The sequence below is a fragment of the Lissotriton helveticus genome, chromosome 3_1, assembly GCF_964261635.1.
Source record: "Lissotriton helveticus chromosome 3_1, aLisHel1.1, whole genome shotgun sequence".
NCBI classification, from domain to species: Eukaryota; Metazoa; Chordata; class Amphibia; order Caudata; family Salamandridae; genus Lissotriton; species Lissotriton helveticus.
In genome coordinates this window covers 334,047,802-334,999,669 of record NC_136061.1, presented here as the reverse complement: position 1 = coordinate 334,999,669, position 951,868 = coordinate 334,047,802, and the positions used below count along the sequence as shown (strand labels likewise).

The following is a 951,868-nucleotide window of genomic DNA, read 5'->3' as shown; positions in this document are numbered from 1 at the left end:
CCGATGTGCCTATACACTATGTAAATGATTAGCTAGTGTCTCTGAGATCATCTGTTGCGTGTAGGCCATTTTCCCCTTGTTATTACGGATCTGTAGTATGGGGGATACAGGGGTTTCCTGCTTAACTAGCAATGCCAATAAGGTACCCATTCTATCCCCCTTTCTATACAATCTCTGATGAGACTGTGTGGACGTGTTTTTCCAGACTGTGAAGGTCCGACAACAGGGCCTCCTTGGCTGCACACAACTCCACCAGTTTATGGGGAGCCGTGGGGAACTCAGCTTCCAGTCCACCCAAAATTTCCTCCTTTGCGGACACATACCTCTCCAATTTTGGACGGACCTCATAGGATGTTTTGATGCATAGTCCTCTAATGACCACCTTCATGGCCTCTCATTTGCTCGCACGGCATGAGGCAGACTACCAGTTGTCTTCAAAATAACGGCTCAGCTCCTCAGAGAGCGTGGCCACAAATGGGGGATCCGATAAAGCTACGGTGTCTAATTGCCAGAGGGGTGTTTTGGACCGGGCCCGCATACAGCAAGCTCCTGTCGGACAAGAGAGTGATCTGAGAGATATCTGGGTAAATAGGTTATCCCACTCACACTCCATCCAAAGTCCGTTGAGAGAAACCAATATTCGAGTCTGCTAAAAGTTCCTCCAGCAGGGGTGTGGCAGGAAAACTGTCTATTGTTTGGATGGCGTTGTCGCCACATATCCCTCAGATGCATGCCCTCAAGTATATCCCATAATATGCCAGTCATGCGAGGCTTAGTGTGAGGTTGCGGCGGTTCACAATCGAGGGAGTCAACAAGGACACAGTTTACATCTCCGGCTAAAACCATTGGCACCCCCAGGTATGGTGGGGAAAAAAGGAACAGTCATTGGGGGCATAAACGTTAATAATACACACTTCCCTACCAACAAATCTCCCATATAATATAACATACCTTCCTTCTGGGTCTGCAACGTGATGCAAGTGTTGAAAGGGCGTCCAGGAGCCACCCAAATAAGAACAACCCTAGCAAAACAAGAGTATGAAGTAGCATACAATTGCCCTCGCCAGCGTTTTCGTAGGCATGGTATAGTATCCCCCCTGATGTGCATCTCCTGCAGGCATGCCATAGTTTCTTATACCTTTTCAGGTACGCAAATACCTGCCTTCATTTATCAAAGGCAGCTATGCCTCAAACGTTCCATGTAAGCAACTTAGTCATTGTGGCAGCCATGAAGCCGACAGATCATTCATTCTGCCGCTACGCTGCCATTTTGCTTCAGCCCAGCTATGTGATCCTAGACCTGTATCCAACTCTGCAAATTCCGTCATCTGATACAGAGGTAGGAAAAACAATTTAACCCGTTCCCCAATCCCTTCAATCTCCCCCCACACCCCCATGGGCAATATCACCCCCCTCCCATGACCCACAAGGAAAGTCCCACAACTTAGAATACCCAAAAAAGGAAAATAAATGGGGGGAAAAACCAGTAGATTTAGAATTAGGATACCTTTTCCCACCCACTCTAACATTAGTGGCTGGCCAGCTGGCGAGGTGGGAGGTCAATCCTTCAGCTCCCCAGCCTGATGCCCGACTCTGGTGGGAGTGGGCCCGCGTCAACTGGTCTTGTTTTGCAGGTAATGTTCATCCGTTCTGTATGTCTCCCCTACCTCCATAGTTATCACCCCGCTGTTTACCCGCGTGGAGTGTTTTCAGCCTAATGTTAATCTATGCTTAGCATATTTATTTTTTAGGAGTTTTACATAGCGCGAACTAGACCCAAGACAACGGGAATCAGAGCGCTTTACATGAGCACCAGTTTCTGTACAGATGGACACATTCTTTTTTGTTAGGCATGGGGAGATTAAGTGATTTACCCATAATCACAGGATGTTGAGCATCATTGCAGAGACTCAAACCTGCTTCCCGGGCTTCAGAGTCAACCGCTCTAGCTGTTAGGCTACATCCTCTCCCCCATGAGGCTACATCCTCTATGGCTGTATCTCCTCCTACTCAGCCGCCAGCCCTCCTTAAATGTTCATTTGGGTTACTGGCAGTGTGTGTAGCTGGTGATGTGAGAAGTTTTGCTTTTGTCAGGTCCGGGGCGGCCTGTCCAACCGGCCACCCGAGGTGACTCCGTCGAGGGTATCAGACAGGTTCCTGGGCAACCCAGCGAGTCCAGCAAATCACCCACCTCTGCCGCAGAGAAAAAGAATAGTGCCTTCCCCTCACTTTCATCCCTCAGTTTGGCTGGGAAGAGGAGGCTATATTTGAGATTTAGGTCTCTTAGGCTTCGCTTTACTGCTAGGAAAATTCTTCGTCGGTCTTGTACTTGCTGCGTATAGTCTGGACAGATTGACATGGGGTGGCCCTCGAAGAGCAGCGGACCTCGGGTTCTGGTAAGATGCAGGATAGCGCATCCCGATCTCGAAAATTGAGAATCCTGCCTATGATGGATCTGGGTGGCGCACCCGTCCTGGGCAGAGGAACCTGCACCCTGTGTGCCTGTTCCACAGTAAAGAACTTTGAAAGTTTCCTCGGAGCCAGAGTGGCAGTCAGACATTCTTTCAAAAACTGCTCAGCGGACGGTCCCTCTGCTTTTTGGGGGAATGTCACGAAGCGGACGTTCATAATACGTGACCTCCCCTCAGCGTCCTCCGCACAATCGTCTAGGCGCACCAGAGAATGAAGCTCCAACTGTAGGGTATCCACTGTTTGTTCAGTGGTGGTCACCCTGTTTGTTTTGTGTATCATTTCATCCCGACTGGAATGGATGGCTGTCAGCAAATCAGCAATAGGGGGGGCCTGTTCCTCAGCCTACTGTGCTCCATCACCATGTGGAGCCGAAACCGTTGTGTGTGCTCCCTGATCGAGGGGGATAGGGTGTGCATAATTTGAAATTTTGTTGGCCTGGCCGCTTTGTGTTCTTTCTCCTTCACCATTTTATCTGTTCAGGAGACCTTTGCGTGCCAACTGCAGGTCCCCAGCAAGTGCCCGTCATGATACCAGGCAGCGTGTCTATGTCTGTACTGTGAGTACTTACCTTGATCTCCCGCACTGCACAGACCCGTGTCAGTCTGCAGCTTCAGAAAGTAGGCTGAGCCAACACCCCCCAGACCTGTGCGTTCCTCTTAGCAGACAGAGTGTCCCCTGCACCCTGGGCAGCTCGGTATATGGGTGGGCAGAATACCAGCCTTTCCCTCTTATATCCTGTGCTGTTGGCTTACAAAGTCTTGTTACAGAGGTGTACGTTTTATTTGATTAATAGCTGCATGGGCCTCATATGATAGTCCTTGCTGCTCCCCAATGCTGGTCGTCTGCAGAGCTGCCAGTTTCTTGCTTTCCTCACTCTGGAGATACGAGCCAATGGCGCCAGAGCCAGCACCTCTCACTGCTGCCTGTAGGTAAGGCCTATATTTAGGGTTCACAAATCACCTCTGAGTCCTCCATTGGGTTCTAGTTCAAATATTCCACCTAAAGAGCACTACAGATCAACCATCTGCCCCTGAGGAAGCACTAGGCAATTTATCCCCAGTGTGCTATTATCGGAGCGTGGCAGCTTTCAGTGAGGGAACCAATCTTGCACCCCGCTGGCCGCCCAGGCACATCTGTTGCCAGGTCAGGCTCGTCACAGTCTACTGCGATCTTCAATAGGGCGACTTCGGCGGCGGGGTTGCCCCCACAATCGATCCCAATCCCGGAGGGGTCTCACTCGCCCCCGCTGCCCTTCTGGTGCATGTCCACAATTCCGACCGTGCTGCACCACAGCAGCCTCGAGGCCCGTCGCCCCGGGATCTCCGGCCCTGGCTCGCTGCCCCGAACCTCTTCACCTTTCGTCTAAGGGGATAGGGCTATCATGGTTGGGGTGCCATATCGATGGCCAGTCAGGAGTACTTCCCCATACAGGATAGAAGGCACCAGCTCTTGTGCTCTATAATTTTCTTCCTCCGGCTGCCTCGTCAATGAGTGCGCCGTCCCAGGTTCCAGCAGTGAATGCAAGATGGCCACCAGCAGAGCTCCCAGTCATCCAAGCTCATCCGGGAGTATCAACAATTCACGGCTGACTAAGGATCGCAGTTAGCGGCCAGGTAGGGGAGACAGACTTCTCAAGCAAATATTGATTAATTTTACAGATTATATATTAACACAGGATGTTGATGGATCACTGGTGTTGACAGGAGCCCCAGCAAAAGCGTCTACGCTGCCATGTTGCTAGGCCACGCCCCCTAGCAGGTGTGTTAATGTGTGAGTAGTTGTGTGAGTGGCTGTGTGGGTGTGTGAGTGGTATTGCAGGTCTGCATGGGTATGTGTGTGGCTGTATGGGTCTGAGTGGGTATGCAAGTGGGTGCGTGAGTGACTGGGTCTGTGAGTGGGTGTGGTAGTGGTTTTGTGGGTGTGTGAATGGGTGTGTGAGTGGTTTTGTGGGTGTGTAAGTGGGTGTGTGAGTGTGTGGGTAGGTGTGTGAGTGCCTGTGTGGGTCTGTGAGTGGGTGTATGACTGGTTCTCTGGGTCGCTGAGTAGATGTGTTTATGACTGTATGTGTGTGTGTTAGTGGGTATATGAGTGGATGTTTGGATGCATGACTGGTGTGTGAGTGGCTGTATGGATGTGTGTTTGGGTGTGTGAGTATCTGTGAGTGGATGTATGTGTTTTTTTATGGGGTCTGGATCCACTGAACTGCCACAAATTCTCACAGAGGGGAGCCATGCTGAGCATCACGGTGGATCCCCTGATCCTCGTTCACCAAAAATAAAATGTTTTTGGACAATTTCTTGGCCATGAGGGCCCCTCACAAACCCTTCCATCAGTCCTGTGGGGTCAGGATACCTCTATCATGCCCCCTTTTTCTTAAACATAAATTTCTTTATTAGGTTTTCTCTAAATCGGCAGCTCACATCGAAAACAACATGTATACATTTCGTCCACCTCAGCTGAGGTGAGGAACATCATAGTAAGAATATATGTCAACGATAATACCTGAATTCGCAATCGTGGAGAGTCCACTACCTTCAACATTGTCTTTGGTTTGTCTTTTTATGTGCATAATTAAACCCAACTGTATTAAACTCCCCCCGCCTCCCATCCCCTCCCCCTATCCCAACACCCCCCCTCTGCCGGGTCTATGTAACTCAAGGTCCGCGTATCGAAGTAATCATGTGGGGTCACCCTGTGTCACCCTCCCCTGTCCCTGGCCCCCCTCCTCTGCGGAGGACGTATAAACTGCGCTGTCTATGGTGACTTGGGAGGCCTGACCTGCTATTTCCTGCATCATCGCTCCTCATTACATTAACACCTCGGGCAGTTTGGGATCCCTCCTGGTGCTCCGTATGTGCCCCTCCTCTGCTAGGGCCCACTCCCGTAGATCCTTCCTCTATTTTGCCAGTAGCGGTCCTTGCTGAGTTAACCAGTGAATTGCAAAACGCCTCTTGGCTATAACTAGACCCAGGACCAGGAACCGCCTGCTTATCTTACGTTTCGGGTCCCGAGGAATCAAGCCCAGTAGACAAGCTTGTGGATTCAATGCTATAGTCCATCCAATTATCCGGGTCAGGTCCTCAAGAACCGCCCCCCCAATACGTCTGGATCGTTGGGCACATCCATACCATATGCAGACAATCTGCCGGGTCATAGCGACATCTGCGGCAGTCAGGGTCTCTGGAGCCATCAATGGCATACAGCCTCCTGGGTGAGAGGTACGTCATATGTATTATGTTGTACTGAATTTGCTTAAAGCGATTGCTCACAGACACCTTCCGCACACTCTCTTGTATCTTTTCCCAATCTCGCGTCGTGACCTCCTGTGGACACACCTGCTGCCATTTTCTTCTATTTTTAGGGGCCATTCTTATTATCGTCCCTCAACGCCCCATAGAGGTGAGTAACACACTTTCGCCCTCCCGCCATTGCAATCATAGTGACCAGGGTTTGGGTGTGCCCCGGGGCTTCCGGAAATGTGGGCCATAATTGCCGTGCCGTTGCCGCTATTTTGCAAAAACTGCCCTGCCCTTAACTCAAAGGCGGTCACTGCCTCCTGATAAGTGATACATTTACTGTCCGGGTAGAGGTCAGACAACATTAGGCATCCCCCCGCTTTCCAGGCCTCTACTGACATCACCTAGTCAATCTGAGCAAAGGGCGGCATCAGCCAGAAGTCCGCCTCCGGGGCGAAAGGTCGTTCCCGAATTATTCTACGGACCACTCAATTCCAAATTGCAGCCCCAAGCCACACCAAAGGATGACCATGCACCGTGAGCCCCCCGGTCCGCCATAACAACGCCCGAGCTGTCAGTCCTCATAGGTACCTGCCAGCAGGGACCTCTGCCAGGAGGGATCCACGTCCAACCAGGCTTATTTTGCATGTTGCAATTGCGATGCAAAATAATAAAGTTCCAAGTCTGGTATCTCCAAACCCGCTTTACCCCAACTACGTTTCATGACTTCTAAACTAACCCTGCATCGTTTTCCGTTCCATAATAGTTGGACCAGCAGTGTATTGAGGTCCCTGAATACCCAGTGCGGAATTTCAAAGAAGCAGCCTTGCATGGTATAGAGACATCGGGGCAGGACTACCATCTTTATTAGTGCAATCTTCCCATCAGGGAGAGGCTACGTGTGTTCCATATGGTAATACTACCCTGCAGCCCCCAGATTATTCTCCCCATGTTGTGCTGATAAAGCCCTGCCTCGGTCCTACCAACCCATTTCCCTAGGTATTGGACCGTGTGCTCTGCCCATGGAAGCTCCAGCACCGGGCGTTGGTCCCCCCCAGTCGCTCTCTGTGCCAATCGCGTAGAGCTGTGACTTTGTTCTGTTAATGTGAAGCCCGGAGGCATCAGCGAAGAGGGCCAACGCTGTTATCAATGTCGGCAATGACTGGGTTGGTCGATTCAGGTATATTGACGCGTCATCGGCGTCCCTTGACACCACCTGATCCGAACCCCCCACACGTATGCCCTGTCCTACCAGTATCTTGCGCAGATGACACGCCAACGGCTCCATTGCCAGGGCAAATAGCAAGGGGGAGAGCGGGCAACCCTGCCGCGTCCCCCTTGCTATAGGAGATGTGTCTGACACGTAACGTCCCGTACAGACCCTCGCCATTGGACGAGCATATAGTCATTTCATCCAGTTTACAAACCCCTCCCCCAGGCCTATTTTAAGCAGTACCTGCCATAGGTAATCCCATCTGAAAATCAAACGCCTGTTCGAATCCAGGAACACCAAGGTGCTCTGTTGGGCCCGTCCCTCCAAAGATTGCATAATGTGTGCCAGGCGGCGGATATTCCGCAGCGTATTTCTGCGCTGTATAAACCCAGACTGGTCGTCATGGACCAGCCGCCAAAGATAGGGGAGGAGCATAGACGCCATCACCTGGCTGATAATTTTAAGATCAACATTCAGCATAGAGATGGGCCTATGTGAGCCGGGGAGGAGGGGGTCTTTTCCAGGTTTGGGGATCATCACGATCAGTGCTTCCCGCATGGAGTCTGGGACCATACCACGTTCCTCGGCCTCCACTGTGATCCCTATTAGTTTGGGGATCAGCACTCCGCCGTAGAGTTTGGCTGCTATACCATCCATTCCCGGGGACTTTGCCGTCTTTAGGTGAGCGATTGCCGCCCTTATTTCTTCCCCACTAAAGGGCCCCCCCAGGGCTCCTTGACTGTCCGCGTCTATATTAGGCAATTCCACCCCTGCCAAATAGGCCTCCACAGCCTCAAGGGTCGTGGGTGACTGGGCCTCGGAGTATATTTTACCTAAGTGGGCCGGGAATACGTTATTTATTTCATGTTGAGCATACACCAGCTGTCCAAGGTCGTTCTTAAGTGCCAGGATTGGGTGAGGCTGAATCTCCGCCCTAATCAGGTTCGCCAGCAGCCGCTCTGCCTTATCTCCTTCTGTATACCAGCGACGCCTACTCGCCGTTCTAGCATATTTGGCTAGTGAGTCCCATATATACCCTATCTGCCGCTGCATGTCATCCCATTCCGCCGACCTCTCTCTATTCGTGGAAAGTTCCTTTTCCAAAGCCGCTAATCGTTCCTCTTGCCGCCGCAGATCACGCTCCAACACTTTTTTAACCCTCACCGCCGTGGACTTACATATCCCCCGAACCACCACCTTCATTGCATCCCACTCGGTCGCCCTAGTGCTAGCGGAGCCCCAGTTGACCTCCATATAATCGTCCAGCCCCTTCGATATGGCATCTTTATAGATCGGGTCACCAAAGGCTTCAATATTGAGCCTCCAGAGCGGTGCCTTCGATTTCGGTCGGGCCAGCGAGTAAGCAATTAGAAGCGGGGAATGATCAGACAAATAGCGGGCTAGGTATTGCGTCTCTGCTACCTGATATATCGCCGTCTTTTGAATGAAGAAGTAGTCCAATCTAGTATAGGTATTGGCAGCAGGAGTGTGACACGAGTACACTCTACGACCAGGGTTATGGTGTCGCCACACATCCAGTAATCCATAATTGTGAAGCATTTGGCCCATCGCTTCTCTGACTCTAGGTTTGGCATCCAGTTTTGGGGGGAATCGGTCGAGCTCCCCATCCAGGGCACAATTAAAGTCACCTGCCACTATCAAGTCTGTTGGAAGAGGAAACAAGGGAACCCTACTCACTCGGAGCCTGGGTATGAAGGTTTAGGAAGAAAAACAACGGCTCCCGTGGGATAATACAAAAAAACTTTTGATAAACAAGACGCACAATGGCAATATGGGGGGTGGTTTGGATGTCACAAAAAGAAGCTGTCAACACATTTGAACAGTTTGGTATTTCCTTGCATAATTTATATAAACATAGAGAGAATTTTATAAAATATACACAATATATACGTACACAATTTTAACAGGTGTTTGTGTGTCCCAGTGAAAATATCATAGAACCTAAACTACACAAGTGACATTTACAGTGACATATACGAAAAGGAAGGTTTCTATTTTTAAATTGTTTCATCAAGTAGAGGCGACCATGTGATATATACAATTGATCAACAACAATTTGGAAAGTAGGCAATTGTTGTTTGCGGTATGCCTCTTTGAACTGTCGACGGCGTTTCAACCCGTATGGGATGTAGGGTCTCTTCAGGACTGAACAATGTGGAGACCCCTAGTGATGTAATAGTGGGGCAATGTTAGCTGGAGGGGCATCTTTTAGTGAAAGATCATGATTTATGTGACGCTATAGAGGCATTACGTGAGCGAATACCTGAAGGGGACGTGCGCTGCAAGTGTGTAAAAGTGGTGACACCATGATAATATAGTGAAGAAACACTCACAGGGATCCCATCCAGGAGCTGTGGAAATTATGACAGAATTTTAGTGGTGTATGGAGCTCACAATACAATATAAACAGTAATACAAGCATGTAGCCCTGGTGAGGGTGAAGTAAATAGACCAGATTGTTGATGGAGTCGGCCCCTTGGCTCAGGAGTATCAAATACTCTGGTGTTGCAGGAGAGCGGGGGACTGAAAGGAAAATATTGTGTAAGGAGGGTTTGGGCTAAGAAACTAGGCATACCCGATGTGTAAAGAATTATAACCAAAATGCAATGTAGTTCTTACCAGAAGTCGCACGGTGGCGCTCTGTGAACATGAGAGCCTATTTGAATGACTCAGGGATTCCTTCGTATTTGGAAGACTTTCTCAGATAATTATAGCGCTGTGAAGAGGAGTATAACAAGCGCGTTTTTGTATCTAAACGTGGAATGTTGGGGGTTAAACTAACGCGCGATTTGATAATCAGCTTGGAAATCAATTGCGTACCTTTGATAAGCGCAGTAACCGTTTCGTGCTCTCTCCATTGTGGTCCGTAGTATGTCCTCTCCTGCCGGTGCGATGACAATGTGTGTCCTGCACCGTGCAGTTTTTAGGTCTCGGCTAGAAGCACGCGAAGGGTGTTCTCGCCGAGAACTATAGTCGTCGGCTCAGCTTCCAACGAGCAAAAGTGGAGACAAGAGATGGGCACACGCATCAGGATTTCGTCGCGTGCTTGAACACGCGCTTGCTGTGCCCATCTCCCGTTTTCACTTTCGCTCGTTGGAAGCCTCCAGTTGCTCGCGCCACTAAGACCGCCTCCCCAGCCTCCCCCTGCTTTCTCACACGCACGCGCACACATAGAGACACACATATGCACACACACGAGCGCACCTACACGCACGCACATGAGCGTACACATACAGACACACACCACACCTCCCCCCGCCCCCCTCCCCTGCCGCCGCCCCCGTCGCTCGTTTCATAATTGTGATGGGAGCGCCTGTGTTCGCTGTCAGCATGCCTGTGTCCCGGTTGCCCCTCTTGATGATCTGCGCTCTCTGCCTCCAGGCCGGCCTCGCCGCGCCTCCGGAGCTGGTGGAAGAAAGTCGACAGGAGGAGGCGCCACCGTTACCTCTCGTTGTTGCTTTTGGCTTTAGGGTAAATTAAGTCTTTCTTTCTCGGCTGGACCTCATGATCACTTGTGATGGTGACAGTTGTACAGGATGTAGGGTGCCAGCAAACCACAGGACGCGGGTCACAATACACAGGTCGCAAACGTACCGACAAAGGTAGTGGCAGCGGCGTAATTGCCGTGTTTACTCCTTAGCCACGATGGTAAAGTTTACGGACTGCTCTACCTGCTCTGAGTACAGGCTCAATAGGACATACCGTGTGTACTAGGAGGAGATAACTTGTACTTGTTATATATTTGATAAGTCAGGAGCTCTGCCTGCGTCTGCCTGGATCGTCTTTCTTGTCTGCACCTGTAATGGACATGCATATGTATGAGGTGATCCAGTCTGCGGGGGAGGGGAGAGGAGGGATGCTGGTGTCAGCAGACATAATGAAACATATGTGTCTTGTAACCCGGGAGGATTTTTTTCCTGTGCAGGGGGCGCTCTATGTGTGACAAGCAGTCTCAGCTGTTGCCCGTGTGATGGGAGAGTTCTGTCGCAGCCGGCCTCTTCCCGTCCATCCTCAATCGGAAGAAACACACAATACATTTACCAGAACATACTATTGTATTTAATGGTGAACTAAGACTTAACATCTGGCCCGGGGGTTCAAAGCGGCAGCCATGTTTTAATATGTCTCTATTGTTGAAATCTAGTTATGTGACACTGAAACGCATGTTAGATTATTAAGTATACCTTGCCGTCGGAAGGAATGGCGCCTAAACCCGCCCATGTTTACTCTGAAGAGAGGGAGTGAAGGGACGTTTGGATAGGAATGCTATTTTTAAATGCTGCGCCGCAAATCAAATTTGTGTGGTCACTTATTTCCGAGAGGCTTCTAGGTCCAGGCATCTGTTTTGAAGGTGACTTTCGCCACTGCTGCTCTGTGGGTGCCCGCTGGGGCCACCGGGTGATAACTTGCACCATCACTAGGTCCCGAGTAACTCCTCAAGCAAGCCTCGCACAGTTTACAGCTGCACAGCAAACACACACTGCTTAATAAATAACCCATAGATATTTAGTATCATCAAAATACATACACCTTATAGAAAGAAGGAAGGCAGCTACCTGGCAGTTTTTCTTTAATATTTCTTTATTGATTTTAATAAGGATTGTATTCGCAAACGTATCTATTATGACAGAAATTATTCAGAGTTGTACAGAATAAAACAGTAGCTTTTACACAGTAACATATAAAAGGAAGCATGAAACGCACACTCGTCCTACCCTCGTCCCATTCCTCCCACTCCTGAACGAACAGTGAGCCTGCAATTACAAGGGCGGACATGATTTGTATTTGATCGACATCATGTTTTGCTGCCATGACCCCTCTCCTCCATGTTTTCACTCATGCTGTTTGTTCGTTATACAGGTAGAAAATCCAGGCAAATTTGAGTCTGCCAACGCGCATATTTCCTAAAACATGGAACAGATAATCCCATCCCGAAGCTGAAATCCCAGAAAGCTCGACACCCGCAGGTGCTGTATGAAAGCAAACGGTGGGGTTCGTATCCCTTGTATCCGGTAGGAGCTCCCCCCAGTGCCTACATCTTTGTACGGCCTTGGCGTCCTTGTGTATTCCGCTCTGTGTATTAAACCGAAAACTGGCACGAAAAACTATTTATACTTAACATATAATCTGAATCGACCCAGTCCTTTGCGTTTTAATTAACGCACACGGCTACCATCTGGATTCCTGAGGTGTGTCCAAAAACACAGAACTTTTGATGGGGGTGCTTTTCCTTATATGCAAACCCTTTTAACCCACAGTATCTACTTCACAGAAAAGAACCCACGACTGAAGTAGAAAATGTAGAATCGTTTCATTCTCCATTGTACCAGTCTGAGAATGGTGGGTGTCTTTTCTACAGGGTCTGGTGGTGTCCGAGCATGCAAGAGTTTCACCCTCCATGCAGTGCTTCAAATAAAATTGCAAAATCTCAAGTCCCAATTACGATACAAATTAAATTAGCAAGGAGCATTTCAGCAGGGCCTCAGGGACTGCGAAGTATTGTATAAAACCTAGTCTGCATGGTATAAATATCTACGTAAGCTGTGTCAGACCTGACTTTGAAGCAGTGCATTAAGATTCCGTGTAAGCGCCTCTTGCCGTTTCCCGCCCCTCCCCCTGTCGTTCTCTTTCAATTTAGCACCTAATGGCACCTGTCCTGACGTCAGACCCTATTGTTGTCACACGATCTAGCATTGGTTTCATCTAAACTTTTCTCTTCCTCTGAGGATTGAGCACACCTGCGGACTGTGTACTGACTGAATGCATTTACCACCTACGATATGATGGATTTTGCATTTGGACTACTAACGTGTAGAAACATTTTTTACTTTCCCTCTAAATTTGACCATATGGCTTCTTAAGGCAGACTTAATTCGGTAAATGTACAGTGCGATGCAGAAACAGTAACAAATCTGCTTCTGCTTGACACCCCTCCCTTCCAAGGAGTTGGGCAGCTCTCAGAGGCAACATGCTGATTATTGCTGATAAAATGGGTAAGCAACAGCTAACCATTCACAAACAATGTTTATATATCAATTGCAAATAAAAAAAAATTAATGCACAGCATTGTCATTTACAATGCCAGTAACTCAAACTTTAATGCTGCGAGACCTATTGCATTGTAAATGCTTGTTATAATGGTTCAGCTGTCTACGTGGCCATTTTAGACTAAGCGGTAGAGGGAAGAGCTAGGATGCGCCCCGTGAATCTGTACTCTACATTGTATCGGTAATGGACATGGACGATAGACTGTGCACGTCGTGGTGTATAACGATGTGATTATATATGGTGATCTGAATAGTATCAATGAACCTGGGATCAGCTTGGTGTGCATTGAAAAGGTAAAATAGTAGACGCATTTAGCTAAAGATCGTGTATTGTACAACCCTGAGCAGGAATGTGGACACCAATGGAATGGAGACCGAAGGCTTTAGTAAGGACTGGTGATAGTGTTGCTAGTACTGCACTGTAGGAATATTTCTATCGCGGGTGCTACATCCTACGAGTGATTGGGGAAGTTATGCTAATAGCACGGCCAGCTTCTGAAAATGCAGTGAGCTGTTTAGCTTTTTTATGTATATATCATTATGGAATTTACATTACATTATAGACAGTGGAGGCAAGTACCTTCGGGTGTTTTGGGCATGTTTATGCATAATAAACAGTTAGTTTCTAATAGGGCAGTAGTGTTATAGCATTTGTCATCGTGGACTCTACATCACATTTGAACAGTGCAGTCAAAGTTCCTACGGCCGTGTTGGGCACGTTGCGCATAATAGACGGAAAGCTTCTGGTAATGCAGTAGTATTATGGCATATGTCAATGTGGAGAGTACATCACATTTTAAACAGTGCATCCAAGTTCCAACAGGCGTATTGGGTACGCTATGTATATTACACAGTTAGCTTCTGATAATGCAGTAGTGTAATGGCATTTGTACAAACAAAATTGTCGAGTTTTACATCACTGTTTGAGCAGTGCAGCCCAGTAACATAGTATACAAGTGATGAATAAATCATTGCACATATTAATCTGTGTAACTTATTACATTGTCAATTAGGTAAGGAGACATAATACGAGTCTACGTAAAAGATGCAATCATCTTTCTAGTGAAGCAACTAAACCTGGTAAGCCATTCGCATGGAATGACCTGTGTGAGCATGGTGTGGGCTGGAAGGCAGGAAGGAAATGTAAAAAGTCAGCCCAATAGTCTGAAGGTAAGAAGGCTATAGCTTAAGCTGGTTTAGTCTCTATTGTACTATACAGCACCTAGTACATATTGACGTGTGCTTACATTGATAGAGTCTGTATGATCCTCTCATACCGGACTATGTGTGTTTTAACTGAAGCATGATTAGAGGTGGCCGGTGATCTGAGTCTGGTTGTTGAGACTCTTAACGCGGTAACGCATCCACACCATTCCACTGCGGAATTGAGTCCCTCTGTGATTGAGTTGGTTTGTTCAATCCAGCGACTATCGAGCCGTTGTAGAATTTGTGAAAGATCTACCCCCCCCCCAGTGGGACCAGGACTTTGTCGATGACCTGCCATCTGATCTCATCTGCTGTGTGATGCTTCTCTGAGTAGTGGTTAACCAGTGGGGCATTGGGAACAGAGTTTCTAATTCTGCTGTGGTGCTCTCCTATGCGTGCTTTAATAGTCAGTTGGGTTTGGCCTATGTATGGTAATCCCCATGGACAGGTGATGCAGTATACCACATTTTTTGTGTTATAATTGGCAAAAAATTCCAGGTTCTGTTTGACATTCCCAAGCTCAAATGTCTTTGCGTTGGACGTGAATGCGCACGCTACACAATTGCCACACTTGTAATGTCCCTTGACCTGTGAAAGACCCCATGTGGCCTGTAGTGATCTGGGGGTTTGTACGGGTCCTTCTAAGGAGGATCGAATGAGGTGATCTTTAACATTCCTGCGCCTTTTGAAAGAGAAAATTTCGGTCGCTATCTTCCAGTGATTTGTCCCCCCTCCTGGGGTCTGAACTCTGTGTCTGTCTCGGGACGGGACTCCCCGGGGTCGTGGGCCTCCACCACTGCCCGCCAATTTTCCCCGCTCAGAGTCTGATGACGGCCACCATTACGGGGATCAGGATTCCTCCGGGTTCGCCGTGTCCCGTATCGCCGGTCCGCCACTGCAGGCTGCTACCACCATGAACCGCTGAGTCAAGGGAGGTTTCCACTGCTGGTATGCACTATGAGGGGTACCTTAACACCAGGATTTTGCAGGAGTAATGCTATTCGGGCAGGAGCACCACAGAGACAAGTCTAGCCGGCCATGTTACCAGGCCACGCCCCTCCTCTATCATGGCCCCTTATACCTATTTCCACTTTATTTACTGTGTCCCGATTCACAAAATGAAGGCCCCAACTTTTCTCTCAGCTTGCTGTTAGCCAATCACAGCATTGCTGTTGGTGAGTGGAGCCACGTCTCTAGATATACATACATCTTTTTCTTTAATACCTCCAAAACTACTGAACAGATTTTCACCAAATTACAAAAAGCACTCTTTCTGGACCAAGATTTAGCTTTCTGTCAATTTTGGTGTAATTGCCTTCAGCGGTTCGCGCTATCATCATGCCTAAATCCCAAATAAAAATTGCGTGGGGAAAATGCATTTTGAGACCTCCCTTTTTCTTCCCCTTCGTTTGACGAGTCACCCTGATACTTTCCATACAGCAGCTAAAGTGACTTGCACTAGTTTTGAAAGTTTCTGGAATATTAGTCAAACTGTGACAAAGTTATTAGAAAAACAAAAAATGCTTTTCCAATGGAAACTATGTCTTAAACATAACTACTTACTAGCGACTGCTAGTAGGTAAGTTGGTAATTAATATATATATATATATATATTACCTACTGGCGGTCGCCAGTAGGTAGTTATAGTTAGGACCTAGTTTCCATAGGAAATCCGCAACATTCTATTGGGAATAACTTTGGCGCCGGTGGACGAATTTTCGCGAATTTCTCAAATTAGATGGCCCGCTCCACTCTGCTCCTTCTCTGAAAGTTTGGGGGGGATTCGTCAAGCAGGGGCCGGGATAAAAGGGGGGTCCCAAAACGTGTTTTCCCCATGTTAATTTCCATAGGGCGGTTGGACTCACCTTTAGCCCGAACGGCTGAATGGATTCCCACCAAACTTGGCAAAATTGTAGGGACTGGTAGCCCGATGTGCCTTTGCTATGTCTCAAGATATGTGCTCCAGAGGATTTTGAGTAATTTAGGTTAAAAAAAATATATATCTATAAGCGCGCCCCGGTACGCGCACCGGGGAGCGCACCCGGCGCGTAACGCGAGTTCGCGAGCGGAAAGCTGATTGGCTCTCGGGTGTCTGTCAACATTCCAAACAGTCCGGAGCGGCCGCCATCTTGTGTCTCGGTATGATCGAGACACAAGAGGTGGCAAAAACAAAGGGGGAAATGACCATAAGGGGGCAGGGTAGACCCCCCTGACCCCCTAGGTTTGATGTGTGGGCAAAAAAATAAAACGATTTTCGCTTGGGGATGGAGCGCCCGGTACGCGCACCGGGGAGCGGGACCGGGGAGCATACCAAGGGAAAATCCCAGTGAAACAGTAAAATAATAATTTACAGTGCTTAGAGGTAGGGTGGCTTTGAATAGAGTTGTTGTGTTGTGTGGGTGATTTAAGTACCAGCATGTAGGTACCAATACAGAGTCTTAAATTCAATGTACACCGTCTCCGCTGTAGATAATTTATTGTGGTATATGGAATCTATACCATAGTCTGTCAGGAAAGCAGAAACAACATGGAGGCAGGAGATGAAAAAGAGATGTGAAATACTCATTGGAGATAATATAGTGGGAGAAAGGAAGTAACTATGAGCAAACTTACTATGTAACACAAAATAGTTGCACAGTATACTATAAGTCTTACTTTATATTATAATCATTTTGGTACTATTTCATGAATTACATATAAAAATGAATAATGTCTCGAACAATTTTTAATTATTAAATATAAATTTATTGTTGTGATTTTTCAAAATTTAAAAGAACTTCCAAGATTACATCATCTGGAATCTCCTCATTTTGATTCCATGATTCTATTTCTTCAAGACAATTAAGTAACTCTTGGTCCAGAGACTGATCCATGAAGTCAAAGTCATCAATATTTTCCTCAGGATTGTTCTCCACAACAATTTCGAAAGAAATATTAATTTTGTTTTGTTCTCCTTCCATTTTCTTGCTGTAAATTGCATAAAAAATAAATATATCAGTAGAGTTAGGGCACTGTTGGGTTTAAGTTCAGACAGGTACTTCTGAGTTTTTAACAGTGAAGTTATCTTTGGGCAGTGTATGGTATCAGGCAGGAAGTAGAAATATAAAAAAGTGTATGTGAAGAAGCCTAAGTAAATTCATAATTATACCAGAGAAGCCTAACTCAATCTATAACTATAACAGAGAAGCCTATCTCAATCTATAACTATAACAGAGGGACAGTAAATAACTATCAGAAAACGTTTTTACAAATTAACTTAAAGTACCCCTTACAAATTAACAACTTACCTTATAGAAAGGTGATGAAGATAAATGAGAAAATCCTTTAAAGATGTACCTCAGGTAGTTGTAGTCAAAATGGCCGTGTTTCTCATTTTTCTTTTATATTCATGTACATAACCAATCAAATGTCAGGAAATAAAAGTAAAAATGAAAGTAACATTTTAATTGGTTGTAAATTCTAACACTTCATATGTGTTTTTGTCATGTAAATTACCTCAGGATATTTAGACAGGGCTACAGCCCAAATGGCTCAATGGAATCCAGCAAATTTGGGAAAATGGTAGGGACTGGTATGTAGTAGGGCCTATTCTATATTTGGTCAAAGTCTCTCCAGTGGTTTTTATGTAAATGAACGTAAACATTTTTTGGGGGAGCGCTTACCGGTGCGCCCTCCGGTACGCGTACCGGCAGCGCTACAGGAGTCCTCCATCTTGTGTTTCGGTAGATTTGAGACACAAGATGGAGGACAAACAACGTTGGGAATGGGTAAAAGGGGGCATGGTAGACACCCCCTGAACCCCTAGGTTTTCTGAGGGGGGCTTAGGAGGCCCATATAGGCGGAAAAAACAATTCAAAAAAACTTTTTTTCACGGGGGGAGCGCCCGGTACGCGTACCGGGGAGCGTACCGGGGAGCCTACTTTGGTGAAAAACAGTGAAAAAAGTTAAAGTAAAATAAGCATTTTGAGTGATCAGAGGTAGGGTACTCTGCTACCCTCACTTATTCTTATCCTCCATGTTTACTCCTCTTTCCCTTACTCTCCTACCACATTCAACTTCTTTTAGTCCCCCTTGCTTTACTTCCCTTATGTTCTGTTCCCTTCCTTCGCTCTCTCACTCATTCCCTTACTCATTTACTTCACTCCTCTCATTCCTTCTCTCAGTCCGTCTGTCCTCACAGTTCCTCACTTACGTTCCCTCACTCTGTCTCTCTTACCGTCGCTGTCTCTGTCCCCTCACTGTCACTACTCTTTCGTCATGCTCACTCCCTACAACTCACCCACACTCCCTCACTTACCTTTCTTTGCTGTTTCACTCAGACCCTTTCAGTCACTCCTTCTTTTACTCTCTCTGTCCTTTCTCTCTGTCACTCCCTATGTCTTACCCTTATTCAATTTTATCCACCCTCTTTCACCCCTCTTTATTTACACTCACTGCTCTTTTCTCACCCTCCCTCACCGTTGTTCCTTTACTCTGGTTCCGTCACTACCCCTCATTCCCCATCCTTTACTGTCCTTCCTTTTACTTTCAACACCCACTCACATTCTCCCAGTACCTCTGCTTTAGTTTTCTTCCTCTCTCTTCCCTTCTTTCGCTCCCTTATTCATTTTCCTTTTCTCACTTACACCCTATTACACCTTCTCTCTCTCTTACTATCTAATAAACAGTCCCTCTGTGTTGCTCCCTCTACCTCTCTTTTTTTTAACATCACTCTCTCTATGTCCTTCCCTCATGCTTACTCCTTTATTATTATTTTTTTTTTTTTTTGGTACGCGCCCCAGTACGCTTACCGGTGCGTGTACCGGTACGCGTACCCTGGAGAAAAAAGAATGACAGAGGTTTTTAAAAATGTAGCATTTTTTTTATAAATTAGAGGTAGTTCTAAAAAGAACTGTTTTTTTTAATTCTTTTTGTTGTTTTATATTTTTTTATTGTTTTTTTGAACATTTTTTACTTTTTGTGGCTTTTATGAAGAATTTTATATTTTTTTGTATTTTTTATGGGGACAAACAAAAAACAGGGAATTGTAAACGGCTCAACTGGAGCAAAAAAAAACAGGAAAAAATTAAGGCTTCTTTGAACACTTGTGGTTGTCACCAGCAACGTTGATGAGATTAATACTTTGCTCACCATAAGTAATCATTTTTCCACAAAGTATACAAACAATTTTGTATCTACCAAACTTGGTTTGTATGTTTGGGACCATCTCCCTTGCCTCTGGACCCGATGAAGTGGGTTCTTGGCTTGTTGAGGGTCTGGAAGACGATTGTGGAAGGTTTCTGCACAGTTCTCTCACCTCTGCTGCAGAATAGTTATTGGGGTGAAATCGTTGCATGTGGCGAATCATTGTGTGATTGCCAAATGAATATTTTTTGGCAGGGTTCCCCCTGGATAGTACAGCGCCACAGATGAGACAGGTCACCTTTGCAGCGTTTACCTTCTTTGCACCCCTTGGGAATTTAAAAAACTCCCATATAAAGTGCTCCTTTGGTTTATATGGTGGATTGTCTTCAGGCAGGAACTGCCTTCTCTCATCCTCTTCCTCCTCCTCCTCCTCTTCTTGTTCACCACCAATGTGATGTTGTGGTGGTCCTTGTGGTGGTGGTGGTGCTGGTGCCGATGCTCCAGCTGCTGCTGCTACTGTAGCCATTTCTCTATCAATAGAAGCAGCTCTTCCTCACTCAAAGAACAAAGTGAGAATGAGGAAAAAAGGTGGGGGGTTTCATCATTTGGAAAACAAAACTGTTCTGAACCAATGAAAAGTGTTATTTTCAGGTCACATGACCTGGGCTTTCATCATTTGGAAACCAAAACTGTTCTGAACCAATGAAAAGTGTTATTTTCAGGTCACATGACCCGACGCGCTTACGCTACGCACCCCGGTGCGTGCCCCGGTGCGTCCCCGGCGGCGCTTACGTTGCGCGATCGTATGCTCTCGGGCGCTTCCGGGTGCGCTTACGCCGTGCGTCATAAGACGCATCATGCGACTACGCGATACGTCACGATGATGTTTTCGTTCGCGGCAATGGCGCTAATGGGCCGCTCACTGGCACGCACACCGGGGCACGCCATAACACTGCGCTTACCGGTGCGTTCACCGATACGCGCACCGGGAGCGCACCAAGGCAAAAAAAAATAAAAAGGGAAAATATACAAAAAAAAATAGTATTACATAAATATACAATATAGGATTTATTATAAAAAATATTATATTTCATTGCTATAGAAATTAGCTATTAAAAAACCTATGAAATTCACTGAAAAAAACATAGGTTTGAGGCCCTATATATAGTTAGGAATTAGCATTTACAAAACCTATGAAATTCACTGAAAAAACCATAGGTTTCACACCAGTTATAGTTAGGAATTAGCATTTAAAAAACCTATGAAATTCACTGAAAAAAACATAGGTTTCACACCAGTTATAGTTAGGAATCAGCATTTAAAAAACCTATTAAATTCACTGAAAAAAACATAGGTTTCACACCAGTTATAGTTAGCTGGAAGTTTTACTCGCATAAAACCATTGAAATTCCCACGTTATAGTTAGTTGGACTCACTGTAACTTGCGCGTGCAATGCACTGCTGATGAGGTCACATATTACATCACTCATGACATGGTCAGTGACATCACTCATGACATCACTGATGACACCATCCTTGTGACAGAGTGACAGACCTCCTTTCACTGTAATGTAACCCTTGAAACACATATTCAATAATAGAAAGTACAATTTTCAAAAAAATGGAGATACCCATACCAGTTACAAAAACCAATTCAAAAATGCCACCATCTATATACACATTCACTCATTCAACAACAGTTCTATATAGTCACTCATACATATACTCACTCATCATATGTAGTGATACACCTATACATCCTGTTACACACCGACAGTCATCCAAAAGATACTCTCACACATACTCACACATGCAAATAAACTATTGAACATCCATTTATTTGCATATACAGCTATACACACACTACCACCTTACTTCTAAGGAAACTTACACATACTTAGGGCCAGATGTAGGTAAATTTTATTTTACCACCTCTTAAATACCGCATCATACCGACTCGGTATTTAAGAAGTGGTAAAATAAAAGTACCGAGATGTAGGTAAATACAGATGTGCATTTACCGATTCGGAAACAATCGGTATTTACCGATGCGGTAAATACCGACCGGTAAATGCCCATGCATTCCTATGGGCTTTGAAGCCCATAGGAATGATTGGGCATTTACCGGTCGGTATTTACCGCATCGGTAAATACCGATTGACACAAGGGTGCAGGGGGTGTCACTTTGACACCCTCTGGCACCCCCAAAAGAGGCTCGGGTGCCATGTGGCAGGCATACCTGCCCTAAGGGCAGGTCTGCCTGTCATATGGCATAGGTGTGCATGCACACATGTGCAAGCACACCAGAATCGGTATTTTACCATCAAATAGTATTTGATGGTAAAATACCGATTTTTTAATGCTTGTGGGACTCAGAAGAGTCCCACCTACATATCAATTTTCCCTATTCCGTAAAAATACAGACTCGGTATTTTACATATTCGGTAAATTTACCTATCTGTAAATTTACCGAGTCTGTAAAATACAGGGCCCTACATCTCAAATTGCATTTACTGGTCGGTAATGGCCGAATTCGGCCGTTACCGACCGGTAAATGCCTACCTACATCTGGCCCTTACTCTCTTAAACAATCACTTATAGAAACACATACTTATTTAAACAGGAACTCTTACAATCACTCACTCTCGCATATACTCACTTATATACATCAATATTCACATATACTACATTAAAACATATGTAGTTAATGATAAAGACACTAGTAAGACGGTCATTCACTCACTAACACACACATATACACACTCATCCACCCATACAGTCCTGCACATATGCTGTCTTCAAAACACATACAAAGAGAGAGTCAGTCATTCATGCATCTATGTGCTAAGTAATACCCCCACTAAACCATACAAACACTCATACTGATACTAAGAAAAACATCTAATAACCCATATACATACATATGTAGCTACTCACCAACCCATGCAGCCACTTATACACAAAGTGAAACACTAATACATATATTTAAATATTTAAACATTACTCTCTAATTTATGTATTCACTAAGATACACTTAATAAACCAGTTAACCAATCAATTTTTTTTTTAAATCTATGTAAACACTTATTTAAACATTTATTCTTCCATCAACTTTTACATATACATATATAACACATATTTATTTTTCAGAAAGACACACATTCACTGGATGGTGTCATCAGTGATGTCATGAGTCACTGACCATGTCATGAGTGATGTAATATGTGACGTCATCAGCAGTGCATTGCACGCGCAAGTTATAGTGAGTCCAACTAACTATAACATGGGAATTTCAATGGTTTTATGCGAGTAAAACTTCCAGCTAACTATGACTGGTGTGAAACCTATGGTTTTTTCAGTGAATATATATATATTTATATATATATATATATATATATATATATATATATATATATATATATATATATATATATATATATATATATACTTTGCCATCGACTGCGTTATGCCACTCAAAAGAGGAGGTGACAGGGATGCTAAACTCCGCCTATTAGAAACTAGGTACATTATAGAATTAGACTGCAAGACACCACAAGGTCTTAACGCGAGTGAGGACCTTAATACTTGTTTATAAACTAGCATTGGTAGTTATCTAACATGCCTAAATCTTCTATATGTTTCTCTAGTTTTCTAGTTAACTGCTTGCACTTTGCACTGTATTATATGAATTACATATTTTTGTATGAACTGTCTTTTATAAAATTTGGGGTAAGGGTGAGGAGGAAATGATCAAGTATTAGGTTTCCACCCTCCAAATTCTCACTTGCATTGAAAATAATTGTTTTTAAAAAATTGATTTTTTCACAATTTTGCACTATTTTAGTTTTTTCATTGCCAGGATTTTCTATAAGGATGTGTACTTAACTGTAGTCAGGACCTCTGATGGATACAATATGGTACTTTGGCCACTTTAAGGTTAAATTGGTGTTGATAGATTGGTCTTGTTGTTGTATCTGTTATAGATCAAAGGGATTTCAATGATATTATTTATTGAGGTTTTTTTGGTACTGATAAATAGGGAGCAGATATGAAAGGGTCACATTTTGTAAATATTTCCGATGATTTATGTTGGTATTATTCTCTTTTTAGGGTCCAACCATAACATTACAAACCATGACACTATGTCATTTACTATCTGTATTTATGTAACCAGAAAATATTTACATGGGATGTATCGATGGAATTGTATATTCTAGGCTTGCATTTACAGCTTTTTAGATTTAATTCTTCTTTTTTACATCATTACCCAATTTGCATGCCATGTCTTCTTGCTGTGTATTATGCATTTATATACATTCTTTGACCAATGGTTTGTTTTCCACAAATACAACACCGGGCACTTGCTCTGTATACAAATATAGGTAGCTTAAGACACCAGCCATCAAAGGGTCAATGGAGGTGTGGCCAGAACCACCTAGTGCCGCCTCTAAACAATTTGACTCTATAAGTACCCTCGTTACTTTTTATGCAACGTATCATGTGATCAAGCCTCTGGCTAGAGGCGAAACGCGTCATGCGGACTTGCTGGGTGCTATTCTGATGAAATAAACCACTGAGTTCTGCACACAACTTGGGTCTGTCTTTTCCGTTTTTCCAGTTAGAATGAGGTGACTGAGGCGCGGCTGCGTCGAACAGAGTTCAAGTAAATATATATATATATGTACATGTGCTTCTTCTGCTTTTGAAGATGTGCTATCTGTAAAGTTTTCACCACACTATGAAGGCTCCAGGTAGCATGATCTTTAGCATCGTCAGACTGGTTATTTTAAGTGTATGGTGTCTTTTTTGCCAAGTGCTGCATAGAGTGTACATTGTTTTTAGTAGATACTTTTTAATACTATAATGTATTTGTCATGAGAGTTTCACTGTCTCCAAAACTATGGTATAGAGTAAACTCTTTCCATAGAGTGAACACTGTCTACAGCATCCACTTTTCTACTCATATCAACCTCATTTCTCAATGTAGGTTCTGTGACTGCTGGGGGTTGGTAAAAGATAAAAGCTGTCTGTAGTAGGGCATTAATTTTGGAAGAGACGTTGAGTATTTTGAGGAACTTGGCTTTTTCTAAACGGTTGTATACATATTGAACACCGTGTACGACGATGTTTTTCCATATATCTGGTTGATTGTTAATGTGAACTAGGCTGTCCATGCAGTGCATGGTATAGGGTCAAAGTTGCACATAACACCTTCATGCTACACCTAAGGGAGTTATATCTGTGATGGCATTAGTGAGGCTTTATATTATTCAGAGCTATTTTGCAGTTTTCATAGCTCTGATGCCATACCTGTATATACCTGTTTCAAGAATAATGTGAAGCCGGACTGGAGGATACATATGTATATATATATATATATATATATATATATATATATATATGAAACCAACAGTCCTGTTCCGACACTGAAAGTCGGAGTTCCTTGAGGTGCGGACCTCGCGCAAACCTCTGTATTACGATACAGCCATTTTAAAGAAAGTTCAAATCCTCAAAAGCGTAGAAGATTATAATGATTTATTTTTCAAGAAAATAAGGGACAAATGCCCATCCGACGACGCGTTTCACTCCTCAAGGGAGCTTGTATATATATATATGTATCCTCCAGTCCGGCTTCACATTATTCTTGAAACATTATTCTTGGCTCTGCAGAGCCAAAAAACCTGTGTGGAACATGCTGAACACAAGTCGTCAACTATCACCTGCACACAGGGTTAATCTTGAATGCAAAGATTTATAACATGTTCAATACCTCAACCCTGCTATGATGTATGAGGAGCACATGAGTTTTGTAAATGCTCACAGCCATGAGCTGGACACAGGCTGTACAAAATTAGGTTGAAAAGTACTATGGTAGTTACTAGCCACTAGGTATACTGTAAAACAAACTAGCACACTCATTGGATGATGTCATCAGTGATGCCATCAATGATGTAATTTGAGATGTCATCAGTGATGTCATAAATGATGTCATAGAACATCTCATGAGCGCTGTAATATGCGAGGTCATAAGCAGTGCACGGTGGGGGAGCAACTTATAGTTAGCCCTGTTAACTATAACTAATGAATTTCTGTGTCTTTCTTTTATTCAAAACGTTATTCTTATTACTAACATATTCACCTAACTATAAGATTACTTTGACCTTTGTTTGAGTCAGTGAATTTCAAAGTTTATTTATTTATAAAACTGATCTATTTATCAGATTTAACTATAAAATTACTTTACCCTTTTTTATTTATGAATTTCCAGTTTAAAAAAAAAAGTAAAATAATATTTTATTGCCATACATAAAGTCAACCCCCTGTAGCGCATGGCCTTTGGCCCAGCATAGCAAGGGATTGGCTGCAGGGCCTGGCCTATGTCCAGGCCCTGATGCAACCCCACCCTGAGGCAGTCAAACCACCCCAGGCAGCCAACCCTATGCTGCACACAGTGTTTTACTACACGCAGCATTGGTTTGGCCTTAGGGTCTGTATTGCATCTAACTTCCCATAGGCAGCCAACCCCACGCTGTACACATACTTTGGCAGTGCGCAGAGGGGTGTTGCCCACAGTGGTTAACCTGTGGCCAGACCCCTAGCAGGCTCCTAACCCCACACTGCACACAGCCTTTGGCAAGCGCAGCAAAGTGGTGCCCCTAGGGCACTCATCCCCTGGGACAAAACATAGATATTATGGGAATAGGAGTCATTGAGCCCCTCCTCAACCACTAATTGGCCACAGGGACCTCATCCCAGGGACCAGTTCTAATAAAAAGGGAAGCAGCACCCTGTGACCTCCCTCCTCAAGCCTTAAACAACCCGGGGACTCTATTGGCAGGTGCTAAATACAATTAAACAGGGGAGGAGGGTGTGCAGTCTCCCTCACTAAGCCTTATTATGCCCAGCGACCCCATCCCCCGGAGCCATTCATCTTTTTAAAAGGGGAGGGGGGGTCACAAGCCCCCATCCCTAAGCCTCTTTTACCCCAGGGAACACATTCCCCGGGCCGTCGATTTTTTAAAAGGGGGAGGAGCTCTGCATGGCCCCCTCCCCAATCCTTAGGCCCTGGTGACCCCATCCCCTGGGTCCACGTTACATTGTAAAGGGGGTGAACAGCCTAGAACCCCTCACTGAGCCTTATTAGGCTCCAGGGATCCCATTCCCCAGTGCCATATTAAAAAGGGAAGAGGCCACCTGGCCCCCCCTCCCTGAACCTAGTTAGGCCCCAGGGACCCCATCCCCCAAGGCCACAATCTAATGAAAAGGCTGGGGAGCTGTGTGCCCCCCACTCCCTGAGCCAGAGCCAGAGTTGACATAGGGCAGGGTGCATCATATTTAAAAGTTGGACATGCACATTTCAGTATTTTAATGTCCTGATTTTTCACTACTATGATGCCTAGCTCTTCAATAGGATAACATTGGGTTAACTTCTTACATAAATGAGAACTTTTGTTTAGGATCAGGGAGGAGTGTCATGTTTGGTCTCTGAAGAATTGTAATTTAAATCCTTGTTGATAGTAATAGCTATATCTTAAGTCACAATTCTGAAAATACCACTTTTAGAAAGTTGTCATTTTCTGGTTCTAACTATTTGGTATCATCAATATCAACAAAACCCTGTCCCTTGGATGTTTAGTGTCGGTGTACGTATATACGCGGCAGAGAGACTCACTGTCAATTACTGCTGCTACAAAATGTGAGAAGAACAAGATGACCCCTCACGGGCGCACCACCCTTGGGGCCACTGGCAGGTACTCACCAGGTAAGGCCCCTTTTAAAATAAACAGTGTCCAAAACCAAAAGAAAAAGTGTGAAGTGCAATGGAGTATTTACTCCTTTTGTGACTAACAATGTTTAAAATCAACTGGCACACCTTTCGCACAACTTTATTCTGAATTATAAGGTGTAATCCGTTGAATTAAAAAGGCTGGTAGCTAGCTCTGCATAACTTTACCTATAGCCAACATGTTTCTCTGCCTGTAGAATTTGTGGGAGATTCGTCAGGGCTCGACACCTTGTCCCGCACCAATGTTGGGCGACTTGTTCTCTGCGACCTCAGCCGGCACTCTCCTTCAGTACCAGCTGGAGAGGTAAATCTACGAGCTCCTCCTGTGAGCCTTTATATCAGTAGATACTGCCCTTGCGATTGTCTCATCAATCATACAGAGCTACACGGGGCTTTCAGTCACATCCAACTATTTGGTGCCTGAAGCCTGTATCCTGGGTCACATGACTGGTAACAGTTGACCTTTGTGTTCCTCACTTAAAGATTGATGATGGAAACACAATTTTTACCTTCTATGACAATCCCATTCATTTGGAAACTATTCCCTACCTATTTTCATTGCATGCTTCATCATAGGGTATGCTTCTACACACCCTGTTCCATTGTGTACAGGGGTGAAGTTTGTTTATTCTTTAAAGCTCTGAACCAGAAATAGGGATCTTTTCAAGATTTGTAAAAACTATCTCCAAGGATGTCTAATAAATAGATTTTTTTAAAGGGTCCCCTGGACAGGGTTAAAAATGACAATTGTAGATGGTCTCAGGCATAATCACCCGCCCATTCCTATATTCATAGTCAAAACATTTCAGCCATTATCCACGCCACTGAGGGCTGATGGCCTTCATCAGGACCAAGATCTATCTGCTTTATCTAATGAGTCAGTCTTGTCTGCCATCTCATACAAGTGTTACAAATACCCTCCACAAATACCTCCTGTTTGGTAACAATAGTTGAAGCTGGAGCTTTTCTCTAGTCAACTGGTAAGTAATTCTTAACCCAAGGTTAGAAAGGGGATGTTGCCCTGTAGTTCTCTGCTCCACTTACATTTGAAAGTAGGTGCCTCATTGAACACTCACAAAGAACTACACACTAGTCTTTTATCACCCAAGACCCCATAGAACCTAGGCAGGAGGAAGGAAATTCCGGAGCCAGCTGTGGGGAGAAAATTCCAAAAGCTTCTGCCAAGTCAGAACTGGCACCATGCACAAACACAGGCCCAACAGTACCAGTCTTCAGTTCACTCTTGGATCGGCAGCGGACACTCAGAGGGTCTGCTCTGAAGTTCAGAAGACTACCCTGCTGCTTGAGACCTGCTTTCTACTTCAGAGGACTGCCCTAGTACTATAAGCCTGCCATGAACAGTCAAAGGACTGCCCTGCTGCTGAAGGACTGTGTTGCTGCTGAAGGACTGTGTTGCTGCTGAACACAAGACGACCCAAGTGACTCTAAGGGCTAGTTGGTGGACCTCCTGTTCTGACCTACAGGGACACAGAAACCTCCAACAACTTGAACCCTGCACATGGACCCTGCCTGAAGTGACTCCTAACCTCCAAGTGGTTCCCACCTAGTGCTGGGCTCGTGGAAGTGGTGCTAAAGGTGACCAAACAGCCTAAGTCCAAAATTTAGCACAGAGAAATTTTCAGTTAAAAAGTGCCTTGAGAACCGGTGGAGACCAGGACTTACCTGGTGGCTGATCCACCCAAGGTGCATCTCTGGTCAACCTGACTTCGCAGTAGCTCCTGCTACGTTCTCCGCAGCAGCAAATCCTGTTCAGTGGCCCCTCGCAGGAGTATCCTGACTAGTGGAGTTCTCAATGGCTACAGCCCGCAGCTTTCTCCTACTGGAGATTTTCGCATTCCAAATAAGAGACTAAGTCCGAACATAGAAATCTTCATCATGACCTTGTGTCCAGCAGCTCCCTGACAACCACACTTCCTGCTTGGACACTGCTGGATGCCTTTCCCCGCTGTACTTTACCTTTTCAGACATTTTTCTTCAAAAATTCTTCTAAGTCAGAAGGTAAGCGGAGACTAGGCCCAATTCACCTTGTGTATCTGACCGGCGCTCTATCACAGCCAACATAACTTTGTACTTTGCCCCGGTCATGCGCAACTAGATGTCCGCGGTTGGAGATATGATCTTTTAGGTGCTCATTTTTACTAAAGACTTTAGAAAATCATAAATCTTGTTCTACTGATTGAATTTGTCAGTTTGGTGTTAAATAATTTATTACATTTTACTCTATTTTTCTAATTTGTAGTGGGATATTTCTTGTGTGGTGTTTTTCACTTAATTACTGTTTTAGTGCTGCATAAACACTTTACACCTTACCTCTATGTTAAACCTGACTGCTTTTGTGCCAAGCTACCTAAGGGTTAATCACTGGTTAATTTAGTAACTTTTGTGGTACACCCTGACAAGGATTGTGGTTGGTTGTTTCTTGAAAAGGAATTTTGACCCCCGTCAATGAAAAACTCACTCAGTTGTGATGTAAAGGGCAGACCAGCTTTATTAGCGGTTTGTGCCGATATAACTTTTCCGTACAGCATCTTTTTTGTGACTTGAGTCAACTTGAGCATTGTGCTAACATCATGAAGCTGAGGCTGCCCTATAATTTACACAGAGCGGGTGAGAATACCCATAGGTTTTCCTACAAAGCCCGTTCAACTAAAGCAGTGTGACCTGGATCTGCGTGAAATACTAATGCCAAAGGAAACCAAGTGCAAACAAGGGTAAGTAAAGTATTGCGTGACATTCCTTTGTGTAAAATATGTAGAGCAAACCTATATATTTTTATACAGTTTGGGCAGTTATAGTTACAGTCAAGTTTATTCTCAAGGGTTCACCCCGAATATACATCTCATTCAAGGCATCACCGGTTAACCTTTGCACAATAGTACGACCGATGGCATAATCCCTATGTGAGTCTTGCTGTGCAATTGGTCCTCTTTTGCGCAACGCAGCAATTGATTTTTCATGAAGCGCCGCGTTGCATGAACAATGGTAAGCCTAGGCCTGAGTCGTTAGGCCTAAACTATATCAAACGTGCACAGAAAGTGCCCTAGTCAGCTGTTGCTGTTGATAAATTCGGATTCCGTTTCTGGTTCCCAATGAAATAAGTAGGGTTTTGCATCGTTGGCGGTGTAATATGGTTTGCTTTAAATGAACTACAAAAAAAATATGTATCTGCGCGCAATGCTCCTCAACTGCCTCGTGGTGGCAGTGCAGCACCGTCTACAGAAACGTCTACAGAATCTATTCTAGGCATCAGCCATAGAACTCTAAAATGTGTTTTCTTTGACTATGAAGTTGTTTGTGTTGACAAGCAAGACGGGGGCTTTTGATGCAGGGATTGCAGTACCGCAGCTCCACTCGTCATCCCGTTACGGAGGGACGGGACGATGATACCGGAATTTACAGGCAAATACTTGTAAGGCGGTAATCACGTGCAACGCATCCCACAACGCTTCCTTGAGATTTGCCCCTCGTGACCCTTTCAAAGAACAGAGAGATCATTGTGAGGTGGCACATGTTTGAACTCTTTCTCAGTCAGTGGACAGTGATATCTGGCGTCCTTTTGTCTTTGTCACATTCAACATTTCCAATACCCTGTGGCCAAAATAGAAAGCATAGCTGCCAAGGTTTCAGATTGCAAAGTATGACATTTTCATAATTTCAATGTAATTATGAGTGACATTTCAACGACTATGAGTGACACTTTCTCGTGAGCAAAGTCAAGCAATGAAGACACAGGAAACATTTAAATATCAGAAATGACACCCATTAAGCAATGAGATGGTCTCTAGAATCATGTGTTCAAACACATGTATGTAGTTAAGCCAAACGGGCGTGCAGCATAGCAAATATAAGCCCATGTCCATCTTGTGTGGGGAAAAGTGATGAGGCGGACGGGATATCACAAGGACCATGGCACAGTGAAAATCTCAATGTAGAAATTAATGTGGGTGGGCAGGATTTCTTTACATAGGAAGAAGGGCTCCTACGACAGAACATGTAAGTAAACATAATGGTGAATGGGTAGTAAGCAACATCATAAATATGCTTTTACGCTATAGATACATGACTGTAAGAACAGTTTTATGAGTCATTGAGCATAGTACTCTCCTGTAATGGTATGCATAATTCATGCCATCTAATTAAACAGCCAACAAAAAGTAAAGTTATCTCCATACGCCAGTATGATAATGTATCCCTCTTATTTGTTACCTCTTTAACTGCAAGTATAAGAAGAAAACTTTACAAAAATGTGTTCGAGCTGCATTAATGATCATTAACTGATAAAGTAAATTAAGATGATTCATACAGACCCGATTCAGGTGGGAAACTCCTGATTATTAAAGCCCAAAAAATGTCTCCCGCCTGAAATGTGGAAACCGTAGTCTCTGCCTCAAATTACAACACACCAGATATTGATGATACTATGATAAGCATACTGACATGGAACCCAATTCATCCCGTACATGAAAATCCCTCTCATTACGTGTATATTTTGCCACAGAAACGAACACCAATTGAGGAAGTACTGATATACACACTGGGCCCGATTCACAGAACTAACTTAAGACAAAATCCTAAACTTACTACTTTTGGTATTCACAGAAGTTAGGATTTTGTCTTAAACAAACTTAAGACAGACTTCAGACAGACTTAAGACAAAATCCTAACTTAAGTCTGTCTTAAGTCTGTCTTAAGTTTGTCTTAAGACAAACTTAAGACAAAATCCTAACTTCTGTGAATACCAAAAGTAGTAAGTTTAGGATTTTGTCTTAAGTTAGTTCTGTGAATCGGGCCCACTGTCACTTACAAGTGTCAATTCCAGGATGTAAATCAATCAGTCGGCCTGGAACCGGACCTTCATTTTCAAAGGGGTCGAAACCCGAGAAGGGGGGCGGCAAATGTGCGTGACTCCCGGGTCAGGGAGGAGCTGCTAGGCAGGCGCTTCAGAAGCACCCAGGTCGGGGACTCACACTGCAACACGGCTGGTAGGTGCTAATCATGTCACGAGTGAGCCACCCCCACGCGTGATACTTGGCAGGACTGAGAAAGGTTTTTTGAAGTTTTAACAATGGTCATTAGGATACTGATGATATAATTTGAAATGACCTTTGTACATTCCAAGCGCGTAACCATGACGACACAACACACACATCTCTTCAATCAGCCTTAACCGTAAGGCCATATAAGCATCTAGATTTAGACAAAAAATAGCATGAGTGAGATAGCTCAGTGGGTTAAAGTAACAATTGCAAAACATCAAAAGTGAGTCAGACCAATTAGTTCAATTGAACTGAGGCAATAACTCACAGAATGCAATTTCTGGTAAACTGCAAACTAGGTGGTGTCCGTACCTTTTACTTCTCCCGGCAGCCCTGCCAATTCAATCAATCAAACATTGGTAGAGCGCACTACTCACCCGTGAAGGTCTCAAGGTGCTAAGGAGGGGGGGTGCTACTACTCCTGCTACTGCTCGAACAGCCAGGTCTTGAGAAGTCTCCTGAAGGTCAGCAGGTCCTGGGTCTGTCGCAGGTGGATGGGGAGGGTGTTCCATGTCTTAGGGGCGAGGTGGGAGAATGATCTGCCGCTGGTGATCGTTCGGTGGATGCGCGAACGGTGGTGAGGGCGAGGGCAGCGGAGCGAAGCTGGCGGTTCGGAGTGTAGAAGGTAAGTCGTTTGTTGAGGTATGTTTGTTCGGCATTGTGGAGTGCTTTGTGAACTTGGGTGAGGAGCTTGAAGGTGTTCCTCTTGTTGATGGGGAGCCAGTGCAGGTGTCTCAGGTGGTCAGTGATGTGGCTGTGGCGGGGGATGTTGAGGATGAGTCTTTTCTGGAGTTTGGCCGTAGTTCCCGCATAGAGGGCATTGCGTAAGTTCAGCCTGCTACGGACGAGGGCTTGGGTGACCGTCCTGGTTCCGGTGGGGATCCATCTGTAGATCTTGCAAAGCATGCAGAGGGTGTTGAAGCAGGAGGAGGAGAAGGCGTTGGCTTGCTGGGTCATTGATAGTGATGAGTCCAGGATGAACCCCAGGTTGCTGCGTGGTCGTTGGGTGTCGGTGCAGCTCCCAGCATGTCCGACCACCAGGAGTCGTCCCAGGCGGAGGGGGTGGAGCAGAGGGTGAGGACCTCTGTCTTGTCCGAGTTCGGTTTCAGGCTGTTCTTCATCCATTCCGCGACGGCCTTCATTCCTTCGTGGAGGTTGGTTTTGGCACTGGCGGGGTCCTGGGTGAGGGAAAGGATTAGCTGGGTGTCCTCAGTGTATGAGACGATGTTGAGGTCGTGCGATCGGACAATGTTGGCAATCGGTGCCATGTAGACGTTGAAAACCGTCGGGCTGAGGGATGATCCTTGGGGTACGCTGCAGGTGATCTTGGTGTCTTCGAATCGGAATGGAGGGAGGCGGACTCTCTGGGTTCTGCCGGTGAGGAAGGAGGTGATCCAGTCCAGGGCTTTGTCGCAGAACCCTGCATTGTGGAGGCGTGTGCGTAGGATTTGGTGGCAGACGGTGTCAAAGGTGGCCGAGAGGTCCAGGAGGATGAAGGCCGTGGTTTCGTTGTTGTCCAGCAGGGTCCTGATGTCTTCGGTTGCGGCGATGAGTGTGGTTTCGGTACTCTGGTTGCTGCGGAATCCGGATTGGGATGAGTCCAGGGTGTTGTTCTCCTTGAGAAAGCGGGTCAGTTGCCTGTTGACAATCTTCTCGATGACTTTCGCCGGGAATGGGAGCAGGGAGATGGGTCGGAAGTTCTTGATGCCCTTTGGGTCTGTCTTGGGTTTCTTGAGTAGGGCCTTGATCTCGGCATGTTTCCAGCTCTCCAGGAAGGTGGCAGTCTTGAAGGAGCTGTTGAGGATCTTCCGGAGTTGGGGTGCAATGATGAAGCTGGCTTTGTTGAAGATGTGGTGAGGGCAGGGGTTGCCTGGTGAGCTGGAGTGGATGGTGTTCATGATTTTGATGGTGTCGTTGTTGTTGACGTGGTTCCAAGAGAGCAGGCAGTTGTTGTGGCTGGTGGGCAGTGAGTCTGAAGCATCAGTGGCTGTCGGTGGGGAGGGGTGGTCTGGGTGTTGAAGCTGTAGTGAATGTCTGCGATCTTGCGGTGGAAGCAGGTGGCTAGAGAATCGCAGAGGTCTTGTGACTGTGGGATTTCGTTAGAGCTGGAGCTGGGGTTGGCCAGTTCCTTCACGATGTTGAAGAGCTCTTTGCTGTTGTGCACATTGTTGTTGATGCTTTCCTTGAAGGAGCTCCTTTTGGCGGTTCAAATGAGTTGGTGGTGCCTGCGGCTGGCATTCTTGAGGGCTGCGTGGTTGTCTGATGTCTGTTCGTGACGCCACTTCTTCTCGAGCCATTGGCAAGTATGCTTGAATGCCTGGAGGTCTGTGGTGAACCAGATGGCCCATCTGTTGGTGAGTCTGTTTGAGAGTTTCTTTATCGGGCGATAGTGTTGGCACAGTTATCGATCCATTGCCTGAGGTTGTGGGCGGCTGTGTCGGTGGGGTCGGGTGGTGGGTCTCGGGCGAGGGTGGTGATAAGCTGGTCTTCGGAGACCTTGTTCCAACTGCGGTGGGGGATTCGTTGTGGGTGGTTGTGTGTGGTGTGTTTCTTGAAGGAGAAGTGGATGCAGCAGTGGTCGGTTCGGCGGAGTTCAGTGATGTGGCTGAAGGTGATGTGGTTGCTGGTGGAAAATATGGGGTCAAGCGAGTGTCCGGCGGAGCGGGTGGGTGTCATGACTAGCTGTTTGAGTCCGAGGTTGTCGAGGTTGTCGAGCAGGGTGGTGGAGTTGCTGTCATTGGTGTTCTCGAGGTGGAAGTTCAGGTCTCCGAGGAGGATGTAGTCGGTGGATGCGAGGGTATGCGTGCTGATGACGTTGGTGATGGAGTCGCTGAATTGTGGCCGGGGTCCGGGAGGTCTGTAGACGAGGGTTCCTCTGAGGGTGGTGTTGGGATTGGTGTGGATCTGGAAGTGTAGGTGTTCGGAAGCGCTGAGGGTGTCTTCGGCGCTGGTCGAAATTCTGAGGGTATTCCTGTGGACCATGGCGATTTCTCCTCCTTGTCTTTTGGTGAGGTCCCTTTGGGTGATCTTGTAGCCGTCCGGGATGGCTATGGCAATGTCAGGCGCCGAGGATGGGTTCATTCAGGTCTCCGTCAGGAAGGTGACGCCCGGAGAGGATGAGTCGAGTAGGTACCAGAGTTCATTGGCATGCTTGTGGATGGAGAGGGTGGTTAGTAGTATGCATCTGAGAAGGTTGCTGTAGCTTCGTCAGGAGAAGGGTCCGTGGGTGCTCTTCGGGGTGCCCTGGGAGCAGGTGGATGATCAGCCAGTGTTGAGTTCATGGAGGGTGTTGGCGTCGTTGCGGTGTCGGGCGTCGTGGAGCTCGCGGAGGCCAGGGGGTCTGGCACTGGGCACGGTCCAGGCGCTGCTTGCCTTAGGCGTGCCTTGGGCGCACCAGTGGTGCGGCTGCGTAGCGGTCGCCATTAAGAAGAGAGGTGGGAGGGAGGGAGGAGCAGCTGGGAGGCGGGTGCGGGAGCAAATGGGCAAGCGAGGGGGGCAGGCCGCAGGTGACGCAGCGGTGGGAAGGTGAAGTGGCAGAAGGCCAAAAGCAAAAAGAGAGAACTACAGAGACAAAAAGAGCAGAAATAGGCAGAAAGAGTAGAAAAACAGCAGATAGCAGAAACAGGCAATGAGGAAAAAACATAGAGAGCAAAACTGATGGCTCGAACTCACTGCAGCAGCGAGAGCAGGAACACGGCCACAATCGGGTGGAGCTGTGCTGCGTGGGGAGCGACCTGCCTGGAAACAGGTAAATTGCCACGCATCAGGTGTTAAACTAACGCATTTCAGTGTGGTGGTCCTCATCACCGCACTGAAATGCGAAGTCACGCATATTAGTGCCTGTGTCTGACTGTCAAGCGCTACGGCTCGAGTGCTGGCTTATTATAGGTCAGTGGCACAGACAGGCTGCGCGCTGTGCACCACGCTGCTCGGCAGACTTCTTGAGGGCTGGGCCAGCTGAGCTCGCGATGCAACAACGTAGCATTGTGACTGGATGATTCAATCACTGCTCAGCAGGCAGCGTGGAATAAGCACTGAAGTAAGTCAGTGCCTGCCAATGGGTACCTCTCAGACATGACGAGTGACGTCAGTGAGTTCTGAGAATCACAGTTATAGAGCAAGTGGCTGGTGGTACATAGGCTGCCGCCGCCCGCCCATGGCGCAAATGGATGGCATTTTAAATTCAATGAGAATAGTGTGGCCAGGTCACTGTGATGAGCTTGCAGCGCCGCGCTAAATCACGTGGCTAGCTCGTGTTATGACCGACACCAACCCAGCTGGGCTCACCGCAGATGAGCGCAATATGGACTGACTCACACTGCGACGGTTCATTCACAGCCCCAGGGAGCACTGGGACCAACCTCTAACTGGCTGAGCCGACCCGAGCGAGCCTGATGCGGGTGGACGGGCACAGAGAGAGTGAGGCAAGCAAGGTGGCGGGCGTGTAACGTGAAAATGCAGCTCTCGCCTGCCACCGCCACCCTTCGCTGCAAATTAATCTTCAAGCAAGCAAGTTAGTGTATGCCTAGCCCCCTCTAGTCAGAGGCATAAATTAAAATCATTCAGTTGAAAGTTGCAGGTATTAAAGTTCCAAATGCATGCTTCAACTTGCCTTGCCTTCCTCCTTCCATACATGACACACCCGCACTTACAGCCACACACTTCACTTCAGACACCATAGTACAACACCTGTCCCCAGCTGAGAATTGATTGAATGATGTAATATTTGACTGTGCTGACCTAAATGCACTGGCACGTACTCCACTAATGCTACTTATCTTCCACATTATGAATTGCACAACATGCATCATCCACATTAAAATTCACGGTCCGGAGAGCCGTGTACCTGCAGTCTTACTCTACTATGGGTCTACACGGCAGACAAGACTTTTACCCTGCTCCCACAACCGCCCCCCGCTCACACACACGTCTAGGATAGGCTGGGTTATGGATGCATTTGGTTGGTAAGATAGTAAACAACAACGCTGTTGTCCATGTACAGCGCACAAATACTAGTGCTCACTGCTGCAGTTGACAGCAGTACAGGCGAACTCTAAGCCTATGTGCGAATTTTGCGAATCAGCGGTTCGCAAATTCGCGTGAAATCGCAAAAAAATCCACGAATTCGCAGATTTTTTTGCGATTTGCACCATAATTAACTGGAGTACTTTCTACTGGCGAATCAGTAAGTGTTACCTCGTTGGGTAAATGTATCGTGCTTTTCTTGCACTACAGCTCTGTAAAGGCCCAGAAGAGTTCTCTCCAGTGACCCCGTGTGTCTGTAACTTTGCCACCGTGCCCATAGGCGCCAAGGTCCCTCGAGTGAGCTGTCCATCACAGTGGGGGAAAGAGCGGGAAGAGGTTGCATAGCCTAGTGTGTGTGGGCTGGGGCCGGGCTTCTGTGTGAGTTCACATGCCTCTTGTTTATAAAGGTCAGAGGCCGATCAGCGCAGGAGAAGAGGAGAAAGCAGCCTCCTGGTCACTGGAAGTACAGGGGGATTGCGCTCGAGAAACTCGTGGATACCTAGACCCCCATCACGGATTAAAGCTAATTGTAGACGGTAGATCTGGGGAGAAAGCACACCTGCTTAGCATTGACCGTGCTCACTAGATTCTTGGGCTGATTATAATGCGTTACTGAATTTGAGCTTCAACTCGGGCACCTGTTATCTGTAAGTGCTTCCTGCTGAGGTTTAATTTTAGTGACAGGAGCCTCGTTGCCTAATTGTAACTATTCTCTGACCCTGCTTCGAGGGTCAGAGCAGAGTCAGAGAATAGTTGCAAGGAGGCAACGAGGCGCCGCTCAGGAACCCTTACAGGGTTACAGCAGGTGCCCAAGTTGAAGTTAATTTCTTTGTAACCATTTTACAAAGAAATTAGCTTCAATTTGAGCACCTGCTTTAACCCTGTAAGTGCTTCCTGAGCAAAATTCGTCCCGCTCACGGATTTTGCCGCGATTTCGCGTGTTTCGCGGATCGCAAAATTGCGGAAAATCCGCAAAATCCGCGAGCGGAACGAATTTTACACCCATGTTGTGCATGAATGAGGAGTGGTGGTAGGAGGGAGCAGACTGTAACATTTCTAGAAAGTTGAACGAATTATAACCAGTTCCTGAAGCTTATTACAAAAAATAACACACAAAAGATTATGACCGGTTTGTCATTCATGCCTGCCTTTTAGTCACATATTTTGGTGTGCACCTTTTCTGGGCTTACCTCATTGCATGCTGGGACATTGAGTCCAAGCTTTCCTAGTGATACCTTTGGCTTGCATGAAGGACCAGATGAAAATGAAATTGGAAGAGCTGCAGGCCCCAGAAAGTCCTTCACCTGTGAATCATAACTCTTTCCTGTATAGAGGAATACACTATCAGACCCTCGAAATATGTTCAGTGTGATCAACTGATTCTAAGTGAGCAGAGCCGAGAGCGATGGCAGGAGCCGGGGGATGGGCGCAGAGGCGCAACGCCTCAAGCTAGCCCAGCACCTGCTGGTCAGGAGAATTCCTGGGAGGGAGAGGAGCTCAGGTAGTGAAGCCCAGGCAGTAGAAGGCAGTCCTTAGGGTGAACAATAGACAGCTCCCTGGGACTCCAGTATACAGTGTCAATCTATAACCTCTATCCATTATGTGTACACTTGCACTGGCTGTGGGTGTCCGTGGATCTGCTTTGTGCACCAAACAGCCCCAGGCCTCCCCGATACTTCCTACACATCCCAGAGGAGGGCCATGAGCACCATGTAAACACCTTCACTTTCAATACTTATTACGCTTTCCCTTACATTTCCCTAAGGGAGCTTTTGCTGTGGCCGTAAACCGGCAATAGCACAAGCTCCCATGGAGAAATGGGAGAATCTGTTCATCCCTGCACCGTGTGCCTCACTCGACCCCAACCGGAGACCGTACTTTCCGACAGGCTTTCTATGTCTGAAAGCTCGATATGGAAATCATGTCGAAACGCGACATTATAATCCCAACGGCGAAAACGCCGTCCATTGTGATTATGATCAGGCCTCTTACTGGCCGACGGGCTCCTTGAGCTCGTCGGAATCCTGCCGTAATGACCTGCTGGTTTCACTTTCACCACATGCATTGCAATGCGACAATCAAAAGTGAAACCCACGGTGTGACTCAGAAAAGGTCGGAGGCTTTCCAAGTTTCATTGTAATGAGGCCCTTAGTTTATTGACAGCCTGTATAACCTTTTTAAATGTCAGGGTGTAACTCCGTTCCTATTTGCTCACTTGGCTCTCCTATATAAACCCCAAACCATCGATAATCTCCTTTGTACACTGAGGCTGCAAACCCCAAGCCTCCTGTAGTGTACACAGTTACACTGTGACTGGCCTCCTCAGTAAGCAGTTGCTGGATCTAGGGAGGCGTGGCCTGGCGCCGATTGAGTGAGCAGCACTGCTCGGGAGCTCCCGTCGTCCGGCCGCCATCCGCAGCCATCCTGACGCCCTGCAAGGGGCCTGAATCCCCACAAGGCATCCCCACAACAGCCAGCACAGAGGGGATTGAAAGGAGGTGAAGCGAGCCTCTCCAACAGCCCAGATTGGGTGAAAAAGGTGAGCGTGCCTGGGTGCACAGCCAAGAATGCGGTGCCCAGCGAGCGCTGACGAGCCCAGGCATCGCACAAAACACTAGCACAAGTGGCTCAGGCGAAGGAGTGCTGGGCCCACTCTTAAGCCCGGCGCCGGCACAAAGCTATCAGCGGGTGGGATTTCCCCCCCAGGAGCTGGCTGAGGGAAAGGACACGCATTGTTCGCGGCGCCCAGGAACGGGCAAAATGGTGGCACGCCGGGACGGCGGTGATTGCAGGGGCACCGGAGCACGGCCAAAGACCTATGGCGCTTCCCTCCAGCCTTCATGCAGGATCCAACACAGGACCTAGAAAGCCCGGGAAGTACAGCTGACGGAGGACGGCCACTATGGAGCAAACGGGCGAGCGCGCCACTGAGCGCGGCCTGGACAGTGGCGCCAAGCGGACGCTGAAGGTCACAGAAGCAGGACAAAGGGCCAGCGAGAAGGATTGACGTGTTATCCCCTCTGGCCTCGAAATCACTGGGCGCTAGTACAGAAAGAGCGTGTGCCCTCTTGCCAGTCTCGGACACACCGGCAGCGTGCAACGGCGGAGGCGCCTGGGGAGCTGCTGTGGCGAGACCTGAGGCCTGTGGGGCTCCCCTCCTGACCACCTGGGCGCAAGTCACCACGAGGAGTTGCAGCCAATACGGAGGTACTAGCAGAGAAGCACAGGAAGACCAACAGGGAGGGGAGATGGCGAAGGCACCAGAGGGCCTCCCTGAGACTTCACAAAGTGCGACAACCACCGCGCGGCCTGGGCTGCCGGCGCTTGGACGAGCACAGGGAAAAAGCGCCCTGTAGGTGAGGAGGCGGGACCCTCTGCAATAGACTGACTCAATCACCCACACAGTCCAGGGGGTGCACGCACATAGAGCAGAGGGGATGGGTGACCTCAGGGGGCATTAACCTGAACCCCAAAGAGAGTGGGAAAGGTGACAATGGGAGTAGACCCGGAAAGCCCTGAGAGCAGCCCCCAAGAAAGGAAGGGGCAAAGGAGCAACAGGGCTGGACTGCACTAGGCGCTGACATGCCCAACACGGCTCGCTCTGGGCGACGGTGACGCCAGGAGGCCCCCGAGGACTTGGACGGCTGGCACGCTATGGGGGTTGCCTGTAGACAGAGCCCAGTTTGTGCCCGCGACGGAGGCTCATGCATGCGTAATGCCCGGAACATCGTGGGGCGGGAGGACACCATGGGGAAGACACTGAAACGGAAGGAGAAGGAGGATCTCGTGGCGGGCGGACCCCCAGAAGAGGCCGAGAAGTCTGCAACGAGGATGGACCATGCAACAGATCCCATGCTACAGGACATACTGCAAGCTATCACCACCGCCAGCGAACACTGGAAGGGAAAATTGATTCTCTCAGCCTGGACATGGGATTGCTCCGGGAGGACCATAAGAAACTAGGGGACCAGGTCACGACAAACAAAAGAACATTGGCTGAGACTGTCCCGGCGGTCACAGATATGCAAAACCGAATGACCGGGCTGGAAACCAAAGTGTGAACGCTGCAAGAAAGGGCAGAGGACGCTGAAAACCGATCACGCAGAAGCAACCTGCGAATAGTGGGCCTACCAGAGAAAATTGAAGGGCGCAACATGGCGGACTATCTTGAAAAATGGCTCAGGGACGAAGTGGCGCCGACCGGCCTATCGAATTTCTTCACCCTGGAGAGGGCACATTGCGTCCCGGGTAAGCCGCCCACACCAGGTGCCCCACCACGAGTGGTTATAGTGAAACTCCTCCACTACAAGGACCGAGATCATATCCTAATTCAGGCGCAGCTCAAGGGCGACATCCAAGTGCACAACTCCATAGTGCGCATATTCCCAGACTTCTCCCATGAGATGCAGCGCAGAAGGGGATCGTACGGAGATGTGAAACAGAGACTACGTCAGCTGGACTACAAATACATGACACAGTATCCGTCCACGCTGAGGGTGACCACAACGGAGGGCACCAAATTCTTCAGGACTCCCCAGGAGACATCTGACTGGATAGACTGATGCAGCGGAGCAGCGCAAGAGCGGAATCCAACGGGGGGACGGCGGCGAGGACTTCGCTCGAGACACTGGAAGAATGGGACCGAGATCCTGGAGCCTCCACAGGAGGAAGCACATCCAGAACGACAGAGCGCAATACAGGAGGTGGCGATGATCCGCGGGTGAACTGAGAACCCAGGTCCTCCTGGAAGCGTCGAGGAACAGGCAAACACGGGCTTGGAAACTGGATCCAGCGAGTCTGAAGAGCAGAGCCTCACTCTGCCAGATGTTACGCCGCAGACGGCGGATGGCATCATCTAATGGCAGGGAGCGAGAGCTGGTGAGAAATGCTACCAGATTGCCGCAAGACACTGCAACATTTATATTAAGGTACAGGGGCACACGGGGGGAACTGTTGCTGAGGGGCGATTCACCGAAGACTTTGTGGGGGATGGCAGCTGCAGAGACTGGGAGAACGCCGACGAGGGGCCACCCCTAGAGACTGACTGATTGAACTGCAAGCAGTCACTTGTAGGCCTTTTCTATTGGTTTGGATGGGAGGGGGTCTTCTTACTTATGCCGGGGAGTGGGAGTTGGGGAACATGTTTACTATTGACAAGGGGGGGTAACTTTGAGTTGCGCTATATAAGGAACACTATAGCAAGGAGGGCGAGGGGAGGGCGTTGCTTAGCCTGGGTAGTGGCCGACTTACTAAATCCAATGTCAATGGCTGATAAACAACACTATAAATGTATGAATTGGAACATTAGGGGGATGCACACTATGTCAAAGCGCCAAAAGGTACTCTCTTACATCAGAAGAAGGGGAACCCAGATAGCCCTCCTGCAAGAAACACACCTAACACAGAAGGAAGGGCAAGCACTACACAAAAGATGGAGGAGGCAACTCTACTACACCACCTATTCGGCCTATGCGAGAGGGGCGTTAATATGGATCCAAGCTGGGGTGCCGTTCCAATTGCTATCCTCAGTGGTGGACCCGGAAGGGCACTACATAGCAGTAAAGGGGAGACTAGAGGGCCGGGAAATCAGCTTAGTTTTTTTGTTTTAAAAAAAAATATGTTTATTGAACATTTTGCAGCATAAAACATACATAAGGCACCGTATTATACAGATCTCAGCACGGGCATACACACAATGTCCCCATAAAGTAACTCCACATTAGTACATTGCAATGGAACCATGTCTCGGTGAGAATGTTATAATAACCGGCAACACCTGAACTCAAGCCCCGCCCCGAAAACACTTCGTCTGTCCGTGCGTCAGTTCCACGTAATCTCAAGGCCTGAAGGGGTGAGGGTGTGACAGCGGTCTGGAGGAAAAGAAGGGGTCCGCTACGTGTCTGGGCCTCCATTAGTGGGTGCAGTATCTGTTTGGGAATCGGAGTCAGAACTATCAGAGGCGTCTTGAGTGTGCCTATTGGTAAAATACAAGGACCAGACGTTTTTGGGTCTGTTGCGCAGGGGGAGCAACGCACTATAATTTTCTGTTTGTGTGCAGCAGTACAGCATGTCTCTAGACCATTGTGCCAGTGTGGGGGTTGGGCCATGCAGCCAGCAAATGGCAACACATCGTTTAGCCAGGAGAAAGGCCATATCTACCAGACGCCTACGTGACCTAGGAAGAGGTTTAGAGTAACCCAATATGGCCAGCAGTGGGTCCGGGGTAAGTTCCAGCTCTGATACACGATTTACCTCACGAAAAACTTAATCCCAAAATCGAGCGATTCCGGGACAGGACCACGCAACATGGAGGAAATCGGCAATCGGGGTGCCACAGCGCTTGCACTGCGAGTTCTCGCGAAGGCAATAGCAATGTAGACGTTCGAGTGTGTAGTACACCCTATTTAAAAATTTAAAGTGAACCAGCCTATGACGGCCGTTAAGAGATATTCTCTTAGTGCTCAGACAGCAGTATCGCCATTTATCGTCCAACAGTTCTGTCTGTAGGTCCTGTTGCCATGCTAGACGTGGTTTAGTGTATGCAACCTCTCTAGCAGCCACGGTTGTATGATAGAGTCTAGATACTAGTTTGGTTGGGGATTGCGCATGTCGTCCCCGAGGAGTGCCCTAAGGGCATGTCTCGTTCTGTGCAGCTGGAACTACGCCAAAGTCGAGGGTGATTCCACCTCCGTCACAATGTCCCCCACGGATTGGGCGACACCGTCCACGAAAAGATCACCTATGGTATGCACGTTCAGTGATCAAAGCGCCGCAATGACACCTTTGTCTCTGCATGGGACCAACCAGTAGCACCAATCGAGACGAGCCAAAGGGGAATACAGTAAGTTACCAGCGAGCGTATTGAGTATACTGTGCCAGGCGTGGGTAACTGAAGTTAGCGAGTCCAATATGCCTGTGCGCCTGTCTTGTGGTGAAAATAGAAGAGATGGAAGCGCTTTGGGATCCGCCACAATGGTTTCTATCAGAATATGTGGAGTATCAGTGGGGCTGTGTATCCAGTGATAAGCATGGTGGGCCTGTGCGACCCTGTAATATAGTTCGAGGTCTGTAGCGTTCAAACCACCCATCGGCAGGGTCAGTATCCTCCAGGCCACCCTAGGTTGCTTGCCCGCCCATGCCAAACGGACCATTAGCGACTGCAAATGTTGAAAACATTTTTGGGATAGGACCACAGGGATGTTGTGAAAGAGGAAGAGAAAACGAGGCAGCACGACCATCTTCATCAGAGACACTCTACCCATCAATGACAGCGGGAGACGGATCCAACCATCAACGTCATCCTCCAGTTTGGAGAAGGCAACCCCATAATTTTATCTCAGTACTATTTCCGAATCAGTATGAAGACGGATGCCCAAATACCGTACTGGAGCCATGGTCCATTGTAACGGATACCCTGGCTCAAAGAGTACCGTGGCCGGCGTCAGGGGGAACATGCTAGATTTGTCCCATTTAACCTTGACGCCAGAAAGTGCACCAAATAGGACTACCTCGCGCAGTACAGGTGGGAGGTTGGCTTCTGGGTCTCTAACTAATAGAAGGGTGTCGTCAGCATACGTGGACACGATAAGTCAGTAATTATGAAATCTGATGCCCATCTGACCATGATATTCCCGCAGGGCACAAGCCAATGGCTCAGCCGTTAGTGCATAAATGATTGGGGATAGGGGACATCCTTGTCGTGTGCCCCTGAGCATACATATAGGATCGGTAACCAGGGAGCCAATCTGAATGCGGGCTGTAGGCTCGCGGTATAACATTGCCAATAATTGGAGGAAAACGGACCCGACACCCATGCGACTCAGGACATGCCTCCTAAAAGGCCACTGGACAGAGTCGAAGGCCTTTTCCATATCTAAAAAGACCGCGATGGCAGAGACCTCCGGGCACGTATACTGCATGGCTGCAAATATCGTTCTTAAGTTATATGTAAGGTTACGAATAGGCCAGTAGGGTAGTAACCAAAGGGCTCAGGCGATTAGCTAGTATCTTTGCAAAGATCTTCGCATCAACGTTCATGAGGGATAAAGGTCTGTAAGATTCAACGTCATCTGCAGGCTTCTCCGGCTTTAGCATAGCTACCAGAATTGCTTCCTGCATAGTCTGCGGCATTGTTCCAGAGGTACATGTAATTACGAACAATGTGAGGAGGTGTGGCAGTAAAAGGTCCTGGAATGCCTTACAGATGGCAACCGTAAGGCCATCACTGCCAGGGGCACTCCCCGCCTTCATCTCTGAGAGTGCAAGAATAATCTCGCCGCGCTCGATCGGGCGCATTAGAAACTCACGATGAGGATTAGTCAGCCATGGCAGCTCTATATGAGACAGATAGTCTAGTATACGCTCCTCTGGGGCCGGACCCACAAAGAATAGAGATCCGCGTAGTATTCCCTGAATTTCTCCACCACATGAGTCTCCGTTAGGAGGGAGTCACCGTGTTCTGAATACATAGTTGGGATAGCCGTAATTTCCCTACGTTGTTTGATAATTCGAGCAAGGACCCTACCCGGTCTCTCCCCCCACCGTATGTTCTGGCAGTGGCATATTTCCCAAGATGCCATGGTAGTCACAAAGCGTCTGGGTTATCTTGCTGTCAAGAGCCGTATTCCGATCCATTCCACGGGCAGATTCTAGTTCTTTTAGCTTACGTTTCAGTGCCGTCAGCCGAACACGTATTGACTTGAGCACACCGAGTGCTTAAAAATAGCCACCCCCCTGATATATGCTTTAAAGGCCTCCCAGACGGTTTGGAAGAAGTCCACCGATCCCACATTAGCATCAAAGAACGTTTCTATGGACTGGGCCAATTCTTCCAAAAATGCACTGTCGAGAAGCGAATATGGCGGAAAGCGCCAGGAGAACAGGGCAAGTCTCATTTTGGGGGAAGCTAGAGAGATCAACAATGGGGAATGGTCAGAGTAGGTACATGACAAAATTGTGCAGGCACGGAGCTGCCGCAGAAGGTGCCGGGAGGCAAACCAAAAGTCAATCCTAGTATGTATATTGTATTGTGCGGAGTAGTGCGTGAAGCTCCTCTGGTGTGGATGTTGGTGTCGCCAGATATCCTCCAAATCATATCTCAAGAGTGTGGACTCAACCGCCCTGGCTGAGGCAGAGGGTCGTCTGTCCAGGCTGTCCGTCCTGTCAATGATAGGTTGTCTGGTGAAATTGAAGTCTCTGCCCCATAGTACACTGTCTTGAGCATATCTGCAAGTTTGTTGTAAAAATCTGGATTATCATAATTAGTACCATAAACATTAAGGTTAATTAGGTCTAGCCCCTTCCCGTGACATCTGGTGAGTGTATTTCTGCCCTCCCGGTCTGTTGCTAAGGGTGTCATGGTCACCAGTGACCTCGGATTCACCCGAGTCAGAACACCTCTAGCGTGTGAGGTAAAGCCAGCAGATTGAATGTTGCCCACCAGACCCTTTGAGTGCAACATGGGGCTGTCTGTGTGTAGGTGTATCTCTTGTAACAGAGCGACATCCACCCTGTGTCCGTATAGATAACTAAGGATTTTGCGGACCTTACGATGGTCATTGAGACCCCGTACATTCCAGGTGAGCAAAACTAAGGAGTCAGGGGTGCCGTTAGAGCATGGGCGTCCGCAGAAATGTATCCAGGGGAGGCAAAATTTTAACTTCAAAATCAAAGAAGGACTAGCTAGGTTTAGAGGAGAAAAAGGGGACTCAATGAAGTACGTATGTCGGCAAACCAGTTGGTTTGTTCAAGAAGCCCTCACCCACCAACCTAGTTGGTGGCATGCTTCATCATCGGGCCCACCACAGTGACACCGAATGTGTCCCGGGTGTGCTTCAACGCCAGTTTACTGCGGAGCTGGTATATTCGCTGAGTGTGCAGTGTAGTGAGTGAGACGGTGAAAATTAAAAAGCCATACAGTGGGTCCCAGTACCCGAGGGTAATGAAATACTTTAATTTACTGGGCCCCTGTTGGTTATTTAAAAGGCAGACGGATGTGTTGGAGTATGGATTACGACCTCCAGCGTCCTGTGTGGTCTACATGTTTCAGCCTGGCCTTTTTTAATTTGAAACAGGCTTTCCTCAGGACCAAGTGAGTATGTGAATAAAGTGCAATTTAAATAAATAAACTAAATTATAGTGGTTGTGTTGTTTTTGGCTAAGTGTAGCACTCTCTAAGATGCTATATGGGTAAGAGGGGGATTCCCTCTCGCTTTGCTACACATAACATATAGGGGACATAGACAGACGTACAAAGTAGAGCCATGTTAGCATTGTATGGCAAGTTACGCATCATTCAGCCGACTTGTAAGGTGAGTGATCGAACTATATTTTGGCAAGGGTGTGGTCGTGTCAGTGACAATACCTGCGTGGGTTTTATCTAGAAACCGATTGCAGTGGTGAGCTAGGACAGCGGATTTTGCATGGTGAGGAGCAGGTAAGTAGATAAAAGAATATTATCCTCACACAGGCTATTTGCTGTACAAAGCTTCCTTGGGTCACCTGGCAGAGAAAGAGACCCTGAAAGAAGGTAGTGACAGTGATGAATTGTATCCGACCTGTAGGGAAAAAGATATCAACAGCTTACCCCAGTAGTTGCTGTAGTGTGTGATCGATTTACTCACGGGATTGCCGGTCTGGTTCCTCCTTGGACCTATCGTCCTTCTGCGGTGCCCGAAATGCGAAAGGAGAACCTTGCAGATCATGTTTAAATAGCCCCGTTTATCTTTTTCACCATTCGGGGAATGAGGCAATCACTCGTGGCACTGTTTCACACAGGGTGCCACAATTTGTTAATGCCCCAACCTCCCGCGCATAGACACGCGCTATCTAGTGAGGTTTTTCCAACATCACAACCCCCGTTCCTCCTTTGCGCATGCGCACGCCTGCAGGCGTGTCCTGCACTGCAATGCGCAGGCGCGAGAACCACTATACCATTGGGCATGCGCCCCGCGGCAATGACACAGCGTTTTTGCGCGGCTGCAACCCTCCTTCTATTTCCACACTTACACAGGTGAAAAAGATAAACGGGGCTATTTAAACATGATCTGCAAGTTTCTCCTTTCGCATTTCGGGCACCGCAGAAGGACGATAGGTCCAAGGAGGAACCAGACCGGCAATCCCGTGAGTAAATCGACCACGCACTAACAAGTATCATTAACATCCCTACTGATCACCCAGCATACATGCAAAATACTCAGCAATTAGTGTTCTCATTTCGTGGTTAGTCCTGTTTATCTAATGCTCCTCCAGCCACTTCATCCAGAAGAGCCCTCTCAGGAGAGGGCCGCCGCTCTTTCCGCCATTCCTTAAGGGCTTTCTGTAAAGCTTTAGTGTCTGTGAAAATGAAGGAACGCCACTGACGATTGACCCGCAGCTTTGCAGGATACAGCATCGCGTAATCAGCCCCCATTTCTCGGAGTTGCCGTTTCATTGGAACAAACTGTTGCCTCACTTCCTGTACCTTGGTGGTGAAATCCGGGAATAGAGAGATCATAGACCCCACAAATTGTAATGGCTGTTTCTCTCTGGCACGACTGAGGGCAGTGTCCCGGTCCCTGTAGTTTAACAATTTCGCAATTATAGGTCGGGGAGGAGCACCCGGTTTCGGTCTCGGACCCAAAGAGCGATGAGCCCTCTCAACCACAAACATTGCGGAGAAGGCAGCATCCCCTAACAGTGTCTTCAACAATTTTTTGATGAACAGCTCCATATTCCCTGTTTGAGTGGTTTCCGGCAGTCCGGTAATGCGAAGGTTACAGAGCCGACAACGGGCCTCCAAATCCTCTGTCTTTTCCTGAATGACCTGGAGGAACCTCCCCAACTGTTTGTGCTCTACGTCAAGAGTAGTGTGAGCCTCCTCCACCTCCGTCAGCCTCCGCTCCGACATATCAAGGCGCTCAGCGTGTTTATCCAGCCTCTCGGCCATGCGGTCCATTCGATAAGTGAACGCATCCATCTTGGTACCCAGGGAGGTAATCCCACCCTGTAGGTTTTTCTCCATAGCTATTAGCAGGCCTCGAATGTCTTGCTGATGATCCCCTCCAGTTAGATCCTGAACACCAACCCCCTCCTCCAGAGCAGTCTCATTGGCCTTAGACTTCTTCGGGTCGAATGATAATTTCGTTTGAGATCTGTCTACTCGCCGCATTACAGCACACCCCTCCCACCCCCCCCCCTCCCTCCCTCCCAGGGGTGGACTGCACAGACCAGGAAACATCAGGGTATACAGGCACCTCAACATGGGATCATCGGGTACCGGGCAGAGAGCCACCAAAGGCCGTGCCTGTCAGGGTTTCTCTGCACCCCAGCTGCGGGGCACCATCCTCACCTCAAATCTCTACCTCTGGTATTCAAGATGTCTATTCTGCAGGTGTAGCACACCGTATGGTATCTTCCGTAGGGATCCAGCCAAGCACCGCTAGGTAGGCCTATCAACCCAGCAACTCCAGTCCCGGGTGGGTCACCGGTCTTGGGCACACCTGCGGTTGTATTTCGCGGCCCGATCTTGCGTCTCAGGCCACCCACCCGAAGTTCCAAGCATAGTTGCAGCCGATCCACTCCTCTCTCCACAGGCTCTCCAGTTAGGGGGGAGGAGCTCAGTAGGCCGTAGGTCAAAGGGAAATCCCTGGGGAACACTCGTTATGCTTTCATACCAATTCGGCCACACACAACTCTAGTCTCATTGGCCTAGTGGCCGTGTTCTAAAAAATATAGCAATTTCCACAAACAAATTGAGTCGTTTACAATCTATTTTAATAAAAACCTTGTACATGAAAAATATATAGGTGCTAAAGTGCCATATTTAAAACATTTCTTTTATGGAAACAATCAATAAAAACACAATAAATCACAGTAATTGCGTCACAATGTACAACTCCACGTTAGAATTTAAAATCAAAATTAGACAGTAATATAAAACAAGACACATAAAAGCATTTCGACATTTCAGCAACTCATACATACAAATAATGAAAAATGAACCTAATACTCTAAACCCCCTTAGTTTTAGTGTGGTCACTTGATCTATTTGCCACTATTTTTCACTGGATCCAAAAAGGCTTACAAAATGTATACATCAAATCAAACAACAGTAACAGTATTTCATGTACATCCGTTGTTTACTAGGCCCTGGTTGGATTCTCCGTATTTACAAAAAATGCGTCGACGCGTTTCGGTGCAGGACAACTGGTAAGTTAGCACCTTCTTCAGGACTTCTTTGATCGGGGTTTCTCACTTGAAAATATAGTGACTCGCACCCTCTCTGCAAGGATATGAGGAGAAAGACAGGCTGTCACTAGCTTGTAGTGTATATCAACAACTTTTCATAAATCAGGGTTTGTTACAATGTCACGCCTTGAGAGTGATATCTCTCCCGTCTATTATCTAGGTCATATGGTTATTAAGTTACATCTGTGTTAACCACTAGGCAAACACATCTTGTCTACTAAGATACATCTGTGTTAACCACTAGATAAACACACCTTGTGCACAATACATCATATATTTCGTTAATTCTAAATTTCCGCTTGGTTTCGGCCAAGACCCATATGGTCGTCAGTTGAACCTCCGAGCACAATATGATGTGGAAATTAAATAGGGGTAGGGTCTGAGGCTCATGCATGCCACTTTCACTCAATTCTCTGCGACTGCGCACCACTCTTACCCCATCTGTGTTGAGGGTGATGAGAATGAAACTATCCCAGAAGCTTTAATTGACTTCCTCCCTGTCGCATCTCAGGGGTCCCATGTGGTATCTCTGGGGACATATATAGTTATTAGACAATGTGGTCTCTTATATTTTGTTTCTACACAAGATTATATTCTGCTGAAGTATTTACCTCTATTTTCTGGGCAGGAATCCTTGTATTAGGTTAGCTTTTCCTGTTATTTCACTTTATTGGAAGATTAGGTTCAGTATCTGTATGGGTGAAATACCACATTTTATTTTATTTTAGCAAAAGGCCCTATTTTGTGGAGGGAGCTCTGCTCTGTTGTTTAGCAGATTCTCATTACAATATCTTACCTTAAGAACTTTTAAAACCCTCCAAGAACGGGCATAGCGTTTACGTGATCCTCCTGAGAACTGGATGTGTTCTGTTAGGGCAAATAAATACAGGTTCCTGTTATTAGTAGTATGAACCTGCCGTCTCCATGTCATGTTGTCCGTATTTTTTAAACAAAGTTGCCCCGTTCTTTTATTTCTATCTTTCTCAGGGTTTGTGGGTCTAACATGTTCAGCGTATTATTCCTGTTTTTATTTTCTGTAAGATGCCCCCTTATATATCCCTTGGGCTGGGCCTGCCCTGATGGGCCCTACGTTGTTGTGCCTAAGAAATTTTACATGCTATCCTGACGTTTTAGCGCATTAGAGGCTTTGTATGCTGTTATAACACCATGCACTACTTGTTGAAAACGTGCAGGGGGGCTCTGGGCTATTTATTAAAAACCCTTAGGGTGTGCCTCCTTCCCTCAGGCTCTCTATCTATTACGTGGCTTTCCTCCTACCGCTTATTCTTTGGTTAACCCCCGTTACTAGCTACCTTGCCTAAACATACAAGCTCGTGATGTACCGCTTACCTCTTCTCTGGTAGGGCCGCGTCTCTGCCTCGTTCGAAACACTCTCTGAAGTGTTGCTTACGGCTGCCTCTCTTTTATGTGGCCGCTAGTCCAGGGTCGATTGATTGCACCTGGGGCGCCATGTCTGGAGACTCACGCCGTATTCGCAGTAAGGTGTGGCGCCATCTCGGAGCGGAGTGAAAATAATGCTTTTCTAATCGTTAAACGTATCCACCACCTTTGATTTGGCAGTGACAGTGTCAGTATATTATCAAAATAGCTCCTATCCCTAATGCAACTATTTTCATGCGATTGCCATGTCTTTTTGTGTGTTAATTATATATCTCAAAATCGGCTTAATAATATGTGCTATTCTTACTGCGCCCTTAATAGGTACAAGGCGACTTTTTTGCAGGTACGTCCTCTCCTAAAAAACCTTTTGTTTTAACCCTCGTTGTGGGTATATTTATGCACTACATTTAATATGTACTATTCGTCCTGCGCCCTCAATAAATATAAGGCGACTTTTTAGCAAGTGCGTCCTCTTCCGGAAAACATTGTTATTTTAACACTCGCTGTGGGTATATTTATACATTACGTTTATATTTTAGTTACCAGACGTGGTGGATATCTCTTCCCTCAGTGTTGCTCAAATTGTGGGGTATGTTTGTGTCTGCTCGAATCCCTGTTTCGGACTTATATCATTATACGTCTTTATTTTTCCCTGTTTATCTATAACACAATTCAAGTACCTCTCTTGTCTGATACAGGTAGTGTATATAGGGTCGCGGGGAGCAGAATCATTATCTGTTCGTCTACTGTTTCTTCCTTTTTCTGAAATATCTAATATATCTCCCCTGTTGTTCCTAATCTATCTGCTTCCCCATGGCCGGATCAGATCAATGCTTCCCATTCCTCTCTGGAGTTTAAACCCTGTCTGATTGTATTAAACTTAACCATATACCACTGCTCTTGCTGTTTTCTCCTGGTTGTACTGTTACCCTGTCTAGTCAGTTCCTTTATTCTCTCCAGGATCACCCATCTCAGATCCTTTTCGTTGTGCCCATGTCCTTTCCAGTGGTTTACTAACGGTGCATTTTCTTTGCTGTTTTTTATAGCAGACTTGTGTTCTCCTATCCTTAATCTGATTTCTCTGCCTGTTTCTCCTATATATGCCTGGTCACAAGGACACAGGATCATATAAACTACATTTTTAGTTCTACAGTTATTCAGGGTGGTGATTTCGTGTGTGGCACCATTGTGTTCCACCTTCTTGGTGACCATACATAGGTCACATATGCAGCAGTTCCCACATTTGTGGTTACCTACTGCTCTGGTACCACCTAGGGTAGTTTGATTTTCTGATATGTCATCCCTATAGGTGTGTACCAGGGTCGACCTCAGGTTCTTGTTCTTTCTGTACGCGTATAACGGGCGTTCAAGAGTGGTAATGTCCGGTCCGTTGTTTAGAATTTTCCAGTTGCGATTTATAATATTCTTCACCTGATTCGCTATAACCGAATACTGGCTGACCATTACTATTTTGTCCTGGGGTTTCTTTCTCTCTTTTTTTGATAGTAAACAGTCCCTGTCATAGTATCGGGCTCTTTTTAAGGAATGTTCAATTAGTTTCTTTGGGTAGCCCCTTTCTCTGAATTTGGTTTTCATCTCTTCTGCGTGCCTGTAGAAATCATCCAGCTCCGTACAATTCCTTCTCAGCCGTAGAAATTCCCCAAAGGGGATTGAGTCTTTTTGGCTCTTGGGATGATAACTGTTGTAGTGCAAGATGGTATTGCGGTCCGATTCCTTTTTGTACAGTTCTACTTTCAGATGTTTCTCTTGGCTCTTGATACAGATGTCCAGGAAATTTACCTTGGATCTACTGTACGCAGCTGTAAATTTGAGATTTGGGTCTCCTAGATTGAGCCAAGACAAGAAGTCGAGCAGGGATTCAGTGGTGCCCTGCCAGATAAAAAATATATCGTCTATGAAGCGTGCCCAATTCCGGATATTTTCATAGTATGGGCTCACTTCATTGTATATATGTATGTTTTCAAACAGACTTACATATATACACGCTAGGCTCGGCGCACATGTTGCGCCCATGCTGGTCCCCTTCTTCTGAATGTAAAGGTCCTTCTTAAAGAGGAAGATGTTATTAAGAAGTACCAAAGAGACGCATTGGACAATGAACTCTTTGTTTCCCCCTACTATGTTAGTTTCTTCTAAAAGATTCTCGACTGCTCTGATGGTGTCATTTTGTGGTATATTGGTGTAGAGTGACTCTACATCGAGAGTCACCATGAGTTCATTTTCACCATCAAAATGTGTTCCTTCCACTTTTGCTATCATATCCGCAGTATCGCGGATATATGACTTTTGTTGTTCCACCAGGGGTTTGAGGAACCTGTCTGCGTATTGACTCAATGGTTCTAGCAGCGAGTCGATTGATGCTACTATCGGTCTCAAAGGAGGATTGACCAGGCTTTTATGGACTTTTGGTAGTCCGTAAAATGCCGGAGTTTTGGGGTTTGTGTTGTTAAGGAACTTCCACTCATCTTCCGTTATGTCTCCTTTCTCTAAAGTCTTCTGCAACAGTGTTTCTACATCCTTTCTTAGTTTATTTAGCCTAGTCTGGGATATCCTCGAGTAGTGTGATTCATTGGATAACAGGCTCATCACTCTTCGTTCATAGTCATCTGTATCGAGTACAACTACTCCCCCCCCTTTTGTCCGCAGGTTTTATTGTTATACTTATATCCTGGGAGAGGGAGTTAATCGCATCTCTTTGTTCTCTGGTGATGTTATGCTCTTGGAAGTGTCTTTTTTCCACTAGCTCACCTATCTCTAGCTTGACGACGGACTCAAAGATTTCTAGATTTTTGTCTACCATCCCCAGGCTTGGGGTGAATGTGGACTTAGTTCTTAAGCCCGAGTCCTGGGGTGGTTCCCTTGCGGGTCTATTCTCGAAGAAACATCGCAAGCGAATTTTACGAAAGAAGGCTCTAAGGTCTTTTTCTAACTGGAACTTGTTAATGCCCGCAGTGGGTACAAAATTAAATCCCATCCCCAGAACTTGTTGTTCCATGGTTGTTAATGTTCTATGGGATAGGTTTATAATTGGTGTTTTCTCTAGCGCCAGTATACTTTGTTTCTGGTACGTTTGTACTCCTGAGGGGCCGGGGACTGTTGGTAATCCTGATCTTGTTCTCTCGGAGCTGGTCTCCTCGAGTATTGGCCTCTCCCTCTGCCCCGGTGGTTCCCTCGGCTTTTCTGTGGGCGCTGGTCTAAAAAAGGTGTTTCATAGTCTCTGTTGGAACCTGCATATTCTTCTTCTTCTCTACAGTGTTCCACTTCATCCCCACTGCTTTCCGATGTGCCTGAGAAGTTAATATGTCTCGGCCTTCTCGGCTGGAACCTGGTCTGAAATCTTGGTTTGGGGCCTTCATTTTTATTTCCCTCTGGTTTCTCATTGTAGTAGTCTTTCCTGAGGTATGGGTATACTACCTCCTGGCTGAATTTTTCAATATCCTTTCTGAGTTTTTGGGTTTTACGGTTGGTTAAATATTCACAGTACCCATTCATATCTCGATTAATTTCTTCCAGCCTTTTTTTGGCGTCCTCCACTATATTACTCTCAAGTAGTATTTTTTCAAGGTCTTCCATCTCTTTTATTTCTATGAGGACCGTAGCCTGGGCGGTTTCAATAATGAGTAACATGAGATCTCTACTGCATCTATTGCATATAAAGGTCCATGTTTCTAGAAACTTTTCATTATCTACAAATAGACCTGGTTCGTTACGTATTTGTAGACCAATTGGTATTTTACCTGCCCTCACATACTGTATCATAAATTCAGCATGTAGTTCCGTTCTGATAATTTTCTTTTTTAGGTTAATTAATTGGGTCCATTTTTCTCCTCCATTAGGGATCACTGTGATGTTATTGCCCCCTCTATTGGAGCTGAGTATCTTATTAAGCTGCTCTTCACTAAAGCCGAAGGTCTTTAGTGAGTCCATCTTATAATTGGAGACAAGACTGCTGGGTTTTTATTTGGATAGGCAAAAACTGTAACAGTCAACTCAAAAAACCTAAACTCTCCAGCCGTAGGCTGTACTTAACGCGTATCTCGAGAGAGGGTACCCCACTATCGCCAGGGAACAGGGTACAGAAGACCGTAGGTCAAAGGGAAATCCCTGGGGAACACTCGTTATGCTTTCATACCAATTCGGCCACACACAACTCTAGTCTCATTGGCCTAGTGGCCGTGTTCTAAAAAAGTATAGCAATTTCCACAAACAAATTGAGTCGTTTACAATCTATTTTAATAAAAACCTTGTACATGAAAAATATATAGGTGCTAAAGTGCCATATTTAAAACATTTCTTTTATGGAAACAATCAATAAAAACACAATAAATCACAGTAATTGCGTCACAATGTACAACTCCACGTTAGAATTTAAAATCAAAATTAGACAGTAATATAAAACAAGACACATAAAAACATTTCGACATTTCAGCAACTCATACATACAAATAATGAAAAATGAACCTAATACTCTAAACCCCCTTAGTTTTAGTGTGGTCACTTGATCTATTTGCCACTATTTTTCACTGGATCCAAAAAGGCTTACAAAATTTATACATCAAATCAAACAACAGTAACAGTATTTCATGTACATCCGTTGTTTACTAGGCCCTGGTTGGATTCTCCGTATTTACAAAAAATGCGTCGACGCATTTCGGTGCAGGACAACTGGTAAGTTAGCACCTTCTTCAGGACTTCTTTGATCGGGGTTTCTCACTTGAAAATATAGTGACTCGCACCCTCTCTGCAAGGATATGAGGAGAAAGACAGGCTGTCACTAGCTTGTAGTGTACATCAACAACTTTTCATAAATCAGGGTTTGTTACAATGTCACGCCTTGAGAGTGATATCTCTCCCGTCTATTATCTAGGTCATATGGTTATTAAGTTACATCTGTGTTAACCACTAGGCAAACACATCTTGTCTACTAAGATACATCTGTGTTAACCACTAGATAAACACACCTTGTGCACAATACATCATATATTTCGTTAATTCTAAATTTCCGCTTGGTTTCGGCCAAGACCCATATGGTCGTCAGTTGAACCTCCGAGCACAATATGATGTGGAAATTAAATAGGGGTAGGGTCTGAGGCTCATGCATGCCACTTTCACTCAATTCTCTGCGACTGCGCACCACTCTTACCCCATCTGTGTTGAGGGTGATGAGAATGAAACTATCCCAGAAGCTTTAATTGACTTCCTCCCTGTCGCATCTCAGGGGTCCCATGTGGTATCTCTGGGGACATATATAGTTATTAGACAATGTGGTCTCTTATATTTTGTTTCTACACAAGATTATATTCTATTTACCTCTATTTTCTGGGCAGGAATCCTTGTATTAGGTTAGCTTTTCCTGTTATTTCACTTTATTGGAAGATTAGGTTCAGTATCTGTATGGGTGAAATACCACATTTTATTTTATTTTAGCAAAAGGCCCTATTTTGTGGAGGGAGCTCTGCTCTGTTGTTTAGCAGATTCTCATTACAATATCTTACCTTAAGAACTTTTAAAACCCTCCAAGAACGGGCATAGCGTTTACGTGATCCTCCTGAGAACTGGATGTGTTCTGTTAGGGCAAATAAATACAGGTTCCTGTTATTAGTAGTATGAACCTGCCGTCTCCATGTCATGTTGTCCGTATTTTTTAAACAAAGTTGCCCCGTTCTTTTATTTCTATCTTTCTCAGGGTTTGTGGGTCTAACATGTTCAGCGTATTATTCCTGTTTTTATTTTCTGTAAGATGCCCCCTTATATATCCCTTGGGCTGGGCCTGCCCTGATGGGCCCTACGTTGTTGTGCCTAAGAAATTTTACATGCTATCCTGACGTTTTAGCGCATTAGAGGCTTTGTATGCTGTTATAACACCATGCACTACTTGTTGAAAACGTGCAGGGGGGCTCTGGGCTATTTATTAAAAACCCTTAGGGTGTGCCTCCTTCCCTCAGGCTCTCTATCTATTACGTGGCTTTCCTCCTACCGCTTATTCTTTGGTTAACCCCCGTTACTAGCTACCTTGCCTAAACATACAAGCTCGTGATGTACCGCTTACCTCTTCTCTGGTAGGGCCGCGTCTCTGCCTCGTTCGAAACACTCTCTGAAGTGTTGCTTACGGCTGCCTCTCTTTTATGTGGCCGCTAGTCCAGGGTCGATTGATTGCACCTGGGGCGCCATGTCTGGAGACTCACGCCGTATTCGCAGTAAGGTGTGGCGCCATCTCGGAGCGGAGTGAAAATAATGCTTTTCTAATCGTTAAACGTATCCACCACCTTTGATTTGGCAGTGACAGTGTCAGTATATTATCAAAATAGCTCCTAAAGTGAACGCATCCATCTTGGTACCCAGGGAGGTAATCCCACCCTGTAGGTTTTTCTCCATAGCTATTAGCAGGCCTCGAATGTCTTGCTGATGATCCCCTCCAGTTAGATCCTGAACACCAACCCCCTCCTCCAGAGCAGTCTCATTGGCCTTAGACTTCTTCAGGTCGAATGATAATTTCGTTTGAGATCTGTCTACTCGCCCCATTACAGCACACCCCTCCCACCCCTCCCCCTCCCTCCTTCCCAGGGGTGGACTGCACAGACCAGGAAACATCAGGGTATACAGGCACCTCAACATGGGATCATCGGGTACCGGGCAGAGAGCCACCAAAGGCCGTGCCTGTCAGGGTTTCTCTGCACCCCAGCTGCGGGGCACCATCCTCACCTCAAATCTCTACCTCTGGTATTCAAGATGTCTATTCTGCAGGTGTAGCACACCGTATGGTATCTTCCGTAGGGATCCAGCCAAGCACCGCTAGGTAGGCCTATCAACCCAGCAACTCCAGTCCCGGGTGGGTCACCGGTCTTGGGCACACCTGCGGTTGTATTTCGCGGCCCGATCTTGCGTCTCAGGCCACCCACCCGAAGTTCCAAGCATAGTTGCAGCCGATCCACTCGTCTCTCCACAGGCTCTTCAGTTAGGGGAGAGGAGCTCAGTAGGTACACAACGCGCCGGAGGAGGGGACACGCAACTCCTGCATCCCCCAGCGCATCAGGGTCCGCACTCAACAGGTATCTCTATAGGGCAGCAATTCCCCGGGACTCCAAAATGGCGGCTAATCCTCCACCAGCACCTTCTCAAGGCCTCAGATCCCACCGCTGCCCCAGAGTCAGTGTGCACAGAGGGCTTGCAGTAAGGGCACCCCTCCCCTGGCCAGCTCACCTCTGGTGCTTCACTGTGGCCCAGTGCTTCCCGGAGTATTGCCGGCTGATACTGGGGGAGAGGGGTGGGCAGCCTCGCGAAGGCCAAACGCGACTGGGTCCGCAGCCGAGGCTCCTTCAATGCGCAGTGGAAGTAGAGCGTTGATAATAGTACCGGGGAGCCGCAACCGCAGCGGACGTCCCGGCGCCCTCCAAGCGCTGCTGCCAATAGCCCTCGGAGCCCGGGAAGTGGGCAGGGAGCTGGTAGGACGCTCGCTCCTTCGGCGTCTTGATCCGCAGTGACTGCGCAGGCCTTCGATGGGCACAGGGCCGGTTTCAAGCGCGCAGCCTACAGGATAAATTACGGATTGCAGCGTGAAGAGGGGGAACACTCGGCTCAAGCGGCCATCTTGGTCGCGAGCTAGCTCCGCCCCCTGGGAAATCAGCTTAGTTAGCGTTTACGCCCCCAGCGTGGATCAACCTACCTTCTTTACGACACTGAACCACAGACTAGTGCAATACCTTGCGACTACGGTCATAACCGGGGGCGACTTCAATACTGTGGACAAGGTGCTGCTAGGCAGGTCCCTTTCCCCATTGCACAACTCCCAGGCGGCCCGCGCTTCCCAGGCCTTCACAGCATGGAGACAGAACTGGGGATTGATAGACGCGTGGCATACCTTAAGCCCACAAGGGAGGGATTACTCCTACTTCTCAGCGGTCCATGAAGTACACGCATGCCTAGACGCCTTCCTCTGCTCGATAGATGTCCAACGCCATGTCACAAGCACGGAGTACCTTGCGCGCACCATATCGGACCACAACACACTGCTCATGTCACTGCAATGGGCACACCCGCCAGCAGCAATCCCCACATGGTGGCTCCGCATAGACATACTGGAAGACCAGGTCTTCAGAGAGGAGATCAGAGGCAAAATAACGCACTACTTTCAAAATAACACGGGCACAGCTGGGTCACAGAACGTAGAGTGGGACGCGTTCAAGGTGGTCTTGAGGGGCCAATGTATAACACAGGCCACAGGGGTTAGGCGCGTCCTCACACGTGAAGTAGGAGGCAGAATCGGCATTGAGAGAGATGGAACGCAGGAGGCCGGGACATCCAGAACTCCATACGGCGCTCTTAGACGCCAAGGAGGAAGTGGCGTAGCAAAAAGAGAGGCTTCGAAGCTTCAATTATGAGAAATATTCAGAATGCACGAATGCTGAAAGGGACAGGTCCGGCTCACTCCTGGCGTGGTTGACGAACCCGACAACTAGGGACGCTCCTCTAGTGGAAATAGAAGACGAAGGGGGACCGGACACTATGCGCCAGACAGGATCAATGAGATCTTTGCACGATTCTATGCCAACCTTTACACGAAAACGTGCATAAGCGAACCTGTAGACATTAGAGAATATCTGATGACCTGCCGCTAATGGTTCTGAACCCTGATGTGGCAGACTTACTCAGGGCAGATATTACCCAGCTGGAGATTTGGGTCGCTATCAAAGGCATGGCCCGAAACAAGACCCCGGGCACAGATGGCGGTCAGGCCGAATTTTATGCAACATATACAGAGGAGCTGGCCTCCCAACTGGCTGCGATGTACCAGGTGGCCTGAGAGTTGGGAGAGCTGCCTGAGAGTGCCAGAGAAGCCCTCATTATCCCCATACTCAAACCCGGGAAGGAACCCCATGAGTATAGGGCCTACAGTCCACTATCCATGTTAAACATGGATTATAAGATCCTCAGTAAAATCCTGGCGACGCGTCTGCTGCCACACATGCCCCTACTGGTGCACGCAGACCAGGCAGGATTCATCCCGGGGCGGAACACAGCCATAAACATCCGGCAGCTCCTGGCAATAATGGACTCACAGGGGTATGATAGGCAAGCGGCGGCAGTGTTCACAGTAGATATCGAAAAGGCGTTCAACAGCTTGGTGTGGCAATATTTATATATAATAATATTCAACCAAGATGGGGCTGAGGGAGGGATTCCTGACATGGGTACGGCTACTTTATACATCCCCTACGGCACGTGCAGGATTATTTGGCCCAGGCAGAGAGAGGCATGAGGCAGGGATGCTCCCTCTCCCCGCTCCTGTTTGCCCAGGCCATGGAACCACTGGCAAGCAGGGCCAGGAGCGCCTAGGACTACCGAGGCCTGGAAACAGCGACAGGGCAACATTACATCGCACTTTATGCGGACGACCTACTAATATTTTTTCGCAACACGGAGGGGGAGCTGAGGGGCGCGTACAGCATGCTAGATCGTTTTGGCACCATGTCAGGCCTCAAGGTTACCTGGGAAAAATCCAGACTATACCCACTGGCACCTGATACCCCCCACTGCTTACGCTAGAACATCTACGCTGGGAGCCTTGTGGTAAATAAATAAATAATACCTCTATTTTTGAATGCTTAAATGAATAACAGATAGCTCAATAAATAAGAGTCAAGATTCGAGGTAGTAGGAATTTTGCAGGTTTAATACAGCATAAGGACAGGAACAGGACAACCTGCACAGGAATAGGATGGCAGGGCCCGGCAGCTGCCGGGGCAGGATCTGGGATGAGCGCGCTGACTTTTAATAACAATACACGATCATATATACTAAAACAGTTGCATTACAGTACATAGGATAGGCGGAGCAGTGGGTGTGGTCAATAGCAGTCGCGAAAGATAAGGGTGAAAGTAGGTGTAACAGAGGCGTATACATAGACATGTGATGCAAACGTAACAGAATATGTCATGAATGGGGCGGAAACATGGAGGGGGCTACCTAAGGAGCCGGGACCTCTGACCTAATGGTGCGCGCAAGCTGGCAATGACGTGTTACTAGGAGAAGCTGGGGGCTATGAACTCTGTGCTAGGAGCAGAGACTGAAGTCTGGAGAGTCAGGGCGACATGTACCTAAGCAGTATCTAGTATCTGATGTTTAGAGAACATGTTGATAGAATCCAAAAGTTATCGGGGTAAAGGCGAACAGACTCTAAGACTCTAAGACTGGAGCATGCATTATTCTACATGTAGTGCGTGATGAAGAATATTAAATGACCATTAAATGCAGTATTTCTCCTACGTGGAGACGTAAAGGCTAGACAATGACGGAAACTATTGATGTGATTCAGTAGCTTTAGGAATGCAGAGAAGGAGGACTGAACTGATAACTGGAATCATAACATACTCTTGGCAGACTCAGAGGCAGAGCCAGGCTGAGCCGGGCACTGCGAGGCAGGAAGTAAGTGAAGGGTCGAGGATACAGGTGGGGGCTGTATCGCTCCTCAGCGAGGCTTCAGGAGACAGGAGCTAAATCTGGTATCCAGGCCCTTTTGAGGCCTAGAAACGGGGACTTTACAATGGAATAACGTGCACACTGAGAAACGTGGCAACGTAACTTTACATAGGCCTGATATTCGTAGTATTCACGAGAACTGGAAACTGACATACTAGAGGTGGACACAACTGTAATTGCGTCATTAATCGAACATAGGGAATACATATGCATATTAATCATGCACAGATAACATATGATGGAGGACTCGTAGGGACACAGAACATGGCAAAATTTACTTTTCCACAGCCTAATTGCCTGCAGTACCTGGGAGTCAAAATATACCATGGTGCGGCAGACTTACTAGATGGTAACATGGGAAGAGCTATGAGGGCGCCAAAAGAAGCAATGGACTTCTGGGGAACGCTTCCGCTATCCGTGGCTGAACGGGTGGCGGTCTTGAAAATGGTGACATTACCGCGCTTACTATACTACTTCGGAACATTGCCGGTATGGATCCCACGAGCAATGTTCAAGGAGCTGGACTTGACAATTACATCATTTATCTGGGGTACCGGCAGACGGAGGGTGGCACTGGCAATGCTGAGATGCCCCACGGCCGAGGGCAGATTGGCCCTGCTAGTACAGTGGTTAGCAGCTGAGCGGAACCCGGGCCGGGAGCGGTGCCCAACAGTACCAGACACGGCCGCGCTGGCGAGTGTCCTCCTCCGGGTGCGTCGTACTTCGGCTGAGGACACGACAGAGACCAAGGTGATAGTGCGCTGCTGGGCCAGATACCCGAGGTAAGTGGGTGCTGAAACTCCCTACTCCCCTGACATACCACTAACGATGCAGCGCTACCTTCCAAAGGGAGAACACTGGGCAGGGCTAGAGGACTGGGTGGAGGCAGGACTCCAGGGGATAGGTGACTTATACTGTGACGCTGCGCTCCTTCCCTTTGCAGACTTGCAAACCGCATCTGACCTGCCGGAGGGTATTTTCCTAAAACACAGGGCCCTAACAGGTAAAATTAGAGCACACTAGAAGACCGGGGACGCTGAGCCGAGTGCGCTGACGGGATGCAGATATGTTGCACTATCAGCAGGACGGATCAAGGCGGTGTACTGTCTGTATAAAGCAATACGGCAGGACATGCAACAGCCGCTAGAGCGCTTGCAAACACAGTGGGAGGAGGGCATTGGCAAACCAATACCTAAGAAGGACTGGGACAAAATCCTAGAATGCACCCAGAAAGTGCATTAGAACACCCGCTTCAAGCTAATTAACTACTATGTGCTGCATAGGGCATACTTGATGCCATTTCGCATTCGAAGATATTTTGGTGCGGACTCTGCAGCTTGTACCAGGTGAGGGGAAAGGGAGGCGCACATACTCCATATGTTCTGGAGCTGTCCCACACTGCTACCATTATGGGGGGAAATCAGTCAGAAAATAAGTGACCTGATCAATAAAGAACTCCCACAGACCCCAGAACATTTCCTCTTAGGGTGGTTCCCTCACTTGGCCAGAAATAGAGTGACAGGGAAGTTTCAGGACCTTGCTTATATATTAGCTAAACGAAAGATAGCCAGGAACTGGAAAGCCCCGGGCGGACCAAGATTCACCACTTGGAGGAGAGAGCTAGAACGATGGGCGGGGGCGGAAGGGCAACTGCTACTCCGAGAGGCCAGCAGGGGAACAGGCAAAATGGAAAGGGCCAGAGCCTGTGTGGAGGATCTTGTGGGGGAACTAGTGGCAGCTGACGCAGACGCTAGCAGCAAAGGAAACGCTTCGAGGGTGGCAACACAGTTCCCAGAAGATGGGCAAATAGAGCAACCTGCCCCACACACCTGAAGGACACAGTGCGGCAACAACCACTTTCTAGGGCCCTTACTTCTGCTTACCTCCTTGTACATGTTATCCGGATCCCACCTATTAGCAAGCAACTCAAGGGGGGATAGGTTGTTACGAAATAGTTCTGGGGAAAATATACCATGATTGAACCAGCACAAATGTACATGCACATGATTTGATTTGATTTGAAAACAATTTATAATGCGCAAAACAATAACCCGCAGGTATCAAGGCGCCTAACAATACCATCAATAAATTGCGACATACATCCCTACACATAGGCTTGCAGAAAGAGGCGAGTTTTAAGGGCACTTCGGAATTTCTGTAGGGAAGGTAGAGACCTAAGGTCCAGAGGGAGATCATTCCACCATTTGGGAGCTAGGGTAGAGAAGGCCCTGCCACCCCACTTGGCTTTTCGTATGCGGGGGACTGTCAAGAGTGATTTCCCGGAGGAGCGCAAATTCCTTCCGGGAATGTAATGGGAGATGATGGAGCCAACTCCTTTAACGCTGTTTTTTGCAATGGCTCTATAGGTCATGCATAGGACTTTGACCCGTACTCGGTGTTCTACCGGAAGCCAGTGCAGCGTTTTCCTGGCCAACGTTGCCGAGGAGCGTCTGGGAGCATCCAGAACAAATCTGGCTGTGGCATTCTGAACTACCTGTAAGCGCTGTAGGAGGCTCCTATTTAGCCCCACATACAGCGCATTACAGTAGTCCAGACGAGAGCCAACAAGTGCGACAGCTATTTGCTTTCTGAACTGTAAAGAGAGGTATTTCCTGATCCTTCGCAGGGTGTGGATTAAGCCCCAGCAGGTGGAGATGGTTCTACTCACCTGCCTGCCCATATCCAGGGCAGGGTCTATCATCACCCCAAGATTCTTAGCAGATGTTGTGGGGGAAGGGCACTCTCCTAGCGAGTCAGGCCACCAGCTGGCTGACCAGATGTTCTCTCTCCCTCCAAAAACCATCACCTCAGTCTTCTCCCCATTCAGTTTGAGAGAGTTCTGGATCATCCAATGACCAACCGCCTCCATACAAGATCTAAACTTGGAGGCAGTTTGTGCATCTGATTGGGGAAGAGAGACGAGTATTTGGGTGTCATCTGCGTAAGAAACTACCTCCATCCCGAAAGTTCTTATAAGTCTGGCTAGTGGGGTCACGTAGATGTTGAATAGGGTCGGACTAAGGGCCGACCCTTGTGGGACCCCACACAGCACTGGTCGGGATGGAGATAGGAACTCCCCCAGCTTGACTCTTTGTTCCCGCCCTTCAAGGAAGGAAGTCAATAGATCTAGAGCTGCGTCCTTCACCCCCACATCTCTCAGGCGCGATGTAAGTACTGAGGGGGAGAGGGTATCGAAGGCCGCAGTTAGATCTAGTAGGACCAGGAGGGTGGTCTGGCCCCCATCCACTGTCGTGCGGATCTTATCAAGCACGATGGTGAGGGCCGACGCGGTGCTATGTTCCCTCCTGAATCCGTGCTGGGAGGAGTCCAGGCAGCCCGAGCTTTCCACAAAGGCAGCGAGATGCTTGTTTAGGTGTGACTCTAGCATCTTCGCTGGAGCTGGGAGCAGCGAGATTGGACAGAAGTTTTTTAGGACTTCCGGATCAAGGGAGGCCTTCTTTAGCAGAGGTTTCACGACTGCGCTCTTCCACTCTGAGGGGAAGATACCATCTCTCATAGCTAGATTCATTATTTCTAGCAGGGGAGGTAGGAAGGTCTCCCTACACTGCTTGATGATTTTCAGTGGGCAGGTATCTAGGGGGGAACCAGATTTGGTCTTATTATTGCTATAGCACAAATGCCAATAAAATATGGTTAAAAAAAAGCAGTTGCTGGATCTACAGGGTCCCACGATGCCCTTCCATTCTGGTGCTTTGCAGCAGTTTTAAGATCTTCTTATAGTTTCTCATTGTCCAAATGGGTGTAATTTCTGATATTTATATGTTGCCCTCCTTTTCATTGCTTGATTTTGGTCCAGAGAGATTGTCACTTAGAATTGTTGAATGTCACTCATAACTCATAAGCAGACATAGCAAACTGGGGGGCATATTACCAAGCAATAGCGATAATTATCGCTATTGCTTGGTTAGAGACAAAATTTTACCGCTGAGCTGGGGCGATTTTTATTGCAGATAAACCTTGGTATTACCAAGGTTTATCGCAAATGCGATAAAAAACGGCCGCAATGCATGAATATCGCTGAAAAGTCAGCGATATTTATGCATTACCGAGCTAATGCTCTTAGCCATGTTATCCACCTCCCATTGGATAACATGGCTAAGAACTGCTCAGGGCAGGTGTTAGCTTTTGGAGATATTCGTGCTTAGCGCGAATATCTCCAAAAGTTGGTAATAGGAGATAGCGATGTTAGCGACTGTTTCCAGTCGCTAACATCTTGGCACGCCCACTTTGCATGTCATTAGTGATAAATATCACTGACATGCAAAGTGGGGCCCAAGATGGTAGCTATCTCCTACTAACTGTCGCTAACTGGTGTTAGCGACAGCTAGGTAAAAGGGAGATAATTTTATCTCCGCTTTCTTGGCTTTTAAAGCCAAAAAAGCGGAGATAAACCCCCTTGATAATATGCCCCTGAAACCTTAGCAGCTATGAACTGCTCATCTCTGCGTCTCCTTTCACTGCGATCATGCACCGTCCCTTAACACAGCAGCCTCCAACTGCAGGTTAGAGTGCTGCAGACAAGGATAACGCTTCACTGCTGCATGATAGGATGAGGTGAGTGGTATTCAAGATAGCAGACATCTGGCAGCAAACTGTGAGATGTAAACTTTTTAAAGTGGATTGGGAATTTGGGTTTGAGCCCTAATAACTTGACTCTATGGAAAATTATTGTTTTTTTCCTGTGGTGTCACATTGTTTGCACCCCAAAATATAATGTTTAACTATGGTTTCTGTAAATTTTTGACTCCTCAGGATCACACTGTTATAAAGAAATATAACCATTACATCTATCTACATTATTATAAGGTCGGCGGGAACACATCAGAAAAAGCAAATTTTAAAATATTTTTTTTTACCATTGTTCTGTAGAAACTATAATAATTCCCAGACCGCCTCTGCTAGTCTGTGCTACAGCTTGTTTTTACACTTCTCACTCCACATAGGATCATTCCTGTGTGACATCCAACTGGCCCATAAGAGTGGTAGCCTGGTAGGATGTTAGCGTAAAATGCATAGGTGGTAGTGCTGCTGTAAAATTGGTAGCCCACCTCTTAAATCAATAGGGTTGGCAAGTAATTATATAGCCAAGCTGCTGAAAACACACACTCAATTGCAGCTCTCCAGGTTTGCTCTCGGGCGCGGTGATAGAGAGACAAAGTTCAAATCTAGTTACCTTCTTCCTTATTTTAGTAGTCAGCTTCAGATGGCCAGTTGGTTTTGACTTTTTTTCCTCCCTTTCCTTTACAATGAGCTGATGTGCTTGGTTGTAAGTTGATGGCTCAGATCCCTTCTCCAATTTGCGTTGCAGACAAAGGTGCAGTTAATGAGAAGCTATGCATAATCCTTAAGGAACTTGGGGCCAAATTTAATAACATTTCATGCAACGCAACATAGTGTGGCAACCTCCTGCGATGCATTGCGTGAAATAGCGACATTAGAAATGCACCATATTAAAAAATATATGCTGTAGCTGTCTCTTAGCACTGGCACACTGTATGCTGCAAAGTTCAAAGCAAGCACCCGTGCACCATGGTTCAAGGCTGCCTTTATTACAGGCATAATTGTTTTTGTGGGGGAACATCCTTTACAACGCAACTTTTACTACGCACTATCATTACGACGCAACTTTTACAACGCAAGTTATTACAACGCATTGCGCTGGGGGGGCGCTCTAGGATAGGGAATAGTTTAATTACTATCCAACACCTTCCCTACTATCCACGGGGACTGGAGTTGGAATAGTAAATTAAACTATTCACTATCCAGTGCCCCCCAACGCAAGTCGTTGTAACAACTTGTGTTGTAAAACCTGCGTCGTAATGGCATGCGTTGTAAAAGCATGCGTTGAAACGTCATACATCCGTTTTTGTGACAGCTTCCTATGCAAAAATAATCCTTAAAGGCATTTCCATTTTTCTGTGTGTGATGCAGAACGCAACACATATAGAAAAAGGAAACAGCGAGGAAATATAAAGATATTTCTCCTCGTTTCATCTGGGTCTGGGAGGCATACCATTTTGATGCCTTCTCAGGTTTTCAACTCTTTGTAAATCTAGGAATGTACCAGAATCCATTGGCAGATGCATGGGAATACCCATACCCCACCCATGACAAGCCTCCTTATTGCAAAGTAGCGCAGGTACATTTTGAAAATAAATGTATCTATTACCTTGCCAACCCCTTTTTACCTCACATCTTGGAATAGCTTAAATACACTGATGGTGTCCTTATGGTATGGCATCTTAACACTGTCTCACTAATATAATTTTATGGCTGACTGAATTCCTTGAATCATCACCTCAAATTCTCCCTTGAATTAAGTTCCACCCAGATCAATTTTCTTGATCTCACCATTAAGTTTGACAATAACACTGTACACAAAACCTACAGCAAGAAACACTCAGATATGATAGTCATCATCTCCAAGGGCTTAAGGACAATTTTCAATTTTGACAATTTCTTCACCTCAGGCATATTTGTACCAAGAAAAATATTATTTCATTGAGGCTAAAAAACGTTCTAATAAACTTGAAGCTCACGGTTATCCATATGAATTCCTAAAAAAATCATTAAAAAGGGCCTGGTACTATCATAGGGAATCCCTACTTCAGTTTAAAAATACACCCAAAGCGATTAGACCAGTGTGTTCTCTACTTTTAGAACTCTTTCTAATAAAATCAAGAAAATGTTACTAACCTCTAGAAACTACTCAATAATGACTTGAGAAACCCATGTTCACTTTTAAAAGCAGTATTAATCTTAAAGATCGACTATTGAAAGCTTACAATGAATCTAGGAAAATCTGCTTAAAGCTTTAGCAATGTTTACAAGCTCTCATTGGGCATTTCCATGTGGAAAATGCATGGCATGCAATAGTTTTCGCGTTATGAAATCTTTTACTATTAATGGTGCTAACTTCACCATTAGGCATTTCTATAATTGCAACACCAAAAATACCATTTACTGTATTCAATGCCCATGTGATTTGCATTGTATTGGTAAAACTACGCAACAAATACATCAACATATTCTTCAACACGAAACCTGCATTAGATGTAAAAATGAGCACTGTCCTTTAGTGGGTCATTACCTTATAAAAATGTAACCACCCTGCGAGAGAAATGAAATGGTAGGCTATTGAAGTTGTTAGACCTAGTTTCAGAATTAATAAGATTGATCACCTATTGTCGGAAAACAGCCATTACATTCCATGTGTTACAACGCATGCGATTACAACGCGGTTGTTACAATGACTGGGTTGTTACATCGCAGTACATTACAATGCAAGTCATTACATTGACTTGCTGTAGGGGGGCACGCTAACCTAAAGAATAGTATAATTTACTATTCCAACACCTTCCCTACTGTTGCGCATACTGGAATTGGAATAGTAAATTATAATATTCATCAGTCCAGCGCGCCCCCTACAGCAAGGCGATGTAACAACGCAGTTTTTGTAACAACCACGTTGTAATTGCATGCGTTGTAAAGGCATGCGATGTAAGGTGCTATATTCTCTATGGTCAATTCATTAATATACATGGATCTGGAAAACTAAATGTGTATCCAAAGTGTTGATCATTGCTTTTGAATGGACTGCATTACACATGTTGTAATTAAATGAATATCATTTGGTATTATTATTATATTCATTTTACCTCTTTAGTCACCTTTTAGTTACACCAATCATTAGTGTTTAGTGTTACACAGGCGTGATTTCTCACTCTTGTTGTGTTAAAGGCGCTTTACTGCTTGTTAGGGGTGTGCTTTTAACTCAAGGATATATTGTTTATTCGTATTTGTTATTTTTTTCTTATCTTTGATAGCTAAATACAACTAGGGTCATCAAATTATCTCTTTAGCCAAAACTGTCCTGAGGATGGCCTATTGTATATAGGAGATCAGAGATCAAAATGTCGACGGAGCTTCCACTTCTTTTTGTATACCATCTTAAATCATTGTTTGTACCTCAAGGATAGATACTTTTGATAAGCATGGGCTTATCAAACATTGCTACATGATCTACACATTTTTCATGTGATGGATTGATAATTTTCCTGTTCTTTGTGATACCTTGGTTCAGTTATATGTACTGCATGATTTAATCTATATGTCACTCATTTGTCACTCAGAGGGGCATTTAAATGATATAAGTAATTTATAGGAGTAGTGAAAGATCCCCTTGTTGGCCATTTACCCTAACTGTGCAAGGCAATGAAAGGCAGATATATGCGCTACCTTGTGTTTCTTTGGATTTAATAAACGACACACAGCCCTGCAAGGTGCCTTTGCTTGGCTTGATCTCACTAGAAGACTTGTGTTGCCCAAGGGCAATGCACACCCTTAGTAAATTGGCCCTTTGATATTAAACTGTGAGTGCAGAAAAAAGCTTTGAAACACTGCTCAGTTGACTCCGTTTTTGGCCAGGACCACTGGAATTATCCAGCTTGGAGTATCAAATTATGCAACTGGGTTGATGAAACTAATAGAGCAAAAAAAGGAAAATTATGTAGCATAATATAGCACACTCTTTTGCAGTATTACTGTGCTATTTTGTGATTTTAGCCAATGTTATTGTTGCATGGGCAGAGGTTTCCCTTCATTAGTACAAGTGTAAGACATAAATACCGCAATCAACAAACAAAAGGTGCTATTTGCAAAAGGTGTACCACCGCGTGGCAATATGTGTGACTCTTTTTATTGTAACTTTTTATATGTTTGACCTAGACTCCTTTTTTCTGGAACTCTTCAAAGTTACGCAGCATATGGTGGATCAAGTGGCAACTGTGGTAAGTTTATAATTATGTGGAAAATGCTGCATTTTTGCTGAATTCTAGTGGCCTTGGTTACAGCCCTCACACATCTTGAACTGACTGGGAAGCAATCAATTTCCATTCAGACCTCTCTGCTTCCTATTGAAGATTCGGTTACTGCTAAAACGTCTGATACAGGATGTTAAACCTAGCATATCTTGGCGTGATTACCCCTGACTTTTTGCCTCTGCCTCCTTTGCTTGTAGAGGCTTTGGGTACTTTGCCACTGCTGATCAGTGTTAAGGTACAAGTGTTCCCTATGTTAAATGTAATGGTGATTGGTTGGCCATGATTGATATGTTTGCCTTACTAGTAAAGTCCCTAGTGATGGGCACTGTGTGTGCCCGGGCTAGTAATGCAAAGGCGAGCAGAGAAGGTAACTGAGGCCTTCAGTGTAGGGCCTGCATGCAGAATGCTAAGTTAGCATGTAGTCCCGACAAGTGCAACCACTTGTCAGGCCTGACTTTCCCTTTTATATACATGTTGGGCACCCCTGAGGTAGGTCCGAGGTAACCCCTGGGCAGGGTGCTGTGTAGGTAAAAGGCAGAACATATATTGTGGTGTGTGCTATGTTCTGACAGTGCAACACTCTCCATTTAGTTTTTCACTGCTGAAAGGCCATCCTGCCCATTGGACAGAATAGGGGAGACTGGGTGTTGTGTTTGTTAGCCTAGTTTCCTGTCAGTTTATAATGGAGAGGTGAAGTTTAGTATGTATGAACTCACAGTGTTATAACAAATCTTTCTGTGAAGGTGGTTTTGTCATTGTAGGTTCATAAAACACTCTTTTAGAAAGTGGCTGAGTTTTGTGCTCTGAGCATATATGTGTGTCTCTGAAATGTGGATTGTCTGTCTGGAACTGATAGGTGAGAGGAGCTTGACCCAGGAAGGGGTTGAGATGGCACAAGGCTGCCCTGCATCTGGAGAGTAGGGGGGAGGAGAAGCCCGGGAGGTGAAACGGCCTGGCCTGGTGCTATAAACCAATTGACCCATCTCCTGCTGAGTGGTTAGGGATCCAGACCCCAGTATCAAAGGGAGAGAGGTGACACTGGGAGGGAAACACCCAGAACTAATTTAGGAAGGGGTCAGGGACCCCTGAGCACATACGAATTTCAAAGACATTAAGGGGTATACATACGAGAGTTGAAACCCCTGAAAGGGGGAATGAAACAGATATGGATTGAGACTGTAAAGTCTTGGTCCCACTCTGTGGTCAAGAGGAGCCTCAGTCAAAAACACAAGAGGGTCCCTGAATAAGAATGCTAGGGGAGGGAGGCAGGGAAAAACTTTGAAATCAAGAACAGGAGAACCCCCCCTAGATCCGGGTATAAAGAAAGGCAAACGCTCTAATCTGTAATTCAAAACATCATCATTGTCCCACACAAGACTATTTTATTTGAAAATCATATGTATATTTATTTTCTAGAAAAAATTCTTTTCATTTATAAATCCAATCCAATAACAATGAAGACATAAATGTATATACAACCTCTATTTACATTTAGAACACAAAATTGCAGCCTACCCACTCGCCACTTCAATATAATCATCAATCACACTCACTCAAACCATCATCAATCATACCACTCAACAATATTTACAGAATCATACACACATCACAAAAAGAAAAACATTCCTATATATACATCATTTAAAAATGGCATACAAAAAGAAGAAAACAGCAAAACAACAAGCGCCGACGCGCGTTTCGGAACAGGACCGATATTATCCCATCCTTCGTCAGGGCGCAAATAGGTACATAGAGGTTCTTCAATAATTTTTCAAACCAAAAAAAACATATAATTATTTTCAATGCTTTTTGTAAAAGTTATCGTTGAAAGATGAAATCCAGGCTGCAGGTTCACATCACATTATTCAGTCAAATCTGTGGGAACAATGAAGATGACCCATAAATGACCTATATACATATAAAAAAAATGCTGCTGGACTACTGAACCCAAGAATGAAAGGCGAGGAAGAAACCGGAAGAAAGATGGAAACTATACACAAAGTAAGGCAGTAGCGAGTGAAGAAATATAACAAAGTACCCAAGTATCTCCATGTGGCCAGAAAAATTAAACATAAAAGTGCGTGAGAGAAGAACACCATCACCGTAACTCAAATAGCAGGAAGCATTCAACCCGTGTATCAAACATCCATGCCTATGGTGGAGAGAACGATTTACATAAGGAACACATACCCCTATCCTCAAAAGGGAAAAGCACGGGCGATGCACGGAGGCAAGAGGATGCTTCACAGGGGGGCACAGTTTCAGCTCTAAAAAATAAAAAAGTGGTTTGGAAAAACAATCCCTACCTGTACCGTCTCACGAGGCGATCTCCCTATTGTCACAGGTGCGGAGGATATAACAATAGAAACCTATGGTAACAATCACCAAATAGCTCAACATAGACTGTAGACTAAAAGCGGATTCATAGTAGTTTGTCCCCCTCTATCTCATTATTCCGCTCTCGATGGTAACGCTAGTTCCCTCTCTCGGAAGAGGTAATACGATTTCCAATAAGGTGGCCCACTCAAACAACCTACCCAAGGGATGGTGGAACTAGGTCCAGGATGAAATTCCCCACGTTAGTTCAGTCTGTAGTATAAAGGTTCCGGCTCCCCACAAATACTCTCCAATGAAAACGGGCCTCAGAATCGGTAGGGACGGAGATGGTAATAAACCGTAAAAATGTAACACCTAAAGGGATCGAGAGAAGCTATAAAACGGTACAAGAAAATATATAGCTACCTGCCCGGGGAAGGCCAATGGCCTACACAAAGTTTACAATTCCAATCCGTATTCTAGTAGTTTTTTCGAGTACCCCGGGGGGGAAAAAGATCTTCCCGGAACTGTAAATAAAAAATAGAACACAGGACCCCAAGTCAGGCATCAACCAATAACCGGGGCACCAGTATGAGGAAAGCTAACAGTATCCTGGAGTAGTGAACTTACCGCAACGAATTAGCGCATCTCTTCAAAAAGCGTCGTGGCGAGGCTCCGATCAAACTGCCGAGAAGGTCAAAGAACCGATCCTCGGAGAGTTCTCTTTATACAGAGAGCACTGGTCCGCCCGAGTTAACAAGGGGCACCTGGACGCCAGTGGGGAGGCCCACTGGCGCGCGAACCCAACCGCGTGAGCATGCGCGGTAACTAAGATAGAAAGGGGACTGACCGCGGCGCTGACCGATCCGAGGATCAACCCGGAACTGGAATAGTATTACCACAAAGGGGTTGTAATTATAGAGAGATGTCACAAATGGGACATGGCGAAACATAAAAAATTAATAACACAAAGCAATATATTAAAAAATAAGAGCTGAACTTGAAAAACGAAAGTATCTCGGGATCCCGCAATTTAAGGAAAAGTTGTTAAAGCACACAGCGAGATGAAAAAAACCCCACTCTGATCCAAGTTAGAAATAGATTAATTATGAGAGGGCATTATGGAACGGCATTATGCCAAGGGATGGATTCCTTCAACCCAACCTCTGCTGTGCCCAGAGAGTAAATCCAAAACACCTCTCTCTTAGCTCTGTAGCCATTGATGTTGTTATCGATAGGTTTATGGACTTTTTCTAGAATTCTCCATTTCAGGTCGCTGAGGCAATGTTGCTTATCCTGCCAGTGGGCTACCAATGGTGCCCCACTTTTATTGTTTTTGATGGCTGACTTGTGCTCACTGAATCGGAATCTAAATTCTCGGCTGGTTTCGCCCACATACCCAAGGGGGCAAGGGAACAAGATGAGATAGATCACATTAGATGATCTACAGTTAGTCATTTCTTTGGCAATAAATTTATTTTTGCCCCATGTCAATTCCGAAGAAACAATAGCTGAGTCACAAGCGTGGCAATGGCCACATTTATGGGTGCCAAGCACAGGGTCGGATCCAGTGATGGATTTCTGGAGTTCTTGAGGTCCTGATGTGAATTTAGAGTGGACCAAGTACTTCCTAAGATTTTTATTTCTGCGGCATGCAAAAATCGGTTTGGGAATAGCTCTTCCTGCTGATCCAGAGTTAAGTATGTGCCACTGGGAACAGACAATTTGTCGTATCTGGTTGTTAAAGTTAGAGTGATGTGTCACACAGACTAGTTTCGACTCAGTCGTCTTGTTCTCATGGTTCAAAAGCGCATCTCTGTTATAATATTTGGCCCTTTTATTTGAGTCCTTAAGTAGCCTAGGTGGATATCCTCGTTTAAGAAGTTTTGTTCTTAGTTCTTCAGCATGCAGTTCAAAGTTGCGCATAGACGTACAATTACGTCTCAGCCTCAAGAATTGGCTGAATGGTATTCCATCCTTTTGGCAACGAGGGTGGAAACTCTCATATCTAAGGAGAGTATTACGGGCCGTAGGCTTCACGTACAATGACACTTCGATCTTACCCTCCGATGCCAAAATCCAGATGTCTAGAAACTCAATCTTGATCTTACTTTTGTTGGTACTAAATTTAAGATAAGGATTGCAAAGATTTAGCCACTGAGAAAATTCCTCCAGTTGTTCTTCTGGTCCGCTCCAAATAAAAAAGAGGTCATCGATATACCGATGCCAATGAAGAATATTTTCGAAAAAGGGGGCAATTTCGTTATAGATGAAACAATTCTCAAACTCACCCATATATATATTGGCCACATTCGGGGCGCATGCCGTGCCCATAGATACTCCTTGTACCTGTTTTTATATGGATCTATTGAATTCGAAATAATTCTCTTGGAGCACTGTGCTCAAACATTCCAGAACGAATAAGTTGTCTAGGTGGCTGTTTGATCTCTCTAGCGCCATCTTTACTGCTTCGAGTGCACCCCTTTGAGGAATTGAGGTATAAAGTGCCTCGATGTGCATAGTGATGAGTATATCTGCCTGATGGTTAAGTGTCAAGCCTTCTATGACACTGATGAAATGGCCAGTGTCTCTAATATAGGCCGGCAAATTCAGGACAAGGGGTTTCAAAAATTTGTCGACATATTTCGACAAAGGCTCAGTAATTGAACCAATTGTCGAAACAATGGGCCTATACGGAGGTGACAGAATGCTCTTGTGAGTTTTAGGCAACCCATATAGCACAGAAATACTGGTATACGGGGGATTCAGATACTCGAACTCCTGTTTACATATAGTACCTCTATTGAGGGCACTCTGAATAAAAAGTGCGATATCATTTCTGATTCTCCTTTCGGGATAACTTGCTACACGTTGGTAATGTTCCGGGATACTCAACATGATCTCAATTTGAGAAACATAATCCTGTGTGTTGAGAGCCACAATCCCTCCTCCCTTGTCACAAGGTTTAAAGGTAATCTCTTTATTTTGTGACAGGGATTTGAGGGCCAAATATTCACCATATTCAAGATTGTAAGTAATCTTGGGAACAAAGTTGACCATGTTACGAATTTTCGAACACACCACCTTCTCAAACACCCTCACCTCAGGGCCAATTTCATCTAGGGAAGGTGTGAAAAGGGAGTCTGGTCTAAGACCTGATAGGTTCAGAACCGTGGGTGGATCATGGTTCTCAAAAAACTTTTTGAGTCTTATCTTTCGGAAAAATTATTGCAAATCACGATTAAGTTCAAATCTGTCCATTCCAGTAATGGGGACAAAGGAAAGCCCTTTGGAGAGAAGACTTATGGTTGAATTGTCAAACGGGACTTTGGAGAGGTTAAATATCGGAATCACATCAGATTGTACTGATTCCCCCATACTGTCAGCACCTTGATCTACTATATTGTTCTCTTTCAATATCTCCAATGTTGATTCCCCCTCCTAGTTTGATATTGAGGGTAGTTCTCAGGGTGGTAATATTCTTCCGTCGGTTGGTATTGACCCCTCCCTTGGGACCTGAATCTGGTCCTCGGTTTAAACTGTCAATAGCATAAAAAACGTCCACCTCTTTGTTGTTGATTGGCGTACGGTCTCCCATAGTTGTTGCCCCTATATGTATTGGGTCCCGTGTCTCCCTCAGAGTCAGAAGAATCTGAGAAGGTCAAGATTTTTCTATTGGACCAGTGGGCAGTATCTCCTTGATATCCCTGATCCCTAGACGTATTGGAATAATATTGGGCCCCCAGGTATGGATAGACTCTCTCCTCAGAAAAATACCGAATATCTTTCTTCAGTTTCTCAGTTTTTTTCTTAATGAGATAATCATTAAATGAAGCTAGCTCAGAATTAACTTTTTCTAATTTCTTCTTCGCTTCGTCTACTGGGTCACTCCTGCTAAGAGTTTCCTCTATTTCTGCTATTTCCCTCAAGATGGTATCCACAACCTCTTGTGCTGTTTCAATAATCAAGATCCTCAGATCTCTTGAACAACGATTAGCGATTAAAGACCATTTTTCAAGAAATTTGCGAATTTCTACAAAGAGACCTGGAATATTGCGAACACGAAGTCCATTCGGAATCACACCTGCCTTTAAATAGGCTAGCATGAATTCCGCATGCGACTCTGTTCTCTTGGCCTTCTTTTTCAAATTCAGAAGTTTAAGCCATTGATCATTTTCTGCTTTATTCAAGCTGGCCGGGCGTTCACAAGAGGTACTCGCCCCAATAAGATTGAAATATCCAAACGTTTTAATCTTCTCCATAGATCTCAAAACACGCACTCAACAAAAAGAAGATACACAGGTATCTAACACTCACACCAAAAAAGGATACAGTGAAGACAAAGAAATATGTAGCAACAGTATCAAAAAGAATCAAGTCAGAAAACGGGAAGGTCCAGCAACAAGAATAAAGGAATAAGAGAACAACCCTCACAGCAACGTGCTGGGGAAACAGTCAAAAACACAAGAGGGTCCCTGAATAAGAATGCTAGGGGAGGGAGGCAGGGAAAAACTCTGAAATCAAGAACAGGAGAACCCCCCCTAGATCCGGGTATAAAGAAAGGCAAACGGTCTAATCTGTAATTCAAAACATCATCATTGTCCCACACAAGACTATTTTATTTGAAAATCATATGTATATTTATTTTCTAGAAAAAATTATTTTCATTTATAAATCTAATCCAATAACAATGAAGACATAAATGTATATACAAACTCTATTTACATTTAGAACACAAAATTGCAGCCTACCCACTCGCCACTTCAATATAATCATCAATCACACTCACTCAAACCATCATCAATCATACCACTCAACAATATTTACAGAATCATGCACACATCACAGTAGGAGCCTCTGCTAAAGAAGGAGCAACTGAAGAGAGTGCGGTGGAAAGACCAATCCGTGCTTCGTGATCTGGGGCTGGTCTGCAGTTTGCTGTTCTAACTGCGAGAGAGGCGCTGGGTCCCCCTGCTTGAAGTAAACTGTGCTTTGTGCTGTGTCTTGTAACCCCCAAGGGTCCGAGGTGAGCTGGCTCCCTTTTTGAAATACAGGAACATAAAAGTTTCCCGAGAAGTCCCAAGCATCACGGCGTTCACATGCTTTTGCAGATTGAGACCCTCAGAAGTTGTGCTGTCTGATCGTGGGCATGTAGGAATAAGCTAAGTCTCGGACGCGCTGGGTGCGTGTCGAAGTGCAGGCCAAGGCATCGGTGAGGAGTGCCTGGTCGTGGTGTGCACAGGGAGATGAGGTGAGACTCGGACATGCAGAGTGCGTGTCATGGTGCTGCCTGGGTGTTGGTGAGGAGTGCCTGGGCCTCATGTGCACCAAAGGAAGAAGCGAGACTCAGACACGCTGGGTGAGTGTCTGGCTGCAGCCAGGGCACTGGTGAAGGGCATCGGGGCATTGTGTGCACCAACGGAAGAAGTGAGTCTCGGACGCGCTGGGTGTGTGTCGAGGTGCAGCCCCAGTATTTCTGAAGAGCACCTGGACCTTGTAGGCACCAACAGTAGAAGTTAGTCTTTGACGGGCTGGGTGCGTGTCGGGTGTAGCCAGGGCGCCTGGACATCGAGTGCACCGGGAGAAGAGGTGAGACTCGAACGTGCAGAGTGCATGTCATGGTGCAGCCAGGGCGTTGGTGAAGAGCGCCTGGACATCGTGTGTACCGGGAGAAAAGGAGAGACTCGAACAAGCAGCGTGCGTGCTGAGGTGCAAGCGGAGTGTTGGTGAAGAGCACCGGATCACCGTGAGCACCAGAGAAGCGAGTCTCAGACTTGTGGTGTGCATGTCGAAGTGCAACCTGAGGCACTGGTGAGGAGTGCACCAAATTGGAAGTAAAGTCTCCACAGTGCTGAGGGCAGATCTCGGTTTGGACTGAGACCGCCGGAAGGTGGGCCAAGCCACTGTAGAGCTGAGCCGCCGGCCTGAGTCCACCGCACCCTGTGACTGAGATCTGGAACAAGGCCGAAGTCGCTGATGTTGGGGAGAAGAGTGGGGTCACGCCCCCCACCCATGTAACATGGATCAACACCTGGGGTGGAGTGCAGGCCTGGAGGGGCACTCTATCGGCCTCTTGTTTCAGTCAGCTGCGCGAGCCGTTGCTTCGGCTCGGATCCCGGGCCATGCTGACCGAAGGAGGGGCAGTGCTGGGACCGGAGTGGGAAGCAGTACTTTTGTCTCATCATTTCATCCATATGGGGGCACTGTTAACGGAGCACGTAAAACTGCCGTAATACACTTTGCATTATTGCTTCTTACGAGCTATCGAACTGTCGTATGACGCCTGACCTCATTGGGCCTGACGAACTGCATGCTTGGTGCGCTACGCACTGCGTTATTTTTCCCTTGCATATTACCTGATTGTAATGTGGCGCATTGCATTATTTCTTCAATGCACAGTATCTGAGTATAACGTGGCGCAGTGTATTATTTTTTCATTACACTGTACAGGATTGTAGCGTGACACATTGCTTTGTTTCTTCCTGGTACAGGGCATGCTGGCGGTGATACGCATTGCACTATTTCTTCAATTGCAAAGTACATGACTGTGGTGTTACGTATGGCATTGTTTCTCTGTTGCACAGTATAAGAGAATATCGTTACGCATTGCAGTATTTGTTTCCTTTTGCAACGTGTGTGATTCTAGCAATACGACTGGCCTAACCTTTTGGAAATGGTTAAGGAGTGGTGGTTGGGATTAGAACCTACCAACCCACCGTAAAGAATACTACCCATTCTTTTATGCTGATTTTGTATTGTGTGGGCGTATCGTATATTTGCTAATATAAATATTATACTAATTTTATCAAAACTTGTGTGGAGTCTATTTGTGGTGACATCATGAGATTACTGTGAGCGTGGTTTTACATATTGAAACCTCGTACCTTGGAGATAAGCCTGGCTGCTTGTGTCAAGCTACTAAGGGGGTGAGCAGGGCTATCTCAGACGGTGTCCTTACTTAGCCTAATGTTGAAGCGAGGGGTCGGGGACTCCCGCATCCAGCATTTGGTGGTGGCAGTAAGCAATATGCACCTCCACTTCCAACACAGGAACTCTATTGCAGTACCGCTCAGCCTTACCTAAGGGAACCTCAGGGTTTCACACCTTCTACACAAGAGAGGGTTAGGAATATGACAGATACAAACATCTCAAGTGATGGGAACTCTTCCTTATAGACTGGGATGCAGGCTACACAATGTACTCAAGTAAAGCACTTTACCTTCCTGGGTTTCACCAGTAGCGATTTACTGCTGCTCCAATTAATTATTTTTTCTTTGTAGGGGATGGTAGCAGGTGTACATGATCCAGTGTAGGTGCTAATCAAGGGTTGCCGGTGCAGTATGGACGGGTGGGGGATAGTTTTTTTAGCGAGGAAGGGGGGTTCGCTTAATAGTTCTGGAGGTAAGAAGTATGACACGATGAGCAGTATTGCAGAGGGGAAAAAATGGTAGGAATGAGAGCAGCACTCAGTTGAAAGCAGACAAGAAGGCACTTAACAGGCAAAGGCTATTGCAAGTTTTTGAAACTCTGAAATGAAGAACGGTGCTGGAATAACTATTAAATCTTGGAATGTTACCAGCTTCCTACATTCCTATAGGAAAACACTAATCGAGAATTATTTTCTATCAAATAGATGTAGGATGCATATAAGAGACCCATTTAGTGCATCAGGCAAATAAAATGTTAGAGCAGCCAGGATAAAATAGATATTTTGTTACAATCATGAGTTTGTACCTATAAGGGATAGCGATAATAGTTGGTAGGACAAATATTGAGGTTTTACAGTTTTTTTTGTGGTTTTTGTTTATTTTGTCCTCATTGCGCAAGTATACAGGAGATTCAACTCTTAGGTCCCATCTGAAATGAATGGAAACCACCCAGTCATCTTAACTACCGGGACGGATCACTCTACACCTCGCCATCCTTACTCACCCATTGGTAGCTATTCCGTCACGACCCTTGTGTGCCACCGTCAGAGTACTTTGGCTAGACGGCATAGAGGCCTAATCATCAGACTTTTATATAAGTGATTCTACCCAGTTCTCATATGAATTCCAGAAATTATTTCGCTTACTTTTACAAACTCTGTCTAATGCATTTGTATATTGTATTGAGGCCAGCCATTCTATTTTATTCGGAGGAGTCGCTTTCACCCAATTCTTACATATTTCCCTACGGGCAAGTAACATAAGGAGGTAAATCCATTTGTTTGCATTTTTTGTCAATGATTCATAATTAACGGGAATCCCAAAAAAGACCAAAGATTTGCGTACCTGGAGCGTTTCGTCAAGTATTACAGAGATTGTATTACTCACTTCCAGCCAAAAGCCTTGAATCAACGGGCATTCTAAAAACATATGGATATCATCGCCTCTCACTTGACCACATTTAGGACATTTTGGCACCGCTCCATTTCCCAATTTGAATAGTTTATATGGCGTCCAATAGACCCTGTGGAGACAAAAGAGGTGGTTCCGCTTTAAATTTGCGGGCCGTACTGTGGAATATAAAGTGTTACAAAATACTCACAGCAAAGGCGGAGCAGGGACAGGGGCAGAGACGCAGGAACGTGAGACTGCGAACGTGAAACTGACAACTCGCTTGCAGCGCCCCAGCCAATCTCAGCACACACCGTAAGGGCCAGTCCCGAGGAGACAAGTCAACGCGGATTAGGTTTGAGGTAAGAGCTTTCAATTTAACTCCAAAACATACTCTCCGATTTTTAGCGGTCAAAACCCTTACATTCTACCGCCATTAGGCATCCAGTTTCATATCTGCCGTCGTTTTCACATCCCCTTCACCGGGAGCCTCCGCTACCGTGCCCTAAGTGGCCGCCATGTTTCCCCAAGCCCAATAGCGAGGTTTTACAGGTTGTTGCAGATCCAGAGGGTCACAGCTGAAGGCACGAGACAGAATTTTCTGGTTCACATTTGCCTCAGTTTATACTCCCTAACACGACAGTGAACGTTTTCGGGCCTAAACACTAGAACATGGCAGCTATTATGATCCATGCATTGTTTGTAGTGACTAAAATTGCCCATCAGTTTTCAGCTGGCTTGGTCTCAGTTGCGCATATTACATGTCAAGTCTCAAACTCTAACATCAATTGAAGATCTGATAAATTAGAACTTACAAATATTTGGAGGAAGCAATATGATATATAAAGGACCTACATTTTTTCTGGTTGTCCACATTATCTATTCTATTACTTACTAAACAACTGGCATGTAGGGCAGCAATGAAGGACCTCCACTTCTGTCTGTCTCTGACAAGTTTCTGTATGGTGGCCCAGGTGTAGTTTAGGATTTTCATTTCTGTTACCACGGTTCGCCTCCAGATGTTCTTTCGTCTGCCCCTCTTCTGTTTGCCTCCTGGGGTCCATGAAGAGCTGTTCTTGCGAGTCTTGTTCTCTTCTGATGGTGTGTTCTATCCATCTTAATCTTTTTCTCACAATGATAGTGTGCATGCTCTCTTGCTTTCATCTGGTGAGCAGTTCCTGGTTGGAGATGGTCATGGCCAGAAAATGTGCATGATATTTCTCCATTTACTGGTGTGCATGGTTGACATTTGGTGATGTTGCTTTTTTTGTCACCTGTCAGCATTCCGAGTCATACTAGAGTGTGGACAGAGCACAGGTCTGGTAAAGTCACAGCTTGGTGTTGGTGCTGTACTGAGATGACCTCCACACATACTCCTATAGCTTATGTTTTAATGTCCTCAAATCTTATATCTTCTGTTCAAGCTGTATTTAATCACATTACTGTTGTTGATCTCACACTTTTTTTTTTTTTTTTTGGGTTCAAACACAGCTTTATTATATAATAAGTAGCACAAGACACAGCTTTTCGCGCCTACAACCCGAGGGCCGGCAGCATAGGAAGGTAAGCAGAACACAGCCTCGTAGCCGGCATCCCTGAGGCCCGGCGGCATAATGTATCCAAACTTGAGGACTGAGGGCGCTGCCGGTGGAGTAGGGCAATAAAGGATAAACAGCAGCAGAACAGGTGTTTTTGTTGCTTTCGCTCCTTTGCAAAAGTCAGCCATACCCGTAACAGTAAAGCAGAAAACCCCCAACTATAAGAAAACTAAGAGGCAATTCACTTCAGGTCAGAAAGAAAAAGGTAATGTGTTGGTGTAGCAACCCAGGCAGGCATAGGTGGGCATGGTACCACAGTCACGTCACGTCTAGCCTGACGACTAGACATCAGTTCTAAAAGGAGTACTGTATGTGGTGTTATGAATTGTCAAGTAATAGTAGGGACAACGGTGGGTGTAGAGCATGGCGTATGGAGCCCCGGAGTGGCAAGGAGGAGGGGCGGGGGGGTGGAAGGGGAGAGACCCACGACGGCGGAGGCCGTGCAAGGCCTGGGAAGCAGGGCTCGGCGGCACGTTGTATGGGCAGGAGGCCCCGGCGTGGGTCATCTAGTAGAAACTGCTAGTATGTGAATGGGATCAGTGGTCAAGGCCGACGCACAGCTCGGGATATTAAGTAGAAGCAAGGGGGTCGTCAGGCGGCTCTGTATCGTCCGAACATGCAAGCAAATAGCACACCAATAGGCCCCAGACGTCTCTAGGCCCACTCGAGATGGGCAGTAGCTCAGCAAATGTATTATGTTGATCCTGACAGTAGGTCAGGTCCGCTAGCCATTCCTTGAATTTAGGTGCTCTGCCACGACCCCAGCGGCACGCCACGCGCCTCCTGGCCAAAAGTAGAGCAATATCAACAAATTTTCGGCAAGATTTAGGGACCTGCGAGGTGTACCCAAGGAGTGTCACCAGTGGATCCACGGGCACAGCTTCCCCCATCATCTTAGTCAGGGCCCCAGTCACCTGTTACCGCTCTAAGTGTACTGGGGATGCTCAGACGTGAGTCCCAGGCACTCCACACCACTGGAATCAAGCTAGCCGGGCTGAAGAGAGGTGTTACCTCGAAACCGGGCCGGTCCTCGGATACTTGTTTCCGTTCTGGGAAGGACATGGCTTTTGTAGTTCGGACTGGACTGTTCCCATGGGGCACAGGGTCAGCGCTGATTTGCATATCGCCATTGTCTAACCCAGGGTGGTGTGGAGTGGAAAAACGATGGATTTGGGCCCAGATCTTTGGACTGGGGTGAATGTGTGACATTGATCCACATTCTGTCCATCATTGTTGTGTTTGCAGTTACCGCTCTATGTGTACTGGGGATGCTCAGACGTGAGTCCCAGGCACTCCACACCACTGGAATCAAGCTAGCCGGGCTGAAGAGAGGTGTTACCTCGAAACCGGGCCGGTCCTCGGATGCTTGTTTCCGTTCTGGGAAGGACATGGCTTTTGTAGTTCGGACTGGACTGTTCCCATGGGGCACAGGGTCAGCGCTGATTTGCATATCGCCATTGTCTAACCCAGGGTGGTGTGGAGTGGAAAAACGATGGATTTGGGCCCAGATCTTTGGACTGGGGTGAATGTGTGACATTGATCCACATTCTGTCCATCATCATTGTTGTGTTTGCAGTTACCGCTCTAAGTGTACTGGGGATGCTCAGACGTGAGTCCCAGGCACTCCACACCACTGGAATCAAGCTAGCCGGGCTGAAGAGAGGTGTTACCTCGAAACCGGGCCGGTCCTCGGATGCTTGTTTCCGTTCTGGGAAGGACATGGCTTTTGTAGTTCGGACTGGACTGTTCCCATGGGGCACAGGGTCAGCGCTGATTTGCATATCGCCATTGTCTAACCCAGGGTGGTGTGGAGTGGAAAAACGATGGATTTGGGCCCAGATCTTTGGACTGGGGTGAATGTGTGACATTGATCCACATTCTGTCCATCATTGTTGTGTTTGCAGTTACCGCTCTAAGTGTACTGGGGATGCTCAGACGTGAGTCCCAGGCACTCCACACCACTGGAATCAAGCTAGCCGGGCTGAAGAGAGGTGTTACCTCGAAACCGGGCCGGTCCTCGGATGCTTGTTTCCGTTCTGGGAAGGACATGGCTTTTGTAGTTCGGACTGGACTGTTCCCATGGGGCACAGGGTCAGCGCTGATTTGCATATCGCCATTGTCTAACCCAGGGTGGTGTGGAGTGGAAAAACGATGGATTTGGGCCCAGATCTTTGGACTGGGGTGAATGTGTGACATTGATCCACATTCTGTCCATCATTGTTGTGTTTGCAGTTACCGCTCTAAGTGTACTGGGGATGCTCAGACGTGAGTCCCAGGCACTCCACACCACTGGAATCAAGCTAGCCGGGCTGAAGAGAGGTGTTACCTCGAAACCGGGCCGGTCCTCGGATGCTTGTTTCCGTTCTGGGAAGGACATGGCTTTTGTAGTTCGGACTGGACTGTTCCCATGGGGCACAGGGTCAGCGCTGATTTGCATATCGCCATTGTCTAACCCAGGGTGGTGTGGAGTGGAAAAACGATGGATTTGGGCCCAGATCTTTGGACTGGGGTGAATGTGTGACATTGATCCACATTCTGTCCATCATTGTTGTGTTTGCAGTTACCGCTCTAAGTGTACTGGGGATGCTCAGACGTGAGTCCCAGGCACTCCACACCACTGGAATCAAGCTAGCCGGGCTGAAGAGAGGTGTTACCTCGAAACCGGGCCGGTCCTCGGATGCTTGTTTCCGTTCTGGGAAGGACATGGCTTTTGTAGTTCGGACTGGACTGTTCCCATGGGGCACAGGGTCAGCGCTGATTTGCATATCGCCATTGTCTAACCCAGGGTGGTGTGGAGTGGAAAAACGATGGATTTGGGCCCAGATCTTTGGACTGGGGTGAATGTGTGACATTGATCCACATTCTGTCCATCATTGTTGTGTTTGCAGTTACCGCTCTAAGTGTACTGGGGATGCTCAGACGTGAGTCCCAGGCACTCCACACCACTGGAATCAAGCTAGCCGGGCTGAAGAGAGGTGTTACCTCGAAACCGGTCCGGTCCTCGGATGCTTGTTTCCGTTCTGGGAAGGACATGGCTTTTGTAGTTCGGACTGGACTGTTCCCATGGGGCACAGGGTCAGCGCTGATTTGCATATCGCCATTGTCTAACCCAGGGTGGTGTGGAGTGGAAAAACGATGGATTTGGGCCCAGATCTTTGGACTGGGGTGAATGTGTGACATTGATCCACATTCTGTCCATCATTGTTGTGTTTGCAGTTACCGCTCTAAGTGTACTGGGGATGCTCAGACGTGAGTCCCAGGCACTCCACACCACTGGAATCAAGCTAGCCGGGCTGAAGAGAGGTGTTACCTCGAAACCGGGCCGGTCCTCGGATGCTTGTTTCCGTTCTGGGAAGGACATGGCTTTTGTAGTTCGGACTGGACTGTTCCCATGGGGCACAGGGTCAGCGCTGATTTGCATATCGCCATTGTCTAACCCAGGGTGGTGTGGAGTGGAAAAACGATGGATTTGGGCCCAGATCTTTGGACTGGGGTGAATGTGTGACATTGATCCACATTCTGTCCATCATTGTTGTGTTTGCAGTTACCGCTCTAAGTGTACTGGGGATGCTCAGACGTGAGTCCCAGGCACTCCACACCACTGGAATCAAGCTAGCCGGGCTGAAGAGAGGTGTTACCTCGAAACCGGGCCGGTCCTCGGATGCTTGTTTCCGTTCTGGGAAGGACATGGCTTTTGTAGTTCGGACTGGACTGTTCCCATGGGGCACAGGGTCAGCGCTGATTTGCATATCGCCATTGTCTAACCCAGGGTGGTGTGGAGTGGAAAAACGATGGATTTGGGCCCAGATCTTTGGACTGGGGTGAATGTGTGACATTGATCCACATTCTGTCCATCATTGTTGTGTTTGCAGTTACCGCTCTAAGTGTACTGGGGATGCTCAGACGTGAGTCCCAGGCACTCCACACCACTGGAATCAAGCTAGCCGGGCTGAAGAGAGGTGTTACCTCGAAACCGGGCCGGTCCTCGGATGCTTGTTTCCGTTCTGGGAAGGACATGGCTTTTGTAGTTCGGACTGGACTGTTCCCATGGGGCACAGGGTCAGCGCTGATTTGCATATCGCCATTGTCTAACCCAGGGTGGTGTGGAGTGGAAAAACGATGGATTTGGGCCCAGATCTTTGGACTGGGGTGAATGTGTGACATTGATCCACATTCTGTCCATCATTGTTGTGTTTGCAGTTACCGCTCTAAGTGTACTGGGGATGCTCAGACGTGAGTCCCAGGCACTCCACACCACTGGAATCAAGCTAGCCGGGCTGAAGAGAGGTGTTACCTCGAAACCGGGCCGGTCCTCGGATGCTTGTTTCCGTTCTGGGAAGGACATGGCTTTTGTAGTTCGGACTGGACTGTTCCCATGGGGCACAGGGTCAGCGCTGATTTGCATATCGCCATTGTCTAACCCAGGGTGGTGTGGAGTGGAAAAACGATGGATTTGGGCCCAGATCTTTGGACTGGGGTGAATGTGTGACATTGATCCACATTCTGTCCATCATTGTTGTGTTTGCAGTTACCGCTCTAAGTGTACTGGGGATGCTCAGACGTGAGTCCCAGGCACTCCACACCACTGGAATCAAGCTAGCCAGGCTGAAGAGAGGTGTTACCTCGAAACCGGGCCGGTCCTCGGATGCTTGTTTCCGTTCTGGGAAGGACATGGCTTTTGTAGTTCGGACTGGACTGTTCCCATGGGGCACAGGGTCAGCGCTGATTTGCATATCGCCATTGTCTAACCCAGGGTGGTGTGGAGTGGAAAAACGATGGATTTGGGCCCAGATCTTTGGACTGGGGTGAATGTGTGACATTGATCCACATTCTGTCCATCATTGTTGTGTTTGCAGTTACCGCTCTAAGTGTACTGGGGATGCTCAGACGTGAGTCCCAGGCACTCCACACCACTGGAATCAAGCTAGCCGGGCTGAAGAGAGGTGTTACCTCGAAACCGGGCCGGTCCTCGGATGCTTGTTTCCGTTCTGGGAAGGACATGGCTTTTGTAGTTCGGACTGGACTGTTCCCATGGGGCACAGGGTCAGCGCTGATTTGCATATCGCCATTGTCTAACCCAGGGTGGTGTGGAGTGGAAAAACGATGGATTTGGGCCCAGATCTTTGGACTGGGGTGAATGTGTGACATTGATCCACATTCTGTCCATCATTGTTGTGTTTGCAGTTACCGCTCTAAGTGTACTGGGGATGCTCAGACGTGAGTCCCAGGCACTCCACACCACTGGAATCAAGCTAGCCGGGCTGAAGAGAGGTGTTACCTCGAAACCGGGCCGGTCCTCGGATGCTTGTTTCCGTTCTGGGAAGGACATGGCTTTTGTAGTTCGGACTGGACTGTTCCCATGGGGCACAGGGTCAGCGCTGATTTGCATATCGCCATTGTCTAACCCAGGGTGGTGTGGAGTGGAAAAACGATGGATTTGGGCCCAGATCTTTGGACTGGGGTGAATGTGTGACATTGATCCACATTCTGTCCATCATTGTTGTGTTTGCAGTTACCGCTCTAAGTGTACTGGGGATGCTCAGACGTGAGTCCCAGGCACTCCACACCACTGGAATCAAGCTAGCCGGGCTGAAGAGAGGTGTTACCTCGAAACCGGGCCGGTCCTCGGATGCTTGTTTCCGTTCTGGGAAGGACATGGCTTTTGTAGTTCGGACTGGACTGTTCCCATGGGGCACAGGGTCAGCGCTGATTTGCATATCGGCATATCGCAATTGTCTAACCCAGGGTGGTGTGGAGTGGAAAAACGATGGATTTGGGCCCAGATCTTTGGACTGGGGTGAATGTGTGACATTGATCCACATTCTGTCCATCATTGTTGTGTTTGCAGTTACCGCTCTAAGTGTACTGGGGATGCTCAGACGTGAGTCCCAGGCACTCCACACCACTGGAATCAAGCTAGCCGGGCTGAAGAGAGGTGTTACCTCGAAACCGGGCCGGTCCTCGGATGCTTGTTTCCGTTCTGGGAAGGACATGGCTTTTGTAGTTCGGACTGGACTGTTCCCATGGGGCACAGGGTCAGCGCTGATTTGCATATCGCCATTGTCTAACCCAGGGTGGTGTGGAGTGGAAAAACGATGGATTTGGGCCCAGATCTTTGGACTGGGGTGAATGTGTGACATTGATCCACATTCTGTCCATCATTGTTGTGTTTGCAGTTACCGCTCTAAGTGTACTGGGGATGCTCAGACGTGAGTCCCAGGCACTCCACACCACTGGAATCAAGCTAGCCGGGCTGAAGAGAGGTGTTACCTCGAAACCGGGCCGGTCCTCGGATGCTTGTTTCCGTTCTGGGAAGGACATGGCTTTTGTAGTTCGGACTGGACTGTTCCCATGGGGCACAGGGTCAGCGCTGATTTGCATATCGCCATTGTCTAACCCAGGGTGGTGTGGAGTGGAAAAACGATGGATTTGGGCCCAGATCTTTGGACTGGGGTGAATGTGTGACATTGATCCACATTCTGTCCATCATTGTTGTGTTTGCAGTTACCGCCCCAGTCACCTGTCGCCAGAAGCACTCGACTTGGGGGCACTCCCATGCCAGATGCAGAAAATCTGCATGTTCAGCGCGACAGCGCTCGCAACGATCATCCTCCGCAAGGCCGAACCTGCGCTTCCGCGCCGGCGTGTAATACACCCTCTGCAGAAACTTATAGTGTATAATTTTCAGTCGACTACTGGCAGAGATGCGGGCGGTGAGCGCACAGCAATAGTGCCACTGCTCGTCAGTAATGTCAGTGGCCAATTCCGTAGTCCAGTGCGTTCGAGCAGTAGAAACCGGCATCGGAGCAGCGCCCCTGAGCTGACGGTAAAGCCCGGAGACCAGATGAGCCCCATCTTGCGAGCAGAGCATGAAATGAAGTGGAGATAGGACCTCAGGTTCATCGGGAAAGTCAGGCAAGATGTCCCTCATCCCTGCCCGCAGGCGTATATAATAAAAGAGCTCTAGTGGGGTATGGCTATGCGCCGCAAAAAAAAGTTCCGCCGATTTAAAGTGACCGTCAAAAAACAAGTCGCCCCAGCACGTAATGCGAATCCTCGCGCAGAGGTTGCGAAACCCCTGCTCCATCAGTAGGGTAAGCTTAGGATGATAGACGAGCGGCAGTTTGGGCGAGTAAAGCAGGGGGCATGACAAGCTCTTGGTTATACTGTGCCACGCGTCTAAAGTGCAAGAGACCGAAGTATTAGGCGTAGTTATGGACGTTTCAGGGCAGTGCATCAGCCCATTGAGTGGGAGAGGATGCACTATCCAGTCCTCCACCGCGATCTGCGGCATGAAAGGTGTAGGAGCCATCCAGTGATAGGCAAAATGTGCCTGCGCGCACTGATAATATGCCTCGAAATCGGGGACATCAAAGCCTCCCCTATCATAGGGGAGGGTGAGCGTGGACCATTTGAGCCGGGGGCTCCTGCCACCCCAGAACAACCTACGCAACTCCGTCTTCAGGGTCTTGAAGAAGTATGCGCCGGTGAAGTAAGGAATGTTGAGGAAGAGATAAAGAAATCGGGGGAGGACAACCATCTTAATGAGGGATGCCCGCCCCGCCATGGAGAGCGGCAGGGTGATCCAGCGATCCACAGTAGCAGTCAGCCTGGTTATCGCCACGCCATATTTGGACCGTAATGTCTCGTCCTTGTCTCGGGAAATGCGAATCCCCAAGTACCGGAGCTCAGTCCGACACCACTCTAGGGGATAATCGAGAGGAAAATCAGGCACCGCATCAGTCAAGGGGAAAAACAGCGACTTGGACCAATTGATATGGACTCCTGACATCCCACCAAAAGCTACAAATTCCCTGAGTAGGGGGTTGAGGTGTATCTCGGGGTGTTTCACGTACAGCGTAATGTCATCCGCATATAGAGATACGTCAATTTGACGTTGCAAGCCCTGTACCGCCCCATCTCGGTGCAGTTGTCGCAAGCGGCATGCAAGAGGTTCAACTGCTATGGCAAAAAGGAGGGGAGAGAGCGGGCAGCCTTGACGCGTGCCCCTGGTGATTGCAATGGGCTGTGACAGGTGACCGTTGATTAACACCCTCGCCGTGGGGCTTTTATATAGGAGGCGAACCCAGGATATAAACTGCAGAGGGAACCCCATGCTAGTCAACACAGAGAACAGGTATGGCCACTCGACAGAGTCGAAAGCCTTAGAAGCATCGAGGAAGACAGCTGCAACAGGCATGTCGGGATGAACTGTACGAAGCAGAGAGAATAGGGTACGGAGGTTGTGAGAGGTGGAACGGCCAGCCACGAAGCCCGACTGATCGGGCAACACAATCCTGGACATCAGCAGCGACAAGCGGGTGGCCAGAATTTTGGCGAGTATTTTAACATCGCAGTTTAGGAGGGAGAGTGGACGATAGGAATTGCAGGAGCTGGGATCTTTGTCGGGCTTCAGGAGGGAGGTGATCACCACCTCGCGCATAGAGCTAGGAAGTATACCGTCACAGAGTGATTCCGAGTAGACCTCACGGAGAACCGGCGCCATGATATCGATGTAGGCCTTATAAAATTCGGCGGGGAGGCCGTCAAGGCCCGGGGCTTTGCCGTTCTTGAGGGACATTATGGCTTCCCGGACCTCGTCTTACTCGAAAGGCGCCGCTAGAAACGCCCTGTCCCCCTCGCTGAGCCAACAGAGCGCCACATCGTTCAAGTAGTCAGCGTAAGACGTGTCGGGCCCCGTGGTAGAAGTGTAGAGCGAGTGATAATGTGTCGTGAATATTCTGAGTATTTCTTCGGTGTCCCTGACTGTGGAACCATGACCATCTGCGATTTCAAGTAAAGCAGTGTGTGCGCGTGAAGGTTGTGTGAGTGTAGCAAGTACTTTCCCAGGCCTGTCTCCCTCACAATATTTACGGGCTTGCCAATGTTTGCCCCGGAACTTGGCTTCCCTGATGGCCTCCTCCTCATACTTCGTCAGTGTCTCTCTGAAAGCAGCATGCAGTTCGGGCCCGGCCTCGACGACCATGCGAAGTTCTAGTGCACGCAGTTCTGTCTCTAGCGTGTGTATTGTATTAAGGATGTCTCGCAAAACCCCGTGGCTCTTAGAGATACAGCATCCCCTAATGGTAACCTTGAATGCCTCCCATATGTGTTCTACCGAGTCAACCGACCCCTTGTTCCTGGGAAAAAAGGCTTCTATTTCTTCCCCAAGTTCAGTGCGAAATAAATTGTCCAATAAAATGTCAGGGCGGAGCCGCCAGTGAGGTCGTGGGTTATCCCACCCTGGTGGACGGAAGTGGAACAAAACAGGGCTATGATCAGAGTAAGTTCTCGGCAGGTGAACTGCCCCCACCAACTCCGCAGCCACGTTGCTGGTGATCAAGAAGTAGTCCAGGCGCGCCCAAGTTCCCGTGTGTGAGGTGAAATGAGTGCCCTCCCTCCCATATGGGTGCAAGTGTCTTCAGGCGTCTAGCAGCCCCCCCTCCATGATAACTCCCTCAAGTGCCTCCCGCGCCCTGGGTTTATAGGAACAGACTCCGTCCGCTCTGTCAAGCCGAGGAACCAACGCCAGATTGAAGTCCCCGCCCCAGATGACGTGTCGTGAGCCGGCAGCCATGATCTTGCCCCACAGAGTGGTAAAGAAGTCAGGAGTATCTACGTTTGGTGCATATGTGACAACGAAGGTGTAAGTGTCGCGTCCCAGTCTGCCCCATAACAGCGCGTAGCGCCCCTCCCTATCAGTCAATTCTCCGAGTTTCTGAAATGGTACACTGCGGGCTATAAGGATAGCAACCCCCCTTGCGTATGTGGAATATGAGGAGAAGATGCGAGTCCCAGCCTATCTGCTCGCATAAGTGGTCCTGCCCTGAGGCGACAGATGTGTTTCCTGCAGCATGGCAACCTGTACGCGATGCCTATCAAGATAAGCGAGGACATTGCGACATTTCTTTGCATCATTCAAACCCCGTATATTCCAGGAAATGCAGGTTAAGTGTGCATGAGCATTTAGAGTAGCCATAAATAGTCCAACATCAAGCACCACAATCCCGACCAGGGCGAGGGTATACGACCCATTCTGCCCTGCCAATCGTGGCGCACACACCAAAACAGGATCAAGACAAGCAGTCCGTTTGATGAAAGCCTCTTAGCAGAACAACCCACCCGCCCCAGCATCCCAATCATGCCAGCAGCCTGTGAGCCCCTCCCGGCATCCCTCCCCCTAACCCCCCACCCCCAACAACAACAGCAAAAACATGAGCAAGCTTAAGGGGAATACCCAATAGGGGAATAGCATAGAGCACGCACATCCACTTCCCAGTCCACAGCCCCTGAACTGTACCGCCCTAGGTGGAGGCTAGGTCCGGGAGAGTGGTCCTTGGTGTACATTACCACAGGTGAACGAAGTCCGTGCAGAGCCAACATGCGTAGTCTCCACTCTGTAGCAGTAGAGGAAGTTCAAACAGCACATATAACGTAGCCAGTGTATGAGGAACAGGCAGTCATCACTCCTGAAGCGCGGGAGGAGGGTCTCCGTCCCACCGGTCCTCCGCAGCATCGCGATTGTCCCTGCGGGCCTTCCGGAGCGTTTTTAGATAATCCTCCACTTTCTGCGGGTCCGTGAAAAACCGTTGCTTCCCCTGGTGTGTTACCCGCAGTTTCGCCGGGTATAACAGCGCATAATCCACTTGGGCTTCCCGCAGCTTCTTCTTTACTGGGAGGAATTTGTGCCGCTCCTCCTGAACCATTGGTGTGAAGTCTGGGTAGATGGAGATGGATATGCCATTAAACTGCAATGATTGTAGAGACAGGGCTGCCCGCAAGGCTGTATCGCGGTCCCGATAGTTCAGCAGCCTAGCAATTATTGGCCGCGGCGGGAGGCCGGGCTGCGGCACAGGCGCCAGGGATCTGTGCGCTCTCTCCACGATGAATTGAGGCGAGAACGCGTCCTCGCCGATCGAGCCTTTGAGCAATTTTTCAATAAAGAGTTCCATCCTGCCCGTGTTTGTAGATTCCGGCACATTGGTGACGCGTATGTTGTTCCGGCGGCTTCGGGCTTCCAAATCTTTGTTTTTGGCCGCTATTACCCTGAGCAGATTGTCCATTCTGGCCAATTGCGTCGTGTGAGTCGAGGTGGCATCTGAGTTGTCGGAAATGCGTTGCTCCGCAGCCGTGAGCCTCTCCTCGTGGCGATCCACCTTATGCACCAGGGCATCCAGCCTGGCAGTGACCCCATCGACCTTCTCGACAACGGTAGCGAATCCCTGTCTCATCTCTTGAAACAGGCTGTGCAAGTCTATGTCTGTGGTGGGGGATGAGTTGGCCTTCGAAGCAGCCGCACTAGGCCCAGGGTCCGTCGGCACCGATTTTGCGCCTTTTTTTGCTCCATCGAAGCTTAGCTTAGACTGGCGATTGTCAGGCCGCATGACGGCGCAGTAGGTCGCAGCGTTGGGGTACCGCGACGCAGCAGCGCTGGAAGGACAGGGATGGTGCAGCGGTAGGGCGCCACACAGCAATCACCGGAAAAGCACCTTGGGTGGGCTCAGGCCCTCCTGCGCATCCCAGGTGGTCCGTGGGGGGGACCCAGAAGTATACAGGCGTCAGTGGCTCTCAAGTGGTCCCACGCAGGGCTGGCAGACTATGGTCACTGGCACATTGCAGAAAGAGAGCAGGGTCCGATAAGGGCAGGATGCCGCCAGGGTTCTCACCAAGAACGGGATCCGCCCAGCGCCCAGACCCGCAACTCTGCAACAGGTGGAGGAATAAGTCCCAAGTGAAATCAGCACCCTATAGGCATATAGCGTAGCAGCACTGCGGGCTATCCCAGGGAGAGACAAGTCTATAGGCACCGCAGGGAGCCGGTATCACAGCAAGCACCTAGTAGGATAAAGCACCAAAAGGGCAGCAGGAGCCCCACCACGGGGGGCAGAGGTCCCGGCAGATCCGCGCGCCCCTCAGGCGTGACACTGGGGAGAGGGCAGCAATGTCCAGGTTGGAGCGGCACCAGGGCCTCCCCACTCGATGTCAACAGGCCACAGGTGCAGTCGCGCTATTTAGCGGTGATGGAGAAGGGTCCAGATGAGAGGATGCAAGGGGGGCAGATCTCCGCTCGACAGGGGGGCCGCGGGGGGTCCCGCAACGCGGAAGCACAGTCCGGGGTCCCTACACACAGCACAGGCACAGAGAAGAGGACCAGGCAAGATGGGGGGGGGGGACACGGCCCTTCCGATTGTGTAGCCTGGTAGCGCAATGGCGAGCAAGGGCTCCCTCAGCCCCAAGTACGGTGCAGGAACGGTACAGCAAGGAAACGGCAGTTATGGCAGCTCCGCTAGCCGCGTGTGTCCAGGCGCTACCACCGATGTGTCCCTGGGCAGCCCGCAGGATCGAGCTGCCCCGCCAAGAGCACAAGGTGTACAAGGGGGTCCTCCGCCCGCCCAGGGGCCGACCCACCTCGCGGCGTCCGCAGTTGCCCAGCAGGAAGCCCGCCGAAATCCTAACGGCGAGGGCTAGTAGCAGCAGGGGGGAGGGGGGCGCACGAGCGATATCAGCAGCCGCCTACCTCTGCTCCGGGCCCCCACTCGGTGGCAGCTTGGGCTCCTGACGGCCGCGGTGCGCAGCGGCCTATGCCCTCGTGGTCATCCCCGGAGTCCCGCAGATTGCTGCAGCTGGCCGCTCTCACACACCAGCTCCAGAGCGATCGCCGGTCGGTTGTCAAGTGCTCGTATCTCCGGTCCTGAGACTCGCAGCTCCACCAGATTTGGATCGAGTGTAGGCGATAGTGTTCTGCGGCAGATCAGAGCAGAATTAAGTACTTTAGTACCCTGTGGCTAAGGATATTATGAAGGATAAACTACCAAGGAGCGGGAGCTACACGCCTAGGCAGCCATTCCGCTTGTGCGCCCTCTAGCGTCCCTTGTTGATCTCACACTTTAAATCTGCATTTACTGCAAAGCAATAACAGAGTGGATTTTTAAAAGAATCATATTACAGTGCTATCAGTTTGTACCATTCGTGCAGAAGGTATTTGAGGAATTTATCCAAATAAATCGAGCGCCTGTTCCTATTTCAGTTGAGTGGGACACAATAAAAGCAGAAAATGTTAACTCCCAAATCTCAAAAGAGGTATAAGAAAAAACCCTGTGTCGAGAAGGCTGAGAATGTGAAGCTACAAATTACTCATATGAAATCTGTTTATAATAACGTGGGTGAATCTGATAAAAATTCTTGATTAGTTGGCTACTGCAAGAGTTAACAAGTTCTTTGAGGCAGCATAAATGTCATTGTGCTAAGTATAGTGAAGGCAAAAAGTGCTCCAGCAAAGTGTTTTATATGATTTTGAGACAAGATGAGGCTAAAAGATACATTGCTTCCACCTACAATCAGTATAAAACGCTAGTCAGGGATGAGGAAGCACCATAGGTGCTTTTGCTCATTGGTATTATATCAGGATGATCCTTGTAAAAAGCATATGCCTTTCAAACATTCATCCTACAACTCTTGCAGATGTGGAGATCATGGACGTGGCTCAAAGAGTAACAGTGGATGAGCTCTCAAAGGCAATGTTTTAGTTACTGGTTAATAGAGCTGTGGGCCCTGACTGTATTAAACCTGGAGATTTGGAGATGGTTCTTTAAAACACCGCAAAATCTTTTTACGTCATTGTGTCTGCAGCGGGAGAAGGGGGGAGGGGTTATACACATGGCAAAGAAACAGGCCAGTATACTTGTATTCCTTTAACAAGTGAAAGACCAGAACAGGTTTTTATCATATAGGCCTATCTCTCATTTGAAAGATTATGACAACATTTTCACCAAATTAGTTGAAGCATTCCTGATAAAGATAATTGAGGACACAGGAAGGCTGGTTAAATGCAGTTTAATCCAGGAGAAAGATCCCATCCATCACAAGTCAGCATCAGTTGCAACTGACCACTTCACATTCTCAAAGCATAGAAACATGTGACAACATAGAACTATCTTACATAGATAACATTCCAAACATGTTAACAATGGGATGACATCAAGAGTATTAACTCATAAATTATGCAATACCACACATCCCCCTCCTTTACTACATAAAAGAAAACACGGTAATACAAAATATAAACATGAAAGCGTATTAAAGAAGTTGAAGATTAATTCAAAATGTAAATAGAAATTTACTAAAAGAAATTGTATGATTATACAAAATCATCATAACGCGAAGGTAGTTTAATAATCCTTGTTAGATGACGTGTATTAGGCATAGCATTGTCATCTTTGTCATTTAGACAACGTGCATTGGGCATAACATTGTCATTTTTGTTGAATAACTCATCCTGAATTTTACCTTCAATATTACCTTTGACAGCCACTGCTCTATTTAAGTTCCAAATACGATGATCTTGGGTCTGTATAGCATTATTAAACATTTTGATGACTTTTTTTTTTTTTTTTTTACATGTAAATAGGCAGATTTATTTTTCACATGATTTTCTTTTTTTTTAAACGATTTGTAGTTTTATCGATACAATACATAGTGCAGGTAAGGCATTACACAGTCATTAGAATAGTTAAGAAAAAAGAATGAGTGCAGTACATGTGTTTTGGATCAACAGGTCAGAATCACAGCATCTCTTATAACACGGCAATTGCAGTAGTAGACTTGATTATCTCCGTGACAGTAGCTAACACCACTCAGCAAAGTTATCGAGCAATCATTACTATCTAGATTCACAGTACAAATTGACATATTAAGCGTGTATCATATTTCTCCTATACTTCTGTGCACTATCTATTATCAGCTACCCCAGCAATCATTCAATGGTATTCACACCATAGTATGTCCATCTCAGCGCTACGCATCATGAATTCAAGGGGGAGACCCATCCTTAACCCGTGCATTGTTCTCGGCGTCACTCGATGCCTCCGTGCTGCTTAACAAATATGCATTAAGAGGTTCGCAGATATCCCTAGGCCTGCATTTCATTGGTAGTGTATCAGCATGGACAGCCTGTTGTTCCTGACAGTATGTGAGATCTGCTAACCACTCCTTAAATTTCGGCACTCGACCTCGGCCCCATCTACAGGCTACTCTGCGTTTGGCAAGCAACAATGCTACATCAAACATTTTCCGGTGTTGTTTAGGAATCTGCTTGGTATAACCCAACAACATAATCAGTGGGTCTCTGTCATACGGGTGACCCGTAATGGCCTGGAGAGCCTCATGCACTTCCGTCCAGTAGGACCATACACCCGGGCACTCCCACGCCAAATGCATGAAACCTGCTCCTTCCGCCCTGCATCGCAGGCATCTATCATCGTCTTCCAACAACAAGGGGGGACTGATTAAGGACAATATTTATCGGGGTCCAGAGTACGTGTCCTACTAAACTAGATACCAATAGAATGTACAAAGTTCCCCAGAAGAAGGGTAATAGAATAGGGGAGTAACTCTCTCACTGAAGGTTGTGTAGAAGCGTAGGCAGGGAATAAAGATAATCCCTTATCGGAACTAAGGATGCCTCACACAATTAAAAGGCTGGACGACTGTTGCCATCCTACCTGACGATTGTATTGTATCATCATTGGCCTCCTGCTCCAGCGACAGGCTGGCGGTGCAATGCCTGACGGGTAGCACAACGTGCTACTCTTTAGTGGAGTTCTTTTGTTTCTGGCCAATAGATGCGTGCGTGTGAGGGGCCTAAAGAGGTGAAGTAGTGAGCGTGAAGGGAAAGTTAAAAGAGGTCAGTAGAGTCCACTTCAGATTGCTTTATTCATGTGGCTCACTGCTTAATTAAAATTGGTGAAGGCAGGGGTACCGAAGCACAAAGGTAAGGCTGTCCTGCGATCTCGCTGCCGTGGTAGGGGTAGGTGCTTACCAGCCTAGTGCCTCGAGCCAACCAGGTAATTACCTAACAGCTCAGGCCCCACAAGGACAGTCTGTGGGGTTCGTCTACCAGGGATTAGGGGGCGGGAACTCACGCAGGACTCCTTCCTGCCTTGGTACATCCACCACGCAGGTCGTATGCGAAATTTCTTTCAAATTGTTAGATTTTTCTTACTAGTTGATGAGCATATTTAGGTCCTGAAGTATTGCCGCAGAGACATGAAACATGTTGACCACACCATAGGCGAGGGTTGAACGAAGCCAAATCACCTTACCTTTGTGCTTCGGTACCCCTCCCTTCACCAATTTTAATTAGGCAGTGAGCAACATTAATAAAGCAATCTGAAGTGGACTCTACTGACCTCTTTTAACTTTCCCTTCACGCTCACTACTTCACCTCTTTAGGCCCCTCACACGCACGCATCTATTGGCCAGGAACAAAAGAACTCTACTAAAGAGTAGCACGTTGTGCTACCCGTCAGGCATTGCACCGCCAGCCTGTCGCTGGAGCAGGAGGCCAATGATGATACAATACAATCATCAGGTAGGATGGCAACAGTCGTCCAGCCTTTTAATTGTGTGAGGCATCCTTAGTTCCGATAAGGGATTACCTTTATTCCCTGCCTACGCTTCTACACAACCTTCAGTGAGAGAGTTACTCCCCAATTCTATTACCCTTCTTCTGGGGAACTTTGTACATTCTATTGGTATCTATCATCATCTGCCAGGCGGTATCGGAGCTTCAGTACCGGCGTATAGTAGAGCCGTTGAAGGAACTTTTAGTGTATCACTTTTAGCCAGCAGCTAGTTGATATGTGAGCAGTCATGGCGCAGCAGTAGTTCCATTGATCATCCGTAATATCTTTTCCAATATCCACCCCCCACACTTCACACGAGCCGGGCTATCCATCTCTGGGCTATGTGCCCGTATGTCCCTATAAATTTTCGACACCAAGTGTCCATCAGCTCCCGAGCGCAGCATTCTGTCCAATGGGGCTGTTGGGACTGGTTCAGCCGGATAGTCCGGCAGCACTGTTCTCAGACCTTGGGACAAGCGTATATAGTAAAACACTTCAAGTGGGTTAGGCTGGGAGTCCCGGAACAATTGTTCCTTATTTCGAAGTTTCCCATTCAGAAACAGATCACCCCACCTCGTTATCCGGAGATTCCTGCACATCACCTGAAACCCCTTTTCCTGAAGCCAAGGCATAAGTGGATGGTATGTAAGTGGCATCAGCGGAGAATATAGCAAGGTCACTTGCAATTTGTTCGCTACTCGTCACCAGGCATCTACTGTGCAAGCCACAGTGGTGGGCTTAGTGTCTATCGCTGCGACCGGTCCATATATGAGGCCGGATAGTGGAAGCGGATGCGGCACCCAATCCTCCGCCGCTAGCTGCGGCATGTAAGGCGTTGGAGCCATCCAGTGGTAGGCATAATGTGCCTGCGCGCTTATGTAGTACACCTCAAAATCAGGGACGTCAAATCCACCCTTATCATACGGGAGTATGACCGTAGCCCACTTGAGGCGTGGCTGTTTACCTCCCCAAAATAGGCGCAACAACTCCGACCGTAGAGTTGCGAAGAAGAAGGCGCCTGGATAGTAGGGTATGTTCAGGAATAGGTAGAGGAAGCGAGGCAATATTACCATTTTTATGAGTGAGGCTCTACCCGCCAAGCACAGTGGCAAGGAAATCCAGCGCGTTACATTGCCTGTTAGGTTAGTGATCGCAGTCCCATAATTTAATCGTAGTGTCTCGTCTTCATCAGTTGACACCTGTATACCCAAGTATCTAAGGTCCGAGCTACACCATTGCAGCGGGTAGTCTAGTTGAAACTCTTTAACGGCCGCTGTAAGGGGAAAAAATTGCGATTTACTCCAATTTATCTGAATGCCTGACATTCTACCAAACACCAAGAATTCTCTTAACAGGGGATTAAGATTCGTTTGGGGATCTTTAACATATAGTGTCAAGTTGTCTGCATATAGCGATATTCCCAACTGCCGCTGGAAACAATTGAAAGCACTCGTCTTGTGTAGTTGCCGTCTGCGGCAGGCCAATGGCTCGATCACCACAGCGAAGAGTAAGGGGGAAATGGGGCATCCCTGCCGGGTGCCTCTCGTGATCGGGAGATGTGTGGATAGCCTGCCATTTATCAGAACTCTGGCGGCAGGTTGCGTATACAACAATTGGATCCATGAGATAAATAGTTTAGGAAAACCCATTCTATTTAGTATGATGAATAAGAAATGCAATTCGACCGAATCGAATGCCTTCGTGGCATCCAGGAACACCGCAGCCACCGGTACTTCCGGTGCTATAGTTTGGATCAGTGAGAACAGGGTGCGTAGATTGTGGCTTGTGAAGCGTCCTGGTACAAAACCCGCTTGGTCCGGGAGCACTATTGTAGTCATGAGCAAGGAGAGACGCTTGGCCAACACCTTAGCCAATATTTTAGCGTCGCAATTCATAAGGGACAGTCGGCGATAAGAATCACAGCTCCCTGGCTCTTTCCCTGGTTTCAAGAGGGAGGTAATAACCACCTCTCGCATCGAGCCTGGTAAGATTCCAATCTCCAAGGATTATTCATACACTTCCTTAAGGACAGGCGCCATTATAATAATATATTGCTTGTAGAATTCTGCAGGCAACCCGTCACTGCCCGGCGCCTTGCCATTTTGAAACAACATAATCGCCTCTCTAATCTCATTTATCTCCAGGGGGGCTGCTAAGAATTGCCTGTGAACATCGCTGAGCCAACACAGTGCTATGCCATCCAAATACTTATCAGAACCTACAGCTGTGTGCCCTTGGGTTTTGTACAGTATACTGTAGTGAGCCTGAAACGCCTGTAGGATACCCTCTGTGTTCCGGCATTGTACACCCTCCAACGTAGTGATCTCTTGCACTGTGTTACCGAATTTAGGATGTTTAATGAGTCCCGCTAGAGCACGTCCGGGTCGTTCGCCCTCACAGAACCTGCGGGCCACCCAATGCTTCCCCCTGAACTTCATCTCTCTGTGTGCTTCCTCTTCAAATTCAGACAGCTTTTGTCTGAAAACCTTATGCAGTCTCATATCTCCATTACCTGCCATACGTTCTTCCAGCGCTCTCAGTTCCTTCTCTAGTTTGCTTATAGTACCCCTAATATCTCGAAGTATCCCATAGCTTTTAGATATACAGAACCCCCTCACAGTAACCTTAAATGCTTCCCATATTGTCTCTACACTTTCCACCGATCCTTTATTACGAGGGAAAAAATTTGTAATCTCCTCTCCCAGTTCAGCACTAAAGGCAGCGTCCAACTGCGCTGTGGGTTGCAATCTCCATGTGGGTCTAACTCCATCAAACCCCGGAGGTTTCAGTTGTACTAAGACCGGGCAATGATCCGAGTAAGTCCTAGCTAAGTGTAAGGCCCTGCCCATATCAACAGTCAGACCTCTAGAGAGGAAGCAATAATCCAGCCGGGCCCATGTGTTGGTGTGAGAAGTGAAGTGTGTGCCCTCTTTCTTCCCTGGGTGAAGGAGACGCCAGCTGTCAATCAGACACCCTCTTCTACAATACCACATACAACATCTTTGGACTTCGTATTATACTGCACATTTCCATCCGCTCTGTCCAGGGAAGGTACCAATGCCAAGTTGAAATCCCCCCCCAAAGTACATGAGTAGAGCCAATGTAAACAATTCTGCCCCACAATATCGTAAAAAACTCTGGCGTATCCACATTAGGGGCATAGCAAGTCACTATAGTGATTGTATCAGTACCAAGCCTGCCCCACAGTATAGCATATCTTCCCCCTGGATCACTGAACTCTCCAAATTGCGTAAAGTGAGTGGCTTTCTTGACCAAAATAACAGTGCCCTTGGAATAGGAAGAATATGAAGAGAACACCCTAAACGCTGCCCATCGACCCGCAAACGAGTGAGTCGTACGAGGTGGAAGATGAGTTTCTTGTAGTAATGCTATGTTCACCTGATGGCGGTCTAGATAAGCTAGGACCTTTCTACACTTTCTGGCATCATTAAGTCCTCGAACATTCCAGGAGAGTACTGTCATATAAGGTATTCTATTATTGCCAGCCATTACAGAGAAGTGTCATAATTCTCGTGCCTGTGAATGTTATGCCCTGTGCCACACCTATATGATCCTCCGTGTACCTGCAACCATGAGTCTGTGCCGTGCCTTGTTCTGCATAGAAAACCAACTCACCCGCCCCGCCCCCAATGTCTGATCTACCCCAACAGTGTCAGGTGTTTCTTCCCCATCCTTTCCAACTCTAGCCAGATGGGCTTGTAATGACCATTCCCCGGATGGTCTGTGTAGATGGTATTTCGCCCCTTCCCCCCCACCCACTGGAGCATCCCCAACGTGCCAGAAAAATCGTCCCACCCTCCACCCTCCAGCCCTACAAGAACTTTTAACAGGTCCCAAAACAACATTGTTCACATGTGGGGTACACCCTCTAGGGGAAACACATCGAGAGCGCTCAACCACTACCCCCGCCTCCAGCCGCGATTTCTGTACCGCCCTCAGGTTCGGCTGGAGAGAGGCAGTGGCCCCTGGAATACGTTACCACTGGCTCCAGTCCGGTATGTCAATGTCGTATGGAGCAGCTCATGTGCAGTAGCAGTCCCAAACAGTCTCAAGTGCAGACGGTAGTAGAGTAAGCAATAATCCGGTAATGCTCAGAACAATGTTACCACATAGCGAGTCAGGCCTCCTTCAGCATCAGACTGATCATCCCCGTGCACAGCTGCTCCACCCTTGGCTCCCCTTTGAGCTTTTCTGACATTTTTTAGGTATTCCTCCGCTTTCTGGGGATTTGTAAAAAAATACTGCTTCGCCTGAAGTGTCACACGGAGCTTCGCCGGATATAACAGCGCATAATCTATCTGCGCAGCACGTAGTTTTTTCTTGACGTTGAGGAACTTGCGTCTCTGTTCCTGCACAAGCGGGGTAAAGTCTGGATAAATGGAGAAGTTTATGCCGTTATACGTCAGTTGTTGTGTAGTACGGGCTGCTCTCAAGGCGGCGTCCCGATCGCGGTAATTCAGCAACCGCGCAATTATGGGCCTTGGCGGAGTACCTGGTTTCGGGATAGGCCCCAATGTTCTATGCGCTCGTTCCACTATGAATTGGGCCGAGAATGCGTCTTCACCCACAGATGCTCTCAGTAGTTTCTCCACATATAACTCCATTCTACCAGTGTCTGTGGATTCCGGAATGCCCGTGACGCGTATGTTGTTGCGTCTACTACGGGCCTCCAAATCCTCGTTCTTGGCCGCTATTACTCGGAGAATATTGTCCATCCGGGCCAATTCCCATCATGCACTGGGACAGGAACAGACTAATTTGCATATAGCCAAGTTCTGAGCTGGGATGGTGCAGTGAGCTAAAAAACGGTGATGGATCAAGCCCTGATCTTTGGACTGGGTAAGAGTGGTCTGCTTAATTCAGGCACTCTGTTCAGCACCACCCCCTTTTCTGAATCATCCGGGCCAATTGGGTCGTGTGTGTGGCCGTGGTGTCTTCAGCGTCTGATATGCGCTGTTCGGCAGCTGTTAAGCGCTCTTCATGCTGATTCACCTTGTGGACTAGGGCATCCATTCTCGAGGATATCTTGTCTACCTTGTCCACTACCGTGGTGAACCCCTGACGCATCTCCTGCAGGACTCGTTGGATGTCCGATCCGCCTGGGGACACTTCGGTGCCTTGCTCTGCCATTCCTGCGCCACGTGTAGCTGGGTCCGCCTGCGACACTTTTGCCCCCTTCTTAGCAGCTACGAATGTCAGTTTAGGTTGGCGATTGTCTTGTCTGACCATGATGTCTCCGGCCGGTCAGCTCCTCAATGAGCGGTCAATTTATGCACAATGGCTATGTCTCTGAGTCCGGAGAAACCCTATCTCCGCCAGACCCCAACAGCGCCGATCCGCACTCTGCGCTGACGCAGATATTCCTTACTTGGGATGCGTGTAACTTGCACTGTGATGTTGGTGCCTTGTCCAAGCGCAGTTACACTGCTGCAGCTCCACGAACCGCTTCACAACCCAGCAGATATTACAACACCATTCACAGCGCCCAGGTCAGCCGTGCCGAATGCCCACCTCTCTGCCAATATTTATGAGCGCTGCTCTGCACGCCAAGCTGCTGCCAGTAGCCCTTACTTGTGGTGCGTGAGTCCCAGAGCACTATGTTGGCGCCTTTTCCAACTGCGTAGACGCTGCAATGGCGCCTCGCACAGCCTCCCAGTCCCGTGAGGGTATCGACACCGATCTCGCCACAGGATGTCAATTGGCGACAGTGGGGCACATCTCCCAGCAATTAGTAGTAATCGCACCCAAGTCCAGTGCGCTGCAGCAGGCCAGTCAGTTGTTCGACTCACCTACTAGGCCCCCGATACCACTCGCCCCTCAAGGGTAGAGGCGGGAAGGACGTCCCGCCGCACACGCAATGCCGTCCGCAAGGCCTGTAGTGCCGCCCGTCGCTCAGTGCCAGCCCCTCAGAGGGGCTCTCGTTGTGGGGGCTTGCAGCGCTGCCTCCAGGCAAGGGATGCGGTCGCCACCGCTCGATCGTAAGGCCAGGATCCCAGAGGCATCAGGCCTACCGCCGCGGGACAGTCCTTGGACTTTCCCAGCTGCCGGGTCCGCCTCTCGCAGTGCTGGGTCTCCTGCGCCGTCCCCGGGGACAGTTGTCGACTCAGATTTCTCGAGGTCCGCTGAAGGGATCTACACCAAAGTCAGACCGAGTCTGCCCAAGCACATACGCTGCCTTTAGAGACACTTTTTAGTGCCAATATCCGCCAGTTGGTGAGGATAGTTGCAGGATATTCGTTCCAGGGTGCAGGAGCCTAACAGTTAGGTGGCCATTCTGTGTGAGCGCCCTCTAGCGCCCCTACACATTTTGATGACTTTTATAGGTTTCATGAATTTAGATGATGAACCACAAAACATCCCAGGATGCTTTATCATCACCCAATCGCCAACCTTTACAATAGTTTTCTTAACAGCCTTTTCTGAATCAAAATATTTCTTCCTGAGCTTGGCTTTTTCCTCATCTTTCCTTTGTATCACACGACCATCACATAAACTTTCCTTTCCTTTGGACAATTCATACCTATTGACCCACGAAGGTTCTACCACCGTATTGGGCACTCTTCCTCTAAACAGAAGAAAAGGAGTTTTACCAGTGGTTGAATGTGGAGACAACCTATACTCTTCCACCTTTTTCAGAACCTCTTTTTTTCCAGTCTAAAGATTGAGATTTAGCCACATAATAGTTTCTTTAACAACCCTATTAAACCTCTCAATTATGCCGTTGGCTTCAGAATGATATAAAGAACAGGTTTTATGTACAACACCCTTAGAAGAAAGAAAATCTTCAATTTCCTTAGAAATTAATTGAACACCATTGCCGTTCAACAAAGTTTCAGGAAAACCTTCTTCTGCAAATACCTTTTCTAGACACTGAATAATGTTATTAGTGTCAATTCCAGATAAAAAAAATATTGGCCACCTTGAATACATATCAATTAATGTTAATGCATATGATGATGACCCCTTACCATAGATAGGACCAACAAGATCCAATGCAATGTCTTGCCAAGGTTTGTTAAGACACTTCCTTAACATCATAGGTTGCCCCACGCATTTTGAGAACGCGAACAAGCAAAAAATTTCGCGAAGTCGCAGAACGCAGAATTTTGGGCAATTTCGCGTTCTCCGCGGAATGCGAAATTACCCAAATTCGGCGAGCGGAATGGAATTTACCGCCCAGGCCTAATGTGTATATTTATTTTTGTCACTTAACAAACACGGAACACAATCTCTGATAATCCGTTCAACTATCTTGTCCATACCTGGCCACCAATACGACATGCATAATCATTCTTTGCACTTTGAGATACCAGAATGAGATGTATGCACTAAATCAATCAGTTCTTTTCTAAGACTGCAAGTAGGAACCAGTTTTGAGCCACGAAATAGAAATCCCTTGTTTGCAGACAACTCATTCCGCAATAACCAAATAGGTTTAGTGTCATCAGAGCCATCCTTACTACTATTCCACCTCTTTTGAACTAGAGACATTACCTCACCTAAAACTGGGTCACGAGCCACTTCTTCACTCCAGCTTTCCTCAGAGATACTATCCTGATCCACTACACAAAACCATTCATCATTATCATCCAATCTCTCTTCATTATATGTATCTGAAGAAACAAGACGGGATAACACATCAGCAACCCCATTGTTAATGCCTGGTATATACTTAAGGACAAAATTATATTCTTGCAAGCCTATAATCTACTTGGAAATTCTGCTTGAAATGGAATCCAAGCCCTTTTTATTGAATATCTCACCCAATGGCTTATGATCCGAATGCACCTCAAACTCAACTCCCTAAAGAAACGTTTTTCACTTGCATCAGTGATCAAGATAGGTTTGACAGAGAGATCAAAGCTTCTAAAAGATGGAGCTTCATTGAGTTTTCCTTTTATGTTGTTAAATTACTCTTCACACAGAGATGACCAATCAAAATCTACACCTTTGCGAAGCAAGCCTCTCATATTAACAGTTGAAGCAGCAAATCCTTTCACAAATTTTGCATAATATTCGATCATGCCTAAGAATTTCATGAGCTCAGTCTTATTTGACAGGGGACACATGTTATTTATAGTGTTGATCAAATCTGCCTTGGGTTTAATACCCTCACAAGTTATGTTATGTCCAAGATAACTGATTGAATTTGATCTGAATTTACACTTCTCAGCTTTGATGGTAAGATTATGATCGCTCAAATTCTTTAAAACCGCTTTAAGTCTTGCATCATGCTCACTTACATCCGTTGCAAATATTAAAATATCGTCCTGATATACACACACACACTAGGTAGACCCTTGAGAACCTTTTCCATAACCCGCTGAAAAACTGAAGAAGCCGATACTAGCCCAAAAGGTATGCGCCTAAACCTAAATGTACCAAAAGGCGTTATAAAGGAAGTGTAATCTCTTGAAGACTCATGCAGCTCAATCTGGTGATAGGCGGAGGTTAAGTCTATTGTGCTGAATATCTTTGCACCACCAAGGAGAACCAGAAGTTCAGTAATATTAGGCAAAGGATACCTATCAACCACAACATTTTTATTAGGATGTCTCAAATCAATGCAGAGACGAAGGTCCCCTTTGGCCTTACGTGCTGCCACAACCGGAGTCAACCATTCGGTTCCCTCAACTACCTCAATGATCCTCCCTTCTTTTAATTTTAAAATGTCTTTTTTCATATCATCTCTGACTGATATAGGAACATTTCTCACCTTACAGCATACAGGAGTGGAATTTTATTTTAACTTGATCTTATGACAGTACCCTGTTAGACATCCTAAGTCCTCCTTAAAAACATTGGGAAATTCTGTTTTTAATTTGTGTACAAATTCATCATCACCATCATTTTTTGACACAGAGCAAATATCTTCTCTAAGTTGAATAGGAGGATCAGCATTGGGATCAAGGTAAACACCTAAGTCACCTTGGTGTAACCAGCTAATTAAGCTATCCCTGCTCTTAGATACATACATTTTCCCAGAAACCAGCCTGTTTTTATACTCTATGAGGCCTACAAAATACCCATGTAGTTTGATGGGCTCACCACCATAAGCAATAGGAATTATGTCTGGTTTCAACAATACAATCTTCTCTTTCAATTTCTTGACATAGAATTAATTTGAGATTAAAGTAATCTTCGCATCAGGGTCAAAAAGAACTCTTGTTGACTCACCTTCAATCAAGATTTCATCAAAAGGACTTGATTTGCGTTGTTGATTACTTTCAACTTGTACCACTTTCTGACCACATTCAATATCATCAGAACTAGATCCAACCTCATCATCATTATAAATTTAAACTTTCTTAACTTTGCTCTTTAGTTTGGTTTTGCAAAACAAGGTGAAATTATCCTTTTTTTTTTACATTTACTACAGGTTTGATTTAGAGCAGGACACTTCTTATCATTGGCAAGATGATCAGACTTGCCACACCTAAAACATTTCCTTTTATTACCAGATTTTATATCATCGCTCTTGTTTTTAGACATAGCTTTTTCATATTTACTTCTTAAAAATGTGAACTTTTAATTTCTTATTGGTATCTTTTTTTATCACTGCTACATATTTTAGAGAATGCTCTATCCTTTTCGCCACTGTTAATACTTCTTCCAATGTGGGTTCGTCACGCAACCAGAGTTCCTCCCTGACCTTTTCTATGTTGCATCCAAACATAAATTGGTCACGTATTCACTCATCCGTTAGATTATCAAATTTACAAGAAGAAGCAAGCTTCCTTAATTGAGTGACATATCCTTCAATTGTTTCTTCTTCTGCTTGCATACACTTTGCGAACTGAAACCTTTTCAGTATAGTACTAACCTTAGGAAGGTAATGATTATCAAGTTTTTTTATACAGATTTCATAATCATTTAAGCCTCTGGCATCAGTGGAAGAAAGTTGAGGCAGATGGTCAAAGACGTCCTCACCCTCCGACCCTAAACAGTGAAGAAGCAATGCAGATTTTCACTCCGCACTGAGAGAAGGACCACATACTCTTGCATACCTCTCAAAGACAACTTTCCATTTTTTCCATTTTATAGGAGGAGAACCTGGACTAGATAAAAATAAATGGAGCTGCGGTGACATTTTGCATTGTGGCACAACAAAATCAATTTAAATATCTATTATGTTAAGTATTATATTAAAACTATAAAGCAATTAATTCTTGAAAAGACATTCAAATTCAAAAGTGAGTACCACTGCAGCTAAATTAAGTCTCATATAAAAATGTGAGTGTCACATTTAATGCAGAAGCTGTTGATGTTGATAGTGAGTTGTCTTATTTAATTTTGATTTAAATTTTTTATCCAGTATCATGCTTGAGTGTGCGTGTCACTGCTGAAATGTTGACACGCAATGTTATGAGTGCGCAGCTTAAGTGTGTGTGTCACTGCTGAAATGTTGACACACAATTTTATGTGAGCGCAGCTTAAGTGTGCAATGCATGTCACTGCTGAAATGTTGACACGCAATTTTAGATGAGTGCATCACCGAAGACCATTTCATAAATTTTAATACCGCTTTAAGCTTCAAGTTTAAGTGTGCGTGTCACTGCTGAAATGTTGACATGCAATTTCAGGTGAGTGCATCACCGAAGACCATCTTTATTAGACTTCATAAAACTTTGAGACAAATGCAACGTTGCTGGGCAACTAATGAAGACGTGAAACGTTTTGACGCGCTTGAAACGCAGCGCTGAACAGAGGCATTGTGACACACAGGAAGGTAGTGCTAGAAACGCAGCGCTGAACAGAGGCGTTGTGACACGCTGGGAACGCCTTGAAAAAAAGAACATCCTGCTGTGAAACAATGAAGAGATGTTCTGAACTCCAATGAAGTAAGCCTTTAGTTTAAACCATTACGCTGGAGAATTATTTTTAAATGTCAGCTCGTTATAGTCTGTACGTTTACTTTTCAAAAGATGCGGAGGCCGTAAGAGAAAGTTAGAGGGTAATTTCTCTGCGAACACCTCTGAAATTAAGCTTTAACTGCTGACAGACATGAAATGAAATCCATTCCACGCATGGTACATTATTAAATTCATCTTGAATAATAATCGCAATACATAACTTAAAGATGACAAGCGATAATGACTTTAACTTTAATATAGAAGTAAAGGTTCAATCTCTTTTTAAAGATCACTCAAATCTTGAAGTCACATACAACAGCTTATGACTTTATAGCTAGATCCAGCTCCAGAATTAAATACTGATTACAGTCATGAAATGAAGAATTAACTAAATGAATAAAATTAATTCTTATGGTCTCAATAAGATTAATTCTCCCAAAAGTTCTTTTAGTTTAAAGCAACATCTTCTTAGTTGATGAGGTAAATAAGTCTCTTGATAAAATTGGTATAATTCGAAAGTGATTTTAAAGTTTATCTCCCACCAATCCTTTGAGTTAGGATCTCTCTCCTCATCTTTATTTAGCTGCTGACTACGCCAGTGAAGCATTCTTGATAAAGATAGTTGAGGACACAGGAAGGCTGATTCAATGCAGTTTAATCCAGGAGAAAGATCCCATCCATCACAAGTCAGCATCAGTTGCAACTGACCACCTCACATTCTCAAAGCATAGAACCATGTTACAACATAGAACTATCTTACGTCTGACATCCTGTCGTATTATCAAGCCTCACACCTCCGGGTCCTGAACGAATGGTGGTATGGAGACAGGGGGGACCCTGCGTATGCTCTGGAGCGATATCTTATGGGGTCCAACACTCTATATACAATCCTATACTCTGCGCAATTGCGGAAGAGGTTGCCACAGGCCACCCAGGTAGTGTTTCAGATTTGGAGGCAGGCCTTATGTCGCATGGGATGGTGGGGCACATTAACTGAGGAGACTCCCCTGTGGCATAATGGACGTCTGCCTGCACTGGCGTCCCTTCAGGGCTTCCGAGCCTGGGACAATATAGGAACTTCAAAGCTGGGGGATGTAATGTCAGGGACGGCCCTTAAATACTTTCAAGTTATGAGCGAGGAATATGGCATGCCCCGGTCCGAATTCTTTAAGTATCTACAGTTCCGCCACGCCATTACGCCGAGCCTGGAGGGCCTTGACTCCCGAATTTAGCCCGCTAGAGGCAAAGGTATTTATGGGAGATCTGGGGGACAAGAAGATATCTTGCATATATCAGACACTAGTTACACACTGCTCCACATCACTGCAAAAACTGCGGGAATCCTGGGAAGGGGATGTTGGGACACTGGAGGAAGAAGATTGGCGGGAGGCACTTGACGCCCCCAGGGGTGCGGCCATTGGGATGCGCTTGAGGCTCATCCAGTTCAAATACCTCCATAGAGTCTACTTCACAAGGGAGAGACTGTGGCGGGCGGGCCTGATTGCGTCCCCAGACTGTCTCCGATGTGGCCGGGAGGTGGGGACATTGATCCACACGGTATGGAGTTGTAGTTCCTTGTTCAGGTTCTGGAGAGGGGTGTGGGACTGTATGTCTGAGGTCCTGGGATGGGAGCTTCCTCGTTAGGCCTACTACATGTGCTAGAGGGGGTGGGGAGTAACGTGTATAAAAGGCACCTATTGTTGCTAGGCCTCACCATTGCCAAGAGAGATGTGGCTAAGGCATAGAAAGATCCCCGGGCTCCCTCAGTGCAGGTGTGGAAGAAGGGACTGGACTTCTGTATGGGGTTGGAGTGTCCAATTTTTGAGGCCCGGGGTTGCCCAAGGAAACACTACAAAATATGGAAGCATTGGGCGGATTATCGGGGCTTGTGGATAGAGCCACCAGTTGAACAAAAAGATTAGCCGGGGACGATATGACAGGGCCAAGATGGAAGGTGTATGTACACTATCAATTAGGAGAATGTTCCATAAAAAGTGTGAGACGATATCGTGCGGCGGGAAAGGGAGGGATCCGGGAGGGGGAGTTGGAGGTAGGGGTGGGATAAGGGGCGGGGGGTATAGAATTGGTTGGTTTTGCTGTTATTATTTGATTCAAATGATAGATAGATTGCCAATCATCTGATGCTATATATACTTGATTTGCAGTTCTCTCCGGATTGCGGAGTGCTGCGCCATATGTGCAATCTGTCAATAAAATCTGTTTTGAAAAAAAAAATAGGTCTATCTTACATAGATAACATTCCAAACATGTTAACAATGGGATGTCATCAAGAGTATTAACTCATAAATTATGCAATACCACAGTATTGTTGCCCGATTGACCCAATTTCATAGTAAACTGGTCTTTCCAGAGCAGCATCTTTTCATCCACGGTTGAAATGTAGCTCTGGCTCTGTTTCAACCACACCTTTAGGGCAGCAGTGCCTTTGGAAGCCTTCTCTTCAGATACAGAAAAAGATTTTGTTAGGAAATGATCGGGCAATCTTAGATCAGTGCTTGTTGGAATTATATGGCTTTTCACCTTCTTTTATTACCATGGTTTGGAGTCTGTACAAGTCTTCATCTGTTGCTGTTTTGGCCCACTGGTCCCTATCTTCCGCATTCAACAGGGGTGTCCCTTTTGTCTGTCTTTAGTTGCACCCTGTCTTAAGCCACTGCTTCAAAGTTTGCTTGCAAGAGTCAATCTACATCGAACCAGCTTGGGTATGCTATATATACTTCATTGTTTTTGCTGATGATGTAGCAGTTTTCTTTACCAATATAAAAGAAGCACACAAGTTCAAATATTCGAGATTCAGGCAGGAGTAATTCAGGACTAATTCAGGCCATAAACTGAAAATTGGGAACATAAAAAGATCAGTACTTCACTTGAAAAGGCATCAGGATTTCAGTTGCAGAAATTCAGCTATATGTTCAAAAATATGTGTCAATCATCACGATACCTATCACAAGACTTTGAAAGTTTTTTGTTAGGGTCTGCCAAAATTCTCAAGAATTTGGGTAAATCATATTTTTTCTTTCGTAGGAAGGTCAGTGCAGGTTAAATGGCCATTCTCCTAAGATCCATTTAGGTGGGTTAAGTACCAGAATATTGTAGGCAGAATAACATGTGTCTTAAATATTTTGTCCCAAATTTCTTTCACCAGAGTATCACCCCATTCAATGTACTAATAGAACCTCTACACCCAATGAGTTGATACTTTTGTAAATGAGATTAGGACAACATATTTACTGCATATTTTTGCATGCAGTGCTTTGAAATATAAACCTTTATGTAAGTAGAAATCTGATGTGCTGTATCCCACCAAACTACTTCAAGCTTTGACAGGTGATGGTTATTCACTTTATTTGGGCTTTAAGGCGAAAAAGGTGAGTAGGTAAGAGGCTTATCAGAAGGTGATCTTAGAGTGCATGGCTTTAAAGCATGCTCCTTAGCTACTATGGGGGGAGAGGTTAAAGCAGTACTCCGATAAGCCACAGTCTCTACAGATTGCTATAGTTTTTGTTAATAGAGAAGCAGCGAGACTACATCATTTCTAAAATTGTAATCAACGACCTATTGAACACAAAGCTGAAGCTAGTCAAATCTTTAGTCCGCAACTGGAATGACATGTTGACATTTCTTGCATTTTCTGTTATTATATCCTGCTCATCTTTAGGGCACAACCGTTTCCATTCAGTCACCTGGTATGGCATTGTTATATCCGTTTTTTTATTTTTGAGAATTTTATAAAGTGCAAACATGACCCAAAGGTATCATAGCACTGTACAAAGCAAAGGCAGTTGGGGTTACATACGTCTTACAAAAACAACAGGAGTATCTTATTGATATGAAAGATAACTTTGTCACCCACACCTCATGGAGAGTACATTGCATCAACACAACCAGGGCCATTGTCCTCATGGTCTGATCATGGTTCACCTGCGAGGATGTTGCAGGCTTATGGTGTAGAAACCCAAGTGTTGTAATGTGTTTACATTGCTAACTCAAGTTCAAATCAGCCTGGGAAGAATCTGTAAATTCATTAGACCTCCTGTTTGAAAACACTGGGCAGTGGGTTCAGCCAAGTCACCAGTGGTAGAGAATTCCATATTTTGGGAGCCAAACCAGAGAAAGCACAAGCTTGCGTCAGTGATTAACTAAATCTCATCAGTTCTAGTAGGGAGTCCCTCTCATTCTAGGAGAGTGACTACCTCGTGATAATGCCAGATTTTGGGCTAGGTACTCAGGTGTTCCATAGTGCAGGGCTTTGTGCGTCAGGCATACTATCTTGAGGATTATCCTAGCTTCTACTTGAAGCCATTACAGGGACTTTAGTGATGGTACTATATAGTCAAAGTGCCTCAATATTGTTAACTGCGTGAGGGTTGCCTTTAGCAGTGCGAGTCGTGATTTGGGAATTCCCAGCAATGTTGCATTTCTATAGTCAGCCCAGATAAAATCAAGGATTGTTTTGCTATTTTGAGGTCAGAAGCCGGTATGAATTTCTTCAGGAGTCTGTGATATAGGAGTGCACTCCGTATGGATGTGCTAAAGTGAGCTTGCATGTTGAGATTTGAATAGAGTGTTATGCCAAGGGATTTTGTGGATTTGACGAGTGTGAGATTGCAGCCCAGCACATTCAGGTGAATGAGCCATTCTTGTAGGGGAGGGGAGCTGTGAGGAGGAGAGATGAACAGGAATTTGGTCTTTAGAGAAATTATTTTGAGGTGGTTAGCACTAACCATGTTTGGGTTAGCTGCAATGTATCATTGAGATGTATAATCTCTTCTTGAGAGGATATCTTTAGTTAAATCTGAGTATCATCAGCGTACATGTGGTAGGAGTGGTGTGCTTGATTCAGCATCTCTTTTAGCGATTCCATTTACAGATTGAAGAGTGGTGGGAAAATAGTGGAGCCTTGTGGGACTCCAAGTCGGACCGGAGACAGGTTGGAGAATGAGCTTCCCAATTTGATATGCTGTGAACTGTTTTGTAGATAGGATGTAAACCATTGGAGGACATTTCTGGATAGCCCCATTTAACATTCAAGCAGTTCAAGGAGGTTTTTGTGGTTGACCATGTCGAATGCAGAGGAAAGATCAAGAAGGATGAGCAGACAGAAGTTATTTTGGACCAGGATATTGAGTGCTTCATCCATAATATGTGCAATGGCTGTTTCTGTACTGTGGCCTGGTCTAAAACCTGATTGCAACTTGTGGAGTAGGTTGAAGATATTAATGTGTTGGCATAGTTCGTTGTGTACATATTTCTCAGTAATTTCACAAGAAATGGGATGTTTGTGACTAGTCAGAGATTATTCTGATCAGTCAGATCAGTGCCTTGTGTTTTTCAGTAGGGGTGTCACTTTGCTGATTTTCAGGCAGTCTGGGAAGGTTCCTTGAGTTAGCGATGAGTTTACAACCCTTGCCCAAAGAGGGGCAAAAAGATGGCTGAGATCCTTTGGAGGGAAAATTGGCAAATCAGGGCTATAATTTGTAGCACCTCAAACTCAATATAGGTTATGATCACACACCAGGTGACTTCATTGTTGGACCTCTTAGGTTGGGGTACATTTGGGAAATAGGTCTGAACCTTTTTCTATAATCATCGTTGAGTTAACAATGATTGATTTCTCAATTGTTCTTATTTTCTCTTCAATGAAGGTGGAGAATGCCTTGCAGTCCTCAACCAAGGAGTTGCTTAAGGTTGTGGAGTTCTCGATGCTGGACTGTAATTTCACTATTTCATAGAGTATCCCTGGCTGTTTTTTATCGCTATTTAGTTGCGACCTAAAGTGTGATGCCTTGGCATTCCATATTTTCTTCTAGTATTTGTTTCTACTCTAACGTAGCTCCCGTAGATGTATTTTATTAAGGGTTCTTGTCTCTATCATCTTTCTGCTAATGACAATTTCCTCCAATCTTCATTTAGGTCCTGAGTGTACCATGGGGAGGGGGGCAATTTGCTTCTGACTCTTTTCAGGCGGCGTGGTGCTACAGCATCCATTATGTTTAACATTGTCTGGTTGTAGTGAGACGTAAGTTCATTTGCATCCTGTACTTCCTGTGAAGGGATAAGGGTTCTCTGGCATAATGCTAGATCGTTTTTTCGACCCAGTGTTTGCTTTTGAAGTGTTGACCTTTTAGTTTTAGTGTTGTGAGGTTGAATACAATCTGGTAGTGGTCCGACCATTCTATCGGGATGCTGGATTCAATATTTATCATCCTTTCTTTGGATATTATGAGATCCAGTGTGGCCCTTTAGGTGTGTGTCGGTTTTAGGCAGGTTTATGCTAGATTTTGATGAGTGAGAAGGTTTTTAGGGTGGAGACTTACAGGTTGTAGCTGTTGTTTCATTGCCGGTTAAGATCCTAAGAAAGATGGAAATTGGGTGTTGAATGGAGTGAACAGTAATTGTGCCAAAGATTTGTTCAAGAAAGGCTTTGTTAACCCCAGGTGAGTGGTATATGAGGTGTAATTTTGCTAGTGACCTATTTGACGCAAAATGCTTGATTCCCAAGCATTCGCAGGATGTTAAGTTAGATACCGGGAAGAAATGAATCTGCAGGGAGTTGTGATAAATCACAGCTACACCTCCGCCATGTATTTTGGGCTGATCAAGTCTTTTTATGTTGAAGTTCGGGGTACTAGGGTATCCAAGAGGGGAGAGGAAGAGTCATTTAACCAAGTCTCAGTCAGGAAAGCTATATCTAGTTCAAGTGATGTGATTGCTTCAGCTAAGTCCGTGGCATGTTCGTCCGCTGATGTGAAGTTGAGTAGCATGCATTTTAGGTCCAATGCTGGGGTGTGGGTGAATGGAACTGATATCAAGTTATTTAGGTTCATCTCGTGTGCTTCTGTAGCATTCTTCTTGTGATAGTGCTTTTAATAGTTTGTATGTAGTAAGGTGGCCATGTCTGAGTGAGTATAGCCTCCTTATAAGATTCAAGTAGGGCTTCTGTCTAAATCCTGGTCATCTGGTTGTGACATCTGTTGGGTCACCAGACATTGGTTGGTGCTAGGGTTGATGTTCAAGGCATATTATTGGTGTCTTTATCTAGTAAGGGTGTGGTCAGCTCTTGAATAATATTCTGTGTCTCATGTATTGCTAGTGTGACCAATTGAAGTTTGGTTAGGATGGTTTTCAGATCTGCGCTCAGAGAGTCTACTTTGTGTTCCAGTAGGTCAGTGGGTTTGTAGTAGAGTAGCGTGGTGGAATGAGTGTTTCAGGTCGGTCTCAGAGGGTTTTCATCTGGGCGTTCCATTAGATGGTCTGATTGTTTGGTGGTGAGATACAGTTTCCTGGTGTCTGACTTTGGTGATCTATGTGGGCGGCTAGTCCGACTAACAATCTAATGTGTGACTACAGTTTGCTCTGGGAGGTAGCTAGGGCAATGAGTCGGCCTGGTTAGTGAGATAGAGTCCATTGTCCAATTTGCAAGGTGCTGGTTGGGGGGCTGCCATTCTACTCCGATTCATAGAGAGATGTGTATTGTATTGTATTGTATATTGCACTTATATCGCGCATAGCTACCCGGAGGCCTCGCAGCGCTTTGACTGAAAACAAGGGCGAGCTCATGGAGGATTAGCACAACTTTGCAAACAGGTAAGTTTTTAAGGCCTTTCTAAAGGGCAGAAGGTTGTTAATTTCTCGGAGGGCCAAGGGGAGGGAGTTCCAAAGCCTGGCTGCAGTAAAAGAGAAAGATCGGCCACCCCAGCGAGCTTTGTTAATTTTTGTGGTGGTTACCAATTGCAGGGAGCTGGAGCGTAGGGCTCTGGATGGTAGATAGGGTGTGGCTATAGAATGTAGAATTGCTGGGCCCGTGCGGTGAAAGGCTTTGTGCACAATGCACATAGCCTTGAACTATATTCTTCCCGCAACTGGGAGCCAATGAATCTCTTTAATAGCCTTCTTGGCTGACTGCCAGCGAGGAATGTTGTACAGTAGGCGGGCAGCACAGTTTTGAGTAACCTGAAACCTATGTGTAACTGCTGCTGAGGCTCCCATGTAAAGGGCATTCCCGTAATCCAGGCGAGAGAGGACCAGGGCTTGAACCATAGTCCTCCTAGCCTGGAAAGGGAGAAGGGGAAGCACCCTACGAAGCATTTTCAACAACTCAATACACGTGGAGGCAGTTTTTGTAGATTGGGCTGAAAAATCAAGCGCCTTGTCCAGCCAGACTCCCAGGCTCTTAATCTGGGGTTTGGGGGGGGAGGCGGACCAAGGGATGGAGGCCAGATGGAAGTTAGGGCAGATGGAGGGGAGTTGCCCAACAGCATGATGTCTGTTTTCTCTCCATTTAGTTTGAGATGAGAGGAATGCATCCATCTGGCGACAGCCTCTAGACAGGGGCCTAAGGTGGAGGATGATCCCGCGGAGTGGTCAAGAGAGACCACCAGTTGGGTATCATCTGCGTAGGTGACAATACGCACCCCAAAGGGAAGAACAATCCTCTCTAAAGGCTCCATGTAGGCGTTAAAAAGGGTAGGGCTCAGGGAAGAGCCCTGGGGCACTCCACAGCTAAGAGGGTGTTTAGGGGAAACTGACTCACCCTCAAACACCTGGAAGAATCTGTTATCCAGGAAGGAGGTAAGCCATTCCAGGGCCGCGCCCGACACGCCCAAACCACTCAGTCGATGTAATAGAGTGGAGTGGTTGACCGTGTCGAACGCGGCGCTGAGATCGAGTAGAATGATGGCAGCCTTACCTCCCTGGTCCAACACGGCTCTAGCTTCCTCTGTTACCGCCAGGAGGGCAGTTTCGGTTCCTGCAGAGGACGGAACCCTGTCTGGGAGGCACGAAGAAGGCCATTCGATTCGAAATAGTCCACCAAGGTGTTATTGACGTGCCTCTCCAGTAACTTGCTCAACCATGGAAGCAATGAGATGGGTCGGAAATTGGCTGGGTTGTTCTGGTCTAAGGACGGCTTTTTCAGCAAAGCTTTGACCATCGCACACTTCCAGGAGGGCGGAACAGTATTAGAGGTGATGGACGCATTAAGGACGTCCAAGATGACCGGACGGATAACGTCCATGACCTTAATGAGGGCCTGGGGGGGTGCGTGGTCCTTAGGGGATCCCGAGGTAATCTTAGGGATCAGTCTTTTTAGTGAGGTAGGGTCCAGAAGTGGAAATTTTTCAAGTATACAGGGGGAAGGGAGGTCGGGGACCAGTGGAGAGATGGGATCAGTATTACCATCTCCGGGAGTGAATGAAGAATAGATAATCTGAATTTTCTGGGAGAAGAAAGTTGCAAGGTTGTTACACCGGATTTGCGCGCCATCGGATGAAGGACGCTCTAGAGGGGGGGAGATTAAGGACTTGACAATTTTAAAAATTTCCCTAGGAGCATTGGCAGCCATATTGATTTTTCTCTCATAGAAGCGAGATTGTGTAATATTGATTTCCTTTTTATAAAGTCTTATGGCGGCTCTGTATTCGGCCCTCTTTTGTTGAGAATGGTCCCGCCTCCAGGCTCGCTCACATTTGCGACAGGTTTGCTTCATGGTTCTGAGAGAAGGTGTGTACCAGAGAGCGAACTTGGCTCTTATTGTCGATTTTAGGGGAATGAGGGGAAGGACTTGTTCAAGGGTGCTGGAAATCCAGTTATTGAAATTGGTCGTGGCTACCGTGGGGTTAGGGGATCGCTGGGGGGGGTTATAAATGAGAGCAAGTTCCCATTCAGGAAATGGAAGCGAGGACCATTTCCTTCCCATATACTTTTTGGGAGTGTGAGAAGTGGGGGAGGGACTTATGGACCGAGTGAAAGGTATTAGGAAGTGGTCTGTCCACGGGAGTGGAATGGGGGTTTCAGCTTTTAGGTTATCTATATTGCTGAAGATATGATCCAGAAGGTGACCCCTATTGTGTGTGGCAAGGAAAACCTTTTGGCAAAGATCCAAGGCGAGAAGATTGGCCCTAAGGTTGGTGGCTGAGATGTCGCATGGATCATCAAGATGGAGATTGAGATCACCCAGCAGTGTGAAGTTTGCTGAGGAGAACAGGGCGCCAGCAACAGTATCCGTCAGGTCAGAAATAAAGTTGCTAAGTGCACCAGGAGGGCGATAGGCCAGCATGCCAGAGAATGAGATAGTAGGTGTAAATTCTAAGGAAAACAGGAAGCTCTCATGCGTCAGAACGGAGGAGGAGATGCGGCATCTATAGATGTCTCTATAAATGATGGCAAGTCCGCCGCCTCTGCCAATCTGACGGTCCAGGCGTTTCAAGGTGTAGCCTTGGGGAATAGCCCTCGCTATAGCAGGATCATTTTCCAACTGCAGCCATGTTTCTGTCAAAAATAGGGCGTCGGGATTAAGTTCCTCAATCAACATGGAGAGTTCTAAGTGGTGCTTAGGTAACGACCGACAGTTCAAGAGAAACATTCTCCATTTGTGTATGGGTTGTGTTTTATCTAAGAGTGGGAGAGGTAGGCTCCAGTCACATGAAGTACAATGTGACCCGAGCTTGGACGGGAGGATAGAATGGAGACACAACGAGTTGACGGAGGGACGTAACAAGTGCAGAGTCTGAGAACTATAGGAGAGGCAGTGTCCTACCATGATAATGGGCCCAGTGTGGTATGGGAAGCAGGAAGCGTCTGGACGCGGACTGGCGCAGACTGGCTTCTCTTTGGCGCCTCTTCGGCGCTTCTGTGGCGCTGCCGCTGCGCGTCACCGCTGCGCTACCGGCCACAGGATTAGTAGATTGGGAGGGTTGGAACACTAGACCGACACCCTGGGGAAATGGCCGCCCGTCATGGCCCGACCAGGAAGTGCCAGCGCTGTTTTCTCCCTCCACATCAATCAGCAATAAGCTGCGGTGGACCGGGGAGTCAGCGTGTCTGCTAGATAAGTGCCAAGCTAACCGTTATTAGATCAACGTGCTTCAAAAAGTGCAAATGCCAGCAGTAATAAAAACTACGTGTTAGACAAATACGAGTGCACAACAACAGATTTTTTAAAAGAACAGCGTTACTGTTTAGACAATTTTAAAATATCAGAGCAAAGATGCACGCAACACGCTCACGCCGCAATATTATAAGTCAATATGAGGGGCGCGTGAAGGTTAGGCTCTTTAATAGTCAAGGAGTGCTGGAACACTAGACCGACACCCTGGGGAAATGGCCGCCCGTCGTGGCCCGACCAGGAAGTGCCAGCGCTGTTTTCTCCCTCCACATCAATCAGTAATAAGCTGCGGTGGACCGGGGAGTCAGCGCGTCTGCTAGATATGTGCCAAGCTAACCGTTATTAGATCAACGTGCTTCAAAAAGTGCAAATGCCAGCAGTAATAAAAACTACGTGTTAGACAAATACGAGTGCACAACAACAGATTTTTTAAAAGAACAGCGTTACTGTTTAGACAATTTTAAAATATCAGAGCAAAGATGCACGCAACACGCTCACGCCGTAATATTATAAGTCAATATGAGGGGCGCGTGAAGGTTAGGCTCTTTAATAGTCAAGGAGTGCTGGAACACTAGACCGACACCCTGGGGAAATGGCCGCCCGTCGTGGCCCGACCAGGAAGTGCCAGCGCTGGTTTCTCCCTCCACATCAATCAGCAGTAAGCTGCGGTGGACCGGGGAGTCAGCGCGTCTGCTAGATAAGTGCCAAGCTAACCGTTATTAGATCAACGTGCTTCAAAAAGTGCAAATGCCAGCAGTAATAAAAACTACGTGTTAGACAAATACGAGTGCACAACAACAGATTTTTTAAAAGAACAGCGTTACTGTTTAGACAATTTTAAAATATCAGAGCAAAGATGCACGCAACACGCTCACACCGCAATATTATAAGTCAATATAATATAAATATAAAGATGTGAGGGGCTGTTTGGGGATATGATAAGGTTGAATGCTCCCTAGAAAAGGAGCTACAGGATTGTTAGGTACTACATGTAGGTATGGTTGGGAATTTATGGCCTGGAAGGTGTCAGTAATGGGAGTACGTAGGGAGTTGTGAGTTGTTAGAGAGTGGAAGGTGAAGTACCTTGCCAGCATAAATGATTTGTTTCACAGCCATTGGCTTCTCCCTTTTGATAAGATGAAAGCAAATTATGAATCGGTAATGCTGAATTTCTAACTATTTTAAAATGTTCTACCATGGATCATAATGCACAATGCTTAGCAATAGATTGTTACATATATGAAAAATGGGGTGTTATAAATGCATCAACAGTGGACGAAAGGGGGGCCTGGATAGTTTTGCATTCAAATGGAGCAGCAGGCCTAAACACATCACAATCCTACGAAAGACTGTCTTCCATTCTCTGGTGCATTTAAGGCTGCACATTTTTTTTGTTTTGCAGTTTTATATAGAGTGTACTCGATCCCATGGTACTGAAGCGATTTACAATGAGTACAGGTTATGTTACACCAGGTCACATTCATTTTTTTATAGTAACAGCAAAATTATGTGACTTTTCACAGAATATTGAGCTGATGCTGAGATTGAAGCCTGGTTACCCAATTTCAAAGTTGGCAGCTCTGGTGGTGCAGCCACATATTCATCCTAACATTATACAATTTGCTTCCAGCACAATAAAAACTCTAAACTTTAAAGAGGCAATTCAGAAAGGTATATACATGTGCATATCCAGTCATGTGTAGATCTACTCCTGCACCTTGGTGTAACTCTCCACGTTTTAGTATTCACCATTTGGCAGTGGAGAGTTACCCCTAGGTGTAGACTTGTGTGTTTCCACACCCTCAAATGAGAGGGAAGGAGCCTCCTACAACAGGATTTATGAGTTTAAAGCTACTACTAGTAATTTTTCACCTGTTAGTGGAGATTTCCACCACCGGGGTGGATATTTCCCTTTGTGAAAATTAGGAAAATTTAATAAAGCTTGTTAGTTTTAAAATATACATTTAAAAATATTTGAATCCATAGTAATATGTAAAAAATGTAACATGAAGAATATTAACCTGGAACTACTAAAATATAATGTTACAGCACAATTAAATCCTCAAACTAAATTAATAATACAATTATTTATTTGAATCACTTTAATGTCTAAATATTATTTTTTAATCAGTAATTAATATATACCTACCCTCAATAACATCTTTATTTTTATTTAATTTGCAGTACACTTGGTTAAACATTTTATATTTAATTAATATATACATATATTTTTAAAATAATTAAAACAGTTTAATTTATTTTTAACATGGAGGGTATTATTTAATTAAGAATAATAATAAAAAGATTCATATATAGTACTATGATGTATATATGCCAATAATATACACATTAAATATATATTTAAAGTATCTATCTATCTGTCTATCTATCTATCTATCTATCTATCTATCTATCTACCTACCTATCTATCTATCTATCTATCTATCTATCTATCTATCTATCTATCTATCTATCTATCTATCTACCTACCTACCTATCTATCTATCTATCTATCTATCTATCTATCTATCTATCTATCTATCTATCTATCTATCTATCTATCTATCTATCTATCTATCTATCTATCTATCTATCTATCTGTCTGTCTGTCTGTCTGTCTGTCTGTCTGTCTATCTACCTACCTACCTATCTATCTATCTATCTATCTATCTATCTATCTATCTATCTATCTATCTATCTATCTATCTATCTATCTATCTACCTACCTATCTTATCAATTGAACATGTGTTTTGTTCTTACCAGAGATCGGCAGAGAAGCCTGGCTTGTCAAGACACAAAGGAGCACCCAGAATAAGTCAAAACAATGGCCTTTCAGGAATAGACTGCTCTGAAAAAAATATGCAAAAAGAATCAGGGAACACTGGGTAGTTCCCAAGTTTTAGGTAGGGAGCATATTCATTGTAACGAGCCAGTGCCTAATTTGAGTCAGTGGTTCCAGGTGGAGACAACAAGCACTTATTTTCGTGGGACTAGGACATATTTTTCATCATAAGTATTTGAATCACAACAGGAGAAAGAAAGACAGGAAAAGGGGGAAAGGAGAAAGAGAAAGTGTGGAAAAGAGTAGCCAAGAGACACCTGCCAGATATTAAAAACACCCCAGAATTTCTTTTTTTTACATTTGCTTCTAAGGTCCAAGGGGTCAGGGTACCCCTACCCTGCCCCTTTATGCCATATTTTGTGTTCATTCTCAGGATACTGGTACTACGTCCTCCATGTCCTGAAATGGCAACCACAATATTTCTCCTCATGTTGTGGGTAGCCAATCCCAGTGCTTGCTGCAGGAACCTCTCGCTCCTGCATGAGCAAGAAGGCCAACTGGTATACAATCCTCCAACGGCCAATCACATCACTCTATTATTTGAGGTTGTGTGATCACAGGACTCTCGCAAGCTTCCGGTAAACCCAACCGTACGGATATACAAATATTTAGAACCTTCATTTTCAAACACTATTTATCAGATTTACCCCAAATGACAAAACGCATTGGCGAAACCAATAAGTCTCACCTATGGGAGCTATTGGCTTTGGCAATGTTCTGTAGTCATGCTACATCAGCATTGATGCGTTGCAGTGTGGCTAAAACTAAATTAAAAAAAGTGCTATGATACAGCCGTGGCTAATGCATGTTTTGTTTTTAAAAAAGGTACATTAACGCTGGATGCATCATAGTCCTTGTTTTTATTATTGCTTTTGGCCATTCTGCACAGCAGCTATGCTGCTATACAGCATAACTACAAATCACTGCCAAAATCAGCAACGCCAATAATGTACAGCATAGACAAAAGGTAATGGCTGAGCCAATAGTCTCAAAGGGAAGACCTATTGGCGTTGTCATTGCTTGCCAGGTCTTGGAACATCACCTCTCTGATTCTGAGAAAATCGGTCAATCTGCCCATGCATGAAAAAGAAAGAAAATATGACATTTGGAAAAAAAAAACTATCATATAAAAAAAGCAATTCCCCCCAGGGCCATGTCTTAATAAAAATACATGTGGAAGCAGATAACATTTGTAGTCACAATAAACATCCGTTTCAAAGGAGAAAAGGGCTTCTTTGAAAAGTGTGAAGCATAGTAAAACATAGCAACAAATGGAATGAAATTCAACCAGGACGATAGGGAAGAAGATAAAATAAAAGTAGTACCTTAAACTCAATCATAGCACGATCAGCGGATAGATAGCACTCAAGCTGAAGCAATCAATACTTAGTCCACACTCCTGCCGAAAGAAGAGAAAGTTAAGCCAGCACACCCTGGAAAATTGAAAGGCAGCAAATAAGAGTGACTATGAAGCCAACGAATGTCAAGCAATGGGCGGGTTTCAATCACCTTGTTGTATACAATTTCTCTTTCAAGTGAGAGCGCATGCAATGAGACCTAAAAAGCATGACTTCTGGACCAAAACGTAGCTTTCTGTCAAATTTGGTGTAATTCTGTCTATCGCTTTTCAATTTTTCTATAGAAAATTGCTTGGGTAAATTGCTTTTTGGGGGCCTCGTTTTTCTCGACAGACTAATATTAGCGGGAAACGGCCTTTACAACGAAGCCGTTTCCACAAAATCTTTAACCACGCATGCAGTACAACGCATGCGTGGTTACCACTAAAGCCTTTACCACGCATACCTTTACTACGAGGTTTGTAGTAAAGGCATATGTGGTAAAGGTAAAAAGTAAAATGGGGGGGCTTGGGGGGGGTCTCCCCCCCAAATAAAAAAACTCACCAGAAGTCACGTCGGGATCTGCACATAATCAGCGTCGTTTAAGAGAAATCGGGAAAAAAAATCTGTTTCCTCTTAACGACGTATGACGTCACCACGCAAGTAGTCGAGGTAAAGGTTATGCGTGGTAAACGAATTCCGTTGTAACGCATGCGTGGTAAAGGCATGCGTTGCAACGGAATTCGTTGTAACGTCATACATTCTTATTAGCTTGACTCTGGACTGGAATAGTACCACCTGTCAGGTGGGCTAACAATGGCGCCCTGGGCTCTGCTTCAAGCAAGGTAAATGGGCCCACTTTTGAATGGGTGTACAGCAAAATCCAGCCATATTTTGGGTATAGTTGACCTCTAATACCCTTAAACCCTGGTGTCAGAGCTCCTGCTGCACCACTGATGGCTAGCGCCAGTGCCTGGCCAAGATCCAAATGAACAATGGAATGCAGTGCTTGATCACGAGACTTTGGAAAAGTCATCTTTACATTAATCTTTGAAACAAGTAGGAAACGTATAACAGAAGAAAGTAAATGTTTAAATTAAGATTGGTTCAGATTATATCTGCAGTTGCTACTGGCAGCACTGCCCTAGTAAGGCACAAGGGCTTTGATGCATCAACCTGTCAGCTTCCGCCAAAAATGACACAAAAATGATTATGAGCCATTTGTTAATTTTTTCGAATCAACAATTATTAAACCTTTAGATGAGGACATTAAGAAAAACCGTTAAATTACATTCCTAGTATGACAGATAATTTTACATTGTAACTTGTCTCCATAACTTTGAAAGTAAACAATGCTGTGGCGGCTGGTGACTTTTGAAAGTGGTGAGCCGTTAAATTTCTTTCCAACTTTGACAGCGTGAACAAAGCAGCCACTCAGTCACAAGGTTTGAACAGCATAATGATTCCAGATAAAGAGATGCAGACAGGCCCACACTGGTGTCCTTCGTGTAAAACTGAACTTCCACTGATTCTTTGTGATAAAACTAGGGCCTTTACCCCCACCCCCATCATCAAGGAAAGGCAGGGGGGATCAAATAACGAACTGCCTACTGATTAATGCCAGATCACTGGTAAAGCACAGTATTGAGTGCGCAGAGCTGATTCAGGATAGAAATGTTCAAATCGCGTTCATCTCTGAGACCTGGCCCGATGCGGCATCTGGTCCCGATCTGGTAAAAGCTACTCCTCCTAACAATCTCAACTTTGTCCTGGATAGACCTGGGAAAAGGGGAGGAGGCTTGGCCATTATCTATCAAGCCTCCATCCAAGGAGTATTTTCGCCTGTGACCTCAGGGGCATGCGAGGCCCTGGGGTTCAAGCTGATGCTCTCTAATCATCAATCCTTTAAGGGCTGCCTCCTGTATAGACCTCCAGGGACGAAGTCCCTCTTTCTTCAAACAGTGGGCAGCATTTTGGAGGAAGCCCTTTGTGTTAATTCCTTTACGGTCCTGGGGGATTTCAACTTCTATTTAGAAGGTGTCACTGACGTGGACACTATGGCCCTAGCTGAGGCGATGCTTGCGGCAGGCCTGACTCTGGTGGTCACGGAGGCAACGCACCGTGCCGGGCACACTCTGGATGGGATATTTTCAAACAATCCTGATCTTTCATTCACTAAAGCAGAACCTGTGCCCTGGACGGATCATGGGGCGGTGCTGTTTACTATTCTCAGCCCCCATGTACAGAAGACGCTGTGTGATGGGAAATACATTAGGATGTGTAGGGCATGGAAAAATCTCTACGGTAGGGCCTTGGAGGATCTGTTAACGGCTTCTAGGACTGTCTTACCTGCAGATGTGAATGAAGCAACCACCGAATATACGAATTGGATCGATCGGGCCTGTCACAAGCTAACTCCTCCTAAGCTATGCCGGCCCACTAGGTCGGTTCCATCTGCTCCGTGGTTTTCGGACGAGCTCTGAGGAGCCAAAGCAGTATGCAAGAAGTTAGAGCGATCTTGGCGAGTGAATTACAACAAGCCGGACAAAGAGAGACTGAAAGTCACCCAAAGGGCATACAAAGATAGTATTAGGAAGGCCAAGAGTGCTTACTACACGGACCGCATTGAGAAGGCCAAGAACTCAGCAAGGGAACGCTTCGACACTGTAGTCAGCCTAACCACCCCTAAACTGCTGACTGCACCTCCCAATATTGAACTCTGGGAATCCCTGGCAAATTTCTTCCTGAACAATGTTCAAGCCTTTTTTACGACACTTGAACCGCAGGTGGCTCAGAGTCTCTTGGAGGGGTCTCATAGGGCTCCACCTGCCGTTTCCTCAGGGAGTAAATTCTTGGCTTTTGAGCCACTACGCTCGGAGGATGTTCTAAAACTACTGATGGCAACCAAGTCGGGTTCTCCCCATGATCCCTGCCCCACGTCAATTGCAAAGCTGGCAGCATTTCCAATAGCGAATACCCTAGCTAATCTCTTCAATTTGATGTTCGAGCAGGGTGACTTCCCCAATGTCTGGAAGCGGGCATCCATTTCCCCACTACTTAAAAAACCCTCGCTGGATATTACGGACCCTAATAGTTATAGGCCCATAGCTAGATTGCCGATGCCGGCAAAACTTATTGAGAAAGCCATGAATCTCCAGCTCTGCTCATTCCTGCGTACCTCGAAGGGCCTGTACCCAGCACAACATGGGTTCAGGGAAGGACACAGTACTGAGACCGCTCTGATTAGGTCCACAGAGGAGGTCCGGAAGGTGCTGGACGATGGGGGCCAGGCAATGTTGATACTACTGGACCTGTCTGCGGCCTTCGATACTGTCCACCCTGCTATTTTGGTGGACCGTTTAGAGGACTACGGGGTCCAAGGTCAAGCTCTGAGTATTCTGAAAGCCTTCCTTAAAGACAGGGTACAAGTGGTGGCAATGGGTGATTTCGAATCAAAACCTTTCAAACTCCCTGGGGGAGTCCCTCAGGGATCCTCCCTAAGCCCCACTTTATTCAACATCTACGTATCCTCTCTTGCCCCGGTGATTCGAACCTTTGGGTTTGAGTTAACATCTTATGCAGATGATACCCAGATTGTGGTGTCTGTGCTTCCGGGGAAAGAGCTGGGTGTGGCAGCCAGGTTTCAGGACTGCATGCTAGCAGTCAGCGCATGGATGGCAAAGAGTTGCTTAAAACTGAACTCCTCTAAGACCGAGGTGTTTATATTCGGATCGAATACGAACCTTTGGAGCTCTAAGTGGTGGCCGACAGATATGGGAGCCCGCCATCTCCGGCTCCAAAGGTGAAGAATTTAGGAGTTATCATTGATAACCAGCTCTGTTTCAAACCTCAAGTCAAGGCAATTACCTGTTCCATACACTGGACTCTGAAAATCATCAGGAAGGTTCTCCCCTTCCTACCGGGGGGGAGCAGAAAGACGGTGGTGACAGCACTTGTGCTGTCACGCCTCGATTACTGTAATGGTCTTCTTCTGGAGGCCCAACAGGGGTTGCTCAACAAACTCCAGGTTCTACAAAACGCGGCCTCACGCCTTATAGGGGGCCTTCCCAAGTTCTCTTCGGTCACCAGAGAACTGGAGAAGCTGCACTGGCTCCCAGTGCGGAAGCGGATTCTGTTTAAAGCCCTGTGCATTGTCTTCAAGGCACTACATGGTCAGGGCCCGGAGTTCCTCCAGAAGCTCTTCCAATGGTATAGACCTGGCAGACAACTAAGGTCGGCCAGTATGGGGCTGATTAAAACAGCTTACATCAGGAAGGAGCGCTGGGGGGGGCAGAAGTTTTGTCAGGGGAGCAGCAAAGGCGTGGAATGTCCTTCCTCTAGCCCTCAAACAACACAGGAACCTGTTGGCTTTCAGAAAAAAATTGAAAACATGGCTATTCACCCTCTAGTTCGGAAGGCTAAATCTCAGGGAGGTACCACTTCAGCGCCAGGACACCGGTTGGTATTAGCACGCTTTACAAGTGTTATAAATAAATAAATAAATAAATAAATAATATGAAAGCTGATATCCTCTGATCAATTTCGGCTTCCCCACTTGACCAAACTATGTGATCCTAGTCAAATATTTTATTTTACCAAGCTTCACTTTTCTTTATTATCGTATGAGTGCACCTTAAAATATACATGTACAGGATATGCTTTGTAAATGACATGTTATGTTTGATTTAGTAGAATATAATGCTGCTTAAGGTATCATAAGAAACTCGGCCACATATATGGTGTACAACAACTAACTAATAGCATTGTCGTTAGGGTGAGGACAACTGGCAAAAGTAGTGGTTTTGCACTGTTGGCCTGTGCTCTGATGGCACGCTGCTCGACTGAAACATTTCAGAAGAACTGACAATCTCTTTGGGCTGACTGCAGCAAACCCCAATTCTATTTGTGGCTTCACTGTGGATTCCGAGTAAATATTGGACTGTGATTTAACGCTTGTCCACTCAAGTGCTTTATTGTGTCCAGGGGAGCCCTTCACCTATCCTGCTGCAAACTCTGCCCATTTGCCCATGTAACTTACCTGCTGCCTGTCACCGGAGGAGAGCCTGGAGAACCGAGGGGGCCGCCGCGCTCAAGCCAAACCGCGAGCGCCGCCGAGAGCCGCCATTGTTGTTGCTGGCGAGTGGGGACTACACTTCCCAGTGTCCCGCGCGCTAGCTCCACACGGGGTCGCGTGCACCAGGAAGTGCTTAAAGACGCGAGGGGGCTATCGCACCGTGGTAGCCCTTCACCTATCCTGCTGCAAACTCTGCCCATTTGCGCCATAAATCTTACCTGCTGCCTGTCACCAGAGGAGAGCCTGGAGACCTGAGGGGGCCGTTGCGCTGGAGCCAAACCGCGAGCGCCGCTGAGAGCCGCCATTGTTGTTGCTGGCGCGTGGGGACTACACTTCCCAGTGTCCCGCGCGCTAGCTCCACACGGGGTCAGGTGCACCAGGAGGTGCTTAAAGACGCCAGAGGGCTACCCCAGCGCGGGAGCCCTTCACCTATCCTGCTGCAAACTCTGCCCATTTGCGCCATAAATCTTACCTGCTGCCTGTCACCGGAGGAGAGCCTGGAGACCTGAGGGGGCCGCCGTGCTCGAGCCAAACCGCGAGCGCTGCCGAGAGCCGCCATTGTTGTTGCTTGCGCCTGGGGACTACACTTCCCAGTGTCTCGCGCACTAGCTCCACACGGGGTCACGTGCACCAGGAGGTGCTTAAAGACATGAGGGGGCTACCGCAGCGCGGGACGCGCGTGGGAGTGCCCGCGCTCTGCCCGGGCCAAGCCCGGGCCAAGGGCAGGCTCGTCCGCGCCCGTCATAGCCTGACATAGACTGGACTGGGCTACCCCTCTGACATTTGGCTACTGATACGGCTGGACATTTGGATATTTGGTAAGATCTAACCCCTAGGCTTAGCTGTAACCTCTTTTATCATTGTACTTTTGTTATATATTTTTGGGTCATAATTCTTCTGGCATTCTAATTGTGTGTTTCATACATAATTAGCAATCTAGGGAAGAATAATGAGCAAGCGTAAGGGACCTGTGGGCACCTTAGATGCCTTCTTCCTTAGGGCAGAATCTCTTATAAATCATGAGATCGAAATTGCCGAAAGAAGACTGTCCTTAGACCCTGTTTATACACAGAATAACTCGACACGGCTCTCAGCAACTCCGCTGATTTCACCACAGACAGCCCCAGACGCAGAGAAAGAGGATGATCCTTCCCGGGATTGTACTGATTTATCAATCTCCATTGAACCAAATGATAGAATAAGCTCACCAATGGAGACTAGATTATGAAATAAAAACCAGGCACTGGGAAAAAACCGGATACAAAAAATACAAAAAAGAAAATACCAGTCCCCAGGAAACCGAGGACTAGGGGTGCGGGGGCTGTAGTGCTAAGAGGGAAAGTAGCAAATAGATTAGAAATAAACCGAGCTCCTGGGAAAAATATGTCTACTCAGACTAAGACCTTTAATAATTAATGTTATTCTGCTTCTATTGATTATAAAAGGGACTTGGAGTCTATTCTAAAGAGATCCTTTGAATCTGCCAGAGAGGGCATTTTAATTGATCTAGTATCACATATTGGTGAGGCCCAAGACCACTGGAAGAGAAGCTGGCCCTTTTTCAAAACACCATAGGGCAGTGGAGTACAAGCAGTATTGCTGAGGGGGATAGACTGAGGGAGCAAGGAATTCCTCAAACAATTAGCACACGCCTAGAACACAGGCCTATTCCTCTTGAACCAGAGATAATTATCCATAGAGATCAGTTTGGGAGCAGCCCTAGTTCTAAAAATAAGCCCTTGCCCGCAAATAGAGTAGCATCAACTGCGACTAAACCTGGGGACAATATAGTACCCTGTCAGGCATCATAAGGTAGCGCACGCACCAATGCAGTAAGTGGTAGGGGGAAGAATGATGAATTACCTCTATACAGTCCAAAAAACACAGATTTAATCCCGAATGAAGAAGTTCTCAGCCTCCCGCCAGCATCATGCCCATATACGCTAATTTTAGCAGGGGTACCGGTGCTTAGGAGAGACCAGAAGGAGAATTGGTCAAGCCTGAAAAATAAAGTGACTAACTGGCTAGCAAAATTCAAGGAATTTAATCCGATGAGAGAAGCCGATATTTTGATGGTACGCAGGGTAGGCTGGGTGGGCGAATCCAGGAAGAACATCAGAGTGGACTGTGTAGTGGTAAACTTTAAGTGGCCATACATAACCAGAGCACTTCTAGAAACTAAAGATATGACTAATCGGGGATAGACAAGTATCAGTGCATTATCACTGGGATATTTTTATAGACCTAGGGAGAGTGGCTACGCAACTAGTTTTAACCCCATGGTAAAGCTGAATAACTGTTATGAGGTTCTATCCACTCTTGAGGAGCAGGATTGACATTTAATGCCAACACACCCTAAGCCAGTGCTGCTAACAAGTAGTGGAGGGGATAAGTGTAGATATGGGGGCTCCACACTGAGACAAAAGATGGGGATGTCTGGTCAATTAAGTGAGCAAATAGATCTTATGGCTGAGGAGGCTCCCATGATAATAGTGGAAAATCCTGATCATTATCGGGGGGGCTTACATTCAATCTCTAACAATTCTGCGAAGGGTTATCAATGTTCAGAATGAATGGCGCGCAACATGTAGTGGTGGAGTAATAGTGAAAGGGGTACAGTAATATGGTGCAGCTTGTTCAGAGAAAACCCTATAACTCTGAAACCCAAGGGTGAGAAAACTACCCTTATGTACAGTAAATGTCAAGACAAGCGCACACAACAAATTCAATGATATGAGTAATCAAATTAAATGTTCTGAATGGATAAGATCATGCAATAGTGTCCAATTTTCATTCTTGTTTTTTAATTGGTGTATAGCTGTTACTCCTATTCAGAGGAGATCCAACAAAAACAGAAACCAGCCGACACGTGTTTCGTCAGTAAGGGTGTTAACCCAATGACTCTTCAGGGCTGCACTATTGTATGTAAATATGTTGTCGGGGGAACGGTGATAATTCCAGACCGCTCCTGTTCCGGGTGTAAGTTCTCGCAGTTGAAAAAATCTGCACTAGGATACGGTGAGTAGACCGAAGGCGCTTGTCTTGACATTTACATTCAATCTCTCCCTCCCACCAACAACTATCCTTGACTTTAATCTAAGCACTAGAATGTCGGGAAACGAACCACTTAGTCTTAAAGATCATAGCAATACATTAGACTTGCATATTGTCTCTTGGAACATCGCAGGGTTAAATAGGAATTTGCTGGACCCTATTTGGCACAAATTTATAGAGACTTATGATGTTATACTCTTACAAGAGACCTGGCTTTTAGATAGTCCCCATAGGGTTGGCTATTTAAAACATACTGGGCGGGGGCGACTCCCTCAGTAAAGGGTAGACCTTCTGGAGGACTGGTGATTTGGATTCGAGTTTCTATGGAAATCCTTACTGTTCCTCTAGACGCCATTTCTAAAGACATACTGGGTCTAAAACTAATAGCAAAGGATGGTAGAACCACATATCTTTTTAATATATATATAATAGAACTTGCCCGGCACACTGCGAGTCACCGGTGATTAGTCAGTTGGATCTTGTCCTTGATTCACTAGGGCATGTCCCAAACGTAATAATAGGTGGTGACTTCAATTGTAATTTTGAGCCTGTACTGAGATTTGGTGAACTGATGGAGACCCAAGATCAAGCATATAATATTCCAGTATTGGCTAGCGAAAAGGAGGTTAAGTGCACAGTAGCTATGACCCAACTCTTAGGACTAACATTGGCACATAACCTTAGAGCATGCAATGGGCGACTTCCATCTGATAGACCTAAAGCCCATACATTTTATAGAGGTAACTCACAAAGCTATATAGATTATATTCTGGTGACATTAGGTTGCTGGTGCCACTTGAGTGACCTCAAAATAGAAGCCAGAACAGAGAGTGATCACTTACCTTTAAGTTTGAGGGTCTCATCAGAACTTTTTTCCATAGTACTCTCTGGTAACGCTGATACTGGTAGTCTAGATGATGGAATCACGTTGAAGAGGAATATTCGCGCTGTAAAGTGGCCAAATATCCTAGGGGACAAAAAAGCGATGTCTAGTATTTACTCAATCTTCGCAGACACTCTATCTCCTTATATAGAGAGTTACACAGATCCAATAAAGATAACTGACCTCCATGGTAAACTGGTAGATGCTTTAGGCCCCGTACTAAGCAAACTACCTAAAGAAAGGAAGCCAGGAACATCTGAAAGGGCTAACCACGGTAAACCATGGTATAGTAAGGACTGTCGAACTGCAAAGTATGAGTTAATCAAAGCCACCCAGGGAAATGATATAGCAAACACGAGTGAAAAAAGGCGCACCTACAACCAGACACTAGAAGCCGCAAAGAGAGCTTGGGATGAGGAGATATGGGCAGACCTAATACGTGCTGCTAAGGCTAAGGACCAGGCTGGATTCTGGAACTTGATATCCAAAGATAACAGGTCAGGTAGAGCCCAGAGAGTTCTCTTATTAGACGAGGATACCTGGGTAAATAATTTCTCACACTTTACACTGAATCCAATGGAGACAGATTTGTAATGATGGAGGATATGATTGAAACAGCAAAGGCAGCCAATTTACATTTCAAATTAAAGGAAACAAATCAAATTTTAGAAACAGTAAAATCTGGTAAAGCACCAGGACCGGACAAAATTCCCGGTGATCTTCTAAAACATGACTTGACCATCTGGGCTCCTTATATAAATTTACTTTGTAATGCGATTGCAAACTTTGACTCAATATGAAATACATGGAAGGGGGCAGAGATAGTTACAGTTTTTAAAAAGGGAAACAGACTTGATCCGGCGAACTATCGCCCAATCAGTCTGAAAGACATTCCACAGAAAGTATTTGCCAGGCACATATTGTCTCGTTTGTTGTCCTGGATTGAACAGGTTGATCTGCTAACAATTCCAAGCAGGGTTTAGAAAGAAGATCAGCACCGTCGACCAAGTCTTCAGATTTTTATGCCTCTGCTGGAAATATATAACATTAAGACAAGGTACATTATATGTAGCATTTGTGAACTTAAGAGCTGCGTTCGATTTGGTCCCCAGGACCAGCCTTTGGGGCCATTTGAGGAATTTAGGCATACCAATCGAACTGTTAGTCCAGATAATTAGATTGCATGAAGGTAATTATGCAAAAGTGAGGTGGGGACCCAGGGGAGAACTTACAAGAGAAATTCCTGTGAAGCGTGGAGTGCGACAAGGTTGCGTGTTGCCACCAACCTTGTTTGCTTTATATGTAAATGATATTCCCTCTATCCTCGAGGGATCTAATAATGATTCACCCAAGTTAGGTGGGAAGTGATACCTGCACTACTCTTCGCAGACGATACCATTCTAATTTCACAAACCCCCAGCGGCCTCCAAAATTTGCTAAATTCCTTCCATCTCTACTGTACCAATAAGGGACTTGAGATCAACCCTACTAAGACAAAATATATGTCCATCAATTCAAGTAAAGCTTTTAAAAAGAAACTAGAGTTACAAGGTGAAAGACCAGAGCATGTGAGCTGCTTCAACTATTTAGGAATTACACTGGACTCCAAATTGTCCTGGAAACCACAATTGGAAAACAACAGATTAGTTCTGCTCCAAAACTGTTCTCCCATCATAAAGAAACACAGTGGGAGTACATCCAGGGCGGTTTCTCCCGCCATTGAGGTTTTACAATTCAATGCTCAGTCAGCAGCCCTGTATGGTGCAGAACTTTGGGGTCCGCATTGTAAGTCTAGCTTCGAAGTTGGAGAAAATAAATTTGTGCGTAAGCTACTGTCATTACCAAATAGAACTCCAATGCTTTCGTTTTTTTTTACATTAACTTAAAGCACACTGATAACCTTGCTTGCTTGCTCTTATTCTGGGTAAGAATTTGGACTACGGATGAGCTTGCCCACTATAAAAAGGGGCTACAGGAGATAATGCCCTTCGGACTTCTAAAAGGTATCCCATGGTTTAAACATATCGCTACCTGGTTAAAAAAAATAGGATTATCAAACTATTGGGACAACCCCTTGGAATTGACTATGGCATGTAGAAAGACAGTAAAATCCTCATTCTGGAATTACTTAAGCATTACTCTGCTACAGGATACTAGTTTAGGACCTTTAACTACATCTTGTCTCCTGTTTAAAGATATCCCCCACTTTGAATTATTGTTGGATGAGGTAAACCCACCGGTAGCGAAATCACTATATCTGAAATTTAGATACAGGGTTCTGCAAACTAATGATAAAAAATCCAAATGGGGCAGTAATGCAAATGATAAAGACTTTGATAAGCGTACTTTTAGTAAAAATGTGTCTCAAGTCAAGGAAAATGATATGCACATTTTATTTTTCTGCCCTGCATATGAATATCCAAGGAAAAGATGGATTAAACCTTTAGGTAACATCCTAAAATGAAGATATTGTAGGCAGGCAGAGCGGATCCTACGATCTGATACCACACGATTGGTGGTTTTTGTGTATTAAGATTTCTCTGCAATGCAATGTATTTTAGAGCTAAAAATGGTTTGAAATTGTAAAAGCGGTAGCACATGACTCTAGCAATTAACGGGTACAACTAGCCTATCTAATTCAAATTTAAATGATGATTTGTTTTTAACTTTGGTAAATCTGTGGACAATTAATTGTTAGTGTTAAGACCTAACAGTAATATTGTGATCTGTGGTGGAATGTCTGATTTTTAGGTCTCGCCCTGCGATTGCAGGCCAAAGGCCTGCTGTCGCAGAGCGAGACTATTGTTATCATTCCGGCTTTCAAGGACTCAAAGGGAGCCGGAGAGGACAACAGACTGTCACGCGCACGCAGCAGCAGCAGCAGCAGCCTGCCGGGATCAGGTCGCGCGCATCAACAGGCTCTTCACAACACATGCACAACACACATACAGCCCCCCCACGCATACACACACACATACATACATACATACATACAGAACCCCCCCGCATACACACACGCACGCACACACATACACAGAGAACCCCCGGCGCTTACACACACATCCCTTACCTCGTCTCGGCGTCTTCGCGCTCCCTTGCCCCCGCTCCTCTGGTGCGCGCGCACCACTAGTTTCGATTCCCGCGTCGGCTCCTCAGCCAATCAGGATGCAGTACTCCTTTTAGACATGCTCCCTCTCTGGTCCGCTATCATTTCTAACTGCAGGGTGCGTCGTGGCCCCAGCAAAAACGGCAGCATGGGCCAATCACCTTTGTTTTTGTAGTAGTAGCAGTTTAAAGAATCATCGATGTCTGTAGGTGTGTGGCTCTGTGTGCCTCTTGTATGTGTGGCTTCGTACTTGTATGTTCTGAATGCAATATACAAAAGGCAAACATTACAGGTGCCCGTTTCTACGACGCTTTGTACTATTCCTGTTTCTATTGTGCGCACACTGATCACACCGAGAAGAAACACGACGCTCAGTAGAATAAAGCGTGGTCAAACTGGAGTGCCAGGTTTAGAACGTTAGCAATTTAGACACATCCTCTCCCTTCTGCCCCAATAGTAAGGACTGTCCCTATAAAAACATCACATGGGACAACCAGTGCTGGGACAGACTGTGAACCAGCACGATTCTAGTTCAGGAACAGCGATGGACCAGAATTCAGGTTGGTTGCACTAGATCTTTCCCGAATATGCCCCAGCGCCTGACACCACCACACATTCGAGGGTTCATGCACATTCAGTTCACTTTGATGTTCAATAGTGCATCCTGAAGGCAGGCACTGTCCATCGCCCGACAATAATTAACTTTTTCTGTTCGAGTTGTCTGCCCGCTGGGAGCAGCTGGGTGTCAAACAGAGCAGCGGAGGTGGAACCTTCCTCTCAGATTCAGCAACAGACAAAGGTACACTTGAATGTCACTTCACAAGTTTCCAAGATATATACACACCATAATATGTACTACCATCATTAACATCCAAGCCCAGTTTAGCAATTCAAAAATCAAACTTGCATTACAAAAATTAAGTTAAAAATCCACAAGGTCATGTTGACTGGAAATTTTCACATTGTAAAAGATCAATAAAATATTTTACAAAAACCACAAGGATTAAAAATTATACCATACAGGATACATGCAGATTTTTGCAGTAGGCACATCAACCCTCTGAGCTATTTAATGATTCAAAGCTATAACCAAATATTGCATACAGATCTAAGCAGTTGTTCTAACCACAGAGTTACCAGTATCAAACGAGTAACCTCACCTCCCTAAACTATCTTAACATTAAGTTTGTTGCTAGAGTAAATTCTTCCACCATTGGTGAGTGACATCCCTACCAGGGCAGGTATTCAACAGCCCTGGTGGCAGACACACTGTCCATCTCGATTTGGTGTTTCCGCTGTGCTGCGTGAATGCCACACTCGCCGAGTATGCCTGTGTGTATGACCAGTGTCACAGACGCAGGTGCCAAGTGAGCAATCTGGAAAGTTTCCCTTTTTCTGGCCTTTGTACGTATACATTTATAGTGGGAAAGTACACACAGAAATACCACAATGCAAAGGGATGAACGTACGAACCGCACCAGGCACACAGCTACTCACTGAGATCTTTCATTTGCACTTATTTTCTGGCGCTTTTTTGCAGCGTGCCTTTCAAGATCATCCTGCACGTGTCGCTAAATCCGAAATAACTTAAACTATCCATACCAGATGCCTGCTGTTGCCAGCCCCAAACTGCTTCACGGGGTAAGAGCGGTCACTGCGAAATCCGCGCCGGTGTTGGTTCCCTGCAGCCAGTTAAAGAAACCATGCTCAGAGCCCTCTGCTGTTCCACTCAGTGTCAGACGCGTTCTTTCTACCGGCTTGTTTCCTGTTCTATGGGAAGACCCACAATGCCTTTCTCATCCATGTCACTTCCTGCTCTGGTTGGCAAATTTCAACCTTGACTTCACATTTGCCATCCCATTGTGTGGTTCTAGTGTCTCCCTCCGGCTCTTAATCTCAGAACGAAAAAGCTCGTTTAAATCAAAATCTAAATATCGAATTGTTTCACCTGTCGTTTTATCAATGGAGGAAATATTGTGTTCGTTACGAACACTGTATTTTTACGTGTTTCTTTGAATGTTAAAATCGAATAGGTTACATTTGGCATGAAATCTTGCGAGCAAAAATGCATTTGCTTCATAGTACAGCAGCATGAGCGGGAATTGCGTGACTAGTAAGGGTTGCCAATTTTGTTAGAAAAAATAATAGCCATTCGTTTACGTTTTTGCTATTCTGGAACTGTGGAGGTGGCAGATAAAAAATAAATTGTGAAACATTATCAGGATTTCTCTGGTTGCTCAATAATCATTCTGATACGATTTAGACGGCTAGACATTACTTTTTTTTAAAACGGATTTCTTAATGTGTTTTCCGTTTTAGGTGTAGCTTTCAGAAGGGGGAAGTACAGGGTTTTATTGTTTTTCTAATATTTTTACCAGCCTGGACTTAAAATACAGGTCGGATGCCAAGCGTAGCTCTACACAGGTTGTTTTTTCTTTCTTTGAATTCTGGGTCTAAAAGTCTTTATTTATTACATTATAAAACCAATACTACAAACCACAGAACTCAAAGAACAAGCATTGGCATAGCCAATAGGTCTAGCTTTTGGGACCTTATAAGCATTTAGTTATGCAGCACAATATCCTTGGTGCAACAACATCAACTGTTGCATGGCTAAACACTTAAAAGGTCCCAAAGGCGAGACCTATTGGCTATGCCAATGCTTGTTTTAAGAGTAACCCCTTTTTTACTTTTTTTTAACGTTTTTAAACTTATATTTATTGGTTTTGTAATTAATTGCTATTACCTGCAAATTGATGATGAATTGGTGGAAACTCTGACCCCCGCTTACTTTATTTGGTTTATTACTGTAAAACTTGTAAAATTGCTGTGATATTGATATCAATGTAATATAACTTTTATTTTATGTACTTTTATGGTCTAAATTGACCGAAATAAAGTATTGAATTATTGTGTCCAGACTGAGCAAGGTGCTTCATTTTAACTGCCTCGCGCTAATGAAATAAAAGTATCCAAAATTATAAAGAGGCCCAGGGGCCTCCTACCTGTTGGGGGGGGGGGGGGTGAGGGGGGGAGAGAGGGTAGTCTAGGTACAAAGGGAGCACTGTCTCTGTCCGATTGACAGGACGCCTTTGGTCTGTGATCTGAGAGCACGCTGAGGAAACACAAAGGTCCAATAAAATGCCAGGGTCACGATTGTAAGTTACGAGGAACATTTTACACTATGAAACCCCGACACATTTCTGAGCCTTACGCATTGGGCAGTATGGGCAACAGGCAAAATGTAACATTTTTGGCGATAAATAAAGCACATTTTGCAGATTAATTGAATCGCCATATGTTGACCACAGCAGCCGCTTTTCACGTATTTCCAGTTATACCCTGGACAGTGCACTTCTACCCCCTACACCACCTCGCTGCTTTATAAAGTGTCTGATGATTAAATGAACGAAAGAAAGACTGGCAGATTGGATTCATCCCTCTTGTGCAATTCGTGGTAAATCTGAGCCTAGTTAACCAGCGAGTAGTGATAATTTGAAATAACAAAGTATACTCATTTTCAAACATGTAATCACCTGCTAACGCTGTTGAAAGCTAGAGCAGCAGTATTTTACGCATGCATATTAATAATTTTAAACTGGTTCAGAAATAAAGCTACAGAATACCATTTCATCTACAGTAATTTATTTAAATGTAAAATACAAATGTGTACTCACCCTTTCTAACATTTCTGCACATTCTGACATTCTCAGGAGTTAGGAAATATTCTGCACCTCTTTTAATTCCTTAATGAATCGAAATGTCAGCAGCTCACCTAGGCATTCCCAGAACTCGCCTTGTTATATTTCAGTACATCAATAACACTGTGAGCCCAGGCCTGCCCCCGTCTGCTGAGTGGCGCGCGCGGCTCTCTGTCTATCATGGATGTCATGGATGGGCCAAAGGCCCCGAGTACCGATGGAGCAGAGAGGACCGCCATGCTCCGCTCGCTGACGCTGGATCGGTGCCAGAAGCTGGCACTGAACCCGGCGGGCTGACCTCTCCTACCTTCCATGCTTCCCAGCCCTCCTAGATCTCGTTATTGCTGGCCATGGTTCTATGACAGGAGAGACAGTACACTTGGCATTGTTTATTTTTGCAGAGACAGTCCCAGCTTTGATGCCAGAGAGTATAATTATGGATTACAATAAACACAACAGACTATGTTACATTCGCAGGCTCCCCCAGAGGCACATGGTGTAGCTGTGATGGTATCCAGCCTCCCGCAGTCCGTCTAAAGATGTGCAGATTGTTTTATCAGTCTTCCTACAAATGTAATTATGTATCCGCGTTTTTTGTACATTGACTCCACCTTTAATCAATTTACTCAGTAGCATACTTTCAGAATGTTCTGCTTGCGAGGCTGCATTTTAGAAGGAAGGAGCTGCGAATTTGTGTACGTTCCCGGGGGTAATCTAACTGTACTGCGCAGGAGCTACAGAGAATCATTGCTCTTATCACGTGCATGCATAGCAATGCTTTCTATTTCTCCCACTCCATTTTGCTGAGCTGTGTCCTTTGCCCTGGCATGTGTTTCCCTCGCGCTCAGAGTGGGTGGGTAGAGTTCTCAAGGAGGGTGCCCCCGCTAATAGTTATTCATGGCCGTACTGCGAAGGCACCCTTCCTCCTGGCAGTGCCAGTGCTGGCCATCTTTAAAGACACCATGGCTAGTCCACCAGAGGCTAGTGCAGACACATAGAGGGGCCATCTTGTGTGAGGTAGACGCTCACAGTGCGCACGAATGGCCTCTAGACAGGAAATCCTGCAGGACTCACGGCAGCTGAACCGTGGGCATCATTTAGTGGCCACCAGCTGTCGCAGCTGCAACCCCTGTCTTACCCCTCGCACCCCTGGTCTTGCCCTTGGGACCCCTCTCCGAAATGCTGTGAAATATGTGGACATTTGTTTTTCCCAGTTAGTTTCAAAAAGAGCACCCTGAGCCCAGGCTTTCTGCAGGAAGTGCACAGTTCCCAGCCTGAAACTGTTGCCACTGTAGCCGGAACAGCCTGGATGTTACTTTGCAGGGACTTGCCCAAGGCCTTCCTGATCCCAACACTGTGGCTTTATGTGCAAGCTCTGGAACGGGAGTCACGCAGCATCAGGAATTCTTGGACGTAGCATAGGATGCATCCACGTTTTAACTGTCCATTCGTTGCTGCACCAGTTTGCTAATCTCCCAAGAATGTCCCACTTAAAAAAAAAATGTAAATTACATCTTTTAATTATAGGGATATTTAGCTCTTACCGAGTTTTCGTTTTTATGTCATTGCTACATTTAAATAGTTTGTAATTTATTCTCAAGATTTGGGTCATTATTTATTTGCTTTTTTACTTTTCAAATTGTATTTATTTTTAGTTTTACCTGCCCATCCTGTTTGAAAATAAGCTTTGGCCTCAGCATGCTACCAAGGACTCAGTTTTGGTGTAGTGCTCCTCTAAGCATTTGCCTGCTCCCTACTGAGGGGATCCGTGCAGAGAGCTAAAACACCAATGCACTTACATCTATAAACACACTGGCCTTACAATACGCATCCATGCAAAAACACAGCCACCTACAACGTCCCTACTCACAGACTGACCTACAACGTTCAGTGGCACAGCAAGAACATGTGTACACAAAAACACAAGATAACACGTAAGACTTTAAGGGGCATATGTACAAGCCCCTATCGCCACGGGAATGTCACTTTTTAAGACGTTCCCGTGGCGATAGGGGCCTTGCCTTATGTACAAGGCAGAGTTAAGTCACTTAACGTGGCTTAACACTGCCTTGTGCATAAGGCACCCTTTCACGCTATGTATAGAGTGAAAGGGGCGTGCAGTGGGTGTTGTGGTGGGCATTCCACAGCAACACCCATTTTATTTGATGCTGCCCCCTATGTTCAAGGGTGGCGTACATAGGAGGCAGAGCCAAAATTAAAAACCAAGGAAATCTTGGTCTTAAGTTGGCAAAACGAGAAGAAATGCATTATTCCCCCTTGTTTTTGCTTTTTCCATGTGTGCTGCCTTGTGCAGCACACATGGAAAAAGCAAAATGCCATGGTTTGTTCATGCACAGGAAGGTGCCCCTTCCTGTACATAAACAAAACTTTTAAAAAAATGCCATTTTGTAACTTTCATGTGTGCTGCATAAAACAGCACACATGAAAGATACAAAATGGCATTTTAGGATTGTTTATGTGCAGGAAGGGACACCTTCCTACACATAACCAATCCTCCCCTGCACACAGACACCCTTGCACTCTGGTGCAAGGGTGCCTGCGTTGGCGCTAAGTTGTTAAACTTAGCGCCATTGCAGGGGTAAATGCAAGACTGCACCACATTCTTGTAAATATGGTGCAGTCTTGCGTTTCCGAAGTGGCGGAGCGTGTCGTTAAGCCCAGGAGGCTAACGACACGCTCCGCCACTTAATTATACATATACCCCTAAGAATGTGAAAAGGGCGGGGGAGGGCCCTATAAACAAGCAACTACTTATTCTTCCCTTTGAGCATTTGAGCCAGTACAGTTAGGTCTTCTTTTGTGGGTATCTCTAAAAGAAGGTTTTGGAAAGAAACTTCAGATCATGAACTACTACCTGGAACAGGTGTCCGAAAGGACATTTGCGCGATGGCTGCATGGTTATACACTCTCATCAGATAGGTTTTAAAAAAAAACATTATCTGATGTATTTTAGCTTCATATCATTTTGTTCTGAACACAACTTGAACCATGTGTTCCCTACATTAGTTTAATAAGTGAGGTCTGCCTACCTCCTAGGCCCCTCCCATAAAAGCAGATGATCCCAACAAAGGGAGGTGAGTCCCTCTCCCCCACCCCCCTTCCTCCCACGGCAGACAAGTCAGACCACTCAACGTGTTTGGATCAGGGGTCGTAGACCCCCGGCCGTATTTTATTACAAACTTAAACATTGAGAATATTGAGAATACATTCTATACAATGCGCAGAAATTCCAAATACAGATAGGCTCAGTAGTTCAAAGGCTAAGGTCAATGACTGGCAGCCTATATCCCTATCCTCTTGTCTCCCAAAAAATGGGGGCCCTTAAACAGTATGCACCCTTACGCCCTTGCGCGCATGCATGGAGGCCCATGGCCTACTGTAAGCATGGCTCCCAGTGCAGTGACCCCGCACCCCTTCAGCGTACGCGTGCGGTCCTGGGCTAGACCACACAACGTGTTTGGATCAGGGGTCGTAGACCCCCAGCCGTATTTTATTACAAACGTAAACATTGAGAATATTGAGTATACATTCTATACAATGCGCAGAAAGTCCAAATACAGATAGGCACAGTTGTTCAAAGGCTAACCTTAACATTACTCTAATACATCTGGATTCCTATCGTATTCTAAATGAATATGAATTCCTTTCTGCGCAACCCTTTAGAACCTGCGGCAAGATCAATGACTGGAAGCCCATATCCCTATCCTCTTGTCTCCAAAAAAACGGGGGCCCTTAAACAGTATGCGCCCTTATGCCCTTGAGCGCATGTGTGTGCGTGGTGGTCCATGGCCTATTGGAAGCGTGGCTCCCAGTGCAGTGCCCCCCGCACCCCTTCAACGTACCGGCAGTGCGCCCTTGGGCGCATGCGCGTGCGGGATGGTCCATGGCCTACTAGAAGCGTGGCTCCCAGAACCCCCCGCACCTCTTCCACCTCCTGACTGAAACTGCCCCTTGGAGTCCTTGAGAGATCCTTTGGCTCCCCCTCGGGCGTCCCCTTTCATCAAGGTGATGCCCTCAAAGGACCACAAACTATGCTCACCAACCATGACCTTACCGCCACAGGGCAGCATAGTTGACCGACTATCTGGCCTCACCCTCGGCTCCCCTATAGGTCATGCCTTGCTCCTTGCCCTCCAGCCAAACTAGAATATCTTCCATGAAAGCCTGACTCCCTTTGGCTGAGAGGTGCACTTTTACAAAAAAATGATCGCACTGGATATAGCCATGCGCTATGGATGCAAGCTTCGGTGTCCTGAACAGCCTCTCCATCTTGTTGTTGAGCCTCGTTACCGAGTGATTCAACGCCTTTACTGACCTCCCTCCCATCCATTGGACTCTTGGGAGCATGTGAGACCAAACAATTATTGTTTCCGGACACTTCTTTGCTAGCCATCCCACTACAGTAATCAAGTCTTCCACCAGCGCCCTTAGGCTCATGTGCACCAAATCGTTGCCCCCAAAATGCAAGCTTGAGCTAGCCGGACTGAGGCAACAAGGCCATTGACGACATTTTGGTGTCACCAGTAGTTGTAGCTGCAACCCCTGGCTTGTGCTCGCTACCCCTGGCACTGCTCTTGCTATTAAAGGTCTGCTATGCAGTGAAACTGGGGGAAATAATCCTAGTTCCAACTGGCTTGCCCCTCTGTACTAGCCATGCCACCTGACCCGGAAGCGCAACCAAGTGTCTCCGGTTCAGGGGGCTCGCCCAGGCTAAGCCTGACCCCTTGGGAAGGCGAGGGGGCCGCGTTACTTCCGCACGCGGCACCCCCGCCCCCTTTACTAACGGGGCCGGCTCGACCGCCATACTGGCGGCTGGCCCCATACTGGGCCCGCCTTCCAGTTCTGAGAGGTTCAGGCTTGAGCTAGCCGGACTAGGGCAACAAGGCCATTGACGACATTTTGGCATCACCAGTAGTTGTAGCTGCAACCCCTGGCTTGTGCTCGCTACCCCTGTCACTGCTCTTTCTATTAAAGGTCTGCAATGCAGTGAAACTGGGGGAAATTATCCTTTTTTCACATTTTCCACACATTAGTTTAAAAAACAACAGCTGACTGAAGCTGAGCTTACTGCCTAGAGTAACTAACTTGAAACAATTGTGACTTTAGTTTGTGTAGTCAATGTGTTACATAGCAAAGTTTCTTCGAAGGCATTCATGAGCTCAAACATCACAGCTTTATTTGGAGGCTCATGGAAGTGGTGTCACACAGTACCAAACATTCAGAGGCCTCTGAAAGAATACATGCTTTTCTCATTCACTTTTAAGGTGGCTGGGAAGGACTATTCAGCTGTAAAAAAAAAAAGCACAGATTTGATTTGGAAGTACTTCAGGGTCCAATATCCACCCAATCAATAGACACAGTCCATTTGTTGAGCACAGCATATAGGAGTGGATAGCATGGGCCGCTGGACTCCCATGAGCTGAGGAGACTGACTTGCTATCTATCGGTAGATTGTGAAAAGCTGAGCAGGAGATAGAGGAGGCATGGAGTGGACGGAGAGCAGCAGGCAGTAGTGGCATACTTTATATTGGCATGTTGCCCCACTAGAGCATTACATGTCTATGCATTTAATCATACCCGTATAGGACACAAGAGGCTCCATGTTCTGTGTCCGATGTTCAGCCAATTCTAGCTTTTTAGCCAATTACACTTTTCATGTTCCAGTTTGTGAATTTAGGCTTACACTGCTAACAGCAAAACTCCAAGTCTACCTATGCACATGCTACATTGTCAACATTGTCTGAAGTTGCCACATCATACAAAAATCTGTTCATCTGTCAAGGAAGTGCAAGTGCGCTTGCTAAATTGTTCCCTTTTTGTTCATGAAGAAACACATTTCCCTGTGGAAAAAACCCTTGAGTAGGCTTCAAGAATTTTGAGGTTCTCGAATCCACTGCCCACCATGTAAAGGAATGTACTCTTGATCTTGACCGCACTACATTTCTTAATTTATTTTATTTATTTATTTTAGGAGTTTTATATAGCGCTAGCTGGACCCGAGGGTATCAGAGCGCCTTACAGCATGTACAATTATGTGCAAATATACAATACAAATATTATGATACAACATGAGGATTCGAGCCGGGTATAGATCAGACAAAGGAGCGAACGAGCAAAGGAGCAAGTAGGGTGTCGATCAATCAAGACGAGCATCCAAGAGGTTTCTTTGTTCAAACAGGATGGGTGGCCAAGAAGTTTTCTAGATCAGAGTCATTGTCAACAGTCATAAATAACAGTAAGATGGAGAGCCGTCTAAGGTGCTTCCTTGGCTCTTATCGTTTCGCTCGAGAACGGTCTAGGTAGAGGACTTTGAGCAGGTTCTTGAATTTAGGGAATGAGGGGATCATTCTGATGTGGGGGTGGGGGATGGAGTTCCAGATTTTTGGGGTGTTTCCAGCAAAAGATTTAGCTGCGGTTTCTTGCTTACGAGTTTTCAGTGGGATGAGTAGTAGAGTGTTGGAGCTCCTGAGGTTCCTGGACTGGCCGGCCCTTTTGAGTTTGGCGGCCAAGTATTCCGGTCTGCCTGTGTGAAGGGCTTTGTGCATGAGGCAGGCTGTTCTAAAGCTGGCTCGCAATTCAATTGGGAGCCAATTAAGTTCCCTGAGTGCAGGAGAGATGTGATCGAATTTCTTAGTTCCTGTGACCATTCTTGCTGCAGCATTGAAGGCTGCTTTCAAGGGGGCTAGGCGCTATTTTGCTGTCCCGGTCAGGGCTGTGATCCCATAGTCAATTTTGGAGATCACCAGTGCTTGAGTGGCTTGTTGAAGATCCTTAGGAGGAAGGAAGGGTTTTATTGTGTACTGTAGTTTCAGGTTGAGAAAAGCACTTTTAGCGGATCTAGTAATGTGTTTTTTCATGTCCAGTTTCGGGTCTAGGGTGATACCTAGAGATTTTACTGAGTCCACCAGGGTGAGGGTACCATTGAGGGCGTCAATAGCATTGAGCCATGCTTCAATTTGTTTTTTTTGTCTTTGTTGAAGATGAGGAGTCCTTCCGTTTTCTCTTGATTGAGTTTTAGGTGGTTGATTATGAGCCAGTGTTGAACCTCATTGAGCGTGATATTTAGTCTCTGGATGTCATCAATGGAGGTGGTTTCCAGATATAGCTGCGTATCATTCGCATATAAGTGGAAAGGGATATTAGAATTCCTGAGTAGTGTGGTAAGAGGTTCCATGTAAATGTTGAAAAGCTGAGGGGAGAGCACTGACCCTTGTGGGACACCTCTATTGACAGGGTGAAGGTCGGACTCAAAGTTTTTAATTTGTATTCTTTGTGAGCGGTTTTGGAGAAAGGAAGAGAAGCAGTGGAGGACTGTCTCTTCAAGACCAGCCCTTTCTTGTAGGACCTTGACGAGCAGAGTGTGATCGACTATATCGAATGCGGCCGATAAGTCTAGGAGGATGATAAGGCAGCATTGGTCCGAGTCAAGTGACTTGTGTAGATCGTCTATGACAGTGTTTCCCAAACTGTGGTCCGTGGACCCCCAGGGGTCCTTGACACATTCGCAGGGGGTCCGCAGGCAGCAGTTTTGAAAGCACTGGAAAGTTTCTTGTATAATTAGCCATTTTAGAGCAACAATAAAAGTGTCAAGATAACACCAGTGATTAATGTACAAGCTGGAGAGAGATGAGAGTTTTCTCCAGTGGCAACTTTAACTTATCTAATGTAGCACAGAGGGTTAATATGCCTACTGCAAAGAACGTGTACCATGCATTAAAAAAAATAATTTTATGTGCATAGGTCAGTGGGTTACTGCTTTTGTCAGAAACTTATTTTTCTTCCCAGATTGTCGTACCCTGGTGCATAGTAAGGTCTTCATATACTACTCTTTTAAAGCTAATAAAATTCAATATGTAATTATAAATGTGTTGTAGCCTGCACCATTGTTTCCCAAAAACGTTTAGTGGAGAGCCTTCCAAAGTCCCCTCTGTAGTGGCCAGAGTCACTCACTGCACTTGGTATGCACCATATGGGAACTGGTCTGAAAACATTTTCTAGGGCTACTTTTGGTTTCCAGTCTGGCCCTGGCAAGAGCAAGAGCCTCGTACTGTAAAATAAAACCAGCTATTTAAAAGTGAGTCACTGGGATGCAGCACCAATCTTCCTATCAAATTATTTTGTTTTTTGCAATATAAAATATTAAGAGGGATATTTACAACAGAAGTGGAGGAGCGTGTTGTTAGCCTCCTTGGCTTAGGGACACGCTCCGCCACTTCTGAAACGCAGGGCGGCACCATATTTACAAGAATATAATGCAGCCCTGCGTTTCCCCCTGCACTGGCGCTACCCTAAGCAGGGTAGCGCCAAGACAGGCAGCATTGCACCATAGTGCAAGTGTGTCTACGTGTGGGGAAAGATTGTTTATGTACAGGAAGGTCCTCCTTCCTGCACATTAACAACTTTGAAATGCTGTTTTGTCACTTATATGTGTTCTGCTTAATGCAGCACACATGGAAGTTACAAAACATTTTCAAGATTGTTTACGTGCAAGAAGGGTCACCTTCCTGAACATAAACAATCCAAGGCGTTTTGCTTTTTCCATGTGTACTGCATAAGGCAGCACACATGGAAAAAGCAAAATGTAGGAGCAATAAAGCATTTCTCTTTGTTTCGCCAAGTTAAGACCAGGTGTTTCCTGTTTTTTATTTTGGCGCAGCCTCCTATTTACACTGCCCTTGTAAATAGGAAGCAGCGTCACAATCAATGGGTGTTGCAGTGGAATGCCAACTGGAACACCCAGTGCCCACCTATTTCATGCTAAGTATTGCATGAAAGGGTGCCTTATTTGCATGGCAGCGTTAAGCCATGGTAGGTGGCTCAACGCTGCCTTGTAAATAAGGCGAAGCCCCTATCGCCACGGGAACAGCGCAAAAAGTGACATTTCCATGGGGATAAGGGCTTGTAAATATGCCCCTAAAATCCTTAGTAATTCAAGTTTTTCTTTTGTGTGCACATGTGTGTTTATTGTGCTCGAATTACTGTTTTAATGTTTGAAATTTAAATCCTACAAATTACTTGGGGGTCCCCGGCTTCCAGTGGTGACTCAATGGGGGTCCACAGGAGTCAAAAGTTTGGGAACCACTGGTCTATGACATTGAGGATTGCGGTTTCGGTGCTGCAGCCTTTTCTGAAGCCGATTGATGGGGATCTAGTAGATTTATGTTATCCAGGTGTTGGGTCAGCTGAGGGAGTACACATCTTTCCAGGATTTTGGACAGCAGTGGTAAGTTCAAAACAGGTCTAAAGTTGTTCATATCCTCAGTGTCTAGCCTTGTTTTTTTCAGCAGTGGCATGACTTGGCCTACTTTGAGGCAGTCTGATACGATTCCAGAGCTCAGTGAGCTGTTAATGATCTTGCACCAGGCACGGGGGAAGCTGGTCTTGGGCGTGGGATGAGGGTTTAGCATTGGAGATTAGATTGACTATCTCTGCTTCTTGAATGGGAATAAAGGAGGACCAGTGTTTTGGGGGGTTCACGGAAGCGCTATCCTTAGTTTCAGACGCCTTGTTCTAGAGATTTGGGCCAAGAGAGAGATCGATCTTGGCGATTTTGTCGTTGAAAAGACGGGGAAGTTGTCACATTGTTCTTTGGATGCCAATATTGAGGATGTCGTAGGCTTGTATGTTTGATTCCTGATGATATTGAAGAGTTCTTTGGGTCGTTTTTTGCAGTGTCTAGAGCAGAACAGAAGAAAGCTGTCTTTTTGTTCTTAATATGCTTTTTGTAATTCATGCGGGCTGCATTGAGTTGATCACGATGGAGGGTGGAAGGATTGTTCCTCCTGATTCTTTCTGAGCCTCTAAGATGTCTTCTTTCTTCATTAATGTCAGTGGTGAACCATGATCTGGAAGGGATGAGCTTGGGTTTTTTTAGTTTCAGGGAGGCAAGATGGTCCAGGGTGAGCGTCAAATTGTAGTTGTAGAGAGAGGTGAGTTCAGTAGTTGAGAGGTAGTGCTAGGGAGGAGCGAGCTTATTCTTTCTTCTAGGTCAGCCCGAGGGATCTGAGCTGTGTTCCTGTGTTCTTGTGTTCTACCATTTTCTTTGAAGGGAATGTGTTGGAGAGGAGTTTGGGCAAGAAAATATTGGAAGGATATCAGCAAGCAATACTCAGCCATACTTTTTAAAAGTTTTGATAGTAATTTTCTTAAAAATCTACAATTTCACCCACCTGCTTTGCAACGCTTAGAATAAAAAGGGCAGCAGGTAACTGTGTTCACTTCTGCTAGTGGGATCTGGTACAGTGCCTCCTTTGGAGTCCCTTCACCTGGCATAGCTCTTTGGCCACAGCTCAAGCTCCACAACTCACATCATTGCACACTGCTTGAGCAACCCTCTCTCTCCGTGGCAAAGTCCCATTGTTCTACACCTGCCCCACCTGCATTACCCATAGATCTCACCTGTTCTTTCCAGACCTTCCCCTGCTGTACCCTGTATTGTCATGTAACATCCCTTTGTGGGGTGACATTGAAGTCTAAAGATGAGCAATGTCATAAGATGTCTCTCTGTTTTATCATTGGGGGCCAAAGGGCTTGAAATGTCACCTTCCAATAAATGAAATCATAATAACACAATTTATTTACAATGCTTAGATGCACTGGTATAAAACACTAAATAAAACAAACTTTGACAAAGCCAGTAGTTACATTTTTTTTATATATAATTGAAGTGATTCTTCTTGGTGTGCCCCTATTTGAACAAGAATTGGTAATACCTATAGGTCTGGCATATGAATGAAAGTGTCTTTTGTGTCACTGATGGGTGTAAGTCATCTTACAACACTCTGTCACTCATCCTTGCACTCATGTATCTATTCATCAACTAACTGACTCATTCCATTCACCCGATGACACCCAAAACAAAACACACACAAATTCAGCAACATATGCAACATAAATTAAAAGAATAAAATTAAAAAAAGAAAACATGCTACAGACAGAGGGCATATCCTTTCAGTAACATACTTAAACAAAGCTGCTGGTGTCTGCTTTCCAAAGGTATTGTAAATAGTATCTTCTGGTTTTAAAGTTCAATCATGACCACCACATTTAGAAGCAATGTGTTGGCCATTTTGGAATGGTAAAACAATGGTACACTATTATGGACAACAGAATTCCATAATGATCTCCTGGTTTAGAGGAAATGGACGCATGTAATGCGGCGCACTGCCGATGAAATTTTTGGATTTTTATTTACAACTTTTTGTCCAAAACTGGAGGACTTACTTGAAGGATAGAACACATTTTTTACAAAAACTGTCCACGCTAGATATTGACCCTCAGACTTCAATTTTACTATGCACTATAGATGTGACAGCCCTCTATACCTCGATTCCCCACCAAGCAGGTCTGGAGGCGGTTGAATGGGCACTATTGCAGACTGACAGTATTGACATGAACAAAATATTCATTCTTCAACTTCTGAAATTTTGTTTACATAACAGCTACTTCCAATGGCAGCAACAGTTCTACATTCAACTGACAGGGACCTCAATGGGCTTTTCTGGGGCCCCGGTGTATGCCAATATCTATATGTCACAATCAATGTTCCCTCTAATTTTTTTCCTCTGTGTGCGGCAGTGTAGGGTCTCTGTGCGCTGCAGCCATGGCAATGTGCGCCAGGAACCAGACCGTGCGTGTGTGCAGCGCCAAATATCCCTCCAAACTTTTGTTTAAAAATCTGAAAAGATGGTGCATTTCCACACATACAGTGTCACGTTAAACTATACTGTGTTGTGTGGTTAGGTTTGCCGTAATTTTTAGCTGACAAAATAGCAAATACAAGTTAAAAGCACTTAAAAAGTATTTTAAAGTTGTGTAAACTAATTACATCGGTGGTACTCATAGTACGGCCCGCGGGCCGCCAGCGGCCTAGCAGGCCTTCATTGGCGGCGCACGCACCTTGCCTTGTCGTTTCTCGGCAAAGTGGAGATGCATGGGCTGTAAGAAGGTGTGAAAAAAACAACAAAGCCTCATTAACAAGTAAATGGAAGCCCTGTGAAGTACTCAGGTACAGCTGTGTGCGCGCCCAGGAAGCTGTCTCAGCCCGGGCTGACACAAACGAATGGGTAAGTGGGGGAGGCTGGGGCTTAAGCCCTTTGAGCCCAATGGGCATTGCACGCCTGGATGTAAGCACATTCAGAATTTGGACAGATAGGGACAGAGACAGACAGATAGATAGAGACAGAGGTAGAGAGAGAGAGGAAGGTAGAGGGAGGGAGGGAAGTGGAGGGAGGGAGGGAGAAGGGGGTAGAAGGTGGGAGAGGGAGGTAAGGGAGTGGGGGTAGATGGAGAGGGAGATAGAGGTAGAGGGAGGTAGAGAGAGAGGGAGAGGGAGGGGCAGAGGGAGGTAGCGGTTGAGGGAGTTAGAGAGGGAGGGACAGTGGGACGGAGAGGGAGGGACAGAGAAGGAGAGGGCGGAACAGAGAGGGAAAGGGAGGGACAGAGGTAGATGGAGAGGGAGGGACAGCGAGGTAGAGGGAGGTAGAGAGAGGGAGGTGCGGAGGGAGAAGGAGGTAGAGGGAGGTAGAGAGGGAGAGGGAGGGACAGAGAGGGAGAGGGATGGACAGAGAGGTAGAGGGAGATGGAGGTAGAGGGAGGGACAGAGGTAGATGGAGAGGGAGGGACAGCAAGGTAGAGGGAGGGAAAGGGTGGGAGAGGGAGGTAGAGGGAGAGGGAGCTAGAGGAAGAGGGAGCTAGAGGGAGGGACAGAGAGGTAGGGGAAGGAAGAAGGAGAGGGAGGTAGAGGAGGGAAAGGGAGAGGGAGGGAAAGAGAGGTAGAGGGAGGGAGGTAAAGGGAGAGGGAGGGAGAGAGAGGGAGGGACAGAGAGGTAGAGGGAGAGAAAGGGAGAGGGAGGGACAGAGAGGGAGAGGGAGAGGGGGGACAGGGGTAGCGGGAGGTAGAGGGAGGGACAGAGTTGGAGAGGTAGGTAGAGACAGAGAGGGAGGTAAAGGAGGGAAAGGGACAGAGCAGGTGAGGTAGGTAGAGACAGAGAGGGAGGGAGGGAAAGGGAGAGGGAGCTAGAGGGAGAGGGAGGGACAGAGGGTAGATGGAGGGACGGAAGTAGAGGGAGGGAAAGGGAGAGGGAGGTGGAGGGAGGGACAGAGAGGTAGAGGGAGAGGGAGGAAGAGGGAGGGACTGAGGTAGAGGGAGGTAGAGAGGGAGGGAGGGACAGAGCGGGAGAGGTATGTAGAGACAGAGAGGGAATTAGAAGGAGGGAGAGGGAGGGGCAGAGAGGGAGAGGTAGGTAGAGACAGAGAGGGAATTAGAAGGAGGGAAAGGGAGAGGGAGGGATAGAGAGGGAGAGGTAGGTAGAGACAGAGAGGGAGGGAAAGGGAGAGGGAGGGAGAGGTAGGGACAGAGCGGGAGAGGTATGTAGAGATAGAGAGGGGATTAGAAGGAGGGAAAGGGGGAGGGAGGGACAGAGAGGGAGAGGTTGGTAGAGACAGAGAGAGAGGGAGAGGGAGGGAGAGGGAGGGACAGAGCGGGAGGTATGTAGAGACAGAGAGGGAGGTAGAGGGAGGGGGAGAGGGAGGGACAGAGAGGGAGAGGTAGGTTGAGGTAGGTAGAGACAGAGAGGGAGGTACAGGGAGAGGGAGGGAAAGGGAGAGCTAGGGAGAGGGAGCTAGAGGTAGAGGGAGGGACAGAGAGGTAGAGGGAGAGGGAGGGATAGAGCGGGAGGGGTAGGCAGAGACAGAGAGGGAGGTAGAGGGAAAGGGAGGGAAAGGGAGAGGGAGGTCGAGGGAGGGACAGAGCGGTAAAGGGAGGGAGATAGAGGGAGGGAGAAGGAGATGGAGGGAGGGTGTGGTAGAGTATTTGCTACTTCTGTGGACATTGTGGACAATGTGCAGCCTTTAATTTTAAACTTTTGTGCATTCTAGGAGCAAATTTGAATGTTTTCAGATATGTTTTTGTCCTACCCTAACAAGGGTGTAAATGTTGATTTAGGTATTTCACTGTCATGTCTTAATTTTGAAGGTCGGTTGTGGGGTAGAACATTAGCATCAAACAGCCCGAGCATTGTTCATAATTAAATCAGTGTTGAGGCAATGCTATTGTTTTTAAGAGAACAATGAGACTGTTTTTATTAACCATATTTTGCTTAGTAGTATAGAGTGTAGCCCTCATATGCTAGAGTCTGCATCAGGGCCATTGGATACTTTTTAGGTCAACACTATACTTCCTAGATTACATTCACATCACTATAAACCACTTCATAACACACCATAACACTCAACTCCACGCCACTCCATAACAATGCACTCTACTCCACGTTAGAAGGCTTCACTCCACGCCACTTTGCACCAGTAATTTGTTGCCATACTAGGTAGCAGCCACACTGCTGTAAACATGGCTAAGACATATTGACCCTCACCACTGCCTTCCTGTTCTAGAAAAATTGTGTTTTGATAGGGGGAGAGCTGGGGTTAACTCACTGCCTCCAAGGCACCTTATTCTCGACAAACACTGTGGGTGTTTCAGTAATGTATAATGGGTGATACCAAGAACTGATTGAGCTAATTAGGTCTAGAAATGCAGAAATTATTAAATATAGAGAGTGAGGTGGAAGGCTGCAGGTTAAAGTTAGGATGTTTCAGTGCCCTTTACACTTGTGACAAAGCCTCCTTTTAATGATGGTTTAGGGTCTTCAGAGCATGTAGCAAAACCCCTCTGGCTGCTCGTGATAAATAGAAATTCCCATTAATTAAATTGATGGTTTTGACCTGCTTTTTCCTCCACCGAGTAATAGTCTCCTGAAAGAGAAACCATGACTCATGATTCAGCACTTGGCACAATGCGATTAATCAATATTCTCATTTGAGCTGTCGAGGGGGGTGATGATAAAAAGGGGGGAGAAGGACGGCATCCAAATAAAACTGATAAACCTTTAAGTTACAGACTGCAAAACGACAAACCTTAACTCATGGCAGCCGAGAACTGCAGAGGTCAGGGCAGGGCAGAGGCCCGGCTGGGGCCGCTCGTGCACACTGCACTACTTAAATGTAATGAGAGCGAGGCTCGGCTGTGTGTGTCAGGAAAAGGCAGGCTGAATGTGATTGGTTGCGGATTTCAATTATGCAGATTTTTAAAGCAGTGAGTTACCCAGGATCTACTGAGAATGCTTTATTTCAAAGAATGCGTCTGCCTGTACATCTTTAAATAGTTATTTTGTGGTGTTATACATCCCAATGTTTTTGTTAGAGTTGGCGATGTTGAAACTTTTCTTACTGTATGTAAGAATGGTTTTGACTTTTTCTGTCCGTGTGAGCTGCAGTCGTCTGTTACTTCACCAGACTATCAGAGATTGTTTCCATAGTGCTAATCTAAGGAAATGAGTCTCTATAGTTCGTGGCTTTCGCAAACTGCGAGGAAGAGTTTTAACTACCGAGCGTGAAACGATCGACTGCCGCGTGTATGCACTCTGCATTACAATTCTAACAGTGCCCAGCTGCTGGTGTGCATTGCAAATAGCACTAGTACATATCCCTCAGCTGTGCACTCGAGAACTGTCAGGAATTGTCAGTCTCCCGCTGAGAAAGGGCATTTTTTTGCGCGTGGCGCAAACGGTGTTGCAGGGAGTGCGCGGTAAGGGTGACCTCTGTGCGCGCGCGCTCACCCGCGCAGCTTATTGGGAACAGTGGTCACAATATGAGTTTGATAATATCATTTCTAACCAAACATGGTGGGACAGAATTCCCCTTTACTGCAGATACATTGATGACATTTTTTTGTTATGGCAGGATTCTGAGCAAGCATTGATTGACATGATTAATACCTTGAATTATCTGAATCCGCACATACGTTTGACCTTTACCATACATACTGAGTCCAACCATTATTTGGACGTCCAAGTCCAAAAGACACACCAGAATAAATTTCATACTACTGTATTTTCTAAACCTACAGACCGCAACAGCACTTTGTTATACTTGAGTTTCCACCCGAGGGGTCTAATTAAGAATCTACCATATTCTCAATTCATTAGAATCCGTAGAATTTGCTCTGACCCCCTGGTCTGTCAAACTAAAATGGTGGAATACTCTCAGAAATTTCTAACTCGGGGTTACCCTGAACATACGGTACAAGAGTGTTTACGTAAATCACTATCGAAATCCCGTGTGGACTTATTACAGCCGTCCCTGAGAGAGTCAAAAAATCGTATGGTGTATGCCTCTAAATACTCCACTTTTTCGCAGGCTGTCCAAAAGATCATTGTAAAACGTTTGGGTCTATTGCAGACTGCATTAAGTGCCCTTGTGGCAAAGCTTATATTGGAAAGACATCACGTAAGCTTAAGGTCCGCATTGAGTTTGAGTTTGAGTTTGAGTAGGGATTTGTAGAGCGCATAGCTACCCTCGGGCATCCCAGCGCTAACAAGACCAAGTGTTCCAAAGGGGAGGGGGGTGAGGAAAAGGATTTAAGGGAAGAGCCAGGTTTTTAATTGTTTCCGAAAGGAGAGGAGGTTGTGTTCTCTCCTCATGGCTACTGGGAGGGTGTTCCATAGTTTTGGTGCGTTGTAGGCAAACAAGCGGCCGCCGGATCTTGACTTTTTTATTCTAGGGATACTGGCAAGGGCGAGAGAGTCAGATCTCAGGTTTTTGATGGACTGGTGGGGTTTCATCAGGGGTCTGAGGATTGGGGGGCCTTTGTCGTGCATTATCTTGTGGGAGATGCACAGAGTTTTAAAGGTGATTCGCTCCTTCACTGGAAGCCAGTGAAGGCTTTTGAGAGCTGGTTTCGCCGAGCATCTTGCTTTGGTTCCCGTTAGGATTCTAGCTGCCGCGTTCTGAGCCACCTGCAGTCTCTGAACGACTGATGCCGGGGCTCCCAGGTACAAGACGTTACCATAGTCTAGCCTGGAGTTAACCAAGCCCTGCATCAGTAGCTTCCTGGACTGGAAGGGGATCAGGTGGAGGATCTTTCGGGACATGCGGATAAGGCCAAAGCAGGTCCCTGAAGTTTTTCTGGCCTGGGTTTTAAAATTAAGGTCCTGGTCGAGCCAAATGCCTAGACTTTTGACCTCGGTTTTTGGGGTTGGGTGAGTTCCCATGCAGGGTGGCCAAGAGAGGTTAGTTGGGAGTTTGCTAGGATTACCCAGGAGAAGGATCTCCGATTTGTCTCCATTCAATTTAAGTCGGGAGTCACACATCCATTGGGAGACTCTTTCTAGACACCTGGAGAGATTTTCTAGGCTGGTGTTTGATTGGTTGATGGAGACCACCAGCTGTGTGTCGTCAGCGTACATTACTGTTTTGACGCCGAAGGGAGTGTTAATGTCCTCAAGGGGGGACATATAAACGTTAAAAAGTGTGGGGCTCAGGGAGGAGCCCTGAGGAACCCCACACTGCATAGGTAGAGCCTTGGACGTGGCGGTGCCGTCTGACACCCGAAAGGTTCTATCCTCCAGGAAGGATTTAATCCAGGCAAGGGCAGAGTCGGTGATTCCAACTAGACTTAACCGGTGGACCAGGATAGCGTGGTCCACCGTGTCAAAGGCGGCGCTCAGGTCGAGGAGGATCACTGCCACTGATCCTCCTGCGTCTATGATACTTCTCGCCTCTTCGACCACTGCCAGTAGGGCAGTGTCGGTGCCTTGCCCCGGTCTGAAACCGGTCTGAGAGTCACGTAGTAGATGATTCGTCTCTAGAAAATTGGAAAGTTGCTGGTTTGCTATCCGTTCGGCCACTTTGCTGATCCCGGGGTGGAGCGAAATGGGTCTGAAGTTGGAGGGGTCCGTGGGGTCTAGGTGGGGTTTTTTCAGGAGAGCTTTGACGGTAGCTTTCTTCCAGTTAGCTGGAACGGAGCCCTCTTTAAAGGAGGCATTGATGAGGTTGGTGATAGTTGGGGCTACCGTTGGGGCTACCAGTTTTAACTTACTGATGGGAGCTGGGTCCGATGGAGAGCCACTTTTCACAGTTTGCAGGGTGGCTAGGAAAGTCTCCGTAGTGATCAGAGTAAAGGCTCGTAGGTGTGGAGCTTCTGGATGGAGGGGTGGTGAGATGTCAGGGTGAGGGGAGGTGGGGATCGGGAGTGAGGTCAGGATTTTCTCGATTTTCGCAGAGAAAAAGTCGGCCATCTGATTACATCTGATGCCCTCTTGATCCGGAGGGGGTAGGGGGTCTTGGATTTTTGTGAGGAGACGTACAATGCGATAGGTTTCCTTCGCAGAATTTGCTGCTGCTGCTATCTTTCCTTCAAAGAAGGTAGCCTGTGTTATTTTTATGGCATTTTTATAGAGTTTGATGGCTGCTCTGTACTCATTTTAGGATTCCGGCGACCAAGTTTTTCTCCATAAGTGTTCAAGTTTTTTGCATGTCTTTTTTTGGTTTCGTAATTCTTGAGTGAACCATGTTGATTTAGACGTTTTCTTGGTGCTGGGGAGGTGTTTGAGTGGCAAGGTAGTTTCTAGGGATTTGTTGATCCACTCCTGTAATTGAGCATCTGCTTTGGAGGGGTCTTGGTCAAGTACGGGTATAGAGGAGGATAGGGCTTGGGCCCAGGAATTTATGTCCAGTTTATTCCATGGGCGAGAGGGGGGATAAAAGTCGCATACGTACTAAAAGTACCACATCGAGTTTGGCGACACACTGGGACACTGCCCAGCTTCCATATCACAATTGCGAGTACATATTGTTGAACAAATAACATCTAGACCAGGCCTAGATATGAGTAGATTGTTACTCCAGAGAGAGGTCTTTTGGATTTAGACTTTGGGAACAATGCACCCGATAGGTCTCAATGATCGTCTTGATATGATATGTTTCCTGTAAGACTTGTTATATAAGAGAACAACAGTTATTGTTTTGTGATCTGTGTAGCTTTTTATTGTCCATACAATGTTACACTTTATGTTTATAATGTCTGCTTGTTCTATAGGAATACCTGTATATATTATGCTTCGACACTTGTACATACCGGGATGAAATGAGGGGCAAGCAACTCATTAGCTGTACCGCTGTAGTATCCTTTTATGAAACATTAAAATAAAAAGAGGAGCAGTAAATAAATGAAAGGGGAACTATTAAAGGAGAAAATTCAAAACTAAAGTAGTGGCCAACCAGCCCTGATTCTGAAAGACACTCATTCTCAGGGCGATGTACACATTTGATCAGAAAAGGCCATCAAAGGTCATCAACAGGGCGAAAGAGCCAGTCACCGATGCAGACCGAACCATGACCCCATGCTGTTCTCTGTCATGGATGGAAGAAGAATGTAAATGACACTAAGACAGACCAATTGCAGAACAAATTGGGCCCAAAGACCCTCTTTCTATCTGTAGGAATATATATTTGAATATATGGATGTATTAATGATTTATTTAATTGAAAGATCCTGGCAGAAATCTAATAAGAGATTTTAGCATGAAGTATTACAGTGAAAATATTCTCCCTCTAGGGTGTGTCAGAGGCAGTAACCAACATCAAAATTATGCCCAACAGTGGTGCTGAAACACTTTTTTGGATTGTGGGTGCTACCATCAATATTACCTCACTGAAGTCATAGGGATTGTGAAAAAGCCAAGTCACACAAAGAACAAGTCTAGCAAATGAGCCATTCGCATTCAGCAGGAGAGCGGGAAACATGTAGTATGTAGTAGTTTGTGCATTTTGGAGCATACTGCTGCAAATATATTACTAAAGTATGGTGTGGTAGTGCACTGCCATGTACAACAGCACATTTCCCATTGAAATGGCCCCTAAATTCACAACTACTGATAAAGCTATATAATATACAAAGGATAATGTGTGGAAATAGGATTTCAGCAAATATTTATCACCACCAAGCAAAGTGTTGTAATTTATTTTGATTCGATTAAAATGTTTGTTTCCATCACACTTTGAAATTACAAGGAAACCTGTTTCATTTGTGCCTTCCTAACTGCTGATATATTTTGCACTATTTGTAAAGTTTATTTACAGGAATGGAAATGTTGTTGTGTGTTAGAAAAAAGCGACATCCTACAGCCTTTCCTTTTACACTTCCTGTACCCAAGCAAGATTTTCACATAGTTCAGTTTTCAGAATCCTCTAGCTCTGTAGTCAGAGAAAGGTTTTCACAAATCTCCATGTTAAGAATAAGCAGCAATTTGTCAGAATACATTTGAAATCTGTGTATGCATGCACAGTGACAGCACACAACAAGATAAAAACAACATTTCAAGACATCTTTATTGCTCATTCACCTTGTGAATACCCCTACTTCCAGCGCACAAATCCTTACAGAGGTAATCTGACATTTTATGCATCAAAATATCTATCTATGGTTTTTAATACAGAGAAATACAAATCCATCGGAAAATAACTGTTGCTTTAACATACACAATCAATATGTCTAGCCTAATGTGTTTATCATAACTTTTCATAATAAACAGATCCAGTCTTGTAGTGTAGTTCCTATATTCCCAATAGGCTCTGCCTATAATATATCCTATAGATTTGACTTAGAACTTAGGTCGACTAGGTCTCTATCGAATATATTAGACTTAACAAGAATAGTATTCCTGCTACGAGTCCCAAAATGAGAGGCAGGCCGCCGAACACAGAGTCCACAAAGTTTGGAAATATGCCGAGGACTGCTTGAAAGCGTGCTAACAGTCCTGAAAAAACTGTCTTAAATACATGTACAATACCACTGGTATCAGACATGTTTAAGATATGACCTAACATTTCTACGAAATGTATGAGGTAGTTTGTGGATAAAAGGGCATGTTTCTCTGCAGAGGACCTTGCAACTTGTAGTTCATACGTCTCTTTGGATGAGGTCAGTGGCACAGTTTTTTGTAAAAGAATGGCTTTCATTCTGCTTAAAGTATCAATTCGAATAGAAGAGATGTTCAGTGAAGGCCATAACGGCGACTCCCCGTCTGTCTTAGTTTTAGGAAACAATACTTGCATACAACAAGTGACCCTGGCTGACACAGTTACGAGATAGGCCCTTCCTGGCAACATGCCACAGCAGCTGTGATCATTCAACATAATATAGCTTCCGTTAGAAAGCTGCCTAAAAATAGGGTCTATCACTGCAGCTAGAGAACCTTGCAGGTGGCAGGATAAGTTGGTCGAAGAACCGTGACAGGCTCCATGTAAATTAATACCCTGACATAAAGGTGTACCGCTTAGTGCGCTTTTACATTGTGTACCACTAAGAAATACTTATTTTCCCCCACTCCAACATCTGTCTGTGTATGGTAATTCCCAGGTTGACTTTATGTATCCCTTACCCAACCTTTCACACACGCAACTGGTATATGTTTCAAACAATATTGAAAATTTAAAATTGTGGCAGGCAGAGTGATTATTTCACATAAGAACGGGTTGCACACCGTTTTTCAACCATATTTCGTCCTTTTAAACCACAATTTTTTCCAAGTGGCATGCTCACTGTTTTACGTGCCAAGCCCACACTGCACGTGTTGAACATAAACACCAAAAACGTGGGGCATTCCTTTAACCCCACTCCAGTCGCCACTGGAGTGGGGTTAAAGGAATGCCCCACGTTTTTGGTGTTTAGGCAGAGTGATTATCCCATGTATTAGCCATTCTGTTGCAGGTTTTTCCGAAACAGTTAATGGTAATCTCTCCAGTTTTTCAATGTTTACCACCGTATAGTCTGCTCCTCTTTGTGCCAGAGTGATTTGTTTATCTGTAAGGTTAAATACAGAAAACAATTACGTGGTGTTGATTAGACGCCATGGCACATATGCAGAACGTAGATTTTATAACGTCCAGCCTAAAAGAATTATAGAACGCAATTGTGACTGTCCATGCTGTAGCATGAGCAAGTCCTGTTCCATTATGTCTATGGCAGAGGATACTATGCTGTCCAAAGAATAAATTCTAGATGACAGAGTCGTTAACCCATTGTCAACCCCAGAGAGTGCTTTCTCTAAATGAATACGATCAATTTCTCGTATTCTTTCTGCAGTCTCTGCCTGTGTCTCTTTCCAAGCTTCATTATAAATGGCGTATATGCCTGCGTATATGAAACGTTTATGACGTTGATTTTCAGGACCTTGTAAGAAATCCCTCAAATCAACGCCATCTTGAAGTAAAGATAAGTGTTGTTTAACCTCTGTAAGTGTAGATTTTTGTAGCCACTCAAGGCACAGTTTTCCCACACTGTATGTTGTTACTATCCCTGGATGTTGTCTCTGGACATATCTTGGATCTGGCCTAGTTACTGTAAACCCTTGTGTCTTGTTCAGGAATCTATCTTGACAGTTATTCGTGTCGGTGGGCCAGATTAATCATTTTTTCCAATCAGGATCAGTTCTGTTTTTTAGTAAAATTGTTTTTACGTCGACCCCTCCCTCTGAAGTGTTTTTACTATCAGGTGTAGGTGTAGGTATGGACGGGTTGTTAAATCTTTTATCTTGGCCAGGCCAAGGCAGAATGTCTGTTGAACAGTGTCGTTTAAAAACATTAGTTGTTCAGGGATAATGCAGGCTAGAAATAAAGCTTCTATTCCCTGAACCTGCCAGTCTTTTGAGCCCCAGACAGTTTTTGTTTCAATGTTGTCCAAAAAGTTCTGTTACTTGTTCTTTAAATATTTTATTTGCTGGCGTCGTTTCAGGCTCATGGGGATCCTCGGAAAACATATCAAAGTTAATGAAATAGCCAGAGGCGGTTTTGTCAATTGTAGGTCTTGCATCAGGATTACTCGAAATCGCTGGAGCTTCAGGATACTTTGTCATATTAGTATAGTCAGATGCTACATCATTGTAGATAGGAGTTTCTTGACTAACTGTTATTTGGGTCTCAAGAGGCACAAGTTCCATGGCTTCATTGCTTAATCCTTCTTTTCGCACAGCAGATTCCTCAAAGGTGATGAGTCTCTCAGCTTGAACCTCTTGGATAGTAGCAAGATTTGGTCGTCTGCTACATCTTTGGAGTCCACTGGGCCTACTACTTATTATTGGCCACATGATGTGGTTTGACCAGGTCGATAGATACGAACATGTTCTCCTTCCTTCTAGCAAGGGGCGGCAGTAACACTGTTCTTGATCCGTGTATTGCTAGCACAGGTACTGGTTTTCTGTAAGAAGGCCCAAATTCCTTCTTATCCGCTATCTTTTCTCTGACTAGATCCCCAATCTTTGGAATCCAGACAGGCCTTGCTGGGACGAGTGTTTCTCCTTCAGTGGTCGTTGGCTTCTGTATTGTGTTGCTTTGACTTCTCCTTTTCTCATTTAAGTCCTGCAAAACAGCCAAGCGGTCTTTGATATCATGGGGTTTTTGTTCCACCACTGAAGTGTGACGATCAAGGTGCTGGTCAAGCATTCTAGTACCAAAAAGTATTTCATATGGAGTGATTCCACCCAGAGAATTTCTTGGCAGATTATTTAAACTACGTTGGACACTTATTAAATGTTTGACCCACCCGTCACCCGAGCCTAATACCCTAGCTGTTATAGATTGGTTTATGTCCTGGTTTTTTCTTTCCACTACAGAATTTCCCTCAGGATGGAATGGACTCGAATACTGCAATGCAACGCCCAGATTGGCCATGGCCTCCTTGTAAGCTTTGGAGCTAAACGCAGGACCCTGGTCAGAATATAGGGTGCCGACTGCGTATGTGCAGATAAAGACTCGCAAATCTTTTATAACAGTTCGGGCGTCAGCCGTGCGCTGAGGCCACATCCAAATGAATCTGTCCTAATAGTTTTGGGACCACATTTGTCCATAGGGACGTCTGCGCGTAGATAATCTAATGCTGTCTAACAATGGGGTCTGTACTGGGCTGACTACACTCTAGTCAGGTATCTGGCGGCGTTCTCTGCTGCGATCTCTGTTGCAGTAATGGCAATTAATTGCAAATTCGTGAATGTGGGCATTCATCCCTGGCCACCAGTACGTCTCTTTTAATTCTAGTATAGATTTAGAAATCCCTTGATGTATCAGACCCTCTCCCAAATGTGCTTTGTGTATGAAAGCTACTCTACGTCTCCTGTTTGGAATTACTCTATCTCCCACTCCAGGGATTTGTTTTCTCAGCAGCCGATATCAAGCTACCTCGGGGCAGGAAGGTAGTGAGTATTCCTGATGCCCCGGGGGATCGGCAGTGCTCCGCGCTTGCTTCAAGATGGTTCTGCAGCATTCGGGGGGAAGGGGTGAATCACCTGGCAGAGCATGGCGCATGATTTAGTCAGTAGCGCTTGAGGTTGTTGTGTTGATATACCCAGTAATGCATGGACTATTTACATCAGTATGGTTACAATGGCATGGTAACCTGGGGGGATCACTGACAGAATATAGAATACAAGAATATCGATTTACCAGAATATCGAGGTAAAAATATAGAATGATAGAATATCAACTCCCTATCTACAAACAGGTAAGTGCAAAAATATTGAATACAAAATATCCATGTTAAAAATATAGAATGCCAAAATATCGAATTTTCTAAATGTCTTAAAAGTAATATAACATTAATTAAATAATAAATATAATAAAGTAAAACATACTCAAAGTTACTTTAAAAAGGTCACAATAATAAATAAAACATGCAATCTAAAAAAATAAACACATTTTAATGTTTATAATATATATATATTAATTTAATGATATTAAAAAGTAATTAATATTGATAATTTGAAAATGTGAAAAACATATTTTAAAATATAATTACATATATATAAATAAACCTATAATGCAAATATAAAAATAAATTATATATAATGAGTTAAAACATTACAAATATAATTTTTAATTAATATTTTACAGTACATTAAATATAACAATAGTGAAAACATTGCATAACGGCGGGATATAATTACTATTCCCACTCCTGTGAGTGCAACAGTAGGGAAAGCGTTGGATAGCTTAGGGGTAAAAATTACTATTCCCACTCCAGTGAGTGCAACAGTAGGGAAAGCGTTGGATAGCGTAGGGGTAAAAATTACTATTCCCACTCCAGTGAGTGCAACAGTAAGGAAAGCGTTGGATAGCGTAGGGGTAAAAATTACTATTCCCACTCCATAGAGTGCAACAGTAGGGAAAGCGTTGGATAGCGTAGACATAAAATTTACTATTCCCTCTCCAATGAGTGCAACAGTAGGGAAAGCATTGGAAAGTGGGAGGGTTAAAAATTACTACTCCCACTCCAAAGAGTGCAACAGTAGGGAAAGCGTTGGATAGTATAGAGGTAAAAATTACTATTCCCACTCCAGTGAGTGCAACAGTAGGAAAAGCGTTGGATAGCGGGAGGGTAAAAATTACTATTCCCACTCCATTGAGTGCAACAGTAGGGAAAGCGTTGGATAGCTTAGGGGTAAAAATTACTATTCCCACTCCAGTGAGTGCAACAGTAGGGAAAGCGTTGGATAGCGTAGGGGCAAAAATTACTATTCCCACTCCAGTGAGTGCAACAGTAGGGAAAGCATTGGATAGCGTAGGGGTAAAAATTACTATCCCCACTCCAGTGAGTGCAACAGTAGGAAAAGCGTTGGATAGCTTAGGGGTAAAAATTACTATTCCCACTCCAGTGAGTGCAACAGTAGGGAAAGCGTTGGATAGCTTAGGGGTAAAAATTACTATTCCCACTCCGGTGAGTGCAACAGTAGAAAAAGCGTTGTATAGCGGGAGGGTAAAAATTACTATTCCCACTCCAGTGAGTGCAACAGTAGGGAAAGCGTTGGATAGCTTAGGGGTAAAAATTACTATTCCCACTCCAGTGAGTGCAACAGTAGGGAAAGCGTTGGATAGCGTAGGGGTAAAAATTACTATTCCCACTCCAGAGAGTGCAACAGTAGGGAAAGTGTTGGATAGCTTAGGGGTAAAAATTACTATTCCCACTCCAGTGAGTGCAACAGTAGGAAAAGCGTTGGATAGCAGGAGGGTAAAAATTACTATTCCCACTCCAGTGAGTGCAACAGTAGGGAAAGCGTTGGATAGCTTAGGGGTAAAAATTACTATTCCAACTCCAGTGAGTGCAACAGTAGGGAAAGCGTTGGATAGCGTAGGGGTAAAAATTACTATTCCCACTCCAGTGAGTGCAACAGTAGGGAAAGCATTGGATAGCCGGAGAGTAAAAATTACTATTCCCACTCCAGAGAGTGCAACAGTAGGGAAAGCGTTGGATAATGTAGAGGTAAAAATTACTATTCCCACTCCAGTGAGTGCAACAGTAGGGAAAGCGTAGGATAGCGGGAGGGTAACAATTACTATTCCCACTCCAAAGAGTGCAACAGTAGGGAAAGCGTTGGATAGCGTAGGGGTAAAAATTACTATTCCCGCTCCAGTCAGTGCAACAGTAGGGAAAGCGTTGGATAGCGTAGGGGTAAAATTTACTATTCCCAATCCAGTGAGTGCAATAGTAGGGAAAGCGTTGGATAGCGTAGGGGTAAAAATTACTATTCCCACTCCAGAGAGTGCAACAGTAGGGAAAGCGTTGGATAGCGTAGACATAAAATGTACTATTCCCACTCCAGTGAGCGCACAGTAGGGAAAGCATTGGATAGCGGGAGAGTAAAAATTACTATTCCCACTCCAGAGAGTGCAACAGTAGGGAAAGCGTTGGATAATGTAGAGGTAACAATTACTATTCCCACTCCAGTGAGTGCAACAGTAGGGAAAGCGTCGGATAGCGGGAGGGTAAAAATTACTATTCCCACTCCAGTGAGTGCAACAGTAGGGAAAGCGTTGGATAGCGTAGATATAAAATTGACTATTCCCACTCCAATGAGTGCACCAGTAGGGAAAACGTTGGATAGCATAGGGGTATAAATTACTATTCCCACTCCAGTGAGTGCAGCAGTAGGGAAAGCGTTGGATAGCGTCGGGGGAAAAAAATACTATTCCCACTCCAGAGAGTGCAACAGTAGGGAAAGTAAATACTTCATATATAAATAAAAACAAATTACATATTAATACCAATTACAAATTAATTAAAAAGTAATTAACAATTTTATATAATATAGTAATTAATTAATTAAAAATACAAATAAAAATTAATTATTAAAAAAAATATTACCTATACAAATAATTTACCAATTAACAATAACAAATTAATTAAAAATTACAACAAAAAACCAATAAATAAATTAAAATATTTAATTAATTACAATGAAATTACTTCCCACCCTAATCCCCTATAAACACACAACCCGCAACAGAAAATAAATTAATAAATGTTAAATGTTAAATGTCGTATACTTGTAAAGCGCACAGCTGCCCCAGCAAAGGGGCGTCCCGGCGCTGTATACCGCTGGGGAACCCGTCCTGGCTTTCCTTGTGGGATGGTCCCTACTGGGAATCCCCAAGGTGGAGCCAGGCATCCCCGGCGTTGATGGGGCCGTTGTGGAGATTAGGCAAGCTAATGCCCAGAGTTGCCGAGTGGGACCCCAGGTTAGAGTAGGCACCGAGGCGAGAATTGTCGAGTCCGCTGACCCTGGTCCACAACCCTGCCGCGTCGGGAATTGAACCCTGGTCCCGGGCCGACTTCTGCTCCCGGGTCTGCCGCCTCTAACCAGTGAGCCACACCACTCCAATTAACAATTAACATAATTATCAATTAATCAATTAATTAAAATAAATTACAAATTATATTTGAATTAATTACCAATTAAAAATTTAAATAACAATTAATTCAAAATAAATACCAATCAATAAATTAAAAAATGTAATTATTTATAATTAAATTACTTCCCACCCTCTTCCCCTATAAACCCACAACCCGCTACAGAAAATAAATTAATAAAACTAACATAATTATCAATTAATCAATTAATTAAAATTAATTACCAAGTATATTTTAATTAATTACTAATTAACAATTAATTCAAAATATTTATCAAAAAATAAATTAACATATTTAATTAATTATAATTAAATTACTTCCCACCCTATTCCCCTATAAACCCACAACCCGCTACAGAATTATATTACGCAAAAATTAAATACCATAAAATTAATTAATTGATATTAAATATAAAATAAATATACACTTTTCACACATATACTAACATAAAAAATCACTTAAAAAAATTGGATATTATTAAAAAACTTATATTAACTTACTTACCTCAAATTCGATATTTTTGTTGTCTATATTCTGTCCATTCGATATTTTGTCCATTCTATATTTTGAATTCGATATTACTGCTATTTTATTCAATATTTTTGTAGTCTATATTCTGTCCATTTGATATTGTGTCAATTCTATATTTTTAATTCGATATTAATGCAAATCGATATTAAAAACTCGATATTTTATTTTACAAAAAAAAAAAAAAAAAAAAACCTCGATATTTTGAGTGTATACCAACCTGGGGCACTCGGCTCGTGAGTTTGCTGAGGGCCCCGGGGAGAAGTGATGCATGGTTTTGTGGGAGCTAGATGATGCCCGGGGCACTAGGGTGGTGAGTATTTTTGGTAATTACTGGCAAAAGCCTAATGCCCGATGGGAATATGAGCGGTAATGAGGCATTGCCAAGCAATTAATTCTCTTTTGCTTTCTCTAGTGCATTGGTGCAGAAGGGGGCTTTTCAGGCGTTTAATAACCAGGATGCCACCAAAATGTGCATGAGACAGCAATGATGTCCCAGCTACCCCAGAGGAATTTCGGTCGCTTTCAGCACTGTGGGAGGTTGCAAAGACGGGCGGCATCGAGTGGGCCATTCGGAAATTGGCTCAAGGGGCTGGAGCAAACCTACAGCAGGAGGCTCCATTACCCAAACGTACGAGACGAATGAGTGTTGCAGCTCAGAAGAATGCACTCCCTACAATACAAGTAGCAGCAAGTGCACCTCAAGCCCCGGCAGCGGAGGGGGGTAGCCAAGGCAACTCCGTCCATGGCGTAATCTCCCGCATCATTGGTAGCTCATCAAGGCAGCAGGGTATCATAAGTGTGGGTGCAATTGGGTGGGGTTTCACAATCCCCTCTAGTGGTAGCTGCTACTGCGCTGGAGCCAACCAATAATCCAGGTGTTGCAGGGCCTGGGATACTGCCATCAGTGTCCCCAGGGGTCCCAGTGGCTGTGGTATCAGTACAGGCTTTATGGTTCTGCTACGCCTGCATTAGCTCCATCAGGTATTACATGGCACGTACCTGCAGAAACCAGGGAGAAGATTTTCAGAGGGGAATATATTGATGTTTTTGACCTTATTAATGCGAGAATGGTCCCAAGTAAAATCAGGGCAGGCAAGGAAGGAGAGTTCAAGCAGAAGAAGGTTTGGCTTACTGGTTTCGCTATTTATACAGCAATCGTGGTAGAGAAGTTCCCAGCAGTAGCAGCCTAGATGATTAGCTACATGTCAATGATTCACAGGGCAGCATTAGAATTCTTAGGCATGGCCTGGCTGCGGTATGACAGCAAATTTAGGCAAATGAAGGAAGTAAGGCCGGAGATGGCATGGGATCAGCGAGAAATTAACATAAGGCATGCTGAATTCTACTTGGCGCCGCCAGTTCACAAGGCCATTCTCTCCTTTCAGGGGGACAAAGGGGCAGGGGACAAGAAGCAGGCTTGCTGGCAGTTTAATAAAAGCGAATGCAGCAGAGGGTCTTCCTGTAAATTCAAGCATTTCTGTTCCTTCTGTGGAGCCCAAGGTCACCCAGAAAGCAAGTGCTTCAAGAAAGTGAACAGCATATCCCCTCCCATACACAGAACAGAGGCTGCAACCCCCAGTCATCATAAGAAACAACCCACCCCCATAGGTCTGCATGTCTTGGCCCACCTACTCAATAGATTCGATCGTAGGCAAGAAGCTCATCTTTTATATCATGGGTTCAGATATGGCTTTCATATTCCGTCTAACGCTCCACCTTCCACAGTTCCCCCGTGCAATCAGCTGTCAGTCTAGCGCAACCCGGAGGTTACTAGGGAAAAAATCATGAAGGAGGTAGCACTGGGGAGGATGGTTTGTCCTTTTCAACAAACGCCAAGACAAGACCTGGTGTGTTCGCCTTTGGGTTCGGTGCCAAAAAAGGAGGCTGGGAAATATTGCCTAATTCATAATCTATCATGTTCGCCGGGGTCTAAGGTCAATGACAGGTTGGATACAGAGCAGTGCACGGTGCGTTACTCCTCTTTCGATACAGCAATTCATAAACTACAGAGAATGGGCGAGGGTGCTCTAATGGCCAAATCTGATATTGAAATTGCCTTTCGCCTCTTACTGGTGCACCCGGATGAGACTAAGAGGCTCATTAGGATCGCCCACGGACTTGAGTCTGTCCGCGACCCCAGAGTAGGAGGGAACGTCCGCATGGGCAGCGGCGTTCCCTCCGTGAAGATTAGGATGTGACCGCCAGGGTGGCGGTCACATCCTCTATCTTTAACATTGCGGTGAGTGCAGCTTCAAGCTGCACCCGCCGCAATGTTAAAAATGCATACATTGCATTTGTATGCAGAAAGCGGCAGGCGCCGTGCCTTCCGATTTCTGCATACTAATGCAGGGGGGTACCATGGGTACCCCCCATGTGCACCCCACCCCCCTTCACCCAGGAGGCCCGCAACGGGCCCCCAAGTCAAAATCCGTATGCTTTTCCACGGCGGAAAAGCCGCCGTGGAAAAGCATCTCTTTTTCACTATCGTAATATGGCTGGCGGTGTCTGATAGACACCGCCAGCCATGTTACAGCTTTTCCGCCGCGGTTGTAAGTCAACCGCGGCGGAAAAGCGGCGGACTGAAACCAGGACCCACCAGCCATCCTAATGTGGCGGTGGGTCTTTGGTGGGTCCGCAGAGGATTTTCCGCATCCTCCGGGCCAGCGGTGGCTTCCGCCGGCCCGGAGGATGCGGAAAATCCTCCATCCTAATGAGCCCCTAAGTTGTTAGGTTTTACATTTGAAGGGAGTTTCTTTATGGACCCATGTATGCCAATGGGGTGTTCTATCGCCTGTGCTGTGTTTGAAACATTCGGTACAAAAGGGGATGATAGACGGAGTGTTTGAGCAAATCAAACACTCACCCCCAGTCAACAGATCTGGGTTTAATCCATCACCATTCTTTAGCTCACTCCGCCACCCCAGTTCAGACATGGCCATATGCAAATCAGTCTGACCCTGTGCCTCATGGGAACAGTCCAGCCCGAACTGCCAAGCCATATCTTCCCTGGACCGGAAACAAGCATCCTGGGACCGGTTTTGGATTCATAATCCTCATCAGCCAGGCTATCTTGAATCCAGTGGCAAAATGAGCAAGGGACTCACGTCTGAGCATACCCTGCCACACTTAGGGCGAACAAAGCGATACAAAAGGGGGTACAAAAATGTGGAAAAGTAAATTTTGCCATGTTCTGTGTCCCTACGCCTCATCCATCATATGTTATGTGTGCATGACCAATATGCATATGTTATTCCCCATGTCCGATTAATGACGCAATTACAGTTGTGTCCACCTCTAGTATGTCAGTTTCCAGTCCTCGTGAATAATACGATTATCAGGCCTATGTAAAGCTACGTTGCCACGTTTCCCAGTGTGCACGTTATTCCATTGTAAAGTCCCCGTTTCTAGGCCTCAAAAGGGCCTGGACATCAGATTCAGCTCCTGTCTCCTGAAGTCTCGCTAAGGAGCGATACAGCCCCCACCTGTATCCTCGACCTTTCACTTACTTCCTGCCTCGCAGTGCCCGGTGCAGCCTGGCTCTGCCTCTGAGTCTGCCAAAAGTATGTTATAGTTCCAGTTATCAGTTCAGTCCTCCTTCTCTGCATTCCTAAGCTACTGAACTGCATCAATAGTTTCCGTCATTGTCTAGCCTATACGGCTCCACGTTAGAGAAATACTGTATTTAATGGTCATTTAATATTCTTCATCACGCACTACATGTAGAATAATGCATGGTCCAGTCTTAGAATCAAGTTAGCTTTTCCCCTCATGACTTCTAGTTTATATCAACATGTTCCCTAAAACATCAGATACTAGATAGGGTTTAGGTACATGTCGCTCCGACCCTCCAGACTTTAGTCTCTGCTCCTAGCACAGAGTTCATAGCCCCCAGCTTCTCCTAGTGATACGTCATTGCCAGTTTACGCGCACCACCAGGTTAGAGGTCCCGGCTCCTTAGGTAGCCCCCTCCAATGATTCCGCCCATTCATGACATATTCTGTTACGTTTGCACCACATGTCTATGTATACGCCCAGTTACACCCACTTTTACTGTTATCTTTCGCGACTGCTACGCGTCACGCCTTCTGTTCCACCCACTGCTACGCCTACTGCAATGTAATGCTATGTGTTCGCGCTATGTATATATGCCTGTGTATTGTTATGAAAAGTTAGCGCGCTCATCCCAGACCCAGCCCCGGCAGCTGCCGGGCCACTCTAGCCCTGCCATTCTGTTCCTATGCAGGTTGTCCTGATCCTGTCCTTATGCTGTAATAAACCTGCAGAAACTCCTACTACCTCGAATCTTGACTCTTATTTATTGAGCTATCTGTTATGCTATATGCCTAGTCAAAAATAGGGTATTATTTATTTATTTACCACATAATGGCGCCCGAATAGGGACTTGCCCTTTCCCCACGCGTCGGTGAAGCCACGCCGACCCCCTGACCCTCTGCAGTCGTGACGGAACCATACCGTGCACTGGCAGATATTTCTGCTCCAAGTATCCCTCAGGCCCACGGAGGAGACGGAGGAGGCGGTCCAGCATCCGAGCGAGACGGTGGAGGAACGCGGCGAGTCCCGACCAGAGCCCAAGCCGAGAGTTCAAGGTCCGAGGTATCCGGAGGCCCACCCGTAACTGAAGTCCGAAGTCCGAAGTTCGTCGTCGTAGCAGTCCAGTCCCGTCCGAGGCTTTCCGTTCCGTGCTGCCCGGTGAGTACCATTGCTGGGGTAGTATCTAGACAGGACCAATCTAAATTGACTCCTGGTCCGTGGGTTGGTGGTGCCCAGACTCACAAACGAAGTGTTCACCTAGGTGGATACGGGTCTTGATGCGTTCCTTTATGGGACCGGTATGTTCCGTACTGTTACAGCAGTGCATCCAGTAATTCTAGTCTGTTCCGTTCTCGAGAAAATTCTTGTATTTCTGTTCTCAGTATTCCAGGTAATATTCTGTTCGAACTGTATTTATAATGTTCTTCATGTATTTTAATGTTGTGGTATGAGTGTGATGTGATTTCGTGTTTATTGTGTATTGTATTGTGTCCAGATTACAGTTCAGTCATGCCTATATTTTCCAAGTTACGTCAGTTAAAAACTAGAAAGGGTCTGCTGGAAGCAGCAGTTCCTGTTCCGCCTAGGGACAGTCCAGGTCATTTTATGTATCAGAAACATGGCATAAGCGCCATATTGTATCTAGATTTATGGGTAGAGTATACCAAACAGTTAGAAGAAAAGTATAGATGGCCCGTATCGGGTACGTGGGATGCCGAATGTATCATGCGAGTAGAAGAAGCATTATGGAAAAAGAAAGCCAGACGGTCACAGAAAGATGCCATCGAGTTATGGCGTAAAGAAGCGCATAGAAGAACCGAAAAGGAAGTCAGAAAGTCAGAGTTAAGTAGAGAATCCCAAGAACGAGCCCAAGAAAAAGAATTAATCGAGATAGGTGAACAAGTCAAAGCCGAACAGTCAGACAGACAGAGGCATGCCCTCATTAAGGGTATGTATCCTCTTCTTGCCGAGGGCTTGCCAAAAGCGACCCCAGAGGCATCCAGTAATTTCCCGCCACCATTAGTTCCGACCAAGCTACGTCACAAACCGACCGCAGCTGATATTTTTATTTCATCCTATCTGGACGACACAGTCCCAGAATATACAAATCCTGTTCGCACTCCGCCAGTCCCTGTAAATCAGGCACTTCCCGCTCTTCCAGACACCGGAGTACCTGCTACGGTACCCCCGGTCCAGCCAGCATTTCAACTTCCCGCTCCGCCACGAAGAATGTCCGTCGATGATTCCAGTCTAGGGGCCGCAGGAGGAGGTCCTCCTCAAACCCCGCCGCCACACAAGCGCTTAACGTTAGCCGAATTACATGCACAAGCATTACAGCGTACGCCTAGGTATCAGTCTGTTGCAGAAATAAGAAAATCCCTTGCCGAATGTTGCTATGATCCAGTCCCAGGCGAGGATAATATGGTTTTATATTCATTTCGCGTAAGAAAGGTGGCCGAGTATCTAGTCACCCTACCAAATATGAAAGAAGATCTAGACAGAATATATCGTTTCATCCGTACAGGGGATGATCCAGAAAGTATTGGCGAGGCCATGTCTCAAAGGAAAGCCGAGATCCAGCTCATGATATTAAAGTTCCTGATCAATTGTCTAATAAGAGAACAAGATTACCCGTCTAAAGATTCCGCCGAAATGAGAATCCTGACAAGGTGGAGTGATAATATAGCCGAGGGTAAACACAAGACCGTCGGTGCCATGGAAAGTATGTACAAGAAAATCCGTAAAGAAATAATAAAGATACACGAACAACGTAAAGCAGCCCAAGTAAGCGAGAAAGACAGTATCTCTGATCCTGAAGAGGAAGACGAGAATCCCGCCAGAATAGCGTATGTAGGAAAATCTAGATTTCCAGATCGCCATTTACGTCTAGAACACAAGTCTATTTTCCGTCATCCAGCACCAGAACAAGGTTCCCTAGAACAAGTGTTTCAAGCTACCGATCACATTCTGAAATCACGAATCGGTTATAGTGAGTTAAGTACTATGCATGAACAAGAACTAGCCCGATCAGCAGTCCGATGGATTACTGATTCTACCACTTTTCCAGACGAAATAGTGGCACAAATGTTTCTGAAACTGCCCCCAGCCGAGCAGCGACTGGTGGGTATGTATATGATTCAGCACCTCATTACTCTGTATGAGGGTCAACACTCTGATCCAGGTCCGTTACATGATGTTCTGAACGAGTTACTCCAGTACAAATGGAGAGGTCTAGGTACCGATTTAATTAGTGCCATTCTAGAACAGCGCCACAAATATAGAACGTTTCTGAACCCGCATTTTGTTCATGTCTCACCCCCAGAAAGTAAACCGTTTTACATAGACAGACAGAATCCGTTACGAGAAGTCCACCCAGTCAGAGGGACGGGTGGCGAAATGCAACGAGTGTTTGTATACACTCCAATATCAAAGATGGAACTTCTTGAAATGAAGAAATTAATTCCCTGTCATGACAAAGATCCAGCAGGGTTCCATAGAGAATTAAAAGACATGCTCCGTATGGGAGAATACACTTACCCAGATATCATTAAAATGTTAAAGGTTCTGCTGCCCGCAGGGGTATATGAAAAGCTAAAGGAAAAAGAATGGGAGGTGGGAGAGAAAAAGATCGATTGGACAGTTCTAGAAGCAGAAGACAAGGCACGAGTACCAGGTACCGGTCTTGGAGATAAATGTAAAGAGTTACCAGAATTATTGATTCAAGTTTTACCCAGATTATTGACAACGAGAAAAGAAGACTGGGATGCAATCTCAGCCTGTAAACAGAAACAAGATGAAGATATTAGTGATTTTTATTCTAGGTTTGAAAAATGTTTTAGTATCAACAGTGGTCTCAAGACAAGTAGTGAGTCATACCCTCACCTTTTCGTTACTAAATTAGTCGAGAATTCAAGTCCACAAATTAAAAATCGAGTTTTGAAAGTCGAAAGCACCTGGCAAGCAAATACTCCGTCCCAGATGCTCCAGATGCTCCAGTACCACCAGAATAGAATCAGGGAAGAGCAAGAACACGAAAGAAAACATATGAAAGACACGAAAATGAAAGTACTAGTTGCACAATCTGTTCCTCAAGACAGTCAGAAGAGGGGTCCGAATCAAACCAGTCATCCTGCAGCTCCCGTTAAAGGGAACTGCAATTATTGTAAACAGCCAGGTCATTTTATAAACGAGTGTGCAGTTCTGAAACATAACATAGCTACTGGTAAGACTAAAGAAAGACCACGTCCGCCTAGACAAGAACAAGTTTCACAGATTCCTCAGTCACAGAATGCACAACAGACAGTTACAGCACCGCAGCCTATTGCTGCAACACAGCACGTTACATCGCAGATGTACCAGTATGCACAGTCTGAGTATCCAGAGTACCAGCCATATTCATGAAACAGCCTAGAGAGGGAGTTAGGCTTGCCTCTCATCGAGATACCTGTAGATCAAGAAGGTCCCTATGTTCACAGTCAAGTATTAGGGAAAGACAGAAAGTTTTTGATCGATACAGGGGCAAGTAGGACCACAATTAGTCACGCCGAAGTTCCAGGGGCTCCGCTCTCAGGCTCAAGAAATGTTTCCCTTGGATTTGCAGGAAAACCAATAGTTAACGAGATTTCAAAGCCAGTTACTCTAGAAGTAGGTCCATTGTCCCGTACTACTGATCTGTTACTTACTAAGTCATGTCCAGAAAATCTATTAGGCATTAAGACACTGAAAGAATTAGGTGCAGTTATTTGCTGTTCCCCAGAGGGAATACGATTGTTCCTACGTGACTTTAAGGGTCACTATGTGTTACGAGATTTTGATTCAAGACTGTCTAAAGTTCCGCAGCATCTATGGGCGCAAGGTCCAACTGATGTAGGTTACATGCAAATCACACCCCATCGTGTGACTCTCAAACCAGGTGTAGTGTTACCCCGAATCAGACAGTACAGATTGCCCCCTGAGGCTGTAGCAGCCTTATCCAAGATTATTGACGAGCTCATGGCTCAAGGAGTAGTTGTAGAAACTGACTCCAATATATGTAATTCTCCGATCATTCCAGTCATGAAACGTACTGATCCAAATGCACCCCCAGTATATCGATTAGTGATTGATTTACGAGAGCTTAACAAATGTATTATTCCTCAGTACCCAGTTGTCCCAGATATCTCTTCCCTGTTAACTGCTATTGATTCCGAAGCCATGTTCTTCACTGTCATAGACCTCAAGAATGCATTTTTTAGTGTTCCAATTCATCCAGACAGCCAGTTTCTTTTCGGATTTTGTTTAAATGGAAGGAGCTATATGTTCACACGCGCTCCTCAAGGTTTCACAGAAAGCCCTAGTATTTACAGTCAAGCACTCAAGAGACAACTAGACAACATTCATATGCCAACTGACACTGCCCTGCTCCAGTACGTCGATGATCTACTGATCACAGCCCGTTCTGAACGTGCATGCGAGCGAGCATCCCTTACAGTTCTGTATTTCCTAGCCGAGATGGGGCACAAGGTGTCACCTTCGAAGCTTCAATTCTGTGTCCAGCAAGTGGTATACTTAGGACACTTGCTGTCCAAGAGGGGTAGGCAGTTGACACCAGACCGTATCCAGTTAATAGCGAGTCTTCCCCAGCCCAGAACCCAGAAGGAGGTACGTGCCTTTATCGGCCTTACTTCTTATTGTAGACAATGGATTCCCCAGTATGCATTTCTAGCCAAGCCACTGATACAGTTAACGACACAGGAGGCAGCCGTATCGACTGTCCTCCCTTGGACATCTGAACATACACTTAGTTTCAACGAGTTAAAGAAAGCTTTATGCCAAGCTCCAGTTCTAGCTACACCGAACTACAGTAAGCCTTTTACACTTTTCGTTACAGAACGTGAAGGTACAGCATTATCTGTTCTCACACAAGATCAAGCAGGTCAATACAAGCCCTGTGCTTATTTTTCGAGCACACTAGATCCAGTCGCCCAGGCGTTGCCTGCATGCCTCAAGTCAGTTGCAGCCACCGCACTAGCTATCAGACAAAGTGATTCCATAGTTTTAGGACATTCCCTGACAGTACAAGTCCCACATTCCGTGGAAGTTCTTTTAAACCGAACACAAACTCAGCACTTGACAATTGCACGTTTAACAGGTTATGAATTGACACTGTTCCAGCCACACATAGAAATTAGACGCTGCAACGTTCTGAATCCTGCTACACTGTTACCATCAGTCAGTTTGAACCCTGACCTACATGACTGTGTGGAAGTAGTTAACATTACGACAAAGCCAAGACAAGACCTGACAGACATTCCGTTACCAGATCCTGACCTGACACTTTATGTGGATGGTTCATGTATGAGAACTAGTACAGGAGAACTAGTCGCCGCGTATGCAGTGACTACTGACACCGAAGTTATTGAAACACACCGTATTGATACCCTGTCTGCTCAAGCAGCAGAGCTAGTTGCTCTGACACAAGCCTGTATACACGCCAAGAACCTGAAAGTTAATGTTTACACAGATTCACGTTACGCATTCGGAGTTGTACACGACTTCGGAGTGCTCTGGCAGGAGAGAGGTTTCATGACTTCTCATGGAACCAAGATTCAGAATGGTCTCCTTATTCAAGCTCTGTTAGATGCCATACATTTACCGACATCTATTGCTATCATGAAATGCAAAGCACATACGAAAGTTACTGACATTATTTCCCAAGGTAATGATCTAGCAGACCGCACAGCCAAACTTACAGCACAGACTCCAGACATCCCAGTTAATCAGACACATACTCCAGATCCGACTACATGCATGACAGTTAAGGACCCTACTCAAGATGTCATAGATATCCAGTTACATGCTACTCCCGAAGAAATCAAGAAATGGTCTGAACAAGGAGGGGTCCAGACAGATCAAGGATGGTTAACGAAGGGTAGAGCCACATGGTTTCTCCCCGACTCTATGGTTCAAGTCATTATTAATACCGCACATAGTCCAGCACATTTAGGAGAAAAAGCTATGTTAGACAGTATCCAGAACATTTGGTTCAACAAGCTTTTACGAGCTGCAGCCAAGCAGAAAGTCCGTACCTGTATGATATGTTGTCAGTTTAATCCAGGTAAAAGTGTCCCGGTGGAACAAGGTGGTTTCCAGCCCCCTGACCACCCTTTTGAGGTCCTCCAGATGGATTATATTCAGATGGAGCGATGTCGAGGTTTCAAGTATGTCCTTGTAGTTGTATGCGCTTTGTCCAGATGGACAGAAGCATATCCAGTTCCAGATTACACAGCCGCGACCACTGCCAAGCAGTTGGTTCGTGAATTTTTCCCTAGATATGGACTCCCTAGAGTCGTATATTCTGATAACGGTCAGCCATTCTCATCTGAACTCATGAAACACGTTTCCCTGTTGTTAGGGTACCAGTGGAAGTTCCATTGTGTACGCCATCCTGAAGCAGCCGGTCTAGTCGAGAGACATAATCAGACTCTGAAAATCCGCATTGCCAAAGTATGCAAAGACAAAGGTGTGGACTGGCTAGTAGCTCTGCCAGTTGCTTTGTTTTATATGCGTATGGTCGCACATTCTAGATCAGGTCTGTCCCCGTATGAGGTCGTATTCGGCCGTCCCCCTAATATGTGGGGTACTCCTAGACCCCGAAGTATTACCGATGTTTCATGTAATATGCTGACAGATTACCTAGCTTCCTTGATGTCTGCCCTCAACTCATGTCGTTCACAGGTTGCCGCCGCATTTCCAGACAATACCGAGGTGGCACCGCATGAAATCGTTCCAGGTTCCCTTGTGATGGTCCGGAATTTTGACAGATCAAGTCCGCTGGAGCCTCGTTGGAAGGAGCCACGTCAGGTCCTCTTGACCACCCGTACTGCCGTCAAGCTGGAAGGCAGGAAGGGGTGGGTCCACCTTTCTCATGTAAAACTTTTCAATGGATTGAAACCCGTTTCTAAAAACATTTCCAAGGATTCCCAGGATTTTGAAGACTGCCAAACTATTGCTCTTAAGGACTGTCCCGCAAAAGACATTGTTACAACCCCTTCCCTGATAGAGAAAACTCCGCAGCAGGAGTATAAGCAAAAATTAAGGTCTAGTAAATTAAGTCAGTCAGTTTGATTGTATAAGTCCTCCCCTAGGTGAAACGGTTAGACTGTTTCTGACATGTATAAAATAGACCCCCATAGTGAGAGAGTCAGTAAAAACTCAATTCAATGTATCGTTTTTCTAAGTTTCATATTGTTTCTCAGCATAATGATTTCCTGCACCAGTTACGCATTATTCCTGTATTTTTCAGTTTCTCATGTAAATAAGTCTGCTAATGTTACAGTAGAGCACACGTTTAGTGATCTGCCTCCTCACGAATATTCATACCGCCTCGCTATGCGTAACAACACATTTATCCGTATGTTACATTACTCACACCAGACCAGCAATGCCACTAATTGTTGGGTGTGTGGTCGACTCCCCCCTTTCCAGACACCGAAGGGAGTTCTGCCACTCTTTCCTTATCCATTTTCACATAATGGTTCGTGTGGAGCATGGTCCACGTTAACGTCATCCTCAACAGATATGTCTTTTCTTAACAGTACATGTTTCCCAGACAAGCAAGGTCTCCCTCACCGAACAGGTTTAGATCTAGAAAATGAAGTTTATAATTTAGGTAATTATTCGTCGAATTTCATGGTCCTGAATGTTCAGTCTGATACTACTCCAGACTCACCTGCTATTTCAGTACTACCAGTCAAAGGCGAATTATGTGTCCGTAGTCATGGTTCTGTACACGTAGGACATAGTGAATGTACTACTGTTGTCAAGTACAGTGACAGTGGGAAATCTATTTTCAAAGCTTCACGTCATTCATATTTTGTTTGTGGTCAAACCGCATATGTTCGTCTGCCCCTTGATTGGGAGGGAACCTGTTACATTGCCTTCCTACTGCCACCTGTTTTTCTAGCCCCACCTGACTATCATAGAAACACACATCTAGTACATACTAGACACAAGAGAAATCTCCCGATTGTCGATTATACTGAAACCGCTGCAGAGCAATTCATTGATATTGATAAAGGTGTTTTCCCTTATTTAGGTACAATTGTAAATAGTAAGCTAATTCGTAGGTTAACAAGAACCCTTGAAGCAGTAGTAGATGAGACTGCCTCCGCTCTAGGTAACCTAACTGAAGAGCAATCCTTTATGAGAATTGTCGTTTTACAGAATCGTCTCGTCCTTGACGTCATACTGGCCGATAGGGGCGGGGCCTGTAGAGTCCTCGGATCTAGTTGCTGTATTTTCATTCCAAATAACGCGCCGTCTGTTTATTCAGCTATAACCAGACTTCATAAAATCGCCCATCTGTTACACCAAGATCCAGGCACCTGGACATGGTCTGGTTGGTTCTGGAATATAATTTCCGCATGGGGATGGAAAGTCCTGTCCTTTCTAGGTATTGCAGTAGCAATCATATTTAGCTGCTGCCTCTGTATACAATGTGGCCCTGCGATTTGCGGCATTTGTGCTACCTCTTGTATTCCTAGTCCCAAGCCCCGTTCTAAATCCCGTTCCAAGACAATTCGAGATGAACAAATGGTACTGTATGAAATGATAGATGGTATCATGAATATTGATGTTTCCTGATGGAAACGTAGTGACAAGGAGGGAATGTGGAAAAGTAAATTTTGCCATGTTCTGTGTCCCTACGCCTCATCCATCATATGTTATGTGTGCATGACCAATATGCATATGTTATTCCCCATGTCCGATTAATGACGCAATTACAGTTGTGTCCACCTCTAGTATGTCAGTTTCCAGTCCTCGTGAATAATACGATTATCAGGCCTATGTAAAGCTACGTTGCCACGTTTCCCAGTGTGCACGTTATTCCATTGTAAAGTCCCCGTTTCTAGGCCTCAAAAGGGCCTGGACATCAGATTCAGCTCCTGTCTCCTGAAGTCTCGCTAAGGAGCGATACAGCCCCCACCTGTATCCTCGACCTTTCACTTACTTCCTGCCTCGCAGTGCCCGGTGCAGCCTGGCTCTGCCTCTGAGTCTGCCAAAAGTATGTTATAGTTCCAGTTATCAGTTCAGTCCTCCTTCTCTGCATTCCTAAGCTACTGAACTGCATCAATAGTTTCCGTCATTGTCTAGCCTATACGGCTCCACGTTAGAGAAATACTGTATTTAATGGTCATTTAATATTCTTCATCACGCACTACATGTAGAATAATGCATGGTCCAGTCTTAGAATCAAGTTAGCTTTTCCCCTCATGACTTCTAGTTTATATCAACATGTTCCCTAAAACATCAGATACTAGATAGGGTTTAGGTACATGTCGCTCCGACCCTCCAGACTTTAGTCTCTGCTCCTAGCACAGAGTTCATAGCCCCCAGCTTCTCCTAGTGATACGTCATTGCCAGTTTACGCGCACCACCAGGTTAGAGGTCCCGGCTCCTTAGGTAGCCCCCTCCAATGATTCCGCCCATTCATGACATATTCTGTTACGTTTGCACCACATGTCTATGTATACGCCCAGTTACACCCACTTTTACTGTTATCTTTCGCGACTGCTACGCGTCACGCCTTCTGTTCCACCCACTGCTACGCCTACTGCAATGTAATGCTATGTGTTCGCGCTATGTATATATGCCTGTGTATTGTTATGAAAAGTTAGCGCGCTCATCCCAGACCCAGCCCCGGCAGCTGCCGGGCCACTCTAGCCCTGCCATTCTGTTCCTATGCAGGTTGTCCTGATCCTGTCCTTATGCTGTAATAAACCTGCAGAAACTCCTACTACCTCGAATCTTGACTCTTATTTATTGAGCTATCTGTTATGCTATATGCCTAGTCAAAAATAGGGTATTATTTATTTATTTACCACAAAAGGGGATGATGGATGGAGCGTTTGAGCAAATCAAACACTCACCCCCAGTCAACAGATCTGGGTTTAATCCATCACCATTCTTTAGCTCACTCCGCCACCCCAGTTCAGACATGGCCATATGCAAATCAGTCTGACCCTGTGCCTCATGGGAACAGTCTAGCCCGAACTGCCAAGCCATATCTTCCCTGGACCGGAAACAAGCATCCTGGGACCGGTTTCGGATTCATAATCCTCATCAGCCAGGCTATCTTGAATCCAGTGGCAAAGTGAGCAAGGGACTCACGTCTGAGCATACCCTGCCACACTTAGGGCAAACAAAGCGATACAAAAGGGGATGATGGACGGAGCGTTTGAGCAAATCAAACACTCACCCCCAGTCAACAGATCTGGGTTTAATCCATCACCATTCTTTAGCTCACTCCGCCACCCCAGTTCAGACATGGCCATATGCAAATCAGTCTGACCCTATGCCTCATGGGAACAGTCCAGCCTGAACTGCCAAGCCATATCTTCCCTGGACCGGAAACAAGCATCCTGGGACCGGTTTCGGATTCATAATCCTCATCAGCCAGGCTATCGTGAATCCAGTGGCAAAGTGAGCAAGGGACTCATGTCTGAGCATACCCTGCCTCATCAGCCAGGCTATCTTGAATCCAGTGGCAAAGTGAGCAAGGGACTCACCTCTGAGCATACCCTGCCTCATCAGCCAGGCTATCTTGAATCCAGTGGCAAAGTGAGCAAGGGACTCACGTCTGAGCATACCCTGCCTCATCAGCCAGGCTATCTTGCTATGGTGATGGATTAAACCCAGATCAGTTGACTGGGTGTGAGTGTTTGATTTGCTCAAACGCTCCGTCCATCATCCCCTTTTGTATCGCTTTGTTCACCCTAATTGTGGCAGGGTATGCTCAGACGTGAGTCCCTTGCTCACTTGGCCACTGGATTCAAGATAGCCTGGCTGATGAGGATTATGAATCCGAAACCGGTTCCAGGATGCTTGTTTCCGGTCCATTATTATTATTATTATTACATTTCTTAAGCGCTCACCTACCCGTAGGTTTCCCGGCGCTGGGAGTATAAAACAGTATACCAGATGAGGAGGGAGTCAAATCAGCGAACTTACATATTAAAAAGCCAGGTCTTGATTCCCTTACGGAAAGTAAGGAAGCACATTTCATGGAAGACATGGCTTGGCAGTTCGGGCTGGACTGTTCCCATGAGGCTCAGGGTCAGACTGATTTGCATATAGCCATGTCTGAAATGGGGTGGCTGAGTGGGCTAAAGAATGGTGATGGATTAAACCCAGATCAGTTGACTGGGTGTGAGTGTTTGATTTGCTCAAACGCTCCGTCCATTATCCCCTTTTGTATCGCTGTGTTTGAAACATTGAGCCATTTTTTGGAATGGGCGGTACAAGATCTGTTGTCATCACGAGACTCGTGCACTATCTAGATGACTTCCTATTTTTAGGTCCTCCGAGCTTGTTGGCTTGTGGGGAGGCCCCGCTGGACTTCCAACGGTTAGCTGAAGCATTGGGAGTACCCCTGCCGGTAGAGAAAACTGAGGGTCCTTTGACTTGCATAACTTTCTTGGGCATTGAAATAGACACCATAGCAGGGTATGCAGGCTCCCACAGGAGAGAGTGAGAGCATTCGAATCCTTCATAGATGACTGTTTAGCGGCAGGCAAGGTTACCTTATACCAGTTGCGGGTTCTGGGGGCGCAATTGAATTTTGCTCTCAAAGTGATACCCATGGGTAGGGCATTTTCAACGAACATTGCCAGGGCAATGTCTGGCTTACGAGCAAAATATCAGCCCACCAGGCTTTCCTGATGGGTGAAAGACAACTTGGGTACTTGGAAGGAGTTTTTGGTGGGGTTCAATGGCTCTGTGCTTTGGCAGCAACCAGTGCAATTGAATGCAGAATTGGAAGTTTTCACAGATGCAGCGGGCAGCGTAGGGTTCGGTGCGGTACTAGGCCCAAATTGGTGCATGAAGCACTGGCCGGCTGAGTGGTTCAAGACTGGGTTAACTCGCAATGTAACAGTTTTAGAGCTGCTTCCGATCATTGAAGCATTGAATATTTGGGGCGCCTTCCTGGAGAATAAGCGCATTGTGTTCTGGTCTGACAGTATGTCCGCAGTGATGGCGGTAAACATTTAGCTGCAAAATGCCCATGGGCAGCCACAACTGAAGCCTCTTTAGGCCTGCCATTTGAGACCATCAAAAGAGTAGGCAAATGGAAGTCATCCTGTTATGAGCCATATGTGAGACCACAGCTAGCTTAGACAGCATCTAGGTCACAGCGGCGCGAGGGGTCTCCTGCTTAATTCTGTTTTTTCTCTCTATTCTTTAACTTCCATACAGTCGTCAAGAGGCAGCGGACACAGGTATGGTGATGTGCCCATTCTTTTATACGCAGAGCAGGGCAGTTTTTTGGCACATCGGGGGCGGACAGATGACGGAGGGCAAAGGGAATCGACCACCACTGTATAGGGATTGGAGGGCAGTGGTTGAATGAGCTGACTTACCATTTACAGAGTGCATTGAACAAGGATGACATGCCCATCATGGATGTGCTGGTGATTCACCATCGGGGAGCAATGACATGATCCCTGCGGGCTGGAGGGGGGTTAAGGAAGCACTCTTCTCTATGCTTTCATGGGTGAGGAAGGCCCTGCCGGACACAGCTATATTCTGGTCAGAGGTGATTCCACACCAGGTTTGGGCTAATAATGCTCCATCAGCAGCGGAGAACAGATCGGTGAAGAATCTAAATCAGCCAGTTGCTAAAATATTGGCTGGCATCTAATACAGAGTTATATATGGCGGATAGAGTACATTTGTCCAACACAGGGCTGGAATTGTTCATACAGAACATTTCAGGGGCCATTTCAAGGAAAAAAGGGGGGCGAGGCTGGAAAATTTGGCTGGGGCGACTCGCACATGGTAGCACACTATGAAATGCCTTATGATGTTCTGCGGAGCCTTATTTTTATGGAAAGAGGTCCCAGAAAGCGGTGCAGCATAATTTCCCTTTGCCTATCACATAATTGCCAACCCTGATGCATAATGTGGTCCTCCGCCCCTCCTTATTCCAGTGTTCCTGTCTGTATATAATGTCAAAATAGCGGTGGATATGGTAAATAAACCCAGGTTCGGTACGCTCCAAGCAGACCCTGGAGCACATTGAGAGAATAAAAGCAACACTGGTGGATTAAGTATGCACTCAGGATGTTGTCAATGAAAAATGAGCATTTCCTCCACGTCGCTCTCTCCTCAAGAGGTCGACTCGTGAGAACACAGATCTGTATCAGCCCTTCCCAGTTTAGGCCTCTGAGCGCTTATGTATTTTGTGCTCCCAGAGGAGCGCCTAGAGGCAGCAAGATTGTGTGTGCTATGAGCTTTCTATCAGCGGGGGGACAGGTTGGTAGGAAAAGGATGTGAATGTGGAAAACTAAGTAATAACAGTGCTTCAGGTCAGATGTATCAAAACTATTTTGCAATTGAATCCTCTCCAATATGTAAAATCACCAGGTTTACGACTAGAAGATGATTCTACTGTGTCCTAAACACGTTTTGCAATTTATAAACGTTTTTTCCCGAATCGCAGAAAGGATTTTGCAACTCACTCCAAAGCACAATTAAACGTGAAAGGTGAATATGCCCCTGTGGGACAGCTTCTCTTTTAGGAACAGTGTTTAAGTGCCTGGCTGCCGAACTGCCTTAGGGTGGTAGGCAATGGACGAGGGGACCAACACCTGTTCTTCCCAATCTGTTTCCAAAAGGGAAACATTATTTGTATGCAGCAACGGCTACTTGAATGAACATGGACTGCTTTAAAAATATTTCTTGTTTGGGAATGTGAAAGCACCACCATCCTGTGTTCATAGTCAATCACAAGGGGAAACACTTAGGGGCCCATTATGATGTCGGGCGGATTGCCCCCGCCAGTCTGGCGGTAGCCACCGCCCGACATCCACACACGTTTGCCCCCCCCGCCATATTAGTATGGCGGGGGGGACCTCGGCGGACGGAAAGACCGTCCGCCGCTTTTCCGCCCTGGTCGCCTTGCGGCCGGGGCGGAAAAGGAATAATATGATGGCGGTATCTATCAGACACCGCCAGCCATATTATGATGGTTGTGTTTAGGTGCCTTACGGAAAGGCATGCGGTCTTCACTCTGGGGGCCCCCTGTGGGGCCCCCAGAGTGAAGTATAGGTGGGGGGTGCACACGGGGGGGTACCTGTGGTACCCCTTCAATTGCATTAACAAAGCGGCAGGCACCGCGTGGTGCCTGCCGCTTTGTTAATGCAAAAGCTGAAATGCATTTTTAGCATTGTGGCGGGCGGTGCTCTCTGCACCACCCGCCACAATGCTAAAAATGCAGGATGTGCCCGCCACTGTGGCGGGCACATCCTAATACCCCCCCACGGGACCCCCGCCCTTATGGTGGGCGGTCCCGAATTCCGACAAGATGACCCCCTTAGTGACAATCCTAAATAATATTCATTTGGCAGCGTTCTGTGGCTGCCTCCCTTTTTAGGTCTCGCATATGCAGTGCATGCGCTGCCTCTACGAGGCATCAAGTAATCAGTATTACTAGTCAAACTCCACCCTTGGAGTTTCTCTTTGTTTTGTTATTATTGGCTGGTTGGGCGATGCGTCACTTCAGTTTTCTTCTGTTTCTGGAGGAAGCAGCATCAACCAACTACAGTTAACCTATGCTGCAGAGCGGTATCTTTTAATGTGGGGACTACTTTTTTTTTACACGGCGTCTTGTTTGGGCATACGTTTAATATGCACGCGCCACTTTTCGCAGTATGGCATCCCCCATCACCACCCGCCCCTTGCTCATTGTTTGTCATGCCAAGCATTGGTCAGGAACCGGGATTCCCTTCAGCCGTGTCACCGCTGGAGAGAGGGGCCGCCCAGCAGGATGTCAGCGTCGAGCCGAGAGATGCGCTCGAAACCGAAATAGCTGCCCCACTCCTTTTCCGTGCAGCTTCACCAGGAGCCTAGTGTCCCGAAGACGGGAGGAGCCCCAGGCCGGTGCCAGCCTCGCCTCTTCAACTCCAAGTAACGCTCGCAGCTGTGTACGCGCTGGTGTACTGCTTTCCTGTTCACGGACCGGCTTTGTTACTCCGGCGTGGAAACCTTTCACGGGGCATAAAAGGACACAACAAGAGGCACAGAATGCTTTACAGCTATTTCTCGTTTTTGCAGCACTGCGCTATTTTGTGGCACTCATGGAATGCTGAGCCGGGGCCAGTATGTGAACCTGGTTGCCTGTGTTAAACGGTTGGCAGCAGTACGGACAAGGCCATAGCGCCTCCTGTGAAAGCTCGGCTCATGTTGGGGTGGTGGTTCCAAGAGCATCTCGAGCTGAGCCAGGATTACTTCACAGCCGGGGCTCCCCAGTATCTAGGGGTGTGATGTCACTCCCAGTACATACCGGTACCGCTGGTGCAGGATTCACTTCGGGGGTATCGCCTTTCCCTGCCCCGGGCAGACTGCAGGCTGTGTGTGCTGAAACCACCATTTGGCTCTCAGATTGACACATGCCACCCCTAAACCAGTAGTTGTGCGTGGCCCCACCTTCCCAGTGACCCCCCTGACACACACACTGCTCCACACCACAGTACGCAGTCACACCTACACACTTCCACAGAATGCTGTCAGACTTGGCCAAGTGTGCTTATATCTGGAAGGGGCTCTCCCCACCCGGCTTCTCTCTTTCTCTTTCCCCCTGCTTCTTCTCTCTTTACCCCATGATCTTTCTCTCTCTGCTCTCTTGCTCGCTCTCTGCGCTCTTGGTCTCTTTACTGTCTCTCACTCGCTCCCTCTGCACTCTCTTGCTCTCTGCTTTTTCTCTCTCCACACTGTCCGCTCTTTCTCTCTGCTGTCGCGTCCTATCGCACTCCTTCTCTCCCCCTCTCCCTCCTCTCCGCCTCTCTCGCCTCTCTCTCTTCCCCAAAGTACACTTTGAGTTGACACTTGTTCCTCTATATAGCTTAGATACAGGCCTTCAAAAATGTATCAGGATTGAAAAGAACAACTGGAGGAGGTGGAAGTGAACATCATGGTCGTCAGCTTCTTAACTGTAGTAGAAGTTAAAACTGCTACGCCTTGCTGTTCTTAATGACAATAATTTAGAGTAATTCTAAGAAAGGAAGGCAGCGGAAATGTAGTATGTAGTGAGGGGCATTAATGTAATAAGGGTTAATTGAGGGGACGATGTGAGTGAATATTAGGCTGCTGCTTGGCATTAGTCTGGTTTAAACCAAACCATCTCATACTTCTTGTGTACTTACCGGTCTATAAGCATGCTGTTTGCTATTTGACAATGCTAGGATGAAGATGGGAGTGTCCAACAATGTTAATGAATTTGAGCCATATTTGCTGCATACTTTTCCAATTCCACATAGATATGTTAATGAATCCATCCATGTTTGTCTCCCAATACAACTGTTTACCTCTGGTGTTCAATCTCTGATGTTGGACAGACACAAACACCTGACCTTCAGAGAACCGGTCTTCGCCTGTAACAAGCATCTAAAGTTCAGACACAGGAAAATGCTTTTTGAGAGACGAAGCCTCAGTGGGTTTCGATACCCCTCCATTCCTCAACAGTGGCACTAAGTACCACATTATATTGCATCCTTCTGCATATATTGTTTATGCCATAGCATTTTTCATGTTTGTTTTAAAACCAGGATGCAAGGGATTGTAATTGTTCAGAAAAATTACACTGAAGAGGCCTAATAGAAGAATTGTTTCCATGTGTGAAGTAACTGTAGTATGCAGTCTGTGAGTCAGTAACAGTGTTTTTCTCTTACCAGTTTTGCTCTACTGTGGCAATAAATTGGACCTTTTTACTACTAATAAATGTGTGAACGTGTTAGTGAAGTTGCCCTATATAACATATTATTGGACATTTATTTTTATTTTCCTAGTATAAATATGTGTGTGGGGGATGATGTGTGTGTGCTTAATTCTTTCTATTATTTGTTCTTTCTTTTCCATTAAATCACATATGCAACGATACGGACTTTCATAGGCCCACCTTTAGTCAACAACCGTTGGAAATGCAAAAGGTCTCGCATTTGTTTAAGTTAGAGCTATAGGCATTATAAATGGCAATTTCTTTTCCTTATGTGTTTTGAAAACTAACACATAAATAAAAGACATTGTCATTTACAATGCCAATAGCTCAAACTCTCGCAAATGCGAGACCTATTGCATTGCAAATGCTTGTTTGTGATGTTACCTATTAGTACATAGGGCGCATTGCAAAATTACTGCTAGTTGGTGCACAATTTGCACCCGCCGTTTGCAACCCGCCTCTTAGCACACCTGGCTCTTTGTTTTTTATAAAATATTTTGGAGTGGAATGGGGGAAATGGTGGCTGGATTCGTTTTATGATGTGTTTTAAGCAAGATACTGAAGAAAACTGAAACAGTTTGGAGCAAATGATGGCTGCAACAAAAAATCAAATCTGTCATTAGGGTTTTTTTTCCCTAAAAGCAACAACTGTTATGATTTGTAATTTTAAAATGAAAAGTAGTTAGTTCCTTCTCTGGGGCACTGAACGCGATAGTTCTACAATTGTGTAGGTGGCGAGGGTGCTGGCGACAGACGATAAAGAGCGGGTCAATAGATGACAAAGAAGCATTAAAAAAAAGAAAACTTACCTCGCACTTGCCACTGTCCCCAAATTCAGTCCAGGGCAGACCGCCCCCCACATATCCACGCTACTGCTTCATATTTTCTGACAGTCACGCTGGTTAAAATACATTATAAGAGTAGCAGGACAGGAGTGAGTCTTAAGGAGCATTAGTAAGGGAGAGGAGTGCGGATTGTGAGGGGTACACTAAACTCAATATTTTGTAAAATAACCATTTTAAGACCATTAAAACAGACAAGAGTGTGTGTGTGTTTTTGTTTGCATGTGTAGGTAAAAATCCCAAGCGAAATCCTACAAACAACTCAACATACCCAACTTAAAGCACCAGTACTCAACTATTTGCAAACGAATACATTTATTATGGGGGTGTACTACCCCAAACACCTCCCCTGAAACTACGCCCCTGGGGCCCTGCATATTGCTGTGTGGTGAACCATGTTTCTGCTGCATGCAGGAAAGAAGAACAATTATGAACAGCCAACTCTGCACTAGACGAAAAAAAATTGGGAAAGCAAATTGAGTGACTCCTTTTAACTTTATTAATGGTTGTTTTGCTGGAAGGCTATCACAGATATGAGCGCATCCATGGCAGTCAACTTTAAATGTATTTCGATTGCTTTAGAAAAACACATTTAAAGATGGCTGCCATATTTATTATTATTTTTGTTTTATTTTGGGAGTTTTCTATAGCGCTGGCCAGACCCGAGGGCATTGGAGCGCTTCACAACCAGATATGTGTAGGTCAAAATAGCGAATACAATACACAGAAAGGTTAAGCGAACAACAAGTCTAAAACATGTATAAGTCATATACACATTTGCAGAGGACATTCCTGAATATATTTTCTTATGCTATGAGAAAATTCATTCAACGGACAGGCAGACACACAATACCCCCAAAAGAGGGGCCCAAATAGCTTGCTGCCGGAAGCGTAGGACTGAGAACATTGTAAAACACCTTGATGAGACATATAGGACTGACTGCGCCGGATCACAACTAGTTAGTCCACAAGATTACCATCGTTTTTAGTTTGCCGTTGAAGGCTCTGTTGTTGGTTGGAATTAAAATTGCACAGGACTTTATGGCTGTCATAAGATGAGATCCCGATGAGGTTGGATGAAGGAGAACACCAGGATAGAAGGCATGTTCAAGAACTGTACGGGAACCTAATGCAACATGACGTGTTACATGCTTGATTATCTTCTAATATACTGCAACACAATAAAGAACTTGCGCGAAAAAAGATACAATTCATACATAGGTGGCCACCACGAGATGCATGCATCTGCAGTGGCCACCTTTGAATATTTTCTGATTATTAGAAGATGCTCTCCGTGCACATGCACGCACTGGCACCCATCTCGGAATTTGTTGAGAAACCACTGTAAACCGGGGGCAGTGCTCACAGCACAAGAAGATGGGGCAAGCCGGGGCATGAGGGGGGAAGTGGATGCTGGGCGAGTGGAATTGTACACGAAGAAAGGTGATAGGAGGAGTGGAGTGGGAGTAGAGATGTTGAGGGGGAATAAAAAGTCCCTTAGATGCACTGCAATGCAATGACTGACACCATAAGGAGAAGGCTATATGTCATAACAAATACACAGAATGAAATGGTCCTGGGCAGGACAAACACAAGAAAATGGAAGAAAGCTATCAAGACATGTGCTGAGAAGTGAGATAGACAAAAAAGCCATCCTATCCTGAGCAAGGGACTTACTCAAGGCCCACTCTATGCTTGTATTGTTCAGAATGGGACTTTGTCAACAAAAAGCTCAACTATGTGCATGTGAGACAAAAACATGTTGACAATATTTTTAACCTAATTGTTGGGATGAGAATGTCCTATACCTGGTGTATTGGTGTGCACCTATGCCCTGTGTGCTCGACTGTATCAAACTTGTATCTCAGCTTTTATTTTGGCACTTGCATCACGCTAATGTAGAGGGCACACAGAGACATAGGCCTTTTTCTGGTACGGTGAGGTCCAGGACCTGTTTTGTGATCTGAGGTGCCCACAAGATGTATCCTCTTTTAAGAAACAAAGGACTACTCACTGTCCATGCCTGCGTTCCCTGAGTAAATCACGTAAAGTGATGGAGGCAGCATACTGAGTTTTTGTGAATCACTAGTGTGGCCAGAGCTTTTTCAATGTCTCATGAAGTGGAGACTCTACTGACCCTCTCATGTAAAGTTATGCCGTACGCAACTAATTCTTTCCCACTGTGATTGGCCCCAGAAGTATTGGGTCTGCCCACTCCAGACCCGATAATGTCATGTCTGCAGACATTGGGCCCTGACTTCCCCCTGAAACTGCAGGGGCTGTGGACAGCTGCTGCACCTGGCCTCACCCACCCACCTCCATCTTTCAGCTGAGTGGGGAAGAAGAAGCTTCCCCTAGTTGAAGTAAAAAGAAGCCTGACCTCCTCCAGCTCCCCTCATCCTTTCTACCCTACCAGGGTGAAAAGAAAAAGGCACTGCAACATTAACCACCTACTAAATATTTTATATTTGGACTCGTTATTTCCTCAGGAAGTGAAAAAACTTCCAGTTATTAAATAACTTGTAATTTCCATTATCTCACAGGTAGTAATTACCCAATTTCGTTAATTCTATCCCCAGTATCTCACCAGGCAGATAGTGGAGAACTTTGAATGGAGCTCTGTGTGTGGTATGAGTGTGAGTGTTGAGAACTGTAGGCTCCATTTTAGATGGCCCCCAGTATACCTTGGCACCATATAGTGGGTAATACAGCTTCCTCAGGCTCTGGAAGTATATTGATTAAATTCTTTTGACTGCAGCCTTGGCTCCGGGATTACAGAGTCCTTTACCACCTGACACTGTTCTCATGACCTTAGCCCAGTATGCTGCCACCTAGGGGCACTGCCATATGGTGTGAAAGAATGGTCCCTCCTCCCCGCAACCTCTCAGACAAAGGTGGTGTGTGGCCCTCCCTATAGTGTGCAGGGTGACCCTAGTGTAATATACTCGATGGAGTATCTTCAACTGTACCAGACGGAGCCTGGAGGGTATGGCCACTTACCTCGGGGAAGATAGTGCTGTTTGCCAGTCCGCCTCATCCAACTCCCCCAAATCAGCAGACCAACTGCTCTTTAGTTTCAGTGTTGGGTCCGGTAAGTTAATAACTAGTTTGCAATATGTGAAGGAGGTAGCTTTTTTGGGCATGTGTTCAGTAAGTAGTCTGTCTTCCAACGGGGTGGATTCAGGTACATCCGTACCTGGTGGGATGACCGACCCTAGGAATTTCTCGGTGGGTGCTAAATCATACTGGATTTAAAGCTGGTCGAATGATATTACAGCACCTCCTTTCCATAGGTCCCCCACTGTGGAGATACCTATCAGGTCCCATGCTCTGAAACCCTTGCTATTGCGAAGTCTACCCAGTCGTCGTGAAGACCAAAGTGGAGTCATTTGAGTAATAGTGTCCTTGCATTTAAGACGGGCTTGCGCTTCATAGCAAAGACCCACTGTGTGTGCTGTCGGGCCAAGGAGGGATGAGGAGCCCCTTTTTCATACAGAGCGGAAAAAACTCCTGCCTCTCTCAACTCATACCGGTCTGCCTGGAACGCTAGATCTGTTTGGGGTGCGTGTAACCATTGATTTATTACTTTTAATTAGGCAGCCCAATAATATAACTGGATGTCCGGAAGGGTGACACCCCCGTCATACCAGCCCCTAATTAACTTGCTACGCGATATGCGCGCTGGCTTATTACCCCAGAGCAGGCCTGAAACTAACGCATCTATCATTTTGAAGTACTTTAGAGGGACAGGAAATGGAGTATTCTCCAATATGTACAACAGTCGGGGGAGTGTCATCATTTTATAAAGGGCCGCTTTGCCCAAAGGGGTCAGGGGCAGATTATGCCAGTGTTTCACATCATTCCGGAATCACTCAAGGGGGGCTACGAATTTCGAAGGAGGAAAGCACTCGGATCAGGGTTACCCACACACCCAGATATTTAACGGACTCTTCTGTAACCCTTTTGGGGCAATCTGCCTGAAGCAGCGGGGGCGGGCCCCTAAGAACGAATAAGACAGATTTGGACCAATTGATGTTATAGCCGGATGCCTGTCCAAAATTTCGCAAATATTCAAGAGCAGTATGAGAGACCGTTCTGGGGGAAGTCAAGTATAAAAGTATAATATCCACATATAGAGAAATGCGGTCTTCCCATCATTCAGTCCAGTTTAGCCCCTTAATCATGGGGTCCCAGCAAATCCAGGCCAACAGTGGCTCCAGTGCCAACGCAAAGGGCAAAGGAGACAGCGGGCACCCCTGGCGTGTACCACGACCCAACGAGAAGTCCCTAGAAATATGGCCGTTGGCCACTACCTGAGCCAGAGGATGTGAGTATAGCAATTTCACCCACGTACAAAATTTGGGTCCAAAGCCTAGATGCCTGAGGACCGCGAACAGATAAGGCCAGTCCACCATATCAAATGCCATTCGGGCATCCAAAGAAAGGATGACTGGGGGTTCTTGGAAACATTGCATTCGTGCCATTACTGCATGTACCCTCCGCAGGTTAAGTGCGTTGTTCCTATTGGGGATAAACCCAGACTGATCGGGATGGATCAGAGTCTCGAGGTGTGGGGTTAGTCGGACGGCAATCATTTTAGCCAGAATCTTAGCTTCTGCGTTGAGCAAGGATATTGGACAGTATGACAAACACTCATCTGGGGGTTTGCCAGGTTTCGGCACTGCAATTATAGTAGCCATTTGCTGGTCACGGGGCAATTCCCCTGCCTCCAAGCTGTTTAGAAACATTGTCAGGAGATGTGGTGCCATTAGGTCAAATGTGCGTTTATAAAGTTCAATGGAGATCCCATTAGGCCCCACAGCTTTTCCAGACTGCAGAGAGTGAATGGCAGAAAGGATTTCATCTGTCGTAAAGTCAGCCTCCAGGGATAGGGCCGCGTCTTCCGATAGAGCCGGCATTCGGATTTCCTTAATGTATGTTTGCGCCTCCTCTGTTGTCATACGAGAGTTAGAAGTCTAAACTTGTTCAAAATATTCAGCCAAATTGCCTACTATGGGATAATAACGATTGAGGTGCGGAGTTGAGCTATCATTCTCTGCGCTCTTTCCCTCCTGTCTAACCATGCCAAGAGCTTGCCCGCCTTATCTCCTACCTCATAGACAGTGTGCCGTGTAGTTTGGAGCCGCAAATTAACCTGTTCACCTTGGTATTCTCTAAGCGTGCACTGTTTAAGACGTAGGCTTTGCGCCGTTTCTGGAGAGGGTTTCTGCTCATGCTGTGCCTGAAGCACGGCCAGTTCAGCCTCAAGTACATCTAACTTGAATCTTGCCGCACGTCTATGGCCCGTTATAGAGGCGATAGCCTGTCTTCTCACCACATGCTTGTATGCTTCCCACAAGACACCAGGGGACTGCACTGAGTTCACATTATCTTGAAAATAGTGCTTTGTAGCCTATCCCTTTTATCCCAACATTGTCAGTGACCCAGTGCCCCTGTCGAATGTCACAGGAGAGAATTTTTGAGGAACAGTCTTTTAAATGTCTTTAAACAGCAGCTAGGCCGGAACATCCCCACAAAACATAGCAAAAAATACCTTAGAGTGGCTTTGTAGCGTGACTTTATTTATACATCTACATATCCTCTCATACAGCGTTACAAAAGAAGGTCCAGATCCGAGGAAACAGAGCACAGTTCCCTCACGCAGCCACATTATTTGCTTCACATTCTAAGCATGTCGGAGTTTAGGGACATGCATTCATTCTCGTCCACGTTGTCCTGTCGTTCGTTGCGTTGCGGCGCTTGATGACCATTGCGGCTCTGCCTCGATACTTTACACCAACCCTCCAGCCAGTCTTGTGCCTCCTCGGCGTAAGGAAGAACCACACTTTTCCCTTATCTTCAACTCTCAATCTGGCTGGAAATAGCATGGAGTATTTTATCTCACGGTCCAGAAGGGCCTTTTTCACATCAAGGAATCCCCTGCGCTGCTTCGTGACTGCCGCAGTGTAGTCCGGGAAGATCGTGATATCGGCGTTGTCAATGCAGATCGGTGGAGCCTTTCGGGCCGCTTGTAAGATTGCATCCCGATCCCGAAAATTGAATATAAGTGCCAGGATAGGGCACAGGGGCACTCCAGGTTTCGGCCTGTCACCCGGGACCCAACGTGCCCGTTCCACAGAGAAGAAGTTGGATAATCCCCGTGGTTGGAGGTGAGTTGTTTCCAGATCCTCCACAAGGAGGTCGAGGGCAGGCCCCCTTGCCCTTCCGGCACCCCAATTAGGCGAATGTTATTCCGCCTCGAGCGCCCCTCCTGATCCTTAAGTTGGGCCTTTAGAAACGTATTGTCCTCCTCCAATTGATGCACTTGCTTCTTAAGGGTGGAAGTGTCTGAGGAGAGGGCTTCCGTCGTGGTCTCGATGTCTGAAATTTTGGCCGACAGTCTGTTGAAATCAGCACAGATTAATGCCAGGTCGATCGCGAGAGTCCCAATTCTGGAATCTACCTTATTTAACGTTGCCATAATATCCTGCAGAGTGACCTCCTGCATGGTTCCCCCTGCAGCCCCAGCAGATGAAGGGACTTCTTTATCTTGCGCTTCCCCCTGTGACTTGGTGAACGCAAATGTGTCCAGTTTCAACTGATTGGCCCCTTTCGTGTTCCTGCTGCTCATGGTAGCGGTGGAAGGGAGGTGTGCACGTGGAACAGGACACCTAACAATCGGTGCCCACAGGATAATTCACTGTATTCCTTCAAAGCAGGGAATATAAGTATGTCCCGTTCCTAGGGGAGGGGAGATTGCAAATGCTTCAGTGAGTCAGGTGATCAACAAAGGTGCGACTCCGCAGCGGGTCAGGTGGGTGTGCGGCCATGAGGGCAGACCATTGAAGGCAGTATGTGACTCTGGGCCATGTAAGTACGTTAAGTGATCCTGCAGATCGGACCAGTGCCCCAGGGGAGCCAGATGGCTGCTCAGCGGAGATTCCTCACTACGCTGGTGGTTCGTGCCGCAGGAGCGTGTGGAAGGTTGTAATCGCTTTACCTAACCTTCCTTGGGCACCTCCTTCTAGGTATGTTCACTGTTCAGTCCCGCAGGGGGTACTCACAGGCACTAAATGGCGGCCAGGGGGTCCATCAGGTCGCCGCTTCGACCAATTGGGGCTCTTGCTACAGCCACGCCGTCAAATTGTCTCCGGTGCTTATCTTTCTCTGCCAGGCCGCTCCACGATAGTTAGCCTCCCACTGCTAACTGTAGGATAGAGAGGGAGGGGAGAGAGGAGTGCTCTGCCCCTTGGTACTGCCGTTTCCTCCTGGGCTGCTCTTCTGCGTTTCTCCCGCCACCGCCAAGCCAGCTGTGATTTCGCAGTTGTAAGTGCGTATCCTACCGCGCACTTGATCTCGTAATGGCGGCGGGGGGTCCTTCTTTATCACTGCCCCGGCTACTGAGCAGATCTCTTGCAACCCCCACCAGGGGGACTTCACCGGTCTTCGCACGGGGATCCTGGGCCAGTGTGTGTTGCCCTCACTCACCACCTCCACGAGGATAGATAGGGGGAGGGGGGAGCTCCCGGACCATCGGCACTGCTGCCCTCTTCTGATCCGACGCGCAGGCACACGTTACTGGGCACCTTTACCACTGTGGGTCCCGGCTGATGCGCATCGCTAGGCCTCAGCTCACCGGTGTTCGCCACTGCCGCTGGAAAGTGCGCGGGTCACCACAATCAACATCGGACGGCGCCGTACACCTTCCACCGTGGTCCCGTGAGTTTTGGGGCTAATGAGGTCGCGGATTAGTAATCTGATTGTCTGGGCTCTGTAGTGGAAGCCCGGAGCCTCTCTAGGCTGCGGCCATACTTCTCAGCTGCTAGCCACGCCCCACAGGCTCCTCCAACTTTTGATTAGCTTTTGTCAGTAAACTTTAAAAAACGATGCTTCTAATTGGATAATGGTTCCTGCTTGTCCCACCTTTTTCTCAATTGTTAACTCCCAGGGGTATTACTGGAGGACTTGTACACTTCCACTTGTGCCATTGAATGTTGTGTCTTCAGAACTTTATTTTTAATTTACAACACAAGCACTTCTTATAAGCAGAATTCTATATTGCCGCATTTTAAACCCACAGCAAACTCGGTCCCCCAAATGCCCCGCCGCTTCTTCATCTTGCTCCCCGACACTTTCATCTTGCTTTACCACCCTTTCGTCTCGCTCACCCCTCCACCTCCACCAAGCAGTCCGTGTCGGACGTTACTATAGCGGTACAAAAGGGGGTGGTGATGGACGGAGCATCTGAACCAATCAAACACTCACACCCAGTCAAAAGATCTGGGTTTGATCCATCACCGTTCTTTAGCCCACTCTGCCACCCCAGTTCAGACATGGCTATATGCAAATCAGTCTGACCCCGTGCCTCATGGGAACAGTCCAGCCCAAACTGCCAAGCCATGCCTTCCCTGGACCGGAAACAAGCTTCCGAGGACCGGTTTCTGGCATGACAGCGGTCTTCAGCCCGTCTTGCTTGAATCCAGTGGGCAAGTGAGCAAGGGACTCACGTCTGAGCATACCCTGCCACACTTATGGCGGCCAAAGCGGTACAAAAGGGGGTGGTGATGGACGGAGCATCTGAAACAATCAAACACTCACACCCAGTCAAAAGATCTGGGTTTGATCCATCACCGTTCTTTATCCCACTCTGCCACCCCAGTTCAGACATGGCTATATGCAAATCAGTCTGACCCCGTGCCTCATAAGAACAGTCCAGCCCGAACTGCCAAGCCATGCCTTCCCTGGACCGGAAACAAGCTTCCGAGGGCCGGTTTCTGGCATTACAGCCGTCTTCAGCCCGGCTTGCTTGAATCCAGTGGGAAAGTGAGCAAGGGACTCACGTCTGAGCATACCCTGCCACACTTATGGCGGCCAAAGCGGTACAAAAGGGGGTGGTGATGGACCATCACCACCCCCTTTTGTACCGCTTTTGGCCGCCATTGCCACTGGATTCAAGCAAGCCGGGCTGAAGACGGCTGGAATGCCAGAAACCGGTCCTCGGAAGCTTGTTTCCGGTCCAGGGAAGACATGGCTTGGCAGTTCGGGCTGGACTGTTCCCATGAGGCACAGGGTCAGACTGATTTGCATATAGCCATGTCTGAACAGGGGTGGCAGAGTGGGCTATAGAACGGTGATGGATTAAACCCAGATCTTTTGACTGGGTGTGAGTGTTTGATTGATTCAGATGCTCCGTCCATCACCACCCCCTTTTGTATCGCTTTTGGCCGCCATAAGTGTGGCAGGGTATGCTCAGACATGAGTCCCTTGCTCACTTTGCCACTGGATTCAAGCAAGCCGGGCTGAAGACGGCTGGAATGCCAGAAACCGGTCCTCAGAAGCTTGTTTCGGTCCAGGGAAGACCTAGCTTGGCAGTTCGGGCTGGACTGTTCCCATGAGGCACAGGGTCAGACTGATTTGCATATAGCCATGTCTGAACTGAGGTGGCAGAGTGGGCTAAAGAACGGTGATGGATTAAACCCAGATCTTTTGACTGGGTGTGAGTGTTTGATTGATTCAGATGGTCCGTCCATCACCACCCCCTTTTGGACGTTACTATAGATCATGTGACTGTGCAGTGAAAACCTTATCTCACTTGTGGTGCCGGCATTCAGTTTTTGGCAAATACAGGATGCATGCGATTATTTACTGTGTACATGAAGTAAGACTGCATAGCCTAGATTAATAATACCTGGACTCACATTTGGGTAAGTATGCTAATGTAAAGTATTTTATGAAACACTAAAATCACACAGTCCAATTTTTTCTAATTACATGCCTAGTATGCACTGAAGCTACATTGAAATGTATACTGTCAAAACATCCAACCTGGTTATATTAGCGCCGTCCTCTGTGTTCATAACCCATTTCAGGGAAGCCTCTGTTTCTTACTTGTGATGCGTCTGCGCCTCGGCCCGCAAAATATGTAAGCACCGCTTGCCCACCCTTTCTCTTTCTTGTCATTCCGGAACATACAGCTGTTGGTACCTCGTGCCCTCTGATTTCCGCCCAACAAGGAGAGCCCTCCATAACCGCCGTCACCATGCCTGTGTACTTCCAGCTCCTTCAGCGGGCTAACAGCTGCATATAGAGGCTGTGTGAGTCCTGGTACAGTGGACCTGAGTCCTTCACCATATTAAGGACACTAAAAGCCGTTCTAGGAGATCTACAGACTTTATGGTGCAAACAAACTCCCAAAGACCTACGAGTGGGCTAGTATGTTGCATGTGCCACCCTTTGTACGGATTCTACCAAGTATACATTGCCCACACCACAGTACTGTTCGTTCAGACTGGAGAAGTGATGTAGTAGTTGATTCTCTCTCAAACGGTGTGTTAGACCTGCTCAGTGCCCACTGTTGGTCGGCCTTATAGATATCCGTGCAGGTCAGGTCAACAGGCACACTATTTCACCCAACGTGCTTTAACCATCTATGGTTTGTATCGTTGTTCATACCTTAGACCAGGCGTCTGCAGCGAGGAGCTCGTGAGCTACCAGTAGCTCTCCAGCTACCTGTGAGTAGCTCGCCTGTGTGTATCTCAGACTACTAACATGAAAGCTGTTGAATGGTTATATTATTATTTGTATGCCAATTAAAAAGCATGTATCTGAGATGAAAATGTGTGTGTTTTCAGCACTCATAAGCTGGCGTTTGGAGAAAAATGGTTACATTTTCAAAAATAAATTTAAAGCTATCATTTGAGATAGGGACATTTATTACTCATATCATTTCCTAGGTGCCGAGGAAATAGCAGCTATGGCTGTTATATATTACCAATGAAGATGCATTCCAAATTGATTTTTGTTTCCTTTACTGCTGGCAACCCTGCCTAAAACACTGATGTGATCACTGTTGACAGTCTTGAATGAACTATCACATCACCTACAGTAGCTCAGGATCTCAAATCTTAAATATTTTAATACATAACATAAAAAAATGTAAATTAAATGAGTTTAGGTAACATTTAAAGCAATAAATAAATATATACCTATATAAACATACACACATAAATATATGTGTGTACGTTTTTATATACATTCATATATATGTGAACAAGGCTCTGTGCCAAAACGTTATGGCGACAGCTGAATAAATTTAACCAGCATCTGAAACTCTGGTCCGTGTCTGTGCCCGCAGCGTGATTGTGGGGAGAGCGATTGCAAGAGGAGACGGAGGTTGTGTTATATATATATATATATATATATATATATCCAACTCCTGTGTTGGCGCGAAGCATAAGTGGCCGCTTGCAGCGGCGGGCCAGGACGGGAGCGCTACTCCCTACGTTTTCACAGCACACGTTCTCCAATCTCTCAAGAACGACGTCCAGGCCAGCTTAGTTTAAAAAAAACGGTGTTTATTTCACAGCCCACCTCGCGGCTCTCCTCTCCTTCCCTTCCATAGGGCGGTTGGACTCACTTTTAGCCCGAACGGCTGAATAGTTTTCCACCAAACTTGGCAAAATTGTAGGGACTGGTACCCCGATGTGCCTTTGCTATGTCTCAAGATATGTGCTCCAGTGGTTTTTATGAAAATTAACTTTGAAAATATATATATTGTGCTACATTGGGCTATATATATGTTAGAGCCCAAATGTAGCCCAATGTAGCCCAATGTAGCCCAAAGATGGCCACCAGAGACAAAGAAAACCAAATGTAGCCCAAATATCAGCCAGATGTAGCCCAACTATAGCCCAATGACAGAATGTCCCAGAGTGTTCTAAAGAACAACTAGAGCGCTAACAGTCTTACTTATGACAAAAGTATGGCACACCTGAAGTCATCTTGATTGGAATAAAGTGTTAACACTTAAAACATTTAATTTGCAAAGGAACAAAATGAGGGGGTTCATTTTGCCATAGAAATTATGATTAGTGCTGAAGAAAGAAAAATTAGGGCTCATTTTGAGTGACTTCTCAAATCCTCTTATATTTCATTAAAAAAATTCTGATATGCAGTCTCCCAAGATAGCCACCAGAGACAAAAGAGCCCAAATGTAGCCCAAATATCAGCCAGATGTAGCCCAACTATAGCCCAATGACAGAATGTCCCAGAGTGTTCTAAAGAACAACTAGAACGCTAACAGTCTTACTTATGACAAAAGTATGGCACACCTGAAGTCATCTTGATTGGAATAAAGTGGTAACACTTAATACATTTAATTTGAAAAGGAACAAAATAAGGGGTTTCATTTTGCCATAGAAATGTTATTACTTACTGGCGAAAGCCAGTAGGTATATATAGTTAGGATTGTTTTCCATAGGGAAATTGCAACATTCTATTGGGAATAACTTTGGCGCCGGATGAGGAATCTTCCTGAAATTTTCCTTAACTTTGCCTCAGGACGCTCCGCTCCTTCCCTGAAAGTTTGGGGGGGATTCGTCAAGCGGGGGCCGAGATAAAAGGGGGGTCCCAAAACGTGTTTTCCCCATGTTAATTTCCATAGGGCGGTTGGACTCACTTTTAGCCCGAACAGCTGAATGGTTTTCCACCAAACTTGGCAAAATTGTAGGGACTGGTAGCCCGATGTGCCTTTGCTATGTCTCAAGATATGTGCTCCAGTGGTTTTTACGAAAATTAACTTTGAAAAAATATATATTGGGCTACATTGGGCTATATATATGTTAGAGCCCAAATGTAGCCCAATGTAGCCCAATGTAGCCCAATGTAGCTCAAAGATGGCCACCAGAGACAAAAAAAAACAAATGTAGCCCAAATATCAGCCAGATGTAGCCCAACTATAGCCCATTGACAGAATGTCCCAGAGTGTTCTAAAGAAAAACTAGAGCCCTAACAGTCTTACTTATGACAAAAGTATGGCACACCTGAAGTCATCTTGATTGGAATAAAGTGTTAACACTTAAAACCTTTAATTTGCAAAGGAACAAAATGAGGGGGTTCATTTTGCCATAGAAATGTTATATATATATATATTCACTGAAAAACCATAGGTTACACACCAGTTATAGTTAGGAATTAGCATTTAAAAAACCTTTGACATTTACCGAAAAAACCATAGGTTTCAGGCCTTATATAGTTAGGAATTAGCATTTAAAAAAACCTTTGAAATTCACTGAAAAAACCATAGGTTTCAGGAGTTATATAGTTAGGAATTAGTTTTTAAAAAACCTTTGAAATTCACTTAAAAAAATAATAAATTAGCTGGACTTTTTACGCATACAAAACCAATGAAATTGCTCCTATATAGTTAGTTGTACTATATAGTTGTAAATATTTATTTATATATATCCACTCATTCTTCAATGTAAATTGCTATATATATAATGCATATTTAAATACCGAAGCAAACCGCATTCACTGGATGATGTCATCAGTGATGTCATTTGAGATGTCATTTGAGATGTCATCAGTGATGTCACTGACCATGTCATGAATGATCTAATATGTGACATCATCAGCAGTGGATTGCGGGTGCGCGAAATATAGTTAGTACAACTAACTATATAGGAGCAATTTCATTGGTTTTGTATGAGTAAAATGTCCAGCTAACTATAACACCACTAAAACTTATAGTTTTTTGAGTGAATATATATATATATACACACACTTATGTATGTATATATGAGATGTTCCAACCGAAATCGAAGTCCTCCGATATTCACAAACGGTGGACACAGACCCAAGGTAAGTGCTTCAAATTTCTTTATTTCTGTGTGTCAATATTCATGTGGATGAATTACTAAGCACATGATTACCTTAGAGTGGCACCTTGAAAGTATTTCATCAGAAAGAGATATCTCTTGAAGGATAACAGAACTGTGTTAAAATGGCCGACGCTTTTCACGCTTTTCTCTGTCATTGCACGGGAATCAGGGATTGAGTCTGTTGTCACTTTCTGTATTAATTTAAAGTGGAAACTTATGTTGTATAACGTATGACCGGGAGCAAGGCGTAATGCCAAAACGCTTTTCTTTTTGTCATTAAATTGATGATTCAGCAAGCAGGAGAGTCTGAGTATTTCTTACTCGTTTGTAGAATAATTTTATTATATATATATATATATATAGATATATATATACATGGGGTGGTAGGAAAAGACAGTGGCCAGGGATGTGGAGAACCAAGAAGATCTGGACAGGATTATACTTTGAGTTCGTTATATAGACGACTTGTTTTTAATATGGAATGGAACTGAAAAAGAATTCCAAGATTATTACAACAAATTGAACATCAACCAAGTCGGTCTATCTTTCACGTACAGCATGAGTAGAACTGCAATCCCTTTTCTTGACACTCTGGTATTCATCAAAGATGATCAAATACATTCCACGCTCTACAGGAAGGAGACAGCCACTAATAGCATTTTGCATGAAACCAGCTTCCATCCCAATCCTCTAACAAACAGTATTCCGTATGGGGAATTCATGCGGGTGAAACATAATTGTTCACAAACAGAAGACACGGAAGAAAGAATCCAAGAAACCATGGAGAGACTAAAACAGAGAGGTTACAGAGAAACCATCTTGAAGAAAAATAAGAGAAGGATTGACCACATATCAAGAGCAGAAACCTTGACACCGAAAGTAAGACAGTATCACACTGAAGGGCAGCCTTTGAGCCCCCACCCATTCATTTTAGAAGCCCCGGGGGTGGCGGTCCCCGGGGCTGGGGGCCTGTGAGTCCCCCGCACATATATTCAGAAAGCCCCAGGGGTGGCGGTCCCCGGGGCTTGGGGGGGACTTCGAGCCTCCCACCCATTATTTTAGAAGCCCCGGGGAGTGGCGATCCCCAGGGCTGGGGGAGCTGTGAGCCCCCGCACATATTTTGTAAAAACCCCAGGGGTGGCGGTCCCTGGGGCTGCGGACCCCTCTTGGCCCCCATTACATTAAAATTATTGTCCACGGGACTTGGCCCACCTGGGGGATAAATAGTAACCAAGCGTCCTTGTAGGATCCCCTGAGCAGGCCTAGTGGGGTTAGGGGGTTTCTACCCAGCCCCCTTTTCGTGTTTTGCACGTTTTCTTTCTGTTTTCTTGTGCCTCGGTTCTACTGAGGCACAAGATGGTTGCCAACACTTTCTGGTTTGGAGTGTTGACAGCCAATTAGCATACAGCTCATGATCAGGAGGGTGCACGGATCCTCCGCGGCCATAGATATATAAAGATTTACATCATTTAACAAAAAGGGTTCTTTCTGAACCAAGAGCTACCTTTTTGCCAAATTTGGTGTAACTCTGTTCAGCAGTTCGGGCTGTAGCCCTGTCTAAAGTTTCCTATGGGAAATTGCATGGGGAAAACACGTTTTTTCTTGGCCCCCGCTTGATGAATCCCCCGAAACTTTCATGATAGTAGCGGCCCAGAGTGGGCCATAAGTTTTGTCAATTTCGCGAAGATTCGTGAATCGGCGCCAAAGTTACTGGGAATAGAATGTTGCGATTTTCCTATGGCAAATAGGTCCTAACTATAACTACCTACTGGCGACCACCAGTAGGTAATATACATATATATATATATATATATATATATATATAGTTTCCACTCTCTGCGCAGTGATCGCCGCGCTAAAAGAAGACAAGAGAGACGGACTCTTGATTACTGCAGCAGCCGCTGGTAATTTTATTTTTTCATATTTTTTATAGTGCTATACTGTGTCCACTACCAAACGCGTTTCGGCGATCCCGGTCGCCTTGCTCGCTGGTAACGCTGTGCCCACACCCCCCTGGTTTTGAATTGTATTACAACCAATTGCTGGCCATTACCATTGCATGAATATAGTAAACAGACTTTACGTATACATATGTATAAAGTGGAAATGCATTATTATACAAAAACAAACTCTATCTCCGAGAATTGTCTAAAAACCACTATACAATACATTTTGGTTTCTAACTAAAACACGTCATTAAAATATGTACATTATTTTTAAAAAAACGTATCAAATACATAAATTTCCGTGTTTTAAAATAACGAAACCGATTGTCTCAAATACGTTTTACATGATGTAAACAAATGCGACGGTTTACGATTAAACATGCCGCATTTGTCTATTACATCTCTATGTTTATTAGGATGGCCGGCATAATTTATGTGCAAAAAACAAAACATCTAGGGCCAGATGTAGGTAATTCCGATTTACCTACTCTTAAATACCGAATCATACCATATTTAAGAGTAGGTAAATTGGAAGTAGGCAGATGTAGGTAATTTTTATTTTACAATTACCGATTCTGTAAGTTTCAGTATTTACCGATTCGGTAAATACCGAATCAGTATTTCCCATTGATTCCTATGGGCCTTGAAGCCCATAGGAATCAATGTGAAATAACGATTCGGTATTTACCGAATCGGTAAATACCGAATCCAGGCAGAGGGAACGGGGTGTCACTTTGACACCCTGTAGCACCCCAATTGCAGGCTTGTGTGCCATGTGGCACACAGACATGCCCTAAGGGCATGTCTGTGTGTCACATGGCATAGGTGTACATGCACAGATGTGCATGTACACTGGAATTCGGTATTTTACCACCCAATAGGATTGGGTGGTAAAATAAGAAATCCTAAGGGCCTGTGGCACTGCAAACTATGCCACCTACATATAGATTAACAGAATCGGTATATTTACCGATTCGGAAAAATACCGAAGTGGTAAATTTACCGAATCGGTAAATATACCGATTCTGTAAATTCCGAGCCACCTACATGTCAAAAGCCAAATACCGGTCGGTAACGGCCGAAATCTGCCGTTACCGACCGGTATTTGGCTACCTACATCTGGCCCCTAGTGCATATATAAAGTGCTTTACGTGCTTGTGTGACTCCCGGCCGGGAGTAAAAGTGATTCTCTGAATAGTTTGTTCATAAAACTGGGTAGGGTCATCGTTAACTGGGCAGATTTGTTTATCAGTAGATCTGTTTTTTAGTTGTCGGTATGAATACCTTATGTAGACTCTACTTACATTCTACAATTATATATATATATATATATATATTATAAACAATATTTTTTTAAAGTATAAAAGATTGGGAATAATAGATATACTGTTACCACTCCAGTCTGTGCAATAGTAGGGAAAGCGTTGTATTCGATGTAATGTAAAATTTACTATTCCCTCTCCAGTCTATGCAACTGTAGGGAAAATGTTGGACTCTGGAGGGGTAACATTTACCATTCCCACTCCAGTCTGTGAAATAGTAAATGTAAATGTAAATGTATACTTGTAAAGCGCACTGTTACTCCATCTCGGAGTGTCCTGGCGCTGTATACCGCTGGGGAACCCGTCCTGGCTTTCCCTGTGAGATGGTCCCTCCTGGGCACCCCCAAGGTGCAGCCAGGCATCCCCGGCGCTTATAGGGCCGTTGTGGAGATTAAGCAGGCTATTGCCCAGAGTTGCAGAGTGGGACCCATGATTAGCTTAGGCACCTAGGCGAGAATTATCGAGTCCGCGGACATTGACCCAAGACCCTGCCGCGACGGGAATTGAACCCTGGTCCCGGGCCAACATCTGTTTCAGGGTCTGCCGCTTCTAACCAGTGAGCCACACTTCTCCCTAAAAGCATAGGACTTTAGTGAGGCAACATTTACTATTCCCACTCCCGTCTGTGCATAAATAGGGAAAGCTTTGGATGGCGGTGGGGTAACAATAACTACTCTCACTTCAGTCTGTGTAACAGTAGGGAAAGTTCTTCACTTCAAACACACATAACATCTGTGAAACATAACCCTATTAATTTATAGCAAATATAATACTATTAATATGTAATTTAACTTTATTACTTAACTATATATATATATATATATATATATATATATTACCTACTGGCGGTCGCCAGTAGGTAGTTATAGTTAGGATTGATTTCCATAGGGAAATCGCAACATTCTATTGGGAATAACTTTGGCGCCGGTTGAGGAATCTGCCTGAATTTTTCCTCAACTTTGCCTCGCGGCTCTCCTCTCCTTCCCTGAAAGTTTGGGGGGATTCGTCAATCGGGGGCCGAGATAAAAGGGGGGTCCCAAAACGTGTTTTCCCCATGTTAATTTCCATAGGGCGGTCGAACTCACTTTTAGCTCGAACGGCTGAATGGATTTCCACCAAACTTGGCAAAATTGTAGGGACTGGTAGCCCGATGTGCCTTTGCTATGTCTCAAGATATGTGCTCCAGTGGATTTTGAGTAATTTAGGTTAAAAAAAATATATATATCTATAGGCGCGCCACGGTACGCGTACCGGGCGCGTACCAGCGCGCTACGCGAGTTCGCGAGCGGAAAGCTGATTGGCTCTCGGGTGTCTGTAAACATTCCAAACAGTCTGGAGCAGCCGCCATCTTGTGTCTCGGTAGGATCGAGACACAAGAGGTGGCAAAAAACAAAGGGGCAAATGACCAAAAGGGGGCAGGGTAGACCCCCCTGATCCCCTAGGTTTGATGTGGGGGCCATAAAAGGCTCGCGGGGCAAAAAAAATAAAAAAATAAAAATTTGATTTTCGCGGGGAGAGCGCCTGGTACGCGCACCGGGGAGCGTAGCATGGGGAAAACCCAGTTCATTCACTGCGTCACCTCTACGACCCTTTCTTGCGTCAGTACACTCCTTTTGCATACATTACACCTGACGTAGGTATAATGTGGCGCAGGGGTTTACAAAGTCACTTTGTAAATATGACTCAATAAGGTGCATTTTTAACAGCATTGGTGCGTCACAAAAAGTGACGCACCGGTGGTGTAAAAGTGACGATGGCCTCATAAATGAGGCCTTCAGTCTTCTACTCATGCGTCATATTAAATATATGACGTATTATGTCGCAAGTACTTTTAGATACGTCAGTATTTCAGACGTATCTGTAAGCGCAAAAGTGATGCATTGCTGGAGAGTGTCACAAAAATGATGCAACTCCAGCAATGCATCCTTTCACATGGGGCCAGGCCCCATGTGAAAGGGCCTGCATCAGTCTTACGCCTGCTGTGAAACAGGCGCAAGATTTGGACGCAACAGCGTCATAAAAGTGACGTAGTGATATCTCATAGATTTTACTGCGTCACCTGTACGACCCTTTCTTGCGTCAATACGTCCCTTTTGCATACATTACACCTGACGTAGGTATAATGTGGCGCAGGGGTTTACAAAGTGACACATCTACCTAGATGCGTCAATACACTCCTTTTGCATACATTACACCTGACGTAGGTATAATGTGGCGCAGGGGTTTACAAAGTGACGCATCTACCTAGATGCGTCACTTTGTAAATATGACTCAATAAGGTGCATTTTTAACAGCACTGGTGCGTCACAAAAAGTGACGCACCGGTGGCGTAAAAGTGACGCATGGCCTCATAAATGAGGCCTTCAGTCTTCTACTCATGCATCATATTAAATATATGACGTATTATGTCGCAAGTACTTTTAGATATGTCAGTATTTCAGACGTATCTGTAAGCGCAAAAGTGATGCATTGCTGGAGAGTGTCACAAAAATGATGCAACTCCAGCAATGCATCCTTTCACAAGGGGCGAGGCCCCATGTGAAAGGGCCTGCATCAGTGTTACGCCTGCTGTGAAACAGGCGCAAGATTTGGACGCAACAGCGTCATAAAAGTGACGTAGTGATATCTCATAGATTTTACTGCGTCACCTGTACGACCCTTTCTTGCGTCAATACGTCCCTTTTGCATACATTACACCTGACGTAGGTATAATGTGGCGCAGGGGTTTTCAAAGTGACGCATCTACCTAGATGCGTCAATACACTCCTTTTGCATACATTACACCTGACGTAGGTATAATGTGGCGCAGGGGTTTACAAAGTGACGCATCTACCTAGATGCGTCACTTTGTAAATATGACTCAATAAGGTGCATTTTTAACAGCACTGGTGCGTCACAAAAAGTGACGCACCGGTGGCGTAAAAGTGACGCATGGCCTCATAAATGAGGCCTTCAGTCTTCTACTCATGCGTCATATTAAATATATGACGTATTATGTCGCAAGTACTTTTAGATACGTCAGTATTTCAGACGTATCTGTAAGCGCAAAAGTGATGCATTGCTGGAGAGTGTCACAAAAATGATGCAACTCCAGCAATGCATCCTTTCACATGGAGCCAGGCCCCATGTGAAAGGGCCTGCATCAGTCTTACGCCTGCTGTGAAACAGGCGCAAGATTTGGACGCAACAGCGTCATAATAGTGACGTAGTGATATCTCATAGATTTTACTGCGTCACCTGTACGACCCTTTCTTGCGTCAATATGTCCCTTTTGCATACATTACACCTGACGTAGGTATAATGTGGCGCAGGGGTTTACAAAGTGATGCATCTACCTAGATGCGTCACTTTGTAAATATGACTGAATAAGGTGCATTTTTAACAGCACTGGTGCGTCACAAAAAGTGACGCACCGGTGGCGTAAAAGTGACGCATGGCCTCATAAATGAGGCCTTCAGTCTTCTACTCATGCGCCATATTAAATATATGACGTATTATGTCGCAAGTACTTTTAGATACGTCAGTATTTCAGACGTATCTGTAAGCGCAAAAGTGATGCATTGCTGGAGAGTGTCACAAAAATGATGCAACTCCAGCAATGCATCTTTTCTTACCCTTCCACACCCCCATTCCTTTTCTACATTTTGTTTGAATAATCACATTCCCCATGTTCACTCTCCTTCTCCTTACTTTCGTTCCCAACACTCACTTTCTTTCAGTCCCCCTACTTCACTTCCTTTCTCCTCTCATACTTTTATGTTCTTTCTTACTCATTTTCCTTTCATTTATCAATGCACTCCACTTCACTTACTCTTTTTCATTTTTTTAAGAATATAGCTCTTTGATGAGAATTGGAGGTAGTTCTGAAAAGAACTTTTTTTTTCTTCTTTTTTCTTTTTTTAGAACTACAACAAAAACAGGGAATGGAAACTGCTCAACAGGAGCAAAAAAAAATAAAAATTAGGGCTGTTAACGGCAGTGATGGTTCTCCAATGCTCGAACCATGAGCAGAACACAGGAAAGTAGCTGATCACAGTATCTGCATTTAAGGGCGCCTTTGTTAAATGCAGGCTGAATGTTCGGAACCTGCTCTTGTGATTCCCCCCTCACCGATGGTGTTCGTCCTCCGGTTGATGTAGAGGCCCCATCACTGGGAACCTCTTGTGCCAGAGCCCTGACACTTTCCCGGGCAAAATTCTGGGGGTGCCTTCTCTCCACATGGCGAATCATTGTGGAGTTCCCAAAAGAATATTTTTTAGTGGGGTCACCCCGTGACAGGACTGTGTGACAGATCCTGCACTCCACTTTTGGAGCATTTACCTTCTTCTGGTGATCAGGTATGGAAACAAATTTACAGATGAAATGTTCTTTGTATTTTGGCTGATGAGGCTCTTCATCGATGAATTCATTGGAGTCATCTTCACTGCTGGATGGTCTGGCAGCCATGATAATCCAAGATATCCAACAAAGAACCGACAGCAAAACAGGCAGGTCTTTCAGTCACAAAAGTGAAAGAAGAAGTGAAGGAAATGGGTGGGGATTTCATTCTTTATAAAAAAATGTTAGCAACCAATGAAAAGTGTTATTTTCAGGTCACATGACCCGACGCGCTTACGCTGCGCGCCCCGGGGCGCGCCCCGGGGCGCTTACGTAGCGCGTTCGTATGCGCATGGGTGCTTCCGGGTGCGCTTACGCCGTGCGTATCATGCAGACGCGGCTACGCGATACGTTACGATGTTGTTTTCGTTCGCGGCTATAGCGCTAACGAGACGCTCAGCTGTACGCGCCCCGGGGCGCGCCGTAACACTGCGCTTACCGGTAAGCGCACCGGTACGCGCCCGGGAGCACTCCGAGCAAAAAAATTTAAAAAAAACTATTACATAATTATACAACATAAAATTCAATATCACATTTCATACCTATGGAGATTTGCTATTTAAAAACCTATGAAATTCACTGAAAAAACCATAGGTTTCACACCAGTTATAGTTAGGAATTAGCATTTAAAAAACCTATTAAATTCACTGAAAAAACCATAGGTTTCACACCAGTTATAGTTAGCTGGAAGTTTTACTCGCATAAAACCATTGAAATTCCCACGTTATAGTTAGTTGGACTCACTATAACTTGCGCGTGCAATGCACTGCTGATGACGTCACATATTACATCACTCATGACATGGTCAGTGACATCACTCATGACATCACTCATGACACCATCCTTGTGACAGAGTGACAGACCTCCTTTCACTATAATGTAACCCTTGAAACACATATTCAAAAATAGAAACTAACATTTTCCAAAAAATGGAGATACCCATATCAGTTACAACAACCAATTCAGTAATTCCACCATCTATATACACATCCACTCATTGACATTCAGTTCTATATAGTCACTCATACATATTTATTTATTTATTTATTTATGTGCTTTTATAGCGCCTGAATAGACCCCCGAAGGGGTATCTCTGCGCTTTTGCCAGTGAATGAGACTGTCCTGTGCACGATCGTTTACAGTAACTGAGACAAGTGAAAAGACTAGCTACTACTAAAAAGAAAAGTCTTGAGGGTTTTACGAAAAAGAAGGTGATTAGTGATGATTTTTAATGTAGGGGGAAGGGAATTCCAAAGCACTGGTCCAGTGTGTGCCAAGGCCCGGCCTCCCTGGCGAGATTTTCTTATTTTAGGGACCTGTAGTAGGTGAAGGCTGCTAGATCGTAAGGAGCGGCCAGGGATTTAGGGTTGAAAAACTTTAGCAAGATATTTGGGGCCCTTACCTATCAAGCATTTGTGAATCGTGCACAGTATTTTAAATTTAGTGCGTTGCCGCACAGGCAACCAGTGAAGTCTATCCAGTAGAGGTTGGGAGGGGGTCCTGGGTGGAACATTAAGGACTAACCTCGCCGCCGTGTTTTGGACTACTTGCATTTTGTTCATTTGGCCTTCATTAGTTGAAAAAAGAAGGCCATTGCAGTAGTCCAATCTACTGGTCACTAGTGCCTGGACTAGAGTCTTCCTGTGATTATCCTGTAAGTAAGGGACCACCCTTTTCAATAGACCAATGATCCTGAAACATGTACCAGCGACTTGATCGACCTGATGTTTGAAAGTCAGGTCTTGATCAAACAGTACTCCTAGATTTTTAACAGTCTGCTTTGGGGTAGGTACTGGTCCTAGTTCTGCGGGCCACCATTCATCAGACCACAATGTCACCGCCTCCCCAAACAGTAGGACTTCTGTTTTGCCCACATTGCACTGTAAGCAATTCTCCGCCATCCATTTTGATACTGCCCTCATTCCTTCTGAGAAAGACTTTTGTAGTGCAGGGGTAAAGGTTTTAAAAGGGAACAGAAGTTGGGTGTCATCAGCGTAGGACACCGGGGTAAACCCAAAAGACCTCACCAAGTCGGCCAGGGGGGCCACATACACATTAAATAATGTGGGGCTTAGGCATGAGCCCTGTGGCACCCCCCTGGTGAGCTCCCTGGAGATGGATGTATGGGAGCCCAACCTGACTTCTTGGGAACGGCCGGAAAGAAAGCTCTCCATCCAGGACAGCGCCACTCCTCCCAACCCCACATCCCTCAGACCGCCGAGAAGCACTTCATGAGACACCGTGTCGAAGGCAGCGGATAAATCCAACAACACCAGAATCATAGACCCCCCATCATCCAGTGTCATCCTGATGTTATTAGACACTGCAAGTAGGGCCGATTCGGTGCTGTGATTTGGCCTGAACCCAGATTGTGATGGGTCCAGGCCATCCGCTGCCTCAATATAGTTAGACAGGTGGGTGTTTACGTGCTTCTCTGTCATCTTACCAATATATGGTAGGAGGGAGATGGGGCGGAGGTTGGAGAGATCCGTCCAGGGGGAGGCAGCTTTCTTCCTGATGGGGTTTACCACCGCAATCTTCCACTCCCTAGGGACTTGTCCCTTTGCCAGTGAAGTATTCATTACAGACTGAATAGAGGGTCCCAGGATGGAAATCAAAAGGGGCACCATTTTTGCAGGGAGGAGATCATTAGGAGAGCCGGTTTTCATGTGGTTAATGAGGAGTGGGAGGTCAGAATCACTAACTGGTGGAATTGTTTGAAAAGAGTTTTTATTTAATATTAATGGATCATGCAAAGGGGGGGATGATATTCCTCCTAGATTTTGCGAAGCCACAATTTTGTTATAGATGAGATTAATTTTGTCTTCGAAAAACCTGGAAATCTCATCACAAAGAGTTTGTGAGGCATCATCCGGGCTTTCACAAGCTATGGGTTTCACAAAACTTTGCAAAATTTTAAATAATTCCCTTGGATTGTTACCAGCCTCGGTAAGTTGAAGGGAAAGATAGTTTTTTCTTGCCAGTTTTATATGTTTATAATAGTTTGACTGAGCTTCTAGAAAAATTTCCCTTTCCTTTCCAATTTTGGATTTCCTCCATGCTTTTTCTAGTCGCCTACATTTCTGTTTTTCTTTCCTAAGATGAGTGGTATACCATTTTTCTTGTTTGGTCGGGGGATACTGTTTGCGAAGTTTTAGGGGTGCAAGAGTATCAATGGCTGATTTAAGAGATTTATTAAATTTTTCCAGTGCTGAATCAGCCGAATCTTCGTCTGATAATAGTGGGTGTTGCCAATATTCACGAAGGTTAGTTACAGATATTTTGTGCCATTGGCGACGGAGAATAGACGGGGGAGAAGTCTTATACTTCCGTTTGGTTGGTCCCATCAAATAAAACTCAATTAAAAAGTGGTCTGTCCAATGGACTTCCTTAGCAAGCAGGCATCTAATCCTAGTGCCATTGGAGAAAATGGAATCCAAAGTATGGCCACCTACATGCGTGGGACCACTATTTATAGCTATTAATTCAAGATTGGACAGATCCCCAGTTAGCCGAATTGTTTCAGGATTTTTGGGATTATCCATGTGGATGTTAAAATCTCCAAGAAGGAGAAAATCCTCTTTTGCCTTAATATGAGGAACCAGTAGTTCCAAGAGAGACAGAGCAAAAGCTGGGTTGGAAGTTGGTGGACGGTATACTAATGCACCTTTCCATGTAATGTTACTGGCTAAGCTAATTTTAAAAAATATAATTTCCAGCAGGGAGGTGATCTTCTGTTCTAAAATTACAACTTTAAAGATATCTTTAAATATAATGGCTAAACCACCTCCAGCCTTAATGGGATGGGACATATACTCACTCATCATATGTAGTGATACACCTATACATCCTGCTACACACCGACAGTTATCCATACGTTACTCACACACATACTCACACATGCAAATAAACTATTGAACATCCATTTATTTGTATATACAGCTATACACACACTACCACTTTACTTCTAAGGAAACTTACACATACTTACTCTTTTAAACAATCACTTATAGAAACACATACTAATTTAAACAAGAACTCTTACCATCCCTCACTCACATATACTCACTTGTATACATCAATATTCACATATACTAGATTAAAACATATGTAGTTACTGATAAAAACACTAGTGAGACAGTCATTCACTCACTAACACACACATATACACACTCATCCACCCATACAGTCCTGCACATATGCTGTCTTCAAAACACATACAAAGAGAGAGTCAGTCATTCATGCATCTATGTGCTAAGTAATACCCCCACCAAACCATAGAAACACTCATACTGATACTAAGAAAAACATCTAATAACCCATATTCATACACATGTAGCTACTCACCAACCCATGCAGCCACTTATACACAAAGTGAAACACTAATACATATATTTAAATATTTAAACATTACTCACTAATATTTATTTTTCAGAAAGACACACATTCACTGGATGGTGTCATCAGTGATGTCATGAGTGATGTCACTGACCATGTCATGAGTGATGTAATATGTGACGTCATCAGCAGTGCATTGCACGCGCAAGCTATAGTGAGTCCAACTAACTATAACGTGGGAAGTTCAATGGTTTTATGCGAGTAAAACTTCCAGCTAACTATAACTGGTGGGAAACCTATGGTTTTTTCAGTGAATATATATATATATATATGAACGGACGAATTTACACATTCGCACGTAGATATGACACCCTAAGAAGTCATGTTGCTATGGACAAAAACATGGATAGAACCAATGAGCCGACGGAGGAGGAGGTCGACAGCTCAGAAGTGAGCTCCATTGAAGGAGAATCCATCACCACACCGCTGGATTTTCGGGGGGAGATAAAGCTAGCACATATGGTCACGCGACAAAGAGGAAGAGGCAGATCCAATGCTTGGGGAAGGGAACAACGTCCACCGAAGAAATCCCCAACAAACCAAAAACCAGAAGGGGTGGAAAAAGAAGTAAAAGCAAAGCGAGGCAAAGGAAAGCAAAAGTAGCTATGAAAAAGAAAATGTCAATATCCAATAACATAGTGATAAACTTATCCAACAAACAACTATCGGATATACAATTGAAGCTATTAAATAGAGGTCTTTCTTATTGCCCAACAAAATCTATAAATGTACCCAACGCACGCATTGATCTCTACAAATTCTGCCGAAAAGTAAAATTGAAAAAATATTTTGCAGAAAAAGATCGTAACAACAAAAAATCAAATGTTCCCAAAATAAGTGAAACAACATCTAATGTCGCACAGAAGGATTTAGCAGTAATGATAACACTTGCGTCCATTAAAGAAGTCCCCTCAACCAGCCAAGAAGACAACATAATATCTCCAGGAATGGAAATCGACTTCTGTAAGACTCTTGGAATAGCGACAAACCGAGGAGGCAATAGCGGGTTGAAAAGAAATTCATAATTTTGCCCGCAACTACCACCAGGTAATAAAGTGGATTTATTTCAAGAACTGATGGTCGAGGAAATAACTAAAATTGCCGATAAATCAGTAAAAAATGGGCGTATGAAAAAACAAAATCTCTCTCCAAAAGAGTATAAAGCCATGACCGAATTGAAAAATGACACATCGATAATTATTAAATCATCAGATAAAGGGGGCAACCTCGTAATACAAAATGTCTCAAGTTATATTGAGGAAGCAAATAGACAATTAAAAGTTCAAGAACATTATGAAAAATTGACAAAAAATCCTATGGAAGAATGGACATGTGAGTATCACTCCATGTTATTGAACTGGAAAGACAGGGGTCTATTGGATTTTGACGAGTACAGCTACCTGAAAACAGACAACCCAATCATGGCAACCATATACTTTTTACCTAAAGTTCATAAGTCACTTGAATGTCCACCAGGGAGACCGATTGTGAGCTTGATAGGATCACTTTTGGAAGCAACATCAAGGTTTATAGACATTTTTCCTATGAACTATGTAACAAACTTACCTTCTTTTCTAAGGGACACAATGGACTTTTTACAAAATATTTCCACATGTGAATGGAGACCAACTTATCTAATGGCAATCATTGATGTTGCATCGCTCTACACCTCAATCCGCCATGAAGACGGTATTGGGGTGGTAAGGAAAGCACTGGAAGCGCGCTCTGTGAATTTACTTGAACATACAACTATGTTACTTGACATGCTCCGCTATTGTTTGACCCATAATGTTTTTCTGTTTTTGGGGGGTACATACCTCCAGAAACAGGGGACTGCTATGGGGACATCATTTGCACCCACTTATGCAAATCTTTTGATGGGGGCTTGGGAAAGTGAAGTGATAACAAGAGATCAAGAGAATCCAGAGGGGCCAAAAATTAGGCTTTGGTGTCGTTTCATAGACAACTTGTTTGTCATATGGGACGGAAACGAAAACTCGCTGGAGACTTTTGTCGGATCTCTAGACAATAACAAATACAACTTGAGATTCACTTCAACCATCAGTCCTCATTCCTTGATCTTCCTAGATGTGGAAATTTCTGTGAAAAATAATAAACTTTGCTCCAAAATCCACAGAAAACCGACTGCATGTAATAGCATTCTACATGCAAATAGTGGACACCCCATGAGACTAAAATGGAGTATTCCATATGGCCAAATGTTGAGAGCGAAGAGAAATTGTTCCGAACAGGAAGATTTAACAGAAGAAATTGACAAAATGAGCGCAAGATTTCTTGAAAGGGGTTACCCTGAGGAAGTAATTTCTACTGCACGGAATAGGATGCATCTTAAAAACAGGACTGATTTATTAACCCCAAAAAACAAGAGGCTTAAGATCAATCAGGAGCATGAGATAAGTGAAGGGATGGAGGTAACCAGACTTTAATGATTAGAGTACCATCATGAAAAAAGCCCTTCAGAAACATTGGCAAGTCCTACTTTTGGACGATACATTAAAAGAGACCTTGACAAAACATCCAAGTATCACATATCGGAAGACTTCTTCCCTAAGGGACATCTTAACACAAAGTCATTTGGAACTACGGGAAGAGAGGAAACAGGCGTGGTTGACAACACCAGGTTTTTGGAGATGTCACAAATGCAAGGCTTGTGAACATGGAACAAATATCAAAAATTACAAATTACAAAACGGCAAAACGGAAATAATTCAGGACCACATTACATGTGACTCAAAGTGTGTGGTCTACAGACTACAGTGCCCTTGTAGCAAGTTTTATATCGGGAGCACTGTAAACAAACTAAAATTAAGAATACTTCAACATCTAAGGGCCATTAAGAACAAGGACCCATGCTACCCGATGGCCACACATTTTGCTAAATATCATCAGAGCAACCCCGCCCTGTTGAAATACTCAGGGATCAAGCTGAGCAAAATCTCTGAGAGGGGCGGTGACCAAACTGTACAATTAAGACGACTGGAATCAAGGATGATATTGAGTATGGGAACTGAGATGCCGTTTGGGCATAATTTGGATGCTGAGTTGCATGTACATCTGTAGAATTATATAGATACAAATTGATGGAAGTACGGGACTGGAATCCTTCACTATAGAACTGTGTGGATTAATGTATATAATGTATATAATGATGTGTCTGATGTTGGATATAGCACATATTAGAAGCCAGTATAAGTTTAAGGAATCTCAAAAAATTCTTCTTCTTTTTCGAGGTATAGGATACAATTGGGGAAGGCAAAAAGTAATAATTAACTGAAACAAGGGATATAGAACGGTTTGATATAGTACTTTACAGATATTATGTTTTCATATATCCTAAAAATCAAGCGAGATTGGCTAAGGGTTGAGAATTACTTAAAAATGTATATAACCAGAAGACTTGATATTGATTATAATTTGGAATGTTATATACACATTTAGGAAACCTTTTCTAATTTCTGATTTTATTATTTTTATTTTGGTTAAATAATTGGGAAATCTACAATGACAATGAATTTGGAATTTACCATCCCTGTTATATAATCTAGAAATGAGTACTTTACTGAAATGAATTAGTTTGCTATACACAGAGAAGAATTAGAACAAGCAGATAATTGTGAGATTGTAAATACTTTATTTTTAATTATGGTAAAGGTTTAAACTCGTACTTCACGATAATTGTAAATACTCAGAAAATGGCCATAAGTATGTGCTAGCCGAGAATAGACTGTGCAGGGTTGAAGGTCTAGATGACCATGGAAATGGTAGAGGGTACTTATACACAGCACTGTATTTAAATCAGGTCTAGACCAAGGGACTCTATGGTCCAGTTGAAGGCAGGAAACTGAAATGCGTAGACCGTCCATTTGATGCACTTTGCTTTGCACATGGTGTGTGAATAAAAATAGTGGAGAAGCTATCTGTTGCTGTGCCGTGTCTTTATCTACGAGAAATCGTGGGAAGAAGAAGCTGATGAAAAAAAAAAAAAATATATATATATATATATATATATATAAAAACATATATACACACAATTAAATAATGAACATGATTATTAAAAAAGTAATAATTCTGTGGTTGTGGATTGCTTTGTCCCAATGAGGCTCTGCTCACCGCTAATTTGGAGAGAACTGGACACACTGTGAAATGGTGGGTTGGCGACGGTGCGGGTTGGGGGGGCTGAAGGCATGGGGGAGGATTAGTTTGGGTAATCAAGGGGGGGGTTCCTATTGTATTTGGGGTGTTCTCCGGGGAATGATTGTTCTGGGTAGGCAGCAATTGGTGATGATGAGGGGGATAACTCTTCTTGATTGTCTCTACATGTATCTGCCACTAAACTTCCGATACTGACCGATGTGCACTGTTACGGAGCTGAGTTATTGCAATAAAAAGATTTTTTTTTTAAAGATAATTAATAATTATCAACCTTATAAAATATATTTAATTATTTTTTAAATTAACTTACCACTATATACACCCACAAACCTACCAGCCCACACTTAAAGAAAAAAACACTTTAGCACAATCAATTCATAATTAATAATCAATCAAGTGCTAATTATTATTTTAACAATTTATAATGGATTGTTTGAGAATTAATTTCCCACCCTATAATCCTACAAACCTAGCAGCCCGCACCTAATGTATAACTTAAAAAATATAATTATTACACAATTTACATACGTAGGAATACATTAGGTAATTACTATTAAATTATTATTTAATTGCCAAATAATAATTATTTAATTAACTTCCCATCCTGAACCCCCTCAAACCCAACATCCTACACCTAATATATTAGAAAATATAATTATTACACAATTTACATATCTATTATTCAATTAAAGAATTAGTAATAAAGTAATAATTAATTGTTAATTAAACATTACTTAATTAACTTACCACCCTATACCCCTCCAAACCCAACAACCTGCACCTAATATAGAACTAAAAAATATAATTATTACATAATATACATATTTGTTAATCAATTAAACAATTATAATATATTTTTAATTAATTGTTAGTTAATCATTGCTTAATTAACTCCCCACAATATCCCCCTACAAACCCAGCATTCCACACCCATTATATAACTTACAAAATATAACTATTACACAATTTACATGTTTATTAATCGATCAAATACATGATAATGCATTACTATTTAGTTATTAATTAATTATAATGTATTACATTACAATCCTACATCCCTGCAAACTTAGCAATCCACTACGACAATATAAATTACAATTAGAAGTAAAATTAACTAACACTTTTTCTGTACCATCCTTTTTTAGATGCTTTTTTCAGAAGTGCATCTAGCAAGCATTGACAATGACAACACGTCTTTTACTCTAAATGGCCAACCTATTTGCATTGCCAGTTTTTTTGGGCGCTAGCACTAACTAATGTCAAACTACCTGCCAATGCATCACAACACATGCCAATGCACACATCATGACACATGAGGACTTCATCTTGGAATTGGTTTCTTATTAAAGAAAATTAATTCCAAGATGGCTGCTGGTGAGTACACATTGTGCTTTGTGCCTCATGGGGGCGCATGATTGCTTGTGAATGAAGTCATCATTTTGGCATTTTTAATTTACCATTCCACCTTATCCAACCACCATTTTAGGATAAAGATTAAAAGAGAGAAAAAAAGAAAGTGTGCTGCTGTGCTGAAAAAGAGCCCCTGTAAAACTAAATAAATAAACACAAAATGAAAACAGTGAGGTTGACTGAAGGGGGTGGGAATAAATGGTGCACATGAACTGGGGTGCTGAGAGGAAACATTTCTTTCAAATTTAAAATGGGGAGTGGGACAAGGAGCATTGGAGAATGGGGGTGGGAGAGGGGAGTAAACAGTATATGAGGGGCGTGATTCTTTGATGTTAGGAGCAAGAAGAAGGGGAGAAACCAAGGAAAAACATGCAATCCCTTGGATAACTGAAAGGCAGAGAAAAAGAGCTCCTTCAATTTAGCAGTAGAAGGATACAACTCAACCATTGACAACAATGTGAGGATCAAATGCTGCTTGATGGAACAAACACAAGAATAGGAGCATCACAGACCCATCACATCAAGAGCAAAGGGCAGACCCGAAGCCCATCTTAGTATTCGTTATATACTTTCACTATGGCCACAGCCAAATAAAAGAATGTAGTCCTGGCCCCTTGAGATACCTCCATAAAAGAATTGTTGTTCAGAGATTTTCATTTTGGATTTGTGTTTTTGTATCATTAGAGAAGTAATTTAGCTTGGGTAAACATTGTTAATCTGGGTCGAATCTTTCTGGACAACATTTTTTAAAATGACAGATGTGTTGCAGTGATGATGTAATATTTCAGGAACATTAAGACGGAGATACTTCAGTTTGGTATAAAAACATAGGTGTTGGGGGTCAAGCAGTCTTACAAAGACAGAAAATAACTCCTCAAAGCAATCCCGTCTGCCATTGTCCAAAATGGGAGCTATAATACAGGAAAAAGAGACATATATAGAAATGAAACAAATAATAATGGGGTTTAATCCTTTTATGTATACACCAAACAATGTTTATGATCTGAATATGAACAAAAAGTAATGTTTACCACTCTTGTTTTAGACATAATTTTCATAGGTAACTTTATTTGTTTTGGCAATTGCTCATGGTATATTTGCAAATTGTTGAACATTTGAGAATAGCATATCAACAGGGACATCTTTTTGAGGCACAGGATTTGCAAGTACATGTACGCTTCAGTTCTGTGGGTAGAGGCTTTAGAAATTTCGGAGGTTTTAGCACCCCATCAATATCTTTCCAACCACATTCACACAGATCTTTCTCTACATATGCATGATCCAAAATGTTTTCACATCTTGTGATCAAGTAGAACGCTCTTTTAATGTGTCCACGCACAAAATATGACGTCGGTGGAAGTTCACTTAGCAGGACTGATCTCTTAAACTCACTATACCGAAGATTATCAAATGTGTGATAGTCAGAACTTGTTGTCCCCACATGCATTGGTATTTTTCTACATCATTAAAATCAAATTCTTCTTCTATTTCAGCAAATCTTTTTTAGAAACTTCGGAGGTTCAGCAGTTAAAGCTCCAGGCTTTGTTCCAGTTTTGCTCTTAGTGTCATTACCCTTAAGAATATGTGCGGGATTAAGTGTCTTTTCTCTCCTGTTCCATGACATATCCATAACTCTGACAATCCTTGACTTATGAACAACTAAGCAAATCTAAGTAGCACAATCTTAACATCTGTGTCATTTGACAATACAATGACTCTATTGGAACCATTTCGAACAACCCACTCAACATGTGGCAGAACACGAAGGCCAGCTTCCTCCAATTTGCTGTTAAGTTCTTGAACAATATGGGCCATACCTTTTGAATATATCTCTGCAGGAACCAGTTCCTCCTTGACAATCATTACACTTGCAATACTTGTATATTCCAGGGTCACTGAAGCATCAGCAGTGTTTTGGCAAGTTAACATCTCCAAGTTCATCTTGTTCTATGTTGAAGAATATAGTTGTCAAAGTTTTAATGCAGGCAAGGCCAATTGTTCCACTTGTAGACCGTTGTCTGATCTCTCTACCATTCTTTGACAGAGAGTTCAAGATAACTGTCAAAGACAATGTGCACTTCTTGCAAGCTGCATGTCTGACTTTGATATCTGAAGAACAGCCTGAAGGACCTCAATGAAGTTTTGCATGGATAAAATCTTGACCATTTGCAATTGTGACAAATAGTCCACAATAACAGTAGTTGTCAATGAGGACACCTTTTCAATTGAATTTTCAGGTGAACTTTTTTTTTAGCTCTTGTATGAGTTTGTGATTCATTGGTTTGATTGTAGTAGCTCCATCAAATAATGCATTTATTGGATTTTAAATTACAATTACTTAGACACCAAACATGATATTTCGACCTGTTCCCAACCAAAAGTTAACACTTTTTGAATTTAATAAGGTAACCCAACATTATCCTATGGGAGAGGTCCAACTTTTAAAGTAGAATGCGCCCTATGGGCTGTTTAGCGCCTACACTAGGGGATATTTATATGTATTAAAAAGGGATTTTTAGGCTTAGCAAACAGGTTATTTTGGCAAGTCAAATTGGGAGTTTAAAACTGCCTACAGGCTGCAAATGGCAGGCCTGACACATGTAAGAAAGTCTACTTAAGTGGGTGGTACAAAAAGTGCTGCAGGCTCCCTAGTAGCATTTAATCTACCGGCCCTGGGTATTGAGTATTCCACTTCACTAAGAACTTATAAGTAAATGAAATAAGCCAATCAGGTGTAAGCCAACCTTTTTATGTTTAAAGATGAGGGCAAAAGCACTTTAGCACTGGTTAGCAGTGATAAAGTGCACAGAGTCCTAAAACACATTCAGAAGACAGGATGGGTGAGGGCAAAATGTTTGGGGGTGACCCTGCAGAAAGAGCCATGTCCAACATGGAGGTATTCCTTTGTGTCACTACAAAGATCCATGAAGTAATTTTAATGGTAAATCCCAAATATCACTAGGTTGAACACCAAATGTGTTCTTATTTAAAGAGCGTGCTGACACAGGCAATAGCCTGAACAACTGAAAGAGCTTGTTTCCACAAAATGGCCTTGCTTACTCTTGTTTTTAGTTCAGTAACTGACAAAAGATAACGGGGGAGTGACCCTCTGTCTTTGGTGTATTAACATTGCGTGCTTACACACAATTGAAAGAGAGCACTCCACTCCAGCATCCCTCCTCTGAGAACTACTACTAGCCGTTCTTGAATTTAATAAAACCTTCTCACAGTCTGCAGTAGCCAGAGATGATCACCCAGGGATTTGTTAATCTACATAGAGGAAATTGAAAATTTACTGCACAAGTGATTTTAAAGTCATTTGGTGACCTCATTTTAGATTTCTGTCTTTCAATCACTGTTTCTCATTTCAGCCATGGAGGGCCAGTCACCATGCAACTGGGGCAACCCTGCGTGCCCTTCAACGGCTAGCCTGCTGAATTGGGGATTCTATTTATGACTGCAGAATTTTGGGGCAAAAATGCTCTTAACGATGCATCTAAAATGCAATACTAGCCAGAATGCCTTGACTGTTAGGTCTTGTCTACACACTTCTTTAGTTATTTGTTAGCAACAGACAAATTGTATCCAATATGCTTAGAATAGGCTTTGGGTCTGTACTATGCTAATGATCCCATGGCTTTCCTGTGTACATCTTTTCTGTGCTCCTATTAGTCTTCTTCACATGCTTTTTACTATGTATTTAGAAATTATTCTAAGATGGCCATTCCAGTGTACACCAGTGTGTGAATGCAAGTGCATATACATGGCCATCTTTGAATGTTTTTTTGAAGCATTATGAAAAATTATTCTAGGATGTCTGTCCATGTGTGCACATGCATGTGCAAGCACAACCAGACATCCTACAGTGATGTTGTTTCCATAATCAGTGGCAAAAACAAACAAACATTGACAAAAGACTAGGTATGCACCATGGTGTCACAGGCAAAACCGAATGTCTTTTTCAGTTCATGTTTTTTGTTTTGAGGATGTACACCATAAAGTGAGATGTCTGTCTGAAAAACAACAAATAAATGTTTTTGATGTGCTGGGTCTTTTTTCCCAGGGTGTGTGAGACATTTTTGAAAGATAAGAGATGGAAGGTGAGGAACATTTAGCAAGTGGTCCTTTGTTAGGTGGGCCGCTGCCAAAAGAATATTTATCCTGTTGTGAGAAACCAAGCAGTTCACATGCTTCTGTATGAAATGGTGGAACCGTGAGGTGGGCAGACAGAAAATGTAATGATTTTTTCAATTCAATTCATAATCTTCATTTCGGCACAATTTGAGCCATAAAAGATACATAAAGCAACAATACATGATAACATTTGTGAATACATTTCATATTGCATTTTCTATATAGAGGAACAAATTATTTTACAGATGACATTGTTGTGAGTGGGAGATCGTTAAATAAAAAGGTTAATAATTTAGTTAAAAAGGCATATGGTGTTTAAAATATATTTTCACAATTCTTAAAAATACTTTCCATTTTAAAAAGGAATTGTAGATATGTACAACCATTACATAGGTACAGCATAGTAGATTGTACAGTTCTAGTCCCTTCTTGTTACGTACAAAACTTATTGAAAGTAAAAATCTACTAACACCAAATACGATCACTCTTCTAGTATCTGACTTAACGATCCTCAAAGCTTCTTTACATGATCATACTCCTAAAATATTACACATATGCTGATCATCCTCCTTAATACTATTTTGACACAAAGTACATAGCCCACTTGGCCTTTGTTCACTTGGCCTGGATTCGCTCGCCTTGGACCACCTTGCCAGGGTAGACTTGCCATACCTAAATTTCATGTATAGACTTTTGGCCAAAGGTGGTTGGACCTCGTCTAGGAAGTCCTCAAAACAAGGAGTATCCTTAAAAACTAAAATGTTGCTAGTCAATGCACCACCAGTGTTCTCATTGGGCAGAGTATGTATAACTTAGCCCCAAAAGGCTGTTTTCACCAGTTTTTTTGAAGTTTGTGTCAGGTTTGCCGGTTCTTCCCAGAACTGAGATAGCCCAATTTTGATAAGCCAAGTGCGCATATGTTTAAGCCAGACATTGGTATTTAGCAAGTCCAGACTCATTATTTCTTTTAGTCCATTTCTATAGTCCATTAGCTCCGGCATACTCCAGAGCCTCACCTAAAAAAATAGTGGCCGTAAGATGGTATAATGATCTGTGCGTTTCATGTTTAAATCTATCATGAGGGCTATCAAAGGGGTACCCTTTGGCAGTTTCAGAAGGCTTCTGAAAAATTCATTTTCATTGATTGTAAAGGCATTCTTAGACATGGGCCCCATATTTCAGCCCCATACAACGCAGCGGACTGAGCCTTGAACTTAAAAACTTCTAATGCCGGAGTGACAGCTTTGCTGATACTTGTCCCATGCTTTTTTAAGATCGGTAGGTGTTCTGTGTAAATATTATTTTGCTCTTCTCCACTTGGGTTTTCCACGTAAATTTAGAATCGAGGGAAATCGAGGGAAATTCCCAAGTAAGAGAAGTTATGGACTAGTTCTAGTTTTGGGCCGTTTAAAAACGAGTTCCCCCTGAATGTTTTGTGGAGGTTTAAGGCCATACATTTTTTTTTTGCATTGATCTCCAAGCCCTTGTTGTTACAATATAAGTGGAATGAATGTAAAAGTGATTGCAGACCTCTCGGGGTTTGGGATATTAATATTGTATCATCCGCGAATAAAAGGGTGGATACCCTATCTCCATTCAGCTTAGGGGAATCGTTGTTACAGCCTGCTAAGTGAGACGGGATATCATTTACAAGCAATGAAGATAGCGTGAGGGCCAGCACGCAGCCCTGGCGTACTCCACGCTCAATGGGTATTGCTTGGGTTAATTCGCCATTTGGTCCCCATTGCACTTTAGCAAAATTATTTGCATGTAACCTTATAATTTGTTGGAGCAAGCAGGCTGGCAGCCCTTGTAAATATAAGGATTCCCATAAAAGATCGGGTGATACTAAATCGAACGCGGCCCTGAGGTCTACAAAAGCAACATAAAGATGCCCTTTCCTTATGTGCATGTGCTTCCAATAAAGGCAGCAGAGTCTGAAAACTTGGTCTACAGTGCTTACTCTCTTCCTAAAACCCGTTTGGAATTTGGTAAGAATCGAGTTGTCTTCTATCCACAGATTCACACGTGCTAAAATATGCCTTGAGTAAATTTTCTGTAAAATATCCATTAAACTAATTGGGCGGTAGTTAGAAGGATCGAACCTATCACCCCTTTTAAAAATTAAAACTATCTCCGCACCCCTCCAACTCTCTGGAAAATCTGCACCAGATGCCAATGTATTGCACAAAATATTAATATAAGGTGCCCAGACACTAAGCTCGTGTTTATAAAGGTCACCTGGGACTTTGTCTAAGCCGGGTGCTTTGCCTTTTTTAACTGCATTAATGGCTAATTCAGTTTCCTCTATATCGAACTCTAAATTATTTTCACAGGAAATATACCACGGGGCATCCTCTCCACGGGTGTTTGTGTACTCTGTTTTTTTTAAAAGGGCTGTAAAGTGGTTAACTCAAGTTAATTCATCGAGGTACACATCCTTAGCTACTCTTCCTATGTGGTTCCCATTTGCCACCAGTCTCCAAAACCCAACGTGGGCCTTACTCTTAGCTGCTATTAGCAAGTCTGACCACATTTCCTCATCCCAATCTCTTCTCGCGGACTCTTGAATTTGTTTATATTCTTTTCTTGCCATTTTAATTTCAGCTGGGGATTTAGTTTTTATTGCCACTAGAAGTCTAGCTTTGCCAGAACGGCAATCCTTACCGTACCATGGTTTACTGAACGCTAGATTATCAGTCTTTTGATGGGTTTTTATCGGCATTTTCGTTACCAATGTTTTAAAAATTTTGAAAAACCCATTGTGTAAGTTAATAAAGTTGTCGACCTCCAGTAGTGCATTTACATAGCTTGAAAAGGTGTCAGCTAGGAATAAATAAATACTTTCAAGCACTTTGCAACGCTCCAGTATATGTGACCATTTTAGCGATTGACGATTATTGCTGACCAATAGCACATCATTATTGCTATTTTGGGGGTCTATCCTATTATCAGCACTCGTTCTGTGGAGTAAACTGGAATCAAATACCAATTCCAGTGGGCGATGATCGCTTTCAAATCTGGCTTTAACTTCTAGATTAATTAAGTACTGCCAGATATCCACGGATACAATGATATAATCAAGTTTACTTTGTGAATTGTTCCTTACAAAGGTCGGAGTTTTAGATAAATCTTCCGGAAGACGGCCGTTACATGCCCTTAGGCCATACTCCGCAGTCAACTTCATAATTTGAACAGCCAGTACTGAACAATGCACAGGTTCAATATTATCTAACAGGGGTATATTATTCACTCTATCCTCCTCATCAAAAACATCAACCAGACCAATGATTGGTTCGTAGTCACAATTCAAGTCTCCGCCTATTATTATGGTCAGTTTCTCTTCTTTACTGTTTAAATTTTTTCCAACTTCCCCAGTGTCACTGACTCTTTAGATGAGGGAGAGGGTCTATTGTATACATTAAATAAGTATAGGACCTTTCCTTCATTCGTGGTAACTTTCAGGCCAAGTATGTCTAGGCAATCAATATCAACTAATTCAACACAAACCTTAAGGGCTATATTTACCCAAATTGTGAGTCCGCCCGAGGGCCTGCCTCTTACAGAGGGGACTGCATTAATATTGAAAGTCTTAAATCCTACTCTGTGTGGCGTGCTGAGTGCCCAGTTTCCTGCAGGAGGCAGATTGCACTTGATTCAATGTAGTTACACCAATCTGGATCACTTACATTTTTTAATAACCCAGCTATATTCCAGGAAATTAGTTTTAAATTTGGCACGGGGATACCACAATTGTGTGTTTGCTGTTGGACTGTGGTTAGGTCGTTTAAGCACATATATCTTTTATATTGTGCGCCCTCAGTGGCCATGTCTGATAATATATTTAGACATTCTACGGTCATCACTCCCCTTTCTTCTATTTCATGTTCATGGACATAAATTTGAGGTGATAGTACTGGTGGAGGATTGTTCTCCTTTACCCCTGTTTCAGCTAGGACAGGCTCAAAACCACTGCCTACGATTTTTGTTGTTAATGGTCAGTCAACCATTTCCAAATTTGATAAATTTTGGAATCAGTTAGAGGTATAAAGGGGGGAGAGTATTTCAACATTCTTACGCATTCTCTCACATAAGGGTTTGTTGAAATATCCCAGTGGAGAGCATGGATATTGGTATTGTCTTTCTGAGTCACTTCACATGCTCTCAGTAGATGGCGGACTGTATTAGGATATTTAAAATTAACCACTATATAGTCCCCATCAATGTCTTGTATCTGCTCACCTACCCAGCCCACCCTACGAACCATAATGATCTCGTTTATTTATTGTGAGCTAAATCTTTTATGTTTTTGGAGCCAACCCGTGACTTTATTCCTCAGATTATGCCATGTCTCTGCTTGGTCTCTCCTTAATGCAGGTACACCAGTTAGTACTAATACGTATGGACTTGAAGCTGGGGGTAATCTTAGATTGTCGCTATTAGGCGTTAACAAGAGTGTGTCAGGTTCGGGTAGGGAGGCTTCTGGGTTCTCAATACTTGGGTCTCCTCGTCTCCTATTAATCTGGCTAATCCCTGCTTCGCTGGGGCCTTGAATATTACCATTCTGTATTCTTCCTTTTGGTTTTTGGGCTCTCCCTTCTACATCATCTGTTTCGGGTGTGGCTTGTATTCCTATCCGAGGCAGATTCTCTTTTAAAGGGACTTCTTCCTTTTTACCATAGCTTGTTATTTAGTGTTTTAGTGCAGTTCATTAAGTTCTCTTTCCCCTCTTTTATCATAGTGTCCAGGTTAACAATTGCCTGGTTTATGTCTTTGGTTTTATTATCCAGGTCCTTTAATCGGGTCATCATAAGGTTATTTATTTGGACCTGTACAGATTCTAGGGTAGATTTAAAAATATCAGCAACAATGAATTCAAGCAATTCCGCAATGCTGTCTGCCCCACTAGTAGGAGGGGAGTAAACTGTCTCAGTTTGAGTTTTAATAGATCTACTAGCTATTTTATCGTTTGACCCTGCGTTGTTTGAAGTGCGAGCCTTAGACCCACCCGCCCCTCACTTTCTGTTATGGGGTTTGTTCCCTTGTGATAGAGACTTAGGTTTACTTTTCTCCTGCATTCCTTGTCTTGCCCTGCATTGCCTGGTTGCCCTTGAAGGAGCTGGCGACACGTTTAAAGTGTCAACCACCCCCGACTGGTTTATATCAATAGGTGGGGCATTACCTGCCCCAGTATTTTCAGGTGTATGAACAGGGGATATAGTATGCAAGCTTGATGATTTGTGTAATACATCTACAACAGCTAGTGTACCTGGGTCACTATGTGATTGTAACTTTACTGGGTCCAGGGATAACCTTCTCTCAGCCAGAGCAATTTCTTTGCTTATTAAGGATTCTGCTATTAGAAAAAAACCATCTAACGTTCCAGACAATTTTTTCTGCTTACTCATGTTTTTCTGGATATGGACAATTTCACGTCAATAAATACGTTCAAGAGAGCAACACAGAGAGTAGGAATTTCAGGGTTTTTGCACTTGGGAATAATCTACTATTGTTGGTAGTACAAAGCAGTATGTCCTCTTTTCACCATACACAACCACACATAGAATGATAACGAGTGGCCAGTAATCGTTCCTTAATGGTATTCAACAATAGCATACCTAATCGTGTGGTCATGTATCAGTCAATTGGAAGATAAAGGAACTGGCCCAGCCCGGACTCATCCGGCCCCGGATGGCCACAGACGGCCAGCCCTTTGCCCAGGCTTAGCCCGGCTACGCCCGTGCGCGTCCCGCGATGCGGGAACTCTCTCCTCCTTTAATGCGCCGCCTGGCGCAAACTCAGCGTGTGGGCGGCGTCAGCCGCGGTGGGCACTGGGGGATATGGTCTCCCCCCTGGGCGGCCGCGCACAGGTGTGAGAGTGCAGCGGCAGTGGGGGAGACCGTTGGAAAACAGCCACACGCGTCCACACAGTTGGGAGAAGGTCCTGGGCAAAAGCAAAGCGTCCCGGTCAGGCAGAGTCCGTTTTGAGGGATAGAAAAGCGCCCAACAAAATGCAGCACTGATTTTTTGCAATTGCCCTGTTTCTGCCCATCTCTAATAGAGCCCTTATGTCCCTCTGGTGCCACTGGTAGGTTATAGCTGTGTTACATTGCCACGCTTGCCCACAGTGGCTCTGCAAGATCCAAATACTGTACTAAACAAAATACTCCTGATCTCTGGATGGTGAAGCCAAGCTGTCCAGTATTTGTCATTAAACATTTTTTTTGTAAGTAGTGTACCTTACATCAGTCAAGATGCGACTCTTGGAGAGCAAATGCATGGATGAGGAGCCCTCCTGATGGCAACACAGGACATATGGGTCCTACAATAGTGGAAGAAAATGAGTAAAATATTATGACCCATGTGGGCTGTGGTTTCAGTGACTGAATTATTTCAATGTTGGGGTATTTTCAATCTATGCAACAATATCCATTTGTTGATCCTGTTCAGCTCACCTTCTCAGCAGGTTAATGCCATCTTGGTTTTCACACTGTAGTGGAAGGTAGGTGCAGAAATGGCCATTCATCGCCTGGATGACTTTGCATTTGCAAGCTCACCTGGATAGGGTTCTGTATATAAAATCCAGCTGCAAGTGTTTAAAGAGATAGATACAAAATTCGAGGTGTCTCTAGCTGTAGAAAAGAAGCAATGTGTGTCATTGCCAGAGGTTACTACTCCATCATACTACGTCGTATGATTAGCCCTACACTCTATACCTAGGAGATTCGGGAGGGCATGCAGAAAATGTACACGTTGATTGACATTATTTGAATGAGGTGATACTGGGAAGTGATACGGCTTAACGCAGAACATAAAGGACTACTCCTCATGAAGGACTGCCGAGACAGCCAATGCAGCAGGTTTAGCTATCTTCTAGGTCAAACAGCCTCCAGGAAGGCCAGTAATGCAGACAAAGTTAGACTGCTCTACTTGCATCAATGCGAGTAGCATTCTGAAATGGATTTTCGCCCAGCCCGACCTCAAGTGACCTAGTGGTTTAGACCATTAGACCCCACAGAATTGGGATTTGTGTTCGGTTTTATGCGTGGTAAAACTGGGTTCATGCTGTTATTCCTCATTTTGTGCGCTTTAACTTGTATTGCCCAGTACTGGTAAATAGGGTGTGAGGAGGTTGCACCCCGCCATTACCCTGCAACTCATAATGGATGCTTAAATGAAGAATACAAATTATATCAGCTTTACATTCTGATAACGTATCCACTGGTAGTATTAGTTTCACCATGGGGAGCTAGGCAGGCACAATACCCTGGCAATTTGATCACAAAAAAAAATTACAATTATTGAGATGGTCATCAGTCTCATAAGAAGAGGCACTGTGAGGTGTTAATCTTTTTAGATTTCTGTTTTACAATTATTGATATTTGACATTGTGGTTTACTGAACGGTACTGTGCACTTGCATAATAAGATCACTATTACCTTGTACTTGCAGAGGTGAAGGTTCCAATCTAGGTATCAATGTCAAATGAACTTTAGCACATAAGGGCAAGAGTTACCTGGAGTACGAGGGTCAACAAGCTGGTTGAGAGAATTGTAGGCAGTTAGACATTGAACTGGATTTTAGAAACGGAAACAGAGAAGGTGCAATAAATATTGCAGCTACTGCACAGAGGATTGGAACTAGTGACAATGCATGCAATTGACAACCGTTATGGCCTTTTGTGGAACTTTGGACTGGAGGTGAGTAACAACCAAATCTTAGCGATTTACCCCTTTAACGATTGATAAAGGTTGGGCAAGAAGGTCATTAGCAGAAAGTCACTTGATATTTTCTTTTATGAGCATTTCTATATGTCTGACACTTTAATGGTGATACCAAGGAGCCGGGAGGTCTCTCTAGATATTCCGTAAAAGTGGGACTTGTGCAGTTTTATGAAGGCTGGAAGGTTGAATTGTAGCCGAGACCTTCTGCTTGCCTGCGGAAGTGTAGAATGAGGTGCAGGAAAGACTATGCAGCTTTGAAGAATCTGGAGATGGGGGCATCACAGGACAGGTGCTGGAAAGAAGCTTGTATTTTTAACTGTGACAAACAATTCTTCCCTCGATATACTGTGGAGCTTCTCCGTGGATGCACGGCATACGCCTGTGAGATTTAGGGACATTGCAGGCTTGGAATGGTAGCCAGAGCAAATTCCTTAAGATGTGGGTGATGTGGGCATTGTTTTAAGTAGGGGTGGGACAATAGCTGCACTGTTTTTATTTTAGTTTTGTATTTGCCCGAAAAGTTTATGGTGATTTATTTCTACAAAATAGAAAAGCTAATGTTCCCTTCTGGGGTGGAAGACAATTACGTGTCAGAAGATTACTCAAAATAGGGTGAGATTCCCGATTTGTAGGATGCGGCTCTCAGCAGTTTCCCCATCGCTAAATGAGATAGGACACCTGCATACATGCCTAAAGACCCGAATCAGACAGGAGACTCCCGATTTTTTAAGCCAACAATGGCTTTAATTTAGTCTTCCCCTTCTGAAAATTGGTCCCATTTAAGATATGATAATATTTATGTTTTCTAATTCCTCCCTCGTTCTACTTTCCAAATAGTGGCATGCATGGCACTGCAAATGGGGCGAACCAGGGCATCTTGCTGACGTCTCGCTTTACTACACCCTAAATGCGCCCGTAATATCTCTAAATGCCACCTTTAAGGTCAGAACGAGAGCATCTGGTAAGCCTACAAAATAAAATCTTGTTTGAAGACAGAAATGTTCATCTTATTTGAATGTATGGAAATGTTTTGCTTAGCAGGTCAAACCCAGAGACAGCTGCAACAAGGGATGTTTACTTTGCTAGTCCAACCGTGAGCAGGCAGGTGGTGCCTCCTGAATAAAGGTTTGTTTTAACGCACGCAAATACAATACTAATATCTTAAAAAAACATACAGCTGGTAGCCTGCACAAAGCATGCGTGATGCCCTAAACCCGAAACTGAATACAACGACAAATAGGATATGGAACATTCTAGATTATGAAAAATAACACGTCAGAGCAGCAAACGATATTACTGTACTCGAACATTCTAGACCTAGGACCGGCCGGTTTCTTCAATTGTGAAACTCGGACACATTTTAAGCCTTGACAAATGACGTTTGTCAGCTATGGGAGGAACACGAATTAGGCTAACATTCACAACTCTTTTTTATACTATTAAGAATTATGTTGAGTTTATGGACTTTGGACAGATGCGTCATCTTTCCCGGGATTCACATTTATAACCTTGGGCCCGATTAGGACTTTAGCGCAATTGGTCTGGCTCTCCGCCAGCGCGGCTGCGCCAAAGCCACGTGAGGAGCGCCCGCCCGCTACTGACTTTTTAAGCCATTGACGGGAATTTCCTTTGCCGTTCCCATGGCACCACAATGGAAATGACAAAGAAAGTTCCAGCATGGGATGGACTAAAAAGTCCATGTCGTGCTGGAACTTCTGTGCATTCACACTGGGGGTCACATGAGGTGCCACCTCTGTGCCTCCGCAAGGCGTGAGGCACAGGGGGTCTCCTCCAGGGCCCCCTAGCTTTCCTCACCGCCTATATTTACATGGAGGAAAGACCTCCATGAAATCAGTGGTGGTGAGGGAAGTTGATATATGCTTAGCAGGATTGTTGCGGTCCCGCCAAACATGAGCCGCGGCCGGTAGTGGGAGTACCGGCCGGGCGGTTATGTAGGAAGGGGGAGGGCACAGTGGGGGGTAGTAATGTCTGGATTACGGACTTTAACAGGTAAGTAAACATAAAAATAAATAAAACGAATTGTGTTGCACACACTGCATCGCATTTGGTGATGCAGCGTATGCAACAAAATTTGTTTTATTTATTTTTATGTTTACTTACCTGTTAAAGTCCATAATCCATACATTACTACCCCCCATCCTGCCCCTCCCCCTCCCCACGTCACCGCCCGGCCGGTACTCCCACTACCGGCCGCGGCTGCCAAACATATAAATACCTCTGGACGGCCGCGCCAACGCCAGGGAATGGCTGTACTGGTGGAGTCGGCAGTCCCAGGGCGGCGCGACCTCAAGGGTCGTAATGTGGCAGTCAAAAGACTGCCACTGCCGCCGCACCACGAGTCTGGCGCCCTCGGACCGCCAGACTCATGATTAGACCCCTAGTGATCACTGAAAAGTGTAAATGTCAGTGGTGAGGGTAAAAACACTGATGACTCTTCAGCCACGTTGTGATCTATAAACAGCACAAGTGTCACTAGTGTAGCACTGAAGCGCTTATATTGTCGAGAGTGATTACCAACACAGGACTCTGCAGCCCTTGAGTAGCAGAGCAGCCTCACCCTTTAGGGGGCCGCCCATTCATCCTCATGACTATAAATATCGGTGACATATGCAAGTCTCAGCGGCCCCAGAACACATTCTGCTCGGGCTCATCATTTTCCGTTACACCACTGGTGACTACAGGAAAATCTGTCTCTTTAGTATAATGAGGGTGTGGCTGTATTGCTATGGCCTATGTTGACAGAGTTGGGTATGATATGTGAGTCCTGACACATGAGGACAGATTACGAGTTAGAAGGTACTGGTGAGGTGCGAACTGCAAACGTCGTGGCCATAAACACAGGTACAGTGAGGACCCATCCCACCAGTACACTGCTGTTACAAATTAATCCCTGCAGAATAGGGAATGAACACATGTACTCCATTTTTCTTGGACACAGTTTCCGATTCCCTGTGGATTAATGTTGCCATGAGCAGGTGGTAAATGGGAGCCAGGGGGCTTGTGTAGATGGAAGATCAATGGGGTCTTGAAGCTGTCAGGGGACACAGCAGGCTGTGGAATGGCAGGAGTGAGCATTGCTTGTTTCCTCGTGTTTCTTCATACTGTAGGAGGGAGTTAGACAGAGTTGCAAAGTTGTGGTTCTAATTTCATACGCACTGTAAGAGATGCAAAAAGTAGTTGAAATATATACATGTATATGTATGTGGGTATATATATATATATATATATATATATATATATATATATATATATATATATACTCCCTATGGCTTCCATTATTCTGTAACAAACATTAGGAAATCAAAGGATATGGCTGTTCTGCTAGACAGAGTTAGTATGATTGGAATACATGTGGGTGCCCAATATTTAGGGACCGATTTCAATTATCAGTTGAATTGGTCATCATTACAGATAAGCGTATGTGAATGACACAAACCTATAGTACAACAAGCATGTGCAATTCAATCTGTTTCGCATTTATGAAAGTTAGAGCTCTTGGCATTGAAAATGACACTGTTTTTTACTTTTGTTTTTTTATTTGCAATGGAGTGATCATATTTGAATAGCGCTATTGCCATTTGTATGACCTGGACATAAAATAACATAACATGTGTATTTGTAAAGGGCACCTATCACCCAAGCTAGGGTCTCAAGGTGCTTAATAACAGATGTTTATTGTTACCCAACTCTATGGTACTCATTTTATTGACCTCACATGGATGAATGGCTGAGTGGAACCGCTGGGATTTGAACCTGTGACCATGAGGTCGAACACAGTCCCCTGCAGTGGATGCATTTGTCCACTAAGCCACCAGACCTGGAGGTGCTGGAGAACCAGAAAATGGGAAATAGGTTGTGAGGGAGAAGAGACAGCAGTAATATGCTGCCTGAAAAAAAAGTAATAACATCCTGGAAAAAGAAAACACTTATAGGGAATGAAAGATTAGGTAAAGCATGTAAAATATAAGCAATTAAATAAATCAAGTGGGGAATCAGAGGAGTAGGTTGCAAGAGGCAAGCAGGCACAGAAAATGAAAGACCGTCAGACCCAGAAGCAAAGCTCCCTACCAAAACATCTGGATCACAGCCTGAATGTCACCATAACGGACACAGAGATGCTGAGAGGAATCTGGGTTAGAGAAGACAAGGGCCAGCCCAACCAGAGTGAACGCCAGAGTGAAAGTCACATTCTATGACGTTAATATCATGAAAATGGCACTGAAAACAGAGCAGGGGGACTTCTGAGCTCACAATTAACAATGGTGGCATCTCAACCAAGTCTGGCTCAGCGGATAACCTTGAGTCAGGGAATCAAGGTTGCCTGACTGAAGGCCAATGCATCAATCAGGAGTGACACCACGAAGCCGAAGAGTTAATTTGCTGTACTTCTTGTGTTTCTTCATGAACTAATTTCTGGAAGCAGGCTCAATTGAGGATCAATTGGTCAAAGATGAGCAGGAGTCAGTAGAAGATATGAATTTGGATCAGCGATGGCCACCCTCCACTTAAAGCTTTGACTTCCACCCCCTGCTCCCAGATCGCCTAAGGAAGCATGAGACACACTTTTCACATGAACAGGTATTGTAATTAGGATGGCTTGCAGGTTTGGGTGATCCATCTGCTTATGGAAATATCAATATGGTTAAGGTCGACAAGGCTTGGAGAATAAAATTAATAATCTGGCATTACTGCTTCTGGGGATGCCTTGTACAGCTCTGTGATGATATGCACAGGGCGGACCCCCAAGTTGAGGTGCCAACGAGGGGCAGAGGACTGCCATTTCAACTTTTCAAATTCAGCTTGTCATCTGCCCAGAAATTAAGGAGGAGGAATCTGTCAGTAAAAGTATCAGTCAGAATATCAGACTACTCACTGCTGTCAAAAGTTGACCCCTATGGATACAATTATTTTCTAAATCAAGGGCAGCACAGTAGACAATAGCATGTTAAAGATGAAGCGCAGTGTGCCGCGTTCTTGAAATAAAACATAGAATGTTTGAATGCAGGCACTGTTACGAAGCATCACATGCCAAGCACCAAAATGAAATTTAAACAAGCAACTCAGATTACAAAAACAACGTGTTGGGGAAGTGTGGTCAGGGAAGTGCATAGCTGTCGTGCCCACAAAAACTACGATGAAGAAGTCATTAACAAAGAGTGCTCAGAAACTGTAAATAAAACTACAGAGTAAGGTCATATGTAACAAGAGTGGTCCTCATGGGAGGTTGCAACAGTAGAAAAGGAGGGACTAAGAAGGGAATACTAAAGAAATTAACCTATGAAAAAGAAGCATTTCCAAATGGCAGTCAAAGGAGCCCATTAAAAAATGGGAAGAAGATGGGCAGAGTTTAAAGCCCATATTCTGAATACAGCTTGAAGAGACAGCACTAGTGCTGCCTAGGCAAGTCTTAAAAATGAATTCTCCACGGAATTGTGGCAGAGGATGTGGCATAATGAACAGAGTCACTGACTTTTGGAACTGGTGAACCAAGTTTGGAGTCTTGGTGTCAGCTCAATATTCTGTGATTCTGGGCAAATCACATAATCTCCCCATGTGTACCAAAAATGAATGTGTCCTTGGGTAATGGATACTGGTGCTCATGTAAAGAGCTCCAATACCTTCAGGTTTAAGTTGTACTTTTTACGAGAAAAAGAACCTGCAAAAACAAATCTGCAAAAGGGTGGGCATAAACATGTGGGCACCATGCATAGAGGTTTTTAAATTACAACCGCTCCCTCATGGTGTGGGGCTTACTTTCATGTAAGACCAGGATCAGTACAAGCAGGATCTAAACATTTCTTCATGGTATCTGTCTCACCGTTGGACCACTGGCATACAGTGGAACACTGTGTTCTGGGATTATCTCCCAGGCCCAAGGGCTCCAGAGTGATGGTGGGCTTTCCAGATTTAGCTAGCACTTTCATTGGCAAAACTTCTTCGAATGCTGGAAGTGCCCTCTGGCACCCCTTTTCTCACAGTGCCGGGAGGAGGTGTTGCGCGCGGGGGGGGGGGAGGTGAATGGGGCTGAAAGCGGCACCTTGTGTAGGGGTAAGTACCGGGGCATGAGGAAGCAGACCATAGCTATGGATTGAGACACACTGCTTTAATCCTTCATTGCTCAGGAGGCAACTAATGACCAAGCCTACTAGGCATGGGCTTTATCTGTTGTGTGCTCTGTCCTCCATGGTCTAGTGTAACTGCTCTATTTTAGAATGTAGTGCCCCTATGCTAACCTGTTAAGTTTCTGTAATAAGCACTATGTATTGTCATGTTGCTCATGGCACTCTCTGTTACCAACACCAGTACGCGGTTGGCTCATTGTTCCCACTAGTTCTGTCCCCACATGGATGTCTTCATCCAGTTGCACGATGTAGGTGTTTATAGGAATACCGTAACAATGTCAAGTTTGGTGAAGCGGAGGATTGGGGTTGATTGATATTATTTGGAAATTGTTCAGATCACATTCCAATGACAACGTGTATGACGAATTTGATTTCCTTAATATTTTGCCTATCTGTACTGTAATTTCCAACAATTCCTGCTTTCACTTTCATTGTTCAAAGTTTGATAATTGTGCTTTTCTTTATATCGCTATACAGTGGTGCATGTTTGTATGTGAAAATGCAATAACAAGTGTGTTAAAACAAATGGTGACTGTGTTCTCATGAGCCCACTGACTCCAATGAGGTTGTGTCCACATTAACCCAGTTCCTTTTGAATGGGAGAGATAATGTGCTGACCCACACCTGCTCACCCACTGTTCCTCAATGCAATTATTACACCATTCATGTTAACCTTGAGGATTTAACCGGGCCCTTCTCTGATCAAGAGATGTTATGCCCTGCTGAGGTGAAGTGGATGGCCAAAATGATACTTACAACATTTTCAACAAGAGAGCTTAGGTATGACTGCCCACACGCTGGCAGATATATTATGTTGCCCCAGACAGGGAAGGGGAGTACAAATGATGTATTACACAAGGACTTAGCATACCAATATGGCCCGTACTCAAATAGTCTTCTAGGCTACGCAAATATATCAGGCACACACGAGCCAGGAAAGACAAATTGCAAATAAATTACCAACAAGTACATAATTTGATGTCAAGGTGATCACAAAACACACAAAAAAGAATTGGGAAAATTGGAAAAAATCTGTATATTTCCCCTTGAAATATAAAATGAATACAGCAAATGCAAGATGCAATTACTTCCAGCGTATGAAACAGGGGCAGATTACCATATTCAAAAGGGTATAAACGATTTTACAAATGATATTCAAGTCGGCGGGAGTCCGTCTGACATCTAAGGCTGTGGTCCGACTGCTGCATAAGGATGAGGTCGGTAAGAGCTCAACTGGCGGAGGAATCGACCGATGTCTGTGACAGGCACAAGAAGCCCGTCAGGTCATTGGTTGCAGCGTAATCCCCACAATTGGGGTGGTGCCTGAGGAGGCACCGCCGTAGGGATTACGATGACCCTACTCCCTCTGCCTTTACATGGCGGTCCAACTGCCAAAGGGAGATGGAACGGAGCTTTGGGGGCCCCCAGAGAGGGCCCAGCACCTGTGGGCCTCTGCTATGGGCCCAGGGCGGCCTATTGTGTTGATAAAGGTGCAAGTCTTGATGGGTCACATCATTTTTACTTTTAAAGTACTGTGGCAAAACAAGCTTTCTGCGTAAGTTGGATTTCTCAAAGTCATGAGAAGTTTTACCTCATCATAGTGAATGTTTGAGTGCTGGCTTCAAAGGGGAGTTAATACTTTAGATTAAATTTTTGAAATATGTCAACAGCGTCAACACTGTTATGTTATTAGGTAATCAGCTGATTAGGCAAGTACATACTTTTTCTGGCATTACAAGTGTGGGTAGTTTTGGCCTGTTCTGGGATGGTAGCTCATGTGCAGAGAGCTAGTTGGAACAGTGAGTGTGGCAATAAGAAGCATTGCTTTTCTTGAGTTCTTTCCCTTGGTGATTTAAATATAACTATGGGGAAAGAGTTTAGCGTATAAGAAGGCGATATTTAAAGTATATAACCAAACAGTGTTGGCATTTGTGAAGGGCAAGATGGTGTGAAATGAGAGAGTTCTGCAGGTTTTGCAAGTCTCTATCTTAGCAGTGGCGGCTGGAAAGTTCTCCGATTAGAGGGGTGCGAAAAAGGTTTAACACGTTCTGAAAAAGGCACATAAATACAATTACATACACAAAAGAAAAAAAGGTACTCACCACGTTTTCTGGAGACATGTCCTCCTCGCTCTTCTAGTCTTCTTTCCCTCACATCACTTTACGTCCAGCTGCATGTGAGCAGTGCCCTGATTGGTGGCAGCGGCCTCTCTTGCCGCTCCCAAAGATACCAGAGGCTTTTGTAGGCTCTCAACTCGGCTGTCTAAGGCAGCTGGGTTGAAAGGTTTATAATGCGCAAGTCAGGCTGGCCATCGCAAAATGGCCAGCCAAAGGGACATGCGCACTATAAACTAGTGCACAGTCAGGAAGCCCACCACTGCTGCTACTCAACAGGCCATTCCCCGTCCTGACACTTGGTTTAAAATGGTAATGAATTAACTTCATTGCCATTTTATTTTTCATTTTCTGGGGAAATTAAATGGGGCAACGCTACTCCGCTCAACCGGAGGAGCCACCCCAGCATCTTTGGATACTTGAACTTCAACATTTTGTCCAGACTCCAGGTATAGATAATAACATAGTGGATTCTGTGTCTTAATTTCAGTGGGAAAGATTCTGCAGGCTGTCACTGGGAGCAGTTGCTGTGAAGACCAAGATGACAGAAGAGATTTCTCTTCAGAAGAATTTTGCATTTAGGAAAGCGGTCCATGACTCTGTCCACGAGAAGATCTTGTCAGAAGGCGTTGGTGGGAATTCCTAGCTAGTGGGAGAAATAAGAGTGACAGTAAATGGGTAGAAGAGAAGAGATGAAGTGTGTTTCATCATACTAATGATTGACAGAAATGAATGAGCTGTTATGATAGCGGTTTAGTTTTGATTTGTAAAGTGCACGGCTACATGGTTGCTCCCCAGCACTAAAATACAACAGCCAAGTCAGAAAGGAAACATTATAGCTTGGGCTGTTAAAGCCAATTTTTTAAATGCCTTCATAAATGTTGCAAATGCTCTATTACTTACCGGTAATCTTCATTACTCTGGTTCCCGTTGTCCTCGTCCCATTCATTACAAAGTGTATGAATGGGACGAGGACATAAGGGACCTGGGGGTCATGCTCTATTACTTACCGGTAATTTTCATTACTCCGGGTCCCGTTGTCATCGTCCCATTCATACACTTTGTAATGAATGGGACAAGGACATAAGGGACCTGGGGGTAATGGTGCATTTCTCTCATACTAGGAGGTATGGTGTTCCACATTTTGCTGATCATGAAATAAAAGGTTCTGCTATTAAAGCATGAACTAAAGATTTTGCGAATATGCTGCAGAAGCAGCTAAGATTATCAGAGGTTTCCAGATAGAACGTATTTAATAGGTTTATTGGCCAGGTAGAAGAGTTTATTATTGTTGATTGATTTATGGACAATACCAAGTGCTTTGAAGAGGATTCTTTTGATCAATCTGGAGCCGGTGTAGGGTGTCAAAATGTTTTTTGATAGTAGCTTTTGTGATAATCACAATAAATCTGCTTTATGCATGCTGTACTGTATGAAGGCAATGTAGGATATATTTAGACATGCCCTGGTACAAAGAATTTCAATAGTTGATTCTCTAAATAATCAGTGCCTGGACCATTATTGTACGGGAGGACGTTGGGATCAGCAGAAGAATGTTTCTAAGTGCTTTCAGATTAGGGAAACAAGTGTCCGTCACTTTGTTGACCTGTTTAGAAAAGGAAAGTCCTCTCTCTAGGATGGCTCCTAGGTGTTTAGCGTGGGTCAGAGGAAGCAGTGAGGTGTCGACCGAATCCGGCTGCCAATCAGGAGACCTTGTCCAGGAACGGTTACCAAAGAGTAAACGCTCAGTTTTATTTTCATTTAATTTTAGCTAGCTTGTATTCATCCACTAAGTTACCTTGGTCATACAGTGCTGAAGTGCTTTTGTGTTTTCTTTAAAATATTGTGATATGGAAACAATAGGTTGTTTATCATCTGCATAGAAATCTAAATCATTTTACCAGTGAGGCCAATGGAGACGTGTAAATATTAAACAGTGTGGGACTTAGGCAGGGACCTTGAGGGATGCCACAGTTTGGAGTAAAGTTGTCTGACTTGACCGTTTCCATGGCCACTAAATGGACCCCATTTGCGAGAAATGATTGTAACCTGCTCAGATTCTTTTTACAAATGCCAAGAGCTGTAAGCCAGGACATCAGTAGCAGGTGAAATACGGTGTGAAGGCTACAGAGGGGTCCAAGAGGATTAGGGCGGTTAGGGTATTCTTGGTCCAATAACATCTGAATCTCATCAGCCATTGCATGTAATTGGTCTCTTTTTTTAAAAATTATTTTATTGAGAGTTCATACCAGTAAATACATATTCATAAATGCGTACATAAATACAAAAATACAAAAATAAATTCGAAGAATTATGCAATCAAGTAAGTAGAAGGACTGAAAGAATAAAAAAAAAAATAATGAACAGTGAATGGTAAACAGTAAACAATAAGCCATGGACAGATTAGATAGCTACAGTGCCAGTACATCATTCATTTGCAGTTTGTTTTGCTGTCCTCCAAGTAGCTACTGGGGCCCAAAGTCGCTTACCCATATCCCTTATCTTAGCTCCCTTTAAATCATATAGTGCTTCCTCGATGTTATGTATACCCAGCATTCTGCACATCCACATTTGGAATGTAGGAGCTTCTGTATCCTTCCAGGCTGCACTAATTAAGATCCTAAGGACTGCTACAGAAATGAAAACTAGAGCTTCAGCCTCAGTACACATATTTAATTTCACATCACATCCAATTATTATCAGGGTAGGGGATAGATTGATTTTTACGTCAAGTAACACCTCTAAAAACCGCACTATTTCATTTTTAATACTTTTTAGTTTTTCACACCCATGGAACATATGTATAAAATCGGCTGGACCGTTTCCACACCTGGGGCAGTTGCTATCTGCCGCTTTCCCCCAAGAGAATAGTTTTTCAGGAGTATAATATAGATTGAATAGCGTTTTATAGTGTTGGGCCCTGAGGTTCGTAGAGCGCAGAAACCTCTTATCCATAGCTAATGCCTTGTCAAGGTCTACCTCGGGATCCCCCAATTTTTTGGACCAGGCGGTTTCCATTTTTCCCATATCATCCATCGATACATCATTAAATATTTTATATATGTCCTTAATTCTATGGCCCCCCGACTTCAGGTACTCAATTAGTTCAAACCTCCCAAGCATAGTGATACATGGCCTAATTGATTTAATCCTATTAACAATCTGTAAATATTTAAGCTCTTGATAACCTTGTAGGGAATAGTGTTGTGTAAGTTCTTTGAGTGTTCTACAATGATCTCTAATCATTATTTGTCCCAGCTCCACAATGCCCTGACCCTCCCAATGGCGCCATGCTCCATCCCTGCTAAGGTTTGGAAAGAGTGTTGAGTTCCAAAGCGGTGTTCTCTGATGGATAGTGGGTATATCTAGGATTTTTTTAACATTTTTCCATATATACCATACGTCTTCAAGCGTTTTAAATCCAATTTCCTTGTAGTAACTCCTCTGAGTTCTCCTTAATAGGAGCCCTACAGCTTCACTTCCCACCAAAAGCTGAAAAATTGATGGTATCACCGCCTGCCTGTGGGTTGGACCCCCCGATTGAAGTAGAATACCCATATCTATGAGGTGACATGCAAAATGATAGTTCTTGATGTCTGGCAATCCCAACCCTCCTCTATCTTGTGGTAGTGACATATATCTATTTGATCGCCTTATTTTACCATATTGCCACACAAATTTCATGAATGTGGCCTCAATCTTTTTTATAATCTTTTCGTCGATTTTAAATGGGATTGACCTTAATTTATAGAGCACCTTGGGAAACATTGTCATTTTTATAACGTTGGCCCTTCCAATCAATGATAGCTGTAGTGAATCCATTCTTTTTAATTCTGTTTCCATCGAATGGATAAGCGGTGTATAGTTTTCTTCTATTATTCTTCCTGGTTCCGCATTTATTGTTATTCCCAAGTAGACTACAGATTCTAAGTATCTACCATCCAACTTGGCTATTTTTTTAGAGCATAATATTTGTGTTTTATCCACATTTAATCGGTAACCCGACACTTCTCCAAACTGCCCGGTTATTTTAACTACCTCCTGCATAGCTAGCCCTGGGTCTTTTGTGATGACTGCTAAGTCATCGGCATATGCGAGAAGTTTTGTCTGAAAACCGTTTGATATTACTGGTTTGATAACCGCACTGTTCATTAATTGTGTGATTAAAGGGTCTATGTAGAGCGCGAACAGGATTGGAGAGCAAGGGCAGCCCTGTCTCGTACCCCTTGTTATGTTGATCCTATCTGATCTTTCCCCCATTGATTGGATTCTTGCCGTAGGTGATGAATACATAGCCTGTATGGCTTGACAAAATCTAGGACCAAATCCCCTTGCCTCCATAACCTTCCATAGAAAACTCCATCTGGCGCGATCAAATGCCTTCTCCGCGTCGAGGAGGATCATTGCAACCCCCTCCCCCCTAGCAGCACCGATGTCAAATATGGTGATAGCTCTCCTAATATGGTCTGTGGTGCCCCTTCCTGGGATAAAGCCATGCTGCCAGGGGGAAACCAGGGACGCAATAATCCTCCCCATGCGAGTGGCCATAATTTTTGCATATAACTTGTTATCACTGTTGATCAATGATATTGGTCTGTATGAGCCCGGGTTGGTCTTTGGTTTTCCTTTTTTATGAAAGATCACTATATTAGTTTCTTGCCAAGACTGCGGTATTATTCCGGTATTCATAACGCCATTAAATAGATCTAAAAGCATTGGCGTTATTTCTTCCGTTAGACTTTTGTATAGCTCTACCGGTATAGCATCTGGGCCCGCAGCCTTACCGCTTGCCAGGTCTTGCAGAGCTTCCAATACCTCCGACAGTGTGATATCTTGTTCCAGGGATTCGATCTGAACCGGTTTTAATTTGCTACCCATGTCTAGCCAACTTATATTTTGGGCCTCTACACCTGCTTCCTCCTGATATAAATCTTGATAGAATTTCCTAAACACCTCCAGAATTTCACCTGACTTATCATATATTTGGCCCTGAAATTCAATTTGTGTCACTATGTTTTTACTTGCCATCTGTCTAATACGTAGGGCCAGGGCTCTACCTGCTTGCTCGCCAGTTTCATAAAGGCGTGATCTCTGTGCCTGATAATTTGCTGCCGCCTTTCTTGCTAGTTGTTTCTGAATTTCTGCTTTTAGGGAGTTTACTCTATGTAGACTCTCGACAGATTGAGCACCTACAGTTATATCTTGTCTGTGTTGTGTCTCTGCCTCGCTCAACTTACCCATCAATGCTTCCCTTTCCATGTTAGTCTTTTTCCATATGTTTGTAGTATAGCTTATGGTCTCCCCTCTTAATCCAGCCTTGAAGCTTTCCCATACCACTCCCCTTGATGCACTATACCTATTAGCATCAAAAAAGGCATGGGACCATGTTTTCATATGAGCGATGTAGTCCATATCAGCTAATAGTTTTTTATTAAATGTCCACGGCCTAGGAGCCTTATGTGGTTTATTGATGACCATATTTAGGACCAGGGGATTGTGATCTGACATGATTTTGGGAAGCTTATTTATTTGGACACTCTTCAGCAGGGTGGTCGAGATCATGAAATAATCCAATATTTATTAAAGGGATGTGAAAAATAAGTAAACCCCGGATCTCCAATCAATCGATTTCCCCAGACATCTTCTAAGCCATGTGACTGCATCATTGAGGTTATTGCTCTAAACACCCTTGGCTTCCTACCTATATATGGGCTACCATCCGTGAAATTAGCTGAAATGTTAAGATCCCCACATAATACTATAGGGGTATGCCAGTCGGTTAGTTCATTTTCAATGTGACTAAAGACTTCTGACTCGTCTGTGTTAGATCCATATACCGAACAGATAGTGATACCTAAATTCATTTCACACATTGCCCATCTTCCTAGTGAGTCCGACTTACACATTTTAGCCCCCCCTAACCCCACTTTCCCAATTAAGGCCACACCTTTTATCGTAGAAGTCTGGGATGTACATGACAGCACTTCATAGCCTTTAAAGTTCAACCAATGTTTTTTCCTCCAGGGTAGGTGAGTCTCTTGTATACATATTAAATCTAAGTTTAAAATATTTAGATATTGTTCAAACTTCCCCCTCTTTTTCCAATCATTTAATCCTCCTATATTAAGAGATCCAATCCTTAACTTAGGCATATCTGGTTTTTATATGTTGCCAGAACATCAATCTGTCCATATAACTAATGCATACACAATATACATAATAGGAACGTATCCTTAGTTTCAGATTTACTTTTTCATTCGAAATCACTTTACCATTACCAGTTCCAATACCAGTACGAACTCTCTTCAATTTTTTAGTTTCTCCCTCCACACCCTCCGACCAACCCCCCTTCCCACCCTCCCTACGCCACCCTCTTGCCCCCCCCCTCCAGCCACCCTTAGAGGCAACCTGGGTTTAGACTCACCCAGCTGTTGGTGGCCGTGTGATCTCAGCGCCTGGGCTTGCCCCCTGACCTGATACTATTTAAACCTAAAGAGTGCCCTCTTCTGATATGTTGCCACTATTTTTGTTTCGTTCTTGCTTTGATCTCCTTAAGATAGGCCTCTGCCATGATTTCACTTGTGAAGCTCCTCGTTGAGCCTTTGTAGGTTATTTTTAAGCGAGCCGGATTTTGCAGATAGACCGTTGCTCCTAGCTTTTCAAAAGGGTCAAAAAGTTGTCGCATTCGCCAACGTCTTTCTACAGTTGCATGTGCGAAGTCTGGTCTTACAAAGAACTTAAAGCCCCTATATTCTCTTTGGGCCGTTGGCCTGGCCAAATCATATATAGTGTCGCGTACCAGAAAGTTTCCAAAGTTGACTAACAGTGCTCTGGGATATTGTGGAGATTTCTCCGATCGTTTTGGTAGTATTAGTGGAAAGCGGTGTGCTCGGCATACTTCTCTATCTATTTCCCAGGAGTTGAGTTCCGGAAAAGAAGATTTCAGTAGATTAATCATGAAACTTCTTGGATCACTCCCTTCCGAACCTTCTGGAATCCCTAGAAATCGAAGATTATTCCTCCTTGCTCTGTTTTCTTGGTCTTCCACCTTTATCATTAGGTCCTTAATTATTCCCTCGTGTTCCTTTGCTTGTAGTTGTAGTTTGCCGACATCTGATTCCAAGTTTTCTGCACAAAATTCTACAGAGCACATTCTATCAGAAATTTCCTGGCATGTATTGCCTACTTTATTAATAGCGCCTTCCAGTTTTTGAATAGCAACATGATTTCTTTGGCTATCCTTCTTTACGTCATGATGAAAAGTCTTTATTGTATCGAGGACTTCACTAAGTGTGGGCTCTCTATGCTTCCTCTGCTCCTCGTCATCCGGGATGTCGGAGATATTCTGATTTCTTTCAGTTTCAGCGTTTAATTTGCGATGAGGACTTTTACGTGAGAAATTGGTTCTCACTATTTTATGCTCTGGGTTGCTCCCTGGATCTGTTGTCTCATCGTGAATTATTTTTGAGTGCTTTTTATGTTTACTTCTTTTTTTCCCCATTTTTTTTGTTGGTGTATTCTCGTGTATAAGAACATTTTTAGATCCAATATCTGTTGGTGAGGGTACTTTTTTGTCTTGTTCCTCCTGTCTGAGATCCTTGCCAGGATCGCTCTCTTCGCTGGATTTGCTGGATTCGCTGGAGATTGATATTCCTGTCTCATAGATCTCTGACTCAGAATCATCGGAGACTTCTGTTGGAGCGCGCCCTTCCATCGCTGGGTCTATATTCGAAGCTTCAATTGAAGTGCTCCCTTTCACCAATGAGTTTTGATATGTAACTGCGTCTATGTTAAAGCCTAATCTGCTTTCGTCGCTCAATTTTTCATATTCCAGACGCTCTGCTGGGGTTGCATATTCAGCTGCCGCAGTGAAGGCCTTTTTTTGCAATCCTTGTTGATCCATTGTAATTAATGCAGTTTCATCTAGGATGCTACTCACTTGTCTTTCTTTGATAGCTGGGCTAAATATATTTGAAATTCTAGGTTGAAAACCTGTTGAGGGACCAGTTATATTAGCTGCTGCTTTCAAGTTTTTAATCGCTTGTAGTCTTTTGGCCTTTTTCACCAGGAGATCAATATTCTCTCTGATTGCCAATTCCTTTTCCATGTAATTGGTCTCGATGTAGGAGGGGTAATGAATGTTGGCCAGAATCCAAGGGTCAGCATAATCCTTTAGAAGTAGAGTAACTTGTGTGCTTTTTGTGCATTACTCGACTGTAATGAGAGGTTGCACAATTGCATTATGTATGGGACTGAGAGTATAGGCTGCCAGATGAATGATTTTAGGTGGCGGCGTGTCAAACAAGGAGCCAGGTTTGGTTTATGCAAGTGTAGCCTTGGGCTCTTTATCCGAAGGGGGACAGATTCATTCAATGAAGCATCCTTGAGGGGTTAGTTTTGGAGGACTGCTTTATAGGGTGTCACTGAATCCTACCAATTGGGTAAACTGGAAATCTCTCTGACTGGTCATGGATATGTTCACACGACGTACCCTAAATAAGTGTTGTGATGTGGATACACTTTCGACAAGTAGAGTGCAGCAAGGTGGAGGCCTCTCTAGCAACAGCAAGTCTAGGTGTAAGTTACAATAGGAATCATTGGTGGTCTATTTGCAACACTCGATGGAAGAGGAAGATGTTACAGTCAAGGCCCACATCAGGAGGACAAGTCACATTACTTGTCCACAGGATGAATGTGACGGGGCTCTAAACTTACCAAATCGCATCTGGCAAAGCTGAAATAAATCGTATGACTGTGTCATTTAAACATTTGGCAGGGTTGTAGCAGCATTCTTAGGAGGGGAGTATCTACAAGCTGCAGGCCTCAGGATTATGAAGCAATTTCACAGTTTTGAATAATTGCGAGAAGGGTTTATGGCCCGAGTTGGGCTTTGCTGTTTTTCTATATTGTTTATATTTAGGTACTTCACAGCGAAACTAGAGTTTAAGATTAGGACATTAATTTTTCTTCCAAATTCTTTTTAACATTTTGCAACTTTTCCATACAACCGTAAAACCTTCATTAAACCAAGGTGCAGATTTGGTACAGCAGTGGGTTTTAATTATATGAATAAAAGCAATGTAATATAAGTCCGAGATCCACTAAGTGTGAAAGTTATGTATTGAGGAGTTAATGTCTTCGGAAAGGATGGATGGAATATCCTTCCATGTCATACTGAAATTGTGTCAAGTTGCGATGTTTGATCTCGAAGGGTTTGCCAGGTGGAATAGGATGTCCTGTGCAAAAATGATAACTGAAATGGAAGAGCTGAGTGATTGGACCAGGGAATCATAAGTGGTGGATCTATACTTAGTGGCATTCTATTGCTAAAGAGGACATTTCGGTTGTGGCCTACTCTAGGGGTCAGTAGTGTAATGTTTTGCTGTGGTCCTAGCGTTGCTGCAGTCTCTAGATGATCAGTGTTATCTTTATTGTTAGTGTCCTGTAAGTGGAAATTGAGGTCCCCCAAGACCATACAGTTAGTCTTCGCTGGACATAGGGTGCAAAAATAAGAACCTATGTTGACAAAAATCTCACTTAAGATCAAGGGAGTGAGATATATAAGAGTTACTAAAAGAGAAGCAAGTGGAACAGAGTTGGGAGTAGAATCACAGGTGGTAGTTTAAGTGTAAGGTCCTGATTTAGATCTTGGCGGCCTTTCCGCCACCCCGCGACGGCGGCGGGCCCAAGTGCTCCATCGAGCTGACGGTTCTCTACCCTCCGTATTTTGATGCATACGCGACACGCAGGACGGCAGTCTTCTGTGCTGGCGAACCGCCCGCCACCACTGCTTTTAACAGCGTGTCCCCTGAGCAGATTTGGATGTTCCTGTTGGGATGATGGTGTCCTGTCAGCCAGGTACTGACAGGGGGCGACTGTGGTAGTAGGAAAATAGGTAAGTGGGATTTTCTTTTTACATAACACACAAATATGTTGTGTATGCACACATATGTGTATGTAGGTTATATGTAGTGGGCATATTTTGTAAATTCTGCATTGCACCCTATTAACATACACACACCATGCATTGTATACCCACACACACTACGAATGCCTACCCTTGATTCTTTCAAAACGGTATACCAGTCTGTCAGGGTTAAGACAGGCAGGGTCTGCACAATGGCAAAGAGCACAAATTCGCAGCTGTTACCCTGAAAAAGGTGAGTTTTCACCCATTTCCTCTCATTCCACACCACTGACTCGAAGTAGGAGGGATTGCCGACGGAATTCCCTTCGAAACAGGCCTCATCCAAATCTGGAGGGCGGTAATCCTGGCTGGAGTCCTGCCGCCACCTGCTGAAGTCCAACCCACAGTCGGGGAGGGGAGCAAAGTCCTGTCAGAGTTGGCGGGAGCACAGTGGTATTTTCTCACATTGCCAGCCAACATTTAAATAGGGCCACTCCGTAGTGGTCCCGCCAACATCTAAAACAGGCCATAGGTGTTTTTAAACACTGTAGCTCTCCCTCTGCATATTTTAAGATCACAGTCTTTCCTGATCAAATTATCATTCTTGGGATGGCCAGATTAGTACTGGAAACAGACAACTTGACAAGCCATTTCTGTCAGAAAAACAAGCCAGGTTTATATTGCACAATAAACTCATCAATGTCAGTGCTATGTTTTAACAATGATCTTACATTCAAAAGTTAGAATGAGAGGGTCCCGGCGTTACCCTTATGCTGGATTCTCCTGAGTCGCCAGCGCAGGTGCACTAGTGGTACAGGAATATGTACATGTGTAAAGTAGGGGATGGGGGGCAATAAATGTCAACTCTTTGACAGCACAGGCCTTTGGACCCCCGAGCCTTTATTTGAGCAGGGGTTTAGCTGTAAGTATCCAGTTTAGCAGAGTCCCTGACATTAGGCACGATCCGGGTGTGGGCAGGAGCAGATTGGCTTGCCAGCTGCACTCCCACTGAGTGCTGTAGTGACCCTGAAATAACCCCACCAAGTAAGGGGGTGTTACTACAGTGTGACGCACTGGCATCTAATACAAGCTCGGTGGAGAATATACAACCAAACTGGAGTGGAGCTACTTCTTACCTCTAAAGAAGATTCATGTTTGTGAAGTAAATACTGACCAACTAAACACTAAATAAAATCCATAAAATTGATAAAAGAACGCAGGAATGCCTTTTTAAGATGGTGGCTGCTTGACCAGGAGCCTGACGGCTTCTGTATAAAATGCAAGTAACCGAGCTTGCTTATGTTGAGTTGAAAGTAATTCACCAACGAGTAATAAAAGATAATGGGCCAGATGTAGGTCGGCAAATACCGTCGGTAACTGCCGATTTCGGCCGTTACCGACCGGTATTTACAAATGGAGATGTAGGGGCCTTAAAATGTACAGAATCGGTATATTTACCGAATCGGTAAAGTTACCGATTCTGTAAAATACCGATTCTGTAAATTTACCGAATCGGTAAATCAATATGTAGGTGGCACAGAAAACAGTGCCACAGGCCCTTACCCATTCGTTATTTACCATGTAATTCTATTGCATGGTAAATAACGAATACCTGTGTACGTGCACATCTGTGCATGTACACCTGTGCCATGTGGCATACAGACATGCCCTAAGGGCATGTATGTGTGTCACATGGCACACAAGTCAAAATCAGGGGTGCAACAGGGTGTCAAAGTGACACCCTGTCACGTTGCAAAATCGGTAATTTTACCGAATCGGTATTTACAGGCCTACAGGCCCATAGGAATCAATGGCAATTACCGAATCGGTAAATACCGATTCGGTAATTACCGAATCATTCAGATTCGGTAAAAATTACCGAATGTTTACCTACATCTGCTTTACCGAATCTAGAATACTGAATCGGTAAAATTCGGTATTCTAGAGTCAGTAAATCAGATTTACCTACATCTGGGCCTAGAAGTCTTTATTGTAGCTTAACCCAACAGCAGGGAATTGCAGGTGCAACCGCAGGATCAATCTCTGTTTCAATAATGCTCACAGTTAAAACAGTATTACAGAACACGAGTAGTATTCAAATCATGACAGAGTATACACATGCGGTGATGGTGTCTCGAGGAGACAAGAGACTTAATGTACAAGTGCTCGAGCACATGCTCGAATCAACAGAATGTACAAGTACTCGAGCACATGCTTGAGCCTACTTCGAGACATAACACTTCCCCTTCTCTTCTAATAAACTAAACACAAAAAAATTAAAGAAAAAGAAATAAAATAAATAGATAAAATATTCACTTCAGTTATAAGTATAATACATATTATTAGTTAATGATAAGCGTGACATAATCCTCCAGTTTCTTTGGTTTACCACATACACGTTTGGAGCGTGAAAAATTAGGAACATCATTATTCACTTGACTACCTTGTACAATGATAGGGCTAGATTTACTGCTAGTTACATTGTAACTGTCCGTGTTTTGGCAATGAACACTAGAACATCCTTGCGTTCCACTACTCTCGCTCACTAGTAGATCATCATCAATGTCAGTGTCATCAATCCAATCAAATTTTTTTCCATTACCTTTAATTTGCTGATTTTCGCAACCCTTGAATAAAGCAATTCTATTTGCATTCCACACTTTACCGTCACTTAAAAGTGCGGAATTACAAAAGATTTTTACAACTTTGAAAGGAGCGGAATACTTACTTCCCCCTTTACAAACAATTCTTCCCTTCTTAACTTTAACAACATCTCCCACTTGTAAATTTACACCTTTCTTTTTAATAGGCTGCGCTCCGATAAGGTGATTTTGCTTGGACTCAAGAGTGTGTTCAACATCTTTGACAGAGAAAGAAACAGTTTTTGTATTGGTAAGTCAACCCATGTTGTCCTTAGTGCGCGGAGAACGTCCTCTCATGGGTTCAAAAGGGGAATACCCTGAAGATTGACATTTTGTGATTCTATAAGCATAAATCATTTTTCTTAATTCATACAACCAATCTTTATCATTACTGTGAGAGAGCTCAATAATCCCTTTTATCACCCTGTTGAAGCGTTCCACGCTTCTGTTCCCTTCTGGATGATAAACTGATGTAGTCCTATGAGTGATTCCTGTGTCTTTTATACCACCAGTAAAATGTCTGAAATTAAATCTTTAGGAAGACCTTCTCTTAAAACATCTCCCAAAAAATACAGAACACTATCAGTATCCGCTTTCTCAACCACTTTAAATTCTGCCCACTTTGAAAAATGATCAATTATGATCAAAATATATTTTTGTAAACCATCAACAGTTTTTACTGGACCGAAAATATAAATTCCAACACTTTCCCACGGCATATTGGGAATTACAATGGGATGAAGGAATGTTTTAGAAGTCGACAAACTTTTATCAGAATTACTACATTCAAAACACTCCTGTACTACCTATTCAATGTCCCTATCAATTCCCGGCCACCAGTAAGATTGCTTGGTTCTGCACTTTGTCTTAACAATCCCTAGATGACCTTCATGACATAACTTAATAAATTTGGCATGAAAAACTTTTGGGGGAACAAGTTTACCATCTCTAAGTAATAATTCATTTTCAAATGAAAGTTTGTGCCTAACTTCCCAAAATGGGAGCAGAAGTTTATCAAGACTAGATTTCTCAGGCCATCCTCTGTTAGTGAATTCACTTACTTCCTGTAGGATACTATCACTGGACACCTTTCCTATCCACTCATCATGAGAAATGCAACTTAGTTAATTGCAGAAAATACTAGCCACAACCATTGTCCCAATCTTTCTCAATGACATCCTTCCGGGAAACAGGACATCTGCTCAAGAAATCAGCAACCCTATTGCGAATGCCAGGGACATATACAACATCGTATACAAAATCTAAGAGCTGAGCTGAAAAGCGTGTAATTCTGTGTGAGACGTTACTTAGACCGTGAGAAGTGAGAACTTTTGTGAGTGGCTTGTGGTCGGTGTGCAGTGTAACACATGTTCCCCATATGAATTGCCTAAAATGTTTGAGTCCCCACAAACACCCTAAAGCCTCACGTTCTATTACTGAATACTTTTCTTCATTAACTGTGAGAGTCCTGGACGCAAATGCCACGACACATTCAGAACCATCACTTTGTTGTTGTGACAAAACTGCACCCAGCCCTTTGCCACTTGCGTCAGTTGTGATAAAACTTTTAAGTTTTGGATCAAACCCTTTTAATACTGGGGCCGTGCATATTTCTTTTTTTATGTTTTCCCACGTTGTATGACACTCATTAGACCAATGAAATGCATTTCCATTTTTTAACAGTTGTCTGATGCAATACATTTTATCAGCAAAATTGCTAACAAATTTAGAATAATATTCCGCAAGTCCTAAGACAGATCTAACTTCTTCTTTGTACTGCGGAACAGGTGCATCCAGTATAGCGTCAACTAATTCTTTTTTTGGACAAATTCCATTAGCATCAATCTCATGACCTAAATAGGTTACACTTTTCTTGTCAAGTTTACATTTAGATAACTCGGCTGTCAAACCTTTGTTTTCTAATACCCATAAAACTTTTGATAGAGATTGGTCATGATCATTTTTTGTTTTTCCCATGATAAGGATGTCATCCTGAAAAAACAATACATTTTTTATGTCTTTAAAACTTTCATACATAACACGTTGAAACATGGCAGCACCTGATGCAAGACCAAAAGGGACTCTCTTAAATTGAAATAAACCCATAGGTGTGATGAAGGCTGTAAGGTGTCTACTTTCAGTGTGAAGTGATACCTGATGATATGCGGATGTCAAATCAATTGACGAGAACCATTCCATGTCCTTAGTGGCTGAGAGTAATTCATAAATTCTAGGGAGTGGAAATACATCAATAAAATATTCTTATTTAGTTCTCTTAGGTCAACACATAAACTGATTCTGCCGTTGGCTTTTCGTGCGACCACCAAGGGGGCGACCCAATCTGATGATTCTATTCTCTCAATAATGTCTTTATCAACAAGTTTCTGTAGCTCATTCTCAACTTCATTTTTGACTCCCAGTGGAATGTTCCTAACTCTATGGATGCATGGTTTGGCGTTTTCTTTGGGAATTATCTTGTGGGAGAATCCTTTATGTTCACCTATCTTGCCTGAAAAGACTTTGGGGTACTTTAGGATGTATTTGTTATCCTGTACAACATTTGGGGAATCAATACATAACACAGGATCACAGCTATTAGGATTTAGGCATATCCCAAGTTCGCCTTGATCCCACCAACCTAAAACACACAGTCCAGATTTGGAAACATACAATTTACATTTACATACTCAAACTCAAGTTTACGAAAACCTACTAGGTCTATAGGTTCCCCTGTATAACTAACAGGATGGATGTCAGGAATATCAAGAGTTGAACCTAATTTGGGTTCAAACAATTCTTCCCATTTAGATTTGTTTACAATAGTATAAGGAGAACCAGAGTCAGCTGTTAATTTCACTACTATACCTCCAGCACTAATATCACATACAGGATTTTTCCTTTTCTTACCTTGCACACAATACTCATCATCGCTTATACAACACACCCTGTTGCCAAAATAATCAGCATCATCATTATCATCATCTTCTTGCTTGCATTCATCCACAATACATTTTATGGATTTTGAGTTGCGGGAAGCATGAGCAAAATGACCAGTCATCTTGCAATATGCGCATTTTTGACCCAAAGCTGGACATTTCTTGTCACGAGCTAGGTGTGATGTGCTGCCACAACGGAAACAGGCTCCATTTATATCTGAAAATTTGTTTGGCTGTTCTTTATTTTTATAACCCCCTTTAAAACTTTGTTTCTATGGTTTTATTTTCCCTTTATCTTGTTTGTTGTGGCTAGGTACTCTTACAATTTTGATGATTTCATCACCACTTTCAGATTTAGATTTATTTATAACAGTCTTCGCACATCTAGACGTTAATTCTGCTTTACTAATAATGGCAGAGATCTCACGTAAGATGGCATCACCATTTATCCAAAGCTTATCTTGTAAGTTTTGGTTATTACAATGCATAACCAATTGATCACGAATTAACTCCTCTTCAAATATGCCAAACTTACAAGATAATGCTAATGTTCTTAGAGATGCTGTACAATCCTCTACTTTTTCATTTGTCTCTTGCTTCTTATAACTAGTAAACCTGTGAACTGCTTTACATACAGTAGATGCAAAGTATGCATTTAAATCATTGATAGCTTGTCTAAAAACATTTACTTCGCTACCTGTAATGTTGTTTTTTTTCCAATCTGTTGTAAACTCTTAACCCACCAGGACCTAGACAATGTAATAACATTTTCTTTTTCCTTTCTGGAGGTAACTCTTTACTCTCAAAAGTCTCCAGGTAATTAATCAGATAATCTCTCCATTCTTCCCACCTTTGATTAGATACTTCACAATCCTTCACCATGAATTTTTCAGGTGCGGGAAGATTCATAGTTGCCATAGCCATAACTAAAGTGAATATTTAGTTATGGCAGTTTGATATTACTCTCAAACACAATAATACTTGTAAAATAAAAAGAAATTACCTTGTTAAATAATAGAGTGTTCTTTCAGTAAATCTAGATTTGTTAATATGCATGGACTTACTTAAACAGTAATATCTATATTATTGCTGAAATTGTCATAGAGACTGTGTTCTCTTCATGAATCTAAATACTAGTTAAAATACATAGACACACTCTTTGCGTGTCGATTATAATTGCTAAACATTTAAAAAGTTAAAATACATGGACTATACTGCAAAATAACGGTTGCACTTATTCTGCAGAATTCAATTCTTCGTTCTTCGTTTTCGTTCTCCACAACGTGCATGAAAATCACAGATATTCCATAAGTATCTTCTTACGAATAAATCCACTCAAATTAATTTAAAGAAGATATTCATTACAAACTGTCCGTATTTGCAAATAAATCCATAATAAGTATGTTTCGTGACTAACTTCAGATTAAAGTTCTTTCCTTTAAGCGCTGTCATTCCTACTGAAAGCACAAATTCTTCTCTTTTAAAAAAAAAAATATATTGTAGTACGCGTGGATTCTTGAAAGGGTTAAGCCACAGCCATCGTCGCCATTGTTGAGTTGAAAGTAATTCACCAACGAGTGATAAAATGTTAGAAGTCTTTATTGTAGCTTAACCCAACAGCAGGGAACTGCAGGTGCAACCACAGGATCAATCTCTGTTTCAATAATGCTCACAGTTAAAACAGTATTACAGAACACGAGTAGTATTCAAATCATGACAGAGTATACACACGCCGTGAAGGTGTCTTGAGGAGACAAGAGACATAATGTACAAGTGCTCGAGCACATGCTCGAGTCAACAGAATGTACAAGTACTCGAGCACATGCTTGAGCCTACTTCGAAACATAACAGCTTACAAGAAAAATAAAGTACGCAGCAAGTGAAATCCGGGGGGGGATACAAAGTATCAAGGAGCGTCTTCCTTGTTCAGACGCTGTAGTCTCACCTATTTTACAGATAATGTTTTTGGTGGCATGATCTGTAAAATGAAAATAATTGTCTATAGACAAGAGGTCTGGTGAGTGTATTTTGGTTAGGAATGTGCGCAGAAAAGATACTATAAATGTCCCAGTTGTTCATTAGGCTCATTCCCAGAAAGTGAGGGTTTCTTTAGATCCTGTGCTTGACACTGCATGACAGAGGCAGTACCTTAACTACTCAGTACCTTAACTACTCAAAAGATCTAAGACAAGGCCACTCTGAATTGTCTGATCCCAGACTTGGGTGCGCATACTCCCTCCACTCCCAAGGCTGAAGATACAAGGGCACTCTCTGTGGATGAGGCACAAGGCACTTTGCACTCTCAGGGGCTGAGCCAATGTTCGCTGACCCTGACTGAGATACAGAAGCATACTGTACACTCTGGGGCTGAGGACAAGTACAGCAGAGAAGCAGCAGCACCAACTTTCTCCATCACAGTACAGGTACAAACTGGGCAGCAGCAAAAAGGATTTGCTTCTTCACAGAACCGGTACAAAATGGCAGTAACAAAGCAAGCTTCCCCCTCTAAGAGAAGGTAACAAGTGCTGTCTTCCAATCCCTCCAGAACAGGTCCACCAGGGTGGGCTAGTACAAGCCTTCATCCCTCACAGAACATGTACAGTTAGGGCATGCCTGATATGAGGGTCACAGAGAGATCTCTGGAGTGCATGGCATAGCTCACTGACAGGAATTTATTGGAGGATGAGTGAGTGAATTGTGAAATCTGACACAACCTCTCACTTATGTGTTATTTCACATCAGCACCTGATGGTTCTGCTGCTGTCACTAAAAGACTTGTGGCATGTTTTGATTCTTTGGTTTCCACCTATAGAGAAGTAGTCATTACTAAGTAGGGCATTGTTATTTGAAGCAGCCCAGCCACAGCCTAAACAATTATGCTCTAGACAGGCATATGGATGTCAGCCTATTCGAAAAGGTTTTGAATGTGCATATCAAAAGCTGAGCAATCCCATCATTGGTGCTACAGTTTTTCGAAATATTGAGGGATGCCACAGGGTCATATTTGACAATGTGCGTGCCCCTAACTTGGGGAACGTCCCCTGGTCGCTGCGATGTCCCCAATGGGGTTGTAAATTTTTCAAAAAATGTTGAAGCAAGAACTCATTTAAATTCACTTTTAATCGGTATTTATTCATTTTTCATATGATAGAGTTGTAATTCACTCTTTGATCAAAATATTCCAATCCAAAATACATGTATTAGTTCATCCAATGAATTTCGGCTAAATGATAGCCTTCGTCAGGGCAACATGATTATGTAAACAAATATATATGTTCAATGCACGAGGACGTAATTAGTCAACTTTTAAACACAAGTGCTCACAAAACAACATGCTGTGGTAGAAAAAAAACATAACAGGTCCAATCGTGTGTGTGGATAATACAATATAATCAACCAGCCTACCAACAAATCCTAAAAACCGTGACTATGTCTGTGTCGGAAAAATTGTGCTCAACGCACAAAAAGTTGTGTTCTTCCAATGGCTTCTGTACAAATTTATAACGATGAGAATAATCTGGGTAGTGCTCAAGTATATAAGTATATAGGTGCATTGCTTTAATATCAACACCAGATAACGCAGCTTAAAGGTGGACGTGGGTGAAAGTTTACTACCAACATATGTGAATACTCAACATCGGGTTTATGAAGTGTTTTCAAATTAGACCGCATGTTGCGCTCAATGTGCATTTATTCTAAGGATTTTGGTCAAAAGTGAAACGTGCACTAAAGTTGTGCCTCGTACACCATAGCGAAGTTCACCGCCACTTACTTGGAATAGTTTAAACAATCGGGCTCAATCTCCTTCGCTGTTCCTCAGAACGAATAAACATAGTCAATGGACTGTGATGCGGAAGTCAGACAAAAAATGGGGGCCATCTTGTAGTGTTAAATAAAACATAGTCAAAGGACTATGCCAGACAAACAAAGTGATGGGGTGAGCATAAAAAAAGGACTCAGGAAGCTAAAAGGTGATATCAAGTGAATTAAAAAAATATCAATCAATCAATCAATCAATCAAAGAAGTCAATAGGAGTGCTAGTGTATATCTAACACAGGGACACATTTGCCACTATTTAATGCAGTGCATCAAGCCACCCTGCTGTTCTACGCTCCGTGAAAGGGCAGGAATGCACCGTATTTAACATGATACAGCACATTCCTGACCGTTTCTTTGTGCTAGCGCACAATGTGCTGCAATACCAAAGGAGATGATGGACGGAGTGTTTGAGCAAATCAAACACCGACCCCCAGTCAACTGATCTGGGTTTAATCCATCACCATTCTTCAGCTCACTCCACCACCCCAGTTCAGACATGGCTATATGCAAATCAGTCTGACCCTGGGCCTCATGGGAACAGTCCAGCCCGAACTGCCAAGCCATGTCTTCCCTGGACCGGAAACAAGCATCCTGGGACTGGTTTCGGATTCATAATCCTCATCAGCCAGGCTATGTTGAATCCAGTGGTAGAGTGAGCAAGGGACCCACGTCTGGGCATACCCTGCCAACTTAGGGGGAACAAAGCGATACCAAAGGAGATGATGGACGGAGCGTTTGAGCAAATCAAACACTAACCCACAGTCAACTGATCTGGGTTTAATCCTTTGCTATTCTTTAGCTCACTCCACCACCCCAGTTCAGACATGGCCATATGCAAATCAGTCTAACCCTGTGCCTCATGGGAACAGTCCAGCCTGAACTGCCAAGCCATGTCTTCCCTGGACCGGAAACAAGCATCCGGGGACCGGTTTCGGATTCATAATCCTCATCAGCCAGGCTATATTGAATCCAGTGGTAGAGTGAGCAAGGGACACACGTCTGGGCATACCGTGCCAACTTAGAGCGAACAAAGCGATGCCAAAGGAGATGATGGACGGAGCGTTTGAGCAAATCAAGCACTCATCCCCAGTCAACTGATCTGGGTTTAATCCATCACCATTCTTTAGCTCACTCCACCACACCAGTTCAGACATGGCCATATGCAAATCAGTCTGACCCTGTGCCTCATGGGAACAGTCCAGCCCGAACTGCCAAGCCATGTCTTCGCTGGACGAAAACCAAGCATCCTGGGACCGGTTTTGGATTCATAATCCTCATCAGCCAGGCTATGTTGAATCCAGGGACCCACGTCTGGGCATACCCTGCCAACTTATCGCGAACAAAGCGATACCAAAGGACATGATGGACGAAGCGTTTGAGCAAATCAAGCACTCATCCCCAGTCAACTGATCTGGATATAATCCATCACCATTCTTTAGCTCACTCCACCACCCCAGTTCAGACATGGCCATATGCAAATCAGTCTGACCCTGTGCCTCATGGGAACAGTCCAGCCCGAACTGCCAAGCCATGTCTTCCCTGGACCGGACACGCCATGGTGCAAGGGTGTCTGCATTGCAGACGGGTTTGTTTTTGTGCAGGAAGGCGCACCTACCTACCTGTACAAAAAGTATCCTCAAGGACATTTCCCTTATTTTATGTGTTCTGTAGAATGCAGCATACATAGAAAGAGGGAAACATTTGGAGAAAAAAATATTTCTTCTTGTTTACCATTTTGACGTATTCCCAGGTCTACCAGTAAAGCTCAATCTGGGAATGCGCCACAATTCATGGGTCGATGTGTGGGATCACCCGCGCTCCACCTATGGAACACCTCCCTTGGACATAATAAAGCAATGCAGTGATTTGTGCTAGGTTGCATTACTCTAGATTTATCAAGCCACCCAGAGCCACACGAGGCGACCTTGAGTGGCTTGATAAATCTAACTTAGTAGTTGTGTCGCACTTACACCCCCTTCCGTGATGCAACTCTTTGATAAAATGTCCCTTGATTCTAAGGGACAACAATTCTGTCTAGCCATCATCATGATTCATTAAGGAACCCTGTCTTATGGTCTGATTTGTAAGTCTCCTTTAACTGCGATGGGGTCACTAAAGGCAGTTATCCACGCATTTCATATTACTAATACAGAAGCAAAAACCCAATGATTAGGTTTTCCACTTTTTTCCCCGGAAATATCTGGTGAAACGTGGGGGAAAAGTTGAGTAATGAGGGACAACATGCCGAATGAATGCACAAAAACTCATTCCCACAGTTATTCCTCATTTCTGAGTGGAAGCTACAGAGTTATGCATTAATAGTGCACCCTTGAAATACCATGTCTCTCACTCATAAAGAGGCCTCAGTATTTCAACACAGCACAGGATCTGAACAAACCCATTGGTGTAGAAAATTCCATACTATCAGGGGCTGATCAGATACAACGGTTGAGATGACTCCGCAGTCTCAGTGGCTGATGAGACATAGAGACTCAGAAACTCTACACCCTCACGGATTGACGAGATTCAGGGAATCAGCAAACCCCACACCCTCACAGACTGACGAGATTCAGGGAATCAGCAAACCCCACACCCTCACGGACTGAAGAGACTCAGGGAATCAGTAAACTCCACACCCACACAGACTGACGAGATTCAGGGAATCAGTAAACTCCACACCCCGACGGACTGGTGAGACACAGAGGATCAGCAAACTCCACACCCTCACGGACTGACATAATTCAGGGAATCAGCAAACCCCACACCCTCACAGACTGACGAGACTCAGGGAACCAGCAAACTCCACATCCTCACGAACTGACGAGACACAGGGAATCAGCAAACTTCACATCCTCATGGACTGACCAGACACAGGAAATCAGCAAAGTCCACACCCTCACAGACTGACGAGATTCAGGGTATTAGCAAACCCCACACCCTCACGGACTGACGAGACTCATGGTACCAGCAAACTCGACATCCTCACGAACTGACGAGACACAGGGAATCAGCAAACTTCACACCTTCAAGGACTGACTAGACACAGGGAATCAGCAAACTCCACACCCTCGTGGACTGACGAGACACAGGGAATCAGCAAACTCCACACCCTGACGGACTGACCAGGCATAGGGAATCAGCAAACTCCACACCCTCACAGACTGATCAGACACAGGGAATCAGCAAACTCCACACCCTCACGGACTGATGAGACACAGGAAATCAGCAAACGACACACCCTCACTGACTGACCAGACACATGGAATCAGCAAACTCCACACCCTCACGGACTGATGAGACACAGGGAATCAGCAAACTCCACACCCTCACGTACTGACAAGACACAGAGAATCAGCAAACACCACACCCTCACGGACTTACCAGACACAGGGAATCAGCTAACTCCACTGCCTCACGGACAGACCAGACACAAGGAATCAGCAAACTCCACACTCTAACGGACTGACCAGAAACAGGGAATCAGCAAACTCCACACTGTCAGGGACTGACCAGACACAGGGAATCAGCAAACTCCAAACCCTTACGGACTAATGAGGCACAGGGAATCAGCAAACTCCACTCCCTCACAGACTGACAAGACACAAAGGCTCAGCAAACTCCTCATCCTCACAAACTGACGAGACTCAGGGAATCAGCAAACTCCACACCCTCACGGACTGATGAGACACAGGGAATCAGCAAACTCCACTCCCTCACGGACTGACGAGGAACAGAGGCTAAGCAAACTCCACACCTTCAAGGACTGACTAGACATATGGAATCAGCAAACTCCACACCCTCGTGGACTGATGAGACACAGAGAATCAGCAAACTCCACACCCTCATGGACTGACCAGACACAGGGAATCAGCAAACTCCACACCTTCACAAACTGACCAGACACAGAGAATCAGCTAACTCCACTCCCTCATGGACTGACAAGGAACAGAGGCAAAGCAAACTCCACACCTTCAAGGACTGACCAGAGACAGGGAATCAGCAAACTTCACACCCTCATGGACTGACCAGACACAGAGAATCAGCAACCTCCACACCCTCATGGACTGATGAGACACAGGGAATCAGCATACTCCACACCCTCATGAACTGACCAGAACCAGAGAATCAGCAAACTCCACACCCTTATTGACTGACCAGACACAAGGAATCAGCAAACTCCACACCCTCACAGACTGACCAGACACAGGGAATCAGCAAACTCCACACCCTCACGGACTGGCGGGACACAGAGGTTCAGCAAAGGCCACACCCTCATGGACTGACAAGAAAGAGGGAATAACCAAACTCCACCCTCACAAACTGACGAGACACAGAGGTTCAGCAAATGCCACACCCTCACAGACTGACGAGAAACAGGGAATAAGCAAACTCCACACCCTCATGGACTGACCAGACAGAGGGACTCAGCAAACTCCACACTCTCACAGACTGATGAGACATAGGGAATCAGCAAACTACACACCCTCACTGACTGATTCGACACATGGAATCAGCAAACTCCACACCCTCACGGACTGATGAGACACATGGAATCAGCAAAATTCCACACCCTCACGGACTGACGAGACAGAGAGGCTCAGCAAACTCCACACCTTCACGGACTGATGAGACACAGGAAATCAGCAAACACCACACCGTCATGGACTGACCAGACACAGGGAATCAGCTAACTCCACAGCCTCATGGAGAGACCAGACACAAGGAATCAGCAAAATCCACACCCTAACGGAATAACCAGACACAGGGAATCAGCAAACTCCACATCCTCACGGAATAACCAGACATAGGGAATCAGCAAACTCCACAGCCTCATGGACTGACAAGCCACAGGCATTCAGCAAATGCCACAGCGTCACGGACTGATGAGAAACAGGGAAGAAACAAACTCCACACCCTCATGGACTGACCAGACACAAGGAATCAGCAAACTCCACACCCTCATGGACTGATGAGACGCAGAGAATCAGCAAACACCACACCCTCACGGACTGACCAGACACAGGGAATCAGCAAACTCCACAGCCCCACGGACAAACCAGGCACAAGGAATCAGCAAACTCCACACCCTCACAAACTGACCAGACACAGAGAATCAGCTAACTCCACTCCCTCACGGACTGACAAGGAACAGAGGCAAAGCAAACTCCACACCTTCAAGGACTGACCAGAGACAGGGAATCAGCAAACTTCACACCCTCATGGACTGACCAGACACAGAGAATCAGCAACCTCCACACCCTCATGGACTGACGAGACACAGGGAATCCGCATACTCCACACCCTCATGAACTGACCAGAACCAGAGAATCAGCAAACTCCACACCCTTATTGACTGACCAGACACAAGGAATCAGCAAACTCCACACCCTCACAGACTGACCAGACACAGGGAATCAGCAAACTCCACACCCTCACGGACTGGCGGGACACAGAGGTTCAGCAAAGGCCACACCCTCATGGACTGACAAGAAACAGGGAATAACCAAACTCCACACCCTCACAAACTGACGAGACACAGAGGTTCAGCAAATGCCACACCCTCACAGACTGACGAGAAACAGGGAATAAGCAAACTCCACACCCTCATGGACTGACCAGACAGAGGGACTCAGTGAACTCCACACTCTCACAGACTGATGAGACATAGGGAATCAGCAAACTACACACCCTCACTGACTGATCCGACACATGGAATCAGCAAACTCCACACCCTCACGGACTGATGAGACACATGGAATCAGCAAAATTCCACACCCTCACGGACTGACGAGACAGAGAGGCTCAGCAAACTCCACACCTTCAAGGACTGACGAGACACAGGAAATCAGCAAACACCACACCGTCATGGACTGACCAGACACAGGGAATCAACTAACTCCACAGCCTCATGGAGAGACCAGACACAAGGAATCAGCAAAATCCACACCCTAACGGAATAACCAGACACAGGGAATCAGCAAACTCCACATCCTCACGGAATAACCAGACATAGGGAATCCGCAAACTCCACAGCCTCATGGACTGACAAGCCACAGGCATTCAGCAAATGCCACAGCGTCACGGACTGATGAGAAACAGGGAATAAACAAACTCCACACCCTCATGGACTGACTAGACACAAGGAATCAGCAAACTCCACACCCTCATGGACTGATGAGACGCAGAGAATCAGCAAACACCACACCCTCACGGACTGACCAGACACAGGGAATCAGCAAACTCCACAGCCCCACGGACAAACCAGGCACAAGAAATCAGCAAACTCCACACCCTCACAGACTGATGAGACACAGGGAATCAGCAAACTCCACATTGTCAGGGACTGACCAAACACAGGGAATCAGCAAACTCCAAACCCTTACGGACTGACGAGGCACAGAGAATCAGCAAACTCCACTCCCTCACAGACTGACAAGACACAAAGGCTCAGCAAACTCCACACCTTCACAGACTGATGAGACTCAAGGAAGCAGCAAACTCCACATCCTCACAAACTGACGAGACTCAGGGAATCAGCAAAATCCACACCATCACAAACTGATGAGACACAGGGAATCAGCAAACTCCACTCCCTCACGGACTGACGAGCAACAGAGGCTAAGCAAACTCCATACCTTCAAGGACTGACTAGACACATAGAATCAGCAAACTCCACACCCTCGTGGACTGAAGAGACACAGAGAGTCAGCAAACTCCACACCCTCATGGACTGACCAGACGCAGGGAATCAGCAAACTCCACACCCTCACGAACTGACCAGACACAGAGAATCAGCAAACTCCACTCCCTCACGGACTGACAAGGAACCGAGGCTAAGCAAACTCCACACCTTCAAGTGTCGTGTTTTGGCAGCTCCTGAGTTAGCGTTTAGCACAGCTACACGGTCTTTTCTGTTAACTTGACCAAAACGAACGGGGGCCATTTTGAATCCCTCTGACTTCCGTTTTCTATGAACACGCTGCCTCGTGGTCAGTGTGACCTTTTGTCCTTTCTCGATACCCATGGTCCCTATTCTGCTCGGCAACAGGCTATTTTTAGTACTGGTCAAGCGCACATGCGCACTATGCATCAACTGGTCACTCTTTAGGAATATTAGCACTAACTGACCAGTGCTGTTGAACTCCTCCCACATGCTGGCTGTGTTCCAAAAATGACCTTATATGTACCTAAAATGTGTAACTTGTAACCGCCTATCTTTTTATTGCTATTAAACTGTATAAAAGAGGTCGCGCACCAATGTTCGGTGTGCTACTTCTTACATTGCCGAAGGGTGCTGTAGGAATGTATCACCACCCCATGGGGTCTTAATAAACTTGTCTTTTACCTTTTCCAGTGTCCGTGCCAACTTCTATACTAAGGTGTTAGAGAGTTTAGCAGAGTATGTAAGCCTGATTTGAACCCAACACCACAATTGGCGACCACGAAGGGACTCATCGGCGACTCGGATGCCCGAAGGAGAGGTCGTGACGAAGGTCAGGAAACTCGCCATGGACGCGTACGCTGCCACTGAGTGACCCGAGTCTCGGCACCCACGGTGTGTTTTCCCTTCCTTCCGATCTGACCTTCCAGGTGGCGCCGGTCTTCGACTGAGATTCTGATCTTGGATTGTCGTGATGTGCCGTTTTGGCTGATTTGACCACAGAACTTGGCAGTTGGACTTTGGACGTTTGAAAATATTTGGTAAGCTTTTGATTGGTGAGGTAGTCTACTGACACTTACTGTGGCTTTTAGAATTTTGAATTTGAATTTGAATTTGTTAGCTAACGTTTGAATCTGTGAATTTGAATTTGAATATGTGAAGTGCACCTCACATAGGCAGGCATGTAGGGATATTTCTCTGATTTATTTGATTTGAACGGTACACCGCTTTAGGTGTCATTTTTGTAGTATCGCGTTTTCGTGGTACTTTTTGAAACATGCCTGTTTTTAGCACACTCCGTAGGATGTGCTGTTCTGAAAATGGTACCAATTATCGATTAAGTAAAAAACAGCCGGCTCCCCCAGAGGGGACTCCAAATCGTGAAATGTATGTCAAATTCGGTATTCCACCAATAATGTATAGTACATTATGGCATAAGTATACTAAGACTGATCGTGAATTACAGTGGCCACTATATGGGTCGTTTGACCTTCGAAAGGTACAATATGTAGAGCAGTGTTTGTTTCAGCGAAGGTCTAGACAAGATATGTTTGATTGTGTGCGTATGTGGGAGAAAGAGGTGCGTGAACGAGCGAAGCGTGAGGAAGCCTTGGCGGAGAAAGTGCAGCGGAAGGCTGCACATGATAAAGCTTTACAGCTACAGGAGAAGGAATTACAGGAAAAGGAAGAGAGGGAGAGACGAGAACGCAATTTACAGGTTAATGGTCAATTCCCTATCAGGCGTCCTCTTTATCCAGTCCTTACTAATGAAACAGATGATTTTTCATTACTAGATCGTTGTCCGCCTCCGTACGTCGCACCTACGGCTCCGAACGAGGAATCAGACGAGGATAGTGATCGAACACAGCGTACCAGGTTACATGCAGAACGAACTGCGGAATTACGTTCGTTTGCACGAAAGCTAAATATTAATACTGTTACTGTTTCTGACATTACTGCAAAAATGGAACAGTGGTCTGATCAGGAGCGACTGTATTTTTTAGATCATTTTGGAGATGAAGTTGTTGAGCGGTACAGAAAATATTCTCTCGAGTTAGAACCAAAGGAGATATCCGAGGGTCGTGAGAATTTTCGTAAAGGTCTTTTTGTTCTTTCAGATGCGGACGACTTCTTCAAGCGTTTGATTCAACTGCGAAATGAGGCGACACGACTACGGGAGTTGGCAAAGTCGAAGAATTCGTCTGCGTCCGGAGCGACGGGGATATCCAAAGAATGCCCTATCTTTGAAACAGATAAGATCGCTGCGATTAATGTTAGACCTATGCGAGAAGCTGCGCCTTTATATGTCCCTCATAAAGGGGATGGCACAGATGATGATAAAAGATCCAAAGATGCGAAAGGGTATTTTGTATATAATTGGGTTTATACGCCTTGGAATAGAGCAGATGTTATGGCACTTAAGAATGCTTTACCTGATCCCCGTAAAAATCCTGCAGCTTTTTATGAAAATGTTGAAAGCGCAATTTCTTCGTGTATCATGACGTTAGTTGATATTGATCTATTTTTCGGGTTGATATTGCCCCCTGATATGTGGAGAGCGATTCGTAAGTTTGATGACCACACGACTCTCGGGGCCACTTGGAAAGATCTTGTTCAGGCTGACTTGGATAGAGAACCAGCATGTAAGCCGTGTCAATTAATATTAGACCTTCCAGGGGCCATACTAACAAAATTAAAGACTCTTGCTCCCGCTAAAAAGATTGATTGGACTATATTAGCCTCTTGTAAGCAGAAGGCGGATGAATCGGTTTCCGATTTTTTCTCTCGCTTCGAGGAAGCGTTCCATGATTACAGTGGTCAATCATTGACAGAAGATACTGGCAGGCATTTATTCGTTGATAAGTATGTGGCTAATCTCCTACCGGAGATTGCGAAACGATTAAAAACGAGTGAAAGTTCATGGACCACAGCAACCCCTGCTTCTTTATTGACTATGGCTCAATATTATGAAAGACAGGAATTGGAGGCAAAAGAAAGTAGTGAAAAGAAAGCAAAGGATTTGAAGACGAAGGTAATGTTAGCCCAGGTTCAGGCTACGAGAGGAAACAATAGAGGAGGGCGAGGATCATACAGTAATGCTCCTCCCCCTCGTTCTGACATTTCTGTGAATCAATGTGCATACTGCAAACAGTTTGGACATTGGATTGCAGACTGTCCGGTGTTTCGAGAGCAGCGTAATTTGAGGGGACGAGGAAGTGAGAGGTCTAGAAATAATTATGGGGGGTCAAGAGGAGGTTATGGCACGAATGATCGCGGAGGATATGGAGCAAGGGGTCGTGGTCAGGCAGATTATAATACGTTTGATAATCGCAATCAATATCAGATAAATGAGGGTGGTTCTGTTGAACCACGGGATGAGCATTATGCATAGGACTGCGTAGGATGGGGTGTGGAATCGGTTGAGGTACCAGTTGATCAAAGGGGCCCATATATAGAAGCACATGTTCTGGGTTCTACTGATCAATTTCTGGTCGATACAGGAGCTACTCGTAGCGCTTTGTCCAAATACTTGGTTCCAAGGGCTCCCCTGTCTGGCGAGGTAATTACAGCAATAGGGTTCGATGGAACACCTACTTCTAGCCCACTGTCTCAACCAGTTGCATTTCATGTTGATAACTTTGCTGCCCTTTGTCCCTTTTTATTGTCTCCAAATACACCAGATAATATTATGGGACTCGATATGTTAAAGCACTTTCGGGCTACTATTCGCTGTGCCCCAGAAGGAGTGCGAGTTGTGTTGAATGAGAATTACCCAGAATTTGAGCGAGTGTGTTTTCTCCATGAATCTGAAGTATTGGCCTCCTTACCAAACACGTTGTGGGCCACTTCAGACACGGATGTAGGGCAGATGATAATTCCTCCAGTACGTATTACTGTGAAGGAGGGAGTATCTCTACCACGTGTCCCACAATATAAGATTTCCAGAGAAGGCGAACTTGCTTTGATACACATTGTGAACGATTTGATTTTGGCAGGAGTAGTTGAGGAAGTCCCCTACAATGTTTGCAATAGCCCAATTTTACCGATCCTTAAAAGAGATACAGATGCTAAGGTTTACCGTTTCATTATTGATTTGAGGGAAATAAACAAGATGGTAGTGCCTCAGTACCCGGTGGTGTCTGACATCACCACGTTGCTTACGTTGGTTCCATCGACGGCAACTACTTTTACAGTCATCGATTTGAAGAATGCCTTCTTTTCGATCCCTGTACATCCTGACAGTCAATATCTATTCGGCTTTACATTAAATAATAAATCGTACAGATTTTGTCGAGTTCCTCAAGGCTATACTGAAAGTCCTAGCATTTATAGTCAGGCATTAAAAAGACAGCTTGATTCCTTTGAATTACAAGATGGAGTGGTTCTCATTCAATATGTAGATGATATCTTACTTGCTGCAGATACGCCAGAACAATGTGAGAAGAGTACCTTTTCCTTGCTTTCCTTCCTGGCCAAACATAATCATAAAGTTTCGAAGAAAAAGCTGCAATATTGTAGACCAAAGGTGACCTACCTCGGTCATCTTTTGTCTAAGGAGGGCCGTGCATTGACACCAGATCGAATTCAAGCAATCCTAGACACTCCAGTCCCTCGCACTCAGAAGGATGTTCGTGCCTTTATAGGTTTGACGTCTTTTTGTAGGCAATGGATATTGGGCTTTTCACATATCGTTAAACCATTGTTGGCATTATTGTCTAAAGATACACCGATCCCCATTGAATGGACGGATGAATGTCAGAATGCTTTTGAACAATTGAGACAAGCTCTTTGTTCTGCACCAGTGTTGGGTACACCTGATTACACGAAGATCTTTACATTATATGTACACGAGAAGGATGGGTGCGCATTGTCAGTGTTAGTGCAGACACACGGAGACAAACAGAGGCCTTGTGCATACTTCTCGGCGGTACTCGACCCAGTGGCTCGAGGATTGCCTGGATGTTTTCGAGCAGTTGCAGCAGCAGCAGTTGCGATACGACAAAGTGAGGGAATAGTTTTGTCACACAAATTGTTGGTGCTAGTTCCCCATGCGGTAGATGCGTTACTGAATCAAACGAAAACACAGCATCTAACCAGTGCCCGTCTGACAGGATATGAGCTAACGTTGTTGGCGCCGCACATCACACTAAAACGATGTGCGACACTGAATCCTGCTACTTTACTGCCGGATCCTGTTGCTGAGACCCAGAAGGAAGAACAGCATGATTGTGTTTTTCTGACTGAGGAACAGACAAAGGGTCGTATCGATTTACAGGATACACCGTTTCCAGATGTAGATGAGGAACTCTGGGTTGATGGATCGTGCGTGAGGTTACCAGATGGTACGACGTCTGCAGCTTATGCGATCACGACACTTAAGACAGTGGTAGAAGCAGCACGAATACCTCAGAAATCGGCTCAAGCAGCTGAATTGATAGCCTTAACGAAAGCATGTGAGTTAAGTGCTGGACTATGTGTGAACATTTACACGGATAGTCGTTACGCTTTTGGAGTAGTGCATGATTTTGGCCTACTCTGGAAGGAACGAGGATTTTTGACTTCACACGGAGTACATATCATGCATGGAGAATTGGTACGCGATCTCCTGAATGCACTGTTATGCCCAAAGAAAGTTGCAATAGTCAAGTGCAGTGCACATAAAAAGGTGACGGACAAAATAGGGCAAGGCAATGCTTTCGCAGATCGCATTGCGAGAGAGACCGCTATGCTACAAAATAATTTCCCCATGTATGTGGTGAAGTCACAAGCCGAGCGGTGGCATGATTCTAGAGAAGAAATACTAGATATACAGAAGTCAGCATCTGAGGCAGAACTTATGAAATGGGCCACTGAAGGAGTATTGGATGATGAGGGTTGCTGGCGTAGTAAAGATATGGAGAGATGGAAACTACCCATGGCCTATTTACAAACAATGGTGCAAATGACACACGGGCTGGCACACATTGGAGCTCTCGCAATTACTAAATTGCTTACACGAGTTTGGGAAAATGCTGACATTGCTAGCACGGCTAAGAGAGTAGTGCAGACCTGTCTGATATGTTTACAGCACAATCCTGGACAAGGGACTCATACTCCTAAAGGAGGGTTTGTTCCACCTACTGCACCATTCGAAGTACTACAAATGGATTACATCCAGCTGGAGCGCTGTAATAATCTCAAGTATGTCCTAGTAGTGGTGTGTGCCTTCAGCAAATGGATTGAGGCTTACCCTACGAAAGACAATACAGCATTGACAACAGCCAAGGTGTTACTCAAGGAGTACTTCCCGCGCTATGGTGTTTGTAAACTTATGTGGAGTGATAATGGCCCTCATTTCATTGGGAAAGTAGTGGAGTACGTCCTGAAAGGATTGGGAATCAAGCAACGATTCCACGCTGTCTTTCATCCGCAATCAGCAGGGTTGGTAGAAAGATACAATGCAACTCTGAAGCTGAAGCTAGCAAAGATAGTGGCATCCACATCTCTGAAATGGCCGGATGCTTTGCCTCTGGCATTGCTGTCCATTCGATCAGTGCCACATTCTCGATCTGGCCTCACACCCTATGAAGTGGTGTTTGGAAGGCCGATGAATATTTGGGGAGTTCCAAAACCTCGTTTGATACATGATATGCCTTGTATAATGATGAACGATTATTTGGCACGATTAACAAATGATTTGCTTTCTATTCATCAACAGGTTCGAGAGGCGCTCCCTGATAACTCCACTGGTGAGGCTCACGATCTCCGCCCTGGGGACCACGTGATGGTCAAAGTATTTGAGCGATCCAGCAGCTTGGAACCGAGATGGCATGGCCCTGAGCAAGTGCTGCTGGCGACGCGGACTGCTGTGAGAGTCACCAATAAGAAGTGGTGGATACATTCAACGCACTGCCGACGTGTCTCTCCGGATCTGGTGAGCCCTGTGGTGCTATCCGACTACAGAAAGATTTTGGATACAGAAAAGAGCCCAGCTGTCACGTCTGATGAATTGGAGGGAGCCTTCCCGGACCACGGTGTTTCTGATAAAGTGAAGTACAATCTACGTCCCAGGAAATAAGATTCCTTTTGTGTTTTTGAAACTGGTTGGTAACCGCTCTGAGGTTTGTGAAACGGAAGCCGGGAATATCAAGGGGGGGGGATCAGTTCTGCCCAGTGTAGCGACACCCGTCTTGAATCCCGGAGAACAAATCAACGGCAGCCTCGGTTCAGAACCATCGTTTTTATTTTTCCCGCTTAGTGTTGCTTTTGAAGAGTATTGTTTTGTGAACTATGGCATCTCTTTCGACACGAAAAGGGAGAATTCTTGGTGCTGTTTTGTTTGTCTTGACCGTAGTGGTGATCGCAGTATTAGCTTGGACTATAGAACTATTGTTTCCCGTACGAGAACATTTGCTGTCCACCACTCCAAGTCCATCTGAACATTTTCATTTTACTTTGCCTTTTCACGAAGAAAGACATAGGCAGACTTATTTGAATAACAGCTTTATTCAGATTTTGCATCATACTCATAACATGACCAATACGTCCAATTGTTGGGTATGTGGAATGTTGCCCGGACATCAGAAGAAGGGAGGAACACCACTCATTCCTCTCCCGTTTTCTCATAATGGTTCTTGTCATGCTTGGTACACTCTTCTTTTTACTATGCGATGGCCAACGAAAGGTGGACTACTTTTTCGGTTGAATAAAATATGCTATAACGACAAAGATGGCTATCCGCACGCTGAAGGAACTAAATTTGAATGGGAAGAGTATCGTCCGGACAATGTTTCTACACCTCGTGTATATACGAATCAAAGACTTATAAATGTGACGAGCTTGCATATGATAACAGTCATTGATACAAAAGCAGATTTGTGTATTAGAAATAAAGGTACAATCCCTGTAGGCCGCAGTGAATGTAATATTACACTTACCTTTGATACACCAACTGGAATTGCATTTGTAGCTTCACGTAACACATATTTCATTTGTGGAAATAATGGATACCATCGTCTACCATTGGGATGGTTAGGAACGTGTTATATAGCTTTTGTATTACCACCTGTATTTATTGCTCCTCCCATGTACCACAATGATTACGTTCTGTACCATGATTTCATACTGAACAGAGTTAAACGAACACTAGATTTTGATGAAATAGACCAGACTGATACCACTTTACAACAATATGTAGATTTCAACTTGGGGTTATTTTCATTCGTAGGAGCTGCACTGAATAGCAGGAAGATAAGGCGGCTTACACGTGTGGTGGAAGCTGTCGCTAAAGAAACTGCCTCTGCTTTAGGGAATATTACTGAGGAATTGCAAATTACCAGAATTGTGGCGCTCCAAAATCGAATGGTTCTAGATGTGATACTAGCTGATAGGGGCGGAGCATGCCGCGTCATCGGAAGTAGTTGTTGCGTGTACGTACCAGATAACTCACCTTCCGTATATGATTCGATTACGAAATTACATAAGATAGCTGCTGAGATCCACCCAGAAAATGGAACATGGACCTTTTCTGGTTGGTTCTGGACCCTGCTTAGTACTTGGGGTTGGAAATTATTAACGATTCTCTGTGTTTTCATTGGAGTACTATTTTCCCTTTGTCTATGTATTCAATGTGGCCCTACATTATGTTCTGTATGTATCACAGCCTCTATTCCGTCTAAACGAGCTATTGTTAAGCAAGAGAAACTGATCAATGATGAAGTATTGAAAATAATGGCTATTAACATTGATGATGAACATTCTGACTACGTTCACTATGAGGTAGCTTTTGCTAAACGCTAAAAGGGCCGTCTGTCGTGTTTTGGCAGCTCCTGAGTTAGCGTTTAGCACAGCTACACGGTCTTTTCTGTTAACTTGACCAAAACGAACGGGGGCCATTTTGAATCCCTCTGACTTCCGTTTTCTATGAACACGCTGCCTCGTGGTCAGTGTGCCCTTTTGTCCTTTCTCGATACCCATGGTCCCTATTCTGCTCGGCAACAGGCTATTTTTAGTACTGGTCAAGCGCACATGCGCACTATGCATCAACTGGTCACTCTTTAGGAACATTAGCACTAACTGACCAGTGCTGTTGAACTCCTCCCACATGCTGGCTGTGTTCCAAAAATGACCTTATATGTACCTAAAATGTGTAACTTGTAACCGCCTATCTTTTTATTGCTATTAAACTGTATAAAAGAGGTCGCGCACCAATGTTCGGTGTGCTACTTCTTACATTGCCGAAGGGTGCTGTAGGAATGTATCACCACCCCATGGGGTCTTAATAAACTTGTCTTTTACCTTTTCCAGTGTCCGTGCCAACTTCTATACTAAGGTGTTAGAGAGTTTAGCAGAGTATGTAAGCCTGATTTGAACCCAACACCACACAAGGACTGACCAGACACAGGGAATCAGCAAACTCCACACCCTCATGGACTGACCAGACACAGAGAATCAGCAACCTCCACACCCTCATGGACTGACCAGAAACAGGGAATCAGCATACTCCACACCCTCATGAACTGACCAGAACCAGAGAATCAGCAAACTCCACAGCCTCATGGACTGACCAGAAACAGGGAATCAGCAAACTCCACATCCACATGGTCTGACCAGACCCAGGGAATCAGCAAACTCCACACTCTGATGGACTGACCAGGCATAGGGAATCAGCAAACTCCACACCCTCACAGACTGACCTGAAACAGGGAATCAGCAAATTCCTCACCCTCACGGACTGGTGAGACACAGAGGTTCAGCAAATGCCACACCCTCACGGACTGACGAGAAACAGGGAATTAGCAAACTCCCCACCCTCAAGGACTGACCAGACAGAGGGACTCAGCGAACTCCACACTCTCACAGACTGATGAGTCATAGGGAATCAGCAAGCTGCACACCCTCACTGACTGAACAGACACATGGAATCAGCAAACTCCACACCCTCACGGACTGATGAGACACAGGGAATCAGCAAACTCCACACCCTCACGGACTGATGAGACAGAGAGGCTCAGCAAGCTCCACACCCTCACGGACTGACGAAACACAGGAAATCAGCAAACACCACACCCTCACAGACTGACCAGACACAGGGAATCAGCTAACTCCACTGCCTCATGGACAGACCAGACACAAGGAATCAGCAAACTCCACACCCTAACAGACTGACCAGACACAGGGAATCAGCAAATTCCACACCCTCGTGGACAAAGCAGACACAGGGAATCAGCAAACTCCACACCCTCATGGAATAACCAGACACAGGGAATCAGCAAACTCCACACCCTCATTGACTGACAAGCCACATTGATTCAGCAAATGCCACACCCTCACGGACTGACGCGAAACAGGGAATAAGCAAACTCCACACCCTCATGGACTGACCAGACAGAGGGACTCCGCAAACTCCACACTCTCACAGACTGATGAGACGCAGGGAATCAGCAAACTCCCCACCCTCATGGACTGACGAGACACAAGGAATCAGCAAACTCCACATCCTCAAGGACTAACCAGACACAGGGAATCAGCAAACTCCACACCCTCAAGGACTGACCAGATACAAGGAATCAGCTAACTCCACAGCCTCACGGACAGACCAGACACAAGGAATCAGCAAACTCCACACCCTCACAGACTGACAGGACACAGAGGCTCAGCAAACTCCACACCTTCACAGACTGACGAGACTAAAGGAACCAGCAACCTCTGCATCCTCACGAACTGACGAGACACAGGGAATCAGCAAACTCCACTCCCTCACGGACTGACGAGGAACAGAGGCTTAGCAAACTCCACACCTTCTAGGACTGACCAGACACAGGGAATCAACAAACTCCACATCCTCGTGGACTGACGTGGCACAGAGAATCAGCAAACTCCACACCCTCATGAACTGACCAGACACAGGGAATCAGCAAACTTCACACCCTCACGAACTGACCAGACACAGAGAATCAGCAAACTCCACTCCCTCACGGACTGACGAGGAACAGAGGCTAAGCAAACTCCATACCTTCAAGGACTGACCAGACACAGGGAATCAGCAAACTCCACACCCTCATGGACTGACGAGACACAGAGAATCAGCAAACTCCGAACCCTCATAAACTGACCAGACACAGGGAATCAGCAAACTCCACACCCTCATGGACTGACCAGACCCAGGGAATCAGCAAACTCCACACCCTAACGGACAGACTAGGCATAGGGAATCAGCAAACTCCACACCCTCACAGACTGACTAGACACAGGGAATCAGCAAATTCCACACCCTCACGGACTGACGAGACACAGGGAATCAGCAAACTCCATACACTCACTGACTGATCAGACACATGGAATCAGCAAACTCCACACCCTCACGGACTGATGCGACACAGGGAATCAGCAAATTCCACACCCTAACGGACTGACCAGACACAGGGAATTAGCAAATTCCACACCCTCGTGGACAGAGCAGACACAGGGAATCAGCAAACTCCACACCCTTTATGGAATAACCAGACACAGGGAATCAGCAAAGTCCACACCCTCATTGACTGACAAGCCACAGGGATTCAGCAAATGCCACACCCTCACGGACTGACGAGAAACAGGGAATAAGCAAACTGCACACAATCATGGACTGACCAGACAGAGGGACTCAGCAAACTCCACACTCCCACAGACTGATGAGACACAGGGAATCAGCAAACTCCACACCCTCATGGACTGACCAGACACAGGGAATGAGATAACTCGACAGCCTCACGGACAGACCAGACACAAGGAATCAGCAAACTCCACACCCTAACGGACTGACCAGACACAGGGAATCAGCAAATTCCACACCCTCGTGGACAAAGCAGATACGGGGAATCAGCAAACTCCACACCCTCATGGAATAACTAGACACAGGAAACTAGCAAACTCCACACCATCACGGAGTGACGAGACACAGAGGTTCAGCAAATGCCACACCCTCACGGACTGACGAGAAACAGGGAATAAGAAAACTCCACACCCTCATGCACTGACCATACAGAGGGACTCAGCAAACTTCACACTCTCACAGACTGATGAGACACAGGGAATCAGCAAACTACACACCCTCACTGACTGATAAGATACATGGAATCAGCAAACTCTACGCCCTCACGGACTGACGAGACACAGAGGCTCAGCAAACTTCACACCCTCACGGACTGACGAGACACAGGGAATCAGCAAACACCACACCCTCACGGACTGGCCAGACACAGGGACTCAGCTAACTCCACAGCCTCTCGGACAGACCAGACACAAGGAATCAGCAAACTCCATACCCTAACAGACTGACCAGACACAGGAAATCAGCAAAGTCCACACCCTCGCGGACAAAGCAGACACAGGGAATCAGCAAACTCCAAATCCTCACGGAATGACCAGACACAGGGAATCAGCAAACTCCACACCCTCATGGACTGACAAGCCACAGGGATTCAGCAAATGCCATACCCTCACGGACTGACGAGAAACAGGGAAAAAGCAAACTCCACACCCTCATGGACTGACCATACAGAGGGACTCAGCAAACTCCACACTCTCACTGACTGATGAGACACAGGGAATCAGCAAACTACACACCCTCACGAACTGACCAGACCCAGGGAATCAGCTAGCTCCACAGCCTCATGGACAGACGAAACACAAGTAATCAGCAAACTCCACACCCTAACAGACTGACCAGACACAGGGAATCAGCAAATTCCACACCCTCGTGGACAAAGCAGACACAGGGAATCAGCAAACTCCACACCCTCATGGAATAACCAGACACAGGGAATCAGCAAACTCCACACCCTCATTGACTGACAAGCCACAGGGATTCAGCAAATGCCACACCCTCACGGACTGAGGAGAAATAGGGAATAAGCAAACTCCACACCCTCATGGACTGACCAGACAGAGGGACTCAGCAAACTCCACACTCTCACAGACTGATGAGACACAAGGAATCAGCAAACTCCCCACCCTCATGGACTGACAAGACACAAGGAATCAGCAAACTCCACACCCTCAAGGACTGACTAGACACTGGGCATCAGCAAACCTCCACACCCTCAAGGACTGACCAGACACGGGGAAACAGCTAACTCCACAGCCTCACGGGCGACCAGACACAAGGAATCAGCAAAGTCCACACCCTCACAGACTGACAGGACACAGAGGCTCAGCAAACTCCACACCTTCACAGACTGACGAGACTCAAGGAACCAGAAAACTCTGCATCCTCACAAACTGACGAGACACAGGGAATCAGCAAACTCCACACTTTCACGAACTGATGACACACAGGGAATCAGCAAACTCCACTCCCTCATGGACTGACGAGGAACAGAGGCTAAGCAAACTCCATACCTTCAAGGACTGACCAGACACAGGGAATCAGCAAACTCCACACCCTCATGGACTGACGAGACACAGAGAATCAGCAAACTCCGAACCCTCATAGACTGACCAGACACAGGGAATCAGCAAACTCCACACCCTCATGGACTGACCAGACCCAGGGAATCAGCAAACTCCACACCCTAACGGACAGACCAGGCATAGGGAATCAGTAAACTCCACACGCTCACAGACTGACTAGACACAGGGAATCAGCAAATTCCACACCCTCACGGACTGACGAGACACAGGGAATCAGCAAACTCCACACACTCACTGACTGATCAGACACATGGAATCAGCAAACTCCACACCCTCACGGACTGATGCGACACAGGGAATCAGCAAATTCCACACCCTAACGGACTGACCAGACACAGGGAATTAGCAAATTCCACACCCTCGTGGACAAAGCAGACACGGGGAATCAGCAAACTCCACACCCTTTATGGAATAACCAGACACAGGGAATCAGCAAAGTCCACACCCTCATTGACTGACAAGCCACAGGGATTCAGCAAATGCCACACCCTCACGGACTGACGAGAAACAGGGAATAAGCAAACTGCACACAATCATGGACTGACCAGACAGAGGGACTCAGCAAACTCCACACTCCCACAGACTGATGAGACACAGGGAATCAGCAAACTCCACACCCTCATGGACTGACCAGACACAGAGAATGAGATAACTCGACAGCCTCACGGACAGACCAGACACAAGGAATCAGCAAACTCCACACCCTAACGGACTGACCAGACACAGGGAATCAGCAAATTCCACACCCTCGTGGACAAAGCAGATACGGGGAATCAGCAAACTCCACACCCTCATGGAATAACTAGACACAGGAAACCAGCAAACTCCACACCCTCACGGAGTGACGAGACACAGAGGTTCAGCAAATGCCACACCCTCACGGACTGACGAGAAACAGGGAATAAGAAAACTCCACACCCTCATGCACTGACCATACAGAGGGACTCAGTAAACTCCACACTCTCACAGACTGATGAGACACAGGGAATCAGCAAACTACACACCCTCACTGACTGATAAGATACATGGAATCAGCAAACTCTACGCCCTCACGGACTGACGAGACACAGAGGCTCAGCAAACTCCACACCCTCACGGACTGACGAGACACAGGGAATCAGCAAACACCACACCCTCACGGACTGGCCAGACACAGGGACTCAGCTAACTCCACAGCCTCATGGACAGACCAGACACAAGGAATCAGCAAACTCCATACCCTAACAGACTGACCAGACACAGGAAATCAGCAAAGTCCACACCCTCGCGGACAAAGCAGACACAGGGAATCAGCAAACTCCAAATCCTCACGGAATGACCAGACACAGGGAATCAGCAAACTCCACACCCTCATGCACTGACAAGCCACAGAGATTCAGCAAATGCCATACCCTCACGGACTGACGAGAAACAGGGAATAAGCAAACTCCTCACCCTCATGGACTGACCATACAGAGGGACTCAGCACACTCCACACTCTCACTGACTGATGAGACACAGGGAATCAGCAAACTACACACCCTCACGAACTGACCAGACCCAGGGAATCAGCTAGCTCCACAGCCTCATGGACAGACGAGACACAAGGAATCAGCAAACTCCACACCCTAACAGACTGACCAGACACAGGGAATCAGCAAATTCCACACCCTCGTGGACAAAGCAGACACAGGGAATCAGCAAACTCCACACCCTCATGGAATAACCAGACACAGGGAATCAGCAAACTCCACACCCTCATTGACTGACAAGCCACAGGGATTCAGCAAATGCCACACCCTCACAGACTGAGGAGAAATAGGGAATAAGCAAACTCCACACCCTCATGGACTGACCAGACAGAGGGACTCAGCACACTCCACACTCTCACAGACTGATGAGACACAAGGAATCAGCAAACTCCCCACCCTCATGGACTGACAAGACACAAGGAATCAGCAAACTCCACACCCTCAAGGACTGACTAGACACTGGGCATCAGCAAACTCCACACCCTCAAGGACTGTCCAGACACGGGGAAACAGCTAACTCCACAGCCTCACGGGCGACCAGACACAAGGAATCAGCAAAGTCCACACCCTCACAGACTGACAGGACACAGAGGCTCAGCAAACTCCACACCTTCACAGACTGACGAGACTCAAGGAACCAGAAAACTCTGCATCCTCACAAACTGACGAGACACAGGGAATCAGCAAACTCCACACTTTCACGAACTGATGACACACAGGGAATCAGCAAACTCCACTCCCTCACGGACTGACGAGGAACAGAGGCTAAGCAAACTCCACACCTTCAAGGACTGACCAGACACAGGGAATCAACAAATTCCACACCCTCATAGACTGATGAGACACAGAGAATCATCAAACTCAACACCCTCATGGACTGACCAGACAGAGGGACTCAGCAAACTCCACACTCTCACAGACTGATGAGACACAGGGAATCAGCAAACACCACACCCTCATGGACTGACCAGACACAGGGAATCTGATAACTCCACAGCCTCACGGACAGACCAGACACAAGGAATGAGCAAATTCCACACCCTCGTGGACAAAGCAGACACGGGGAATCAGCAAACTCCACACCCTTTATGGAATAACCAGACACAGGGAATCAGCAAAGTCCACACCCTTATTGACTGATAAGCCACAGGTATTCAGCAAATGCCACACCCTCATGGACTGATGAGAAACAGGGAATAAGCAAACTCCACACCCTCATGGACTGACCAGACAGAGGGACTCAGCAAACTCCATACTCTCACATACTGATGAGACACAGGGAATCTGCAAACTCCCCACCCTCATGGACTGACGAGCCACAGGGAATCAGCAAACTCCACAGCCTCACGGACAGCCCAGACACAAAGAATCAGCAAACTCCACACCCTAACGGACTGACCAGACACAGGGAATCAGCAAATTTCACACCCTCGTGTACAAAGCAGACACGGGGAATCAGCAAACTCCACACCGTCATGGAATAACTAGACACAGGGAATCAGCAAACTCCCCACCCTCACGGAGTGACGAGACACAGAGGTTCAGCAAATGCCACACCCTCACGGACTGACGAGAAACAGAGAATAAGCAAACTCCACACCCTCATGCACTGACCATACAGAGGGACTCAGCAAACTCCACACTCTCACAGACTAATGAGACACAGGGAATCAGCAAATTACACACCCTCACTGACTGATCAGATACATGGAATCAGCAAACTCCACGCCCTCAAGGACTGACGAGACACAGAGGCTCAGCAAACTCCTCACCCTCACAGACTGACGAGACACAGGGAATCAGCAAACACCACACCCTCACGGACTGACCAGACACAGGGAATCGGCTAACTCCACAGCCTCACGGACAGACCAGACACAAGGAATCAGCAAACTCCATACCCTAACGGACTGACCAGACACAGGGAATCAGCAAAGTCCACACCCTCGCGGACAAAGCAGATACAGGGAATCAGCAAACTCCAAATCCTCACGGAATGACCAGGCACAGGGAATCAGCAAACTCCACACCCTCATGGACTGACAAGCCACAGGGATTCAGCAAATGCCACACCCTCACGGACTGACGAGAAACAGGGAATAAGCAACCTCCACACCCTCATGGACTGGCCATACAGAGGGACTCAGCAAACTCCACACTCTCACAGACAGATGAGACACAGGGAATCAGCAAACTACACACCCTCACGGACTGACCAGACACAGGGAATCAGCTACCTCCACAGCCTCATGGACAGACGAGACACAAAGAATCAGTAAACTCCACACCCTAACGGACTGACCAGACACAGGGAATCAGCAAATTCCACACCCTCGTGGACAAAGCAGACACAGGGAATCAGCAAACTCCACATCCTCACGGAATAACCAGACACAGAGAATCAGCAAACTCCACACCCTCATGGACTGACAAGCCACAGGCATTCAGCAAATGCCACAGCGTCACGGACTGATGAGAAACAGGGAATAAACAAACTCAACACCCTCATAGACTGACCAGACACAAGGAATCAGCAAACTCCACACCCTCACGGACTGACGAGATGCAGAGAATCAGCAAACACCACACCCTCACGGACTGACAAGCCACAGGCATTCAGCAAATGCCACAGCGTCACGGACTGATGAGAAACAGGGAATAAACAAACTACACACCCTCACTGACTGAACAGACACATGGAATCAGCAAACTCCACACCCTCACGGACTAATGAGACACAGGGAATCAGCAAACTCCACACCCTCACGGACTGACGAGACAGAGAGGCTCAGCAAGCTCCACACCCTCACGGACTGACGAGACACAGGGAATCATCTAACTCCACTGCCTCATGGACAGACCCGATACAAGGAATCAGCAAACTCCACACCCTAGCAGACTGACCAGACACAGGGAATCAGCAAATTCCACACCCTCGTGGACAAAGCAGACACAGGGATTCAGCAAACTCCACACCCTCATGGAATACCCAGACACAGGGAATCAGCAAACTCCACATCCTCATTGACTGACAAGCCACAGGGATTCAGCAAATGCCACACCCTCACGGACTGATGAGAATCAGGGAATAAGCAAACTCCACACCCTCATGGACTGACCAGACAGAGGGACTCAGCAAACTCCACACGCTCACAGACTGATGAGACACAGGGAATCAGCAAACTCCCCACCCTCATGGACTGACGAGACACAGGGAATCAGCAAACTCCACACCCTCAAGGACTGACCAGACACAGGGAATCAGCTAACTCCACAGCCTCACGGACAGACCAGACACAAGGAATCAGCAAACTCCACACCCTCACAGACTGACAGGACACAGAGGCTCAGCAAACTCCACACCTTCACAGACTGACGAGACTATAGGAACCAGCAACCTCTGCATCCTCACGAACTGACGAGACACAGGGAATCAGCAAACTCCACACTGTCACGGACTGATGAGACACAGGGAATCAGCAAACTCCACTCCCTCACGGACTGACGAGTAACAGAGGCTTAGCAAACTCCACACCTTCAAGGACTGACCAGACACAGGGAATCAACAAACTCCACATCCTCATGGACTGACGAGGCACAGAGAATCAGCAAACTCCACACCCTCATGGACTGACCAGACACAGGGAATCAGCAAACTTCACACCCTCACGAACTGACCAGACACAGAGAATTAGCAAACTCCACTCCCTCACGGACTGACGAGGAACAGAGGCTAAGCAAACTCCATACCTTCAAGGACTGACCAGACACAGGGAATCAGCAAACTCCACACCCTCATGGACTGACGAGACACAGAGAATCAGCAAACTCCGAACCCTCATGGACTGACCAGACACAGGGAATCAGCAAACTCCACACCCTCATGGACTGACCAGACCCAGGGAATCAGCAAACTCCACACCCTAACGGACTCACCAGACACAGGGAATCAGCAAATTCCACACCCTCGTGGACAAAGCAGACACGGGGAATCAGCAAACTCCACACCCTCATGGAATAACTAGACACAGGAAACCAGCAAACTCCACACCCTCACGGAGTGACGAGACACAGAGGTTCAGCAAATGCCACACCCTCACGGACTGACGAGAAACAGGGAATAAGAAAACTCCACACCCTCATGCACTGACCATACAGAGGGACTCAGCAAACTCCACACTCTCACAGACTGATGAGACACAGGGAATCAGCAAACTACACACCCTCACTGACTGATAAGATACATGGAATCAGCAAACTCTACGCCCTCACGGACTGACGAGACACAGAGGCTCAGCAAACTCCACACCCTCACGGACTGCCGAGACACAGGGAATCAGCAAACACCACACCCTCACGGACTGGCCAGACACAGGGACTCAGCTAACTCCACAGCCTCACGGACAGACCAGACACAAGGAATCAGCAAACTCCATACCGTAACAGACTGACCAGACACAGGAAATCAGCAAAGTCCACACCCTCGCGGACAAAGCAGACACAGGAAATCAGCAAACTCCAAATCCTCACGGAATGACCAGACACAGGGAATCAGCAAACTCCACACCCTCATGGACTGACAAGCCACAGGGATTCAGCAAATGCCACACCCTCACGGACTGACAAGAAACAGGGAATAAGCAAACTCCACACCCTCATGGACTGACCATACAGAGGGACTCAGCAAACTCCACACTCTCACAGACTGATGAGACACAGGGAATCAGCAAACTACACACCCTCACGGACTGACCAGACCCAGGGAATCAGCTACCTCCACAGCCTCATGGACAGACGAGACACAAGGAATCAGCAAACTCCACACCCTAACGGACTGACCAGACACAGGGAATCAGCAAATTCCACACCCTCCTGGACAAAGCAGACACAGGGAATCAGCAAACTCCACACCCTCATGTAATAACCAGACACAGGGAATCAGCAAACTCCACACCCTCATTGACTGACAAGCCACAGGGATTCAGCAAATGCCACACCCTCACGGACTGAGGAGAAATAGGGAATAAGCAAACTCCACACCCTCATGGACTGACCAGACAGAGGGACTCAGCAAACTCCACACTCTCACAGACTGATGAGACACAAGGAATCAGCAAACTCCCCACCCTCATGGACTGACAAGACACAAGGAATCAGCAAACTCCACACCCTCAAGGACTGACCAGACACGGGGAATCAGCTAACTCCACAGCCCCACGGGCGACCAGACACAAGGAATCAGCAAAGTCCACACCCTCACAGACTGACAGGACACAGAGGCTCAGCAAACTCCACACCTTCACAGACTGACGAGACACAGGGAATCAGCAAACTCCACACTTTCACGAACTGATGACACACAGGGAAGCAGCAAACTCCACTCCCTCACGGACTGACGAGGAACAGAGGCTAAGCAAACTCCACACCTTCAAGGACTGACCAGACACAGGGAATCAACAAACTCCACACCCTCATAGACTGATGAGACACAGAGAATCAGCAAACTCAACACCCTCATGCACTGACCAGACAGAGGGACTCAGCAAACTCCACACTCTCACAGACTGATGAGACACAGCGAATCAGCAAACACCAGACCCTCATGGACTGACCAGACACAGGGAATCTGATAACTCCACAGCCTCACGGACAGACCAGACACAAGGAATGAGCAAATTCCACACCCTCGTGGACAAAGCAGACACGGGGAATCAGCAAACTCCACACCCTTTATGGAATAACCAGACACAGGGAATCAGCAAAGTCCACACCCTTATTGACTGATAAGCCACAGGGATTCAGCAAATGCCACACCCTCACGGACTGACGAGAAACAGGGAATAAGCAAACTGCACACCCTCATGGACTGACCAGACAGAGGGATTCAGCAAACTCCACACTCTCACAGACTGATGAGACACAGGGAATCAGCAAACACCACACCCTCATGGACTGACCAGACACAGGGAATCAGATAACTCGACAGCCTCACGGACAGCCCAGACACAAGGAATCAGCAAACTCCACACCCTAACGGACTGACCAGACACAGGGAATCAGCAAATTTCACACCCTCGTGTACAAAGCAGAAACGGGGAATCAGCAAACTCCACCCTCATGGAATAACTAGACACAGGGAATCAGCAAACTCCACACCCTCACGGAGTGACGAGACACAGAGGTTCAGCAAATGCCACACCCTCACGGACTGACGAGAAACAGTGAATAAGCAAACTCCACACCCTCATGCACTTGTGGAAAAGTAAATTTTGCCATGTCATATGTGCCTACGTGTTCCCCATCTTATGTTATATGTGCATGATCGATATGCATGTATTCCCCTCTGATCGATTAAAGACGCAATTACAGTTGTGTCCATCTCTAGTATGCCAGTTTCCAGTTTTCGTAAATATAACGAATATCAGGCCTATGTAAAGCTACGTTGCCACGTTTTACAGTGTGCACGTTAATTCATTGAATTGTCCCCGTTTCTAGGCCTCAAAAGGGCCCGGACTCAGATTCAGCTCCTGTTTCCTGAACTCTCCGAGGAGCGATACAGCCCCCACCTGTATCCCTGACCCTTCACTTACTTTCATGCCTCGCAGTGCCGGGCTAGGCCTGGCTCTGCCTCCCAGTCTGCCAAGAGTATGTTATGTTTCTAGTTATCAGTCCAGCCCTCCTTCTCTGCATTCCTAAGCTACTGAATCGCATCAATAGTTTCCGTCATGGTCTAGCCTTTATGTCTCCATGTAAGAGAAATACTGTATTCATATTCATAGAATATTCCTCGCACATGCAATACATTTAGAATAATGCATGCACCAGTCTTAGTGTCTGTTAGCCTTTACCCTGATAACTTTTGGATTCTATCAACATGTACTATAAACACCAGATACTAGATATGCCTAGGTACATGTCGCTCTGACCCTCCAGACTTTCGTCTCCTCTTCTAGTGCAGAAGTCATAGCCCCCAGTTCTCCCTGGTAACACGTCATTGCCAGTTTACGCGCACCACTAGGTTAGAGGTCCCAGCTGCTCAGGTAGCCCCCTCCATGTTTCCGCCCCGTTTATGACATATTCTGTTACGTTTGCATCACATGTCTATGTATACGCCCTGTACACACCTCTTGTTACACCCACTTTATGCCTTATCTTTCGCGACTGCTACAAACTCCGCCTACTGCTACACCTACTGTATTGAATGCAATGTAATTGTTTTAGTATATATATGTTGTGCACTGTTATTAAAGCTATCCCTTTTCCAGACCCTGCCCCCGGCAGCTGCCATCCTATTCCCGTGCAGGTGGTCCTGTTCCTGTCCCTTATGCTTTATTAAACCTGCAAAACTCAAGATACCTCGAATCCTGACTCTTATTTATTGAGCTACCTGTTTATTGATTATTCCGAAAAATAGAACCGGTATTTAATTATTTATTTACCACATAATGGCGCCCGAATAGGGACTTGCCCTTTCCCCACGCGCCGGCGAAGCCACGCAAGCCCCCTGACCCTCTGCAGCCGTGACGGAACCATCCTGCGCAGCGGCAGATATTTCTACTTCAAGTATCCCTCAGGTCCACGGAGGAGACGGAGGTTGCGGTCCAGCATCCAGACGAGGCGGTGGAGGAACGCGGCGAGTCCCGACCAGAGCCCAAGCCAAGAGTTCAAGGTCCGAGGTATCCGGAGGCCCACCTGTAACTAAAGTCCGAAGTTCGTCGTCCGTCGTCGTAGCAGTTCAGTCCAGTCCGAGGCCTTCCGTTCTTGCTGCCCGGTGAGTACCGTTGCTGGGGTAGTATCTAGACAGGGTCAATTAATTTGTCTCTGGTCCGTGGGTTTGGGTACGCAAATCCAACACGAAGTGTCCACCTAGGTGGATGCGGGTCCTGACGTGTCTCTTTATGAGACCGGTATGTTTCGTACTGTTTCAGCAGTGCATCTAAGTAATTCTAGTAAGTTCTGTTCTCGAGAAAGTCATGTGTTTCTGTTCTCAGTATTCCAGGTAATATTCTGTCCGAACTGTTATTTTAAATGTTATTTCAATGTGTATTCAATGTCGTGGTATGAGTGATTTGTTTCTTCAAGTTATTATTGTGTTTATCGTGTATTGTATTGTGTTCAGATTCAGCCTAAAGTATGCCTCTGTTCTCTAAGTTACGTCAGTTAAAAACTAGAAAAGGGCTGCTCGAGGAAGCAGTCCCTGTCCCGCCTAGGGACAGTCCAGGACATTTTATGTATCATAAGCATGGCTTGAGTGCCATAATATATCTAGATTTATGGTCTGATTATACCAGACATCTCGAAGAGAAATATAGATGGCCTGTATCAGGCACATGGGATGCCGAGTGCATCATGCGAGTAGAAGAAGTATTATGGAAAAAGAAAGCCAGACAGTCACAGAAAGATGCCATCGAGTTATGGCGCAAGGAATCTCATAAAAGAACCGAAAAAGAAATCAGAAAAGCAGAATTAAGTAGAGAATCCTCAGAAAGAGCCCAAGAAAGGGAATTAATCGAAGTAGGTGAACGAGTTAAAGCCGAACAGTCAGACAGACAGAGGAATGCCCTTATTAAGGGTATGTACCCTCTTCTTGCCGAGGGCTTGCCAAAAGCAACCCCGGAAGCACCATGTAATTTTCCGCCGACATTGGTTCCGATTAAGCTACGTCACAAACCGACCGCAGCTGATATTTTTCTCTCGTCCTATTTGGACGACACAGTCCCAGAATATGCAAATCCTGTTCCGCCAGCTCCTGTAAATAATGTAATTCCTGTTCCTCCAGCCACCGGGGCACCTGTTACAGCACCTGTTACGGTACCCCCGGTCCAGCCTACAGTACAAGTACCCGCTACATCAGTCACTCTCCCAGCCCGTACAGTACACACCGACGATTCCAGTCTAGGAGCCGCGGGGGGAGGTTCTCCTCGTACCCCGCCTCAACACAAACGTCTAACGTTACTCGAGTTACATGAACGAGCGTTACAGCGCTCGCCCAAATTTCAGTCAGTTGCAGATATCAAGCGAGCCCTTACAGAATGCCGTTATGATCCAGTCCCAGGCGATGATGATATGGTCTTGTATTCATTGCGTGTAAGAAGGGTGACCGAGTATTTGGACACCCTGCCGAATATGAAAAGTTATCTAGACAGAATATATCATTTCATCCGTACAGGAAGAGATCCAGAAAGTATTGGCGACACCATGGTCCAAAGAAAAGTCGAAATTCAGCTCATGATTTTAAAGTTTCTAATTAACTGTTTAATAAGAGAACAAGATTATCCAGGAAAAGATCCAGAAGAAATGAAAGTCCTGACCAGGTGGAGTGACCATATAGCCGAGGGAAGACACAAGACACAGAACAGTATAGAGAGTATGTACAAGAAAATCCGTAAAGAAATAATAAAGTTACACGAGAAACGAGAAGCAACACAAGCAACCGAGAAAGAAAATGACTCTTCTACTGAAGAGGTAGACGACGAGAATCCTTCCAGAATAGCGTATGTAGGTAGAACTAGACTTTCCGACCGACATTCACGTCTAGACTACAAGAAAACTGTTCCTTCTCCAGTACCAGAACAGTGTTCCCTCGAACAAGTATTCCAAGCTACCGATAAAATCCTGAAATCACGAATAGGTTATAGTGAACTTAGTACTATGCATGAACAAGAACTAGCCCGATCAGCAGTCCGATGGACTACTGATTCTACCACTTTTCCAGACGAAATAGTGGCACAAATGTTTCTGAAACTATCCCCAGCCGAGCAGCGACTGGTGGGTATGTATATGATCCAGCACCTCATCACTCTGTATGAGGGTCAACATTCCGATCCAGGTCCGTTACATGATGTATTAAACGAGTTACTACAGTATAGATGGAAAGGTCTAGGTACCGATCTAATTAGTGTCATTCTAGAACAGCGCCACAAATACCGAACGTTTCTGAATCCGCATTTTGTTCATGTCTCACCTCCAGACAGTAAACCATTCTATATAGACAGACAGCATCCGTTACGAGAAGTCCACCCAGTTAGAGGAACGGGTGGCGATCTAGAACGAGTATTTGTTTACACCCCGATTACCAAGATGGAACTCTTAGAGATGAAGAAGTTAATTCCCTGTCACGACAAAGATCCAGCAGGGTTCCACCGTGAATTAAAAGACATGCTCCGTATGGGAGAATACACGTATCCAGATATCATTAAAATGTTAAAGGTCCTGTTGCCTGCGGGAATATATGAAAAACTCAAGGAAAAAGAATGGGAGGTGGGAGAGAAAAAGATAAATTGGACAGCTCTAGAAGCTGAAGATAATGCACGTGTACCAGGTACCGGTCTTGGAGATAAATGTAAAGAATTACCTGAGTTATTGATACAAGTTTTGCCAAGATTACTAGCCATGAAAAAGGAAGACTGGGATGCCATCTCAGCCTGTAAACAGAAACCAGACGAAGATACTAGTGATTTTTATTCTAGATTCGAGAAATGTTTTATTATTAATAGTGGTCTGAAGACAAGTAGCGAGTCATACCCTCATCTTTTTGTTACTAAACTAGTCGAGAATTCAAGCCCACAAGTCAAAAATCGAGTTTTGAAAGTCGAAAGTACCTGGCAAGCTAATACTCCGTCACAAATGCTTCAAATGCTCCAGTATCACCAGAATAGAATCAGAGAAGAGCAAGAACACGAAAGGAAACGTATGAAAGATACGAAAATGAAAGTATTAGTTGCACAATCTGTTCCCCAAGACAGTCAGAAGAGGGGTCCGAATCAAGCCAGTCATACTGCAGTTCCCGTTAAAGGGACCTGCAATTATTGTAAACAGCCAGGTCATTTTATAAACGAGTGTGCAGTTCTGAAACACAACATAGCTACTGGTAAGACTAAAGAAAGACCACGTCCGCCTAGACAAGAACAAGTTACACAGACTTCTCAGTCACCACAGAATGCACAACAGACAGTTACAGTACCACAGCCTATAGCTGCAACACAGCATGTTACACAACAGATGTACCAGTACGCACAGTCCGAGTATCCAGAGTACCAGCAGTATTCATGAAACAGCCTAGAGAGGGAGGTAGGCTTGCCTCTCATCGAGATACCTGTAGATCAAGAGGGTCCCTATGTTCACAGTCAAGTATTAGGGAAAGACAGAAAGTTTCTGATTGATACAGGGGCAAGTAGGACTACTATCAGTCATGACGAGGTTCCAGGGGCTCCGCTCTCAGGCTCAAGAAATGTTTCCCTTGGATTTTCAGGAAAGCCAATTGTTAACGAGATTTCGAAACCAGTTTCTCTAGAAGTAGGTCCATTGTCCCGAACTACTGATTTGTTACTTACAAAGTCATGTCCAGAAAATGTGTTAGGCATCAAGACATTAAAAGAATTAGGTGCAGTAATTTGTTGCTCCCCAGAGGGAGTTCGTTTGTTTTTAAGGGACTATAAAGGTCATTATGTATTACGTGATTTTGATCCAAGATTACTGAATGTCCCCCAGCATCTATGGGCACAAGGTCCAACTGATGTTGGTTGTATGCAAATCACACCCCATCGTGTGACTCTGAAACAAGGTGTTGTCCTGCCACGAATCAGACAGTACAAATTGCCACCTGAGGCTGTAGCAGCCTTATCCAAAATTATTGACGAGCTCATTGTTCAAGGAGTGGTTGTAGAAACTGACTCCAATGTATGTAATTCTCCTATCATTCCAGTCATGAAACGTACTGATCCAAATGCACCTCCAGTATATCGATTAGTGATTGACCTTCGAGAACTTAATAAATGTATCATTCCCCAGTACCCAGTAGTTCCAGATATTTCTTCCCTATTGACAGCCATTGATTCTGAAGCTACGTTCTTCACAGTTATAGACCTCAAGAACGCATTTTTCAGTGTCCCCATTCATCCAGACAGCCAGTACCTTTTCGGATTCTGTTTAAATGGAAGGAGCTATAAATTCACACGAGCTCCTCAAGGTTTCACAGAAAGTCCTAGTATTTACAGTCAAGCACTTAAGAGACAACTAGACAATATTCACATGCCAACTGACACTGCCCTGCTCCAGTATGTCGATGATCTACTGATCACAGCCCGTTCTGAACGTGACTGCGAGCGAGCGTCACTTACAGTTCTGTATTTCCTAGCCGAGATGGGGCACAAGGTGTCCCCTTCGAAGCTCCAGTTCTGTGTCCAGCAAGTGGTCTACTTAGGACACTTACTGTCCAAGAGGGGTAGGCAGTTGACACCTGACCGTATCCAGTTAATAGCGAGTCTTCCTCAGCCCAAGACCCAGAAGGAGGTACGAGCTTTTATCGGCCTCACTTCCTATTGCAGACAATGGATTCCTCAGTATGCATATCTAGCCAAGCCACTGATACAGTTAACGACACAGGAGGCAGCCGTATCGACTGTCCTCTCTTGGACATCCGAACATACACTTGCTTTTAATGAATTAAAGAAAGCTTTATGCCAAGCTCCTGTTCTAGCTACACCGAACTACAGTAAGCCTTTTACACTTTTTGTCACAGAACGTGAAGGTACAGCATTATCTGTTCTCACACAAGATCAAGCAGGACAATACAAGCCTTGTGCTTATTTTTCGAGCACATTAGATCCAGTAGCCCAGGCTCTGCCTGCGTGCCTCAAGTCAGTTGCAGCCACAGCTCTAGCTATCAGACAAAGTGATTCCATAGTGTTAGGACACTCCCTGACAGTACAAGTTCCACACTCCGTGGAAGTTCTTTTAAACCGAACACAGACCCAGCACTTGACTATTGCACGTTTAACAGGTTATGAACTGACACTGTTCCAGCCACACATAGAAATCAGACGCTGCAACGTTCTGAATCCCGCTACACTGTTACCGTCAGTTACTTCCAATCCTGCCACACATGACTGTGTGGAAGTTGTTAACACCATGACAAAGCCAAGACAAGATTTGACAGATATTGCATTACCAGATCCCGACCTGACACTTTATGTGGATGGTTCATGTATGAGAACAAGTACAGGAGAACTAGTAGCCGCGTATGCAGTGACTACTGAAACTGAAGTTATAGAGACACACCGTATTGACATCCTGTCTGCTCAAGCAGCAGAGCTAGTTGCTCTGACCCAAGCCTGCATACGTGCCAAGAACCTGAAAGTAAACATATATACAGATTCACGTTACGCATTCGGAGTTGTACACGACTTCGGAGTACTCTGGCAGGAGAGAGGTTTCATGACTTCTCATGGAACCAAGATTCAGCATGGTCTCCTCATTCAAGCTCTGTTAGATGCAATACATTTACAGACAGCTATCGCTATCATGAAGTGCAAGGCACATACGAAAGTTACTGACATCATTTCCCAAGGTAACGATCTAGCAGATCGAACAGCCAAGCTCACAGCTCAGACTCCAGACATTCCAGTTAACACGACACTGACACACACTCCAGAACAGACAACTTGTATGACAGTTAAGGACCCTACACAAGATGTCATAGATATCCAGTCACATGCTACTCCCGATGAAATCAAGAAATGGTCCGAACAAGGAGGGGTCCAGACAGATCAAGGATGGTTGACGAAGGGAAAAGCCACATGGTTTCTCCCCGACTCAATGGTTCAAGTCATTATTAATACCGCACATAGTCCTGCACATTTAGGAGAAAAAGCTATGTTAGACAGTATCAGAACATTTGGTTCAACAGGCATTTACGAGCTGCAGCCAAGCAGAAAGTCCGTACCTGTATGATATGTTGCCAGTTCAATCCAGGTAAAAGTGTCCCGGTGGAACAAGGGGGATTCCAACCTCCTGACCACCCTTTTGAGGTCCTCCAGATGGATTATATTCAGATGGAGCGATGTCGAGGTTTCAAGTATGTCCTCGTAGTTGTATGCGCTTTGTCCAGGTGGACAGAGGCATATCCAGTCCCAGATTACACAGCCGCGACCACTGCCAAGCAGTTGGTTCGTGAATTCTTTCCCCGTTATGGACTCCCTAGGGTTGTGTATTCTGATAACGGCCAGCCATTCTCATCCGAGGTAATGAAACATGTTTCCCTTCTGTTAGGGTACCAGTGGAAGTTCCATTGTGTGCGCCATCCTGAAGCAGCCGGTCTCGTAGAGAGACATAATCAAACCCTGAAAATCCGTATTGCTAAGACATGTAAAGAGAAAGGTGTAGACTGGCTAGTTGCCCTGCCAGTTGCTTTATTCTACATGAGAATGGTCGCACATTCCAGATCAGGTCTGTCCCCTTATGAGGTCGTATTCGGCCGCCCCCCAAACATGTGGGGTACACCTAGACCCCGCAGTATTACAGATGTTTCCAGCAATATGTTGACAGATTACCTAGCTTCCTTGATGTCTGCCCTACACTCTTGTCGTTCACAGGTTGCCGCTGCATTTCCAGACAATACTGAAGTGAAACCGCATGAGGTCATTCCAGGCGACCTCGTATTGGTCAGGAACTTTGATCGTTCAAGTCCGCTGGAGCCCCGCTGGAGGGAGCCACGCCTAGTCTTACTTACCACAAGGACCGCGGCCAAGTTGGAGGGCCGCAAAGGCTGGGTACATATGTCCCATATCAAGAAATTCCATGGATTGCGTATAAAAACATTTGCCAAGAACATTTCAAAGGACTACCTTTTTCCGAAAGACTGCCTAAAAATTGACACTGAACTCAAGCCTCCCCTGTTAGAGGAAACTCCGCAGCAGGAGTATAAAAAGAAACTCAGGTCTAGTAAAATAAGTCAGCCAGTTTAATTGTCTAAGTCCCCCTCGGGTGAAACGGTTAGACAGGTTTCTGACATGTATGAGATAGACCCCCATAGTGAGAGAGTTAGTCAAAACTCTATCAAATGTATCATTGTTCTAAGTTTTCTTCTATTTTTGAGTTTAATGGTTACCTGCACAAGTTATGCATTACATTTATGTTTTCCAATTTCTCATGTAAATATGTTTTCTAATGCTACAGTAGAGCACACATTTAGTGATCTGCCTCCTCACGAGCTATCCTATCGTCTTGCTATGCGAAATAATACATTTATCAGAATGTTACACTATTCACACCAGACCAGCAATGCCACTAATTGTTGGGTGTGTGGTCGACTCCCCCCTTTCCAGACACCGAAGGGAGTTCTGCCACTCTTTCCTTATCCGTTTTCACATAATGGTTCATGTGGAGCATGGTCCACGTTAACGTCATCCTCAACTGATATGTCCCTTCTGAATAGTACATGTTTCCCAGACAAGCAAGGTCTCACCCATAGAACAGGGTTAGATCTAGAAAATGAAGTATAAGATTTAGGTAATTATTCCTAGAATTTTATGGTCCTGAATGTTCAATCCGATACTACTCCAGACTTACCTGCTATTTCAGTACTACCAGTCAAAGGCGAATTATGTGTCAGAAAGAATGGTTCCGCACATGTAGGACATAGTGATTGTACTACTACTGTCAAGTATAGTGACAGTGGGAAATCTATTTTCAAAGCATCACGTCATTCTTATTTTGTTTGTGGTCAGACCGCATATGTTCGTCTCCCCCTCGATTGGGATGGAACATGTTACATTGCCTTCCTACTGCCACCAGTTTTTCTAGCCCCATCTGATTATCATAGAAACACACATCTAGTACACATCAGACATAGAAGGGAGATTGAGTCCCCAATTGTAGATCAAACTGAAACTACTCTAGAACAGTATCAAGATTTTAATAAAGGTTTCTTCTTTTTTATAGGCCCTGTCCAGAATAGTAAGTTAATACGTAGGTTAACCAGAACCCTTGAAGCAGTAGTGAATGAGACTACTTCTGCTCTAGGTAATTTAACCGAAGAGCAATCTGCTATGAGATTTGTCGTGCTCCAAAATCGTCTCGTTCTTGACGTCATACTGGCCGATAGAGGAGGAGCATGTAGAGTCATCGGATCTAGTTGCTGCATTTTCATTCCTAATAACGCGCCGTCTGTTTATTCAGCTATAACCAGACTTCATAAAATTGCCCATCAGTTACACCAGAATCCAGGCACCTGGACATGGTCCGGTTGGCTCTGGAGTATCATATCTGCCTGGGGATGGAAAGTATTGTCATTTCTAGGTATTGCAGTAATGATCCTATTCAGTTGCTGCCTCTGTATACAATGTGGCCCTGCGATTTGCGGCATTTGTGCTACCTCTTGTATTCCTAGTCCTAAGCCCCGTTCCAAGACAATTCGAGACGAACAAATGATACTGTATGAAATGATAGATGGTATCATGAATATTGATGTTTCCTGATGGAAACGTAGGGCACAAGGAGGGAATGTGGAAAAGTAAATTTTGCCATGTCATATGTGCCTACGTGTTCCCCATCTTATGTTATATGTGCATGATCGATATGCATGTATTCCCCTCTGATCGATTAAAGACGCAATTACAGTTGTGTCCATCTCTAGTATGCCAGTTTCCAGTTTTCGTAAATATAACGAATATCAGGCCTATGTAAAGCTACGTTGCCACGTTTTACAGTGTGCACGTTAATTCATTGAATTGTCCCCGTTTCTAGGCCTCAAAAGGGCCCGGACTCAGATTCAGCTCCTGTTTCCTGAACTCTCCGAGGAGCGATACAGCCCCCACCTGTATCCCTGACCCTTCACTTACTTTCATGCCTCGCAGTGCCCGGCTAGGCCTGGCTCTGCCTCCCAGTCTGCCAAGAGTATGTTATGTTTCTAGTTATCAGTCCAGCCCTCCTTCTCTGCATTCCTAAGCTACTGAATCGCATCAATAGTTTCCGTCATGGTCTAGCCTTTATGTCTCCATGTAAGAGAAATACTGTATTCATATTCATAGAATATTCCTCGCACATGCAATACATTTAGAATAATGCATGCACCAGTCTTAGTGTCTGTTAGCCTTTACCCTGATAACTTTTGGATTCTATCAACATGTACTATAAACACCAGATACTAGATATGCCTAGGTACATGTCGCTCTGACCCTCCAGACTTTCGTCTCCTCTTCTAGTGCAGAAGTCATAGCCCCCAGTTCTCCCTGGTAACACGTCATTGCCAGTTTACGCGCACCACTAGGTTAGAGGTCCCAGCTGCTCAGGTAGCCCCCTCCATGTTTCCGCCCCGTTTATGACATATTCTGTTACGTTTGCATCACATGTCTATGTATACGCCCTGTACACACCTCTTGTTACACCCACTTTATGCCTTATCTTTCGCGACTGCTACAAACTCCGCCTACTGCTACACCTACTGTATTGAATGCAATGTAATTGTTTTAGTATATATATGTTGTGCACTGTTATTAAAGCTATCCCTTTTCCAGACCCTGCCCCCGGCAGCTGCCATCCTATTCCCGTGCAGGTGGTCCTGTTCCTGTCCCTTATGCTTTATTAAACCTGCAAAACTCAAGATACCTCGAATCCTGACTCTTATTTATTGAGCTACCTAATTATTGATTATTCCGAAAAATAGAACCGGTATTTAATTATTTATTTACCACACACTGACCATACGGAGGGACTCAGCAAACTCCACACTCTCACAGACTAATGAGACACAGGGAATCAGCAAACTACACACCCTCACTGACTGATCAGATACATGGAATCAGCAAACTCCACGCCCTCAAGGACTGACGAGACACAGAGGCTCAGCAAACTCCACACCCTCACAGAATGATGAGACACAGGGAATCAGCAAACACCACACCCTCCCGGACTGACCAGACACAGAGAATCGGCTAACTCCACAGCCTCAAGGACAGACCAGACACAAGGAATCAGCAAACTCCATACCCTAACGGACTGACCAGACACAGGGAATCAGCAAAGTCCACACCCTCGCGGACAAAGCAGACACAGGGAATCAGCAAACTCCAAATCCTCACGGAATGACCAGACACAGGGAATCAGCAAACTCCACACCCTCATGGACTGACAAGCCACAGGGATTCAGCAAATGCCACACCCTCACGGACTGACGAGAAACAGGGAATAAGCAACCTCCACACCGTCATGGACTGGCCATACAGAGGGACTCAGCAAACTCCACACTCTCACAGACAGATGAGACACAGGGAATCAGCAAACTACACACCCTCACGGACTGACCAGACACAGGGAAACAGCTACCTCCACAGTCTCATGGACAGACCCGACACAAAGAATCAGCAAACTCCACACCCTAACGGACTGACCAGACATAGGGAATCAGCAAACTTCACACCCTCGTGGACAAAGCAGACACAGGGAATCAGCAAACTCCACATCCTCACGGAATAACCAGACACAGAGAATCAGCAAACTCCACACCCTCATGGACTGACAAGCCACAGGCATTCAGCAAATTCCACAGCGTCACGGACTGATGAGAAACAGGGAATAAACAAACTCCACACCCTCATGGACTGACCAGACACAAGGAATCAGCAAACTCCACAGCCTCACGGACTGACGAGATGCAGAGAATCAGCAAACACCACACCCTCACGGACTGACAAGCCACAGGCATTCAGCAAATGCCACAGCGTCACGGACTGACGAGAAACAGGGAATAAGCAAACTGCACACCCTCATGGACTGACCAGACAGAGGGATTCAGCAAACTCCACACTCTCACAGACTGATGAGACACAGGGAATCAGCAAACACCACACCCTCATGGACTGACCAGACACAGGGAATCAGATAACTCGACAGCCTCACGGACAGCCCAGACACAAGGAATCAGCAAACTCCACACCCTAACGTACTGACCAGACACAGGGAATCAGCAAATTTCACACCCTCGTGTACAAAGCAGACACGGGGAATCAGCAAACTCCACCCTCATGGAATAACTAGACACAGGGAATCAGCAAACTCCACACCCTCACGGAGTGACGAGATACAGAGGTTCAGCAAATGCCACACCCTCACGGACTGACGAGAAACAGTGAATAAGCAAACTCCATACCCTCATGCACTGACCATACGGAGGGACTCAGCAAACTCCACACTCTCACAGACTAATGAGACACAGGGAATCAGCAAACTACACACCCTCACTGACTGATCAGATACATGGAATCAGCAAACTCCACGCCCTCAAGTACTGACGAGACACAGAGGCTCAGCAAACTCCACACCCTCACAGACTGACGAGACACAGGGAATCAGCAAACACCACACCCTCCCGGACTGACCAGACACAGAGAATCGGCTAACTCCACAGCCTCACGGACAGACCAGACACAAGGAATCAGCAAACTCCATACCCTAACGGACTGACCAGACACAGGGAATCAGCAAAGTCCACACCCTCGTGGACAAAGCAGACACAGGGAATCAGCAAACTCCAAATCCTCACGGAATGACCAGACACAGGGAATCAGCAAACTCCACACCCTCATGGACTGACAAGCCACAGGGATTCAGCAAATGCCACACCCTCACGGACTGACGAGAAACAGGGAATAAGCAACCTCCACACCGTCATGGACTGGCCATACAGAGGGACTCAGCAAACTCCACACTCTCACAGACAGATGAGACACAGGGAATCAGCAAACTACACACCCTCACGGACTGACCAGACACAGGGAAACAGCTACCTCCACAGTCTCATGGACAGACCCGACACAAAGAATCAGCAAACTCCACACCCTAACGGACTGACCAGACATAGGGAATCAGCAAACTTCACACCCTCGTGGACAAAGCAGACACAGGGAATCAGCAAACTCCACATCCTCACGGAATAACCAGACACAGAGAATCAGCAAACTCCACACCCTCATGGACTGACAAGCCACAGGCATTCAGCAAATTCCACAGCGTCACGGACTGATGAGAAACAGGGAATAAACAAACTCCACACCCTCATGGACTGACCAGACACAAGGAATCAGCAAACTCCACAGCCTCACGGACTGACGAGATGCAGAGAATCAGCAAACACCACACCCTCACGGACTGAAAAGCCACAGGCATTCAGCAAATGCCACAGCGTCACGGACTGATGAGAAACAGGGAATAAACAAACTACACACCCTCACTGACTGAACAGACACATGGAATCAGCAAACTCCACACCCTCAAGGACTAATGAGACACAGGGAATCAGCAAACTCCACACCCTCACGGACTGACGAGACAGAGAGGCTCAGCAAGCTCCACACCCTCACGGACTGACGAGACACAGGGAATCAGCTAACTCCACTGCCTCATGGACAGACCCGACACAAGGAATCAGCAAACTCCACACCCCAGCAGACTGACCAGACACAGGGAATCAGCAAATTCCACACCCTCGTGGACAAAGCAGACAAAGGGATTCAGCAAACTCCACACCCTCATGGAATAACCAGACACAGGGAATCAGCAAACTCCACATCCTCATTGACTGACAAGCCACAGGGATTCAGCAAATGCCACACCCTCACGGACTGACGAGAAACAGGGAATAAGCAAACTCCACACCCTCATGGACTGACCAGACAGAGGGACTCAGCAAACTCCACACTCTCACAGACTGATGAGACACAGGGAATCAGCAAACTTCCCACCCTCATGGACTGACGAGACACAGGGAATCAGCAAACTCCACACCCTCAAGGACTAATGAGACACAGGGAATCAGCAAACTCCACACCCTCACGGACTGACGAGACAGAGAGACTCAGCAAGCTCCACACCCTCACGGACTGACGAGACACAGGGAATCAGCTAACTCCACTGCCTCATGGACAGACCCGACACAAGGAATCAGCAAACTCCACACCCCAGCAGACTGACCAGACACAGGGAATCAGCAAATTCCACACTTTCACGAACTGGTGACACACAGGGAAGCAGCAAACTCCACTCCCTCACGGACTGACGAGGAACAGAGGCTAAGCAAACTCCACACCTTCAAGGACTGACCAGACACAGGGAATCAACAAACTCCACACCCTCATAGACTGATGAGACACAGAGAATCAGCAAACTCAACACCCTCATGCACTGACCAGACAGAGGGACTCAGCAAACTCCACACTCTCACAGACTGATGAGACACAGCGAATCAGCAAACACCAGACCCTCATGGACTGACCAGACACAGGGAATCTGATAACTCCACAGCCTCACGGACAGACCAGACACAAGGAATGAGCAAATTCCACACCCTCGTGGACAAAGCAGACACGAGGAATCAGCAAACTCCACACCCTTTATGGAATAACCAGACACAGGGAATCAGCAAAGTCCACACCCTTATTGACTGATAAGCCACAGGGATTCAGCAAATGCCACACCCTCACGGACTGACGAGAAACAGGGAATAAGCAAACTGCACACCCTCATGGACTGACCAGACAGAGGGATTCAGCAAACTCCACACTCTCACAGACTGATGAGACACAGGGAATCAGCAAACACCACACCCTCATGGACTGACCAGACACAGGGAATCAGATAACTCGACAGCCTCACGGACAGCCCAGACACAAGGAATCAGCAAACTCCACACCCTAACGGACTGACCAGACACAGGGAATCAGCAAATTTCACACCCTCGTGTACAAAGCAGACACGGGGAATCAGCAAACTCCACCCTCATGGAATAACTAGACACAGGGAATCAGCAAACTCCACACCCTCACGGAGTGACGAGACACAGAGGTTCAGCAAATGCCACACCCTCACGGACTGACGAGAAACAGTGAATAAGCAAACTCCACACCCTCATGCACTGACCATACGGAGGGACTCAGCAAACTCCACACTCTCACAGACTAATGAGACACAGGGAATCAGCAAACTACACACCCTCACTGACTGATCAGATACATGGAATCAGCAAACTCCACGCCCTCAAGGACTGACGAGACACAGAGGCTCAGCAAACTCCACACCCTCACAGACTGACGAGACACAGGGAATCAGCAAACACCACACCATCCCGGACTGACCAGACACAGAGAATCGGCTAACTCCACAGCCTCACGGACAGACAAGACACAAGGAATCAGCAAACTCCATACCCTAACGGACTGACCAGACACAGGGAATCAGCAAAGTCCACACCCTCGCGGACAAAGCAGACACAGGGAATCAGCAAACTCCAAATCCTCACGGAATGACCAGACACAGGGAATCAGCAAACTCCACACCCTCATGGACTGACAAGCCACAGTGATTCAGCAAATGCCACACCCTCACGGACTGACGAGAAACAGGGAATAAGCAACCTCCACACCCTCATGGACTGGCCATACAGAGGGACTCAGCAAACTCCACACTCTCACAGACAGATGAGACACAGGGAATCAGCAAACTACACACCCTCACGGACTGACCAGACACAGGGAAACAGCTACCTCCTCAGTCGCATGGACAGACCCGACACAAAGAATCAGCAAACTCCACACCCTAACGGACTGACCAGACATAGGGAATCAGCAAACTTCACACCCTCGTGGACAAAGCAGACACAGGGAATCAGCAAACTCCACATCCTCACGGAATAACCAGACACAGAGAATCAGCAAACTCCACACCCTCATGGACTGACAAGCCACAGGCATTCAGCAAATTCCACAGCGTCACGGACTGATGAGAAACAGGGAATAAACAAACTCCACACCCTCATGGACTGACCAGACACAAGGAATCAGCAAACTCCACAGCCTCACGGACTGACGAGATGCAGAGAATCAGCAAACACCACACCCTCACGGACTGACAAGCCACAGGCATTCAGCAAATGCCACAGCGTCACGGACTGATGAGAAACAGGGAATAAACAAACTACACACCCTCACTGACTGAACAGACACATGGAATCAGCAAACTCCACACCCTCAAGGACTAATGAGACACAGGGAATCAGCAAGCTCCACACCCTCACGGACTGACGAGACACAGGGAATCAGCTAACTCCACTGCCTCATGGACAGACCCGACACAAGGAATCAGCAAACTCCACACCCCAGCAGACTGACCAGACACAGGGAATCAGCAAATTCCACACCCTCGTGGACAAAGCAGACACAGGGATTCAGCAAACTCCACACCCTCATGGAATAACCAGACACAGGGAATCAGCAAACTCCACATCCTCATTGACTGACAAGCCACAGGGATTCAGCAAATGCCACACCCTCACGGACTGACGAGAAACAGGGAATAAGCAAACTCCACACCCTCATGGACTGACCAGACAGAGGGACTCAGCAAACTCCACACTCTCACAGACTGATGAGACACAGGGAATCAGCAAACTCCCCACCCTCATGGACTGACGAGACACAGGGAATCAGCAAACTCCACACCCTCAAGGACTGACCAGACACAGGGAATCAGCTAACTCCACAGACTCACGGACAGACCAGACACAAGGAATCAGCAAACTCCACACCCTCACAGACTGACAGGACACAGAGGCTCAGCAAACTCCACACCTTCACAGACTGACGAGACTAAAGGAACCAGCAACCTCTGCATCCTCACGAACTGACGAGACACAGGGAATCAGCAAACTCCACACTCTCACGGACTGATGAGACACAGGGAATCAGCAAACTCCACTCCCTCACTGACTGACGAGGAACAGAGGCTTACCAAACTCCACACCTTCAAGGACTGACCAGACACAGGGAATCAACAAACTCCACATCCTCATGGACTGACGAGGCACAGAGAATCAGCAAACTCCACTCTCTCACGGACTGACGAGGAACAGAGGCTAAGCAAACTCCATACCTTCAAGGACTGACCAGACACAGGGAATCAGCAAACTCCACACCCTCATGGACTGACGAGACACAGAGAATCAGCAAACTCCGAACCCTCATGGACTGACCAGACCCAGGGAATCAGCAAACTCCACACCCTAACGGACTGACCAGGCATAGGGAATCAGCAAACTCCACACCCTCACAGACTGACTAGACACAGGGAATCAGCAAATTCCACACCCTCACGGACTGACGAGACACAGGGAATCAGCAAACTCCACACACTCACTGACTGATCAGACACATGGAATCAGCAAACTCCACACCCTTTATGGAATAACCAGACACAGGGAATCAGCAAAATCCACACCCTCATTGACTGACAAGCCACAGGGATTCAGCAAATGCCACACCCTCACGAACTGACAAGAAACAGGGAATAAGCAAACTGCACACCCTCATGGACTGACCAGACAGAGGGACTCAGCAAACTCCACACTCTCACAGACTGATGAGACACAGGGAAACAGCAAACTCCACACCCTCATGGACTGACCAGACACAGGGAATGAGATAACTCGACAGCCTCACGGACAGACCAGACACAAGGAATCAGCAAACTCCACACCCTAACGGAATGACCAGACACAGGGAATCAGCAAATTCCACACCCTCGTGGACAAAGCAGACACGGGGAATCAGCAAACTCCACACCCTCATGGAATAACTAGACACAGGGAACCAGCAAACTCCACAACCTCACGGAGTGACGAGACACAGAGGTTCAGCAAATGCCACACCCTCACGGACTGACGAGAAACAGGGAATAAGAAAACTCCACACCCTCATGCACTGACCATACAGAGGGACTCAGCAAACTCCACACTCTCACAGACTGATGAGACACATGGAATCAGCAATCTACACATCCTCACTGACTGATAAGATACATGGAATCAGCAAACTCTACGCCCTCACGGACTGACGAGACACAGAGGCTCAGCAAACTTCACACCCTCACGGACTGACGAGACACAGGGAATCAGCAAACACCACACCCTCACGGACTGGCCAGACACAGGGACTCAGCTAACTCCACAGCCTTACGGACAGACCAGACACAAGGAATCAGCAAACTCCATACCCTAACAGACTGACCAGACACAGGAAATCAGCGAAGTCCACACCCTCGCGGAGAAAGCAGACACAGGGAATCAGCAAACTCCAAATCCTCACGGAATGACCAGACACAGGGAATCAGCAAACTCCACACCCTCATGGACTGACAAGCCACAGGGATTCAGCAAATGCCACACCCTCACGGACTGACAAGAAACAGGGAATAAGCAAACTCCACACCCTCATGGACTGACCATACAGAGGGACTCAGCAAACTCCACACTCTCACAGACTGATGAGACACAGGGAATCAGCAAACTACACACCCTCACGGACTGACCAGACCCAGGGAATCAGCTACCTCCACAGCCTCATGGACAGACGAGACACAAGGAATCAGCAAACTCCACACCCTAACGGACTGACCAGACACAGGGAATCAGCAAATTCCACACCCTCCTGGACAAAGCAGACACAGGGAATCAGCAAACTCCACACCCTCATGTAATAACCAGACACAGGGAATCAGCAAACTCCACACCCTCATTGACTGACAAGCCACAGGGATTCAGCAAATGCCACACCCTCACGGACTGAGGAGAAATAGGGAATAAGCAAACTCCACACCCTCATGGACTGACCAGACAGAGGGACTCAGCAAACTCCACACTCTCACAGACTGATGAGACACAAGGAATTAGCAAACTCCCCACCCTCATGGACTGACAAGACACAAGGAATCAGCAAACTCCACACCCTCAAGGACTGACCAGACACGGGGAATCAGCTAACTCCACAGCCTCACGGGCGACCAGACACAAGGAATCAGCAAAGTCCACACCCTCACAGACTGACAGGACACAGAGGCTCAGCAAACTCCACACCTTCACAGACTGACGAGACACAGGGAATCAGCAAACTCCACACTTTCACGAACTGATGACACACAGGGAAGCAGCAAACTCCACTCCCTCACGGACTGACGAGGAACAGAGGCTAAGCAAACTCCACACCTTCAAGGACTGACCAGACACAGGGAATCAACAAACTCCACACCCTCATAGACTGATGAGACACAGAGAATCAGCAAACTCAACACCCTCATGCACTGACCAGACAGAGGGACTCAGTAAACTCCACACTCTCACAGACTGATGAGACACAGCGAATCAGCAAACACCAGACCCTCATGGACTGACCAGACACAGGGAATCTGATAACTCCACAGCCTCACGGACAGACCAGACACAAGGAATGAGCAAATTCCACACCCTCGTGGACAAAGCAGACACGGGGAATCAGCAAACTCCACACCCTTTATGGAATAACCAGACACAGGGAATCAGCAAAGTCCACACCCTTATTGACTGATAAGCCACAGGGATTCAGCAAATGCCACACCCTCACGGACTGACGAGAAACAGGGAATAAGCAAACTGCACACCCTCATGGACTGACCAGACAGAGGGATTCAGCAAACTCCACACTCTCACAGACTGATGAGACACAGGGAATCAGCAAACACCACACCCTCATGGACTGACCAGACACAGGGAATCAGATAACTCGACAGCCTCACGGACAGCCCAGACACAAGGAATCAGCAAACTCCACACCCTAACGGACTGACCAGACACAGGGAATCAGCAAATTTCACACCCTCGTGTACAAAGCAGACACGGGGAATCAGCAAACTCCACCCTCATGGAATAACTAGACACAGGGAATCAGCAAACTCCACACCCTCACGGAGTGACGAGACACAGAGGTTCAGCAAATGCCACACCCTCACGGACTGACGAGAAACAGTGAATAAGCAAACTCCACACCCTCATGCACTGACCATACGGAGGGACTCAGCAAACTCCACACTCTCACAGACTAATGAGACACAGGGAATCAGCAAACTACACACCCTCACTGACTGATCAGATACATGGAATCAGCAAACTCCACACCCTCAAGGACTGACGAGACACAGAGGCTCAGCAAACTCCACACCCTCACAGACTGACGAGACACAGGGAATCAGCAAACACCACACCCTCCCGGACTGACCAGACACAGAGAATCGGCTAACTCCACAGCCTCACGGACAGACCAGACACAAGGAATCAGCAAACTCCATACCCTAACGGACTGACCAGACACAGGGAATCAGCAAAGTCCACACCCTCGCGGACAAAGCAGACACAGGGAATCAGCAAACTCCAAATCCTCACGGAATGACCAGACACAGGGAATCAGCAAACTCCACACCCTCATGGACTGACAAGCCACAGGGATTCAGCAAATGCCACACCCTCACGGACTGACGAGAAACAGGGAATAAGCAACCTCCACACCGTCATGGACTGGCCATACAGAGGGACTCAGCAAACTCCACACTCTCACAGACAGATGAGACACAGGGAATCAGCAAACTACACACCCTCACGGGCTGACCAGACACAGGGAAACAGCTACCTCCACAGTCTCATGGACAGACCCGATACAAAGAATCAGCAAACTCCACACCCTAACGGACTGACCAGACATAGGGAATCAGCAAACTTCACACCCTCGTGGACAAAGCAGACACAGGGAATCAGCAAACTCCACATCCTCACGGAATAACCAGACACAGAGAATCAGCAAACTCCACACCCTCATGGACTGACAAGCCACAGGCATTCAGCAAATTCCACAGCGTCACGGACTGATGAGAAACAGGGAATAAACAAACTCCACACCCTCATGGACTGACCAGACACAAGGAATCAGCAAACTCCACAGCCTCACGGACTGACGAGATGCAGAGAATCAGCAAACACCACACCCTCACGGACTGACAAGCCACAGGCATTCAGCAAATGCCACAGCGTCACGGACTGATGAGAAACAGGGAATAAACAAACTACACACCCTCACTGACTGAACAGACACATGGAATCAGCAAACTCCACACCCTCAAGGACTAATGAGACACAGGGAATCAGCAAACTCCACACCCTCACGGACTGACGAGACAGAGAGGCTCAGCAAGCTCCACACCCTCACGGACTGACGAGACACAGGGAATCAGCTAACTCCACTGCCTCATGGACAGACCCGACACAAGGAATCAGCAAACTCCACACCCCAGCAGACTGACCAGACACAGGGAATCAGCAAATTCCACACTTTCACGAACTGGTGACACACAGGGAAGCAGCAAACTCCACTCCCTCACGGACTGACGAGGAACAGAGGCTAAGCAAACTCCACACCTTCAAAGACTGACCAGACACAGGGAATCAACAAACTCCACACCCTCATAGACTGATGAGACACAGAGAATCAGCAAACTCAACACCCTCATGCACTGACCAGACAGAGGGACTCAGCAAACTCCACACTCTCACAGACTGATGAGACACAGCGAATCAGCAAACACCAGACCCTCATGGACTGACCAGACACAGGGAATCTGATAACTCCACAGCCTCACGGACAGACCAGACACAAGGAATGAGCAAATTCCACACCCTCGTGGACAAAGCAGACACGGGGAATCAGCAAACTCCACACCCTTTATGGAATAACCAGACACAGGGAATCAGCAAAGTCCACACCCTTATTGACTGATAAGCCACAGGGATTCAGCAAATGCCACACCCTCACGGACTGACGAGAAACAGGGAATAAGCAAACTGCACACCCTCATGGACTGACCAGACAGAGGGATTCAGCAAACTCCACACTCTCACAGACTGATGAGACACAGGGAATCAGCAAACACCACACCCTCATGGACTGACCAGACACAGGGAATCAGATAACTCGACAGCCTCACGGACAGCCCAGACACAAGGAATCAGCAAACTCCACACCCTAACGGACTGACCAGACACAGGGAATCAGCAAATTTCACACCCTCGTGTACAAAGCAGACACGGGGAATCAGCAAACTCCACCCTCATGGAATAACTAGACACAGGGAATCAGCAAACTCCACACCCTCACGGAGTGACGAGATACAGAGGTTCAGCAAATGCCACACCCTCACGGACTGACGAGAAACAGTGAATAAGCAAACTCCACACCCTCATGCACTGACCATACGGAGGGACTCAGCAAACTCCACACTCTCACAGACTAATGAGACACAGGGAATCAGCAAACTACACACCCTCACTGACTGATCAGATACATGGAATCAGCAAACTCCACGCCCTCAAGGACTGACGAGACACAGAGGCTCAGCAAACTCCACACCCTCACAGACTGACGAGACACAGGGAATCAGCAAACACCACACCCTCCCGGACTGACCAGACACAGAGAATCGGCTAACTCCACAGCCTCACGGACAGACCAGACACAAGGAATCAGCAAACTCCATACCCTAACGGACTGACCAGACACAGGGAATCAGCAAAGTCCACACCCTCGCGGACAAAGCAGACACAGGGAATCAGCAAACTCCAAATCCTCACAGAATGACCAGACACAGGGAATCAGCAAACTCCACACCCTCATGGACTGACAAGCCACAGGGATTCAGCAAATGCCACACCCTCACGGACTGACGAGAAACAGGGAATAAGCAACCTCCACACCGTCATGGACTGGCCATACAGAGGGACTCAGCAAACTCCACACTCTCACAGACAGATGAGACACAGGGAATCAGCAAACTACACACCCTCACGGACTGACCAGACACAGGGAAACAGCTACCTCCACAGTCTCATGGACAGACCCGACACAAAGAATCAGCAAACTCCACACCCTAACGGACTGACCAGACATAGGGAATCAGCAAACTTCACACCCTCGTGGACAAAGCAGACACAGGGAATCAGCAAACTCCACATCCTCACGGAATAACCAGACACAGAGAATCAGCAAACTCCACACCCTCATGGACTGACAAGCCACAGGCATTCAGCAAATTCCACAGCGTCACGGACTGATGAGAAACAGGGAATAAACAAACTCCACACCCTCATGGACTGACCAGACACAAGGAATCAGCAAACTCCACAGCCTCACGGACTGACGAGATGCAGAGAATCAGCAAACACCACACCCTCACGGACTGACAAGCCACAGGCATTCAGCAAATGCCACAGCGTCACGGACTGATGAGAAACAGGGAATAAACAAACTACACACCCTCACTGACTGAACAGACACATGGAATCAGCAAACTCCACACCCTCAAGGACTAATGAGACACAGGGAATCAGCAAACTCCACACCCTCACGGACTGACGAGACAGAGAGGCTCAGCAAGCTCCACACCCTCACGGACTGACGAGACACAGGGAATCAGCTAACTCCACTGCCTCATGGACAGACCCGACACAAGGAATGAGCAAACTCCACACCCCAGCAGACTGACCAGACACAGGGAATCAGCAAATTCCACACCCTCGTGGACAAAGCAGACAAAGGGATTCAGCAAACTCCACACCCTCATGGAATAACCAGACACAGGGAATCAGCAAACTCCACATCCTCATTGACTGACAAGCCACAGGGATTCAGCAAATGCCACACCCTCACGGACTGACGAGAAACAGGGAATAAGCAAACTCCACACCCTCATGGACTGACCAGACAGAGGGACTCAGCAAACTCCACACTCTCACAGACTGATGAGACACAGGGAATCAGCAAACTCCCCACCCTCATGGACTGACGAGACACAGGGAATCAGCAAACTCCACACCCTCAAGGACTAATGAGACACAGGGAATCAGCAAACTCCACACCCTCACGGACTGACGAGACAGAGAGGCTCAGCAAGCTCCACACCCTCACGGACTGACGAGACACAGGGAATCAGCTAACTCCACTGCCTCATGGACAGACCCGACACAAGGAATCAGCAAACTCCACACCCCAGCAGACTGACCAGACACAGGGAATCAGCAAATTCCACACTTTCACGAACTGGTGACACACAGGGAAGCAGCAAACTCCACTCCCTCACGGACTGACGAGGAACAGAGGCTAAGCAAACTCCACACCTTCAAGGACTGACCAGACACAGGGAATCAACAAACTCCACACCCTCATAGACTGATGAGACACAGAGAATCAGCAAACTCAACACCCTCATGCACTGACCAGACAGAGGGACTCAGCAAACTCCACACTCTCACAGACTGATGAGACACAGCGAATCAGCAAACACCAGACCCTCATGGACTGACCAGACACAGGGAATCTGATAACTCCACAGCCTCACGGACAGACCAGACACAAGGAATGAGCAAATTCCACACCCTCGTGGACAAAGCAGACACGAGGAATCAGCAAACTCCACACCCTTTATGGAATAACCAGACACAGGGAATCAGCAAAGTCCACACCCTTATTGACTGATAAGCCACAGGGATTTAGCAAATGCCACACCCTCACGGACTGATGAGAAACAGGGAATAAGCAAACTGCACACCCTCATGGACTGACCAGACAGAGGGATTCAGCAAACTCCACACTCTCACAGACTGATGAGACACAGGGAATCAGCAAACACCACACCCTCATGGACTGACCAGACACAGGGAATCAGATAACTCGACAGCCTCACGGACAGCCCAGACACAAGGAATCAGCAAACTCCACACCCTAACGGACTGACCAGACACAGGGAATCAGCAAATTTCACACCCTCGTGTACAAAGCAGACACGGGGAATCAGCAAACTCCACCCTCATGGAATAACTAGACACAGGGAATCAGCAAACTCCACACCCTCACGGAGTGACGAGACACAGAGGTTCAGCAAATGCCACACCCTCACGGACTGACGAGAAACAGTGAATAAGCAAACTCCACACCCTCATGCACTGACCATACGGAGGGACTCAGCAAACTCCACACTCTCACAGACTAATGAGACACTGGGAATCAGCAAACTACACACCCTCACTGACTGATCAGATACATGGAATCAGCAAACTCCACGCCCTCAAGGACTGACGAGACACAGAGGCTCAGCAAACTCCACACCCTCACAGACTGACGAGACACAGGGAATCAGCCAACACCACACCCTCCCGGACTGACCAGACACAGAGAATCGGCTAACTCCACAGCCTCACAGACAGACCAGACACAAGGAATCAGCAAACTCCATACCCTAACGGACTGACCAGACACAGGGAATCAGCAAAGTCCACACCCTCGCGGACAAAGCAGACACAGGGAATCAGCAAACTCCAAATCCTCACGGAATGACCAGACACAGGGAATCAGCAAACTCCACACCCTCATGGACTGACAAGCCACAGGGATTCAGCAAATGCCACACCCTCACGGACTGACGAGAAACAGGGAATAAGCAACCTCCACACCCTCATGGACTGGCCATACAGAGGGACTCAGCAAACTCCACACTCTCACAGACAGATGAGACACAGGGAATCAGCAAACTACACACCCTCACGGACTGACCAGACACAGGGAAACAGCTACCTCCTCAGTCTCATGGACAGACCCGACACAAAGAATCAGCAAACTCCACGCCCTAACGGACTGACCAGACATAGGGAATTAGCAAACTTCACACCCTCGTGGACAAAGCAGACACAGGGAATCAGCAAACTCCACATCCTCACGGAATAACCAGACACAGAGAATCAGCAAACTCCACACCCTCATGGACTAACAAGCCACAGGCATTCAGCAAATTCCACAGCGTCACGGACTGATGAGAAACAGGGAATAAACAAACTCCACACCCTCATGGACTGACCAGACACAAGGAATCAGCAAACTCCACAGCCTCACGGACTGACGAGATGCAGAGAATCAGCAAACACCACACCCTCACGGACTGACAAGCCACAGGCATTCAGCAAATGCCACAGCGTCACAGACTGATGAGAAACAGGGAATAAACAAACTACACACCCTCACTGACTGAACAGACACATGGAATCAGCAAACTCCACACCCTCAAGGACTAATGAGACACAGGGAATCAGCAAACTCCACACCCTCACGGACTGACGAGACAGAGAGGCTCAGCAAGCTCCAAACCCTCACGGACTGACGAGACACAGGGAATCAGCTAACTCCACTGCCTCATGGACAGACCCGACACAAGGAATCAGCAAACTCCACACCCCAGCAGACTGACCAGACACAGGGAATCAGCAAATTCCACACCCTCGTGGACAAAGCAGACACAGGGATTCAGCAAACTCCACACCCTCATGGAATAACCAGACACAGGGAATCAGCAAACTCCACATCCTCATTGACTGACAAGCCACAGGGATTCAGCAAATGCCACACCCTCACGGACTGACGAGAAACAGGGAATAAGCAAACTCCACACCCTCATGAACTGACCAGACAGAGGGACTCAGCAAACTCCACACTCTCACAGACTGATGAGACACAGGGAATCAGCAAACTCCCCACCCTCATGGACTGACGAGACACAGGGAATCAGCAAACTCCACACCCTCAAGGACTGACCAGACACAGGGAATCAGCTAACTCCACAGCCTCACGGACAGACCAGACACAAGGAATCAGCAAACTCCACACCCTCACAGACTGACAGGACACAGAGGCTCAGCAAACTCCACACCTTCACAGACTGACGAGACTAAAGGAACCAGCAACCTCTGCATCCTCACGAACTGACGAGACACAGGGAATCAGCAAACTCCACACTCTCACGGACTGATGAGACACAGGGAATCAGCAAACTCCACTCCCTCACTGACTGACGAGGAACAGAGGCTTACCAAACTCCACACCTTCAAGGACTGACCAGACACAGGGAATCAACAAACTCCACATCCTCATGGACTGACGAGGCACAGAGAATCAGCAAACTCCACTCTCTCACGGACTGACGAGGAACAGAGGCTAAGCAAACTCCATACCTTCAAGGACTGACCAGACACAGGGAATCAGCAAACTCCACACCCTCATGGACTGACGAGACACAGAGAATCAGCAAACTCCGAACCCTCATGGACTGACCAGACCCAGGGAATCAGCAAACTCCACACCCTAACGGACTGACCAGGCATAGGGAATCAGCAAACTCCACACCCTCACAGACTGACTAGACACAGGGAATCAGCAAATTCCACACCCTCACGGACTGACGAGACACAGGGAATCAGCAAACTCCACACACTCACTGACTGATCAGACACATGGAATCAGCAAACTCCACACCCTTTATGGAATAACCAGACACAGGGAATCAGCAAAATCCACACCCTCATTGACTGACAAGCCACAGGGATTCAGCAAATGCCACACCCTCACGAACTGACGAGAAACAGGGAATAAGCAAACTGCACACCCTCATGGACTGACCAGACAGAGGGACTCAGCAAACTCCACACTCTCACAGACTGATGAGACACAGGGAAACAGCAAACTCCACACCCTCATGGACTGACCAGACACAGGGAATGAGATAACTCGACAGCCTCACGGACAGACCAGACACAAGGAATCAGCAAATTCCACACCCTAACGGACTGACCAGACACAGGGAATCAGCAAATTCCACACCCTCGTGGACAAAGCAGACACGGGGAATCAGCAAACTCCACACCCTCATGGAATAACTAGACACAGGGAACCAGCAAACTCCACAACCTCACGGAGTGACGAGACACAGAGGTTCAGCAAATGCCACACCCTCACGGACTGACGAGAAACAGGGAATAAGAAAACTCCACACCCTCATGCACTGACCATACAGAGGGACTCAGCAAACTCCACACTCTCACAGACTGATGAGACACATGGAATCAGCAAACTACACATCCTCACTGACTGATAAGATACATGGAATCAGCAAACTCTACGCCCTCACGGACTGACGAGACACAGAGGCTCAGCAAACTTCACACCCTCACGGACTGACGAGACACAGGGAATCAGCAAACACCACACCCTCACGGACTGGCCAGACACAGGGACTCAGCTAACTCCACAGCCTCACGGACAGACCAGACACAAGGAATCAGCAAACTCCATACCCTAACAGACTGACCAGACACAGGAAATCAGCGAAGTCCACACCCTCGCGGAGAAAGCAGACACAGGGAATCAGCAAACTCCAAATCCTCACGGAATGACCAGACACAGGGAATCAGCAAACTCCACACCCTCATGGACTGACAAGCCACAGGGATTCAGCAAATGCCACACCCTCACGGACTGACGAGAAACAGGGAATAAGCAAACCCCACACCCTCATGGACTGACCATACAGAGGGACTCAGCAAACTCCACACTCTCACAGACTGATGAGACACAGGGAATCAGCAAACTACACACCCTCACGGACTGACCAGACCCAGGGAATCAGCTACCTCCACAGCCTCATGGACAGACGAGACACAAGGAATCAGCAAACTCCACACCCTAACGGACCTACCAGACACAGGGAATCAGCAAATTCCACACCCTCCTGGACAAAGCAGACACAGGGAATCAGCAAACTCCACACCCTCATGTAATAACCAGACACAGGGAATCAGCAAACTCCACACCCTCATTGACTGACAAGCCACAGGGATTCAGCAAATGCCACACCCTCACGGACTGAGGAGAAATAGGGAATAAGCAAACTCCACACCCTCATGGACTGACCAGACAGAGGGACTCAGCAAACTCCACACTCTCACAGACTGATGAGACACAAGGAAACAGCAAACTCCCCACCCTCATGGACTGACAAGACACAAGGAATCAGCAAACTCCACACCCTCAAGGACTGACTAGACACAGGGAATCAGCATACTCCACACCCTCAAGGACTGACCAGACACGGGGAATCAGCTAACTCCACAGCCTCACGGGCGACCAGACACAAGGAATCAGCAAAGTCCACACCCTCACAGACTGACAGGACACAGAGGCTCAGCAAACTCCACACCTTCACAGACTGACGAGACACAGGGAATCAGCAAACTCCACACTTTCACGAACTGATGACACACAGGGAAGCAGCAAACTCCACTCCCTCACGGACTGACGAGGAACAGAGGCTAAGCAAACTCCACACCTTCAAGGACTGACCAGACACAGGGAATCAACAAACTCCACACCCTCATAGACTGATGAGACACAGAGAATCCGCAAACTCAACACCCTCATGGACTGACCAGACAGAGGGACTCAGCAAACTCCACACTCTCACAGACTGATGAGACACAGCGAATCAGCAAACACCAGACCCTTATGGACTGACCAGACACAGGGAATCTGATAACTCCACAGCCTCACGGACAGACCAAACACAAGGAATGAGCAAATTCCACACCCTCGTGGACAAAGCAGACACGGGGAATCAGCAAACTCCACACCCTTTATGGAATAACCAGACACAGGGAATCAGCAAAGTCCACACCCTTATTGACTGATAAGCCACAGGGATTCAGCAAATGCCACACCCTCACGGACTGACGAGAAACAGGGAATAAGCAAACTGCACACCCTCATGGACTGACCAGACAGAGGGATTCAGCAAACTCCACACTCTCACAGACTGATGAGACACAGGGAATCAGCAAACACCACACCCTCATGGACTGACCAGACACAGGGAATCAGATAACTCGACAGCCTCACGGACAGCCCAGACACAAGGAATCAGCAAACTCCACACCCTAACGGACTGACAAGACACAGGGAATCAGCAAATTTCACACCCTCGTGTACAAAGCAAACACGGGGAATCAGCAAACTCCACCCTCATGGAATAACTAGACACAGGGAATCAGCAAACTCCACACCCTCACGGAGTGACGAGACACAGAGGTTCAGCAAATGCCACACCCTCACGGACTGACGAGAAACAGAGAATAAGCAAACTCCACACCCTCATGCACTGACCATACGGAGGGACTCAGCAGACTCCACACTCTCACAGACTAATGAGACACAGGGAATCAGCAAACTACACACCCTCACTGACTGATCAGATACATGGAATCAGCAAACTCCACGCCCTCAAGGACTGACGAGACACAGAGGCTCAGCAAACTCCACACCCTCACAGACTGACGAGACACAGGGAATCAGCAAACACCACACCGTCCCGGACTAACCAGACACAGAGAACCGGCTAACTCCACAGCCTCACGGACAGACCAGACACAAGGAATCAGCAACCTCCATACCCTAACGGACTGACCAGACACAGGGAATCAGCAAAGTCCACACCCTCGCGGACAAAGCAGACACAGGGAATCAGCAAACTCCAAATCCTCACGGAATGACCAGACACAGGGAATCAGCAAACTCCACACCCTCATGGACTGACAAGCCACAGGGATTCAGCAAATGCCATACCCTCACGGACTGACGAGAAACAGGGAATAAGCAACCTCCACACCCTCATGGACTGGCCATACAGAGGGACTCAGCAAACTCCACACTCTCACAGACAGATGAGACACAGGGAATCAGCAAACTACACACCCTCACGGACTGACCAGACACAGGGAATCAGCTACCTCCACAGCCTCATGGACAGACCCGACACAAAGAATCAGCAAACTCCACACCCTAACGGACTGACCAGACATAGGGAATCAGCAAATTTCACACCCTCGTGGACAAAGCAGACACAGGGAATCAGCAAACTCCACATCCTCACGGAATAACCAGACACAGAGAATCAGCAAACTCCACACCCTCATGGACTGACAAGCCACAGGCATTCAGCAAATTCCACAGCGTCACGGACTGATGAGAAACAGGGAATAAACAAACTCCACACCCTCATGGACTGACCAGACACAAGGAATCAGCAAACTCCACACCCTCACGGACTGACGAGATGCAGAGAATCAGCAAACACCACACCCTCACGGACTGACAAGCCACAGGCATTCAGCAAATGCCACAGCGTCACGGACTGATGAGAAACAGGGAATAAACAAACTACACACCCTCACTGACTGAACAGACACATGGAATCAGCAAACTCCACACCCTCAAGGACTAATGAGACACAGGGAATCAGCAAACTCCACACCCTCACGGACTGACGAGACAGAGAGGCTCAGCAAGCTCCACACCCTCACGGACTGACGAGACACAGGGAATCAGCTAACTCCACTGCCTCATGGACAGACCCGACACAAGGAATCAGCAGACTCCACACCCTAGCAGACTGACCAGACACAGGGAATCAGCAAATTCCACACCCTCGTGGACAAAGCAGACACAAGGATTCAGCAAACTCCACACCCTCATGGAATAACCAGACACAGGGAATCAGCAAACTCCACATCCTCATTGACTGACAAGCCACAGGGATTCAGCAAATGCCACACCCTCACGGACTGACGAGAAGCAGGGAATAAGCAAACTCCACACCCTCATGGACTGACCAGACAGAGGGACTCAGCAAACTCCACACTCTCACAGACTGATGAGACACAGGGAATCAGCAAACTCCCCACCCTCATGGACTGACGAGACACAGGGAATCAGCAAACTCCACACCCTCAAGGACTGACCAGACACAGGGAATCAGCTAACTCCACAGCCTCACGGACAGACCAGACACAAGGAATCAGCAAACTCCACACCCTCACAGACTGACAGGACACAGAGGCCCAGCAAACTCCACACCTTCACAGACTGATGAGACTAAAGGAACCAGCAACCTCTGCATCCTCACGAACTGACAAGACACAGGGAATCAGCAAACTCCACACTCTCATGGACTGATGAGACACAGGGAATCAGCAAACTCCACTCCCTCACGGACTGACGAGGAACAGAGGCTTACCAAACTCCACACCTTCAAGGACTGACCAGACACAGGGAATCAACAAACTCCACATCCTCATGGACTGACGAGGCACAGAGAATCAGCAAACTCCACTCCCTCACGGACTGACGAGGAACAGAGGCTAAGCAAACTCCATACCTTCAAGGACTGACCAGACACAGGGAATCAGCAAACTCCACACCCTCATGGACTGACGAGACACAGAGAATCAGCAAACTCCGAACCCTCATGGACTGACCAGACACAGGGAATCAGCAAACACCACACCCTCATGGACTGACCAGACCCAGGGAATCAGCAAACTTCACACCCTAACGGACTGACCAGGCATAGGGAATCAGCAAACTCCACACCCTCACAGACTGACTAGACACAGGGAATCAGCAAAATCCACACCCTCACGGACTGACGAGACAGAGGGAATCAGCAAACTCCACACACTCACTGACTGATCAGACACATGGAATCAGCAAACTCCACACCCTTTATGGAATAACCAGACACAGGGAATCAGCAAAGTCCACACCCTCATTGGCTGACAGGCCACAGGGATTCAGCAAATGCCACACCCTCACGGACTGACGAGAAACAGGGAATAAGCAAACTGCACACCCTCATGGTCTGACCAGACAGAGGGACTCAGCAAACTCCACACTCTCACAGACTGATGAGACACAGGGAAACAGCAAACTCCACACCCTCATGGACTGACCAGGCACAGGGAATGAGATAACTCGACAGCCTCATGGACAGACCAGACACAAGGAATCAGCAAACTCCACACCCTAACGGACTGACCAGACACAGGGAATCAGCAAATTCCACACCCGCGTGGACAAAGCAGACACGGGGAATCAGCAAACTCCACACCCTCATGGAATAACTAGACACAGGGAACCAGCAAACTCCACAACCTCACGGAGTGACGAGACACAGAGGTTCAGCAAATGCCACACCCTCACGGACTGATGAGAAACAGGGAATAAGAAAACTCCACACCCTCATGCACTGACCATACAGAGGGACTCAGCAAACTCCACACTCTCACAGACTGATGAGACACATGGAATCAGCAAACTACACACCCTCACTGACTGATAAGATACATGGAATCAGCAAACTCTACGCCCTCACGGACTGACGAGACACAGAGGCTCAGCAAACTTCACACCCTCACGGACTGACGAGACATAGGGAATCAGCAAACACCACACCCTCACGGACTGGCCAGACACAGGGACTCAGCTAACTCCACAGCCTCACGGACAGACCAGACACAAGGAATCAGCAAACTCCATACCCTAACAGACTGACCAGACACAAGAAATCAGCGAAGTCCACACCCTCGCGGAGAAAGCAGACACAGGGAATCAGCAAACTCCAAATCCTCACGGAATGACCAGACACAGGGAATCAGCAAACTCCACACCCTCATGGACTGACAAGCCACAGGGATTCAGCAAATGCCACACCCTCACGGACTGACGAGAAACAGGGAATAAGCAAACTCCACACCCTCATGGACTGACCATACAGAGGGACTCAGCAAACTCCACACTCTCACAGACTGATGAGACACAGGGAATCAGCAAACTACACACCCTCACGGACTGACCGGACCCAGGGAATCAGCTCCCTCCACAGCCTCATGGACAGACGAGACACAAGGAATCAGCAAACTCCACACCCTAACAGACTGACCAGACACAGGGAATCAGCAAATTCAACACCATCGTGGACAAAGCAGACACAGGGAATCAGCAAACTCCACACCCTCATGGAATAACCAGACACAGGGAATCAGCAAACTCCACACCCTCATTGACTGACAAGCCACAGGGATTCAGCAAATGCCACACCCTCACGGACTAGGGAGAAATAGGGAATAAGCACACTCCACACCCTCATGGACTGACCAGACAGAGGGACTCAGCAAACTCCACACTCTCACAGACTGATGAGACACAGGGAATCAGCAAACACCCCACCCTCATGGACTAACGAGACACAAGGAATCAGCAAACTCCACACCCTCAAGGACTGACTAGACACAGGGAGTCAGCAAACTCCACACCCTCAAGGACTGACCAGACCCGGGGAATCAGCTAACTCCACAGCCTCATGGACAGACCAGACACAAGGAATCAGCAAACTCCACACCCTAACGGACTGACCAGACACAGGGAATCAGCAAATTCCACACCCTCGTGGACAAAGCAGACACGGGGAATCAGCAAACTCCACACCCTCATGGAATAACTAGACACAGGGAACCAGCAAACTCCACAACCTCACGGAGTGACGAGACACAGAGGTTCAGCAAATGCCACACCCTCACGGACTGATGAGAAACAGGGAATAAGAAAACTCCACACCCTCATGCACTGACCATACAGAGGGACTCAGCAAACTCCACACTCTCACAGACTGATGAGACACATGGAATCAGCAAACTACACACCCTCACTGACTGATAAGATACATGGAATCAGCAAACTCGACGCCCTCACGGACTGACGAGACACAGAGGCTCAGCAAACTTCACACCCTCACGGACTGACGAGACATAGGGAATCAGCAAACACCACACCCTCACGGACTGGCCAGACACAGGGACTCAGCTAACTCCACAGCCTCACGGACAGACCAGACACAAGGAATCAGCAAACTCCATACCCTAACAGACTGACCAGACACAAGAAATCAGCGAAGTCCACACCCTCGCGGAGAAAGCAGACACAGGGAATCAGCAAACTCCAAATCCTCACGGAATGACCAGACACAGGGAATCAGCAAACTCCACACCCTCATGGACTGACAAGCCACAGGGATTCAGCAAATGCCACACCCTCACGGACTGACGAGAAACAGGGAATAAGCAAACTCCACACCCTCATGGACTGACCATACAGAGGGACTCAGCAAACTCCACACTCTCACAGACTGATGAGACACAGGGAATCAGCAAACTACACACCCTCACGGACTGACCGGACCCAGGGAATCAGCTCCCTCCACAGCCTCATGGACAGACGAGACACAAGGAATCAGCAAACTCCACACCCTAACAGACTGACCAGACACAGGGAATCAGCAAATTCAACACCATCGTGGACAAAGCAGACACAGGGAATCAGCAAACTCCACACCCTCATGGAATAACCAGACACAGGGAATCAGCAAACTCCACACCCTCATTGACTGACAAGCCACAGGGATTCAGCAAATGCCACACCCTCACGGACTAGGGAGAAATAGGGAATAAGCACACTCCACACCCTCATGGACTGACCAGACAGAGGGACTCAGTAAACTCCACACTCTCACAGACTGATGAGACACAGGGAATCAGCAAACACCCCACCCTCATGGACTAACGAGACACAAGGAATCAGCAAACTCCACACCCTCAAGGACTGACTAGACACAGGGAGTCAGCAAACTCCACACCCTCAAGGACTGACCAAACCCGGGGAATCAGCTAACTCCACAGCCTCACGGGTGACCAGACACAAGGAATCAGCAAAGTCCACACCCTCACAGACTGACAGGACACAGAGGCTCAGCAAACTCCACACCTTCACAGACAGACGAGACTCAAGGAACCAGAAAACTCTGCATCCTCACAAACTGACCAGACACAGGGAATCAGCAAACTCCACACTTTCACGAACTGATGACACACAAGGAATCAGCAAACTCCACTCCCTCACGGACTGACGAGGAACAGAGGCTAAGCAAACTCCACACCTTCAAGGACTGACCAGACACAGGGAATCAACAAACTCCACACCCTCATAGACTGATGAGACACAGAGAATCAGCAAACTCAACACCCTCATGGACTGACCAGACAGACGGACACAGCAAACTCCACACTCTCACAGCCTGATGAGACACAGGGAATCAACAAACACCACACCCTCATGGACTGACCAGACACAGGGAATCTGATAACTCCACAGCCTCATGGACAGACCAGACACAAGGAATGAGCAAATTCCACACCCTCGTGGACAAAGCAGACACGGGGAATCAGCAAACTCCACACCCTTTATGGAATAACCAGACACAAGGAATCAGAAAGTCCACACCCTCATTGACTGATAAGCCACAGGGATTCAGCAAATGCCACACCCTCACGGACTGACGAGAAACAGGGAATAAGCAAACTGCACACCCTCATGGACTGACCAGACAGAGGGACTCAGCAAACTCCACACTCTCACAGACTGATGAGACACAGGGAATCAGCAAACACCACACTCTCATGGACTGACCAGACACAGGTAATCAGATAACTCCACAGCCTCACGGACAGCCCAGACACAAGGAATCAGCAAACTCCACACCCTAACGGACTGACCAGACACAGGGAATCAGCAAATTCCACACCCTAGTGTACAAAGCAGACACGGGGAATCAGCAAACTCCACACCCTCATGGAATAACTAGACACAGGGAATCAGCAAACTCCACACCCTCACGGAGTGACGAGACACAGAGGTTCAGCAAATGCCACACCCTCACGAACTGACGAGAAACAGAGAATAAGCAAACTCCACACCCTCATGCACTGACCATACAGAGGGACTCAGCAAACTCCACACTCTCACAGACTAAAGAGACACAGGGAATCAGCAAACTACACACCCTCACTGACTGATCAGATACATGGAATCAGCAAACTCCACGCCCTCAAGGACAGACGAGACACAGAGGCTCAGCAAACTCCACACCCTCACAGACTGACGAGACACAGGGAATCAGCAAACACCACACCCTCACGGACTGACCAGACACAGGGAATCGGCTAACTCCACAGCCTCACGGACAGACCAGACACAAGGAATCAGCAAACTCCATACCCTAACGGACTGACCAGACACAGGGAATCAGCAAAGTCCACACCCTCGCGGACAAAGCAGACACAGGCACTCAGCAAACTCCACACTCTCACAGACTGATGAGACACAGGGAATCAGCAAACTACACACCCTCACGGACTGACCAGACCCAGGGAATCAGCTCCCTCCACAGCCTCATGGACAGACGAGACACAAGGAATCAGCAAACTCCACACCCTAACAGACTGACCAGACACAGGGAATCAGCAAATTCAACACCATCGTGGACAAAGCAGACACAGGGAATCAGCAAACTCCACACCCTCATGGAATAACCAGACACAGGGAATCAGCAAACTCCACACCCTCATTGACTGACAAGCCACAGGGATTCAGCAAATGCCACACCCTCACAGACTAGGGAGAAATAGGGAATAAGCACACTCCACACCCTCATGGACTGACCAGACAGAGGGACTCAGCAAACTCCACACTCTCACAGACTGATGAGACACAGGGAATCAGCAAACACCCCACCCTCATGGAGTAACGAGACACAAGGAATCAGCAAACTCCACACCCTCAAGGACTGACTAGACACAGGGAGTCAGCAAACTCCACACCCTCAAGGACTGACGAAACCCGGGGAATCAGCTAACTCCACAGCCTCACGGGTGACCAGACACAAGGAATCAGCAAAGTCCACACCCTCACAGACTGACAGGACACAGAGGCTCAGCAAACTCCACACCTTCACAGACAGACGAGACTCAAGGAACCAGAAAACTCTGCATCCTCACAAACTGACCAGACACAGGGAATCAGCAAACTCCACACTTTCACGAACTGATGACACACAAGGAATCAGCAAACTCCACTCCCTCACGGACTGACGAGGAACAGAGGCTAAGCAAACTCCACACCTTCAAGGACTGACCAGACACAGGGAATCAACAAACTCCACACCCTCATAGACTGATGAGACACAGAGAATCAGCAAACTCAACACCCTCATGGACTGACCAGACAGACGGACACAGCAAACTCCACACTCTCACAGCCTGATGAGACACAGGGAATCAACAAACACCACACCCTCATGGACTGACCAGACACAGGGAATCTGATAACTCCACAGCCTCATGGACAGACCAGACACAAGGAATGAGCAAATTCCACACCCTCGTGGACAAAGCAGACACGGGGAATCAGCAAACTCCACACCCTTTATGGAATAACCAGACACAGGGAATCAGCAAAGTCCACACCCTCATTGACTGATAAGCCACAGGGATTCAGCAAATGCCACACCCTCACGGACTGACGAGAAACAGGGAATAAGCAAACTGCACACCCTCATGGACTGACCAGACAGAGGGACTCAGCAAACTCCACACTCTCACAGACTGATGAGACACAGGGAATCAGCAAACACCACACTCTCATGGACTGACCAGACACAGGGAATCAGATAACTCCACAGCCTCACGGACAGCCCAGACACAAGGAATCAGCAAACTCCACACCCTAACGGACTGACCAGACACAGGGAATCAGCAAATTCCACACCCTAGTGTACAAAGCAGACACGGGGAATCAGCAAACTCCACACCCTCATGGAATAACTAGACACAGGGAATCAGCAAACTCCACACCCTCACGGAGTGACGAGACACAGAGGTTCAGCAAATGCCACACCCTCACGAACTGACGAGAAACAGAGAATAAGCAAACTCCACACCCTCATGCACTGACCATACAGAGGGACTCAGCAAACTCCACACTCTCACAGACTAAAGAGACACAGGGAATCAGCAAACTACACACCCTCACTGACTGATCAGATACATGGAATCAGCAAACTCCACGCCCTCAAGGACAGACGAGACACAGAGGCTCAGCAAACTCCACACCCTCACAGACTGACGAGACACAGGGAATCAGCAAACACCACACCCTCACGGACTGACCAGACACAGGGAATCGGCTAACTCCACAGCCTCACGGACAGACCAGACACAAGGAATCAGCAAACTCCATACCCTAACGGACTGACCAGACACAGGGAATCAGCAAAGTCCACACCCTCGCGGACAAAGCAGACACAGGGACTCAGCAAACTCCACACTCTCACAGACTGATGAGACACAGGGAATCAGCAAACTACACACCCTCACGGACTGACCAGACCCAGGGAATCAGCTCCCTCCACAGCCTCATGGACAGACGAGACACAAGGAATCAGCAAACTCCACACCCTAACAGACTGACCAGACACAGGGAATCAGCAAATTCAACACCATCGTGGACAAAGCAGACACAGGGAATCAGCAAACTCCACACCCTCATGGAATAACCAGACACAGGGAATCAGCAAACTCCAAACCCTCATTGACTGACAAGCCACAGGGATTCAGCAAATGCCACACCCTCACGGACTAGGGAGAAATAGGGAATAAGCACACTCCACACCCTCATGGACTGACCAGACAGAGGGACTCAGCAAACTCCACACTCTCACAGACTGATGAGACACAGGGAATCAGCAAACACCCCACCCTCATGGACTAACGAGACACAAGGAATCAGCAAACTCTACACCCTCAAGGACTGACTAGACACAGGGAGTCAGCAAACTCCACACCCTCAAGGACTGACCAAACCCGGGGAATCAGCTAACTCCACAGCCTCACGGGTGACCAGACACAAGGAATCAGCAAAGTCCACACCCTCACAGACTGACAGGACACAGAGGCTCAGCAAACTCCACACCTTCACAGACAGACGAGACTCAAGGAACCAGAAAACTCTGCATCCTCACAAACTGACCAGACACAGGGAATCAGCAAACTCCACACTTTCACGAACTGATGACACACAAGGAATCAGCAAACTCCACTCCCTCACGGACTGACGAGGAACAGAGGCTAAGCAAACTCCACACCTTCAAGGACTGACCAGACACAGGGAATCAACAAACTCCACACCCTCATAGACTGATGAGACACAGAGAATCAGCAAACTCAACACCCTCATGGACTGACCAGACAGACGGACACAGCAAACTCCACACTCTCACAGCCTGATGAGACACAGGGAATCAACAAACACCACACCCTCATGGACTGACCAGACACAGGGAATCTGATAACTCCACAGCCTCATGGACAGACCAGACACAAGGAATGAGCAAATTCCACACCCTCGTGGACAAAGCAGACACGGGGAATCAGCAAACTCCACACCCTTTATGGAATAACCAGACACAGGGAATCAGCAAAGTCCACACCCTCATTGACTGATAAGCCACAGGGATTCAGCAAATGCCACACCCTCATGGACTGACGAGAAACAGGGAATAAGCAAACTGCACACCCTCATGGACTGACCAGACAGAGGGACTCAGCAAACTCCACACTCTCACAAACTGATGAGACACAGGGAATCAGCAAACACCACACTCTCATGGACTGACCAGACACAGGGAATCAGATAACTCCACAGCCTCACGGACAGCCCAGACACAAGGAATCAGCAAACTCCACACCCTAACGGACTGACCAGACACAGGGAATCAGCAAATTCCACACCCTAGTGTACAAAGCAGACACGGGGAATCAGCAAACTCCACACCCTCATGGAATAACTAGACACAGGGAATCAGCAAACTCCACACCCTCACGGAGTGACGAGACACAGAGGTTCAGCAAATGCCACACCCTCACGAACTGACGAGAAACAGAGAATAAGCAAACTCCACACCCTCATGCACTGACCATACAGAGGGACTCAGCAAACTCCACACTCTCACAGACTAAAGAGACACAGGGAATCAGCAAACTACACACCCTCACTGACTGATCAGATACATGGAATCAGCAAACTCCACGCCCTCAAGGACAGACGAGACACAGAGGCTCAGCAAACTCCACACCCTCACAGACTGACGAGACACAGGGAATCAGCAAACACCACACCCTCACGGACTGACCAGACACAGGGAATCGGCTAACTCCACAGCCTCACGGACAGACCAGACACAAGGAATCAGCAAACTCCATACCCTAACGGACTGACCAGACACAGGGAATCAGCAAAGTCCACACCCTCGCGGACAAAGCAGACACAGGGAATCAGCAAACTCCAAATCCTCAGGGAATGACCAGACACAGGAAATCAGCAAACTCCACACCCTCATGGACTGACAAGCCACAGGGATTCAGCAAATGCCACACCCTCACGGACTGACGAGAAACAGGGAATAAGCAAACTCCACACCCTCATGGACTGGCCATACAGAGGGACTCAGCAAACTCCACACTCTCACAGACAGATGAGACACAGGGAATCAGCAAACTACACACCCTCACGGACTGACCAGACACAGGGAATCAGCTACCTCCACAGCCTCATGGACAGACGAGACACAAAGAATCAGCAAACTCCACACCCTAACGGACTGACCAGACACAGGGAATCAGCAAATTCCACACCCTCGTGGACAAAGCAGACACAGGGAATCAGCAAACTCCACATCCTCACGGAATAACCAGACACAGGGAATCAGAAAACTCCACACCCTCATGGACTGACAAGCCACAGGCATTCAGCAAATGCCACAGCGTCACGGACTGATGAGAAACAGGGAATAAACAAACTACACACCCTCACTGACTGAACAGACACATGGAATCAGCACACTCCACACCCTCACGGACTGATGAGACACAGGGAATCAGCAAACTCCACACCCTCACGGACTGACAAGACAGAGAGGCTCAGCAAGCTCCACACCCTCACAGACTGACGAGAAACAGGAAATCAGCAAACATCACACCCTCACAGACTGACCAGGCACAGGGAATCAGCAAATTCCACACCCTCGTGGACAAAGCAGACACAGGGAATTAGCAAACTCCACACCCTCATGAAATAACCAGATACAGGGAATCAGCAAACTCCACACCCTCATTGACTGACAAGCCACAGGGATTCAGCAAATGCCACACCCTCACGGACTGACGAGAAACAGGGAATAAGCAAACTCCACACCCTCATGGACTGACCAGACAGAGGGACTCAGCAAACTCCACACTCTCACAGACTGATGAGACACAGGGAATCAGCAAACTCCCCACCCTCATGGACTGACAAGACACAGGGAATCAGCAAACTCCACACCCTCAAGGACCTACCAGACACAGGGAATCAGCTAACTCCACAGCCTCACGGACAGACCAGACACAAGGAATCAGCAAACTCCACACCCTCACAGACTGACAGGACACAGAGGCTCAGCAAACTCCACACCTTCACTAACTGACGAGACTAAAGGAACCAGCAACCTCTGCATCCTCACGAACTGACGAGACACAGGGAATCAGCAAACTCTACACTCTCACGGACTGATGAGACACAGGGAATCAGCAAACTCCACTCCCTCACGGACTGACGAGGAACAGAGGCTTAGCAAACTCCACACCTTCAAGGACTGACCAGACACAGGGAATCAACAAACTCCACATCCTCATGGACTGACGATGCACAGAGAATCAGCAAACTCCACACCCTCATGGACTGACCAGACACAGGGAATCAGCAAACTTCACACCCTCACGAACTGACCAGACACAGAGAATCAGCAAACTCCACTCCCTCACGGACTGACGAGGAACAGAGGCTAAGCAAACTCCATTCCTTCAAGGACTGACCAGACACAGGGAATCAGCAAACTCCACACCCTCATGGACTGACGAGACACAGAGAATCAGCAAACTCCGAACCCTCATGGACTGACCAGACTCAGGGAATCAGCAAACTCCACACCCTCATGGACTGACCAGACCCAGGGAATCAGCAAACTCCACACCCTAACGGACTGACCAGGCATAGGGAATCAGCAAACTCCACACCCTCACAGACTGACTAGACACAGGGAATCAGCAAATTCCACACCCTCACGGACTGACGAGACATAGGGAATCAGCAAACTCCACACACTCACTGACTGATCAGACACATGGAATCAGCAAACTCCACACCCTCACGGACTGATGCGACACAGGGAATCAGCAAATTCCACACCCTAACGGACTGACCAGACACAGGGAATGAGCAAATTCCACACCCTCGTGGACAAAGCAGACACGGGGAATCAGCAACCTCCACACCCTTTATGGAATAACCAGACACAGGGAATCAGCAAAGTCCACACCCTCATTGACTGACAAGCCACAGGGATTCAGAAAATGCCACACCCTCACGGACTGACGAGAAACAGGGAATAAGCAAACTGCACACCCTCATGGACTGACCAGACAGAGGGACTCAGCAAACTCCACACTCCCACAGACTGATGAGACACAGGGAATCAGCAAACTCCACACCCTCATGGACTGACCAGACACAGGGAATGAGATAACTCGACAGCCTCACGCACAGACCAGACACAAAGAATCAGCAAACTCCATACCCTAACGGACTGACCAGACACAGAGAATCAGCAAATTCCACACCCTCGTGGACAAAGCAGACACGGGGAATCAGCAAACTCCACACCCTCATGGAATAACTAAACACAGGAAACCAGCAAACTCCACACCCTCACGGAGTGACGAGACACAGAGGTTCAGCAAATGCCACACCCTCACGGACTGACGAGAAACAGGGAATAAGCAAACTCCACACCCTCATGCACTGACCATACAGAGGGACTCAGAAAACTCCACACTCTCACAGACTGATGAGACACAGGGAATCAGCAAACTACACACCCTCACTGACTGATAAGATACATGGAATCAGCAAACTCTACGCCCTCACGGACTGACGAGACACAGAGGCTCAGCAAACTCCACACCCTCACGGACTGACGAGACACAGGGAATCAGCAAACACCACACCCTCACGGACTGGCCAGACAAAGGGAATCAGCTAACTCCACAGCCTCATGGACAGACCAGACACAAGGAATCAGCAAACTCCATACCCTAACGGACTGACCAGACACAGGAAATCAGCAAAGTCCACACCCTCCCGGACAAAGCAGACACAGGGAATCAGCAAACTCCAAATCCTCACGGAATGACCAGACACAGGGAATCAGCAAACTCCACACCCTCATGGACTGACAAGCCACAGGGATTCAGCAAATGCCACACCCTCACGGACTGACGAGAAACAGGGAATAAGCAAACTCCACACCCTCATGGACTGACCATACAGAGGGACTCAGCAAACTCCACACTCTCACAGACTGATGAGACACAGGGAATCAGCAAACTACACACCCTCACGGACTGACCATTCCCAGGGAATCAGCTACCTCCACAGCCTCATGGACAGACGAGACACAAGGAATCAGCAAACTCCACACCCTAACGGACTGACCAGACACAGGGAATCAGCAAATTCCACACCCTCGTGGACAAAGTAGACACAGGGAATCAGCAAACTCCACACCCTCATGGAATAACCAGACACAGGGAATCAGCAAACTTCACACCCTCATTGACTGACAAGCCACAGGGATTCAGCAAATGCCACACCCTCATGGACTGAGGAGAAATAGGGAATAAGCAAACTCCACACCCTCATGGACTGACCAGACAGAGGGACTCAGCAAACTCCACACTCTCACAGACTGATGAGACACAGGGAATCAGCAAACTCCCCACCCTCATGGACTGACAAGACACAAGGAATCAGCAAACTCCACACCCTCAAGGACTGACCAGACACGGGGAATCAGCTAACTCCACAGCCTCACGGGCGACCAGACACAAGGAATCAGCAAAGTCCACACCCTCACAGACTGACAGGACACAGAGGCTCAGCAAACTCCACACCTTCACAGACTGACGAGACACAGGGAATCAGCAAACTCCACACTTTCACGAACTGATGACACACAGGGAAGCAGCAAACTCCACTCCCTCACGGACTGACGAGGAACAGAGGCTAAGCAAACTCCACACCTTCAAGGACTGACCAGACACAGGGAATCAACAAACTCCACACCCTCATAGACTGATGAGACACAGAGAATCAGCAAACTCAACACCCTCATGGACTGACCAGACAGAGGGACTCAGCAAACTCCACACTCTCACAGACTGATGAGACACAGCGAATCAGCAAACACCAGACCCTTATGGACTGACCAGACACAGGGAATCTAATAACTCCACAGCCTCACGGACAGACCAGACACAAGGAATGAGCAAATTTCACACCCTCGTGGACAAAGCAGACACGGGGAATCAGCAAACTCCACACCCTTTATGGAATAACCAGACACAGGGAATCAGCAAAGTCCACACCCTTATTGACTGATAAGCCACAGGGATTCAGCAAATGCCACACCCTCACGGACTGACGAGAAACAGGGAATAAGCAAACTGCACACCCTCATGGACTGACCAGACAGAGGGATTCAGCAAACTCCACACTCTCACAGACTGATGAGACACAGGGAATCAGCAAACACCACACCCTCATGGACTGACCAGACACAGGGAATCAGATAACTCGACAGCCTCACGGACAGCCCAGACACAAGGAATCAGCAAACTCCACACCCTAACGGACTGACAAGACACAGGGAATCAGCAAATTTCACACCCTCGTGTACAAAGCAGACACGGGGAATCAGCAAACTCCACCCTCATGGAATAACTAGACACAGGGAATCAGCAAACTCCACACCCTCACGGAGTGACGAGACACAGAGGTTCAGCAAATGCCACACCCTCACGGACTGACGAGAAACAGAGAATAAGCAAACTCCACACCCTCATGCACTGACCATACGGAGGGACTCAGCAAACTCCACACTCTCACAGACTAATGAGACACAGGGAATCAGCAAACTACACACCCTCACTGACTGATCAGATACATGGAATCAGCAAACTCCACGCCCTCAAGGACTGACGAGACACAGAGGCTCAGCAAACTCCACACCCTCACAGACTGACGAGACACAGGGAATCAGCAAACACCACACCCTCCCGGACTGACCAGACACAGAGAATCGGCTAACTCCACAGCCTCACGGACAGACCAGACACAAGGAATCAGCAAACTCCATACCCTAACGGACTGACCAGACACAGGGAATCAGCAAAGTCCACACCCTCGCGGACAAAGCAGACACAGGGAATCAGCAAACTCCAAATCCTCACGGAATGACCAGACACAGGGAATCAGCAAACTCCACACCCTCATGGACTGACAAGCCACAGGGATTCAGCAAATGCCATACCCTCACGGACTGACGAGAAACAGGGAATAAGCAACCTCCACACCCTCATGGACTGGCCATACAGAGGGACTCAGCAAACTCCACACTCTCACAGACAGATGAGACACAGGGAATCAGCAAACTACACACCCTCACGGACTGACCAGACACAGGGAATCAGCTACCTCCACAGCCTCATGGACAGACCCGACACAAAGAATCAGCAAACTCCACACCCTAACGGACTGACCAGACATAGGGAATCAGCAAATTTCACACCGTCGTGGACAAAGCAGACACAGGGAATCAGCAAACTCCACATCCTCACGGAATAACCAGACACAGAGAATCAGCAAACTCCACACCCTCATGGACTGACAAGCCACAGGCATTCAGCAAATTCCACAGCGTCACGGACTGATGAGAAACAGGGAATAAACAAACTCCACACCCTCATGGACTGACCAGACACAAGGAATCAGCAAACTCCACACCCTCACGGACTGACGAGATGCAGAGAATCAGCAAACACCACACCCTCACGGACTGACAAGCCACAGGCATTCAGCAAATGCCACAGCGTCACGGACTGATGAGAAACAGGGAATAAACAAACTACACACCCTCACTGACTGAACAGACACATGGAATCAGCAAACTCCACACCCTCAAGGACTAATGAGACACAGGGAATCAGCAAACTCCACACCCTCACGGACTGACGAGACAGAGAGGCTCAGCAAGCTCCACACCCTCACGGACTGACGAGACACAGGGAATCAGCTAACTCCACTGCCTCATGGACAGACCCGACACAAGGAATCAGCAAACTCCACACCCTAGCAGACTGACCAGACACAGGGAATCAGCAAATTCCACACCCTCGTGGACAAAGCAGACACAAGGATTCAGCAAACTCCACACCCTCATGGAATAACCAGACACAGGGAATCAGCAAACTCCACATCCTCATTGACTGACAAGCCACAGGGATTCAGCAAATGCCACACCCTCACGGACTGACGAGAAGCAGGGAATAAGCAAACTCCACACCCTCATGGACTGACCAGACAGAGGGACTCAGCAAACTCCACACTCTCACAGACTGATGAGACACAGGGAATCAGCAAACTCCCCACCCTCATGGACTGACGAGACACAGGGAATCAGCAAACTCCACACCCTCAAGGACTGACCAGACACAGGGAATCAGCTAACTCCACAGCCTCACGGACAGACCAGACACAAGGAATCAGCAAACTCCACACCCTCACAGACTGACAGGACACAGAGGCCCAGCAAACTCCACACCTTCACAGACTGATGAGACTAAAGGAACCAGCAACCTCTGCATCCTCACGAACTGACAAGACACAGGGAATCAGCAAACTCCACACTCTCATGGACTGATGAGACACAGGGAATGAGCAAACTCCACTCCCTCACGGACTGACGAGGAACAGAGGCTTACCAAATTCCACACCTACAAGGACTGACCAGACACAGGGAATCAACAAACTCCACATCCTCATGGACTGACGAGGCACAGAGAATCAGCAAACTCCACTCCCTCACGGACTGACGAGGAACAGAGGCTAAGCAAACTCCATACCTTCAAGGACTGACCAGACACAGGGAATCAGCAAACTCCACACCCTCATGGACTGACGAGACACAGAGAATCAGCAAACTCCGAACCCTCATGGACTGACCAGACACAGGGAATCAGCAAACACCACACCCTCATGGACTGACCAGACCCAGGGAATCAGCAAACTTCACACCCTAACAGACTGACCAGGCATAGGAAATCAGCAAACTCCACACCCTCACAGACTGACTAGACACAGGGAATCAGCAAAATCCACACCCTCACGGACTGACGAGACACAGGGAATCAGCAAACTCCACACACTCACTGACTGATCAGACACATGGAATCAGCAAACTCCACACCCTTTATGGAATAACCAGACACAGGGAATCAGCAAAATCCACACCCTCATTGGCTGACAGGCCACAGGGATTCAGCAAATGCCACACCCTCACGGACTGACGAGAAACAGGGAATAAGCAAACTGCACACCCTCATGGACTGACCAGACAGAAGGACTCAGCAAACTCCACACTCTCACAGACTGATGAGACACAGGGAATCAGCAAACACCACACCCTCACGGACTGGCCAGACACAGGGACTCAGCTAACTCCACAGCCTCACGGACAGACCAGACACAAGGAATCAGCAAACTCCATACCCTAACAGACTGACCAGACACAAGAAATCAGCGAAGTCCACACCCTCGCGGAGAAAGCAGACACAGGGAATCAGCAAACTCCAAATCCTCACGGAATGACCAGACACAGGGAATCAGCAAACTCCACACCCTCATGGACTGACAAGCCACAGGGATTCAGCAAATGCCACACCCTCACGGACTGACGAGAAACAGGGAATAAGCAAACTCCACACCCTCATGGACTGACCATACAGAGGGACTCAGCAAACTCCACACTCTCACAGACTGATGAGACACAGGGAATCAGCAAACTACACACCCTCACGGACTGACCGGACCCAGGGAATCAGCTCCCTCCACAGCCTCATGGACAGAGGAGACACAAGGAATCAGCAAACTCCACACCCTAACAGACTGACCAGACACAGGGAATCAGCAAATTCAACACCATCGTGGACAAAGCAGACACAGGGAATCAGCAAACTCCACACCCTCATGGAATAACCAGACACAGGGAATCAGCAAACTCCACACCCTCATTGACTGACAAGCCACAGGGATTCAGCAAATGCCACACCCTCACGGACTAGGGAGAAATAGGGAATAAGCACACTCCACACCCTCATGGACTGACCAGACAGAGGGACTCAGCAAACTCCACACTCTCACAGACTGATGAGACACAGGGAATCAGCAAACACCCCACCCTCATGGACTAACGAGCACAAGGAATCAGCAAACTCTACACCCTCAAGGACTGACTAGACACAGGGAGTCAGCAAACTCCACACCCTCAAGGACTGACCAGACCCGGGGAATCAGCTAACTCCACAGCCTCATGGACAGACCAGACACAAGGAATCAGCAAACTCCACACCCTAACGGACTGACCAGACACAGGGAATCAGCAAATTCCACACCCTCGTGGACAAAGCAGACACGGGGAATCAGCAAACTCCACACCCTCATGGAATAACTAGACACAGGGAACCAGCAAACTCCACAACCTCACGGAGTGACGAGACACAGAGGTTCAGCAAATGCCACACCCTCACGGACTGATGAGAAACAGGGAATAAGAAAACTCCACACCCTCATGCACTGACCATACAGAGGGACTCAGCAAACTCCACACTCTCACAGACTGATGAGACACATGGAATCAGCAAACTACACACCCTCACTGACTGATAAGATACATGGAATCAGCAAACTCTACGCCCTCACGGACTGACGAGACACAGAGGCTCAGCAAACTTCACACCCTCACGGACTGACGAGACATAGGGAATCAGCAAACACCACACCCTCACGGACTGGCCAGACACAGGGACTCAGCTAACTCCACAGCCTCACGGACAGACCAGACACAAGGAATCAGCAAACTCCATACCCTAACAGACTGACCAGACACAAGAAATCAGCGAAGTCCACACCCTCGCGGAGAAAGCAGACACAGGGAATCAGCAAACTCCAAATCCTCACGGAATGACCAGACACAGGGAATCAGCAAACTCCACACCCTCATGGACTGACAAGCCACAGGGATTCAGCAAATGCCACACCATCACGGACTGACGAGAAACAGGGAATAAGCAAACTCCACACCCTCATGGACTGACCATACAGAGGGACTCAGCAAACTCCACACTCTCACAGACTGATGAGACACAGGGAATCAGCAAACTACACACCCTCACGGACTGACCGGACCCAGGGAATCAGCTCCCTCCACAGCCTCATGGACAGACGAGACACAAGGAATCAGCAAACTCCACACCCTAACAGACTGACCAGACACGGGGAATCAGCAAATTCAACACCATCGTGGACAAAGCAGACACAGGGAATCAGCAAACTCCACACCCTCATGGAATAACCAGACACAGGGAATCAGCAAACTCCACACCCTCATTGACTGACAAGCCACAGGGATTCAGCAAATGCCACACCCTCACGGACTAGGGAGAAATAGGGAATAAGCACACTCCACACCCTCATGGACTGACCAGACAGAGGGACTCAGCAAACTCCACACTCTCACAGACTGATGAGACACAGGGAATCAGCAAACACCCCACCCTCATGGACTAACGAGACACAAGGAATCAGCAAACTCCACACCCTCAAGGACTGACTAGACACAGGGAGTCAGCAAACTCCACACCCTCAAGGACTGACCAAACCCGGGGAATCAGCTAACTCCACAGCCTCACGGGTGACCAGACACAAGGAATCAGCAAAGTCCACACCCTCACAGACTGACAGGACACAGAGGCTCAGCAAACTCCACACCTTCACAGACAGACGAGACTCAAGGAACCAGAAAACTCTGCATCCTCACAAACTGACCAGACACAGGGAATCAGCAAACTCCACACTTTCACAAACTGATGACACACAAGGAATCAGCAAACTCCACTCCCTCACGGACTGACGAGGAACAGAGGCTAAGCAAACTCCACACCTTCAAGGACTGACCAGACACAGGGAATCAACAAACTCCACACCCTCATAGACTGATGAGACACAGAGAATCAGCAAACTCAACACCCTCATGGACTGACCAGACAGACGGACTCAGCAAACTCCACACTCTCACAGCCTGATGAGACACAGGGAATCAACAAACACCACACCCTCATGGACTGACCAGACACAGGGAATCTGATAACTCCACAGCCTCATGGACAGACCAGACACAAGGAATGAGCAAATTCCACACCCTCGTGGACAAAGCAGACACGGGGAATCAGCAAACTCCACACCCTTTATGGAATAACCAGACACAGGGAATCAGCAAAGTCCACACCCTCATTGACTGATAAGCCACAGGGATTCAGCAAATGCCACTCCCTCACGGACTGACGAGAAACAGGGAATAAGCAAACTGCACACCCTCATGGACTGACCAGACAGAGGGACTCAGCAAACTCCACACTCTCACAGACTGATGAGACACAGGGAATCAGCAAACATCACACTCTCATGGACTGACCAGACACAGGGAATCAGATAACTCCACAGCCTCACGGACAGCCCAGACACAAGGAATCAGCAAACTCCACACCCTAACGGACTGACCAGACACAGGGAATCAGCAAATTCCACACCCTAGTGTACAAAGCAGACACGGGGAATCAGCAAACTCCACACCCTCATGGAATAAATAGACACAGGGAATCAGCAAACTCCACACCCTCACGGAGTGACGAGACACAGAGGTTCAGCAAATGCCACACCCTCACGAACTGACGAGAAACAGAGAATAAGCAAACTCCACACCCTCATGCACTGACCATACAGAGGGACTCAGCAAACTCCACACTCTCACAGACTAAAGAGACACAGGGAATCAGCAAACTACACACCCTCACTGACTGATCAGATACATGGAATCAGCAAACTCCACGCCCTCAAGGACAGACGAGACACAGAGGCTCAGCAAACTCCACACCCTCACAGACTGACGAGACACAGGGAATCAGCAAACACCACACCCTCACAGACTGACCAGACACAGGGAATCGGCTAACTCCACAGCCTCACGGACAGACCAGACACAAGGAATCAGCAAACTCCATACCCTAACGGACTGACCAGACACAGGGAATCAGCAAAGTCCACACCCTCGCGGACAAAGCAGACACAGGGAATCAGCAAACTCCAAATCCTCAGGCAATGACCAGACACAGGAAATCAGCAAACTCCACACCCTCATGGACTGACAAGCCACAGGGATTCAGCAAATGCCACACCCTCACGGACTGACGAGAAACAGGGAATAAGCAAACTCCACACCCTCATGGACTGGCCATACAGAGGGACTCAGCAAACTCCACACTCTCACAGACAGATGAGACACAGGGAATCAGCAAACTACACACCCTCACGGACTGACCAGACACAGGGAATCAGCTACCTCCACAGCCTCATGGACAGACGAGACACAAAGAATCAGCAAACTCCACACCCTAACGGACTGACCAGACACAGGGAATCAGCAAATTCCACACCCTCGTGGACAAAGCAGACACAGGGAATCAGCAAACTCCACATCCTCACGGAATAACCACACACAGGGAATCAGAAAACTCCACACCCTCATGGACTGACAAGCCACAGGCATTCAGCAAATGCCACAGCGTCACGGACTGATGAGAAACAGGGAATAAACAAACTACACACCCTCACTGACTGAACAGACACATGGAATCAGCACACTCCACACCCTCACGGACTGATGAGACACAGGGAATCAGCAAACTCCACACCCTCACGGACTGACAAGACAGAGAGGCTCAGCAAGCTCCACACCCTCACAGACTGACGAGAAACAGGAAATCAGCAAACATCACACCCTCACAGACTGACCAGGCACAGGGAATCAGCAAATTCCACACCCTCGTGGACAAAGCAGACACAGGGAATTAGCAAACTCCACACCCTCATGAAATAACCAGACACAAGGAATCAGCAAACTCCACACCCTAACGGACTGACCAGACACAGGGAATCAGCAAATTCCACACCCTCGTGGACAAAGCAGACACGGGGAATCAGCAAACTCCACACCCTCATGGAATAACTAGACACAGGGAACCAGCAAACTCCACAACCTCACGGAGTGACGAGACACAGAGGTTCAGCAAATGCCACACCCTCACGGACTGATGAGAAACAGGGAATAAGAAAACTCCACACCCTCATGCACTGACCATACAGAGGGACTCAGCAAACTCCACACTCTCACAGACTGATGAGACACATGGAATCAGCAAACTACACACCCTCACTGACTGATAAGATACATGGAATCAGCAAACTCTACGCCCTCACGGACTGACGAGACACAGAGGCTCAGCAAACTTCACACCCTCACGGACTGACGAGACATAGGGAATCAGCAAACACCACACCCTCACGGACTGGCCAGACACAGGGACTCAGCTAACTCCACAGCCTCACGGACAGACCAGAAACAAGGAATCAGCAAACTCCATACCCTAACAGACTGACCAGACACAAGAAATCAGCGAAGTCCACACCCTCGCGGAGAAAGCAGACACAGGGAATCAGCAAACTCCAAATCCTCACGGAATGACCAGACACAGGGAATCAGCAAACTCCACACCCTCATGGACTGACAAGCCACAGGGATTCAGCAAATGCCACACCCTCACGGACTGACGAGAAACAGGGAATAAGCAAACTCCACACCCTCATGGACTGACTATACAGAGGGACTCAGCAAACTCCACACTCTCACAGACTGATGAGACACAGGAAATCAGCAAACTACACACCCTCACGGACTGACCGGACCCAGGGAATCAGCTCCCTCCACAGCCTCATGGACAGACGAGACACAAGGAATCAGCAAACTCCACACCCTAACAGACTGACCAGACACAGGGAATCAGCAAATTCAACACCATCGTGGACAAAGCAGACACAGGGAATCAGCAAACTCCACACCCTCATGGAATAACCAGACACAGGGAATCAGCAAACTCCACACCCTCATTGACTGACAAGCCACAGGGATTCAGCAAATGCCACACCCTCATGGACTAGGGAGAAATAGGGAATAAGCACACTCCACACCCTCATGGACTGACCAGACAGAGGGACTCAGCAAACTCCACACTCTCACAGACTGATGAGACACAGGGAATCAGCAAACACCCCACCCTCATGGACTAACGAGACACAAGGAATCAGCAAACTCTACACCCTCAAGGACTGACTAGACACAGGGAGTCAGCAAACTCCACACCCTCAATGACTGACCAGACCCGGGGAATCAGCTAACTCCACAGCCTCATGGACAGACCAGACACAAGGAATCAGCAAACTCCACACCCTAACGGACTGACCAGACACAGGGAATCAGCAAATTCCACACCCTCGTGGACAAAGCAGACACGGGGAATCAGCAAACTCCACACCCTCATGGAATAACTAGACACAGGGAACCAGCAAACTCCACAACCTCACGGAGTGACGAGACACAGAGGTTCAGCAAATGCCACACCCTCACGGACTGATGAGAAACAGGGAATAAGAAAACTCCACACCCTCATGCACTGACCATACAGAGGGACTCAGCAAACTCCACACTCTCACAGACTGATGAGACACATGGAATCAGCAAACTACACACCCTCACTGTCTGATAAGATACATGGAATCAGCAAACTCTACGCCCTCACGGACTGACGAGACACAGAGGCTCAGCAAACTTCACACCCTCACGGACTGACGAGACATAGGGAATCAGCAAACACCACACCCTCACGGACTGGCCAGACACAGGGACTCAGCTAACTCCACAGCCTCACGGACAGACCAGACACAAGGAATCAGCAAACTCCATACCCTAACAGACTGACCAGACACAAGAAATCAGCGAAGTCCACACCCTCGCGGAGAAAGCAGACACAGGGAATCAGCAAACTCCAAATCCTCACGGAATGACCAGACACAGGGAATCAGCAAACTCCACACCCTCATGGACTGACAAGCCACAGGGATTCAGCAAATGCCACACCCTCACGGACTGACGAGAAACAGGGAATAAGCAAACTCCACACCCTCATGGACTGACCATACAGAGGGACTCAGCAAACTCCACACTCTCACAGACTGATGAGACACAGGGAATCAGCAAACTACACACCCTCACGGACTGACCGGACCCAGGGAATCAGCTCCCTCCACAGCCTCATGGACAGACGAGACACAAGGAATCAGCAAACTCCACACCCTAACAGACTGACCAGACACAGGGAATCAGCAAATTCAACACCATCGTGGACAAAGCAGACACAGGGAATCAGCAAACTCCACACCCTCATGGAATAACCAGACACAGGGAATCAGCAAACTCCACACCCTCATTGACTGACAAGCCACAGGGATTCAGCAAATGCCACACCCTCACGGACTAGGGAGAAATAGGGAATAAGCACACTCCACACCCTCATGGACTGACCAGACAGAGGGACTCAGCAAACTCCACACTCTCACAGACTGATGAGACACAGGGAATCAGCAAACACCCCACCCTCATGGACTAACGAGACACAAGGAATCAGCAAACTCCACACCCTCAAGGACTGACTAGACACAGAGAGTCAGCAAACTCCACACCCTCAAGGACTGACCAAACCCGGGGAATCAGCTAACTCCACAGCCTCACGGGTGACCAGACACAAGGAATCAGCAAAGTCCACACCCTCACAGACTGACAGGACACAGAGGCTCAGCAAACTCCACACCTTCACAGACAGACGAGACTCAAGGAACCAGAAAACTCTGCATCCTCACAAACTGACCAGACACAGGGAATCAGCAAACTCCACACTTTCACGAACTGATGACACACAAGGAATCAGCAAACTCCACTCCCTCACGGACTGACGAGGAACAGAGGCTAAGCAAACTCCACACCTTCAAGGACTGACCAGACACAGGGAATCAACAAACTCCACACCCTCATAGACTGATGAGACACAGAGAATCAGCAAACTCAACACCCTCATGGACTGACCAGACAGACGGACTCAGCAAACTCCACACTCTCACAGCCTGATGAGACACAGGGAATCAACAAACACCACACCCTCATGGACTGACCAGACACAGGGAATCTGATAACTCCACAGCCTCATGGACAGACCAGACACAAGGAATGAGCAAATTCCACACCCTCGTGGACAAAGCAGACACGGGGAATCAGCAAACTCCACACCCTTTATGGAATAACCAGACACAGGGAATCAGCAAAGTCCACACCCTCATTGACTGATAAGCCACAGGGATTCAGCAAATGCCACACCCTCACGGACTGACGAGAAACAGGGAATAAGCAAACTGCACACCCTCATGGACTGACCAGACAGAGGGACTCAGCAAACTCCACACTCTCACAGACTGATGAGACACAGGGAATCAGCAAACACCACACTCTCATGGACTGACCAGACACAGGGAATCAGATAACTCCACAGCATCACGGACAGCCCAGACACAAGGAATCAGCAAACTCCACACCCTAACGGACTGACCAGACACAGGGAATCAGCAAATTCCAAACCCTAGTGTACAAAGCAGACACGGGGAATCAGCAAACTCCACACCCTCATGGAATAACTAGACACAGGGAATCAGCAAACTCCACACCCTCACGGAGTGACGAGACACAGAGGTTCAGCAAATGCCACACCCTCACGAACTGACGAGAAACAGAGAATAAGCAAACTCCACACCCTCATGCACTGACCATACAGAGGGACTCAGCAAACTCCACACTCTCACAGACTAAAGAGACACAGGGAATCAGCAAACTACACACCCTCACTGACTGATCAGATACATGGAATCAGCAAACTCCACGCCCTCAAGGACAGACGAGACACAGAGGCTCAGCAAACTCCACACCCTCACAGACTGACGAGACACAGGGAATCAGCAAACACCACACCCTCACGGACTGACCAGACACAGGGAATCGGCTAACTCCACAGCCTCACGGACAGACCAGACACAAGGAATCAGCAAACTCCATACCCTAACGGACTGACCAGACACAGGGAATCAGCAAAGTCCACACCCTCGCGGACAAAGCAGACACAGGGAATCAGCAAACTCCAAATCCTCAGGCAATGAACAGACACAGGAAATCAGCAAACTCCACACCCTCATGGACTGACAAGCCACAGGGATTCAGCAAATGCCACACCCTCACGGACTGACGAGAAACAGGGAATAAGCAAACTCCACACCCTCATGGACTGGCCATACAGAGGGACTCAGCAAACTCCACACTCTCACAGACAGATGAGACACAGGGAATCAGCAAACTACACACCCTCACGGACTGACCAGACACAGGGAATCAGCTACCTCCACAGCCTCATGGACAGACGAGTCACAAAGAATCAGCAAACTCCACACCCTAATGGACTGACCAGACACAGGGAATCAGCAAATTCCACACCCTCGTGGACAAAGCAGACACAGGGAATCAGCAAACTCCACATCCTCACGGAATAACCAGACACAGGGAATCAGAAAACTCCACACCCTCATGGACTGACAAGCCACAGGCATTCAGCAAATGCCACAGCGTCACGGACTGATGAGAAACAGGGAATAAACAAACTACACACCCTCACTGACTGAACAGACACATGGAATCAGCACACTCCACACCCTCACGGACTGATGAGACACAGGGAATCAGCAAACTCCACACCCTCACGGACTGACAAGACAGAGAGGCTCAGCAAGCTCCACACCCTCACAGACTGACGAGAAACAGGAAATCAGCAAACATCACACCCTCACAGACTGACCAGGCACAGGGAATCAGCAAATTCCACACCCTCGTGGACAAAGCAGACACAGGGAATTAGCAAACTCCACACCCTCATGAAATAACCAGACACAGGGAATCAGCAAACTCCACACCCTCATTGACTGACAAGCCACAGGGATTCAGCAAATGCCACACCCTCACGGACTGACGAGAAACAGGGAATAAGCAAACTCCACACCCTCATGGACTGACCAGACAGAGGGACTCAGCAAACTCCACACTCTCACAGACTGATGAGACACAGGAGATCAGCAAACTCCCCACCCTCATGGACTGACAAGACACAGGGAATCAGCAAACTCCACACCCTCAAGGACTGACCAGACACAGGGAATCAGCTAACTCCACAGCCTCACGGACAGACCAGACACAAGGAATCAGCAAACTCCACACCCTCACAGACTGACAGGACACAGAGGCTCAGCAAACTCCACACCTTCACAGACTGACGAGACTAAAGGAACCAGCAACCTCTGCATCCTCACGAACTGACGAGACACAGGGAATCAGCAAACTCCACACTCTCACGGACTGATGAGACACAGGGAATCAGCAAACTCCACTCCCTCACGGACTGACGAGGAACAGAGGCTTAGCAAACTCCACACCTTCAAGGACTGACCAGACACAGGGAATCAACAAACTCCACATCCTCATGGACTGACGATGCACAGAGAATCAGCAAACTCCACACCCTCATGGACTGACCAGACACAGGGAATCAGCAAACTTCACACCCTCACAAACTGACCAGACACAGAGAATCAGTAAACTCCACTCCCTCACGGACTGACGAGGAACAGAGGCTAAGCAAACTCCATTCCTTCAAGGACTGACCAGACACAGGGAATCAGCAAACTCCACACCCTCATGGACTGACGAGACACAGAGAATCAGCAAACTCCGAACCCTCATTGACTGACCAGACACAGGGAATCAGCAAACTCCACACCCTCATGGACTGACCAGACCCAGGGAATCAGCAAACTCCACACCCTAACGGACTGACCAGGCATAGGGAATCAGCAAACTCCACACCCTCACAGACTGACTAGACACAGGGAATCAGCAAATTCCACACCCTCACGGACTGACGAGACATAGGGAATCAGCAAACTCCACACACTCACTGACTGATCAGACACATAAAATCAGCAAACTCCACACCCTCACGGACTGATGCGACACAGGGAATCAGCAAATTCCACACCCTAACGGACTGACCAGACACAGGGAATGAGCAAATTCCACACCCTCGTGGACAAAGCAGACACGGGGAATCAGCAACCTCCACACCCTTTATGGAATAACCAGACACAGGGAATCAGCAAAGTCCACACCCTCATTGACTGACAAGCCACAGGGATTCAGAAAATGCCACACCCTCACGGACTGACGAGAAACAGGGAATAAGCAAACTGCACACCCTCATGGACTGACCAGACAGAGGGACTCAGCAAACTCCACACTCCCACAGACTGATGAGACACAGGGAATCAGCAAACTGCACACCCTCATGGACTGACCAGACACAGGGAACGAGATAACTCGACAGCCTCACGCACAGACCAGACACAAGGAATCAGCAAACTCCATACCCTAAGGGACTGACCAGACACAGAGAATCAGCAAATTCCACACCCTCGTGGACAAAGCAGACATGGGGAATCAGCAAACTCCACACCCTCATGGAATAACTAAACACAGGAAACCAGCAAACTCCACACCCTCACGGAGTGACGAGACACAGAGGTTCAGCAAATGCCACACCCTCACGGACTGACGAGAAACAGGGAATAAGAAAACTCCACACCCTCATGCACTGACCATACAGAGGGACTCAGAAAACTCCACACTCTCACAGACTGATGAGACACAGGGAATCAGCAAACTACACACCCTCACTGACTGATAAGATACATGGAATCAGCAAACTCTACGCCCTCACGGACTAACGAGACACAGAGGCTCAGCAAACTCCACACCCTCACGGACTGACGAGACACAGGGAATCAGCAAACACCACACCCTCACGGACTGGCCAGACACAGGGAATCAGGTAACTCCACAGCCTCATGGACAGACCAGACACAAGGAATCAGCAAACTCCATACCCTAACGGACTGACCAGACACAGGAAATCAGCAAAGTCCACACCCTCGCGGACAAAGCAGACACAGGGAATCAGCAAACTCCAAATCCTCACGGAATGACCAGACACAGGGAATCAGCAAACTCCACACCCTCTTGGACTGACAAGCCACAGGGATTCAGCAAATGCCACACCCTCACGGACTGACGAGAAACAGGGAATAAGCAAACTCCACACCCTCATGGACTGACTATACAGAGGGACTCAGCAAACTCCACACTCTCACAGACTGATGAGACACAGGGAATCAGCAAACTACACACCCTCACGGACTGACCATTCCCAGGGAATCAGCTACCTCCACAGCCTCATGGACAGACGAGACACAAGGAATCAGCAAACTCCACACCCTAACGGACTGACCAGACACAGGGAATCAGCAAATTCCACACCCTCGTGGACAAAGTAGACACAGGGAATCAGCAAACTCCACACCCTCATGGAATAACCAGACACAGGGAATCAGCAAACTTCACACCCTCATTGACTGACAAGCCACAGGGATTCAGCAAATGCCACACCCTCATGGACTGAGGAGAAATAGGGAATAAGCAAACTCCACACCCTCATGGACTGACCAGACAGAGGGACTCAGCAAACTCCACACTCTCACAGACTGATGAGACACAGGGAATCAGCAAACTCCCCACCCTCATGGACTGACAAGACACAAGGAATCAGCAAACTCCACACCCTCAAGGACTGACTAGACACAGGGAATCAGCAAACTCCACACCCTCAAGGACTGACCAGACACGGGGAATCAGCTAACTCCACAGCCTCACGGGCAACCAGACACAAGGAATCAGCAAAGTCCACACCCTCACAGACTGACAGGACACAGAGGCTCAGCAAACTCCACGCCTTCACAGACTGACGAGACTCAAGGAACCAGAAAACTCTGCATCCTCACAAACTGACGAGACACAGGGAATCAGCAAACTCCACACTTTCACGAACTGATGACACACAGGGAATCAGCAAACTCTACTCCCTCACGGATGGACGAGGAACAGAGGCTAAGCAAACTCCACACCTTCAAGGACTGACTTGACACAGGGAATCAACAAACTCCACACCCTCATAGACTGATGAGACACAGAGAATCAGCAAACTCAACACCCTCATGGACTGACCAGACAGAGGGACTCAGCAAAGTCCACACTCTCACAGACTGATGAGACACAGGGAATCAGCAAACACCACACCCTCATGGACTGACCAGACACAAGGAATCTGATAACTCCACAGCCTCACGGACAGACCAGACACAAGGAATGAGCAAATTCCACACCCTCGTGGACAAAGCAGACTCGGGGAATCAGCAAACTCCACACCATTTATGGAATAACCAGACACAGGGAATCAGCAAAGTCCACACCCTAATTGACTGATAAGCCACAGGGATTCAGCAAATGCCACACCCTCACGGACTGACGAGAAACAGGGAATAAGCAAACTGCACACCCTCATGGACTGACCAGACAGAGGGATTCAGCAAACTCCACACTCTCACAGACTGATGAGACACAGGGAATCAGCAAACACCACACCCTCATGGACTGACCAGACACAGGGAATCAGATAACTCGACAGCCTCACGGACAGCCCAGACACAAGGAATCAGCAAACTCCACACCCTAACGGACTGACCAGACACAGGGAATCAGCAAATTCCACACCCTCGTGTACAAAGCAGACAAGGGGAATCAGCAAACTCCACACCCTCATGGAATAACTAGACACAGGGAATCAGCAAACTCCACACCCTCACGGAGTGACGAGACACGTTCAGCAAATGCCACACCCTCACGGACTGACGAGAAACAGAGAATAAGCAAACTCCACACCCTCATGCACTGACCATACAGAGGGACTCAGCAAACTCCACACTCTCACAGACTAATGAGACACAGGGAATCAGCAAACTACACACCCTCACTGACTGATCAGATACATGGAATCAGCAAACTCCACGCCCTCAAGGACTGACAAGACACAGAGGCTCAGCAAACTCCACACCCTCACAGACTGACGAGACACAGGGAATCAGCAAACACCACACCCTCACGGACTGACCAGACACAGGGAATCGGCTAACTCCACAGCCTCACGGACAGACCAGACACAAGGAATCAGCAAACTCCATACCCTAACGGACTGACCAGACACAGGGAATCAGCAAAGTCCACACCCGTCCGGACAAAGCAGACACAGGGAATCAGCAAACTCCAAATCCTCACGGAATGACCAGACACAGGAAATCAGCAAACTCCACACCCTCATGGACTGACAAGCCACAGGGATTCAGCAAATGCCACACCCTCACGGACTGACGAGAAACAGGGAATAAGCAAACTCCACACCCTCATGGACTGGCCATACAGAGGGACTTAGCAAACTCCACACTCTCACAGACAGATGAGACACAGGGAATCAGCAAACTACACACCCTCACGGACTGACCAGACACAGGGAATCAGCTACCTCCACAGCCTCATGGACAGACAAGACACAAAGAATCAGCAAGCTCCACACCCTAACGGACTGACCAGACACAGGGAATCAGCAAATTCCACACCCTCGTGGGCAAAGCAGACACAGGGAATCAGCAAACTCCACATCCTCATGGAATAACCAGACACAGAGAATCAGCAAACTCCACACCCTCATGGACTGACAAGCCACAGGCATTCAGCAAATGCCACAGCGTCACAGACTGATGAGAAACATGGAATAAACAAACTCCACACCCTCATGGACTGACCAGACACAAGGAATCAGCAAACTCCACACCCTCACGGACTGACGAGATGCAGAGAATCAGCAAACACCACACCCTCATGGACTGACAAGCCACAGGCATTCAGCAAATGCCACAGCGTCACGGACTGATGAGAAACAGGGAATAAACAAACTACACACCCTCACTGACTGAACAGACACATGGAATCAGCAAACTCCACACCCTCACGGACTAATGAGACACAGGGAATCAGCAAACTCCACACCCTCACGGACTGACGAGACAGAGAGGCTCAGCAAGCTCCACACCCTCACGTACTGACGAGACACTGGGAATCAGCTAACTTCACTGCCTCATGGACAGACCCGACACAAGGAATCAGCAAACTCCACACCCTAGCAGACTGACCAGACACAGGGAATCAGCAAATTCCACACCCTCGTGGACAAAGCAGACACAGAGATTCAGCAAACTCCACACCCTCATGGAATAACCAGACACAGGGAATCAGCAAACTCCACATCCTCATTGACTGACAAGCCACAGGGATTCAGCAAATGCCACTCCCTCACGGACTGACGAGAAACAGGGAATAAGCAAACTCCACACCCTCATGGACTGACCAGACAGAGGGACTCAGCAAACTCCACACTCTCACAGACTGATGAGACACAGGGAATCAGCAAACTCCCCACCCTCATGGACTGACGAGACACAGGGAATCAGCAAACTCCACACCCTCAAGGACTGACCAGACACAGGGAATCAGCTAACTCCACAGCCTCACGGACAGACCAGACACAAGGAATCAGCAAACTCCACACCCTCACAGACTGACAGGACACAGAGGCTCAGCAAACTCCACACCTTCACAGACTGACGAGACTCAAGGAACCAGCAATCTCTGCATCCTCACGAACTGACGAGACACAGGAAATCAGCAAACTCCACACTCTCACGGACTGATGAGACACAGGGAATCAGCCAACTCCACTCCCTCACGGACTGACGAGGAACAGAGGCTTAGCAAACTCCACACCTTCAAGGACTGACCAGACACAGGGAATCAACAAACTCCACATCCTCATGGACTGATGAGGCACAGAGAATCAGCAAACTCCACACCCTCATGGACTGACCAGACACAGGGAATCAGCAAACTTCACACCCTCACGAACTGACCAGACACAGAGAATCAGCAAACTCCACTCCCTCACGGACTGACGAGGAACAGAGGCTAAGCAAACTCCATACCTTCAAGGACTGACCAGACACAGGGAATCAGCAAACTCCACACCCTCATGGACTGACGAGACACAGAGAATCAGCAAACTCCGAACCCTCATGGACTGACCAGACACAGGGAATCAGCAAACTCCACACCCTCATGGACTGACCAGACCCAGGGAATCAGCAAACTCCACACCCTAACGGACTGACCAGGCATAGGGAATCAGCAAACTCCACAACCTCACAGACTGACTAGACACAGGGAATCAGAAAATTCCACACCCTCACGGACTGACGAGACACAGGGAATCAGCAAACTCCACACACTCACTGACTGATCAGACACATGGAATCAGCAAACTCCACACCCTCACGGACTGATGCGACACAGGGAATCAGCAAATTCCACACCCTAACGGACTGACCAGACACAGGGAATGAGCAAATTCCACACCCTCATGGACAAAGCAGACACGGGGAATCAGCAAACTCCACACCCTTTATGGAATAACCAGACACAGGGAATCAGCAAAGTCCACACCCTCATTGACTGACAAGCCACAGGGATTCAGCAAATGCCACACCCTCACGGACTGACGAGAAACAAGGAAAAAGCAAACTGCACACCCTCATGGACTGACCAGACAGAGGGACTCAGCAAACTCCACACTCTCACAGACTGATGAGACACAGGGAATCAGCAAACTCCACACCCTCATGGACTGACCAGACACAGGGAATGAGATAACTCGACAGCCTCACGGACAGACCAGACACAAGGAATCAGCAAACTCCACACCCTAACGGACTGACCAGACACAGGGAATCAGCAAATTCCACACCCTCGTGGACAAAGCAGACACGGGGAATCAGCAAACTCCACACCCTCATGGAATAACTAGACAGAGGGAACCAGCAAACTCCACAACCTCACGGAGTGACGAGACACAGAGGTTCAGCAAATGCCACACCCTCACGGACTGACGAGAAACAGGGAATAAGAAAACTCCACACCCTCATGCACTGACCATACAGAGGGACTCAGCAAACTCCACACTCTCACAGACTGATGAGACACAGGGAATCAGCAAACTACACACCCTCACTGACTGATAAGATACATGGAATCAGCAAACTCTACGCCCTCACGGACTGACGAGACACAGAGGCTCAGCAAACTCTACACCCTCACGGACTGACGAGACACAGGGAATCAGCAAACACCACACCCTCACGGACTGGCCAGACACAGGGACTCAGCTAACTCCACAGCCTCACGGACAGACCAGACACAAGGAATCAGCAAACTCCATACCCTAACAGACTGACCAGACACAGGAAATCAGCAAAGTCCACACCCTCTCGGACAAAGCAGACACAGGGAATCAGCAAACTCCAAATCCTCACGGAATGACCAGACACAGGGAATCAGCAAACTCCACACCCTCATGGACTGACAAGCCACAGGGATTCAGCAAATGCCACACCCTCACGGACTGACGAGAAACAGGGAATAAGCAAACTCCACACCCTCATGGACTGACCAGACAGAGGGATTCAGCAAACTCCACACTCTCACAGACTGATGAGACACAGGGAATCAGCAAACTACACACCCTCACGGACTGACCGGACCCAGGGAATCAGCTCCCTCCACAGCCTCATGGACAGACGAGACACAAGGAATCAGCAAACTCCACACCCTAACGGACTGCCCAGACACAGGGAATCAGCAAATTCCACACCCTCGTGGACAAAGCAGACACAGGGAATCAGCAAACTCCACACCCTCATGGAATACCCAGACACAGGGAATCAGCAAACTCCACACCCTCATTGACTGACAAGCCACAGGGATTCAGCAAATGCCACACCCTCACGGACTGAGGAGAAATAGGGAATAAGCAAACTCCACACCCTCATGGTCTGACCAGACAGAGGGACTAAGCAAACTCCACACTCTCACAGACTGATGAAACACAGGGAATCAGCAAACTCCCCACCCTCATGGACTGAAGAGACACAAGGAATCAGCAAACTCCACACCCTCAAGGACTGACTAGACACAGGGAATCAGCAAACTCCACACCCTCAAGGACTGACCAGACACGGGGAATCAGCTAACTCCACAGCCTCACGGGTGACCAGACACAAGGAATCAGCAAAGTCCACACCCTCACAGACTTGCAGGACACAGAGGCTCAGCAAACTCCACACCTTCACAGACTGACGAGACTCAAGGAACCAGAAAACTCTGCATCCTCACAAACTGACGAGACACAGGGAATCAGCAAACTCCACACTTTCACGAACTGATGACACACAGGGAATCAGCAAACTCCACTCCCTCACGGACTGAAGAGGAACAGAGGCTAAGCAAACTCCACACCTTCAAGGACTGACCAGACACAGGGAATCAACAAACTCCACACCCTCATAGACTGATGAGACACAGAGAATCAGCAAACTCAACACCCTCATGGACTGACCAGACACAGGGAATCTGATAACTCCACAGCCTCATGGACAGACCAGACACAAGGAATGAGCAAATTCCACACCCTCGTGGACAAAGCAGACACGGGGAATCAGCAAACTCCACACCCTTTATGGAATAACCAGACACAGGGAATCAGCAAAGACCAAACCCTCATTGACTGATAAGCCACAGGGATTCAGCAAATGCCACACCCTCACGGACTGACGAGAAACAGGGAATAAGCAAACTGCACACCCTCATGGACTGACCAGACAGAGGGACTCAGCAAACTCCACACTCTCACAGACTGATGAGACACAGGGAATCAGCAAACACCACACCCTCATGGACTGACCAGACACAGGGAATCAGATAACTCCACAGCCTCACGGACAGCCCAGACACAAGGAATCAGCAAACTCCACACCCTAATGGACTGACCAGACACAGGGAATCAGCAAATTCCACACCCTAGTGTACAAAGCAGACACGGGGAATCTGCAAACTCCACACCCTCATGGAGTAACTAGACACAGGGAATCAGCAAACTCCACACCCTCACGGAGTGACGAGATACAGAGGTTCAGCAAATGCCACACCCTCACGGACTGACGAGAAACAGAGAATAAGCAAACTCCACACCCTCATGCACTGACCATACAGAGGGCCTCAGCAAACTCCACACTCTCACAGACTAATGAGACACAGGGAATCAGCAAACTACACACCCTCACTGACTGATCAGATACATGGAATCAGCAAACTCCACGCCCTCAAGGACTGACGAGACACAGAGGCTCAGCAAACTCCACACCCTCACAGACTGACGAGACACAGGGAATCAGCAAACACCACACCCTCACGTACTGAACTGACACAGGGAATCGGCTAACTCCACAGCCTCACGGACAGACCAGACACAAGGAATCAGCAAACTCCATACCCTAACGGACTGACCAGACACAGGGAATCAGCAAAGTCCACACCCTCGCGGACAAAGCAGACACAGGGAATCAGCAAACTCCAAATCCTCACGGAATGACCAGACACAGGGAATCAGCAAACTCCACACCCTCATGGACTGACAAGCCACAGGGATTCAGCAAATGCCACACCCTCACGGACTGACGAGAAACAGGGAATAAGCAATCTCCACAACCTCATGGACTGGCCATACAGAGGGACTCAGCAAACTCCACACTCTCACAGACAGATGAGACACAGGGAATCATCAAACTACACACCCTCACGGACTGACCAGACACAGGGAATCAGCTACCTCCACAGCCTCATGGACAGACGAGACACAAAGAATCAGCAAACTCCACACCCTAACGGACTGACCAGACACAGGGAATCAGCAAATTCCACACCCTCGTGGACAAAGCAGACACAGGGAATCAGCAAACTCCACATCCTCACGGAATAACCAGACACAGGGAATCAGAAAACTCCACACCCTCATGGACTGACAAGCCACAGGCATTCAGCAAATGCCACAGCGTCACGGACTGATGAGAAACAGGGAATAAACAAACTACACACCCTCACTGACTGAACAGACACATGGAATCAGCAAACTCCACACCCTCACGGACTGATGAGACACAGGGAATCAGCAAACTCCACACCCTCACGGACTGACGAGACAGAGAGGCTCAGCAAGCTCCACACCCTCACGGACTGACGAGACACAGGAAATCAGCAAACACCACACCCTCACAGACTGACCAGACACAGGGAATCAGCTAACTCCACTGCCTCATGGACAGACCCGACACAAGGAATCAGCAAACTCCACACCCTAACAGACAGACCAGACACAGGGAATCAGCAAATTCCACACCCTCGTGGACAAAGCAGACACAGGGAATCAGCAAACTCCACACCCTCATGGAATAACCAGACACAGGGAATCAGCAAACTCCACACCGTCATTGACTGACAAGCCACAGGGATTCAGCAAATGCCACACCCTCACGGACTGACGAGAAACAGGGAATAAGCAAACTCCACACCCTCATGGACTGACCAGACAGAGGGACTCAGCAAACTCCACACTCTCACAGACTGATGAGACACAGGGAATCAGCAAACTCCACACCCTCAAGGACTGACCAGACACAGGGAATCAGCTAACTCCACAGCCTCACGGACAGACCAGACACAAGGAATCAGCAAACTCCACACCCTCACAGACTGACAGGACACAGAGGCTCAGCAAACTCCACACCTTCACAGACTGACGAGACTAAAGGAACCAGCAACCTCTGCATCCTCACGAACTGATGAGACACAGGGAATCAGCAAACTCCACACTCTCACGGACTGATGAGACACAGGGAATCAGCAAACTCCACTCCCTCACGGACTGACGAGGAACAGAGGTTTAGCAAACTCCACACCTTCAAGGACTGACCAGACACAGGGAATCAACAAACTCCACATCCTCATGGACTGACGATGCACAGAGAATCAGCAAACTCCACACCCTCATGGACTGACCAGACACAGGGAATCAGCAAACTTCACACCCTCACAAACTGACCAGACACAGAGAATCAGCAAACTCCACTCCCTCACGGACTGACGAGGAACAGAGGCTAAGCAAACTCCATACCTTCAGGGACTGACCAGACACAGGGAATCAGCAAACTCCACACCCTCATGGACTGACGAGACACAGAGAATCAGCAAACTCCGAACCCTCATGGACTGACCAGACACAGGGAATCAGCAAACTCCACACCCTCATGGACTGACCAGACCCAGGGAATCAGCAAACTCCACACCCTAACGGACTAACCAGGCATAGGGAATCAGCAAACTCCACACCCTCACAGACTGACTAGACCCAGGGAATCAGCAAATTCCACACCCTAACGGACTGACGAGACACAGGGAATCAGCAAACTCCACACACTCACTGACTGATCAGACACATGGAATCAGCAAACTCCACACCCTCACGGACTGATGCGACACAGGGAATCAGCAAATTCCACACCCTAACGGACTGACCAGACACAGGGAATGAGCAAATTCCAAACCCTCGTGGACAAAGCAGACACGGGGAATCAGCAAACTCCACACCCTTTATGGAATAACCAGACACAGGGAATCAGCAAAGTCCACACCCTCATTGACTGACAAGCCACAGGGATTCAGCAAATGCCACACCCTCACGGACTGACGAGAAACAGGGAATAAGCAAACTACACACCCTCATGGACTGACCAGACAGAGGGACTCAGCAAACTCCACACTCTCACAGACTGATGAGACACAGGGAATCAGCAAACTCCAGACCCTCATGGACTGACCAGACACAGGGAATGAGATAACTCGACAGCCTCACGGACAGACCAGACACAAGGAATCAGCAAACTCCACACCCTAACAGACTGACCAGACACAGGGAATCAGCAAATTCCACACCCTCGTGGACAAAGCAGACACGAGGAATCAGCAAACTCCACACCCTCATGGAATAACTAGACACAGGGAACCAGCAAACTCCACAACCTCACGGAGTGACGAGACACAGAGGTTCAGCAAATGCCACACCCTCACGGACTGACGAGAAACAGGGAATAAGAAAACTCCACACCCTCATGCACTGACCATACAGAGGGACTCAGCAAACTCCACACTCTCACAGACTGATGAGACACAGGGAATCAGCAAACTACACACCCTCACTGACTGATAGGATACATGGAATCAGCAAACTCTACGCCCTCACGGACTGACGAGACACAGAGGCTCAGCAAACTCCACACCCTCACGGACTGACGAGACACAGGGAATCAGCAAACACCACACCCTCACGGACTGGCCAGACACAGGGACTCAGCTAACTCCACAGCCTCACGGACAGACCAGACACAAGGAATCAGCAAACTCCATACCCTAACAGACTGACCAGACACAGGAAATCAGCAAAGTCCACACCCTCACGGACAAAGCAGACACAGGGAATCAGCAAACTCCAAATCCTCACGGAATGACCAGACACAGGGAATCAGCAAACTCCACACCCTCATGGACTGACAAGCCACAGGGATTCAGCAAATGCCACACCCTCACGGACTGACGAGAAACGGGGAATAAGCAAACTCCACACCCTCATGGACTGACCATACAGAGGGACTCAGCAAACTCCACACTCTCACAGACTGATGAGACACAGGGAATCAGCAAACTACACACCCTCACGGACTGACCAGACCCAGGGAATCAGCTACCTCCACAGCCTCATGGACAGACGAGACACAAGGAATCAGCAAACTCCACACCCTAACGGACTGACCAGACACAGGGAATCAGCAAATTCCACACCCTCGTGGACAAAGCAGACACAGGGAATCAGCAAACTCCACACCCTCATGGAATAACCAGACACAGGGAATCAGCAAAACTCCACACCCTCATTGACTGACAAGCCACGGTGATTCAGCAAATGCCACACCCTCACGGACTGAGGAGAAATAGGGAATAAGCAAACTCCACACCCTCATGGACTGACCAGACAGAGGGACTCAGCAAACTCCACACTCTCACAGACTGATGAGACACAGGGAATCAGCAAACTCCCCACCCTCATGGACTGACGAGACAGAAGGAATCAGCAAACTCCACACCCTCAAGGACTGACTAGACACAGGGAATCAGCAAACTCCACACCCTCAAGGACTGACCAGACACGGGGAATCAGCTAACTCCACAGCCTCACGGGTGACCAGACACAAGGAATCAGCAAAGTCCACACCCTCACAGACTGACAGGACACAGAGGCTCAGCAAACTCCACACCTTCACAGACTGACGAGACTCAAGGAACCAGCAAGCTCTGCATCCTCACAAACTGACGAGACACAGGGAATCAGCAAACTCCACACTTTCACTAACTGATGACACACAGGGAATCAGCAAACTCCACTCCCTCACGGACTAACGAGGATCAGAGGCTAAGCAAACTCCACACCTTCAAGGACTGACCAGACACAGGGAATCAACAAACTCCACACCCTCATAGACTGATGAGACACAGAGAATCAGCAAACTCAACACCCTCATGGACTGACCAGACAGAGGGAATCTGATATTTCCACAGCCTCATGGACAGACCAGACACAAGGAATAAGCAAATTCCACACCCTCGTGGACAAAGCAGACACGGGGAATCAGCAAACTCCACACCCTTTATGGAATAACCAGACACAGGGAATCAGCAAAGTCCACACCCTCATTGACTGATAAGCCACAGGGATTCAGCAAATGCCACACCCTCACGGACTGACGAGAAACAGGGAATAAGCAAACTGCACACCCTCATGGACTGACCAGACAGAGGGACTCAGCAAACTCCACACTCTCACAGACTGATGAGACACAGGGAATCAGCAAACACCACACCCTCATGGACTGACCAGACAAAGGAATCAGATAACTCCACAGCCTCACGGACAGCCCAGACACAAGGAATCAGCAAACTCCACACCCTCATGGAATAACTAGACACAGGGAATCAGCAAACTCCACACCCTCACGGAGTGACGAGACACAGAGGTTCAGCAAATGCCACACCCTCACGGACTGACGAGAAACAGAGAATAAGCGAACTCCACACCCTCATGCACTGACCCCACAGAGGGACACAGCAAACTCCACACTCTCACTGACTGATGAGACACAGGGAATCAGCAAACTACACACCCTCACTGACTGATCAGATACATGGAATCAGCAAACTCCACGCCCTCACGGACTGACGAGACACAGAGGCTCAGCAAACTCCACACCCTCACAGACTGACGAGACACAGGGAATCAGCAAACACCACACCCTCATGGACTGACCAGACACAGGGAATCGGCTAACTCCACAGCCTCACGGACAGACCAGACACAAGGAATCAGCAAACTCCATACCCTAACGGACTGACCAGACACAGGGAATCAGCAAAGTCCACACCCTCGCGGACAAAGCAGACACAGGGAATCAGCAAACTCCAAATCCTCACGGAATGACCAGACACAGGGAATCAGCAAACTCCACACCCTCATGGACTGACAAGCCACAGGGATTCAGCAAATGCCACACCCTCACGGACTGACGAGAAACAGGGAATAAGCAAACTCCACACCCTCATGGACTGACCATACAGAGGGACTCAGCAAACTCCACACTCTCACAGACAGATGAGACACAGGGAATCAGCAAACTACACACCCTCACGGACTGACCAGACACAGGGAATCAGCTACCTCCACAGCCTCATGGACAGACGAGACACAAAGAATCAGCAAACTCCACACCCTAACGGACTGATCAGACACAGGGAATCAGCAAATTCCACACCCTCATGGAATAACCAGACACAGTGAATCAGCAAACTCCACACTCTCACAGACTGATGAGACACAGGGAATCAGCAAACTCCACACTCTCACAGACTGATGAGACACAGGGAATCAGCAAACTCCCCACCCTCATGGACTGACGAGACACAGGGATTCAGCAAATGCCACACCCTCACGGACTGACGAGAAATAGGGAACAAGCAAACTCCACACCCTCATAGACTGACCAGACAGAGGACGCGAAACAATATTGCCCAGGACCCCCGACCTACCCTTGAAGGAGTTACCTAGCCCCCAGCATCTGCCGTGGACCCAGGACCCCGGTGCCTGCTTGCCTGCCTGTGCCCCCCTCCCGCCGCCGCAATTGATATCGAATAGCGGCCGCCGAGCGGAGGGGGACACTGAACTACATCTCCCGCTAGGCTTTGCGCCGGGAGACGCCAAGAACATCGCGCCAGGCGGCGCATAAAGACAGCGTCACCCCAGTGGAGCGGGTGACGCGAAACAATATTGCCCAGGACCCCCGACCTACCCTTGAAGGAGTTACCTAGCCCCCAGCATCTGCCGTGGACCCAGGACCCCGGTGCCTGCTTGCCTGCCTGTGCCCCCCTCCCGCCACCGCAATTGACATCGAATAGCGGCCGCCGAGCGGAGGGGGACACTGAACTACATCTCCCGCCAGGCTTTGCGCCGGGAGACGCCAAGAACATCGCGCCAGGCGGCGCATAAAGACAGCGTCACCCCGGTGGAGCGGGTGACGCGAAACAATATTGCCCAGGACCCCCGACCTACCCTTGAAGGAGTTACCTAGCCCCCAGCATCTGCCGTGGACCCAAGACCCCGGTGCCTGCTTGCCTGCCTGTGCCCCCCTCCCGCCGCCGCAATTGACATCCAATAGCGGCCGCCGAGCGGAGGGGGACACTGAACTACATCTCCCGCCAGGCTTTGCGCCGGGAGACGCCAAGAACATCGCGCCAGGCGGCGCATAAAGACAGCGTCACCCCCGCGTCGCGGGAGCGCACGGGAGCACCCGGGGCCAAGCCCGGGCAAAGGGCGGGCCCTCTGTGGCCCTCTGAGGCCTGAGGAGACTGGACTGGGCCGGAATCCTTGCCTATTCGACTTTCAAACAGAACATCTGAGTAAGTCCTTTATAGCACAAGCTGTTTAATAGCATAATGTCTACAATGGCCCTGAGTCCCGATATTGTTATTGTAGAAAAACCTGGGAGTGCGACAAACGGAACTCTGGACAATCATTTCTTTAGAACTGGTCCTGAAACCCCCAAAGAAAAAGAACCAACTCTAGCTGAGCGGCGGATACAGCGTCGCCGCTCGATTGAAAGCATTAAGAGTAGGACTTTGCCCGAGCCTACCTTAATGGTTAATATTACCACTGAGGCGAGCCAGAATGGCAACGACGATATTGTATCCCTGGATAGTGTGCCTCTTTTATTTCGTGATAGTATGTTAACACCGAATACCTGTCACACACAACCTGTTAGCCGCACCCTATCTCCCAATTCTAATCCTAATAGCTTAACTAACATAACTGAGGTGCAGACTACATCGAACCCCATACCATGCAAAACTGCACGAAACCTGACTAAGAAAACAACGCAGCACAAAATCTATGGCCCACCCCCAACTAAAAAAAGACGCAAAAGGGTTGAACCAAACAAACCTAAGCTGAGCCATTCCGATTTTGGGAAAAAAACCAAGCCTATCATTATCAATGAACATTGTACTATATCCATTAATGATAATGAGGGACTAGGTATGGCATCTTCACCGGTGCACAGACATAATATCGACTCCAAAATATCATTTGGACAGAATATCGAGTTTTAAATATCGTTTGGACAAAATATCGACAAGACAGAATATCGACAGCCAAAATTTTGTTTTTAAGGTAAGTGAAGTAATATCGACTGTAAATAATATAGAAAGTGAAAATATCCAAGTATATAATCTAGATAGTAAAAAATATCGTTTTTTAAATAATATTTAATTATTTATAGTGTTGTTATGTTATAATATGTGTGAAAAGTGTCATTTTATGTTATAATTATTTTTAATTAATGATTTTTTTTAATTATTGTGTAATTTTATTCTGTAGCGGGTTGTGGGTTTATAGGGGAATAGGGTGGGTAGTAATTTAATTATAATTAATTAAATATGTAAATTTATTAATTGGTAGTAATAATTAATTAATTGGTAATTAAATAATATTTGTTAATTATTTAAAATTTAATTGGTAATTAATTTAATTTAATTGATTAATTGCTAATTATGTAAATTCAAATAATTTATTTCCTGTAGCGGGTTGTGGGTTTATAGGGGAATAGGGTGGGAAGTAATTTAATTATAATTAATTAAATATGTAAATTTTATAATTGGTAGTAATATTTAATTAATTGTTAATTAAAAAATATTTGTTAATTAATTAAAATGTAATTGGTAATTAATTTAATTTAATTGATTAATTGCTAATTATGTTAAATTAAAGGGGTATTTTTAGGGTTCAGGGTCAGTTTTTGTTTTTTGGGTAAAGGGGTATTTTTAGGGTTCAGGGTCAGTTTTTAGTTTTTGGGTAAAGGGGTATTTTTAGGGTTCAGGGTCAGTTTTTAGTTTTTGGGTAAAGGGGTATTTTTTGGGTTCAGGGTCAGTTTTTAGTTTTTGGGTAAAAGGGTATTTTTAGGGTTCAGGGTCAGTTTTTAGTTTTTGGGTAAAGGGGTAATTTTAGGGTTCAGGGTCAGTTTTTAGTTTTTGGGTAAAGGGGTATTTTTAGGGTTCAGGGTCAGTTTTTAGTTTTTGGGTAAAGAGGTATTTTTAGGGTTCAGGGTCAGTTTTGGGTTTTTGGGTAAAGGGGTATTTTTAGAGTTCAGGGTCAGTTTTTAGTTTTTGGGTAAAGGGGTATTTTTAGGGTTCAGGGTCAGTTTTTGGTGTTTGGGTAAAGGGGTATTTTTAGGGTTCAGGGTCAGTTTTTAGTTTTTGGGTAAAGGGGTATTTTTTGGGTTCAGGGTCAGTTTTTAGTTTTTGGGTAAAGGGGTATTTTTAGGGTTCAGGGTCAGTTTTTAGTTTTTGGGTAAAGGGGTATTTTTAGGGTTCAGGGTCAGTTTTTAGTTTTTGGGTAAAGGGGTATTTTTAGGGTTCAGGGTCAGTTTTTAGTTTTTGGGTAAAGGGGTATTTTTAGGGTTCAGGGTCAGTTTTGGGTTTTTGGGTAAAGGGGTATTTTTAGAGTTCAGGGTCAGTTTTTAGTTTTTGGGTAAAGGGGTATTTTTAGGGTTCAGGGTCAGTTTTGGGTTTTTGGGTAAAGGGTTTTTTTTAGGGTTCAGGGTCAGTTTTGGGTTTTTGGGGTACAGGGGTACAGTGTAAAAATAAAGTAAAATTAAATTTACATTAATTTAATTTAATGAAATTAAATTAAATTAAATTATATTAAATTAATTGTAAATAACTTAAATTATAAAAATTATTATATACTTACCAATACTTACGTTGTAATGGTAGTGCGTTGTAAAAGTTGCGTTGTAACGTCATATATCCACTGTTGCACTCTTTGGAGTGGGAATAGTAATTTTAACCCCTACGCTATCCAACGCTTTCCCTACTGTTGCACCCACTGGAGTGGGAATAGTAATTTTTACTGTTTTGTATTTGTACGTTAATAATATTGGCTAATATTTAATTACATTTTGTTACTATATATATATATATGTTTTAAGAAATATGATTAAAAAAATATTATTTTTTTACTTTCATTAATTATTTAATTATTAAAAGTTATTTTAAGTATTGTTAAGTATATTTTAGTAATTAATTTTTTATATTAATGTAATTAAACATTGTCTTTATTAAAGTCGATATTTTTTACAACTATATTTTTGTAAACGATACTTTTTACTCAATATTTTTGTACTTACCTGTTTGTAGATAGAAACTCGATATTTTGTCTCTCGATATTTTGTCAACGATATTTTTGTTGGTCGATATTCTGTCCCTCGATATTATTTCAGTGATCCATCTTCACCATCTCAAGCAATTATATATAAAGACAGGGAGAATAGAATTGACATAACATCAGCTGATACTGCGCCACAATCAGCGCATACTAACGTTACATTAGACAGCATTGAGTATATAATAAGAAGCTATACTTTAGCAATTGTCGAGTGATTAAAGAGGGTGGAGGAAAGACTTGGGAAAATAGAGCTGGAATTGGGAAGCAAGGAGATCCATAATAGGGCAATAACTAGTAACGCTGTACAAGCGATTCCATTGCCTATTGAAACCAACACATGTGCCCACATTCCTCCATCTAATCCAACAATAACAGTTCCAAAGCCCTCTCAAGATATAAATACCAAACAACCCAAACCATCTTCTACGAACTTGACAAGCAAGACTAATCCTACACCTGCCATTCCAGTTAGTAAACCATCAAAGGGTTTGGGAATTCCATCCTTTGAGACAGCTAGAATAGAAGGGGGAAGCACTAGGCACACACGGGGGATACAAAAGAAGAGCCCACCAACAGAATTGCCACCGGAAGCAGTGCCTTTCGTGGTGGTTCTTACTGGTGTGCCAGAACTGGAAGCGAATAAGCGGGAGGGATATGCCCAGCTTAGGAACAAAATCATACACTGGCTGAGCACATACAGGCCAATTGCTAGTAACATCAACGGCGAAATAGTACATGTCCGCCGTCTTCCGTGGTTGGGTGGAAGACCTAAGGATATTGAGGGAGACGTGGTGGTAGTCAATTTTAGAGACCAGAATGCTGTCCACTACATACTAAATTGGCCTACTGGTAATGCCAACAACTGCATTACCCCCCGTCCCCTAACGTATTTCTACCCACGATCTATAGTGTTCCCGCCTCAGCACCCACATAGACAATCTCATTTCTACGATTACTTTCCCATCACACAGAATATTAGGAATCCTGTATTTGAGCATTACCCAGTTCCTGCCTCTGATCCATATGGGTGGAATATTGTACCCCCTAGATACAACACAACTGCCCACAGGAGAATGGACCATCTAAAGCCCTTCACGCCACTGGAGGCAATAAACAGGTTCAGTCTATTAACTGGATTGGACGACTGTGATTGAAGTCCACAGAGCAGATGGGAGGGGGGCAGTGGAATACTTGTATCTAATATGGAGAGCACCAATGAGGAAGACGAGGCAGAGGGAAACTACAAGGCTAATAGTATAAGTTGTGTAACAGGTATATCTATTGGGGGGACTAAAACAGCCGCTCATCTCCTGTCTGCACGAGGCACTTTAGGATTACAACACAAAGATGCAAAGTTATGTCAAGCTAACCTCAAAAATACTGAGATAGTTACGATCTCAGGGGCTAATTTGTGTGATACTAAAGTAATGTCTGACCCAAACACCGATCTAACAAGAAAGGGAGAAAATGATACTGTCTTACCCAAACACAGTGTAGGCAATACTAACCAAAACAATTGTTTCATGGGACAAACAGAAGTAGTTGCCAGGGGCTCACATGTCAATCCTCAAGGAACCACGGGATCAATTACTCTTTCTGGGGAACCACGCCCTGAGTGTAATCAGGCCCAAAAAGAAACAACTAACGTCCCGGGTGGGCAGTTCCTGGTATCATGGAATGTGGCAGGTCTTAGGAATAAGATGGCTTCACGGGACTGGATTGACTTCATTGATAACTATATGATAGTCATCATGCAGGAAACTTGGGCTATTGAACCCCAATACAGACAAGGCTATTTACAATTTGCGATAGCCGCAACCAATACCAAAAAGGGCAGGCCTATGGGGGGTCTGACAACCTGGGTTAAACAGGACGACAGATATACAAAACTCAGCTAGTAACCAATTCCAAAGATATATTGGCGATAAAGTTAAAGTCTCCTGAGTTTGGTGAATTATTAATTTTTAATGTATATGCTAGGGGAAAACCGGGAGGGAAATCGTCAGAGACAGTCGAGGCATTGGGCTATTATGTGAGAACATTGAGGGGAAATGCAAACGTCTTAATATGTGGTGATTTTAATTGCACTTTTGAGCCCCTGGATCAAAGCGATTTAAAACTCACCGAGGCAGAAGATATCTCCTGGCAAATCCCCTCACTTAATATACCCCCAATAAAGAGGTGGACCCAAGCAGCCCTCCAACTCAAGACTTTAAGTCTTGAGTGCGGGTTTAGAGCTGCAAATGGGAGAACACAAGGGGATAGGCAGGGCAATCCCACATTCAACAATAGTCTGAGCACAAGCAGAATAGATTACATCCTAGTGAATCTAGAATTTTGGTGGTCCATATGTGATATGACCATAATCCAAAGAATAGAGAGTGATCATAACCCACTCAGCCTAGATATACAGCTCCTTAAGGGCCCGGGAAAAGATGAAATTGAAACACCGGGCGATATTGTTCAGGCAAATGACTCAAGGCGGCTGAGATGGGCCGAGTGTCTGGGTAATCCCGACTCTATTGTAGAAATGGACACCTTGGTAAAGGCTGCTACTGCTGACATACAGGGCTATTCATCCCAGGACGATTATGAGACTAGGGTAACTGATATCCACACAACCCTTTTTTTAAAACTCAGCACATTTTTTATTAAGTCAAGTAAAAAACGTATGCGTAAAACTAGTCGGAAACATGATTCTTGGTACGATAAAAATTGTAGGGTAGCATACAAGTCTTTAGCAATAGCGGTGCGAACCAATGACAGAGAGAAGATTCAGGGCGCTAGACGACACTATAAACAAATACAGCAAGGGGCAAAAAAAGCTTGGGATAACAATTATTGGGAAGAATTATACGAGGCCAGTAAGTCCAGAGACATGATTGGTTTCTGGAACTTAGTGAGATGGGGTAAGGGGAATCAAAAATCGCAGCCGGCTAATTCTGTCCCTCCGGAATGCTGGATATTGTATTTCAAGGCCCAGTTTGCCAACACAAATAGTGTACTTACAGATGCCCCGGAATCTATCAGTAATTGTCTACCCACAACTGTACTAGTGTTTAGTCAGAGAGATGTTGAATGTGCTCTCAATTCAATACCAAGAGGAAGAGCACCCGGCCCGGACAAAATCCCAGCAGATCTTTTTCTACACAGTAAAGAGGTCTGGGTCCCATATATTGAACTGTTGGCAAACGCTATTGCCAGGGGCTCAACCTTGCCGGGACTATGGAGGGGAGCCGAAATTATACCTATTTTTAAAAAAGGCGATCGGGCAGATCCTGCTAACTACAGGCCGATCAGTTTAATAGCCTGTATTCAAAAGGTAATGGCCATAATGGTTCTTTTTAGAATTCAGAACTGGATTGAGGATTCGGGGGTTATGTCTACGTTTCAGGCTGGATTCCCCCCCTATACCAGTACAGTGGACCAAGTTTTCAGGTTCTCGACTATATACTGAAAATGGGTGATTCTAGGGGTGGCACATTATATGCAGCCTTCGTCGACTTAAAAGCGGCATTTGACCTTGTGCCACGAGACAGGCTATGGCGAGCGCTTCACGAACAAGGCATGCCGCCTGAACTTCTGACAGTCGTTATTAAACTTCATGAAAACAACAACGCGCAGGTCAGATGGGGAACTCAGAGCCAAGTCACAGATAGATTCCCAACAGAAAGGGGTGTCAGACAAGGGTGCGTATTGGCCCCAACACTATTTACGCTATACATAAACCGGGTTACAGATTATTATAGGGATGCAAACACAGATGCACCGAAACAAAATGGCATTCCAGTTCCCCTGCTAATGTTTGCAGATGACACCCTTTTAATTTCCAAAACACAGGAAGGGCTACAGAAAGCAATAGGGTGCTTTGAAAAATTTTGCAACGACTATGGCCTAGTAATAAACGTGTCCAAGACAAAATTTATGGTGATGCACAGGCACAGGAGGATCAAGGGCAGAGTTTCCATGAATGGTGAAATGCTAGAACAGACAGGCAGCTTTAGTTATCTGGGCATTACACTGGGATCACGGCTAGAGTGGAAGCCCCACATGTCTTACTTAACAACCAAGCATGCACAATTGGCAGGTGTATTACTGAGAGAGTTTAAGTCATCAGTCACAAAACCAATAGCCCCTGTACTCAAAATATATGACACAAAAGTGAGATCTTCTATGTTATATGGGGCGGAATTGTGGGGGGTTTCCGACGTTACGGCCTTAAAAAATGCACAAAATAAATTTTTAAGATGCATAACAGGGCTCCCACAATCAACACCAACTATACCTTTGTATATGGACCTGGGCTGCTATAAAATAGAGGACATATGCAGTTTCAGACCAATTGCTTATTGGAGGAGACTTTGGGTTACACCCGAACTGTCCCACTATGCTCTAGCACTTCTAGAAATAAGAAATATGGACTCTGGAGGGAAAATACTGTGGTTCAGGAAGGTTAAATCCTTATTTATGGAATTAGGTATGGGGCATTTATGGGAAAAACCTGAGGAGAACATCTTCCCATCCAAAAAAACTCTGAAAGAGGCTTACTGGGTACATGTAACCCAAGAGGAGTTTCAGAAACATACAGCTCCATCGCTCACAGGAGTCTTTTTGGAGCAAAAACACATTCCTATGTATGAGAGCTATTGGGACTTCATCACAATACCACATGATAGAAAACTGTTCCATCAGTTCAGGGTAGGAAACCTTCCTATTAAAACATTCACTAGCAAATGGTCTAGTAATACAAACGATCAAATGTGTCCCTTCTCTTCAGTACATCTAGAAAACATAGCCCATCTGTTGTTTGTGTGCCCACTATACAAAGCTCCCCGCCATAAATGGATTAGGCCGATTTGCATACAAAAGGGAATCCAGTGTGGGACAGAAGCACTTAGAATTCTCAAAACTGACTGCTCAGAAAGTGTGGTGGTTGCGCTTGCAAAATTTTTAAAGTGGACATGGCTAATAAGACGGGATCAGCTCAAAGAATTGTAGCCCCCATATATATAGTCTGACATCTACGCAGGAAATTACTTGGTTTTAAATTTAATGATTTTATCAAGCACATTACTTATTTTTTTTTTTTAACACGTTGTGTCGAAGTACCTAATGTCTGGATAACAATAATTGGATGATCAAGTGATGAATTCCCTTGTAAACATTTTATGGATGTAATAATGATGAATTGTTGTTTTAATATGTTTATGTATGTCTTTTATGACTAAAAGTCGAAATAAAGACTAATTTGAATTGAATTGACCAGACAGAGGGAATCAGCAAACTCCACACTCTCACAGACTGATGAGACACAGGGAATCAGCAAACTCCCCACCCTCATGGACTGACGAGACACAGGGAATCAGCAAACTCCACACCCTCAAGGACTGACTAGACACAGGGAATCAGGAAACTCCACACCCTCAAGGACTAGCCAGACACAGGGAATCAGCTAACTCCACAGCCTCACGGATGACCAGACACAAGGAATCAGCAAAGTCCTCACCCTCACAGACTGACAGGACACAGAGGCTCAGCAAACTCCACACCTTCACAGACTGACGAGACTCAAGGAACCAGCAAACTCTGCATCCTCACAAACTGACGAGACACAGGGAATCAGCAAACTCCACACTTTCACGAAGTGATGACACACAGGGAATCAGCAAACTTCACTCCCTCACGGACTGACGAGGAACAGAGGCTAAGCAAGCTCCACACCTTCAAGGACTGACCAGACACAGGGAATCAACAAACTCCACACCCTCATGGACTGACGAGGCACAGAGAATCAGCAAACTCAACACCCTCATGGACTGACCAGACACAGGGAATCAGCAACTCCACACCCTCACGAACTGACGAGACACAGAGAATCAGCAAACTCCACTCCCTCACGGACTGACGAGGAACAGAGGCTAAGCAAACTCCATACATTCAAGGACTGACCAGACACAGGGAATCAGCAAACTCCACAACCTCATGGACTGACGAGACACAGAGAATCAGTAAACTCTGAACCCTCGTGGACTGACCAGACACAGGAAATCAGCAAACTCCACACCCTCATGGACTCACCAGACCCAGGGAATCAGCAAACTCCACACCCTAATGGACTGACCAGGCATAGGGAATCACCAAACTCCACACCCTCACAGACTGACTAGACACAGGGAATCACCAAACTCCACACCCTCACGGACTGGCGAGACACAGGGAATCAGCAAACTCCACACAGTCACTGACTGATCAGACACATAGAATCAGCAAATTCCACACCCTCACGGACTGACGCGACACAGGGAATCAGCAAATTCCACACCCTAACGGACTGACCAGACACAGGGAATGAGCAAATTCCACACCCTCGTGGACAAAGCAGACACGGGGAATCAGCAAACTCCACACCCTTTATGGAATAACCAGACACAGGGAATCAGCAAAGTCCACACCCTCATTGACTGACAAGCCACAGGTATTCAGCAAATGCCACAACCTCATGGACTGACGAGAAACAGGGACTAAGCAAACTGCACACCCTCATGGACTGACCAGACAGAGGGACTCAGCAAACTCCACACTCTCAAAGACTGATGAGACACAGGGAATCAGCAAACACCACACCCTCATGGACTGACCAGACACAGGGAATCAGATAACTCCACAGCCTCAGGGGCAGACCAGACACAAGGAATCAGCAAACTCCACACCCTAACGGACTCACCAGACACAGGGAATCAGCAAATTCCACACCCTCGTGAACAAAGCAGACACGGGGAATCAGCAAACTCCACACCCTCATGGAATAACTAGACACAGGGAATCAGCAAATTTCACACCCTCACGGAGTGACGGGACACAGAGGTTCAGCAAATGCCACACCCTCAAGGACTGAGTAGAAACAGGGAATAAGCAAACTCCACACCCTCATGCACTGACCATACAGAGGGACTCAGCAAACTCCACACTCTCACAGACTGATGAGACACAGGAAATCAGCAAACTACACACCCTCACTGACTGATCAGATACATGGAATCAGCAAACTCCACGCACTCACGGACTGACGAGACACAGAGGCTCCGCAAACTCCACACCCTCATGGACTGACGAGACACAGGGAATCAGCAAACACCACACCCTCACGGACTGACCAGACACAGGGAATCAGCTAACTCCACACCCTCACGGACTGACCAGACACAGGGAATCAGCTACCTCCACAGCCTCATGGACAGACAAGACACAAGGAATCAGCAAACTCCACACCCTAACGGACTGACCAGACACAGGGAATCAGCAGATTCCACACCCTCGTGGACAAAGCAGACACAGGGAATCAGCAAACTCCACACCCTCATGGAATAACCAGACACAGGGAATCAGCAAACTCCACACCCTCATTGACTGACGAGACTCAAGGAATCAGCAAACTCCACACCCTCAAGGACTGACTAGACACAGGGAATCAGCAAACTCCACAGCCTCACGGATGACCAGACACAAGGAATCAGCAAAGTCCACACCCTCACAGACTGACAGGACACAGAGGCTCAGCAAACTCCACACCTTCACAGACTGACGAGACTCAAGGAACCAGCAAACTCTGCATCCTCACAAACTGACGAGACACAGGGAATCAGCAAACTCCACACTTTCACGAACTGATGACACACAGGGAATCAGCAAACTCCACTCCCTCACGGACTGACGAGGAACCGAGGCTAAGCAAACTCCACACCTTCAAGGACTGACCAGACACAGGGAATCAACAAACTCCACACCCTCATGGACTGACGAGGCACAGAGAATCAGCAAACTCAACACCCTCATGGACTGACCAGACACAGGGAATCAGCAAACTCCACACCCTCACGAACTGACAAGACACAGAGAATCAGCAAACTCCACTCCCTCACGGACTGACGAGGAACAGAGGCTAAGCAAACGCCATACCTTCAAGAACTGACCAGACACAGGGAATCAGCAAACTCCACAACCTCATGGACTGACGAGACACAGAGAATCAGTAAACTCCGAACCCTCATGGACTGACCAGACACAGGGAATCAGCAAACTCCACACCCTCATGGACTCACCAGACCCAGGGAATCAGCAAACTCCACACCCTAACGGACTGACCAGGCATAGGGAATCACTAAACTCCACACCCTCACAGACTGACTAGACACAGGGAATCACCAAACTTCACACCCTCACGGACTGGCGAGACACAGGGAATCAGCAAACTCCACACAGTCACTGACTGATCAGACACATGGAATCAGCAAATTCCACACCCTCACGGACTGATGAGACACAGGGAATCAGCAACTCCACACCCTCACGGACTGACGAGACACAGAGGCTCAGCAAACTTCACACCCTCACAGACTGACGAGACACAGGGAATCAGCAAACACCACACCCTCACGGACTGACCAGACACAGGGAATCAGCTTTCTCCAAAGCCTCACGGACAGACCAGACACAAGGAATTAGCAAACTCCACACCCTAACGGACTGACAAGACACAGGGAATCAGCAGATTCCACACCCTCCCAGACAAAGCAGACACGGGGAATCAGCAAACTCCACACCCTCACGGAATAACCAGACACAGGGAATCAGCAAACTCCACACCCTCATGGACTGACAAGCCACAGGGATTCAGCAAATGCCACACCCTCACGGACTGACGAGAAACAGGGAATAAGCAAACTCCACACCCTCATGGACTGACCGGACAGAGGGACTCAGCAAACTCCATACTCTCACAGACTAATGAGACACAGGAAATCAGAAAACTCCACACCCTCACGGACTGACGAGACACAGGGAATCAGCAAACACCACACCCTCACGGACTGACCAGACACAGGGAATCAGCTAACTCCACAGCCTCACGGGCAGACCAGACACAAGGAATCAGCAAACTCCACACCCTAACGGACTGACCAGACACAGGGAATAAGCAAACTCCACACCCTCACGGAATAACCAGACACAGGGAATCAGCAAACTCCACACCCTCATGGACTGACAAGCCTCAGGGATTCAGCAAATGCCACACCCTCACGGACTGACGAGAAACAGGGAATAAGCAAACTCAACACCCTCATGGACTGACCAGACACAGGGAATCAGCAAACTCCACACCCTCATGGACTGACGAGACACAAGCAATCAGCAAACTCCACACTCTCACGGACTGACCAGACACATAGAATCAGTGAATCTTGCTTTCTCAGCAGATGACAAAACACAGGGGAGCACGAACTTTACAACATCGGAGTCTGACCACATCCAGGGGCTCCGAAAACGCCACACCCTTAGGGGCTTACCAGATCCATTGCCTCTCCCAGTCTCAGTGTTGGAGAAGAACATGTGCTGGGCATTTTCCACATTCTGATAGGGTGGCCAGAAATAGTAGCTGAGAAGGCTCCCCGGTCTCAGGGACGGGCTTGATCCGGACAGATTTCACGGTCTCAAGGGCTGACCAGACACATGACATCCAGTTTCAGGTGCTACACTCAGGGGCTCAGCAGAATCCACAGGCTCTGGAGCTGACCAGATGCATGGGCTCAGCAGACTGCGCAGTCTCAGGGTCTCAACAGACACATAGACTCAGCAGACTCCACAGTCTGAAGGGCTCAACAGAAACATGGACTCAGCAGACTTCACAGTCTGAAGAGCTCAACAGAAACATGGGCTCAGCAGACTCTGCAGTGTATGGGTCTTAACAACCGCTTGGGATCAGCAGATTCCGTAGTCTCAGGCTTTCATCAGACACTTTGGCTCAGCAGACTCCACAGTCAGTCCATGAGGCGTATTAAACACATGGATTCAGAAGACTCCACAATCTCAGGGACTTGATAAACACATGGGATCAGCAGATTTTGCAGTATACGGGTCTCAACAGAAACATGGGCTCAGCAGACTCCACAGTCTCAGGGTCTCAACAGACACATGGGCTCAGCAGACTCCGCAGTCTCAGGGTCTCAACAGATACATGAGCTCAGCAGACTCCATAGGCTCAGGGTTTCAACAGACACATGGACTCAGCAGACTCCCAGGCGCAGGGTCTCAACAGACACATGGGCTCAGCAGACTCCACAGTCTCAGGGTCTCAACAGATACATGAGCTCAGCAGACTCCGTAGTCTCAAGGTCTCAACAGACACATGGGCTCAGCAGACTCCTTAGTCGCAGGGTCTCAACAGACACATGTGCTCAGCAGACTCTGCAGTCTCAGGGTCTCAACAATCACATGGGCTCAGCAGACTCTACAGTCTTGGGGTCTCACCAGACACATGGACTCAGAAGACTCCACAATCTCAGGGGCTTGATAGACACATGGGCTCAGCAGATTCTGTAGTCTCGGGGTCTCAACACGCATATGGGCTCAGCAGACTCCACAGTCTCAGGGGCTGATGAGATGCATGGGCTCAGCAGACTCTGCAGTGTCAGGGTTTCAACAGACACATGGGCTCAGCAGACTCCACAGTCTCAGGGTCTCAACAGACACATGGGATCAGAAGACTCCGCAGTCTCAGGGTTTCAACAGACACATGGGCTTAGCAGACTCCACAGTCTCAGGGGCTGATGAGATGCATGGGCTCAGCAGACTCTGCAGTGTCAGAGTTTCAACAGACACATGGGCTCAGCAGACTCCGCAGTCAAAGGGTCTCAACAGACACATGGGCTCAGCAGACTCCGCTGTCTCAGGGGCTCAATAGACACACGGACAAAGAAAGCGCAATACCCTGAGACCTCTGGACTGGCACAGGAGCTCTTCAAGCGCCACGGTCCGAGGCTGACCGGTCCGGGCTCAGTTTACATCGGAGCTTCGCCGAGGTGCACCCTCGGCCAGGGACTTGCAGAGGCGTTTCCTGCTCGCCCTGCCTGAGCCCGGACACGGAGCCATCATCACACCACGCCCTGTGACTGAGGCGGCAGCTTCTCTAACTCAAGCTGCGTACCCCCATCCCTTTCAGCAAACTTCAACACCCCCCCCCCCCACACACACACACACACACACACGTCACTCCCCGCCAGGACATCACCCCGCGGGAGGGAGGAGGCACACTACATACATCACCACTCTGCACCTTCTCCCGAACGCTCTGCGAACGTCACCTCTCCAAGGACAAAACCCAGGAGCCTCGACCACAACCCCCTGCATTACCTCTCCATTAGTCTCCTGCCCACCTACTCATTAGTTTCCTTTCTCCCTTCTCTGGCACCCCGTTCTACCTGCACCCCGAAAGCGAGGTCACCTTGGAATCCTTCGTTCACGACCACAAGGTCCCAGGTAAGTGGGCGCCTCCCTGAAAAATACAACTCCCCCCGTTATGCATTTATTTATGTAGCTGGTTCGGCGGCTCTCGCCACGTCCCGTGCACCACTTTGTATTTGGAGGTTCACAGGTGTTTGGCGAGCGTGTTCATCGGGGGGCGGATGTGGGATGGGGGTGTTGAACGCTCCACGCCCCGTCCGGGTACCAGGGGTGGCGCGAGGCAGCCAGGCTAAGAGAGAGTTCCGTGGACCGTCAACTGCAAGGGAGAGAGAGGGAAATTGAGAACATTTGCCTCGCACGTGCTGCTGACCTATTAAATGTTTGGTCTCAAGCGCCTACATCCATTCCAAGGTAGGGCGTGCTGTCCGGTGCTCCCGATGTCACAGACTGTGAGAGAATGAATGAAGGAATTAGATCATTTATAGATATAGCTAGCGCTGTGAAGTGCTTGAACCATAGTAGTGTGTTGAGTGTGAGGAGGGGAGAGTGGTTAAGTGGAGGGAAGCGGAGAGGTAAATGGGGGTTAGGCCCCTAGGGCGGGAGCTGTGTAAAGGGAGTGGTGGGGCGACCCTGGTGGTCATACGAGAACCACTAAGCACTTCCAGCCCACTTACTTCCCAAATTGTCCCTGGCAGTGGCAGAATTTGTGATGAAAATACAAATTTTAAATTAACAATATTAACAAGGGATGAAATGCAGCACCATCGAGAGGTTCAAGAAGACCCGCTGTGCGCTCAGGGGTGTGTCCAGCCTGCGGGGTGGCACCCCTTAGTACTATTGCTATTTCTCTCCCAGTTAGATTATACTTTCTAATACAATAACATCACACGTTTATAATTTCCAGAACGTATAGCGTGCTTCCAAACCTCAACATGTGCCATTTCTCCACGGTATTTTAGAGAGTAAATCTACCACCGTGTCTGTTGTCCTACTTACTTGGTTCTGGTTTGTTTGTTGGTGAACACGTCAATTTCTGCTGCGGATGAACCCGTTCAGAATCTGTTTGGGCGTTTCTAATGTGTTCCTGAGAGATAGATTTATGCACAACGAGAAAAGGGAGATACGCAGTTTGAGTCTACAGCTTGAGCACAACCCTCTGGGCTGCCTTTTCTATAGGATCACCCTTTGTGTGTGAGTTTGAAGATACATGTTTTATGAAAGTGTATTGTTTACTGTTTTGTAAAATTGTGTGCATGGAAAAAATGCTAATGTGGTGTAGTAATCGCGTTCAATGCCCGTGTTGTAAATTCCCAACTTCAACATACTGTTTGATCGTGGGCAAATTAATTTGCCCGCATGTGCCTAAGTACGCGCCTCAGCTCCTATATAAGAAAACATCTGAAATAGTTAGAAAGATGTTATTTGAAATGCCATTTATGTAACCTAACATTTACAGAGCTTGTTGGCAGTCTCACAGGGCCAACATCACATCTCCACCCCTCACTCTCTCCTTAGTATCCTTAACAGGGGTAAAGCACTCCTGTGACTATTTGCTGGGCTGGGGAAGGTAAATCCCTACTCCGGTCCGCCTAGTATTTGACCTACTTTTCTTCTATGCTAATGCCTTTTCCAGAAGCTCTAACTGTGAAGAACAAAGCCTGGTGGGTTACTGTGCCTGCTGTAGAGATCCGTGCCTGTGACTGAATCTCAACTGAGCCGAGGTCGCCCTCCAATTCTTCTAAGGGCCACTATGCATGGTACTATAATGTTAAAACATTTTTATTATCCTGATAACTGGTTCGAGGGTCAACAATAGTAAATATCAGCTTCTAAGGCCGACTTTCGTGAATGCTGCCATATTTACCAGGAGAAATTGAGATAAAAACAAACCTAATATCGATTTTAAACTATTCTCTTAAGAAATACCCACCCTCCACCGACCAATTATTTTTGATTTTTATATTTTGTGGTCCGAAAATATAAACTATCAAACCACCTCAACTATGCTTTTAAAATGCATGTTTTGACTCCCGTTAAAATCCAGGGGCCATATTTATGAAAGCCTTGCGCCACCGGTGCGTCACTTTTTCCCATGTTAAAAGTGACGCACCGGCAGCGCAAGGCCTTCATAAATAAGGCAGCTTTTTATGTTTGTAAACTATAACACGGGCCTCATATCTGAGTGTTACAGCAAGTGGAAAACCAGGCTTAGCTTTTATTTGCACCCGCTTAACACTTAGCGCACATGATGGGTTCTGAGTAAACTACACTCCTGGGATTTTGTAGATACAGTTTCTCAGTATTATCTGATGGAACTGTTACGGATAAAACAGTGCAATACGGGAAACATTGTGCCCCCATCAAATTAAAAAACAGTAACAAAGACCATTTCTTATCTTATTCCGTGTAGAACACAGCAGAACTCGGAATGGAGCATATAAAGCAAACCAGTGTGATGCAGAAACAGTACTCACTGTCGCTTTTTACACGATTCAACTACGGCATTCAGAAAGTTTTATATGTGTGCACATTCATTTTTCTGATTCATTTTTCTGATATGATGTCTTTGTCTTTGATTTTGTGGATTTCTAATGATTGTTGAATATTGATACGCACCTCTTGGTTAGACAGAAGCAGCTTGTAGTTGTTAATACCTTGTGTCCCCTTCCCGAGGGTCAATAGAATGTTTCTGAGTGGTGACGGACTCTGGACTAGAACTGTGCCTGCTAGCCAAGGGCAAGCACAAAAGCTGCTGTGTGGCTGTTAATAATGAATGAATACAGTTCACAACAGGATCCTCTTTGGGACAACAGTAGGCCTTTTCAGTAAAGCTGAAATACATTTAAAGGGACAGTACCAACACTTCTCAGCCACAACACTGTAGCCAAGGTGGTCGCTGAGTATCTTTTGGTGAGTTTGGGGAGGCCAGTTGGAGCCGTGTGTGGTTCGCTGTGTCTGGTGGGTGACTACCACCACAGCCTTTTGTTTGCCGCTGCCCACGCGTTGGGGAGACCAAACAGACACACATCTGCGGGGGTTTCTCCCGATTTCCCCCTACCCAGATAGTATAATCAACATTACTCCCCTCCTTTCCTTCAATTGAAACACAAACATTCTTGGACATTAACCAATTAACTCAATAACTTGGACAAATCAAACTGGGAGTTCTACCAGTTGTAGCTGGTTCACAACATACAGACTTGAGTCAGACCGACAGTGCTGGATTATTTTGCAGGGGGTACTTCGTGCAGTTAACACTGTTGCTGGGGTCTCAACGACTAGTGACAGGAGTGTGCGCGTTGGCAGTGGTCACTTTTGGCCTTGTGAGAGAACCAAGTGGTTGACCACTAATTGGGTCAATAGGGCCAGGATCAACACTATCTTCTGGGGGTCCAATCGTTGTCGTTGGCAGGGTCTCTTCAGTATGATGGTGTGTTCGTTCGCCGACTTTGGGGGTATCTAGGCTTATCTCATTGTCCGCCCTGGCAGGCTTAAAGAGTGAGGTGTTTCGAGTGATTTCTTGATCACCATCTCGCTGGGCGGTGATCATCATGCCCTGGTGTCAAGTTATGACTAATGGGTGGTTTTCAAAGGGTACTCTGAATTTGCTACCTGGGTGCCTGTCTTTCACAAACACCATGTCACCGGGGTGGAGTTTCGACAGCCGACCTCCATGTTGGACACTCGCCTTGTGGTTGGTGTTTCTTCTTTTCTGAAGTATTAGAGCATCATCGATAAGTGGCAGCGTTCAATTCTGGTAGTGTGGAATGGTGTCAGCTATTACCCGCCCCATGTTAGCTTGCTCCAGGGTTGCCCTGTGGTTGAATGTGGGGTTTGGCGATATTCTCGCAGGAATACATAGACCGCACATTCCAGTTGTTCCTGTTTGGCATGTGCGATGCAAATAACTTTGTTAAGTGAGAGCATAAAGCTCTCAGCCTCTCTATTAGCTTGAGGCTACCGAGGAGTTACTTGCTAGTTCCTGATAACCCAGGATTGTAGGTCTGTCAGTTCGGAGCTCTCGCAGGAACTCGTGCATGGCCATAATTTTCTTGAGCTTGGGGATGACTTTGGTTGCCGCTAATGATGTTACCAGCTCCACCTCTGGATATTTCGTGTAGCCATTGATTAAGACTAAGATATATTGCCTGTCAGGAAGGCACCCAAAGTCCAGGCTAGAGCACACCTATGGTTGCTGGGGGCCTCGCTTCATGATTGCTGGGAGAGGTGCATCAGGCAGGACTGTGACTTGGCACCTTCGACAGGATCGCACAGTGGCTTCATCCATGAGTGGGAACCATACTTTAGTCCTCAGGCTGTTCTTGGTTTTCACCATGCCTTAGTGACCATTGTGGGCGAGTTGCACTGCTTGTGGGGTGAGACACCCGATAATCGCTAAATGGGGCCTTCACAGTAGACATTCGCTTGCATTGGTAACAAGCTTGTGGCATACATGGTAGAGCAACTGTAAGGTTATCTTTGCCTCAAGTGTTTGGTGGGCTCTATGTTTCTTAAGGGAACTCCACCTCCCTGACTGGACTGCAGGCAGAGCTAGTTGTAGACACTTGTCCTGCTCAGCTGCACTGTGGATCATGTCCAATGACAGAGGCCTGGATCTTTCTATTACATACTTCACATACTCCTCTGTGTCTTCTGTGTCCTCGGTTTTCTTTTGAGTGACCTCACACTGATGGCAGGACAGGTAGTCGGCTGGGTTGTTGGCACTAGACTGTCACCCGGCAGTCATAATCTTACAACGGAAGCACCCACTTGTCAATGAGAGGCAGTGGTTTGGATGCAGTACCCTGAAACAACAGGATAAACAGCTTGCGATCTGTTATCCCCACAGAGTGGTGCCCATTGATGTACAGTTAAAAATGTCTGCATTCCCACTGAATTAATCTGCCTCATTGGTTTACCATGCCTAACAAGCTCCACACCTTGGCTATGCTGGTCTATATGGGTGCTTCCCTGGCATCCCTCACCTTTTCAGGGTGTGGGGCTTGTAATTCGCCGAGAATGTGTACCTGAAGAAACTGAACTGTTGTTTCATGAATTCGCACTTCTCCGGGTGGAGAATGGGCCCAAAGTCCTGGATCTGTTGCAGTACTCCCTGAAAATTCTCATGAGGCCCCCTCACTGATTTTGCAAATATGAATATGTCATCAGTGACGTTAATGAATCCGTGTAGCCTTGAAAGTATGTCCTGGATATTATTCTGGAATATCCCCAAATGAAGATGGCGGTAATGCCAGAGCCCCACGTGTGTTCGGAATGTAATAACATACCTCGAGACCAGGTGTAAGGGCAGTCGGTGGTACCCTGACTGCAGGTCCAACTTAGAGAACCATTGGGGTCTATTGTGCTTGCTGATGAGGTCATCGATGGTGGGGTGCGGTCAGGTGGAGTTCTTGTCTAGCTGCAATGTTAGGGAGCTGCAAGTCAAAACAGATGCCGACATCTCTGGGTTCTTTTAGCTTTTTCACTACCACAATGGGTGACACTCACTGTGTGGGGCCAGTGACATTCTCAATGATGCCAGCAGATTTTAACATGCCAAGTTTCTTCTCAACTATGGGTCTCAGAAGAAACGCTAAGCGACGATGTCGCAGGGCTACCGACTATATTGATTTGTCAATGTGCAGCTGCACAACTTTGTACATCAAATAGCTGATGCCATTGACCAGGTCTACAAATTTAGCAAGGATGTGCAAGAGTTCCTCGGCTTGCAACCGAAGGCAAACTTGAACTGACCCAGGGTTTCGGTAATGTTGCAACTGACAAGCATGCTTTGGTCCCCTCTTGACACATATATGGTGGTATTGACACACATGTCCCCATGTGAGACTTTGGAACTAAAACTCCCAAGCATGGGCAGTGGTTGTTTATGGCCACACGCAAAGACTCTGACCTTAGCTTTGGCTAATGTTGAGGGTCTCGGCATGGCCTGATATGTGTCTGCCAACATAGAGTCCTATTACATATACAGTGCACTTTCCCTGTTTACACCTTAGAGCACCTTTAAATAGGTGTGCTGTGTGCAAACAGAGAGAGTGCACCATATCACCATGAATGCACTGCCCCCAGGGCAGCCGCAAACTAGTGTTGTCCTGGGGGCAGTACATTCAAGTAAACTACGGAGCTGCTGCTTCAAAGTCACTCCGTGTTTCACTGGGCAGGCGGTACCCACCTGCTCTTTCAAGAGAGGGGACAGATCCCATTGCAGGTGACTGCACCTGCCTGCAAGGGATGTGTGGAGGGACCATGGGAACCCCTTTCTCCCCATCAGAGGGCTGCCTGTAGGAGGCACTCTGAAAGTGTGCCACCTTTTTGTGCACCTCCTAAAGGCATGTTTGCTTCTACGCCGGCATCCATAATAGGGAGTAGGCACAGAGGCAAAGTGATTCCTTAATTTGCATGGGGCCACCTCCCCATGAAAATGAGGGAATGCCCTCTAACAATAGCGTTGCACTACATGTGCACTAGAGCTATCTGTATTACAGAAGGGACAGTAGTAGCATCTGCAGCCCCTTCTGTAATACTAAGGTGCCCCGGGGATACACAAGGTGGGTGCACATGCCCCTTGTGTCCCGGGGCACTCTGTGTAATATGGCCCATAGTATCTATGGGTGTTCCCATGTCAATAGTTGCAGTGATCATGTGTTGGCCAGCACAGAGTTGACACTGGAGAGGTGGCCTGCGGGTGGCAGTGTTGTTGCCGACAGTAAATATTGTGTGCATTGTATATTCTGCGACATTGTCACTGTCCATGTCTTCCATTCCTCCTTCTGTTTCGGGAATGGTGTGGATGGTTTCTTTTGTGGTCTTGTGTTTTGACGACCTGCACACCTTTACAAAGTGATTATATTTGCTGCATACATTGCAATTCCATCCTTTAGCTGTGGAGTATGCTGACCTGTGTAACTCGCCTCTGCAATACCCACACATTCTCTTGGCATAAGGCGGTCTCTTTGAGGGTTTGATGTTACGCTGTAGTTGGACGGCATTGAATGGTTACACCCTGATTGCCCTGTGGAGCGCAGTTTCCATATGCGATGCCCAAGCTTTCAACACCTCCTTTGATCTGCCAAGTTTGAGTATGTCTCTAAGGGATTTTACAGACTTCTGCAGTATGGCTACTCGCAGCTTGGAGGAGGTGCAGCCCTGAATGATTTGGCCTCTGATCTCTGGATGTACGTTGTTACAACACATGCTTTTAGCACGCATGCTGTAACAACGCGGTTTTTATAACACATTCTTTTACAACGCATAACAGAAAGGGGTGTTGGATAGTGAATATTTTAATTTACTATTCCAACACCAGTCCCCGTTGACACTAGGGAAGGTGTTGGATAGTAAATTAAAAGTATTCCCTATCCTTGAGCGCCCCCCAGAGTCATGCGTTGTAATAGAATGCGATTTAAAAACCGCGTTGTAATAGCATTGCGTGCTAAAAGTTGCGTCGTAAATGACGTTCCCCCTGATCTCTACTTGTTCATCACTAAATCTGCAGGTACTAGTAAGTAGTTAATACGGCTCACTCTCCCCTGCCTCAGAGGATTGTTTATTGAAAGCTGAAGTTATCTCCACAACCCATGGGGATCACAATCCGATCAAAACAGTGCTGAGACTATCTCCCAGGCCAACATTTAACTCAGAATGTGGTGCCAGGAACTTACTAACCTCCACTGGCAACTTAAGACTGGTCTGGCGGGGTGTCAACAACACTGAATTGTTCTGTATGATGGCAAAGGACAACCTGAACCTTATCAATTCTTGTTGTTAGCACAGGATCCCCACCCTGAGGCAATTAGCGCTTTTATTAAGCTTTGTGAGGTTATTAAATCCTTACTATTGAAGCCTACCACCGCTGCGCAACACGGACCTAGATGGTTTAATCGTGAGTGTTCGGAGGCCAATAGGCAGCTATGCAAGGCCCTGTTGACCAGTCTGAGGTGTAATCCACTTGTCAAATTGTTAAGGCAGAAGTATAAGCTAGTGACTTCTAAAAAGAAGGAATAAATATTAAAAGATCGCTGGGATGCACTTACCAATGCCACTAGCCTAAAAAATGGGAACATATTTTGGGCTGCTGTTAAAGTTTTGAAGGCAAAGGGACAGCTACTAACCCCAATAAGCTGCAACACAACAAGTGAAACATGGCAAAATCAATTTTCTATGATTTACACAACCCCTGCACAAGAAGCAGACTGCTTTAACCTCTTCCGTGCGGCCGCGATTCCCCCCGTGTGCGGCAACCGCACGAACAGGGCGGGGCCGTGACGAACCCCAGCCGTCATCAGCACACGAGCACCGTGGAGCGTGACGGCTGGGGTTCGTCACCAGCATGGAAGGGGTTAAGCATAGGGCCCCAACCAGGATTTTAATATTGGTTTCTGAGGTCGAGAAAGCCATCCACCAAAGAGTGGGAAACAAAGCCCCAGGTCCGGATGGGCTACCGATTGACCTCATCAAACATAAACCTAATTTTTTGGTACATATTTTGTTAAACGTTTTAAATAATTTAAGTAATGCCGCGCTACCAAGCTTGTGGTATACAAGCATTATTGTTCTGATTTTTTAGAAAGGGTGATCAGTCTCAACCCTGTTGCTACAGACCGATTTTCTTGATAGACAATACCTTGAAAATTTTAGGCAGAGTTTTATATAATAAGATCCTAAATTATACAGAGGAAAATCGGATTTTAGAATCGTGTCAACTGAGTTTTAGGAGCAAAGTAGGCACAAATGAACAATGCCTAAATCTCAATGTATTCATTGGAAAATACACCATTGTACAAAGATTGCCAATATACTTCCAGTGTTAATATATGCCGATGACGCGGTTTTAATGGAACGCACACCCAATGCCTTTATAATGTCTTCGGGGCTGAGAAAACATTAATTAAATTCTATATCTGTGGGCAACCAAAAATTAAAATGCACCAGCACTTTACCATATCCTGGGTTGGTCTTTGCTGTGAACGGCACTGGGTCTAGACATGTGGTGTTCTGTAAGTATAAGTTCTCAAAGGCCACCAACTCTATTCTTAGCCTCCCTTGGCCAAAGAGAACAGGGCTATTTTAGCGATTTACATTTTTTTAAAAACCCAGTGCATACCCACAGCTACCTATGGCGCAGAGGTTTGGGGCATCCTTAAAAGCCATACAAACTCCCTGTAAGCAGGGAGTTGCGAGATGTAAGGCGCATGGTGCAACCCTTCATGTTCGGGACGTCTCACCAGCCGACTGTGCTTTTAATTTGGAACATTTGGGAGCACAAATTCACTGGAATGAACACTGCCCGGCGCTTGATAAACCACCAAGACCAGAGGCAACTTGTTCGTCCCGCCCACAGGGGCGAGCTTCACAGGTGATTTTAGCACTGGGTGCTTGCATGGCGACGCCTTTCCAGAGTCTGCCCATGAAGAAGTGCGCGAGGCGCAAGAAACCCGTCTGCATTAAAGACTTGATTATTGAGGAGATTCATTTTGACTGAGAGGCTGCAGCTTACATCAATACATGCCAAGAACTTACCTTCCTGCTGTGGGCTCTTTTCTAGGGGACAACCTTGTGTTTGGATATATATATAAATCCGGGCACGTCATGTGACCAAGCTCCGCCTGAGGAGCAAAACGCTTCGAGGAGAGCACTTGCTTCACGATTTGCAAAATAAAATACCACTGCTTACACGATTTTGGTGTGGTGTGATGGCGATTTACTGAAATCTTGAATTTGTTACTTGGGGAGAGAGGTCAGCGCCTGCGAAGTTCGCGTGAATAGCGGACAGGACTGCTTTCGATACATATATATGTATATATATATATATATATATAAATATCTATATATATATATATTACCTATTGGCGATAGCCAGTAGGTAGGTATAGTGAGGATCAAAGTTTCAGTAGGAAAATAATTTTTTTGCTTTGCCAATAACTTTGGTGCCGCTTAATGAATCTTCGTAACATTAAAACCAAAAAAAAAATCCCTTTTTTGGTTCAGCTGCTGTGTTGGAAGTTTCGGGGTGATCCGTTAAGCGGAGGCCAAGAAAAAAGGTGGGTCCCAAAATGTGTTTTCCCCATGTTATGTCTATAGGGATTTTTGGTGCTTTTTAACACCTTCGCTGCAGTGGCAATTCCGCCGCAGCGCTAGGGGGAGGCACGTTTGCAGAGTGGTAGAAAAGAGGGGTGTGGCCTCCAAAGACCTCTCAGCAATCGCGCTGTGTGGGACCTATTGGAGGTAATAGGAGGAGTGGTTGTCCTCCAAGGACGTCCCTGGAGGCCAACTACCCCTCCTGTTACCTTCATTACAATTATATGTATGTGTATATACATATATATATATATATATATATATTTATATATATATATATATATATATATATATATTCACTGAAAAAACCATAGGTTATAGACCATATATAGTTAGGAATTAGCATTTACAAAACCTTGAAAATTCACTGAAAAAACCATAGGTTATAGACCATATATAGTTAGGAATTAGCATTTACAAAACCTTATTTTACTCACACAAAACCATTGAAATTCCATATATAGTTAGTTGCACTAACTATATATCGCGCACCCGCAATCCACTGCTGATGATGTCACATATTACATCATTCATGACATGGTCAGTGACATCACTGATGACATCACTGATGACATCTCAAATGACATCACTGATGACATCACTGATGACATCATCCAGCGACTGTGTGTTTCTGTAAACTTTAAATATGTTTTACATATTGAAGAATGAGTAGATGTAGAAGTGTCTGGATGAAGTATTTAGTAGGTGCGTGACTGACTGTATGAGTGAGTGATTAAATGTGTCTCACTGAATGCATGGGTTAGTGACTAAACTGTCTTAATTTGTGCATCATTATGTCTGTTATTCTGTAAACTGCTGCATGTGTTGATCAGTAGCTATATGAGTAACTATATGGGTTATTGATTGATTGTCCAAGTATTTGTATGGGAGACTGAGTGTGTGTGTGGCTGGCTGGGAGATGTGTGACTCTGTGCAGATCAATGTGTTCTTGTATCAATGATTGTATAAGAGAGTAAGTATGTGTTAAAATATGTTTCAAAATGTAAGGTACTCTATGTTTAACTGTGTAGATTAGAAAATGGAAGTGTGATTGATTCTTTACAGGACTGACTAGGTGTGTGAGTAACTCCAAGGATGAGTGGCAGAGTGTGAGTGTCTGTATAGATGTATGAGTGCATATGATAGTGTTGTAAAGATGAGTGATTGTATGTATGAATGATTGTATGGGTGAATGAGTGAATGTGTGTGTAGACGTAGGAATCAGTGAGTGCGTATGTAGTAACTAGTATTGGTGTGTCAATGGTTTAAAAAATTATATTCTGTATTTAACACTGGGTGTAACAGAGGTTATATTAAAGTGTGAGGAGATGCATTGTATTGTCACATGAATGATATCATCAGTGATGTGACCATTGATGTCAAATGAGATGTCATCAGTGATGTCATTTGAGATGTCATCAGTGATGTCATTTGAGATGTCATCAGTGATGTCATTTGAGATGTTATCAGTGATGTCATCAGTGATGTCATTTGAGATGTCATCAGTGATGTCATCAGTGATGTCATTTGAGATGTCATCAGTGATGTCACTGACCATGTCATGAATGATGTAATATGTGACATCATCAGCAGTGGATTGCGGGTGCGCGATATATAGTTAGTGCAACTAACTATATATGGAATTTCAATGGTTTTGTGTGAGTAAAATAAGGTTTTGTAAATGCTAATTCCTAACTATATATGGTCTATAACCTATGGTTTTTTCAGTGAATTTTCAAGGTTTTGTAAATGCTAATTCCTAACTATATATGGTCTATAACCTATGGTTTTTTCAGTGAATTTCATTGGTTTTTTAAAAGCTAATATCTATAGCTGTAAAATGTATTCTTCTTTAAATCAAAAAATATATTTTATATGTTTATTAATAATTTTTTTTATTATTTTTTTTTGTTTCGCTCCCGGTCCGCGAACCGGGTCGCTTCCCGTTAGCTCAAAATGGTGCCGCGACCCGGTCCGCGAACCTGTAAACGTTCCGTTTGCGCAACTGCCGCGTTAGAAAACAACATCGTGACGCGTCGCGTCAGCGTGACGTATCGCGTTGTCGCGTGAAACGTCATATGACGCGCCGCGTTAGCGTACCCGGAAGTGAACCGGTACGCGAACGAGGCGCGAAGCGCAGCTTCCCGGAAAGCGCGTAACGTAAACACAATAGGTCATGTGACTTGTTAATAACACTTTTCATTGGTTCATTTCACTTTTGGTTTCCTAATGATGTAAGACTAGGTCATGTGACCTAAAAGTAACACTTTTCATTGGTTTAGAAGTATTGTTTTTCCCAAATGATGAAAACCCCTCCTTCTTTCCTCACTCTGACTTTCATCTTTGTGAGAGGAAGACCCTTTGTGATCACGGAGCAATGGCTTCATTAGTAGCTTCAGCTGGTGCACCCCCACCACCTCCACCACCTTCAAGGAAGAGAGGACCACCTGCTGAAGTTATCATTCAGCAAGAGGAGGAAGAAGAAGAAGAAGAGGAACAGCAGGAAGAGAGGCATTTTTTGCCTGAGGAGCCCAGGAGGTCTCATCTGAAAGAAAACTTTATTTGGCAATTTTTTAAATATCCTCGGGGCCAAAAAAAAGTCAATGCACGGTACGTAACTTGCCTGATCTGTAAGAAGGATTTGTCCAGAGGGACAGATAAGAAATACAGTTACGGGAATTATACTATGCATCGCCATATGGAGAGGTGGCATCCTAACAACTACAGTGCTGCACAGTTACGTGACCAGCAAGATAATCCCCCTTCTATGGCCAGAAGATCAGTTGTACAGGAAGTGACGGGACCAGAGGCGAGGGAGACAATCCCAAATATACAGATGAGGTTTGGGGAAGTGAAACAAGTGTGCGTGCGTTGTAACCAATTACTTTGCTACAGAGAAAGTAGCATCACTCTGATCAACAGAGCTATCGACAATCATGATTGTCCAAAACGCCCCAGAGAATAAATTCTATTTTTTTTGTTGCTCCTGTTGAGCCCTTTACAATGAATCGTTTTCGTTTCCCCCCCCAAAAAAACCAAAAAAAATATAAAACTGTTCAAAAAATACAAAAAAAGTAAAAAAAGTTCAGAAAAATAATAAAAAAAATATAAAACAACAAAAACAATAAAAAAAAAGTTCTTATCAGAACTACCTCCCCTTTATAAAAAAATTGGTAGAATATTTAGCAATCTGCCAACATCTATTTCTTTTGGTTCGCTTCCCGGTTCGCTCCCCGGTACGCAAACCGGGAGCGAACCAAAAAAAATTTTTTTTTTAAAAAAAGAAGAGTAAGTATAAGGGAAGTAAACAGAGAGTAATGTTAAAAGAAAGACAGCTATAGGGACTAAACCAGAGATACTGTTTAATAGATTTATTTACCGAAGAAAAGATGGAAGAGAATATAATTGTGAAAAACAAAATAGATAAGGAAGTGAAAGAAAAAAAGGAGAGTAGAAGAATAACAAAGAAGAGTTTCTTAGAGAATGTGAGTGAATATTCAAAATAAGATTAAAACATGTGGAATAACAGAGAGAAAAAACAGAAAGCAGAAAAGAAGAAGTAACAGAAAAAGAATAATTGAAACAGCAAAGAAATCTAAATAACATAGGGGCATATTATCAACATAGGCAATAAAAGTTTTGAAGCTTTTATCGGCAGAAATGTGTCGCTAAAGCCGCTTTTGCAGCAGAAAACTGCAGCTAAAACCGCTTTTGCAGCAGTTTTCTGCCGATAAAAACAGCAATAATTTTATTGGCTGTGTTCATAATATGCCCCTTATTGTTCTTCAACTACACAGAGAAAGCATAATGAACAAGTAGTGAAAGAGTGATCAGTCAGAGACACTAAGAGTAATAGAGACGGAGTGAGTGAACAAGAGTGAGGAACTATGAGAAGAGAGGGACTGAGAAAAGGAGTGGAAGTAGTAGAGTAAGTAAGTAATAGAGAAAGGAATGAGGGAAGTAGCAAAGGCAGGAAAGTGATGGTTAAAGAAATGAAGCAGTGGAACTAATAGTAGTTAAATGTGATAGAAATGTAACGAAAAGAGTACAAAACATTTACCTTATAATTGTCGTTAACTTAGTCACTTGTTATTTTTATACTTCCAATCTGTGAAAGAGAGAACAAACATTTGAAAAATATTAAAACATGTATTTAAAAATTAGAAAAGACAAGGGAAAAGATTCAAGGACAAACAATTTTTCAACAACTTTGACACTTACAGAAGCTTCTGCTTCTCCAGGCCCCCTACACAGTCCTAAAGATATACATTTTAAACTAACAGTATCTTGATGCAGATGAAGTGAGGCCTATCTTGGAACATGGTGCATCTTTTGCACTGCTGTTGTCTCACAAAAGTGACGCAATGGCAGCGCAAAAGAGGTGCACAATCATCATAAAACTGTTCCTAACATTTTAAATGATTGTTTCAGGATGCCAATAAGGTGTGTCCTATCCAGACGTTGGTTTCAGGTGAGGCCTACTCAGGGTTGCAGATGAAATTTAGGCTTGTTGAAGAGTATAGAGGAGATAATACATGTGCAGGCCTAATAACGAAGTGAGTCATGTCCACTGCACTCTTGAACAAATGTCAGACCTCCTCTGTCTCCTGGAACAGGCCTAAACCTCATCTACACAATGTGATGTGTAATGTTAGGAAACACAGGTAATATAATTGAAAAACGTGCAATTTTTTTTGCTCATTCCACAATCACATCACCTGTGTTTCCTTAGCTTAGGTATCTCATTGTGGAAATGTAGTCTATCATATGAAAGACTATGTAGAATGTGAGCACTGTATGCAACAACTTTGACACTTACAGAAGCCTGAGCTTCTCCATGTCTACTACACATTTCTAAATGTAGATCATAAGTACAAAAAGTACAGAATTAATTATACATGTTAAATGGTTTATTTTTGCTGTTCTCAGAATTTATCAAATTTCACTAAAAACAGTGACTTGAAGGTATTCATCATATAACAGCGGGGAAAAAAAAACACAATCAAAATGATTGTGTTTAAAAAACCCATATAACATAACCAATCAGAAATCAGAACTCCTCAAAAGTAACTTACTTTCCATGACGTCGAAGGATGTCCTATGAACAGCTTACACTTGGTTGTGCTGTTTTTATTTTCAGCCCGCCACTTTCTGAAAGAAAAGCTCCATCGTTTTGAAAAATATGTTACATACAATAAATGACTTCTCGCTCTCTACCACACGTTTCCACAAGGCCAAATCGTGTAAGAGCCATTTATAACTCTTGGAATTCTTCTAAGCAAATCCCGTCATTTTGTATTTCCGCAACTTTCAGAAAGAAAACGTTCAAGATCACTTTCACAATCCTGGACTAGTAATATCTTACCCTTCTTGCTCACTCATGTTCTACATTTCCTATGACACTGATACTGCTTACTATGAAGCAGACTTACACTACCTCTATGAGTACTACAATTATTTAATTCTCTACATCACTTTTAATCACAAAGCAATATAAAACAGTAGATAAAATTATATCAACCCCTAGAATCATTATACGCCAGTTACCTACCCTAAATTCTCTTTTCTGAAAACAGAAAGTAAGAATATTTTTAAATAAAAAGGCAACATTGTATCGTAGTCAAATGGCAATAACTTCCGAAACAGCAAATTTTTTTACATTTTCAATAAGCTGTGTAATAAGCGGATCTGTCAAATGACCATCATGCCATATAATAGCTGCAGTTACAAATGTTCTTCCTAAAATCAACGACTGTGTAGCCACAACATTTGTAATTAAAGTTGAAGACTTACTTTCATCAGGTTTATATAGTTGGATTTTCAAAATGACATTATAATCAAAAATTTGGACCAATAATCTAGACAGCATTGCAGACTTACATTCCCTCTACTCCATGTTTTGATTGGCTGCTTGAATTAGCTTATAAAAAGAAACAGTTTTTCTGAACTCATTCAAAGTGCAGTTATTTTTCCATGACGTCAAGTGTTATGGTAAGAAGACCGTTTGCTTTGGGAAATACTCTGTTGTCCTTCAACTAATCTGTGCCCACCACTTTCTGTAAGAAAATCTTCTTTTTTTCCAGGAACTATTGTCTCTGTACTACACATATCCTCAAGGCCAAATCGTGTAGGAGCCATTAGAACCTCTTGAAATTCCTCAGAGCACATCCTGAGATTCTTTCCCTAAAATTTTGGTTTTAAAAACACCAGGTAAGAATTTTTAAGGTCATACGGCAATTTTTTTTTGAAAGTTAAAACAGAATCGTTGCAGAATGACCAGCCGTTTCTAGACTTTAAATAAGCTGTGTAATGTCCTGATGTTATTGAAGGACCATCATGATATATAATTGCTGCAGTCACAAAAGTCCTTCCTGATATTGACAACTGCGAAGATACAAAAATTTTTAATTAAAGTTGTCAATTTTGTTCCATCAGGCCTACATCGTTGGAACATTAAAATGACATACTGGCCATATGTTCGTATAAATAATGTTGACATCATTTCAGATTTACATTGGCTACACTCCATGTTGTGATCAGCTGCTTTTACTAGCTTATTAAAGGACACTGATTTACTGTCTGGCAAAGTTAAATATATAAATCTTTCTGAGTCTACACTGGTAGTACTTGATACCCTACAGTTGTCGCAGTCATGCTGCCATTGATAAGAAAGCCCAAACAGGTGATCTACATCTACACCTTCAGCATGCAATACATCAAGCATATACATTAAAAACTCCTGACAATCTTGCTGAATATTTTGAGAGAATTGTGTTTGACCTGAACATCTGTCTAACAGATTTCGAATTTCAGACACACTTTCTATTTTTGTTCTATCAGTGCTACATTTCTCTAACACAGAATTTAACAAACTGCAAAATCTGTGATCCGAATTGACCACAATCTCTTCTTTTACATTTTCTAGAGAAAACAAAACATTAACCACTACATTAGCATAGCAGTTGACACCAGAACTGTTTTCAAATTGAAAACCAACAACATCTTCAACAGAATCCTTTTTCTTTCTGCTTATAACATCAGGTTCATCGACTTTTCGTCTTTTTGCTACAACCTCCCTAGTATTGGTCACATTTCTTCGTTTCCGGCCTACCACACGTTTCTCAAACAAAGGATATTGAGGCAAATGTGGCACATACTCTCTTCTTAACCTATTGTATTCCTTAACACAATCTAGATCCGCACAAATGTTTGTGACATCACACTCAATCAAGTACAATCCCGATAAAGTTCTAACTCATGACAATGCCACATATGCCATACCCTCCTTGAACACAGAACTGCCAATATTCACCAATGCACTGTCTACACTTAAACCTTGTGATTTATGGATTGTCACCGCATATGCCAAGCAAACAGGAAACTGCTTACGGCGAACATATAAGTCTTTTACAAGCAAAAATCTAGCAGAACAACGACCAATTAGCTGTACTTCCTCAATGCCATGAAATTTAATTTTTAAAAATTCAATTCCATCTCTATTTCTGTATTTCACAAAATCAACAACATTACCCATTGATCCATTTACCAGACCTCTTTCAACATGTAAATTCCTTCTTAAAATTATACGGCAATTTAAGCACACATTCAGAGTCTTTTCAAAACCTGCAGTTTTAGATATAGTCTTCTCTAATGAATCCAATTTTGTTTTCAAATTCTCAGACACAATAATGTTGATCCCATATGCTCTACTCTGTCAATAGCTTCCAGTTTCACAATCTCTTGGTTTTCTAAATGCAACATTTTGTTGTTGAAGATGGCACATTCTGCAAGAGTTGGCATCAAACATATTCCAGATTTCTTCTCAGTAATTTTCTGAAAAATATTCTCAGGCACAACGTCTTGTTCTGGATATAAATTTGACAGTAATCGTGCATGTAAAGCTTGTTTCCCATGCTCGGTCACTTTTCCAATTCTAACATCTTGTAGAATATTCTTGTAAACTTCATCCTTCGCCTGACGCATATTTTCATGCAGTTCAGCATAATTGAAGTTTAACCATATATTGACGTTGCCAATGCTCCCTAGGCACTTCCTGGTATCTTCATGCGTGAGCATTTTGAACACAGGTTGTCCTTTCACTGGTGTCAGCTGCAGAAGATCTCCGAAAACAATGATGTGTTTGCCACCAAATAACACATCATACTCTGTTTTAAGAACTTCTTGCATTCTCAAATGCACAAAGGCAAGCATGACATTGGAAACCATGCTTACTTCGTCAATGATAAGAAGTTTCATTTTCCTCAAGACTCTTGAAACTTCACAACAAGCATCTCCAGATAACTTGTAGTATTGTAATTTGTTATCATGCTCCACTGGCAGCATCAGTAGACGATGCAAAGTAATACCTTTAATGTTATGTGCTGCCAGTCCAGTTGGAGCGGTGACAACACAAGACAGCGATGACTCAGTCCTTTCCTTCAAATAACATGAAATTGCTTTAATGAGGATACTCTTTCCAGTTCCCGCTTCTCCACTCATGTACAGTCGGACAGGCTTCAACGACGTACATGAGCACTCTTTCTTCTCATGACTTAATCCATGATCAATTTGCTTGGTAACTTCGTCATATATTTTCCTCTGCTCAACGTTGAGTTGTCTTTCCAAGCCTTCTAAGTTAACCGCATCCTCCTGAGCATGTGCCATGGCTCTTTCCACTTCATTCATGGCAGTGGCAGCTTCATTCTCGATAACAGGTCCTCTTAGTGGATCCTGACTCAATGAAACAGAACTCTGACTGTCCTGAGAACTGTCTCTGGCAATCTCGGCTGCAATCGTTGCTTCCTGCTCGATTTCCGCATTCAACATTTCTACATATTTGGAAAAAGCAGGACATTCTATGGTCTCCTTGGCGGCAGTGAAAGAGTCTTCGTAACAGAGGAAATCTCCAAGCAGTTCCTCTTCTGCACGCCAAGGCTTGAAAAGTTGCAAAAGTGCTAAATAGAAAAACTCCTTTTTTTCAGGAGATTCGCCACTCAATTTTCGATGGTTTACCAAGTGGCATTTTCTTTGCTTGACCAGACATCCCTCACTTCCAATTACAGCATACACTCCTTTATCAATATCTTCTTTGATGTTCCTCTTGAATATGTAATTTTGTAGAACCTCATACAGACAAACATTCTCGAGGTGAGTGCTTCGATTTGGATAATATGTATCCAACATGTTGGTCTTCAAAATGTCGGTACTGTTTGGCTCCTTTTCCGCCAAATACTCAATTTCCCGCACAGGTTTCAGAACTCGATTACGCGTTGCAGCAAGACCAAGACTCGCCCAAACGATACTCCTAGATTTGGCATAGAGACTTGCTGAAGACAACCGGTCAGAACATTCGTAAGCTCCGATTTCTCGATGCGACAACATCTTCAGACTGAAACTGTACAACTTCTTACTGAGGCTCTTTTCATGGGAAATGTCCTCCCACATATCCTTCAATTCTGTCTTTTCTTTTTTGGTGATGTAAGAGGTCACATACCGAGCCACAGCCATACAGTTATCAGCCACAAACTGTATATCCATGTTAGCATTCCACATGGACAAAATCACTGGGTTGTAGTCATTGATGTACTTGGACTCTTCGTTCCTCTTCAAATTGTATGTGTTTTTAGGTGATTTCTTCATCACATTATGACATCAAACTGTTCACTCTTCCTTTAGAAATCACCGGTCGTGGAAAGGCGAAACAACATTTGGTGTAGAACTTGTCCTTGTTTCTGAATTTACGACGACAGTACTTTCCGCAACGATGGCTTTGGAAGCGTGGAACTTGTTCTCTTAGGCTTTTGTCCTCCTTTGCGTTTGGAACAGCACATGTAGAATACTGTTCTATGAAACTCATCACTAAGTCTTCTGGATCTGTTCCAAATTTAGGTGCATCCTTGATCCACAGCAGCATATGTATATGAGGAGCACCTCTTGCTTGGTACTCCTTTCTCCAGAAGAAATCCAACACCTCTCCAAGAGGTGGATTCTTCTTATTCATGATGAAAGACATCATAGCTTCAAATCTATGATTGAAGTACCTGCATACATTCACTGGATCCAAAGAGCACAGTTCTCCGGGTGTCTTGAATTCGATGTTTTCGATGTTTCCATTTGCCTCTCGTAGAAATTCAAGTAAGTCTTCCCAGCCATACTCGGCACAGCTCAGAGTGAGGAACCATGTGGGAGTTCCTAAGTTCCTCAGCATACATATTAAATCACCATGACGACGGTACCAGTACTCATTAGTACCACGCTGACACGCCATGAGATTAATCAGGTGACAATCCAAAATACTGTCTTGGACATTGACTTTATCCATAAAGTCACTTGCCGAGATGTTTTGCATCTGTACACCACTTTTCAAGATGTGGTTCACTGCATATGACAGTCCAGACAGATCGCTTTCAAACAGGAGATGAAACAAATAGGGAATGCATTGTCAAAACCTAGCATCTTCTGCATACAATCGTAAAGTCCGGTATTCAGAAGCAGGAATTTGATGAGGTCGCTCATCATATCTTCCTCCTTGACCTGTTGGAAATAGCTGTGGGAAACACCGAGCTTCCAAACTTTCCTCCCAGACACTAATGGGACTCCCTTTGGCTTGTTTCATTTGAAACAACTCAATAGCATTCCCCATGACTTCCTTGGAATGCAAAGGATGAACACTATAATGTTCATATATTTCTTCACTTTTAGAGGGTTCTACTTTCTCAATTTGACCAGCACACAAATCGCTATCCTCTTCCTCACTTACTTCCTCTTCTGCAACATATACATTCTTATAGTACTTATTATTTTTTTTCAAATACAATGTTGCCTTTTTGACTTTCCTAACATCCACTAAATCTTGCCATATTTTTTTATTCTTTGTCGGAACCCCATTAACTAAGATAACCAGAGGTTCCTCTTCCACTTTTTCTACTCCAATTGTGTTAATGTTTTTCTTCAAATCTAGAGGCAAATAAACAACTCTTCCCTTTAATCCTCTCTGTAAATCTGATGGAGGCAATTTCCCTGTCTTTGGCTCCATTCTTACAATAGCCTGAAAGGGATGGATACTTTGAATCAAAATAGATTCATAAGTATTTAAATCCTTCAATTCAGAAGGAATCTCAACCAATTCCAGATTATTATGAACCGCTCTAGCAGGCATCTGGTTTTGATTTAATTTATTACAACAATAAGTACACACACGTTGATCCGATCCCAAATCAAAACAATTTTCTACCATCAAGTATATAGCGAAATCCTTCCATTCACTATTATTTTCCCTTTCACTTTTTGCATATAAATCCACTAACTTAGTCTGATTCTTATAATAAGTGCGTCGACAACACACACAAGTGAAATTAGGCCTCTCACTTGATTTCACCTGAAACGTGGCAATTTCCTTCTGAAAATTATCTGTACTGGAAACCTGTACACTATCTTCCACATTACCCTCTTCTTCTGGGTCAATTTCAACATTCTCCTCTTTACTTCCAAAGTAACAAAACTCAATTTCTTCACACATATTCTTCACATCTATTTCAGAACCATGCAAAAGAGCAGTGCATAATTGTTTAAGCATAACTGCTGGACTCTTAGCATAATACAACATTCTAACTAATTTCCTCACTTTATTATGATGCACTGCTAGCATCCTGAAATGATGAAAAACACTCTGGCATACTCTCCTGGAAAGACAAGCCAGTGAATGACCATGCAAACCTGTCACTTCTCTCACTCTGCAAGGATCTAATTCTTGCAACAACTTCATTTTCTGCTTCAAACTTTTCTTATTAAATGTCCGTACAAAATCACAAAGCAAATTGATGGAATCCTGTCGCACACTGCAAATACTACTACACTTCCAGGTGTACACAGGTCCCTTAGGACGTCTTCCTAAAACCTCATTACCTAACATCTCTTCTGCCTCTGTTGTCACAAGTTTTTCTTTTTCAACTGGACAACCATCTTTCACCTCATAAGCTCGACCGCTGGTGTCAACTGCTTGCACCAAATCATTATCCTGGAAATAACTCTCCTCATTGAAAAATGCCTCACAACTTGAACTATGCATCCATTCTCCGGAAAAAACTTCACAAAAATTACTACGATTAACTATTCTCTTCCATCTACTATTTCTTTTGAAATCATAAATTGCCTTGTTTAGCTTCCTAATTCTATTGATTATCAAAATAAATAACTTTCGTTTAATTTCAAATGACTGATCAATAACTTTCTCAACTTTTTTTTTTCTCTTATAAAAAACCACTTTCTGTTGACCTTTCTTAATATTTTTTAACAAATTGCCAATTATCCTGTTGCGGAACATTCGTTTACGAATGTCCCTAAACTGTTGTTTCCTTCTACTATCATGCACAGACTTATCTCTTGCTCTAGCAGTAACATTTTTGATTGGCCTTTCCTTTCCGTTTAAATTGCTTCTCTTTTTCTGGACAAAAACATTTTCTGTAGTACTACTTTTTTTTCTAGAAATGTTTCTTATGAATGTTTTCGTGGTCTTACCCGGTGCTTTCTTGGTGACTTGACGATTTTTTATTGTAGAGGACTGCTGCAGTAAATGATGGACCTGCTGTCTTTGACGTTTTGTAGCCTTTCTCATTCTATCCTTAGTTGGCATTCTCAAAATTTGAAATGATCTGCAGTTGAATCTGTGGTAAAATATAATAAAAAATGTTATTAACCACTATTACCAAACAGTAAATCAATAACAGTCATCAAAAACTTAACACACTACTTGACATTTTTACATATAATATTTTTTAGTGCTTTGGCAAATTTAGAATACAGAAATAGCAGAAAAGAAATGGAATTCTTCTTCATTTTACCTGTCCTGTTTTATATGTGAATCTGATCTAATTTTATGAGCATATTTTAATATTTTATTGAAGACACTACACATAACCTGTTTTTGAAGGTGTGTTTAATTTAAAATTAAACAGTTTACATTTTTACTTTTCATTTATTCTAAATTTTAAAAATAAATGTTTATAGTTCCATAGGCTCAAGCAGGTCAGCTTCCCACCCTATGTCATACAATTCTGACAAATCGGCATCCTCATCATGTTCTTCATCATACTCAGGATTTAAATCATCCAAGGGATCTACTTCCACTGACGTTTCAATTACAAGTTCAATGATGAGGTCGAGATCAACTGATTGCTGATTGTCACTCATGTTGATGTTGTCGTTATCTTTAAAGAAAGAGAACAACAATGAGATGTTGCAGAGTAAGAGACAAATCTCAGAGATTATAATACTAAATTTGTTTAACAAGAGTAACATTTTGCAGCTATTATTTAGCCATGTCCAGCGATGCTAAGGAGGTGAGGCCTATGTCCAAGTTTTCAGTGAACAAGACTCATCTCTTCTTAACCTTGGATAAGCCTCACCGACTCTGTGTCCCCTGCTCATACTTAATTGTACAGGGGCAGATTTATGCTAAGTGGCGCATCCCCACGGATGCACCAGTTAATGTGCACCGCTGCTCTGCCACCCATAGTGTGCCGCATTTACAATGTGGAGCACCATTGAGCAAAAACAGCACAGATGCGTCACGCATCTGTGCCGCAAAAGCAGCACATTGCAGGAATCACGTCATAAGCGCGACATGTCTACTGCAATGCACAGGAGGAAGCCTCACATTGCATGGTGCATCACTTCTTATGCCTGTTTCAAACAGGCGTAAGGATTTGATTCAGCAATGCTATAAAGCTGACGCAGTGAAATCTTCTAAATTTCACTCTGTTAGTTTTACAGGGCTTTCATGCAAATTAATGCATACCTTGCAACAAAACACCTATATGAAAACTGACGCAGGTTTCATGTGGCACAGGACTTTACAGCATGACACATCTGCCTAGATGCATCAAGTTGTAAGTATGTCACCACATATCAAATCTTTTGCACCGCCGCTGCGTCACAAAAGTGACGCACAGTGACGCAAAAGAGACATACACCTATCATAAATCTGTCCCTAACATTTTAAATGATTGATTCAAGATTACGATAAAGTGTGGCCTATCCAGAGGTTTGTTTGAGGTGAGGCCTATTCAGAGTTGCAGATGAAATTTACGCTTGTTGAAGAGTACAGAGGAGATAATACATGTGAAGGCCTACCAATGAAGTAAGTCATATCCACTTCACTCTTGAACAAAGGCCAGACCTTTTCTGTGTCCATGGACAGACCTAAACTTCATCTGCACAATATCATTCGTAAACTTAGGAAACACAGGTGATGTAATTGAAAAATGTGGAGTTTCTTTTCCTCATTTCACAATCACATCACCTGTGTTTCCTTTGCTTAGGTATCTCATAGTGCAGATGGACTCTAGCATATCAAAGAGTACACATAAGTTGAGCAGTGTATACAACAAATTTGACATTTACAGAAGATTCAGCTTCTTATCTTGTTGGAGATGAAATGAGGCCTGTCTTGCAACATGGTGCATCTTTTGCATCACTGCTGCATCGGTTTCATGTGGCACGGGACTTTACAGCATGACACATCTGCCTAGATGCATCAAGTTGTAAATATGTCACCACATAGAAAATCTTTTGCACTGCCGCTGCGTCACAAAAGTGACGCACAGTAACGCAAAAGAGGCATACACCTATCATAAATCTGTCCCTAACATTTTAAATGATTGATTCAGGATGAAGATAAGGTGTGGCCTATCCAGAGGTTTGTTTAAGGTGAGGCCTACTCAGGGTTGCAGATGAAATTTACACTTGTTGAAGAGTACAGAGGAGATAATACATGTGAAAGCCTATCAATGAAGTAAGTCATGTCCACTTCACTCTTGAACAAAGGCCAGACCTCTTCTGTGTCCGTGGACAGGCCTAAACCTCATCTGCACAACGCCATTCGTAAACTTAGGAAACACAGGTGATGTAATTGAAAAATGTGGAGTTACTTTTCCTCATTTCACAATCAGATCACCTGTGTTTCCTTTGCTTAGGTATCTCATAGTGCAGATGGACTCTAGCATATGAAAGAGTACACATAAGCTGAGCAGTGTATACAACAATTTTGACATTTACAGAAGATTCAGCTTCTTATCTTGTTGGAGATGAAATGAGGCCTGTCTTGCAACATGGTGCATGTTTTACATCACTGCTGCATCGGTTTCATGTGGCACGGGACTTTACAGCATGACACATCTGCCTAGATGCATCAAGTTGTAAATATGTCGCCACATAGCACATCTTTTGCACCGCCGCTGCGTCACAAAAGTGACGCACAGTGACGCAAAAGAGACATACACCTATCATAAATCTGACCCTAACATTTTAAATGATTGATTCAAGATTACGATAAAGTGTGGCCTATCCAGAGGTTTGTTTGAGGTGAGGCCTACTCAGGGTTGCAGATGAGATTTACGCTTGTTGAAGAGTACAGAGGAGATAATATATGTGAAGGCCTACCAATAAAGTAAGTCATGTCCACTTCACTCTTGAACAAAGGCCAGACCTCTTCTGTGTCCGTGGACAGACCTAAACCTCATCTGCACAATGTCATTCGTAAACTTAGGAAACACAGGTGATGTAATTGAAAAATGGGGAGTTTCTTTTCCTCATTTCACAATCACATCACCTGTGTTTCCTTTGCTTGGGTATCTCATAGTGCAGATGGACTCTAGCATACCAAAGAGTACACATAAGCTGAGCAGTGTATACAAAATTTTGACATTTACATAACATTCAGCTTCTTATCTTGTTGGAGATGAAATGAGGCCTGTCTTGCAACATGGTGCATCTTTTCCATCACTGCTGCATCGGTTTCATGTGGCACGGGACTTTACAGCATGACACATCTGCCTAGATGCATCAATTTTTAAATATGTCGCCACATAGCAAATCTTTTGCACCGCCGCTGCGTCACAAAAGTGACGCACAGTGACGCAAAAGAGTCATACACCTATCATAAATCTGTCCCTAACAGGTTAAATGATTGATTCAGGATGACATTAAGGTGTGGCCTATCCAGAGGTTTGTTTAAGGTAAGGCCTACTCAGAGTTGCAGATTAAATTTACGCTTGTTGAAGAGTATAGAGGAGATAATACATGTGAAGACCTACCAATGAAGTAAGTCATGTCCACTTCACTCTTGAACAAAGGCCAGACCTCTTCTGTGTCCGTGGACAGACCTAAACCTCATCTGCACAATGTCATTCGTAAACTTAGGAAACACAGGTGATGTAATTGAAAAATGTGGTGTTTCTTTTCCTCATTTCACAATCACATCACCTGTGTTTCCTTTGCTTAGGTATCTCATAGTGCAGATGGACTCTAGCACATGAAAGAGTACACATAAGTTGAGCAGTGTATACAACAATTTTGACATTTACAGAAGATTCAGCTTCTTATCTTGTGGGAGATGAAATGAGGCCTGTCTTGCAACATGGTGCATGTTTTACATCACTGCTGCATCGGTTTCATGTGGCACGGGACTTTACAGCATGACACATCTGCCTAGATGCATCAAGTTGTAAATATGTCGCCACATAGCAAATCTTTTGCACCGCCGCTGCGTCACAAAAGTGACGCACAGCGGCGCAAAAGAGACACACACCTATCATAAATCTGTCCCTAACATTTTAAATGATTGATTCAGGATGACGATAAGGTGTGGCCTATCCAGAGGTTTGTTTGAGGTGAGGCCTACTCAGGGTTGCAGATGAGATTTACACTTGTTGAAGAGTACAGAGGAGATAATATATGTAAAGGCCTACCAATGAAGTAAGTCATGTCCACTTCACTCTTGAACAAAGGCCAGACCTCTTCTGTGTCCGTGGACAGACCTAAACCTCATCTGCACAATGTCATTCGTAAACTTAGGAAATACAGGTGATGTAATTGAAAAATGTGGAGTTTCTTTTCCTCATTTCACAATCACATCACCTGTGTTTCCTTTGCTTAAGTATCTCATACTGCAGATGGACTCTAGCATATCAAAGAGTACACATAAGCTGAGCAGTGTATACAACAATTTTGACATTTACATAAGATTCAGCTTCTTATCTTGTTGGAGATGAAATGAGGCCTCTCTTGCAACATGGTGCATCTTTTCCATCACTGCTGCATCGGTTTCATGTGGCATGGGACTTTACAACATGACACATCTGCCTAGATGCATCAATTTTTAAATATGTCGCCACATAGCAAATCTTTTGCACCGCCGCTGCGTCACAAAAGTGATGCACAGTGACGCAAAAGAGTCATACACCTATCATAAATCTGTCCCTAACATGTTAAATGATTGATTCAGGATGACATTAAGGTGTGGCCTATCCAGAGGTTTGTTTAAGGTAAGGCCTACTCAGGGTTGCAGATTAAATTTACGCTTGTTGAAGAGTATAGAGGATATAATACATGTGAAGACCTACCAATGAAGTAAGTCATGTCCACTTCACTCTTGAACAAAGGCCAGACCTCTTCTGTGTCCGTGGACAGACCTAAACCTCATCTGCACAATGTCATTCGTAAACTTAGGAAACACAGGTGATGTAATTGAAAAATGTGGAGTTTCTTTTCCTCATTTCACAATCACATCACCTGTGTTTCCTTTGCTTGGGTATCTCATAGTGCAGATGGACTCTAGCATACCAAAGAGTACACATAAGCTGAGCAGTGTATACAACAATTTTGACATTTACATAACATTCAGCTTCTTATCTTGTTGGAGATGAAATGAGGCCTGTCTTGCAACATGGTGCATCTTTTCCATCACTGCTGCATCAGTTTCATGTGGCACGGGACTTTACAGCATGACACATCTGCCTAGATGCATCAATTTTTAAATATGTCGCCACATAGCAAATCTTTTGCACCGCCGCTGCGTCACAAAAGTGACGCACAGTGACGCAAAAGAGTCATACACCTATCATAAATCTGTCCCTAACATGTTAAATGATTGATTCAGGATGACATTAAGGTGTGGCCTATCCAGAGGTTTGTTTAAGGTAAGGCCTACTCAGAGTTGCAGATTAAATTTACGCTTGTTGAAGAGTATAGAGGAGATAATACATGTGAAGACCTACCAATGAAGTAAGTCATGTCCACTTCACTCTTGAACAAAGGCCAGACCTCTTCTGTGTCCGTGGACAGACCTAAACCTCATCTGCACAATGTCATTCGTAAACTTAGGAAACACAGGTGATGTAATTGAAAAATGTGGTGTTTCTTTTCCTCATTTCACAATCACATCACCTGTGTTTCCTTTGCTTAGGTATCTCATAGTGCAGATGGACTCTAGCACATGAAAGAGTACACATAAGTTGAGCAGTGTATACAACAATTTTGACATTTACAGAAGATTCAGCTTCTTATCTTGTTGGAGATGAAATGAGGCCTGTCTTGCAACATGGTGCATGTTTTACATCACTGCTGCATCGGTTTCATGTGGCACGGGACTTTACAGCATGACACATCTGCCTAGATGCATCAAGTTGTAAATATGTCGCCACATAGCAAATCTTTTGCACCGCCGCTGAGTCACAAAAGTGACGCACAGCGGCGCAAAAGAGACACACACCTATCATAAATCTGTCCCTAACATTTTAAATGATTGATTCAGGATGACGATAAGGTGTGGCCTATCCAGAGGTTTGTTTGAGGTGAGGCCTACTCAGGGTTGCAGATGAGATTTACACTTGTTGAAGAGTACAGAGGAGATAATATATGTAAAGGCCTACCAATGAAGTAAGTCATGTCCACTTCACTCTTGAACAAAGGCCAGACCTCTTCTGTGTCCGTGGACAGACCTAAACCTCATCTGCACAATGTCATTCGTAAACTTAGGAAATACAGGTGATGTAATTGAAAAATGTGGAGTTTCTTTTCCTCATTTCACAATCACATCACCTGTGTTTCCTTTGCTTAAGTATCTCATACTGCAGATGGACTCTAGCATATCAAAGAGTACACATAAGCTGAGCAGTGTATACAACAATTTTGACATTTACATAAGATTCAGCTTCTTATCTTGTTGGAGATGAAATGAGGCCTCTCTTGCAACATGGTGCATCTTTTCCATCACTGCTGCATCGGTTTCATGTGGCACGGGACTTTACAACATGACACATCTGCCTAGATGCATCAATTTTTAAATATGTCGCCACATAGCAAATCTTTTGCACCGCCGCTGCGTCACAAAAGTGATGCACAGTGACGCAAAAGAGTCATACACCTATCATAAATCTGTCCCTAACATGTTAAATGATTGATTCAGGATGACATTAAGGTGTGGCCTATCCAGAGGTTTGTTTAAGGTGAGGCCTACTCAGGGTTGCAGATTAAATTTACGCTTGTTGAAGAGTATAGAGGATATAATACATGTGAAGACCTACCAATGAAGTAAGTCATGTCCACTTCACTCTTGAACAAAGGCCAGACCTCTTCTGTGTCCGTGGACAGACCTAAACCTCATCTGCACAATGTCATTCATAAACTTAGGAAACACAGGTGATGTAATTGAAAAATGTGGAGTTTCTTTTCCTCATTTCACAATCACATCACCTGTGTTTCCTTTGCTTAGGTATCTCATAGTGCAGATGGACTCTAGCATATCAAAGAGTACACATAAGTTGAGCAGTGAATACAACAATTTTGACATTTAGAGAAGATTCAGCTTCTTATCTTGTTGGAGATGAAATGAGGCCTGTCTTGCAACATGGTGCATCTTTTGCATCACTACTGCATCGGTTTCATGTGGCACGGGACTTTACAGCATGACACATCTGCCTAGATGCATCAAGTTGTAAATATGTCACCACATAGCAAATCTTTTGCACCGCCGCTGCGTCACAAAAGTGACGCACAGTGACGCAAAAGAGGCATACACCTATCATAAATCTGTCCCTAATATTTTAAATGATTGATTCAGGATGACGATAAGGTGTGCCCTATCCAGAGGTTTGTTTGAGGTGAGGCCTACTCAGGGTTGCAGATGAAATTTACGCTTTTTGAAGAGTACAGAGGAGATAATACATGTGAAGGCCTACCAATGAAGTAAGTCATGTCCACTTCACTCTTGAACAAAGGCCAGACCTTTTCTGTGTCCGTGGACAGACCTAAACCTCATCTGCACAATGTCATACGTAAACTTAGGAAACACATGTGATGTAATTGAAAAATGTGGAGTTTCTTTTCCTCATTTCACAATCACATCACCTGTGTTTCCTTTGCTTAGGTATCTCATAGTGCAGATGGAGTCTAGCATATCAAAGACTACGCAGAAGGTTACAACTGTATGGAACATGGCTATGTAAGTCAAAAAATCAAAATCTAAATTTGCCAAGCACACATGGGGGCGTATTTACAAGGACCTTGCACCACAGGGAAAGGTCTTAAATTAAAATGGGAAAAATAACATCAGAGAGACTCAAAGGCCTTATAAATATGCCCCAAGCAACCTATGAAGCTCTAGCATTACATATCAAGAAACCTAATTGATTTCAAAAATCGTTTTTAAACACATCATCTAAATAAATTATATACCTACATTCATCAGGAAGTGACTTAAAATGCCCTAAGTCACATGAAAGCGTTTTTTTAAGCCCTTGCTCCATTTTTAGATCACCTTTAACATGGCTATGTAAGTCAAATAATCAAGATCTAAATTTGCCAAGCACAGATGGGGGCGTATTTACAAGGACCTTGCACCACAGGGAAAGGTCTTAAATTAAAATGGGAAAAATAACATCAGAGAGACTCAAAGGCCTTATAAATATGCCCCAAGCAACCTATGAACCTCTAGCATTACATATCAAGAAACCTAATTGATTTCAAAAAACGTTTTTAAACACAACTTGTAAATCAATTATATTCATACATTCATGGGGAAGTTACTTAAAATACCCTAAGACACATGAAAGCGTTTTTTTAAGCCCTTGCTCCATTTTTAGATCACTTTTAACATGGCTATGTAAGTCAAATAATCAAGATCTAAATTTGCCAAGCACACATGGGGGCGTATTTACAAGGACCTTGCACCACAGGGAAAGGTCTTAAATTAAAATGGGAAAAATAACATCAGAGAGACACAAAGGCCTTATAAATATGCCCCAAGCAACCTATGAAGCTCTAGCAGTACATATCAAGAAACCTAATTGATTTCAAAAATCGTTTTTAAACACATCAACTAAATCAATTAGATACCTACATTCAAGGGGAAATGACTTAAAATGGCCTAAGACACATGAAAGCGGTTTTTTTAAGGCCCTTGCAACATTTTTGGGTCACTTTTAACATGGCTATGTTAGTCAAAGAATTAAAATCTAAATTTGCCAAGCACAGATGGGGGCATATTTACAAGGACCTTGCACCACAGGGAAAGGTCTTAAATTAAAATGGGAAAAATTACATCAAAGGAAGTCAAAAGCCTTGAAAATATGCCCCAAGCAACCTATGAAACTCTAGCAGTACATATCAAGAAACCTAATTGATTTTTAAAAATGTTTTTAAACACATCTTGTAAAACAATTATATTCATACATTCATGGGGAAGTGAGTTAAAATACCCTAAGACACATGAAATCATTTTTGTAAGACCCTTGCACTTTTTTTGCATCACTTTTAACATGGCTATGTAACACAAAGAAACAAAATCTATTTGTAAAACACTTGACACAAAGCAACATTTTAAATACACAACTTTCTTCATAATTGTCTCCCTAAACCATACTATTCTCTACCTAAATTAAATTAATCTTTTCTCACCTTGGCAAATACTTTATGAGTTTCAAAACAGTCTCAGAAACACACCAAATTGTCTTTAGCAGAGCAAAAGGCATGCACTCCAGAGTCTGCAGCTATGAAAAGCACAGAAATGCTGTAACTCATCACACATATCTCTCATGTCACCCAATCAAAACTCTTCCCTCACTTTTTTCAAATCAACACCCTTCCCCCTCTGGCCTTTCTGCCTTTTTTGCATAGCAACCACCTCCTGAAAGACCTCTCATGTTTGCAAGTTCACACAACAATGTTTCAATTGAACTCTGAACTCTCAGTGCACCTGCGTATCCAGTGCAATCTTTCATTAAATGATTTTTTCTTGACCATTCAAATTACACCTTTCAAACAACACATCCATGCACCCTAACTTTCTGTTTTCAGCAATCAAAATCCACCAATCACTGCTACTGCTTCCTTAACACAGAAACTCCACAGTTTTTTTCATTTTAAACTCTTATTTTTTCAACTCCCATTTCATTGCCACACTTCATCTGACTGCAGCAGAACCTCCTCTCACCATGTTTTCTGTCTGGATTGTTGGACATAGTTACATCTACTGGGCTCAAAGGTATGCTGAGAATAGAAATTTACCTAACCTCAATTTACAAGATGTGGAAATTAAGTGGTTTGGCCACAGAGGATTAAAATGTCACCAATTGATACCATTGGTGAAAACCTTTATGCATTTGCCTAAACCTGACCTGTTAATTGTGCACTGTGGAGGAAATGACTTGGGCACTTTGACTGGTGTAGGTCTGGAAATGCTTTTAAAGGACACCTTTGAGCAATTGATGGCACTTTTTCCTCAAACTGCCTTGGTATATTCAAATATATGCCAGAGACAGAAATGGAGGTGGTCGAACCAATTTTGTCCACAAATTGAGAAGTCGAGGAAGCATGTAAACAAATCTGTTTCAGCTTACATGAGAGACCATGGAATGGGCTCCATGTACAACAATAACTTGCGTTACTACATGCAAGATATCTACAGAGGAGATGGAGTTCACTTCTCAGATGAGGGCAACAGAGTTTTCATTTTGAATTTAAGACTGTGCATTGGTACCTACTTATAAGTACCTAAATGTACCATAAACCCAAAAGCTCTTCTCAGAGCTACCCTACATCTGATCACTCACAATTATTATTTTACTCTAACTTTTTTCACAAATTTTCAACAAAGTACGATCCCCGGAGCGCTACCCGGTACGCAAACCGGAAGATAACCGCGCGAAATTTTTACAATATTTTTTTTTTCTCGCACATATGGGCCTCCTCAGCCACCCTCAGAAAACCTAGGGGGTCAAGATACGTCTACCGTGCCCCCTTCTACCCATTCTGAACATTATTTGCCCTCCATCTTGTATCTTAATTCGACCGAAACACAAAATGGTGGACTCCCGTAACGCTGCCGGTTCGCGTACCGGGGCGCTCACCGGGAAGCGCTCCATCAAAAAAGGTGGGAAAGTAATTTACAGAAGAAACCCTGGAGACACTTTCACCAAATATAGATTAGCTCATACTACATACCAATCCCTACCATTTTCACAAATTTGGTTGGAATTCCATTTAGCCATTTAGCCTGTAGACCTCTCTAAATACCCTGAGGTAAATTACTTCACAAAACACATCTGAAGTGTTGGAATTGACAACCAATTAAAATGTTACTTTCATTTTCTATTTTTTGTTTACCTGACATTTGATTGGTTATGTACCTGAATATATATAAAGGAAGAGAAGGAAACACAGCCATTTTGACTACTACTTCCTGGTGTACATTTCAATAGGATTTTCACTAATAACTTGAACTTCTTTTTAAAGGTAAGTTGTTATTTTAAAAACTGAAGTATATTGTGCACTTTAAGTTAATATGGTAAACTTTTTCTGATAGTTATATACTATCCCTCTGTAGTAGTTATAGATTTAGATAGACTTCTCTGTTATAGTTATGGATGGACTTAGGCTTCTCTTGTATAATTATGAATTTACTTACGTTAAATCACATACACTTTTTTATATTCCTACTTCCACTCTGATACTATACACTGCCCAAAGATAAATTCACTGTTAAAAACTGCCTATCTAGAATTAATCCCAACAGTGCCCTATCTCTACTAATATATATTTTTTTAATGCAAATTTCAGACAAAATGGAAGGCGAACAGAAAGTTTCATTTGAAATTGTCCTTGCAGAGACCAACCAAGAAATCATTGATCCAAATGACATTGAATTTATGGATGAAACTTGGGACCAAGAACTACTGCAATGTGTGCAATCAGTAAATGTCCTCCTTGAAAATGAGGACATTTTACACACTCAAAAATTACAAGCTATGTTCAATGAAAATAACGACATTTCAGACAGTGAAATGTTAGACATTTTATTAAATTTTGAAACACAATGACAATAATAAATAATTGCTTAAAAAATAAAGAAATAAAAAAAAATCAACAAAACAAACAATCAATTAACATACAATATTTGAAAAGTCTATCATTCTTTTTTCCTTATAGTACGCTCCCCAGAGCGCTTCCCGGTGCGCGTACCGGGCTCTCCCCACGCAAAAAAAATAAATAATTGCTTAAAAAATAAAGAAATAAAAAAAAATCAACAAAACAAACAATCAATTAACATACAATATTTGAAAAGTCTATTATTCTTTTTTCCTTATAGTACGCTCCCCAGAGCGCTTCCCGGTGCGCGTACCGGGCGCTCCCCACGCAAAAAAAAACAAAAAATGTTTTATTTTTTTTGCCCCGTGGGGCCCTTTTAAAGCCTCAACATCAAACCTAGGGGGTCAGGGAGGATCTACTATGCCCCCTTATGGTCATTTCCCCCTTTGTTTTTGCCTCCTCTTGTCTCTCGATCCTACCGAGAGACAAGATGGCGGCCGTTCCGGACTGTTTAGAATGTTGACAGACACCGGAGAGCCAATCAGCTTCGCTACGCGAAGTTCCGTTACGCATCAAGTACGCGAACCGGAGCGCTACCCGGAACGCGCTTACAGATATATATCTTTTTTTGAACGTTAATTTCTCAAAATCCACTGGAGCACATATCTTGAGACCTAGCAAAGGCACATCGGGCTACCGGTCCCTACAATTTTGCCAAGTTTCGTGCAAATCCATTCAGCCGTTCGGGCTAAAAGTGAGGCCAGCCGCCCTATGGAAATTAACATGGGAAAACACGTTTTGGGACCCCCCTTTTTTCTCAGCCCCCCCTTGACAAACCCACCCCAAATTTTCAGTGGCTGCTCAGAAACAAAATGTTCCATTTTCCTGAGAATTTCAGCCAATTCCGTCCACAAACGCCAAAGGTATTAGACATAGAATTTTCAAAAATCCCATAGAGAAAAAATCCTAACTATATATACCTACTGGCGACCGCCAGTAGGTAATATATATATATATATATATATATATATATTTTTTTTTTTTTTTTTTCGGCTGAGGAGTATGTGGCCGCTCTAAACAGTAACGATTTAAATTTGAGATTTACCAGCACCATCAGTAATAGCTCAGTGTATTATCTGGACCTGGAGGTCTATGTAGTAGGAAATACACTACACACAAAACTCTACAGAAAGCCCACTGCGGGCAACACAGTGTTGCACGCGGCAAGCCATCATCCCAAGAGCATGATCCGCAATATTCCATTCGAAGAATTGCTCCGTCTGAAACGAAACTGCTCAGACATGGAAGATTTTGCACAGGGATGCTGCTGTAACAAGATTTCAAGAAAGAGGCTATTCAAGAACTTTGCTAGCAAATACAGCAAGTAGAGTAGACCTAATTGACAGGAAGGACCTTCTGAACGAGAAAAAGAAAATTGATTAAGAGGGGGTAACACGGATGATTACCAGTTACAATATGAGATCCAGTGAACTGGTCCAGATATTTAACAACAATTGGCACATTTTAAAAACTGATGATATTTTGAAAGATATCATACCTCTACATCCGTCCATAACCTATAGACGCTGTCAGTCATTGAATGACCATTTGATGCAAAGCCACTTCAAGGACCCACCCAAATCCACCAGGATAACACCCACCAAAGGCTTCTTTCCCTGCATGCATTGCAAAGCATGCAAGTATAGCAGGAAAAGAACAAAGTATGAACGGAGACCTAATGACCCACGCCCCACTAGAGAAATTTTGAAATTTCTAAATTGCAACTCTGATTTTGCCATCTACTGTTTAGAATGCCCATGCTCTAAAAGGTATATTGGCAGCACCATTAACCCGGTAAAAAACGTATATTGGAGCATATGCGTGCGATAACAAACCATGATAAAAGCTATCCAGTGGCACGTCACTTTGAGACCCACCACAACAGCAATCGAGACTTACTCACATTCTTCTGCCTGGATCAGGTGGATAGAAGGGAGAGAGGTGGAGACCGGGTTAAAGCTCTAAGGGTGCTGGAATCGAAATATATAATTGACTTGCAGAGCAAACAACCGACAGGGCTAAATAACGATGAGGAATTGTGGGTTCATTTAGAATAGATACAAGAGACAGGCACCATCGGTACTGGGTCAAAATTTAATGATATGAAAGAGAAACATGATTGGATAACTGGTCTTACAATTAGACCATTGTACTAACCAGCTCTGAGTGATACATAATAACATCTATTATCCATCAGTTTCTAGAATAATGCTAGTACTTCTATAAAATACAGCTTCGAAGTGGTCATCTGGCCGGTCCCACTCTCCAACATCCATGAGTTCAAATAGGACAGATCAGATAGGCCCATACAGGGCACAACCAGCAACATAAAAAACAGAAGGAGTCGAACATGCCCATTCAGGGCTATATATGTAGACACGTACCAAAAACACAAAGAGGTTGAACACAGAAACAAACAGGCGACTACAATGACAGTGTAACATGCTATGACTATTATTAAGGGGAATTGTGCAATATAAATATTTATATATATGTTTTGAAAAAAGAGGATTCCCTATATGAAGTTTTGGGAATGTGCGGGGCGTGGCTAGGCACGCAATGAAGACAGCAGCACCCGGGTAGAGCTCCGAGCTGAGCTTCCCCTTCCCCGGACCAATTCTCCGGTATTTATCCTCGGGGCAGCCTGAAACTGCGGGCGGACTTCCAGCCAATCGTTCTCGGCATTCTGGCCGACTTTTACTTTTGAGGACCGTCGCAGCAACACCGGACTTTCCTGGGGTTCCCTGGCGGGGCTTGTTGTCACACGGCCGGCGAGGTGAACTACGAGAAGCCGTGGTCTGGGCCGTGCATCTAGGCCTCACCGCGCGGCCTGCGAACCGGAATCGCCCGCACCCGCACACGTCGAGACACAGACATCGGAGCCCCCCGGACAATCTGCTCCCTGCACTCCCCCCCTCCGCAGGAGAGGAGTTGCGCGCGGCTGCCTGGCGAGACGCGGAGCCATTGCGGGTGAGCTGAGAGGCCTAAAAAGACAGTGGCCCGGGCCGGGGACGTGGATGCCAAGCTGTCTGCTCGTGCACTGGACGGCGGAGCGGCCCGGGAGGAGCCTGTGACCACCTGGTCAGCGGAAGCGGCTGCACGGACCCGGGGCAGGGGCCTACTACCTGGGCCCTGCGACGAGACCCGAGATAACTGCCGTGCACCGGGCCCTGGGCCCGAGGGCTGACTGGATTTGCTGGCCGCTGTCTCTCCTCCCCCGCAGCGAAAGGGTCGCGGGAGGCCTGGACCGACAGCACCCGGCGGACCGCTGACAAGTAGCGGACGGCGCCCGGACTAGTGTTGAAGTCACCGGGCCATCTGCTCGAGCACCTGTGGAGGCACGGCCAACGCCCACGGAGGAGACCGGGGGTAGAGGTGAGAGGGCCCCATTTGCCGGCTATAGAGGGACGATTACGTCCTCCCCCACCACCGGAACTCCCACCACTGACAAATACGGCGAACCTGAGAAGGGCGGATATTCACGAAAGACAGCTCACGCCTCCTGGGCTCACGTGCTAACAGTGCCGAGAACCCACCGGACCCGGTGCCACTTTGAGAGACGAACTGCGTGGGGGGGGCGTGCTTCTGGATTCGGGCCCCTCGCTTCCCTCCTGGGCCCCCGTGGGACAAGCTGACCCGAGGGACACAGCGGCGGCTGGCTACCGGGGCTCAGGGCACAGCCCCAACCCTGAGGGAACGACAGACTACACGGGGCAGACGTTGTGGGCCCGAGGTGGTGGCAGAACTGAACACTCCCTTGGGGACGCTGAGACACAGCTGCACTACTCTGCACAGTCAGTTGGAAGTGAACGTTAGCCGCAGTTTGATAACCCCAAGCTCTCCGGCAACCGTGAGCCGAAGGCTGACCCTCCTCACTAGCCTAGAGGAAGTCTGAGGCCCTTGCACCTGTGAGATCAAACCCGGATGAGGGCTCGACTGGCTGCTGGGATCGCAAACCATCTGAGGTTGGGGTCGACGGCTTGCCACGGCACGCCACTACATAGTCCCACCAACCGCGCTGGAGGCACACGGGGGGCCAGCTGCTCTGCCCCGTGACAACGGACACCGGAGGCACCTCCCTGCGACCTACCAACACTGCCAGACCCGGAGACGACGATCGCCTCGTCCCCTGGCTCAGCGGGCCTTCACCGTTGGCTGAGTCGCCTCGCACATGTCCGGAGGGGTGAGAACCCGCACTGGAACCGGAGGAGCCCCGCCGAAGGGAAAATCTGACAAGTCACTGCACAAGATGGCGGCTGACCAAGTAACCTCACGGTTGGATAGCATGCTCGCTGCCATGGAGCGCTTGGAACAGTCGCTCCAGCAGACCAGAACGTCTCTGGAATCCAAGATAGACAGTGTCGCCATAGACCTCACCCACCTACGGGACGACCACAAGAAGCTGGCCGATCGGACAAAGACGCTGGAGGGAACAGTGAACGACCTTGGCCCCGCAGTCTCACAAACTGATAAACAAGTACAAGATCTCCTGAGCAGGGTGGAGTTCCTAGAGGACCGCGCTGAGGATGCGGAAGGGAGAGCGAGACGCAACAACATCAGGCTCGTCGGGGTCCCGGAAAAATGGGAAGGTGCCCGACCGACTCAGCGTGTGGAAGACTGGCTACGAGATCTCTTGCCGGAGGACACACTCTCGCCACAGTTCGTGGTGGAACGGGCACATCGTTTACCCACGAGACCTCATACTACTGGCTCCAACCCGAGGCCGCTGCTTTTCAGGGTCCTGAACTACCGTGACAGAGACACTATCCTGAGGGAAACCAGGCGACTCGGGGAAGTCCGAATCGACAACACTACGGTGATGTTCTTCCCAGACTACACCATACAGGTGCAACGTCAACGCCATGATTTCCTGGAAGTGAAACGCCGACTACGTGAGGCAGGCCTCAAGTACTCCCTACTCTTCCCCGCAAAACTGAGAGTGGTGGCGCGAGACAAAACCTACTTCTTTAATAACCCTGTGGAGGTGAGCGACTGGCTAGATAGCGGAACGGACACAGCGCCCAGAAACGCACAGAATCCTGAGACACGACCCCGAGGCCGCGGACCGCGGCGCCGACGTAGAAACAGAGACCACAAAACCGGCCGCCCGGACAACGCGGCTCACCACTCCCCGCCGCTGGACCAAATGCTCCAAGAGCAACGAGACGCACTCCGGAGGGTCTCCCAACTAAGCGCTTCACCGACCTCAGACAATGTTCAAGCCATGAGCCCGCAGATGGCTCAAAGCGATGATGAGGCTATCTACGGGATACCAGACTCTCAACTATCGGTGGAACTCCCAGATGTCACGCCACAAACGGCTGACATGCCCCATTGACGCATACCGCATGCAACCATCGGATGTTACCAGGGCAGTGGGGATAGGACTAGTAGACAGATAATAACTGCGACGCCTCAGCCAGGGCTGCGGCCGATGATGTCCCTCGCCGCCTTGGGAACAGACGGAGAGGCCCTAGGGCAGTGAGTACTCGCCCAGAGGTATGGACGCTGTGAGAGCGATACGAGGGTGGGATTGTCTACGGAGTTTTCCCTTAATTTATGTCATCCGCCCATATCGCATGGAAGCGTTCCTCCTCCGTGCAATTGGGAAGTACAGTTTGCCTCTCTCACTTGTGTGTACATAGCTAACCCGGCGGCCACACAACTGGCGATGACACTGCCTGTTTGAACGCCACATTTGAACACATGGTGGGAATGGCTAGTAGTCCGGGGAAGGGCCACAGATCAACCTCACTAGATTGGACATTGGAGAACTGCATAATTGATACCTAGCTCAAGCTGCCCCCTAGACTTGAACGCTGGTATTCCGCCCTCTTGGCGCGTTTGGACGGCGACATGTTCCGTTGCCCACCTTTTGGTATTTACTGCTACTTAGCACTGTTAGTAAACCCTGTTACATTTCCCATTTCCCACCTCAGAGAATTGCCTATGCCTTTGCTAGAAATGTCGAAGTCTGTGTCTGCGGGGGGTGGGGGAGGGGGATGGGGAGCCTTGTGGGGGAGATCGCCTGGGGGGTGGGCGACAGGGGAGGCGGATGCCTCTTACTACTGAGATTAGGATTTGCACGTGGAATGTGAGGGGAATGCACACACCATCGAGACGTTACCAAATATACTCATATCTACGTCGCCATAAGTTCCATGTAGTTTTGTTACAGGAAACGCATCTAGACAAGGCTGAGGTACACGCGCTGCGCAGACGGTGGCGCGGACAGATCTATGCCACGGAGTACTCCTTCTATGCTCGTGGGGAACTCATATGGATAAGGCCGGGCACTCCTTGGGCGGTCATGGATACACAGATAGACGCGGGGGGTCGGTATGTCATAGCGAGAGGCAGACTTGATGGGCACCCAGTAGTACTTGCCTCCTTATACTCCCCTAACGCTGATCAGGGAGGTTTCCTTGAGTACCTCTTCACGGCGCTGGCACCCTGGCATGGGCTCCCGTGGATCCTTGGAGGCGACTACAATTGTGTCCTAGACGTACACTTAGACAGGTCTACTGCACCCCCACCTAATGCTCAGGCACACGTCACAACGAAGGCTCTCCTCAACTGGGCCCAGCACTGGCACCTACACGACGCATGGAGGACTCGCAACCCCGCGACGCGCACGTATTCCTATTGGTCAGGCGCGCATGCACTACATGTCCGCTTGGACAGGTACATGGTTTCCCCTGATCTCCTTCCATTAGTCCTAGACACCGAATACATGGGCCGTACCCACTCGGATCATAATCCTCATACACTGGTCATCGCCTGGGACGTCCCACATCCTCCCATTCCTACCTGGCGCCTCCAACCAGACCTCTTACTTGACGCGACCTTCCACGATTCCATGCTTACACAATCGGCCCAGTACTTCGATCTCAATGCTGGCACGGCGTCCTCTCCCCAAACCGAATGGGATGCTTTCAAAGTGATGACCCGGGGGTTCTGCCTGGGAACACAGGGGCACATGAGACGCCAAATTGAGCAGGACCTGACACGGCTGGAATCGGAACTACTAGACCTTGAATGCCCTGTGGGGGGAGACGCGAGCGCCCGACTGACGGAAGCTAAGGCGAAACACGACCGCCTGCTAGACCGTCTGCGAAGTGTTAACTTTGCGGCACACTCCGCCCGGGTCCACAGACAAGGCGACAGACCAGGCAAACTGTTGACCTGGCTGATCGAACGGGAGGATAGATCTGCCCCAATATCGGCCATACAGGCCGGAGACGGCGGATTACTATACTCCCAGCGCCAAATACACGAGGCATTCACGGATCATTACACAGGCCTATATCACTCCAGATTGCGCCTCCCACTGACTGCCATCGCAGAATATCTCTCTAACATACATTTACCTACCCTAACGACGGCACAGCAGGATGACCTCGGAGCACCACTGGACCCTGAGGAACTCCGCAACACCATCTTTAACCTATCGAATGGCAAGACTCCGGGGCCGGATGGCTTGCCGGCCGAGTTCTATAAGGCCGCCTCGGACATCCTGATTCCACACCTGGTGAAGATGTATTCCGCGGCTGTAGATGACTTCGCCTTACCCCCGAATCTTAATGAGGCGACCCTTGTCTCCTTACTTAAGCCTGGCAGAGATAGCACACAGATGGGCTCTTACCGCCCTCTCACACTCCTGAATACAGATTACAAACTTCTTGCCTCCGCACTTGCTCGCAGGCTGGCCCCTATGGTTCCTGCGCTGGTGCATCAAGACCAAAATGGGTTCGTACCGACTAGACACACATCCCACAACATCCGCCGACTGTTCTGCTTGCAGGAGTACGCCACAAGACAGTGGCCACGAGCAGGGTGCCTCGTACTCGACCTGGAGAAGGCGTTTGACTCGGTGGAGTGGCCCTACCTGCGAGCGGTCATGGAGAAGTTTCAGCTGGGAGATGACTATTTGACCATGGTCGGTCTCTTATACCGCAAGCCCACGGTCCGAGTCCGTACTGGAGCGTTACTCTCTGACCCCATTCGTGTAAGGAGAGGCACCAGACAGGGCTGCCCACTGTCACCCCTACTGTTCTCCCTAGCAGTAGAACCCCTGGTTACGATACTCCAGTCACAAGGAAATGACTGGGGCGTACCGTTGGCGGACGGACTGCATGTAGTGTCATTGTATGCTCATGACCTTCTCTTATACGTCAGGGACCTAAGCAATGTCCCGGAGTCCCTCACTACCATTTTCGGCACCTTTGAGGAAATGTCGGGATTGCGAGTAAACTGGGCCAAATCGGGGGCCTACTCCTTCAGCCCGAACGTTCCCGAATGTGACATACACATCGGGGGTGAGCGGTTGCAGTGGTACCCCAACACGTTCAGATACCTTGGGATACACATCTATCGAGACCCCATAGATATTTTGGAAGGAAACCTGATGAGGGCGATCGCCTCTACCCGAGCACAGGTGGGGTTCTGGAACACACTACCGCTGAATGTCCCAAGTCGCATAGCCTTAGCAAAAATGATAGTCCTACCACGGCTGTTATACTACTTATTGAATATACCGACCTATGTACCTACCCGGGTGTTCCGAGATCTCGAGACTCTGCTGCGAGACCTGATTTGGAACAGGGGTCGGCCTCGGGTTGCATTGACGAAACTCTACATGCCCACTGCAGAGGGCGGACTAGCAGTTCCCAACATGGAGCTATACTATCTAGCAGCACAAATGCAGTGGGTGTCAGGCTGGCTAGGTGGTAAGAACCTGGGCGACACGGCCACGGATACCACTGTCTGGTCCCTGTTCCAAATCCACGTACTGTTTCATCCGCTGACTCGGACTCCCCGGCCGTCGCAACTACTGCTCGCAGTGGCACGCAGATGCTTCCTCCGCTGCTTGCGTCTAACACGAGCGACGACACCATATGCGCCGATATTGCCACTGTTAGGCACTCCGACAACGGTGGGGACCCTGACCACTGTAAGGTTAGATAGCTGGATCACCGCAGAGGTGGAAACGTTGGGCGACCTTTACTCTGACAACGCCCTCCTGCCCTTTGCAGCCCTCGTAAGAGATACATCCCTCCCGGCTGGACAGTTCCTAACTCACGCGTCCCTCGTTCACGCGTTGACTACCGCTTGGGGAGACATGTCTAGTGAGCCACCGACACATCACTTCATACAATACCTTCATGTCATGAGCAGCGGCACTCACATCATTCATTGGTTAACGCAAGCACTCCTCCTACACACACACCCGGCAACTGTACACCTGAGGGAAAAATGGGCGATAGACAGGGGGAGGGACTGGACGGACAAAGAGTGGGCTATGATCCTAGCTGGCCCAGTGAACATCCCCCGCAGCCCTCGCTTCAAGACCATACAATTTTACATATTGCACCGTGCATACCTCACCCCGGACAAGATAAATGAGTATTTTTCAGTCACAGACACTGCCTGTGGCCGCTGCTCCCTTCTAGGTGCGGATCTCCTCCACATGCTCTGGCTCTGTCCCGCCCTCCAGCAGTACTGGGCCGGAGTGACCATGATGCTCCGACATTGCACCAAGGAGCAAGTACCACACACGTTGGAAGCCTGTATATTGGGCTTGTACAAGCGTACGAGCCAAAATAGGGTCCAGACTAGGTACTGGGATCTTGGACTTATCACAGCCAAACGACTACTCACCAAGCGGTGGAAAGCAGCCACACCCCGCACCTCAGACACTGGTGTCTGTCGCTGACAAACTGGGCACGGGCTGAGAGCTCTGTCCTGAAGCGGGAAGAGACAGCAGGGCTCAGAAAGTTCCCCATCGCACAACAATGGGAAGACATACTACATTCTTTCCTGCAGAAATGTGTGGAACAGGGAATTACGTAAAGAATTATGTGCCACCTCCTCCGCTCCCTGATACAACTTCCTGCGAACCGCGCACGATGCAACATACGCCACCCACCTGACCAATATGATCTGCCCGCCGTTTGAAACGTGCTGAACTGTTTCACACTGACGACTGCTTGCCCCACTCCCGGACGCGCGCCGCCACATGCGGCGCTGCAACAGGAGCCCGGGCGCTACACCGGAATACCACACCCAACGAACACTTGGGGACCCTCCCCCCTCCAACAGTTCCGCCACACAGACGGCCTACACTTTTCCACGCCCCCCCCCGATCTCCCGCCTACCCACCCCGTGAGACACGGCTGACACGCTGATTCCGACCCCCCCCTCTCCACAATATGGCAAACTCTGCCCACACTCACCCCTACCTACCTCCTATATACCTCATGTTCCGGTTTTATAGTTCATTACTGATTTGGTTTCATCTCCTCTTAGACCATGTCCGTACACATACAACTCCACGTTTCATATCATTTTGCACCTCATGGCGCCCTCGGACGTGACAGCTAGGGCTTAGGCACCTCACATGGGCGCTAAGATACGGAGCAGCTATTTCCAACGAAATGGGCGAACAAGGCGGTTATGTGCCCCAAACACGCTTAAACACTGAACACCCTCATCACTCATTCATATGACACCATACCCGTCTGAATGTTGGCCCACAATGAGACACTTACCAATGACGCACGAAAGATATAGTGGGCTCGACTGACGCCACTGCTGTTGATGAGGGTTGGTTCGGCGCAGCTACTCTGGTCCACTGACTATATAAGGAAAATCCTTAGACCGCACACTTACATGACACGAAATGATTGCATGCTTACAGTGTTATGTGACGTGTTGATATACGCTGCCGGACCCCAGGGTTGTCGGCCTTGAAGCTGTGTTCACTTATCCCACCTAACATAATGTTCATTATCTGCAGCTAGCCCGGCTGGGTTGTAAGCTACAATGCTGTGTATACTGTATGTTGGACAATAAAGGTCTTTAAAATTTATTTTTTTTAAAAATGAAGTTTTGGGAATGTGCGCCGTTAGGAATTCATCTTAGCCATGAGCATTGAAATGCGAATATTTCTCTGTGTTTCACAACCTAATCGATTTTTCCTGAAATAACATGTGTGGTATGTGCAAGATTACTAGCTGGAATATGAATTGTGTAACAGAATCTGTTTTTTATATTGCACTTACACTTTAGAAACCATTATTTTTAACAAAAATGTAATTTAAAACCTATCCCACCAGTCCACTGTAAGATGGCCACCGCAAAACACAGGTTGAGACAGTCCACTTTCACTTTCTAAAAACGCTCTGGACGATTGGACGATATAAGGGTTTCCTTTCAACACACTCGCTGACACTGACGAAGCCGAAAGGTGAAACGCGTCTGTCGGAGGGGGCAGGGGGTCTGCCAATAAATCTTTTTTGAACACGACCTTGGAGTGCTGTCTAATATATATATATATATATATATATATATATATATATATATATATATATATATATATATATATATATATATATATATATATATATATGTGTGACTTGGCCACAACAGAAACCTGGTTTAAAAAATTTGCTAAATGTAAGGCATGCCAACATGGCAAGAACCATACTGATTTTAGAACATTTTTTAACAAAACTGTAACCATCAGAAGTTTTCTGACTTGTAAAAGTAGTTTTGAGTTTTGTTGTATATCTGTTACAGTGCTCCTGTCCAAAAATATGTATAGGAAGCACTACTTTGCCTGTTCACCAACGAATCCTTCAACAGGCAAGCAATTGTTAATCAAGACAGAACATATCCCATTGCCAGGCATTTTGAGTCCCATCACCAAAGTAACCGTGTGAGCCTGCAGTATACAAGTATAGCAGAGGTCCCCAAGAAAAAGAAAGGGGGGGGACAGGGAAAGAGAACTCCGGAAATTAGAAACATACTTCATTCTGGAATTTAACTGCAAGGAACCATATGGGCTCAATGTAGTTGAGGACCTTTTTACCTGTCTGTCTTGATCATTATGATGAAGATTTAGAATAGGAGAATCTGCACGTAAGACCATGGATAGATTGTTTTAAAAAAAATAATCTATTTTTACAGTGGTAGTATTTTGATATATGAAAAGATAGGACTTGTGTCATTAAGTTGGGATGGATAGTTCATTCAATTTAGGAACTATTATGCATTTGCACTTTATGACATTATTGCACTGCACATAAATGGATTTTAGAAATTGAGAAGAGTGAAATGTTTGCATAGAGAAATTCTATCTAGTTTACATATGCACTTGCACTTTTTTCTATATCATGGTACTGTATTGAAGTTTGTTTACATTGAGGAGAGTGATATGTTTACATTGAGAAGTTTTCACTGTTTACATAAGCACAAGCACTTTAAAGGTGCTAGATAATATTGCAATTCAAGAGCCAAACTTTAAAATGACTCTAGATTTTTGTAAAACTTACTTCTAGATGGATATGAATAATGACCTGTTTTTTAATTGTATATAGGTTATGAGGAACTATATCTATTTGTGGTTCACTTCATAGTGAATCAACTTGAAGTTCAATTAATAATGATTGTATAATGCATATTTGTACTATTGCACTGGCACTTTAAATTTGTTAGAACCAGCACCCAACAGAAACAGGCACTTGCCGCCGCACTTTGAAAAAGCTGAAATTTACAATTTCTCAATGCACTTGCACTTTTGAACTTTTATAATGTACAATTTAAAATTTTGAAATAATTTGTGTTTCAATATAAATGTACAAAATTGAGGAATTGATATTCCCAATTAATAGTTGTTAATCATGGTTATAAAATTCCATATATTCTAACTAAAACTTGATAATTAAGAACAAGTGGAAAGTAAGCTTGATTGATATATATTTGTGAATACTAATAGTAACACATTTAAATATGGCCGCCACATTCTGCTAGGCAGAGTCCTACTGGTAGAACATTGTGTCCTTTGTTGATTTTTACTACCACTGTGTTTTGTATTTTAACCTGAAAAAATGGTGGCTCGGCATCGTGAACAAGCTTCAGAAACGCGTTGATGTAACTCGTCTAGACATAATAAACTGAGTGTCTTTTAAAACCCTACCTTGGAGTGCCAGATGGTTGTCTACTGTGTCTCTGGATGATCTTATATCCGATATATATATATCTATATATCCTTAGCAGTTGTGTCCTTTGTGGTACAGGCGCTCTCGTTGTCGCGTGGTGCTTCGTGAGAGGCGAAACGCGTTGGGGCTAAGGTTGCATTAAAACCGCTATGATTTGAATCTAAAACGAGTGAGTGCGTTTTACTTTTCCTTCTGGAAACCAGGATTAATATATATATATATATACACATATATATATATATATATATATATATTTAATTTTTTTATTTTTTATTCACCTAACTATGAGGTTACTTTAACTTTTAGTTTTTTTCAGTGAATTTCTAAGTAAAAAAAATTAAAACAGATCCTTTTATCACACCTAAAGTTACTTTAACTTTCGTTTTATATATATATATATATATATATATATACATATATATATATATACACACCAATTTCTCTCCCAAGCCTTGGAAAAGAATGTGACCATGCTCCGGGGGACTAGAAAAGCCGCTTTATTTGAATAAAAATGCGCAAGCATTGAAAGGAAATTGCTGAAACGCTTGGCAGACGCGTTTCGTCCTTAGAATGGACTCTTCAGTGCCTGTTTCAGTTTGTTCTCCTTTGAGGGGCCCTTTGCTGTAAAGTTTTATCTTGCTGTGACCACTCCCAGTCACGTGGTTACGTCCCTTCTGTGCCTCACAGGTGTGTGAATCTCCTTGCGCTGTGCCTGCTCCTCTGTTGCATGCTGGATACTGTAGTTCGCCGCAGGGACCCATGTAGTGCAGGGACCCACCAAACACCAAGTGATGCCTCCAACGAGCCGTCGGTCAGCGCTCCACAGCCCGCAGCAGTCGAAGAGCAGGTAACAAAGAAATTCCTCAGTCCCCCTTCTCAGGCAGAAAGTTCTGCCTCCTCTCTCCCCATGCACTGAAGTCAGCACCTGGGGGGGCGACGCGTTTTGCTGTTTTGCAACAGTTTACCAAGTTTTTGCAGGAGAACCGCGTAGCACCAGAACGAGAGGGCGGTCACCAAAGCCAGCTCCTGCTAGCCAGCTTACACATACACACCAATTTCTCTCCCAAGCCTTGGAAAAGAATGTGACCATGCTCCGGGGGACTAGAAAAGCCGCTTTATTTGAATAAAAATGCGCAAGCATTGAAAGGAAATTGCTGAAACGCTTGGCAGACGCGTTTCGTCCTTAGAATGGACTCTTCAGTGCCTGTTTCAGTTTGTTCTCCTTTGAGGGGCCCTTTGCTGTAAAGTTTTATCTTGCTGTGACCACTCCCAGTCACGTGGTTACGCCCCTTCTGTGCCTCACAGGTGTGTGAATCTCCTTGCGCTGTGCCTGCTCCTCTGTTGCATGCTGGATACTGTAGTTCGCCGCAGGGACCCATGTAGTGCAGGGACCCACCAAACACCAAGTGATGCCTCCAACGAGCCGTCGGTCAGCGCTCCACAGCCCGCAGCAGTCGAAGAGCAGGTAACAAAGAAATTCCTCAGTCCCCCTTCTCAGGCAGAAAGTTCTGCCTCCTCTCTCCCCATGCACTGAAGTCAGCACCTGGGGGGGCGACGCGTTTTGCTGTTTTGCAACAGTTTACCAAGTTTTTGCAGGAGAACCGCGTAGCACCAGAACGAGAGGGCGGTCACCAAAGCCAGCTCCTGCTAGCCAGCTTACACATACACACCAATTTCTCTCCCAAGCCTTGGAAAAGAATGTGACCATGCTCCGGGGGACTAGAAAAGCCGCTTTATTTGAATAAAAATGCGCAAGCATTGAAAGGAAATTGCTGAAACGCTTGGCAGACGCGTTTCGTCCTTAGAATGGACTCTTCAGTGCCTGTTTCAGTTTGTTCTCCTTTGAGGGGCCCTTTGCTGTAAAGTTTTATCTTGCTGTGACCACTCCCAGTCACGTGGTTACGCCCCTTCTGTGCCTCACAGGTGTGTGAATCTCCTTGCGCTGTGCCTGCTCCTCTGTTGCATGCTGGATACTGTAGTTCGCCGCAGGGACCCATGTAGTGCAGGGACCCACCAAACACCAAGTGATGCCTCCAACGAGCCGTCGGTCAGCGCTCCACAGCCCGCAGCAGTCGAAGAGCAGGTAACAAAGAAATTCCTCAGTCCCCCTTCTCAGGCAGAAAGTTCTGCCTCCTCTCTCCCCATGCACTGAAGTCAGCACCTGGGGGGGCGACGCGTTTTGCTGTTTTGCAACAGTTTACCAAGTTTTTGCAGGAGAACCGCGTAGCACCAGAACGAGAGGGCGGTCACCAAAGCCAGCTCCTGCTAGCCAGCTTACACATACACACCAATTTCTCTCCCAAGCCTTGGAAAAGAATGTGACCATGCTCCGGGGGACTAGAAAAGCCGCTTTATTTGAATAAAAATGCGCAAGCATTGAAAGGAAATTGCTGAAGCGCTTGGCAGACGCGTTTCGTCCTTAGAATGGACTCTTCAGTGCCTGTTTCAGTTTGTTCTCCTTTGAGGGGCCCTTTGCTGTAAAGTTTTATCTTGCTGTGACCACTCCCAGTCACGTGGTTACGCCCCTTCTGTGCCTCACAGGTGTGTGAATCTCCTTGCGCTGTGCCTGCTCCTCTGTTGCATGCTGGATACTGTAGTTCGCCGCAGGGACCCATGTAGTGCAGGGACCCACCAAACACCAAGTGATGCCTCCAACGAGCCGTCGGTCAGCGCTCCACAGCCCGCAGCAGTCGAAGAGCAGGTAACAAAGAAATTCCTCAGTCCCCCTTCTCAGGCAGAAAGTTCTGCCTCCTCTCTCCCCATGCACTGAAGTCAGCACCTGGGGGGGCGACGCGTTTTGCTGTTTTGCAACAGTTTACCAAGTTTTTGCAGGAGAACCGCGTAGCACCAGAACGAGAGGGCGGTCACCAAAGCCAGCTCCTGCTAGCCAGCTTACACATACACACCAATTTCTCTCCCAAGCCTTGGAAAAGAATGTGACCATGCTCCGGGGGACTAGAAAAGCCGCTTTATTTGAATAAAAATGCGCAAGCATTGAAAGGAAATTGCTGAAACGCTTGGCAGACGCATTTCGTCCTTAGAATGGACTCTTCAGTGCCTGTTTCAGTTTGTTCTCCTTTGAGGGGCCCTTTGCTGTAAAGTTTTATCTTGCTGTGACCACTCCCAGTCACGTGGTTACGCCCCTTCTGTGCCTCACAGGTGTGTGAATCTCCTTGCGCTGTGCCTGCTCCTCTGTTGCATGCTGGATACTGTAGTTCGCCGCAGGGACCCATGTAGTGCAGGGACCCACCAAACACCAAGTGATGCCTCCAACGAGCCGTCGGTCAGCGCTCCACAGCCCGCAGCAGTCGAAGAGCAGGTAACAAAGAAATTCCTCAGTCCCCCTTCTCAGGCAGAAAGTTCTGCCTCCTCTCTCCCCATGCACTGAAGTCAGCACCTGGGGGGGCGACGCGTTTTGCTGTTTTGCAACAGTTTACCAAGTTTTTGCAGGAGAACCGCGTAGCACCAGAACGAGAGGGCGGTCACCAAAGCCAGCTCCTGCTAGCCAGCTTACACATACACACCAATTTCTCTCCCAAGCCTTGGAAAAGAATGTGACCATGCTCCGGGGGACTAGAAAAGCCGCTTTATTTGAATAAAAATGCGCAAGCATTGAAAGGAAATTGCTGAAACGCTTGGCAGACGCGTTTCGTCCTTAGAATGGACTCTTCAGTGCCTGTTTCAGTTTGTTCTCCTTTGAGGGGCCCTTTGCTGTAAAGTTTTATCTTGCTGTGACCACTCCCAGTCACGTGGTTACGCCCCTTCTGTGCCTCACAGGTGTGTGAATCTCCTTGCGCTGTGCCTGCTCCTCTGTTGCATGCTGGATACTGTAGTTCGCCGCAGGGACCCATGTAGTGCAGGGACCCACCAAACACCAAGTGATGCCTCCAACGAGCCGTCGGTCAGCGCTCCACAGCCCGCAGCAGTCGAAGAGCAGGTAACAAAGAAATTCCTCAGTCCCCCTTCTCAGGCAGAAAGTTCTGCCTCCTCTCTCCCCATGCACTGAAGTCAGCACCTGGGGGGGCGACACGTTTTGCTGTTTTGCAACAGTTTACCAAGTTTTTGCAGGAGAACCGCGTAGCACCAGAACGAGAGGGCGGTCACCAAAGCCAGCTCCTGCTAGCCAGCTTACACATACACACCAATTTCTCTCCCAAGCCTTGGAAAAGAATGTGACCATGCTCCGGGGGACTAGAAAAGCCGCTTTATTTGAATAAAAATGCGCAAGCATTGAAAGGAAATTGCTGAAACGCTTGGCAGACGCGTTTCGTCCTTAGAATGGACTCTTCAGTGCCTGTTTCAGTTTGTTCTCCTATATATATATATTTTTTTTTATTCACCTAACTATGAGGTTACTTTAACCTTTAGTTTTTTTCAGTGAATTTCTAAGTAAAAAAAATTAAAACAGATCCTTTTATCACACCTAAAGTTACTTTAACTTTCGTTTTATATATATATATATATATATATATACATTCACTGAAAAAACCATAGGTTATAGACCATATATAGTTAGGAATTAGCATTTAAAAAACCTTATTTTACTCACACAAAACCATTGAAATTCCATATATAGTTAGTTGCACTAACTATATATCGCGCACCTGCAATCCACTGCTGATGATGTCACATATTACATCATTCATGACATGGTCAGTGACATCACTGATGACATCACTGATGACATCTCAAATGACATCACTGATGACATCACTGATGACATCTCATTTGACATCAATGACCACATCACTGATGATATCATTCATGTGACAATACAATGCATCTCCTCACATTTTAATATAACCTCTGTTTCACCCAGTGTTAAATACAGAATATAATTTTTGAAACCATTGACACACCAATACTAGTTACTACATACGCACTCACTGATTCCTACGTCTACACACACCTTCACTCATTCACCCATACTATCATTCATACATACAATCACTCATCTTTACAACACTATCATATGCACTCATACACCTATACAGACACTCACAGTCTGCCACTCATCCATGGAGTTACTCACACACCTAGTCAGTCCTGTAAAGAATCAATGACACTTCCATTTTCTTGTCTATACAGTTAAACATAGAGCACCTTACATTTTCAAACATATACTAACACATACTTACCTTGTTATACAATCATTGATACAAGTACACATTGATCTGCACAGAGTCACACACCTCCCAGCCAGCCACACACACACTCAGTCTCCCATACAAATACTTGGACAATCAATCAGTAACCCATATAGTTAATTATATAGCTACTGATCAAAACATGCAGCAGTTTACAGAACAACAGACATAATGATGCACAAATTAAGACACTTTAGTCACTAACCCATGCACTCAGTGAGACACATTTAATCACTCACTCATGCATTCAGTCATGCACCTACTAAATCCTTTGTCCAGACACTTATACTTCCACTCATTCTTCAATATGTAAGACACATTTTAACTTTACAGAAACATACAGTCACTGGATGTTGTCATCAGTGATGTCATCAGTGATGTCATTTGAGATGTCATCAGTGATGTCATCAGTGATGTCACTGACCATGTCATGAATGATGTAATATGTGACATCATCAGCAGTGGATTGCAGGTGCGCGATATATAGTTAGTGCAACTAACTATATATGGAATTTCAATGGTTTTGTGTGAGTAAAATAAGGTTTTTTAAATGCTAATTCCTAACTATATATGGTCTATAACCTATGGTTTTTTCAGTGAATTTTCAAGGTTTTGTAAATGCTAATTCCTAACTATATATGGTCTATAACCTATGGTTTTTTCAGTGAATTTCAATGGTTTTTTAATAGCAAATATCATAAGCTGTCGAATGTCAAGTACGTGGTAAGTGAAAACATTTTCGTGTTTATGCACACTGATCTGCTTTGAATGGTGCCCCCCCCCCCTCATTTCTATTAGGAGTACTCTCTCTTTGCAGATAGTGAAAGGTAGTTAACGCAGGTCTTTGCCCCCATTGTAATCCGTCGTGCCTGCTTCTCTCTCCATTTGATTCATTGTTATCCAAGTATTTACTGTTTTAGAATTAGTTCTCTTTGGTTCATTCTCTATTTACAAACAAACACAGAGTCGCAATACTCTGTTTAGTCTTTGCAGATAACGAAAAATCGTGTAAAAAAAAAGAAAAGGAATCGAGCAAAATCAGTAGGCCACTAATAGGATCTCTTTTTGACCTCGCTAAAATAGAAACATTAGGAACAACCCCTCATGACAAATACAAAACTAGTGAGATGAACTGAACTCCACACAATGATGGCTGCAAAACAGCTCGGCTCCGCCACCCACCCCGCCCAAAATAACGATAAAGAACGGCTGCCATGATTGGTTGCGGAATGACCACGACGGAGCTACGAAATGGTGCTGCTCTCATGCTAACCCCAGCTTCAGTCTGAAACATCCAGAAACACTGTAGACTACCAATTCGATCAGTTCCGGTAGCGCCCCAATGTAACCCGGTAGAGAAGAACTAGCCCTCCCCTCTTTGACTGATGGTTCTTGTTGCCTGTCCCTTCTGTTGTCATTTAACAGAACTATTTAGCCTGCTGAAAGGGGTTGTGTTCCGACCGCTGGTTGGTGGAGACATTTTGACTATATTCTGTACCTGCGTTGTCGCGTAATGCGTCATATGACGCGCCGCGTTAGCGCATCCGGAAGTCATCCGGGGCGCGCAGCGCGTAACGTAAGCATAACAAGTCATGTGACTTGTTAATAAAACTTTTCATTGGTTCATTTTACTTTTCTTATTGTAATGATGAAAGGCTTGGTCATATGACCTAAAAATTACGCTTTTCATTACTTCCGAACATTATTTTTTCTTAAATATATGTTATAATGTTCCAGGCTAATGTACTTTCCCGGAAATTTTACAACTGTCCTGCAAGTAAAATATATTCTTTTTTCGAGAAAAAGAGCGTTTCTTCGTCCCATGACGGAGCCGTTGAGCAAAAGAGGGTCGACCTGCTGTCTTAGTCGCCGATACGCCTGAATATGAGATTCTTATCGATCACTTTATGTTGCAGGAGTAGAAAACACAACAGCCCTTGACCATTTATCTTTACTGCGTTCCTTCGTATTATACCTTTTACCCTTCATGTAATTGGTCTGCTTTATTTCACTTGCCTTTTAATGATTCTAAAACAGTGACTATTATTAAAAACTTTACCAATGTATATACTACTACCATGTTTTCTTTTAAAAACCTTTATTGTGAAAATTTCATTATACAAATACGAGCCTATAACCACGTGGGCCGGCCACGGAGCAAACTGTAATCGTATATGATGAATAGACATTTACACTGTAGAGGAACGTAACGGGCGGGCCATTAGGTTGCAAGAACTAAGGTGTCTAACAGTTACGGAATCGGTGGACGTACATTTTATAATTAAAATACGACAGGGCCAGTTACAATAAAATTATCTAGATATACATTTGCGGGCAAGTACCATGGGTGACGTTAATTCGAACTTTCAACAGTACAGTAATCAATAACACATCAGAACTTAATATCAATAGGGATGTCGAAATATTCAATCAATTCTCGTCCCCGCCCGCCATGTGCTTCAAAACTGCATACGTATCTCGTGATTTCAAGGTTCTGCAACCAGTACACAACAAGGAGTTACGAGTCCCATTTATTCTGGCGCCATTTTGGGCGAGGACGGGCAGGTCCAGGATATAGTCAAAATGTCTCTACCAACCATCGACTATGATGATGTTCATATGCTGTATTTATTAGAGTAACACTCATCTGTCCACATGAAATTAATTTGCCACAATCTAAACATGTCATTTTAATCTTTCCAAAGTTCTTCTAAATATTTGGGACCGTTTCCCTTGCCTCTGAAGCTCTCAGTGCCACTTCTTTGATGAATGTACTAGCAGGTCACGGGTTCTCCTCCAAATCTCTCTTTTATGCAGCACTATAATTAATTGGTGCCACCTCTCCATATGACGATGCATGGTATAGTTACCACAACTATATTTTTTTTCGGTTCCTCTGGAGAGTTCATCGTGGCAGATGAAGCGTGTAACGTACCGGGCATTTACCTTTTTTTGCATGTACAGGAAAGGAAAAAAAAATCGAGCGTCCGAGTTCTAAGGTGTCCCAGGGCCATTTTAGTGGACCAGGCCCAAATCCAAAGAACAGGCCGCCATTTTGAGAGTCCTGTTGCAGCCGCCTGTCGCTGTAGCATCAAGAGCAGCCGAAACTCAGCTGAATGGCAACTGAAACGGTAAAGGGGCGCCCCACTACAGCAGACGAGCCAGGCCCAAATCCAAAGAACAGCTATCTCACAGGCTAATGGGGCGACCCACGCCGAGTTTCAGCATTGTAGGATGACCACACAAGTACAGCAACTTGCTAGACATCACCTCGGTGCCATCCGGATCTCGGCGCCCCACTGCAGATGAAGTGCCTCTCAACTATGAAACCACCACGGTGACATCCGGATCTTGGCGCGTTGTGCTGCCTTCGGCCTATTCGCACATCGGTCCGCTACTGACGCCATCTCACAGGCTAATGGGGCGACCCACGCCGAGTTTCAGCATTGTAGGATGACCACACCAGTACAGCAACTTGCTAGACATCACCTCGGTGCCATCCGGATCTCGGCGCCCCACTGCAGATGAAGTGCCTCTCAACTATGAAACCACCACGGTGACATCCGGATCTTGGCGCGTTGTGCTGCCTTCGGCCTATTCGCACATCGGTCCGCTACTGACGCCATCTCACAGGCTAATGGGGCGACCCACGCCGAGTTTCAGCATTGTAGGATGACCACACCAGTACAGCAACTTGCTAGACATCACCTCGGTGCCATCCGGATCTCGGCGCCCCACTGCAGATGAAGTGCCTCTCAACTATGAAACCACCACGGTGACATCCGGATCTTGGCGCGTTGTGCTGCCTTCGGCCTATTCGCACATCGGTCCGCTACTGACGCCATCTCACAGGCTAATGGGGTGACCCACGCCGAGTTTCAGCATTGTAGGATGACCACACCAACTTGCTAGACATCACCTCAGTGCCATCCGAATCTTGGCATCTCAACGCCTAGTGGTATCTTCCATACAAAAAATATTGTTACGCTGCCTTTGGCCCCATTCGCACATCAGTCCGCAACTTAGACATCACCTCGGTGCCATCCGGATCTTGGCATCTCAGCGCCTTGTGGTGTCAGTCAGAAAATATTGTTGTGCTGCCTTCGGCCTATTCGCACATCGGTCCGCTACTGACGCCATCTCACAGGCCAACGGGGCGCCCCACGCCAACTTTCAGCATTGTAGGATGGCCACACCAGTGCGGCAACTTGCTACACACCACCTCGGTGCCATCCGGATCTTGGCATCTCAGCGCCTTGTGGTGTCTTCTACACCGGAAATATAGTAGAAAATATTGTTGCGCTGCCTTTGGCCCCATTCACACATCAGTCCGCTACTGACACCATCTCACAGGCCAACGGGGCGCCCCACGCCGACTTTCAACATTGTAGGATGGCCACAGAAGTGCGACAACTTACTAGACACCACCTCGGTGCCATCCGGATCTTGGCGCGTTGTGCTGCCTTCGGCCTATTCGCACATCGGTCCGCTACTGACGCAAACTCACAGGCCAACGGGGCGCCCCACGCCGACTTTCAGCATTGTAGGATGGCCACACCAGTGCGGCAACTTCCTACACACCACCTCGGTGCCATCCGGATCTTGGCGCGTAGTGAAGCTGCAGCAGCTGCAAATAAGCTTCAGACAGTGTTACAACCGCTGCTCAGAACTCTCAACTATGACACCACCTCGGTGCCATCCGGATCTTGGCGCGTTGTATTGCCTTCGGCCTATTCGCACATCGGTCCGCTACTGACGCCGCCTCACGTGCCAACGTATTTTCTCCGCATTTTATACCCTATGCCGCATAACAGGTCATGTGACTTGTTTATAAAACTTTTCATTGGTTCATTTTACTTTTGGTTTCCTAATGATGGAAGGCTTGATCATATGACCTAAAAACAACACTTTTCATTGGATGAAAACTTTTTTTTTCCCCCAAACGATGAAAGCCCCACCTTGTTTCTGGATGTTTCAGACTGAAGCTGGCGTCAGCATGAAAGCACCACCATCTCGTAGCTCAGTCGTGGTCATTCCGCGAGCAATCATGGCAGCCGCTCCCCACCAGAAGCCTGCAGGAGTCGGAGCCCCCAAAACTTTTGATGAATTCTCAAGGCGGAGGGGACGCTTTCGAGAATGGGGTCCAAGACCTAGCAGACAAGCGTCCGATTTCCAAGGTGTCCCAGGGCCATTTCAGTGGACCAGGCCCAAAAAGGAAACAGCCTGCCGCCATTTTGAGAGTCCTGTGACAGCCGCCTATCGCTGCACCGCAAGAGTGGGCGCAACTCAGCTGAATGGCGGATTTTGACACAGTGGACCAAAAGCGGACGGAATGGCAACTGAAACGGTAAAGGGGCGCCCCACTAAAACAGATGAGACTCCACCTGGAGAGGCCCGTTCACGCCGCCTCCCCCGGGGCGCTCCACGCCGTTATTCGGAGCAGCATTGTAGGATACCAAAACCAGTGCGGCAACTTACTGGACATCACCTTGGTGCCATCGTTCTGCTGCCTTGGAACTATTCGCACAACAGTTTGCTACTGATGACCCACCCCCCGCGACGCCCCACGCCGTTATTTGCTGGGTGGCAACTTACTAGACATCACTTTCGTGTCATCTAGATTTCGGCGCGTTCTGCTGCCTTGGAACTATTCGCACAACAGTTTGCTACTGATCACCCACCCCCCGCGACGCCCCACGCCGGAAATCTGGACGTTGTGCTGCGTTGGGACTATTCGCACAGCCGACCGCTACTTCGTTGTTTTTCTCTAAAAATGTTTATATGTTATTACTATTTTTGTTTTCTTGTATATATTTATAAATTATTAAAGTTTTATAATCTTACTACTTTGTCGGAGTGCTATATATTTTTAATGTGACACATAATTGTAAAAACTTTGATGTACAAAGAGTCATCCCTGGAATCTTCCGCTTCACGCTCGGTCCCCTCCCCAATCACAATACAGGATGGTTTTCAGATAATAGCAACGCTTCTGCTGTGACGGATCTCATCGAGTGTGGGCCTTGATCTACTATAACTCCTTTGAAGACGGGTGATTCTTTACAGCTGTGGCCATAAACTACATCTGCAGGGCTAGCTGATAGCCTAGGACCGGCCTGGACAATCGGACACAGAGGAAAAGGAGTGTCAGAGGGTGCGGTAGTGAATAGGGCGAAAGGGAGGTGTCGGGCGGGCACAGGGTGTGATTCTCAGGGAAGAACAGCGCAGATGGGGGGAGGTTTATTACCCATGCATAAAACAGAGAGCGGGGGTGACCACTGCCTGGGGGAGATGCTTGCGAGGGTGGGGAGCCATGCTAAGGATCGACAGCGTGCACAGAGTGGATCTGGTCAAGGCATCTAAAATGGCTGCCGTGCACGACAAAAGTGTGGCATTTGAAAAAAGACAAGATGGCGCACACAATGTTTTTCAACAATTCCTGATTTCCTTCGAATCGAACGTTAACAGACGTTGGGGCATATTACCAAAGTTAAGCGATATTTATCCCTAACGATGCATTGCAAAGATTTTTTTACCGTCAGAAATTATCGCAGATAAACCTTGCTATTATCAAGGTTTATCGCAAATACGATAAAAAACGAGCGCAATGCATTAATATCGCTGAAAACTCCGCGATATTCATGCATTACCGAGCTAATGCTCTTAGCCATGTTATCCACCTCCCATTGGATAACATGGCTAAGAACTGCTCAGGGCAGCTGTTACTTTTTGGAGATATTCGCGCTTATCTCGAATATTTCCAAAAGTTGATAATAGGAGATAGCGATGTTAGCGACTGTTTCCAGTCGCTAACATCTTGGCATGCCCACTTTGCATGTCATTAGTGATAAATATCACTCACATGCAAAGTGGGACCCAAGATGGTCGCTATCTCCTACTAGCCGTCGCTAACTGGTGTTAGCAACAGCTAGGTAATACACATATAATTTTATCTCCGCGAAGCGGAGCGCTGTTACAGATATATATCTTGTTTTTGAACGTTAATTTCTCAAAATGCACTGAAGCACATATATTGAGACATAGCAAAGGCACATCGGGCTACCAGTCCCTAATATTTTACCAAGTTTCGTGCAAATCCATTCAGCCGTTCGATTATTATTATTATTTATTTTTTTTGCCCCGCGGGGCCCTTTTAAAACCTCCACATCAAACCTAGGGGGTCAGCGAGGATCTACTATGCCCCCTTATGGTCATCAGCCGTTCGATTATTATTATTATTTTTTTTTTTGCCCCGCGGGGCCCTTTTAAAACCTCCACATCAAACCTAGGGGGTCAGCGAGGATCTACTATGCCCCCTTATGGTCATTTGCCCCTTCGCTTTGGCCTCCTCTTGTCTCTCGATCCTACCGAGAGACAAGATGGCGGCCGCTACGTACTGTTTGGAATGTTTACAGACACCGGAGAGCCAATCAGCTTCGCTTCGCAAAGCTCCGTAACGCGAAAAGTACGCGAAGCGGTGCGCTGTTACAGATATATATCTTTTTTTGAACGTTAATTTCTCAAAATCCACTGAAGCACATATATTGAGACCTAGCAAAGGCACATCGGGCTACCAGTCCCTACAATTTTGCCAAGTTTCGTGCAAATCCATTCAGCCGTTCGATTATTATTATTATTATTTTTTTTTGCCCCGCGGGGCCCTTTTAAAACCTCCACATCAAACCTAGGGGGTCAGCGAGGATCTACTATGCCCCCTTATAGTTATTTCCCCCTTTGTTTTGACCTCCTCTTGTCTCTCGATCCTACCGAGAGACAAGATGGCGGCCGCTACGGACTGTTTGGAATGTTGACAGACGCCGGAGAACCAATCAGCTTCGCTTCACAAAGCTCCGTTGCGCGAAAAGTCCGCGAACCAGAGCGCTAACCGGTCCGCTGTTACAGATATATATCTTTTTTTAAACGTTAATTTCTCAAAATCCACTGGAGCACATATATTGAGACCTACAAAAGGCACATCGGGCTACCAGTCCCTACAATTTTGCCAAGTTTCGTGCAAATCCATTCAGCCGTTCGGGCTAAAAGTGAGGCCAACCGCCCTATGGAAAACTCAATGTTAAAAACACGTTTTGGGACCCCCCTTTTTTCTCGGCCCCCACTGGACGAACCCCCCCCAAATTTTCAAGGGCTGCTCAGAAACAAAATGTGCCATTTTCCTGAAAATTTCAGCCGATTCCGTCCACAAACGCCAAAGTTATTAGACATAGAATTTTCAAAAAACCCATAGAGAAAAAATCCTAACTATATATACCTACTGGCGACCGCCAGTAGGTAATATATACATATATGTATATATATATATATATATATATATATATATATATATATATATATATATATATATATATATATATAGTCGTGATCAAGGAGGGCTACCTCCGAAAACGCGTAGAGTGGAGAAGCTGTGAATAAAGACACGCTTAAATGGATTTGTGGCTCAGACTTTGTTGTTTTTCAAATATCGACCGACGATTCTGTGGAGATTTAGGGGTTTGTGACCCCGTCTGAGCCCGCCACTCTTAAGCCTTAAGTGGCTGGGGTATCTTTGGGAATAACTTTGTGGATATATATATATATGTATATATGTAGTTACAGTTAGGACCTATTTTCCATAGGAAATCCGCAACATTCTATTTGGAATAACTTTTGCGTCGGTTGACAAATCTTCGCAGAACTTTTTTTTTGTTTTTTTGTTTTATATTTTTCGGGTCGTTTTTTGAACAATTTTCTGATATTTTGTTGTTTTTTCAAAAGAAAAAAGGATGATAAATACAGTGAACTTCAGGAACTAACAGCCCAGAAAAAGAAAATAAGTCTAACAGCGGTGGTTTTGTTGTGCTGTACAGACTAAGTACACAGACTGCTCTCTGTAGCACAGAAGTTGGTTGCACTTGATGCAGTGTATTTTTATGTGTGCAAATTCGGAACGTATATCCGGACGTGCTGGTGAAGAGGAACTAGCAGAAGTACTTGGCACTGCAGTTGGAGGGTTATCTCGAAGTCTACTGCACTCCTCCCGAGACAGATTAACAGGGTGCAGACTCTTAAAATGTTTGTACATACTTGCAGTGCCGCACGAGTACTTTTTATCGGCACTGCCTCTTGAAAGAATGCTTCCACAAATTTTACAGGTGACTTTTGTGGCATTCACCTTCTTTTGTCCTTCAGGGTAGGTAAAAAACTTCCACACCACTGAAGAAGGTCTTTTTGGAGGTGGAGGTTCCACAACAAATTCTTCGTCTGAAGAATGGTCCGATTCTTGTGGTGGCTGTTGTCCTGAAGCCATTTTGTCCTCAAATTGGAAAATATCAGAAAAGAAATAATCCAAAAGAAGTTCTTCTCAGCTAAGAGATCTGTCTCCAAAGAAGCTCTAAGAAGAATGATGGATGGGTGGGGTCCTTCAATAGTTACAATGGAAAAAGTTATGAACCAATCAAATCTTTTTTTTTCAGATCACATGGGGTCTGCGCACCCTGCGCACAGGCAGCACGCACCCAACGTGACTTAGCAAAATTGCATTTAAAAGTAATATGTTTATTAAAAGTAAAAATATATTATTGTTATGATTAGGTTAGATAATGCCTTGCCCTAATATGTATATTAAATACATATATATATCATTTTAGACATTTACAAATTTTGCGGGAGTCGCGCACCTACTGTGTCAAACACATATATGACATCACGCGTAAGCAAGCGAGCATCGCGTAAAGTAATGCGCATGTGTCGCGTATGCGCCTGAGTCGCGTACCAGTCGCATAGCGATCGCGCATGAAAATATGCACTCGTCGCACACCCTACACGGATCCTACACAATTCTAAAATGGTGGCTAGGTTCCACGTAGTGATCGAGTAAGGTGCACTTTGGTTGCGCGACTCCCCAAAAACAATTGGAAAAAAACTAATAAAGAAAATATTATAAATACATTAAAAAAAATATAAAATTAAAAACATTTAAAAAATCTTTTTTTAAATTAAAAAATAGATTAAAAATGTGTAATGTGATGTAACAAATAAAATATCTAAAAATAAATAGATTAAAAAAAAGTAGTAAAACAATATGAAAAAATAAATATAACAATTAATACATTTAAAAATTACCGTTGAAAAAACCTTTGAAATTCACTGAAAAAACCATAGGTTTCAGGCCTGTTATAGTTAGGAATTATCATGTAAAAAACCTTCGAAATTCACTGAAAAAACCATAGGTTTCAGACATGTTGTAGTTAGAATTTAGCATTTAAAAACCTTAGAAATTCACTTATAAAACCATAGGTTTTAGGGTGTTATAGTAAGGTGGACATTTCACTCGTACAAAACCATTGAAATTCCTCTGTTATAGTTAGTTGTACTCACTATAACTCACGCGCCCGCAATCCACTGCTGCTGATGTCACATATTACATCATTCATGACATAGTCAGTGACATCACTGATGACATCACTGATGACATCTCAAATGACATCACTGATTACATCACTGATGACATCATCCACGTGACAATGTGATACATCTCATCATACACTAGTATAACCTTTCAACACTCATTATAAAATATGGACTACCATATTTGAAACAATTCACAAACCATTGCAAGTTTCTAAAAACCCACTCAGTGATCCCTACATCTACACACACATCTAAACACTTACCTATAGATTCAGTCATACATGCTAACAAAGATCAATAGAATACTTTTAAATATACTTATACACCTACATCGACATTACACACCAGTACGCATCCTATTCAGTTATGCAGTCATCCTTCTCGTTTATGCAAACAATTGATCATACGTATATTTACTAAGCTACACACTTACACAAACACCACTTTATTCATATAGATAGTAACTCATACTTAGTGTGTGATAAAATCACTATTATAGGTATACAGTTTTCAATACAGTCAAACATGTAGTTACTGAGTCTTATGTATACTTATTTATATACAACAACTGTCACATACATTGCCTTTTATATTTCTACTTTGTTGGACGTGTATCATTGAGAAATATATGTACTCATCACCACACCTTTAAAGAGATTCACTCACCCAAACAACTGTTTCCACATACAGTCTTAACCTCATATACCTACTAAATCAACTATTTACACATCTTTGGACAGTCACACACCTCCCACCCAACCACACACACATTCACTATCCTATATAAATACTCACTTAACTAATTAATACCTAACATAGACTTTCACATATCTAGTAATCAACTTATGTAATAATTTATACAACAAGAGATAGAGTGATACCGGTATTTTAATCACTATCCCATATATTTAGTGAGACACTTTAAACTAGTCACTTAGACAGTCAATCACAGTGCTACTAAATCCTCCATCCAGACACTTATACATCCACTCATTCTTCAATGCAGATTGCTATATATATAATACTTATTTAAATAGCTAACCAAACCACATTCACTGGATGATATCATCATCATGTGAGCTGTTATCAGTGATGTCATCAGTGATGTCACTGACCATGTCGTGAATGATGTAATATGTGACATCATCAGCAGTGGATTGCGAGCGCGTGAGTTATAGTGAGTACAAGTAAATATAATGGAGGAATTTCAATGGTTTTGTACGAGTGAAATGTCCAACTAACTATAACACCCCTAAAACCTATGTTTTTTTTCAGTGAAGTTCTAAGGTTTTTTAAATGCTAATCCCAAACTATAACATGTCTGAAACCTATGGTTTTTTCAGTGAATATATATATATATATATATATATATATATATATATATATATATATATATATATATATATATATATATATATATATATATATATATATATATATATATATATATATATATATATATATATATATATATATATATGGAAACCAAAAGCCCACTTTAATAAAATGAGCCCGACATATGCTGACTTCCCACCAGGATTTATTCTGCAAAAAACAAAAAGTAAAGCACCGTTCAGGAAACGCCAGGCAGACGCGTCTCTAGCGAGTATGTTAGCTTTCTTCAGTGCCGGTTCCTGTTTCCTCTCAGAGCCTCGCACCTGGGGATACTTGCAGTGTCCTGAGCAGTCTCTGGCCACGCTTTTTCAAAACTGGTGATTACTCCCCGCCTCCGCTCACAGCTGCAGTGCCTCCTGTGAAGGTGTTGAGACCAGGAGCACGCTGGTACTTCGAGTCCATGTGACAGCCAATACAGTGAGAGGCTGGCAAGCGCCCAGTGGCTTGTCTCGATGTCACCGCATCCTTCCGATTCATCCACAGGGTTGTATTTCACAGTACCTGGCGGGGGCCCCTGCAGACACGCTGCAGCCTCCTTCCCCGAAATAGTGAGTCACAGCTTCATACCGTGAACCCACTCGGGGGGGTGAAGCGCTGTAGTTTGATACGGAGTCCAAAGGTTGCTGCCTTTGCGCTTCACACCAGATCAGGAGGGCATGCCGGTTGACCAGTAAACAGCAAACTGGTCTTTGATATGGAAACCAAAAGCCCACTTTAATAAAATGAGCCCGACATATGCTGACTTCCCACCAGGATTTATTCTGCAAAAAACAAAAAGTAAAGCACCGTTCAGGAAACGCCAGGCAGACGCGTTTCTAGCGAGTATGTTAGCTTTCTTCAGTGCCGGTTCCTGTTTCCTCTCAGAGCCTCGCACCTGGGGATACTTGCAGTGTCCTGAGCAGTCTCTGGCCACGCTTTTTCAAAACTGGTGATTACTCCCCGCCTCCGCTCACAGCTGCAGTGCCTCCTGTGAAGGTGTTGAGACCAGGAGCACGCTGGTACTTTGAGTCCATGTGACAGCCAATACAGTGAGAGGCTGGCAAGCGCCCAGTGGCTTATCTCGATGTCACCGCATCCTTCCGATTCATCCACAGGGTTGTATTTCACAGTACCTGGCGGGGGCCCCTGCAGACACGCTGCAGCCTCCTTCCCCGAAATAGTGAGTCACAGCTTCATACCGTGAACCCACTCGGGGGGGTGAAGCGCTGTAGTTTGATACGGAGTCCAAAGGTTGCTGCCTTTGCGCTTCACACCAGATCAGGAGGGCATGCCGGTTGACCAGTAAACAGCAAACTGGTCTTTGATATGGAAACCAAAAGCCCACTTTAATAAAATGAGCCCGACATATGCTGACTTCCCACCAGGATTTATTCTGCAAAAAACAAAAAGTAAAGCACCGTTCAGGAAACGCCAGGCAGACGCGTTTCTAGCGAGTATGTTAGCTTTCTTCAGTGCCGGTTCCTGTTTCCTCTCAGAGCCTCGCACCTGGGGATACTTGCAGTGTCCTGAGCAGTCTCTGGCCACGCTTTTTCAAAACTGGTGATTACTCCCCGCCTCCGCTCACAGCTGCAGTGCCTCCTGTGAAGGTGTTGAGACCAGGAGCACGCTGGTACTTCGAGTCCATGTGACAGCCAATACAGTGAGAGGCTGGCAAGCGCCCAGTGGCTTGTCTCGATGTCACCGCATCCTTCCGATTCATCCACAGGGTTGTATTTCACAGTACCTGGCGGGGGCCCCTGCAGACACGCTGCAGCCTCCTTCCCCGAAATAGTGAGTCACAGCTTCATACCGTGAACCCACTCGGGGGGGTGAAGCGCTGTAGTTTGATACGGAGTCCAAAGGTTGCTGCCTTTGCGCTTCACACCAGATCAGGAGGGCATGCCGGTTGACCAGTAAACAGCAAACTGGTCTTTGATATGGAAACCAAAAGCCCACTTTAATAAAATGAGCCTGACATATGCTGACTTCCCACCAGGATTTATTCTGCAAAAAACAAAAAGTAAAGCACCGTTCAGGAAACGCCAGGCAGACGCGTTTCTAGCGAGTATGTTAGCTTTCTTCAGTGCCGGTTCCTGTTTCCTCTCAGAGCCTCGCACCTGGGGATACTTGCAGTGTCCTGAGCAGTCTCTGGCCACGCTTTTTCAAAACTGGTGATTACTCCCCGCCTCCGCTCACAGCTGCAGTGCCTCCTGTGAAGGTGTTGAGACCAGGAGCACGCTGGTACTTCGAGTCCATGTGACAGCCAATACAGTAAGAGGCTGGCAAGCGCCCAGTGGCTTGTCTCGATGTCACCGCATCCTTCCGATTCATCCACAGGGTTGTATTTCACAGTACCTGGCGGGGGCCCCTGCAGACACGCTGCAGCCTCCTTCCCCGAAATAGTGAGTCACAGCTTCATACCGTGAACCCACTCGGGGGGGTGAAGCGCTGTAGTTTGATACGGAGTCCAAAGGTTGCTGCCTTTGCGCTTCACACCAGATCAGGAGGGCATGCCGGTTGACCAGTAAACAGCAAACTGGTCTTTGATATGGAAACCAAAAGCCCACTTTAATAAAATGAGCCTGACATATGCTGACTTCCCACCAGGATTTATTCTGCAAAAAACAAAAAGTAAAGCACCGTTCAGGAAACGCCAGGCAGACGCGTTTCTAGCGAGTATGTTAGCTTTCTTCAGTGCCGGTTCCTGTTTCCTCTCAGAGCCTCGCACCTGGGGATACTTGCAGTGTCCTGAGCAGTCTCTGGCCACGCTTTTTCAAAACTGGTGATTACTCCCCGCCTCCGCTCACAGCTGCAGTGCCTCCTGTGAAGGTGTTGAGACCAGGAGCACGCTGGTACTTCGAGTCCATGTGACAGCCAATACAGTAAGAGGCTGGCAAGCGCCCAGTGGCTTGTCTCGATGTCACCGCATCCTTCCGATTCATCCACAGGGTTGTATTTCACAGTACCTGGCGGGGGCCCCTGCAGACACGCTGCAGCCTCCTTCCCCGAAATAGTGAGTCACAGCTTCATACCGTGAACCCACTCGGGGGGGTGAAGCGCTGTAGTTTGATACGGAGTCCAAAGGTTGCTGCCTTTGCGCTTCACACCAGATCAGGAGGGCATGCCGGTTGACCAGTAAACAGCAAACTGGTCTTTGATATGGAAACCAAAAGCCCACTTTAATAAAATGAGCCTGACATATGCTGACTTCCCACCAGGATTTATTCTGCAAAAAACAAAAAGTAAAGCACCGTTCAGGAAACGCCAGGCAGACGCGTTTCTAGCGAGTATGTTAGCTTTCTTCAGTGCCGGTTCCTGTTTCCTCTCAGAGCCTCGCACCTGGGGATACTTGCAGTGTCCTGAGCAGTCTCTGGCCACGCTTTTTCAAAACTGGTGATTACTCCCCGCCTCCGCTCACAGCTGCAGTGCCTCCTGTGAAGGTGTTGAGACCAGGAGCACGCTGGTACTTCGAGTCCATGTGACAGCCAATACAGTGAGAGGCTGGCAAGCGCCCAGTGGCTTGTCTCGATGTCACCGCATCCTTCCGATTCATCCACAGGGTTGTATTTCACAGTACCTGGCGGGGGCCCCTGCAGACACGCTGCAGCCTCCTTCCCCGAAATAGTGAGTCACAGCTTCATACCGTGAACCCACTCGGGGGGGTGAAGCGCTGTAGTTTGATACGGAGTCCAAAGGTTGCTGCCTTTGCGCTTCACACCAGATCAGGAGGGCATGCCGGTTGACCAGTAAACAGCAAACTGGTCTTTGATATGGAAACCAAAAGCCCACTTTAATAAAATGAGCCCGACATATGCTGACTTCCCACCAGGATTTATTCTGCAAAAAACAAAAAGTAAAGCACCGTTCAGGAAACGCCAGGCAGACGCGTTTCTAGCGAGTATGTTAGCTTTCTTCAGTGCCGGTTCCTGTTTCCTCTCAGAGCCTCGCACCTGGGGATACTTGCAGTGTCCTGAGCAGTCTCTGGCCACGCTTTTTCAAAACTGGTGATTACTCCCCGCCTCCGCTCACAGCTGCAGTGCCTCCTGTGAAGGTGTTGAGACCAGGAGCACGCTGGTACTTCGAGTCCATGTGACAGCCAATACAGTGAGAGGCTGGCAAGCGCCCAGTGGCTTGTCTCGATGTCACCGTATCCTTCCGATTCATCCACAGGGTTGTATTTCACAGTACCTGGCGGGGGCCCCTGCAGACACGCTGCAGCCTCCTTCCCCGAAATAGTGAGTCACAGCTTCATACCGTGAACCCACTCGGGGGGTGAAGCGCTGTAGTTTGATACGGAGTCCAAAGGTTGCTGCCTTTGCGCTTCACACCAGATCAGGAGGGCATGCCGGTTGACCAGTAAACAGCAAACTGGTCTTTGATATGGAAACCAAAAGCCCACTTTAATAAAATGAGCCCGACATATGCTGACTTCCCACCAGGATTTATTCTGCCAAAAACAAAAAGTAAAGCACCGTTCAGGAAACGCCAGGCAGACGCGTTTCTAGCGAGTATGTTAGCTTTCTTCAGTGCCGGTTCCTGTTTCCTCTCAGAGCCTCGCACCTGGGGATACTTGCAGTGTCCTGAGCAGTCTCTGGCCACGCTTTTTCAAAACTGGTGATTACTCCCCGCCTCCGCTCACAGCTGCAGTGCCTCCTGTGAAGGTGTTGAGACCAGGAGCACGCTGGTACTTCGAGTCCATGTGACAGCCAATACAGTGAGAGGCTGGCAAGCGCCCAGTGGCTTGTCTCGATGTCACCACATCCTTCCGATTCATCCACAGGGTTGTATATATATACACAAACACACATAAATAAGCGTAGATTTAACTATACTAAACTATGTTTTTTTCAGTGAATATATATATATATATATATATATATATATATATATATATATACACACACACACACATAAATAAGCGTAGATTTAACTATACTAAACTGCACAACTTTACCTTGACGTTGATGTTATATATAACATAAATGTGCTTACCGCCTCAATAGTTTGCCCTCAATATTCTGGTAAATCAACACCCGCTTTTCTGGACTACAATCAATGTGATATAATAATATATCTAAAAATAAATGGATAAATAAATATTCCTGTAACAAACCCCATACTCTCTTGCCCATCATCCTTCGTCGCCTACCATAGCCCATTATTACTGCTCCTCATCAATTTTCGCTTTTCCTCACTGTTAAAAAAAATGCGGATATAAAAAAAGCTCAACCTTTGTTTCACTAAAGCATATTTTATTCGGATGGACAGCACACCAGTGATAACCTGCACCTTTTAAAGAGCGAGCAGTCACGTGTGATCTCATGAGAGCAGTGTGGGTGAGAGAGTGGTCTTCTTCTGAAACAGAGCTTTGAGTAAACATCACGAGCTGAACAGCCCTGAATTCAAACAAGAGAAGACAAACAGATATTAAAGCTTTTTCCACAGAAGGGTGACAGCTACCTTTCTGCAATCAGGAGCTACAACCCGGAACTAACCAGGAAGTGCCTTCCGTCCTCATATTTGTTGAAGGTTCGAACTGGAGGAGAATAGCACGTGTGTCTTAGTAATTTATGTGGAAAATCAGCCTTTCTAGCAGAGAGGTCTGTACATAGTATAAAACCGTGCTTAAAAACGATGCAGTGGGCCTGACTACATGAAGACAGATTGATGATACAAGATGATTTCAGCATCACAGCGTGGACACAGAGGGTGCAGTTACAGATCCATACCATGTCAGTGTCCATGAAGTACTCATGTACATTGCAAGTTCTAGTTTAAGTAATGGTTTAACACTAGTTCTACTAAAAACTTGGATTGTCGTGATCAAGGATTCTGATTCTGAGGTCTTGCACGGACGAACTCAAAGTGAGATGGAGTTAATCTGAGTTGAAATGGGCTCCAACAGCGGAAGTCTGAGGAATTCGTTTTTTTGAGTGTTGTTAAGAGGTAGAGGTTATTTTGAGTGTTGTTAGGAGGTAGAGGTTAGCTGAACGATTCTGGGTGGGCCACTAAACTGCCACATTTGTGTTGCATGAAGTTCTTAATTTGAGCCTGTGGTTGCCAGAGCAGGGCACTGCACTTATTTCGGGGACCAGCATTTATTTTCCTTCATCAGCTTCTCAAAGAGCGTAAAAGAAGGAAAACCACTCAGATCTGAAAGGCGGAGAAAAAAAGATGACAAAACTGTCAGTAACAGAAAGCAGGAACCTGCAAGAGAGAGAAAAGAGTGAAAGGACTGTTTTGTAGTGGACTACCAGCCTTGGTATTGGGCGTGCCGACATTTATTGTACCAGCTGCTGGCTTTTGGGCAGAGCTTTGGGAGCTGGCACTCTTTCTTTTTCAATTTAAGTGCTGGCTGTCTGTTTTGTACCATGGGTATCTGTGGTTTTCCTTGTGCTGCGTCGGAACCACGTCTGTCTAAACCCCATAAACCCATTAGTATGATGTATTTGGTTTTCTTTGTGTATCTGTGGTTTTCCTTGGTTTGTGACTTCACTGCTTCTCAGTGGTTCTCATAGACGCAAAATTATGGTGCCAGAGGTTTTCAATGGGTTGCTCTTTCACTGTTCTGGGTGGGCCCCATAGACCCATGGAGCAATGGGTCAGCCCATTTCAGCCATTGTTTCCCTTGCACCGAGTGGATACATTTTCTCTGACCACATATACACCTACAAAAATCACACTTAAATGCCTGGGCTGGTAGGCCAATATTTTACTCAAACAATGCTTCTTCTTTCAATTCTTTTTTTTGTCATCTTTTGTGCGTTTAAACTCTCTTCACTGTACACTAATTCAAAGCCAATAGTAGCTATCCTATGCACCAGCAAGAATCATGTTTTCCTGTGATGTGTATTCAAGAAAAATCTTTTCCAAACCCTTCTAAAGTGCGCTGGCATGCTAAGAAGAGCCAGTACCTTGGGGGAGACCTCAGATGCCCATTACCGTGGTGCTTGTTCCTTTGGTGTCTGTGGTTCTCCTTGGGTTGCACCTATACCTATTCTGAGTGGACCCCTCAGATCCGAGGAGCAGGTAGTTCATTTGAGCTTTTCTCGCACTGTCTGTGACAGCATTTTCCTAGAGCTGTTGTGCATATCCACCAAAATAGCGCACATCTTTGCCAGGGCTGGTGTGCTAATATTTTCCTTTGCCAAATGCCTTTTCTTTCCTTTATTTATCGCTTTTACCTCTGGTTTTTGACAATACAACTTTCACACAGAACGACTGCGCTTTCAATATACATCGTTGGCTTTGATTCTGCCCATTTCAGGTACTGGCTTTTTTCAGAAAGCTCCTTTTAGCCATTGGCTTGAGACATTGTCAGACACATCATGGCTCAGCCTAGTGGTACTTTACTCTCTCAACTAGTGATATTGGCTGCTTGGGTGTTTTCTTCTACCTCAATTCGAGTGTTTGGTGGGAACTGCATGACAAATGATTTTAAAATTAACACCTTTTTTTTTCATATAAAAAAGCAGGACTGAATCAAAAGCAAGGAGTCTTAAAAAAAGTCCACATGTTCTTTTTGTCTGACTGTAATGTTCTTACATTACATGCATTAGCACATTTATCAAAGACCTATTGATTGTGCCAATGTTTGTTTCTTTGTTTCAGTGTTTAAACTATGTCTTCAGATTAAAATATTTCAAAGCCAATAGTACATTTTCTTTCCGCCAATAGGAATCATACTTTCCGATGATGCGCATTAAACCAAAAAGCCACTCCGTACCTGTTCTAATTACTCCTGGCCTGATTAACAAATGTCAATCTATTTTTAAATGTAAAATGTTCATTGCAAGAATTTGACTGCCACATGAGGGCAGCAGCATGTGTTTTCTACCTCTTTTTTTGTGGTATAAGCCTGCAATAAAAAAATGAAATGAATAGGTAAATAACTATCTCACTAGTTTAACAAGGCGCTATCTACTGGCTTGTCGATGCTTTTTAGGTTTCACCTGAGACAGTGAATGCGTTGTCAGTTGCAAGACAATTTGTTAATTGAAAACGTAAAGCGGTGTTCGAGCCTGCTCATTGCTTCATTGCTTACCATTCATTGGCTTCAATGACACTCTTATTTGCTGGCTTCTGATTGGTCAGAGCATACCGGTTGTATTTTCTCTTAGTTTGTTTCTCTCTTTGGTGGAGCATGGGCCAAGTACTGATAGATTAAAAAAAAAATAGATGTCCTTCCATTGTTGCGCTGCCATTAAGGTACTTTTTATTCTTCTTTCCCTATTGTTGTTGCTGTTGCTTATCTCCCATCCACCCTCTAGCTGCTTGCCCATTGTTCTTTGCATCACTCCCTCCCCCGCGTCGTTGCTTGTCCGTTGTTACTTGCTCCATAGTTGTTGTTTTGTGGGTTTTCCCTCCCCCTTGTCATTGCTTGCCTGTTGTTTCTGCTTGCCACATGCCCAGCCCCTCTTGTGCTATTGCTTGCCCCTTCATTGCTTCCCCATTGTGGCTTGCCTCGTTCTTGTTTCTTCACCTCCTCATTGTTGCTTGAACCATGACACCCATCACCACCCCCTCAAACCACCTCCTACCTATTGTTGCTTGTCTCACCCAACCTGCCCTCTCCTACTTCCTTTTCGTTGTTACTGCCCCCTCTCACTGACTCCCCCTCCTGCTATAAAATAAATTGAAAAAGCAAAGTAGCACTCGCATATTGATGAGCTATTTGATGTTTTTTAATCTATGTTATACAGCAGCGTGCCTGCTGCATAATGTGGTTAAAACACATTGGTAAATTGTTTTGCAACTAGTGAGCCTTGCTTCTGTCAGAGCTATATGTCAGGATTTTTTTTGCTTATTTACTTGTTTCCTATCAATTGTTCAATCTATATCTGAAAATTAGAGATTCAGGTGAGTCTAGAGTGGAGTGGCTTATATGTATCCCACTACTTTTTCTTATCCAGAGGCCTTCTGACCACCAAACTTTGCCTAACATCACAGATGTTCCTCACATTTTTGTGAGAGACAATTCCAGAATCTACAGGTATCTATAAAATTTCTACCAACCAGAATGTCCACACTTCTCCTATTGAAAATGGTGCTTCAGTTGCGTGGGAGAGCTTGTTATTGCAGCTGGAAATGCCACAGAATGCATTAGGGAAACATCAAGATTTTTCGTTTGACTTTCAATTGTTCTAGTAATGTGGATAGCTACAGTATTTGGGCCCAGGGCTGCCCAGCTCACAGGGAAGTTTGCCAACTCCCGGTAAGTCCAAAGTGGTGTGGGTAGAGTGAAGTGGTATACCTTAGATCAAAATGATTCTGTAAGTATCCCCAAACACAACTGGATACAATTACAATGTAATGCACAGAGTGCTACCCTACTAAGGTAACCAGACCATCCCTGTAAGTTTGCCTCCAAAGTTGTATACTATTATGCCCATTTCAGGAATGTGTGTACTGTATTGTACTAAACTATGGAGTGTTGCTCATAGAACCGACAGAAGGTGCCTTTACAATGGCAAATGTATGCCTGTCAACCTCTATACTTATAATTGTGGGTCATGTGTAGTCTTTAAGAGGTCCCATTAAGGTGAATAGAAAGATGTCCACAGGTGTGTCATGTTGAATTATTGCAAGTCTACAAACCCACACAAGTTCAAGTTCATTTTTTATTGTTTGATTAATTAAAATCATTACAATACCCCCCAGAACCAAATAATAAAAGAAATAGGATTTCGTGGACAATAACATTACCATTCAGTATAAAAATACCCATAATTATTATATATATTGTTTTTAAAAAAGCTTATCGTTATCGTTGTAAATAAAAGTTCTTTCTTTAACAGCTTTTTAAAGCTCAGAGCTACAGGTTAATAGAGAGCGAATCCCTTCGGGAGTATGATATAGTCATCGGAACCCCCGTGCTCGGCTGCGATTTCCTGGGTTGTAATTTTATTTCGTTTCTCCGTCTGCTTGCTGCAAAAGTCTACTAACGATCTTCATAAATTTAACTCCCCGGCATGCCAGGATGGTTGACAAGCCCTCTAACCAGTGTATCGCTGCTTGCCTGCTGGAGCGAATGTTCAACTCGTTAAAAATTTGTTTCAGGTGCGGTCTCCTTTGCTCTAGAACGGCTGGGCAAACGCATAGAAAGTGGATTAGAGTTTCTTGTTTATAGCCACATAGACGACAGGACTCTGACTTGAAAACCTTTTTCCACGATGGGTGCAGGTCCTTTGAGTCGTGAACGCCCATTCGAAACTTAATAAAACTCATTTTTACCTGAGAGCTAAAATGGGCGGATAGGTATGCCTGTGGCCTTGAAGATCTGTAAGTGTTTATAACTGTCCACCCATGCCGGCGCTTGGCGAGGGCCTTTTTATCAGCCCACAAAGATTTCTTTTTGGCTGCAATGTTTACCTTTTTGCCGAAGCTTTCTCTGTCTTCCCTGGATTCCCATACTGTTTGTAAATTTAGCTCGGCCAGAGAATCTCTCAAAAAGCTTCCCCAGGAGTTCGGTGTTTCGAGGTCCACCTGGTGCTTGATTTCATCCCAGCATATTCTATTCGGGGTGTTCGGGTCCGCTGAACGAAAGGTATGACAGAGTTTAATAAAGCAGCTCATTCCCCGGAATTTCTGGTGCGGGAGGCTGAATTCCAATCTGACCTGGGAAGGAGAGGCAAATTTTGGCAGGTCAAAGACAGCTTTATAGATCTTAGACTGCAACTCGTTCAGTAAATGCACTTCTTTGCCGCACCAGGGGGCCAGGCCGTAGGACAGGCTGGGCTGACTTTGGGCGGCCATTACTTTTAGCAGGTGGGGGTTAATTTGGACAGTCCACTTTTTTGCGTAGCAGTCGGTATGCATAGATTAATGATTGTGCATTTGCTTTTAGTATCATTTTGTGTTCTTTGTGAGTTGCGCCCTGCCCGATTATGACGCCCAGGTATCTATATGAGCTATATTCTTCCACGATTGCCCCTTTAGCCCTCCATTGGAACTTAGTTTTTTTGCAGTCCACTAAACGGACGATTTTTGTTTTTTCTTTGTTGTTCCTTATCCAACTAGGCTACGAGATTATTTATTGATCTCTGTAAACCAATCAGGGTTTGGCTCAGCAAAACAATGTCGTCCGCATATTGTAAGATGGCAACTGGCTCATTGGCCAATATCGGAGGATGAGAGTCAGGTTTTTCGATGTGTGGTGCAATATCCGATAGGAACAGGTTGAATAAGCTAGGGGCTAGAACGCAGCCTTGTTTCAAGCTTTTTTGCGTGTAAACACGTTCCGTTGTACGGGACCCAGCGCCCATCTTAACTCTTGCCCAGGTGTCCGTGTACAGAGAAATTATGGCGTTGAGCATTGAGCTAGGCAAGCCCCATGCGTAAAGTTTCTTCCAGAGATGATTTCTGCTTACTCTGTCAAAAGCAGATTTGATATCCACGAAGCAGGCAAACAGCCGAGATTTTCCTTTTTTGTGCTGTTTCGGTGAGTAGTGCTAGGGTAGCGAGGTTCGTTGTAGTGCCCATGCCTTGCCTCAATCCTGTCTGGAACTTTAGGATTATATTTTTTTCTTCCATCCAGCCTTACAGCTGGATTAACAGGCACGAGGCGTACAGTTTGGCTTCTACATCAATCAGTGAGATTAGTCTATAATTTCCCGGCTTACAGCGATCTCCCTTTTTAAATATGGGGTGGATGATATTCCCCTTCCAGGAAGCCGGGATGTTGGTTTGCTTATAGATCTCATTGAAGAGAGGGGTGAAATAGTAGGACCAAAACTCTGGATCGTTTTTAAACATGGCGTTGGGAATGCCATTTGGACCGGCCGCTCCCTCAGTCTTAAGTTTTAATATTAGGCCTCTTAGCTCCTTCGCGTTAGTTAGGGTGTTTGGCTCGTTGCTGAGTAGCTCTAATCGGGATGAACTACCTTCTGCATGATCCTGGGGGGGAAGTGATTGTGTTTCTTCCTGGTCGAGATCCAGCCCCAGGGGCCGTCCTGCAAAACCTGTCCCTACGTTGTCATACAGTGAATGTACATGGGCAATCCATGTGTCTTCTCCGATTCCTGCTTCTTGTTGCGATTTAGGACCAATTGCCAGTTTGTTAATTATGCCCCAGAAATCGCTGCTGTTGGGATTTTTGCTAGCGGGCAATAATTGCAGCCAGATTGACCCTTTGTGTGCTGTTTTAGCTCTCCCCAGGTTGCTCCTGTAATTACGCCTTAATTCGTGCAGCTTCGATTAGTCTATGCAATGACCCAGTTTTCCCACTAGTAGCTGGAGTCGCACTTCTCTTGCGATCTTTCTTTTTTGTGTTCTGAGATCTTGATTGAACCACGGATCGCTTCTGGTCATCATTCTTGGAGTGCCTTTCAAGGAGACTGGGAATTTTAGGACTAGAAACTGGGCCAGCTGCTCCCAGGTGTTAACGCAATCATTCTCTGTGTTGGGGCCCAGCTTGACCAAGAAAGCCTTGGTAGCCTCCTGGAAGGATTGGGGTGCCACTCCCCACCATTTTAACTTTCAGAGATTGAATATTTCAGGCGGTTGTGTAATGGACCTGATTTGTTGTGCCAACTTTTCTTCAATACTCATTTTTAAAATGAGAGGAAGATGATCGCTTTCGCCTCGTGGAGTGATATTGAACTTGTCGATTTGAGGGAGCAGGTTATTACTGATAATAATAAAGTCTATCGATCAGGAGATTTTTCCGCTCAGGTATGTTGCGGCAGCTGGAATATCCCCCGGGGTATTACCGTTCAGAATTGTCAGGTCGAGAGCTTCTAATTTGCTCCGTAGGGTTCTTGTTCCCTGAGTATCTTTTCTTTTGCATCCAGGCGAAGTACTAGCTGGGAGATTGCAATTGAAGTCGCCTGAGATAACAAAGTGACAGTTCTCATGGCTTCTCTGCATTGGTTTTATTAAATTGGTTAGGATTATATATTTTCCCTTCTGCATTTTTTTTTCTGGGTGGATGTAGACATTAATTAATAGAAGTTGCCTCATTAGTTCGTCGGACATGTGTTTGCTGCTACCTTTGGTCGCTCGGATCCAATTGGTCCCCGTATCCAGTTTTTCCGATGTCCAATTCAGTTTTTGAGTGATGAAAGTTGATAGGCCCTCTCTTGGATGTCCAAAGCTTGAGAGTCTTTCTGCCATGCAGTGGTGTTCTATGAATCCTGGAATTGGGTTAGCAACCAGATTCCAGGTTTCCTGGAGCAGGATTAGGTCTTGTTGGATGAAGAATGATAAAGTTTTGTGATCCTGCCCCATATCTTTAAATCCGTGGACGTTCCACGAGCAAAGCGTGATGTTGGCTGTGCAAGAGTCTTCCGTAATGGGGGATGTCCTCCTTTCTGTAATAGTGCATTTCTTGGCTTGATTAGGGATACTTATTGTTTAGAGTTCTGGCCACCCAAGACCAGCCCCTGGCTTCCTGTGAGCGATCCTCATTCTTTCCGGAACTTTCTCTTGCGTTATAGCTGTTCTTACTGGAGGATGTTGCTGGCGAGGTAGAACGCGCGCCGCGCACACATGTAGTATAGGGTTTCCCCAAAGTATCCTACTCTATTAGATTTTTGAGGAGTAGATGCGGGTACCTTGGGAGCTGGATGAATCTTCAACAAAATTCCCCAGGCTCCGAACCAAGCACTCATTGCCACTATTTTGTCCACCAAGTCTTTACGTGACCAGGTTGTCAGCGTCTCTTCGACTCCCCTCTTGGTTGTTTGTTTGAATTCAATCGATATTAGGTCACAAGAGCGGGTTCCTTTTAGCTCTGGAATTTCGTTGAAGAGCCTCATAAGGTTTCCTCTATTTAGTGTGTCCTGACTTCCTTTTGTCGAGTATTCAGGGATGAATGACTATTTCCGTTCAAAATCCTCAGGTTGAACTTGATCGATTTGGAGGAACGGTGCATTTTCCTTTCTTCCGACTTCGGAGGTTGTAATTAATAAGGAGTCCTTTTCACATTTGGGTTCGTGCTCCCTGAGGGCAATACTTGTCATCTCCTGTGTCAGTTTCGTTGTTTCAGGGGTTATTAATGGTCTTTTCCCTGATTGTACAGGCACGTGGTCCATGCTAACGAGCTTACAGTGTCGGCTTTTCCCGTTATTGTAACCGCAATTGGTTTGGCTGGGCTTTGAGCCTTAGGTGGAGTTAGTACCTGGAGCGTCTTCGCTACGGGGGCTTTCTGCTTTGCTTTTTCTGACCCCTTGTTTGTTTCTTCATGTTGAGAATCCAACGAGTTTGATTTCGGATCTTTACAGCTCCCTGGGACACTATGGCACAACATGGGCGAGGATTTTTCTTGCCTCTCACCCATGTTGGATACTGCGTTTCTTCCTTGTTGCTGCATTTCCAAGATGGCTTTTTGGGCTGCTTTAGCCTCAAGAGGTACACTTCCGGCCCTTAGTAAAACTTGAGATGCGTTTAGTAGTGTGGGAGTTTTACTTATGCACTGATGCTTTAGGTTGGGAGACTGGGCAGCTTGGAGTTGGTCTCTTGCCGGGACTGCCGGCCTGCACGGGCGGGAAGTGTTGTTTTTTCCTTTTGCTGATTTTACTGAAAATAGAGGGGAAAAGATTTCCGCGGCTAGGCTAGGCTGTTTGTTGGTTTTAAGCCGAGCCTTTCTTGCGCGTTTTCTTTCCTGTTTAGTCGGTTTGGCTACCACCCCTGCTGGTTTGAGAAGGTCCTCTGGAGCATCTTGTTGGGGATCAATTGTATCCGATTGTACCTCGGTCTCCTTATTCACTGATTCTTCGTTAGGGTCACTTTTTCTTTTTGTTTTTCCATTAAAGCTTTTTGCTTTTTCCTCCGGATCCGCACTTTTATTTGAGTTGTTATGCTGTTTGCTGTTGCAAGATTGTTTTACTGCACCTAGGATGTCCATTAAAATTTCGGGGAGGGTTGCCAGTTTCTCGATTATGGGACTGCAACAGCATGAGGATGCTTGATTGTTAGTATCTCTTTGTCGGTCAGCGATTTCCCTTTTTGTTAGTAGGGATGTTATTAGATCTATTTTGGAGTTTACACCTGAGATGTGAATGGCGATCAGATTTACAAGGTCAATTTGAACGTCCATTCTATCCGACTGGAAGTTTAAAACCCTTATGGCTTGTTCGAGGGTGTGGATCAGAGTTTGAGCCCATTGCATATTGGAATAATCCTCAATGTGCTGCACCGGGGCCTCTGGCCCGAGATCTGACCCACTTTCTGAAGAGATTGTTATAGAAGAGGAAAGTTTCAGTTGCCTAAATCTTATGGGACTATGACAGGCCTCCTCTAAGTCTGAGTGCGTGAAGTCTTGTTTGCCTTGTGGGCTTAAGGGTGTTGATGAAACCAATTTGGATCTGCTTTGTGATGTTCTTTTTCTTGAACCTGAACTTTGGCGTTCATTGTCCTGGCTGTTGGATTCTAGTAATTTGAGGATTTCTACCAAGTTTGAATCGTTTATATTGGAAAATGATTTACTACGTAGTGCTTTCTTAGGAGCTGCGTTTGCTGCAGATTTTATTAGGGTTATTTTTTCTGCCTTGGTCCATTTTGAATTTGATCGACCCACCTCATTGAAACCAGCTAATTGTTTTACATCCTCATATATATATATCTATATATATATATATATATATATATATATATATATGTATATATATATATATATATAGATATATATATAAATATCTGTATAACTTTGTTTTTTTCAAGGCCTGGGTGGTGAACTTGGCTCAATTTTCAGAGTTAGCAGAGTTTTTGGCACTCTGCACTCTGTGGAGCTTGTGGAGCTTGCGGAGCTTGCGGAGGTCCAAAAAACTCATAGAGCAGAGTTTTTTCCTTGCTCGCCGTCGGTAAGTGGTGAGCACGAGTGAGTAAAATCCACATAGACTACTTCTCAGCAAGATTTCACAACACGGGCGGTAGAAGATGGTCGCTACGGCTCATGTTGAGAAAGCTTCCGTTCGCATTGAGGAGGCTGCCACTCGAGAAGAATTTCTATTTGAGCGGTAGAAAGAAGCACGCCCTTTTGCCCTGCATGTGATGCCATACATGCTGATTTTACAGTGCGAGATAAACACCTGCCGCTAAAAATCAGTGCAAACGGTGCGAGGCAACACACTCTGCCACTCGTGGAATAGTTAGGAAATTTCTTTCTTAAACATTCTAAAACTATAGTAACAGCTTTCATTTACAATTTATCCACCACCTTCAAATTATTATACATTGCTACCGTTGTTATACAGTCTTTTTAGTGAGCTTTGTATATTATTTATGATATAATTTTCCCAATTTGTTTATTGGAATGTTGCCTCTGATGTGGCAAACTTGGTTAACAGGTGATATTCATGATGGCACTACGTCATTTATCACCCTTAAGGTAGCAATATAAATATAAACCCATGATGCAGTATGAAGTGTGTGGGTTTTAAGGCATTAAACACTACCGTCATGTTAGCATTTACACAATTGAATGATAGAGGTGGCATACTGATGCAAACTGATAATTTTGTTCCCTTTGATTGAATGAGAAAGTGGCAAGGGTTGGTAATACTGACAATATATGTTAGAAATTGGTATCGGGGTGGCTAGGGTATACACCTAAGCCAGGCAGAACCCACCACTCTAGTCATGTTAAGAGAGACACACCAGGGTTAACTCCTGATCCCCCCTTTGGTAGTTTTGCGAAGCCGACAGGCTTATCCCAGAGGCAATGTATAAAGAGTTTGCACAACACACTCACACCAGTGACACACTTCGCACACCACAAAAGAGACTCCACACCAGGTTAAATAAAAATATATTATTTATTGTATATAAACACATAGACCACAATTACATAAATCACAATTACTTTACCAACTAGGCAATGGTTATCATCATCACAGTTAGAATATTACAGTAAACAGTAGTACTTTTATGTTGCAGATGTCATAAAACTGCTCACCGCACATAGTAGACAGACCCTGTAAAAATTACACTTATTATCCTGTCTTCTAAAGGAGTAAAATGAGACATTTATTCCAATCATCAAGCAATGAAGTGTAGGCGAGGAAAACACCAGGATTACCACATGTGCATGCCCTTTCTCTTAAAAATAACCAGAGCACAGCATTCCTGCTCTTTGACTATTCTGCAGGTTATTGGGCCATTTGACCGTCTACCACAGCAAGTGCGGCTGTGGTGGGAGGGAAAGATACAGAATGGGACCTCTGTCGAGGAATCCTTCCTGCCCAGCACACTGAGACAAAAAAGGCAAATGCCCCCACCGGTAAGATGATAAGGAGTGAAGGTAGAACACACATGACCCCAGTTTGGTCCCCGGCGGAACCAACAACTGGCTCCTGGGGTGCCCTTCTCTTGCTCCACAAGGTGGGAGGCCTTCTCTTTCGTCAGTGCGCTGAGGCATGTTAGGCCAGGCGCTGGCGGTTTGGGCACCCAAGCCTCCGGCTTCCACTGGGATGTGGTGCGACAATAGTGTTGGCCGGTGCCGTGGCTGGTGATATTTCCCCTTCTAGGTGCTGGTGAGACCTCAGCGGCTTCTGTACATGTTGCTGGGCAATGTAGGAGGCTCTGGCCGCAGTGTCGGTTGCCAGGCAACGCTGGGTGACTCTTTTGTGCTCGCTCAGCTGGTGAGCCTCGGGTTTTGCACACAGCGGTTGGGAGAATCAGCACAGAAATATGGCCAAGAAGGTTTCTAATAAGTAAAGCACACAAGGAAGACTTTGATGTCCCTGAGTCTTCTCACAAACCCTTAGAGATTCTTCAGAAGCAGGATACCATGGCAGGGCAAGAAGAGTCAGCCCTTTTCCTCTGCCGCAGACAGAAGCAGCAACAGCAGGCTAACCCACCTCTTACACAAAAAGGGTAGCGCTCCTCACACAGCTCTTCAGCTCTTCTTCTTGGCAAGCTCCCTTGTTTCCAGAAGTGATCTAAAGTCCTGGGGGTTTGGGTCCAATACATTCATCCCATTTTCCTATTGTTCTCTTTGTGGCAACGGTCTCTGAGCCCAGTCCAAATCAGTCCTGGTCTCGTTCGTCCAGCTTGGCCGCAGGAGGTGGAGACAGCATTGTGCAAAGGGGTTAAAGCCTATGCAGGTGCTAGTGAACCCCTCCCACCACTCTAAATGCAGGGAAGGTCTATTCAGCCTGGCTTTGAGTCACCCAGGCAAGGTAGGCCACACCTGAACCCCCCTCGGGAATGTCTAGAGTGAATGCACATCCCCATCCCCTGTCAATCCAAAATCAGACAGTGAACAGGCAGAGACACACAGGATGGTTAAACAAGAAAATCCCCACTTTCACACTCAATTCAAAAACCACTTTTACTGAAAGGTGTTATATTAAATTCTGAGTGCAGAGAGCCTAAACTCCATTTCTATAACTTGTCCCAATGGCAAGTTTCACTTATAAGATGTTACAAGGCAGCTCCCATGTTAACATATGGGAAGACAGCCTTTCAATATTAAAAATGAAATACACACTATTTCACTATCAGGACGTGGAAAACACACCAGCATATGTCTTGTCTTTCACACACACTGCACCCTGCACATGGGGGTATCTTGGGCATACCTGAGCGTTGCCTTACATGTAAGAAAAGGGAAGGTTAGGGCCTGGCAAGTGGGTGCACTTGCCAGGTCAACATGGCAGGTTAAAATTGTGCTTGCACGCACTGCTCTGGCAGGTCTGAGACACATTTACAGGGCTACGCATGTGGGTGACACAACCAGTGCTGCAGGCCCACTAGTAGCATTTGATTTACAGGAACGAGGCACACACTGAGCACTTTACTAGGGACTTACCAGTAAATCAAACATGCCAATCACGGATAACAAATCTTATTAATAATTTACACATGGAGCACTTGCACTTTGACACTGACCAGCAGTGGTAAAGTGCTGAAAGAATCTAAACCAGCAAGAACAATATCGAGTGCACAGTCTTAAAATGCAGGAGGCAGAGCCAAAAAGTCTCGGAAAACCACACCAAGGATGCCAAGTCTAACAATTTATAAATAGTAAATGTATAATTTAAAATGTGCGATTGAACCACTGAAAGTATAGCTTGGTATTTGTGGCTGGATACATTTACAAATTTTGGAATTTATGTATTTATACACTTGCACAATGTACTCACACTTTTGAAAATATTGGTTAAAGTCTTTCTTCACTCCTATAATGATGTAATTAGTAGGTTTGAAAAGAAAACATGAGAAGCCAGGACAGATAAAAATATTTTTTAATTATAATGATTACATTAATTAATCATTGACACCGTTTGAATATTTTGAGATCTTTCTTTTATTGAATCCCTCAGGTATTCATATTTCATCCAGAATAAAATAGAGTTATTGTGATACGTAAAACATAGAACATACAATTTTAATATATACAAAGATTCAATAAAGTAGGACAAGAAATTACAAAACTCAAAATAGAATCAAATTTCATCCTTATAGAGAAAACTCCTGACTTCCACGTATCTATTTGTGGGAAGTTGTGCATAAACTTCATGTACATCACTCTGAATTCAATCACTGTACAGGAGTTTTCTCTAAAAGATCTCGAAATATTCGAGTTGTGTCAATAATGAATGAATGTTGTCCCTTGTTCAAGGAATCTAGTGAACAAGGTCAGAGTAACCTGACTGAAACGCATGGGGCATGGCAAATAACTACTAAATAAATCTGCTTAAATAACTCAGAAGACGAGTGAGTGCTTTCTTCAACTTTGCCGGAAGGCAAACAACTGGTATATTTATATATATATATATATTTCTCACACAATTCCTCCGACAGGGGAAACAATTGGGTCGCACTCCACAGGTCGTTTTGCAATTTTTCTTTTTATTTTCTTTTACATTCCATGCAAGTTCAAAGGCAGCTGCTTACGATCTACGCGTTTCGGTATTACACAATACCTTGCTCACGATACATATATATATATTTATTTATTTTTCCACTGAAAATAGAAAAGGTTACACGGACATTATAGTTAAGTTCAGATTGTACACACACAAAACAATAGAAATTCAGCAGTAATATATCTCATGTAACCATAACGTGCTCCCTAAAGACACTATATCTCGCACCCTGCCATGCAAAGTTTTCTCTTCATTAATATCACTGCAAATGTCATAGAAGAAGTCATGAATGATGCAATATGTGGGGTAATTAGCAGTGCATGGCAAGGGTGCAAGGTATACTTATGTTAGGGCATGAGTTATGGTTGGTTACTTGAGATAACTATCACTACAACTGCTGAATGTATGTGTTTTTGTGTGAGTAAAATCTGAACCTATCTATAAGGTCCCTGTAACCTTTGATTTTTAAGTGAATCTCTAAAGTTTTTTCATTCTACTTCCTAACTATAACATCCCTATAACCTTTGCGTTTTCCAATGAATTTCTACAGTTTTTAATGATATTTCCTAACTATACCCTACATGTGGCTTTCTAGTGAATTTAATAAAAAAAAAAATTAAATTGTATGATTTGAGCCATAAGTTAGATTTTTTAATATACATTTTCACTAGTTAATAAATACATTTTATTCACACATTCATTCTTATATATTTTAAAATGAAAAATAAGAAAGTTCAGGTAAGGTAAAGTATGTAGTCTTTCTAAAAATGCAAATCACCAACTTTTTCTTTAAACAAATTAATGTTATGGATCCACAGACCAGTTGCGAATCCTCAGACAAATATGGGGTCTGCCAATTATATTGCATACCTTCAATACTAAAATTACAACACATTTAATACAACCATATGCTATTACAATTTCTATAAGTGTATCACCGGTATGTGTGTGACTGTGTGAGTGATTGTGTGGGTGTGTTAGTGGCTATACGGAGGTGTGGGTGAACGAGTGAGCGGATGTGTGGGTGTGTAATTGGTTTTGCAAATGGTTGCGTGGGTGTATGAGTTGGTGTATGAGTGGTTTTGTGGGTCTGTGTGCCAGTGGCTATATGGATGTGTGAGCAGTTGTGTGGGTGTGTTAGTATGTGATTGGGTGTGTGAGTGGTTGTGTGGGTCTTTGAGTAGGCGATGGAGTTGTTTAGTGATTGAATGTGTGAGTGGTTGTGTGGGTGTGTAAGTGGATGTGCGAGTGGGTGTGTGAGTAGCTGTGTGAGTCTATGAGTGGGTGTCAGAGAGGTTTTGTGGGTCTATACATAGGTGTGTGTGTTTGTGTGATGTGTAAAAGGGTCTGTGAGTATGTTTGTGAGTAGGTGTGTGGGTATGAGAGGCTGAATGGGAGTGTGAGTGAGTGGGTGAGTGGGTGTATGAGTGGTGGTGAGGGTGGCTTTGTGGGTCTGTGAGAGGTTTTGTGGGTCTGAGTGGGCGTGAGAGTAGCTATATGGACGTGTGAGTGGGTGTGTAAGTGGGTGTGTGAGTGAGTGTATGTGTTTTTTTATTGGGGTCTGATCTGCAGATCCACCGGAATCTGCCCAAATCTGGGCAGGTATTGGTGTGTGTGTGTGTGGGTGTATGAGTGGTGTTGTGGGTGTGTAAGTGGTTGTGTGAGTGGTTTTGTGGGTCTGTGAGTGGATGTGTGAGTGGCTGTATTGGTGTGTGAGTGAGATAGTGAGTGGTCATGTGTGCATGTAAGTTAGTGTGTGAGTGAGTGTGTGAGTAGGTATGTCAGTCTGTGAGTGGGTGTATGTGTTTCTTTTAAATTGGGGTTTGGATCCACATATCCGCCTGAATCATGGGGATCCTCTGTGTGAAAAAAAGGTTTTAGAACATGTTCTTGCTAATGAGAGATCTGACACAGACCCCTCTATCAGTTCAATAGGGTCAGGGTATCTTTACCCTGACCTTATCTCACTTTTACGTTTTATTTACATGGCAGCCACAACTCTCATCTCAGGTTGTGGCCAGTCAATCTTGGTACTGCTGCTGGCGCGTGGATCCGCATATCCGCCTGGATCCATGGAGGATCTGCAGTGGATCTGCATCCTCAGATATATGTAAATCTTTTTTAAAAAGTGAATGACTGGCCCCGGGGCATGAGGTCCCCGGGGCTGAGATTGGCCTGAGGAGAGGTTGGGACACGCGACACCCCTCTTTTAAAAACAAAATATAAATAAAGGCCTGGGTCCGGGGGATGGGGTCCCCAGGGCTGAAATAGGCCTGAGGAGGGGTGCCATGCATACCGTTGATGGGTTTTGTATAGGATTAGTATTGTAGAGTGGCATAGAGTGCTGTAGAGTGGAGTTGCATACAATGGAGTAGAGTGTGGTATAGAGGAGCATTATTGAGTGCAGTATCATACAGTGGTGTATAGTTAGGCAAAGTATCATAAAGGGGAGTAGAGTGAAGTGGAGTTGAATGGATTGGTGTAGTGTAGAGTGGTCTAATGTGTCATAGAATGGAGTTCTGTGTCATACAGTAGAGTGGCATTGGGTATAGAAGAGTGGAGTAGCACAGCATACAGTAGAGTAAAGTGCCATACATTGGATTGGTGTGTCGTACAGTACAGTGGATTGGCATGTCGCATATTGTTGGAAAGTGTTGTACAGTAGAGTAAAGTGGATTGGCATAAAGTGGAGTAGAGTGTTGTAGAGTACAGTGGCGTACAGTAGAGTAGAGTGGTACAGAGTGAGAAAGAGTGGCATAGACTCTCATTGAGTAGAATGACATACAGTGTCATACAGTGGAGTGGTGTAAACTGGGGTAGTGGACGAGAGTGGAGTACTGTGTCCTCGAGTAGAATGGGATAAAGTGGGATGGAGTGGCATTCAGAGAGATGTGTAGATTGTCATTGGGTGTAGTAGAGTGTCATAGAATGGCATAGAGTGGAGTAGAGTGTTAGATAGTTGGATTGAATGGAGTAGAGTTTCATAGAGTGGAGATGCATTGAGTGGAGTGTCATACATGTTCGTAGACTGGAGTACAGTATCTCACAGAGGCATAGAATAGAGTGGTGTACAGTGTTCTCACATACAGTATTAAAGCATACAGTGGAGAGGCGTAGAGTAGAGTGGCATTGAGTAGAATGGGATCATGGCATACAGTGTCATAGCAGATAGCAGAGAGGCATAGAGCCAAGAGGCAGCAAGTGGAGTGGCGTAGAGTGGAGTGGTGTTGCATGAAGTGGCTTTGAGGGAGTTTTCATGGAGTTTTGTACAGTGCAGAATAGTTTAATACAGTGGCATAGAGTGGAGAGTTGTATAGTGGAGTACAGTAGAGTAGCATTTAAAATAAAGTGTAGTGACATAGAGTGAAGTGCCGTTTTGTACAGTAGATTGGAGTGGTAGCTTATAGGGTGGAGTTTTATACCGTGGGTTTGAGTGGAGGGGCATGCAGTGGAATGACATACAGTGTAGTGGCATGTCATACTGTGGAGTGTTATGCCATGTTGATTTGTATAGCACACTATTCACCCGAGATTGTATCCTGCCTGGCAAGTGGAGTGGCATAGAGGAATGGCGTGGAGTGGATTGTCAGTAAGTGTTGTTTTGTACAGTGTTGCGGCGTACAGTGTTGTGACGTGGACTATTGTTGTGTACAGTGTTGTGGTATACAGTGGCATAGCGTACAGTCAAGTGGCATAGCTTGGAGACAGGTACAGCAGAGTGCCGTACAGTGGGGTGGCGTGCCATGGAGTAGAGTGAATTTGCATGCCATGGAGTGTCATGTCATAGGGTGTTGTGTCATACAGAGAGTTGTGTAGAGTGTCGTAGACCGGCACAGAGTATCATAGTGTTGCTTAGAGTCCAGTGGCATGTTGAGTAGTGGAAACAGCATATAGTGTCATATAGCGGAGTGTACTCTCGGAGATTGAAGTGATGTGTTGTACAGTGGAGTGGTATAGACTTTAATGGCATCTCGTACAGCAGAGTGGAGAGGCATGGTGTGTCATAGAGAGGCGTCTGGTACAGTGTCTTAGAGTGAAAGGGCAGAGAGTGGAGGGGTGCGGAGTGAACTGAGATGTATTTGACTTGAGTGTTGCACAGTGGAGTTGCATGTCGTACAATGGAGTGCCATGTGGTAGTGTGGAGTGGCATGTTGCACAGTGGACTGGCATATGATTGAGTGGAGCGGCATGAAGTGGCATATCATCGATTTACATATCGTTGAGTGGAGTGGCATGGGGTAGAGTGGATTGGTATGTTGCAGAGTGGAGTGGCGTGCCGTAGAGTTGAGTGGTGTGGAGTGACATAGAGTGTATTGTTGAATAATGGAGTGGGTTGTCATAGAGTGGAGTGACGCGTCATAGAGTGGAGTGGTGTGTCGTGTTGTAGAGTATTGCTTAAAGAGATGTAGTGTGAAAGTGGCGGAACGGATTTAGATGGCATGTGTCAGAAATATAGATTATGTGCTGTTGAGGGTCCTTTTTGGTATTTTATATAAATTGTCTCAGTATTTTGAAAGTTAAAGGGCCTGATTCACAGAGGTAAAGTTGCACTTTTGTGGAGGTTTACGATTGTTTGCAGTTCAGAAAGGTATTTCACAAGTAGTATCTTTACGACTGCAGAGTCTCCACTCTCCACACCTAAAAAGACAGTACACTCCTATCTTTCTATGTGTGTAGACTGGGCATTGTAAAGACACTACCTATGAAATGCTTTTCTGAAGACTCAGGCTGAAGACTCCAGGCCCTATGGAATCAGGTCCATGAGGCATAAAAACTTAGTGATATGTTGGCAGCATATTGCAGTACATGTGGATTACAAAACAGTTTCTTATTGGCTAGTAAATGTCCTTTAAAAAGTAAAAGGCAGCCAGACTTCTTAGACCACATTTCAACTGTGTTCTGGTATTTAAGTCTAAATGTAGTGTTCTACTGTTTTGTAAGAGTTAAAGAAGGGACAAGTCAGTCTATATAAGTTTGTATAGGTAAGTACAATTGTTTTTGTTACCTTATATATTTTTACCAAAGTTTGCAGAGCACCACAGTAGACAGCACTTAGGGCCCGATTACGACTTTGGTGGTGCGGTGCCGGGTCCGCCCTGCCACTGCACCGCCAAAGACGTAGTCAGACAACCCACAAGATTAGAAGTTTCCTCCTGTCTGGCGGGCTTTGTATTTGATGTCCCCACGTTAGTACCCTTAAAATAGGCACCGCAATAGGATTGAGAAAACCAGTTCATGCACGGCATTGACTGAGAAATCCATGTCATACAGGAACTGGGGCACATGGACACAGGGGGGCACATGTTATGCTCCCCTGTTTTGCTTCCCCATGCTGAGTAGGCACAGGGGCCCTCCAGGACACCCTTTATTTCCTCTCTGCCATGGTGTTTATTGAGGAGGAACCTCCATGATACCATCGGCGGAGAGGAAACTTGTAATATGCTTGGGCGGACTGCAGTGGTCCCGCCAAGCATATTGCTGCCTTCTGACTGCCGCAACACCACCAGCGTTGCGGCACAATCTCAGGTGGCTGTGGCGAGGCTGTGGTGGTCCCACCTACCAACTCTTAATAGTATGGTCGGGAGATGCCACGCCCCCTAGAGTCCAAAGGTCCGTGGACTGCCAGACTCATAAACGGGGTCTTGGTGTGCGTTCTGTGTTTTAATTTTAAATATATTGTAGTGGAGTTTTTTTTAAATGTTTCCTATTATATTTCTGTTAAAAAAGTACTGTACTAGCCAATATTTCCCCTTAAAGCCTGATTATGAGTTCCCGGGTCTCTCCGCCGAAAGCCCGTGACCACGAGATGAGTGCAGTGCTTCCGATTACCAAAGAACAAGTTGACAGCTCATGGTGTGCCTGCAGCAGCTTTGCAGTGGTGGGCAATTTATTTCCATATGTATGAATGCATGTGTGTACATTTCAACTGCATATGTGTCGAATGCACACAAGTACATAATATACATGGAAATATACTACCTACCCATTGCCAGAGTCTGACCAACATGTGGGCAGTCCAAGCAATGGTATATAATACAAAGAGCACTTACATGTGCACTGCAGCAGACGGGGTCGAATTCCTCAGGTTGAAGATACTGCTGTGTAGGGGCGACCTGGAGAAAGGGATCCCGGTTGAAATCTGCTGGGAAGAACAGGAATTGACCTTTAGACAGCGGACAGACGTCTACGGTCAGCTCTTGGATAAGCCAACACATAATACGGATGGCAGTGTTGCTCCTCTGTACCACCCTATGGAAGGTGCCTTCCCCGATTGCAGTGGATGGCAGTATGTTCGCTGTGCCAGCGGTCCAACCGTTTTCTTTGCAAAGGCAATACTCCCAACTCATAATACAGCAGGTGGGCTGCAGAGCTCACAGCATTCAGACTGCGACTGTTAGTATAGCGGTCCATGAACTGCTGAACTCATAATAAGCCCCTAGGGGCCAGATGTAGGAAGGCCTTTACCGGTCGGTAACGGCCGATTTCGGCCGTTACCGACCGGTATTTGGGTTTTGAAATGTAGGGGGCCTTAGATTTACAAAATCTGTAAATTTACCGATTCGGTAAATTTACAGAGTCGGTAAAATACCGAATCGGTAAATTTACCGATTCTGTAAATCTATATGTAATCAGTGCCACAGGCCCTTACCGAATCGTTATTTACCATAGAATACTATGGTAAATAACGAATTCCTGTGTACATGCACATTTGTGCATGTACACCTGTGCCATGTGGCAGACAGACATGCCCTAAGGGCATGTCTGTGTGTCACATGGCACACAACCCAGGAACAGGGGTGCAACAGGGTGTCAAAGTGACACCCTGTCCCCCTTGGCAATTCGGTATTTTTACCGAATCGGTAATTACCGATTCGGTATTTGCCATTGAATCCTATGGGCTTCAAGGCCCATAGGAATCAATGACAAATACCGATTCTGTAATGACAGAATCGGTAAATACAGATTCCTACCGATTCGGTAAAAATTACCGAATATTTACCTACATCTCATTTACCGATTCATGAATACCAAATCGGTAAAATTCGGTATTTATGAATCGGTAAATGAGATTTACCTACATCTAGGCATAAGTGTGGTGTAAACAATATTTTTCTCTTCCAAAATGAAAAGTGCAAAATATAGTTATAAGTTTTACGGGAAACTATAGTGTAGTAGATTATTTATGACATTTTAATCTATTTTTTCAATGTATTTAACGACACAGAAGTATTTTCCCTTAATATGAAGTTATATTTCTTTAGAAAAGCTGTATTTTCTAGGTATTACCAAGGTACTCCATAACATTTATTTGTATAAATTAGATATGTAAAACCATTTTAGAATGCTGTAGTAGACTATATTTGTGAAATATGGTGTAGTACAGTGTATTTTTTATTTATTTGCTACTTAACTTTTTTGAAATTTTTGTAAGCAGCACAGTCCTTTGTAGGTCTATCATCAGTGATGTTATATGAGATGTCATCAACAATGTCATAATTGATGTCAGAGAATGTGTTATGAATGATGTAATGTGAGAGGTCATAAGCATTGCATGGTGGGGGCACAAGTTAGAGTTAGCTTTGCTAACTGCAACTGGGAATTTTTATTGTTTTTTTTAGTTCAAAACATTAAAGTTGTCACTGACATATTCACCTAACTATAATGTTACTTTGAATTTCTATGTTTTAAAAAAGAATTAAAAAAGACCTTTTTATCACACTTAATGCTAGAATTTTTGTAAAGTAAAATAATATTTTATTAACATATGGAAAGCCATCCCCCTACAGCACATGACCTTCAGCCATGTGTGGTGGGGGTGTCAACAGGGCCTGGCCTGTGAACAGGCCATCCTGCAAACTGCCTACAGGTAGCCAACCCAATGCAGCGCACAGCGCACAACCTTTTGTTGTGCATGGCGTAGGGTTGGCTGCACGGCCTGGCTAACTCCCCGCAGGTAGCAACCCAGAGGTAGCCAAGCACACACCATGTATGGCCTTCAGTCATGCAGGGCATGGGGTTACACTCAGGGCCTGTCTTGCAGCTCAGCCCTGCTTCCAACTCACCGCAGGAAGCCACCCCTCGCTGCGCAAACCTTTGGCCGTGTGCAGCAGGGGGGGGGGCTCAGTGGTTGGCATTCTGCCAGGCCCTCTGGCCAAACACTCAGCAGGCTGCCAACCCTACACTGCCCACAGCCTAGGGCATGTGAACTGTATGGTTCGCGTTTAGTCCATGCGGACCCCATCCCCTGTGGCCAAAATATATATAGTATGGGGATGTGAGTGTACATCCTCTTTTAACCCTAAATTGTCCCCAGGGTCCGCATCTCCTGGGGCCAGTTCAAATAAAAAAGGGAAGTGCCATGTGGCCACCCTACTTAAGCCTGAAGAGGTCCCGGGGACCACATCACCAGTGCCAAATACAATAAAAAAGGGAAGGAGGTGTGTGGCCCCCCTTTCTAAGCCTACGTGGGCCTTGGGGACCCCATCCCTCCGGGCCAAAATCGAAGTGGAGGGGGGCATGTATCTCCCCCCTCAGTGCCTCATTAGGCACTTAGGGGCCCTGGGGATTCCATCCCCAGGGCCAAACCAATAAAAAAGAGGCGAAGGGCAGTATGGTCCCCCTCCTGTAGCCTACATAGGCCTGAGGACACCAACCCCAGCTTTCCGCTGCCATCACCCTTTGTGACAAGTTGTTGGGCTGGCTACGGGGGGGAGCCATGACAGAGCGGTTCCTTCATGAGCACACGGCCACCGTGGCTCATGACGGAACCGCTCCGTTATGAGCACTTAAGAAGTTAATCCTCTTCCTGAATTTATTTTCTCGGCAATTTTAAACTTGATTAAGTCACAGTCTCCCCTACATCCTCTTCCAACTGAAATCTTGAAAAGGAATAGCTCCAGTCAAGCTCCTTTTCTTTTGAAAATACGAAATGCTTCTTTGTGTGAAGGTCACCGTGGCCTGGAAACAGTCCTTGGTGGTTCCTTTACTCAAGAAAACTGCCTTAAATAGATCTGTGCCTTCGAATTTTCATTCCATTTTACTTCTACCATTGTGTTGGTCGGTCCTAGAAAAACATATCAATTGTCAATTATTGGAATATCCAGAGTCAGATGACATCCTTCTTCTATTTCAAATGGGCTTTTGCCCTGCTCACAGAACCAAATCTGTGCTCTTAGGTGTAACTTAGAATCTGAGAATAATTCTGGATGATGGTGGAACTGCAGCCTTAATTAGTTTGGACTTAAGCGCAGCTTTTGATACTGTGGTGCATCCGATGGCAGACTGTAGCATTCAGGGCACAGCTTTGATATGGTTATGCTCTTTCTTAGACAAACCCTATTTTCAAGCTATGTCTAAACCTTTTGTGTCCTTAGTTAAGCCACTATCATATGGGGTTTATCAGAGTTCCTCTCTGAGCCCCACATTGTTTAATGTCTATATCCGTCCTTTGGCGGACATAGTAAATGTCTATGGCCTTAAGATATTTTCTTCTGCGACATTGCTCTCAAATTGTATGTGTTTGATGGAGGCTGCACGCTGATAGGAAGATGGAAGTGCTGGTTAAAGGGGATCAGGCCAACCTATTGGTCCTGCAATGTTGACCAACAGCATTTGGGGCTCTCCCATCTTCATCTCGAGAAGTTAAAGATCTAGGCTTCTGGCTCAACACAAACTGATCATGGAATATCAAATTAACAACGTAGACCCTGGTTGATTTGGTCTACGAAGGTGTCTAAGGAAGATGCCCTGCCTAGTGCCAAATGCTTCTCAGAGAGCATTGTTCAGGCCTTAATTATTTTACTCCTTGACTATGGCAATGTATTATATTTAGGAGTTACCATGTTTGCTGTGAAAAGACTCCAGATTGAACAGAATGCGGCAACTCGCCTGCCAAATTTTAATCAGACTCCCTGAATCTCCGGAAGCTTAAGGCTGTTTGCCACATGTATAGAGACATGATAGTCTGGACGTCTACTTCTTAGCGCGCATGTCAGCCCTATTGTCCAGAACGATCCTTGCACTCAAGGAGCCCTAACCAGCCAAGATCCCTCAGTACAAATGGACAAGGCAAGGGAGTCGTTCTTTTGCCTTTCTAGAACCCAAAAACTGGAATGCCTTTCCATTTAAACTTTTTGGGTTTCGCCTGCCGAAGGCTGCTGCGCAGCCTTTCAGCGCAGGTGAAATCCTATGTCAACAAGTAAGCACTTCGGGAACGTCCCCCGGCTCTCATTGGCTAGCTCCATAAATGGAGGCTAGCCATTGAGTGCCGGATCTGTCCGTCAAGGCCGGACCAGATTCGGGGGCGTTCCCGAGATTTTTTCCCAGGGCGGAGTTACGTTTTTTCCTGTTCCCTCCCCTTTCCCGCCGTCCGTGTCCTCTCCCGCCCCCCTCCCGTCGTCCGTGTCCTCTCCCGCCGTCCGTGTCCTCTCCCGCCCCCCTCCCGCCGTCCGTGTCCTCTCCCGCCCCCCTCCCGTCGTCCGTGTTCTCTCCCGCCCCCCTCCCGTTCGTGCAACTCGAGTCAGCTGTGCCCATCAGCGAAAACAGGCAAGAGAGACTCTTAAGGGTACACGCCCTCACTGCTCTCCCCTCTGCTCAGAATGGAAGTGAGATTTCACATTTCCTTTTATACAGCTTGGGGCTGCCAGACACTGGCTCGGATTTCGCCACTCTCACCCTGATATTTCAAACTGGACGAACAATGCTCTTGCTGGTTTCGAGCAGAGCTCAGCACAAGATGGTGCGTCGAATTCACCCTCCCCCGTACAGAGAGCGTTGGAGCTGCGATGGATGGAGATATCAGCAGTTTCTCTGCGTCCCCTTTGTCCGATAAAATGTTGTTTGCCAACTTCCTACGCGGCCTTTTTGTTTCAATTCCTCACCGACTGCTAGATGGCTTGATAAAACGGCGTGACAATGCCCTTTTTTGCTTGCACGTGTGCCTCAGCTGTTTCAGGGTCGCATGTAAACGCGAGCCGCGTCTCTTGGGGTTCTGGAAGTTTTGTGTGCTTTGGTAGTGATACTTGGTTTCCACGTCCATTACTGACATTCCATTCCGTCTATTTGAGCATTCCACACTAATAGCGCTGAAACTTAGACCCTGTTTACACTAGTTCAAGGCCGTGCACGTCGGCACGGCTCGCTGTATTCATCGGGAAGTAGACCTTCCAAAAATCCGACAACTGCACATGGTTTATTTTGCGGACCCTGTCCCAGGAGGGGACAGCAGATGCGGCGCGGTCGGACCCAAGTCGGCAGTCAGGTAAGTTTTCTTTTTTTTTTTTACTTTTCTTTTTAATGCCCCCGGCCTCTCATTCCAGCGCTTCCCCACCACTAGGTTGTATTAATCTCACAATCTGTAAGTCTGGGGCAGATACAAATCTGCTGATCCCCGTCCAACACACTGAAAACGTGTTGTACTGTAGCAATGATGCAAGTCGTTCTTCCTACTGCCCTTTTATGATGTTACGCCTTTTTGTAGATCGCTGTTTTTGCCAAGTTTGTTTAATGTGTGTATTAAACTAATTGCCCTTTGGTCCCTTAAACATAGTTGGACTCCGCTTTCCATAATATTGATTGTTGCTCTCATAGAGGTTCTCTGTTCTCAATGGCTGTTGCCACATTACCGGAATGGAAGCAGTAAAATGATGGTTAAAGATTAACTAGTCATTCGAGGGCAGGCTGCCATGATGGACTGGGTGCCCTATTGAGACTTAAACTGAATAAAACCTCTTGCAGTACATATGTTGTTAAATTCAAATTTGCAGTGTCTTCCCGCACACCATGCCTCCACCCCTGAGTTGGTTTAAGGATTCATCTGCTGGTTAGTATGACAGACCCTGCCTATTCACGTTCTCAGGGTCACATTGCCGCTTCAGAGGCCCGAATCAAAAGTTAAGCGCCCCTTTAAATCGTGGCATTGTGGAACAGTCCGTTCTGTGTATGCTTCTTACTGTCATTTGATCTACTCTGTAGGGGACATGCGCTTTTACAAAACTGCACATATTATGTAACACATTTTTGCTTATTTAATCTTCCTCTTTCCATGCCTATATTTTATTAATCCAGTATGCACACGCTCAGAGAGTAGCCTCAGAATGGAAGTGAGATTTCACATTTCCTTTTATACAGCTTGGGGCTGCCAGACACTGGCTCGGATTTCGCCACTCTCACCCTGATATTTCAAACTGAACGAACAATGCTCTTGCTGGTTTCGAGCAGTGCTCAGCACAAGATGGTGCGTCGGATTCACCCTCCCCCGTACAGAGAGCGTTGGAGCTGCGATGGATGGAGATATCAGCAGTTTCTCTGCGTCCCCTTTGTCCGATAAAATGTTGTTTGCCAACTTCCTACGCGGCCTTTTTGTTTCAATTCCTCACCGACTGCTAGATGGCTTGATAAAACGGCGTGACAATGCCCTTTTTTGCTTGCACGTGTGCCTCAGCTGTTTCAGGGTCGCATGTAAACGCAAGCCGCGTCTCTTGGGGTTCTGGAAGTTTTGTGTGCTTTGGTAGTGATACTTGGTTTCCACGTCCATTACTGACATTCCATTCCGTCTATTTGAGCATTCCACACTAATAGCGCTGAAACTTAGACCCTGTTTACACTAGTTCAAGGCCGTGCACGTCGGCACGGCTCGCTGTATTCATCGGGAAGTAGACCTTCCAAAAATCCGACAACTGCACATGGTTTATTTTTCTTGGCATGTGAAGTTTTTGTAGCCAGTAAGCGTGCAATACATTCAGTTGTCTTTTTGGGTTTCGCCTGCCGAAGGCTGCTGCGCAGCCTTTCAGCGCAGGTGAAATCCTATGTCGACAATAAGCACTTCGGGAACGTCCCCCGGCTCTCATTGGCTAGCTCCATAAATGGAGGCTAGCCATTGAGTGCCGGATCTGTCCGTCAAGGCCGGACCAGATTCGGGGGCGTTCCCGATATTTTTTCCCAGGGAGGAGTTACGTTTTTTCCTGTTCCCTCCCCTTTCCCGCCGTCCGTGTCCTCTCCCGCCCCCCTCCCGTCGTCCGTGTCCTCTCCCGCCGTCCGTGTCCTCTCCCGCCCCCCTCCCGCCGTCCGTGTCCTCTCCCGCCCCCCTCCCGTCGTCCGTGTCCCCTCCCGTCGTCCGTGTTCTCTCCCGCCCCCCTCCCGTCGTCCGTGTTCTCTCCCGCCCCCCTCCCGTTCGTGCAACTCGAGTCAGCTGTGCCCATCAGCGAAAACAGGCAAGAGAGAGACTCTGAAGGGTACACGCCCTCACTGCTCTCCCCTCTGCTCAGGAGAAGGCGCCGCTTCTGGATTGGCGAAGAGGGGTTGCTGTTGTCACCAGCCACTAAACGGAAGGCGCCAACGCGGACCCTGTCCCAGGAGGGGACAGCAGATGCGGCGCGGTCGGACCCAAGTCGGCAGTCAGGTAAGTTTTCTTTTTTTTTTAAACTTTTCTTTTTAATGCCCCCGGCCTCTCATTCCAGCGCTTCCCCACCAAATCCCCCCCAACCCCTCCCCCGCGAGTATTGCAAGCTGTGACTGTTTATGTCGTCTGCCTTTCTCAGCTCCTGTATTTCTTATCCGAGGCAGCACATTTCGCGTCCCGATTTCCCTTTCCTAACAGTGCTTCAGTTTATTGGCATTTTCAACAGTGTGTGCGTGTGACTGCTCCAGTGTGTGCGTGTGACTGCTCCAGTGTGTGTACAATTATTCTACAAAGCGCTACAAATATCCAAAGCACAATTCAGTAAAGCGCTAGAAGTATTCAGAGCACAAACGTATGGCTAAGAGCAACACAGCGAGCGCAGAGAATATGAATATTAAATCAATTTGGCAGGGCTTATCGCAAAATAGCGCGATTGTACATCAGCCCAACAATACTTATCTGATGAGGGCAATGCACGCAGCCTAACGATATCAGGAGTGAATCAGGGAGCCAAACGATGCCAGGATTAGAGCAGGGAGGTTGGGGAGCGACCGCTACTGAGAGCGTCAGTGTGTGTGTGACTGCTCCAGAGTGTGTGTGTGACTGCTCCAGAGTGTGTGTCTGACTGCTCCAGAGTGTGTGTGTGACTGCTCCAGAGTGTGTGTGTGACTGCTCCAGAGTGTGTGTGTGACTGCTCCAGAGTGTGTGTGTGACTGCTCCAGAGTGTATGTGTGACTGCTCCAGAGTGTGTGTGTGACTGCTCCAGAGTGTGTGTGTGACTGCTCCAGAGTGTGTGTGTGACTGCTCCAGTGGGTGTGTGTGACTGCTCCAGTGGGTGTGTGTGACTGCTCCAGTGGGTGTGTGTGACTGCTCCAGTGGGTGTGTGTGTGTGTGTGTGTGGGGCTCTGGATGTGTGTGTGTGTGTGTGGCTCTGGGGGTGTGTGTGTGTGTGTGGGGCTCTGGGTGTGTGTGTGTGTGTGTGGGGCTCTGGGTGTGTGTGTGGGGCTCTGGGTGTGTGTGTGGGGGGGGGGCTCTGGGTGTGTGTGTGGCTGGCTCTGGGTGTGTGTGGCTGGCTCTGGGTGTGTGTGGCTGGCTCTGGGTGTGTGTATGTGGTAGTAATTGCTGTCTGCTGAGCTCGTCCGTAGGGTACAATAGGTCTCACATTTACGAGAGATTAAGCTATTGGCAATTTAAATGACAATGCCATTTATTTATCTGTTTTCAAAACCAACACATAAAAACAAATTTTGTCATTTACAATGCCAATAGCTCTAACTTTTCCAAAGGCGAAACCGTTGCATTGTAAATGCTTGTTTTAAATTGTCCTTCATATGAGAAGCTTAAGAAACTGTTGAAACATGGTTCTTTTAACTACTGTTGCCTTAGCTCGTCTTTTGCTGTAGCAGTGCTGGGCAGCTCCATTGGAGCTTCCGTGCGCTTTATAAATTAATCAAATTGAAATCAAATTACCTCCACTTTCCTCGACACCAAAACATTATCCTTTACTCATTTTATCTCTATCAACCTCTAAACCCTAAAACTGCACTTACCTCCTTCAACCTCCACACGCCCTTAAACTCTAAAACTACCCTTGTAAATGTAGAGTGAATGGAATTCAGACACAGTATGACACATTAATTACACTTGATTAACACAGCGTATGATCAAGGGCCTCCCTTTTAAAGAGCTTAGGGGACATGATTTAAGAAAAAGTGCTATGGAATAAAACCCCAAACAATCACTCTGTGAGTTACAGTTCCAACTCCCTCTCGAATAAAGATAATTTAACGGTCCTGAATATGGAAAATGTCACACAAAATGAAAATGGAAGGTCGGGGCCACGACTCAGCAGCAGCAAAGCGAGAAGGATAACATCAAGATTTGCAAGTTTTATACTTTGAGTTCTGATGACAATCTGACTCATGCCTCACAGTGTGTCCTTTCCATACAAAAAAGAACTCCCAAGACAGGGCCAAACACTGGCGAGTGGGGGCATGGATGAGAGAGGGAGACACAGACAGGTGCACGCCTCTCTTTATTTCTAGGCTCTCTTTGGTGCTGTCTCCAGTCACAGTATGGGTAGCCACGGAGGCTGTCGGGGTGTAAAGTGAGCAACTAATCAGAACAGGTACATGCATTGCATATTAATCAGAGAGACACGATTTTCAGAATAAACGTACGAAGAGTAACCATCTATATTCAACAGCTTCAGAAAGGCGGGCCCTGGTGAACCACAAGTGCAAGTAAAGCTGGTAAGCCCCAAATTCAGGACAAGGATCGGGAGACATCTGAGCAGGGAAAGACAACAGAGATAACACTGTAAGGAAATGAAACCAAAACAGAGCAGGGGCAGCGCCTCCTCAGGAGCGGAGGAGTGCTGCCCCGCATGCGGCAGTGCAGCAGGTATTACACAAATCAATAAAATTGCATGGCTATGCCATTTTATTGATAAGTCATTTTATTTTCTACCAGCTCGCGCCAATGTGAGGGCAGGGGTCGGGGCTGAATCCTGTATTGTAGGATAACAGCTTCCTCTGCAGTGCGCATGTCTGGTTGGTTGGTTCGCTTGCTAAGGCCAGCCCGACATGCGCACTGTAGACCCAGCAATCCCCTGGCTATGAAACACCAAGGGAATTGCTGGCACAGTCCCCCAGCCTCAAAATGAGCGCTGGGTTAGCATGCTCCCTCATCATGAGAGCAGTCCACAAGGCAAGGTCCGAATAACAGGAAAGGAGGCCAGAGAGCAGTAAAGGGAAATCCACAGTAATATGCCAACGCCTAAACAGAGTCCGGAGAACAAGGTCAGAGCAAACTGGCATGGAAGTTACAGAGGCGTTAATGGAAATCCCCAGTTGTATGCCAAAAGCAATACAGGATCCGAAGAACAAGGGAAGGCAGCATGGAAAACAAAGCAAGGCAACCCAATCAAACCAGAGTCCACAGAGCAAGGTCAGCATAACAGGAAAGGAGGCCAGAAAGCAGAAAAAGGAAATCTACAGTATTATGCCAAACCCTAATCAGATTCAGAAGAACAAGGTCAGAGCAAACAGGCAAGGAGGTCACAGAGACATAATGGGAAATCCGCAGTAGTATCTGTAGAGTAAAGTCAGAGTAACAGGCAAGAAGTTCAGAGTGCTGCGGAACATAAGGGAAAAATAACAAAGATTAGACAGAATGGATGATGAACTAGTGACATCGGAGAGGAAATGCAACAAGCTGCCAGACAGCTTTCTATTGTCTCCATGAAGTTTAAATACTACCTCCACCTGTGCCAGTGCTCTCATACCCTTTGTAAAACCTTGGACTGTCTGCACTTCCTTATAGATGAGGAGTGACCGAGAACTCGGATCCCATAACTAAGCGAAAAAAAAAAATCTATTAATTGTATAGCATCTCAAAGTCACTTACCCTAGAATAATGATGGACTGAAATTACAAAGTAATGTCACCCTAGTACTGACCTGCGAGCATCCTTCTCCTGCATTTACGAATGCCCATGTGTTTCTTTCTTGCATATATTAATGATATATACTAAGCTATTATCAACTAGTGTTGTCACTGGGTGGAGCTTGGAGTGGTTGAAGCTTCATTTTGTTAAGAAAATAAGTGCAGTGTCCAATTGATTTTTCTCAGGAGCGTGCCGCCATCGAGGCCAAGTATTGAGGTTGACAAATATCATAGTTGCCTAGTCTTTATTTCACTATATGCCACATTTTTTCACCACCTTACATTTCTTGTCTCTTTATTTCACTCTTGCTGATTCTTTTTTTATCCCTGCTTTCTTCATGTGACAATTTTCTTATCTTTATCTTGCTCTTTCTTTCTCCCTTTTCTACTTTTCTCTCTCCTGCTCGTGGTTAAAGTCTGATGATGAAAATAAGTCCTGGCCTCCAAACATGATTCTTGTGCCCAATACTTTTACACACCTGTACAAATTAAGCACCGGCGCTATTCATTATAAGATACAGACTTCTACAATAAGGCCCTCGTTGCAGTTACCACCCACACATATCGCAGTTATGAGTTTTGTGATAAATATCAGGAGGTCAACCTCCCAATGTTTACTGGGAGAAAAATACCTGGTGTTTATTGGAAGAAGCGGATTTTAGTGTGGTAGACAGCAAAATCTGCATCTTATTAACCAAAAACACAAATTAGGGAGGTATTTATTGCATTAAATTAAAGCAAGAGGAAATGGGCCCACTCGAACACCAACTCTGCCAAGAACTTGAGCAGAGGAAAAATAATGGTCAATATTTATTGAGTCCATCCTAAGCAACCTACAGAGGTCTCCACCTTGAGGTTGCAATGTATGCTACAGAGCATTCAAGCAGATACTCAAGAGGGAGGTCAATTAAAAATGTAGAGACTCTCGAATTGAAATCTCTCAAAATGAGACAACACAGCTCACTAGTATTAAAAACGTGTGGAACTTTGGCACAGCAATCCTACCTGGACCTTGCGCTATCGCGGGAAACAAAAAATCAGTTTTTAAGACTATGCGTCGGACTCTTCAATGAGGTAGAGGAAGCACAAAGCTGGAAATTTAAGAGGACAGCACAGCATGTTACTTTTGCCTCAACTATAGAGACACAATTGCTCATGTCCTTTGTGTTTACCTAACCTTTATATCAGAGAGAAGTAGCTTCTACACCCTGAATTCCGTGAAGCAAATATAAGGAACAGTTTATCAGCCATCTTACAGTGCTTCAGCAGTAATGACAGTACTCTCATCAATGGATTTGTAAAATTGATGAACATGGTTTTAAAACGTTCAGTCCAATTATCCTATATTAAGGGAAGGGTATTTTATACTGAAAGATTGAAAATAAATGGATTTAGTGGTAGCTAGAACGGATTAACTAGATTACTTTGATCTGCCCAGAGGTTGTATAATCTTTGACCTACGTTTTCATTGTACACTGAATGATTATGTTGTCCTTTAAATGGTTATTTTGTATTTAATCATGATGAAAAAAATTGAATTGTTATAATTAACAAGCAGTAAACGTGTGTTGCACCCTATAAATTCGTACCTGGTGAGTCACATTTCATCAGGTGTGATGAATAGGGTGGAGGATGTATCAAACAGTCCTGGCTGCTGAGATCATCATCTTCAGAAGGACATTATTTGTAATGCATGTACTTTATGAGTGACCACTGTGCCATTTTGCAAACTGTCCAACAGCAGACCCTAATACATAGGATCCATTATCTTGGCACACGAGACAATGCTATAAAACGGGTTACCATCTATCTCAGAGACAAGGAAAGCATGATATTCCTATCACCTTTCACATCTGCCCCACACTCCCAACACTGTGAGGTTCTTCAGGCATTCATCGCCTCCCCTTTCCTTTTCAACATCTACCTTTCTTACTAGACTTGATCAGATCATTCAACATCACATGCTTCAATGATACAGAAGATACACAAATCAACTTTAGAATGGACAGTCCAGAAGACCTACACAAATTAAGACTCAATGACTGCCTCTGCGCCACTAATCCCAGATGATAAATAGCCATCTGAAGCCTAACACAACAAGGACAGAGATTATTACTTGAGAATGACCAAAACACCACCCTACAAATATATGGGCGAAGGAACATGATGCCCCAACAGCTACATCAAGAGGAGTGAGAAACCTAGTAGGGATCCTGGACTCTGAGCTATCTCTGATACCCCGTGTCAATGAGTTGGCTCAGATCATTGTGTACACAATAAAAACTCTGATTCACATTTACCCATGTCTTGGAAACCAAAAAAAGCTACAGGCTATGATCATGCAAATAATATCCAACCTCGACTATGTGAATGGCCTAAACCATGACATCCACTGGTTCATCTTATGCAAGCTACAATGGACCAAAAGTGCAGCGGTAAGTCTCTTCTTCTGCCTTCACCCCAGAGGACACATGACACCAATTCTACAAGTACTCCACTGACTACCCCTAGCAAGACGTTCAACGTTCAAGGCACTATGCACTGTCAACAGAGCCGCCATAGGAAAGGGATCACTGTACCCACAAATAAAAAGCAAGCAAAACACAGACAAAACAAACATCTACTCTACAACAACTCACATTCTCAACAAAAAGACGATAACATATCCTTGCCAAAATCCACTATAGTGGTCCATGCAGCAAAGCTCTGCCAGCAAAGAGTTGATGCATTTAACAGTATTTAAAGTTCACATGAGAGGTGAAAACCTGCTTGTTGCCAAAATGACTAATTCACCCGTCAAACCTAGAATAAGCAAGCTGAAGCAACAATACAGGTGACTGCACTAGTCTATTTCCTAGAAAGCATGAGCTCTTTTTTTGGGCAAGCATTCTCAATCTGCCCGCACAAGATGTCTGTCTCCTTCTGCTATAATTATCAAGTCTACTGACCCAGAATATGGGTCCCGGATCAAAATCGAGAAGTCCGGCCTCAATCCATGATGTTTGGGTATACAAAAATTCTGATTTGAATCTTCAGAGCTAGATTTTTTTAGCAAACTGTTTGTGAACTTGGAAGGGGATTCAAACTGGGTTTACAAGAAACCACTTGGAGTTCCAGACCTGTTTCCTTCAAGCTATAAAGGCTGCCCAAAAGTCCTCTCTTGAAATTTGTGGACCTGGATCCGGGGTCCTTGAACAGGACATGGGGACTAAACCAGGTACACAAGTCCTCAGGTGTGGTTTTATCGACTTAGGAGCCTGGTTTATGAACCATGAAAATGTATGCCAGGTCAGCAAATCAGGCTGCTGGATTCATGAAATTAGCACTACAAATGGCAGTCTTTTTACTTTAACCTTTTGGGGATTCCATTAGGGCCCCCCTCCGCATGGGCCTGGTGGTTATGGTCTTTTATCCCTGGTCCCTAATTTGGGCGTACTATTTTTTACCAGATGCATCCTATGATATCAGCTGCAACAGAAATATTCTTGTTGCCAGCCATCCCAAGAGCATTGAAGTCCAGCTCCGCAAACCCAAAATGGATGAGTGGAGAAAACAACCTCTCATCCAAAGACATTTGTTTCGTTTAAAAAAAAAAAGAATTTTTATGAATTTGAATCTGCAAACTGATCAATGACAAAGATATTTCTTTCTTTCTCTCTCTATCTCTCTCTCTAGAGCGAGTGGTGTCTATTCACACTAGTTGTCACCACTATGCAGTTCTGGTTTAGCTGAACTTTTCATTGAAAAGTAATTTTTTGTTTTTCCTATTACTTTTGTCACATGGACCGATGTGCACCAAATGTAGGGGCCCATTACAATGGCGGTGAGACCTCCAACGAAAGCCTGTCGGTGGCCGTCTTCCTGCCATTGTAACCAACTTTACTGCCTGCCATATTATGATGGCGGGTAGATGTGTGGCAGTCATAAAGACTCCTTGAGCCCGCCCATGCGGTGGAGGGGCTTGCAATCTCTACAATGGTGGTGGTACCTAACAGGAACTGCCATATGGATTACGAAGTCCCTTTCTGCCTGTTCAAGCAGGCAGGCGGAAAGGGACTTTGGGGGCCCATAGCAGACCCCCCTTGCCCCTTGGCCACCAGACACTGGAACTGAGGGGCACCTATTGTGTCCCCCTATATATCCCTGCACCATGGCCTGCCATGTATTGCAGGAATATGTAAATGGTCCCTTTTTTGCATTGCGATGGGTGCTGCAGCCAGCAGCACCGGCCACAATACAAAACATAGGATTGCGACCGCCTCAGTGGGGGTTGCATCATAATTCGTACTGTGGGACTGCTGCCTTGTAGTCGGGCGGTCCCAAAAACGAAACGATGGCGGTCGGACTGAAGTCCATCCGTCATCGTATTCAGGCCCTCAGTAATTGTTTAGCATACATCATTAGCCTCTGACATGCCAATTTTCGTTTAGTTCCATGCAGGAGAAAAAAAAGTTACGCAGGGTTAAAAAAAAGATGTGCTTTCCCATTTTAGCTCCCATTGGAAAATTTGCTCTCAGTGACACAAAAATAGATTCAGGCCAAATATTGCATGCACATAGTTTTTGAGATATTAGTGTTTGAAAAAACAAACACTTTTGCATACCAGGGCCTTTAAATTCAGGATTTCCAAAATCGTGATATCTGTCAATCTTATTTGATTTTTTTGACAAATTTGGTTGGCTAATAAAGGAGGTTATTTTTTTTATTATCTTGAAGATCACAATGTTCCACAAATTCATGATTTGTGTGATTTTAAAAAAAACGGCATCAAAGTGGGGTTGCTATGAGAGGTGCCTAGCCCTCGTGGAATGCTAAGGAGTACTTGGTGGAATTGAAAATTGGGACATAAATCAGAAAAACGATATTGCTTTGATAAAATCATGATTTTCATTAAGATCAACATCATATGGCCGTTTGTATCAATAAAGCACAAGCAGGTGTTGAAGGTCTGGCTGAAGGTCAGGTCCTGTGTCCAACTACTGCTGAGCACGGCCAAAGGCCAAGAGATGCAGGGGTTGGTCACTTGAGGCAGGTTGGCAGCAGGGACGGGCCTCAACCAGCTCCTGTGCATGGGCGAAGAGTGCTGAGCAGGGTTTGCCCCTTCAATCCCCAGCAGCGGGGTGGGCACAAGACCTCAACTTGTCCAGCTTTTGCGTCAACCTTTTCTAAGCAAAGGGTACAAGGCAGTATAGGAAAAATTTAAATGTTGCGCTTGCTACGATTAATTCCCAAAACATTCATGTCACGTCACATAATTGCACACTGTTCATGGCAAAATTTTACAGTGAGCACATGGGAATAAGATAAATGGTCAGACCATGAGCAGCTGTTAATTGTGCTACTTATTTGTTATAGTGTTAAAAAGTGACATAAGGACGCTTTTCACACTAAAATATAGTGCAAAATGATGAATTTCCATTTAATGTAATTATGTGTAATTTGGCTTAATTTCCCCCAAAATTTGCATAATTATGTGAACGCAAATAATGAAAATTTTACAAAGTTGGACATGGTAGGTGAATGAAGTGTCTCATAAAAACACATAAAAAATACAATTTCACTGAAAAAAGCACAATTAAAGGTCAGTTATGGGGCAGCAAATGCAAATCAGGGACACCCAAGATATCTTAGTCAAATCTCATTTTCAGAAGACAAATCCATTTTATTGTGTACACACATTACTCAATACCAACTTGGATCCCGAACTACGACTATTTCTCATGGAACTTCTACATGCTACCCAATACCAAAGTTATTTCAAATGGAACAATCAATGGTTTCTTCCATTGACAGGGACATCTATGGGCAATTGTGCCGCACCAGCCTATGCAAATCTCTTTATGAATAATTTGAGGAAGACAACATCTTATCCACCCTCACATGGAAGCCACATGCAAAATTGTTCTTAAGATATATAGATGATTTCTTTACATTGTGGAATGGATCACACACAGAACTTTCCAAAGCACTCTCTGCACTGAATGAAATCAATGAGAGGATTCAATTCACTTATGATATTCAAGAACAAAGTATATAACTTACCTGGATGAAGTAATCAGAAAAACCCAGAACACACTAGAAATTGATATTTTCAGGAAACAAACTGACCGAAACAACACACTCCATTACAACAGTTAAAATCAACGATCTTTGAAAAACCATTCACCATACTCCCAACTGCTCAGAGTATAAAGAATTGTCTCTAACTCTACAGCATCAACTGAACGCATGGAAAATATGTTAACAAGATTTTCAGAACAAGGGTACCTGAAACACGTTTTGGAATCAGTTAAAGTCCGCAGTTTGACAAAAACCCAAAATGAACTTCTTACTAACTAGATCAAGACCACACAGAATGGTATGGTGGTTGTGTCCAAATTTTCAACCATGAGTGGTCCCTTTAAAAAATCTATCAAACAGCTTTGGCCTAATTTAACATTGGAACCAGATTTCAAACACATATTTGGAGAACAACTGATTTTTGCCTATCAGAGGGGATAATACATACGTGAGATTGTGACATCCAAAAAAGAGTCAACTCAAAAACCCAAACAAAAAGGCACAACTCCTTGTCACAACTGCAATAATTGCCATAACATTATTCGAGGATCTACATTGACACATCCCAGAAAGGGCACCAAAATTAGTTTTACTTGTTTGGCTACATGTGACACCATGAATGTGTTTTAACTGCTAAAATGCCCTTGCGGAAATGCATATGTTGGTAAAATGGAGAGAAAAATCACAGTAAGGATAAATGAACATAAAAGCAATATTAGAACAAAGAACTTGAAATCTGTTGTAGCCAGCCATTTTCTTGAACAGAACAATAAAATCAGCCAATTGAAATCCCTAGTGTTGGAAGTGGTAGAAAAAAGAGAAGGCAGAGACAATACCAATTACTTACTACGAAGGGACATTTTTTGGATCAAATACCTTGATGTATTGAGACCCCACCGAATGAATGATAGAATGGAATTCCAATCTTTCCTGTGCTATTTTACCACCCTTGTGATTATACAACAGACAATTCTATTTGCCCATATGTATCATGATCTACTAACTTCATCGTTACTATTTCGCCCACAATCTTTATAGACAATTTTGGTGTATTCGTTTACATTATGTGTTTAGTAGGTGAATGTGTTCTGCCTTATTTAACTTAAATCTGAAGAATGCCTTCATGTGCAGTCATTATGAAACTTCAAAATAGCCGCCATGGATTTCACACATTAAGGGGCCCATGACGATTGCGGGCGGATTGCCACACATGTTCACCCCCGTGATATTAGTATGTCAGGGGGACACTGCAGCAGATGGAAAGACCGACCGCCGCTTTTCTGCAGGTCAACTTGTCGACTGGGCGGAAAAGGCCCTCAATAGGGTGAGGCACCGCCATCCATATTAGGATGTGCCATTTTCAAAGCCTTTCCATGGCGGAGTCTCCGCCATGGAAAGGCACGTGGTTTTTGCTTCGGGGGCCCGTTGCGGGCCCCCAGGGGGGTGGGGCTTTGGGGGGTTACACATTGGCTTGAACAAAGTGGCAGGCTTTGCGCGTTGTCTGTCATGTTGTGCATGCCAATGCACAACATGCTTTATTGACATTGCGGCGGGTGCTGCTTACAGCACCTCCTGCCACAATGTTAATAATGCGGGATGCGACTGCCAGGGTGGCAGTCGCATCCTGATCGCCAAGACGGGACCGCCACACCTCTTGCAGGTGGTCCAGTTTGCCATTGCATTGCAGGTGGACAAAGTCCGCATTTCATCATAATGGACCCCTAAGAGTCCCGACAATAGTAATTTTTTGCTGTTTACTTCTCATTCACTGTGGTTTCAGTTGTCCGTCTTCTCGGGTGAATTTTCCTGGTTTAAATTTTTCTACACTTGATTGATTCTTGCATAGATGAAGGTTCTGCATGCACATGTTTACGTGTAAGTACCCAGTTTGTTAACTACTTGAAGTTACACTTGCCACGAAGTTGGGTTCATGGAATGGCTCTTTTAACGCATATTTGATCCGCAAGGTTTTCATGGTTTATTTATTTTGCGTCCCCATTTTTTTGTCATCAGTATAGCTGGCACTCACACACTGATGGCTTACGACTTTTGTTGTTCACATTACGAGCATTATGTTTGATTCTCCTCACGTCATACCACATGTAAGTGAATTTGCTTCACCACTTTAATTCATTATTTTACATGAACACCTGAGATAGTCGAGCTTCCGTCTGCCGCATATTCTCCCACCACAGTATGTCTTACTTTCTAGATTTTGGACAGCGGGCTTTTTCACCCACTTTAATGTGATGAATGTTGTCATCATTCACCTTAAGATACCTCCTTGTGGTGTTTTTTACGCATAGGATGATTTCCTCATCATTGTGCATTGTTTCCTTTGCATTATAGAATTGACCCTGACGAACGGCTGAGTGCCTGAAATGCATCGGGATGGGTTTGAATCAATACAAGGACTATTATGATTTTGACATACTATTGTTGGTTTGGATTCGTCGTTATTGATTCAACCTACTTCATATGATATATATTTTTTTCAAATGATTCTTTGATAAGCCCATTAAACAACTATAAGTACAAATTATTGATGACGTTTTGTTCAGACATTAATGAGTTAAACTACCGTTGGAAGGTTTTGACATTGTGCCTAGGGAGACGTACCCTATTCTGGGGAAGCTACTTTTTAATTGAAACATTTTACAGTGAGCATATGGGAATGAGATTTATTTATTTATTTTATTTATTTATTGCCATTTATAAAGCGCAGCGTATACCCGAAGGCGTCTTGGCGCTGGTTAATTTGCAGACTTCAGATGGTTATTAATGCTCCAGCAGGTTACCCACTTGTTTTAGAGATTATTGGGTGAACAACCACGTCTTAAGTCTCTTACGAAACTGGAGGAGTGTGGAACAAGCTCTGATATCCTGGGGCAGAGTGTTCCCAGAGTTTGGGGGCTGCAACCATGAAGCGGCGATCATCCCATGATACTGTTTTAGTGCGAGGGACCACTAAGTGGTTGCAGTTGGAGGAACGAAGCTGACGGGAAGGTTGATATGGGCGCAATTGCTCTGTTAAAAAATGCGGGCCTTGCCTGTTTAGTGCTTTGTAAACTATACATAGCGACTTAAATTTGATTCTATTCTGGATCGTCAACCAGTGGAGTCCTGTAATAGCGTCCGATATGGGCGCAAACTTTGGGATTCCAAAAAGTAGGCGTGCTGCCGCATTTTGTATCGACTGCATTTTTCTCATGACTCTAATTTGGGTGTTTAGGAAAAGCCCATTGCAATAATCCAATGATGTTAAAACCAATGAACTAACCAATGTTTTAATGGCGGTCACTGGAAGATAGGGACTTATTTTCCGGATCATGCGAAGTTCATGGTGGGCTGTAGAGGCCACTTTATTGGCATGATCCATGAAATTTAGGCCATCATCAAAGGTGACTCCCAGATTTCTTACTTTGGTCACTGGCTTAGGGGGGGCACCGAATGTAGAAGGCCACCAGAAGGCAGACCAGTCCGGTGAAAGAGGTCCAAAAATCACAACCTCAGTTTTTTCTGAGTTGAGTTTCAGGCAATTTATAGCCATCCACTCTCCTATCTCTGTTAATCCATTTTGGAAGCGTTGGGCGACTTCCCCTCCGTCACCCCTAATGGCCATAACCAATTGCGTGTCGTCTGCATATGAGGTTAGGCTCATCCCGTGTGCTTTGATGACATTAGCAAGGTCCGACACATAGATATTGAATAGTGTCGGACTCAGGGATGAGCCTTGAGGTACCCCACATGGCAGCGTCAACTTAGCAGATTGGTAAGGTCCAAGAGTGACGGCCTGGGTTCTATCGGAGAGAAACGAGGCGAGGAGGTCTCTTGCCGTGAGGCAAATGCCCATCTTTTTGACACGATCGACCAGGATCTTATGGTCGACCGTGTCGAACGCGGCTGAGAGATCCAGCAGTACCAAGACTGCTGTCCCACCCTGATCTCTTATTTGTCGCACATCATCGGAGGCTTTAATTAAAGCGGTTTCGGTACCATGATATTTCCGAAATCCGAACTGAGTTTCGTCCAGCAGTCTATGTGTCTCAATGTACTGGGATATTTGCATATTCATGGCCTTTTCCACCACTTTGGCCATGAAAGGCAAACTGGCAATTGGCCGGTAGTTTTTTAACTCGGTCTTGTCCAGCCCAGGTTTCTTTAGAAGTGGTTTAAGCAGTGTAGATTTTAAGGACTGAGGATATGTCCCCGAACAGAGGATTGAATTACATACTTGCGTCAGTACAGGGATGATTGCCTCCATCACCGGTGGGAGAGCCGAGAATGGACAAGGATCCAACATGGATCCAGTTTTAATTGTGGAGACGATATTTAATATATGGTCTTCAGTCAGTGGTTTGAAACAGGTGAACAGTGCAGCTAAAGGTGTGTTTGGGACAACAGGAGTTGTTGTAACGGGCTTGATAAGGGCCACAGATAGATGGTTGGGCCACGAGCAGCTGTTAATTGTGCTACTTGTGTTTTTTTGCATTATTTTTTGATCACAAAAGTGTTATTGTGTTAAAAATTGACATAAGTAGGCTTTTCACACTAAAATATAGTGCAAAATGATGAATTTGCATTTAATGTAATTATGTGTAGTTTGGCTTAATTTCCCCAAAACTTTGCATGATTATGTGAAAGCAAATTTTGCAAATTTTACATAGCCGGACCTGGTAGGTGAATGAAATGACTCATAAAAAAACATAAAAAAGGCAAATTCACTGAACAAAACACAATTAAAGGTCAGTGATGGAGCAGCAAATGCATATCAGGAAAACCTAAGAAATCTTCTATTTATGAACTGCCCTGCACACCATAACTCAAGAAACTTGCCATGCTTAATATGCCACTTTGCCCGATTCTTGAGGATTCTTATAGAAAGGTGAGAGACCCGATGCACATGGTTAGGGGCGCCTGATATTAGATGTATCTTGGAAAAAAGTGGTTAAAATGTTAGAGATAGTGCAGTGGGCAAACACCCCATTTTTGACTGTTCCTAATTTCAGTGTTTTGGAATCGAGTTTAGTGGATATTCTACAAGTATATTAACTACAGCGTGGTTCTTAAACTTTTGACTTCTGTGGATCCCCCATTTGATCTTTATTGGAAACCAGGGAGCCCCCTACATCATTATTAGTATCCGGAGAATCCCACTGAGTCATTACTGAAAGCTAGGGACGCTGGCCTAAACATTTTTGATGATTTAGTCCGCAAAAGAATACACAAAAAATACAGAAACAAGTATCAATCAAATACACAATCTATGAAATATTCCATTTAATTCACAAATCTAGAACCACTGGACTACAAAATATAGTGGGTCCAAAATATTGAGCCAAAAAAATAAGTAACCAGAAATTTGTAGATATCTAAGATCAGGTGACTTCTATGCTCACTGTGAACTAACCTATTCTTAGACAGGGTAAGGTCTTTTATCCCTCTATCCTTGATTGTAGAGTCCCTCAGCGATGAATTTGGCAGTACCAACATTTTTCTGACTACCGCAAGTTGAGTTTGGGTTTCAATTGCACAAAGGATTTGACTACTTCTGCATGTAAAGCCCTCAATGGTTATGCATTATTTGCACCATGTAAACCCTTTGTCTTGAAGAATATTTGTTCCTGAGGGAGGAGTGATGATGGTGTGGTTATCAGTCCCCTCATGATTCATACTGCATGGGTGGTCCTTGTGACGTTGAGTTATATATTCCTTTGGGGCTTAATTTGTTTTTCAGCTAAACGATCATCCAGTGTAGAAGGTATGTGATTGTATTGTCAATACAGCACCACTGTTTCCATCTCCCAATAGTACAATTTTAGTAAAGCACAATTCTATGGCCTGGAAGTATGTCTGAATGTGTAGAACAGCCAGGCCTCATGCCCCAGAGAAAGAGAAATTTACCGGCAGATCACCCTCTGTGCTTTATAGCGCAAGGTAATTTTATTAGATATAAAGTACACATATATCACTCTATGGGACATGGTTATCTGAACACCAGCTATGTGTTCCTCTGCCAGGATTGGTGTTAATGTTGGACCTCCTGTTGAGAGTCCTGCTCTTATTGCTAAATGTAAAATTTCAGACCCTTGGAAGCTGACTTTAATCGTTTGGACTTGTAATACTGAGCTTCTCCAGGTGGTGGAGTAGTGACTGCAGTGGTCTGTAAACACAACTAAAATGCCATTGAAGGAAATGTTCACATTACAAATGTTCTGACCTATCTTAATCCCACTCGTTATGGAACATGTGATTTGCTAAAGGATGTATTGTTAAGACAAAGAACAGGGGTGACAGAGACAACACTATCGAGTTCCACTCCATGTGGAAAATAGTTGGGAGTTTTTGCCATTGACCCAGACTCTTGAATATCGTGGCTGCTAGCTGGTTATGACCCAGATCTAAAAGCAGAGCCGAGGCCTACATCCGGTATTTGGAAAAAATATCGGGTTGTAAATATCAGAATGCAGAAATATCGGAAAAAACTGTATTGTAATGCAAACAAATTGTGATGCAGAAATATTGTTGTCAAGAATATCGACTTTTTCAGGTAAATAATATAATTGTTGAGAATATTGCTGTTGTTTATATCGGTTTAAATTATATAGTTGTAAAAATGTTGTTTAATTATCTTAATGTATTTTAGTTCATATATTAATTTTATGTGCTTCTGTTTGTATAATTATTAAAAATATGTTTAAATGTAGTTTGCAATTTTAAGTGATTTATACTTTTGAATGTAATTGCTTATAGTAATTTATAGTGTTGTAGAGAGTTGCTTGGTTAGTAGGAGTAAAAGGTGGGAAGATACTTCAGCAATAAATAGTTAACCCTCAATTCTTAATTTATGATTCATGGTTTAATTGCTTATTACTTATGTAAATTATGTAATAAGTATACTTTTTTGTTATATTTTAGGTGTGTGATGATGGCTATGTAGGATATAGATTTACTACGGCTACTCCAGTCTGTGCAACTGTAGGGAAAGATTTTGACTTTGTAGGGATTACATTTGGTATTCCCGGTGCAGTGCATTGTGAACATTGGAGTCTGTAGTAATGGATGTACATAAAACAGCACCTTGATGGAATACAATAATGAAAATAAGCAAACATAAATGTGAATACTTGTGATTAATATATAAAGTCTTTAAAACCATCAGAAGGTTGATTTAACTGCCAATGGAACGGAAGTCTCTCTACAGTGTTGAGACATGGAGAGCTTTAAAGTACGAACCCCTGAGTGCTTGACTTTGTGCATATTATTAAGACCCAGGGAAGGTCGAAATGCGTAATGCCATATATCCCTGCAAATAAAAGATGTTATTTGTTATTGACCGGTTTGGTGGGCTTGTGTTTTGGGACAGTAGCAGCAACCACTTGGTGTAACGTGAGGGAACAACAAGTACCATCATGCAAGTGTGCATACGCCCACTGGAGCTGGACTTTGTGAAATATCAGGAGTTCCTTTTGCATTCTAGCCACTGCCCCAGCACTTTTTTCTGCCCGTGAACAAGAACACCCTGTGGTCGAAACACTTAGGGCTGTGGAGATTTGAACTTTGGTGTGGATAAGGAGACTGCACCATTGAGGTCTTGGATTAAAGGTTTTTAAATACTCACCATGAAGGCATTTCCATTTCTGGGCAACTTTGGTTGGATATATATATATATATATATATATATGTGATCAAGCTTCGCAACGCATTATGGCGGACATGCTGGGCACAATAAAGGCACTTTAATTCTGCACCAGAAATCTTGGGTCAGCTCTTCGTCTTTTTGCTACGCAGGAAAGCAGTTGGTGGTGGCAATTTTTCATATATATATATATATATATATATATATATATATATATATATATATATATATATATATATATATATATATATATATATATATAAATAAATATATATATATATAAATAAATATATATATATATCCATATTTTTGTATGTTTGTTAATGATATTAGTGTCAGACAATATTTTTTGCGATATTTTTGTACTTACTATTATAAGTATAGGCCCAGGGACACAATATTTTTGTAATCTATATTTTTATATTTTTGACACAATATTTTTACATCACGATGTTGTTTTCGATATTGTGTCAGTGATCTCTAATTGCTCCACTCATCAGCCTCGCAATGTCCAGCTGACCTATTTGGACGCCTTCTGGTATCTAGAGCCACAAAAATGGCATTCTTACTTAGTTGCGGCATAATATCAATTAGACAGAAGACTTTTTTTTGCATTATCTTCTTCTTGTCTTCACAAGATAGAAGCTGTCTAGTCACAATCTGCTAGTTCGGGAATGAGCTGATTAAAGCTGGTAACTGCGATACCCATAACATCTTTACACCCAAATTGAGCAGACAAATTAGCCGGTAATAACTGAAGAGTATGAGGTCTTTGCCAACAACTTTTATGGGTGGTTGCAGGAAATCAATTAAAGAGGGAGTTAACCTTGTCATATCTGGAGTAGAGAGTAAGAAATTGTCTCCTTGTCTACCTTCTCACTTTCATTTAAATGCTGGTAGAAGTATTGAGATGTCTGACATTTGCCCTCCTCAGAATAGATCTCTCTGGCGTCCTGGCCTTTCAGCCTATTAAATGTAAATTGGATTACCATAACTATCAGTTTAGCAGCCAGCTAAAATTGCACATTGTCGCCCATCCATAGTATTTGTGTTTAACCCGGAGAAGTGTAAATTCAGCTTTATCCATGTGTAGTTCCTTTGCCTGCACTGTGCACGCCCGGATATATCCCCAGATCTTCAGAAAGAGAGAGCATTTACATCTTTTCTCCAGGACCGACTGTTTATTTATCAGCTGAATTTATGTATGAGTTCTTCAAATTGCTCTTTCCCTGTTTAGTGGTGCAGGCACTACAATAAGTTGGCCCCGAAGCACCCCTTTTAAAGTATGCCACAAGATGCTCTTGCCCTGTCTTTCAGCACTCTTCTGTTGTAAAAAGAATGCACCTTGTTGGCTGAAATACTTCTTCAGTAAAGTATTGTCAGCTAATTTTATTTAATTCATATTAATTTCCTCTGCTGGTGACCTGTGTTGCCCAGGCTCAGATCTAGGTCAATATGGCAGTGATCTGAGATGTCTATTTGATTGATAGACGATGCCAGAACCCTGTCCACCAGAGTTTTTCCTATTAAAAATGGTTGTGTGAATGTTTCTGGGCTGATGCATAGTACCTTATCCCCAGTGACGTCGATTGAGTTCTATATCTATCACCCTCCAATGATTAGGTTTAGGCCCCCCCAAAATATTACTCATTTTGCCATCTGTGTGACACTTTATTTTACAAAGACATTCTGGCTGGTATTAAGACTATGGAGCATTCCAATTCTGAACTCCACGTCTCCAGCGAGGGTAAGGGTTGCTATGGAATCCCTGAGTATATTTTGAGCACATTGCTTTTGAAACCTGTCGTGGCTTGCATTATCACCCCTCTCTTTTCACATTGCAGAAGAAGTATTGGCCAAGGAGCCCCCTGGAGCCCAGATGCAGCCAATTGGTTGACCAGCAGCGTGTTTTTTTAAACGATGCATTTGAACCCCGTGGACTGTAAGGTCTGCGACATAAAAACTGACTATTTTGATCTTCTATACGAGCTCTGGTTTTGCATTGAACTCCTAGGCGCTGTAAAACCTTGTATTACCATCTCTGAGTATTGCCAGCCTAATATCCAGAATCTGCCCAACCCCTCCCCACCATTCAAACCACAAGCCTCTAATTATAAAACCATTCCCCTAACCCACCCGCCACTCTTCCCTGGGAATGCTAATATGGCCACTCCCCACCCCGCGTGAGAAACCATCTCTTCATCAAAGTAATATCAACTTAGGAAAACCTCTCCCTCGCACTGTTGCCTGGCCACAGCAGCCACATGACCTAACCATGAGAAAGAGTTACTTTGTAGACGCTTTCCAGCAGAGGCCTGCTCCTTTGCCTTTGGAATCAGTTCTCTTTGTTCGCTTTGACACTTCTCAGATGCTGTAGACTATTGACTCCTGCTGCACCATGTCCTTACTAGAAAGCAGGCGTGCACTTGACTGTTTGCGACTCCAGTCAGAGCTCACCATTGGTGCTGGCAAGGCCTTCTTATGTTCCTCGGCCACCTTTATATTGAGACAGAGTATCTCTTCCGCTTCCTATAGGGACTGACAGCCATATGCATCAAGTGATTTAGGAATCGCAAACGGGGCGAATCGCAAAATTCGGCTGTTTGCGATTCCTAAATCACTATGTGCGATGCATTAACAAAAAATACAAGAAATCGCTATTTTTTGCGATTTCTAAAAATGCGATTGCATTTAAGGAATCACAATTTTGCGATTCCTTAAAGGCAATGCATGACACTTAAAAAAAATGCGAATTCGCAATTAGGAGGAAATAATTACCATGAGGTTGGACCTCATGGTAATTTGCGAAAAATTGGAAAAATGCAATTTTGTGCATTTTTCAAACTGTCATGTTGTGCACACACATGCCCTCAGGGCATGTGTGTGCACAACATATGTGCATAGATTGATTTCAGGGGTGCAACAGGGTGTCCTTTGATGATCATAACCCCAATGGGTGTCAGTATCTCATACATCATACCAAGTATATTTTTAACATCATTTGCACTTCCACTGAGCTGATTGCATGTTTGTTCTTTTCTTTTATATCTTCACAGGTCATTGGACCTTTTTGATGGATTAGGACTATAGGTCCTATCCCCAGAGTGGGTTTACTTGTACAGCCTGGTAAGATTGGAGCCCCTTTTGGTCCTGACGAAAGCCATGTACCTTTGGGACACTATGGCTGAAACATGTTGACCTTTATATAAAAACTCACACAGCGGTGATTGGATAATTGTTTACTTATTCACCGCACTCTTTGTTTTTAAACCCCACATGGTTCCCCTACTAAATAAAGTTACATCGGGGAATTCTTTTTTTTTTTTTTAAACAATTTTTTATTGCAGGGTTATGTATAACATACAGTGCCACAGTGAGTATCATATAGTACAAAGTTACAGTATATCGAATGCTCCCCAGTTGTGTTGGACACAGCCATTTAGCCCTCATCCCGGAGGCAGGGCGGCGTCAATTCGCTATATAGTACACACTACAGGCCGAGCCCGTCATCACTGTCAACATGAAAGGATCTCTGCCCTCTGCTTTTAATCATTTAATGTGTTGTGTCGCACTGGTGGTCCAATAAAGACTTACGTGGTCTACTGTGGGAACCCTCAACAGTGAACCCCCCTCCCTTCCCACCCCTCCTGATGTCTGCGTCTGTGCTCGGTGCAATCATGTATGCTTAATTCGTGGGATCACGGAGCTAATGCGTTTTACTGTGTGTGTGCGTCCTGTGAAAGCGCTGCGGACGTGACCACCACTGTTCGGGTTGTCGCGACTTGGGTCTCCTCCCCTCCTTCCTCTTCTACTGCACTATCCCTCAGAGCCTGCACTAGCATTTCCCACATCATTGCTACTTCTTGCGCCTTGTCATCTGAATTACGGCGAGCCATTTGGTAACGTATCGTGCTCTCCGCAGTTGCCCACTTCAGGAATTCATTCAGCCACCTCCCATGTATCGGTGCCATCTTCGATTTCCACCCCTTGGTCAACTCTCTCTTTGCTATGAGTAAGCCCATGTCTATAAATTTACTCGACAGTTTGTTCTTCTTCGTGTGAGGGAACCAATGTAAAATGGAGACTGCACTATCATAACGCAATTCCCTTTCTGTGACTGCGTTCAGGGTCTCTTCGATTTCCGTCCAATACTCTTGCAAACAGGGACAACCCCTTAACATATGGACTAGGTCAGCTCCTACTAGATTGCATCTAGGGCACGCCGCGTCTGCTACGTGAAAGTACGCCGCGATTTTACTCAGGGTGAGGTAAGCTCGGTGGAGAATATAGAGGTGTATCAATTGGAAGCGCGCGTTCCTAGTACTCTTTCTGGCTCTCCGCACTAGCTGTCACCATGTAGTGTCTGGGATGTCTAAATGCAGGTCCGCCTCCCATTTATTCTTAAGTGACGTAAGCGGCAGTAGGGTTTCCGCGTGCATTCTGCGATAGAGGCACGTAACGGCTTTGAATGTTCCCGCCGCCATCATGGTATATTGGCACGCTAGCGATGTTACGGGTTCTATCAGGCCCCCCCCCCAGTGCACCTGTATGGCTCTCACCACCGCCGCGTGCAGTAGGTAGTCCCTCCTCGGAAGATCGTACCGCTCTTGTAAGGCCTGGTACGGGGACAACACCCCATCCTCATATAGGTCACCTATCATCTGCAGCCCCGCCTCTTCCCAGAGATGCAGTCCCGACCAGTCACCGCCATGTGGGAGTGCCGTCACCATGCCCAGCGGGATTTCGGGAGCATATGGGTGACCGGGTCCGGTTCGCTTTTGCAAGCGGTTCCAGCACAAACGAAGGGTCCGTTCCTCCTGGGTAAGCTCCCGTAGAAGCAGTTTTTGTTGCAGAGTAATATATGCCAGGACATGGCGGGGCGTGCCAATCTCCCTCCCCTGCTCCGGGCCTCGATACACTCTCGCTACTTCCTGCGTGAAGAATTGTAACTGTGCTGCTAAGTAGTAGAGCTCAAAGTCCGGGACAGCCAGTCCCCCCTCGTCCTTAGGGCGGGTTAGCGTCGCCAGTGCTATTCTGCGTCTGCCCGCTCCCCATAAAAAGGACACCAGCATCGACCTCAATTGTTTGAAGATCGCCCCGGGTATCCACACGGGGAGGGTTCGGAAGAAGTATAGTAGTCGCGGCAGAGCCACCATTTTCAGAAGTGCAACTCGGCCCGCCGTCGAAAGGGGCAAAGTGGCCCAGAAGGACATACAACTCCGCAAGGAACGGATGCAGCGGCCTATGTTACCGTCGAGGAGGTCCGCCGGGTCATGGTAGACGTGCACCCCGAGGTAGCTCAGGCAATGGGGTTCCCAGCGAAGGTTCTGGCGGAGTGAACGGCATTCCTCCCCCCTCCGTAACGGGAAGAGACAGGTTTTTGACAAATTTACCCGCAGCCCCGATATATTGCCAAAGCGCTCCAGTAGCCTCTCGGCACCCTCCACAGCCTCTTCTGCATTGTCCAAAAAGAGGAGGAGGTCATCCGCATATAAGGAGATGTAATGAAGTTCTCCTCCAAGGACCACCCGGTGTAGTATTCCCCCTTTCTAGCCTTAGCCGCAAGAGGTTCCACCGCAAGCGCAAATAGCAGGGGGGAAAGTGCACACCCTTGTCTGGTACCCCGAGTTACCTCGTATTGGTCCGACACCAACGATCCGACCCTTACCCTTGCTCTCGCTGAGGAGTAGAGCACTTTCGTCCACTGTATGTATCCCTCTCCTAGGCCAAATCCCTGCATCATTTTATATAGGTAGTTCCATTCCAGGCTATCAAAGGCCTTCTCTATGTCGACCGCCAACACTAGGGGGGATCTCGCCTCAGGGGGCGGAGTGTCCACCAGCCTGAGTAGCCTACGAATGTTGTGTGTAGTGTTTCTTGTGGGAATAAAACCTGATTGGTCTTTATGGACCAAATCCTGCATATGGGTTAGCAGCCTGGGGGCCAGCACCGTACTCAGTATTTTGTAGTCGGTCGTTAGCATAGATAATGGCCTGTAGGGTGCAGGGTCAGTACTCTCTCTACGTGGTTTCAATAGAGGGATCATTATGGCCTCGCTCATCGATCGGGGGAGTCTGCCTACCTCTTTGGCCTCGTTATAGATCATTTGGAGTCTCGGGGCTAGTTGGTCTAAGTATCTCCCGTAGAACTCAATGGGCAACCCATCCATCCCCAGAGTTTTATTACGCGCCATTCGCTTCACTGCTCCCCTTATTTCGGTCAAGTCAATTGGGCTTCCCAGAGCGTCAGCTTGGTCTTGCTCTAGGTGCGGTAGCTGCAGGTCGCTCAGAAAAGCGTCCAGCGCTTCAGTGTGGTCACTCAGCTCCGTTCTATACAATCTCTCGTAGTATGACCTGAAACAGTCTAGTATTGCAGATTGTGCAGTATGGGTGTGACCCCCACTTCCCCGTAAGGCCAAGATCGGTTGACTATTCCTATTGGGGTTAGCTAGACAGGCCAAGAGTGTGCCCGTTCTGTCTCCTTCAGCTAGAGTCTTCGTTAAGTATGTCTTATAATCGAAGCTACGAAGGCGCTCCACCTCCACTGCTACCGCTTCCCGCGCCCCACTCACTTTCTCCTGTAGTTCAGGGCGGTTAGGTCGGTCCCGTTCCACTTCACGAAGTGTGCGCTCGGCCTTTTCCAGGTCGTCTATCAACTTTTTGCGTACTCCCGCGTATTTCCTGATGCTGTGTCCTCTCACCACTATTTTAAACGCATCCCACTCTGCAGCTCTGGACGAGGCAGTGCCCTCGTTCTCCACAAAATACTGGGTGACCCGCTCCCCCAGCTCGGCACGGAAGGGCGGGTCATCCAGCGTGTCCGGCCGCAGTCGCCATGTTGGGATTTTAGGAGGTTCAGTCATCCAGTCCAGCGTCAGGAGGAGCGGATTGTGGTCAGACAACGTACGTGCTAAGTATTCGGTCCGGGCCACCGCAGTAAGTACCGCAGGGGAGCATAGAAAGGAATCTAGGCGTACATGTAAGTCGTGTAAACTAGAGTAGAATGAGTAATCCCTCTCAGTGGGGTGCTGTGCACGCCAGCTGTCGGTTAGGTCCCATGTACTCTGCCATTCAGATCTACATTTCGCCAACCGGTGCACAGAGGAGGTGCAAAGTGGTGGGTGCGACCTGTCCAAGGTAACATCATCTATGGTGTTGAAGTCCCCTCCCATCAGCACTGGACCTGTGAAGTAGCTGGCAAGCCTCCCGGAGAGACCTGCAAAGTATGTTGCTTGATCCACATTCGGTGCGTAAATGCTACAGAGCACTATGTGTCGGCCTCTAAGTAGTCCCTCGACTGCCACATACCTCCCGTCCGGGTCCTCTGTGTGCCTAGTCACCTGAAGGGGGAGTCCCGCTCTAACCCAAATTAGCACTCCCCTAGCAAATGCAGAGTAAGCAGTGTAGAATAAGTGGCCCCTCCACCTACGCTGGAGCGCAATACCCTCTTTCTTGGTTAAATGGGTCTCTTGTAGGAATGCAATATGCACCCCTCTACGAACCAGGTACGAGTGGATTTTGTGTCTTCTCGTCATTGTATTTAAGCCCCGCACGTTCCAGGACACACATTTCAACTGACCAACATTAGCCATTGTCCCATTGGAGGTAAAATGGATCTCTGGTATCTTGCATCCTGGCCACAGACTTGACCCGACCCCTCCCTTCCCCAACCGTCCCCTGACCCCCCCTCCCCAAGCTTCTCCTAGAGTCTCCCCAACCTCTCCAGGCCCTCCCACCCCCAGAATAGGACTTAACTGCAAAAGAGTCGCACCCATCCAAACAGTATAGCAACGGGCTCTCCAATTCACTAACACGTAGGCAATGCTACGTCGGCCGTATGGGCCTCGGGGTGCGCACGCTAGACTCTGGACCTTCCAGGTGCTGTCACCTAACCCCCCGCCCTACTATACACAACAAGTCCCATACCATTTCAGTCTTACAGCAGTCTGCACCAAAGTTCAGAGAAATTGCAGCAAGCCCCCGCAACTCAACCAGGTACCTTGTCGAGGGTTCAGCTCTCGATGATTTCTCCCGATGTCTGCGGCGTGACCTTCGGACCTCTGGCTCCTCCCAGCTCTGACAGTTCAGTGTCCGAGCCCGTACCCTGGTCCTCCGAGCCCGAGCCCCTCTCCGATTGGGGTGGAGCTGACCCTGATACCTCTTTCACCGCCTGCAGTGCTCCTCTACGTTCATCTGCTGTTTGAAAGTTCGTCGGCCCTTTGGGACCCTGCCCTCGCCCTCGGTGTCGTCTCGATCGCCTTAGTGAATGTTCCTGGCGCTCCTCCTCAGCCCGAAACCGAGCCCCATCCGTGCCAGCTTTGTAGGTGTCCCACCAAGCCCATGCCTCCGCCGACGTCGGGAAGAACAGGGTGGTCTCGTCCACTACCACTCGGAGCCTGGCCGGGAACAGCAGCGAGTATTGTATGCCTTCCGCCCTGAGCTCTTTTTTGATAGAGAGGAAGGAGGCACGCAGTTTTTGGGTTTCGAACATGTAGTCCGGGAACAGTGTCACTTTACTGTTGTCGACCTGGAACGGACCCGCTTCCCTGGCTCGCTGCAACAGCCAGTCCCTGTCCTTGTAGTGTAGCAGTTTTATGATCACTGGGCGAGGCGGGAGCCCCGGCTTCGGGGGTCTCGACGGCACTCGGTGGGCCCGCTCCAGAGTGAAGAAGGGGGACAGGCCCTCCGGGGCCACCACTGACTGCAGCCATTCGTGCAAGTAGCTCACCATGTCCGTTCCCTCTTTTTTTTCCGGAAGGCCCACGAGGCGCACGTTGTTCCGCCGACTGCGATTTTCAGCGTCTTCGGCTCTCCTCTCCAGGGTATGAATCCGGCCCAGCGCCTCCGTGAGCTTCCCATCCATCGACTTCTGTGCCGGTACCAAGTCCTTTAGGGTGGCCTCCGCTTCCTTGACTCTGTCCGTTAGTTTCGCGTGGTCAGCGCGCAGGAGCCCCAGCCCAGCCGACACCTGCGCAATGTCGTGGTGCAAGGCATCCTTCGTAGCGGCTATGGCCTCCAGGATCCTGTCCTGCATTTGTTGTAGGTCCGTTGCAGGCTGCGAGGGATCTTCGGGCGTCTCTGAGGCAGGACTCCCGTCCCCTTTGGGGCCTCTGGGCTTACCCATGTCTCGCCCGCGACGTCGAACTGAGTCCCAGGGATATGCAGCGGAGGTGAACTCCTCCCGCTCTGGATTGACCTCCGTGTACCAGCCAGGGGTCGTAAAAGACTTCCCCCTGGGCCCCAACTGCAATTCCAGGTCCGCTGCAGTGGGGGTAGCCGTGCTTGTCGCGCAAAGCTGGGGCCTGGTGGACAGTAGTGGCACGCCCACAAGAGGATCTCTCCCTCCTCCCGGGGCGCTCGCACCAAGCAGGACAGCAGGCTAATTGGGTCCCCGGGCACTCCCGCGAAGGTCGCCGTATGTCCCCGAGCAAAGCTGTGTCCTGGTTTCCACCTCAGGCGCAGCCCAGGCCCAGCTGCACGCGGCGGCAGCCGACGAGCCCCCAGCGTCCGGTGTAACTCGCAGAGAACTGCGCCTCTCAGCCAGGGTCTGTTGCAGGGGAAAACCACCGTTCAAAGTGGCAGTCGGGGTCCCAGCCGCCTCTCGATTCATGCAGGGGAGCACGGCTTCAGGCGTTCGGTGGGGCTGGTCCCCCAGAGGGTCACCGCCATCCAGGGCGCCGCGACAGGCCCGGTGGACCAGCAGAGCGCCGGTTGGACCCTCCCCGTAGGCCGGGCCCCGTCAATGCAGCCCAAGGAAGCAGTCAGCAGTGGGGATGGGGCCGCAGGCGTCAGCAAGGCAGGCCCCCGAGTCGGGGCCCCGAACACCGTTCCCCGCTGTGGCGGAGCTCCGCCGTCCTCACTTGGTCGCAGCAGTCGGGCCGGCAGGTTTCCTGTGTTCAGCCGCCTCTCGTCGTCACGGCCTCCTCAGAGTCCCACTCTGGGTCCGGTTGGGCCATCCCCGCCGGGACCGCAGGCCCCAAAGCCGGGACGTGGATTTTGGTTCTCGGGAGGGGGCGAGTCTCGCCGGGTCTTACCGCAGGCAGTCCTTTTCCTCTGGCCACGCCGCAGGCGGGGGTCGGCAGCGCCTCGGAAGGTGCCGGTCCGTGCAGTAGGGGCCCGCTGGCCGCACTCGGCGCAGTCAGGTGCCGGGGAAGGAGCCTCCGGGATCTCTCAGCGCTTGGCTAATGGGTAGCCGCCATCTTGATTGTCGGTGGCCCGGGCTCTCCGCAGCGCGCGGCGGCCGCCGCAGTAGTTCCACCAGCTCGAGCTTCGCACCCGAGCAGGTCCGGGTGTAGCACTCGGGATCCACCCGATTTGCGCGGGGATCCCGGGTTTTGGGAAGGATTAATTGAGGATCGCCGGGCGGAGGGTCGGGAGCCTCGTTAGGCTGCGACCTTCCCCATCTGCTGCTAGCCACGCCCCTAGCATTGGGGAATTCTTGATGGCTTTTTAATTCACAATTCCCTTAGGGCCCCCACTCACTTTAGTAAAGTGCATCCCTGTCGTCAGGTGCATGCCCGTCCTCCACCAAACAGGGTTTCTGGAGGGCAAGGACTGGCAGATGATGAAGCATGACACCTGGTGGTGTGTGATGCCAGTCCATCACTTTTTGTGAGATGCCCACAGTACTGCTCGGCTATCCACATTTCACTTGGTTAATTTCTAGAAGTGGTCTTTTTGTGTGACATATGTCCTTTGGACACCCCTGCACCCTTGAAATCGCATTCTCAATTTGCGATTAGCTAATTGCGAATCACAAATTGAGATTGTCTTCCCATTCATCCATGGGAATCAATGGGAAGGGATTCCTTAATTGCAATTCGCAAATTGTGAATCGCAATTAAGGAAAATTAAGAAATTGCAAATAAAATTGCGATTTCTTAATGCATACCAATTTGCGATTTCTTAATTGCGATGCCTTAAAAATCACAATTAAGAAATCGCAAATGACTACAATGATGCATGTACCTGTGAGTCCCCACTCTCTTGTTCTCTCTGGTGAGTATAAGGTGAAAGAGAGATGATCTGATTACTATGGTATCTTTTGTTCGTGAGAAACTCCTTTATTGGACAAAATATTCAACGCTTTTGGGAGAGCTGCTGTTGAGAGATCCTGAAAAAGAATACCACTGGAATACCTATTCTAAATATTGTTTTTTCGAAATATTGTGGCCTAAATATCAACAACAAACATATTGTGAACTTAAATATATATAGGTAAGTATTGATTTACTATTCTTAGATCACATATATGTACCTTGATAATATATGTATCTTAAAGGCACAAATGTGTGGAGTTGGAAATACTTAAAGGCTTAAATGTGTGGTGTTAAAAATAGTAAATCCATGATACTTACCTCTGTGCTCTTACCACCACAACCTTTTGGTTGTCCAAATATAGGTTAGAGTATTTTGGGACCACAATATTTTTGCACAGGTTATTTTGACCTATAACCCCTGAAAGAGCTGGAATTTGAGCCCCTGGCATATAGCCACCTCTGCAGAGCCCACTACTTTCAAGGTGTCTTCCTTTTCTTCAATGAAGTGGACTGTTGTAAGGAAGTCAGCTAGGAGGCCTTGCAGCAGCGAACAATGATATTGTTCGTGTGCTGTATACTCTGCACAAAGACACATAAGTGCTCACTCTATGCTCCACGCAGAAGACCCTGGATTCTGATATTATGTCTCAAGCGATTTTCTGAAGCCGTGAGCCTGGTGTTATGTTATGTTCTTTTGGCATTTGTATACTTGCCCACATTTGTAATTGTACCTCCATTGTTCATCTAAAGTCATCTACTCTGTTGCCCAGTTCCACACCATATACTTTGTTGCCCAGCTTCAGAACATCTACTCTGTTGCCCAGCTTCACAAAATCTTTTAAGTTGCCCAGCTCCACAACATCTATTCTGTTGCCCAGCTTCACAACATCTACTCTGTTGACAAGCTTCACAACATCTACTCTGTTGCCCAGTTCCACACCATATACTCTGTTGCCCAGCTTCAGAACATCTACTCTGTTGCCCAGCTTCACAACATCTATTCTGTTGCCCAGCTTCACAACATCTACTCTGTTGACTAGCTTCACAACATCTACTCCGTTGACAAGCTTCACAACATCCACTCTGTTGAGAAAGCTTCTGCATCTCCTTCAAGCAGATTTTGATTGTCAGACAGATTTCCCTACGAATATGCAGCCTGATTCATGAAAAACGGGATTTGCGAGTCTCAAATAGCGAAAAATTGCGAATCGCTATAGAGAACTCGCAAATCGGAATTCATGAAGATTACCGATAATAAAAAGCGATTCGCACGCGGGCGCAAATTCCGTTAGCAATTAACGATAATCGCAGAAAAATCGGTATTTCCGGCTACTCGCGTCGGGATTGCGAGTTCGCTAATACATATGATCGGGAAAACGGGAAGTCGCTTTTCGAGCACAGTGATGACATCACAACCAGGAAGCAGCCAGTTCCCACCCCCATTCACCACAGTGAGGCAGACCTCGAGTCAGCAACTGTGAGAGCTCCTGCTATCCCATTTTTGATTCCTACTCTGCAACAACAGTGCTGCCATGTCTGAGGAAGCTGTTCCTGGCCCCTGCAACACCACAGGGCGGAAGAGGAAGCTGAAATTCTCAGAACAGGAGCTGGAGCATCTGATAGAAGGGGTGGTAGCCAACCACTCCAAACTCTTTGGCAAGGACTCCAGGAGGGTGCCGGAGCAGGAAAAAAGGAGGATCTGGCAGGGAATAGCGTCCACCGTCAACTCCGTGGGTGTGGCCGATAGGTCACTGGACGAACTTAAAAAAAGATGGTACGACCTCCGAGGTCGTGCCAAAGAGAAGGTGGCGGAGCGCCTTGGAGAGGCATCGGGCACTGGAGGGGGAGGACCTACAGTCCCTCCAAACACAGCCTTGGAGGACCAAGTGGAAGACACGCTTGAGAGGGAGGCGTGCATTGGATTCACGCGTCTGGACTCATCCCGCCCCACCCAAGACACCCAAGGTAAGTGGCATGCGACTGTGACCCTGTCCCCTATGAATGTCCATGACCATATAGGCTCCCATAATCTTCCATAGTCATGCCATTGTTGCACATCAGGTAATGCCCTGAAGCATTGTGGGACATGTAGTGTGGCCACAATGTAGTAGTACGACAATGCAGCCAGGCAGGTTCCAAAGTACGCAAAGCCATAGCCAGTCAGGGAATGTCACCCAGCATGCATGTAGCAACTGCACGTCTGACAGATACATGCAACTAATGAACGTCCACTTACCCTCACAGGTGGAGCTGAAAGCAGCGACAGCGAAAGGCTGCTAATTGATGAGGAGGCCCATGATGATGAGGAGGTGCCGCCACAAACACAGGCACCAGCCCCTGCCGCAGCAACAACACCAGCAGCCAGGTCCACGACTAGTGTGTCCCCAGCCTCAGCCGCACCAACTGCAGCCGCAGCCAGGCCCACGACTAGTGTGTCCCCAGCCTCAGCCGCACCAACTGCAGCCGCAGCCAGGCCCACGACTAGTGTGCCCCCAGCCTCAGCCGCACCAACTGCAGCCGCAGCCAGGCCCAAGACTAGTGTGCCCCCAGCCTCAGCCGCACCAACTGCAGCCGCAGCCAGGCCCACGACTAGTGTGCCCCCAGCCTCAGCCGCACCAACTGCAGCCGCAGCCAGGCCCACGACTAGTGTGCCTCCAGTCCCTGCCGCACCAGCAACGCCTGCTGTGACACCACCAGCAGCTGCTGCGACTACATCAGGGCCCGCGACAGCGGCAACACAGCGGCAGGTCTCGGCAGCACACCAATGCAGCAATCAGCAGGAGGGGCAATGGACAGCGGCTGGCGTGAATGAGCGTCGAAAGACGCATGCTGCATATTCATCAGCGGCAGGCACGGCAGCAAGGTGCCATACAGCTACAGTTGTACAACATTGGGCGCAATGTGGCCGGAGTGGGGGACCGCATGGACCGCATGACGGCGGCCATGGCAGATGTGGGGGAGGGAATGGCCCGCATGACTGCAGCCATGGAGGCCAACACTGCAGCGATGACAACTCAGCGCAAAGCAGCACGCCGGCGCCACCATCAGATTTTGAGCCGGCTGGCGGCCTACACCAGGTCCAATTATGTTGCAGCCAATGCCACATCACAGTTGTCGTGGCGGTCCCTTGCACAGCAGCACCAACTCATCCAGTGCTGTGAGGATATGACCAGGGTCCTGGAGCACCTGACCACGGCGGTGATAGCACTACACCCTCCTGCTCTACCTACCACTGTTGGGGGTGATGATGTCGTGAGGGGACATCGAGCATGAGCAGCCACTCAGCCACACAATTAGGGTCACTCAGGCGCAGCACCAGGCCAACGGCAGGAACACGTGCCTTGGAAGAGGATGAGCCTCATAGGCGCTTGGGTGGTACGCGCAGGAGGCGCAATTGACAACATATGACTATTACAGGCACAGGCTGAGTATAAGCCTGCCCTGTCCTTTCACACAGCAGTATGCAGTAATACTGTTCGCAATGACGTTATTCAAAGTGGTACCATTATTATGAAAGAAACAATAATATATGTTTTTGCAGCACACATTGGCGTTGTGTCTTTATTACATTTTGCATGCATTTGTGATTTGTGGGGTGAGGGAAGAGGGTTCACTAGAAACTGTTCACTGTGATGTGGTTGCGACGTCTGTGGCCTTCAGCTGGGTTCTCCCCGCGTGCATGGTGCGCATGTGCAGGTGGCCGGTCGTCCCCTTCAGATTCACTGCCAGAGATGTCGACAGGTATCCGGCGCTTGGTTGCAATGTTATGTAGTATTGCGCAGACAGCCACAATGCGGCAGCACACTGCAGGACTGTAATACATGGCCCCACCTGTCTTGTGCAGTATGCGGAACCTGCTCTTGAGCAGCCCAAATATCCTTTCTATGCAATTCCTTGTCCGTATGTGCGCAACATTGTAGCGCCGTTGCTGGGGTGTAGCAGGGTTGAGGTATGGGGTGAGGAGGTATTCACGTAGGGCGTAGCCACTGTCACCTGAATGAGAGGAGCAGAGGGTGAGTGCCTGTGCTGCGCTGCTACTTCATAGCAATGTGACATTGTCGACAAAGTGTACTTACCAAGTAGGTGTCCTTCCCCAAAGTCTCCCCTGGCCAGTCGAGTGTGGATGCCGCTGTGCCGGAATATGAAGGAGTCATGGGTACTCCCTGGGTACTGGGCAACAATGTCAGTGATGTATGTCTTAGCATTGCAGACCATCTGTATGTTGAGGGAGTGGTAGGACTTCCGATTGCGGAACATATACTCCGTGGCAGCTGGAGGGCAGATGGCGATGTGGGTACAGTCTATGCATCCGAGGACATGTGGAAAATGGGCTACGTTGTAGAATTGTAGCTTGGTCAAGTCCAATTCCTGTTGGCTGGTGGGAAATTTGATGTGTCGGTGTAGCTGGGTAAGCATGGCGTCAACAAAACTCTTGAGGCAGCGTGACATGGTGGGCTGGGAGATCCCCCCAGCAACCGCTACTATCCCCTGGAAGCTCCCGGAGGCCAGGAGGTGCAGGCTACACAATACCTGCACATGTGTAGGCACCGCATTGGTACGCCTTGTTGGGTGCTGCATCAGGGGGTCAAGGTCCTGTATTAGCTGGATTATCATTTCCCCATTCAGCCTGTATTTTGCATATATCTGCTCTCTGGTTTGGCCCAGCAAGGTGACCCGCTGGCGGAATATCCTGTCCTGGATCCTGCGTCTCCTCCGTGCTGCTCGCTGTAGCCTTCGCCGCCTGACCACCATGTACATTCCTGGCATTGTGGAACTCCTAATGCTGCTGCTGAATGTCCTTATGTGTGATTGGTCAGGCCTGAGCCTGTTACTGATTGGCCAACGGTTTTTTTAAAACAATTTTGTAATGGCTTTTATGGTTACCACCTGCTTTGAGTTGTCCTTAATTTGCACCGCGCAAACTGCGATTTTTGGGTTTTTCGCTATTTTCGATTTTTCATGATTACCGATTGCGATTGTTTAACGAATTCACAATTTTTTCCGCAGAATCCGTGGATTGTCGCATTTTTCGATTCGCTAATGCTCTCCTCCCGGGATTCTGCGAATATTATTGCGATTTCGCTATTATGTGTTTGTGATTTCGCTATTTTGGTGTTGAATGCCGATTACGGACATTGCGCCCTCAATTGCATTTTCACAGCGATTGCGGGCGCAATTTTGCTTCATGAATCAGGCGGTTAATCTCTTGCAAAAATGGTTCCATGCCATCTTATAGCATTTGCTCAAATCACATTCTTGCTTTTTATTTATATGAACATCAGCAAATAGGCCTGGCTTGATTTTTCACACACGAGAAAAGTGTCTTGACAGGGCATGGTTGAAGTCCTCTCTTCTGAGAGGCTGAGAGTAAGGCGTGTGGCTTCAAGAAGCCCTAGATTTACACTGATCCCTTGGGGCGTGTACAGGTGGTCCAGGGTACCGATGTTCTTCCCCTTACCTTGTAACATCGGTAACAGCTTAATTTAGTCGGATTCTCTTGCTTGTCTGAAAGCAGTTGAGCCCACACCTGATCATTGTGCTTGCCCTTCAGTGTAGCCAGATAAGATTATTACATACAGAGCTGGACTAGCTATGTAATCGGTTTTGCATGGTGTTGGATTTGGCCCTTTTTGCTGGGTCATCCCTGAACTTTTTGCCTTCCTCCTGTATTTTGTCTGACCTGTTTTTGTTGGTTTTATGTCTCTGGGCACTTTACCACTGCTGATCAGTGCTAAAGTGCATATGCTCTCCCTATTATAAATTGATGTATGGATTAGTGATTCCATGATTGGCTGATTTGGTTTACTTGTCAGACCCTAGTACAGTGCACTGAGTGTGCCCAGGGCTTGTAAACCAAATGCTTCTAGTGGGCTTGCAGCGCTGGTTGTGCCACCCACAGAAGCAGCCTGTAAAAGTGTGTTTAAGGCCTGCCATTGCAGAGCCTGTGTTCTCCATAGGCCGGAATGGGCAGTTAGATTATTACGTTTTATAATCCTAACTGACTCAGGGAACTTGGTAGAAATTAGAGTTTAGTATGCCTGAACTCAGAATGATAAAATACATCTTTTAGTGAAGTTGGTTTTAACATTCTGTGTTTGAAAATACCACTTTTAGAAAGTAGGTATTTTCGGGTCTAACCTTCCAAGCCTGCCTCTGCTAGGTTGTGTATTCCTTGTCTGGAGTTTGATTGACAAGGCTGGGGATTCCAGGAGACAGGATGAGTCCACCCAGTGGTGAATAGAGAGATCTGCATCGAGATGGGAGGGAAGAGTTGCAAATGGGACCTGAATAGGACTGTGCCTGCCCCCCACAGTGCTGGCTCCACCCCTTGTGGTGTGTCTGATGTCTCTGCCCTGCACTGTGAAAGGAGAGAAGAAATCATGTCAACAAAGTGCTCCAGGGCTGTGCTTTCCCTCCACAATGCTGGCTCCACCTCCTGTGGGGCATCTGATGCCTCTGCCCTGCACACTTAAAGAAGAGAAGGAGTCCTGTCAACAAGGTGCTCCAGGGCTGTACTTGCCTTCCCCAATGCTGGCTCCACCTCCTTTGGGGCTTCTGTTGTTTCTGCTCTGCACTGTGAAAGGAAAGGAGAAGTCGGGTAAACAGAGTGCTTCAGAACTGGTCTGGACTGGGCAAAGGCCCTCTCCCCTCAGAGAACAAAGGATTTTTGGGCTATAAATATTGGGACCCTGATCCCAAGAAATTATATCACTTTGGGACTACAAGAAGAAACCTCTGCTGAGGAGGGGAACCTGAAGAAACTGAGGAGAGACTATTCCTAAGATGAAGTGCTGCTTAGGGGTTTGGCCTGCAGTGGTTGCCTTACTGCCAAAGAGAGGAGAAAGGAACTTTGTGTACTTTGCTGTCAACTTGTGAAGGATCTCCAAGGGCTTGGAAAAGAGCTTGCCTCCTGCTGAAGTCTCAGGGACAACAGACTTCAACCCCCAGCTCCCCAGAGTTATTTTGGAAGTGCCGGCTGCTGTTTTGGGCCTTCTGAGGAACTGCGTGTCGCAAGGAGCTGGAAGCGCGACGCAACAAAGGGGAAGTGTGTCGCTGTCGCTGCTGATGCCGTCGCACTTCTGAACAAGGGTGTCGCCGCTGGAGTTGTCGCACTGCTCCGCATCGAGAGAAGTGTCTCGCAACGAAGAGGAAGCGTGTCGCCGTCCTTGCTGCCTGCCGTCGCACTTCTGAACAAGGGTGCCGCCGCTGGAGTTGTCGCACTACACCACATCATGAGAAGAGTCTCGCAACGAGGTAGAAGCGTGTCGCCGTCACTGTTGCTGTCGTCGCACTTATGAACAAGAGTGTCGCCGCTGGAACTGTCGCATTGCACCGCATCGAGGAAAGCGTCTCGCATCCCCCGAGAAGCGTGCCGCCGTCTGAGCTGCTGCCGTTGCATTTCTGAACAAGGATGTTGCAGCTGTATTTGTCGCATTGTTAGCAGCTTCACGCAAACGTAGGAAAAGAGGGTCACAGCTGAAGCTGTTGCCGTCGTACTTATGAACAAGGGTGTTGCCGCTGCAGTCCATGCATCGAACCAAGAACTTCTCGCATCCCCGGAGAAGCGTGCCGCATCTGGAAGATCTTCACGTCTTTATTTCTTTGCACCGGAACTTTGCCGCATTGCCTTTGCTGCAATATTGCTTGTCATGGAAGCACAACGCATAGTAAGGTACATTGACGCAAAGTGTTGCATCTTAAGAACTGAACTGAACTAAGCTAAAACTACCATCTTAAGTAATAGTATTGTGTATTTTTGTCGTTTATGGTCTTGTGGTAAATCTATATAAAGTATACTTATTTTTTATATAAACCTTGTGTGGTATCCATCTGTAGTGTTGTCACTGGGTTACTGTATGTGGTCACAAATGCTTTACACACTGCCTCTGAGATAAGCCTGTCTGCTCGTGCCAAGCTACCAAGTAGGTGAGCAGGGGTTATTTAGGAGTGTAATCCCCTTATCCTGACTAGAGGCAAGGGTCCCTATTTGTCACAAGTACCTACCTGTGCCAACTAGAGACCCCCAAATCTAACACATGGATAACAAGTTTCAATTGTGATGGTACCCCTAATTTAATCTATATTAAGAATTGCAGACTGTTGCCCACATGAGATCAAATCTTGTGATTGCAGTCTCTTGTTGGCAGGTAGAGGCTATATTAGCATATACAAGTGTTTGCCAATCTCTGCCTTAAACAGACACACAAATCTCCCCCTAGTACACAAAAATACGTGCTATAGGTGTGATCCCCATGTGGGGTAAGTACAGGGCTTTATGGATTGACGTGATGGCTGATGTCCACGCTGCCACCATCCCACCTCACTGACACCGTGCTGTATCACCTCAATATACGGAGTCCCATGCTCTAAGGTACAAGTGGGTGGGAACTGTCGGTAATGGTGCAAGCTTCTGCAAGCTCAAAGTATAGATGATGACTTCCTGTCTGAGTGCCTGAGCAGAAGGGAATTGATCCGCTGCCGCCAGGTAAGCACAACAAACAGACAATACCTCAAATCGTTGGAAAAAAATGTTTAGATACATTTGATTACACATCACATCACGAGGAAGGAAACAAGTACACAAAATACCAAACATTATTATTCAAAGATGGAAGTACAGCTGAAGGTGAGATAAGTGCACCATTTGATTCCTGCTCCTTCAACATCAGTTTGCCTGCTTTAGAGAAAAATTTAAATGTGTTCAATAGTTTGATATTTTCATTTGCAAACTAGGCTGCTTAGGAGACATTTTGTGGCTGCAATTAATGCAGTCTCCACTCTTATGTGAGCATTAGCACTAAAGCGTTAGCTCTTTATAAAAATAAACGTAGGCTCTTAAACTTTACCAAACAATCTCACATCCTCTTTGGTTTAAACAGCACTTTTAATCATTTATAAGTTCAATTATCCCGTTAAGTGAGGAAATGGTGCGTGTGACATGCTAGATGTAATTGCTTTCAGATGTTCTTTTGACGTTTCTATGTGTGATTATAAATGGTTTATTTAATTATGCATAGGCCTCATGCAGTCAGGAGGCAACTTCAGAGCAGCAGTTGCAAAAAATGATGTGATCACAATTTTCTGAGATCCCTCAATAAGAAGTGACAGTGTTGTAGGGGTACACTACCAAAAAATCAAATCTTAACCATCTTACTACCCATATCCTGAAGGTAGGTATATACGTGAAAGCATTGCTATACTGTACTTAACTCCACATTTATGCGCCTTGATGATACAAATCGTCAAGGTACGTAGATGTGGGATGAAGAATAATACATCTGTATTTACCTGTTTGTAATTACCTTCACAATATTTTGGCAGTCTGTATTTGCATACAATATTTTAGCACAATATTCTTGTGTTGGATGTTATGACATATAAATGACATATAAAGTATTGTTAAGATCTGTTCCCTGCTTTCCGCATTCAAGAGGTGGCATCTTGAGTGACAAGCACTGGCTGGTTGGTGCTGTGTAATGGTTTATATATGATCTGGGTTGTGAGGCCTAGAGTGAGGTGCATGCTGTCATTGCAGATCTTTTCCATTTGGCTTTAGGTACATAAGTCAGAAAGTCAGAAATGGATCAACCGGGGTGGGGGGGGGGGGCTTGGCCTAGCTAATGGCTGTGTAAGACGTGCCGACTGAGAGCTCCCGCCAGAGCCCTATATTTGTGCCTGATCCTGTGGTATCCCGTACCTGATTTTGCCTGAAACTGAACCTCCCGAACAGAGGGTCCCCCTTCGTGTACCGTGGGGACCTTGGGGAGCACCTTCAAGGGCCGAAAGTGCAGCGTTCTTTCCAGTGGCGGTCGAGAGGAAAGATAGCGGCTGCTGGCATCAAGGCTGCATCATGAGCCCCGCACCGATGCCGGGGGCAACGGTAGGCGAATGTCAAATCTCGCCCGGTGACTGGCCCTCGGAGCGGGCGGAATACACCTCCCCTACACCTCCCCCCGCTTTTTCCCCTGACTGATGTGGCACCAGGGTGCAGCTGTCCGGGTCATGCCCAGCGAGACATAGTGGCTTCCTGACACACGCAGGAGACCCCCGGCTGTGCGGCCTGTGATCGGGGGCTCCCGATTGCCAGGGGACCACTGGGAAGTGTCGTGGACCCTGGATTGCCCCGCACCCTTATCCTTACGTGAGGTGAGGGGAAGATGTTACCCAGTGGCCTTGCCGTCCAATAGATGTGTTGAGAACAAAAGGGGATAGGTCCATAAATAAGTGGTGAGGGCTAGACCCTTTAATAAATTGCAAAAACACATTGCAAAAACACACAGTGCCCGCACCACAATTACTCAATCAATGTTTTAAGAGGATAAGAAACCCATTTATTGTGGCTACCCTCGACACAATTATTTTGTGTCCATCATTTTGTACCTTTCATGTTTTAACAAAGCTTATAGCAGAAGAAAGGACAGTACATTTAAATATTTACAAAACTATATATACTCTGTGCATACATAAAAGACACAATGTTTACACAATAAAAAACGTTTCTGCATCAAACATTACAAAAAATTATGAGTACATCACAAACAACATTATCTTTGTGGTGACTTCGCATAAGTGAATACGCCGTTTTGCGGCAGTTGGCAAAAAGCAAGACATCAAAATAATTGTGTCGAGGGTGGCCACAATAAATTGGTTTCTTATCCTCTTAAAACATTGATTGAGTAATTGCGGTACGGGCACTGTGTGTTTTTGCAAAAGTCCAATAGATGTGGGCAGTGGCTGGGATGGTCTAAGACCCCCGCTGGAAGAGGACTGGCTGCAACTGGTCTTTAGTGGGGAGCCCGTGGGGCAAGGTGAGGAGCCTCACCTTCCCAGCACGGGATGGAAGATATAGGGCCAGATGTAGGTAGGCTATTACCAGTCGGTAACGGCCGAATTCGGCCATTACCTTCCGGTAATAGACTTTTCCTATGTAGGAGGCTTTTTTACCGGTTCGGTAAATAACGAATCGGTATTTACCGATTCGGTATTTACCGAATCATCATTTACCGATTCGGTATTTACCGAATCGGTAAATGAGATGTAGGAAGCACTGTAAACAGTGCTTCTGGGCTTTAAGGATTCGTTATTTACCACCAAGTATTAGATGGTGGTATTTACACCTGTGCCATGTGACACACATACATGCCCTTGCCACATGTGCACACAAGAATTAATCAGGGGTGCAGCAGGGTGTCAAAGTGACACCTGCCACACTTGACTTTTTCCCAACTTTACCGAATCGGTATTTACCAATTCGGTAATTGACATTCATTCCTATGGGCCTCCAGGCCCATAGGAATGAATGGCAAATACCGAATCGGTAAATGCAATTAAGGTAATCAATTCGAAAATACTGAATCTGTAAAATTCTGTATTTTCGAATCGGTAAATTAAAATTACCTACATCTAGCCCTAAGTCCCCAGAGTCAGAAGATAGCCTCTGCCACGCTCGGGAGAGTGCCTGGGAAAGCGCCCTGGGAAACTCTGGGATTCTAGAAGACTTGAGGTAACCGCACATCAATATCTGCCCCGGCAAGCAGGCCGACTTTTCACCCTGGAGGGCCACTGACTCCACGATGGGGATCCCCTCGAGATGCCGTGGAGACAGGACTGTCCCCAGGGTGGGCTGATAACGCCAGCTACGTATGGGTACTGGATGGACGATCTGTGTGTACCCCTGCCCACAGAGAGGCGAGTGAGAAAGCGGATTCCACGGCAGTGGATCTGGGGGATGATTCCCCCATTTTTTCCCTTCAGTGGGAACCTGTGGTGCTGAGAGGTTGAACCACCACTGGCTTGAGTGCGAGAGATAGGAGGTGTCCAACCCAAAGGCTAGAGGTGGCGCAGGAGTGACTACCCAGTGACATGCGGCCCGCTACAACAGGTACACAGGAAGACATACCTGACATGTGGGTCTTCCAATGAAGGACATGACTCGGAATCAACAGTGCTAAACTGAGGGCCGGGTGTCGTGGCCTAAGACACCGGCGTAGCCACCACGGGCTGCCCTCGCTGACTCGCCTTCCCCTCTCCCCTGACCTCAGACGTTGACACGGAGGACCGTACCCTCTTTCTCGCATTCACAGGAGCCAGTGTGACTTGGGAACGTGGGGAAAGGACTGGCCGCCCTTAACCGAATAGAAAGCTCGGACTGGAGACACCCCCCGTCCCCCTTGTAAGCCAGGCACATGTCCGTGAGCTGGCTGAAGGCTAAGATCCAAAGCCTCTGAGACATGGGAAAATGGATAAATACACCAAGGTGCTCTGCACACAGGCAGCGGCAGTGGGGATCGCGCATTCATTATCTGACATGACCCTGCTCCTACAGGCTATACAAAGTTCCAGAGAGGCCCTCGAGGGGGGGATTGGGGCTGTCTGCACCGAGGTGTTGCTGCTTCGCCACGACCTTCGCTTTTCACAGTTGGGGTTCAAATGTTTTTATGTTCTTTGTTTGAGTGCACGGACTGTCATAGCGGGATATTTTGGCAGATAAAGACGCAATGTGGAGCTGTCCCTCCATCTACCTCTAGTTTTTTGAGCCACAATCTTGGCGCCATTCGATGCAACATGTCACACAAATCTCATCTGAAGGTTCTGACCTGAAACCTTAATGGGCTTGGGAACAAGATCAAAAGAGTACTGGTGTCTCAACACATTAAACGACTTCACCCAGATATTGTAATGCTCCAGGAAACCCACCTTAAAGGCACACAGTGTAGTTTTATAGGCCGTAGGGCATAGAAGGTCCTAGCCCACACAGGGTTCACATCAGGGGCGAGGGGTGTGGCTATCCTGATTAAAAAGGGGATTTACTTTCTAACCTCCCATCTCTGGCACAATCCCTTGGGCAGATATGTAGGTGTGGCAGGACTATGGGACAGGACCGAGACCACACTCATCTGCGTATACGCACCTCCCAGACTACAAGCACCCACCATGACCATGGCTTGAAACACCTTCCACCCTGCATATTGTGGGTGGCGACTTTAACGATGTCATTGACCCAGCACTGGACCTTATGGAGGAGGGGAACACTACACCACTGAGGTGATTCTCTACACCGATGGGCCTAATAGACGCCTGGAGAGAGGCACACACACTAGATAGCCAATTCTCATACTCGGGGGCTCACAACACCCTCTCTAGGCCAGACTATAAATGTATCCCCCAGGTGGAAGTACGGGACCTGGGGCGCCCAGAATACACGGCTTGGGGTCTATCGGACCATTCCTCGCTCCAGGTAGAGATGGGACTGAGATACCGTAAGAAGGCTCGTACTTGGAGATTGAGCCCCCGGGACCTGTAAAATCCTAAAATAGCAAAGGGCATTAGGGCAGATACCCAAGTCTACTAATTAGAAACAAAGACTGCGTCTCATCTGGTGTGATGGTCTGGGAGGCGTACAAGATGGTACTGTGGGACAGAGCGCAGAGCCGTATAGCCTGGGAAAAGAAAGAGAGAGACAAAAACCTGGTTGAACTAGAACAGAAAATATGTGAACTAGACTTGCAGGCTGCGCAGTGTGGCGACCCTGAGTTGACGCATAGACTAGCAACCGTGCAATTGAAATACAAAGAGCTAGCCATGGATAACGCCAAAACAATGCACCTGGCGACTTTGCACTGACTCTATGAAGTTGGGGACAAGGTTGGGAACTCCTCGCCTGGATTAGCAGGTGGGAAATTCAAGACAGATGGGTAAGGGAAGTGAAGGATCTTGGGGGTGTCATGCAGTTTACGAATGAAGGGGTCGCAAATGCTTTTGCTGAATATTATAGGGACCTGTATCAGACACGCACACCTAAATCTCAGGCAGAGATACACCATCTCCACACCAGTGCTAGGAGAGGAGGAAGCTAATTGTCTAGGGAATATCTTGTCCTTGGAAGAAGTCCAGGCGGCAGTTGCGAAGATTCGCCCAGGGTAGACCCATGGTACCAGTGGGCTACCTGCAGAATTCTATTGGAACTACACCACTATCCTGAGCCCCATCTCCTCCGTCTTTTTACAGATTCTTATAAGGAAGGTGTTCTCCCACCGGACCTACGAATGGTCACTATAGCGGGATAGCCCTGTGACCAATATGGCTCCTACAGACCCATTTTGTTGTTGAACTCGGAAGTTAAGATCCTGCCCATCATTTTGGCGACACGCCTGTTGGGAGTAATCATTAATCTGATCCATGAAGATCAGTCTGAATTCATGGCAGGCAGCTCTACCCATCTAAATCTCAGGCGCACTCACAACTGGCTCATGAAAGTGAGGCAAAGGGAGAACCCATAGGTGTTCTCATCACTGGATGGTAAGAAAGCGTTGAACGCAATGGACTGGTCATTCCTGGGTGCCACTCTGACCAAGTTCGGGTTTGGGCCGAAATTTCGTGGCTGAGTGACACTCCTATACAACCAACCAATGGCCACTGTGCTTGTCAACGGTCACCACTCGACGTCCTTCCCTATTGAGAGGGGGACACGACAAGGTTATCCCCTTTTGCCTCTTCTTTTTGCACTCACCCTTGAATCCTTGGCCTGTACTATCAGAATGCAACCTTCCATCCGAGGATTCTGTACTGCACTTAAAGATTCAGGAGAAGAGAAAATTTCTCTCTATGCCAATGATATTCTGATTTATATCACCGAACCTTAAAGATCCATACTGGCTCTCTTTGCATTGATCACTGACTATAGGAGCCACTAAGACTACAAAGTCAACTGGAAAAAGTCCACAATCTATTGCCCAACCACTACACAAGTGGATTTCCCCCTACCTGGGGAGCTAAGAGTGGTACTGCAGGGATTCACATACTTGGGTATATTTGTTACTCCGTACCCGGAGCTGTGTAGGAAGGGAAACCTTAGAACAGTCCTACATAACTTCAAGTCAGATGTGGAGAAGCGATGGAAGGATCTCCTCTCACCTTGCAATCTATTAAATGAGCACCCTGCCCCAACTTCTATCTGCACTGCAAAACTTGTATTAACCTTTACCCACAACTATCTTTGCGGTGATAGCAAGCAAAATTCGACTCTTGCTGTGGCATGGGGGTCACCCGAGAATATAGCTTTGGACGCTTCAACACAATCCGTACAATGAGGGGATCGTGCTTCCTTATATTGAGGCCTACTACTGGGCATCCCAACTGGTATCTATAAACGAATAGATACATAAACATAGAGAACACCCCACATATCGCCTTGAAAGAGAGGAAATGCTGCCACACACACATGTACATTAGCTCTATGGGGGAGGGGTAGTTCCCTCCTATTGCCCGCGACACAAGTGACCCTGACAGCTTGGGAGAGGGCTGGACAGGGAAGATCACGAAGAGCACACCGCTCTGGGAGGGAGCCCAGTTTCTGGAGTTACGTGGGCTTAAGAGATTTGGGGCATGGGACAACCTGGGGATTTCTACTTTGGGCGACATCCTTGAAAAAGGGAAACTCAAAACATGGGGAAAGCTCAAACAGGAATATGGCATGCACAACTCCCAATTTCTCAAATATGAGCAACCGCGCCATGCCTGGCAGGCAGAAGATCTCCCTAGCGAACGACTTCCAGAATACGCACCCTTGGAAGGCAGGCTTTTGCAAGAAGAGCTGACACACAAAGCGATTTTCTTGTGGAGAAGCGTGGCTCAGTGGTTAGAGGCGGCAGACCTGGAAGCTGAGATCAGCTGTGGACCAGGGTTCGATTCCCCGCCTCGGCGGGTCTCGGGCTCAAAAATTCCACGGACTCGGTAATTCTCGTTCCGGTGCCTACTCAACTCACGGGGTCACACTCTGCAACTCTGGGCAATAGCTTGCTTAATCTCCACTACGGCCCATCGCGGCGGGATGCCTGGCTTTCACCTTGTGGACACCCTGCCGGGGTATCTCACAGGGGAATACCAGGACGGGTTCCCTAAGCAAGCGCCGAGATGCCTACGGGTAGTCGTGCGCTATACAAGAGCGTAATCATTTCATTTCATCATTTCATTTCATTTCATTTCACATACAAGACTATTAACAACAACATCCCTAAGGGACTGGTGGTACTCCAGGCACGGTGGGAGAGGGATGTAGGGCCTATGGAAGACATAGATTGGGAGGCAGAGCTAATGCACCCCAGAGAAGTCGCCATAAAAGCAAGGATTCACCTCATCCAACTCAAGCTATTACACCAAATTTACTACTATTGGGACGGGCTACATAAAATGGGTAGGGCAGATTCCCCATCCTGTCTGATATGTACAATGACCAGAGGTGATTTTTTTCCATGCGATATGGCTATGTCCCGTGATACAGTCATACTGGAAGCAGGTAGTTGAATTTTTAGGAGCGTTCTTGGGGGTGGAAATGCCAATGGACCGGAGATTTGTGATACTCGGGATACCAAACGATGTGGACATCACCAGAATGCAGTTAACTTTTGTCTCTCTAGGGCTTGTGGTCGCCAAAAGTGATATGGCTAGGAAATGGGGGGTTGCAGACGAGCTGACTATTCAGGAATGGATGAGGGGGATAGATATTTACATGACGGCTGAGAAAACCACATACCGCAGTAGAGGGTGCCCAAAGAAATTTCACAAGATCTGGGGCCTGTGGAGAAGATACTCTGGACTCGATAGAGACGATGACACGCAACAATCCATTTTACAGGCCACACAAGAGACCTTGACATGACGCCTGAGCACACACCGTCCTGGCGACCTACATTGTGACCCACTCATTTTTCATTCCGGTCTCAAATTGACGATACAGGTTCCGAACGATAAGACTCCGGTGGCGATTTTTAATCTGGGTGAATTGAGAGGAGGTGGGAGACATGACACCGGTGGTGAATACAGTGTTTGTAATGGTTGGGTATTGATTCCTGCGACTATAATATGTGATAACTGTATTGTGCGGCTATTTCAGTTGAAAACTATATAACTAAAGAAATGGATCAACCTGGAAAAGGAGGACAAAAAAGGAAATAGCAGGGGAAAACACGAAGCAAATCAAAATGCAGAAAAACACAGACTGGGAGATGAAAGGGGCTAAAGATTGAAGAATCAATGGAAAGACAACTTGAACATTAAATAATAGAGTGAGTGCAAAACGATAAAAAGAGACTCATTAGCAAAAAAAGGAAAGAGATGAAAGGGGAGTCAGGGAAAAGAAGGAAAATGGAAAGAAAACTAAAGAAAAAAGAACAATCACTGATATATTTTGGTCCCATATGTAAACCGCAGTTAAATGATTTCACTAATTGTAAGATGGTTTACTGGGTTTGTGGAGTATGCAGAGACCGTGTCTAACCTGCAAGTCACCGATTCTAATCCAAGTCAGAAACCTCAGTGGGCAAACCCACCTTCTGCAGTGATATGTGTGTCTATCATGCAGGGTGACATTGTAAACCCAGAGAGGAAGCCCAGTGAGATAATGTACCTGCTGCAGGGATGTATTTGTTAAAATGTGGCCATATGTTCCAATCTCAGCGAGATCTGTCTGTAACCCACAAGTCACACGTTCAAAGGTTATTTAAAAAAAACCCTGGTCAGTTCATTGACAGTGTGGAACACTCTATAATGGGTGAAAATTCAAATGTTGTAGATGTATACATGTCAACAAGCTTAAGAAATCCAATAAGCAGAAATTTAACAGCGAGTTAAGCATGCCGTTGGACCATCTATCTCAAATCCAGTTACCTGCAGTTAAAAGGACAACACTATAATTAAAGGATATGCTGCCCTTTTTAGCCATGGCACTGCTCCTCACGGTCTACAACCTTTACACCGCGGTCAAAACACCGCAGTGCCATTATGACATGTCTTTTACAACGCAAGTCGTTACCACAACGACTTGCGCTGGAGGGCGCTCTAGACTAAGGAATGGTAGATTTACTATTCCAACACCTTCCCTACTGTACGTAGGCTGGAGTTGGAATAGTAAATCTTACTATTCCTAAGTCCAGCACCCTACAGCGCAAGTCGTGGTAACGACTTGCGTTGTAAAAGATGCGTTGTGATGTACCGCGATCATTTTGATCGCGTTGTAACATCGTACATCCCTCCTCACACACACCCACTCACCGCAGCCCCCAGTGCCTCTGCATTTCTCTCAAGACCACATTTACTGTATTTTGATGCAGTTCGTTCCCTGCCCACGCTTCTCCTTACCCTGAAATAGTGGGAGCATCTAAGGTGTCAGCAAGGGAGTAAACGTGATACTCTGCATCTTATATATTTACTCACTCTCTGCACTAAGCTCCCGCATGATCGAGCAGGTCAGTGGCTCTGTGGTGCGAATGTTTCTGTGGCACGCCCTTATTTTGCCCCCCATGGCGTTGTGCACTAAGCGTTCAGCAGTGCAGGATTACATCTGGGATGACCTTGATTGTGATCTTGATACATTTAGCTATGGGGTGTTCGGTGACGTAATTCTTGACCACAATACGTCCATGAGAGAGATGGCAGGAGCACACTGTGACATCTCATATCGCTGTAGACTCTGGCAACGAAGTAGCCCTGCTTTAATCCTTCCATTCCGTGGACTGATTCACACAGCGGGCCGTCCAAGCCCTCGGCCCTCGATTTCAAAGGGACATCAGTGTTGCTTCTGAACTCCATGGAACTCCTTGTCAAATCCTTCGCTCACAGAAAAACTGTTATATTGTAATATTTGTTTATTCAACCATCTATCTATCTATCTATCTATCTATCTATCTATCTATCTATCTATCTATCTATCTATCTAGGCATGGTCAGTTTTTCTGTTACTGGTATTTTTTTTTATTGCACGCACTTTCTGCACAAAAAGGTATTATCATGCCTTTTTTGTTTTTTGTCTCAGTGAATTATCAATTTATTCCTAGGCGAAATTGTTATTTCTTGTGGAAGATAGTGAGTAATTTTGGGATCGTTCAGGTACATTTTTCTCTCAGCTCTTTCGCATTTGTGTCCTTGAGACATTGCTTCTAGCAGAAAATGTCTTGCATGAACTGTCAAACTGATTAATGCCGCAGCTGACATTTCCTCCTTGAACAGTGTTTCAGCAGTATCTTGCATGACGTTTGTGCATACAATATGCCCTTGTATTTGGATGGGAATGTCTCGAGAATGGTAAACAGGCATGTTTCCCTGCCCTGAGTGCCTGACTGCATATGAAATTGATATCCTGAATTCTATATTAGCCCTGGCATCACACTAATCTAGCATGCGCGCTGAGGCCTGGTTTGACCATTGATAATGGAGGGTCAAGAACCCGTTCTGTGACCTACATTTGAATGTGTTTTGCGAATCAATAGTATGAGTAAACGCTTTCCCTGTTTCAGAGAGAGATTACCTACCACCTCCTCTCATGTAAAGTTCTGCTGTTATGTGGAGCCCAAAAACCCTCTGCTGATATCCTGTGTGCATGTTGAGTGCCTGTATGTGCATTGGGTGTAAAGAACATGGGGCCGATTTATGAAGGCCTTGCGCCGCCGGTGCGTCACTTTTTCCCATGTTAAAAATGACGCACCGGCGGCGCAAGGCCTTCATAAATCTGCCCCCATGTGTGATAGTATGACTCTGTGTGTTGGGTGATCTTGAGTACTGGAGCCAATGGGAGCCATCTGAATGCCCTGGGTTTAGCCTGGCACAAGATGGAAACGAGGATAACTTTCCCAGACAGTGGAAGTGTGTTGCCTTCATTCCTGTGGCTGAAGCCTGGAAACACAGACACTAATGGGAGAGAGGAGGGAGACGTGCTCTTGTTTAGAAATTCAAAGAGGGTCTTGTTAGCAAAGGACTGCTGATTAATTCATCCTGAATTATTAGGTAGGTGGTAGGGGTGAGGAGTGGGGCTACAGTTTTTCTTGTTCAAGGTAAGGACATTTCTTGTGCGATAAAGCAGAGGGCTGCATTTAGGCAAGTATTTGTTCTGGTAAATTCTTTATTTCTGGCTGGTGGAGGTCAGACTGGACGTGTCCTGCTTGCAAAGCATCCCTCAGACACAAGCTGCAGTTTAGGCTCTCAGAGGGGGTAAGGGAGTACAAGGCCTATTGTTTCATTATGGCAATGCATCTGCTTCAATCAAAGGAACTGCTCTGGCATGCTTTCCCCATCACCAGTAGGGATGGGCGTAACGCGTATAATTGCCTGTGGAATCAGCTACGAATTCTGCAAGTTTAAACTTTAATTACGTAAGAAGAGCAATTTGCATTTTGTACTATTTCTTAGCACAAAAATGTCCCAATGCATTCACAATGTATGTGGGGATGCAATTTGCTCTAGGAAATTGCGCTAAATGCAACCGAACACTAACATCGAGTGCAAGCAGTCTCTTGCATTCGCTAAATGTGCTGTTGGGATAGGATGTTTCTTCCAGATTATTATTAATTATGCTAGGAAGAGTAATTGCTTAAAAATCAGTAATTCTGTGCCAAAGAACAATGTGAAATTACCAAAATTACTCTGAAAACTTCAAAGTAATCTAAATTTAGCCCAGGCCTAATCACTAGGGATTTGACAAATGTAAAAAAACATGGCCTTGGGAATCACTTTACTCAAATACACCTTTAGCTGATGTTTCGATCCATGGAATGACATGTTGAGATGAGAACACAATTCTTTATGGCTGGGTATTCGGTGTCCTGCTCCAAGGGTGCAGAAGCAGCCATGGTTGTAACCTGGCCCCATTTGTGAGTTTGTGATCTCTCAGTCAACAATGCTTCACTTGCTGGAACTTGAAGCTATCTTTCACAAATAACAAAACCCTACTATCCATTCACCATGTCAATAAAACATTGGATTGTAGGAAAATCCATAACACCTGCCAAGTTTCCTTTCCTTCACCCCACGCGCTTTAGGAAATGCCCTGTTGCCATTCGAGCTGCTGGTGTGTACATTTCTTTACCCCCTGAGGTGCACTGTTCACACCACAAGCAAAAGAAGACTGGTCTAAGAAAAGACTTATCCAACCAGGACATGCACGAAGAGGCGAGCAGATGCCCTGGAACTAGGTACTTGGAGCTCTGTATGAAAGAGTTGGGTTTGGGGCTCAAGTTGTACTATGCGTATGTCCATATGGGTTGTGATGGCTGGATGGGCATACGTGACATATATCCATTAAGAGAAGGAATCATACTACATTTTGCACATCATCAGTGGAGACATGACTCATGGAGAAAGCAGCATTTAACCAGTGACACTCAGGTAAACATAAAAGCAATTTTTGATTATTTTCTGTACACTATTTACTCACTTTCGCAAACCTGGCCAGCGTGCCCATCAAAATGTTTGTATTGTGTTGTGTTGTGTTGCATTGCAAAGCCAGTCTCTCTTAATTTGGTGCTAGTTGCATGTTCCCCATCAGGCCCTGATCTTTCAAATCTGTCTTCCTGCTATTGCTCCATAAACTATGTAGTGTAACTGGGTAGGGCGCGGCTATCATTAGTGCAGTAGGTGCAGTGGCACCAGCTCCCATGCATGAGGGGCCTTTGCTCTTCAATTATGGCTGCCTTTTATTACCCAACTGTGGTAGAGGACCCATGTTTCTAGATTGGATTCCAGCCCACCAGTGGGAACTTCCAATCCTGCTCCCCTAATGCAGGCTCCTCGCTCAACCCACATTTTGAAAAGTATTATACTGTCCACCAGAATCACACTGCCCAGCAAAGCCATCTTCTCACACAGCTCACCAGTTCACATTAAAAAGTGGCTTGTGGCCAGACTTACAGCCCATTCAATCATTGAAGCATCAATATTTTATGTGACGATGAGCTACAGTAGAGGGGCCGTATGCCGCTATCCCAGGGTACATATAGCCAGTGGGTACTTGCAGCAGGTGTGCAGGTTTCAGAATCCATATATAGAATACAATGCATTCTATATTCAGTACTTAGGTAAAGAGTGGTTGTGTTTGCACTGAGCAAGATGAAGAGGCTTTGCACTGTACCACACACTATTCAAACACTTGTTCACAGACACCTCAGAGGCTCCTGCATGACAAGGTAATAATTGTTGACATAATTGTTGTGTGAATATTTGGTAATCGTTTGTAAAAATACAGTGCACTTTCAAGTGGGTGAGCTTGTTAACAACACATGTGAGGAACAAAACAACAGTCAGACACTACTGGTGCTGTTCTACTTTACTCCAGATCAAGTACTGACAAAGATTAACATCCACTCTGGGTGCAGCCATAGTTATGATGAGAGATCCTATGGACAGCCTCGATTCTGCATCATGAAAAATGACTGCTTCTTATGAACTTTTCATTGTTCTTTACTATGTTCCTCATTCAATTCCTCCCCTTATCTCTCTGAAGCTGACTTACCATAGAATGCGTTTGTTATAAACAAGGGAACCCGCAAGGTAGGAAGGACCCTGAGTATCAAATAGTTATGAAAAACAATTGGTCCTTCAAACAATTATAAGTCAGACAACAATAAATATAGACCAGAATCAGTGCTATATTGAGTTATGATGTCCAGTCGGACATTTGAATTTATTGATTTCAAAAGCGATTGTTTGTGATCAATCAGAACGTGATTGAGTGGGACACAGTCCTGTATCCTTCAAAAACAAAACATAAAGACGAAGCCTGAAAATGTTTGTATGTTTGTGATTGTCTTTATGTTTTGTTTTTGAAGGATACAGGACTGTGTCCCACTCAATCACGTTCTGATTGATCACAAACAAACGCTTATAAAATCATTAAATTCAAATGTCCGGCTGGACATCATAACTCAATATAGCACTGATTCTGGTCTATATTTATTGTTGTCTGACTTATAATTGTTTGAAGGACCAATTGTTTTTCATAATTACCATAGAATGCAGCACTCTACAAAAGCCCAAAATAAATGGAACCCACCTACTTGCACATTTATGTATGCTCTCTAGCGGCTGTTTGTCTAAGAGAACGGTTGCGCCACCGCTAAGCAGATTCGGAGTTTCCCAACTGCCAGCCTTTTCATGGCGGGAGCCTGTCTTGAAAAACTGGTGATGGAGAAATAAAGGGGGCTCTATAGGGCACCTTCCTGCCTCTGTGCACTGAGATGCATGCATGGATCACATGGTGTGCCCCTCTCTGTGCATGCGTACCCAGTTCCTGCGTAGCATGGACTAAACAGTCCGTGCCTTGCAGGAATTTGCTTTGCTTGCTTTGCTTTACTTTTCAAAGGCACAGTCGTAGGAACGCTAAAGGAACACCCACCATACCAGGAGAAAACTCCTTATTTGGTGGGCGGTCCGCAGTTGAGTTTTTGCGGTGCAGGAGTGGGGCGGTAGTGTGCCAACCTGCTCTTGCACTGCCAAACTCGTAATCAGACCCTTCTGAATAAATTAAAGAAAGTGAGAAGAGAAGCACATAGAAATCAACCTTTTAATTTATGTAAATTTGTGAAACTAAAACATTACTTTGATAGTAAATAAAATAAAAATCTTGTCCTATGTCTCATGGATGTCCTATGCACAAGAGTTGGTAAATGTGAGCATGAGTCAACTCAAGACACTTCCTTAGAAATGGAGAAAGATAATACTACCATCCCACACCAATACCACGTGTGCCACCAAGACGCAGAGTAGCAGTCACTCCACTGCTTGATTATCCTGAGGAGTAAGGTAGCCACGCAACAGGCATGCCCAAAACCTATTCTGCTACAAGAGGCAGGCAAATGAGTCAGACCCTTCCTCAATGCTGACTCAGTGCAACCAGTAGGCGAGATTCAGGCCTTTTTAGGTCCAAAGATGAAGGCGGCCTACAATATGAGAACATTAAATCAGTGAAGGCACAGTTAAAGCCCATGAATAAAAACATTGAACATATTAAAGATGGCTTAGACAAGCTAAAAACTAAAAGCACAGTTGAGGAGGTGCAAAAAGTTGTTGCAGATAGTTTTTACTGAGTCTGTTATTAACTTATGCACAGTAATTGACGAGAATGACATCTATCATAGATGCTGCCATCATCAACTTATGTGTAAAGCTCCTTAATCCATAGATTACTACCCCCACCCTCCCCTTCCCCCTCCCCACGTCACCGACAGGCAGGTACACCCACTACCGACTGCGGCTGTTCACAAGGTCTGATCTCTGGCTCACATATTCAACAGAACCATTATAAAAGTGCACTGTAAACATGCATGTGGAGATGGGTCAGTTCCATGTTAAAATATCAATAGTAAAAATATTGTTGAAAAAATATCGATGTGAAAATATCGATAACAAAATATCGACTTCCTATACATAAACAGGTAAGTACAATAATATAGACACAAAAATATCAATGTAACAAATATAGAAGTAAAAAATATCGACTTAAAGAATTACATAACTTAAATAAAATAAATGTTATTTTATATATATTTTAACTAATTATAACTAATAAACTTAATTTAATAAATATTAACACAAACAAATGTGCACATATACATATATTTACTTAAATACATTTTATTAACTATTATCTTTATTTAATTTACAAACTTTAAATGATATACAAATAAAATATAATAATTTTAAATAAAATCAAATATTCTATATTTAAATAACATTAAACTACTAAAAAAGAATAAAACATACATTTAATAACAAAATAAACACAATAGTAGTGAAAACATTGGAAAGCGAGGGGGCAAAAATTACTATTCCCACTCCAGTGAGTGCAACAGTAGGGAAAGCGGTGGATAGGGGAGGGATACAAATTACTTTTCCCACTCCATTGAGTGCAATAGTAGAGAAAGAGTTGGATAGCGGAGGGGTATAAGTTACTATTCTAACTCCAGTGAGTGCAACAGTAGTGAAAGCGCTGGATACTGTAGGGGTAAGAATTACTATTCCCACTCTAGTGAGTGCAACAGTAGGGAAAGAGTTGGATAGCGGAGGGGTATAAGTTACTCTTCCAACTCCAGTGAGTGCAACAGTAGGGAAAGCGCTGGATAGTGTAGGGGTAAAAATTACTATTCCCAGTCCAGTGAGTGCAACAGTAGGGAAAGCGCTGAATACCGTAGGGGTAAAAATTACTATTCCCACTCCAGTGAGTGCAACAGTCGGTAAAGTGCTGGATAGCGTAGAGGTAAAAATTACTATTCCCACTCCAGTGAGTGCAACAGTAGGGAAAGTGCTGGATCCCACAACAATAAAAAACAAAAACATCAACATTTGTATTACACGTATTTTTCCAATATTAACATAATTAATATATAAATTTAAATATATTATTATTAACACAGATAATTAAAAAATCATTAATTACACATTAATTAACACAATAATATCCACAACACACATCTAAAATTAATTACACAATTACAATTAATAATCACTAATTAATTAATGGAAATTATTTTAAAAATATGTATTAATTAATCAATAAAAAAATTAATCACTTAACACCTTTCACACCATTTCCAAATATAAACACCACAACACACACCTAAAATTAATTACACAATTAAAATTACTAATTACTAATTAATTAATGGAAATTAATTTTAAAATATTTAACAATTAATCAATAAACAATTAATTACGTACCACCCTTCACACCGTTTACACATATAAACACCACAACACACACCTAAAATTAATTAAACAATTAACATAAATAATTATTCATAGATTAATTTAAACTAATTACCAACTAATAATCAAACTATTATAAATTAATCAATTCACACATTAATTATTCAATAAATGTTATATAATTAAATTACTTCCCTCCCTATTCTCCTATAAACCCACAACCCACTACGGAACTAAAAACACAAAATTAAACTTAAAATAAATTATTAACTAGTACAATTTTAAAACATATAATAAAATGACAAACAATTCTCATTACAAACACTAAAATACATAACATTATTAACAAATCTATATTTTTGTCAACTATATTTTTGTAAACGATATTTAAGAAGTCAATGTTTTTGAAATCGATATTACTTACCGGCCAGCCAATATTTTTGTCCACAATATTTTTGTTTTCGATATTTCTTCCCCACAATATTTTTGCAGGGATATTTATGTCCTTCAATATTTATATGTTGATATTCCTGCTCTGCACCGATGGGTCACTACAGTGGGGATGTAGCACGTGGTCTAGTAAAAGTCACTAGTGCATTTCAAAATATTCAAACTTCCCACATCTCTGCAACAGCGGAATTAGGTGGAGTGGAAAGTGAGGAGGTGTCAAGCCTCAGTAGCATTTCAGCACCAGAGGTGATGTCTGCTTCGCATTCACAGACAAAGTGCATCTACTGATGTTTCCTGAAATCACAATGTTGAGCAAAAATAAAGGGCAAGTGTAGTGAGAGGCAGAAAGAAGCAGCAGCAACTTGTAAATCCAAATATTGTTTTCAATATTTAAAGTTAAAAACAATTTGCGTTGTCAAAATACACATATTTTATTTTGAAAATTATGCGCATTTGTTCTTGTTTCATTTAAAAAATCAAAAATATACCTAACACCTGAAGCAAAGCTAGTACAAGATTATTGTTAAAAAAGCATTGCTATGTGTAATTTCCACATAACTTTTCATGTGATATTTAATTTAAAAGTAATTCTAGAGATCTTAGCATGTCATTCTCTGCCTTCTTCCACCCATGATCCACCCTGAGAATGTTATATTGTTAGATCATCTTCATCTGACTTTGAATCGGGCAAGGTGACGGTTATTCCCTTCAGTGTTGCAATGTTGTGCAACATTGCACTTGTTGCTACTGTCTTGCAGCTGGCGTTTGGTCTATGTTCGAGTGCCCCAACACTTTTATGAACACAGCAAAAACTACTTTTGAGCAGCATTGCAGTCTCGAGCACTTGATGATGCTGGGTTCGGACATGGTAGTGAAATCCAGAAGCACAAAGCACAGTGGCGTAGCTAGAGCTTCTTGCGCCCGGGGCTATCCCTCAGATTGCCGCCCATGGCAGGTAGCGGGGGAATGGGGGTGCTGGGGAAAAGGACAGTGAGCACTTGAAAAAGGCGATGCAAAAATATATATATCCTATTTTTTATAATATCCGCTGAAATAAAATCCTAGTTTGCGTTGGATCAGTACAAAAAAAGAACAACCTAACTCCTGATTTCTATTTTTTTAAACACATTTACAACATGAACAGAACTTGAATTTAATGTAAGGACCATCCTGTCCTCAAAACAATCACTGAAAGTAGAATTCCATACTTATTCAATGACTGATAAAAAAGGAAATCTGGAGGTTCAACAACCTCCTGCTGTGCTCCCGTGCTCAGCATTTAGTGCCAGGAATGCTGTATGAGGAGGTGATGGGCTCTGATTGGCCAATCTTGAGCTGCAGTCGCAGGCTGCTCTCCAAAGAGGGGTCCTTCGGGTATGCCCAACAAAACATTCTGGGCCTCATTTATGAAAAGTGACGCATCGCTTCGTGAAAACAGCGATGCGTCACTTTTCACTGCGTCCTCCTTGCGACACCAATGATGCGTCATATTTACAGTATGACGCATCATGTCGCAAGGAGTTACAGATACGTCAGTATTTCTGACGTATCTGTAAGCGCAAAAGTCAGGCATTGCTGGGGGGTGTCATAAAAGTGACGCAACTCCAGCAATGCGTCCTTTCACATGGGGAAAGCCCCATGTGAAAGGGCTTGCGTCAGTCTTACGCCTGTTGTGAGGCAGGCGCAAGATTTTGACGCAACAGCGTCCTAAAAGTGACGCAGTGAAATCTCATAGATTTCACTGCGTCACTATTACAAGGCTTTTTGCGGGGGAACGCCCCCTCTGCATACATTATACCTGACACAGGTATAATGTAGCGCAGGGGTTTACAAAGTGACGCATCTGCTTAGATGCATCACTTTGTAAATGTGGTGCAACAAGGCACATTTTTACTCCACTGGTGCGTCACTAAAAGTGACGCACCAGCGGCGTAAAAATGAAGCAAGGGCTCATAAATGAGGCCCTCTGTTTATGGCCTCCGACGGTTTTGGCTGTCACGATTGGCTGTTGAGTGGCTAATTCGGTTGGTCTTTTCTGTCCGTGTAAACTGGAATTTAAACATCTTTGGACGTGACCTGATGCCTCCCGATGATAATTGCATAGCTGGGTGTGCTGATATTGTCTGCATTGAAGCTGGTAAATAAATGCTGTCTGATCAAGGTGTTGCTCTGGAAGAATCATTGAAAATGTTCTCCTTAACATGAATGCTATTTGCTGCCTGGGGAAAATGTGGTGGTACAAAAGGGGGTTGTGATGGGCGGAGCATCTGAACCAATCAAACACTCACAACCAGTCAACAGATCTGAGTTCAATCCATCACCGTTCTTTAGCCCACTTTGCCACCCCAGTTCAGACATGGCCATGTGCAAATCAGTCTGACCCTGTGCCTCATGGGAACAGTCCAGCCCGAACTGCCAAGCCATGCCTTCCCTGGACCGGACTCAAGCCTCCTTGGACCGGTTTCTGGCATTACAGCCGTCTTCAGCCAGGCTTGCTTGAATCCAGTGGCAAAGTGAGCAAGGGACTCACGTCTGAGCAAACCCTGCCAACTTATGGCGGCCAAAGCGGTACAAAAAGGGGTGGTGATGGACGGAGCATCTGAACCAATCAAACACTCACACCCAGTCAACAGATCTGATTTCAATCCATCACCGTTCTTTAGCCCACTTTGCCACCCCAGTTCAGACATGGCCATGATCAAATCAGTCTGACCCTGTGCCTCATGGGAACAGTCCAGCCCGAACTGCCAAGCCATGCCTTCCCAGGACCGGATTCAAGCCTCCTAGGACTGGTTTCTGGCATTACAGCCGTCTTCAGCCAGGCTTGCTTGAATCCAGTGGCAAAGTGAGCAAGGGACTCACGTCTGAGCAAACCCTGCCAACTTATGGCGGCCAAAGCGGTACAAAAGGGGGTGGTGATGGACGGAGCATCTGAACCAATCAAACTCTCACACCCAGTCAACAGATCTGAGTTCAATCCATCACCGTTCTTAAGCCCACTTTGCCACCCCAGAACAGACATGGCCATGTGCAAATCAGTCTGACCCTGTGCCTCATGGGAACAGTCCAGCCCGAACTGCCAAGCCATGCTTTCCCTGGACCGGACTCAAGCCTCCTAGGACCGGTTTCTGGCATTACAGCCGTCTTCAGCCAGGCTTGCTTGAATCCAGTGGCAAAGTGAGCAAGGGACTCACGTCTGAGCAAACCCTGCCAACTTATGGCGGCCAAAGCGGTACAAAAGGGGGTGGTGATGGACGGAGCATCTGAACCAATCAAACACTCACACCCAGTCAACAGATCTGAGTTCAATCCATCACCGTTCTTTAGCCCACTTTGCCACCCCAGTTCAGACATGGCCATGTGCAAATCAGTCTGACCCTGTGCCTCATGGGAACAGTCCAGCCCGAACTGCCAAGCCATGCCTTCCTCGGACCGGACCAAACCTCATAGGACCAGTTTCTGGCATTAACCGGTGTCACAGAGTTTGTTTCTTTTAGCACACAGTGTAAGAGTACCATAAGATATCTAATTGTTTAATCCGCTTGTTACGTATTGTAGATGGGCCTATGTAGTTGCAATCTTTAGCTTCGACCCTTACTTGGTAAATGTAGCCTGTGTGTAATTTTTTTAGGTAGACTGTTCCTCCTACTGCGGGTCCGGGAAGAGAACCCCCGTGAAAGCTGTGCCAAAGCACCTGATGCGTCACTGCTGCGTTTTCAGAGCGGGGGCCGGCCAAAAACTATGCCCAGGGACGTCATTGGTAGCACTTTCGCGCTACAAGATTGACGGCCCTGGGACCCACAACAAACGCGGTACGTCGCGTACTTCAGTTCACACGTAACTGCACGTCATGTGTGCACTTGCTCCGGGCTCGTGTGCATGTGGGGGGTGGTGGGTGTACTGTGTACCTCACATCACGCACTGTAGGGGCGGTGGCCGTGCGGCACTCGTGGCCCGTGGCGGCGGCCGGCTTTATAATTTATTTGGGGACAGTGAGTGTCCCCAAATAAATTATAAAGGCCGCCGCCACGGGCCACCAGTGTCACGCAGCTGCCGCCCTCAAACTAGTGCCGCCTGGGGCGGACCGCCCCCACCGCTCCCCCCTCGCTACGCCAGTGACAAATCAAAAGCACTGTCTCCTAAAATGTTAAAATAAAAATGATTGCTATGACCAAATGGATGTACATCTTCAGCATATACTTATGCAAATATCTAAGTAATTACAAGCAAATATCCTGCACCTCAATCTCGTATAAGAACGTGGGCATAAATCCCACTATGCCTAAAAATTAAGGAATTGTGAGCTTCCTAAGAATCTGGCTACTATATCAGAAATTATGTGTGAGACATTGCAAGCAACTTGAATGCTAAAAGGATGAGTATTAGTATGATTTCTAAATATAAACTCATACTCATATGGAGGGCATATTTCAACATGAGCCCCACCAACACGGCCAATGATATGAGGAAATTGAGCTATCTGATAAAAATGTAATTTGGTTACCAGCAATTCCTGTGCTATTGTAGGAATTTTAATATAATCATTGATTTTAGATAGCATTGCATCCAGAAATTCTCTGAAAAAGCTTGAGAGTATACTTTCCAAAACCCCACCTGCTGCAGCTATCACACCCTGGTAGCTCCCAGAGGCTAAGAGGTGCAGTGAGTATAATACCCACACATGGGTGGAGATTGAATTGCTTCTAAGAGTGTTTCGCTCTAGCTGAGGTTTCATTTCAGCTATTAAATCGAATATAAATGCACTACTTAGCCAGTTCATTTCAAAGATATTCTCCTCTGTCTAGTCAAAACTATTAACTCTATCGCTAAATGTGCGCTCCTATTTCCTCTTCTGGTTCTACAAACCAGCCACTATCAATATCCTCCTCACCATCAAGTATATAGCAGCTATTGTGAAAAATGCAGATCCTTCCTGGGGCTGTTTATATAGGTTGTACCTAGTTATCACCTTTTTCGAGTTTGTGGCAAATTGCATACGCAAAACAAGCATTCTGTGACTAGTCGCAGTTTTCAAATCGTTCACACATTGAAAGAGTGAATCGTTAATAGGAAATCACAAAATGCGATTCCTAAGTTAAAGTCACAGTTTTACCGATTTGGTAATCATTTGATTTACAAACATTTCAAAGCAAATGCCTTTTATAAATACCAAATGACCTTTTTGCATTCGCAAATGGCCCAGTTTAGAGAATCAAAGGCTATATGTATCATTATTACATGTAGCAATTACCTAATTGTGATTCTCTGTGAATTGCAATTAGGCAATGTACAAAACTTCAAGAGTTTCATTTAGCGTTTCCTAATGGGTTGCAAATTGACCTACCTCATTAATATTCATGAGGTAGGTTACAAATTGCGGCCCATTAGGAAACACAAAAATCACAGCAGACCACCATGCCTTTGATCACTTTTAAATAAAGTCTTTTTTTTTTAATGCAGCCCGTTTTCCTTCAAGAAAAGCTCTAATTACAACAACTGGCTCAAATTAAGCACTGAATACTGATTGAGAAATAATAGTGCAGATCAGAGCTCTATTATGTGTCATAAAAAGAGTTTGGCTAACTGGCTCACTCTATTAAAAGTTTGCTTCAGTGGAGCACCCAGTCCCGGGTTCCCACATCCAGCGTGTGTCAAGTGCATGCGTACAGTGTGTATGTGTGGAACATACATGTCACTGAGACTGTGTATGATGTGAATATTTTTGCAATGACCACTGGGATTCATTTTGTACTTGAACAAGAAAAAATAAATTTGGAATGTCTACCCTAAATAGAGCCATCTGTCTGACATCCTTTGACCAATGACCCACTGTTGTAAATGCTGTCAGTTATGGGTTTCCGCCAGTAGAGCAAGCCTAGGGTCCCCCTTTGAAAAGATGGTAGTCCTTCTCTAAACAGAAAGGAAGAACTGCGAGTTTGGTGGACAGAGTACCAAATTATTTGGTAGAGTAACTTGTCTGACAACTCTAAAGAAGCATTTGCAATGCAATAGGTCTCGCAATTTGCGAGAGTTTGAGATATTGGTATTGTAAATGACAATGCCTTTTGTTTATGTGTTTTGTAAACTCCAAGCGGTGCAATCTTTTAGGTTTTTAAAACACAAATAAACGGCTTTGTTATTTACAATGCCAATAGCTGTCTAAAAACTAAAATAACTTACATGCGCACAGTCTCGAAACAACCAACCTTCTCAGGATTTGGTGCATTACGATTCATACACAGCCACTTTAATAATGAAAGAAGTCCAGATGCCTGCTGGATACTGGCAATTAACATGCATTTGCTTAGCTGACAAGATCGCTTCAAAATGTGACTGATCTTGTAACCAGCAATCACTAGAAAAACTAAATTATACTAGGCATCCTACAGTATGTACCCACCCAGGGGTCTGCCCAGATAAATCAGTCTCAAAGAGTTAGCAAGGGGAGGCTCTGAAGCATGGTAATCTACAACTGTATCATGTACTGGGTATGAAAAAAAAAGAACTGAAATGAAAACATTCAACATTCATATCAAAAGACATAGGGGCAGATTTATGTTAACTGGCGCATCCCCAGGGATGCGCCAGTTAATGTGCGTCACAGCTACGCCACCCATGGTGCGCCGCATTTACAATGCGGCGCACCATGGGGCAAAAACGGCACAGATGCGTGACGCATCTGTGCCGTAAAGGTGGCGCATTGCTGGAGTTGCGTCGCAAGCGCGACGCAGCTCCAGCAAGGCTCGGGGGTGCCCCATCTTCACAATGCTGCGTCAAGACCTACGCCTGCTTCAACCAGGCGCAGGGCTGGCCTGAAAGTGACTGAGTGAAATCTTATAGGAACGCCCCCCCTGCGTAGGAACGCCTCCTTATGGCGCAGGGCTTTACAACGTGGCGCATCTCCTAGATGCGTCACGTTGTAAATAGGGCGCATTGCTTGCGCCGCCGTTGCGTCAAATAAAGTGACGCAATTGCGGCGCAATGAGGCGCAAGGGCCTCATAAATCTGCCCCGTAATATGCACAGATAAAAAGACTGCTAACAATTTCAAGTACAGTATACACGGGTGGTCTTTGTTCAGTTAATTATTTCATTTCTTTAATCATTTTTAAAGTGCCTAAACTGAAACTAGACTTTGAGATGTTTTAAGTAAGAAATATACACTAGAAATAATTAAAAATCTGATTATCTTTGTTATGCTGCTAATACTTAACCTAATAAAGCAGCTTTCAGATACAATGTTAAATGTGTTCTGCTATTTTGTGAACAATTACGATCTTTCAGCATATTTTTTTCATTTTTATAAAGGCCTTCAAAAGAGAAATACCACAATCTGCTGCTTAATGAGCTTTCGTTCAAGAACAATTGCATAAAAGTCAGCAACAAGCCAGATGGTGGGTTAATATTTCGTAATTACTAATTACCAAATCAGAGAGCAATAGGTTTGACAATACCTATTCCGCAGTGATCGGGCCTGCATTAAATGAAGTAGTGGTCGGCCCAAATGCATTTACCTATCATGTGATAAAATAAATGATAACGGCAACTGACAGAACAGACAATGAGAACTTGACTGTTTGAAGAAACTGTTCTGGCTCTCAGCAGGTGCAGAAAATTGAATGCCACTAGTTTTCAGTGAACAAATATTCAGTATGACAAGGTCAGTGGCAGGCCCCTCGTACGATATAATACCGAAATAACCAGATCAACTTACCTGAAATGACTGCAACGTTGCGCGCAATAAGCAAATGCCAATATCTAGAATGTAAATATGGATTGTTTTTTAAAGGGCTGGTAGGGGTGGGATTAAACCACGTATTTGTTTGCCTTTGCTAAAGAAAATATGGGCAGGGACACCGACCATCCCCCCTCCCGCCTTGGACATCACCACAAGTTAAACAATTAACGCAAATTTAGACATGAGAGGAGTTTCTTTGGAAGGCGGGGGGTCGTATTTATTAAAACATGAAAACAAATTAAAAGTTGAAATAAACAATATCTACACAAGCATTTATGCAGAAAATTTCTTGACATTAGATTACAATGAATGTAGACAGGTATAAAAGGGCTAACCTTAACAAATGTCTAATACAGCGTGTTTCCTAACCGAATCTAACATCCTTACTTATGACTTTTTCTGCATATCCTAGTTATGGGCCAACGGCAAGGTCGCTAATCGAACCCCCGTATGCTCCGTGAACTCCATTAACCAAAAGGGGGGCCCTTGCACTCTGCGCCGTTTAATGACGTCATAGTGCACGTGCAGGGTGGCTAACCAGCCCAAAGAAAGCGCGACTCCCCCCTCCCCTGCACCCATTCAACCAAGTGGATGTATCGCCCCTGGAGTTCTAGGAGAGACCAGTTGCCCCTCCCCCTGGGCTACCCCATTCAAGAATGGTGACGCCCCCTAAGGACCTTAAATTGACTGCTCGCCGATCATGACCTTAACGCCTGACCAAAGACTATCAATAAATACGACATTTATGTAACCTGCAAACGGGAAAAAAGGAGTTTACACAAAACAAGTACCGTACAACAACGAGCATAACTTGCTTACTACCGCCCGTAAACGGGAAAAAAGGGCTACGGAAAAAACTCACTTCAACATAATTACTGTAAAAAAACGACACTAAAATTGGTCCACAGCATCTAACACACAATCACAAGAGACTGCTTCAGGGGCTGGTGGGTGGGAAAATTATCCTGCGCCTCGATGAGGCAATGGGTGAGCCTGGGGAGCACGGGAACAAGAGGATGCCCCCGCGCTCCACCGGCCTTTTTATTTATTTATTTGTATAGCGCTGAATCACCCATGAGGGTATCTCGGCGCTGGGGACGGAGAAACATCAGAACTAGGGAGGAAAATTAGAAGAGGTGGGTTTTTAGCATCTTTCTAAATTGAGCTAGGTTATGTCCTGAGCGTAACTGAGGAGGCAGGCTGTTGCAGAATCGGGGGGCAAGATAAGAAAATGCCTTGCCACCACTACGAGCCTTTTTGATTCTGGGAATGGTGAGCAAATGTTTGGTGCTGGACCTGAGAGTTCGTGACGGGGTATAGGAGGAGAGCTTGTTGGTAAGATACATGGGGCCCTTGCCATTATGGGCTTTGTGAATAACACAGCCTATTTTGAACTTAACCCTTTTCTTTATGGAGAGCCAATGGAGTTGAGGAGGGGTCCAGAGGGTGTTCTAGATGGGGCATTGTTGGTGAGTCGGGCAGCAGTATTCTGCACCACCTGGAGTTTATTAATGGCGCTTTCGTTGGCCGAAAACAGCAGGGCATTGCAGTAGTCAAGCCTACTCAATATTAGGGCCTGCATGAGAGTTTTTTTAGTGGAGGAGGGTAAGAGTGGAAAAATCCTACGCAGGAGGCCAAGAATATAGTAGCAGGACCCTGCAATAGTGTTGGCATGTGTGTTATGTGTGAGTCTGCAATCAATCCTGACACTTAAGTTCTTAACCACTTCATTGGGAGTGGGGGCAGTTCCCAGCTCTTCCGGCCACCAAGTAGGTGACCAGTGAGTGGTGGCTCCTCCACATGATCTCCGATTTGCCCCCGTTAAGTTGTAAATAGTTGTTACGCATCCAGGCAGCGATAGATTTCATGCCTTCGGAGAACAACACATCAATGTTGGGTGTGTTTTTGTCAAATGTTAGAAGGAGCTGGGTGTCGACAGCGTATGAGATTGGAGTGAATCCCAAGGATCTCATGAGTCTGGCCAGGGGGGTGACATATATATTGAAAAGGGTTGGGCTCAAGCAGGATCCCTGCGGGACCCCCTTGCTCATTTTGGTAGTGACAGATGTAAAAGACCCCATGGTGACTGTTTGAGTTCTATCTGTAAGAAAGTTGGTGATCCACCTCAGTGCTTGCCCCTGAATGCCTAGGCCTTGGAGCCTTTCCAGAAGGATGTGATGTAAGATGGTGTCAAATGCTGCTGACTGGTCAAGCAGCACCAAAAGTGCTGCTTGACCATTGTCAGCAGCCATGCGTATATTGTCGGTGACCTCAATAAGGGCAGACTCTGTACTATGTTTAGCCCGAAACCCTGATTGAGAAATATCCAGTAGTTGGTGGGTTTCCGAATAATTAGACAAGTGTCTATTAATGTGTTTCTCGATACGTTTAGACTGTAAGGGTAAAAGGGATATGAGTCGATAGTTATTGATTTCGGTGGTCGGGACCTTGGAGTCTTTACGTATGGGTTTGATTTGCGCATCTTTCCAGGCCGAAGGAAGGCGGCCCTCCCTAAGGGAGCAATTCAGAATAGAGCAGATCGGGAGAGCTAGTTGTTCCGCAAATTAGGCAGAAATCCTGGCCGGGATGGTGTCCAGGGGTGAGCCAGATTTCATAGATTCTGTAAGGTATATAACTTCCTTCGTATGAAGCTGGGGAAAGGTGTGAAGTTGGACAGATGTGGTGTAAGTGTCGGGAGGGCAAACCGTGGGGGGAAGGGAAGAGGTGTTAGCAGCAATAATTTTCTGGTAGATGGAATCAATTTTAAGAAAAAGATGTGTCGAGACATCATTGTATATGGACTGTGAAGGGGATTCCACAGTATCACATGCCGATGGGCTAGAGTAGGCCTTTACTATTTTAAATAGTTCCCTGGAGTTGGATCCAGCCTTCTCCAATTGTTGAGTAATGTGCATTTTGCGCGCTATTTTAATGTTATTATGGTAAACTGCTAAGGCGCATTTGTATTTAGTTCTGTCATGTTCTAAATGAACTGGGGGCAGACCAGTTACAATTGGTCCACCCCCTCTGGCTCACCCCCTTTGTCACGGAAGCAATTAGATTGCTTCCGGGTCAACGCGGGAGCCAGCCTCAATCGGTGATGGAGCGCGCCCGCCGCATCATCAAGACGCGGCGGAGGGGCACGCCCCACCACCGACAGGTCAGGGGAAGGAGGGGGCCAGTGCCCTGCCATACGTGCTGGGGGCCCAGCGGCTCCCCCTTTCCTTATGGTCAGGGACACCGACCGTCCCCCCTCCCGCCTTGGACATCACCACAAGTTAAACAATTAACGCAAATTTAGACATGAGAGGCGTTTCTTTGGAAGGCGGGGGGTCTCGTGATCCCCCGGCCATATTTATTAAAACATGAAAACAAATTAAAAATTGAAATAAACAATATTTACACAGGCATTTATGCAGAAAAATTCTTGACATTAGATTACAATGAATGTAGACAGGTATCAAAGGGCTAACCTTAACACATGTCTAATACAGCTTGTTTCCTAACCAAATCTAACATCCTTACTTATGGCTTTTTCTGCATATCCTAGTTATGGACCTACGGCAAGGTCGCTAACCGGTGTCAAATCCTTATTATCCAGCTACGCCCTCACATATGAGTGCGCATGCACAGAGGGCCTGTTTACCGAGAGGGTACTTCCCTCCCTCCTGGTTTCCCCCGTACGCTCCATGAACTCCATTAACCAAAAGGGGGCCCTTGCACTCTGCGCTGTTTAATGATGTCATAGTGCACGTGCAGGGTGGCTAAAAAGCCCAAAGAAAGCGTGACTCCCCCCTCCACCGCACCCATCCAACCACGTGGATGTACCGCCCCTGGAGTTCTAGGAGAGACCAGTTGCCCCTCCTCCTGGGCGATCCCATTCAAGAATGGTGACGCCCCCTAAGGACCTTAAATTGACTGTTCACCGATCATGACCTTACCGCCACAGGCCAGCGTAGTTGACCGACTATCTGGCCCCCCCCCCTTAACCTCCTCCCTGAAAGGTCATGCCTACCTAGAACCCTCCTAGCCATGCCAAAATGTTATCCATAAAAAGTTTGTTACCTGCCCTAGTCAGGTGTACCACATCTCGCAAGAAGGAAAGCTTTCCCCAGATGTACCCATGTGGTATATTCTGTAGGTGAGTTGACCAAAATAATGTCTCTGTCTTGTTGTTGATCCTCTTTACCGAGTGATTCAACGCCTTAACAGAGTCCCCCCCTTCCAACTCAGCCTAGGATTCATTTGAGAACATACTATGGTGCAGCCTGGGCGTGTTTTTGCTAACCAATTCACTACTGAGATTATCTCTTCCATTATCTCTTCCATCAGGACCCTCATGCCCAACTCTACCCGATCGTTGCCACCCACATGTAAGATAACCACTGTGGGCGGCGGGCTGCACCTGTCAAGCAATTCCATAAAGAACTCTCTCATTTGGTTTAGGCAAAGACCCCCTACCATGAAAGGAAACCTTGAAACCTCCCTGTTCCGCCCTCTGTCAATAGCTGCCTGAAAAGAAAACAGATTTAACGCGCTTCACAAATGAGTGATCAACCACCCATACCAATTGTGTCTCCCTTCTATGTTCTTGAGTCCGCTGTTGTGATGACACTTGCAGTTGGTGATGATCCGGTAACAGTTTCTGCCCTGCGTCACAGGCTCGAGAAACTGAAATAGAAGCAGACAACGCAGGCGTCAGGGTACGTACTTGCACCATCACAACATGTGCAGCCGCACATAACGCTTGTAACAGTTGGAAGACCATCTCCCAATCCTTTTTACACTGTTCGCATGAAACCCTCTAGCAGTTGCTTTGGTGGCCGCCTCTATCCTGAAGGAGTGCGTCCCAAAATCCTTTGTATTGAAACCCGCCCTGTCTATTGTCATTGCCATTACCATTTCTCCACCCAATTCCCTCCCAAAAGGAGCAATAAGACAATAACGCCCCTTCAAAAGCTGTTCTTGTCCTGGGCGCTAAGCTAGCTGCCACGAGGTTCTGTAGCTGGGGCCACCTATTTGCCAGAGTGTTGCTGGGAAGTGTGCTGGCATCGCCTCTGCTGATGGTAGATGTTCCCTGAATACCTGCATCTTAAAGCGAGAGAGTGTGTCAGCTGCATTATTTAACACCCCAGGGACATGTTTGGCCTGAAACTGTACATTGAGTTTCATGCAAATCAGAACAATTTCCTTCAGTAGGCGGAATACAAACTTACACCGTGCCGCCTGTTTGTTGATACACTCGACTGATCAGGCCAAACTGTTAATGCAACCCATATTGGAAATAGCTCCAAGAAACCGATGTTAGCTGTCAAGCCGCTCTCCTCCCACCACACCGGCCACAGTAGGGCCACCCACTTGTTTCCAAGTATGGTGCCAAACCCCACACTGCCCGCAGCATCGGTCCATAGACCTAACTCTGCAGACGTCATGGGGGGACCGCACCACACTACTCTGCCGTTGAAGCCCTCCAGAAATGCGATCCAAATACGCATGTCCTGGCGGACCTCGGCTGGTAATCTCGTGCGATGGTGTTTCTCCCGCAGCCCCGTCATGGCCTGCGAGATTGATTGGGAGAAGGGGCACGCCATGGGTATAACTCTTAGTGTGAAATTCAATTGGCCCACAGTCTGCTGCAACTGATGTAGTGCCACCTTGTCCTTGGCCAGACATTGCTGGAGGACTCCTCTAAACCTTGTGATTTTGTCTTTTTGTAACCTGAAACAACCCTCCACTGAATCCAATTCTATGCCTAAACATTCCAATGTGGTTGCTGGACCCACCGTCTTCCCCGGTGCCAGCGAGACCCCAAAAGCCCGCATGAGCACGTAAAATTCCTGCAATGCCCATGCACACTCCTGTGAGCCCGCCGACCCAAGGAAGAGAAAGTCATCTAGGTAATGCATGACATTCCAAAAAGGAACTACATTTCTCAAAATAGGCGCATGAAACAGAGCAACTCATGGGCATACACATGTCCATATAGAATTTACCTTGAAAAGAGAAGCCTATCAGATGCTGATCTGGTGGATGAACTGACAGTAGCCGGAAAGCAGATTCGATGTCTGACTTGGCTTGCAAGGCCCCCGGCCCGAGAGCCCTCAACATAACCACTGCCTGGTCAAAAGACGCATATTTAACACTACAAATCTCTTCATTTATCGCGTCATTTAACGATGCGCCTCTAGGTGCCGACAGGTTATGAATGAGCCTGTACTCACCCTCCTCCTTCTTTGGTACTACCCCAAGGGGCGAGCAAACAAAATTAGGCACAGGGATGTCACTGAAAGGACCCGCTATCCTGCCCAGGCGCAACTCTTTTGAAATTTTTGTCGCCACCACCTCTGGGTTGTGTCTAACTGACAATTGATTCCTGCATTCTTGTGTTCCGGTATATCCCACCGCTGGGATCCTAAAGCCCTGCACAGAACCTTCTTGCAACATCATCACAGAGGCATGGTCAGGGTACCTGTTCAGCCAAGGAGTCATAGCCAGAACGTCGATGGGTGAATGAGCTACCAGCCGACCGCCCTCCCTAATCCTGTTTTTTTCTTCCCCTGTTTCCAGGGGCGTTACCTTTTGAGCGGCAGGTTGTTTCAGGGTGCAAAGGGAGGTTACAAATGGCGCATGCGTGCCTGAACTTACAAGTGCCTTGTGCCCTTGTGCGTGAACGCTTGTTAAAATACCAACACACCCCTTTTCGCCCACCATTGTTCCCTGACTTAGTGGCTGTGCCACCCCCCTGTGCAGGCCGAAAGGGCTGCTGGGGTTTGACGGAGTGATTTTTGTTTCAACTTGGCCCAGCGTTTCCTGGTTGCCCTACTGCTCTGCTAAACTGGCCATACAAAGAAATAGAATCCACACGATCCCATGACAGTGAGGGGTGAAATTCTTTGGCCTTCCTGAAATTAATGGTATAAAGAAAGGTGGTCCTTGACATTAATTCAAACAAAAACTAAATGAGTATCACTTATGTCTTGGAGATGCGATTAAATCTACATAAATTGATTCAAGCAACGGGGGGAGATATATTGAAATTGGTATTGTTAGTACATTGAATGCAATGAGAAAACAATACCCAAAAATTAGCAATTTGACCTGAAACAAAAATGATTGATTATAGCCACACTCAGGGTTCTTGTTATACCAAGATTTACATAATTATTTACATCTTCATAAAACAATTATGATTGTGAACGGCGCAAAAGACTATCAAAGTGTAGTCAGTAGAAAGGAAAGGGGTGCTCTCGTGATTTAAAGAAGGAAGGAAAGATAGCAATTATTATATACAATTATAATATTTACACAACAAAAGCGGGAAAAACTTCCGCTATCATATAAGCCTGTCCACATTAATTAAAAAGGGGGAATGAAATCAGACTGAGGAAGGTACAGGCAAAGAAATGGAAAACCGTCGACGTTTCGACCCTGATGCTCCTGGGGTATTTTGAACCTCGGCTGCGGGTCTTCTTCAGGACAAAGAAGGTGGGGTTGGAGGGGAAGGGGGAAAAAACTTGGCCGTGATCCAGCAAGTAGTCTGGATCAAACACCTAAAGTACAAGGATGAGGTAGGTATTAGATGCTACTTAGGATGATTTCACAAAAGTGTGGTTCATTGTAAATTATCGGGTACATTACCAATGATGCCGATCAGGGTTGACCTCCGTCCGGGCTTCTAAGAGGTAGGTCACCTAACTGATAGAGAAAGATACTGGGTCAGAGCCCATCTCCCAAGTGCAACCAACTCCAGATATCCAATCTACTCATAATCATTACTGAAAATAGACTCACCTATTATATGGGTGGTGGTCTAAGGTCTGGCTGCTCAGTTCTACTTCCAGTTTTGTACTCGGCCTCTTCGATTCGATAAGGCCTGTGAGTGATGGAAAAGACTAATCAAAATACCCATCTGTATGTGTAGCCCACTAGACCTATTATATAGGTGCATGGAGGGACTTATTGCTAGTGTAGACAGATGGAGAATCCAACCGGTGCCCCCACGGGCTATCCGGTGGTAGTAGCCCTTTAAAACGCCTGTGGAAAGTGGTGATGTCTGATACCGATGTTGCCTGGTGTGGGAAAAAGGGACAATAATGTGTCTCTCTGCACATATTCAGTTATATGCCCTCTTAGGGGAGTGGTATAGACTAATGTATAAAGCTTACCTCCGGGGTATTTTTTTAGAGGTCTGTAAGCGAGCCAATAATGACTGTGCTCTCACTTCCAATTTCCGTATGTGAGCGTGGTATAAGGTACCAAGGTTACCTAAAGTGGGGAAGACGACAGGGTGGTATTATAAGACAGTCCATCAGTCCGATTGGGAGGTTGTCAAGAGTCCACTCAACCAAGGGGGTATGAATATTGCCATATTCTTACCTCGAAAATGTAGATTCGGAGGGCTAGATACCGCTGAGGGTTTCGAACGGCATGTAGTCAGTTCGGGACCGCGCACGGACTGAACAATTACTTCCGTGATTTAGGGTAACATCACGTGTTCCCGCGCTAGCCAATGAAAGGGGGCTCTGTCCGGTGGTGAACATCGAAGACGGACTTACGTTTAGAGTACGTCATAGGAATCAACGAGGGACTATGGTTGTGGAACTGAACAATTTCCCGTCCACAGGTAGTTGTTAGGGTTGTGTGATTCATACACCGTTGGAAAAATAAAAAGGGCATGAAACATGTCCTTTATTTAAAAGGTTCGAGGATCAATAATATATAGATATATCATAATTCAATGCATTTGATCATATTTTAGTGTAATCGACTTAGGGTAAATCGATCCTTTCTTGATCATAAATTAATCGATCAGTGGAACATCATTCTGAGAACATTGAATGTGCATAAACACAATTACAAATACAAATACAAGAAACTATACAGATGATTACACATCAAACATTGGACATAATTATGTACAATATTACTACATTTAACACTCTAATTGTATAGGGTGGAGATCATGATATTTGCATCACATTTACCCTAATATAACTCCCTGAAGAATAAGGCAAAAATGACTAGTGTATAGGCTAAAAAATTCTATGTGTGGCAGAAAAAAGTATCAACCAGGTCTGGTGAGTTGATCATCAACCATTCCGGATTGCCACCATTTGTCTAAGGACCTCTTCGCGATCATTCAGACCGCGATTGACTGTGTCAAAACAATGCATCCAGCGGCATTCTCGGGTACTTAGTAGTTTGGCATAGTTGCCTCCCCGCGGGTTTTTCGTGACCTTCTCTATTATCCACCATGTGAAGCTTTCTGGTTGGTGGTTGAATTTTAAGAAATGTTCAACTAGTGGGGCCCCTTGTACCTTGCAGCGTATTTTGCTGCAATGCTGCAGGATGCGGGTCTTGGTCTTTTGAATGGTTTGGCCAATATACATAAAACCACATGGGCACATTATGGCATAAATGGCCCCCATCGTATTGCAATTAGTGTGTTGTTGCATCGTATGGGTGTAGTCATTGTAGGTGCATGATTTCAATTCTGATACCATTGCACAGGCCTTGCAGCTGCCGCATTTGAAATGGCCCAGCAAAGGGGGAATATTCCATAGTAATGTTTGACTTTCAATCTTCTGTTGGTTTAACATAGAGTGCACTACGAAGTCTTTCACACTCCTACCTTTGCGAAAGGCGTGCATCGGGGGATCAGTTACACCTATCTCTTCTGCTATTAGGTGCCAGTGTGTATTGATGGTTTGTTTGATCTCTGTACTCCGTGTATTGAAAGTGGTGACACAAATGAGTCTACTTTCCGTGGAGTCTGATTTTTGTCTGGGTTCTAATAAGGACTCTCTATTGCTGAACCATGCTCTTTTACGTGCTTTTCTAACCAAGCTTCTGGGATATCCTCGATCCATAGGTCTTTTAACTAGAACATCGGATTCCTTAAAATAGTCCATTTTCTTGGTACAGTTTCGTCGCAACCTCAGGAACTGACCATAGGGCAGGTTATCCCTGAGGTTGCGAGGATGGTGGCTGGAATATCTAAGGAGTGTGTTTTTTTCGGTTGGTTTTCTGAAAAGTGTGGTGTATAAACCACCACTTTCTTCTTTTATGGTCAGGTCTAGAAAGTTTATAGAATTATTACTACTCTCGAGTAAGGGCCTGGCCACACCACCTGGTAGGCCGATTATCTCCGGATGTGGTTCTATTTTGGAACCGTTATGCAGGTTTATTGACCTTTTTATCAAGCCCATTGCGGAGACCACAACCTGCTATTTACGAGACACCATGCAGGTAATCCAACTCATAGATGGAAGAAGATTTGACCCCACACAGGAATTGCTGGTGACTATGGACATTTCGTCCCTATACACCAGCATTCCTCAACAAGCAGCAATGGATGCGATTGAAACGGCCTTAGATAGCAGAACACGCTCACATAAGGTCCCAACTGACTTCATTTTGTCACTCTTGGAAGTAGCAATCAAAAGAAACTACTTCATTTTTGATGGGGACTTCTATGAACAAACGAGTGGTGTTGCGATGGGAGCGAGCTTTGCTCCGAACCTTGCCATTATTTATATGGACGGTTTCGAGCATAAGTGGATTTTACATGATATCAACCCCCACAGGACTAAAATCCTAGAATGGCGCCGATATATCGACGATGTGCTTCTCATTTGGAGGGGCACACAGGAGGAGCTAATGGCCTTCCATGTTTGGTTAAATGAGAGGGATAACAACATTCAGTTCTCAATCGAGAGTAGTAATAATTCTATAAACTTTCTAGACCTGACCATAAAAGAAGAAAGTGGTGGTTTATACACCACACTTTTCAGAAAACCAACCGAAAAAAACACACTCCTTAGATATTCCAGCCACCATCCTCGCAACCTCAGGGATAACCTGCCCTATGCTCAGTTCCTGAGGTTGCGACGAAACTGTACCAAGAAAATTGACTATTTTAAGGAATACGATGTTCTAGTTAAAAGACTTATGGATCGAGGATATCCCAGAAGCTTGGTTAGAAAAGCACGTAAAAGAGCATGGTTCAGCAATAGAGAGTCCTTATTAGAACCCAGACAAAAATCAGACTCCACGGAAAGTAGACTCATATGTGTCACCACTTTCAATACACGGAGTACAGAGATCAAACAAACCATCAATACACACTGGCACCTAATAGCAGAAGAGATAGGTGTAACTGATCCCCCGATGCACGCCTTTTGCAAAGGTAGGAGTGTGAAAGACTTCGTAGTGCACTCTATGTTAAACCAACAGAAGATTGAAAGTCAAACATCACTATGGAATATTCCCCCTTTGCTGGGCCATTTCAAATGCGGCAGCTGCAAGGCCTGTGCAATGGTATCAGAATTGAAATCATGCACCTACAATGACTACACCCATACGATGCAACAACACACTAATTGCAATACGATGGGGGCCATTTATGCCATAATGTGCCCATGTGGTTTTATGTATATTGGCCAAACCATTCAAAAGACCAAGACCCGCTTCCTGCAGCATTGCAGCAAAATACGCTGCAAGGTACAAGGGGCCCCACTAGTTGAACATTTCTTAAAATTCAACCACTAACCAGAAAGCTTCACATGGTGGATAATAGAGAAGGTCACGAAAAACCCGCGGGGAGGCAACTATGCCAAACTACTAAGCACCCGAGAATGCCGCTGGATGCATAGTTTTGACACAGTCAATCGCGGCCTGAATGATCGCGAAGAGGTCCTTAGACAAATGGTGGCAATCCGGAATGGTTGATGATCAACTCACCAGACCTGGTTGATACTTTTTTCTGCCACACGTAGAATTTTTTAGCCTATACACTAGTAATTTTTGCCTTATTCTTCAGGGAGTTATAATAAGGTAAATGTGATGCAAATATCATGATCTCCACCCTATACAATTAGAGTGTTAAATGTAGTAATATTGTACATAATTATGTCCAATGTTTGATGTGTAATCATCTGTATAGTTTGTTGTATTTGTATTTGTAATTGTGTTTATGCACATTCAATGTTCTCAGAATGATGTTCCACTGATCGATTAATTTATGATCAAGAAAGGATCGATTTACCCTAAGTCGATTACACTAAAATATGATCACATGCATTGAATTATGATATATCTATATATTATTGATCCTCGAAACTTTTTAAATAAACAACATGTTTCATGCCCTTTTTATTTTTCCAACGGTGTATGAATCACACAACCCTAACAACTACCTGTGGACGGGAAATTGTTCAGTTCCACAACCATAGTCCCTCGTTGATTCCTATGACGTACTCTAAACGTAAGTCCGTCTTCGATGTTCACCACCGGACATAGCCCCCTTTCATTGGCTAGCGCGGGAACATGTGATATTACCCTTAATCACGGAAGTAATTGTTCAGTCCGTGGGCGGTCCCGAACTGACTACATGCCGTTCGAAACCCTCAGCGGTATCTAGCCCTCCGAATCTACATTTTCGAGGTAAGAATATGGCAATATTCATACCCCCTTGGTTGAGTGGACTCTTGACAACCTCCCAATCGGACTGATGGACTGTCTTATAATACCACCCTGTCGTCTTCCCCACTTTAGGTAACCTTGGTACCTTATACCACGCTCACATACGGAAATTGGAAGTGAGAACACAGTCATTATTGGCTCGCTTACAGACCTCTAAACACATACCCCGGAGGTAAGCTTTATACTTCAGTCTATACCACTCCCCTAAGAGGGCATATAACTGAATATGTGCAGAGAGACACATTATTGTCCCTTTTTCCCACACCAGGCAACATCGGTATCAGACATCACCACTTTCCACAGGCGTTTTAAAGGGCTACTACCACCGGATAGCCCGTGGGGGCACCGGTTGGATTCTCCATCTGTCTGCACTAGCGGTAAGTCCCTCCATGCACCTATATAATAGGTCTAGTGGGCTACACATACAGATGGGTATTTTGATTAGTCTTTTCCATCACTCACAGGCCTTATCGAATCGAAGAGGCCGAGTACAAAACTGGACGTAGAACTGAGCAGCCAGACCTTAGACCACCACCCATATAATAGGTGAGTCTATTTTCAGTAATGATTATGAGTAGATTGGATATCTGGAGTTGGTTGCCCTTGGGAGATGGGCTCTGACCCAGTATCTTTCTCTATCAGTTAGGTGACCTACCTCTTAGAAGCCCGGACGGAGGTCAACCCTGATCGGCATCATTGGTAATGTACCCGATAATTTACAATGAACCACACTTTTGTGAAATCATCCTAAGTAGCATCTAATACCTACCTCATCCTTGTACTGTAGGTGTTTGATCCAGACTACTTGCTGGATCACGGCTAAGTTTTTTCCCCCTTCCCCTCCAACCCCACCTTCTTTGTCCTGAAGAAGACCCGCAGCCGAGGTTCAAAATACCCCAGGAGCATCAGGGTCGAAACGTCGACGGTTTTCCATTTGTTTGCCTGTACCTTCCTCAGGCTAATTTCATTCCCCCTTTTTAATTAATTTGGACAGGCTTATATGATAGCGGAAGTTTTTCCCGCTTTTGTTGTGTAAATATTATAATTGTATATAATAATTGCTATCTTTCCTTCCTTCTTCTTTAAATCACAAGAGCACCCCTTTCCTTTCTACTGACTACACTCTGATAGTCTTTTGCGCCGTTCACAATCATAATTGTTTTATGAAGGTGTAAATAAATATGTAAATCTTGGTATAATAAGAACCCTGAGAGTGGCTATAATCAATCATTTTTGTTTCAGGTCAAATTGCTAATTTTTGGGTACTGTTTTCTCATTGCATTCAATGTACTAACAATACCAATTTCAATATATCTCCCCCCGTTGCTTGAATCAATTTATGTAGATTTAATCGCATCTCCAAGACATAAGTGATACTCATTTAGGTTTTGTTTGAATTAATGTCAAGGACCACCTTTCTTTATACCATTTATACCCAGGTCCTTTGATTCTGTGGGTGATACCCCATTGATTTAATGGTTCCTGAAATTAATGTCATACTCCTTCCACCCGTCCCCCCCATAATTATCACTAAAAGTCGTGATCCTACTCTGGTAACATGCCATCTCTGCCTGTAAGTTAGGGGAACGCTCCGCTGTAATTGCCATGAACACTGAGAAGGCCCTGTTCCAATTGATCAATGTCTCCTCCACCATGAACCTTGCCATTTCTCCCCACCATTCGCTAGGCAGCATCCAGTCTTTCTGTTTCCTAGCATACTCCATTTCCCTATTGTCCACCAGCAAAGAAAAGATATTGACATATTTGCCCGCCCAGATCAAGTCCTTCAGTTCCTGTGTGATATGTTGTGCCAGACTTTCCCTCCTGGATGGTATTGTACCTTCCCCTAGTACTGGCAATGCCACCTCCTTACCACTTTCAGCGACTTGCATTGGTTCAACGATCTTGTCTTCCCCAGTGCCGCTGCCCGAACCTGTTGCTTGCGGAGAAATAGGCGCGCTTGACCCCCCCCCATCGCCCCGAGCAATCATGATCTTTGCTACCATTTTTTGGGCCTCCACGGAGGGATCCTCCCCTGCTTCTTTGGCGCCCAACGAAGAAGGTAACATCCCACCAATCCCTAGCCAGGGGAGTACGGCCGCTAGCTGTGCTGCCAGTTCTGGGGGTACCTGCCCAACCCCCGGGGGTGCTGGAACCGGGATGGGGGATCCCGTGCCGGGTACCGGGATAGGTGCAGGGTTAAACACTGGTACCATAGGACTACCTCTGGGACCGCCTGAGGTACTATGCTTGGTGTTGGCGCCGGTGTGGCTGTAGCCGCTGTCACCGGTAAACTTGTCGGGATTAGGGGAGTAGGTATAGGTGCCACTGGTGGTGTAAGCCCTCTTTCAGGGACCCCCCCAGGCAGCCCCCCTTCCCCTTGCTGCTTGGGGTCCCGACCACTACCCCTCTTGGCCCTGACTCACTTGGGCAAGGCATCCAATTCCCCCTTGGGCTGCGGGGGCACTATTACTCGCTTAGGTCTCCGTGATGGCCCCGCCTGGTCATCCAACTTATGTCTGAGCTCCGCCACGCTCCTACCTAACTGGTCCACTTTCCCCAATCTCCTGTCCATTGCTGTCATCTTGCCCTGCAGCATATGCTCCATGCGGGAACGCTTAGCGCCACGCCCACTAGCCATCCTGTTTTGTGCCTTGTAACAGGTAAAACCACCTACATGTATGCCCGATTTCTGAGCACGATGTGTCCCCGCACCCACCAGGGCCTGCCTGGCATTTACCTGTCTCAAGTTGGAGGTACACAGACTGGCCGTAAGCACCATGCAACTGCGACACACCAGCTAGCCTGGTGTGTTGGGCGAGCACACTCTAACACGCTCTAGCCCGGCGGCCCAACAGGAGCAGTGAAATGCAGGCCTGCCTATGTCCTCAGGTACCGTTCTCCACCACGACACTCTCCGTTGGCTCCGACCGCAATGATACCTCAATGACAGCCTATGAATGAGAAGAGAATTAGCAGGCCGCAGTATCACATATAAAAAACCTCAGTGCCCCTCATAACTGCGCCTCCTTTTATGACGATGTCCCTTTAAAATTGGGCGCCCCCCCTCTAGATATTCACCTGTGCTGTTGTTGTCAAACAGTAGCCCCCTAAAGAATTTAAGAAGTCTGACGCACTGATTGTAATCGAACTCAGGATCTCCAGGTAACTATACGTGCGCTTTGTCCACAGCACCGCTTGGGGTATCCTTTATGTGGGCACTCCCTGCCTGAAAAGTTCTGCGAGAAAAACACTTCCCCCCCTGTTCTGGTGCTCTAAAATAACTTCAACTTTAAATGGGCACCGTATTCACGTTCCACATACACGGCATGGGGAGATTTAAAACATTTGCACCAATATCACAGACCTCTTCCAACATAACTTGAGCCTTGGAGCGCTTTTAATTGAGAACTGTATTCCCTTTTTACATTAAGGCATGGAGAAGATTAAGAGATTTGCCCCAAATCACAGGAAGTATTAAGTATTTAACCATCCGTTTTATTCTTTAAGTATTTTGCCCTCACACGGCCTCTCCTCCCCTTATTACCCAGTCCCAAGCTAGTTTCGCTCAAGCGCCTCTGTCTACAGACACCTGAGGCACCAGGATCTCCTATTCCCTCGACCGATGTCTTCAGCTCAAAAAAAAAAAAACCAGCGCCCGGCCAAAAACAATGCACCGCTCTGTCCGGGCCCCACTGCGTGCAGCCCCTGCCTTACTTCAATCCGCAAGCTCTTCTGGGCCCCAATCGTAAACACGCTCAATCCAGCGTGGTACTGCTGCGCACTTCCGCGATCTGTCCTGCTTACGCTTCTCCCCGGGCTCGAAAACCAGCACGGCTGCCGACAGTCATGGAGCGTGATACACCTTTACTCCTCGACGCGATCTGAACCTGCAACAATAAAAAGAAAATTATTCTGCGCCTCGTTGAGGCGATGGTTAAGCCTGGGGGGCGCGGGAATAAGAGGATGCCCCCGCGCTCCCCGGCCTTTTAACCCTTCTGGGGGCAGACCAGTTACAACTGGTCCACCCCCTCTGGCTCCTCCCCTTTGACCCGGAAGCAATTAGATTGCTTCCGGGTCAACGCGGGAGCCAGCCCCAATCGGTGATGGGGCGAGCCCGCCGCCTCATCAAGACGCGGCGGAGGGGCACGCCCCACCACCGAGAGGGCAGGGGAAGGAGGGGGCCGGTGCCCTACCATACATGCGGGGGGGGCCGAGCGGCCCCCCTTTCCTTTCGGCCCAAAGTCTCTTTAGTGAAACCGCAGGGAGAGACAAAAATAAAGAATTGCAGTGATTACCAAGCAAAAACAATAAATAAATTTTAAAAAAACAGCGTGGGGTTGATCCAATACTTACTGCACAGTGTTCCTGTTTGCAACAACTCTTTCTGGTGCAGATGCAGGGGAGGAGTAGAGGGGGCAGGTCTCAGGCAGTTCAGCCGCTAATCACCATGGCTCTTGCAGCTGAAGAGGTGATCCCGGGAAAGGCTGAGCCTGGCTGATGATGAAGGGGCAGTCTCATTAACCTGGCAGCAGGGGATGGGGGAGGGACGAGGGAGGTGCAACGTGGTGGGTGGAACGCGAGGGGGGTAGGGCAACCTGCTGAGAGATCCAGCGTCCAAGCTGCAAACAAAAACGTAACACTGATGGATTCCTTTACCTGGCAGCGGAGGTGGGAGGGGAGTTCAATAGGTAGCTTGTTTTTGGTGCTGAGGGCACCCTACGGACTAATGGAGCTTTAAAGTTGAAAGCACAGCGCTCGTGAAATAGGCGCTGCACTAAATAGTGTAAAGTTAATAACAAAAAATGGAGGTGCAATACAAAATAAAGTGCAGCTGAAGGATTCTCCCTTTCTTTCACGCCCCACAGGGAGCTTTTGCACTGAAGCATGCAATGTGCTATTAATACAGAGGCAGATGCTGTGCTGAACCAAAGCCTTTTGTTCTGTCCCACTAATACTGATTACTTGATGCCTCCTATGCGAGACTTAAAGAGTAAGTCCCCGCCCCCAAAGATAAGCGCTGGTTCCCACCTCCTCCAACCACTTTCACAGTAAGCACTGCAAACAGGCCTTTGCTTTTAAGAAGCTCCTCTATACACTCTTCTCTTCTCCCGATAATAAAGATGTCTCCCCCAAATTTGACAAGGGACTGCCGGAGGACCCCCACCCTTCCGTTAACCAACATTATTAACCAGGACATGAGAGGGATTTGATTTCTTTGGAGGCGGGGGGTCATACAACCCCCCGGCCGTATTTATTAAAAACATACAAATAAATCAAAAATTGAAATAAACAATATTTACACAATTAAGCAGAAAACGTTCCATGACATTCAATTACAATTGATATATACAGATATCAGATGGCTAACATTAACTAGTTCTAGTACAAGTGATTTCCTATCTGAATCTAACCTAGCAGTCACATTATACAATATTTGTTTTCTGCTTCCCCTATTTGGGCCTACGCTAAGGCCACTTGGTGTCAGATCCTTATCACTAAAACCACGCCCTACTGTCGGAGTGCGCATGCGCAGAGGGCCGGTTTACCGTGGGGGCACACCCCTCCCCGGTTACCCCAGTACGCCCTATTAACCGCACCCTCCTGTCGGAGTGCGCATGCGCAGAGGGCCCGTTTACCATGGGGGTACACCCCCTCCCCAGTTTCCCCATACGCCCTATTAACCACGCCCTTCCGTCTAAGTGTGCATGCGTAGGAGGGCCCGCTTACCGTGAGGGTACTTTGGCCCCCCCGGTTGCCCTTGTACGCTCTATTAACTCCATTAAAGGGGGCCCTTGCATCTCTGCGCCGTTTACTGGCGTCATTGTGCATGTGCAGGGTGGCCAACCAGCCTAGAGTAAGCGTGACTCTCCCCACCCCCGCACCCATGTAGCCAACATGCTGTAACTGCCCCTGGAGTTCTAGGCGAGACCACTTGTCCCTCCCTTTGGGCAACCCCATTTGAGAATGGCGCCGCCCCCTAAGGACCTTAAATTAACTGCTCACCATCATGACCTTACCACCTGACCAGGAAATAGCAATAAATACGACGATTGATGACCTGTAAACGGGAGAAAGTTCTTAGGAACAAAACGTATTAGTCAGACACTATTCTCATCCATAAAAATTTGTAACCAAAATGTGAAAACCTTCTTAACAAACAATAACAATCATCTGCTTCCGGGGATGGTGGGTGGGAAAAAAAGAATTGCAGCCTCCTAGAGGCTGGAAGGGCAGGCCGTGGTGCGCAGGAGTCAAAGAGGCAGACTCTCGCGCTCCACGGACTTTTAACCCTTCGTCGGCAAGGCCGGATTTAACCGGCCTGGCCTTTGTTCCCTAGTGACCCGGAAGTGACTCAATCACTTCTGGGTCACCAGGGGACCCGGGGTAGCGGGTGGGGTCCGGTGCGCTCTGCCATAACTGCGTCGGGCCGATGTCGGCCCCGCCTTCCCTATATCATCAGTTTTGACGGCGATGCATTTCTGGTATGTTGGCAGTGTCTGGCATCTTCAAGTTTTATGGCTCTGTATGTCTGTATTCGTGCTACTGTCTGCACAGGCACGTTTTACAGGCACTGCAAGCATGACCTTTTGAGTTGACAAACCCTGTTGCACTATGTTGTCAGTATTTAGGCGCTGACTTTTGACGGCAATTTACTTTAGACCTGTTGCCCGTGCACTGCTTTAGTTGGATTTAGTTGTTCCTTGAGGATTAATTCTTTAACTCTGTGTATTCATTCCTTGAAGCAGCCAGCACTTGCAGTAGTGTAAAATTCCCGTCAGCATCTTCTCCTGTGCTTGGTGTTTGTTCATGAGACGCAACAGAGCCATGATACCGACCGTTTCAGGGTTACAGTGGAAGGAAAGAAATAGTTTTGGGAAGGTGCCAATTGAAGTCTCCACCCGCCTCAGCTGCAGCCAGTGAGCGGGCGTTGGTGCTGGTGGGACGGGTGCTTGGCTGTAAAGGCATCTTGACTCTGCCCAAGAGGGCTGCTCCTTTCCATGGGTGGCACGGCAGCCTTTTGGTGGCACTGCCTGCGATAGGTCGGAGGTGTGCGGGGAGAAAAACATCCAAGGAACAATGGACGCCCCAGAGAGAGAGTGCAATGACGAGGAGGCGTTGATGGACGGTAAGCCGGGAGTAGCATTACTTTTTATAAACTTGCGCCAAGCGGCTGCTATGCTTGGCTGCAGGAATGCCGCCATTCTATCGCGAACATATTCGTACAAAGCAAGGAAATAGTCCTTAACTGAAAAGGTAACAGCCTAGCAGCTGAACTATACTGTAGTTGGTCGGTGCTGCTTCCTGCAAAATGGAAGCAAAACGGAAATGAGGTATGGGACCACCAGCCAATCAATGAGAGAGATAAGAAGACCAATGCCAGATTTAACCAATAACAAGCCACAAAACAAATAGAACGGCAATGTGTTAGATCTGGGGGTCTCTAGTTGGCAGAGGTAGGTACCAATATCCAAATAGGGACCCTTGATTCTAGTTAGGGTAAGGGGGATACACTCTTTAGATAACCCCTGCTCACCCACTTGGTAGCTTGGCTTGAGCAGACAGGCTTATCAAAGGCAATGTGTAAAGTATTTCTACCAACACTCACAGTAACACAGTAAAAACACCACAAATGGACTCCACACCAGTTTAGAAAAATAAAGTATCTTTATCTAAACTACACAAGACCAAAACGGCAAAAATCCAACATACACAGTTCAAGAATGAGTCTTTAAAAAGAGTTCAAGGGTTTGCATCAAAATAACCCACAGTTGCGTCACTCTAAGCCCAAAGTACCTGTAGATGCGACAAAAGTTCCAAATGGAAGCTACAGCATTGGAAAACAAGTGATGCGTCACTCCTGAGACCTTGGGGAGGCGATGCGACAGCCCCCTGCATGCAGCGGACGTGTTGCGATGAATCCTGTCTGTATGGGGAGGGATGCGATACTTTGTATGGATTCCGGTGCGCAGGTTCGGTAGGAAGCATCTCACACAGGCACGATGAGACGATCTTCGGGACGGCAATGATCTTCGGTGCGGTGACGATGCACGCCGCAGCATCGATCTTCTACTCTCGTGGCCCCTCAATGCATTGGCTCTGCAACGATGTTTGCAGCGACGGGATGCGAACCGCAAGCAAGCGGTGCAACGGTTTCTCACAGCGACGACAGGCTCTGCGACGATACTCGCAGCAACAGGAATCTTCCCGCACTGGGGAGATGCGCTCTGCAAGAGAACTATGCGTCGGTTCTTGCAGCAGCAACAGGCGCTGCGACGATCTTCGTGGCAACAGGAGTTTGCTTGCACTGTCGACGATGCGCTCCGCAAGCGAGCGATGCGTGCAAATTGTAGATCTTCTTCTTTTCTTCTTATCCAGCTCCACAAACAGCAGGCAACAACTTCCAGAGGCCCCACAAATGGATCAAGCACTCTAGGAAGGGCAGGACTCACTCAGCAGAGTTCAGGGGGGGGAGCTGGGGGTGAAGTCCTTTTGTTCCTGGGACTTCTTAACAGGAGGCCAGCTCTCCTCAGGCCCTTGGAGATCTCTTCAAGCAAGGGGACACAGCAACAGCAAAGTCCTTCCCCTCTCCTTCGCAGAAAAGCAACTGCATGTCAGCCTAAAAACACACAGCAGGACAGCCTTTTCTCTTTAGTCTTCCAGCTTTCTCCTTGGTAGAGGTTCCTTCTTGATTCCAGGATGATCTAATTTTCTGAAGTCTGGGTAGCCCTTTTTATACCAATATTCGCTTTGTTCTCTGAGGGCAGAGAGGCCTTGGCCTAGTCAGAACCAGTTCTGGTCAGTCCTGGAGCACTTTGTTTACTTGACTTCTTCATTCCTTTGAGAGAGAGGTGCAGGGTTGTCAGCTGCCCAGCAGGAGTTGGAGCCAGCATTGTGAAAGGCAGGCACAGTCCCATTGAGGCCCAGGTGCTATCCCCTCCCACCACTCAAGATGCAGATGGAGCTATTCAGACTAGGGATGACTCACTCAGCCTCTGGGAGCCACCGCAGCCCCTATCACTCACAAACCAGACAGTCAATCCACAAACAGGCCAAGGCACACAGAAGGGTCAGACAAGAAAACAGCCACTTTCTAAAAGTGCTGTTTTCAAACACAGGATTTAAAAACCATCCTTCCTAAAAGATGTGTTATTACATTCGGAGTTCAGGGATACCAGACTTTAATTTTCTATCTTGCTCCTATGGGAAGATATGCAGGTAAACATTATACACAGCATTCACCATTATAGCCTATGGGCAAGATAGCCTTTCAATAGTGAAAAACTAAAATGGCTGTAATTCACTACTCAAGCATGTCACCCACACTAGTACATGCTCTACCTTTCACATACACTGCACCCTGCCCAGGGGGGTACCTAGGGTCTTCCATAGGGGTGTCCAATGTTTACAGAAAGGGAAGGGGTAGGCCTGGCCAGTGTGGACACTGGTCAGGTCAGCATGGAAGTTAGCAACTGCACACAGGCACTGCGGTGGCAGGCCTGAGACACCATTTTAGGGCTACTCCTGTGGGTGGCACAATCAGTGCTGCAGGCCCCCTAGTAGCATTTGAATCACCAGCTCTGGCACACTCAGTGCACTTTACTAGGGACCTACTGGTAAAACAAATATGCCAATCATGGATAACCAATCACAATAACAATTTACCTAGGGTGCACTTGCACTTTGACACTGATCAGCAGTGGCAAAGTGCCCAAAGCATCTAAACCAGCAAAAACGAAATCCAACACAGCGTCAAAAATACAGGAGGTAGAGGCAAAAACACAATAGGTGGAGATTCACCACTAATTCTGATTACTTGATGCCTCGAGGCAGTGCATGTGTTGCCTAATGTGAGACCTAAAAAGGCTCTGTGTTCATATCACTGCCCACTGGGTCACTTTCAAGTGACTTGACTCGAGGGAAAACACCCCATATACTTACATGGAAGGTGTGTGTTAGAGTGGAGCAATTACAATTTCAACAACAGAAAAACCACACTTAGCTGCTAACATCCTTGAACAATTTAATGCCATAGTATTTAAATGCCTTGAACCTAGTAACTTTATGGTAGGATGTTTTACCATTGACAATGTCAGTAATATTGGCAGTTGTTAATATTGTCAAAGCCTTCAGCAAACTAATAAAGTCCCTGGAAATTCCACTTTAGAGTCAATTTTGACCTGTTAGAACTTGACTTATTAAATGCTTTAAATCCTGTTGAGCAATCAACAGTTTTAGTTGCTTAAACCAGGTGTTGCAAAGTCACCTGTGCCCTGGACCCCCCCCCCCGCCCCCACTCATATTGTTGAATTTCTCCTAAAGTGTATATACAAGAAGTTATAAGACTTTCTTGTTTGTAAGTCCAAATTCAGCCTTCCAGTGGTCTGCCCTGATTGGTCAGAGTTAAGTGGATTAGCAAGGCTGCCTTGTAAAGGTGATACAGAGCCCCTGGGGTTAACCAACTCTGCTGGCAGGGCAGTGTGCTGTTCCATAGGAATGCCAGGCCAGGGGGAGGAGTCATAAACTATGTTCTTCAAAGAAGAGAGCAGAGAACAGTGTTATTTACAACTCTGAACTTCCCACATTAGGCAGATGGTAGAATTAAGGAAGGTATGAGCAGATCCAGCTCTTACCTTCTTGCTGGAAAATCAGCCATTATGAATTTGGATGATTTGATGCACTCTGGGACAAAATAATGCCACACTCTACAGGATGTGGTCATATCTTTGAGGAGTTACCCTGCTCACATTGGTCAGAAGTGACCCCCTGCCTGACCCAGAGAATTTGGAATAAGTATCTGAGATGGACAGAGCCCTCCAGATCTGCTGCTTGAAACTTACTGAAGTAAAACATTGCCAAGCTGAGACATTTTGCTGTGCTGACCTCTGCAAACTGCACCATCTGGAACTACAGCCCTGTGGATTATTTTGCTGAGAAAGAACTAAACAGTGGACTCCATGAAAGCTACAGGTTAAAAGAGCTAATCTGGAACATCACAAACTAAATCTACACCTTGGAGAACTATCTGTGGATTTGTAAGGGTTTTATACCAGTGGATTGTGGGAACTGAAGTCCTCAACTTTCCAGGACCATCTTGGGGCTTTTAGACCCTTGGAGTGAGTTTGAGACACGTTGGGACCCTTTGAGGAACTTCAGTGAGAAGTTCAAGAAGTTTGGAGAACTTTGGACCAACTTTGGACATAAGCTCCAGAAAGGGACCGACTGAACCTGGCCAGCCAGGCCGCCTGCCTCTAACAGCGTGCCGGCCAAGTCAACCAGGTTCGTCCAGATAAAAGCTCCATCGGTTCAACTGCCAGAGTTTGACGGTACTAGAAGAAATCTGAAACCGGTGAACCTTTACCGGATCTGGCTACATAAGGAGCATCGAGAGACCCCGTGAGAAAAAGCTCCAGAAAAGTTTCTAAGTCCGCTTCTAGAAAAGGTGACCGGGAGCAACCACGAACGCCAAGCCGCCTGCCTTCCAACACGTGTCAGCCTCGATTCCTGGGTTGTCCCGCTGAAGCAATCTTGAAAAATGTCCGCTCCAGGGAAGTTGCCTGGGACCTCGTCACAAGTCAATCCGGCGAACCCTCACTGAATCCGGACTCGCTGGGAGCTTCGAGGAGAAAAGCTCCAGAAAAGTTTCTAAGTGTGAAGGTAGAAACTGAGACTGGGACCTACCGCAAGCTGTAGCCAGCCAGGGCTCCATCGTGGTCGGCCTGAAACATTGACTTTGCCCCAGTCTATCGTGAGCAGGTATCACAATATGGAGCTATAATCATCTAAGTGCTATATTATATTAAATCTTAGAAAATTCATATCTCCGGTTCCCCACATTCGATTTTGTAGTTTTGGTGTCATTTTAAAGATAAAAATATGTCCTATTTTTATAAATTGGTGTTGGATTCTTATTATGTGTTGTGCCTTAATTATTTACTGAACTGGTGTTTTTAAATGCTTTACATACCTGTCTTGGAGGTTAAGAGTGTCTGCTCGCAGCCACGTTCCCAAGGGTTGAGCAAAGGAATCATTTTCTAAGACATATACTGAGCCTTTACTGTGTAAGTTGCCTTATTGCCAGTGGCAGATCTACTTTTGCCCCTACCAATAACCCACTGTCCAAGACCAGGTGATGCAGCTGTTAAAGCAATGTTGTTTATAGTTTGGCAATCAAAGCTAATAGACAGCGTCATCTGGTTGAGCCCTTTGAAATTGTGACTCAGGCAGTCAAAAGGTATGATGGTACCATGAGCCAAGTCATACCATTGCTCCAATTGCTAAAGTCCAAGTTGCATGTGCAGCAACAAACCCTTCAAACTAACCTGAATGAAGCTGCTGCTTTTATTGACAGCGTTGCTGATAATCTGGTGACAAATTAAAGTGTGTAAAGTACTATAATATATTTTGAAGGCTGCATCTGCTCCAATGTTCTTGGAACAGGGCACATGCTTGCAAACGTTTATTCTAAGGGGGGAGGTCCTTCCACTCTCCCTAGGAGCGATATCCTGCCATGGAACTTAAGAATTCGAGACATTCAGATTAGGTTTTCTACTACTGTTCTTGATCTCTGATTTTAATGTTATCCCATGTTTCTTGTCACCACGTATTGTATTCTGCAACCTTATTATTATCCCTTGCGCAATTCTTATTATCTGTTTTAATTTGTCATTACTCTCCCTATGTATTATGCAATTCTGAATACTGGAAGGCGCTCTGATATTCGCAAGGATCTTGTTCGCGCTCTACAAAACCTCAAAATAAATAAATAAATACGTGTAGCTATGCAAAGTGCACTTCGCACTACGTGAGCCACGTGTAGCACTACGCGAACTGCGTAGTAGCATGTTTGCACTGTGCAAGATGCCATTTTCAATGATTGCACAGTGCGGACAAGAATCCGGCACTGTGCAATCATTGAAAACGGCATCTTGCACATTGCGAGCTGTACTTTTCTGCCGCTCGAGTAGATTTTTACTCGAGCTGCAGCTTTCTCAACGGGGATTGGTAGTTTCTCATCGCGAGCGGTCGCGAGCATGTTCGACCACTCGCAAAGAGAAACCTGACCTCCCCTCATTGAGAACCTCGCCGGTAGGTTTATTTTCCACGCTCGCGATCACCAACTTGATGTTGCTGATCGCGAACGAGGAAAAAGTCTTGTGAGGATGTCATTTGACTTGCTCGCGGTCTCCAACTTGACGTTGAGGACCATGAGCAAGCAAAAAATGGCCGCTGCACTACGCTATGCATGTTTGCGCTGTGCTACGTGCAGTTTGCGTAGTGCGAAGTTGTGCAAACTTCACAAACTAAGCGAGCGTAGCCAGGGTTAGTTTATTCCCTCAACAGAGCATGACTGTGAATAGAGCATGTGCCCATGAGTGAAAGACTGCAGCAAAGTGCAGGAGAAATTACAGCGAAATTGCCATCTTCATCAAACACTGGAAAGCATAGTGGTGACTCCAGCAAAATCACACAGACACCACAGAAGAAACCATCTACTAGCAGACCAGTTCCAACACCATCGATGCTAGCATCCTTCTCTGCAGCACAGTGCTCAGTCGTTGTGACACAGTTTGCAGATGTTTGTGGACTTAGATAAGCCAAGAATTAGAGAACCCTCTCATATATTCCAAAAATAACAACAGAGGAAATGTTACTACATAATTTCCATTACCTCAAAAGCCATTGATGTGTTGGCATGGAAAAATGGAAAAATGACAGAATGGGTGTAAATAAAATATCTAGTGTTCCCTGAAGGTGGTGGGTCCGCTGAATATGATTTCATGGTAGCTGGCACAATGATCACTGTCAGATGAAGCAGTCTTTCTTAATAAAATGTGTAGAGACTAATATGGTTAAAATGAACAAGAATTTCATTACTCCAAATTATGAACCTCCAGATGAAGTTGAGAGGAGTTATCATCTTCAGGCTTAATTTCCTTTCATGAAGATGTAGCCTTTGATAATGAGGATAGTGACACGGTGTACTGATTGAAAAGAACTGTTGCGTCAGTTTCTAATTGATAAGTATACAGTGATTGAGACCAGCTTTTTTATTACGGAAGAGAACCAAGCCCATGCTGTAGTTGAGAGAGTTTCACTTTACTTAAGAGAGCTCCTTAAGGAGAATGCACCAAGGCAGTAAGGGGCACATGCATCAACGAAAATACCAATCGCAAATGGGCAGATTCGCAGAATCTGCCCCTTTGTGACTGGTATTTTTGCATTTGGGATGCATCAACCCAAATACAAAATTCAATTGAAGTAATCGCAAAATTTGAGATTACTTAAATTGTGAATGCATTTAGAGAATCGCAAATTGTGTTTCCCTAAATGCAATGCATGATGCAATTTCAAATTCGAATTCGCAATTAGGGATCGCAAATTACCTTCAATTTGAACTTGATGGTAATTTGCAAAACTTTTAAAAATGCACTAAAGTGCATTTTCAAAGTTTCATGTTACACACACACATGCCCTTGGGGCATGTATGTGCGCAACATGTGGTAACTTGGCAATTGCAGGGGTGCAACAGGGTGTCCTTTTGGCACCCTTGAAATTGCATGCAATTACCATTCATTCCTATGGGCCTCCAGGCCCATAAGGATGAATAGGTAGCTATTCCTTGATTGCAATTTGCAATTTCCAGTCGTAATTAAGGAGTATGTAGGAATCACAATTTTTTGGCAATTCCTTCATGCATAGGGATTTGCGAGTCCTAAATAGCGATTTCTTAAAATTCGCTATTTAGGCATCGCAAATCCTGACTTTGATGCCTATAGCCCTAAATGTTTATAATATTCTGAGATGTGTCCTCCCTATTTCATTTTTTTGCATATATAACTCAGTTTCTTGAAAGAATTAACACACTCGCAGTTTCACCGTCAGCCTTTCATGGTAGATGTGCCGGGGCGATCGGCCCAATGTAGGTGACTGATATCCCTGCCTCTTTCAACATTTTTCTTAAAGTCCCCGTCTCATTAAAAATGTTATCGATGATTTTCTTTTTACTATAACCCTGTTTCACCAATTTCTATCCTGAAATCAATTACCGCCATCAACAGATCTTCCAGTTGGTGAGACAGATGTGGTTTAAGGAATGACAAACCTGTCGAGGAGAAGGGCATATTGCAAAGTCACTGAACTGTTCCCTGTAGCCCAACCTGACACCTCTTAACTGCTGATCATAGGAGGCCTGAACACTCCTACAACAACCTCCTGCTTCCTATCAGGTGTTCTACCCATTGAACACCCTAAAGACGGGGATCATCACCGGTAGGCTAGGCAGTCTGTCCATTTAAATATGTTTCATTTTCATAGTTGGATTCGCGAATATGCGGATGACTTCATGAGTGCTGCAAATTATAAACTTCACCAGACTTGCACCTGGATATAACAAATATTGTGCCCATGAAAGGAGCAGCACAAAACGCGCTCCTATTTCCACGGAGCAAGGCTGCAGGTCAATTGTGTATTTGACTATCCCACTCTTACTCTTTTTCTCTTACCCCGTCTCTTACTATTTTTGGTCTTTCTCTCACTGTCTTTCTGTACCTCTGTCTTACCATGTATTTCTTTGTCTTCCTCTCTGTTCCTGTCTTTCTCTGCCTCTCTCTTTTCATGTCTCCTAATCTTTCTCTTATTCCCTGTCTTTCATTGTATCTAAGTGCCATAGTCTGTCCTGGCATTTGCTGGTACAGAAGTACATTGTGGCCAGAATCTACTACAGCCTCTGTGGAGACAATAACCTCGGCCTTTGAAAAAGCAGCAAATCACATCCTGCCGCCTACTAATGGACAGCTTTGGAATCCACCATAATTCTCTACCCCCTCTTCCAACTTACTCTGCCCAAGATTAACTCTCACTAATTACTAGGTTTGATTAAATAAAATTTGCTCTGTAATTCCACATGTATATGATAGTACTGCTAAAATTATGCTCAATAACTATCCTGACCACAACACAGGCACCCATGCGGCATGACGAAAGGGTGTCTGCGTTGGTGCTAGGCTGCCACAAGTGTGCAAGTAGAGGGCAAAAATTGTCACATCTTAGTAAATAGGGCGCATGCTCTCTCCTTTTCACGCAATGCAGTGCAGCAAGACCTCATGACTGCTGTGTGAAGGTTTAGTAAATCTGGGCCTTAGTTCCAGTTTGAAGACTCGATCAAGTGTTGTATTATTTGCAGTCTGATTGTTGACGCTGAACTTTGTTTTGAATTTGCCACTGACTTTGGGGCGAATTGCGAGTTTGGTGGTTAGATGGTCTGACCGCCGTATTACGAGTTTGGCAGTTGGACCACCATAGGACCGTTGCGGCACCACCAAGTATATTACAAGTTCCCTCACTGCTACAGTTTTCATGGCGGTGAGCCTGCCATTAAAAGTGTGGTGGTCAGGAAACTAAGGAGGCCCTCACAGCCTCCTGTTGCCTCTGATCCAGAGGAAGCATGCAGGGAGTACATGTTGTGCCCCCCTGTCTGTATGCATCCACTGTTCCACCACGGCATGGACTTCCCAGTCCATGCTATGCTGGAATGCCCTATGGCAGTCCCACAGCACTGCCTTTCAAAGGCTCACATTCAGGCCTCTGAAAGGCACCACCATGGGCAGGCTGCCGCAGGACCACCCAACCTGTATTAGAATCGGAATACCAAGGGCAGCCAGACTTCGGGTTTGGCGGTCTTGGAGTGGTGGGCTGGAAAGACCGCCAAACTCATAATCAGGTCCTTTGTTTTTTACATTCATGAAGTGCAAACTCATTTTGTTGATTCACATGTTGATAGGATTCTCATGAAAGACTAAGAGCCTTATTATCAGTTTGGCGAACCCATGGTGGAGGTCCGCGGACAGCCAGACTGGCAATTTGCCTGCTGCATTAGAACTGTGGTGGTTGGACTGCTGTTGCTGTTGCTGCCAGGGTTCCATGATCCCTGATGGTGGCACAGCGGTCTGAGGCCCCTAATATAATGACGGTGCCACATTAGGAGTTTCCTCAGTGCTGCACTTTTCCTGGTGGTGCGCCCTCTTCCCCTTGTGCCTCTGCACCATAGGGGGGAATGCAGGGGGGCACATGGTGTGCCCCTATGTCTACATGCACCCCCATGTTCCTGCACGGAACAAAATGCACAGCATGCATTTCGGTCTGTGCACGAACATGGGACGGCTGTGGGAACACCAAAGAACTGCCTGCCAGTGACTTAAAAGGTCATAATCTAGTGGGCGGTGTGTTTTGGATTTGGCAGTGTGGGAGAGGGGTGGCAGCATGGCAGCCCCACTCCCACACCGTCAAAGTCATAATAAGGCCCTATAACTTTCAATAATCTGCATTTGCTTAACAGGAGTGGACAAATTTAGTTCCACTGTAACCGTAGTAAACTCACTTATGCTGTGATTCAAAACTTGTGCATGAGGGCAAAAGCCTCTTCCCTCCTGTACAGATTCTGAACAGCTCCTCATTCATTCTTTAAATTTGGAATCTGAGCTGACTGCACCTGCAGTCACGGGCCAGTTTCTAAGCCTAGCCTATTTTAATCTTTCTTCTCAGAGCCCGTGTTAAGCAGCAGATCTTCCTTGTGCTGTGCAATGTCACGTGACCTCACATCATCTTTTGCTGTCTGATCTATCTGACTACCTCTCTCAGGGCATCCAGTCCAGGATTCCAGATAAAGGACATAAGGCCTGATTACCAGTTCGGCGATCAGACCATGAGTGGCCCACTGCATCTGCCAAGAATGCACGATGACTGTCACAGCAGTCTTGAGGCAGCAATATGCTTGGCGTTGCCGCCAAGCAGATTACAATTTTCTCACTGCGACACTAACCCTGGCAGTGAGGCATAATTTGTTAGGGTGTCAGTGAGGAAACTGAGGTGGCCCTACAGGCCCCCCTAGTGCCTCATGGCCCATGAGGTGCATGCAAGGGGGCATATGGAGTGTCCCCCAGGTGTGCATGCATGTCCATTTCCTGCACAGCATGGACTTAACAGCTCATGCCGTGCAGGAACTTGCTTTTGCAATCCCATTGCTGTGCGTCTTTAAAAGGCACCGCTGAATGCCAATGGACCTCCCACCAGACTACAAGGAAACATGTAATCTGGCCGGTGCCTGGCGATCGAGTTTGGCAGTGCAGGAGCGGGGCAGAGCCATGCCACCCTGCTTCCGCACTGCCAAACTTGAAATCAGGTCCATAGACATTAAGGAAACATTCCTGAGCTGTCCTTCCTGTCTGGGTCTGTTGGAACCAGGTAAAACCATTGGTCATAACAATCCATGCCAAGAATTCCATCCTAGTCTAGTCAACACTCCCTTTACATCTTATACCACTTAAGATTGTCCACCTAATGGAACCAATAACCCCAATTAACCCCATTAGAATTATGAGACACAAAATAACCAATCCCCACTGCATATTTTCAATTCTCAATACAGGTCATATTTTTCCAACCCTTGTCCCCATGGTATTGGTAGCTTTGGAAGTTGGGAAAAGCTGGCTCATTTGAAGGGCCACTCATAATGATACCTAGTGGTGTGTAACAGGGTTTTTGTTCACTGAATGGCATTAAACCCTGGACTGGAGGAAATCAGCTACTTACAATTAGCGATGTGCAAAACTTGTGTTATTTGCTTTTGTGCAATTATGTGAAATTTAAGCAAAATGATGCAAAATTATGTGTGATTACTTGAAATGCAAATCTTCCATTTTTTGCTATATTTTTGTCTGAAATAAATCCTCATGTAAATTTTTGGCGCAAAAACACATTCAAACATAGGCACCACAAAAACAGCAGCACCAGGCCTTCTGTTGTTCATATGCCTTTGCAGTAAATGTTTACAGTAAATTGCTTAATTCGCTGTAAATTTCACAGTGAATGGCATGTAATTGCACAAAGTGGCGTACTGATATAAGTTCAGGAATTTCGCATAAAAAGTGTTTTGCAAAATACCAGAAATTAAGTGAATTACGCCAGTGTAATTTAAATAAAATTAACCTCCCTCTTGGTTGCACTTTAGTGTTACTTGGGTAGATCCAAAGCACTCCTAACCACTAACTGTGTGGATGATGAGTTCAAACTCCCCAGTCATCAGACTGTGATTAGTTCGCCCCCTCCTGTACCGAGGTTTACATTGGGTGGGCCACAAACCCACACCTTCTTTATCAAGCACAATCGTAAGGATAGTTTCTTTCTAACCCGTCATCGCAAGATGGCAACTATGGTAAGGTAACTGTTGTAAATATGTCCATATCTGTCTCTAGCGCTCCTGGATCCAGACTTATGCACTGTCGTTGGTTCCCCACAAGATACATTACTTGTGCACGGACGTATGACATTACAACGCATGCTTTTACCACGCATGCCTTTACAACGCGGTTTTTACAACGCAAACCTTTATAACGCATAGCGCTTTGGGGTGCTGGATAGTGAATAGTTTACTATTCCAACTCCAGTCCCCGTGGACACTAGGGAAGGTGTTGGATAGTAAATTAAACGTATTCCCTATCCTAGAGCGCCCCCCAGCGCAATGCGTTGTAATGGTTTGCGTTGTAAAAGTTGCGTCGTAAAGGCACTGCGTGGTAAAAGTTGCATTGTAAAGGATGTTTCCCCTTGTGCACACATGGCTGCATGACACCAAACATAATTAGATTGCATTACAAACTAACACACTACAAACTGTTCACACAAATTAGCTGTTGTTTGATCAGGGCCGTAACAACGGGCCTTGTAGGCCCCATGGTGTTGAGGGCCCCCCAAGCACGGCAGGGCCCCTTCAATCACCTAGTGGTTACTGTTTGACCACAGGTTTCGTAGGTCATACTGCATCCAAACAGCAGTAAACTGCTAACTGAGACAGCGGGATATCGCTTATGCAGTTGGATCTTTGTAGGATGATCCAAGCAGTCATCACAATCTCTGAACTGGCCCAGTAGGATTGCAAGTGATTTCCCGGGGAGGCTTTCTGGCTTCCATCATGTAGCCCTGAAGCCGACCATATCTTTGCAGGAGCAGTCACTTCTTATTTTTTATTTACTTATATTTGACTGTAGCACTACTTTAGCCTATGCTTTTTTGAAGACACAGGAAGATAATGTGGTTTACCCTGAATCTTAGATTTTGAGCCAAAGCCTTGAATGGACCCTAGTTCCAAAGTCGGCATCTCTCGTGGTTAGGTCATATTCCTTTCATGGATACCTGGCCTATACATATTTGTACATGTCAGTTTCACTGACAGTAGCGGTCTCCAACAGATAACATCATTGACAGGAATATCAAAGGTAATAGTATAATTTCAAGAGTTGTTTCTAATATTGTTATGGAAAATATCGATTTAGAAAATATCGTTGTACCTAAATTTGTTTGTAAGTGTTTTTGTATGTATTTTATTGTAGTGTGTTTAATTTGATATGTTTAATACCTTGTATTTGTGTGTTTAGTAAGGTTATTTATTAATTACGTAATTATGTATATATAATTTTTTTAGTAGCTAGATGTTGGGTTTGTAGTGGATTTGGGTGGAGACATTTTTGAAAAGTTTATATTTTTATTTAAATGTAATGGTAATTATTTTAATGGTATACACATTAATATTGTAAAATGTATATATATATTTTGTTACATCAACAATTTTTCTAAATAACAGTTTGCAGTTATTTTGAATACATATATAAATTATACTAAGAGTGAAAATATATTTTACTGTAAATATTAAAAGAATTTGGTATTCTTGGTAAAATATAAAGTATATAAAAAAGAAATATAATAATGTGAATGAAATTCATATTGTAATATTTGTAATTAATTTTTTTAAATTGTTAAATATTTTTAAGGATTTTTAAAATGTGTAAAGTTATAATTATAATGTAATTGTACATAAATTGTACGAAAATGTTTTTATTTTTAAATTTACATTTATTTAAAAGAGAAATGTCTAATTTAAAGCTTAATTTTTAGATTTTTGTAAATTCCCAACGAAAGACAGAGAAAAAAAAATCATAGAGGAAATCATTGATGAGATTATGAATATTACAATAAAAGGATAATCATGTTATGTTATGTTATATTCTATTTATACAGCGCACAGCTACTCAAAGTATCCCGGCGCTAACTCCAGAAAAATCAGAAAAATCCAGAGTGAGTCTAGTATCCTTGCTTCGAAGTGAGCAAGTCCATAATTTTCAGTAAAAGCCCCCCACTCCGTGCCGTAGTACAGCCACAAATAGATCAGTCTGTCTGGTCCTCGAGTACAATGATCTACCCGGGGCCAATGTCCAAGCTGAGATCGGTGATATACCCTTGGCCATGGGGGAGGCGTAATAGACGTGCTAAGGTTCTACCAGGGCATTCACCCTCGCGGTATCTATGAGCTGCAGTGTGTTTACTGAGCGTTGTGACTTCTCTCTCAGCAAGATCATGAAATTCCTCCATTAAGACTGTGCGTCTATTTAGGGAGGAAGTAGACGGGAGGGAGGTATTCTAACTGTCGATAGCCATGAGTTCAGCCTCCATATGCGCTAAGCTATCGTGGAGAGCATGCATTACTCCTGTCCTTTGATATACCGATCATGCAGATGTATGCCTTGAAGGCATCCCACAGTACAGAATATTCTAGTATGGATTTCGAAATACTCAGTTGTGACGCCCCAAAGCTTAGTCCACAAAGCCTCATTTAACAAGGAGGAGGTGAGGAAGGATCAGCAGTGTTCCTATCTCTGCCATATAGAAGGGTGAGAAGCAGTCTTGATGGTGCATGATCGAAAAGGGTGTGTGTGAGGACTTGTATGTCTTGTTCACACTGTGCAGGTATAGCCAGGGATTATAGGGTGTTGATGGTGCCAACATATATGAGGATAAGTGTATGTATGATACCTCGAAGCCTGTGCAAGGAGGGTGGCTTACCTTCCGGGCTAGTGCTTGAGGAGTCTAATGCCGGGTCTTGCAGTAAATTCAGATCTCCCCTGCGAAATAACATAGGTGTTGAACCTGTCCAACATGCTATATATGTTCTGGAAAAAAGTCGGTTGTCAATATTTGGAGCATAGATATTCAAGAAAAGGATTCCCCTCCCTAATATAGTCCTGGTAACTAACAGGCAGTGGCCCTGTTTTTCTTGAATGGTAGAGTGGTGATGAAATGATATGCTTTTGTGTATGAGTATACAGACACCCCAGGAGTAGGAGCTATATTTGGCAGAGAGACGGTGGGGTGCCCATTGTAATGCAAACACCAGGGATGTCTGTGGAGGGAGGGGATTTCTTATAGGAAAGTGTCTTTATACTGTACCATTGAAGTTACAATAGCACCAATTTGCCTTTGTTTGGATTGTTCAGTCTGCGGACATTCCAGGTGAAGAATGCCAGGTCTACTGATTTTCTAGGGTATCCCATCAATGAGATGTGGATGATGGGCATGTTTATCAGGATATAAACAGTGTTATACTGTCTCTTCTTGTCTGCTAAAAAGAGAGGGAAAACAGAATTACAAAGACAGAGAATTATAACAATGACAAATTCCCAGGTCCCCCTACCAACCCACACCAGGCAAAGAGAACCCAGTGAATCCCAAAAAAGCCAATCCAATAGAAATCCCAACTTGTCAAGACATGGAATCATCCTGGGGAGCAGGTAATGTGGAGGTGCTCGATGCCCAGTATTGAAGAGGATAATAAACAAAACTGCAAATGAGAGGAAGGGAAGGTTTTCCATGGGAGGGAAGGTAGGTGAGGATATACAAGAATGAAAATCATACCGTCCATTTATCAGGTCAGAGAAAAATAGACAGGTAACAACAGGTTTACAGGGTGGAAAAGGTTCAGCACTGGCTGGCTAGTTATGATCCAGAGCGCTCCGCTCTTGGATATTAGGGGCTGGGGAAGGTCTGCTGGTGCTCAGCTGCTTGCAGAAGGTTTAGACCCCAGCATGAGTATATAAAAACAAGGTTTGCCATCCACCAGTACTCGGAGCCTTGCTGGGTACAACATGCCATACCTTAGACCATGTTTTCTAATAATGCCATTGCATCTGTGAATGTTTATCGGGCCTCCTGCAGCACTAATGTAAAGCCTGGGTAAATTGAAAAGGTAGTGCCCTGATATTGCAGAGAGGATTTTCCCTGGGCTAGCTGAATGATGGGAAGGTGTTGGATAGTAAATTAAACTTATTCCCTATCCTAGAGCGCCCCCCAGCGCAATGCGCTGTAACGGTTTGCGTTGTAAAAGTTGCGTCGTAAAGGCAGTGCGTGGTAAAAGTTGCGTTGTAAAGGATGTTTCCCCTTGTGCACACATGGCTGCATGACACCAAACATAATTAGATTGCATTACAAACTAACACACTACAAACTGTTCACACAAATTAGCTGTTGATTGATCAGGGCCGTAACAACGGGCCTTGTAGGCCCCATGGTGTTGAGGGCCCCCCAAGCACGGCAGGGCCCCTTCAATCACCTAGTGGTTACTGTTTGACCACAGGTTTCGTAGGTCATACTGCATCCAAACAGCAGTAAACTGCTAACTGAGACAGCGGGAGATCTCTTATGCAGCTGGATCTTTGTAGGATGATCCAAGCAGTCATCACAATCTCTGGACTGGCCCAGTAGGATTGCAAGTGATTTCCCGGGGAGGCTTTCTGGCTTCCATCATGTAGCCCTGAAGCCGACCATATCTTTGCAGGAGCAGTCACTTCTTATTTTTTATTTACTTATATTTGACTGTAGCACTACTTTAGCCTATGCTTTTTTGAAGACTCAGGAAGATAATGTGGTTTACCCTGAATCTTAGATTTTGAGCCAAAGCCTTGAATGGACCCTAGTTCCAAAGTCGGCATCTCTCGTGGTTAGGTCATATTCCTTTCATGGATACCTGGCCTATACATATTTGTACATGTCAGTTTCACTGACAGTAGCGGTCTCCAACAGATAACATCATTGACAGGAATATCAAAGGTAATAGTATCATTTCAAGAGTTGTTTCTAATATTGTTATGGAAAATATCGATTTAGAAAATATCGTTGTACCTAAATTTGTTTGTAAGTGTTTTTGTATGTATTTTTTTGTAGTGTGTTTAATCTGATATGTTTAATACCTTGTATTTGTGTGTTTAGTAAGGTTATTTATTAATTACGTAATTATGTATATATAATTTTTTTTAGTAGCTAGATGTTGGGTTTGTAGTGGATAAGGGTGGAGACATTTTTGAAAAGTTTATATTTTTATTTAAATGTAATGGTAATTATTTTAATGGTATACACATTAATATTGTAAAATGTATATATATATTTTGTTACATCAACAATTTTTCTAAATAACAGTTTGCAGTTATTTTGAATACATATATAAATTATACTAAGAGTGAAAATATATTTTACTGTAAATATTAAAAGAATTTGGTATTCTTGGTAAAATATAAAGTATATAAAAAAGAAATGTAATAATGTGAATGAAATTCATATTGTAATATTTGTAATTAATTTTTTTAAATTGTTAAATATTTTTAAGGATTTTTAAAATGTGTAAAGTTATAATTATAATGTAATTGTACATAAATTGTACGAAAATGTTTTTATTTTTAAATTTACATTTATTTAAAAGAGAAATGTCTAATTTAAAGCTTAATTTTTAGATTTTTGTAAATTCCAAACGAAAGACAGAGAAAAAAAAATCATCGAGGAAATCATTGATGAGATTATGAATATTACAATAAAAGGATAATCATGTTATGTTATGTAATATTCTATTTATACAGCGCACAGCTACTCAAAGTATCCCGGCGCTAACTCCAGAAAAATGAGAAAAATCCAGAGTGAGTCTAGTATCCTTGCTTCGAAGTGAGCAAATCCATAATTTTCAGTAAAAGCCCCCCACTCCGTGCCGTAGTACAGCCACAAATATATCAGTCTGTCTGGTCCTCGAGTACAATGATCTACCCGGGGCCAATGTCCAAGCTGAGATCGGTGATATACCCTTGGCCATGGGGGAGGCGTAATAGACGTGCTAAGGTTCTACCAGGGCATTCACCCTCGCGGTATCTATGAGCTGCAGTGTGTTTACTGAGCGTTGTGACTTCTCTCTCAGCAAGATCATGAAATTCCTCCATTAAGACTGTGCGTCTATTTAGGGAGGAAGTAGACGGGAGGGAGGTATTCTAACTGTCGATAGCCATGAGTTCAGCCTCCATATGCGCTAAGCTATCGTGGAGAGCATGCATTACTCCTGTCCTTTGATATACCGATCATGCAGATGTATGCCTTGAAGGCATCCCACAGTACAGAATATTCTGGTATGGATTTCGAAATACTCAGTTGTGACGCCCCAAAGCTTAGTCCAAAAAGCCTCATTTAACAAGGAGGAGGTGAGGAAGGATCAGCAGTGTTCCTATCTCTGCCATATAGAAGGGTGAGAAGCAGTCTTGATGGTGCATGATCGAAAAGGGTGTGTGTGAGGACTTGTATGTCTTGTTCACACTGTGCAGGTATAGCCAGGGATTATAGGGTGTTGATGGTGCCAACATATATGAGGATAAGTGTATGTATGATACCTCGAAGCCTGTGCAAGGTTGGTGGCTTACCTTCCGGGCTAGTGCTTGAGGAGTCTAATGCCGGGTCTTGCAGTAAATTCAGATCTCCCCTGCGAAATAACATAGGTGTTGAACCTGTCCAACATGCTATATATGTTCTGGAAAAAAGTCGGTTGTCAATATTTGGAGCATAGATATTCAAGAAAAGGATTCCCCTCCCTAATATAGTCCTGGTAACTAACAGGCAGTGGCCCTGTTTGTCTTGAATGGTAGAGTGGTGATGAAATGATATGCTTTTGTGTATGAGTATACAGACACCCCAGGAGTAGGAGCTATATTTGGCAGAGAGACGGTGGGGTGCCCATTGTAATGCAAACACCAGGGATGTCTGTGGAGGGAGGGGATTTCTTATAGGAAAGTGTCTTTATACTGTATCATTGAAGTAACAATAGCACCAATTTGCCTTTGTTTGGATTGTTCAGTCTGCGGACATTCCAGGTGAAGAATGCCAGGTCTACTGATTTTCTAGGGTATCCCATCAATGAGATGTGGATGATGGGCATGTTTATCAGGATATAAACAGTGTTATACTGTCTCTTCTTGTCTGCTAAAAAGAGAGGGAAAACAGAAATACAAAGACAGAGAATTATAACAATGACAAATTCCCAGGTCCCCCTACCAACCAACACCAGGCAAAGAGAACCCAGTGAATCCCAAAAAAGCCAATCCAATAGAAATCCCAACTTGTCAAGACATGGAATCATCCTGGGGAGCAGGTAATGTGGAGGTGCTCGATGCCCAGTATTGAAGAGGATAATAAACAAAACTGCAAATGAGAGGAAGGGAAGGTTTTCCATGGGAGGGAAGGTAGGTGAGGATATACAAGAATGAAAATCATACCGTCCATTTATCAGGTCAGAGAAAAATAGACAGGTAACAACAGGTTTACAGGGTGGAAAAGGTTCAGCACTGGCTGGCTAGTTATGATCCAGAGCGCTCCGCTCTTGGATATTAGGGGCTGGGGAAGGTCTGCTGGTGCTCAGCTGCTTGCAGAAGGTTTAGACCCCAGCATGAGTATATAAAAACAAGGTTTGCCATCCACCAGTACTCGGAGCCTTGCTGGGTACAACATGCCATACCTTAGACCATGTTTTCTAATAATCCCATTGCATCTGTGAATGTTTATCGGGCCTCCTGCAGCACTAATGTAAAGCCTGGGTAAATTGAAAAGGTAGTGCCCTGATATTGCAGAGAGGATTTTCCCTGGGCTAGCTGAATGATGGGAAGGTGTTGGATAGTAAATTAAACTTATTCCCTATCCTAGAGCGCCCCCCAGCGCAATGCGTTGTAATGGTTTGCGTTGTAAAAGTTGCGTCGTAAAGGCAGTGCGTGGTAAAAGTTGCGTTGTAAAGGATGTTTCCCCTTGTGCACACATGGCTGCATGACACCAAACATAATTAGATTGCATTACAAACTAACACACTACAAACTGTCCACACAAATTAGCTGTTGATTGATCAGGGCCGTAACAACGGGCCTTGTAGGCCCCATGGTGTTGAGGGCCCCCCAAGCACGGCAGGGCCCCTTCAATCACCTAGTGGTTACTGTTTGACCACAGGTTTCGTAGGTCATACTGCATCCAAACAGCAGTAAACTGCTAACTGAGACAGCGGGAGATCTCTTATGCAGCTGGATCTTTGTAGGATGATCCAAGCAGTCATCACAATCTCTGGACTGGCCCAGTAGGATTGCAAGTGATTTCCCGGGGAGGCTTTCTGGCTTCCATCATGTAGCCCTGAAGCCGACCATATCTTTGCAGGAGCAGTCACTTCTTATTTTTTATTTACTTATATTTGACTGTAGCACTACTTTAGCCTATGCTTTTTTGAAGACACAGGAAGATAATGTGGTTTACTCTGAATCTTAGATTTTGAGCCAAAGCCTTGAATGGACCCTAGTTCCAAAGTCGGCATCTCTCGTGGTTAGGTCATATTCCTTTCATGGATACCTGGCCTATACATATTTGTACATGTCAGTTTCACTGACAGTAGCAGTCTCCAACAGATAACATCATTGACAGGAATATCAAAGGTAGTAGTATCATTTCAAGAGTTGTTTCTAATATTGTTATGGAAAATATCGATTTAGAAAATATCGTTGTACCTAAATTTGTTTGTAAGTGTTTTTGTATGTATTTTTTTGTAGTGTGTTTAATCTGATATGTTTAATACCTTGTATTTGTGTGTTTAGTAAGGTTATTTATTAATTACGTAATTATGTATATATCATTTTTTTTAGTAGCTAGATGTTGGGTTTGTAGTGGATTTGGGTGGAGACATTTTTGAAAAGTTTATATTTTTATTTAAATGTAATGGTAATTATTTTAATGGTATACACATTAATATTGTAAAATGTATATATATATTTTGTTACATCAACAATTTTTCTAAATAACAGTTTGCAGTTATTTTGAATACATATATAAATTATACTAAGAGTGAAAATATATTTTACTGTAAATATTAAAAGAATTTGGTATTCTTGGTAAAATTTAAAGTATATAAAAAAGAAATGTAATAATGTGAATGAAATTCATATTGTAATATTTGTAATTAATTTTTTTAAATTGTTAAATATTTTTAAGGATTTTTAAAATGTGTAAAGTTATAATTATAATGTAATTGTACATAAATTGTACGAAAATGTTTTTATTTTTAAATTTACATTTATTTAAAAGAGAAATGTCTAATTTAAAGCTTAATTTTTAGATTTTTGTAAATTCCCAACGAAAGACAGAGAAAAAAAAATCATCGAGGAAATCATTGATGAGATTATGAATATTACAATAAAAGGATAATCATGTTATGTTATGTAATATTCTATTTATACAGCGCACAGCTACTCAAAGTATCCCGGCGCTAACTCCAGAAAAATCAGAAAAATCCAGAGTGAGTCTAGTATCCTTGCTTCGAAGTGAGCAAATCCATAATTTTCAGTAAAAGCCCCCCACTCCGTGCCGTAGTACAGCCACAAATAGATCAGTCTGTCTGGTCCTCGAGTACAATGATCTACCCGGGGCCAATGTCCAAGCTGAGATCGGTGATATACCCTTGGCCATGGGGGAGGCGTAATAGACGTGCTAAGGTTCTACCAGGGCATTCACCCTCGCGGTATCTATGAGCTGCAGTGTGTTTACTGAGCGTTGTGACTTCTCTCTCAGCAAGATCATGAAATTCCTCCATTAAGACTGTGCGTCTATTTAGGGAGGAAGTAGACGGGAGGGAGGTATTCTAACTGTCGATAGCCATGAGTTCAGCCTCCATATGCGCTAAGCTATCGTGGAGAGCATGCATTACTCCTGTCCTTTGATATACCGATCATGCAGATGTATGCCTTGAAGGCATCCCACAGTACAGAATATTCTGGTATGGATTTCGAAATACTCAGTTGTGACGCCCCAAAGCTTAGTCCAAAAAGCCTCATTTAACAAGGAGGAGGTGAGGAAGGATCAGCAGTGTTCCTATCTCTGCCATATAGAAGGGTGAGAAGCAGTCTTGATGGTGCATGATCGAAAAGGGTGTGTGTGAGGACTTGTATGTCTTGTTCACACTGTGCAGGTATAGCCAGGGATTATAGGGTGTTGATGGTGCCAACATATATGAGGATAAGTGTATGTATGATACCTCGAAGCCTGTGCAAGGAGGGTGGCTTACCTTCCGGGCTAGTGCTTGAGGAGTCTAATGCCGGGTCTTGCAGTAAATTCAGATCTCCCCTGCGAAATAACATAGGTGTTGAACCTGTCCAACATGGTATATATGTTCTGGAAAAAAGTCGGTTGTCAATATTTGGAGCATAGATATTCAAGAAAAGGATTCCCCTCCCTAATATAGTCCTGGTAACTAACAGGCAGTGGCCCTGTTTGTCTTGAATGGTAGAGTGGTGATGAAATGATATGCTTTTGTGTATGAGTATACAGACACCCCAGGAGTAGGAGCTATATTTGGCAGAGAGACGGTGGGGTGCCCATTGTAATGCAAACACCAGGGATGTCTGTGGAGGGAGGGGATTTCTTATAGGAAAGTGTCTTTATACTGTACCATTGAAGTAACAATAGCACCAATTTGCCTTTGTTTGGATTGTTCAGTCTGCGGACATTCCAGGTGAAGAATGCCAGGTCTACTGATTTTCTAGGGTATCCCATCAATGAGATGTGGATGATGGGCATGTTTATCAGGATATAAACAGTGTTATACTGTCTCTTCTTGTCTGCTAAAAAGAGAGGGAAAACAGAAATACAAAGACAGAGAATTATAACAATGACAAATTCCCAGGTCCCCCTACCAACCCACACCAGGCAAAGAGAGCCCAGTGAATCCCAAAAAAGCCAATCCAATAGAAATCCCAACTTGTCAAGACATGGAATCATCCTAGGGAGCAGGTAATGTGGAGGTGCTCGATGCCCAGTATTGAAGAGGATAGTAAACAAAACTGCAAATGAGAGGAAGGGAAGGTTTTCCATGGGAGGGAAGGTAGGTGAGGATATACAAGAATGAAAATCATACCGTCCATTTATCAGGTCAGAGAAAAATAGACAGGTAACAACAGGTTTACAGGGTGGAAAAGGTTCAGCACTGGCTGGCTAGTTATGATCCAGAGCACTCCGCTCTTGGATATTAGGGGCTGGGGAAGGTCTGCTGGTGCTCAGCTGCTTGCAGAAGGTTTAGACCCCAGCATGAGTATATAAAAACAAGGTTTGCCATCCACCAGTACTCGGAGCCTTGCTGGGTACAACATGCCATACCTTAGACCATGTTTTCTAAGTAATGCCAATGCATCTGTGAATGTTTATCGGGCCTCCTGCAGCACTAATGTAAAGCCAGGGTAAAATGAAAAGGTAGTGCCCTGATATTGCAGAGAGGATTTTCCCTGGGCTAGCTGAATGATGGCGTCCCGGTCCCTATAGTTTAAAAGATGAGCTACGATGGGGCACGGCGGGCCACCAGAGGCGGGCGGGCCTAGTGTTCTGTGTGCCCTCTCTACCACAAAGGTGGACGAGGAGTGTTGGGCACCAAACAGGTCTGCCCAGGGTGTTTCTACGAAATGTTCAGGGCACCTCATGTTGGTCGATTCTGGCAGGCCAATAATGTGTATATTATTCTGACGGGATCACGCTCCTAATCCTCATTTTTAATAGCGACTGCTTTCAAGAGGCATTTTGTCTTTCCAATCCAGAGAGTCAAAGAAGGTAGTAGTATCTTCCTTACCAGAGATGCACTCCTCCTATATATTGTCCAGACGGGTGCCCTGCAATTCCAGTCATTCCCCCAGGCGGTCGATCCTGGACGCAAGGGTGTCGAAACGCACATCTATGGCCTGGAAGCCAGCCTACAGCTCTGCAATGATCTAGGCCATAACCTCTGGGTGATCGGGGTGCTCAGGAGTTACAAGGTCATTCTCGACATCTGACTGCGGGTCGGAGTATCCGGTGGACTTTGGGCGCTCAAAAGTGTGCTTTCCTTGTTTTGGGCCTCCTTGTCACATTATGGTGCTGAGGTGGGGAGTACTGAGGAGTGCCGAGGAACGTTGGCAACAAAGAAGAAGTGGCGCTCCATGGGCAGGATGGGTGCTGGAGCGTTGGGAGTATGGTGAGGTCCGACAAGGAGAAAGAGGGTGCAACTACGTGGGTGAGGCACCAATGGCAGCCGCGTGAACAATGTCAATGCTACAGGGGCCAGTTAGTATGCAGAGAAGAGAAATAGTAATATTTTCAGCTGTTTGCTTTAGGAAGCAGATAGGGGGCACCCAGGCTTGTCTGGGATAGTGCAGAAGGTTAAATAATGGTACACACTGCTTACCCGGAACCCGTGGTATCCGCTAGCTGGTTGGCGGGGGTCACAGTACCTGGATCAGATGGGGGCAATGAATGAGCATAACAGTCTTCACTGAGGAGGGCAGTGGGATGAGGCCAGCTGACAGTCACCAGGCAAGCATCCAAACGTTGATGTCGAACAGTGGATTGGTCAGCAGCAAGATGAAGGGCCTGCTGCAGGAACAGCAGAAGCGGGTCCAGTGCCCCGGCAATAGAATGATTTTGGACTGTGCTCAGTTGGGTGCTGTGGTCCCAGTCCAAGGGCTAGCTGCATCACTGATCATCACAGGATCACTGTGGCAGGCTGCAACAGCATTCTCAGACCTGGAGTCTGGATCCAGTCTGCACAGAATGTCATAGGTGCCAAGAGTGCAGGTCGAGGCTAACGGGGCACCGCAGCCCTGGCCTCAGGCTTAGCTGCGGCCCCTGTCACTGTGGGGCTAAACTAGCGGGACAGGCCGCAACCCCCTCCACCAGTGTTGGATGCTCAGTGACGGCACCACAGGACCATAGAGGCCCATCGTGATTCAGGGTGTGTGGCATGGATGACGTCTCCCCATTGCAAGTGAAGTGAAGTATGGATGGATGTGGAAACCCTAATTTTAAGGGCTGTTGATTAAGGAGCTTTATTGCTGCATGGCCATCCTAGTTGGCGGCTTGGCCACGCCCTCTCAAATGCTGTCTAATTAATTTATTAAAATAGAATTAATATGTATTTTCTGTGATGTATACATTTATATTTTGTTGTATAGTTATAGGTAATTGGTTCATTTATATAAACTTATTAAACACAATTATAATAATGACATTTTTAATATGCTTATTACTGGAATACGTTTTGTTGCTGGGAGTATATATTAGGTATTCATTTTAATGTACACACATTTTTTAAGTTAATTTTAAAACTCATTCCATATGTATTTTTTTAACTTGCATGATTTCCATTTTTGAATGTGATTTATGTTATTTTGAAAGTTTAGGAATATTAGTAAATATTAATAAAATATATTAATTGGTTCAGTGACTAAATATCGAGGGACATATTATAGAATGCCCAAAATATCGACTCCAAAATATCAAAGTACAGAATATAGAATCCCTATACAAAGAGGTAAGTACTAAAATATTGAATCCAAAATATAGAATGCTAAAATATAGTTAACTAAAATATTGAATTTTTTAAATGTATTAAAAATACTATCAAAGTAATTAAAAATAAAAACAATTAAATAAAACATACTTAAAATAATGTAAAAAAGCTTCAAATGTAAAAATAATAAATGTAATTTAAAAAAAAGTAGAGATCTTGTTGGATAGTGAGAGTGTAAAAATTACTATTCCCACTCCAGTGAGTGCAACAGTAGGGAAAACGTTGGATAGCGTAGGGGTAAAAATTACTATTCCCACTCCAGTGAGTGCAACAGTAGGGAAAGCGTTGGATAGCGTAGGGGTACAAATTACTATTCCCACTCCAGTGAGTGCAACAGTAGGGAAAGTGCTAGATAGCATAGGGGTAAAAATAACTATTCCCACTCCAGTGTGTGCAACAGTAGGGAAAGTGTTGGATAGGGTAAGGGTAAAAATTACTATTCCCAATCCAGTGAGTGCAACAGTAGAGAAAAAGTTGGATAGCGTAGGGGTAAAAATTAGTATTCCCACTCCAAAGAGTGCAACAGTAGAGAAAGCGTTAGATAGCGGGAGGGTTAAAATGACTATTCCCACTCCAGTGAGTGCAACAGTAGGGAAAGCGTTGAATAGCGTAGGGGTAAAAATTAGTATTTCCACTCCAGTGAGCGAAACAGTAGGGAAAACGTTGGATAGCATAGGGGTAAAAACTACTATTCCCACTCCAAAGAGTGCAACAGTAGGGAAAGCTTTGGATAGCGGGAGGGTAAAAATGACTATTCCCACTCCAGAGAGTGCAACAGTAGGGAAAGCGTTGGACAGCGGGAGAGTAAAAATTACTATTCCCACTCCAGTGAGTGCAACAGTAGGGAAAGCGTTGGATAGTGGGAGGGTAAAAATTAGTATTCCGACTCCAGTGAGTGCAACAGTAGGGAAAGCGTTGGATAGCGGGAGAGTAAATATTACTATTCCCACTCCAGTGAGTGCAACAGTAGGAAAAACATTGGATAGCGTAGGGGTAAAAATTACTATTCCCACTCCTGAGAGTGCAACAGTAGGGAAAGTAATGATTTAATATTAAAAGAAGATTACATTAATCATCAATACCAATAAAAAACTTAATAAAAAATAATTACCAATAAATGAAAATGAATTACCAATTAAAAAAATTAATTACCAATTAATAAAAATTAATTACCAATTAATAATTAATTAACAATTGATTATCAATACATATAAATAAAAATAAATATTTACTTTATTACAATTAAATTACTTCCAACCCTATTCCCCTATAAACCCACAACCGGCTCCAAATAATAAATAATAAAATTAACATAATTATCAGTTAATCAATTAATAAAAATTAATTACCAATTAATAAAAATGAATTCCCAATTAATAAAATCTAATTATCAAGCAATTCATTATCAATACATATAAATAAAAATAAATATTAACTTTATTACAATTAAATTACTTTCCACACTTTTCCCCTATAAACCCACAACTTGCTCCAAATAAATAATACAATGAACATAATTATCAATTAATCAATTAATAAAAATGAATTACCAATTAATAAAAATTAATTACCAATTCATAATTATCAATCCCACCCTATTCCCCTATAATCCCACAACCTACTACTGAATTAAATTACGCATTACATAACATTCATTACTTTATAAAAATTAAACATGCATTACAAAATTAATACATAATTTTAACACATATACTACCATACATAACACTTTAAAAAAATTGATATTATGGAAATCAATATTTTATATTCGATATTATGAAAATCGATATTTCCTACCCCAAATTCGATAGTGTGACTAACTATATTTTGGTAATTTGATATTCTGTCCTATCTATATTTTGGAATTGATATTCTGACCTGTCTATATTTTGGATTCTATATTTTGGTCGTTTACCATATTAATTATTATTATTGGTGATAAACATACTACTTTATATGTTACTGTTTAATTAGAAATTTATAGGTTTTCAGTTTGTGTTATTGTGTATTTGAAATAATTTGCATTTTATTTTATAGATCAAAAATAATGTGTGAGCATGGAGTATTGATAGGGTTTTGAATATATTTCAGTGTCCAGCACCTTGCATGTAATATTTTAGATTCTTGTGTAAAAAGTTAAAAACATTTCGTACTAACATCTTAAACACATACCTTCTGATAGATACAGTTCATCTCATATATTTTTTTAATATCACTGCGATAATCTTTTCTATCAAACTCCCTTAGATAACTTCATTTCTAATGTCATGTTTTTTAAATCACTAAAAAGTTATGTACATATCAGTGAATTGAGATTGTAGAGTATATTATTGTTTTAGCTCTTTTTAAATAGTTTTGGCACAGTTAGGATTTGTAAAAACTAAGCACAGGAATGGTACACCACTCTCATACCAAGCAACCATAAAATGGCAACCTCTTCAACTTTCCCCTCTATGATCATGAGAAAGTCAGCACATGAAATCATATTTAACATTTTAGACTATTCTATCTTCACTTGTGAATGGTTAGAATCTGCTAACCCTTTCCCTCTCTTTCAAAACGGGGTTTCTGTCTCCGCTTGTTTCGATGTTTTCATGACCATCACGGAGTAATCGCAGAAAAAAATTTGAGTCCAGACCTATATTTACCTTTAGTTTTTTATCTTTATATACTACAGAACAGTGTACTACAAAGTCCTAAATCAGAAATTGAAATGAATAATTAGTTAAATGTTGTCATAACTTCTGTACCTTTAAAAAAATTGTCTACTTCTTTAACACCCCCACCCAATACACTCTTAGCTGACTGTGTTCAGCAACCTACTGGAATCAGTAGGTCACAAGTTCCGAGCACATTCTAGAAGGACCATGCTTCTTCCAAATGAGGTGCAGCAGGTTTGGTCTCATTCACAGATTCAGAAGCATATCTATGTATGCATTATATTCCTTTTTTTAAACAACAGCCAATAAAAGGACTTCTTACTATTGCAACCAACGTACCACCTAATTTTATCCACTTACTTACTCACAGCAACCAATGAAAGATGTCTTTAAAAAACAAACCTCCATTTTAATTACTTTTTGTTTGAAAAACTACCTTATTCAGCTCCAGCCTTCTCCTAACTGCTATTGCTCCTTCACTTGAAAATGCTTAGAGTGTGGAATGTTGACCACAGCTATGTCTATTGGGCTAAAGAGGCAGCAAAAAAGAGACGTATTGTAAGGGACATGGGTATGCCAAATGTGGAGATTAGGTGGTTTGGCAAGAGAGGATTGAAGTTTCATAAGTTGCTGCCTTTGGTTAAAACCATTGTGGATTGCCAAGCTCCTCAGCTCATTATCATGCACTGTGGTGGCAATGACCTAGGCACATTGACTGGGGTAGAGCTTGAATTCCTAATGAAAGATACCTTTACACAACTGATGTTGCTTTTCCCTCACCCTGTCGTTGTGTACTCTAATAAATGCCAAAGACAGAAGTTGAAGCGATCAAATGAATTTTGTCCACAGATTGACAAACCCAGGAAACATGTTAATCAAACTGTTTCTGCATTCCTAAGAGACCATTGCATGGGCTGTGTCTATATCAACAATCAGCGTTTTGCTATGCATGGAATTTATAGAAATTATAGACTGAACATTACAGATGAATGCAACAGGGTGTTTTTAAGTAACTGGAAACTCTGCATCCAGTCTTATGTGTAGCTGTGATATACACACAATCAACACTAAGGCTCTTGTCAGAGCCACCCTAGTACCCAAAATATTGTTAATTTTCTTTAAAAAGATCCTTTTTTTAGTTTTTGGGAATATTCGCAACAATGTCATGATCGTCGAGCATACTTTGCGAAATAGCAAAACAAAAGCAGTTATTCAACGGCTACTAGCGCATCCAAAATATTAATAAAGTCCATTGTAAACATTGCGCTACACATATTACCATATTCATGCTACTTTAAAAACATGTTTAAACTCATGTTTTTGTACTAAGTTTCTTTAAAATCCATATTTAAGACCTATTTTCCGTTTTGCAGTTAATCTGGAAGTTGCACCATTACCTGTAACAATTACGCCTCTTCCATATAGTGAAAAACTCATATATCCACACATTTTACTATATCTTACAGATGAGGGGTTTATTACAGTACACATCAAACTCATGTTTTTCTAGTGTTTTTCTAGAACAACCATCTTTAAAACCTATTTTCTGTTTTCGCAGTGAGGCTGGAGATCGCGATGACGTCGGTCATCGCGATCCTTGCAGATACGTTGTGAAAGTGAAAAGCAAAAGCAGGAATTCAATAGCCACCACCACATAAAAAAATTATAACTATATAATTGACTCTAACTATCACACTAGATAACTCACTATGTAAATAACTCTATAAAAACATTTACCAGAATCTCAATATCTCTATAACAATGTGTATTAATGATTCACTTATATATTTTTTATATTTCCACCAACATTTGCGGTGTTGGCACGCGACGCAACATCCCCACAACAGTACATGGGGGACCGTACTGACAGATCCTATTGTGGGTAACTGCGAGAGCAAAATGGCGTGTCTTGTTACTGTGATTCCTGACAGATCTGGGAGCGTTGTGTTCTGGGGTATCTAATCATTTGTATCTCTGTGAGTGAGTAGGAGAGCAAGTGAGACACAATAGCTAGTCGGGCCTGGGCTCGTGGGCACTAAGGTGGCAGGATGACTCGGTCCCTATACACCAAGGTCCCATAATCCTGCTCAAAGTTCTGTGTTTGTGCAGAATTCCTGCAACATGGCCCCTAACGTGGAAGCCAATTAAGATGCTTTAAGTCCGGAGCAATGTAATTTATTCTCTTGGAACCTGGCTGCTGAGTTCAATGTGGCCTTTAACCGGGACAACCTAGCTTTGGCTTGGCCAGCAAGAGCAGCACTCCTGTAATCTAATCGGGAGATGACCAGAGATTGAAATACTAGTTGAAAATCCATATAGTGGCGAAAGGGTTTGATTTTTCTTAGAATGTTAATTTGGTGGTTGTCTCCTCTGATGGTTACACTGATATGATCTTATATATTAAGATGTTTGTCCAGAATGATACCTAGCGATCAAGTAGAGTCAATAATTAGGGGGGCCAGTTGAGAGCTGTGAGTTGTTCGATCCAATCTTCTTTGAGGGCTGAGAGATTTTGAGAGCCGATTAAAAGAATTCAGTTTTCAGATTGTTGAGCATGAGGTGATTATGGGTCAGTCATTGTTGTGTTTTTGACAGAATGCAGAACAGCATTTGAATATCTTCAGGTAAAGAGATTTTCAGATACAGTTGTATATCATCAGCATAAATAAGTCCTTCAAAATGTCTGTAAAAGGTTGTATGAACAGGTTGAATAGCCAGTCAAGTCAAGTCAAAATTTGTATAGGGCGCTACTCACCTAGAGGGTCTCAAGGCGCTTAAGGGAGAGGAGTTCGCTACTGATCGAACAGCCAGGTTTTGAGTTGCTTTCTGAAGGAGAGGTGGTTCTGTGTAAGACGGAGGTGGGTGGGGAGGGAGTTCCAGGTCCTAGCCGCCAAGTAGGAGAAGGATCTTCCTACCATGGTGGCTCTTCGGATGCGAGGAATCGCGGCGAGGACTTGGTTGGACGATCGTAATTGGTGAGTGGGGGTGTAAAAGGTCAGGCGAGTGTTGAGGTATCTGGGTCCTAGTTCGTGGAGTGCCTTGTGTGCGTGGGTGAGGAGACGAAACGTGATTCTCTTGTTGACGGGGAGCCAGTGCAGGTCTCTCAGGTGACCGGATATGTGGTTGTGGCGAGGTAAGTCTAGGATGAGTCGAGCGGAGGCGTTCTGAATGCGTTGAAGTCTTTTCTGCAATTTGGCTGTGGTTCCGGCGTAGAGGGTGTTTCCGTATTCCAGTCGGCTGGTGACAAGTGCTTGGGTGACCGTCTTCCTTGTTTCGGTGGGGATCCATCGGAAGATCTTTCGGAGCATGCGTAGGATGTTGAAACATGAGGATGAGACGGCGTTGACTTGTCTGGTCATCGAGAGGGAGGAGTCTAGGCTGAATCCCAAGTTGCGAGCATGGTCCGTTGGTTTGGGTGCACTGCCTAGGGCCGGGGGCCACCATGAGTTGTCCCAGGCAGAGGGGGATGATCCTAGGATGAGGACTTCTGTCTTGTCTGAGTTCAGTTTAAGGCGGCTGTTCTTCATCCACTCGGCTACGTCTTTCATCCCTTCGTGTAGGTTGGTTTTGGCGATGGTTGGGTCTTTGGTGAGGGAGAGGATCAGCTGGGTGTCGTCTGCGTAGGAGATGATGTTGAGGTTGTGTTGGCGTGCGATGGATGCGAGGGGGCTCATGTAGACGTTGAAGAGGGTGGGGCTGAGCGATGATCCTTGTGGAACGCCGCATATGACTTCGGTGGCCTCTGATCTGAAAGGGGGGAGGTGGACTCTCTGGGTTCTTCCGGCGAGGAACGAGATGATCCAATCCAATGCCTTATCTTGCATCCCGACGTCCCTGAGGCGTTGTACAAGGGTGCGGTGGCAGACCGTGTCGAACGCTGCGGAGAGGTCCAGAAGGATGAGGGCCGCAGTTTCCCCGTTGTCGAGCAGAGTCCGTATGTCGTCTGTGGCTGCGATGAGGGCGGTCTCGGTGCTGTGGTTGGCTCGGAAGCCGGACTGTGAGGGGTCGAGGGAATCGTTAGACTCGAGGAAGGCGGCGAGCTGATTGTTGACGGTCTTCTCTATGACTTTGGCGGAGAACGGGAGGAGCGAGATGGGGCGGTAGTTCTTAAGTTCGGTGGGGTCTGCTGTAGGTTTCTTCAGGAGGGCGCTTAGTTCGGCATGTTTCCAGCTTTCCGGGAAGGTAGCGGTGTTGAAGGAGCAGTTGATGATGTCCCGGAGATAGGGTGCGATGACGGAGTCGGCCTTGTTGAAGATGTGATGGGGGCATGGGTCGGTTGGCGATCCGGAGTGGATGGAGCTCATCAAGCGGATGGTGTCTTCAGTGCTGATCGGGGTCCAGGCGTGAAGAGTGGTGGTGAGGGGTTTCGGTTCAGTGGTGAGGGGAGTGGACTGGTCGCCGAAGCTGTTATGAATGTCTGCGATCTTGCTGTGGAAGAACGAGGCTAGAGAGTCGCAGAGGTCTTGAGAGGGAGTGATGTTGTTGTTGCCGGCGCTGGGATTGGTGAGCTCTTTGACAATGCTGAAGAGTTCCTTGTTGTTGTGGGCATTGTTGTCTAGTTGATCCTTGAATGCTGATTTCTTGGTGGTGCGGATTAGCTGGTAGTGTTTGCGGGTGGCGTTCTTGAGGGCGGTCATGTTGTCTGTGGTTGGGTTTCTTCGCCAGGCTTTCTCGAGGGTGCGGCAGTTCTTTTTGGAGTTCTTGAGGTCGTCGGTGAACCAGGAGGTTTTTGTGCTTCCTGGCTTGTTGGGATGGTTTTTCAAGGGTGCTAGTTCATTAGCGCAGTGGGTGATCCACTGTGCGAGATTGATGGCTGCTTGATTTGGGTCCGTTGATATGGCAAGAGGGTTTTGGTTCAGAGATGTGGTGATTTTGTTCCAGTTTCTGCGGGGAATTTGTTACGGGTGGTGGTGGGTCGTGGTCTTTCTGAAGCTAAAGTGGACGCAGCTGTGGTCTGTCCAGTGGAGTCCCGTGGTGTGATTGAAGGAGATGTGCTTGCTGGAGGAGAAGATTGGGTCGAGCGTGTGTCCGGCGTAGTGGGTGGGGGTGTTCACCAGTTGTTTGAGTCCAAGATTGGCGAGGTTATCCAGCAGGGTGGTGGTGTTGTTGTCGTTGTTGTTTTCCAGGTGGAAGTTGAGGTCCCCTAGGAGAATGTAGTCATCGGAGGGGAGGGCGTGTGGGCTGACAAAGTCAGCGATGTCTTCGCTGAATTGTGTGCGGGGTCCTGGGGGTCTGTAAATGAGGGTGCCTCTGAGTGTGGTCTTGGGATCGGTGTGTATCTGGAAGTGGAGGTGTTCGGTGGCTATGGGGGTGTCGTCGGAGTTGGTTGAGATGCGGATGGTGTTCTTGTGGACGATGGCGATACCTCCTCCTGTTTGGTTGATGCGGTCCCTTCGGATGATCTTGTATCCGTCCGGGATGGCTATGGCGATGACGGGTGCTGATGAGGCGTTCATCCAGGTTTCCGTGAGAAAGGCGACGTCCGGCGATGTGGTGTCGAGTAGGTTCCATAGTTCAATGGCGTGTCTGTGGACCGAGCGTGTGTTGAGAAGGATGCACTTCAGGTGGTTGTTGTTGGAGCTCTGTTTGGCGTTTGTGGTTGTAATGTGGGTCCTGATGCAGCAGAACTTGCAGGATTGGCAGGTGAAGGGTCCATGGGTGCTTCCTGGGGCGGCTCGATGGCAGTCGCGGAGGCGGCCGGTGTTGAGTGCGGTAATGGTTGCGGCGTGGTAAGTTCGGCGGGCGGGATGGCCTTTGCGGGGTCCAGGGGGTCTGGCGCTGGGTGCGGTCCAGGCGCGGACGGGCGTAGACGGGCTTACCTTTGGAGCGCCCACTGCGCGTGAGTGCTGCGCGTATGCGACTCTGCCATAAGTGGAGAGTGGGGGGGGCGGAGCGAGGGAGGAGCAGCTGGGAGGCGGGAGCGGGGTGGCGAGGTCCGGGGATGCTCAAGGGAACGGGGATGGGGCCGCTGGGGAGCAGCGGCAGGGAACGGGGAGGGTTAAGAGCACAAAAACAATGCAGGCGAGACGGGGCCACAAGTAAGGCAATACAGTAAGGCAATATGATACCAGGCTCTAATGGGGCAGAATCAGGAATACAGTAAGGCAATACGATACCAGGCTCTATTGGGGCACAATCAGGAATACAGTAAGGCAATACGATACCAGGCTGGCGATTGCAGGCGAGATCGGCACAAGGAAAGGCCAAGGAGGCACAAGGAAGGCCAAGGAGCGGGTGGAGCGACCGTTTCTGACTAGGTCAGGACGGTCACAGCTCTTCACGTCGCGGGACTTCCTTTTTGTTTATCAGTGGGAGGGAGGAGCAGCTGGGAGGCGGGTGCGGGGTGGGGAGGTGCGGGGATGCTCGAGGGGACGGGGTGGGGCCGCAGGGGAGCAGCGGCAGGGAGCGGGGAGGGTTAAGAGCACAAAAACAATGCAGGCGAGATCGGGGCCCCAAGTAAGGCAATACAGTAAGGCAATACGATACCAGGTTCCAATGGGGCACAATCAGGAATACAGTTAGGCAATACGATACCAGGCTCTATTAGGGCACAATCAGGAATACAGTAAGGCAATACAATACCAGGCTGGCGATTGCAGGGGAGATCGGCACAAGGAAAGGCCAAGGAGGCACAAGGAAGGCCAAGGAGCGGGTGGAGCGACCGTTTCTGACTAGGTCAGGACGGTCAAAGCTCTTCACGTCGCGGGACTTCCTTTTTGTTTATCAGTGGGAGGGAGGAGCAGCTGGGAGGCGGGAGCGGGGTGGCGAGGTCCGGGATGCTCGAGGGAACGGGGGTGGGGCCGCGGGGGAGCAGCGGCAGGGAGCGGGGAGGGTTAAGAGCACAAAAACAATGCAGGCGAGATCGGGGCCACAAGTAAGGCAATACAGTAAGGCAATACGATACCAGGCTCTAATGGGGCACAATCAGGAATACAGTAAGGCAATACGATACCCGGCTCTATTGGGGCACAATTAAGGAATACAGTAAGGCAATACAATACCAGGCTGGCGATTGCAGGGGAGATCGGCACAAGGAAAGGCCAAGGAGGCACAAGGAAGGCCAAGGAGCAGGTGGAGCGACCGTTTCTGACTAGGTCAGGACGGTCACAGCTTTTCACGTCGCGGGACTTCCTTTTTGTTTATCAGTGGGAGGGAGGAGCAGCTGGGAGGCGGGAGCGGGGTGGCGAGGTCCGGGGATGCTCGAGGGAACGGGGTGGGGCCGTGGGGGAGCAGCGGCAGGGAGCGGGGAGGGTTAAGAGCACAAAAACAATGCAGGCGAGATCGGGGCCACAAGTAAGGCAATACAGTAAGGCAATACGATACCAGGCTCTAATGGGGCACAATCAGGAATACAGTAAGGCAATACGATACCAGGCTCTATTGGGGCACAATCAGGAATACAGTAAGGCAATACGATACCAGGCTGGCGATTGCAGGCGAGATTGGCACAAGGAAAGGCCAAGGAGGCACAAGGAAGGCCAAGGAGCGGGTGGAGCGACTGTTTCTGACTAGGTCAGGACGGTCACTCCACATAGCTTGAGTGCGAGTGTGGAACCTTGGGGAAAAAGAGTATGAGGACATGAGAGACAATATAGAGAGAGAAGTAACAGTGTGAGAGATCTTGGAGAGAGATGGAGATAGGTGTTATGAAGATAGAAAGATTAGCATGAAACAGCGCAGACACATAGGATGAACTGGAAATGGAATAGATAAAAGATGACTACAGATAGGTGACAGACAGGGGAGAGGCCAGGAGAGCATGAGGGAGAAGAGAGGAAGAGAGACATGACAATGACTTTAGGGTCATGACCTTGCTATTGAGGATAGCACCATCCATCAGATATTTATGCATTAAATAGACAGGTGTACATACAGCACTGGAAGAAGAGTCACACCATTTAAGATGAGAGATGACAAAAACAATCGAGGGTGATTCAGCAGCTGTCCATAAAGGCTGAATCTGAGTTCTGAGTCTGTAACTTGTAACTTACCGAAGTGTAGCTCATACGGTATGCTCTAAATCTAAACCCTATTATTCTGTGTAACTGGTGAAGCAGCCCGGATCTGGGAGGCCTTGTGAAGCTGAGGAGTTGGAAACAAGTCAAGATGAGCTGTGCTAGGGGCTCCTCATTGTAACATAGAGGGGGTACCCTAACATTTTGTTATGCCATTATGAACGATTCTCAGTGAAAGTCCCGTGGGTCAGATGAGAGGTAGGAGAGATCTTTCCAAATGCAGTACAATAAATGAAATATATAGTTTTGATACAAAGAAAACAATATATAGCATGATTCTGTTTCAAAAACAAGCTATACTTATTTAGCAATATTGCACAAACGCCAGCCTTCCCATGCAGAACAACACACCTAATCCTCTCTTGGGAAGAAGATGGTTGATTGAGTGATGCATATGTACACGTCCTTTGGTCTCAGACAGATCTTTTCCATTTCACAAATTCTCTCCCTAGATTGAGGGAGATTCCTGACAAATGGTACATTCAGATAAAGCAGATAGTGACTATTTTGAAGGTCTTGAAGGTAGGGTGGAATTGGCAGAATTTGTTTCCGCTGAATTCTGTTGAATTACATTAAAATTCCACAAGATTCTGCGAATTCCTCGATGTGGGGGAATGGGCATTTAATTTTTCTTTCTTTTTTTTTGAAAAATGCACCTTTGCATCCAATAATGGATGTGAGGCTGCATTTTGTGATTTTGTGCTAAGAAATAGTGCTGCCAAATACCAAATGAGCTGTCATCAATGAAGAGTATGTAATGGTCCGAGGGTATGCACTGTAGTGGGAGGGTGTGACATCCAAGGCTTCACTGGAGGGTTTGATGAATTACTGAATGATTCTGAAGAGTTTGTTTGCATTGCTGGAGTTGGCAAGGATTTTGTTCTGGATGGATCTGGTGGATCTGTTATTCTGTCATGGCGTTCTAGTAGGTGGTCCGATCTTCCGAGGTTTTGCTATTTCTCCATAATTTCGCGAGACGTCTGCAAGTGCGTCTGGACATACTGGATTTTTGGAGGTCAGTGATGAACCAAGTGGCTTTCATGAGGCGCTGTCTGTCGCAGTTGTGGAGGGGGGGGAGGGGCGAGCTTGCCCGCGCAGTTGGTGATCCTTCTGTGTAGTGCGTTGGCTGCAGAGTTGACGTTGGTCGTGGTGGGAGGGGGATCGTGGTTGAGGGTAGAGTTGAGATGCTCCTCGGTGACCTTGCTCCAGTTCCTTTACAGAGGGCCTGATGTAGGTTTGTGAGTGGTGGCTTGATCAAAGGAGAAGTGTACGTTGTGGTGGTCCATCCAGGGGGGTTGCGTGGTATGGCTGAAGTGGATGTTGTTCCCTCCTGCACAGATGGGGTTGAGGGTGTGTCCTGCCTTATGGGTAGTGGTGATGAGCTACTTTAGTACAATGTTGGTGAGGTTGTCCAGGAGGGCAGTGGAGTTAGGATCGCTGAGGTTGTTGAGGTGGAAGTTAAGGTCTCTGAGCGTATGTAGTCCATGGAGTCGATGGCGTGGGGTGCAATGAGATTGGTAATGGTTGTGGTGAATGCGGATTCTGGTCCGGCAGAGCTGTAGGCGAGGGATGCTGCATAGGGTCATTCAGGGGCTGGTCTGGATCTAGAAATGGAGATGTTCTGTGGGGGACAAGGAGCTGTTCGTACTGGAGGTGGTGAGTAGGAGGGAGTTCTTGTGCGGCATGATGAGTCCTCCTGCTGGGTCGTTGGGGTGGTCCTTCCTCTGAATCTTGTATCTGTTGGGAATGGCGATGTCAGGATGGAGGTGGAGTTGGTCCAGGTTTCTGTGAAGAAGGCGACGTGGTGGAGGAGGTCCCAGATCTCTACTGCATGTCTGTGCAGGGAGCATACGTTGAGGTGGATTCACCTCAGGGGTTCGGGTGTGCTGGCAACCAGCGAGAGGGCGGTGGCCTTCGGGGCGCCGAGGTTGGTGAAGGTTTGTCTGCATTGTCGGCAGGGGAACTGCCCGTGGGTGGTATTCTGCGTAGACAGCTAGAAGTTGTTCCTTCTGGGGTTGAGTACATGAGTCCTAGTGGTGGGTGGTGGGAGAACCAGGGTTCCTGGCACTGGTCGCAGTCAGGTCACAGATGGGTGCAGACGGGCTTGCCTTGGGTGCACCATCTGCATGGCTGCGTAGTGGCTGCCATTAAGAGGGAGCAGGGAGAGAAATGCAGCTGGGAGGTGGGAGCGGGAACTGGCAGGAGAGGGGCCACGGGGGCAGCAGCGGTGGGTAGAAACAGCATGGAGGACACAAGGGAAAAAAGGAGACAACAAGGCACAGAAATAGAATATATGGAGGAAAAGAATAAAAAGAAAATGAAAGGAAAATAAAAACAAATAAGAAAACAATAGATAACGGGCGCAGTTAACACAAAACCAGACAGATAAACAAAGGCAGAATACAGAGAAAGGCTGGCCGAGTGTACCAGCAGAAGAGCAAGGCTCTCCCACTGGACCACCAGGGATGAGGCGCAAGCAGGAGCCTGCAGGTGGAGGAGGGCCTCGAACAGTTACCTAGACAGAGAGGTGCTGAGGGCAGTGGTGCAACGACAGAGCTGCACAAGAGGAGAGAGCAGAGTTCCCTGACCAGGTGGTCAGAGGCCTTGCTCAACTGCTCGTGCAGCGGCCACCTTTAATTAGGGAACGGGGAGGGAAACGCAGCTAGGAGGTGGGTACGGGAACCGGCGGGGGGAGGGGCCGCTGGGGCGGCAGCGGCTGGAATAAGCAGCACAGAGGACACAAGGGCAAAAAAAGGACACAACAAGGCACAGAAATAGAAAGAATATAGGGAGGAAAAGAATAAAAGGAAAATAAAAGAAAAATAAAAATGAATAAGAAAAACAACAGCTGACGAGCACAGTTAACACAAAACCAGACAGACAAACAAAGGCAGAAGACAGATAAAGGCTGGCTGAGTGGACCACCAGAAGAGCAAGGATCTCCCACTGGACCACTAGGGATGCGTGGAGGAGGGCCTCAAACACCTACCTGGACAGAGAGGCGCTGGCGGCAGCAGCACAAAGGCAGACCTGCTTGAGGGGAGAGCAGAGTTTCCTGACCAGGGGTCTTTCTTCCAGAGTGGCCCATATGTTGATGGAGAGATCAATAGACATCTTGTGTGTTTCCTGCTAGATACAGGAGCCATTTGTTTGACAGTTAGAATGGTTGAGGTCCTGAACCTACTCCTCTCAGGGAAAAAAGCCCAAAAGTTTGGGCCATCAAAGTGCACCACCAGGTTGTTATATGCAATTTGAGTCCTGAAAATTTGTTGAGGAAGAATCTACTCAGTAAGCTTAATTGTGCTATATATTGTACACCAGATTGAGTATGGGTGGAACCCAAAGCAGTCGAGTCTGAGTTCAAATTGCAGGTATCTGACTTTTTAGTCAGTTTATACCTGGTCCTTACCAAGGAAACATTCAGATATAAAATAATCGGTCAGGGAAGATGAAAGGGATTTGACAGGGAAGGAAATTGGGTTAATTATGGGTGCTAAACCCCTAAAGATAACCCTTCAGTCCGAGGCAGAACCTCAAACCCACTCTTACAAATTCATACCAGAAGCTATTGCCGGAATAACACCCGTCATCTAAAGCATGATAGGACATGGCATGCAGAAGGAGGCCATTAGGAGTCCATGCAATTTTACATCTATTGTTTTGCAAAATGCGAATAAGAAATGGAGGATAGTACAGGATTTAAGAAAAATAACCCAGATAGTTGTTCCATGCTATCCTGGTGACATCGAACCCTGACGTAATCTTATTCCAAGTTCCCCAAGAAGCAGAATGGTTCATGTTCATTGGGCTATGTCAGGCATTCGTCCTTATTCCCCTCTACAAAGAGAACCAGCTTCTCTTTGCTTTTTGATTCCAAGAGAAATCCCTTGTGAGGTGTCACGTTCCTCAGGGGTATAGAGAGAGCCCATCATATTTCAATCAGATACTCAAAAACAATTTAGAGACCTTATAGTTACCATGCAAGTCAATCCTAGTTTAGTACATCAACGATCTTGTCGCGTCAATAGCAAAAGAGGCTTGTAGACAAGACACAATGGCCTACTCAACGATCTGCTGAGAATGGGCAGAAGCTTTTCCCCTCAAAATGTCAGCATTGTTGAAAAGAAGTTAAATATTTGGGATATCAAATTGAGTAGGGAGTCAAAAGAGTGTCTCATGAGTGTCTTGAAATGGTTCTAAAGATTACATTTCTGACCACAGTGAGAGAAGTGAGAATGTTCTTGGGCATGGTTGGCTATTGTTGACAATTGATCCCAGAATTTTCAGTTGTGGCAAAGCCCATACTGAGGCAGATGCACTCTGATGTCAATAACCCGGTACCAAGCATGGAAGCATTCCAGGAACTTAAGCACCTGTTCTTGAAATGCCAGATACACCAATGATTTCATGCTCTTTTGTCATTATGTACTTTATCTGTGTTGACACCGACCCACTGAGAGGCCAAATACTCAGTTGCCTACTTTTTGGCAACTCTTGATCCTGTAGCTGTAGCATTGCCTGGTTTTCTCAAAGCTGTTGCACAGGTTAGTCTAAGCTGTGGAAATGTGCTGGGCAGAGAGGGGTGACGGCATGGAGCGCGGAAAAACAACAAGTTGGGAAGGGTCAAGGGGATTAATATTTATGGACCCTCCAAATTCAAACACCCCTATTAAGACTATGAAATAACACGAAAAAATTGGAGGGTCTACGAGACCAGAGGCTGAGTCAGTAAGGATCTTACAGACTCAGCCTCTGGTCTCGTAGACCCTCCAATTTTTTCGTGTTATTTCATAGGCATGGAGCGCGGGCCTATGGACCTGCTGGGCAACAGCATCCAAGGGCCTGGTGCCACCCACCCCTTTTGCGCGGGTCAGACTACTGGGGGACACGAGCTGCCAGGGCCGTTCGGCCTTCGCTCTGCTTGGTAGGGTGACGGGCCTCCTACAATGCAGCAGGCTCTCGAGTTGGACGGTCCATGCAGGGTGGAAGCTCTTTGCTTGAAACAACAGCCACGGCTGGTCAAGCAGTCCATCCCTAAACAAACTGAAAGTGCCCAATCGATTGGAGTAGAAAAAATGAGAGTGTTCAAAGCAGGCCTGTCACCTGAATACTTCAGCTAATAATAATGGAATAGGACTCTATTTTTTGTTGTTGGTTAGTCTAAGCATTTGGCAGATGGAAGGAATTGAGATGGGTCATTCACTTATTGTTATTATTGCCTCATGCCATTGAAATCCTCATGACTCGTATTCACAACCAGCATTTGAATATAGCTGCTTAACCCACTATGAGAGTACTATTTTGGCTGCAGGTAATGTTTACTTAAGGAGTAGTAACACTGTAAATCTTGCTTCTTTAGTGACCACCCCAGACAAATGTGAGGAAAGTTTGTTCAATCATGACTGCATAATGGTCACTGAGTGATGAACAGAGCCAACACCAGATATACTGAATGTCCCCCTTCTCGAATCGGACCATACTATGTTTGTTGATGTCTATTGTTTGCGAGACAGACACAGCATTTTGAGAGCTGCATATGCTGTTTGTTCCCTGAGTCGGCATGTGGAAGCGTCGTACCTGTGCCATGTCTCCTCTGTACATGTAGTGGGACTGATTGCCCTAACCAGACCTGTTGCACTTTAGAAGGCTCATGAGTTACCATTTCCACTGATAGCCAGTACGGATTCAGTGTTGTGAGCCAGTACGGATTCAGACTTTGGTCAAATGTGGTCGCTGAGAAAATTTATGAACTTTGCTGGGTCTCCCATAAAAAATAGGTTATATGTTTTGAATCTATTGGAAGTCCTTCAGTTGAAGAAAAACATTATTGTGGCAAAGTGTGCTGCACACAAGAGTGGTGATGACTTTGTCACTAGAGTCAACCGCTATGCAGATGATATCGCCCGATATTGCACTTTTGAGTCCAGCGCCTTCCACATGAATAAGCTATGCAATGCTGAGGGAGAACCAGTTTCAAACATGTTATTACGCATTGTACATAATTTCAATGAACTGAGGGAACTGAAGTATACAGCTCTAGAGATCAAAAGGCTAGATGGGAAAGGATGGATGTGTGAGGAATGCTAGTGACATCTAGGGACATTGTTGGAAAGTCTGTACTACTGGACTCAGTGTTGCCAGCCTTGGTGAGACACAGGCATGAGCTGACACATGTGGATCATGATGGAATGGTGATGACATTTAAGCAGCACTGGCATAATCAACACTTTTGAACAATGGCAGAAAACCTGTGCCAGTACTGTGTGATTTGCATAAAGTAAAATATGAGTAAGAAAGTTGCAGTGATAATGAGCCACATATGGAAGTTTTATGGTCCTTTCAACCATCCCAAATAGACTTCTTGGAGATGCCCCAATGTAATCGGCTGAGGTATCTCTTAGTAATTGTATACCTGTTCTCTCACTGAGTGGAACCATATCCCAGCAGCAGATGTGAAAGTCTGACAGTTGCCAGACTACTACTGCAGGGGCTGATCCAGTGTTTTGGGATGCCATTTCATCTTGAAACTGATCAAGGAAGCCACTTCAAAAACGAGGTGATGCAGTCGCTATGCACAACGTTAGGGAAGGAACAAAAATACCATTGTAGCTATAGACCAGAAGCTGGACAAGAAACTTGTTGTTATCACCTGAGCCCTGGAGATTGGGTTCAAATAAGGAAGCACGTTCGCTAGTCGTTGGAAAGGCCCTGTGGTTATTAACACAGCTGTGAAGTATGACGGACTATCTAACTGAATACATATCTTCCATACTAAGAGGGTGAGACAAGCAGAGGTGGAAGTGGAGCCAACAGACACTTATTCTTCGAGTCTACCTAGGTTTGAGGTATCCAAAGCATCTGAAGGGGAAGAGGAAGGCCAGTTTGACAATTCTCAGCTGTTCAGAGAAGAACGCCAACAACGGCAAGAGCTGAACAACTGTACCACTGTTCCAGTTGTAGCCGACACTGCAGATTCAAGATTGAAAGTACGTATTTGCAGAGACAGTGGCAAATTATGGAGAGCAGAATCAAATCTGTCTGAAACAAATGCACCAGAATCGGACAGTGGTGTGGACAAAAAAGTTCTGCCTCTGAAAGTGAATCAGCTTCGTCTGAGCCAGAATTCACAAGTACCTCAGGCGTCAGAAGATGAAGGATAGCCAAACACTAGGACCAGACAAAAGAGACTGTTGACCACTGTTCTAAATAAAAGATCTTCTGTATCCAAGTGGTATATAAGTATGTTGTAGATTTATTGATTAGATAACAGCTTCAGATAAGTTACTGGAAGATGTAAAGTCCAGGTGATGCCCCACCAGGAGCAACCTCCCTGCTGTCAGTCTGCTCACACCAACTGACACTCCCAACCTCACCAGGCACCCATGCATTCCACGACCTCATCAATCATCCTACATTCCAGACATCACCAAGCACACCAACATTCATTATGGCTGAGCAGTAGGGAATAGATACATAGGCAAAGGGGAAAGGCAACAGTAGATCATAACACATCCCCCTTCCTAAGGAAACCAAAACACAATAAAAGCAAATGTACATTAGGCAATCACATTAGAAAATACATTAGATTATAAAAGATGCATGAAAAGACATTCAGCAAATGAATCGAGGAACATATCAAATAAATGAAATGCATGACAATTCATTAAGCCAACAAATTCACACATCAAGAATCAAAATGAAAGAGTTTCATGAAAAGCATCAGGCTTAGACAATGTTAAAATATTTAAGTCAAACATTTCAAAAGTAAAACCAGAGAAGCTTCGTAAGACTCATATTAAGGTAAAACCAGAGTAGCCTTGTAAAACTCATATCAAGGTAAACGCAGAGAAACTTCATAAGAAGATGTGTTCTCCATCTCTTAACACAGTCGAAACAGGGAAAACCTTTCACCCACACAGTCCAAACAGTGAGGGAAACCGATAAACTCATGTCAACCAATAACCTGGTAACACAGAGAAGCTTCTTAAGAAGGAGTCTTCTCTGAATACAGCCTCAACTGACTGAAACGTGGTTGGCAAAAATGCACACAAAAAAACACGGATGGCAGTATGAGACAAATCATGTTCGAGACAGCTACAACCCAAAATCGCGTCACGTTTCCCACCCAGCACCGAGTGGCTCAAGGCACGCCCATGGTGCACAATGTACTCCAGCAGCTCCAAGCTGACGTGGAGAAGGCTAAACTCGACGACATCGCCGAACTGAAAGATCAGGTAGGACTGCACACATTCACTGTGCGTGCTCTGTGTGCAGCTCGTGCTTTTTTTACAACAGGCAAAGAGCGGTTGAACTGCCAAAATGTTCAGGGGGCAGCCAAAGACCATTAAAACAAAATGGACTTACCCCCAAGAGTCCACACAAGTACGTGAAATATAGCAGCCATTCAAATGTTGGGCATTTCAGCGAGGAAAGTCTCCCATCATTTCCCGAAGCTGTCAATTGAACCAACACCGGGACTTCTCAACCATAACTTACGCTGAGCCAAACTGGGAAAGACTAGTGCAGACACACTTCCAAAGGATATAATTATCTCTTCTGCAGTACAAAGATATTTACCAGTGGCATTTCAACTCAGGAGCTATGCTGGTCACCGGTACGGTAAAACAGGGGTTGCCTTTGCAAATACGCAGGTGACAACACACTAATTCTCACAGGCAATGAATGGTGGTTCCTATGAAGTACGGCCATTGCCTCTGCTCGGAGCACCCACAAGGAATGTAGAGAAAGCGTGCTGTCAGTGTCCACACACAGCAGAGGAACACAGCTCTGTGAAGGTTGTGGCTGGGAGATACCCACTAACCAAACTGACAATACACAGCAGGATGTGGTTAAACCCAGTCCCGGGACAGTTCTCACTGTATGACAATCATAAACAGCGCCAATTATCAAATTCCAGCAGGTTGCACACAGGCAGAGCAGACCCCTTTGTTCACAGGTCATAGGAAAGTCAAACGAAATACAAACGCACTGGTCGGCAGGCTGTCCTGTTGACATAAGACAATGGTGGGGCTTACCAGAGCGTAATTCTTCTAATCCTTTTTCTTGGGAATTCTTTTCCTTGGGATTCCAGTTCATGGGTGCCTGTGGTTAGTCAAATCCTTAGTTCCAGAGGCAGGGTATTCTTTCAGCAACACACAGGTTATTTTAAATCGTCGCCAGTGTTGTAAATAAAAGATCTTCTGTAGCCAAGTGGTACATAAGTATGCTGTAGATTTATTGATGAGATAACAGCTTCAGATAAGTTACTGGAAGATGTAAAGTCCAGGTGATGCCCCACCAGGATCAGCCTCTCTGCTGTCAGCCTGCTCACACCAACTGACACTCCCAACCTCACCAAGCACCCATGCATTCGACGACCTCATCAATCATCCAACATTCCAGACATCTCCAAGCACACCAACACTCATTCTGGCTGAGCAGTAGGGAAGAGATACATAAGCAAAGGGGAAAGGCAACAGTAGAACATAACAACCACCACTGGAAGACCAGACATGATAAGAGAAATTAGTGTGTTAGAGGAACCGGAACAATCAGAACAACAAGATACTGGCGACAAGTGTCTCGTCTTAACAGTTCCTAAAAGGTCTAGAAGGAAGAGAAAGACCAATCGCAAATATTCAGGTTCAGATTGGTCATACTACACACGGATTGACATTGAATCTGACAAACATCTGACTGACATAAATTTTTTTAATTAAATCTGTTTTATTGGTTTTTAGTAAATATTTACACAAGATGTTATTACATCATTTCTGTATCTTGTAGTAACAGTAGATATTATATGTCACTAGACATCGGCACATGTGAATATGACAAAGGTGTTTCAGAGTTGTTTTTCTTGTTTTGTTTTGTTTCCCCGTAGTGTTTGAACACATGGTTGTTTACAATCCCGAACTGTCCTTAAGGTTTGAGTACATGTATAATTATATTTGTGCCTTCGAAGCTGCCCCTTAGCAGTACCATTGTCATAATGTTATGAAGCGCAGGTGCATTGGAAAGGTAACGTTTAGTTGCTGGCACATGATTGGTTGGGAATGTGTGGTCTATGGGTGCGGGTCGCGTGTGCGGTGTTGGTTGTGTAGGCCAGATGCCTGCAGGGTCTGGGTTGGGAGGTCTGTGGATTGTTGCAGTGTTGCCAGGATCGCATCCCAATTTTCAGCAATAGGTGTTTTCCTGAGGCGCACAAGTTCTTCTCGCCTGATTGCTATGCCCTCTGCTCTGGCCCATGCTATGGTGGAACACCTCCAAGCCTGTACATGTGGGGGATCTGACGCCTTCCATCTTTTCGTGATGAGCCGCTTGGCAGTGACTATGCCCAGGTGTAGGAACCGGGAGGTGACCTTAGTGTTGCTTGTCCTGCGGAAGACGTGTAGTAGATATGTTTGCCACTGGAATGGTAACTCTCTCTCCTTACAGTCATGTAGTGCATCTGCCACTCCCCTCCAGTAGGTGCTAATATTGGGCCAATCCCAGAGCATGGGCACTTGGTCTGCATCAAGGGCTGCGCATCGGGGGCAGGCACAGTCAGCTCGATGGAAGTATCTGTTAATATTAGCTGGTGTTAAGTACGCCCGTTGTGTAATAAAGTATTGTATTTGTCAGAGTCTCATATTTTGTGGAATATGGATCGGGCTGGCCAGTATCTGTGACCAAGTTTTATCTGAGACTTGGTGTCCTAAGTCGTGCTCCCACTTGCGTCTGAGGGGGTCTAGACCTCCAAGCCTGTACCTGTGGGGGATCTGACGCTTTCCGTCTTTTCGTGATGAGCCGCTTGGCAGTGACTATGCCCAGGTCTACAAACCAGGAGGTGACCTTAGTGTTGCGTGTCCTACGGAAGAAACTCACTGGTCGAATGATGTCTGGTGGGGGTACTGGTGGCACGTATGTAGTGTGTGCCGGACTTCCCCTTAGTGTCAGGGTGTAACCTGATATCCCCCATGTTGATCCATGATGATAAGAGTAATGTGAGCGGCACTCGCATTGTTTCGCCCGAGCTGCAGTGGGAGCTGCTCGCTTTAATGTGTATGGCATGTGTGACAGCCGTTGACACCTGCAGGGAATAGGTGACTGACTAGGCTGTCAAACATAGTACAATACAGTGTTGGTGCTGTAAATACTTGCGGTTGATGTGTCCAAGTTACAGGTGCTAGTTAAGAGTCTTATAATTCCATCCGCTGTTTGTGGGGTGACTTCTGGCTATATTATAATATTGGATATTCTTCAGAATCCGTTAGTCTGGATGACGAGTCTCGATGGACTATGAAGACGATCAGGATTGGAAGTTAGTGGTCCCAACGAAGACGCTATGTGGATTGCCTCTTGGCTCTCAGCCTGTCTCTGCTCCAGGTTAGGAGAGGTGGAGGTTGCCCTCTGTCGCGCCCGCCGCGTCGACGTCGTCTCCTGACTGACATCTGTAGTTCGTCTAACCCAGGAGGCCTCGGTCCAGACAGTAGGCCTGATTCTTCCAACCAGTCCCAGGTATCAGTGGGGGAGTCAAAAAAGCACGTTGCTCCGCTGGCGACCTCTTGCAGCTTGGCCGGAAAGAGGAGTGAGTAGTTGAGGCCCAGTTCACGCAGTTGTTTGTTCACCGCCGCGTACACACTTCTGCGGCGCTGCACTTGTGTTGTGTAGTCAGGGAAGAACATGACGTGGCTATTATCTACTGTTATGTCTGCCAGCTTGCATGTTTCTCTGAGGATCGAGACTCTATCCCTGTAGTTAAGGACTTTGAATAGGAAAGGGTGTGGGCGGGCGCCCGGTGGTGGTTTCTGTGCAGGGACTCGGTGAGTTCTTTCGACTACAAAGTGAGCAGACAATGCGCCATCTGGGAGTAGTTCTCTGATCCCACTTTCGGTATATTCTTCCGTGCGCCGCCCATATTTGCCCTCCGACAGACCGACCACGCGGATGTTATTGCGGCGGAAGTGCCCTTCTGCATTCTCCACCTTGTCTTCCAGGTCGTGCACACGGTCTATAAGGTCCTGCAAGGCGGCCGTGTGACTTTGAGTGATTGGCCTCAGTTCCGCAATCGACTGTTCCTGTGAACACACTCTATCTCCGAGTTTCTGGTGATCAGCGCGCAGCAGGTTAAAGTCTGATGTGACTTTACCAATTTTGGACTCAAGTGAGTTACGAGTCTGGTCCCTGTCTTTTCTACTGCGGCCAGCACTGAGTCTTGTTTGGTGGCCAATGCAGCATGTGGTGTTTCAGTGATTGTTTCTCCTTGCGCCGTTGATTAATCTGCACTGCTGCTGCGTACATTAAGGTGCTGATTGGTGGTGCGTAGGTGACCCATCACCAGTTGTTGCGCCGTTGGCATCCAGCACTCAGTTATGGGGGCAAATCTAGATGTCGGGTCTGCTCACGTGTGCGCCGTTTTTTTGGTGATGTCTCTACTGCTGTGGGTCTCAACTGTTGAATTGGGTGCTCAGTCCTGTTCGCGCTAGTTATCTGTCTCCTGAGTGCCTCTGCTACAATGGGGAAGCAAGCGGTGTTTGTTAGTCCGCACAAATGTATTGATCGGGTGAAGCGCGATGGATCTCAGTGCGCCACCTCTTAGGGTTTGTGAGGAGCTGCCTCCAACCGCGGCCTAGGCCCGATCCGGCCTCTGAGCCCAGTCTATGGCGAGGCAATGTCGTATCACCATGGTGACCGATTGGGTCAGGTCCGGTGCAACATGCTGCTCCCTCTCAGGGCCAGGCGACGAGAGCGGGCCGCTGCTATCCAGTGTGAGTAACACCAGTCCGGGGGCGGGGAGGGCATTTTCGCAGGTATGGCTGCCTCACAAAACAGCCCACTCGCTCAGGCTCACCATATCGCCGAGCTAAAGGCCTTTCGCTCACCTGAGAATGATGGCTGTGGACTCCTCTCCGGTAGTAGATCCTAGGTTGGGACCTCAGCAGCAGCCAAGGTGTCGCTCAGGCAGGCTTGGAGGCGCAGGAGCACTCAGCGCGTCAGCAGGCCTCAGGGACGTCTCATGAGGCCATGTGGAAGTCAGGCCGGATTCAGGAGGGCGTCGCAATCCCCAGACCGTGCCTGATGATCCTCCCCCTCACTCTTGCAGCTACCATCGCCGTGTCACCGGCACCAGGGAGTAGTGGTCCTTCACAGAGCGCGGTGTGCGTGATCCGGTAGGGCATAGGTCCCAGGTCAGCAGTCTGGTATATGTGCCAGAGGGCCCCCAGTACTGCAACGCTTGCACTGACAGCAGGATTCAGCAGGTCTCGGGGTGGGGGGAGTCAGCAGCCCCAGCGTGAAAAAAAACCCCAAAAAAACAGCGGTCTATTTTAGCTGCTGATAGTGCCCGTCTCCGGTGCTGAACCGATGGGGCTGGATTACCCGGTCGGGGGCCTCCACACCTGTTTCCCGCCTGGGGACTCTGCCACCTGCCGTTACTCAGAGCACGGCGGGACGGGGGAGTGCTGCTCTTCCGGCCGCCGTCAGGTGCTCTCCGCGCTCATTAGTGATGGCGGCACCGTCTTGACGGCCAGGAGACCTCAAGATGTTGCTATCGCCTCCTCAGTTTTTGGTGAGGCCGGCGACCGGCCAGTAATGGGAATGTCGCGCTCGCGGCAATGGGGCCGCTCAGGGGGATGTCTCATTGGCGGGGCCTCCGGGGTCTGCAGTCTCTGCTCTCGCCGGTTCTCCCACTACGTCCCGGTATTAGAACGTAGGCACAGATCCGCCGCGGGATTGAGCTCCGATGTCGGGGATTTAGATGATAAACAGGATAACTAGGGGCAGAGCACTAGCGATTTGCGTCCGCCATGCTTCGCTGGCTTGCCACGCCCCTTGGGGCCCATCGGGAGACGGGGAGGGGAAGAACCGACCGGACACAGGTATATAGTGTGTTAAAGGCCGCTTTTATTGGAAACAGGTGCATCCTGAAAATACCCCAACCTTGGCCTTTGCCGCACAAAACTAGGCCTAACTAAATATGCACATAACTGTCAATCCCCCCACCCCCACCCCTAAACAGTTCCCCAACAACCTCATAAAACTCCTTGCCATTTACACAAACTCCTGGCTCAATGTTTTTATCTCTGCCCTCTGTACCCTCCTTCCCTTCCAACCAGTAAATCTCCTTCCTCCTATCCTACCCCCCCCCTTATACTAGGGAAAAGCGCCAACCCAAAGAAAACCACCCCCGCACCTGCTCCTAGCGACACACTCGACAACCCTATCACAGAAAGCACCTGAAACCAACAAAAACCCTTACTGTATCCCCCCCCAAACCTAGCTATTATAAAACAGGGAGGGAGGGTGGGACAAAAAAAACCTTCACCGCCCCGGCTGCTGGGTCACTGTCCCATCAAAATGGTGACCAGTGACCCAAAATGGCCGGTTTTATCCCCACCCAGCCCAAAAGCAGCCCAAACCCGCCGACCAGCCCAACTAGCCATTCCCTTCCTGTGTCCTCTTGAAATGCTTCCCCTCCCCTTCCTCCCGGAGCCCCAAATTCCCCGGGGGGGCGAGCCTCCCTCCGGTCGGCCACCCCCCGCAAAGCCCCATTGGGGCCCATCGGGAGACGGGGAGGGGAAGAACCGACCGGACACAGGTATATAGTGTGTTAAAGGCCGCTTTTATTGGAAACAGGTGCATCCTGAAAATACCCCAACCTTGGCCTTTGCCGCACAAAACTAGGCCTAACTAAATATGCACATAACTGTCAATCCCCCCACCCCCACCCCTAAACAGTTCCCCAACAACCTCATAAAACTCCTTGCCATTTACACAAACTCCTGGCTCAATGTTTTTATCTCTGCCCTCTGTACCCTCCTTCCCTTCCAACCAGTAAATCTCCTTCCTCCTATCCTACCCCCCCCTTATACTAGGGAAAAGCGCCACTCGAAAGCCTTTACCGCTTTCGACCCCCCCCCCCTAGGACCTCTGCACCTTCGGATACCGCTTCACCCCTATCGCCCTGTCCAACGCCTCCTTCAACTGCACCACATACAATTCCATCCCGTATCTAGACAAATGGACACCATCTTCCAAGAAAAAATATATAGCTCCATACGTCAGCTCCGGGTGTTCCATCCTGCCCACCCCTTCCTTCTCACAAAAGGCCCTCATTTCCCTGTTGATCTTCCTCCTGGTTCTGTCAATCGCCCCCGGCCTCACCGCCCCCCTCCAGCATCTCCTCGGAACGAACTCAGACCAGATAATGTAACACCCTGCCCACTGCCTCTTAATTTCCAATATATCCCTCCGCATTTGCTTCACCAGGGCCAAACCCTTACATTGCACCAGGTCGTTTTCACCCAGATGAACTACCAAAACATCCGGGCACACCCCTCCCCGCACACCATTATTTAAAACCGGCACCAACTCGTGCCAACGCATTCCCCCCTTTCCTCTCCAATGGCATTTAAACAACTGTTCATCTAATTCCAGGTTAAGGCTCCTGCATTTTTCCCATTCGGCCTTTTCTGCTCTTTTAAAAAAAGAATGTCCCACCACATAAATGGACACCGCCGCCGCCGTAGGCCCTGCCACTGCACCTGAAAAGAGACACATGTAAGCAACAAGTCCACACCTTCTCATTCCACCACTACCTCTCGCAACCTGACGTATGTCTTAAAACAATCCGACTTCCAGCGCCCCAACCGCTTTATGTCCTCCTTCCCCCAACCCCGGCGCGCCGCCTCCGTCGCCGCCCCTATGCGGAAAGAATGCGTCCCGAAGTCTTTTGGATCCTCACCCATAGACCGCAGGGCGTGCCGCAGGACCCACAACAACTGCGCGGCCGTCACACGTCCCGCCTCTCCCCTGTCAAAAACCTCCGCACCCGCCAGCGCTCCATCGGCCGCCAACCGCCTCCCCCACTCCACCGGACACACCGCCTCCTTGGCCCCCGGACCCAGTACCACCCACGTGCCCCTCTCCCGCTGGTCGGTCTTGGAACGTCGGAGCCGCACCGCGACCTCCCTTCCCCGAAACTCCACGTCCCCCCACAGCAAAACCCGCCTGTCCTTTCAAACCCACCAACTCTGACACCCGAAAGGCCCCGAAATACAACCACGACATCAAAGCAGAGAACCGCACCGCCTCCTCCTGATCTCTACACACCCCCGGCAACCGGCTCAACAACCCCTCCAACATTGCCTCCGTAATGGGCCGCCTCTGCCGTATCCGGGCCCCCTTTTCTCTCTCCCAACCCTCCAGGAGACGCCCTCCCAATTCCCCCGCCGAGGGAGCATAGCCCCACCAAAGCTTGCCCATAAACGCCACATCCGCCAGCTTACCCGCAATAGTCACCCTCGCCAGACCTCTGTCCATCAACCCCAACATGAATTGCACCACCTGTTCCTCCCGTCGCCACCTGTCCCGCTGCCTTACCGCTCCAAAACGCAGAAACTCCAGCCAAGCCTGTTCGTAACTCTTCCATGTGGACACCGCCACGGACGACCTCACCAATCGAACGACCCGCGCTCTCCCACCAACCACATCTCCGCCGGCACCTCCGTCTTGACCGCCTCCGCCTCCGTGGCTAGCCCATGGAATCTCCGCCACTGTTGACGAGACAAAGCATCCGCAATGTCATTGTCCACTCCCGGCACATGTTGTGCCCGAAACAAGATATTGTTGTCCAGGCACCTCAACACAAACACGCGCATCAGCTTCAGCACCTGAGGTTCCCGCGCAGACTGCCGATTCACCACCTGTACCACCGACATATTGTCCACCCTGAACAACACGCGCCTGTGCGCCAACTCACGCGCCCACACAGTCACAGCCACCACCAGCGGGAACAACTCCAAAAAAGCAATGCTTCTCCCCCCCGCCTGCCACTGCTCCGGCCACTGTTCCGCGCACCACCGGCCCGCCCAGTAGAGTCCAAAACCGCCGACTCCCGCCGCATCCGAGGACATGGTCACGTCCCACTCCCACTCCTCCGGCGGCGCCATGGGAACACCGTTGAATCTCTCCAAGAAAGCCAACCACATGCACAGATCTTCTCTCGCGCCCGCCGGCAACCGAACGTGGTGATGAGGCATTGACAGCCCAGACAAAGCCAATCCCAACCGTCGACAAAAAGTCCGACCCGCCCGCACCACTCGGCATGCGAAATTCAAGTGCCCCAGCAACACCTGTACCTCTCGCACCAACACCTTCCTTTTTGCCAACATGTCCCTCACCAAAACCACCATCGCCGACCTCTTGTCCTCCGGCAGGCGTGCTTCCATGGCCGCTGAATCGAGCTCTATCCCGAGGAACGACAGCACCGTGCTGGGCCCTTGTGTCTTCTCTGGCGCCAAAGGCACCCCCAGGTAATTCATCAGGTCCATAAAACTACTCAGCTGTTGCTGGCAGTCCGTTGAACCGGGGCTACCTACCAGGAAGAAGTCGTCCAGATAATGCGTAATCGCCTCAGAGCCTGTGCGCCAGGAAAAGGCCCACTGCAAGAAAGAACTGAATCGCTCAAACAAGGCACAAGACACAGAGCACCCCATCGGAAGCGCTCTGTCAACAAAAATCAACCCGTCCAGCTGTATTCCCAGCAACTGATGATCCTCTGGATGAACCGGTAGTAACCTAAATGCCGATTTCACATCGCATTTTGCCATGAGCGCCCCTCGCCCCGCCGTCGTCACCAAGTTTCTCGCAACGTCCACGGACGAGTAGGACACCGACGCCAAGTCTGCCGATATAAAATCGTTCACCGACGCGCCCTCCGGCCACGAAAGATGTTGAATCAAGCGAAATTGACCCTGCTCTTTCTTCGGGACCACACCAATGGGTGAAATGATCAGATCCTCCAAAGGTGCCACCGCAAAAGGTCCCACCATCCTCCCCTCCCTTACTTCCTTGAAAAGCTTCTCCCGGACGATGCCCTTGTGCGCGTTCACAGACTTCAGGTTCTCCGCCCAACGAGCAATCCGCGGACCCTCGTACCCCAACCGAAAAACCTCCCTGAAACCCCGACGCAGCACCGACGCATCATCCGCCCGCGGATATACCTCCAAGAGAGGTTCCAACCGATCCAGCCTAACCGGAGTACGAGCCTTTTCCCAAGGTACTCGCACCCCCCCCCTTCCCCCCCCTCTACCCCTACCGGGCCCGGGAGCCGGGAATTGACCCTGTGAGGGGCCTCCCCAAAGCCCCCAGCAACGCGATTCTGGATGTCGTTTCCCACAAGAGGAGCACTCGTGCCTAAATTTGCACGTCTGCCGGAGACAGGAACCCCTGTTAAAATCCCAGCAGGCCCCCCCACTCTGGACGCTCCCGGCACCCCCCGGACCCACCCCCCCACGGGTGGGGCGAGCCGAAAAGGGTGTGGAAGCCAGTGGCAAACCACTGGCCGTGTAAATAGTGCGGCCAAATTTCGCCCCACTCATCGTTTGTTGATAAAGGTCCGCGTCCAACTCCCCCCACTTAGCCTCCGGATCCGACGCCATACGCGCCCTAAACTCCTCGTCGTAATGTGACCACGCATTACCACCGTACGTCACTTGCGCCCTCCGCACTACATCCATGTACTTGAACAGCGCGACTGCCCTGTCCGGGTACTTCTCGCAGTATACGCTCGCATAGATTAAGAACGCCGCCGACCAGTTCTCAATAGTAACTGGCACCCTCGGTCGCCGTGCCAATTCCTGTTCCTCCTCCTTAGACCCTTCCTTGGCCATCAACTCCCGGTGAAGCAACCTAAAGATCTCGACATACTCCCCTTTCCATATTTTCTCCCTGGTCGCCAATGACAAATGAGCCCCCAATGGCTTCGCTACACCCATGTACGGCAGTTTTTTAACCGGAACGTCGCAGCTCTCTTTCGCCCCGGAACTCGACGCCGCCGCACCACCTAACGCCCCGTCCGTCCCAGCGGTCCCCACTGCCGCGCTCGCAGCCAGACCCTCGCCGCTCCCTTTCGCTCCGACACTCGCCGCCACTAACTCACCAGCGGACCCGCTCGACCTCGCACTCCCCGCCGACCCGCAAATCGCCTCAGTACACACACCGGCATCCATCACATACCTACCTTTCACCAGTCTCACTGTATCCCCACCCTCCGCATCCGTCCCAACCGACACATGGTGTCCTCCAACACCACCACCTCCCGCCTTGCCTCCTCGAGGCGTGCCCAAGCCACTCCCCGACCCCGTACTGGTCTTACCTGGCGTCAAGGCTGGCGTCCTCACCGGATCCCGCCGCCTAACCAGATCCTCAGGGGGGGCCGTCACTCGCGGCACCACTTGCCGGGGGCAATCCTGCAAAACATTGGCAACAACATTACAAACCTCCACTGCCTCCCGCACCTCCCCCTCTTCCTCCGACTCCAGCTCTGCACTCCCTGCCCCTGCCACCACAATCTGACTCGTAGATACCCTACTCAACCCTGCTCTGGCCCTACACTCTGTCATCAAGGCTCCTAGGTCCACACTCACTCTCCGTCTACCCTCATGTTGGTAAGAAGAAACCGCTGCCTCGTTGCTCCATCCCCGTCCCCCGGCGGCCGGATCGACCCATCGGGAGGGGGGCGCTGGAGAGCTACTGTCCATCCATCTTCTTTCGGACCACCCCAGGTCCCTCGTTGGAGCGCGACCGCCCGTACTAGGCAGAGCCGGCCTATCCACTCGGCGGGGTGGAGCCGCATGCTGCTCACCCGAGCCCCTCCCCCACTGCTCCTGCCAAGAGAAAAACGGGGAAGTCCAGCAAGCCGGGGCAAAACCATCTCCACTACCCCCCCAACCGCCTCTCCCCCCGCCGCAGAATGTCCCCCCCGCCACGCCGGTCGACCCCCCCACCCCCCCTCTCCCCACCCCCAGCCTCCAACCCCGCCCGAACCGCCCCACGCGCCCCCCCCATACCCCCCCACCCACCCCAACCACGCAACTCCCCCCCCCTGCTCCCCCCCGCACCCTCAAAACTACCCTCCTCTCCGCTGGGTCCCTCCAGGAACCTCCCCCCACCTCCGTCCACCCCCGCCCCCCGTCGCATCCCCCAACCCCCAACCTGCACCCTCCTGCCCCCCTGTGCACTCCCTCCCCCCATCACCCCCCTCCCCCCACCCCGCGGTGAACACCTACCTCCTACCGGGTCATACTGCTCCTCCTCCGATTCCTCTACTTCCTGCCCGCTCCCCCCCCAACCCCCCCCTCCTCCTCCTCCTCCCCCTCAGTATCCTCAATCAACAAGGGTGACACCCCCCATCCCCTTCCACACCCCCCTGCACTGCCCCCCTTGGTCTCCCTTGCGCCCCCTCCAGAAGCCCCTCGCCCCCCTCCCCCTCCAACCCCCCCCCTGCCTGCACCACCGTCTGTCCCAACCCCCCGGCCCCTCCCCCCACGTGCCCCCCCCACCCCCACATTCACCTCCTCCGTGTGTACACCCGATCCTCCTGGGCCCTCCCCCCCCGCCCCCCCACCATGCCCAGCCTCCCCCAGCCCCACGACATCCCCCACAAACACCAGGGGCGCCTTCTTGCCCGATCCGCGCCTCTTCGCCGGAGCTTTCTTGCGCTTCGGCGCACCAGCCGCCTGAGGGCCGCCACCGCGCGCCGCCCTCTTCCCCGCTCCCGCCCCCTCCCCCTTGCGCGCACGTGACCTCGGCGGGTCACACGCCACCACAGCCGCCGCGGCGCCATCAGCAGCGCGCCGCGGTGGCCTTACCCGAACTCCGCTGCACAGCAGGTCGGTCCTGCCCGCCTCATCAAGTAGGCGCAGCGCCTCCCGCACCCTGGGATCACCGAACGCGTCCGCCGCCATCACAGGTATTCCTCTTCACCGCCGCCGCCTCACGCAACAGCCCGTCACAGCGCCTGAAACTGACAGGAAAACGCCCGCACCACTCCACACACCGCCGCTGTCCTGAACAAGCCTTATAAAGACGCGATCGCCTTCCAAATACGCCAATACTAAGAGTTCGACAAAAAACCCCTTCACCGCCCCGGCTGCTGGGTCACTGTCCCATCAAAATGGTGACCAGTGACCCAAAATGGCCGGTTTTATCCCCACCCAGCCCAAAAGCAGCCCAAACCCGCCGACCAGCCCAACTAGCCATTCCCTTCCTGTGTCCTCTTGAAATGCTTCCCCTCCCCTTCCTCCCGGAGCCCCAAATTCCCCGGGGGGGCGAGCCTCCCTCCGGTCGGCCACCCCCCGCAAAGCCCCAATCTGACTGACATTAATGAACCTCCATGAGCCAATAATAGTTAAAGGTTTGATCTTCGCAAAATGTTGACAAAGTCAAAAGGGATGGGAAGATAGTTATGCTAATAGTAAAAGGACTACAGAGCGTTAATCTTCCAATCGGCGCAGAATTAAGATTACTATAGATTTCGTGATAGGGTCATTACTTCAGAGTAGTTGTAGAAAGACCAATCTCCTCAAATCAAGATATCGATTATTCACTTGATATGATTTTAATCTAACATGGTTAAGCAATGCTGCACAATTGTGTTCATAGTTTTCGTAGTTGCCATTTCTTTTTCTGTAGTTGGGTGGATGTTAGATGTCCATCTGCTGAAGGGAAAAATGTCCCCTGTGTTAATGAATCAAACTAATGAGCCTGTTACTCACAAGGAAATGCATTATGGTAGAATTTTGCATGTTCCTAACTGTGAAAGAATTTATAGTGATAATGTCCATTTTCAAATGTTAGCCGAGTATATCAGAATCTTGGAGATCGAGGACTGCTTCACCTGCTCCTATCTTACAGCCACTACAACCAAGAGATCTGCGTACTTCTATTTACCCTTATACTATCCCTTTTCTACAAGTATGTTTCTAAATCTGTTCTGTCATCAACATTCCATTAAATTAATTTATACTGATTATGAAAAGTCTTTAGAAAAAGTGCAGCTTGTGAAGGGATCGAATATGTTTTTGTGGTCTACTAAACATGCATATTGTTTTTACAAAGCTTTTAAACAAAGGGATCGGCATATGATGAAATTCTTTTCCCCTGTGCCTAATGTAAGTTTCACTACCCAAAGCATGCATAAATTCACTTGCAAAAGTAGCACGGATAAGAAAATGTTCGCAGATGAATTAAAGAAGAAAATATGACAAGATCAGTAGAAGGGAAGAAAGATCGTTGACCTGAAACAATTTAGTGGAAAGGGTAAGCGGAATTTAGAGGATCAGCGACCCAAGATTGAGCGTTGATATCACCAATAAGGGAATTTTGTGCATGATAGGAAGGCAAGAAGGTAGAGACTGTTGCGGCAGTGAGATGGAGAGAATATGAGCATAGTTTTCTAGTTAGGGGAAGAGTTTTTGCTGAATTAGAGATAAGTATTAAAGGTATATATTGTCTCCAGCTGCCATGCAATTGGGTAGGTAGTTGTTATGCAGTTTTAGTTTTTGCCAAATTAATGATGCAGAGTTGCAACTCGATCACTAGGTAAAATAAAGCAGGCACAGCTTTAAGCAACTACTCAGTGATATTTTGGGAGCAACAATACCCTCAGTAGTAGCAGCGCTGAACGATGTCAAGATTAGGAAATTGTTAGTGAAAAGGCTTGCTACAAAAATGGCAAGTGCCCTAACAGTTATTATAAAAGAATTGCATGCCATGAGAGCTGTTGGACTTGGCCCTTTTTGCAGGGTCATCCCGGGACTTTTTGCCTTCCTCCTATATTTTTCCGACCATTTTGTTGGTGGTTTTATGACTCTGGGCACTTTACCACTGCTGATCAGTGCTAAAGTGCATATGCTCTCTTTTATAAATTGTGTTATGGATTAGTGTTTCCATAATTGGCTATTTGATTTATTTGTCAGACCCTAGTACAGTGCACTATGTGTGCCCCGGGCCTGTAAATCAAATGCTGCTGGTGGGCTTTTAGCACTAATTGTGCCACCCACAGAAGCAGCTTGTAACACAGGCCCGCCATTGCAGAGCCTGTGTGCAGCCTGGGACTGCCATGTCGACTTGGCAAGTGCACATACTTGCCAGTCCCTAAACCTTCCCTTTTCTACAATATTAGTCGCTACTAAGGTAGGCCCAAGGGTGATTTTTACATTCTGAGTTTGAAAATACCATGGTTAGAGAGTGGGTATTTTCTTGCCTAACCATCCAGTGTTCCTCTGCTAGGTTTGTGTATTGAATTTCTGGCATTTGGATGACAGGGGTTGGAGAAAGGCAGTAGCTCCAGAAGTCTGATGAGTCAGGGCTGGGTTTAATAGACCTGAGTTGCATTTGGAGTAGGGGGAGGAGATTTCCTTTCATCTGAAGGGGCCTGGTCTGCCTTCAACACTGCTGTCTCCACCTCCTGCCAGGAAGCTGCACCAGTGAAGACAACATTGGTTTTGGCTGGGTACAGACACTCTCTGCCTTCAGAGAACAAAGGATGTTGGTGTATACAAAGAGGGGCCCAGACCCCAGACTTTTAGATCAATTCTGGGAATCAAGAGAAACCTTTGCCAAGCACACTGAGGAGGAATACTGCCCCTGTGCTATTTACTGTCTGGTGTTGGCCTGCAGTGGCTGCTTGCCGCCAAGGAAAGGAGAAAAGGACTTTGCTGTTTGCTTTGTCATCTTGAGGAAGGTCTCCAAGGGCTTGAAACTGAGTTTGCCCTCTGTTCTGAAGTCTCAGGAACACAACAACGTCATCCCTTCTGTCTCTCTGCATCTGGAACTGCTGTTTCAGCTGCTACAGAAGGAAATTGCAAGACAGATGCTGGCAAACAACGTCGTAACCTGCACCAAAGCCGTGGGCACCACTCGTAAAGAGGATGCCGCACCGTCCCGACTTGTACCGTAGGACTGACGCCATGCTGCATCGACTCCTGAGCCTTCATTGAGGCTGCTGCCTGCACCGGAGGCGAGGACACCGCTTGTGACGATGCACGATCCCGACTCGCACCGTAGCCCCAACTTCAGAAATACTGGTGCGAGGCTGGTGCCTCATCAATGTGGAGCTGATCCTCGATGGGGGTGACTCCCGAATCCATCGACATCCTACCGTCGTAAGGAACCGACGCCTCACCGAAATTCGTGATTTCACCGCCCTGACACAGTAAGGAACCGACGTCTCACCTTACCTGCGCTGCAGTAAGGAACAGAGGCATCACCTCCCCATGGGTTGTAAGAAACTGATCCCGCAGGTGCCAACGAAGCACCACCTCCCCTACGCCGTGCACCGTCTTTGCTTTCAGCCATTCCAAGGTGCTGTTCTTTGTGGGTCTGCTTGACTCCGGGCCTGACGCCGTGCACCTCGCTGTCAGCGCCGTACTTTGGGATTTTCATCTGTTACAACGTCATTATAACTTCAGCTGGAGCTATTTGTTGCTACAAGCTTTATTTGAGTGAATAACCTATTTTGGAGGATATCTTGATAACTGTATTGTGGATTTTTTATTGTTTGGTCTTGTTTTGGTTTAAATAAAGATTACTTATTTTTTAAACTGGTGTGGTGTCCATTTGTAGTGTTTTCACTGTATTAGTGTATGTGTTCACAAATGCTTTACACACTGCCTCTGAGATAAACCTGTCTGCTCGTGCCGAGCTACCAAGGGGGTGAGCAGGGGTTATATTAGGAGTGTATCCCCCTTAGCCTGACTAGAAGCAAGGGCCCCTATTTGGACAAAGGTACCTACCTCTGCCAACTAGAGACCCCCATTTCTAATAAGAGTTGTGATCATTCAAAATCAGCTCTCTTTAGACATGTGTTTTGCTAAGTAAGGTAGAGTCTACAAGGTAATAAATGCTGGAGAAGGCTTCACTTACATTGCTAAAATATGTAACTAGCTTGATGGATTTGTCTTCAACAGCACATCACAAGTATTACTTATGAACTAACTGAATTGGAAGACACAGGTGACCGGGAAGGAATAGGTTCCTGATTCATGTCTAATGAAAAGGGATTTGCAAAGATAGGTCGAGTGGTTAGAAGGACAACTAAAATGGCTTTTGACCCCCCTTTTGGTAATACTAATTGGCATTGCATGTGTGTTTTTCTTCCTAAACCTTTCAAAGCAATTACACCAAATGGGTTAAAGTGTGGGATGAAGAAGCTGTCAGCAAGGAGTGATAGAACGAGAAAAAGAGTTTATGTAAACATTGAAGAGACACAGCTTCATGATTCTATGAAAGGATTGGAAGGATCGAAGCAGAAGAATCGTAAACTGATGACAACTGTGTTGTAATATACATATGTGAATGTGATGATTTAGAAATCATCAGATGGAGGATTGGGGAATCAGTTTTTTTTAAATTGTAGTGTTTAACACAAAGGAAACAAATCTCATTCCAACTTAAGTCAACTTTGTGCTTTCTTCCATTTTGAATCTGACATTGTAATATAACACGCTATCACAGTTGCTGTTGTTTTTGTCGCTGCAATAAACAATTGTGGCCTTACATTGAAAGGACCAACACTTTCCCCAGTCACATTTTTCTCTTTTTTATCCTCATTTGTCTTTTTGCAGCCCAATACTCAACAAAACCACCCTGGGCTTTTAACCTCATTTACTGGTTATGGGGGGGGGGGGGTGGGGGGGGGAGATTAACGCTCTTTAGAATAGAGGCTCCCCACCGGGGAACACTCTCGATGGAAAAGGACGGGGAGCCTTCTTCCAAAGCGCATCAGCCCTTACCCCAAATCTTCCCAGAAACCAGAAAGATTTCCACCAGCCGAGGCAGGCTAAGGCTTAATCATTGGACTTGTATTTTCTTAACACCGTCTCACCCAACCCTCACCCAAAACGTGACAAAAAAGGAGACCAAAATGTATATGTTTTCCTGGTCTGATCCGAAACGTCCAATTTTGCAATAAATCCCATAGAATGTAACCAATCAACCTCTGTTAGCGAGACCGGCGAGACCCATAGTTTACATATCTCTCTTCGCACCAGAAGTACAGCATAAAAAATAAGCTTTGCATTGTCATCTGTACCCTTACCTTGCAGATCGAGCTTTCCAGATATAACCAACTCAGGGCTTACCTTGATCTGCACCCCTAGGGCGCTCGACAAACAGGTACTCACTGCCTCCCAAAAAGCAAAGATCTTCGGGCAGCATAGAAACACGCACAGGTCGTCTTCATTAGGGCTTTTGCACTTGGGGCACACCACTACTCCGCCTAAGCCAAATTTGGAGCACCTTCGTGGGGACCAATATGCCCTGTGCATCGTGAAAAAATGATTTCTCTTTAAATTTGCAGGTTTTACTATTTTATAAAGCATAGACATTGTTACTTACCATTGGTCTTCCATAGCGATCTCTGGCAAGCAGTCTCCCCACAGGGTCTCCGGTAACTTGAAAGGGCCATCCTCCATTTCTAACATTGACCAGTACAATAGTGCTGTTTCTTTCTTGAATACGCCGTTAGAAAAAAACTTCTCCTCCAACTCATAATACGATCCAATTTGATCACCCGAAACCGCCGACCAGCTTTGAATCTGTAGATATTTAAATCTAGAAAAACTGTGACCCCATTCCTCCTCACAAAGCCCCCAAGAGATTAATTTTCCATCCGGAAATAACTGATTCCATCTCTGGAGCCCCCTCTCCTTTAGTGGTTGAGCCAGCAAATCCCTATACCAGAGTGGAGATCCCGGCGAGTCCAAAATTGAAGCCATCTGGCTGTAATAGGTAATTTTTAAAGCCCTCCTGATTCTGAACCAAGTCTCTGCCGAATCTCTTAAAAACTTTAACTTAACCTTTTTGAAAAATTTCGGATCAGCGAATTTATACATAAAACCCTTGTCGTCATAGTCTTCCTTCTTCAACTTTGCTCCAAACATTTTTCCGGTTAACGTATTTCTCTGTCTGTTCAGCAACATTCTATTATCTTTCAACTAAAAGGCCCATGAATACAGTTGCAGGTCCGAAACTGCTAAACCTCCCTTCACCAACCTTCTCCTATGCTTCTTCCACGATAGGCGCGGACCTTTGATGCACACAGAAAAGTGCTAATCTCACTCAAAATTCTTAAAAACCAATCCATCTTAAACGTCAGAGGGACCTTTTCAAATAAAAAGACTAACTTTGGCAAAATCATAATTTTCACCAGATTTGCCTGGCCAAACAATGACAGTGGTAAATGTGACCACCCTCGTAAGCTAGCACTTATTTCCTTTTTGAGCCTAGCAAAATTAACTGTAGTAAGATCTGCTATGGTATGAGTTATCCTAACTCCAAGATACCTCGTCTCATTTTTGCATGTAATTCCCTCAGTATTTATATTCCAGGCCATAACTTCTGTGTTTTCTTTGTTAATGTTATAGGCTGATACAGACCCAAACTCTTTAGTTACATCTAGAAGACTGCTCATAGTTTGCAGTAAGTTGGGGGTATAAATAAATATATCATCTGCATAAAGCCCTATCTTCCTGGACCAACCTCCAACTTTGAAGGGTACTATGTTCTTAGCGCTCCTTATTTTACATGCAAGGGGCTCTATATATATGTTGAATAAAAGTGGTGACAATGGGCACCCTTGCCTGGTGCCACGTCTGATGGATACTGGCGGGATCAACATGCCATTCACTAACACTCTTGCTGTGGGGGCCTGATATATAGCCGACAGAGTTTTTGAGAAATTTGATCCGATATTAAGATGTTTAACTAAGGTGTGCAAATAAAGCCAATTAACTCAATCAAACGCCTTGGCGGCATCTAAAGCGATAACTGCCAAGGGGAGATCATAGGCCGAAGCCATATCTATGGAACCAATAAGGGAGAAAGTCAGCTCTTTCAATTGTCTGCCTCTAATGAAGCCCTTTTGGTCCTCGTGAACTATCTGTGAAATTACGCCATTCAGTCTCCCAGCAATAATTTTAGCAAACAACTTGTAGTCAGTGTTCAGTAGGGAAATAGTCCTTAACAAAAGAGGGAGAGGGAGAGGAAGGTGTGGATTCTGTCTCCCCTAGTAATTATCATAAACAAAAGGAATCCACAAGGTGGAAGGTGGTTGCTACCACAATGGTGGGGAGCAACCTGGGTTGTTAAAATACCCCTCACACACCAACAGGCCCCTTGGTGTCATGCTTCATCATCGGGGTCTTCGCAAAACCTCTACGGAATGCGGCGTGCTACGACTTCACGGCTATGCAGGAGCACTTTTAGGTGAACTATGTGTTTGGTGTGTGTGGGTAAACAATGTGAGTGGTGAGGTGAAGGTGAAAAAATTAAAAAATACCTGGCACGTGAGTACAGAAAAATTTATTAAGTCTCCGGCTGGTATTATTAAAAGAGTGCTGTGATGGTTGTGGTCTACTGATTAGGGTAACCCAACCATGTCAGTGCGTCGACATGTTTCGGAGTTTGAAGAACTCCTTCTTCAGGACGAGGATATGCACTACTTATCCCCACCTTACTCACATGTGTGTAGATATAAAAGTGTGCTCTACAAAAAAGATATGGTGAAAATGTACCTATCTATGTTTAAAATAAGGTCCGTTGCGCCCAATTGGCGATTCAAGACACTTATGGAAAGAGGTTTACATGGCCTCATGAGCCACAGCGTGTAGGGGGGGTCCGTTCTGCCAGGTAAGGCAACGGTTACTTTCAGGGCTTCCTGACTTCCTCCCTCTTCACGCGGCTCCGACGAGTGTAGGGAAATAGGCCTGTAAGATTCAACATTCTTTGGTGATTTCCCTGGCTTGGGTATTAACGTTATATTCACCTCATTGCATGAGGGGGGCAGAGAAATAACCCCCAAGAAAATCTTACACATAATCGGTATTAAAATTCCAGCCAATGATTTATAAACTTCAGCGGGAAGGCCATCTGGCCAATGTGCCTTACCTCTTCCCCCCCTAATAGCCTCCACAACATCACCCTCCGTAATATCTTGATTTAAAACACATCCGATAAGGGATCCAATAATTCCGCCCATCTCTGGGCCGCCAGGTCTTTAACCAGTAAATCCTCCTGATAAACCTTCCCAAAATACGCATGAAACGCTGCAGCTATTCCTTTACTGTCCGTAATCATTAAACCCGTCTCCTCAGACTTTACTTCTTTGATCAGGTTACGAACTTGATCATTCTTTGTCTTCCAAGCTAAGAGCTTGCTGCACCCCTCCCCATATTCAAAATGCGCAAGCTGGCTGGCCTCCCACTTCTCCTTAACTCTCTCACTCAAAATTACGGCTAAATCTGTTTTTAGATCCGTAAGCTCTTTTAAAACCTCTTCACTAGGCCCCCTATTACCAGGAATAACTAAACCCGCCTGCATCTTGTGAACTGTCTCCTCCAAGTCCGTGACCCGCTGTAATAAACAATTGTGGCCTTGCATTGAAAGGACTGACACTTTCCCCAGTCACATTGAATGAGATGCACTTAATCAAGGACAAGCTAACTGTCTCAGACCGATTTACATACTACGTAGAAGTCATATCATCTGAATGGACTCTGGAAAGTGCTGTGGCTGTCCCTCCCGCTCATCAGCACAGCAATAACTGCTATTAATTTTGGGCCCTCTGTATATATTTAGCATACAGCAGCATCAACATGAAGAAGTGCTAGAGAGTTCATCTGGTTGCACTATTGAGATGGCATGACAGAAATATAAGCAGCCTAGGGAAATGCAATAATACAAGTTCCCATATTGCATCAAGCGAGTGTCTCCTCAAAATAATTTTTAATAAATGGGGACAAATGATTCATTGCACTGCATTATTTTCCAAATGAATTGGCTAAAGTGTGATAGGAAATACAGGAATTGTTATAGGACATGCTGGCAATATTCCAATACATCAAGTCTGACAGAGTAATCAGAAGCACTGTTTGGCCACAGCTGTAACTCACGTATTTGCCTATAAGTTACTTTCAGAGTTAGATGGGCTCAGGCTGAAAGCAGGACTCTCTCAAAATGTTTTGCTTCCAGGAAACAGTTCCCAAAATAGTTTTTTTTCTTCTGGAAAACAAAAACCAATAGGCCTCATACTGAGGTAGATTTCACCCCGCACGGGAGGTCATTGTCCATTATCCATAACTGGGACTGCCATGCTTTATAGTTTTTGATTCCCTGGGATACTACATAAACCTGCTTCCTTGGCTCTACCGCAGCTCCATAGACCAAGTAGAAGCCTATACATACATATCTCAATCATCTGGATCCATCAAGCAAAGGGTAAGCCACAACTGACCAATTGTGTGACCCATTCCAATCTCAGCAGCTTTTGACTTTTTTTTTACTAACCTCGTGGCTGTTTAGTTTAGCCCTAATCTAATTGGCCACGGACTTTAGATATTTTTAATACCTCCATATAACCCTTTATTTTTAGGGTGAGTGGATAGTTTAACTTTAGTTTTACTGTTCTGTATGTTATCACTGTGCGATTACTATGTGACAATGGATCAAATGTGTTTCATTGAAAAGATGTTAGCAATGGTTATGAATGAATGAATGAATGAATACGCATTTCTATAGCACAGGGCTACCCTAGGGCATCCCAGCGCATTTAGGAGCTAGAGAACATTGCCACTACTCAAGGAAAGAGAGAGGTCTTCAGCAGTTTCCTAAAAAGGAGATGGTTAGGTTCCAGGCGGATGGAATTGGGGAGTCGATTCCACAAGTTTGCAGCATGAAGGGCAAAGCGTCGGCCACCCATGAGTGACCGACGAATCCTGGGAACCGTCAGAAGATTTTTGTTATTTGATCTCAGTATCCTTGGAGCTTGATAGGGTTTCAGCATAGGCACGATCACCGGGGGGCCATTACCGGTGATCGACTTATGCACAGTGCACATAGCCTTAAACCAGAGTCTTCGTTGCACTGGAAGCCAGTGCAATTATGGCAATTTTCTCAGATTTTTGATGCGTTACCTGGGCTTTACTTGAACAATACGGTACAAACAAGATAATTGGGCATGCATTTGGTTGTGTTACCTGTAAACAGAGTATCTCAAACTGTATATATAGAGTCCTAATGTCAACAGAAACAAGATCAACAAAAATGGATGAGTAAGGCAAAAGGTTTTGGGGTAAAACTACCCTAATGCTGACAGATACATTAAGGTCCTTTAACCTATTGCCTCACACCTCATTTTGCAGAACCATTGTTACCTGTAACCATGCGTGTTAGATGAGTGAGATATGGTCATAAGATCCAGAATCGAATGTGACTGCAATGACGATGCGCGAGTTGTCATACTGCTCTGCTAAGGCTGTGGTTCAGGAAGTTCCTAAATATACAGGAAATAATATAGGATGAGTCAATGTTTCTGCAAAGCACATGAGCTGACCAGAGGGTGGCCACAGAAAAGGTAACCCATGATGTGGAATAAGGCAATAAGCCTTGGGGAAAGAGGGTGGAAGGAGCAGAATATCCTGACACCAGGGTTTCAAGTTTTAAAAGAAATAACTACAGTGCATAGTCACATATTTGTACTGAAAAGTTTAAATTGGCAAAACATTTGCAGAGGCTAATCAGGATCCTGGTCAACCGTTATGAGCCCTCCTCCTCACATCTAAATATCCTTGCCTTTCTCATTACATTTGCTGCGTGCAGGCACTTCTTTCCGAACAAACACTCCACCTTCACTGGTGTAAAACACATTGCTGAACGTGTTCTTCCTAGAGGTACCAGATGGCTCCATGCCAGCAGAGAGGGTCCATCTTCTCAGTCCTGGCTTCCATTTTACAAACCACGGTGTGGTACAATTGAAATGAATGCAGAATACAACTCCCAGGATGCATTAGTTTTCTAAACATAAGCCCAAGGCTGGAACATGATGCCCATGATGACACAGAGCAAGGAGCAACCCTACTTCTGCTTCACAGGGGTTTATGTACATGTGGTAATAATCACAGTAGAAGTACGAGTTTTTGATGAGTTTATTCATGTAAAAGGGCTAAACGGTAGACAGCACTCCTCAACCAGCTTTCCATTTAACCTCCAACCGCCCTACTGTAAATTCAAACAATACAATCCTACTACAAAGCTGAATGCCACTAAGCAACTATAGAATTAGTGAGAGCTGACAGAGGAGAAGAGAACCCTCATCTCTTAGCTTAACCCCACGCTATACTAGAATACTACAGTACACAGACTGTGAACTGCTGAATGTGCGTGCTTTTGCCTTTGTTGCAGTGAAATCCAATCCGGCTTTGACTCTGTAAGACCTCTACGTTCTCGGTTTGCTTGCTTTAGTTGAGATAATTTTACTCACTGTCTAGAGCAGCCAACAATGCATGTTTTTGGAGAGGGCGTGGTAAGATGTAAATGTGTAATATAGGATATTAAATAATAGGATAATATAGGATATAAAATGAAATTTAGCTTCCACCCCCATTTATTTCTTGGTGTTCTACAGGTGTCAAAGCGCAGAGATACTCCATTGAGAGTTGATTCCAGCGCTATACAAACCAATAAATAAATAAATAAATAAATAAATAAATGGATGCCACATACTCGTGCACCCGCTAACATGTTTGCAGTCTACTTTAATTTCAAAGTAGCTCTTTGTCTGGTGTCAATATTTACCACCTAATCCCTTTGCGCTAACCTGATACTTCATTAGCGACCAATAATGAGCTTCTAACAGAAGGTTTAGTGGGCCCATGACTCTGGGCTGGGCCTGAAGTTCAGCCATGATTGAAACTTCTGGCCCTCATGTACAAGGATGGAAAGTGTAAACACTCCAGTTAAATGTGCTACAAATTGATTACCTCTCGTTTAACATAATCTTGATATTCCACTTCGTAAATGCAATAATACCACTATCGTAATTGGGAAAGCAGTGCCCTTTTTGTGCTAAGCGGTGCCAGCAAATCTCTGGTCCTAAGTTTGTGGCTTTAACTGCAGAAGAGCATGCATCCAGCAATGCTCAGGGTTCCCCCTTTAGAGCTAAATATACATGAAAAAACACGACAGTCGTTTGCAGTAACAAAATTACTGAATCATGCCATTACAGCAAGTTTTCCAGTCTTCACCAAATGAGGGCCACTGCATGAACTTGTGTTCAATCGTCTTTAGCATCAGTGATTCAGCTTTTATAAGACTGATTAAAAAGCTGAAGAATCTATGGGTGGGCTATATCTATGCCAAGGACTACCAGCCAATCAAATTAAACGACTCCAGAAGGTGCAGACTGTGACTGGGAGTCTGAGTGTTGGGCTCAAATACTAGGACACATGCTCAAATTAAATAACAGAATCACTTTCAAGACCCTATGCCTTATACGTAAACACGTCTAAGATACAGCATTCAAAATCTCGAAGGAACATGTTGTACCATACACTCCTTTACGCACTTTACAGTCAGCTGAACTGCTGAGCGAAATGCCCCACCCAACAACCAAATTGAAACTAGGGGTGGGCGTAACTGGCATAATTCAGTGTAGTGTAATCACATGGAATTACCTGAGAATTCTGCGCGATTATGCAGAATCAGGCCTGGTTCCACCCAAGCAGGATCCTTGGCCCTCGCAGTGAGGGCTTGAAGGCAGGCGGGCAACGCCACTGGGGTCAAAGTGCTTCAACCCTCCCCCATGATTTGTGACAGCCCAGGCCGACACAGCTACCCGGGCGCACACCGACAGACAGTTTTAGAGATGATGGCAGCCGCACCCGAGTACTTTACAGGTCTTCACAAGACCATTTACATATTAACAAGGCTTTGTTTATTTTTTCACCCCTTCATCTCTGCATGGCGAAAGGTGACAAATCCTTTCTTTGACAATGGTAACCTTTGGTAATCTTTGCCTACTGTCCTGCTCGTGGATATTTCTTTTTCTATGTAGCACAGGAGAAAAGAAGTTTGTTTATTTCTATTCACCTTTCCTGACCGCAGCCGTGGCTTATCACATCAGGCTGTGACACAAAGTTTGACTAATGGAGGAGGTAAGAGAATGTGTTACTAAATTTTTTTCTTTTTAAAATCTGCACAGGCCCAGCAGGACACATACTTTTTGTGTGCTTCATTTAAACAGTTTTTATCATTATCATAGCTGATGCAGGACAACAATAACAATACAAAATGCCCAGATAACGCTGGTGATTAATGATCCTGCCGGAGAGCAATCATTTGTCTGTTAGTAGTTTTTCAATGCTGATGAACTGTATTTTATGTGGATAGATCCAAGGCTTTAAGTTGGATGAAAAAACGGGGGATCTCTCAAAGGGGCGTGGCCAATGTAATTGAGGACCTGTCTTAAAAACAGTACATTAAAAATCTGTGTTTAGCAGCGTGCGGCCCGACTTGTTTTTTGCTGTTTCTGTTATTGCATCCAGGTATATGATACAACAAGTAACATCATACCTACAAGGCAGGACTATTGTCTTTGTCAATGGTTCTTAGTTGCATAAGATAAATAACAGAAACTATGGCTTGTATATAAGATTGCAAAAGCTTCCACTTAAAGCACTGGTGACATCACAACAATGTTGCGGCTCCTGAGTTTCAAAAAGAGAAGGGAAATCCAGACAGAAAATTACTCTCTTTAACCCCTTGCGTGCGGAGGACGGCCGATGGCCGGCCGACGTCACGGTGGGCGTGTGCGGAGGACGGCCAGTGGCCATCTGAACCATGTCCACGCCATAAATCACCCGCACCGCGGCAGAATTTCTGCCGCGGTTAAAGGGTTAAAGGATTTCCCTTACCCCTACATTGCTCACCTGGCATGACGTCATGCCGTAACTTTTCACTTGTGAGTAGTGTGAGCAGGGTACACCGATGTGCCTGCTATCTCGAAACGGGTCTCTATCGGGCTCTGTTTTGTGCCCTGGTACTTTTTTCCGGACTGCAGTGACAGCAGACTGCTGTCACTGCAGTTCGGAAAAAAACTGCTTACCTGTGACCAGAGCACAAAACAGAGCCCGATAGAGACCCGTTTCGAGGCCCCCTTAAAAAAACTGACGTCCTCAGACGCGGCCCACTTAAAGCCCTGGATAGCTCAGTGGGTTACTGCCTTTGTCACAGAGATCCTTGTGTTACTTTCAGTTTAGAAGTTACAATCCTTACATAGGACAGTAACCAATGAACTATCATCAAAGACCTGCATACAAACCTGAATGGTATAGTTAGAAATTTGCTTTTTTGTTTTGTGATATAGTTAGAACTTCCCCAGTCTTTCATTATTCGAATGTTGCTAAAATGAATATGTTTGGGCAGATATACATTTTTATCAGGAAAGCTGACCCTCATGGAATACTCTTTAAATCCTAAGGTTGTGTTTCCCACAGACCAAACCCTCTTAAAATATCCTGCCCACCAGTATGGGTGACATGTGATTCATACACCTTGTAATCCTCAGTGACTTATATGACATTCCCTATGGACTGATTTACACACTTGAATGGTTCCTTGTCTCTGTATAATGCGTGCGTTGTGTGAAGTACTGACACACACTACACTGATTTGAGTAGCGCTATACAACAAATGAAATGCATATGAGAGAGGGGCTACGTAAAGATAAGGGGCACTGTTGGAGGGTGGCAGTGAGGGATTCCGAGGAGGCGGTAGTGGTAGGGGCTATGGCGCGATGAGGGGCACTGGTGGAGGGGTGGTAGTGAGGGAATCCGAGTAAGAGGTCATGGGTGGAGGGGAGTTAGGGAGAGAGGAGGGGCACTGGTGGAGGGTGGCAGTGAGGGAATCCGAGGAGGAGGTCAATAGGGGAAGCAGCTATGGGTAGATGAGGGGCTCTTGTGGCGTGTGGCTGTGAGGGAATCCGAGGAGGAGGTCAATAGAGGGGGCAATTGGGAGATGAGGGGCACTGTTGGAAGGGGGGAGTAAAGGTATTTACGGAGAAAGAGGTTATTGGTGCAGCACCAAAAAAGACTTTCGCATCAGCGCTGAATCCGGCCTTTTTGTTTTTGTTTATTTAATTAGCAGTTGGGTCATAAGGGCTACTGTGGAACATACTTTAAAGTGCATGCTAATTATATTTACTACTATATTCAATGTTTTAACTTTGAAGGTGATTTTACTAATGTTTTTTACCAGGAAAAATAAAAGTGGAGCCCGAAGGTGCCTGATATAGGGCTGGGGCCCAAGGTCATCTGTGAGATAAGGTGCACTGGAGAGGAGTAGTGGATAATCAAGCCTGTGTGGAAGTGCGCTGCAGAGTCCGTGGTCAGGTGGAGGTAGTAATGAAAAGGGATTCTCCCTGAAGGCTCGCACCGAGGGAGCCCGAGAAGTGTCACTTGCCTGATACTCCCACCTCAGAAACCCATCTTCCCATCAAAGAAACATTACATGGAAAAAAATCTTTTTGAGAGTGATTACATGTAGAAAGAGATTTGGGAAAGAGTGAGTTTTACTGCGCCTTGTAAGACTAAGACGAGATAAAGGAGAGCCCTGAAGCAGGCCTGCCTAGACATATATGCGACAAATCAAGCCCGCAGTGGCCCACCCGAATGCACCCTTGGCCCACCCAAATAAAAATTCCTGGAACCGGGCCTGTGCAGAATTACCCAAGAAGAAGAATTCTACATTTACCGCTACTTCCTAGTATAAAATGCCTCTGTGCATCTAAAATCGTCAGGAAAAGCATTTTGGGATAAGCAATAGCACCAAATGCAACAGAACATATAAAGTAAACAACCGCTCACACTCGCTAAATAAGTTCTTGAGTTGGAATTTTACCCCAATTTATTTCCAGCATTTCATGCTATTTTCATGCAAGTGGTCGATTCTTATCGTACAACAGACATTTCTGCTTTCTTTTTGTTTTACCTTTCCAATAAGGTCACTATGTTAGAATGTATATAAAGAAAATCATGTGCCCATGAGTGCCAAAAAAGAGAAGGAGTGGCCCTGCAGCACTGGACAGCTGCCAGACCTTCCAATAAATAAATAATTAAATAAATATTTGCAAAGCCAATAGGTCTTACATTTGTGACATATTGGCATTGACAATGCCTTTGAGCCATGGTGTTTAGCAGCCCTGATACTGTGTAGCCGTGCTATAAAGAGAAAAACGCCTATTGTGTCATATTGTAGGCACATGCCTACTTATTGACACTGCCACTTTTTTTTATTCAATGATCCAATTCAGATCGGCAAATACAAAGGGACAAAATGAGGCTAGCCTAGTATATGGTGCACACTTATTTAAGTGAAGCACCTTGCACTAATCCAGGCAACCCTCATTGTGATTTTAGTGGTCTTGAGAATCTATTGAAAGCTCTCAATGTGGTAGCTGTGGAGAGCAGCCTTCAGGCTTATCTTAATGAAGAGTTGAGCAGCTTGTTTTACTAGTTTAATCATGTAGTGTAGGTAAAACGAAAAAGAACCACACACTGTATATATAAAAATATGTCTATCTGTTACACAATACTCGCCAACACATTGTTATATCTCCTAGCCAGAGATATAAACATAAATACACAAGAAAACTTCAATTGCAATAAGGCAAGTAGCACAAAATACAGTGTCTCCAGGGGTAGACCAAACCATATACTTAAAAAATGGAATACAGACTGTGATCTAAGACGGGACTTGGATCAGGAGACACAGAGGAGCTGGGGACACAAAGATCCACCCAGGAACCCCACGGAGGCTGTGTGCAGAGTGGGAACACAGCTGCATGTCCAATAGAAGTCAACTGGGAAGTCACAGTTGCAGTTTGGAAGAAGAATGACCCTTCCCAGTGGACTCTGAAGAAAAAAAAAACATGGAAGACAGAAGGTTTAGTACTTAATTTGTAAAAGAATAAGTGCCTGGACCCAAAGTTTATATCAGAGCTAGTGCTATGGATTGTTGTGGGTGCTGAATAACAAGGCTGCAGAGTCTTGAATCTACCAGGGTGCTTTCATTCACCACCAGACACATCCTACCTCATAATCTCAATCTCAAAAGGTCCTTTTTTCTTCCATGCTTTTTCACTTACTCACCATTTTTCCGTCCTCCTTCTTTTGTGTTTTTCTCTCTCTTGGTCTGCGTAAAAAGCCTGATGAGTGCTGGTCCCTAAAAAGGAGTGCTAGTGGGGCTCACCTGCAACCACCTGCTCAAATTAACTGCACCAGGGCCTGATTTAGAGTTCAGCGGACACAGTACTCTGTCACAAATGTGCATTATATCCAATGGCACTTTCAATATGATGGATGGGATGGATATCTGTCATGTTTGTGACAGAGTAACCCATCCGCCAAACTCTAAATCATGCAGTGAGACTCCAAAAATCTGCTGGTGAATACCAGGTGTTTTCTCCCTGAAGAATATCAGCAGATTTAACCCGCCAATATTTATCACAAAACCGCTAAGTGAGCCATGCAGTTACCACACAAATTGCAATTAACTGATCTACTCGTAATTAGGGCCATAGAGTGGACATTGTCTCTGTTCAGAGGAGTCATTTTCTCTCACCTCCTGCTCGATTTTGGAATGCGTGAAGGACTATTTTACATCTCAAAGGTACACAGAAACATCACACACTACATTCTTTGCATCATCAACATATTCTATATAGAAAGCAATGAGTTTTGTTTTGGTTTTCACTTATAAGCAGGTGTCAAAATACAAGCCAGATCTAATGGCTCTACTAATGCATGTTAAAATACTTCATGTCCACGAAATACAATGGAATGCTACAAGCTCTCTGAAGACACCTAAACCAGTGCTTAAAGCCAGGTGAACCACAGTAGCCAGTGGCTGAAACTGGCTATTCTAAACCTTTCTATATCTGTTTACTCTTTGCGAGCAAGTTGTGTATTATTTGTGTATTGTGTGTTACAACATAAGCTAACGCTGTCTTAGGCGACTCCTAAAAATAGACATGGGCAAAGACGGCCGTGCAGTAACGAAAGGAAAGCAAGGGTAATAACAAAGAGCATGCCGGGAGCGTTCGTGGATGCTTTTGGTAGCCCTTGTAATCAGGCCCGGTTCTAGAGGGTGGGCCAGGTGGCCCAGGCCCACCCAAACATGAGCTTGGCCCACCCAAACATGAGCCTTGGCCCTCGCAGTTAATCTGCCACCGATGAACAACAACAATAAAAACTGTTCAGATAACTGGTGATTTACGATCCTGATGCAAAGCAACCATTTGTCTGTTGGTAGTTTTTTTTAAGTTCAAGAAAAGGTTTATTGAAAAAAATTAATATGGTCATAAAAACAATACTTCGTAAATGCAGTTATTTGTTGATACAAAGTTGCATAAGGGTGTACTAAAGAATACTAATGATGTATAATATCCATTACAATGGTAAAAGGATAATATATAAGCGGATAAGAATACAGTCAAAGGTTCACAGGTAGCAAAATATGACAGAAATACACAATTTTAAATAAAATGAATAAATGATATATATGTATATATATATATATATATATATCGCTGACCTTCTACAATTTGTCTATAATTATGTTTGATTTATCATCTTTCATAATATATGTATATATATATATATATAAACACAGACTTTTAGCTGGACCTTTGCCTCTGTGTCGGCGGGCTCACGGCAGGGGTAGCCACCCCCAAACATTCAACACACTTTACCAGCGTCGTCTTTCTCGTAGTCTCAGAAAGAATAACACAGGAGCCGTGGCCTCAATAAATGGTGCAGTTTAATGCAGATGCAACGTCCTACGTGTTTCGGAGTAAGCCTACTCCTTCATCACGGGCAAACTTTGTGCATAATAGTGTTTGTAATAAAGTAAAAAAATATGTCACGTGATAAAAAACATAAACAAAATACTTTGTCATTTACATACTTTTCGATAGTGTTAACATTATAAGTGACCTTATATCTGTGTTTGTTATGGTGAAAGCAAAACATCACTGCTCATATTTCACACCGATTATAATTGTAAATGAGTGTTCGTGACCTGCGCTTTACGCACTGCATATATCCTTAACATCAGGAAATTACATATTACTTGCATTACTGGGTTCAATGATGAGACATTTGAGTAGTAAAGTAATAATGTGCACCACTCACGTAAATCATAATTCAAAACATAACATTTGAAAAAATATATAACAAGGTTAAAGCGACCTAGCTGATAGAGGAAGCGAACCCTTAACCTCAAAAGAGTATTATTCGTGGTGAACCAGCCCGCTACGCTATATGTTCACCCTGCTAACAATAGCTGAAAGTTACCCGTCATAAAGCCAACAGTCATGCGCCTTAAGATAGCTGACGGGGAAAACAACACAGTATTGCCCAAGTGGGCTGCCTCAATTGCGATGCATACATAAATGGAAAAATTAATACCCCAGTGGGTCGGAATGGTACATTCGTAATTTAGTGCTAACGAAAAAATTCATTGCGCAAGTAGGTCAAGGACTGAGCCGCAAGCCGCTTGTTTCATCTCAATAAAGGCAATTTTAACGAAGTTTCCTGGTGTGGCCAAAGGTTTTTTTCCCCGTGGAAACTAACACTGTGGAGAATATATATCGGCTTGGTTCAGCCGAAGGCTTAACACCACCACAAGAGCGCCGGCAATCTCCCGCATTGAACCAGCGTGTGTAAAGTCGGTAAAACCGAAGAAGGGAGATTGGTGCCGCCGGGGACCTTACCTCGGTTTTGGTTCTGGTGTCAATCTCAAAGGCAGACTGACCCGGGGAAGCTCCGTGCCTAATTGATGCAACTGAAGCACTGCACAACAGCTGCGCAACGCTCTACCCACTGGAGGGTTATAAATAATTGAAACGGACTCCTTGACTCACGAGTACGACGGGGTTATGAAAAATATCAACCTAATTGGAACAACAACACCGAGGGAGACCCCCAAAGACAACAGAAATAACTAGAAAACTCGGACTGTGAATCAAGGGGTCACGGAGTAAGACACGACCACAAGTCCCAAAATGCATTTCAAACAGGAAGTGATTCCACAAATAAATGCCATTGGAGGCAAATGAATTGCACAAAAAACATCGGACTGGGGAGTGACACAGAGCGAGGCTTACCTTTTGAAAAAGTTCCAGGCGGAATGAAACATGTCAAGGACTGAGCCGCAAGCCGCTTGTTTCATCTCAATAAAGGCAATTTTAACGAAGTTTCCTGGTGTGGCCAAAGGTTTTTTTCCCCGTGGAAACTAACACTGTGGAGAATATATATCGGCTTGGTTCAGCCGAAGGCTTAACACCGCCACAAGAGCGCCGGCAATCTCCCGCATTGAACCAGCGTGTGTAAAGTCGGTAAAACCGAAGAAGGGAGATTGGTGCCGCCGGGGACCTTACCTCGGTTTTGGTTCTGGTGTCAATCTCAAAGGCAGACTGACCCGGGGAAGCTCCGTGCCTAATTGATGCAACTGAAGCACTGCACAACAGCTGCGCAACGCTCTACCCACTGGAGGGTTATAAATAATTGAAACGGACTCCTTGACTCACGAGTACGACGGGGTTATGAAAATTATCAACCTAATTGGAACAACAACACCGAGGGAGACCCCCAAAGACAACAGAAATAACTAGAAAACTCGGACTGTGAATCAAGGGGTCACGGAGTAAGACACGACCACAAGTCCCAAAATGCATTTCAAACAGGAAGTGATTCCACAAATAAATGCCATTGGAGGCAAATGAATTGCACAAAAAACATCGGACTGGGGAGTGACACAGAGCGAGGCTTACCTTTTGAAAAAGTTCCAGGCGGAATGAAACATGTCAAGGACTGAGCCGCAAGCCGCTTGTTTCATCTCAATAAAGGCAATTTTAACGAAGTTTCCTGGTGTGGCCAAAGGTTTTTTTCCCCGTGGAAACTAACACTGTGGAGAATATATATCGGCTTGGTTCAGCCGAAGGCTTAACACACCCACAAGAGCGCCGGCAATCTCCCGCATTGAACCAGCGTGTGTAAAGTCGGTAAAACCGAAGAAGGGAGATTGGTGCCGCCGGGGACCTTACCTCGGTTTTGGTTCTGGTGTCAATCTCAAAGGCAGACTGACCCGGGGAAGCTCCGTGCCTAATTGATGCAACTGAAGCACTGCACAACAGCTGCGCAACGCTCTACCCACTGGAGGGTTATAAATAATTGAAACGGACTACTTGACTCACGAGTACGACGGGGTTATGAAAAATATCAACCTAATTGGAACAACAACACCGAGGGAGACCCCCAAAGACAACAGAAATAACTAGAAAACTCGGACTGTGAATCAAGGGGTCACGGAGTAAGACACGACCACAAGTCCCAAAATGCATTTCAAACAGGAAGTGATTCCACAAATAAATGCCATTGGAGGCAAATGAATTGCACAAAAAACATCGGACTGGGGAGTGACACAGAGCGAGGCTTACCTTTTGAAAAAGTTCCAGGCGGAATGAAACATGTCAAGGACTGAGCCGCAAGCCGCTTGTTTCATCTCAATAAAGGCAATTTTAACGAAGTTTCCTGGTGTGGCCAAAGGTTTTTTTCCCCGTGGAAACTAACACTGTGGAGAATATATATCGGCTTGGTTCAGCCGAAGGCTTAACACCACCACAAGAGCGCCGGCAATCTCCCGCATTGAACCAGCGTGTGTAAAGTCGGTAAAACCGAAGAAGGGAGATTGGTGCCGCCGGGGACCTTACCTCGGTTTTGGTTCTGGTGTCAATCTCAAAGGCAGACTGACCCGGGGAAGCTCCGTGCCTAATTGATGCAACTGAAGCACTGCACAACAGCTGCGCAACGCTCTACCCACTGGAGGGTTATAAATAATTGAAACGGACTCCTTGACTCACGAGTACGACGGGGTTATGAAAAATATCAACCTAATTGGAACAACAACACCGAGGGAGACCCCCAAAGACAACAGAAATAACTAGAAAACTCGGACTGTGAATCAAGGGGTCACGGAGTAAGACACGACCACAAGTCCCAAAATGCATTTCAAACAGGAAGTGATTCCACAAATAAATGCCATTGGAGGCAAATGAATTGCACAAAAAACATCGGACTGGGGAGTGACACAGAGCGAGGCTTACCTTTTGAAAAAGTTCCAGGCGGAATGAAACATGTCAAGGACTGAGCCGCAAGCCGCTTGTTTCATCTCAATAAAGGCAATTTTAACGAAGTTTCCTGGTGTGGCCAAAGGTTTTTTTCCCCGTGGAAACTAACACTGTGGAGAATATATATCGGCTTGGTTCAGCCGAAGGCTTAACACCACCACAAGAGCGCCGGCAATCTCCCGCATTGAACCAGCGTTTGTAAAGTCGGTAAAACCGAAGAAGGGAGATTGGTGCCGCCGGGGACCTTACCTCGGTTTTGGTTCTGGTGTCAATCTCAAAGGCAGACTGACCCGGGGAAGCTCCGTGCCTAATTGATGCAACTGAAGCACTGCACAACAGCTGCGCAACGCTCTACCCACTGGAGGGTTATAAATAATTGAAACGGACTCCTTGACTCACGAGTACGACGGGGTTATGAAAAATATCAACCTAATTGGAACAACAACACCGAGGGAGACCCCCAAAGACAACAGAAATAACTAGAAAACTCGGACTGTGAATCAAGGGGTCACGGAGTAAGACACGACCACAAGTCCCAAAATGCATTTCAAACAGGAAGTGATTCCACAAATAAATGCCATTGGAGGCAAATGAATTGCACAAAAAACATCGGACTGGGGAGTGACACAGAGCGAGGCTTACCTTTTGAAAAAGTTCCAGGCGGAATGAAACATGTCAAGGACTGAGCCGCAAGCCGCTTGTTTCATCTCAATAAAGGCAATTTTAACGAAGTTTCCTGGTGTGGCCAAAGGTTTTTTTCCCCGTGGAAACTAACACTGTGGAGAATATGTATATATATATATACATATATTATGAAAGATGATAAATCAAACATAAATATAGACAAATTGTAGAAGGTCAGCGATGCTTGATAACTTCTTGCTGTGAGGGAGCAGGTAAAGAAGTTATTTTAACTGTGTCATCTAGAAATTGTGTGAGTGGGCCCCAAAGATGAGAACGTTTAGTGGCAAGAGAGAGAGGATGAACGAGTGCTGTATCGAGGCAATGGTTGTGACATACGGCATACCATCAAGCTAAATAGGACAATTTAGAGGAATCCTTTTAAATTTTGTGATATTTGCTGAAAAGATACAGCTATTAACAAATTCACGAGTGGTAGCTGAGATTGACTCGTTTTTCAGTCCAAAATTAAGCTACCTAGAAAAATGTTTGTGGGGGAGAGGGGAAGTGTGGTATGAAATATATTGTTGATTTGGTATCAGATCTGTTTCCAAAATATAAGAACATGCGGACATGTGAACAACATATGATGGAGATCAGCATCAGCCTGGGAACATGTCCAGCAATTGTTGAGATTTGTATTGTGTATTTTATGTAACTATGCAGGGGTAAGGAACAATCTATTTTAAATAAAGAAGAGTGTTTGTATTGTGCTGTCTGCTCTGGATGATTTCCTAAATTTCGTCCAAATTCTGTTTCAAAAAGAAATAGGCCAAGTCATTTCCAGTTCGGATTCCCACAAGAGTTCTACTTTGGTTTTATCTTGGACCACAGGAGGTATCATTAACCAGGAATAAATGGTGGACGCTTTGGGGTTTATGTACAGAAGGTGATGCCACAGGAAAAGAGGGTGCAAAGGTGAGGAAGGTAAAGATTTAAGTTTGGCATAATTATCAAGTATTGCGGTCTGCAGGGACAAAAATTTAGGTTTAAAGGAAGAAGGTAGATGATAAAGAGTTTGCAATTGCGAAAATAGAGTGGATTTGCCCTGATCGTAAAATTGATGCACCCAGATTAGGCCCTTGTTTCTCCACACCTTCCAATATATAGCTTTCCTATTGAGAAGAATTTCTTTATTGTTCCAAATAGTAGAGTTAAGAAAAGTGTCTAAATTATGTACTGCTAAGTGGGGTGCAGTGAACAGTAGTTTACAGGATTGCTTGATTATGCGAGTAGACAGCTTTGGTGGTTTGCGAGTAAAGGAGAGATATTCCTGAAATGAAAAGGGAGCTAAAATGAGGTCTCAAGATCCACCCAGAGAGGTTTATCCTCGGATTGATTAGTGATCCGATTCGATAGTTGTCGTAGTTGGAAGGGTTTATGATAATTGGAAAAATGAGGGAAGTTAACACCGCCTTCAAATTTTGGTCTTGTTAATTTCTGTAACACCACTCTTGATTTTTTAGCGTTCCATAGAAAAGAGGTCAAAATAGAATTAATCTTTTGGTAGAATTTAGATGGAATGGAAAGTGGAATGTTAGAAAGGGTATTCAAAACTATTGGAGTCAACATCATTTTAATGGTGTCTAAACGACCCCACCAGGAAAGATAAAGGGGATGCCATCTTGTGACCAATGATTTAAGGTTTGCAGAACATTTGGCCATGTTTAAAGAGATAGATGTCTGTATAGAGGAAGAGAACCAAATGCCAAGATATTTTATATGTTTAGGGTTCCAAGTAAAGTTGGAGATCTTAAAATCGTCTTTAAAGGTGTATTTGATTAAGGGTAATATCTCACATTTCCCTCTGTTCAGTTTATAGCCAGATACCAATCCATAGGCTTCCACCTCTCCCATGAAATCAGTAAGTGAAGATTGTGGTTGGGAGAGAAAAACTAAAATATCGTCAGCGTATGCAGCCAACTTAATTTGCTGGGGGTTCGAAACAAAACCTGTGATTGAGTTATTCCGGCGTATTCTAGAGAGAAAGGGTTCTAAGGCCAAATTGAAAAGAAAAGGAGACAAGGGACAACCTTGGCGTACACCTCGTTTAAGATTAAAATAGGGGGAGATGAGGCCATTAGTAGATATGGCGGCTTTGGGCTCGGAGTAAAGTAGGGATATTACAGAAATAATTTTCGGTCCAAACCACTTGAGAGCATGGAAGATAAAAGGCCAATAAACCCTATCAAAGGCCTTTTCTGCATCTAATGCAATTGCTGGCAAGGAGTCTGGATAATGTGATGATTTAGATAGAATGTCAAAGAATAAGCGCGTGTTGTCAGTGATGTTACGGCGTTTGACAAAACCTGATTGTTCTTTTCCAAGCAGCATGGGAAGATGTGGTTCTAATCTTAGGGCTAGGGCTTTTGAGAACATTTTATAATCTACGTTAACTAAGGCTATAGGTCTATAGTTCTTACAGTAACGTACATCCTTATCAGTCTTTGGTATTAAACAGATCAAGGCTTCAGAAAAAGAGCCAGTAGAATTACAAGAAGCAATAAAGGAAGAAAGAAGAGTGTGCAAGAGTGGGAGCAATAGATGAGCAAAATGTAAATAAAACTCTACTGTAAAACCGTCTGGGCCTGGGGCCTTGTCTTTTTTAAGAGTTTTTAAAGCATTTAGCATTTTTTTTTGTGTAAGTTCAGCTTCCAAAGAAGATAAATCTAAGTGGGGATTAATATGTTTTTGAATCGCGGAGAAATATTGGGATATGTCTGTATCAGAGGGTGTGTTCTCCAGTGTGTAAATGGATTGATAAAAATTAGGAAATTCTTGGAGTATTTCAGTGTCTTTGAATTTCGATACTTGGCTATCATCAATAATGGAATCAATATGGAGTTTCTGTTGTTTAATCTTTAGATAATTGGCTAAAAGTTTGCCAGATTTGTTTTGGCCACCATAATACTTCGCTGAGGATTTCAGTAAGAATAGGAAGGCCTGTTCGGTAGTGGATTCGTGAAAAGTGATTTTTGCATTGATGAGATTTTTAAGGGACTCCTTCGACTTGGAAGTGTGGAATGAATGCTCAAGATTTTTCATCTTAGCAAGAAGTGTATAATGTAGTACGCGGGAAATTTTAAGCTTATTTGACACAAATCTAATGATAAAATCCCGAGTGGTGGGCGTCCCAAACTGTATGAGAAGAGACATCACTCGTTAAATTAATATGAAAAAACTCTTGAGCGAAAGAGGTAAAAGATGAATTGAACTTAGGGTCAAGGAGTAGGGAATTATTGAAATGCCATTTTTTTGGTAATGTGGATTGATTTAGAATGTCTAGTTGAATTGAAACAGGTGCATGATCCGAAATGAGGATAGGGCCTATGTCAGCAGAACATAAGGACTGGGAGATTTTGCGTGAAATACAAATATGATCTATTCGAGATTGTGTTTGATGTGGGGAGATAAAACAGAGAGGCCATGAGTCTAATAAGTTTCTTTGTTGAATAGTACGTGTGAAAACTTTGTGTGGCGTGTTTGGGATAAACTGTTGGTAGTTTTTAAATGCAGATAAACTGAATTTTATAGGAGCGTGTTTGGGATAAACTGTTGGTAGTTTTTAAATGCAGATAAACTGAATTTTATAGGAATAGCTCAGTGGGTAACTACCTCAGTCACAGATATCCTTATGGTACTTGCAGTTCACAAGTTACTATCCTGACATAGGACAGTGACCTATGAACTGCCATCAAAGAGCTGCATACAAACATCGCTTTTTTTGTATTGTGATACAGTTAGAACTTCTCCATTCTTTCAACATTCTAATGTTACTAAAAATAGTTCGTTTGGGCAGTTATACCTTTTTATCCAGCCCCAACCACTGGAGTACTCTTTAAATCCTGAGTTTGTGCTTCTCCAGACCAAACCCTCATAAAATATACTGCCCACCAGTGTGGATGACGTGATTTCTACACCTTGTAATACTCATTGGCTTATGTGGCAAGCCAAGGAGGAGGTCACTGGGTGGGGGAGAACTATAGAGAGTTGAGGGGCACTGGTGGCGGGTGGCAGTGAGGGAGTCAGAGGAGGAGGTCACGGGTTGGGGTGAACTACAGAGAGATGAGGGGCGCAGGTGGAGGGTGGCAGTGAGTGAATCTGAGGAGGAGGTAATGGGGTGGTGGGAACTACAGAGAGATGAGGGGCACTGGTGGAGGGTGGCAGTGAGGAAATCTGAGAAGGATGTCATGGGGTGGGGGGCTATGGAGAAATGAGGGGCACTAGTGGAGGTGGCAGTGAGGGAAGCCGAGGAGGAGGTCATGGGGTGGGGGAACTACAGTGAGATGAGGGTCACTGGTGTAGGGTGGCAGTGGGGAAATCCTAGGAGGAGGTAATGGGGTGGAGGGAACTACAGAGAGTTGAGGGGCACTGGTAGAGGGATCAGTGAGGGACTCTGAGGAGGAGGTCATGGGGTGGGGGGGCTACAGAGAAATGAGGGGCACTGGTGGAGAGTGGCAGTTAGGGAATCCGATGAGGGGGTCATGGGGTGGGGGGGAACTACAGAGAGATGAGTGGCACTGGTGGAGGGTGGCAGTGAGCAAATCTGAGGAGGAGGTCATGGGGTGGGGGGGCTGTGGAGAAATTAGGGACACTAGTGGAGGGTGGCAGTGAGGGAAGCCGAGGAGGAGGTTATGGGGTGGGAGGGAACTACAGAGAGATGATGTGCACTAGTGTGGGGTGGCAGTGAGGGAGTCCGAGGAGGAGGTCAAGGGTTGGGGGGAACTATGGAGAGATTAGGGGCACTGGTGGAGGGTGGCAGTGAGGGAGTCAGAGGAGGAGGTCACAGGTTGGGGGAACTACAGAGAGATTAGGGGAGCTGGTGGAGGGTAGTAGTGAGGGATTTTGAGGAGGAGGTCATGGGGTGGGGAAACTACAGAGAGATGAGGGGCACTGGTGGAGGGCGGTAGTGAGTGACTGTTGCTGCTGTGTTCCTGGTCTGCGAGGAGCAGGCTGCCACTTGTCTTAGTTTCCACTGACCCCTCTGGACACCGAACTGCTCGCCGGACCCGCTTCGCGGGTCCCGCATCGCAGTTAAGGGGAGAGCTGTCAATCATTTGGGCTTTAGCGTGAAGGGCATTGAAGGATTTCAGCAGGGCTGCGAGCAGAGCAGGAGGGACTCCGTTTCCCAGGAGCCCCTGCTCAGACCATTGCCTACACCTGGTCCGCTCTCCCTGCTGGCCACGCCCCCCGCCCCTGTGTGGTGAAAACCTCCGTTTTTTTTTAACTTCGTGGGACCTTTCGTGACTGTTGCTGCTGTGTTCCTGGTCTGCGAGGAGCAGGCTGCCACTTGTCTTTGTTTCCACTGACCCCTCTGGACACCGAACTGCTCGCCGGACCCGCTCCGCGGGTCCCGCATCGCAATTAAGGGGAGAGCTGTCACTCATTTGGGCTTTAGCGTGAAAGGCATTGAAGGATTTCAGCAGGGCTGCGAGCAGAGCAGGAGGGACTCCGTTTCCCAGGAGCCCCTGCTCAGACCATTGCCTACACCTGGTCCGCTCTCCCTGCTGGCCACGCCCCCCGCCCCTGTGTGGTGAAAACCTGACTGTTGCTGCTGTGTTCCTGGTCTGCGAGGAGCAGGCTGCCACTTGTCTTTGTTTCCACTGACCCCTCTGGACACCGAACTGCTCGCCGGACCCGCTTTGCGGGTCCTGCATCGCAGTGAAGGGGAGAGCTGTCAATCATTTGGGCTTTAGTGTGAAGGGCATTGAAGGATTTCAGCAGGGCTGCGAGCAGAGCAGGAGGGACTCCGTTTCCCAGGAGCCCCTGCTCAGACCATTGCCTACACCTGGTCCGCTCTCCCTGCTGGCCACGCCCCCCAGCCCCTTATAGCTTTATCAGATAACCGCTGCGCGGGAACGCGCGGGAGCGTCCCGGGAGAAGCCCGGGACAAGGGCGGGACCGTCTGTGGCCGTCCGTGGTTGATCGAGGTTGGGCTGGGCCCGGTCTCTGAGGACCGCTTTGTTGTGCACAGGTTAGTGAGTGCAAGGTTTTTTTTTTTTTTTATATGTTTGGTGCCAACGTAGTTATGCCTAGTTCACTGTCCTCCTGTGTCGGAGTTTCGATCCTTGGCCCGCTCGATAAATATTTCGAGAAAGCTCACAAGGAAATTGATAAAGAACTCCTTCTGGCGGAGCGACGTGCCGAGCGCCGTCGCTCAATAGAACATCTTAAACAGAATAAACTTTTGTCTACTCCACCAGATTTAAGTAATTCACAGTTTTTGGGCAGTGTAGGTAGGCTGGATGGAGATATCGATCCACTTAGTACTGATCAAATTCCCAGTATTTTTCATGTGCAAAATACAACGCTTGCTCACTCAGCCTCAAATAGTGAAGGTATTTTAATTAGCCCTCCAATTGTTGTTTCTAACAGCCTTATTGATTTAAATACCCCTGCCACTCTGACTATAGCTTCACAACTTCATTCTACTCTTACCAATCATTCAGTTGACAGTGTAGCTCCCGTGGAGGAGATCCCGTTAAATACTGGGTCTAATTCAAGTAATACTCAAAGGGTTGTTTGCTCCCCCCCTAGGAAAAAAAGGAAAAAGGGTGGTGTTAAAAGAAAAGGCCCAAACTATCAGGGCTCTTCTCCTCCTCCACCCCCTGCAAAGTTTAATACCAATAAAACTGATCTTCCAGTGGGGGAGATAACACTGGGTATTCACCCATCATCAACTCTCCCTGATGAATTACAGTATATATCTAAACAAGAGCATATTGATCTTTTCGATAAACTTCTAAAAGCGTATATGCTTCCCTTAATGGAGAGAGTAAGGATCATGGGGAAAAAAATAGATAGCTTATTGGGCTTAGCACATTCCCCTTCAACCAAACCCAAGGTCCAGTCCCAACCAAAGGGTCAGCCCAGTACTTTGACTTCCACCCCAACCCCAAGTAAAGTTGTAAAAAAGATTGATAATAAAATTCTTAACAATCGAAATGCCCCCCTTAAATTTCCTAATCCAATGTTAGCACCAAAGCCAGTTAAAGATAAGCCTGTTATGGCTGTTAAGATTCCTAATCCATCCGCAAATAAGGTTACCATGTTTCCTGGGGTAGATAAAAGTAAAACCTCAAACCAAAGAGCATCTTTTAATCGTAGAAATACAGTGGATCTACCCCCTGATTCGGCCAAATTTGTGATTGTCTTAACTGGTGTTCCTCCAATCTCAAATGGTGGCCTGGAGCAAAATGAAAATTTAAAAAAACAAGGTCATCCATTGGCTGAGAGCAAATAGACCCATCCCTGCTCACTTAAATGGAGTGATTATTTCAGTAAGAAGATGTCACTGGGTAGGTCTACGTCCAAAAGATATAGATGGAGACATCGTGATTATCAACTTTAAAGATCATAGAGTTGTTACACATATTAGTGACTGGTACTCAGGGAATAAGGAAGGTGGCATTACTACACGGAACTTAAGCTACTTCTATCCAGAGGCCTTGGTTGGTCGCCCTGTTTACACTAGATCAAGTAGGTATGTCCACCCCCAAAATTTGGTTGACCATACATCCCGTTTTGCCTATCCGGTTAATAATCCTACAACTCCTTTTCCACCTAGCTCCAGTTATCAACCCCCATGTCATTTTTCCTTACCATACAATCGTACTAATCATTCCATCTATAATGAGTACTGGAATATCCCGCTTCATAATTTGTTTGAATCTCTATCAGGGTTGGATTACAATGACTGACTTGATATTCCACAAATAGTTCCAGTGGGTAACTTAGATTGTACGGGTATTCTTTTTACCCTAGGTACTGTTACTCCCTGTGATAAAGCGTTAAAGGTCAAGCCTCTATACTGTGGTAATGGGAAGCTTGACCCTTTGGTTGAGGCGTGGGGTACGGAATTGGGAACTAATGTGGAGGTTCAGAATGTAGCGACTCTTGAGGCTGCAGACAAGACGACTGGTCCCAATGAGGAGTCCCTTGTTGGTAGTCGGGAACCAGTGTTGATAGACTATGTTGAGGATGGTCTGGTTACAATGGACATAAGGAGTGATGTTATACCCCTACAGGTTACACCTAGCTATAGGGGGTTGTTTGATGACAATGTACTTTTTTCACCCTGTGATGTCATATCTCCACATTCTAAGGCCATAACTATTGATCAGGTGGCCGTAAGTGGCACAAAGGTAGGCAGTTGGAAAATAGCTGGGCTTGAGTCCCGTATGTGTATTCCGGATTGGGTGAAATTTATACAACAAGGTGATGTATGGTCATTCCAAGAAACATGGGCTCTTTTACCAGTGTTCTTTGTTGGCTTCTTAAATTTTAGTAAGCCGGCAATCAAAGGACATAGAGGTCGTGCAATGGGAGGTTTGACTATTTGGGTGCGTCAGTTTGAGGGTGTCATTGTGGAGGAAGTCTCGATCGACAGCCCTGATATTTTAATAGTTAGCGTAAAATCTACCCAAGGCCTTAACTTCCTCTTAATTAACACCTACGTTAGGGGCATCCAGGGTGGAAGGGTTTCTCCTACCCTTCGTCTTCTTGATGATTTTCTGTCTGGTGTACGGGCAGAGGGGCCTAGGGTTGTGATGGGGGATTTTAATTCCTGCTTCGAACCCCTGAGTGCAGATGATGCCTCACTTACTGAGGCTGAAGATATGATATGGGGGATTCCTCAGCTAGAGCTATTGCCGATTGGCAAATGGACACAAGCTGCTACGTTCATAAAAGGGTTGTGTCTGGACCAGGGCTTGCGTGCATTAAATGGTAGAATGCAATCAGATAGGACGGGCAGACACACCTTTAATAACGGCAGACACAGTAGTCGCATTGACTATATTTTAGTAGATGTTACGCTGTGGGCTGCAGTTAAGGATATGGAGGTGATGCCTCGCCCGGAAAGTGATCATGACCCGTTGGTTGTGGAATTTAGGGATCAGATCTTTAATGGGTCAAAAAGTCCTATTATAAATGCTGTTCAGGATGAAGTCATACTTGGCAACGACCTGAGAAGGGTACGCTGGCCACGAATTTCTGTTAATGATGAGGCTCGTAAAGTGATTAGAACTCTGGTAGCTAACTCCCTGGAGGATATCCTTAAATGCGAGTCACAGGTTGATATCAATGTTTCTATTTCCAACATTCACACCAGCTTATTTGTGGAACTAAAAAAGCTGTTTGAATGTGAAGTCAATTTCTAAACAAGGTAGGAGGGGGAAATTGAAAACAAAAACAGGTTTTAATGAGGAGTGTCGCCAGACCCACGTTGACTTGTTTACAGCAATTAAGCAAAAAAACCCTAGTCTAATTAGGTCCTGTAGAAAGGCATATAAAGATGCCAAATTTAAAGCCAAGAAAAATTGGGACGAGGAACGGTGGCTATCATTATCTGAAGCTTGTGGCTCGCGGGACATGCGACAGTTTTGGCATCTATTGAAATGGGGTTTATCCCAGGAAAACCGTCCTAGCCCCGCTTCAGTAGGCCAACATCAATGGGTATGTTACTTTGAGGAACAATTTAGGAATCATAGTACTGCCCTGGTAGATATTCCATGCCCCTTGATGGCTGCTCCTCTTACGTTCACGAGCAGTGAGGTAAACTTGTCTTGCAATCTATACCAAGGGGTAAGGCCCCTGGCCCGGATTGTATACCAGCCGATATATTTCAGAATGACCAGGATCTTTGGGTCCCTTATATTGTCCAACTGGCAAATGCCCTAGCCTCTGGTGCTAAGGTCCCTGAGTCCTGGTATGGGGCAGAAATCCTGCCAATCTACAAAAAAGGCGATTGGTCGATTCCTTCCAACTATCGGCCGATCAGCCTTATAGATGCTGTCCAAAAAATCATAGCCCGCCTTGTACTTGGCAGGATTCGGACTGGATCTCTGAATACAATATTCTTACTCCACTTCAGGCAGGGTTTCGGGCCCACGTGAGTACCCTAGATCAGGTCCTACGGTTCATCCTTCTTTATTGGAAGACAGTTATCCTAGGTAAAGGCATACTTTACGCAGCCTTTGTGGACTTAAGGTCTGCTTTTGATCTTGTCCCAAGGGCAAGTTTGTGGAACTGTCTAGCAAAGCTGGGTATGCCAGTCCCCCTTGTTCGCCTTTTGATGAATTTACATGCTTATACTTATGCTCAAGTACGCTGGGGTAAACCAGGGGAGGTAACGGATAAATTCCCAGTTCTGAAAGGTGTAAGGCAAGGGTGTGTTTTAGCCCCTACCCTTTTTTCATTATATATCAATGGGGTTATAAATTATTTTATTAACTATCCCACTGATGCCCTGTCCCTGGTTGGTATGAAAATCCCTCTGCTCATGTTCGCTGACGACACTCTTCTAATCTCTAAGACCAGACAGGGTCTCCAACTGGCCCTGTCAAGATTTGAATTGTTTTGCAGCGAGCATGAGCTAGAGGTGAACGTGTCAAAACAAAATGTATGATACTTAGAGGTCATACTCCTATTTCAACTAGGGTCACCATGGGGGGCACACCACTTGAACAGACTAAACATTTTACCTACCTCGGAGTTACGCTAAGTGAGACCCTTAGTTGGTCTCAACAGGTTGATATACTGGCATTAAAGCACGCACAGATAGGTGGTGCCCTGATTAAAGAACATAAAATTTCCTTTACCCGGCCCATGTCCCCTCTTATGAAGATATAGGGAGTGAAAGTTTTACCATCTGTCCTGTATGGGGCAGAGCTCTGGGGTTATAGCAACCTTGACCCTTTAAAAGTTGCACAAAATAAATTCCTCAGGGTGGCCTCTGGCCTCCCACAGTCTACACCGCGGATCCCACTTCTGTATGATCTTGGGTGCCAGCCTGTGGAGGACATAGCCAGATTGCGTCCGTTAGCACTCTGGCGCCGTCTTTGGACAACGCCCGAACTTCATCTCTATGCGCAGGCTTGCATTGAGGTTAGAGAGCTTACAGGTGCACATAATTTGGGCTGGTTCAAGGACTTAAGAATTACGCTTGGTGCCCTGGGGCTTGAAGAACTATGGTTAAACCCCGCTACTGCAACCTTCCCCTCCAAGAAAGATTTGAAAACTCAATATTGGGACTGGGTTATACAAAAAAAGACATTCGGGGCTGTCTGCTAGCAATCTTACTGGCTCTTTTATTGTCATAAAGGATGTCCCTTGCCTTGAAAAATATTGGGATGTCATAACCAAGCCTTTGGACCGCAAATTATTCCATCAATTTAGATGCGGTTCTTTGCCCTTAAAGGAGTTTACCAAATCGTGGGGTTTGGGTGGGTTAGGATACTGCCCTAGGTGTCCAGGTCAGGTTGAAAGTATAAATCACTTTCTTTTTGTCTGCCCATTGTACGTTGCCCCGAGATCCAAGTGGTTAAGTCCTGTGTGTAGGACTCTGGGCACGCGCTCTGCTGAACACGCTAGTAGGATATTAAGGACAGATCTGTCACCCGTGATAGTTACTGGTATAGCTAAATATTTAGGCTGGGCCTGGATACTAAGAACAAGGTTCATTAATTCGATCTAGATCTCCCATTCTAAATGCTAAGACACATAGTTTATGTGTTACTGTCTAAACAATTTTCTGAGTATATGCTATTATGGTTACTCACTATGGACTGAAATTTTTAATATTTTTCCAATGAAGTCTTGCATAATTGATTTATACGTTTTTTGACTGTTTAATAATGTTTTATCTTTTTAAAGGGATTTTATGTATTATGTATTATGTTGTTGTATACTTGTATGCTGTCTTTTATGATGTATAATCGAATAAAGACTTTTTGAAATTGAGTGAATTTGAGGAGGTCACGGGGTGGGGGCTATGGAGAAATTTGGGGCACTAGTGGAGGATGGCAGTGAGTGAATTTGAGGAGGAGGTCATGGGGTGAGGGGGCTATGGAGAAAGGAGGGGCACTAGTGGTGGTGGCAGTGAGGGAAGCCGAGGAGGAGGCCATGGGGTGGGGGAACTACAGAGAGATGAGGGGCACTGGTGGAGGGTGGCAGTGATGAAATCCGAGGAGGAGGTCACGGGGTGGGGGAACTACAGAGAGTTGAGGGGCACTGGTAGAGGGAGAAGTGAGGGACTCTGAGGAGGAGGTCGTGGGGTGGGGGGCTACACAGAAATGAGGGGTACAAGTGGAGGGTGGCAGTTAGGGAATCCGATGATGGGGTCATGGGGTGGGGGGGAACTACAGAGAGATGAGGGGCACTGGTGGAGGGTGGCAGTGATGGAATCTGAGGAGGAGGTCACTGGGTGTGGGGGCGCTACGGAGAGATGAGGGGCACTGGTGAAGGGTGATAGGGAGTCTGAGAAGGAGGCAATGAGGGGGAGTGGTTACGGAGAAATGAAGGGCACTGTTGGAGGGTGGTAGTTGAGTTATCTACTGAGAAAGAGGTAAAAAAGAGGTCAGAAAGACTTTTGCACCAGCACTAAAGCGGGCCGATTAGGACCACTGTGGAGCATACTTTAACATGCATGCTAAATAAATTTACTTCTATATACAATGTTTCAAGTTTGAAGGTGATTTTACTATTGTTTTTACTGGGAATAATGAAAGTGGAACTGAATGGTGGCTGATATGGGGCTAGGGCCCAAGGTCAGCTGTGAGATAAGGTGTAATGGAGAGGGGTGGTAGAAAAGTGGATAATCAAGCCTTTTGGGGAGTGCGCTGCAGAGTCAGGGGTCAGGGGGAGGTAGTAATGAAGAGGGTTTTCTCCCTGAAGGCTCGCACAGAGGGAGCCCGAGTAGTGTCACTTGCATGATACTCCCACCTTAGAAACCTCCTCTTCCCATCAAAGGGACATTACATAGAAGAAAAGCCCTTTTTGAGAGTGATAACATTTAGAACGTGACTTGGAAAAGAGTGTGTTTTACTGTGCCTTGTAAGACTATGGAGAGAAAGGAGGGCCCAGAAGCAGGCCTGGCTAGATATATAACAGCAGTGGCCCACCCGAATGTACCTTTGGCCCACCCAAATAAATATTCCTGGAGCCGGGCCTGCTTGTAATGTAGTTAGTTGTAAAGTGCTTAGAAGCCGTGACACAGAACCACTGTAGTAACCTTAAGCGGAAGTGGAAGATGAGGGCGGCAGCTTGTCATGTGGTCTAACCAGGCTTTGGGCTGTCTCGGTTCCTTATCACAGGCTCTCTTCTGCAGCTGCGTCTGCAGGCAGGAAGGAGTCCACCCTCCGCTTCCTGAGTGCCGGCACCCTAGACTCCAGTGACTCAAGTGTCTCTTTCTCTGCCTCCCTGCAGGTTACGCCACACGTGGAGGGTCTGACTCTGAAGCCCCCTCGACTCTCCTTCTTCCAAGGCCTGAGGGAAGCTGTCAGCCAAGATGAGCAACGCGCGGGACTCCGACTCCGACTCCGACTCGGATAGTCCATCAACACCCCTGAAGGACAAGGGCCGGCCTCTTCGGCTAGAAGTTCACGACGAGGACAGTTTTCGCAGCCTCCAGGAGAACAGGAAGGGAAAAGACGCCGACAAAAACGGGGCCCCCATGGACTCCAACTTGCAAGAGGAAGGCAAACCTAAAAAGCTGCCCATTGGAATCAACTTGAACTTTCTGTATGATGCCAACCCGGACCTGTAAGTAGAACCCGGCGGATTCCGGGCAATATTCCAGTCCGCATTATTGTATGTATGTACTCATGCGGTAGATGCTTGTGTCAGAGTTCGTGTACTGCGCGCTTGCGTGGACCGTGATTGCCAACATGCCAGGGTGTCGAACGTGAGATCACTCATGATCCTTTGACCTCTGGTGACATTACAGGGTCTCGCGCTTCTCCTTAAACCAGAGGCCTCCTGATTGTTGAATAGAGGCGTGGTATAGGGCAAGAACTGGAAGCTACCTAAAGTAAAGAAGGCTGTTTACTTCTCTTCCTGCTCCTGTGTTTATGACATGACTCCGGAGTTTATTGGTAGAAAGAGGGGTGTTCAAAGCAGCGCTTTAAATGGATAGATGCCGTGTAATGTCGAATAATGTGAATATCCAAGGGTTAAAAGACATGCTCCGTATGTAGTGTCTCCTCGGTGTCATAGCTCAAATACATTATTTACGTTATTTACGTGATACACTCCCAAGGTGAAACATCAAGCGCTGTTTCTAGGGCGAGAGTTCATATACTGTGTGTGTATGTATCTATGTGTCCCCCTCTCTGTACGTTTGTGTCCGAGCCGCAGGTGAGAGGTCTCATATTGTATTTGTAAGCCCACTTCTCACAGTCGTAGTTCACACAATATATGTGAGTGTTACAGACTCAAGATCACCCTTCGCTTCGTGATATGTATATATTCCGGTTCCGTGGCCAGAGTTCACAATTTGTATGTAAGTGTCACCGTCTCAGGGCCACTGTTTATATACTGGCTGCATGTGTGTGTATATCCAACCAGAGTTTGTTTACTATATGTAATCATGCGTCCCAAGGTCAGAGTTCATGTATGATGTATACATGTGTTCAATGATATATACATGTGTTTACCTCTTAGTCACTTTTTTCACTCATTTACCACGCTTCAGCCTCTAGGCCTTCGGGTCATCCCACAAATACTGCAGGATACATCCGCCTATATATGAGCATAGTGGCTGTGGGGGCACAATTTCAGCTTAGCCTGAAAGGAAAATTAGAATGTCATGTCTCTTAGAAGCGGTGGCGGACCCCTAAATTGGGCTGACAGTGTATGAGTAAAGTGAGCCGAAAGGGGCCTGAAGAGCACAGGATGGTGATGTTACTTGTTTTAGGAAAGTTTTTAATTCTAGACAGGTCATCCTAGAAGTTTCAGGATGTTTGCATTGCCAAACCAGGACAGGCAAGGTGATGAGGAGTTAGAAGTCAGGAAGTTTACAACTAACAAGGAGAGACAAGAGTTCAGCAAGTAGTATAGTAAAAGGGAGTGAACATTTATAGTGTAAAAGCGTATGTCTGTAAATTATAGAAGCAAATTTGGTTTGTTTGCAGCAGAACGCCCAGGAATGGTCGTTTATTGCTGAGTGTAGTTCTTAGTTCCATTGTTCACAAGCTTGATGCAACCTAATGGTTCTTCAGGGAAAGGGATGATTGCGGATGTAGCTGTCGCACAAAGTCTTCTATAGTACAGGACAGAAGAGGACTGGGAGAGGGTATCCCTGCCTGTAAATTGCTCAAGTAAAATAAAGAGATTGCAGATCAGCAACTTTGTATCGACTGGTATCTCTTTTAAGACCATCTCCTGAGTCACAGAAAATAAAGAGTTAACTACTAATTGCACATTTGTAGCTGAGCTATTTATTTGCCCTGCTGTTGGGCTAGTCTCCCATATGGTCCAGGGAATGGTTTTCACCGAGTGAATCTGTCGAGTGGGTCTGGGAAGTGGGTGGAAAGTATAGATTGCAAGTGCTCCATTCTTATGTGTGGATCTGTTTCTGTTTTTTCAGGTCAACTAACCTGATCTGACTGGCCCTCTTCTCCTTCAGCCAGTCCCCTCCCTTGTTTTGTTTCTTGGAACCTCTCATGACTCATGCTTTGTCATTTTGGGGACAATGGTGACAATGATGATGTGTTTATTTTTCACCATATCAGCTGCCCTCCTATCCTTTGCAAACAACATCTCCTCTTTGAGTGTCAGGATCTTTTCTGCAGGTGTGGAGTATTTTTAAAGAAAGACTAATCCATGACGCTCTGATGAACAACACTTACTGCTGGTGGCCTGACTTTGAACGACTTCTTTTGTAGGGCCACTGTGCCGGATTTTAATGAGCTAATTTGCCCTTTTTTAAAAACAGATTTTATTAGCATTTTCATTTCGGTCTAGGCATTCACAATACATATCTTATTCTCATGGCATTGGTAATAACAAATAAAGGTAATAAATAATAAAGGCCACGTAGCTAGGTTACATCTATTCTATCTACTTATTGTATACCTTATATTCTTCAAGCATATCTTAGGACTTCAGTTTTATGTGTATATTGGTCCTCGTATGTTGCTTCAATATCCCTGCCCTCACTTCCCCAACAGCTCCCACTCCCACCCTGCGCTGCTGTCAACTAGGAAACCTATTGTCTCTCGCTGTGTTTATGGACTGGGTCACTATCTATATTTGCCAAATGCGGTGGTTCTTGCCCGTCTCCTCCGGTCTTAAAGCTCTGCGTGTCAGTGTTCCCCGCATTACTCGAGCTGTCTCCTCCCGTGGTCCTGGTTGCCAGTGCTTTCAGGTCGGGATGGGCTCTGGGGGGGCTAGGTGTGGATTCCTGCTCCACTTTCCTCATGTCATCAACCAGTGCTCCCCAAGTCTGCACCCTCTCCAGCCTGCCTAAATCACAGTCCAGCACAGTAGCACATATCATACAGAAAAAGCATAACATTCCAAAAAAAGGAAGGAACTGAAAAATTTGACCTAGCCAATCCACCTAAGTGTACAGGATCTTATCACAGATAGGTGGATAAACCCTCACCCACAAAAAGTTGCGTGCTTCATCATATAGGCAGGAAACCACATGGTGCACTGAATATTCGAGGTTGTGGACATGGGTAGGTGCACCATATGGTTTCCAGAGATGGCAAATGCCTAATAAGGGACCTGTTATTTAACTATACCCTAAGGGTCCCATTTTCAGTGGGCTATGGTATTCCAAATATTGAGGAAACAAAGATCTCATGCAAGTACTACGATGACTTTCTTATGTAGGAAAACACTTTTTTTATATAGAACTTTTCGGGTGAGCACTACCAGGACACAATCGGGGTCTCACTAACTAGATTAGAAATACCATCGTTACGGGCCTGATGAATGGGCGTTGATCCCAGGTGGCGATACCCAGGCAAGAAACATGTCTACCTCTAAATGAACTCGAGTAACATTATTTCTGGTTGAGTTCAATATCCTGTTTTTAACCTTAACAAGGATATCTAGGAATATTAAAACTTATTTTAAGATACCCTTAGTTAAGTTTAACCTGCCAATTCTTTTCCTCCGGTCTACTTTTAGATGTGCGCAGGGTACTCTAGAGGGCATAAGTCTGATGATTGAATATTTTCAATCGCACAAATGGACCAAAAAAGATCTCCGGCAAAGAGCCCCCTCCAGGTTCCCATTGTTCATTGCAGCGCCTGCCCAATGAGGAGCACGGCCTGATGATGAAGCATGCAACTTTGATGGGTGAGGACCTATGCATGCTAAGAGGGATACTCTATGATTTGTGATAAGATCTTGTAACCTTAGCTGGATTGGCTTGGTCAATCACGCCTCTCCTTTTTTTGGAACGGAACACTTATTTTGTATGATAAGTCTTGGCCCAAATACCATTGTCTACATTCACTGTGCTCCTGTATAAGTGAGCAAGTGTGTTAAACACTAAACCTCGCTTAGTGCCTAAAATAGAAATGGAGATAAAACCTCACAGATCTGTGATCCACCGTGATTGCTTGAATGAACCCCTCCAGAGAGGAAGGATTTCCATCAACATGTTGTGTAGATCAAATTGTTATCATTTGGTCATCCAGAGCTGGCTGGTATGTCTTTTGATCAATAAGACCGTCCCAGACCACAGACTCGTCGGGGTCAAACCCTCAAGCACTGTGACGACCACAGAGCTCTGACCTAGATGGAAAGAGTGCAGTGCGAAAGAAAAAGAAGTGGTGTGAATTAAAACAGGATAGAGAAACAATGAAAGGAAACTTTAATCAGCATTGTGCTCTTCCTTATTAAAACCAAGCAAGTGAAGCAGTTTGGAACAAATGACTGCTTCTCAAAAGGCCAACATGTTTCAGCCCAAACGGACTAGTACCAAGGGCTTTCGTCAGGGCCACAGTTCTTAATCACTCGCTACTGTCTTACTAAAGTGCAAAAAAAGGATATCGATGTGTCAGTGTATAATAAATGCTCCTCTGTAACAACTCGGCGTGTCGTACATCTGTGTGGAACAAACAACATAGATTTGGATCACAAAGGAGGAAAAAACCATAACTAAGATCCATATAGTGATTAAAAAACATTCCATTGTACTCACCCATATTGTACAGGGAGTGTGCCTCACCTCTCCTGGAACCTAGCTCAGGACAAGAAGGAGGTCCCGCTCTACAAGAGGTAAGGAAGGGGTCTATTTGCCTGTTTCACCAATGGCTTAACCTACAGAACAGGTATCTACGTTTTACAATGGAATCAAACAAGGAAAGAATCTCCTTCTTGGATTTGTCCATTTATGCCACCAGCGCCGGGCTCGAGAGCAAACTTTTTCGCAAGCCGATGGCTAGGAACTCCCTTTTATTGTATGGGAGTCAACATCCGAAAGCCCTTAGAGACAACTTGCCATATGGGCAATTTCTCAGAGTGAGACGTAACTGTTCGGCAAAAGAAACTTTTTCAAAACATGCAGAATTATTAAGCCAGCAGTTGATCCAGAGACAATATCCGAAACAGTTAGTTAAACGCTCCTTGAAACGAGCAACTAACAATAATCACCAAGCACTACTTGATCCACCTGTAGTTAAACCACCTCTGGATCGTATCACCTTTGTGAGTACTTTCAATACAAGATCTAATCAAATACAACGCATTGTTAAACGCCACTGGAAAGTTCTAAATGCGAGCAATGATAAAATTGATTTCCCTTTGTTTGCATTTAAGAGGGCTACAAGCCTGAGAGACAGGTTGATTCACACCCGTCCTAAAGATATACCCAAAAGATCTGTGGGTACCTTGTGGGATCTTCCAGCTGTGACAGGGCATCATCCCTGTGGGTCTTGTTCGGTCTGCCCCCAGACATCACGCACAGAACAACTAGACATAGGAACAGATCGTCCTTGGGTGCTCAAACAATTGACAAACTGCAACAGCACAAATTTGATTTATCAAATAACTTGCCCATGTAATAAGAAGTACGTCGGAATGACGACCCGAAAGGTGCGAACCAGAATGCAGGAACATAAGAGCTTGTTTTGTTGCAAAAAAACAGTGTCCAAGTTGACTAAACATTTCTTGGAACTTAACCATTCTGAGTCAGATTTCACTTGGACGGTTTTGGACAAACCCCATATCCCATCTCACACAAGTGATATATCCCAATTTTTGTTCTTAAAAGAACAAAGATGGATATACAAATTGTCTACAGATACCTTGGGTTTGAACGATGAAATTCCTTGGGTAGCTCTAAACTAACATACTTCAGCCCTTGGTTTTGTCTAGTCTGAAATTCAAACGATGAAGTCTAAATAATTGATTTACTCTGGCCATAGTCTGTTGCTTGCATATTCTTTAAAGACAATGAACAAGGTTTTGCGTCCAGTTACCGGGTTAGTAAGCCCACTGGGGAGAATGTATCATAACACCGTGACTACCAGCTGTCATACGATATGTAATCTATCTAGTCAGCAAGTGATTTGAGGGGACAGCAACAATTGAAGATCTTATGGAAATGCCCTGGTTTATATAGGACACAAATCTTCTTGGAACACTTTCTTTCCAAATAACATTACTACCCAAACTACAAGAAAATATTCTTTGGTACATGTTTCTGTACATATACAGAATGACGTTTGGTGTCTAGTTACCAAGAAAGGCAACCCCTTTGGGTACAGGAAGTTTTTAAACTTTTTTAAGTTCACACTGGTTCCTTATGCACATGACTCAAAGTTTATAGGGAACCATAAAGAGGAACTGTTGAATTCTATATGACAAACAAACTGATATTGGAGTGCCTTGCTAGGGATCAGGACGTGAGGGATTCACTGACCAGAGGCCGAGTTTCGATGTGTACAGAGACGACCCTCTGGATGAATAAACTACATACACCAGATGAATGATGTCATCTTGTAGTTCGTAAGCGAAACCTCGCGTGATCTCGCCAAGAAATGAAAAAGTTATATTAATTAAATCAGTTGGTAGGCATCATGTTTGTGTGATCACACTATGCTGACATTCTTTTCTTTATTTGTTGCTATGCGCTCTGGGGGCCAGTTTGCTACACATCGAGCCACGTTTTCCTCTATACCAGCTAGGGAACTACACTTATTGAACGGGTGACGTCATCTGGTAGTCCCGCTTTCACTTCTCACGAGACTACGCGAGTAGACGTTTCTGTGTGAGTTTGGTCACTAATCTCGGCAGAAACTAACTGGATTTAGCTGCAAATCGGATATGGGGCTTATTAGTCTAATATTCTAATGAGAGCGGTGCATTTGTGGGCGATTCGACTTACCAGCAAGACGATATCGACAATGGAAGCCCCGCCTACTTCCGTTTTTCGGGAGTACTTGAAACTTCCCCAATGACCGGTCTTCGCCTCCCACTGAGCTCAGATGAGCGCATAGAGGTCGCGACGGACAGGTCAGTTTATATTTATAAAGTCATGTTTATATCTGTAAAGCTATCTACATATTGATTGCATAGGGTAGTAAGAAACCTTCTGATCATATAAACAATATTGTAGATGAGAGTGGGAGTCCCTCCTTTTTAAGGGTAGAGACCTCACAAACTTTGGCAGTCATTTTGGGAGAGGCACTGGGGCGACCTGAGGGTGCAGTAACTGGATTAGTCCCTGTTATTTCTTTATCTTTTGAACAGTACTCCAAGAGGTTGGGACTAAGTGAGTTTGTCCAATGTTGTGGAGTTTAGGAGAGCATCAGTTAGTTTTCCTTTCTCTTCTTCACTCACACACCCCTTCCTTACCTCTTGTAGAGCGGGACCTCCTTCTTGTCCTGAGCTAGGTTCCAGGAGAGGTGAGGCACACTCCCTGTACAATATGGGTGAGTACAATGGAATGTTTTTTAATCACTTTATGGATCTTAGTTATGTTTTTTTCCTCCTTTGTGATCCAAATCTATGTTGTTTGTTCCACACAGATGTATGACACGCCAAGTTGTTACAGAGGAGCATTTATTATACACTGACACATCGATATCCTTTTTTTGCACTTTAGTAAGACAGTAGCGAGTGATTAAGAACTGTGGCCCTGACGAAAGCCCTTGGTACTAGTCCGTTTGGGCTGAAACATGTTGGCCTTTTGAGAAGCAGTCATTTGTTCCAAACTGCTTCACTTGCTTGGTTTTAATAAGGAAGAGCACAATGCTGATTAAAGTTTCCTTTCATTGTTTCTCTATCCTGTTTTAATTCACACCACTTCTTTTTCTTTCGCACTGCACTCTTTCCATCTAGGTCAGAGCTCTGTGGTCGTCACAGTGATTGAGGGTTTGACCCTGACGAGTCTGTGGTCTGGGACGGTCTTATTGATCAAAAGACATACCAGCCAGCTCTGGATGACCAAATGATAACAATTTGATCTACACAACATGTTGATGGAAATCCTTCCTCTCTGGAGGGGTTCATTCAAGCAATCACGGTGGATCACAGATCTGTGAGGTTTTATCTCCATTTCTATTTTAGGCACTAAGCGAGGTTTAGTGTTTAACACACTGCTCACTTATACAGGAGCACAGTGAATGTAGGGATCACCATATAGATTCCCCTTTTAGACCCCCGGGTTGTCTTTTGTGTTTAAACAGTCAATTAGGGGATTTCATCCTGTGAGGTGGTCTTTAAATATTTCCCTGTGACCCCCTTTTCACCATTTGTTATTGACCAAATACCATTGTGACAGCGTTGCTGAGTTTCTTGGGTCCATATTAGATTGACAGTAGCATGTTGCTTTGTGTTAACAGCAGTAAGCGGTGGTAGCTTCCGATGCTGAGTACTGCTAGTTACCATCAGCATGTGATGGAGGAGTTCATGGCATATAGGTAACACATGTAGGCAAGCTTTGGAGTTGTTAAAACAGATGTCTCCACATGACTGCTCGTATACCAGTGCATACTACCTAGTAGCATGCATTCTTACCTTCTCCAACCTCTGGCTGAACTCCTCTCATGGTCAGAGCCTACACAGTTTAAATATTTTATTGGATTGTAGCATGTACGTAGTATGTACTTCATATCTCATTGTGAGGCACTAAAGCACATTTTCTATTGGTAGCATATACCATGTTGAGGTACATAGTTAGCAGAATGTTATACATGTTTTAATCTTGTATGGGGGTTGTTATATATATCAAACATGAAATATTGTGATTTAAGAATCTTGTGGACTAAATCTTGAGAACTAAATTATCAAAAGCTAAGTGCATATGAAGGAAGTATAGACTTAGTATTCATAACTCCACATCTATCCATCTTGAAGGTATATATATATATAAATATATAGCCATATTGCATGTATGTGGGTGTAGGTAGAGAAAATCTATAGCTACTTACCGATATTTGGTTTCAATAATTTGTCCTCAATATTTTCATACCACAACATTCTGTCTTTGCTATTCCGGGGGCACACCTGTGTGAGGAAGATTCTTGGTGTTGTGTGTGAGTGACTAGAAATTGATGTTTATATTTTCTTTGGGCCCAGCAGAATGATAGGGGGGAGACTCAGTCTCTGTTTCCAGTCACTGGACCCTATATGACCTATGGCTAAAGGTGGAAGGGATGGGTGGATCTGGGAAGCTCAGTGATTGCGTTTCTAATTGTAAAGCTGAAGGTAATGTGTCTAATGTCTAGCAAGACCTAAACTATAATCACAAAATGTGTAAAGGAATTACATTTATCATTAGATGAAGAAAGTTTTTTTAATTAAGATTCTTTTAGTTTGAATGTTAAAGTGTTCAAATACACAGACAAGAGAATAGGTAATCACAGTACACAGGTGTCAGCATGCAATGAAGGTTTTCTTTGCCTCAGTGATGACAAACTGGAATTTTACTATAGGGAATAACAAAAAGATCCCCTTATTTAAAACAAGAATTTGTGGAACCTTAGAGTAATCTTCGATTCAGAGCCATTTCTGAACCCCTAATATACACGTAGTAAAGAAATCAACGTTGAAGCATCACGACTTTGTAGAGTACTACATTTCCTTCAGAACAGATCATTTTCCATGTCCGAAATGAACTACTGCAATGTGGTCTACAACGACCCAACCAAAAACCTCATTGCCATATCACTAAGTATAAAGTTTTAGGCCGCAAGACTGGCTCTAAATTGGAAGGAACAGGACCACATCAAACCACATTATAAACACTACTCCGGCTTCAAGTGAAAAGCAGGACCAAATGTAACGCTTCAAAGCAGAAGCAGGCCAAACACTATGCTTCAACTAGGAGAACTTATTAAGCCTACAGGGAGAGCACCTGAATACTTGAATTCAGGTCACTATAATATAAATGTTCAGCAAACGGCCCAATCACACACTAATTTCTACACAATACAATTAGAGTTCACCTAGCATTTTTCAAAACCTCACTTCATTATCATCTGTAGGTAACCTTACATTACATCTGTGCTTTCCCTGCACTGACTGTAGGGAGCAAAAGAATACACTATGGTACCATTTCACAATGTCCTAAAATAAAATAGTAGTTTCTTATTCTGGAGTCTTTAGGACACAGGGATAATTGTATAGTACTGCCATATACATTGGTTTCCCCAATTCTTCTAAGACCTAAAGTGCTTACTGGGTGGATATATAAGTAACTGTTCCATGTGAGTAACATTGACTTGGGTAAAAATAAATATCTTAATTTTCTGGTTTTCAGTGTTATGTTGTGTTTATGTTATGTCATGGCATTTACTGTTATGTTATTTTATGATATGTTATAAGTATGGTTGAAGGACTGTGAATTGTGTTGTTACCTAAGGAAGAGATTGCCTTCGCCTCATGCATAATGACTATGAGATCACTCCATTTGTGTTTCAGTGGCGGTAGCTCAGTATTGCTTGAATAATGGCAGAAACATTTTAAGACATGGACAAAGTGGACTCTGGCCCATGCCCCAGTCTTTCAGGGGCCCCATGACAGAGCCAGCTCTGTTCTGCAGATAGTCTTACCCTGATGACCTTGAATAATTCTTAATCCGATCATTTTAAATACCCTTTTCCTTTTGTGTTAACCCACAAAGTATATATTACTCAAACCCCAGAGTGGGCTTGAACATCTTTATCCATCTCATGTAGCGCTGCTGCCTTTCTCCTTCAGTAGATCTGCATATATTCCAAAAAACCCTTTCATTCCATCACAGAATCCTTCCTGTAACCTCTATTACATCCTTTCTGTTCCAATCTTACATCACGTTACTACATTTCGCCCCACATTTTTTTTAAAGAAAATACAAAAGTAAAAGGTAAACATAGAGACAGAGAAACAAAAAGACATATATCTAATGACTTAACAATGTTCAATCAATCCATCTGGTCTTCTTACAATCCTTACAGCCTTCCTAAGGGCATTTAACTAGAATGATACTGGATGAGCAGCATTAAGGAGGTCTCTATGAACACATTGTTGGGACTGACAGCACTGTAGTGTAGTTCCTATATTCCCAGTAGGCTCTGCGCATTGGAATAATATATCCTATAGATGTGACGTAGGACTTAAGTCGACTAGGTCTCTATTGAATATATTAGACTAATTGTGAGTGCCAGCTAGCTCAGAAATCACTAGAAACTTTCTTGAATACACAAGAAGGGATTCGTTTCTGACAACTGCATGAACATGACAACTTTGTTTCCCCAAGAATAAAACTGATCTTCAGAGTTGTGGAAACAATAGATAGATATTTCACTCAGTCAATCGTGCATGCTTCGTTTCACCAGAGGTGCAGAGAAATAGAGAGACGGGCGTTTTCAATAACAGTACTTATTGAACAGTCTTCTTTCTCATGCAGAAGAAATGAACTGCTACAATCGTAATACTGCTGTAAAGTATAATGCGTACAGCAAGAAGAGTATTATGAAATTATTGTGTAAAAGCATGTTATAGTTTCTAAGCCATAAAATATATACATTAATAACAAAGACTAAAAAGCTCTCAACTGGTGCTTCTAAAATATGCCTACCCCAATGTACCTAACCTAAGTCTAGTACGAGGGAAGAAGTAAGGGAGGTGCAGCATAGGTTTAGTTTCTTTGCCAAGAATCTATCCAAGATTTCTCTTAGGGTCTAATCAGCTCCGTACCTTGGTTTAGAATGAAGGAGGTCTGGTATCTCTGTCTCCGGACTCGATTTCCCAACACCCCACAAGGGGAGCTTGGAAACACTGGAGCTGGTTTCTCAGCGAGAGTAATGCAGCCTCTCTGTCAGTGCGTCAGCTGGAGGGTCGGCTTACTTCGGCACTTGCTGTAGCAAGATGCGTCAAGCAAGTAGACAGTCGAACTGCTCCATACCACCGTGTGTTTGCTTTTTAAAAAATATTTGTTTATTGTTCCACAATTGCAATATGAGAGAGAGCACAAAATACATCAGATATCATTTCTCCATATGATCATAAAGGACCCCCCAAATGAGCATACCTATCTTGCGCTTTCTTGCTCCCTTTACAGAATAGAGACTCCATTCCAGATTAAACAAATTATACAATTTGGCCCGCCAAAATTCAAATGCTGGAGGCTCTGGTTGCAGCCAATCTGATGCAATACACAACCGTGCCGCAGTCATTGCAACAAATAAAAAATACTTATGTTTATATAGGGGAGTCCCTTTTTCAACAGCTTGACCAATCCCCAATAGCATAAGAGCAGGGGAAATCCTAAACGTAATCTGTAACATTCTTGCTAAAAAAATTTCAATGCCATGCAAAAAATGAGACAGTTTAACACAATTATAAAATATATGAAGGCTATCTGCCTTATCACTCCCACATCAAAAACATTTACCATCATATCGGCCTCCCCACTTTAATAAACGCTTAGGGGTATAATACAAACTAAATACTATTTAAAAAAAACTGTGCTTTTAAGTTAGCTGAGAGAAGAGCTTCACCAGAAATAATAATGGCATTATCTATTAAAAGATCTTGTTCCCCCCAACGTTGCCTGTCAATATATATTATGTTTTTCAATATCATCTGGTCTAGTTGATAATAATATTTTATATAATCCCCCAATTTTCTCTTGCCGTCGAACCGCCTCTACCAAATCATTAGGTTTAAGGGCCAAATGCTTTCGCCTAAGGAAATCGCGAATTTGGAGATATTTAAAAAATTGGGAGTTAGGTAAATCATATTTACTCACAAGATGTTCATAAAGCGGAATCAATCCCCCAGCCTCATAAAAATGTCCAATTTGCACAATGCCCCTATGCTGCCAATCCCTAGCTACCCTATCCCAAAATATAGAAGGGAGCAATTTAATAGCGTTCATAGGAGTATAATAGGTTAATCCCTCCAGGGCCAATGTTTTTCGTAACCTCCTCCACTCTTTGAATGCAGTTTCCAAAACTTTAAACCGGGTCCTTTTGTAGTAGTTGCCTTCAAGCTCTTTAAATAGACATCTGTTGGCCTCCGTCCCTAAAATTAGCTGGAATATAGACGGTACTTCCGCTATATTGCCAATTTGCTTCCCAGCCAATATTATACGCATTCTCTGTAAAAAACAAACATAGTAATACAAAATGAAATCTGGTATGGCTCGAGCCCCTCTTTCGATTGGAAGTGTCATCCATCTCATAGCCTGTCGTGGTTTACCAGGAGCCCAGAGAAATTTAGAGGATAAAGACTACAACTGTTGCAAATGACTTAGGGGTTTCTCCAAGGGAATAGATCTAAATAAGTATAGTACTTTAGATAGAATACTAATTTTTATAATATTCCCTCTACCGATTATAGTAAAATGAAGACGTCCCCATCTGTCAAAAGATTGTCTTATATTCTGTAATAGAGACAACCAATGTGCTTCTACTAGATCTTTCATTGACGTTTTGATGTTAATGCCTAAATATGTAACTTCAGAGACTACTCTAGGGTCTTGTATTAAAATATTATCAGTACATACTACTTGTGTCATTAAGACATTGAGTTAATATCCAGAAACCTGGCCAAACTCAAATGCCAATCGCTCAATCTCTAAGAGGGCCATAGCCGGGTCAACGGATGTCACAGCTATGTCATCCGCATACGCGAAAACTGAATATGGAATATCCTGACAATAAAAGGTCTTATTAGCCGACTATTGGATAACCTTTCAATAAAAGGGTTTATATACAGCGCAAAAAGTAAAGGGGAGCAGGGACATCCTTGCCTTGTGCCTCTTGTTATTTTAACCATCTCAGATCTCATACCCATGGCAGCGTTTCTAGCGACTGGAGAAGCATATAGCACCAGTATTGCCGTCATAAAACCTTTCCCAAAACCTGCCCGGTTCATCACTTTCCACAGATAATGCCACTCCACGCGATCAAACGCTTTCTCAGCGTCTAATAAGATTAACCCAAGTTTTCGCCTCTCGGCTTGAGCAATATCAAAAAGAGTGATGACTTTATTAATATGTGTGACGGTACCTCTATCAGGAATAAATCCATGTTGGTTTAGTGAAACTAATGAGGTTATAACTTTTGCAATGCGGTTGGCCAGAATTTTTGAGTACATTTTACTGTCACAATTAAGTAAGGAAATCGGGCGGTATGAAGCGGGCAGTTCTGTATGCTTGCCCTTCTTGTTAAAAACCACTATGGTGGCTTCATCCCATGATTTAGGTGCCACCCCTGTTTGCGCTGCCTTAAATGTTTCAAGCATTGTATACTTCAGCTGACCAAAAAATAGCTTATAAATCTCACCTGGGAGATTGTCAGGACCAGCCGCCTTCCCTGATGCTAAACTTTTCACTGCGATTTCTAGTTCTTCCATCATAAGAGGACTATTCAGAAAATCTCCCTCAGTAGGGTCTAGTTGATTAAAAATCCCCTCGGGTATTACTAAGTCAGTTCCTTCATCCCACTTTTGCTGTGTATAAAGCTCTGTGTAGTACTGTTGAAGAATAGCTAGAATCTTCTTCAAATCGTGACACAATTCTCCTGTAGAATCTATTAGGCCCGCAATACGTCGCGAGGTTTCCTGCATACGCAGCCTCAACGGAAGGCACCTCCCTGTTGCTTCCCCATACTCATGACATTGCTTTTTATATGCCAAGTATTTCCGCGCAGTCTCAGTGTTCCGGACCCAAATGATTTTCGCACGACACCTAGCGACTGCATCCTCAAGATCCGAAATATCCAAAATATTTCCCCGATCTATTATCCCTTGAATCAACTTCTCCTCCGCTACTCTAAGGGCGGAATATAGATCTCGCATTTCTGATTTCATTTTCCTTTGATAAGAAATGCCATAGCTCAAGACTTCACCCCTAAAACAAGCCTTAAACGAATCCCATACGATGTCTATACGGGCAGAATATGCATTAAGATCTAGGAATTCTACAATCCATTTTGCCATATGTCCCTTAATTTGATCATCTGCACATAACTTCCGATCAAAGGTGAAGCCCCTACTTATGTGATCTATCCGTAAAACTGGTATTTCTAAAACAACAGGAGCATGATCGGAGGATATCCTAGGAAATATTTGCATAATCGCTCCAGTTAGCAAATTTGCAGGCATAAAAAAGTAATCCAATCGTGCCATTTTTTTATGGGGGAAAAAATAGAAGGTGAAACCAAAATTTGTGGGAAACAAGCTACTCCAAACATCCACTAAATCATGATCTTCTAGAAAGTTATAAAGAGCCTTAAAGACCCGTGGTTTACGTCCTATAGTTTTGGGGTCCCATGGTAATTTCTTGAGGAGTTAAATTGATATTAATATCTCCACATAAAAACAAGGGCGTTGCCCATGACGCCTATTCTAAATTCAGACCCTCCAAAATCGATGCCTCATCTAAATTGGATCCATAGATAGAACATAATGTGAATTGGCAACCACCCAACCTTAGTTCTACTGTGGCCTAGCGACCCAATTTATCTCTCAGACATCGTCCTATTGAGCAGATATTTGGTTTGATTAATATCATAACTCCTCAAATCATTGATGACTGTTGTGAAGCAGCAATCAGAGAATACCCCAAATCAGCTACTAAATGCCGACTACTCCAGGATAGATGTGTCTCCTGGAGACATACTACCTCGGGATGTATGTACCGAAGTTCTGCAGCTACCCTCTTTCTTTTATTAACATTATTAAGACCCGAGACATTTAAGGAGCAGATTTTAATCCCCCTGAACATCAAAGCAAGAAAATAATAGCATACGCAACTGAATACTAATTAACATTTTACCATAAACTTTTTGATTGTTTGGAAGCATTTTATCCATTTTATCGCTCAGCTCTCTTACTCCAACTGTGGTTTCTACCCCATTTTTCTCCCACCTCTGTGCCCCAACCCCACAAACCCCCCCACTCGTACTCCACCCTTGCCACCCCCCTCCCGCTCCCTTTACAGAGGCATTAGGACTTATGGTCCTGTAGATGTAAAGCTTCCCGTACTTCCCCTGCCTTTTCCCAAAAGAATATACAAAACAAAATAATGCCTCTAGCAGCTCCAGCATGACAGAATAAACCTAAATGGAATTCAAAAATTCCTTTGCAGGCCCTTCATTTGTGAAAAACCGGGTACATTCCTGAAAAATAACTTTTAGCTTGGCAGGGTTCATTAAATAAGCTTGAGCCTCCTTAGCCTGATATTGAGCCATCAGCTGGCGAAGCTGCCAGCGACTCTCCATTGTATAGCGACAAAAATCAGGCATAACAAAAAAACTCAAACCCCACCGTAACCCTTTTCTTATCAGGTCGTGCCAGCAAAAAAACCTCCTCTCTAGCTAAAAACTATTGAAAGAGATCAAAAAGGATCTAGGCTTAGCCGCAGCCTGACCAGGCAGGGGGAAGGATATTAAAAGGGAATCTATGTGCTCTTTAAATTTCCCGGTCCCAGTCCCATTTAGTGAGTTCGGGAAAGGCATTTTTGAAAAGTTCAACTATAAACTTGCGATGGTCCTGTACCTCTTTCCCTTCTGGAATCTGCATCAGTCTCAAATTATTTCGTCAAGCCCTATTTTCGAAGTAAGCTATTTTCCATTGTGTATCTTCTTTAATGTTACGTAGCGATTCTGTCATTGCTGTCTGCTGTGCCAATTTGTCTTCCAGATTTGAAATTCTCGTCTCTGCCTCGGTGAACCTTGAAGCAACATCTGCTTGAGATTTGACCAGCCGCCGTATCGAATTCTGCAGCTTACGACATGAGTTTTGCACCCTTTGGCTCTCCTCTCGTGTTTCATCTCGATGGGACATAATGGACTGATATATCATTGATAGAGTAATATCCTCATCAGTATACTCTTTTAGCCCTTGTAATTGGTCAATTTCTGCATCCCCTTTATCCAAAATAGGGTCACCTTTATCCGCACTGTGTGGGGGCTACCATCTATAAAATCACCTGAGTCCTCCAAACAGATGCTGCTATGGGCACTGTCATCAGCCATATTCATCTGCCTAGAATACTGTATCGCCAGATCTTCACAAGAGAAAGTAGAGTGCTCTGAGAGAGAATAAAAGTCCCCAGATTCGCCATTCAGTGTCTGTATCTGTGCCTGTGTTTGCACTTCCCCCTGTTGTGTCTGTTCAGTTTGGAGGTCAGCACCTAGTTCTACACCCTTTAAAGTAATGTCTTTAACACTGATGACAGTCACAGTCGGAGAAGTACTCTGATTGTTCAAAGCCTCACTAACCCCTAAATCGGGGATGACTATTGGCAGAGTTATATCAGTGGTGACAGTAGTATTATGCCCCAATAACTCGATATTTTCAGCGTTATCCCCCGCCTCTGTAATTGACTCTGTAATTTCTGAAGGGCAAGCATTCAATATCTCTTGTTTCCCTTCCAGAGCGGCAAGTATCTTTTCCCCCTTCGTTTCTCCTTAGAGGCAGAAAAAATTGCATGAAAAGTTCTGTTATTCCCCGTGTTTGTTTTACCTTTACTCATTTCAGTATGTGAGCTTTTAATGGCGCTGCTGGAATTCTTGTCATCTTTCTCAGTCACTTGCTGTAGCGAGATGCGTCGAGCAAGTAGATAGTTGAACTGCTTCAAACCACCGTGTGTTTGGAAGGGAAAGTGTAGGCATATTTATACCTTGAAGGTTCCTGGATTGACGTAAGGTCGGGCATAATAACGTCACCAAAAACGGTAGTTCTTTGAAAATGCCATGATTTCTAGGATAAATCAATATTCAAGAAAGGGGATGTCCCTGACTGCTAAAGCCGAGTTTTCCAAGAAATAATTGTGGCTTTTTGGAACTAGTGGAAGTATCCATGCCTGTATTAGGACCGTATGGGCTATGCCTAAACATGGGTATGATTTCTATGCCTTTATAAGGGTAATGTGAATAATACCTATATAAGGGCATGAATTGGGAAAATTACACTAGGGTCCTAAAACGCTATACAACAGCACAAGATCAATTGGAACAGGATAAGAAACATTTATGTAAATTGTTCTTTACCTGATATACACAACTGAGGAATTAACTGAGTCTTCTGACTAAATCGTGATATTGAGCCTGTTGGACTTGGCACTTTTTGCAGGGTCATCCCTAAACTTTTTGTCTTTCGACTAGCCTTTTTTCTGACATGGTGTTGGTGGTTTAAGGACTCTGGGCACTTTAGCACTGCTGTCCAGTGTAAAGTGTGTGTGCTCTCTGTGTTACTTATGGCAAGATTGGTCTACACCTGTTTTGCCTGTTTACTTTACCTAACAGTCCCTTGTAAAGTGGTGCCTCATATACCAAGGGCTGGTAAATTAAACGCTACTGGCGGGCTTGCAGCGCTGATTGCGCCACCCACCAAAGTAGCCTTTCAAACCTATATAAGGCCTCTGCCATTGCACAGCCTGTGCGCCCAGTGTTACTGCCACTGTGACGTGGCTCCTAAAGTATGCACCATGTCTGTGACCCCACTTTTACTGCATGTCAGTCACCCTTAAGGTAGGCCCTAGCTAGCGCTATGGGCAGGGTGCATTGCAGGTACACAATAGGACATGTACCTTAAGTGCGTGACATGTCCTGGAAGTGACAAACATCCATTTTGGTTTCTCGCTACTGTCGGGCTGCCCTCTCATAGGAATGCATTGGGGATTCCCTGATAAGTGTTTCAGTGGTAATTCCTGATATGAGATGAGTAGCTTGGTCAAGTTTAGTATATTTGGAATGGTAATAATAAATGCTGCGCAATGGTGTGTGCAGATTTATTATAACTATTTTAGAAAAGCTACTTTTAGAAGTTGGCAATTCTGTGTGCTATGTGTCTGCCTGCCTGATGTTAATTGCATGTCCGGCTTTTGAGTGACAGGGGCTGGTGAGGTGTGTCTGGCTCCAGGAGGGGCAGGGTGAGTCAGCACTAGGCTGAATGGGACATCTACATTTGGAGTAGTGGGAGGAGTAGTCCCCTGAATAGGATTATGCCTGCCCTGTACAATGCTGGCACCACCCCTTGTGGTGTGTCTGATCACTGAGCCCCTGACAAAGGGGAAGAGGAGCCTGGTAAACAGAGTGCACCATTTCCCCCGTGAGCCTGTGTTTGCTGGTTCCCCCTAGCCCTGTACTGCAGACAAAGGAATGTGTAGTATAAATATAGGGGCTGTGACCCCAGGAGTTGTGCTGTTCCTCGACTTGCTGGAGGCTTGCTGCTCCGGGGGGACGCCCTGGCGGAACCGCCACAAGGGCTTGCCTCCCTGCTGGAGGGCCCTGTATGCTGGCCTTCCTGGGCCCAGCTGTGCCCCTAGAAACTTTGCTTTGGGACCTGAAGAGCGATTTGCTGTGTGTAGCTGGAAGGAACTAGCATCAGCAGCGCTTGGCTGCATCGCGAGGGGATTCCCCATCATTTCGTGATTAAGTCGGAGCCTACCCCGCATTCACCTTTTAATTTGGCAGGTGCCCATCCCGCATTGATGGTTGATTAATGAGTGGGTGCCCACCCCGCATTGCGGCTCCTTTTGTGGGTGCCCACCCCGCAATGGTCATTATTTAAAGCGGGAGCCCACCCCGCATTATTTGCGGAGTCCACCCCGTCTTTTGCTGCTGAGAATCACCGCAGCGGCCCGATCAAGACCCGGAAGTCAGGCGCATCCGCCTGACTGAGGGCGGGGCCTGCCCCCCATGGCCAGAAGTGAGACAGAGGTGTGCCAGCCCGAGCGGGGCTCCCATGAGCTGGTGGGAGCCCCGGTGTACAAGGTAGAGGCTGAAGCCAGGCAGGAGCCCACCCCGCCTTTGTTGGTGCTGCGGAGTGGCCAGAACAGGCAGCGCCTGTGCAGGATTCCAGGCGGGGCTCTCATGAGCAGAGAGAGCCCAGCATGTTGCTGCACCAGCCAAAGGAGCCAGGAGGAGCGAAGAGAGGTGAGCTTCCCCAGCGAGCCCGGTGAGTGGGGGCTGGGTGTTGCTCCTTGTTGGTGCATGAGCGGTCCCAGAGGGTAGCGGGTCACTCCTACGATTGGGGACCATGAGGTCATTATTGTGCCCTGGCCTTGTTTGAGATATTGTCACAGCTGCCCCGCCTGACAGTGGGCAGCTGCAACATTGGGCCCAGTTGTGCCAGGAGTCCCCAAGTTGGGGTCCGACGGCCCAGTTAGTGCCTACAATATTTACTCAGTTGCGCCGCCGTAGTGGGCAACTGCCACGTTTTGGCCATATTTGTTTAGAGAGTCCCAGTGGGGACCCAGAGGGGCCCAGAGGGCACAGTGAGTGCCAGTGCCCACATTTTGCTTCACAGCTGCACAGCAATTAGTGGCAGCTGCAACGTTTAGGCCAGCGCAATTGCGCACTTTTGGATTCTGCTGCAGTGGACATAGGGCATTTTGAGCTCTCTGAGAAGGCCAGTTGGCAAGGGGGTCAGCAGGTTGGAAGGACAAGAGGCCCTAATATGATTTATGTGGCGCCTATGCTAAATGTGATTTATGCACCACGATTTATGACTCTAATGTTTTTGTTTATGGGGTTATTCCCTAATCTGAGGTTATTGCATAATGTGCTTTATGCTTGTGAGTTTATTCTCTACTGTGATTTATGCCTCTAAAGTGATTTCTGCTTATGAGGTTATTGCATAATGTGTTTATGCTGGTGAGGATATTATTACCTAATATGTTTAGACTTATGAGGTTGGTGCATAATGTGCTTTACGCCTGATGTGATTCTGTGATGATACTAATTGCATAATATGTTTTCTGTTGCTGGATATAATGCTGAATACAGTGTTTTGCCAGTAGTTACTGGTTGTGTTCTACATATACTATTTGTGCTTTGGATGGTTCTGAAAGTGGCCCAATTGGCACTGTCATGTGTTTATAATCCCCTGTAAATACAACCACAAGAGAGTTAACCCCTCTTTGTCAACCCAGTCCACTAAAGACTTCACCTTCCTCAGTCTTAACTGCCGCTCATTACTCAAGCACAAAAGGGAAATCTATGACCTTCTTTCAGACGAACAACCCAACGCCTTATTCCTCACAGAGACCTGGCTCCATGAAAGTACTGGTTCTGACGTCGCTGCAGCTCTACCTCCCAATTACGCTATTGTCAGGAAGGACAGAGTCAATAAAACAGGGGGTGGTATAGCTATTATTTTTAAAACCCATCTCCAATGTAAATTTGATCCGCAAGACTTCCCAAACTGCGAGGCTGCTCTTTTTAAACTATCCCTAAACCCGAATTTTACAATCTCTGGTCTCTTAGTCTACCGTCCGCCAGGACCCCCCAACCCATGGGCCTCATCCTTTGCAAACCTAACAACCCCTTTTCTTATGCACTCCAAAAATTTCTCAATCCTAGGTGATCTAAATCTCCACCTAGATGATCCCCATAACTCGACGTGCAGCAATTTCATATCCCATCTAGCTGCCATGAACATCACTCTCTTAAACTCGGGCCCTACTCACATAGCCGACCATCTTCTCGACCCTATCTTTTCTAACCTTCCACATATCCACTGCACCCCTGCAGTGCCTTTAGACTGGTCCGATCACTTCTTATCTAAATTCAGTTTTGCCCTCCTTCTACTCCCACCCCTTCCAGCTCGTCCCTTAAAATTTCTAAAAGAGACTGGAAAAAATTGGATATAAAGCGCCCTAAATCAGCTCCTATGTTCCAATCCACCCTCAACTGATTCCAGCGTTGAAGTACTGTCAGGGAATGTACAAGATTGACTCTCAGGCGCCATAACACTTGTCTTCCCCTTACTCACGTAAAACCTATGAACCATCGTAATCCGGCTCCTTGGTTCAGCGAATCCTTAAAAGCCGAGAAATCTAAATGTAAGTGCCTAGAACGGAGATGGAGGAAAGACTACTCACCCACCTCCAAAGATGCCTATCAGAAGGCAAAAAAACTCTACCACAATCTATGCACCACAGCTAGGGCCAGCTTTGTCTCCAAAACTATTTCTGAGGCTACTAATTGTACTAGAACGCTCCTTGGGCTGGTCAAAGAGCTGGCTGGCTCTAAGACCACTGTAAAACTGCTGCCCCTAACCAAAAGCAAGTGCGCAGAGCTTGCACAATTCTTCATGCACAACATTGAAACAATCTATTCAGCTATAGCTAACTCACACCCCAACAGGACCCTGCAACCACACTCAACTACCACATCTCGAACCACATCCTGTCCTTCCCTAACCGATCCTCCTCACATTAATTCACACTTGGATTCCTGGTCACTTCTCAACATGGATTCCCTGAAAAATACTTTAGGGAAATTAAAATCTGCCTCGCCAAAGGATCCTCTTCCCATCCCAATATTAAAACAACTTGACAAGCCCCATCTGCTCCTTATTCTTGAAACCCTTAACTCTTCCCTGCTAGAATCCACAGTCCCTGCTCATTGGAAGCACGCCATGGTGACACCTCTCTTGAAAAAGCCTACGGCCGACCCAAACGATTTCTCCAACTATCACCCAATTTCTCTTCTGCCAGCCTTCTCCAAGATCCTTTAGAGACACATCCACTTCCACCTCTCCCAATTCATTGAATCCAACCAAATCCTCCATCCCTCTCAATCTGGCTTTAAAACCAGATTTTCCACCAAAACCACATTACTGGGGGTCACGGAGAAGCTGCGCCACCATCTTGATAGAGGAGACACAGCTGAGCTCATACTGCTCGACTTCAGCGTGGCATTCGACACGATCTCTTATACCATACTCATTAACACACTAAGCTCACTGGGAATTTGTGGCCCAGCATTGAACTGGATTTCCTCTTTCCTTGCCAAACGCACGTTTCAAACCTTCTCTACCACGGCTAATTCCAATTTTCACTCTTCACCTTATGGGGTACCCCAAGGTTCTGTTCTCAGTCCTTTGCGTTTTAATTTGTACATCAGGCCTCTAGCGCACATTGCTGAACAAGCCGGCCTAACCCTATTTACTTACGCCGATGACTCCCAGATCACCTTTTCCATTTCGAGCACTGACCCCGGCTCGACCTCTCTCCTTCAATCAGGCTTAGGGAAAATTACTGCATGGATGAATGACAACCTTTTAAAATTAACTGGCGAAAAGACTGAAGTTCAGATTCTTGGCTAAAAGAAAGACCTATGGGGCCCATCACACTGGCCTGCAGTAATGGGTGCCCTCCCGCTGCCCACCAGACACGTCCGTCACCTGGGAATTACTATTGATGATGCCCTAACCATCCACTAACAGGCAGTCAAGGTCTCAGCCGTCTGCTTTACCATCTTGCATTGGCTTAGGAAAATAATCTGGATGCTGCCAGGTGACTCCCAAAGATCTGTGGTCCATGCCCTCATAACATCTCGGCTGGACTACGGAAACGTCCTTTATCTGGGCTCTAACAAGGCAGTGACCAGACGACTGTAGCTGGTACAAAACTCTGCTGCAAGATTACTGTGCAGGATTCCCAAAACCACCCCCATTTCCGCATATCTCCGCAACCTACATAGGCTCAGGGTAGAGAGTCGTATCAAATTCATAACCCTGAGCTATATGTTTAAAATCAAAATGGGCACGGCTCCACAATACTTACAATCCTTTGTACATCCCTACACTCCCACTCGTCATATACGATCTACAACTCAGGGACATTTTACTGTACCTAGAATCAAACATTCCAGGATGGGTGGTAGATCTTTCTCATACCTGGGTCCTTCACTGTGGAACTCTGTCTCCCCTGACATCCAGTCCATACAGGTCCATCCAGGACCTTATGAACCTCCTTCACCTGGTAGAGCTCTCCCTCACTAACCTCAAATCACCCCACCCCACCAATCACCAAGCCTCCCAAGCACCCACTCCCGCTACCTCTAAGACATCTTTGCCCACACAAACAACCTTGCCACCTCTCAGAGGATGAACCCCTGCTCTCGCACTCTCATACACCTCTACCTCCACCACTTCTAACCCCCTTGACCTTACGGGAAACAAAATCCTAGCCATCTTCCAAAACTCTGCCCAAGCCATCCCTTATCTGCATAACACGAGTCCGGCCCACCCCATCAGCACGGTAACCATTAACCCTAACAGGCCACCTACCCTCCATAACAGAAGTGTGATGAAAAGCAACCTCGCGGCGGTAGCCCTGTCCGTCCAGTCCCCGGCCACCTCCACGCCAGACCCCCCCTATCTGGTCTACTAATTAATTGCCGATCAGCAGTCAAGCATGCCGCTGATATTGCTGACCTCATCCTAAACAAAAACTTAGACCTAGCTATACTAACATAATCTTGGCTCAATGAATACTCCTCCCCTTGACTGGACCTATTAGTCCCTCCAAACTACAATATCGCCAGACTGGACAGATGCACCTATAAGAAAGGAGGAGGCATCGCCTGCATCTATCGTCCCTCCCTCCTTGTCACTGAACTCTCGGCGTACACCACTGACTCCTGCGAATACCTCGCACTCTCCATTTATAGCAGCTCACTACTTCTCTGCAACTTACACATCTTCTACCACCCTCCAGGCTCCAACGACTCTATTACCAATCACCTCTTGGAAACCTCCAATGCCAAGAGATTTTCCTGGGTGATTTTAACCTGCACTGGAATGACACTAAAGATACCCACGTCAACGCAATCAAAGACCAACTAACTGACCAAGCACTAACTCCAGCCTGCTCTCGGCCAACTCACTCAAAAGGGGCCATCCTTGACTGGATCATTTCTAAGGAATCCTCAGTCAAGCTCATCCCCATAGACCCTTGTGACTGGTCTGACCACCACTCCATCTCCTTCAAATTACCAGGGACCCGCAAGACTAAGACACCGCAACCGGTGGTCCCTAAACGATGGACCAGAGACACTAAAAACCTCGACCTTATGGAAATTGAGGCTTGCTGCAAATCTGACCTCTCCCCTGCACATTACCTCGGTCAGCGACCTAAATGAGCATTACTCGTCAACTATATTGATTATTCTGGATGACCTTGCCCCTCAGAAGCTAAAAAGAACACAAGTCAAAGACAGAAACCCCTGATTCACTGGATCCCTCAACATGGAGAGGAGGTCCCTACGACAATGCAAAACAATATGGAGACAACACCCCTCTGTGACGCATCTTAAACTTCTCCGCCAGGCGAGAAACTCCTACAACAAGCACATCCTCAATTCCAAAAAAGAAAACTTCAGATCTGAACTGAGCAACGCCAATAATAGACCCCGTAAACTCTTTGAACTGGTCAAACACCAATCCAACAAACTGGCTAAAACACCGAAAGAATCCCTTACATCTCTAATATCGTCAGAGGAATTCTCCTCTTTCTTTGCTGATAAATCCACGGCTTTAGGAATTGAACTCAGTACCGCCTCCTATACCCCTTCTGGACCCGCCCCCTTTCCTTGCTCCACCCCCTCTGGTCTCTCCTAAAAACCAAGCCCGTTGGTCCGGCTGCGAATATTATGATGAAGACTCCATCTCCAAAATCCTCTCCACCCTACAACCTAACAATCACTTTAATGACCCGCTTCCTTCCAACTGCCTCACTGCTGTCTCTCAATCCATTGTACCTTGCTGAACTGCAATAATAAACGCCTCTCTACAACAGGGATCGATCCCGGACTCCTTGAAAGCCGGCCAAGTCCTCCCTTTTCTAAAAAAAACATCCCTGGATCCATCCTCCCATGAAAATTTTAGACCCATCTCCAATATCCCACTACTAGCCAAAGTACTTGAGAAATGTGTACAGCAACAACTAAGTCAGCACATTAATAACTTCCACCTACTTGTTGACTGCCAATCTGGGTTCAGACCGGGGCACAGCACCGAAACCACTATGCTCTACATTGTGGATGAAGCCCTTCAAGCTCTAGACCCAGGCAAGACCTGCCTTTTAATCCTCCTAGATCTTTCCTCCGCATTCGACATGGTCAACCATGATAAACTTCTTGAATGCCTTAATCTCAGGATGGGTCTGGATGGATCAGTCTTAGAATGGTTCAGGTCCTTCCTCCATAATCGTTCCCAGAGATTCCTCATCAATGGCAACCTATCATCTCCCACCCCGGTCACGGTTGGAGTCCCCCAATGATCAATCTTTACCTTGAGCCTCTTACCGAAGTTCTTCGTACCGCCAACATCTCATACCACATGTACGCGGATATACATCAAGATCTCTTTGCTTGAGGAGATTCTTTCCCTGAACGAGACCCTGAAACTAAAACTCAAAACAAAAAAAACAAATTTCTCCTAATCTCCTCCCTAAAGCCAACCCCGAGATTCAGTTGTGGATCAAGGCCATCACAGCCCTAAACTGCCCGCCGAACATTGTGGACTCTGCCAAATCCCTGGGCATAATCCTAGACTGTAACTTGAACATGCGGGACCACATCAAATCAATGGCTAAAGCTGCTAGATTCCACTTGAGCTACCTATGGAAGCTGAAACCTTTCATTGAGGCTCCAGACCTAAAAATGGCAGTTCAAGCTCTAGTCATCTCCAGACTGGAATATGGTTGCTCCACCCTCACTTGTCTACCCAAGATCTCCCTAGCACCCTTAAAAGCTTGCCTCAACGCAGCCGCCAGACTACTCACCGGCACTAAGAAATTCAACCACATCTCTCCACATATGAAAGCACTGAACTGGCTCCCCCTAGAGGCCAGAATCCAGAATGAAATTGGCATGCATCACACACAAGGCTCTTTACTCCAACTCCCCTGCTTATTTGGCACAAAAACTAGTGGTATCTGGAGGAAGCAGAAACTCCCGGTCCGCCAGTAACCTCGTACTCCAACCCACTTTTTTTCAGAAAAAAAGAACCCATAATAGGGCATTTACCGGGGCAGCACCTAGAATCTGGAACACTTTCCCACCCGCCGTCCGAAGAATCCCTTCTCTAGCACGCTTCAAGAAGGAGGCCAAAACGTTCCTCATGGGTAAATTCCTTGCCTAATGCCCGCCATGCCTGACCACAAATCTGATGTTTCTAAGACTGTTATTTTTCCCAGATCACCAACCCTCCCAACAGAGAATCTACGGGGCCTTTAATTTCTTTACTGAATCTAATTATGATTGTAATCTTACCTTGGTATCCCCAATTTCCCCTATGTTCCCCATACCCCTGTCCCTCCCCATTTATTTGTACAGTTTCTGTATACTTCTGCACATTGACTTTGTTTTGTACACTGTGATATTTCCTGTAAAGCGCTCTGATATCCTCAGGGGTCAAGTTCGCGCTCTATAAAACACTAAAATAAACATCCGCAAAGAAATCATCTACACACGTTTTCGCAGATCCCTTAAGTCCTAGCTATTCAACCAATAACTCTGTCTATCTGTATAAACTAACTATTACCTGCACTCATCCCGTCCCTTGCCGGGAAACCCTTTTTGAGTAGCTGTCGTGCTCTCCAAACTCAATAAATAAATAAATAAATAAATTTGATTCTTCATTTTTGGAATTCAGCTCATTGATTTGCGATTCCAATGATTCTTTGGAACTCTTCCAAATGAGAAAAATGCTGTCAATAAATCTGACGTAAAACGCCAACTTCCTGTTTCTTCAGATACAATGTAATCAAACTCGAACTTGGACATGAATGTGTTTGCATAGGATGGAGCCCTGAAAAACCCATCGAAGTTCCGCTATTATGTAAATAAAAATCATCCTTCCATTGAAGGTAACTGTGTTGTAGGCAAAATGTCAACAATTCCAAAATGAGAACTTTGTTGATGCCAACCTCTGGTAATTGTAATAAGGCCCATTCACATGCCACTATTCCTTCTTTCAATTGTATTGTAGTGTACAGAGAAGTCACATCAATTGTACATAGAATACACGTTGGAGAACATTGATCATTGATTTCTTGAAGCAAATTAAAAAATTGTGTTGTATTCTTCACATAGCTCTTCCACGTTTGCACAAATTTCTGAAGAAAGTGATCTACAAATTGGCCCACTGGTGTGAAGCTAGAATCACAGCCTGAAACTATCGGGCGAAATGGAGGATCCCGTAGATTTTAATGTACTTCCGGTAGCATGTACAACTTGGGTCTCCTGGGATTAGTCACAGTCAGAAAAACACGTATATTTGTGGTACTCCATGACATTTCTTCGGCACGCTTCAAAATTTGCTGAAGAGTGTCCTTAATCATTGGTGTGGGATCTTAATCTAACTTAATATAAGTTGTGGTGTCAGGTAAATGTTGAAACACTTTTTGTTTATAAAAACCTTTGTCAATAATGACCAGGGTGTCACCCTTATCTGCCATCTGGAATGTGAGTCTGTTGTCCCTTGATAGTTGTTTGAGGATTCCGACCTCATGTGTTTTCAGGTTAGTTTGGACTAGTAAAGCACGTAGTGTACTTTACTAGGGACATTACTAGTAAGACAAACATACCAATTATGGACAACCAATTACCACAACTCTTTATACAGGGAGCACTTGCACTTTGACACTGATCAGCAGTGGCAAAGTGCCCAAAGCATGTAAGTCAGCAAAATCATGTCAGAAAAAGGTCTAGGAGGAAGGCAAAAAATGTATGGAACTTTAGCCAAAAAGGGCCAAGTCCAACAGGGATGCTCATCAATCACTGCTAGCAAATAATGCCTTGAATCCAATGGTCCATAAAATTCTACTGCTACATTAGACCACAAAGCATTTAGTAACTCAGACATGTATAATTATTCAATCACTCTTTCTTTAGTAGTACATTGTCATAGGTGACAAGTTTAAACCACTTCTACTTGACTGTCTAAGCTAGTAGAAGACGTTTTTTCTCTTACATTTTTTTTTGTTGCAGAGACACCCCTTTGGCTTTCATGGTCCAAATCAGTAACACGCCATTGTAATTTTTTTTTTGAAAACAGATTTTATTGATTGCATAGTAAGCACATATTACGCAATGCTCTGTCATCCAGAGACAATTACCATTATCAATGTACAAATCAAGATGCAGTCAATTCCTATAAGAAGCATATTATACAAACAGAGGGTGTAACTATGAACCCCCCCCCGCACCCCCCACCCCAGATCCCACCCCCCTGCGCGCCGCTGCCTGCTCCACCCGCATCAATTACGCCATTGTAAATTTGAAGGAATTATCAATTTACTACCTCTCAAATGTATTCCAGATGAGGCAATAGATAGTTCAGAGTGTATATTCTTAAAAGCCAAAATATCATGTTTTCTTGTATTTGTTCGAAATTTAGTTGCATTGTTTATCAATCTCCATTCATTCTCTAGTATGAGTTTTTTTACCTCCTGTAATAATGCATCCCGTTGTGATGCTTCAATTAATTTTTTTTAGGAAATTATTTCTGACACTGCTGAGATAAGTATGAAGCATATGTATTCTGCTTCCAACTGTTGTTTCATTACATTTTTTATTGATTGCTTAGACAAATAGTCTGTTGGATTGTATTCTTTTTCTGGTTTAGGAATGATTTTAAAGTCATAATCCATTATTTGCATTCTCTATCTCTCAATGCGGGAATTTTTGTTTTTGGGTTTCCAAAAATAGAAAGAAGTGCTTGATGATCTGTTATAATCACAACTGGTTTTCCATATAGAAAGTCATAGTAGTGCTCACAGGCCCAGACAACTCCCAAATTTTATTTTGAAGAATACTTTTGTTCAACATTAGACAAACTTTTACCAGCATGCAATATCAGAAAACGCTGATTTTCTCTGCCAAGTTTGTGTTGTATTAGTATTCCGCCAAGTCGTGGCATCCACTACCAATTCTGTACATAACTCTGGATCAAAGTTTCTTCAAATTAACTGCAACTTATTTTTTTTTTTAATGCATGCTCTCATTCATCATTCCCAAATTAACTTTTACCCTTTCTTTGTTAGTTCTCTAAGCGAAGTACGTATGGTAGCGAACATTTTACTGCACAGTGAACAATAATAACCCATTCCTTAAAATGAACATAATTCTGATACATCTTTTGCTCTGAGTACTGCATTAAGTGACTCTACTTTGCCTGTTTCTGGCCTCATATCCCCACTGGAAAATATGTGACCAAAAAATGTTAACCCAGGTTTACTAATTTCATGCTTTTTAAAATTAAGCATCAAACCGCTTTTACAAGTTGCTGACATACTCCATCCAATGCTTGATCATGCTCTTCCTAAGTTTTTCCAAAGAACAGAATATAATCACTGTAATTCATGGTATTCTTTACAGGTCTTATTATATTCTTTATGATTACAATTATGTCTTATTGCAGTAGTGACTTTGGGGCACATGCATTAACTAAAGTACCAAGCGCAAACTGGCAGATTCGCAGAATCTACCCCTTACGACTGGTATTTTTGCATTTGGGATGCATCAACCCAAATGCAAATTCGCGATTTAAGTAATCACAAAATTTGCGATTACTTAAATTGTGAATGCATTTAGGGAATCGCAAATTGCGATTCTGTAAATGCAATGCATGATGCAATTTCAAATTGCGAATTCGCAATTAGGGATCACAAATTACCATCAATTTGAACTTGATGGTAATTTGCAAAAACTTTGAAAAATGCACTAAAGTGCATTTTTTCAAAGTTTCATGTTACACACGCACATGCCCTTGGGGCATCTATGTGCGCAACATGTGGTAACATCTCAATTTCAGGGTTGCTACAGGCTGTCCTTTTGGCACCCTTGCACCCTTGAAATTGCATGCACAATTTGCGTGTACCTAATTGGTACTCACAAAATGCGCATGCAATTCTTATTCATTCCTATGGGCCTTCGGCCCATAGGAATGAATAGGAAGCAATTCCTTAATTGAGATTTGCAATTTGCAATTGCGATTAAGGAATTTGTAGGAATCACAATTTTTTGTTGCGATTCCTACATGCATAGTGATTTGCGAATTCTAAATAGCGATTTCTTAAAATTTGCTATTTAGGATTCGCAAATCCTGACTTTGATGCATGTGGCTCTTTATTTCTTTTTGTAATTTTGCTTGCAAGTAGATCGGAACGCTTCTATGCGTTTGAGCTGTTGGTTTCACTGCTTCATTTGTATGTAGCATAATCATTCTGTCTTGTAGTTTATTCAATCGATTGAACAATTCTGGATATTTTCTTAACACCGGATGATCTGTCATAACACTAAAAGTCATTGCTAACAAACCCATGACTTGAGCAGTAACATTGCTTAAGAGACATGGTCCAGGAACTTCACCCTTTAATACATGTATCTCTTCTTTGCTGACTATGTCTCCATATTGTCACATCTCTTCTACTTTCCCTAAGCAAGAAACAGGATGTTTGGCTCCCCAATAAAAATCACTGACATTGGTTGGACTTACAGAGAGTTGTTCGTTCATTTTCTGATACTCAGTGATACACATAGTGTTGCATCTTTCTCCACTGTCAAGGATAAAATGGAACTTTCTGAGGGCCAACTATTATATCTACAGATGTAGTTTTCTTAAATTTTCCCTTCTTATCATATTAATTTGTTTGACCTCACCTTCTTCACACATCTTATGCAAACTTTCAGACTTTTCTGCATTTACGTCTGAATCATACTTAACACCTTACATTTGTCTGAAACGTGTAGTGCTTCCTGTTTTCTTTTTACCATCTGATATATTCTGTTTTTTCCAACTTTCTTTTTTCAGATTTCTTTTTTATCTTTCATGAACCTGCACAGACTTACAAAGAGATTTCGCTTTCCACATTCTCTACATTGCTGCCCTTGCGCCTGACATGTTCTTAAGTACGGATATTGCAATCCACATCAGTAGCATAGTCTAGTTCTTAATTTTGTTGTTGCACTTTTTCTTTTTTGTTTTCTTTTTAAGACATTTGTCTCACTTGTACTATAGTTTTCATTCTGCCTTATTCCACATTTGTAGCATGCTTTTGTGCTTGCATTTCTGTCCTAGCAATGCTTAAATTTCTTGCAACTCATATGTGCTGTCCAACAACTGTTTCCTAAACTTCACTGAATTACATCCTTGTATTATCCTTAACCTTATTTCTTTCTCATTGTTGAATTTCTTAAATAATCACTAACTTGCTACATATTCATCCATTGCTTCCTCTTCTCTTTGAAATGCTGTGTTGAATTTTTATCTTTCAAAATCCAGATTTCTCTGAGGATTACATTTCGCATTCAGGCGGATGTTTGACATTACAACGCATGCTTTTACATCGCATGCTTTTACAACGCGGTTTTTACCACGCATACCATTACAACGCATAGAGCTTTGGGGTGCTGGATAGTGAATAGTTTCATTTACTATTCCAACTCCAGTCCCCGTGGACACTAGGGAAGGTGTTGGATAGTAAATTAAATCTATTCCCTATCCTAGAGCGCCCCCAGCGCAATGCGTTGTAATGGTTTGCGTTGTAAAAGTTGCATCGTAAAGGCACTGCGTGGTAAAAGTTGCGTTGTAAAGGATGTTTCCCCATTCAGGCACTTTACGAGTCCTTTGTATGTAGTTCGTTCTTGTTCAGGGAATGTTATTATTACATCTTCCACTTCATCTCCCACCGAATTAAGTTATACATCTTTAGCCTGTTCATCAGAATATTTTTTGCACTTGGCTTTTACAAAATGTTCAAATCTACTTCTCTATTTTTCCCATCTTTGCACATGATTGTGTTGATCTGTTATATCAAATGGTAATGGCCTTTGCAAAATTTTATTTGAGACACTTTCTCCATTTTCAACATCATGATATGTTTCTTTATCCATGGTTATTGTTATTTCACTACCTGTCTCCTCATTAGTCATCACTTTTATTTCAGGTTATTGCATTCCCGACATATAATTTGCTCTAAAAAGTGTGTGTTTCACCACCTTTACATGCTCGGCATATGTACCTGCTTTCAAGATTGCGGGCCAACATGTACATTCATTTTATGAGCAAACGCGCGCTTCGGAACAGCTTTTCCCAAGAGGGATTTCTGGGCAGTCAACACTTGAATTTGGAGCGCTGCAGCTCACTGTATGCTTCACTGCCGGAATCCTCATGACTCACTTCAAACGCAGAGATTCTTCCTGGCAAGCGCAGCCCAGATCAAAAAGATCCATGCCTGCCAGTGAGTGCTGTCTCTATAAATCCTGCATTCTGCACGGTGCTCTTCCGTTCATCGCCATTGTGATAGCCCACATGTAGAGATTACTCAAACTCTAGAGTTGGCTTGAACATCTTTTTTTCATCTCATGCAGCAATGCTGCCTTTTGCTTTCAGAAGATCGTTCCAACTGCCTCTCATATTTTACATATCCCCCTTTCATTCCAACACAGAATCCTTCCCCTACATTCTTCATTTTACATCACAATACTACAGCTTTAATTTCTTTTTAATATGGGTGATGTGTGAGAGTCCATTACGGACATTTTGAAGAGAAATGTTGTGTGTATGTGTCGTGCAAAATTCATAAAAAATGTTTCTTATAGATAAAAACAGGACCTCACAAATGAGAAATGGGAGTGTGTCACAGAGATTATTTGCAGTAATATTAGTGAGCTGCTACAGTGTTACAATATTGAAAACACACGTCACTATCCATGAATATTTAGATGTGAACACATTTGGAATTTGGACAAGTGTTCATGTGCACTGTTAGTGACCTGGCCAAAGAGGGAGCAGACAATGGATCATAAATTCAAAGCCGTTCCAAACAGGGGCCCCCAAAATACATTTGGCACTGTGCCTCCAAAATCCTGAAGATGTCCCTGCTTCTATGTCTGTAAGGAGAATGATCTACGGCCTGTTTGTGTTTTTAATCATATCAGGAGCTGTTTCTCTGTGCACTTGGTGACCCTACAGCACAAAACATGTGCTGTTGTGTTTGTATGGTCCTTAACCTCATTAACTATATCATTGGGCTGTTGGTGTCCTGCACATTTAGCCTTTGTGTCAAGAGTACAAGGTGCCCCCATGTATTAGCCTGAATTTAAAAGTCTCTGCCCCTGGGCATTTACAATTACCTGTACCTCAAGAAGTGCATTATCCCAGCATGCTGCTGACCCATGGGCCCTAATATACAATGTCCCCTTGCACCCTTGCATTGATCTGTGACATAAGTCCCAACTTAGATTCCTTCTCATTGATCCTGCACTGAGTCTCAATTATTCCTCAGTATACCATACAGTTCTAACGTCAGCTCCCTATTGCAGGTAAAAGTCTCCACCTCTGCCAATCCCACTCCCATGTGCATTATCTGTGCCCTAAGTATGAAGACCCAGTAACTTTGAGGAGTGGTCCAGTATTTGTGTTATCTGGAATTATTAACACTGTATGCCATTAGCAAAAATGTCAGGTATGCCTGGAATCTGTAATGATTCTAAGGCTTGGCAGGGTGCATGTGGCGCAGCCTGAGATAATGCTGCTACACAGTGAGTGTCAAAGTTAATTAGTCAATAAAAACATTATGCAACATTGGGCCGTTCCTGAAGCAGGAAGTATAGAATATTTTAGATTTTTCCTGCATTAGTGTATTTGGAATGTAAAACAATATGTGTGGTTTTTTTTCTCCTCATTGATCTTTTTCACCTCCAGCTGCTTACTTCTAGCCCCTTTGATGCTGCCTGTTTAGTCATCTGGGGTGCTTGTTTTACAAGCCTGGTAAGACGTTATCGACCTTTTCCGAACTGACCAGGCCATCTGGTTTTCCAAGTTATAGGTTTGGTGTAATCATGGGATATTGAGTCTACCCTTCTGCCACATTCTCCCTCAGCCATCTAATCAATGGCCCCCAAACATATGGTCTTCTTACAGCCTTGGGGAGGTATCCATTTTCAAGGTATACATCGCTGAGTTTAGCCACTCAGATTTAGTAGGAGGAATATTTGAAAGCCATTTCCTAAAGATCTCCTTCCTTGCCAACGGAATCATATAGAACGCCAGCATACTGTTCTCTTTGTTCAATTTCACAACATCTGCTTTTCCGAACATTATTAATCCAAGGTTTACCTCAAAGTCTACTCGGAGCATCTGACATATGCTCCTACTTAGTCTTCCTAATACTGTTGTATCTTTGGGAACTCCATGCAACATGCTGGATTCTTTTTTCCAGTTTGGAAATTCTTTTTGGGGACCAGAAATCTTTGTGGAGGGAGTAGAGATTGTTCCTTCTCAGATATGCAGGATTTACTGTAGTGTAAAGTGTGGGCATTAATACTTGGCATAAGGCTTGAATCTGCAGTTGCTGCAAGCTTCTCCCCCATAATCCCTCTGAAAGGTTGAATTTTCTTTCCGTGCTATCCAGAATCAATGTGATGTCTCTTATTTCTCATTTTCACCTTTTGTAGTTGCTCTTAGAGCTAATTTGATTACCCATGGGGATACGTAGCCTCGGAGGGAATTCAGGTGGCTGAGAATAATTTCCTGAAACAACTGCTGGGGGTTCCCAAAGGTACTGCTAATTTAATAGTACATGAAGAGACTGGGACTGCATTTATTTCTGATATTCTGGCTATACGTCCATTGATCTTTTGGCTCAACTGTTGGTTGAATAAAGACTTAAGCCTGAATCATGAGATACTGAAGGAAGTAATGAGTCTGGACCATATGCTTGATATCCCATGGCCTGAATACATAAAGGGTTGTTTTGGTGATCTGGGGTGCCCAGACTTGTTTTTAAGACCTGGTTTAATAACTGCAAAAGACGTGGTGTTTGTAAAGGAATCTTTTATCATGCTCAAAAAAGCAAACAGAGATGGGGTACAATTTAAAAAAACTTGCGTGCGGAAATTCGTGATGCTAAAAACTATTCTGGGCACTGAGCCTTATCTCTTAATGCCTCTGTCGAACTATGAGCGGTTCTTATTGCCCAGGTTTAGAATGGAATATTTCCATTTTTTACTTGCTGTTCCTCTGGGGCGCCACAGAGGACAAGTGCTAGCACCCTGTGGCTGCGACGGGGAGTCTCCACAAGACCTGCTGCACTTTATGTACTTTTGTAGCTTTTATGATGCTCCCCGGAGGTTCTTTTTAAAATCACTTTTAAAAAAACTGAATTTTTCCAAAGCGCGCCTCACCCTTTATTTTCTACAAATGTTAAAACCTGAATGCATCCCTTTTGTGGTTGGTTTCTTGAAATGTTCATTGAAATATAGAAAATGTATGGAAAATTAACTTTTAAATGCCGCCTGTTTTATTTCTTTCTGTGTAAAACAGTGCTGTGGCCATACCGTCTTTTTAACCGGTTAATTAATTCATCTGTAATGCTGGTATCTTCTTTTATTAATTGGATGGTCCATCCACATTGTATATAATAACACTGTGTCTTTTAATAATTTTTATATATAGCAGTTAAATATTTTAATATGTATACAATGGGATTGTCGCTTAGAATGTCTAGGATTTAGATACGCCCTGTCTCTTTTTATGAGACCTGTAATCTTTTATGGTTTTCTATCTTTTAAACCATAAAGTTTTTTTGATTGCTTGATGGATTGAGTACCCATCCTTAGCCTTCTGATCTCTGGACCAACTTTTTAACCACAGAAACCTGCAAGCTGTGATTTCCCCTGTGCTACCCTTTGTATGTCTCTCCCTGGAGTAGTTTGCCATCCTGTAATAGCTGCCTCCAGTATTGGATCTCCACCTTCCTAATAGGGGTTGCCAGCGGGGTGTGCTGCAGGACTCGCTCACTGGTGCATATCTGCTATAGAGATGCTAGCTTCATAGCTCTTCTTATCCATGACCAGAGATAAGCCATTACCCTAACACTTTCAATCTTACTTTTTTGTAGACTTATATGTCATCAAACTTATACAGGAGTTGGGATTCATCCCTCTTACATCCCTCAGCATAATTTTAAGTGGGATACCCCTTGCAAAAGTTAACTTGAATAGACACCAATAGTTCTTCAGCTGAAAAGTCCATGCATGAATCTGGAAGCCTGGCAGTGACACCTCTCCCTTATTTCATCTTTTGTGAAGCGTATTCCTCAATATATGTCTGTTTTTGATGTAGTGCAGAAAATTCCAGTGTCAATCCATGCTGAGATCCTGTAATGTTATCAATAGAATCTTTATGCTGAGGTGAAGAGGTTTTGAGGCACTTTTTAAGTAGGAGGCTAAGGAGAAAGGACTAAGGAGTCAATGTAAGAAAGGGGAGGGGTCAGTAGTCACCAATTAATGCAGGTAACCCTTATAGAACCCTTTATGCAGATAGTCCATAAGGTAACTCTTATTTCAAGGCTTTTCCAGGACCTCTCATATGCTATCCTTAGAGAAGACACATGTTCCTGAAATCTCAACTGTTTCTCAGTGACCCACCCTCCATTTTTATGTCAATGACTACTTGGCAGCTATACTGTCTGGTTGTTTATGTCTTCTTAGGGCATTCTGAAAGGTTCCTTAAGAATGCATTCCGTCCACTGCTTACCATTGGCTTTGTGGTTTGTAACTCACATTTGCTTTCTTTCTATTTATTGACTTTGTTTTAGGCTGTCCAGCCTGAGTTTGTCCCTCCCGAGGAGCATAGCCTGTTTTCTGTATTTTTTCACGAGTGCTGCTTTCTGTAAACATGCCTTTAAATCTTTTTCTTATGTTATCTCATTTGCTGTGCATTCAAATACAGAGGTCAAATGTCTGAAGAAACTTGCTGTTTTCCTTTCTTTCTCTGGTTTCAAATTGAGAGGATTTATGTGACAATCTTGCTATAAAAGGAATGGCTTTATTCTAGCACACCTGCTAGTACCACGCACTGTTCACTGTTTTTTTTTCCAAAACCCTATTTACTAATAAAGATAAATAGGGCTAAACGTTTGTAGAAACTGTCATTGTCACAGTTTCTACAATCGTTTAGCCTTGTTTATCTTTATTAGTAAATCGGGTTTTAGAAAAAAAAACAGTGAACAGTGCATGGTACTAGCAGGGATTCCTGCTATGTTGATTGTTCCTATAGCTTAGGCACTCGACTTGACAGTGGGTGCAGTACCGTAGCACCAATTATTTATTGTTTACACATTGAATATTTAGAGACCTATATTTGAGTGCATCTTCGCTTCCCCTTTATTCTAGCACAAACACAATTTAAATGTCTGTAAATAGACTGTGAAGATATTTCAGAATATATCAGTTTTAGAAAGCACAAATGTAGCTATTGTTTTCCAATTCTGAAGTGAAATGGAAAAAAATATGTCAATGCAATCAAAAAAATCAATACACTAGGTGATGAGAATTCCATACATTATCGTTTGTGCGCTGCATATGTTTATTAGTAAAACTGTATGTCTGTACAAATGTAATGGTCATGCCAATTGAAAATGTGTTGTTTGCAATGGCAGTGCACTACCACACCATGTATTCTCCACTTTATGACACTCTACTCCACTCTGCACCACTCCATTCCACTGCACTCTACTCTGAACCACTCCATTCTGTGCTACTACACTCTATGCCACCCCGCTCTGCATCACTGATGTCTACGCCACTCTACTCTACACTGCACCACTCCACTCTATGGCTCTGCACTCAACGCTACTTCATTCTACACCTCTCTCCTTTAGTCTGCCCCACTATACTTTATGCCAATGCACCCTATACCACTCTACTTTACCCTGCATCACTACGCTCTTCACAACTGCAGTCTACACGACTCCAATCTAGGTTACTTTAATTTTCATCACTCCACTCTATGCCACTCCACTCTATTCCACTGCACTCTACGCCACTGTACTCTACAATAGTTCACAGCAATGCACTCGTTGCCAGTACACTCTACTCCACTCTGTGCCACCCCACCACACAACACTCTATGCCACTCCACTCCACACAATGCTACTTTACTCTATACCACTCCACTCTACACCACTCAACTCTACGCCACTGTGCTCTATTCTGCACCACTCTACCACTGCACTGTACATGCCTCAACTTCTCTCTACTATACTCTACACCACTCTACTCTATGCCAATGCACTCTATGCCACTCTACTCTATTCTGTACCACCGCACTCTATGCTTCTGCACTCTGTACCACTCTACTCTACACCACTGCACTCTACCCTAAACCACTCCATTCTACGCCACTTCACTCTACTCTGAACCACCAATGCACCCCTGCACTCTTTGGCACTCTACTCTAAACCACTGCACTCTACATCACTGCAATCTACGTCAATGCACTCTACCCCACTCTGCTAGACATCACTGCACTCTGCACCACTCTACTCAAAACCACCTCATTCTCTGCTACTCTACTTTCAATGACACTATGCCACTCTACTCTACACCACTGCACTCTGCGTCGCTCTATGCTACTCCGCAACACTCTACACAACTAAACTCTTTGCCTCTGCACTCTGCAGCACGCTACACTATTGCACTCTGTGTCATTGCACTCTGTCACTCTATTCTACTCTGCACTACTCTACGCCACTGCTCTCTATGTCACTTTACTCTACACCACCCTATGCCACTGAACTCTACGCCACTCTACTCTATATCTCTGGACTCTCTGCCATGACACTCTCAGCCATTACACCCTACACTACTCTACTCTGCAATACTCCACTCTACTCCACTGCACTTCACTCCACACCACTCTACTGTACTGTTCACCACTCTACTCTATGCCACTGCACTCTATGTCACTCGACTCTGTACCACTCTACGCTTCTGCACTCTATGCCACTCTACTCTGCACCACTGCACTTCTTCACCACTGTGCTATATTCCACTGTTCTCTGCACCACTCCAATCTATGCAGCTGCACTCTACACCCCTGCACTCTACACCACTCTACTCTGCACAACTGCACTGAGGGTCACTGCATTCTACTGTGCACCACCCTACTCTACGCCACTCCACTCTATACAACTGTATGCCACTCCACTCTACACCACTGCTTTCTAGGCCACTTTACTCTGCACCACTCTGCTCGATACCACACCACTCTACTAAACTCTACACCACTCCACTCTAAGCCACTGCATTCCAGGCCAGTCCACTCCGCACCACTCTACTCTACACTGCTGCATTCTACACTGTTGCATTCTGCACCACTACATTCTATGCCACATCACTCTACACCACTGCACTGTATGCCACTCCAGATTAGGACCTTGCAGGTCTCGGTATGTGCTCTGCACAGCGCAAAGAAGTATTTCAGAAGCCCTCACTTGTGCGCCAGATCTTGTCCAATTCCAGAAATTCAAGCTTTATTTGGGACTGTGCGGCATCTCATAGAATGCCAAAAAGAATGCAGAATACTGCATTGTGCAACACTTAGAAACAATGTCAATTTATTCAGGAAAGCTTTAGCAGCATACGTCAAGGTTGGAATTAGTTTGGACTTTACCACGTGGAGTAACAGACTCAGAGAGAAATTTGCTGTATTAGCCCGAAGTTCCTGGAATGTGAAGATGATTTAGGTTAGCTTGGGCTTCAGGGCGTTCAAACGCTGAAGGTGACTGGTATGATCTTAGAGCCAAGCTCCCAGATATTTATATGAGCTTGTTCTCTTTACGATGGCAATGCCCAAGTGCCAAGATCCCTTTATAGCAGGGTGCTCCCCAAAAATGAGGATATTAGTCCTTTCCACATTGACTGTCATGTAATTTTCCTTTCAGTATATGTCCAGGACTACGAGTAGTCTTCAAACGCCAATTCCAGTTTGGCTCAGTAGGTCTACATTGTCTGCATATTGCAAGGTTTAGATTGCTAGTTTATGAGGGGAGCTAGGACAAATCCTTGCTTCAATCCCCAATTTGTTTGAATTTTGGGTGACAACCGATGATTTTCTCCCAGCTTAACTTGGACCCCTTTGTTTGTATACAAGAGCAAAATTCCACGGAGATGGTTTGATGGAATATTCATCCCTTGGAGTTTTTTCTACAGTAAGGCTCTGTCAACATGGTCGAACGGCCTCTAAAAGTCAATTCCAGAAGAAGCCTAGCGAAATAATTACCCTTCGTACCAAGCAAGGCAATCCATCGGTAACTCTTCAGGTTTGCGAATGGGCCCTTTATATAAATTGGGTGTAGCGCAGAGCCCCACAATGAAGCAGTAACTGTGTTTTTTTCCCAGGCAATGAGTAAACAATTTGAAAAAAATGCTGCTGCCCACTGTGCTATGTCCTGTTTAAAGATGGTTATTGGCAGGCCATTTGGGCCAGGGGCAGCATCACCCCTACTTTTGCTGATGCAATTCTCTGTGGCTTTTTCAAGGGTAGCCAGGGTGAAATATGAAGGTCTGGCTGTGAATCAGGCATGTCCCTGGAGTACAAGTATCGAGTGTGCGATATCCAGGCCACGTTACTCCGCACCACGGTACTCTGACACCACTCCACTCTACTCAGCTCTATGCCACTCCTCTATATGCCACTGCACCCTAGGTCAGTCTACTCCGCACTACTGTACTCTACACTACTACATTCTACACCACTGCATTCTACACCACTGCACTCCATGCCCTGCAGTCTATGCCACTCTACTCTGCGCCCCCCACTGTACACCAATGCATTCTATGCCCTGCTACTCTACACCACTCTACTCAACTCCACTGCACCCTATACTAGTTCACTCTACTCTATGCCACTCCACTCCACAGTAGGCCACTCTGCGTGACTCCACTCTATGCCACTTCAAGCTACACCACTCCACTCCACACAGTGCCACTCTACACAACCCTACCCCACTCCACTCAGTTTCACACTACTCTAAGCCATTTCGCTCTGTGCCACCTCACCCTACTCTGCTCTAGTCTACGCCACAGTACTCCATTCTACTCTACTTCACTTCTACTCAACTCTGGCTCCATTCCATGTCGCTCAGTGACACTTCACTCCACGTCATGCTATGCCACTCTACACACCTCCACTCTATGTCACTCCACTCTGTGACACTCAACTCTACTCTATGCCACTTTACTCTGTGGCATTCTACTCCAATCTATGCTACTCTACGCCACTTCACTCTATGACACTCCACTCAACACTCCACTTCACTCTGCTTCACTTCACTCTATGCCTCTCCACTCTACACCCCTCTACTCTATGACCCTCCACTCCACAGCACAACACTCTACTCTACTTTGCATTACTCTATGCCTCTATACATTACAACACTCTACTCCACTTTACTCCACTCTCCGACACTCTAGTCTATGAGATGGCACTTTACTCTCCTCACCGACACTCTCTTCCACTCTACACAGCTCCACTCATCTCTACACCACTCTTCTCTATGCCACTCTACTTCACTCTAAAACACTCTATGCCACTCCACTCTACGACACTCTGCTCTACTTTATGCCACAACATCCTTCTACGCCACTCCACTATGTACCACTCTGCACCACTCAACATCATTCCACTTTATACCACTCCATGCCACTCTAATCCGGAGCACTCTACTCTACGGCCCTCCTCTCTATGACACTTAACTCTATGACACTATGCCTTTCTACGACACTTCACTCTGTCACTCTATGTCACTCTACAACCCTCCACTCTATTCCACAGTACTTCACTTCACTCTCTTTTATACAACAAACATTTGCCATGCTGATTAGCATCCATGCTGGTGTACAACATAGGTAAAACACATTGGCAAAGCCAATAGCTCTTGCTTAGGCGAGACCAATTGGCTTTGCAAATGCTTGTTCTTTGTTACTGCTGCAGATGGGAGGCATACGCTAAGGTAAACAGTATTTCAAGTGAGCAGCTGGTAATCCAAACATGTAGCAACATTGAGGTAATTGAATAATTCATTTGGTTGCCTGGTGGACCAATATAACAATGCCCGATGTGACAGAAAAAATGGTGTGGGAGGAAAGTAAAATGAAGAAAGAGCAGGGTAAATATGAAACTCCCATGTTGTGGCACATGTATCTACATAATCACCTTAGTCAGCAAATAAGAATGAAAATAAGTTGTCCAACCCTGAGTATGTTTACTCGCTAAGATTTTAGTGAATGAAGTTCATTATTGACAGAAGATAAGTAATCTGTTTCAGACTCAAATTGATTAATATGGTTTCACATATAAAGGTAATTGTGTTAGTCAAGTCTTGACGGGGTCACAGAGAACAGAAATACATACTAATTTCCATGACTAAGCTAACTATTACAGGTGATGTTAACAGTATTGAACGAATTATGGCAGCTAGGTAAACTAGTGCTGTACCACATGAGGTTATCACTGTGTTCAAAGCACAAGTTGTCCACCTGCAATGACCAGCTGCTCATTGGTCATACATTAAGAAGATTTAAAACCCACACAACAGGCAACAAAACAAAGTGTACACAAAGAGAATGTGTACACGAAACAACAAAGGTAAGACTAATGGGTCCATTTTGTTTGCATCTGTCTTTTATTTGTGTTCTTCCTCAAAGAGCACAAGCACAGCGTATGCGTTTTGCCTCAACAAAAAGGCTTCATCAGGACTGCAAATATGTAAAGAACATAAGAATAAAGATGTGCATATTCAATAAAAGATACGAACTTCATTAATGTATCAGTTAGCCCAGATCAATAATACACACACCACAATGACCAATCAATTTACAAGTCTAAGACAAAAAAAGAGATCCCTTTACAAACACACAAATAGGATCTTTGAACATAACAACACAATATCACATAATGTATCATACATGTGGCAGTTGGTCTAGAGATCTACCCTACACAGAATTTTTACAGTGCTATGATTCACACAGAAGTTGTATCTATGAACAAGCATGTAGAGAAATAGAATAACATTTGTAATGTAAGCCAAGATAACATTGTATCAACAGAAATGTAAATCCAAATATGTAAAAAATACATATGATACAAAACACAATATATATAAAAAGAGGGGTTCAAAGGTAATATAAAGACACATCCAAAACTTTTTTGGGAGAGACATACATTGTAAAATTAAATATTTAAACAGTATCTGAGAAAAGCTTGGAAAGAGAGACCACAGAAAACCCTAAAACTTAAAGAGAAATAAAATAATGTAAAGCAGTGCACTAAAATACAGTGCAAACGTACTTAAAAAATCACCCTAAAGGGTAACAAGTATGCCATTACCAGTGTTAAACCTGTCATTCTACACATGGTTTCCCCTGTCTTTTTGCCTCTGCCTTCTGTATTTTTGACTATATGCTGGACTTTGTTTTGGCTGGTTTTAGAACTTAGGTTATCCATGATTAGTATATTTAATTTACTGGTAAGCCCCTTGTAAAATGCACTGTGTGTGCCCAGGGCCTGTAAATCAAATGCTACTAGTGGGCCTGCAGCACTGATTGTGCCACCCAAGCGAGTAGCCCACCAAACCTGTCTCAGTCCTGCCACTGCAGTGTCTGTGTGTGCAGTTTTAAACTATCATGCCAAGCTGGGAATTGCACCGACTTGCCAAGGCCAAATCATCCCTTTTGCTACATGTAAGGCACCCCTAAGGTAAGCCTTACATGCAGGGTGCAGTGTACGTGAAAAGTAGGGCATGTATGGAATGTTTACATATTCTGATAGTGAAATACTATCAATTTAGTTTTTCACTATTGCACGGACTATCTCTCGTATAGGTTATCATTGGAGCTGCCTTGTAACACCTTCCAAGTGTAACTTTCAATTGGGATGAGATAGAGATTTACAGTTTGGGTTCCCTGATCTCAGAATTGAAAAATACATTCTTTTAGTGTAGTTGTTTTTTAAATTGTGTTTCAAAATGCCATTTTTAGAAAGTGGGCATTTTCTTGCTTTACCATTCTGTGTCTCTGCCTGCCTGTGGAGTCAACGTCTGGTTTAGACTGGCAGTGGGCTGGTTGTGCTTTCATTCTAGACAGTCACACAAAGGGAGCTGAGGTACCCCCTGCATGTCCTGATGGCCCATCACCTGGCTGATGGTCTTTCTGACCTAGAGTGGTGGGAGGAGTTGTCACTGACAACTGCATAGGGCTGTGCCTGTCCTCACACAATACTGTCTCTACCCCCTCTCTAGTGTGCCTGGAAGCAAGCTAGGGCCAGGCAGGATCTTGTGGACTACAAAGACTTTCCTTTGAAGTATGCCTACTTCAAAAGGGGAATACATATTGGACCTCTGACATCCCTTTTTTTTAAAACATCTGGGCTAAAAGGAGATTCTGCAGGGGGTAACTGCAACTCTGCTTGTTGCTGGGTTGGGCTGGCCTTCTGCTTACAGCTTCTTGGAGACTGAATGGACTGGAATTGTGCTTTTTGCATCCTGCTTTTCAAGGTTCTCCAAGGACTTGTGTGTACTTTCCTCCTGTTGAAAGTCTCAGGGCCATCAAAGACTTCATCAGCAGCTTCCTGAACTCTTCTGCTGGGAGTATTGACCTGCCAAGTTTTGCCAATTCCAGTTATGGTGCCTTGCAGGTAGTTTTGCAGCGTCAAGTCCTGAAAATTCATGCACCAGTCTTCAGAACCTTTTTTTCCCACTGCAAGCTGGCCGTGCAGTTGAAAAACCAATGCATCATGGCCCAAAAAATCAACAGAGCATCTGCCGTACGTCCCCAAAATCATCTCAGCCCGAGTCCCGAGCACAGTGTCTCTGACTTTCAAGACACCTGCTCCAACTCCAAACCGGGCCCTGCTGTGTGGTTTAAGATTTGACGCGATTACCTGCATCATGGCTGGAAAATTGAGGCAGCGCCTGTCTCGCCACTGCTGCTACAGAGATCCAGCGCGAATGGATTTCCCACGCATCACACTTGTGCGCCAAATCTACATTGACTCTGGACTTCAATAACGATCTGAAGTCGCGCGATCTGAGAAATGACGCATCACCTCCCCTTACAGTAAGAAACTGACGCATCACCTCCCGTTGCAGCAGGAAACCAACGCATCACCTCCTCTCACAGTAAGAAACTGATGCATCACCTCCCTTGCCTAGCAGTAAGGAACCAACATATCACCACCCCTTGCAGCAAGAAACCGATGCACCACATCCTCTCACAGAAAGGAACCAACGCATTACCTCCGCCGCCTAGCATTAAGGAACAGATGCATCACCTCCCCTGGGAGCAAGGAACTTGCATCACCCTCTCTGAAAGTAAGGAACCAATGCTTCACCTTTCCTGAAAGTAGGGAATCAATACAACGCTTTGCTTTTCCAGCACCTCACCTCCACTGCGCCTGTTTTCGTCTTTGATTTTGACGCATCCTAGGTACATTGTGCTAAAATGTGATACATCCATGAAGTTATATGGACTGAACTGTTTTAACTTTTCCAATGTGATATTCTGATTTATGTATGTTGGATTTTTTGTCTTCTTTTGATTAGATAAATATTGGCTATTTTTCTAAATTGGTGTGGAGTCCTTTTGCGGTGTTTTCAACTATGCTACTGTATGTGTGCACAAATGCTTTACACATTGTCTCTGCAGTTTAGCCTGACTGTTCTGTGCCAAACTACCAGAGAGTGAGCCCAGGTAAACTTAGGTATGTACTTTACTCATCCTGACTAGAGTGAGGGCTCCTACGTTTACAGGGTACATACCAGCAAATAGCCAGAAACCCCATTTCTAACAACCGGCTTTACATGGAAATCTTATTATCAGCCAAACGGCACAAGGAACGACCAATTTCCAATGCGTACTATTATAACAACCAAGACAATCATAAATAAATAAGATTGTATTTTCAACAGTATACCATCATGTTGGTAGTATTCCAACATGTAGAAAGTCAATCTAACGAAATCAGGCTGGCAAAAATTCTTTTTGGAGAAATGTCAAAATAACTTTGAGAGGAAAAGAGTATGTTCTAGTGTAGAAGGTAAATGTCATCAACAGAAACTAATAAAGTTAACGGGTGGTGTGTAGAGGATGGGACCAACGTAGATTGGGGAAGGGGATGACATAGTGGGTGTATAGTGGGAGATTCAAGATTTATGGGCATTAAAGACCGAGAAGGAGAGGTAAAAGTATAGGAGGGAGTGGAAAGGGAAAGGGGCTCAGTGGAAGTCCCTACAAAATTGAAGAACTAAGGGGGGCTGGAATCCCTATTAAAAATTATTGTTTTTTTCCACATAGGTTTCGGCAGACTGGTGAAAATCATGAAAAGTTTGATGAAAAACATTTGGCGTGTAGTGTTTTGTAGTATTTGGCTACTAAATTGGCTAAAATGCGACAGGCATCAAGTTATGGGTGCATTTTTATGAGTTGAATAAATATGAGTTGAACCAATTTTGAATCCACTTATTCGTAAACCACAAAATCAATATGATTAAATACTACTAAGATGGCTAAGATGGCCAAAAAATAAATATAGGTAAATACAGACAGAGCGGCCCCTCATAATTCAAAGGCCACATTTTCGACCATATTTAGGCCAAGGATTCATTTACTAAACATCTGATTGACCCTCGTTTATGGTTTGATCATTCAATCACCAGATCCTCGGTCACAGCCATCCACCTTAACCCGTAAATAAAAATAAATTACTTATACATGCAACTGCAAGCATGTAACTTTCAATACTTTTACTCCCTGTTCTGGACTGGTATGAGAGTATAATGAAAGAGTGCTCATGGTTCCCACCTTACCTGAGGTATCCTAAGTCGCATGTTCTGGGTTGTCTAATCATTGGTGACTTTGCTATAGCATGAAGAGCTAATGAGTCACTGATGCTAGTCTGGTAGGGGATTTTGGGTACTAAGGTGAGTTTTTGGTACACCCTAATTCACTGAGGTCCTGAGTCTTTGTGCACAGTTCTTTCAAAACGGTTTCCTTTTGAATTACTACCCAGTAGTGCTACATTGTTTTGCATTGTACATCTCCTGTCTGTGCCATTATGGGTGACATTGACATACCGCAGCATAGTCGCATTGTGGCCCGCAATCATTTGCAGTCTTATAATGTCATCTTGGAGGGCATGGCGGTTATTTTAGTGGTGAGTGCTGAGATAGCTTACCCGTTTGAGATTTTCTACTCATGGGTGACATTTCCTGCTGTGGATGCAGCTACTCAGGTGTTTCACACTTACAGTCACACAGCCGTGCCCGTGAAATACGTTCCTTATAGGACACAGGAAATTCCGATTTCGGCATGGCAGCACTGTGTTTGGTTAAATGGCGCCCTTCCCCACAGTTTAACGGTGATTAGATTAGGTCCTTTGTCCATTCCAGGCGCTTCTTGGCTTGTTTTGGCTGGATTTACCCCGCATCCTCGTGCGGGGGCAGTCCCCGTTGCTGATTTGAGGCCCCTAAATACCTCCGCAATTGGAGTTATTAGTGCCTTGGTTCAATATATTACCCGCAATTTCCAGTGCGGGCCCCTGGTGTTGCGGCGCTCCCAGCTGGACCGAGGGGGATGAAGCTTAGTCCCGTCAAGGTTAATGCGGTTATGGGCAAGCTTCCCCAGGATAAGGATGATATGCCTTTCTGGCTTGCCGCGAAATTTGACCAGCTGGAAGCAGTTTTTCCTAATTCGAGTCCTGTAGAAAACACAGAATTCTTACAATTAGTTTGCCCAAGGACTTGGTACCGGAAGCTGGTGACTGTGAGTCATGGAGAAGAATCTTTGCGGCGATAAACATGAGGTGCTTTGGCACTCCGTCAATGGCTGTCCTGCCGACGGTCATTAAACGTGTTCAGGATGAACACAGACCTGAGGCTGCAGTTGAATTGGGAATGAGACTCGTTGGCTCATTTGATGTAGTTTCCGATCTCATCCTTTCTAATGTAAAGGGAGATGCGGTGAACTTCCAAGTGTCTAATGCCTTGCTTGATGTCCCCGATGCCGATAAACCCCATCAGTTACTGAGAATTATTATGGTGACTTATAAGACCATAGGCCGTAATAGTTTAGGTGTCAAGCCCTTTTCTGCTAAAGATAAAAAAACAGACTCAGGGGTCCTAGTCTGAAAAAGACGATCAATCCAAAATTGGAACAAAAACAAGAAACAGGGAAAACAACAACAGAAACCGGAGTCCCGTCCCGCGTCACCAGTGCCTGCGTCTACTGAGCGCTCTTATGACTTGCGCGCCGCGCTACGATTAAGTCACCTGATCGTTTTCATGTTCCTAATTCCGTTTTCCTCGTTCTTTACAGGCCACATCGGCCTCATCATCTGGTGGTGGAGGCGGCGGCAGAGGCAGGGGCTGCCAGCTGAGTCGCGACCAACCCCGCCCGAAAGACGGAAAAGGCAAGCAGGACGATTCTTCACAGAAAAGCCCCCAGTTTCAGAAAAAGAAAGTTGCCGCTTTAACAGTGAGATATGCCACAGATAGTGAGAACGCAGCTTCGGAATCAGACGTGGGCGCTGACGCTGTTGGACAGCGCGGCGGAGATTACCATAGTGCGAGAGGCTCTGCGTCCACTACTGAAGGTGATAGCGACTGACAAATTTGTTGTTGTTGAGACAGCTGATACTAGAGTAGCTCCTCCTGATAGGTTATTTGAAATCGACCTTTTAATTGAAGGTGACATACAACGTACCATAAAAGGGGTATTTTGGGAAAATCTTACAACTACATAGAACATTTTGTTGGCGGAGGCTGACTGGCCCCCACCTTTTGTTCTCGCAGCTCCGATAGTCCTCCCTAGTTTTGCGCACAAGGTGTCAAAGGAGCATGCGCTGAATTTTGCAGAAGAGTGGGATAAGGCCTTTGCGCCTGCTTTGTATTCTCCCCCCAACATGAGATTCAATTGCGGTCCATGCCACAGCCTCAACCTCAATATCCCATGCGGCGTGAAGCGAAAACTTCTGTTGCGGAAATCCTTGAACAATTGGAATATCAAGGTGTAATTCAAACTTGTGTGTCTCAGATGAATAACCTATATTCAAATACTAGGAGTCAAGAGGGGCAGAGAGGACTGGATCGCCCTCCACTCAATCCAACACTAGTCAAAAAATGACCCAGTCCTCAAGGCAACACAGAAATAAGTGGGGCTGTAAACAGTTCTAGATCGTCCAAAGAGCACTCTAATTATATCTCTATTTATAGAGATTATAACACTGTTTCAGTCTATTGCCAACGTTAAAAATAAGCCCATCTCTGATAAACAGAAAACCGTCCAACACAGTACAGACATTCACTAGAAGGACAACATTTAGAAAAAAGTGTGAATAGCTAGATGACACCTCACGGGCGCACCACCAATGGGGCCCCTGGTTGGTACTCACCAGGTCGGCCCTGTTCTCATCATCGGTGTCAAATAGCTTAACGAAAACGTGTCCAAAACCCAAAGTAAAGAAAGTAACAGTGAATGGTGCAGTGTACAAACAACATATATGTGACACGGACTAACAACGTTCAACATATAACACACACAAAACTGCGCAACAAGATACTACTCTTACTTTATTTATATCTTCTTGTTGCATTGCAGTTTAACATGTAATGTAAAAGGGTGAGTTATGAATACTACCTATCGCCTCATACTCAGCCCACAGCCGACATGTTTCATTGCCTTAGGTATTATATCAGGCAATTTCTTCAGGGCCAACGTATATTTACGATGTCACTGCCAGCGATACTGTGCTTTTAAAATGCTGGAAATCAAAAACATAGGACACACATATATATATATGTGGGCATCTGCCTGTAGCAATACTGCATATTTAATATCCACATTGCACCCTGTCATAGACAGAAATTGCTCTTTACCTAGATAAGTCCTTTACTTTCATACCGTTACCGCTCTGGCTCTGTGCAAAATCATAGACCCCCTTCCGATCGGTAAGTAGGGTCCCGCCTCCCTTCTTTAAGTGCCTGGACAGAAGACACGGAGGAAAACGCCATACGGGCGAAAATTACAATCAGCATGTCTACTCTCACCGTCTTTTAGTCATCAGGTCCCGCGTTTGCATGCTTACTCGTGGAGGTACTGCAAACGGCGTTTCCTCAACACCGGAGCGCCATGAGCAGGGCTTGTAGTGTATTTATCAGAGTTTCCGCGTTGCCTGGCTATGATTGGCTGGTCACACCACGTGGGAAGCAGGTCGGTGATTGGACCCTGCAACCACGTGCCCGCTTGCAAACTTCTGATGTCGTTTGAGATATATATTAATCTCATGTTACATTTAGTGTGTCATATGGACTCTCACCTACCCGGGGAAAATGTAAGCGCGGGGAAAATTCTTCGTACACATATGTCACTTCACATGACTCAAAAGTGCGGCGGCCATCTTGGAACAGTATATCTTAATGAAGATATAGCTGGTTTCTCATGAGTGTCACTTCGAAAACCTCAAAAAATGCGGCGGCCATCTTGGGACATTACTTCTGCATCAGAATGTAACTGGTTCCTAGTGAGAGAACCATACTTCAGACAGTTCCTTGCCACCTTATTTAATTCCCCAGGCCCATTAAGGTCCTATTTTAGTAGTGTGGTAATGGTGTATTATGGCAGTGACTATAAGCTGGAGACATATTCACAGTGTGTATAGGTAGATAGGTATGTTCACAGGGTTTAGATAGATAAGCAAGAGTCAGCTACCTTGGATGTTTATTGCTGTTATAAAACCACTGTATAACTGATACCTGGGCAATTCCTATATTTACAGTGTGTTCTATATGTCGGTGGATTTGACTTATTGTGCCAAGAAACAACTAGATTATCGTAGTTTATTCCATTCCAGTAACTCATTAAGTCCCTGTTGTTCACTAGATTCTTGAAAAATCCAGCGCGCTTCTTTAGTCGCCAGCCGCTTTTCCATCGACTGCGCCTCACCCATCACTCTTTCCAGTACTACCCATGTGAAGGTGTGTTTGTTGCGATGACAGTGTTGCACTAATTTTGTCGTTAGCTTGCCCTGTCGTATCGTGCTTAGATGTTCTTGAATGCGCAGCTTGATTTTGCGCGACGTCAGCCCGATGTATTCAAGGCCGCATTCACAGCTCAACCTGTAGACTACATTCGTAGTATTGCAATTGCTAAACTGATTTAACGTCCAGATTTTTCCGGATTTTAGCTGGATGGTATTGCATTTACTGGTGATATGGCACACAGAACAATTGCCACAGGGGTAATGGCCATTAGGTACAGTCGAGGCTTCTAGTTGTTTCCTCTCTATCATCCTAGTATGGACGAGTTTGTCCTTTAAATTGGAGGCCCTTCGAAACGCGAAACGAGGAGGTGGCATCTTATGGTCCTGTGTGTTAAGGAGGGACCAATGCTTCCTGATGGCTTGTCGGATTTTTGTGGCTAGTGGATCGTAAGTCATGACCACTGGTATACATTCAGACTTTTCTTTTTTATTTGACTCTAGGAGTGCTGTCCTCGGTGTATTGAGCACTCTTTTGTTGGCTTGACGGATTATTTTACGCGGGTAGTCCCGGGCTTGTAACCTGTTGCTCAAGTCAATGGCTTGTTCTCTATAGGCCTCAGTTTTTGAACAATTCCTCCTGTACCTCATAAATTGACCCACCGGGAGGTTATCCCTGAGGGCCCGGGGGTGGTAAGATTGGTACGTAAGGAGGGAATTTCTGTCTGTCGGTTTTTGATGAACCCTGGTCTCGAATTTTCCATCTGATGCCTCAATGTCCAAGTCCAGGTACACTGCATTCGTCCGGTGGTAGTTCCAAGTGAAACGTAGACTCCTGTCTTGCGTATTCAACCAATTGAGAAACTGGAGGAGACAGTCTTCCTCTCCCGACCAGACGAGGAGCCCGTCATCGATATACCGCCTCCACAGGCGTAGGTGTTCCTTAAAAGGGTTCTGATCGGTATCGATGACGTGCTCCTCGAACTGCCCCACATAAATACAAGCCACACTCGGTGCCATTGTAGCTCCCATTGACGTTCCCGTCACTTGGAGAAAGAGCTCGTTTTTGTAGCCAAAAAAATTCTTTGTCAAGGCTAGCTCTACACATTGTAGGATAAAACTCTGTGGAGCATCATAAAACCACTCTTGTTTGCTGAGTGCTTTAGCAGTTGCTAATAGGGCTGCTTCCTGGGGGATACACGAGTACAGCGACTCGATGTCTATAGTCACAATATACTCTGTGGCAGGATTGTAGGTCATTGAATCAAGGACATTTAAAATATCTGCTGTGTCTTTGACATAGGAACGTTGAGTTATTACCGATTCGCGTAGGTAGTAGTCTGCGAATTGGGACAGGGGTTCCAAAATTGACTGAATACCAGCCACAATAGGCCTGCCAGGGGGAGGCCTGGCAGGCTTATGTATTTTTGGGAGGACATAAAAGGCAGGAGTCCTTGGGTTTGTGTTAACGAGGAACTCCGCCTCCCTTGTACTTATCCATTTCTTTTCCTTTGCATTGGCAACGAGATTCCTAATCATCTCTCTTAGTTCAGGTGTAGGGTCTCTGACAAGGGGTTGGTAGTTAGTTCTGACGTTTAAAAGTCTTCGAACTTCTGCCTCGTAGTCAGATGTATTTAAAATCACGATGGCACCGCCCTTGTCCGCATTCTTGATGGTTATTTTGTCGTTGTTCTGCAAAGATTTAATGGAGTCCCAATTTTCTTTCGTCATATTTCTGAAGCCCATCGACTGGTTCTTATTCTCTATGCCTTTAATTTCCTCTAATACTTTTGATTCAAACACCGCGGTTTCTGGGCCAAGCGTGGCAGTTGGCGGGCAAAAAGAGGAGGGTTTTCTTAAGTTGGAATTGAAACCCCTGCTTACTTCTGTCGGTTGTTTACAAAAGAATTTTTTAAGCTTGATGCGCCGCATTGTTTCGTGAAACTCCATCCGACATTTGAAGGCATCATGGTTCGGTGTAGGCACAAAGCCTAACCCTTTATTTAGTACCTCCTCTTCTCCGTTAGTCAGATTATGGTCCGAGAGGTTCACAACGATGCTCATCATAGCGGTTTCTTTCCCCGGCTCCGTGTCATCCTTGGTGAGGAGGTTTGCCATTGTTGTTGTTGGGGGGGTCGGTTTCCCCGTCCTCTTCCTCTTCCCTGCTGATGTTGGAATCCCGGGCCTTTGTTGGAAGCTTGGCCCTGTTCTAAAAAATTCCTCAGTAGGGTGTTTAGATCTGTGTTTATTGGTGCAGGTTGATTAAATCTCACTCTGCTGGTACTCGGGGCCGGCTCAAGTTCCTCCTCGCTAGATGTATTTGCGAAAGACCAGTTAGTGGGGGTTCTTTTCTGTTGAAATCTATTCCCCTTACCACCTCTACTGCCACCAACTGGTGGTTGTTGTTCTTGGGCGGGCTGGTAGTAGGAGTCGTTGGTATATGGGAAAGCCCACTCGTGTGTGTAGCGTTGGAGGTTACGTTGTAGACCTCTGATTTTTTGTGTTACCATGTATTGTTTGTATTCCTCTAGATCTATTTTGATCTTTTCTAGTTGTTCCTTGGCATCAACAAAGCTACTGTCACGATTTATGGCTTCCTCTAGTTCAGCGATTTCTTTTAAAACTTCTTCACTGAGACGTTGTGCTGTACTGATTATGAGGATCAACCAGTCTCTTGTACATTTATTGGCGATAACAGGGTGCAATGTGGATATTAAATATGCAGTATTGCTACAGGCAGATGCCCACATATATATATATGTGTGTCCTATGTTTTTGATTTCCAGCATTTTAAAAGCACAGTATCGCTGGCAGTGACATCGTAAATATACGTTGGCCCTGAAGAAATTGCCTGATATAATACCTAAGGCAATGAAACATGTCGGCTGTGGGCTGAGTATGAGGCGATAGGTAGTATTCATAACTCACCCTTTTACATTACATGTTAAACTGCAATGCAACAAGAAGATATAAATAAAGTAAGAGTAGTATCTTGTTGCGCAGTTTTGTGTGTGTTATATGTTGAACGTTGTTAGTCCGTTGTTGCAGGGTTTCTGTTCTCACACAGAACTGTGCACAGAGGAGTGGAACCTCGGTAAATTAGGGTGTCCCAAAACTCACCTTAGTATCCAACTCACCCCTTACCAAGCTAGCTACAGTGTCTCATTGGACATATCAAACTCCCAATGTTTAGACAAACCAGAACATGAACTTACTGTACCTCAGGGTACGTGAAACTCATGAACACTCTTTCGTTATATTATCATTACAAACCAGAACATGGAGTAAAGAAGACACATGTGCATTTGAAATGTTTATTTACTAATGCCGTCTTCTCAGGCGCAGTATCTTAGATAATACAAGTATACTTATTATCAGTAGCAAAATTACCAGCATAGTTACTAAGGCATAAAAGGCGAATGGTGACAGCATGTTACCATGTTGTAATGAATAAGAGTTAACAACACTTATATCTCACCCTCCCTAACACATATACTATATTATTAGCTAAGAAGGTCTCTTTGGGTTGTTTTAGGGCGGGCCCATACCTTAGTGTCCTAGCATGAAGGAATCACATCAGCATACACCAGCTCTCTCTGCATGTGCATCGCATCGAGTGTGTTCTATGTGCCTCGTGCAAAGCAATATCAATCCCGCCTGAAGCCAGAGTTGGCAAAGGCTGCACTTGTGTTATGACTATGAAGGCGTGGAGATCAGACCTCATAACAATTCCATATCGTGTTGTTCCTGAAACTTCAGCACTCTTCGTGCAGACATAGTTTATTAAGCAAAGCTGATATCAGAGCAATAACATATTATTCTCACATAAACCACGGCAAACTACTAGGTTGAAAGCTAAGTCAACAATTAAGTGTCGTGTGCAGAAGTTGCAAGAAAGAAAAATGGCGTTTAAACCTCAAATGCACCTATGCTAACTTAACACGATATAAGGATATACAGGAGCTATATGACACCCCCCCATGATCCGAGAACAGACTAAATATGATAACAGAAGTGCCATCACATGAGAGCAGAACTCAACAGTAAACGAGCATGAGTCGAAACCAAATTTTAAAAAGTAATGCTAAAAAATAGCCCAAAAATATAACGTGGCTCAAGCCAATAGGCTGACGAAAACAAAAAGTTCTTGACAAATAAGTCAATAAAATCAATGAAATGCTATTAATCAGCACGTCAATCCGAAGCAGTGTCTATGACAAAACTGTATATGAAAAGTAAGTAGCAACAGCCTCCAATAGGAAGTCACTGTCCTCATCCGAAAACAGTTCAGCCATCCAATTTAAAAGATGAAAGGAACATACGTGTTCTTCCAGCACCGGATCCTCTATAACCATCAGAGGACAGCTCGGTGGGTTTTCAAGAAAACTCAGTTCCAACAAATTCCGTGCTGCCGACAACACATCCCAGGGACCAATTAGTCCATGCGCCACTGCTAAGGCCATAATCCTCTCGTCAGAACAAACCAACTCGTGAGCAATGATAGGACTCATCAGTTGATTAAAATCGACGTCAGGAGAAACCGGTCCGCAGAGACACAAATCAATGGCCCACTGGAAATCACAGGTCAGGCAGTGAAAAACAGGTTGGACACAGGTGAAATAGGAGAATCGAAAAGATAATCCAAATGCCGTGCTCAAAGTCGCCAATGGCAGTGTGCCATAATATTCAAGCATGCGATTGCGGAACCGCGTCAGCAGCAGTTGCGCGTGGTCTTGCACAGGATGGGCATCCATATTTAAAAAGACAGAAAACCACCAGAGCGCCAGCCGCTAGTGCAAGTAAAAACGGGAACCCTCCAAACAAGGATGAAAAGATTGAATGGAAGAAAGCAGGGATGACTCCAAAAATTTTCTCAAAGGAAGTCACGAGACCACTGCTAACAACTTTAAAAAAATGTGATATGCCCTTTGTGGAGGACGCGTTAAAGATAGTACGAACCATTGCTCCAAAATGCAAAGGCAAATCAGTATTTAATAGAGCCTGAACTTCTGTACGTGTGTTAGCAATGTGAAGCACGAAAGTTTCACGGGCCGAGCTCAAGGCCACCTCTTTCTGGGACAAAAGAGCTCTTATTCTTGCCATGCCGCTGAATTCTGCTCCCAAGGTTGGTATTCTTGGCCAGATGGAAGAATCTCTATGTTCATGTGTGGGAGGGTAAAGCACATTTCTACAGCAAATAACCCGCTCACTTACTGTAACTATGAAAGGGATACCTTTAATTAACCCACAACAGTCTTCATTATTGAGCATTAAATAACTTCCATTCCCTAATAATTTAAACGTGGGGATGATAGCAGGAACAGGCGTGCCCTGTAAAACGCAAGCCATATTCGGCCTGTCCTTGTTGCAAGAACCGTGTAACTGTATGTGGCGACACATTAAAGAATGATCTGGTGTCTCAGTACACTCCTCCCCATTCAGATAAACCTCCTGTTCATCCTTAAAACATCTGTACGTGTATGGGAGTGACCAGACTTCATGAAGGAAACCGCTACCCAAAGGTTCATAACGACCTATTGGCACATATTTCATACAATTTGAAAATTTATATAAAGCAAAAGGCAGTGTTATTAAACCGTGGATAAGCCACGTTGCAGCAGAGGCTTCTGCCACGGAAAAAGGCAAAGATTCCAACCTCTCAATATGTAACATAGAAAATGAAGCATCCCGCATTGAAAGCAAGCGTTGTTTCTCAGTCAAATAAAAAGGGGCAAATAAAGAAGAAACGTTCATGTAACCCCAGGGTACTTTACCCATTTTCAGAGTTTGAAGGGTCCACGCAAACTGCATGATTGATCGTAATTGATTCTGACCATGGTACAACACAGATATTTCATCATGCACAATATCGACAACTGACGACACAATATTATCCAATGTGTAAATTCTAGAGGAAAGCACATTAATGCTATTGTCAACAACTGCAAGCACTTTCTCAAGATTAGCCTGATCAATAGCCCTAAGGCGTGTAGCAGCCTCAATCTGTGATAGCTTCCAAATTTCATTGTAAACTCCATATAACCACCTTTTCGACCTGCCACTAGCCGGGCCTTTAATGAAATCATTCAAATCCACTTCTGCATTCAATTTGGAAAGGTGATTCTTAACCGCAGGTAAAGTTGAATGCTTCAGCCAATTTTGACACAACTTGCCTACGGAATACGAGGTGACAGTATGACCTAAGTCAAACCGGGGATCAGATCTAACAGTTTTAAAACCGTCAGTTAAATTCAAAAATCTATGTTGGCAAGAATCAGCACCACGGTGCCAAAGCAGCCAACCCTTAGGATTCACACTGGAAATGTTAAAGGAGGAATTTAGAAGTAGAGTCTGTAATTCTCTAATGGAGAACTGAGTAAAATTACTCCAACCATCATATTCCTCTAACTCCGGGAAAGAAGGTGCGTTTAATCTTTTAGAAGTAGCCAATCTAAAGCACGTGGTCTGGGAAATTGTTTCATTCAGAAAAAACATATGATTCGGGATGAGACATGCACGGTGCAAAGCCTCAGTGCCTTGTACCTGCCAGGCCCTTGAACCCCAAACCGATTTAAGGTCTATTGTTTCCTTCCATAGCTCATAGCCTCCAGTAACTAATTGATCTAGGAAGGCCTTCGAATACAACAATTGTGTATCGGTAAGTCTAACCTTGGACAGTGGCTGTTTGTGAAATTTAAAATAAAAGGACTCGGGATTGGACTGGTTAAAGTCAGTGAAATAAGTATACTTTTTAAGAAATGTTTCTGAACTCCCCTGTGTAGGTGCTGGGCAATGTTCCCATTGAGTAAAATTAACAGCATCCCTACGGGATGATGTTTTGTGTAAAAAGTGATTGCCATAATGTTGGTAACAGAACAATTCACCATAATTAGCAGATTCTAAATATAAATCCTCAGCATCAAAGGCAGCATAGTATTTTAAATCAGAAAACAAACTTTCCACAGCATTAACATCCCAGTCATCAGAACGAATGTTTTGTTTCACCACATCCCCCATATTCACTCTAAGTACATTAGGAACATTAACGACTTCCGTGGGGCCATGAATCTGAAACCGAACTGCATCCCACACGATTCCATCAAGGACAGGCCATGCTGTGATGTTAACCAAAGTCAAGTCTCTTTTTAATCTGTGTGTAGAATGTGAAGAGGAGAGTGGGGCCAAAGTTCCATTTAAATGAGTAATGCATGTTCTTTCCTCGACATAATGTCCATTGATGATTCGAAAAAAATAAAACACAAAACCAATCGACATAAAAAGGTAAATCGAAACAAGGACTAGCCAAATGTAAGTCCAAGGCGGTATCAAAAAATGTTTGTTAAACAGGCTTGCATAAACTGCAACACGAGAGGGTTCCTTTGAGGCAAGAGAAACAGAGTCAAAAGAAAATCTGGAGTCTGTGGCTAAACGTGCTTGCAGGTCAGGCATGGACAAATCAGTGGGATAAGCATAGTCTGTCTCATCAATGTTAGTTCCAGGTAAATTATTTAATAAAGGACTGGAAAGAGCAGGTAATTCGATGGCCACTTCAGGTTCATTATTAGAAGCAGTAGGCATAACTGAATTTCTCACAATGGAAGGACAGGAAACAGCCGGTGTCATGCTAAGAAGAATCGGCCACTCTGTGTATCTTGACATTGTCAATTGAAATAAACCTGTTTTCCTTACGACCAGGAAGAGGTGGTAAAACGACTGTTCTTGTACCCTTCACTCCAACGACGGGAACCGGAGCTCGATAGGAAGGACCAAATTCTTTCTTGTTATCGATCTTCTCCCGAACCAGTTCTCCAACTTGGGGTAGCCAGCCAACTACCGGGATCTGCAACGCATCATCCGACGTGGAGGGCAAATGTTCCTTTGCAAGACTGTCTCTGGTCTTTTGTAGATTCTGTAAAACATTGCAATGTTCATCTGCGTCAAAGGAAGTGGCGCGAACCACATAGTCTAGACCGTCAAGGTCAGGGACGTACATCTTGATTCCAAAGAGCTTTTCGTATGGGGTCCGCCCACCCAGAGACCTTCTAGGGAGATTATTAAGAGCACGCTGCACGCCATAGAGGTGAGCCAGCCAGTTTCTGCCAGTGCCTATAACTCGGGCTGTCAAAGATTGCTTTAAATCACGGTTCATTCGCTCAACTACACTATTACCCTCAGGTCTGTAGGGAGACGAAAACTTGACTTGGACCCCCAACGAAGTCATGGCATCCTTATACGCCTTAGAGGCAAAAGCCGGACCCTGATCCGAATGGAAGGTACCACAGGCAAAAATCCCTATAAAGACACGCAAATCTCTAATGACAGTCCGTGTATCAGCGCTGCGATGTGGCCAAACCCACACAAAGCGTGTGCATGAGTCAACTGCTACTAAGATGTACTTATACGCAGTATCAGATGAAAAAGGACCGCAGTGATCTAAATAAACACAACCTAGCGGTTTATTAGAAATGTACAACTGAGTCTGTGGCGGACGCGCAGCAGTTGAAGGCTTAATCTGCTGGCAAATGTCACAAAGAAGGACATAATCACGCGTCTGTTTGTACAGTCCCCGCCACCAGAAACGTTGTTGTAATTGAGCTACAGTGGCCGAGACGCCCGCATGCGCAGACGCCACACCTTCATGCGCCGCTGTAATCAAGTCTGCCCTGCGATCCGTGTTTGGAATCAGCCGTTCCCCAACGTTAGGTTTTGTCACAAAAGGAACCTTTTCGGGACTTAAGTGGTATTTGTACTTCGAAGGGAATCCCGCAGGATGTTTACTTCCCTTCTCAGAGGCAGCAACTGCCGCCAAGATGTCGCTATCAATCTTGGTTTTTGACCTAGTAACCGCTGCAACTAAGTATGTAGATACTGCTGATTTCGCTGCTTCATCAGCAAGCGAGTTGCCAACAGCGTGAACTCCTACGCGCTGATGACCGAGAGTATGAATTACATAAACAAGCGGCAACAAAGCCTTAAGCTCTGCCACTCGAACCCAGATCATTTTATGTTTTATTGCGCTACCCTTGGAATCATGGAAATCATTCTGAATCCAAAAGAACAAGTTTTCATTGTAAGACTGGACACAGTAGTACGAATCACTTACAATCAATGTAGTCACACTAGGATCTGCGTACTCCATCGCTAGTAAAAGAGCACGAAGCTCAGCCAATTGTGCAGTGCAATCGCCAAGGGGCAAGGTGTGCACTTCCCTGGAAATGAACTCATCGTTCAACATAGCACCTACCACAATAGCGCATGCGGAAACGTAGGCATGTTTAGAGCCATGCGCAACCTGCGCTGACCCATCAGTGTAAATGATACAATGGAAGTCCTCCAAAGGTCGCATAGCCAGAGGAGCAGGATGAACGAACTCATACTGCAAGTACTCTTGCGACCGTAAGGAAGCGTAAAAAATGAACGTGACATCCGTGGATGTCAATGACGCAGCCCACTGAATCCACCGAGGGTGCAAAGCTTTTGAATTCGGTACACTGGCTTTCGTGACTGCCTCCAAATGAGGACAGGGTGTCACCACTAACATGCACTTCCCCTGTGACAGAGCTCGTTCTTTAAGAATCGCCATCTGTACAGCAGTTAAAACTTTCTCCACAGTGGGAAACCGCAATTCAGCCGAAGTGTACAAGTGTGACTTGTAAGCAATAGGCACCGTGTCACCTTCATTAAAAGTCAGGTACGTGAAACCCACCGCCCCTGGGATTATTCTTATCACCAGGTTGGTGTGGTTATCACGAGTCAGTAAGTATTCAGAAGCGAGCAGATCAGCCTGCAAGGATTGCAAAATGGCTGAATGCTCAGGCAGCCAGCATGATTTTGAGAAAGTAGGTTGTATTAACGCATACAACGGCTTGACACGCTGGGCATATTCCGGAATGTATGTCCTTCCGAAATTTAAAAAGCCCAGTAAAGATTGTAATTTTTCCAGTGTTGTAGGAGCGCGCAATTGTGCGCACTTCTCTAAGAAGTGAGGAGCCAAACCTCTACCTTCATTGTTGAGCTCATAGCCCAAAAACAACACTGTGTGTTCAGCAATGTGCGATTTTGCAAAGTTAAATTTGTAACCCATGTCAGCGAAGTTGCAAATAACAGAATTTACACGACACAGATGCTCCCAAATATCGTCGTCTGTGAGATATATGTCATCCACATACGAAAAAGCATCAGGGTCGAGTGCCTCCAGAATAGAGACAATGCGAGCGGTAAATATACCAGGACTATTCTTATAGCCCATAGGAAGACGCCGGAACTGCTTTTGGACCCCAGCGCTCGTAAAACTGGTCCATTGGGAGCTAAAGCCGTCCAATCTGTGGGCATAAAAACCATCGGATATGTCAAGCGTTGTCTTGAAACGCTTACGCACAAGACTATCCACTAGGGCAGAGCCGTGGGTATTCTGTACAGCACAGTTACGGCAATGCGAGTTTAAATGCCGGTAATCCAAAACCAAACGATATGATCCGTCAGGTTTGTTCACAGTAAAAAGGGGATTATTCATCGGTGACACACACGTTTCAATAACTCCCTGATATTCCAATTGTTCAAGGATTTCCGCGACGGAAGATTTAGCTTCACGCCGAATGGGATATTGAGGTTGAGGCTGCGGCTGAGACCGCAACGGAATTTCGTGGCAAGGCGACAATCTATCCCAACCACATTGGTTACGGTACAGAGCCGGCGCGAGAGCCCGAGCCCACTCTTCTGCAAAATGTTGCGCATGCTCTTTCGAGACAGTGTTCGCGAAACTGGGTAGGATCACCTCCTCCCCTCGTGGCGCCGCGAGCACAAAAGGTGGGGGCCAGTCAGCCTCCGAAAGTAAAATATCATATGTAGAAGACAGATTCTCCAAAATACACCTTTAACGGTACGCTGTATGTCACCTTCAATTAACAGGACAATTTCATATAGTCTTTCAGGGGGAGCAAGCCTCGTATCCGCTGTTTCTATCACAACGTAGACATCAGTCGCTGTCACCCTCAGTAGTGGACGCAGCGCCTCTCTGACTACGGTTATCTCCGCCGCGCTGTCCAGCAAGGTCAGAGCCCACGTCAGATTCCGAAGCCGCGTTCTCACTATCTGTGGCATATCGATGCGCTGTTAAGGCTGCGACTCTCTTTTTCGCAAACTGCGGTCTCTTAGGCGTAGAATCTTCCTGCTTCCAAGCGCCCTCTGTCTGGCGGGGCTGGCCACGTCCCTGTTGGCCACCACGTCCCCGTCCGCCTCCTCCTCCACCGGTCTTCTGGGCCGATGAGTCCTGTAAGGAACGAGGAGAGCGTTGATCAGAAACCTGAAATCGATCAGGTGATTTAATCATCGCGCGATCGCGCAAATCATAAACTTTCTCAGACGGCGCAGGGACTTGTGTTGCAGGATAAGATTCCTGTGTTTGCTGCTGTTGCTTCCCCTGTTTCTGTTTCTGAGGCCAATTTTGCTTTTTGGACTTTGGTTGTACATCTGCCGCAGCAGATTGCACTTGTGGTTGTTTTTTATCCTTAACCGCGAAGTACTTTAACCCTTTACTTGTGCGACCGATAGTTTTGTAAGCGGCCACCACAATCTTCGCTAACTGGCGGGGCTTTTCGGCATCGGGTAACGCTGCCAATGCATTAAAAACCTGGAAGTTCACTGCATCTCCCTTGATGTTGGAGAGTATGAGATCACTCACAATCTCAAAAGAACCACACAGGCGCATACCCAATTCAACCGCTGCCTCAGGACCGTGATCATCCTGAACACGTTCTATGATCGTAGGCAGTACAGCCATAGATGGGGTGCCGAAGCACCTCGCATAAACAGCCGCAAAAGTCTTACCCCAGCTTTCACAGTCAACGAGTTCGGGAGTGATATCCTTAGGTAAAGTAATCGTCAACATTCTATGTTTGTCAGCAGGAGAAGAATCGGGAAACACGGCCTCCAGTTGGTCAAATTTCTCGGCCAGCCAAAAAGGAAAATCATCTTTATTATCAGGGCGTTGACCAAAAACAGAATTTACCATAACTGGATTAAGCCGTAAACCACCACGTTCCGTTTGAGCGGCCGGACCCCCGGGGGACCACCCGGGAGATGACGACCAATGTATTGCACTAGTGCACGAATCACGGAAATAGACACAACATGTAACCTTCGAATTTCCTGAAGGGTACAAGCACCGTGAATCGGGTGCGGGGTAAAACCACCCAACGCAGGCTTGTTAGTACCTGGAATCGAGAGTGGACCTAACCTCGCAGCGGACAAAGAGTGGGGGAGGGCGCCATCAAACCAAACGCGATGCTGCCAATGATCAATAGGTATTTCCAGTGTCCTGTACGGTGTATATTCAGCCGGGACAGCTGAGGCGGTGTAGGAATGGAACAACCCAGAAGTTGCGTCCACCGCCGGAAACGTAACCCAAGAGTAAAACAACTCGTAAGGGAACGCCGGATCTGCACACACCACTAAAACCACAGCCATCCCATCCACCGGTACCTGGTACGTCTGAAGATGGTTGCGCACCGCCACGCGACTATGTTGCGCAATGGCCACCGCCGCCATGACTACACTGGAAACAAGAAAACACAAAGAATACTTTGTAGCACAACTGGGTAGTAATTCAAAGAAACCGTTTTAGAAAGAATCAAGCTTGAAAAAGACCTATCTCAAAAAATAGGTAGGTTTCACCGACACCCCGTTTTCCGGAAACGGATGTGAAGGGGTTAAGGTTCGAACGATATACTACTCGAGTGTCATGATATAAGACCACCGAAAACGTTGGGCGCCATGTTGCAGGGTTTCTGTTCTCACACAGAACTGTGCACAGAGGAGTGGAACCTCGGTAAATTAGGGTGTCCCAAAACTCACCTTAGTATCCAACTCACCCCTTACCAAGCTAGCTACAGTGTCTCATTGGACATATCAAACTCCCAATGTTTAGACAAACCAGAACATGAACTTACTGTACCTCAGGGTACGTGGAACTCATGAACACTCTTTCGTTATATTATCATTACAAACCAGAACATGGAGTAAAGAAGACACATGTGCATTTGAAATGTTTATTTACTAATGCCGTCTTCTCAGGCGCAGTATCTTAGATAATACAAGTATACTTATTATCAGTAGCAAAATTACCAGCATAGTTACTAAGGCATAAAAGGCGAATGGTGACAGCATGTTACCATGTTGTAATGAATAAGAGTTAACAACACTTATATCTCACCCTCCCTAACACATATACTATATTATTAGCTAAGAAGGTCTCTTTGGGTTGTTTTAGGGCGGGCCCATACCTTAGTGTCCTAGCATGAAGGAATCACATCAGCATACACCAGCTCTCTCTGCATGTGCATCGCATCAAGTGTGTTCTATGTGCCTCGTGCAAAGCAATATCAATCCCGCCTGAAGCCAGAGTTGGCAAAGGCTGCACTTGTGTTATGACTATGAAGGCGTGGAGATCAGACCTCATAACAATTCCATATCGTGTTGTTCCTGAAACTTCAGCACTCTTCGTGCAGACATAGTTTATTAAGCAAAGCTGATATCAGAGCAATAACATATTATTCTCACATAAACCACGGCAAACTACTAGGTTGAAAGCTAAGTCAACAATTAAGTGTCGTGTGCAGAAGTTGCAAGAAAGAAAAATGGCGTTTAAACCTCAAATGCACCTATGCTAACTTAACACGATATAAGGATATACAGGAGCTATATGACACCGTGTCACATATATGTTGTTTGTACACTGCACCATTCACTGTTACTTTCTTTACTTTGGGTTTTGGACACGTTTTCGTTAAGCTATTTGACACCGATGATGAGAACAGGGCCGACCTGGTGAGTACCAACCAGGGGCCCCATTGGTGGTGCGCCCGTGAGGTGTCATCTAGCTATTCACACTTTTTTCTAAATGTTGTCCTTCTAGTGAATGTCTGTACTGTGTTGGACGGTTTTCTGTTTATCAGAGATGGGCTTATTTTTAACGTTGGCAATAGACTGATACAGTGTTATAATCTCTATAAATAGAGATATAATTAGAGTGCTCTTTGGACGATCTAGAACTGTTTACAGCCCCACTTATTTCTGTGTTGCCTTGAGGACTGGGTCATTTTTTGACTAGTGTCAGATGAATAACCCTCTTTTTACTGTGACCAAGCCTGACGGTTCTTACCATTTGGTATTGGATTACCGGCATCTAAACTCGCATTGCCGTAGCTGTGCTGTACAGAATACCCACGGCTCTGCCTTGGTGGATGGTCTTGTGCGTAGAACCTGGTGATAATGATTGTCCCTGGGGCGGTGGGTTTCACATACCTTACTTTTAAGAAAGGTGACACAGTACCTATCGCTTACAAAGTCACACTTGTACACTTTGGCTGAAATGCGGTTTTCCACTGTGGAAAAAGTTTTGACAGCAGTGCAAATGGCGATTCTGAAGGAACGCGCACTGTTGCAGGGAAAGCGCATGTTGGTTGTTACCCCATATCCTGCCTTGGAGGCAGTGACGAAAGCCAGTGTACCTAATTCTAAAGCTCTGCACCCAAGGTGGATACAATGGGTGACATCATTGACGTCTCTGGATGTTACGTTCATTTTTGACACCTCCTTACGGTTGCAGGAGTTCTTGCAGTATGAATTCGTTCAACCTGCCCCTTTGACTATGCGCCCTTTGGAGGATTTCCATTGTATAATTTACACTGACGGTTCCGCGCAAGTCGCGCATTGGTCTAAGCACGCATTCGTCTCAGCTTGCGCTATTGTGGTTGGTACCGTGGTGAATGGAGACTTTAAGTCCATTGTCGTGCATACACAGTCATTAGGGTACTGTACCGCCCAGTTAGCGAAGCTCCGTGCTCTGATGCTTGCATTGGAGTACGCGGACCCTAGTGTGACTACTCTTATTGTGAGTGACTCTTACTACTGTGTCCAGTCTTACAATGACAATCTGTCATCAAGTTTTTGGTTCACCCTAATTCACTGAGGTCCTGAGTCTCTGTGCACAGTTCTGTGACTGAGCAGAATCCCTGCAACACTATTTTGTTGATAAAATATCACTAGATGAGACTAAAGATAGAGAAGGAACACTGTCAGAAACACCCGCACTCTCTTCCATTATGCCTTCTTCTGCTGCAGATCTCTGTGTGACTGTATCAAATTTAAATTATGAAGCCCCTGTCACCCCATCCAATAAACTTGAAATTATTGCAAGGTACATTAAAAAATTAGTTAAGAACATTGGTTAAGGCTTTGCTTTAACAAGGTTATGTACGCAACCCATTTTTAAAAAGGCTATAATTACTCTCATGTTCTTATGAAGTCAGGTGCGGACGCTACCATAATGAAATATGTTCAACCCATATCTCTCTGCCAAACTGTTGGAGAACCATGTAGCCAAGCAACTAAGTAAACAAACACAACCCATGAATGTACTCAAACCCACTCAAGCAGGTTTTTGTCCCACCAACAGCACCAAATATGTACTGCTGGTAGGACTTGAAACCTCATATTTGAAGCAGGCCAAGGCAGGATCAACACACTGATAGTACTTAATTTTCCATGGGCTTTTAATGCCATAGACCACAGTATTCTGAAAGAGTACCTAAAAGCAGCTTGAATTCTGGAAACCTCTCTGGCTGCTCTACAGCATTTTTGAAAGATCACATTGCTGATCATCCACCCGGTGGTCTTTGGTGTGATCAATGCAAGTTCTCCTAGGTTTCAAACGATGGAGTCTCTCTTCCTCCTTGAAGTTCACTCACCCTCTTTGCCAATGTAATGGCCACCAGGAAAGATGCCTCAAAGGTCAGGAGCCACAGAGGGCACCTATGCAGGGTCTCAAATGGGGAGCACTTGAGGTAGGGGAGAACCAAATTAAGGTTCCACTCTGGCACGACAAAAGGAAACAGCTTTTGAAGGCCGTTCAAAAAACCAGCCACAACTGAGAACTTAAACAGGGAGGGTTGATGTGACAGCCACAGAAAAACTGGGATATCTGATAAGTAACTCCTAACAGTGCCCAAGACAAGAACTTGCTGGGCTAAAGAAAGAATAAACAACAAAACTTCCTACAGAGCTAACGAAAGGGGATCGCCATTGTGCATTGAACACCAAGCCACAAACATATCTCAACTCATATGTAGACGTCTCAGTTGAAAGATGACTGTCTGCCAAGGTAACATCACAGACAGGGAGGGAGACAAGAGACTCTCAACTGTTGCTGTTCAATCTCCATGCATGACGGTGGACAGTGCACAGGTTTGGGTGCAGACCTCCGCCCTGTTGTTGCAAAAAGAGGTCCTCCCAAAGGGCCAGACTGACCAGAGGAGCGATGCACATGCCCAGGAGTTCTGGATACTACACCCTCTGAACCCAATGCAGAGCCACAAGGATGGCTTGGGCCCTGCCGGTCCTGATCTTCCTCAAAACTTGGGGTAGGAATGGTATTAGCGGAAATGTGTTCAGAAGTACCAAGTTCCAGACATTGTACGTTCTCGGCGGTGGTGAACACATAGAGCCAAGCCCCTTTCAATCTCTGGAAGCAGACGCCATTTGTTATCTACTAGGCATCGATGGCTCTGATTGTCGGCCCTGGTGTTCAAGGTGCCTGCCCGGTGTTTCACGACCAGGAAGATATTGTGGCACTCCAGCCAAGTCCAGAGGTGTAAAGCCTCCTGCCACAAGTTCACAACCTCACCCTACCCAGTTTGTTGCAATACCACAAGGAGTTTGTGTTGTCTGTGAACACCTGAACCAGCCTCCCCTTGATAGATGGAAGGAAAGCTTTAAATGCCAACCAAATCTCCCCTAACTTTAACAAATTGATGTGGTGCTGAGACTCCACCAGAGACCAGATCCTGTGATCTCTACTTCTACCTGATTGTCGCCCCAAACCAGGAGTGATGCATCCATCACCATCATGAGCTCTTAATGGGGAAAGGAGAAGGGTCTGCCACTGACCCAATCATGGTTCATCAACCACCACTAAAATTATTTTGCAGTAACCCCCCGCTATCTGGGCCAGGTTGAACGACTCCTCTAATGCTCTGCCCATTAGGACTTCAGACCCCACTGCAGAGCCTGCGGATGCCATTAGGCATGCTTTACCAGCAGGATGCAAGAGGGCATGAAACCCAGCAGCCTCAGAAATCCAGGATAGACGCCTAAACATACTAATCATAGCCTTAATATCCTGGGCATTAGGCTCTGGAGGATAGGTGCAGAACTGCACTTTGTCCAAAATGACTTCAGTCAAAGAGAGCATCTGAGAGGGAGACAGGTGTGACTTTGGCACATTGATGGTGAACCCCACCGAATGTAGAAGGTTTGCCGTAGTCTGGGGGTGGGAGATGACTGTGTGGGACAAGCCCGCCTTCCACAGCCAGTCATCAAGGTAAAGAAAAACTGGAACCCCTGAATTCCGCAGATGAGCTGCAAACACTGCCATCACTTTTGTGAACATCCAAGGGGCACTGGTAAGGCCGAAAGGGAGCACAGCAAACTGAAGGTGCCCATGGTCCACTTTGGTCTGCAGGTAACACCTGTGGACCTGCAAAACAAGGATGTGAAAATACACATCCTGCAGGTCCAACGCTACCATCCAGGATCCAGGGCCGACTGAACCTAAGCTAACTTTAACATCTTGAACTTCTCTTTCCTTAGAAAGGAATTGGGAGGGCACAGATCTAGTACAGGTTGGGGGCATCCATTCTTCTTCTGCACCTTAAAGTAGTGGGAAAAAGAACCGAACCCTACTATTTGTGCAGGCACCGTCTTGGTCACTCTTTTCCCCAAACGTGCCTGCAATTCCTGATGGGGCAAGGTAAGATGGTCCACTGTCAGCTATTTGTGAGATGGAGGCAACAGCTGGGGGGTGTCCATAAATGGAAGGGCACACCTCTTCTACCTGAATTTAAGCACCCTCTTGTTGATGTAATGACCACCCATTAGTGTAGCTGGTATCTCATCCTGCCTCAAACGATATAGGAGTGCTGTATGGTGGGAACACTACAGAGGTTTTGAGGCTGTGGCAGCCGGAGTTGTGGCGGGGGACTGGACACCATGCTGGGGCTGGTTCCCTCGTTCTTTTGGTAACTGCTATGGGGGCCAGGTTTAAAACATAAGAACAGGGGATCTGGCAGGGACCTTGATCTCACCAAAACGTTAGAGTGCTGCATCAGCCTAGCTGATTGATAGGTGAGAGCCAAGGAAGTGCATGTCAATCAGAGATGACTGGACATCCCCTGTGAAACTAGTGGATCGTAAGCAGGTGCCGTGATGCAGCATCACCATAGTGGTCATGGCTCTAGCCATGGAGTCAGTGGTGTCCAGGCAACATTGGATGGTGAGTTTTTCTGCGTCCCTGTTGTCCACCATGGCCTGGTTGAGGATGGCATGGCCCTCCTCCAGCAGCATGGGTAGGAACTACAGAATGCAGTTCCACAACGCTTTGGGAGTACAAAAGACCAGTCAAAACTGTTAAGGTAGCCCATGTCAGGCCCAAATCAACTTTTTTTCTGGGACCGGATCACTTCTATACACATTCACTTGAAAGAAGTGTCTGAGCCATCTCCTCTTTACACAGCCCCTCACCCTGTACCCTCTCATACCTGGCAACTTGCCTTCTTGCCCACACATTCTTCCACTAAATCTATACTTACAACCCAGACAGCAAACACCTCCTGTGCCCAGTGTGACCTATTATTCTATCAAACCGAGAGCGCCTAGCTCCCTCCTCTAGAATTAAGACCTTCCTATTTCTATAACACCTTTCTATCTGACCTCCGTCTCCAAAATTTTTAATCTTCGTGTGTCTTAGTACTGCTAAAACCAATCAGGCCTACTCTTCCTCTAGTAGCAGCCCTTTTTCCAACTCAATTTCCCTTCAAAAGATTTGATTTTTATTTTTCAATCATCTCAGTTGTTAATTCTCAATCCACAATCTCCTCCATCCTCTCCAATCCGGCTTCTGAGCAAATCGTTCCCTAGAAACCACCCATAGTAATATTTCAAAACATTTTCACATCTGCACATCATTATCACTTGTGCTCATCCTAACTCTCTGGATTGCTAAACTGCAATTCTCACAGTCAACCACCTCTCTTCGATATCATCCCGTACTTCTCTTGGTATCATTGCACGGATCCCAGGCGCATGCGTTGGAAAGTTCAGTTTTGGGATTAATGAGATGCAGAACAGTATTAGGAGTATTAAAACTGCTTCACTAGGGAGCGAGAGACATACAGAGGAAGAGAAAATATCAGAAACGGAGAGATAGATAAACACGAGGAAGCACTCAGGGCGATTAGTGATTTTGCATTAACGTTTCACATTAGTGTGCCTTAGAGGTGCCAGAGTAACTTAAGGAGACAACCGAAATGACCTAAATAACTAAATTCAGCTAATAACACTGAAATTACATGAGGCAGCGAAGGGTAGAGTGGACAGTTGGAAGGCAGTTCAGGGGTTCACATGAGAGGTTCAAGTTACCGCATTCGGTGTGATGCTGAGAAACTCACTGAATGGAGAGATATTATGCTTAATGAGCCATGAGAGCAGTAGGACAATGGTTGAGGGGAGGCTCAAAGCTTCTGGTGACCCACCGAAATGGCTGGCCACCTCAAAACCCTGTCTGCGAAATCAGACTAATTTCTAAACTTCGAATTGGCGAGATTGGCAACGTTTTCTGGCTTCCCCTTATTTCGCTGATACAGAGTTTTACTCTTGCCGTCCCACAACTGGGCTGTTTTCCAGCCATAAGATGGCATGTACATGAAGGATGGCATGCTCTGTAAGCTGAAAACGATTATTGGTAGTAAAAGGATTAACTATTATAAGGGGGTGGGAGCAGAGGGGTGCCGGTGGGGAGGGGAAGAGGCTGTAGCCTATTGGACGGTGTGCAGGGGGAAGCGGAGAGGGACAATGCACAGAGGGGAAGAGGGGAAGCTACGAAGAAAGAGGCAAGCCTGGGGTTGGGTCAAGCCAGGTACCTGCCGAGGGTCCCACACTGCACGACTGGCAAGTGATACTGTCCAACTGCTGTGCCTTTTGTCAGCAGGGTCGGTTTCTCAATGTTGTTAGAGGATGCTACAGCTCATGGGTACTCACAAACTTTCCCTCGGGGCCAAATTTACATTGTGGTTTGTGGCCGAGGGCGGGGAGGGGGCAGGGCCAGAACAAGAAAAAAACCTGTGACCATGAGGTTGAACACCGGCCCCTGCAGCGGACGCATTCGTCCAATGAGCCACTAGACCCGGCATACACACATCCATCTATCTATCTATCTATCTATCTATCTATCTATCTATCTATCTATCTATCTATCTATCTATCTATCTATCTATCTATCTATCTATCTATCTATCTATCTATCTATCTATCTATCTATCTATCTATCTATCTATCTATCTATCTATCTATCTATCTATCTATCTATCTATCTATCTATCTATCTATCTATCTATCTATCTATCTATCTATCTATCTATCTATCTATCTATCCATCTATCTATCTATCTATCTATTTATCTATCTAGCTCTCCCTAGCTCTCTCTATGTCTCATCTCTATGTCTCATCTCTGTGTCTCATCTCTATGTCTCATCTCCATGTCTCTATCTTCTATCTCTCTGTATATGTCTCTGTCTTTATCTGTCTCTCTCTATCCCTCTCTATCTATCTCTGTTTCTATCTGTGTTTCTATCTGTCTGTCCCTGTCTCTGTCTGTCCCTGTCTCTGTCTGTTGCTGTCCCTGTCCCTGTATATATCAGTCCCTGTCTCTGTCCCTGTCTCTGTCTCTGTCTGTCCCTGTCTCTATCTGTATGTCCCTGTCTCTGCCTGACCCTGTCTCTACCTGTCTGTCCCTGTTTCTTTCTGTCTGTCCCTGTCTCTATCTGTCTGTCCCTGTCTCTGTCTGTCTGTCCCTGTCTCTATCTGTCTGTCCCTGTCTCTGTCTGTCTGTCCCTGTCTCTATCTGTCTGTTCCTGTCCCTGTCTCTATCTGTCTGTCCCTGTCTCTGTCTGTCTGTCCCTGTCTCTGTCTGTCTGTCCCTGCCTGTCCCTGTCTCTATCTGTCTGTCCCTGTATCTGTCTGTCTGTCCCTGTCTCTATCTGTCTGTCCCTGTCTCTATCTGTCTGTCCCTGTCTCTGCCTGTCCCTGTCTCTGCCTGTCTGTCCCTGTCTCTTTCTGTCTGTCCCTGTCTCTTTCTGCCTGTCCCTGTCTCTGTCTGGCTGTCCCTGTCTCTATCTGTCTGTCCCTGTCTCTGTCTGTCTGTCGCTGTCTCTATCTGTCTGTCCCTGTCTCTGTCTGTCTGTCCCTGTCTCTATCTGTCTGTCCCTGTCTCTGTCTGTCTGTCCCTGCCTGTCCCTGTCTCTATCTGTCTGTCCCTGTCTCTGTCTGTCTGTCCCTGTCTCTATCTGTCCCGGTCTCTGTCTGTCTGTCCCTGTCTCTGTCTGTCTGTCCCTGTCTCTGTCTGTCTATCCCTGCCTGTCCCTGTCTCTATCTGTCTGTCCCAGTCTCTATCTGTCTGTCCCTGTCTCTGTCTCAATCTGCCTGTCCCTGTCTGCCCCTGTCCGTCCCTGTCTGTCTCTATACCTGTCTCTATCTCTGTCCCTGTCTGCCCGTTTCTATCCCTGTTCTGTCTCTGTCTGTCCCTGCTCTATCTCTGTCTGTCTTTCCCTGTCCCTGTCTTTTTCTGTCTTTGTCTGTCCCTGTCTCTGTCTCTATATGTCTCTGCGCCTCTATCTGTCTTTGTCCAAACTAGGAAGCTCCCCAAAAGGCCCTTTTAAAAGTCAGCTGTAAAAGCACTTACAGCTGACTTTTAAAGGCCTTTTGGGAAGCTTTCAGAAGGTGCCCTGACGTCACAGCGGTCGGCAGTAAACACAGAAGATGGCCGCAGGATGGGCAGGAGCAGACGTAGGGAATACCTATTTAACACGTATTCACTACGTATGCTCCTGCGGTCATGGTCATCTTCTGTGTTTACTGCCGGCTATGTAAACTGCAAGGCAAGGTCCAGGGGCTGCCAATGAAGGCCTGCCGGGCCGCTGGCGGCAAGCAGGCCGCACTATGAATACCACGGCTATAGTTGCACCTTAAAAAAATAAAAAAAATAATCTTCCCGAGGCTCATAGTTAGCGAAGTGTTTCGTTTTTTTTAAATCATGAAGTTTGGAGTGGCAAAAATGGAATGCAATTCGTCCATATGATCGGGCCCTTTTCTTAACCTTTACTAGAGTTTGAGGCTTCTGTGAATGATGCTGAGTTCAGAAGGCTTGTTTGTGGTCCTTTGTTTTACAGGTAACCAAGCTAGTGCTTTTTTAGGTCGAGCCTAGAGCAGCGCATGCGCTGCTTGCTCGACTTTAGTAAGGGGCTTTTCAAAGTGCTACCTGCCGGCCACCAGCTTGTGGTTACTGGCACAAGCATGCGCGCCTCGCTCCGCCTCTCCAATCATTTCTGCGCGCGCATCCCTCGCGTGCTTAGCACGTCATCGCAATTACTTTCGTTTCACAGCGATCGCAATCGTGATGACGTGCTAAGCACGCAAGGGATTCGCGAGCAGCAATGTCCCCTAATTAAATTTTGACAGCATTAACACACAATAGCGCTTTACCATACCACAACTCCTGCTTGCTCGCTCCCTCCCTCCCTGTTTCTAAGGCCCGTTCTGCTTTGACTACATGCCGCTGCTATTTGCTTTCCATCTATTGTGCGTCCTCAATTAGCCGATAGAAGCTTCTTCTTGTGGTTCGTATACCCCAATACTGCGCTTTTACCCGTCCCCGTAAAAGCTTCCATTCCAATTGCAAACAAGGCGCATTCTGCTTTGACTACATGCCGCTGCTATTTGCTTTCCGTCTATTGTGCGTCCTCAATTAGCCGATAAAAGCTTCTTCTTGCGGTTCATATACCCCATGCTGCACTTTTACCCGTCCCCGTAAAAACTTCCATTCCAATTGCAAACACAGAAACACAGCCGGACTGGAAGGCGCCTTCGGCGCGTCTGCCTGTTCTATTTGCTGTTTTGCATTCACACAAATGACGTAGTGGTTTCAAGCCAATCTCAAAACAATACAAAAGAATGAATAAAGGTTGTCACAGGCACTAGAAATAAGCGCCTGAAAGATGAAAGAGGCGTACAGCAGCGTGAATTTGAATATAAATACTTCACTGAGTTGTTGGTTGTATTTATTTTCTTCCATACTACACAGTGTGGTGACACCGTTTCGTGGTAAAAATGGTATTCAAAACCAAATATACATCGCTTGTGACACCCCCATGCCAACCTGCGGGTTCTACTGTTTCTAAGCCATACAGCACCTTGAAGCAACTTTTGCATGACATAACCTGTAATGATATCTAGCACGTATAGCTAAAACACAGCATAACAAGCTGCTGTGCGCCAGTATGTTCATTTCTGAAATGCGCTTCAAACGCTTAAAAGATGCCTGGGCGCTTTCCAAGCAGCCTGTACCGTTATGATGTCGCCCGCATCCGGTTCCAGCGAAGAGTGCCTGAGCGGTCCGATAAAACTAAATTTTAATTTGGACTGCATGTTCTTGAGTTGGATTCTTATCACGTAAACGTTTTCGTTAGTCTCAGAGATAGGATAGCTCAGTGTATGAATGTACTTACTACGAAGCGCTCTATGTGAACTAAAAAAACAAAACGATCGAATCCATGTTTATATTTTAAAAAAGCATTTGCAATGCACTAGGTCTCGCATTTTCTAAATTTTGACCTATTAGTATTGTAAATGACACTGCCTTTTATCATTGCATGTTTTTTAAACACATAAATAAAACGCTTTGCCATTTACAATGCCAATAGCTCAAAATCTCACAAATGCGAGACCTATTGCATTGCAAATGCTTGTTCTGAGCAGCCACTCGGTGTCGCTGCTACACCAATATACGTATTTATTTATTTATTTTTTATTTATAAAGTTTTATATAGCGCGAACAAGAACCCGATGGTTATCAGAGCGCTTTACAAAAGGGTGGCAGGAAGGTCCAATATCTACATCAAGAATACAAAACATGAATAATCTCATGATTGACAGACAAATGACACAAAGTAGATTAACACAAAAAACAGGTATATAGCGGGCTATGAGGGGGCACACAATGCGGCAAAGAAGAGCAGCATCACATGATGGAACAGTGGTTGTAGGTAGTCTTCCATTTCGAGTGCTTTGCATCAGTTTCAAAATCTTTTTAGAACTGATCGTTGCTCAAAAGGTGTCATTTCTGATATTTATTTATTTCCATGGACTTCATTGCTTGGGATCACATGCAAAAAAAAGTGTCACACTTTAGCATTCACATATATATTTTTTTTTAAATGTCACTCATAAGAACACAAACTATGAAAAATGTCCCAGGAAGCCAACTAAAAACTATGTAAACATTGCGTTTGCACCTTCCTTCCCAGTACCTTCCATCAATGTACAAGTCAGTGACACCTCTAAGTTCACTGAACGGTGGCAGAGGGTGTGCGTTGGCTGCAGAAAATGAATGTCGATGGCTTGCACCTGTTACTGATGTCCCACTGGTCCTTTATCTTTCTGGTTTAATTTTGGTTTGTTTATGTTCCCTTCCCTTTACGTTGCCTTAATTTTTTGTTGCTAAGGGTAGATCAGATCAGTAAGACCTAGCTAAAGCTCAGATCAAGTCAACCCAAGGTGTCAAAGCCAGTTAAGGTAGATATAGCACATTTACTGGGGCCTACAAACTATTTCTTGAGCGTTTGCAAAGACTATCCACCAGATGGCAGTAGAACGCAAAGAATCGTTTAGATTCTAAACTTATGACAGGAACGTGCCCCAAAGTGGTTGTTTCCAGTCCTCAATTTTCTCTCCACACCTGATTCCAGTGAAAATGTAAACGAGGTTGTTAATGTGAAGCCAAAACATCTGTAACCTACACTAGTATCTGAGGGACCATCCCGCCTGGCTCTACTGCCCTAACCACTTTTGCATAATCTACCTTACTCTGCTCCTCTTGCATATAGGGGGGCACCTTCCACTTTTTATTCTGTGACACACAGGGAAAAGGTCCAAACGGTGGCAGGCCTCAGGGTCATGGCAGCGCAGAATGATTCGTGCTTGGTGTTGGTAGCAGCCGCGGTCGATAGGGGAGTACCTACCGGGGCGGTGACATGGAGAAGGGGGAGGGGCAGGGTGGGGGTTAGTAATGTATGGATAATGGAGGTTTGCAGGTAAGTAAACATTTAAATAAATCAAACGAATTTCGTTGCGCGCACTGCATCCCCAAATGCAATGCAGTGCGCGCAACGAAATTCGTTTGATTTATTTAAATGTTTACTTACCTGCAAACCTCCATTATCCATACATTACTAACCCTAACCCTGCCCCTCCCCCTCTACACGTCACCGCTCCGGCAGGTACTCCCCTACCGACCGCGGCTGGTTGGTAGCATAAACTAGTTCATACGCCTTCGAACTGCCCATAACCACCAGAATATATGCATCTCTGCCCAGGGCTTGGCGATGCCGGCTTTGGAAGAAGAACATGTATATTCCGCCCTTCCTTAAGAAGGCCGTGGCTAACATGTCACCGCTCTCAATTAAGCTTGGGCGGTGAACTCCGATCTGTTCATTGAGGTTGCAGAGTTATTCCGCACTTCGTGCTCCGAAAAATATGCGGAGCAGAGTTTTTACCGTACTCGCCAACGGTAAATTGGGAAGCGTGTTTCAGTATGAATTGTGGAATTAAAAGTAATACTCATCTCTTTTGGTATCTATAACCAGAGCACAAGACTCTTAGGGGCATATTACCAAGGCGGGCGATATGAGCAAGCTGTCGCTAACAGCAGTTAGCTACAGCTTGTAGGCGATAGCGAGCGGTTGGGGCCCGCTTTACATGTCAGCGATATTTATCGCTAATGACATGCAAAGGGGGCGTACCCAACCTGTTAGCGACTGAAAGCAGTCGCTAACGTCGATATCGCCTATTAGCAAGGCAGGCGTAGTGATGAAAATATTTGCGCTCAGCGCGAATATGTCCAAAAACTAACGCCTGCTCAGACCAGTTCTTAGCCATTATATCCAATGGGAGGTGGATATAATGGCTAAGACCCTGTTAGCGATAATGCGTGAATATCGCTGTATTCTCAGCGATATTCACAGATTTCGCCGCTATCGCCGGAAATATTATCGCTTTTGAGATAAACATTGCTAATAGCACGTTATCTCAGCGATAATTTCCGGCGATGCGCAGCAATAAAAAAATTGCTGCTAAGCCTACTTAGCGATAAATATCGCTAGTTGTTGGTAATATGCCCCTTTATTTTTTACTGTGCCTCTCAATTACATTTTAAGGAGTTTTGTTAAGTGCTTGATGTAGCGATTGGGTGACTGCAGAATGCTAGCATTGATCCGGAATAGACAGAGAGAGAGAGGAAGTGGGAGGCATGGTCGTCTATTGAGTGATAGGTAGCAGATGATGTTCTTCACTTACTAACTTTGTGCATTTTTTAATGTGGGCAGGTCTAAATGGTCCAGATTCGAATATTTTCCTGAACTTTATTCCTGAACTTCATTTCTGAACTGCGTTTAGATCCCACTTTGTGGTTGAGGGAATTCCACATTTGTGGTGTTTGCGCACCCAGCCATCTGCCTCCATGTTTCACTCCTTTGGAGGTGTATTGATTGACTGGAATAGCAGTCATGGAACAGATGATCTTTAGAGGTGCAGAATGAGGAATTCACTTTTGCAGTCATCCTCATTCTTTGTCACAAAATGCATGAGAATGTGGACCATTTTATCACCAGACACGAAGGAAACAGTTTTGAAAACTGCTTTAAGCTTGCCATGATAGTTTGGGCTGGGTCGTCATCTGGCTTCCAAAATTACAATGCGAACACAAACATATTATTAATAAAATAACAGATGACGGCGAACACGAGCATTACACCACCCCAGACATTGCTGAGCAATTCCGCCACACATACGCCACGTTGTACACATCGCAAGGGGAGGTAGATCCTCATGAGCTGGACGCGTACCTTTCAGACATGGCCATTGCGTGGCTTACGAACGACGAGCGAGACTTCCTTAATCAACCGATTACAGAAGAGGAAGTGCAAGCGCCCATCAAGACACTCCCTAATAAAAAAGCCGCGGGACCCGACGGATTCCCCAGCAAATTCTATAAAGAGTAAGCAAAGAAATCACACCATACATTTTGGAAATGTATGCCGAATCCTATGATTCTGGGATACTGCCCCCCACTCTGCGGGAGGCCCTCATCATTACCCTTCCTAAAAAAGATAAGCCATCATCCCGTTGTGACTAGTACAGGCCACTGTCACTTATAAACACCAATGTAAAAATTCTGGCCAAAATATTAGCTACTATACTACAGCCGCTCATGCCCCTACTCGTTCTCCCAGATCAGTCGGGTTTTATCCACCTCTCACAATTTGCATACGATCTTCGCCATGTTTCACATACTCGACCCTAAACTACAGGTGGCGGCTGTGATGCTTGACGCAGCCAAAGCCATCGACTCGATTGAATGGGGATATCTATTTCACATTCTGGGACGCATGGGGTTCCCACCGCTATTTATTGGGTGGATACGTTTACCATACACAGACCCCGTCGCCTGAATTCGCTTTGAGGGTTACACGACAGACCCCATCAAAATCACTAGAGGCACGAGACAGGGTTGCCCTCTCTCCCCACTTCTATTCGCGCCAACGCTTGAGCCGCTGGCCTGTATCATTTGACAACGCCATAAAGCTTCGGCCCTCCGATACATTCACCGCCCAGTCCACATCTCCATGTATGCAGACGATATGTTGCTTTTTGTCAGGGAGCCGGAAACATATCTGACTACCACCTTACGGGAATATATTCGATTTGGTTGTTTTTTCCGGCCTACTAATTAATTGGGCCAAATCGGTGGTGGTGCCGTTGGCTACATGCACTCAGCATCACGATTTAGAATTCCTGCTCATGTGGGCTACTGACGCAGTGAAATATTTGGGGGTGTGGGTATACTGCGACCCGGAAATAGTTATTCGAGAAAACTATGGCGTGGCATACACAGTCCTAGAACAACAGGTTGCCAGGTGGGTTAAACTTCCGCTATCCCTAGCCGACCCCGTGGACCTCATAAAGATGGTCGTACTGCCCAAATTTTTATATCTGTTTTGTAATATACCAATCACACTCACCCAATAATATTTTCAATCCTTGCGCTCTTTGCTTCTTCGACTGATCTGGGGTGGGCAAACAGGCCCGGATCAACTGAACCACACTTACCCTAAGTTACAAAGAGGGTGGTTTTAACATGACTGATTTGTAATTATATTACTTGTGTGCACATGCCCACTACGCCCACTATTGGCTTGGTACGCATGACTTTATATAATCCATATTGCGGTTGAAGACAGGAATGCACACCCCATACCCCTGCGTTCTATACTCTGCCACAACCACAGACATACCCCCGCACTGAAGTTAATACCATCGACACTACTGTAACAGCATGGCACGCATTAGTCCGCTTAGCTGGGAAAACTCCCAATATACTCGCCGTTGATGCCAATTGATTATCACCCGGCCCTTTCGGTCACACATAACAATGGGCCTATACACACTACATACTAACTGGGATCACCCACATGCGTGACTTATACGTGGATGGCACCTTCATATCGGACACCGACCTCGACTACATACAGAACAAAACCCCCTTATTTCTATTCATGCTTCACAGACTCAAAAGAGCGCTGCAGGCCCATTTTCCTACATTTCCAGCAGAACCACCTATGTTACAGACGCTGCATATACTATTCCTTACTTCTACATGTCACAAACTCATCACTAAACTATATCAAAGTGCCCGAGCTGAAATAACCACCTCCCCTAGCAGAAGCCTGGAGAAATGGAACACATATCTATTTCCCTAGATTACACAGTCGGACTGAGAATATTGCTGCCAGCTGACGGGGGCCTTGACCTCCAACGGGAACCTCCGTATCATTCATTTTAAAAACCTGCATCAGGCCTATCACACACCTCAGAGATTATTTTAATATGGACTGCGAGACGCCGACATGTGTAACAGACGCCGAGGCACCGGAGCTGATTTTTGATTCAGTTTGTAGGTTTTGCAGCAATGGGTCCAGTACCCTGGGTATGAGTGCCTTTCAGCTCTGGTGGGTCCTCGGGCCTCGAGACTTGGTGCAGGGGCCAAACTGACCCTTCAGAACAAGGGTACCTTTGGCTGGCACTAGGAGATGTTGGTCGGTCAGGCTGGGAGTAGGAACATGCTGGACCAGACTTTGCTGTTTTGGAGACTTTGCGGTTGCAGGGAGATAGTACCTATATCTCAAGGGAGTTCCTCTGGCGATTTGCAAAGTGATGAAGACTCTCAAGGATTTGTGGAGGCCACACTGTGATGAGACGAGCTGGAGAATGGTAATTGTAGAGTTTTGTTGCAGCAGGCAGGAGTTTGTGCCCAAAGTCCATCACATAGGTCTGCAGTTCTCGGTCCAACAGCTCTTCTCCCTTCGTTTTCTTCTTGTGTCCATGGACACTACTGTTCAGGGTCTGGGGATACCACCTAAATACTAAATGTAGGGACGTTTACAAGGGAGTAACAGGTAGTAGCCAATGGGCCTCTTACCTGGGGTGTCTACACCCTCTATTATAGACAATGGTCCTCAACCTATTGATCGTTAGAAATTTTGAAATAACAATTGATTGAGTCAATTTATGTAATCAATAGGTTGAGGACCATTGTCTATTTATATCGAATTATACCCAGGTCCATACCTTATGGGTTACCCCATTTTTTCAATGGTTACACCCTCTATTAGGCACACCTCCTGTGGGAGGGGGACATGGCGCTAGCCGCACTTGATTCAAGATGGTGGGCACTGAAAAACGTGAAGGTTTTGTCTGCACCAAGCCACTCAGTCTGCAATTGTAGTGTGCATGGCCTTGGTTAGGGGACCCTATGGTGACCCAATTCATGCTGCTACCCTTGGGGTCCCTCTTCAGTGTCAATGCCCCAGGTACCAGGGGTACCATTTACAAGGGACTTACAAGGGGTACTGAAGTGGAGTCAATTGGGAAACAAAATGCACTGTTTAAGGAAAGAGCTTCTGGCACAGGGGACCTGGTTGGCTGGGACCGTGTGCACTTCCAGTCGAAATTACATGATTTTCCAGGCAAAATGTGGGGGCTAACCATGTCAAAAAGAGACACTTTCCTACATTCCAGTTAACTAATTTGAGCTCATATTCAGGCACTGTCACATCTACAAGTACATGCAAATACAGACACACAAATTACACTTCACGCTACATCACATAGCTTGCTTCTGATGAAATATGTAAATGACAGTTTTCCACTTTCTCAATATCGATCTCCTTCGCCAAATACAAATAAAACTAACTCAATCAGAATTGTTTGCATTTGATGATACTACAGTACACATATTCTGAAACAAGGGAGCCCAAAAAAGTCGACTAGGGACCTTGGGAGTTAATTATTCTAAACAACAGTGGTCCCCAGAGAAAGGAAATGTATAAGCAATCAATAAATATAGACTCAATCGTTGCTATATTAAGTGGACCTGTCCAGCCGGGCGTATGTCGACCTTCACTCACTCCGTCTGAATCCGAGTTGCCAGTCGCTTGCCATGAGAACGTTTTGGCCGCTAAGCCAAGCCACAGGCATAGCGCCTAACTCATTGTTTGAATACTATAAGTCGTTTTTAATCTTTTACTTCCCGTGCTTTTTGTGGTATACTTACCTTGATGCTGAATGAGACTATAGATCCAGAATTAATATGCACATTTTTCATGATGTTCTCTGAAGGACGCCTGTGAAACCATCCAAGGTCTACACCCGGGAAATGATCTATAAGGCAGTGGTGGACGGTGACCCGGGAGAACTGGACGGTCTTCTCGAGTATTTGCAAAAGACCATGAAGAAGCTATCAGATACCGAATTTAAAGGTAGGCGTATACTTTCCACTGAAGGGCAAGTGGGGTATGTTTTAATGCGCAATTGAAAACAAATGTCTTTTCTAGTTATGAACTGGGGAACACGATTAAAGGATAATCTTGTTCAAATCAATATGTCGTTTATTCGCTATAGTGCGTGTTCGGATAAAGAGTCAGTCCCACGTGCATGCAACTTCAGAACAGTTAAAACAGAAGCATTATTAACGAATTAATTTAGTAAAATTGTTCTTCGTAGAATTTCATATAAATTATAATGTGGGATATATATACAAAAAGGTAAAAGATAATACAGCAGCTTTTTTACAAATGACGTGCCAATTCTGTACATTGTGTTGAAGAGATTTCCCATGTCACGGTCTCTTATCTTTCTCTTCTTTCTCTAAAAACTTCACTTCATAATCCCTCTCACATTGGAGAAACTGTGCCTTAATCATATGGTGGACGTGCACCTATTTTTATGTTTGGGGAGGAAAATAATGCTTGTTCTTTGTCTTTCGATGCAGCTGGTGTAATTGAAAGTATGGAAAATATTTTTCAGACATATTTGGTCAGATCTAGGATTGTGGCATTAGCTGGAACGTGGAGTGCTGATCAAGTTTTTATGAAGGGGCTACTGCTGAAGAATAGAGATTGACTACATCAGGCACCACTGACAGGAACTATTATGGTTCTACATGAGCCATTTTTAATGTGGCAAAGCTTACAGCAAGGAATTAAAGTTACTAGAAGCAAGTAAGCTTTACCAATTTTTAATTGGTGAGAATTATCCCTTTATATTCTCACGGGGTCCTGGTATATTGGCACTCTTCTGGCATATTTTTAGAAAGTAGAATCATATCCTGGTTCTCTTTCACTGCTTTTTCATTGGGTTGAGGTCTTCTTTATATTGCACACACAATTCTCTTTTCTTTTTGAAAAAAGGTAACCTATGATGAGAAGTGGGTTTCACTGGCGAGTACCAGTCATTTGCCCCCCTTTGGTGTTGCAACCGTGAGGTGCCTTTTTTCTTTTCCAGACTTTTTCAGTTCATGGGTGGATGGTCGATGGTAGTTTTTAAGTTGAATTGAGATACACTATAGCGAGATAACCATATACCAATGGTAGTAATTGTAGGTGAGGTCTGAAAAGATACAGACCCTCCTTACATCAAAAATTGAAGATTACTTTGTGTATCCGAATAAGGACAGCCACTTATTGATTTGACCACTGACAGGAAGCCTAGTTGCCATGGAAAATGTCTTTCATGTCTGTGATGTATCAAGGAAAGTGTTTCACAAAGATCGTGGGGAGCCAGTTATCTTCGGTAACGCTCTTTCTGGTGGATACACTATTTAACCACAGATTCCTTACCTTGAGAGTACCATAACGGCTAGACTCCAATCAAACGATATTTCAGCACAGCCACTGTGCACCGGTAGGTGTCATCATACTGCTCTGCGTCGATCTTGCTCCGCACTAGAAGTGATGGCTGGAGCTACATATACGCAAAAGAGTCTTTCTTGACACTCTGTATGCCCTTGGAGATCAGAGAAACAGGTATTTGGGCTAGTGTGGAAATCAGGCGGGTGGGTGGTGAAGAAGCTGAAGTTAGATAGAGTATCCACCAGACAGAAGTGCATATTTGCAAGAACTTAATGCCTCCATAGCATCAATTATTTGACTTTTATGGCAGCTTTTTTTTATCGCCTTATTTACAAGTTAGCACCAACTGCAGTTAGCAGTACTTTTCTAGCATAAACGTAAATTTTCAAGATCGCCACTACTGTCAGTGGGATGAGAATGAGATGCAAGTTAGGCATCCCTGTGAAAAAGCTGCAGTTAAACACACTTCGCGACATTTACAAGGAAATTCCAGTACGTCGATAAACCCTCAAAACTGCAGCTAACCCAAATTAGAAAAAAAATTTAAGGCCAGAAAATAGCTGGTCTTAAAATGGGTAAAAACACTTAGACCCACCGATGAGAAGTTTGGGTGCTTGTCAGCACTTCAAGGAATATTGCTACGCTGCCCTGCACCAAAACAAAAGGCCAGAAATATGCCTATCAATAAGATAGGGCGCATTCCTGGGCCCAATTCATGAAAAGTGTTACATGAATGTGATAAAGCAGTGATTGGACACTTTTCACGGTGCCCTCCTTGCAACACCATGGCTGCGCCGTATTTACTGTACAGCGCTCCATGTCGCAATCAATGACAGATACGTCTAGAATCCTGACGTATCTACCAGTGCTAAAGTCACGCATTGCTGCAGTTGTATTGTATGCATGACGCAACTCCAGCAATGAATAGGGCTCTGCAACACAGTCACTCTTGCACCATGACACAAGGGTGCCTGTAATGGCAGCCATTGTTCATCAACGTAGAGGAAAAATACAGGGAGGCTTATTCATGAACCCCTTCCAACAGTTTAAGGCCGCCGGTGCGTCATTTTCTTGACGTACTTGCAGGATGAATTTTTCACCACGTTGTGCTGTATTTACGAAGTTACGCATCTAGGCATATGTGTGACCTTATAAAGCCCTGTGCCACAATATACATGCGTCAGGTATGATGTATGCAGGGTAGGAGATCCCACGCAACAAAGCCTCATAGCAGTGGCACAGTGATATCTATCAGATTTCACTGCGACAATTCAAAGACGCCACTGTGTCAAAACCTTAAGCCTGCCTCATAGCAGGCATAAGTGTGACGCAGTGACGCAGTGCCATAGGGATTCGAGGGAGGTTCCCGTTGCGAATACAGAGTCTAGTTTGGATCCCACGCTGTCCACGGTTACCTGCACCAGCAGCCAACGTTCCCCAGCCGCTTTGTTCACCGACATGGAGGAGCAGCCAAATGTTGATGCCGCCCCGTATGCAGGTGGGCCATTGTTGCGCCAGACTGCCAGGCACTATGTATGGCATGCAGTGCAGTGCAGTGTGGCCAGCCGTGCCCTCTCCTCCAGTCAGGTGTATGGTAGCCAGGAATCTTCGTTTGGGTAGCACCGATGTAAATCCCCCGTACAACCAAAATCTCATTATCAGGGGCTGATGAAAGGCATCACCATCCGGTCACCTCCTCTGATCTAACAGTGGCAAATAGAGTACGTGTTCCCAGTACCCCTGTGAGGGACGGCAGATCAAGGGATGCACCCAAGGGCTTGGGCCTGAACCGACACTGTGCCCTTGGCACCGGCTGCCACCTACGGCTAATATCAGTGACTAGAGCCAGTTAGCGGAGTCCCAACCAGTCTTGTGCAGTGTCCTTGGTGTTGTTGGTCAGCCGCAGCACAGGGATTGCTAAGGGCACGGTGTGTGCCACCCACTGGCGCTAGGCCTGGGTCTGACTCCGCCCCCGGGCCTCCTCCGCTCTGTGTCCCACCTTCTCCACACCTGGACATCAACACTGGGGATCAGCCCGCCACGCTCTCTCCTAATATGTGACTCACCCAGCAGGAGCCCCAGCCAGGTGAGATTTCACAAACCTGGGTACAGTATCGGCTTGCTAAGTCTGCTGGGGGACCTCCCAATGCAGGTGATGCAACAGAGCCCCCTTAGGCATGAAGTTGCAGAGCTCCCACTACACAAGTTCAGCACAGCTCAGGGCCCCCACCCTCCACAGTGTTTGACCAGTGCCACATCCTCCGGCCTGTGATGCAGAGAGTCGTGGTCCAACATTGGCAATCTCCTCCGTGCACCCCTGTGTAGTAGTGGTGCGTGTTATACAATGCAGACCTCCCTATGTTGGTGTGCAGGAGCCGCTCTACTGATCACAGCTCCAAGGGGTTCCAAACGGTCTTCTCACATAGTTCAGCAATGTGTCTCCAGGAGAGACACGGCCCGTCTCCGCCGTCAGGCCGCAGTGACTCCACAGCACTCCCGCCTCCCACTCCAGCTCTCAAACGCAGGCCCAGGGAGGCCTCTGGTCCCCGTACACTGTCCGCGCTTCCAGGAATCGGCTGCCATGGTTTCGCAAGGATGGCACTATGAAAAGTGCTGCACGACTTTTCATTAATGAGGCCCTGGTTCTGCTTTTCCTCTTCCCCATAGACTCTGGCTGGTCATCCTGGCTGTTGTAGGGTTTGGAGGGGGGTCGTTGATCTGTTCTGAACTTGGCCCTGGCTACTCTATTCTGCATCCCATTGTTTTTGTATTTTTCTTTTTCCTTAGAGTTGTATTTATAGGCTATTTTTACATCTTGAGGATGAAAAGTGAGGTTGGGCTGACTAACGTAATTTTCTTGTCGCTAATTGGCATTTGATCACTTTTCTCTCAGTAAAGTAATTGTTTTATCACCTTGAGGCTAGTGTTACCGGCAGTTTTCGCCGTGGCTAGCTTATACTATTGCCATGTCGCCAGGGTGATTGTTTTCTGCAATAATCCGCATTAAAAAAATTGCCGCGAACTACCGCAAAAATGTGTTAGCACTAATTCTTGTTACTATACCCCAGAGTGACCAGAGGCATATGTTTTCACAAGCCACACATCCAGTGCTCCTCTGGGCTCTTATGCACCCTCAGGGTCACCTCATACGCAGAAAACCATTTATCTATATCATATCCCTCCACATATTCGGGCACCAGATCTTTAGGTATGCAAAGCTTTGTGTCTCCTTTAGATACTGTCAGTGTGCTGCCACCAGGGCTGCTGCACTCTACTTGTTTCTCTTTAAGGTCCAGCTCTTTGAGGCCCTTCTCATGAGCCAATTTATTCTTCCCAGTCGCAGTTTCCTTTCCTCCCTACTTAGTTGAGCCATAGCCTGGACTCCATCTCTGCCTTCCTATCTGCCAGCTTCACTGGGGACGGGCTATGCAAAGATACACTGCATCCTTCTCTGGCAGGGAGTTCTAACTCAGGAGATATGTCATTCCCCTACCCTGAAAGCTGTATTTCAAGGCTGATATCCAGGTCCTGATCCTGCTCATCCAGATTCATCTCTCATCTGCTCCTCTGTTGCTGTTAGTGACTGGTAAACCTCCCACCAAGCCTTCAAAACGTTCTGAAGCTCCAACTTCTTGGTACCCTTCTTGGTGGGAAGCCCCTTTTCCTTGCAGAACTTTTTTGAGCTCAGCCAAAGTGTAACTTCCCGAGTTGGCCAGCTCAAATTCCATTATTGCAGGTATAAGCCCAGACAGTCAGGTATCAATGAAAGTAGATTTGGATAAACAAAAAGCACAAATCAAGAAGAATTTAAAAACCTTGAGATGGTCTTCCATTATTTAAATGTTGTGATACTGTAACACAAAATTACTTCACTGCACAAATAGAAGTCCAAATCCCACAGCTGCCATCAGTGTAAGGAATTGGGTTACTGGTTAAGGGGGGTGAAACCCTACTCAAACAGCAAGCACAATCCTTGTCAAGGTGCAGTCATAAGCAAACCCTAAATTAACCTGTGCTCAACCCTGGAGTAGTTGTGCACAGGGCAGTCAGGCTTAACTCAGAGGCAATGTGTAAAGTATTTGTGCAACACTTCCAACAGTAATAAAGTAAAAACACCATAAAAGAAGAATCCCACACCAAATTAGAAAGAGAGAGTTGTTTTTAATTTAAAAAAATCAAGTCTAAAACAACTTAAATCCAAGTAGTAGAACTTGGAGATATTCAGGTTTAAATGTTTCAGTGAAAACAGCATTAAAATCACAAAGCACCACCTTTGGATATCTGCTCGAGACTGCTCGGACTGGCAGATGGCGATCAGGCCGGCTACAGGCACCCAGTTAAGCCCGCTGAACAAGTGTACCTTAAATCCTAGTTGTGGAGCTTTACGAGGTCCTGGGTCGAGGATGCACCATGCAGCCGAGGACATGAGAGTTCTGGGTCAGAGATGCGCCATGCAGCGTTGGTTCTGGGGAGCTGTGAGTTATGACTTTACATCTATACGTCCCTCTGAGCACTTACCTTTTGATATATTGTCCCTGTGTATTTTGTCCATGATATAAGTGTGCCACGATAATCTTGTACTTGATACTCAAGATTAGGATCTGTTTCTTAAAAAAAAAAAAAATCTCCAATAAAGCGCCACCTTCTCAAAAACATAATTGAACCTACCTATATGATGTTCCTACAATCAGCCAAACAGTATGGCTACATTTATATTTTTTTGTCTTAACTAAAATGTTCAGTTTTGAAAGTAGCATATTTTAATGGTAAGTGCACCACAAAAGTTGTCCCATATACAAAATGCATGACTTGGTAATGTTTACATAGCTCAGCAAAGCCACCTCTGGGTTCTGGTAACTTTACAAATCCCTTAACCTTCGACCATTTTGTTTTATTTTCACCAGGATTCCTCAGTGCCATTATGCTTTTAAAACAACTTTTTATTGACGGTTAATGCAACAATGAGTACAACATTTCACTGTCTCGTGCACCAATCGCTGTATCATGAAACAGGCTTGCTTAACTTGCTGTCCTGCTCCTTCCCACATATTCCCCCCCTCAACTATATCAGTGCCATTATTACCTTACAATTCACAGTTAGCTGTTATCTACAGTGAACCAGGGGTTTCTTGGTCCTTTTCAGACTGAGAAAACAATGTATAATGTCAATGGACATAACATGGCCACATTTTAACCTGTGTAGTGATTTAAAACTATCTTCCGTTCTGCCCCTTTTCCTCAGATTCGGTGACCGGGAAAACCTGTCTGCTGAAGGCCATGCTGAACTTGAAGAATGGTAAGAATGACACAATTCCTCTCCTGCTGGATATTGCAGAGACGACAGGCGACCTGGAAGAGCTAGTGAATGCCTCCTATACACATCCAGACTTCAAAGGTGAGAGTTGCATGGTCAGAACAAATAGCACCCAAATTCAGAAAAGAGCCCTGATGCCAGGGTTTCCAGTGCTCTTGTTGAGATCTCCAAGTCCTTAGAGGTTCAGGGGCATTAGGTGATATCTATCAATCTATCTATCTATCTATCTATCTATCTATCTATCTATCTATCTATCTATCTATCTATCTATCTATCTATCTATCTATCTATCTATCTATCTATCTATCTATCTATCTATCTATCTATCTATCTATCTATCTATCTATCTATCTTAATATATAGACATATATATATATACATATATATAGATAGATACACTTTGCTCTTTTAATCATTCCCAACCTGTGACCAAGGCGTCTGCCGAAACGCATAAGGAAAGGGAAATATGTGCTGCTGCCTTCATAATAAATGACTTGCTCTCAGAAATGGGCCTCATTTGTTTTGCCTTGTCGTGATGACTATTGGTGAGCTGCTCCATGCTCACTGTTCCATGAGGCCGCCCTGAAGGGACGGGGGCTCCTTGTGCTTGGAGACTGTGTTTGTGGATTTGATCGGGAGCATGACCCACTACAGTCACCCCACCTACTAAGGAAATGCCACTATTGTGAAAAGAGGTGACCGTGTGAAAGGGACATCCCGCTTTTGACCGTTCTGAGCAACAATGATTTTTCACAGAGGCTTACGTTGACTGTGAGCACATATTTATTTATTTATTTACATGGTTTTATATAGCGCTGGCTAGACCCAAGAGTATCAGAGCGCTTTACAGGGGATGGAAGTGGAAACAGTATGCAGTATTACATTCACACAAAAAGGAAAAGCAAAATATATGAGCAAAATGTAAAGAACAAGAAATACAAAGACAAGGAAATAAGAAGTAACATTTAGTCCATAACCAGGCATTGGATATCTGTGCAAGCGTGGTTGGCCAGGGTACGTGGGGGGAAGGTATGGGGATAGGATGGAGTCGGGGAGGGAGAAGGGGGCGGAGATGGCATGTAGGAGTATGCAGTGAATATATAAGAGCTGGTAGAAGGAGGATAGAGGTATATGTGAAGAAGAGAGGAGGGGGTAGAAGGTCAGGCATAATGCGGTGAGAAACATAGCACCATAATGGGCAGGATGTGAGACAACTGTAAGGTGACAGCATTAAGGACCCCAGTATTTGAAGAGAAGGTGTCGCTTGAGATCTCTTTTGAAGCTGAAGTATGAGGGGTTGCAACATAGATCTTTGGGGAGAGAGATCCAGATTGTAGGCGCATTACTGGAGAAAGAGCGTGATTGGGTAGATTTCTTATTAACCAAGGGATAAACCAATATGAGAGCATTGGTACTCCTCATTTCTCTAGAGCAGCCCGCTTTGTGAAGTCTTTGTGAGAGATACAGTGGGGTTTGAAGATGCAAGGCTTTATGCGTAATGCACTCGGTCTTGTAGATGGATCTGCCTTCGACGGGAAGCCATTGGAGATCTTTGAGGATGGGGGAGATGTGATCGGACCTCTTGCAATCGGAAATAAGCCTGGCCGTGAGTTTCAGGACAGACTTGATAGGGGCTAGGTGGACTTTGGGTGTTCCGAAGAGCAAGGCGTTACCATAGTCTAATCTGGAGAGAACTAATGATTGAACAACAGATTTAAAGTCATCAACAGGAATGAAGGGTTTGATTTTCTTGAGGTAATGTAGGGAAAAGAGAGCGCCTTTAGCTGCGTTTTCTATGTGGGGAGAAAGGCTGATGGTTTGGTCAATGCTTATTCCGAGAGATTTGACTAAGCCCGAGGTGGCCAAGGAGCAGTTGAGAGCTTTGAGGTCAGAGAGCCAGTGTTGAATGGGTAGCCGGTTGTTTTTAGGGGCGAAGAGAATGACTTCAGGTGATTGTGATGGAACCATTATTGAATTTTAGTCAGGGTATCATCTGCATAGAGGTGGTAGTTGATAGCTTGCATTCTTTAGTATTAGGGTGAGGGGCTCCATAAAGAGGTTAAATAGGGAAGGAGAGAGAATATACCCCTGGGGAACACCCAAGCAGACAGTCATAGATTTATAGATGCAATTGCTGATTTTAATTTATTGGGTTCTGTGCTGAAAGAAGGAGGTGAACCATTCGAGAACAGGACCATTGAAGCCAAACCGATCTTTGAGGGTGTTGAGTAAGGCAGAGTCAAAAGCAGCAGAGAGGTCAAGAAGGATAAGAAGGGAAGCCTTCCCCTTGTCGAGGGAATGACGGATATCATCAACAATGTTGAGCATCGCAGTTTCTGTACTACAGCCCATTCAGAAGCCTGACTGTAATGAGTCAAAAAGGTTGAATGAGTCAATGTGTTTGTCCAGTTGTCACAAGACGCATTTTTCGAGGGCCTTGGAAAGAAGAGGCAGATTAGAGATAGGGCGCAAATTGTTAAGGTCGTTAGGGTCTGCAGGAGCATTTTTGAGGATGAGAGAGATTTGGCCAAGCTGAAGGGAAACTGAAACACAACCAGAGGCCAAGGAGGAGTTGATGATGGTAGTCCAATAAGGTGTAATGAAATACTTTAAATCTTGAACGAGTTTGGCGGGGAGAGGGTCAAAGGTATGAGAGGAGGGTTTAAGCTTGGTGATGATGTTGAGGACTTCTCGTTCGGTAACTGGGCAAAAGTAAAAAAAAGCCAATATGCGTTATTTTTGAGCTGTGGGCTGGAGAGGAGGTGTTCAAGGGGGGGCGGCCGTGTGCGGGAGAAGAACATAGTCTGGAGGGGGCAAAGGTGAAAAAGGCGACTTGGGTGGGAGGGCATGGAGGGGTGAGGAGCTCTGTGGTGGGGGAGTAACCACAAAGGTAAGATCAATCTTGGAAATTTTCTCAGAAAAGAAATTCGCAATTTCTTCACATCTTTAGGTAGTGGCGATCAATTTGGGGGGGACCAGAAGCTGTTTGATTTTTGATAATGTTGAATAGTTCCCTATGTCTATTCTTAGCTCGGTTGAGTTGGGTGTGGAAGAAGGAGGCCTTTTCATTGTGGCTGTGTTTTTGGTAAATCTTTTTTTGTGATAATGGCGTCAAGAGTAGCTCCTTTATCATGTGTTGGGGAATGGCAAAGTTGATTCAAGTCAGCAACGTCAAGGAGGTCATTGAGGACACTAACCGAGGGATCAGTCTTATTGTTCCAGTGAATATTGGAGTTGGGAAAGTAGGTCAGACAGTTCATCCACAAAGGGCTGAGGGTCACCAGGGGGATGGTAAATGTCATGTAGTCGAATAGCAGGGCCCCCCTGAGCTTTAAGTTCGGCTACTATGTATTCGAAAGTGGCTTGATCAGGGTTCTTAACAAGGGAGAGTGGGAGTTCATCTTGATAAATTATGGCTAGGCCCCCCCCCCCCCCAGATTTTGTCAAGCCTATCTTTTCTGAGGATAGAGTAACCCGGGGGGGAGAGCATGTCAAGAATAGAGGAGGAGTGAGCCTTGAGCCAGGTTTCTGTAAGAAAGGCGATGTCGGGGGGAGGAGCCAAGCTGGCGACCGAGATGGCTGCATAGACGCTCGGCTCCGTGAGCCTTCTCACCCCGCGCATACATCCTGGCAATTATCCTGAGCCGTAACAGCATATTTAAGTAGGCGAAGGATAACTATCACTGACCGTTTGCTCCTGAAGCTTATCCGTGCGGCAGACCCGTGGAAATGTCCCCGACTGTTTGCGGCCTTCACGGAGTTGGGACCGAGTGAGGAGAGTGGCCACCCGCGACTGTGACAACAGCGGCTTTCCCCCGGACTCGGCGGGCGGCTCCCAGGGAGCGGCGGAGATTTTGTTTAGCCTTTTGGTGACCCTCCGCTGGGAGACCTGCCTTGACTTTCGGGGTCCTCATGGTGCCTCCTGTAGCGCCCTGGTCTGGGGCCCGTTCCCGAGGTGAGGTGGAGAAGGATGAGGCCGGATCAGCTAAGATGGCGGATGTCACCCTCTTACGCAGACCACATCCAGGCAGAGAAGCTGATGTGCGGGAGAATCCTGGGGTCTGGCGACACGTGAATGAGCCCACGTCCAGAGATATACTGGCTGCGCTAACAACCCTGTATGCGACCCTGCTCCGGGACGCCCGGGATCTGGGAAGAAGGATGGCCGCCATTGTTGTCCCACCGTCCCACGCGGGCATGGTTCGCTCTAACGGAAGCGCCGATGTGCCCGCCTCTGCGTCAGTGGTGAGTGCTCCAGCTACGCCTACACTCGTGGAGACGCTGAAAGACCCGGTTCATGAGATTGCTTTGGTCGGATCTGTTGAACATGTGAGTGACTCGTCGGGGCACTTATCTATTCGGCGGCTGGGGAAACAACGTCGATTTATGGTTTGGGCTGCCCCGGCGGCGGCTCAGCGCTTCCCGGATGGTGTGACTCTCTTTCCCGGACTGGTGAGACTGAGTTCGGACTGGTGGATGTCTTCGAGGTCGATATTGACACAGACGGATTTCCGCCATACATATTCGGCTGGGTCTTAGTGGCTGAAGTCCCATGGAGTAATAACACTGCCCGGTCCGCCCGGATCATTTGGACCCTCCACGCTGCTCTGTGTGCCGATTGATAAGTGGACTTACGTTGGTCCTCCTGATAGAAAAGGCCAGGGGTGAGATCGTCTAGGACATAGTGGACCTTATTGTTGGCTGACGGTGATTTGGGGGACACTCAGCGGGGATGTCATTGATTGTGTTATCGGTGATTACTGTTTTCTATGACTATTCTGATTTAGTTTTTATGATGTTTACTGTGCGCGGTGGTGGGGGGGGGGGGCCGGGTGGCCAGATCGATGGCCCCTCCCCGCATTTTTCTTCTTTTTCTCCTTTTTCTCCTTTTCTATATTTCGGGTCTCTTATTTAGGGTGACAGGCACGCTGCTGGGGGGGATAGGCCGTAGCCTTCTGCAGGGGTGCAGGGTGGGGGGAGGGGGATGGGGTTTGTTAATGTGTCCTTTCTTTGTTTCAATGGCCCTTTGTCTTTCTCCTTTTTGGTGTCCTCGTTCTTTATGTTTCCTACAGTATGTTTCGTTTTGAGGGGTGGGGTGCAGCTTTGCTACGAAACGTTTTTGTTTTTACATCTATCCTGCCTCGTATACCTTGCCCCCAATACTTCAACTGTATTTTCACTATTTGCGGATTTCCTGCTTCATGCTTGCTATTGTAGAACCACGTATGACCATATGGCGCTGATCCTGAGTTTCTCTTTCTTTATTGTAAAATGAACCTTCTCAATTCCTGATTCTTACACGTTACGTTTGATTACAAGATATATCCTGGACACTTATTAGACCCCGATTTTCGGGCTGCTGTATTTTTCTAAATTGCTTTGCTGTACTTATGACTTGACTAGCGGCCGGCCGGGACGGTTGTAGGCCCATACTTGTACTTACTTGAAGTGACAATAAAGGTTCTTCATTAAAAAAAAGAAAAAAAGAAAGGCGATGTCGATGGCTTCACTGAGGATAGTCTCCGAGATTTCGATAGCATGTCGTGCCGCTGACCTACAGTTGATCAGCATGCTGTTGAGGGGTTTGTGGTTGGTATCAGGGGAGCATCCAGAATGGATAGTGGTAAGTTGCGGGGGACCTGGGCGAGCCAGAGGAGGTCAGGGCACGGCTTATTCCCAGGAACGCGGGAATAGTGGAGTTAAGTGTAGAAGGATCGGTAGTCACAGTGAGTTGCGGAGGAGGCCTGGGTGAGCCTGTGGCGGTAGGGATTATGCTTCTCCCCAGGATCACCGGAATAGTGAAGTGAGGTATGCGAGAGTCAACAGTCCTGGTGCTGAGGGGGTAGGAATTATTTAAGACTCTGGGGTCCGGGGAGGAGAGATGGTTCAGTGCTTGTGATGTGATAAGGAGGCAGTTACCAGGGAGACCCTCAGATGGGCTGCCATAAGGGATGTTACATCTTTGTGGAGGGAAAGAAGTGTTGGTATGAGCATCGCCAATTGTGATGGGATGATTGGCAGGTTTAGTATCAGAGAGGGCAATAAAGTCTTCCCTGAGGGATGAAAATTCCAACGTCAAGATAGAGAGGTGGAGTTCAATGTTAAGAAGCGATTGGGTTACAAACGTGTACTGTAAGGAGGAAAGGGGATCAGTGGGGAGAGGGGCATGTTCCACATTAGCCGGGGAGGGAGGAATGGGAGGTAAACGAGGAGGGAACCCAGGACAGGAGGCGGGAAGTGAGGGGTGTTCCAGATGTTAGGCTGAGGAAAGATTTTAGTGTGAGCGCCCACATACCCAGAGGCCTGATAGTTGCTATGAGAAGAAGAGGGGGAGAGGGGCAAGTGAAGAGAGGTGTTCTCATCTCTTTGAGGTTGGGGATCATTAAGAAAGGACGTGATTGTTATACCTCGAGGGGCGGTAGTGGTGATGGCGTGAGGGGACTCGGTGTGTAGTGGGGTCGGGGTAGGGGAAGCAGACAGCAGGGGATGGGAGGACTGAGAGGAAAGAAGGGAGTGATTGGGGTAGGGTGGGAGAGCGTCAATTGGAGTGGAGAGGGTTTGGGTGGCTGAGATGGATGATGGAGAGTCGGGAGAGGGTAGGGAGGCCATTGAGGAAATGGGAGAGAGGATTTAGGTGGCTAAAAAAGATGAGGAAGAGTCAGGCGAGGGAGAGGATGCTACCGGAGCGGTGGGCTCAAAGGTCTGGGATTGGGAGACTTCGAAGTAAGCAGAGGAGTCAGGTAGAGGTGAGGTTGGTGTTAGAAGAAGTGAAGTCAAGCGGACTTCCTGTGAATGTGAGGCTGCAGACATATGGGCAGGGGAGGTTAGTAGATCATATAGGGTGCTGAAGTGGTGCTCAAAGATTATGAGGGGGTTTTCTGAGGCTTGTATGAGGATATTTCCGGATTTAAGTATAGAGATGCCGATTTCGCCTGGGAAAGTGGGGAAAGGAGTGGTGGACTGCTTCAAGCCTTACAGGATTTTGCAAAATTTCTTTATAGAGAGGTGGTGGAGGAAGATACTTTTCCATTTAGAGGGGCGTCTGGAGTAAAAGATGTAGATATTTTTGATAATGGATGTGAGGCTTAGGTAATTGTCAACAAATAAGGTTTCTTGGTAGTGAATTAGCAGTTTATGTTTCAGGTTCCTCTTGGCATTTTTAGATAGGTTGGGAGGGTAAAGGATGGTTCATGAGTTGGATCCAGACCTAGTGATTAGTGTGTCCGGTGCAGTGAGGGTGTGATTGGGGGGAGGCATGGTACTACCACTAGGATGATCAAATGTGCGGGCAGGGGATTTGCGGGTGGCGAAATGGTGGGGGGGAGGGGGAGAAGGGGGTGGGTAAAAAGTCCTTGAATGGGCAAAATTGGTCCCAAAGCTGGTGGAAGGGCCTTGTATTGCAGTTGTTTGAGACAGAGAGGTGTTGGAATGCGGAGGGATATCCAGAGGGAGCGACCTAAGTTTGAGTCAGCACGCTAGAGAAGGTGAGGGTAACATAGAGATCGACCGGGAGGGGGGACCACACGATAGAGATAAATGGGTGCAATTATGTGGATAATAAAATAGAATCTAGATGAGGAAGATCAGTTTGGGCGTATGAGGGACATTAGACCCAGGAAAGTCGGGTCACAATTCAAGTAAAAAAAACTTTTAGACAAGCAACAGGCACAATCACATTTGAGATAATTGGTATCAAGATGCACATTAGGTAGAAAAGATAAGGTGCTATCCGAATGGAATAAAATACGAGATTCTTTAGCAGCAAGAAGAGTAACATTTATGATAAAACAATCACCCTATGAGGTAGTTCAGTTTTAATGCAATAGGTGAGAGGCGTCTGGTTGTGAATGGGCACAGGAAGTAATTTGTCAATCCGTCGGGAGCGAAGCAATTAAATAAAATAGCATGAAAAACATTATGGGGGGTAAATTAGTCCAAAGGATAGTTTAAGGAACTCAAGACCCTCTGAGCTGTAATGCACAACATGAGAGGAGAGAAGGCTGGAACGGCATTTGAAGTGAAGAGTGGCAATTCAATCCGAAGTGTGGGCTCATATGGTGGGGGTGGAAAATTCTGATGCATAAAGAGAAAAGTAAAGATAGTATTTTGTAGCAGATCAGGCAGCGTGACTTATGTTATAGTGGTTGTAAGTTTCGTTCCAAGATGACCCCCAATGGAGGGCGAAGGGACAAGTCCTTTTTCACTTTCACCTCTATGACCGAATTAAGGTTTCAAGGCGGGGGGCAGCGTCACCTGGCCTGGAGGAGATGAACAAAATGGCGGTCAAACCTCCCAATAAAATGGGAGCGCAGTTGAGAGGCCCTCTGTCCTGTCAGGGCCCTTTGTATAGGCCTAAATCCACTACACGAGAACATACACAGTTCCCAAACTCGGGCTGCCTAAGAGAAGTAAAGGTATCAACCACATACCACGGGTCTGATTCATCTCAGCCGGTCTAGAGAATTGCCTCAGCTCAGGGTGTGCAGCGACAGCCCATAGCGCCGCGAAGAGAAGCCAGCACAAAACAGGACCTTGGGCGAGACTAGGGGGGGGCAGGGCTAAGTCCGATCTTAACTGGGGGACTGGAAACAAGATGCCGGCGACTCTTGTGTGGTATCAAAGAGATGAATTAGCGATGCAGGGTTCGAGCCAGGATGGAGCCGGAAGATGGAGACCCCGGTCTACCAAAGAAGGGAAAGCCATCCACCGAGGGAGGCGGCGAGAGCAATCAGCGGCTGCAGAACTCCGCCCCTGTGCCAACGGGTAACGAATCTCCCGTGACTGGCGGGAACTCTTCGACAACTCGCCGCGAGCGATCCCGGGAGACGGCAGACAATGGGGGGGCCTAATTCTGCTGACTGATTGATGCGGCTGCCGAGCTCAGCTGCAGTGCCCAGGGACTGTGGGTCTAACGCAGCCGACCCGGGCTCCCAGGCAGCTTGCATGGACAGCTCGTGCAATCCAAAGGGGCCAAGGATCGTTGCCGCTCAGCCAGGCAGTCAGGATCCACCGCAGGGCAGGACCGACAGCGCCACAATGGCGGCTTACTGCAGCTATACCGATCTCAACGATGCTGGGATAAGTGAGACAGATGAGCAGCATGGGGCACAAGCAGTGTCCTGCAGTGGAGAAAGGGACTCCAGTGGCCCGTGAGGATGATCCTGCAGGTAAGGTGAGCGAATGCAACTTATTTTTCACCCAAAAAGTCGATGTAGTTGAATGTGTAGTCCGGTGATCAGTTCCGTCAAGGTAACGCTGATGGGGGGGCCGAAGGAGCGGTTTAAGCAGGGATAAAAACCTAATAGGTAATCCACAAACCAGGAGCTCCTCCAGAGACTCCTACTTGGCGGCCATCTTGCTTCACCTTGCAGGAACAAACAAAAAACATATGGCTGCATGAGTTATACTGCCAATGAAACAATGCAGGTACTTTGAAAGAATCCTTTTTGCACATGCTAAGTAACAGATCTACTGAGATTCTATGTGGAACATTTTAAACTTTTTAAGAACTGGTCATGTGACATTACGTATTTAAGTATGAACGACGAACTTTGCTCTTTTAATCATTCCCAACCTGTGACCAAGGCGTCTGCCAAAACGCATAAGGAAAGGGAAATATGTGCTGCTGCCTTCGTAATAAATGACTTGCTCTTACAAATGGGCCTCATTTGTTTTGCCTTGTCGTGATGACTATTGGTGAACTGCTCCATGCTCACTGTTCCATGAGGCCGCCCTGAAGGGTCTGGCGCTCCTTGTGCTTGGAACCTGTGTTTGTGGATATGGAGAAAATGATACAAAATGTAATCATGGACTTGAAATAAATTAACTGCTGTTGTATGAAGAAATAATATGAATTTAGATTAGAATATAATTGCATGTTTCATCATGGCGCCCTTATGCAATGAATGTTATAGCGAAGTACGTCTTCAATGTTATGAATGTGCCGGAAACATTGTGGAAAGGCTAAGATAAAATGGCATTTATTTTATTTGTACTTTGATACAGCAGGAAGAAGTCGCGAATGCCGAAACGCGTCCTGTGTGATTTTGGAAGCTAAATAAATACCTTTGATTTGACAACGACTCCGTGAGTGCGCCCATTCTTTCCTTTGACCGGGGGAGAAGCTTTGGGGCAGAATATATATATATATATTACCTACTGGCGGTCACCATAGGTAGTTATAGTTAAAACCTAGTTTCCATAGGAAATCCACAACATTCTATTTGGAATAACTTTAGTGCTGGTGGACGAATCTTCGCGAATTTCTCCAAAACCTGCTCTGCTCCGCTCCTTTCCTGAAAGTTTGGGCGTGATTCGTCAAGTGGGGGCTGAGAAAAAAAGGGGTCCCAAAACGTGTTTCCCCCATGCAATTTTCCATAGGGACCTTTAGCCAGGGCTACAGCCCGAACTGCTGAACGCAATTACACCAAATGTGGTAGAGAGGTAGAGTTCGGTTCACAGATTGTGCTTTTTGTTAAATGGTGTAAATCCGTTCAGTAGTTCCTGAGAAAATCAAAACTAAAATCATAGTGCTATCTAGAGACAAAGTACCGTACTCTGTACCTTCCAGAGAACGAGCTGCATGCTGATTGGCTGTCAACTGTCTGTCAACACTCCAAACCAGGAAGTGTTGGCAGACATCTTGTGCCTCGGTAGAACTGAGGCACAAGAAAGCAGTGAAACAAACGTGTAAAACATGCAAAGGGGGCAGGGTAGAAACACCCTGACCCCCTAGGCCTGCTCAGGGGGTCCCACAAGGACCCCCAAGGCCCACATTTATTTTACATTTTTTAAATCGTGGGGTTTGAAGTACTGTACTCTGTACTGTACTCTGTACCTTCCCGAGCGCATACTGGAGGTTCCTGGTGGGCTAGTTGGCCCCCAGGGACCTCCAGTATGCAAGAGGAATTAGTTCCCCATCTGCAAACATGCCAGGTGGCTGCATAGCAGAGAGGTGTAAAAAGGGGCGTGGCCTCATTACACCTCTCTGCAATGCAGCCCCCTGGCGCATACTGGAGGTTCCTGGTGGGCTAGTTGGCCCCCAGGGACCCCCAGTATGCAAGGGGAATTCGTTCCCCTCTGCAAACGTGCCAGGGGGCTGCGTTGCAGAGAGGTGTAAAAGGGGGCATGGCCTCATGACACCTCTCTGCAAGGCAGCCCCCTGGCGCATACTAGAGGTTCCTGGTGGGCTAGTTGGCCCCCAGGGACCTCAGGTATGCAAGGGGAATTAGTTCACACCTCTGCAAACGCACCAGGGGGCTGCGTTGCAGAGAGGTGTAATGAGGCCACGCCCCTTTTTACACCTCTCTGCAACGCAGCCCCCTGGCGCATACTGGAGGTTCCTGGTGGGCTAGATGGCCCCCAGGGACCCTCAGTATGCAAGGGGACTTAATCCCCCAACTTAGAACGCTACAGGGCACGTTTGCACAGTGGTGAAGGTAGGGGGCGGGGCTTGAGGTGACGTGAGTTCAAACATGCCCTGTGGCACGTTTTAAATTGGGGAATTAATTCCTCTTCAATCCAGAGGTCCCCTGGGGGGCAACTAGTCCAACAGGTATCTCCAGTAAGCGCCACATAGCTGTGTTGCAGAGTGTTGTAAAAAGGGGGCGTGCCCTCTGAACACCTCTCTGCAACACAGCTGCCTGGCGCATACTGGAGGTACCTCGTTGGCTAGTTGGCTCACAGGGACCTCAGGATTGAAGAGGAATTAATTCTCCAATCTAAAACGCACCACAGGGCTTGTTTGCACACATGATACCTCAGGCCCCGCCCCCTTCCTTCACTATTGAGCAAAATACTCCTGTAAAATCAGCCGAACTATGAATTCCGATTTACTTACCTGTTATCACAAGAAACGTCAGTGCTGCATCTTTGAGCGCACTACTGATCCTGAAAAGTAATTCTAACCATACTTACAGTAACTTGAATTTCCTTCCATAGGCTAACATTGACTGGTTTCACTTGGATATCATTGCCTGCTATATAAAATATATATAAATTAAAAATAATATAAATAAAAAAATAAATATTACAATTTTAATATTTTTAAAAACATTTTTTTCAATTTATATTAAAAATATGTAATGTAATTAAAAAAGTTAAATATCTAAAAATAAATACTTTAAAACAATGTAGTACATTAGTATAAAAAATATAACAATTAATACATTTAAAAATTATCATTTACAAACCCTTTGAAATTCTCTGAAAAAACCATAGGTTTCAGCCACGTTATAGTTAGGAATTAGCATTTAAAAAACCTTTGAAATTCACTGAAAAAACCATAGGTTTCAGCCACATTATAGTTAGGAATTAGCATTTAAAAAACATTGTAAATTCACTGAAAAATCCATAGTTTTCACACATGTTATAGTTAGCTGGACATTTCACTCATACAAAACCATTGAAATTCCCCCGTTATAGTTAGTTCAGCTAACTATAACTTGCGCGCCCGCAATGCACTGCTGATGACGTCACATATTACATCGCTCATGACATGGTCAGTGACATCACTCATGACATCACTGATGACATCATAAATGACATCACCATTTTTAAAATATATCCTGCAGGTGGTGTACATTTTGCAGCAACTGTCAATAATATCTTTAGTAATAACATCTGCCAACTCGTACTAAACCATATCTAAATCCAAAGTGCACACTGGTAATAAAACACTCTCCTTAAGAGCCAATCTAACAGGAGAATGACTTAATATGAATACATATATGGGTTATTTAAAAAAAAAAATACTTTTACAATATAGCGGTACTCTCTAGAGAGAAGGGCAAGAGTAACACTGTACTCCATAATTAAAAAAAAAACATTTATTCATTCAAAACATTATTGCCTGCATATTACCATTATACTGACTTCATAACAAATACATTTGCAAGGCTGAACTTTCTTTAACTCCTTAACCGCAGCGCAAATTTCGCCTCGGTGCCGGAGTTTAAACAGTGGGCGGGGCTGCGTCGGCACACACACTGATACTGCTGTATAAAACAACTTAGCTGCCTTCAGACTTCGGAAGAGTACACATTAGTCAGTCAGATAATCCTTTGTCATCGCTGTGCTCTAAAAGCAATACCTTATAGCTTAACATTTACTTATTCTACTTGGTTGTTCCACCTCACAGAGTCATCTACACCCCCTACTATATAATACTGCTGACGTTTTTTACGCTACACGACATACGGAAGTGTATGCAAAATGCATTGGAATTCAAGTCCGTTTTGGGACCCTCCTTTTTTCAGTACACCCCCTTAACAAAATGCTGTGAAAATTTGAGGATTCCAAGAATTAAATTTGGGATGTGGGACTGCGAAGTTTAGCGGACATTCAGCAAACAGGTGCAACGTTTATAGGAGACAAAGACTGGCCATTCTGTATCTCTGGTCTGGCTAAAACTACAGAATATATATGTCAGAAAAAAACCCTTTCAGGCATAGAGTGACGAATAAATTATGCAAAAAAGAAGCAGAGAACTCTGGGTAGTTTTCAAGTTTAGGTGGAAAGCAGCTCCTGTATAGAACACTCTCAACACCAGTGACACTCTAGATCTGCTCACCTCAAATGTCTGCTTTTCTATCAAAGTCTTTAAGCATAGGATTAGCACAGTGCTATCCACACCGAGATAGAAATGGACAAAGTCTTTTGCCATTTCTACAGCAAAGTTTTTAAGCATAGGACTAGCACAGTGCTGTCCTTGCCGAGCTGTAAAATGACAAAAGCCATTTATCATTCCGCCACAGTATTACAGCTTTAAATTGGTAAAATACCAACCAAGCCAACCTGAAATGAATAACCTCTGATAGTGTTTTGCTCTAATTAGAGCTCTTCAGAGAGGTATAGCTTTGTCCAGACTTTGAGTGAAAAGCAGACATTTGAGGTGAGCAGATCTAGAGCGTCTCTGGTGTTGAGAGTGCTCTATACAGGAGCTGCTTTCCACGTAAACTTGAGAACTACCCATAGTTCTCTGCTTTTTTTTGTGCATATATATATATTTGATCAAGGGCTTTGTTAGCCCGAAACGTGTCGTTGCAGGCTGTGATTTAATAAATAAAAAGAAAGTTCGCCTGGAGAGCTGCAGTGGCCTGAGTCTCCTTCTTCGCCAGCGTGGGTTGGAAGTAGTCAGAGTTATTCCTGTTGAATATATATAGAAGTTATCAAAGGCCCACTGGAGGGAAAAAGCGGAACAAATGGGTTGCGAATTGTTAAATGACAGGGTATGCAGCCCCTACAATAACGCTAACCTGATTATAGACCCACTGGAGGGATAAAGCGGGATACAATTAGAACGCCAAAATAAGAGTCACCCCATAAAAGAGAACCACGATAAACTGAGATAAGGATATAGCTATAAGAAAAGGTAAACATTGGGGGTATAATATCTATCACATACTGTTTAGAAAATTAAGAACTACATATACCAACATGCTTAGCGGCGTAGGAGATGGAGTCACGATAATCAGGTGACTTCCTGTTGCACAGAAACATTTTTTTCACTTTTTCTCACTTTTTATTGAAACACACAACAAACAAACAATTTGTAAAACTAAGCCTCGTGAGAAAGCGGCGTGGGCCGCGAAACGCGTCGAGCAGGATGCTGGCTTTGATTTGAAATGCAAAATAAATACTAAAAACGAATTGGGATTACTGGTCGTCTGTGAAAAGCTGAGAGTGCGGGAGATATTCTGCCTTGCAGAAAAACGGACTGGATATATATATATATATAGAAATATCTCCGTTTCCCTTCCGCAGAGCCCAGCCGGGACAAAAACAAAAGGAACGGATTACAGACTCCAATTTTAGTGGATCAGCAGGTCTTTATTCTTTGATTATAGCCAGACGCGTTTCGAATACCTCCGTATTCTTTCTCAATGTATATATATATATATATATCCACATACAGCACACAACTCAGCTGGTGCTAGGGTTCAATCCAGGCAAAACCAAGCCATGCATCACTTTACCACCAAGAAAAAGATTTCTACGCTGCACTCCAGGGTTTTGGTTTCATCCGCTTATTTATTTATTTATTTCATTCCACCATCATTTTCTTGGTAATCAATATATATATATAGCTCCGTGTGGCAAATCTCCATGAAACTTTCCAACAAAGTGCTACTTTTTGATTGGTTTGCGCATGGGAATCCATTCAGTAGTTTTTGAACAAATAAGTGCTCAAATCTTTGTATATCTGGAGACGTGGAGCCTCAGTGGGTCCAACAGATCTCCTGCTGAGGTCTGATTGGCTGCCACCACATAAATAAGGAAGCCATTTTAGGACGTTGACCTGAGTCCCGAGTCCTAAAAACACAAAAAAGGATAGGGATAGCCTGACCACATAGGCCTGGTGGTGTGGTCCCATAGGAACCCCGCCCGGGGCAAAACTCCTTTTGTTTAAAACTTTCCAGCGAAGTCATGGAGAATCCGTGAATCCATGGCAAACAAAAAGAAGCACGGGCCACGCTTCTTTTTTAAAACTCTGCAGGTAGTCCAGGACTTAGGGTGCTAGCACACTTTTATATTTATTGGGACGGGGTGCTTGGCCCCCTCCTAATGCTGTTCTTGGCCCCAGGAAGGCCCAACCCCCGGGGCCCAAAGTTTTTGTAAGTAGAGAGGGTGTGTGGCCTCCATCCCTGGCTGTATTCGGTCCCAAGGCCCACTGCATTTATAAGAGGAGGAGGACATGCGGCCCAGCTCTTCCCAGGCCACTTTTGCCTCTGGGGACACCCTCCTCCTGCCCCACTATTTTTTAAGGGGAGGGGTCTGCAGCCCATAGCCATTAATGGCCCTGGGGACCTCCTCCCCCGAGACCAGCGCACTTTCCTTGCCTGAACCAGAACTTATGTTTGCCTCTGCCTGATGGGCGCATGTTAACCATTCCTGCCGAATGGAAGCAAACAAACTTTAAACACTGCTTTAGAAATGCTCCTGTCAAGTGAAAGCAAACTTTTGATCTGTTTCCCTTACCGCAATGACTGCAAGTGCAGAGCTCCAGTGAACCTGACTCTTCAAGCTACAGCGACTCCTAGTGACGAGAGAAAACGCAAGATCTGCACTTCCCACTACTGCAGCTCCAGCCACAACTGTCTGCGACGCCTGACAGAATCTTCGTGCCGCAGTGGCCACCATCCCTCACCTCATCCTGCTCTTCACACTACATCGGAGAGTGTCCATGACGCTCTACCTGCTCCTCTCTGCCTCCTCCATCATGAATAGAATTTGTTGGACTTTAGAAGGTAACTTTTTCAGTGGGATTCAAGTGTCCAGCCTGTGCTTGTGGTTAGTCTGAACTTGTGACTTTCCCCAGTCTAGCATGATCAGATGTTCATGAGTGGCGCTTTATGTTTTTAGGTGAAATACTTACCTAAATCTTTTAAATTGAATATGTCCGGTTCTACTGATAGGATTTTTGTTGTTTTTGTCTTGTTTTGATCTCATTTTAATTTGGCTTGGGGTTTTTATTGGGTTGTGCTTATTACTGTTTGTGTTCTGTATAAATACTTAACACAGTGCCTCTCATTTAACCCCTTCTACGCTCATGATGAGCTCAGCTCGTCATGAGTTACGCCTGTCGTACGCTCATGACGAGCGGAGCTCGTCATGTAACGCGGGTTTCCGCAAAAGTCAGCGCACAGCGGGAAAACCGCTAGCGCGCAAGGGGTTAAGCCTGACTGTTTTTGTGCCAAGTTACTAGAGCGTTAAACACAGTTTGATTTAGTGACTTCTGTGGTTCACCTTCACAAGGATTGTGTTTGTTGCTTGAGAAGGGTTTTCGTCCTCTCACAATCAAAAATGCGATTTCTCACGTTTGCCTGCAGGTATCCAGTCTTTTGTGTGCATGCAGGCATCCGGTCTTGCATGTGCATGCACGTATTCTCTCTTGTGTGTGCATGTAGGTATACAGTCTTGTATGTACATACAGGTATCCACTCATGTGTGTTCATGTAGGTATCCAGTATTGTATGTGCATGCTGGTACCCAGAAGGGGTGCAGGACTTGTTACCTGCATTAGCCTGTCCAGTCCTGCTCAGCACCACACTGCAGGCCATATTAGCATGCCCAGACCCAGCCCTGATCTTCAAAGTGTCATTGTGCTGTATCTGGTGCTCTGGGTGGTGTCTGAATTCCACTACCCGGCCCGCACAGTAAATTCCATTAGGTGATGATGCTATTGAGGTCTCATTTCCTGCTGAGACAGTGAGCAGAACTAATTAAAATGAGCCTTATTGACATGGTCTGGACTGGTGCCACTGGCCAGGCTGAATATTGAGAGTAAGAGACAGATGCAGACATTGTGATGAGGACATCATCCATTGATGCCTGTGTTATATAGCTTGTACTAGACCTTGAGGCAACTTATTAAATTAGGATTCAAGAGACAATAAAGTAAGAGAAAGAAAGGGGCCAGAGACAGGATGAGACAGAGAGAGGAGGAATGACAATTGGAAAAAGAGACGTAAAAACATTGAGAGATAAGGTGAAAACGGTAAAGATAGGAGGAGGCAAAGCGAAAGGAAGACCATTTGAAAGAAAGAAGACAGGGAGAGAGGGAAAGACAGCACGAAAAGACAATGAGACACAGAAACTTAGGGAAAGCTATAGAAAAACAGCAAGAGCTGGTAAAAAAGGGAGGGGGTGGAACAGAAAGACAGTCATCGGTGAGACAAGTGAGGCAGAAAAAGATAAGGAGAGTAAAAGAAAGACAGGAAGGAAGGGAAACAAGAGACGTGGAGAGACAATGTAAGACATAGACATAGAAAAGCAAGGAAAGACAGAGGGAGAAGGGGAGTGAGAAACATACAGGGAGCGACCGAGAAAGTCAGAGACAGACAGGATATACATAGACAGCTAGATAGATAGATAGATAGATAGATAGATAGATAGATAGATAGATAGATAGATAGATAGATAGATAGATAGATAGATAGATAGATAGATAGATAGATAGATACACAGATCACACAAGTCCTTTTGGGCCACCAAGGGACAACAAAAGACTATGGATCATCTTCTAGGGTGTAAGCTGTTTTGCCTAATGGGCTAATGAATCCTTGTCAAATATGTATGGCATGAATACACACTGCACAATGCAAACAGTTGTAAAAACAAAACCAACACTATGTACGGCATATCTCCGTCTTCCAGTCAGCCAACAATCAGGAAGCAGTAGCGCCTACAAAATCTAAGTGACAAACTTACAATAGATGGAGCAGAAATACTTCAACGTCCTTCTAGTCTTTGGTTATTTTCATGGAAAAACTACCTTTTCCATCGCCAAGCAAACACCTCAAGAATAACTAAGCCCATTTGAGAACATTACACCTAGAAATCAGGAGGGTAATACAGAGGAAGACCACAATCTAGAGTATAACTTTGATGGAAACAAATTCTGCTTGGAGGCTGGCAAATCTTCCTCAGTAGTTAGTTGGGATAAAGCTATCCCCATAGCCTTTTGGAGAGTATTTTCAAGGGGGAGCAGTGGGAGAAGGAAAGAAAGGAAAGAAAAGGCGGAGAGGGTAGAGTGGGCGGTACTCATTGCGGTACTCAACTGATGGCAGCCGATGCACAAGGTGTGTAGGAATGTTGGGAGGAAGCATGCAGAGAAAAAGATCAGCTGGTAAGAGCAGTGTGGCAGGGTAGCAGCATCATCTGACGTCACGTCATGATGTTGGGAGCCTTTCGTGGAACATAAAGGGCTTTATTTCTAAAGCAAAGAGATCTAAGATTTTTTATGAGGCTCGTGGTTAAAGCTGATGTTTTATGGAAACACACTGGACTCAACTTGATAGAAATAAACTTCTTAGGTCAGTGGGCATGCAGGATTCATTGCAACCACTGCAAGAGTGATCGCTAGGGGAGTGGCAATCCTAATTATACAGCATAAATGATGGTGCGCTGTCGGTTCGATCAAAATTGTACAAGACATTTTCAACGAATTTGCACTTTATTCTCCGAATTTTGAGGATCCCAAATTGTTCTTGTTAATCTTAATGCTAGTAGATTGGACCAGCCATTTTATAGTGTTTGTGGACATCATTGTAGGCATTGCATAGGTTACATTGAATCGTATGCATACTGGACAAGTGAGGATTATGAGAGATGGAGCTCATGGAAACACTAACTGTAACCGATCTTCAGAGTCAAAATAATTCTGGTGGACGCGAATATGTTTACTGAGATCTGTAATGGAAATCTCCTATATAGAATACTTTATTGCTATTTTTTGCTCAATATTACTCTGTCCACCTAATTATGTCTCTCTGTACACTTTATGATGCACTCAAATTACGCCACTCTCATGCGGCCATGATATATATATATATATATATATATATATATATATATATATATATATATATATATATATATATATATATATTGTTCCACAAAGTGCCCAAAGCAGCGAGATGTCACCCGACTGCGCCCAGCCATCCGGCAATGCTTTTTTAGTCCAAAAATGTTTCTTACTGCCAACGCGTTTCGAGGCCAAGAGCCTCCTCTTCATGGGCTGCCTTAAAGAACACACTCAGGCTTGCATTTGCGATAGTTACCATTTTATATTTGCATGTGACCTATTAAGAGGTGTGGTTTCATAAGCTACAATTAAAGCATGCTGGTCATCGTAGTTCCAAGTGCAAGCGTAGTGCGAGTTCTAATTTTAAAAGCATTATTTCTTCATTGTTTGTCCTTGAGTAGGTATTCGGAGCAAAATTGCAGTTTCATTTTGCATAGAGCGCAGTGCTTCTCGGTCTTGAACAGTTCAAACACCAAAGCCTCAGACAGCTGGTTTTACCTTTCATTCCGGCTGCCGATGGTGCTCATCTCCGCGGCAGGGCTGCCGCGTAAATTTTGTTCCACAAATTGCCCAAAGCAGCGAGATGTCACCCGACTGCGCCCAGCCATCCGGCAATTAACATGCGACCTGCTTTTTTAGTCCAAAAATGTTTCTTACTGCCAACGCGTTTCGAGGCCAAGAGCCTCCTCTTCATGGGCTGCCTTAAAGAACACACTCAGGCTTGCATTTGCGATAGTTACCATTTTATATTCGCATGTGACCTATTAAGAGGTGTGGTTTCATAAGCTACAATTAAAGCATGCTGGTCATCGTAGTTCCAAGTGCAAGCGTAGTGCGAGTTCTAATTTTAAAAGCATTATTTCTTCATTGCTTGTCCTTGAGTAGGTATTCGGAGCAAAATTGCAGTTTCATTTTGCATAGAGCGCAGTGCTTCTCGGTCTTGAACAGTTCAAACACCAAAGCCTCAGACAGCTGGTTTTACCTTTCATTCCGGCTGCCGATGGTGCTCATCTCCGCGGCAGGCCTGCCGCGTAAATTTTGTTCCACAAATTGCCCAAAGCAGCGAGATGTCACCCGACTGCGCCCAGCCATCCGGCAATTAAAATGCGACCTGCTTTTTTAGTCCAAAAATGTTTCTTACTGCCAACGCGTTTTGAGGCCAAGAGCCTCCTCTTCATGGGCTGCCTTAAAGAACACACTGAGGCTTGCATTTGCGATAGTTACCATTTTATATTCGCATGTGACCTATTAAGAGGTGTGGTTTCATAAGCTACAATTAAAGCATGCTGGTCATCATAGTTCCAAGTGCAAGCGTAGTGCGAGTTCTAATTTTAAAAGCATTATTTCTTCATTGTTTGTCCTTGAGTAGGTATTCGGAGCAAAATTGCAGTTTCATTTTGCATAGAGCGCAGTGCTTCTCGGTCTTGAACAGTTCAAACACCAAAGCCTCAGACAGCTGGTTTTACCTTTCATTCCGGCTGCCGATGGTGCTCATCTCCGCGGCAGGGCTGCCGCGTAATTTTTGTTCCACAAATTGCCCAAAGCAGCGAGATGTCACCCGACTGCGCCCAGCCATCCGGCAATTAACATGTGACCTGCTTTTTTAGTCCAAAAATGTTTCTTACTGCCAACGCGTTTCGAGGCCAAGAGCCTCCTCTTCATGGGCTGCCTTAAAGAACACACTCAGGCTTGCATTTGCAATAGTTACCATTTTATATTCGCATGTGACCTATTAAGAGGTGTGGTTTCATAAGCTACAATTAAAGCATGCTGGTCATCGTAGTTCCAAGTGCAAGCGTAGTGCGAGTTCTAATTTTAAAAGCATTATTTCTTCATTGTTTGTCCTTGAGTAGGTATTCGGAGCAAAATTGCAGTTTCATTTTGCATAGAGCGCAGTGCTTCTCGGTCTTGAACAGTTCAAACACCAAAGCCTCAGACAGCTGGTTTTACCTTTCATTCCGGCTGCCGATGGGGCTCATCTCCACGGCAGGGCTGCCGCGTAAATTTTGTTCCACAAATTGCCCAAAGCAGCGAGATGTCACCCGACTGCGCCCAGCCATCCGGCAATTAACATGTGACCTGCTTTTTTAGTCCAAAAATGTTTCTCACTGCCAACGCGTTTCGAGGCCAAGAGCCTCCTCTTCATGGGCTGCCTTAAAGAACACACTCAGGCTTGCATTTGCGATAGTTACCATTTTATATTCGCATGTGACCTATTAAGAGGTGTGGTTTCATAAGCTACAATTAAAGCATGCTGGTCATCGTAGTTCCAAGTGCAAGCGTAGTGCGAGTTCTAATTTTAAAAGCATTATTTCTTCATTGTTTGTCCTTGAGTAGGTATTCGGAGCAAAATTGCAGTTTCATTTTGCATAGAGCGCAGTGCTTCTCGGTCTTGAACAGTTCAAACACCAAAGCCTCAGACAGCTGGTTTTACCTTTCATTCCGGCTGCCGATGGTGCTCATCTCCGCGGCAGGGCTGCCGCGTAAATTTTGTTCCACAAATTGCCCAAAGCAGCGAGATGTCACCCGACTGCGCCCAGCCATCCGGCAATTAACATGCGACCTGCTTTTTTAGTCCAAAAATGTTTCTTACTGCCATTGCGTTTCGAGGCCAAGAGCCTCCTCTTCATGGGCTGCCTTAAAGAACACACTCAGGCTTGCATTTGCGATAGTTACCATTTTATATTCGCATGTGACCTATTAAGAGGTGTGGTTTCATAAGCTACAATTAAAGCATGCTGGTCATCGTAGTTCCAAGTGCAAGCGTAATGCGAGTTCTAATTTTAAAAGCATTATTTCTTCATTGTTTGTCCTTGAGTAGGTATTCGGAGCAAAATTGCAGTTTCATTTTGCATAGAGCGCAGTGCTTCTCGGTCTTGAACAGTTCAAACACCAAAGCCTCAGACAGCTGGTTTTACCTTTCATTCCGGCTGCCGATGGTGCTCATCTCCGAGGCAGGGCTGCCGCGTAAATTTTGTTCCTCAAATTGCCCAAAGCAGCGAGATGTCACCCGACTGCGCCCAGCCATCCGGCAATTAACATGCGACCTGATTTTTTAGTCCAAAAATGTTTCTTACTGCCAACGCGTTTCGAGGCCAAGAGCCTCCTCTTCATGGGCTGCCTTAAAGAACACACTCAGGCTTGCATTTGCGATAGTTACCATTTTATATTCGCATGTGACCTATTAAGAGGTGTGGTTTCATAAGCTACAATTAAAGCATGCTGGTCATCGTAGTTCCAAGTGCAAGCGTAGTGCGAGTTCTAATTTTAAAAGCATTATTTCTTCATTGTTTGTCCTTGAGTAGGTATTCGGAGCAAAATTGCAGTTTCATTTTGCATAGAGCGCAGTGCTTCTCGGTCTTGAACAGTTCAAACACCAAAGCCTCAGACAGCTGGTTTTACCTTTCATTCCGGCTGCCGATGGTGCTCATCTCCGCAGCAGGGCTGCCGCATAAATTTTGTTCCACAAATTGCCCAAAGCAGCGAGATGTCACCCGACTGCGCCCAGCCATCCGGCAATTAACATGCGACCTGCTTTTTTAGTCCAAAAATTTTTCTTACTGCCAACGCGTTTCGAGGCCAAGAGCCTCCTCTTCATGGGCTGCCTTAAAGAACACACTCAGGCTTGCATTTGCGATAGTTACCATTTTATATTCGCATGTGACCTATTAAGAGGTGTGGTTTCATAAGCTACAATTAAAGCATGCTGGTCATCGTAGTTCCAAGTGCAAGCGTAGTGCGAGTTCTAATTTTAAAAGCATTATTTCTTCATTGTTTGTCCTTGAGTAGGTATTCGGAGCAAAATTGCAGTTTAATTTTGCATAGAGCGCAGTGCTTCTCGGTCTTGAACAGTTCAAACACCAAAGCCTCAGACATCTGGTTTTACCTTTCATTCCGGCTGCCGATAGTGCTCATCTCCGCGGCAGGGCTGCCGCGTAAATTTTGTTCCACAAATTGCCCAAAGCAGCGAGATGTCACCCGACTGCGCCCAGCCATCCAGCAATTAACATGCGACCTGCTTTTTTAGTCCAAAAATGTTTCTTACTGCCAACGCGTTTCGAGGCCAAGAGCCTCCTCTTCATGGGCTGCCTTAAAGAACACACTCAGGCTTGCATTTGCGATAGTTACCATTTTATATTCGCATGTGACCTATTAAGAGGTGTGGTTTCATAAGCTACAATTAAAGCATGCTGGTCATCGTAGTTCCAAGTGCAAGCGTAGTGCGAGTTTTAATTTTAAAAGCATTATTTCTTCATTGTTTGTCCTTGAGTAGGTATTCGGAGCAAAATTGCAGTTTCATTTTGCATAGAGCGCAGTGCTTCTCGGTCTTGAACAGTTCAAACACCAAAGCCTCAGACAGCTGGTTTTACCTTTCATTCCGGCTGCGTAAATTTTGTTCCACAAATTGCCCAAAGCAGCGAGATGTCACCCGACTGCGCCCAGCCATCCAGACCGAGAAGCACTACGATGACCAGCATGCTTTAATTGTAGCTTATGAAACCACACCTCTTAATAGGTCACATGCGAATATAAAATGGTAACTATCGCAAATGCAAGCCTGAGTGTGTTCTTTAAGGCAGCCCATGAAGAGGAGGCTCTTGGCCTCGAAACGCGTTGGCAGTAAGAAACATTTTTGGACTAAAAAAGCAGGTCGCATGTTAATTGCCGGATGGCTGGGCGCAGTCGGGTGACATCTCGCTGCTTTGGGCAATTTGTGGAACAATATATATATATATATATATATATCCACAACAAGTTTGCCTGGTATGAGTCAACTCACTCGAGTGAAAAGTAGTAACCTTGTTTATTCATTGAGGAAATCAGCATTCTGTCGACAGCGCACTTGCTCCGCACAAATTTAGTCCTGAAAAGCCCGACGCGTTTCATGCCGGATGGCATTTCATCAGGAGCTGCAGGCTTGGAGAAGAAACAACGTTTGGCAAGGATGAGTCACCATTTAAATTTGTAAGTTTCCCGCCCATGTGGGCGTGGCCACGCTGTGTCCTTCTGGATCTTGTGGTGAATACTGTGTTCTCCAGTGAGTTTGCCAATACTTGCCTTCAAGTGTCCCAAATAAACTCCCCAGTGGGTTGCGATAGTCTATGTGCGTTACCAACAGCCACCGTTTATTTTCCATCAATAGGTTTCACTCGCCCCAGGGCCGAGGCGTCATATGGCGTTCCAGCGGGGCTGCAACACCGTGCAGTGGAGCTTGACTCGCGGCTCAGACTGCGCCGCCTAAATATCCACAACAAGTTTGCCTGGTATGAGTCAACTCACTCGAGTGAAAAGTAGTAACCTTGTTTATTCATTGAGGAAATCAGCATTCTGTCGACAGCGCACTTGCTCCGCACAAATTTAGTCCTGAAAAGCCCGACGCGTTTCATGCCGGATGGCATTTCATCAGGAGCTGCAGGCTTGGAGAAGAAACAACGTTTGGCAAGGATGAGTCACCATTTAAATTTGTAAGTTTCCCGCCCATGTGGGCGTGGCCACGCTGTGGCCTTCTGGATCTTGTGGTGAATACTGTGTTCTCTAGTGAGTTTGCCAATACTTGCCTTCAAGTGTCCCAAATAAACTCCCCAGTGGGTTGCGATAGTCTATGTGCGTTACCAACAGCCACCGTTTATTTTCCATCAATAGGTTTCACTCGCCCCAGGGCCGAGGCGTCATGTGGCGTCCCAGCGGGGCTGCAACACCGTGCAGTGGAGCTTGACTTGCGGCTCAGACTGCGCCGCCTAAATATCCACAACAAGTTTGCCTGGTATGAGTCAACTCACTCGAGTGAAAAGTAGTAACCTTGTTTATTCATTGAGGAAATCAGCATTCTGTCGACAGCGCACTTGCTCCGCACAAATTTAGTCCTGAAAAGCCCGACGCGTTTCATGCCGGATGGCATTTCATCAGGAGCTGCAGGCTTGGAGAAGAAACAACGTTTGGCAAGGATGAGTCACCATTTAAATTTGTAAGTTTCCCGCCCATGTGGGCGTGGCCACGCTGTGGCCTTCTGGATCGTGTGGTGAATACTGTGTTCTCCAGTGAGTTTGCCAATACTTGCCTTCAAGTGTCCCAAATAAACTCCCCAGTGGGTTGCGATAGTCTATGTGCGTTACCAACAGCCACCGTTTATTTTCCATCAATAGGTTTCACTCGCCCCAGGGCCGAGGCGTCATGTGGCGTCCCAGCGGGGCTGCAACACCGTGCAGTGGAGCTTGACTTGCGGCTCAGACTGCGCCGCCTAAATATCCACAACAAGTTTGCCTGGTATGAGTCAACTCACTCGAGTGAAAAGTAGTAACCTTGTTTATTCATTGAGGAAATCAGCATTCTGTCGACAGCGCACTTGCTCCGCACAAATTTAGTCCTGAAAAGCCCGACGCGTTTCATGCCGGATGGCATTTCATCAGGAGCTGCAGGCTTGGAGAAGAAACAACGTTTGGCAAGGATGAGTCACCATTTAAATTTGTAATTTTCCCGCCCATGTGGGCGTGGCCACGCTGTGGCCTTCTGGATCGTGTGGTGAATACTGTGTTCTCCAGTGAGTTTGCCAATACTTGCCTTCAAGTGTCCCAAATAAACTCCCCAGTGGGTTGCGATAGTCTATGTGCGTTACCAACAGCCACCGTTTATTTTCCATCAATAGGTTTCACTCGCCCCAGGGCCGAGGCGTCATATGGCGTTCCAGCGGGGCTGCAACACCGTGCAGTGGAGCTTGACTTGCGGCTCAGACTGCGCCGCCTAAATATCCACAACAAGTTTGCCTGGTATGAGTCAACTCACTCGAGTGAAAAGTAGTAACCTTGTTTATTCATTGAGGAAATCAGCATTCTGTCGACAGCGCACTTGCTCCGCACAAATTTAGTCCTGAAAAGCCCGACGCGTTTCATGCCGGATGGCATTTCATCAGGAGCTGCAGGCTTGGAGAAGAAACAACGTTTGGCAAGGATGAGTCACCATTTAAATTTGTAAGTTTCCCGCCCATGTGGGCGTGGCCACGCTGTGGCCTTCTGGATCGTGTGGTGAATACTGTGTTCTCCAGTGAGTTTGCCAATACTTGCCTTCAAGTGGCCCAAATAAACTCCCCAGTGGGTTGCGATAGTCTATGTGCGTTACCAACAGCCACCGTTTATTTTCCATCAATAGGTTTCACTCGCCCCAGGGCCGAGGCGTCATGTGGCGTTCCAGCGGGGCTGCAACACCGTGCAGTGGAGCTTGACTCGCGGCTCAGACTGCGCCGCCTAAATATCCACAACAAGTTTGCCTGGTATGAGTCAACTCACTCGAGTGAAAAGTAGTAACCTTGTTTATTCATTGAGGAAATCAGCATTCTGTCGACAGCGCACTTGCTCCGCACAAATTTAGTCCTGAAAAGCCCGACGCGTTTCATGCCGGATGGCATTTCATCAGGAGCTGCAGGCTTGGAGAAGAAACAACGTTTGGCAAGGATGAGTCACCATTTAAATTTGTAAGTTTCCCGCCCATGTGGGCGTGGCCACGCTGTGGCCTTCTGGATCTTGTGGTGAATACTGTGTTCTCTAGTGAGTTTGCCAATACTTGCCTTCAAGTGTCCCAAATAAACTCCCCAGTGGGTTGCGATAGTCTATGTGCGTTACCAACAGCCACCGTTTATTTTCCATCAATAGGTTTCACTCGCCCCAGGGCCGAGGCGTCATGTGGCGTCCCAGCGGGGCTGCAACACCGTGCAGTGGAGCTTGACTCGCGGCTCAGACTGCGCCGCCGAAATATCCACAACAAGTTTGCCTGGTATGAGTCAACTCACTCGAGTGAAAAGTAGTAACCTTGTTTATTCATTGAGGAAATCAGCATTCTGTCGACAGCGCACTTGCTCCGCACAAAGTTAGTCCTGAAAAGCCCGACGCGTTTCATGCCGGATGGCATTTCATCAGGAGCTGCAGGCTTGGAGAAGAAACAACGTTTGGCAAGGATGAGTCACCATTTAAATTTGTAAGTTTCCCGCCCATGTGGGCGTGGCCACGCTGTGGCCTTCTGGATCTTGTGGTGAATACTGTGTTCTCCAGTGAGTTTGCCAATACTTGCATTCAAGTGTCCCAAATAAACTCCCCAGTGGGTTGCGATAGTCTATGTGCGTTACCAACAGCCACCGTTTATTTTCCATCAATAGGTTTCACTCGCCCCAGGGCCGAGGCGTCATGTGGCGTCCCAGCGGGGCTGCAACACCGTGCAGTGGAGCTTGACTCGCGGCTCAGACTGCGCCGCCTAAATATCCACAACAAGTTTGCCTGGTATGAGTCAACTCACTCGAGTGAAAAGTAGTAACCTTGTTTATTCATTGAGGAAATCAGCATTCTGTCGACAGCGCACTTGCTCCGCACAAATTTAGTCCTGAAAAGACCGACGCGTTTCATGCCGGATGGCATTTCATCAGGAGCTGCAGGCTTGGAGAAGAAACAACGTTTGGCAAGGATGAGTCACCATTTAAATTTGTAAGTTTCCCGCCCATGTGGGCGTGGCCACGCTGTGGCCTTCTGGATCGTGTGGTGAATACTGTGTTCTCCAGTGAGTTTGCCAATACTTGCCTTCAAGTGTCCCAAATAAACTCCCCAGTGGGTTGCGATAGTCTATGTGCGTTACCAACAGCCACCGTTTATTTTCCATCAATAGGTTTCACTCGCCCCAGGGCCGAGGCGTCATATGGCGTTCCAGCGGGGCTGCAACACCGTGCAGTGGAGCTTGACTTGCGGCTCAGACTGCGCCGCCTAAATATCCACAACAAGTTTGCCTGGTATGAGTCAACTCACTCGAGTGAAAAGTAGTAACCTTGTTTATTCATTGAGGAAATCAGCATTCTGTCGACAGCGCACTTGCTCCGCACAAATTTAGTCCTGAAAAGCCCGACGCGTTTCATGCCGGATGGCATTTCATCAGGAGCTGCAGGCTTGGAGAAGAAACAACGTTTGGCAAGGATGAGTCACCATTTAAATTTGTAAGTTTCCCGCCCATGTGGGCGTGGCCACGCTGTGGCCTTCTGGATCGTGTGGTGAATACTGTGTTCTCCAGTGAGTTTGCCAATACTTGCCTTCAAGTGGCCCAAATAAACTCCCCAGTGGGTTGCGATAGTCTATGTGCGTTACCAACAGCCACCGTTTATTTTCCATCAATAGGTTTCACTCGCCCCAGGGCCGAGGCGTCATGTGGCGTTCCAGCGGGGCTGCAACACCGTGCAGTGGAGCTTGACTCGCGGCTCAGACTGCGCCGCCTAAATATCCACAACAAGTTTGCCTGGTATGAGTCAACTCACTCGAGTGAAAAGTAGTAACCTTGTTTATTCATTGAGGAAATCAGCATTCTGTCGACAGCGCACTTGCTCCGCACAAATTTAGTCCTGAAAAGCCCGACGCGTTTCATGCCGGATGGCATTTCATCAGGAGCTGCAGGCTTGGAGAAGAAACAACGTTTGGCAAGGATGAGTCACCATTTAAATTTGTAAGTTTCCCGCCCATGTGGGCGTGGCCACGCTGTGGCCTTCTGGATCTTGTGGTGAATACTGTGTTCTCTAGTGAGTTTGCCAATACTTGCCTTCAAGTGTCCCAAATAAACTCCCCAGTGGGTTGCGATAGTCTATGTGCGTTACCAACAGCCACCGTTTATTTTCCATCAATAGGTTTCACTCGCCCCAGGGCCGAGGCGTCATGTGGCGTCCCAGCGGGGCTGCAACACCGTGCAGTGGAGCTTGACTCGCGGCTCAGACTGCGCCGCCGAAATATCCACAACAAGTTTGCCTGGTATGAGTCAACTCACTCGAGTGAAAAGTAGTAACCTTGTTTATTCATTGAGGAAATCAGCATTCTGTCGACAGCGCACTTGCTCCGCACAAATTTAGTCCTGAAAAGCCCGACGCGTTTCATGCCGGATGGCATTTCATCAGGAGCTGCAGGCTTGGAGAAGAAACAACGTTTGGCAAGGATGAGTCACCATTTAAATTTGTAAGTTTCCCGCCCATGTGGGCGTGGCCACGCTGTGGCCTTCTGGATCTTGTGGTGAATACTGTGTTCTCCAGTGAGTTTGCCAATACTTGCATTCAAGTGTCCCAAATAAACTCCCCAGTGGGTTGCGATAGTCTATGTGCGTTACCAACAGCCACCGTTTATTTTCCATCAATAGGTTTCACTCGCCCCAGGGCCGAGGCGTCATGTGGCGTCCCAGCGGGGCTGCAACACCGTGCAGTGGAGCTTGACTCGCGGCTCAGACTGCGCCGCCTAAATATCCACAACAAGTTTGCCTGGTATGAGTCAACTCACTCGAGTGAAAAGTAGTAACCTTGTTTATTCATTGAGGAAATCAGCATTCTGTCGACAGCGCACTTGCTCCGCACAAATCTAGTCCTGAAAAGCCCGACGCGTTTCATGCCGGATGGCATTTCATCAGGAGCTGCAGGCTTGGAGCAGAAACAACGTTTGGCAAGGATGAGTCACCATTTAAATTTGTAAGTTTCCCGCCCATGTGGGCCTGGCCACACTGTGGCCTTCTGGATCTTGTGGTGAATACTGTGTTCTCCAGTGAGTTTGCCAATACTTGCCTTCAAGTGTCCCAAATAAACTCCCCAGTGGGTTGCCATAGTCTATGTGCGTTACCAACAGCCACTGTTTATTTTCCATCAATAGGTTTCACTCGCCCCAGGGCCGAGGCGTCATGTGGCGTCCCAGCGGGGCTGCAACACCGTGCAGTGGAGCTTGACTCGCGGCTCAGACTGCGCCGCCTAAATATCCACAACAAGTTTGCCTGGAATGAGTCAACTCACTCGAGTGAAAAGTAGTAACCTTGTTTATTCATTGAGGAAATCAGCATTCTGTCGACAGCGCACTTGCTCCGCACAAATTTAGTCCTGAAAAGCCCGACGCGTTTCATGCCGGATGGCATTTCGTCAGGAGCTGCAGGCTTGGAGAAGAAACAACGTTTGGCAAGGATGAGTCACCATTTAAATTTGTAAGTTTCCCACCCATGTGGGCGTGGCCACGCTGTGGCCTTCTGGATCTTGTGGTGAATACTGTGTTCTCTAGTGAGTTTTCCAATACTTGCCTTCAATTGTCCCAAATAAACTCCCCAGTGGGTTGCGATAGTCTATGTGCGTTACCAACAGCCACTGTTTATTTTCCATCAATAGGTTTCACTCGCCCCAGGGCCGAGGCGTCATGTGGCGTCCCAGCGGGGCTGCAACACCGTGCAGTGGAGCTTGACTTGCGGCTCAGACTGCGCCGCCTAAATATCTACAACAAGTTTGCCTGGTATGAGTCAACTCACTCGAGTGAAAAGTAGTAACCTTGTTTATTCATTGAGGAAATCAGCATTCTGTCGACAGCGCACTTGCTCCGCACAAATTTAGTCCTGAAAAGCCCGACGCGTTTCATGCCGGATGGCATTTCATCAGGAGCTGCAGGCTTGGAGAAGAAACAACGTTTGGCAAGGATGAGTCACCATTTAAATTTGTACGTTTCCCGCCCATGTGGGCGTGGCCACGCTGTGGCCTTCTGGATCGTGTGGTGAATACTGTGTTCTCCAGTGAGTTTCCCAATACTTGCCTTCAAGTGTCCCAAATAAACTCCCCAGTGGGTTGCGATAGTCTATGTGCGTTACCAAAAGCCACCGTTTATTTTCCATCAATAGGTTTCACTCGCCCCAGGGCCGAGGAGTTATGTGGGGTCCCAGCGGGGCTGCAACACCGTGCAGTGGAGCTTGACTCGCGGCTCAGACTGCGCCGCCGAAATATCCACAACAAGTTTGCCTGGTATGAGTCAACTCACTCGAGTGAAAAGTAGTAACCTTGTTTATTCATTGAGGAAATCAGCATTCTGTCGACAGCGCACTTGCTCCGCACAAATTTAGTCCTAAAAAGCCCGACGCGTTTCATGCCGGATGGCATTTCATCAGGAGCTGCAGGCTTGGAGAAGAAACAACGTTTGGCAAGGATGAGTCACCATTTAAATTTGTAAGTTTCCCGCCCATGTGGGCGTGGCCACGCTGTGGCCTTCTGGATCTTGTGGTGAATACTCTGTTCCCCAGTGAGTTTGCCAATACTTGCCTTCAAGTGTCCCAAATAAACTCCCCAGTGGGTTGCGATAGTCTATGTGCGTTACCAACAGCCACCGTTTATTTTCCATCAATAGGTTTCACTCGCCCCAGGGCCGAGGCGTCATGTGGCGTCCCAGCGGGGCTGCAACACCGTGCAGTGGAGCTTGACTCGTGGCTCAGACTGCGCCGCCTAAATATCCACAACAAGTTTGCCTGGTATGAGTCAACTCACTCGAGTGAAAAGTAGTAACCTTGTTTATTCATTGAGGAAATCAGCATTCTGTCGACAGCGCACTTGCTCCGCACAAATTTAGTCCTGAAAAGCCCGACGCGTTTCATGCCGGATGGCATTTCATCAGGAGCTGCAGGCTTGGAGAAGAAACAACGTTTGGCAAGGATGAGTCACCATTTAAATTTGTAAGTTTCCCGCCCATGTGGGCGTGGCCACGCTGTGGCCTTCTGGATCTTGTGGTGAATACTGTGTTCTCCAGTGAGTTTGCCAATACTTGCCTTCAAGTGTCCCAAATAAACTCCCCAGTGGGTTGCCATAGTCTATGTGCGTTACCAACAGCCACCGTTTATTTTCCATCAATAGGTTTCATTCGCCCCAGGGCCGAGGCGTCATATGGCGTCCCAGCGGGGCTGCCACACCGTGCAGTGGAGCTTGACTCGCGGCTCAGACTGCGCCGCCTAAATATCCACAACAAGTTTGCCTGGTATGAGTCAACTCACTCGAGTGAAAAGTAGTAACCTTGTTTATTCATTGAGGAAATCAGCATTCTGTCGACAGCGCACTTGCTCCGCACAAATTTAGTCCTGAAAAGCCCGACGCGTTTCATGCCGGATGGCATTTCATCAGGAGCTGCAGGCTTGGAGAAGAAACAACGTTTGGCAAGGATGAGTCACCATTTAAATTTGTAAGTTTCCCGCCCATGTGGGCGTGGCCACGCTGTGGCCTTCTGGATCTTGTGGTGAATACTGTGTTCTCCAGTGAGTTTGCCAATACTTGCATTCAAGTGTCCCAAATAAACTCCCCAGTGGGTTGCGATAGTCTATGTGCGTTACCAACAGCCACCGTTTATTTTCCATCAATAGGTTTCACTCGCCCCAGGGCCGAGGCGTCATGTGGCGTCCCAGCGGGGCTGCAACACCGTGCAGTGGAGCTTGACTCGCGGCTCAGACTGCGCCGCCTAAATATCCACAACAAGTTTGCCTGGTATGAGTCAACTCACTCGAGTGAAAAGTAGTAACCTTGTTTATTCATTGAAGAAATCAGCATTCTGTCGACAGCGCACTTGCTCCGCACAAATCTAGTCCTGAAAAGCCCGACGCGTTTCATGCCGGATGGCATTTCATCAGGAGCTGCAGGCTTGGAGCAGAAACAACGTTTGGCAAGGATGAGTCACCAATTAAATTTGTAAGTTTCCCGCCCATGTGGGCGTGGCCACACTGTGGCCCTCTGGATCTTGTGGTGAATACTGTGTTCTCCAGTGAGTTTGCCAATACTTGCCTTCAAGTGTCCCAAATAAACTCCCCAGTGGGTTGCCATAGTCTATGTGCGTTACCAACAGCCACTGTTTATTTTCCATCAATAGGTTTCACTCGCCCCAGGGCCGAGGCGTCATGTGGCGTCCCAGCGGGGCTGCAACACCGTGCAGTGGAGCTTGACTCGCGGCTCAGACTGCGCCGCCTAAATATCCACAACAAGTTTGCCTGGTATGAGTCAACTCACTCGAGTGAAAAGTAGTAACCTTGTTTATTCATTGAGGAAATCAGCATTCTGTCGACAGCGCACTTGCTCCGCACAAATTTAGTCCTGAAAAGCCCGACGCGTTTCATGCCGGATGGCATTTCATCAGGAGCTGCAGGCTTGGAGAAGAAATAACGTTTGGCAAGGATGAGTCACCATTTAAATTTGTAAGTTTCCCGCCCATGTGGGCGTGGCCACGCTGTGGCCTTCTGGATCTTGTGGTGAATACTGTGTTCTCCAGTGAGTTTGCCAATACTTGCATTCAAGTGTCCCAAATAAACTCCCCAGTGGGTTGCGATAGTCTATGTGCGTTACCAACAGCCACCGTTTATTTTCCATCAATAGGTTTCACTCGCCCCAGGGCCGAGGCGTCATGTGGAGTCCCAGCGGGGCTGCAACACCGTGCAGTGGAGCTTGACTCGCGGCTCAGACTGCGCCGCCTAAATATCCACAACAAGTTTGCCTGGTATGAGTCAACTCACTCGAGTGAAAAGTAGTAACCTTGTTTATTCATTGAGGAAATCAGCATTCTGTCGACAGCGCACTTGCTCCGCACAAATTTAGTCCTGAAAAGCCCAACGCGTTTCATGCCGGATGGCATTTCGTCAGGAGCTGCAGGCTTGGAGAAGAAACAACGTTTGGCAAGGATGAGTCACCATTTAAATTTGTAAGTTTCCCGCCCATGTGGGCGTGGCCACGCTGTGGCCTTCTGGATCTTGTGGTGAATACTGTGTTCTCTAGTGAGTTTGCCAATACTTGCCTTCAATTGTCCCAAATAAACTCCCCAGTGGGTTGCGATAGTCTATGTGCGTTACCAACAGCCACCGTTTATTTTCCATCAATAGGTTTCACTCGCCCCAGGGCCGAGGAGTTATGTGGGGTCCCAGCGGGGCTGCAACACCGTGCAGTGGAGCTTGACTCGCGGCTCAGACTGCGCCGCCGAAATATCCACAACAAGTTTGCCTGGTATGAGTCAACTCACTCGAGTGAAAAGTAGTAACCTTGTTTATTCATTGAGGAAATCAGCATTCTGTCGACAGCGCACTTGCTCCGCACAAATTTAGTCCTAAAAAGCCCGACGCGTTTCATGCCGGATGGCATTTCATCAGGAGCTGCAGGCTTGGAGAAGAAACAACGTTTGGCAAGGATGAGTCACCATTTAAATTTGTAAGTTTCCCGCCCATGTGGGCGTGGCCACGCTGTGGCCTTCTGGATCTTATGGTGAATACTCTGTTCCCCAGTGAGTTTGCCAATACTTGCCTTCAAGTGTCCCAAATAAACTCCCCAGTGGGTTGCGATAGTCTATGTGCGTTACCAACAGCCACCGTTTATTTTCCATCAATAGGTTTCACTCGCCCCAGGGCCGAGGCGTCATGTGGCGTCCCAGCGGGGCTGCAACACCGTGCAGTGGAGCTTGACTCGCGGCTCAGACTGCGCCGCCTAAATATCCACAACAAGTTTGCCTGGTATGAGTCAACTCACTCGAGTGAAAAGTAGTAACCTTGTTTATTCATTGAGGAAATCAGCATTCTGTCGACAGCGCACTTGCTCCGCACAAATTTAGTCCTGAAAAGCCCGACGCGTTTCATGCCGGATGGCATTTCATCAGGAGCTGCAGGCTTGGAGAAGAAACAACGTTTGGCAAGGATGAGTCACCATTTAAATTTGTAAGTTTCCCGCCCATGTGGGCGTGGCCACGCTGTGGCCTTCTGGATCTTGTGGTGAATACTGTGTTCTCCAGTGAGTTTGCCAATACTTGCCTTCAAGTGTCCCAAATAAACTCCCCAGTGGGTTGCCATAGTCTATGTGCGTTACCAACAGCCACTATTTAATTTCCATCAATAGGTTTCATTCGCCCCAGGGCCGAGGCGTCATATGGCGTCCCAGCGGGGCTGCCACACCGTGCAGTGGAGCTTGACTCGCGGCTCAGACTGCGCCGCCTAAATATCCACAACAAGTTTGCCTGGTATGAGTCAACTCACTCGAGTGAAAAGTAGTAACCTTGTTTATTCATTGAGGAAATCAGCATTCTGTCGACAGCGCACTTGCTCCTCACAAATTTAGTCCTGAAAAGCCCGACGCGTTTCATGCCGGATGGCATTTCATCAGGAGCTGCAGGCTTGGAGAAGAAACAACGTTTGGCAAGGATGAGTCACCATTTAAATTTGTAGGTTTCCCGCCCATGTGGGCGTGGCCACGCTGTGGCCTTCTGGATCTTGTGGTGAATACTGTGTTCTCTAGTGAGTTTGCCAATACTTGCCTTCAAGTGTCCCAAATAAACTCCCCAGTGGGTTGCGATAGTCTATGTGCGTTACCAACAGCCACCGTTTATTTTCCATCAATAGGTTTCACTCGCCCCAGGGCCGAGGCGTCATGTGGCGTCCAAGCGGGGCTGCAACACCGTGCAGTGGAGCTTGACTCGCGGCTCAAACTGCGCCGCCTAAATATCCACAACAAGTTTGCCTGGTATGAGTCAACTCACTCGAGTGAAAAGTAGTAACCTTGTTTATTCATTGAGGAAATCAGCATTCTGTCGACAGCGCACTTGCTCCGCACAAATTTAGTCCTGAAAAGCCCGACGCGTTTCATGCCGGATGGCATTTCATCAGGAGCTGCAGGCTTGGAGAAGAAACAACGTTTGGCAAGGATGAGTCACCATTTAAATTTGTAAGTTTCCCGCCCATGTGGGCGTGGCCACGCTGTGGCCTTCTGGATCTTGTGGTGAATACTGTGTTCTCCAGTGAGTTTGCCAATACTTGCCTTCAAGTGTCCCAAATAAACTCCCCAGTGGGTTGCGATAGTCTATGTGCGTTACCAACAGCCACCGTTTATTTTCTATCAATAGGTTTCACTCGCCCCCGGGCCGAGGCGTCATGTGGCGTCCCAGCGGGGCTGCAACACCGTGCAGTGGAGCTTGACTCGCGGCTCAGACTGCGCCGCCTAAATATCCACAACAAGTTTGCCTGGTATGAGTCAACTCACTCGAGTGAAAAGTAGTAACCTTGTTTATTCATTGAGGAAATCAGCATTCTGTCGACAGCGCACTTGCTCCGCACAAATTTAATCCTGAAAAGCCCGACGCGTTTCATGCCGGATGGCATTTCATCAGGAGCTGCAGGCTTGGAGAAGAAACAACGTTTGGCAAGGATGAGTCACCATTTAAATTTGTAAGTTTCCCGCCCATGTGGGCGTGGCCACGCTGTGGCCTTCTGGATCTTGTGGTGAATACTGTGTTCTCCAGTGAGTTTGCCAATACTTGCCTTCAAGTGTCCCAAATAAACTCCCCAGTGGGTTGCGATAGTCTATGTGCGTTACCAACAGCCACCGTTTATTTTCCATCAATAGGTTTCACTCGCCCCAGGGCCGAGGCGTCATGTGGCGTCCCAGCGGGGCTGCAACACCGTGCAGTGGAGCTTGACTCGCGGCTCAGACTGCGCCGCCTAAATATCCACAACAAGTTTGCCTGGTATGAGTCAACTCACTTGAGTGAAAAGTAGTAACCTTGTTTATTCATTGAGGAAATCAGCATTCTGTCGACAGCGCACTTGCTCCGCAATGACTAAACAAGGTTACTACTTTTCATGCGAGTGAGTTGACTCATACCAGGCAAACTTGTTGTGGATATTTAGGCGGCGCAGTCTGAGCCGCGAGTCAAGCTCCACTGCACGGTGTTGCAGCCCCGCTGGGACGCCACATGACGCCTCGGCCCTGGGGCGAGTGAAACCTATTGATGGAAAATAAACGGTGGCTGTTGGTAACGCACATAGACTATCGCAACCCACTGGGGAGTTTATTTGGGACACTTGAAGGCAAGTATTGGCAAACTCACTGGAGAACACAGTATTCACCACAAGATCCAGAAGGCCACAGCGTGGCCACGCCCACATGGGGGGGAAACTTACAAATTTAAATGGTGACTCATCCTTGCCAAACGTTGTTTCTTCTCCAAGCCTGCAGCTCCTGATGAAATGCCATCCGGCATGAAACGCGTCGGGCTTTTCAGGACTAAATTTGTGCGGAGCAAGTGCGCTGTCGACAGAATGCTGATTTCCTCAATGAATAAACAAGGTTACTACTTTTCACTCGAGTGAGTTGACTCATACCAGGCAAACTTGTTGTGGATATTTAGGCGGCGCAGTCTGAGCCGCGAGTCAAGCTCCACTGCACGGTGTTGCTGCCCCGCTGGGACGCCACATGACGCCTCGGCCCTGGGGCGAGTGAAACCTATTGATGGAAAATAAACGGTGGCTGTTGGTAACGCACATAGACTATCGCAACCCACTGGGGAGTTTATTTGGGACACTTGAAGGCAAGTATTGGCAAACTCACTGGAGAACACAGTATTCACCACAAGATCCAGAAGGCCACAGCGTGGCCACGCCCACATGGGCAGGAAACTTACAAATTTAAATGGTGACTCATCCTTGCCAAACGTTGTTTCTTCTCCAAGCCTGCAGCTCCTGATGAAATGCCATCCGGCATGAAACGCGTCGGGCTTTTCAGGACTAAATTTGTGCGGAGCAAGTGCGCTGTCGACAGAATGCTGATTTCCTCAATGAATAAACAAGTTTACTACTTTTCACTCGAGTGAGTTGACTCATACCAGGCAAACTTGTTGTGGATATTTAGGCGGCGCAGTCTGAGCCGCGAGTCAAGCTCCACTGCACCGTGTTGCAGCCCCGCTGGGACGCCACATGACGCCTCGGCCCTGGGGCGAGTGAAACCTATTGATGGAAAATAAACGGTGGCTGTTGGTAACGCACATAGACTATCGCAATCCACTGGGGAGTTTATTTGGGACACTTGAAGGCAAGTATTGGCAAACTCACTGGAGAACACAGTATTCACCACAAGATCCAGAAGGCCACAGCGTGGCCACGCCCACATAGGCGGGAAACTTACAAATTTAAATGGTGACTCATCCTTGCCAAACGTTGTTTCTTCTCCAAGCCTGCAGCTCCTGATGAAATGCCATCCGGCATGAAACGCGTCGGGCTTTTCAGGACTAAATTTGTGCGGAGCAAGTGCGCTGTCGACAGAATGCTGATTTCCTCAATGAATAAACAAGGTTACTACTTTTCACTCGAGTGAGTTGACTCATACCAGGCAAACTTGTTGTGGATATATATATATATATATATATATATATATATATATATATATCTATATATATATATATATATATATAGATATATATATATATATATATATCATGGCCGCATGAGAGTGGCGTAATTTGAGTGCATCATAAAGTGTACAGAGAGACATAATTAGGTGGACAGATATTGGAACGTGTAGAATTCTGCCTGTCCAATAACATTTTTTTTTTGAGAAACAACTGTATAGACAACTGGCTGGTACAGCCATGGGCACCTGCTTCGCCCCCAGCTATGCGAATTTATTTGTTGGCTGGTGGGAGGAGCAGGTGGCCTGGGGGGCCCCGAACGAAGAATGGACAGATTGCATTGTAGGTTGGTATCGTTTCATAGACGATCTACTGATCATATGGAACGGACCACCTGAGAGAGCCAAGGAATACATCAATGTCCTGAATAGGAATGAAATAAATCTGGAATTCTCGGGTGAAGTTAGCACTACATCTGTTAATTACCTAGATATCAACATCTATGTAGATGCAGGAGAACTGAACACCCGGCTGGATCGTAAGCCTACGGCAGGTAATTCAGTGTTAGAAGCCACCAGCAGTCACCCGCCGAATCTTATTAGAAGTATCCCCTATGGGGAACTTCTAAGAATGAAACGAAATTGTTCAGACGAGAGAGAATTTCAGATTGCTGCCAAAAATAGCATGCAACGTTTCAGAAACAGGGGTTACAGTGAGGAAATCCTAAGCAGCGCATTTGAAAGAGCCAACAAACTTAAGAGGATAAATCTCCTCAAGACTAAAGTTAGAGAACAGCGAGGTCCTGAGCACGAAGGCAAATTCCGCCTTATTACAACTTATTCTAAAAGTGCCATGCACCTGAAAAAGATTCTGAGAAGGAGCTGGCACATATTGCAGACTGATGCAGCTCTGAACACAGATCTGCCATCCCATCCATTGATAACCTTTAGAAAGGCGAGATCTTTAAAGAATGATCTAGTGCAGAGTCACTTTGCCGCCAAATTGAAATCAGCCTTTGGACCTATGCAAGGCTTTTTCCCTTGTGGAAAATGCAAAGCTTGCAAGATCAGTAAAAGAGTCTTAAGCTACGAAATTCCTAGTGCAGGGATACGTAGGAAGATCAGAAGTTTTTTAACTTGTACAACACCCTACAGTGTTTACTGCTTAACCTGTCCGTGTGGGCTGCGTTACGTGGGAAGCACAATCAACCCCATGAAAATGAGAATACTGGAACACATGCGGGCCATTGCCAAGGGAGATGAGGCATACCCTGTTGCGCGTCATTTTGACAAATTCCATCAACGCAACAGGGACCAATTGAGTTACTTTGGCCTGGATCATGTTCCCAGTAACCCCAGAGGGGGAGACCGATTGCTGAGACTCCGTCGACTCGAGTCGAGATACATCATTGATATGCATACGAAACATCCTCTGGGGTTGAATAGCAGTGAAGAACTTGCTATACATTTGGGGGAATGAGTATGGAACTCTGTTAGGGTCGGGATAGTGCTTCTTGAAATCTGCTGCTATAACAACGAAGGAATGACATGCAAAACCTTTGTATATATTGTATATAACTGTATATATTGTCATGTTAGTCTTGATCTATTAAGGAATTGTATATAGAATCTCTTATGCTCTCCTCTAACCTCTTGATCCTTTCTCCTGTTTCCTTTCCTTTCCTCTCTCTCAGTATGATCACGTTGGTCAACATGTGTCGTAGGGGGAGCAACAGGCTATGAGCATATGCCCATCCAGGGCAAGATGTTTGTAATTGATATATAATATGTATGATTTGTATATAGATATGCCCATCTGTGGGTGTGATCAGGAGTAAATGGTGCTTTAGAGTTTGAATTATATACTCTAAGATGGCGCTCATTGAAAGTCAGGGTCTGGTCGATTGGATCAAGTCCTTTGTTGTTTTCTATTACCCTTGTGTTCATAACCACGACCATGATGGCGCTTCGGTAAACACGAATGAAGGTTTACTACCGAAATGCGTCTGTTTTTGGAGTGTTTGTTTGGTGTGAAAATAAACTACCCAAACTGCCCCCGCGAGTGCTTTTTTCCGTTGGATATTGTCCCTGGTTACGGAGTGTGGAGCAGAGATTTGATTAGTGGGTGCACCCCCACTTTGAGAAGCACCCGCCTGTGAGTGCATCGTCCTGGTGTTTAAAAGGAGCGGCGATAAATATATATATATATATATATATATATATATATATATATATATATATATATATATATATATATCATATATATATATATATATATATATATATATATATATATATATATATATATATATATATATTCACTGAAAAAACCATAGGTTATAGACCATATATAGTTAGGAATTAGCATTTAAAAAACCTTATTTTACTCACACAAAACCATTGAAATTCCATATATAGTTAGTTGCACTAACTATATATCGCGCACCCGCAATCCACTGCTGATCATGTCACATATTACATCATTCATGACATGGTCAGTGACATCACTGATGACATCACTGATGACATCTCAAATGACATCACTGATGACATCACTGATGACAACATCCAGTGACTGTATGTTTCTGTAAAGTTAAAATATGTCTTACATATTGAAGAATGAGTGGATGTATAAGTGTCTGGATGAAGGATTTAGTAGGTGCGTGACTGACTGTATGAGTGAGTGATTAAATGTGTCTCACTGAATGCATGGGTTAGTGACTAAACTGTCTTAATTTGTGCATCATTATGTCTGTTGTGATGTAAACTGCTGCATGTGTTGATCATTAGCTATACGAGAGGCTATATGTGTTATTAATTGGTTGCCCAAGTATTTCTATGGGAGATTGAGTTTGTGTGGGGGTGGCTGGAAGGTGTGTGACTCTATGCATAGATGTGTGAGCAGTTTATTCACTAGGTGTATGAGTTCAAGACTGCATGTGGAAACAGCTACATGGGCAGTTGACTGTGTGCATGAGTGTATTGATGAGTGAATGGATATCTCAATGCTACATGTCATAGTAAGTACATATGTTAAACACAGTACATGTGAGAGTTGGCATATATAAATAACTGTGCATGAGAGCCACTGAATGAGTGAGTGGTTGTATCGATCATTGTGAACTTGTATCAGGGATTGTATAAGAGAGTAAATATGTGTTAGTATATGTTTCAATAAGTAAGGTGTGTTTAACTGTATAGTTGAAGAAATGGAGGTGAGATTGTTTCTTTGCATGACTGACTGGGTGTGTGAGTAACTCCATGGATGAGTGGCAGTGTGTGAGTGTCTGTATACACTGAGTGTATCTAAGGTTATATTAGAGTCTGAAGAGGTTTATCGTATTAGCACAAGAATGATGTCAAATGAGATGTCATCAGTGATGTCATCAGTGATGTCATTTGAGATGTCATCAGTGATGTCATCAGTGATGTCACTGACCATGTCATGAATGATGTAATATGTGACATGATCAGCAGTGGATTGCGGGTGCGCGATATATAGTTAGTGCAACTAACTATATATGGAATTTCAATGGTTTTGTGTGAGTAAAATAAGGTTTTTTAAATGCTAATTCCTAACTATATATGGTCTATAACCTATGGTTTTTTCAGTGAATTTCAATGGTTTTTTAATAGCAAATATCATAAGCTGTCGAATGTCAAGTACGTGGTAAGTAAAAACATTTTCGTGTTTATGCACACTGATCTGCTTTGAATGCTGCCCCCCACCCCTCATTTCTATTAGGAGTACTCTCTCTTTGCAGATAGTGAAGGGTAGTTAACGCAGGCCTTTGCCCCCGTTGCCCCCGTTGTAATCCGTCGTGCCTGCTTCTCTCTCCATTTGATTGATTGTTCTCTTTGGTTCATTCTCTATTTACAAACAAGCACAGAGTCGCAATACTCTGTTTAGTCTTTGCAGATAGCGAAAAATCGTGTAAAAAAACAAAAGGAATCGAGCAAAATCAGTAGGCCACTAATGGGATCTCTTTTTGACCTCCCTAAAATAGAAACATTAGGAACAACCTGTTGATAATACCAATGTGTATGTACATAAGCGGCGTTCATTTGTGTTCACAGTACCCCTTGTTGATTGTTTGAATCGAGCATTGAATTGTTCGAAGTTGATTCTCTTAAGAATCTTCTCTGCCTGCAAACGAGGAAGAATAGGAATATTCTCTCTCCCTTTGCAGATAGTGAAGGGTAGGTAACGCAAACCTTTAACACGTCGTGCCTATTTCGTTCCTCATTGATTGATTGTTTCCCCAAACATTGACTGTTTGGGAATTGGTTCTTTTTGGAGGTATTCCCTGTTTGCAAATATACGTAGGAAAATCTTTGCAAATAGTGAATGGGTACGTAATGCGGACCTTTCTCCCCCGTTGTAATCTGTCATGCCTATCTACTCCCCACTGATTGATGCACCTGTTTCACCCAGACCATTTACTAGAGATAAGTCATCTGGCCCGACCAGAGAGCACCCCTAGTGAAAAGGACATATGCAATAATAACGAAGTGATCACTGTATCCTGTTAACAGAAACTTTAGCATGAAACAACCTGGAAAGAAAAGAATAGGAAAACGAAAATCAGTAGGCCACTGATGAACATGAACTTTTATTAAACAACGAACAAAGGAACGATAACATAACGTAATGATAAAACCTATTAATGTCCTAGAAACAAGAAAACGTTAAAATATGCCAGTGGTGAGAGACCAGAAAAACAGTAAGAGAAACCAAATCACCCCTCGCTGTCCCACCGCCTGCCACGCCAAAAAAATCGATAGACTAGGGAAAATGCAAGTCAGTAGAACATCCGCCCCCACTCTGGAAACTTCCAAGGTGGGGCAGGGTTGCGGCTACGCCCAGCCGGGAGCAGCCCATATAAGGCGGGTCCTGCTGCCACGCCTCGGCCAGGAGATCCTAACGTAGGGTGTAGCCGGAGGAGAGGCCGAGGCCAGCGGGACCCGGCCAGGGGATTGCCTTTACAACGCTGAAGAGTTGCAGGGGGGGGAATATCTCCTCGACCCTCCCCTCTCTCTCCCAGTCCGGCCGCGGTGGCCCTTGACAGTTTCAGGTAGTCCCGCCACATGCTCTTCCGGTCCGGCCACCAACGGTCGGGGGGCCGAGGCCGACGGGATCCGGCTGCAGCCGATAAACCAAGAAACCCGTTCATGGGGCCAGAGCCAGGGGCGTCCGGCCGACATCTACCGGAAGCCCGGCCCGAAGACGGACGGGACACTTCTTCTTTCTTGAATAATGGCTGCGACAACACTGGGGGGGGATGTCTTGCACATGCCTCCGACCCCCCCCCCCTCGTCCTCATCGCCTGGTCCGGCCATAACAAATCTCAAGCGAGACGCCGTGGGGTGCACTGGGAGGGAGAGACGGTGCGAACAGGCCTCTCCCGCCTCCCCAGGTGGAGGCTTCCCAGCTGCACCCTCAGCGCTCCAGGCGCCCGGAAAAGGGTTCTTCCACTGTGGCCATGCTGCAACGTCTCGCCCGGCAGGGTGGAGCCCGTCCGCTCATTTGACCCCGCGATCGCCAGTAGCTACCGAACTCTCAAAATGGCGGTCGACCTGGCAAGAGCGGGCCCAGCATAAAGAAATGGCCCGGTCACTGGTTGACTCCACCACCGTAGTCCTCCACGACCTTGAAGATTCTAGAGGAGCCGCGGGAGTCTCCGACCCCCGATGGGGAATGACTGCCATGATCGCCCGTGGAGTGACGAAACTGTATCCGCGGGATGTCGGCGCTCCCATGCTGGCGCCAGCCTCACTTTGAATTACTAGAATCCTGCAGACCTCAGTTCCGGTGAAAGCACAGTGTGACCCGGTAGGAAAAATTGTTGCACCCCCTCCCCTTTTTGACTGATAGTTCAAACCACCGATCCTTTCCTTTGCCCTTTTAACGGAACTTTGGACTGCCTCCCCCTCTTTTACATTTTCTAGAGAAAACAAAACATTAACCACTACATTAGCATAGCAGTTGACACCAGAACTGTTTTCAAATTGAAAACCAACAACATCTTCAACAGAATCCTTTTTGTTTCTGCTGTGACCCTGCTACAGCACAGGCATTGTCCCCAGCAGTAATTCTGCAATGCCGGTAAGAATAGCTGTGGTGCCTACTGGACTCACTCACCCCCGCGGCGCCCCACGCCGTTATTTGCTGGGCGGCAACTTACTAGACATCACTTTCGTGCCATCTAGATTTCAGCGCGTTCTGCTGCCTTGGAACTATTCGCACAACAGACTGCTACTGACGACCCACCCCCAGGCAACATCTTCTGAATTTTCATAATTTGAAAGAACTAGTAACATGTCCTCATCAGGAATTCAAAAGAAATTGCCACGGTCTCTTCGTTGTTTAAATGTTTTTACTGTTTTTGTTTTGTTGTATATATTTATATGTTATTAAAGTTTTATATTCCTACTACTTTGTTGGAGTGCTATATATTTTTAATGTGACACATAATTGTAAAAACTTTGATGTACAAAGAGTCATTCCTGGAATCTTCCGCTTCAGGCTCGGTCCCCTCCCCAATCACAATACAGGATGGTTTTCAGATAGTAGGAACACGTGTGGTGTGACGGATCTCATCGGGTGTGGGCCTTGATCTACTATAACTCCTTTGAAGAGGGGTGATTCTTTACAGCTGGGGCCATAAACTACATCTGCAGAGCTAGGTGATAGCCTGGACAATCGGACACAGAGGAAGAGGAGTGTCAGAGGGTGCGGTAGTGAATAGGGCGAAAGGGAGGTGTCGGGCGGGCACAGAGTGTGATTTTCAGGGAAGAGCAGCGCAGATGGGGGGAGGTTTATTGCCGATGCATAAGACCGAGAGCGGGGGTGACCAGTGCCTGGGGAAGATGCTTGCGAGGGTGGGGAGCCATGCTACGAATCGACAGCGTGCAGAGAGTGGGTCTGGTCAAGGCATCTAAAATGGCTGCCGTGCACGACAAAAGTGTGGCATTTCAAAAAAGGCAAGATGGCGCAGACAATGTTTTTCAACACTTCCTCATTTCCTTCGAATCGAACGTTAACAGACGTTGGTGCATATTACCAAAGTTAAGCGATATTTATCGCTAACGATGCTTACCAACGAATTTTTTACCGCTAAGCATCGTCAGAAATTATCGAAGGTAAACCTTGCTATTATCAAGGTTTATCGCAAATGCGATAATAAACGGCCGCAATGCATGAATATCGCTAAAAAGTCCGCGATATTCATGCATTACCGAGCTAATGCTCTTAGCCATGTTATCCACCTCCCATTGGATAACATGGCTAAGAACTGCTCAGGGCAGGTGTTAGCTTTTGGAGATAATCGCGCTTAGCGCGAATATCTCCAAAAGTTGGTAATAGGAGATAGATATCTTGCATGTTGTAATGCAAATTATTGTGGTATATGGAACTCATACCATAATCTCTCAGGAAAGCAGAAACTGATCCTTTTGGGACCGCCTAAAAAGGCCTAGGGGGTGAGGGGTACTCTACTTTGCCCCCTTTTCACGTTCCGAACTATTTTATTTTACTCTCTTCTGTAATTACACAAAATAGCAGCGATAAGATGCATCGGAGACACACAGTGAGAGAAAGGAGGCCGGAGATGAAGAAGAGATGTCAAATACACATTGGAGATAATATAGTGGCAGAAGGGAAGTAAATATGAGTAAACTTACCATGTAACATAAAAATGTTGCACTCTATACTATAAGTCTCATTTTATACTACAATCACTTCGCTACAACCTCATGAATTAAAAATAAAAATGAATAATGTCTCAAACAATTTTTGATTTCTAAATATAAATTTATTCTTCAGAATTTTCTAAATTTGAAAGAACTAGTAACATGTCCTCATCAGCAATTTCCTCATGAAAAGTCTGCAATGATGATTCTTGTAACTCTATGGTCTCCAAACATTCGATAAATTCGCCATCAACAGATTGATCAAAAAAATCATTCAAGTCATCTCCTCCTTGTGACAATATTTCATTATTGGTGCTGTCAATTTCAATCAATGTAGTGGAATCATTCAAGTCATTTCCTCGTGACAATATTTCATTATTGGTGCCCTCAATTTCAATCAATGTAGTGGAATCATTCAAGTCATCTCCTCCTTGTGACAATATTTCATTATTGGTGCTGTCCATTTCAATCAATCTAATGGAATCATACAAGTCATCTCCTCCTTGTGACAATATTTCATTATTGGTGCTCTCAATTTCAATCAATGTAGTGGAATCATTCAAGTCATCTCCTTGTGACAATATTTCATTATTGGTGCTGTCCATTTCAATCAATCTAATGGAATCATACAAGTCATCTCCTCCTTGTGACAATATTTCATTATTGGTGCTCTCAATTTCAATCAATGTAGTGGACAATTCAAAAGAAATTGCCACGGTCTCTTCATTGTGAGCCATTTTATTTTGAAATTGCTTGCTGTAAATTGCAGAAAAAAATAATCACTTTCATTTATCGTTTTTAGTAATACATAATATAAAACTAACTTTATCAAGTATTTAGTATAACAGAAGGACTGCAAATAAATAACAGAAAACATTTTTCAAATTATCTTCAAGTGTACAACATAGTTCCCCTTACAAATTAACAACTCACCTTTTTAAAAGTAGGAGAAGTGTTAGTACTGTGTAAATCAAACACCAGAAATTCACCACCAAAAATTCCTCACAAATGTACCTCAGACAGTAGTATCACAAAATGGCTGTGGTTTCCTCTCATTTGACATATATACATAACCAATTAACTTTCATCACACACAAATACAAAACCAAAGTAACATTTTAATTGGTTCTAAATTTCAACACTTTCAAATGTGTTTTCCCCATGCAATTTTCCATAGGACATTTACATACGTCTACAGCCTGAATGGCTGAACGGAATTACACCAAACTTGGCAAAATGGTACATCAAACCTAAGAGGTCAGGAAGGATCTACTATGCCCCCTTATGGTCATTTCCCCCTTCGCTTTGGCCTCCTCTTGTCTCTCAATCCTACCGAGAGACAAGATGGCGGCCGCTACGGACTGTTTGGAATGTTGACAGACGCCGGAGAACCAATCAGCTTCGCAAAGCTCCGTAACGCGAAAAGTACGCGAAGCGGAGCGCTGTTACAGATATATATCTTTTTTTGAACGTTAATTTCTCAAAATCCACTGGAGCACATATATTGAGACCTAGCAAAGGCACATCGGGCTACCAGTCCCTAATATTTTGCCAAGTTTCGTGTAAATCCATTCAGCCGTTCGATTATTATTATTATTTATTTTTTTTGCCCCGCGGGGCCCTTTTAAAACCTCCACATCAAACCTAGGGGGTCAGCGAGGATCTACTATGCCCCCTTATGGTCATTTGCCCCTTCGCTTTGGCCTCCTCTTGTCTCTCGATCCTACCGAGAGACAAGATGGCGGCCGCTACGGACTGTTTGGAATGTTTACAGACGCCGGAGAACCAATCAGCTTCGCTTCACAAAGCTCCGTTGCGCGAAAAGTACGCGAACTGGAGCGCTGCCCGGTCCGCTGTTACAGATATATATCTTTTTTTGAACGTTAATTTCTCAAAATCCACTGAAGCACATATATTGAGACCTACAAAAGGCACATCGGGCTACCAGTCCCTACAATTTTGCGAAGTTTCGTGCAAATCCATTCAGCCGTTCGGGCTAAAAGTGAGGCCAACCGCCCTATGGAAAACTCAATGTTAAAAACACGTTTTGGGACCCCCCTTTTTTCTCGGCCCCCCCTTGACGAACCCCCCCCAAATTTTCAAGGGCTGCTCAGAAACAAAATGTGCCATTTTCCTGAAAATTTCAGCCAATTCCGTCCACAAACGCCAAAGTTATTAGACATAGAATTTTCAAAAATCCCATAGGGAAAAAATCCTAACTATATATACCTACTGGCGACCGCCAGTAGGTAATATATATTTTATATATATATATATATATATATATATATATATATATATATATATATCACTTCGTTTCTTCTCACCACAGATTCTTATGGATGAAGTCACCGCACAGCAACAGGTTAGTTTCAAATATTTATTTACACACCATGTGCGAATTAAAGTGCATCAAATTAACGGTCTACGCGTTTCGGCTACTCCTAGCCTTCTACTGGACCATATATATATATCCTGGTCTGTGATGTCATGGAGTCCACCCTACTATGGCTCCGCAAAGTCGACCAAGTACAACCCCTTCAGCACTTGACTCTCTGTAACAATGGCAAGCTTCTCATGGAGCTGATATTTCACAGCACATAGAGCAGTCACAATTCTTGACCTAGCACTTGGACTACTGTGCCTTGTATTCGGCCCCACCTCACCCCTCTCTTGGGTGTCACCCCCTTTTGGATAGATTTAGGTACGTCGTCACCATGGGTTTGAGTGTCTCTTGGACATGTATCAAGACCTAGATGCAGATTATACCAGAGTTCAGTTCTAGCGCACAGTTCTCAACTGTTCTCCTGCAAATCTCTGCTACTGTACAGTCTGATCACAGCATAGGCCATAGAGTTTATATTCTGGCATCTGGTGTACGCACACACAAGATGCCTTGCTTCACTCCAGCATCTGGGAGGAGACACACTAGCTGTAGACACGACATCCAATCAAAGTCTGGGAGTCAGGATCCCAACAGTGGGACCTGCAGTTGGATATCCTGCGAACACTGAACCCTCATCTGGGTCACCAGTGAGGTGCAGTAGGCAGGCAGCCAAGGTCAAAGGTCACAGCCACACAAAGGTAGCCACAGCAAGGTGGCAGTTGTAATGGCATGGCACACCTTGGTAACAGGTTTGTAAGGTGGAAGCACGGTCCCCCTAGACACAAATACTGGGTGGTAGTGCACTCTGCCTCTGGCAGAAACGTCTTGGTGGCACGCTCTGCTTGGGGCTCAAGCTTCTTAATACCATGCTCTGCCTGAGGCACAAACATTTTGATGGCAGAAGAAATTACTCCTGACCTTGTTTTCTTTCTGGAGTGACTTTCACAGAGAAAATGGTGGCCACAAGCCTCAGGTCACCCAAGCCACCAGCATACCCACAGAGCACCGTGGGTCATCCTGTTCTGGCAATTGAGGTCAGCCACACCTGTGCAGGGTTGGTAGGCTTCTTCCTTCTTTTAGCAGCTAGTTGGCTTCCAGGTGCTTTAGGTCAGAGGTTTCCCTTCTTCCAGCAGGAACAGGCTCCAGGTGATGTCCACTCACGTCTGCGAAGCTGGCTGTCATTCAGCCACCAACTCTTGTACAGTAGTCCACCGAGTACTCTGTGAAGGACTGCCTTCCTTGGGTGAAGAGAACAGGAAACTGGATAAAGTGGTTCAGGGGCTCTCACTTGTATACTGGTTAAGCAAACAGGAGACGTATTACTTTCAGAACTAGTTTGGTTTGGTTCTCTTTTATCTGTCTTCCCCAGGTTGTTCCCCAGACACTGCCTTTGCTTCTGACAGCAGTGTGATCTCCAGCCTGGAGTACCGACAACAGAGGCACTAAGAGGAGCGAGCTTTCTGCTTCTAGCTCATCAACAGACAGTGGTCAGGAGGGCTAGCTCCCCCTCCACCTAAAGTTCAGTTCCTTTCTTACCATGGTCAGAAACTGCAGTACCTCTCTTCCCTACAGGCTTCCATTACTCTGGGCCCCTCATGCACTCTCTCAATACACCACAGAGGTCACATACATGCACATGCATAACACGCACTTGCAATGCTTAGATGAGGATGAGTTAGTCCATAGAAGCGGCAACTACTGATTCACAAAACACTCTATGCTGACACCACAGCTTTACATGGTAAATCCAGACAGGGACATTAGTTCACTGTGAGGCAAAATAGGGCATGTTTCGTCACAGGATGTCCCTTATTCAAAGGTTAGGCTTAGGCCTTCACAAACACACTAGATTAGTGTGAGATTGGAGCCTACATAAAAATCCAGATACTCTCAGTCGGGCACTGAAGGGAAGGGAACACAACTGTACACCATGCAGAAGAGGATCTTCTCAACCAACACAGGTACTGCATACAATGAATCAGTGTCAGCACTGTGCTCAAGCTAGTGAAATGCCCCAGTAAAAATCTGGATCAGTGAAAAGCACATACCTAGCAAACTTGCCTAAGATTAATGCTGAGAGGGCTGCTACCTTAATTGTCTCAGATTCTGTCCTGATGAATAGCCTTTTAAAACCACTATGAGGCTAAAAGGTTTTTGACTATTAGGGGATTGAACTGGTATGGCACATTATGTGTTTTATCTCTAGACCATAAAAAACAAAGAATTCCCCACTTTTTTTCTGAGAAACTAAAGGGCATATTACCAACTAAGAGAGGTGTTAGCCGCCTTGGCTTAACGCCTCTCTTCGCCACTTCGGACACGCTAGGCTGCAGCATATTACGAAGGATATGGTGCAGCCTTGCATTTCCCCCTGCGATAAGTTTTACAACTTAACGCCAGCGCAGGCAGGGAAGGTTTGTTTATGTACAGAAAGTTGTTCCTTCCTGCACATAAACAAAGCTTAAATGCCATTTTGTAACTTACATGTGTGCTGCTTCATGCAGCACACATGTAAGTTACAAATTGGCATTTTTAAAAAGAGGCTTGTTTATGTACAGGAAGGGACACCTTCCTGTACATAAACAAACCTTGGCATTTTGCTTTTTCCATGTGTCCTGCACAAGGCAGCACACATGGAAAAAGCAAAAACGAGAAGAAATGAAGCATTTCTCCTCGTTTCGCCACCTTAAGAACTAGTCTTTCCTGTTCTTAAATTCGGCGCTGCCACCTATTATCGCCTTTCTTGATAATAGGTGGCAGCGTCAAAGTGAATGGGTGTTGCGGTGGGCGTTCTGCACGCCCCCTTTCACGATGAGTTTATCGTGAAAGGGGCCCTATTACCAAGGCAGCATTAAGTCAATTAACGTGGCTTTAAGCCGCGTTAATTGGCTTAACGTTGCCTTGATAATAGGACGATGCAAATTTCGCCACGTTATCGGCAGAAAAGTGCCGATGACGCAGCGATAAGGGGCTTGATAATATGCCCCTAATAACCTAAGGTCATTCAGCTCAAGCCTAGCATATTTATCCATATGTGCATTTCACTGTACCAAGGTATCAGTGGTACATTCCACTCACTTGAGTACTGTTCAGTCATTAATTTATTATATGTAGCATCTTTATATAGTTTTTTGATAATGCATTTGTATCAATCTTATATCTGTGCAACAAAAAAAACGATCGAATCTAAGTAAATTGTATATTTTGTTACCAGCATTGTGTGAAAATGCTATAATTGATAATAAAGACTTCACAACTTAAAAGCTTTTGTTACCCATGAAAAGATGATTTTAGATCAATAACGTACTTATTGATCTACTTACCTACTTCAGGAAAAGAATAAGAATTGACGGGGGTTACATTTTTTTCAATTCCTTGAACTAAAGAGGGGAGAGCACAAATGAAGCCTAAAATAGACTGAATAATAATTGATTTAAAAATTGAGTTAGGACTGGTGGATTCTGGTGAGGGAAGAATTAAGAGTCCCGAAGACATTTGTGTGTTTAAGACAGGTGTAAACCAACCTTAAGAACTATGGTCAAATTAGAGATTAAAATGGAAGGATTTAGAAGAAGTTAACTGTGATGTGATCTTTTTTTAAAGGACGAAACCTAGTTAACAAGAACAAATCAATTCTGTATCAAAATGTTTGTTCAATATATGGGGGCCTCTATTCTCCCCATTGAGTGAAATGCATTTAATGTTATAACATGCTCAATAAAACAACATGGAAGAAGATGGACAACGTCTGCAGAAAGTGATGATCCCATCTGGCCTCTCTCGCCCCTCTTGTACTAACAACAACAAAGAGTAAATTTTGGAGCATACAAAGATCACTCAAGCACCAATAATAAATAAAATAAAAAATAAAAATTTAAACAAGTCGATTCACCTCCAGAGGGTCACCTACAAACGGCAGCCATCCTTATTTAAGCCTGCGCCATTTTTCTCTTGCCTTAGGGTACAAGAGCCTGAGCCTACAACAGTAAAAAGAATCAGAGGACTTCCTCTCAATGCCTACAAAAGCCTTCAATACTTCCATCGGCTGCAACCTGCAAAACTGCAGCCATCTTGTAACATCTCTGCCATAGACTAGCTAGATCTTCTGTGCAGCCCCCTTATTCTTCCTCTTCTCTAATTACCTCTAAAACACTTTCTCTTCCACTCTGGCCTGCTCTGTTCCCTTACTTGTCCCTTTGAAATTCTTATTCCCAGCTACTCCCCAAAAGGAGTGAGAACTGGTCCCTCCACCAAGAACAAGGAAAGTCACATAATGCCTGGACTATATATGAAACCTGCAGGAAATAACGTGTATTCTATTCAATACCCTCCCAATCGGGGAACAGCGTTTACAACGCAACTTTTACAACGAAGTACCTTTACGACGCAACCATTACAACGCAACTTTTACAACGACTTGCGCTGGGAGGCGCTCTAGGATAGGGAATAGTTTTAATTTACTATCCAACACCTTCCCTACTATCCACGGGGACTGGAGTTGGAATAGTAAATTAAACTATTCACTATCCACGCCCCCCAACGCAAGTCGTTGTAACGACTTGCGTTGTAAAACTTGCGTCGTAAAGGCATTCGTTGTAAAAGCATGCATTGTAACGAAGTACATCCCTCCCAATCTATCTAAAAATGCCTCTAAAACATTCAAACACAAACTCCTCAGAAGAAAACCTCAAAACACTTGTAGTGGACCCCTCCTTCAATGCAAAGAAGGGTGTAATAATCAATTACCTTATATTTTTCACAAGAAAAATGGCCAAATGGCGAACTGCATTCTCCAAGCTACTAACCTTTCATGGCAAAAATAATATTCCCTGCAGAACCAGGATTACAATGATGCCCACACAAAACCTTAGAGCCACCCTGAATAAAACTTCCTACAAAAATGGCACTGTTCTTATTCAAGCAGCCAATAAGGACCTAGAACTATTCAACAAATTCTTTCCCAGACTAAAAACCCACACCAACACTCAACCCAGTGTCCTCTAGGACCAAACTACTCCCTCTATCCCTACCGAATCTCGGCGACCTACACCCTTTCCTAAAACCTTCGAAAGAAGCAATAACAACTCACCTCCCTTAGAACTCACTCTACTGACAACCATCATTAAAAGCAACAACAACGCTCCTCCCCCAATACCCAATTTCTGACTCTCATCATTTCCACATTCCACCACCACCCCTATCCCCATAACCCTCTCCCCCACTCCAACCCTTCTGCGACCTCCGGAGAAATTCACCACCACAAGGCAACTTTAGCAAATCGTAAAAAAAGCCCCCAACCCGCGCATACCCCACTCATTCTCAAATACCTAACTCCCAGCCACTCAAACCTACCACACTACCATCACAGTCATTGAACCTACTAGCAATACTATCCCCAGACCCTCTCTGCGTGCCGCTCCTGCCTCTTCCATCTTACCAAGCTGAACTAGACACACTCAAAACCCACACTAACCTTACATCCCGGAACCTACAAAACGTTATCATAGAAATCAGAAACATCTTACAACTCGCAAAAAATTGTCTCTCTAAAATCAACCATCTTTAAAACTCTCTAGCTGCAGCCAACAACATGATTAACACTATCCCACTGCCTCTGACTAATCTCCAATTACGTACACGCAAACACCCCAACTACTTATCGGACTTGGAAATCCAAACCTTACTACTATTCTTCAAAACTCCTTCTTGTCCCCTTACCAAAAAGGAAGAATTCTCTATTCTCCCAGTCCCTATAACCCAAACAGAACATCCCAATCGAATCACAGAACGATAAACCTGAATAACCTTCAAACAATAACCCCAACCTCTGAAAATCACAAGCCTTCATTAGAAAATGCCTCAAACCAGATCTTCTTCCTCCTATTAAACTGCCGCTCAGCCTTAAAACATGCCTTTGACATAGCGCACCTCATTCTCAACCTGAAAATGGACGTAACTATCCTCACGGGTACTTGGCTCACAGAATCATTCTCCCCATGCCTAGACCTTCTAGTCCCCAAACTACAACACCATAAGACTTGACCGACCTCACAAAAAGGGCGGAGGCATCGCCTGCATACATCGATCCAACATCACTATCTCGAAATTTCGCTCCGAACCCCTGGATTCGTGTGAATATCTTGGGATCTCCTTAATATCCTCAGATAACCACACCTACAAACTACACATTCTCTATCATCCCCCAGTTAAGAGCGCTGTATTCACAGACCAAGACCAACTTATGGAAATCATCACAACTAACTCGACCCCTTTTTCCAATGACATATTCCTTGGCGACTTCAATCTCCATTGTGAAGACCCCCTAGACAAACAGGTCAACGCTATCAAAATCTTCCTAGCAGACCATGCCCTGATCCAAGCTATCTCAAAGCCCACCCACTCCAAAGGTGCTACACTTGACTGGATCATCACTAAAGAAAAAATTATTGAATCTATCTCTATCACCCCTTGTGATTGGTCAAACCATCACATTATTACCTTCCAAATTCCCTCCGCTAGAAAGAAAACTTACTCGCAGCAACTCAAGCCTAGACACTGGATAAGAGACATGAAAAACATCTACTGGAATAATCTAGCTTCCCACTGTGAGAAAGTACGCACTCCTCCCAATAACATGTCAGACGTCAATGACCTCACTCTCACTACAACTCCACAATGGCCAAATTATTTCACCAAGTAGCCCCACCAAAACTAAAAAGAATACTTGACAAAGACAAAAACCCATGGTTCAACGGAGCCCTGAATGAAGAGAGATGTAAACTAAGATTAACTGAACCGAAATGGAGACAACATCCCTCCCCCCTCCAACTCAAACTACTAAGAAAATCCAGAAACTTTACTAACAAAACTATTCTACAATCAAAAAGAGACTTCTTCAGATCGGAACTAGACAATGCCAAAAATAGACTGAAGAAACTCGTCGAACTGCTAAAACAACAATCTAAAAAAATGTCCAAAACCGCAATCTTGACTTCGGAATCACATCTAAGTAGCGAAGAATTTTCTTCATTCTTTACAGCTAAACCAACTCCCTTCAACTCAAGCTCAGGACGGCAGCAATTAACTCAGCTACCCTATAGAACACACAAGTTGAAAATCCTAAACAATTTGATCTACCTTTGCCTAAAAGTAGCTCTCATTGGTCTACTTTCAAACTTTACGATCTCAGTGATATCACTAAAACCTTAGCAACTATCAAACCCAATAACCACTTCAATGACCCCTTCCCCTCAAACTGCTTAATCCACAACTACCATATCATCTCCCCTCTCTGGACCAAAATCATCAATGCCTTGCTTGCGCAAAGTCATGCTCTGGATGGCCTAAAAATTGGTCGTCACCCCTATCCTAAAAAAACTGACAGCAAACCCCTCCGACCCTAATAAGTTCTGACCTATAACCAACAACCCCATGCTAGCCAAGGTCCTGGAAAAATATGTTCAGCAACAACTGAACCAACACATCACGGATTTCAAACTACTGAACGGCTGCCAATTGGGTTTCAGACCCGGGAACAGCACAGAAATAGTGATCCTGCTTATAGCAGACAACACCCTCCTCGCTCTTGACAGTAATAAAAACCTGTCCACTAGTCCTGCTCGACCTCTCATCAGCCTTCCACACTGTCAATCATGACAAAATTCTTAGAAGACTGGAAAACAGGATAGGTTTACCTGGCACAGTCCTTCAATGGTTCAAATCACTTCTGGAAAACTGAACACAGTCATTCATGGTGAATAAAAATCTTTCTCCCTCTTCACCCAACCCACTTGAAGTACCACAAGGCTCAACCCTATCCCCTGCACTATTCAACCTTTATGTCGAGCCACTAACCAAACTACTCCAGCAGGCGAATATCTCCTACCACATGTACGCGGATGACACTCAACTTTACATCAAGATCACTTCCATTGAAGAGATAAAGATGATGAATCAAGCTCTCGAAAAGACCGTCCACTGTCTAACGACCAACTTCTTCAAGCTAAACTCGCAAAAAACTGAATTTCTTTTAATCTCCCCCCCAAAAAAGCTCTCTGGAGATAAAGGAATGTACCAAGATGATCACTGTTCTAAATTGCACGCCGATTCTGGTGGACTCCACCAATCGCTTGGAATTGGTCTAGATAAGAACCGTAACATATAACACACATCAACCTGTTGGCTAAAAATGCCCGCTTTCACCTCAGCTATCTCAGAAAAACGAAACCATTCATCGAGAACCCTGATTTCAAAACTGCAGTTCAGGCTTTAGTCATCTCGAGGTTGGGGTCCTCTTGGGGTTTCCCAAAATCTCAACAGCCCCATTAAAAGCCTGTCTCAAAGCAGCAGCAAGACTCCTAACAGGATCTACGAAATTTGACCACATATCGCCACACCTGAAGGCGCTCAACTGGCTACCCTACGAAGCTAGAATCCACCTAAAGATGGCTTGCATCACTCATAAAGCTCTACACCACAATATCCCCAGTACCTATCCAAGAAACTTACTTTACCTGGAGGAAACAGACATTCTAGGAGCTCTGACAATCTACTTCTGAAACCCTCATGCTTCTGCAAGAAAAAAACTTCTGACAGAGCATTCTCTGTAGCTGCAACAAGAATATGGAACTTGCTACCTCCATTCATCAGAAAAATCTCTTCTACTCCACTATTCAAAAGGGAACCAAATCATTCCTGATGAGCAAATTCCTCCCTTTATTCCTCACATGCCTTCCATAGGGGGCCCTACTATCACACCAGCTATCTCACTAACTTGCAAGGCATTGAACCAGTCAACTACTGCAAACTTGTTTCTACATCTTCCTTAATGACACCCTCGCCTCTATGACTTACTCGAACTTGAACTTGTTCCTACTGCACCAAACAAATCATCTCTATTATTGTTTCTGCTATCTGCCGAACCTTGTTAAATATCTTTTTATACTTTCTCTGCTCTGTTTTTGCAAAATGTTTTATACTTACTCTGCTTTGTATTGTGAAGCGCTCTGATAGCCTACTCTGGGTCTTGTTTGCGCTATAGAAAACTCTAAAAATAAAATAAAATAAAACAGTCTTGATGCTTGAATCAAAAATAGCACAAAAAAGAAAACAGCACTGTGTTTCAATCATATACAGCTGTGAGAGACTGTAGGTCTCGCAATCTCATTTCAAGCTTTGTTAAACCCTTCAGTGCGCAGCACCTGTAATGGCATCTTCTGGGACCTGGTCAGTGTCAATTTTGTTGCTAGGAGCAGGTGCCTAGGCCCACTCTTCACTTCCCTGTGACCAGTCCTCCGACTGTTTAAAGGTCCTTTTGGACCCGCCTCAATCCTTTGTCTCTCAATCTCTCTCAAACATTCACATCTCTCTCTGACGCTCTACTCCCTATTGCAGTTTCCTCTCATCTATTTGTTAGCCTTTTCTCTTTACACTTTTGCACTTTCACCCCTTTTAACTTCTTTCAGGTTCCCCCTGTCTTGCTTTTCTCTCATCTCCGTATTAGCCTTTTCCCTTTGCATGTTTGCTTTTGCACATCTTTTTTTATCCCTTTTAAGCTTTGCCTGGTCTCCTCTGTTTCTCTGTTGCAATTTTCTTGTATTTACTTGTTAGCTTTTTCTCTTGTGCACTTTTAGCTTGTTTACTCCTTTTTTCAGCCCATTTTAGCTCTTTCTGGTTTAGCCTGTTTTGTTCTTTCACTTAGCTCCTCCCACTCCCCCCTCCAAGGACCTATTTAATGATGGTTGCTGGCACTCCATAGAGTGAGTTAAAAGCAAGCCCATCTTCGCCAGGACCGTACCCAGCTCCACGAACCCTGGTCCAACCGCCCTCCCCTGAGTGGTACCCCGTGGCACTGCTTCATTTATTCGACCTGGGATGTTTCTCTCCACTGCTACTGCAGTGCTATGCCATGTACCGCAGTAGGAGCCTACACCTACACCCACTGCCGTTTCACCTACGGTAACCTACTCAAACCTCCATGCGAGCACTACCACACCAACAACACATCCACCCTGCATCGAACGCATCAGCAAATCAGCACCCGAACTCTCACTCACATTCATGCTACTTATCACTCGCTCACTCAGCAATCTTGCAACCGAAATCTGAGACCTGCTGAGCAGCAACTCGCAAGACCTCCTCTTCATCATGGAAATCTAGCTAAAACCTACAATAGCACCCGACATTGCCACAGCAACTCCGGCAGGCTGCAAGATTGCACAAAAGGACCGCCTTCAGAAGCCAGGAGGGGTACTCACAATTGTCTACAAAGTCACCATCAAATGCTTAATGAGCACAGAGAATTAAACTCTGTTCATGGAACATCTACACGTCAAGCTGCAAATTTCCTAAAGCTTTACCATAAGTGGAACCCTTGTCTACTGACCACAGGACCATGCGCTACCTTCACCAACCTCATCACAGACTTCATCACCTCCCTCACCACTGACTCCAAAACCTTCATACCGCCTGAGGACCTCAGTTTCCACCTGGAAGAAAGAACTGAGCCCTGCTCCAGAGCACTGCTAGAAAGCCTAAACAATATCAGACTAACGTAGCTCACCATAGAACCTATACACATTGCTGGACACACAGTGGACCCTTTCTTCACCACCTGGGACAGCATCAAGTTTAACTCGACCTCACCTCTAACATGGACCGGCCACTCCATAATCCAATTCAGTATACCCCAAGTCAATGCACCCACCAACTTCAGCCCACCCAGTTGCAGCTGGAGACAAATCTCGGATTCAGACTGGCTCAACACCCACCACATGGGCCAATCCAACTGTTCAAGCAACATCAGCAAGGATATTGACAACTTCAATGACTGGATCAAAAGCTGTGCAGACTTCTCACACCTGTCAAACTCTCACACCGATCAAACTCAACGAAGAGAGAAGATTCAACAAGCAAGCCATCTGGTACACAGCAGACCTTTGGGACACCTAGAGACTCTGCAAACAGCTAGAGAGAAAGTGGAGAACCAGCCATGAAGCCTCTGACTGAATCACCTTCAAAGCTGCACTCAGAAGATACCACCAGGAACTAAGATGCACCAAGAAAAGAGCACCAGCTAAAGGCGTCAAAGGGAGCTCCAAAAGCACCAAAGAAATGTTCTTGATCATCAAAGATCCACACTGGCAGCCTCTGTCAACAGCATCACACCCTCTCAAGAACCGTGTGACAGCCTATCATATTTCTTCAACAGCAAAATCGGAAACATCTACAGCAACTTCGCACACCAACCATAGCCCGGTGAGCACAGTGCCAACCTGCCCATCATCAATCTAGACAACCACCCTCACCAGTGAAGAAACAGACAAAATCATGCAGACCATCCCTCTGATGCCCTAATGGACTGATGCCCCACCCCATCCATAGCCTCATTACATCACCAATCAGCACAGTACTCACCCACATCCTGAACACCTCCATCACCCTTCCACCTTCCCAGGAAGCTTGATCTCATGCAGCAGTCAAGGCACTCCTCAAGAAACCATCAGCTGACCGAAGCCAACTGGCCAACTTCTATCCTATCTCCTTGCTACCCTGCCCATTAAAATTGATCAAAAGGACCTCCGACAAACAACTCTCAAGCCATATTGAGTTCCACAATCTACTGGACAAGACACAATCAGCCCTCCGAAAGAACCACAGCACTGAAACTGCACTCATTGCAGCTACCGATGTCAACATGATGTTCCTAGACCGAGGAGAAACAGTGACCCTCATTCTGCTGCCTGGGGCATATGACACAGTCTCCCACAATTTACTCATCAGAAGATTCCACAAGATTGGCACCCAAGGGCCAGCTCTCAAATGGATCTGCTTTTTCCTCATTGGAAGAACCCATCTAGTCATACCTCCACCTTTCACATCTGAGGCCAAGAGCCTAATATGCGAAGAACTCCAGGGATTAACTCACAGCCCAACACTGTTCAATGTCTACATGGCACTGCTTGCCAACTTCTTCAAATCCCAAGGTATCACCATCATCTCCTACACAGATGACACTCAACTCATTCTCTCCCTGACAGACAAGACATCCACCAGCAGAACCACCTTCACCAACTTCATGACCTTGATAGCAGAATGGATGAGGACCGACTGCTTGAGGTTTAGTGAGGATATGGGGTTAAATGTAGACATTGCTAAATTAGCATAAGTGAAATATATGCTTAGACACAATTTTGCTGCTTTTGCACATGACACTACATGGCTCTGTTCTCGTAAATACACTGCTTGCGCTTCTTCACATGAGAACTGTCTGCTTTACACATATCTAGCCGTTCACTGTGCTCTCTGTCTGCACAGCGTGTTCAAGGTCGAATAACAATGTATGCTGTTGATTCACGTTGGTCAGTCCCGTGCACATAGACATAACATGAGACGCAGCTGCCCACCTGAAACTCGTGTGCATTTTAATATGGCATTACATGCATGAGAAGCCACTTGGAGAAAAACTTTCCAAATAAGAAGAGATGTGATTGTCCTGGGATGTGATTCATTGCATCTGATCTTGGAGGTATAGGGTCCACCTGACAAAGCCTAGAGGTCTTCTATAATTATAATAAACTAGCTCCCAGCACGGGGAGGTGGTAAAGGCGCTATAGTCCTGTTTCCACTGTCATTATAATATGATTTCCCCTTTGGTGTTTTATGGAATTGTAACAATGCTGATTGTATTATTCTTATGCATTTTTTGTGCTAGTGTTGGCACTTGTACTGCATCTTAGAGCACGTTAGTTAAAATAAACATTTTAAACTATACCGTGTCTCTGATTACTCATGTTGTGGACTACTATGAGTGTTAAAGCGAAAGTGTGTTCTTGTTTCCCACTATTCGTGAGAGTTTACTAAGTCGCATGTTCTAGGTTGTCTAATCATTGGTAGCTTCACTGTAGTACGGAGACCAAATTAGACTCTATTGCTAGTCGGATTGGGGTTCTAGGCACTGAGGTGGCTTTTTTGGTACACCACAATTCACCGAGGTCCTGGTTTCCTGTGTAAAGTTCTGTGCATGAGCAGAATCCCTGCATAGAGGCTCAACTCTGACTAAACACAAATATTGGTGTTTGCAAACAGGAACTCCCAGTGAAACACCACCTGGTGGCCGACAGAACTTGGACCCACAGCAACGCCCACCCACCACACCAAAAATCGGGGGATCATCCTGGACAACAAGCTCAACATGATTTCACAAGTCAACTCAACACATTGAGCTTCGCCTGCTTCCACATCCTGTGGATGCTCCAGAAGACCTTTAACTGGCTCCCACAAAACACCAGATGAACACCAGGCAAATGTCGCGCAAGTGCTCTTCATAACCAGACTCGATTACGGCAACGCATTGTATGCCAGCATCTTCAAGCAGCTCTTGAACAGACTTCAGCCCATTCAGAACGCCCCCGCTAGACTCATACTCATAGACTAACAGTCAACTCCACACTCACATCTCACCTCACCTCAGGGATCTTTACTGGCTCCCCTTTCACAAACACAACCAGTTCAAACTTCTCATCCACACCTACAAAGCCTTACACGACATTGGACCTGCATAACTCAAGAACCATATACACTTTCACAATACATCTATACACCTACGTTCAGCCTCACTCTAACTTGCACCCTCCGATCACATTCACAAAAGCACAGCAGGAGGTCGCTGGTTTTCATATATCACACCAAAAACATGAAAATATAAGAATCATTCTATGTTAACACGAGCGTCGGAACTGTGTTATTGAAAAAAGAAAAAAATCAAAGGTCAACAGTGGGATTAACTTTGGTTGTCTCCCCCTTCCCAACTACACCGAGCTACTACTCTCTTGAGCAACAGCACCTCAAGAGAATCAGGGCCGAGGCCTACCTGTGCACTGTTTAAAGTGTGCATGTCTCTTTGGCCAGCCATCTTGCGATGGCCAGCCAGACATGCGCACTTTTAAACCTCTCAACCCAGCTGTCATAAGACAACTGGGTTGAGAGAAAGTGCCACCCTCCAGTGCGCTGGGAAGTGCTGGGAGAGGCCGCTCCCACCAATCAGGGTGCTGCGATCATGTTTGTAAACAGCATGTGAGCAAGCCAGGATTGGTTAAGGGAGTTTGCTAATCCGGTAAGTGTATTCAATTTTATTTTTATTTGGCCGCGCGTGCAGCCACACGTTTGCCCCCCCCAATAGATGCCAGCTGCCACTGGAGTTGGGAGAGATCATCATCTTCGATTGCTGATTTTCACGTTCTTTCATCTGCGTGGCATAGTGGTCCCAAACGTTTTAGAACTGCGACCCACTTTATAGAACAACTAACTTTCGTGACCCACCTACCTTTCTTTAATGGATATGAGGAGGGCGATTTTTTAATGTAACTCAAGCATCGTGTGGAAGTGCATTGTCATTTACAAATTTGCATACATGTACAGTTTTTACTGATAAAACTATATAGCACGCAAAGGATTATATGTGGAAATTGGATTCCTATGACTATTTATACTTTGTGAATCATCAAGTAAGTGTCCACGTTGCTCTCTCTCTCTCACCTGTTTGCTTTGCTCTCCCCACCCGCGACCTCTGAGTTTCCCTGTGCCCCTGTATTGCCTAGTTACGCCTCTCCAGCCCCGTGTTGCTTCTGCTCCCTTTTTTTGTACTTTGTTTTTATTTACAGATACAAATCAGATCATCAGCTAGAAGGAAAATAATAGTGCCTCCTGCATCATAGAGAAAATGACTTGGGTGGCTGCATCATAGGCCTTTTCTTCTTCTTCAGCCATGTTGCATAACACTAAACATCAAAGCCCTAAAGGCGAAACCTATTGGCTTTGTCACTGCTTATTGATTTAGGCCTTAATTACCTTTTTAAAGTGAGATCGTAATAACATGTATTGTGCGGTCTGGTCTGGGTGTAGGGCAAACAGGCAGTGCTCTGGCGTAGCATGGGGCTTCCAGTGCATTCACGCTGAATTATCGGAGTGGTGAACCCAACAGGCAAATTTTTCGTCTGTCAGTCAGTGTTTAATTTATGCTGGTGGTTTTCGGTGCTTGGTACCGACACGTAATTGTCAACACCAGCGCTTGTGACAGTAGTCTGCCACAAGGTGGCACTGTCTGGCTAATTTAGAGCTGACCACCCAACAAATAATTATGAATTAAATATACATTAAAGATGACTATTACCTGCTGCCCAAGCTATTCTTATAGCTTTGGAGTCATGAAATAGTCTGAATTGTCCCACTTGTAGAAGTGTGATGGTTAGTAGTTGTGTTGGAACTGTCCTTGGCAGCATGGCAGAGTCAATTTGTGGTGCAAGCTGCAGTAGCCTAATGAGGAGAGCCCTGGCACTTTTCTTTATGCAAATTAAGCATTGCTGTCAGTGATGGCCATTCATTCAATTAGGCTTGAGACAGGCTGAAACTCCCCGCACTGATGCTGGACTTGCTGGCTGAGGCAAAGGCACAGAGATGCTATCATCTGACTTGTTCAGTATAGGACAGAAAACATGAAGCAGCCTTGAAATCTCTTCTCCTAGCAGACCCAGAATACACGGCGCAATTGAGCCCAACTACTACAAGAACAGATGGGAATAATGGGACGTTCACACCACAGGAAATTGTTTAAAACAATGTGAGAAATACTGAATTTTATAATATATATTTTCTTGGCCATATGTCGAAGGTCTAGCTTGATGGTGCAGCAGTCACACCACCTTATGTGATCAAAAAAAATAACGTTTGCAGTTCTTCTAGGAGGGGTGCTTGTATTCCACTTTTGTGAGCTTGTGGCAAATTTGGACTCTGTACAACAGAACTGAGTTAGTTATGGAGAAAAATCAATGATTATGGCTAAATGTTACAATAAAGGCTGTAGGCCTGACATATTGATTATGAAGAGCATATGTTAGCATTATTCTGTTTACGGGTGGATTGTTATTACTCTGCAGATAAATATTTTGGTACATGGAATCTCACAGAATAGGCAAAGGTTTTGGTGTTGGTTAACACAGTAACAAGCAGTTAGGTATCAAATACTTGCTTTATGATAATTCTGTTTAGGCCTCTCTGATGAGAGATAGTATTTTGCTTGACCAACACACATTTTTTATATTCCTTTTATTTTTTGACTGTATGCCTGATGGTTGCCTTGTGAGGAGAGCTTACACTTGGAACAGTTGAACTGAGTTGGTTATAGAGACAAGCTATAGGGCTGAGTGGTGCACTGGAAAAAGTTAGCTCTCTTGCCATAGAGCCGATCTGCTTTTTAGGTCTCGCCTGGCGTTAGCAGCGCTCATGCTTTTACACCCAGAGACAGAGACCAGGAGGAAGGCTGGTACAGGAAGCCAGGAGAACTAGATATCTGAGTATTATACTTCTTTGGAGAACAGAAGGTCTCCTGCCACTGCCACTGGAGGCTAGAGCTTTCCACCTGCAGTCAAAAGGGTCCGAGTTGTGGCATTTTAAAGTCTGTCGACCTTTGCCCTTTAGGCCAGCGACCTTCCAGTCAGTGTGTGGGGGTTCCACCGTCATTTCTTAATGTACACCCGCTGTGGGCCAGGGTCTCTGTACAGCGGTCAGGATTTATTCCATGTTTTCCTCAGGGAGGGAACAAGCCTGGGCTGCCCCTCCCTGGACTCCCTACGGGCCCAGGAACCCCATCCCCTGAGCTGTTTCTATTGAGAGGGGAAGCAGGACCCCATCCCCAGGAACCAGTGGCCTTACTCATGCTCCCGGTGCACCTGTCTGTTTGGGAGCAGCAATGGCAGAAGACTGCACCTGGCATGTAGGAGGAGGCAGAGAGAGAAACACTGCCCGCTCTCATGGCTTCACATGCAGCTGCCCACAATGAATGGTGGCATGGGGGACTTCACTGTGCTCTCTGCTCCACTTATCCATCTTGTTTTCAGTTTCTACATAATACCAAGGGAAGAAAGCGATCATCTACCACAATAATTATGTCTTGCTTTCATCCCAGAAACCATACATCAGAAGAAGCAATACAAGGCAGTATTTCTATGATAAATAACAAGAAATTGAAATTATCATCTAATACAATCCACAATCTGTCTGAACTAGCTAATGGTAGTACTGTAGGAGACTAGCATCCCTCTCTTTGCCTGGGAGCAATTTCCCACTCAATTTGTCACCAATCGCAGGGCTTCAGGAAAAAGCACTAGCAGCCAACTGGGAGGGGTTAAGTTGAAAGACAACAGAAAAACAGAGGAATTAAAGTGTTAAGTAAATAAAGTCCTTCAGGCTGAACAAAAATCCTCAAATGATGACTCCTTGAAGTCAAACTGACAAAGGCAAAGTGGATACAGGAAAGCTTTGGAGCAAACTTGCCAGCTGGAAAATGCTCCACCCACTGCTGCAAGCCCTGATCCTACTTCACAGTGACACTTGTGTGAGAATAACGTTAGTCAATGATTCTCATCTATCTCGAAAGATCTGCACCCACCAAAGGCTAAGTCAAGGGTGTGTACTAGTCCCTATGGCAAAAGCAAGAGTATGCAGTTTCTATGGGGAGGAAGGAAAAAGGCGGGGATACAAGGTGTTTGCAATGGAAAGAAAATGACACCTCTCAGGGTGTGTGAGTGCTCCTACTCCTAATTGAAGCTATACCTCTTCCGCCTTCACCTCTTCTTTCCATTGCAAACACCTGGGGCCTTATTTATGAAGGTCTTGCGCCGCCGGTGCGTCACTTTTTCCCATTTTAAAAGTGACGCACCGGCGGCGCAAGGCCTTCATAAATACGGCCCCTGGTATCTCCGCCTTTTTCCTTCCTCCTTCCTCCCCATAGGAATTGCATACTCTTGCTTTTGCCATAACAGACCGGGGCTTGTATGCTGGACCTACCAAGCCCCAGTCCCTCCCTTTATTATGAATACTGTGTACTAGTCCTCACATTGTTTAACCTCTTTTTTGTGGATCTCCCTACTAGCCTTGTCCAGGTAAATTCACATGCCCCAAAGCTGGGTAATATTCTGCCATTCTTCCTAATGTACGAGGGTGATTTAGTATTGCTTATTCGCACAAAAGTTGGTCTTCAATGGCTTCTGAACTTCACAGCCTCATACTCCAGCACAAATGCTATGGAAATCAACTTGAAAAAGTCAAAAATTATGATCCTGGGGACTCCATCATTGAACCTCTGTTAGGGGTATTTGGAAAATGATAAAGTAGAGGTAGTATCAGAATACACATTTTTGGCCATGCTATTCGATGGACAAGGCTCCTTTATGCGGCATCTGGAACATATGTGCCTAAAAGCCAACTCCCTCACCACAGCCTTCAAATGTCTAAAGTCAGTGATAGTGACATCGACATTCACACCTCTTCTGAAAATAATGCTGACCATATTACTTCCCACCATTGACAATGACAGTGAAGCACTAAAGGGCAGAGACGCTACTCATCTGGACAGAATGCTCAATAAACTCTTTAACTCGTTTTTTCTAAAACCACGTCATTTGTCTTCAGCCCAGTTGGGACTAAAATTTGGTCTAACCAAGCACTCTTTAGTGAGATAAGGAGGATTTCTTAAACTCTGCTACTATCTGAAGAATGAGATTCAATCACCAACTACTCACTAGTCAAGGTGACCGTAAACAATAGAATCAAGAGTTAGTGACTGCTTGCAGACAAGAAAGTGTCCACGCTGAGATAGCATGCTTGGCTTACAATAGCATCCTCTGACTAACTAGCACCTCAACCGTACCTTGGCACATCCATCAAAGCACAGACCAAAACATCCAGTAGTGGCTCCTCCACTAAGGCGTTACCCTACTGCGTTGATGCAGTGAAAGAAAGGAAAAATAAAATATTAACGTAATGTTATTCTCATTGTATTTTGTCCTGCTGTGGCAGGTTGGCGTGACAGGGCGGGATGCTCTGCACACAGAGCAGGGGAGGAGTGGTAGCACACTTCACATGTTCTCAGGCTGCATTACAGCCTGCGTGGAGGACATGCACAGGCCCCCAGTCCCTGGCTGAGTGCCTAACCACAGCGCTCAGACCAATCCCAAAGTTGCAGTGCAGTGTTGTGATGGGTCAGGGGAGCCAGGCTGCTTACTGTTCTATTCCCGACGCGAGCAGGGACGACAGAAAGACGCAGTAGTGAGGTATGTTTTTTTTTTAATATCCTGTTACTCACCTCTAGCCCCCCACCCTGCTACCCCCTATCCATGCCGTCCGCTACTAAAAATATATTTTCTGAGCTATCTTCTGGGTTGTCTACTGTAACGTTTATATTTACCATCCTGGAAATGCTACTGTCAGCAGAGATTTGTATATGCAAAGCAAACATGGAGGAGTGAAAAACGATATTAAGGTCAGCATTTAACCAGAGGGGGCTCCACCGCTGCTGGCCAGCCATCGTAGCCTGTTTCAACTCCTCAGACATTCGGCAGGTGATAAAATACTAACCCTGGGCGAAGTACTACGCTACGCTCGCGTAGTTTGCAAAGTTTGCGCTACTTCACACTATGCAAATTATATGTAGCACAGTGCAAACACGCGTAGCAGTCATTTTTTGCTTGCTCGCGCCCCTCAACATCAAGTTGGCGACCGCGAGCAAGCAAAATTACATTCTGGCGAGACTTTTTCCGCGCGATCAGCAGCATCAAGTTGCCAATCGCGAGTGTGAAAAATAAACCTCCGGGTGATATTCTCAACGCGGGGAGTTCAGGTTTCTCATTGCGAGTGGTCATGTATGCTCGCGACCGCTAGCGATGAGAAACTACTAGTCCGCATTGAGAAAGCTGATGCTCGATTAGAAATCTACTCGAGCGGCAGAAAACGACCGCTTGTACTGTGCAAGATGAAGTTTGCACTGATTGCACAGTGCGGACAAGCATCCGGCACTGTGCAATCAGTGCGAATATCATTTTGCACAGTACACTACGCAGTTCGCGTGGCTCGCAAAGTGCACTTCGCGTAGCGCTACTAAGTGAACTAAGCCCAAGGTTATAAAATACCTGACTAGATCAGAAAGTCAGCCATCTAACTGACTATACAACATCTGTGAACATTCCGGCACTCTGGATTGGCTTTTGCACACCCAGCCACTCTATTACGAAAAAAATTTAAATATAAAAAGTTATCAGCCAACCACAGGGAGATGTTTAATCAAACAATGAATTACACGCTTAAAATGTATATTCTGTACAGCTTCTTTTTTCTCAGCACTTTAAAAAAAAAGTTTGAATGAATGTCTTTGTCCAATACTTTTAGTGCAAAGATGTAATGAACTAGGCAATTAAATAAAAAATAAACTTGAAACAATAGGTGCTGGGAATGCTGCTAAGTTTGTGAGCACTCCACAAATTCGGATTTGATTTTTTCCAGACATCATGAGCTATCATCAACAACAGTGAAGAGATTGTTAGTACCGTAGATAAAGTGGCATTTTCCACAGCAGGGCCTAGTTTGATGCTTATAGGGTCTCTCTGGGACCCTCTTGTAAAGGCTCCCGAGGTGGTTGTGTGCTTCTGCGTTAATTTTGCAGGTGACCTGATTGTTGGAACAAGACTGTACCAGACGATGCTCTTCCCCTCATGATGTCTTCTGTCTCCACAGGTCAGACGGCTTTGCACATCGCCATTGAGAGGAGGAACATGTACTTGGTGGATCTTTTGCTGCGCTACAAAGCTGACATACACGCCAAAGCAGAGGGGGACTTCTTCAAGACAAAGAAACAAGACTCAGGGTTTTATTTTGGTATGCTGATGTGTTAGAAACTACTTTCATTTATGTTTTCTTTACTGTGAACAATGTCCACAACGGCATCTGAAATGTACACTTCCCTGCTGAGACACAAGAGGAAGAGATGCATTTTGAGAGAGTTATACAGGTTAGTCCAGAGAGGGATTCTGGTAGACAGCAGAGGTGGGGAATCGCCTGTAACTCAGACCTGAGCAATATTTGAGGCTAAGTATGATGCATCTGGTGGTACCCAGTGCTTCATTTGTCAAAGAATGAGCGCCGGTGTTCTCAAAGCTCTGCCGGGAAGCCGGGGGCCGTCGCTGTTAATTATCTGCACGCCGAATACCACAGCTGCGTAGTGTTACATTCACCTCTGGCCTCTTTTATCCACTATCAGACACTGATGCCCCTTTTTTTCAGTCTTGCACTTACTGCTTTCTTCCTTTGTGCCCGTGTTCCCATCTTTCTCTTCCTCCCTATTTCCTTTGTGTGTATTTTTTTCTCTCTTGGTAGCGTCAATAACTGACGAAAAAGTAAATAATGCAGGTGTGCACCATTGGGGACCATCGGCTCAAATTAAGCACTGGTACTGCCTACTTCTGTTTTTTCTATGCATTTCAGAGAAAATCATTCACATAGCTGAGACAAGGAGCCACAGGGATGTGGAAAAGCAGACACAGCATACGTACACATTGCTTTTATTTTAGTGCATCCTCCTGAACTCCAAGGGGCAGATTTACAAGCCCCTTGCGCCACTTCTGCCTCACTTTTCCCAAGTTAAAAATTACGCAATAGTGGCGCAAGGGCCTGGTAAATAAGCCCCCAACTTGCTACCATATTGTTGAATTCTGATGGACCCAAACGGAGGCATTTAGCAACTTTGAAAACTTCTTAATAAATATAAGGTAGGCTACGCCTTAGAGTATTTTGAACACCTAATATCAACTTAAATGCCCTAAGTGTGGTAAAGCTCATACCATTAGGTATATTTCAACAGGTAAAACCTCCCAGAATTTAACAAGGGGAATGGACCTGGGGGCTTATTTACAAGCCTCTTGCGCCTCCTGTGCGTCACTTTTAACATGTGGCATTGCATATCTGGGGGCTTATTTATAAGTCCCTTGCACCGCCGGTGCGTCACTTTTAACATGGGAAAAAGTGACGCACCAGCGGCGCAAGGGGCTTGTACATAAGCCCCCTGGTTTTCACCCGGATATGCTATAAGGCATTGCATATCTGGGGGCTTATTTACAAGCCCCTTGCGCAGAGCCGGCTCTAGGGTGGTGAACTCAGTGCGACCGCCTCGGGCGTTGACTTGGGGTGGGGGCGTCATTTTTGCAAATGTGCATTATCATTTTAAAAGCTCCTGCTGCCTCTTTCCTGGCCTCCAGCAACTTTCAGACATCAATTAAAATGTCAAGAGAAGTCCGGTGATTAATCGCCTGGAAAGGGACCAGAGGTTTGTCTTTTGGAAGTTTTGACTCATCCTAAGGTAGCACAGAAGGTTAAAATGCCTGCTGCTAAGAACGTGTACCATGCAGATAAGGAAATGCATATAATGTAAATAGTTCAGTGGGTTATTGCTTCTGTAAGAGAGCTCCTTTTGTTACTTGTCCTTTATAAGTCAAAATCCTAATAGAGAACATTGAGTTATTAACGGTCACCCTAAAGCCGCATGCAACTGAAAGGAATATGTTCGAGCTATATGTTTTTTTGTCCAGCCTTTTATTATCTTAATCTTGCCAAAAGAGTTCATTTGGGTAGAAAACAATATTTTTTATGAAAGAGAACCCCTAACAATGATGTTATGCGAGGAGGAGCTTGGCGGGCATCCGTGATGGCCGCGTGAGCACAGCGCTCTCCGGACCCCCGCCACTCCCAGCATGATATCCTGAACATATCCTGATTCTTCACGAGGATTTGTGTAGAGGACGCTGGGCTGATCTTCCTGGGATTTTTGGAATTTGATTTGGACCCGGGGCGCCGAAGATACGACGACTCGAACTTTCGGGGTCCGCCCTTGAGGTGCGCCCGGGACTGGGTGCGGCACTGTGGCCGTCTTGGAGTTGAACAACAGCGGCAGGGGGATTGGACTTGTGGGTCCCCCTCCTAAGTTTCGGTTTCGATTCTGCCTCAGACTGAGACAACTGGCAGGGGAGTCTGGCCTTTGCTGGGTCCGGCGCACGAGACGGCTGTCGGGCCTTTGACTAGCTTATTCTCCTTCCAGGCTAGTTCACTCCTAGTGGTAATCTCTCGCCGCTGCTTTTTGGTCCCGACGCCTTACTTCCCTGCGGCCATTTCCATCGGGTCGAGTAAGTCTCCTGGTGACGCAGTCTCCGACATGGCGGGCAGAGGGGACCGAGAGACTCGGAAGACCAAGACGCCCCTGCGTGGGGGCCCGGTCCAGTCCAATGTTATGGACCGTTACACCCATTCGAAGGGGTCCCCTGGAGCCGCCCTGCCTGGCCCAAGTGTTGTTGACCACATTGTGGACGCGTCAACTGAGCCGTCCTTGCAGGACATCATGGGCGCCATTTCTGGCATGAAGGAAACAATAGGCCAACAGTATGAAGCTTTGGCCCACAAAATCGACACCGTGGCCATTGATGTGAACTTGATTCGGGCCGACCTATCTAAAACCAATGAGAAGGTGAAGTCATTGGATCTCAAGTCATCCAGCCTCACGGCAGACGTCTCGGAGATACAGACGGAGATTGGCAATCTCCGTAGGGTAAACGTTTTCATGACCCGGCGCCTGGAGGACTTTGAGAACAGGGCACGTCGCTGTAATGTGCGTGTGGTTGGCGTTCCGGAGAATCCAGACCCGCACTCTGTTGATCTCCTGGTCGAGGACCTGATCCAGAACTACCTCTCTCCGTCTGGGTTGAGTAAATTCTTTGCAGTGGAACGTGCCCATCGTGTTCCGGGAGGCCTGGGTAAGCCGGGCGCCCCGCCGAGGCCTATTGTTGCGAAACTCTTCCACTATAGGGATCGGGACGCTATCCTGCAGGCATCGCGCGTGAAGGGCCCGGTGGCCTTTGAGAATGCCACGGTGAACTTTTACCCGGACTTTTCTCAACAGGTGCAGAAACAGCGTATGGGCTTCCGTGGAGTCAAGAAGCGCCTCCGGCACATGGGATTGCGCTATGCTATGCTTTTTCCGACCAGGCTGCGAGTTGAGTACAATGACCGAACCTTTTTCTTTGATCGGCCTGATTCAGTGAATGACTGGCTGGACTCTCTGCCGGACCGACCTCCTGCGACTGAGCCCGCCGACCTCCCGAGTGGTGCTGAGGGTGGTGTAGAGAGCTGAACTACTTGTCTATGCCCGGGTCTTCGTGTAGAGTGACTTCTTCTGGGATTTTATGCCCAAGTACCTCTACTGTCTGTGTGTTCTCCTCGTTATTTGTCTTGATCGGGGTGGCGGGTGGGCCAGGGCCTTTCCTCCTCTGGGGTCTTTTTGTAGAATGGGGGTTCTTGGGCGACAGGCACACTGCATGTTGGGGTGGCTTTTTAGCTTCTTGCAGGGGTGCAGGGTGGGGGGTGTTTCCTTGATTGTTGGGGGGTGGGTGGATGGGAAGTTTGATGTTTGTGTTTTGTTTTATCAAGGCGATTCTATCTTGCTAATGATGTTTTTGATGTCATGCTCATTGGGGGAGGGTTTCGGCGTTGCTGTGTGGGGTGGGGGGTAGCGGGTTGAGATTTATTTCGTGGAATGTCAATGGTCTGGGGGATCGTATTAAGCGGGGTGTAGTGTTGCGATGTCTACAACGTTTGTCTCCGGATATTGTTTTTCTACAGGAGACTCATTTGGTGGGCAATACATGTCGTGCAATGAATAGGTGGGGCTATCGCCTCGCCGCACACTCGGGGTTTACCACGGGTTCCAGGGGGGTGGGTATCCTTGTTCGGGCTTCCCTCCCCCTGGCTATTGATGATGTGATCCTTGATGATCGGGGGCGTTACGCCGTCCTCGTGGGACGCTATGAGGGTCGGACCCTTTCCTTGTTTGCAGTTTATGTGCCACCCGGTCTACAGACCTCTACCTTTTCCGATTTGGGCCGGGTGTTGTTGAACCTCCCTGATAGTACTCTTTTCATAGCAGGGGACTTTAATTCTGTGTTCTCCGGTCTATGCGATCGTCACCCCCCTAGGGACACTCCTTCGGCCCAACAGTGGCTGGGCGGGTTTCTGGATACGTTTGGCTTGGTGGATTGCTGGAGGCTTATGCATCCTACTCAGCTTCAATACACTTTCCATTCTGGGGCCCATGGGAGTTTGTCTAGACTGGATTATTTCCTGATGCCTGCGGCGCAGTCGCCGGCGGTTCGCGAGATTAGACACCTCCCCCGGGGCATCTCTGATCATTCACCGCTCTGGCTTTGTTTTGAGGTGGGGGTGGAGGCGGCGGGCCGGGTGGCTCCTATCAACCCATGGTACCTCACCTCCCCCGAGACCCGCAGTCTCTTGATTAAGTCTTTGGACAACTATTTTCTAGACAACGAGGGGTCCGTCTCCTCTGCGATATCCCTGTGGGAGGCCTTTAAGACAGTGATTCGCGGGCAGGCCCTTTCCCTTATTGCTGAATCTAAAAAGGCGAGGAATCGGGAGGTGGTGGACCTTGAGAGGGAGATTGCTGAGATAGAGGCTGACCTGGAGTCGGATGTTACACCTGGTAAACTCCACGCCCTGGGTCTGAAACAATTTTCTTATAGGTCTTTGGTTACAGATGCGGCTAAACTGATGTTTCGAGAGCAACAGGGTCGCTTGTATGATGTGGGGGACAAAGCGGGTAAGTTGCTGGCATGGTTGGATAAGAAGGAGAGGGCGAATCGTGTGGTGCCTGTGATTCAGACTTTGAGTGGTGTGAGAGTGACCGACCCGGTTGGAATAGTTGAATGTTTTGCGGACTATTTTCGTGTGGTTTATTCCCCTGTGTCTGAACGGGATGTTGATGACTCTCGCCTTTTGTTGCGTGATATAGCTCTGCCCAGTGTTTCCGATTTAGACCGAGTCTCTTTGGAGTCCCCTTTCACTACGGACGAGATAGCGACGGCCATTCGCTCACTCCGTTCGGGCAAAGCTTTGGGCCCGAATGGATTGCCAATTGAATTGTACAAGCTACGTCCTGATAAGGTGGCGCCCTATCTTCGCACCATGTTTTTGGAATCCCGGGAGCGGGGTATTCTCCCATATGATCAGCGTCTGGCCACGATTGTTGTTATTCCCAAAGAAGGTAAGCCTCGGGACCTTTGTTCGTCTTATAGGCCCATTTCCCTGTTGAATGTTGAACTCAAGCTTCTGGCTAAGCTTCTGGCTACCCGCCTCTTGACGGTCATCGGTGGCTTGGTTCATCCGGATCAATCCGGATTTATCCCGCATCGCAACACGGCTCTTAACCTACGTCGTCTCCACGGTGCTGTTGCGAGGGCGGGGCTTCTGACGGAGCCGGCCATTTTGACTTCGCTAGACGCTTCGATGGCCTTTGATACGGTAGAGTGGCCCTATCTTTGGGCAGCTCTTGAGAAATTTGGTTTCGGACCTGAGTTTATTGGTTGGGTGAAATTGTTATACGCCGAACCCTTGGCACAGGTAGTGGTAAACGCTCGGGTTTCTGTCCCCTTCTGCCTTGGTAGAGGGACCCGTCAGGGATGCCCCTTGTCTCCGTTGCTTTTCGCACTTGCCCTGGAACCGTTAGCTGCGTGGCTTCGATGGGAACCTTCACTCAAGGGGATCCGTTGGTCACCGGATTTTGAAGACCGCGTCTCGCTTTACGCGGATGACATTCTTCTGTATCTTACTTCCCCGCGTAAATCTTTAAATGTCTTATTTGACGTTCTTACTTCGTTTGGTGCTAACTCAGGTCTGGTTATTAATTGGGCTAAGTCCTGTGTGTATGTTCTCTCGGGTGTTTTGCCCCCATTACCGGACAGATTTCCTATCCAGGTCGTCCAGTCTGGCTTCAAGTATTTGGGGATCTTTATTACGCTGGACTCTTCACTCCGGTTCGAGCGTAATCTCCTCCCCCCGCTTCTTAGACTGCGACTGGATGTGGCCCGCTGGCGTAAACTACCCCTGTCTCCTCTGGGCAGGGCTGCCCTTTTTAAAATGATGTCTTTGCCACGATTCCTATACGCTCTTCAGAATTCTTTTGACGACGTTCCCGCTACCTATTTCCGAGAGATCGAGAGTCTTCAGAGGCAACTGATCTGGGACGGGCGTCCATGTATCGCCCTTGCGAAACTTACTATCCCTTGGTACGACGGGGGCATGGCGCTCCCCGATATCAAGAGATAATATTGGGCTACCCAGCTGTCTGCCATTAACCACGCAATGTATTCCCCGGGTCGAGATCCGGCCTTTGAGATGGATAGACTCCAGCTGCCGGGAGGGGATTTTAATAGAGCGCTTTATTCCAGATCGGCTGGGCGCCATCTTACGGGCCCGTCCAGGACCGCAGTCAATGTGTGGCGCGCCGCGAATGTGAGTTTGGGATGGGAGAACCGACTGACAATGGCGACTCCGCTTTATGCTTCCGAACGTTTGGGATGTCTCTGGTCTACTAAGGGCTTTCACCGCTGGGATATGATTGGGATATGTAAAGTGGGTGATGTCTGTGTGAAGGGTAGAGTGAAGTCTTTCCAGGCCCTTAAGGCCGAATATGACTTGAGTGATAGAGAGTTTTTTCGATATCTGCAGGTCCGGCATGCTCTGGCCTCAGTTCTGACTCCTGATGTGACCCTACCCGAGTCCTCCCCCTTTGAGGATCGCATACTGGATGGACACCTGCCCGATAGCACTATCTCCCTGATTTATAAGAAACTGATTAACAATCGCGCTGACTTACTGCTCCGACTTCGGGAGGTTTGGGTCGGTGATGGGTTGGACTTGGATGACGAGGATTGGCAGTCGGCACTCTCTTCTCCGAAAGAGGTCGCCATCCCCGCCCGTCTTCGTTTGGTTCAACTTAAGATCCTCCACCGGGTGTATGTAACTGGTCCGCGTCTGGTAGTAATGGGTTTTTCCCCGGATGGCTTATGGAAACGTGGTTGTGGGATGAGTGCTACATTTCTGCATATTCTTTGGGAGTGCCCGGTGGTAGCAGCCTACTGGATTGATGTGCTTGCGGTGATGACTGTTGTGACTGGTATTACCCTGCGGCCTGAGGCCCGACGATGCCTGTTGAATGTGTGGGAACCCACCGACTATTCTGTGGCCCAGACCAGATGGGCGACCTTGGGATACATGGTCGCGAAGCGGGACATTGCGCAGCTCTGGGGCGCATCCAGACCTCCCGACGTCTCGGTGTGGGAGGATAACATGGACTGGTCCATGTTCCGTGAGAAGACCGTCTATGTAGCTAGGGGCAGACCCAGGGCGTGGACAAAGATTTGGGGTCAGTGGAACGAATATCGTGGAGACATTTGTACCCCTCCCTTGGTTGACACTCCCGATGTTACCCTATCTCCCTAGGCTGGCGTTCCCGAAGTTTTTCATACTGTTCTAGGATTTTCCTGTCCTCCCCGCTGTCCCCCCCCCCAGCCTTGCCGAGTCCCATTGATTGTGCTTTCGTCTTCCTGATTAGTGGCTTTCCCCTCCGCCTTCTGGGCTGACCTTGATTAATGTGCATTCGCCTTGTTTAGAGTTTGTTGTTGTTTTTTATGTTTAATATAGAAAATTGTTATGTCCTGTCCTATGTTTTGAGCAATATTTGGTATCTGATTTGTGCCTGGCCACGGAAGTGATCGTTTGCTTCTTATGTTGTGCGTTGCTCTTAGCGGCCAGCCCGTGTGGTTGTAGGCCCATCTTTGTAATTTTTATTTGATTGCTCAATAAAAGTTTTTCACCAAAAAAACAAACAAAAAAAAAAACAATGATGTTATGTTTTAAATTTGAATTTGTGCTTTTCCTGAGTAAGAACTTAAATTATATGGCATTCCAATATTGATGACATGCCACTCCTACACTACACCTTGTAGTTCTGTCTGATGTATCATTTACAATAGACTGATTTACACACATATGATTGTCTCTGTGCAATATGTGTGTGTGGTGTAAAGTGCTCTGACACCTTGCACTGGTATGAAACTAAATTAATCTGAAAGACAGTGGTTTTGGAGACCTGAGAGGCATCGTTAAAGGGTGCTGGTGAGGGAGTCCGTGGCAGAGGTGGTCATTTGAGGGTGCCAACAGACATTGTCGCACAGCGCGCCACCAGCACTAAAGCCGGCCATTCCCTTGCGCCACCCTTACTTCACTTTTTCCAAGTTAAAAATTATGCAAGGGGCTTGTAAATCTGCCCCCTGGTTTCTATTGAACTGTCCATTATATATAAGTAGCAATTTGTCTCAACATTAGAAGCGTGATGACCTGGTTTTGGTGATGTGTCTTTTTATTTCCTTGATTCAGTTTTTCATCGTTGGGTCGGATTGAGTCAAAGTTATAGGCATGATTTCGTTGATGGGGACCTGCGTGTGCAAAACGAAATTCGTTTTGCTTTTTTTATTTCAAAGCGCACGTAGGTCCCCATCAACGAAATAAGCCCACACCACGGAGAAATCATCCCCCTTCTCTGCAGCACACACAACTGCCCGGTAGCCAGTCCGGCCCTGGTTATAGGTAAGCGCCTTGAGCAACTGCCACAAGCACTAGGAGGTATTAGTGGGCCTCAAAGTGAATATAAGATCAATATGTTTTTGTTTTGCAGCTTTGGGGTCCTGATAAGAACTCTGGACCAAGTGAGAGTTCAAAAAGCGTAGACCATTTGTTCTCCAGCCATAGGAATTTAAAATAGAGTGTAAATGTTAAAAAATTGGTTTATCCATAAGTTTCTCTACTGTGTACCATGGCTGTTGTTGTAAATAATAACTAAAAAAGTTTTTGTTTATGAAATTCTATAGGTTGTGTGTGTGTGTTGAGTGGGTAATGAAAGAAAATGAGAGTATGAAGTGAGGATGGTAATGTAGAATGTTATACTTTAGAAAAATTAAGACTTTGTAAAAAATAAGATGATGTTTTGAGGTATAATGTATATGTAAATATAATGTTCAGTAAATTGTTTACATTTTGGTATGTGAAGTAAGTAAAAGAAAAAGAAAAAGATTAATTTCAGACGGAATAGGAAGTCTACGGTACATGTTGTTGGATTTTCAATATGTTCACCTTCTAATGAAAATATAAGTGGTTTAGCAGTATTGGCAGTTGTTTAGTTTTGTTATTGCAAGAAATCTTGCGGCGCTGCCCTGCATCAAAAGAAAAGGGCAGGAAGGCGCTGTGTCTATGAGATAAGGCTCGTTCCTGTCCTTTTTCCCTGTGCTGGTGCACAATGGGCTACCATGCGCCAACGCGCGCACCCTTGCGTCATGGTGGAAGGGTGTCTGCTTTGTTGGGGTGATTGGCTTTGTGCAGGAAGGAACACCTTCCTGCACAAAAACAATCACAAGAGGTGTTTCCTCTTTCTATGCGTTCTGCAGAATGCAGCACACATAGAAAGAGGAAAAGCCAAGGAGAAATAGGGATATTTCTCCTCGTTTGCGCTTCCCTAATGCCGCCCCTGCAGTGCAGAAATCAGACACTTTCCCAGGTTTACGATTCCTCGTAAATCTGGGAATGCTTCAGATTCTCTCTGTGTTGTGTGGGAACACCCACAGCAACACCGATGGAATGTTTTGGTCCATAGACCACTGCCTATTCTTAAAAAAATTAAACTTTGGATGTTCAACTTTTTTTTAAACGCATTCTGTGTTCATTTAAGGAAAATTGGCTGCCTTAAAAAAAAAAAAGATTGCTTTATTTAAAAGCAATCACAGACCTGGTGGTCTACTTCCTTTAGCAGGCTACCATCCTTGTGATGGCTGAAATTTTTAATGGGTCTCAAATGGGGACCTACCTGATTAATATTCATGAGGTAGGTCAATTTGCGACCCATTGGGAATCGCTAATTAGAAGTTATACGTTTTCTTAGATAAGAAAATTAGATTTCCTAATTGTGATCCTGTAAAAATCGCAATTTGGAAATCGCAATTCCTACTACATGTATATCTGGCCCTTATTTATTTATTTATTTATAAACAGTTTTATATAGCGCGTACGTGACCCATGGGTATCAGAGCGCTTAACATCATGTGGTATAGAATACAAATGCAGTGTACAAAGAGCAGAAAAACATGCTGACTTAGAAAATGGCGATTTAGACATAGTAATTACTATAGGTTAATATCTTGATATACAACATATAAGGTATTGATTCAAGACCTGAGTTAATAAAATTCTGAGGTAGAATTTTTTTGAGGTTAAATCAGATCCTAAGGTCATAAAATCCATGATAAGTCTTCGGTTTCGATTATGTTGTTTATGGGAGGAACTTGCTCATAAGAAAGATCTTTATTTCTTTCGTGAATGTTGTCGTGTTTCTAATTTTTCTGATGCTTGCAGGGAGGGAGTTCCAAATCCTGGGAGCTACGCCTGAGAAAGTCCTTTCATATGTTTTTTTCTTCTTAAAGATAGGAGGTTTCAGGAGCAGATAATTGGCATTCCTGACAAGTCTGTTTCTTCCTGTGATTTCTATTTTGTGGGCGAGATATTTAGGTGTGTTGTGATAAATTGCTTTATGGGTTATACAAGCCATTTTCATCTGTACTCTGGCTTCAAATGGTAACCAATTTAAGGCCTTCAAGTGAGGTTTTATGTGGTCAAATTTCCTCGAGCCTGTAATTAGCCTTGCCGCTGCATTGAGGCAGGCTTTTAGGGTTCAGTTGAAATTTTTGGTAGACCAGCCAGTGTTGTACAGCCATATCCGATCCTGGAGATAACCAGTGAATGCACCGCTAGTTTCAGATCTGCCTCCGTTAAAAAAGATTTCATCTTTCTCAGATAGTTCAAGTGGAAACAAGCGTTTTTTGCCATGGAGTTAATGTGCGTTTTCATATCCAGGTTCTCATCCAGAGTGATTCCGAGGGATTTCGCCGAGTCCACTAGGGTTGGGATGCAATTTAAAGCTGTAATCATTTTGGACCATTCTTTCACTAAGGATTGATTTTTATGTGGTGAGATGAGCAAGAATTCTGTTTTGTTAGCGTTAAGCTTGAGATGCTTGTTCGTTAACCATTTCATCGATAGATTGAGGGCATCGTTCATTGTGGTTATGTCTTCCAAGCTAGCAATCTTGATGTACAATTGCGTGTCATCTGCATACATGTGGTAGGATATTTTTGACTTCCGTAGAATTTCTGTAAGAGGTTCGATGTATAAATTAAACAGAGAAGGAGATAAGGTGGATCCTTGCGGCACTCCGAGTGTGTTTGGGCATGAAGGCGATAGTGCTTGGTTTACTAGGAATCTCTGAGTTCTGTTCTTTAAAAATTATTCGAACCATTTCAGTACCATGCCTGACATTCCCATCCTAACATGGAGTCTGTTCAGTAATTTTTCGTGATTGACTGTGTCAAATGCTGCTGACAAGTCTAGGAGGATGAGTAGACAAGATTGATTTCTATCTAGTGCTTGAAGTGCATCATCAACAATGTGTAGGATTGCTGTTTCCGTGCTGTGGTTAGCTCTGAATCCTGATTGGTAGTCATCTAGTAAGGAGTAGGTGTAGATATGTTTATTCAGCTGATTCTGTACACATTTCTCTATGAGTTTGGCGAGAAAAGGGATGTTGGTCACTGGGCGATAATTGTTTGGATCTGTTGGGTCCGCTGTGGGTTTTTTGATGATCGGGACTACTTGTCCCGTCTTCAGGCTTTCAGGCAGGCACCCCTGTGTGAGTGAGGCATTTATGATGTCAATCCATATTGGAATCATATTATGGCTAATTTCTTTCAGGCATGGTAGTGGGTCGTTATAATGGTTGTTGGGTTTCGTGGTTGCAATTATTTTGGCAATTTCAGTCTGGTCTAATGGTTCGAAGGTGTTCCAGTGGGCATTGTTTTTAGTCATCATGTTCTCAAAATTCGGAACAGAAGGTAATGTATTAGAGTTGTCTTTGATATTATCTGAGGCGGTCTTAAGCTCTTCTTCCAACTTATTGGCTTTGTTAATGAAGAAGGTAGAAAATTCATCGCAGCTTAGTTGTGTTTTAGTAACCTAATGGACAGATTTTGCAAGTTTGTTAGATTGTTGTTTTATGATTTCGAATATTTTACGAGGTCTTTTTTTGGTGTTATCCAGTTCAGTTCTGATAAATTCCTTTTTAGTGTTAATAATCTTCTTGTTATATTCATTTCTGATTTTTCTGAGTGATTTCAGTGTAGGGGAGGAAGGGTGTTGTCTCCATATTCTTTCTGCTCGTCTCAAATTTCGTATTTCTTCGTTCAATATTCCATTGAACCATGTATTTTTATTCTTTTCCGTTACTCTTTTTAATTTGAGTGGTATGGTGTCATTGACTATTTTTGTTACTGTGGAATTGTAGTGGTTCGTTAGATCGTTCACATTTATCAGATTGTCGGGTGGGTACAAGTCTCTCTGGCAGCTTTCAGCTAGCAAATCCATATTAGGGTATCTGGTATCTCGGATCCATTTTTTCATTTTGGTAGTTTGTGTCGTTTTTATTTTCTCCTGTGATGGTATTCGGAAGGTTATGGCGTGGTGATCTGACCAGTCGTACTTTTCAATGGAGAGTATTGAGATGTTCTTCGAGATAATCCAGTCCAGTGTAGCTCCTTTTGAGTGCGTTGGTTGATGACAAGCTTGGTATAGTTTTAGGTCATTTAAAAATTCTTTAAAGGCGTTGACCTGTTTGTCGTTGTTGTCGTTCCAATGAAGATTGAAATCACCTAAAAATATATTGTTGATGTGAGCATTGGCGTTGGTAGTGATGATCTCCATCATTTGGTCAATGAAATCCATATTGTTTCCTGGTGGGTGGTATAGGGCGTGTATGTTGCAGATATGTTTGTTAGCCGATCTTACTGTGAGCCCTAGGTATTCGCATGATTCTAGGGGATCTGATTGAAATTGGCCAACTTCAAAAGTCGATTTATGTATACAGGCAATACCTCCCCCTGTCCTTATCTGCCTGCCTAGTCTTAATATGTTGTATTGCGGTGGTACCAGAAGGTCCATGACTGGTGATGACCAGGTTTTCGTCAGGATTGTTATGTCTATTTCTTGATTGATGATGATGTTGGCTATATCCGATGCATGTTTTGCCGCAGAACGACAGTTGAGAAGCAGACATTTTAGAGATTTCTCCGTTCTGTCTGTGGTCATGGTTAACGGATCTGTGGATATTTGGATTTGTTGTAAGTTGTTGAAGTTTACTTTATTTTCCTTCCTTGTAGATGTTCTGTTTATGTCTATCGCTACTCTTTTGATTTCCTGAGTAATCATGGAGTTTGATGATTCATATTCCTGGAGAAGTGATGTTATGTCTTCTTCGGTTAGATGATTTTGGTTCCTATCTGGTCTGTTTTGTCTGTCTGTCAGTGGAAGAGATTTCTTATTGTTTATCGCTATGGAAGTATTTACTAGCTTTCCGATGAGTTCTACTTCATTCTGAGTCTTCTTTGTGATATCACATAGTTTTACAATCCCTTTCGTGGAGTTTTGTATATCTTGTGCTAAGTTGCTGATTTGTGTTTGGATCTCGCGAATTTTTCTCATGACCTTGGGTGCCGTAGTGTGCATAATCCTCTGTAGGTTCCTATTTTCTTTATTTATGATCCTGATTTTTCGTTTCGATTCGTGTATCATTGATTTCTTGCTCATTCCCTTCGGCCAATAGTTCTCTCTTTCCTTGATTTCTGGGTTAGCCGTTCTGTCAGGTATTGTTGTACCATTGTTATAATTATTGTTCTGAGTATTTTGTCTTCTCTCTGAATTATTCTCGATTGATGAGTTCCCAATTACGTCTATGGCTCCAGGTTGAGGGCCTTGTTCCCGTGAGTTATTCGATGGGTTATTCTTTTGTACATGTTCCTGTGGTTCTCTGGTTAGAGTAATATTTATCGTGTCGGATTCCGCTATGCTTATGTTGTCTGTTGGCGTGTCCTGGGGTTGTATTGGCCCGGTGCCTTCTCTTTGCCTAGCTTGATCCAGTTCTAGACGGACTTTGGTTGGGCCAGTATTTCTAGGGTTGTTGTCAGATGAGACTGGGTAGTCCGACGACAGCTTCTGGCATTGTGGTGGCCTAGTGGCTTTTATTTGTGTGGCTTGTTTCATTTCCTGGTAGTCTCTTACTGTAGAGCTACTAGTAGTGGAATTGTCTGGTGGATTGTCTGGTGGCCTAGTGTATTTTCTTTTTGTGGCTTGATTCAGTTCCTGGTGCTCTCTAGCTATTGAGCTACCTGTAGTGGAATTGTCAGGTGGGCCGGGGTTGTCTGATTCTGGGCTGCTCTGGTGGGGGAGTGGGCTCGATTTCTCCACAATTCTTTTTAGGGTAGGGAAGATGTTGTCGAATTTTTCCAGATCGTCGTTAGCGGCTTGGATCAACACTATTCCATTCTTAAAGATAGTTATGCAAATATCCGCTCTAAGTTTAGAAGATGCTCTGGTTAAGAATTTCGTTCCATGTGGGATGTTGGTGGTGGCTTTAATATGCAACAGGTTTGTGAAGGTATTGCGCCATTTCGCCCTTCTTCTGGTGAAGAATATCAAATCTTTCATGATGATCCCTTTATCCATACAATAGGAAGTGTCAGAGATCAATGTGTCTGGGTTTCTCCTCATTATGTTATGCTTACGTTTTTTGGCTGCATTTTTGGACAGATTTGAAGGATATTGCATATTGTAAGCGTTCATGCCTATTCTTTCCAGGTAATTATCGTCCATCTTGTGCTATGTGTTGGCGTTGTAGACCGAGAATTCTTTCTCCAAGTAGTATTGTAATTCTCTTAACATCAATTACTGGCTAATAATTATCACACATTATATTAAGTATTAAGATAATAGTATTATATAATTATATCAGGAGTTGTGAATAAATAGAATTATTTTAGTAATTGCGTTTTAGTAATTGCGTTATTGTTGTAATCCTTGGTATATTCTTGTTATAATTTCTTCTTCTCTGTATATTCTTCAGTATTCCACTAGCATGTGTTCTCACTATAAAGTTGAACAACTAGCTACATTTCAAGATGCCTGCCGTTTTGGTTATTTTTCTGTGGTCTGCAACCTTTCTCTCTTTCTACTTTTGACTTTGTCCTCTTTTTCTTTTTATCAACTGTTGGGGTCAGGGGTTGTTTCCTTCCTTCCTACCCAGTAAATATGTTAGTCCTCTTTCACTTGCTCCTGCCTCTGTAGTGGTGCCATTTTGAAATGCTCACTCTGTATGCAGTAGGGGCTATATTACCTTTCATTAATGTAGATAGTCACTTCAAAATGTCCTAAGCGGCCGTCATTTTAAAGTCAGGCGCGCCGCTTAGAGAATTATCATCCAGATTCTTTCATATAATGTATTTATTTCAGACTCTGCCCGTGTTGCTTTCACGATCGTCGGGTCCCTTCAAATAACAAATGTCATTTGGTGAACTTACGATCCGCTTCAGTTCCCGCCCCTAGTCTCGCTCTGGTGCCGCCTCTGAGCGTCTCCAGCGCTCACTTCGATCAACGACCCCCTTCTTCTCGCTCAGCGCACCTCTCCTCTCCCATAGCAATACCAGATCCTGGACTCATGGTCAACGTGGAGGGCATCTCGTTGTCAGCGCGGCAGAATGCCAGTGACTGTGAATGAATGAACTCCTGGGGCATGCGGCAATCCGCTCCTCCGGGGGGGGGGGGGGTTGATCAGGGATTTAAACTAAAAAATAGTTATCCCGAACCCCAGGAGCTCTCGTAGTGAGCTCCTATGCTGCGGCCATCTTGGACTCTTCGGAAGCATGTTTCACAGTTTTTCTACAATATATTTCTCAAAAATAATGATGATTTCTCCATAAGTGTGGCCTTTATTGATACTTCTTACAGTCATTGTACCATAATGCCTGTACTACAGCCTCTACAACCTTTCCTAGGGGAAGGCTCTGGTCTATGCTAATGTACAAACACAGGGGCATGCCGCTGTAACACATGGGAGCTCTACTACTTTCAGGGGGCCCCAAACTCTTTAAGGTCCATGAATGTTTGTGAGATATTGGAGACGTTGGTGCTGGCTCCTTATCACATTCTGCAGGGGGGCATCGTTTTGCATTACGAGACCTCTTGCATTTTATTTGAGAGCGAGCAGGAAGGCTGAGGGACTTAACCAGCAACAAAGTGAACAGTTTACAGAGCATCAAAGAAAGACCCTCACTTGTACTAATGCACATGTTTCCTTTTTCGGTGTCTGAGCATAGCTATCAGATACATTGGGCAAGGTGTACTATAGTGTGACAGCATACGTTTCTTCAGAATCTGGTGGTTGGAATAAGATGCTCCATGTAGGTATTCTGGTGCTTCATAAAGTTTACATTGTCGTGCTTCAATCTCTTCAGTTTGATTATGGTGAATGAGAAATTAAAATAGCTCCCAGTCTGGCTGTGCTTAAGCCTCTAGAGCTTCACATATTCTCTCAAACTTTAATGTCACCTCTTATAGAGTTCTACACTAGCAGGGCTGGACAGAATGACTGTATTACCACTACCACCACAGTGCGAGCAGAGACCTCAGCAATTTGATTGGAGGGTAGCAGATACCGCTTAGTGACTACTCATCCTTAAAAAGCCCAAATGACAAAATTTAATGATGACCACAATAAGATTGAAAATAAACACATAATAGGGCTATGTTTAAGTCAGTGTGGCAAGTCATACACTATTGTCTGTTTAAACCATTTGCAAACTATCAAACATCTTTAAATTATTGCTTTCACCAGGTGAACTTCCGCTCTCTTTGGCTGCCTGTACCAACCAACCAAACATGGTGCAGTTTCTACTGGACAACCCCTACCGCAAGGCTGATGTTGAAGCCCGGGACTCAGAGGGCAACACAGTGTTACATGCCCTGGTGATAGTTGCTGATGACACAGAGGACAACACCCAGTTTGTCACCAAGATGTATGATAGGATATTACTCAGCACCACCCGCATGTACCCCACCAAGAGGGTGAAAGAGCCAGTGAACTGGAATGAACTAACACCCCTCAAGCTTGCTGCAAAGTTGGGGAAGATAGAGGTGAGTCAGTAAAAGCAAAATACATTTTCTCTCCTGGGCCGGTCTATAAAGACTAGGTAGAACTACCTTACCAAAGTTGTCCGGCAAAACATTAGGGGGCAGATGTACTAAGTAGTGCACAATACAGCTCACCATCCAAAGCGCCATACTCTTTTCTGTTGAAAAGCCAGTGCTAGATGCAACATAGGCACCTAGGTCTTCTGTCAAAATACATGCAAAGAGCAGACAAATTTGCGGATCTGTTAATCATTGTTTATTAAAAAACATACACGTGTGAGGCATTGACCCTCAGAAAGCCTCAGTTCAACTTGCTGGTTTAGCTTACCCTCCCATAAATTGTTACTTTGCTGCATTTGCTGCATAGTTACAAAACAGAGAACATATCTCACTTTGCAAGAGTTTGTCTATGGAAGATTTCAAAAGGGTTAACCCACTGATCATAATTCCTGTTCCTCCATTGATTCTCAATGTTACTTCCAGAAGATGCATAGGATCACATTTTGAACCAATGTACTCGTGGTCTGAAAGAACTATAAAGGAAGGTGTTATCTTCTGGTGGCTATCACTTCTTTACGTCGAGTCAGTGGACTACCGGCTTTGTCAATGAATGTACAATGTTTACAAATGCACATACTACAAACCTGTGTGTATACAGTCAATTTTACGTAAGGTAGTCTCACATTTTGATGTTAACCAAAATATGAATTGCCTACTTTCTTTACTGATCCAAAAGTTGTGGCTGAAAGCTCATTTTGTAGTCTAGATGTTAGTACAACCTTATGCACTACATGGAATGTACCAGATTATTTCATTCCACAGCATATGTATACAGCATATTGTGTTTTCCTAACCACTTCATACAAGGACAGTTTCCAAATCATGCATTGCCAGATGAATAGTCAAATGCTTATCGTCAAACCCTCTTCTTCTGCTTCATGCCATTCACTCGTCAAAGGAAAGTGGGGGGTGCTTTTTTACAGTCTATACACAAACAAATAAATCTGGCCTCAGGGCGTCAATAGAAATATATGAATCACCTTTTAGTATATTCATGGTTTCTATTATTTGTGATGTTTTCCTAGGGCCATATATACAGTATTTAGGGATTGCAATTTCCAAATTGCAATTTTTTGGGACTCACAAGTAGGAAATCGCAATCAATAATGTACAAATACCTAGAAGTTGGTAAATGCAATTCCTAATGGGTTTGCAGTAGACCTACCTCATGAAAATTAATGAGGTAGGTCGGAATTAATGCAGCCAGCACAGGGATGGTGGCCTGATGGGGTGAGCAGACCCCCATGTCTGTGATTGCTTTTTAATAAAGCAAAATAATTTTTAAATGCCTCCCTTTTTCTATAGGGGAAAACAGAATGTATTTGGAAATAAAAAACTTAAACATTTAAGTTTCATTTTATAAGAGTAGGCAGTGATCCGTGGAACCACTGTCTGCTCCTAAAAATATTTCTATCAACATTTAGGGGCCTATTATGATTGCGGTTTTTCCGCATCCTCCGGGCCGGCGGAAGCCACTGCCGGCCCGGAGGATGCGGAAAAACCGCAGCGGACCCACCAAAGACCCACCGCCACATTAGGATGGCTGGTGGGTCCTGGTTTCCGTCCGCAGCTTTTCCGCCGCGATTGGCTTACAACCGCGGCGGAAAAGCTCTGATATGGTGGCGGTGTCTCTCAGACACCGTCCGCCATATTAGGAAGGGCTTTAAAAAATGCTTTTCCGCGGCGGGTTTTCCGCCGTGGAAAAGCATGTGTAACTTCACTGCGGGGGCCCATTGTGGGCCCCCTAGGTGAAGGGGGGGTGGGGGGTGCACATGGGGGGTACCTATGGTACCCCCCTGCATTTGTATGCAGAAATCGGCAGGCACCACATGGTGCCTGCCGCTTTCTGCATACAAATGCAATGTGTGCATTTTTACCATTGCGGCGGATGCAGCTTGAAGCCGCACCCGCCGCAATGGTAAAAATAGAGGATGTGACAGTCAGGGTGGCAGTCACATCCTAATTGCACAGGAGGGAACTCCGCAGGCAATGCGGAGGTTCCCTCCTGCTCTATGGTGGCGGATGGACTCAGGTCCGTCCGCCATCATAATCGGCCCCTTGGAACGGGGAAGAGATCCTATGGGACCCTTCACATTTTCGATTGGGTACCACCACTCTTGAGATGTTGGTAAAAAATTAATGCTTTGTGACCGTAATTTGGTCGCAAAACATTCATACATACCACAGAGAATCAGTAGTAGAAAGGCATGCCCTAAACACGCCCCTTTCAAATACCGATTCGTAAACCCAAACTGCGATATGGTAACAGGCTACCAAATAGCAGTGGCTTTTGTACATTTTAAAACCTTTTTTGTGGTCACAAACAGCCCTATTCTGCAAATTGGGCTGTTTTCAACCTTAAAAAAGGTTTTGTACATATGACCTTTATGTCTTATCTTTTATCATAAATTGGAGGAGTTAGAAATTGACCGATAACCAAATTGTAGCCCTATGAAATATCCTGTTTAAGGAGACCAAATATCTGACTGGTATGAATAGGTTAAGTGCCTGATAGGTATGTGCAGGTGCTCTAGGGTCGGAGTCGAACTGAGTGTGGGATTCAATGTTACCCGATATATATGGCAGAATAAACCAGTCTTATTGGATTGTGCCAATTTAAGTAATACTGTTCGAGGACTGCAGGATGGGAATAGCATATGTGCATATTTATTTTTTGCCACAAAATAATGGAAACGAGCATATATTTACCAGTATCCAGCCCTTGTCCACTCTGGAAATGGTTGGAGATTTTCTCCAGCACGGGAATGGGCAAGGGAACAAATTACCCCCAAGATTTGGTGGTTTGAGAATGCTCACCAATTTACAGGTTTGTGGGTGTTCCCAAACTTTTATGTGGCACCATGCACAGCTCAGAAACAGAAGGAGGCAAACCTTGGTCACTGTTTCCAAGCTGTCCTATCTGAAAGTAAGGCCCTAACTCAGAGAACTATCAGGTTAAATGAATTCACTTTACTCAATACAGGCGCATAAAAAAGCGCTGAGCTCTACACTATGATGGCAAAGTTCATTATAATAAGGCCCCAGACAAGCTGGTGATGAGGAAGGAGAACTACACAGATGCCGTGGGGTGTGGGGGTTCTGCAGGGAAGCACCCCATGAGGAAGAAAGCTGGAAAACACCTGCAATTGCTTAGAGTGCTAAATGAAAATGAAAAAGTCGAACCCTGAATGCAATTCATGTAAGGCACCAGACAAAAGGAAGGTGAAGAAGCTATGCCCTAGGAGAGGGATAAACACAATAAGAAGTAGGAATGGCTTAGAATAAGAATCAAACAAATGAGAAAGCTAACCAAAGGTAAGCAATGGACTGTACAAAACTCCTCTATAAGTATTGGTAACGTCCAATAGGTCTTCCGCAGTGAGGCGGGAGCTAAACAGTAGAAGAGCCAAAAAACAGGAAGACTATCTAGGAAAAGTAACAACATGACGTACTGACTATTGCTAAAAGCTAAATGCGCTTTAGTTAGCTTGCTAGGCAGAGGTGTAAGTAAAGAACTTGGCATCCAGTGCCATTTGAGTACCTTCATTACCAGGAATGATAAGAAACCAGCAGTGGCTCCTCTATGGAGGAGCGTTGCCTCACTGCTTTTTTGTCTCTGTTCTAGGTGTGGGGCGGGGTGAGGCTAGGCAGGCCAGAATAGTGGGAGGAGTGGTGAGCACTCTCTAAATGCGCATGATGGTTTGGCCGGCAGCCTGGGGCAGGCCAAACGGTCATTTGTACGTTGCATGTTCTCTACTTGGCTGTATTTCACAGCCTGTGTGGAGAACATGCACAGGCTCCCACTCCCTGTCTGAGTGCCGTATCACGGTGCTCAGAACAATCATGACGCGACTGTCATGCTGTTGACTGCAGCGTCATGATTGGCTTAGGGTAGCCTGTGTGCTTCCTGGTTCCGGGACTCGTCAGGAAGAGAAGCGGAGGGAAGTGTAATATTCTTTTTCCCCCCTTCCCCGCCCCACCATCACGATCCAGGCCAGCTGCCTCTGCTCAACACTGGATGAAAAGAATGTCCACAACAGGTGAATCTGCACTAGCACAATCTCGAACTGATGGTTAGCGGTATGTAACATTTTCTGTATTTCACCTTACGAACCTTTACATTGAAGCCAGCCTTGGAGTTTACACCAATCCAACATTCTAATGAAAGACACATTTTATGCAGGAAACCTCTTAGTCCCAAGTCTTCAAACCATCATGCGATTTCACGTGTCTCTGGCAAAGCAAATACTCTAATTTTAAAGTTTGTTTGTCAAGTCAGTGTAGGTTCATAAGTATCCGAGCATGCAACAGTATCTGTCCCAGTCTTAATGGCAATTTAAACTCACCAACCTGTTGGGTGCTTTTCCAGGATCTTCCTGAACTGAACTCAATTGGAAACATATTGATACTCCTGCATTTATTTTTTGATTTCCTTTATTAGATTTTCAAACACATCCTCCGACGACAGATGCCACCGGAGTGCTTATACCTGTCTCGGAAGTTCACAGAGTGGGTGTATGGACCTTTGCATGGCTCTCTGTATGACCTCACCGATGTCGATACCCACGAGAAGACCTCTGGCAAGAACTCAGTGGTGGAGATCATTGCTTTCGGGAGTGACAACCCAGTGAGTGTTAAACCATGGTGGAGTTAGGAAAAAAGAATTTAACAGCAGATGTGGGGTCTTTGCTGATGTTCCACCCGTTCCCACAACCACTTCGTCCCTGCTGTTGGTTTTTCTTGTACACTTTTACTCACCATTATAAGAAAAATACCCCACTCCCCTTTTAACCACTATAGTAGTGTGCAGAAAGGACAGTGTAAGTCATTGACACTGGAGACCGGTTCTTAAATTTGTGTTAAAATTATGTAGAGGCAATTTTGGAAACCGTTTGTAAGTAGTCCGACATAAATAGGTAAATAGCAGCAGAGGTTAGAATGGAAACAATGGGACTTGCCAAAAATTCTATGTTAACTAGCCTTGTATTTCCAATTCAGGGAATTGCCTAACGGTAAAAGTCAAGGAGTTCAGTACCACTGGGATAACAATAATAATATTATGGTATGTTATTCCTTCTGTAAAGTCCATAAATATCAAAGCCCTTCAGACCTGGTAACAACAAGAATGAAAAGAATATACGATTTACCGAGCCAGTACTGAGGCAAAGATTCAAAGCCCAGCAAAAACAGATGATGATAAAACTTCCAATTCCAAATATTTCTTGTATTACCTTCCTCATAAGAATTAAAAGAAGACATTATGCACCAAGATAAAAACCTCTGGTTATAATTTCGAACAACTATCTCAAAAGCAAGCCCCTATCCCTAAGCTATCTACCCGCATGCTGTTCACTGGTCTCCTAAACTAAGAAATGGCACCAGTTAGCCTATTAATGTGCCGAAATCACATCACTACCTGTGTAACAGAAGTAAAGCAGTACATTAACCCAAATAATGAAGGGAAAGGTGTACTAAGAATGAGGTGGCACAAAAGGTGCAGGGGAGCGAGTATATTGTTAGATTGGTGATCAGTTGACAATTATTAATTATGTTGCAGCTTCAGAGGTACCACAACAACACAATGTATTTTTTGTCTCTGGCCCTTACAGCAGTCCCATAAAGGATCCTACCATTTTTGTAGGGATATTTCTGATATGTTTGACATTTAAAAAAATATTTCTGTAGATATATAACAGTTTGTTAACTATGAATGAGTTCTGACCTAGCATCAGAGCACTGCACAGAAGAATAATGTGCCTAACTATATCCTACTCCTTATTAACGATTAATAGTAATAACATAAGAATAACCGAATAGCATGTATTTACATGTAAGGATAACATGTATTTACTTTAAAAAATGTGTATGTTAACAATTTGTTTTAGCAATTTCCTAAAAAAGTATTTTACTAGCCCAAGTCTTAATGCCAGTGAATGTCATACCATTGAGGTGGAGCTAGGAATAGATTAGCAGAATATTTTCTTCTCTGTCAATGTTAGAGCTTTTAAATGCAGGATGGGATAACAAATATATACTGTTGTCAATGACAGTTTTGTCTCCAAGAAAAAATAAATTCCCTTGAAGAATCCTTCGTGAGATATGCACTCAATCATATAGATGATTTAAAATTCCAGATGTAGCCATGTAAATTTACTAAAGTAGGAGGTATGGAATTTGAGTTTAAGGTCCTTCCATTGAGCCAACTCAGAGTGAAAAACACATTGTTATCAAGATTAGCCAAGCCGAACCACTCTAAGGCGAATCCAAGCCACGGCGGAAAAAGCCGAATCAAGACAAATTAAGCCAAGACTAGCCAGGCCAAGCTAAACCAGGCAAGCTAAACTAGGCTAACTCTAGTCAAGCTGAGCTAGACAAATCAAATCATGCCAAGCCAAGATAAGCAATGCCAAGGCAAGACTGGCCAAGCCAAGACAAACCAACCAAGGCAGGTCAAGCATATCCACGCAAGATAACTCTATAACAAACACAATAATTTCCAATCATGTCAGTACTTCATGAGTAACTGTGGATAGTTTTCACTAAATGTCTATTTTCTTTCCTCTAGAAACGAAACAGAATGATTGTTTTGGAACCAATAAACAAACTTCTTCAAGAAAAGTGGGAAAAGTTTGGACGACCAATATTCTATATCAAGTTCCTGCTTTACATTGTTTACATGCTGATCTTCTCTGTGGTAGCCTATAACAGGCCACTCACTGGAAAGGTAATGCAATTCTATATGAAGAAGTGTACAAATGATAATACACAATTTCTTCACTATCAAGTCAACCCCCTTCATGGGTATTTAATGTATAATGCTCACTTTACTACAAATAAAATATGCTATCAATCAGAAGACAGTAGGGTTAGGTGAAATGGAAAAGGTTGCAGTGATAAGGAGCCACAGAGAAGTGTTCATAACCATTCTAAGCATTCCACATCACTGCTGCACCCATTTTAATGCAAGTGTGATAGGTGCTACTGAGTATTGCACTAATGTCCTTGTGTGCCCAACAGGGGAACCGCCTTAAAAAGAAACTAATGGTGATGCTCAGCACCAAGTTACTGTCAGATTTGTAAATAATGAATGCATATCTCTTGCCTTTGAACGGCATTCCATGGTGCAAATATGCTGCATCTATGGTGTGGTGTGGAAGTACTGTTTACGGTTTACTGAACAGATTTGCCTTCATTTTAATGTTGAGTAATAGAAGAGTAGGAGCAGTTCTGATGTTCGTATGTGGGAAATTCCTGCCTTCTGGTCTTTTCCTTTTTGCATTTCTTTATTTCCTGTCTCACAAAGTCCTGGCTCACACCGTCTACCTGAGGTGGTTAGATGTTTAGTTCGATATTTATGAATGTTACTTATGATGTCCTTGAAGGAGATGTTGTTTATGAAGATGATATAGGCCCGGAATGGGTGCAAATGCAGTTCCTTCAGTTTGAAACTTCTCCAAGCATTTAATCAGATGGTGCCTTTAAGGGGAGCTATAGTGGAATCAGTAAGGCAGCTGAGCAGATGTTTGTCTTAACCTTGGTGAGAAGGGAGCAAGGCTTGCCCTGTTATTTTGAATCATCTTTTGATAGGAAGGGTTTTATTTTTTTCAAGAAAGAGCTGGTACCATATAGTCTTGGTCTTCTTGGAGATACAGGGCCAGATGTAGGTAGGCTTTTACCGGGTGGTAACGGCCGAATTCGGCCGTTACCACCCGGTAAAAGCAATTTGACATGTAGGTCCCTGTAATTTACAGACTCGGTAAATTTACCGGTAGGTAAATTTACCGAGTATGTAAAATACCGAGTCGGTATCATTACTGATTCCGGACAATTGGTATGTAGGTGGGACTCTTCTGAGTCCCACAAGCAGTACAACATCGGTATTTTACCATCAAATACTACTTGATGGTAAAATACCGTTTCTGGTGTGCATGCACATGTGTGCATGCACACCTATGCCATATGACAGGCAGACCTGCCCTTAGGGCAGGTATGCCTGCCACATGGCACCCGAGCCTCTTTTGGGGGTGCCAGAGGGTGTCAAAGTGACACCCCCTGCACCCTTGTGACAGTCGGTATTTTCCGATGTGGTAAATACCGACCGGTATATGCCCAATCAATCCTATGGGCTTCAAAGCCCATAGGAATGCATGGGCATTGACTGGTCGGTATTTACCACATCGGAAATTACCGACTGTTTCCGATTCGGTAATTGCACATCTGCAATTACCTACATCTCGGTATTTTTATTTTCCGACCTCTTAAATACCGAGTCGGTATGACTCGGTATTTAAGAGGTCGGTAAATAAAAATTACCTACATCTGGCCCACAGTCTTTAAAAAAAGAGGTCGTTGTCAAGGGAAATCCAAAATTAGTTTGCATTGGCTATTAGCAAGGGGCATTTAGTTTCATGTCAGATAGTCATCCTTGAATATGTGGTTGCTTTGTACACTTTGGTAATAGGAGGAATTCAGGTTGCACTTTAGATGGGTGTTTGATATTCAGTCCTGGATTAGCTGGAGGCTGGTTTAGAGTTGCTGAGCGTTGTGAGTTAAGGGAGTTTTTGTGAAAGAAATTGTACATCTTAAGGCTATTGGCACATCTTGATGAGACTATGGCTCGGTATGGCACTGAGGGGGTCCCATGCTGAGGTTTAACATGAAGGGAGAGGGAATGAAAACATCAGTTACTTCAAATGAGAATCTCCTGGGATCTTGCAGCACCCATCTTGATCTGCTGGTGATGGTTGATGAGGGAGAAAGTGAATCAATACAGAACTTTGCCAGAGAAACCCATGCACGTTTCCAGATTGTGGATCACTGCTTGGTCGTCAGTTGTGTTTAAGGCTGCTGAAATGTTCTTGAATACTTTAATTGAGGCTGTCTCTGTTCCCCAGTGTGGTCTGAAACCAGATTGGTAATTGTATAAAAAGTTGTTCTTGTAGATCAGGCCTTGTAGTAGGGTGCAAACTGCTTTCTCAATTACCTTTCTAAAAAAAATAAAAAGGTAGGCAGAGGATGCGGGCTAATTAGTGAAATTGTCTCAATACAATATATTCGTCTTAAGCCGGGGGGAGGAGATGTTATGTTTTGAGGTCATCAAGGAAGGATCCTCAGAGGAAGGAGTAATGAACAATTTTGAGAAGGGGTGTGTGGGCATCACCATGACAAGACTTCATCATGGATGAAGGTAGGATAAAGATTTCAAAGAATGTTGCCTTGAGTAAGTTGAGGATGTTGGATGTCTATCGTTCAAGAGGATGATAAAGCTGTCTACTTGGGGTGGACCAGCAGGGGAATGAAGGCAGAGTGGCTATCTGTTTCATGTTGATGTGAAACCTGATTTTGGCCATATTCTTGCTGAATAATCATTTGATTGAGCTGCACTTATCCACTGATTTAGGAACTGGGAGATGTAAGAGTGGATTGATGTATTGCTTGACAGCTTTGATGTTAGTTTCATCTTTGACGGTAGACTTGTAGAAGTTTACATTGGGTGTGGTCATGAGAAAACTGCATGCTAAGAGGAGATCTTTGAGTTAAAACAGGTCATCAATAGATCCATCTTGACTTCTTTTGTTTGTGCATGATGCGCTTATCTGTGTACTTTCTTGAAGTACAGTGATGCTGATGGTTTAGTATTGGACAATTGTGTGTTCAGTGGTTGAGTTTCACATGTTTTTTCAGGTCTTCAAGTAGTGCATTTATATCTAATAAGTTATGAAGGGATTTAGAAAGCTTAAAGATGTCACCCATGGGAATGCTGTAGTGGGAACTGTATGCTAGTTTTTCTCTTTTTGGTTAACATCAATATAAAGGTGTGATGCCGAGGAAAGAGAAGGGGATGGTGGGAAGATCTATTTGGTCCAGGAGTGGTTCCCTCTGAAGTATCTTGCAGCCTATGATCCAGCGGAGCTCTCCAACAACCCTCTATACTCATATCACTTAACTCAGGAACAACTTATTTCTTACTTATTCGTGGAGCCCATAACACCGTGAGTCACACATATACACACACCACACTGCCCCCGAATTAGTGAAAAAGAAGGCGAACTGCTGGTTAGCGGGGTACCTAAATTCTACACTTTATACATTACATACATTTATAATGTTTGATCATCATGCTAACCTGAAAATAGGACACAAATACATCAAAGTACTCCGCTATTTTGGTCGATGGACCAAGCTAGTAGAAGTCAGTTGATGGTGATTAAGACCAGCTCAATCATAGTAATCCTATAAACACTTAACATTTCTTATTCTGCCATGACATTTATCTAGAATAAATACAGAATCGAGTTGAAATTTAAAATCATCTATTTAATTTGAGAAAGGAAATGTAGCAATTTTATTTTAGACAAGCACAATTTTTTAAGCATTTATTAAGTACATGTTAAAGAAAATTGGAAATATGAAAATATATTACCCATCTGTCGTAAACAAATGACTGAGTTGCACAGGTTCCCAAAGCTGTCTCTATTCTCCTCAAAGCCTCCCTTCCAAATTAGAAACTCTGCAATCGATCATCTTTTCTGCTCCATCAAAAGTTAAAGTCCAAAAATATTTCAAAGTCTCTAGCACCAAAAAATTGTCCAAACCGACAGCATGACGTGGTGCAAAAATAAAATCCGTGGAGCAAGACTCTTCGCCCTTTCGAACAGACTCTTTTATACCCTTTTTCTATAACTATTTAACTCAAAATTGAAACTTTTAGGGTCCACAGTTCTTTCTGATTGGTCCATTAGAGGGGTGGTGATGATCACCTCATGTACTCGTCCATACCAGTTTGTAATTCAGCAAAGTCATCCTTTTTCGCATTCTCATGTCCTCATCCAAAACTTTATTTGTCGCTTGAATCATGTATCTCTTTTTACATTTAGGCTTTCTTTCCCACGGTAATGGAAGCACACATCCTTTGGCATACTTCCTCATTCCAGACCAAGCTGACCTTGACATCTCTTACTCTGCGTACGGGCCATTCTATTCACACAATCTATCAAACGCGCATGCCTGGAGGCCTCCTTTCTTAAAGCGATGTCAATGCTTTAGTCAGCAGCCATTTTCTACAGCCAGGCCATATAGGCCTCAATGAGAACTAGTGCGAAAACAAACACAACAAAAATTAGTTTAAGAACTGCAGACCTTACTGGCTGGCTGGACGGAACCTCCATGAGATCGGATGGACAACGGAACAGCTAGACAGAGGCGACTTACATACTTTACTGCTACCCAAAAGTAAGATAACAGGACGGTGCCACCCATTACTACGCACTGCCCTTCTCTGTTGGAAGAAGGCGCTGGCTTACACGTCGTCTGTATTGCCATATGCAGATAATATCCCCTTATTAGGCATCCCGACACCACAGGGAAAACTCACCAAAAATACTCTTCGAAACTGGACGGAGAGCGGAGTTGAGGGAGTGGGTAGTTTCTTTGGAGATGATTTACTGCTTGATCACCGCACTTTCGTACGGGTGACCAGGACCTCGGACAGACATTACCTATTTCACGCTACTGTATCCCACTTTATTAGGACGACTTGGGCTCCACAACCCATTAAACCACAGCAGCATGAGCTAGTCCATCTGATGCACTACATGGGGGCAGGGGATCACTTACAGGTAGATTCATCAAGCATTTTTGCGAGCGCAAACGGTGCGAATCGCAAAACTCGGCCATTTGCGCCCGCAAAAATGGCATTTGGAATTCATCAATGGTTCATGAACTTGCAATTTGAAAAATCACAAATAATTGCGATTTCTCAAATTGCGATCGCATTTAAGGAATCTCAATTAGAGATTCCTTAAATGCTATTCATGAACCTTTTAAAAATAGCGAATTCGCTATTTTTTGCCGCTATTTACCGCGAAGTCTGACTTCGTGGTAAATAGCGAAAACTTAGAAAAATGCACTTTATTGCATTTTTCTAAGTTGTATGTTACACACACACATGTCCTTTGGACATGTGTGTGCGCAACATCAGTCTACATTGACATTTCAAGGGTGCTACAGGGTGTCCTTTGGACACCCCTGGCACCCTTGAAATCGCATCCTTATTTGCGATTAGCAAATTGCTAATCGCAAATAAGGAATGACTCCCCATTCATTCCTATGGGCCTTTACGCCCATAGGAATGAATGGGGAGTCATTCCTTATTTGCGATTAGCAATTTGCTAATCGCAAATAAGGAAGCTGTAGAAATCGCAAATAATATTGCGATTTCTACATGAATCCCGTTTTGCGAGTCTTTAATAGCGATTCCTTAATAATCGCTATTAAGGACTCGCAAATCGGGACATTGATGAGTCTGGGGGTTAGCCCGCTGGCTGTATACAGGGATTAGAATGCATGCGGCACTGTCCCTTACCACATTACGAGAGATCTGGTCACAAGATACTGGGGAGGAAATCACAGACGCAACTTGGCGGGTGGTCCTGGAACACCCCAAAAGGGTCTCCCGGAATGTGAAATTTAAATTCATCCAAGCCATGAAACTTCATAGGCCATATCTTACCCCGGAGAGAATTCACCAGATGTTTCCCGATGCCCCCCATCATTGCCCGCGATGCAGGGTAGATGAGGCGGGCCTCATACATATGCTTTGGACATGCCCACAGCTGGGCAGTTACTGGAAGGAGGTATGCCAAACAATAAGGGAGGTTTCATGGATACAAGTGAAGGAGAGTGCCCTATATTGTTTAGTGGGATCTCGCCCACGTCCCAAATCGTTAAAAACCAAACTAAGATTTGTAGATTTTGCCCTCCTCTTGGCGATCAGGACGATTACAATGAGGTGGAAATCCCCAAGAGCGCCCAGGGTAGAGACATGGAGGGCGGAGGTAGTGAGGTGGGGCAGAGCAGAATGTATTGCCCTTAGAAAAGAGGAGGAGGGTGGGAGTCGGAAAACTCCCAAGGCACAGGATTGGGAGGTTATGATACTGGAATTAGACAGATTAGATCAGCCACTGTCCCAAAGCGAATGACAGCACAGTACACCCTGAGGGAGGAAGGCTGAGTGTAATGGACACTGGGATGGAACGGACGGGTTTAGGTAGGCTTATATCGATTATTCTGGAATGAGAGTGGTCATCACCGTGGAGCGGAGACGGAACAGTTGAGAGTTTATTGACACCCGGGTTTGGTGGGTGGGGGTGGGCTAGTTGGGGAGGGAATGGGCGGGTTTGGGATATGTCCTGTCAATAACGGAGGACCTAGATATTGTGTATGTAACTGGATGTGGACGACCTGGTTACAGTGATTTGGCCCGTTTTATTTACAGACTGGGAGTAAACTGGAAAAACGTGATGTATTAAATGTTCAATACTTAATGATGTACGCTTATGCCCTGAATATACATTCACGAATCAAGTTTTGAAAAAAAAAAAAAAGAACTGCAGACCTTCTGTTTACCTCCCGCCATTCTAATTTTTCCCAATTAGTTGTTACCTAGCAAAGCCAACAGGTAGCGTCATTTTACTTACCAATTCTATTTTTCTCATGCCACAAATATTTTCTCTTCTTTTAAGCGCACATTTCTTTGATTTTATATATTATTACAGCTCTATATTAGTATGATTCGTTTACAATTATTAGAATATTATTTTCACAAACAGCAATTAATTTCCCACGTGTAATGTAAAATGTTTAAATTCATTTTGTTGATTAGTTTACATGCTTTATTTTATTAATATCATTATGGTAATGAGAGATTGACTTTACAAGGGGTACACAAAAATTGTTGTCACTCCCCTGCTCCATCACCTATGCATTCTCCTCATCATAAAACTCATGTTAAAGGCTCCAACAGGTAGCCCTAATCCAAAACCAAATGTGGTGTATTCTGTCTTGTGTTAAAATCAATTGCATCCATGCAAAATGTTTCTCTGTGCTCACGTCTGCTGCAGGGAATCAATAATTGTCTCAGGAACCGACATTAACACGAACTTGTACTCCAATTCTGAGTCTGTTTCAATTTGAGGACAACCTGTCAGATTATTTTTTTTTGTTTCATACATTACTGCACTCTTTTTTCTCTCTTGTCACATATCACGATCACTGCGCAGTTATTGGAGTACCTACTTTTTGCAATTGTAGCAGTAACTAAATGACTGTTTTCCCTGCTTTTTCAGTATATTGTTTTGTTGCACAGGGAGTATAGGCTGCAAGCTTCCTCCGAGAGAACTACTCTTCTGTTTGTCATTTTATGTACTCCGGTTCCCAGGAATAACGGATGACCCCAAATTGTGCAGAGGCGAAATGAGGCCAAGGCTGTCATGATGAAGCTGAGAGGGTTGCCTTTGTAGTGGGTTGATGATGCATTGATGTGTGGTTTGATCTCCACATGTATTGAGGAGTGTGTTTTGAGATTATTTCATTGCCTTTGAGGTTGAGCCACTGGAGGGGTTGAAATCACAAAGTAATATGTGTGGATGTGCTGAAAAGAGACAGAGGTGATGCGGTCAGAATTTCTCTATTGAGGGTCTTAGGGCTTAGAGGCCTAGGTCTTTAAAAGTGATGTCAAAGAAGGATGGCTAGGATGCTGGAATTGGGAAATAGCAGCTGAATCTTCTGCATGTTGCTGAGTCACTTAGAGAGCAGGGAAAGGTACATTTGTAGGTGACAGCAGTCCTCCTCCTGTCTTATTGTGTGCAGTCCTTGTATTAAATGCAGTAAACTGTAGCGAAGAGGGTGTCAAGTGCAATTTCTACTTATTTGTTCTATTTTTACTGAAACCTTTAAAATTAATTATCTCCAGTTCTACTGATTGAATTTATGTAGTTCTGGTCTCATCTTATTTACGAAGTTGTACTCTATTATTTTAATCTGCATAGGGATTTTTCTTGTGTTGTGTTTTCACTTCATTACTGTTTATGTGCCGTATAAATACTTAAAATTCTTTAAGTTAAGACTGACTGTTTTTGTGCAAAGCTACCAGAGTGTTAAAGACAGGTTAATTTGGTGACTTTTGTGATTCACCCTGATAAGGATTGTGGTAGTTGCTTGAGAAGGATTTTCACCCACCCCTCGATCAAAAACTCAATTTGTTACAGATGTCTGCAGAACTGAGGTTAAAGGCCCTTCTGGGTCCAAATATATTTAAACATGAGTTTCCTTTGTCCTTATCCCTATTTGCCAAGGGCCCCCTGGTGAGCGATGCTCTGAAGATGATGACTTCCAGGAAGTGGGAAGGTTGCTGATTCTTTTTTTCAAGCCAGAAGCCAGAGAGCATTGTGCTTTGTCTGGTGGTGAGTGCTAGCTGTAATGGCATCAAGGATGCTTCTGTCTCTTCAAGACCACTGATGGTCCTTATGAAGTTGATGGAAAAGCAGGAAGACAGAGAGCATTATGTTTGACTGGAGAGCACTGGTGGTGGTCTCAGCACAACTAGAGTGGTTCCTGTGGTGCCTCTGTCTCTTCACAGCCGCAGATTGGTCTTTTCAAGCTGTGGTTAAGACAAGAGGCTTGTGATTGGCTGAGGGGCTCTGACAGCGATGTTGACATGGTCCTAATTGGTCCTGGGGCTTACGTTCCATTATAAGTTAATAATGCATTTATGTTGCCTGAGAGTAGTTCTGACTGAGTAGCCAATGTCCCCTAATGCATATATTTTTGGTTATGTTTAGCCTCCTTTCGCACCAGAAAGAACTGCAAAAGGTGGTCTCCGTTTTGCAGGGAAAATCCTCGTAATCGCTGGTGGCCTATATCTCTTCATTTTACAGGTAAGTCTTTTCTCAATTTGAGATTTATTAATGTTGGTGGTGGTGGGCATTGAAAATCTTCTCTTTAGTAGCTCATAATGCAGGTTAACGAGACGTCATTCTTACCTATGATTCTAAGACTAATCCTCTGTCTCTGGTCCACGCTACCTGTCAATGAGCGCCAAGAAACCGATGGTGATAGTGCGCGTTATAAATAATTTTTAATAATAATAATAATAAGAGTTGTACTTTAACTCTACCTTTATAATCCTTGCCTTTTGAAATGCATTTCTCAGGCCATTCATTTCAACAGACGAAATTATTATCTCCAAGGATCAATTTCAAGGTGAAATATTAATTTCTCTATGTAACTCTCAGGAACTTTTTTTTACATAATCAAGCATCGTAGTAAGAGCCAACCCCTTCGAATGGGCCAACCTTGTACACTGCCCTCTCCTGTTCTGACTAGCAATGACGTGATGGACAGACTTTATTTGGCACTATGACTTATAGAATTGGAGGAGGAGGTGGAGCAATGGCCCCACTAGGTTCTCAGTTACAACGTCTATGTCTGCCTTTGTAAAAAATATACTTTAGACGTTATCCACTGTTAAGTTTTGTTTCGGGATTTTATGGACTTCCTTCGAAATTATTTGGGTTAAGAGCTCTCTAGTTGTACTACTTGCTTTGTAATTGAGGAGTATATAGTTATGTGACGTCACTTCCAGTGAGGTCATCCGGGTTAGAGAGAGAGAAAGAAAGACAGCGAGAGAGAGCGGGAGAGAGAGACATTGTGATGTCACTTCACTCCTGTTCGAAAATAATGTCTCAAATGTTAATTTCCTGCAATTCAATTAACAGACCGAGCTTCCTTTCCACAACCTTGTCAGTTGTAAATGTTATTACTCCAATGCAATGCTGGCCTTTTAGATGCATTTCCAAGGACGACCTTTCTTTTCAAAACTACAATGTTGTCATATACAGGACCAGTTCGTTGACCGAGCATCATTTCCACTACTGTAATCCTCGGTACTGGAGCAGCATGCAGGCCTTTTTTTCACCAGAGTAAAAGGTACCTTCACCCATGCGTGACGTTGTACTTTCACAAGTGGTAAGATGGCCTGACTATAACTAACACGGCAAAAAGATTTCCTGGGCGCTTTTTCACCTATTCCCCTCTCAGTGCCACTCCCACGTTCCCTCTACTTTTGATTTCAGTAAATGGACCTGCCTCTCCGCCGCTTTTACCTGCTTGTGACACTCTAGAACTAGAGATGAAAATCCCTCAGCACTTTTATCAGTAGGACATCCAAGCAGATATACTCCAGTACACTTCTCTATTGTATTGCAATTTACGAGATACAGCACATGCCCTCCACCAGGAGCTGGTACCCTCATCCTACAGCCTCTGGATCCGATTTACAATTGAGTTTACAACAGTGCGGAGCGCATGCTAAGCGTATGTCCGCAGCGTATATCAGTCGGTAAGTCTTGAAAATCACAAAACTCAGTGGAGCAGTTACAAGCCCCCTGCGCCTCTTTTATGCCGCCGTTGCATCACTTTTGTGACGCAGCAGCGGCGCAACAGGTGCGCCATGGTGCGGGGTATTTATATATGGGAGAGGTGTCACGTTGTAAAGACCTGCACCAGAAGGAGGCGTTCCATCATAGGGGGGGTGTGGGGGCGTTCCGGTGCAGGAACGCCTCCCAAAAGTGGCTGAGTGAAATCTACAAGATTTCACTCAGTCACTTTTGGGCCCATGCTGAGTCAAATCCCTGCGCCCAGGCGTAAGGATTGACGCAGCATTGTGGAGATAGGGCCCCCCAGAGCATTGCTGGAGATGGTCGCAGTAGTGAGGCGACTCCAGCAATGCGCCGCTTTTACTGCACAGATGCGTGACGCATCTGTGCCGTTGCGTGACGCATCTGTGCCGTTTTTGCCCCATGGTGCGCCGCATTGTAAATGCAGCGCATCCAGGTTGGCGGAGCTGTGGCGCACAATAACTGGCGCATCCCTGCTGATATGCAGGGATGCGCCAGTTATTGTAAATCTGCCCCAGTATGTGCCGGACTACGAATAATGCAAATATCTGCCAAATAAGCGGAACATTCTCTAGATGTATAAGTGCTACCTATGTGTAAATGTGGTACTACCTAAGTGTAAATGTAGGTGTTTCCAAGAAGGGAGCACCAAAAAGTCCTCGCCGTAAGCGCTATATATATGCAATTTAAAAATGATGAGTATCGCATCAAAAATGATTGTGCAGAATGTTGAAGGAGGGCTACGAGAGGGCAACGAGAATCACTGACACCTATAAAAGTGTAAGTGAGACTGTAGGTAGAGGAATTCACCCACACCCAGTCCAACTAAAGTAGTACTACAAGCAAATCAAGCTCAAAGACACACTCACCCTGCCATGAGTTAAGTCATATACCACAGGCAATGCACTCTAGGAGTTGCAATGAAATACCGCCAAAACCAGTGGATGCAGGAATCACAGCACTGTCAAATAAAAGTGCTGGGGCCATTTTCCTGGGCCGCAACACAAGCCACAGTATAAAGGAGCCCTTTGCAACCACCAGCCCGGCAGTCGCATCGTAATGCGGCAGTCGAACCGCCGACTGCTTGTCGAGCAATCTCCAAACTGCTGATATAGCGGATGGTAGTCCGACCAACCACAATCGTAATGAATAATTCACAATCATTATCTGCCGCATCCCTTTTGCGCTCTACAGTGAATTCTCGCCATATATTGTTGTTTCAACATGCACCTAGTTTAATAGACAGTCCCCACCTCGCAATACAGCCTTTAATAAGTAGTAGGTTTCATTTCACTTATTATAACACCTCACCTCCTATCCAACAGACATCGAAGCACTAAATGTGGAATCATCATCAGACTCAAAGGCCCCCAGTATAGTGTTCCACTCCAATGACACTGGGGTCTTCCTAAGTCCCCTACGCTCTTCGCGCTGCAATGTCGCGCTTTCAGCTTTCCCCCATCGAATCACCTCCGCTCTCCATACCTCTGGGTCTGGTGGCCTAATCGAGTTCCATTTCATTGTGTTGGTGCGTTTAGCCAGTAGTAAAGCCAGGTCCGCAAAATGTGTAGCCACACTCTTCTTGCGTTCCCTAGGTCCCAACCCCAGTACGGTATATCCCAAGTCCGTATAGGGCCTGGAGGGGGCCACTCTATTTAAAGCTTCCTGTACTGTTTTCCAATAGTACCCCAACTTCGGACAATCCCAGAGCATGTGTATGAGACGCGCATCATCCGCTCCGCATCGCGGGCATGTGGCTGCTGTGTTGGGGAACATGGCGTGAAGGCGGTGAGGCGTCAGATATGCTCTATGCAGTAGCATAAGCTGTATACATTTTAATTTTGGGTTACTGGACACCGCCTTCGGGAACTTAAGTATCGTTTCCCATTCCTTGTCCCTAACTGGTCTCCCCAGGTCCCCTTCCCATTTGGTCCGCAAGGGCTGTAGCGATATTGCTCTCCCCTCTCTGATGCTACTCGTGAGCCATTTAGTTAAGTGGCTACCAGTTCCCATCAGGTACTGCATTGTTAGCAGTGGGTTCGTAACAGGCTCTACTCCATTCTGCATCCAAGTCCTTGCTACATAACGACATACTCTAGCGTGTGTCAAGAACGTTCCCCCGGGACGTGATGTGTGTTTCAGAATACCTTGAATGACATAATCTGGCCATCTACAAACAGGTCTCCTATTTGTGTCACTCCCGCTTCATGCCATGTAGTCAGTTCTTGGCTGGACAGGGGTCCCGGTCTCAGTGGAATTCCTAGTAGCGGTATCGTGGGGGCATAAGAGGACGCAGGAGATGTGTACTTCACCGCCCTCCTCCATTATGTAATCGCTAGTGTGAGCAGTGGCGGTGCCAAGCTCGGATTCCCTGCCCACGGCAGTAATAAAGTGTGAACCTGTCCTTTATTCCATTCTGCCTCTGACATGTCAATTTCGTGTAAATTGCGGCCCGCCAGCCAGTATGCCAGCCATTGTAGTTGGCAGGCGTAGTTGTATGCTCTAAAGTCCGGGACCCCCAACCCACCCGCCACCGTGGGAAGCTGTAGTTTAGACAAGCTAATTCTGCATCTCCCCTTCCCCCATACCAGCTCCGTTACTAGAGTGTTTAACATCGTAAACAATGGGGCCGGGATCATGTAAGGCAGGCTCGTAAAGTAATTGAGGAGGCGAGGTAGTACTACCATCTTAGAGATGGCCACCCTACCTGCTACCGACAATGGCAGCGTGTTCCAGAATTGTACCTGCGATCTCAGTGCCGTAACAGCTCTGCCCAGGTTGCCATCTATCATATCCCTCTCCTCCCTGTATACCTTAATTTCCCAGGTAGCGGAAGGTTGTCACCGCCATCTGGAGGGTGTGTGCTGCAAAGGGCAGTTGTGTGGTTGTCTCAGAGGTGGTGAAGCTGAACCCATATGATTTAGCCTCATTGATGGTGAGTCCCGACAGTGCTCGAAAGGTTTCAAAGATGGTAGGGATGGGGTCTAGGTCCCCCCTCAGATCATGAAGGTATAGTATGAGATCGTCCGCATATGCCGATACCACGTGAATCGCCCCCGCCCTCCTAATGCCTCTGTGAGTTGCCGAGCTACGAAGTTTGCAGAGCAGTGGCTCCAGTGCCAGTATAAACAGTAGAGGTGAGAGCGGGCAGCCCTGCCTTGTTCCCTTCTTTATATCTAGTTGCGTAGAAATGTATCTGTTCGTGCGAACCCGAGCTGAGGGGCGGGTATATAACAACTGGACCCAAGCGATATATTCGGGCGGTATCCCGAACTTCTCAAAAGACGCCAACATGTAATCCCATCTGAGGGAATCAAATGCCTGCTTCAGATTGAGAGAGATACATCCCCCCGTTCCCGGCAACACTTGGTCTCCGATAATGAGTTGGCCGAGCCTCCGCAGGTTCATAGCCGTACTCCTGCCGGGTACAAAACCACATTGGTCCGGGTGAATCAGTTGTGGAATATACTGGGCTAGCCTCACCGCAAGGATTTTACTCAATATTTTATAATCCGTATTCAGTAATGACAGAGGTCTGTAATTAGCCAGGTGTAAGCTGTCCCTGCCTGGCTTCAACAGCGATACTATTAAGGCCTGTAAAGATGATTGTGGTAAGCCCCGTGTACGCAACGCTTCCTGATACACTATATGGAGTCGTGGAGCCAGCAAATCAATAAAGGCCCCGTAGAACTCAGCCGGGAGGCCGTCCGTACCAGGGGTTTTGTTATGTGGGAGCGCACGCATGGCCTGCCGTATCTCCGCAATCGTGATAGGGCGCGCCAGTTCTTTACTCTGACGTTCCGTAAGCCTCTGCAGATTCAGCCCTACCATAAACTCCTCTAAAGCTGGTTCTGTTAGTGGCCGGTGAGGACCATACAGTCTCTCATAGTAGTCCCGAAAGGCATTGTTAATGTCTAGTTGTGTCTGAACCGATGTCCCCCCTTGGTCAGTGATCTCTAGTATGGGCACATGTACTGGCTCGTCCCGTACCATTCTGGCTAGTAGGGGCCCGACTTCTCCGCTTGTGCGTGTTGTCTGCATGTGTATTCTCTATAGTCCAGCACCCGGAGCTCTTCTAGTAATTCAGCGTGCTGTATATTCGCCTCCTGTAATGGTGTGAAGGGTATGTTTGTACCTGCAGCCTCACTTTCCAGCATGGCCAGACGGCCCTCCGTCTCTCTAAGCTTGTCCATGACAATATGCCGCATACCCACTCTCGTGCTCATCGCCTCCCCCCTTACATACACCTTAAAGGAATCCCATTCTAGTTGTCTGGATCTGGCCGACCCGGTGTTTGTGTCAAAATAGGTCGTTATTGCGTCAGCCAGTGATGCCCGGAAGACAGTATCCTCCAGGAGCTCCGGTGAGAGACGCCATGTCGGAATAGGTGTCGGGATCCTCCCCCACTGTAGTGTAATCTCCACTGGATTGTGGTCAGAGAAGGTCTTGACCATATGTTCCGCCAGTACTATCACCCCTATTAGTGGTGTAGTGCAGAATATGTGGTCAATACTGGTGTGTAGCCCATGGGGTGGGGAGTAGAAAGTGTATTCTCTGTTCAATAAGTGTTTACATCGCCATGCATCCGCCAGCCCCCAGCCCTCCACCCATCTCGCAAGCGCTTCAGCCTGCCGCCTGTTCTCAGTGACGTGCAGAGGCGGGTGTGACCTGTCTAGCGAGACATCCAACACTGCATTAAAGTCCCCGCTTATGATCCATTGATATTCTATCCAGTCCGCCAATACCCCGTTGATAACAGTTAAAAAGTCTGATTGGCCTGAATTCGGGGCATAGATACTGCCAAGTACCACAGGGGAGCCATCTAACACCCCTCGAACAAAAGTGTATCTGCCTTCCGTGTCCAACCTCTTTTCTACCATCTTAAATGGGACAGAGTTTCTGATCCATATCGCTGCCCCTCTCGAGAATACAGAATAAAAGGTGGCAAACAGTTGTCCCTTCCATTTTCGTAGGAGTTTCTCGCCCTCTGCTTTGTTCAGGTGGGTTTCCTGGAGGCAGGCTATCATAACCTTCCTCCGATTTAGTTGTGCCAAAATTCTATGTCTCTTGTGTACGGACCCCATACCTCGGACGTTCCAGGTGCATATTTTGTAGTTAGTGATAGTCCCCATGGCGATCTGCGGTAAGCACAGTCATTGGGCTCTTGACCATAAAAAGTAAGTATCAAAAATGCAATGTCTTCAGTGCCATATCTATTCTTAACCCCTTAAGTTCAAGGTCCCCAAGTAGAAACCCCTGAGGTCCAAACAATATCGCCCAACGTGGGCAATGAATAAACTGGTACATGGCTACGCTTTGGGGGAGTGCAAGCCATTTGCACTTGCCCTTAACTTGCAGGTGTGACGTCAGCGTGCCTCAGTCTAGAGTGACTTTACCTCCCGGTCACCCACTCTTCTCCCCGTGTATTCTCATACGTTACCAATCGGAGTCTTCTGAAGTGCACTCAGAGTTCGTTTGCCACCTGGGCCGTAATCTTGGGAAAGAGTTGCAGGCTGTCCGCTGATCCGGATACCTCCGTGCGAGTGGCTGCCCGTGTCCGATTTGTCCCTCGCATCATGTGCAGACTTCGCCCCTCCACTTGCCGATGAGCCCCGCACTCTGCCTTCCTGCGTCGTAGGTCGGTGCCGTCTCCCCTTGTGTGGAGGTTGTCCCCCTCCGTCCTCTTCAATTGGGTCTTGCGTGTTCGGCGGAGATAGGGCCACCTCCATCCACTCCGCCGCCTCTTCCGGTGTGTCAAAGAAATATGACTTGTTTTCATGTAGTACTTTGAGGCGCGCTGGGAATAACAATGCATATTTCAAATTTCTGTCACGCAGTTTCCGTTTCACCCCCAGAAACGTTGATCTAGCTCTCTGCACAGTCGGCGTGAAGTCCGGGTATACCGAGATGGTCTTGTCTTCATATCTCAGCGGTGCCTTTTCTCTCGCCACTCTCAGCACCGAGTCTCTGTCTTTATAATGCAATAAGCGCGCTATGAGCGGGCGTGGTGGTGCTCCCGGCTTAGGTGGTGCCACAGGCATTCTGTGCTCTCTCTCCACACTGTATAGCGGGGTAAGATCTTGTGGCCCCACAATTTTCTTCAGCCAATCCTCCACAAATTGCACGGGGTTCCGCCCCTCACTTCGCTCCGGTATTCCCAAAATGTGCACGTTGTTGCGGCGGGCTCGGCCTTCTGCATCGTCCATCTTTTCCCATAGCAGTTTAATCTGTTTCTCAATCGACTCTATTTTCGTGGAATGGTCCGTCTGTTGCGGTATCAGGTCATCAAGGGCAATCCTATGTTCCGAGACCTTTTACGCTAGCTTGTTGTGGTCCGCTCTGAGAAGTGAAAGGCCAGTCGCCATGTTATCCATACGTAGCTTCAGCGCCTCTCTTGATGCCTTAATTTCCGCCAGTATAAGGTCCAGTTTGGCGTCCTGCGAGCACTTGCCCGTCGGCGGTAGGAACTCCATGTTGGAGGAGGCCAACGGATCCTCTGACCCGGTGGATTGGAGTTCCGCGCCCGTACCTTGTTCTTGCACCTTGGCTCTGTTCCTGCCCATATCTCTCGTTTGTAGAATAGAGTTGGCAGAGTCACCGCTGCTCCCCGGTGGCAGGGTATTTACAGCGTCTTTACAGCAGTCTCACCCTCAAACACCTCAGCCGCTTTCACTAGTGCTCGTGAGTTTGGGGGGGATATGCGCACCACTGAACTGCGGGGTTGTGGTCGATTCAAGCACCGGGCTCCTGTAGTGACCCTAGGCTGTAGTTGTCCGGCACTCCGCAGGGCACCCGTTCAATGTCCAGCACTTCCGATCGTTTTCCATCAGGACCTCCCGGTGGGTGTACAGTCGGTATTAAGTTGATGCGTAGGAGGACTCTGATCCTTGATCCAGTTTGGACGTTGCCCCAGTTGTTGTCCCCTTCCTCTGCAATTGCCCGTGTATAAATCGTACACCACCAAGAAGGATCATATGCGGCTCTGCGCACTGCTCCTGCACTACGCTGGTAACTCGCTGTGGACTTCGGGGCCCTGTTCTGCTGCCTTCACTGTGCGCCAACTGCACTATCCCAGCCCAGTAGTAGTACGCCGTCCGGCGCGCTGCGCTCAAAATGGCGCCCGTCTCTTCCGTCCTGGTCGTGGTACTGTGCAACGCCTATCAGGCAGGCCTAAGACTCCTCGGCAGGTCACGCTTATGATTTCAGCCCCCTTTGGTCTCCTTCAGCAGTTCCCGGTGAGTCCGACTTGCTCCCACCTGGTCTCACCGCCTTACCGCTCTCCGGTGCTAATGTTTTCAGCGCCGCTTCCAGCACTAGTCGGGACGTCTCCGGTAGTGCCACAGGGAGCGCCGTCTCTCCTCCACTCGCCTCCGCCCTACGTGTGTGCAGGTAGTGCAGCAGCGCGGTCCACGCTGGTCTCCCCTTCTCCACCGGATGTTACCCCGCACGACCAGGCCTCTTGCGGTGCAGGGTCCGGGTAGCTCTCCCAGGCCGGCCCCACTCGCTACTTTAGTCCGGGGTCAGCCACGAGTATCCAGGCCTCTCCGGAGCCGGGTGTAGCGCTCGCCTCACCGTCCGCTTCTGGGCATGCAAAGTGTCTCCGATTGTTCGCCGCAACCACGGCTCTCGCTGGGAGTATCTGGGTGACCGGGGGACACAGTGACAACAGGATAATTAGCGTAGTTTTCGGGCGGTGGACGGAGCTACTCTAAAGTTCGTCCGCCATGCTCGGCTCGTGGCCACGCCCCCCCAAATGACATCACTGATGACATCACTGATGACATCTCATTTGACATCACTGATGACATCATCCAGTGACTGTGTGTTTCTGTAAAGTTTAAATATGTTTTACATATTGAAGAATGAGTGGATATATAAGTGTCTGGATGAAGGATTTAGTAGGTGCGTGACTGACTGTATGAGTGAGTGATTAAATGTGTCTTACTAAATGCATGGGTTAGTGACTAAACTGTCTGAATGTGTGCATCAGTATGTCTGTTGTTGTGTAAGCTGCTGCATGTGTTGATCAGTAGCTATATGAGTGGCTATATGGGTTATTGATTGGTTGCCCAAGTATTTGAATGGGAGACTGAGTGTGTGTGTGGGTGGCTGTGAGGTGTGTGACTCTGTGCATAGATGTGTGAGCAGTTGATTCACTAGGTGTATGAGTTCAAGAGTGCATGTGGAAACAGCTATATGGGCGGTTGACTGTGTGCATGGGTGTGTTGGTGAGTGAATGGATATCTCAGTGCTACATGTCCAAGTAAGTACATATGTAAAAAACAGTACATGTGAGAGTTGGCATATATAAATGACTATACATGAGAGCCAGTGAATGTGCGAGTGGCTGTATGGATCATTGTGTACTTGTATCAGTGATTGTATAAGTGATTGTATAAGAGAGTAAGTATGTGTTAGAATATGTTTGAATAAGGAAGTGTGATTGATTCTTTGCATGACTGACTAGGTGTGTGAGTAACTCCATGGATGAGTGGCAGTGTGTGAGTGTCTGTATAGGTGTATGAGTGCGTATGATAGTGTTGTATTGATGAGTGCATGTATGTATGAGTGATTCTATGGGTGAATGAGTGAATGTGTGTGTAGACCTAGGAATCAGTGAGTGCATATGTAGTAACTGGTATTGGTGTTTCAATGGTTTCAAGAATGGTAGTCTGTATTTAACACTGGGTGTATCAAAGGTTATATTAGAGTGTGAGGAGGTGCATTGTATTATCACATGAATGATATCATCAGTGATGTGATCAGTGATGTCAAATGAGATGTCATCAGTGATGTCATCAGTGATGTCATTTGAGATGTCATCAGTGATGTCACTGACCATGTCATGAATGATGTAATATGTGACATCATCAGCAGTGGATTGCGGGTGCGCGAAATATAGTTAGTACAACTAACTATATAGGAGCAATTTCAATGGTTTTTTAAATGCTAATTCCTAACTATATAAGGCCTGAAACCTATGGTTTTTTAAGTGAATTTGCAAGGTTTTTAAAATGCTAATTCCTAACTAAATAAGGCCTGAAACCTATGTTTTTTTAAGTGAATTTGCAAGGTTTTTTAAATGCTAATTCCTAACTATATAAGGCTTGAAACCTATGGTTTTTTCAGTGAATTTGCAAGGTTTTTTAAATGCTAATTCCTAACTATATCAGGTGTGAAACCTATATTTTTTTTCAATACATTTCAAAGGTTTTGTAAATGCTAATTCTATTAGCAGATAACGTTTATATATGTTATTATCCTTCTTGGACCACCTGAGATGCCATCCTGTTTCTCAGGAGAAGTGAGGCACAAGAGAGCACAAAACAAGATTGGAAAATGCGAAAAGGGGGCAGGGTTGAGACCCCCTGACCCCCTAGCCCTTCTCAGGGGGTCCCAATCGTACAGTGAGCGTACCCCGCGATTTTTTTGAATTTGGTTTTTTTTTTGCCCTTGGGGGTCCTTTTGGGACCCCCTGAAAAGGGCTAGAGGGTTGGGGGGTCTCTACCCTGCCCCCTTTTCGTGTTTTCCACTCTTGTTTTAGGCTCTCTTGTGCCTCAGTTCTCCTGAAAAACAAGATGGTGGCCAACACTTCCTGGTTTGGACAGTTTGGAATGTTGACAGTCGACTGCCAGCCAATCAGAAACTCGCTCGCGCACGTAAGGGTACGCGCACGTACGCGTACCGAACGCGTACGGTGAGCGCATATAGATATATAATTTGCTCAAATTCAATTTTCTCAACAACTACTGGAGGGATTTTCACCAAATATAGAAAAGGCACTACTGCATACCTGTCCCTACCATTTTGCCAAGTTTGATGTAATTCCGTTCAGCCGTTCAGGCTGTAGCCGTGTCTAAAGGTCCCATAGAAAATGCCATTTGAAAAAGTTCAAATTCAATTTTCTCAAGAACTACTGGAGGGATTTTCACCAAACATAGCAAAGGCACATCTGCATACCAGGCCCTACTATTTTGCCAAGTTTGGTGTAATTCCATTCAGCCGTTCGGGCTGTAGCCGTGTCTAAAGGTCCCTATGGAAATTAACATGGGGAAAACACGTTTTGGGACCCCCCTTTTGGCCCCCGCTTGACGAATCCCCCCGAAACTTTCAGGGAAGGAACGGTGCGGAGCTGGCCAAAATTCTGGAAAATTACACACAGATTCCTCAATAGGCGCCAAAGTTATTCCCAATAGAATGTTGAGCGCATATAGATATATAATTTGCTCAAATTCAAATTCTCAACAACTACTGGAGGGATTTTCACCAAATATAGAAAAGGCACTACTGCATACCTGTCCCTACCATTTTGCCAAGTTTGGTGTAATTCCGTTCAGCCGTTCGGGCTGTAGCCGTGTCTAAAGGTCCCATAGAAAATGCCAGTTGAAAAATTTCAAATTCAATTTTCTCAAGAACTACTGGAGGGATTTACACCAAACATACAAAAGGCACTGCTGCATACCAGTCCCTACCATTTTGCCAAATCTGATGTAATTCTGTTCAGCCGTTCGAGGTGTAGCCTTGTCAGAATGTCCCTATGGAAATTAACATGGGGAAAACACGTTTTGGGACCCCCCTTTTTTCTCGGCCCCCGCTTGACAAATCCCCCCGAAACTTTCAGGGAAGGAGCTGAGCGGAGCGAGGCAAATTTAAGGAATATTACAAGCATATTCCTCAATCCGCGCCAAAGTTATTCCCAATAGAATGTTTGGAATTTCCTATGGTAACTAGGTCCTAACTATATATACCTACTGGCGACCGCCAGTAGGTAATATATGTTATAGGTCTGTATATATATATATATATAAATATATACATACATATATATATATATATATATTACTGAGAGCGTACGAGACTGCTGCACAAATACGAGGATTAATTACCGTCGGGGCCACTGGGGCAGTCAGTAGGAGCAAGTTGTGGTGTATATATATATACACCTATACACCACGACTTGTGGTTAATATCTGTCAATGACTGTCAATATCAGGCTGAGTGCCTAAAAACCCACAGGATGTTGATTTTTAGGCACTCAGCCTGATATTGACAGTACAATTAATCAGCTACTGGCTTCTGTGATATGCGTAAGCAATGCAATCACAAAAGCCCAAGCCAAAATGCCACTCAGGTAATTATCAAATAGCAATGATCAGTGTCAGGAAACGCGTGACACCGACAGGCAGTCCCATAGATAACTTGAGAAACAGAACAAAAACTACAGAGCCCACAATGCCTCATACTAGTAACAGTGGAGACTCAGTATAAAAGCATAGAAACTAATGAAGGACTTGTAATGCTACAGTGAACAGGAACTGTAAAGTTCGAAATGCGTAGGAGTGCGAGATGAAGATGGGTCAATAAACCTGGTTTGAAAACGCTCAGGAGGAGTGCGGCGTAATTTGTTTGCTCAGAATATATATATATATATATATATATATATATATATTTTTTACCATACCAAACTTCTGATGAAAGAAGGCGCTGACTCCGTGAGTTTCAATTCAAACGTTTTTATTCCTTAGCTCAGTTTCTGCTCAGACGCGTTTCGGCGGACTCCTCCCGCCTTGATCACTAACAAATGCATGCTACCATCAAGGTTATATATACATAAGCACATTGTCTATGATTGGGTAGACTCAGCTTTTGCTAATGGCAGTTGCTATAGTTACATAGTTACACCCAAGGTGATGACGCTGCCTCATACATGACTTGCACATTTCAACATCATGGAAGTCTTTCTACTGTTACTGTTGATTTCACATATAACAGAAATTGTGTGGCATGTTTAAACAATATATTAAGTGTTTAAATTATAATATGTGATTAATTGCGTCTAACATTGTGTGAACACGAACATTCAAAATTCCCTCCTTCCACCCATTATTGGTACATGTGTGTCAGGCACAAGTGGCAACGAATCCCGTGTGTTCCTACAAACAGTGTAGACATGTCTGCTCATATAAGCATAGTGATTGGGTTGGCGCTGTAACCTCATTATTGCGAGATACCTTGGCGCGCTCAGAAGGGTTTGCCGAACACGCTTACTATCCTGACTCGGTGATTCCTAAGGTTAACGGTACGTGCGCCCTGTCTGGCCCTTAATCTTTCCGCAGTTTTAACTAGTGTTTTGAGATTAATGCTCCTACTAAGGATGGGATAGCGAGCGGGACCTGCCACTATTTTGTTATATCTCATGTGCTTCTAGTTCACGGGGGGTGCCTAATGCCTGGCATGGTTTGAAATATTCGGTGCAATGATTTGTGTCATCTCCCTATTGTGACATTAATGTGCGCAGTGTATTTACAGTGAAACAGATAAATGCAATTGTTCTAGGGTACTCGGGAAACTGGAAGCGGGCAGAACGCTTTAGAAGTGTTTACTTAAATGTGGACACTAAGGGCTTCGTCCGCATTCAGACCTGAAGGGATCTTGGAGTTCAGGAGAATTATATATCTTGACTCCAGTCGGCGTAACGCAAGTTTTCGATTACCACCTCTCGGACTCTTGGGGATGCTGTCTATAACAAAATATGTTAGACCATCTGCATTGCCCCCATGGGACTCATGAATGTGTCGCGCCACTGGGTATGCTTGATCCAGATTGGCAATCGCCCTCAAGTGTTGCAGAATCCTCACATGGACGGGGTGAATAGTAGACCCTACATATCTTTTGCCACATTGGCACGTCAACACGTACACAGCAAACTCGGTTTTGCATGTGAAGTGTTCCCTTAAGGAATATTTTTTCCTTCTGAATGGTAATTGGACCTCAGTGGTATTGATGCCATGATTGCAGGCTTTGCATTTCATGCATTTTTTTAAACCCTTTTTGGGACTGTAGCCAATTCTTTTTCTTTTTCAGAACTGGTGCATTACATACCAGGGTGTTACGCATTGATTTGGCTTTTCTGAATGTTACCAATGGACTCTCGCCTACCTCGCTCCCTATGGTAGGGTCGTTATGTACCAATGGCTTGTGCCTTTTTAGTATTTTTCGGAGGTTCGAGTGGTACCTGTTATAGCCTGTTATGAGTCTAGGGGGTTGTCTCGCCTGGCTCTCCATAACGGCTACCTTCGCCACTGGGAATATTAGATCTTTTCTGGTCTTGGTGCTACACTTCACTTCTGCTTTCTTGCATGTTTCTGCTGTGTACCCTCTCTGTTGGAGTCTCGAGAATAAATTCTTTTTAGCATTAGCAAGACCCTCAGTTGTGCTGCAATTACGTGTCATCCTGAGGCATTCTGCATAAGGAATTGATTGTTTAAGAGAGGTGGGGTGGAAACTGTGGGCATGCAAGATCCCATTACCGGCAGTTGGTTTGCGGTATGTGCGTGTTTGAATCCTTTCCTGTTCCACAAACAACTCTATGTCCAGAAATTGTATGGTTTCTGTGCTGGTGTTACAGGTAAATTTTAGATTTAAACCATTTTCATTCAATTCTTCTGTGAATTTCACAGCACTTTCCACATTGCCCTCCCACAAAATGAAAATGTCATCAATGAATCTGTTGTATACAACCACATTGTTTGTCATAATTTCCTTGTGCTGTACCCATAGTACCTGCTCCTCCCACCAGCCCATATGCAGATACGCATAGCTGGGGGAGAAGCAAGTTCCCATGGCTGAACCTTGGACCTGTTTGTAATACAATCTATCAAACATAAATGTGTTATTAGTGAGACACCATTCAGTCATTTCCAAAAGCATTTGTGTGTGTTGAAACAAGCTTATGGGTCTCTTTCCCAAGAAATGTTTGATGGCGTTCAGGCCATCCTTGTGTCTGATGCTTGTGTATAAAGCTTGGACATCCAATGTCATGAACACATAATCCCTTTTCCATTCAACATCGTATATTTTGGCAAGGAAATCTCCTGTGTCCTTTATATAGGCAGGTAGTTTTTTGACTTCTGGTTGCAAGAAATGGTCAATGAAAATGCTCGTGTTCTCAAAAAGGCTCCCTATCGCTAATATTATCGGCCTTCCCGGTGGTGTTTTGTCATCTTTGTGTATTTTCGGAATTAGGTACAATTGTGCTGTTACCGGATAATTGTTTTTCAAAAATTCGAACTCCTTTTTGCTCAAAAGTCCTTTGCCCTTCCATTTGCACAGTTCACAATGGTATTTTTCTTGAATACCTATAATGTGCGTGGGGCTGATTCTTGTGTAGCACTCTCTGTCCTGCAGTTGACTCATTGCTTCTTTGTTGTACATTTCAAGGGGCCAGAGCACTATGTTTCCGCCTTTGTCGGACCATCTCACCACAATGTCTGACCTTGCCTTTATTTTCTCCATTAGGTCGTTGTATTTGCGTGTGTGATCCTGATTTTCCCAATATCTTTGTTTGGTACTAAAAATGGAAAGGTCTTTGAGGTCTTTTGTGACACATTCGGCAAATAGATCCAGTCCATCTTTAGGCATTGCCGGCATAAACACTGATTTGGGTTTGAAACCAGTTTTAGTAGACTGATAGATATCTATCTCAGAGCTCAAGGCTGCCCCACTTGGTGTGATACTTTCAGATTCATTTTCATTTTGCTGTTCAAGATCAATCATAGCTTGTAGTGTTTCCATATTTTCCACATTTAGCCCTACGTTTGGTTCTTCTGAACCTACAGTCTCAGAGGTGTTTTGATTTGAATTGGCGAAATATTTTTGGAGTTTAAGTTTTCGGACATATAAGAACAAGTCAATTCGTGTCTGGGCATAGTCGAAATTAGTGTTACTACAAAATGTCAAACCTAGCGATAAAATTTCCATTTCCTGTGCTGACAGCTCCATGTTGGAAAGGTTTATAACTGTATTGTCTTTTTCTGTGCTTAGTATCTGCGTCTGTTTTGTCTGTATTTTGGCTTGTTTTGTCTTTGTGCTTCCTCTCCCCCACCTCCTGTTTTTTCTCCTCCTGCTTATATATATATACAGATCTATAACATATAATCCAATAAAAAACATTATCTTATAACTTAAAACATTAAAATATTTCATAATTTTTAAACTTACATGCAACAGTAGGAAACTGTTGGATAGCATAGGGGTAAAAATTACTATTCCCACTCCAGTGAATGCAACAGTAGGGAAAGTGTTGGATGGCGGAGGGGAACAGTTACTAGTCCCACTCCAGTGAATGTAAGAGTAGGAAAAGTGTTGGATAGTGGAAAGGTAAAAATTACTATTCCCACTCCAATGAGTGCAAAAGTAGGGAAAGTGTTGGATAGCAGAAAGGTCAAAATTACTATTCCCACTCCAGCGAGTGAAACAGTAGGGAAAGTGTTGGATAGCGGAGGGGTAGAAATTACTATTCCCACTCTAGTGAATGCAACATTAGGGAAAGTGTTGGATAGCGGAGAGGTCATAATTACTATTCCCACTCAAGTGAGTGCAACAGATGTTAAAAAACAAAATCTTTTCATGGCTGGCTCATGGCCATGAAAACTGTGGCGGTGAGGAAACTTGTAAATGCTTGGCAGGGCCGCAGTGGCTCTGCTAACATATTGTGGGCCCCAGACCACTGCAAGACCGCCCGGGATCTCAGATGACTGTCAGTGGCAGTGGTCCAATGGCAGTCCGACTGCCAATTTTGTAATACTGCTGTCAGACCACTGGTGCGGCTGTGACTGCAATGCCACTGTGTATACGGCGGTCCAACACTCCAAGGCCCCAATACCCTCAGCAGCCACAGACCCATCTTACTTCTACCTTTCCCAGCTAAAGTCATTGAGAAAGCCACGAATACCGAACTCGCAGACCGCCTAGAACTCCATCTATTGCTAGACAACCCTCAATTAGGCTTTCACATAAACCATTACATTGATATAGCCCTCATTGCGGTCACCAATGACAAAAGAAGCATCCTCGACTGAGGAGAAAAGGCCACACTCATCCTACTTGACCTCTCCGCAGCTTTGGATACAGTCTCCCACAAGTCACTGATCAGAAAACTTCAGAATGCGTCTATCCGTGGACCAGCCCTCAAGTGGATATCCTTCTTCCTCCTGGACTGAACTCAATGAGTTAGACTTTCCCCCTCCACCTCAGAACCCAAGAAACTCTGGAGAGTCTCTCAAGGATCGTCGCTTAGCCAAATACTCTTCATGGCCCCTCGCTGACATTTCAGAGCCCACGGCGTCAACATAGTATTTGAAGCCAAGGACACAGAGCTCATCCTCTCCCTTACCGACTCAGCCATTATCACCAAAGCATACTTCACTAACTATATGAACAGCATTTCTGCCTGGATGGGAAACAGCCTCCAGCTCAAGATAAACAAAACCAAAATCCTTATCTTCTGCAACAACCACACCCCCGTGGACGCCTCTTTGTGGCCCTCCAAACTTGCACCCCCATCCACCCCTGTGGACCACGCCAAAAATCTCGGGATCATCCTGGACAACAACCATGAGCAGACAGATCAATGTGGTCTCCTCATCATGCTTTCACATTCTGCGAATGCTACGCAACATTTCAGGTGGGTGTCCCTGAACACCAGACAAATGGTCACCCAGGCTCTTATCACAAGTAGACTTGATTCCGTATAATGCCCCCTACATCTGAATCTCAGGCAATGTCCTAAACCTACTACAAACCACTTAGAATGCCGCCACCAGACTCATCCTGAACATCCTGCGAAATAACCACCTCTCTCCGCACCTCAACAATCACCACTGGCTCCCAGTCCAGGAAAGATTTAAGTTCAAGCTACCCAGACCTACAAAGCTCTCCACAACACTGGCCCAGCTTACATCAAACACCGCCTCAACTTCTAACAAGCCACCAGACACCTTCGATCTGCATCCCAGGCAAGAGCACACCTCTCCCGAATCAAGCAGACCCAATGCAGGGGGCACTCCTTCTCATACCTCAAAGCCAAGACCTAGAACGACTTACCAAAACACCTCAGAATCTCCCCCCATGGATGTTTGAAGGAACCTCATGACATGACTCTTCCAGACGAAACAGGCATGATCTCATCTTCCCTCCCTCAGGCTTACCCTACTAGTGCTGGAGCCCCATAACCCAACTCATCCTCTCACTCACCGACAACCCCACCACCACAGCCAACTTCCACAGAAGCATGACAAACAATGCTGACTGGATGAAGAACAACTGACTGCAGCTGAGCACAGACGCAATGGAAGTACTGATCTTTGGCAACAGCTGCAACACTTGGAATGACTCCTGATGGCCATCAGACTTAGGACCCCCACCAAATCCCTCCAACCATGCCAGTAACCTTGGAATCATCATTGACAACAAGTTCACCATGAAATCACAGATCAGCGCTGCTTCCTTCACCTGCTTCCTCACTCTGCACATGCTAAATAAGATCTTCAAGTGGCTACCCCTACACATGAGACGCACCATGACCCAGGCCCTCATCAACTGGTCTGAGATTTGCCTACTCCACGCCCGTGGCGAACGCGGAGTAGGCAAAAACCTCTGCCTCCATGGCAGAGCGGAGCTAGCCGCTCCCTTCCACCTCCCAAAGTCTTTACAAATGTAAAAGAAGGCACTTACCTGGTGTCTGCCACCTCCCCTGCCAGCAGTGACTTTGAAAGGGGGAGGGACCGTAGCACGGAGTAGCATATTTCCACTGAGTTTGTTTTTTAACTCTGGGTTAATGGCAATGCCCTCTTTGTACAAATCGCCACACACTTCTTAAAGAGACTTCAGACCATAAAGAACTCTGCAGCCACACTCATCCTCTGCCTTCTCTGACTAACCCACATCATACCCCACCTCAGGCAACTCCGCTGGCTCCCCGTACAGAAGAGAAGCCAATGCAAACTGCTGACCCATACACACAAGGCTCTGCAGAACCAAGGACCCACATACATTAACTACCACCTGAACTTCCACCAACCGTTGAGAATACCACACTTTGCCTCCCTTTCACTTGCTCATACTGTCTGCATCTACCGAAGCAGAAGTGGAGGATGCTCCTTCTCCCACATTGCAGCAAACACCTGTAACATCTTTCCCATGCACCTCTGGACCAGCACTTCACTTCCGTTATTCTGAATGGCCCTCAAGACCTGGCTAGTCAAATAAGAGTTCAGGACCTGCAAGTGCCTAGAATCCATATTGGGTGATTAGGTACTGTCTCTGGTGATTATCGGCGCTCCAAAAATTCACATAATATAACATTGGCGAGGGTGGTGCTAGGAAACAATCCCAGCCTTAGGCTAGTGCCAGCCATAAATGAGGCACCACTAGGCACTCTTCAGAACACTTTAGACCTGTGGAGGAACAAAGGACTGCATCTCTGGTTTAAGATCAATGAGTAGATTCCAAGGGTCAGTTGGATGACCTCGTGTTAATCTACAGGGACACAACAAGCTGCAAGAAACCCTTTTACTTAGTCGCGGCTGCTCCTGCAAATCAGTAGTGGGGCGGGGAGGGGATGAAGGGCAGGAAGGGGGGAGAAAAATAAAATAAAAAAAGATCTATTACCTGCCAGCCAGCAGGTCGGCCACTGCCTCTCATCCCCTCTTCTCCATCCTCTTCCTCTCTTCTGTTCGAACAGTTATCAGGAACCACCCAGGCTCCTCAATCACAATGTTGCAAAGCAGCTTTATGATTGGTCTGAGTGCAGTGGTTTGGCACTCAGATGGGAATAGGAGCCTGGTCACATTGTCCACCCAGGCTGTAATGCAGCCTGGGTGGAGAACATGCAAAGTGTGCATGAATTTTTGGCAGAGGAGCTGCCCCTGCTTCTACTGAAGACCCCACTGATCATTTCCAACTAGACGTGCCCTGGACCCTGTTGGTTGATTTTGCGGGTATGAGTCTTCAATCCCAAGTGCTGTTCTTGAGGCCCTGGAACCCTGGGCTGTGTCAAGAAATGTTTTGGGTCTGAAGACCTCCAAGCCAACCCAACAAAGGTGCATTGCTGTTGGGCTGAAGATGTAGGTTTCTCTTGCTCTGAGCTTTTCCACAGCAGCCAATCTCTTTCAATGGGACATCCAAGAGAAGGTATCCAGTCTCATAGAACTCCCTTTGGCTACAGCGTGATGCCTTGTTCTGCTGGAGGAATCAGAGCACGAAAAAAGCAACTGTCCACTTGAACAGGTGAAGGTGCCAAAACTATCCAGACAGCGAGAGAACTTCCCTGGGGACAAATTTTAAATGTTCACGCTTGGAGCATTTTCCGCCTAAACCGACAGCTTCTCTTTGACTCTGTCCAATTCTTATCTGACATTGTGGGGCCCTTCATGGATACAGTCTGCTGCCCTGCTGGAGGGCTTTGATTTCCATTTTCAAGACTAAGGGCCTGATTACAAGTTTGGCGGTCTTGCAGCACGCTGCCACACCAGCCCCCTGCTGCAACACCACCAAACCTGCAGTCAGCCTGCCATATTCCGACTGGAGTACAGGTTGGGCGGTCCTGTGGTGATGGATCCATTGCAGTGCCTTTCTAAGGCTCATAGGAGAGCTTTAGAAAGGCACCGCTTTGGGAGAGCCGCAGCCCATTTCTGTGGGTCAAAATTCACAATGTTGTGCATTTTATTCCGTGCAGGAACTGGGGGTGTATACAGACAGGGGGGCACATGCACTACTTGCTCAACACCAATAGACCAAGGAACAAAGACGCAACAGCAAATGCACAAGAGCTCACACAGCCACTGTTTTCCTATGTGTGGGATGGTACGGTGTAGGATGTGCTGCCAGTGGCAGCTTCCTGTGGAAGACACATGGCACACAGGTTTCGGAAGGTCCAAGTAGGCCCAGGTTGCAGCGGCTGAACAATTGACTAAGACAGAGGTATCCTAGAACCCTACACGAAGAGGCTGCACCAGGGAGAGACACTTTCCGAGGTAGCCACAAGCAGTTTACCTGCTCCTCATCTGGTCCCAGGGCTTGGAGACGGAGCAGCCTCAGCACTTGTCTCTGTGCTGGGATTACCTACATGGCTTGTTGTTCTGCGGTAATGTAGTAAAAAAGGAATGATGGTCAGTACAGGAGATCATTTAACATACAGCTTGGCCTAATTCACCATGTGAGGTGCACTGTGAGTTGAGTAGTGGGCCTCACCATGATCAGGCAGCACTCTCAGGTGGAGATAGAGGGCCAATGCCTATGGAGAGCTCACACAAACATGCCAATGGCTGAACAGAACTGATACATCAGTAAAAAGCTGCGGCATGGCCCAAGTTCCAAGATCCTTGGACAGAACTGACCCATTGACCCTATCTGTATTCTGTATGCTCTGTGATGTGCTAACTCGAGCACTGGATACCAATGAAATCTGAGACTTTATTAGCTTATCCATCATATTCATTACTCTTCCCACTAAACTTGCTGTTTCCCTCTCTTACAGATCATTTACTTTTGGCGGAGACGTCCCTCTTTAACAATGCTTCTCATTGATGGATATTTTGAAGTTCTCTTGTAAGTTTTATATGTTTTTAGAATTATATCAATATAAATATGTACATATATAACAAAGTTATACATATACATTTAACATTGAGTCATTTATAGCAAATTTGTAGTCATGGTTACATTCCAATTACCTTTGAAAATAAATGTTTCAGCTTTTCTAATAACTGCATGAAATTATGCACACACGATTAGAGCATTCAAATAAGTTTCTCGATGGTCAAAATTTCGCAGATCCATCCAGGGAGTGGAAAATGTGTTTTTCATTTTAGCTTCAATAGGATTAATGCTGACATAAATTGATAAATGCTGACGCAAAACTTTTTTCAAAAATTCTCGTTACACGATTGGCCCCCATCATTCATCTTTTAGTTTCAGAACAACAACACAGCTTTGTCCCCGGAAGCAAAACAGCGGCACATATCAATACCGCGAGTGTGGCCTTTGATGTCTCGGGACAACTAGGCCAGCAGCTGGGGATGCTGATGTTGGATGCCGAGAAAGCCTTTGAGTGAGTAAGTTGGGGAGCTTTATGGACAACAATGTCGTCCATGGGCCTCGGTCAAAGGTTTATCTCGGCAGTACAAAAACTATGTAGGAGCCCAACTACAGCAATTAAACTTAATGGCCAGTCATCTGCTTGTTTTACAATCCACAGGGGTACGCGGAAGGGGTAACCGCTATCCCCGCTGCTGTTCGCCATTTATATTGAGCCATTTATTATCTAGTGCCGATAAAATCCCGGCTACATTACACGGGATGGATCTTAAACTAACCGCATATGCAGATGATATTGCTATTTTTTCAAGTTAGCTGGTAAATGCCCTGAACACTCTAACTCTTGAGGCAAAGCGATTTGGCTTTTTCTCCGGCTATAAACTCAACTTGAACAAAACACAGACACTACTGAACTTTCAACCTGATAATCTCCCAATGGCCATAGGCGTTACAAAGAATGCAATATATCTGGGAGATTCATTTAGTAGTCAAGTTAGTGACATTATCTCAGTGAACTATGAACCTTTGTTGAGGAAAGTAGTTGCGAATTTATGATGCTGGCACCGGCTCCCCTTAAGTATACATAAGATTAAGATTTGGCAGCAGACCTTCCTGGGGCGGAAGCCGGGAAGGCTGCGGCGCTTTATTTTAAAAAATGGTGATTCTGATTTTATACTGTGTACTGTGTTGTGGCCTCTTGCACATTACTTTTATCCTGCACTTACTCGCTGCCTCTTGACAGGGCTGCACCCCTCCCCAACACACCGCGCAGCCGATTAGACGCTGTCGCGGAGGTCTCCTTGCACCGAGCCGCCATCTTGGGGGAACTGGAGGGTTGGCGGTACAGTTGCCTGGCCCCTCCCACCCTCCCCTCCTAGATATGGTCGTTTTTTCTCGGGCGCGCTGCGGACGAGCGCAAGGCAATCCCGTCTGCGCCCGTCCGCGACCATGACGCGGCGGGGGCCGGCCCCCTTGCCCGATTCTCTAGCCATGCCGGCGTGATCTACACGCGTCCTGAGTTGATGGCCCTGAGACCTCTCCGGTGCCCGCACTGCCCTCTGCTTACTCCGGACGTTTGGAGCCAGGATTATGTCTGTAGAGACTGCCATTTTTATCTTTCACATCACGAACTAAGAAACAGTCCGGTCCACGCTCGGAGCCCCGACTTCTCTCGGGGACCATGTCCTTTCATGACCCTTAAAGTGGCTCTGGTCAATTGCAGATCGCTGGTTAAACATGCCATTGACATCTGCCAGTCTCTCCAGGACAATAATTGGGATCTTTTTTTCCTTACTGAAACGTGGTTGAATGATACCACAAACCCTACTGTCACTCTCGCCCTCCCGGAAGGCTACAGTATCATCTGTTCTAATAGACCCAATGGCAAACAGGGGGGTGGTGTTGCACTTATTCATAAGTCCAAATGGACGGTTACTATCCCTCTATACGACCAAATAGATTGCATTGAGGGACTGCCTTTCAGCGTTAAAATATCCCCGTCCATTTCCTGTTCTGGAGTATTGATCTACCGCCCCCGCACTCTAGCACTACACATCTGCCGGCTTTGGCGGATTACATCGTCCAGATCAGCACACGTTATGCTAATTTTACTGCTTATGGGGACTTTAATCTCCATGTAAACGATGAGTCCTGCCCCCACAGCAAAAATTTTGTTTCTACGTTGGCGGCTTGCAGTTTAGCCCAAAAAGTAGAACTACCTACGCATAAAGCTGGACATACATTGGACCTGATTTGCTCCAACTTGACAAATATCCAGATAGCTCACCCTATTCTGGTCATTTGGTCAGATCATTTCCTCATCCCATTTGAGATCGACATTCCCTATCCAGATAGGCCCACACTCATTCCTAAGGCTTCAGGGAGAAACTGGAGTGGTATCACCGTAGAGTCACTCCAGGAACATTTAAAAAACTCGCAACCTATCCCGGCGTCTGACCTCGACAGGCGCATTGACAACCTGGACGTTTTGGATCAATCAGGCCTTGGAGGCATTGGCCCCTCTGAAGCCTATTAAAACTTACAGGGCAGTACCATCAGCTCCTTGGTATTCCGATGAGCTCCGTCAGAAAAAAGCCTTGTGTAAAATCCTTGAACGATCTTGGAGGCAGAAGTATTCTTTGGAAAGCAAAGCTACTTACAAGACGGCCCTCAAGGAATACTGCAGACTGATTGTGGAGCATAAAAGGGACTACTTGGCCTCCAGAATTAACAAAGCAAGCCATAGCGCCAGGGAGATTTTTAGCATTGTTAGATCCTTTACGGACCCTAACGCGCTGATTCGGAACCAGCCTGCTACTCAGTCTCTCTGTGACAAATTATCGGAATTTTTTTAGGAAAAAATCGAGAATATCTATACCTCCTTTCCCATTTCCAGCTGTGTAGAACTGGAGGAGGAACTTATTACTCAGAATTCACTGACCCCTGCCCTTTTAGAATTTGCAGATATATCTGAAGCCGACTCCATTGCAGAACTACTTAAATGCAAATCCGGATCACCAAATGATCCTTGGCCGGCAAAGCAATATAAGAAATTGGCAGCCCTTCTTAACCCCTACCTCAACTATATCTGGAACGGCTCGTTGAGAACGGGTAGATTTCCTGCCAAATGGAAGGATGCCTCCTTGGTTCCCATCCTGAAAAAGCCCAACTTGGATCCAGATAATCCAAGTAATTACAGGCCAATTTCTCTTCTGCCTGCTCCAGCTAAGATCCTGGAAAAATTGGCACACTTCCAGCTTGCCAATTATATAGAATCCCATGGGCTTTTGCATGACTCTCAGCATGGCTTCCGGTCTGGCCACAGCACGGAGTCAGCCCTGATTGAAATGGCTGTCTCGGTGAGATGGACTCTGGACCGGGGGTCGAGGGCGGTGTTAGTGCTGCTGGATCTTTCAGCAGCATTTGACACCATCTCTCATAAGACTCTGCTGAGAAGGCTGGGGGACCTGGGCATAGGCGGCACTGTGCTGAAATGGCTCACTTCTTATCTATCTGACCGTACACAGCAGGTATACACTCCTCCCTATACTTCCCCCGCCAGACCACTTAAATGGGGAGTTCCTCAGGGCTCATCCCTGAGCCCGCTCCTGTTTAATGTCTACTTCACCCCCTTGGCTGAAATGATTGTGCGGACTGGGATTAAAACTACTTCCTACGCTGATGACATTCAGCTACTCTTTACCTTTGATGAGCCTTCTGCTTCTGCATTTGACCCTTTGAAATCCTGTCTGAGGGATATCTCTAAATGGATGGATTCTAATTCCCTAAGACTTAATGCAGGAAAGACGGAGATCCTGTTTTTTAATTCACCGTCTCCTCTGGAATCCAGCCTGTGGTGGCCTGGAGATTTGAGCCAAGCCCCCACACCCAAAGACTCTGTCAGGAACCTGGGGGTTTGTTGGGACAACCACCTTACTTTTAATGCCCAGGTACAAGCAGTAGCAGCATCCTGCTTTGCTAAGATCAAAACAATAAACAGGCTCATTAAATATCTGCCTGCTGACTGACGTAAGACTGTTGTCCAAGCATTGATAACCTCTCACCTCGACTATGCCAATGCGTTATACCTGGGCATCACGGCAGGTCTATGTAATAAACTCCAGACTGTCCAAAATGCTGCTGCTCGTCTGGTGGAGAGAATCCCTCCCAGACATCATATTTCCCCACATCTCCGCAAATTGCATTGGTTACCCATTGCTAAGAGATGTGTATTTAAGGCTATGACAATGTCCTATAGAGCTTTGAAGGGTAAAGGACCAGCCCATTTGAAAAGTAGCTTACAGCCGTATCACAATGCCAGGACATTGCGCTCTAATTCCCAACTTCTTCTTGCCACCCCCAGATTTAAAAGAACCCGTTCAGGAGGGAAAACATTTGAAGTTTGTGCTACTCAGCGCTGGAACAAGCTCCCGATTGCCCTCCGTGCCTGTCAGACAGAATCTGCATTTCGAAAGTCTCTCAAGACCCATCTTTTTTGCTTATAACCCACTTTTTTCCTTCTTGCTGCGCCCCCTGTTTCCAGATCTATTAGCGCCGGGACGCCCCGTCGGGGCAGCTGTGCGCTTTATAAAATACACAAATAATAATAATAATATATGGGAGATATAACGTCGTCAAAATGAATGTCCTCCCAAACTTTTTGTACTTTTTTCGCACCATTCATCTGAGGGTGCCCCAAACTTTTTTTAAGCGCTTGGATAGCGCTGTTGGCAGTTTTATTTGGGGATACGGGCATGCCAGGAGAGCCTTTCTATTCATAAAATTATCATTTAAGCAGGGTGGTTTCAAACTTCCAGATTTCAAGTTATACTTTTGGGCTGCATTCACGGGGCGAATATAGAGTTTAGTCATAGGACTTGAAGCCGGTGTCAGCTGGCTCTCAGACCAGCTGTCTTGGGGATCTGACTCTGAGTATTTGCTATATAAAACATCTGATCCGAACTACTTCAAGAGGGTGCGATTTAAGATAGTAAAAGACATAACTGATATATGGCACAAAATTTCTAAAACATACGTACTTCCTGATTTGCACATATGTACTGCATCATGGGGGAATCCTCTATTGCCAAGTATATTCCATGACCACGTTGGAAAAGAATGGCAACTTAAGGGCGTGACTCGGCTTGGTCATCTATATGATGGACAGGGTTTCCGATCTTTTCAGTCTTTGAAAGAAGAATTTGGCCTGTCACAAAAATATTTTTATAAGTACTTGCAAATCAGGGACTATTTTATCCAGGGCCGAGGTCTGCTGAAGCTATCTAGCCCCTTTGAAGTTTTGTCAGCATATTTTGGGAGCTATTAGACAAGGTGTTATTGGTAAAAGTTACCAGAAACTTATAGGGGGGTTAGCGACGACGGCATACAGATAGCGGCTAAATTAAGTCGGATTTTTAACTGCAATGTTACTGAGGAGGAGATTAACGAATCTCTGGAAACGATAGACTCAGCAGTAACTTAATCTGAAGCTCCAGCAAAGTGGATGCATTTTTATGCTTTATTATACTCTTGAGCAAATCTCTAAATGGGCCACTAGCTCAAACAATACTAAATTATACTGTCCGAAATGCCAGGAATTTGCCGCAGATTTGCACCATATGTTCTTTTTATGTCCTAAACTGAATTTTGGTCTGGTATTACCCTCACTCTCGTAGTTTGGCCTGGGTACGATAGTACGGTTACTGAGAAAGAGCTGGCATGCGAATATTCTCAGAGTTAGGCTGTCTTACTAAGTCCTTCGCTTCTATTGTATCAGCTTGTGCTCGTCTATGTATCGCTCACTATTGGATTCAGAGCAGGAGTCCAAGTGTTAATGAATTTTGGGTCTTACTAAGAGAAATCTATGAACTGGAGATGGCATTAGCTAAAGTTAGAGACACTCTGACTTGGCTTAAATTTAAAAGGACATGGTCCTGCCTTCAATGGGACTGGGAGTGTAAGGAATTTCTATATAACGGTATCAAAAGGTATCTGCCAAATTATAATGTGGTTATATTTCTGTCCTGTGTTCATGCCCCTATATGTTCCCTGGTTTCTTTTTTTAAAATATATTCTTTTATCTTTTTTCATGTCCTGTCTACGATTACTATTGGTATAATGGTATATTGTCTATCCATGTAATTTATTTATCTCCGTTTGTGGCTATAAAATAATTTTAAAAATAATAATAATAAAGAATTTTAAAAAAGGATTTTCAACACACTGCTTCAGCAGAAATTATTCAATGTAGTTACACCAAAACTGATATGAAATCAGAAAATTAGAACTTTACTCAGAATAGATCTGTTTTTTTAGTTTGGCTTGAATCCTTAAAGTAATTATCAAGATGTACAAAAAGATATTGGTGGACTTTGTAGGGTAAAACTTTAAAAGTGGATACTCTGCCCATTGGGATACACAAAAGATCCAAGAATAATACATGTGCAAAATAAGCAAATCTGATTACATTAGGTAAAATCTTTCCCTTTGTCTAATTCAGAATCCACGGAATCCTAAAGGACCTGTGAATCCTCACTATCTGATTTGACCAAAATGTGCTATTGTTATGTAATGTGAGGATCCGGTAAATGCCCACAGATTCTGTGCCCCGGACATGAAATGAAGGAGAGATTTTATGGAGCTACAGAAACGTCTTCTGACCACAGTAGGGATAGGGATGATGTGGCTCTTTGGGGCATCATACTGGTAGAAATCACTCTTAAAATTAAACAAACATTGGCAAAGTCATTAGGTAAAGCTTAAACGTGTTAACACATGCAAACATACGATATGCACAAATGCTAGTTGCAAGTGCTAACACATGCCCCAGTTAATTACCGGTAATGTTCTTTACACCGAGTGTAGTCTTCTTCGCTACATGACTAACATAGGGTGCTTCAGCACCCCAGCAGAACCCTCCAAGCAAATTAGTACTCTAGCCTTCCCATCCTTCCCTAACAAGGCCGGGATCCTTCACCCCTGACCTATTATAAGAGGAGGCATGACCCACTTCTCTTCCTTTTCAATTACCAAGCTTCAACCCCAAAAAGACAACCTTCATGGTCAAGAATTTTATGTCCAGAGCCCCCAGCGGTTCGAAAGGAGAAGCCTGCAGTGCCTGCAACACCAATGGGAGATCCCAGGCCTGAGCAGTACAAATCTCCTGAGGACACCGAACTATGCATCAACCTGGAACCTGGAAATCAAAGGATCTAACTCATCTAAATGTGGTCTTCGGATAGCCTGCAAAGCCGCCCACTGTGCCCGAAGAGTAGATGGAGCCAGGCCCAACACAACACCCATCAGACAGAAAATCCAATATCTTGATTGGATTCACCAAACCAGAGTCCAGTCCCTTAGTGATACACCACCTAGAAAATATCCCACAATGCCTAGAATACAACCGTAGAGTTGCCCGACTTCTGGAGCCCTGAAGAAGGTCCACCACCACAGCCAAATAAACTCGAGACAGCAGAGTCACCCTTTAAATTGCCAGGCCTGAAGATCGAGCCGCCGCAGAACTCCCGCCAGCAGAAGAGCACCCCTCCGAAAATATGAATGGTCAGGAACCGCCAAACACTCTTGAACCGCAAGCTCCCTCAGTAGAGGGTACGAACAGAACCTACCCAGCCCGGCACCACCAACAGAACAAAAGCAATCTCGGGGCATTTCTTGTACATCATTCTGGCAATCAAGGGGATTGGAGGAAATGCATACAGCAGGTCGTCCGGCCATCGAAATGACATCGCATCTACCCGCCATGCCTCCAGACAGGGAGCAATTGTGCAGAAGCGTGGCAGAAGAACATTGTCCTTGTCCACAAACAGGTCCACCGTCAGACACCCAAACCTCTGCTGCAACACATCTCTGTTGACAAAGAGATCAAATTTGTGGGGTAAAAACCCTGCTCATGTGGTCTGCCACAAAATTCTCCCTCCCCAGGAGACACACTGCCCTAAGATACAACACAGAACTTTCTGCCATGGTCAGAATCTCCTGAGCCAGGAGCCATAAGGACTGAAATCTGCATCTCTCCTGGTGATTGAGATAACCCATCACTACCCGATTGTCCGTCCTAACCAGCACATGATCCCCACTGAGGGCTGACGCAAATTCCTGACAAGCCATCTGAACAGCCTTCAGTTCCCTGAAGTTGGAAGAACAACCAGACTGCAGGCGACCCTACAGCCCCTGTACAGACCAGAAATCCAAAGTCGCCCTCCAGCTTAGCTTGCTGGCATCAATCGTCACCACCAAGAAAGATGACACCTGAAAGGTAAGACCCCTTATAAGTTTGGTCTCTTCCAGCCATCATCCCAGGGCGACCCTAATCTGACGGGACACCACCACCTAACGATCGTAATTGGTGGAACAAGGGGACCTATGGGACAGGAGATGGTTCACTAACAGGTACAGGTACAACCAAGCCCATGGCAACACATTGATCACAGCAGACATCATGCGCTGTAACCTCAATCACTGATGCACCAGGCTGAATCCATGGCAAGCAGGCAACCAAGGTCCCTCCATAAGGTTGCCCTCTTCTCTGCCTGCAAAAGTACCAGCCCCTTGACCATGTCCAGGTGACCCTCAATGAACACCACATCCTGGGTAGGGACCAGATGCAGCTTCTTGTGGTTGATCAAGAGGCTGTGGACTTCCAGAATGTCCCAGACCCTCTGGACAAGGAGAGTCCTGTTGGGAATAAAAGAGGCAGAAATCAGCGAGTCATCAAGGTATGGGAGCACCTGAATCCTCTCTCTATGGATGAGCCCAACCAAGGGAGCCAAGAATTTTGTAAAACCCACGGAGAAGAGGACAAGTCAAAAGGTAATACCTGGAACTGAAAAGGCTCGGGCCCAACACAGAACCGGAGGAACTGCTTGGATGATCCATAAATCAATGCTCGATAAATCGGCACATGCAGATCCAAGGAAGCCACCACTTTCCCCTGAAAGAAAAGATCTCCAGCAAAGACAACATCTTAAACTTAACATGAGAGACAATCAAGTATACCCTTTTCAAATCCAACACAGGACGGAAGTCCTCGAAGCCTTCCTTACCAGGAAAAGGACTGAGTAGATACCTTGACTCACATTACAGGCCATAACTGGACAAATGGCCCCTTTTGTGAGAAGAGCCTGAATACCTACCAAAAGAGCCTTCCTCTTTGTGGCAACTAAGGGTAAAGGAGTGTGAACAAAAAACTCTGGGGCGGAGAATTGTGTAGCCCTCTTTGACAATCCTTAATACCCACTGATCGGAAATTGACTTCCCCTAGTCTCCATGAAATTTGACAACTGACCCCCACCACAGGGAGAAAAGGACACCATACTGCGTCTCCTCCCACGAAAGGGCAGGTTACCCCCTAGGACCAGAAGACAGGCCAAAGGCCCTCTTGGTGCCAAATAATCTACCACGAGAAGGATCTTTTGGAGCAAACAGCTTTCTATCCTCTGCAGATTTCATCACCATCTCCTCCAATGGAGCGCCAAACAGCTTCACCCCGGAGAAAGGTATCTTCATCAGAAGGGATTTCTGCACCGCCTCAGCCTTCCAATGGCGCAACCCGACCTGGCGCCTGTCCTGAATAGCTGCAATGCAGAGGCAGCCACGGCCCGCAAGATATGAAAGGAAATGTCTGACAACATTCTGATCTGTTGTTCCATGACTGCATGGGTCAGCATGATGATCGTTCCTTGCTCCATTAGTTCAGCTAGAAACTGGCAGCCCTTCAAAAGAGACTGGATAGTGTAGGAGAGATAATCCTCCTAAAGGAGAAGTTGGCCATGATGTAAGACCTTTTGACTGCTGCCTCCACCCTTTTGTCAACCACGTCTGAAGGAGAGGCATTCTCGGAAATGATGGCGTCCTATGAAGATAACCCAGCTATGAAAGAATCTACATTCACTATCGCTGGAAAATCCTTAGCAAAGTCCTAAATGGCATAATGCTTAGATAAGTACAGTGGGAAAAACTGCCTGTCAACCTCCTGCCACTCATTATCCATCACCTTTTTGAGAGATGTTTGCCTCTGGTACTGCATGAAGAAATCTACCTGGCCCATAGAGAATGCTAGGTTATCTTTGATATGCTGCAGAACCACCTTTAGCTCCTACACATAACGGCCGTAGAGATCATCCTCCTCTCTGTCAGCTTCAGCACTAGTTGAAGGTTCAACACTCTGTTTCACAGGGGAAGGAGGGCCCTCACACTCCTTAAACGCTGCAGCCACAGCAGGCTGGATGATGTGCTGAATGGTTTGCAAGGAAGGAGACTCTATTGGAGGCTGCACACTAGGGCCTAGCCCCACATGCAGAACCTCAACATTCTCCATACTAACACACACACTGGACAGGCATAGAACCATCTCTAGGGAGCCAGGCGTAAATAGGCTGATCCTGTTGTGAACTTACCCACAGGATGGCTGGGCCAGTTGCTAAGCAACAGCAACACACAAGCAGCATGCACACTGCCAGTGCAAACCTAGCGGCCAAATTCCCCATCAAAAACCAGCATGCCAGGAATGCGTGACGCATCAAGGCCCCAGCATTGTAATGGCCTACCACATTCCTAACATAAAAGGATTGTGAAGCGGTGCCATCCGGCCCCTATGTAAATCAGGACCTACAGCACCTCTTAATCGGACCACCCGTGCCACACTTGAAGGTGTTTCAGCGGCCGGCAGGAGAATGAGCCTGGACGACCAGCATCCCCACAACGCCTCAATACGAGAGCCTGCTGAAGCAGGGCTTTGAGGAAAATGTAAGAGCCCGCTGAGGCTAGGCTTCCAATTACGCCGCAAACAGAAATACACTAAAATACAGTGCAGCAACAAAAGCATGCTCAACAGGACCCCTGGGTTGGCTACAGCAGACCTCGCCCCCTTACCTGTAACTTGCTCGAAGAGATTGCAGAGCAGAACCAAAATAAATAGGTGGGTTGTGGATCCTCTTATAATAGGTTAGGGGTGAAGGAGGTAGGCCATGTTAGGGAGGGATGGGAAGTCTAGAGCGCTAATTTGCTTGGAGGGTTCTGTTGGGGTGCTAAAGATAACTACGTTAGTCGTGGCGTGGAAGACTTACGAGGAGGTAATTGAAGCTAAATCTTTTGGCATTGCCAATTCTTATTTAAACATTTGTCAAGTATCATTTAACAAAAAAACAATACCACATAACATTTCCCAATATGACACAGTGCTCTATATTATGGCACAATACTGTTCACGACACATTGCTGCTAGTCGTCACATAGTGCGTTTCAGTCTGATTTTTTCACTACTTAGAAGTTCAAGTGACTAAAGCTGAAAACATTGGGTCCCATGTGCCTGCAAAAGGACATTTACCTCTAAGGTGTCCATCCTAAATGTCACAGAATCTTCAAAGGATCTCTTTCGGGATTCTAGGATTCACGGGACATCACAGATCTATAAATAATACAGTTAGAGAAATATGCGCTGGGTGGGGGTAATTGAATTGACAACAAAACAGTTCTAGCCCTAAGACAAGGGCAGGAGAGTGCAATGGCACCGGGACATAGTTTAGCTGCCGGGTGCTTGTAATACTATTGCCCTCCATCCTTTGGTAAGGCGGAAGGATGAGGGCTCAACGTACTCATCCCCGTCCTGTAGACATGGCCAGAGTTTTATGAAACATATACACCATGTCCTTGCGTAAGGCAGGTGACTTTTTTTTAAAGATCAAAGGCAGGGAAGTCCTTCTTATTTTACATGCCTGCCTGGCAAGGTGCATTCCACCCACCACCCTTCCAAAGCAGATCTGGCAAGGTGGGAGAGTGAAGGTCTCTTTGATTTAGCACTCCTTGTCTGTCTGACAGGCCTAGGAGAAGTCTACATAAGAGGGTGGGAATAATTGCACCTCTGTAGTTAAGATTATCTTCTCACGCCATTGGAAATGCAATTTTCGTTCCTTAATACTTTTACCCATGCACCAAAGTCAGTGAAAGAAATATTTTCGCGACCATCCAAGAACATGCCGATTTGATATTTTGAGGGGGCGGTGGTGTTGTAGGCTTCCCTTCCAAATACAGAATTGGTATGCTATGTATCAATCTTATGCAATCAAAATGTCTTTGTAAAACATTGGTATTTTACAGATAACTCAAAGGAGGTGCTAAGATATTCCCCTTAGTGAACGTTTGTTTATAAGGACGCAGTGGCCCTGGAGGCCACTGCTTCCTCTTAAACCGCCCCGCCAATAAAATAAACTTTTCAGTTCAAAAGCATACCATTTTCCTTTAAGGAAAAATGATTGCTTTTCTTAAAAGCAGTCACAGACATGGTGGGATGCTGACCCCAGCAGGCCACCATCCCTGGGATGCCGGAAGATCATAGTTTTTCGCAGTTTGCAACTTACCTCATTAATAATAATGAGGTAGGTCGAAGTACGATGCACTACCATTCAGTATTTTGGGAACCGGCCTATTAGTACATAGGTCGGTTTCCACAATACCTCACTGCAAATTGAGACCAGTATTTTTCAAACAGTGTTTAGTACATCTGGCCCAAAGTCACACAATTTTGCACTCCCCTGAAACACATCTCAATGTAATCTTTCACAAGCAGTAATAAAATGAACAGAAGTTAAGGTTAACTTATCATAGCGGGTTGTAACACCAGTTAAATTTTTTTTCAAATACAATTTCAGTTAAAAAATTCAAATTCCATTTATATTTGAGCTAAGGTTGCCTTCGCACAGTGGGGTTGGGACACGATATGAAGACAGCACCTGTGAAATTATGAACTTTTAGTTTTTATGGTAAAGTCACTACTGTTTGGGGGCGTGGCTACGGCGCGAAGCGGAATGGCTGCCCTGTGAGGGAGCTCCGCACGCCGGAACCTTAAACTCGGCTAATACCATCCTGAACGACGCTGAACACCGTTGCTGAGCTCGGCGGAGGATCCCGGGGAGCAAGCGGCGTGACTTATGACGGTGTAGCATGTGTGGGAACTGAGTGATCGCCCTGAATATTGTGGTGGCGCGGACCGCGAGGCGGCGGACAAAATGGCGGCGCTGTGCCCGGAGAGCTGAGAGGGACCGGGCGGCTCCAGCACGTAGCGCGGAAGAAATTGGCAGCTGGGGCTGACGATCGGGGGGTGACTTCTGCTGAACGCCCCTGCCCCCTGCTGCTGCTGGCGACCTGCGGGGCGTCGAGGAGCAGTTGCAGGAGCCGAGTGGTGCTTCGCCTGGAGCCTTGCCGCGGACGTGGACCGGCTCCTGTCCTGGGCTCTGAGCGGTGGAGAGGTGGCGATCCAGACGCCGGGCACAGTCTCCTGGAGGCAGCGGAGTGAGGGATCGAGGACGGACTGCCTGGAGGCCGACACCGGGGAGTGCAGCGCTGGTCGAGGCTAGGCTCGCGGGGCTGGGCGGTGTGAGGCTGACAGGGAGTACTGTGGACCCTAGGTGGCGGTGCTCAGTGGGCCTTGCGCGGCGGGGCCCCTGCGGGAGAGTGGCTGGATCGGCGCTACCCGCGGCGTCCTGCTAGGTGCTGTGCTAGCTGCGGGGCCGGCGGGGCTTTGACTGTGGGCCACGGCGTTCCTCCCCCAGGTCGGTAGACGACGGGGGGGCGGGTGGTCGCTGGACGAGTTCCGCGGGGGCGCGGTGGGCGGAGGGCCGGCATGGTGCTGCGGGCGCCTACCGGAGGTGCCAGAGGTGGAGGTCTGCAGGGAAGAGGTGGCACCCTGCTGAGCTGTGTCGCGAGGACGGGAGGTTGCGGACAGTGGTGCAGGCGGAGCTAACCAAAGCGCTAGGTGGTGCAGACGACAACTGTGTGAGTGACGCCGCAGTGGGACTCTTGAGAATACCAGAGTGAGACGCCGTCGCTGCCTGCTGCTTTCTGGTTTGTCGGCACTGGAGAGTTGTGGAGCAATAACATGGGCAAGTCCGAACCCAAACAGGCCAAACTGGCCTTTGCGGCTCAGCGACAGTCACGGGCGGGAGAGAGCTCGAGAGCCCAGAGCGAGACTAGAAGGCCATCCTCCACGCCTGAGGATACTGAAGACGACAATCGCACCATTCTCCATGAGTTACGCGCGGGAATGAAGTCTATTGATAGCAAAATAGACGCCCTGGCTACTGGTCTCGATGTTATAAATGAAAAGGTGGAGAGACATGAACGCAGGCTGGCTGTGTTGGAAAATCGAGTGTCTGATGGACATGATGCGCAGGCCGAGAATCGCACGCAGCTTCTTCAAATGGAAAAACTCTTGGAAGTAGTCATTAGCGCGAAAAACGAAGACTTAGAAGCGCGCTCTCGGCGCAACAATGTGCGCATTCTTGGCCTATCGGAGACGACGTTTATATCCCGGATGGAACCGTTCATTGACTGCATGCTGCGCGAACTTTTGGGGACTGCTCTGTCCAGGCTGATGATAGTGGAGAGGGCACACAGGTCGCTGGGGCCTGGGCCTAAACCGGGAGCGCCGCCACGACCGATCATTGCCAGACTGCTTAACTATGCTGATAGGGATTCTATTCTCCGGGAAGCAAGGGCAAAAGAACTGGTTGTGTACAAGGGCGACACCCTCTCTTTCTTTCCGGACTACACCCCGACAGTCCAAACTGCGCGTCGGGAATTTGTCCCGGTAAAGAAGTTGCTACGAGAAGCCACGGTGCCCTATGTTATGCTATACCCTGCCAAGTAAAAAATTACGCATGAAGAACAGTCTCATTTTTTCACGGACGCTAAATCTGCATTAAAGTTCACAAAACATATATGTAAAGTAAAGCCTCGGCAGAAGCGTGCAGATGTTGAACAAGCGGAATCGGGGCTGGATGTTGCGGACTGACAGACTGACTGTTGCTCTGTTTTGCTCTCAGACACTACTGCACTGCTATGCCTCTTTTTGTAGCGTGGGGTGCACTGTGGGCTCGTATGGTGTATGGAGTAAGGATGGGTGTCAATTGTTGAGGTTATAACTGCGCTCCTTGGGGCTCCTGATGGTGCGATGTGGGGATTCTGCATTGTTTGTTTAATCTCGACTCAGCGTCAGCAAGATGGAAATAGTTCCGGCGACCACACTTCGGTGTGTGTATACGCTGCTGTGCTGCTTCCCCCAGATGGTATTACCTGTATGGTTGGAGTAAAGCGGGTGGTGAGGGGGGATGGTCTCGACCTAATTGGGAGGTAGGAGTGGGTGGGGGGTGGAGGGTGGCGGGGATGTTGTGTGTTTTGTTTGTTTGCAGTTTTTTATGTGTGAAGGTCAATCACAGACGCAGCCCGAGATGTTTGATGTGCTTCATATTGAAGGTGTTCTGCGGTGAATTGCTTGCCTCCCGGGGGGATTGCCACTCACGAGCTGTTATGTTTACCATATTGACTGTCTAATGGCTACTGAATGTGCCCTATTGACCTGGAATGTTAATGGCCTCAATTCTCCCAAGAAAGGGCGCTAGGTGCTTGCATATTTAAACAGACATGGAATACAGGTTGCGCTGTTGCAAGAGACGCATCTTGCTCCAAATGCGTCATGTGGGGTGCTCAAAAGGTGGGCGGGCTACCGTGTGGCTGCTTCGTATTCCTCCTATGCACGGGGTGTGCTGATATTGATCAAGCGCGGGGTGGAGTTCCAGGTGTTGCATACATATGCAGATGATGAGGGGAGATGCGCTATTGGTGTGCGGGAAGCTGTGTGGAAAATTGGTTATCATTGTCAATATGTATGGTCCCATAGTGGATGATCCGGCATGTTTGGCGCGTGTTTGTGAGCGACTGAGGGACTGGCCTGATGCCCCTGTCATTTGTGGGGGGAATCTGAATACATACCTGAATGTACAGTTGGATAAATCGAACCCTGAAACACACCGCACCCCAAGAGTAGCCGCAAATGTGCTGCGAGTTATGGAGGAATTTGGGTTGTGTGATGTATGGCGACTTCGCAATCCGGGAAGAAAGGAGGGTACGCATGCTACGCCCATGCATTGGAGCTGGTCACGACTGGATTACTGGTTGATTGGAGCTGAGATTCTGGAATGGGTTGTTGAGGTGGCGCCTCTTGCTCGCACACTGTCGGATCATAACCCGGTGCGGCTGTTGTTGAAACTTCCGATCGGAGCCCGACGTCCATTTGCGTGGAGAATGCACACGGAGGCGCTATTAGATCCTGTGTATGATAAAACTATACATGACGCCATCGAACAATATTTCACACTTAATAAGGGCACGGTTGATCAAGCCGCCACACTGTGGGAGGCCTTCAAGGTCACCATTCGAGGAGTATGTATTGGGACAGCTGCGGGCATCCTTCGTGACATACGGGCGCGTTTGCAGAGACTTGAGGCGGAACTGGAGAGGGATTACGCTAACTGCCCCGATTTATCCACGTTGGGTAGAATACAGGAATTACTGATGGAATATGACTCGCAGGCGTAAGCAGAGATAAAATATATATCTCACAGACCTGCAGCTAGGAGATACGGGGAGGCAGGCAGGCCGGGTCGGACGTTGGCGTTCAAGATAAAGGCGAGGTCGGAGCACACACGCGGGGATAGAATAGTGGATGCTGACGGTGGTGAACATTGCACTCCGGAGGCCATAAAGGAACAATTTCTTATTTTTTACAAGGATTTGTACAGTACGAGAGGGCCGCTGCCGACGGAAGAATTTGATGCATATCTAGAAGATATAGCGCGTGCTTGGTTGTCGGATGCGCAGCGTCGGTATCTCGGTATTCCAATTGACGAACAGGACGTCAAGTTGGCTATCTCGGCGTTGGCTAATGGCAAGGCGCCAGGCCCTGATGGGCTACCGGTGGAATTTTATAAGAAATACGCTGATCTTATTGCACCGCACTTGCTGGAGGTGTATGCTGAGGCGTACGACACAGGGATGCTCCCCCCATCCATGAGAGAGGCACTCATAGTTACTTTACTCAAGAAAGATAAGCCCCCGGAGCACTGCGATTCATACCGTCCATTATCATTGATTAATATTGACGCTAAGATCCTAGCGAAAATTATAGCAACTAAGCTACAGCCCCTGATGCATGGTCTGATTCTACCGGATAAATCCGGATTTTTGCCAGAACGATCCACTTCGCATAACCTGCGCACATTATTCTCTATGTTCCATGTGCTAGAGCCAGAGTTGGAGGCGGCGGCAGTGTTATTGGACGCTGCCAAAGCGTTTGATTCTGTTGAGTGGCAGTACATGCATGGGGTCTTGCGTATGGGGTTTCCTCTTCAGATTCTTCAGTGGATAGCTGTACTGTATACGGCACCGACGGCACGGGTGTGAGTTGGAGGGTTGACGTCTGCCGCGTTGAGCATAGAACGTGGAACTCGGCAGGGATGCCCCCTATCGCCTCTATTGTTCGTGATAATTCTTGAACCGCTGGCCTGCGTCATTCGGCAGCGACACAGAGAGACGGCCTTGAATTTTAACCATCGGCCGGTCTCGATTTCACTTTACACGGACAACATGGTATTGTTTGTGCGTGAACCGTCGCGATATCCAACGCAATTATTGCGGGAGTATGTGCGATTTGGCCGCATTTCTGGGCTGAATATCAATTGGGAGAAGTCGTTCATAATACCGCTGACGGCTGGGACTACGTGTCCGGATCTGGAGTTTCCGCTGGTCTGGTCCTTGGACCCAGTGAAATATCTGGGTGTGTGGGTGCATACGGATCCGGCGGTGGTGATCCGCGAAAATTATGGCAGGGCGTGTTCAAAATTAGAAAGCGTGGTCGACACCTGGTTGCAGCTACCCCTGTCGCTGGCGGATCGTCTCGCACTCATTAAGATGGTAGTTTTACCCCGTTTCCTTTATCTGTTGGTAAATGTGCCCATAGTGCTCAATCTGTCTTTCTTTAAAACGCTCCGAGGCCATTTACTTCGACTGGTGTGGGGGGGAAAGGCGGCAAGTGTGCAGTGGTTGGTGCTTACAAGGGGATATGAGCAGAGAGGTTTTGCGGCGCCCGATTTTTATGCATATTACTTAAGCGCACAGGCTCAATACCTGTACTATTGGTATAGACCGCATGCTTTCACGCCGCACATCACTCGAGGGGTACCCCGAAATCAGAGATAAATGCGGTTGTTGCTACGGTGTCAGCCTGGCAGCAAATAGGGAAACTGGCAAAAAAGTTACCGTTATATGCGCCGAACTTGCGTCTAGAGTATCATGCACACTTGTCAGTCACGCACGAGGCCCCGTCCCTGAGGGTGATGAGGGAGGCAGGCATTTCCCATATGCGGGACGTGTACCCCAATGGCACTTTTATCAAACAGGATGACCTGAGTCATATTGTGAATCAGTCGCTGCTCTTTCAACTCGCGATACATCAACTGCGGAGCGCGGCACGTGAACATTACACTGCCTTTCCTGATGAGCCTCCCATCCTGGTGTCGTTACAAACTGTCCTCACTGTACCTAATAACAGAAGATTAATCTCCAAACTCTATAAACTTATTAAAGATGAAACAGTGCTGGGCGAGGATAAGAGCTGGGCCAAGTGGAATGCATGTTTGACTGTTGACATTTCTGAAGATAACTGGAAGTTTATCTGTGGGCTGACTGGCAGGTTATGTATGAATGGCAATCTCAAGATCATCCATTTTAAATATGTGCATCAGGTGTATTACACCCCAGCACGATTGTATAGATATGGGTTGAGCGACACGGCGAGGTGTGACAGGTGCGGCCAAGATAATGCAGATTTTCTGCACTTAGCATGGAACTGCCGGAAGGTGGCTGCTTTTTGGACTGCTGTGATGAGTAGCTTGCGTGAGATGGTCGCTGCGGATCTACCCTGTACGCCGCTGGTATGTCTTCTCTGCTGTGTGCCACATGTTAAGGGGGCGAATGGCATGTTTGTGCACCTGGCGCTACTTATGGCTGCTCGGAGGGTGGCAATCACGTGGGGGCGGGGTAAACGGCCTATACAAAGGCTTGGCTTCTCGATTTAGTGTATTGTCGGGATAGCCTCAGCGTCTATGCGGAGGAGCTGCCCCTGTCGTCAAGGCCGAGGGATATATGGGAACCTCTGAGGCTGTACCTGCTAGCACATGCAGATGAGGGCATAGGCTGAAACACTGGCGAGAGGCGAGGTGCGAGATGGGAGAGTAGTGACTGGGGGGGTCCTTTGAGGGGGGCAGCGTGATGGCCGCAAGAACACGGGGTGTACCGACTGGCACTGTGGTTGCGCTCTGTGCATGACAAAGCATTGTGATTGAGGATGTTCTTTCATTATAATTTTATGTTATCATTTCTTTCCCTTTTCTGTTGCATTGGGGGTTTTTCTTTATTATTCTTTGTTATGGGGCTGACATCCGCTGTTTTGCATTTGCTCTGGATTATTTTTATATTGCTGATATGTATTGCACTTACATGGGAAGGTTTTTTTTTTAGGACTGACAGATTGTTGCTGTAGGTAATTCTGCGATGTTATTCCGTTCATGTATGTGCTCTATTAATGCTGCGGATGAACCTGTTGTTTTTGTCTTTTTCTTTTACTGCTGACAATAAAAATTTAAAAAAAATTAAAAATTTAAAAAAAAGTCACTAGTGTTTAAGGCAGCTATCTTTTCATGAAAAATCATTCACTTCAAAAATGTTGTTGGACTTAACTGTTATTGTTACTAGACAGATGGGGAATATTAAAAAACGGCATTGTGTAGTACTTTTGTAGTACTACAATAATACTACTCATACTACAAAATGATATTCAGTAACCTATTTGCAGTGACTTCTGCCTCCGCCTTTCCTATCTTTTCTGTGTGGAAATCTAAGTCCAGACTGCAGAGATCTCTCCACACAGACACCCACATTTTAGTAGAAAATGTGGGAGGGATTATGGTGGGAAATGGGGAATACTTACTTCAAAGTATGAGAGGTTAAGGGAGGAGTAAGGAGGAATTTAAAGAGGATTAAAGAGGGCTTTAGAGAGAGACCTGCAGCCACCCACAACATAGTAAGTTCATTGCTATTCACAAACGGCACGTCTATAGTATCTATAGTTTAAAAGTTCCCAAAACAGTTGTATGTGCTCCAACTAAGCCCTGGAGGAAGTCCAGTTCCACACATGATCAACCACTAGTACAGCACCCTCCTATAGAAAATATTGGAGGCATTGACTTAAATTAGTAGCCCATAAGAAATAATGTTAAAATATATTATTTTATTTATACTTTTGTAAATTTTATTTAATGTTAAGACAATTGTATATTAATGTAAAGTAAATACTATTTTATTTGAAAATATTTTAATAACCTTTGGTTAATTTAAAATAAATGTAACTTCATTTAGGTTGTTTTTGGATAAACCTTTAAAAATTATATTAATGTAACTGAATAATTTTTTTGATGATTAAATAGTTAATTCAAAATTAGGTAACAGAGGTATTGCATTTAATGTACCATATTTAAAATAAACATATAAATCAATTTATATTATTAAGCAACATGAAATAATTTTACTAATTTTTGTTTAAGTTAAATAAAACATTTTTACAATGTCCCTACACTTTAATGTATAGAGATCTCTGCACGAGTACAAGAGACCTCCGCCTACCTCAACCTATTTGGTAAGAGTTCCTAGTAATAACTTTACACTCATGCTCAGCCCCTTCAATTCAAGGGGTGGAGGCATGTAAGCTTACACTTTGTATTCACTTTACACTCGTCAATGGTGACTAGTAACATTACCACTAAATGTAAGAGTAAATTTACCTGTGTGAATGTACTCATGTGTAAATTTACCATTGTGAATAAGTTCCAAGGTGTTTTCCAAAATGTATGATGAAAATAAAATGATGATTATATAAAAGCAATTTGGAGAAAAAGAACATGCTACAGACAAGTTTTAGGGTGCCAATGATGCATTGATGACTTTAGTACTTTGATCTTTCCTGTAGCACTCTGCAGTCCTCGGTGCTCCTGTGCTCCGGCATCATGTACTTGGCAGGTTGTGAAGAGTATGTTGCCCCCTTGGTTTTTTCTCTGGTGTTCGGATGGATAAACCTGCTATACTACACACGAGGCTTCCAGATGACTGGCATCTACAGTGTCATGATACAGAAGGTAAGTACATCTCACAATACTGCAGATTCAGAAATCCAGATCCAGGTAGGTGGTGTTGTTTGACCCAACATGTATATAGAATGAGAGAATAACTCATCCCACCCTGGATTCCATGGATACATAAAGGGGATAAGTTGCACAAACTAAGGTCAGCCAAAATGGCGCATTTTTTATTCAATTTTAAAGTAGCTCCTCTGTATCCCAGTGCTTCTCTGTGCAACTGTGTGCCTCTGCTACAGCAAATAGCCATACACGATTTGAATTTTTTAGCTGCAGAAAAGTTCCAAACGGAATTAGAAAATATATAGGACCATATTTAAATCTCGGAGTACGTGCTTTACGTTGTAAGAGCATTTGAGTAAAATACCCCTTCGCCCTGATGGAGTATTTATGTTTCACATTCAGAAATGTTCGCCAGCCCGGTAGGCATCTCTTGACATTGGCAGGAGCAACCACCAAGGCGGTTTCTGTCAATCTGGTAAATGACGACGGTACAATGTTGAGACCTGCACTAGTAATATATCATTCATAGTGAGGACTACATTCCCTAAGAAAATCAATATATACTTGGTAGTGCCATACTGCAGGTATATCTTTGATTAGTTTTGAGGGTGTATGTTTGTCCATGAGTAAATTCCTTTAAAAATGAAAATATCACCACATTTTTCTTTGTCTCCTCAGGCTGTAATTATATATTGATGTGGGGTGCGAGGCCCTAGAGAGCCCGGCATTAAGATGGCTAGTGCATAATGAGGCTCTGCCAGCTGACTCCAATATCCGGAACAAATCCGCTGTGTAAGGGTGTTGAATGTAACAAAACTGGGCTGATGTCTCACCCCAACAGAAGCAGCAGCGCGGGATGTCGCTATTTTGGTGATAACCGCTGCATTAGGCACTGCCTCCCCGGGGGGCCCATACTGCAGCCGCAATGGCTGCGATCGGCTGGCTGGAGCCTGTTCCCTAGAGAGACTAGAGCCTCTGCACCTCGTGATGGCCTGATGCAAGCCCCAGCGATGGGACTGCTGCCGCTGGACCATGCGGTGGGCTGACACCTGAGAGCTGAGTAATCCAGGCTTTATAAAAAAAAAAATGTATTACATTTTTATTCAAAGATCAACAGCAGATACAATAGTCATATATCCCCCCCGCACAACTGGAGGGATGGGCAGTGCAGAGGAGCAGTATATCAAAAGCACTGTCTTCATACAAGATGATTACATGCTCTATGCAGTGGTCGAAGTGGGCGGGAACGGCAGGGCACGGCGTGCCCCTACTTTAATTCTGTAGATTCCGTTCCCCTACTTTTTTATTATGAACATACGTCCCTGGAGTGGACATCAGAAATATTCTGTTCGTGGACGGGTGGGGAGCAGAGAAGGAAAAGGTCTTTGTCTCTTACTTCCTGCCCAGACAAGACAAGGAAGGTGTCCGCTTCTGCTCTGCCGCTGGCAGCTGCCCCCTCTTTCTTACTCCTATTCCCTCTCGTTCTGTCTAACTCTTTCTCACTTTTCCGAAAATCATGAATCAAGAAATGGTTCTCGCCGTCTCTTCCTGTCGTCCATTTGTACCCCTGTGAAATGGATGCAAAAAAGAAAACCACTTTTGCTGGAAATGCCGTTTTGAAATTTTTCTATTACAAAGTGCAGCCTCGGAAATAAAATGTTCAAACTCTGAAAAATAATTAAATAATGCAAGATGGAGTGTTCTTAAAGTGGCCAGATATTTTTTTTCAAACCACAACACATTAGAGCCACTTTACAGGATTTGCCAGTAAAGCGCTACTTTTGTTTTCTTGTCTTTCTTTGAACAGCATTGTTTTCCTCCAGTACCTCCTACCTGGAGGCAGGGACGGATCTAGGCATGGGCAGTGTGGGCAGCTGCCCAGGGCCTGGCACTCTGCCTGCCAGGATGGGCCCCCCCACAATGGCAATTAACACCCCACTAGTCCTCGTGTATGTCTGCCGATCAGAGTGAAAGAAATGCTTCACAAACTGGCTCATGGGAGGGCCCCCATCCCCCTTCCTGGGGCCTAGGGGAGGGTACACCTCTCAGGCAGCCAGTTCAGAGACTCGGCAGGGCGTCCATTGTTAGCACTTTAGCCCACACAGGTTTTACTCAGCCCCCAAGCAATTCTCACACCTTCAGTTCGAAATGGGCTGTACAAGAGTTGCTTGGGGTGGCTGAGAAGAGGAGCTGCGGCCCAAGTGGAGTCTGCACAAAGCAGCTTCCCCGAGATCAGAAGGTGTCACTTATGTAGATTTCAGGGGCCTCCCACATTCCCTTTTTGCCCAGGGCCCCGAAAATCCTAGGACCGGCCATGCCTGGAGGTACTGCAATACCTGGTTGATGGGTGGATTGGAAAACGAAATGGGTACGGCGGCTTTGTGTTCACAAATGTGGTCTTTTGAAACCATACTGCTTACGTTTTGTAAGCATATAAGCAGTGGACATTGAAATGGGTTCTTTCTGGGCTCTGTAGGTATGTCCTTAACTTTTCAGCCAAAAATACTTGTTGACTTCTGAATAATGACTGTAAAAGCGTTAAGTTCACCATGTTCCTGCTTACATTTTACATGCTTTATTAAATCTTTCATTCCTTATGAGTGTTTGCTTTTTCCAGGATGTTGTTACCTTTTCTTTTAGGCAGCATAGTGCTCTTGCCTAGTGTATAATTTGAATTGAGTCGCATCCAGTTATTTATAGCAGGTCAAATTGGATTGTAGCTGAAGGCAGTATGAGTTTGTCTCAATGGGGCAGTATGGTGTTCAGTGAGGGAGCAGATGTAGCACTGGGGGCAGAGCTGCTAAATTTAGAACTGAGGAACCAGGTTCAGCCTTCATCAAATGTCCCCCAGACCACTCTCCTGAGGGAACACTTTCCCATGCCAGACCTTAGAAGGCACCAGAAAAGCCCTGGTGTGTTAGCACCAGCAGGTGGACCCTAGCAGTGGCAAGTGTGGGTTCACCTTGAAGGCTTGCCCACCACAATCCATACTGAAGTTCACCTACAGTCTTGCGGGCAGGCCTACGAAGTAGCAGACCCTAGAGCAACATTTACTCTGTCACTGAGGTCACAGGACCCCTGAGAAGAGCTGGCTGTGGGGCGGTGCGACTGGTGTGACCGCAACAGGCGCTGACTTTGAGTGGGGGTGTCGTATATTATGGTTTTCAAAGCACTTGCTGCCTCCTTCCCGGCCGCCAGCTATTTTCGGTATTAATAAAAATGTAATGATAACTCTGATGAATAAACTTCTTCCTAGAGTGAGATCGGAGATTTGTCTAGTGGAAGTTTTGACTCATGGAAAGATAGCGCAGAGGGCTAATGTGCCTGCTGCAAAGAAAATGTACCAGGCCCATCACAAAGTGCACATATTGTAAATAGGTCAGTGGGTTACTGCTTTTGTCAGTGAGATCCTTTTGCTACTTGCAGTTTATAGGTTAAAATCCTAACAAAGAACAGTGAGCTATTAACTTTCACCTAAGAGCTGCATACAAGCTGCAAGGTATAAACTGGAGCGTTATGTTTTTTTCCCTAAGCCTTTGATTATCCCAATGTTGCAAAGTGTTATTTTTGATACAAATCAATAATGATTTTTAAAGAGAACCCCCAATCATGGTATTAAGTTTTAAATTCTGAGTTTGTGTTTCTCCAGGCCAATCACTATTAAACTATACTGTCTACTAGTATGGTTATCATGTGACTCCTACACCTTGTAGTCCTTTGTCTTATGTAATATTTCCTATACAGTCATTTACACACGTAAAATTGATTGTCTCTGTGTATATTGCTGACGACAGAAACTCCATGGCTCGGAAACAAATGGCTCGTGCTTTCACTTTTAAGCATTTTTGGGACATTCTGTGATTAAAATAAATTCACAAAGTGGAATATGTTTCTAATGTCAATAGCTCATATTAATCGTTAAATAATCATGTGTATCCATTGGTTGAATCACATAACATAATAAGCTGTAACGGGTCAGTGAAATGCCACACAAATACTAAAGATTGGGATGTTTTGCGCATCCTGGCCACACCTCTAACTCCGCCCACTGATCCAATCCTCAGGTTATTCCCACCCTCTGATTCTCCACCCACAGTTCCCCTCCTTTTTTTCCCCACTTCGACCACTGGCTCTATGTATAGCCAGTCCAACATAACATATGAACCAAGTGACCATTCATCCAGACAAGGCCGTACAGTTGCCAGTCCAGGTATAGGTGATTCTACATTTAAATAGTCCACAAAGCAGTGCTATAAAGAAAATGTATTCACGAGACGAACGTAAGGAGAAAGGAGGAAGGAAAATAGTGGGAGGGGTGTCTCTCTGGCTGTCTAACGTGGGACGATCAGCAACATACCCTTTTTGCAAGACGCATTCAGTCAGCTCCCGCGCTGATGGCAACCACAGCTGTGTCAGGCTGGCAGTGGCGGCTGGTGTACTTTTAAAGTAGTGAGGCGTAAACTGCCATGCCAAACTGCAACAAGTGTGCAAGATCAAACTTCTTCATGTTATCAGTCATTGAAGGGTACTGACAGACTCTAGTGATTAACTAGAGGGCCACAGACACGAACAAACACTGCCACGTGTCTAATATAACGTGACACCACAACACCATAATGTGTGCAATCTTGAGAATAATAGCCTGAGGACAATCAAGGGTAAACGTGCAAAGCAGAGTTTGGCAAGCACAGGAAAACAGCTCTAAATGTGGACTCCCAGGAAGTAAACACAGTCAAAGAGAGCTAAGTGAACGCAGCACTATAATACACACAAAGTAGAGAATAAGAATCAGTGGAAGAAAACACCTAAAAATGCTACACTTTGGTATCAGATTAGAGTATGTACAATGAACCGATTAGCGTATGAACACAGTACCTATGTTTTCCAAATGCCCCAATTAATCATTACACTGGTGTGCTTTAAATCCATATATTGTCTTTTAATTCTATGGAAGTTAATCTCTGCGTTCACCTATGGTTAGTAGCATATCTTTAGGATACTATAAATATGGAGGTAAAGTAAAATTATGTTTTCATAAATATAACCGGAAACGGTTTTTCTATTACCTAGCATAATTTTCATAATCACAATACTTCATATTTCTTAGATCAACATGCTAAAGTCACTGCTGCATAAATCATTGACAACCTAAATAACACAACGTTAACACACACAAAAAATAAACTTTTCCCCAGTGTCATTTGCATACGTCTTCAGTTCCACTGACGCTTAATAGTGCCAATACTAACGTTATTTAACCTCATCTATGCTCATGACGAGCTGAGCTCGTCATGAGGCACAGTGCAGCTGCACTCATGACGAGCTGAGCTCCCCACAGCCGTTGGAACATTGCGCGCGGGGATAATTACCCCGCTGTGCTGAGCATTCGAAAACGGGTGTGGTTGTGACGAGCTGCGCTCGTCATGAGTGTGGCTGCACTGTGCCTCATGACGAGCCGAGCTCGTCACAAGCACAGCGGTGCCGGGCGCGGCCCCCCCCCCTACTCAGCAGGGGGAAAACATCCCACAGCGAAGGGGTTAACATCGATTTATATTTGTCACCTCTAAAACAAAATGTCAGGCAAAATTGCATCTCACAATTCATCTTTTAGTGAAACTTTCTAGCTTTTAGTTTTACAGCAAATGTAAACAAGTTCATGGTTCAGCTATTGTCACATATTGTTCAAATACTGATCCATCTCATTTCTGCACAGTGGTAATGGTTTAACAGTGGCATGTGACATCTCCCATTCACTAGCAGTATCCCAGGCTATACACTTTTCACTTACAATGATCTATCCTCACATCAACCCTTCTCCTCACAAGGCATGTCCCATAGCCTGCCTGCATGAGTGTGGGTTACTGCTGGCACACCACACTGTTGTGCGCCAGGAGCATATCTTTGATTACAACAGAGCTCAGGCAGGCTGACTCGGGGCTAAGCACCACCGCGGCACCTGTGTGGCACAAACACAGTCCCAGAGTGCATGCTGAGCTCGCAAGCTACGACTCGTGAAGCCTAGTGTGAAAACATGACCCTTCAGTGTCAGAAGGAGCGGTGAAGTACAAGCGCAGATGTCTATTTCAGCAGAGCCGTTAAGCTTTCCAGTGATGCATGAAAGTAGCTATCGGAGGCAGAAGAGAATTGATCACGCTTTTCGGGCAAGCATTTATGTACCTTAACCTTAGCGCTTCGAAGTAGCTTTTCGGCGAGGCAGTGAGGAATAAAGGAACGAAGGAAATAAAGACGAAAATGGTTTCAATTGCCCAACTTAATGGAACTCATATCTTGCGAGTCACCTGCTAATTTATTAAAATTTATTTGCTTGTGGTAACTGCAGTCACAGTCGGCATGACGGGCGGATGGGGGCTAGAAGGTGGAAATGAGGTCGTCTTGGGATGGGGGAGGGTTTGTTTAATTAAAAATATATGTAAAATAATATCAAACTTAACTTACCGTCCTGCGCCGCTGTCTGGATGGGTCCACAGTCAGACTTACAACTCCTGCCGTCCTGCCTTTTCAGAATTCAATTCCTGCATCGTCATGAGCCAGCAGGCAGCCTCCCTCTCTCCCCTCCGCTAATCACAACGCTGCAATGGCAGCGTTGTGATTGGTGACCCGCATCAGTGAGCGCTCCACAGGCGGGCCATTTTCTCTACATTTAGAAAACAGGGAGAGTAGGCCATCATGCTCGAGGGCAGGGGGGAGTGGCTTGCCCACTGTTGTGCATACTGACTGTTTGGGCGGCCTCAGGCTGCCCAAACAGTCCGTATGCACAACAGTGGGCAAGCCACTCTCCCCCCCTCTGCCCTCGGGCAGGACCGCCCACCCCCATTCAGGCACTTCTGCTTTCTCACGGTGCGAGAAGGCAGAAACATACAATGGTAGTTATTACCATTTATGTTTCTGCCTCCTCGCAACACGAGAAATCAGCGGGGCAACACCCCCTTGCCCCAATGGGAGAGCCAGCACTGCAGGCTGACGAGCAGCAAGGTAACTATGCAGCGGTTCCCAGATATCTTTGGGGAGCGCCTGCACAGGCAATAATTACCAAAATTCTGATAGCTGGTTGTGGCAGAATGCAGTGTATCTTAGTCAGTCAGCAATCTCGGGTCTTCGCCTTCTGCCCCAGCATATTGCCACTCTCCTTTTGGCAAGCAGTAGAAGCATAGCTATGAGCTTCAGGAGGGCAGTCAGGAGGGTACGCTTACATCTGCTCCCAGTCACTTCATCCAGTGTGTCAAATATATTCCCCCAGTATGACATGATCTCAGGGCACTTCCACGCCAAATGCAAGAAAGTGGCGTCTGGCATCCTGCAACACACACAACATGTCATCACTCAGGCAACTCTTTAGCCTATGCGCAGCAATATTCCCATACTCCTTCATCAAAGGGAGCTCCCAGGCATTTCTACCATCTAAGCCGTGCTGGCGGGGCGCCTATCGGGGACTCACACTGCATACCAAAGTATAGTTGTGTAATTAATTTGCGAGGTGAAGGATTGGTTAAAAAGTCCTCAAGGACTTTAAATGTCTGTGGTGCTATCGGGAATGAGTCGAAAGCCTTGCACAATGCAGCTCTGAGCTGGAAATAGGTCAGTCTGTCCATCAGGCCAGTGTGTTCCTCCCCCAGTGCTTTATCCAAGCTAATAAACACATCATCAGGGAATGCGCAAATTAGCGTGTGAAGCTGTAGCTTCCGCAGTCGTCCACAAGTCCCTGCCTCATCTAGGAAAGGGAATTCTGGGTGCCGTGTGAGCGGCGCAGAGGGCGCAAACATAGTGTCTAGTCATGCCCTGTGTCGTAGCTCCTGCCACACCCAAACAGTGCAGCCTACCATGTTAATGCCTGGCCTAGGACGGTTTTGCTGATGGAAAAATACCATAGGCAGTGGAACCAGGTCCGCCTGCTCAGCCCCTGGGGCGACATGTGCCATAAATTGGGTGGGAGAGATCCAGTGGAACCCAAACTGCACCTGCGTGCAATTAAAATACAGGTCCATGTCAGGGGCACCTAGTCCCCCTTGCTCGTACAGAAGAGTGAGTATCTCCCATGCGATTAACGGCTGTCTGGGATATCAGATTCGATCAAAGTCTTTTCTTGAATTCCACAGGGAGGCATCGGACGGTTAATAAAAACGTATAGAAATTTGAGCAGCACTACCATCTTGGCGACGGGAATCCTGCCCGCCAAAGATAGTGGGAGCGGTTTCCACTGGGGCAGCCGGCACTCCAGCCACTCCATCAATTTTCCATAATTGCAGAGCCAGAGCTCGTCTGGGTTCAGACTAATCCATATGCCCAGATATTTCATCAGGGAGTCAGCCCATTTGAGTGGAAACTCTGACCAAAACTCGTTCGTGGCTGCGGTCAGCTGGAAGATCGTGGACTTCCCCCAGGTGATCATCATGCCCGAGAGGCCGCCAAGCCTAATGATGGGTCCAGATTCAGTGCTGGGAAATTTACATACAGGGTTACATCATCCGCATACAGTGACACCAGGACCACCCATGGTGTGAAATTATGGCCACTGTGTGCATGATGTTGCCATAGTCCGTTGGCCAGCGGCTCCATATCCTCGGCGAAGAGTAAGGATAACAGCGGGCAGCCGTGCCTTGTGCCATGTGCTTTAATGGGGGGTGAGACCTCGCCAATAATCCACAGTCGTGCGGTCGGGGACGTGTTCAGAAGGGAAATCTTTTGGATGAAGCATGGACTGATATGCGCAAGGAGTTTAAAAAGATAAGGCCATTCCAGGTTGTCAAATGCCTTAGTGGTATCCAGGAAAACGGCATCGGCTGGGAGAGAGAGATCGACCTCTTGCAAGGTGGCAAAAAGAGTTCGTAGAATATGAGACATGCTCCTACCGGGAACAGAGCCACACTGGTCAGGGCGGAGCACGTAGGTAGCAGGGGAAGTAGCTGGGAAGCGAGCAGTTTAGCGAGTATTTTGTTATCAAGATTTATCATAGACAGCGGCCAGTAGGAGTCGCACAGCGTGGGGTCTTTGTCCGGCTTCAGCACAGTCACAATCAGTGCTTTTGCGAAGGGAAGGGGGAAGAAATCTTTGCTCAAGTGCATCCTCATACATGTTGAGGAGATGGGTACAAGGAGTGGTGCAAATTCCTTGTAAAATGCCGACATGAGGCCATCCAGTCCAGGCGCCTTGTCCATAGGCATCGCCCGGATCACGCCCATCATCTCCTCCACAGAGAAGGGCTCATCCAGGTACTTGCGGTGGTTATATCTGATCCAGACCACTTTAATCGAATCAAAAAACAAGATCACATCTGGATGTGCCTTAGTTTGGTGCGCAGCGTAAAGTGAGGAATAGAAAGCCATCATTTCTGATTGTACAGCCTTCTGCCGTAAGGCTACAGAGTCGCCCGGCCTGCAACTCGCTGATATAATCAAAGTCAAAGTCAAAATCAGCTTTATTCGGTGCAACAAATACCACCATAAAAGCATACTAATCAAAAAGCATTCCTACATTACCTCATAATTAAAATTTATATGAATAACAATGTAAAATTCATCAGCTGAAAAATAGTAAAGTAAAACAAAATACTAGTACATATGAAGATTTAAAGTGCAAGGTACCATTTTTAAATAGACTTAGAGAATTGGAGGCGAATCAAATTATACACTTCAGACTTTTCAAAAGTGCAATACATACATACTTGTGATGTAAAGTGCTAATGCATAAAAGTGCATAATGATGCATAGAGTAAAAGATGCCACATCCTAGCAGGGTGCCTGATTTGAAATAGGGCTAGGATTAATCATCTTGATTTTCATAGAACAATACATCCAAATGTGAGTAGTTTTTTCTTTTCCTGATTGCTAATTGTACAAATTGAAAAACAGCATTTATGATTTTCACATTTTTCCATACAGAATACAAAATTAAAAGCATATTTATAATTAAAAAGCCTATTTGATACAAACAGCAGTTTTAAAACTGATTTCCGGATATCCTTATAAAAACTACAAAAAAGAGTGAAGTGCAGCGTAGATTGTTTGAATTTTCCACCACATGGACAATTTGGTAATTTATGATACCACTTTTCCATTCTAGGAAAAGCAACTAAATAATGTATTTTACCCATCCTTAGCCTAGTTAAATAAAATCTCTGTTGGACATTTCTCACCAATATTAAATATGGCTGTATACCCCTCATGAGTGGTCGTTCGGAGTAGGAAACAACACTATGTTTTTGTCTGGCAGTCCTTTCTCTTCTATTTTCCATGGCATTTAGGTATCTCGACTTCAGATACTTTTTACTGATCTCCTGTATAAATGTAGGATTCTTCCTGTCAATATCGACTTCACAGCTAGTTAGGAGATTAAAAATTTACTCCTGCCATGGTATTTTCCTACTAAACTCGTGGGCTAGGCAATCCATAATTAATTCTTTTGTAAATTTTGTTTCGTCTTTAGCCCAAACTCCTTGCCAGAAAGTAGGTCAGCCATTTTTATAGTGTCGCTTAGGTACGAGACTGAAAGTTCTTTATGAACTATGGGCCCGATTCACAGAACTAACTTAAGACAAAATCCTAAACTTACTACCATTTTGGTATTCACAGAAGGCACTTACTCATTTTGGTATTCACAGAATGCACTTACTCATTTCGGTATTCACAGAAGTTAGGAGTCCTAACTTTAGGACTCTTAAATGCCTTCTGTGAATACCGAAAGTCTTAAAGTTAGGATTTTTCTCAATTTAGTAGTAGTAAAGTTAAGACTCCTAACTTTAGGACTCCTAAATGCCTTCTGTGAATACCGAAAGTCTTAAAATTAGGATTTTTCTCAATTTAGTAGTAGTAAAGGTAGGACTCCTAACTTTTGGACTCCTAAATGCCTTCTGTGAATACCGAAAGTCTTAAAATGGGTTTTTTTCTCAGTTTAGTAGTAGTAAAGTTAGGACTTCTTACTTTAGAACTCCTAAATGCCTGCTGTGAATAATGAAAGTCTTAAAATTAGGATTGTTCTCAATTTCGTAGTAGTAAAGTTAGGACTCCTAACTTTTGGACTCCTAAATGCCTTCTGTGAATACCAAAAGTCTTAAAATTTGGATTTTTCTCAACTTTACTACTACTAAACTGAGAAAAATCCTAATTTAAATACTTTCGGTATTCACAGAAGGCATTTAGGAGTCCGAAAGTTAGGAGTCCTAACTTTACTACTACTAAATTGAGAAAAATCATAATTTTAAGACTTTCGGTATTCACAGCAGGCATTTAGGAGTTCTAAAGTAAGGAGTCCTAACTTTACTACTACTAAACTGAGAAAAAACCCAATTTTAAGACTTTCGGTATTCACAGAAGGCATTTAGAAGTCCTAAAGTTAGGAGTCTTAACTTTACTACTACTAAATTGAGTAAAATCCTAACTTTAAGAGTTACGGTATTCACAGAAGGCATTTAAGAGTCCTAAAGTTAGGACTACTAACTTCTGTGAATACCGAAATGAGTAAGTGCATTCTGTGAATACCAAAATGAGTAAGTGCCTTCTGTGAATACCAAAATGGTAGTAAGTTTAGGATTTTGTCTTAAGTTAGTTCTGTGAATTGGGCCCTATATAATTTGCTGTTGCGCTAGGGACTGCCAGCAATCTTTTTAGAAACTTGTTTTGTAGGATTTGTAGGGAGGTGGTGTTAGCTCTCCCCCAAATTGCAGCCCCATAGTAGACCCCTGAAATACATTTACTCTGATACAGAGCTAGGATTTCTCGGATGGGTTTATTGCCTATTTCCGCTGAAAATCTAAAAATGCCCTCTATAATTCTTAAAAATGTAATCTTACACAATTCGATATGGGTATTCCATGTACCACTCCTATTTAAAAAGCATCCAAAAATAAGAAAAAGATGAGACTCTATTTATAATGAACCCACCCACATGGTGTTGTTTATTCTTAAGCCTATTGCCCCCACATGCCATGAAAAATGTTTTCTTTAGATTTAATTTAAGATATTTTTCAGTCATGAACAGAACAACATTTTCTATTAGGCTTTGCAGTCCATTGGCTGTCCTTAATATTAGGACAGCATCGTCTGCGTATAGTAATACTGGCGTGGGGCGTGTCCCGATTTTTGGGGCGTCCACAGTTACATTTTGTGAAAAGGGGTCTACATTGTTTATATAGAGGGAAATAAAAGAAGCACTAGATGTTAAAAAGGTATAGATCTGGCATAAATATGTAATTATATCGGTAGGGGCCCCTAGCGCTTTCAGTGTTTCCCATAATTTACAGTGATTAACTAGATCGAAGGCGCTGGTGAGGTGAACAAAACAGAGGTGTAGCGCACCTTCCTTTGCTAAAGTATATTTTCCTATTAACAACTCTAGATCTAGACATTGTTCTACCGTCCCAATACCTCTTCTGAAACCATACTGGACATCAGTTAAAATGTTGTTCTCTCTGGCCCAATTTTCAAGTCTTTCCAACAATATTTGGCCCATTAGTTTGGATGTGGAATCAAGAAGAGATATTAGGCGGTAGCAGTTGGCCTTCCCTCTATCCCCTTTTTTAAAAATTGGTACGATAATACTTTCAACCCAAGTTGCAGGTAAAATGCCCCCAAGGGGAGAATTAAAAACATTCATTAAAATTGGTATCCGGAAATCCATTTTATACTTAAAAACATCAATGGGTACCCCGTCCGAGCCTGTGGTTTTACCATTTGCACTTTTTTGCAGAGCTATTTTAATCTCTTCTGGCATTATAGGTAATGATTTGACAGGTTTCACCAATATAAAATTTTCTTTTTTACTCTTGCTTAAGTTTGCATCATCTGGATTAAAAATACCCTCATAGTGTGATAGCCAATCTACCGTAGGTACCACAATATCAATATTTACTCCTGTTTTCTCTTTAAAAAAGGGGTGATTAATTGTTTTCAAAAAGAGAACTGAGTCTTTCAACTCTGCTCTCCTAAATTAATTTCTCCCAGGCCCCCTCACTCATCTCCCTTTTCATTTCTTTCAGGGTATTTTTATAGGTTTTCCTCAAAGTGCTAATTCATATACTATCTCTTGGCTTTTGTTTAAGATCTGATTTCAATTCCACGTTCAATTTTGAACATTCATGGTTAAACCATCTAGGGTTAAGGTCACATCTCTTCTTCCTCCTTTTGGTTGTTAAATCACCGTCAATTTCAGTTGTGATATTACAGAAAGCTGTTATTATCGCTGTATTCGAGGAAGAACTATCCAGGCAGATTTCTAGGTCTCTTTGTTTTTTCCCTTTGAGATTTTCCATGAAGGAAGCTGGATTCACACCAGACCATTTTATTGAGACCCCATTAATCCCCTGTGTAGTAATATCTTTATCAGCTATCTCTCCCTGTTCTTTTTGTATTAATTTTAATCTCAATGACACTGTTAAGGGTGGTGGTTACTAAGGAGACTGGTATTAATCAGCACTTCTCCCACCAGTTGACTACAATTAGCTGATACGATGAAATGGTCCATGTTTGAGGATGACCTTGCTCCTGCGAAGGTTGGTATGTTTGTTTCCCCATCCATTGTAGTGGGTTCTAAGATTACAAGGTCATATTTATGTACAACATTATTAATTGTTTCTCCATACTGGTCATGTGAGAAATGGGGAATCCTATCGCCAAGACTATCACAATATCCACAACGTTCTCCATTTTCAAAAACACATTTGGCACAGTTAAAATCACCCGCCCAAATTAAAACATAATCTCCTCCTACTCCCGCCCCAAAATTATCCAAGTCATTTTCTAGTTGCTTAATAACCTTGCTCTTTGACTTATCAAAAATATTATCTTAAAAATGTATTACAATAGTAACCAGCTTACCTTCTAAATAAATGGTGATAATATTGTGATGAATTCGACATTTTCTTTAAAATCAGGGGCGATGTAACTGCAATTAGTGTGTCTTAACCACCTTTTGCTTTTCCCATTCTAGATGGGCTGACATTAGTACAAACAGTTTGATAACCATTTACAAAAAAGGCTCAGTACACCAAGTTTCTTGGATTAGGACCAAATCCTGCCCATCTAGTGTTTTCAGCCAATCCTCATCATTAACCTTATTTTTGATCATTGCAACATTCGTCGTTATAATATTTAAGATCTCACTTAAATGTATACTAGGACCCACTTTCCTCGAGTTACCATTGGCGGTATGTTCAGTATTACCAATCATGGGCTTAACCAGATCATCTTTCTTGGATTGTACAGTTAAATTAACTTTCTGAGCTGAAACGGTTAGATCAACATTTTCTAAATTATGGTTAGATTGCAATTATAGACTTCATCCTTGTTACTACACAACATCTCCTCAATAACATATTCCTCTAACTGTGTGGTCAAATCCACATCTAACACGCTATGATCACTGAGCCTGTCACTGAGATAAGGGTGGCAACCCTGATGTGGGAGTTCTCTTCAAGCCGGCTACACTTCTCTGCTGGTGTATGGCACTTACTCAGGCCTAACACCAGCCCCACACCACTCCTTTCAAGCCTGTATTACTCAGGGGCGCTAGAGTGCCGGCTGCAAGATGGCGGCCACTTAGTTAGGCTCTGCTGGCTGGGCGTCTCATCCATCATTTATGAGGCGGATCGGGACACTAATGGAACCCGCAGTGATCAGGAAATGCTCCTGACATGCCAGAGCTGCGGCTGGATGTCACTCCGATGAGGGTAACAAGCTGTGGGGAGCACAGGTAGCCAGTGAACTGATTTGCGAGTGCGGGCTACAGTAACAAGATGGCGGGACCAATGGCCTGAGCTGAGGAGCTGGGGAGCTGGGGAGTAGAGGCTGTGCTCAGAGACCAAGTGAGCTGATTTTGAACAGCGCGCCTCCTCGCTGGAGGATGAGAACAATTGGCACTGTCATTAGACACGCAGCCCAGAGAACCACAGTCCAGCCCACCGGCAGCTCATATGCTCCTGGACTTCCTCACAGCCCACAGGTGCCTACAGTCAGCCAGTGTCACCTCCCCCGCCGGACAGCCTCTCGGCCGAATCCCCACGTACCGGGCGTGCACTCTCTCACCTTAGGGTCGAGACAGCAGGAGGGCAGCTTCACTTACAGTCGATCGGAGATGCTCGCGGTCTCAGTCCCCGGATATCACACAGGATACGCTGCGGCCCACGTCACTTCTCAGCATTAGAGGTCCAATGCAGTTCTCGATTGCCAGCAGCTGTCACTGAGCCGAGTGCAGTCGGGATCCCCGGATGGCAGGTACGTCCTTCCCGCTGCACTTTATTCGGAGTCCGCACCTCAGCCAGCGGGGGTCGTCAATTAATGCGCCACTTCCCAGCCAGCACGGCCTCAACTCCCCAGCTCAGGCCATTGGCCCCGCCATCTTGTTACTGTAGCCCACACTCTTGAATCAGTTCACTGGCTAGTTGTGCTCCCCACAGCTTGTTACCCTCATCGGAATGACATCCAGCCGCAGCTCTGGCAAGTCAGAAGCATTTCCTGATCACTGCGGGTTCCATTAGTGTCCCTGATAAATGATGGATGAGACGTCCAGCCAGCAGAGCCTAACTAAGTGGCCGCCATCTTGCAGCCGGCACTCTAGCGCCCCTGAGTAATCCAGGCTTGAAAGGAGTGGTGTGGGGCTGGTGTAAGGCCTGACTAATTGCCATACACCAGAAGTGTAGTCGGCCTGACGAGAACTCCCACATCAAGGTTGCCACCCTTATCTCAGTGACAGGCTGCCCTTGAGTACTGCACCATCTCACGATGCCACGCTCGAGAAGCAGACCATACTTATACAGAAAGGGTGCCCTCTCCTTCCTGACGGCCAGACCTGAGGCAGGTGAGCTTTGTGTCCTTGATATCTTGGGCTACTGCTGGGGGCTGGACTCATTCTTGCTTTAGCAGCTTCCCTGAGAGGCGTGCTGCTTCCAATTACCTGAGAATTCCAAGAGTTTGGGCATGCCCTCATCGGTGACTGGCCATACCATGCCCTTTAGACATGGGATGACCGCTATACGGTACCTAACCTGGAACATCCGCTGCCTAAACAGCAGGCAGAAAACTAGGTTGGTCCACGCTTACATGACTAGACACTCCGCAGACATCTACTTCTTGCAGGAACTTTACTTAACCCCAGCCCCTCACACTGGGTGGATTGCTAAAAACCCATGTGTCCCTCCCTATATTCCAGCTACTCCCAGGAAACAGCCCTATTCATTCGCAAAGGGTTAACGTGGCGCACTTGACAGACAATTAGTGACAAACAGAATCAGGATTTATTCCAGGTAAAGGAACGAAAACTGTTGTCACCCACAATAGGAAACAACAATATACTATTGTTGGCTATGAATACTCAGAACTCCTTATGCTTCTTGATTTATCAGTGAGCTATGATACAGTGGATCATAAAATCTTTCTGCAATGCTTGGATGGCTCGACAGGAGCCACTGCAGCTTTATCAATGGTACTCTTCTTTTCTCTCTAATGAAAGCCAACAAATAAAGATGTGTAGGTGTACTACTTCCACAAAACCATCAATTGTGGTGTCCTTCAAGGCTTGCCTATGTCTCCCCTACTGTAAAATAGGTATAAACTGCATGTCTCCTTTTCGCCAGAGTCAAGACTGCATAAAATTAAGAAGGCTTTGATCGTTCGATCTCCGGTAGCAAGTTGGATGACATGCAGGAATCTTGTCTCTGAGATGGATGACTATGTTACTTTGTAACTCTTGAATGTCATACACTCAAAATTGAAGGTGATGTGCTGCTCTACTGGCAACCAATCTAAAAGGTTTACCCCTGCCTAAACACTGTCAAATTTACCTAGTTGTAAGGTTAATCTTCATGCTGAATTTTGTACATGCCTTAGTTTCTTATTTGGTATTGTGGACAACCACCCTACAATGCATTGGCATAATCCTTCTCGGAGTTAATCAGTGAGCCGATGAGTGCCTTATGATGCATTTTTTGTATGTACATTGTGCATGTTTCAGCTGCCTCAGTCAAAAAAACTATGAATTTACTAGAGACACAATATGGACATCAAAGTTTAGTCTGGAATCCCAAATCAATGCTGGATTATTTGTAGTAAAGATAATGAAAGCTCAAAATGTTCATGTGGTTAGGGACACATTGTTTTAACCAGCAAATACTAGCTTGGCCCTATTAGAAGCTTCTCTTTTTTGTAGCCATTACATTTTAGGTCACCTTCTCTTGTCACAATTAAATCTTTTCTCTTGTGTATATCCACCCTTCTTGCTAGTCAATCAAAATTGAACATGTTTGATTAATACAGAATGCACATTTAGTTTATGTTATTAATTTATTCAATATGATAATCAGATTTGTTTGAATATATTCACAGTACTTAATCTAAAATGTGACTGTTTATTTCAACATTATTTTCTTATTGGCTTCTAAAGAGATTTTAGGCGGTTGCTACTTGCTTACTATGTGTCTTGTTTACTGTTATCATAGTAAAGAACACCATTTCGCAGAATAAAAATAGGTAAAAGGCCACTCTGCAAACTGTTTATTCTAAGAGTTTCAGCAACGGCGAAATAACATTGTAAAAGCCGAGCACAAAGATTGAAGGACTAGAGTGGAACCTTCAAGCCAGTTGACAACGCGATAGACCGTGTAGAATCATATCACCCTTCTAATTAAAGACTACCAGGCAGGAAGGCATTCAGCCTTCACTTGCTGAGATTATCAGTGCTGCTGGTCTTGCACAAAGAGAATAGCAGTCTCTGCTATCTAACTGAACATAAGCCTTATGAATCTGACAGGTATGCAGGTGTGAACCATTTTTAGGTCTCACGACTAGCGTTGCAATGTGCAACACTGCTCGCGCAGCGAGACTTCATGTTGGGGCTTTCAGAAATCGCTTCAGATGTTCGCACACTGCGTGTGTGCTTTTACTTTTGCCCCAGGCTATTGGCCTTTGCGTGCGTCTTTTTAACAAAGACAGCACGCAATTGGCCAAAGACGGGCGCATTGCTCTGCCCATGGCCTATTGGTGTCGGTTACACGCAAGGCCTCCATGTAGTTTCATATGTTGCTTTGTTACGATAAGCTTTTTGTCAAGAAGCAGCAAAACGTATAGAGCAAATATGTTGGAATTTTTCCTGTTATTCACACTTTCACAAACATTGCAGCTGCCATTCTATTTGTCGTTATTGTAGTTAATATTCATAATGTGGGCACTAGATTACGGTTTTAATTTTAAAATAAAATCTTTAAAAGATATCTCTCATTTCCTAATGTTCTTGAGTGTGTTTTTCCTTAATGAAAGAGGGTTTAGGGTTACCCTTACCTATCTTTGTGATGTTATATTGGATTTATCGTTACCTGAAACACATCTCTCTCAAATATCGCCCAGTGGGCTGTGGGATGGTTGCAATCCAACTGGTTTTATGTCCCGGGTTGGCACATTGACTGAGTCTTTAGTCTTTAAAAGTGGACTCTGTGTTGTAGAGTCATCTTGAAAAGATATGGCTCTCCTAGTCCCTTTGTAGGATTGGTGAATACATCTTTTTGACGTTTGACATGCAAATAAATCTACAAGTTGTCTGCCTAGGAATGGAACAACCGTTCCTTGTCTGGGGTGATTTTGAACATTGACTTGATCATCAAATAAAAGAGGGTGAAGTGGGGAATCTTAGGGAGCCGACTATGACTGATAAAGTGTGGGTCAAATGTGCGGAATTACCACAGAATTGTGCAATGCCTTTTTGCGGAATCATAATATGCATACCTACAGCATTCCAGATGCCCTTCATACCAGTGTTTTTCTTCACAATACACTTCCAAATGAGTGCTCTAAAGGTGCTCCCCTGATCAACATTTGAGGCTGAAGTGATAACTTCTCCCTCATGCGGTTCCCTGGCAGCAGATCTCAGACCTTGACTATTTCCTGATAAGCTACACAGTGCAACCTGTAAACCAATCAACTTCTGCACGTGCAATTTGTTGCTTTGTTCAGATCGATGGAAACAAAAACGCAGTGGCTAGAATGATTAGATTAATTTCAGCCACTTTCATGTACTTGGACCACATCCTAGTCAATTGCTTTTTCCAAACATGCCACATCAGACAGGAACTAGGCATATGCAACCCAGCCATAGTTGTGTACCAGAAGGGACACTGCAGCCCGAATTACCCGCCTACGTTCCACTGATTGGGAGCACAAGCAACCGTCAGAGCAGGTTCAGCATAGCTGGGTCTCATGGGTGCAGCTGGAGTCCTATGGCACTGTTAGCATAGGGCTTAACTCCGATATTTTGGGGCTACTTTGTACCCCAAAAAACAGTGGCGACAACCTCTTTTCACTGCGCATTTGCTTTCAGTATTTTTGAATTCAAGTGTCTTTTTTTCTTTTTAAATTGCTTCTGTTTTAACTCATCCATATCCGCTTTCTCCGATTTTATTCACCATGCAAGGTAATCTTGCCAATTTTCATAGTTTCTCATATTCAAGTCGGCCTTCCGAGCCTTTTCTTCCAAGAATACGCACAAAAAGCACCATTCGTTGAAAGCAGTTTACTTTAATCCAATGCATTTCGGACCTCCATGGGGTCCTTCGTCAGGGAAAACTGAAATGACAACAACAACGTTTTTAGACTTGTGTTCCACCTCTTATCTACCAACAAATTTTAATAGTTAGAAAAACACCATTAATTGCACATGCTTAACATTGCTCGATAGCCCAGTAAAAAACACCCCTCTCTGCGCTGCCATTTTCCACTATATCATAACCTTTTTCTTCCACCCTTCTACTCCCCCTCCTCTGTCTTCAGCAAATCTTCCCCATTTTATAAAACTGCTACCCATTTCCACAACTTTTCTTCAATACCCGATCCCACTGTCTACGCATACCTGCTGTAATGGGTCATTCTCGCGTGTCGAGCGAGCAAGTAAAATCTGCTTTGTTCGTTAGGACTACTCTCCTTTAAACCTTCTCCTTCCCGCCTCTTCATCTAAACCCTCCCTCTCTATCCAGGGGCTGAAAAAACACCTGAGCATTCCTTTAAAACTCCATTTCCCATAGTGCAATTGGTTTCTCATTTAATCAATAAGTAAATAAACATAAGTCTAAATGTCTCATCATCATCATTATAAAAATACATTTACAACAAGACACTTTGTTCTACGGGGAATTCATCTAAGTTTAAAACAAATAATTCCGTTTTTAAGACGTCCTAACAAACATACTCCAAGAATGTCGATGTTTCTCCTTGCATGAGAAATGTTCGATATAGTGGAAAATGGCAGCGCAGAGAGGGGTGTTTTTTACGGGGCTATCGAGCAATGTTAAGCATGTGTAATTAATGGTGTTTTTCTAACTATTAGATTTTGTTGGTAGATAAGAGGTGGAACACAAGTCTAAAAACGTTGTTGTTGTTATTTCAGTTTTCCCTGACGAAGGACCCCAGGGAGGTCCGAAATGCATTGGATTAAAATAAACTGCTTTTAACGAATGGTGCTTTTTGTGCGTATTCTTGGAAGAAAAGGCTCGGAAGGCCGACTTGAATATGAGAAACTATAAAAATTGGCAAGATTACCTTGCATGGTGAATAAAATCAGAGAAAGCGGATATGATGAGTTAAAACAGAAGCAATTTAAAAAGAAAAAAAGACACTTGAATTCAAAAATACTGAAAGCAAATGCGCAGTGAAAAGAGGTTGTCGCCACTGTTTTTTGGGGTAAAAAGTAGCCACAAAATATCGTAGTTAAGTTTTAAGCACGTGATGTTTGAGCTTGGCACGATTAAGTGAGCACGCCGAATGTGAAAAGTATCAATTTAACGAAGGAGAAATTTTGTGTTTAAAAAGGTGTGCTACCCATCTATATGTGAAATACTGTTAGCATAGGGTCCACGTTGACCCTTTTCTGTTTTGCTCTGCTAGCACTCTGAAATGTCCCTCTATGACAGCAAAGCCCCCTTTTTTTTAAATGCAACATATGTACCAGAAAATATATTATTTTTTAACACAAAAGTCATTGTCTTTTTCAGACCATTTTGCGTGACATCGTACGCTTCCTGATGGTGTACGTCGTGTTTCTCTTCGGCTTTGCAGCAGGTGAGGATTGTCTTCAGACAACAGATTTAAAATGTTAATGCTTCCACTTTATAACCTGCTTCTGGGCATGCTACGGCTCCGTGGGTCCTCCAGTCTATCCTGTCAGGTACAGAATACATCAGAAAGAAAAACAGGGAGGAACACAGAAGGGGAGAATGAAAAAGGGGAGAGATGAATATGAAAAGGGAGTGGTAGACAGAAAAACACAGAGAGGATCTTCTTGGGAATATAAGGCGAGCAAGCGATACAATGGAAGAAGTAGGGGCAAAGAGGGAAAGAAGGCAGTGGAATAAGGGAGAATAGAAAAGCTAGAAAGAGAAAACAAAACAATAGTGTAATGGGTAAGCACAGAAAGGTAGGAGAATAAATAAAGAGAGAAAGAGGGTGGAGAGAAATAAAGGGAGAAAGTGAAAGAGAGGGAGAAGTAGAGAGAGCGGGATGAACAGAGGGATAGAAGGCAATAGCAAGATGGATAAAGGAAAGAAGAAAAGCTGGAAAGAAAGACAATATGCAGACATAAGGGGAGCAAGGTGAAATAAGGACATAAAGTGAAAGGTAGGAAGAGTTTAGGAGAGTAGGGTCTGCTATCCTATGGTGACCCCATTTGTTTTGCTTTTTGCTTCACTGGTTTTCGACTTAATGTGGCTGTGGGCTGCTAATCAGACCCACATCCCTGCTGTTCTCTATCTAAATTCACAACATGTACTTTAGGTACATCATCAATTGGGATTGGGTCACCTTATGAGCCCCTGTACAGTGTACTATAGGTACCCAGGGCATATGTGCATCCAAGGCCTATCAGGGGCTGCAGCATATCTTTTGCCACCCCTGGCTGGTCATCCAAACTGACAGAACTGGCTGATCACTCAGCTGGGGCATAGTCGTGTAATCACCCCTTCCTTATATATAGTATTCCTATGTCTAAACCTATACCTGGACACATATGCACCTATAAGCCACTCCTAAGGCAGGCCTTAACAATCCTGAAGGCAGAGTGCTTGGTTTTATGTGAGATGGTGCTCTAGCATGAGCTGAGCCTGTCTGCAGCTTTCGGAACCATGTCCTTATAGCTGTTCTAGGATAATGCCATAACATATACTCTTAAGTGCATTATGAACCTCGCGGTTGAATGCTATCTTTGGTTTGGCTTTATCAAAAAAAGTTGTGTGAGGTGTCATACGCTTTGGAATACTACCCCCTTGCCAATTCTGGCGACGGGGGTAGCATTCCACCCTTCTAGAGGGAGAAGACATGTTACTTCCATTAATCCCGGTTAAAGTTAACCAGAGCCTCAGCATCACAAAATGGATGCTGCTGCCACAGACACAAGTCTGACCTCCTGCTGCTGGGAGCCCTTCCAGCGAGGGAGGCTTGGACAATAGGTTTCCTGTCACAGGGAGGTGCTAGTACCACCCCAGACAGGAGATAGTGGATTGGGGCAGGGAGGGCTGAATGAAAGGAGACACTGCCTGGGGCACACAAGGTGTCCCATGCATAGGTGAGTTCAAAGCGGTGCTGGGGCACTCCAGCCCCAGCTCTGGCGCGAAACTGGACAAAGGGAAAGGGGTGTAACCACCCCCTTTGTGGGTCCCACCCATAGGAGGGACCTAGCAGGTAATCCAGCACCTTGATTTGGAATAAAGATAGGAGCTGTGTCCTTAGACTTTAGATAATCCTGACTGAAACCTGATATGAAACTCTGGACCCTTCGACATCCTACTTGACGTAGAAGACTGAAGAATCTCCCTTGTGGTCAAAGAGTGACCACCCTGTGCAAGCAGGCACCATCAAGTGCTCAACGGTTTGATTTATTGTTGCTCCCGCCGGAGCTCGAACGACAGAGCCTGACAATACCCGGACTTCCAGACATCCAACAGCCCGATCCACAGCCACAGCAAAGCTGAGACCCGTGGAGGCGACGAGAGACGTGGGACCGGCCATCTTGGAAAGCCAGCGAATTGCTTTCCGTGCAGCGTCGGAGGCATCCTCGAAGTTGTGCATTGGGGATTGCGAAGCCCCAACCCCGACCATCCATTGCACTGAAGATCACCTCTCCACACTCACCGAGTGCTGCGTGGGGCTCTTTTGCATTTTCCTTCTTGACGTGTCTGTCCAGTCACTTGCCCGTTGGTTAGTGGCCTCTGTGCCGACGAACCTTTGAATTTTCAACACTGGTCTGGTTGCTCCAGACTGGCCCTTGCTCCCCTGAAAAGGAGCAGCCCATCAGACCTTGCTGGTCTGATCCAGAAGCCATCTTTGATTCCTGTGTGGGTTGCATTTGCCAAGGCCTGTTGATTCCGAATCGAGAACCGACACCGCCATCATCAAGAACCTTTGTGGGACAGTCCGTGCCTAGCTCCTGGTTGTCGTCGACACCTCCTGGTCCACGTGGCAGCGGAGACAAGCTTCACAACATCACCTGATCGCAACCCTACATCGCCTGGTTCCTTCCTGGTCACTGGCTAGTGACCCAGACTCTCTCCGCTCTGCTTTCAGGTACTATACATCTTTGATCCACCCTTGGATCCAACCGGACTTTTCTCTCCTGGTCGCCTGCAGCATCTTTTCTCCAAGGCTCCATAGAACTCCACGACGAAACCCGACACACTTTGACACCTATGCGCCCGCTTCCTGTGGGTGAGGTAACGCGAGGACGGCGGTGCTCCTGTAGAGATTTACACTCCTAGTGTCCTAGTTTTAAGTGGTTAAGTTCTAGTCCAGTCGGAAGACTTCCAAATCTTTAATTTTCTAACTTTACTCACCCATTGACTTCTATAGGTGCACGCGTGTGCATTCAGACACTGCACCCGCATCCTGTGGGCCTCCTGCTCCCTAACTACTGTTAGTCCAGTGAAGCCCCAGTGATTCCCAAGGCCCTAGGCCTTACCATTGTTCGTGACGTGGTACTTATACCACTATTTTAGTATATGGTTTAACGGGCCACCAGGGCCTATCCATATTGTGCAACTTTTGTATGTTATATTAAGTCACTTGTTATACGCCTGTGCTCCTGTGCTCATAAAGAGTTAAGGGGGTTTATTTAGAAATAAATACATATATATTTTGAATATATAACCTGTGTGGTGTCCTTTCATTTGGTATTAAAAGGTTTGCATATGGTAAAACAGCTGGTTTCACATGCCCTCTTGAGTTTAGCCTAAGACTGCTTTTGTCCATGCTCCCACTAGGATAGCTGGTCTATAAGGTTGACTTTACAACCATCACCATAAGGGTTGTTTGGACTGGTGCAAGGTGCTCACTAGAATAGTGAACATCATATACCAGGCCAACGTCTCACATTGGTGTGCAGCGGTTGGGATTTGAGCTTGCTGTTTTTTACCAATTGTAATCTTTGATATCATTTGAAAGATCACATTAGGTACCATAGGTACATATAACAAAACTTAAAATACATAAATTCTACTGAACGTAGTTGTTCTAGAGAAAAGGGACTAGCACACCCTGACTACAACTCCTAGAGAGGTTCTAGTAGGTAAACACTCAGTGTAGGTAGGTGCACACACCACACCTCACTAGACATGTCTGGCACAGGTGAACCCTCTGGTTCTCTACCTGTGGTAAGTGACCTCTCCAAGGCACCCTCCAGATATGATATGCTCAACTTCCGAAAGAGGAGGTCATTGTGTACCTCCAGGAAGTTGAAACAGGGTTCCAACCCTACCATCCAACATCTGATAGAAGTCCTATAGGGAGGTGATCTTGAGAGGGCCTCTAAACCAGGTCCCCCAGATAACACAGGTGAAGGTGTACACTCCACAGAAGATGACTCCCTAACCCCAGAAGTAGATGAGGAAGATGTGGAGGAAGATTCAGATGGAGATGATAGCCAGGTCCAAGTCAGGAGTCTTAGCCAGGCTAACCTAAGCTTACATGGGAATGAAGAAGGGTTGCACCTTTCCAGACCTAACAGTAGACTTAATCCAGGCAATAGAAGGGAAAGATCTCCTTCCAGGGAGTCTCTCCTCTCTAATGCCTCAAGGGGTTCTCAAAGGGGAATGACTTCCCCCCAGAGAAGAGAACATGAGGCTAGGATGAGAGCTGTCCAACTTCGGGTAGAAAAGGAGGAAACAGCCCTGGCCCAAGCTAAACTTGCTTTAGCAAGGGAGCAAAAGTTAAGTGGATTAGATTCCACTGGTGGCAGCAATATCCCTAAGGATAAAGACAGGTCCTATGATCATAGTAACCTGAGTAAGATTGTGCCCTCCTACAAAGATGGGGATGACATCCACAAGTGGATAACTGCTTTGGAGAGGGCCTGCATGGTACAGCAGGTCCCCCAAGGTCAGTGGGCAGCAATCTTGTGGCTCTTCTTTTCAGAAAAAGGAAGAGACAAACTCCTCACTATTAGCCAGGAGGATGCTAAAAACTACTCTGTCCTGAAGAGTGCTCTAATTGATGGGGTTGGCTTAACCACTGAACAGTACAGATTAACGTTCAGAGATACCCAGAAGACACAGACTCAGGACTGGACTGACTTTGTTGATTGTGCCACTAAGGCTCTGGAAGGTTGGTTACTGGGAAGTAAAGTGAAGGACTATACAGTATTGTATAATTTGATCATGAGAGAACAAATCCTTAATAATTGTCTGAACCAGTTGTTGCACCAACACCTGATTGACTCAGATCTGACCTCTCCCCAAGAATTGGGAAAGAAGGCAGACAAATGGGTCAGAACCAGGGTTAAGCAGAGGCCCCAGAACCAAGGTGGTGACCAGAAAAAGGCAGACCAAATGGGTGGAGATCAAAAACAAAAAGACCAGAAGTCTTCTTCAGGCCCCCAAAATACTTCTAATGAGGGGGGGTCCCAAAATTCCAAGAAAAAGAAGAAGGTCCAAAGAAATCTTCGTGCAATTATTGTAAAGCTGCCTCTCACTGGTTTAGTGAGTGCACCAATAAAGGTACAGCCCCTACCACTGCAGTCCCTAAAGCACCTGCACCCCCTAGTACAGCCAGCAGTGGTAGTTCCCAACCCAAGGCTATAGTGGGGTTAACCATGGGTACTGAGGTGGATCCTGGCCTAGTCAGGATTCCTACTCAGGCTGTCTTGATATGTGATGTGGACATGGCTATGTCCACTACTGAGAGTCCCAATACTTTGGGCAAGTACAGACAGGCACCTTTGATCAATGATAAAGTGGCTCAGGCCTACAGGGACACTTGTGCCAGTGTCACTATGGTGACACCTAACTTTGTGGACCCTGGACAGATTGTACTAGGTGATAATTACCTGGTGACCAATGCTAGCAATGTCACTACTACACATAGTGTGGCAGTTGTTAATTTCTCCTGGGGAGGGGTAACTGGCCTCCAAGGAGTTGTGGTAAGTGCAGACCTCCCAGTTGAATGTCTTTTGGGCAATGATATAGCAAACTCAGTATGGTCAGAAGTGGAGTATAGGACTCATGCAGAGATGCTAGGTATTTCAGCACATATCCTTGCTGTGACCAGGTCACAGGCCAAAAAGTGCTTACCTGAACCAGTGCTGGATCTTGAAACTATAGACCAGACACAACCCAAGAGAAAGAGCAGGAGGGTTAAGGCAGTGCCTTCCCCCCTGCCTCAGGTTGAGGATCAGCCCTCCCAGGAGGATGATTCTGAGATCCAAGAGGGAACTGTCCCAGAAGAACTTGGGCCTGATCAGGTTGAGTTTCTTGGGACAGGGGGACCCTCAAGGGCAGGTCTGAGGCAGGCTCAACTAGATTGCCCCTCTCTTGAACCCCTCAGACAGCAGGCTGCTTCTGAGGCTGCTGGGAATGCTCAAGGTACCCATAAAGTGTATTGGGATGAAGGGCTCCTTTATTCAGAGGCTAGAGACCCCAAGCCTGGTGCTTCCAGCAGGTTGGTCATACCTCTGCAATTTAGGGGCTTCCTTCTTACCTTGGCCCATGATATTCCCTTAGCAGGACACTTGGGCCAGAACAAGACTTGGGACAGGCTTGTCCCTCACTTTCACTGGCCCCATATGTCAGAAGACACCAAGGAGTTTTGTCGCTCCTGTGTTACCTGCCAAGCTAGTGGCAAATCAGGTGGCACAACAAAGGCCCCCCTCATACCACTACCTGTGGTGGGGGTACCCTTTGAGAGAGTGGGGATAGACATTGTTGGACCAATGGACCCCCAAACAGCATCTGGGCACAGATGTATACTGGTGGTAGTGGATCATGCCACCAGGTATCCAGAAGCTATTCCCCTGAGGACCACAACAGCACCTGTTGTGGCAAGGGCCCTACTTGGAGTTTTCTCCAGAGTGGGTTTTCCAAAGGAGGTTGTCTCTGACAGAGGTGCAAACTTCATGTCAGGATATTTGACTGCTATGTGGAAGGAGTGTGGTGTTAATTATAAATTCACTACACCCTACCATCCACAGTGCAATGGGCTTGTTAAAAGGTTCAACAAGACCATCAAAGGGATGATAAAAGGATTACCTGAAAAGCTTAGGCGAAGATGGGACATCCTTTTACCCTGCCTTCTGTTTGCTTGCAGAGAGGTCCCACAAAAGGGGGTTGGCTACAGCCCTTTTGAGCTTTTGTTTGGGCATCCTGTAAGAGGACCCCTATGTCTTGTGAGGGAAGGATGGGAGTTACCTCTCAAAAAGCCTAAACTAGATATAGTGGACTATGTACTTGGTCTCCGCTCCAGGATGGCTGAGTATATGGAGAAGGCTTTTAAAAACCTTGAGGCTAGCGAAGAACTTCAAAAAGCTTGGCATGACCAAAAGGCTGTGCTGACTGAGTACCAGCCAGGAGAGAAGGTGTGGGTGTTGGAGCCAGTGGCCCCAGCAGCACTTCAGGACAAATGGTCTGGACCCCACACCATTGTTGAGAAAAAGGGAGAGGTCACCTACTTGGTGGACCTTGGCACCCCTAGGAGCCCCCACAGGGTGCTCCATGTCAACAGACTCAAGGTATATGTTGACAGGACAGACATGGGCTTGCTCATGGCTACAGCTGGGGAACAGTAGAAGAGAGTGCCCCTCTCCCAGACCTGTTGACTCAGAACCCTGATGATGGTTCAGTTGATTGAGTCGCCTTGGCAGGCAGCCTCACTGACCAGCAGCAACAGGACTGCAGACAAGTTCTGCAGGCCTTTAGACATATGTTTTCCTTAACACCTAGTCAGACTAGCTGGTGCACCCATGAGGTTGACACTGGTGACAGTCTGCCTGTGAAGATTAAAATCTACAGGCAACTTGACCATGTCAGGGACTGTATAAAGACTGAGGTGCAGAAAATGCTTGAGTTGGGAGTAATTGAGCCATCAGAGAGCCCCTGGGCCAGCCCAGTAGTCCTTGTACCAGAACCTCACACCCAAGATGGTAAGAGAGAGATGAGGTTCTGTGTGGACTATAGAGGTCTCAATGCTGTCACTAGGACAGATGCTCACCCAATTCCAAGAGCAGATAAGCTCATTGATAGATTGGCTTCTGCCAAGTTTCTGAGCACATTTGATTTGACAGCTGGCTATTGGCAGATCAGGTTAGCTGAGGATGCCAAGGCCAAAACTGCTTTCCCAACCCCAGGAGGTCATTATCAATTTGTGGTAATGCCCTTTGGTTTGAAGAATGCACCTGCCACTTTCCAAAGGTTGGTGAACCAAGTCCTTACTGGGTTGGATGACTTTTGCGCAGCTTATCTTGATGATATTGCTGTCTTCAGCTCCACCAGGGAGGATCACCAGATCCACCTGAAGAAGGTTTTAGAGGCCCTGCAAAAGGCAGGCCTAACTATCAAGGACACAGAGTGCCAGATAGGGCAGAGTAAGGTTGTGTACCTGGGCCACCTTGTAGGTGGGGGTCAGGTTCAACCACTGGAGAGTAAGATCCAGACCATCAAGGACTGGGCTCCTCCAGCTACCCAGACACAGGTCAGAGCTTTCTTGGGCCTGTCTGGGTACTACAGAAAATTTGTCAAGAATTATGGGTCCATTGTGACACCACTCAATGACTTGACTTCAAAGAAGATGCCAAAAAAGGTTCAGTGGACAGTTAGCTGTCAAAAGGCATTTGATGACCTAAAGAAGGCCATGTGCTCTGCACTTATCCTAAAGAGTCCTGACTACTCAAAAGAGTTTATTGTCCAAAACAGATGCTTCTGAGTTGGAGGTGGGAGCCGTGCTTTCACAACTTAATGTAGATGGTCAAGACCAGCCCATTGCTTTCATTAGCAGAAGGCTGACCCCTAGAGAGAAACGTTGGTCAGCTATTGAGAGGGAGGCCTTTGCTGTGGTTTGGGCCCTGAAGAAGTTGAGACCATACTTGTTTGGCACTCACTTCAAGATTCAGACCGACCATAAGCCCCTCTTGTGGCTAAATCAGATGAAGGGTGAAAATCCAAACTGCTCAGGTGGTCCATTTCCCTACAGGGGATGGACTTTACAGTGGAGCACAGACCAGGGACTGACTATGTCAATGCAGATGGTCTCTCCAGGTATTTCCACTTAGAACATGAAGACTTATCTGGTCAAGGTTAAGTTTAATGTCCCTGCGTTTGGGGAGGGGGTTATGTAGGAGAGTAGGGTCTGCTATCCTATGGTCACCCCATTTTTGTTGCTTTTTGCTTCACTGGTTTTCGACTTAATGTGGCTGTGGGCCAGCTAATCAGACCCACAGCCCTGCTGTTCTCTCTCTAAATTCACAACATGTTCTTTAGGTACATCACCAATTGGGATTGGGTCACCTTATGGGCCCCTGTACAGTGTACTATAGGTACCCAGGGCATAGGTGCATCCTAGGCCTACCAGGGGCTGCAGCATATTTTTTGCCACCCCTGGCTGGCCATCCAGACTGACACAACTGGCTGATCACTCAGCTGGGGGAAGGTCGTGTAATCACCCCTTGCATAGATATAGTATTCCTATGTCTAAACCTATATCTGGACACATATGCACCTATAAGTCTCTCCTAAGGCAGGCCTTAACAATCCTGAAGGCAGAGTGCTTGGTTTTATGTGAGATGGTGCTCTAGCATGAGCTGAGCCTGTCTGCAGCTTTCGGAACCATGTCCTTATAGCTGTTCTAGGATAATGCCATACCATATACTCTTAAGTGCATTATGAACCTCGCGGTTAAATGCTATCTTTGGTTTGGCTTTATCAAAACATGTCGTGTAAGGTGACATCCGCTTTGGAATACTATCCCCTCGCCAATTCTGGCGACGGGGGTAGCATTCCACCCTGCTAGAGGGAGAAGACATGTTACTTCCATTAATCCCGATTAAAGTTAACCAGAGCCTCAGCATCACAAAATGGATGCTGCTGCCACAGACAGAAGTCTGACCTCCTGCTGCTGGGAGCCCTTCCAGCGAGGGAGGCTTGGAGAATAGGTTTCCTGTCACAGGGAGGTGCTAACACCACCCCAGACAGGAGATAGTGGGTTGGGGCAGGGAGGGCTGAATGAAAAGAGACACTGCCTGGGGCACACAAGGTGTCCCATGCATAGGCCAGTTCAAACCGGTTTTGGGGCACTCCAGCCCCAGCTCTGGCGTGAAACTGGACAAAGGGAAAGGGGTGTAACCACCCCCTTCCTGGGTCCCACCCATAGGAGGGACCTAGCAGGTAAACCAGCCCCTTGATTTGGAATAAAGGTAGGAGCTGTGTCCTTAGACTTTAGATAATCCTGACTGAAACTCTGATACGAAACTCTGGACCCTTCGACATCCTACTCGACGTAGAAGACTGAAGAATCCCCCTTGTGGTCAAGGAGTGACCACCCTGTGCAAGCAGGCACTATCAAGCGCTCATCGGTTTGCTTTATCATTGCTACCGCCGGAGCTCGAATGACAGAGCCTGACAAGACCCGGACTTCCAGACATCCAACAGCCTGATCCACAGCCACAGCAAAGCTGAGACCCGTGGAGGTGACGAGAGACGTGGGACCGGCCATCTTGGAAAGCCAGTGAATTGCTTTCCGTGCAGCTTCTGAGGCCCCCTTGAAGTTGTGCATTGGGGATTGCGAAGCCCCAGCCTCGAGCATCCATTGCACCGAAGATCACCTCTCCACACTCACCGAGTGCTGCGTGGGGCCCTTTTGCATTTTCGTGCTTGACACGTCTGACCGGTCACTTGCCCGTTGGCTAGTGGCCTCTGTGCCGACGAACCTTTGAATTTTCAACGCTGGTCTGGTTGCTCCAGACTGGCCCTTGCTCCCCTGAAATGGAGCAGCCCATCAGACCTTGCTGTCTGATCCAGAAGCCATCTTCGATTCCTGCGTGGGTTGCATTTGCCAAGGCCTGTTGATTCCGAATCGAGAACCGACACCGCCATCAGTGAGAACCTTCGTGGGACAGTCCGTGCCCAGCTCCTGGTCATCGTCGACACCTCCTAGTCCAGGTGGCAGCGGAGAAAAGCTTCTCGACATCATCTGATCGCAACCCGACATTGCCTGGTTCCTACCTGGTTCCTTCCTGGTCACTGGCTAGTGACCCAGACTCTGTCCCCTCTACATCTTCGATCCACCTTTGGATCCAACCGGACTTTTCTCTCCTGGTCGCCTGCGGCATCTTTTCTCCAAGGCTCCATAGAACTCCACGACGAAACCCGACACACTTTGACACCTATGCAACCGCTTCCTGTGGGTGAGGTAATGCGAGTACTGCGGTGCTCTTGTAGAGATTTACACTCCTAGTGTCCTAGTTTTAAGTGGTTAAGTTCTAGTCCAACCGGAAGACTTCCAAATCCTTAACTTTCTAACTTTACGCACCCATTGACTTCTATAGGTGCACCTGTGTGCATTCAGACACTGCACCCGCATCATGTGGGCCTCCTGCTCCCTAACTACTGTTAGTCCAGTGTAGCCCCAGCGATTTCCAAGGCCCTAGGCCTTACCATTGTTCGTGACGTGGTACTTATACCACTATTTTAGTATATGGTTTAACGGGCAACCAGGGCCTATCCATATTGTGCAACTTTTGTATGTTATAGTAAGTTACTTGTTATACACTTGTGCTCCTGTGCTCATAAAGAGTTAAGGGGATTTATTTAGAAATAAATACATATATATTTTAAATATATAACCTGTGTGGTGTCCTTTCATTTGGTATTAAAAGGTTTGTATATGGTAAAACAGCCGGCTTCACATGCCCTCTTGAGTATAGCCTAAGACTGCCTTTGTCCATGCTACCACTAGGATAGCTGGTCTATAAGGTTGACTTTACAACCATCACCATAAGGGTTGTTTGGACTGGTGCAAGGTGCTCACTAGAATAGTGAACATCATATACCAGGCCAACTTCTCACAAAGAGCAAGAGAGAAAGGAGAAGATAAAGAATAAAGAGAACAAAAAGGTTAGAAGGGTAGAGAGGTAGGAAAGGGAGAGAGAAAGAGACACAGGGGGAGAGAGAGAGATCTGCATTCTGCTAGAAGAATTCACAAAATCAGCACTAACATCAGCAGAGTACTTGTTAGGTTGTGGTATCTTCATCAACCCAACACCTGTGACCCCGCAATGCCTGTTAACGGATGTATGACATTACAACGCATGCTTTTACCACGCATGCCTTTACAACGCGGTTTTTACAACGCATGCCTTTACAACGCATAGCGCTTTGGGGTGCTGGATAGTGAATAGTTTAATTTACTATTCCAACTCCAGTCCCCGTGGACTCTAGGGAAGGTGTTGGATAGTAAATTAAATCTATTCCCTATCCTAGAGCGCCCCCCAGCGCAATGCGTTGTAATGGTTTGCGTAGTAAAAGTTGCGTTGTAAAGGATGTTTCCGCCTGTTAACCCATAAAGCATGAATGAATTTACCTAAATTGTACTTAATTAAATTGAGACTAAGAGAAAGAAACACAATCAAACTAACAACAAACGCATATCAAACATTCAAAAACTTACAAATACCTACACGCTGCATAGATACATATGCTGTAGCGAGCACACGTTCAAACGGAATACGTGGAAATACAAACATGCCTTGGCCACAGCACCTCTCATGTCTGCTTGTTAGCGACTGACGCCCATAGCATAACTTCTCTTGTTTCAGCTCTAGTTACGTTGACTGGTGAGCCTCCTGCGGAAGCTAATAACGTGACCACCGCAGAGGGTAGCGAAGACCCCGAAGGACGTGGCACCTATAGTGGTCTCTACATCGCCTCCTTGGAGCTCTTCAAGTTCACCATTGGCATGGGCGACCTGGAGTTCAACGAGAACCTGAAGTTCAAGCACTTCTTCATGTTCTTGCTCATCCTGTATGTGGTGTTGACCTACGTCCTGCTGCTGAACATGCTGATCGCCCTCATGAGCGAAACAGTCAACAAAATCTCCAGTGAGAGCGAGAGTATTTGGAAGCTTCAGGTGAGTTTTGCAGCAACAATCTTGCGTTGGAATAGCTTGGAAGGTGTCAAGGAAGCAGCTTCTCGTTGGAAATCTCTCTGGGATGATAGGCCAGGCTCTTTTTCTGTATCTATCACCAACATTACCTTTGGAGCCCAATGGATTCCAGAAAACCTTTCAGCAAGTATTGACTGAGAGCTAGTGCCAATTGTGCATGTCTCAGCCTACTGCAGAGGCAGATTTGTGTGTGGCTATTGAGTAGTAGTGATGGGCTCCCACAGTTCGACCAGAACATCCTCTCAAGCCTCTCCTTTAAGCCTTAATCCTTTGCAACATGTTTTGCCCGAATAACCAGTGACCCCTATTTTTTAATTTCCCAAGTTTTAGTTTCCACATATTTATAGTCATAAATATAAATTCACAAAATATTTGTGTGAGGTTATATTTTATCATCCAAACTCAATTCTTAACAAAATTGAGAAACAACTAGAAAGAGTGCGTGTCACAGAAATTACCTGAGGGGTGCAATAGGGAAGATACATTTCAGTGCCTAATGAGCCTTGGCAAAGCCAATAGGTCTGGGCTTGGCAAAGTGGCACGATGGTTATATTTTATTAATATTTTCATTGCAAAAATAAAAACGTGTTTGCATTAAAAAAACATATTCCATAGTTTTAATGGAACAATACAGGTGATTCCTAGCAAGCAGGTGTATAAATCTTTTTGTAGTTTTAATATGCATCACGAAGGATCCTTTAGTCTTACTGGTGTAACATAGATAATACTGGCATTACTATAACCCATAGACACAGTTTAAATATATGAGGATGACTAATAAATAGCAAAGACTAAAGAAGAAAGAATGGAAAGAAAAATCATTGACAAGGTAAAGTATTGGCCCACCAGCCGTGCCACTGAGGGCAGTACACTTATTTTTATGCCACTCTGCATGTGTGACCTGCAAGACGGCATTCGCTGTTCAAGAGAGCCAATGGTGGAAGTATTCTCTTGTTACAGGTGGTTGGTTGTAGGGAACTGGGCTCCAAAGAAATCCACAAACTATTCCTTGCTCAGGTATTGAAAATGCAGTGCTTGTGAGGTAGGGCGCTCCACCCGCTCTCCAATATGTGATCCAAGACCACAGTACAGAAATTATACTCAAGAAATCCTCCAGGATGTGCCCACATGTAATAACGAAACATCATTCAAAAGTATCAGTTGTCTTTTCTTTTTATTCCTTTGTGATCTTTTGTCAAGTTGAAATAATCTTTAGCCTGTCCTATTCGACTGCCAATAGTCCTCACGGACCGGGGTCACAGAAGCACATGGGACACACACGTACTCGCTGCAATTCAGACAGAGAGAGCCCCGGCGTACCGGTAAGCTGATTTAGGCATATTTAAGTGCATTTCCTGAGGCTATGGTTTATTGTTTTGTGGGGCAATATGCCGGAAAAATAATCAGATTTTACCTATAACGTTTCCAAAGGAAACGGGTAAAGGCTGAAATTGACTCCGTACTGTGGAGTTTTAAACTGAGAATATACTCGCCCACTGAAAATGATCAACGGGAGAATGGCTGTCTTAAAATAAGAAAGATAAGAGGATTGGAATAAACTAGCATGACAATAGCGAGACGGAAGTGCAACCGATTATAAGGTATGTCAGCCCCAGTGGTAATATTCTGATTTTGGTTGTTTATCAATTGGATATATTTCATGATAATATTTGGCTTTGACGCTGTGGGCTGGGCTCCTTATTTCATCTTTTTGCAATAGGATTTTCTTGAGAGAACATAGGTATTGCCTTATACTTACGTATTATTTTACTGCAGTATAAGAATAGGCACATTCATGCTATAGAATTCATGGCGGATACTATCATTAGTCTAATCTTATTTGAGGCACATGAAGAGGTAATACAAGGAAAAATACCCGCATTAAGGTATTGTCACCATCAATATACTGTACAAAGCCAATATGTCATAGAAAAGGAGGCATAACTATCATATGCACTAGCCGTTTGATTGGCACAGACGTTCGTTTAAATATGAAAAAGAGACTCTCTTAAGATCATGAAACTATTCTACATTTGCACTGGTGCCCTAGACTGGCACGTACTTTACATTATGCACATGGGTTTTACACTACTTGAACACCGCTGAGATGTTTAAACTTGGATGACGATCAACAAAGAAGTCACGATATTGGTATAGAAATGACACGCAAATATAATGTAATACATTACAATAGGATGTGTTTTTCTGGACTTTTTTAGTCCTGAGTTAGTCACAGAACATTTCCCATTGAGCGACGAAACATGTGTTTGCTTTTTGTGGTTTAGGATTATTACAACTAAACAAAAGACCACAAATGAATAAAAGGAAAAGACAGCTGATAACTTTTGATTGATGTTTATGTTATTACATGTGGGCGTGTGCTGGAGGATTTCTGGTGTACAATGACAGCAGTAGACTCAATATTGCTCTGTGAGTAACAGCTGAAGAGACCAATGGATTAAGACGGCTGACCCAAAGCCTCTATGTTTATATTTGTTATGTATTTCTATCCATGAATTTTCTGAAGACATGAGGGGGAGAGACAGATAAAGTTGTTAGTAGACAGACCTGAAAAGGCATGTTGAGAAGGCAGGAAATCAGAAATTACGGTGAGCGTTGAGAAGAAAGCTATAAGGAGGCATATAATCCAAGGTATTCTATCTGTTTAACTCCTGCCCTCTTCAACCCGACTATTGTTAATCAGACTTTCTTTCTCAGAGAGCCATGACTATCCTCGACATCGAGAAGAACTTGCCGCAGTTCCTGCGGGACAAGATGAGGTCTGGGATTGATATCACGGTGGGCAAGACTCCTGATGGGAAAATCGACGAAAGAAGATGTTTTAGGTAAATATCAAAAGGCTATCTATGGAGATGGGCTGCACTTTATTTTTACCACCCTACTGGCAAACGGATACTCCATAGGATCCAATAATGAACCAATAAAATATTTGGAAATTGAAGTGCTCAGTTACTTAAAATCAACACCTGCATTTCTTAGTTGCAACCATTCTGTTGAGACCCTGGTCGTGGTAGGGCAGCGCTCCTGGAGTGGGAATAATTATATATTTCATTATTGGACAAAGTTTCCCAGCTGTATATGTATTACATGCGCACACTTAACAAGTCTACATTAGCTCCAATCGCACATTCAGTTTGAATGGAAAAAAAATGTAAATCACTATTTAGTTTCAGCATTCTTATGCCAAATCGCCACTTGGGCAAAATATTTTATTTGTAATGTTTCAGTGAGGTATGCCTGCACAGAATTGCTTACATTATACCTGCACATTGACCAAATCAATTCTGTTCTGTTTTTTTTTCGCCTCTGTGCATGAGCTTTTTAAAAATAAAGCTTACGGTTTTTCTTTTTTTTATGACATACTTCATTGGATTTTGTAAAGTAAGACAGTTGAACATAATAGAAGAAAACAATTTTAGGACCAAAGTCAAAGAAAAAGAGCAAGATGTGGAACACGATGATAATCCCCCATTCTCAACTCCACACTCCCCAAAAGTCTCCCACCCTCTCCCCTGATCTTGTTAGTGGTCGGGTGATGAAGAAGCTCTTGTGTGTTTATGGGGGAAGCCCATAGCTTCATACACCGGTTTCTCCACACTCATGCAGCGGTCTAACCCTTACTTCCACTCCTCTAGGGAAGTGGGATGCTTGGCTTTCTAGTATTGGGCGATGTCATACTTCGCCACCATAAGCCCCCGCCATAGCAGTGTTAATTTATGGCGAGCCATCGAAGTCTGAGCAAATGTGTAGGAATACTAACTTTGGGTCTAATAGTATTGTCCATCCCAGGGCGAACCCAAACAGGAAAGGATCCGGTCCCAAACAGACATCTGAAGCAAGTAGGGCATTGGTTTACCCCTATCCTCGACAGCGTACGCTGCCTGAAGTATACCCTATGTAGATGCTACAGTTGTATTAGGCAAAGCCAGTTGTGGCTGTCAAGTGGTGTGGCGCCTCTCTGGCCTCCACCCACTTTTCGCCTGTAAGAGTGTCTACATACCACTCTCAGGCTGAAAGAAGAGCTCCAAAGGGGTCTGTTGCCTGGTGGGTCATTGTACAGCAGAGTGTGTCACTTTGTGGTTAGTCGATTCATCCATAAGTAGTTTCTCCTCCAAGGTCTGTTTGGTTCGCTATGTATGGCATCAGGGCATGCCTACATTGTAAATAACAATACAATTGGCTATGGTGTAATGCGAGCTGTCTTTGTAGGGTCTTGTAAAAGATAAGTTCCACGACCTCCATTAGATCTCTTAGAGTAGAGATATCAATGGCATCCTGGCCCAGAAATCCATCCATTGGAGCCACTTGTCTCACTGTATCCCCTTGCCAGAGTGGGGTTTGTTCTGTCAGTGAGTTGAGTCATCCCATACATTTCAGGGATTACTTCCACATCTGAATTACTACCTGAGATGCCAGTGGGAGTTTCAAATGTACTTCACCTCCACATACCAGATGTTGGACCGTAGCTCCTTGGAATGCCCATTTTTCGGGCGCATAGGGAGGTTCTCTCTGGGTGTCCACAATAACATAAGGTTTTTCAACCACACAAACTATGCATTTTTTTAAGCACTTCCAGGGCAATAAACGGTTAGCTGTGCTAAAAGTCACCATCTTTCCAGCATGAAGGAACCCAGCAGAGCAGAGTGAAAAAACTTTTTTTTAACCACAGTTTTAGCATTTATCAAAGAGGTAGCCCATTAGTTCTATTTTATGTGCTCCCAACCTACTTCCAGTTTGTGGTGGAAACCAGTGTGAAACCCATAGGTGATCCAGGAAATCTTTAGATTTCTGTAACGTAGACAAAATTCCATATTCATAAAAGGGTCACATGTGAAGCTCCCTCATGGTTTTCTCATAGAAACAAACATTTGAAATAAAGAAATATTGAAAATGAGTGGGAAAAAATGGCCATTTGTGAAAATGGTTTCATCTATAAATTTTTGTCAAAATAGCCGATTTACAAAAGCAATATACAATTGCGTCCACTGATAATATTAATAATCCACATTTGTAAAGCGCGAACAATCACCCGTAAGGGTCTCCAGGCACTGGGGGCCATCTGGAAGATTAAGCAAGCTATTGCCCAGAGTCACAGGGTGCTGGGCTAATCTGCCAGTGGCGATTGAACCGTGATTCCTAGATTACAGCGTCAGTCACCCTGGCCGTGGCGACACACCTCTCCCTCTAGACCTTTTTGACTGTGGTGTTATATAGGGTTTGTGGGTTCTCAAAGAATTCAAGGTACCCAGATCCAATAAATAAGCTGCACCATAAAATGGTTTTTCATCATGTACTAAGTATAGATAGATTCATATGGTGAAATATGTAGAGTGGAAAATGGATATCAGGAAGCCTATATATTTCTGAAATGAACGCAAGATTTGGAGTTTAGGAGCAGTGGTTATTTGTACAGCTCTGATTTTGTGGGTACCCTTACACCAGTGCTTAATATGAGCAAGGGGTTTTCAGTACTCAGCACCGGTACTTAATCATCAACACCACCACTTTTTGTGAGCACCAGTTAAGGACACATTAATTTATGGTAGGCAAAGAAAGAGTAAGTATTTTGCCCAGGATGCTAAGCCAACACTAGTTCACTAGCTTCGAAGTTGACAGCTCTAGTCATTACACCACATCCTCTCCCGCTTTTACGGTTAGTGGTTGGTTCTGTTTTAGGTGGCGCTAACAGAAAAATTGGGCTGGTTGCAGCTGCCTCTCGACGAGATCCCTGGCACTTATTTGCTTACAAATTAACCACTGCCGTACACGCATATGATTTAGAAGGTATGTTTCAAATTTTCAATTCTTAAGCACTGGCCAGCCGCGGCCCATGGAGGGAGTTGCAGTGGGGCTGAAAAGCGTGGCGGGGGAGGGGAAAGGGGGCGGGTTCTAAAATCCGGAATATGGATAATTGGAGGTAAGTAAACAATGTAATTATTAAAACGAATTTCGTAGCGCGCCCTGCATTACAAAGAGAAATCGTCCCACAACTTTCTCACGGCTAAATAAACACAAACAAAACACAGGCCAATGTAACACTTTACAAAGTTTTCAGGTGTCGATTATATTATTCAGAAATCTCCACGTGTCAGAAGTGGAAAACAACTCCAAGTAGACATGTATTAGCATGTAGAGAGTAGGCAATGCAGAGCATAAGCCAAAAGAAATGCCCAATTCCATGAACAACAAATAATATCATAAGATCAAAAGATCCCAAATACCTAATGCGGTAATGGAGGAAAATAGGAATGACAAGCAAGGGACAGTGAACTCGAGTATCATCCAAGACCGCTATATTTTGATAATGGCATTTCACATGGAGGTAAAGCAGCGGTCTTGGAATGACACTTAGGTTCAATGTCACTTGCTTGTCACTCGTATTTTCCTCCATTAGTTTACTTCGCCACCCCAGTGCAGACCCAGCCATATGCAAATCAGTCTTGGCCCTGTTCCCCATGGGAACAGTACAGCCCGACCTGCCAAGCCAGGTCTTCCCTGGACTGGAAACAAGCACCATTTCTACTAGGCAACCAGTGGAGTTCAGGTTTGATATGACAGAAACGGATCACACCAAGGTCAATCGGAGTCCCTTGGCAAGTACTCCCATTGACATTGGTTTGATCCTTTCCTATAGCGAGTGCTGTGCCCAGCTACACAAGTGAGGCAGCGTTGTTATCAGCACAAGTGGTGTAATGCATGGTGGTAGAAATTTTGTGGATGCCTGCAGATTCTGTAAGTTTCCATCACAGAAATGGAAGGAAAATATGTGATTTCAGACAGAGTTTGAGGTTTGAAAGGCAATATGGGAAAGAATACCCCATGGGAACCATGCAAGGCACACCACCGTGGAATCTCCTGGGTAGCTAGTTTTCAAAAATGTCTAGGGTTTGTAGGATTGATATGGTGGCCATAGAGGAAGAATAGAGGGAAAAAATGATACAGCTTCTTACCTAGTGAAGTAGTGGCCCATGGAAGATAGGCATCCATGCACAGCCTGATAGGTTTATATTACGGCAGCTCCACCTCTGTCAATTCCCCAAAATGCCACTTTTGTATTGTACAACATAAAGCAAGTAGGAGATGGGGCGTGGCACGATCATGCGCCAAGATGGTGTCTTGATCGTGGAGCTCCGGAGCTGCCGTGCTGGAAAAGCTTCCTAGCTCCATCCCACCACTGAGATCGGCCCCCACAGGCTCTGCCGCGGACGTCAGAGGTCCTGTGACATGACCAGAGCATGGCCGGTTGGCTGCGGGTGACTCTGTTGTCAGTGGGGCGGCCCAGCAACAGCCTGACAAAGCCCTCAGAGGCCCCGCAATGACAGGGGTCGCTGGCAAGCCCAAGGGCGCGGCTGAGGCCGAGTGGTTCTACTCCTGTGCAAATTGAGGCAGGGGTCTGGAGGCCTTGCAGCATGGGATTGCGGGCTCAATTCCGGCTACACCTCCATGCATTCAATCCCTACTGACGGCCTAAGCGCGTTCATCTTCTGTCTCCCAGCGACACGTCCCGAGGTGGCACCAGCACCGGCATACAATAAATTCAATGCCGAACTTTAGAGGAGAAATCTCGATTATGGCCTTTATTGAAGGCTAAATGTAGAACGGGGTCTACCACTACTAACCTACCCTGGTATTTCATTGTTCAATACATCCTCCTCATCAGGGGAAAGACCAGTGCAGTGATCGGAGTGCTGCCACAGACTCTTTATCCTTGCTTGGCCTACTCCTTACATGCATGGGGCGCAGTGATGCAGTAGCGCGCTAGACAGCACCTGCATTCTCGCCCTCTTGGTCTGCCAGTGAAAAGGCAGTGCCTTCCGGGCACCCTAGAGACCTACACTATTGCTCTGTACCTGCAGTGTCTCTACCTGCTGGTGACCGACCATGCCAGGCCAGCGTGAGCCACAGGTTGATCGGCCATTTCTGTGTTCTCCTCTGATCATCATGGGTCGTGGAGACTCCAAACAGCGGCAGCTCTCTTTTGAGACCACCAAAACCCCCAGGCAGGATAACAGTGACAATGCCGTGCGAGGTGACCCCTTGGGCCGTACATACTTACCGTACTCTGAACAACCTCTGGTAGAGGACGCGGCGGTCAAAATGGCACAGCTACGTGCCACTTTCAGGGACATAGACATGCACTTTGATGGATTGGCAACTTGACTTGACACCATGCACGGCTGCCTGGAACAGCAGGGGGCTCGCACTGATGATGCAGATAAGCGCCTCTCTGATGTGGAGGACACGCAGTTGGCCATGACCAAGCGCCTAGATCGCATTGAGCGTCTCTTAAAAACGAAGGCAGCCAAGGCAGAAGTACTCGAAACAAGATCATGCTGCAACAAACTCAGTTTCAGCTGTAGTGGCCAAATCCACCAACACAGGCCCCATGGAGAAGTACGCAGAGAGGCTTCTTGTAGAACTCTTTGAAATAGAGAGCTTTTCCACCACATTTGTGGCCGAGCGAGCTCACAGGTCGCTCGCCCCCAGATGGGCACCCGGGCACCCTCCACGCCTCATTATTGCGCGACATGGAAGATCCTCAGTTCCAGGAGATGTTGCTGTTGTTTTATCCATTCTTCACACCAGTTGTTCAGGAGGCCTGGGGCGCAAACTTCAAACCATTAAATAAACTCTGAAATGGGTATCCATTACGCCATGTTGTATCTGGAGCACCTTTGAGTGCAAGTTGATGGTAAAACCCTTATTTTTGAAACATCTGCAGAGGCTGTTGACTTCTGGAAGCACCACAAGTCAAGCGTGATTACACCCCCTGGGAAATAGCTCTTCACTCCTCAACAGTATATAAAAAGTCCAAACAGTGAACTGTAAAACCTATGCAAATGTCCCCATCATACTTGCACTCTTGTTTCTCTTTTCATTTGCAGCTGCTTAAACTGTATGCATGATCGATGTTAGCGGCCCGCTCTGTGCGTTGCCTCCCCCCTAGGAAATCTCCTACTTTGTTGATTGTGGTACATTGGGATTCACTTGATGCAGGTTGAGGTGGTTATCAGATGTGGGTGGGGGGCGGTGGGAGGGGAGTTCTTCTTTTTTATGTCTTATGGTTTGTTTGTATTATGCAGGTCGTCACAGCACATACTGCTGGTTTTTTAGCACCACACACATTGATGTTATTATATATATGCTATTACGCCCTTTGTAGCTAGACCGGGTGGGGAAGCGGAGGCCTTGGAGTTGCACTGCATGACGTGGAATGTAAGGGGTCTGTCCAATCCCCACAGAGGGAAACAGGTCTTTGCCTATCCAGCCAGGCACAACATACGAATAGCACTGCTACAGGAAACTCACTAAGCCCCGCGCTCTGACAATCGTTTTGCGGCTACCTCGGGCGCCAATAGATTCTTCGCCAGTTACAGTACCCTACTCTTGTGGAGTCTGTATCCTGATCCCCCAAAGATTGCCTTTTACAGTTCACACAGTAATTAAGGACCCTGATAGGAGAAATATGTTGGTGGAGGGAAGCTTGAGAGCGAAGCGGCTGTTGATAATTAATGTCTACGCTCCTTACATAGATGCGACAGACTTCTTCACTAACATATCTGCACACATCTCTGAAATGTTCCTATTGACACCAGCATATTGGGAGGTGATTTCAACCTCACCTTGCAACTTACTTCTGACACTACAGGCTCAGGCCATGTCACCACACTCCTCTCCACGAAGGAGCTTGAGCCCTTGTTGCATACACACTTGTTGGCTGATGCCTGGTGGCTTCAGCGCCCTATTGACGCAAGCTTATCCTTCTGCTCAGCACCACATTGTACTTAGTTTTGTATAGACCACTTGTACCTAACTCCAGATCTCTTGAATAATGCGTAATCGATATACTATTTTCTCCGCACGCTATCGGACCATTCACTGGTGCTGATATCATTGACCTTGCCCAGTATAGTGAGCCCATACAGATCTTGCTGTTTTCCGACTGAGGCTCTCCTTTATACTGTCTTCAAAAGTGAGATACAAAAGGCGATCACTGAATATTTCCAGATCAATTCAGGATCGGTGCCTCAGCATGTCACGCTTTGGGAGGCCTTCACAATATGTATGTATGTATGTATGTAACTGAGCTTGTAAAGCGCCTGGTTACACTTACCAGTGTGTCCCTGCGCTGTACCGCTGAGGAACCCATCCTGGCCTGTTCCTGTGAGGCGCCCACTCCTGGGCACCCCAAGGTGAATCCAGGCATCCTTAGCGATTAGGGCCGGTGTGGAGATTAAGCAAGCTACTGCCCAGAGTTACAGAGTGGGACCCATGATTAGAGTAGGCACAGAGGCGAGAATTATCGGGTCCGCGGACATTGAGCCCAAGACCCTGCCGCGACGGGAATTGAACCCTGGTCCCGGGTCAGATCTCTGCATCAGGGTCTGCCGCTCTAACCAGTGAGCCACACTTCTCCAGTATATATTTGCGGCATATGCATAACTAAACAAGCAGGGGTCCTGCGCACTATTCGCCTGGAACTTGAGGCCACTGAGAGGGTGCTACAAGATCATGATGCTCGGGCACTCTCGGGTGACTCACCCCCTCCAATGCATCAGTGAGCGAAACTCTTGGAGGAATTCCAGGAGCTTGCATCTTGTGAGACTGTTTATCTGGGAAAATATGCACATACTCTGCTATATGGGGGTGGGGGTGGGGGAGAGATCGGGATGGACCTAAGCCAGCCTACTTAACCTTCAACAACAGGCCATGTACATTACTCAACTGCAATTGAACGACAGCACTCACATACTCAAGGTACAGACATTCTCTCTACCTTTTAGTCCTACTACAGATGTCTATACACTGCATGTTCCCCACCACTTGACACTACCCTTTCTGACTATTTAGCAGAGATAGCAATGGTGTGGATCGAAGGGGGCCAACAATGATTCCTGGCCTCTTCCATTAGCGTAGATTAGATATCCCAGGCCAAGGATTACCTGGATGGATCCCATGCCCCTAGCACGTAACATATAAGACCATACTAGTCCCACACCTCCTGGAGGTTTATGTGGAAGCATGTGATTCAGGATTGCTCCCTCCCACTATGTGTGAAGCTATAGTATCCCTGCTACTTTAACCGGGCACATCGCCTGATAGATATGCCTCCTGTAGGCCCCTACCTCTATTAAATCAGGAATATAGGATTTTGGCTATAGTGCTCGAGACACGACTATCACTAATAATTGATCAGATCATCTCTCCAAATCAATCGACATCTGTCAACTTACGAACAATATTCGCAGTTATTGATCCTGACCTTCCTGCAGCTGTGATTTTCTTGGATGCCTTGAAGGCATTTGACTCCCTGGAGTGGTCTTTCCTTTATACAATTCTTGACAAATTGGGCTTCCCTCGTACCTTCTGCGCTCTTGTCCACCTCCTCTATACTAACCATGTGACACAGCTCCGTGTTAATGGAGAACTCACGGACCGGTCCCTCTGGTCACAGGGCACCAGGCAGAGATGTCCACTATTTCACCTTCTGTTCATCATAGCGATGGACCTGCTGTTGCGACATCTTATAGAGCGACAGCTCCAGCCGGGACTCAGATTCCATCAGGGGCCCCTTTTGGCCTCTCTATATGCGGATGACATTCTTTTATTTGTGCGTGAGCCTGCTACAAATCTTTCTCCACTAATTTGAGGGGTGGTCAGATGTGGAGGTTTTTCGAGTCTTGTCATTAATTGGACCAAATCTGAGATCATTCCCTGGATGCTACCCCATCTTTCACTGTGGACTTCCCCTTGCAGTGGTGCGATGACCCTCCTAGATATCTGAGTATTTTACTACACCATACAGCATCAGAAGTCATCTGCTTCAATTATGGCCCTGCCACCGATTGCCTATCGATACATATCGATCACTGGGTAACACTCCCACTATCATTGCCGGTAGGATAGCCATCTTTACAATTGTGGTTCTGCCTCACTTTCTCTACTTGTTTTTAAATATTCCCATTCCCCTTACAGCTACATTTTTTGGTACTCTCCGGAGCATGTTGACAGGACAAATTTGGCCCAGTGGACAGGCATGGGTGGGATGGCAGATGCTCACAATGCCCTTTACGTGAGGTGATTTTGGAGTGCCTGATATGTACTTATATTACCTAGTAGCACAGACGCACTATGCCTATTTCTGGTAAAACCCAGATGCACAGCTATAGTATCTAAAGCCTTAACATTGGCAGGCATGCCCCTTTCCACCATCCTTCCGCTTGGCCTAGCGAGGATACCCATGGAAATCCATACATTGCAAACAACATGCTGGGCTTGAGAAAAGCTCTGTAGAAACCTGAAGGCCGACAACCCATGGTTACCCCTGGCCACTGAAACTCTGGCGCAGCATGCACTCACCTGATGTCACCTCCAAGCAATGGGAGATATGTTTCAAGATGGCCGGGTGCGTTCAGTGGCAGATATAGTGGAGGGCCATGGCATATCCATTTTATATAAGTTTCTAATTTACAGGATGCGAACCTCACTGGTCACAGTAAAACATCCCTCGACAGTGGAGCTGAAGGAATTCTCTCCCCTATCTACAATAATTATATCGCCTGACAGCACACACCTAGTATCCCGACTGCATCACCTGTCCCAGACGCTCTGCCCGGAAGTGGGTGGGGAAGCGCAGGGGGCTTGGGAGGGAGATTAGAACACTCCCTGACAGATACGATGCGGGAATACTGTTGTGGAAAAAAACGCTTTATCGGCAGCAATTACAAGCACACACTAATCCACTTTAAATATATACTTAGAGCTTATGTTACCCCCAAACTTATTGCAAAAATTTACCTGGCTAGGCCTGACAATTGCCAGAGGTGTGCATCCGTGCACGCTGATTTTATTAATTTGGTTTGGAATCGCCCTCCCATCCTCGCGTTCTGGGGGGGGGTCTTTGAACACCTGGCATTTATGGTTGAATCAGAGCTGACCCCCTCCCCGCTGCTTGCGTTGCTGGGATATGTTCATCCTCTAGGGGCTTGGATTCAGAACTTTACTGCAATCGCCCTACTGATAGCCAAGAGACAGATCTCCTTGCAGTGGGGTGGGCCTGCACCGCCGACAGTGAAAGCCTGAATGAGAGATCTCATGTACTGTGACACGACTAGCAATATCTAGGCAACGTTGCTGCCCCAGGTTTTCCAACCAAAGAACATTTGGCAGCTGCTCCGCTCCTACTTGCTACTCAACCCTGAACTTACTAACTGAAAAACTCTCACAGCTAAGATATATGTTCTGTTAGTTAGCCTGATTTAAAAAATAGACCTCCTTTTACCTCTACTCGTGCAAACCTGCATTGTTATTTGACTGTTGGTATTATATTTGCCATTGTCATACCTTTTGCTAATGTCTACTCACCATACTATGTACAGTTTTTATCATGGCAATCATTTTTGGAAATGTAATTAAAACAATTAGAAAAAAAAAGCAAGTAGGAAAACACAGGGCTGTGTGAGATGGTCCCATGGACAATAAACACAACTTTCCTGCCTCTTTCCTTTCTTAGAGCACACTCTGCAATGGTAACATGGTCCAGACTTTTTAGCTGTTTCAGGATTGCGGTTGGCAAAGTATTGATCCTGTAATCATGTCATGTCCTCCGAGCATATAAAGTGGAAGCTGCTGCTTCTGTGGCAGTAAGACTTTCAATGAAAGTGAACTGAAAGTCAAGGAAAGACGAGTCTTTCTGTGGTGGTTTAACGATAAACAACATACACATTGCAGGTGAGTAAACAACTTCTTATACCAAGTTTGGGTTTTACGACTCGCAATGTGTGGCTGTAGAACCTGGTCATTCTTATCTACTCCGCTCATGTACTTGTAATCAAGTACACAGGTGGGCTTGTGAACTTTGGCCATCTGATGCCAAACCATGATTGGGGAAAAGTGCTCTCATTATGAACAGTAGTGAGCACAAACACATCACGACTATCAGAGAACTAGACTGCGAGCAGTTTGTTGGAAAGTAATGCAGTGCTCTGGGATTTCAAGAGCTTTTTACAAACACGCTCCTGCAGGGATCTTTAGCGGCAGCAATGACCTGTACCACATGCCACAGTGCCAGCTTTGTACAGCTCACTGACCAGCTCTACTCCTGTATTGTAGTTATCTACATAAAGATTATAAGCTTTGTGAAGGAGTGGCTGGACAAGCTCCCATGCTTAGTTTTTGCACTACCCCAATTTTGAGCTCATGGCCCAAAAATATCTTCAACATTTCCTCTTCCTCGGAATCTGCCTCAGCATCTGCTTTCCTCCATAACCCAAATTAGGCCTGGGCAGCAGTCATCTAAGAGATGCCATCTCCGCTGACTCGCAAAACTTTCCTTCTAAAACACTGTCCTACGTAGAAGGCAGATGTATTGTTCTAAATCAGTCAGTGGATTTATGTGTGAGAAGTGTGCAACAGTAAATAAACATAAAAGTACTTACCTGGTTTCCTGAATCTGCAGGTTCTCCAAAGACACTAAAAAAACACATTACTTAATCTTGCCACATACCCATTGCCACAGCTTACTTTTGTCATGGCATATGCTAAAAGTTTATATTTGGGGGACTTGTTGGGCCATTGCCAGTATAAAAGTAATTTCCCAAAACTACAAATGTCCTTCGACCTCAAGATGCGCACATTCACATAGCAGTCCCTGCAGCTTTGTGGGAAGGCATGCTCCTTGTGAAAACTCACAATGCTATCACTAGGGTCAATGGAATTATGCTACAGGAGAGTATCAAAATATGCAACAGGGTTGATTAAATAATGCAGCATGAAACTGCAAATTATACAGCACATTTGTTTGTTTATAGTATATTATTTTATGATTTCTAAACATGGTAATATTGTCTGGGCAAAAATGTCACCTTATTAGTAACAGTTTATCAACCAAATTCAGAAATAGACAACTGAAAGTGAACTGTGCAATATACGTGCAGACCCTTCCACTGCATGCAAACAAATGTTGTCATATTGATCCCTCTACATTAGAACATACTGCATGATGCATAATCTGCAAATGGTAGACTTGTGGCATACGCAGTATACATATTTTGTAGAAATGTGTTTTCCCCTGAGGGGCACTATCTTGAAAGCAGGTAAAAACACACATTTGAAAAATATATATAATGTATAAAGTCTTCGAAAGGGGTTGATGGTTGTGCTGGGGGATGGCCCCTTACCTACATTTATTTCCCCTAAAAAAGTTTGGGGCCCACAGAAGGTTGGCCCATATGCAAGAAAGGCTGACCCCCTGACAATTTCAAGTATTGTTTTTTTTTTTTTTTTAAATGTTGATTTAACTCAATTCCTACCCCAGAAATAAAAAAACACCTTGTTAAGAAAAAATATATTTTTGCCTGGTGGGGGGCTGGCCAGTAGCCATGAGCGCTGTCCCCTTAAAAGGTCCCTGGTGACCGCGATCCTCAGCCAAAAAAACGTTTCAGGGACGTTTCATTGGAAAGGGGAGACACTCCCTTGGAACCCTGGGAAGCCTTTTAGGCATTTTTCTCCACTGGTGGGGAATCTGTGACACAAGCACGCCATCCCAGATTGGCTGGAATATGGTTTTTGGCTGATGCGGGAGCAAATCCAGTTCCCCCTGCCCTTTACTTTAAAAAAAGCAATCCTCCAGTCCAAACACCAGAGGATCAATTTCAGCCCTCCCCTCTGTCAGACAGTAGCCGACAGGTGCAATGGGGAGGGTGTGTGGCCATCGTTCATTGTCCAACGGCCATACTCATCTTTCCTTTTGTCATTACATGTTATTTATATTTGTTTTACCGGGTTATGCTCATTGACTAAAGCCAGTATTTCCTTTCTGGTCAGGTGTGTAGAGGTGAACTGGAGTGACTGGAATGAAAACCTCTATGGTCTTAATGAAGATCCTGGCAAAGGAACGGAAAATGAACTGAAGATTTCAAAGGAGGAGAGGCCTCATAAAGGTGAGAAGTAAATGTTGGGTGGAAACATTTGACATATTTAGGTTGATGAATGAATATACAAATGTCCGATGGAGGACGATTGAATTATGGCTAGATGGATAATTGATGGTTAAATGCTTTATAGACAGGAGGGATGGATGGATGGCAGAATGAATGAATAGATTGATAGATGGCAGTTTTTTCAATCTGCCTCACCCCAGGATACAATTCATACATATATATATATGTATGTATATATATATATATATATATATATATATATATATATATATATATATATATATATATATATATATATATATATATTACCTACTGGCGATCGCCAGTAGGTAGTTATAGTTAGGATTGTTTTCCATAGGAAATCCGCAACATTCTATTGGGAATAACTTTGGCGCCGAATGAGGGATCTGCCTGTAATTTTCCTTAACTTTGCCTCGCTGCGCTCCGCTCCTTCCCTGCAAGTTTCAAGGGGATCCATCAAGCGGGGGCCGAGATAAAAGGGGGTCCCAAAACGTGTTTTCCCCATGTTAATTTCCATAGGGCGGTTGGACTCACTTTTAGCCCGAACGGCTGAATGGATTTCCACCAAACTTGGCAAAATTGTAGGGACTGGTACCCCGATGTGCCTTTGCTATGTCTCAAGATATATGCTCCAGTGGTTTTTACGAAAATTTACTTTTGAAAAAATATATATTGGGCTACATTGGGCTATATGTATGTTAGAGCCCAAATGTAGCCCAATGTAGCCCAAAGATGGCCACCAGAGACAAAAAAAAACAAATGTAGCCCAAATATCAGCCAGATGTAGCCCAACTATAGCCCAATGACAGAATGTCCCAGAGTGTTCTAAAGAACAACTAGAACGCTAACAGTCTTACTTATGACAAAAGTATGGCACACCTGAAGTCATCTTGATTGGAATAAAGTGGTAACACTTAATACATTTAATTTGAAAAGGAACAAAATGAGGGGTTTCATTTTGCCATAGAATTTTTTTATATATATATATATATATATATATATATATATATATATATATATATATTTTTTTTTTTTTTTTTTAAATTCTTGACAACACCTATAGCTTGGAGTGCCGTCTGCTTTCTACAATTATCAGTGAGCGTGTGTGTATATATATATATATATATATATATATATATATATATATATATATATATATATATATATATATATATATATATATATATATATATATATATATCCAAGTTCACTACCTCCATATCACCGGGACCCACGACTGCGGTGCATGTCAGGGATAGAGGTTGCCCTGAAAAATATACGCTTCTCACTCCACACAGCGGCCGCTGTGCGAATGCACTTCCACTCCAGCCTTTCACAAAACCGACGACGAAAAGCACGTGTGCCAAATCTTATTTATTCATTTCGGTTCCAGCATATTGTAAACGGAAATCATAGAAAACCCAACGCGTTTCAGCGACCAACACTCGCCTTGCTCACGGGTAACTTATGTGTCCAAATGAAACGTTTAAATAAAGTTATTTTTTACAAAGTGCACATGTGATTTCAGTGAAAATTACGTGAACATAAACAAAGGACATGGAACCATACACATTGGCGGCCATCTTATAGTGGTGCTGTTCACAGGTTATATATACATACAGTTCTTTCTTCATCATTCTGTATTCATAAAGTGAACGAATTAATATCATTCCAAGTGGAGAATCATCAGGTTATTTGAAAGCTACCCTTTTCGTAAGTCCATATTAGTTAATTGAGTTATTCTGTACCATTCCAAGTGGAAAATTGCCCCAGTTGCGGACTCGCTATGTCTTAATAAAAAAGAAATTATCTTGAACACTCCTCCTATGATAACTACCAAATTACATAACGTGATCCTGGATCTGTCAAAGTTATATCCAAAATTCTCAACGGAAACTTGGGTGGCCATAATCCATATCAACTGCACATTTAACTAGCATGTGCTAATCCTATTTACATTATTAATCAATTATATAAAGGTTACACAATAACCCAATTCATGGAACACTATCTTCAATCAAGTTCATATTCTCTTGTCCATCAGAGAGTATCTTGAAATCATCATCTATCCCCAGTGGGAGTTAAAGACAGTCTCAAAGAATAATACGTGTTGTCAATCATAAAAAGGGGGATGAGATATTCCTCAGGTAATGTTCTTCAAAGTCCTGTACATCAAAAAGGGGAAAACAAGAAGAGTAGCAACCTGTCAGAATTACATAGTATATATCATTTGCACAAAATCAGCCAATGTATGTTCCATGCTAAAGTGTACACCCCCAAACGTGCAATAATGTTCTAAACTAATTATTGTTTTAAAACCATAGCTACGTTCTCTCGCAGGGGCTCAGGGACCTGCAATGCATACTAGCATGCATAGTGTGTTATCATCATGTGGACAGAGTTACATATCCAAGACCAATATTAAAATTTACTTACAACTATTTACATATCAGATAGGGTGTCGCGATTTTCACAGACTCTTACTCTCCCAGATGCCATACCATTTCCTCTTCAGAATTAAGGCCCCCCGGGATCAGAGAATCTAAATTCATGATGTACCTATTCTCTAGCTGTCGCAACTTACGGATCTTATCTCCTCCTCTTTTCATTGGAGGTAATTTGTCGATTACGAAAAATTTGAGAAGGTTGCGATTGCTACCATGAAGTTCCTCAAAATGTCGGGCAACAGGTGAATTTTGTTCTTTATTTTGGATGGCCCTCATATGTTGTAAGACCCTTGTTTTTGCAGAAAACATAGTGCTTCCCACATATTTCTTAGAGCAGGGACATGTTAAAACATATACACAGTATTCAGATAGGCAGGTTTGGTGTTTTTCAATGTTTTTCTCTTTGTCCTCTATCGGATAATACACTTTCTTAACATTTGTACTATACCTACAGGCTTTGCACTTCATACATGTGAAAAAGCCTTGAATACTGGTAGTACTTGGTCTAATGGTACTGACCTCATTCTGGCTCACCTTGCTTCTAAGTGTGTCTGCTCTCCGGTAAGTTATACTGGGCCTCTCTTTCAGAACTTCCTTTAAAGTTGGTTCTGTCCCTAGGACCTTCCAGTGTTTATTAAGACTCTTTTGAACTTGCCATGATTTAGAATGGAAAGTGGAAATAAATCTTATTGTTTCATTTTCTTCACTTCTGATCTCCTTATTTGAAGTAAGTAGGGACAAATGGCTGATCTTACTGGCTTTCTGAAATGCCTGGTCTATGACAGTCTGTTTATACCCTCTCTCCCTGAAACGTTCTTTCATGCACTCTCCCTCCTGGACAAAGTCTTGGTCCCTGCTGCAGTTCCTCCGAGCCCGGAGGAATTCGCCAAACGGAATGCTGCGAATCAGTGCTCTGGGATGACTACTTTCCGCATGGAGAAGTGTGTTCCCTGCGGTTTCCTTACGGAACAGTTTCATCTCAAGTTTGCCTTCAGAGACTTCAACAGTTAGATCAAGGAAGACTGCCCTGGATTCACTGATTTTACCCTCTAGGGTCAGGTTTAGATCATTTCTATTTAGATCTTGGATGAATGACTCAGCAAGGTCAACAGGACCATCCCAGATGATAAATAGATCGTCTATGTACCGCAGCCATACTTTCACATGGCTGCGGTACAGGGTATTGGTCCTCGCTACTTGTTGCTCCCAGCCTGCCATGAATAGATTGGCAAAGCTGGGAGCAAAACAAGTTCCCATAGCTGTACCTTGACGCTGTCGAAAGTATGTCTCATTGAAGAGGAAATAATTTTGTTCAAGACAAAACTTCATCATCTGAATAATCATTGCTGTGTGTTCTAGGTAGGAGATAGATCTTCTCTTCAAAAACACACGACAGGCCTCAATACCATTCTCATGTCTGATTGACGTGTGCAAACTGCACACGTCAAGAGTAATAAACAAATAATTCTCATGCCATACAAAGTTCTTAAGTTTGTTGATGAAGTCCCTACTATCCTTGAGATAGGAGGGCACTTCCTCCACAAAAGGGCGCAAAAAATAATCAATGTATCTCGATGTATTTTCAAGTAAAGAACCAATCGATGAAACGATAGGTCTTCCAGGGGGGCTCTTTGAGTTTTTGTGCAGTTTTGGTAGAAGGTATAATACTGCCACCTTTGGATTGCGATTGAGTAGAAATGACTACTCATTCCACTCAATCAACCCCTGATCTTTCCAGTTCTTTAGCATCTCAAAATATGTATTATTCATCTTATCAATGGCTTGTAATGAAGATACTTCATAGCAGTCTACACAATTAAGTTGACGCATACCTTCCGAGACATAATCCTGCACATTCATAATAACGACATTGCCCCCTTTGTCAGATTGTCTTATTACAATAGAGTGGTCATCCTGTAGTGATTTAATGGCAAGTCGTTGTCTTTTGACCAATGGTTCTGTTTGGCCATCTCCTTAAGATCAGTAATTACAAGTGATTCAAAGGTATCAATGCTACACGTGGGTAAAGAAGGATTGAAGGTGGACTTGGGTTTGAATGAATTTGGACAATTCAAGTTTGTAGTAAAGCCTAAGGTTTTAGCATTGATAGATTCATTCTCAGGAGTTCCAGCTTCTAAGCACTTCAGGGTAATCAAGGATTCCACCTCAATGATACTCTCGCTAACAGGTTCAATACTTTGTGGGGTGGAGGTAATATTTTTTACCTTGAGTTTATTCCACTTGTGCAGTCTCAATTTTCTTATGAATTTAAAAAGGGCAATACGTTCTTGTGAATAGCAAAAGTTAGAAGTCGAGCAGAAAGAGAGCCCAAATTGTAGTACCTCATGCTCATTTTTCGAAAGAGGGCGGGATGACAGATTGATTACGTTTTGTTGATTCATTTTCCTCTTCTTTTCTGACCCCGTGTTTCCACTCCCATAGGGGTTGAATTTCCTCTTGCAGCTTCCGCCACGCCTGACTTGTGACTGGATTTGGTTGCGTCTTCTCCTTGATTTCCTCTGCCTCTGCCTTTTCCTCTGAATCCTCTGCCTCTTCCTCTGCCCCGGTCTATCTGCCAATTCTGCTGCTGTTGCGTTTGATTCATGCGTTTGAATTCCTCCCAAAAATTTGTCTGCTTTGTTACATTCTTTGTTGTGCTTGCTGTCGCTGCTAGTGTCTGCTCCTCCACTGATACATCGCTTTCCACTACTTCATCCCCAGACTCCGCTTCCATCTGAGTTTTGTCAATGTTGGCCTGCACACCTTTTCTTGTCACATAGTCATATTTTCTGCTAAATGTGAATATTCTGCCAGAGCTGTAATCAATTTGGTCCCTTAGAAACTTTCGTTCTTTCTTGGCCACTATTTCGTCTTCATCTTTGCCTATTCTTTTGTTGATCTCTTCCATTTTTTTGCGGAAATCTTCTGCAGTTTCATCTTTGCATATCTCCTCCTTAAGTTCTGCTATTGTCTTGAGTAATATTAATCTGTCCTTCCATGCATGTTTGATTAGAATGGATAGCATCCTATTGGAGCAGTCCATCAAATTTTCCGCCCATTCTTCTGCTAGTTCCATGTCAGGTTCCTCATATGAGGGAGCTATCAAAATTCTTAGTCCTCTAGGAACTCTTTTTTCCTCCTGATATTTTTCCAATGTGATGGCTTCCCACCATTTTGAGACCTCTTTGCGAACAAGTTTCTCCAATTTTTGGTACTTGTTTTGTAAATTCATGGTTGCAGACTGTGGTTCTTTACTGGGCTGATTCGCAGTTGTTTGTACAAACATTGTCTGTGCCCTGAGCCTCCTGCGAGATTCCGTATCCTCATCCATTATTCCGTTTGTAGTGGGATAAATGCCTCTACATATGCTTGTTATTTTGGAATCCCTTGTTTTGAGCACACGTGCACCTTTTACGTTTTCCAAATTGCTCGGCTGGACGCCCGTATACCTTACCAGCAGACTTATTGTATGCTGTTGGTAGGTCACAGGACAGAAGCGCTACGGATATAAGCAAACCGGGAAAGATTTAGCCTCGAGAGTTGACTTTTGAGCCTTCGTGAAAAAGAGATTAATGTTCACGCATGTAATTCGGCAAAGTCCAAAACGGGGATTAAATCAGGGTTCATAGAATGCGTAGTATGTTGCTCATAAAAAATATAGACAGGAACAGACTCACCCTGGGATGACGCCGACGGATTCGACAGCTTCCTGTATATCCCAGTAACGACGTCCCTCCGGGCGGTCTGTGTTCTGAGTCTCTCGTGATAATCCCACAGCAGCTCGAGGAAATTACTGTTTCCGTACGGTTTGTATCCAAGCGCGGTCAACCGGTGTTTTGTTAAATCTCCAAGTTCACTACCTCCATATCACCGGGACCCACGACTGCGGTGCATGTCAGGGATAGAGGTTGCCCTGAAAAATATACGCTTCTCACTCCACACAGCGGCCGCTGTGCGAATGCACTTCCACTCCAGCCTTTCACAAAACCGACGACGAAAAGCACGTGTGCTAAATCTTATTTATTCATTTCGGTTCCAGCATATTGTAAACGGAAATCATAGAATGGAATGGTACAGAATAACTCAATTAACTAATATGGATTTACGAAAAGGGTAGCTTTCAAATAACCTGATGATTCTCCACTTGGAATGATATTAATTTGTTCACTTTATGAATACAGAATACAGAATGATGAAGAAAGAACTGTATGTATATATAACCTGTGAACAGCACCACTATAAGATGGCCGCCAATGTGTATGGTTCCATGTCCTTTGTTTATGTTCACGTAATTTTCACTGAAATCACATGTGCACTTTGTAAAAAATAACTTTATTTAAACGTTTCATTTGGACACATAAGTTACCCGTGAGCAAGGCGAGTGTTGGTCGCTGAAACGCGTTGGGTTTTCTATGATTTCCGTTTACAATATGCTGGAACCGAAATGAATAAATAAGATTTAGCACACGTGCTTTTCGTCGTCGGTTTTGTGAAAGGCTGGAGTGGAAGTGCATTCGCACAGCGGCCGCTGTGTGGAGTGAGAAGCGTATATATATATATATATATATATATATATATATATATATATATATTCACTGAAAAAAACATAGGTTTCACACCAGTTATAGTTAGGAATTAGCATTTAAAAAACCTATTCAATTCACTGAAAAAACTATAGGTTTCACACCAGTTATAGTTAGGTGGAAATTTTACTTGCATAAAACCATTGAAATTCCCACGTTATAGTTAGTTGGACTCACTATAACTTGCGCGTGCAATGCACTGCTGATGACGTCACATATTACATCACTCATGACATGGTCAGTGACATCACTCATGACATCACTGATGACATCTCAAATGACATCACTGATGACATCATCCAGTGAATGTGTATCTTTCTGAAAAATAAATATTTTTTATATATGTATATCTAAAGGTTGATGGAAGAATAAATGGGTAAATAAATGTCTAAATGGATGTTTTTTTGTGTAAAATTGATTGGTTAACTGACTTATTAAATGTATCTTAGTGAATACATATATTAGCGAGTAATGTTTAAATATTTAAATATCTGTATCTGTGTCTCACTTTGTGTATAAGTGGCTGCATGGGTTGGTGAGTAGCTACATGAGTGTGTATATGGGTTATTAGTTGTTTTTTTGAGTATCAGTATCAGTGTCTGTATGGTTCGGTGGGGGATATTACTTAGAGCACAGATGCATGAATGAGTGACTCACTATTTGTATGTATTTTGAAGACAGCATGTGTGCAAGACTGTATGGGTGGATGATTGTGTGTATGGGTGGGTTAGTGAGTATGTGTTTTTATAATTGATTGTTTAAGAGAGTAAATATGTTTCTGTTTCTGTAGAAGTATGTGTAGTGGTGTGTATATAGCAGTATAATCAAGTAAATGGTTTTTTGATAGTTTATTTGCATGTGTGAATTTGTGTGTGAGTAACTATATGGATGAGTATTAGTGTGTAACAGGATGTATAGGTGTATGAGTACATATGATGAGTAAGTACATGCATGAGTGACTATATAGAACTGTTGGTGAATGAGTGGATGTGTATGTAGATGTTGGAATTACCTAATAAGTTGTAATTGGTGTTGGTTTCTCCTTTTTTAAGAAAATGTTAGTTTCTATTTTTGAATGTGTGTGTCTAAGGTTATTTTATGCTGTTAGGAGGTCTGCCACTTTGTCACAAGGATGTTGTCATCAGCGATGTCATTTGAGATGTCATCAGTGATGTCATGAGTGATGTCACTGACCATGTCATGAGTGATGTAATATGTGACGTCATCAGCAGTGCATTGCACGCGCAAGTTATAGTGAGTCCAACTAACTATAACGTGGGAATTTCAATGGTTTTATGCGAGTAAAATTTCCACCTAACTATAACTGGTGTGAAACCTATGGTTTTTTCAGTGAATATATATATATATATATATATATATATATATATATCAAGCTCCAGAGTTGCCCACTCGTAGGAAGCACTGGGACTGCTGTTTGAAGTAACAGTCCTTTATTGGTATGGACAGTTCATGCAGCAATTCTTTAAAGGCAGCTTGACCCTCTGCCTGACGCGTTTCGGAAATTATTCCTTCTTCTGAGGCGATGTGTTTAATGCAATTGCTGCAGGTCCCAGAATAAACGTGTATAATGGCACGCCCTAATTGGGCAGTTCAAATGTCACAGTGCCGTGCATACTGGGAACCGTTGTTGCTGATTAGCATTCAGATGATTGCACTATGCAAATAAAATAGACAACTCCAGGTGAGTCTCCGCACTGAAAACTGTCCTCAATCCATAACATGCCCCACTTATGTCGGCGCAATCAATATCACACCGGCCGTGGCCCCCTGGGATTCGCGGGGTTGGTGCACCTCCTCGCGGCTGGGCTGCCGGGTTTAACATCAAGCTCCAGAGTTGCCCACTCGTAGGAAGCACTCGGACCGCTGTTTGAAGTAACACTCCTTTATCGATATGGACAGTGTTCATGCAGCAATTCTTTAAAGGCAGCTTGACCCGCTGCCTGACGCTTTTTGGAAATTATTCCTTCTTCTGAGGCGATGGGTTTAATGCAATTACTGCTATATATATATATATATCCTACTGGCGGTCGCCAGTAGGTAGTTGTAGTCAGGACCTATTTTCCATATGAAATCTGCAACATTCTATTTGCAATAACTTTGGCGTCGGTTGACGAATCTTCGCATAATTTTCAAACCTCGTGGGGCGATCCGGTCTGCTCCTATCCTATAATTTTGTGGGTGATTCGTCAAGCGGGGGCCAAGAAAAAAGTGGGGGTCCCAAAACGTGTTTTCCCCATGCACTTTTCCATAGGAACCTTTAATCGTAGCTACAGCCCGAACTGCTGAACGGGATTACACCAAATTTGGCAAAGAGGTAGTCCTTGGTTCACACTCGTGCCTTTGGGTTAAATGGTGTAAATCTGTTTAGTAGTTCTTTAGATATTAAAGGAAAAAAATACATATACATCTGGGCGGAGCCTAATGACACATCTCATCGTGAGATCTGATTGGCTGTCAGCACTTCATCCAAGAAGTATGGGCAGCCAACTTGTGACCAATATACATTATAGCTCCCCCAATAAAATGCATTACTGTTAATTGAAGGTTTTAAGACGTTAGTTATATTGTAAATCATTTGTTGATGGTACCATACTCATTTTAGGAATTGTGGTGTGTTCTAAGGTGATTTTACCATGTGAAAAAGCCTTTTGCTGGGATATCATGAATCATGTTTGCAAGAAAACTATTTCCTCATGCTTTTCCCACAGAGGTTTGGAAGGTGATCTGTAAGCTAAACTGAGAGCATATTTTCTGTAAATTCACATTATTTTTCCCAGTCGTGAGAATGAAGTCTGACATTCTAAGTAAAACATGTACATCCAACAAGGGCAGAGACTGTCAGTTGATTCCTTTGTGTTCTACTGCAGCTTCCCAGAGTGTTCTAAAGGACAACTAGAGTGCTAACAGCCTTACAAAAGGTGTGCCATACAAAAGTATGGCACACCTGAAGCCATCTTGATTGGAATAAACCAGTAACACTTAAAACATTTAATTTAAAAAGGTACAAAATAAGGGGGTTTACTTTGTCATAGAAATGATGGTTAGTGTTGTAGGAAGACAAATTAGGACATGTTTTAAGTGAGATCTCAGATATCTTCCTGTTATATTTCAACAGGAGCAGCCTGGCAGTTGATTCCTTTGTGTTCTACTGCAGATTCCCAGAGTGTTCTAAAGAACAACTAGAGCGCTAACAGTCTTACTAATGACAAAAGTATGGCACACATGAAACCATCTTGATTGGAATATACTGGTAACACTTAAAACATTTAATTTAAAAAGGAATAACATGAGAGGGTTCATTTTGTACTAGAAATTATGGTTAGTGCTGTAGAAAGAAAAATTAGGACATGTTTTAAGTGAGATCTCAAATATCTTCCTGTTATATTTCAACAGGAGCAGCCTGGCAGTTGATTCCTTTGTGTTCTACTGCAGCTACCCAGAGTGTTCTAAAAATCAACTAGAGCACTAACAGTCTTACTTACGACAAAATTATGGCACACCTGAAGCCATCTTGATTTGAGTAAACGGGTAACACTTGAGGGGGTTCATTTCATCATAGAAATTATGATTAGTGTTGTAGAAAGAAAAATTAGGGCATGTTTTAAGAGAGATCTCAAATCCTCTTCTATTTAATTTGAAAATTCGGACATGCAGACTGAACAATCACTTTCAATACCAGCAGTATACTTCCAGTTAACTCCCTGGTGAGCACTACCCCATACACTACCCAAACACCACTGCACTACCCTAATCCCTTCTACACTACCCCCTGCACGACCCCTTAATCTACACAAACACCACTGCACTACCCTAAACCCTAAAACACGACCCCCCACAGTACACAAACACCACTGCGATTCCCTAAATCCTAAAACACTACCCCCAGCATGACCCCTATACTACCCAAACACCACTGGGCTACCCTAAACAGTAAAACACTACCCCAGCACGACCCCCTACACTACCCAAACATATATGCATTACCTTAAACCCTAAATCTACCCCAGCACAACCCCCTACACTACCCAAACACCACTGAGCTACACTAAACCCTAAAACACTACTCCCTATACTACACAAACACCACTGCACTGCCCTTAACCCTAAAACACTACCCCCAGCACGACCCCCTACACTACACAAACACCACTGGACTAGGCTAAACCCTAAAACACTACCCCCTACACTACACAAACACCACTGTACTACCCTAAACCCTGAAACACTACCCCCAGCACGAACCCACAAACACTACACAAACACCACTGTACTACCCTAAACCCTAAATATACACCCTGCATGAACCCCCCTACACTACCCAAACACCACTGCACTACCCTAAACCCTAAATCTACCCCAGCACGACCCGTACACTACACAAACACCACTGCCCTACCCTAAACCCTAAAACACTACCCCAGCATGATCCCCTACACTACACAAACACCACTGCACTACCCTACTCTCTAAATCTACCCCCAGCACGACTCCCTACACTACACAAACACCACTGCACTACCCTGAACCCTAAATCTACCCCCAGCATGACCCCCTGCACTACATAAACACCACTGTACTACCCTAAAACACTACCCCCTACACTACACAAACACCACTGCACTACCCTAAACCCCAAAACCCTGCCCCCAGCATGACCCCCTTCACTACACAAACACCAATGCACCGCCATAAACCTTAAATCTACCCCAACACGACCTCCTACACTACACAAACACCACTGGACTACTCTAAATCCTAAAACACTACCCCCTACACTACACAAACACCACCCTACACTACCCAAACACCCCTGCACTACCCTAATCCCTAAAACATTACCCCCTATACTACACAAACTTCACTGCACTACCCTAATCCCTAAACACTACCCCAGCATGACCCCCTACACTACCCAAACACCACTGCGCTACCCTAAACCCTAAAACACTACCCCGAGCATGACCCCCTACACTACACAAATACCACTGCACTACCCTAAACCCTGAAACCATACCACAGCACGACCCCCAACATGATGAGGAATTTATGCAGTGCCTCGTTTCAAATCCTCCTTTACAAAGATGTCTGTTTGCAGTTTCACGGTTTTGCTTTTAGCATAGTTTGTTTCCGTGCCTCTAGACTGAGGAAAAGAATTTCACTAGAGCTATGTCACATAATTGAGCCCTCCATTCAGACCTAGGAAAGTGCATCAGTCCTTTTTCAAAGGTTTGTCACGGATATTTCTGCAGGCAGTTTGTGCAAATGTAGAAATTATTCAGAACATGCTAAGCAGTAGCACAGTTGAACACTGATAGATCGCTCACCACTTAAACGGTAAGGCAGGTGTAAAAAGGGGCGTGGCCTCAGACCACCTCTCTGCAACACAGCTCTGTGGTGCTTACTGGAGGTACCCTGTGGGCTAGTTGGACCCCAGGGACCCTGAAGATTCATGGGGACTTAATTCCCCAACTTAAAATGCACCATGGACGTGTTTGCACAGTGATGAAGGAAGGGGGCTGGGCCTGAAGTGACATGTGTGGAAATAAGCCCTGTGGTGCGTTTTAAGTTGGGGAATTAATTCCCCTTCAATACTGAGGGCCCCTGGGGGCCAACTAGCCCACCAGGTACCTCCAGTAAGCTCCAGAGGCCTGCGTTGCAGAGAGGTGGTCCAGGTCATGTCTCTTTTTACACCTCTGAGCAAGGCAGCTCTGCTTGCTGGAGGTACCTGGTGGGCTAGTTGGACCCAAGCGACCCTCCGGATTCCAATGGACTTAATCACCCAACTTAAAACGTGCCACGGGGCATGATTCCACAGTGGTGAAGGGAGGAGGCGGGGCCTGAGGTGATGTGTGCAAACACGCCCTGTGGTGCCTTTTAAGGTGGGGAATTAATTCCCCTTCAATCCTGAGGGCCCCTGGGGGCCAACTAGACCACCAGGTACCTCCAGTAAGTGCCAGAAGCCTGCATTGCAGAGAGGTGGTCCAGACCACGCCCCTTTTTACACCTCTGCAATGCAGCTCTGTGGCCCTTACTGGAGGTACCTGGTTGGCTAGTTGGACCCCAGGGACTGTAGGAATTCAAGGGGACTTAATCTCCCAACTGAAAACAGCCACAGGGCGTGTTTGCACACATGTCACCTCAGGTGCTCCCCCTCCCTTCACCACTGTGCAAATGCGCCCCATAGCGTGCTTTAAGAGGTAGTTTTAATTCCCCTGCCCTATTATGTACTAGGGCCTTACAGAGGAGGTCATGCTAATCACAGGGGTACCCCAACGCATAGTGTTCCCTGGTGTATGTAGGTGTTTTCACTGTATTCTAAGTGTCTTTTAGCATACCACTGGCTCTAGGCCTGGTTAGTCAGAGTTAGTTACCACCAGTACCTGTCTGAAAAAGTTGTGGGCACAGGATGATTTTGTAACAAGACCTCTTTCTGCTCCTCTGTTGGTTCTTTCTGCACATGTCTTGCTTCTTCCTGCACTTTTCTTCGTCTTTGTGGACTTCTGTTGCTTCTTTCTGGATTTCTATTTCTTCTTTGTGTGTGTTTTTTCTTCTTTCTTCACATGTCCTACCCCTGTAGGCATCGTTACAAACTAGCATTTGAAAATCCTTTGTAATTCACTGAGAAACCATAGGTATCAGGCACGTTATAGTTAGAAATTAACATTTAAAAAACCTTTGAAATTCACTGAAAAAAACGTAGGTTTCAGGCACGTTATAGTTAGAAATTAGCATTTAAAAAAACCTTTGAAATACCCTCAAAAAACCATAGGCTTCAGGGGTGTTATAGTTAGCTGCACATTTCATTCATACAAAACCATAGAAATTCCTCCGTTATAGTTAGTTTGCTAACTATAACTCGTGCCCCTGCAATGCACTGCTGATGACGTCACATATTACATCACTCATGACATGGTCAGTGACATCACTGATGACATCTCAAATGATATCACTGATTGCATCATCCATGTGATACATTGATGCATCTTCTCACACCCTAACATAAGCTTTGATACACCCACTCTAAGTTACAGACTGCCATTCTCAAAACCATTGCCACTCCAACAGCAACAACTACATACACACTGACTGATTCTTAGGTTTACACACACATCCACTCACTCACCTGTACAGGCACTCGTACTTATGGTGACTCAGTACAGGACTATCATATGCACTCATACACCTATATAAACACTCACACACCACCACTCATCCATAGAGGTACTCCCACATCTAGTCAGTCATGCAAATAATTAATCACACTGCCATTTACTCACCTATACAGTTATACACACACCAGCTCAAATACTCAAACAAACACTAGCACACTCTTACGCTCTTATACAATCACAGATACAAGCACACACCCATCCATACAGCCACTCTCAGAATCACACACTCACTTATAGCCATTTAAATACTCCAACACACATCTATAAAGCCTTTCACATCTGTAGTTACTCACACATGAACCACTGGGATATACATTCACTCACTAACACGGCCATACACACAGTCACCCACCTATACAGTCCATCACAGATGCACTCTTGAAACCATGCACCCAGTGAATCACCCACTCACTCATCTATGCACAGAGTGACACACACCCCACCAACATAAACACTCAGGCACCCATACAGATACTCAGACAACCACTCATGTAGCTATTCACAAACCCATGTAGCATGTTACACATCAACACACAGACTTTAGTCACTAACTCATGTATTCATTAAGATACGTTTAATCACTCTCTTATAGAGTCAGTCACGCACCTACTAAATCATCCATTCAGACACTTATACACCCACTCATTTTTCAATATGCCTTTCCCTATATATATTAAACTTATTTAAACTTTACAGAAACACACAGTCACTGGATGATGTCATCAGTGATGTCATGAGTGATGTCATTTGAGATGTCATCAGTGATGTCACTGACCATGTCATGAGTGATGTAATATGTGACGTCATCAGCAGTGCATTGCAGGGGCGCAAGTTATAGTGAGAAGAACTAACTGTAACGGAGGAATTTTTATGGTTTTGTATGAGTGAAATGTCCAGCTAACTATAACACCCCTGAAACCTATGTTTTTTTCAGTGAATATATCTATATATATATATATTTATATATATTTATATATATATACACGTCGTTCCATCCGACCCTCGTTTTGGACGCCGGCGCTCTTAATGGTGGTGGTGCGCGTTCCTCCGGCAGGGCCACACTGATAATCAATAACTCCAAATATTACGTGAAGCAAAATGACAGATGCACACTCACTTACAAAAGCATGGAAGTTCAGCCTTTATTGTTATACTTACAATTATACTTAAGTTATGGAAATATGACTCATTGCCTTAAGTTACTTAATGGAATGAGTTATAGTTTCTTCAGATAAGTCTAACTATTGGTAAAACTATAACTTCTGAATTTCTATGGTTTGCAGAGCAGCACGGGGATTGGCATGAGCGGGCTCAATGCAGCTGGGGCTGAGACAGCCTTCCAAACACACATGAGCACTTAGGGAGTTGAGTGCATGTAGCACTCCTCCTCCCCCTCCCATGCTTAGGCCCGCCCATCCCTACAGCACTAGCCAAGAGCCGGCAAATGCAAAATAAAACAATACAAGAACATTGTTTTATTTTACATTTGCTGGCTCTGAGGCAGGCAGGGGGGCGATGCCTCTGCGGAGGAGCCGCCGCTGGGAGTGGAAAGGTTATGGCTGCAGAATAGAACTGCAGGACGTAGTCAGGGAAAAAGTGTTCATGAAAAATAGAGACTGCAAATGTTTAGCTTTCCGTGAGTAGAACTGAAGTTCTTTTTTTGTAATCTTGAGTCCTGGAACATAGTTTGAAACACATCTCTTCAAATGTGTTTTGAGATTGTTTGGGAAAATGACTCAACGTCCTGTACTGTTTTTGCATCTATATAGGGAACGGACTCCGGGGTCTATCTCTACGCTCAAAAAGAACCGAAAGATCGAAGCAGGAAGAGCAAATGCCCTTAAATGTAGTGGTAGCAACTCCATCGGACCCCAGTGCAAGCACACAAGAAGGAGATTCTGGGACTGCCTGAAAGACGTTCAAACACCCTGAGGAGGATGAAGCAGCCCCTTTCATCAGAGCAATGTGTCTGGACTATGAAAACCTCCTGTATCGTGATGTATCTTTACAACAACATATGGCCTTCACTGAAAGCTTCCTGTAGTGCCATGAGTGAATTATTATACTTAAGCCACCTTTGCTACAGTTGTGTAACATTAGTCTCCGCAGTGCGGGAGCTCCGAGCTCCAGGGGGATCCCTCCGGCACTGTGCACCGGTGGTAGGCCCCTGGCCTAAGAGATCCTTAATGGGTCCAAGGGGCCCTCCGTGTACTTTTCAGGAGGTTACCTCAAGTTTCGTTAAGCCACTGCTCTACCAAAATCTTGGTCTACTGCCACGCCCTTATGCAATCCCTACTGTAGTAGTCAGGGTTTTAAGCGGGATAAAAAAAAAACTGGGAGGAGGGGGAAGACTCTAACAGGGGCTTGGGCAGAAAGATGTGACCAGAAGGCATCTTTTACAAGGGGTGTGGCATATGTCATTATGGAAAATGGCCCCAAAAAATTAAGCAAACAGATTGCTTCACAGATTGTTAAATTCAGCATGTTGCCAGAGACCCTGAAAAGTGCAAGGACACAGGTTAGCAAATTAATACAAGGCTGATAGAAAATCTGGCCAGGGATCACAAGGGGAAAGCAGCCTTCTCTCATTTGAACATATTTGGATTCATATGTTGCTCTTTCCTTTTGAGAATCGTCCATTGTTGTGCTACATAGCGTGGGAGGAGAACCTTTACAAGCAAAAGATATTTATATTAATTTCCAATGCCCATCTCTCTATTGAACTTAGCTATGCTGATCTGATAGGGTTCTTTCAAAAATTAGGAGGCTAAATATACAGCCCGAATGGGACCTATTCCACCCTTTTTAATTACTGCCAATTCTCAGACTGGCAGAACCCTCCCTTCTTAAAGTCCTGGTCATAGTCACCTTTTTCCATATTTATTGTTTATTACACTTTATTGCATGCTGTAGTATTGAGAGTAGAGTGTGTCAATATACATCAACAGGTAACGAAATAGTATTCATGATCATTTTATTTAAACATTCATGTCTTTGAACATTTAATCATACCTGCCATACAAATTCCATGTCGCTGTAAAAATAACACACTATAGTGAATAAAAAGTTTGTATTAAAATGATATGAGGTGCTGTCCTCCATTATGTTTGGAACTCATCAAGTTAGTATCAGTGATAATGTATCATGTCCTATGTACTCTTCATCGCCGTCTCTAAGGAAACTGCGCATGCGTTGGCACCCGTGCAGTTTCCCCAGATACAGTGATGAAAAGAAGAAGAGCAGCCCGCAGATGCCGCAGCCAAGGTAAGTGGTGTTTATTTACTTTAAAAGTAGTTTAATTTCAGTATTAAGCAATTGATAATAGGGGGGCTGGGAGGCGGGTGGCGTAGCAGAGCTCCATGGAGTTTCACAGAGTTTGTTCTCAACTCCGTGGCCATCTGCGTAACCCCACTACGCCCACTATGCCCGCGGTTAGTCGATTCCAAACCCCAATGTGCCATCAATATGAGCTTTGTCAGACATCATGTCAAATGCAAATAAATGCTCATTGCACATTGATGACACTTTTGACTTTAGAATTTATCATATGTCTACTACCTGAAAAGTGTACTGAAAGCTGTACTGAAGTGGTTTAGCTACGTAACACATGTAGCATAGACAAGTAGCCTGGAGACATTGAAGGACAACACTTTGGAGATAGATACTCCAAATGCACACAGCATAAAACTACTCCAAGCCAAATGAACATCCTCAATCCTGCTTAGTAATAATAAAAATAATAATACTGATATTTGTAGAGTGCGAACAGCTACCTCACGAGGAGGTGTCCCGGCGCTATGAGAGCAGTAAAGCAGAGCGAATAGCAGAGGGGAGGCCTAGATTTTCTGTATAAAGAGCCAGGTCTTTAATTGCTTCTTAAATCCAGATTCAGTCGTGGCAGATTGGATGGAGGGCGGTGGGGCGTTCCACAATTTCGCCGTGCCAGCAGAAAAGGACCTGCCTCCGAGTCGAGCTTTTTTGACTCGTGGGGCAAGTAGCTGAAACAGGGAATTTGAGCGTAAGAGCCTCTCCTGATGGTAGCGAGGAAGTCTGAG

General features: G+C 45.4%; 1 protein-coding gene across 2 annotated transcripts; it reads left to right on the top strand.

The window, feature by feature from the left end:
* Window positions 1-378,232: 378,232 nt before the first annotated feature.
* LOC144822436 (transient receptor potential cation channel subfamily V member 1-like) lies at window positions 378,233-950,895 on the top strand. Of its 2 annotated transcripts, none has more exons than XM_078679954.1 (16): window positions 378,233-378,615; window positions 650,166-650,501; window positions 732,595-732,734; window positions 739,348-739,500; window positions 808,288-808,428; window positions 825,206-825,504; window positions 830,003-830,188; window positions 832,127-832,285; window positions 841,182-841,277; window positions 863,116-863,186; window positions 884,047-884,212; window positions 905,193-905,259; window positions 917,261-917,571; window positions 920,326-920,453; window positions 933,454-933,569; window positions 949,583-950,895. In XM_078679954.1, the coding sequence occupies exons 2-16, from the start codon at window positions 650,248-650,250 to the stop codon at window positions 949,723-949,725; spliced, it is 2,430 nt and encodes an 809-aa protein (XP_078536080.1). In that variant the 5' UTR covers window positions 378,233-378,615; window positions 650,166-650,247; the 3' UTR covers window positions 949,726-950,895. The 2 variants fall into 2 exon arrangements, with proteins under 2 accessions (XP_078536080.1, XP_078536082.1); XM_078679956.1 differs by lacking the exon at window positions 378,233-378,615 and adding an exon at window positions 378,927-378,951.
* Window positions 950,896-951,868: the final 973 nt, after the last annotated feature.

Bases quoted from the DNA above. Each gene is read 5' to 3' on its own strand.
- LOC144822436 (XM_078679954.1), top strand. From the start codon at position 650,248: ATGAGCAACGCGCGGGACTCCGACTCCGACTCCGACTCGGATAGTCCA. The intron at 830,189-832,126 runs GTGAGTGTTAAA...TCTTTCCTCTAG, and splicing joins CTTTCGGGAGTGACAACCCA to AAACGAAACAGAATGATTGT. The intron at 841,278-863,115 runs GTAAGTCTTTTC...CCTCTCTTACAG, and splicing joins TATATCTCTTCATTTTACAG to ATCATTTACTTTTGGCGGAG.